The sequence below is a fragment of the Bombus terrestris genome, chromosome 7 (genome assembly GCF_910591885.1).
Source record: "Bombus terrestris chromosome 7, iyBomTerr1.2, whole genome shotgun sequence".
Taxonomy (NCBI): domain Eukaryota; kingdom Metazoa; phylum Arthropoda; class Insecta; order Hymenoptera; family Apidae; genus Bombus; species Bombus terrestris.
Genome location: NC_063275.1, coordinates 12,540,445 through 13,615,952, shown reverse-complemented (window position 1 = coordinate 13,615,952; position 1,075,508 = coordinate 12,540,445). Strand labels below are relative to the sequence as shown.

The following is a 1,075,508-nucleotide window of genomic DNA, read 5'->3' as shown; positions in this document are numbered from 1 at the left end:
GGATGTTCTTGGCTCGAAAATATTATTCCGCTGCGTTTTCGATGATTAATTCTCGCAATACACGCGATCGGCAGGTAGTATGTTCTCTGTACGCCGCGAACATCCGTGGCCGTGATTCGCGTGTACGCGCCACGGGACCGAACAGCATCACGAGATCACCGAGTGCCGCGCAGCCGTTTATTTTCTCCGCGCCCAACTCTCCAATGACCCGAAATCGAAGCCGAGAGAGAAAGGCAGGGGCGCGAGTAACCACGTTGAAATTCGTTAGAGGAACACGTTTTTTTTTTTTCTTATGGGAACCGAGAATACGTTACTCAAGCGGTTGATACTCGAGTGGTCCATCTCATATAATCATCTGACGAAATACACGCTAATAGTATCCGGTCCTTCAACGAATCTGTTACGGTGGTGGATTCAATTTGTGTCTTTTCTATTTAATGAGACGGTATAGCCTTGCTCATTTGTACGAGGGTACGAATAAAATATACATAGTTTGTAGGAAAAGTAGATAAATGTCAAACGTATCTGAATCAGTAAATCGGACTTCATTTATTTCAATTAGTAAGAGAATCCATGAAATTTGGTGGTGATAGGATCGAACAAGGTGCTGTGTGACATAAATTTAAAGAGTGGAAGATTTGTAAATTTACATTGTAAGAAATTTGAATATTCGAATATTTGAAAATTTGGAAGCGTGTAAGTAAATTTAACGCTACACTGATTCCACTTTCAACAAGAGAAATCTCACCGTACGTGTCCAAAATATTCTTACGAGTTTATCTCCGCCCGATCGCAGAGTGCATTTCGTTCACCTTTCGACCTGAGTGTTTAAATCTCGCCGGTAGATTACACGTTTAATTATGGGATCGATTACGCCGCCGCGAGATATCTCGATCGATAACCCGAGCCTCGACTTCTCGTTCATCAAAGCGGCTTTCTGTTCTCGTTAAATCAAGACCATGACTTCCGACAGAAACCGCGATTGCTCTATTTGATCAATAGCAACGTTCAACGGTTGTCCGAATCTCGTTTAAAAACACCAAGCAAGAGCGATGGATAGCAAATGGAGTGATTATTGCTTGAAAGTGCAGTCTCACCTATCGCGATCAACTCGAACGCGCCATCCATTGACGTTTATTCTAATCTCCATGAAAAACCTTTCCTACTTGCGATCGATATTCAGCTTGTGAAAACCAAGTAAAGATAAATGACGAATCTCTATTGAACACGTTGATTACTCTCATATTGTGCGCGATAAAGAACTTAGATATCAGGTATCGGGCTATTATACAATACAATGACAGCTATCAACGGTGGATCGTTAAAAGAAAACACAAGAAAAGTAATGAAATTGTTCAAACGAGCGTACGAAGCAAAAGAAAAACGGAGCTTCCGTTGTACAACTTCACAGTACATCTCGTCGGTTCTATTTCTACGTACGCCTATGTAAAAATACAAATCAGCCAAGTACGAAATTAAGAAATTGTAGCATCTTTGTACAACGATGTAAGACAATGTCGAAGCCATAATGAACATGTCACAAAAGACAAATACGTACTACGTAAGATTCGAGTAACTTGAGCGCTGACTGCTGTAACGATATATGTACGTACTATAATAGCATACTTACGTCCAACAAAGCGCTAAATTGCACTCTAACGATTTTTACATACATTGAATCTCATGTCTTGAAGTCTTCCACAAAGCAAAATATAATAAGTGCGAAATGAATGCGAAACCTTTGATGAAAAAATTAACAAAATAATATAATAATAATAATAATAAATGTAATAAAATAAATAGAAAATAACGAACGATAATAATACAAGTAACAGTAATAAATATAAAAAGAACTGCGAGCAAAAGGAAGTGAAGAAAGGGTGTAACCAGGGTGTACGTATCCGGAATAAAAAAAAGAACAGCGCAACAGCCTCGAGGATGCTCGAAATTTTACGAAAAGCAACACAGGTGACGGGGGCATTAAGGGATGTACAAGGTTGTTATCGCGTGAACGCATAATAACGTTCGGCTTGATTTACGTTACGCCCGGGATTTCTGGTGGATATCTCATTATACCGCGTATTATATGCACGCTCGGCTCAAGGTGTACGTGAGATAGGTGTGTACATTGTACACGCATATCGGCGCGCTCGTATCCTGTTCGCCGGCCGATCGATAGCCCGGATAAGTGGTAATGGAATAATCGACGTTCCGTGTAAAGGATATTCGGATAATCAGGCATCCCGATGCGCCATATCTCCATAGCAATATCCGGTGACACAGTTTTTCAAATATTCGCACACTATCGGCGGGAATCACCGCGCGACCGGTCGACCGTCCCGCGAACCGGTTACCGGAAGAGGGAGAAACTTGTAATTGGATTAACGGACCATTGTCAGTCTTATCTTAATCGCCTTTTATGCGTTACGCGTTGTTTACGACTGGAAATTGCTGATCGACATTTCGTACAGCCAACGATCACGTCGTAGATACTAACGATTTTACGATACGACGTTTTGTTACTCCTCCGTTAGCTTTAGAAGAAAATTCTATGCTCTTAATTCTACGCCTCGTACGCTTCTTTTAAAGCAAAAAGAATTTTCATTCTTGAAAATTGTGAAATATTTCCATCGTCATTTCAGTGAATATCCTTTCCCGATATCAGTATCTTCTTTTTGTTATTTTTGTTATTCTTCGATTTTGATCATCGACGTTTCGATTTTAAGGTGGAATATTCTTCGAAAAATCTCTGACATCGTGCTTCATATATGATTCTTGGTGTGGTTGATATAAAAATAAAACAAATCGTCTTTAAACAGTCATTCGTCGTTGTAATATTTCGTGTGATATATGCTGGTGCTCCAGCCTGCAAGTTTATGAAGATTCGGTTACGGATTTGCGCGTGCCTTTTTCGCTTTCGGTATTTTGATATCGTTATTAGATGCAGCGAAGAAGAAGAGGATCTAGCTACCTTAGAAAAGAACGTGACAATATTACGATGTTCGAGGGAGTGCGAGACGACGTCGCCTTGGAAAAGTGCTGACGATCCGGGTCATCCACCTCCAATCTTTCCTCAGCAGAATCTTACGGTAGGTAATATACATCTCTTCTTTGCACAATATTAATATCTTTTTATCGCCAACTACTTTTTCTATCATACTCTGCAATATTCTAAAGATTACTGTAATTTTTAACACGGCTAATAAATGAAATGAAATTTTACTTTTCTTGTATCAAGATTTTTATCCTTAAATAACTATGTTCCTCATAATACCGTATTTCTTGCAGACTATTTAAACAGCTAATAAATAAATGAAGGTTTTTTATATCATTTTTTCTATCATTCTACCCTTCGTCATCTTTCTGATAGTATATTATAAACATTTTAAATTTTGTTATAACGTATACCACGACTAATAGATGAAACTAAAATTTAATTTCCTTGAGTATCCAACTTTTCGATCAAATCTATACCGAATTCTTCGTCATCTTGCAAACTTGAATATAATTGTATCAAAGACCGGAAATCTGAAGTCATCTCGCAATTTATCATATCAGCATGTCATTTGACTCCCAAAGAAGCAAGTTAGCAAGCCACAGAGCAAACTAAACATCGGAACAGAGTCAAAGAGAATATAGAAGCCAGTTAGACATGAAAACTTTCGACATAGCAAAGCGTTGACAGACTGCTGTGAACATTTCGAATAAAATCACCGATTCACCAGTTGTCTTCCCTTAAACCCACGAACATAATTAAACTAAGAATCATAATTAACGATACAAGAACCGAACAAAATGAACACCCACCAATATATCAACCGCTATTCGATGTATCAAAATTCTATATCACACGACGAAATAATCAAAACTATGAAAGCTGTTATCGCGAAGCGTAACAACGAGATAGCCAATTCGCGGGATCGCGGCCAGCTCGTTTCAGCCCCACGTTCCGTATCGGCATTTAATCCGCGATCTTTTCAATCTTCGTGACTCGAAAGAAGGGAATACACGGTGAAGGAACGAAAGACAAAGAACGAAAGCACGAGGATGGTCGGTCAGGATGAATCGATGGAAAGGAGAAGAAAAAGGGGAAAGACCAAAAGGGGGCAGACCAGGTGGGGGTTTGGGAGGGGAAGGTGGTCGCGATAAAAAGTTGGACCGGTCCACGGCGTAGAAAGGCGAGCGTGGCGTGGGTGGAACGAGGACCAGTGACAAGTACGATCAGCCGGTTCACCGAGCTGATCGAGGGAAGAAGAGGAAGAAAAAGAGCGTGAGCCAGTGACGGCGGCGGCAGCGACGACGTCGGTGGAGGCGGGGGTCGATGCAGGGGAAGAGACGCGCGGGGGAGGAAAAAAAGAGCGAAGAGAAGTCGGCGAAGTTGCTCGAAGCCGCGTCGACCGGCAGCGCTTATAATTTCTAATGGGCACCGGTGTATTTTTTGCAGCGGGCCCGGAACGGTCCGCAATAATTTATATCCGCGGGGACAGCGTCGCGCGTGCGTCGGCGTGCATACGAGAAAAAGCGAGAAAACGACGGGGACGGCTCGCGGGAATCGCGCCACGCCGCCGTTGATCGTGCCACGCCGCGACAGAACTCGCTGGCTATCCGTCCACACGCTTTTGGAATTGAAAATTGTTACAGGCAATCGAGAATCTTAGGCTTTAGCGAGAAAGTTAAGTCCAATTTCACGCTATATGAGATAAATATGTCCTTTGATATATTCAACAACTTCATTTGATAGAAATATATCATCATGTTGTATATACGTCATTGACTACGAACATACGCGTATCGTCGCTCTAGTTTTCGACTGGTTCTATAATCTAGCTGCGCTAGTTTGCAAACTGAGTTTACGAAGTTTAATATGATTATGCGAAGTTAGGACTTGAAAGAACCGAATATTTGTTGCTTTCTAAGTAGAATTATCATCGTATTATCGTAAATTTATATTCCATATATCAACGAGACATATGCGAATTGGTCAATTACAATTTTTTGAAAGACAATTTGTGCGAGTACATCCAAATTATGACGAGCTTTCACGGATATCGAGTATCAAATAAAGTAGAAATAGAATTTCAAATGTTAACACCATGAAGGCTTAATTTTTTCGTACAACGTTCGTTCTACAGAGATTTAATTTTTTTATACAACTGCTCGCAAAAACGGACTCTGTTTCGGCATAAAATCTTCCACGAGAGTCATGGCAAAACGCGTGACTAAGAATAATTCCAGACGCCCGATGCATGCAGCATCGATTCCACGCGAGTCTCTGGAAAGCCAGAACCCCATTGAATACGCGAGCCCAATGAATTGTCATTCATGACAAACGGAGGACAGAGTAAAGGCGCGCGGCGTGGACGCGGCAACCAGCACGGTTCACCATAGAAGCTCGGTATGTCGCGGTGGCCATGAGGACACGGCGTTATGCGGCATCTCGAGGCAATAGATCACCTGGTCGGCGTAATCGGCGACGAACGACCGTTCGACTGTCGACGACCCGACGTCCGGAGGATACTAATTCCTCCAGCAGCCTTCCGACAGCGGACCGAGCGGCGATTCACGGTCGTTCGAGTACCTCGTTTCCTCTTCCCATCTCGAAACGCTAATTGCTGTGACTTGGATTCCGAGCGATTGTTTCGGTGATCCGCGTACGGTACTGTGTGCATAGTATGCTGTGTAGCATTGTGTTATAGGAGAACCGTATTGATAGAACAGGTTTCTAACATTCGCATACTATTCATAACATTCTTTATACCATTTCGGAACTGAAGAAAATTAATGTTTTATTATTTTCTTTGCGTTTGTCGTCTTTCTGTCTTTGTTCAATTTAAAAAATTTAGTCGGTAGCAGCCCGTATAATATTAATTTACTTAAAAGATAAAAGACATCGACAATTTCAAAGTATCTCGGTATATCTTGAAAAACGAAAAAATGCAGGATCTTTGGATAAAGGAAGACAAAATATTTGGTGTAAAGAATGACAGGAAGCCAACGTAGGATATTACCTCCGAGACAGAAAGCGAGATCTTGTGAAAAATAGGTGAGAACTTCAATAGCATAAAATTGAAAATTCGTAGATTCGAGTATTTGCAAATTTGTGGATTTTTGTTAAACGATATTGATGGTGAAAATTCCAAAAGCCGTACATCGAAAGTTCACAACAAAATCGTGAACCTACAATGTCTCAATACAAAGACACCCAATGGGACTCGACGACGATCAATCCGCGATCTTTCACTTATCAACAAACCAGCGGCAAGAATTCGTTTTTCACCCAGTCGCCTGACGTGGGACGATTGCACAGTGTGCATTGCACGCGCACACACACCGCTTTCTTGCGTCTAGCTTCGTTATATGAAATCTCGTGTGCGCTCGCAGGACACGTTCGTCCTGGCTCCTCGAGCGCGTTCTTTCCGCGTCGAGATTTACTGCGTCATCCTGCGCAGACGGCAGCTGTCCGTGGAATGTCGATTGCTGGTATCGATCGAGCGCACGCGAAATCACGAAGAAAATCTACGTGGAAAAACTAACATTCATCAGCCGGAACGCGGTCGATGGCGTGGCGTGGGCGAATTTATCGGGGACCAACGACTGGTTGCTGGACTCCGTTCGACGATCCGCGCCTTTTATAGACGGATGAAAAAAGAGTTCGTGAAACTTTAACGGGAATTTTAACTATTTAAACGGTCAAGGAAAATTGATTCGATTAATCGACTGATGGAATGCTATTTGCGAATTATTTTGGGAGACGTTGAAAGCGTTTTTAAACGAACGGTAAGACTGCAACTGAAGTTAAATGACGTGTTATTAGCGGCAGGACGTATCTCATTTAGTACAGAGACAAACATTTATGAATAATGCAAAGTTCTTACAAATGGAGAGCACGCTTCCATAGTTTTGATATTCTTCATATTTGTTTTCAGTTTTTTATTTTCGACTTCTCTTCTATTATATTCTATCTTTGCTTCACACGGGAAACAAACTGATTACGGCAGAACTCCGTTTATATGAATTTTCCGATAAACGGGTGGTTTATGCAATGTAGAGCTTCACCAATTACTACTAACTATCTTTTGTTCGCATAATAGAAGTTTACCTTCAGATAAGTAACTTCAACTGGCTGGAGTTTATTTAATCAGCAACTAACATTTCGTTTCAATGAATAGAGTTTGTACAAATGTGGCTTCATCGTATCTCCATGAAAAATAATCGCAAATATATTGTCACAATAAAATTCATAAATCACAAAAACTGGAATTAATCAGTATAGCTTCCGAGTATCTCATGTCTGTTGCTATTCTCCTTACGAACACGTTACATCTACCTATAGCCGTAATAAAGCCATTACCACTTATCCATGCGAATCAATCGAAGCCAAATCTAACGCAATAGCTCCAATAAGCCAATCTCCAAATAAACCTCTTACAGCGATCAATTCCGGAACAATGCTTCGTTAAAATCGCTAACATTCCTTGACACAGCCGATAAACAAACATCTCGTACACGCGCTAGACAAAGCACGTGTTTCGTGCCGCATAAACCTCGATTGACGCGCCACCCGAAAAGGAAACTGCCCTGTATTAACGCGACGTACGATCGTGTGGGCGTAGTCATAGATCGTATCGCGAATCGATCGCCAGTCGCCTTATAGTAAGTTTCACGTCACAGCGAGTACCAGCGTCCCGTGCTACGCCGACACCGGCGAAAAACTCGCTTGTATCTGTCCGACTAGGAAGCGGACGGGATAGCCGATCGGCCGCTATCGGCGGACAGGCTTTTTCGCATTTCGCCGCTTGTAGAACAATGATCTTATCGGTCGAGTGGCTGGCGGTCGCGTGGCGTGCACCAGGCGTGTACCGGATCCGCCACCCGGTTCAAACTTTTCCAAAACAGGCATCGAGCCACGGCTGCTTCGGCTTGACGATTTTTTATCGCGTGGGCGTCGTAGATACGATCTCGACAATGATCACGTGCCTATATGTCGTAGGTTTGTCTCTTATTAGACGATTAATTTTCTGGCGGTGACGCGTTCGCGAAGCGTGTGTCGTTTGGTCGGGACGAGGAGAAGGGGTAGGGCGACCAGGAGTCTGAAATTAACGGGAGAACCCGTTCCCCCATCGCGGTAACGGCGAGTTAATTATGAAAAATGTAAACGCCGTGGCTAATTTTATATGTCGCGACAGGTGCGTGGCACGGCGCGTGCGTGCGTAAGTGCGTTCGCCAGTCGCGTGAAATCGAAAGACTTAACTGTTGCGCTTATTACTTGTGACAGAAATAACGACGATCGAAACGTCTTTTATGTTCAAATGCGAATGATACTGATCGCGTGTTAAGTAGTTTTTAAATATTGTCGAAGTAATGTAAAAATATGTTTGGTAATGGGACGTGGTAATGAATGTGGTTGATACGGTTGTCGTTGTCGGTAGTCAAACTGATCGACGTTCGATTCATTAACAAGGTGCACGTCAAGAAACAAATAGTCGCTGTCGTAAATTTATTTATTACAAGAAGACGGCATAAGTAATTGTAAATGTCAAAATAAATTTTATGTCAGTCGAATTTTATGGTCGGCGTAACTTTTGACAGCTTTTCATGAATAGATTCTTAATTTATAGCGGAAGTTTCACCTGAATCCAGTACGTGGATTTATATTCGGGAAGAAATGGAGATCATGAATAACGATGGTGACCATCATTTATCAAATTATATTTGCACAGATTGACCGGCAAGCAATTGCCTGAATGCAAATAATTGTGTACGATTTCAGTGAAAATCCTCTTTAATCTTCATCGAGGAAACCTGTTGCTTTCAGCAATTAATATCTCGTGGAAGAGGAATTGTTATCAAAATGTACGAATTATTACGTGTATTACTTTATCAGTTTTGGATATTTTTCATCGTATTATTTATCCAGTCAAGCTGTGTGTAATCGTCAATTTTCCCCTATATCTCCACAAAACGATCATGTCAAACAAACACGTGTCTTTTAGAATTATGACTCCGCCTCGAATCTCTTCACTCAATTAGCCCTTTCATCGCTAAAATGACTGGTCACCAATTGTCGAGCGTTCACTATATACATACCTAGCAAAGCTTACAGTAGTCATTTGCCATAATTTTACATTAATTAAATTTGTAACTCTACCTTAACTTTAGCTAATATTTTTATAAAATTATTTTATTTAATTTCTGAGTAAATTTACGATTCAACTTGTATAGCGTTTGCATACTGACGGACAAGTCTGTGACGAGAGGAACAAAGTCTACGTCTCTATAACTACAGCCACTCGAAGCGTCCAAGCAACGAGTTTATACTCTGCATGCATTCGCAAAATATCGATCGCACGGACAGATTGGCGTTTCGCGTAGATAGGTATCAATTTTTGAGGGTTGTTATCGACCAAAGTGGAATAATCACTCGTTACGTATATTCGCGAACGACAAGCAACCATATAATTTCACGGCGAAATTGGTCTACCATACCGATTATTAATTTCGTATCATCGATCGACGAACAAAGATACTTATCGAGCTACGCGACACGATTCCCGATTCTGTTGCTATCTCATGCCGATGCTAATTGAAACCGTAACCATCTTGACGTCTTTGTATTCTCAGATATGATAATGATTTCCGTGACGTGTAAAAAGATATAGATGAGAAGATATAATCGTGAGACGTTGACTTTAAAGGGGATTTCCCGGAATAGTCGGTCGCCAAACAGATCAATCGTGTATCCGACATGCCGATCCGTTCGATTAAACTCTTGACTAGGAGATCGGTTGAATTATAGCGCGTCACGAGTACAACTCGTTATATATATCGTCGTATCCGCCGGCATATGTCAATTGCATCCAAATGAAATCTCCGACTGCGGAAGTCGTAATTATTCTTTATCATCATTAGTCGCAAATATATCAATCGGTCGACACGTGAAAACTACCGACCAACGTTCATCAAAGCTGCACACAGTGTTGCCTTAGTTCAAAGGATATTTACACCGCGATGAATCTTCGATTCATCTGTATTTTTCTGATGATAAACAACGAAAAGTTTATTTCAATTTTATTTTTTAATTTTATTACTTGAGGACTGTACTTGTGACTATGGGATCGATCGTTTGTCACCAAGACGATAATAATTTATCATCTTCCTGCAAGTTCGACACGGTGAATATTAATCCGAAAGAAGGAAGAAGCTTTGACTACTGAAGAATCAAACAGTTGAAAGTCGCGAAGTAGGCGTGTAGAATCGAGATTGGGTGAAAGGGGAATTAATGTGCTTTCCTTTTCAACAGCTTCCTGTACAGCAGATTTGTGAATAAAATTCAGCGGCGATTTGTATGTTAAATACGAAGTAGCTTGTAGGTTAAGAGTCAAAACTGCGATTTAATCGAAGAGGTCGACGAGTAGGAGTCGATATTTGTGAAACAGAGAGATTCTGCGGTGAAAGTGGAAAGTTGATACAAGTGTTTCGCCTGATGTTAAAGATCGGTGAAATATAATTATAGCAAAAACATAAAACTGTCAGTTATCAAGCATTTATCAAACTTGATCATTTCAGATGTAAAATGTTTTATATAGGAAAAGTATTCCAATGTTTTACAACCGACGCAGTTAGCCTCGTCAAAAGTTGAATGTAATATTCACTGACATTAACACGCTGAAAATTTTAAAGTTTTAGCCGAACTTTATCCTTGCTTTTCAATTACCATACGTATTAAACTATCTAAAAAATCATCTATTTTCTCGTTATTTTGTTATAAATCTATAATAAAATGTTTAATTTTATTAATGGTAAATAATAAATAATAAATAAATGTTTAACAATAAAATTCTTCAGTAAATACAACAAATAGGTATCCTAATACTTATAGCCGGTACTGTATACAACAACTTACATCACATATCAGTACGAAAACAACATGAACATTCGAGTGATATACTCGTACTTTCCCTTTGTAAAATCAATGCGAATGATCCGAGACTTCGAAATCTCGAAACATTCGCGTGGTTTCGCTTTCCATCCCAATTAGCGTGAACGGTCCCTTTTAACGGAACCGGCGGCGTCCGGAATCAATAAGGATCATCGAAAACAGGGAGCGTAGGCGGTCGGTTTCCGTGGCTGTCGTACATATAACCGGTACTTTAAAGACCGTGCTCTCGGCCTTCTCGATCGGTCCTCCCGTGGGACCACACAGAGTGTCCGAATCTGGCGGCCTTAATTAATCGGCGTTAATTCTTTCCGGCTGTACGGCGTGGATCCCAGGCGATCGTGGCCGAGTCGAAGGCGGATCGGCTTGAGAACGTTCGATCGAGACTCGGTGGGGACACGGTCCGGCTCGTACGAGACAGAGAATCGGGAAGACAGGGCTAAAGGAAGGGCAGGGTGCAAGGGAGGATCGTAAATTTCCGTTATGGGACTCCTCGTAAAGCCGGCTCCGACCGGCGCGATAAAAAGCCCGGTCCACAGGTTGCTACTCCCGAGAATGATTCTTCCTCCCTCTTTCTCTCTTCCTTTCTCGCTCCCTTCTTTCTCTATCTTTCTCGTTCTTTTTTCTTCTTTTTCTCTCTTTTTATCCCCCTCGGCTCCACGAACGAGAGAATCATCGGGAAAATCGTACGCGAGGAGAGGCGGCTGCCGTCCTCACAAAGGTGTTCCTTAAAATTCGTGGGACACTTCGATCGGTAATGGAGAGGAGAAGGTGAAAAAGGGACGAGAGGAGAAAGAAGGGAGGAACCGCTCGTTAAGGCGGCTTCGCTCATCGGCTCGTCGCCGGGCCCGTAATTGCTGCTGGCGCTCGCCCACGCAAAATCGCGTCAGGCGTAAATACGGCTTAATGCCCTACTCCACCCATTCCTCTTTGTCCGGAGCGGGCCTTCTTCTTTCTGCGTGTCCTCCGAAATCGACTCGAGTTTTCGGTTTCGTTCGGTGAGAACGACTTGATGAGTTTTTTTAAAGTTAACATCGAAGGAATTATGGCGCAGGTGAGGCTTTCCTTTCTGAAAACGTTTTTTTCGTACATACTGTCTGCGCGTGAGACTTAATAGCTTCTTAGAACGAACGCGTCGTTTCTTGTTTGTTTATACTTACGTACCTTCTTATTTAGCGCTTGCTGTGTATATCGTATCTTTCTTATATGCACCGACGTACATGGCTTTGTCATCGCAACGAGTCGATAGTTGCTATTTCTGTACTTTGAACAACGACACAATAATTCTATCTGAACGTCGTAATAGAAATGTCGGAGAAGTTCTGGGAATAATTTTCATCGTCTTTTATTTAGAGTTTGAGGTAAATGATACAGATTAACTAATCGAATTTAAACCAGCCCGATTGGATTGACGTTGCAAATAAAAATAAAGTATTTTGCATTTCGGCATTGTATTTTTGGCCAGTTAAAATTCCTTACGCACAATCCATAAATTTGTCAACTATTTCATCGTCTAACTAGATCGAAAAATATTTGAGTGGTCCAAATTCGACGAGCTTCCCCTACATATCTTATAGATGACACAAATTTTATACGATTAAGCTATTCGTTGTGCCAAATTTACCCAGATATTTTCCAAACGTATACACCGTCATGTCATTTCTCCATTTTCAGGAAACGGACTGGCATTAGTTCCTCGTCGAATCGAATTTCAAGCCGGAGTGACGCATAAATTATGCCGTACGTATCTCTCTAATCTCGCGGCTAACCAAATTCCTCCGAATGCAATCGAATCTCCCCGGACATTTGCTAAAATGAACCACGATCCGGCGTCGTCCCGTATACGTAACGGAAGAGAGGGATCGATTGGTCGTCGTAGTCCGACGTCAATCAAGAGATTCGGAATCAGGTCGTCGCTCGGGAATTAATCCGATTCTGGCGACCCCGGAAATATCCTGGTCCCGATTTCGCGCGGGCGTTGCCGACTATTCGAACCTATTTGAACCGTTCTACGACGTGCGCCCTCAATAATAAATCAACCCCCTTAATTGCATTACCGGCGAAACGTCAGTTGTCGAGGATGAGGGTTATATCTTGACAGCGCGTCAGATGCACACAAATAACTTGACAGCGCTGCTAAATCGAGTCACGAATAGACAAATGCTAGAAAAAATGTATAAATATTTATTCTCCTAGAAAGAGGTAATTTTCCTTATGAATTTTTATCATTATGCTGGTTATCATTAGATTATTTCCAGAGTTCGTCCGCAGCTACCTTGAATTTTTTATTTCGTAGATCAAAGGTAGAGAAGCTGCAGCGATAAAGTTAACAAATCGAAAACTCCAAAGGATTTGGAGTGGCCGTCAGTTTATGACTCGGATAACACATCTACCTTTTTCGGGAAAGTCCAAATTGCCTACCTTCCAAGCTGTAAAGCTTACGATGCGGACCTCGTTAAGAGGCTAAAAAACACCTCAAGTGCTCGATGGGTTAGGTCAAAGGTAAACAGTTGGTATTAATCGGCAATACCAGAGGATATGCGCCTACGAGCGTACATAATTAAACCAAGGAAAAGTCAGTATGGAAAATCAGTATATAAGGACGAGACGAAGCTTCTGGTGGCAGTATCAACAAAATCTTACAACCGTTTTCATCAGAACGTCAAACTCTTCGTGTATGCTGAAGAGTACAAATAAATAACCAAACCATACTACTACTCGTTATATTTAATTTACCTCCACTTTGAGCGCTAATCTCGTTCAAAGTTTCCGATATCAACCGATCAGTCGTAACCTGACTGATGGCTATTTAGTTGAGAATTCGCAACACGCGATACCTAGTTAAATATTGTCTTTGAATTTTGAGTAGCGAGAAAGTTTACAGAATTCGTCAGGTTCAAATGTATAAGCTCAAAATTCGAAGGGTTTGGGATAGTTAAACTTTGTCTCGATATCTCGGATCATATGTACAGTGTACTTGATATGCAAATGACACTTGATGGATAGACAAACGAAAAGCATTTACTTCTTCGAATCGTTCAAAGGACTTCATCAAAATGGATATGTGACATCTTCGGTGCGCTTCCTCTATTAATGATAATGATAGTTTATCAGCGACATGAAACCACGGGGCATCGATCTAGACACCAATGTTCGTCGCTCGATGAACTAGCCCCGACTCTGAACACGTCTCCGGGTACACAGGCTAATAAAATACGATCGTTTCGTCCTTTCGTTTTCCCGATTCGTAGGAACAACTCGATCGGATCGGCGAGTCAGACCTGGGTATAAATAATGTAGAGGCATCGGTCGTTAGTTCTAAAAGAGCTACCTGGTCGCCCGCGTTTCTTCAGTGACCGGATGCTTTTCATTCAGGGACAGATTGCCGAGTAGCGCGACGACCACGTCAGTCAACGAACCGGTGACGGTGGTCCAGGATCGCTTGTCGTCGTAGGAACGCCGATTGCGATCGACCGGCCTCAGAAAACGCTCGATAAATAGATTTGTTGTTTCGAGTTCGTGTTTCAGGTGAAAGGAGTTAGCTCGCAAATCGAGTCATTTATTTCCCTTCCTTTTCTTCTTCGTTTCAAATTGATTTCGATCGTGACTTTTTATTTGCCGAACGATGATAGTATACGACTGTTTGGTTGTTTATTTTATCCTCCGTAATTCCATTTCTCTAAAAAATATATATCACTCTTTATAATTAATAGCATATTGGTGGCACTGGTTAATCGAAATACGAGTACCAGTTTATTTTATACACTTAAAATAGTTGACTTTTTGGTACCAGACAAGATATTAGAAAATTGGATGGTACTATGAGTGGAAACGAGAAAAGAAGGGAAAAAGGTGTTTATCTCACGAAAGTAATGAATATTCGCACTTTCGCAGGCGAGCATTAAACCAAATGAACGGAACTAGTCGGTAAATCATTCCCCTTTCTAGTCAAAAACAAAAGATCAAGTATCGGTCGATACGATATACGAGCGTGTAAAATGCGTAGCGAAGATCGGTTCGTAAATAACGAGTCATCGACTGTGGGAACGGTTCGCGACACGATCGTTTCAGGAAGATAATTCAACCGGCTGTCGATCGGCGCGACGTCTTAGCACCCCGACAGTTTCACTGACGCGCAACACGATCCTGCGCTCAGCCGCTTTAAATATTTGCCAGCTGGCGATATTAATCTGAGGATTCGCCAATTTTTCGCGCGGCTACGGCGCTGCTAACAGGTTGTACCCGATCGTGGTCGGGGACTTTTATCGAGAAACGAACCGATACCCACCGCGAGAAAGCAGCATTTTCGACGTTTCTTCGGCGACGCGACGAGTCGATCGATCATCTCGTGGCAAGCATGTATGTAAATCGATCGTCGTACGATCGATCGCGCCAAACGATCATCATGGAGGTTGTAGAGAGCCGAACGACGATAATTCCTTCCGCGTAGATCGAACAGCGTCAACGACGGTGCTTGAGCGGGGACCGCCTACGTCGAGACTGGATTCTCTATTTGGCAAGTTGGCATTGCCCCCTCTCGCGAGACTGTACGCTTCGATTAGGTTTACTTACGACCGATCGGCTAAGGGCACGCCAGGTTCTACGTCCGCGGGATACCTGTCAGCGCTTCCGTTTACTCCGACCGCTGTTCTGAATCGCCCCATGGGGACTCTGATCGACGTTGTGTGCACTCTTTCCTGGTTCTGGCTGGGGAAATTCAGTGGCGTCTCCGAGGGGTAGTTCCTGAGGTTACAAAGATACTGTTACGCGTATGAAATCGATGATAAAAGAATATACGGTACGCTTGCACATATAATTACTCCAGTAAAGTAAGAAAGTAAGATTTGACTTTAGTATGTCGCTATCGACGATGTTTATTTAACCGAACAGCGAAGTCTTTTGCGAGGTTTTACATCGACATCGTGAAATATATAATTAAATATACCGATCATGTTACTATCCTACTCGGCAGAAATAAAACTTCCAACCGAATCATCACAATTGCAAATCAACGTATAGAAGTTTAAGCGACCAAAAGTAGAACATCGCGGATTTCCAAAAATCTAACTCTGCGAAACAGGTGACTAGATACGCTCCTGCGATCGACCGTCAAGTGCGTGGAGTAGATAGGTGCACGCACACGCATCGACGGCTATTGCTCGGTTGGTTGGCTATCCCATTAGGAGTGTGTCAAACCCTGCGACATTTATTGAGCCGCGGCGGAATGTCCCGAGCCACTCGGTGCACGTTGGTTGGCGCGCGGTCGCTTGCTGATTTTCTCCAGATGTGGAGCTGAACGTTCGCGTCGTAAGGTGGTCGCCTAAAATGGCCAGGCCTTGGCCAATCTATAAAACATCGCTCGCTCTATCAACGGCCCTAAACGCTTTTGCGTTCGTACGCGCCCGCTTCTTGCCGTCGTGCCGACTGCTCCGTAAACCGCCGCTGAGCCACTATGATGACAACGGCGCGGCAAGAAATCCCCTGGAGTTAGAGAAGAAAGGCCCTCGTGTCTATCGGGAATACCGCTGGCAATATTCGTAATAACCCTTTAGGGAAAGCCCGTATTGCTCTCGCCGGTGAGTCCGCGGTTCTCGTGCGTCGCGCGGTTTAACTCGACTTTACAACCGCGAGCCTACAGACAAGAAACGGCCACCACCGGCAAAGAAACGGTCGCGTTTTTCCTCGCTGCGTTTCGAGGACGCGGTTGGAGAACGTTTACGGTGGCCGATCGATCGGTACCACCATGACTATGCTACGTGAATCTCGTTACCGTTCCGCGTCATTTCCGGATGCTTCTTGCTTTCTGGGCTGGTAAATCGATAGATTGAGACAGAGGAATCGATCGTATCGTGACGTGGATGGATACTCTATTTTTACGACTGTTTCATCGTTATATTTGTTTTTATGTTTTCATCTTTTATATGATTTCGGTTAGGTTGGTTTTCTTTCGTGGATCGTCGTATAGACTGTAGCAACTGTTCCGAGATATAGTCGAAAGGATCGTAGATTATACGGCGCGATGGTGTAGATAGTCTAAACCGTAGATGGTGGGTGCGATCGGTAGAATCAAAAGTTCGTATATAAGTTGGCAGTTCGATTGGTTAACGCAGTCGACTGGCAAAAGGAAGGTGCCTGTTTCTCGACCCGAGTCTCGGTCCAGTAAACCGTATCCTCTCTTCGAGAGAGTTTATTGTCCCCGGGGAAAGCGTTACTTTGTTTCTCGACCATCGCTGTTCCATTTCGCATTTTCTTCCTTGTCCTGATATTATCGTTTGAATCAGTGCTCGTAATACAAATGTATATATACCTGTATAATCATTCAATGACAAAACGAGACAATACTCTGCGAAATTCGCAGATTATACAATACTACCATACAAAGTTTCCAAGTTTTCGCTCATGATACTCGATGAAACAAACGATATATAACCGACGATACCGGTGCGAGAAAAAGCGTTATTTCTGCGCTCGTAACTCCATCGAAGAGACAGAGAGGAAGGCCTCAGTCTATCGGCTAGGATTTTCCCATTAATTACTGTCTACGCCGGTGAGAAGCGGATCGAGAAGAGCGTAGAGCGCGAGCACGAATAAAAAGCAACGTGTCGAGCGAGCGAGACGTGGAATTGCCGGGATTTATTGCTAAATCGCGCAAAACTAATAACGCTCTCCTCGTCCGTTCCAATCGACCTGTTACACGCTTCTCGACTGCTCTTTTTTCTCTCCACGTTCGACTCGATGGGAGACGCTCGCCGTGCTCGTCGCAGATACGTCCAGCCTGTTTGTTGTTCCCGATTGGTCATTATAATTACCGTGGTCGTCGATAGGACTCTTATTTACAAATAAAGTAGCCGACCTGTTGCACGGTTTTGTCGTGCGGTTTTGCAATGCGTGCACGCGCGAATCGACGGAAGTGGGAAACCGTTCGCCATGTTTGACTACGAGATAGCCTAGGTACTGTTATGTCATTTGGAACTGTTAGATTCGCGATACGAAAAGTCGATGATTTCTTATTTTGAGATAACGACAACAGAAAACAGAGTGGAAAGTTTTGACGTTATTTAGTAGTTTAATATATCTAATATTTAATTCTTGAGAATGTAGAGTTATTCTTTAAGTCGAATTTCGAACGAATCTTTTGCTAGCTTTTGTTGTCAACTTCACGCCAATAGTACAAATAAGAATATGAATTTTCCAGCTTCGACAAAGGTATGGTTGAAGAGATTTTCTAAGGTACCGGAATTCCAAAATTATTTTATTTTAAATACTTACGATTCCGTTCTAAACTTATTCTCGATATCTTCTCTAGTATATTTGTAAGTAGCTACTCATGCAACTTCCACGAGACTACGTAACAAGCGAACCTACTTCGACTAGATTTCCAAAATATTCTCCCTTCCCAGAAATATCCATCCCCACATTCTAAGCTCGTGGACGTATTCTCAAGGCTCACCTCTCGCACTGGTTCTTTGCCCTCGAGCGTCGATGGTCCCTGTTTTATTCATCACACCACGAATCTTTTTCCGGGAACGTAAAATCCCAGGACGAGAACCGAATATCGAACTTTCTTTTCCATCTGAAACCCTTTTCCATTTCTCTCGCGATTCATAGCCTGAATTACATATAAACGAAAACAGAATGCACCTCTTCGTGCGTGTCTACGAGCGCACGCGTTCAAACACTCGCTGGAGAAGAGGATCTGCAGTTAGGTCGGCGTAGCTCGAACGTATTTCACCCGTGGATCGTCGGCATTCGTCCCAGCGAAGGGAGGATTTATTCTTCGTCGATTTACAATGCTTTATGGTGTCGGTCTCGCTGCTTCAACAAATAATTGCCAATTAAACGTCCCGCACATCGATCGCCTCGGCAGCCCGGTTGCGAAACTACGGATATCCCGAGGTAACTTCCTTCTTCTGCGTATTTCCACATACATATATTCGTTGCGTTGTGATTTTGCGTAGGAAGCACAGAGAGAAGTTCGATTTCTATCCTCTTTATTATGAGAACTATGCCTCGTTCGAATATTTATTGTTAATTATAAAAGTTAGAGAAGTGTCATTGGCTTGAATCGTGATATTTGAATGCGCGTCACACTCAATTTATTTGATTTATTTGAATTTACAAATATGAGATTTCTATACTTCAAGATAGTTAAATTGTGGAATCAGCCGTTTGATACGAACGATAGCGAGCAACTGAATTGAAAGTAAGAGCGAAAGCTATATTGTGTCGTCGAGTAATCGTATAGTAAAATTATTTTACGTTGTTTTGTGCTGTCAAGTAGAATAATAGCGTGGGCGTATATAGCCAATTCTGTATTGAATTGTGTATCGAATGATAATAAGAATTCGCATCTATTCGAATTTATGTTACAAAGTCGGAGAATATTTATCAAAGCAATTTCCTAACGTTTACTGCAATCTCGCAACTCTTTCACGATGCAATCTGACGAGTTTTCATTTTTAGTAATATAATCACGTTTTGCCGAGATATCTCGGACCGAAAGTGGACGTAGGACGATTAAGAGCAATTATGCGAGATCAAAAGGATCGCGAGCTGTCGATACCGAACATTTTTTTTCTTCCCCCGTGGAATTCATCCTCCACCTGTGGCCGTGCGTTTCCTCGAACGAAGCGGAGAACGAAGAGGAGGATGGCGAACCGATCCGACCGCGGACTCCGACCACGGGCTCGTTTCGATTTTTTGCCGGAGCCGGGTATGCGGGCACACCTACGTCAAATCGTAAATACATTTATTCATGTTAGGCAGCCACGAGTATTGTATTCCGTTGTGGCGTTAGACAATGAAACGGGGGCGTTTTGGCCGTTCTCGCGCCGCCGCATCGCCAGAAACACACGGGTCGCGCAGCGAGACGTTTCGCCAACGAAAATTTATTTCGTCGTTGAAACCACGATTTCAAGCTTTGTATTTTGGTTTCTAAGAATCGTTCTAATGTCTATCCGTCATCCAATATGTATTGGTTTGAGTATCTCGACGTTGTTCCAAATTCTATTCATTTTTACCAAACTTCTAACAAACAAGAAATTCTTCCATTATAAATATATTGATATAATTTATCGACGAAGGTTTATGTATTATACCTATTCTACTCGATAGTACGAAACAATACAAGATCATTTCGCTACTAAAAATTATTCGACGAGGTACATTAATCTTCACTTTTAATTGTGCTGAAACATCGCCCCGTGACATATCTTCTTTAAAATATGTACGTATATGCATACCTACACTTGCACATTCTCTCTCTCCTTGTGGTACAATCTTTTCTTTTAGTCCACGCAGAGTACAAAGATATTCCTACGACACGTTCGTACGTAAAATTCATCTAAAACATTAGATGATCCACGATCCCTTCTTTAACATTCTAATCTCAAGCTCTCAGATCTTTAGATGTTACATATACATACGTATCTCTAATATTAAGAATTTAGTCACTCGCTATAAACGTTCACATCAAATTTCCATTTTTACTTGAATATTCTAAAAACTATACGTATCTACGCAAAGTATATTACTTGAAAGAACTTTTTAATTTATCGATATGCGTCACTCGTCATTTTCATCCATCGTGTTCCCGATACGTTATTCATACTTGTCACCTAGTATTCCTTTTCGTGCACAAAGTACCCGGGCGGTGCAGGTAAAAGTGGCCTGTTCCGAAACCTCGACATCGCGCGACACTGACGTGCTCGGCGTGGTGGTCGACGCGCATGTCCTTTCTGTTTCGCTTCTGGCGTGTCCTGGCAAGAAAGGTGCTCCGACAGTTTATGGCCGCGGAGAGGAAGCAAAGGAGATATATGCACGCCACGCTGTATACACGCAGGGATGCGGCGTGTCTGTGTAACGTGGACGCGTGCGACGCGGGAGGAGTACTTATATGTACACCGGTGGACTGGCGAATAAATATAATGCCTGGCGTGGGCGGCCATTGTTCGCACGCGTAAAGTTGAAACGCGAGAGAAACCGACCGTAAATCGAACATTTCGAAGTTAATGGTTTACCGAGGCTGCCTCCTCTCCCCCGTGGGAACGCATCTTGTCCGTCGCGGACGACTTTCTCAGACGCCACCGACGAGGCCAGCTTTTTCACATGCCGCTATTCGGGATGCGCCACTCTGTTCGCCGTGAGTTACAAAGTCCTTTGTTTTGACGTTTTCAACATGGACGTAGATTTTCTGTTGGCTAGTTGACAAGTATATCGGAGTATAAGTAGATTTATTTCCACGGTATAGTGCGATGCATGACGCACAAATTATAAATAAGCCTGTACTTTAGATGCAAAAGATATAACGCGAAATTGGACAAATGGAGCTAATATCGAGAGACTAATCGGTAGACTTCTTATGGGAAATTTAAAGATGCAACGACCGATGAAATAAGCAAAGATATTCTAAGAAGTAAAGCTTCAGTTTGTCGTAGTGTCTAATAGATAAAATAATTTTCCATTTAGCTAGCTCTTCTCATATCTATCGAGATATAAAATTGTACGAGTATCTACGATCTATTCGCCAGAGAACACATTTGATGTTTCAACCTCCTGTTTACGATTCTCGTTTCACTCAATATTTTCTCAATATTTAATCGTTCTCATTTTCGTACGCTGTTTCCAAGCGTTTTTAAGATACTTACGAGCGGACCATCGAATTTGGACATTTCTAAAATTATCTTCATCTTGGAATACTCCATAGACATTGAAACAACGCATGCACGATAAAGCAGAGCCACGAAGCGATCGACGCGAGTTCGATACTTATGAATGGCGCAAGGTGGATCGAGCAGCGGGAAACGAGCCACGAAGAGGAGCATCGATCGGCTCGTTAGACGGGCGCAGGTATACGCGTCCGCACACGAACGTGTTTGATATGTTCTTGTGAGCCAGCCAGCACGGCGTGAAGTGCCGGACGACCCCGAGGCGTGTACTTGTAACGCACGGAACCCTGTGCTGCAGGGAGCCGCTTATTACCGATGCGGAATCAATTTCAATTTCGCGCAGCTTCACCACCTGCGATGCTGTGTACGCGAACGTCTTGCGACTCGCCTTGTCTCGGATTACCTGGCAACTGGCTGGCGTGCGTGACTGCATGCGGCTCCACCGATCTGCGAATACGTGCGTCCATCTCTACGATATTGGGTATGGTACCCAGAATGCGGTTACAAGGGTCATAGATGAATTTAGATACGGTTTAGAAAAGTATTTCAACTTTTAAGTCAGGTAACCTGCCAAAGAATGATGAGCAATATCGATAACGTATACCAGCTATGGAATTTTTGTGATATTAAAAATGAAGGTTATTGGATCTTGATTCCTGGGTGCAATTGAAACAGATCTGAGAAGTCTGGTTAGAACGATATTGTAGTCAAGCGACTCGAGTATTCGGAAGATTCAAATCTTGACACCTCTATCTCAAAGGATTCGGTCGAAGACACTAGAAGCTTAAGCAAGAAAGACTCGACCAGTTCACTGAAATGTGAGAAATCCAGTTGGAACCTACCTAAACTCGAAGAACACTGTTGGATCTTGCCCAGATTTCGTGGATCGTATCTGAGGTATCTCGGGTTTTGGCACCTTGACCTATCTTAACGATTTCGAATTTTAAGAGTTTAGCATATTCAAGAGGTTTGAATATTAGAGTTAAGTCGATGAGATGTTCGAAAATTTGAAAATTTGGCTTGTAGTAGCCACTTTCCACTGTTGTTATTTTTACGTAATAAGAAATAGAATAATATTGGAATTATACAAATAAATACAAAATGATCTTGTTTTGCGTACTAACAAAGATAAAATATCATGTACGGGATATACGGTACCGTGACAATTGTCGTGGTTTAGCGCAGAGTCTATGGTTTTTCGAGGCCACTATAGAATTGCGACGGAGAATGTGAAGGAGGCAGTGGCCGGTACTTCTGTTCCAGGTTGATTGAGGTTCGTGGGTGGCCCTGACGTCGACGTTACCCGGTAATGCCCCCTAATCACGGTCAGCCGTTCGCCATTAGACTTAAATGCGATTTTGAGCGATACCAGAAGCACCGTGGCCGGTGTAATTGCTCGTAGGTGTCGCGATACTTTACGTAATTCGATATTAATGGAAAAAATCTAGATAAATCTAAATGCACGTGAAACACAAAAGGTCCGTGATTGATTAAAATTACGCGATTTATTAAGAGAGACAATTACAGAACAGGATACAAATTTTGTTAATTAAATTCTCTTTAGTCTCGTTTCGCGCCATTCAGTCGAATAAATGAAAAGTTTTACGTAAAGTTAAACAACCTTACAGCGTACAGCCTTACTTTCGAACGAACCTTCACGCTGCGGTGCGATAAATCGAATAAGTTCGATACTGGACATATGAAATAGCGACAGGGTGGCCCATGTCTGACAAGTGGCTTCGGTGGTAATGGATCGAGTCAGGATCGAAGGTATAGTTTTTAAGCGCGGATATCGATAGACGAGTAATAATGATAATGGTAATGATGAGTCAGATAACGATCGGTGAACACAGAAACAAAACTGCGCGGGATATCGACGTGCATATAATAAGGGATGCGTGTTTGCTCGTTTTTCGGCGCTCGACGAGATATTTATAGCTGTTGCTATACCCATACTTGCCTGTGCCAGATCAGCCTCGCTAGAAAAAGCATTATTTTCAACATTAACGTCTCGGCGACGCATTAATAAGAGGACGTAAGTGCATTTTGGACCTTGCAACCAGCTACTCTGTTTTCTGTAACCGTCAATTTCACATCTGATTCTGGTATCGTGAATACCTTAACGGGCCGGCAGTCTTTTCAAGTGTATAACAGGAAAGGAAATTTCTGATCGACGTGCAGAGAATCCTATCATTTCCCTTACAAAGCTATTATATTTTTTGTACAATCTATCTTTTTTTTCAGAAATGGTCATCGAATCGCAACATCGCGTCTGTTCATCGCGCGAAATAATCTGATTCATACTGAAATAACATCGAACATTGCGAACGACTTTTTTTAAAAGACGACAGTCTCATACTTAGTATGTGCAAAGATTAATGTAAGATAAATCTTAGCGAATGGCAAAAGAAGAAGTTCGTACATTTTTACATCAATCTCCCTTTCGTTGATAAAGTACGGTTGTGCAAACATCGATGTACGCGAGCACGGTGAACGTCATCAATGATGAAAGGTTCGCGAAACTTTGGATACTTTCACCGTTCGTTCGAGAAGAGTATTGACATGCATAGAATTCCTTTGTCGAGTATGCGAGTACGCCTGCGCGTTTGTGAAATTCAGCGCAGGAATGCTTGACTTTGTTTAAACGTTCCGGGCATAAAATGAGGGAAACCGTTTGGTGAACGTAGTAGGATACGGCGAATGAAACAAATTAATGGTTTTCAAGCTGATTTTCGTGTTTGCGTAACGAAGACATAACGCGCAAACGCGTTCGCGAGAGGTGTGTTTTGAAATAAAAAATAGCGAGCTGCATAGGTGTAAATTTCTCTGAACAACAATCGATTCACTTAAAAACATGATGGCAAGTTATAAAACGAAAGGTGCCGCATTGCAATTATTGCGATTTAAAGGTTTCCTGATATTCAATGATAATTCTAACTGAAATTTACAAACTTTAAATTGAAAGAAAAACCTGGATATATTCTACATTACCAATTCGAATCGAAACTCGAGCGTGCAAAGTCTCGGGTAGTTGAACCATTATTCCGATCGACTTTATTAGCATCGAAGGTTCAATAGCCCTATAATTCTACCGTCGGAACATTTACTAACTATTTCACGCGAGCTACCGTTTTTCTGCATCTGCGCGCAACCACCGTTCCGAACACGAACAGTAGCTCTGAATTGCACGTTGCTCTCGATGCTGCACGATGTTGGCGAAACGGCGAAACATTAATAATTACCCGCCGCTTTCCCTTGGAAAACCAGGAAAGCCTGAGGGACAGAAACAGACAAGAGCCGTACGGTTCCGATTGCGCCGATAACGCGTAACGTTCGAATTACCATTCGTCCTTTCACAAGTGTTGCCAATCCCTGTAGCTGCGTACAGCGTTTAATTTATCACATTGTATTGTGCCGCTACGGGGTAGTAATTTCGCGATATAAATCGTTTCTGCTCTCGTATAACTAGCTCAGTGCAATTTACGTAATTTCGAATCGCGAATCCCAATGTCCGTTACATGGATCGAAATCGGAGCGAAAATTCCAACTTATCGTCGTCACGACACGAAAACGCTACCTATCGCACGATGCATCGTTCAACGGACCGATTATACGGTTCATTTAAAGCCTGCTGGTTTCTGTTTCTTTCTCCCTTCTCTGGAGAGAAAGGTGCACAGTAGTTAAAATGCATTTAAAGAGAAAAGTCTTCATTATTCGAGTCTCTGAGACGAGCTGTGCAACGGACACGCTGATTCACGCAGGATTGGCCAGTTTATTAATCGCCGGCGGCCTTCCTGCTCGAATTGTCCGAATGGTCCATGCGTGGAAAAGTGAAAAGTTTTTATTACGGTTGGTAGTATAATAAACGTGAACGTTCTCCTACCAACGGGATTGTCGTATAATTTAAACGTCGCCTCATAAGAATACCATTTTTTTATTTTTACAAACTAATTGATTTTACTCGGTTCGTGCACCATCACCAGCTATAATTAATTTCAATTTCCTTAATTAATCTCTCCATTGATAACTTGGTAAATTACTTAAAAACACGAGCCCATTAAACGAATAAAAAGTGCATGGAAAAGTTGTAGGGAAGAAAAAAAAGGGCAACGTTTAATACGAAAAAAAGAGCAACGCATCGCAACAGATGACTTCCTCCGGTCTTCAGAAGCGGTGTCAGATAGGCATCGCAGGTAGCGTGGAGTCAGCGCGCATGTGCGCGTGCCGGGTAGGCGGTAGCGAGCGCGCATGCGCACCGGTGTTCATGTAAATCGACTATGCGCAGTGGCGTTAGCGGCGGCGCATTCGTGCTGTTGCAGACCGTACGTGTCGCGGCACGTCCTTGTAAGGCCACTTGCCTCCCGTCTAGTGGTGCGCACGCGTGCACGCTAGCGTTGTACGAAGCGTGTCTAAGCGGCGATCTGTGGTGTGCGCGTGTGCATGTGCACACGTGCCGTTCAAGTGGCGCTGCGCCGAGGTTTCGCGGGCTTCTCTTCGATGTAATGGTGTGCCGCCACGCCGCTGTTCAGCGGGACTGACGCAATGCGCCGTGTACACGCGTTTGCTCGTAAATCGATTCCGAGGGAACGAACGAGAAGGGGTCGAGCAAGAAACTGCGAGAGCACGCCTTAAGCAAAAGACCTCTCCTGGACTAGCTCTGGCTCGTAACGACAGGTATTGTCGTAATGAACGCTGTTATCGCTGCGATCGTTATCCTTCTTCGCTCAGAGCTGGATTTCTATCGGAAATCGGGTTTGTCCGCTCGATAGCAAGGTCTGTGATTTGTAAGAGATAACTTTTTTCGGTTTCGAAGTTTGAACAATGTACGGGCGGAGAACTTACATTATGTTTTTTTATATACTTGGTAGTTGGAGGTAAGAAAAGTTTGGATACTGTAAATTACGTGTTTCTTAGAATGTAAAAGTATTCGAATTAGTGAATTTACGAATAGAAATTTGGGAAATAGAGTTTTTGATCAGTGACGAAGATAAATCATTATCGAATAAAAGTCATTTACCGAGATCGAAGTGATATTTGACGATCGAATTTCAGCACCTGTTGCGCATGCAAATTTCACGCGATTCTGCCGAGATTTCTGTACTCGGTTCGCGTTTCCTTTCGTACAGAAATCCGACGAGCGTTCGAGTTATAATGGAATAATTTTAACGAGCACATCGAATCGGGATTTCCCGATGCGCGTCGGTCACGCACGGAACGGAAGCGGCGAATTGAATTCAAACCGAGACGAATGGACGAAGCATCACGTGGTGGTGTATTCTCCGTCGAAATCGAACGCGTTCTTGTTCAACAAGTCGATCGGTCCACTCCAAAGAATTCATTTAACGTTTGTCTTACATCGGTTTTTTCGTCTCTTAACTGGTATTTTGTTTCCCCTTCGTTATTTAAAAATGAATAAACCGAACTTCACAACGAGTCAGCTATCTCATCATTGGTAAGAATACAAATAACCCAACGATTTCAAATAATCTGTCTTGTTTTCCTTTTCCTTTTAGGATGTATCTTATACTGTTATCTTAACAAATAAAAAATGTTTTAAGTTTGAGTGTATAAACAATTCAACAGGATCCATCTCACGTATCGAATCTGTGATATTCTTATTCTCTCTCACTCTCTCTCTCTCTCTCTCTCTGCCTCCTCCCTTGCTGTCTTCTTTTCCCTTACCACTCCATCTTTCTCTTCTTCGCGATATGCTTAGCTACGGGTAGAGAACCGAAGAGACTGTCGAAAGTGAAAGGAACCGAAGAAATCAAGATGGATCGTGCGTTCGTTATAACGCAGGTTTTCTCGCTGCGTGCTGCACGCACCTCCACCTTCCACCTTCTCTTCTTCCACTGGTTCAAGGACTCGTGGCGAGCGTGGCAGTCGATACCAGGCATCGATAGCATCTTGCCGGTCGTGGATGACGAGGTGGATGAGGGGAAAAAAGACGAATCGACCGGTTGTCCCGATCAAGTGAACCGTGTTAACGTCAGGCCTGTTAACGGGGAGTCGAATTAGTATCGACGAGGGTGAATCGATCGGTCGCCATCGTGTTCCTCCTTTTTCCTCCTTTTTCCTTCTTTCTTTTTCTTCTTTGATCGTTCGCGAGCTGGTCGAGCTCGGTTCCTGTCAAGGGCCCGACCCCGTGACGCCCTCGTGCACTTGTTGCGAGCAGTGCCGTTAGAAAATACGGCACCGTTCCAGAGAATGGCGCTCGCGCATTACTTTCGGTACTCGGGGCCACGTTCCACCGACGATTCCGTTATCTTTCTCTGCGTAAACCCTAAACGATGGCCTTTATATAATCCGGCATGCAGGGTTTAATCGTTCCCTCTTGGTTCTTCCTCGTGTTCATCTTGACTCGTTATTAGGTTCTCCCACGAAGTCCCTGACGGTGCACGCGGTTCGGTTAGACTGGTTTCTTGTGGAGTATGCGAAACGGTCGTTAAGAGAAAGTACGTAGGTGTGTACAGTTGTCCAGAATCGTCGAATCTTTATAACGCGAAGGGAGACCGGCAGAATTCCACGTTTCATGTGGTCCTCGGCCGTGAGTATCTTTTATCGTGCGATGGAGAACCGAGAAGGACGAGGTGAAAGCAGGAAGCGAACTCGTGTCGGACCATAGTGAGATCCCATTCATTGATCGTGCTATTACTTGTTGCTTCATGGTTCAGGTGTTTTGAACTCGTAATGCATCCCTCTTACGGTACACGGGATTCTCTCCGTCGGATTCGAAGCTTTTCACCGTGAAAATTATCTCTAGAAGTTAGAATCTCTAGAATTATCTCTATTCTTGTATTTTGATAAAATCGTGAGTTTGTATTCCTATTTGTAAAAGTAGAGATAAAGTTGCACCAGTGTTGGAGTAACGATTATTAGAAAGAATTACAATGTAATTCATTTTCACAACTTCAATTAACAAACTACGTACATACGTTCTTAGCGGCATTCCAGTCGCGAGTCTATGTGAGAAGAATGATCACAATCCTCCCCCCACCGGGTGACCTGAATCATATCGACCCAGAATGTTCGATATCATTACGCTTTTTGCCTGGATCGATCGTATCGCGAATGACGCTTGCATCTTCGTGGCTGAAAGACGTGGGACGGACTTGCGACAGGCGTGTTACCCAACGTTATTACCCGTTATTAGCTACTCTTTCGCGGCGTGACGAATTTGATAACTTTCAGGCGCTAATTTATTCGGTCAAGGTCCATTATGCTCTCGGTTATAACGGCCGGGCCATTCATTATGCGTACGCGGACCCGTTAGGCCGCGAACGATGCCCGTGACGCGTCGTGAAAACCTTTAACAGCTTCTCTCCTTACTTCGATTTTAACATGATATTGTTTGCATCGGGACAAAGACGTGCGTTTTACGAGAGAGAATGAAATTTTACGTCCGAAAAATTATAAACAATTAAATTTTCTATTTGATACGCGTATTTAGCGTGAAATTGTAATAAGAATTAACAAAATTTCCAGATATCAATTTCCAAATTATTTCTGTGTCTTTAAAAAAAACCTTGCCAATTGTATCAAGAAACGTGCGTTGGAATGAAAAAAAGATGAAAGAAAGTTCCTGTAGCGTGTCGAGGCACGATAATTTGTATGAAGAGAAAGAAATATATTTACAATCTGAATCAATTTCAAATTATTCTTAAAAGAAACTCGAATTCCCCGCTATTTCTTTTATCTACGTAGGAACACCCCCGCATTAAGTCACGAAGTATCCAATAATCTTTTCTTTACTGGTTCTCCGATAAAGTTGCTCTCATCCGTTCTCACTTCTGCCTTCGAAACCTTCTTTTTCAAGACGCGAACTTGCTCCGTACGATACGCTGATTATCGGAATCCTCCTGAACAAATCGAAACACAGGGCGGTATCTTAATTAACTTCGTTCGATGAACACTGGCGGTGTACAACAGTTAAATATATTCGAACATTTTAGTCGGAAAGATAAAAACGAAGATAGGCAGCTTCTTAGCAAGTTTTCAGGAAAAAGAATCTTGTAAACTGCCCACGACGCGGCATGGAAGACCGTCTGAAAGAGGAGTCTCGAAATCGGGAGGAAGATAATTCCATGTTTATGGTAATTCAAGCTCACCACGAACAGAAGTTTTAATTTTCTACAATGTTATCCCGTTACGCAATCCGTGCATATTATTAGTTACGGATTTCTTTTCCCACAGTTCCAGTGTGCCAGATTATCGGTATGTGTCATCTCGAAAAATCGTCGACCTACCATCGACTACCCTTTTCAAGCGTAGTCTAAAAAATCACGAGGATGACATCAACGACGCGATCGGTTGCCCCGTAACACGACGAAAAAGACGAACGGATCATTTCCCAATTAGATTTCTGCCGCCCGCTATCACTTTCCCTCTATTCTCCTTTCGTTTTAATTATTCTTCACGACACGAGTTCAGGGGCCAGGAGAAATATTGTCTAGCCGGGTTTGTTCCCGCGGCAGGTCTCTTCAGGCAGCATCCCGGTCCAGACTTTCGCGGTGCGCCTTCTCCGTGTGCTATTGACCCTTTTTCACTACAGGTGAGCTGGGAGGGGCCTTGGACAGGTAGATACACCTAACCCGCGTACCGTAAGAATTGAGAGCCACATCTAACGGGTGTTCGTGTACGAACCTTATTGTGCTCTTTTCTGTTTCATGGAAAGCACGTTGTCTTACATCCTTCTCATTTTTCATCGAAACGTTACATTGCATATAGCGTTTACAAATACCTGAGAATTAACAGCATGAATTCTGATCTATATTTTACAAAAGTATAAATAACAAAATTCTCGTTACGTGACTAGAAATGAATACATACCTGTAACTTTATACACGCATAGTTATATTGCAATGTATTCTACGAGTCTACAAGCCATAGAGTCAATCGTAAATCGGTTACTTTTCAACCGGATGAATGTGGCGCTTAATTGAAACCACCGCGTAACGCAGTTCGTTTGATCGCGAACACCGGTTCAACGAACAGAGAGCGAGCGGAGGTTCTCGGATTCGCGCTTGCTCCACCGTCTTAACGACACGTGCCAGAACACGCGTAGGCTGGTATTTTTACCGCGTTACGGACCCGGGTCGTTTAGAAGCCTCGTTAAACGGCGAGCAATTAATCTAGATGAAACTGGATGGGACAAGCGCGCCTGGATCAAGCGGCGGCAATTAGAGGCTCGCGTTATCGGCGGCTGGCATCTTCCAATGGAAAAAGTCACCCGGTATGTGGCGCGGAACGATGCTGCGTAGATATGCGGCGAGAGTGAGCATAAGGTGCACAAACTACCATACATGCCCTTGCACGGTGTTTCCACGTTACGACACACGACCGTGATACACGAGCGCGAGCCACGCGTGTGCGTGTCCACCATCGTTGTATCGTTATGACCATTAAACACATTGTGCTCGAAGGTGTTTCTTATAATGGATTCCTGTTGTTTATTAACATCGCGAGAACGTTCTCCCTTTATCGTGCCGCATCAGGCTCCAGTTGTATCTAAGCTTCGATTTCGTCGGAGTAAGGACAGCGGATAGAGTCTGGCCGGAAAGAGACTAGGGAAATCACGGCGTCGATTTATGAACCCCGCGACCGGGGCTGATGATCGCCGCCGAGATCGCGAGACGGTAGCTGTATCGGATGGAAAGCCAAAGCTCCCGGGAACAAAGGAATACCTTTGGTTACTTGTCTATTTGTGAATTTGAGAATTGGTTGCGGGAAGCAACCGGGTTGACCAGCGGAAATTCAATTTGAAATGACGGTGGTTGATGGTAGGGCTAGATGTCTTTGTACTTATTGAAATCGTGAACCGTGAACATGAGATGAGAAAAGAGGCGGGGAAAGAGATGGGAAGGGAGATGAAAAGCAGTTGAAATATATTTATCAATTTGAATAGTTGATGATACGAGCTAGGTTTTAACAACCATAAAGAAGAAGTTTGTAGAATATTCTTGAATCAAAATCGACGATTGGGTCCAGTACTGACGAATTTGGTATCGAGGTGAAACAAATATACGCGAATTTGAGCATTTCGTACTTCAGAGTAGATCTAGTAATCGTAGCAAAGTTAGAACCTTTAATAGCTCTTCATAGAGGTTCATAGAGCACCCTTGAACCAAGATCGATAATTAATTCTAGTACCTGCAGTGGTCATGGTAGCGTGACCGCGTTAAAACGAAAACACCGGGCAGGAAGACGGGAAGAAAAAGCACGGAGAAGAAACGAGTCGCCTGAAATATTAATCCCGATAAAACGTCTGTCCGCTCCGGTCTACAGAAAATTGCCTCAATTTAGTCGCTTGAGATAGCTATCGCTGGCCTTTTTTCCCCGCTTCAAGGTATTCGTATATCCTGCCGTTGATTATCCGCGACATTGCGCAGACTGGCGCGAGGCCCTGGTCGAGGCGTGTGTTAGTTGCGGCATCGACGCACGTGCGTCCACGCGGCGCGACGCCGCGGGAAAGGCGCGTGCGGATTGTGAAATAACGAATTTAACGAAGCCGGATAGAGAGAGAACAGGTGTACGCGCGCCACGATATTGGAAACTGAGGCCGCGCGAGCGCGTTAATAGTGTTTCCAGTCTTCTGTCCGGCCAAGGTATAATAATCAGAAACGAGGGAACGTGGACACTAAACCCGTACCAGTGAGCTGTGTATCGCTCGCGAGTACGTGATCACGCGCGAAATAATCGGCCGTTGTATAGATTGGACAACCGGTACTGAGGTGGAGATAAGTCTGAAACACAGGTAGCTCGTAACCTGGAAAAAAGTCCTGGATGTCCTATTGATAATGGCCGGTAGAGTATCGTCGATTATCGCATTGCTGCCGGTGCACTGACTCGACGATCATAAATACGTATCTACTTTAGGTTCCTTGAATAATCTAACGGTAGGCCACTCGTTTCCGGCGTGGTGAATATTAAATTGGTCTAATGGCGATCGTGAAGTGGCTTTACCCTTCCTTCGAGATGCGGTCGTTGCTCGATATGTACGAAGTTTGACATGCGATAGTTTATCGATCCGTTCCATGATCCGGATGTTAAGAGAGCCGCGGTGCTATCTCTGAGTTTCGAGGTTTCGCGAGAACGGAGGGACAATAAGTAGGCGCCAATGGTAATAGATACGACCGACACGATAACCCTGTCACATAAATACCGTCATCAAGACAGTGTACGCACAGTCGTTCGATTTTAGTGACCGTTTGCCGTGGCATTTCTCTCTCTCTCTCTCTTTCTCTCTCTCTCTCTCTCTCTCTCTCTCTCTTTCTAGCGAGCAGGCATTAGCACGTGGCTACTTTATCGTAGCCCCAACGAACAGCGGTCGTCCGATCGATGAATCCCGGCGAACCGTTCACTTAGCCGCTCATTACATATTTTGTTGTATTTTCTCGAACAGCCGACGTAATTGCCCCTGCCTATCCGGTTTGCCCGGCCCGTATTTATACAACGGGCGTTTAGAAGGGACGCCGTTACGGAAAAGGAAGATCTCGCGGAAGGTGCATCGGGAGTCTGATTGATAATCACGTCATGTAAATATCGCCATTATCTCGCGTAATCTGAGCACAGACCTCTGCCGTTATCAGAGAGCAAGCTACTCGCTCTCTTCGCGTTCCTGTCAAGATTCGTGTGCATTGTACATGCCCGACCCATTCTCCGCCTTCTTGCACGTCCGTGTTTATTCTTCCTTGGACCATTCCGTTTTATGGAGCCCGGTAAATATCGAGACGATGAGTCGTCGTAAATTTCCATTTCGTAATTACGCCCTGTTTGTTGTATTGTGGTGATCCACGACGAAAGATCGAGCATCGAACGATACGCTAATTTGATCGGTCTATTCAGCGTAAAAGCCTGCCTCAAGGCCCTCGATATTTTCTTTCTTCGTTCGCGCTGACTTTTTTACGTGAAACTGTAGCAACTTTGTCGGCGATGAATCTAAACCGTTTCTTCTACTCTCTCTCTCTCTCGCTCGCTCCTTCTCATCCCTTGCTTTACGTTTATTATGCAGAAGCGGTCCCTGCCGCGATGCAGCTTCTTCTTGCATCTCGGGAGCCGGTGCGTCGATTCGATCTCTCGTTCCAGTTATATGCGTGCTGGCTCTTGCGCGCTTCTTGATTTTTCATCATTTTACAGTGGCGCGTCGGTGTACTCTCGATTCTCCGCAGACAATCGTGTCCGCCCACCTTTTTTGCTCGCGTTTCATCGAACGCTGTGGTTTCCTCGACGTTCTTTCATCGATTCTAATTCCACCGCGTCGCGATTTTTCCAACAGCCACCGATCGCGATTGTCTTCATTTTTCCTTCGACAACGGGATTGTTTGTCGCTTCGACAGGATATTTACGTAACGCGGATCTCGATGATCTCGTCTCAATTCGATGAAATATCAACGACTTGCTTCCTAGCTCTATCGAAGACATAATTCAACCATGTGACCGGAACCTCAACCAGAACGACCGATCGTTCTTCGTCTTTCACCATGAATCTCACGCGTACGCTATAAATTAATATTCCAAAATCGTAAATTAGCAGATTCATCGGCGATCGGTTCTAAGGAATGTGGAATCGATCCGCAACTGTATCTCTCACCGTTACGTCGACGCACCTAACGAAAATGGAATGTAAACGTCGACGTGTTATATAAAAAACATCGTCAGCGTCCTGGACCGGCGTTATCCATCGCGATGTAATGCCTCCCGTAAATATAGCTAGTGTTACAGCCTGCACAGGGCTTCGTAGCTACCGAAGGAGCATGCAGAGCGTCGCGTTGCCCGAGTCACGTTCACGCTCGATGCACCTGTGTAAACGCGAACTGACCACCGGGAGTTATTATCGCTGCGTTAACTCGTCTATTCGCGGGAAGTTACCTGCGTTACGGGAAATTAATCCGCGTGAAACGGACGACAAGCAATTCGCAGGAAAACGTCGTACAACGTAGTAACGAATTGCCGGTGACGAATACCGTGATCATGACTTATCGTAATTATCATCCTGGAAATAACCATGCCAGTGCACGTGAATCAATCGTTCGATTGAGTAATTCGATTGCTCACGAGGAACCGGCTAATTTCGTAAACGATAACCGATCGAAATTCTGCCATCTCGCTGACTATCAGTGGTTAAGATCGTCGGTCGAAGATTCATCGTGTTTTAATCCTTTTGCCTTTATCGCTACTATCTTGCTCGAGTCCACGGAACTCGCGTTTAATTAAATGTCACATTGGCCGTATTAAAAACTCGTTTTGTGCAGCGTATACGAATTTCATCGTATTACGCTTTTAAATTGTAGAAAGAGATCATGCGGGAAACAGAAAGAAGGGAACGTAGTTAAAGCCGGCTTCGCACGAAGATACGCGTATCGCGAGCTACGTACCGCGTGAATGACGCCGTTTTTTTTCCGTCTGTCGCCTTGCTACGAAAAATATCGTCGCCAAGATACACGAAATAACTATCGTGATATCGCGTCTCATGAAAATCGTCGTGTGAACGCTTCTATTAGTTTGCGCGCATATTCAATATCGCGTATCTCCGTGTGGAACCGGTCTAAGGGTCTCGAAGTGCGACCATCTTTCATTCGACGATAGATCATTGACGATGGACGAAACTCGACGACGTGGTGTCCCTTTGAATAGTGGAAGGTGGAAAGAACGACAGGTGCGGTTAATCGATACGGGTGAAAGGGATTGGTCGTCGTGGCGGCGCGCAAAAAGTTCGCACGCGTTAATCCGTGCCGAGCCAGGGATAATAGGCGCTGACCGCAAGAAACGCGCGGTCAAGAAGGACGCTTTGCTCGTTGGCTATTAATTAGCCGTTTGAGAAAATCGTTACGCACGTATGCGCTTTACACCGAAGTGCAATTCGTTGGGAGCGACCGATAGTTGAAACGTGACTGATTTATCAACCGCGAGTGAGGAACGGTGGAAACTGGAGGAAAATTTTCTGATCTTTTTCAGTGTTGGAGGTCGAAATTTCGCACGTGTGAACCGACGGTGGGTGGTACAGGCGAAATGGTCAACATGACCACGGACGTTCCTCGACCTTAGATTCTTAGCTTGTTAGAATATATGAATAAAAACGACTGTATTATACGAGGTTACATCACCGTGCGGTTTCGAAAGTTTCTTAGGGAATGTCGAATCTCGTGGAGGCGCGTTTAAAGCACCTGCCGACTCTATCCGGAATACTTGAATTTGTCATCAAGGTCTTGCTATGACCAGTCGGCGTGTTCAGAGAAGAAGGACGACTGAAGAAAAAAGATGCGAGGAAAAGAGGAAAGAAGTAACTATATGGTAGAGTGTAAACTGGAAAGAAAGAGACGAAGGAAGGGAGAGGAACGAGGAGGTGGGGAATAATGGTGACACTCGGAGGAGGATTAGTTTTTTCGGAGTGGCCACAGTCTCACGGTACTTAATATCTCGTAGTGAATCATAAATAATCGAGCGATGGCCGCTTTCGAAGACACGGACGAAATCCTTCCCAAGCTCTCGTAGTTCGTGAACAGGTATGAAATGTAACGTGGAGCATCATCGGCGAGATAGCAGCGGCGTTTGCAATTAAAAAACGATTTAAATGCTAATGGTCGCGCGTAATTAACGCGAGTCACACGCGAGCGGCGCCCCTTTGCCCCGCCCCCAGCTGTCGATTATTATTTCACGGGGTCCGCACGGGGTTAAAACGCCGCTGAGGGGATCCGGCCAGAAAGGGAATATCGATTTTACGAGGTGCATGTCGAAACCCTCGATGGATTTGTAATGAATCACTCCGCGGGTACGAAATCTGCCGTCCGGATCCACCGGATCGTTAATAAAAGTCGTGCGGTTGATGCACGTCCAACTTTTACTCGTTTGTTATTACATGTTCCTCGAATACCGATGAATAACACTGTTGCATATTACTGAATGGCGCTATTGTGTACTCCGATGATGATCGTTTAGTATTTTTAGTTATAACGAGATTCGTAATGAGAAAGGCTACCTCCTAACATACATACGTAGATTAAGTATACCATCAGATCGGTTCATTCGTATTCTTATTTTTTTACGTGAATTTTATTCAAACGAGCAGACGTGCGTGTTCGTATGCGAAATTAATTTTAAACTATTAAGGTTTGCCTTGCTTGAAATTACAAAGCGGTGGAGGAATCAACTACACGGAAACCTCTTCCCGTCAAGCTGGATAATTGAAATGTCTCCAGGCAGATAACGAGAGAAGTCACGCCATTAAGAGGCCGTTCTTTAGCTAGCTTTTACGAACTGACAGTTCTCACCGATTAGCGGTTCCTTCCAGAACGGTCCGTGGTGGACTACCAGCCGGCGTCAACACGCTCTCTCAAGGGAAAGCAATGGAAAATCAAGTTCGAGGAATCGTTAGGTCGTCCGATTCGGCCGTGCTGGAGATTTCTCCAGTCCTAAGTGGTCCCACGATTCCATTTGTACGTCGCATGAGTTATCGCGTGGTATCGCGGGGACACGTATTCCCCGGCACCCGTGCGTGTAAAAATCGTAATAACAGTTATCGCCGCGTGTCAATCGGCGCCGATTGAGTATTCATTAATTAATAATACGAGCCGGTGCGGTCGCGATAAGTGGTCCAGAGCAGGCCCACGCTTATCCGCCGAGGAAATATACGACCGTGGCCCGTTCGCCACGACTTCCTTGGTCGGTCCGCGGTCGACAACAAGAAGAACAACGCAGCGGTCCAGTTGACTTCTACCTGACTGCGACCACGCAGTCGGCGACAAAAAACTTTATCGTACGAGCAATCGGCTGGATAATACCCGATAAAGGCGTACCGAAACGAACCCGGTCTCGCTGCTTGCGCAGAGGCGGTCCTATTAATTTACAAACGTACATCTCGATACAAGTATGGAACGTGGAAGTCTCGATTAGCTAATTGACACCGTTTGGTAACTGTTCGTGCGATTCGTTTCGGTAATCGCACATCTGCTACACTGCTATAGGATTATCGTCTGTCCGGCTTTATCCTAGCCTGACTCGACGCTTTTTCAACTAGATACGTGGATAGTGTACACGATCCTGAAACGTCGGTATCCAATGAATATACGGTAAACGAGGCAAAGTGGTGAATTGATTTATAGGCAGCTCTGATATTTCTGCTCGTCGATTAATCGATCCGTGTCCATCGCCAATTACTTTTCCCTTGGAACTTAATAAGCCATGCCGTCAATTAGAGGACTGGTCTAATCGAACGCACACAGGTGGTCGTCGCGTAGTCCTTGCTCGACCGTTGATGGCCGATTCATGTAGAACAACCAAGGAGGGGCCTTGCCCTTTGGCCCGGGCTGCTTTGACCGACCGTTTCTTAAATACCTTTCTCTCTCGTTTCGTTCATTCCATGAGTGCCACGAGCGGCAAACATCGTTCGGTTCGACGAACGATTTGGTTACGTCGATGCTCGACCCCCAACCGCGGCTGTCGGAGAGCTGCGCGTCGATTAAGACGTGACCGATGAACAGGAGGCTTATCGAGAGAACTCTTTCAGGCAATTCTGTGTGCTCGCGGGGGTTGTGGGCGAGCCGCGTGGGCGTACGCAGATCGTTTGCCCCCTCGATGTTCTATTTCTCTTGTTTTTTTCCCTCAGCTCTCTCCAGTCTACTCGCGAGGATACGATCTATACGAGCGAGAGCAGTTCCTCGAACGCTCTACTCTGCCATCAAAAATGAATTTATTCCATCGGCTCTACCACGTTCTCGCTATCCTAACCAGCGATGCATGACTCCCAACGACGTGTATCGGGCTGACGGGCTTCCTCGAACGAATTGTATCTACCTCCACATCGAAAACATCCTGACTTTCTTGGCTAATTTCCGAGCAATTAACAAATCAATTTATTCGAGAGTTATCTAGATTTCGTCACGCTAGCCTTTATGTCGATCGCAGTCGCTCGATTTCAACGAGCAGAAACATCATACCTTGCAACGTAACAGAAGTAATCTGAATATCATAGAGACCCTCGCGTAAAGCGATTGATTTTGTGTACGAAAACTCGCGAACAACTTTTGATAATTTATCACGAGAAAATGTTCGGTTGCTGTCGTAATCGCGAGCGTGAGAAAAGGTCGAATTTCTAACAGATTTTCTTGGTTAAGGCGATCGTGAGGACGACAGGGAACGAGTCTTCTCAGAATCTGATATGACAATCCGGAATGGGATCATGAATCCGGTTGGTCGTTGAACTTACTCACGGCCCTTTGCACTCCCCATAACGAGAATTTTAACACCCTCGCCCTGTACGGTCGGCCCTTTTGCTTCATGCCGAAGGGTATCACTTCCATGCAGCGTATTCGGCGCATGTCTGTGCCGTCATCGAGGCCAGCTCTTAATTCTTCAGATAAGAAAAATCAGGTGTTATGGCTGGTCGCCGTGAACCAGCATCAGTACGCTCCTTGAAACTCACCGGTACGAAGATCATTGCGGATAAGACGGTGTTGTTCCCTGAGGTATACCACAGGAGATCCTCAAGTTCCTCGTCCGTGATGTGATTCATGGTTCTAGGTCATGGTGTTCTTCGTGGTACTCGATCCAGTCAGACGTCGTAGCAGAACACGGACCGCAAGGGCCTGAACGCTCGCTCCGAGCGTGGGCCTCAAATGCTACCCGCTACGATGTTGTACCCTACTTCTAAGAATTTCTCTCTTTTCTCCGGTCTCGTTTTTAGACAGACTCTGATCCGTGTCATATGATGGACGTTGTACAAAGACATATAGAAGTTACGTTTGTAGAAAAGATGACGATGATCGATCGCGAAGCTAAATTATATCAACATTCTTTATATGTACCGTGTTAGGTAATTACAGCAGGCAATCATTTGTTACATCGATCGAGAGTTTATTAAGAGCAATCTCAAGAACGATCGTTAACATGGTGGATCTTGCCATCGTACAAATAAATTTACCGATCCATTATCAACGAGTTCGTTATCGAAATATAGACTCTCCTTAAAATGTTACCGAACGATCTCGATAATTCGTCCCTTCTGCGACAGTTATAAGTTCGTTTCTTGGAATACATTCGCAGAAAGTATTTCGTACTAGTCACGGAGTGTCTTCGAAGATTGTTCGACCACATGCCAACCGTGGATAAGGGTTGCCATAATATTTGTGTAACACGTTGCCACGTGTAAATGCTCACTCGTAACCAGTTACCTGGCCGCGGTTCGTTAATGAGGCGTCTGCCTGCAGCGCGTACGTGCATTTCCGAGACTCCTCTTTTTCGTGCCGTCCATAAAACGACGGCAAAGTCCTATCTGTCGCCTTTCATCTGACCCGCTGCACCGGCTTGCGGAGAATTAAACAATTACGACATAACCGGACGTAAGAATCTCAGGAAAGTTGGCCCCAGAGGTCTCCCGGTTTATTTCTCGAAGTCGTATCGCTGTCCCATGTTCTCGACCCGTTGCTCGCCAGAATTCCTTTCGAATTTATAACTTCGCTCGACTTCTCTCGCCTCGAGTAATCGCGGTCTCTTCCCTTTTCCTCCATTCGTTTAATCTGATCCGCCTTTGATCGCGATTTATGTAATCGGTGCTGACTCGAAGATGAATACGCTCAGCGACCGAACGCTGTGATTAGAAACGATTCGTAGTAATTGAGATTCTTTTCTTGTTCGTTGAAGCCTTGATGGTTGTATCGCACGGTGATACGTATGATTCGTTTGCGTGTACGGTTCTCGTAAAGAGAAACGAACTGCAACGAGGAGGCTCACACCGGATACTTCCATCGCTTCATGGCAATTACAACTCGATTACAAGGTTCGATCGCGCGATTGTCGGTGTCAACTGGCAGACCTTAATTATTGCGTTACACGAAACCGTCAACCACATACTCGGCTCTGATTGTTATCCGCTATAGGATCGTGCAAAGAATTTTGTCTCTTTGTTATTCTATCCTGCGTACGTTTAGTCCTTCTTATACGATCTATGAACGTTCGAAAGCTCGACAAATTCATTTACAATAAACTAAATAAATTCCAATATTTCGACTTACAACGCAGGGAAATCATTCGAATCTTCCTGTTCCAATCTGCTGTTCTGAAGAACATATTCCCGATCATACTACCGATTGGTAACTGCATACTATACGACGTCGCCATATGAGAAGAGAAAAGAAAAAATAAGAATGAACGTGGTTGATGCACGGAGACGACGTTACGAAGGGCGGTGTCCTCTGAGGGCTGAGCGAGCGCAGGAGGAAGGGTGTGCACGGCACTCGCGCGAGGTAACCGGAGATACGCGGTCCGGTAAAAGGTGGTACGCGGTAAGCAAGTACCAGCGGTGTGCTGCGCTGTCGTCGGCGAGGATATACGAGCGATCGCGCGCTGATGAATCGCTCGAAACTTCGGGACGCTCTGGGACGGTCTGGTATCGGCGCTGGTGTAAACGGAACCGTAAATCGTTGGGACGATAAATGACAATTGCGGCTGACACGATCGGCTGCCGTCCGGAGTGTCGAGACCGTTGCGTTGCTACGAGCGAGGTGAGGCGGTTAGCGAGGGGTGCTAGCGCAGAGGTAGCCGAACGCGTGGGTGGACGCAAGATAACGCGTCGCATTACGTGGGACGTTAATAAATTATTATTGCGCCCCGCGAGATCCCCTGCCGCGGAATGATATCTCCATTGTCCTTCGACGAATTAATAGCCTGCGCGTGAATATCGTACGCGCGCACCACGCGCCTCCTTCACCAAAGAATCTTGCGAGGCCGCTCCTCTTTAGCTTGCCGGAGATCGTGACCCGATGATCGACGATACATCGGCTCGCGAGTATGTTAATTCGTGACTGTGAGGTTTCGCAAAAGTGGTGGTGGCACTGCCGCGATGCGATGTCGCTCGATAACTCGACGTTTCTCTTCGATCTCGCGGCGCAAGAATACCGTTCGTATAAATTGTCGTTGCCGACCCGACGAACGCTTTACAAGGCGTTTATGGGGTATCAATGTCGGTGCCGTTACGCAGCAGCGATGAGCGTTAGGTTGCCTGGAAGAGAAAGGAACGATATGGCGAGATCGAGATTAAATCGGATGGCGAAGAGGGTAGACGTCTTCGTTGTCGTCTGCTTCACAACGCACACCGTCATTAACCAACCGGGAAAACCAGCGTCGATTATCTGTTATCTAACGAGAAACGAGTTTACCTGTTTCTTGCTTGCGACAAGAATTCCGTGTCAGTTGACCGGCTGGCATTCCTACCGTGACCATCCACCAAACATAATTCATCGCGCAGCAAGGGGGGAACAAAGATCCCCTGTTCTCCTCGGGCGATCCATCATCGTAACAATTAGCGAGACTTGCGTTTCTTTATCGGCTCGAACGTGGGAGGTGTAGGTGGAGGACGGGTCTCGGTTTCTGAGATGATTCAACCGTACGATTGCATCGATGGGAACGAAGAATGCCTTCCTCCGGATTTGGTGGCGGATGCTATGCTTTATGACTCATTGTCTGTTCGTATTTTTGGTCGCTTGTCTAATTACGCGAAAGGAACTTTTTTACTCGAACAAAGACAACGCGCTTGATGCAGGAAATGTTCTTCTTTTTATTGTACATTTCGTGGCATTCTTGTACAATGATGTAAGAGGAATGTTCAGATTAACCCGCAGCCGGATTCGTCAGCTAAATATACCGCGTGTTGCATAGTTTCCGTGTCATGTAGATAAATCATCAGTTTCTGTCATTTTTACATTCTTCTCCTATATTTCCGTGCAGCATTTTGTAGTTTAAAGGCACATTGCACGGAGAGGAGGTGAAGGAATGACGTTGATGTTCTTCTGGCACTGCGACAGCGATCAACAGCTATATTTCTAATATTGCCCGTGCTTTGCAAAGCCTAGATAAAATTTTCATCTAGCGAAAAATTTTTTGGGTGAAAGAGAAAATAGTTGATCGGAAGTGCAGTGTGACAATGTTGATTGCAGCGGTTCCGTAATATAATCATAGAGATAAATATATAGATAAACTGAACCAAAAAATTACTGATTATCGCTGCTTGAAATAGCATATCTCAATGAAGCACTTGTCCATTAAGCTAATGAACAGCTGCGACAGCGATGGTGAACTTCATTCGCGGTAACCGCCACTCTGTCTGCTATCTTGAATTATTAACATTTCCGTGATTTATGTCACGAGGTGATAATTGCAAACAGTCTAAAAATCGGTAACACGATATATTTACAAACCCTAATTTTTCCGAACAAGTAACAAAGTACGTACTGACTATCGAACCATGACATTTTTACTGTACCGTTTAATTACCAGAATCTCACACAGGTGCTTGATATTTATAATTATCATAACAGGTTTGAATCATTTCGGGTATTAGACTTTGAAAAATACATTGTACGCTATTATTATCAAGGTACATATACTGCAAATAAGCAGAACTTTTTTTCCTCTAATATCTTACATCGCTCAGATGAAAGCCAATTTCCTAATCGATCGCTTCAATTTAAAATTATAATTTGGATCAGTCTATAAATTTTCACAACCCCTTCACGTCACTAAACGCAGCTGTTGCGTTAATTAACGCACCAATGGACGCCGCAATGTGCGTATTTCGCCTTATATTTACAGAAATCCCGATCGACGATCGATCGGCTCGCATATTTCATACCAACACGGCGGGCTGATTTACGAGCTCTTCGTAAGTATCCATACATTATCTGGTGCATATTTTCAAATTAGCGGCATCATCGACATCACCGATATCCGATCGATCCTCGTCGTCCGATTTCCCTTATCTCATTCATTGTACCATACATTCCCCAAAGACATTCGTAATTACAAGTACTACATCAAAATCGAACTCCTGTTTCGTGTCTTGCTTCCGCGAATCGTCTGGCAATAAATTCGCGGCCGGAGATCATTCTGTGGTCTCATCTCTTCGACTCACCTGTGGTCACTGCAACCTGGTAGCACCTGCCCAACGAATCGGCTCCGACTCGACGGTGCACAATATGAAAATAAGATCCCGTATGAAAACGTGGTTCGTTAGACTATGGATGCATGTGCTAAGTCAGTTCTTCTGATAAACTGTTATTTCAACGAATGAGATATCCAAAGACCGAGATGCGGATTCTTATAAGAACCTACATGTATATTAAGTTGTTGAGAAAATTCGTGGTGAAAGTGAATAAAAATCAAACTAAAATTAGCATCTTTGTCGCAAAATGTCATTATTTGATAGAAATTTATAGTATATCTGGCAGGTTTTTTCCACGAAATCCAATATCCAATTGTTTTGCCATACGTGAGAGTACTAGAGGAAAAAGTCGCGAGAGGAAAAAGAGAAGAAGACGTATTTCGTTGGAACAATGTACTTTCTATGACTATGACTGTCTGATGTAATGATTTCTATGAATATAAGAGACATCGAATGTCTAGAATGATTTTAGAAAGTAAAATATACATATATTTGCTACAAAGAAGTTAGTCCGTCAGGAACTGTAACCACTCGCTGTAACTATAGTCCTTCGCACGCGAAAGTGGACACCCGCATACAGCAGCTAAGCATAATAACGTTCGAATATGCGCGAGTTGCGCGTCTCTTATTAATAGATCGCGTACGGTGACGGGCAACTCGTTCGCCCTGTGCTAGTGCACACGGTGGCGGCGCGATGGTGGTTTCGTCATAGCGGTGTGGAGTCGCTATTATAAGGACAACCGCAAACCTGTCATCGATCGCTGGTAGACGTCAAACGTGGAGGAAAAGGGAGGCGGAACGGCGAGAGCACGCGAAAATTCTACTTCCATCGTCGACTAGCCAGTCACAAGGAAAACTTCCGGTTTGTCCAGCCACCGAGAGAACGCCACCTGTCGCTCGTGTGTCTCTCGTCGATTCTACCCCTCGCCACACAGGTGGGCGCCGCGTGTTCCATCGTGGCGGATAACTGACGGTGATGAGAACGATACTTGATAATGCGTGGGAGTAATGAAGGAAAGAATCGGGGGAAAACAGGGAGGAGACGTGTTTCCCTTGAGAATGAGGTAGCTCCTTTAGCTATGATTGTATAGCGTAACAGTTTCAATATAAGAATGCCTGGAGAATAAAATTGTATCTTTATGTATAAATTCATCTAACGAACGAAGAAATAATTTCATTGAACCTAATAGCTGTATCTATCAAGATCTAAGAGTTCAGACGACCTATTGTGGAAGACAGAACGTTCCTGATCTGATGGTGAGAACGCGTTTCTTTAATATCCGGTTTAAAACTCGTAATTGAGACAGCTATGCGCCGAGATACACAATGGTAATTAAACAACAGATTATTATTTTTGTTGGTAGCAATGCGACAACTAAACGACTGTCTCTCGTGTCTATTTATGGCAAGATTTTCGTTAACGATTTCCATGAATCAGCGGCCATCTCATTGAAAGCGTTCGAAAACGGTTGAATGAGTTTCGTAGAAGCATATAATGGAAGCGTAGCCACCTCCACTGAGCGAACTCCGTTCGCCAATCACGTTTCTGTCAGCGTTGTAATGCCGGTCTCATCGGCTGAGTCCGCCGTCGCGATATCAGGAGAAACGGCCGCCTCCGTCGCGGAACAGTGGCCGTCGTTGTTCGCCTAATGGGCTGCGCATTTCTCCGTCCGCTTTCACAGCCAGCTGATTATGACATGTTGGTCGCGACTGCGGGAGAGAGCACGATACCCCATACCACGTACTCCAGCTACCGTAACGCCATTTGCCCGGCTAATGACTCGCGGACACTCGGTTACCATGTAGACGGCCCTTCTTCGCGTACCGCGACTCGCAGACGGCTCTATTCGAAAGGAGAGAGTGTCACTCGCATTAAACGAATCCGGTATCCACGTTTGTGTTCCGCCATGTACCGCGTATAATTCTCTCGCATTAGTCACGTCGTGTCGCTCGATACATGATTTATTCACCGGCTTATAATCGCTCTCGCTTACCATCACCGACCGTGCCGCGTAAAGACGTTGATCTGTCTGGCAATGTTAACAAGCAGGAGGCGATCTACAAACGAGCCGATTCTGGTTTCCTGATTTTTCATCCTCTCGAAACGATAGATCGTAGATAGAAACGATTAGATGAGTTCTTAAACGGTCGATGAAGTAAAACGGTAGCAGATGATAACTCTATTCGGTCGGGGAAATGGCATTCGCGTCGAACAAGCCGCGGTTAGCAGGCAATAGCATAATCGGGAATAAATGAGATAACTTTGAATCATAGGTGTTTATCTATATATGCAGCCAGTTCTAATGAGATTAGCGATAGTTCAAGAATGACGATGCGAAACATTGATTAACGCGATCGGGAAAGGATCGCACGACTAAATCCGCATACCTTCGGTTCATTTTATTGAAGAAGGTTGATTAACCGCGACGTCTCAGTTCAAAATGAGATGCGAGGCTCGTTGGACGAGGGACGCCCCCGTGCTCGTGCAGGAAACGGTTCCGTTCCATCGTGAACGTGGAAACGCCGTCTTACACCTAGGCAGCGTGACGTCGCCAATTATTCATCGCGTATGGTTGCGAGTAACAAATCGCCAGTCAAGTGGCAACACCGTTGGCAGCTTGCGCAAGCGGGGCTCGAAGGCAAGATCAAGTGGGGAATAAAGAGAGAAACGGCGGCCGGTGAAAATGAGATAGAGAACTCTCGCGGAAAGAAAGAGAAGGAGAGAAAGAGGGTGAGGCGGACTCCTCCCACGTACGTCTAGATGCGCGTCGCCAGAACGTAAATTTAGCACTAACGCATTATGCACGCTCAGGCTGTGTCGCATTGGGCGTGCGAAAGCAGTAACAGTGGCTTCTACGTATGCACCATCTCGAAACGGTTGTCACGTTACGCAGGATAGAAAAAGAGATCGAACTTACTTTGTATCGTAAAACGTGCTACGATGAAAACGTTAGCCATCGTAATAGAAGCACGAAGGAACGCGTTTGATCGCACGATAGAAGAGTGATTAACGCGCGGCAATCCGATGCGAGCAGCAAAAGTGACACGGCGTAAAATCCGATACGAGCTCGTTGGAGACGGATCGTGCCACTTGGCCGATGAGATAAAATGAGTCCGCGCGCGACCACCGCGAGAGAAGCGAAAATAATAGAGTGGAGTGGCCCATTGAAAATAATCGTAAATCAACATTAAATAACGAGCGCAAGGTCGTCGGTTCTTAGTTTTTAGCTGGTCCACCGGTCAGAAATCTTAATTAGTCCTTTGTGTCCCTCGCTGGCTGCTTCGCAATGGATTTGATTAATGCTCGTTTTACCGTGGCTCCCTTTGTGGGAGACGCTAGCGCGCTTAAGAAAACACAATTTACACCGGTGAGCGGTCTTGGTGGATGTTTTGCGCGTCGGATAGCACGCGTTTGACTTTGAGTCTGGCATTGAAATCATTATGATTTAGAGATCAGCGCGAACACGCGAAAATTGAGTCAGTGTAAGCGGCGCGTCATTGCGAACGTAATTATGGTATTTAGTCGCCGTAGCTTCATGTCAGGATGATAAATTCCACGCGACCAATGGACCGTGGAACAACGCGTCTGGGATTATCGTCGTTCGCGGAACTCGACGACACGGATCGCGCAGCCGTGGCGTTTCAATAAAACGTACCTTCGTTACTTTTAGTTATTCTTAGTCCATTACACGCTGTCAAGCGCGAAATATCAAAAGGGGCATCGATCTCGCGCGAATTTAATTTACCCACCTCCCGTCCAAGACCAAACGTATTTTCATGTTATTTCCCATCCTCTTGCACCGCGCAAGCAGTAGTTTTGGTCCCACAATAGTATCACGAAGACAAATGTTAGCGATAAAGTCACGCGAATTGATGTGCGATGTACAGTTACTACCTTCCCGCTTTAGCGATAATTCGTACTATACTTACGCTGTAATAGTTGTTTTACGTTCAAATGCCCCGCTACCGTGGCGATTTTCATGCTTCCTTCCCGGTTGCGGAATTCCGTGATGTCCGGTTCTCGAATGAAGATATTCTTATCCTTTCTATTTCTATTTATCAACGGAACTGCCCGTGGTTTCCCTATCGCCTCTCTACCAACAAATGAAAAAGTATAAACGTGATTTCTCTTGCGAGAAAAGAAGCAGCTGTAATTGGCGAGAAACAAAATAATGAAATTCGCGGCATTATACTAGTGGCAATTAAGTGCTTTATGAAATAAATGGAAGAATAACTAAACGGAATTTTATATGTTGAGATGCGAATCAAGGGGAAGGAACGAGTACATGAAATATTAAACGATATTCAACTTTCTCTCGGTTAGCAGTAAAGTAGTTTCACCAATGTTCTCATCTTAATCTTGTTTTCTTTTGATAAGCGCAGCGCGGTCGCGACAATGTTGCTCCAATAATTTTGAATGTTCGATAAAATGCAGGTGCTGAACGTATCATTAGCCCGAGTTAATTTATGCAACGTCATTTACACTCTTCCGTATGCAACTATATATCTCTTCGAACCAATTCAGATTTCACGTGTTCGAAATACGGCATTGAAGACAAAAAGCATCAACCCGTTATACGGTATCGGACCGCGTCTCGATAAACTAGATTCGGGAAAAAATAATTACTCTGGCACTTAGTCGGGCAATCAGTGCCAAGATAATAAAACAGGCGCCACGATCTTTCATCACGTATTTCAGGAGCAATCGGTGGTTGTACAGATAATACGGCACGCAGCGATGCTAGTGAACATTTATTATGTCAATGCTAAACATTTATAAATGCGTCCGCGAGCTTATCGTGGCTTAGCAACGGAGCACGAACAAATTTCCTCTAAACGGTGTCGCGCTACTTTGAATTTAGAATTCGTTTAAAAATTACACGTAACGCCAATCGGTGATACGAGATACACGAGACACTGGTACAGCCACTATCGTGCGATATTCGAAACAACCTCTTGGGCGATGGTACTCTACACGATTACAGCGAGTTGAGCTGTAGTTATAGAATTGTAGCAAACTGAATCGTTACGCACGTTCCTGTGAATCGTGCTGACCGATCTCGCGCCTACTTGAGATAATTGCGTCGAAGACGGGGTGATTAACTGACCAGTGTGACTGTATGGATTGTGGGTCGGCCATCTATTTCGATCTGGCTACCGTCTTCTTTCTTCGCAAAAAAGACATGCACGAGCTGTGTCATATTGTTGAATCTGATTTCCGATTAACAGCCCCTTTTCCATGGTCGTGATCGGATCGAAGAAATGCACAACACCCATCTGTGATCAAAAGATAAACATGTAAGCGCAATTATGTAACATTCATCCGGTGGGTAGTCGTACTACGTGATACGATCAAGTGCTATACATGTAGACACCTGTGTGCAATAAATATTTACGATTCAGAAATAGAAAATAACACGAAAAAACGAAGCAATACTTCTGACGTATGTTGTTAATATTACCTCATAAAATAATCATATTATATAACTGTGATGTAATCGATTAAATTTCAGTACTATATTATTAGTCGGGATGAGTCATTCGCGATGGACCATCCAAATGACTGTCTCGTGCACGAAGTTACAATTCTAACCTCTATTTTTTAAGTATAAATAATGACGTTTTGATTCTCGTGATTACTCATATATTATGTTTTATACAAAAATGATAAGATTAAGTATAATTACCTTGAATAATCAGATTCCGCTTTAAACATTTCATTCACTCAACTAAGTTGTATTGTCACACAAATAAAAAGGATTCTCACAATGTATTATAAACTGCTGCTGTCGCTGTGATATACCGTTACGAGGTTAGTACTGAAGTACGAACAGCGAAAATCAACTCAAGCAAATCCACTAATCAGCATAAGGAATAAAAAAATGTATTTGTTTATAATCTCAGGATGCGTACCGCAGCACAATAGACATATAATATATTATATAACAAATATAACATAACTGTTGTTTAGAAGCTTAACGAAAGGGTGGCGCGATTGTTAAGTCACATGACATGTCAGTTTGCACTGCGCATAGTCATATGATCACTCTTTAGTATACGAACGTTCGGGTACCGAATATTTTCTCGTTTTGTAGAAAACGTGAGATTTCGTTTGTCTCGTATGGTTATCGGTCAAATTTTGGTTTTAATTACAATGCATAGTATGTTAGTTATATTATTCTAATAATACGCGTGTGTGTGGATATCATGTGGTAGCGATTTGTGATAGCATCAAAAGAATTTGCAGGATTTGATGAAAATCAACTGGACGCCATATTGTCATCCTAGCAAAAGTACATCGAAACGGTGAGTTTGAATTTATTTTTCATTAATTTCCCATATAATGATATATTTTCAAATATACGAACATGTTTATTGATAATCAAGTATAATTATTATCATTGGTGCGACTGATTATTGCCAGTAGTATGAAATAAATACGTATAACGCTTATTATTCGTGTAAAAATACTTTGACGTAATACGATGTATATGTAATACGTTACAATATGTACACAATAGAGACTCTGTATCAAATATCGATCAACTGTTTACTAGCATATATCATATCTTTTTTCTTTCGTGTAGCAAAACCTAAACACGAAGCGTGGCACGCGCCTGTTTTGCACACTATTATTTACGCGTACATTTATACAGACCGGGATAAAGTGACATAGCTTTCGTGGGTAATCAAATATACGAAGAAGAGCAAAAGGGAAGGTCAGAATATTCCAGTGAGTGAACTGCCGGCAAAAAGAGAGTCCTTGGGCTTCTCTCGTGTTCGTGGCTGCATTGCCGTTCTTAACCCCTTTTCTTTCACTATCGTCTCCGTTTCTTATTGCTCCATTTACCTATATCTATGTTTCCTTCAATGTTCGACGCATCTTGTGCGTCCCGCTTAATGTACCATCCGTTTACCGTAAGTCGCAATCACGCACATTCAGCGCCAGATTTAACCTCCTCTACGACAAAAGCAAGCCCACTTCTCTTTTCAAAGCCTTAAAGATTACGCGTTCCTTCTTTTCGTTATTTTCTATTCGTCGATGTGGATAGAGTCATGGTCGTAAATCGTTTTCTTTGCATCCTCGCAGAATACTGGTCGCACGACTCCGATCGGAGAAGAGGTTGGACGGAGCAGCGCGGTCTATTTTGCCCGATCGTCAAGAACCGTGCTATTTTCGATTTGTTCGACGCGCTCCACGCTATTCTATTCCGCGAGTAGTGCGACTCGCGCACCGTGGCAGCTTCCTGCTGGCTTCTAGCGCGCGTTCGTCCCGTCCCTAGGGGCCCTAATGCATTCTCGGCTGAATGGAGAGCGTGGAAGCGATTTTCCTCGGCTGCTCAATAGCGTCTGTTCGTTTTGCTCTAGACATGGCGTGGCGCATCGCGGTACGCGGCCAACAGGGGGAGGACGACGGCGACGACGTAACATACGCGCGGTGCTCCCTACGCCGCCAACTCGAATAATTCACATTGTCCGTCGGGAATGGTAGGTAGTCCAGTGCTTTCTTTTGCCAATTATTTCGGGACACGCTGCTGTGAGGAAAGAAAGCCCCGCGGGGCAGAATAGATCGCGCGATTTTCTGCGGACTAATTTAGCCGCGTGCGCGTTCAACCGCCACTGTGCATGTGCTCTCTTTTTCTCGGTCGCTTTGTCCTTGTCTTTCGTTCCTTTCCTGTTTCACTCCAACACGAAGGTAGAGGCTATCGTCTTCTTCGACTCCTCGGCTCTGCCTCCCTTTTTTCCCCTCTCAGTCACGCATCGTCCTTTTCTCGTGCTATGCGCCGACGGATCCTCCTTCTCGTTCCTTGTCCACGGTGGAAGCCAGCTCGATTATTCCCCTCATTAACGCCATCCATATCGGTATTCCTCCTTTCTCATTTGACCACACCCTTGGCAAGCGAACGATATGTTACGTACATCGTCGGTTATCCGTCGTTCGCGCGTGCTATCGTCGGCGAGTACTCGTTCGTGACCATCGGACAAAGACGTATTTTCAACGATTATTATCGGTCGTATACGATAAAAGGGTCGATATGATGTATGGCTGTTTGTACCTTCGTACTTTTAATTACCGCCAATGGTCCTCAATGTTCGCGTCAGTTTAACTTTAGTGAGTTGATTTGTTCCCGCTCTGGTGCAAGTACGCCTCACCCGTGTCACGAACCGCGGAAATTTCTATCGATGTCGATGAATCTGCCGGATAACGGCAGATTAATGACTACCAGATCGACTCATTTCGAGGCAACCGACGATCATCTGCTTCCTTTTTCACGTTTCAATATTTTCGATTTGGCCTGATGCTCGAAGTTTCCCGCTACTCGTTTTCAACAGTTTTCATTTTTATCGTAGAAATGCTCTACGCATCTGTTCGTCTGAATAGTAATTATCAATGTGATGCAAGTTTCTCTCTTTTCCGATTCTTTTTGTATCTTTTGTATATATGAACTTTTGTCTAACCTAACCAAAGTTCCGTTCGAGTCATTCCGTCAATCGCTTTACGCATATAATTTTCTCATTACTCGAATCGTCATTCTTGCCTCGCTTCTTCCCATTTGCTTGCTACTCGTCATTAGTCATTCCACGATTCCCATCTTCCGTCATTGGTAGCGGCAAAAGAAAGGGAGAACGTTCTTACAGCTTGATGGAAACTCCTCCAAAGACCTGGTCGCTGTTTTTTTTTCCTTAAAGTACGGAATTCTTGTCCTCGGTTGTTCACGGTACTATATTGGAAGCTTCACGGTCCACGGTGGCCGCCTCCATCGTCGGTCACTCGCAATTTTCGATACGCTTTTGCCTAGCGAATTAATGCTCGCGGTGTTTCAGGGATCGCGCACGCCATTCATAACGCGAATGTTATTAGTGCAGATCGCAGTCAGATATACCGCCTGGTCGGTCGTATGGTTAAAATAAAGATGATGAATGCCCGGCCGTCCCTCGCCGCGGCGCTGGATGTAGATTAATATCGACCCTCGCTCACTTGCTGCACCGCGAGCCCTTCCCTTCTACCTCATATCTGCGGGTTGTATGTACCCTGTCCGTGTAAACCAAGTATCCTGCAACCTATCGACGACGTTCCTTCCCTCTTCGCTAGATTGCTACTTCGTGTCCTTACGGTGCCCCTCTTCGGGAAACTGGTCGGAGAGTAAACGCAAGGTGTGCATAGACAGGCGGTTCGATGGCAAGATCGTAGAGGACCGCGCGTCGCTTATTGTAAAGCTAGTAACGCCAGAGATCGTTCGAAGCACTTTTCGAATGGTCGAGGGTGTTTCCTAGCCACTTTCTCATCGTTGACCGCGGTTTGAGTCGTCTTATAAGCATAAGTTACGGGAATCAAGCGAATTAGAATAATTTTCCAATTGGTCGTAGCGCACGTTTCAAGAAACCAACTACCGGTCGACGATCGTCACCGATTCAGGATGCAAAGCCGGTTAACGTCGGCGTTAACGAGTAGACTTTTACGTAGGCTCTGTTCGCTACGTATCACCGAGTTTCTTCTCGCTGTCGTCAATTGCAAAATCTACGGGGAACTTGATATTTTTATACGATATAGGTATCTGGAAGGCATCGTTGCGAAAACGCGCATAGACGTTCAAATATTTCTTTCATATTCGCGAAGTGGCCGGTTCGCCAGGCTATGGCTACCAAACTGTGGAAATGTAACGCGTATTGACGGAAAATTTGCATAGTAGCGACTGAGATGTTGCAAGTCGAGCGGCAATTTTACTTTAAGCCGGGATCAGGGCATCTGATCGACGCGACAGCGTAAACTATCGTGCTCCTTGGATCGTGACACGATCTCTCGCGGTTTTCTCATTGGAGAAAGAACGGTTCGATGCATCTGCATCGCTATATTACTAGCCGGTGCACCGCCAGCCCGTGCAATGTGCAACCACATATGTGACTCGGCCTAACGCGCGACATCATTTTGCGCAGTTCGTTAGAACATTAAGGACGGCAGCTCGAGGTACCTTCCGTTTCTGTTCCCAGCCGACTTCTTCGGATTCCAGTGATTCTCATTTGTTGCTCGTCGCGCGTATACTTTCGAACGCGTAGATAGTGAAGTTTTAGTTCGATTGATTATTAGATTCTGTTAGACTAGACGTCGATGGTCTATTGCACTCACTAGTCGACATGTAGATATGTTTTTTCGTTTTGTGAACATTGTGTTAACGTAGATTATAAATACGCATAGATATAACCGTTGATGAAAAGTAGAACGAGCAAGTCATTAATCGTAATTATATTCCGGATGTGATAATGTAAAATTATCTGTCGCTTATCTAACGAGCAAGTTGTTCGAATATTTTTAAATTCGTCGCCTCGTTCCTTTTTTCGAAACGAAAACCTCGATGACTCGAGGTACTCAAGGAAATTATTAATTACCTTTAAACACCGACGGCTTAGCGAACGCTCGCCCGGTTTGGCGCGCGCATTTTTCGTCCCGCATGAAAATGATGTTTAACGAGAAGGGGGCGTACTGCTCATTTGTCAGGGGGAAAAAGGGGGATAACGTTGAACCAGGTTCTTCCACGATTAAAGCGGTTGTTCGTCCAATGGTGAACAGGCGGCAGTCTCGGTTGCGTAGGCAGCAGTCACGAGCGCTCGAAGGACGAACGATAATGTCCTGACGACACTCGAGATGCGTTTCAGATCCTGTTCGGCTGTTATCCATGCGGGAATGGATGTTACTCCTGGCCTGACAGAAAATGGGATCGAGACTTGACCAGCCCGTGGCTATCGTTCGTGGTCCTTGCCGATTGTAATTCATAACGAAGATCTTTAGATTAGATTCTTGCGTCGCAACATTGTACATCGAAACCGATCGCAACGTATGACAAATTTGACGTATTTATGTGAAAAGTCAAATCGTCGCTGTTAGCTAATTGTACGTCGTCGTTAATTGGAGATGATTTATAACAAAGAATGACTACTGTGTCGCGCCTCCAATACTATCAACTATTTCCAAGTACGTTTACATCCACATGAGGAATTTAAGTATCACATGCATCACGATATATATAAAAATTACGTTGGAGTGTAAATGAAATATTTAAAGTAGCCAGCGTGAAGAGTGTTAGATCAATTTTAGTGAAAGTCAGTGGACCGGAAAAGCAATTCCGTTTTGCATGAATACTTTTACGATCGACTGTTTTTTGCCCCATTATAGTTGGTCATCATGAGTGGATACATTCCGTGTCGATGTTATCACGATGACCTGCCTTATTAGCGACTTGTGAATGACGTGCTGAGCTTTTTGTTTTTGGAGATCGTTCGCGATGTTCATCCCTCGCAAAGTATCTACTTATCGTGATCGCATCAGGGATCGTTACTGTAAAAACTAGTCCACCCGTTTATTGAATTAACGCAAACGATCTTCTAAACTGTTCAAATCTTGACACATTGATTTCTATCGATTAATTTTTGATACGTAGCAAACTTATCTTTTTGTTCGACTAATAAGGCGTGTCTGATAAGTTTCATTACGTATCACGTGACTTGTTAGGATCTTCCTTGGAATTCATCGGTGAAATTGGTTAACAGAGGAACGACGATGCTAACGACTGAACACGGTCGCAGAAGTATGAAATAGAAAAATAAAAGTAGTTGAAAGCAGAGAAAGAGGGAAAAGCGAAAGTATCTTTGAATCGTTCCACGAGCGGGTCACAGAATTGGCCAGACCAAGGAACATTACAGAAGAACGCAGGTTTTCATTGGCGAAAATTTGTGACTTAGCGAGTCCACTGGCCTCACGAGTTAATACGCGAGACATTCTCAGACGGCGTCGGCCGCGAATTAATATAGCCTCGACGCCTTGGTGCATCGGGGATTATAATTGCCTGAGAATAATGAGAATATCCCCTGGGAATTACGCTCGACCATAAAGTGGCCTAATGCAGTTCCTAATAAATTTTCACCGCGTTTCACGGTACAAATGGCGTGTCTGTCCATACCAAAAATTTCATTCACGATTTTCATTCTCCTGTTCGGCTTCCATTCCTTCTTACTTCTCTACCAAGTTGTTTCGTTTTTTAACGTTTCTAATCTGAATATAATACGGTCTCCAGTGTGACTATAATATTATTTTTCATTTACACGGTAGTCTTCGATGATGGAAAACCTTTATACTCATTGGAAAACGAGCACTTTTGCCTTCATCCTTACCTAAGCTCGTTCCAAGATCTGCTCTTCGCTGCTATGTACTTAGGGTTCAGCCTTATGCAACCGTCCCCGTTTAACGCGCTAACCTCTTTCATCGGTGACAAGGGACGAAGGCGTTCTAGCCATCGAGGCTTGTAACGTTGGACATTGAGCGATGCCACCGAGACGAGCGATTGTGTTCGCAGATATTTTACTAAGTCGGGAATCGGGCTAAAATTAGGCCACGCTGCGCCACAACGAATGATCGGGATAGCGTCGAGTCTTTGGCGCGTTAATTGTTCTTCTCGCTCCGCAACCAACCGTGCATCGTACCGTGATTCGCGAGAGATTGGTTTCATGGAATATCCGCGTCAAGTAGAACGCGAAAGGTCCAGCCCCGGGGGTGAATGAATTTAATTTCGACCAGATACCATTCACCGTTGAATTCTCTCCTTTCTACCTCGTTGTTCCTTCTCTTTGTCCGATCAAATGACATTCCTGATATTCCTAGAACGACTGGCCGGGGTTAACGGTAGATTAGCGGTTGATTGATTTGCCAGTCGCTTGGATTTGAATCTACCGAATTGGCATTGCTCTAGTCGTTTTTGTGGACGAAGATAGAAGCGCGGATGTATTCTAATCGGCTTGCAAACCGTTTTCCGTGTGTGAATTCTCCACATATTTTGACGATTTCGTTTTTCTAGATATCACGCACGTAAGATAAATTATATCAAGGCAAAAAACTCAATATTCAACTTAGTAATCGATTACACACGTTCACCCTAACGAGTCTTTCGCAGGAAATGTTTTAATATTTCATAAATTGCGCGAATGATGTACTTACCTACCGTATAATTTTCAAATCTGTACCAGTCAGAGTCAGTCTGTGTTTCAGTTGCAGTCTCGGTCTTGGTATTAATTTCAAAATCTCTAGTTTATATTTTATAGCTTTAATTATTATAAATCGCACATAGGTAATGTTTCGGTAACTTTCCAGATTCGAAAGTTAAATCAAAAAGCCATCGCTTGATACCTACATTACTTTTTTTTAATTTCCACGAAATTCCAGTTGGAATAAAATTATTCCAACAAAAGCGCACTTTCCATATCGACACATATTTTCACAATATTCTCGCGATATTGGTTTACGCGTGGGTGACAAATGAGAAATCTTGAGAAAAGCTTTCGCAATAATTCATACGAGGCAAACATGTAGTACCTAACGATTACGATAAAGTGTATCGATCCGTCGTGGTCGAATTCGATCGGTCGTTAACAGTGCAACATCGAAAACCGGAGTCGGAGCAATGATCACCGGTTTCGGGGTGATCGTTGGGAATGGACGGAATCGCGTTATCGCGGCGCGGTACCGCGACTCGAGTCGAAGGAAAGGCGTAATGAAGCTAATGGCGATGGCACGGTGGTCCGGCGATAGCAAACGCCCGATTATATCGATCTCGAAGCGGCGGTCGTCGATGCTGGCGACTGTTGAACGAGCTACGAGAGACGCGGTGGAGGAGGAAATCGCGGTTGGCACCGCTGGAAGAGGGGCAAAACCGTGTGTGCTGGAGGGTGGGGAAGTGTTGCCACAGCGTTACAACGAGGCGGACCATTAACTATTAAGCGTGCAGATATGCATATGAGACGATTGCAGTGCGTGGGCTCGCTCCAATCGGCGGCCACGATGCTGTATATTGCCGAGATAATATCCCGATCTGATTGGACGGTTATAAACGGGATATCGCTGCGCGGCTTCAACGCCGTAACGCCGCGTGCAGTCGATAATTTTTCGAAGGTGCCGGGCTCGATATACGATATGGGATTTCGAAAGAGCGACGCATGCTCGCGCGCACAGTCGTGTTCATTTGCGGCAAAACGAGCAACGCCGCACGAGGAAGCGTACATTGTGCTGTCTCGATTCTTTCGGCCGCCACCTCCGTATCTCTTGCAACCCCACCTTTCGCTGTTTTCGTTCGTTAGGGTGTATATGCGTACAATTAATAGCGCGTATACGCTGGCTGTTTGCATAGGAGATAATGTATTTATTTATTGTTCGTAAACGGATCGTATAAGCAATTACGATAAATCGAGATCAGCACGAGATAAGGGTGTAGGAATGATATGTAAAATTCGTGGCGATAACATCGGGACACGGCGAAACAGTAGGAGATAAGGTAGATACGCCACGGGTACAAATATGTAGATGCGGAGAAGGAGGTGCATGCTGCGAGAATAGCATAGGAGAGTTGCTCAGAGGTAGTTCGTTCGGTGTCTCGTTAAAGATTCAATGAGTTTAAGCAGTTATTCGTTTGCACCTTGTGTTAATTAATTTGATAGCTACGGAGCTTGATATAAGGAAATTGATATTGCTCTTTGTTGTTATCGACCTCTGAAGTACAGTATCCTTTTATCAAGCAGATCTTCTATAGTACATGGTATACAGTATCTTCTTTCCGGAGTACAGATCGTTCTATACAAACTAGGACGATCCTTGCCCGTTTATCTTCGACCCAAAAGTAACCAAAGAGGGTGATAGAAGGTTACACGTGGAATATTTATGAGGCGGAAATCGGTGTTAGAACGCAACGATCACCTGCATTCGGTGCACGAAAAAGCACGTACGATTTCCTGGCAAGTATCAGCCGGTGCTTTCTAATAAATATGCCAAAGGACCTGTTTCGATGTTGAAAACCTTCAAAGAATCAAGACGTTTCCTCTCGAGCTTTTATCGTGCCGAAGGGTTAGGCGCATCTGCTTTGTACCTGCCTGATCGATTTTCAAAACGAGTGCTCTCGTATTCTCTGTATCGCAGGGTGGTGAGATATACAGTACAAAAGAGGAAAGCAGCGGGAGACGATGAAAAAGGTCGTTTATTTGTTCGGTAGATGAACGCGGCCTCTTCCGAGCGTGCTCAGTTCATTTCGTATGATAATGATATTCAACCTGAAAATACGGGGAGCAACACGAGTTTCCGACACCGCACTGTAGAGCAGCGAGAACCATCGACGAGAATATGACTGTCCATCGATCTCAGCGGCGTTATTTTTCTTTGATCACCGAGATAACCCGGTTTTACTAGCAATTAGGATCGACTGTCTCCAGGAGTCGAACACGCAGTGGCAACGTTCACTCGGCGTAGGACACCCGGTTAGCTAGACAGACATTTCAAGCCATGAAACATCATTCCAGTACGTCGAACACCATTTCGATTACATTTGCGCAACACGCTTCGCAAAGTCAACGTAGTCTATCGCCTGGTTTACTCGGTCAAACAGGGGTATTTGGCAACGACCGGATTAAAAATGAACGTTATGTTTCTTCGACTATCGATAGTCGCTCGTTTACAACTTTTCTACGAGCAACAAGCGAACGAACGCGAGAACTTGTTCTACTGGATGCTTTTACCATCGATCGTTATCTTATCTAAGAATCACTACGCTATTAAACCGATTTCCATATTCCAGAAACAATGTCGTAACAGAGGAGGGACACACGCGAGTCGCGCTCTCGCGACACTTTCTGTGCTCGAATGAAAATTAAATCGGAATCTCTGCCTGTTCCATGTGGAATGGACGATTTCTTATCCAACCGCACGAACCTACTTCGAATAAGCCTAGCTTTTATCTCCTCCTCTCGTATCTCTTCTTCTTGCTCCTCTTTCCTTCTCGTTAGCGATCGCTGCAAGCAATAAAGTTGATCCGCATAGGTTTATGTCTCCTCCTAGGTCTCTCGTTTAATTCTGTTCCCGTGAATATTTAGGACGACTGCATTCCAATTAATAGGAGTTGCCGGTCTTGGGGACCACGCGACTTTCAATTACTTGAACGAACATTTGAAAGATACGCGCTGTATTCATCGATGACTATAGAAACGAGAGCCTCGAGAAGGAAGAATCGCTGAGAACACCGCGGTGAATGCTAATCACGACTGGGGAAAGGTCAAACGTGGGAGTCTAGTCGCCTTGCGAGGTTCGCCATATAGTTATTTGTATTAATTAAATTTGACAAATTATTATCTCGATTGATTGAAATGGTATCTAATATTACGGGTTTTAATTTTAGTTTTAGATATATAAATCCAAATGTAAATATTTAAATTAACAATTAAAAAATGTTGAAATTAGAGGTTTAGAATTTAAAACTTTCAAATCTTAGGGGTTCTAAGTTTAAATCTAAAAATTTCAAATTTAAACATTTTGAATCCAAAGTCCTCGAAAAGCGAATTTTAAGGCTCTAAATTTACGGTTTTGAAATGGAACACTTTCAAATTTAAAGCTTTTAAATGAAAAAATTCAAATTCCAGATTTAAAACTTAAAAAATTTCGAATTTAAAGCTATTCATTCAAATAATCTTAACTTGCAAATTAAATGCTTCCTTCGTGAGACTAGCAAACGTTCACCGAGCCAAGTAATCCGATTCGTTGTATCATCGATCACGAGTACGCGTAACGTTTCGTTTCAACGTTGAATGCTCTCTTTGGAAGGCGCTATGACACGCGCGCATCTTCGTGTTTCCCCTCACTATGTCCTTGCGAAAGTATACTTATCTCAACGGTAAGTCCACCGAGGGTAGCCCAACTGAAATTCAGGCTCTATCTCGGTCAGGCTCAGGGAATATAATATAAGGATCGTTTGAAAGGAAGGAAGGCACGGGACAAGATCCTTTTATACGTCGAATTCGAGTTTGAACCGTTGGCGAATGCCTTGGGCACACACACGCGGCGCGATTCAAAGCGTCTCAGCTGTTTCTCTCCTTTGCCGTTCCATCTTCTTTTTTTCGTCGTGGCTCTGTCCTGTCTCGGGCCGGCAGACTTCCGATTTTGGCACGCGTCCCTAGCTAACGTTGAAATCCGTTGACGGAGCACCTCTTCGAACACGCATGGAACGAGTCGATTTTTTTCGGGATCCCGAGAAGCGTTGAGACGGTTGAGAAATGAAACTTAATCGCGTATATGTAGATTGTTTCAATATGTGCTCAACATTCAATATGTGCTAATACGAAAGTAGTAATGGTCGTGATTGTTGAAGTAATTACTTCAAGAAAAACTTTACATCTTCATTTTTGTATATCCGTGATCTGGAAACCGCTGTTACGAAGAGAATAGAATTTAATGAAAAAAAAAATTCGAAATAAGAAGAGATCCATATTATTGTGCCCTTGAATATAAATTATGTTTTGGGTTACAAGGTCTAGAAATAAAAGAGCTATAAGTAGATTTCTATTGCTGTTTCTTGTAGCCTTCAGCTAGAGCTACACGATAAACCTTTTGGTAATGTCCTTTGCTATAAATATATAAACGTGCATAGTTTCTTCTATTGTATTGTAACATCGTAGAGTGAGGATCTAGATCACCATACATTATACCTTTATTTATTTCAATATATTTTTCTATTACAAATATATCCACTCGTTCTTCTATCAGTCAACCTCAACAATGATGAAACTCGATAACCATGGTTTTTAATTGGGGGAATATAGATTAAATTATATGAGTCATTCAGGAGCCATATTGACCAAATCCAGAAATTGAAAATTACAGAAAAAAGGCGGTATTACAAATAAAATATTTTTAATTCTCCTTAGAATGTACCACTGTTTATACCATGTTTTTCGACAGACACGCTTATGAAGATAAATATCTTGTTTCTCGGCAATTGAAAATTATTCACGTACCTGTATAATGAAAAAGAGAAATTTACAAATAGGGCAATCGATTAATTTAATTTCTAATGAACTCGTATAGAGATAATTCATTTCTGACGACTCGGGTTTACTTCTCTAACGGCTGAAAATGTATCAAGAGATTGCTAGAGGCATTTAACGCTGAAGGCAAGTTGGAAACAGGGAATCTTATGTCATAGGTCGTTGACCCATTCTTTAGTAGAATAAAACATCATCAAAGAAAGTGAAATTAACTTGCGACTCGTCCGACTATCTTATCAGGCTATTACTCGTTATCTTCTATATCACAACTTCCAGTGAGATATTCTTGAGATAAATTTCAAACGCTCCACCCTAACGGCTACCGATAATTGGTTTAAAGGGTACGTTCTCGTTGATAGACAATCCCTTTTCTTTGCTTTGGCGCGTTCTTCTTCTTAGCAGGTACGTGAAACGTACGTTACGCAAGAGACCCAGTAACGTATAAGAGTCTTCTACCTGGAGCCCCTTCGAAGGGAAAGAAGGTAAAAAAAGGTAGATAGAAGGCAGGGGGATGGCACGCGCCAACCTAAGCGAGAAGGAGGTGGCCCCGATCAGCTGCAGCTGCGCTTTCGGTTTTGCTCTTGGCTGCCAAGCGGTCTTTTGCTTGGCTCTCAGCCGATCTTGACCCGATCGTATCGAACTATGTAGTCTGCCCGCTGTCATCCGAAAACGAATGACAGCGTTCGAATCTCCCCTGGAGGCCTCCTTAGAAAGCGACTATGTCACTTTTCCTTCGTGATTTATATATATATTTTTCGAGGGAACCGTATTCGATGGTTAAATTGCTGTCGGCAAAGGAACAAATGAAATTTCATTTTGCTACTGAATTTGTTGATGTGTTTATCGAAAGAAAATAAATGAAGGGAAGTTTAAGTTTAAGGAAACGCTACTTTAGACTAAAATCATTCTATTACTGTGCCTTCAATGCGATGTAACAAATAATTTGATATTAGAACTATGATTGTACTTCAAGTTTGATTCGTCGTTATTCTTACTTCTTACAAACTACTTGCTTACTTTACATCTAATTGTAAATTTCTTCAATCGGTTGATTCATCGAATCCATATTTTTATAATTTTCCAATCTACGATTTAAAATATTTTATATCGAAGACTCGATAAAAGAATTTAGGAGATTTAATGAAATAATTAATGGAAGAGCACGAAAGATGATAAACAACGGTACATTGAAAGTTTAATATCATCGATTCCAGATCTAAATCAATGAAATTAATCTTCCGCGTACACCTGGTTACAATCACGTCTTAGCTAACGACAATACCTTTTGTTGAAGACGATGTAACACGTTCGACCACCCTCGCAGGGTTTCCGTGTTTGGACACGCTCACTTTTCAGTTGACAAATGTCCGTGGGTGGCTGGTCAAGCGGACAGCGTGCTATGTCGTTGTTTGTCGTCTTATTGTGCTAACTATACGAAAACACGAAGGTGTATGCTGTACACCCTCGTAGAACGTTAGAGGAGGCTCGATGGCTTTAATATTTCTACCCTAGAATTTATATCATCGAAGCGTGGACGATTACCAGCTGGCACATATAAGACCGTCGTCATAGAACCGGGATTTTTCCTTCTATTGTCCTTAAAGACACCTTGCGTGAACATTCGTTCGACACATGCCACTGTACGACGGATGTAACCATTTAGGTTTGTGATTCCACTGTTCCTCTAACAATTCAGCTGATTCGTTTCAACGTGATTACGAAACCATCTTCCCACACTTCTCGGTGATTTATTATGAACGAACAAGGAAACATATAGTCGTCGAACATAATTCACAATCGAAGATCATAAATTTTATGTTTCATATTTTTTTCATTTCAGGGAAGAATTAAAATTGTACATTACCTGCTAAAAGTTTAAAAGTTCGTTACATCTGTTATAGAATACAGAACTTAGTAGAATATCGAGTTCTATAGAACATAAAATTTATCAGAGAATTTTGAAATTTGACAGGTTATCAGCTTAGAATTCTATTAAAAATCTAGTGAAATAAGGAAAATTTCTATCGATATCATTTACGTCGCTAATCTCGAATTAGTGAAAAAACGAATAAATGGTTCATACATATATGGTAAAAATATTTCTGCTATGTGAAAGAATAAATACTTGGCAGAATTTTTACACAAAGTTTGCCATTCAACGTTTGAATGTTACGTCAAAGGATGAAGACATTTCAGTAGATTTTCCAATTACCTATACCGAATGTAATATCTCTATTGTGTGGTATATTGAATTCAATCGGCCGCGAGATATCGTTCGCGTGATCCGTAGGAAGCGAATAAATATTCCTACCAGTCGTTTAAGGCGAACATCGAAATTGTCGTTATACTGTCGGAATGAAATAATGCCTGTCGTCAAGTCTAGAAGAAACATCCGTGCGGTTAATATTCGAGGAATGAGGTCCAATCGCTGCAACGCGCCGAGTGACTTATGGAAATTCTAGCCTTATCCCGGGCAAATACAATGATAGGAATGCATCCGCGATTCCACGATTTACTGCCAACCTCGACCATTGCGTTCCGCCGTGTGACTCTTTTCAAGTTGACCGACAAAATATTACATTGCACGTCTCCTTGAATAAATATTAATCGACATCGTGTTTCTCCAATAGTATCTCGATTCGTTCCTTCCTGGAGATTTGCGATTAATTGCATTTCCTATGATAGGCGAAAAGAGAGATTCTTGATATCATACATTCATTTATCACTATATGTTTATTTATCTGTTGATTGTACCCATTTAGCTAAGCTTTAAATAAAGAAAAATTTCTGTCAAAGCTTTTCCATAAACGAGGGAAAAATGTCAAATCTGCTATTCAATTAAATCCAATTTTCACGCATTACAACGACACAAGGTCTCGATCGAGCAAGAAACAGCCATTGAACGATTGCGAACAATCGTAGAACGCGAAGATTGGTTCGCAATGGCCGATTACCTTGGCAGAAAAAAAAGCATTAAATACCAGTTAACTTTTGATCCTCGCAGTATTTACGTTTCTATACGCGATTAAGACGAAATTATCGAGGATGTATTTCGCGAGACGGCAGTATATCGAATGCGATGTCGTTAATTCTCCTCTACGACGACTTTCATGGGACTGGCGTAAAACGTACGATCGCTCAGTCACCGCGTGTAATCCACGTTCCTGGCGTTTCACGTGCGCCTTCGACTCGCTGAAAACGCATCGCCACGCGTATACCTTTATATTCGCGCGATCGTTCGTCGTGTTTTACTTATTGCGAGGGACAGCGCGTAGATCCATCGAGGCCAACCGATACTCGTTAATTAAAATAGCGAGCTGTTAGACCTCGTATTAACGCGGCTTTATTGCCGCGTGGAATTCATTGAAGCGTCTGTGCGCCGACAGTCAATGTAATTACCCTTACTGTTCCTGCCAGCCGATTCTCATTAATGTCCACCCGACTGCTAGAAATAAAGGTGTGCTTTTCAGAGACCGACTCTGGCCGAGCGCGTGATAGAAGCTCGATGAGTCGATCGGAACCGAGCCGAATCGCTGTTCCGTTAAGTCGTCCTTTATGACGGGTTTCATTTCCTATTTTTTCGCATGAAATCGGGACACCGTGTGTGGAATTACCAAGCACATACCGATTGCCCGTTATCGAGCCTAGTCTTTGGCGCGGAACTTCCGATTAAAACGTTCAAGGAGAATGAACATGTACGCTCGTTCGCGTCCTTTTACAACGGTCCTTTCACGGGTGAAAATCACACCGTGAAATGATTGTCTGGCCGTTCCTTTAACGATGCTTCCCGCTAATAGATTCGTATACAGAAAGGTTCGTGAGCGTAACGATTCGAAGATCGATTGGCCTCGACGAAGAAAGTCGCGAGGCGGTGAAAGTGGCCTCGTGTGCTTCTCATTAATTTTGGAATAGCGTGACGATGCAATTTAAATTGGAATAAGATCGTTTCCCTTGGTGTTTGTATCAGCGGATTCTCCCTTGCAGCCTCTCTTAACTCGAAATGGAGCAGTCGAACGAGGCGGCAGCTGGTTTCATAACTTAGCTCGTTGCCGTTAATTAAATATCCAGTTCGCATGGTCCTGATCCGACACAGTATAAGCGTGGAATGAAAGTAGTCGACAAGCGTGTATAGCATATACTCTATACGTCAGCCTTCTGTTTCACCAACGTTCGTTCGGTTACGCTAATCTAACTTGGAGTTAATCTAGCTGCTTCTATTGACAACGGCGCTACTTAATAAGCGTCTATCACGTATAAATCACGATCCTTTCGTACGAGCACGCGCCACGATAAATATTTATTCGCCATTAAAGATTCGATAAATCGATTCCGGAGCTGAGTTTCACGTGTCGCGAAAACCTATTCTTCGATGGCCATTTAAATCGTTTTATAGTCGATTTACATGTCACGTTTATGTTGCTTCGCGATTCAGACGATGTGATAATGATATTCTGAATTGAATATGTCGTAAAGTATGATTTTTATAGAACGTTGAAAGATACGTTGAAAGGGTGTAAGGTGCGTGCATTTTATACCTCATCGATATTCCACGTTCCTTCTGCCCTTTTGGGTCGGCCCCAATCATGTTCGGGAACAATTTGACGGCAGGTGCTCCAAATTGAAAACCTTTGGTTGCACCTTCGCCTACTCCGCCCCTGGAACGCATCGCCTCGTCGTGCATTAGGCGGGGCCACCTACGTACGAAAGCAACGCTGGAACGACGACGTACGTGTGTGGTGCTGGCATCGCATACGTGGTGAATTCTTCGTCGGTCGATCGATAGATTTTATCAACGAACGAAATAACAGGCGGCTTGGTCACCAAGAGTATAGTTCCAATCTAATAATCTCTCTGTGAATTACTTTCGTCCCGTGTAACTTCCTCGGAATTGATACCTACTGTTACTTTTGATATGACAAGCACAAAAACTAGCATGGTTCATAAGTATCAGGACACCTGTTGGCTTCATACGAAATACGATACTCGTTATTAGGTATCAGGCAAAGGATTGATCCATCAGAATTTTTGGTTCTCGTAAGATAACGATCTAGAATATACAATATCAATTGGCAGAAACTGTTTGCAAGGGTCGAATATAAGATTTGAAATGAGATAATAATTCTTCAAGGTTTTAATTATTTCTCCGTGATTATTCAGCCTTATTACTTGTATAATTTTTCTCGAGTGTTCCAATATTTATAAACGGCGGTGTATACGCTGACACAGGCCGATTTATCTGCATTCCTCTCACGTTCCCTCTACGTCACGGTCGACTTTTCGTTGCGCTACGACGTCGTTCATCGTTAAAGAATTGGACAACTCAGTTCAGAATTTCTCTCGCAACAAAGTACCATGCTCTTACTTAATTAGGATTATGCAAATGTAAAGACAACCGACGATAATGAAGCGTAACGACGGCCACCGAGGTATCGCTTATTTCCCAGCGAACAAGATACGAGAGGGAAGTTTCATCTTTTCCAGTTTCTTATAGCTAGTTGCACAGGCGGGATAACTCGGCGAATTATCGGCGCCAAATAAGCGAATGCAGCGTAAGAAACTCCATTGGATGATTGTATTTCACGCCGGCAGCGTGTGACTACTAATTGACCAGGCTTAGACGGTACCGCGAAACGCGCACGACATATTTAAAAAAGGCTACCTCGCATTAGCAGGCTTTTAATGCAGCCCGTGGTACCGCGTGAGATACGAGGCTCGCACCAGGTGGCGGTGGACGGTGGTTAAAAGCGGAGTGGTGCCAGGCCGCTTATGTCTTCCTCCGGTAATCTGCTGGTACCTCCTGCCGGTCGAGACCTCGTCAAGTTATGACGCGGTGCACCTGCCACAGGGAACGATCACAGCGTCTGCATCTAGCTAGCCGTCAGTGACCACTACGGCCTGCGTCGATAGATCGCTGATAATTTGTTTATTAATGAGTCTCGAACCATGGGTCAAGTAATCCTTGATACCGTGACTTCTCGCGTTTCATCTCAGTCCACTATCTTTTTTGTTAATATTATTTTGCTCGTCGTCAAGAATTAATTACTTCGATCATCGTGAGCCAACAAGGAAGACGGATGTGTTGTTGCGTTTGTTTGGTCGATCGTTGTAGCGTGTGTTCGTAATGCGATGTTGTATCAGTTAATCGTTGTTTTTGCAAAGATCGTTAATGAAGAGACCAGAGTTTGAACTTGTGCACGATGTAGCGTAACTAGGAAATTAATAAATTGAAACGTCCAAAAAATGATCGAAACGGACGAACCAACCAGTACGGGTCAAGACTCGGAACTTAAATTTCAGCCAAACTCGCGCGTCACTCGTAACGAATATTAATCGCGCGAACAAATCATCTCGCGTAGCTTTTCCGTCCGGCTGATATTCTGGCTAACGGTAGAAATCGATTATCCAATTATCGCAGATTACCTGAAGTTGTGGAGCGGCGCGAGCCTTTATGCAGATGGTTTTTCGCCGAAGGCTGTGCATGAATGGTGCCACGACTTTGTTGCATACAAACAACCTTCTGTAAGTCAACGTGTAATTTATCACCACGCCTAGCGAGATCTTAATACAAATCATTTATCGGTTGCCGCTGATACCGACTTGCACCGACGAGTATGTATACATTCATAAACTAATAACCCAGCGAAGTAATTAAGGTGAACCGATGATCACCGGACGATTTTTATTCTCTTTTCTCATCTTCGTCAGTTGATTTCTCGTTTCAACTTGTCTCTCTATCTCTCGATCTTTATCGTTCGATTCCCTTTGTACGAAATCGATCCTTCTTGTCCAGATTCTTCCTTGTTCGTAAATGATCCCGTTTTTTCTCTTCTAATTTCACAGCTTCGATTCGTTTGCCCGAACTTCGTACCTTCCATAGATGGTATCTACTCCTATTTCGATCGAATCCTCGATGCATGCACTCAACAGGTAGAGCAAGGTGTATTTAAGACAAACGGCGATTTAAAAGATCGCCGGTGTTGCACGGTAGTTAATGGTTAACGTTGCTACCACGTTGCGAAGCCGCTATCGCTCCGTCACGACTTGATAACGGTGTGTTCCTAAATCATAGACGCGCGGGAAAAATCCTCGTCACGGAAATTACAACGATTTTAATTGAACGTCTATACGGCGTGCTAGCACTTATAAATTCGAACGGTTTGATTCATTTAATCGCGATCGCGCCCGCTTGTCAGTTTATCGGGACCCGTTGGCTTGATCCACGGGGGCGCGGCTCGATTTCAGGTTTTCGCGGTGCCGCGTCGAGAAGCCACTCGCGCGTTTCGCGCGACTTACTGCAACGTATACATCTACCTACATGAACGTGTTACAGCACTGTTCGTATTCTAGATACACGCACACGGGTGCAACACAGGTATAATCGAGGGGAAATCTACCGGTGTCGAGGAAATAATAGCCAAGCGTAGAGAGGAGGCTGAACTCGCGAAGAATGGGAGACTCGTAAATTCGTTCCGGGCATCGGTCGCGCGAATTTCTCGCAGCGTGTAAAATCACTCGAGAATCACTTCCACGTTGTAAACACGTCGCGTAAACGGGTTCCGTGTACGCGCACCTATATACCTATCGTCGCGGACAAAGAGGCTGGAAAACGGTTATTGGCAGGCAGGATATTGGCTTTGACCGCGTCGCACCGCTGCGCTGCATCGTACGAACAAACGGCCGGTGAAACGCTGTCTAGAACCTTATGACCCCGCGGCAAAAAATGTTCGTTAGCGGTACGCGTTCCGCAAGTTTTACCCCGTCCGTGACAAAGGAGATAATACGCCATTGAATCGACGCTTTATCGTGTCCTTTCTCTCCTCCCCTTTTCAACCGGGAGAAAAAGTATCGGGAGTATTTATAAATACGTTTTGCTCGTTCCCCGCAGCGATAGCCAGCCATGTTTCTGCGGGAGACTAATTTTATGTCGACACGATATTTATCGGGAACATCGATATACCATCGTCGTTTTTCGCCCACATAAAGTTGAACACGTAGTTACCCAAAGGCCTGCTATAACGCAAACAAAAGGTGTACCGCGTAATTATCTTCTATTAGTCGATACACACACGGAATTGGTTCGGTGGTTTGTAGCCAGCCAGTTACGTAGCCTGGCGCTACCATTGTACTTTCTTCTTTATCGCAGCTCTTATTAAACCAGTATCATTGTTCTCCTCGTGCTATGCAAAAGTGCCACGAGCGGACGTGATAATCGTGGCAAAACAATAAGAGTTCGAACGTCTTAATGCTCTACCATTGTTGTCTATTATTCGTTGTTCAATGATGGATCTCAACGTTCAACAGGATTACTATCGAGAGAAAATAGGAACGTCTTGGTCACACTGTGCTTACTACTACATATGGAAGTCATGGATCATCGACTTACGATAGAACTACATTTCGGTTGGTAGTCGATTAAACCAACTTTTATAGATTGTATCGAATGATTCGAAAGTGTATTCTATTATTTCGATAGAAAATTACAGGCAGTGAAAAAGCATAGGTTAACTCCAGTTATATGAACTGTTTATCCACAAGTGCAGATATACAGATATGCAGCGACTCATGAATGTATTTGAACACCTACTACGAAGAATTTTTATGAATATATTACGAGTTTGTATAATTACCTTGAACAAACTTGATATCAATCTGAAAATGTATATAAAAGTTACCAAACATTTACTGCTAACATACGCTTATTAAAAAGTTAGTGTATCGTATGATTAATTGCTTTATTACTTGGCGTTCTACGATATAAGTCCTCAATCTTATTCAACCATGACGATACAATACACTTACTTATTCATATCTATTATATGTATATATCATATCACCCTATTCGTATCTCAGCCGATACCAAAAATACTTTCAATAATCAAGATATCACTGTATCTCTATCGCTATAACTCTTACCAACTCTTCAATTTACAAGCACGAAGACTAATCCATCCTGAGTGATGTACGTAACACATGTATCTGCAGGTCATTTCTCTATCCATCGACAATTTATTCATAGCGTAAGGATAAGGTTATTCGAATTAAACCGTAATTCGTGTAATTCGACTATGAACAACTTTTAAGTGATCCCAGTTTGAAAAGAAGAATTTCTTTTTCTTTTAAATGAAAAGATTGTTTTATTCGTTGTTAGTGGGCTGAAAAACAATGAAATATATCGTGCTCTTACAAAGACAGTTCGATGACTAGCATTTTATGAAAATAAAAATTTCTGCTCATGAAAAGGAAAGTTTCAACTAATGTTAACATTCTCAATTGTAATTACATAATTCAATAGCACGTGTATCGTATTACTTTATTTCTGGAAGTCATTTTGTTGTTTACTTTATCGTTTTTCATACAATACCTGCTCGTCGAGTCAAATAACTCTATTACGGGAATATTCCAATCATTTTCTTGTCTTTTATATTTTTTCTTGCCGCACTTCCAGAACACTATATTTCTTCATGCTTTCATTATTATATTAAGCACTAACGATATCCTATAATATACAACAAATTCGATTATTCTGTACAAAAATCAAGATTGAACTTTGAGATGTTGAAGCCTAGCTGATTCAAATAACCCTACTTTGCTATATATACATATATATCGCAGCCAGCAAGGATCACGCGACGTGACGCAGGTCCTGCGGTTACGAAAAGGCCCTGGATATATCTGGTGGCGTGTAACGCAACCGATATTAATATTCTCGTATAAACTCGAGCGTGGTGAGCAGGGACGAACGATAACGCTGTAGCCGGCGCACACGATCGCATGGTTTTAATAGGTGGCTGTGAGGCGCGCGTATAGACGCACCCATACGGGACCACACACCGGTAGCGTTCAATTTATATTTTGGGCGGAGTTACGTTATTTATCGCTGCCGGCCTTCGTGCCTTCGACTGCCATTCCGCGGTCCGCCTTCGATGTAAATGGGACGAACCGCCCTCTCCTCACTAGCGCGAGCCCTGATGCCTTAAAACGCATCGATGCGAGTCGATCTTTCCTCGTCGTCCCTTCCATGATCTATTCTGCTCTTTCACATCAGCCTACCACTTGCACGTTGACCCCTGAACTCCTTGGTCAACGCTCGGACTCTGAGACTCGAAGGGAAGAACCTGCAATTTTTCTATTTTTGGAAATTAAATGGATAATAGGTACCTAATTAGTAGATACCTGGATATAGGAATAGAACGAGTAGAAAAATTCGCTTTCGGAGTTACTTAAGATGACTCAATTAAAGAAGAACCTATCGGTCATTTTCTCATTCCGAAGAACATTGAAGCGGTTGTTGCGATGAAGGATTTTATAGCTCGAGATCGCTGTGTAAGGCAGACATGTCTGTATGTGCAGCGTGTTGCGTGTAGGTAATGAAAAGTTGAAAATCTGTCATATACTATTTGGGATAGCAACTCAATCTTAGATCCTCATCGCGATATCTGGAATTAAGTAATTTGACGGTGAAATAAACTTGTACTTTGTAAAGTGCGTGAGATATTATGGTTCTCCGGGATATATCAATTTCTATAATTAGAGGGAGAAAAATCAGACGATGCTAATCATCGATTAGTTTTGTGGTTAACGTTGGCGATTTGGTATTATTTAATTGACTATTGAATATGGTGAATAAGTTTCATCGATATCTAGTTAAGATATTTTAAATGGAAGTATGGGCTGGAATATTAAAGAGAAACTCTCGATCGTTTTACTTGTAACATAGTTGCACTCGTTGTCGGTGTGATTTGTGATAATGATCGTGTATTTTATTTAACGGTCATTTGTCCTCTGGCCGGTTTGGTCGGTCAGTACCGATGATGATGTACAAAGTGGGCATTAAGCTGCTTGCGGCACGTTAATCACGCCACGGCCACGAATCTCGCACTTTCGTTCGGCGGTTTCACAGCGAGGGTCGCCTTTCTTTCGTTGATTGCTACACCACGGCGAAAGAGGGAAAAGTCTTTTTGCAACAGTGTTGGCGTGGGTGACTTGCATTAACTGTGTACCCAATGGTGAAAGTGGGTCCTTTATGATCGTTATAATGTTCGATTTATCCTCGGTGTCGAGCGTTCGCTTCAAAGTGAAGGGCTCTCGCGTAGCAAAGAAAAGTTTGGTAAAAGGCGAGATGCCGACTCGCTCGCTGGCTTCCGTGTTAACGTCGATCGTGCTATCGCTCGTTTACTTTCCTCGCCAACGATTTCATTACCTAAGGCGTCTAATACGAGCGAAACAAACGATGTAATACATTCTTGGTGTATAAGTTTCATTTTTGCAAAATTCTTCCTAGAATTCTGATTCAATGATCTCCGACATAATTGACTAAATTTGCGGGCAAACTGACAGGAAACTTGTCTTCCTCCTATTTCACAAACGTGGATATTAGAGCTGCTACAACGTTACTACCCGAGACTTTTGTTAATTTAAGGAAGTCGGTTGTTAATATTTCATATCTATCAAATATATCTACGTTACAAATTATTATGTATAATACGTAACAAGTATGATATACGAGTAATGGAAAGAATAGACAATTAAATCGATTAGTTAGCATGTAGTTACATTACCAGAACCTCGTGTAACGATTAACAAAGAAATATCCTTTCATTATCCACTCCCTTCTATGGAGACTCTATTGCGTTTCTACGACTGTATAGCTGTGCTATAATTACGCATATTAAGCGAGACAAATGTAGATTGCCATACTAACCGCGCGACAAAATAATTTCATCATCATCGGCCACGCTTTCCCTTTTTCATTTTTACGCGAGTACATTGAGCATCGAATAATATACGAAGGAACAAAAGGAGAGACACGAATACCGTTAACTCTAGCGTTATTAAATCCGGAATGCAAGATCACCGTTCGAATTTCCCGATAGATTCTTTTTACTCGAGCCTGATATTTGAATATAGTTTTAATTATGGTCGGTGGCTACAGATTTAGTCAAGCGTATGACCGAATAAAAATACCAACGGTATAATTATCGATGAAGTGTTAACAGATGTGGAGCACGGATAACGTGTTCTGCAAGTAAGTACGATTTAGCCTAGAGTTGCAATGGATGGTTGAACATCCGAACGAACTGACAAGCTAGATGAATATCGAGCTACAACTTCTTCGGAACCGTGAAGAGAAACGTTTCAACGAGAACAAAATTACAGAGGGAAGTGGAGAAGTCGAGGAAAAAAGAAACACGTTCGCTAATGAAGAGAGTAAATAATGGGCGTTTTCACACACGGTGGGCAAGGCCATTGCCAAAGCAGTGACGAGTTTCTCGATCCGAGCTGTCGCAAGAAATCTACGTATCTACCATCAAGAGGAATTTAGACGCGAAACACGCGCGTGCTGTACACACCTTGTGTGTACCTGCAAATGACACACCGTAAGAGGAGGACTAGCAACGAGAGAAAAAAAGAACAAGTTTGACAAGAAGGGAGATGGAGAGAAAAGAGAAGAAGAAGATGAGGAGGGACAAAACAACGAAGACGAGAAACAGCGGGCGCTGCCACTCAGCGGTCCATAAACCGTATGAAATATTAATAATGGCGCCGTTCCCCTGTGGACTGCAATACTCTCTGGGACTTTGCAAAAGAGGGACACATCCCGTGAGACGATCGGTTCGTTAACCCAAGTCGATGGTTAGTAATCGAAGTTTTGATCTTCGGGGCGAAAATTCTATAAATTTTCTTGCCTTACTTCGCCTTCGCCTTGTCCATAGAATTTTATTACTATTTTGATCGTTTAACGAGTAGAAAGTATCTATGTTGGATTTTTATGAAACTTTATCGATTAGTTATATTTGTAACAACGCTCGATCGTTCCCACAGGTTAACTTAATAAATCGAGTGGTCCCCTTCTTCTCTCGTACCTAAGACCGGCAGATGCTCGCTGTTGATCGTACGATGCAATTGGCCGATCTCGGAACAATAGAATGCGACCATGTTCTGGTAGAGGAACCACTTTGGAATTTCATAGTTTCATCACCGTCGGTCTCACGTATAAATTCACCGCGCACCTGCTACGCGTATACGTCTTTTGTTCATCGGCCATTGTTTCTTACCCGTGACGGTTCGATGCGATCCAGGAAACTGTTTTTCCTTCATGAAAGTATAAAATCGTCAAACGGTGAGCGCACAAGCGCTCGAATCCGATGCATGGCTATTCTATCGCGGTGGATTCAGCTCAAGCTCAGGGTGGATCAACCTCGATTCTTAACGTTCAGAAACTATGGAATCGGAATGATACGATTTCTTGAGTTCTTCTAAAGACCAAGAATCGTTGTATTGCGTTTTCCATCGAAAGATGTTCTGAAATCGGAAAAACGAACTTAAAATGAATAGAACTGATACTGGTGATCGTTAGAAGGGTATCACGAGTATCTGAATCGACGAAGGACCAAAAAGGCAAGGACGATTATCCCGATAATTAACATCAACGAACGAGCTAGGTAACTGAAGTGCATAGTCCATTACCGCAGCAAATTCCCCTTCCCACAGGTGTAGGTACCTTAAAGGGGTATTTACGCTCGTATTGTCGTAATTATTTCGTAAGGATGACCGTAAAGACCGTTTCGTTATTGCATGGCTGCTATTCTGTCTCCTTCTACGTTCCACCTTTCTCTATTCTTCTTGCTCGTTCCTTTCTGTTTTCTCATCATCTTCCTCTTCGCCTTTTTCTCCACCTCCTCGCGTACTTTCTCTTTTTCTCCTTAGAAACTCGTCGCCCGCTTGTGTACGTATGCCCTTACGTTGTGTGATGCTTCCCTCTTTCTCTTTCTCGCACAGGCAGGTGAATATTATGCATAATGAATCGTCCATCGTGGTGCGCTCTTACCTGGAAACTCAAGGCGTGGTTAAAAGGAAGCGCGGATGATGGACTGATCGCGATCGACATCGACGTAGATCCTCGATCGGAGATATTCGTTTATCGACGTTCCATTGTCGTTTGCGTCAAATAATTCCTTCTTTTGACTCGTTGCCATGGCTTTTAAATCTCGTAAATTCGTTCCTCCATTGTAACGATATAATTCCTGGCAAATGGAGATAAACTGTGTTTATGAATCTTCGGTTGTTTAATATGAATCAAACCTTACCATTTGGTTTCTCTTCTTCTGTAAATATATAAGTTCGAGTATGTAAATTATTCCAGACATATCGAAGACGAAAGATCGGCGAAATGGGAAAAGAATATCGAGTCGATGAAACATTTGCTTGAACCGAAACCAAAACAGCTGATCATACGGAATCGCTAATTTCATTTAAACGTTAGTGTTCGATATATTTCCTCTTACAAGAGCTTATTCACTCCAAGACGTGTCGTAGCACAAATACCCGTAACACAAAATGTAAATTCTCGATAACATTCCTCCGCATGCGGCGAATATTTTTTCAACGGTAATAGTTGTAACTAACAAGTTCATTTAAGTGAATGTCGCTTGTTGCTCGTAATTAGCACTGCAAATCAGAGACGGGGAATATAGCGGCAGCCTCCGACGCGTCATTGGATCGTGTATTAGGCGCGATTACTAAAGGCATAAGGATTAACGTTACTACCGTGGTTCAGTGTGATTTTACGGAGTAATTTCGTGGAGTTAACGACGTCGTTTACCGCAGCTTAACATCGTCGTCGCTCGAAAGATCCACTCGTTTCACTAAATCTCGAATGGAAGAAGCATCGACTATTTCGCGAGAAGCAGTCGATATTTAGTCAGTCCCTTGATGTCAGGGGATCGAGAGTGGTCGCTTGTGCAGATCGCGAAAAGAACGTCCGCTTATCGTTCGATGGGATCTGTTATCAACGGGCGAAACTGTGATGCACTGCCGGATCGGCCGATAACGAAGATAAATTTTATGCGATCAAGCTCACCGATATCGAGTTCACGGATCGGTACGCGGAAATATAACCATGAATTAGTTTACGAAACGATCGATCGGTTTAACGAAGGAATTAAGGGGATGCAACCGGCCTTTGCAGAGTTACGAACTGGCAGAACTTTATTAAAGGTAGCTCAGCGTGATCTTGACTTTTATACGAAGCGTTCAGTGCGCTTGATGATGCGTAAGATCGCTCGTCCAATTAACGTAACCCGTTTCCATTGTTACCAAGCGTTGTTTATTAAATAAAACTGAAATAGAGTGAATGCGTAACGACGCATCACAGCAGAAGAAAACCTTTCGATGAAAAGCTCGATAAATTAAATTAGGTATCCCACTATTCCTTTATGAATTGACATTTACTATCCTAGACTTTATAATACGTTTTATCTTCCTGACTCATACGATGATGGAATGCGATTCGACGAAAAGTTTCAGATAAGCATATTACGTATTCAAATACGCGGATTATTTATCACGCGTATCGTTATTGCGCGGAATTTTCCTCCGAATGTGGAAATGGATGACAAAACGCAAGAGGAAGGATTATCGCATACACCATTCTTATTAAAAGTCTAAAGCAAAGCTATGATTATATTTGATAAAGGCTTTCCATCATATAAGTTATTTTCCTTTCTCTTTTGCCTTCTAACATTTCTATAAACAACTGTTTACGAATCCGTGTCAACGCCACGCGCGCCAATTTTATCGAGATTGAACTTCCGCACGGTTATATTTTATGTAACCAAGAGTTGTGTATCTTGGTAGCTAGACGATTGGTATTCTAGACGATTTCATGACGTTATTTATGAAAGTGTCGTCAACATATTGTGTTCTGTCAACGATCCTCTTCTTCCAACGCGTGGTGATAAACAAGCTAGATGAAACTGAATTATGTCCAGTATGCTCGATAAAATTATTATTTTATTATTATATCTGGGTCTTTCTATCTTGAGGATAATCAACATCAACTACTACTTGGTTTAGCCAAGTTGCATACATAAAATGTTACATAGACATAGGAATTAATAGATCGTTTCCTAGTGAAATCAAGGAATCTCAACATATCTTAAGCATCTCGACGTTTCTAGAATGTTTTCATGTCCGTCTTCGGGTTTAGCGAAACATATTGCCACGAGTCACCAGAACATTTACTCGCAGTTTCGATGTTTCACCGGTATCATCAGCCACGATTTACGTTCCCTTGTCGAGCGTAAATAATAATCAACTTCCACCTTCTTCGTTGTGTTCAAAGGACTACTAACTTTCATCACAGAAACTTCCTCCTGGCTCGTTTCTGCCTCTGCTTGACGTTATCCTCGATTACAAGCTAGCTTACAACGTAGCTTCGTTTCGATAATAATGAGCGATCCACGCTACCGATCGTCGCTTCCTTGTCGATACTCATCGTCGCGTCGCGTCGATTTTCTGCTTTCGTCGTTTATATAACCTTTCTTCTCGCATTCTTATAGTAACATACAGGTTTCTTCATGGACAATTGAGAAAAAGCGAAGAGCCGCTTGGTGTAGGTTATAAAATTGATACTGGATCGGCGCTTACATAAGGAAGCCTCGCGAGAGATATAGCAACTATGTAACAAAGAATCTCTTTATAGTTGGTTAGTTTCTTCTTGCCTATGCATACATGTGTCTAAAGTCTTGTGTTTTGCGGCTGTTTAATCATTCACGTGGCCGCTGGATCACGAATAATCTGGCGACGCAAAATTATTTTACAATTTCGTATCAAGGAAGAAATTCATCACCGTCGATGAAAATCCTCGGTAGAAGCTGTCGGTATAACGACGCTGACCCTTCGTCGTGGGATTATCCAACTATGAGCTGCAACCGCGGCAGAGAGATTAGCGTCGCTAATTTCGTCGGTCGAACCGCGGTTTAAATTTCATTCTGCCCGAACTAATTACCAATGTTAATTCCGTGTTCTTACCATGGTGTAGCTTCCATCGTGGGATTAGTAAACGTAATGAGCTCCTGGTTTTGTCATTAACGATATGGTATCTGTTTGAGGGATTGATACGGTGGTTTGAGATACTGTCTTTCGCAGAATAGCCGGTTTCGCTAGATTCCTCGTTATTATTATTCTGTTTCGTATGTTCCGTATGCCTATTATCTCGCAAAGTTATTTACGATTTTGAAAGAATTTCGGGAGTACGAAACGTGGAATTAATCTCAAGATCCGTTAAATTAGGATCGTTCATTTGTAAATGTCCATTACTGTCTTGCACCTAAAGTAGAATCTACTTAATTCGCTTCCTGATGAGCTTACTGGCCTACCCAAAACGAACTATACTTACCGTATTTTCTCCTTCTTCCTCCTTCTCCGCCCATTCTTTGCAGTAACTCATTCAGCTGAGCATCGTAAGCCGTAAAGTCGCCGGGGCTAGACTTCGTTTGCATGACAGCTAGCTTATCGTGCTAGAGTCTATGGCGAGAAACGGGAGACAGCAATGCATATTTGTGTCATATGGTATAACAATGCCACTAGAATCCTCTTTACATTTTTCTGTTACTTTCACAGTGACTGATTGAATACGAAGTGAGAATACAGTGGAACTTCCATTACTCAAACTAGCCATCGCACACGCTGTTTGGATCATTGACTAATTTGGAACTAATTTATAAATGTTAATACTAAACAGGAACACGAACTTTGGAATAAATGTATTATAATCTTCTTCAATCTCCACTCTTATCTTAATTTTCTCTAAGAAAGGATCATTCCTAGATCTTGCGTTAATCGATATCCTATTAATCGGTGTTCTGATAAACGTGTTTCCATCGTACGATGCTATTTACGATGAAAATCGAAAAAAGACACGACGAACAGTACTTGTTTCGAAAATAAAAGTTGAAACTCGATTTCTACCTATGTATTTTAGTTCATACGATAACAACATTTCATAGGATGTTAGAGATCTACGATAAACCTCATCTGTGTTACAACTGACCTTTCTCGTCTGTCATTATCTGTTTAATGCCATATAAGAGGCGGTAATCTACGCAACACGCAGGTTTACCACCAGCAGCGATTCGTAACTGTCTCTCGCTGCTACCAGATAAAACATCTAAGTTCCTCCGAGACTTCGTGTAGCTCCTCTATCAACGTTTCTCGACAACGAGAGAGCTTAATACCTCGCGTCCCGAAACGGGCGATTCGAGAAAATCAAGGTGAAGAATGAAGAATGAACCAATTATATCGTCAAAGGTTCCCATGTTATAAATGCCTTGGAATTATTCGATTAACGTTCGTAGCCGGTCACATGTACTAGATAAATTATCGGCTCGGTCTCGCGGCCCGAAGAAGCGTTATTATCAGGGGAGCGATTCACTTATGAAGACGTAATCGCCGCGGGATTCCCCTGCCGAGTGTTTCATGCAAAGCGATAAAGCCCTGGATACGTCGCTAATTATACGTGGCGCATTAAGCTAACGGATGTTTTTCTCGGCTAGCCTGCTATTAAAACGATGCCAATTAAACGGCATCTATCAACATCGTTAGGCGTCCGGGAGTTATGACTGCCCTGGAAGGTACGTAACTTTCCCAACGACCAACAACATTTCGGTTCTTCTTTTATACGTTTTCCATCGTAACGTTACGATCTTGTAATTACCCTTTATCCGTTCTCGCTCCGGCGACGTAGATGAGAGTAGACGCGCAACTAAGACAAGATTGAACGCTGATGTTGAAGATCAAGATCAAACACGTCGATCTTAAAAAAGATATCGTTATTGCGTTGTATATATTCGAAACATCGTTTCGAGCAATTTGGCTTCGTTGAAACAGTACAATGTTTATTCTGAATAGATATTCTAAATGCTTCAGAGAAAAAATGCTACACGTTATCACTTTCATATATTACGTTAAAAGTAACTTATTCTGTTAAAAAAAAATTTACCAAGTTCTTCATAACGTGTTACAAATATTAATTCATGGAAAGCTATGAATTTTTCATTGTCGTGATAGAAATGAACAGGAACTCCTATAATTATATTCAGAATAACGTGAATTTAGATAATATGTGGAAAGAGTGAAAAGTCTTCGAAAATAATAAAAGAATGTCTTATTTGGTTATGTGAAGCCTGCATATCTACCACGCTTATTCTACGCCAATGGGTCTCGCTTTTCTCCGTCCAGCATTGGCTCCGATTAAAAGTCGGAGACACCCCGAGAGTGGAGAGATCGAACTGGACAGGCCAGTTTCGTCCCGTGCACTTCGGCTTCTAAAATAAACCCGACAACGAATAAGTCTTTGGCCGCGTGTGTCGCCGTCTCGCGTACGCGTACGCACAGTCCGGTATCAGGTGCGTACGCAGTGCGTCATTTCGATAGGATCTCGGTTCTCGTATACGCATCTCGATTCGATACGGCCTGGTGAACATTCCGCCCACTTGCTGACATCCGTACCCTCGTACCAGAAACTCGTGGGATCTTCATCGAATTTCGTCGTCTCCAGCCCGCGTCAGATCTATCCTAATGATTAAAACTCTTTAAAATGTTTCCACCGCTTACGAGTCGATATCCATCTGTAATGAGGGTTATTACGAGGATACAGATTGATACAAGGATGTTGTATTTTGTAATTAAGTGGCGACTAGTGACGTGCGCGCGTTTGATTAGTAGAATATATTCGATCGTTTCGACTTTCAATTGGAATGGTTCTGGTCTCCTTGTATTAACTCAGCGTTATTTCAACACCGCCAATGGGCAAAAAAAAGATTGTTGTAGTAGTCGTTAAAATCAATAAAGTTCCTGTACGAAAGGGATAATTGGCGAATAAAGTGAGATTTAAGAGGTTGTAGGATACTCTAATTTCCTTAATCGCAGAAGCTGAAACGTTATTAAACACGTTTTTCTCTTTCGTTACACAAATTAACTGTATCTGGCTTGAAATGTAGAGTCCTAATGAAAATGATTCAAGGAGGAACACGTTATATACGTGCATTTCTAACTTGTTTCAATATTCAGCTAGAATTCTAACATATTTACCGTATCCTTTTGATTAACTGGAGATTAAAACGTGTACACGATCTCATCAAGGCATGCTCAAAAATTCGTAATGGCCGTCAAACTATTTTCAGAAACCTACTCAGGTATTCTCCATCAGCTGAATCAGTCTTAAATTTGTTTATCGAGCCGATGAACACTTAACGATCGTTCGTTCCAGCAAGAACCGTATAGGACAGGTAATCAAGCTGCCTCTGACACTCGCTGTTTTCTTTGTTATCTCATACTCTGTTACGCGGACAAGCGGGGGACGAAGGGAGGAAAGCAGCTTTAATGGCGACTATCAGATCCAAAACCAATAACCTACGCGGGATAAGCGAGCACGGAATGGATGGTGTGGGCAGATAATCACGCGAACCAGAGGCATCTTTGAACGCCACACGTCTTTCGATCACCATATAGTCCTTTCTCTTGCCGCGTGGCCACATTCAATCGCCTTGTATACTAATACACTCATACATATACCTCATTCAGGTATACCTGCTTGTGTACACGCATTCGAAAGAACGTGCATTCGTGTGTATTCGAAAAAGCCCGATCCTCTATCCGACGCAGAACCCCGATGCGTCGATCTTCCCAGCTGCCGTGCCGATCAAAACTTTCGATATCGATTGGATATAATGACGCGCTCGTAACTATTGGATACTGTGGCGAACCGCAGCCCTGGGTTATACTGCTGGTAGACCTAAAAGGTAAGAAGAAACTGGCTTCCACGCAGCGCGCACGCACTTGCATGAAAATCGCCACCGCGACGAGTGCGTGCTACGCCGCGCCGCATCGAGCATACCGACGCGAGCCCAGCCAGATCGAATTCCATCCGACTTTCAGAGAAAGGGTAATTATTTATACAAGATATAAAATATGCGGCGGATATTTATGGGTTCGAGTTTAGATCAGACGTTAAAACAGTGAAAAAAGTTCTACAAAAATGCCGTTCGAGACTTATTTTTCAAATTACAGTTGACATTTCATGATAGAAATACATGTACCGGTATCAGTAAATGGGCTGACCAACTATTTCGCGTTTCATGTTTCTCGCTCTGATATAACAGACGAAATCCTATCCATGTTTTATGTCATTTGTTTAAATTCGTGGATTTCCCCCACATATACACGTATTTTGCGACACCCTATATTCAGATTGCAGAAAGGCAAATGTTTTTAGGTATAGAGTAGAACTTCATTTAGACAAATTCCATTTATTTGAACGGAATGTTAGTTAATGGCCGATTAAATGATTTCCTGTGAATTGAGTCCAACTTATATTTCATATGCACGAACGTGAACTTCTACTATATAAACGAAAAATTATAATAGTAGGGAAATCAGTGGACTCCTATTATATGAACTTCAATTATACAAACTATTTGTTTCCCCGTAAATTGATGTAAATGGAAGTCTACTGTAATTCCTAAGTCGACGTATATGAATCGAAACGTGAACGCCCATTAATTACCGATAATGAGATGACAACGCAGTAATTACGAGCAAAGAAATTACTATCTGTCTATGTTCGAATTTTCTATTATCTCATTTTTGCGACACCTTCCAAGTATTTCTGTTTTTGTGAATATCTTGTTATACGGAATCTTTTTATTAGCATCAAGCGTTTTCTTTCTATCCATTAATCGTGTTCGTTCACACCGATAGTATCAATAGGTATAAAGGCAGCAAGTATTTACAATCGGTTTTTACGTAATAATTTTCATTCAACTATTTAGTTGCTTCTTTGTATGATTTCTTAGAGGTACGACTACAAAGAGAGTCGTCATTGCTTTTTCCCCCGCGACACGTTCCTTTTTTCTCTTCGTGCTTCGAACCACTTCGATTCACTTCTGTTTTTGTCTCGTTCTTCACGGTTTGTTTAACCGGCCACGCTCGCTGCCGCAAATATTCCACGTTATATTCGTAGATTAATTTTTTTCTCATCGCGGCACGCTCTTATCGATGAATACACTGTGGATGGGGCGCGCGTTCAGGAATCCAACGACGCATTTTTACGGATTACAGCGTATAGAAAGCGCCGGTCGATTTGTTCGTCCTCCGTATCCTTCGCGGACGAAACAAAAACTCTTCATCGAGCTGGCTGAGCTGGTTCGATCCTGTTCGTACGCCACGTGACTGGGACGAAATCCGAGTTTCTCGGTAAAAGTTGGCCTCGTTGCAAGGAAAGCGTGTCTTGCTCGTACATCACCGAGGATTACCGATGAACTCGTCACTGCACTTCCCCGTCCAAGACTTCGAGAATAATGTTAGAACGCTGTGTGTGTCCGGTAACGCGACGATAAATTATTCGAAGAATATTTCCTGACTTTTGAAAATCTTCGATAAGGCACGTAATAACAATAAACTCGGAAGACCAAAGCAAGTAGCATTCAGGTAAAAATATTTTAATCGACGTTAATGCACACTTTTGAGACATAGCCCTTAGACCCATCAGTTTTGTGATTTGCTGGCTCATCCTTTCATGACTCGCTCTAGATCTTTATCCTTATTCTCGATCGCCTCGTTCTTAAGTACAATAAGTGGAATTCTACGAAACAAACAGCACAATATTTATTATATACACTGAAACTCATATCGTTTATTTGTATAAATGCATCATACTGTATTTATATTTGTTGATTTAATCCTTCCCATGCTAATAAAATATAATCTAAAAGTATCTTTTACAAAAATTGCTAGATTATCGCAGATACGTATCTTCTTTCGTCATTAGTAAAATCTGGGAAACATGCAATCATCCCACTGTAAATAGCACTACACATCCCATTTTTTAATCACTCTTAACCCATTCGTAGTTTTTAAACTTACACTTGTTATAATCCGATTAATTTTACGACCATTTTACGAAAAACATTCACCACAGAAAACTCACGTTATCCTACTTGTTTGTTCATTGAGTTATCGAATTATCAAAATTCAGATCTCTACATCTTTAACCACGTAAATATTCGAGATATCGAATCGGGATATCGAACGGTACAGCTCGGGTGCGCGAGTAAGGCTCATCGTCGTTCGTACACGACTGTTCATTTAAAGAAGAAAAATATCGTTGGTCTTTGACCGAGCATGATGAAGTACGTCGCGAGTAAGCATGTTTAACCGGAGGACCGTGGACATCTCCATTTCCTGGTTAAACGAACGACCGTCTCTTCTCACCGTGACGCGGCAGCGTTCTAGCCACCGTTGGTCAGACGGTCGACAAATTAATGTCAAAGGCCAGTAATTGGAGAGACGGCGAGGCAAAGAATGTCTGTCCTTGTGTACCCTACGAAGCGGAAGCTCGATGGTTTAGGATCCTCCATAATTCGACGCTAAATCTGATCTAACGTCAGGAATTGTTCGGTCTCCGTGGATACCACGTGAACGTATATTTACTACACCATCACTGGTCAGTTTGGTTCGCCTGTACTGACTTCGAATTTTTCTTGGAAATGATCGCGTCTTAATCACGCCGCACCTTATCCGAACGGGATCTTCCTTTCTGCCCACGGCTTATGTGACTTTCACGTATTAATTAGCGGCGTACACGCGCGACTGGTCGGCGCTAGACAGTGCTCGTGGCGTGGGCAGCGAGTTCATGTACGTCGCGTCGCGTCGCGACGGTGCTACTACCTGGACGTTCACGTGCTCGCTGCGGGCAGGTGATTCGGAATTTTCATCGCTCTTTTACGATCCGGTGTGCTTTCGTAGCATTTGTCTTAATTAAGCTACTCAGAAACTTGCCGATCTACCTTACATTTTGTAACTTCTTAAATTTTATTACGAGCATACCCGATTAGCGTTGAATTCTTAAAAACTGAGAAATCGCTGAAAATAATATCTCAGGGTTTCGTGCGTGTTTACGTATTACATCGTATTATACATACATATGGAATCATCGAGTTTATGATATGAGTTATAAACGCTAAATGATCACCACCGGAAAGGATTATACTTGACAAAGTTAGTGAATCGTAACCACTTAAGATATGAAAGATTCGCTTCTGCAAAATAATATCGTATAAACGTATTATGTATATATCGATACGATGATCTTTATACCCATCTAGGGATTATCGTCCTGTCCACAGAGGCACAAGGTATACGAAAAGTAAGCCAGGTGCTAGTCGTTTCTGATGTCCTCTCGTGGCCAGGCCGGATATTAAGTGGTCCGTTTAGAAGAACATTTAGATTAAAATCAAACCGCGATCGATTATTAATCTCGAATGAATTGCCGTTCCGACAAGCAACATTTATTGCGGCATCATCAATAATTATCAGCGCATTAACCGGTGTTATTGCGGCGACCGGTAATTCATTTTCTTTCGGATCGATGTAATTAATTACCGCGAACCGAGTCGTCAGTGTAATGCCTTTATCGGTAGGTATAAAACGCCGGCAAATATTGTTCCCAGTGTACGATCCGTCGATCCGTGGATCGATCGATCAACCTGTGTGCGCCCGACGTTCGGTGCGTGCACGGACTGCTCTCGTTTCGACCAGGTAGCAGCTGCTTCATCATCATCCTTGTCCTGGAATAAGGTTGAGAAAGAACTGGTGGAAAGAGATAGGGAACACGGCGAAAAGGGGAGAGAGAGGAATGACGGTGCACACGGAACGGACGAAAGGGAGGAAAGTAAATGAATCGTCGTTATCAGCGTTTCGTAATTAGCAGTTTCTTCTTGCAAATTACGCGCATCGATAATGCGAGTCGTTTAATTTCGCTTCTTGCTCCCTCCTCGCTGTTTCTTCTCTCTCTCTTAGCGAACGTCTATATACATATACGTGCGTTGAAGAAAAAATTCCGATCGGTTGTTTCGGGAATTAAGGAAAACGACGCACCGTGTGCGTTTCGTAACAGGCACAGACACGAACGATGATCAATTAACAAGAACGAGTGGCGAATAAAGGACGAGTTTCGAACGAACGTCATCGCAGCTGTGTGCAAGGACGAGCACACAGTACATACGAGGACCATCGGTAAGATCATAACGATAATCGCGCCGGATGGTGTTTGGGTGCGTGAATTCGATAAGTATATATTTATTACGGACGGTGTATCACAGGTGTACATACAAGTAGAAGTTGATGGTGGTAAGTCGCGTGCGAAGTCGAGCGCGCGTGAGTCGAGTCGACCGGTCGCATTTTGTCTCTCGCCTCGATAAAATCTTTCAATGGGAATCGTCGAAAGTAAGACGTCTCTCGCGACCACGAGACGCGACAAACGACCGTTCTTTTTCTCGTCTGGCCGCGATAAGCTGGCGGACGCGCGACGCTTCGATTTCGCGACGATACACGCCACGAGGGACCATATGTTGTCGGGCTGGAGTTCGCGTGCCGTGCTTCGCGCACATGTTGCATCCAGCGGCGCTACTCGCCGTCTAAACGCGTTGGTCACGCATAGATTTCTGGTCATTCACTTCGTACGCTTAATAGTTTAATTGATTCTTCGCCGCGTATCAGCGAATACATTTAAACGTAGATGGAAGAATCGTTCGTAGAAATTTCAAGGTGTAAAGTCTGGTGAAAAAAATTTATTCAATTAACTGGAAGATGCTTTCTCTAGATTGTGCATATAAATTGTCTCGATGAAATTGCGGCCTATAATTTTCACATCGATACGATCAAACGAAACGAATGGAGAATTTATAACGGAGACAAAATCAAAAGTTAGTAACTCGTACGTATAGCCTTGGGTGACGTTGCTCTTTAAACTGCCATGCAATTCGAATTTTCGAGCGGGCCTGCAACCAAATGTTCGTAAGCAAAGAAGAGCAAAGAAGGATGGGCGAGTCGCGTTTTGTGGCTCGCGTGCGCATGATTGCACCCTCGAGCTGGCGAGTCAGGTGGCTGTCTGTCCAGACCTTGAGGAGTCAGAATTCAAAGACCGAAGATGAAGCGTTACTTCGAGTCTCCGACATAGTAGTAGACTGCCTCGCAGCCATGTTCTTCTGACTCTGAAACTCGTGCTTCGTTCCGCAAAACTGCCTGTAAGATTCGGTAGTGATTGTTCCCTTTTTTCCATCGTGGTCGGCCGTGATTGTTCGACGATTATTCCTTGTAAAACCCTGGCAATTTCGTTATTAAAGCCGACTTTCTTCGAGCCTGGAGCCTTGCCCACGGATACCGTGGCTATTGGTTTCCGTTCGATCGATCTTGCACGCGTCAAGACGCGGTTCAATCTGTCAAGTCGTAAACAATGCAGCGTTTCCGTATAAATTAGGCAGTTGTATTGAATTTGGAAAAATAGACGATTTTGCGAAGTGGAATTTTATATTAATTTCGTTGGATCGCTGATAAATGCATCAGCGAATAATTCAGTCTACTAAGTGACGAAGGAAAATAGCATTTTCAAAGAAATTGAGTAACTAAACTCAATTTTGATAAAGAGTCGAATCGAGCAACCGTAATCTTATATTAATCTTATTGAATCAGTAACAGTTAAGAAATGGTCCAACCTATAGAAACTAAATAAAGTGGAATTCTCCTAAGGAATTATATACTTAAATTCAGTTCGGTAATTAAACCGAAGAGAAGAAGATCATTTGGTGAATTTGAATCCTGCAATTCTGTTAGGTCAATCATGTCGCAATGTAAATTCAGGCTACGATCGAATCAGTCAAATAATAGAAACGAAATATATATCTTTCTGAAAGTTTAGTAATCTAAATCTAGCTCGAAAAGAAAAGAAAGAGGAACCGAAGGACTCGAATCTTGCGTCGTCTCGTTCATGGTCAACTTTGGTTCCCCTGGTGTTGGAAGTTCGTCCTAGAAAGGACGAAGGACACAGACCGCTCGTCGGAGGGTCGCACGATGATGGATGCGCGTTAGCGCGGGAGTGCGCGAAGACAAAGATCCTACGGATTCCCTCCCGGCGTGCGCAACGTGCATTAGTTCGTGTCGCTCCTGCTGTGCGCAAATTAGACCTGCGAGTATAGCGGTGTACCGCTGCACCTCGTGAAAACGAACGTGCGGAGAGAGGACGTGAAAGAAAAGAGGAATACGAGAAAAAGAAGAAGAAGACAAGGAGAAGAAGGAGACAAAGCCGGTAGTGGAAGCAACGAAAGAAGAGGACGACGAGATCCGGAGAAGAAAAGGCGAAGGAAGAAGAAACGGAAGAAGAGAAAGAGGAGATTGTGCAGGAAGAAGGAGAAAGAAAGAAAAGAGAGGAACGGAGGCGAAGCCGCGATGAACGACCGCAATCAACGCAACACCGCCCCGCGAAAATTGCCTGGAATACACCCGGAATATATTATCCACACGGGTGTTCCTGCAGGCGGCGTCCTCCTTCGGGTCAAGAGGTCACGAGCTCCGGAACGGACACGGCCTGAAGGAAGAGAAGCGTGCCCGTGAACAGCCGCACGATCGGCTGTGCCGCGATGGATCACGAAGAAGAGCCGCGGTTTTACGGTTGCGTTCGCCAAGAAAGACCAAGACCACCCCGAATTATTCGTTTGCACGAAGGGCGGTTTAACGTCTCCTCCGTGTCCTCGGTATCTTTGAATCGTCGGTAAATCGTTTTAAGAGTAATTATTAATCGATCGTTAAATTAAATTACGTTGCTAATCGTGTTTCGTAGACAGCAGGACGATTAGTTACGTATGGCTGAAGGGTTCGTAAATGTTCGCTTTATTATATCGAATCCCAGAATTATGTGCTCGTAAAATGGTAAATGGTAATGCGAAGAGTATTATGATATACAGAGATATTAAAGTTACTAGAATTTTGGTGGCAATAAACAGGTGTAAAACGTGGCGTAATTTTGTTCGTTAGTAGATGTAAGGGAAAGGCGAAGCAGGAAAATTTTCCCTCGTTTCGATCGTATCTCGTAAAAGTCCATGAACCGGTGAAATCGAATCGATTTAAAGGCAATCCATCTTCCTTCTTGGAATTTTTGATATTGATTTCGACGATGCCTCGGGGACACGATCGCGTAAATCATGCGAACACGTTATACGAGATAGCGACTCGGAGACTCGTAGCGAAACACTCGAAGTACGCCTCGTCCAGATACGTACACTATACTCATTATCGTGACGTATGGCAGCCGCTGGTAACGCGGGAATAATCCATGCGATGGTTTGCGCTCCAAGTAGCTACCGCCTGTTGGTGGATTCCCTACGGGCGATTTCTGCTCAGTTCCAGCGGAATCGTTTATGGCCTTCGTAATTTTCAGCCGTTCAATACGTTCTGCCTGATCCGCATCGACTAATGGCCCCTGTCGTACGACAGCCATGGAAAACGTACTCTCTCGATTTGCCCGCTTTAAAAGGACTCCTTCTCGGACTGGATAACTTTATTTAGCGTGCATTCAGTCGCACTCTCGTGCGTCCTTTGGCCCGCCAACGTTGAGCGCTTGATTGCGATTAAGTGGCTATTATATGTAATTCGTGCTACGTTCCCTTCCAAGGTAGATCATTGCGGCTTACGAGAAATAAATATAGCACGCGCAGGATGTTGCTCCTAATGGCGCCGCGCGTAGAAATCGCGGAATCGTGTGTAGCGCGATCTGAGTTATAAGATATCGTCGTGCACCTGATTACTTTCTGTCAGGCGAAACGACAATGCCTTCCACGATGGTACGTTTCGTATTAACATTTCATCGCTTTCGAAACTCGTCGAATCGTTCAGAAACACCCTGTACACGCGTGATCGCAAGCAAGCTGGAAAGGCGATTACGAAAGCAGTCGATATTGTCATTAGAGCCGGGTTGGCTTTTGCAATTAAGCACCGGGCTTCGAGAGAGTGAAACGCAGGCCGCGATGAATGTTAAATGTAGCGTATAAGATTCAAAGATAAAGATTCATAATAATTTCCCGGAATTCCGGCCAAGGACCGGTATTTTCGTACGACGCGAGCGAATTACGACGGCGACGAGGTCGTTGTCAGGGCTGACGTATACGGGAGAAAGAGGACAAGGAAAGAAAACGAAGAGGGTATAGAGAAAAAGAGAGGGACGAACGGCGGCGGAACTAATGGTGATTTTTGCGATGAAACTCACGAATTCACGGTCCACGGGGGGGCGTCTGCCCTTCACACCTGCGCCTTAACCTTACCGATTTATCAGGGCCGGTTCACAGTTAGAAAGAACCCGTTTCTCGTGATCGCGTTTAATCCACCCGCGTGCTTTCGCGTGAAAGCTCGGCTTCGTGGAAAACAGCAGACTCGTTTAATGCCGCCGCGGCTTTATAAAACAGCGGGCGTGCCGCAATTTCGCCGATGTAACGAACCAATTGAACACAAGGTCGGCTTTGCTCTTTTGAACTCATTCAAAGTTCCTTCGCGAACGATGATTTCCTATTTTATCGTGATCCCGATGCGTGCATCCAATAATCACGATTGATCACAGCTATCTCTATTCCTTTTTCTTTCTCTTTCTGAAGATTCAACTCTTGCCGGAATAAAAGATTAAAATAATTAATAAAAAGACGTATTTTTCGTCAGACGTTTGAAGCGACGCAACGGAATTTCTCTTTTCCATTCGATTGGCGTAATTTCGCTTTGAGTCCACTTCGATCGTATCGCCTGTTAATTACGTCGAATTTTCTCGCGAATAGACGATGTCGGTTATGATCAGCCAATTTCACCGTGAGAAACTTTTAACAAACCATAAACGTTTGGAACGCTTTGATCGTTCTACGAGACGCGCCAACTATGCGAGACTGGTTGGTTTGGGTCCGGACGCGTGGGCGTTCGTCGAAGCCGTCTTTCGGCTCGTCTCTTTGAAAATAGGCGCCTCTTTAATGGGGCGTACCTGATATTCGGTCGCAGGTGCGCACCTATTTCGAGAACCCTGTAAAGTGGTAGAATGTTTCGAGAGTAGGCAGAAAATGGGAACGGAAGTTTGATGTTGTATACCTGTTAAGATACTTTTACCTGTCCTTCGAACGCAGGAAATTTCCTTTTGGAAGAACGTCGCGTTACATTTGGAACATAATTATATTATTATATACACACGTAGGACATAATATTCTCGTTGATTGTGAAATCGACATTGTTCAATATAGTATCCATTATCGTGGGTAATAAGCGGCTGCTGCCGAGAAAATAACGGAATTAGTTGAGCGAGTCGGTCGACTCGTTTTTAATTGACAGGCCAGCCTGTCGAATAGGTTGTGCCAGAGAATCGACACGCATCGAGGGAATTCATAAAGCTTCGACCCGGGGGGAATGTGATTAATTGATCTCGGGTCACGGGTTCGATACGCTGTTGAGAATCTCGCGGTCGGTTTCGTTTCACGCGTATGCATATGAGCTCCTTCCATCGTCGCAACGCCGCGCCGATCAAATGGAAAAAAATCAATTTCTTCAGTCGACCGCGACTGTGTATGTCTGTCGATCGTGTATATAAATGGTCGAATTAATTGTGAGGCGAAAGACTCGGGGAGAGAGACACGCGTAACCTATGCGCTTCGATCACGGTGGACGCGCGATCCAGCCTTGTTGCGCAATGAACGTGTTCCTTTTTTTATTAGGGATTGGAGGTAATCGATTTGTCTTCTTTCTTTTTCAGTCAGTTTCTTTTATTTCTCCCCTTGCCTCTCGACGGCTGTTAGCGCCGTTATACACCTGCATAACGACTTGGAGCCGCTCGTAACGACCAGATCTATCGGCGACAAGTGTAAAATCTCTCGTTCCTCGTACACTCATATCGCTCCCAGGCATTTTTATTATCGCGCCACGACCGCGTTCCCGCGTCGTCATCGCTCGAAACGTCGACATTGACTTCTTTTGACTTTCAACCACTCCTTATACCTATGCACGCACCTATATTGGTTTCTCGAAATCTAACCCACTAACGGATCGTTTCGCGTTCGAAAGTCACGAAAAATTTATCTCTTTATACTTTTCGTTTACATCGTTCGTCGTTTTACTATCTGACTCGGTTAACGTCTCTCCTACGAGATACGCGCTTTCATTTTCCTAAGAAAAACGTATTTACCGCTCGTCTAATATCTGACCAACCTGTCCAGCTTGGATCGTGCGATGTATTTACGAGTATCAGATAAACTACCAAACAATCTGTTATTCCATGCACACGGTCACCGTCCGCGTACAATGTCTTCTCGATTAAAATTAAAGAGCTCCCCATACACCGAACGAATATATATTCATGGGACGAAAGCGAGGATACCGACTTGGAGACACTCCTGGAATTTCTCGTATCGACGTAATCCGCATAGATTCGCCAGAATGCTAACCGAACCACGAATCGCTGCTAGCTTGACCTATCGCGTTGACACGCAGGCCTTGAATGCCGAAATTGAAAAATAACTACGAGGAAAGAAGTCGCTCGAGCTTGTAGCCCTTTACGGTTAAACGTATTTTACTCGATTTCCACGGAGTTTCCAGATAGCGTATACTTTCAGCGATAAAAACGAAGAAACTGGGATCGAGTAACATTTATTAGATAGCGTCAAAAGGATGTGTTAATGATGCTCGCGTGCGTGTAAATGAAGTGCATATACGATCCAAGTTGTTAGGTGCGTTAAAAAAGGTGACGGACAACTTGGTAACTCATGGCAGAGTCGTAGCAGCGTTTGGAGAACGTTTCAAGAAGAGGAAGCGCTTTGGACGGTTGCTGGCGAGCTTCGTGTCCGGTGTTGGGAGCGGTCAGTCGTTTATCACCTTCGCCACACGCGAAATATAAACGTGTTTTCTAGTAATCCCTTCCATTCGCGACGTATCGTGTACAACGATGCAACCGGGTCACGCGAGCCCGCGTGATGACGAACGAAACGGATGTTACGACTAAGTTTACCGACGCGGCCAACCACTTCACGAACGAATCGACCTCGAACGTACTCACCCTGTGTGAAATATGGACCTTGAACGAGTAGGTTCGTTGAAAACAAGGATAAAATAAGTAAAATATAAGAAGAAAGAGAGAGAGAGAGAGAGAGAAGGGAGGAAAAAATGACAGAAAAATGGATGCATTAAACATGAGAAATTTGTGCGGCGGCGAATCAACCGCGAGGTGCATTCTTTCCGCGAAAGAAGCTGTGGATAAAAAAAGTGAATTCTGCGTTAATTATATATAAGCGCGTCGTGTACGCGACTGTGTGAAATGTAAGCGTATAATCATTCATCGTTACCGGTCGATTAATTGAAGCGTCCGAATGTTGTTGAGCGAACTGGACCGGTCATTAAACGAAGCTCCGAGCTTTTTCCTTCCTCCTTCCAACATCGACGTCACGGCAAACGATGCAATTTCATTTAATGCACCGTTATATAGCGTTTTATAACTATGTTGCTGCGCTACAAGTGAAACAGCTCGATTAATACGCGGGCATGGACGGTGTCCACAGTGAAGGATTTTCTGCGTCATTAACACGAACGAGTTCTGATCGGCAATTAACACTACACGTTCGCGTTGGGGGAATATACGTTGTTGGAAGTACGAGCACGAATCGGTAGCAGCTGTTCCCCGGCATCGGGAGCAGGTGAATCCTGCTACCGTTCTCTCCCGAACGGCAGACTCGACAGTCGGCGACGCTGACCTAATCACCATCGCGCCCCTAATGACGTCCAACCCCTTCGCCACACGGTCCCTTCGAAATTCGCTTAATTGGCGGTACGATGGTTATTTATCGCTGGCCCATGCGCTACCTGCCCCGAAACGGAGCGAAGCCGGGGCCACGATCCATCCGTGTAAACTAAAGTACCCAACTCTCCCGTCGATATTCCTGATTCCATCCCAATACTACTCTCTGTTCCCCGTTTCTGAAATCTTTATCAACGAAGGTGTCCTTCGGGTCCCGATCTACGGATTCGAGAGCAACTGGTAGCTTCGTCACGATATCCCGAGCAATTAAACACTCTCCACTTATCTGAACGATTAACGCTTTCTCCCTTTCGGTTACGTTCCATCCGCAGGTTGTGGCACTCGAAGAAGATCGCGCAACAGATACCAGCATCCTGCAGATCGTGGTCGAGAGCGTGATAAATAGGAACGCGATCGGTGAAAGTATAAATCCACGAGACGAGAAATCCACCGACGAGAATCCAGGGAACGGTCGTGCCACTTTATATTTCATTGTCGGCCCCGTTGGTTAAAGCCAGGGAGCATATAGCGCCACAGAGACGTGCCTCGGAATCTCGTTATCAGCCGGTTGGCGATCGCGACCGAGCAAGAGCTCGCGGCTGATACGGGTTAAGCCTTTTCAGCGAGAAACGGAGATTCAGGGACGCGCACCGCGACAGAAACCTGCGAGGAGTGAGGGCAGGGACTCGGAGGCCACAGTCGGTTTAAGGCACATCAAAGGACGCCGGCAATAATTATAGAAATATGCGCGTTGATGCGTGCCGCTTTGTCGGGTAATCCCCGAAAGGGGGTTGCGATCCTCCTGCCGCTGTTCTCTCCCGCTGCCGCGGATGTTATCTCTTCTTCGTGCTCCTCCATCGCTAATACAGTTATTTATTCGCCACCCGGTATCATGCTGTAATCTATAAACGCGTTGTTCCTCTTTTATTCGCCGGCTTGCCCACTACCTTCGACCACCTTTCTTTCTTTACTGTCGCGGGGAAACAACGCGCGAGTCTCGAACGAATCGCGGTCTTTGTAGTTCATGCGCCTGCGATCGTAGTATACCGCCGCGGAAGTTACCTTTGGCATCTCGATTCGTAATTGGTGTGCTTTTTCTCCTCTCGACGAGTTCGTATGCTGTTTCGATCAACAAAATCGCGGCCGAATGCGCTGGGTTTTAATCGAAGATTAGCTGCAGCTGGTACGGTTACAATTACGGTAATAAAATCGGGCTAATTTCTTATTGCATCGAGTATCAGTACTTGCATTTTTAGAATCCAAGGCGATATTGGCTTTGCGATGAAAATTTGTGTGCGATATTTATTTCATTTATAATATACATAAGCGGTGAAATTCATCATATTGGTAAATTACCTCTTAATAGTAGATTAATTGCGACAAGGAAACGTAAGAGGCCTTGGCAATAGCGAACAACAAAAATCAGATTCTATATTAAATGGAATAATATCTTAAATCTTCCGATAGTTAAAATTCTCGATAGATAAGTCATAGAACCAGTTAACTAGGAAATAGTTGCATGTCACGCAGAATTAGTCTTAAGTCTCGCGTTCATCGTATCTCCTAGGCTTATCCATGCAACTAATCGTCAGAAATGGTCGCTTTATCTCGTCGTCAAAATTCCAGCGATCAAATTGGAAGGAAGCTAGGAACTTGATCGCTGATACACGCGGTACGACGTAAAAGAATGTTTCGCCGCAAAGGACACCTCGACGTCTCGTCGCGGTTCGAACGGTTCGGTAAAAGGGTAAAAGTGCTTCATTGTTTCGAGTCACGCCATCTTCAGCCGGCTTCTTCTTCTTGGTTGAGCGTCGAGGTTGTCCGGCGAACAATGAGCGGCGTGCATTCGTGGGGCACAGGTGCGTATTTGGACCAGAGGGGCGTTAAGGTCCGTTTTCTCCTAATTGGCAACATTTTTCTTATTTCTCCGAGCGGCGCACTCCGCGTCGGACAATTGCATCAGGCAGCAGCAAACAGCATTGGAAAGAATTCGTAGCCAATTGCCGTTGCAGGCTGTGCAGGCTGCTGCTGTCGCCGCTGAAAAAAAGAACGCATAGATCGTTCTACGATTATTTCGCGCGGCGATTGAGCAAGCGGCGCAGCCGTCGCATATTTCTCCGGCTGTCGAGTGGCGAACGAAACGCCTTAAATCTTATCCCCCATTGAGCGTAGTTCGGTCGGTTTAGTGCGACGGGTATCGTGTGTCTCGGCTTCTGGATTATTAACTTATTCCGGGCTACGATACGTGACACCGGTCGATACCGGTCCCTAATGATAGTAATAGCACCCACAACTCGTAACAGGCTGTTCACGCAGGTTGAACGCGAACATTATTGCGTTTACGAGACCCTCGTGACCGACCCGTTTCCAGTCATCGTAATAACCACGTCCTGAACAGACTTGCAGAAACCGAGCTGCGAGACTTGGAGAATAATAACTTGTTTCTCTTCTCAGCTGATTTAGAATACGTAAATTAGCTATTGTATAGTTACACTTTATGCGTAGAATAAGACAGGATTATTCGAGTCAAGTTAGGTAATATGAACAATTGTTAAGCGATTTCCTTGTAATTGGATTCCTATCGAACGTTTCAAAAATTTCTATTTCATTATTCGTAGAACTTTATAGATTTGTCACTAATTTCGGGAAGCTTACATCTGTGAATCACACGAGTTCGAGATCGAGAGTGCACCTGTCATTTTCTTCTCGTGCTTTTCAATCCTACATACAATAAATTTACCATTTCGCAACTTTAATCAAAAAATGATCAGTCGTGCATGGTTGAATCACATTTTTCACGAAAATTATATGAAATTACACAAAATTTCGAACTCGTAGAAATCGTGGAAACTGCCATTCCCATAATATCGGCGTATGTAGATTTTTCTTTATCCACCGATCCACTCGTCGTTCACACGGTTTTAAAGGAAATACGTATCTGGTCTGGTGTCTTATCGTTTTACCAGCGAATGTTGTATGGGCGAACGGTCGATTCGCTCGAAGCGCAGATTAAGATTCTACAAATGATCATTATTATGCCTGTCCAATACCAGGAAGCGAGTATCGCAGCGCATTCTTGCTTGCTGACCCCGAAACGCAAATTAACATTATCTGGCTGTGAGAGGTCTGTGGTCTGGATCCCATGGTGGCGACGCGACGACCAAGGGGAGACCGATTAAAATTATTCGATCGGAACGTTGATCGACAAAACTGGCAAGTTCATTAAGCAGCCTGTTTTTTATCTTTTTTTCTAGAGTTTCGAATCGGCCAGCACGATAATTTGCAATATGCCGGCTAAAATTATCGGTTACATTATATTCGGATGATTCTGGCCAATTTTAATCGGAAATAAAAGAGCGTGTTTGACGAAATCGTAATCGTCACGATTGCTTCATTAACGTGTGCCTGTCAATTCGCAAAACCATTATCCTCGCGTGATGTATTGCTCGTCGTAATAAAGAGATTAAAATGTTTTTATACCGAAATCGTGTAAAAGCGGGATCAATAAAATTTTACCTATGTTCCCCTTCAATGTTCGCGTTTCAAAGCCCAATAAAGCATGAATATACGCGCGACTAATACGAACACTCTCTGAATTTAATTGGCATAAGCTTGGCTAAAAAGACGAATGACAGGGAATATAGCGAGCGACAGTAGCTTTCAGCGACAGTACGCCGAATGTTTTGATACTCGGTGCGAAAGCTACTTATAAATCGTTTGTACGACTGACAGGCGAAGATCGATCATTGTCACATTCACGCCTTTCACACCTATCTAAACACAATTTTACAGATTCCGTAATTTACTTTCAAAGCGATCGCTGAACTGTCGTAATTCATCGCAAGACTAATCCCATTTTATTATAAATGAAAACTCGAAACACTAAATTCAAAACCATTACAAACGTTTAAGTAACATGACAATTTTCAAAGTGTCAACTATTGAAATTCCAACGAAAGGAAAAAAGCAAAAGCACGTCGTTTCTATGAATGCAAACGGTGAAACCAATTTCCTTCCACTTTAGGGCAGTTTGCAGTGGCTATTAACATGAAACTTTCCTTCCGTGTGAATTCGGGCGCAACCGATGACCTGGTTTTGCGCGGCTGCCTAGGCTGCGCCGAACAACAATTATATTTGGCGCCTACGGGGTGCAACGGGAGCAACGAAGAGGAACTTGAACCGAGAAAGACGAAAACCGAGGGAGAAAACGTACCGATATTAATCTCAGCCGCGCGAGCCTGGACGATCCTCGTGACAAATGCGGAACACGGCGCGATCGCTCGAATTTCGACGAGCAGGAACATCGAAACGGGCCACTCTTTACTCTCGCACGTTTATTTATCGAGTTTACTCGCTTCTCGTTTATTTTCTTTCTATCCTCGCGAGCTTCGATCGAAGCGTCACGGTCGATTTTACCGTGATCAGAGTTCTTGCGTCGACCGGCAATCACGACGATAATTATGGTCAGTTTTTTGATAAGTTTCGTTTGTTTTTCAGTTGAAGTGGAAAGTACTTAATGTCTGTATATCACGTTTTTGTCGTTGGAGAAAATTAAGATTATTATGACGATTAGGTAGAAGATGTTGTACGAAGGAAGAAACAGTTAGAAGAGCAAATGTGATTTTATTAGTGGAAAAGTTGGAATGGTAATAACTAGAAGAAATCGCTAAATCGAATCGTGCATAAAGTTTAATTGCTAGCTTCTGATGGTATAACGAGACGTGGCTCGCACAGATGCAGCGATAGCGGTGGAAACTCGATTTATCATACTTTGCATTAAACTAACTACGAGTATCCTCTAGACTTCTTCACTTACTGTCAGACTGAAATCGTCGATCTTCAATATCAATTCTGTACTAAGACTTAACTACTGATTAGGAAGAAAAAATACTTCTCGTTCGTCTTTGCTGTACTTCTTGGTTGCTCGTATCTTTTCGTGTCACCGTAACTGGATGAACAAAAATACTATAACTGTTATGTAATTTCTAGATCCTGTTAAACTGTATTACTTTGCTATGTTAAGTACACGCTACCGTGCAAAACTATGTCGAGGCTCGCTTGTTTTAAAAGGTAAATAAAAAATGTAATTTGATTACGAAATTACAGACAGAAAAACTCGAGGTCTTTGATTAGCGCTGCCGTAGAATATCATAAGCCGATAAAATTTATTTTTCAAAATTCATAGACCATAAAATAATTTACATATATAAGTGGTAAGCATTATGGAGCAGTTTTCTGATTTAAGGAATTCATTATCCTCAGCTAGTTTAGACATCAAGTTATAAATAAGATAGAGGAGGTTCTTCCAAATTAATAGAGAGACTATCGTAATTGATTCCAGTAATGATATATAAAACCGGTTAGCGCTTTATTTCATCGTGTGTTTAGTCTTAATATATCATTGATAAGATTTAATATATGTCTGTGTTTGACAACAGATTATTTGGTTCGTTTGTGACCACGTCCCTGCGACTGACGTGGTAACGAGAAGAGATACAATATGTAAATCGAGTTACTCGTATCAAGTAAAACTTCATCGATGTTGACTCGAAGAGACCGGCAGGGTTAATTCGACGTCCGATCGTCCCCCTTGTACAAACGATTAGGTGAATCTCAACGTGGGTTACAGTCGAAGAAACTCGCCCTGAAGCTGTGCTCTGACGAGCGACTGCTATCACTTGATTCCTCGTATTTATCCCATCGGTATGTCTAGTAATTACCGGTTAGACCATTCGTTAGAGCTGTCGCGCCTTCGGGACGATCCTTAATGCGCGGTGGAAATTGTGCTTCGTCGCCGAACTGTGCGCGCGATGTGTCGCTCTTCAGTCTCGATCATCTTTAAACTCGGCGAATCGCAGAAACGATCCTCGGAGCGAGGACTTGGCGTATCTCGTTGCTTTATTACAGGATACATCTGTTTCTGGCCAACTTGGTAGCGTGTAATCACGCGCGTAATTCGAAAGCACGAAAGGGAAATTGCCGATTAGCCGCTCGCGCGTTTCTTAATCGTCACCGACATTACGCTTACGGAGTAGCGGTTTCACGCTGTTTCGACGAAAGGCGGATACGCGCCCGTCTTTTTGGAGCTGCGGGCGTATAAGGTGAGGGAAGTGATTTTCGTTGAAGCTCGTTAGGTTTGCATAATAATTTAGTAATTAATAACATTAGTTAATTGGCGAGTAAGGAATGTACGTAGATTATAAATGCTTGTTGTATAGAGTTCGTGTTTTCTTTTTTTATGATTTTACAATTTCGTGTGAGATATATTATCCGAACGAACTTCTTCTTGCAATTTGTAAACTTCACTTTTGTATCTTTATTTTATTCGATATTTATTGTAGAAAGTTAGTAGCATTGGAAACATGTAAGAGAATGAATCTGTTACAAATGCTACTTATTTAATTTCTTCATACCGAATGTAGATATGGCTTGAATAGGTAAATATTATTATCTATAGTATACGATTTATTTATTATGCAGCACAAGTTCTTTGATATCAGATATATAATGGAAAGAAAAGAAGAATAAAAGGAACAAATAAAGAAGACAGTATTATTATCCATAGAAAGAATATCAAAGCGTGTTTGTTTTAAAGGTACACATCAGGAAGGAACGTTTAGCAGAATTTTCAAGTTTATCTGATGCGTAATTCACGAAGCGTTGTATATCAGTCATGTAATCAGTCATTTTAGTACAGTGAAAAATAGTGGACGATTTGCGAAAGAAATTACCATCGCATCGTATCTTCTGGTTTGACCATTAACGAGTCCAGCGAGCGTGTTCCTCGAAGCAATGAGCAGTTCCGTTGCACGTTGGTTTCCCAGCCAGACGTATAACGAATGACGTCCTAAATAACGTGGCCTGCTGGATTCGCGAACGAAAATCGTGCGTCTTCATCGCGAAGTTCTCGTTTGCTCGGTCGTGGCTGCATCCGCGCATCGGAGTCACGCGTGTTGCGTTCATACTTGCGACGATTACGTTTCGTAAATCGTCGTAAAACACGTTGGCGACACGTGCGCGGACGTTCGAGTCTCACGCTGGATCCTTTCGACGTTCACGCGAAAATTATTCTGTAAAAACTACTGATTTATGTGCACCATCTTCGCCAAACTCGTTTTCCGGTCTCTTCTCTTTTCGTTTTTTAAAGAGAGAAAATATTTTACATACGTGCATTAGTATCGATAATTATTCGAACGATTTGAAATATTACTGTAGTATCGTGGACGAGGGGCCTGGGGGGTGTCGTGCGAATTATAAACAAGTGGTTGCTGAGCATGTGCGTGGTGGGGTTAAGACAAAAGACAAGGGGTTGCTAAGGGACATAAACGAATTAACAGCAGTATGAGCTGAGAAGCCAGAGAGTGCGAATTGCGTTGTCGACATAGTGTTGCTAGCGTTGTTGAGAGAGAGTTGAATCCGTGATGACGAGAGTTGCAAATTAATTATCTAGTTGTCTTAATTATAATACCTTATTGTGATTAGTTCACGTTAAACAACTATCGTTTTCTGTTCAATCAACATCTGTTTAATCTATTTATTGTAAATAAACTAATTATAGTAGTACGATACTACATTACTTAAATAATTTAAGTTTGTAATGTTTAACTAATAGTACGAAAGAGTATTCATTTTTCTGGTGAAGAATCGTGTGTGCTGCCAATAGGATAATAAATAAGGAAACCTTATTTGGTTTTTATAATAAAAGTAAAATAAAGTGTAAAACTTTAAGGTACATCGCCCGAAGCATTACAACTATACATATACTAAGTATACTGTAAGTATAATATATACCACGTAGCAGATTACCCATTAAAACGCAAACCCCCGTGAGACACATAATTTGTAACACGCGACAACATTGTGGCGTCGTCTTCTGATGTACTTTTAAGCTCAAAGATTGTATATATACACCGTAGGTGAAAACTTGAAACAGAAGACGAGGATAAAAAAAAGAGATTGAGATCGAGGATCTCGTCTTCAATTAAGGAGAAGCCGCATAAAAAATGTAAATCTCGTAAATTACAAATTGACGCGTAAAGATCGAAAGTGTGGAATGAAAGAGGAAATCACTGCGAAGTGCACATGAGTGAATGATTTATCGTTTGTATTCAGCAGTTGGCTGTGATCAACGTAGCTGTCGATTAATTTCTTCCCTCTAATAAAATTTATTGAAAAGCAGTATCTGTTCGTGTCCATGCGCATTAAAAGTCAAGAAAATTACGATTTATACGCGAGCGCTTATTACACAAACCATTGACCATTAACCGTTCTTCGATGAAGGTACCTTTAAAAATTTCACGCGAGAGAAGTACGTATTTGCGCAGGATGAATTGAATGGCAACGATTATATCACGAGCGACAGCGATAATTTCAAATCGCACGGTAGCTGGAATTTCCCGGAACCGGATGGCAACGTATCGACGAGAAATTTGCATTCATCGACACACCATCGGTGTACAACCTGTTATTACTCACTGTTAGAATGTCACGTCTTGATATCGGGACTGTTGCAAATTGCAAGGAAAAATCGCGGGGCGTGCATCACGCTCATTCGTAACCACGAATCGCGGTTTACATTTTCCTGATGCAAAATAGACGCGGCACTATCAAAACGATCGACGAAGATTGCCTTTTAAAAGGATTTCAACGAGACGAAGTTTTGATACGAACCACGGACGTCAACGCGAACAGGATGCCATTACGAGGTAATAACTGTGCATCAAACGTGGATATGATCGTCATCGATCGACAGAGTCCTACTATTTGTGCATCGTTCGGCGACGTATCTTACAATGGCAGGGAATCTTGGGGCCCATTGATGCGTGAACGACAAGCCGTTCTACCCTGGCCATGGGCAACTCACTTACTCATTGAGATTTCTAATTTCATACATTATAAATCCTACATTCGCGTTAAGTGTATGATTCAGGAAGAAATCGGGTTTTACGAGACACGAACCGTCGCTTATTATTGGAATTTGCAACGGGAGGAGACAACGATCGACTTTACACATTTATGCAGTAATTACGTACTACTTTGTTGCGTGCAATATGTCCGTTTTTGGATTCGAACAATGAACCAACTTCGAGAAAGGATGTTGAAGAGCGGAAGTATGTATGTAACATATTTTTATCAAAGCCACTTTAACTCTAAGTATTTTATCATCTGTATTAGTTTATTTTGTACAATTACGAAACAGGATTGTTAGGTGATAACCAGTTAATTCCAATGATTTGATTTCTAAGGAATGAAGCCCATATCCTGGTAATTAATTAAGAATTTCTCAGAAAGTCGAGTTAATCGGTTTGATTTCCCAGTGAATCAAATCCGAACGATATCTGCTAAACTAACGTCGTTTAAATAAGTAGTTACAGATAATGGTACAACACATTCGACTGCTTGGTTGTATCTCTGTAATAGACGCGATATGGCATATTTATGCGTGTCGGCCTGCCCACACGTGACGGTCACGCAGATCGTGCGGCTCGAGGGAGTCTGCAACGGTTGTGGACGTGTCGCGTTGCGCGAAGAAAACGTTACTTCCGCGATAAATTATTTCGCCCTGTCGACGGTGCTATCGGTGTTTGTCGCGCGACAGGAGAAACGGTGCGCGCCAACAAAGTCTTCCTGACGAGTGTACAAATCGATTGCGGCGGCAGAGACGACGAAACACGTTCCCCTGCGTGTTGGAGGTCGTCAAACCTGCGGAGGTTACGTAAAACCTTCCACGCTCGCATCCTGGTACCTACGCACCGGAGATATACGACCGGCACGTCGATAGTATACGTCGCCGTGGCAATCGATCACGAGCCTTTAAAATGTGGAACGTTTGTCCGTCTAACGTTTTCTGCTGACTCTGATAAGCTGCTGGTGCCTGGGCTTGCGGTGACTAACGTCCATCTTGGATACGAAAGAAAATAGAATGCTGTACGATGGATATATCAGTAATTTGTAGTCATGAGCAGTAGTGACGAGGGTCGTATAGGATACCACCCTGAAGTTCCTAAAATCATCGACATCTCTCACAACTTTCCTAGATTCAGATTATCCCACAGCATTCAGATTATCGCAGTGATCGTTTCGGAGTTGATCGTTCCCCTTAACCCTCGTACGTTCATTTTCGATCTAATTTGTATTTATTCATCGTTAGAAAGTTTTAGAAGAATGGAGGAAGAATTATTATAGAAGTTGTTTCCTCTGCTAAAAGCGAAAGATTGAGACATAAAAATTTCGAGGACCACAGCAGGGTTAAATATAAACTAGAATCAACGATAGAATATAGCGTAGGCGTTTGTTATCGATAAAAGGATTTTATAATTTAATATCTCTTCCGCGTTCGAAAAGAAGAAAATGGTCGACGTACCGCGTGAAATGCGCTTTCCTCGAGCGGATAATCCCGCTTATTACACGACAAAGGTTCAACAGGGCGATTCGTGAGCATTACTCATACGCCACGTCGCGTATTATATCATCCGTGGTAAATGTATCATGAACGTTATTACCAGCGGCCGTGGTAAGGAGAAAGCGAAGGAAAGGTAGGAAAAAATGGCGAGGCCCGGTGGTAGATAAGAGTTTAATTATCCACGTAGAAGCTCGGGGTTTCCTCCACGTAGGCTGGCTTAGGGAGGGTCGATTAGGCGCGTACACTCGGCACCGGAGGTCCACCTGCGTTCGTACGCTCGTACGTATCCTCTCTACGCACGCATCGTGAGCGCGATAAATCTCGAGGAGTCAGGTGGACGATGGTCATCAGCTAGTCTCCGCGTGTAAGAGCCGACTGTGCGCATGGTACCGGGTTTAAGCCTGTTCTCATGAGGCCGGACGGCCTAGCGACGACCCACGACCCTGCTGACCACAACTTACCACATCGTACACCCGCAATGCTTCCTACGATCCCCCACGCCGCATTCCTGACCTGGCCGACCAGGTCGGAATACGCAATTCCGACGGGCAGCCACGTCGAGAACATCGGAACAGAATGCGGCCTGCGGTAGTGCGGCTTTGAACGGTGATTTGTGTGTCGACACCTTTGGTAATTGAAAAGAAATTTCCTTGTGTAGGCGGTAGTTGTATATTTACAGAATACTCGAGTTTCGAGGTTGTAATGAGAATTTAAAACATGGAAATTAAATACCAACGAGGCAACAAGACTTTCATAGTCTCCGTGTTGCGTAATTAATTTCTTCAACTACTATTTTGAAAGGAAAAAAAGATTTTTCTCATTTTTAATTCTTCCTGCCGTTTCCCTTTTTTCGCTTTTTATGTTACTACCATATGTACCGTTGTCTATCTACGTAATAGGAAAGAATAAACCTTAGTGGAACTTGGATTGAAGTCAAATTTTCGCGATACAAAGATTAAAAAAAATTCCAGCCTTAATTCTCTGCTGATGTCATGGGATTTCAGTCAAATTACTTTTCATTTGTATTCCATACTTTGCAAGATAAACGTGATTGGTCTTCATCGCCTTAATTTGCTTGAATCAAATGTACGATTGTAACTTGGATCAAGCGGCAGGGGTACGAAATACTAAGGACAAAGGGCTTACTTCGGCGCGATATCTGGCAGAGATCTTGTCACATTTTACGATCGCTATGATCGCGAGGATCTGGAGTTGGTGAATCGTGAGACATCGAGAGGCAAGCGGGAACCCGTGGCGCGAGATAGCATCTCGACGAGCGGTCGCACAATACCAAACATATTAATTAATATGCATCGCCATGAGGGCTATGTAAAGGCAACCTGATAGTGGTATTTCGTATTTGTAGGCTACAATGCCGTTCGCAAATTGTTCCCTTCTAACGGTACCATGAAAATCTCTGAAAGTTAAAACACTTATAATATATAAATCTCTTAATCAAAAAGATAAATACGTTGAGTGCTCTACGACAAGAAGCAATGCTTCCAGTGCCTGGATAAACATTCCATGATTTAATAGAACCAAGATGATGGATGATAGGAAATCTCATTTACGTTTCTCTAAAGAGGACAGATCTTAAAACGAGCATCTGTTCCAGCGTGAAAAACACTCAACGAAATCACGAATTAAGGAAATCATCTTTCACACTAATTTTCAAGTTGAAAGTCCGTCCGCGGGGTACGTTCACGAGCGAACTTGGTGATTATAATTATACGCGAGAATATTATCTGGCTGTTTCGCCAAGTAACTCTCAGCCAGAACGTATGAACCAGCAACGTTCAGGGTGCGAATGCTTACGCGCCTCCTCGTTACACCTTTTTACTGCGGCAGTTTCTCCGAAGCGCTACAGGTCGTTACGTGGATGGCGACAGGACACGTAGACTTCATCACTCGTTCACGTATCGCGTCGCCTTGAACCCTTGAACGAGATAAACCTTTTGTTTATTGCGGACAATCCGATTAAACATCGTTGATTAACATTGTAACGGCCGATGATTAAAGTATCTGTGGCAAAATTTTGTACGCGAGAAATCAAAATGAAGGGTATACATATAAAGATATATATGTATGCAAAGGGAAAATGAAGCCTTTCGTCAAATATATTTTAGAAACAAGTTAATTAATTATAATTAAATGCGTAGAATTTCAATAAAAAATTACGAATTCGTCACTTTGACTAACCATAGTCAGATATAAAATGTGCAACATTGTCGCATAAAAATGAAGATCTATTGAAAACCGTCAATGTTACGAATGTTTGAAAGTAACGCTTGCGTTCTAACAGCAGTCGAAGAAATTGGATAGAGAAATACAGATAAAAGTACGTTCGATCCCTGTTGCACTTTTCTGTTTTCTCGACGGCACGCAATGCCAGTCTCCGCGCGATTTCTCGTTTAGCCTGTTAACGAGACGCGATTAGTGGTCGCGCGGCCCAGAAACGAGATTTCAATATATTCGCACTTAATATTGTATTTAAAATGCGCGACAGAGAACCGCCTCGATAACCGGGAAAAACGAGACTTCGAGGCACATAGAAGATATTTTACGATCACTCGAAAGGGCGGTGTTGGACGTTTTCTCCGCGTTTATCATGCGTCGTCTGTGATTTTACTTATTTATCGTTCGCTCCTCTGCCTTCTCTCTCGCTCTTTCGCCCGCGTTCTTAACGAACAGGCCCACGAGCCGCGGAAAGAGAGTTTCGTTTGGCGGACGTTAAATTAAAGAGTCTTCACCCAGCTTCTTCGGCTGCCGCGAGCGACGTAATGGGCCAGTGGATCGTTTTCTTGCGTGTAATATCGCGTCATTAGTCGCCAAGCGAGAAGAAACGAAGCAGCACGCTTATCGTACTCCCGTTACCCTTCTGTCCTCTTCCTATAGCCGGCACGTAGCTCGCGTGATAGTATTGCCGCGACTTAGCGTCTTTTACGACGCTTTAACGCAGATGAGGAGACGCGCGGTCGTTTCCGGCGCGACCGGATAATCTCAAAAAGCACCGTGACCGTGCAGGCTTTTTGCACGCCAGCCTTTCTATGATTGTTTCCGCGAAAACTATGGCGCAGCTGATAGGACAGCCGCGACTGAACGTGAACCATGGGGATCATTTAGATGTCGTTAGAGGCGCCAACGCTCGAGAGGCATTACGCGTTTGTTTAAGAATAACCGTGGTTCTCTCTCCGACGTAAATTTCCTCTTTAAATCGGGCTTCCGATGTTGTTAATCGATGCCGTTGAATCGTAAACGCTTAATTCTGATCGCTCGAACGATTATAGAGAATTATGAAATCGCTGTTGCCTACTGTGCTTTAATGCGAACTCGTTAAAAGTTAACTGACGACTCGTTATATAATAAATTACGTTCGCGTCGCCTGGCGGATATTATTGGGTTATGATATTCCTTTTCACGAACAGCTGATGTTTAAATTTATCGCTATATAGGTTCGACAGCCGCGTTTATAGGCAATATTCACACTCCGTTAAATTCAATTTTCCTCGAACAGACGACACTGCCCCGTCACCAGTTTCCTCGTAATAAAACGATCGCTGGTTTATCGTGATTGCCAGACGTGTTTCTTGCGAATATTTGCGTAATTGTATCGTACACGTTCTCACATGTACAATTATATATGTTCGTTTGCCATGACGCACATTGACAGAATTTATTGTTTAAGATATTTCCAAGACCTAATCGATAACTAATCGCCTTCGCGTCGTGTTGTGATTTAATATGGTTTAATTCTTTTTCTAGTTTCGTAGTTCCGTATTCGTTGTCACCTGCCACGTTTCTTATATTTTATGTATCCTATAATTAAGCCGAGTTTATATAATGCAATTTAATGATAGGCTGTCTACGAAACTCGATCACGGATTGGAACTGAAGGATGAAAAATTTCGCTATTACCGTTCTTGATCGGAAAATCGACGTGACAACCTATCGAACCGTGATAATTTGCCTGATTCGGTCGTCCTCTTTCTTCGCTTGGTCGCCGTTCTTTTCTCGGAATCGGCTTCCTCCGCAGGTGGGTCGTTCATATTTATAGTTGGAGTCTAACGTACAAACATTATGTTAATATTTGTTCAATATTTGTACGGCCTACGTGGGCGTTTAGTGTCGCCTACGCGTGCGCACGCCTTAAAGTGTGCCTTCGTCGAAAAGACCGACGTAACCCATTATGTGTCGCGGTTGAACTCGATGCTTAAGATGTCCACCTCCATTCAGTTCTTTCAGCCACGAGAAAAGGAAAATATTATTCCGATGTCGTGACATGTGTAACACTGTCACTCGTGGCTCACTTCGATGCTCGCGTCCTTAGCACCAGGAATTCCTAGTGTACATTTAACTCAAGATGTTGTAAAAGTGTCCCGTCAAGGAGAAAATTGCAATTTCATACGACGAAATTGTTAAGAATTGGAAGGGAAGGAATGGGAAAGAAGATACGGGAAAAAGTGAAAGGAGGAACGGTTAGGGCAGGTAAAAACGAAACTCCGATGCTTCAAGCAAGGATGACTTAATGTCGGTCCGACGTACGGCTTTTATATTCTACTTTCCCACTAGATTTTAGATCTAAAAGTTGCTGCGTTCCTATAGATACACCGTGACCTATGATACAATTTTTAAGACTGCGATTTCTGCGGAGTTAAGCTAACGATACCGATACATATTCCGATAATACCTATTGTCGTAAGTTTTATTGTTCCGAAGATAACGTTTGTCTGCGGTTCGACTTCACCTTATATTTATCGAAGTCGTTCGAAGAGTATGTTTCATCGAGTTTTCAACTGCACGTGCGAACGTGTGGGTGTCTAGTGATTTAAATGTCTCGACCGGGTCACGTCATAGGCGATTTTCTTCATCTACTACGAATCGCCCCCGTCGTTGCGAAACCGTGCTGTTACGCTTTATACGGATCTGACCTATCAGTCTTTCGATTATGCGCCTAATAACGCATATTGTCGCTTTCGTGCACGTTCATCGACTGTCGTCTACCACTTAGTCCGCAATCTTTTTTACAACGTTTTCTGGCAAGCTATTTCTTATCAACAGTTAATGATACTTCGTTATTAAGAATATTTCTCTTTTTAGAAAGTCCTAATCGTTCTTCTATTTATCGAAACTTTTCATTTCGCGAGTTAGGATACCAGTGGTAATTCGTCGGTATATATTTAGAGAAACATCAAAGAGACTAGTTTATTTGTATCACTGTACATGTACGTACAACTGTGAATTACGCGAATTTCCCAGTTAAATACGCATCGATCGCTTTGCACTTGTATATTCGGCATTCCTTATTCAAATTTAATGTTACTTTGGAACGTGCCCGTTTGAAACGGTGGCGGGTCGAAATGGCTCGACTTTAATTAACGTCAATTAACGCGCGTAAATAATTCCGTATAGCTGGACATTCAGCGCGAAATTACCATCGACAGGTGTACCATTCGTTTTATACCTCGGCAGGATCATCCGACATAGAAAGTTATTCGCGACCAGGTCCCCGTTACAATTTCCAGCGGTAACGATGCCCACTCTCAATATAACTATTATCTTGAGCCTGGCGAGTCACGGTCTCCCGGCCATAGAGTGTCCACTTATGCAAACACCGACGATCGTTGTCATTCAAATAGTCACCATCCTCGTTATCTCGGAAGAAACGTCTACCAATCTGCACTGCAGCTTTCCCTTTCCTTTTCATCATTCTTCGAATACATATTTTCTTCGCGATTCGCCATCACTGAACGCATACCACAAGTACAGTAGCAATTGATGAAGAAAAACGAACATTCGAATACGTCGATAGACGAGAACTGCGTATAGGGTGTTCCAAAGTTCCCGGCAAACTTCAGAAGCATCAAAGCAGGCAAAAGTGTTTCGAGCAACGTGGCTGTGAGTATCATCGGTCTCAGAATTATGAGATGACATTGTGTTATAATTTCGTTCCACCGTTTGAAAAATTATGCATCACTAATTTGTGTCTTCTTGTCATACAACTCCAGGTAAGCAGGTAAGGCTTCTCTGGTAAAAACGTCTTATAACGTCGAAATTATTATAATTATCGATATTTGTAGGCCGGTTCGTTACAACTTTTTTGCTTACTTTAACGAGATACTGTACGCTCCTGAAGTTTGGCTCCAATTTTTTGAAACATCCTGTATGGTAAATGTTGGGTCGTCCGAAAAGTTTATTTCGTTTTATAAGAAAATAGTGGATGCACAACATTTTCCGTTTTATATTATTTTATCGAATTACGTATGATCCATTTTGTTCTATCAAAATAAAGACACATTCACGTTCGATAGATTAGCTTTCATGTTTGTATAAAGATGCATCATTGTAAAAGACGTGTTTGTAAAAGAAAGACACTTTTCGGACAACCTAATAGGATATAATATAGGACATAGTATATAGTGTATAGTGTACACGAACAATGTCACGCTTTGAAATCAAAGTTAGGTTGTTCTTGTAACCAATAATTGAAAGAAACGATTCTCCCTTTGACAAACTGAACTCGGGAAGCCAGTGCGTGGCTCGCATTCCTGACACCACCCGCTGCTCCAGGCCCTAATAAATACTATCCAGCAGCCTATTGTTACGTACCCTGACCCATGATTTGTGGCAATTAACGTATGATTTGCTTGTTCGCCGAGAGACACGGCGGGTCGAGTGTTTCTGTTCGCTCGGTCCGGTCGTCCCGTTTGTTCGGCTTTCAACGATGCCGACCGATCGCGCAGCTAATTTATGCCCTGGTTCCGCGCTGCGATCGGCTAATTGTTTTTTCAGGCCACCCTTTCGCCGTGCATCTCGTCCACGTAAGATCGTACGTCTTGTTGCGTGCGGACGACTCGCTGATTGCGATTGCTTATAGATCCTCGTGGCTCGCTGCCGATCGAAACGATTCACTCTGAGGTATTTGTATCGGAATGCTGGATAAAAGCCAGTTTAAATAATTTTGCTCAATTTAAAACTTTTTTTATTTCGAAATAGGATGAAATAACAAAGATTTGTTCGTTAACGCGTGCTTGAATTAATACTTTGAAAGTTGATACTTGATTTATTTGATTTTCTGTAAAGTGGTATGACTTTGAAACGATTCTTAAAGATTTGTAGAAGATAATATCAAGGTTTGGTTAGAAATTATCAGAAAATTGTCATAGTTTTATTTTGCGTTACAATAATAATAAACTACTTCGATTCAGCGTGAATTATGTGCAAAAGTAATTTTATGCATTCTCAATGTAAATAACCGAGTATGCGCTCTGTCGATTTATTTCTCGTAATGGAGTAGTTTTTTTTTTTTTGTCGTCCCGTTTCATAGAACTCTCGCTTTTTCTATATATCGTGTTTACGTGGAACGTTCTAGTTTTTCGTATAAATTGGACGAGCAAAGAGGCGTTTCAGATTTTTCATCGGCGCTCTGTTAATGAGGACGAGGATCAAAGTGTCACCTGTCGGTCGCGTGTTGTCAGCCTGTGATTAAGTCGGAAGGACGACCATGCAAATAGAAAATTGCCTCGTGCATGTAACTTCGATCACGTGAGATTTTTTTTTTTATTCGCAGCCGTCACTCGTCGACAACGTACAGCATCGTTCGCACCTTTTGATACGTTTAACTTAATGCGTCTACTCCAGAGGTTTTTCTCGTTGGCGGTTCTTCTCCTCGATCCGTGGACAGAGAAATATAATTATTCTATATTTGCCTGAAGATACGAATTATTCGATAACCATAATTTGTATTAATCATAATCTATGATATAGGAAAGTAGCTACAGGATAAACTGCATCAGCTGGTGATACTATAATCGTTCTCGACACTGCACTATTTGTTTTTAAACTTTCATTACAAATTACTACTGACAATATGTCTAAAAATGTTGGAAGATATATTCAGCGAAGGCTGAATTAATTTAGATGTACCTATACTGCCTGAAAATTGCAAGATAATTTTTCTACCAATTTTGTTGTTCTTCGTAGTAGCGTTTACGCTAAAAAAATGTTTCTGTTTGCGTAGTTGGAATAATAAATGGAACAGTAAACAGTGATATACAAATGTAACCAGCATGTCTATCCAATTTAAAGGTCGGACAGAGACTGATGTTATAAAAAGAAGAATTCAGAAATTAAAAGACTCGGGAAAGGACATTCCACTACACATCTCCACTATGTCTCGCATATCAAGATTATTAAGATGCGGATATGTACTTCGATTGTTCTTATCGTCGTCTTTTATCATATAATCAACGCTTGTATTAATACTTACGAAATATTTCGAAACGTGCAACTCGCAATATTCGCCTTTTGTTATTCTGATAATACAGTTTATCCCACATAAATCTCGCGATAAAGATACACCAATTGCTTCGTATCGTACGACGTAAAAACGTAAATTTACCTGGAAAAATTTCTGAATTCTCGATCGCATGACGATCAATGATTATTCAAATCCGGGCGTCCCGTCAGCATCGACCCTCGGCGATATCCGTTTCCTTCGATTTCGACTGCAAGCACCAGGCTGTCCATTGCCCGGGGCAAATTTCGTACACGGTAAAATATGCCCGACCGGCATCCAATCCAATTAATCACCGTTAATTACGGGCGCGGGGGCAGTGGCGTGGCGAACGAGGACGATTAATGAGTAATTGATTTCGATCACGCCACTCGCCGACCGAGAAAGAACGCGCCGAGAACCAAGAAGTTGGCCTGATCGTAAATTTTCTTTTCCTGCTCCCGGATGACACGTTGCTCTACCCGATAACCCTTGTGATAACGTTTCCGAAACTGTCTCGCTCCTCTTCCACAGTATCGAGCAGCGTCTCGATAATTTCATCGATCGCTTGTCAACCGATCAATCGATCTGTAATTAGATTATCGAAGATTACAAGGTTCAATTACTCCCGGTCATCCGTGTTCGTATTTCAATTTCGGAAATGTCGTGTTTCGACATACCTGGTCAGAAGCGCGATTGAACGCGCTGATTCGGCTCGTTCGTTGAGCGAAATTCTCGAAATTATGATAGGGAACGGTAAATTTCCTATTTATGGAACGGCAGATTCGATTCGACGAAGCTCAAAGGCCTGAGCCGACGCAAAAACGCGGCGAATAGTAATAGTGGCAATTATGTTCTCGGATATCAGTCAGCAGAAAACATTGAAGACGTATACATCGAACGTTCCGCGACTCGTAAAGACAGGCCCATAAATTATCACCACTTTACCAGCAGCCTGTGTCGCCGCGTTCACCGACGAAACAAAGAACCTCCCGGTTTTGTTACTCCTTCCACCTTGCTCGAATCCCGTTTCGCGATAATGATCGCGAGGTATTATTGGCCATTAACGATCGTTGTCGCGGCATCATTCAGCTACCAGATGGACTAATCTCGGGTCAACCAACTCCCCGGAGGCTTACGCTTGTTCTACCTGGCTCGATTAACGGCCAGCTTGCTCACCTGACTCGCCGATAATTCAAATTCGAAAGAGGTCGAAGGCCCGCGCCGCGTGCCTACGTATGCGGCTCTCGTGTTGCGTGCCAGCTCCGAAAGTATTAATTCCTCGGCTTTTTTTCATCATACCCCCGCCCCACGCGTTGCTATCCGACTCGATTCGGCCGGCTGTTTTCACTTCTCGGATTGATGCGAAGCGTGAAAACGACCGGTATTCTCGTCGAAATCGTTTCTAATTAGATTTTACGCCGTCCTAGTTCCATCTCGTCTTACATTATAGCGCGGTTCGGGTCGTAAATTTTTGACGATCGACACCACTTACGAGATATCACAGCTAGAGGTTCTTGCGATCGTTTCACACTTCCAGCGAAATTTAGATGCCTCTAGTCGTAACTTATTCTTCGAATAATCGCCACCATTATCTCCCACGTCGATCGGCTGCGAACTTCCTCCACGTGTGACTTCCCACGAGCGAATCAGTCCGATTTCACAAAAGGGATCGCGGACGTACAACTCTAACTTGGAGAGCACGGGACGGTGGACAAGCGGTTAATTAATTAACGCGAGGATTCACGGACCATGAGACGTTGAATCGAAACCGGGATCCGTCGATCAACGATCGATTCATCGATCGATAAGAGAACGTCGCAGACGGCGCGGAAAGCGCTGAGTTGTGATTACATTGTTTGGAGCTGAATAGAGCCGTGTGTACGCTGCGCGGATCCATTGTGGCTACCCGGGGAACCTGTAGGTCCCTTCTCCTCCTCCTTCGTGCCCTCTATCCTTCCTCCTCCTCTCATCCGTCGTTACGTCCTCGCGTTCGCTGTTGGTTTATACTTTATATAAATACAAGACCGGTAACCTCGGCGGTTCCGTGCGGATGGTTGCCGTTTCCCGCGTATCGGAAGGCGAGTCGGTATTTTCATACATCCTTTTCCTCTACCTTCTGTTCTTCGATTGAAAATCACTTCGTTGAGTTACTACATATAGGCGAATCTTCAGTGGCCGATATGACGCTCCTGGCTTTTTAGTTTGCGCTTATCGTCGCGCGTGATAAACAATCGTACGCGGAGTATTCAGCGCCGAACGAACAAGACGGAAGAAAAACGAGCTCGCAGGAACTCGCTAAACACTAAACGGTGTATGGTTTAATACATCATAAACAAACCGGCTGTATCGATTTTATTTACATGATCGACCTGGTATGCGCCTTATTAAACGTTTAATTAACCGGCTTCAGCCTAACGCGAATCCACGCGACTCGTTACTCCAACGAGATGGAGCTCTGCGCTTTATCGATCAGATAGCTATTACCCTCGGCGTGTATCGCGACCCGCAATTGTATACTTTTGTTCTGCTATAAATCTTCCGCCTAATTATTAGCTTCATGGCATTATTATAATTTTATTTGTAATTTGTAAAATTCCCTTCCAGTTTTTCGTTCATTTCATTATCAAACTTGTTGATATTATACAATGTTATTTACCTATATCGATAACTCGTAGCTCGTCTACCATGTAGATACACGATCTGATAGCCAATAATTTCACCGCAAAATACTGGAATAGCCGAGGAAACAGGGACCAAACGCGAAACCGGTAATTAATCGCGATCAAGTAATTTTTCACGCGCGTAATTAAAATTCATGGTGCTAGATCATTGAAAAACAGAGTTGGTCGGCGACGTTATCGCGAACGACATCCAATTTCAGTCGTTAAATGACGATGCAGATGCAATTCGCTTGAAAGAAAGAACGCGGAAGGAGGACCGGTGCGCTGCAGGACGAAGACGCCTACACCTAGAAGCGCAAAAACGCCACCCGTGTGTATTCGCGGCTGCGTCGCAGGTGTAGCCTTCCCTTCCGGTCGACCGTCGCTCTCTGGCGATCGCCGCGGCAGCCTACGTAATTTTATCTCGAGCACCGTTAAAACGAAGTTAATTAGGCCTCCAGATAAAATAATTATCGATAGGGCTTCCGGCGAGCGTACGCACGACATCCGGGGGTGGTGCCAGCTGCAGTCTGCAAAGAGACAAATATCTCTGGCTGTCACGTTCACCGTGCCCTCGCTCGTGATCTGCCTTTCTGGATCTTGGAATCGGGTGGGTGTACCGCAATTTGTGGCCTCGCGCGTATTCCATGCACCTTTCCTGCGTGAATGTTATACCGTTGCTTTGGAGAAGGTTTGGGAGAGCTCGACACTGGTGGTACCAGTTTTCTTTCGTTTCACTCGGTATATCTTTGTCGCATCTTCGAAATAATTATCGATGGAAAGCTTTTTTTTGTATTTATAGAATATAATTTGCTGTTATTTTGAATATAGCAAGATACCTAGCAAGCTTTAAATATTATCTCTGTCGAGTAGTATGTCGTGAAAGTTAATTGAAATAAAGTTATCCTGTGTTTATATCGAAATATGTAGATGTTGTAGGACGCTATGAAATTATCATGGCTATGTAAGAAATTAGTTGCCTTCTCTATTTTCCAGACTTGAACAAACTTACCTTTATTATTATTCGGAGAATTGAAAAATGTGTTAACAGTCGAGCGATGTTTGCGTTTCATCAAGCTGATGAACTGATAACTACAGTGAACAGTTACTTTGTGTCTCGTTGAAGTGTACCCAGGCTGAAAGAATTCACAATGAAAAATAAAAGTAATTATAAATATGCTTTGGCCGTTAAACCGTGAATTTTTCAAATTGGCCGTGTGTATTATTCGAAACAGTACCTTATACACAAAATCACCCCATCTGATGTACTGAATTGACTTTTCACACTATCTTACGCAATTTCCATTTATGACAACAGAAAAAGCAAGTATGTGAGAGAACGCTTCCGCTCTGAAAGACGTTCCTTTCCTTCTATCTTCGAAGCGTGGTCTCAACAGGTAGTTAATGAGACCTTGAAGCTTTATCGTGGTCGATCTGGTGCACACCGTTTCGCACTTTTTCCCTGTCGAGCTCTATATAGAGAACACGCTATCGATGGTAAGAATAATAAGGATCCAGGTAACCATTCGAGGAGAAACGGAGCTTTTACGCGTCGTCTCGTTTTCATTTTGATGGAAAACGCGCGATCGAGGCCGCCGACTTACCTTCACCCATCGGCCATTTTTATAAACGTCCGATCGTATCTTAACGATTCACTAATTCGCTATAAATCCTGCGCCGATATTATCCGCCGACGCGGGCACGTTCGTTACACGCGAATCCTTAATAGAAAACTACGATTCGACAAATCGGTCATGAAAAAGCGACCATGAGACGAAGCCATTGATAATCATCGTACCGATCGGAATTAACGGCTCATCGTTGCTCGCGATCTATCAAACCGGAACGAAGATTTTCAACGTGTGTAGATTTTTCAGAATATTACCGGTTTGAACACGCTCGAATGGTAATTATTCATCTTTGTGCTGATCTTGCCTTCGTTTACCCTATTGAGAATTAATCCGGCTCGATCGAAGAAAGAGTATAAATTAGCGAAACGAAGAATTATTGAATTTCCAGGCGAACATATGGCAAAATCACTAACGAATATTTATGTTTCACTCGTATTTAACCGAAGCTATAAACTTTCCAAATCAACATGCTCCAAATACGCTCGTGAAGCTACATTTGAATTCGCGTAGGCCGCAGACTTATGTAAATTTATATTTCCATGAACATGTGGAGATTTATGTCAATCTTTAAACGTTATGACCAATTCTTTATTTTGAATATTTCGTGTATTTTTACACGCTATAAGTACGCGCTGTGTACGTTCTCGCGTTTCTAAATTTTGCCATAAATGCATAAATAACCGCAGTCTAGTTATGAGAAACGTTCGAACCGCGTATAACAGGATTCACCAGATAGCTCATTTCGCATACGGTCAATTCCTATAGAATGACTTTTAAAGCAAAGAACTCACACTCGATTTACGGGTTGGTGCGAGCCTGGCCGCGTAAATGCATTTGCGTAAATGAATAGCGAGACTCATTACAAATCCCGACACTCGGCCCGCGAGCTTTGCTCATCTCTTTATAATGTCCCAAGTAAGATAAAGTGGACGGGAAAATAATCATAATGTTGAGCTTACACGGCCGACATTTCCCCGGCGACTAGCCCCGGAGACCATTATCGGTAAACACACTATTAACGCAGCCGTTGGTAGCCTTTGCCCGGCCTGCAGAACCGTGTACCAATCTAGACTCATAAAACTGGCCAAGTGTCCGGTAATAACGTGCGAACGCGCTATCCATCAGCCGGGACAAAACAGTTAAGCGGTTGTACGCTTGCTCTGTACGCGGGCCGACGCTGTAATGAACGCGCGGTCCGGTGAAATGTCGGCGAAAAACCCTCTGGAACACGCGCTAAATCTTCTTCCTCTCGTTGTGCCACGAAGATGCAACTCTACCGCAACGTGGACCGTTGTTCTATTCGTGTAGAAATTCTTCGGTCTTTAGGCGTGGATGGAATCGTGTTTGATACAAGAAGAATCTCAGCAGCGAGAGTAATTTCATCGTTTCTTACGATTATCCGGAGATCTTCAACTCCTATTCTGGAATGTAGATGTGGCCGATTGATTTTAGGTTCGATTAGATTTCCAGATTTTCCTGCCTTGATGAAAATTTATTTTTGAGCGTACGCGGAATATTTGAAGAACGAATAAGTATAATACGTATCACGAAGGTTTTAGAAAGCAGGAATTTAGAAAATCCGTTACGAAATAAAATGAAAAGAACGGTAATTGCGGTCGCATCTGCGCCGCAATTAAGCGCGGTCACCTTTCGTGGTGGCGTCGCTGTGAGATTCTTCGCCGGCTACCGCGCCGCGAGAAAGCGAGGTATCGTTCGGTAATCGGGCGCTGAGATCGCCACCTGCTGATCTCGTATCATCGACCTAGCCTAATTCGAGCAGCCGGTAGTTCACTGCCGGTTATCGAACGCGTAGATCGCTCGAATTAAAGTTTCTCGCGTGTGGTCCTGGTCTATTAGCCGCGAAGGTAGCGACTAATTAAGTTCCTCGAACTAGGTTGGATTAGATGGGTTCGCACGGACCAGAACCAGCGACCATGTCTCTTTGAAAGAGAACATTCAATTGTCTTTCTTCTTTTTTATCGTACACGTGCGCGTGTTTACGCGTTAATCGACCTGATGCATCGTACGAGTGTCTATCCGAGTCATGAAAGAGAACTTTAAGTTTCTTGTGGTTTCTTCTTCCGTAGTCAATCTCTATGCTTAATCTATACAGCATCTTCGATGATTTATTCCTGATTGCAAAGTTCAAGGAAATGCGATTTGAAGGATGAAGCGCTTAATTTAATTTACCTTATTGAAAGTTCAATATCCAAAGCGAGAAATAAAGTTGCAAGAACGCGAAGAACCGTTCGCTTCGCAACCTCAATTTCATTTACAAATACGCCTGGAAATATATAGCGATTCTCTAGGAGTACTCGGTAAATTAACCAAACGGTTTTTCACTCGGCAGCAATTTACTTCAATACGCGTATATTCGCGTGCAGCGTACAGCGTGCAACCAAACGCCTAACCTAACCTCGAGCTGCCTCCGTTTACGTAGAACATAAATTTACCTTAATGATATCGCACGTAATGCCAGGGTGACGCTATCTCGCAGGTTGATACACGTAAGAACAAGGCTGACACCTCGATCCACCGTTTCGTACGGCACTTCGTGAGAGGAATTGCGGCGCGAAAGATCGTATCGTCGAGATTTTCTGCGGCCCTACCCTGCTTAGCTTCGCGTAGTCGTTTAAGGGAACTCGCGTCGCGATGACCCGTCCACCTCGCGAGACCTCGTTTGCACCGTTCAACCACGAAATTTTCAACCTTTTCACTCCTCGCCAGCTCGTGTTTCTGCTCGTTTAAGACAGCCAGAAATGATTCCAGCCGCGATTCGTCTTCAGATAGCTTGGAGATCCGCCGGCCATTCGCGTCGCCCGCGCTTCCTTCAACTTTTTCTCCATTTACTTTACCGGCCATTCCGTACGCTTGCTTCACACTCCACGTTGCAGATGGTATCTCGACTTTCGCCACTTTGTACGACTCTTCGACGCTTTCACGAAACCCTTTCACGATCCTCGACCTTTTTTATTCGGTGCATCCTGGTTTGCTTTCGATCGCAAATTAACTTGCTGATTGCAATTATCGGCTCTGTAGTTAATAATCGCGTAATTAATAGTTCATACAGATTCTTTGCTTCGAATTTTTTAATTTTAACATAAGCTTCGCGAAATTGTGTCGTCGTTATCTGTATTAGAGAAACATCGAAACAAATGGGGCATTCTCGAATAAATAAATCACCGAAACACTACGTTACAAATTGTTACATTCAAGACATTAAGAATTCCAGCGAAGAATTAACAGATTAATTCTATATCAGAATGGAGAGCCGATTAAGAATTTACTAAAAATATGAAAGAGCTTTCAGAGTAGTGTACGCAAAAAGCACGCGTTGCTGGCAGGTGTAAGGTCTAAGGAAGCCAAAAGAGTTGGTGGCCGAGCACGCTGCTTCCCGGAGACGCTGTTCCTGCGAACTAATTGTGAGATCGGTGGCGTGGAAGGGCCTGGGATACGGCGGGACACGAAACGATAACGGGGCTTTCAGCGTGGAACTCGTAAATTTGTCAGTGGCGGGTTGTATCGTGGATTTTTAGGCCGCTTCCCTCCTGCAAATTATCCCCCCTTTCAATTTGTTCGGTTCCCCTTATCGACGCGGAGGCGAGGAGTCGCGCTCGTTAAATAGTAGATAAGGTGTAACGCTGGAACGAAGGAAGGAAAGGTTCTTCCTTTCTTTCTCTCGACGTTATCTTATCACGAACCAGTGCTCGACCCCTTGGCTTGTGCGTCGAAGAGGCACGGCGCAGGTTCCGTCGTGCTAAACCAAAGAGAAGTTCGTTCCGCTCAGGGTGGCATCAGTCGAAACAATCTGCCAGAAGGTTCCTAGGTGAAAAACCCGTGACAAACGATTTCGTGCCGGAGCAACTTTCTACCGAGTGTGTAATAAACGATGTTATGATATTTGTGGTGTCATCAAAGAAAGAATAATTTCATCTTCGAAAATTCACGTCAGAGTATCAGTACTATGATACCGTAGATAATACGAAATATCGACGGTTTAAAAGTTTTAATGCACGGCGAATTCTTTGTGCAATCAGAAAATGTTTTTCAATGTCGTTTTGTTCTATGTACGAATCGTATCTCTTAAGAACTACCATCAACGGACATAGCGTTGTTGCTGTCATAGGCGAAATTTCACCCAGTGTATGTTTTTCACTGTAATTGTGCGTTACGATATAGTTATTGATAAAAAGCAGGTAAGTGGTTAGAAATGACAGGAACGAATAATATTAGAAAAATTCGAGTGAGTTGGAATTTCACCCCTAATGGTCTTTACCGAAGTAGAACTATAACCGAAATTCTTTAACTTCTTCAAACATTATAGCTTCTTCTCGTAATTTGAAACAGGCAATTTCAAATCTGATCTGGCTTTCTCAAAGATCTCAAAGAATCTGCTATAACGACACCTATTATTGAAGATCCACAGACTCACGTTTTTCAAGCTCGTAATCTCAGGATGCCAATGTATCGACCTCCCATAGGTTCGATCCGTTCATTAAGAGAATAGAATAGGCCAGTACGATGTGCTGTTGCTCTTGTAGCTCTTACGAAATAATAAGCTACGTTAAGCTCGCTACACACAGCGAGCGATTATAATGCGCGGGCGCTTACTCGTTATCGCGCACAATGGGTCGCATGTTGAGCCCCGAAACTACCGGCTGCCAGAGCCGATTTAAAGCAGCCGCGACCTCGTTCGTCCTACGTTATCCGTGGACACGAAATAAGAGAACGAAAATGAGCGAGAAAATGAGTCAGCGAACTACTGTCCGTTTTATGAACCGTTGTTTCCTGGACACAGGTAATCATCTCGTGAAACTTGAGGACGATCTCATTTCTCAGCTTCCTTGCTTGTTTGCGATTTCAATCGCGACAGAGAGATTTATCTCTTTCGTGGAAACTTTATATTCGAAACTTTATTGTCTCTATTTATTTGCATTAATCGAGTCTCTCAGGTCGAATCGAGCAACTCCACTTTTTTTCTTTTTATTCCTTAATTTCGTAAGCATACGACTAACGTTCAATTCTCGATAAGTTCATTTATCGCAAGAAGGCGAGCAATAGTAAATTCTAACGTAAGCTTAAAAAAATAGTGTTTGTATTATATTTTTACTTTTCCATACTTGGCTTGTGAACGGTTCAATTGATCTTAATAATTTCGTATTTTCTTCACCTCAACTTTTTGTATAGCATGTTACTGTGGCTGTCTGGTCGCATTCAAAGAGTAGCATATTTGAAACAGAAAATAGCGGAGAAACGCAAAAGTAGGTTCCGTCGTGTCGATAAACAAATCGACGGAGATCGAGATAACCTCGCGTAAATCCTTCGATATGAATCCTTTTCATCGAGCTACCGGAGATGGACCTCCGAAGAAGTTTCGGGAAAGCGAACGGTGTACTCCGCGGACGTGGAGAGAAAACTCTTTCGTACAATACCGATACTCACCGTTAGAAGCACATTAATATCGTCCGATGAATTGACCGGTAGTGTCACATCGACCTCCGTGAGAGTCCTGCTGGAGAATAGGGAGCAGTTAGATCGCGGTATTGTGACGCGTACGCGGGTCCCCGCGGGACGTCCGAGCGGTACCAGGAATCGGCAGGCTCTCTCTCAGTGGGGACCGGTAAATACCACTAATCACTTCTCGATCCTTTCTAACCCACCTTGACCCCACCGCTGGAAGAGTTATGGCCGTTGGTTTTATTCAGGCTACCTCGGCCAAGGCCCCGACCTCCGTTCTCGCCTGGAACCCCAGCCGGGGTTCGCCAGACGTCGTGAAAAGTTGTATGTTGAAGAGTCGAGGAGAGAAACCGTCGACGATGTGATTCATTTGCGATTCTTGTGAATTCAAATTCGGAACAGCCGTATATTCGAGTCTTAATGTAAAATAGAATTCTATTTAGGAGAGCCGTATTTATCGGAATTTTATTTAAATGAATACTCAGAGGATCCAGGAAGGGTTTTGTGATATTTTCACTAACAAAGCTGTAAAAGATTATACATACTATCAATATACAATCCTCGTATCTGAACGCAAACCTGCGTTGTATAATCTTGTATTATCCAATTGTCATGTACTTATTGTTCATCCCTAGCAAATTCGGATAAACGAACTTTCACTGCCTAAAGATAGAGCAATAAAACTATATCTATTGATACATAGTGCCTATTTATTCGTTCGAATGTTACACGACGAAACTGAATCAAAGTACATTTATTACTTGATAGAATGATTGACACGAGCAATAGATCTAGTAATACGATCAGTAAGCTACACGATTTAGACAGAGGTGATGAACGACAGGTGACGCTCCGAGACGCGAGCGGTTCCATTCGGCGTCGATCATCACGGGGATGTCGATCGACAAGCCGAGCGTTGTCTGACAACGCGCCGAGAGATTGTCACCGTTAACGATGCACACACGCACGTAGTGTACGAACTGACTTTCCTGATCGATTAATCTTGATCATGGATCGGTCGTCGATCGGTTATGGCGCCATCTCGATCGCTGTTTGCCGATGATCGACTACGACTCAGACTATGATCACGACTTCTGCTCTGTCTGCTTCGGTTCTCCTCGTTACTCTCCTTCTCGCACGTACACACGTTATCTGGCTCTTGTTGCACCACTGGATTGTTACTCAGAACGTCCACGTTCCTGGTTCTCTTGGTACACCTGCATCTGGTGCACCCAATTCGCCTGGCTCTCATAGTAGCGCCACGTCTTCTTCGTCTTGAGCGACGACGACTACGACGACTTCTCCTACGCCTGCCTCTGCTACGTCGACGTCCTCGGCGTCTACTACGTCGTCGTCTGCTGCTTCGTCGTCGTCTGCTTCTTCGTCTTCTGTACCTTTCGGTTGGCGTCAGGTTCGACGTGAGCTGCGGCTCGACTTCCGTGTTCAAGAAGTAGTGGCCCTGCGTCTTCTTCAGGATACCGCAATCCAACCCACGTTTTAACGCTGCTTGCATCTGGCAAATGATTCCATCTTGTTAGCAACATACATTATTTACAGTAAGGTGATAGAGTCTGGTTTTGTTTAGTAGTTTCAGATTTCTGGAGACATTGACTGCCAAGTAAGATTATGATGAAATTTTCATTATTATTGGTCTGCGGAGAATCGAATTGAGTAAACATGAGCAAAGTGCATGTGTGTGATATGCGGAAAGATACGGAAGTACTCATTACCATAGATATGACCTTTAACATTCATAAAAATACGAATTAGCATAAACACCTGCAGGCATATCATTATCAATGTTGTTTGATTTACATTTATCACAGTGATAGGAAATAAATGCTATTTTTACTCGATGATGTATATTACTCTTATTTTAATCCTTCTAAAAATATTAGTAATACTAGTCGTCGGTGACCAGCATGATGACCAATGAGTTTACAATGTATGGCATCTAAAGAAACGTATATTTTTCAAAAATACCTGTCTCTGCACGGTCATCTCGGGGACGTTGCACTGTGACATGATGTAATTCATGATCTCCTTCGACGTGGAGCCGTGAGCCTCTCGTAGATTTCTAATGGCATTAACCACCCTGGCCGACATTTTCGGTGCCTGTTTCCCCATTTTCCAATTGTTTCCTTCGTTTACCCGAACGAATCTTCAACGCATTGACCCTCGGGTCAGCTCTGAAGGAACCTCTAGTCTCAAAACTAATAATTTGGATTTGATCTTCACGTGGGATTTTAACAATCGCTCTATTAGTGTTCTTGAACTAGGATTTTAATATCACGAGAAAATTTGAAGAAGTTATGCCAAAATCATCGTGACCCTGAATCGATTTGCGTCTCGGAGGTGATCCGGGAACTAATTGACGACACTGTTTATTCTGGTATCCGCGTTTCGATTTTGTCAGGAGACGCCACGCTTCTCGCTCGAAAACGATCGCACTCGCCACTAACGTCATACGATGTAACGAAAAATTGTCACACTTGCCAGAAAATGGCATTTATATAATTTTTGTAAAAAAAGAGAACTTGTTCCGTGCTGGTTTGTGGCTGGACGAGTAGGAAGATTAGCTTATCGCCGGCTTATCTCGTCTACAGGATGACCGGGATACAAGGATTTTCGAAGTATACCGCTGTTAAATCGAATTACATGGCTGAAATAATAAGGAAAGAGAAATGAAATCATAAAGATAGCGGCCTGTCAAACGAACGCCTTCGCTAACGTTAAACAGTCCGAAGTCTCGCTGTTCTTTGGATAATTCCTCTCTTAGTATCTCTTGATAGGTGTCTCTTTTCTGTAGATTCTTTGCTTCCATTGCTTCCATTTCAAGCATATCTTTGGATGTTTCGTTAGATTCCAGTTTCGTTTTACGTTAGATTCCACCAGGAATGACGTGTCGATTAATTAATTGAAAAATTGATTCGAGCATACATTATGGCCACAATATAACGGGAATGATAATAATTTAAAGTAGTCGAGTCTATCTCGTATCTGACTCGATTGCGCTTTATCTCAAAGTATAAGAATTCCGTTTCAGATTCGTTTTGTTCTAATGTCACGTTACTTAATCATTGCACTTCCTTTTCGTCGATTAGCGGTCGCGCTTTCTAACTATTGATCCCAAGGTTTCTTATTAGAAATTTATCAACGACGCAGGAAGAGGTAAAATATAACGTCAAATGTTCATCCGAGACCTAACTATGTCAACACCGCTATCGGTTTCGTTATTGCAAGTAGGTAATTCGAAATACGAGCATTTCACTGAATACAAATGACCGTTTCACGCCTTTGAGCATCGAACATAAGCACCCAGCTCGAGGTAATTTTCACTAATCGATCGATTTTCGAGTTTCTCACCCAGTTCGCGTCTCCGACGGGCATTCACTTTCGTGATCGATTAATAACAACGAGGTCTTCTCCTGAAGAGAAAGAAAGAGAGAGAGAGAGGGGGAGTGAGAGAGAGAGACGCGAGCGGAACGATCTTTAAGGCCTCATCGCGGTACACGTTAGTTGTTAAATTCGGTGATCCGGATGGTAACGAAGGCAGTTTGCAGCCGGCTCGGTGCCACGCCAAATTTGCCGATTAATTTTTTCCCCCGAGCTCATTAGCCGCCCTTAATGGTGTCGGCAGCGTTAAAAAAGCCGCGATTCCGAGTTCGTGGCTGGAACGCGTGTATCCAGCTCGGGACATCTTGCCACCTCGTCCAGTAATTGGATAGTCGGGAACGCCGCGGTTTACAAGAATAACGCGGCAATTTAGCCAACCATTTAGCCTTCTACCTGACCAGAACCGATTCCCCGATTCGTTAATCAGCACCAGGTGTCGCGCGTCGCGTCGCCGCGCATTCGCCCCGGACCTGCACACCTGCATGTAGATGCTCGCGTCTATACACCAATGATTATTTATCAACGTCGCGCTTAGACAAGAGGAACGCGCCGGTGCCACGGGCTGAACGTCGCGTTTACGCTCCTTTATCGTCGTCAGCCGGAGCGCATGCTTCGGTAATCGCCGCCACTTTCGTCCCCTTTTCTTCCGATTCACCGACGTTCATCGCGCTGATTTCATCCTCGCCACCATTCCTCCTTTCTTCTCCTTTTACCTTTCTCTCTTCCTTTTTCTTTCTCGTCTTCTTTTCTTCCCTTTCTTCCACTACACAGACAGCTTCTTTTGAACGAACCCTACGAAACGGTAATTCACGCGCCGTATATTTACGAGCGACGCGGAAGGGAAATTTATACCGCGTTCCATTGCAACCATGCATCATCCAAGCGGCCAGCTAGTCAAGCGACAATCCTATTTCGACGAATAGAAACGCCAGCATTTATTGATATCTCCGTGTAGCAGGACTATTTGTTGTTACCTGGAGCCGATACGACGTGCACAGCCGCATTCCGTGACCGATAAAACCGTCATCACGGGACATTATTCCAGGCAGCCGCGAGATATTGCTTCATCGAGGCGTCATGTACCGGAGCGTCTGACAAAAACTGGATCCTCTTCGCGTGGAGAATTTTGTTGTACGGTATTATGGTACACAGTGTTCGATCTGCTCGCGAATTCTCGTGTTCCACCGGTTTTATGCCCACCGTGCACCTGTTTTCAAGACGCGAATCAAGTCAATGGCGACGCTGGTGTAACAAATGTCACGCGTCAACGTAATTACCGCGCGGTATTCTCCTCTTCCACGAGAGTTCTCCGGGTCACGAGCGGCCAGAAAAGAGAATCTCGTGGCCTCGATACGATCGTAGCAAATGCCGCTGTTCGAGCGTAGTCTCTGTATGCAGGAGCCGTCACCCTTCGCCGCAGGATGTCCGTTTGGATGGACACGCGGTCAACTGACCCTGACGATTGTCTACTATGCTATTTTTACACCTACGCGACTTGCGCAACTTCGTGTAATCGATCGATACATTTTCATCCTAATATTTCGTGCTTCTAAAATAATTCAACGCCCAACATTTTATGACCGTTTACAGTCGATGACGATACGCGGTGATCACAACAAGTGGACGATTGTATTTTTCGAAATCTGTTATAAATGTGATAAAAAGTATCGCATAAGAATTTTAAGACGATTCCAGTTCAAGATGCGATCATACTTCGTCTTCGTACATTTAAGAAAATCATGGAAATTGCACTGACCTATATATGGGTAGGCTGTTACGAGCGCTGTAATACATCCAATTTTCAAATACCACGTTTATTTGTTCCGTGCCTCGATAAAAGGAAACGAAGATCTTTGCATCTGCACCGTAGCCTCTTTTCTAGCTGCTGATTGCCATTTTACAGCGACTTATTTAATTCCAGTCGTATCACAGGAATCGTACTCTCTGTCTTTCTTACACCACGTAGAGTATGCATCGACGTTACGTGTCTCGTAGTCAACGCGTTTTCTACTTTGCCCACATATGCAAGTAAGTAGAGAGTAAACTGTTTCTCGGCGAACGAGTTGACGGTGCCCCCGTCGCGTATCGATGATATTCAGCCGGGAGGCTTAGCCTCTATTTAAAAGCGGATACTGGCTGTCGCGTGTACAGGGGCGACACGCGAACAGACGGCTGCTGGTCGATCGACCAATCAACGGCATTGTACCTGTGCCGCGCGATGATTGCAATTGGCTGATTAACGGCCTTTCCGATCGCCAAACGGTGGCCGGGAGTCGCGTAACCCGTAACAGAAAACTGTCCGTTTTGCATACTCGATTGCATCGAGGCGAGCCTGTGTCGCCTTGCTGTCCATTATCGCTGCGTTTTTGCCCCGCGTCGTTCGCCATTTTGCTTATATTATCGCAGGATCGTTAGGTACCGCACGACAGAAATTATCGATCGGCCGGTGCGCGCTCGTATATCAGCTTATAAATATTCGTGGCGCAATTAATAATTAATATTCCGCGAATGAGCCGAGATAAATCGCCGCGTTTTGTATTCATTAGAAGGTTGGGAACGGCACCGAGACACGGCGTGCCGAAGGAAATTATTCGCGGTAGGCCGCGCAACCAGACGAATTGATTGCCAGCGACCAAGGCCGGATCCAGTGGCTCTGGTTTTTCTTTCGTCGATCGTCGTACGATCGTTTTCACCTTGTGGAATTCCACGGCAGCGTACTGTCGCTCCGTTTTTCCTGCGCTCGTTTCACCCTGTCGGCTGGACATCAATTACGCGGAAAATGGAGCTCGTTACAATGCGAAATACGGTTATCGATTCTTCTACAACAGTTCTCCCATACTCGTCATCGAAAGCGTTTCCTATAGCTGGAACCGATATTGCGTAGTCGTAAAATCGATCAAAGCTGTAAAGTTTAAATTATCTAGCTACTATTCGTGCAAGAGTGCTATCAGTGAACCTTTGACCCGGCACTGCCCATCTAATAGTCAAACACGAGCCTTCCTCGTGAATCATCCAAGTAAACTAGTACCTGGCTTCGGAAGGAATTTTCCTTTTCTTCGTTCATTTATCTATCTCTCTCCTTCTTCCTCGTATCTACAATACCGTATTTCATGAAATTTCCCATCGAATCTATTTCACAAAATCTGGCAAGGAAGGTCGATCGAAGCTTCGAAGTCGAATGTTCCTCCCTCCGAGCGAAACAGTTTGCTCGCGTTAAACCTGTTTCGCGGTTCCTCGAATCTCCCGCGTCCTTTGATCACGGCAGCCTTTGAGTCTGGAACGGTACACACGTGGGACGATGCACGCGAGCAAAGGGACAGCTCGCGCGATCCTCCCTATTCACTCGTTCTCCCTCATTCCCTCTTTGTCTCTTTCTCGTCGTCCGTGCAGACCAGACAGATTTTCGGTGCACGAGGTTCGCGGCAAAGGGTGAATTAATGCCGATGAGAGCGGGCGCAGTTAATAAACCGGACTTATTAAACGATTACATTAACGCAACCGTCGCCGGAGATTAATGCACTCGGCTCTGGAACGTCTCACTCGTTCGCGAGCGGCGAGTATATACATATACGAAGAAAGGCAGAAGCCGACAAGAAATATGATCTACACGGTGTGGGCACCGTATCGCGGTAGCCTCGAGATAATTACGGCCACGACCGGCGATAATTTTTGCGTATCGAAGGGCTAAGCTCCGACGCAAAAGTGGGCCGATAAAGGATCGCGTTAATGTCCTCCATCCCAGTCTCTCTCTCTCTCTCTCTCTTTCTTTCTTTCTTGTCCTCCCTTACTCTTGGACCACCCTAATTGGAACGAAATCCATTAAAAAGGTACAGAAGGTATACGATAATTAGCCGAAGGACAGTCTCGTCTGTTCCGTAACGATGTTGACGTAGTTTTGCAAGTTCCAGAATTTATTCCTCTTTCTTTCTTGATTTCTCAACTTTTCGATATTGGTTTTACAATTACAATTCTCGAGTGTATTCTCTTTCATGTCTTCTCCGTTTAATTTATTCCTTTAATACCATATAACATAGTTAAATGTGAAAACCAATGTATCAAAGATGAAAGATACAGTCCCTCTATTAATGTTAGGATAGACACGAAATTCGACTAATCGCGACACCTGCTCTTATTATTATAGCAATTAAAAATGAATTATTCTCTTTCCTCGTAAATACGACAGATATATGTTTCCTTACATTCATCGCAACGCGTTCAATTGAGATAAGAAACGGACGAGGATCGAACGTTTCTAAACGAAGCGAAACGCCGAGGAAACACTCGAAATATTCGTATCGGCGAAAACGAGAGAAGTTCGCGTCGGAAGGAAGCAGACACCAGTGTCGGGAATGTAATAAGACGGACAGGGGAAAAGGAAAATATGGAATCAGACGAGCACGGAAGAGAATATGTACGTAAGAGGCTACTGTCGGTCGTCGTACACGCGAGCAGGTGGACGAGAAGAGGCGAGAATACGAAACTGCTCGGCCCACCCGCACCAACCACTCGCCCCGATGTCATGTGTTTATAAATAGTGCATCAACGTAATGCCTGGCGGCTGTAACCACGCTGAAAGATTTACGCGCATCGCGGCCGCCGTACGCTTCTCGCGGACGCGCTGAACGCGGAAAGGAATTCCGCGATATAATAACGAGGGTGTCTCATCTTGTACCTAGTTAGGCGTTACCGATGACTGTCCGAGATTTCACGGCTGCTTCGTTTTCTATGATCTACGCGTCTCGTCGCGTCGCGACGTTCTTCGAATTCAGGTTATGGTACTCGTCGCTGAAACGACGATGGTTTATGGATTTTTCAGGTCGTATAAAAGGTTGAATGAAAATTCCCGCATTTTATAGGGGATGAAACTGTGACGTTTTATCAGAGAATCAGTATTTTGTTCTTGGAATCAAAATTCTCATTGTTTAAACTTCGATGGTTTACTTTTTAGGTGTTTGTCCCAGTGGGTTGAATGGAAAATTTGACTTTTTTAACGAGATGTCCCGTTTGTGTTGTTGATGATGTCTCGACTTCTCAGACGTACTGTTGTTAGAAATGCATTTTATCATCTTTATGATTATACTTTTACATGTTTTATTGTAATTTATGATTCGGAGGAAATAGATCGGAGAATGAAATTAGAGAATTATACAGTATTCCTCTTATTTACTAAACATATCCTTTGTAAAGTTTTCAAGATACAGAAGATAAGGAGTAATGTTCCTGCGAAGAAGGAGTTGAAAATCTCGTAAACTATTGAAATAACTTTCGTCTTTATCCAACGCAATGTCCCTGGTATTGAAACGCTGTCTTTCCCCGAATCACAGTTTCTCGCAGCATAATTTAGGGCACGCATCACGCGGGCGGACAAGCGAAATGCGTCTCGGAAACCATGGCTTACGTTCCACGCTGGCGACGTTAACGCACACGCGACAATGAATAATCTTGTCGCGTGTCACAATTACGCGTCCGCCGGCAACCGAAAACAATCCATTTTTCACGCTAATCCGCCGTCATAATTTTCCAAGAAGCGGCATTTGATACTCGGTGCGGCACGATTCCGACGCGTTTCGCGGCGAAGAATCGAAAACGCGCGAAGGATGACGCGATGGCGCATTAAACCGAAAGCCTGGTAACAAACGATGGTCGAAATTTTCGAAGTTTCTATCGTGGAGGCCGCTTTATCAACGTAGTAACATATTTCACGAGTCCTAACATTGCTGGACGCGTGCTTAGCTATTTCTGCGGTCCGTGACACAAGCGTTTGAGGCGTGTTCTCCCGCGCTACGACGACAGCCTGTCATCCTGTAACGGTTCCTCGACGAAATTGTTATCGCTACTACGTATTTTGTCCTGCTCTTCCTCGTCCTCGAATTTATCGTCGAGTTTCAATCTTGCTTGGTAATCGAGTGAACGGATCTGGAGCTGGCGGCGAAATTAGTCAACGTAATTAAACATCACGTGGCCGCCTGGCGGGAATGCAGATTGAGGCGATCAAAGGAGCCATCAGGGAGACGAACAGGGATAGAAAATATTCGTCTAGATTCTTGGTAGCTGCGTGATAATGTTTATTGTTACGTTGAAAGGCATACGATGCATAGAGAAAGTAAAAATATATTTATCTTCTTGGTGAATTCGTAAGGTTGTTCAGTTTGGTACGCACGGATGATAATATAAAATTATTTGTTCATTTTTCTAGCAATAAATTTGCAATGAAGTTTATTAGGTGAAGTTGAGCGAGTAGGTACGATTTTTTAAACGGAGATACCTTCATCGATAACGCAAAACGTGACGTAGAAGAATTACAAAGAAAAAGTGCACGTTGTAACGCAATACTTTGAATGGAGATTTCGATTGGCAATGAAAGACGCGTGAAACGCCTCGTTTAGCAAAAGCGAACAGGTCCAATGATTTCATGGAACCGTCACGGTGCGCGAAAGTTTAACCTGCCGAGAATTACGAAAGCGGTATCGTGGTACGCATGACGAGTTTATTCGTCACGACATTTTAATACCTACACATGATCAAATTATTAAGACATCGTTTCTTTAGTGGTGGCTCGACCATAATATTTAATTTCTCATGCTTCTCCAGGCCAGTGACAACGGTCTACATTCCCTTTTCTTTATCCTCCATAATACCAACACTTTCATTCTCCATGCCAAAGGGATATCCCCAAGCACATACCAATCCTGTCAAATTTGAATTCATCTTAAGAAAACATTTTATCCTTTCAACAACGCTATTCTCATCTTTCCGTTTTAGAATGGAATAACAGCGAGTAACGCTTGAACTTGATGTACGGCAGACGCAACAATCAGCTTGCTAGACGAAACAATCGAGAACGTTCCCTCTGTGAGAAATGCCCGCGAGAAACAGACACCAACGCCCTGGATTCCCCTGAGATTATGTACGCGTACATTTGTTAGCTTAATGGAATCCAACATGTGTATTACAATACGCCCGAAAATAATGGAGTACGCTTGTTGAGACGCGACCGGCACAAAGCGACCACGTCTCTACCATCTACTTGCACGCGCCTTCTCGCAAGCGTAGAATATCCATATTCTCGTAGCCGAGGACACTCCCCCGGTCTCGGGGAATCCAACGACACCGTCGCTTCCGGGTGCCTCCTACGAAAGAACCCGTCGACCAGTTTAGAAACAACCGTCGTGGATCGTTACTGTGCCTACTGGGAGCGAGACGAGCGCCAGATGTTGTCAGAGGGTAGATATGGTTTGTTTGATGTAAATGTTACAAAAGCTTAAAGTCGGTGCAGTTGGGTGTTTAGCGATCGTAGAAATGGTAATTTGTCTTCGCGATTTACCGTGGATTTTTGAAACAATTTTATTGGCCACATTTATTTTCTTATAAAGGATCTTGCTCGTCTACCGATATGCATTAGGTTGTCCGAAAAGTTTCTTTCGTTTTATGAGGAAATAATTGACGCACAACGTTTTTTGTTTTATATTATTTTGTCGAATTACGTACGATCCATTTTGTTATGTTGAGATAAACACCGAAACATTTCACAGACTTGGTTTTACGTTTACACGAAGGTGCACTGTTGTAAAAAACACGTTTGCGAAAGAAAGGCACTTTTCGGACAACCTAATATATATGTATTTAATGGTTATACGAACCATTTAAAAGTCAACTTTATTTTCTGACAATCTTCTCAATTTTAGAAGGAATACGTACGATTAACGTGATATTTATTGGAAGCGAAGCAAGAAATTCCGATAGGCCGATCAACTTAACTCTATGAGTGTAAGGCGTGGATGTATTTAAGTTTATGAGAAATTGAGTAATATCCAAGGTAATTAAGATCAAAGGGAGAGAAATTAGTAGTCCAAGAAATCAAATAATATCCAAGTTCATCGACATTATAGTTATATTATTCAAAAGTTAAGCGGCACTTTGATATTTTAATACCTTGAAGATATGCTTTATTGCGAGTTATTTTACCGCCATCATAGGTATATTCTAATTATTCGGTCGAAAAAACATTCTATAGCTCGTTCGAAAGCTAAAAATAATATGAATCGTATAAACAGATCCAAACACACTTAAAGTCTAAAATTCTCAGTAAAATACAAAGTTCCGTTGCCTCCAACGTATATCTTCCACCAAATTAATTTGCATGAAGACCTCCATATAAAAAATTTCTATTAAGAGGCAAGATTGAAAACGCGTTTGCAGCGTATAATTCGTTGATCGCTCAATGTCACGGGCGATCGATTAAGGAGAACAGGCGTGATTCGACGCCAAGGATCCAGTCGGCCTGGGTGCTCATTCGCGGCCGTCGACGCTCTCTAAAGCGAACGACGCGACGATCTCCTTCCGTGGCCAGTAAATCAGCCGATTCCAAGGCTTACGGAGGAGAGTTTATAAATGTATCTCCCACGCCCTCCACTGTCTGGGCCGGATTTCTCTCTTTGCTTCTCCGCTCGTCGCCACGCGCCGCTCCTCGCGGCTTCTGTTCGTCGCTACGCCGTTGTATTACGCGCGAATGCTTCCTCGGGGTAAATTAATTTGCTTCTTTGCCTCGTTCTACGCTCCGTTTCGAGGATGGAACGCGTCGGTGTCTCGGTTTAGAAGATTGCTTCGAAACATTCTTTTCTTCGAGAGTAAAAGCGCGTCGATGTGCTTCGGGAATGTTAGTGATAGAGAAAAAAGACTGAGATTTAGACGTTTTAATGCGATCAACTCGCGAAAATAGGTGACGAGGACGTTGGATGTCTTTAAAGGACGAATTTATTGCCGACACGATCGTTGCAGTGAATTTCTGTTAAAACAAGCGAATTAATCTTTGAGGTGTTGGTACATATGGTGGATGTTAGATAGTAGAAGGAGTTGACATTTTAACCAGCACTGTCAGGGTTGTATACGTATATGTGTGTATACTTGACAGGTATGTTTTATGAGTAACAGTATTTTTTAATCGTTCGCAAAGGACGTTAATTTGAGACTCGAGTGGAACAAGTAAAAAATGATGCAGGTAATGCGCAAGATTGATTAAAATAAATATGCGCAATAAGAAAAAGCTGGCCGTTTTTTGCCTGTGTAAAGCGTGAATATGGTTGTTGTTTTATACATTCTAATGGTTCGACTTTTTACGTCTTTGTCTTTTATTGATCTTGATGAATGTAAGAAATTCATATATCCTCATATCCTCACATGATCATCGTTTTTTATCGCGTAAAATTAATATCCAACTTCCGCCCCATCAACATCGAACGTATCTTAGTTTCTGGAATGTTATAATTACATATATCCTACTTTTCTCCCTGGAATTTATAATTTCATTAAACACGAAGAAACCCGTCTTTATCATCTGCTGTCTGCTTAAACCATTAAACTCGTGATTTCAGGGTATCACATCGTGATTCCAGTGGCTGAAATCGTAAAGTAGATTCGTTATCGTTCTAATTCATCGTGACACCCAGCTTCAACGCGGTAAATTAAAACGCTGGAACGAGTCGCAAGAGGAGCGAAAGAGTAAGAGAAACGTAGTAGCGTGCGAGCTCGCTAATAAAATTATAATTGAAGTATTAAAAGACGTATAATTAGCGGCGGTGTAGTTAGACGCACGTCGGGGGTTGACAACCGGCTCTCGACTCCTCGGACGTTCGCGGTCACTTAACGACACTTACGACAGTCGACTATGCTCGAATGAAACGCTTCGTTGGCCGTGATCGCACATGGAAGAATTATCACGGAGTTATAACAGATTAACAAAATGTACGATCCTTTTCCTTGCAATTAGCAATTCGTTTGTATTGGACAAACAAGGGATATTTTTGTTGGAATTGTTGAAACTTGGCAAATAATTAGTTAAACGATGGATGAAGATCTGTGAAATTTGGGAAAATTCGAGTTCAGGCAAACTCTTATTCCCAATTATAATCTTTTCCTCAATTTTCAATTTTAATTACGAATCGATCGTTTTGACTGTTCTGATTATTTTTAGTGGTCCTCGAGAGTTACAATTGCAGCGATCGTGTTATCCAAAATTCATACGATCGAAGTGTCTTTCTTATTCCTCAAACGACGTTTAAAAATTTCTAGACACCTACACGGACTAGATTCATACACTGCTCCCATAAGTTATTTTTAAATATCAATCGAGTCTTTTAGAAACCACATCGATCAGTCTCGTAAATTGAAAAGCGCAGGGAAGCAGAGATATTGCAAATATGATTTCCTTACAACGAGTAAAATTATGAAAGCAAGTCATCCGTTTCTCAAGAATTGGATACGAAATTAATAAAAAGTGGTGACAAGCTTGGTTTCCGAGAGGCTATAGTATCGCGAAACAATGACACCAGATATCACAGAAACCATTTGTCCGGTGTAATTTCGAAAGCATGTAACCATTTCGACGTTTGTTTCGGGTTCAGAAATTTCTTCCGCTATGTAGCTTTAATTGCCGCCACGAGCAACGCACCAGTCCACGACTGGATACTTGTGGATCACGCAACAAGAAACGACGCTGTTGGCGACGCTCGCGTGAAAATAGACGCTCAATGCTTCATAGTCGCGAGACGCCGTGCGACACGCCTGCCTTGAAGTCTCCCCTCGATCCTCCGGGTCAACACGTTTCACTGTTATGAGCAGCTATAATAACAGTGGCGGCTAGCCGCGACGAGGAACCCCTCATTAATGGAACACCCGCGAGACTATGAATCGCCATGGTAAGTCTCAGTGAACGAGCTACCGTCTGCTGACGGTCTCTTGAACGCGAATGAATGTACACGGAGGACTCGTCGCGCTCCTATTGCATCTCCGATGACAATAATAGACAGGACCGGTGGTCTACGACCGCGTCCAAACCGACGACCACTGGATCACGCGCTCGAAAATCGGACCTAATTGGTCTGCCAAATGGAAGAGTTTCGGTTACTTTCCTTTTCACTTCTTCGCTTTCTGCTTCTTTCGATTCTTCGTTTTTTTAATGGAATTGCAGGGTTTCAGGAATGCTTGGTAGTTTAGGGAGTTGATATCTTATAAATGATATTGTTGATATATCTCATTGATGTTTATTATGAATATCCGAAATTAAGAAAAATGCGATACATCGATGTGTTTGAAAGTTTACGATAATGTCTCGGTGATCAGAAATTTTACAATTTTTTTTTTTTAATGCCATTTATTTTAGTTCTTTCCTCGTTTATAGGTACAAGCATATTTAGTTTCTTCTCGTTTATTATTATTTAGTCGAATAAATGTTTCACTTCTTTTTTATATTGACTTTGTAATTTGACTAATAATTTTAATATAGTTTACTTTTAAGTATACGTATCCTTGATATAATTCTAAGCGTTTTTGTAAAATAATATGCCACAATGAAACGTTTATTTTCGTGTCAGAAAATTCTAACGCGTATTTGTGTAGTAAGATATAGAATATCGGATTCCGTGCACGGAATATTAAATATAATTGATAGAGTTATCTCCTAGTTGTTTGGGATAATAGATTGCAACATTGATAACAAATCACGGGGTTAAAAGGACGCCTTTGAAAGAAGTTTATTTAAATGTATATACAGTACGTCGCAAAAAGCGTCCGCGAAATTTATGGCTCTCTTAACGGTCGTAAACGTCAGAAGGCGGTTCAACGGGCTACGTTCTGGAAGGCTAAGCTTAAAAAATAGCACCAATTTAGACATAATCTTCCTATGCTCAGAACAAAGCTACATTCCAATGATTCTTCACAACGACACTTATACCGATCCACCAAAGTTTTTTATTAGCGAAAATTATTTCCTTTTTTAACTTGATAACCAACAAGCATCCGAATACTTCAACTTCGGAACTAACTTGCTCCTAAACTAACAATTTGTCCGTCACTTTCGAAAAAAGACACCCCTGTAATCTCTCGTAATACGTAATCTCGTTTATAACAAAACTTACGTAAGAAGCAACACTTTGGAAATGAAATTTGCCGCCCTTTAAACAACCTTTAACATTTCGCGGCGCAATTCGTCAGCGTCGTTCGAAGAGCCGCTACCAAGATCGATGGTTAACTCGTTAACCGGCTATACGCGTCCTTAGAAAGAGGAAAATTGAAATCGACGCCTCGTTAGTCGTGCATTCCTCTCGCGATTTCGCGGCCCCGCGAAATGATTTACGCGCGCGCTTTTTCCCCCGGCTAGGATGAGGAACGATCGTCCACCGGTCGTTAGTTATTTTTCCTCTTCCTTCCTTCCTTCCTTCTTTCGTTGCTTCGTTTCCACCGCCGACGTATCGATATATAAAATTTTTGACGCATCGCGCGCCGCGAGGTCCGCAGCCGCAGAACCCGGGCAGAAGCGACACAGCCAGAACGAATGGTATCGTTCCGTCCGTTTTCAGCGCTTTGATTTATGACCGTCTTATACGCGCACTCGTAAACGTTATATTGGTTTTCACAGTAGCCACGTTCTCCGCGGCAACACGGAGAACCAATTAACTTCGCATCAGCTCCGATAAAAAGCGACATGGTCCGCTACGAGGGAAAAAGGCTGGCGCTGCTTACCGAAAGATATACGTCGAGCCGCGTCTCGCGGCATCGTGAAAAATTATTGAGACATCGAATTCGCCGAACGTAACGAGTTCATGACGCGGCTCGTGTCCAACTTTTAATTCGGTTGATTAAACGCGGACACGACAATCGAAACGAGCATGGCAAAGAACTCAGGACGAATTTTGTTGCGTCTTGTCTGGCTGCTCCTTCCTCTGTCTAGCTCTTATTTCCTTTCTCTCTCTCTCTCTGTCTCTCTGGTTTTTCGTTACTGTTCGAAAAGAATCGTCGTACGTTGTTCAGAAGTATGCTCGATCGACGAACGAGACCACCGAAAGTTATTTCATGCGACTCTTTCTGCCAACACTTACCACGCTGGCGATTCGAGCGAGGGCGTGCTGACGTGGGACGCCATGACGCTGAGTGCGTTCCAAAAATACGACTGCACTTTGGCACGGCACACCGCACCCGGTGAGTTTAGCGGTTGTTTACATCGATGAAGAAGCTGTTGCGAGTGATTCCGGGCCATTAGTGGCAGTCTACGATGCACCCTCCTTGAAAGGTTAAAGGAGAGTAATCAATCTTTCACCGTTCTTCCGAATACCGAATAATCACGTTCTTCGTATTCTCTAACCCTTTTTCCACTTTGATTCGATTCATTTTTGAGTTGCGTTTCACGAATAGATGCTCCAAAGGACTCGTAATTTTTCTTCTTGACGACAATGCTTTCAGGGACGTACTTTATTCGTAACTCACCGATTAGTTTAGTAAGTTCGTGAGGCAAATTTATAGTTCGTTCAGTTAATTATTTACAGTAATTAAATTATAGTTTTAAAGTGTCTAATATCTGTCATAAGCGAAGGATCATTTGCTGAAATAACCGAATTTAAATTAGCAACATGTGACAATAACCATATGTGTCACGTACGTTCAGAATATCTTAAATCGTAGAAAAAATTAAATTGTAATCGACTTTATGGAAAGTATCTAATGTTAATGTATTTTATGGAAAGTTATCAAGTTGCTGCAAAGGATCACATGTTTGAAAGAGTTAAATGAGTCGATCATTAAACATGGCAACACAAAGATGCATCTCGCGTTCTCGAAGAGAGCGTCGACTAATCGATGTGTTTGTCGGAGCTGCATCTTGGAACCGTGAAAATGTACGGTTAGTCGTTTCCATTCATTAGCGGCGTGCGGGAAAATTAGATGACGCATAATAACAATAACATATCTCAACCCAGCCGTTCATAGATGCGTGTGTCTGGCGGAGTGACGTTTAGTGGGTGTTTTTGGTTTCCATTCGTCACGAAACGAGGTGTTAATTCTCCTACGTAGAAACTACGATGCGCCGACAGTTCTGAATTATTATCAACTCGCCTTGTCGACGCTGCTAATAATTCTACGGCGAACAAGCCGCGATTTCGATGACTAGTTTCTTTCTCTTCTTTTATTCTCCCAGCTTCCCGAGTCTCTTTACGCAACAGTGTAATGATTCCAAGATCTTAAGCCGATTCATATCCAAGCGAAACGATCGAATAATCTTCCAACGTATTAATCAATTTCGAAAAAGGAGAGATAGATAGATAGATAGAGATAGAGATAGAGATAGAAAGAGAGAGAAAAGCTACACTCAACGTGCAATCATCCTATCGATCGATTACTTTGTTACTCGCTTCTGAATTGCTATAATTGCCGCTTGCTACGTCGTCAACTAAAGCAGAAAACCGTGAAATCTGTTTATCGATTAAAAGTTCGAGCGTAATAACGCGTATCGTTGCAACGATTACAACGCGTATCGCTGGAACGATTACGACGCGTATCGCTGGATTACAACGCGCGGCGTCCGAGTAGTCGATGTCGGTGCGGAAATCCACGCGGTGTCATTATAATCCCATTACTCGCGTCGATTCCTCGCCGTGGCTTAATTACAGTCCGCATGTAAATAACGTCGGATCGAGCATCGTAGATGCAGTGAGCCACTACCACAGAGACTTTCTAGCGATTTCTAAGACCGATTGGGAATCGTTCTCGAAACCGTAACCAGTTAAGAAAGGACAAACGTGTCATTTTCGTACAGTTTGGTTTTATAACGTTTCGGAGCTCTCGACCGGCCAATTTGTGGCTGGACACAGTAATCGAGTTGAAACGGCGTTTGCCGTTTAAGACGAGCGTTTCTAGTTTTTTGCACCGGCTGGCAAATCTTCTTTTAAGTGTTACCCATAATTCATCCATAGTCAGATGACCGGTTAGAAGAACGCCGAGGATAAAAGATCGTTTCATTTAAGGATGCTTTTCATTTACCGTATCTTTGTCTAGTTTCGAGAGACCAGTTTAAACGAGATTATTGTTACGACTGCTAATCGATATCGTCGACTGTTGAATTTCAGATCGAAAGGTAGCAGTATATTGCGCGAATTGAAACGCGTTATTGATATTACGAATCGCACATTATCGACTCTTTCGATTCGTAACATGACCTGGCAGTTTGAACCACTTGCGCGTATCGTGTCGAGTCTATCACGATTCATTCAGCCGTACCGATTTGATCTATAGCACGATCCATCATGCACTGTGTCAAGCAATGTCACTATCATCATTGTTATTGGACAAACACAAAGGGAGTGGACAGGCGCAAGTACAATTTGTAACATATCGAACACGTTGACCATCCTACACATATACCAATCCGTCATAATTTGGCGCGAGTGAGGCAACTTAGTCCCTAATTGCTACTGTTGAATCCTGGAATGCTCAGATATATTAGAAATATCGTTATAATTTCTCAAATGATACGTGATGCTGCATCTATGTATATCTTCAATTAGAGCAAGCCTTGTAATTATAACTCGACCGCGGAAGTTAATGCATTTAGAGGAAATTTAAAGATGCAAAAGTAGGCAATATGTATACGTGATATGGAAATTTTTCCAAAAGTAAAGGATTATAGTATTTAGAAGGTGAAACAAATTTCTAGCTACTTGTAAAATACGAATTTGCATAAATGTTTGTAGTTTAATTACAACTTATAAAATTAGGTTCAAATGTTTTATCGAGCTACGTATCTTAGAAGATCCGCGAGAACTCCAAAAATTATATAGAATTACCTACCACACTTCATTTTTTAAAACAAACCGTTTACAGCTATTCGTAATTCATTTTCAGCTCACTGCAAGCATTGATTAAGTACTTATATAATTGTAAAGCAATATCTCAAGACTATTCTGAATGCAGCTTACAATAGCATCAAATTATCAATCATTTCCAGATTCTTTTCAAACTGTAAAATAATCTCAGTAGCCGAGTGTCGTAACGATTAAACTTCAAAATGTCTCATTTATAAAACGCATGGAATATTCATGAAATTTATCTACAAGCGTTCCAAAACATTTATGGACTTGTGGATCTCACACATCGTATACGAATATCTTCCATAAAAGCTTCGTATGAATATTTCCCCATAGAAGTTACATTGTACAAAGTTACGCATCGTTTCGACGATTTTTCACGAATCAATTTCTCTTCTCGGCTGTCAACGACGCGCATTTTACACTCGTCGCGGAACATAAACGAGTCGCAAATTTCGCGCAGTTGAACGCATCTGCCATGTGGGTGTTACCACTAAATCTCGTGTGCGCGATATGTCGCATGCCTGTGTCACACGTTCCCCGTTCACAATGGCAGTGACAGCGCGTCGGTTGGCGTGGGTTCGCTCGCGTGTTACAAGAGCGTGCAAGATGAGCTTAATGCGGCCAACGACAGGCACACCCTAAAATCGAGAATCGCGACGCTCGCGACGGGGTATCGCGCGTTGACAATATACGAACCGCAGAATACCTCCCTGATGATGTGGAAAAGAATCTTGGACAAATGTCCCCCGATGTCTCTTGCTACGTTGGGCTTTACGAGCCTCTTTGTTCGGGTTTTGACGTTGGTGTGTTAATACCTTCGCGTATGCCGTGCTAATAACTCGAAGCTTCTCGCACTTGACAAATATTGCTCAAGGGGCTAATAGGAATGCTTTGTACGTTTAATATTGTTATATCGTGTAATAATACTGCAGCTCTTTAATAAGTCTTGGCAGATCTTTTATTCTTAATAAAACGTCAGTATGCGATTCGAATTACGAAGTTCAAATTGCATTTTAGTAAAATTATGGTATATTAATACCTTGCGCGTTAATAGTTTTCTTTGTCGCGTGATATTATATCTTTAACGGTTAGCTAAATTTAACAAATTTCGATGCAGATAATTGAGATGATGTTTTGGAACTTTTGAACGGGGGTGTAGCATGCCATGTAAATCTAATTCAAAGTGAAATATTCGTTACAATATCGGAAAGTGAAACAAATTTCTGTACTTATGTTCTGACAATAATATTTTCGTTAAAAAGAAAAGATTTGTACCTATTTAGAGAAAAGCATTGCTCTCTATTATAAAGAAGTTTTTTGTCGTTACACAACGTACAGTGCGCAGACACAGAGATCACACAATGGTTTTCTGAGTCAACATTTATCACCGCTATACTTTCTAAGAGAGTAAAACAAATGCAAAATATTTACGCTTCAAGTCGCCGAATGTATGTCGCCGTGCGTGTAATCCATTTTTAATGCGAATATTAATGTAACCGTAGAACATGGGCAGCATTGGTCGTCTGAGAACAGACGAAAGCTTAACGAGCATTAAAAATACGGAAACTTCTTTTTCTCGAGTTCGCCCTGTTCTGTTCCCGACGACGACGTTTCTGCGAAATTCTCCGTCCTCGATGGAGACCTCGAGAATCTTCCCTCCTCCCAGCGCCCGCTCTGTGAAAGTCAGACTAAACACTTTATCCCGGGGTCGGCCACAAAAAGAGTGTGTCACCCGCATTTTCGCGATGCGTGCGAACAATATCAGCAGGAAAAAGGAGGGGTGGGGGCGTGTAACGGAAGACGAAAGAGGAAACACGAGGGACGAACGAAACGGAGAAGACGGAGGATGTCTGGGTCCTCTCTCCGTTAAACTCTTCCAAGACAACAGATGTTCCCTCTTTTTTTCGACGGTCTGCGCATGCCACGCGAAAAAATTCTTCCTCTCACGACGCTGTCAAAATCGAACGAGGAGGTCTTATTTATCGGGGCCCCGTGGTCGTTCCCGGTTTCCCTTGCAGCTCGATTTCTTCTTTTTTTCCTTCGAGCCACCCGGCTGAACGGGATATCGATATTATCCTCTCGTTTGCGTGTTATAAAATTCCCCCTTAATGAACTCGTCCCGCGGACTTATTTTTAGTGCGTGCCAGGCCATCGGGCCACGCTCGTTACGTGTCCATCGTTTCCATCGGAGAGAAACGAGCGAAATCCTTCTCGCACCGCGTTCCTTTCGTTTCACTTCCTAAAGCATTTATTGGATACGCTAGATAACGACTTTGTACACGAGAAGTTTCTGGATTGAGTGACGCATTGTTGGCCGTTGCACAAACGTAACGCGATATCCAGTCTGACGCTATTTTGTCAAGTAGATTTTACCGAAGATTCAGTAGTCTTTCTTCGCTCATGGTGAAAGGCATTTTGGCAATGATTAATATCATAGCGTAGATGTACCATGGGCTGGACCGATATAGCGAGGTCGTAAAATAGGTCAAAAGTTAAAGTTCATACGTTTTGAAGATTCAAGCCAATACGTTGTTCGAAGTATTCTGGAAAAATATTTTTGGCTCTTACTAACAACTTCGTAGAGCGTACAATTTAAAAAGCAACTTTCAGGAATATGTAAAGATGTCTGCTTCCTAAATCATAGATATATTGCATACGTACACGGAATTATAGAAATATACAGGTAGAAAAGGTAAACAAGTAGTATAGTCATTCACGATCAGACACGTACAAATACGCGAAATTTAAATAAAAGCTTCAGATCTAAACTGCAGCTATAGAATTCCTACAGCTCCAAGTGCGGTTACATTCACCGTTAGTGTACCTTTTTATTCAATTTTTATCAATTGTAAAGTTGATATATATAATTTAAGAATTTACTATATCAATTGCGCTATAATACACATGGAGAATATCAAAATTCCACATGTTAATCCTTTAGGCGATCCACACAATTGAAAAATAAAATGAAGGCCTAACATATCGCATTTGTACGAAACAGAAAGCGCGCGGAATAACGAAACGTTTGAGTTTCGTGCGACGACTAGTAGCGAGCGAATCTGTTACTTTCTGCATTCTTTCGCGGAGTCGTTCGCAAGATCGGGGAGACGAGGCTTGGCTCGAGACGCGCGGTCTAAGTTTGCCACAAAGCCGGACAACTCTGATATATTAGTTTCATGCGTGGTTACATAACCGCGAAGAGTTGTTCGCCATCGCATACCCCACGTCAGCCCCGTCGTCGCGGATGAAAAGTCGTTGTTGTCGTCTTCGTCGTGTGCGAGGCGGCGTCATCCGCGTCGAGCGCCCGCGCGCGTTCTGGCGTCGTTGCGTCTCACGCGAATGTCACGCCATCACCGTTTTCTATCTTTTCGTAATATCGCGTCTCAACCTCTTGACAAATTTCTCAATTCTTCGTAATCGTAGACGCTAGCAAATTTTTAATCGGAATTTAACAATTCACGCACGATTCTTCTGTTCGTCTTCTTCGTTAGAAATTGTTCGGTGGGTTGGCCATTTCTGCGTATTTTTATCTTGCGCTTTTCGCTTGAACGTTCAGTATTGAATACTAGTCAGACTGTGCCGTGACATGTATTTTTAAATTTAACATGTTTAAATTACTTTAGGCTTAATCGTGAGAAAGTAGACATCAGGAGATTAAGATGCAAAATGCTTTTGGATTTCGCTAGATTTTAAATAGCTACAAAACCGTCGAACATTACGCTAAATTTTTAAATGGCACGTACTATCGAACGAATACAAATAATATCGCGTATATGATATTATCGATATAAATGGGTAGATTGTGAATAAACCTAACGGGAGAGAAATATTTTAGTGAAATCATGCACGGAACGAGTAGAAGAATCGTAGGTGATTTTCATCTGAAAAAGGGAGAGAAGAAACGCAGGGAACGAACTCTAGGGGAGTTGGCATAGTAGGACGGTCTCCGGGTTATAGTTTCCATGTAAATTAGCGGTCGAGGAAAGAGAAGAAGAGAAGGCCCGCGTCTTGGCCTGCAGCGGTCTTTTACGCCGTGAAACGATCATCGGCGTATGGTCGCTCGTAAAATTGTCAATGATGATGATTACGGTCCAATTACCAGTTCACGTATCGACGTTGTAAAGGAATAAAGAACAGAGAGAAAAAGAGAGAGAGAAAGAGGGAGAGAGGGTGAAAAAAGAAATACCGAGCAGAAGAGTGAAAGAAAAAGGAAGAAAAGAAAGGAGGACGGAGAAAAGAGTAACGGGAGAAGAAAAATAACTTTTCTCCCTCGCCCTGCGGGTCCAGCCGCTAAACGATAATCGTTCGCAATTTAGCAATCAAAAATTCGAAATAAATTCTCTTCCCGTTAGCAATTAACTCCTCGTCGCACGATCTTACATCGTCCTAGATACATATGTAATACTTAGGGTTTCGATCTCGTTTTATTTATGACGGAACAAGACATGAGCACGATCGAAATTAGAATCGTAACACGTTCTAAATATCGGTTTCGCAATTACTCGACGAGAGAAACGACGAGTGGAACAAGAAATAGATGAACGCGCCCTACACTGTATTTACCAGGACCACACGTCGCGTTTTCTATTGGCCACCGATTATCCGCCTCGCGATCGTATCTCGTCGTGCGTTTTTCACCGCGGCACGTTCGCTTTCGAAAACGCGCGACGTGTCTCGAAGCGGTCGCACGCAATGACTGCGCCACCAGTATGTTCGTTCTCGAAACGAGTTCATTATCTACGTGAAAAAGCGCGATCCATCATCGTGCTCGTCAGATTAGATCAAACGGAGAAACAACGCGCGCCACGTGTAACCGTGTGTAACAACTGGTAAGAAGCAGCCGAGGAGAACGCGCGGCCAAGCTCCGTTGTTTCGTTAGAAACAACATGACAGTTTGGCATGATTAGTACACGTGTACTATTGTTCATTCATCCCGAGGCCACCCACCATAGTGCGCACAAAGGAACGCGCCAGTGGTCCACCAGTGTAGAGACAGATGTAGATCACTCTTGTAGATACCGAGACGAAAAATAAAGAGCAGCAAAGCCTTCTACTCATCGCCGACGTGTTCCTTCTACCAATCGTCCAACCGTCTATTGGCTTCGCTTCTATTTACGAACGAGGCATTATCAGTCCCACCGGTTCTCCGCTATGTCTCGCGAGCAATCCATTTCCATTTCACAGATCAGATTGGTATCGCGCCGGGACTCCAATATCCCTTGCGAGCAACGAGTTCGCGCTAATAGAAAATAGAGCAGCAAACAATGGATAGCGTATAGGCGTGCGCTTACGGAAGGTTGTCGGGCTCTGTCGATTCTTAGGTCGCGATTAGATGGTTTTGTTGGCTCAATGTGTCGAGAATAAAGGAATAGGAGAAACTAGTTTCAAGCTTTCATAGATTCAAAATATGTTCAGCTTTCTCTAAAAAGGAGATGAAGTTTTAAATGATATTTGAGTCGTTCATAGGCCAAACTAGATACACATAGGTGCAATGTTTCAAATTTTTCCAATTTTCACGCTACAGCACCGGATTAATTTTTACGTTACATCGTTTCATCGATTTTCTCTACCTCTCGTCTCGTAGTGTTAGCTGATTTGATAAATAAGTGGCACATTCAGAAATCTTTGAATTTACGTCACGGGTTTTTGAATCTTAAAATTATTAAATCGTATCGTTGTACTAGATCCAAATAGCCGGCGATCCCAGAGTCACGAGAACGAAGCAGAAGACCTTATTAATAATCGTAGAGTGTCACGGGGACGCAAGCGGAGTTTCCATCTTGGAGTTACTAGAAAAAGATCACAAGGAACCGGGATTGTGCAAAAGGAAGAGACGGAGAAATAGAGAAAGGAGGAGGCAGAAACCTGTCTGTCGTACTGTCCGTCAAGACGTTGCGTCTGGGGGGTGGCGAAGGCGTAATAATAGCGACGATAATACATGCGCTCGACACGGTGAATCTCGTGCGAGAGTCCAAGCAAACGGAGTCCTGGCTTGTCTCCCTTTATTTCATATCTGCCTGACTTTCTCTCTGATCTACTCCATCTTTCTGCTCTCCTCTGATGCGTGTACCACGTCTGAGGTGGGTGGCCATGGATTCAACGAACAATAGTACACGTGTACCCGTCATGCCAGACTGTCGTGGCTATTTCAGACGAAACAACGGAACGCGACCAGACGTATCTTCGCGGCCGTCGCTTCCCCACCTTGCGATCCGATCTACGTCCACCTGACAAATTCTCCTCCGTTGGAATCTCGCGCGCCTCGATTCGTCTGTGGAGCAAGACATTCTACTTATTTTTTTACTTTTCGTTAAAATAATAAATACGAGAAACGAATTATTTTGGTACGAGCTCCTTGGAACCAGCTTTTGAAAGTACCTCAATTTCGTTATCTGGCCATATTATTAATATCCAACTCCACTTAATGGAACGAAATTTGTAATCAATATGTAATTTGAATGGTTTCCTGATAATCGAAACTATTTATTCGAAATTGGATTCCAATTGTATGAAACAGAAGTCACAGATAGCTTATTACGTAGACTCCAGCTGTAGATCGATCTGCTTGTTCGCTGATGGGTTTGATGAATGAATGAAGTTCTAGTTATCGAACAACAAAGTTCTGTAATTGCTGAGAAATAATTTAGGATGAAATTATTAGACAAATTTTGCATCAATAAATAATATAATTTTTCTGTCGATCTATTAGTATATCAACGCTGCGCTCTCCGAGTAGTTTTGGACACGAAAAACCATGTTCCTACCTGGCGCCATATAGTGCAAACATAAATTACTCTCGTGCATAGACAGAACAACGTGCCTCGGAGTAGAATGTTCCTCTTTTTCCTCGCCCCCTTCCATTCGATAATTTTCTTCGATCCTTTTACCTCTTCGCCCTTCCTCGAACATCCTTTCTTCCGCCTAGTTCGTCCGCCTCGTACTTTCATTTTTCTCCTACAAACAGCTTATGGTGTATCTCCTTCCTTGTTTTACTAGGCTGCCCCCTCGGCGAATCGTCAGCGCTCGCTTTAGTTGCATTCCTCTGGCAAGAGACCTTAAGCGTAATTCCGCGAGCCGGAGCCCGTAACGCCTGCTACGAACTAAGGCGGCGTCGATGACGGCGTTATTGCCACCCTGCAACGCTGCCGCTTAACGCGATCGCTGACTGAGACCAGCCGTTATCTGAGAATAGGCGGAGAGACCGCGGTAAAATTGGTTGGAAAATTATGTGTACGCGCACTGGCTAACGTATTCGTTTTTCGAGTCCCGTCCCATGGAACGTCGTTGTGGCGCCGATATGCAGCTCTCGGCACTGTTTCAACATTCTGCACCTTCTAATAGAAGCTCTTATTAAACTACATGTTTATAGTAGCGGCGTATTAACTGGTTGGGAATTTGTTTCGTTAAATGGTCATTGTTAATCCTCGACAGTTCTACGGACTAATTTTTTCAGGAGCGAGCACGTAGTGTTGCGTGTAATAATTTGTAGAAGTGTTGGAATACTTGCTAGTTGTATCCACTTATATGTTATATTCATCAAATGTTTCTCTAACAAGTGCCTTTGCCCTCGAAAAATACTTTTGTGGATTAAATAAACAGATATGCCAAGCATCCATACTCAACTTATTCTTGAGACTTTCTAGAAATATATCTACCTCGATAATTGGACAGACCAAGTCGAGTCCATGGTCGGTTAACGAAGCATTGCTACTTTAGATAGAATTTTACTCCATCTGAATCGAAGGATAAACATAATTCTTCCCACTACCAACGATTTTACGTTCATATTATAGTTCACATTCGATCAAACACTAAATAAAATTTCGTTTCAATAAACGAAACTCTACTGCAACGAAACATTTCTCACATCAACGAATTAGAACAAACATACAATCCAGCCGAGTTTTTCAAAACTACTCCAAAGCGGTTCCACTCACGCTCGTACAACTCGAAACACGTTACAGCTGTGTATGTATAAGCACGACTCATTTGTCGTTGCACCGCGTAATCGCTCCGTCCACCAGACCACAGACTGTTTCGAACTCGGCACGTCGCATCGCGTCGACGAAAATAAGCGGCAGTGCTCGAAACGAGAGCGACGATACCTGTCAGCGTGGCGGAACATCCGCGGAATTTCAGGAAACGTGAACGCAAGGTCCCGTAACGTTTCGCTGTTCGTTTCACGAGGCATCATTACGTAAGCCGCGAGACGGAACAATATTACTGGTCGCATTTTAGCCACAGACAGCCACCCACGCAAGCTGGTTGGCGTTTGCCATTCGTCTTCCTTCCGCTCTTTCCACGACGTTCTCTCTCGATCTTCTAGTTTCCTTCTGCGCTTTCGATCGTACGGAACGACGCCGTGACGGACGTTCATCGCAGCTTTTTTTGTCGTTGCAGACGCCGCGACGATGCACAGACCGTGCGAAAACGTTACGATCATTCCCCTCCTTGCCTTGCACATCGACCATAGCCACCGCTAATTCCTTGCTACTATTTGAAGCGGACGTCCTGTACCTCGACTCGCCTTGGTCTTCGTCCAGGACGTTCGACCAATTCTCTTACTATGAGATTACCCCGGGATGACCAAATGGAACTTTCGATGGAACTCGAACTTCATCGTTAGTTTCAAAACATAGGAAGAAAGAAAGTATCGGTATGGATACTATTTTCTTTCTTATTTCTTCGGATATGAGTTGCCTAGATACTTACACGGATCTATAAATTGGAAAGTACAGCAAAGTGACGATGGTAATAAACGTTAGTTTGCTGAATTTGCCTGAGAATTCTTTACGTCTTTACGTTTATTTACGATCAATAAACTTGCAAGTAAGTAGTTAATTTTTTAAGAAGTTCGACGTTAATCTAAAGTGTCCGATTACAAAGGCGAAGTTCAGTTGATTAACTCGACTTCCGAGAAGCTCGTACGGAAACGAAAGTGGAGTTGAAACGCGATAGAAGATTCTTCGCGAATAAAACGACCATCTCCAAAAATACACGATAGGAAATACCACGTAATCTATTCCCTCTAATCCCCATCGAAGCCCGTCGATCGTATCTCTCCAGGAAGCCAGGAACAAGCCACTCGGTTGCCGTGAAACTTAACGAACAGTTCCGCGAGAGTCGTGATTTTTGCTCTCCCTTGTAAACGAGATAACGCGTTTGAATAACGGGTCTCCCATTCTGCTGTGAAAAATCTCGCGGCATAGACGAAAATAATCATTGTAGTTAGCCAGTGACTACGTCGTGGAAATTACGTAGGAGAGGAACTGAAATTCTCGCGGATGCTCGTTACCGTCGCTCGATTATAAGTTCTTTTCGTCCTTCTGCCATCGCCTGGAATTCTACCATAGGGTCACGGATTTTTCTTCCGTGTTTTCTCCTTCACGGTGAAGAGTTTGTCGCCAGCGAAAGGTGGAACGCGGTGAATCGGAGAATTTCGCGGCGCGAAAAGGTGCTAGTAGAGAAGGAAGAAGGAACGAACGAAGCACGGGCCGCGCGCGTTGGAAAGCCAGACGTCGCCGGCAATAACTTGTTGCACCCAACCACTTGTTGCACGCCTCTCAAAATTCTTCACGCCTCGCCGAGCAATTTTACCGTAAATTGCCTGTTCGGGAAAAAAATCTCTTCTCGTGGCGTATCTCATTGGCGCGAAGCCGGCACCGTGCAAGAACTGGTCGCGAAAGAGCATTGCTTATAAGATTGCGACCAGGAAGGACCAAAAAGGAACCCGATAGACGGACGCCGCGGTAACAAATTGAGAGATTTTACTACGACGCCGGTTCGCGCGACCGCCGCGTTATTATCCGTTCACCACCGCCAACGCAACGCGGCGCCGCCATTCAATGTCGTTGGTTGTTCGGCGCAGCGTTTCTCTTTTTTCGTTTTTTTTTTTTTTTATTTTTAATTTCGAAGATTGGTTTCACTGGTGTATTAATTGCATCGTTATCCTAGAAGAAACGTATTTATTGCTAAGTTTGGTCGTAAAGTATTTAGTTTAAGAGGAAATTCGAAAAGGCTGGAATTTTTTAACGAGTTGATTAGTTAGCTAGAAATTGTGCATTATGTAATTTTGACGTGACTCGATCGGTATCTAATTAAGGAAATGAATAGAAGGGAATAGAATTTTGTAAAAGTTAACGTTAGTAGAAATTATACTTTTTAGATAGACAGTATACAATTTTAATTTAGATCGATCTGCACGAGTCGTATCATGTATATGTATGCATGATAAAAAAAATCAGAAACTGTGTTCGTAGAAGTTAAATAGAAAAGGATAGTAGTTGTAAAGTCATAATATGTCTTGATGCGGTTGCGCGTACGTTTAATTGAATGGTAATTAACTACCAAGCTTAATCCGGAACGCATTGGAACGACGAGGAAAACAAACTTGATTAGGATAATCTCGAACCCCAAGAACTGAAACGTCCTCGTGATACGGCATATTGAAACGAGCGTTAAATTCTGGTGCTTCGCGGCGTTATTTTCAAGTAATGGGAGAAAAAACAACATTTCCATTAAAATCCACCGGCTAGGTGATCTACGAGCAGGGAATATTAATTTCAGTTGCTCGCGAGGCCGCCTTGATAAATTAGCTCTGCAAATGACCATGAATGTGCCAGCGTTATTCCAGCGAAAGAAGAAAAAAGAAGTGAAACGATTAGATTGTCATAAGGAAGTGCGAATTCTCGTTTCTTTGGGTTGTGCGCGCAAACGTGATGCGATTAGTCTTCTTTTTTAACTAAAGCAGTACCGTACGGTCAATTGAAGCCTGTTGCAGCTATCGTTGCTGCGATTGTGGATTTAACTTGGCGATTTTAATATCGATCAAGATGAAAAGTTGTTCGAATTTACTTTTTAAATATACGTCGTTATCTCGAACGACGATATTCTTTTTCTGTTTGCTGCCGCGTTACAGTAAAACGACAAACACGAGACTAAATATAAATCATGTAATTAATTTGTTGCGAAATCATTATAGCAAGAAAAGTTTTATATTGTTGTAACAGCATCCATTTATCGTTATTTAATAATATACATTATGCAATAGAGTAGCATTTAATGGGAGAACTGGCGCGTAGTAAGTCGATAGAATGTGGTAATAAATATATAATTAGTGATTAGGCTCGATATTGGTACTAGCTACCAACCTGTTTTACAAATAACATATTTCGTAAAATGGATGTTAAACTGTATTTCATTGCTTCTATGCCTATTACGGTTATTTTATCGGAACAGCGTTTTTGCACGTTTCCAAATATGTATAGTTTTACTAGATTTAAGGAATCCGAATTATCTTGTTTGCTTTGACGTTATCGATATGAGGCAAATTTCAAATCAAATTACCTATTATGGTATTTGAAAGATTTTACATTTTTATATAACGCATCAGTTTTAACGACTTAAATATAAATAAATTTCTAACAACATTCAATTTCTTGTTAACAACGATGCAGTAGAACGGGTATATTCACGCACAGTTCAAAGTTTCCAGTTTAAAGTTCCACGTCGTATCTTGCGATGTTTCCTCGACGAATTAATATTTCGTTTTAAGAGTTTTACGACTTAGGTAACCTCTCACGTATAGAATTGTGATTCGCGGGTCGGCTTCAAACCAATTCGATCGAGTGGATCTACTAGCTTTCGTTTTTCGACGTAGAATGGCGGCTTTTGAAAGGTGAGCGGCTGTGAGCGGATTGATTGAACGTTGAACGACGACGAGTACATCAAAGGAAATATTATTAGTACGTGACAGGAACTCGCAAAAATAGCAACACCCCCGCAGCTTTGTTTCAAATTTCACTTAGCCTGTGGACAGCAGTCTGACACGTATATTAGAACCGTGTTATAGCAAAGTCTTAAATTAAAGCATCGTGCAGCAGTGGCACCAAGGGTGGCATGTAGCATTCTTTAGAGAAAACGAGCAGTAGCTGAAGTATATTCCAGTAGTCAAAATTAATATTTAGGCTCGTGCCTTTTCAAGTTTCCACCAATTTGTTCGTTCGGAACATTCGAATCTATTGAGATATGTATAACTTTGTGCGCTAGACTAGATTGGCCGCGTAGTAGTGACACACGTATGTGAATATGAGTGTGTGGAAGTATGTGTGTGCGCGGCGTCTCGAAAAACAGATGAATATAACTGTTCTGTTGGCAGTGTGATATGAAAGATGATGAGACAAAGTCTGAGTGCTGAGACGCGTGGAAATGTATATCGATCTAAAATCTAGAATTATTTTAATATGAATTCCAAGTGTAATCTTAGTGTTCCTTTACTTTTATTTCCGCGATTAAGATCCACAATTCTTAACAGAATCATTCTCCTTAAAGCTATTCTACTTAACTCCATGATATAGAGTTACATAACGTTCAAAATCAGTTCTTGGTACTTAACGATCTTTGTAATATTATCTCTACGTTAATTTTATTCTTTGTAAATTTGCCAACTTCGTTACGTGAATAGTCCAGTTAACGTTCGATTATCAAGAAGTAGACGATTCAGTTTCATAAGTTTGTTTATCACAAGGAATATTTGTACCATCATTTTTCTCTACTTTTGTTTATTATTAAATTCAACTTCAAACATGTTACTCTATCGTCACATATCTAATTTCAATGAAAATTGTCCACCTGTATAAATAATGATAATTTGAAACCTCCGCCCATCGTCTCGATACAATGTACGTTTCATTCCCAATTAAATCTGAATACAATCAGGGACGAACGAAATGCGATGCGACGCCTCTGCAAGGCGTATCACTCACTGGATCCATCGATAGCGATCTCGGGTTCGCGTTTACGTTCGAACGACATTCGCCAGGCGACATAGAAGGATCGATCGATCGTCCTCGTCGAGTCGATCTACGCTGGTTCAGCGGATATCTTACTCTCGATCCTCTTCTCCACCTTGCTCACCACCCACCCGACTAACGAACTCACCGCGACACAAGACACTTAGCACGGCTCTCCGGTAAAAATCGTTTTCACGCATGCAAACGAGCGACTCAGCATTAATTAGCGTCAACGTCATCGTCGTGGCGCACCGCTGCTCACCTGGCTGTTATGCAAGCGTGTAATAGCTCGAGCACGCTTCTGCGCGCGAGTGCGTGCCACTAATGACAAATGCGAACGATCGAACGATGATTTTTCGTTGAGATTTCCTGGCGACCCACAACCGTTTCACGCAAACCGAACGTTTCACCGCAACACGATGCGCTAACATGAACCGTAATCATCGTAATTATTTTATCGCCGTGCAAAGAGAGAGGCAATTAAATCGGCTGACACGAAGGTGCGAATTAATTTAATTGGGTCCTGGTAATTTGTCCAATTTTTTGCAACCCAATTTCGTTATCTCCTTTTACTAGCGTGCCGCTGATTTATCCGCATGCTTGATACGCTCAATTTACGCTTGATCGATCGGATGGTGTCACGGGGTCGGTGTGACAACCGATTACGATCGTTTCTGACGTCGATTGATGCGGAAACCCGGGAACATTGCCGTCTAGTCAAAATTGTCCTTCCGACAGCGGAAGAATCTTTCTTATTACGAGATCTCTGAGTAAGCAATCGGAGAATTAATTTGACAAAAATTCATGAATTTCACTGAACATCGAAACCTAGGTATCTTTTATACTGATTACGATGTCTCATAGTATTCTTAGCTATAAGCGCTATTCTCAGAAGATAAATTTCAATTCTTCTAATATTCAAGGGAAGCAATCGAACAAACTTCTACAAACCCACAAACGAAAGGAATCTGTCTCTTACTAAGAGATTTCAAATTATATCATCCTCGACTTAATTTGACAACAATTTCAAGTTGAAACGTATTTTCCTTAGGACGTGGTTTCACAATGCCACTGTAACACTGGCATCGAAAGATAAATCTCGACCCTCGAAACAACCGAGCGAAGCAATCAAACAAACCTCGGCAAGCTCGCAAACAAAAAGGAAATCTCTCGAGAAACCACTCCTCCCTTTTGAAAGACGCTGCCATAGAATCACCATCGTCACTTCCGTTTCTCCCCTGTCGTCTTCCCACGTTCACCAACGCGTTCGATCGTGACTCATGACGCGCCACTCGCCTCGAGACTCGCGCGTCGGACGGACGGACAAAGAGAAGAAAAAAGTGCGCCGGTGGGTCGACCGAGGAGGAAAAGTATTCGCGAGCGGCGCAGATATATCAATCCGAGTCGGTATGAATCCCGCCGACAGGTTTAAGGCTTGCGGCTCCGACGAGTCCTGGACAGGTGCGATTCCTATGAAAGACGCGCGACGCACACGCATGCCCGTGCGTGTGAGCGCGCATTGTCCGCGCGCGTTGCATTTCGTGTTAGCTGGAAAGGCGAACGAGAAGCTTGACTGCTCGGTGACACTAACCCCTGAGATCGTTAATAAATCGAGAACTTTTTCGTGCCATTTGGATAATATTTTCGTGAAGTATACTTTCAAGAGAAGGATAATGGATAGGTTTAATATTTTTGTGGATTTTCGTTTCAAAACTCTATAAGAGTTTTGTTTGTAAGCGTTTGGAAGAAGATGAAAATTTGATAATGAATTTTAGGCCTCCATCATACGTGATGCAATATGTTTTCATTATGGCAACGCGTTAGATTTTATAAAAAGAAATCGATATGGACTGTTTCTTTGCACGCTGTTGCTTATTGCTAATTACATTAACTGTTACAATAAATATCACTGGATACGATGGATTTTGTACGATATATGACAAATTGTCCTCAATAATGAGCTTTTATTAATTATTCTTTTTATATTTGCATAGAACGTGACACACGAATCCTATCAATATCCAAGACAGTTTGGTTTATATTTGACACATGTTAGATAATTATGGTGTATTTAATTTATCATCTTGTTTTCTACGTATTAGACTTGCATCGTACAGGATACAGAATACACGTCAAAACGAAGCAAGTGATTCCAGCAACTGTAACTCGCCTATTTACGACGCAATGAAACCACTTGAAAATTTAAAAAATTATATTTCTTACCACTTTGTCATGTTACATATAATTGGTTTTCTTACTGTAACGATGTGCCTAACACGATAGATGGTTTGAAATTAAAATACTCTCATTTGACACGTAATATACCGGTGCACCATATTACGGAAACAGTTTTTCTTTCGCTCGTAAGATTTGGTCCTTAGCCGTAGCCCGATTTAATTACACGAATCGATTCGACAGAACCGACGTCGGCTGACGACGAAGTGAAAGCCTTTCCGTCAGCGGAGACGCCAATTAGGACGTGTTAACCAGCTCGAGATCGTAAGAACCTTATGTCTGGTTGAAGTGCGATCTCTTTCATGTCAATCGTCACGCACCATGGCAGCAATCGAAACGCACAAATTACCAGCCACGATTATACCTGTCCGTTAATTGAGGGGAAAATTACGTTACGTAAAATTGCATAAAATAAACAGTTTTTAAATCTCCGTCCAGCGAAATTATATTTCGCTTTCGAATTTTAAAAAGAAAGGGAAACTCAACTTTATCGATATCATTTATTATCCAACGAAATGAATTTGTATTAAGCGACCAGAGAAATTCAGGCAGGTTGCTAAATAGGCTACTATAAATTTCACATCTTGGATGTCATCATACGTAACGCAATTATTAATATTTATCTCCTGTTGTAAAGTTGAAGATATATATTTGTATACTCGATACTAGGTCCTTCTGCGTAATTGAACTAATATCATTAGCAGAACTTGACACGTTGTACGTTACAAATTAATATTATCAATAAATATTCCTGCACGACAGCAATTAGCGTAGCAATAAAACGAAATGCAAATTACAAATTACGTAAATGGTCTACAACCTATAATTTCAAATTTGTCGTTTCACCGGTATTGTTGGTTAATCAATTACTATAGAAAGGGAGGCAGAAATTCAAGAAATCATAATAATAAAAAAACGATTTCAAACTCTTCGTTATTTTCACTCATTGTCAAAGAGTTGATATTATTTTTCTATACATTTTTTTGGAACCAAGCTGAGGATCGATTCGGAGGGAAGAAAATGGCGACGTTTCAGCCTCGAGAGGCAAGTCGAAACGTTAGAAAAGGGGCAGGCCTCGCGCTGTCTTTCTCGCACCGCGATGACGTACGATAAAAAATCTCATTTTCGTTGCACCTTGCGTGCGGTGGGCCACGCCTGCTAAATTATGTTTTTCCCAAATTGCCCCCAGTCACGCCCACTCGTACGTTCTCGACATCGAGAAGGGTTGACGGTCATTAAAGCGTACACGATCTCCCAGTCGAACAACTATCGTCCGTTCGACTTTTAATCCCTCAAAAAAATCGAGTCGTTTGTAGAATCGTCTGGCAAATTGTATCATCCGGCTTTCGCCGTTTTCAACTTCGTCCAACCGTATTAAACAGTCGATGTCGGACGCTGATGCGAAGTTACGTTCTTTCATTAACGATGATCGAGCCTCGTGAAATGGCCAGTATTTGTTTGATACTCTTCGTTGTTGCGGAAACAGGCTTACAGGGAAGGTGGAGTAGCGCGTCAATTACTTGTAATTGTTCGTCAGCCTTTAAGACGTTACATAGTGTACCCAGAATGCTCTTGCTGTGGATAAACATCGCGTGGACGTCGGCTTTCCGAAGTTTCCAAGAGATAATCCGATCGTATCACGTCGGAGACACAATAAAACCGATAGATCGTCGGTGATCTCCTCACGTCGCAGTTCAAGCGTTTCACGAATAAGGTGAAGAAATTGAACTTTGTATATGATAATAGAATTTATTATGCAAATTCAACAGAATTACGGTTCAAGGTGTTACAGAATGATTTAAAGTGTTACAAGAGACTGAGTCAAAATATTTTAACAAACTGGGGCGTGCACTTATGAAGGGTTTTTATATTGAGGTTTTAATACTTCTGGAGGGGTTGTCGTCTGGTGTATCTCAGAGACGCCTATTCCGTTACTATTTGGTTATTGTTTCGATGGCTGTGGTACGCAGGATGTCTATCCTATCATATTACTGTTTCTGAACGGGTGGTCTTCTCGAGCGTGTGACAATCGCGTGTGTTTCAGAAAGGGATGTTGCGTTGGACAGTTTCGATCGTTACATCGAGACAAAATAACTCAAAGAGCATATTAAAAGTATAATGGTAGGTAGCTCGAAGTCGTTATTACAGCAATGTAGCGCAAGTATATTATAATATAATGAAGTAAGAACGTGGAAATATGAAAGTTAAGGATAAAATTGTGAAGATCGTTGGAAAAGAGGACGAAGATTCGACGACAATGTAGCAGCTTCAACGTTCTATTCTGAAAAGCATGCGGTATATATTCAGAAGCCAATCGATCGTCCATGAAGCACCGAAGAATTCAGATACCTTACCGAACGTTGTTGGAAATAATAGCCGAATTAGCAAGGCCATGCCAACATCTATTCTTAACGTCCATTACACTGGCGTCTCGAAATCTGCCTGTAAATCTGTTATCGCAACTAAAAGCCTGCTCGTCGTGCGTCACGAAGTGAATTATGATCAGAATATGGAAACTGTCGCGCGTCATTGGTAAAATCCATTCACTATTAACTCACCTCTTAGCATCAGCAATCGAATCCACCTCGAACGATCTGGCCTTCTCGAAGGTTTCGGAGCACGTTTCGCAATCTACCGCGAGATGCTCCGAGAATCTACATCGAGTCAGCGAAAAGTGGCGGTTGGACCAGTCGTTTCGAGCGTTTTGACGAGGTAATCAACCAGAATGGGCAACCTTGTTTCGCGGTGGATGTTAAGAAGTCGCGAGATGGACGCGAGGCGGGTTGAGACGCGCGAGGTTACGACAGGTGCGTGCTGTGTTCGACGCTGGCTCATTGTTCACGTTTGTTAAAAGCGTTAACGCGGTAATTAATCACAATTACCGAGCGGCTTGTCGAGGTTAAAATGACGAGAAGACTTTGTGAAAGCGAGAATTGTGTAGAATCGGTAATTTGTTCTGTTGGTAAAATAGGTATTAAACATACGACTTAGTTAGGGGCTGGCTTGCAGATGTTGGCTTTTGTTTAAAGATTGATAGCCGTTAACAGAAGTTTTAATAAATGGGTTTTAATAAATTTCCTATAGCGTACGTTTCAATCTACGACGAATAAACATCGTTCCTTAAAAAATACAATTTTATCGTAAAATAATTTTATTTCGTGACTTATCACAAGTACTATTTACATTTTACATTATTCTCTTGTTTCAACAGTTGTTAACTATTTCTTTTGAAAATTATGTAATATACATATAATACAACAGTTTATATAATTCATGCAATTTAGATTCGAAATGAAATGGAAACATTATTTTGGACAACGTAATAGAAAGAAAATATCTAAAAATGCATTTCTGTTCCAATAGACGCGATATATTCGTAGTTCATTAACATATGTAGAAACGACGTATGGAAATCTCAATAGGATTTTCATGTTCACCATTTTCTATCGGTTAATTACACGCTCCAAATGACAACGACCAGCTTCATCTTGCGTAAGGGGAAAGCAGCGTATGCCATACGGGTGTTTAGGTATGGATTTATGAGCGGCCGTGACCGAGGAACGTTGGAGATGTTCACGTGCGAGCGTCTGTTCACTGAGAAAAGTTCATCACGGGTTAATCCTGAAATACGGCGATCGGACATCGGACAGCGCGGAGAAAATGCTAAGCCGTGTTAAACGATCGATCGTGGTTAACTGCCGGTGCATACGTTGGACGAGTCTTTGCGCGGGAATTGTGCCGTGAAAATACAACTAATTTATCGTGGCATTTTGTAGAAGCACGTTTGTGTGCGGCATCGTTCAGTTGTATGTGTCACTTGATTATCTTTGACAGGGTGTAATTCAATTGTGACAGGATGAAGAAAAGAACTCCGGGTGATTATACTCTTTTTGCTGTCACAGTTATTGTGTAGAATATAATGACACGGCAAAATTGATTTTTAGAACTAGTAACGTAATAACAAAAATGAAATCCATAAGTGTCGAACGTCGTGCATTTGCTTGGTTTTGTAACATGTCTGTTACTTTAAAAGTAAAGACTACCGCGATTGATTCAAATAGCGATATCGCAAACTGACAGCTACTTTGATGAATCGTGCGTAACTTTCACACGCGTACACTATCGCCACACGTTTTTATGTATGATCGAAATTTATAACACGTTGATTCGATAAGAATATGACAAGCATAGCCTCTAGTTATTACATAATTCGTTAATAAGTTACATATCAGAACTATCCTTGTGGCGTTACTGCAAATCAACAAAAATATCTACAAATATCATATCTACAGTCGGTTTTAATTTCTTCAAATTAATTCTTCTCCTTTTTGCAGCTGCGTTCTTCTTCTTTTCTCTACGTGTACTGATTCAGGTTTGTCAGATTCTACAGTCCAAATAAAAGGCCATTTTCTCTTCTCTTCGCCGCTTTAACCGCGAGTTTAACTCGCTAAAGTATGGGAAGGGCTTAATCTTCTATGTCCTGACAATCCAAACATCGCACGCTAATCCAAAAATCTTCGCAATATATTGGCAAATGAAGGGAATTATTCCAAGTTTGGAAAGCTTTTTAAATTCAGGAGGCAAAATCCACGCTCTTCTATCCCTTCGTTCGCATCGTTCCCCTATTTCATACCGGTTCAATCTCCGGACGTTATAAGCAAACTCATCGTTGAACGCAAATGGTCTGCGGTAACTACAGGTCCGAGCAGAAGCGTGATGTCTGCTCGCGATCGATTCGCTGGCCGAGCTTCGGATGAATGGAAATCGCGTGAATGACCGAGGGAACGCCCTGGGTGATTGGGGTGATGCCAGAATGAGCGGCGAGCCGACATGCGTGATCGAGGATGATCGGTCGACTCTCCGGGAATCGTTGGGTCCTCCGGTTTGCTCGCGCAGCGGCTCCGAGAAATCGTCGTTGAAATAATCCTCCTGGAGGCATGCGCGCGAGCGAGCACACGTGTGCCGTGGAAACGAGAGAAAGACGCAGAAGCCGGGAAACGGACAGCGAACCTCCGACGAACGGCAGAGAAAAAGAGAAAAGAAATAGCCAAGTGGAAAGTGGCAGGCCACCGTTATTGGCCGGCCGAAAACGCGCCGCCTCGAGGCGCAATATGCAAACGACGCTTTAAAACGGGATATTTGCGCTTCGCGCGCTCTCCGCCGGATAGCCACGCACACGAACGCGCCAAACTCTGGCTCATGCGAGTAACCGCGGTTTTACTGTTTTCTTCATTCACGCGTCTCGCCGACGCGGGTCCAGATGCGTGGGCTTGACACGGCGGCGTCGATGAAAAAAAAATCGTCAAGCACCGACCTGCCGGACATGCGACCTGTAATCAGTCCGGGACCAAAGGGAGGAAACAAGATGGACGTGCAACCGGCAGATTAGGATTTACATTTAATCGAGATCGTCCTTTGGCGAGCTACCGCCCGTAAAATTGATAAAGATTAGGTCGGACGAGTAGTCTTTGGTCGATCGCTATTCTGTTAAGGGTGTAATAGTTTCGTTGCAGCGAGATTCCTGATTTACGCGAAAAGAGAATTGCTTAAGGAAGAAACGCATCTCCCTCAGCGGTAGTTGACCTGGTTCAAACACCTGGAACACCAATTGGCACGGTAAAATAATATTCCTCGAATACGTTCAGGAAAAAAGCGGACCACCTGTGTAATCTTACTCGAAGCTCGATCACCGAACCGAACGTTCTTGGACCTTTGAAAATGCGTCTCGTTACTGATTCCAGAAGGGTTCCGTTACGACTGGGCCGATGTGCTCGAGGTTTGACGAAGCGGCGTCCGAGCCTTGGGGGAGGACCGCGGCGGAGGAAAGAAAAGAGAGTAGCGAGATGCTGGGACGCGGGACAGGTTGCGGGGAGGTGGTTGCTCCACATATAAAAGAGCCGTAGCCCGAGGCGCGACTCTGCTACCGACGTTCCTCCGTGGTGCTACGTGTATAAGACTCGGAAGAGGAGCGGCAGAAACAGCAGCGGAAGAAGGAGAAGAAGAAGAAGAAGAAGAAGAAGAAGAAGAAGAAGAAAGAAACAAAGTGGGAGACGAGAGGGGAGAAGCGAAAGGAGGGAACGTCCATCTCATCCATCCTCCTACCGTCCCCTCATTCTTGCTTCTCCTAATGATAGCGTGCACGTTGTGCCCCCTTCGATGCACCGCGTCGACTGCACCAGCAACAACAACAACAACTACGACGGCCGACAACAACGCGACCGACCGCTGCTCGACGAATATATACACCGAGAAACGACGGTGAAGGCGAACCTAACTACCAGAGCACGCCTCCGCCTCCGTGCACTAAAACATTACCACGCCGCCAGCGTCGGCTGCCGTTCCTGCTACCTTGTAGGGTATCATCCGAGGCACGTATAGGGCCCTAAGTGCTATTCCAGGGCCCCGAACCAGAGCCACCCTTTCCTCGTTCCTCTCCTTCCAGCCAAACATTCTGCTCCTTTCTATCGTGCCCGAGAGGGAGAGACGGGTAATCGAGCGAGACCCGTGATTACCCATTGAGGGTGGAATTCATTATAGCGAAATCCAGGCTTGATACGCTATCCCCCCTCCCCTCGTGTCCGTTTCTCGTCCCTGCTCTCCCCAATTTCATCTCTGTCCTCGTCTTTCGCTCTTCTTATCGTTTCTCGACGCATTTCTTCTTCTTCTTCTTTCGAGTCTTCTTCTGTGCTGTTCTGCTTTCTATATTCTTTTTCTTTGTTCGATTTTTGGTTTTCTTTTTGCAATTGATCCACCTCGTGTTTCTCTTTCGCGCTTTCTGCGCTCTTAGCGCGGACCAATTAATTTTAGCAGCAGTGATTTAAGAGCGCAGCGTTCGTTCGGTAGATTGAGTTTTGATTCGAATAAGTAGCATCTTTGAAATATGGTTTCTCCGTATTTTACTTTCTTTTCTTTTTGTTTTTTATTTTGTCGCGCGTGAGAAACGCGACAGCGTCGATTTGTTTTCTTACGAGCGGTATGGGAAAACGATGCAACACGAGAGGCAGAGCGACAGTTGTTCGGCGATCCGTGCGATTTCAGTATCGTGTTGCTGCAATTTACCCCAGAGATGGCAGAATTCCTCCTTAACGACGTATTCGTTGCTTGTTTTCAGGTTGACCCGCGCAGGATCGCGACACGATTATCTGTGACCACGTCTTTGGAGCGAACTTCGATTTCGCGAAGTGGAAAACACCGTTGCTTTCCTTTTCCGAACGCCGATTTTCGTGACATTCGAAGATATGCACCAATAAATACGGAGAACACGTGACGCGAACAGAATTTTAATGACGCCGAGTTAATAACCTTGTCTCCCCAATCTTCTTTGCCACGAAGCAAGACAGATTTCCAAGGAATCCTCTGGTCGACATTAATTCACGATTTCACAGAAACGCGTGAAAGAAAGCACGACATGCACGGGTCACCGGCGGTGACTAACGAATCCGCGAAACGTGTATCGAATGCCGGATATAAAAACAAAATTAATCAAACATCCGAGTCGAAGCGAGGAGACGCGAGTCGAATCGGTAACCCGCGCCACGAAGACGAATCGAATACCCCAAAGCAGTGACCGCGCATGGAACGCAATCTCCGGGTAAAATTAGTCGAGTCGAATGCTCGAATCAAACCGAGGAAGCGCCTCTAAATCGACCATTAAACCAAAACAGACTTGAAAAACCAAAAAAGAAGCCAAGAATAGAAATAAAAGCAATTTCATCCTCTAACTCTGGCTGTCTCGAAATTCAATTTATCGAAACGGAAACGACGGACGTACCGTGATGGGGACTTGCGTTCTCTTCTGGTCGTCCCGTCCTTTTCTCCAGTTTTTGCGCGTCGCTTCTCCCGGGCGGAGTTTTTGCGAGCGCTGGGCCAAGGCTCGTTTCTCGAGCACTCGCGGACCAACGACGCGGAGTACGTGACAACGATAATCAGCGAGCTTAAGTGGGGTTTAATTTCCCTTGGCGCGGGCGGTGGAGAAAGGTGCCGGTGAACCAAGGGGAACGGAGAGGGGATTGGGGCAAGGGGTAGACGGTCGTGGGGCGAGGCGACGGAAGGGAAATGCGTGTATACACCTGCCAAGAAACATGCAGACTCGTACACGGCATAGGCGGACCTTACGGTCTCGAGAAAAGGAGAGGAACCTCGACGAACGGACAGAAAGAGAAGGGGTAGGTGAACGAGGAGAGAGAGGATGGTCGGACGCGAGCTGCGCCTCGGACAGGGACACAAGAACGTCCTGAGCACGCCCGCGCCACCTGTAATTGGGTCCAATCATCGTGGTTCTCATGCCGACCGATCGTTTCGATCGCCAACCGGTAACCTGCTGACCACTTAGTTCAACGTAGATCTAATCTACAAGGATCGGAATTGGAATTCTTGTTGCACTTTTTGTTCTTGCTTCCTGTTTTATGGGTGTTGCTCGAAGGAGTGAGTTTCATCGCTGGAGGAACAGAGTGGTGTGACAAGTGTTCGCTTTTATTTTTACTTTGTTTGTACGATTATCTTGGATTTTGAAAGGAGAGGTAGAAATTTGATGGCAAGTTTGATCGATGATGGTTTGACGTGGTTACGAAGAATAAATTGATTTCGACCATTTCGGTTGGTTTCGCAACCTTTTGACAGTTTGATGTCAATACGGAATGAGAGTTGCTGGTTGGTTGCGCGTACAGGAGCCACGTCGCATCTCCGGAGGCAGCTGCCTTGACTCCTTTGCCTTGCCTACACGGACTGCATCTATCCTCCGACTGGACGTAGCGCTGGATTAGAACGATACTCGAACCTGTTCAAAATTCTCTCACACCGTCTCTGCTTCTTTCATCGAATTTACTAAAGTGTAAGGAATACAAAGGAAATGCGATATAAATTAACGTATGCAAAGACAAATCATAAAAACTGATCACAGGTATCGGGAATGTCTTATCTTCGATCTATTGCGATCTAGCGCGGATAATTTTCTCATATTTCAGATTAACAGCGTACATCGATCACGACCGTCTTAATTACATTTATTAATTTGCTTCTACATAATCTGTCACGACATAGGATTCATAGAATTCGTTTCGTACTTGTGAAAATGATTTCCGAATAAATCAACTAGCCATCTCCTATAGATTCAACGCATTAAGATATTCATAATTTTACCAAAACTCTTGAATGATTTTGAACGTTGATATAAGAGGAGGGAAAAATTACAAATCACTCGATAATTATATGATCTCGAAACTCTCAACGAAACAATGCAATAAGCTCACGTTCCGAATCAAATTATCCCTTCGTCGCTGCGGATCAGCGCAGACAGCCGCTCTAAAAACAGCCCGAAGTCAACCGTGTTGCTTCCGCGCTTCCATAAATCGGCGATTCGAAGCAATCGTCGTACCGGCGCGTAACGGCCCGCGAACATCCTCGGGAAAAAAAAGAAGTTCGATCGGAAAAATCCACATACCGGCGGTCCTCCTCTCGCTCGGTAAAGATTATCTCAATTATGAACGCGTAAAAGAAGCAGACTCATGCCGGCGTGCTCGATCATCATCGTCGTGAGAGCGCAATCGCAATGCCTCCTATGTCCGTGCGTGCGCGGTATAAACCGCTTCTCCACCTTTTCCTTTTCCTTCTCCTCCTCCTCGTCCTCTTCCTCCTTTCCTTTTTTCTTCCCGTTGGTACGCGCGAACACGTACATATACGCCTCCACCTGCCACTCGACGATGAACCGCCTATAAAACCCCGACGAAGGGAACAACTTTTAGCTCGTACCTCCGTAGACAACGTCCACGCTTCTTCGTTTCCACGAGAGGGAAGACTCTCTCTTGCTCCGCTTGAAAAATTTCATCCAACAGGGAGACGCATTATGGTACCTTTACGACCGCGCTCAATGGCACCTGAATCGACGAGATGAAGACGGAGGTTCTCAGGAATCGAAGTCGATTTCAAGTAAATTCACGAGACCAGTGTAATGATTTAATGACTTCGTGGTTAAACGTCCGATGCGAAAGATGAATCGGCAATGGGAAGGAGTGATTATTCTCGGTTGATAAGGAGATGATAAATTATTGGGGTGTGAAATTTGAATTTTATTGAAGACGAGCTTTAGGAGAGATTAAGCTCTATGATTTCTTTGGTTAATATATACGCGTTAGTTGTTTGCAACACGTTAAATTTAGTATATAATTAATGTGTTTAGGAAACATAATTAATGTTCCAGCTGAGATTAACCTCTTACCATATGTTTTGTCTAATTGATATACACATACGTGTTAGCTGTTTGCGATATTAAATTTAGTACATAATTAATGCGTTTAGAAAACTTTAATCCGTAGTTACAAAGAATTGACATTGAGGTTAGAGTTCAAATTAGAATTTGTTGCAGGTACAAATTATCACTTATAGTTAGAAAATTGACTAGCGGAAGGAACGGAAGTCTGAATAACTTTTAAGATATTAATGTCATTTTCTATTGCACGATCTCAAAAATAAAGCATAAATCGCACAGATCGCAGGAATGGCGAGTTGATACTTTTCTTTCATCCGTATTCCGCTAGCTATCTTGTCAGCCATGCGTAGTATTTTCATCGAATGGCTATCATTATTCTAGTTAGAAAAGTAACAGGATATTGCAAGCCATGCCATGAAAAACTAATTCCGATATAAATCGTCGATCCTCGATCTTCGTTCATACCTCAGGATACCTGATACAATTTACATTAACAAAAGCGATCTAATCGTGAATACGAAACAGCAACTACTTAGAAAATACCAATAAATAATCAAAAATACTCCAAAAATGTAAACTCTAATTAATGGAAATTTGACAAGAAATCGCTACAGGTAACATTGGCAATTAGACAAGGACCGAATCGGTTGGTCGAGATGGCGAGCACGAGGGTGCGATTATTTTTCTCGCGTTAGGCGCGCGCGAATGCTTTCGATTCTCGACGACCCTTTTCGGTCCCGCGCTACTGGCTCCATATCAGCTGGCGTAATCGCTTGGCATTCTCCGTGTACACCGCGAAAGAAACGAGCGAACGGGCTGGAACTTATGGCGGCGCCGTGCAATGACATCAGTAAGCTGGAACGGGTCCGTACGTCATCGTCGCGTACGCGAGATTCCATAGATGAACGCTTGATACGCGCTTATTAATGCAACAACGCCGAGGATCGTCCGGCGCCCAACCCCGGTCGATGGTGGGCGAGAAAAAAAAGAGAAGGAAAAGAAAAGGGCGAGAAGAAAAGTAAAAAAGGGCAAGCGGAAAAAAAGAAAGGAACGAATGGCTCGTTGAACAACTTCTTCGAGCGGTGAGGCGCCGATAAAGTTTCACCTCGCGGTGCAATCGCCGGCCAGGATCGCCAGTTGTCGCTGTTACTTCTTATTCGTGCGCGGGGGCGAGCTTATCTGCGCGAACGACACCCTTTCTCCTTGTCTACCTGCCTCGTTGCCTTGTCGCGCTTTTTATTCCCTTCCGGTTCCCAGAATATCTCCGTCTCGCGATCTTGTCACGTTCGGCAGAAGCTTGCCGGTTTCTTGGAAACGATTAGTCCGCGAGACTTTCAATTCTGGTAGCATGAGGTAAGCATCCTTTGTAGGCATTCAAAGTAGCAACCCGTAACCGATAGTTTCAATTCGTTTAAAAATTCTCTCTTTACGATACTAGCTATTTTTCATTTATTTATAATCGTCGTGCAAGGGTGTTAGATTAGATGCAAGTAGTATATAAATAGCGTTTATCAAATAGTATTTATCGATATGCGTCAATACAAAGTATCAGGTTGTCCGAAAAGTGTCTTTCTTTTACAGACACGTCTTTTACTACAACGCATCTTTATACAAACATGAAACCTAATCTGTCGAACGTTGTAATCTTTATCTTGGTAAAACAAAATGGATCATACGTAATTCGACAAAATAATGTAAAACGAAAAGTGTTGTGCATCCTTATTTCCTTATAAAACGAAAGAAACTTTCCGGACGACCTAACAGTAAATACCTCGGTAACTCGTTCACCACGAAGGTTACTATGTATATTACGCCACCAAATATCGCGGGAGTTTTATCGAATATTGATAAGTGAGTAATCATTTACTAAATTCACACATAAATTCACATAAGACATTATACATTTAATTATACAAAGTACATTCGCGCATACGTGTTCGTATCTTCTGCATAATAACAGGATATTCCATTCTCTAAAGATGTCATTCTTGACATCTTTCTAACCAACTCTTTAATAAAGCAAGAAAGATGGGTTTTAAAAATACTCCGAGCTTATCTATTGAACATCACACCCCCTTCCATTCTATTTCTTTTACACCAATAAGAAAATCCCATTCACCCTTAATTCGCCGTCGCTTCATCGTTTATTCATCTTTTCTCTCCTCAAACCCCTGTATCCACTTTCTTCCTTTTTTCGGGCGTATCCAAAAGTCGTTGGAAATGTCTTTGACGAACGGTCCGTACGGTTCGCCGCGCATTCCCCGATAGTTTCGCAGCCGCGTTAAAAATACCGTGGCCGTCGTGCGGAAGGTCAAAGGCACGCGGGGGTCATAAAGTGTACGCGGTGCCGCCACCCGCGTGCAGCGTATAATAATAATTAAAGCCGCTTAATTACCGGCACGTTGGCGGCAAGGATTCAGACGGGCGATAATTCAGCGGCGGCCGAAGAATCCCGGAGGGTTGGCGCGTCGCCGTAGCGCGTGCACCGCGAATTCGACGCGGGGTGGACGGTTGTCGGTGTCGCACGGGGCAAGGATAGCCTGCAGAAGCACGAAGCAGTTAATATTGTCCTCCGAGGGCATATTTTACCGAAGATACGATCTTCGGGATGCCTTGCTAAAAGCTACACGTGTTTATCAGCGTAAGTTCCTCCTTTCTATCCTCTTTCGCCCGGTCCGTTCCTTCCTCTCACCCGACCATCGCAACTCTGACTTGGTCCAGTCGCCTGTTTTCGGGTAACGTCGCGTCCAACGTTCCATTCACCTTCCTTCGTCTTCTTTTTTATCGAATCTGCATCTTCCGAAGTATTCCTTGTACCCACGACATCGAGTTCGCGTCGATACGCAACGGTATAAGTACACTTCCATTCATAAGTATTGGTGTACACTTGATGCTGTGTGAAACGTGATAATTGATTTGGGTTGTTAGCATTTTTAGCTGCTGCAAGATAAGGAGCGAAAGTATATGATAAAATTTGCCAGTAACTATTTTCTTCGTCAAGCTTTCCGATATACTATATGTAGCCTTTAACTATCTTCTTTATTTATTGTAGATAGACTGGAACGCATTGTAGAGGTAGCAGCGCTACTCACAAAGTGATGGGTCACCCATTATGTTCTTTGCCCCATGTATTGCCAAAATAGATAGTTGCGGTTAAGGAAACAAACTAAGAAAATAACGATAAATAAAGATGCTAAAGTATCTTTCATTTCCGCCTGGAAATCTTTTATATCTCTTCACTTCTAAAATCGAATACTTAGGAGCATTCTAGAATTACATGTTCATCGGTTATAACCGCTGATCGACGATTATACGATAGATTCGAGCCTCTCGCAATTTGACATTGCGCTGCTTTTAAGAGTTATCGAAAAATCCATACGTGTATTCTTCATATGTGTCTTGATTTATGAATAATCTCGCTTATATCGATACTCATAGTGTGCGGCACCAGGAGCAGGCAACAAAAATAATAACCTATCATCAACCGCGGTGGGGACACCTCAGAAGTGGTTCGTTTCTGATCGATGCAACTCGTTTACGGTCGCAATGGTTGCCGATGATAAAGCTCCTCGCGGGGGTTCTAGATGTCGTAGGAACCGGGCGATAACGAGCCGTTTCGATTACCAGCGGTGCCCTCCGGTACCACGGCACTGTGCACGCGAGATAAATGCGCCAGATAGGAAAGTACAAATGATCGAGGGCCGCGATTGAACGGCGCAATAGCCGGTACTGAGCGTGCCGCGAAATGGCTCGCGTCGTTTGACCGTATGACGGATTTCTGTGGAAGCGGCAATCAGCCAGTTAGAAGCAGTATACGATACGCAAGGTGTTGCCACTCAAGATCGATCTTTGCCGGAATTCCTCTCCTTTTACCCCTCGTGATTAACTTGTTTGATGATAGAACGTTTTCGCCGGAATTATTATCCATAGAAGCTTCAGCCGGATAATCAGCGAGAATTCCAAGTTGAAACCCAATAATCAGTGCAACATTGACGAATCTTTTTCAACTTTCTTTCGCTGGATTGCTCGCCAGTCGTAAATATGAAATTACATTAAACGACAAGCTATTAGGCATCTATACTATAGCATTTACTTACAGTCGATTCTTTCACGACGTTACGAAGTATGTCGAGACAGATTAATAAAAAATTCCATAGTTTCGAGTTAAAGACACGGCTAGGGAAACCGTTGCGCCGATACTTCGATCGGATCTCTGGAACGAATCTCGTCAGTCTCCTAGATAGATGCGGCGCGTATTAAATCCCTTTCCAATATTATAAGCTACGCGGAATTTTTTGCACCAGCCTGAAAACGCCAGCAGGATAACGTGTCATTAGATGGATTATACTGTTTAACTTTATTAACGAATTTTTTTACCACGGCCGGCTGTTTGGTCTCTTAGCGCGCGTGCGCCCCATTCGTTCTGACGCCAGACTAAGAGAACGCAGTGAAAAAAGGAAACAGATCGTTCCATTAAGGAACGAAACAGCCGAAAAACGGCGAATTATAACTGAGAAAACTGACAACCTGCTTGTCCGAGTGAACGAACATAAAATTACACGAGAATCACTGTGATTAAGCAATATAATTCATTATTTCGATCCTCCGTTACGCTGAAATAATTTTGTTCAAATAATGCTGGAATTTGTAAAGTACATATGGGATGATCGTAAGTACATATATATCGTTGTGGTAATGATACCTTCGGAAAAACGATACGCATCTATCATTGCTATCAGCGGCCACTCCCGATAGCCACTGGTTCGATAAAAACCGAACCGTTGCGTCGGTAGCCAAATTTTTACATATATTATCGTGGTTCGACGCGACGGCTACGCCCATATCACGATGTTCCGTCGTGTTCCACCAAACTAATTGTTTATAATCTGCTTACCTAATTTCACCGATGAGATTGCACGTTAGCCCCGTTGCGCACGGTGGCCGAACGTTATCGTATATTTTTTAACGCGCTCGAAAATTATCCGACGAACCTAAAATTTCGAGCCGTGAATCGGGAGCTCGCTCGTTCCGTAACCTGACGGCACTTTTGTTCGGTTTGTGCGATCCTCCGCGTGTTGTTTCGTCTGGGAATACGGGCCTGCGACTCTCTTTGATGATACGGTATGATGTGACTACTATCCTGCGCGTTGTGAATATTCAGATATGCGGCAATGCGCGTCTCTTTCGAGGAAACGGGCCGTATTTCGTCCACCTTTTTTCATTTTGTAGAATTTGCTTCGGCACGGTGCCCGCAAATTTGAACGATAGGTGGTAGCTGTTTAGGAAATTTTATTAGAGAAGTCGTGTGGTATCAGAGTAAAAATCTGTGATACGGCTGGTGGTGAACTATATTAAAAAAATGTATATTTCCAATTCTTTTATTTCTATTCTCGCATTATTTGTTTATATTCTTCGCTTATTCATTTACACTTTGAATCTACTTACCTATAACCTCGATTTGTTTAATTACGTTTTTATTATCGTTTGTTTCCATCATTGGTTCGTTTATCTATTATCTACAATTTATTTATGTATTTTCTTCTCATACTATATCTTACACAAAAGTTTATTTTATTTCTATCGCCTTTCTAAAACTATAATAAAATCCCCTTATATAGTTGATGTAATCCTATTCAGCATATTTAAATCTCGTAATGCTTCAAACCTATATCTTCACCGTAGCGTTTAGCAAGAATTTCTAGAAAATTATTCAACTCATAGCCGTATGTCATAATCGCGTGTCAAAAGTATACCGATAAAATATAACGCCTAGCTCAATCGATTTCGTAGTGAAATCTCTTAACGACACTCTCAATCGAGTGTTCTTCGTGTTGTCTCGATCGTTAAGCAACCGCCTTGACCGTACCATGAATGAATTATCGTCATAAACGACAGCCGTTAATGCGCGAAACTTCAGAAAAAAGGCAACAATCAGTCGCGCGTGAAAGAGAAACGCGTTTAATGGTCTCCTCATTAAGCACTTCTAGCAGGCTATAAAATATGAACGATAAAACGGAGAAATGATAATCGTTAAGGTCAAGAACGACGATTGCATAAATGATAGGCAGGAAGAAATCGCTAGACCGTGCAATTAATCGTGCGTGCAGAACGAAGCACGTAGAGGAAATCGCCAGGAGGTGCCAAAACGAAATCGAAGGTCGCGGCTGGTCAACAGGTAAAACCAAAAGGGATCGTTCGTCCGCGCACGTGGTCCTCCGTTTCATTTGCATATTCAGCTCTCGCCGCGTTACAACAATAAAATGCCGGTAAACACGTGTTTCACGGTACATTACAGTCTGATTTTCGATAGTCCAGTCGCATTTTCAGCCTGTTTTTCGCCGTTTGTGCCTTTTCACAGACGGCCAACATGAACGCTACTGCGACCGTAATCGCAAATTATTCTCGTATCTTCTGATCTCCTTTCGCATCTTCCTCCTTCTTTACGTTATTTTATTTTTTAAATTATTGCCACACAATGCTTTTTATTGGATCCAATAATACGTAAGATCCAAATAGAGAGCATGCAAAATTTAAGATGACGCTCTGATACTTTCGAAAGAGTATCATTGTGCCTTTTCAACTGTATAATATGTACCTTCAATGTATTTAAAACGATAGTCTCAAAAGCAATAAGATAACATTTAACAACGACATGGTGAAACTTTTGTCATACAAAATCTACAATTCCTATTCGCAGTCATAATTTATGACAATCATAATCATATAGATGAAATCGACATTTGTTCGTATATGTGTAGTTAGCAACATCTTTTTTCAATAGCGTTGTAATATTTTCTCCGTGCGTAGGATACGCGTCTTATACAAATCAATACCTACTCTAAATAACTAAACATATTAAACGACATTACGCGAAACTTGGCAGATCTAAAGCTAAAAGCAAAACTTACCCTCGACACATCTCGAGCCGCCATAAACCAATTTACAAAGGGGAACTATCTAAACAGTGCAGTAGCCTGGTCACGATATTCGTACCTGCTTCCTAGAAACTGCCCGCTAAATCAATATTACACCCTCGTAAGTTCTGCGCAACGACGTGATCCCGGATAAACGTCCAATTATCAAAATCGTAGCTAGCGTGCCACCGACAGGATAAATATGTCGGTGACACGAAGGATCGCGGGCCCGACAAGGATCCTGCGTGCCAGCTCTGCGCATAGGTGTTCAAGTTGCGTGGGCGAGCAGACAATCGCCCGGCCTGCGTTCCTTTTTGCACCTAGATAGCTCGCGGCAAAAATCAGAATAGCTCGCGCTCTCGCCGCGAGCTAAGCCGAGCCGAGCCGAGTTCTCTTTCGTCCTAAGAGCCTACACGAAAGGGTAGGCAGCGGTGCGTTCGCGCGTTGGAGACGCGTGTACCCCGCGTCCAACGTGAACGCGTCGCCTTAATCCACCAGGTTGATTTACGCACTGATTTACACTCTCCACCGCGTGGCAAGCGAATACCAACGCGAGCGGGTTAATACCGCGACCCTTTTGTCGCTCTCAGTGTGTACAAGGTGTAAACCCGCTTGTTGTCTCCTGCAAGCTTGTTCTACGGTGTCGAGCAGAGGCGAAAAGCCGCGAGTTATGCGACCTCGAAGAATAAATGCCTCGAGCAACGTCGTGTTATAGATGGAGGTGTTTATCGGATCTTGTTGTAGAAGTAAGGGTTTCTTTGCATGGAAGGGAAATAAGGGGTGAGCATGAGTTGATAATGGGGACTTTTTTGTTGCTTGTTTGTGATCATTGAAACAGTTTATGAAAGATGTAGTTAGTTAATCCATTCGCTATTGCCAATGTATATGGCGCAGTCGTTTTTGGTTTTGTACATTTCAATAGGAAGATTTAGCAACGTAGACACAGATCGCCACTTAGGTTTTACAGCCTTTTAGTAATTGAAACTCTTTCATCTGTTTTTCATTAAATCGTATAAATATTTACAATGATAAATTTTATACAGTTGAGATTGCATTTATTAAGAGAGTATTTGGCATATGTTCGTAGCTAAGTAAAATAGTAAATTCAGGAGGATAATCCAATAGAATACTTTGTCAAATGTCTTCTTTCAAAATGTCTCAATATCTAACAACCAAATTAATCATTTAAATATTCCCACCTTAACAAAGAAAGTAACCACTTTCCCTTTCATTTTCAAATATAACAAATTAAGATACAATCCCATCTCATACCATTCACAAAACACGATTCATAATACACGACCCGCAAAACAAGCAGAACAGTAGCCGCCACTCACGCGAACTCGCTGCAAGGCGCGGCAGCTTTCGTCATAAACTCCTTTGCACGCGTCACGCGCATAATTCGCGCATATTGTCGCTTGTACGCGACATTTCGCATTGGGCGTCTTTATGCGTGCAACGTAACACGGCCATACGTTGATATAACGCGTCACGACGCTCGCCGATACCGTAGAAACGCGGACCGATCGTCGACATTTTCGAAACCGGTCTTCGAGGTCCTGCAACGACTCCTACGCTCTGCTCTCGCGGATCGGCTGCGAATCGCGCGCGACCGGATCGATCGACGTGCGTCGAATTTTGCCGACGCGGCGATTTCCATACAGGCGGCACGTGTAACGAAGATAAGGATCGATATTCGTTGCGAATGCGTTTCCTTTCTACGTCCCGAAAAGATATCGCGGCGATAACGAGAGGCCTCGCGCTCGACAGAACGAGAGGGCGAGTTTCATACGGAGTCGTCTCGGCAATTTCTTCTGGTTTTTGCTCTTTAGGGAAGCCGAACGGTTCGGGGGCTGTTTTTAAAGTACACACACGGAGCGCATCGTGTTATTACGGTGGCGCGGTGATGATAATAATTATGGAGCATAAAGTACGTAAGTTGCCGTGATCTTTCGCGATTCCAGATAATACCAACACGTTCGGCAGCCGATGGGAAGTTTCGATCGGAGACGATCGTTTCTCGGTCGCTGTCGAACCGGAATGACCGCAAAATTTCCCAATACGAGTCCAAGTTTCGCGAATCGAATCGATAGACCGACACGGGTTTGTTTGGCTTACGAGACATGAATTCTCACTAGGCCACGATCTTCGAACAGAAAGATATCTCCTTTTCCATTCTCCTTCACCTTTTTATTTCTTGTCTGTTTTTCTTTTCTCTTCTTGTTCTTCGTTCCTGTTGCTCTTGCACACGCGTACGCGAGACCGAATCAGTTCGATGCATTACCATCTTGACATGGGCGCCGTCGTCTTAATTCCCATCAAGCTTTTCGTTTCTGATACTAATCTGGCAGCCGGCCGATTGCCATACGATCACGATGACTCGCGTGTCTTTCTCTCCGCCTTCTTCTTCTCTCGTTTTTTCTTCCCTCTACTTTTACCGATGCCTTGTTCCATTCGGTCGTTCCGAACGAAATTCAAACGTCTTAATCTGACGTATAAATGAATGCCAGGGTGGTTTCTTTCGTCCCAACACGCAACCACGGATTTCACGAGCGTCCTTTCTTCTACAGAGTTCTATCCTCACGGCTCGATGTCCACAAATCCTCGGGTCGATCTCGCCGCGCGAATCGGACCACCCCTTACGTCTACTCTGCGATCGATCCACTCGCCATGCATGACTTATCCTCCGACGAAATCTTGTTTCTTCGTTAAACGAGAACCGATCGAAACGATCGCCGTGTCCACTGGCTTAGGTGTATATGTTCGATTTTGCGATTTTCGGAGTCTCTACCTGTGGGGCGACTACGTGTCCAGGTACCGTACGTGCATTCGTCACTCCGCAGTTGAGCGTAGTTCTAATGTTTTGTGGCTGGCTAACGAAGATCTTATAATCGCAAGATGATCTACTATTTTTGCATTTGGGATGTAATAATATTTCGTGAATGTAATAATAAGGGATTATAGTACTGTTTCAAAGAGTCAAGCTTTTTTCTAACTACTAAAGATAATATAAGAAAGAAGATGAAGGTCAAAAAGAAGGAAAAGATGAGAAACATAGCAAATACATTGCTTAAAATAATCGAAGCATATTTCTTACGCGTTATACAAATTTCTAGACACGTTCCTTGCACTTGTATATTTTTTAAATGAAGATTTTAATGTCAGTTTTCGTTACAGCATCGTATGAATAACATTTCGATCTGTCAAATCCATACTTAGCTTGATCGGTGCAATAATTAATATCGTTTATAGTAGCAATTTTCCAATTGTTTGTAGCAAAGTAAATAATTGGAATGATAAATAAGCCTGTCAAAGTTCAACCGACAATTCCACTTTTTACGACTATTTAAATCTCATTACATAAGTAAACGATTAACTATCGATTCTCAATAAACAAGTGGTAAATTCTATGGTAAATTTGAAAACAGCGTTTGTAGCGTCGTAACTTTTCCGTACCTTCTAATTTATAGAGTTGATCGATATAATTTCTAAATTGCTCGAACAATTAACATAACAATAATTAAGAATACTTGACCCTGTAATTATACAAAGTCGATAACCAAGCGATGGACGATTAGTATTGGAGGAAAAGCTCCCAATGTAGAAGCACTGTGTGTCACTGAATTTTTCGACTTCTCACATCTCGTGTATCTTTGAACGTTATCGCGGATGATACGCGTGGGAAGGTAAAGATTGAAGATAAGCCGGAACTTCGCGCGACTCAATCGAACCCCAGTAAGTGCTGCTATACAGAGGCTATTGTGCCCGATTCGATAATCGACGGTTGAATGAAAGAGTCGATAGACGGGTAATCCACGTGCAAGCAGAAAGGTGCAAATAAGGGAGATTTTTTTCGGCGGCAACAAGTCGCCTAGCTTTTTCAGTTCTCGCTGGCTTCTCTTTTCTCCCTGCTTTCTTCCGTGATTGCTTTTGACTGAACGTGCGAATATACTCGATACCAGCTCGCTATTGTGTTCTCACTATTGTACAAATATGCGTAGTTATTTGGAGATGCCGATGTCGATAAATTACTGCAAATGTAAAGTCACTACAAGATTATTAGGCGAGCTTGTGAAACTTGAATGAAATTTGATCAAAAAATATTGTGAAATACAAAAGTACAACGATATTTAGAAAATTTATGAAGGAATATTTTCGGACATTTTCGATAAAATATGTACAGACATTTGTACTAGTCATCGTCTCTGATGGAACAGTGAGCTGAATTCCTGTATTTGGAATTATCACAAATTTCCTCAATCCTACCAATGCGTTGGAATATTTTAGTATTTTCAAATAGATTAGATTCTATTTTATTCCAAAGTATTTTAATTCAATTTTCACTTGAAATATTCGGCGATAGAATAACAGTTTACAGTTCGAGTATGCTACAGAAATCTAGTTTGATCCACAATCAGTCATATAATTTTCACTATGTTTTTGGAAATTCTCGTCAACCTAATATAGCTCCAAATGTACCGTTCAATAGTTCAAATGGCACGTCTCTGCCGCTATTTTCACCGCAACGTTCTCGTAGATTGATCGACAGATACCAAGTCTTCCTCGAAGAATTTCTCTCGTTCGTCTTCGTCTTCGTCTTCGGGGATGTTCTCTCGATTAACGTCTTATGCGAGCGCAACGTCCATCGAGGATGAATTCAAGACGCATGATAACGAGCGAATAATGGACACGGAGTCTGTTTAAGGACAGGAAGATGCAGCTCGAGAAAGCGAGAAATTCCCAAATCAAGAAATGCCAGCGAAGACCGTCTTCACGAGCGTATCTCGATGACCTTTCGAGAGAAAAGTTCAGGCAGAGAAGAATACGCCGATTGTACTTCGTCCAGCGATAACTACCGCGCATAGCGCGGGTAAAAATTGTCGGTCGTGAGCTTCAAAGAGAAGTATCTTTTGAAGTATAGTGAGAAAGGGCACTTTAGGTACGTAGGAAATTTTATAAGATAATAATATTCTTATTTTAGAATTCACTAGTGTGTAATGTTTTTCCTCTGATTGATTTTCCTTCGTCTTTTAACATCTTCTCTTTTCTTCTTCACGCTGCCATGTTTCTTCCTCCCCCGCGTATTCTTTTCAAGTTATTTTTTATTGTCGTTCTATTGATTATCTTAGTTGATTTAATATTTCGTGAAATCCCTTGAACGCAGTTTCCAATGTATTTCATAGTATTATTAGCGTATTTTCTTATTTTTAGATATTTATTTCATTAGTACTATTACCTTTCTCTTAACTAGTTCCTTCGGTTACCACTTCCTCGAACATGATGTTTCAAGAGAGTAAAGAAAGAGAACACTTTTGTTGTTAAATTTTTCAGCATATAGTCTCAAATCATCTAACCTGTACAATTAACAAATTATATAATAAAATTATATATAATATAATAACATTAACAAACCATCTAACCTGTACAATTAATAAACATACCATTGAATTAGAAAATTTCTAACAAATAGGAACACACAGCGACATCTTCGACCACTCATTTCAATCTGTCAATGAAATTAGCTTCCTATCTTTGAATCCTTTAACAACCTTATTTATTACATCGAAGATGGCCACCTACGGTAGAAAAATAGTTGTTCGTTAAATTCACGAACGACCAACTGATCCAGTCGCGAAAATACTCGTGACACTGTCAACCGCATGTGGCCATCGCGAGAAAGAGAAGGAAAGGAGAACAGCGGAAGAAAAGTGGACACGGGGTGTCAATCACTTGACCGCCTCGGGATCGGTCGTTTCCTCCGAGAAATGAAACGAAACGGCGTTCGAATCCGCTTTACGAGCGCAATTTCGCGAGGGGAATTACGGCCCTGGCGAAACGAGGCACTTCCGTTATATTTTTCTCGGTATTACACGGGCGGCGCGTGAGCCGTGCCGCGCCGAGAGGTGACTAAAACTTTTCACCTCCGCCTTAAACGGGATAATTAACCGTCTCCGGCTCGGGTTAACGGTAAAAACGCAATATTTCAGCCAGCTTCGGCCCTCGGCGTCGTCGGTACGCCACGGCCACGGTACCGTACGCGTCGTTTCTCCGCTTCGAAACGCTCTTTCCACACGCCCCTGCAAGCACCTTACGCACCTTGTAATTTCGTCCAATTAAAAACGCCCGATAGACGCGGCGTGAACGCGCCCCTGAAACCATCCTAGAGCAAGCGTTAACTATTAGCGCCAATAATTACCAGCGGAGCCGAGCGAGAAAAATTGATCGTGCCGCGAGTACAGGGGGAAGAGTTTCATGCCGCGATATACCTGTAATCTGCACCGTTTAACCTTAATGCCGCGTGCTCGCGTTTGAAGCTCGGCCGCGCTGTGAATTAAGCGTACGAGGTCACGAATGCGCGCCTTCCGGCGTACAGCGTGCTGGTTTTTATGGGTTTCGAGACGGTGTCATGGAATGGATGTCATCGTCGTTTGTTGAACGTTAGGACGATCGTTACAGAAGATAATTACAATGAAATTCCACTCATGGCAACGAAATATTCATTGGGACGAAATTTTACTTCGTGTCTGACTTTTGATGAATGAATCCACTTACACGAGCGTAAACGTTTATTATTTCGTGGATTGTGTCATAGAGCGGATGTTGTTATATGGGTAATTATAGTGAAATCTCATCTATTCGAGTTCTATTTTTTGGAACTAAACGTTACTTAGCGTCCGACTCTTGACGGATGAATCTACTTGTATGGATGATATACTGGTATTTGCCGAAATGCGCGGAATTATAGCTATTATTATTGATTCAACATAAAGAATAATCGTAATAATTGGTGTTCGAGCTATTGCAGAGAAGAATTTGTGATCTATCTGATATACCAATATATACAGAACACTGCAACAAGATTCTGTACCGTTAGCGTAAATCAAGTAGCCCACAAGTCGATATTACTATACCATTAATATTCTTCAAAAATACATACCCGATCAGCTTCTACCATCAAGATGATCTCCTTTCAAGATGCGGTTCAAGATGCATCTTCCGCGGTTAAAGCGAACCAAGCTAAAAATAGGTATAAATTACCACAAAGATAATCATCTACCCAAGATTCTAAGATCGAACGAAGAATGGTCAAACAGTAAATCGAAAAGGAATGGAAATTATTGCCACTATATAGTGTCGTATAGCTTATTACCAACTAACAACTATGTAGGCATTTCAGAATGATTTACCGACTATCGCAACCCATTGGGGTATAGCACTTGAATCGATTCACAAGGAATTGCCAATTCTTTAGAGGTAGACCAGGATAGTTGGTTGTACCGGCGTATTTTACATTATGTATATATACCGTTAATAAAATTCAGTAGTCAAAGCAGCTGGTCAATTACGTCAGCCCCGGGACATAATTCTGACAGTACGATCAATTCCGGTGAGCGATTGGTGCTCCCGATGACTACAGAGTTACGGCGAAAATTATCATGCTCTCGTCTATACTGGCGGCGGTGCACCTGCGTTCATTATGTGGCGCGGCTACCTCGAAACGCGAGCACGATAAGAATATCCAATTTATACGATCGTTTCATAATTCTGATATCGTTGGATCGGTAACCGGAGAATTAAATTTCCACTTAACTTGTCCAGTTAACCGAGGTAAACAAGGAAACGCGTTGCATCGACGACCGTTTCTATTTCATATCCTATAGAATCAACGTAGCTAGCAGCTTGAAACTTTCGTAGATTTTGCAGAAAGAACGCGATCCAATGCCCGGCCATAACACTTCGATGATTACCAGTCATAATTCCGATACCAGTTGCAGAAATAGCAACTTTCTTGCGGATAGTTGCAGAGCTCAAGTGGAGTGAATGTTACTGGCTATAATGGGTAACTGGTGAGGCGTAGGCCAATCGAGTAAGAACCGATAGCCTTGGGTCAAACGAAAACCGATTGGGTCTAGGATAACGCGTTTTTGATCAATAACGAAACAGTAGGTTTAGAGTTTGGAATTTTGATTAACGTTTGCAGTAAAATTTGATCAGTTATCGTTTATCTTATTTTAGTAGATTAGATTAGCGTAGATTATTTTAATGCTGAGAAATATTATTACAATCGCGATGGAGAACATTAAGGCGTGCGTACTCGTAGAATTAAGCTACTTAATAAAGTAAAACTAATAGAATGAAATAACTTAAATTCAAACGATTTTATATAGCAAGTGTTCCGACTAATGAATATGAGAATGGAAACTCGAAGAGACATATATCACGTAAAGTAAATAATAGATTTATGCTTGAACGTGATGACTCGAATTCAAGTAACCCGACTAATTTGAACGAGGCTTTACTTCATTATAGTTCTAACGTTAAATCATAGTTTGTTATTCCAAACGAGTCACAGAGCATTTTTCGAAGTACGAGGGGAGAAGCTGTGAGAGTCACACGTAGTGCTCATTAATAACGCGATTATTAGGCGCCGCGCCAGCCTCGTTACGCTATTCGGATCCTAACCTAATTGGCATGGACAATCGGCCACGCCGTGAGCCGTTTCGTGCACCGATGAATTTATCTTCTTCCCCGCGGGCCGCGATGCGAACCATAATTCTCCGCTGCTCCGTCGCTCCTTCGACGAATAAATTTTTCCCCGTCTGGATAGGCGCCGCTATGTTACGCCCACGCCCGACGAAGCTATGAATGACCCCAGCTATTTACTAAATGATCCCGATCGAAACACCTCCGGGGAAATTCTTTCAAACCGAGAACTCTGAGTTTCGAGAATTTTGTGGAAACTTTCTTTTTTTGTGGAACAAATTTCACTCGCGACTACAATTACTTTTATTTCGGTAAAAATTCAAAATACATCCAATAACAACGTCGAGGAAGCGTACTCGCGAATCGTGCGTTATTCAAACATAGAATAAATCAGCGACAAAGCTACAAAGATCCGTACACGATAGACTCGCAACGATACTTCTCTTCGCTCGAATCTTTCGCGAAAACCGACACCTGTACGAGTAGCTTCCATGAACCAGGCTGATTTAGACAAAAATTTATACCCATCCGAACAACGGTCGTCTCGTTGATCATCGCGGCGTTCCTTTTGCGGCTCGTTTCTCATTGTATCGGGCCAAAAGTTAGCCGGCAAAAAGTCGTCACCTGGTCAGAATGAAAGGGCTTTCTCTCTCTGTCGTTGGCGTACGATCTCGCATCCAGGGCGGTGTGCCCAGAATGCCGGAAAAGGGATCCATGGATCATTGTTTTTGCGGCGGGACGGGAGACGGGACAGAAACGGAGGGCATAAATCCCTCGAGAGACTTTCATTGAACGTAATTGGATCGTGGCCAATCGGCGTGGTCGGTCGGTATACTCGACGAAAGTTTTCCCCTCTTGTCAAAAATTGAATGGCGGCCAGGAATCGTAGCTATCGTCCAACAAGCCGAGTACTTACTTACGTATACTCGTATAAACTGGCGATATCGACTATCGGCGAAAGAAATCGCTTATGTCCCAGTGGCTTCCGGAAACGCGGATGGAAAGGCTAAGAAGTTTGTAGAGCGAATTCTATTCTAGCGATTGGATCTCGCGTGGTAACGAGCTTCCGGTCGATCGCGGCTCGTTCCATGGCCTTATAATTACAAACTGGTACGGTTTCTCGTGGAACGGCCACGGTGAGCATCGAGAGCCGGTTATCACGGCGCTGTCTTGTTAGGACCGTATACATTTCCGATGATAACGATTGCGATTAAACCGCTGGAATTAATGTTCGCGACGGGCCAGTGCCGCGGGCAGATAATCGCACGGAAAAACGCGTCGCGTTCTCTGTTACTCACGCGCCTGGAAAGTTTCTAGTCGCCGCGGCTAATTCCGTTTCCGGCGCCTCGCGACCGGCGACTTAATTCACCGTTCTTGTCCTACGTGCGCTTTAGGTTATCGGTAATTTACTTGGGAAGCAAAATTATTTATCATCGTTGAATGGAACCAAGTTTATGTCTCCTGCGGTGTGAAAAAAGATGATATTAACATGGTGATAAAGAAATGACAATAAAGTTTAGTAACTCTGTTAAATATCTTACAACTCTTTTACATTTTGTATACGCTTTTGTGTACTGAATTAATATCTATATATTACGATAGAATATATTACTTGAATTATTATAATATCTACTTCGTAATAATTCATGCGAGGTATCAAATACTCGCGTTTCATTAAAAAATATTAATTCTTAAAAAAGTGCGAAGAATTGTTTCCGAATATAATGATACATTATTTCCTTTTTCTTAATCGAATTGATCAAGGCAAGGGAAATAATTATCATAAAAGGGAATCAGAAAAGAGAATCGCGTTTTTCTTCTCAGATTCTACATTTTCATAGAATCAAATTTCTCTAGTCATAGATACAAAATTTAATATACCTGGATCTAACTAATTAGTGCATAAACGTTACGATAAATACAATGGTGTGAAGATACATTTTGTAACCACTGTACGTAACATCTTTACGTAATGAAAACTCAGTCAATAACAGTAAACACGTTAAAGCACTTAAACCGTATAATCGCCGTAACAACAAACTCTAACACGACCATTAACGTCCCGTTTCTCAATTTGCGTGCAACGTGAGCCGGAATCGCGGTTCTATTTTCCGCGTTACAGATGTTAGAAATATATTGGGGCCGCCGTTATTCAGAGGCCATTTCCAGTCACGTATTCCTCGTCTAATAATCGGTTGATCGCGGCGCGTCCGCGCGCAAAACGCCCCGCACTACCGCGAACGTTGACGCGATTTGCATACAATCGCACGTCGCATGGCTTCGACGTATCGTTTCGCGCGTTTTCAAGACTTCTCTCTACACGCGCGCACGTACCCCCATCGCGTTTAACCGGCCACCTTGCGTCCCACGAACCAGATACAACGCGTGCAAGCGGCTGCCAGTCATTTATTTTTATCGACCTGTTGAAAAGTGCCGATGATTGTACGCGACGCCTGTTTCATGCTCGCGTTACGATACAGCTATTATTATTTATTGCCGCGTTACGATATACCGCCCCATTCGACGCCAATTTGATCGAGTGTTAAATCAATCATGTATAATATGGCTTGCTTTTTGCTTCCTTCTTTTCGCACTCAATGGGATTGTTATGTGCGGCTTTATGTAGTGGCAATTGGTAATACGATATAGCGCTACATTCTGTACTTTGCAGAAGCAGGAGATTGGCGTCTGTTATTAGCAACCAGAATATTGGATCCTATCATTTTGTATTCGGAGTTCAATTATCGGTGATAGGAAAAAATTCCGAGAGAAAGTGTCGTTTTTTTAAATGAAATTGTACTATTGAAGTACAAAATTCGAAGGGAAATAGAACATCTTTTATTTGTTAAAATATAGGAAATATTTTCTAAAGACACGTTATGTAGATATAACGCTTTGGACAAATTTAAGGATGAGTAGATAAAGCAAGGGACCACGCGGAGCGAAGAATTACTTATTCATACAAGACTTTCGACGCGAAATTGATTACGATCGATAAATCAATCAGCTCGCGCTCCAGAAGGAGCTAAGGAAGATCAGGACGAGAGGAGCAACACGATCTTTACGTCAAAATTAATATATCGATATAATTGATTTAATAAGTTCATCGATTTATGGAAGCAATCAGTGTCGATGGGCAGATTTATTGCGGTAAAATCGTTCGCCAGTGTAACGGTCCGCGAAAATGAAGCATCACGAACCTTTTTTGTCTTTCTTCTAAAGGGGTTGTATATCGAAGTATTCCTGAGAAATATTTCTCATTGAACGAGCTCGTAGTAATTGCGTAAACGATAAAATCATTAATGAAGCAAGTCTATATCGTGGATGTTGTGCTTGAACCGTATTGCTACTCGTAAGCAGCATAATATTTATACAGGAGGATTCAGAACTAGAGATGCAAATTAAATTTTACGTATCTTAGCGTAAAAAATAGAAGACTTTCGATTATACATTTATCGAACATATTTTTTCTTTGAAGACATAAAATACCTACAATATAAAAGATTTTACGATTTATGACTTTTGAATTATTACGCATTTGTAGCATTTGTATCTCAACGAAAATTCGATCAAACACTTAAATCTCGCTAAGTATATGAAATATGTATCGCACTGTAAACGTTCATATCCACCAGTCACATCAATTAGACGTGTTCGCGTTTCCGCGGTGTAATTCACGAGCGATCGTTCGAGCTATGGACGCAACGGCGGGCCGCATCGATCATTCGGACTATCGCACGTCGATCGTGCGTTTCTCGAAAGCATCAAAATCTTATGACTTCTAGATTGACGTTCTAAAAGGAAAAAGAGGAGAGAGAAAGAAAGAAAGCTCCGCCATTCGTTGGATATTTCGGCGATCTTATCGATTCCCTCGCCCCGGGCTGTTTGTATATAATACATGCGCATCGATCTTGATCTCACGTATCGATCGTTTATCGATGCAAAGATAACGAGGACGTTTAGCGCGATATTGTAGCCATGGTTTCCGTTGTCATCCTCGCTGCTGGAAGCGTGGATTCCTGTCGATGTCTATCTGAATGGCACCCGACTGTCTTCGAGTGCTCCAATTTGTTTTCTGGCACACACGAGTGCCACCTCATTCGACCTCCCGCCGTCATTCGCTACTTAAGTCGCATTCAAAACTCTTAACTCGCGACCCCGTATCGATGCCAACGTATTCTTCTCAATATTCCACCGGGGCATGTGTCGGCGACTTGATTTTTAAATGGCACCCTGCTGAGTCCAGATACATGATAATGATATAATGGAGGAGTCTAGAGCGTTTGATCGTCGAAGATTTTGTTTCTTCTAGAGAAGGATCGATTAAAAAATATAATTTATTGCCAATATTTAACAAGAATCGTTGTTAAAATGTCGCATGAATGCCAAGAAAATTTCCATAGTTTTTATGTGCTTAATACGAAATACGTAAATCAGAAATAGATAAAACATGAACATTGTAGTTAACTTCCACGTTGTATATAAAACAATGTAATAGAAATGTATGATGTAGGTATATAATTTTCAGTCCTTGCTTCTTTCAAAGTTCTTTGAATAAGGGAACATTTTAACATGTATTTTATCGTCAATATTTATAGTAACAAGTACCTACGCCTTACTAAATTATCATTTTTATAATGTTTCATTATTTTTCAAAACTCATGAAACGTGATTATCAATAACAAGCTGATTTTCCAACTTTTAATCTCCTTGATGATAAACTTAGTAATTGGAAATAAATCATAGACGAATATTAGTTTTCACGTTGCCAACTGGTCAGAAACGTGGTAAAAAGGAAACAAGGTTGAATACAGTAGAATCACAGCGATTCTCCGATTCACCTAATACGATGAAAGTGGATGGATTCGAAAATAGCGGTCACTGTGAACGCACCTTGAAACGTCGGTCCCTGCCAACTCCGTGGGATGCCATGCTTCGAGTCAAGCATTCCTGACACCCTGAAGTGGCTGTCGGAACCAGAAATGGAAAGAGGGAGAGGCAGCAACAGAAGAAGACCGATAGTCGATTCGCAAAACCGAGAAAATATCTAGAGTTCCGAGATAACGAGAGAAACACTTTACACTTTTTTTCATAGTCAAAACTCGCAGGAAACTCGTAAAAAATGCTAACGTTATCTTCTTTGGTTCCTTTGTTAGTCTGTTGCTTTCGGCTGGTTACGAACTACCCAAAGGAGAGTAATAACGGAAGATAACGTAATTGAAAGATATGAACTGGCGCGTGTGGTTACTCTGTACCACTTTATGAATCGTTACTTCACCCTGACGCAGATTGAACGAGACCAAAAGGGAGGACGACGGTGGAGGGGCGCGCGAGGAGGACGAATCTCATGGGAATGCAATGCGGAAATTTCAGGCTGGAACTCCTCCCCCTCTTCTTTTCCTCCATCCTTTTTGGCCATCTTTGCCTGTTCCTTCTCGTAGGTTGGAACCTCGCGATACTCCGAAGTATCCAACTGGTGTCAAGATCTAATACGACACTCGAGGGAATGTCTCTTGTAATACGATACAAGATCATTTCTCTCACAATGTTTCCAATATTCTTCGTCCTTTTTGATGAATTGGTAGCATTGAGAAATTTGACGAAGAGTATTTAATTTTACAAAATTTGTACGCAATTCCGTTAATCGATATCGAGACTAAGCTAGAGCAGAGTATATAATTGATTGAAAATTCTAATTCTATCGATATAACGATCATTTTAGACAAGTTCAATAGACATAAATAACAAAGAGCTGCCATCCTTCGGAAATATTTGAATCAGAAATGAGTTCGCCATGCTGCGAATGTATTTGTAGTAGCTAATAGGAAATTTTCATGATTTCTTTCCTTCTTATCAAATCATTCCGTTTTATAATTTCTCAAGCAATTTTGAACATAAACATATAATATACTTTATTCAATATGTGGTTCCACATGCCAATCCAGTAGGTAATGAAATAACATTTCGAACCCCAAGAACACCTCCCTATTAATAGCGTAAAAAAGAACGTGAACCACGTTGCGCACAGGAGGCAAAAATAATAGTCAGACGACAGACGGAGTCTTGTTGCGCGATATTTTAAGTGATATCGAGTTATTAATATCGAGCGTTAGGTGTCCCGCACCTAAATATACATTTTTGGCGCGGACCCAAGTGATCGCTGGCTGGTTTTATCGCGGGGGGATAATGTTTTACCCGATAATTAGAAACCGTAGATCTCGGTAGGCGGGGCCTGTGGACCGTTCGATAACTTTTAATTGGGACCGAACCGGTGTACATAATACGTCTCCTTGCCGTGGACGCGTACTTTCAGCATTCCTCACGGAACAGCCGCGAGACCAGCCTCAGATATCTTAACAAATCGGTCCGAGCTCCCCCCGTTCGACTCTTTTTTTCCATTCCACGCTCTCTGCTCTCTGTGTGCCCCTCTTTCATTCTCGTCGTCGGAGAACTTCGTTCTCGATCCAACCTGGACCCAGAGTGATCTCTTCGGTTTCCACGGGAACTCATTAGTGCTGCCAGGCTGCCCTCTTCAAGACGGAAGATCCGAGATCCTCGATCATTAAGACAATGTTTATTAGCGAGCTTTGCATAAAGATATTTATTGCCTGGCGTCTACGGTTCTCGGCGTTCGTTTCTAGATAGAAACGACGACGTCTTGTTCCTTGAAAACCGTGTGAATTCGTTGATTCTATGCTTCTCTAAGGCATCGTGCGATTTTCTAGCGATCACGCTATGGTATTCGGCAGATTTACATTTAAATGGTAAAAGATAGCTGTTTACAAGTACGGTGAAAAATTTAGCCATTAGACTTATCGTTCTATCGTGATAGAGGTATAATTTTGAATTCCGAATAGACAGTGGTTGCAAAAGATGGAAGTATATTATAGAAAGAAATGAATTTAATCAATCTCAAAGTATTCGTTGTCGTTTATTTTCCTTCCATGTCTATGAAGCTGTGTCTATAAACGTTGAAGCTGAAGATTTCACACTGTCATTACTGGAAACTAGTAGAAAGCATACCACCTAATCTAACAAATTGGTAATATTTATGGGAAATTTAACAGTACAGAAATATGCAGAATTCAATAATATGTAAAAGCACATGCAAGATATCTAAAATTGCTCATTATAATATTTAGCGAGTGAAACAAGTCTCTAGTTAAGCTCCATTTCTTTATTTACAGTCGTAAAAATCTAAATTTGCATAAGTATCTATAATCTAATAAAATATTGATATCAACAGGTGTATATACATGCACTATATTAACTGTGATTTACGGCCAACATTCGCTGCTCTACGACCAATTAACAGAACCTACTATGTTCGGGAAATGACTTCATTTTACTACTTGTAATTACATAGGTGGTTAAAATACTTCCGTCAATCTACCTATATATGTATATCGCCATACATACACATAGTTGGGAAAATTCGTCGGGGCAGAGCATGATCTTGGAACAAATGCGAAAGGGCCATCAAGTCCCACGAAGGGAGGTGATCAACGTCGAAAAAAGGATTCCGTGGATCGTGTGCGAATCGCGCACAGTTCCCGTTCTTTTCGTCGTGCGTCGTTCCTTCTCCTTTCTTCTTTATCTCGGCCCCTTCAAACTCGACTTACCGGACCCACGATCTCGACGACTCATTAGTGCTGTCAAGCTGTTGAGCCCGCAACAGAAATCAAAGCTAACTAGGGTGCTCGATCACTCAGACTTGTATTAAGGGTATTTGCATAAAGAACGCTTTTATCGGTATTAGAAATTCCATTCGAAGAGACAAGGGGTGGCTCGCCGCTTCTTCCTTCTTCTCTTTCCGCGTTTCTCCGCTTACTACCAAGTCTTTTGTCTTTGCGTATCTACTTACGCTTGGCGCGCGTCTAATTTTCAAGGGACATGTTACCGATTAATGGGACTCAATTAACTCGGTTTCTTCATCAACGTCTAAACCACGATTACACCGAGGTAAAGAAGAGGGGAAAAAAGAAGGAAACGAGGAGACGCTACCAGCAGACCCTTTCAAGTAGACGAAGGTTAATGGTCTAGCGAAAGATGCTCGAAGAAGAGGTTTCTGTGACAGGTCCGATAGAGAGCGGTAAGAGAGACGAGCAACAGACAGAGATGGTTGTTAGTAACCGAAGAAGCGTCTGTTAACGCCTGGTATTCACATGTAAATCGACGCACCAACGAGAACGAGAAATATATTAAAGCGAATAAAAAAAAAAGAGAAGGAAGAACAATCTGACGGCAGTTACAATATGAGAACCCGTGACCACGCTGCATAAGAGAGAAAAAGAGATGCGAAAGAAAACGATGTTAAGTGTCGGTTATGATGAACGCATAGGTGCTTCCTGACTGAAACGATCGGTTCGAACCGAGAGTTGTCTTTCGGCCGATCGACCAATCCTCTTCGTAATAGTATTCCCATTCGGTAGCGTCGATCGTCGATACGCGGATCGATTTTTCTCAGGCCTGCACGTCTTGGGAACAGTGACAGCCATCGAGTGCACGCTTCACTCCCGGTAAAATGATGGATCTGATGTTCAAAGCGCTCGAGATTGCGGGATACCACTGCACAGGGTTGGAATTGGCGGCTTGATCTCGATCGGCAACGATTCAAAACGCATTTTTGAGGCCAGACGGTGAGCGAAGTTTGAGGAACGCTGCTTCTTGGTCAGCAGAAACGAAAGTAGACGCGATTGAACAGTTGGCGAATGATTCGTGACGGAGGGTGTTAAATTTATATCTTTGTTGGGGAGGTTAATCTTTTTTGTAAGATTCATCTTGATTTTGAAGTGTCGAAAAATAACTATTTTAAAATAGAATACAAATTTTAATGAGTCAAGGTAAAGGATGTTAAGTATTGCGTAGAGATTAACCAAATGCACCTTTAATTTTTGGAAGGACAGAACATTTCATTATAAACGAAGCTAGGCCTAATTAAAATCCTCGAATACATAGGTTCAAAATACACAGGTTCACGTTTTCGACGTCTACAGGAAATCCCACTTTCATCGATGAATCCAATAACAGACGCCTTCACCTTCCTCTGCCTCATCCTTCCATTTTCCTTTCTACCTTCTACTTTCATCATACAACCACATCCTCCAAACCAGAAACTCTCTTCACCTCTTCCAATACATCAGTCCACAAAGTACCTAAAAAGCTCCCATGACCCCGCTACAATGTATCAATATCGTGCTCTGAAGTATCATCGACATTCAATTACGCAATATTCCCAAACATCGATCTCGACCCCGAGGCACGCGTTATTGACCCCTGCGGTCCGGGTCTCTCTCACGAGGTTTGCCTTGGCGAAACGCGATAACGCGCAATCATGATCGCGGCGTGACGAAACCAACCAACAAAACAAAGGGAAAGAAAAAGATCGAGACAGGAAGGTGGGGAGACGATCGTTGACGATAATTGCCAGGGCGAGGTTATGTGGGCGTAGAGGAAAATGTGGACGAGTAAGGGTGCATCTGTAAACGAAGGTGTAGGAAAGCGCGCGCGCACGCGAGCGTACCCTTGCCTGTTACTTGCATTACAGGAACGTGCACCGCTTTCGTGCCGCGTTCAGATAAGTGGTGTATGATTTGGCGATGATTGATGGGGTCGTAGGTCAAAGTGATCAGCGGCGCTCTGGGCGCCTCGACTCACCTGACTGCGCCGGACCCGAGCCTCGAATACCGGGGGCCCCCTGGCCGTGTAATACGCCCTCGACCCGACCCTCCTCCCACTCGTACGCTCCTCACAGTCTGTTGGTATTGCCCACGCGCGGTTCACTCCAGGAACTCGCTGTTTCGTTTCTTAAAGGGAATTTGGAGGCAGATCTAATGGCTCTTAAAGAGGGTGGTTGGTTCGTTGATTATTGGTATTGTAGCATTTGCGAGGCAGCGATCGAGGGGTTCCAAAGAGAAGAAGAAAGTGGGAATTTTCGGGAGATCGTTTAAGAAAGTTCTTGAAATGTTTTGATAGCACTCCAAAAAGACTGGAGAAGTACGAACGTTGACACATAATATGGCTATCCATCCTTGAAGGTGCATTCTGTTTCTTATCAGATATGTATTATCGAGCGATAATGTTTCTGTCATTACGTATGTTTCTTACTGCTTTGTTTCTCTTTACCATTCTGTCGTCAAAAGTAAAATATAGTGGGTGTAACATTCGTATTACTTAAATAATTAAATCAGTCACAATCCAATGGCATAGAGCTTGGTTTGAATTCAACAAAGTATGTTTCCTTACTTATGTAACCTTAATTTTGTAAAACCTTAATTTCAACTTCAATTGCCTAGTAACAATTGATATAAACAACTAATTTAAAATGTTTCAATATCTCGTATCATAATAAAGTTCAATCACGACTTTTTATTAGCTACTTAAGATGAGGAGTTAATGCAATTGACCCACTTCCAATCCAGACCCAAAATTTCCACATTATGGCGAACACAAACAATTAGTGACAGAATTACGACAGCTATGTACGGTGGGTGCGTGTCCACTAAGTCAACGAAAATCATTGTCGAGATGTTGTGGATCTTCCGTCGCGTCCGCGTAGCCGATGCAACTTCCGAGAAGCTTCTCCTCTGTCTACGACAAATTGGTATATCCACCCGCCTCTCTAGAGATCTTTTTCTCTCTCTTTGTCTCTCTCTTTTTCTCTCTCTCCACCCTCTCTGCCCGTACTCTGACGTAGCACGGTGAATATAAAGCAGCGCCATTAGTCAAGCTTCTAACTAATTCGGGCAATTAAGATTGGAACGGAGATCAGGCATGAACCAAAGTCGCCGGGATCCAGAAGTGAAAACGAGCCCCACTGCTCTCCGAGGATCCAGATGAAAGCTAGAGGGGAAGGATGCTGTGAATTTTCACTGGCCACGGCGATAATTACGTATAATTCGAGGGAGATGATCAGGAAGTTGTTGCTATTAATCTTGCCGACTGGTTGTTCGATTTGTCTTTAGAAACGTGTTACGTGGAGCCGGCTGAAGATTGATGGGAACTGTTACGACCCCGTGGAACTGAATTAAATAATTTTAGGCACTTCGAATATAAGTAACTTGTTCTAGATCGACAGTTCTTTGTGACATCTTTGAATTTTCTATCGTTGAGTTTGCAAGAGACTGGTGAATTTTTAAATTTATTGGTTAAATTAGTCAATCTAGAATTAACAACTTTAACAAGTTGCAAATTTTTTATTTTGAATACGGATTTCCCTAATTCTTTCGTCGTCACAATATTCTAATTCCTTCGCGAAAAAAAACCTACGATTTTAAGAAGATACTTTTCCTGCTTAACCTTGACTACGTACTTACGTAGCAGGAGCTTATCTCAAAGCATATGCTGTTGGATGGTAGCTGTTTGAATCAGTAATAAATCTTAAGCTACTCACATCAAAGTCCAATATTACAAACTGGATTCCACGAGTCTAGAGTTCAAGAATCCGCGTAATCCATCACGTGGAAAGATTTTCCTTTACGTGGGCGAGTGGGTGCACGCGGATTCCGGTAGATCGACAGTGAGTGATCTACAGACAGTGTAGCGCGAGACACCGTTTTGTAGATGAGACGCACTCAACCATAACTAATTAACCCATTCGCGTGCAGCTATTACATCTTGTCTTTTCGAACGTCGAAATCACGATAACGCGTGAATTTACGTCGTTGGTAATTGCTGACATCCGTTCAAGCACCGAGTCGAGCTACTTGGTTCGTAATTTTCGTTACGGTGGAAGCAATGGTCGCAATCTAGAAACATCGACTGAGATCGTCGAATTATTCTGATTATCCCGAACGTCTTTTCGTTCTCGAAGGCTTTCTATTTTACGGAGCAATAAAATATAAGCCCACGTTTGACTATCTTTTGCACTTCGTCGTTTATCGACTCGGAGCTTGTCACGATATGCCTTGATCCTCGTTTAATGGTAGATCGTTGTAAGCTGTCGCTTTTGAAGTATGCTTTCTGGCATTCGATCCACGCATTTATCGATATTGTCAAACATACGGTATTGATTGGTTTAGATAGTATCCTATGTTTTTGCGAACGTTGATGATCAGTCATTGCAATAATTTTTTGAACGTGTCTACGGATAAATCAGTCTTTGACATCGGATAATGCTCTTTTGTTTCTATTTCTTTATTTGGATAACGTGATAATGACGAATTTACGGACACGATGAATTAACATTGAAACAAGATTAGCTATCTACTATCTTTATTCGCTATAAAAATCCTTGTTCATTTTCAGTCTTGATCTTCAAGCCTTATCCTCATTAACTTTACCCTAATCCTTCCCTACGTTATAAATCAAGTTTTATACAATTTTTATCAAATCTTATTCCTTTTTAATCTTTGCGCTCAATCTTTATCAAAATTAACTGTCCTAATCTTCCTCCCTGTCACAGACAATATATTGTATCTAAATCTTCATACTTAATCCTTATTATTATCAATTTTATTAAATCATAAATAATATGCAAACATAATTTCACAAAATTCACATCCGCTATAATTCCATACTGTAAATCCTTGACCTTTTCCAACTTTCATACTCAATCTTTATTACGATTAATTTTATGCTAATTCGTCTCTATAACGTAATCAATATTTAAATACACTGTCACAAAAATTTACACTCAATCCCCGCCATAAATTCTAGTCCCTTTTGAATCTCCATGTTCTGCAAATCTTATCACTACCATATTATCTTCATCTCTGGCATAGTCCTTTTTTACATTTTTAAAGTATTCGACGCGGTTCCCAAAGGTTCACAACAAATCCCTTTAACGCTCGAGCTATCGATTTCACTTGGCGTAAAAAATGCTTGGAAAGAAAGAATGAACGCGGAAAAAGAGGATATTCACCGGTAAACGTTTTTCGTTCAGTGTTATCGTCGGGCTGGGCCAGCAACGAAGACGCTGGTAATCCAGGCTAATCAATTTGGGCCTAATTGGGGATTACGGCGGATCCTCGATTCCGTTTCCTGCAATTCCCCTCGTCGAGTTTCTTTCCCTCTTTTATCCTCGGTTCGGCGTGCTCGAAGCGGCGCGGAACGGGCGCGGCGCTAATAGATTAATTTATTACGCCAAAGCCTTCAAAGACACCGCCCGACATTGCAGCCCGACGACATATTAGTATCGTGTCACGACGATCGTTAAATAGACTCGAGGGAGGGGTGCAATCGTCCGGCGGCGGAATGTTAATTCCATCAAGATTCGCACGAGCGATCGCGATGTCAGCCGGAATGCAACGCGACCGCGTGGGTGAAACTTACTACCCTTTTTTTACAGCTTCTTTCTCTCTTCTCTAAACGGCAAACATTCCGATGGACCCGACCCAGAATGGACCTTTTCTTTGCCTGGAGAAAGGAATTTTTGCGTATGTAGGTAGTTGTTTGTTGCGTTTTCGGGTTTTGGGAGAGCGGAATTTTATTTAGGAGGTCGTAGTGAAATATCGTAGCATGGCATTGGGAGCGTAGCGGAGGATAGTGATCATAAATATGTTATATTTAATAACGGAATGTAAGTATGAATCTCCTTTTTGTTTTCCTGGCGCCGCTACTGAAAGAAAAATTATTATTTGGTTTTACCTTCGTCCATAGAACGATTATAACTTTGAAACAAAGTTTTTGTTTTTTTTAAACAAAGATCGTATCAAAATATTTTGCAATTTATTTCACAATTTGCTTATCGCTTAAAAATCTCCATTCTACGATCTCTCAATCTCTTTTAGATTTTTCTAAATTAACGCTGTTATACATTTCTTAAAGCCCATCTTTCTTACAGCTACTAACATGTATCAGTGATAAATAAAACTGTTATAAAATTAGCCGGAGATATCTTTAAACACCGCGACAGTTTTATGCTATGGATCCCAATAATTTACGATACCATGACAGTCTTCCATTAGAATTTTAAGTGGATATGGAATTTTTATTAATTTGTTTTCCGTAAGATTTTATGCGTACAATATTCTGATGAAATTAAAGTCATGAGAATATAAAATAAGATTCTCGGATATTCCTTCGAATGAATCTTTTAGTAGCCATTACACGGAACGACAAGACGAGTTCATTCGAGATCATTTATATACGTGATTTCGAATCTTCCGTCATATATTTCATATTAATTATGAATGATCTCCAATAAACTTTTTAACTCGCAATCAAGCAGTTTACATTCAATTCCCCACTCGTTAGTAATCCATTTTATAAATCCGTATATCGTGTATAAATTTCATTAGCTGAATCGAAATCTCAATTAATCAATAGAAATTTGTTTTTCACCGCTCAGAATCGCAGAGCTCAGTTATTCTGTTGCGATTAAATCGCCCAAGAACATGCTACTATTTGCGATAATTCCGGGATCGAATCAATTAGTTCTTTCGCGATCCAAAGCGCCGGTTATGTTTCGATAAATAATCGGCGCTGGAACTAGCGTAGTCGATGTATCGAGGACCCGACGTTTATTAATCGCTAGTTACTCGGCCAATGATGGCGTCATTATTGAACTATTCGCTTCTATGCTTCCTTCATCGTTCGTTATTTAGGTCTGTCGCATTTTCCACGATTTTACGTAACTCGACTATTAATCATTTATAGACTGATGCGTAGAACATCCCAGGAATGTTCAGGAATTTATAGATAATTAAACGAAATAAATATATACTCGTACTCATAAATATATTATGAAACTATGAAAACAAAATGTAGAACGTAATAAAAATGTGCTTCTTTAAAAAAGAAACAAATCTCAAAAATATGAATTTATACAAACGCTCATAATCTGACCATAATTGACAATATGCATATAATGTAATAGAAGTATCGTACAAAAATCAGAAGCCACCTAAACAATGATTAATCAACACTTCCTCAAGCACGGTTCGCAACCATCGCTTGGCTCGCTGCAACAAAACGGTATCTTCTTTCCCCGGTAGCAATGTATCCTCGAGGAAGAAGTGGGACCTCGAGAAAACAACAAAGAACGAGTCCCTCATCAGTCTGGAAGTCTAGGAATCAATCAATGACCGTCTTTCCATGGAATTCAACTCACTCGTAGGCGTACACTTTATGCTTCCTTTCTCGCTCTTCATCCTCTCGCTTCAATATTCGCTTCCATCTCTGTTTTCCATCCTCGTTTCTCTGCACAATTCCAATTATTCGAGGTGCCCTTGGTTTTCATGGAATCTACCCTATTCTAAGAGGTTTTTGCGCATCGAGGTTCAGCCAGAATCTGGCAATCGCTTCATTTCGCGCGACATTGAGGATAATGGGTGTTCATGATGGTAACGAGAATGAGGGTCCTTTCCTGGTATTCCGTGGTTTTTGGAAGATTGGAATCTCGCTCGTTGTGTTGGCCACCTGTTTGATTGGTCGTCAGAAGAACTGAGGTGACGAAATGTCTACACTTGTATCGATTTATTTTAGTCGCGTGATACTTTTTTCTCATGTACGTTATTACCGTAATCATTTTCTTGTAAATTTGAGGAAGATTTACTGTGACGAGTATGTAAATAGCTACAAATTCTTCTGACGATTTAACTGAAATTATATATAGTTTATACATAGCTATACTTCTGACTAGAGCGCTATGTATTTGTTGAATAACCATTACAGCTTTACAAATATTAATTTCACGGTATAATGATATTAATTTAGAAACAAATATTTTACGTTATTATTTGTTGGGATTATCAAAAACATAATGTCCTTATTTATACAGCTTCCAAAATCGAATAAAAATGCAAAGGACCTCATTTACTTATTACATCAGCTATATAGTTTGTTACGAAACGTGTATTTTTAATAAAAAAGAAGAGGAGAATTTCAAAGTACTGACCGATTTTCCAAGCAAATGTAATACGACTGGCCTGGAAAGTTGGAAGGAAAAGATCGTCGCTCGACCGTGAAGAGCTGACAGCCGCGAAAGGGAGAAAATACGCGCGGAAGATGCAAAGAGGACCGCCTCTTTATTTCTTCCAACGGTGTCTTTCACTTTTCCCGCAGCCTTAGATGCACTCGACCTTCCGCACCTTTCATCGTCCGGTTATAAAGCGCTACAGAGCTCCAGTTCCTGCAAAGATAAGAGAGAAGATGTTTACAGCAAGTAACAAGCGCGCCAACGAGCATCGCCGATAGCGAGCTGAAATCCACTGCCTCGTTTTTTCTCTGACTTCGTCGACGAAATACACGCCTGTGAATTTATTCTCCAAAGGCACACTCTTCAGAACTGTGACAGAGAAAATACGTATCTCGTGCATTGGATTCATCGTTAATACGTTAATTTAATGTTACTCATCGTGAAATTCTTACCCATTTGTCACATTGGCTGTTACGGAGGTTAGCAATGATTAGAAAAAGCCCGAATTAAATAAATATAAATTTGTATTACAAAATCTTTACCATTTTTAATGTTACGATACAAAGCAGACTGTAATCTCATCAGAAAATGCCTAATAACAAATCTGCTTTTCAATAAGATATAACGTGAAAAGAGATTTATTTATACAGAAAAAAAAAACACGATGTCTATCGACATCTTTTAACATTACAGGATCTTAGTTTTCCGAATACGGTACTGTCACGTTAACCCAACAAAAATTTTGTTTTGTCAACTGGCTATTTGTATTCCCATCGAATTCAGAAATGGATTCCTCATGAAGTGAATTTCTGCTGTTAGACACGTCAGCCACTTGTACTTAGCAAATATACTTGAGATTTTTTACAGATGTACCACGCTCGATAGCGAGACAAATAAGGTTCCAAACTGTAGCTAGTTAGTGAACTAGTACGATAGAACATACTGCTATATAATAAACTATAAAGAGAACCAATAAGATTGTAACGCATTTCATATGCATATTACAATGTATCCTACTGAAATAAACAACTTCGGTGTAGCAAATAAAATATATAAAATTCATGTGACAGTCAACATATGAGACACCAAAACCATCAAAATCCGTTTTCAGTACTTGTAATATTGTATCGGTACACAACGCGCAGTAAACATGTGAAAATGGGGCGACACATTTTTCTCAAATCGCAGTATGAGATCTCTACCTCGAAATCTCGATTTACGCGAGTATCTCGCCCACGCGAATCGCGCGTGAAATTCGTGCGACCCTTAAGTCTCAACACCATAAATTCAGCGCTCGTGGCATCATTAACACCGAATAACGAGGCCGATGTTATGGTTGCTCCAGCTGGGGACCCCGACGTTGGATCCACCATCCGAAATAACGACACCCGTCGCCGGTGGAACCATGGGGTGCGTCACATTCCCGGAGATCCGAAAATAAGTAGTTTTGCCCTTCTTATACGCGGCCCATTTGCATGGAGATTCCGGGACCCGGTCTGCGCGGAATCCTCCATTCTTCAAACCGGCTATTCCTCTGGCCGTTTCACGATGTCTGTTGACTCTTAACTCGTGAAAGGCTTGCGAAGTTGCGAGCAGCATTTAGAAAAGTTGGAGAGAGGGTACGCTGTGTTTACGAATTTTTGACCCGTTTAAAACGTTTCGTTGCATCCACCATTTGTTCCCTTGAAAATTTGGGGTGTAGAGTAAGACGGAAAGAAAAAGAGGTAAATAAGTAAATAAGAGATAAAAAATAAATACGTAAGGTTATAAGAGGTTTCGTTGTTTCGCTTGTTTTCCTGAAAGTTTAAAATGTAAACTGAAGAAAAAGAAAAGAAAGTACAAGTATTGTAAGAGATGCTTAAAAATCTTTCCTGTTGATTTCAAAGACGTAAAATATTGCTTATTTTTTGCATGAACTTCGTTCGTACGAGTCAGATTCGATATCAATATTCGACTTCGATTTCCAATAAACTGTAATTCGTGTTAATTTTTTAATAAAGCACGGAAATACGTTCGTCGATTTACAACAAACAATATTTGCCACTCTGAACGATGGTATATGTATTTATAAAACTGCGCTTCCTACTTACGATACGAACATATCGCGGATAATCGTAAAGGAGACGCGGAAAGCGTACCGAGACTCACTGTTTGTTAGGCTTTAGTCGTAACCACGTATCTATAAATTCTCGCCGTGTTATCCTTCGTCGTGATCGCTCCCCAGGGAAGAGGAAAAGGGAGTGGAAAGAAGAAGAAGCGGGTGCACGTGCTGCGGGCTTAAATCATAAATGAGAAGGAAGGGGTGCAGCTGCAAGACAAACGCCCTGTAAACGAACGTTGCAAAACCGACTTTCTCCTGACGTACGTCACATTGTTGCATAATTTTATTGGGACTCTACCAAGTGTTTGGAATGTTTTACACGTGGGTTTTGCAAAACACAGAGTGACACTGTAGCTATCTTTTTTTATTAATGCATGACACTTATCTTGGCTACTCTACCCTTTCAGCAAACTACGATAGAAAATCAAATAAGAAACTTGCCCGTCTTAGCTAAAATATCCTACCTGTCATTTTAAAATTCTAATAAACCGAAGCTTTATCATTTTCTTCGCTCGATGTAAAATGTCAGTCATTGTTTTGTAATAGCCTGTATAATTTTTCTCGTCAGAACTTTTAATTTTACCAGTACAATCTTAATTACTGTCTCTTATCCAGTTTACGATCGGCGCTGTATTTACAATGATCATAAAGAATAAAATTATTTGCAAACCACCTTACATACAGCGTTATTATATAGTAATAAATTAGAATATTGAATTTGATTAAATTATAGTGTGTCAAAAGTGAGTAAACCTTCGAACGGTAGTGGTTGGAATGAAACTGGCGAACGTACGAGCGGTAACACGCGTACCGCACGTCTTAATCATTCTTTAATTATGCCTAACACGATAGTAGCCGTGTAACTGCCGAAGGCAGTGGTCGATACCGTGGCTATTCACTGTCGAGGTTCGCGCGTCGCGTTTTCATCACGCGGTATCCAAGAAAACGAATCGAGTTATGAAATACGACTGGGAATGTTTACGTTAGCGTAATTAGAAGAAGAGCGGATTACGCCGCTAATTTATCTCCCTGTCACGCACGAAATAAATCACTTCGCAATGCATCGACCACTGTCGCACATAATCATCGATAGCCACAGTGAAAGTGTATTCTCACCGCCAGATTGAATTCTGAAGCCAGTCGTCGTATTTACTCAACGGCGTCAGATTTAATAGCTTCGTTTAAAATCGAATAAAAATTTATGAAGAAAAAATAATAATGAAATATAAAAATCGTGCAGGTTTAATGATTTTTTAACGAGGGTTTTGACATTCAAATAAGTCATGGAAAATTTCAAACGGCCCAAAGTCGTAGTCACATTGAAAATCCAAGGGACAAACTCCTGTTTTTTCGTCGCGATATTTGAGAAAAGAGAAAGGCTTTTATCTTTTTATTAGAATATTTATAGCTTTTCTCAACTGAAATGTATTTTTTTTTTAATTTTCCTTGGAATTTACTATTATTTATGTTATTCACACGCGATGAATGAACTTGAGAGTAGTCACCTATTTTTTGAGAATTGAACATTAGTTTTCCGGATAATAAAATTGAAGAACTTGTAAGAAATGAAGTTATTTAATACTACCTATATAAATCAATTTTATTTCTCTTATCCTCAGGGTTTATTCGCCATTATCCATTCTAAACACGTTTCGTTCGTAGCATTATGTTCACCGCGTGATCTCGGTAGAATTAATGGTACAATTTCCAATGGAGGCCACCCCCAGAGGCGTTTGGTTCCGCGTCAGGAGACATCTTCCTCGGCAAGGTTCAATTCCGCGTATCCGGCGCGGCAATCATCGTGGAATTTTAGGCGGTCATGAAAATTGCGCGGTCGCGGTCGTAGCGACTCGGAGCGGTTCGGAACGGCACCTAATCTTTTTGCGGCGTTATTACGGTAATCAAGGTAGTCCGTACGGCCATTATCGATGCTCCACATTTCGAACCCTCCCCCGCCTCGCGGGCCCAACTAGAGCTTCGGTGTACACACTGGCACCGAAATCGTCGTGCAATTACTCGCTCATAAACGAGGGACGCTAAAGGAAGTTATGCGCCTGGCCAATAAAAGCAGCGTCAATGACACACGCACGGCCGCCAGCAAAAAGCGTTAATGGCTGACGTACCATGCCGGGGCCACGAGCACAATGTGTTCGGTTGTACAGGCCGCGTCATTTTCACCGGACCACTGGAAACACAGTTGGATGACTAGATCTATAACTAGATGTATCAATGATTTACATTTATCCTTTGTGTATATTGATTAATACTGAAATAATAATATTATTTAATTTGATTGCAAATAATGGTACAATTATTAAAAATATACAGATTCATTCTGTAAAAATAATGGTGATTTTTATGGGAATAGGAATACATGTAATTCTGTACAAGTATTTATTTTCATTATATCACTATGAATAACTTGTTCGGGTATATAATATAAGTTCGTATCTAAACCAACCGAAGTCTAGTACTTTCATACTAACTGTTATATGTATATATGTGTATGATAATATCGTTACAAGATATTAAGTAACTAAATGATAATTGTATTTGATTTAGATAAAAAAAGTGGTTCTAATTCTGATAGTTTGTCTTTTTCATAGGAACATCCAAGAATGCCTGACTCCGTTGTAAACAATAATTGATAAAAAAAGAAATTTTTTCCATCGTACCTATATATTTCAAGAAAATTTGTTTAAAGAATACAAATATAATTATACTGATTTATTCACATAGCTTCATATTTTTAAGTCTTTTTGACAGAATTTGAGTTAGCATTGGGAGATTACAATAGCGATGAAATATTTTTAATAATCGGAGGACCGTGGAGATGAAAAAGCTGCTGTCATCGAATCATTGAATTCCAAGTGGCGTTCCAAGGATCGCCCTATGCAGACACATATACACGGGCAGTTAAACCTTATCCAAAGTCGATGCCGAAGAGTACAATAACGACGAAGACGATAGCCGTGTCTTGTGTGCTGCCCATAAAAGCTTTCCAGTCGGACTACGCGGATAATACCCGCATTAATAATTTATAACTCGGCCGTTAACAGTTTTTTTATCTGTTGTTCGTACGTTTTGTTCCTCTCGAGCCGGTAGGAAGAACGTCGTCGCTGGATCTTTGTGCTTTCGTGCGACAAAAGGCTCCCGTCATCGAGCATCTTCGTATCTTCGCTTTGCGTTCAAATACTTGCTGTTAATCGAGCATAACAACCAATCAATTCCATTAGAATTCACGCATTCCCAATGATATTTTCCAGAAAAGCGAAGACATTAAAAAATGACCAGTTTTTAAATAGCTGTGGAAATTAATTCTAAAAGTGAACTATGTTCTTTTTATTTGATAAAATTATATCATTAAACAACAATAACATTACGATTCAAATAATTGGTAACTAAAGAGTGAAAAAATTGCTTTAATTGCTAAACGATTGAATTTAGTAATTTTGCTAATTAATTGTAATTTAATGTTACTATCGCCAACGAATCTCGAAACGAAACCTGACGCATTCTTTCCTCAATCCCTTCTAATCAATCTACGATGTGACGTATGATCGATCGCTTATATAACTGTAACTGCAGATGTAAACGAAACTGCATTTGCATGCGCAAGTGTAACTTTGACTACGTCTCCAATTGTAAATGCAAATGCAACTACACGATGGTAACAAAACATTGAATATCCACGGGTAGACATTCGCCTGTAGATATAATTCGCATTTTAATCAAAAATTTTGGCCGGACGACTCCAATGACAACTCTGGTTCCGTAATCTTTATGCATCGAACGGTTCTTTCTCTGTATTCGTTCTTTCGTAACTCTGGCCCGAGAAATATCGGTTGGTACGATTTTTGGAACACTACAGAATGTCTGTAGGGTGCAGATTCGCGTGATTACGTATCGGTGATCAGTCATTCGAAGGGGCCTACGGTTCGTTTCGAGTCGCGGAATCACGACGATATCGTATACAGGAGAAACGAAAACGAGCGTACATCGCCTACCTCCTCGTGGTTTATTTTGTCAGATAAATCAGAACGGGCTACGCGATACTGAAGGTAATAAATTTATTTTACGTTCGGCTCCGGTGATCCATCGTCTTCTTTTTTCTGATATACACACTTAAATGTTTTTCGAGAAGACGATTGATATAATGATGAAGATTTCTCCCGGACGATTTCATAGTAACATCTTGTTTTTATCCATCCTGATGCGGGAACATTTACATTTGTGATTAAGGTGACTGATATTGAGAAAAGATTTAATGCTCCCTTCGATCGGTCAAGGTATATAAAACACGTGGGAAATAACTCCCGAATTTCCAAAGACGTACGATCATGTGTATTATCGACGCTCTTATTAATTTAATTTCATTATTTCCACGGTCTTAATACAGAGGAAACGATTAATCGTCGTTAAGCTTTTACTTTACGATATTTTTCATATTATATACGATCTGAGGAGTCAAATTGATCGAATCCATTTTCTGAAAATTTGTTTATTTTAATGTCGATGTATGCGATTAATTAATTCGGAAATCAAATAATTAATTTTTAACGAAGTTAATCAATTTGGTTTCTATAAGGCTGGCATGTAGTATGATTTACATTGTGTCTAAAGTAATGTATTAAAATATTACATACAATTCATATTCAATAATATGAAATATGCGTAATAAAGCAGTGTTATAGCGTAGAATTCAAGTTGGAGTTAAGATTAAACACGCGTAATCTATCTTCATTTCATTTGCCCCCTTAATTCACGCCTCAAGTGTAATTCAATATTAAAAGACAAGGAGTTGTAAATATCTCGGACAATCGTTAAAAAAACATCATCGTAAATTATTAAGAGGATCGTGACAACGAAACAGTGTTCTCGGTGTGAACAGCGCCTCAAGAGAACAAGCAACGCGCTGGCAGGTCAACAAAGGCATATTTCGTATTCGCTGGGCATAAGGAGTATTAACTCCAAGAATAGTGCGCGTGGGCAGCTCTCCCACGTACGCGTCATACGCGCGTCATACGCGGCAAAGCGGCTCTTCGAGATCCAAGCTCGACAGGTAAGAGAGGCCTGTCTGTGTCTTCGACCACGAATCCCGCGGTAGCCTGTAAAATTAACAGTTTCGTGAATTTTGAAACACAGTCTCAACTTCAAACATTTGTATTCAAATTCGTCTTAATTGCATTCTTACATGTGAGAAATAATTATTATCTGAAGATTTTTCTTCAACAAACGTTTGTGAGCCTCGATTGAAAATTAATACGAGTGCACTTTTTCTAAATAAGATAAATATCTAACTTTCGTATTTATCTAGAAGATTTTCACGAAAAATTTCACGTTTTTTTTTATATTTAACGTTTATATGTAACGTTTGGAAGTATATAAAATTTTTCTCATTTTTTGTCATTTCATATATTGAATCTATGTTTGAAACCTTCTTCAATCTCTTTATATTGAATATTTTTATTTTCTAAACACTACAATGGTATAAAAAAGTGATAAATAAATAATCGCAAGGTAAAGGCAAAAATCTGCTACAGTTTTTTTCCTAGCGGCCGAGCAAGCAAATTCAATGTAGGTCAGCAACAATTCAGCTCAACGTCCGACCACCCGTCACTCAACTATTAAAGTGAAGTCACCCACAGTTTTCTCAAAGTCTTTGTCTCGTACCACTTCTCCACCGAGCTTTTCAACTGTGATAATAGACGACCTATTCGTTTCTATTAACTCCTCTATTTCTTGTTACAAATACAGTAGCTACATGCTGATCGATTCATCTACGCTCTAATGCATCTAATTTACGCAATTCGCCATAAATTTCACTTGGATATATCAATTTTCCATTATCCTGTCGTGTTAAAATGACGCAAGAAATCGTCGGTTGCTATCGATTGCGTAACGGGTCAAACCGGTGGCTGGCAGCGTTGGCGGATCGATGCTTGATTTACAACCGGTCGGATGTCTCGCGTGATCCACGAGAGAAAATTGACCACGCAACGCGTAATTGGTTGGTCGTTGCTTATCGTGGAAGGCAACTGACTTTGTCTGTTTGATGTGGGTGTCGAGCATTTTTTATAAGAGTCCTCTTAGATTGGCTTTGCAGCACAAAGTCACGGCGCGAGATCGTTGGAATACTACAGCCATATTACAATAATAAAATTTCAAGCTGATCGCTAAACATAACGTACACGTAACAATTGGTTGTAAAACTTGCTTCTTTATTTGTCGCGTTAAACGACAACGGCGACTTCGCAAGAATGTAACACTGTTTGTACTGCGCTTCGTCTTGTTGCCCAACGAGATAAAATTAGTATGTGTTTGTTTGTACAGATTTTATTTTTAGTAGACAGAAATATCGTACGAATGTTCTATTAGAATATGTATAATAATACGGTCTCTCTAGTCGACCATTTTCAATTTCTTGGACGAAATCAAATGATTAATTAGAAAGATTATAAATGATATTCATTTTGCAGAATTTATGAAGGATTTTCTTTGGTTGTACATCTACATTGGAAATGATATCAAATATAATTAAAAAAATGTAATTAAACTTTATTACATATATAAGTAGGTACATTATTCCAATCACTCTATTTTATATTTAGATCTACCAAGGACAGATTTTTTATTTCGACGATACTTCTACAAAGTACACAAAATTTAATATGACGGTGAATCAGAGCATTCGATAGAGATATAAACACGTCTTGGGGAAATTGAAGTATAACTGTAGAAAACAATGGTTAACATATTACTTATAAACGAGTGGATCTTACGCCTTAACATTTTGAAGTTCACACGTATTCATAATCTGATATTCAAACTTCGACGATCCTAAAACTCAAGTTCCGCGTACAAAACATGTCTTCTGCTACAAGTTACATGAAACTCGGGTAGTTTAAGTAATCTTGCTCGTATCCATCATGAGGGAATTCTCGTATTTGGGCGAGAAAGGTGACAGAGGAGAAGGCGAAGGAGGTTTCCTGCGAATCTCTGGCAGTTCATCGCGGCAAACAGCGGTCGGCCTCGATTAGAGTCACAGAATAAATTTCTGCAGAGTGTGGGAGCGAGGCGGTCGAGGTCCGCGTCTCCAATTGACCCCACTTTGCTGCGAAACTCAGGCAACTCCGCGGGCAGATTTGTCAGTCGGGACGCGACCATGCCTAGATTTTCGCAGATTACGCGTGTTTCCGTACTCGAGACACCGACCAGGTGAACCACCTGGTGTGCTTACAGCTTCCAGTAAGACGACGTCTCCTGTGTAACTTGTCTCAGTTACTCTCGGTGCGTGTACATGTTTCGAATTTTCTCTTTGGCCCATTTCCCACTTTCTTGGTTATACCTCGGTGTCATAAAATATCGTCTAATGAGAATTATAAATTCTACTCCGGAGATGTATGCTAAAATTACCAAATTTTACCTTTCGAGTCGAATTCTCCGTATCAACAACGCTTAGCGGTAAATTATTTTATAAATATGTATGAGACTGTGATGGGAATGAATATTTTTCGTATTGAGAATATTTAAAAAAATGATACAAGAAATGATATTCACCTTCTGCAAATTTCGAACCTTGAAATTACGCTGGAATCATAAATATCAATAGGATGAAACTAAATTGGAAAGAAACGCTTATACAAGTAGAATTTATAACGATTCTTATCGATGTTCGATGTCATAGTGATGTATACGACATAATGCAGAATATTCTGTAAAAGATATATCGATTATATATCGTTATCTGATATTATGTAATTATGTCTATGATAAGTGAATGGAGATGTAAATGAACTTCTTCACGCGTTTCCGTAGTTAAAGGCTTTTTTTTTTTTTCTATTCAATGTGAAACTTTAACACGGCGGAATCTTTAGACTTTTAAGGATTTTCATTTGTAATTAAATTTTAACAAAATTAACCTATGCGATCAAGTTATAATTTTATTACGTAAATTCAGCAAAATATCTCGCAGTGTCATTGTGAAATTAAAGACAAATTTCAATAATTACAAGAGTGAAACATTCGTTTTAGCCTATTTGGGAGAACGGGAAAGGATAAAGCGGCGTGGCAGTGTGATTTACGGGCCACCATCCTCGATCTCGACTCGCGGTTACGAACGAGCATTATTCCGCAGCGCCGTATGAATCAAGATCGGTATCGTCACTCAAGCTCTTATAAGATAACAAGCGCGACTCTTGTTACGAACAAACACAGCGTGTCGAGAGGCGTAGTGGGTGGTGGTTTCGTGTGGACGAGTCTTTAAGCGTTAATTGAGACGAGAGCCGCGCGTTGGTGGTCTAAATTCTTCGCTATTCCGGGAAGGCTATTTTCAGTTGTATCTACGACAATTCGCCAAGTCTAAGGAAATGGGGGGTGGACGATGACGTCCGCGGATGTATAAATTCTCTTCTTTTACCAGGCGACACATTTCTCCAGTGCCTATCGTGGACCTGTTTGTTGCCATCGCCGTGGATTTAGTTCAGCTGCAGTGAGAAATAAGGGCATCGAAGTTCCAGGAAAGCTCTATAGACTTATAATAAGTTTTTAATCAAAGAGAAATATAGCTTTCTATTGTATAAGAGCTATTTATAATTGAGAGATAAAAGTATACAGGATGGAACTTTTCTTGTAAGACCTTTTTACTCTTTTAAATTTACCTAAAGCTATAAAAAGGTCGTACACTTTATAAAAAGACCATTTTTATTTAGATAAAAAATATAGCTACATCGTCGTGACATTTATTTTTTAACTTATCAAGCAATAATTAAACTTTCTTCAGCCATTTTCCCATAGAGTGATGTATACAACTATGTAATTTTGTTGTATCTTATTCTAATAAAAATGACCTTCCAAGATTTTACGAGTGATCGTACCTTTTTTCATTTGAAGTTTGTTTTTTATTATTGCCCCCTCCGCTATCTGTCAGCATTCTCGTCTTACCTTCAGTTACTATAACTTCGAGAATGAATCAAAAAACCCTTTACAGAAACACTATCATCGAAATAGCTGAAATAATCGAAGTAACTAAAATCCAAATCCTACCATCACCGGAATAGCTAAAATCTTCATCGAAATAGCTAGAACTTGAAATCTAACTTCACCAAAATAATTATATAAAAATTAGCTTCTCCATTAATTATTTCACTATCCACCATGAATTCGAAGGCAAAACTGCAACGTTGTTGGAAGCTGTTGTATTGTGTAACTCATTGCACATAAGGATCAGTGAAATTATGGCCGTATAAGCAAGCTTATGGAATAAGTAATGTCTATCAATTTTTTTCTCAGTTCATTTTTCAGCTCGTTTCGAGGTAGCTGCGTGGGAGGGTGGGGTTGTAATGACCGTCAGATAATAACGAACGGATACGCATTCGATCGACCGGTGAATCAAGTACGGCTGCTTAGTATTTCACGGTTTACGGGTTACGAGCACAAGGATTATCGTTACTATTATCGTCGGACCACCTGCGTGGTCGGAGAGGCCGCTTTCACGCGAGCGCTGCCTGCAATGAGGAAGGGATTTTATTTTCGTTCGTTGAAAAGCCGCGTTTCATCACCTGTCGAGAAGATTCCCCGATGGGGGTGAACATATAATACTTCGTAAAGAAAGGGAAGAGTATGGATGAACGGGAATTTAAGGAAGAAGTTAAAATTGCTATGCAATTTTTTACGTAATTATTAGCAGACTGTAGACGTTTGTGCATTTATGGGAAATTTAAATATACAAAAGTGTACAAGCCAGCAAAAGTACAGTGATTCTTTATATTTTTAGACGTGGATATTTAAGGAATGATAGACATGTTTGTAAAAGTTCTACTTGTTTAATCGTATTCAGAAAAATGGATTTGCAAAAATAATCGTCTGAATTCTCAGATACTAAATACTAATCGCGTACTTTGCAAATAAAATCAGATAAGATTAATTAAGCGGCTCATTTAGAAACGCAACGATAGAAATATCTAACTTTCGAATCTGTCTAACAAAATCTGAAGCAAACTATACGAAGGCTATTTAGAAAATTAATAGGAAACTTTCAAATGTCAAAAAACATCAAACACCTTCTTCCGCCGCAAAAAATGTTTCTCCCAAGCCGTAATCTCTCCTCATTAAGGTTACCAGTTAAGATAAAAGCGTTCTCTGCTCGTACGATAGCTTGGTACATAAACATTTAAGTACTCAGTTAAATTAATCGTCACGCGCGATTTAAGCAGCCGCCATGACGATAATATACGACCAAATTTCCATGGTGGATCATGCTTGATGTCGTCCCGGTCCAATATCGTTTAGATTAGCTCGAAATTGTCGGGGCGAGGCGAGCTCAGTCGATTTACGTACGCCCACACGTGAAACGCCGTCGCATCTTAAGTGGTCCCAATGAAAAAACGCCAGCCAGTCGTGGTCCAAGCCGGTTGCATTATAATTACTACAAATTGAATCGTTTAGCCGCTTTTAAGGTCGTGAGATAGTGTCCGGGAATGCGACGCTCGAATAAATCAATTCACGGGTTCCTCGACTGCTGCTCGCTTCTCACTTTGCGAATTGAATGTAAGAACGACGAGCATGCTTGTTACTTTGGAAGGACAAAATCGGTATCGTTTACAAGAAAGAAATCTATCGGATGGTATGAATTGCAGGAAGAAAACTTTATTTTGGTATAATTAGTTTGTCCTGATGATTCAGCTTTGCAAGATTTTTGTATTAAAGAAGTATTAATTTAATAAACGTACTACGTATTACATAAAGTCATTTATTTACAGGTATGCACGTATTAATTGATACGTAGACGTATCCCCAAACAGTGAAGTCTTATTAGTCGAGGCATGGATTTTCAATTTTCATTTCGTATATACTATCCATCAACCGCACACATTTACTAAGGATAGTGGATATTCTTACCTTTTTGGATTTAGCGAATGTATTTACATTCTGCATTTAGTAGAAACCCACAAACAATATTTACTAAATTATAGGTATATTTTACATGCATATAATATGTTACGAAAGACGAGGAATTGAAGTCGTAGCCTAGCGAAAACATATTGGATGATTCCTCTAATCACCCTGACCACCAACAACCTCGTCTCAAGATACCAAGCGCATACGCACAAACGCATAACAATTAATCGAAAGAAGAGCCCGCAGCTACGTCGTATACAATCGACAACTCTCTCATACCTTCCGCGCATCTAAACTACAGAATCCAAGATATTTAAAACTAATCGACGCTAAACAAAAAGCACTTCCCTACTTAATATTCTAAAACCAATCTTTCTGTAACGAGTCGGGAACAAGCGAGGGCTTCCGCGCTCGTCGCACGCGTTACGATCGAAATCTGATTATTTTCATACAGGAAAAATAACTGCTTCCATCGTACGATCTTTCTTTGATCTTTTTTCCTTCGTTTATTATGCCGCTTTTTTCTTTCGCTATAACACGTCCGCGGCCAGCTTTCTAGTTTACGGTCGATGAAAGCTGCGTCGTTGGACGCGCGTTTAATCGAAGCTGCGTTCTCTCCTATGCCCTCTCTCTCCTCCGTTGAGAGACGAGCGTTTCATTTGGATATTTCGCGGCCAGGGTCATCGCCTATAAACGTCGCGGACCAGGAGATCGGTAATTTACGGCCGGTGCCCTGGAAAACGAGCGGACCAGCGATTATCGGTCTAATTGTAATTAACGTCTCCCGGCACCGAGGCCAGCGCGCCCGATCGTTTATCGTCCGCGCATATTTATGAGTGTTCGCGAATCACTTGTCGCTCGCCCTGATACGCTTCGACCAGATACATCTGTTTACGCTCTTGCGAGCCTTTACTTTCTGTCCGAGATCTCTCTGGTCCAGAGAGAAACAGAAAGAGAGAAAGAGAGAGAAAGTAGAGTGGAGATCCAGTCTTCAGCGCGGTTTATTATCGACGAACGAAGAGGCTGCCGAGCATAGTCCCGAGTGTGGGCGGTTTCGGGAGGATGGGATCGGGATTGGCGACCGAAAGTGATTGAAAGCGATCGCCTTCGGAGATATTCCGCCGAGGGTGAACCAGGAGGAGTGTAATTATGGTCGTATTAAGGCTTCTTCGAGCTCTTTCGAAACGCTCCGACAATGTACAGGGTGTTCCAAATAATAACAGTTTCAAAGATTTTTGTTACGTATCTCGTAATGTGCTGAAAAATTAAACTCGATCGTTATACAAAAACATTTAGAATACTAGAATTATCTTATTGTATGAATGGAGTCGGCTTAAAATGTAAAATTTAATTGTTGATGAAATACTTTGAACTTTAAGCGCGAGGATTGTTGAAATTATTGAACTTGATAGATATTTATGCCGCGAGTACATCGTGCTATAATGTTAAATTTAATTGTTGATTTAATATTTAAGGCCCTAGGATGAGGATTTTTTAAGAATATTTATCTTCAATTGTAATTAATGTCATTCAATATCAATGAAAGTGATCTCGTTATTAATGATTACGTTCTATTTTAAGAGATCATGTGAGAAACATTCTGTCAAGTTTCTATCCGGTACAAGTTGATTAAGAACGCATACGTGAAAATAGACGACGGTGGACTGCTGGCAGTGATCAAGCAGTGAAAACGAAAAACAATTTGCCGATGCAAATTCGCGAATGTCTGAATCTTAAATGGCGATGCATATCTGTTCTAAATACCGCGTATTATGAACTGTCCCGCGAAATCGTTTAATTATACACGACATTCCCGTTGCATGCGTATCACGAGCTGTTGCTTCAATTAACATTCCAATCAATTCGTAGATATCATTGATGCGCACTCAAACTTCGTAATTGCTTAAAGGTGTGCATTCTACCGTGAAAAAGATGTTATTTAATACTATTCAAATTGATTTTCCAGATTCATACTTCGATAAATTATCAACGTGGGCGTGAATGGTACAGAAAAAGTAAAAATAATACTTATCTATCATTACATTGGACGTTTATAGTAATAGATTTGAAATACAATTTTAACCACATTTGAATTTAAAATATGTGAAAAATGTAAAGTACGTACTGATGTTACGTGTTGGTAAAGTGATTCAACTGAGTTGCTATACATCGTATTCTTTTTTTTTTTTTTTATTTCAGGCCAGTGTATATTGAACTTGATCCCATCGCTAGTAATTACTTTCCCTGCGGCCTTTTTCGCCGCGTCCTGATGAATATTCATGTCGGTAATGACGCGAATAATTGCGCGCCCTTTAAGGAATCTTAAGAGATCTACGAGACTTGGGCCCTTCGGCAGATTCACGTAACACGGTGGTTCGTTTGGTTTCAAGCCTCGAAAGCACGCCGGTTTACAAATTATGTCGAGCTTCGACGCAGAATATGATACAACGAGCCGATGATTAATAGGCGAACGCAAATTGTACGGGAAGTATTGCTGCTTCTGTTTCTGCACTTTTCTGTCATTATTTCACTACGTACATACAAATATATTTATATGGAATTATGATTATACAAAAGTTTAACAGAACGATCACAATAAAATTATTGAACTTCGCGCACAGGCACTCGCATATAAGAAATCTTCCAAAAATGATTTAAATTCAAATTTAAATTTAGATTGCAATAATATTTTTCAAAAGCCATATTTCAAATTGTAAATCTCAATGAAGATCGGTTAGGAACAAAATGAAAGATATTCTAAATAATGTGCCTACATTGTTTAGGAAATATTTCGTCGAGTCAACTGCAAATCTTCGCGGCCTCTGCGAAACATTTCTCACCCCCTGTGAGAGCAGAGAATCCAACTTAAGACGTCTCGTGAATCGCGGATAATCGTATGGTGTGTCTAGGGAGGGAAACATTTGCTAAAACGTAGAGCAGAAAGACGAAGAGATCGACCAAAGTGAAACGTTTGCGGCACCCACGCGACCACCAGTCTAGATGAACTGTTTGTTGTTGCGTTTCAGTGAGTTATGACCGGACCGCTGCCCCGTGCTACGAAACCGCCGTATATTAGCGGCTGAAAGCCAGCAAATGAGATCCGGGAAACATTACAATTACCATCGCAAACAATATTCCGTCGTACGCAGCGAACCTAAGAAAACGGTAATTTACTACCCATTATATTCACGAAACAGCTTATGGTGGCGCGTGTTCATTCGACAATTTTTAGGGGAGGATCCTTGACGCTAGACCCAGTACCAGACCAACGTTACCACCAGAGATAAAATAAGTAATTAAAAATTCTTTACAGAAATTTTGCAGGTAAATAACGGTGCATTTTTTAGAGATACGAATAGAAATGAAATAAAACTTTTGGAAATTTAATGCAGTATATGAAGCAAGGATTTATTTTTTTTCTCCCATTATGTATTACATATTTTCATATAGCTATTGATTCTTTTTAATACTTTAACCATGGGTAATCTTCGTATTAACTTCTCAAATTAATTTAGATCGAAGCATTAAAATATCGCATGAAACGTAAAAAGTTTCTATTCTAAAAACGAGAAAGAACATTTTCCCAGTGATTACTTTACGGGTAGGTGACTACATTATTTATCTCGCATCGCCTACCGTTTTGAATAAGCTGAGAGCCCACAGAAACCCGATGGATTTAATCGACCCAGATCGCTGACAATGCCGCGTCAATACTCGTAAATAACTGGCTAACAAATAAATAACAGCGAACGTTTCAATACACAATCAATACCTTTCACAATACTAACCAGATTGCATTCAGAAATTCGTTCCACCGTTTGCCTTTTTCTATACGCTGTGTTTGAAGTCATCCTGATTTTTGCTACCGTGTTCAACGAAGAATCGGTTTGTCGCACCGATCTTGAGATACAACCTCAACCGGAAATACCAGGCGTGTCGATCGGAATCTCCGCGTGTTGGAGTTTCCTAAGCAACAGGAAAAAGAGGGGTGAGCTTTGTTGGCGTCTAGGTTGGACCTGGCGCGAGGAAAAGTCAATGTCCGGCATTAGGCGCATTCAAAGCATTCCCTAATGTTTCACCGGAGGATTTATAACATATTTAGCGAGCGGTGCCGCGATACATCGTCAGATAACGCCGACGTCCGTAAGCGTACGCGGCACACATACGCCCGTTGTTCGGAGATTTATGCGCAGCGCATGGAACGCGCCGTTGTCGCCATTGTGCCAGCATTAGGTAACCCGGCTGGCACTCCATCATCGCCGATATAATAAGCCGGCAGGGAGAAAAAAAGTAGTATGCGTTGGAAGCTACTCATGCAGAGACGTTTCTTCGTAAATCTTGTTTGTAGGTACTTGAAGTTTTGTGAGATGTACCATGTCGAAGTAGAGATGACGAATATCGAATTTAAGGTTCTGTAAAAGTTAGGCTTCCAGATGAGGGTGGATGTTAGGGAAGGGCTGTATATTAGTTGTTGGTAAATTAATGTCGGTGAAGTTTAGCTTTGACGAGAATTCTCCATAAAGTTTACGATGTTATTTCAAATTTTTGCGAATACAACTAAAGAAACAGAACCTAAATTATTGAGAGTTATCTAAAACTATGACGGGAGACTGCGGCACGATATCTGTTTACGTATAATTATGTAAATCAAAAGAGAAGAAACAAGAGTATAAATATGTAAATTTGTAGTAATAGGAATTTCAAAGAAAAAGAAGTCCAAATGAAGAGGCATTGAATGGCAGAATACAAGACTAAAGAACAGGAAATATTAAATTCTGTGCTATCGTTACCTGTCAATTATAACGAGAGAATTTATATTCCTTTATCTTATCCTGAGCAATTAGGTAAACTAATTAATAAATGAATAGATATATCGTTGTCCCAACGATTAATGGAATCTTTATTAATTAATTAACAAATAATTCAATATCATGTTCCAGCGAGAAAATAAAATTCCATGGTCAAAAATAGGTAGCCTAAAAAGGACATCGTTCTATAAATTCAATTTCAATGTCCACTTGCGACAAATCACTCGATCAAGATCTAAACTAAATCAAAAGTATGAATCCTTGCTGCATACGCTGTAGGTAGGCGCGTGCCAAACAGGAACTTTGTGGTCGATCGAACAATGGAAAACTGTATTGTATTCGAGTCCAGTAGTTGATCAACGGAAGTACCTGGACTATAAGATCGAACAGTAGCAACCGATCACGGTTACGATCGAGCTGCGTCACGAAAAAAGCTCGCTGTCACCACAACGAAAAGAGTAGCGCGGGCGCGGTCCTACAACGACAGAGACGACCACGGGGAACACGAGAATGCGGCAGGAATCTAAATAAGACACAATCGTGGCGAACAATCGCATACCGGTGGCGCATTGGGACTTTCTAATAAGCGCTTCTCGGCGCCGCGCCGCGCCGCGTCGTGCTGCGCTGGTCGGCCTTGCTATGACTACTGCTAGTCGAATCGAAACGGGACTGTTCACGTTCAACAACCTGTTGCTCGTAAGCTATCTGTCTCACTATCTGTGCGTAGTCGCTGGCGGAAATATTAAAGAGGAAAATCGAAGCTGATTGATAGGATGAACGTTGGAAATGTGTAGCGTGTTCCTCGAGTGTCAATGAAAACTGAAGCGTAGTACAAAGTGGCTATGGGAAGGGTATTATTGAAAAGGAAACGGAGGAAATCTGATTGGAGTGATGGAAGTAGTTAAAGTGTTCGAAGTTTTGCCTTTTCCGACTACCTTTATGTTAAATGCTCTCTTATGAAAACAATTTAAGGTACAACTGATAAAGAATTCAGAGTTTCAAAATTTAAAAGATTCAGTTTCCCATTTCATATTTTTCATTAACTGTATTAATTATCCTTTATTTAGATTTAAGCGTCTTGCATTCTTGAGATTAGTTGATTTTTGTAGGACAAGATGAATGAAGATACACCTGTTTGATGTTTTATGTCTAAAGTAGGAAAGGTTTAAGTAGCAATCTACGCCTATTTAATAAATCTACGAAGTTTGTGGATCTACTGACAATAGTTTTCCTGTAAGACATTAGTCTTCTTTTCTGCACATCGTTTGAAAGTTAACGCGAATCCTCCTATTGCAATTGTTAATTTATAGATTCTAATTTATAGATTTATCACGGCTATAGGTCTTTCTCATGATGGCGAAACGTTTCATGATGAAGTTTGTGAAATTGATATTTATAGAAATACAGCTAAAGGTATACGATACGTACGACGAGAAATAAAATTGAAATTAAGATATGTATGCTGGATGTTTCGCTTAATTGAGCTGAAAGGAATCGAATATCAAAAATGATTCTTAATTTCCAGCCGAGTCATGTAAAAAATGTTAAATGGATTTTGATAGATCGTAATTCTCACACTTAATCTTTGATTAATAATTCAGAATCTCGGTGTATTCAACGCTGTACGAAATTTTCGGCTCCGTTCCGGGATAGCCTCATTCGCACTTCATAACCGCGTGGCGAATGCAAATGCGAAACAGCTGGAAGATGACTGGTGATCCGAGATCGGGTTCCACTGGTTTCGAGGGTCGCTTAATTGAATTTAAGAGGTCTGCCCATGACTGTGCGCAAACAGTACAGCTCCTGGAAGTCCCCAGACAAAATTCCACTTGCTCGATTAGACATTATCTGCGGTTAATTTATTTTAAAAATAAATTTTGCAATTTCGACGTGACCTTCGCTTTTCTGTACCGACGCACCTTGCATCACTTTTGTTTTCTCACCCCTCGTTCATAACTTATCTTGATCTAAGACATGATAAATATAAAACAGCAGTATGGCTTGCACTTCGTTGCATGGTCGTTGAACGATGCCGATAATCTTATGCCCGAACAGAAAAAAATCTCATTTCTCTAACAATAGTTTTAATGAAAAAAGGAAACCCAAATTTATGTACAACTATTTGTCTTCTCGTCATATTGATGCTTCTATCATTAAGTTTATAAGTTTGATTTTAAGAGACAAATTACTTTAAGAAAATGAAGGATGGATGAGGATTACGAACCTTCAACGGAATTTCGTTGAAACCACTTTGAAATAAACTTTAAAATAAAATAAATCGTTACAATTGTTGTTCTTTCCATCTTTCATAAGAGTGTAAATAGTATGTCATCGTCGTCAAATCTAATCCACCCATAGCATGATATTGACGCGTTTAAAAAAATGCAATAAAATATTTATTTAATTTAATAAATATAATTTTAAGCAATTACTTACATAATCGTGTATTTCACCACTAAAATTAATAAATTCTCAGAAAGTAGAATAATATGAAGCGATGTTGCTAGTAGCCAATAAGAGAAACTCTGTTAGACCTATAGACGCAATAGGAGTGGCGTTTTCCACCCAAGTGTCAGGTGAAATGAACCAGGTTTCCGTGATAATTCGATATTTCAGCTGAGAAATATAAACGCGAGTGGCTGGCACGGGTTGACTTTTTCTCTTCCACGCGACACGTCGGCTTTTTCACGCGAGCAGCTCGAATATTAGCCGAACACACGTAAACCTCGCTTGCTTTTCTCTTTTGCGACGCAACCAGTTCTCCGATGTTCGATAACACGAGTCATCGTTTTCATAAGTCAACCACCTTCCTTTTTTCCCCTTCTACCTTCAAGATCAGTACGGTCGATAGACTTAACGCGGTTAAATTGTTTTCCGAACTGCGAACAAAGGGAAAAAAAGTAGAGAAATTTAAAGAGCGCTAGTTCGAAGCTTTTTAAACACCTCGTACGAGCTCTGTTTTGATTTTAATTATCGACAACAAGTCAAGGGGATAAAGGGGTTGAGCGTTGAGACTCTTAACGTTGTTTATGGGGAACCGATTAATTGCCCGCCTGACCACACAAGTCGTCCAGCGAAAATAATCCCGCAATTATGCTAAACCATTGTATGGCAACAACCTGAAACTACCCATCATCGTATTTTGCTGTTCTCGTATCTCACCGTCTTGGCAACTCTGAATTTTCTGCGATCTCACGTTGCGAACTTCATTCTGTCATGTCTATAATGTGCTTTTTTCCCCACCCTTTCTTTTTTCGACGTCAGCAAATTTTTTACTCGTCCTTCGGTGTCTCTGGAAAATAATTCTGTGAAGTAAGAACCATCTTGGTATACGATACGACAGTTGTATATTCTCGAGAATTAATGAAAATTGTATGAGATAATTGGTAAGGAAAATAGTAGGTAAAACATTCGTTCATTATATTACTTTCTTTATTCTCTCTTAGGTCCCTCTTCGACCTTAATGCACCTGTTGCGTCCAGTTTCAAGTTGTTGCCGCTACGCGGTACCACCGATCAACGATTTCATAAACGATGTTTCGAATAGACGAAATAAAATAAATGGAGATTCTTCTCGTAGATAAAAATTATCATAAATAGTTTTCAGAAAGAGGAATTTAATCTGATAATGAATAGATACTCCCAAACATTTAGGGAACAAATTACCCGCTATCAGTTCCTTAATCTCCTACTTTAAGAGAAAACGAACAGCAACTAAACTTGTTACTAGCGTTACGTGTTTGAGCGGAGATCGATAATTTTGAAATCATACAAGATATCCTTGGAGATAGAATAAATCGTAAATAAAACAGAAAATCTCCCTTACTAATTAAATAAAGAATTATGTATAGGAATAAAATCTAATCCAATAGGAATCTCTAGAATTCCCACATAATCAAATCACATTCCAAAAAAAAAGAGAAAAGGGAGAAAAAGATTGAAACCATATTCCATACGTAACTTGAGAAATAATTCATTTACTATCATTCCACCTGTTACATAAATTTTCCTTCAAAATCTTTGCTTCAAAAATTGAAACTCGTGGAAGAACTCGACTAACGTTAAGCGACGCTCTTAAACGAAGAAACACAAACGTTCTTAAACGAATTCCAACGATCGGAATCCTCGCAGCTCTTTTTGTCGGAAATAAAACACTTTCATCTGGCTCCTTCACTCAATTACGCGGCGCGGCGGTCCGATTTTACGTTTATATCCGTGGCTGGTACCTGGCATGGCAGAGGAACGCGCACGTCATAAAATGGATCGCCGTTTGCTCGGAACTCGTCTGCGTTCAACCGCGGAATTTATTAGTTTATTAGACGAGGCGATAATACACGTTCGAAGACAAGACCGCGCCTTGTGCGTTTAGCCACGGCTAGAATTTTTATTGGAAACAAAATGGCTCGTTTCTGCTCGTGCATAGGTTACGACACGTTCTTGAAGAGTCTGGTATCGACATAACAGGCGTTATCCAGTAGAGAAAAGGGAAATAAAGTGAAAGAGGCGAGGCGTTTTCGGTCTCTTCGCTTGTTAAAGCGCGCCAGACACCTGTCATTAATTACAAGCCTACGTGCAGCGATGCTACCTTGCGCTTTCCCGGCGTTCAGAATATATCGCGTTCAAGCGAATCTGATCGATTCGCTGGGCAATCCTTAATTGATAATCTTCAGCTGTGATGAATAATTTGAGCGGAACGAGCCTCCTCTTACTGTTAGTCTTACGCGCTTCAGATTTACAGGACAGTGGTAACGCTTAACATTAAAACGTCGTGGGTTTTCTGTTGTCGAGGTTAACAAAGATAACTCGTTACTTGTAAACTTGCTCTGCTTGTCATCTTATATGTGGTATCAGCTACCGTTTTAAATCACACTGTCACTTTGATCGGCAACTATCGCGGCACAGCAACGAGTTTTTAAAACCAGATACGTTAGATTAGTATAAAATGTAAAAGAAAGTATAATGTGAAGAGAAACTTGGTGAACATGAGGGTAAACCTAGATGAGGGGAAACTAGGTAAAAAGTAGGTAATTACATTTCGTGACGTCTTTTTTGTTTGAAATGTAAATAGTGCTTCAAAGTAATTGGTTGTTTAGACAGGATGCTACTTAATAGGAAAATTTTAGAAAAAGGAACACTTGGAATACAAAGATCGTAAAGTGTAGGTCTCGACATGTGCAATTATGCAACAAGATGCATATAACTAGTTTCCCTATTTTACCACATCTAGTCCTACGATATTTTATAACACACTCTCTCTACTTTGCTCTTACTCTGTAACACTCTTTCGAGAACGCAATATCCGCTTTTTACTTCTCTCCACTTCTCCCGCATTCACGGTATAACAAAATGCATACAACTGTCTCTGTTTCCTATCAAATCTGTGTCATTCAACCACTCACATTGAACTACTCTCTTCAAACTGATCCCGCTCGGAAAAAAAACGAAACGTAGCCGAGTAGGACATGGTCATGGTTTAATTGACAGTAGCCGCGTTCGAGGGGGTTATGGTGGTCGGCTACCTAGCGTCCTTATTATCGTTAATTTTAATTAGAGGTTACTGCCGGGTCCGCGGCGAGAGATACGCAGCGGTCACGGAAGCAGCGGGATGTCGGGAAAGGAAGGAGATTCCTAAGCTGCGGGAGGAGACGCGAAAAAGGACACGCCGGCCGATCTTGATTATAAACGACTGGCCCCGTGTGGACGCGGTGTCCCGCCGCGAAAGAACGTCCTCGGCGGCCGCGACGACCGGACGAGATTCCGAACAAGACGATCCTCCCGCAGGCCAGACCGACCCCCTGCGTGAATCTTCGACCGCGAGATATCTGATTCTGGGAGCGAGGGACAGCTCCTGGATTCGTACGAGCCAGCGTGATAAGAATCCTGCGGCGAATCTAATTTCTCTAATTTCGACCTCGTGGAATCGAAGTTTCCCGCGTGGAAACAAGTAGACAGAACTTTGACTCGTCGCTGGATTAAATTGGAGTTAGGAGAAATGTAAGTTTATTGGCAATGCTTGTTCTTGAGTTTGCGAGTTTCATTGGGAGCGAAGGGAGTGAATGGTTGCATAAATATTAAGTTAGAATATAAATTCGTCTTGTTTATATATTGTATAATGCGTGCGTAATAGATATAAAATGCGTTGTAATAGATATAAAAATAGGAATTTAACCCCTGAACCTACGATGTATGTTCGAGAATTTAAGTTTGGTCCGATCATCTACTACGGGCTATACTCGTAGTATTTACATTTTGCTCGATCATCGTACTACGGACTATGTCCATAATTGTAGGTTAAGGGGTTAAGTTACAACTCGATATACACATATCCTACTATTAAGCAGTGGAAAAATGAAGTTTCGCAGATGGCAACAAAGTGATACAGCGACTTCGCAACTTGATGACTTCATATTGAATGCTTTCGTCTACGCTATTCTTCTCTACTTTCCCTCATTGATCTACTTAGTTGCGATTGTGGAACTCTTCGGCGATGGTTAAAGAGAAGGTTAAAGAAGAATAATTCGTGTTTTAGAAGTTGGACAGGTCAAACATTGTATTTTGGTAAAAGAAATTTTCATGAATTCTGTCGAGTATATATCACTCCAGATGATTCCTTTGTGTTAGTTCAAGCCCTTTTAGGACTATATTCTAAATCTTACATAATTTTATAGTAACTGCAAGGCAAATATTACAACTTGATTCGCTTCTATTGAAATTAGGTTTACATTTGTTACAAATGGAAAATAAGAATAACCCCGATTTTTCAAAAGGTTCTTCTAAATGGTAAGGATATGATTCAGAAATGAACTTCTGAAATGTTCAAAAAGTATGAATCTTCCTTAACTTTCTTCGCACAGTCCACTTAGCTTTCGAATTTCTTTTCCTCCCTCGCAGACAGGGGGCGTCATTCGCTGCAGGGGATTCGTCGCGTCGAACAATTAAATCTTTATAATCGTCCCGCGTAATTGGACCGAATTAGTGATGCCGTCCATCCAAGAGCGAACTCGAACACGCTGATTATCGTTGGTCGCTCGGCCAAATAACAGAGAGATAAAGCAGAGGTTCGGGGACGGTCAAATGGAAAGGAGCGAGAGAAATAGGAGCGTGGCGGCTCCATGAAAAAAGAAAGGAGTTTAGAACAGAGGGGGGCACTTAACGGAATACGTCCCGGTGATTATTGGCTGCGATAATGATCGAGTCGCTGCGAGTTGTCTATGGCGTGATTGTAGGTCGCAGCTCTGATCCTTAGGCCATCTGCGAGGGTGGTTATTAAGAACGACCGGTTCGAACGGAGAACACCAATGACCGTGGATTAGAGATGAGACCATAGTACCCATGGTGCGTATAACTAGTGTATTCGTCACGTTTTAATATTATCGGAAGAAACCCTTCGGTTCTATTATTCGTATCTCTCTGAATTTTTCTGTATGAACAGTTACCATGTACCAATTGTATTAAATTTGTCATCCAGGTTACACTTTACCAACGTATGTACCACTGTGGCAAGTGGTATCCTTGCGCGCTGATACACCAACTAATTTTTTGTTGAAGGATTTTGTTTGAGGATTTTTCTTGTTGAAGTGGTCATCACTTCTAAGAAAACTTTACATCTAGTCTTTTTAGCTTTCTCAAGCACTGAAGCCATCGACAGCGTATAGACAATAGACTGGGACGAAGGAAGACCATAGACAGTAGACAGGCGACGATGGCTTCGGGGTTTTCAGTTATAGGGTAACACTGCTAGCGTGCAGATATGGACCAGCTCAAATTATATTCCTACTTGTACTTACTCTTCTGTATTAAAATATATTTTCTACTTCACAATTTATCCACGCGTTTATACATCTAACAACCTCAACATTTCTTTTATACGATATAGCATATAATGTAATATGGGAATAACCCAGTGATCATCAGCGAGTGACAGAACGTATTATATTAATGGAATATGACATTTTCTTCTTCTTCCTCTGCAAAATACAAAACAATGACAAATTATTCCGTACATGTATAGATATCTTAGTTTCCTCTCGCAGCAGGTACAAGAGCAGTCACGTAACTGCATGGCAAACGCATAAATTTCATTAATAACATCGCATCGCGCGGACAAGGGCAGCTAACAACTCGCTGATCCCCGATGGGAAGACGCTCGCAGTCAGTGTTTACACGCTGATGATTTCCGAGGGCTCGAATTCTTTCCGCTGACGGGGGTATTTAGTCCGACGTATTTACCCTCAAGAGACAACGTAATGGGTCGGCAATTAGACGGCGAACGATTAAAACCGACCCTTAATTGGCCACGATAGAACGTACGAGAGGATTCACACTCCTGCTTCTTCATCCCTCTCGTTCGCGATGGGCCCTACCCTTCTTTCCTACTCTCTGCTTCTTCCACTATGTTAGTCGATCCTTTTTTGTTGAACGTTTAGTCGAGACGAATCCTTTTCTCGCCGCCTCCGCATGCCAAGCCCGCGGCGATAAATCACGCGAGCTCATGCAAGTAGTAACTAGTAACCGATTCGCGTTTGTACGACTCCTGTGAGATATTAGCTATTACGGAGAGTTATGGCGCGGTGCCACCCTCGCCCTGTGGCTATGGCCGCGGGAATCACCGTGATCGACCTTGATTAATTGCGACGCGAAGATTGCCCCTCGTAACCGCGCTGTGATCGCGCTTGGCACTCAATGACGAGTGTTTTTAATTCCAAGCTACGATAATCGTAATAGCGTCTGTTTTTGTAAATACATAGTTCTGAACGATTAGGAAAACGTAGTATTTTTTTTTTTTTTTTTTAATTACTTTTATACGTGGTAGACGTTGGAATATAAAAAGTTTATAGTTACAAAATGGACAGTTCTTATGGGTAATTACTGTTTGTGAATACATACGTCGTATTGCGTCAAGTATTTTCTTTAGTCGACGTGCATATTAATCTATATTATCCGCCTATTAGATACACATGTACGTTCAGGATGAACTACATACTCAATTGTTTCCAGTTACAGTGCATTCTTCCAATGTAATTGAAATGGAATGCTGGAGAAAGATAATAAATGATGTAGAAATTATTACGCGTGTAGTCATATATTTTTTTCAAATATAAAGATGAATGTTTAATTAACAATTGTATTGTTATTTTAAATGGAAATGTATAGTCTTTTCCCGGATTTTCTCGCTATTATTCGTACATAAGTGTTGGAGCGAGAATTATTAGTTATAACTTTTATTGAACCTAGGTCTTATTCTATGAGTCATTCGCTTTACTAAAGTCACGAAATAATTAATTTTTATGCGTTGATAATTACTGTTCATTGCTGTTATTTTCTAACCAGTTTCAGCACCCTTTTTTACCGATCCTCGCTTCATTTCGGGACGACGCTGCACGAACAGAGGTAAATTAACACCGTGATGGTCATTCGCTCTACTAAAGTCTATCGAAAGATAATCTTCTTCCGTTTTTCCATAATCAAGAAATAATTAATTTTTATGCGTTGATAATTATCGTTCATTGCTGTTATTTTCTAACCAGTTTCAGCACCCTTTTTTGCTGATCGTCGTTTCATTTCGTGACGACGCTGCACGAGCAGAAGTAAATTAACACCGTGATGGTCATTCGTCGTAAATTCATGCAAATACTTTTACAAAAATACCTATAATAATCTCGACCCGTAATCAGCTGTTTCTTTTTTTTTCTTGCCCATTAAATTCCGTGCTGTTTCGTCTTTTGGTCTGCACGACCATCTGTTTATCGTTCCTCGTCACGCGACGCTCTTGCTTCGCGTTCTTAATCACCGTGTTTAAAGACAAAGAAATTCGTTTTTCGCGGAAATCCTGGCGCGTGGTGATTTGAATAGGTGCGACGAACGAGCCATCACGCGAAATTATACGTGTTTCGCCGTATTATATTACAGGTAATTACATTCTTTCGACGGTGATTTCCGTTTTTTGTCAGTTTTCAGTTAATAGCGAGTTTAAAGGCGAATCTAGAATTTCTAATGGGCCAAATGAGCTTCTATAAACAGGCACCTACCTTTTGAAAAAATTTACTCTTTTACGAACTAAATTTAATTATAGTATCTACCTCTCATTATAGTATTCGATGCTCAAATCGCTTTGTAATAGATCTTAATTTAAGATTAATTCCTAGAAAAAAGCAAAGAAACAAATAAACGTGAAAAAAGCTTTGGAATGTTCAATGTTAACTGTCGCGAATTACGAGCACACAAAAAGATATTTATACACTATAATAGAGTAAGGGAAAACGTTGTAATTTATTTAATTCCTTATTAAAATCACCCAAAGGACATTTTTATTTATTTTACATAATACTTGAAATGCATCGTGACAAAACTAAAGAATGTATCTGATGATGATAGTTATCAGAAATAATAGAGTTTTTCAAAGAACGATACAAGATCACGCTACGAAACAGGTGAGACAAAGCTCCTATTTCGTTAAAAACTCAATACGATATGTCTCAAGTAAGGAAGATAATCGTCGCAAGGAATGGAAGAAGCGTAATAAAAGCGAATGACGAAAAAGCGTATGGCTGTTGCGGTCGTTGAAATCCCCCGCGGTCGCTGAACGTTCGTCTACGTCGAGCGCACAATCGGCAGTGGCGTTTTCCCTCGCATTTCATTCTCGGGCAGATGATCGTGTCTCTGGTGTGGCGCCCCCGGCTTCGACCCCCGGTGATTATGAATTTCTGGTTTCGTCGTTTAACTGCGGTGCCGGGACAGAGAAGCAAAGGAGGACGCGGACGAACGTCGACGAAATCATCTTAAGCGGCAAATTACACGTATGCTAAGTGGCCACGATTCAAATTATTATTATCGTCATCATCCCCCGGCCCCAGCGGACTCGCCCTTCTGAGAATGATTACACGCGCTCATCTTTCTCTCTGTTTTTTCGAAGTCTTCTTCTCGTTTTGCCTCGTCCCTTTCCTCATTTGAATGCGATCTCCACTATCAGCGGTGCGCATGCATGTCTTGCCAACGTTTGTTCTGACGAGTGTTGAAAGAGACGAACGAAGTTCTAATTAATATGAAGTATCGAAGACTCAAGCTAGACGTTTTTGTTATCCCTGCAGAGGGATGATCGCAAAATCTCACACTTATTCTTAGTAGTATCGTTCACTTATTCTTCTATTTAAACGATCGGAATAATAAACAGGCGTGTAATAATAATACACTAATTATTGATTATATTTAATCTAAACCTCAAACGAAGAACGCGGTTTATCTTGAAAATCGTTATGAAAAAAGAATTTAAGAATATCTGGGTTAAGAATGGTAATGTTCGTGAAAATAGTATGACTTCGCGTTCGGTGCAGCTTTTAAAAAGTTGTTCGATTTTTTAAAACGCTAGCTTTTAATTTTCTTGTTGAATAGAAGTTATATTACGGGAATGTGTGAGAATTTACATAACCAGAAATAAGGATTTATGTATCTATATTGAATAAAAAACCTCACAAGGATTCACTTCTACAAATTACTTGCAATAATAATAAATAACGATTATACGGTCCGATCTTTCCTAAATATCAACGATGAGCGTCATTATGATTTAAAAAAAAAAAAACCTGAAACAATGTATTAAAAGGAACGCCCAAGTTAAATGGAGAACCACTGCGGAAATGATAGAGTATACAAAGCAATGCCTGCATTCGAGCCGAATTGGAGGCGATTTCTGTAATACGTTATTAATTTGGATGCCTCGCGCCCGATGAATTATTTAACGGCGCGATTAGCCTAATGCATCGCGCGTCCTCTTCTATTAAAACACGCTGAAACGATGTTTGCGTCATGATCGACAGGCAAGGAGGATCGTCTGCTGTTCCGTAATTTTGTTTACGCTTTCCGATCCTTCAAATCGCTCTCCTCCCTCGATTCTTTTAATCGTGAGACTCTATTAGCCAAACAGAACGCAACGACTCTTCCCGGAACCGTGACCGGTTGATTATTGTTATTACATATCGGAAATTGAACGTGTCTCGTCTCGAAAATTTTACCACCGATGGAACATTTCGCGGCACGTGCCAATTACTCCCTCCATTATTCTCTTCTAAAGTCTCCCAGTCTTCGCTCCATTACTCTCTTAACTTCTTTAGTCGAATAATTTGCGCATGACGAGTTTTAAATTTGTGCCTTCGAAGAGAATTAGATGATGTTGATCAAAAATCGTAGACTCTCACAAGTACGTCCGAAGCTTGCTTATGCGAAAGTAGCACGTTAACACCGTAGAGCTTTCATAGCGCTCAAATTGATATTTCAAACTCCTAATTACTTTCGTCTATTATAATTATCGTCTGATCTACTTTATTTAAACTTCGTTCAATCCAATCGTAGCAAATCACGTCAACTACACGACTGTCTACGTTGAACAGTTTCCAAGACCTGCAGGGTTCTGCAGAAATCATCACGGCGGTCGACATTCAGCGTCAATCCACGAATTACACGGCCGGAGGATGCTCGAGGTGCACAGACCTCGTCCGTGTCGCTCTCGTCTGTCTAAAACGTAACATTACAGGATCGTCGCAGCTCCGGGGGCATTCCTAAAGCCTGTGCAACGTTGTGGACGCGGTATGGCCCAGCCAGAGGATGGAATTCCGATCGTAGGTGGTGCTCGAACAAGAAAGGAAACGGTCTCTGTCCTCGGGGACCAACAGACCGCGTATCCATTGGCGCCCCGGCAATTAGGGTGCCTGGCCCGCGGTGAGGATTTCGAGGATATTTGTGAACCGCGAACCGACAGAGGCGAGTTCGTCGAATCGACGGATGCCGCCGCCTAAGAATTTCGTGGGTGGGTCTGCACCCCGAGTGCGTTTGTCCTCCGGCACTATCGAAGACCTGGCCTGATTCATGAGTATTAAGACACCAGCTGGTCTCGAACGAACTGTCGTAATTGACATAGATTATTGGGTGAACGATCGACTGGTCTGAATTTTGTGATCGTGCTGCAGGTAGATCTGAAGTCTATTGGAAAAGTTTGTAGGAGTTATTTGCAAGCGTATATTGTGAGAAAGTAACGAATTCATAATTATATTGCTTTAACAGTTTTGTGGTCTGAACTTTAGCGGAGAAAGTTTCGACTGATCGAATAAGAAATATTGCCTCTGCGATTATGTGGCTTGAACTTTAGCGAAGAAAGTTTCGACCAATCAAATAAGAAATGATGGTTCTATGATTATGTGGTCTGAACTTTAGCTGAACAAAGTTTCAAATTAAATAGGAAATTTTGAGAATCGAGACTCGAAGAGTCGTTTATACTATGCATGGAACCAAATAACAGTAGTGTAAATTAATAATAACTTAATAGTACAAGTATGAACATTTGTGAATGCGATTGTCAAAAACTGGAGCAAATATAAACGAGAGAACAAAAGGTTCAATCCTACTACACGCACATAATGGATACAATTTTTATAACGATATTTTATAATAGATTCTTCACACTTTCTTTAGTTCTTAAGATCTGAACAAGGATTGCATATTAGAAACTATATCTTGAAGAGTTTAATAATTTTCAAATATAAAAAAATTTAATGTAATATTCCCAAGGATATTTCCATTGTTGAAATCCTTTTTTACTGAATTTCTAATAATGTAAACTTGTTCACTGAAGCGTTTACCTATAAAGGTGGCTCGTTTTAATTTTTTGCTGGGTTATGAATTTCATTTTTCGAAATTACTGGTTCCACAGCTCGAGGGTGTAATGAGGGTAAATCGAGATCCCCTGCCGTGGATCCGTTTGAAGTTTCGTAAACTAGAGCGTCGGTTCAGAGAATCCTGTGGTGTAGCAATGGCTATTTTGCCATGTATTTGACCGCGTAGAACGCGCGCGGGTGGAAGATTACATGATTGCCCGGTAATTATGGGAAATTTTCAAAAAGACGACGATCCAGGTACCTGGCACCCTCTCAACACTCGATGTGATCGGTTTTACCGGGCTAATTGCGTCTATTACTGGAAATCCCGGAAGGCTGATGGTCGATTAACTTTCTTCATGGTTCTTTGATCGCACCGACCAAGGAATTTATTCAGTGAAGTTCTTCTTTTACGCTCAAACGATCGATAATGTGTTTTTAACCTGGCAGATTTCGGTTCCAACCGAAATTTTTGCATTAATCTGAGTTGCTTAAGACTTATACTACGTTTCGTTCTCCATTGAAAAAAATATCGTAGATATTTTTATGTTCGAAATCTGAAATTATTTTCCTGTCGTCGACACATTTATAAGTTTATAATTTTGCATTGTTTAATTCGTTTTATTTACAGATAAGATTCTACGCCATAGTACACTCTGAACGGTTAAATGTTTCAAATTTTTCTTACGCGAGATACCGCGTTACAGTCGTAATCAAACGAAAAGGGAGGAATTGCATGGCGAGAAACCACATTGTTTAATAACGTAAATTTTATTGTTTAAATTAGACGTGACAGTATTATGTCGTATCTACAGGAAAAGTACAAAGTTATAAGTTATGCTATATGTATATCATATGTATATATATATATATATATTTATATTAGAATACGGTAATTATCGTACGAGATAGCGAAGAGATTTTTCATTTTACTTCAGCATTTTTATGACAGTTCGATGGGATGAAGATATTCTCAAGGATCGTCGAACGATCGTGATTTATAATATTTCGAAGCTGGTGAGGAGTGAGGTTGGGGAGGGGGGATTGATGGAAACGGGGGAAGTCGAGGGGTGAGGACGAAAAATATAAAAATAAGTGTGAATCGTCGAAAGCAGTCACGACAGAAGGCACGACAAATTGCTACATGGAAGCAGATGCTCGCACGCGTTCTCGCGGACGCTTCGTTTCTTTCCCTTTTTTCTCATCTGACCAATTAATCTCTTGATCGATTTATCGCGAAGAATGCATCTTATACGTCACGAACGAAACGAAGTAATCGATTATAAGGCAGCATCGGGAACAAAATATCACTTCTGCCACGAAGCACGATAATTTTCTCCTCTCGACTGTTCACTTTTCAGATCGCTCAAACGTTTACGTCTCTAATTCCTGTGATCCATCTTTTCATTTATTTTCGGTACCAGGCATGTGCATATAAAAGGTCCCTAGGTGCGATTTAATTGCTAGATGCGCGGCTGATGAATAAGGAGAGACAGACGATGCTTGTTACCTCATCAATGTTCATTTTCGAATGAAAACAAAAGGAGAGACGCGATCACGCTTGCGCTGATCAGGTGAATAGTAGCTCGAAGAAACGTGCGTTATGTACAAGGAAAAATTGCGATTCGTTCGCTGGTATCTCGAGCAGCGCGAGACTTTCTCCCTCTTTTCCCCAATTTTCCAGGGCTAATCCGACAGCTTTGGCGATTGTGACAAGCGACAACGTAAACCGAACCTTCCTCGTCCGTGACGCTTATCATGCTACATTTATTGCGTCGTACCGGAACATCAAGTTCCTTTCTTCCGAGTGTTTCCGACACGCTCAGAGAGAATCCCGTTTCTCGTCTTATCATCATGGTAAAAAATAGCGATTAATAATGAGCGTACGTATATGTTGTTCTTCTTAATATAAGATAGGTATCTATATATTATAATATGCGTAATATGCGAATATTTGGCGTGACTTCGGGGGATCGATAAGACAGGGACGATGATTTGGTGGGAAGAAACGCTTTAAAACGATTTAAATAAGAAATAAACAAAAAAGGAGAATGAAAGAACGAAACAGATAAATAGGCAGTTGATAGTTGATCGACTAAAACAGATGAGGAAAAGAAAAACAAGACACAAGCAAATGGTAATCAACCAACGTCGTAGATAGATTTTACAAATGTTATCCGCAGGTAAATCTAAAAATATTTGCAACGAGAAATAATAGGGTATTGAGTAGAGAGAGAGCATTCAAAATCTAAAACTTACAGAGAGCGATTAAATATGTATCGGGAGCATACAGATTTTCGTCTCCCGCGAATCATCGCCCTTAAGCCTATACTAAACTTATGTACACTGGGGCAAAACACACGACCGCGAAGAAACTCTATAAAAAAAAAAAAGAAAAAAAAAATAAAGAGACAGACGTTATACAATGAGTCTACAACGAAATAAGCTCGATCTGAACGCTCACGATAGTGCTGCACTGTCGTTTGTTCTAATCGAAAATGTTGCTTTTGAACAAAAGAATCTTCATCGAAACGATGTACGTTTCGCTATCGTGACTCGACGTATTAAGCATATATCTCGAATGACGAAGTTTTCTTGCCGGTTCTTCCGCAGTCTTATGATTCCTAACAAACGACTCACCGTCGTCGACAAATGATTAACGCCTAGAACGCTCGTTACATCGTCTCTACGCGAAAATGCACTTTCACTCTTTCTCACACGAGGTTCTCGAAGCGTGTAACGTTTACTTAGTAACGCGTTAACAATGTTGCTCGGCGTGGCTGTAATTGTTTCTCGCACGCGTCGTCGCGCGTTGAGTCTCCATTACGCTCGACTGCTGCCGCGGTCTGTACTTCAGGAAGCTTTAATTGGTCATGGTTGAATTATGCTCGTACACGCGATGAACTTTTCTTCCTGTTCTAATACGCTTCGCATCGATAACGTTCACGATCGCTCGTTCTCCCGTTTCCGGCAACGACCATTTCCTTCGCGGATTAAAAAAATTACGTTTCAACACTAAAAATAATATCTACTCTCGCTTGATCGTGCCATCGATTTCTTATTGTTATAAAAAGAAGACAGACTCTCTGATGTTGATTTAAATAAAAAGGAAAGAACAAACGATCGTAACCGGGTTAACGCGACAGTTCCTGAAAATGAATGTTGAATGAACGACAAATGCGTGCCATCGACGTTCGCCTGCCTAAACAGGTGGCAGAGCCCACAGAGTCGCTGTCTTGTCAGCTGAAGTACTGAGGAACGAGAATTCCGTCGGATGCCATCGGCCGGAAATCACCTTGTCTTGGTGTTGCGCCACAACTACGCTGGGCAAAGGCATCGTTAAATCGCCTAAAAAAAGAATTTAAAAATTACTAATACATCATACGCACAAGCACTATTTTATTATTAAATCGTATTAGATTATGCAGAGTATCTTAGCCTAAACCGAACATCCAAATATCTTCCTTGTTTTTAATGAGAAGGAAAAATGTTTGTAAACTGCGATAGGAAAAGATATGATCTTCCACGATATTCCTCTTTTGAGATTGTTCAGACTACACCTCATTGTCAGACATTTCCCAGTATCATTAAAAAAAGAATATGCATTTTGTTATTTAAGAGCTTGGTTTATAATAGTAACACTACTAGGGAGAGAATTTAATCTCTTAATAACTTTAGAGAAGAAATTTTATTTCTAACGATTTGGTCACGCATGATCTATATACTAAAGTAGCATAAATTTACCTTGTAGGTCAGTCAGAACGAGCTTGTTATCGTAGCCACCGGTAAGCAAGTAGTATGCAGAAGGGGAGAAGCGTATGCTTCTGATATCAGCAGCGTGAGGTTTGAAGCATTGAACGGTCCGACCGCCCCGGATGTCGAAGAGGACGCAGCTGCTGTCCTCGTGACCGGATACCAGAAGACGTCCGGATGGATCGACGCAGAGAGCTGCTACCGGACTGCCAACCTGCAACGGGATCAAATGCTAATCAGATACGCGATACCGATTCCGTTCCAAATTATTTTCGAGTACGTCCGATAAAAATTCGATCCTGAGTTGAAGAGAAAGAGCAAGAGTGAACTAGAGGAAGAAAGAAATGCGATTCGTGAAGGGGGATGTATGATCGGTGCGATTCAAAAACGTGGGTCGAAATTTTATCGGACGTCGAACGAAAAAACGAAACTTAAAAAACTGAAAAGTCGATGTCGTCATGCATGCATATGCTGGGTTCGTTATGAATCATAGAAATCCTTTCCACATTATGTACGAATTATTTATCGTTGATCGATGATGCCTGGATTTCTTATGAAGTGATAGAATTAGTCATATGTATTACTAATACCTTTTCTAATAACTTTTCTAATAAAGACCGATGACAGGAGGAAAGCGCTAATTGAGAAATAAATTGACGAATCTGAGAGTCAACTGTGATACAAAAATATGAACTTGCGGATCCACGATATAAAAGTCTCTGTTTTAGTTCAATGAAGAGAAAAATTGAATTTAAAGATACTTCAACTGTAAGATTAGAGTCTGTTTAAAATTAAAGATAGTAAAGATCAGTAAATGTACATGTATAAGTTCACATGTATGTATTAAAAATATAATATTACATAGCGATGTTACACAACAGAGATACAGCAAACAGTTACTGTAAACGATAGGGATAATAGATTTCAAACAGACTGTCTTACAGAAAATCAGCAACTTCAACAAAATCTACTAATACCGTTTGACAATCAGATTCCTCGCTAGGTATTCTAAATACACAAGATCTCCGTTGCAGAGGAACTAAACTAACCCTGCTGCCAGGAACCGTAGCTGGTGTGACCATATTCACGCAACCTCTCGTTCGAAGATCCCAAAATCTGACCGTCTTATCCTGCGATCCGCTGACGAACATTGCTCCACCCCAATTGTAGAGGGTGAGCACGTGACCACTGTGACCGCTCAGAGCCTGGAAGGGTGTACCTGTCGCGCAATCGGTGACGTAGATCTTGCAGTCGCCGGCACCGCCACTAATCAGCAGACTCGACTTGTTCGAGGTGTCCTCGAGGAAGCACAAGTCGCGAACGGTACCGTCGTGCATCGTCAGCTCCACTTCTTGTCCTGGAAGGGACACAGGGTTGTAAAGAGAACAATGTTTTAATACGTTAACTTGGATCATTTTTGAATCGAACACTTTTATAATGAAATATCTCAGGAGTTAAATTGCTAAACTTCAGTTTTTGTTAATTTCGTAATTTCATTGCACGAGTACACTATTAATATTCAATCTTCAAGAAACAAACGGTTCACTTTCTTGAAAGAAGCATATAAGAAGATGCGATAAATAATCTAAATGAATTCTAAGGCCAATTAAAAAATTTTCTAACTTTTCCGATTTATAAAGTGGGTCAATGTAAGTTTTACACGACTCGATTATAAAATTAAGAGTTAGCAGAGGCATATTAACTTCAGTTGAATCGAGTTTATTTTCTGCAAATACAAATACGATTAGTTTGTTTTCAACATAAATTATACGATGCGTTAGAAGATAGGAAATCTATAAATAAAGAAATTTTGATATCCTAGAGATTGGAAATCAAAGTAGTTTAATTCTCCCCGGTTAATAGGTTAAAGGGAGAAAGTTTTTTCAGGCCACGTTGTTACACAACAGTTATCATACACTGCGACAGAGTGACAAGTAGGAAGTTGCAAATAAATGACTGCCACTTTGAGAACAGTTTCTGTGAGGAATCGGTGTAACGACTATCGTAGTTAGCGTGAAAGTTGTGATAAATGTTTACAAAATGAGAGAAATGTTAAAAAATTTTCGAGAGCGCTTCTAGATTTACCTTCGAGGTTTGATGTATCGGCATTGAAGCGCATCAATTTGACAGTCTTGTCGTTGCTTCCGGTCGCCATAAGCTGTCCATCCGGCGTCCATGCGAGACAATATATCGAGCCCTTGTGGTGTTTCGTTCTCTTGAAGAGAACCGTGGGCTGATACGTCTGATGATCCTCTCTGAAGAAAATCCATTCCAGCATTAGTAACAGTTTCTTACTTTTGTTATCCTTTTTACCGGACGATTGGAATACGTTTGTTCCATTTCACCGCGCAAGTATTACTAAAACAACTAAACCACTAAAAAGAGTCACGCAGCTTACGAGTCGTTTCACTTTTGTTTGAACTGTTTGCTCTTTCACTCTTCTTTTTCAACAAACTTTCCATCTCGACGCTATAAACTTCAGCGTGAACCACAAGCGTCTCGTCGACTATTAAGTGGTTGACTTACACTTTGAATTAAATGCTTGACACAATATTTTATTGCAAATTATACAAATATAGTACATGTACTGTAAACTACTTGCTATTTGACTTGTTCAAACGTTGCCAAGTGAATTGCTATTTTAATTTATCCAATCAGATTATGGAAATAAGATCATCGTCGAAAGACATTTCAATAAATCGCAGCGTATTCAAAATACGCTAAAAAGATAAATTTTAAACTCTTCTCATACAAACTATCTGCTGTGTAAACTTTATCATATATAAGCCCCTCAGAAGCCAAATTCAGAGAAATTCAATCTTCTTAAAATGTATCAATTTGCCACGAAAGAATTGATCAGTTTGGCTTCTATGTAACACACATATATATACTTGTACTTATATACGTGAGCCTGATCGACATACATATGTATACTATGCACATAGCTACTGCCATAAAATGAAATTAAACCAACGTCATCAAATCATCAACATCGACCTACCTCGCAAGGGAATAAAGTTCTCATCAACAGAGTCACTTTCCTTGCAACCTCGTTTCCTTCCTCGTTCCCAGCCCCGACGCGATTGCGCATCGTCCTTAATTAAACGAGTAATACTTAACACGGCGATCGTGTTTCGGTCGTGGAAACGAGGGAGAGGAGGATCGTCGATACGATTTTAAACAGGAGCGACGCCGCTTTCACGTCGCTCGCCTTTTTACGTCGATTTTAATTAGCCCCGAGTTTTCCCAGACACAGCGCATGTACGCTATTCGTCGATCGAACCTCGGTCCTCAAAACTCGCCTCTTTCTCGAGATTCAGAGCTTCTCCTTCTCGCGCTTCTCTCTGCTCTTTCACTTTCTTCCGTGTAAACACGAGAATCGCGTGCTGGAAATTATCGACGGTCCGGTAATCTCGCCTCCCGAAGGAATCTCGCCGGGGATTTTCAATCGCTCCATTAGAATCGTACACGCGTTACTTTCTCTGCGAAGATTCAGAGCAACGTCGAAACGATGGCTCGATCGAGGCGTTCTAAGAACACGCGAAATTGCTGGTTTCCTTCGGGGAAATTAGAGCGTTGTTACGATACAGTGGATATAGAGCAGGGTAGTTATGTGTTTTCCTCGATATTTGATTCTCCACGATAGTAGGGCATCTTTTATTCTTTGTTTCAAAGAAGAAAACTCGACGAACCTTTTAGTTGACGAAAAGAAGTAAGAAACGAAGAGTGGGACTTCTGGTTTCTTATACGAAAACTAACTGACGTCTATATTGGCTCTAACGCACAAGGATTATGAGTCAATGTTGTGAAGTAGAATAAGTAGTAGCGTAATTGTTTCCATTTGTCCGAGTCGTATGTAACTGCAGTACGAAACAGTACCATTTCCAACCATAATAACCATTATTATCGTGAAATTGAAGGAGCCATTAACGAACTTCGTGATTGGAAACTAATTGATCTCTCAAATAATTTTTTATACGCTAATACGCAAGAATGCCACGAACAGGACATTTTTCTCGTTTTCCAAATTCCTACTCTTCTGCAACGATTCGGTACGTCAACGAATGAAACTCAAAAACACTGTACTTAGCGCGACAATCATAACAACCGAAGAAATGAAAGAACAGTTAACATATTTCAACTCGTAAAAACTAGAAAATTCTTCCTCGATTATTTCTGGTAAATTGTGACGTGCGAAGACGCTGCGAACACGAGCGAACATTAGCAAGCGACTCTACCTATTTGCCACATTCCTATATCCCAACGTTAGTTCTAATGAAACCCAAGCCAAATACTAAGAAGTCGAATGGTCGGTAAACGTGTCAGTTTCGTTTACACGCATTCTCCTCTAACCCTCCCTCCAGACCCAAGATTTTGGTCGACTGTCATTTCGAAAGTGGACAGAACGTTCATTGGAAACACCGACTAAAGATAATGGCAAAGAGAGTTGGTTCTGATACTGTTTTTCGAAACGCTACGCGACAGATGAAGAAGCGCGCTCTCGCTTATCAATCACCCGCTGTCACGGGGCCGAGCGTTTATCACGTTCCACATAGCCCATTTACAAGGAGAGGACAGAGTGAAACGCTTGTCGTTGCTGGCTTGTCGAAGTGAACACACGGAAACACGGATACCGTGACGGATGAATCGAAAATGATAGATCGCTGCTCGGGGTCTCAACATATTGGACCTTTGACGTATTAGACACCTCGTCTTTTTCCCTCTGTGTTCGAGTATCACATTAGCAAAAAGTTCCCTGTTGATTTTGTGTGGATTCAAAGATGAAAGAAAGTGGCTGAGAATGGAGGAATTCGTGTTTCCAGAGAAGTTCCGGGGTAAATCGAAAGGCTTTGAGAGACGGTTTCGAGGAACAAAATCTTGGAGAAAGGTTCGAGTCTTTTCTGGTATATTTAAGGAAATTGTATGTTTATGTACGATATACCTTTTGATACGGTTCTTGGATTAATGATAATAAGAAGGAAGTTTATGATCAGCAAGTTAACGAGTTCACTATCTCATTTGTTATGTGTTGTAATTGAAGATCATGAAGCAGAAATATAGTTACATAGTATTTTCTAGTATGCTGTGAGAGAGCAATTTTTAAACTGGATATGAATAGAATTAAGATTATAGAAAATTATATGTATCACGGGAGAAGAGCGTAATTTTACATTTTTCTACGAGAAAGCAGTCGTTAGGTTGCATATAAATATAACTAGAATTACGCAAATTTGTATAGAAAATACAAGGATTAATTTTATGTTGCTCAAATTATATCATTATTTAGGTTCATAAAGTTAAGTATAGTTTTTTAACATGTTTGTAAAGATTTAGAAAATATTCGTAAACTAACTTCATAAATGATCTTATAAAACTATCGTCTATTTTTAATATCCCAATTATGTCATACTAAAATATTCTGTCTTTATTAAAAAATTAGAGAGTCGAGAAAAAATAGTTTCGTTCTGTTTTTCCCATAATGACATTCGTCTATAACTATCAATCGAAGAAGAAATTATCACTGTCAATCGTTGCTATCGATTCGAAAACGAGAAACAAAGTCACGCAGATCGATTTCACAGCACCTGCGCGTGAATTAGCTTTAAATTCGATCTCGAGTACCTGTCAGAGTAAATGGTTGCTGGGTAGATGATAATTGAGCGATCAGCCTGCAATCTAATGACCGACTTCGTATAAACCTTGCCTTTGACGAAGTCGTAACCTGGCATTACGTTGCAAAAATGATTTCCTGCAGTTCTGAGACTGCAGAGCACCTGAAATTCGACTATCGTGTGCAACTATCGCTCTCGATTACCTCACAAACATAAAGTTACACGTCAAACAATTTTTAAACGAAAGTCACGCGCTAATACCAGTTTACGATCTTTTTCGTTCATTTTTTTTACTAGTAGTGAGTTTTTTAGTATGTACTCGTAGAATGTTGATGAGAAGTAACATACTGGAGAAAAATTTTCGTAATCTACGTTCGTTGATCTAACTTCGCCACACCGTAATACTATATATATATATTTTGTACTTTCACTCCATTTTAAATATTAATTTTACAGACAACGCAACACATGGACTGTTGGAAAGTGCGTTATTTCATTTGTAGCAGACGTAAATTTTTGAAAGGATTACGTAAAGAGAGCTATTGTATCGCGACTTAGATTTAACTCTCCAACTACTAAAGGAGTCCGAGTGATTGATTTCAGATTTCTTGTGTACTCGCAATTATCAAAAATATATAAGGATTTCTGATAAAATTAATATCGTGTTTTATTAAGACAGAAATATGACTACTATATATATATTTATTTATTTTTATAATTATATATTTAAACTCCCTAGAGTTCATGTAGGATAGGGATTCTTTTTGTTTTACGGGTAGCACGACAGGCTGTGTTTTACGGACAGAGCGATCTTTCTTTGTTTTACGGACGATCATTTAAAGAAGCACGTTTTTCCCAAACGGACGGACAGAGAGTTACATTAGAGACAGACAAGGTTACAGAATAGTTATTTAAGATTTTAAAGATTGAAGATTTAAGATTTAAAGACTGAAGAAGAAAGATCGGTAGCTCAGGACGTTGAAAATCGATTCTCGATTTTCAGGTAAACATTGTACCAAAGACTTGTTATTTCCCGTTTAGATAATTATCGTTATTAATTGTTATAGACGCATATTAATTGTTGTTTATTTTTGTATTTTTAATTACTTCATAATAAAGAAACTCGATTTTCAAACTTCAGGATCGATCCCTGAATTATCCAATTATTGAACCTTATATGTATATATAACACGTTTAATCACAGATCAGAAGCTCGTATGTAGTTGTAGCGCTAAACGCTTTTGATCCTTTATGATGTCATTTAAGAACTGACTCCACGTCGTTTCACATGTACTTTTCTTACTTTTTAGCTCGCTTCTTACTACAATTAGTGCGAGTATAACTGTAGGAACGTATGGGAGTTATTACAGCGCGAAATGTAATAGAATTCGGTGTTGATAAAGTTCTGAGTTCAATGCCAGATACTCGATCGGAGCGAATATAGATTAATCATTTTACGAGGCAGAAATAACGTATTATACCGAAAGTTGCTAGCCTTGATGAAGTTTCTGTAGACTATTAGAAGAATAAAAAGAAACTGAAACAAGGTGAAGATTTAAGAAATGGAATTAATCCCGAGCCGTTAGACTTTCACTTCAACTCGGGTGGAAAATTCTATGAAATAATTAGAAATATTATCCATCAGCTTCTATCTGTAATCTCATCTACTAAATGGTAAAGTCGGTTAAACCAATAAAGTAAATTGCATGGCTATTTTCAACGATATTAATTAATTTATTTCATTGTTTTTACTAGCCAGTCGTTACGATTATCAAATTACTTTCTAACCGAGAAACCTTTTCGACCTCAACCAATAAATTGTTTTTAAACAGAATTTCTCTATTATCGATCAAAATAACTGTACTTTTGCTTTCCATCGGAGTAAATTTATTAACGTGTATCCTATCATGAAGACATTATATTTGTAATAGCACTTTTCAAAAATATTATTATCATTCTTGAAAATGTTATCGCCAATGAAAAATTCGTTAACTGTGCAAAATATTGTACTGCTACAAAGAGAATGTTTCAATACTATTTGATATAAAATACACATGAAATAAAAAGTACATAAATCAATATTCAATTTTACAAAAATTCTGCTCCAAAAAAGGCGATACACACTTTAATTTAATTAATTAATAATTTAATTTAATTTTGATACGATTTAAGGTAGTTTCAGAATTTAAATGGACGCTTTATGTATTACGAACGGATATATTACTAAGTAAATGAAATGATGATTAGCAAAGTGTACCGCCGAGAATTGAATGAATTCACGGTTCTGCTCTGAAATTTTGATTGAAATTCATTCAAATATAATCAAAGGAAACAAAAAATGTAGACAGAACGAGAGGAGACAGATCGGAGAGAGAGAGAGAGGGGGAGAGAGGGAGGGAATCGCGAAATCGCGATAGCAGATAATAAAAGAATCGCACGAAGGATCGAGGGATGCTCCGTTTGGTATGAAGGCCTCCGTCGTTCGTTAAGTCAGCAGGCTTGCGTTAAATTAGTCCGCTCGACGACTATTCGTGTACAATCGTAAATAGCGCGCGGATTGTGATAATGACGTGTCAATTTTTTTCTTTTCTTCGCGGAGAAAATTTGTGGATTTAGCGCACCGTCTAAGAATATTACGGACAACCTCTAAAGAGAAAGAACGAACAGTAGTCAGAAGAGAAGTTTGATAAAGAATAAGAATATAGGAAGGATTTTTCACAATTAATTTTAATCTGAAATTAAAATAAATAAAATAAAGAGATAAATAAAGAGATAAAAATAGCGGAATAGAAAAGCAAATAATCGTTATCCATTTTTAAGGGTAAAAGGGAAGATAAATTAAGTGATAAAACATAGAGGTCTTAAGCAATAAATAATTGGCACCTAGTTGAGATTCATAGCTGTTCAATATAAATTCGCGTGAACATGAATCGAACGAGTATCGAGAATCGTTTTGCGTAATTACCAGTGTTGGATCATTCCAGTGTGCTCGTTAACAACGACAGCTTTATCAATAATATGTAATTTACGATTACTACTGCAGCTATTTTAGCAAAATATATCGCTCGTACCCTTCACTCCTATTTCATCGTTTCTTCACGCTAGCCAATGTAAATTTCGAAAGATTTCTCTTTGCGACATCCCATTTCGAAATACAAAATGCGCGGTCCAGCTTGATTAATCGTTTAGATAAAAACATAAAAGTCTACTATTTACTATGCATTTATATTTCTGAAAACTGCTTTCTCGATTTTACGTTATGTATCCATTAAAGAGAAACATTTTATATAAAATATGATATTAGGTGCAAGAAAGTGTGATGTCCACTGATGGAAGATACGAAATTACAAATAAATGGCGATGGGAAAGGCAACCGTTCTTAATGAATAATGTAGCAGAGAAGAAGAGGTATGTTCAGAAAAAGATTAAGCTATACGCGTTGTAAAATATGAATCAATCGTTCGAGACATCGACGAATTCGTTTTACACGAAGAAGAAAAAGAAATTCATGAAAAAATCACGTATTAAAAAGGGCAAGAGGTAAAGGAATGTAAAATATGAAAAAAAAGACTAAAAGATCCAAAAACATTATATTACCTGACATCGTGAAGCTTTGGATAAGAGCATATTCTCAGCGTCTTCGAGTTCGATCCCACGGCGTACAATTTTCCATGGGGGTGGAATTCCGCGCATCGAACCGCTTGCACGTCCTCGAGCGCTGTTACAGGAACGAATCTCGGTCTTCCGCCATTGCTATTTCCGTTGCTGGCATCGAGTTCCTGCCTCGGTTCTTGCTGAAAACGAGAACGAAATCCGGTTACGAATTACATTTCATATTGGAGCTTTGACGTCTGTTCACGATTAACGACTAATGAATAATTATGATTGTGACCAATGATTAACGAGTAAATTCATAATGCAATAAAGAAAAGTATCGATAAGATCGATACGTTCGAGCCGTCATAAACGTTAATAAGTGGAAAATCGTGTTAGAGTGGGGAATTTTTAAAGAGTTCTCGTACAGTAATTACCTATTAAAGTATGTTGCGATACGATAAGAAAATTTATCATCATGTTCATGATACATCGATAGGCAAACTGAGTAGAACTTGTGCAACGATAGGCAAACGTTTCTAAAATTAATCCCATGTGTGCTAATTAGAAATTAATAACCATTCCGAATCATTTGTGTCTTTACAAAAGGTGTCTCATCTAGATCTTAGATTTTCAATATTAAATTATCATTTTGATGAGGAAATTTCATTACATTATGATATCCAGAAATTTTCGATACTACAATTATGTCTTAAATAACACTCGGTACATTTTTGTTCTAAATTATATATCTGAATGGTTTCCATGCGTAACGGACCTAATTCTATACTTGGATAACTACTTTTATTTTACGTATCCATTAAAAAACTGTAACAGGTTGAATTTCACTTATTCGAGCATACTTTTTTATTCGTGACACTATTACGCAGACCCGCAAGTCAAATCATATTTGAATGGCAATTTTACTGAAAAAAGCGTCTTTCGTAGTGGTATACACGGCGTCAAAGAAAAATGAAGAATTTAATTGCAACATTCGTCAAGGCACACGCTCGTTAAGATTAATATTCCTAGCGTTTCCACGTCAAAAAACAAAGTGGAACCTTATAATATAAAAACGAGACCCGCCTTGACCCTTTCGTGTACTTCGCGCAACAAAAGTCACCGTTTAGGAGCATTTTTCTGCGCGAACTAGTTCGTTCGCGACAGAACGAGCACCTTACCAGCAGGGAACGTAACGAGCGACGAAAACTTCAGGGGAATTAGAAAGTTAGACCTTGAAAGGATTTCAAACGCCTCTCTTTTCTACACAATCACCGTGTTTACTTGTATGCTAATCTCTGGTGAAGTTTCCTGCTCCAGGCTCTTTATCTAAAGACCCATTCATGTTGCAGTCTTGTCGATGCAATCTTCCTCTCTCCTTGCCGTGCATTATTTTATTATTATTGCTATTAGTATCATTATATCATCTGTGACGAATTTGTGCTCGTTCACAATACGTATTCATTTAATTAAAGAATGTGTTTAAACATATCTTTTAACCCACTTGAACAAATCGTTAGCAACAGGTAATTACTGCGGGCAATAAACGAAATGAAACACTCATGGTATTAGTTAATAGGTGAAACAAATTGCTGTTTAGGCTTCATTCCTTTGGTCAGCTCCATAGAACATTAAGTTAAATACACTCGTTACTGTATTTAGCATATGAAACAAATTTCTATTTAAGTTCCACTTCTTTACTCGTGTTCGTAAAATATATAAAATACACAAAGCGAGATATTCAAGATATTTAATAGACAGAACAAATTTCTATTAAGGTCTCTCTTTTTTTTTTAACTGCACTCGTAAAAATATGTATTTACGCAAACATCGACCGTCTAGTAATCGCCGATTTCCTTAATCCAACAATGACGTTATGTGGATTCTATGCAGGCTTGGTATCTAACGATCGAGAAGAAAAGAAAAAGAAAAATGGACAAAAAGGAACATTCAGGGTCCCTGAACGGAACAACGATCTTTCAAGTATCGCGTAACACATTCTGCATACTTCTTTTCCATATAGCTCGTAAAATTCTTCTGTTCTTAATCGATCTTTACTTTGATTTGTTTCTATGCCGTCATGGAATGATAGCTTGTTCTGACGTAGTAAGATTGCGAAAAAGTTTGCTATGGAAACATTCGAGGGGAAATAAGGAGCTTGAGAATGTTTTTCAAGCTCTCTGCAGAGGAAACCGAGCTGATTTAGAATCGTCTTGCGACTCTTCTTGCACAATAATCTGTACGCCTCGCCACGCTTTTACTTTCGACTGCTACGAGTTTTTCGTAATTATCGAGATAAGGGCAATTAGTAAAACAAACGAGCAGCACTATTTTTCGTTATGATCGTCTAATTTTTCCTTAACTGCCTATAAATCAGACTCTGGTGTGAGGAAACAAAATGTAATTTTAAGAGTTTCTTACTTTGATCTAGTAAATACAGACCGATAATGTTATGAGCAGACTGCTTGGTATTAGAGTAACGATGATACAACGATAAACGAATAAAATATAGATAAAAACTATGTGAAATGGAAGAAAATATAGAACTTAAAAATGATGGTTTTTTAATAACGTGTTTACTAACTTCTTTTTTACTCTCTTGTTTTATCTTTGTGGAAATATTATAAGATAAATCGAGTCGATCAATGAATATTATTTTTAGTGCTGGAAATTACAAACCGAGCACGAATAAGTTGAAACAAATGAACTAACTGTTTGCTGAAGCTTCACATTGCTACCGCGAAAGCAAATATAATTACGAAGAAGAAAATTTCAAATCGACAAAGATTAGGAGTCAATAATCGGGACGACACTATGATTGACGCAACGACGATTATTTTCTCGAGCGTTGCGCCTATAGATCTTACACACAGTTAATAATTTCGTTGCACAACAAGGCAGAAGTTTGATTACCGCGACACTGGTAACATAAATGTCCTGTTCGGTCGACATCGTAAACCTTTCGAAAGATTTCTACTTATATGAGAATTCTAGAAATCGAGTATTTCATTAGCTAAAAGGAAAAAGTCGATCGAAATAATTTCAATATCTTAAAAATATTTTACAGAACGCTTTACTTTTAATACTTTGCTACATGGTATTTCGTTGTGAGAAATACAAATTTATCTTTCAGAAAATCGAGGAGGGATTACCTTCGCGGTAATTTCGATGATTGCAAAATAGAGGGCCGAGGCGAAAAAAATTCGAAAGATCTAGGACGAGACAGGTGTAGAATGATCCTGAGGAATCGTGAATCAGAAACGCTCGCTGCTTAGTCACGAACACCGTTTCTCCATCGGTGTTCACCACGGTGTGTCATTCGCGAGGGGAACGCTAATAGAAATCGACTAGATCATAAGCAAAGATACACAATTAATTTCTCCTTTCTTATAAGATAAATTACACGTTTTAAAATACGGTAGAACTCAATTTATTCGTACGAAATTTCAGTTAACGACATATTGGTCCACTCATATGAACCTTAACTCTTACCACGTAAACGAAAAATTATAATTATGGGTAGGTAGTATGGAAATCATTGCACTCCTATTTATGAACTGTAATTATATTAACTTTTCCTCGACAGATCTATGTAAATAGAGTTGTACCGTAGCTATGCAATCTTCTGTAAGTGAAGAAGATTAATGAAACGCGAAGATAATGGAGTTACAATCACAATACGCTTGTGCGCTGCGTCCTTTGCAACTTTTATGAGCCATCATCGGACATAACTGTCGATAAACTTTCGTGTTAAGCAATTTCTGTCTTCTTTGGTAAATTTATTTCATTTATTCTTTCCTTCGCATATCTTGAAAGAATATTGCATGTTTCTTTTTTCAAATGCTGTAAAGAATTAGAAGAAGTGGCGTTAAGAGGAAAAATAAATGGATTTATGATGAAAAACGAGGCCGTCGGAAAGATTGATCGTTGATCCATTTCGAGGTAACTTTGTGAAAATTTCATCGATGATACGGCTTTCTTCCGGAGGACGTTTAACGAACCGGAAACGGCACGCCAGTAAACCATCCGGGAACGACCGATAAATTTCAATGGACCTGGCAGAAGCCTAGTTTCACCAGCGCGATGGGTCACTAAACCCATGAGTTATTGGCCGTTTTTTCTTTTCTAATTGCTTAAACCCGGGGTTCGATGATTTTTCGAGATAGAAGCTGGCCATGCAATTGTACCGTGAAAATGACATGGTTTCTGACTTTTGGAGTTAATTTGACTACTGACAATGGCATCGATTAGGTACGTTTAAAATTATGAACCAGGAAAATAAATTGTTTTAACAATATTCAGAAAAAAAGTGAACAAAGATGAAATACTGGGTTTTCATATTGAAACTGTCAAATTTGTTTAAGTGATGGGTTTTAGATCTTTCGCTTTAGAAATTATAGAAAATTTCAAATAAATAGTGAAGTGATAAATGTATCGGAAGCATATCGAATCGAACCGATTCCATCAACAAAGAGATAATGTCTCTGTTAAATATTGGCAAGGATAGTGAAGATTGCTGAAACCGACCGAAGACCCATCAACGTTAAGAAGGTAAACGTCCCGTGAATTAATCAAACAATACCATTCTTCGAGGATTGATGCGTCGCATTTATTCGATACGTTCTCCTCGTGGGACATTTATTCCTGCCTCTATGAGAAGTAATAATCGCCGGTAAGATCGTTTTCTCGCTGTATTCATAGTTCTCAAAAGAAGATTGATGGCACCGTGGGCTACCAACTATGACTCACTGCTTACGACTTTGAGCGTCAACGGGATTTCCTGCGTGCAGCTTAAAAGCATCCGATTCATTTTCAGAATGACGAGAGTACATTTTGAAGACAATTAAACGCCCATTTCCTAAAATTTAGAATCACTTGCCCCTAAAACACAAAGGTTCGTGTAACTTTTACGCCTGAGAGAGCTTCCACGTGACACAAACAATAGGTCTGATTATTACATATATGTTAACTAAATAAGATGTTAGACTATTGATCGTAGATAAAACGTGTAATATTTATCAGAAAAATCTGAAGAAACTAGTAAATGTTACAAACATTTACGTTGAACGAATGTTGAGTAGCGTTTCGTATTTCAGGATGAAAATTTCGCGTAGAACGCAATCTTCTGCTTTACAATGTAAATCGCACGAGTAATTCAAACGTCAAATTACCATTTTAATCACCGATCTTCCATTGAATTGTCGAATAGAATCAAGACTCGAGCGGCAATCAACCGTCTGTTAATTTTCGACCGATGATTAGATGCGAATTACACAGAAAATTTAAATTAAAGCTACGCCGTCTCATGAATAATTTATCTAGGTCCGATTATCAAGTAACAAACAAAATGATTGAACGTTGCTCCCGCTTTCTATTGCAATTATTCCGTCGCAACTATTAGCGTTTTTTGCCACTTTCGATATTAAAGCGATCACGATCTTTAATCACTTTCTACGCACGTATTACCATTGATTTCGTTTACACGCTGTTACTTGCACCGATATATAATATTAGCAACTAGAGTTCGCGATCGATCTAAACGTTAGAAGATAGAAGAAGATAGAAGAGCCCTAATCGATAGCATTCAAACGTATTACGAAATATTTGTTGCAAAGGATGCTGCGCGAGGAGAAACACGCTAGTGTAGAGGAAATCGCGAAGGTCTTCGATCGAGCGTCCACAAGGACTATCTAACGACCCGTGTCTCGATGAAAAGCAATTACCGATTACGAGAACCTTCGCGCAATCTTAGAAATTGCAATACGCCGAATAGGCAAGAATCTCCATGGAAATATTCGAAACACTCGACTCGTTCTATATCGATAAATCCGCATTATCTCGCCGTGTTTATCGCCACATAAATTTCCTACGCTGTTCCCAAGTGAAATCGCTTGATAGAGATGTTCGAATTAGTTGGAAACGGCATTTATTAAGGCAGCTTTCTTATCGCATTTTTCTTCACGAAAGATAGAGAGAAGCATCATAACGTTTTGAGTTTGAGACAGTTTTGTTTGTGGAGCAGAGACTTTTCACTTTTGACGAGGAACCGGTCGAGCCGGAAACTACGTCCTTTCTCTGTCTGCGGCCCAACAGATCGATCCACTCGATGATAATCGTATGATCTATGTTTCACCAAGTCTCGAAACACAGAGAATACGTCGCGAATTCCGGTGAAACCAGTCGCAGCATCGCGGATCTGGGTTGCGACATACTTTTTCAGCGTGACGCTGTTTCAGGAAATCGAAGATGTGTGTGGACGGGGCTTAATGGCAGCGCGCGCCGTCGCAGGGTTCCTTTCGGAGGAAGGAACTTTCGAAACTTGTACACCGGAATTTCACCGTTCGAAATTGTTCAACAGATCTCTGTTCGAGAAAGAACGAGAGAAAAATCGCTCGTTTATGATGGAAACAGGCGTGGAAAATTTATGTTAATTTGAAGATTAGTAGATAATAATTGGAGTTTCTTAAAAATTATTCTTTGTAGAAATTGTTTCTGTGCTGCAAAAGTGTTTGTTCTTCAAGAAAAGTACCATTCATTGAAAAAAGTGGAAAAATATACCTATCTCCGTTGAAATTCTGCCTTTTAACAGAAAAATTGGTCTTTTAACAAAATTATTTACAAACAAGAGATAATATTCATCTTCTACGGCAAGAGTTTACCATTTAGAGTAAAAATGCCCGTCTTTTTAAAAGAAAAAAAAAAAGGAATAATTCACTTCTTAATAATTTAGCTATTCAAAACCCTCCAAAAAAGTTATACATTCTCTCAGTACGGAAAGAATACTTCATCAAATAAACGTTTCGTTCCAAATAGCAATAATTTCAAGATCAAACGATTTGACGTTACAGAAATATAGCGACGACAATAAATAGCAGATCAAGCTCTCGACTGGACTACGACTATCGTTAAAATGTAGCGGAGATTAAAAACTAGTTTGCACGACGAATGGAAAAAAAATGAAACGCGTTCGAGCCGATCCAAAATTCAGAACTAGAATACAGAAGGAATGATATTACTGTGGTGAGATTTTACAAGAGGTCACTTGCATTCAACGAGTTCTTATCGAACGCCTTGCAACCGGTGTCGGTGTAAGAGAGCGTGTAAGTACCTTGCTCGGCGAAGCTTAACATACTCGAAGACGACTTTTTCAAAACCAGAGGCCTTTAGACCGATCGATCACGTAATAGTTCAAAGGATGGTCCCCCTCGGGCGTAAGATGTTAGATGTAACTCGCGCACGTGCCAGATTAGCCACGGCTCAACATTCTCTTCTTTCTATTTACGAACAAACTCGAAAGTCCGGCGCAGTTCAGTGGACTGGATTGCGATAGAACGTAGATCGTCTGACATATCCTTTTAAATTTATGTAAAAAACTACCATTAAATTGCGCGTGGAAATCATTTTCTTGCTTCCTAAGAAAATTTTTAATTAAAAGAAATTTCAGATGGAATATTACATAGGTTAGAAAAACGTATATTGATGAAAGTTCAAATGATGAAAAAGCTAATGAAATAGGAAAAACTAAGAAATTATTATTCTTACGCGAACACGTTTGTTAAACCGTAGAGTATTGCTAATTAACCATTAAGATTAGAGACCTGGATAAATGATTTAACGATTTCACGTAGGCCAACTGAAAAGCGAATAACGGCTGGTCTTTTCATGTTTCTACGTAAGATAAAACCACCGTTTATTATGAACTAACAAGCGGGTTTGTATTGTTTGTAATTAACCATCCACCTATTGCTTGATTGTTGAAGTTAATAACTCGATACGGATAATATTTCTTTCATGTTTCTCTATCTAATAACGTCAGACACTTCCTTTATTTCATGCCAACAACAAGAATAGAATAGAAAAAATAGCAAGGGTAATAATAAGACCAGCGATTGCAGACTGTTGCAATCGAGCCACGAACACAACGTTAATTAAGCAGCTCATCGATCGAAACGACCACTTTTCCGTAAGCTACTTCCACTTTCGTTAATCCAGTGGATCGCATGACGAACAAAAACACCGAAAAATTGCGTTCTAACGGTTCACAGAAACCACCAGGCGACGTGATCGCTCGTCCTTGTTCGCACCTCCATATTGCGCAACCAGCGAATTCACTTTCACCAGAAAAATGCTTTTTCGAAAGTGTCCGTGTTTTAATTGTTCTCAGCAGCTAGAGTTCTCCTTTCCGAGGAATCTCTTCGAAGCACTAAAATTTCAGCGAACGTCTCGTTTGCTCGAGCATTGAAATCGCCGATACTAAGGCGTCTGACTATGAAGGGACCGATCTACTGTATACTATACATGAATTGTATATAGATATAGAAGAAATGTAGAACAAAAGATATGAATTTTGTTTCTTTTGGATAATTACGAGAACTTCTGATATTGAAATTATAGTTTTCTTTTTGGTAGTTAATTAGATAATTGTTGAAGATTTTAGGTAAAAATATAGATCGAAAATTCTTGAATGAGTGAAATTCTTTCATTTTAATAAGTAAAATAGATAAAATTCTCGAAGGAATATTTATAGGAAAATTTACATCAATCTAGCAAAAGGTACATACTGTTCAATGTTTTGATAATATATTAAAACGATAAAGAATTCAGAATGAACAATGTACAGAATAATTATTCCATTATCTTCAACCACAGATTCACAATGTCTCAGACAAAAAATATCTACTTTTAATTTTTCCTACGAAATTAGTACTTATCTACAATAAAAACTTGAAATTTATAGTGTCATATTTAATGGCTACACTATGCAAGAATTAGATAATCGATCCAGTTCGACAAATTCGAGCATGGCATGTATAACTCGTTAGAAAGAACGTGTTTCTATTTTTTGTCCTCTGTCGATCATTGATCTAAGTCGTCGTACAAATTAGTCAAACGGAAACTATTCGAATTCTGTAGAAGATTTCTCCTTAATATGCTACATCGTAATATATAGATTCAAATATATAACTTTCTAAATAAACATCGATAATCTAAAACAATCTAAACATCTAATTATTGATTTATGACAATTCTATTATCCAAGTGACTCAAGTTTCTAAGTGCTAATGATGATCGATCAGTGATGCCTGTAACGAGAATTCTTGATAGACAAATTTCACCGTGGTCCATCGAACGTGAAACAGAGGATTAGGTTTGAGAGAAGCTACCGAGGTGCATTGTTCCCGATGGATTCGGTTTCTTTTTTTTTTTTTTCTCGTTTTAACGAAGAAGTAACGGTGGATTAACTCGAGGTCACCAATCGGGAACACTTTCTATCTGTGACTAGTAAAATTACGGTTCATTAATACCGGCTCGTTATTTTTTAAAAAGTATCGACCGATATGAAGATAAAACATGTAATCGAACGTTTACGAGAAAAAAGGACAAGATCGCGTGAAGACGCTTTTTCTCGGCAAATTACAGTGATTTCTGCGATAGATCCTCCAGCCAACCGTGTCATCGGTGGTATTTTTATTAATGAGTCGGAAAATCGAGGCTATTTAGAAAACAGAAGGTTAATACTTTAAGACACGTCTCATTTAAATCTTATGTATCTCATTGCAAGATAAGTTTCTATCGAAAACTATAGTGACGGACGAAAGAAGGTTTAGAAAGGAAGCAGTACAAAGAAACAATTACAGAAAATGGAACCATAATTCATAAGAGCAATGAGCAACTACAATACATACAATAACTTACTATTACCAGAGTAATACCAAAAAAATGTCCAATAAAAAAGTTGCAAATTTTCATATACAAAAATATCAATTTTAAATGTACTTTTGCCTGGCACTGTACTTCAATCTTTTTACACCGATCTATTGTATCATATTTCAATCAATTTAACTATACCGAAGTGATAAAGATAATAGAGATTATGTTGCAAAGTGAAATAACACTGAAGTATAGTAATCGTACATGAAATAGTAAAATAATACTAGAAGATAAGATTTTCCACGATAGAAGTTTGATCGGACACAATTTGATGTTTATCAAAGCGAGAGGAAAGCCGATTATCTCTTTTCTGATACGATCATGTCCGGACCAAAGCAGGTGGTTAAATGCGATTCAGCGATCGATCATCGCGAAAGCGACCGTTTTGAAACAATTTCTATCTGGGCAATATATATGCGTTAAATCGCGTAATTGATGCGAACGTTTGTGGACTTCCGGGATCAGACGTTGGCACCGATTAGAAATGGCGAAACTGGAGCAATAAACTGGCGGAACACTTTCCATTAAACACTGTTCCCATTAATCTACATACAAGACGTGATAGGTGCAACAAATTTGCGGAATAAATCGAAACGAAATTTCCAGTAAAAGCGGTTTTACTTTTTATCAGCTAACAAATTCAGAAAAACAAGCGAGAAAACGGGATATGGAATGGGCGGAATTTCGTGTATAAAGTGCCATTTGAACGAAATTCTTTTCCTGTATTTTATCTATTTAAATCCGACCGAACAGGCAAAACGAGATTTTGAACACGAAAGTACAGTAATAATTTCAACTGTTTTAGTAATATCTATTGATACGGAGGTTTCTACATATTTAATTAGCAAGAAAATTATTGCAGAAACGAGCAATAATTTCCAATGAATTTGTTACCAATCCTGAATCATTCGTAAAACCAATATCTACAAACATCACGGTAACTAAGCTTTCTACGAGTTTAACTTCGAAAAAAATAGTTATCAATTTTACATTGGAATCCAGACGAAACATTTACTTCAACGAATCTTTATCTTACAACATTAATTTCTGTCGCAGCCTAATCCTAAGATTATTTTCTCTTATTTATCCCCACGAAATCCCTAAAAATCAACAAACCATATAACTGCCGCGCCTTCTTCCCGGCCTCTCGTTTCTTCTCTCATCCGGTTTTCTGCAAGTTCTGCCAATTCTCTCAAACGTGTTCAGTTCATGCTGCTCAGCCGTTTCAACATCCAAAAGGTTCTCCATGGACCGTCTAACTTGTCTGCATGCACCACCATTCTTAGGGCTCTTCCTCTGCAGATGATTTCCATTTTCATCGTGATAATCCTCCCATTCGCTCACTTCGCTTCTAACGTCCTCCAAGGACCTGGTCCTGCCTACTGAACAGGTGCATGGAGGTACGCTGCTTCTACATAGTCCTCCAGAGTTTTTAGTCCTATTTCTCGGTTCCATCATCATCATTCTTGGTGAAACAGCCACGGGTGGAACTTGAAGAGGTGACATGGCTTGTGGCGGTGGAATTGCGTTTCGATATAAAGGCGCCAAATAATAGTAATCGCGACCTTTGTTAGAATTGGATGCGCTTATTCTAGTTGGAACGTAATTGTAGTCAGCTATATGAGGTGTTATCCATTGAGTCATCGCGTCCATCGGCATAGGACGATAACAGAAGGATGGTCCTCTGGTGGCTGGATGACTACGGTACATGGGGGGCCAAGGACGAGACTGCTTGAGATCGAAGCGAGGATCCATCCGCGGATCCAGCACTCGGATGTCGCCCATGTCGTACGCCGCGATCTCTTGACCGGGTTTTGAATGACAGCTGCGTATCGATGTTGAAAGTGGCGTCAATGAACGACATAGACGTTCATCTTGAACTACCAGTTTTGATACTCTTGAACGATCTTCATAGCGGTCGAGTTACCGTTCTCGAACGAGTTCTTTCGATAGGATACAATGTGTCTGGAATATTTATGAAGCAGAAGTAGGCCACGTTTATACTCCTGTATGATCGAATACCAGGGAGTAGCCAAGGAAAAGTCGGAAGAAAGCGAGGAAAATTGGCAACCGATGGCCTTCTTCGAACGAAGAATCGGGGAACAAAGGATGATCCAGTCGTGTTCGCACGAATACGGGATTTTCACCACTTTCCACGCACGCTGGGAAGTCTCTCGCGAGCTCAGGCCCTGTCACTTTCCTCGTGTTTCCCTTCCGACACTTTGCACTTCACCTGTGGAATATTCGATATTTCCTAGTTTCCTAATCAACTCGTACGTGTTACCCTTGTAACAAGCGCGTCACACTTATGACGTTATTACGTGCGCGCGAATGGCAAACCCGGTACCGTTACGTCTCTCACCTTTCACCCGTTTTTCGCTGAAATCGCGGTCGGAAGCGGTGCTGCTCGCCCCCGAACAAACGTACTTCCGCCGTGTTATCAGGGCGAACAATCGCCAGAGAGGCCCGAGGATCGTGGATCGTGGATCGCGGATCGGAGACGACTGTGCTCAGCTGAGTGCAGCGAAGGAGTGCGTAGCCGACGCGTTCTCGTCGAGTGACTTCGCCTCTCGTTGAGAAACGACCCACTTCTCCTCACAGGATTGAAACTTCATCTCCCTACCACGATCGTGGCGCGGCTCTACAACTCATCTCTGGCTACCTCTTCAACGTCTGTGAGTTTCCAACGAGAATGCATGCCGCGCCGCTTCCGTTCGCGGACGATGCGCGTTTAGGTGATATCGCAACAGGTGGTCCACCGAATCAAACGTGACTAATTATTATTGATACTCGAGGGATTGAAGCTGGCACATGAGATACGGTTTCTTTGAGGATGACGAGTGAATTTTAAGTTTAAATTAAGATAACTTTGGAACGGAACGATGTTTAAGGAAAATTAAGCATTTAAGATTCTAACAGGTTAACCCCAATTCTCCTCGAGTCTGCATCACCTGAAGCGAATATTATATTGCGATAGATTTTAGGTCTCGATATTGCTCTCATTTTAATGAAAAGAAACTAAGATGACGTAGCAGGAATAAGTTGAAATTTGAAAAATTAGAGAAAAAAGATGAAATAATTTAATTTAGAATATGAAACAACAAGAAGCTTGAACTCTGTGTCACTAATAATTTAGTATGTATTTTTTAAATACTAAATAATCGCTAATAATATTAAGATAATAATAATCGTGTACCTTTGTTAATCGTAAAATCAGTTATTATACAATGGAACCTAGAAGCTTCTCAATCTTCATCGCACACACAGGAATCTCACCTCGCCGAATAATTTCGATAAAATCGATCGATGGAAAATCTAAATGCTCCGGAGGATATTCGCGAGAGAGCTTTTGATAATCAAACACGAGGATTAAAAGGACATTGCGTTCCTTTTCTGTAAGCGCTTTCACTGAGCCGCCTTGATCCAAGTCCACGACAACCGTGCCCATCCTTTCGGGTTTATTTTACTTCGTACGGAAATCGCGCCATTATACGCAGGAAGTTGGAAACAGGTGGGTGTAAAGAACAGATTCAGTCGCTAATACGAGCCGCATTAGCAGATTTTCATCATTAAGAACTTTAATTACGGATATAAAATAGATTTGCACGAGAACTCGAAGCATGGAAACGCTATTTTTAAGCTATCTTTTTCCTGGAAATCAATCTTCGCTCATCGTTTCGGTCGATTTTACATATGTACTCCGTTTCCTAGAAATAATTCGTGTTTTTGCAATCGAAGATCTCTTTCGATCGAAGAATATTATTAAAATAATTTAAATATTTTATTCGAAATAATTTTCGTGGTCTATCTATCGTATCTATCGTGGTATAAATTATTCATAACTAAAGCTTTTAGATGTAGTCTCATATAATTGTAGCGTGGCTCGATCTTAGAACGATATGAGACGATTTATGAGATTATTCAAAACAGAATGTTTAAATTTCCTCTTTGTACCATGTAATTTTATTTTTTCCATGTGATGACTTGTTTTTTAAATGTTGGATGCCTCAAGGATCGCCATGCTGGCGCACGATCACGCCGTCTCAATTTTCCATCTCAGCTTTCTCCGATACGCTCCGTTAATAATTCGTGGCGATGCGGCAATTCCTCTCTATTTTTTTTCCTTCCCGTATTTCTCTTTTCGCCCTCTCTTTCTTTTATTCGCGGGAAACCATCGCGTGTCGAAACCCACGCAAGATTTCCTTTCGCTAGAAACGGACCTAGCGCGATAACGACATGGAACCACTTATCGACAAGATCGTGGACAACTCTGAATTCAAAGATCGGTAGAATAAGCAACGACAGGTAATTATTGTAACTCGAACGAAATCGCGTGGAAAACTAGCCGTAAACCGGTCAAGTCGATCCGCGGAATAATTCACCTCGTTGCAATAGTTCGCCGGATGGTTCCATTATTTCCATCGTTTCTATCATTTTATGATAATAGAAAGAAATCGAGTCACTTTCACGAACTAAACGGCATCGATAGTTTTCTGCTCTGACGCGTAATAGATCGATCGTCCCGACCAGAGGAATCCGAATCGATTTAATCGAGTAAAAGTGACGCGAAGACAATCGATTTCGTACGTTCTGATAGTCAACGAACTTTTCCTTTATCGAAGCCAAATACAATGAGAAAATGGGTCGTAACGTATGAATGGAGAATGCAGACGTCAAATCAGACGCAAGATCGGTATCGTGCACATTTTAGAGAAAGTTCGCCGCGCGACACGAAAAGTAAATTGCTGTGATCCGGTCGTCCGCTTTTATGCCAATCGTATCTGATCAGCTTCGCACCAAAACGACAAATGCTCTCGGTCCTCGTCTTATCCGTTCGAATAAGAAGCCGCTATTTGTTTTATTGAAAATGAACGTTGTGTCAGACAACTTTGATGAACGTCTTCCCATTGAACCTGTTTATCGATTCAAAAAACAGTAGCTTTATCCAACCAAACATATTTTTGGATGACGAATACATTCGCTTCAGAAAGTTACGAAATTTAGACAGATATAAATATATTATAGAGGTATTTGCAATAATAAAAAGAAATATATATATATTTGATCGAAATATATAGGTATACGAATCATTTAGAAATCATCGTTTTGACCAATTCTATAAATTGAAAGGTAAAGAACGAATGATATCGTAAACATTTCTTTTTGTATTATTTTAGAATTTACTATTAAATATACATTATCGTGCGTGTCTATGTAATATTAGGTCGTCCGAAAAGTTTATTTCGTTTTATAAGGAAATAAAGGATGCACGACATTTACCGTTTTATATTATTCTATCGAATTACGTTATGATCCATGTTGTTCTATCGAAATAAAGATCACAATGTTCGACAGATTAGGTTTCATGTTTGTATAAAGATGCGTGTTGTAAAAGACGTATCCGTAAAAGAAAGACACTTTTCGGGCAACCTAATACAGTTCAGAAAAATTGACAGATGATGGATATCGTAATCGATTTGATATTTGGAAAATCTTCCATATCGTTTTCATTTCTTTTCGTTCATCCTTTAGGATCCATTCTTCAAAGTCCATTTATTACTTTCCGATTGTTTCTATGTTATTCTAAGGCAATTAACTTTCCATTGCGACTGTATGTGTTGCTTTTTTCATTTCTGACATTGCTGTCTTATTTTCTAGAATCGAACATTGCGCCAGACTTCATCCTGAAAACTGTGTCAGCGTTCTAAAAATTTCGAGTATTTAGAGTGAAAGTAGATGAAAGATCTAAATTTAGAAATGTCTATTGATCAACGATAAAATCGTAGCAAGTATCTAACGTAAAAGACTTACTTTACATATTTTACGTACTTTAACCGCGATATCGATGAATTATGAAAGTACGAATACAAATTTTGCTTCGACGCTTAGCTAATTTTCAAGGTATAGTTCGTAAAGCATACGATAAAAGCAAGTATACTTCGTAAGTGGTAAGAATAAAGCAATCGACCGTCTCAGAACAATTCGCGTTAGCTTTCTAATGTTAATAATTACGGCATTGTTCCAAGTTTCACTGTTGAAATAAAATCAACGACCTTTCAATTTAATACTCCATATTCTTTTTCACTTTCGTACGATACTTGGTTCGTTTATTCCTCTTCCTTATCGCTGCAATTTTACATTATTTTTACGTTTTGCATAATGCAAAAAGAATATCCGTAAATACGAAGATCGGCAAACTCTATACAAAGGATCAAACAGGAATTGTACCTATTTATCCTACAAGTATTATTATATTTTCTAAGAAATAACGTCTGTATTTTCTAGTAGATATCAAATTAATTCACTGTATATTTTATAGATTTTCTACATCCGTAAAAGTTGGTTAAACGAAATTTTATACGTGCTTTCAGTTCAATGAAATTATCATAATAGTATACGATAATGTAGGAATACATATGTATTATAGGAAACGGTAGTTTAAACGTGTTCAATAACCTTTCTCTTTATCCGTCAAAACTTTCATCTGAGGATGTGATTTATTACTGCTTTGTATCGTAATCCACGTTCTCGCGTCACTTTCCATAAATGCAAAATTTACCAGTTCGATAATTACCTCAGAAAACTAAAAAATCTCGAGTCTACAACAATTTAAAGCCAAGCATGAAAGTGTCTACGTAACATCGGACATGTAATATCGGTAGAACAGTGTAGCGATCGCGTAACACGTATCGATCCTGTGTCACGAGTTTATGCTATCTATTCACTCGTTTCAGGTACTGTAATTAGGTCGCGTGACACAATGAAAATCAAACAAGGATATTAAACGATCCCACGCATTACCTTGCAGAATCGTCGAAGGTCGAATGCACGCTCGATCGAACAATCTGAAAATCAGCACGATTTTTCTCTATTTCAATGTAATGCGCGTTAAACGTGTCTCATGAGGCCAGATATCGATCTTTTCGCTCCAAGAATGGACAGGTAACAGTTTCGATTAAGCGGTTCGGCTATTCGATTCAATATTAGCATTAGGTGCGATTCGTGACGCAATTTAGCTGCTCGCGAGGGCAGAACAAAATGCAACCTGCTCGTATGAGACGAAAGGCACGGTTTGACGAGAATTACGCAACAAGCTCGTACCGTTTCTTTTCGATTTTTCTTTTCCTGTCGTTCGCTGCCTGGCAAAAATCAGGTATTACCGGATCACCGTGTGGCCGCGCGAAAAATCTTAATAACAAACCCGATACGCGCGTGTACGCGATAACAGCCAAGTGCCACTAGATCTCGGTGTGTTTTAGTTCACGTACGGCGCTACCATAATTGCTTTTCCGTCCGGTCGTGGTACGTGGACCATGACTCGCCACCGCCGAAAAACTGCGCGCGAAAGCGATGCTGAAACTCGTGTGGAAACGAGACGAATCGAGTCTTCGCACGGTCTCGCATCGTAATTATCTGGTTTTGGAAATTTTCGCTCGGAACCCGAGGCGATCGTTTGTCGATGAATGAAATACGCCGGTTGCGTAATTCTTTGGTCATATGAACCCATACAAGTAAATTTCATGTCTGTTGATTAACGAGTCACTGTTTTATTAAGGGTTTTGAACCTCGTTTCAGGCGTTTCCGGTGAACTTGCGTGTTTTCAATCTCGTGTTTTTACCGCTGTTATGCTACGTGCAGCGGGACTCGTTTTGTGTGTAACATGTTTGAGATATTGCGTATCGAACGCACGAAAGTTCGTGACGTTTCTGGGAATATCATTCAGAAGATTGCGTGCGTGTTAAAGTGGTTCGTTTTTTCCTATCCGACCAATAGAAAGTCGATCGATCGATCAGAATGCTGGTATTGTAAACGAATGTTCTGGATCGTTCGGTGCATTTTAACATGGGTTTAATAAAGATCAGCAGTGAAATATCGCGTTGTTGTCGTTCCATGAAGTGATATAGGATACGAGGCAGCATATTTGGAACGATGCAACTCGATTATATACGAGCCTCGAGAATTGCAACATGAATGCGCGCTGATCTGTGACATATTTACAAGCTGACGGTTGTTAAGAAATACGAAACGCTAGCAGGATGATTGGGAGAAAAGAGTATGATCGTGAAAATCACAAAGAATTTACAAGAAAGTTGATGACCATTAGATCCGCCTGGTCGGACTTGTATCCGTTGGTGCAACGATCCTGCCCTAGATTTCTTTCACAATCCAAGTCTTAAATAATATTTTTTTTCCACTTCTCACGCGTATTCGAACGTTTACTTTCGTTGTATAATAATTAGAACGACCGGTGTTCGAACGGGAATTTGTCAGTCACAAAAGGCGCAAAACGATCCCTGGTGAAATCGAAAGTCGCGGGACTGCTGCTTAACGGGTAATACAGAGTGAGTTTTAAGCGATCTTACTTGTAGTCGGTAAAACAGTATTCATTGATGTATGATTAGATAAGATATGTAAATAAATCGTGAGGGCCTCTGTGATCGAGAAACTGAAATACCGACCTTAGAAAGTATCAAAAGTTTGATTTTACATTTTAGACATTAATCTAATTTTATTTTATTAGAATGTAATATTATTAAGACCAATAGAGCTACGCACTTAAAAAACAAACTAGTAACAAATAAATATAATAAATTCTGTTCATCACTTCTGAGACAGGATTTATTTTTAGGTCTCTGATCTTTTAATTTTCTACGTATATAATTATTTGATTATCTTCGCGAATATTTTTCACATTTGAGAGAGAGACGATAGTAATTACTAATTACACTTTCTATCGACTAATGGGGTTAGGTTTATAGGATTATATAATCCTACTCGACTGTCATTCAATAATTACTGCAGCTTGTCTATTCAATAAATCAACTTAAATTGTCAAATATGATTGAATTTTATAATAAGGAACTAGAAACTTCCTATCGAAGCGAAATCGATCAAAGATATGGATTTATGTACATTAAGGTTATTTATGAACTGATGATTGTAATGTGATGAAGTAACGAATAGAGATTTATATTTTATTCACCTAGATGAAGAAAGTCTTTTGAACCAACACAAGATACAGGAGTATCATAATAAACATTGATGTATCGTGAACATATTACATTTACAATTAGAGAAAATCCTGTAATTTATGCTGTGAGAATATAAAGAAACTTATCTGTTCAATAAAGATAAATTATTTATCAACATAAAAATATCTCGTTACAAACCAAATTACGAGTTGGCAGATGGAACGGTAAACACTGAAAAACCGCAAAGAAATCAATGGCTGTTGCCAACTATCTTCATAAACACGTTGCGGAGCAATACCCACGCGATCTATTATAAATGGAAATCCACTGACTGGTATATGACGAAATGAAATATGTAATGAGATAACAAATCTTTGCAAACGTGATCACAACTAAAATGTACTTCTTATCCGATACGTAATTACGCGACCCTTAAAATAGATGCGTTTTCATTAGCATGAAGAAACATGGTTTAATATTATGATATGTTGGTGGGTTAAGATTTTCAGTGCAATTTATTCTATTCAAATTTCACGTTGTGACTTTATACAACAAGCGCATAAATAATTGTTAATAATTTTAGAAATCGTTTATAATCTTCATACGTATTTCTAATTACACGCTTCGCACGATTTTAAACGAAGTGCTACACTATTTCATTAAATCAATTTCTATATAAATGTATTTTACACCTTAAAAAGATTCACCACAATTATCAGTGCAGGTCTTACGAACTCGTTTCTCAGTTTCCCTGAAATGTGAGAAATAATCATAACTTTTACGTGTTTAATTAAAGAACATCCTTTCGACTTAATGTTCCACATCTTCTCTTTTTGAATAACGTGTTTTACGATGCATTGTAACCACTATGCAAATGTTTATACATTTGTGTAAAATTTATGGATGAATAATGTACTGAATACAAAATAATATTTCAATATATACAAAATATTTATGATTAGACCGTGGGTACCTGAAAGATCGGAAATGGAAAACTTAAAATTATGGAAGATGCCAATTAACAGATTATGGCGTAATATTTCTTATCATTCTCTAACATCGTTAACTTTATTTTTGCGTTGGTTCATTAAATACACAAATTCCACGACCGCCCATCTTTCCAGTTGACTAGAGATTCTGTTTGATTTAATCGACGATTGCCACGGAGGAAGATATCATCGATAATAAGAATTTAAATAAGAAGAATATTTACCTTAAATAATAAATCGAACTGTAGCAGATGAAAATGGAAGAAGCGATCAAAGAACGACAGTGGAGGAAGGTGCGATTTCACCGAAGTATAAACACGTAGAACTTCAAACACGAGACTTTCACCTAATTGACAAAGCATGACGGTGTCACTAGTCGAATTCATTTCCCTTAATTTGTGCAATGAAAAAATTCGTATCTTAAATATATCGATATACATACTTGGTAATTGATAGACATGTTCCTCTCGGCGTAATGACTCTATCGCGGTCTGTATGACGCTTTAATTATACTAACTCACATCGTTTCATCGATATTTGCCTCTATAGCGTGCTTATTTATTTTCCGTTAACGAGCTTCTCGTATAATTTATGACACGATATTTAGAATTCTAAACAGCTACGTTTGGTATCGTACATTTTGCATGTTACTTTTAGCAAACTTATAAAAATTCAATACACTGACCGTGATAATTATGTAGAATATTTCACAGACACGTATTGCATAGAGATGTATAGCGCTAGAAAGGATATAATCGAAGACTAGTATGCAAAATTATATTTGAAAATTATAACTGGAATCTCAGTTGACCTAAAAAATATTAAGAATTCCGTAATCCGCAATAAGTCGGTAAGCTTAATTAGCATGCTAATGATAAAAGTAGAGAAAAATACTTGCCGGAGAAATGTCAAGGTTCGCTAGCCCTGGTTTCTAGATTTGCCGCGTGAATCACCGATTTCTTTGCACAGTGCCACTTCGAACTTGACCCTATTCGGTGTATTTACGCTCGGTACATTTCAATTTAATCATTTTGTTGAAAATCTCGCGATTTTTTGTCTCCTGGCATGCAGCTATCTCATTATCAAAATGTAATAACCGTGGGAGAAAACGTAATAGTCTTGCTTAAAACTTTTATGCTATGAAACGAAGAATATTGTTGTCACGATACAAAGAGACACGATATAAAGAACTTTAGGTGTATTTACGTTAGTTGATACGGATAGATATAGAGTCATAATGTATTCTCAAAGACGATGAATATATCTCAAGGGAAATAATATCTGATTTGTTTAAACGTATGATTTCGAATCGTATGGGTACGATATTGACAATTATAGACACACTGTATCATTGACACATGGATGATTTCAAGTACTTTGTAAACAGAAACTAGTCTAAAGCAATCGCAATTCGATACTAGTAATTCTAGATTTTACAAAGACACTGTCAAAAGCAGTAGACTATCAAAGCATATCTTCAAGGTATTAATGATTCCTTTGGTCTCGTTAAATACAAAACCTCCTCGGGATCTCTAAGATCTCAGCAGGTTGCACAAGCTTCAGCAGTATCAGTTCTGCGAGTATCGAGGATCTTAATAGGTTTCAGGTGTTTCAAGATTTTCTAGACTTTCAATGGATTTTTAGAATGATCTAAGTCCTTAGTTGCCCTAAGCTTTCAAAAGGTCCTAGAAATCTTAACATCCACTGTCATTCAGTTTCCTAATTCTATCAAATTTGCCAGATTTAGGTCTCTAATAACAGAGCAGAAATTATATGCATTCAAATTTGGAATTATATGCAAATGAATCTAACGTTATCTGCAATGATAGCAAAATTCATAATCGATATTTTAGCTTAAGTTTTGTGAAATAGATATTGCATACACGTCATAGTTAAAGTATATTTAATGCTCTGTTACGTTATAAACGTAAATCAAATTTCACTAGCATTCAATGGAATAAAGCAATAAAGCAACTTGATAGAATAAAATTTACATTCTTCGACAATAAAACCAATCCTACTACAAATGCAGAAAATATTCTATCTTTGGTCAATCCATCAACGTACACCAACTAGTGCACCGCGAGACAAATCGTTTCGCGAGCGGACGCAGTTGTGTGCGTTCGTACGTCAATAAGACGTCAATTTTTGTTAACGGTACCGGTCTGTTTCGGCCAATCATCTCGGACGTCGTACCGTGAGACAAAGCGGTTCCGTACAACACGGCACGAACGCGAAATGCGTGTACTCGCAGCGCAAGAACGCGATACGCGTGCAGTTGAAAGCGCATCGCGGCCGATGCACGTGCATCGTATCGAGGAAGTAAGCCGTGGCGACCGGGCAACGTCACGTGCCATTCCAGACGGAAATTGCCAACGCCGCGATTTCAGGAATTAGACCTATTACGCGGACCGTCCGGTATAATGCCGGAAAATGACGCGTGCAACTTGTCGATTCATCCCCATTACGAGTATTTTCGAGAGCCTTTGGAAATCGGTGCTGCCGATGTTCCCGGTATCGGGTCGACGACCGAGATTGAAAGGAACCAGTGGCACGTTAATTTCTCTTTTCCTTCGGTTTGGCTCGGTTTAAACGGTGTGCGAAGTTTAAATAAAATTCACCTGCGTGGAATATTTAACGAGATTTTAATTATGGAGGAGATGATTATGGGAGTTAACAGGAAGGATGTTATTTTTTGGTTTCGACTTAATTAACAGCCACTGATCTTAATGAAACATGATAGAAATTGAGGGATAATAACGGTATTATTTACGAAGAAAATTGTTAGGGTGTTATTGTACAATTATTCTAACGCAATTAAATATCGTATATAAGTTAAAATAATTGTCTAAAGGCTTTAATATAAATTTAATATTTTCTCTTTCGCAGGATGCTGTTCACACACAAAACACGGAAAGGACGTTTCGCGTTGTCCGCGCTCGCACAGATTTTTATCCCGTAAACGAGCAAAAACCATCGTCTTGCTAACAGATTTCGTGTCATTAAGGTGTTAGGAAGCATCTTAGAGTCGAGTAATTTGTTCCGTTATCACGGTTCGATGGTACTTCTAATTGGATACGAACAACCGAATTCGGTGCTAATTAAAGCTTAATTTACATTCGATCGGTCGCTACTTTCTCGATACTAACATCTTCTAGTTCCCCTTTCCGACTCTCCAAGTATCCTTTCAATTTTTGATGCATACGCTACGAGTTACGTAAAAAAAACTTTCTTTTCGATCGCGAATCACGCTCGGATTACATAAAAGAAGTTCCTTCAAATAGAAAACAAATATTACGATAAAAACTGCGTGTGCTATTAATGCAACATGTCTGCTTCGATTTTTGTTTCAAACATGCAATGAGTTATAAAACTCATGTTTCAATCTATATGGCTATTTATCTGACATCTTACAGTATGAAATTTTATGTTATAATAGGCGATACGATATTTGCATTTCCTTATTAGCATCAATATACAAGTGGGAATTCTAACGTAAAACACCACCAGCAAATTTATTCTACCAGACCAGTAATTGTAAACAGTGGAAAACAAACAATGGGCATAAAATTCCACTCAATCGACTATGCAGTAATAAACGCTCCAACGAATCAACGAAGAACTTAAAACTTCAGTATCCAGCATCTATTAATAAATCCATCTTGCCAGACCATAGAGCATGAAAAAACCAGGAAACGGGGAACGTAAAATTACACCCATTAATATCAGCCTACTAAAAATAAGTAAAACAAAATAATTAGTGAAGGTAAAATTCTATCCGAATGACTATTAATAATCATTCAAAAAATTAAACGAACCTATCAACAAATCCATTCTACCAGATTAAACATCGAGAAGCAAGAAATTCTCATTATTAATCCATTTCAACACTACTAACACCCAACATCTATCAACAAATCTAATCTGTCACCGAACATTAAAAAACAAACATCTCAATAAATATAGTGCTTAACGCAAATGGCCATGAATAAGTAATTAATCAAATCGTTAGGTGTTTTATCCATATAATGATGCGATTTTTCCAGATTTTGCGAAACAGTCGAGTGTCACGGCGACACAACGCGCCAAATAAGACGAACGATGGCGAACATTAAATACGAAACGATCGGTGGATGGATGGGATCGGGTCGACATTAATGACGCGAACGCTACTTTTAAATCGTCCTGGCGGTGTGGCCATATCGAGGAACCGCAGCGTGGGTCGCTACGCGTGATTGCTGTTTACATACAAGACGAACGCGAGGTGGAAACGAGACAAAAAGCTAAGAACGCGAGGAAAAAACGCGAGGTACAAGCGCCGTGCAGGTGAGTGTGGGCAGCTCATGGCCAAACGACGCGTAGGCCTTACCTGCGCCAATCTTGTTTCAGGAAATGCGCCACAACAGCATCGCGTTTCACCATCAAGAGCAATGCCAATTTAGGAAGATTCAATGAAAATCACGAAAATTATTGTTTCGTCCGAGCCACTTAAAACTTTAAAATTGAGAAGCAAAGTGATACTGTTAGAAGCATTGTATTTTTTAATTTATCTGCAAATCTGTTACTATCTATGTTATCTTTTTCCAACAAATGGACTTTGGTTTTAGAAAATTGAACAATAAGGTTGCGATACTTGCAAAGAGTGGGGTTGAGATTTTGGCTTCTGAGAGGTGTATTTCATGATTCACAAATTGAGAGATGAATGATTTTTGTAAATGTTCTAATGGGTGAGCTATCGCGACCTGTGTCTACAATTCTACTTGTTAGGTATAGAAATTGAATGATTTGTTTCTTTTAATGGACGATGTAGTAGAATGGTAATTACGCTTGATGTATTATGCATTACGTATGCAAGGAATGCTTGTGTATCAGATAGAGGCGCGGTGAATAACAATGATTTGAACTCGCTTCTTAAATAAGCGAGTTACATATTCTCAGCGTTTGTGCTCGAGAATTACGGAAAACGAAAGCAATGGCGTATGCTGGAATGACGATTCCACCGCAAGGAGGAATAGGAATTACGTAGCTGCGAATCTAGGAGGTGTGTGTGCGCGCGTATGTGTATTCAGCAGGTGAAATGCATCCAAGAGTTGTTCATACGAAAGAGGAATACAAATATTTGCTAATAGTCATAGGCTGTAAATAACCGTGACGTCTTTCCTTGGAAATACAAGCAGCAAAATTTATTTCTTCGAAAGTATTACAATACAAGCAACACGAAGATCCATGAAGTTTGAAAAACTGCGTGTCAAAATCGAATCGAAGCATCGTCATGTCCTTTCATCTATTTTTAATCAACCTACGTGTCACGAATTATGCATACACATTCTCGACAATATTCACGCTTTCATAAACAGTCGATGTTATTTGATCTCTAGCAAATGTAAAAGATCAAAGTCGAATCAAAAGCATTATCACAATTTTTAGCCTATCTTTGATCAACCTAAGTGCTACGGATTTTATCAAGAACGAGACGCATAGATATTCTCGATGCGGTGGACGCTTTCATAATCAGTGGATGACTAACAGCGTGTCCATACCGTGGAAGGCATGTCGATGACGTAAGTACGCGGCGAGCACTTTGCATGTGACGGCGCCACATGGAAAGCACCTTAATGTCGTGAAACATTAAAGCCGTTGCACGATTGACACACGGTCGTAAATCAACGCTTTCGCGAAATTCAGCAGACGTTTTCTAACGACAGATGAAAGTTTTGTAAAGTATTACGCCGTCTTTATCGGCGTTTCTTAGCGAAGTTTGAAATCTCATCGGGAAACTTGTCCACAACGTTAGCGTATCCTTAGGTAGAAATTTTCGTTGCGATAAACTTGCAATCCGATTGCGAATGCTTGGACTCGAGAATGGCATTCCCACGGCCGGCCGAGTGCACCTTCTAACACGGGACGATAAATTCTGTCCGCGCGTGCAACGACAATCAAGCCCCGCACGTTTCACCACGCTTCGAGATGGTTTCTCTTGTCCCTCGCGGGAAAACGCCAGAGACAATGAGGCAACGTCATTCGGCTTTCTGATCCGTTGTTAATATCTGACGGAATTTTGACAGCCACAATGGCTTGAGAAGACAATTCCAGAACAAACTTTCTATGCTTCCTTCTTTCAGTTAGTTATTTCTAAGCCAGGTTTTTCTTCGTAATCGTTCGTAAAAGACAATTCATTTTGGAGTTCCATATTAACAAGTTGGAATATTTTACCTGATCGACGCAATCGAAGGTTCCTTCCTCCCAAATCGGATCGTCCCATCCTCCGGATGATCCGGAAGAGCCCCTGCGACCCGGATCCCACGAGTTTCTCTTCGTATTATCCAAAGAATCTGTGGAGAGTCTTCTCCTGTCATAAGAGCCCCTTCGACTAGAAAGCGGCGCTATGAATTTGCCGTCTTTTTTCAAGTTTCCGTTGGAACCCATCGAAAGATCAGTACTGAGCGTCACGTTCAAGTTGCTTCTTAAATTTCCACTAGATCCGGCCAAGCAGCTCTTCAGGTTCGACGTGCTTCTCGCCTTTAGATCGCTGTTCGACGAACTCAAGTTAGATTTCAGAGAATTCTGCGATATCGGAGAAGTCGCAAAAAGACTGGCCAAATTGCTGGTGTCTCGTCGTGAGATTGGTCTCTGAAGACTCGTCATCGATTTTGCCACATAATCCCGCCTCAGTGGAGAATTGTAGCTTGACATGGTGTCTTTCTTCAAGCAGCCCATTGATCGACCTATAGGATCGCGTCTCAGCGCCGAATTAGCCAAGGTGGACATGTGAGGATCTTTCTTCGTGTGATTGATGGCGCTCATTGAGGAGCCCAGGTGATTTTTCCTCAATGTATTGGGAAAACCAGAAGGATGAAGCTCCTTCTTCGGTGGTAGAGAACCTCTTCTACTCGGAGATGTTCCTGGGTAACCGTCACGACGACCGAGCGAATCTCTCCTGAACTGATACGCAGCCCCAATGGATCCTCTACGATTCCAGCAATTCTCCTTCGCATGCTTGCCGTGGATGTCACAACAGCTCGTGTCGATTTCCACCTTCACTATCTCGGGATTATACTGCTGTTGTTCCAGTTTCACGTTTCTGAAGAGAGCCTCCAAACGTCGTATCGCTGCTTGCTGATGCGCCGCGGTAGACATGTTGACAACGGACCAATCGTTCAATAACACGTCTGGTATCTGTTTTATCGAAATCGTTTCCTCGACTTCTCGACGCAACAGCTAGTTCCTCCGGACGCTGCAACTATACTGAACTTCGTCGATGCACCGCATAGCTACTGCTTTCTATCGAATACAACCTTCCTGTCACTTGTTTCCCGGTTCGTACCAGTCTTTGACGCGTGTGTTCTACGCGAAAGATCGAGTCTGAAGACTAAACGATAAATAAACAATCTAATAACAACGATCGAGTACGTTCCAAGATATCTTATCTTTTGTTTTGTATCTCTCGTTGATAGAAAAATCTGATCGAAAAATCGACTTCAAGCAGTATAGATTCCAATTCAGATTATTTTCTCTTTCTAGAGTCATGAAAAATGGCACACAACTCACTGACAACCTTGCGAAGAACGGTAATGTTTCCCGTTGAACGTTCCACGGACAATTTACGGGACGGAAACGTAATCGTAGTTACATGGAAACGCGTGTGCGGCGTAACACACGTCCGGTGAGGTACTGGGGAACTCCGTGAGGAGAGAGACCCGAAGGCCTCACAGGAGCTCTCCATACAGATCCCCACCCGACCGGTGGCATTCGTAAAGTCCAAGTCTCCATATTAGGTCAAACCTTATGGGTTTGTCGCGCAAAACTGCGGGAGAACACCGACACGTCCCTGACGGTCGTTGTAATCGGGCCGAGGGCCAACTCTTAACTTTGCCATTGCGAACTTTACTTTCTTCTCTTCATGGCTTGTCTACCGCGTTCAAAGCTTTACGCTGTCATCGACACTGGCTGTGCCACGTTCCCACTGGTACTCGATGTTTCAGCCGGTTGGAGACGCGTGTTTCGTTTTTCGTTTATCCACTGTACTCTTTATTGACATGAACAGATATTTCGAATCTTTGAACGTTTAACTCCAACGAATCTACTATTTATTCAAAAGGATGCTTGTGAAATAATCTTATTATATTTTCTAAGTTTCATTACATTGTTTATATTGTTTAGTACCCTGTATGATGGATAGCCATTTTTTGAATACTATGCAATTCAGTTTGTAAAAGAAAAGTAACATTATTTTAAAAAATATCATTGAAATATTTGAACACATCTGAATCAATTATTTTATTGATTAGATTGTACCATTTATAAATATTGTTATCTTCGAGCTTCCTATAAAATACAGTTTTGTATATTATTATTGTAACGTGTTGCGTATTTGCCTTTATTTCTTCAGAGGAAACAAAATGAGCATGAACTATTTTATAAATAGTGTCTTACTGTTTCGTTATTCGCAACATCTTTGCAATCTCATGAATCACCTGACAATCATATTATTTCCGCATAGAAACTATTATTTTTTATTTTGTCATTAAGAACAGTACCTTTATATCAGATTCGTCCAATTCTAAGTTCATTGAACAGATTATCAATCTCGTTGCGTTTAACAACGAGTTCTTGATTTTTATCCAAAATATATTCGATCGTAACATAAACTGAACGTTCAAGAAAGTTTTCCGATTCCAACAGAATTCCATTGAATTCTCGAGATGTTTAATACAAAACTCGAATTTACGAGTGTTTAAAATCGATCAGTATTCTTGGTACACCGGTGAACTCATTCAGATGTTTCTTTTTTTTTCTGCCTCGTGGTTGGTATTCGAGCTAAAGAAGGCTTTGCCTTCGGCAGACAAACGAAATGGAAAAAAGATGTTTATTGGTCATTACTAGGAACGTGTGTGAGTCACAATCGACTGTGTCGAATATAGCGCTACACTTTAATGTTTCAAGAAAATGCTTGAAATCTAAAGCAAAGTAACAATGATTTACAAAACTAACAATGGCTCTTTGAAACTTTGAAACTTTTCATATGATATATGGACGTTGAATTCAAATTATCAAGGTAGTGTTAGAGATATAATAAGAGATATATGTCATCGTTATTCTACTAACGTTAGAAAATAATCCGATCGTTCATACAGTACATAGTTACACAACATTTCTTTTGAATATGTTCCATAGCCAGGTTACGAAAGTATTTCAATGCTTAAAGGTGAACGATGTTTACAATGTTGAAGAGATTTAATGAATGACAAATTCAGTTGATACTATCACATCGTGTTATTATCATTTAATTATGATTGTTACTACGTATATTTTGGTATATTTATTAAATTAGACTTGACATTAATACCCTATAAATAATTAATCCGTTCCCCAATTATGCAAATCGTCAACCGGGGATCTACTACGTCGGTAAAATCATTCATGATCTGACGCGCTGATATTCTTAATTAATCCCTGCATCACCAACGAAAAGCGTTAATAGAGTAGTGATATTTGCAGAAACAAGCTCTCATGCATGTAACGAGATGGAGCTGCGATTCTATTTCACATTCTGTATGCGCTCTGTATGCACTGTATGCTCGACATCCAGAGCAAATGATATAAGACATCGATCAATATAAACGAACATCCCATGAATTATACATCGGTCTGTTACGTTCTGCGTACAAAAAATTTTAATTCAGCTACGAGATAAATACTTATGGAAATTTGAAAATTTCCATAAAAATAATTACATAAATTGTTAAAATAACAAAGAAGTTTGATGGTACCAATTTTCAATTCTGTAATACCATGACTGTGGTATTGTTTCCAAATATTTAAAAATTGGAACATCAAATCTTCGTCAATTCTAAACCAAATGACTGTCAACACTGCCGTTATACATTAATCATGAATACTAACGAGCACGTGCCATTATTAAGTTACTAGGCGTCTCTTCCACACCCACATGGCTGTCGATTCCAGTTCACCTTGACGGTCGAAGGTGTATCACGCTTTTAATTCAAGTAGGAAAAGGTGTACCGTTTCGGAAAAGTGATACGTTGGCAGGTGTCCAGTTTCCAGCGGAACATGTGACAATTGTTGCGATTTATTAACAAACATAATACTCCGGTTTTCTCGAAAATGGCCACACGTCTATCCTCGAAAACATTTTGCGCTTGAATAGCGACGATTTTATTCACGGAGCTATACCGTCATGATTATCTTGTTAAATTCTGTAAACGTTACATTGAACAAACATTAAATCACAGACAGCTGTGAAATGTCTGATTAATATGACTTCATCTCACACACATATTTTCCCTTTACTACTTACTGCGATATATGATAGTCGTAAATATTGAAATTAGAGTTTGTCACAGAGCGATCGCCAAGTTTGCAGCTCGGCAAAAATCTCGGAAAACAGTGATCACCTACGCGGAATAGCCATTTTTATCCGTGTTACGGCGCGTCTTCTAATTGTGCGAGGAAAAGACGCATCAGTGCGCGACTACATGTCGATTTGCATCCTGTAACTGCGTCATCGCGTAACATAATCCAGCGACGCTCAGGAATGAGCATTAGAATTTCGAGTGTGGGCGCTTGGACCTTGTCTTGCAATTAATTCAAAATCAAAGTACGTTCCACAGAAAATTCATGTTTCTAAAGAATTTGATCGATTTTTTCTCACTGTACTTTGAATCTTTTCATTTAAAGGAGTACTTTTTATTCTTTTATATAACTGTGTTTCTTCAATGAATAATTAAGAAATAGAATAGTTTAACAGTTGTATACGTTTTGATAAACACTCATGACTTCTCTCCCACGCGACGTAATTTATTTTCCTTAAAGAATGCGCGACACGCACGTTTATCGATGTCGTAAGACTTCTGTACTGAAAAGTAAATCTAATATGGATCGATGAACCGGTTCGTCCGCGATACTGGAAACAGACAAAACAGGCCGTGACCCATTACGACCACCAAAGGTAGACAACGTCGCCAGCTGTTGTTGGCGATCGAGGTGATCACGTACGGGGACACGACGTCGAATCGGAATCTATGCATAGTTCTGAATGGACACCTGGCGAATCACTTGGATCGAACGTTTTCGCAGTTCTATGAGATATTCCGTGTTGTATAATCGAATATTATTGATATCGTGAATTTAATTCCAAATAGGAGATGATTAATCGATCGATCGATGTATATAATATTAATCGATGTAGAAAATTTGAGAATGGAACAAGAAAGAAATTGTGTTTCCAGTTATTTAACTAGAATTACGTAAAGGTTAATTCGAATATCAAAACATTCGAATAATAAAGGTATAAATTTTTGCGATTAATTCGTCATGGAAGCGAGTCCTTGCTGACTAAACGATGATGTAACGTGGCGTATGAAAAGATTCAAACACCGAATAATTATTACGATGATTACATGCCATTTTATTTCGACAAATACTCTTCGACACATGGTTCATGAACATGATAATTGCCCTACGATTTTGTCAATTCTTCTCTATTCGTGGTTTTTATGTCGATGGTGACGCGAAGGAACATTCAAATGTAAACTGACAAAATGACGTCAACGACGTATTATCTCTACGGATCTTCAACAACGGAAACGTGTTACAAATAATCGTGGAAGATATTCGAAATGCGCAGCAACTTGCCTCGGTTACGTCACTGGCGAACTTTGCGGAAAAGAATTTCGACATAGTTGACGGAGGACAAGGGAAGGGGGAAGTTATGAGATCGAATGGCTAATTGCGCCGATTAAAACGTCTAATTGGCAATTCCTCGATTAACCAATCGATGATTACGGGAATTAGAGTCGATCTGGACCTGGAACGCCGAGAACGAAGTTTCTCCGAATGCTCGGCACTGTAATTTTCCAAACTCTGACACTTTCACCGGTGTAATTTGATCGCTGATTGAATTATATTAAATTGATCTTAAATCAATACAAATTGTTAACAGGCCAATAAAATGGTATCTTAAAACGGAGCATTTTTATTGTATTTAATTATTAACGGTTGGAATATTTTGAAATTACCTGTTCTTAATTTGAAAAGAAGTAGATATAGATAATTCAGACGTAACGTTTGCAACTATTCGTGGAAATTGCTGTTAAGCCAGTTTCTCTGGTGCGTTACGAGTCGAACCATAAACGAGTCACGGGTTTATGCGGGCGCTTACGGCAACAAGGAGAGACAGATAGAAAGTTAGACGTTAAATCGATCCTTTTCCCCCAATTATCAGATTGTAATTTCTTGATGCAATAAACGTACACAAGAACATCCGTTACAAGGCTACAAATATATTTTCTATTTTATGAAATCGTTTCTTAAGAAACTTATCGCTAATTACGAGTGACTGGTCGAAACTTCAAATTGGCGTGAAAAGGCCGTTGAACGGTTCGAATCGTCACGATACGCTCGTTTGCAATTTTTCGTATTAATAACAAATTTCATCGAGCTCCTACAAGCGTTAATATCAGCAATGCATTTGCAATTCAATTCTGATAAGCGAGTATATAAAGTATAAAGAACGATTAACAACTGGAAGCGATAAACGTCTAAGTTACTTGATTCAAAATAAATCAACTGTTAAACGTTGTTCTTGTCAGTTTGTTATTAAATTACATCGAGCGTCGTAACGACGATTTCGCGCCACTGCTTGCGCAGCAATCGTAAATTAATTGTATCGGTGGTCCGTGAAAGCATCAACGTGGTTTAAAATAGCGACGAGTTATTCCTCGTGAATCTTGTATATTCTTGTATATTCTATAATCTTGTATATAATCTTGTATATTCGGTGCAATAATCGTAAATGAGTTTATCGACTTACCTTCATCGGCTTGACGACATCGTAATGACTCTCCTGTGCTCTAACGTCGTAAGAATTGCCCAGCGCCGAGTTCTGTCTCCTGTAAGGACCATTTTCAATGAAATATCATGACAAATCGTTTCCTTTCGAATCTGGTATTTGAAAATTACTGAACTTCCTACGTTACGCCATTGCGTACGCATAGAATACACGCGAAAATATATAAAATATCTAAAGTCTAGTTTTAGTGTAGCAATCGTTACGCTAAAATAACTTTCTTATCCGATTTCCACTTTTTAAATTATCTTTACAATAATAGAAATTTATATAAATACTTATAGTTTAAACGTTACGTAAAAATGTGAATGTCTTTTTCAGAAATTTTAATTCTACTACAGTTGAATGCAAATTTACGATTATAATTTCTTTCGTATAGATAATTAAGTAATGGAAAGTAGCACGACACTTACACTACAGGCTCAGATCCATTAATCGTAGGCTTTGGTGACTGGATACCAGATCGAGCAGGCGTGCTAGTGTGAACAGGTGAAGGTCCTTTACTCCCCAAAGGTTGCTTTATACTGTAATCGCAAAAGAAAGTATACGATCAGGCTCTGTCGTGACCGTGATTTTCTATAAAATCGTCGCATATTATATGCGATTGCTCTTCAATTTCGTAAAAACCATCCGTAACCAGTGAATTGATAAATTATACCGTTCGACAAAAGCGAAATTTCCATTTCGTTTAAAGTGACTATCTGACATTGAAGGATACCGTTGTTCTCATGTTGGTAAACGTTTAGAGGCTCATCGGCAATCAAGATTTCCTTTGGAACATCATCAACGGGGTTAGGTTGGGGTTAGAAAGGTTATCCGAGGCATTGGTCATTATTCAGGCAAGACGTGATTCATGGAAACAAAGCATCCCACATCCTTTACAAGCCGAATACAAACTCTGTCCCCAATGGACAAAGAATGCGATTTAAAGTAATTGATAAGATACACAAAATATTATAGAATCAAAATTATTATTATACCAATCTTTTTCCTAATCTTTTAAATATCTTGTACAACCGAAACAATTCCAAACGTATGTTTACAGAACGATAGACGTTTCGTTCCTGTGGTACAAGTTCGTTTCTTGCGAGATTTACAAACACTTTCCCACATCAGCGTTAAAGTAACGCGAGTGAGTTTCTCAATACTTCTAAGCCTACGACTTTATTACGTTGCATTTCGTCGTTTCGTTTTCATACACAGTGACAGGTCCGAGAATCAACACGCGTGCTATGTGAACTGGCTGATGGGAACTGGAAGCGGAAGCTGTTCATAATTCAGCGTCGCATTCTAAATGAACGACACTCAACCAGTGAGACGATCTAAAGAGAGGCTACCCATTCAGATGCTAAAATCCTTCAGAAACTACAACCACGAGTTGATCAAAGATACATTTATAAAAATATTCTTTTTCTTTGACAATATAAAATATGAACCGTGAAATAAGAATTTACACCAGAGGTTGCAAAAAATATCTTATCGTGTACCGATTGACACATGGCGGCGTGGAACCGGCGCTCCTCAAGCTGCACGTGCTACTGTGGTTGTTCTGTTTCGTGTAAATCGGTCGATTGCTCGGAGCCAAGCTGATACGTTCGGCAATCCGAAATCGTGGTATCGTCGGTTTGTGATAAATCATCGTTTCTTCCAATCCAGAAAATTTCGTCGATCAAAAACTCACACTTTCATATCTCAGTTCGATTCTCCCTCGTGTCACGAGGAACGAAATCAAACTTCGTCACGACCAATCCCTTTATCCTCGTAGTCTAATTGCAAAGCGATCACCACTACACACCTGGACAAACTCGAACGATCGGATGTCTCATAAACCACGTAGACAGAAACGATCGGTTCGTAACGATTCGACCGCGCTACGGAATTCGAAGTGTTCGTACCTTATTTAGGGAGCGTGATCAAGGACCGAATGGAATGTCGAGTTCGCGACGATCCAACGTACCGTCTGTCTGTCCGTTTGTCCGTACGTATCTATGTGTATAACCGCGTCGCAGCCACAGAACCGGGGGAACGATGCTGCTGCGGAGGAAGCCCGACGTGAAGTATCGAGGGAGCCAAGCGTTGGCTACGATTTCGCCCGCCAGCGGCATTAGACTCGACTGCCCGTCGACCGACTCCGCTCGTAATAACAAAGCGTATCGCGACCTATCAGAGGCTGCTTTGATTCCCGCGGCCCTGCGCCACGTTCACGTTTGCACACGCGGTCTGCGATCAGCTGTGCCCGCAACAAACATACCGATCGAAAGATGCAGCCGCGAGCATTCGAGGAATCGTCTCGCGGTTTTTCTTTGCGCATGGATATTCAGAGCGTGATTCAAACGAAGCGTGTTTCAGCAACTGTTAGGCCTTTGTGATCGGTTTGATTGCTTTCTGATCGAGCGAATTTCGCGGTTACCTCGCTATGGAATCTTCGATAATTGGATATCTGTATGGATGTTTCGATTATAGCATTCTAAATGCTGAGCTCTTGACAGAGCTTGAGAAATATTCGCTGAATATTGCAGCTTTTAGTAGATATAGAGGGGAATTCTAGAGTACGTGATATGATACACGCAGAAATGTAATTTTTTATTTGTGGATATCCTTATCAGTTAAAATCTTACAGAAGTGCTAGACGGCGTGTGCAGTAGATTTTATCAAGAGCGATAAGATTCATCGATGGCCGACAAAATGCACATCATAGACTTATACAAGATGTATTTTAAATAGGTAACTAACGCCTTTCAGGTGCGACAGGACTTTTAGAAGCAGTAGCGTTTGGAGTTTCGTTTCTGCCTCAATACTGTAGATTGGTTTTTCGACGAATTCGAAGGTTAACGAATATCTTTCACTGGAATTCACTGCAACGAGAGAGTAGTGTGGAAAAGGGTGGATGACCCTTTTTGGAGGAATCGAGAGAAGAAACATCTGGCAGATGTGGTGGCCCAAGAACAGAAGGGACAACAGACGTAGCACAGTTATTTCTCGCGTAGAACTACACGCGCTTTTACTCTAAGCGTGCAGCGAGGTATCCTGCACGCGCTGTATTTCACAACAGGTTGAACGCAGAACTATACTTTCCGCCATACACCAACGTGCGAATTCCTATAAATTTTCAAACGTCGCCGTATTCGCGCATAAATTATTCATTCTACTTTCTTGAGTTATTGTTCCCATAACATTTATATTGCTGCCTTTCTTCTTTACTTGAGCCTCGCATTACACAGATACACAATTTTTTAATATTCAATTCTCAAGAAACAAATTACTTCAGAAATTTGTTCATCGCAAATAAGGAAATTCCAAGATAACACTATAACACAGGGTTACGTTATTTTTCAACTTATGAAGTTGATCAATGCGACTTCTGATTCGCTCATCTGAACAATGATATTATTACTGCAAAAAGAAAAACAAATATTCTCATGAATATGCAATAATTTTCAAGCAAATCCTACATTATCAAAGTCCAACTGTGCAAAATGTAGATTTCGTAACGAAGCATCAGTGAAAACAAACTATTGCGAGAGAATGGGACACCATCGTCCCGTCATGGCACCTGCAATCGGTTCACCTTGAACCAATGCGAACTAACCTACTCCCAATGTACTTTTCCACTTAAGAACGTTTACAACACCTGCTATTCTTCGATGCTAACGAGGCGATTCGATTCGAGATGGACGCTCATTTCGCGATTCCCTCTCGTTTTAATCGAGCAAGTCTCGAACAAAGCAACGTCTGTGGCCAATCTCGGCCGGTCACGCGTACTAATTGCGCGCTGCATCTCGTGGTCGACATGCGCAAGTAGGTGGACTACCGTACTTACGCTGGTTGAAAGCTTCGTTGGCTGAGGAATTGAGAAAACGCGGTGTCGTGAGCCAAGAAAATCCACGAATGACTGGCACTGTCGACGATCTTCACGGAGAAAGCAACGTCCGTGACAATCGCGCGCTGACCGCTCGACAGCTCGAACGAATCGAGAACGTGCGTGTGAGACATTCGTGAATTTCTATCTTTCTACGCTAAATCTGTCTTCCGACGTGCTTAAACTCGATGCCTCACGATTCATTCGACGACTCTGGTCACCAGAGTTATTCGAGGTAGCTGTCTCAACTTGTCTCGCGTAATTTGTATCTTTGAGAGAAGTTAATAAACTGTATTATGGATACGATTTGTGTCTGTCACGCGTGAAAGATAATACGCGGTTGGTAAGTGTGTTACCACGCAGAAGAATGCTTTATCCTGAAGTAATAGCATGGACAATAATAAAGTAATTTCTACGAAGAACGCGAGTTAACTGGGGATTGCTTCTAATTCGAAAATGTGACAGCGCGTGGCCATTTAAAGGGATTCACTGGAAAGAATCGAGCGCAGTGAATCATTAAGAACGGCCTCGTTTGTTGAGCCGGTTGAAGGATCAAGGACTACCGTACGCTCCTTATTTCAACGACCGCAAAACGTAAATTTTACTACTTCAAATATGTTCGTATTTTGTGGTTAACGAAGTGCCAGACATTTGAAATTCCTTTGGCCCGTTAATTCCACGACTTACGTCTCAGACGCGTCAACGTGATTGCTAACAAGTCTCGTTAGTATCTGCACAAATGTACACTATCCAAACAGTATACCATTAAAATATACCAACTCGCTGTAATTCGATGTAAATGGATTTCACCTGCCCTTTTATTTTCATTCTTAGTTTGATTTATTTGTTAAAATTCTTTGATTATCAAGTTTAAAACAATTGAAGTGGAAAAGAGATCATTTATTTACTTATTATTCGCGCAACAAACTTCTGTTATGTAAGATGTATCGTAGAGAAACATTTATCGTTCCCTTTTTTTAATACAATGAAAAGATAAAGGAATATCTAGTAAATTCAGTAAAAAGTAAAAAAAGATTATAGGAATAATCATTTCTGGTGAAAAACTAATTTTAGCTTAAACTGCTTGACGCGTGCAGTTTTACGTCTGTTTGCAAAAGAAATACAATATTGTCACTAATTCTAATTTATGCCATTAACATACAATATTACTGTAATGAAAATATGAATTACATACTTTCACACAAACAAAGAAATTTACTACGCAAAATATTGTTAAGATCTTTGTATGAATCGATGCTTGCAAGTTACTTTTAAGTGCATTCAATTCTTTACTCTCCTTTCATTCAACTTCTAAGCTTTTGATTATTTCATTGAAAATTCTATGAAAAATTCGTGTTTTGACAGTAATGTGAGATCAGAAAGCTCTCCATGCACAAATATGTACTAGGATTGTGAAATATGAACAGTAGCAGGCGACGGCGACAGCGTAGTGGGTAACGTAGTCGGCTATAAACGCCAAGGGACTCGGATTCGATTCCTAGAACACCATAGTCACTATTTTTCACGACTCAACAGTAATGAATGACCTGCAAATGCTCTTCTCAAATAGTTAGTAGAAAATGCTCTCCTCAAAAACAGATGCATCTGCTCCTGAGAAGCGTATTCTTTTTTTTACATTCTATTGCTCTTCTTAAAAACATTTTTCTTTAAACATTATTAACATATTCGAAATATTTTTGCATCATTCCTTTGGTCCTTTCAAACGTTTCGTTAAATTCTTTTGTTCTTCTCGAGTTATTCGATCGAAATTAATCCACTTGTACTGAAATACGTCAATCGATTCTGTTAATGACTGAGTCACTCGGACGTTTCTTAAGCAGATATCAAGATCTTACGGTCCCTTTCAACCGAATAATTGCATGATATCATAGATTATAGATAAGAGAAGGTATGAATCAGCTTTATGATACTGAATCTAAAAACTGTCATTGTTAATAACAAGAACAAATAAAAGCTCCCTAAAAATCCTATAATATCTAAAAAAAAATTGCTATATTGTCCGAACAATTGGTGATAATATCGAATAAATGTTCAAATGGATATTTGAATAAATATTCGATGTATGTAATATCCATTCTTCATTGTTTAAGAACCGAATGCAGTCATAATACGACACCATTTGCATACGTATACAAGAAATTGAAACCGACTACCGCAAGCTCGTCACGTTGCAACCACGATATTGTCGCCTCTGAAATCAGTTAAACTTTGTTCGCCAGCAATCCACAGTAATTAGCATTTTGCAGGCTGAGGATGCCCTTCAGGCACAGTTGGTATCTGTTATTTCGCTTCATTTGCAGTTACGATTAATTTTGCTGAAACGAATTCCACGTTGATGCACATCGAATTACTCTTCGCTACGTATTAGGTTGTCCCAAACGTTTCTTTCCTTTTATAAGGAAATAATAGATGCACAACATTTTTGTTCTATATTATTTTATTGAATTATGTATGATCCATTTTATTCTATTGGAATCAGAACAGAATGGATCATACATAATTCAATTTTGTTTTAATAAAATAAAATGGATCAATAGTAAAATTAATGGAGTGCAATTCAAAGTAATGGATACATAATTCAACGAAACAATATAAAACAAAAAATGTTGCGCATCTATTATTTCCTTATAAAACGAAAGAAACTTTTGAGACAACTTTATATATTTAGATCTCGTTTCAATAAATTGTAGCTAAAAATAAAAGAAGTTAAATATGTATAACTATTAATTTCACCTGTATATTCGAGGCAGTGAAATTATTCGTCAAATTTACGAAATACTGAATGTTTGTACGAAATAATTTACCCTTAGCTTTATTCAGAGACCGCATTTACATCGTCAAAGAAAAAGAAACGTCTAGACGATACACCGCATACCAGAAATTTGCACATTCATCTGCGTTTTATGAGGAACCGGTATACATGAATGAGACAATGAGACCATAAATATGCAGAACGAAACCATGAAGCGAGAACCTTCGATGGGGCCCAAACCAATGACGAAGCTGTATGGTCACGATTTCCCTGTGACAACGTGCGCGTACTTATTCTCATACATCCGGTATCCGGACTCGGAACAATGTCAACGATCGGTGTCAATGAACCGTGTTTGAATTCCACTTTCATTTCTTTGACGCATCGATACCGCGAACTGGCTTTTTCACGACAGCGTCATTGAGAATTATTTAGGTCATTTTACGTTATCGAACCGCATACACACGATGGCAGAAGATACGATAAAAGATTAGAAATTACATGCTCTGACCCGTTACAAAATAAGTAAAGTGAGTTCATATCTAGAAATCTATGAATCTAAAAAATGGTAAAAAAAAAATGGTTCATGATTCTGAATGGTAAAGTATAATGTAATGTTGCTTTTATGTAAATATCTTGACAAAGTGATGAACTAAAGCTGATAGGATAGCATAGAAAGTTCACGAGATCGGCGTTTAAACGCCGTTTTCAGTTATTATCACCGGATGCGACCGATATGCCTTTGCAGAAAAGATACATTGCACTTGACATCTCGTGGCGATGGTAATTTTAGCTCGTTACAAGACATTTACGAGGATACAGCCGGGACCGTTTATTCGTTCGCGAAAAGGAATGTGCATGACACTTACGAGGGATGACTTCCCGCCGCTACTGATTTGTCTACGGTGAAGTTTTCGGTGTGTAAGCTCGTGGGAAAACAGAATTGCTACGATCGGCAACGTTCAAAAGAAACACGTTTTCAATGAACTAGAAATAATACACGAAGGTAAAAAGAATAAAAAGAACTTTTTTTACAAATAAATATTTTTATAGTCCCTGCAGAATTTTCAAATTCATATACGGTATTGAGTATCCCAGTAAACTCTCGTCTCTTAGAAGTCGATAATTAAAGAGAGAAATAGAACTGCGATAAGAGAGCAAAGGTCAAAGGACATCGTCAAATCAACAAAATAATCCCGGTTTCTTTTGAACGTTTCCTGTGGAGAATTGCTATTTCGATCCGCGCCACACGTTGCTGTCTAGACCGAACAAGTTATTCTCGGCCCACGCTTTAGTACCATAATAAGCGCGACAAAGGCATTCCTTTGCTGCCATCTGTTAGAGAATGTAGCCAACTACTCTGTTTGATTGACTGTGCTCTGCAGAACCTGCGAGACACCACACGGAAAACAACAGTATTTGTCTGCATTTTGTCGCACGAGCAACTCGCCGGGAAGCGAGCCAATGTTAATTCGAAGCATCGTACCACTTTTCCGTGATTGCCTCGTGGTGATAATAGTCAGCACTCCGGCCACTGAATAGCGGCGCATCGAAACACGACAAACAATACGCTTTTGTTTCTCTGTTCTCCTATCGTTTCCGATCGGATTCTTTACATTTAAAAAACTATCAAGTCAAACAGTGAATATTTATCACTGTCGAAATTATACTGGCGATATGAAAGTTAGTTATACTGGCTAACAATAAAACTTTCACTTACCCATCTCCCTGAAGTCTATTATCGACGACTTGAGAGGGTAACGGAGCCGACAACTGCCTGACCAAATCATCCCATTCCCTTTCTCTCTGTTGGAACTTCTCCTGTAGCCTTTGCTTCTGCTTTTGGTACTCTTTAAACAGGTCGCCGTTATAACTCTGCTCGAGATGCTCTCCACCTAGGGAAGCTCGAACAGGCATCGCAGTAGGTTCCGTGATCTTTGCCGCGACTCCAGTTGGTTTTTCTGCCAAGGAATCTCTTCTCGAACTTCTGGCCGTCGATGGAGCGGGAGATTCTCTGCCTGCAACTCTACGCTCTGGCGTGGAGGCTGCAGAAGGGTCAGCTTTGATACCTAAAATGAGACGCATGTAAAAGTATTAAAAACAACAATTTATATGGCATATTACTGTATTAATAAATAAAAACAAGAATAAATAGGCTTACCCTCGGGACTCTTCGATTGTCCTCTCGTCCTCGGCGGAGCTTTCGGCTGGCTGTTGGTCGTTGTTTCTTGTATAGAAGGCAGTTGCTGAAATTCAGCGTAGCTCGAGCTAAGAAAGACATCACCCTCGTTCTCAAAGAGTCTGTCCACGCTGGTGTTCATTAATTTGTTATTCTTAAAACCGGTTAGATGAAAGCTCGCGAAAGATGATCTTGACATCGGGTTTATATCACCGGTAGACAGAGCCATTAGCGCCGCAGATGGTATCGGCGTATTTTTAGGCCCGGGACTCCTTGGTCCAAGCCCAGCTTCTAAAGCGGGCACTAAACTTCGTGACATCATGTCAGCGGCGGATCTTGGCCTGGTGAACGGCATCGCGCTATGCGGGAAGGTCTTCGGCTTTATGGGGGTGATCAACATGTGTTCCGTCCAGGAGGTCTCCAAAGATGGTCTCTCGAGCCGTTCCACATCCACGTTTAACGTTCGTTGAGCGAAAGGTACGGCGAACGTTTCCGGTGGTATACTTTGTAACCAAGAAAGCAGACTTAAGTCAGAATCACTGAAACCAACTGAGCCGTCTAACAGTCTGGAAAAGTTCATTTCCACCTGTAATACAAATTTATATCTTAATTATCGTTAATTATCTTTAAACTATAAAGAGAAGTAAAGTTAATATATATCTGATAGTATCTACGTACTTCAAGTACAAATATAAATATTACTCGAAGTATCTGTTCTAGTATTTCAAATAAAAAAAAATAGTCGACTTAAAGATAAAATGAAAACAAATGTTACCTGTTCGCTCTCCTTCGAGCCTGTAGCTTTGGCCTGGCAATAGTTAACGCAAGACTCGTACAAAATGCCCTTGATGATCAACTGTATGAGCCGATCGTTCTTCGCGGAGGTGACGGGATGAGCAGGGTCGGTGCTCTTTCTGTCGCCAGGCAGAAATTTCTCAACCAACGGATGTACCTCGCGAAAGCACTGAACTCTGGCATTGCTAGGATTCCAGTCCTTATATTGCAAGTGGTCCGTGAGTCGTGGTAGTGTTAGCAATAGACACAAGCTGCTGTACTCTTCTTTCGATGGCGCGACCTTCTCGAGGTCGCTCAAAACCTTGACAACCTCCTCGACCGCATTGTCGACACTCCCGTTTGTCCCGGCGGCGATCAAGTTCGCCTCGGACTTGATACATAGCAACTCCACGTACTTGTGCCTGAGGATCGAGTAGGTGAACTTTCTCATATCGAAATCCGGCAGCGCCTCCAACGGCTGAATGAACTCGAGCACGTCGTCCCATTGTCCATCGAGGATCAGCTGACGAAGGAACAGGACGTCGTCGCTGTACTGACCATTTATCACGCCAGTCTCTCGTTCCAACGAAAGCTGCGAGATGTGAAGGTCACGGCTGTGGAGGAACTCCAAGGTTAGTCGTACCACATCCTCCTCGCGCAGCGTCAGGTGCGCCGCCGGCATCACGTACCGAATACGCAACCTGGACAGTTTCCAGAGCAGAGAATTACAGCATCGACCTTTTTGTATCGAGCGTAACGAGTTACAAGAAATTTCATTGATAAACGGTCGAATGAAATACGGCTCGACAATTTCGATGATATTGTAACATCTAGCAATTTTATGCAGCTTGCATACATAGGTTATATCTGTACATTATATAGAATCAAGGGAAAAAACGATTTTCTGTTAATACAAAAATAAAGACCTACATATAGATTATGTGAGTCGAGAATGTGGGTAGGTTGATATCGAAATTGTTTTGCTCAATGCTAATTTAGCGATCGATAATACTAAGGTTCAACGCATCACGATCTGATTCACCGGGATTGCTGTTCGGACGATACGTGTTATTGCAAAACTGAGTAATGCTACGCTCGTAAGGAATGTGCGAAATCCTTGCTTTTATAAGTTCGTTGCACTTCGAGGCCACCGGCCCTGCTGACACGCCCTGATTGTCGCACGAACTGGGTGGATAGATTCGGACGTTGATTTGCTATTCCCCTACTAAACTACTCTTTCCTGTGCGTGAATATTTCAAACATTAAATCGCCCGCGTTTGCTTCCGTTTGTATATCGTTTCGTCGTTTCTAGCTCATAGATTCATAGGTCGGACGATGAAATCGCACGAGTTGCTTCTTGAATGAAATATGCACAGCGGGAAGGCTCGGAAACGTTTAGTAGATTGGAACGATGACATGGATTTACACGAGGGCCGTTATTATGCGGCCACCATATGACGATGATATTCCATTTCGTTGCAAAATCCTACAGAATCGATGCAGCAGGGAGAAACTTGATATTTCGAGCAACCCCGTAAAATCTCCTACTTTATATTCCTCTGGAAATCTCTTTCTATCCAACTTGCTGGGAATCGAAGCGCGAACGACGTTGGCGGAGAATATGGGTATGAGGAAAATTGTTATCGACTGCCTCCATATGGTGCCGAAAGTTTCTTTCGAAACGGCTCTTGATCAAAGGGTGTGAATTACGAGATTTGTATTGCTTCACCGACCAGATGAAATACGACGAAACGAAAGGTGATTTCTGTGGCTGAAAGCTTTCTCCGAAAATACTTTTTTATTAAAAATAGATATATAGGATATGAAATCGCGATGAAAGCAATACAGGTGTCAAGCGATACGTGAATTTCGTAAAACAGTGACCCATAAAAGTCTTCTGCGAATTTGCTAAATTTCCCAAGTTTGTAACATGCTGGCTTGACAAAAGTGCGTGCCAGACGAAATACGTGACATCAGCACCTTCGTCCATTAATTTATGTGTCTTTAAAGCCCGCTGCGCAGATTCGATTGAACTGTTGAACGATTAACGGTAAAGTACAACAATGGGGCAATTAACGATGGTAAGATCGCAATAATTGACGTTTGAAATCTTAATATGTACACTAAATTATAAAATATCACGCTCATACTTGATAATATTTGATTTCAGTTTTTAATGGCTATTTTCCTAGTCCACTATGCGCTGGCTGACATTATGGTACAACCTGGATACGAACATTCGGAGTCTACACAGAAATCACATTTGGAGAAAGAATATCAGCCCATAATTCAACCTCCTGAAACTCTTCCAAATTCGGAAGACAAAGACCATGAATCAGAATCTCAATCACGCAATTCACACCAATTAGTACAACAGGGATACATGGATCCAGGGTATCATTTGGAACTTCATCCAGTGTATTCGGATTCATACCATGTTCCCGCCCAAGCATTGTCGCCGATGTTTCAACATGTAATATTGCCACCTATGTCAAAGATTGCTTACAGGCGACTGCTGTCTGATATGAACAGCTACGGAGCAGCAGGAATTCCCGGGGCAGTTCTACCCTATTATCAATATCCTCCTATAGTGAGCACGCAAAGTTCATTATTACCTTCAGCACTGTCTCCTGTAATTATCGATTAACCGATCATTTTTTAGGCAGCACACAATCGATACAGAAGATCTAATCCAAGCGAAGAACCCGATGGAATACAAAGGGCCGAACACGATGATGTGGCCACGAAGTCGCCCTTAGATGATTCGTTATCGGTCGTTGATTTGCAAGATCAAGAGAGTAAGATAATTATTTTCAAGTACAATATTAGTGTTACATGTGGAATGTTGGCTAGTTGAATGATACAGATACTCTGATTCTTAGACATATATATGTATAGTAGAATTTCAAACGAAATATTAATTATGTCCCTGTTCAATGAATTCTTATCAATTCCATCTACATATCTGGTCATGAGCTCTTATTATACGAGTGAAAAATCATAAAAAGGGACAAAATCGGTGAACTTTCATGATATGCATTGCAGCTATGTGAATTCTACTACAAATGATCCATATGCAAAAGTGGTCATTTTGACCAATGACAAAAATATATTCGCTCTATTTTTCAAATTATGTTATAAAAGATAGCCCTATTATCTACTATATTACCTATTATAAATCAATTAGACTTACATATCTTTCACTACCTAACTTTTCACCTATGAATAATCTTCATAAAAAATCGCGAATAAATTCTACCAAATAATGATGTTTCCACAGAGAAGCGCGTGAATACCCGTCAGAGTGTTTCGCTGTTGGGCTTGAATCCATCGAATATGTATCCTGTGCAGCAACAATACCATTCTGTGAATTCGAAACCAACCTATAATCAACCAATACCACTCGAACTAAAGCAAGAAACGCCACGACAAATACCAATTGCTACTCCTATACAAAAAACGAGTTCTTTATTAGGCAACAAAGATCTTCATCACGCATTATTATTGCAACAAACTTCCCCCCAGGAACAGCAACAGAGAAACTCCTTGGATTCTAGATTGGTCTCTGCTTCCGTTCAATCGTCGCCAGTTGATAACGTGGGAAGTCAACGCAAATCTAAAACTTCCACGGTAGGAATTTTTGTTTTATCTACACACAATGAACCATACAAAAATTGTTTCATACAAAGAACTATTAAATTCTAATGACTTTTTATATGTTCATTGCGGATTTGATCTTATTATTACTAAACTAACTAAACTAGAACTACGAATATTTTTTTTTCTGTAAATTTCTACTTTTATAAACGCAACAGAAATCTGTTCCACTTACTGAATGTCATAACGGATACTATACTTTGAGTAGTTTGTATTTTTATTGTATTTATTTATTTTTCTTTAATTTTTAGGTATTATACCTTTAAATCTCGCATAAATCATAGTTCATTCATTATAAATAATTCTCCAAGAAATAATTTTCATACACAATGCCTGTTACTATTATCGTATAACTTTAAATTATAAAATATTTTTTCACATTTTCGTGATTTTGCATCGCGTCTTACATAACGTATGTGATATTCATAATCTAAAAATAAGTACTTATTGACTCGGATCATGATAAGACATATCGTAATTGATAAACTTGTTAATTGACAAAGAATAATGGATATGGATTTATTTGCATATATCTAAACAGGAAAAAGCTGATAATCATAAGGAACTAGTGGGCATGAAGGTGGGGGATATCTATAAAATAAAGGTGCACCAGCACGTGCATCAGCACGGGAAATTCAAGGATAATATGCCAAAAGAAAGTTACAGCATCACAATTCCTACTAACGCGCACCACGACGCTGAGCCATCGAATAATTTAACACCGATACAGCCCGCTGCAGAACAAGTCGTGCAAGTTTATAGTAATCCAACTGACCTGGGGACAAATTATTTGCCAAACACTCAGTACACCGTTGCACCTCAATCTTATACTGTTAGCGATTTCGGTAATTATGTAGGTAATTATGTTTGGTCATGCCCATATTCGTCTCCTTATTCGCCATACAGAATTTGTTTCGATACCAATGATATACAACCTGTCGTATATCAGTTAGTTTAAATGAATCTCGACTTTGCAAATCAAACGACCACGCAATTTAACTACATAGTTATACTTTTTAGATTTTGTATAAAATGTTTATATCACGATATTTTATATTTTTCCACGGATATTACACGTCAATTAAGCATCTATCGAATATATATGTAAATTTCATCGTTCTTAATCGATGATTAGATGAACATTCTTCAATAAACGTATAACCATAAACACCGTCAAGTTTATTAAAAGCTTCCCTACCCATAAAGTGTTACACCTCGTGCCGTTAACAAGAAGGCTGCACATAATCGGACCTTAATGCTCGTCTGCCAACCGGATCTCACTATCATCTCATCAATCGCTTAATCACGGAACTAATTCGAAAATACGTCTATCACTTGACACCCCTCTCGTCAATATTTATTAACTCGTCGGTTTTACGCAAACATTTCCAGAGAAATAAGAAACAATTTTCCCCAATGATCCACGAGTTCTCGCAGAAAGCCAAAGATTACCTTTTATTCCGGTTCGTTTACGGTTTCCTGACTCAGCTCGTTCCCAGATCGCGTAAGATTTCCCTGCCATTAACTCGACTATTCCTTAATTAGTATATTAACGCTGAAGACGGCGAACTCTCGTCGAGGACACGTTTCACAGCCCGGACCAGGCAGCAGCGGTTGCGGCTGCGAGACAACCGAGCGACTGAACGAAAATTCAATTTCGGACAATTTGCCGGCAGCGTTAATTGACCCGAACAGAGAGGCGAGAAGTATGGCCGGTGCACGACGAGGGGGCATCGAGTGTCTGCAACCGGAAAAGGAGGGCAAACACTGATCGAGCAATTTCTGATTTCTCGCTCGGGACCCGAACTTTCGAACCTTGTATCCGACCCTACCGCCCTTCGTTCATCGTGAAATGCAATTTCTTCGAAGCTGCGAAATTTCAACAGTGTTTGCCATTCGTTACGCTCGTCGAAAGTGCAAGCGACGAGATAAGGAAATTACTCTGTGTAACGAAGTTCGGAGACGTGCCTCAGAGAATACACGGGCTATGCAGATGCACTCCAGCGATTACGGGCAAGCGGATAGGCGAGGCGAGAACGTGAACCGGGGATAAATTCAGCATTTACGAGCGAGCTTCCCGTCCGCGCGTTCTGAAGCAGGACGGTGAAGAACGAGCGGGAACGAGCAAGTTTTTGGAGAGAGAACGTTTCACGGGCGCCCAGGAGATTAATTTTCGCAAGGAGAGTTGCGGCTACTTCTTGCCGTGCAGCCACATTTAATTTCCCTTTAAATTGTGAAACTTGGCGAGAATTGGAAAAAATCACATGCCATGTCTTCGCAGTGGTATAATTCGCGTTCTCGATGCGGTAGTTTGAAAGGTAAAAGTTACAATCGAGATTGGAATGAAAGAAATCATACTTTTATTCATCGATCAAGTCCGCGAGATTTAATGGTCGGTTTTAACGGTTGAATCTAGCAATCGTACAATGTTGCGCGAATAGAGGGTATCTGTCTGTTCCGCGGACAAGAGTATCGATGTCTGTGCTATGAATAGCTGTTGCAGTTGACAACGAACAACGGTTAGGTATTTTTACGAAGCCATATCGTCGACCCTTTTATTTGCAATTTTTCAGTTTCGAGACTCGAAAAAAATTATAAAGAATTGCCAGTGAAAGGGAGCCAAAACGATAATTATTCAAAATCGAAGACAGTGCAGCCGATTTCTTTTTTTTTTTTTTTTTACTTTGGTGAAATACAATCAACTTTATTGAGATAAAAAATATGAAAGTCCAAAAAGTACAAGATCGATGTAACTTAATTTAGTTACAAAAAAAGAGAAGAATACTGTCAGACGATGAAATTAATTAAGAAAAACGATCGAATAATCGTTGACGATTCGTGTTATACTTTAAAATGGTCGTAAACCCACGTTGGAAACGCGATGGCAATAAAAAGATGGCGAGACGTTTAAAGTGCACTGTAAAATTACAAAACACAGGACGTAAAACACGGTATAATTTTAGCCACGCGATTATCGATGCTTCGTGGTATATAATCGAAACTAAATTTCTCAGCACTGTTCCGCTTACGTTTCACCCGGCTCCGTCACGGGTTTACTCGGCTTTCGTTACCAGGCAAACAATTCGACTCCAATTTCATTTTAATTACGCCGTGATCCTTGTATTTCGATCTCAAACAAGCAATTTTACTATCGACGATTGGACAGGTTATACGAATCCGCGTGCTTTTCAAACGAAGCGGATTTTGTAGAAGTTCGGAAAAGCTGAAGCTCACAGCTGTCGGTTCTTTTTTTTGCGATAAATCTTTTGAAAATTCCATTTATACTTTAACGAGTTTGTTCACAGAGGAAAAACTCTCTTTCTATCATGTAGAACTCCATAGAAACTCTTGTGGAGCTGTACGATAAGTCATCTTTATTAATCCCTCTCTTTCTCTCGTTTTTATCATCTGAATAAAGAGATATATGTATGAATTTGATTTTTAAAAGAAAAGGTAGTGGACGAGAAACCTTAGACAAAGAATTCAGTAGCGAACTAAACGGTGATTACATCGGAATATAACGTTGTATGAGAGTCAATAACCAGACACGATTGTCAATAATGGGTAAATGGAACGAAAGTTTTACCGATGAAAGTTTTTGTTTTTTTATAGCCGTCGGTTCTTAGTGTACGTAATTCGCTGCGCAAACCAAGCAGCGCGCTGCCAGTTATTCATAAACGTTGACCGTCTACTTATTAAAATGGCTAATTGATACGAAATCGATGGGGAAGTGCGTTTATTGAGCGGAAATTGCGAATCGTCCACAAATTGTTCCACCACGTTTACCGTCCTATAACGACCTATGCAAACTCATCGTTATTCTCGTAACAAGTGACTCTAAACGACTATAATTAGATACTAGTTAAGGGGAGTCGGCATTTACCAAACAAAACTATCGATCGATATTTCGTTCGCAAAAGAACAGTGAGTAACAATGCCACGTATTTTGATACACATATACGGCCTCCCATTGTAAATGCGTCCAATTGTTATTTGTTTTCAAAACAGCAAATGTTCAACATGATCAAGATCGATATATTATAATTTTTATAAAGCAAGATTTGTGAATAGACACACGGAAAAACACAAAGACCTTCATCTATGATATATTGTACGTAGAAGATGTACAATTTCCAATTCCAAAAAATATAATATTTATAAAATTCCAATGGAAGGGGTACTGTGATAAAGAAATAGCTCTACTTTCCAGTAATTTGAATAAACCAACAACAACCAACCGAAGATCAACCACAATCAAACCACCTTTTCAAGCGTGTCATATATTCATAGTCAACTAATATCCATAGTAATAAACTTTTCCACGTTTAAATATTCGCTACAAATAAAATTTTAATATCGAAGCTGCCCCTTTATTACTGCAAACTCTTTAATTCCCAACTCTTTAATTCCCAAAAGGTAGAATTTCCAGATGCAAATATAGCAGAGTTTTCAAATGCAAAAAAGTACAGAAAATCGATACTATCAAATATTACAAGCTTGGTGTAAAAAAGGTTTTCCTACCAAGGCCAACATATAGAGCAGTTGTTAGACTGATAACGAAAGTAAAGAAGAAATGAACACGTCGCTGAAAGGAGAAAAAAATAGAGAAACGCTCTTTAATTTGTATTCTTGAACGAAGGTAAAAACAGGTCGGTTCTATGGAACGGTTCTATGGCTCCTGAAGCGCATTGCCCCTAGCCAAGGAGCAAAGACACAAAGAGCGAAGTTTAAAAATCTCTCGGCGGCTTTGAAAGCCCGGTCATTCCTCCATCTTTTCGATGCCGACTGGCGGCGTTTAATGCCAGAGTCAGTCCACGATCCTTTACTATCGGTGTTTCTCGGCTCCTCGCTGCGTTCGTAATTCCGGCTTTCAGACGTCCAGACGGCCACCGTGACACTATTACGTATGCGCGATTCAAATGTCCGATTAATTTATTCGATAACATTCACGGAGAATCGATATACGTGTGCCTCCTCTCTGATTAATAAATCCATTAATAAAACGCATAGACGACCCAATGAAACGTCAGAAATTTCATTTTTTTCGATAGTTAAATTAGAAATTCTTCGTGTAAATATAGAAATTTTATTCTTGGGGTTCGTCTTATGAAATTATACGTTATGTCGTTTCACGTAATTACAGATATACGATCGAAACGTAACCTGATCGTGCAGTAATCTTTAATTAAAACCGATTCATCAAAACTTTCACAACTTCACAAACCTCGTGTCTTCAGCTCAAAACTTGTCCCTAAGTATTCCACTCATTCTCCACGATATTTCGTCAGAAAGTTCGGGTAAGAAAGATACGATGCTAGTGACTGCGTCTTATCTACCGACACGATTTATACCTGGAAGCTTCGAGCAGTCCAAGTTCTTCTAAAACACCACACGTACCTATCTAGCACAAAAACCACATACTCGTAAAATTCTCTGTTAAAATAATTAGCCTGTTTCTCGGACCACCTTGAAATAAGGTGGATAACTTGGTTCTCCTAGTCACGGAATATTACAACGATGTGGACCAACGGCCTCGGACACGGCGTCGGACACGGTTCGATTCGGTACGTTTACCTGCATGGAGCGCCATAGCGATTTATAGAAGGGTAGTATCCGGTCTCTTCGTGGTTCAAAGCCGTATGGCGTGCTTTCTTCATACTGATGCACGAGTAAAGGAACCATTACCCGGTCTGTAATGGAGGTATTCAAGCAGCTCACCTTTGACCCGAAAGCTCGTGGTACCGGTGCGAGTTTACTCAAGAAGATAGCCAGCCAGTGACAACTTTTTCCTCCTTTTTCACGCGACACGAATTCCTCGAGAAGGCTACCGCCTCCGGGAAATCTCGAAAGCCTCGTTTAACCGGATGAAGACCGTGTGTGTCGTCACGAGACATTCGTTTCCTTGTAAATCTCACTGCGCGTTTACATTAACGGTTGGTAAATAAATGCGAGTCGATTACGAGACGAACAACGTGAAACTCGTTGTTGCATGCGTGTCACTCGCGTGATTAACACGTTTGAGAGTTTCCTATTTTCACGATGTCTTCGATGGAAACAGAATTTCCCCACGATGAGTTTGGCTTTTTAAGAAAATCGATGTACTATCGCGGATCGCTTCGAACGTTCTCGAGCTACGTTGGATGCAAATAGGTTAATCACTTTCGAAAGACTGAAAGCGAGCCAAATCGGCCGATCTCTTGTTACGCTTAAAAAATTGCTTCTCTAGAAAGTCAGTTGTAACACGACGACGTATTATATTAGACGAGATTTGTCTTAACGATATCATCGAGAAAACTTCAATTTGGCAAGTTTTCAGTATAACAACACTTGTATAATGAGTTTTAGCGTTTTGGTAAAAGAATTGCTAGAAAGTGGGTGAAAGATGTGGCGATGATATTATTAGATAGGCTGCTAGAATGTATGAAGTTGTTCGTCAAGTTCGGACGAGGTAAGCAGCGATTGCAGAAGCAGGGTCGAGCGTGTGGGAAGCGTAAGATCGTGGGAAGCAGAAAAGTAGCAAGCATATTGTAGGACTGTTTCCCAATCGTTGAGACGATAAAGTGGGAAAAGAAGGGAGGAACATTGCCAGGACAAAGTCGGAATACTCGTCGTCTTCCTGAGTAATTTTACAAAGTGGTTGTATACGAGATCTGGCTTGCTGCTATTTCCATTGTCTGATGAACAAAAAGACCAGGAAAATGATTACACAAGCTGATCCATCGAACTACATTTCGATACATCTTCTTTTATTATTATAATTGCTTCATCGTATTATCCTCGTCGTCTTTATCATTCAGAAATAATCCATATTAAAAATTAATTGGCTTACTTCAGATTAAGTCTACCATAGCGAACATTATTAACTCCCAATCGCTGTTTCAACAGTATCTATCGATTTATCCGTTCATCTACCACAAGTATCCTCAACACTGCTACATTATTCGACATTCATGGGACTACTTGTATGAAGGAAGAAGATCAACCTGTCAATCCAAGATTAACCATCATCGTGCCTCTGTACGCACAGAAGGAAGAATGACAACGTAATTCGTCAGCATCGTGGCATGCCATTCACTCTAGCGCAATTGACGGTGCCCTTTTGTTTACCGAGTCCCCTGCCTACAAACTGCACGGATCATGGATTTTTTAATTGCCAGCAAGCTCTGAGCGTGGATGAGCACAGAAGGGTCTGTTCACGGGTTAATTCTTCTCATTCAACCTCACATTTTATACATGTGAAACAATTTCTTGTGAAACTAAATCTTTTACATACATTTGTTACATACATTTTCGGTCATATCTTTCAATATACATCGGCCCACGAAAAAGTATTTGAATTCCTGTAGATATCCTTCGTGTATTATATGAAATTTTTCGAAATTTCATTAATACATATCAGTGGATTATTCATTATATTAATAAACCTCCAATAATGAGGAAGCCCAAATTTAACACTTACATATTTAAGATGACTACTTATGCTGTATAATGGAATTTTAAACATATAACTTTGTGCATATTTGCAATAAATATTTGTTTAATAATAAATAATTTGTTATTAATAAATAAATATAAACGCTTAAAATAATAAAATATAAGTTTCCCATGGCAAGTGTTCATATATTTTCGTAAACCGCTACACATATTTTTCGATATTACGAATATCTTACTGAAGTCATAGTCGATGTCAATATTCATCAAAACAGCAAAGCTCTTTCTCTTTAAAGACCCGTTTTAAGCGTGGCCTTGCTCTTGGGGTATATCGAAGCTTACTCGAACGCGTCCATGCGGCACCCTTACTTTCTAACGAGTCCTCGCCGCCCTCGTCCATTGTCTCGCGGACGAATCAGCCCCGACGTGGTCGATAAAGCGCGAAAGTAGCTCGCCGTGATTTATCAAACCGTCGCTCTCTATAGTCGTGTGGAGAATTGAACAGAGAGGATGAAGTTCAGCTTAGGAGGTCGTCCGATAAACCTCCAGACTCGTAAATTACCGCCATCGCGAAAAGGCACGATGTCTCGTCGATCGTTCATCTGTATTAGCCTTTTTAGAAAGCATTTTAGAGCACCTCCAACGAACACGTAATATTTTACACCGTATAAAGAAGTTTTGTTCGTTAAAATAGTTGACGACAACATTTTGTTCTCGTTTTAGCTTACAAAATATTTTATATTTTGCACGTTTCAAGCCACAACCATCGTAACCACCGGTCGATGCGTGTTAATTTAATTTTTCAGGCGGGTTGTGACGTTGACAAATTTCCGGAGTGACGCAACAATTCGGGAAAATTTTATACAAAATGGGTACAAGCGAATTTACACGGTACATCGTTGGAACGTTATCGTACGCTGGGGAGCGACGCGTTAGTAACAGCAACGCATGTATCAACGAAGGCATACAAACCGCGACGCTCGTGCCCCTGCAAATCCAATCTGTCGATTCGCATCCCCTGTGCGATCTTTCCACTGTTTCACGGCCGGATCGTTCCCTAATACGGTCGATAATACGTGTCGGAAACAGCTTTTCGCGACCAGTTTGAATGATTTGTGCAAAGCACGTGATTATGTAAGCGGATTGTAAGGGTGGAAAGCAGATTTCGCGGTTCGCCATGTAAATTATGCGTATCCCACATTAGGGCGAAAAAACCCTGCCCTCCGCCAACATAGGAAGCCCATATCTCGATCTAGAAAATGGTAGAACGAATCCATAAAAACCGCTGGAACCTGCGAGGATAGAGTTAACACATAACACTTGCTATGTAGAGTAGAACAATTCACGCGGTGTTTCGCAGAAACTAGCCTTCATTAAAACAAATTAACCTTACATCGTCTCGTCAGGGCAGGGAATAGATCTCGTGATACTTTGTCGTTTCGCGTACGGAAATCATAATATTAGTCGAGATACGACTGCCGTTGTTGTTATCTGTGATCTCTCGTTATCAGAGATATCCAAGTAATTTATTAATTCATTCGATTGATATTAAATCTACATTTTGGACGAAACAAATTTGTATAATATATCAATTCATAATTCAAATATTCAATATTTGATTATGAAATAACGCGATCCAATGTAAAATTAAATTTCGTCGAAAGATAAATGTTGGAAACAAATTAATGGGATTGGCTTGTACAAAGAAACTACGTATTTACTTCCTCTTGATCGTCTGCTTGCACGTTGTGGACATTCACGTAACACGTAAGAAGGTCGAACGACTCAGTGGAACACGCATCACAATCTCACACGAAATCTTACGGCGAACGGAAGCACAGAACCGGAAGCACGTGGCTGAACTGCACGAACGACGTCGCAAGAAACACTGACTCGACGCCTGGCGTCGAATCGCTTCTGCGACGGCGCCTCTGTATCTCCGAAACGCGCGTCTATACGCAGACCGTCGCACGCGTCGAAATGCCTCGCGGAAGATGAATGCTATCTCGAAACTCGGAACTGCTGAATCGCAATGCTGTGATCGAACGCTTTGTGAACTATTCGAGCTCCTCAAACAAATGTTTCGAACGAACTGGAGTTTCATAACGATAGATCTATTTGAAGGAAATGCAAGTGACAAACTTTTATGAATTTTTGGAATTTATATTAAATTAGTATTTAAAAAAGTGTTGAAATTTATTTACTTTTATTTAATTTCGAATTTTGAAATAAGTTAAGATTTCATCGAGATTCCAATATTTAGATAATGACCTTTTTATTCCACTTTGTAAAATCACAATTCAATTAAAAAACAAAATAGCAGACGTGTAAGAGCTGATACTTTCGTATTAAATTTTAAATAGAAACAGCCCACGCAACGTGAAACAAGTATACTATATGGAAGATGGTACAGAACAGAATCGATCTCTAGAGAGTCTGGCATGGTCTAGGTGAAGGATAAAAAATGTCTCGATTACGTCACTGGAGAATTCTTGGAGTACCCTGGTCCATATTGAACGAGAAAGGAAGATGTAATTAATGATAGAGAGTAATTTGATGAGAAACAAATTTATATTGAAATGAAAGTTATACGTGGAAAATACGTAAACTTTACTTATACTCGATATAAAGAAACGAAATAAAAAAGATATAACTTAACTCCTATTACAAAGAGAATAAATAATTCATAAGCAAGCAATAACAATTAACTTCGTCCTGTTCATTAAAAACTTCATAAATAAATAATCCCAGCGTTTTTTATCTATACTTTCGAGATTAATTTTCCTTCGCGACTACTAATTTACCGCGTAAACGAAACGGTATAGATCTTACCACTTTTGAATATAAAAAGAACATAGGAACTACACGCAGGATTTTGATCAAGATCAAAAGTTTCCAGGCGAATCGAATAATTTAACACGTAACTCTTGTTATCTCGCAACTCTACCGCAACTGAAATTAATTTAAAGAATAAAAGTCTATTATATCATAACTTTTTTTCTTTTTGAAGCATATTACACGTTCCTGCTCCAATTATATACTGTAACATATAATGCAAACGGTATAGTTGCGCTAAACTTATTAGAGCCTTGAAATATTTTTGAACGAAACCTTTTCTTCGGAGTATCGTTTCACAATAGGGAGAGTTCGTGTCTTAATCCTATTGTTCAAGTAACGAAAGGGTTAACAAAGAAGCGTGTACTCTCGAAGAAAGGAGATTCAATTAAACGACTACCCCTCGCTCGCTATTCCATCTACTCGACCACGCCAACTACTTATCTGCCGGAAGTACTCGGCACGCACTGTTCCTTGACACTTCGATTAGCATATAACGTAGTAAGCAGAATCCATTCGTTCTCTCCACGATAATTACGATAATCGTAATCACCTAATCCAAACCAGCCAATTTTTCACGCCACGATTTTCACGGTTCAATTATGATACATATAAAGTCAAAAAGCGTACAAAGTGTAGATGATAGATTGAACATCTTGTAAAAATAAGCATTTACAAATTGTTAATGAGATTAATCAGTTAATTGGAACGTTCACGATTATCAGACACCAATGTTATGCAAAGTACAGATAAGGTAAGTGTGCACACAATCACGAAAGTATTCGAACATTTATAGACATCTATGCGCGTGTGTATTACGTTACAGTGCTAATGCAATTTCAAAATATTGTATATAGCATTATTTGCACATAAAGATTTTCTATGGTATGTGTGCAAATATTTTTGTGAGTTTACTACTACCAATGTAGATACAAATTGCAAAATGATAACAAGTTTGCAAACATCAGTAGTGATGCGTTAATAAATATGAATGGCGACGCGAGCCAATTTCTCCTATGGTATAACGTTTACGATGAACAATAGAATTACACGGTTTGACGTATGAAATAACGTCGTATGCTAATTCGTACATACGCCACGTAGCCCCGCAAGTTTTCGTTCTGAAAGAGGATTAAATGGTGGTAGGCGATTATTTTGCATTCTATGTAACCGCACATTCCTGCGGTACGCAAACGGCGACCATCATCAAGGAATTGCAGCCTCATTCGATATAAATGAAATCTCTCAAAAGAAACGTCGAAATTCCATTACTTCGAAATTTTACTCTCAGGGAATCTTGTGACAGTAAATAAAGAGCAACGATAAAACATAACCTGACTCGACTCACGATCGATACTATTCGCAATTTCATTCACAGCGTGATGTATAGCGTATCAATCACCATCAAACGAGGAATCACCAAGTATATTCGAATTATCATGCAATTGCTGTTTGTTACTATAATCTCCGGTAATAAAGAAGGAGATATGATACTGCGATAATATTTTCAAGGTTAAAGAAGAAAAGGAGAAAGAAGCCGGGTATCTTACATAAATGAAGACACGCGAGATCTACGGAAGAAGGTTGGCTCCGTATACTCCACGAAGTTTCATGTCTGATCGTAGAAAATCAGATTATTTGGTGTATAAAATACGTGTCCTGAAAACGTATCGACTTCCTCTCCAACCATTCCCCACCCCTTTGTCTCCGAATGACAAGTACGTTTTATTTACGCTTGCCACTCGTGGCGACCGAACACCAAAAAAAGATTTACTATCGTTGACTTTCGTTTCGTCACGGATTTTAATCTTTCCGTGTGTCGTTCACCCGCAAGAAGAGTGATTAAACAACGAGCACCAGATAGCAGAAAACATAATAACAGCTGAGAACTAACTAACAAAAGTTCCACCAAGCAAAGAGGAACAAAGTCTGAAGCCGTCCGAAAACCACAGTGCAGCCATTTCCTAGTCGATGTAACGGTAGAGACTTAAATAACTCACGAGTAGAGGTCACAGCAGCGGAACCATCGACTTTTTGGTGAATCTAGAATGAAAATAAAGCTCACGTAGCTCACCGTCGGTGATACTTACGAGAGCGCCCAACGTTTAAAACATGATAAATTGAAGAGATAATTTCGAACTCCATTCTACGTTTCCTAGAAACTTAATCTGTGTATTGTATTTCGTCTGTGTATTATCTAGTCGCAGAGACTCTGGGACTACAGACATATTTAGTCTCTGTGACTAATAATTCATATTAAAGACTTGTTTAGTCTCTGTGATTAAATAATATCTGCGTATCGTTATAAGAGGTTATTGCATTATACACTCGGCTAATTCAGTACATATACTCTTCTCGTATACGCTTCTCGCTCAAGATAACAGAGACACTGGTTATCGATTTACAAGATTTTTAGTATTACTTATTCACTGCAAGCTCTACATTCGGAAAAGCAAAGTTTACCAATGTCGACGAATTTACTACTGAAATTTTCCCTTGACCGTCTCTCGAAGCATTTCGTCCTTCATCCTGTGAAAAGACGGGATATTCTAACAGCCTCCCATGGACATATTAGCTACCGACGTTGCTCGGGTCTGACTTGCATAGCGTTATCAACATCGCGATAAATATAATCTCATATTTCCTTAAACAACGTTCTATGAGATTATAAATCTTATATAACGTTCCGGAAAACTCTAAGAAGCAGTATCGCAAAGCATAACACGTTTCTCACATAGTATACCCAATCTCTCTGACCCTTCCTTGACCTTCACCTACGCATTGAACTTTATTGCTCACGGTCAACTTCTATGTAAGGAACTTATAGGTGTATACGTTTGCGTTTGACGACTTGTATTCCTTCCTCGAAATTCCACTTTGAATGTAAATTTTACGGATGTTTCACATCGAAGAAGGAGCAAAGGTAGAAAGTAATGACGTTCTCGTACACGATTCGCTCGATTACACTCGTGGCCTCTTTATAACCGGCGTCTGTACGCTTTTAAACGACATCCGCACGATTATGGATGCACGAGGGCACGGAAATTATTTGCGACCAGCTGTCGGCGGCAGTTTTACGGTGAAAGTGAAACGTACGAGGCAGTCGATTAATAAATAGAGGGGCCTTCCCTCGAACCAATTTCTCGAACGCATCTGGAACTTCCTCGATGTTTGTCTGAACGATTTAAGAATAAGGCAGATTCGATGAAATACGCACGCGATAAACAGCAATTAGCTGAACAAGTTGCAGAGAGAAATTTCTGGATAAAAAGTCTCGACGGTTTCAAATATTCAATGGAGAAACTCTATTGGAAATATTAATCAACGAGGCGAGAAGAGACTATATTCCTCGTTCTTTATGCACTCTATTCTGAATGGGAGATATTGAATCAGTCGGAGAAATCGAATCGAACGTGTTAACAATGAAAACAAAGGGGGGAGATGAAAGATGTTTCTACGTTCATATACCACTCGAACAAAACCCAGGAACGAAAAGTTCAAGCTAATTACTGAAACCGAAACGATATCTGTTTAAAAGTCTTATTACGCGATTATGTCAGACATTTCTGCGCAAACATTTATTATCCATTGTTCGATCCAATCTACTTTTCGAGTTCCTATAAGGAGATTAAAGCGAAAGAAGACAATTTAAATTCGGCTTCGCGCGGATGTAACCAAGAACTGCGACGATTCGCAGAGCAACGTTCGTTCCGGACTGTGTACTTCCTTTAATTGACTGTGTGTCTTTCCTCTGCCCAACACGTTCACACGTTCCTTCCCATCTTCGACATTTCCCTCCTTCGATATCAAAGCGTACATGCAGCAAATCATGTTTCCATCAATGGAAAATCGTGGAAACGGATGGGAGAAGACAAGCGGACAGGAAACCGTTTCTGTGCCGGATATGGCACGGAATACTAATAGGTTGTAGGGTAATCGTTATACCTGTATCATTTCCGATTCCTTTTTCTTTTACTTTGTATTGTAAAGCGATATAACTCAGATGAAAAGGAACCAGGTATATTATACAACTTTTTACGATTTAGAAATTTCCGGCTATATAGAAACTTCCTTGAAACTACGACTGAAAGTTGCTTACGCAACTCTCAGTCTTCAAAACTTAGAAATTCGCTTAATGTCAAACTTCTCCAATTAATCTAACAAAGACTCATAACAATGAAGTATCTGAAAGTTTCATTTTCATATCAAGATATACGGCATTCGTAAGTTTCGAGAAGTTATCGCGTATCAACAACTAAGATTTATTCGCGTTTCACGACACATAAAATAAAGTCAATAAGCAAATACATAAATCAAAATCAACAAATTCCTTTTCATACGATTGAATGACTGTAATTTCTTCATTTAGCAAATGATATTTAAATAGTTCAAGCAAAAAGTGTACAGACTAGTTTGAGCAGACCCAGTTAAATTATGATAAAAAACACTAAGGATCGAGAAATTATCGAGCACATTCAACATTCCTACTAACCCGCTCGTAATCGTTAAATCTGCGTTATATCAATGATTCTTCGTCGATGGGCTTCGCGTACATCGATTTTGCGTAAACATGCGTATCAGCGCAATTCGTATTGAACAAATAATTCTCCCCTTCTTGCTCTTAGCAACCAGTGGTTTCAACGAAAATCGTGGAGGATAAGGCTATGGTTACGCTGAATGCTTTTTCTGACGAAGTGGCATGAACTGAAATATATGAAGATGATAAGTACATTTTCCTCGATTTTCTGACTTTAACGTGACTTCATGACTAACAGACATTTTCATTCGTCAAAACGACAGTTTGCTAAAAAAAACACATCCATTATAGCCATAGTTCAAGAGCAGTTCGTCGTCTATTTACCACCTGACTACATATAGTTCGCAAACATGTTTGCGAAACACAGTGATATCGCGTAGTGTGGATACAAAAATATTTGCAAACATCTTGCAAACGCTGTGCGCAAACAATGTTTTTGAACTGTTCACTAGCGAGTACGAGCCTTAACGAGTGCTCAAACGTTCTCGCGTACCGAATGGATTTTCAGTGACAAATGACGCGTTTGATGCAATATGTAAACTCCCGTGGAGTAATCGAACTCGAAAGAAAAGTCGACAGATTACTGTTTCGTATACACCGTTACTCATCGATTTCGAAAGAGGCAAACAATTAAAGAAATAGGCAACAGCACTTGGAAGGTCGAATCAACTGGCGCGTCGGCGCCGCGATCGATGTTTCGGAGTCGCTATCGGCTCTGTGCTTCTTGGTTGAGCGACAGACCGATAAATGAGGAACACGAGCGTGCATACGCGCGAGAACGAAAGAACGAACAAACGAACGAAAGAACGAAATAACGGACAAACGAACGAAAGAACGAACAAACAAACGAACGAACGAACAGATAAACGAACGATTTCAACGTGGAAGGCCAAGTTCGTGGCGACCTTCGTCTGCACGATTTCAGGTGAGATCGTGACTAAAGAACGCGATCGAGTATACTTTCGATCGTTCTACCAAGGAATAGCATGCTGGTTTATCCACGATGGAGAAACGAAAGATCGTTGAATTTCACCGACCTAAAAAACGTTCGTCCACGTTGCTTCCTGTCGTTTGAATTTCGACGATAAAACGAGCAATAAAAACAATTTCGCGTGAAATGGAATGCTTTCGAGTCGAGGCACACGTAGGATTCAACTTCGTTTTTCTATCGACGATAAGTTTAGATCGGTTAGAATGGTTAGACGGTCACCTCGAAGTCATTCGAAAGAAGTTATTCGCGCGACGCGGCAACAATACCGTGAAATAACGTTGTTTCTTGCAGTACAGCTCCGACCGCAGAACCTCGCGTAACGTTAAGTGCGGCTTTTTTAGTCTGATCGTCGTGTCCGTTAGATTTCGTGCACCTATCGGGGTAAAGGGGGACATTAGTGTAATTCCGCGTAACACGAGCAGGACTTTAACCCTTAACTGAAAACATCCGTGCGTTACGGTTCTATGGTAATACGAACGATTATGTCGGCTACGCTGATGTTTCTAACAGTATCGAACATTTCCGTATATTTTTTGAAAGCTTCACTAAAAGACATAAAGACTACTGTGTTAATATTAATTGTAAAACGATTTATAGAGTACATAAGGAGTAAAAGAAAATTAAATACTGTTTAAATTTGCAGAATTTAGTTAAGACATTTCATATGAAATATATGACCATATTGTACCTTCCTAAGGTGTCTTTGGAAAAATCCTCAACCACAGTAATCGCCGATGAAGCCACGACGACCATGGTAGAGCTTCTCTCCCATATCTCGTCGTTGACCAAGTGTTTCTATTTTGAAAATCTTGTTCTCAAACTGTAACACTAATAAACAGCATCCACTATCACTTCTAATGAAAAAATTGCTGCTTCATAGACCAATGAAACACCATACGAGGAAAAAGGCATTCAAACAGTTTCTGTCCACTCTTCTTCTCGTTTTCAATTTGCAATGCAAAAACACTAGCAGACTTCACCGTTCGAAAGCTTTATCAATCATCATTTTCGAGACACGTTTACAGGGAAGTTCGTGTAGTCAGTTGGTGGCAAAGGGCTAACGACGCTTTTAATTAACAGCGAGCGAAAGGATACGCTAATGCGAGTCAAGAGCCGACATTCGTCAGCGCCTCAACGAATCAACTCGTCACTCGATATTCATCAAGCTAGGTCAGTTACGAACTACATACTTCTCTGGCCGTCACGAAACTTCTAATGACCCGAGATACTCGTCTCACAGGAATACACGACGTTTCGCGAACATTTTTATCGACACTGCCGTCTAAAGCTCACTCGTATCGAACTCGATCAAATACTTCGTATCGTACGATCTCGGCAAAGTCATACGGTCGACGATTCGCACATTGAACCTTTATCGGTTCTGTGTCCGTTTGCCTCGCGTTTGCTGAGAATCTTCGAGTCACGCGAGCATTCCATGTATTACAAAAACGTCGATCCCTCTAAATATAAAACGAAGAACGATCGAAGCTGAATCACGGTTTCGTGGAGCAGTTCGCCATACGTCTCTTTTCCTCTCCGATCCCACTTTTGGATGCTCGACAGGTTTGGTAAACAGGAGCGTTCTCGGTGGCTGGCCTGATCAAAGGATGATTCGTGAAACGAGCAACGACGTCTCGGAAACACGGCACGCGAGCGCGCAGAGCCGGCGATACACCGTCTGCAGTGTTGATGTGAAGAGGAAGAAGATACGACTGAAGGTGCTCAGCGGCGTTCAAGGCGCATTCACCTTGGCTCCACGCACCTGTGTGCACGCGTGAGCGAATCTGCGCGCTTTCTCTCTCTGTCTGTCTAGCGGATACACGGCGTGCACACGCTCGTGACCGCTCCGGCTCGTGTCCACGCGAATTTTACGCTCGCCCTGCGAATCGCCGGAGAGTTTCACCGCGACCGGCATCTACGGCCTTGATCTTGGCTGGCGATGTCTTGGCCACCGATGCTCGGGGACACAGCTCGCGGGTCACGATCGCGGTTCGAACGACGTCGTTGTGTCGGTCGCAACCGGTTCGAGATGGTAGCAAATATAAAAATCCGAGAATTGCGCATATCCGTGCTGGCATTCGAGTGTCGCGAATTTTTTACGTTTGAGAGAACACATATCGTTATCGAATTTCTTATCAAATTCTACGCTTGTAGGATATTTTTTATTCCTCTTCGAAGCTAAGCTAATTATCCGCATGCTCGTTGTAGATTATCGATCATCACGCTCGTCTGCTTTTTCAACGATTTTCCACGTGCGTACGTCGCCTAGTTTCTCTGAAAGTCAGAATCTTGCACACACGTAAAGATCGACAGAATAGAAGATGAGAGAGCGTGAGGCAGAAAAGGGCAATTAAGCTCATCGGAAAGAGGCCAGACTGGCGGACGCAACCTTAAATACCTCCCAGCGCAATTAAAACATCGTTAATCTCAGTAATGAGAGCGCACGCGTTGACGCAGCTTTAACGCAATTACAATATACCGTGCGCTGTCACAGTCTGAATGCGATGAAACTCAAGATTTAAATACACATCTGCGATCCTGATGAGTGATACGACTTCAATCAAGTCCTCGTATAGTCTACCGATATAACCTTCCTACCAAATCCGTTAACCATGAGGTTCCCTCTTCAGCGAACCGAGGACGGAATTAATTCGCGATCGAAAGTCATTTTGCCGAACTCGTTCCTCATTGGAATTCGGCCTCTGAAACTGCTCATTTTTTCTATTCTCACTTTGTTTCTAAAATAGAAATATTCTGAAATGTTGTGTTTCTTCTCGAGGATACCATACGTCGGGGACTTCGTGATCGAAAGATTATTAATAATAATTCTAACTTCGGACTGGATTTCTTTAAATTTGGATTGTTTTTATTTGACTATTGTAATTTCTCAAATGCGTTTCCAAAGATATTATACTCATTAATATATAATAATATATATACAATAAGAAATACTGCAATATTATCAGAGATTCCAGACATACCATACCATACAGATACCAGATTTTGTTTTAATTCACGGATCAACTTATTTTAGCTAAAATCCACCATTAGATCTAAACACGTATTTCATTTATTTTTCAGTAATAAAACATTACTTGATTTTTTTAACGATAATTAATTATATTTCTGCAATAATTTTTTCGATTCTTCGTCAGTATATACCAACGAATCATTTGAATAATAATAGAAAGATTTTAGTATAAATTTCCACAAGCTTTCATGACTAAATACTAAAATAATAACGTGCCTTAATATTTGATCCATTTTATCTATATTTTCCTCAAACTATATACTTCGTCACTTGTACCACTTTTTCTTGTAATCACTAGTTTATCTCGAGCCATTCATCGCTGTGAGCGACATGCGTCCAATTAATGCACTGGAAGTGTCTACCGACGCATTAGTAGCGTTTTCAACTTTCTAACGCGACAAGCAGAAGATAAAGGGAAGAAAGCACATTTACGGTGAAAATTCCGAAAGAAACCAACCATGCTTTTGAAGCTACAAATATGTGCCGACCTACGGAGAAATAAAACTTGCAGGAAAAAGCATCGTTAATTGGCATCACTGATTGAAATATACGATTAAATCAATGATAAAGACGAAGCTTCCAGATTGTCAGTCTAACGGAGAATTTCACGGTGGATCCAATCACGATAATTCGAGTCACGGAAGCTTCTAATTAGAAATGAAAATTATACGATGGGGAAAATGTTTGTCTATCAGATCGAATGGAGCAGAATATATGCATAGTGCGGTTAGACAAACACGCAAGCTCATAGATCTAAGCCGTTAGAGACTTGGAGGAGTATAGGAAGTGTTTAATTAAGATGGACTTTAATCTTGAAGGTAAGGACGATATATGTGATGTGCATGTGAAACGTGATGTGCAAAAAGAATATTCTTGTGTAGAATTGCAGTAGACTAATTTTAGAGTGCTAGAATTTGATCTAAGAAATGGCGACGAAGGCAACGTGGTTTATGACACGTATGAATTTGGTAATTTAGTTAATTAGGGAATAACTAAACACGCTTGCTTCTGCCTTCATTTATTACATAAACATTTAAAATAGAATAATAATGGGCAATTTATAATGTATCCGGAAGAAGTGCAAAATTTTAAAGACAATAAGAAAAAAAATAGACATCATTTCTAGCATATATAATAAATATGCACATATTTTTCTAGTTTATTCATGCAAATATTTCATCATAAAGAAATTAAGGAAAGAAAATATTCGATAAATACCGATAATAGCTGGTAAAAAAACTAGTAATACTTAATCTAAATGAATACGTCGAAAAAGTTAAAAGACATAACAGCCGTGTTTAGTAATGTCCGAATTTAAGGCCGATTTCGGTGAAAATCGTAGAAAGTATATGTAAACCTTTCGACACATAGTGCAGATATCGGCTGCGACATATGGCACTGACGCAATGCATACGATTCAATAAAAATAACGGGACACGATGATCTCTCGCTGAAACTGGTTTTCCGGGGTACCGGCGATGTTACTTCAATCACGATGGGGCCCCAAGCAGCGTAGTAATCATAGAAATTACTGTTGCACTAGGCATTGACCAGTAGTATTCGGATTTCACTAAACATGGGTCATCGGATTAATTGAACGCGAATGTAAGCGCGATACTCTTCGCAACAGCACTTTCATTCGATCGTAAAGGACGTAATAACCAATGTGAAACTGAATGAACTATACATACATGAGTTAGCTACAGAAGAAAAAAATATTTAAACATACTGAGTATCATATAATAAATACATATGTATACATATATCACATGAAAGAAAAGCAATGAAATGCTATAAAATAACCTGCTACGGAGGTTGATCTCCAACTGGCTCACCGGCGCAAGTAATGCCATTTCCAGAGAAAACGGAAACAGACAAGAACGAGTCATTCATTGTCACCGACAAAGTGTACTTTCTCAAATGATTGTGTGCGTATAACGATTCACCATGAGCGACAGGCGCGTGCTCGAATGCGTGAGATGCGTGAAATGCATTAGACCGCGTGGTACGCACGTGTTTAAAACCAGTTTCACGTGAATCTAAACGACTCCCGCAAAGCGTATTTCCCATTGGAATGCCACGGTCGCAATCTTACTCAGCCGGTAGTCCTGACGACCGGCTGATTCGTTACAAACGCGTCAGATCGTGTCATAACGTATTAAAGCATGAGCACGTCCAAACTGCAGAGGCCAGAACCCTCGCCATTCGACCCATTATTCTTTTATCGATAGTCGAGTCGCATGCGAAATAAAACGTGCTTTGCAGTATGCTCTTCCAATACCCTCCGTACGAAACAATAATTTATCGCAGGCATTATGGTTACGACATTGATTTTAATCATTCATAGCACACAGTGGTTCATATTAAAGTTTGATACACACCGACTGACTCTATGGTTTTCATGATATCGATAAAGAGCAAGTACGAATATTTTTGGTAGAATTTAGAAAATGACCGTTAAGTATAAATTTCGAAGTAAAGTTCTATTATATCCAGCGCTAGACAATGAAACTGAAAGGCATTGTATCTATACATTATCGACTATCCGAATTCAAGGACCACTTAGCCTCGAAAGCGTCTATAACTTGACAGCACATCGTGTTAAGTGAGCAAAGTGAGGTTAAGTATCGACACAGCAGACGACAACTTGGCAGGAATTCTATGCCCTCACAATCTAATTTCGAAGAAATATTCCGGGAACGTGAGTCAAAAGAGCAATCTACGCGCATAAGAATATTGTCTGCACAGAGTTGATCTGTCTGTTGCATTTTATAAAGACTTTCGTAAAGAATCGATCGGTGTGTTTAAATTCATGTAAATCTTGACTGGAAGATTCTCTTTTAAACAAGGAACTTGTGTAATTTCGTTCAATTAGGCTATCGCTCGGCTTGTAATTGGCTTCAATTCGTGGTAAAAATAAACAGAGCGAGTTGACAGTAATGCTAGCAGGGTGGCACGAACGTGCGTAGGAGATCATCTCCAACCAAGCAGTTGCTCGATCGTTTCCCACCAAGAAAGCAATTTCCCGCCAAAGGCCGTTCAATGGGTGAGTATACATAACTGACGAGGTTCAGGAATTATATAACTATTGTTGCACGACTCGCAAATAAAGGCTACTTACCGCTGATCAAGGCGAAAAACGTCAGGATCGCGCGCACACACACACGTTACACCTCGCACTGCTTAAGGCAAACTGCCGTACCGTGGCGCTGTTGTTCATCGCCATCTTGGATCGATCAGTCGGCAGTCGAAAAGTGCGCAGATTTTGATTCTCGAACTGTTCTGACGCCATATTCGAATAACGGCCGTTATGTTCGTCTTGAAATTAGAGGTGAGTAATAAACTGATACTTTTCTTCACGATCATTACTTTTATCTAATCTGCATTAAATCAAAGCACAAATAATAACAATCGACGCTTTATATGTTAATTACCGTCCACACGTTTTATTTGTATATGAATATACACAATGATACTATCATCTCGTAAATAGCGCATATAATACAAAGCGTTATACCGATAAATAAATAACGGCACAGGTTTTATAGTACACGATCTATTGTAGTACACGTTTGAAAAAATATAAAAACAAACAAGAAAATGAAAAACATGATAAATACAAATTTCATGACTATATTGAATAATAGTGCAAATGTAGTACAATTAGTTCATTCTGTATACCACGGATAATAATTATTCATTCAAACTTCGATTTTTTTTTTATTTAATTTATATATTCTTCACAATTGAATTCTCATTTTTAAATAACACACTTCTTTCACATACATAATTTACCTACATACATAATTCATTAGGATCATTGCAGATAATAATTAAATATTTCTTAGGTGACGTAGAGAATTATATTAGGTATTTATATATATATATTATTTTAAACACTTATAGCTAGAATACTTTACCAAAAAATCACTACACTTTGTATGACTTATGCACGTGTGCAAGTTTTCCTTTTTTTTTTTTTTTTTTATTAGCTTTGCATGGAAGTTTAATATACGCACAAATTTTCTTCCGCGTCTATGCGTTTTAGTAATTTCTATCTCAATAATTACCAATAAAAACGACTTACGTAATACTTAACAAATATAGTTTCACGCGTCACCAGATCCTCACTTATGATTGTAGCTAGATTCAGTTTTGTCTATTTGATTTCTCTTGCATCATTATATTGCATCAATTCCACTTTTGCGATCATTATAAGAATTCTTAAAAATCAATATACACATAGCACTTCGATACACATATTCGTAATTATGAGGATGGTTATATCGAACTATATATCCGTTTAGTCATATTAGTATATATTGCATCGATAAGACTCAATAAAGTTTTAAGAGTCACTCTTATCGTGTCGAATGTAGCTCGTATAAGAGCTATGTCCTGTATCAATATATTAATAGATAGATTTTGTAGATCATAGATTTTGAAGATTTTTAGAAAGTATGCGCGTTGCGACAAATGCCACAGCCGAGAGCAAATTCTTCTCCAGTCGGTGGATGTTTCACGTGTAATGGACATTCGTCCCCCTCGAGTTGTTTTGCTTTAGGTCCTAATAATAAAAAATTATCTATATATGACATAAATTATATAACATTATGTAGAATAAATTTATATTTGATATCCTTTTCTATTAATAATTTGTATAGTATAATTTCAAAAACATATCATAGATAAAATTAAGGGGTAAAATTAGAAGGAGAAATCTACCTGCAGGGCACGAAGGCAAATCGTTCTTTGGAATGGTGGTGACTCGTTGAAAGTCGTCGTGGCAGGGGTTACAGAAGTGTGTAGTTCCAAAGCAAAAGAAGACTGCCACCGAGCAACAATAACGACACTTATACTCTAGGAAGTCTGCTCCGTGCTTCGGACACATCTGAGCCCTTGCCACGTCGCTGCAACCTCCACACACTAATTCTGTGGGATCGAACGTTTCTCCGCCTACTTGTGCATCGCATCGTGCTTCACCACCGTAATAGGCCTTCTGACATTTATAACAGACATAATATGCATAGCGTTCCATTGCGTATGCAGCAGAATCTTGGTGATATCTTCCACCTGTTCCAAATGCTGCTTCAGCCCTGTAACAATTAATAATCGTGTAGACATGTAATCCCATATACGTTTTAATATTCAAGCATAATATTCTTCTAATATTATCTAATATTCAGTATAAACTTGTACATACTTATGCAACCCTTCGTATTCTAATCGCATTAAGGCTTTTCTTCTGACATCTTCATAAAGTTCTTTTATACTAGCCAATTGATCCGCCAAAGTAGGATGTTCCATCGGAACTTTACAAATTGGACAAAGAGAGAATCCAAAAGTTATCCTAGGTCCCACCCACCTCTTCATTAAAACATGCCTACAGCAATGCAAATGGAATACGTGCCCACATTGTAACTGAATCGCAGGCGCAGCAGATAAAGCTTCGGTAAAGCAAATCATACACATGTCATCAGCATCTTGTTTCAGATCACTGCCTGGTAGGCATCTGTGTAGACAAGGTAGACAAATATTCTCGTTTCGAACACCTCCACAAATATGTCCACACACGTGTACTTTGCTGCACGCATTTTTACCGTGCTCTTGACAGTCATGATCTGCACAAATATTCCCTACCGCTAGCAGCCCTGTATTACCAGTAGTACCACAAAATCTGCACATTCCAGATGTAGCGCCAACAGGTTTCCTTGGTGAACCATCACGAAACTCTACCAATGCTTTTAACGTTCTACTGTCGGCTAGAGCTAAAATCCAAAATAATTTTGTTCGACCACAGCCCTCGTGAAGGTCTACGCGTATCGCTTCTTCTTCTTCTTTGCAAACTTGTCTTATATGCATTCGTGTTCTCCTATGTAAATGCAAAATTCTATCACACTCTGCACATAAGTTTCCGCAAACGTTGCATTGGATGATTGCTGTTGTTTCACCATCGTCGTGATTACTACATTTTGGCTAAGTAAAAAATTTTTAATTTTTTAATTGGATATATCAAGATATATGCATATGTATAATAAACTTCTTAAAAATTAGTTTAATATTCTCACTCTAGGTGGTGGTGGTTGTCCTTCGGTACCGCTCCATTGACCAGAAGATAATCTTTCAACATGATCAGAATCCAATACACACAAAGAAGAAAGGGCGAGCCACAAAGTTGGAGTTTTGAGACATTCTGCCGGGTCACGACTTTTTTCATCCAATCTGGTGAGATTTAGAATATTTTCTGCTATCGCTGCTTTAGTTACAGATGCCCAAGCTTCTGATAATTTTCCCTGCAAAAATATATATAATATAATTGATAAAGTATAAATACCTCACAATTTTTAATCAATTAATACGTACCGACGCCATATCTTTCAAAAGTTGAATAATTACTTCTGCCAATTTTCGAGTCATACACCCTCTTAACCACCATCTTGCTCCAACTTGACTTTTGGGATGAATACTAGTAGCTAATGAAGCAGTTTGCAAAGCTTTTCCATTTTCTTTCCCTTTTACTTTAACTTGAACAGTTAGTGCTTTAGCAATGCAACTTAAGAAAACATCGAGAATTCCTGGGGAATGTTCATCAAATTCAGTAGTTTGCGGTAAACCATTATTTGCCGCGGATACAATACTAAAATCTGTGGGTGGCAATCGTTTGACACTGATAACATTAGCTAACGTTTCTGGCTTAATTTCTGGTAAAATTCTCTTCAATAAAGATGTTACCTAAATGATTAAAAATATAGTATTAAAAATCAAAATTTAAATATAAATATAGATAGGAATTTAGAAAGAGTAAAATACATACTTGACGTTGTACTCTTGCTGACCCAGTATGTAACAAACTCAACAAATCTTTCAACAATCCATACTGGTGTGACAGATAATACTGTCCTACGGAACTACCACTTAAAGCCAGCACCATAGATAACATTTCAAAGCAATATGTATCGGCTGCCTTAGGCAAATCACTGTTATCACTCAACAAACTATTAGCAGGAGTTGGAGAACATAATAGCGCCTCCCATTCTTCTCTCAAACGAAGAGTCTCTTTTTGAATAGCTTGAACAATATGTGTACAGACTTGTTTTTGTAAATGCGTCAAATTATTTCTGCTGAACAAAATTCCAACCATGTGCTCGCGAAGATCGTTGCTATCTTCCAAGTCTTCGTTAGTACCTTCCGTATTATCTATTTGCTGTTGTGGTTGTTCACCTTGTATAAGCTTGCCGAATACCTGACAAATGAAACATATTAAAAATACATATTATACCAAGAATAGTGTATAATTAACGTACTTGAGAAGTAATTAAGCGGAACACTTTTAACGTTTCTGCTTCACAATTTCTTTGTTGAATCGTTTGTGTATTCAACTGTTTTCCAATTTTCAAAGATTCTCCTTCAATTTCGCCTAGGATTCGTATTTGCCGTACTCGCAAGGAATTATCAGGGCCTTTCAGTTTAAGACCGACGATAACGTGACGTGGATCTGCAAGAAATACGACAATAATATTCACAATAAAAGATTCATATGGTAATTTAAAATACATAATATGATGTTACCAATAACTGGACAACTAATCCAACCGGCAGATCGACTTTCAATTTCTTCAGTTCTCAATTTGATCATTTCATCTGCATTATTACCTGATTGAAATGTAATACTAGACACTTTGTGCTGTAACATAAGTATAATGAATATGAAGACATAGTGGGAAAGTTAAAGGTCATCATTAACTTACCGTTAAGTCACGACAATTATCGATATGTATGTACACCATTCGAGGGAGAGAATGAGCACCGCAAATGATGGTAATCGTCTTAGTTTTGTTTCGATCTTCATCACCAGATTCCCAGAAAGTTTCCGTCGAATTATCAGTCAAGCTACCGATCATAGCTTGTCTACTCGAGGCTTTTATTTCCACACCACACGTTAAATCTTTCAAAACTTCCACGCAACTATTAACTTGTTGAGAATGAACCGATTGATGGCTTTCATGCATGCTCACTGTAATATCTTCTTCTTCCTCGGATCTCGAAAGTATTTTACTAATGTTACTAAAAACGTGACTTCTATGAAGAAACATGTGATCCGCGGGTGTAAATTTAATGCCCCAACATCGAATAGCAGCTTGTTGTAAAGGAGAACCTAAAAATTAATCCATTAAAATTTTCTATCTTCTATAGAGAACAACAATTCTATAAATAATATGAAAGACATACCAGGTGGTGGTAAAAGCATCAAGTCTGCTATAGTTTGCAACAAAGTATGAAATACGGTTGGTAATGGATTAACAGATTCACCTGCTATGACAAGATCGCTTAGAGGGTGTTCACATACTCCGATCATTTCCTAAAAAATTGCTAGAAGTTTATTTATGTTTATGAAAGAAGTTAGCGAATTAAGCACACAATGAGTTTGGTAGTTTCTCTAAAGTTCCAGTATACGGAGTAGAAACCACGAAAATGTTATAATATAGAATTTAATTATTGCGTTGGTACGCTTACATGGTCATCCTTTTTATCGGTTTTGTTATCTTCATCGTTCGCATCTGGAATGTCAGACGATATTGTGGGTGTCAGAGACGCAACAAACCACCATAATAAATCATGGAGGCAAATAGGCTGTGTTACACTCCTTAGTAGCCAGTTTAATGCTTGCATTGCATAAACTCTGCAAGCAGCATGTCTTAGCGCTTGCTTCATTGCATATTGTAGATGTTGTAAATTGTGTTGTTGTAGGACAAACAGCATCACCGGTCTCATGAGGATTTCTATTTTATCATTACTCGTGACTTCTTCTTGACTCGTCGAGACAATTGCCGATTGATTCATCGATGGTACTAACTTTTGTAGCGCGGCAGAAGGATAGCATAGAAGAGATGATCCGGCGTCTACAACAAAAAAAGGAAATATTTTTACTATTACTAATTTAAAATTAAAACTCTAACTGTAATTAGCATTCGATTGTTCACATACCAGTATTCATTTCACTACTACTATTGTTTCGTTTTCGCATCACGACGACTCTACCATCGTTCGAATTTCTGGTCCAAGGGGCACCGGTGGACATCGACACAGATCGGTGGAATATTCCACGGCCTTTACCACCTTCACTGTCGCTGTCACTCAAAGGGCATTCCGACAAAGGCTATACAATAATATATAAATACAGTCAAGAGTTAACAAGTCCTCAAACAAAGTTGGATAAAAAAATAGAAAATTTCTTACCCTTCCGTTCGTAGTATTAGCCATGATATTGCTCCCATCGTACGCTGTTTGGTGTCCATTTTGGCGTCTTAAAGTCTCCTCGTAATATCTTTCATCGTGACTTTGCGAATGATGAACCCCTAAAGCTTGCAAACACTGAAACGGTCCAGTCGGTGGAAATGGCCCAGCTGCTTCCGGAGGGCTGTAATTTTCTGCCACAGACGATAATGTCTGGGAAGGCCGTCTCTGCTGTTTTGGAATATTTAATCCGGACGCGCTAGCCAAGTCTAAGAGAAACATAGCATTGTTCTTCATGATTATATGTGTCTCAGTTGCACTAGGGCTATTAATTGGCGATACGATCTTGATAGAACCACTCTTTTTCTTCGTCATTCCAGTCAAAAACTTTTTTGCAAGCTTAAGTTTTCGGGCTCGTAGATATTTATCGCGACACGTATCACAGATGAGATACCACGAACTTCCACCAATTCCACCGTCACCACAATTCCCCGCCCAACCGATGCAGTAGTTCCCTCCGCTGTTGTAGCCTTTTCCTCCTGCGTGCCATCCGCAACCAGGATGCATCATCTTCATGTGATACGTCACTGGATGAGGAAACATCAGACCACATAATTCACAGATTGTTTCTCGTTCTATTCCCCCTAATACTTCAGGTCCATTTCCTCTGCCAACTGGTTTCCATTCTTTCTTCTTTCTACTGCTTTTCTTTTCACGTTCTTTGAGTTTATCTTCCCGTGGTCGCTTTTCTGGTCGTTTTCCCAGTTTCATTGTTTGTATTTGTGATATCGGACTTGGCAATACCGAGCGTTGTTCTATTGTCTGAAGACAATTGGTACTAAGTTCCTCCCACAAGAACACAAGGCTCTTCAGTGCCGGTGGTAATACCGCGACCGTTTGAAATTCTGGCAAAGAATCCAACTTTCCATTTTCTTGTACTTCTTCTTTAATGACTGTCTTCTGCTTCTTTCTATTTCTATTTGCATTAGCATTCGCGGCAGACCGTGTTAAAGCTTCTACAGTGCTCGGTTGTATATACAAGTAGTTTCCAGCATTGATCACTTCGACGGAATGTCTTTGTCTGGCTTTCTGTTCCTGCTTCTGTTTATCCGTCGATTGTATCACTGTTTGCCTGGTCACAACAAGTGCGCCCTGCTTCGGTAAACTAGGATGAAACTTAAGAAAACTGGCGCAAGCCATTGCATCGTGCACGATTCCTTCGTGCCAGAGAAACGCTGCAAATACCGCTCTCAAACATTCGGCCACGGATGGACTGATGGCATTTTTCACCTTATCTTTAGTTAAATTCAATGGTCTACTCGTGTTTGTACTTTGTTGAGTATTAGTTGGAGACATAGTACGTTTCGTCCTGGTTTTCACTACTTTAGTGTGATCTCTTCTGACTAACTTCACTCCTTCTTTTGGTCCAGTAGAACCTATACTAAAGTGACCTTTCATAGCTGTAGTCGCGCTCTCAGGACTCGTCTGCGTCTGTGCTTGGGAAACTTTCTTTGGACTTTCTTGGGAATCCTTGAACAAAAACAAACATCCATAATCTTTATTGTACCATGGTCTTTATATGGATAGTAAACATATGTTTGTTTACTTACTCCGCCTTCTTGTTTTGGAGTATCAGGTGGACTGGCTACACTACCCTCGGATCTTATGTGTAAAGAACTACAACTCGGGCTTGGGGAGAGGTCGCGAGTATTGGCAGTTGTGCTAACAGCACTTGGAGATTGCGAAGGATCCCTTGTTAAACTACTGACCAAGGCACTTGTATCGCTTTGTGTTGATCCCCGTCGCTGTGACGTCATACTGTCTATCAGCCCACCAGAAACTTTAAAAAAAAAGACGAAGTCTTCGTAGACGAGAATTTTAGCTTTTTCCAAAATTTAAAATTAATAAGTTTCTCCTCTAGCAAGGATATCGTTATCTCACCTTGCTTTTCAGAAACTATGGATATAACAAAAAAATGTAACAGATTTGATATAACATTCGCATAAAACTTCGTGCAATGTAATTTCGTGCGACTTTGTCGTGAAATGAATGAAAGAGCAATGAATTTATCTGAATAATGTATTAAATGCGATCATGATTCGAAAAATAATCGTTTCAATGCGACTAGGCTTATGTTAGTGTAAAGTTATAGAGTATTAACCTGTGTTGTTATCCTTACCTAACGGGGAGAGACCGACACTTCGGGGGGAGCCACACAGCACAGGGCTGCTGCTGATACTATCTCCCCCTCCTATCAAACTTCTCCCACCTGACAAGTTTTTTATTAGTTGTAGAATTCATATGTAGCGTGTTATGATTTATTGCTAAACTAGGGTCTCTCTGTGTATTTTATTAATGTGCACTATTCGATTCTCTATCTTAAAAAGGGGTAAAAGTGTACTTGTACGTGCAACGATTGGTCAGTTTTATCTTATATATTAATCAACATACTGTAATTTGCATGCATTTAAATCGTATAATGTTCGTACATCAATAAGAAGAGAAGTCTACGATGCTATTACGTGTTTCTTTCAATAAGAATATGTAATTGGTGTTCGAAGTAATACATGTACCGAACAACATTAAACACTATACGCTATCGTTAACTGTTATCGTTAACAGATTGAGGGTTATGTCGAATAGGAAAGCAGCGAGTACCTGGTGCATGAGTAGCAGGAGGGAAGAGGCAATTACCAGAACCAACTGGCTGCCGACTGGACCCAGCTAAGAGCAACATTACTATTTTGTTATAACTAATCCGAGATAAAGATCTGTATATATTTATATCCTAAAGTCATTTGTTCAATGACTAGAATAGTATTAATCGGAGAAAGGTGTGACTTATTCAAACTTAATGGTTTCATCTAATCATCATCCATTTCACGGAATAAAATAAAAAATATCTGTGAGACGATATACATAATCTTACAAGTAGCAGTATCGGGTCTCTCAGCTTCTGAAATGATTCCCTCCTCAGACCAGTTACGATGCCAAAAGTGTGAAGTAAGACACACGCATGAATGTATGAGATTAACAATGATATTATCAGTTAAAAAAAAAGAAAAGAATAGTAGACGTAAACTGATAATATATTTGTCGTATAGCAGCGATTCGTTTTGTCTCGTAAATAGTGTATACGTACCAGGTATTGGAACCGGGCTAGAGGACGGGCTGTGAAATCTTGGTGACCCACCTTGGGGATTCTTTGGCGACGAACTTCTTGATAATCTTCTTGGTGTCTCCGGTGGCGTAGGTCCATTACCATTGGCTCTACTTTCTCCAATAGCTTTTACCAGTTCCTTCACGGATACTCCGACGAATTCAGAGAAGTCTCTACAAATGCCAAAACTATATAACGAAACTAATCTAACTGCGCGTGCCTTGTCTCTCATTTGGTTTTACTCACCTGCCAGGTGAGCTTCTTTTCTCCCCGTGACATTTGTCATCGCCTCTCAACCACTTTTGTAGGACACTCAACTTCCCACCGCCCCCTTCTCTCTCCCTTTCCTTCGCCACCCTCTCCTTAGAATGTGGCTTGGAGAATTTTGGCGAAACATCTGTTTTCTCCTGGGTAAATCTATCGCTTCCTAAGGTGTACAATGAAAAATAGATAATATAATGCATTACGTACGATGAAGCGCATTGCCTTTACGCAATACCTGGTGAATCGTGTTGATTGTATGAACCGAAAACGAATGGATTTGTATTACTACCCTCTCCAGATTCTGCTGTACCTGGTGTTAAATTTTGCCCGGTGAAATTGAAGCCCTCATGACTCACAGAAGGCACGCAGAACTCGAAGCCTTTCTGATTGGGCAATTCGGACGGATCTGCTATCACGGATTTCTTTTCCACTGGATCGGTTTCGAAGTCTTGCTCGATCTTCATGTAAGTAACGCCATGTTTGGTGACAGCGAGAGACCAGGCCTCACTCTCGGCTACTCGACCTTTCCGAAAGCAGTACTTCCCCATCGATTCGTCGTCCATGCGTACCCAAGTACCTTCGCTATTGACAAACTGCAGGAAACATTGTTTAGTCAAATATTTAAGAAATTTTTATTAAATTAGCATAACAGAATAATATTAAGACATACGTATTCTTGAACGGTCACCGTGTTACCGAGGGCTAGCTTTCCTACCGGTGCAGCATTTAATCCTGGCCTACTTCTGATGTTATGGCCGGAAGCACCGCACTTTACGACGACCATATTCCTCCTACCGTCGAACGTTACCGTCTTCCTTTTGCTAAAACGAACAATTACGTTACGAAATCAAGTAGAACAACGATAAACAAATAGATACTCGTTGATTCCCATACTCGTCAACTACTTCCGGTCTTTTCCGTAAAATAGTTTCCTTGATTACTTGATCCAAAATTGATTTAGGCTCTTCGACGGGAAGAAGCAACGTTTTTCCCAAGTGCTGATTGTATTGCAGACACCAAGCTTCCAGGTGACTGCTGCTACAATATTCCTTTATCGTCTCCGCGTTCAGTCGTAGCCAAACACCATCGTCGTTATGAATCTACGGAAATAGTATAACAAGTCACAGAGAGATAGAACGTTTTAATAAAGTTCTAAGTATAACCTTCGAGGAAATTGAAACTCCGCGAAGGAAGCAGAATTGCATACTTCGTCTATGAAGGCTATGGTATCATTAACCAAAACGATGCCAATTTGCTCGCTTTGAAGAGACGGATGCGCTCTGATCCTTAAGCCAGCGCTATTCTTTGTCACGAATTTTCTTAATCTACTCGGTTGATGCTGCGGCTTCTTCACGATGTTTTGAGTCGGTGGTTGCATACCCTGAGGAGATTCCTTTACTTGTACTTTATATTTCTGAAAAAAAAAGAATTATAAAATGATTCACAAACAATTTTGTGGAATTCAATACGACAAAATTTAAAGGGATAATATTTACATCTTCCATGTTGTATCCATCGACTGTAATCATAAGAGAATACCATCCGACTGACGATGGTGTCCACGTTGCGCTGTAACTCCCATCGCTATTAGGTCTAACTAGCATGTTTTCGCTTGTTCTTTTTATAGTCGGTGACATAAACCTTAACTCCTCGAAGGAATAGTTTTGATAAGCTTTCATGACTGTAATCGCGTAGAAACAAGTCTTGTTGTTTATCGTGACTTCGTACGGTATATCCAATGGTGGCTGTGGGTGACCACCGAAGGTCATTGGGTCAGGTTGGGAAACTCGCTCGGAATCTCCTAAATCCTTCTTGTCTATAGGTACTGCCTTTACTTCGACCTAGAAAATTACGAATGGAAGCAATTTCGGTTAGTACGAAATAATACCACGCAATTATACAGTACTAAATAATATCTACGCAATTATCGAATGCCTCTGAAATTAGAGAAGTAATTTATGGTAGAACAGAGAATAGTTATCGTAATACCTTCAAATTGGATACATGAACAACATCTCCGTACTGGTCTCTGGTGAATATGGTAACTATGGCAGGGCATCCGCACTTCATTTCGTCCTTGGAGTAAAGTGCCTCGCATTTCGAGGGATCTACGAAACTGTCTGGCTGTAACCATCTTGCCAAACGACCTCCGCTGGTGCCAGCCGAGCAAGATACGAAGTCTCGTAGAAAGAGTCGTTCGTTCGAGTGACCACTGCGGGCAAAGAAGATTCTCCAGTTACTTTACTTTATCAGACAAAACTCTACAAAACCTGCTTAACACAGACGAAGTAAGGTAATAAATTAAGAAATTTTCACGGAGAATAATTTTAATATCTGTCATCAGTGCAATTTTTTCTCTGGAAAATTTTAATCTTACATTTAAAAAAAACCTAAAAGTAACTCTATTTTCTCGATTTGTATACATATATGTACTTAAATTCCACGTTATTAAATTACGTAATCGACATGTAACGAAGTTGAAATCGTGAAAGTCGAAGTCTCACGAGCATTTTCGTAGGTTAAAAAGCAGTCTCGAACGAGGTCACAATCATCACAGGTAGCCGTCTCGTTAGAACGAGTTTCCAAGTTGCGATGCCCCTAATTGGTGCTCCGTTTCGCGAATCTCGTCTGGGTAGATCACGAGCAGAGGACGATGCTCCTCTGGCAGCCAGACAATCGCTGTTTTCCCCTAGCGAGACATCGTCGGACTCATCCCTAATAAGCCGCAATCACGTCGCAATTCTGTCCACTGTGGATCGCCCGCTGCGACGTGTCCGCTACCTATACGCTATCACTGTTTCTACCGATTTTGTTCTCAACGAGCTACGAGAACTACTTCTTCGAAAGCCTCGTACTCGGTTACTTTCAAACAAGCATGCGGCCAAACCGGTATCCGCCGAGAGTCGCCGCGGATTTAATCGGAACATGGCTCGGCAAAGAAATTACATTCGCACCGAGTAGTATCTTCAACTCATTCTCGCGGATCTCTAAATTTTGAACAGAGTTTCTAAAGTATTTGATATTATACGTTCTTGAAAGAACTAAGATTGAAGATTGAACGATCTAATTACGATTTAAAGGCGATTGATTTAAATAGAAATATTTTTCATATTATTTTAGAAATATTGTAGGAACATGAGATTAAATGTGACAAATTTTTACAATTTTCGTTTATTAGGTATATTTTTATATATGACGTAAATAACTCAATGGAATTCTTAAAAGTTTTACACATACAACACATATTCTTGCCACGCAACCAAATTTTGTGAAGAACCATATCGAAGCCGTGAATTCCATTCTATGTAGACATGGTTTCAACCAGTCTTTGCTTGCTATCTTAACATAATCATCTACTCAATTCACATTTCACATTTCCACGCTCATTTAAAATTACGTTTCTGCAACATTAAACTACAATTTGTATGGAATTAGAAGAAATGATTATAATTGAAAAAGTGATCTGATCGAGACTCAAAGGCAGAAGACTTTCACGTATCTTTAGAAATATTAAACCCCCATTTCCTAGTAGAAATTCTTCAATTGGAATTAGAAAAACGATGCCATGTATTAAATAATTCCACCTCTGTCACGATGGAATTTGGTAGAGGTAATATTAAAGAAAATTCATCCGTCATAAATGTCGATATGTATTCGCTGACACTCGGATCGTGGAATATCCTTGACGTAGATCTCGTTTTACCGATCCACGACGAGTAATGTGAGATGGAAGAAGATCGATGGAAGGAACGTGAAACGAAATCGAACAGCGAGGAGCCACTGGCATCCAAGAGGATCGTCGGTTGAAATTGGGAGGGCGGCTTTAAGGTCGTCCCGATGTGACGTATGGTCAGCACGTGGTCATTTGGGAAATGGCCACTTCGACTGGCGTCAGGTGCTTCCTGGTTTGAGAAGAGCGTTATGAATGAATGGACGTTTCGCATGTGTGATGCGGACACGACGGGACGCCAACGAGCCCGAAGTTGCACGGACACGCGCAATTTCTCATGGGAAATTAAATGGCCAGGCCTTTTGCTCATAAAGCGAAGAGCTACGATGGCATGGCGCTTTAGGGAAACGCCATCTACCACGAAAAGAGACGTGGCTATGAAGAGACGCTTCCGATCTCGTCTCGTTTTCACGCTGCGCATTTCGCATTAGGTTTCGAGTTTTCTGCGAACAGGCCAGAGAAAACGCGTAATTCGACTTTCAGTGCTTCCATCGCTCATTTATTTTTCCACTTTGGTCATTTCTGCATGAATATCACGAGCCTTATGAGCGCAGCTTAGATTAGAGGCTCAATTAAGACTTGAAACTTTCGGAACAAAATGATGTATAAATCTCAAATTGTTTAAAAATTTTCGATGTCTTTCTGCCTCTAATATTTCTTGATAACCGTCTTAAATAACGGCCAAATTGTCCTACTTCAAACCGAGTGGATATAACTTACGAGCGAAGTTTAGACTAGGTTATTAAAACTTGAAGATTTTGAAGTTGACGAAGTAAAGCATGATGCGATTGTTTTTAAAATTCTCATTCTACATTTTTATATAACACGAAGTTCATATTTCCTGGTATTGCTGATCTCGTCTTTCTACTTCAAACCGATCAAAATAACACATGCAGAAACCACAGAAAGCCTATTCTAACACAGGAGAAAAGGAACAAACGAGGAAAGAGCAGTAAAAAAAAAATACGACTTGATATCAATCGCTCGTCAACAGGTACAATTGCTCTCCCACGAACATAACCTGCTTGAGTAAACCGCACACAAACACGTGTTACGTAAAGCACGGTCACGAGGATCCGTGATTCGCGATAGACAAAGCTGTTTGGCTCGGTAACTTGGTCAAGGTCAACCCTTGGAAGGCAGAAAGTCCGGTGACCCTGCGACCTGCACGAAAACCGGTGTCCCGATCCTACGAGCGAGCCAAGCCCTTCTCTTTTCGTCACGTCCCGAGCAGGAGGAACCTCGTCGAACCGGCGTCGAACAGTGCGCCCCTCCGGCCACTCGAACACGCTTCGTAGCCTGGCTTTTATCTTTTCAAAGGCCGAAGAGGGAGAGTAACGCAAGAGAGCGAACCAAGGCAAGGAATACGGTTCTTGGTGGGGAGGAGACACTGATCGTGCATGCCACCGACCACAGTTTGAAAGCAACCTCCGTCATGATCGCGTCAGCTGGCTTCTAGTTGCCCCACCTCATCGGAAACAAGCCGTCCGCGCGCGTGTTTGGATTAGCTCGCGGCGGGTATCCGCTCGAGCAATTTTCCGTCCACTTCTGATCTCTCTGTCCTCGAGCGCGTTCCGGATCACTCGACAGAAATCCTGTTCCGAAAGGATACAGGGATAGGAGCGATCGATAACTTTCTAGAGTCTAAAATCCAACGACCCGTGGTATTTGCCCTGACCTTTGTTCGTATCGCAGCATTAAAGCATCAAGCAGGGTGTGTCTATAAGAAGTTTTCTTTAGAAGGAAAGTTTTCAAGTGTTCGATCAATCGAGACAGATGTAACCGACTTCGAAAAAGAGAAAGAGGGGTCGAGGAAGATCCAGATCGATGAAAGTGTGCCTTGCGTACGAGTAACGGTGTGCTGTAAACGATGTGAGGAAGATCTTCGCGCAAGAGAATCGAAGGCGATCGATCGCGGTCGTTGAACAACGCGGCCTTTTGTTCCCTCGGAGGATCGTCTTGGATCAACGAAGATGAGCGGCAGAAGAAGAGTGTTCAGTGCCCTGAATGGGCTAAAGTGTGATCGTGCTATCGTATGGTCGGTGTTTTTGTGGTGTCTAGTATTTCTGCCTGGTAACGTGGAGAGTGCACCGCCTGGAATATGCGCGATGGACGAGTGCAACTGTACCGTCAAGGCACACCGTTGGGTTAACGTCAAGTGTGTCTTCTCCAACGATCAGGTGAATGAAACAAACAAGTACCCTCTTCGTGACTAACCTGCGATGCACGCGATGCAGATATCCTCAACGAAGATACCATCGTCACGATGTTATACGTCCCGATTCACGTTGCGTGTAGATATCTCTGTCGTTGAAATTCATGTTACACGTAGATACCTTTGTCGCTAAAATTCACAACCGCCATGATAACGATGCTGGAAACGTGCGACGCAAATGCGCACCCGATGACTAACTCTCGGCTTCCAACTTCGCGCTCTGCGCGCTATAACTTATTGTTAGCATCTCCCGTATATACGATCTTTCTTGCGCGATCTAAAAATGGAATCTTTTCGCGGTTCCACGGTCTAGCTAAATAGTACGTTTACTCTTGCTATAGTGTCAAAACTCAAGTAACGCCTTGTTCTTAAGAACAAAGGTTTCTTTCAAAATATTAGAAACACGTGTACCTCGTACACTTGAACTTTAACCTTAATGACGCGCTCTTTCTTTGACAAACTTCTTATCTTTTGACACTATTTGATAGATAATTTCCGAAGATATTTGTCTTGAGCTTAGAACATTTTCCAAATCTAATTTAAACTCGAATTTAACCGTAGTCTAACTCAAATTTGGCCTAACCTAAACCAAATTCAATATATAACATAACCGCAAACTCAGACCCAACCTCACCTGCACACTCGATGCTGTGATTTACTGTTTTGTAAATGTATGCTATGCCACGTGCAGTAACTCTTGTAACGAACGTAACTTTCCAACCGGATGTTTTCTAAACTTAAACTCGGTATTTCTGGATTTTATTCTTTAAAATTAAATCATATAATATTAGAAAATATGCAAATCGAAAAAACGTTTTCCAAATGTCCTACAAACGAAGTTTCAAATCATCCTTCGAATTATCAAATCTCTACATTTTCCTCCCAAAATAAATCGATACTGTATTCATAGTACAATTTCTGCCAAACGATTACTATTTCTAATTTAACCGTAAATCGTTACTACCCAGCATTTACGACAGTCGATGGTGAAAGTTTCTAGATAGACAGTGTGGATCGTGCTTCAATGTAGGAATTAGTGTACAAATCATTGGTCCGTGAATATGGCGGGAATCACATAGTAACATGCACATGGGAAACTCGAAGGCATAACGGTCTGTACAGGCGTCTCCTATGAGCACATTTTGGCACATTATACATATCCGGAGTCCCACTTGCCGTTCCCGTTGTCAGCCTCGCTTGGCTGGATACAGTCCAAGCGATCCACCGACCAGCAGTGGCACGGTATTCGTTGCGAGCCAACCAGGCTCGTTCTCTCACCTTCAGCTTCAAGCTGGAACTTCCGCAAGAAACTTGGAATCGAGTTAGAACGGATGCACCGGCTGCTAACCGGATAACAGATTGCTATTGTTGTTGGCCCGCGTTCTAATATGATGAAAACGCGATGTTTTCTATCGGCGATCAAAATCGTCAACTTAAAAATGGGATTACCAGCAAGAAGCAAATGGCTCGCGAAAAGTTTCGAACCGATGCTTCTAGGAAATGGAAATGCTGAACAACGTAAAATTCGATCTTATTGATTAGGTGTTATACGGTGGCTCGCGAAAGTATTTGAACGTTTAAACATAGAAAACTTTTATACGTTTTTACAAGATTTTTTGAAACTTCATTAGCACCGTAATGAGGCATGTTTGTCAAGATCATATCTGTTAAATTTGAAACCAATTGAGAAATATATATATAGAAATTATAGGATGAATTATATGGGAATTACAGAATGTATGTAGAAATTATAACTCATAGAAGGTACGTATCTACAAGTATTCGAATGCTTTCGAAAGCCACTGTGTAGTATAACTGTTTCATTTCTCAAATGATCTTATTCTGAAGTTGCCAATGCTACGTATCGAAAGAAGATCGTACTTATATGGTAATAACGCGTCGCGTAATTGATGGTCTTGATTTCTATGGTTGATAGGCGGGTTAAGTATCGATGCACGCTACGCTTCTTGACTGTGAACTGGGTTCCTTATTATTACCTATCGTTATTTCGATCTGAGTACCGCACGGAAATGCAAGGATAACCAGTTCTACATAACGTTTGCAATGCAGAAATCTATTCATGGTCCGTTAGCGATTTCTTAGATGTAGTTGAATTCATAAACGATGCTAAAACTCCTTACAGTTCTACATATCGAAGTTCTTCGTTAAAAACTCTTGATACGCGATTAAAATATCGGTATGTTGCTATTTTGTACTTCTGTTATCATCGAAGTATAGTTTCTCTGTGAAGTGGCTGCCGAGTCGACTATATATAGTATGATTGAAAGTAATTTCTGTCGATCCGACAAACGCCTGACGCGACACTCGTAGGCGTGACACGCATTGCAATGTATACTGGGTGTCTCGAATCAAAGAATAGAGGAACGATCGACGATTAATTTTTCCTTTGTCGCAAGTATCGTAAACCTGATTCTAGTTCAATGACATCGTTCGTCCGCAATGGTCGCCGATGAAATTCACTTGTTAATCGAATCAGATCCAGCCACGACGTCACTTATCGTTCCAACGTCATTAATTCTATTTACAGACCCAGTACGGTTATTTGCGTTAAATGCCCGTCAGACTTTCTTTAATCGTGGGCTTTTGATTATGATAGTCAGTTGAATGAGATACCAATGGCATTGCAAGCAACGGTTACATCATGATAGCGTTAAGTCGACAATTGCAATTGCGATTTAGTCCCTGTGGACTCGAATTATATTCTTCCACGATCAATCGAAATTACTTTATCGTGGAAGAGTCAAAGATAAGATAAATCTATCTTAGGTAATACGTATGGTACCAAACTATTCGTACACATATCTTATTCATCAAATCGTTACGTCAATGCGATCGATAATCGTATTCCTGTTGAATATTAAGCGTCGATCGTCTCGTCAGGATTCTCGATTCTCGTGCGATAGCGAGAAACCGATTGGAACACTTCCTCGACAACGCACGCGGAGTCGAGCACGTCCGTCATTCCCATCTGAACAGTTAAACGCCACGCCGGTTCGAGGAACCTCGTGGCACGAACCTCGTGTTTATACATTCAGAGAGGCACCGGAGCCGAAGGGCAAACCCGTGTAGATCGACGCGATAGGTCCCACGAAATCGTTTGCTGGTGCGTTCGCCTAAACCTAGCGTGGCTTCCGGCGCGCGCAACTTCCGGCCGAAGGGTTAACCATGCTCTGCAAGTCGGCGGTCGTACGAGGAACGAAGAGAGACCGCCCTGTATAACATGTTGTCGTCGATTCCATCACATTTCTCCGCGTCTGACCGGCGTCATTGTTCTCCCATCAGCCCCGTAAACAGTTTGATCTTCCTACTGGTTCGTAGTTGGATTCGAAAAATCGGTGATTAACCTTATCGCCGACCGTCGGGGAGAGGACGTTGACCGCAAATTGCTGTAGCGCAACGATTCCAGTTATAGAGCATAGGCGTGTGCCATACCGCGTCGTGTTATGCTGTTCTCCTTGATAAACGGGCAGCGTGTCGCAAATTCAATTGCTGGCCGATATCAATGGCCTGATCAGGACCGGCGTACTCGTCAATTAATAACGAGGTCAACGCGTGCCGCCGATTAATTCCATCCAACTTTCCTGGCTTTCGAACGATACGATACGATAACGATTGTGCACAGTTATGATCGTACAAGCAAGGCAAATAAAGCTGGCGATCGGATAGAACGAACGTGCAGTCGTGCGAACGATAAAAGCAGCCAGTTACAACGGAAGCGAACGTTCCCCGGTTATAAGCGCGAGGCTGCGTATATATACATGTATATGTATATGTACAATATATACAGGAGAATAATACATTCGATCAGTTAGTTCGTCGTCTAATTATCTGATCCAATTATCGCTCGGACGATTTCTGAAAATGAGGCGATCGTGACCTATAGACCGGACCACGGATTTCAACTAAACGACAACAATAACGACAGTTCGCGCGTTCATGAGAGCTGGTCGCACCTCTGTGAGGTCTTTCATACCCGCGCCGTCGGTCGTCCAACGCGGTCGTTGGATTAATAAATTGACGGTTCACGGGGTGTCAGAGGGAGAGAGGCAAGCCGCGGTGGGAATTTCATGCGCACAAAACGGACCACGCGATGGCGAGAGAACACCGCGTCGAACCTCGCCTCTGACTGCTGCCCAATCCTTGCTCCGGCTCAATTTATTCACAATAGGCTCTTTCAGCGAATTACACTTCGGTCCACGACGAATCTCTGGGTGTTACCGAGCGGCTGACGCGTAATCATGCGGGTGCGTTGTGTGGTGCGATGACGGGGCGCGGAGGGGAAAAATTATGGGTGTCGTTTATCGTCCGGACGGCGCTCACCCCGTACGCGGCCACGTTTTCCCATTTGAACCGGCTACAACCCGTTTCTTTCTCTTTTTTGTGTCTCTTCTCTTTCACAGTGCTCCATTTATCGTTCGGTGAAGACTCGATAAGAGTCAGTCTCCTTCTGGAATTCGTTATCGAACACCGCGGATAATCCAGTGTCCATATTTTTGACTTTCGAGAAGAAACTAGGAGAATATTGAACCTATTACCATAGATAAAGCTTCTTGCAATAAATATCACCCATTATCTATGAAGGGTTGCTGTAACGAGAGGCGATAAATCAACGTTCAGACTCTATCGAACGTTAATCAATCTCTTCGTTTCGAAACAATTTCTTAAACAAACTTTCACCCCTTATTTCCTATTCCACGATCGAATACCGCATAGTATTCAAGCGAAGTAACGATCTTCCGTGTCTCGACGTGACTCTGTCCTCATCTTGTGTGCGTCATCGCAATTGAAGCCCACGGAAATCCTTGGCGGAGCTTGACGCTGGATCTAAGCTGGTTAACGCACCAGATAACTTCGATAACCCAATAAACCGCATGGATCGAGATTGCAGCATACGCAACGCATTATCAGCCAGGGCGACGATGCGCTCGTGTATCCCCAGCGGGCAGATAAATTATTTTAGGACAGTCCTCGGTACACAATACGTGCACGCGCATCTGGCCCGATTGCGGTTTGCCTGCTTTGTCTGGAGAATTCGCTCGGGGGCGTAGATATAGCCGACATCCTGCTTCGTTCATTCCCGACGATAATTCTCTGTAACACCCCGCGAGCACACTCGAGTTATCGCGATTGGCCACACGTGCGAAGTGGCCCGCTTACTCCATCTCTCTCTCTCTCTCTCTCTCTTTCTCATTCTCTCTCACTGCTGCTCCTGTTCTTGTCTCTTCGTATGCAATTCGTCGCGTACACGTTTGCAAAATCGCGCAAGAATTATTCATGAGGTATGTCGACGTCTAAAACAGTAATGAGAAGATTTGGAAAATTTTTAATTGATCATAGTTTGAAGTATCCTTTAATCTTCGGCTTCAGATTTAATACAAATAGTACTATAATTCATATGATCTTTTATGTGTTTTATTCCTCACAAGAAAGATTTATAGAATAGTATGTTTCATATAACCAGATATAAATTACTGCTCTACAATTCCGAGGAGAGATTCAATAATTGCTGAGATCATTTGTCGATTGTTGAAACACGCGATCTTGTCGAGATCTAAATGTAGCGTCGTGAAAGGAAATGTCGCAATCGAAACTTCACACTAGACATATGCGTGTTGACCGAGTCTCTCGTACCACGGCTAAAGTTCTCCACGTTTAACCAGTCGATTCGTAACAGTTTGTGTAAACAGAAGTTTCTGTAAATTACTCGGTGATACACACCGAAACATTTTCGAATGAACGATGTATCGATAATTTTCAGTTTTTCCAACACAGCCATAAGTTGGAATACTTTGCCAGCTTCTCTATTGTCCCATAAAGCAGATATATCACCATCTTTATATTCTAAACTTTCTTCATAATTTAAGTACGAAGTGCCGACATCATAGCAGGTGTCGCGCAAAATAATGTCACAGTAACTATAACGTATAACCTTCTCCCTTACGTTATTACGTTCACGGCGAGTGCTCATCTACAGCATGTAACCAGTTTATATTTTAAACATATCTCGTGTCTTAAATACGAAACGTTGGCACGTTCTCAGGTGCTATGGATGGCACTGGCACGTGGCTAGCTCCAGAAGAGACGTTTAAGAAAAGTTGAGGAACACTGATGAGCGCGTTATTACGCTCATCTTTCTTTTTTTCTGAATATTATCTGAGTTACGTATCTTCGGAGGAAACTGGACTAATAACGGGCTTATTGTTTCGAGTTCCAGCTGCATCCACGATGACCTTGTCAGACCCATGGCGACGTAGGTCGACCGTGTCCGGACCTAAGTTTTTTCTACGTCTATTCCCGCATTTCCGTCTTAAACGCTGCGTTTCTAAAGTTTTCCACGGAAATAAAAATTCGTTTCGGGCTCGGTTTACCAAGGAAATGCGTGAGAATTGCATTTGTATCACTCTGTCTGTCATGACTTTATCGTGCACGATCTCGTCTTACAGCTTCCTTCCGAACGTAACTATTGTTGAAATGCTCGCATAAATCTTATTGCAAAAAATAGCTTAATGGTCTTCGATGTTATCGCGTTAAATGTCTAATTTTAGAGATTATCGGGATTGAAAATTAGTCGCAGTTAGACTGAAATGTCGTTGATTCGAAGGCAAAGCTGCTGACAGACGTATTATCCAAGTAGATTTAACTTTGGAACGGTACTCGACGTTTTCGAGTGTCTCAAGTAGTTCACAATCTACGACGCTGTTCATGATTTTAGGTGTCGCTTACAAACTGCTGCGATACGCTTGTCAGAAGCATCATATAGTTATGTTACACATTTGCAATTAATACAATTAACAGCAAGCAATATATGCGAACAATATTCTATTAGAGAGTCGTAAAATTCAAATGATACTTGTTAAATCGCAGAAGAAAAAGGATTGTCATTATAAAGTACTTCTACATAATTAATAATATTCTACTTCAAACTTTCTACATATTCCAAATCGATTTTCTTACTTGTATCTCTCTTCTAGTAAATCAACGATATTAACCCATCAAGGATCAGCGATTGTATTAAGCATTTCATTTATAATTTTGTTTCAATTAATTCATACAAAATAATTCTACTTTAAAGTATTATCTACATTTCTCCAAAAGTTCCAAAACATCAAAAAGTCACGATGCATTCGAGACAACTAAGAGACGCTGTTGTGTCAATCCATCGAAGAGGAGCAGTTAGGTCCGCAGTGAAGGCTGGATGCTCGAACAATTAATCGAATTATGCGTGGACGAGAGGACGCGCCATATAATGGCGAGGGATCCGCGTATCTCACAGTTTCGTGTGCCGGGCGACCCCACACGGATAGGGCAAAAGTAATTTCGTGCGCGGGTAGAAGGAGCGGCGGCGCATACACCATCATTCCACGAATTAACTTCCGGCATTCCTATGACGAGCACGGCGCTGCAAGCTCCGCGAAATTCATGGGACGCGATATCGCGGGGGTGCACACTTTGGCGCCCCTAGCTGCGCCACACGCGTGTACAAGCGTAATGCAGTGGTTTTGCGGCCCCGCTCTTGCGGTCTGCCCGCTAACGATGTTATGAAATAATACCGCTGTGGATAGAATTTAAAATCTTCCCACTTCTGGTTTGCCAAATCTGACTAATTGCATTTCGAGTACTTTGGATTATTTTCTTTCTTTTCTATTTTAGCACCTGAAAAACGAGCGCCATGCATAGGCTCACAAAGTGAAACAGAAAAGATTACGAAGCATCTGAAAACTTGTAAATACTATTTGTGAATATATTTCTTATTTTACACCTAATATTTCGAAATTGCATTAGCACTGCAATGAGATCTAACTATCGTAATTATATCGGTAAAATTTGAAATGAATTTGGAAATGTATATAGAAATTACGAGGATTAGCAATGAAGAATCGTTGAAAGATTTAGATAAAACTTTTTCTTGCGAAGAAGAAATAGCTGAGGCTCGTTTAAGTTGCTAGGATTTTTGAAAGAATTTGATAAACGCAAAGACGTCACATAATTTCTACGACGAAAGCACGCGGCGTCGAGCACACGAAGAGAGTTGCTTGCAAGTTGATCCATCGATCGGACATTGAACCTCGACTACCTGGCGTCTCGTGTTCACGAGTCTCTCGTTTCGTACGTACATCGTCTCGCAACATGATTCGAAGTGAACAAGAGGCAGAAGCACGCTAGCCGATCCGATCTACAGGCATCATTATCGGTTAACACCTTCGAATCATTTTCGAAAACCTATCTCGTATTCCGTGTAATTCCAAAGCCTTACGCAACGTTAGCGTGGTTTCGTTAAACGAGTAGGCTGAATCGAGTACGTCAAGTTTGAAACGGAAGTTGCTCGACACACTTTGCGGTAGATTCTTTCTTCCAAGTAAAAGTCACGTTGTTTGTATCGCCTTGTAGACCTTTTGTCTCCTACATTTCGATGGAATTCGTTGCTCCATTTTGATTACATAGATTTATTACGAATCTTTTTCTTTTTCTCTTTTCTTTTTATATCTAACCTAGAAGACATCGTGCTTGATTTGAGAAAAGGAAATGAGAGAGGGAAGAAGGGATGTGGCGAATTTTATAGATGTTTTATATATCTATTAAAAGGGTACATCGACTTAATCTTCCTTAATTGTTCATTTTTTGTATTCATTTTGGTATTTCACAATGAATATGTCAGCTTGTCACAGGGAAATATTTATATATTGTTAAACAATATATTGTATTTAATAATTATAAATTATATCTACTTTCATAAAATTAGTTTTCACATATTCATATTGCTTTCATAAAAAAATTGCTTCTGTGGTATAGATTAAAATCACTATATGCCTCAAATCAACCATACCAATTGGACTTTGTAAATAGCAGGGATAACAGTTTTGGGAGTATATATTAAAAATGTATATTAATAATTGGTGAAATAAAGATCAGATCTCGACCTTTACAAAATGCATTTCATACTTGTGAAATATTCCGCACCAATAGGTATTATTTGTAAACGAGCGAAGCTTAATGAATTGGAAAAACATTGGCTGTAACAATTTCACGGATGATGCTACCGATTCGATGCATGGAACGTGAAAATCGCGTGATTTTCGCTCGAACAATTTTTATCATTTTTTCCCCTTGCTGTTCTCCTACATTTCCATTTGATAAATATTAAATCATGGAGCGTACATCTACATATAATACAGTTACAAGGATTAAATTTTCAAAGACATTCAGAGAGCGATTAACAAATAATGCAAGGTACGCGTCATGTTCTCAGCAGCAACGCGTTAAACGACGGAAACTAAAAGACCTCATTAGTGTCGCGCCATTTTACGAATTCAGCAGAGATTAATAACCTCGGGAAGTACGCGGTGGGAATTTTAAAATTGTTTTCGAAGTTTAAACCGCGTAACTGGTTTCCAAGAGCTAACTAGCTTCGAGAGTTTCGTACGATGGTGAACTTTCCTTACCGTACGATACCGTGTTACATTTTTTAAATATGCTTCAATGATCGTGATGATTCTCCCTTCCTGCGTCTACTGGAATTTTAAATTCGCCGTAGCTTCCGGGAACAGTAACCAGACCCCTTTTGCGGTTTCGTTGAGCGTTCGCTCGGTTGCAACTGTGTCAAGTAACGATCCTCCAACGCGACTTCGAGCACTTCACAAAGAGAAACTTTCGACATCTCGACGAAGGATTTACCGAGAGGTCGAACACTCGAACCCTGACTTCTTCGTTGTTGGTTCCACGACCGTGCAATTGCCAGAAGATCCTTTTCTGTTTCCTAGTTATTTCCACTCTCCTGTTCTGCCTTCCTTATCAACCTCGCTGATACTTTGCTTTTCTCTTTTCCACTCTTTTCTGTTCTACGTCACCTGAATCCTTCTCCTGCAATGTTTTTTGTTAGCTTCTTTCTCTCTCTTTACTTCTCTTTATGTTTCGTACTGCAATTTTAGTTCTTCCCATTCTTCGTCAACCTTTTCTATTTAGCTTCCTTCTTCTACCTCCTCCGTAGAATACAAACCTAATTTTCTTTTATACGCTGCTTCGAAAAGACGTTTATCGACTTCGATATACTGCTCGACATTTTAAAATTTTCTTTCCTAAATAACATTTCCTAAATTGAGAAAGGCGTAGTCTGTCGTAAAGATGATAACACACGTGTATAAGGAAAAACTTCGATAGTGTGATTATTCGCCTTATGTTTTAAATCATTCAGATAATGTTGTTATCTTTGTTATTAAGAACCGTGTATTTCAATGTAAATGTTAAGACACGTGAAATGTGTTGCTTCGTCAGACGAAAAAACACGTAGGAGAACAAAGTTCTCTCAAAGTGTCGTTATGGTGCGTGATAAGACGAGAAGAATGCGTTTCACCGGAAGTAGACTTATAAGGTATATAGTTGCGGATTTTTATGCAAATTTATATTATCCTGAATATAACTAAAGAAAAGGAACGTATGGAACGTTCTTAAAGGGAAAGTAAATATTAAAACGAGCACTACACTTTGGATATTTTACATATTATATGTATTCGTTTACATATTATATGTATTCTGTGAATTTGTTTACGTCATATATTTTTTATAAATGCATAAACATCTACTATTTATTTATAATCATTTTGTTCTCCGAATTTTATATTCCGATATGATCTTTTTCCATTGAAAAACTATTTCACTGATGAATCATTGAAGAAGAATTGATTAGAGTTTACACTTAAGGGACACTGTCCTCTGTCTCGTGATATATGTACTGAATATGATCAAGATGAAAACAGTCGACCAAATTATGGATATTAGTTAGTAAATAGTATCATCGATTGCTATTGCTAGCTTCCTCAACGAAGACACCTGCAACACGTCGGGTAGAGTTAGCCGAATTCCGAATAACTCGATTACGATTGTCTCAGGCTGAATTACAACTACAAAACACTGACTATCCTCGACGAGAAGAGAGGGTCTGTTACTAGGTCTGTTCCTAGGTTTCTTCAATTAGCCTCTGTACTCGCCGTCAAGTTCGCCACCGAGCGGAACTTTCGAAAGTTTCGTTGTTCTTAAAGCGACTCGACTTCTCTGTTCCCGATCCTATTGTCATCGCAGATCAACTCGAATTTCCATCATAAGAGAAACAACGTACGGCTAACAATTTTTAACGATGGAAACCCTTAAAAAAGTACGGTCCGCAAGTAATAAACTTGCGGCGTAAAACACGAGAAGCATATTACCGCTTATCATCGTTTCACGTTGGAACAGTTTTTGATAAAAGCCAAACCTGATTTAGGTCTCGATTATCCCCTCAATGAAATCTTGTATTTTCAAATTCAGTTCCATGCGATACATCGTCTTTGTGATCTTATCATTTGATAGAGTATTTAAAAAAAAAACAGTCTGAATTTCAATATAATCAAAAACCACATAACTCAAGCTCTACATCTGTCGAATTTAACACCATTTCCACGCACGTAAATTGAGAAAGGAATAAAGAAAAAAGGAAGCAAGAGGAAAGACACAAGTACTGTTCACGTAACTCAGGCGGATTTAGCATTCAAGAAAGAGCGTACAGTACCTTCTGTTCCTGTGAACGGGAAAAAATTGATTCGTACTGTCAGTTGCTGTCCGTGGCTCGTACATAAAATCAAGCTACGAAGCGTTAGTTCTTGCTGGGCTGGAAGCGCACGTTATAATCCACGGGAACGCCATTGTCGGTCGTTCTTCAATTTCGATTCAGCCGGCGGATCGCCGATAGTTCGTGACTAGACGCCTTAAAATGCTAGCCAGTTGCGGCGGCGCTTTGCTCTCCGGCATTCGCGACACGCTCCTCGATACTGCTTAATTATTTATCTTCTCGATCGAGTATTTCTTCAACCGTATAATTTGGGGGTCGACGGTACTTCGAAACGCGGCTCGAAGTGCTACGAACGCCTTCTGCTGGAAGCTCGATTCGAACTGGGCGTATTCTCGTAGTACAGATGCCTCGACAACGTTGCCAACAAACGTTCGCGTTTCCGACATAATTTCTCTCTCGTAATTTATACCGTCGTGCTCACCTTTCTTGCTTGTATCCGTAAATTTCTACGGAGATTGTAAATTTCCGCCCTTGCTTTTTCGCACGATGAAATCTTTTACGGCAAAGAATCGCGGCATATCCGCGTGCTTCCATTTTTCCACGGTCTAGAGTGGTTTTAGCGATCAAAAGCTTCGTTTCGACGAAGTCGCGGTTGTCTTTCAACAACACGGCTTTAATTCACTTCTGCTTTAATTTATCTCCGCAATTTATGAGACTTTGTTTAACGCCGTATACACGTTCCTATCTATCCGCGGTGGCCTATTTTTCCATGGCAAATAACGCCGGTTACGAGCTCCGAGCAAAGTCTGCTTAATCGCAAATTTAATTGATGGTTCGTTTGTTTCCCCATTTACGTTCGCTGTGGATTTCGTCGTGATCTCGCGAGCACACCGTGCATTCGCCACCGTCTTAAATCGTTTATTTACCCTCGGGCAGCGAGCCACCCTTGTATAGTTTCAACTCGCACAGATTCCTTCCTCGCCTCCTCAGGGGCCAAGATCTTGGGAGACTCTGACTTCTCTTTCGTTTGTTTACCTTCTCCTCAGTCATCGCTTCTGGCGGCTAGTTCTCGTACGCAGCTCCTCCTTAACCTCCCCTTAAACGACGACATTGCGTTGTCGCGTCTATAGCTATCGCTTCACGACAGAAACCTTCGAAACGCGAAAACCCTACAGGTTAAGGGTAACATCATCCCTTTTGTCGCTTATGACCCGACTAAATTCGATTATTTCGCTAAGATTTCCTCGCCACTGCTCTTCATTCCCCTATTGAAACTGTACACCGTACGCTAGGCATCCTTTTAAGAATTTTTTTTTCAAACACAGTGTGCTGCATGTGTTGCATGCTTTTCTAGTCTATTGATAACGAGCTGACAAATTTTCGACTTTTTATTTATATGTTGCACGGTATGTGGTTATGTAAGGGTATGTTAATGGGAAGTAAGTTTTGAGGTAATTAAGACAATTTGGTAGTCCATTTAACATTTACATTTCATAGACAAATTGTGTCGTCAATGATCCTTTGCATTTTTCGTTTTGGAATTTTTCACCTAGGTTGTGTGAAAAATATGTTTGTCTATGAAGATAAACAAGTCTGTCCCATAGCTTGTTAAATATTTTTAATATTCTGTTGAACTTCGTAAAAAATAATTCTCATCTAATGATAAAGTAAGAATCCGCCATCGTCTTCAAAATTTGATATTATCCTCCTCGTGCACGAAGCAATTTAACGTTCTAGAATCCATGCCGAAGAGGCCACAATTAATTGAACGATATAGAGACGATTACGGCGGCAGAGTTTAAGAGCCGTTCATAATTCGACCGCTCCTCTTTGTGTTGGCAACTAGGTGCAGAAATAGCCGACGTTATCCCTGTTCCATCTTTTGAGTCAGCGTGCGAAATGGCACGAATTTTAAGAGCGGTCTTAGTCATTCATCGAGCGTAGAGAAATGCACGGGTGTCCTCGTGTATCTCTCGACTTACGCAGGGAACTGCTAGGAAGAGTTTTCCCTCCTTTTGGTGGCCCCGTTCTTCTCTTTATTTCGGAGAACGTCCCAGCTGTTCCCGTGCGATGCACCGAGCCTGACGTCACCGATGCACCCGTGAAGACACTCCGAGTCAACCATCATACATTACGGGGAATCGTGTTTATAAACTTCCAACTTTCTTTGGTTTCTTTCCTCGAGTAGAAGTGATGAAATTTTAATGACATCAACGGAATAATGGCGTGGACATTAGAATTCAGCAACAGAATAGATTTTAGTATTCTTAGCGAAACGTAATTGAGAAGATCTCTAAAAAAAAGGAAGGACCTATAGGTGTTATTGGTAGTCTTGTTGATATTACTATAGGCCTCTATCGTCGATTATGATTTTAAGTATTTGCATTAAATAGTACATTTTAACTCTTAAAATTATCGCCCCTTTGGTTTCATAATTAATTAAGTTGTAAATTTATTGAATTTTTTATAGTGATAAACGACAAACGCTATTTTATGAAAAATAACAATGGACTAATTATGATTCTCAGCAAAGTGTATTTTTTAATCAAATAGTTGAGTTATTGTGGAATTTTTATTTATTTGGCAAATAGGAAAAGAACAAAGTACTCTAATAGCTATTATAATTGCAAAATGCAAACATGGTTAACATTTTCCAATGCTATTCCGTTTTATTAACAAGCTGAAGAACTTCCTTTTTAATAAACTCGTAATAGTTCGTTTATTTTGTGTAATTTTTTCAAGATTCTACCAACATTGAAAATTCGAATTTGAAACTCTAGTGTCTTCGGAGAGTTTCATAATCAATTTAGGATTTTATTTCATTACTTTTGAGAGTAGATGATAGCATGAAATCATCATAATGCGGTAACATCGAGGATTCCAGGGCATCCAAGGGAGATGAAATGGATAAAACGAATCACGATAAAACGGTTTACACGAGTAGTGGCTTGCGGTGCACACGGTGCTTATAATGCGAAGATTGCAGTAATAAGCGAAACAGAAGGTAATTCGACGGTTCCGTTTCGAGTTCATTTCTTAATGGAGTGACGGGTCAGGAGTGGTCAGCAGGAAGTAATTGCAGTCGCATCGCCGCACCCTGTCCTCGATCATTTCTCGTCACGCGATCGGCTTCATCTTTCACGTAAAGTGTAATGTCAGTATGATTTCATGCAGGTTCGTTCACTTGATCTGAATTTCTTCCGCTTTGCGTTTCGCTTTCCATGAAAGAAAATCAAACATAACCGCGATACTTCCCTGGAGTCTAAAGTCTTGCAATCAGATTCTTGAAACTCTAAACAAGATTTTTGCGTGACGTATTTTCTTAGATTTCATTTCTCTCGGAAGATCGTCAATCCTTTGAATGGTATTTGCGTTATTCACAATGGACGTAATTAAGAGACATTTATATGCTGTTATGTTTAAACATACGTGTTGAAATATTTATTAAGAATAATACTTAGCTCCGATTTAAGACAACTCCTTATTTGAATAAAATTATAACGCTTCTATATCATAGGAAAAATTACAAGTAGAATAAAAGAAGTCACGATAGACTATTTCAAACATATCTATAAAGTTTCTTAATATAAAGGCACGAGATAAAAATCGAAATCGCAGGAGAAGCGACAGTAAAACAATTCAACTTCTTCGAAACTATCCTTTTACCAACATCAAAACTGCTGCATTATATAAAGACCCAACTACTTAATTCTAGTACATATTTGTCTTAATCCATCCACAAACTTCCTCTATTTATTTAAATATGTATTTCTCACTCAAACACCATGTCTGCGAGTTTCCACGAAGTAGAAGTAGCGTCCCACTACTTCACAGTAACACACGTACTCCTCTAATCAGGCTTCACAATCGAGAAACAAGTTTCGAGTAGTAATTTCAAGCGACTTCCAGACACACTAGCCGCATTGTTCTCGCGGCAGATTCTCTGACACCGTTCCCATTCCTTCGCTTGTTTCGCGTCCCGGTTTGCCCGGTCTAATTAACATTTGCGTGGGCGTTAATCCGCGCAACGAGCGTGTCGACGCACGACAACTCGTTTCTACAAGACGTCCGATCGACGCAAGCCTTTTCCACCTGACCTCCGCCGATGCACGAGTTCAAGGTGAGCCTTACACAGTGGAAAATTGTGACGGAGAATTGCGTTAGAAATCGACGACGCGACGAGAAAAACAGATGGCGGATTTGTGTTACAACGATTTAACCGTGTCGCAAGAGACGAGATCGCGAGCGTGTGGATTAAAAGCAGAGACAGAGGAGCGACTATGTGAATCATCGGTTCACTGGTGAACACATGGAACATAGTAGCTGCGATCCTTCCAGTTGCTGTCTCAGAACCGAGGAAAACTCGGGATACTTGTTGCGACATTTTGTGGTTTCGATGTTATGCGTCAAATTGTAGAATTTAAATGGAAAACGATGTAGGGGCTAGAATAATTTATTTTAACCTTCAAGATTCTTTTTAATTTCTAAGATAATTTATTTTCATTTCCAGGCATCATTATAAGTTTGAGAAAGTAAAAGACGATCTTTTTAGAAGAAAAGAATGTGAATTTTATGCTGAAGATAGACGTAAATCTTAAATGTAAAATGCTACGATAATTTACGTATAGCTTTTAAAGCTAGGTACTGGAAAGTAGAGTTTAAAGTCGTAAATATCTTATTTATATTATACTTTTGCTTCTTTATTCTAAATATTAACAATGATTTCTTAAGTCGAATCAGGATAAGAGGGAAGTAATATTTTTAATGAACGAGTAGGAAGTGAAACATCGAAGTTTAAGTCTTCGTTAAAATGTTTTAAAGCAGCATTTGACGTGGTTTTCCACAAAGAAAGGCTGAAGCCTAGGGCTCGATGAGAATTTTTAGTGCAACCAGATGGCCGCGTGATTTACCAGAGCCGTGACAGAACAACAATTATTTAATTATCTGCTGCGCGGGCTTTCCATGGAAGAATATCGTATTTCTTTCCGGTAAGCCACGAAACGCATTACAATGAATCAAGACGTCGCTAGGAGAAATCACTTGGGCTGCTTACTCTCCAATGGATGTTGTGATATCTCGCGAACCAAAATATCCTCAGATAACGAATTTAGCTGCGCCACAAAGGTAAAAGGGGCAGGCCTTCCTCCGAAACTCACAGAGAAACGAAATGCGAGGATACGTACCGAGAATAGCGCGACGAGAAAGATAAACAAATTGTCGGAAATTCCGATCCGAAAAAGAGGAAGTTCCACCGTGAAAGTAGCAGAAATCGCATAATCTTCGAACGAAACCTCGATCAATCGAATGTGCAATTTTCTTCCACAGATTTTCATGATCTTTCAATAAATTCACAATTAACTCATATATACGCAATCAGAATTATCTATCAAACGTATATAAGTAAGTTTGAAGTTTTAATATTTCAAATTTCTATATAAATCTCGAAATATACATGTCCAACGGATAAAAACATGCTATCGCTAGAAAATAAAAAATTGCTAAAAGAAACATTGAAATATGTTACAGCTACACTAGGAGTAACCGTGACGAAGTTAGATCTGACCACAGATTGACGATCGTTAGAATTTTTTCTCGAGTTTTTCACTATAGGCAGAACGCAAGATACGAGGGTATTAAGAGATTACAGGAATCGTCTGCCGGAGGCTTAGCCGGTGAACTGACGCGACACCTCGATTTTCTCGTTCGAGGCTTACTAAATACCGACGCGAAGACTCCTCGAAAACAGCTTTGCTTTCCAACAGGTACAATGAATCCTCCTAAGGTTCACAGTAGTAGGTCTTGGTCTTTTGTGAGACGAACTGAACCGTCCCTTTCTTTAGAAATTCCGTAGTCTGCCTCTCTCTGTCAGTCGAAAAAAATGGGGTTCTACGTGTCTGTCTGATTCAACGTCACCCCTTACTCCAGACCCGATCTCAGCGTTATCGTTCCGTCGATAGACACTATACTGTTTCGTCGACGTGTTGCATTGGGGCTGCCACCACATTTTCTCATGTAAATTTCAAGTTCTGCTGCGGCTTATATCGTGTTCAAACGTCGGTCCAGAAGGGATTTCCTAGAGTCGACGTTTGCGCGGTCCAAACGACGTGAGAAAGCGTTCCGAAACCTTTTCCAAACTGTTACCAGATAGCTTTCCACCCCTTTTATAGTCTCTCCGTCTATTTCCTTTTTTCCTTTTTTTGCAAAGATAAACTCTACAACGATTGGAATATAAATCACGGACGTTGCACACGTACGGGGAATCCGAGGAAAAATGAGATACAACCAAACCAACCGACAGACGTACTCCATTTTTCCGGCCATTTGGAAACATTAGGAAAAAAACCTTCCGCTTGTGTCCTATTTTGAGTTTGTACAGCATGAATTTTTCTTACACGACTTGTTACGAGTAGAAGGATTGACGACAGATATTTGTTTTTTTCTATTGCCTTTTTCCACGTTGTTGCTTCCGAGGAAATCGATGTTCTCTGGCGGTAATTGCTCGTACACGCGACTCGTTCAGTACACAATTCAAAGAGAAGTGGGGAACCAGCGGAATTATTGCTTAGCATGGCGTTCGAACATTTCATTAAACTGGCGCGCTGACAAACGTGCAGATAGCGGGGAACAGCCAGGAAGCCGACGTCAGCGGAAGTACTTTTAAAGGTAACTCGTCGTGGGCCAACAATTTCGCTCCCCACCGTCTCTCTCTTTCTCTTTCGCTGAGAACGTGATTAGTATGTCACCGAAAACGCAAGCTTCGCGTGCATGTCTGCGTGCTTAATGATGACGAACAAGCTAATTCAATCAACGTTCACCGGTCTCGTCGCTATCATCCAGTCGATTCATTTTCGTTTATGCTCGCAATTCGAAGAAACAAATTTACATGCGTCTCGATGAACGCACGAAGCTACTATGAAATACACTTTTTGACGATAAAGTCACTTGAAACGTGCCTCGTGGACGAGCAATTAGAGAACGAGGAGGAAACAATTGGTTCGTTCCGTTGTTTAACAAGGAACCAGGGGCAATTCGATTTCTTGCGCTGTACGAGCACATTCGAATTTCCAGACCGGTTCTTGCGTTTCATTTCATCATCGTTGGTTCAAAGGGAGCAGAACGACGTTAGCAAACCTTTTTGACACGTAAATGGCAATCCACAGAACGGCACATCGATCGTCGCCATTTCGTTATATAATACAAATCTGACTATGGAAAAAAGATGGGTACAGAGATACGCAACCTTGCACGCATAACCAATGATGTAGATATTTCTAGTAATCGTACGTGTTACAGTCGCGTGATTCATTTTTCACACGGACTCAACCCGCAGAACCATTTCCGTCTCATTATCGATTCACCTCGCGTTCGACGAACCAAGAACTCGTTCACGCTACGTCTAACATCGATATAATATTTCCGAGGACTTCAAACATGTTGTATCGGATACAATTGCATAGCATTTTCTATTCTGAAAAGTTTGATACGACATATGATTTTTACCTTTGATAAAATGACATTTTGAAAATGACGCGATATCCATTTGGCTGACAGAATGAAAAATATACCTTAATTATAGGTAATTGAATTTCATACACAGAAGACGAATAGTATTGAAAATTTCAAAAGAGAATGAGAGTAGAGTGTTTAATTAATAATCGCGACATTAATTCGTCAGTGATTCCAGGTCGTCGAGTTTCTCCTGTTCTCTCTCGTATTTTTTCTTTCTTTTTCCTTTCGTAGTTGCTACGACCAGTTAGCCTGGTAATTCAGTCTGATAGAAATTCACTTGTTGATTTTAAAACGCGACAGGGCTAAAGGACTTCCGTTTCATTATGGAGATTTTTAACTATCTGATTATTATTCATCGCTGCCCGAGTCGTAACACGTAAATTATTCCGAGAAATTATTCCCGGGGGTCTATTAAAATCCCTCTGCCTAACTCCCTCAGCCATTCGTCGCCTCTCTTTTTATCATTACGAAATTACGAAGGCAGAATCCCATCGAGAAGATGATATTTGCAATTACATAAATTTTATGAAGGTTGAAATTGAACTCTTCTGTTCCCATTACGTGGAAACCTTGGCTATCTATAGTACCAATAAAAATGGAGATATTGTCAACCTCACTTTGACATAGCTAATTACAGGTCATCTGAATTTCACTGTTAGTTTTTCGCAAATATCGATCATCCACCGCTCGATAAATTCTCAATTTTCCTCGCGCGTATGAAATGAGAACGAAGACAATGAATTTTGGAAGACGTATGAAATGAGACGTTTCGAAGTGCAACTACCTTTACTCACAGAGCTCTCTATACATACAGTCCACTCGCAGGTTGTGTGTAAATTTATCAGATATGCATCATCAGTCAGCTCTCGACTACGATTCATAGCAAAACATGATTTATATCCAGGATACACCTACCTACGATAACTCACGACATTCACCCGCATTGTAACCCAAGTCCCACCTCTCTCGACTCAGGTATAAATTTTCCAAACAACCCTTGTAATATCGAGAATTTACAAAGCCCCTTTACAGCCTTTGGAAACTGGCACAAAGATTAAAATACCTCTCTCCATCGTTAACGCGTCAACCAAGAGGATCGACATACTATAATAACCAATTTTATTTCCCTTTTCTGTTATTAGGACGTGGAGTTACTGGAGGGAACCATTCCATCGGATGCGATGGAGGTGGAGGTCTCTCACTGTAGGGAGTTGAGGATCCAATCGGGTGCTTTCGCGGATGGCGCGCCTTTGAAACGAGTCCACGTATCGGGGATCTATAGTCTGGTGGCTAAGAGGCAAGCCTTTCAGAATCTGAGCGCCCCGAACACGCATCTCGAAGTGTCCGAATGCAACAGCGTGATCCTAGAGAGCCACGCGTTCAGAAATTCGCGAGGGACGCTCAGCGTTTCGATATCGAGATGTAGGAACGTTGGAATCAGACCGAATGCCTTCTCCAGGCTGCTCTGGATCACGATTAGGGAGGTGCCCACTCTGGAACTGTCCAGCAACGCGTTCAAACTCGAAGCTTCTCAACACGGCAGACATGGACCAGCGACCAAGGTCAAGTCTACACTGATCAAATTCTTACATTAAAAAGTAGAAAGGTGACGATATTCTTTAGAATTCACTTTGGGATTTACATGATCATTTACACGTCTTTCTTCCGTGATAAATTCGTGGAAGTGATTATACGTTTTTTGAAAGATCGAATATTATTTATGTCTCTAGGCAATGAAATTGAAAATTTATAAAAGTGGAGTCAATCAGTTTGGCTTCTGTGAGGCTCGTATATATTTAGAATTCCGCCATTCTTTATCCGACAAAATTTTCACGGTGAATTTTGTGTCGTTTAATTTTAATTTTCATTTTAATTTGACGTTATACTAACAAAATGTGATATTGCTTTTTTACCTATGTTGAATATCTGAATTGAAAATCTTAATAGAAGTTTTGGTACACGTCAACAAATAACAAGAATTATGCATTATAAAATAATAGAATTCAAACTTCTCCGACACAATTCATTTTAATGGCTCTTATATTTCTCATTCGTTTCGACGTAACATAAATCCATCGCGATAAACGGAATACATACGTGAAATACGTTTGGCTAGAAATTGGCGATATTCCAACAGGCTAGCCGCCACAGTTTTCGACGAATTCGCTATAATCTCGATTTCTAATTCGGCTAGTGCAGATTATGTTCCAAACCGTGAGAATCATGGAGTTGCCGACAGCGGTATTCCCATCGGCGGTTGCAGAGGTTCGGATGGATGATATCTGGACAAAGGTGATCCGCAAGAATGCCTTCTGCGCGATGACGATTTTCAGTGTGACCATCAGCAACGCGACTATCTTAGAGATCGAGACCGGAGCGTTCAGCGACAGAGCGTTAATCCAAAGCCTAGAGTTCGTCGACGTCAGATTGAAGAGCATAGAGAGGGGAGCCTTCCGGGCTGGCCACGACAACCTCACGATACAATATTCAAGGTAGATCCGCTCGTTTCCCTTTGTCTCGCTTACTGTTTGATCAGGCGTGTTTGTATTCTTGCTCGCGATTGTTAAGCCGTTACTCTGTTGTGCGTTACAGTTAACGAACGCTCAGATCTTTCCAAACGTTAGAAACGTAAAAATAATGTACTACGTACTGCGTAATGTACGCAATGTCGTTAAATTTTCTTTTTTTAGTAGTGAAAACGCAACGTAATTACGTGTTACGCCATTATATCGTAATATAATTTCCTCCACCTTGAATATTTATCTCATTCGGTAATGTCTCGTGTTTGCTTTGTTTCAAAGTTGACAAGCAAAATTAATTACGCCATAATTTAGTGGAGAGATTAATATCTGTAACTCGAAGCGAGATAATTCCATTTTCCATTCGTGAAAACACGCGAACGTAGTTAAAAACTTTACGTTGAAACTTTTGGAGATAAAGTTTCTGTAATGTGCGAAGTTCAAGACAAAGTTTCCTCTCGCGTTTGCAGGTTGTCCGAAGTAGAGACCGGCGCCATCGACATATCCGCTGCCACGGTCAGCTTCAACAATAACGAGTTCTTAAACCTGCACCAAGGCGCGATCGTGCTGCACCAGTGGAATCACATAGCCATCGACTACAATCTCTTCATCGATCTGGAAACCGACGCGATCATGGCAGAGGTGGACGCGACATCGGCACCCAACTTCGAGTTCTCCTTTACGGGGAATCACATAGAGAAGGCGAGACCTGGTTCCTTGAAATTCGCGGCAATCTCGCAACGAGTGAATTCTGCCAGAGTCGGTAATAATTACTTCAAGGAGAAGTGCAGATGTGGCCTGGACAGTTGGACACGTGAAGTGACGGGGAAGAACAGCTCTGTATCCTGGATGATGGATTCGAGCTTCTGTGTAGTTGACCAGCTTCTCGACAAGTGCTTCAATCTCCCTCAGGGCTACATGTCCATGAGCAATTTTACAAAAATTATCTGTCGTCCTGGCAGTCATATCATCTGTGAGAAGCCATCTGCTAAGCCAGAGCCAAGCGTCAGTCCACCAAGCGTTGGTCCACACGTGTATCCAAGGCATAAGGGTTACTTCGACGTGGAGATGAGCGACTCTGAGCAATTGCAACGCGAGAAGAGGATTATTGTAGTGATCTGTGTGGTAGCTGTATTCATCGTGTTGGTGGTCATCTTAGCTTCCGGAATTCTGTATATGCGCCGTAGCGGCGTGTGCCCAAAGTTAACTTCCGGTCATCTGATAAACTTTGCCAGCTGGTTGTCACCCAGTAGTGGAATGACCGCTGCTACTTCTGCCAGGTCGATATCCAGGTTAAGCGTGCACGAATACGCGGGACTTCAGCCGGAGACACGGATTCTGGAGGTTGAGACTCAAGCAGAGCCAGCGGAAGAAGACGAAGAAGATGCCGAAGGATTGTATCCTTATACCGAGAACAAAGCGACGCAAACGTTACCCGAGGAGTTAACGGAGGAGTACCTGAGGGATCTCAGAGAACGACTGAACGATCCTGACAACTACAATCAGGCAAGGGACATGATAGAACACCTGTACGATCTGATTAAAGTGGAAGAGAGCTGCAACAATAACAACGACAGACAACCATCGGGCAGGGAGGAGAACGCGTACGATGTGATTCAGCCGAGACAAAGGAGACTCAGAGGTGCAGCAAAACCTTCCGTTAGTGTCGGTACTAAAGCACCGTCTTTGGAGAAATTATTGCCCAGTGGAATACAACCTAGACCACCTCTGACGGAATACACGGAGCCACGAGATCAGAGGCCTAACGAACAGAATCACTTGTACGCCGAATTACCTGGTGACGAGACGGTTCCCAGTACCAGTAGACTATCTCAACCTATCCTGGCGACTTTGGCTGGAAGAGCGCCGCAACCATTGCCGCCAGACGTCGTAAACGACCATCTAATCAATGATCACTCGAACCAAGCATTCGGTAGCTCGAAGACTGAAAACCACAGGCCTCCAGACAGTCCTAAGTTCGAAGCTCCTAGAAATCAGGGCAGACCCATGAGTTTTTTAAAGGCTCTCGGCGAAAGTATTCTCGGCGGATCGAAAACCAGCAACAACAAAAGGCCCAATTCTCTGCTCTGTGAATACGCCGAACCGTCCGATGCGACTGCCCATCTATACTCGGAACTGCCCGAACCTCAAACATCGACTCCAGCGAGCAAGATGGCCAACAGACCGCTACCCACCAAACCCGACCAAGATTCCGTGAACATGGCGAGGGCATAACGAACGCCCATCGTCGATTGTCTGTGATAAGTGCGCGAGAGTGACAAGACTACTACGAAGTGAATCGTGCTCTCTCGTTCTTTTTTTTTAATAATCGTTCGTCGAACAACGATGATTTTCGTGCCTGGTGACCGAACGTGTTAGTAGAGTTTCGTCGAAGAGGAACAGTGCCAGATATGTAAGAATCGAACACTTTTTATGATTTTTATGATACTAGTTTAAGAAGCTTTTGTATAAAAAAAAGAAAGAAAGAAAAATAGGGAAATTCATAGAAAGGATGAACATTGTTCGGTTTCGTTGTAACTTTTCTTTTGTTTGTATGGAAGAAATAGTTAATTGGACGAGCGATGAAAGACGAGTTTTATTTAACGACTGGCCCCGAGACGCGAATGTATCATAGATTTATATATATATATATATATTTGCTTCGTCAGGTATTATTAAAAAAGTATTCCACATTCCTCCTCTGTCTTTCATTCGACCCGGTACGGCCAATTACGCTCTCCTCTTCGATCCGCCTTCCACGAGTTCGTGGAATTATGTAGCTGGATGCGATATCCAGTTCCGATAATTTCCAAGTTTCAGTTCTCTCGAGACTTCCGCCATACTCTTAATCGTTCCATCAGAAATTAATTTTAGATATAACGCGACGGCACTGGATAATCTGTAAGAACTATAATCGTTATGGACAACTCCCTCGAAATATTCTTCCTCGACTTGTCAAAACCATAAAAGAAACTATACGTGTAAAGTAGCTAGAAACTTCTAAGAAATTTCATTTTGCCTGTGACGAAATCATGACCATGAACCTGGTCGCTGTTGCACGTTCGCAACTTTGTCTTTCCCACGAGGAAATCTTGTAGGTACGAACCCTACAGTTGTCTTTCATCCACCGAGTTTATAAGTCGTTTTTCCCATAGGAAACCTTTGCAATTACGAACCTCGCAAATGTCTTACGCCTGTAAAGTTCCTTGCTACATTTTCCCTTTGGGCCAATCCTGCAGTTGTGGGTTGCAACACTGTTTTCCCTTCACCGATTTTATCACGGAATATTTCGCAACTTCCATAACCAGATTCTTCGAAAAGTCTCGTAACAGCGACACATTCACATGACCTACAAATCCACTTTTCCACTTCTTCCATACCTCACAAAAATATAGGAGCCCTATAGGTATATATCTATAGCACATACTCTTACTTCTCACTTCGGAAATATAAGAATTATCTCTTTCACTGTTCTAAGCCTAAAGAAAAACTTGTTTAATTCCCAAAATTTCGTACGACGTTACGTTATCTCGAGAAGCTTTATAATTCCAACATCGTTCAAGACTCTCGCGTCCCAGTGTTTCTCTTGCTCGAGAACGCGGGTTTTGGGTTCAGGGGTCGACACGGATATTTTTTCTCATTCTACACGGCACAGTGGTGCTCGAGTCGTACGAAACATCGTCTGGTCGTTTCGTTCACAGTAGCGAGACGACCGAAGAAAACAGTCGTTTCGAAGACCCCGAAAAAGATATTCTTAATCTCTTTCGTTCTCTCTGGGCGTAGTCGGTGTGTATATCCGCGGCGAGACCAAACTATTCCACAAAGAATGTAAGAGGAGCAAATAGAGAAGGCGGCTAGCTGGGGAGGGCTGCGATGCAGCTGTTGATGTTCAAACGGCTGTTGCCTCTCTCTCCTTGGCTCTTTTACCCTGTTCCTCCCTTTTTCCCTGTCTACTTCTTTCTTTCTTTCCTTCTTCCTCTGATCCTTACTGAAAACCAGAAAAGTTTCAGCGAAAGAGAAAAAGAGCGCGGTGACAAGGGGAGAAGTCTGCGAATCTAGCCGAGAAAAATATCGACCACCGCTGAAATGTTAAGGTAAGCAGAAGGAAAATTAATTTATAGATTTAGTAGTTTCAGAAAAATTGTAGCGTAGTATAGCGTAATTTCTATCAAATAGAACTATGTGTGCATGTTTAAAAGGTATCCATGAAAGTGAATGGAAAGGAGAAAGAACTCATCGTCGCTCTTATTAGCAAGAGGACAGATGTTTGTTTAATTGTCCAAATTGGAGTACCATTAAAGTTTAGTATCTCTTTAAATATCTCTAAAAAGATCTCCTCGCCATCTTATATTCGCACTTTTATCGGGGTAGATAATTTTAGAATTACCAACCTGTAATGTGTACTTAGATAAATATATTAGAAACAAATTATACTACTTCATATACTTAGAATGAAACTAAATAGGTATATTATATTTTTATCTTACTAAAAAGAGAACGTTTCAACTTTGCCAAAAATCGCATATTTCGAGTAATTGTAGAAGAAAAAAAATCTAAAATTCTCCCTTTTTATATATTTGGTAGTTTCAGTGTCAATTATCAGTAATTAAAATATCATATTGCCAATCACATTCATATTCATAACAAGTATCAAAGAGCTACAAAAGCACATGCAAGGGAAACTAGATGAACGAAATTCACGTGAAAATCACGGAAAACAGGTCAGCCTCGAAATTGAACGGACCGCCATTAAGGACAATGTAGCGTGAAAACGTTTTATCGAACGGTCTCTGGAAATCCAGGATAGCCGGGAGAAAACAAACGCGATATTTCTTCCATGAGCGATTCGGCGTACTTTCGTTCCGAGGGTGTGATCCTTCGCGTGTTTTATCACTTGCCACTTTGTCGACAGGCCGCCGCGTAGCGTCGTCGCGATACCGACGAGTCAACGTACGCGGAGCAATCACCCTATCTCGCACCGATTCCTCGGATACTTTATGGGCGCCTATTTTTCAGATAAGGATGTGATTTTTCTCGACGACCGGTTGCTCTTGGCGGTAGAATTATGGGAAGCATGTGACCGGCCGATTTTTGGACGACGCGTCGTTTGTTTAGTTTTGGTGCTTCTGGTATTGGGGAAAGCGTATTATGATTTAATGGGTCACGTTTCACCTACGAACTTGAAGTCTTGTTTAGATTAGTCAAGTTGCTCGAGTTTAAACAACCTGAAGTGAGTGATCAAGATGAACGTGGAAATTTGAACGGATATATCAAATGAGATGTATCACATTGGTCAATACTCTGTTTCAGTTGGAAAAATTATCGAATCAAACTTAATTCAAGATTAATTAAACGATTGAAACTGTTCTTCCGATCGTATTTTACTTCTTGAAGATCTAGATCCATATTCCAATTTGTTACAAACCTTCGTAAAGTAAGAAACGTCTACTGCGAATCACTATTTTCTGTCAAAATTTCTGTATCTTCTGTGCGTTACCCTGAAATCGGGTAACACAAATTAGTTCAGCGGATACATCGATAACATCACCATCTAACATTGTATTAGAAAGATAGAATTCTACGATAGAATCCTATAGAGAATCTCCTCAACAAAAGAAGAAATTCAATCTTTCAACTGTATCTTTCTGTTCCAACAAACATCCTCGAAGCCCGACTACGTCCACCATTCAGTGCATTATCTCGTTTATCATAAATCTACCACCTCTCTTCTCACTAAAAAGGGAAATCTATAGCCTACAGGACCTGTAAATCTTCCATCTGAATGGGGACGATGAAGAAGTGGCAGCTAGTGGTAGGAACCACGACGTAAGGTGCATGCTAGCCGGAAGTGTATACGGGATCACCGGCACGATCCATCGCGTTACACGACAGAATAATCTGCAACGAGGCAGTCGAGGCGAGCTTCTCTATCAGGTTTCATTAGCGAGCCAATCATCTCATCACTTGGATATGGTCGTGCTACCGTCGCCTGTACATAGGTTAACCCGTTTCTCTGGTCCCTGACCTAATCTCCGCGAGTCGGAGATCGTCCAGGAAAATCGATCGAGGATCACTTCGGTCGGCTCTCCCTTGGCGTAGCATGAATACTCTCTCTCTCTCTCTCTCTCTCGGGTTATCGTAACATCGAAATCACTACTGGAGCCGGTCAACGGCTTATATTAAGCCCCAGCTTAGAACGTAAACGCGTTTTCCATTTCGTGGTCCGTGGAGAGCGAGAGAGAGAGTTCCGTAGTCGACGAAAACAGCTTACGTGGGATAGAATGTATCGGGACATTGTAATTGGACCGGATCTAATATATTCCACGACGCGTCAGCTAGTAATATCGTGCGATATTGTTTCTGGACCACCTGGATCCCTTCCGCCTTCCGATGGCAACCGGCTCTGAGATTAGTTTCCTAGCCGATCTAGTGGTCGCGGGGGGAGCGTCAATTACGTAGCTGGGAGTTTGTTTCGCGGAGGCTTGTTCGTTAAGCAGCTTGTTACTCGTGCGGGTAATGTGCTCCAGAATGATGACGAGAAAGAACTGGATAACTGTGTAATGAGCGAAAATGAGTATACAACTTCCGCATGTTGGAAATTTTGTCCGCAGCGAGAGATGTAATTGGAGAGTTTGGAATGTAAACTATGGATATTTGTCAATTCTTTTCTCTGTTTGAGAAAGCGAGGCGAGAGTACCGCGGCATTTTTAATTCTCGTCCGATGTATTTCAGAATAATGATCGGGGTGTGATCACGAATGTGATAAAATAACAATTTTGCTAACAGAAACAAAGGTATAAATTCTATTCTCTTAATGAGTTTCTTGCGAAAAGTAGATTTTTGAGAAGCATAAGGGTTATTTTCGTGGAACCGGTCCATTTTCGTTTGACACTAGAATGCATTTGAAAAATCAAAAAATCTGATTTTATTGAAAGCTACTCAAGTATCTATTACTTTTGGATATCTGGAGAAAGTAATTTAATATAATATTATGAAACGTCGGTAATACGTGAAAATTTATGCGAGTCTTAATTATCATAGTTTAATTATGATAATTTATTAAACGATGTCAAGCTAATATTAATTTTGAGAGAAACAAGTTTGCCGTATCGCAACTTTTATTTTTTGTTCATGTTAATTAAATAGAAATCCATTTTGAGGGAAACACGTCTGTTGTTTGGCAACTTCTACCATTTTTCGCTCAACGAAGAGATTGTTTCACCGCGCTCGGCACGAGTTTTACGAGGCCCGTGACGTAACTTGTGTAGTCGTTTTAAATTTTATGGGAAAATGTATAAAATCGAAACGTGTTGGAAGCATACGACCAGGTGACATACTGGCCTGATCGACGAACTGACGGCCGAACTTTCTGTTCGTGCTTTTATTTCGTCGTGCTCGTATATCGAATGGCGCGTTCTTAATATCCACCAAGTGTTCCATACGAGCCAATGTGTCACCTGCCGCCAGGATATTAGACCGTCGTCCTAATGGACCTTTAAGCCAAAGATCTTTATAGAAGCTCACGTATCACCGCGATTCTTTTCTCAAGGTAATCAACTCAAATGACAGAGCTGTCACTGAAAAATGGCGAATCCCTGTTTCGCATTTTTGGGATTTTGTATTCTTGGCAGTTATTTATCCTAAAATGGCATTCTAAGACATCTGTATTTCAAATTGAAGTTAAAAGATAGTGTAAATAAATATTTAAAATACCTTTCAATTTTATGTTACTTTATTGATCAACTTATTGTTATTTTAGTAACAAATAATCTACAGTTTCTAATTTGATTTATTTTAAGTCAGTACGGGCTTGCCAGTGAAACTATATGTAAAAATTGCACAAATGTATAAATAACATTATTACAAATGTAAATAAAATAAGTTGTTTTGTCAAGGCACAGAAAACTTATCAGAATAACATATACACTATAGAAGACCACCAGAAGCCGGCGATACAAAAGGAAGCTCTATAAATTGAAGAAAAAATAATTTATTAAGTTCTTCATAAAATTCTAGATTTTAAATGCCAGGGAAAATAGCAAGTTAAGAAAGTACTGAGCAAATTCTTGATATTTACGACATTACAATACGAATTCAATAAAATTCAGTAATAAGAATTGATTAAAAAAGTTACAAATAAAACGTTGCGTTAATGTTAGTTCTTAATGGGTTAATAGGAAGATTTGACTCAAAATAATTGATCAGACACTTTCGACGAGGTGCACGGAAGAATTGCTGGTGAAGTTGATTCGCCAGCCACGGAACGTTCGTTTGCGTTTAGTCGATGGTACGAACATCCGCGAAATGACGAAACGTTTGCCAGTCACGTGTTGACGGTCACGGGAGTCATCCAACGCGCGAGCCAAATGAAAAAACAACGAGTTGGAGAAACAGGATGTCGCAGATGAACGGGAAAACTTGAGTCTGTGTTAATTATAAATATGAACCAGAAAACGATGTCCGTTCGGTGCGCTCTAGAAATCCAAAAATAAGATATTCCCGACTCGTTCCATTGCCCTAAGTTCATCGAGGGAAGCAACAATTACGATCCAGTGTTATAAGCTATCTGGCGCCGTATTATAGTGAAATCGTAGTAAATATATTTGATAATAACGCTTTTGCTACTTTTGTCGATATTCATCGAGTACAATATACGACTCGATAAGATTACGCAATACGGAGATATGGTTCCTCAATTTTTGGTTCAAGTAACTTTTTGTTTCTCTTTTTATTACAACAATTTTTTATTCTTATTATTTTATAATATTTTCTACTTGGAAATCCAATAGATATTTCTCGGCTAATATTCACGATGAATAATTGCAATTAAACTAAAACAAATTGATAAGTCAAACAAATCGATAAATGATGTATAGTCGTACATATATAGAAAGATATCTGCAATTAGCGAGAATAAGAGATGTTTAAAATTTTGCGTTAATAATGATTCAAAGTTCCATTGTTCGATTATTTTCCTTCTCTTTAATTAAAAAGAGATACGAGAAACTCAGCGGAGTATCGTATCGACAAAGAAGCGAATTCCTTTATTGCGATTCATTGCCGGGGTCTCGTGTACTTTACAGACGGCGTATCGGCCGTGCAACTCGTGGCCCCGCTCTCTCTTCCCCATTGAAATCTAAATATACCCCATGATATTAATAGCGTATGGTGTGGCGGTGGCAGAAGGGTCGTTTCATACGCCCGCGTTGCACGTAGTCTCTCAGACGAATGCAGAAAACCGCATTCTCTGCACAACTACATTGCACCCTCTGTCCTAACAGACGTTTCACGATTCACGAACTGCGATTCTTTTTCTTAGCGTAAAACACTGCACTACAATTTGTCAACATTAAATCTGTTTGAAACTTAACAGACGCGATTTATTATTATTCGATTCAGATCTTTTAATTAACGTGATTGAAGTTAGCGAAGGAAATTACACGTTGTGTCGTATATTGAAATTCCTTGAATATCGATTTATTTTGTCGCTAAATTAATAAGCTGACCGAATTGAACGGAATTCAGGTTCGTTTGAAAGAAAGCTCGTTACCTCGTTTATGTCGAATAAAACGAAAACCTTGAAGAAAATCTTATTGTTGGCCAGCGCAGGTAATTAATTTACTTCGCTAAATGAAAATGAGTTTCCACCGACCGTTTCAGGGCAACACCATGCAATCCAATCTGTTCATCATTACCTACTTCCATTTTACTTCCATCCTCTTCGATAATTAGTTCTCTTAAAACTCTCTCAACGCAGCGTGGCACGCTGGCAACAATTATCAATGTCGAATATTTCTTTTAATTCCTGGTTAACCTTCTTTGTTTGTTTCCCGTGCTTCCGCTTAAACAGTCTGAACCCTTTCGACGCACATATTTCTTTCTTCACAGAAATTATATGGTACAGGCTATATTCAGGATATATTCATATTGACACAATACACACAAAATATAAAAATAATGAATTATTTATTCAAATAAAGCTATTCCACCCTTGGAAATGCACATTTATACTCCGGAAGTAGTATAACGACTATCCTAACACACGTATCATGAACTTTATCTAATGAATTTTATGAAAACCTACGAAAAACAAACATACAATAATTGTGTCAGTTAGAAAAATTACAACTTTCCAGCAGTCCATGTAAAAATTTCCCTTACAACGCATTGCTCATTAATCTTAAAAGGGGTAAATTGTAACAAGTTCACTGTGTGCATTAATCTTCGTTGTACATATCCAACGAGATGTTATGAAGATTATCGAAACCGGAAGACATCGGAGAGGGAGCGTAGAGAAGAGCACGGCGGGAATACTTCCGGAAAATCTAAACCATTCAGCACGGTGCTCAGAGATCAAAGAAACGCGCCACTGCCGTGTTAAAAAACCATCATCGTCGTGTCGAATGTTTCTCATCGTCACGGTCGTGTGAAAGAAACGCGCCGCGTGAACTATTCGAAAGATCCGATGGATCTTATGCGGGTTCCGGTACGCAGACCCTCTTGGAGCTCTTTCTTTCGTCGTCGCCAGTCAAACGACACCGGCTACACATTTCCACCCTCGATTTCCTCTTCCGGATCGATTTTCCAAAAGATCGTCTCACGTTGCTTCATGACGAATGAAAACATAAGAAATTGTAGTACGAAAAACACATGTAGCGTAGTTAGTAATATTTTATGGCCCATAAAAGTTTAAAAATATGTACTTTCTGTATTTGATCCTGGAAACTCTTGAAACGATCTATTTTATAACACTATGGAAATATTAAAGCTGGAAATTTATATAATACGTGTAACGTTAGAAGTATACTGAGTATCCAAAGTAAAGCATTTAATGTATTAAGTAGGCGAAGCAAATCGTTAGTTAGGTTCTATTACTTCAATTCAACTTACTTCGAAATGAAACTATGCATTTGCATAACATTCACAATATAACACGTGTAACGTGAGAAGTATACTAAGTATCCAAAGTAAAGCATTTAATGTATTAAGTAGGCGAAGCAAATCGTTAGTTAGGTTCTATTACTTCAATTCAACTTACTTCGAAATAAAACTATGAATTTGCATAACATTCTAATATCATAATTGTACTATCGATGATAGTCATACTATAAAAGGAGGAAACCATATACGTCACATTAAATTTATAGAACTGCTAGAAAGATTTGGTCTAGATTCAAGTTACGCCCACCACACTTTAAGGTAACTTTTATTCAGTCCATTTTTCTCCGAGATAATATCGATGTAAATCAAGGCGGTAATTTCACGTATACTTTATCCCCTACATATATCCGAAAACTGTGTTCTTGCGGTTTCACGTCGTTATAGTTATTAAATCTTTCGCATTACGTATACTCGAGATTAAATTAGCCTCTTTAAAATGCATGGTAAAGAAATGTATCGTTAAACACCATGTTATAGAAAAAATGAACAAATTATCACATTCTGCTATCTCCTTGTTAGGTAACAGCATTTTGTTACTTTCTAGATTCTCTGATTGTGGCAACAAAATCTCATCGATGACCCTTTAGGCAAGAATTAGGAAAAATTAGATAATTTTATTTCATTGACGTATTACAGTTGCAATTAACGCGGGTTTGTATTCGACCGGGAAATTCTTCGTTGTCGAGGGAACCAAGGGAACCGCATACTCGCGTGAAAACGCAATTTCCAGGCTCGTGTGGCATCGTTCTTTCAACACGATTGTATTACTTCGTTAAAATGAAACCAACTGAATATCGCGTCCACAGGGGAAAGAAGAGGACATGGTACAACCATTGTACTGGAAGTATCAACGAACTGAGAAACCGAGATTTCGTCACTGTAAATAAGCACGTGAAAATGTGAAATTTTTGTTCTACTAACGAACAGTCTTCGTGAAGACCACCATAAAGAACTTTTCTATTACAAAAGCTACACGTATTACGTTATGGAGCTTTCGTGAGAGAAAAAATTCCTATGACTGAGATTAGTATTTTTCACATAATTCAAGCTGAAAAGAGGTGAAGGAAATATCGGAAAAACCTATTCTCTAAGCGCCTGTCTAGCGTACAAATCTCGAATACGTGATCAGCTTGTTGAAATCTGGAATTAAGAATTAAGTAACTTCGGCTTAAAGAAAGGAACTATTTAAATCTTTCCTCGAGCTCGTTCCTATAGACTTTGTGGCGGTGAAAAGAGTTATGTTGGAGGATTCGAGAAAAAAAAAAAAAAAAGAAATAAAGAAGCGAGAACGAAAGGTCGCAATAGTTTCCCAATTCTCGTTAACAGATGAAAGATCTAAAGACGTTTGAGCGAAAGTTTGTTTGGGAATCGATGAAATGGGTAAAACGACTAGCTATGAACAGACATGAATAGAAATTGCTAAAAATTCCTGGAAGTAGCATAAATTCCATAGAAAGTTTTTACCTTTTTGTACTTTTATTGAATATTTAAAATTTTGCCAGGAGTTACGATCTTCTAAAACTCTTTTATTTACGAGATCATATTTGATATTAAACGGAGACCAATTTATCATTTAACATTTTTAAGTACGACTATGATAATCTAAACGAGATTATTTCAATCATAAATCTTTGTAGAAAATTTCAGGTTTTCGTAGAAATAAAGCAGCGACTAAGTTAAATGATTTAAAGTCGAATGGAATAATTCCGTGGTCGTGATACAACGTTCAATGAAACATTTTAACGATTCACTTTACAATAAAATTGAAGAAATCCAGTGAAAAAATGTTAAAAATAATGGAAACGAAGTTTCTTGAGGAGAAGTTGTGATTCCAGGGAATAAATCGTTCTAGGGATGAAATATGGAGGGAGATTTTTGAGAAGATGAAACGCACACGAACACACTCATCCACCGGGAAGCCATCCTTTCCTTCGGCATGATTTCGATAACGGGTCGAGAGGTATGGACGACTTGTATTCCGCGCTGATTGATCGCCCGGTTGTCGCGAAGACTTATCGGCCACTCCGTCGGGCTCGAACGAGTTATCGGGCCACTCGATTTTCACCAGAAACGCTCTTAATAGCTTTCCAGCCGTACCGACCCATTCCTTACGTAATGTCGCCGATTACGTCGATAAAATCGACTTTAATGAAACTACCCGGAGTTCGGATCACCGCGAGAAAAAGAACAGTGTAATCGCGACCGGTTTAACTTCGCGTTTGAGTCGTTCCATTTTGCTCGACACTTCGGTAATTCGGGATGGGTAAGAGCTACGAATTCTTTCAGAGGACGAAATTTCACACTTGGAATTGCAACTAGCGATTTGCTCTATTTAACCTGTACTACGCCGGTAATATAAGATTCATAAAAGTATTTGAATATTTATCGTAGAAAAATGTTGACGTTTATGGCGTGTGAAACATTTTGAAATCTCATTGGTACTATAATGAGACGATGGTCGTGATTATATCGGTCAAAATTGAAAGCAGTATGAAAATGTCCATAAATATTGCAATCCAAAGAATTACAGTCAAACAGTCTGGAAATATGAGTATGAAATATGATATTAATTAAGGCAAGACGCCTTATTAAGTGATTTAGAAGCTACAGTATTGTAAAGTACGAGCTATTAGCGCGGCAATTAGAACAGACATCCAGAAGCTTCTTGGAACGTTACAGGAGGTAATCTTGGTGTTTTAGAGAGTTTCATAATGCGCATATGTTGCTGAATGTTTATTAATAACGGGAACCATTAAACCGAATACGATTGACGTTGAAAATCCTTTAAGAGCTTTATAGAATTTCATAACATATTGAACAATATATATTCATGTCCGTATTTAAGATATTAAAATGTCTATTCAAAGCAGGAATAATTAAATCCAATAACATAGACAAAAGACAATTACGCTATTTTAACAACTTCATAATCAAACAAATAATATTTATGCGTCTGTATTCTTAAAATATTAAATTGCTTATTAGCGACAGAGAATTGAACCTAAGACACAAAAGATAGAAAAAGTGGATCTAATATTTAAAAATCGTCACGCATGCTTTTAATGCTCGATAATACAATAAAATGGAACGTAATGCATTAGCCCTTGATGTGTTACTTCTATAATCTTTGTGATTTCAAAGGCAATCCAAAGTGGCGGTAACACGATCAGAAGAGCGTGAATATGGCGAAGGGCAAAGCCGATAAAATCGGCGGAGAGAGGACACCCTGTGAACGACGAAGACCACGGTACGGCGACTATTGTGTCTTTAATAGACTTTCCAGCGCGGAAAGAGGAGTAATTCCCCCTAATGGCAGCATGCGCACCGATCAAATTGTAGGAGGAGGGATGAGATCATCGTAGCGGAAGCGATCTTTGAATCGAGTTGAGCTGAGAACTTAATTCGTCCCGTTCCCGTGGCTGTTCGCTTTCTGTCGTTCTTCTTATCCCCCGTCGCCTTCAAACGACCGATTTCTATGCGCTTTAACGCGATCTGGAATACGCAATTTTTTAAAAGACCCATCTCGTCTAAAGATAGCAAAAGTATCGTTGTCAAAAGAGCATCGGTAGATTTTAAGATTGAAATCGTATCAAAGCAAATGAAACTTGGCATTATTCATAATTCATGAAATATTTTCTCGTGCAAACGTACTATGAAAGAATTGGAATGGTTTTTGATTTTTTACTAAACAAGATAAGCTTGTATTTCGACGATGTTCTTTTACGTACAACGATAGAAATAAAATCGGATAAAATATGTATAGTAGAAAACAAAGGATTAATGGGTCATCTGGGAATCTAACTTCAATGACGAAATAAAGTGGCAGCTCCAGAAATACATGGCGTCGGTTGAATATGTTAAAAGGCGAGGTCGATCACCGAAATTGTCGCCCTCGAAACAGAACGAGCCGCAAAAGCGAGTCAAGGTCTCTCTCGATTGCATCAATAAGGCGTTCGATAGAGGTTCGTAGATTCGTCCTGAACAGTTGTTAACCCAGCCGCAATCACGGGACTGTATTTTGACGAATAAAGAGCGGCCAGCTGGAGAATCAGCCGTTTATATCGCCGCTGTGGAATGTAATTCGTCGGAGGTTCGAAATAAATTGCAATTGTCGTGGTATCAAAGTTATTGCTGCGATCGCCTCACATCGATGCAATCTTCAGCACGCCACTAAAAACTCTGATACGACGATATTAACTGACGATTGAAAACTGTTTCAGGCACTTTAAAACGATATCTTTTAAAACATCGGAAATACATTAAAAAAGATAAAAAAATTATACGAAGGTTTCAACGACGACATATAATCATCATACAATTAAAGATCGCAAGTGAAAAAGGCGATGAATCACACTTTTTGTGTTTTATAGAAGAACAATTCTTTAATTCAATATGTCAAAATTGCCTTTCTATTTCTTGATTTTCTCTCACCTTCATCAGCATTTATAAGAAATTGATAATATTCGGTATACAGATTAATATGAAATAAGTTAAGCTAACGCAACTATTATATAACGTATTTATTGCCTCCGCCTCGATTATTTCATGTTAAAATAGTTCTTTGTAGCCATCAAATATCAATGAAAATAAAATCCAATCCTTAACTGTAATAAGTAGAACGCGTTAAATTGCTTCAAAATTCTAATTATTCGAATTAATTTCAAAAATTACATAATCAAATTCTTGTCTCGAGAGATTCCATGGCCATATTTTCCTCTTTTATTTCCTCTTGGGATTATCAACGTCGTGCATCAAAGTTGCTCGGCAAGAACATGAAAGCGAAACGTTTCCCAAAGCGTGTCAGGAATTCAGCTAACCAAAGGCGACAAAATCTCGAGATCCCTTATCAACTCGCCGGTCAAGTGTATGCACTTTATACAGACAGTTCCAGAGGCTATTCGGCATGGTTTACGAGGTATCGATAGAGCGGTTGAATAAAGAAAAGTTCGTGTCGGAGAGTTTAATGCCGTCTGCCTAGATGGCAACACGATGCAGCCGGTGGCACTGAACGATTCTTAGAATCAGCTGCCGGAAATCGCAGGGTCAGAGGGCCATTGGGTCACCGGTAATAAAAGCTCGAAACAGTTGTCATCAAAAAATACAATTGACGTGTTGACAAATAAACTAACGGTTAAATAAACTACGTTACTTTTTAAATGGATGTATGGGAAGGTATAGTTAGCAGATTAAAAAAAAAAGAAAATACACGGATGGGTAAGAGGAAGTTACATCAATGATTTCTGGTAACGCGACATGCGATTAATATGAACCAAATTAATATTTTGATTATTAGGTTGATTATTGATTATTGATTATTAATATATGATAAGTTAGCGATTGTTAAATGAATTTGATAAGAAAACGAAAGAAGCACGATGGCAATATTACACAATCACGATGAAAGGCTGGCTTGAATGTTTTGCAATTTTGTGATAACCGCGATTGAATTTTTCAGGTAGAATGGCTGAAAAATATCTTTTGATGGCGTATCAGAAAGAAATAACCATACGCAATTTGAAATAACAATGTCAACGTTGCATGTTGCGTTATAAATCGAGATTGCACCAATCATCCGCTAACTAAGCTGGTAACAAGATTTCCTCAAAATTGTTTGCCACGTTCAGTTAATTTCGCGCTAATAAAAAGTTTTCAAATACGTTCCCCATCGCAAAAAAGTAGATAAATTGAAATACCGATAAATAAAATGAATAAACCGCCGAATTGTTCCATTTATCTTTTAAAAATTTTGTTAAAAAATAAATCTTTATTTTCGTTATATATTTTATTTAACGATATAAAATATTTCTAAAAAAAAAAGACTAGTACAAATGGAATTTTCGAAATTCATGCAAAATGGAACGATGCCGAAATGGACGGAACAAAAAACGTCAATTTGCTATGTTAATACTTTTTGTCGCAGACGTATAATCGAGGCAGCAGCGCGCGAGAAATTGCGACCTACCGCCAAATTTTTTTTTCACAGAAATATTTCAGCCGATTTACATTGCGATTCGCTGCGAATCCCTGCTCGCGCATATTGATGCGGCCCCCGTGTCTTCGCTCGTTTTCGCCGCTTGCAAAATAGGCCGCACCGTGCTCGACGATTATATTCGTTTACCGCGCACACGTTCGCCTGCCAAAATTCTGTTTTCATGGACTTTCGGACAGTCGGCAAACGGACCGAAGATAAATACGCGAATGTTTACTAAACTCTTGTATGGCAATTCTTTAACAAAATACGGGCGCATAATGGTAAACACGTAAAATATTCCGTCATGTCATGGTTTGTTGAATCGTCTCGTTGGATGGGTTTTAATTGGTCGCTTTGGTCGCTGAAGAATTTTTCTCCTCGTTTCTGTCCTTTTATTCTTTCCAAGTACTTCTTTTTGGATCATAAAAAGAAATTTGTTTTATCCGCTAATAAAGATAGAAACACGTTACCTGATGTTCTGTAAAAAAGACACACTATGCTAATATTTAATACCAGTTATATTGAAAACAAAAAAACGAAAATTGTTTAATTAGCTATATGATAATTTTGATAAGTCAGGCATTGAAAAAATTAGACAACGTCATATTATTTAAGATCGTTGTTATAGGAAATCAATCGAAATTTTCTTATGTCGCATAATGTGCTTCAAGACCATCCCTTCTCAACATTATCTATGATTTTTTAAGTAAAAGTATCACACATCGTCTTAAAAACAGCGAACTCGAAGAGTCGTCGTTTTTCTATACGGCGTTTGTTTAACTCTACAAGTGACGATGATCCAAACTGAAACGTGATAGTATTATAAATATAAATATTGTTTACTGAATTCGTTATAAACTGATTAACCATATTTTCACTGCAAGTTGCGGATTACTCGCTGAATCTGAGATGCAGCTTGAAACAGAGAATACTCAGGGTACACGGACATCGATCGATCACCGCGATACGTGTGAAGAATGAAAATCTAATATATACGTTACCACGAACTTGTTCGTTCCGGAAATGTTCCCATTGATACCGAGTAGAGACGCGTTTCTATAGATTCTCGATTATTTAAATTTTAACTAAAAAGAAAACGGCAATAGACGATTCAAACGTTGCGGAAGGGCCGTCACTGCCCTTTTGCTTCACCTGGTTTTATCGAACTGCAAGATTCGTATAAAATACGGTATACAAAGAATGCATTATATTCGGTATTCTCTTTTGTGAAATATCGAGGACGATTCGCATGCTGATTTATTGACGTTAAAGCAACCCCTGTCATTGGATAACGGATTGTTGATGACGTCAACTACGAAGATTTTCATAATCACTTTCTATGTTCTACTATTGCTAGTTAATGATTTTTGAAATATTTTACTTTCATTTTGCATACGGAAAATTCTAGATAGTGAGATGAATAATTATCGCTTTTTTCGAGAAAGAGACAAGAAAAGATTGAATAATGTGATAAAAAGATGATGCTGTCTTATTTTCAAGCGATAACTACATAAAATGCAATGTGTCTGTAACTGCACTGTTCTTTAAATCTAATTGTTAATCTTCTATGCAATAATTGGCTTATTACATCGTTACATTGGAGATTGTACGAGTAATTTAATTTATAAAAATCGCAACTCCATATTGTAATTAAATTACCTGTCACGAATCTACGTTGAACCGTTTAAACTTCTTCCTACCAATTATATTCATTTTCATCCTTCGAAATAAACCAGAATTTTCGTACGTAAAAATATCTACGTAGTTTGTATATTGTAACGCGAAATTATCAAAGAGGCACAAGAGAGAATTATCAAAGAGATACGATCTGCACGGTTCGAAACTAGCGGCGGCGATTTGTTATTTATTTAGCTCGACTGGTGTTCGTTTGCACGAGATTTTCTACTGCAAAGCAAATAGAATCAATTCTATGTGGTTTATAAGAGGGAATAATGCATCGAACATCGTTCGATTCATTATTTAACCCCGACGATTATGACGAGCTATGAAGGACACTGAATAATGCAAAGCCACGCCAGCAAGCTGTATTCCGTACAATGGAAAATGAATGCATAATGCGCGTGTCGATTCTGGAAATTACGTTTGCTAATCGTAGAACGCGGATGCACGATTATATCGACTGGTTAGAAAATCGACGAATCGTCTCCAACCAGACGGAAACAGGCTTCGTTATTATTTAAAAAATTCGACTAACCTGAACGAGCTTGTTCGTAACAAATTCAAACATTTATAGAAACATATTTTATTAAGCGATCATTCATTAATTGCAGTGACAAGCACGAAAGAGAGTTAAAAACTTTTTAAATTCAAATATCTTTCGTTTCATCGTGTCTTTCTGTGTACGAAATTATTTCTAGGCGTCGCTCTTGAAATCACACAACTTCGAAAGAAACGGCTTGTCCTTGTTATTAAAAACAACAGGAATGTTTCAGGAGAATAGAGCTAGCGCGGGGAGGTTCCGCACGCGAGATCCGCATGCACAGTGTATTTTCAAAGTATTAAAGCGGAGAAAAAATTCCAAGTTTTTAATCCGGAATAACTAAAACGGAATTTTAACCAGAAATAAGATAGAACCACGTTAATTGGTTAATGACTTATAAATTGCTCGACGATTCTCCAGAACCACGTCTTATTTCGCGTTACGATAATTAGCACAGAGAACGGTAAAACAGATAGCGCAAATACTTCTACTGGTCGTTGTACTTAACAAGAGTTAAAGAAACACACAAAGTCCGTTTAAAAAGTATTTAAAGAATGCCTGGAATATCACCGTACGATATTCGTTAAAAAGATAGTAAGAAAAGTTTTACGACGTGCACGGTCTAACTGTGTAACCACAGAAAGTAATAAGAGCTTGCGTTCTTATTAGAATCTTGCGAGAATCTCGCGGCTATATGGAAATCAAATCTTCGAAAGCGGCGGTATCCATTTGAAAGCGGGCTTCGTCGTTCCATTAACGTAATCGCGCGGCGTACAGGCTACAAGAAAGATCAATTCAATTCTACGGACCTCTTAGTCCGCCACGATTGCCTCGTTTCTCCCCCAGGGAGACTCTCATCCTACTCATGACTACAAACCTCCTGCAATTTCACGAAAAAGTCACCCTCGAAGAAAAGGGGGCGCGGCAGCAACTTCTTCCACTCGCGAGTTGGTCTCGTAACGCGCGCAAAAGAATCGCGAGATTCATTATTCACAGCTTTTTCCCAGCTCCGTCGATGTTCCTAATGAAAGATAAACATAATCAATCCCACCGTGGCCGAAAGAGGGAATATTATATCGGATGGCCATGTAATTTCGTGGCCTTCTCCCTCCGCCGCCACTCGCCCTCGTGTTTTCGTTTCATTATACCGCGCCCGGTGATGCACGCCACCGGTCATCATCTCGCTAATTATCCGTTCAAAGGGTCGAATCATACAGCCCTCGATCCTTCGTCAAGCGACCCTCACGAATTTACGCGCGAATTTTTCGGAGGTCGAAACAATCGTACTCGTGTGGGTTTGATAGGGTACCACGGGGATATAATGGACGAACCGCCTCTGGCTACTGGATAAATTACAACAACGGAGAATTGTATTACTGTTTGCATAGAATCCGAAGTAGGTAGAGTTGTAACAGGGTTAGCGAGCGATTCTGGTTAATTTCCTTTTTTATTGCTTATTATTCGAACTTGCTAATTAGTTAGTTAGTTGGTTTAGCGTAGGGCATATTCCTTTGGGATTCTGAATAATACGAGTTCCTAATATTATAAAACTATAAAAAAAACTCTTAAAAAAAAGTCGCGTAATGTTTTACATTTTTATTCATTTGGAGGGAATGTAGTACGATGTAATTACAGGTTGTTAAAAACTAATTAGCTTTAAGTACAAAGGGATAGGTGCTTTCCAAGAACACAGAGGCTATTTCATCGAACGAGGGGAAAATTTCATTGGCGCGATACGCAGGCGAATTTTACGAAATCGGTCAGCTGTGAATGTTAATAATTTTGGTGCACGCAGGCCTGAAACGTTTTCCGGGGCTGATATACGTTCGCCACGATGTGAAATGAATGACGTTAATATTGCATTACCAGCCCTTTGTCTATCGGGTGGCTGTCCGTGTTTGTTGGATTTCCGAGCGGCGTGGCCGATCGAAAAATCATCCGACACCGGGCTACGGTATTACCGAATCCACGTCATATCCCGTCATAAGCATCGAACTCGCGGCTCCACAATAAATGGACGCTCGAACGCCGCTACATTTGTTCAATGTGCTCTAATTAACAGTCTGCCCGATCGAATAGAAAATTACACGATCGAGGAGCCACCTGCGAGTGACATTTCTACGGGGCTAATGATGTCCGGCATGGACACGATAAAATTAACGACTGAAGGGCGTCCAGGTGACAGAGCGCGTCCAAAAACGTGCTAGACAATTTTTAAGAAGTGAAATTTATGTTTTTGCAAAGCTTAATCGAATGATATATTACGAACAGCTTTAGCTGAAATTTTACGCGTTAACCAACGGGATGTAATATAACACGCGCATGCCCCTTTTACGCTTTGTATTTATTTTCCTTCCTGACACTTTTGTGTCATGTTTTCTGTCGTTTTGAATAATATTTGTAACATATTTAAATGCGATATTTATTGCATCTAATCGAACGTAACCACGATGGTACTATTATATATCGTAATTAATCCGAATATTCTTCGCAAGATGGTTTTATCGATCGGAATACGTAATGCGATACCGGGATTCATTAAAAATCGGTAAACTGTTTCTGGGAGTTTCGTCGGTACTAAACTCATCTGATGGTAAAATAATTCTCGTTTGATTTTTCTTTAACGACGTAATTAATGTCGAGAGCAAATACGAAGTAGAAATTGTATACCAACACATTTTGGTGAAAACGCCAAACAGCGAGGAAAGGGAAGATAGCAGAAAGAGGGAGGAAGAGAGAGAGAGGGAGAGAGATGAAAGTAACAATTAACAAACCCGAGAGAAAGAGCGGTTCGAATCTCACCTAATTCACATTTCCGCAGCGGACGGGAGCGCTTGGAAAACGCGAATCCCTTAATTTACCCTTCCGCCACTGGTCTCATGCTACGGATTCGCGGCAATTTATTTATCGGAACGAGAACAGTCGCCGCTGGTTGTAGCACGAACGTAACATAAATCACCGGCGAGTATAAAGCGCACTGTGCAGTTCGGGTAACGAGGAAACAGAAGAGCAAAAAAGTAACAGCGACAACAAGAAAATAAGAAACCGATAGATATGGCGTAAAAACGAGGTCATAAAGACTTGTTACGCTTCCCTCTAGTTCAGCCAGTCCCTCAATGAAACCAACATTTGGACCGTCTGTTCTTTCAACTTTCGATCAGCAACCATTTTCTCCAGGCTCCTTTTTAGCCCGACGAAGTAAAATGAACAGGAAAGAGAGAGAGAGAGAGAGTCGTGAGGGTTTTAAATGTACAAAAGGGTGAAACGGACAGCCACGGACCATTAACAACGACGACACGTCCATTGGCACTGCACGACAATCGTAGAATCGTTTTGACAAACGCAAAAATTCGTTCGAATGAGCCGGTGGCGACCTGCGAGTGTATTTATCCTCGCATCGTACGTCACCGGAGGGCACACGAAAAATGATAAAACTATCAAAATAGCAATGGCTCGGGGAAAATCAGGAATAAAGTGGCTCGGATTGACGGTGTTCAAGCCCCTTTTAACGACGAATTTTTGCCCTGCGGATCGTTAATGTCGATAACGTTGGCCACGTCGCGCTACAACGAAGCCTGGTGAACATTTCCTCTACGGCTATCTGTGTTCCCCATCGATGAGCACGCGGCGAAACTTCGGCCGCGCGAAAACAACAGGTGACAGGGGGGTGGAATCGGCTTTTTGCGGGCAAGATCGCTGCCAGCGCTTTTCATAGCGCTGATCCATTTAGCGTGGCTTTTTTTCTTTGTATCAAACGAATGGAAAGGGGATGAAAGTGCGATGGATTAGATCCTTCCTATTCGGAGCTGGTTATTCCAGTATCTTTCGAAGCTTTTGTTTATTCGATGGATCTCGCGCGATTTTGCTTGGACGTCTATCCGTTCCTTCGTGCATTTCGTCCTTTCAAGAGAATAATCGTGGTTTTTTCAGTTTCGTATTTTATCTCGGTGAATTGGATAATGGGCTTAAAAGGGAAGGAATGAAGACGAGGCAATATCTGGAAAACTGCAACGGAGAACTAGAATGACAAGGAGTGCGCTTGAACTACGGAGAGAAGGCATTTGCTTTGGAGAAAAACATTTAACTAGACAGTCGAGGTTGATACATTAGAATATTGAAAAGAAAGATTCATAACGCGGCTGTAGGTTAAGAACTGGGTCAAGCAGGCTACACGTCCGTATAAACTTTTTTTATTATACGTTCAACCCGTAATTTGAAGCCTTCATCTTGCACACAGATATAACCTGGTGGAAATTCTTTTCAACCCTCGTATTCTTATCGTATGACGCGTACAGAATGATAAAACAATTGGTAATCCAGCCGAATTATACCAACTTTCATGGCTTTTCGCTCTAACAAAACTCATCCTTAAAAAAGACGTTTGTTCTACTATCTGCGAAATTCTTTTAGATCCGCCGACTGGGATACGCCTATTATATTCCACGGTTCTAATTAAGGACACACCCATGAAAACACGTCGGGTCTGCAGAGACAAAGACGTCCATTCAATTCGAGACTAAGTACTGGCATAATTTTTTAAAAAATACGCTTGAAACTTTCATCCGAAACCCTCGACGTCTCAACAGCTCTATCGCGCTTTTGCAACTCTAGTGGCTAAATATTAATAAGTATAATTATGTCGGGAGTAGAGATGCATTTCCCCTTCGTTTACTCCTCGCTCAAACCCCATTCTTCAAACCCCAACCCTCACGGCCATTGTCCAGTTTCCCCTTAGGTTTTTACTAAGCCGTCCGTGCTTCCCTTCACAGTTTCGCGGTTTTCTCCGCGTCCATACATCCACTTGTTTCTCCTTCCACGTTCTTCGGTATGTTCGAAGCGGCTAAAAACCGTATTAACTACCGCTTTAATTACCAGAGGCGAGGCACGATGTTTTACGACGTTTTCGAGGCGAGCGTTTAATTCGAAAAGCGAACAGACCGGCAACGATAATTTTCGATATTACCGGGCGGAATCGCGCGCTCGTCCCCGTTTTTCACCCCGGCCTGATAAATCGCCGCTTGTCAATTAATTTTCTAATTAGAGCGTGGCACGTTGCCCGAGATCGGCCGCCACCGCTTCCACGGAATGCGGCTTCTTAGCCGGGAATTCACGTCGGTCCCTCACACCCCTTCCTGCCTTTTATCTTCTTTCACTTCTTCCGTCGAAGCCCGTTTCTCTGCTCTCCCTTTTTCCATGCCGGATTCCTGTCGGATTGCTTCCTCTTTTGGGTCACGAACCACCCGTAATTAGAATACGTTGCAGCTCCGCAGTTGGAAGGTTAATTGCATCGTTTAGTCACAACCGGGGGTGGAACGTCAGAAATTTTGTTTGATTTCTCATGAATTTTCGATCGGAACCTCGATTTTACGAATTCAGCCAATGCAATTCTCCTAAGCAGTAAGAAAACGTGAAAGACTTTGGATAGCACGTTGAATATCGTTGCAGCATGCGCTTTATAAATACTCGAAACTTGGATCGTTTACTCTCAAGTTTCGTCTCATCCTTATAATTCCATAACGAGCATCGATGACTTAGTAATATATACTCGCAAGAAATTAAGAGCATTTCTTCTTGTCATGCGTGTTTTCTCAATTGCATTTTCCGTGGGAGAAAGGTGTTGAAAAATTCATAGCGCCGCTACGGAACAGTGAAATTGAATGAGAAAAGAAGAAAGGAAGAAAGAGAATAGTGACACAGAAATGCTGCGATTACAGAGGCGCGTGCTCGTCAACGATCGTCCGGTTGAAACGCATTCTGCAAGATGCAAATTCTTTGTTGTTGTACATGATACATATTTATGACTCCGCGGGAAAGTACGTAGGATTGTTGTTTAGTACGCGTCGCTGAAGCTTTTTCAATGTATCCCACAATATATCACCGGTTTACGTGCTATCTTACACACGTACGAGTAAGATTTTAAACGTGCGTTTCGTGATTTTAATAGCGCCATGCATTTGTTTGTAAAATTGAAGCGTAATGTTTGTAGCTTCGTTTATATTTTACGAATCGGAAATTTATTAAATTGCGGGGATTAGATCTTATTTTCGAATTTCTGTGCCCAAATTTTCTGAAATACATAGGCAGAGATCGGAATGTCCGAAGTGATTCGTGAATCTAGAACGTAGTTTCAATGCAAAAATGGAGACTCTTCGTGTATTATCGTTCAATTGATCGTTCCCGGTTATAGACAATTTATCGTTGCGGAATCGATATGCAGAACAAGCTGCGAAATAATGGATCAATTAAAAAAGCGAGGCGGCAAAATGACAAATGGAATGGGAACGAATACAGCTGATAGATTGAAAACCAATGTAATTTGTAATACGAATATCAAAAAGTAATTACTTATTTATATCAAATTCACGTATATTGTTTCATGCTTTGCAAATGGGATGCAACTATCAGTTGCAACTATCGACACAGATATGCCTCGAAACCATTGCACATCTACAACTTCATTTCATCAGTTACAAATTACATCAATTTCCATCCTTATATCATTCTAAATGATAGATACTATATCAGGTATCTCGATCAGTTAGAGCTATCGACATAAATACGTTTCTCGAAACTACTGAATATCTAAAACTTTGTTTTACAAGTTACAAATTAAATCAATTTTCATGTTCGTATCATCATAATATCTAACAGCCACTACTTGTTCCCCTCGATTAGTTGGACCAATCAAACAAACACGTATTTCTCGAAATTATTACGTACTTAAAAGTTCATTTCATCAGGCAAATCGATTTTCGTCTTAACATCTGATTACATATAACATTCTTACAAAATTGATTGCAAACCAATAACGAGAAAAGATTGAATTGATGTTTGACTCTCATATAAGAAATTCAAAAATTTTAATCCCTCGTCGATTCGCTACTCAGCTCGACCGCAAACAATTCAAGAAAATTCGAATTCGTTGCAATTCCAGTTGCTACGTTAATTTGAGTCTATTAAATCGATAAATTGGATGGAACTCTTCGACGATCATCGTCCATTATGGATATCCATTGAAATTAACGAACATTTCGAATATCCCTCTTCTCCGTTTCCATTCATCGGGGGCATCTTTTCCTTTATAAATTTACCAAATGGAACGACAAAAAAAGGAATGAAACGCGGATGCTCTGACAGCGCTTGAGCTTTAATCGTCGATGAAATTCCGCTGGTCTAACGGGCTAATTTCGTTTGGCTTAACAAAGTCGAGTTCATCGCGGCTTGTCTTCCCTCCCGCCTATCCGCTGGTTTCGTTCGATGGAATTCCAGCATTGTTCGACACGGAACACCGTCCGCTTGATTTCCGTGTTCGATTGATTGCGACGCGGAAAAATACGACTCGACGCAAAAACGGGAATCCGCCGCGGTGCAAATTAGATACACGACCACCGACTCCCCAATCGTTTCGTCTTCCTTTGAATTGCCGTTGTTTCGTGATAATCGGGAAAATATCGTTAAGTAGGATTTGCGGGTAATTGCATTTCTCATGGCATAAGGGAAAAGTAAGCGCAATTTCGCGCAGAAGTTGAGAAATAGCGACTAAAAAAATTCCAAAAATTTATTTCCATGAAAAAATATATTTTCGATTTGTTTTTTGCTAGAAGAAATGATCGATTTGTAATATATCGATACGCGTTCGTGTTTGATTTATGAATTTAATAAATAACGGTTAAACAACGAAGCTTGATCGTCGGAAGAAGCGAAAGTATATAGGATATATTGGCAGTAAATATCATAACATATAGAAGAGATAGTTTAAAAGAAAATTTAAAAATCTACAAATTATTATGCATTTTTCAACGTTACTTTAATTTTCCAGGATTCGCAATTTTTATACATACAGCTTCAATGTTCAATTGATAACTGTTGATTAACCTCGATTTCGGTTTTTATACATTTATTATCATTTCAGAATGATAATACAAAGATATTATAGTATATTTTAAATATTCATACTCTGACGTAATATCACTACGGAACTTGGTAGACACTAAAATCATCCTCCATGTTAACCTTGTCAAATTTTAATTATCGAAATGAATTATGCAAAATATAAAGCAGCATTTTTTGATCGACACGATCGATCATCTGTACAATCTTCAGACAAGAAAGACAAGAAAGATTTACCTTGAAGAAGAATAAAATAGGATGAACAATAAGATCATCGACGAGCCTCGAACGATGAAGTCATCGAACGAGGCACATTAAATTACAGACCACTCGGAAATCGTGGTAATTTCACGTGGTCGTGATCGCCCGAGGGAGCGATTCCCCTGACAATAAATTCATTATAAAGCCGCTTCTAATTGTCGGCTGTATCGCGGGGCCGGAATGAATTCGCCCGGATCCGCCTACGAGTGAACCGCGCCCAGTTAGCAAATTGCAATCTTCCTTCGCGGAGCAAACACGCCGGGAGGTACGCTTCTTAACCGAGTCCCTCCTTAATCGTGCGATTTATTTATGCGAGGTAATTAACGGGAGAGACGCGTAATTTCGCGATCGTTTCCGCTACCTATCTTATCCCGCTTATACTATCTTCCGCTTCTTCCGCGCATCAAACGAGTTTCCTTCATTTTCATCTTCTTATTTCACAGCCTTTTTGACAGCGATCACGAGGTTAAGTACAAAAATGAAAGTCTTTCGTGTAAAAGATAGAGGTTAGATAAAAATATCGACATGTTTGAGCGGTGATTGGCTGCTGTAAAGCAACCGGGAATTAATCGCTTTTCGTACCAAGTTACACATTTTATGATAATTATAAGATAAGACTTGACAACTGTGAATCATAATCGCAAGAAAGATTGCAAATGTATTTTTATATAATGTAATCATAGGTCAGGGACATATAATTATTAAAATGATTAAAAGGCAAGGGATTAATCGCGACACTTCAAAGGTTTATGGCACCGTCGTAGGTAGTTTCACAGAGTGACTCATAAAAGTATTTGAACATTTGTTATGGAAATCTTTTATGGGTATAAATGACTATCATGATCACGTTAGTAAAATTTTTTAGACAAATTGCAAGATATTCGCTGCAAATATGTATGTGTCGATATAGACCACAAATGCAATTTTTTCAATAAGTATCTTGTAACACACACTTTTGGATTTGTTTCAAACTTTATCAATGCAATTTCGATAGTTATAAACGCATTAAAGCGTTAAAATTTCTTAAAATTTTAAAATGCTTTTACATATGATATAGTTCACATGATATTTCATAAATCACTTTTATATTAAGCGTTGAAATACTTTTCGCGAGATACAGTAAGCATCGATTCTACTTTCCGTATGTTTTTTACAAAGCGTGTCAGTCACAAAAGTATAATATTCGAAGGAAATTACAGAAAATCGCGACATGAATTGTAGTCCACTGACAGATAGTAATCACTCCGGCTACGCTGATATCGCGTTACGGGCCACGTATCGGTTTGAATAATTCACGTTTGATTGCGTTTCGTTTTCCAACGACGGCGCGGCGGCCCGGTTGGCTCGCGCTCACGCTCGAAAAGTTCATTTTCCCGTTCATCGATTTCCATACCACGCTCGTAGGGTGGTGGTCCTCGTGATATCAATTTATACCTATCTTCGTGAAAATAGAAACTGCCCGGCCTGCCACTCTTTCGTGTATCTTGTCCAGTTTTTCCACAATCAGATTTCCATTACTCTCTCTTTTTTTCCTTTTCATCGGCGATAGAGTTTCGCTTCGCTTAGAGTCCACAAATGTGGAAAAATGGCGGTTTAAGCCAGAAACAAGAGCGAAATCGAATTCAATGTCGCGTAGGTTCGAGAAGAGATCGATCGTTTCGCGAATGTTTTAATTTTGACGCGACCATGAATCGGTAATAACAAGCTTCTTTTAATTTATTCGACCTCTTGGCTGTGTTTAATCGATCGAAGACGGTTCTCGAAGTAACAGGCCTTAAAGAGCTTAATTATCCCCGTCTTCCGTTATTACGACGCCATCGCCGAGACATTAGAGTTATCGTAAACATGCTAAGCATTTTAATATTCATAGCGAGAATAATTCTGTCAACCGTGTTAACGCATGATCATTTATTGCTATAATTAGACTGCAGATATTTATGTAAATTCATATTTTACCCGATATAAATAAATATTAGAACGATCGTGAATACTTCGGATATTTCACATAAATCCATACAAATACACAATCGACTTATACATATGTATCGGAAAAAAAGTTAATAAAGAATCCTTGGGGTAGCTCGAAAATTTGTTTAAACAAATTGCATAGAATATTCCACTGCGTATTGTTATTGCATAACCTACATGTTAATTATCGGAATCCATTCAATAGGAATCAATTAAATCGCCACCTCGTTGACCTGGTTTTAATGAACGTGCCGGATAATGAATATCGCGAGGTTGTATGAAAAAAGCGACAAATTTCCACTGAAAAGCGGGAACGTTGAGAGCGTCGATATCATAAGAAATGCGTAAAATGAATTTCCACTGGCAAACACTCTCAACGCCACGAGGACAGTACACAAGATTCGTGCAAAGAGACGTGCAACGCACACGACACGATTCCTGGTCAAGGAGCTTCCGTGTTACGAAACAACTCCCTAATGGATTCAAGATGCCGCCGCTGTGATAAGCTACATTCTCTCGAATGCGCTCAAAGGAGGCACCTTGCGACGACCGTCGATTCCTTTTACATATTCCTTTTGTTCGTCTTTTTCTCCTTAGACGTCAGCAAGAACTTCACTTTTCAGAAGAAATTGAGATTGTTCTCCGAGAAAGAACCGAATTGGATCCTCTTTACGAATGGAACGCGCGTTTGAAATATTTGTGCAGATGGTGAATAAGTATGCAGGAGGTAACACAACATAAAAGTGAAAGGCTCGATTTAATAGAATGGAGAATGTTGTACGTTAATTTCGAGTTTTATCAAAGATTAGTATGTTAATTGTATTCTTGACGTAGGCTTCTTGGAAAATAGGTAAGGTTCTTTTAATATAGGAGAAGTATATGAAAGAGGAACATCGAATTGGAATTAAATCGACTTTTTCGATTTATTTAAATTAATTCACTGTGTCTGTCAAACATCGGCATTATATCTTTATGAATAGAACGATAGGCTTGTTTTTCGATAGCTTTGACAAGTTCAGTCATTTCGAACGAATTATAGTTCGAAGTTATGTGATTTAACTCATTAAGGGGGCTAACACAACGTATCACTTGCAACTTATCTCGATCAATTTACATTATTTTACTACTTTCTTTCGTTTAGATTCTACATTTTTGTGAAATCTAGAAGCATTGCTAGACGCATAATGAATTAATAATCAAATCATAAATTAATATCTAACATGCTTGGAACAAAAGAATGTTGCTGTATAGAATGAAAAGTAACGACTATGGTGTGAATAACGGAGCTTAATTCAGAGCCATATCGAGGCAAAGCTCCTGTTGGGAAAGTACGGAAACGGCAGCGTCACGTGCACGCTCATAAATCGTGTCGAGTCGCGAGGCATTGATTTGCACGCGAATACTGAATAATTTATCCGGTCAGTTAACCGAATAATTGCACGTTATTCGACTGCTCCGAAACACTCTCCCGATGAGCCGGGTAATCGTTGTGTTTATGTTTCACTATTTAGAGAATAATTATAGGATCAACCGGTGCGGTTCAGCGATAGTGAATTATTAATCGAACACGCGCGCGCAAACATTTATCTGGTCGGATGTATTAATTATTATCTCGACATAACAATAAAAACGAGTAACGTTATTCAGATCTTTTCATTTAGGTTGAAAAAATGTATTTATTACTTATAAGAAACGAATATCCGTATCTATAACGTTCCGAGTAATGTAAATTACAATTGTAATTGGAATGTTTAAAAGTTTCACGCAACAATGGGAATATTTATACAATTTCGATGTTACAATAGTTTTTGTACATTAAAAAATAACTCTGCCTTACCATTCCCCAACAATTCACGTCATGAAGTTTAAATCAACTTTTTGATATCCTAAAATTCCTTGTCTAGCAGTAAATATGTCTCTCAGTTGGTTCTTATCTCGAAATGAAAACGATTTCCCACGAAAGCGTAGGGGAGAATAAAGTCATACAGAGATTCGTTCAGCCGGGTCAAGTTTCCAATCGATTTTTATCGACGCTCGCCGAGACTATTCGATTCTAATTCCGTTTACACGAACAACCCTAAGTAGATCGGTCCGTGAAAGTTTGATACGCCTATCGCGGTGTAACTTCCAGGCAAAGTGCTATTCCGCCGCCACCCATGGGGCCTTATCTCCTCCGCTAACTCGAAAAGTTAACAGCTGACGATGTCCCACCGCAGGATACGTACAAATGCTACTTTGCATCCTGAACTGAACACCCCGTAACACAGAGAAACCTGGAACGATAATGACGACGCGGCGAATATCAACGCCAAACCAGATAGCGCCATCGTTCTTCGTGACGCTACTCCACTGGATTTTAATCAAAACTTCACCACTATTCTGTAAATAGCATGGAACTTCCATCCAAAAAGAAAAAAGAAAAAAACAAATTTACTGGAACATGATAGAGAGGATTAATTCGAATGATTTTCGTTGGTCGTCGATTTTTAACTCGATGTTTACAGTGGCTAAAATTTCACTCTTTTATTTATTTTTTGACCAAAAACCGTTCAAACTGTTTGTTACGACGATGGATAGAGAACATTGATATCGAAATTTTCGTTTGGACAGTATTTTGCTTTGGTCAATTTTTGCCGTGCATAAACACGACCACGGAATAGTTAAATAAGGCATGTGGAAAATGGAGCCATTTATTTGCTGCGCTTGAGTGCACCGTATTTTTGATTTGGAAAATTTTCAATTGCAAATAAAATTCTAAATAGACAATGTTAGTAATTATTTGATTAAATCGTTCTGTTTAATAATGCAAGTTTAGGATCGTCATTGCTGTATCAATTAAAGAGTACCTTAACCCAAAGTAACCCAAAAGAAGATTTTATTAAATTTTCCTCTGAATATCGTCAACATCTTCGACTCTACGATTCAATTAAAAGACACGGCCAGTAAGCTGTAGCAAGTTGTGGGGGTGAGCGATTAGCGAAATAAAACTTTCATTTCAGCGGGGCAAATGATCTCGGGCATCCGATGAACCTAACCCAAATCAAGGAAATCGTGCTCTCAAAAACGAGAGAGTCGACGAAAATTAGAAGAAAAGAATCGTCTCAATTATAAGCGTGACGAGGTGGCTCGAATTAATTTACAGGCTAACGCCGAGACCGACTCGTGGAAATTCCATTAATACGGACCCAAGTGTCCGGGATTCGAGAGAGACGCGCCCCTTTAAAGCAGACAGGCTTGTCCATTAAGACCGATGATGAAATATTTACGTCGCCGTCACGGACAGAGACTAAAGTACACGAAAAGAAATTGCGAATTCTTCGACCGACTGATTATCGAAAAATCGGGTTCAACGACTAGGTGTAAACCAGGAAAATAAAAACGTTTACATTCTTTCTTTGAGAAATTGGAAATGTCTCGACTGAGTATCTCGACCGCTCCTTTGTTAAAAAAAGAAATACGATTTTATTTAGAAATGAATTCTTTTATTATTATTTATTTGGAGAAGTAAGCAATTCGATCAATTTCCGTTACCTAATGTACTCGTTAGTCGGATTTTTATTATTTTCGTTACATATATTCTCGTGCAAAATTTATTCGTACATCGTATAATTTTAGAAATCCAATTAATCATACTAATCATGGTAATGTATGATTATTTATTTTACGGTAGAAGAAAAGTTAATAAATTGGGTTCTTCGATTTGCTTGAAATTATTTGAAATCAATGAATGTGAATGTGATTGATATTATATGAGTATCTTAATTATCGAATGTCAGTTCGATCAAAATTAATTAAGTTACCAAAATAAATTAACTCAATGTACGTCTCACATTTAAATTGATATCATCAGGTACATTGTGAAAGTAACTATCAATTGCATTTTGTATTTTATATATTTTTTACAAACTGTTTATTTCCTTTTGATTAATGTTGCCATTTATTTGAAGAAATTGCGCACGGGTAATTTCTCTTGGAACATATTCCAGTCACATTGCTTTGAATAGGACGTGTTACACATTCGTGTACAATTCATAGGTATAACCGTTCGACTCGCAAGTTCGGAGAAGCACGAACTAAGAAATTCTAAAGTTGCTTCGCTAAATTATGATCTCGCACAATGTTTCCTTATTACCTAGCTACTTCGTGTTGCAGATTCGCACAGCTTTTGGAAATTGTTCTGAAATTGTCCTCGTCAAACTTCTACGAATTTCGTCTATGTATTCCAGTTGAATATTTCTTAATCGTCGAAATTTGTATATCCCTGACTTTAATTCATGAAATATAAAAAAAATCTTAATTCAAATCAAATTAAATAGAACACGGATATTTATATTGCATTAAAATTAAATCAATTAATTCTTACCCTGGTAATTGAGATATTAGCTTCTGTTTTGTATTTGATCGAAATGGAAGAGGATTATTTTTTAAGGAGCAGCAATAGATTGTCTATAAAATATTATAGAAAAAATATTCAATAAAATACCAATTCTACGAAGACATGTTGCCTCCGAATTTTTCTCACATCTCGCTAAATACTTTCGAAACAACCTAATATTTTTCCTTATATTTTTTTATTGAATCTATATTGGACATATATTGGACATATTCTTTTATTGAACTAAAATCTAGTAAATTTAAATCCTCTACCTTTTTTCGGTTCTACACACCTTTGTTCGGTACAGCAGAACGCTACAAAATTAAATTGCACCACCCATGGAAAAGTTAATCGATATTCCTATTAGCAAATGATTTAGTCAAAATGTTAATCATGCAAATTTCTCAAAGTTAGCGCGTCATAAACACATTCAAATTGAATAAGTACAGGGATAAGAGCGAAAGAGGTAATTTTTATTAAAAATAGACCGACATTCTCAGGCTTGCACCATTGCCAGCTTTGACACAGACCAGAGTCTGGGAGTTTCAGAAGTTTCATTCTTCGTTGTCTCGGAAGTTTCGATGGAACTTCCACATCCGGGCGAGGCGTCGAACTTGTCGCCGTGTAGGCAGCTGCAAAAACCTTGGTGAAATCGACAGCGAGGTAGAAGGAATTCGTACGTAGTTAACTGCCAATCAGGATTAGCGACGGAGTCGCCGATTCCGGCGGTCGCTTCTTAACTACGTCGCGTAATTCCGTGTAAAGTTTGCGCGCGGTTAATTTCACCGCGAATAATCGACTTCCACGTTGTTGGCTGTGCCCACGGGGGAGAAACGTGGAAACGAGTAGGAAAGTAAATCCGTAATAGTTTTAAGTGTATTAATTAATGCTCCCGTGACGAGTTTAAACGGTTGTAACCGACTAATTCGTAGTTCTTGTCGAGTTAATTAATTTGAATATAGTCGGTGTATACGTCGCGATTACGATTAGAGAAACATACTGTGTTCAAAACTACTGCCACAGTGGAACTCTGTTTACAGCAACAAAATTCTCTCTGAACGAGAATTTTTATTTTGTCTTTGTATGAATAAAGATTCATAGGTAAGTGATGCTTAATACGTTTGTTTCTCGGATAAATGCTGTAAGTGAAACTTTAATGTATCATAACGTCATTTATTTAGAAATTTCTATAATATTGCACTATGTTCGATTTGAGTGAAAAACGAGGCTGTAGAATATTTTACATATGAAAATATTAATATGTTTGTTATATCCTCGATCAAAAATAGAGAGAAATTTCCAGAGAAACTTAATGTACTATAATCACAGTACGTCAAAGTCACGGAACAAAATCTAGAATTCCCTTGAACACGAAGCAACCCTCACGTCATCCCATTACCCCGGAAGCCACTGGGAAGCTTATAATTCTCCCAGTCATGTCACGACAGATGGAAAGTCCCAGCACCAACCGCGACAAACAGCCATCTGACGAGAGCAAGATCAAGAGATACTCGCCTGCATTAACCATATAACACCCCTAAACTCACCTACGCGTATACACACGTATGTTTACTACCCCAAACGCGTCAACCCGTGAAAATTGAACTGGCACGCAACAGTCGGGATCAATTGGAAAACAACGCGACGAATGATTCCATTCCAGGCACGATGAATTTCACTTCTGTCCCTTGTCTAACGATTTCACGAGTCAACGAATCGTCCAGCAACTCGTGGCGCCGCAAATCGGATTGCAGGACACCAGGGTGTCCTAGGATGTTGAAGAGAGTTGGGTGGACGAGTGCCAGGCGATAACCGGTCTTTCCGGCTTACAGGAACTTCATTGGGAAAAGTTAGGCAATTGGACGCGAGGATGAAGTTACCGGCTAGTTTTTAACCTTGGTGCAGTCCTTCACGATTATGCGTTCGTGCAACGAGCAGACGAGCATTCGAGGTACAGGCTTTTCATCGCGAAGAGAAAAGAGAGAGCGAGCGCGCTTATTTCTCGCTGCAAATGAAAATCTCGACAGAGAATGTTTTTATTGGCCGGAGCTTCACCGCGTTTCCGTCCGCCTCAGTAATATATCGGTCGAAAACGATCGGCCGCTAGCATTTTTTCTTTGTCGTTTGACGCACACCCGCTTTTTAACGCTGTGCTCGTTTTAAATTATTTATGGGATCCGTTCGCGAGATTTTATTTTTCACTGACGGATTTTTATTAATTTTCCCCGGATCCTTGCCTTCCGCCCAGTGTAACGTTCTGTCCAACGCCCGCTTTTTATGAAAGCTTCTTTCTTTTCGTGTTATTCGGGCTAATGAAAGCACGGAGCGCTACGAGGGAATAGTTCCTTTGGTCTTCGCGTTATGCAACCTCGTAATGCACGAAGATGTTGATGATATCCTTGTGTGTGCTGCATCGTAAATGAGAAGCTTCCTTTTATCAGATTCTTCCGAAAACATTAACTAACTGTACTTGTTATTCCGACCTGGGTAAATTCAAATCGTTCTGTGTCGGATTCGATTAAATTCTTGCCATGACATCGGATAAATTTCTCCTCTGTACTGCATTTCTGGAATTTCTGCTATTATGGAATTTTTGTACTGGCATGTTTGGAATATTCGTACAAAATAGCGTTTTTGACAGTCGATACGTTCTATCGTGTATTTTGTAAAATTTGAAGAGCAGTGTTCATTACGAACTGCTAAATAACGAAATATCGAATTCGAGATTTCTAGCTGAAAATTTAATGCAGCCGTTAGAGAGAGAGAGAGAGAGAGAGAGAGAGAGATAAATCCATTGTTAATATAAAAGCAGATTTTAAAGAAAAAACTAATTCTGTACACGTATGAAATATAGATATCTTGACGTATTTAGATAATTTTTCAGGCATAGTGTATTACACTATCGTTTGTTTTAATCTCTGCCAATTTTATTTTGACCACAAAACACTGAATATCCTAAAAATCTAATAGCAAAAAATATTTCAAAATAATAATTTTTGACAAATGTGTAACTTTCTAGAAGTCAATCACGAATCTACTTAATAAATATCAAAAGATCGCTACAAGAAACGGGTCATATAATATTCGAGAAAATTCCATACGAAATATGTTATCTTCAATTTTTCCTAAAATTTTATTATAAATTTTCCAAATAATTCAGCATTGATTTTTAATCAATGTTTTTTTCATTATATTAGGTCAAATCTCATACCTTTACTTATTGAATTCGCCACGATCAATATACAACGACCTCTTTCATATTTAACTGTCTACACACGGACCCTTTTATCCGAAAATTCCTTCCAGAGAATATCAAATCGAATTTTGGCTTCGCCTGTCTAACTGGCATCTTATCGAATCTCGTCGATGGTAGCCGAGATTCGCCAGCAGCCCCGAGGAACTTTCTTTTCAATTTTAAGCCGTTTCGGAAGATCGCGTCGTTTCCTCTGGGAAACCTGGCCCCTCTAGTCTCGTGGATCGCGCAGCAGCGTTTCGGGAAAAGCCAACCTGGCTGCCCGTTGGATCGCGTTCGATTACGGAGCTCTCGTGCTTCGAGAACCAGTCAGGAACAAAGAGGCGTACTCGAAAGTTCCTTTACCCACACCTCTATCGCATTGCTATCGCTTTAAATTCTCGCGGTCGCGGCCCAGAATCGTTTCCTCTACTTCCGGTGGCCGCGAGAATCGCTGTTATAAAAGCCTGGAATTGTCCCTGACAGTTCGATTCTTCGAGTCCCTCGTACTTTCTGACTACCGTGCAGTTCCCGATGAAACGGTCACAGTTCAAACTAAACTCAAAGGACTTAAGAACTTGTCCTTGGATCGTGAAGTTTCAAACTTATGCAGGTCAAATCTGCCATATATATCGGCCAGCGGGTGGAGATTCATAGAGAGGAAGAAGAGGATTGTGAAGTTGAAATGGTAATCAACGTAAGTGGCAAAAGGAAGGATAACGATTTTCTTTCAATCAGGAAACAGTTAATTTTTATTCGATTCCCTTTTCTTTTTGTAATCTTTCAACACTCGATACTTTCAAATTTAATTTCTCTCCTATTTATGAAGGATTTAAAACTGCTAAAATGCACAGAATAGACATAATTATATTTGAAATTTCATGTATTCGTAGTTGAAAATTGTATGCATTTGAAATGAGAGTTCTGACGATTGTTGGTTGATGAGTTGCCATTACTGCAAGCACGATTACTAATACCACCATTTGGATGAAACGAGCTAGTTAGCGCATGTAGATCGATCCCAAAAGGACTACGTCTAGTTAATTAGCTGATCAAGCGTGGTAATTACTCTATGAATTCGTTTGGAAAGAGGGGAAATACAAGCTTTGTTAGCTGTTAAACGAACATGCTAAAAGCACAGTTATATCTCGGAAATAATAATAGCGTTAAGAATTTTTATATTTCTCTACGCATGTTGAAACATGCTATGAAACAAACTAACTAAGAGGAAATTTTATAACTACAAGAATATTAATTACGAAATTAACAAAGTTAGGTGAATTCCAGCTTGACTGATTAAAACTACAAATCCAAACGAATGTATTTTAAGTTGATACGACTGCTATATCATTTCACGTGCTATTTTAACTCGTAGAAATAATGCATTTCATTAACATTGGTTTTGCCATCGTTAAATTTTGTTCACTGTTCGCCGATAGATTCGAAATTAATACAACGTAAAGTTCCTACTGAACGAAATTGTATTCAACAGAGACGTTTTCAATAAATAGCCGCTAGTAATTAATTATAATTAATTTTATGGATAGCAGAGACCATAAACCGACTGACTTATTTTGCCTATAACGATTAATCCAGAATTTCGCTTCGTTAAAGTTTACGCTTTCATGTTATTCTTTAGGTCCAATTCGTTTCATCCGTTTTACTTTTCCATGAGATGTACGCAAATGTAACAGTTTATAAGCGTCCCACAACCTTTCACAAACACTTCAAACAAGAATTCACCGAACTCTTTAAATGTCTTGTGAAGAACAGCGAGCAATGATATAGTCATAAATGTGAGAAGAACGAGTTGTGTCTTTACGAAGTAAACCATAAATAATATCGGTCATATAGAAGAGAGAAGAAATAATTCTTCTTATTCGTTGCCAGATACCAACTTCTCACAACGAGACCAAATCGTTTTTCTTCATTTCCTTAAAGTGTGCCTCGAACGTGATCCTGTCGATTCGGCAAACCGAATATGTTGAATGAATTCGGGCTGGAACATCGATCCCCGTTGCACACCTGGGTTTTACCGAGTAGAAGAAGGTTGTGCAACGAACAAACGAACAGGAGTTCTCGAGGGCGAGATTCAAGCAAGGAAAGAAACGATCGAGCCGGAGGAGACGCATCAACGAATTTTCTGTATTCTGATCTCGACGCGCAGTCGCGTTTACGCTTCATTCTGCTACGCATTGTGGTTACGGAATATAGACGCGGTGTTTTAAACAATAAGACGAGACTAGTGATTTATTGAGTGGAAGGAAAAATAAGGGAGGAAAGAAAATAAATTGATTTTGGATTCTACGTCGATCCAATAATATTTTATTCCTCTCAGTATAAGCTGTTGAAATATAGTACTGCAGATCCTTATCTTTTAATACCATGTATATATAATATTATATTTATATATTTTTGCATTTATGGTCGCGTTAAATTCTGATTGCAATATGGCACGCATTTGCAACCAGTATTTTCTCTATTCTCCAGTCCACTAAAAATCAATGGCAACAATTAATTTTATTAAAAGTCACTTTTGCACCCGTTTCTATTTAATTTAACTCGCGTTCATTTAATCCCCTTTATCACGGTTTGCGTTCGCTGTAAAATAAAAAAAATAAAAACGTGCTCGTCGATAATTCATACGCTCGAATTTTAATAGCACGCGAGTCGATGGAAGCGAGATCAACGATAAAAGTTACATTGAAATTAATTTTATACTACTGACAACAAGTTGTCCTATTTCATTATATGATAGGGATTTCTAGCGAATATGATAAAGTATACATTTACGTAATTGCTTGCACTTGATGGACAGATATGAATGGAGATTACAAATATAACACCTACAATATAGTTAGCGACCGATCGATATAAATCACTTCATACAAAACGATACACTGCTCAAACTTTCATCTCTTTTCATAACCTGTAATAAATCATCAATGTTCCGAACTACTCGATCTTCAAAAAAGCAGCGTTCTTTACACGACGATGTGGAACAACTCGTCATTAAAACGTCGAGTTCTCCGCGCAAAATGGCCGGTTGATTGCAAAGACTCGACCCTCGTCGAAGATCCGTTCTCCACGTTACGAACGAGGGCTATTCTTCTCGTGGATCGATCCGGTCTCATCCACGTAAGGAAACAGTCTAGTTACCAGCGTTTTCCACCGTTTCATCCTCATCTAAAGGTGAATATCTTTACAAACTTCATCGCTAACATATAGTATCAGAAAAAATCGACTAGAAACTTTATTTCGTGAATTTCCATTCCAATTATTAGGTAGAATTGATTTCGAGAGTTCTAATTTATATAAGCCGAGTTTTAATTTCTACTAGTCGAGTTTTTCGAATCATTATTGATGATTACACCGGTGAATGTGTTTCGAGATAGTAAATCATACGAAGGAATTGCATTGGATAGAACGATGATAGATGGAAGATGATGTGAAAGTGTAAATGTGGGGTTCGCTTGATTTCAAGCTCGGTAGTGAACTCATTGTTTACTTCCACCTGGCTTACCTTGCATTCAGCGAGGAAGAATCTGATTAGATGTAGAATTTGTGGAAAACAACGACTTTAAGATGATGGCGTGGTAATAGCCTGGGGCATCTTCTTTGTAGAATGTGAGAAGATTTGTAACCGTTGGATTTTCTAATTGAGGTCTTTCTTTTCCTCTATTTTCGATGACCCGAATTTTGAGAAATATCGCTAAGGATCTTTAAAATCACCTTAATCAACCTTTGAATTTTAGTGATCCAATCTTGTTTCCATTTCAAGAAGGAAATTCGTCAATATTCTGATCTATTATCTGACAATTCTATGAAACATTGATAAAGATGAATCAACTGGAATTAGATCAGTCAAAAAAAGAAAAATTCTTAAAAAAAAAACACTACTATATTCAAAAGATTGATAATTCGAACGACAAATTAATTCGTTAAAAATTTGCCAAAAACATTCTCATAAAATTAGAGCGAGAAATCACGCGCAACAATGCTTCTCGCACATTTTCTTTAAACTTAAAAAATTTATAATGAAAGAAACGCCCGGTCAGAATGGAAACGACTTGAAGTACTAAATTGGGCAATTTTGTCGCAAGGATAAGCCTCTGAAGGTGCTAAATGAGAGTGCATTTTTCAAAGGATTTGGTATCAAGATCCCTTGTACGACCAGTTCATCCAAATGATCGAGCACGACGGAAGAAACGAATTTCGAACACAGCGTAGAAAGCACCACCGAGTTGGATTCCACGCGACCTATCGATTAATTCGCGCAGTTGATTCGCGAAGGACTACAGCTAAAACGATTACTCCGATTCGAACGGTGCTCATCATCAATTTCCTATAAAAAGCGGGACACGAGTTGGGAATAGGTAGAAGCGGCCGTGCACCAGCACGGAACGAGTTTGTAATCGAAATTCCGCCAGGTAATCCTTGAACCAAAAAATATCGATTAAAACGACCTGAACGGCGACCGGGCGGAAAACAATATTTTTCATACGTGACTTCAAATTTAATCGTCGAAAAACGAGCGGGTGCAGCGTCGCGAAACGAGATGCCTTGATAAAATCGTCCCGTTTATTGGCTCGTTTCGCGAGATCTATAAACCTGGAGCGTGCAACGGGTACTTTATTGAGCTGTATAGAAGATTGTTATAAAGAAATAGGGTGATCATCGGTCCCAGAAAATTTGATCGTAGAACGTGTTTCTAGTTCGTAAGATTTTAAAGAAGACAAATTTCACAATTCGAAATTCTGTCAATTATTTTCATTGTAATTTGTTCGTAGATGATCGTGGTACGTATTCAAGCTCATTTTTTAGAGCATTAACTGACAACGGAAATTCACACTGTTGTGGTTTGAAATTATTATTGCCAGGAGGAAAATAAAAAATGTTTAATAACAGACGCCGTTTGTAACAGCGTTGTGTCCAATGATTCAATAAAATAAACTGTTATATTCATAACATTTTCAATGCTTTTACCGTTGCAGAGTAAAGTATTAAATAGACTAAAAAGCGTTGCCACAATTTTATCTTTTGATAAAATATGTATGTATGTTGTTCATAGTTTAGCAATCAGTGTAACGTATCAATCGACAACTCGAAAAATGTTCGCATCGTGCAATGTCAGAGATGCCAGACTTTTGTACTAAAATAAGAGATGCAAATCTGAGAATAAACTTCCGTGTTTTACATCAACAAACTTAATTTCTGGTTTTATGTAGATTAAGAACGTCTTACTTCTTTAGATGACTATGTACTACTATCTTCTAAAGTCTTCTAAAGTCTAATTCTGCATTTACACTGAAAGTTCGTCAGTGCGACACTCGACAAAGAGATTTCCAATTTGGTACTCAATTTCCTAATCTTCTTTTATTTGAACGTTTACCAAAAATAACGACAATGTACTAGATTGTATTAATTTTCTAAATTTCTTTCCCCATAAATATTTTTATCATTGCAGATCTACCATTATGGCATCATGTGAAAACAAAGAATTTTCTCTTGCACATACAACTTCAGTTTCTCGACATATATAAACACATCCTTCTTGGAATTCAGTAAGACGTGTATCGCTGTAAATCTAAAATTTCGTACATTACAACCTAACATCACTCTTGAAACTCATCATCACCCTCATATTCCAGCCGCGAACGATTCAAGAACCTCGTGAAACATCCCAACATGTATATCTTGCATCACTATCGACGATGCTCGTTACAAAATTCATCGATAGGATTGCCGCACAGCGAAGTTCACCTTATCGCTCGTCCAAGCGTGGCTCGTTATCCTTTGATTCCATTACGGGGTTCGATGGGAACCGGTCCCGCGCATTGTGCCGCATTCTTGTCTCTCTAGTAGCGTGGCAACGCGTCCTCCAAGATCGATCGATCGTCCAACGGCCATGAATCTTGCGCTTGTGGAATTGCTGTCCCGTTTCGCCTTTTCCGTCGCGTCTCTCCTTTTCCGTCCGGTCAGCGGACTCGTTTCACGATCAAACCAACACGAGACACACTCGTGGATCGATCGTCGACCGACATCGAAGCTTCCGCGCGAATCCGAGCAATCGTTCGACCGATTAGCTGAGGCTACAAGGAACCGCCGGATTCTCCAACTGTCGGTGTTTATCTTCCCTCTGTGGCGTTGGCCATTAAAAACACCTTTTTCGTCGTTGATTCGTGTTCAGCTGATCAAGCCGAGGCTCCGTTATAAGATGCAACGGAGACGAGCAAGATCAAAGGAATCCGATGGGCCACGATTTATTATGGGAAACGTCTTCATTTCTTGGCAATTCGACTGGATTAACATCTCGTTGTCTACTCGTGTTTTAATAAGAAGCGTGTTCGTGGCTGGAAAGGAGGTCTAACTGGTTTAAGATACTTCGGAAATGAGAGTTAACTCTTTACGCTCTTTAGGATTTTCTAATGGAAAGTTTCTATAGAATATTAGCCTGAGAAATAAAGTGTCATATTCGATATAGGAGTAAGAACTTTTCATGTCAATGCAAACTTGGTAGATAAAAGGATATAGGATCAAGAAAATGCTGTTCCTAGAATAATTGATCACGAAGTCGGCAAGATAAAATGTGTTTTTTTATAATAGAATTGTGAACAACATCGCGATCCTTCTTCCAATATTTCGAAGTAGAACGCGTATCTGACAATGAATGATTTATTTAACCACACTATAATCTGAGTAATACTGAGACAAACGTTACATCATAAAAAAATACATTTATTAAAAAAAAATTACACCATAAAAAAATACACCATAAAAAATGTCAAACACGGTGATATCACGGGTAAAAGCGATTTAAGTAGATTCAGACACACATGATCAGCCTATCACGTTCCCAGCTCGGTTAAAGTCACATGTGCTGATAAATCGATCAAGGAAAGAAAAGGAAAGAAAGGTGTTTTCATTTCGAAGCTTCACCCTTAACGCAATTAAACGCAACTGGAATCGAAACGGTTGCGATTGCACGGGCATTACACGATGGAACGAAAGTAACTTGCAGGAGATTACTTTGTCGAGTCGACCATGCTGCGGGAAAGATTTTCCGCTGTACCAGAGTAGAACGTGACCTGATCCCTCTGTCTCCGTTTCTCCTATCCTCTCGTTCCTTCCTCTTCGCTGTTTCTTTCCCCCTTTCTTCTTCCCAGAATTTTTTCCTCGACGATGGGAGAAGAGTCTTCGCGCACGAAGGAAAGTCCCCTAGTTACGCGAGAATACTCCCGAGACTTTAATGAATTCCGATGGGAGGAATAAAGAGGAGGGTAAGAGAGGAAGGATAAAAATGGTAATTACGATATAAAGGAGCCTCCCGGATAAGAATACCAGCGTAAGAACGGCGTAAAAAGCAAGACAGAGGGGTAACAGCGGGGCTGAAAGGGGTGAGAGAAAATAAGAGAAGAGAGGAGAAGAGACTCGAGTCTCGAGAATCGCCAACTTATGAACCATTCGCAGACATTTGTGAAAAAAAAGAAGCGCAGCTGGAGAATGCAAGGAAGAACGACAAGCAGAACGATGATGGAAGGGGATAAAAATGGACAAGGGAGTTTCTTCAGTTCGAAACTGGCTCAACGCGGATGATAGCCCGACAGTTTATTAAAAGTTGCTCATTATTCCGATCGTTTCACTCGACAAGATGGCACGAAACCACTTTCGAACAGTCGGTCACGCCTTTCAGATCTTCCTGCGGAACGACCCTTCTTAATAACGACACGGTTCCGCTGAATATATTCTATACAATGCTAATTTAATTTTGTACACTGCTAGTACAAAGTTTGGAATGTACAATGTATTTTATAAAATTGAAGAATTTGAAAGAACGTCTGCTTAAAATACTGTGCTATTTTAATCAAATAAAATAACATAGTTTCGTAAAGAATTTGTCGAATTAAAAAATTTTATTTATTTAGATTTCAAACTTTCAGAATGATGAGATGTCGCGAGATTGGTTTTTTCGGGAACAATCGTGTGGCACTTGAGTTTTGCGCCAACGTCTCGTAGACATTGCGGTCTACTACTTCACGACAGACCTGAAACAGTTTCAGTTTTTATAAAATGCAAAGTGCAACTGCAACAGCTACACGATTGCTTCCGAGAAAATAATATCATGACAAAAGAATATTATCATTGGTATCTATAATGTTAATTTTTAATTAATAATAATATTAGCAAAAGATTCAGTGTAAGTATAATCGAGAAATATTCTGACGATAGTGTACATTGACAGTTTATATAAAATACTCAGGGAACAGAAGATTTACGACAATCGTGATGATGATTTAGTATTCATAATCGATAAAGGATACGACTAAATTGCTGGTATAATTTAATAATAATAAGAGTAGGTTTTGCTAGAAAAAGACGTTCGTTGTTACTGTTTCAATTCGTTCTAATCGATTTCTAAGTGCTAAAAAGGTTTTCAGGAATTAGCTAATTCAAGAAATGAGAAGTGTATGAGACGGAAATTACCTCAGGCCAGAGTTCCGGTAATCTAATTTTTCAAGGATCCTCTTAAGGGTACTGGATATAAATCTGGATATAAATCCTAATGCACTTTGGTCGCCATTAAACGACCAACCCTTAAAAATTGGGTTTCGACGATGTAAACAAATAACGATGTAATAATAATTGAAAATCGACGTTGTAAATAAATAACAGGAGATGTGAAAAAATGAAAAGATATATCAGCAAATTTGTGATTAAAATTCAGAAATTATTCATCTAAACTTATTTTTTAAATTACATCTATAAGAATATGAATTCGTATAAATATTTGTGTAATAATAATAAAAGATAATAATAATAAAAAATCTGCTTTGTAATCCGCTGTAATTTGTTCGCACTCGAAGATAATTCTCTGAAGTCAGTCTCGTTAATTCGAAAGTATGTACTGCCGAATATATGCAATAGCAGCTAGCCAAGTGTATCGTGGTAAACGAGTTCGAAGCTTACTCAAAGGTGCACTCAATTTGGCGCGGCAGGGCGCAGTGAGAAACCATGGGGATGGTAGAAATTATTTACGGTAATCGCGTTGAAGGCAAGAAACCATCGACGCGGGATAAGCCGCAACCGTGAGCCCGACTTCCTAAAACCGAAAAGCTGTTCTCTGCCGCATCCTCTGCGCTCACCGAGTTTCTAACGGTCTAACGAATTTACTATTTTCACACGGCGAGCATCGGGCCACACAGCTCGGGAAAATCGATTTTCGCTATGTCATATCGCACCAGCGGGCTTCCACTGATACGCGGAAACGAAAACCGACTGAAATCATGCCACCTAAATTTCGCTAGCCGCAATACCGACGGACACGAGCGAAATGCACGGTTTAGAATTCCGAGTGCGTCTCTCTTATATCTAACAAGTCAATTCACGAGGTTCGTTCGATTCCTCAGACGATATCATCTATTTTCGCAAGCCTACGAAAGTAGTCGAATTTCTAGATATCTTTGATGTACGTATTTATTATGCATGTTATATGGAATATTAACAACAATTTTTCACGCTGCTACGAAGCTTGACTATCATAATTATATCAGCAAAATCTGAAATAAAACTGAAAGTATATATAGAAATTGCAAGATATTTAATACAAACATATATTTAATAAAAAAATTAATAGAAAGAAATATAATTTTGTTTAAAGAATACCACTAAAAAGACAAGCAAAGGGTGTCTTCTGAATAACTACAATCGTTACAGTCAAGGGAAATTTAAAACTATAGAAATACAGAGAATACACGTACTGTTAAAAAATACAAAAAGATATCTAAAAAATAATACCGACTATAGTACTTAGAAGATACAACATTCTTCTACATAGGTTTCATTTCTCGCAGTACTTCTATCAAAATATGAATTTGCGTAAATACTCGCACTCTATTCATAATATTCACGAGAACACGAATAATTTGCCACGCGTAAATCAAAAACGAATTGAGCGAAAATCACAACCCACCTAACGTCATTAACCCCACGCTAATTCTTCGTTTAACAAGCATTGACATTCGCTATAAACGTCTCCCCGTACACCCTACCTGAAACATCAAGCAATCCAAGCAGCCTAAGCCGGCTACACAATTAATTATCGTGGTAGAAGGGTTGAAAGCCCGAGTGAAAAATCCATTCCGAGGAGCAACGAAGGATTTCGACTTCAAAGTGGGCGACGAAATCGAATCTGACTGCGCGATACGGGCTGCTGCGCTCGCTCACAGACGAAGGGTAGGATGACAGCGCGCACCCTTTAAGGCAATTACCAGAGGGAGATCATCCCTCGGTGTGTCGGGGCCGACGGGATAAACAAGACGCTGCTCGAAAGTTAATCTAATCCGTCGTAATAAGGAGGCAAGCGAGACGAAGAGAGACTGCAAGAGTAAAAGGGAATCGAGAAGGTCGCTGAAGAAAGAAGAAAAGGAAGAAGAGCAGGAAGATGTAAAGAAGGGACTGAGTTCAGGCTGGAGAAACGATTAAGATGCATCGGGTTGTAATGATATAGGCAGCCACAGTGGGGTCTGTTCGCGGCGGTTTTCAGACCGCGCTACTTAATTACCGTTTAATGAAAACGCTGCGCGAAATGAAATCCTTATCGGATCGAGCGACTCCCCTACGGGCGTGGTACGAATGGCGCAAGCGGATACGATGGGTCGTCGAGAGCCTCGGGTCTCCTGAAACTTGCATGGCCGAACGGAGAGAGAATTGTCGTCCATTGGAGCGTTTTCGAAATTCCTACCTGCTAGTGGAAGTGTTTTTAAGGATCCTGAAAGGTTTGAGGTTCGGATTAAGTTTCGGGTTAAAGTTCGAGTTAAAACAGGGCTTTGTTATATGATACTGTGAGCGTGGTAATATTAGTGCATTTTATAGAAACATTAATAGCTAAATTGCTATAATTTGGCGTTACATATTGGCATTTCAATTTCTTTCTTTCTTCATACTTATTTCTTTTTTATTTATTTCAATTATTAATGAATTTCTTTTACCAATAGTAGACTATTTTATCCGATCGTGTTACAAGGATAATTATTTCCGAATATCAATCCTTCACTTTTTAACATCTATAAGTCTTTTTAATATCTATGAATATTCTGATCGCGCTTTAAGATTTTTTGATATTTAGAATCTGATGCGATGTTTTTACTCTGCCTTCGTTACGGTAATACAGGACGCAGATTGATGCGATATTATATCAGGAGTTGAAAGAGTAGATTTCACCCCATTCAGTGACCGTGTTTCGTTTTTGTTTTATATCGTGCATCAAGTTCGATGAGACTTCAGTAGTCAATTTTCGAATCGAAAAATATTACATGTTGAGAATGTGTTCAACGGTTCGTGAATACGGTTCACGAAGCATCCGGCGATAAAAATCGCGTTTCGCGGGTAAAAAGATTCAAGCCATCGAGCTTGTACACGCGGCCGAACAGGGGTCAAATATTTTTCGATTTCCGTTCACTGGCATACTTTCGTTCGTGAATGGAAGATTACGACTGGATCGAGTGCTCTTTCAAATCGTACCAAATGCAAAATTTCGAGTACCATAGTTTTCAAAAAACCGTATAATACAAACCTTCAAATAACATGCCGTTAATAGAAACAAAGTTACATCAAACATTAATTCCTTTTTCGTTCTCGTCATTTACGATTCTACGCCGAAAGGCAATGCTTTCAAAGCATACGATTCAACTGGAAAATGTATGAAATTCGAGAAGCATACCGTGACACTGCTCGATAAAACCAGAATATTTTACATGCTCCTAATTACTTTGCACTCGGTTATGCATTTAACTAAAATACGAAAATGTATCATTATTTTTCAAACCAAATTCCAGCACAATAACTTTCAACGAACATCATATTATCAGCTAAGGCAAACTACCGAGAGTTCTCATGAATTCCCAATGAATCTTTTATATTTCGAACAATTTGCATACAACCTCTCTCTATTCCGAGCGTCGCATATTTTCGGCCGAATAATACGATCGATTTATCAAACGGAAATACGCGAGGAATTTGAATGGAGAAGGAGATGGTATAAAAAACCGGCCGATCCATTGGCGAACCGTAGGCTTAGTATCGGACGTGTTTATCGTGGGATTAGCAATTTTATTGCGGTCATCTTTATGCATACGGCATTCACAAGCGGGCACGTTCTTATTTCAATTCGCGTGCAACGTTCGAAAGTAGACCCTCTTTCCTGAAGAGGAAACCCTTTTCCTCGTCCTTCTGATAGCTCTTCTTCTTCCTTCTCTTTCTGTCTGTCTGTCTGTCTGTCTCTCTCTCTCTCCTCTATCCTTCTCTCTTTGCCAGGTTCTGAGAGCGCACTCTCGAAACCTATCCCTGCATCTCGACACTGCCGCTTTTATTCTTATTTCCATTAGAAACGTTGGATGCCAAGAAAGGACGATGATGCTACAGCTTTCCCTGAGAGAGGAAAATTCCTTCGTGTTTCTGTGCTTCTTCGCTATTCCTCGTTTTTTCGGCAGCGAGAAGATCGACACGACATGTCGCTCTTCGAGGAGATCCTCGAATGAAAAATGCTCGACTAAACTGTCGGTGGATACTATCGCACGTTGATGAGAGCACGCATGAAGTTATTTAGGGTGAAGAAGGTAAGAAAACCTGTCGTATGTCGGGACCACGATGTATGGTTGTTGAAAAACCGGCGAGATTGCCCTAGATTCCACAGTCCAGGCGATACGATGGACGATCGCTAGACGATGCAATCTTCCCAGAGAGCACGAATTGCGACGGTAAATTTTTAAACATCGAGATACACCGGTTCGATTTTGGTTGCAAATTTTCAAGGAAAAATCGGTTTTTCGGCAACCAAGTGATTCACATTTATTCTCCGAAATAAATGTGTAAAACTAGTTTCTGTTTTGTAAAAACTTATCAATGTCGTGACTAGGATGTTTTATTCACTTGTACAGAACGTAACCATTTCTATTCTGCACGGTTGCTTTAGTGTTTGAGTAAATATTACAGACAATATTTTGACTCTTGCATTATGCTTCAGGCACGGTGTATTGAAATTTTTAGAGATTCTTCAAATTTAAACGTCGTTTTAAATAAAAAAACAATATGAATTGTTTTTATATTGATTTTTAATTCGCTGATTCAAGTATATCATTAGTAACTGGATCGACGTAATAATCAGCGACATAATGTACCTTCACAAACTCCCTTCTCATCAAAATGTATCTAACGATCTCAAGATCTTAGCAACAACAGTTATTCAAGAGACATTAACTGATTGAACGTAAATCAGACGTATATTCAAAGGGAGTAAATGTAGAAAGAGGGTTTTAGGGAAAAAGTGGACGAAATGCGATGGAGATGTCTGGGAAATTCAAGTTACTGAAATGGAGCGAGTGTACTAATTGCGTAACAATGTGGGCTAGAGGGTAAAACACGAGAGGATGAAAGCTTTCTCGTAATGGGGCGTATTTGACAAAGGTCACGGTCGTTTGGGACCCGCGATAAAGAACTTCTCACAGGATTACAGATGATCATGAACCAAGAGAAAACCCATGGGAATTATATGGAAACAGAGATATACACGTTATTCCTAAAATATTAATTCTAAAGAATATAATTTGAAATTTAGTAAAAAAATAGTGGAGGTTATTTGGTCTATTTTCTTCAAAGAATCAAATAGCACTAAACGTTATATTAAATTGAACAATTTTTCTAACTCTTGTTTCCTTATATAAATGACAATTATTAAAACACTTAATAGTAATAAACCCATATATAATATCAATACATATAACAACAATTTAAAAACAGCAACATGATTTACAGAACCACTAATTTTATCGCCTACAATGCCAGTGAATCTTTGGTTTTACTGTAAGCTCATTCATTCATTTGTTCATTTTCTAATAAACATAGATTTTGATAGTTCTACCAATCATACAATGACACGTACATATTATGAGCAGTGTAACAATTAGAACAGAATCAGAAAATTCAAACCATTCTCCACTTAAATCTTAATTAGACTTTCCATATATTTATTTTTGCCGAATAATACATTCATCGTTAATATCGATTCATTTATTTGAGAAATTAAGCCACGTTCTGACAACGTGAGAATTACAAACTCGTTAAATGTAAAGTCACAAATTGTGATTAACGAATGAATTACCTTCATTCATTGCCGAAAATAATTAACGAAATTCTCTCTATTAGTACGAGAGGAATTTTCGGAAGAAATTCGACGAATCACAACTACGCGTTATACAATCCGAATATTAATTAACAATATTAAAATAAACGACAAATTACTTCAATCGAACTGCTCTATTATTTCAAAAACGTTCTCGTTCAACTAACGAGGCGCAATTAATTGAATCCATTTACGACTTTTCACGGGGCGACCAGTTGATCGTCGACCCCGAAACGTAATTGCAAAATGGGACAGGTGACAAGGAAGCCTCTGCAATCCGTGTCACTGGATGAACAGCCGAAAGATTCGCTGCGCGCTGATTAAACGCACCATTTAAGGCAATTAAATCGTTTGGTACAATACGATCTTTCATATTTTTCGTTTCGAAATTCAAAAATTCGTGACACTGTAGTCGACAAATTCTTTTTTATTGATTTATAATCATTACTGGAATCTCATTTTTGTTTTCTATGTTTTTCTATTGATTATAATTACTTTATAATTACATTATTATCACATTATAAGAAAACATGAAGAAACATTAGCATCATAGTTGTTCAACCATGTTATAATTTTCTTATCATGATTATTATGTTAATCAGAACTTCTGCTATCCTATTACAAAACTGTAATGAAAAAAATCTGTTTGCACAACATTCAGAAAAGTGAATTTTTCCCATTGCTGCAGGATGCAACTTCGAAATTGAAGCTTTCATGGCGGTGTACGCTATCCACGTCAATTCGAGCAGACTCGGAAGCGGTTGACAGTGTCCGTGGAAGTACATTAACCTTAATTAAGTAGACACTTGTTGATTTGTATGCTAGCGAAATTCAATCGTCACGCTGCTGTGAAAGATTACACATCGCTTTCTGTTCATATTGAAACAGAGATCAGAAATGTCTTTATTTTAAATAATAATGTTTGCTTCAACATACTCTTCATTACCGTTTATTTTGTCTCTTTAAATCATTATAGTAAATTACACAGAAACGAAAATGCGACAGCTTCCATGCAACATTACCTACAATTAGATAATTAAAGCGATGCAACGTTTGCGTTAGAAACAATGAAAATATGTATTAAAGAATCGACGTTGTGACATTGAAGAACGAGACTGGAAATTTTTAATAAATTTTCGAGATACTTTGTAAGCTGGATATTTCTAGGAAGATAAATCGGTATTGCTTGATGATCCCGGGAAAAATATTCTTCGCGGTGAATCGGGGGAAAATACCCGCATACTCGTGGCTGCGTACAGCGGGAGCTTAGGAAGAAAATGTTTGGAGGAATCGCGAGGTAATTTCCGGTGAAAAATATCGTGTCAAGGTGTGAGTCTTACTGATTAGAAAATCAGCCGTGACATTGATAGTCGAATAGAAAAATTCGCGAATTATTTGTCCGTAACTATTTATACATAATAATAATTATTTAATATTTTATCTTAGAACATTGGACATTCTACTTAAAAGAATAAAATTGAGATTCAGATTTTTTTCTATATTTCTATTCTCCACGTTTCCTTTCCTTACAATTGTGCAACTTTTGCAACGGTTACGTTTATTACTTTGGACAGTGAGAATATTTGATGTACACAGATTTGATAAGACATCCTGTATAGAAACTACGTACATAAAGTAAGAGGGATTACATGAGTCTATACACGGCAAGAACTGGTCTACTTGACTGTTAAATATTAGATAACGACCTGGTGATTCAAGCGCGTCTGACAAGGAATTGACTTAATCTACTTCACACACCGCTATTTAAGTAGAATCTTCACACTGAAGTAGATAATGATTGGTGGTCAAAGATGATGCAAGTACTAATATTGTTGTAACATAACTATGATTTACAATATATTTAATGTTTGAAAAATTACGCATTATTATATAAGCCTCTCAGAAACAAAAGCGATTAACTCGAATTTTCGTAAATTTCTCAATTTCATTACAACTGTGCAATCTGTGGAAAAAATGCAAGTTACTTGTTACTTTCATCCATAAATTTACTTATTGTCAGAAGCAGATGGTATAAATAACTTTACGTTTCGCAGTAGACCAATTCATTTCTACTTTCTAATTTATAATTAATAATTCGTACAGTACCTAATTGAATTATCAAACTTGAAATTTGACTTTAATCAACCAATTAATTTATTATTTTTCTCCGTACTAAAAATTATTTACAAGTTCTTGGATTACGGTCGAATATATTGCAAAATCTCACAATTAAACGGCGAGCATCGTAGGTAGCTACACGAGGCAGTTGCACAAACAGCAGAAAGATCACGTCGAGAGAGAAGATCGTTAATCGCGATCGATCAGGCACTGGTGGAATACCAGGCGTCAGAAGATAAAGGCCTCACGTGAACGATGGATGAATAACGCTACTGATGGTTCTACTTGTGGAACTTTAGGCATTCCAATCGAGAAATTCCCGATGCACTTTGGCAAGTGCACGAGAGGAATGCACTGATATATCGATCGTAGTGCTCTGCTATCAGAGCCAATATGCATGAATATGCACGTGATTCACGTTTAGTCGACGATGAAAAGAAATGTTCCCTCTGCAAGCCGGAAGTGCATCCAACCACTGCTTCGATGTTCCAAGAAGTCTCCTTTAAAACGCATGAAGAAACATTTCGGCCGGCGTGAAATTGATGCGGCTTTAAAATGTTGCGGATTCTAAAGGACTTTCGACTGGAAGTCGGGAATTTCGAATTGTTTAAGATGGTTTTATGCTTATACGCTATAAATGTAGGTTACTGAAAAGATATTTTCTGAAATATTATGTAAAGAAAACGAGTTGTTGAAATGTTGAAAATAAGTAGAGATGTATCTCTACTTAGATAGCTGAAGTAATTTATTTTGCTGCAGGAGCTCAGAATATGCCCTATTTAAATCTGATACGATAAATGATGTTTTCCTAGCAGACATTGTCTACGAACAATTTGCATACATTACTCATGGTGTTATGTATGCAGAGTATGATATTGCGCGTTGTGTATTATAATATATCGTATATTTATATTTTACACAACTTCGTCGACTGTCGATGAGCTGTCTGTAAACATCCAGAAACCTTGCATGTAGATGCTGTATCTGCAAATATTATCTGTAAATCTATGACCTTCTCGTGCAATTTGTAATGAATTCAACGACTAACGGAATTTAATAGTATAAAATTGCAATGAATAGGCTATGTCAAATGGCCCAGATCTGAACGATCAGATTTTTCTTCTAAAACTTATTCAATTTATGATTCTAAGAATACATTAATAGATCCATTCACTTTACAAAAAATCTTTCACGCTCCTTAAACAAGAGAAACTTACTATTCAAACATCTTCAACCAAACTTAGTCATACGCAAACCAACTATCCAAAACAAATCATGTAAAAGATATTTCTCTAAATATCACCTGAAAATCGTGTAGCAACCCGTGGACAATAGAATCATCCCGAAAATGCATCAACGCTAAACAAGCTTGCAAAAAGTATATACAAGCATCTAACTCTCTGTCAACGAGGATCGTCGCTTGCCAAACGACGTAACAAAACGACGCAACGGTACGAAGAATATTCACGGGCGGGCAACAGTCTGCCGGCAACGAACGACAAACATCAAAATCCAAAGCGGCTGGCAAACACAGTTCCGCGCGGATCCGCGAATCGGACAGGTAAACACCGGGCGGAAGAAAATCCCGTTCAATTTGCAGCTTCGTTAGCGCGCGAAGGTGTCGCGTTTGACGAGCCACGACGTTTCTCGGGCAAATTAGCAGTCGACATCCTAACGAGGGGATCTACGGATCCCTGGAGGATGGATGCAGCAACTCTGGTCACTTGGCTAGCTGTTTATCGACATGCATTATGGAGAACATGGCGCGCGTGGCCTGTCCCCGAATATTAATTAGGCCGATTAACCGGCCAATTAAATAGCGTGCGAGTACGAGCGTTGCGATATTTAAACCGACGCCAACGATTTATCGCGCGGATTTATCATTAGCCGATCGCAAATCCGAGCCCCGCCGGATACGGAAATCGTGCCCGCTGAGCCTGGAAAAAAGGACACAGCAGCCGTGGTTACAAATAGCTATGCTAAAACGAGTTTCCGGAATATTTCTTTTCTTTTTCATTTATTTACTCGCGACGTTGGTGTCTGTGAGTTTCTTGTTTATGACAGAATATAATAGAATCTCGTTGAGCGAAGTTCCTTTAGATTTGTCTCATAATTGTGGCAAAAAAAAAAAAAAGAGTAGAGGACATTTTTGAGCAAAATGACACGAGCGATTTACGCAAAAGTTGTAGTTCTATTAAAAAAAAAAAAAAGGTGCAATTGCACTCCGTGGCTATAGGGGTGCATCCGCGAAAAAAGTTGCACAGTAGTACGATAGAAATTGCGATTCTTCTCTAATTTCACTTGGAATAGTTACTATCGGTTTGGCAACTAAGTTATTGTGGATTTTGTCATTACCACCTAATGACAGGATTTTGTCATTAGGTGGTAATGACAAAATCCGCAATCACATAGTTGCCAACCCAATAGAAACATCCTGTAGAGTTGGTAATTAAGGTACGGAACTTTGAAACTCGAAGTTGTGCAGGATTGTATTAATCAATAGAAAGGAAATTTGGGGGAGAACCTCGTAATGAGAATTTGGTGTAAATGATTATTGCCAGTGACTGAGTAGTGGGTATTAGAGATGGCTGAAATGTTCGAGAACTTAAGGTAAGGGTGAAGGAAGAATAAGATGGCTGGACTAAGTAAAAGGAACCGTAAAATACGTATAGAAAGAATAGAATATAACTTTCTTCAAAATCTCATCCATCTTTACGAAAATAATCGAATAGAAATTTCTACACTAATTAAAAATAAATAGCATTTGCTGCACAAAAAATCGACTTAGTCTTTTCATGATGCTATCACGATATTACCACGCGTTCTAAGAATTCCACATTCATGTACTTTTCTATACATTTTTAAATATAGACCATAGAATAAGCCATTAAATAGAAGAATATAAATTTCCACAACTGATATCAAATAAAGTAAAATTAGTAGCTCCGTTTTTAATTATTTTGTTCGGTTGTAACTCCACAGCAATCGCACTTAAATTACAAACAACGTCATTGACTATATTTCTACGAAGACTCGTACAAATGCGAAACACGAATTGCAAAAAAAGGCGACGTTCCGCGCGTTTTTTTCAAGATGGAGTATAACGTTTCGTAATTAATACCGAACGCGGTTTGCGCCGAGTATCCATGATACGAACATCGATTCTACGCTTTTTCCCGAACGGATGTCCCAGAGTATAATTAAATTCCGGCGAGGTGGGCGTGTGTTTAAGTTGGAAGAGAACGGAGAGGAACTTCAATACGGAAACTATCGGCGATACTCGTGGAAACGAGTCACCGGGGACACAATAAAAAGAGGGAAGAGGAATGGGAAATGGGGTAAAAAATGAGAATGGTTTCAGTCTTGGATTGATACGGAGTTTCGGTGTAGGAAAAATGGATGAGATTGAAAATATAGAATCTGCTCAAGCAAGAGATACATGTACAATCGCAAATTTATTAAACCGTTTTTAATGCTGCTTTATAAAAATGGTAAAAATACCAACTATAAATCATAAGTACCTTTAACGTTATCTATAAATCAAGAACGCTTTGCACGAAATAATAAAAAATCTCGAAAAATATGTAAAACCAGTTTGAACCAATTTGAAAGATTCAAAATTTTAGAACTACAATACATACGATTTCTCGAAAACAACATTTTATATATCTCGTACCTATACAATGTATAACACCTATAAGAATATTTTATACGAGCAATAATCTAACACAAAGAAACAGAAAAAGAAAAGAACAGAAGGAACAGAAGATCTTCGACTCTTTCGCATTCTTTCGATCATTTTCGATTCAGTTGTATTAATCTATCGTTAAAATATATCTTTCTAAATCTTTTTAATTCGTCGTTTCGATTACATGTTGAACATTTTTTAAAAATACTAAAAACCTTTTTTGCTTACTAAAACGAAATATAAAGAATCAAGGATTAGGGTAAGATATCTTAAAATTATGGAAGAACTAGGAGCAATCAAGAGAAAAGATCAAGAGGAACAAGGGAAGGACGGAGAAGCGTGAAAGATGGAAATCAGGTGGGTAGGTTCGCAAGTGGTGCCCGGAAATGCCTGCCGGATCGTGTTTTCTGGCCCTATCGGGTACTCGGAAGCCGTTTTAAACCCCGTCATTTCCATCGGGTAAACTATGATAACGATATGTAATCACGGCTGTCGAGTAGCGACGCTCGATTATAAACCGGCCAATGCTCGTGGGACATATAAATAACGTAAATAACATCTCGCGACACGCCCCTTTGGCCCTTTCTATGCGAAAGTTTCCTTCTTGGCTGGCGCAGCTCCCTTCTCACCCCTTTGCCGTTTCATCGAGATACGCTGTCCGATAACCCGACCGCGCGGTGCTTGCCAAAGGATAAGCGAGCGAGCACCAGGATCCAACGACGAAGGTGGTCCAATATTTGTAGCTTGAGAAGTAGCAACCGTGTCAATGGGTCCGTGATATCATGGAAGCATCGTGGAATTTATCTTTGGAGTAATATACCCCATAGTAATACGAAAGTGTTAGGACAAAGGAACACCTATCACGTAATTTGTTGGTTGAAATTGACGTGAACGTTTTAATTGAAAGGAGTGAAAAAATGGTACAGGGACAATTGAAGAAAAAAGACGGGATAAATATAGGAAGTGATATGAAAAGTGTCTTGTAACAAAAGGTATGACCGGGAAGAGGATGATCCTTTTTGGCAACCTAAATTGAAAATATAGGATGCAATTTTTTCAACAGGGTTTGCTCTAAGGAAAATTCACTTGAAATATTTGTCAGATTTTGTAACCAATTTCCAAATTTTTATGAGTACGCACAGCTGTGTTTAGAAATATACAGATTTCTCTTCAACATTTTTATTTGAGTTACATATTTTGCGAATTCTTGTAGGAATTTTGGGTTGTAGACAGATTTTTATTACAACCGGAAGTATAGATTTGTGACGATAAAACGGCAACAATGACTAAAAACAACTCTCGATTCTCTTCAATATTCGTATAAGACTTTATTGAATCTCCATTCGAAATCGATATGACAGCACAATCATTCACTCAACCCTTAATCACTCGTCATCCCCAAAATCCTCAATTCCACGGTACAATCTTTTATCGATACTCAAAGGTAAAAGAGCACGAGAACGCTCCATATTTCACCGTAACCTTTACTAAATACGAGAGAAAATAACGAATAGGAAAGAAAAAAAAAAAGAAAACAGAAATCCTGGTAGCGTTGAAAAGAGTGAATCGTTTGAAAGGATACAAGCTGATAGTTTCTGCCTTTGGTAGGAGGAGAAGCTGGATTAAATGAAAAGAAGCGGACATCAAAATGTTTGATTTAATAAACGTGTAGTTTTCCAACATGAAAAAAGAACAAGATAGTGGAACATACAGATGGTAATGGAGCATTATTCAAATCTCTTTATACGTTGCATCCTTCGATGTTTCAAAGTCACTTTTCCAGCTTTTCAAATGGAAATCGTCTCTCCGTGACAAAGAATACAGACGATATTGAGATACGTTCATCCGTGTTTAAATAACGCGAGTTCCTACGCGAATACACGTGCGGCACGATCAAAGGGGTATACAGAGTGTTAATTTCATGTAAACACGGTCCTTTGAACCCGGCTACGAAGTCGTTGGAATTTCACCGGAAATTAAATTTAAATCGATCGCGACGAGATCTTTCGAAATTTCATCCGCAAGACAACCGCATCGCGAAGCTTCTTAATTAAGAATGTCCATCCAGCGAATCGTGCCCTCCCTACCCTAAACACTTCCATAGTCTGCAAATACGCCGAATACTTCGCATATATACAAAATAGTTGTATACCTCTCCTCTGTTTTGTCACACCTTTGTCTTTCGTTCGCCGTTTCACTCTAGTTTCCTCTCGAATTTTCTCTCCAATTTCAATTTCATATTCTCTTATCCTCTTGTTTGAATCCTCTATTATTCCATAAAATGCAAATTATTCGAGTTTATTCCTCGTGTCTTCAATCTTTTCCTTTTCCGCCTTCTTCACTCTCTGTTCTCCGTTTGAATTTGTTTCTCTCTTTACTACGATATAAAATGATAAGGCAACGTTGTTCTGGTAATAACGATGCCTTATCATATAATGACAGTCGCTTTATTTCTCCATGAACAAGAGTTAAACACGAGGCAATTTGCGAGAAATGACGAGAGCGTGTGTTAAGAAAACCACGTTCACAGAAGCTTTATGGATCACCGAATAGGTTTATAGGTTAGACCTTAAACAATTTATGGGGTAGCAGCAGTTATTAAGCAGAAACACGAACGACCAATAGAGGCCACGGTTGATGGAACCGCGGATCCCTGAAAATCCAACGCAAGACCCACTTCGCACGCGAATTTCAAATGTCTTCGGGTTAATCTCGCAGAGGTAGAAACATATTCACCAGCGAAACGTGGAAACTATTTTAAGCGGTAATTAAATTCTGAATTGTTGGATAAAAGAAAAACATAAGGTCACGGTGTTTTAAATACACACCGACGTTTGAAATTTTCAAAGTTAATCGACATGTTGAATAATTTCTCATTTTCTAATTTTATTCGTAGAATTTTAGACATTCAGTTAGTTGTTATTGTGTTATTTTAATCAGTTCACAGAAGTTACAATGTTGTACGTATCTGTCGTGCTTGATATTAAGCAGATGTTACGTTGTACTTTAAAGAGTTATTAATTAATTAAATGACATATATTTTCACTAAAAGTGTTCTCGAATCTTAGTGGACGATCTCTTCTCTTGTAAAAATATACAAAAATATGTCGTTTACTATTAATATATTATTAATATAAATTCATCGTTACTAATTAATACGAAAGAATCTTTCTCACAGAATTGAATTCGCTAGACACCAAATCCCCCTCCTCTAACCAATCATTCCAAAATTTCTTTGTTTCACGAATAAAATTCACGATGACCAGAAAATCCATAGATTTCGTATTCATCGTATGAATGTTGACACTGAAAACCACAAATTGTTCGACAAGCAAATTATCAGTCAAACGGTTATCTGCATTTTCCCATGTTCGTCCCATCGTGAATAACGATCTTTTTACGGCGGTACAACAAGCCGGCAGCGAATCCATAGGAATTTTACGAGCGTGATCGCGCAAATTGCAAACAACATCCTTATCGATAATGTTCAAACAAAGCGAATAATTAGGGTTATATATTAACGAGATTTGCGTTCGCCGCAACACGATTAAAACGGCCCGTTTAGGAACGGAGTTACGATTGTTACGGAAACAACGCGAAAAACGATAGAAATTGTCAGAGCCAGCAAATTTATTTATTGCGTTAATACGGTTCGTGAATACATATGTACGCGTTCTCGCTTTGAAAATTTGTTGCTTGATCTGCGTTAGCGCGCTGGCCTGCGCATTTCATGTAATTTTATCGAGTTGATGACTAGCTGGTGAGCTTCGCAGGATTTTCTCCATTGTTGTTATATAAAAGATCCCAGAATTTTGTTCTTTTTACTAAATTTCGTCAGAGTATTTGACAACCATAGACTATAGGCACAAATATGACAAATGTAAGATGAAAGTGTGAAAGATAATTTGTGTATATATCGAGTAAAATGAACGTTTGAAGTTTTATTAAAGAAACAAAAATAGAAAATACACAGGAAACGATCCCACCACCAAGATCTGGGGAACTTGGAGAGAAAAAGTATACCAAACATTGAATTCGCGTAGCAAACTTCTGCAAAGAATTGGTTATCGATTGGCTGAAACGAGACGAAGCTACAGGCTTCCTTACAAAAAAATTAGTATTCTTGGGAATTGAACGTAATATTTGTAAAAAGATAAATTAAAGCTTTTACCTCTGTCAGTCGTGTATTTAGTAACAGAAACAAAATGTATATTTGCATTTATTAACTGTCAACTTCCCATCAAAGAAATTGAAAATATCAATATTTACTGTATAATTGTATCGACGAACCAGAGTTCCAAACAATATGTTACACTCGTCATGTTTTCTAAAATGTTTATTCACGTCATATAAAATAGTCTCAAGGAGATATAGAGCATGGGGAATCAATTTCCAGAATCCACCGAGCAAAATAGAAACAGTATGTATGTTTCATGATGCTAGAATATTCCTTTCACGAAGTACATATTGTTTCTGTTCCACAGCTTCCTCCTTTAGCAAACAACCCACGGTATCTTCGAATTTTTGATAAAACCGAAGCAACGTATCAAAATCATCGATTGAGGGTAACGAACTGCGGTATCAAAAACGTCTATCAGTAGATTACTCGCGAGGAATGGCAGTCGACGGAGCTATTAGCGTATTTCCACAACGAGAACGCCACGCAGCATTTAGCTTGTCGATGATGAAACGAGGAGTAAGAACAAGAATAATATGAAGAGAGAAAAAAGAAAGAAACAAGGAAAAAATAGCGAAGACGGCGGAGACGAGGCTCCAAAAGCGACGAACATCAATGTCGGCGGAAGAAAGGAAGCGTTTGTGCGGAAGCGGAAGTAATTGCGGAAATTGCTCGACTACTTTTCCTTTTGTGCGCGCGTATATATAGCTCCGTTCACCGACGCGGATCTACATACACAAATACATAGATATACATACTGGATGTACCAGTAATCGTGGTACAATCAGTAGGAGAGTGATTTTACGTGAAGAAATCAAATTTTTTCTTTTCCAATGACGTCTAGTTTTCGAGGAAGTCGAATTTACAAATTTGTCAAATGTACTTGAATTTGCTACTAATTCCGAACTCCACAGAATAATCAACATCGAAGTTATTATACGTGTGAAAATAAGCGAAACCGTGACCTCTTTTTTATTGAAAACATGGCTTATACAGATAAATTTTAATCTGCATTTTCGATTGTTCGTACAATCACTTCCTTGTCGATTGTACAACGATTATTCATTTACTTGTTATTTCCACGACACCCTGTATACACAGATATACAGATATAAAAGCTTCTTCACAGAAGTCTTATCAGGAGAACAGGGATGGATTTTCGGAGGTACTTCATGGTAATGGCGAGGCGAAATAAACAGAAAGACCACGCGAAATAAAAGAGCACGATAGATAGAAGAAAGAAATGCCCCCGCTACACCAGGAAACGATCCTTGAAAATATTCGCGACGCGACGAAATTAGGATGGAGGAGGAAGAACCAACTATAGGGAACGCCCAGCGTCGGGAAAAATATGCACCGACCATTTCTCCCAGTTCACGGTCTACGAATTTCTGATTAACGTCGTGGACGCCTGTTTTGTCGTTCCTAGCACCAACATATTTCGCTGATATCGCCACGTTCATATGATAAAATGCTGAAAAAACTTCTGTCGGAGAAAAACAAGAGTAATTAAAGGGATGTGATTTTTCTGGTTTATCTGCCTGCCTGTTTGGGTATTCCGATTTTGCAAGACTTTTTGATTAACATAGGTTCTTTTTCCTGTTTCTATTGAGACGTTTCATGCATATTGTTCTACTTCTGTTTATTAACGATTTTGCATGAAGTGTTGTGCTTTGCGTGTAGAAATTACACATATCGTTTTTTAATTGTTCGTTCCGTTAGGGCGAATTTTAAGAAGAAAGAGCTCAAATTGAAAGCGTTTGTGACATAGTGCACTATATGACTTTTATAAGAAAAAATAATGCAACAGTGGTAAATTAAATTATTAATTCAGTTTATTCGCGAGATTGACGAAAGGACTTGTGAAAGATAGTCTTCGAGATTCAGGAAAATTTTTATTAAAAGATTTAATTAAATCCTAAATCGCAGAGATTCTATAATCTAAGAAAGAGAAGAGTGCTGGAAAATAAAGAAGAATATGCTAACGATTTAATAATGTAATTCATGATTTTCTGTGGCTTCATACCAGACCTTGTTGTTTGAAAGAATGACGTAACTTATAAAATGAATGAATATTTCCATTTCTGCGATATCGGAATAATACGACGGTTGTTATTGATTCAGATAAATCATTGGTTCAAAGACATCTACAAAGAAGCTTTGGTAGCAATAAGAATTAAAGAACCGAAGAAGAGACACTCGAAGACTTCAATTAGTTTCCCAAGGCTTAATTAATGACGGTTCACGTATCCAGCTCACGTAGCCTCTTTTTTTTCACCATCATTTTTCTTCCTCCCTCTGGTTTACAGTTTTTGCTCGGTTCACCCTGCTGTTAATGTCGCGAAGGATAATCGACTTTTCCGGACGAAACAGAGAAACCTAGCGAAATTCCCAATTTAACTTACCTCGAGGAAAGCTGTAAATATCAATTTCTTGCAAGTTCCAGGTCACAGTAATTTTGTCCAGTAATAACAAGATCATCGAAACGACGGAAGTTTCCGTACGAGAATAAAATCATCTCGGGGAAACACGGAGCATCGTAAAAATGCGCGGAAAAAAGATAAATAAGGGAGGAAAGAATTTCGCGTTTCTTGCTATATACACCGTCCACCATAAGTATTAGCACACGTACTCGTAATATTTATCTAATATATTTTAACCTTATTTAATATTTTACGTCGTAACTAGACTGCAAATTTTTATGCTATTTCATATTTGTATAAATAGAACCAAAGAAATAGAATCTATGTAAGTTTCGCTTACTAAAAATTGTAACGATATAAAATATTCCACTCTGCATGTCTTATACATATTTTTTTTTAAATATTATATACGTTCTGTGCATTTTTGCATCTTTAAATTTATCACAAATCTATAAATATCCACAGTCTATGAATAAGGTACATATGAAGCGACTGAAATTACAGACTTATGATAAAATAACTATAAGATAAAAGCGGTAAAAAATATTCAATTTCTACTAAACATCAATAGCTGTCCTAATACCTATGACCGGCAATTTAAATTTCCACTCACCGTAGTATCGTGTCGCGGAAGGTTGCAATACGTCTCTTACCTGAAACAGAGAAAAAGGGTCGTTTAAAAACAGAAGACTACTTGCTTTTCGTGGCTGATACTCAACCACCGATCCAACCCCTCCGACTCCCGTTTCGACGAGGTTTGAGGATGAGTCGCGCCCGAAAAGTTGCCCGGCTAGAGTTTAATCGTTTCGCTAAATTATTCTCTTCTTTTTTTACTCCCTTCCCTCCCCCCGACTGTGGAACTGCCCTCCGGCCGGAAACTTTGCTCTTAATCGTCGCGAAAACTCATTCCGACGGCTGCGAAAGGGTTTAAACCGTTCCAAATAGCATCGTTGCAATTTCTTTTTTCCAGAGCGATAACCGTTGGAGCGTCTTTAAGAAAAGGGCGGCACTGCGCTTCTTTTGAATTTATCGCCACGATCGTGCATCGTTAATGTGAATATGCTTCGAGAAATTATTCCGATCGTAAACAGGTGTTTGGGAATTTTTAACACTTCAACTGCCACGGGAATTTTATATATTTTACTTTGGAAATCGTAACGGATTGAGATATATCACAGTATATCGTTGATTGCAATACTGACAATGTCGTGTAAGTCATTCACATCGCTGGTAATTTTTTAGTGCTAGAAATTTATCTTATTTTGACCGCTTCAAAAACCTTGGTAAAACGCGGGTCATCAATGACCATCAATAAACATTGTTATAAATCAATGGATAGTAGAAATCCATTTATCTGGACCCGTCGGGGAATAAATAGAATTCTATAATAAACATTCGCGTTTACTTTTGTTTTTCATATAGAATATTGTTCAAGAAATTAATTCTTATCTGTATGATTAATGGAGGAAGAAATGGTGTTAAATATATCATTGTGATGATCCTTCTACGCTTGCTATAGATCACTGCCAGAGAGAAGTACATGGAAAATCGTATTTGTCGAAAGTAGCTAATTTTTCAATCTCTACATTTTCTAAGTTAGCCTTCACTGTCTTAGCATCCAAAGCTATGTGGCGGCATTCGACCACGGAACTTCCCAACGGCTTCGCGACACAAAGCGCTATACCTTCAAAGCGTAAGACCGACATACCAAATGTACTATCAATATTCCTACAGTTCTTTCGCCGAATATTCGGAAGAATGCATACGCAGCAACCATCGCGGACATCTAATAAACGTGTGCATTGAGGGGATATAGAGGGGCAATAAAGAAAAGAATCCGTTTGGTTTCGAACCAAAAGATTCATTCTGCTCTGAGCTGTGAAGTGCGAAAGGTTAAGCGTCATAACGAAGCAAACACAATTTGAGATACATGATTATTGACTCTTGATAGTTAATCGTTAATCGTTAATTGTTAACGGTAAATTATTGACTGTTAATTGTTAATAGTTTAATAAACTTTATTGTTGAACATCAAGAGTATTTCTTGTGGACACCTTCACCAACATCCACCTCAGCTATTACTTTTAGGATGTAAATCCACTAGTATGGTGTACCGATTTTAAGATAGTCACTAGCAGACTATACTAAGACAGTCACGACCAAATGCATAGTCCTCCTCCTTTCGATCTTCCTCGTTGCGGTCAACCGTTAGATGAGCTCGAATTCGTTCAAGAAGATGAGTGACAGGAACGTGCAGTTGCAAAGTGTTCCCAGATGGTATCAGGGTGATTGCATGGCGAGGGAAAGAAAAAGTGAAGAAAGGTTAAGGAGCGTAGACGAAGTGAAAGCACCGGGAAGCAGAGGTTTATAGGATGAAAGTTTAACGGAGTCGAGGAGAAAATCGAAGGATCTTATGGCACATGGACGAGATAAAAATTAAAATTGGTATACTGTACACGAATTCTTCAAATTTAAATATGCAATTAATCGAAAGGTTAACCGATCAAGCCTATTTCCTTTTACCGCATCGTTTCCACTATAAAATATCGAGCAAACAATCAACCAGGTCAACGTCGATGTTTCGTAATTTCCGGCTGAATGTCGGATCATATAGATGGAGTATTAGCTTTTTTCAATTCCATGGGGAATTGCTCGACCAGCTTCCCCACGGATCGATTCGACTGCACGAGATTAATATGCGGATACGATTTTTTCCTGTTTGCGTGAACACGATGACCTAACAATACCACGACGTCCCTGCGCCACGCACAATACACACATTGTCTATGTGATGTACGAGCGGACAATTCATGAAACGTCAATCGACGGACGCACGCGGCACAATCCTCGTCGTCTCGAACAATGCTCAACGTCTAGAGATATTGGATCGAGCCGGTAACCATAAACGGGGAATTAAAAGCCTATTGTAACGCTGTTAACGAGCAAAACTTTCCTTTATACGATGTTCTATATACTCGGCTCTCACTGGATTTTGATGAATTTTTGATTACATATCTGTTAGAATATTTACCTATATAGTTATATTTATAGTTATAACATTTATATTATTGCAGAATGATGTAGTCTTCTAAAAAAAAAAGAAAAAAAAACGCAATATTGAGACTTTCTCGCCATACTGCTTCTCGTCTCAGGTTTTGCATAGACGCGAGTGATATTCAACAAACACAAATTCTAGAAATGTAATCTACTTCATGGCTATTCACATGTAGCATTCGAAATGGTGTCATGCCATTCATATCACAGGATATCGGGAAGTCCATACATTTCCATGATGAAAACGTAGGTAGCATTTTGCTAACTTTCAATGAGATCTAATCTGCGAAGCTTCCACATCAAAATATCTAAACATGACGCCGTGTCATTTTTCTGATCACGCAAATACTTCTAACTTGTCACTCAAAGTAGAAAATATAACAGAAAGTTATCATAGAGTCGCAGCTACGTACTACATGTAAAATGCAACGAATGCTTTAGCATGTCAACCTGTCACGTAAAAGTTACAACGTGTTAGTTTCGGCGCGAATTGTTACACGTGCTATCTCATAACCGAATTCACGCGAGTTAATAGTCTGAAAAGCAAACAGACAGTTTTAGTAGTAAAATGTGAAAATATGAAAATATGATTTATCATGTGCATTTCTATAGTTTTCATATCGATCTCATCATATTCTAAGTCTAGACTCTGGCTGTGAGAATGCATAACGACGTTATGTACAAGCTTAAAAAATTTGACAACGTTCGTTTTTGTTACGTACGAGCGCTTTCAACGAAAGCACTGCAGAAAGATCGAAGCAAAATGGACGAGCAAAGAAAGCGTTATCACATAGAAGCGTGTTCCTTCTCGTATCTGTTTTTGCTTTCTTTTTTTCCCCTCCTTTTCATTTCTCCATCTCTGTCTCCTTAATGAAAGCATTAAACACGTCGTCTAAGGTCTAAGCAGACCTCGTTTCTCGGACGATCTCATTTTCATCTCGAGCCCCGGAGAACTTGTTCCCTGGACTCGGCCACGCTTTTTCGCGGGACTAAAAAGCTATCACGCCAGTGAAACGGTTTATCGTTGAAACGGCGCGGCCGGCGATTTAAGTCGTGTCCCATGGAAAATTGTATTATCCGAGTCAGCTGCGCGAAAATTGCACTGTAAATTCGGACGGATAAAGAAAAACAATTAAGAATAGAATGGGGCCATGGAAAAAGAAGTATCTCCACTGTCTGTTTGCTATTAAATCTAGTCGGAGCGGTGTTCGCCTTGTTGGAAAAATACCTTTCGCTCGTAGTTTCGTTCGTAAACGTTCCACTACAATGGAGGATCGCGTTAGAGAGTGTATCTAACGCGAATCACTAACCTTTTCCTATTGTTCTCTCAAATTTTATGTTCCTGGGGAATTATGGAATTTAATATCACATCGTGTGCAGATGATGTAATTGAATAATTGAAGGGTGCATCGATCGAAGCTGTAGAAAGTAGATGACATTTGCAGGATGAAGTTTCACGATAAAGGCATTTACTCGTTATAATATTTAGAAGATGAAAGAAAATTTTATTCGGATTTCATTGTTTAACTTATTCATTTTTAAATATGCATATATGTATATTACAACATATTCTACGCATATTGGTGTACTCCTATATATGTCAACATGCTATAATTACATATACATGTTATATCACCACGTCTATAATGCACAAATATCACTAAATAATCAATTCCTTCATCAAGCATTTCTTCAACAACTTTTTTCCAAGAATCAACAGTTTTTTCGCCATTCGCAAATGTTCCTTCTTAATACACAAATCGAATTTCCCTAATATATCGCTACCCAGTGACACGGAAAAGGCAACGAGCCATCAATCTTGGCGAGAAGTAGCGTGAAAAGGGGAAGTCCTTCGATCGATTTGAACGGTGCACGAGGACGGAATTAAAACTCGCGGGAGCGCAGCGTGACGCTATTACAGACGAGCGAAGAACGAGTAAAAGGAGCAAAAGGATCGGGGAATTCGAGCAAATTAATAGATCGTGCCAGGTGAGAGGCAGCTAAGAGCGTCGCGTGTGAACGCGGCATAAGCTCTTTCTCGTGTCGGCGCGCACAAGGTGAAAAAGGAACGAGAGGCGAAGTGCTGCTACGGGGCTCCGGCTGCATGTGCGCACCCATATGGCGACAGGGAAATACGTTGGCGAGGACCCGTTCACGAGGAAAATATTTTCAGCGTCGATTTCAGACCCGTGGATACGGTACGCAGCGCGATAACGCGAGACGATGGCCTCGCATTCGGAGCGTGCATTTGAACGTTCGAGCTGAACGATATACGCGATAGTTAGACGACTTCCTTGAACGTCCTGCGAATAGATCCAGCTCTGTGGGCGTATCCTATCTCATATGTGTAAATTTGAACAGTATTTTTTCTCATCCAACTAGAAAAAACAGCGTGGAATTTAGTAGAAAATTTGGTAAAAAGAGGAAAGTTGAAAATTGTAAAAACAAACACGTGTGACCATCTAAAAACATTCTATTCAATAATCGAATAACTATGATGAACGAACGTTGCTGTATTTATAAGAAGAAAAAATAATAAATTCATTGCGCATATAATACGTTAATCATTTTAACGGACATTCCTCTCGTTCTTGGCAACGATTCCACGCAACTCACGTGTCGGTCAGATCTTTGCATCAGCCGCGAATTCATTCATCGACGACCACCATTGTTAACTGGCAGTAGTAGTTACACGTACCAATTATAACTGGCAAACGGCCGAGTTCATTGCGCTTGACTAGCTCTGCACTGGTCCGACCTTTCAAACCATTCTAGATGCTCGTCACGTCTGCGTGCGAATCATCGAATTGTACGCAAACCGCCTCGACGCATCGGAATTTCTTCCGAGGATCTAACGATTACATCGAGACTGATTATAACGGGCGAAGTTCGCCGAACAAACGTCGTAACCATGTGCGATACCCAGAAACGTTACGCGTAAGTGGCACTAATCCAAGTTAGATACGGCACTTGAACTGCAACTAGCGTAGATTCTCAGATGTCTTGTTGTTAGTTCGAGAAGTTCCCGCGACAAACGTCTCGAAGATTGCGAAAGTTGTTAAAAGATCAGGACTAAAAGATATAAATCATTGCACTCTCGAATTATTGTAGAATACCGTGAAATCGTGTTCAATCTACTTCGTTCTATTAGACGCTAAGTTTAAATTTGACTAACCGAATTTTCACCTTATGACCCGTGAAATTCTTTCTTGTTACATTAACAAAAATTAACTTCTAAGCCAAATATCATACGATATATAATATGCTCTTGCTTTATTATCACAAGCTACCAGACATCCTGCGTAACTTCCATTCAGAGATTTTCAATCTAAGTACAAAGAATCGAAACTAAAGATTTATCGAATATTTCAAACTAGCCCATGCCATGAATACAATTCGCCTTTCTTCTTTACAATTATAATCCATGATCCATATCGTAAGTGTGACACGACATCGTAAGGCAAGAGCATCGTACAAAAAGAGAATTCGACCAGAGAGAAGTGTCATCGATACTCGAGCGAAAGTCGAAGCGCGTAAGTAGCGCTCGGGACGCGGGCGTCAAGTGGCGCGAACTCAAACAGAAGATCCTCGTGTTCGAAATTAAACATGTGTAGTGGACGTGGACGGGACAGGGGCGAGCAATCGATAAACTTGACGCCATTTTGATGAAGCGTTAAGCCAACACGCAGCTACAAGCACAGCCACGACACAGATAGTGGGATCCCTGGATATATCTGGCCGGCTGCTAATCAACGCTTTATTGGCTATAGCCAATTAACGGCTGCAATTGGCACGCGAACAAAGCGAGCACGTTCCAATAGGTCGACCGAGGCTTTCCGTTACGCATGGGTCCTCGCGAACCGTACCATTCCGATTGTCCGCCGCCGAGTATTACCGAATGCCGTGCTAAACAATTCGATTATCTGAACAGCCGTGTTCGCAGATCGACGGATTATTCCTCGGCGACGCGACCGATCGGCTCTCAAAGCCGTCATTAGCTCTTTTATGAACGAAAGCAGAGCTATGGCGATCAATCCCTCTTCTATTCAAGAGGAAGCGGCACGTGGCAGCTGGCTCTTGATGACCTCTTACACAATTAAATTAATATTATTAGCGAAATTTTACAAGTCGTAAATACATTATAAGTTACTGGTACAATATGTTACTAGAATGAACTAATTATACCATTTATGAATTGAGTTTTTTTTAAAAAAGCACTTGAAATTAATCAACTTCGCTTGTTATTTATCTCCTAATTTCAAAAAATTAAGAAATTAATTAACTACACTTTTATTGATTTTTTTATTTCATTATGGAAATACACGATTAACGTTCAATTTTTAAGAAACAAATGACTTGCTTTCATAAATTCATTTATCGTGAGAAGATGGAATAAATATTGATGATACTTTTTTCTATTTTTCAATTTACAGAGTCGAGCAATATGACTCGATTTTTATTGGATTTTCGATCACCACGTGTGAATTTTTACTCCTTCCATACGTCGGTGTTAACGCACAGATCGAGGTACTTGTTATTGATTGCTTCTTTAGCAATCATACCGCGAAACATTATTGAAAAATACTTTCAGAGGCGAAGTTTCTCACAACTGTACCAAGTCGATCGTTTTCTACCAACAGATAACGGGATTCGCGTAGGGCCATTAAAAACCAACTTGTTCCTGCGACCTGTCGATCGATGCGAATGTGTATCGGTAAACAGCGAGTCAAACGTATGAGAATACTTCGATGGAAATATAATATTTATTTACGGCGAGTATTTCGGCAAGCAGCGTGTTTGAACGCGCAAAAATACCAACAATTTTCCATGGTAAAGGATACAAGAATTACAGAAGGAAATATGCGATTGCGAATCGCTAACAATATAATAATATAAATAATGATAATATAAATAATTATATTTCTGTCATTAAAATCAAGCATTCAGACAAAAAGGAAAATTTCATACAATCTTTAACAAAGCTGAAAACGTTGGATGATCCGGTTGGTGGGCAACTTTTCACAATTTTCGCCAACGAGGAACACGAAACTGCGAAGATAAGTAGTAAGACGAGCAAGGGTTCGTAGAATATTTTTCTTGTGTCCCGGGAAAGGTGGTATTGAGACGAAATAACGAGATACTCGCACGATATAAAGTAGACGTATGAAATTTTGCAGAGCTGACGCTTGCGGCCATCGTTGTCGTCGTCGAGAAGGATACAGAATCCGATATTTTCTTTTTAAGCCTGACGGAATTACGAGACCTGTCGGTGCTGGCACGTGCATAGAAAAGCATTAAATAAGGTCCGCCTCCATAAAACTGTTGAATATTTGAAGAATAAGTAGATTCAGCCCGTTGCTTTGACCTCGATCAAATATTCACGATGGTCTGCTAAAGAACAAGAATTTTCGTCGGCTTACTACATAGAAAATGATAAAATAGGACCCATATATGTAATTTAAAACACCGATGTGCTAAGTATTATACGGAATGCTTGAAAAATTTTGCAGTAAAAAATAAATTTAAAAATATTTTGATTGCTCGTGAGAACAAGGTGTTGCGATTCATTATAATCCTTTTAGCATAAATGGAATTCTGAGAACTAATAATTTTTATTAACAAACTCGTTTGATTTTATTCTAGAGATAAGCAAATAAAATAAAATTCAAGTAGGAAACCAAAAATTTCGACAATCAAGACAAACTATTACTAATTCAAACAAATATAAGACATTGTCCTTTTCTTATAGACATCGATAATTAATCTACCTAATAAAACAACATCCGTGAAAAACGAGACATTAGCTTCCATTAATGCGTTAACCTGTACCAATTTATAATTTCGAGTACTATCACTTTCTCAAAAGACTTCTTCAAGAAGGTACGAAGAACAAAATTCATTCGGATGATTAAGCGGCAGGGAAGTCGAGTCATTTATATCACTCGGTTCCAAAGATCTTCCCTCTCGCGAGTTACCCTTTCTTGGTGGACAACTGAAAAGAGACAGCGAATAGGTTTCGAGTCGGTTGATACGGTCAGGCTGGCTGAAGGACGAGGTGAAAAGTACGGGAAACGGGGTCGAGCTTCGACCGTGCAGAGAAATGGAAGCGGTCAGACTAACCTCTTCTTGGGAAAACTGCAACCCCCGGACCAGCCCTCATTGCCTGCCGTAAACAATGAAAGCTCAAGTGTCCGGCTAGCCTAGAGGGGCTTCTCGAGTAGCTGCGCCGGGACTTCCGGTTGCCCGCTGGAAAATAAATTTACAGCTAAGCTCTGTGCACGTCCGCAAGTGTTGCACACGGCTCTCTCGATGCCCTGGCCCTGAAACCGACGCCAAAACATCGTCGGAATAAGAGGAAGAGAAAGATACGATCGTCGTTTGTCACCCTGCGGTACGGTCGGCGGAAAGATTAAGAAAGAAATTTCGCCCGAGTGACTTATTTCAGGGGACGTTGAGACGAATTATTTACACTGCGAAGGAGAATCAACGAAAAATAGGAAGCCCTAAAAATTGGATTGACGACAGCTAAAAGATCCTTGGATGACTAATTTGCCAACGTCGAAGGGTACGGAAGGGGTTGTTTTCTCATTTTCGTTCGAGAGACTTTTAATATCGAAACTCTCGAGGTTAACAGAGACCCTTTGACGAGTGTAATTATCTGACCGCTACTAGCGAAGGTAGAGGAAAAGCGAATAATATTGCCAGGGACGAGTAAGTAACATCCGTCAGAAAGCGTGGAAACCAACCAACGGATTCCCTTTGTGATCTCTCTAATGACGACCCTTATCACCCTCATAAACAGGGATTTACCTTCACATATTTCTAACGCTTTCTCCCTGTGGCCGGTCCCATTCTCACCCTTCCGGCATATATTCGCTCTTAAAGGCTGACGAGGGTGAAGAGGACGTTTTCGTCGCAGAACCTTTTCTTTTCTTCCCCTCTCGTGCGTTTCTCCGCGCTTTCACTTCTGCATGCTTTTCCTACTACTTCTCTCACTCTGTCTTTTTCCACTTATACTCATCCCGCTTTTCTTCCCATTGCTTTGAAACGCCGCCATTAGTCGAGAGCAACCGTGAATCAAGGGAACGCGCGACCACGAGTAGCTAAATCATCTGTACGCTTGTTACATAGTGAGAGAAAGAAAGAAATCGTGGCTCGAGAAATGTTTCGATCGAAAGCCACGATCGAAAAGCCGTCGTTGTCTGTTATCGATCTTCGAATGGATTTCGTCGTCCTCGCGGACGAAAGGAAAATACGCTTGATCACTTTAGCCGCTAATGGACTACCGATTAATTAAACACGGTCTGGCAAGTTTCCAAGCGTTCACAGCGTTGTTTATTGTACGTACAAGTCGGTAAATGCCCGTTTTGCGTGCGCTATTATAGCACACATATCGCGAACGTGAACACGATACAGAATGCGTACGCTTGCGCCGATAAATCCAGGACAAGTTTGATAGGGTCCATATGCGGTGTAATGAAAAAAGTTTTCGACATACGCTCATGTCCGTTAGGACTTAGTTTTTGCGACATAATCGCTTTTTCCTCTCCGTGAATTGAACATGGTACATGCTTGCCAGATTATGTCGGTGTATCTGGTTTAGTACTGAACTCTACGGACTCTCTTTTACGATAATTAATAGTATTTATATGTATTTATATCTAGTCTAATAACGTTACCAAATTTTGACAAATTACAATCCTTTACATTATATGTATCCTGTACATTTTCGCACCGGTTAAAATTTGTTACAATTACATAAACGTGCACGGTCTAATTACGAGTATTCTACAATACATAGGATAGTTCATATATTTTTGATTATTATGTGCATATTTTTGCATTTTCAAATTTCCCATAGATACAATTTCCCATAGAAATCCATAATTTACTCACCCCCAAGTTTTCCATAATTTACTCACCCCCATGTTCTCTTTATTTACAAAACAATCGTACACGCACGTGCATTACTAATCCACGGAAGCGTGTAGGTATTTTCGGACAACGGCCGCAGCTCCTCCCAGTTGTAGACGTCCATATTTCACCCCGGTTAAATGTCTCCCAGGAGTACATCTTTGTGGGTACCGAACGCCTCTTCGAAGTTAGCCGGAGTTCACCAATCACCTCAAAGAGAACGGTCAACGTACGCGTGTTGACCCCGCAGACTAGTTTCGTACACGATGCAACACGCACTAATACACGCCTCGGGTCAACCCTAAATCAGATGGATCCGCGACAGCCTCAGGGTGAGACGGTCACACGGAATAATTATTCGACGAATTTGCATGCTGATTTTGAGGTCACGTTTACTCGAACGACGGCCTACGGCTCCATCCTGTTCCTGTATTTCGATGGACAAACGAACCATTCACCAGCCTATTATATATTGATGAGGATATTTCGTATGCACGTAAACCTGGATTACAGTCAGGGACTAGGGAAGAAGTTTCGGTCAGTAGAATTTCCTCGTTGCACGAATTGTACGGTTTACGTTTGAGAGAGAAGTTTTCGAGGGGAAAGGAATGAAGGTGAACTGGTTAATTTAACGTTGAAACTAGGATTGATCAAAATGAACATTCCTTGTAGAAATTTTCATGAAGTTTCTCGTAGGAATTTTATAGATTTATAAGGTCGTGCTTGAACAAAATGCTCGATCATAAATTAAATGTAGATACCTATGTGTACGAATTTGAATGCTTTACGATTTACGAATTTACAATCGTAATATCACCAAATGTATCCTTAATTCTTACAATTATCGAGATCAACTATAAATTTGGAAATTTCCATGTGAATTTATATTTAGGACCACCGTTGCACCACGATTATCAAGAATATAAAAATCTTCCTTCATCCCTAAAGGTGAAATCATTCTCGAAACATTCGTCAAATTTAAAACCGAATTTTCTCACCCGATAAAACAGAAACAAATACAGAAAGACACGATTGTTCCTGATACGCGACGCGCGATAAACCTTCGAATTTCCATATTCAACCTCTTGTATCCCCTTTTGCGCTACTCAAAGCGCGGAAATGAGAGAATGCGAAGCACATCGTACGCGTCAACCCCAAACCATAGCGCTACTATTTAAAGCGAGCCGCAACGCGACGCTAAAACACGATCGAATCGGGGTCTATCGGTGTCGCGTGGCGCGAATCCGGGAACCGGTGGCCGAGTTCGCGCGATTCCTGGCCACGGCGTCATTTTCACCCGGCAATTAGATCAGGCGATAACGAATGGGAAGCGACGTTCGAGAGGTCGAGGACCGTGACACGAGAATCGTCGATCGGCGTTGGTCGCTTTTGAAAATCGAATTCGGGGCCCCGTGTTGACGCGTGTGTACAGGGCACGTCGATAATTGCTCGGAAATCGAGGAAGAAAATGAATCGAAACGCGTTCTAACCACACCACGTAAACGCCTCGTCTCGCGCCCTTCTACATTATTTTCGATTTTAGGTGACTCGAATTCCGGCTGACCGGTTTCGAAATCGGTGCCGCGTTCGCTTGCCGCAACGATCGCTGCGGTGATTTCGTCGCGTATCGCGGAATATACGATTACAGGAGAGAATCAATGGCCGCGGTGGCAAGTTTGCATCCAGGCCGGCTTATTTGGCCGATTACCAATCCTCGTTCGACGATATATTCGAATTGCGACGGATTTAGACTGCTACGTCGAAAATTAGACAGAGAACATTTTTTTGCTTTTCGTCACGATGTTCGTCTTTTATGGGTGGTTAAGAAATGGTATTATAAGAAATTCGAAGAATCGGTCGTACTTAATATATTCGCTATTCGCGTCTTTAATCTTCATTTACGGTAAGTACTATGAAACGAGAATGAGTCAGAGAATGTACCACCGATTGCTTTCTTATCGATCGATTGTCTTCTTTCCAATCAAAACGAATGCACAAAGGAGCACGAAAGTTAAACAATAATATCGTGTTAGCTAACTCTCGTTCTTTTTGAAACTTTCATAACTATACTTTTTCATCTTGCACAAACCAAATAACACAATAAAACAAATTTATATAACGTTATAATGAAAAGATAGCACGGAGACAATATTGGATGTTGCTTCTATGCATAGTAAATGTATAAATAATTAAGTATAGCGAATGCGACAGTGAACGTGTGAACTTATTCGAATAGTGTAATTATGACTGGCAAAACGAGAATGAATTTGCATTATTGGTTCCAGAACCTGGTTGATAGCCGAGTCACGAATTGATCGCGATCAGTGTAAAATTAAAAAATTTCCGACTCGTCGAGGTCGCAGAGGAAGATTCACGGAGTTTACACGTTATATGGCCGTATATCATAACTGTAAACATAGGCTGAGATTATTATTTATTGCAACGATGCAGCCACGCCACCCAGACTGCAGAATCCGTGCTCCACCTACGAGACTTCCAGAGAAGATCACTTGTCAAATTTGCTAACCATCTTCCATCCGCATTTACATGTGAAGTTTCAACATGTAAAACTGAAAAAGACGCGCTCTCGACGCTGCAACCACGAAAGTCGTGATTTTTATTGTTCTTGCCCTTTTCTACCGCATTATTTTAGTATTTCTGGTCCTAGAACTTTGATCTTTTATATTTCGAGAATATATTATATACATAATATTTCTTAAAAAATTTATGAATAAAATGTATGAAAAAAAGAAATATTTCATTTATATTATTTAAATAATTAAGAAAATTCTGTTTTCTCCTTTAGAATAGAAAAGGACGATACCAAGAAAAGAAGGAAAGCATAATTTTATTTAATTAGAAAAAATAAATATCAAGGAATAAACTAGGGAAAATCGAAATGGTCGGTAAGAAAATTCTAGGTGCAGTGAAAGTTTCTGCGATTTAAGTACTAAGCAACGATCGTCTTTTTATAAAAATAGACCGATACGAGTACAGAATAGGAAACACTTATCTCGTAACTTTGAGGCAGTTACAAAGTCTCGATGCCATCAGTTGGCCAACTTCTCCTCTTTTTATATTTGGTTGCCTTTTTTACTTTTTTTATTGTTCTCCCAAGTGGATCGTCGTGACGTAAAGTTCGTCTTGTGATGTTCCGGCTTCAGAAAAGGAGTTTGCGAGACATTAAATATACTCGTCCGCGAAAGTGCACGCTCGAGAAGGGCGACGATTTATGATCCGTCGCCGCGGATGCGGCACACCGGAAGGAAAAACGTATTCTCTCTCTATTCGCCGGTTCCGAGCATGTTTTCTTTTGCTCGTATCGTGCCACGAGAAAGGGGCCACAAGGATCGATCCATCCTTCGCGCGGGACGAATTACCTGCCAACGCGCCACCGAAACAGATATTCGCCTCTGAAAAAGAAACATTTCAGCCGTCTCGCGTCGACGTTCTTAAACGTTTCTACCGAACGTGCCCACCTGCTGCTCGATGCTCGAGATGCTCAATCGCGAGCCGCGAACTTGCGACGACCCTCACACCGAATCAAATCACGATATTGGATTAAATTACAGGATTTCGTTACTCGTTTTCTTATTTTTGCTTTTATAAGTGAACTCAATTTATAATTTCTACCCTTTTGATCTTCTTCAGTTTATTGTTTCATAGCGTTTATAATTTATGATTTTTAATTTCTAACATTTTCTACCATGACGAAACAATAAAAACGAATAATGACAATAATGAGAAAATGTCTTCAATTTAACGAAAAAAGATGGAGATAGTACAAGAACGATGTTACAGGATAGTAGCTTCTTCCAGTTTGAAGATGGTAAATAAGGAGGATAAAATATTCATAGAATTCGACAAATAATATCTAGACTACAGAAAGAAATTTTCGACAGAAAAATCGCTAGATACGGTCGTGGAAAGCTTCGCAAGACTCATTTCTGCTGGATTACCAAATTTATGCGAACACGTGAAACAAGAGCCAAACGAGACGATAGAAACGCAAGCAGTCTTGCTGTTCGTCTGGTAGACTTTACGGCATCTCGCGAAGGAGGCTTAATTTATCACCGTCGAATCATTTATCATCGAAAACGCCAAAGTTCTCTCTCTCTCTCTCTCTCTCTCTCTCTTTCTCTCCCTCCTCGTTTCCCTTGTAACCTCCATACACCTCCGTAGAAACTTTCGGTTGGCTGCTTACCCTGGCTGTGTGTTTCTCTTGCGGGGACTCAATTCAGGAACGCTGGCACGTGACGAGAAACAATGAGGCGAACAATGAGTCGGGTCGACAATGCTGTCCTCAAAATCTCTCGGCGCCGCTTGCCAAAATCCTTCGGGGCTTTCTTGCAGCAGAACAGAACCGCGTCGTCTATTCGTCCTCGTAATACCGCCATGTGTCTGACGACTATATCCGACGTAACTTGACGCAGGCTGATGCATTCCTGACGTAAACCACGAATTCGTCGGCGACTGTGTTTTTTTTTATTTTTTACAGAGAAAGAAAGCTTCTTTGAATTTTCCAAATTGCCATCGACTGTGCGTGTGTGACCCATGCTGTAAGTCTTTTTATGCGAAGAGAGTTTCTTTGAATTTTCGTCGATTCTCTGTGCGCGACGCATCCTCCTTTATCTTTTCATACAGAGAAAGCTTCTCTGAATTTTTGTTTTTTTTTTTTTTTTCGGATCTGTCACTGAATGCGCGTGCGCGATGCATTCTTTAAATCCTTTTATACAAAAAAAGTTCCTTTGAATTTTGTTTCGTTTTTTTACTTATTGCAGAAATTGGATATTTTATCTGAATATATATTTTTTACTTCTTTATGTTATTTATAATAATCTCTGTTTCCATTGGAGGTAGGATAGGTGTTTTTTAAAAAAATTTCTCTGATTATTTCGTAATCGTGTTTTTCTTAATGAGAAATAAAAGATAATGGTATTCTGTGACTCGTTATAACGCGAGATTTCTATATTACGTAAAATTGCATACGTTTCTATTCATACGCGGTCTCGTAATGAAATTTCTTCTGGATAAAGATGAAAAAGTTTAGATAGAGAGTCAGAAACGTAGGTACGTCTCCATGGAACCACGAAGAATGTCCCCGAGGCGTATTACGAGATAGCAGAATATTACCGTGATACTCTTCGACATTTTCTGTAAATATGACTCTGCGATAACGTCGCCATTCGTCCCTAATGTACACGAAACCACTCGTCTCCTTTCAAATCTGAATTTTTAATACAAATGTCTTTCCCATTACTTTCCCTCTTCCTTCAACTTGGTTCATTAATCTTCCAATCTTAGTACTACTAATCAAATCCTTTACAAAATTAAAAAAATAAACTCTGCGTAATTTTCCAACACTCTTACTCAATAACTACAATTCAATTATTACTGTTCGATTGTCATTGTTGCAAATGATAGAATCAAGTAACATAATCTTAAAGTTAAATTATTCAAATTCGGTAGTACCTCATTTTAATTCATATTCTGTATTTTATTTGACAAATACCATATGTTGTTACCATGATTTTCGACGAGTAATTTAATATTGTAATCTGCTGATTCCATAAAAAGGTAGTAAGTGTCGCTTCTAATGATTAATTTCTCATTCGCTTGTACACATTGACAAAAATCACATACCACGAATCGATCAAAGCATCTGAATAGCTGTGACTGACAGTACACTTCGAAATAAAAAAGATTCAGTCGAGAAGAATCCACAAGTCATATAAATCGGATCTTTTCTTATACGTAGACATCATCTGTTCGATATTTAATGGAGACACGAGATGGTAATTTGCAACACACACCTATGAGTACACACGTAGTTTGCTTAACGAGTAACTACCTCGAGATCGCGTAGCGCGAAATTAGACGACATCGCACCGCGACACGTCTCTAATGTCGGCCACGTTTCTTGCGCCGGAAGGACGACATCGTCGCCTCCGTTGTTTCATGCTTGACGCGTGACGACACGCACCAGACACATGCGACTAGCGAACGTACAACCCTCGTGTTATGCAAAGGAAAATGAAGTCACAACAGGGCGGAATCCTCGAGGGAACAGACAACAGCTGATCGAGGATAAAGAAGCTGCTGTCCAGACCGGAAATGGATGAAATTTAAAATGTTTTTTGATTTGATGGAAACTGGAGCCTGCAGGCTGCGATATACATAATTTTGTCATTTGTGAAATTCTCTCTAGAGAAAGAATTTCTGTTATATTAGATTGCTCGAAAAGTTCCTTTCGTTTTATAAGGAAATAATAAACGTACAATGTTTTTTGTTTTATATTAGTTTATTGAATTATACACGAACATAATAATAGAAATAATACGAGATCATACTTAATTCAATAAAATAATATAAAACATAAATTGTTGTTCATATATTATGGAACGAAAGAAACTTTTCGGGGAACCTAATAGATATAGTTGAAAATCTTATTTCAGTCGAAAGTTGGAAAACTTGAGATTAATGGAATTAAAAGGACTGTTTAATGTAATTAGTTGAAATCTGGAATTTTGATGATTGTCAAATTCTTAATGGGTTTTAAATACAAAATTAGACATTTGGCTTCTCACTCGATTTTCAAAGTTGAAACTTCGCTTAGACGTTCAACGACCTATTTTGTCTTCGAAGAATTAAATTATATCAAACATCATTCCAAACAACATATATTTAAATATTCTTAAATCACGGTCGAGCAACAATAGAGAATTAATCTCTGAAAATTTTTTAATTCCATGAGAACTCTCAAACCAGAAGATCGAATAAAACACAGTGGCATTAAAAATCCTTGAATCAGTTTTCTAGATAGATTTACAATTCATAAATTCATAAGAAGTCGGATATCATGCGGTCCGTAAACTCTATCGATTTGATTGTAATTGAAAGTTGCAGCCCTAAAAAGGGACGGTAAGTGAAACGACGCGCAAAATGAATTTTCCAACTTTTAGACGGCCAGGAGAGGAAAAGCAGGGTTATATCGGTTGCATTAATTAGCAGGGGTTCTCTTTCTCTGTTAGAAAATGCACGGCCATTGATTATTCATCGTTTCCCTCGATCGAAAGCGTTGCTTCCGCGGAAAAATTCTGCAAATTATATTTAATTTAACGTTGTCGATGTTAATTATTAGAACTCGAGGAGAAATTCTGGGAATCTTGGGTTGTACAGCAGGCAGGAAGCCATGGCTGCGTTTAAATTAGACATAAACAAGAGCAGAAAAGCCATTTCGAGAGGCAACTCACAGGAGACTTCATATTGTGTGAGCAAACAATTTGTGTTCCCTGTGTTTGACTGACAGTCTAAATTGGAACTAAAATGTTGGCTGCTCAAGGCTATTAAACCTCCTCATTTGGCTTTGTGTACAATTTCCTATTCCCATAGTGTCAAAATATAAATATAGAATTGTAACTACTCCTTGTGGTTATGGATAAAAGAAAAATTTATATACACAAAATCAAAGAAAAAGAAAGTAAAATTCGAAATACACATAAAGAGAACAAAGATCTAAAAAATATTTCAAGAAACGTACTCGGAAAAGTCAGGTTTTATCCCACATAAATTATAGCTCGTAGATCTTTACGAATAAAATTTTAAAAATGATCTATCAATTTTTTCGGTGCTAATTATGCATCCACGTATGTCACATTCGCACAGGTTAATGCGTTGGTGGCTGGATCAATGCATGAAAAGTGAAAAAACGGATTTAGAAAGTTCACGCACGGAAATTGTAGCAGAGGGGCTTACATAAAGGCAAAGTGGCGCCTCGGCGAACGTAAGACGGCGAAGGAGGAAGCCCTTGCTCAAACGTAGACAAACAGTCAAGAGAAACACGACTATGGCCGTTAATGGAGGTGCAGTGTTTACTGGACTCACCGACAATAAGTCCTCTTGCGAATCCCGTTGTCATAATCACCGCTATTTGCTTGATTAGCAACGGTAATTGCGTTTTATGTGTATACAAGCTAACGTGCTAAACAGTTACGTAAATTTATATCGTCAACATCACTCGAAATTTCACTGCTTTCTAAAACGTATTAATCTCCTAAAAACATATTAGCTAATCGGCCAAAAACCAATTAGAATAAGACTGTGGTGCACAATTTATTAGATATTTGGCAGACGAGAACGAATTTACGTCGCAAACTAATAAAGTTAAATTGTCTTTAGTCGCCGATTGCTCGCGTTACAAAGATATTACATACATTATCCTCCCAAGAGAATGTTCAAAAATCCATTTTATTTAACCCATTATTTATTTACACATCCAAATAATTTAAATCGGATACTTAAATAATTCCTTGGGAAGCAGATGCCGTTTTTCGATCATTGCATTAATCGAAATCTTCCCCTATTTTAATAAAATTAAAGTATAAATAAGTATTTGTTTGGCATTTGACTTCTGCTCGCCAAATCGTTCGCTCTCGTTTACCCTAAAGAAGCTCCTTTGGTGTAAATATAATTGACAAACAAATTGTTGGATGACTGATGTCATCAGATGAGCGAGCGGTGCTCTCGTTCTTGTTCTATGCTCTTGTGCGTTTGACTTAAACGTATGTTCAGAATTCCGTGAATCTCTCGATAAGGATTTGAATACATGTATAGGTACACGATTTAAGGAATGAACGAGACAGCATTGAAACTGTCGCACGCTGAGAAGCAGCAATAGGGTAGACAAAACATCCTGCATGCCATCGAAACAATAACCAGATAGTAACAGAATAGCCGCGTCTGATATACATCCGACGATAAGGTCCCTCCAGAGGGACCAAACCTTAGTATAAGAACCCTGCCAAATCAGCACTCAACACTTTTTTTGTTATAACACTCTGAACCGTCACTCTGTTTTGGATTCGTACAATAAATTTTACTACCATATCTAAAGTTCAATTTTTTACCTTATTTGTAAAACGTTCGAACTGCGACACGAGATCACCGGTGTTCTGTTAATTTCATGATTTCTTATATCTCGTACATGACAAAACCAACGTCAGCCCCACGAATCATCAGACTCACCAAGGGATCATGACTACTCGAAGCGAAGAAATCGATGAATAAAATCACGCGATAGGGTAATAGGGATAGGATAATCAAAATTCGATCGTTTCTGGAACGAGCCGAGTGCAGCAGCTTCCGGGAACGTGTGGGCGTTCACTCTAGATTCGCTGGTCTACTGGAATTGATCCACCTCAGGATTATAGGGAACCTGGCTGGGTCGTTAACACGAGCCCTTTACCAACATCTCCTCCCACGATCCTAACATACAAAGCAGGCTACCTTGGCGGTAGTGGCGCGGCCGCGATCGTTTTATTAGAAACGCCACGTCAGCTTCCGTGGTAACGGAGACACCTCGGCAATAACGCCGACAGCTCGTTACAACGTTGATAAAGCGCCGCGTGGCGGCTAAGCCTCTACGACGCTACGACGACGACGACGACGACGACGACGACGACGAAGATGGCGACAAAGACGACAACACACGACGATCTAGCAGTGAAAACTTTGTCCCTGTTACACTGCCGATCCCTCAAGCTGAGCCACATCCAGCTACAACTTTCACAGCCCTCGTAACATTGTAGGTATACCGCCGCTAATCGATGTTATGGACACCGATCAAATTTAGTGCGATTAAATTTAACACGAAAGCATCGCGATCACTCGCCTTCCTCTGTGTACCATCGATTAGAGAAGGTGAAATGATCCGATTTCACAGGGTACGGGATTAGGATTTGATCACTCTCTATGGCTATTTTTCAAAGGTTCTTCGCCGAGAGAGAAAGCGGAACAGGTTCGAAATAGAATATAAAAAATTCATGAATGAAATATAAGATTTTTACTTATTCCTACATCGTTAGAATTAGCTAGTAGGGTAGAAATATATAACGAACCTTTTCAGACTTTTCATTTTCTTAATTATTGAAAATATGCGGACGTGTTTGGTAAAATTGTTGTGTATATATTTCTTTTCGTTACATGATTTTAATTATAATTATTAATGCGTAGCATATTTATCAGTAGCTCTGGCGATGCATATCTGTAATATGTACACACTGCTTGACCTTACTTTTTTTTGCTCATTTGCGTTTCATGCAATAAAAGGAAGTAAGAGTCGCAATTGCATATTCAAAGTAGGGCACGTAATTACACTGATTCGACGGAAATACGAATATTGAACTGGCGAATCAGCACGATCTCACTTTTAGAACGTACCGATGCAAGTTCCGCGAGCACATTTCTGCCAAACATTTGCACGAGCACTGCCTCTGCGAGGACATCAAATATTTGACATTCGGATCTACATATATACAATCTGCCACCCAGCTGTACGGTCGTTATGTACGTCGTTCTATAGTCATTAATAAACAGAGGATAGAAACTTTTATCCGACCCATCTAACGTTAACGATTAATCTTTCCCTAAGGCTTTCACCTACCAAGACACACACTTTACGAAACCGTTCCCTTTAAACATTTACAACCCTCTCATCGTTCAAAACGTTGCTCTCCAGTCTCCTCCGGTGGTTGCATTAAAAAATTATCGCAAAAAAAATGCCGTGACATCGTAACTCTGCCTCTCGAGCCATTTAAAGCGGATATTCCGGTGAAAAAAAGAGGAAGAGAGGAAAGAGCAGAGGAGAAAAGAGGAAAAAAATTATACGGGAAAGTCGCGTGCGCCCAGGCCACGAGTATTACGTTAAAGTCGCTTCTTATGTCTAAAGCCTTTTTCATGGCCAATGCATGACCCTTGGAAGAGAAGTCTCTATAAGGGTACGTGGCACGCGATCCATCTTTCATGAAACGCATACCGCGGCGTGCAAACCGTCGCGCCGCAGCAATAACGACGGCTTAGAAGCATAAAGTCCGCTATCTTTCTCTCTCTCTCTCTCTTTCCCCCCCCCTCTCTCTCTCTCTTACTCGCTTTAGGCTGAGAAACGGCCAGCAAACGGGGCTGAAGGGGATCCTTACTGCCGCCGAGGTTCCCGAATTCCCGCGAGATTGAACCCAAGGTCGACTGCTTTCGAGCTATACTACCGGGAACACGAACGTGCCGCTAATATTGCATGGGAACCGCACCTATACACCCATCCAAATAACTTCCTCGTGCTTCCACTTTTATATTTTCTACTCGAATTACGTGTTCCTGAAAGATACATGGACGATTGTACGAGACAAAGAGTAGGACAATCTTTTTACCAGATGTCTTCCGTCGAAGGATAGTTTCGTGTTGTTTGTCGTAAGATTAACGCGTTTGTTTTACAATTAGCTAGTTCCGAATGTAATTTGCGTGGTAGGAATTAAGAGAATTACAAGAAAATTTAATGACTATGAAGAGTTAGAAAGTAAAAAGGTAGAATAAGTATGGAGAAGTTGAGTAGTAGTTGGTAGTAGTCGACACTAGTCGCGACAGTCATAGCGTTAACCTCGTTCAGATTAATCGATCTAGTTGAATTTCGTAAACCCGAGTTCGAGTCTTTGATTATACACGACAAGTTACATGGCTAGCAATTGCTTCAAAATAAATACCTAAAATACACGAAACTAGAATGATATGCATCAGTTACTTAGATATCAGTTGCTTAAATTAACTCGACCTTTTCTGAACTTTATGTTTAGTTACGCTTCGTATGCAGAATATTTTTAGTACGTTTAATTAAATACTATTACTTATTCTATTTGCTGAGAGATACTCTCTTCGAATCAAGTTATATGAACATAAATAACTTCAAGGCGAGCGACAGAGATTGGCTAATATACTTGACTGAGATATTTCGAATTATATAGATTTAAATAATTTAAAGTCACCTAATCTGACTTAAGACGAGCGTACAAATTTAAAGGAATATTTCAAGTCAAGTCAAATAAATCAATAAATCTAAACGAGACTCCTACATAGTATTAGTCTACGATTGTGGAGTTAGGTAATTATTAAGTGCACAGGGCACATTCATAATGGCAATTTCGAATTTGCAAATTAGCTAGAATATGATCGGAGCAATTGGACGATATTGCAACCAAAGTTGATATATCTCGAACACGTTCTGTTAATTTTGAATACCAACTAAATTTTACATTAAATCTGTTCGTGTTGAAAACAAATGAAACATACATTGAGAGTATCGCAATTGTGACGATTTGACGCGTTATTTGTACCATTTTTCCCGGTAATGTCCGGACGAAAGGAATCAATTGTGTTAATGTAAACCGGATGTTCCTAACGCCATTCAATTTACGCGACCCAACCGATTAAACGTAAATGAAGCCACTTTAATACTGTTACGCGGTCTGCGTATCCAGAATTCATTACAATTCAATTCGGGACCGGTGGCCACGCCGATGGAATTTCGAAATTTCATTGAAAAGTCAACCGCATTACGAGCCTTCTAAACGAATAGCGTTATACGAGTATATGCCGAGAACGATAATCGACAGCGTTTGTTCGACCGCGATCAGTTAATACTAACCTGACCAACCGTTTAGTAAAACATCGAAACTTCGATAGTAAAAGCGTTATCGATTTTAAAATAACGAACGAACGTGAATCAAAATACAACGGTACCGATTCTCGTACCGAATACATGGAATAGCTGGTCGGCTATTCTTTAAGCGTAAATAAAAACGGCCGAGCGAACCGATATATTTCTGGATTTCACGAATCCGTTTCGTCGTATCTTTCGACGTTACCGATCGGCAGATCTGCGTGCAACGATTTGTCTCGCGACGTCAGTCGTCGATCTAACGCTGATCCAACGCAGTCTAGAGAAAAAGCTTTTCCACGCGGGGAAAAAAGCACCGGGAATGTGATTAATCGAACCGATGGAGCCCAGCGTTATTTTGGCGGAAAAATCGAAATTAGGTTTTTCCAGTCGCCTGGTTAAAATCTAATTAACGAGCCGCATGAAACGATAATCGTCGATGGACCGCGTTCGACGAAAATTTTGCTCCATCGATGTTACAGTAAATTGGTGTGTGTGTGTGTGTGTGTGTGTGTGCGTGCGTGCGTGCGTGTGTGTGTGTGTGTGTGTGTGTGTGTATGTGTATGTGTATGTGTATGTGAAATAGACAGAAAAAGGAGAGGAAAAATGATCATATAGGTGAAGGGAAAAGTATGGGACACAATTTGAATGCATATATCGAACTGGTAACGTTGAATTCATCAACCACGCGAAAAACGCGACAGTTTGACGAAAAATAATTGCGTGCGTTTCAGTCAAATGAGAATCCCCAGGCGGAAGTTGCGTTATCGATGAACCAGTTCCGAGCCAGAAACGAGGACAATCGGTGCTCGGGAATTAAGATTTGTCGCTCCCTCGGGAACAACCGAGCTCGCGCTCTGTTGCTGCGTCGTTATTCTCGATCAGCTCGTGCCGCAGCGTTTTCGTGTCACGAATCCGCCTGTATTTTACAATCATTCCGCAATGACAGGCTGTGCTACGCGTTAACCTCAATCTACGAAGATTGCATTACCGCCGAGATTGAATCACCGCTTCCGAAATATTAAGCTTTATAAGTAGAAATATTGTATGAAAACAGATTCCTTCATAACGAAATAAAAAGTACCAGGTATGTTTAAAAAATATTTGGCCAGTAAACGTTTCAGAATTCCTAGGAAGTGGAAAGCAAAATAAGTGATATAATATTATAATACGATTTTCTAATACTTTCTTATACTGCATAGATTGGAAGTATATTAAGAAACAGACAATGGAGAGATACAGTAGAAGTATCCTACGTTAAGCAGACATTAGGTTGTTCTTGTAGTAGACCTACAGGAAGCGTCTTTTCCGTTTCTTTATTTCCTTTTCCTTCCTTAGCTGTCGTTCTGTACTATTTTCGTTTCTTTCATTCTCTTAGTATCTTCTCTTTCTGCAGCTCTTTCCTTTAGGCGAACGACCCTCTACATGTATAATATACATACAATGGCGGAAAGAAGAAAGTTAAACTAAGAAGCATAAAAAGTCATCATAATTCTACAAAGTTGATTTACATTTAATAAACGTAATATATGCCATAAAATAGACGACTATCACTAACACGCTAATTTTTCTTCTTTTTAGAAAGGTTACTAAAATTCATAGTGTCCCAATTTTAAACTTTCCTTTCTTCTCGTCACAGTATCATATTCCAAAAAAAACCCTTCTAAAATCTTCTTGAAAACCTATTGAAACTTTCATTCGCATGCTGCATCCTTCATCACCCTATGATCGAATTTCGAGGACGGTTGAAACACACGAGCGAGCAAAGGGAGAGAAGACCATCCGATAGCCATTGCAAGCGACGCGAAACGGAATGGCAGAGTGACTCTGGTACGGTGAGGATGGGGTTGGTCGATCGCGACCGGTCACCAGGGAATCTCCTCCGGACGAAAACAAAAATCGGGTTTAGCCCGGGCACAGGCCGATCGTGCAGAAGGTACAAACTCGATTTAAAGCGCGACACGCGACACGCACCGGCGATAACCACCACGGTTAACGACATTTCCCCGTTGGCGCGTCGAGCAGCGAGTAATTTGATTGCATTGGGACAGGATGTGGGCATGGTCAGAGGCGAAAACGGAAGGGAGCTCGGACCAGGGACAACGAAACAGAGAGAGAAAGAGAGAGAGAGAGAGAGAATGGAAGGAGAAACATCTAGCCACGGGAAATGGGAACACCATATTCACGGGGCTGATAATACGACGAGCGTGCGACAGAATTTTCCGTTTCGCCACGTCAATTCGTAGCATACGTGTTTTCGTATCAGTGGTAACGATAGAACAGGTTGTTCAACCAAAGAAACGTGTTCTTCGTTCCGAATCAACCAAGTGGTTTTCGGTATTTAGAGAGGTTTTTGAGAGAGTTCCGTTTGTAGGTGAATCGCAAACATTTATAACTTTCGTTTAGAAAGTTGTCATCCTTCTCGCCTCTTTCAATTTCGTACAGGAACATGATTGTATAGTCATAGTTTCGTATGTCGATTTATCGATATGATGATTCTGTCTGGAGAGAAGAGGAGGGTTGTGATAAAGGAAGGCCGCGACGTTTAGTAGGCTGAATAGAAATATTCCATTTAAAAGAATTTAATCTAAAATTTAATCTTGTACCCTTCATAACAAAAATGTACCATAACAATCCATCTGCAGCTCAACAATCATATGATTAAAAAAACTTCCTATTCAACCAGTCCAAATATATTTGAAGCGAGAACAAATTCAATCTTCAACTCTTTTATTAAATTCCTCTTGTACCCCGAATAAAGAAGAAAGAAGTCTCCCATAATATTCCACTCCTAATTCGACAACCATGATATTCAACATTCACAACACTTACACTCAACCCTGAACTCTGGCTGTTAATCCGACTTCAAACAAAACCTACCACCGAACAGAAAAATCGAAGCACAAGAGACTCGTATCTCTCAGCGACTCAGAGGCGCCATACGACTCGATAATCACGCACTTCGGTGGGCAAAAACAAGGAGCCATCGTCAAGAGTAGCAGAGGTGGGGCTTGAAAACGAGGCTCGTATCTGATTAATCGACGCTGAGGCGGTAACGTGCTCGAAATCGCACGCCTCGGCTCGACCGTATCACTTTGTCCGTTCGCCACGCGTCTTCCACACCGAAGGCGTCACGTCGACGCGTCTCCTCAATTAGGAGAATTAATGTAATTGCACCGCGAGGCCATGCCTTTCGAACCGACGTCGTCGTCGCGTGCGTTCACGCCAAGCTAACAGATAATACCACCGTGTACACAAAGTATAAATATTTCGATTAATAACTCAAATGCACCTTGCAACTGCCGTCGCAGTCGCCATCCGTTAATTTCTGTTTCAATAAAATCATTCAATGTTGATCTACGTGTAGTTTTAGATATTTCGATTACGTTTTTGTAATTAGACAGCTAAATTTTAGAAAAATGAATGGAGAACTTCGGTTCTTTCGATCTTTGCGCAAAGAGGTTGGGTCTCTAAGAATTGAACTGTTGTTGTACACAATATGGGGTAACATATTGTATACGCTTGCGCATAATTTATTGCAAAATAGATTAGACGGTCATAATTAGTATAATAAATGAGACAATTGAAAGCAATGGAATTTGCATGGTTTTTTGTGGTTTTTGTATAATGGCGCGCAGGGAAGTATATGGCGATGCATTTTTGTTACAATTGTAGTTTTTATCGTACCAATATTTTATCGTCTCAAAAAATAAATTAGTATTTAATACTAAATTTTTTATTCCCTTCAGTACATTTATCAACTATGTATATATCTTAAATTGGGGAACTGATTACATATACATGTTTGGAACTGGCCTATTCACAGTTTTGTTATGGCCTTTTGTTAGGATCCATAAACTACCCTCTATACAAAACACAAAACTAATAATTACGACGTTACACGATCTATGAAATTCATGAGGTCATAAATCCTACTATATTGTATCCAATATTGTAATTACTCATGAACTTCAATATTATAATTAATAATAACAATTTATAATAATTAAATAATAATAATTATTATTTCTCTTTTCTATCGAACTAGCAGATTTCAATCGCTCGTTTATCATTAATCTTTTTACTACAATATCTTTGTCGGCAATTAATTTAACGATTATTGCCTGGCAGTGCGCGAGACGCAAAACTGTCTGCATAAATGTGGATAATTGTCGATAATAATAACCACGTGGTCGATGAACGTCCTTGTTATTCCACGAGCGTCTTGCCTCCTGAAGCAAAGTTGAACGTGAAATGCTGCATTGTTCGAAATGCGAGCGGTTGCAGTGTATTATTCTTTCTCATTACGAGTTTTTCTTTTCAGATGAATTCCGTAGTCTCGTGAATGAACTCGCGTTTACCTCGCTCGGCTTCGTTTCATCGCGATTATCAGAATTACCGACATAATTTGTTCCAGCTACGAGATTTCCATCGCTTTTGTTCAGAAACATTTAATCCGAGGAAAACCTCGCGGATTTAACTGTCAATAATAAGTACAATTTGTAAAACGCGCCATGATCATAAAGTTCATTTTATAACATACAATTGACGTACAAACACGATCCTATCGAGTTATATTTAGTGAATAACGCGGAAGGATGGCAAGATCCGAGTTCAGTAAATTATGTGATTTATATAGTTACGCATATATAAGTACCCAATGAGTCAAGAATATGGAATTGTCACGCGTTCAATAGAATTCCAGAATTTAACACAAAATCAGTCTGAAATTAAATGTTATGATTTTTATACGTTAATTCTGTTTCAATTTAGAGACGTAATAAGGATTGTTTCTTGAATTCTGCTGTCCTGGTTACTACGACCTTTGGTCTTCTAAAGGTGTCCCGGAAACAGATTTGACCACAATCTTTGTGAAACTCTAGCTCTACTAGCGAGCCACCGTTTATTATCAACTATTAACCCTTTTGTTACTATGGAGAGTATGGTTACTCGCCGCGAAACCCTATTCATATATTAGGTGTGACTATAACCGCTCGCCATGAAGCGGTCCTCGTATGCTTCTAAACGATGTACGAGGTACGCAGAGACTAAAGGGATCAACCTCAATTTCTGCGAATTTCTCAATTTTAGCACCTAATTGGTATTTAACTTTGCAAAAACAAAAGAATCAGCTGATCAATTTAGCTTGCTCGTAAGCTTTTTAGAAACCAAATTTCAGAAATTTTTCGATTCCTTTAAACATTATTGAATAACGAAGAAGTTATATCTATAAATTTATCTATAGCGAGGGAATCGTATCAAATTTGAAAATATAACGCAGAAAAATAAAATGAAATTTTTCATATTCTTCTTTTTAATTCCAACATATCTTTTACATTTTATTCCATCTAAAATCCTTGGAGATAATATAAAAAGAAAGTAAAGGAAAATATCATGGCAAGACCAGCAAACACTATCTACGCGAAAAATACACGTTCATAATAGAGAGTACCGTCCAGCTAGCGGCCAGTTCCATACCAAAGGGGTTAAAGAAAACACCAGAGAATATCCTGCAGACCCTATAATGGAAACCATTTAAAGTAACTCGCCAACTACGAACTCAGGAAAACTTTCCGGCTTGATCCTTAATTGTTTATCAACTAATTGTTTAGTCGTTTCAAGAAATCGTAACTCCTGATCGTTTCTCTCCTTATCAGCTTCTCTCAGTCATTTTCCATCTAATTGTGTTTTTCTAAGGTTAACAAATATTTCGCGTCGGAACAAAACATAAGAGAATTCCTGAAATTATATGATACGTCATTTTCATTTTACACCAAACACCTTAAAATCAAGGATCGAAATATACAAATTCAAGAACGGCAGTAGGATTATGTTTCCAACGATTTATCAATCGCCGGATCGTTTTATTCAGATGTTAATATCCTAATACTTGTGGACGAACATATACGTTCGAATTACCGGCAATTAAACCAAATCCTTCATCACCCCATGACTCTTCCATTAGAACCACAAACCCAGACATTTCAGTGTGAATAAAATTCTCCAACTTTGTCGATATTTCATCGTTTCGAGCGTTCCTCCGTTGAAGCAGAAGGCAACCGAGCATTCGTCCACTACGGACTCTCTATCCTCGCAATTTCTCTTCCAGCGGATGTTCTAGGCCCGCGATATCGTCGCTTTTTCTCTTTCTCTAGTGGGCATATCCACTCGCCAACAGGTCGACAGCGGCTCGACTGGAACAACCGACCCGAGGACGAGATTAAGGAGAGTTCTCAATAGCGGCCGGACCAGTCGTCGCAGTCGGTTATCCGGATTCATCGAAATTCAGTCCGGATCGTCCGCCCTCTAGACTCTAGGCTAATCCTCGATAAGGGCCACTCGTTTCGTATTGGCCGTCAAGCTATCGCATCGGGACGCGCGTCCCTCGTTGATTTGCATCCGCGATTGCTCCTGTTCTTCCATTCTTTCCGGTACCTTCTCAACGAGCAAACTTTCTTTCCGACTTTAACAGCATTGTGGAACAATGCTTCTGACAATTTGTCTAGGATTGGCAAAGATCGTTTCCAGTATATGTTAACATGTTGGAGTGATTAAAAGAGACGATGACAATTTTTGATAAGTTTTTGCGATGATACTTATGAGAAGAAAAATGATTAAGATATTGGAATTTGATTCATAGATGGTGAATATTACTTTAATGCAAGATCTCATTCGCTATTCTTTTTTTTTCAGTCAGTTGACATTATCGAAGTTTGTTTGTGAAAGGGAGTTTCAAGAATTTGTCTAATACTTTTTTCCACTGTTCTTGATTCGATCTAAATTCATCTAGACCGTGTCTCGTAGAGATTGAAATATTCATAGAGCTGTAATAAATTATTTCTTTTATATTTTGAAATTCCTTTAAACATTAACATACATAAAAGTTAAATTTTGTTACACGTGTGTTTTTATGTCTTTCGGTGACATTACGTTCACGGAGTAAGATGAAAGAGAATTTTTTAATAATTAATTTCGAGAGCAGGTGGTAACAAGAGTAGGGATAATTGATTGCAACACTGATAGCGACATTGAATCGTTTTACAAGTTGTTATCGAATTCTCTGAATTTGAAAGAAATAAAGGTAATAGAATTTTTGAATGATTTATGCAGCAAGAGTCTAAATATGACAGTTTAGGTGAATAAAGAATACTGATTAACTACCGTGTTAGAATTTTAATAATATAACGAGATCTGTCACGAGCTGTCGTTATATGTCTTCGATCAATTTGATAAATTACAGAGGATTTCAAGGGGACAGGAAGAGGATTATCGGCGATTCGGTAGACAAATGCGGCTACATTCTTTGAGCTGTCGCATTCTTGTCCGTTTTTTCGTTCCTGACCGATGAACTATGAAAACCAGGTCACGATTAAAATTCTAACGCCCACTGACAGAGACAAGTACAAGTTGGTCTAATTGCCGCGGACAAATGTGACAGGTGACACGGTATTATACAACCCGTCGGGTTTACGAGCAATGCTGATGTAACGTTAACATTTTGACAATAAGAAGTAATATTTCATCTTCCGAAGGAAATAAATATTTGACAATATCTGTCTTCTTTAGAAGGAACTTTTATCGTTTTGTTTTAATATTGATTGTTTGCTTCCTTTTTATTCTTAAGCTCTAAAAATATAAGTACTTAACGCGAAGAATATAAAAGATCGAATTAACTGAAGATTCTAAAAGGTTTCAATACTTTTAGTTCCGAAAATAATTTTCCATTTTCATTTTTGGAATATTTGAGAGAAAATGTGAGCAAAATTTACCCGTTCATGAGAAATAATGTAGTTCAATTATAATGAGTGGAAAATTAAAATGCACGTATTATATCAAACAACGAAAAAAAGATCAAGGACATATTAATATAATATACGCCCCTCATAATTTACACGTATGAATATTGTATTTGGGTAGGAGAAAGACAAATGAAACATCCCATGTGAAAGAGGACACAAAAAAACAACCTTGTTCGGAGGAAATTAATTTTAAATTTCATGTTTATTAAGCGCCCCTACTTCTCCCAGCCTTTAAATCTTCAAACATTCGTCCTTTATTAACCTGCAGCACCGTTCAAAACAATTATCACGTTCAAAAAGCACAGTACAAAAATTGCAAATAACACGAATAACAATTAAATCATAGAATATATATTTTTTAAATAAAACATTATTCACACACTAGTCGTATAATCAACGTATTATTAATTTACTTAGTTTTCAGAATATCCTTTCTCCTTTCTCCTTCTGTACTTCTTCCTATCTCTCTGTCAGATGAAATATAGGTATAAAATTTGTTCACATCCACCATGCAATTTGCACGATACAAACGGCGCACAATAAATTGGTCATGGTTTCAGTATAAAACTCTCGACGAATGCTACACCACGCGCGAAGATTACCCCGTTTCCTCGCGTTTCCGGCGCGGATGAATTTCATCCTCGCGAGGCCTGAAATCCGGTAACGCGTCGGGCTCCGTGTCTCAGAAGCTTAAGAAAGCGCCCGGAGAGTCAGCTTTCTCTGTAATACACGGTGTCAATTTCATACACTGACCAGGCGTTCGTCCTCTTGCACAGCCACGTCTGAAACTCTTTGTATCGTCTCACGTGTCTCTGTCTTGCGGGTCGACGCCCGGGTGGACCGAGGTCGTCCACCTAAATGCTCGCTTCTCATCCCGCGATGTCACCTCGCGTGACTCCAATTCGAGATCTCCATTATTATTTTTCCCCCCAGCTTTTTTCACTAACTCTGCTTATAATTCATTAACTCAACAGAGATGGTAGAAAAAACTAAACTCGTATAACTCTCGTTGTCGTGCGGAATTTTAAAAGACTCCTTCATTATCCTATATTGGTAAACTCGAAGTGGTATACTTTGGAGTTTGAAAATTGTTTGATCGCTCTGATAAAGGAGAGACGATGCTCGTAGGTCGGGGATTTAGATATTAACGCATGATTTATTACATTATTAATGTGATATTGGAATTTGTAACTGTTACGATATTGGGTGATGGCAAATTTTCCACTTTCGTCGATGTTATACATCATATAATCTCATACATGTTCACTCAATATTTATACTCTACGCTGTATTTTATATTTAACTAAGAACAACAGATTAATCACTAACGGATTAAGCTTTAATCAAGTTACGTATTCCCTTTAATTTAATTATACATGATCTAATTAATTATGAGTTCAGTTACTTTTCGAAGTTTCTTGATCCAACTACTCTTGCTTCGCGTACAACGATGTTGTGTAATTTGGCAGGTTTATATTTTTAACGATGCACTGCTCAGGTACTGCATAAAAATAGAAAATCACGAATCATACAACATCGTCTCTTTTAAATTACAATGATGTTGCATAATTTATTTGTATTGAATCTTGCATTAAAAAAGCGTATATATACCAAAAGTGCTATATGTACCAAAGATTTTCCAACAATGAGTTTTTTGAACTTTTCGCACGATAGCTTCACGCCATTAACCGTTACTAACCTAGAATTTTTATTATTTTCCTCCAATCCCATATCAATCACCCATATCACGAAATCGAATCTCAAATGCTCAATAAGAAGTTGTAAATCGTTCTTGGATCTTTCCAGCCGATCGACGAGATGCAAGCTTACATCGAACGTCGTATCGTGTCGTTTAACTTCTCCTTGATCGTCGAAGAGGAATGTTCATCGAATTTGAACAGAACGAAGGTTGGTAAACCACTCGAGATGTATACGCTGTCCACATTGAGGGCTGCAGTTTCCCTTTGCAACCAGCTGGGGAAAGTAGCCGATGGAAAATTGATATGTATCTCGCGCGTCGCATTATGCAGTTTCGTTATCGCGTCGCACCATTGGGCAATTCGTAGCGTTGCTCGTAACTCACTCGAGCGAGTCGACGTCTCTCATCTTCGTAAATCTCGTGGAAACCGGACCGTAGGCGATGCTATCAAACGTAATTTAATTTGTCCCAGAAAACGAGCTGGTCTTCGCTCGATACAAATAACACACGGAGAATTTCGCGTGGAATTCAAACTCGACGGTAAACCAACCGAGGAATATTCGCTCTTTGTACGCGAAATCTTTTGGTAACACGGTATAAGAAAGATATGGTTACTCCATTCGAATAGCCGGGTGAAGAACGGGATTCGCGGGTTGCATGTAAATTAATGTGTCCCCTGGGAAAATATTCTTCCTCCTTCGCGTACTCCAGCAAGAAAAAAAAGAATGAGGGATGTCAAAATGAAAAATTCCAGGGACGTTCGACGAAGCACGGCGTGTGACGCCTACTTGATTCGCGCTCGAATTTTCGATTTGAGAATCCATTCTTGAAAATGAAGCGTAGAGAATCGTCGTCGGTTGTTAGCAACTGTCCGTAGATGTGTTTCATACTAGGAGAAGCAGATATATTCGCGATTGTCGCGATTGTGAGCAAGCCTTAAGGCCCGTTTCTCGCAGCAAAATCGTGGCGGGGATGCAACCGTGGCCCGCGTCCGGTTCTCCAACCTAAGAGACCCGCTTCGTGCCAGTGTCGACGATGCGTTTGCAGCGTCTGCTTCTGCGCAACTTTTGTATCGGTTCGGTTTCGATCTTCAAAGACCGCGAAACTTTAAAACACCGATGTACGATCCTATCGAATAGAATCGAATAATCAGTGCGTTTTCTCTGTCATTACGAAAAGAGTAAAAAATAAATGTTGAGACTTATCACTTGCTAATTATAAAGTAATAAATTCACTGAAACTTTGCCACGATAAACGATCGATATTAAAAACGTGACAATGTACGAATTTGCCCGATTTTTCAAACTGACAAAAGTGTGAAACTTCGTTGCGAAAACAATAAAATCTACAATTGCACCGAACTTGCGCGAGTCCATGGACGAAGTTGATTTTCGATTCGACCAAATAAACGTGAGCAAAGTGTGTACGTCTCGTGGAGGCGTACACAAAACAACGCGTTCTCGGAGAGGATTTCACGGCTGAGTCGGAGCATCCATTGCGGTGAGTGGTTCGCTCGTCTCTTTCTCATCTACCGGTTGCACAGCATCCGCGAAATGAATGCAATCAACCAGATCGAAATTCGATTTTCTTCCATTCGACGGGCTTTAGGGAATTCCTTCTCGCGTCACCTATAACGCTACTTTGGAAAGCGACCGTGTCCTAACGAATTCAGGAAGATAGAGACATATACGAGGATAGTAGTCGCGATATGGAAATCGTCATATGAAAACGGCGGTTCAGTATATGTTTATTTTGCGGAACGTGTAATGCGTTGGCTGAACGCTATTTCGGTGTCGTGCGGTTTGAGAACGGCGACGCTTCGTCGCGTCGTTACAAAACCAGATTAGGATTTTCCTGAGAATTGTTTCTCTTCATGGTGTTGTAGGAATTACAAAAGTTTTCAGGAACTGAGCTTAGAGGTTCTTAGTATTTTGATACTTAATGAGTTTCTTTCTTTTCTGTTGCTGTTGGTTCAAAACATAGATCGTTAGAGAACACTGTAAAACTTTTACAACATTATAGAATTTTTTATAATTTTTATTCATTTGGACAATCTTGATTAATGTACACTGCTTTGTAAACCTTTAAATATTAAAGATTATTTGATCGCGTTTCAAATTACAATTACAAGCTACGACCGGAGATTTCAATAGAAGTCACGTCTTGATCTTCTGCCAACATGCCAGATAGCTTCTTTTATTTGAAACCTCGAATTCTAAGAACTATATATGTGTGCAATTTAGGACGTGAAGGCCTAAAATTCTCAGTATTTCAAGCATTACACAGATAGAAAGTTGGTACGCGGAATGAATGCAGGTCTGATTGCTCATAGAGTAATAGGTCCAGGTCCTGTAATACGATTATAAAGATAGAATATGTCGATCTATTTTGACCTTAATTTTTCTGCGGACCTCTCGAGCCGCGATTATTAGTTTAAAGATGTACGATTTTTTTTTATGTTAAATTTCATTTTGTAACTGACCTAGTAATATTAGAGTTCAATCGTGCAAGACGAATCAAACGATAAAATGATTAAAAATGAAAACGACCGATCCAATCACGACCGCCACTCAAGCGCTACAAGTTTGAACAGACCTAAAAATCAACACACCATGCAAACCGTCAAAAAATTGGTCAAAAAATCTATCTAAAAATTGAAAGATAAATCTTTTGTTGCCTATTGGCAAGCATTTCCTGGCGATTTATATAGATCGACAGGAGATTTTGCCGGTCGTATCTGCGTGTGCGTGGGCCTCGCGGGTTCTCCGACCAGTCTTTTATCGTGTCGCTGATTTATCGGGGTGCGCCCCGTCATGCGTGCACACGTGCATCTATTAATAGAAACCGGCGGGGACCACCGTGATCTCAACTTTTCGAGGCACTTGAAACACGCGTCCTGCTATCCCTTAACGAACCCGCTGCCGATCAATGAAACTGGAACAATATCGCTGGAGAACGATTCGTTCCAACGTTTCATGCCGCCTCTGGCTATACTCTATACACGTACGAACGCATAGACGTATCACGCGTTGTTTGATTGGATTTTCATATGTTTCGCCAATCCGTTAAGCGTTGCAATTCGATGAGGATTTCGTTACGGATACATAGCAGGAATTGTATGTAGTGAACCACGGACGTAAATAGTTGGATTCGTGTTGAAAATATTTATCGATACTTAGTAGTATCGAGTAACCAAAAGAGAGAGCTTCCCTCGTTATTCACTGCCTTTTTACCCTTGTTCGAATAAAAGCCGAATTTTATAGCGATGCAACGATGAAATCCTTCGTTCTTATTTGGAATTTTTTTGAATAAACTTTTATTTTTACAAAATGTGTACTTCCAGTATTACATTGAATATGTGTAAGATATATTTATAAATATAGAATTTTCTGGTTTATTTTTTATTACAAGGTCATAGTGGAGGACGTCTTTGGGAATCAGTTCAGTATACAGAATACCTGTTATGTTGTTGCTATCATAGACTACATCTAGGATTAATTTTTTTTATTTTTAATTCTGGTTTAATTTTTATTGTAAATATCTAAACTGATGGCTAGGGTCATAATGGAGGACGTATCTTTGGATCCAGTCAATATAAAGAATATCTGTTATGTTGTTGCTATCGTAGACTAGGATCTACGGATTTAATTCCCACAATACACGAATCTATCTTGCGCAAGGAACTTCTCCATTGAATTTAAAATGTTCCTATATTTCGCAAGCTGTACGATATCGTAGTAATCTTCTTCCTTGTCGAATCGCTCTTTTATTTCCTACAATTGGTCTAATTGTTTCAATGTTACACTGTTCCAATTCCTCAGCTAATCTTCTCCCATGCTCGCTCTAAATCTTAATTTAACGATACCAATGTAAAACGTAACCATCGTTACTCGTACATCCTAATCTAATAATATCGAAGCCTGACAGTACGATGGATCTTCCCATCTTTCCGTGTTTCAAATTAACCGTACCAAGCTCGTATCCATGGTTTTTTTCTTCGTCCTCCACATTTTCTCCCATTCACTTTTATTTTCACGACGCTATCTGTTTTAATTGAGATTGGAACGATTTTAATCCGCGAGAATATTGCCCGAGATAGTCGCGCAGAAAAAATAAACGAGGTCACGAACGAACCGAACGATTACGAACAGCGATATAAAACGCGATCCGATTTTAGGAGAATTTGCACGGAATCGTATACGGGGTGTTTCAGAAACTTGGTGGCAAACTTCAGGAACATGTAAAGCTGATCGAAATAAGCAACTTATAACAAATGTGGATCTAAATTAAATCATTATTTTTTTAGTTAAAAGATGTTCTCAACTGTGGACTTATAACAGTATAAAAGATTTTATCTATATATTTGTATTTATATATTGTCTTATTAGCGAAATATAATAACGTGTCACATTTTGGATATTTCATACATTCTTCTGTATCATAAGCATTCTGCTCGCTTTTTCTATTTTAAATTTGCTATAAACGCGTAAGTATCCGCGATCTGGTAATATTTGCATTCATGTATATTACCCTTCTATTTGAATGTTTATTCATATTTATTCGCTTTTGTATTTGTTTCAATAAGTACCAAATACTTCTCAAATTAAATACCAACTTTCTAAAACACAGTGTATATGAGGATGGATTCTGTCAAGGATGGGAGTACGATGAAGCGGTTGTAAACTTGCATCGTGTATGAAATATGGACTCGCGTGGACGTACATACGCTATCCTCTCTCTAGCGCACTTTCGATTTCACGATGTGGCTGCAACGTGTTTCGGTCCCGGCGTTTCCCGCCACTTTAGCGAGAGTTTCGACCACGCGTTATACACGCAAACAAGCACTTCCATTCACTCGCTAATCGCGGACCGGGCTAAATTGAATCCCTGGACAACCGCGCATAATCTGTTTGGTCGTCCGTTCGGTCGATCGTTGGGAACCACATTGAAAATTAGAAGAAAATTCAGCGACCAGAATTTTGGTCTAAACACAGTGTACGTTTGCTTAATACTGAAAATTCCAAGATCCAAAATACTAGAAAAGATACCAGTTCCTTTTTTCTGGTAATCTTTTCTTTCAAGTACGTTCTTTTATATCTGAAAATCAATAGTCAAAGAATCTATTATTTTGAGTACAATGCGAAGATCACACTTCATCTTTCTTTGCAGTTAGAAGCTCGCGAATAATTATATTTGTTAGTGAGAATAACAAATTTTATCGATGTGTCGAGGAGTCGAGATAATCTGACTAATTCTTCTGATATTAACATTCAAATTATTAAACTCGTCGAAACTATGAGTTCTAGATACTATTAATGTAAAAAGGACATTTTGTACGAAGCTATCTTACATATCTTAAATAGCATTATGTATTTTTCTTTTCATGTCCTTTCTGAATTGGTTTCTTCTTCGAAAATAATACGAAAGAATATTTCTAAGAATATAGGAGGAAGGAAACAATTGATGTCATTTAAAAACGTAAGATTATTTCATTCTTTTATAAATTGTACTTTTAATCTTTCTGTGTACTTATTCACTTTAATCATATCACTATCACGTATACTTTCAGACAGATTAATTAAGCTAATCTAGGCTAATCAATTTTAATTATAAATATAACGTTTATATAAATAATATAACGGGATTATGAAATACAACGAGAATAAGGTGATGTTTCCTTCGAAAAAGAATTCTCAATTGTCCTTGTAGCTATGAAAATGGAGAATGAAAAGAAACTGTATCCTGAAGAGCTAAAGTGGAAAGTACGAGGTCCTTTGATAACGAATGAGCAAGTTAACTTATGAGAATTCTTGGCAGAGTGAAATTCGTGGCAATGTTAAGATGAAACTTTTCTTTTAAAAACTCGCAGTAAACCACGTGTATGTCAAGAACAGAGATCTAAATTATTTCCTATACAACGAGATACAACAACTTCATAGCGGCACCTGAAAGAATTGAAAGAACTGAATTGTTAAAGCTATCGAAAAGTTCTGTATTTATACCTTTTATTCGCCATCAATATACTGCTCGCCATTATATAGTACTATGTTTTCATCTCCATTGATTTGTTTCTTCGTACTTTTCAATTGTCTCTTATCCATTGTCTTCAGTTTTCAAACATTTTCCATTTACAAATTATCGTAATGATGAAAGTAAGTGATCAGAAAGGGCCAAGTCGGGCGATTTTCTTAAAAACAGAAGTTGTTTGTAACAACAGCAGCGTTACTTCTTTGATATTCATAAAGTAAACACCTGTTTTATCTATTGACTGCCCACCATTAAACTTTGAATAATAAACTAGAAGCTGCTACCAATATTCGCATTCCTGTCATAGTTCAAATTAGAATAATAAAAAGTTCTCTACAAAATAATAAAATCTTAATTAATTTGGAGTGTTGGTATTAAAAGTCCACAATAGACAGGATAACTATGAACAAAATACATTGTCACGTACAAATCCGACATAATAAAAAAATGTAGCGCCCGAAGACTAAAATCAAATCTGAAAAAATAGAGAAAAAGGCTTCTCTAATCGTGAAGTATCTCACGACACTACCTTAATAGTCGCTCTATTTCAATTAATCTCTATTATCTGAAGATCGTTGAAAAGCCGGCAAAATTTCGACGTCGATCAGGATCGATGCATCGGTCATCAAAACCATCGAACAAGTCGATCAAACTAGTGACACAACGACGACGGAGGACAGGCGAATGTGGCGCGTATTTAAAGTGGAATCGACGCGGCTGCCAGTCGCAATGTCGGCTCCAGGCCGAGCGGAATAAACGTCGCGTCGTGTCGCGGCGACGTAACCGCCGATATTTCCCGTCCGAGCCTATCGGCTCGCCAGGAGACGACTTAATAGAACGATGCCGGGGCACCCTCTTAATGGAATATCGCATAAAACCACGGGTGGCATTAACCCCCTTGTGGCCACGCTGCGAGAGCAAAAAGCTGATCGCGTAGCTTTCTGCCAGCCTCCCTCGTTGGATAGACAGTGGAGGATAAAAGTAAGTTTAAGGTGGATATGTATTTTAGTAAAAACTTTATAGCAAAAATTTGTTACCCTATTGGTAACGGTCGTCTATTCGGTAGAACTGCTTCTACGGTGTAAATCGTATTATTAGGTTGTCCGAAAAGTTTCTTTCGTTTTATAAGGAAATAATAGACGCACAATGTTTTTTATTTTATATTAGTTTATTGAATTATACACGAACATAATAATAGAAATAGAACGAAATGGATCACACCTAATTAAATAAAATAATATAAAATAATAATTGTTGTTCATCTATTATGAAACGAAAGAAACTTTTCGGACAACCTAATATATTTCTCGAATGGGCGAGCAAAAGTGTATACAAGTCGGAATTATCAGTATTTAGTAGCAGAGAAACGTTTATAATATTTAATAGGTGCAGTGCAAGATCGAGCGTTAGATTTCGAACTTACAAAATATATCGATTTAAAAACATCCCCCCCCCCTTTTTTTAAATCATACTATTTTTACCAAAATTATTATTATTATTATTATCATTTTTATTATTATTGACATACGCTATTAGAATTTGGAAAGATCGAGAAAGAAGCGAAATTGACTCGTACTATTAGAATCATGAGCAAAGAACTGCATGTATTCATCCTGCCTCGACCAAAATTTCCCCTACGCCTTCTTTGTCGACCCACCAGAGATTTATTGCTTGCTCTAATTAAATTTGCAAAATTATGATGTTACTTTATACTTCTTATTTCATAAACTTTCTTTTGTCCGCCATGGTAGTTATCGACGAGGACGCGCACTGAAAGCTCGGAATAATTGGGGCGTTGCCCTGAAAAACACGAATTCACCGTGAAATTGGCGAATCCACAAGACTACAGGGTAGAAGTCTCTAGCGTTCGCTGGTAACCATTCCGTTGAAAGGGGATGAGTTGGTTGAAAGAAGCAGTCGCTATTCGAATCGAGAAACCACGAAGTATACTCGAGGAAACTCGAAAGAAAATGAATCGCCCGGCCAAGAAAGAATCCGGTTTATCGTCTATCTTGAAATCGTGGTTCATATTCGCCGTTAACGCCGCTTGGTCCACGAGTCGACCGTTAATGAATCGATGAAATAACAACCGTGGTATACACGAAATAATTAGTCGTATCCTCGGCAAGCGACGGAACGCTCCATTTCGTCCGCTTAATGATCCGCGAAGAGATCCCCCACGCCTCTAATGTCGCTCCTCCCTTCGTGAAATATTCTCGGTTCAATTGAACGATAATTAATTGCACTTGGAGGGTTGAAGGGAATACCGCGATCGCGAGCTTCTCCGGCCGATGCACTCGATTTCATTCGATCGCGCATCAGATCCAAAGAGACTCTCTCTCTCTATGATCGTCTTAATAGCCTCGATCCTGAATACGCTGGTATTGTGTTAATTTACGATCAACATCACGAAGCGTGACTTTATGTGGTCAGTTACAGAGGAAGGTTTGTTTCTAGGATAGTACTTTACCCCTACTTCATGTACCTTCATTTGCGATAAGACTTTTTACGAGCTACTCTAATGCTTCAAAATTTTGTATGAAAGGACTTGACCAAGAAGAAGATTTTATACGAACGATTGTACGCATTTCAAAGATCTTTCGCCGGACTTTTTACCAAGATTTTGTATGATATTACCTTTATTATATACCTTTGGTTTTTTTTTAGAAAACTTCGTCAATTTGTCAGCTGATTTGTATGGTTTACACCTTTGTTTCTTTTGCCATATATCACATCATCAAGTAAGATGTATTTTCTTTCTAAATGATCAAACCTGCGAATTTTGCGATTCAGTCTCAGAACTGGTAAGTGTATCAACAGCCAGCTATCGAATCATCTAATTATCCTAAAACCATCCGTCTCGAGCACAGGACTAAAAAAAGAGGGTGATCCTAAGTTCGTCAGACAATCTCGCCCTTGAAATTCCTCCATGTCGGCGTGGCAAAAGCGCCTTTCGGCTCGAGTTTCGAAGCGAGCAACTCGAACGAACACGAGAAGCCTGTCGGGAGGATAGCGCGCGTGCCGATGGATCTAATTAGCAATCAGGCTGGCGGCTTAAGAGGGTTGAAAGGGGGCCAAAGGGGCCGGAAACGTCGCGCAAAACCGTCTGCACGCCCCCATTGTCCCTGGTCCCGTTCCAATTACACGGTGAAATTGCGGTTCGATCTGAATGCGATGCGGTCCTCGACCGAGCTCCGATCGGAGATCGTTCGACGACACCTTTGTTTCACGCTCGAACAAAGTTCGATCGGTCGTTCGACCGATTGCCAACCTTCCTCCGACGCGCTTAAGACCGCGGAAACTCTCTCTCTCGTTGCTTGAACATAGGCAATCTTTGTATACTCGCTCGTGCGAGTAGTTGATCGTCGTTAATTAATCTAGTAATCTCGGACGAGAATCGTCGCGGATGCTTGTTCCAGGCTTATTAATGATCAACGACCGATTCAATGGACGTGGAAAAACGCGAGAGGGAATAATCTAAGTAGTAAGAAGCGTTTTAGGGACGCATTCATTTGCATTTTCATCAAGCTGATGAAAATCGATGTGTACTGGGCGGGGGTTAACTATCTGATGAGGTGAGAAATTCCAATGAGATTCAGAGGTGTATAGCATGTAACGTGTAAATTTGTTAGATAGAAAATGGAGTTCAAGCATTTGGAAAAGGTTCAGAACGAAGACGATAGAATTGATTAAATTCTATAAATTATAGTGAACAAGTCAGAATTTAGATATCATAGAGTCACGGAGCAAGGATAACACCAGTTAAGGGATAGAACGAGATTTTTTAGTGATTGAATTTAGAACAATAATATTTAAAAAATACATTCATTCGAAATAAAGTACCATTACACATGGAAAAAGATGATAGTTTTATCGTATGATCGTACGATAAATATTGGATTAGATTAGACCGATTAACTCGGTAACGTTTGGTAATTCGTTTCTCTAATTGGACTTGCGGTTATGGTGTTGGCTAAATTGGATCGGCGGACTAAGAGGTTCGGCAAACAAGACTAATCTATTGCGATAGCTATTGGTCGAGTTACGTATCGTACAACGAGGTGTAATGGAGTGAGTTCGCTTAGTAGTAAGCTATTCCATTTGGTGTTTCGTTTACAAAAGTGCGAACATAAATTGCCTGTAATTTAAGATACTCTACATGGCAAATCGATAAATTCGAATGTAATAATCTACGCTGCAAACCTTCGAGGGCAATGTGATCAATCGATTGGTTTCAATTTACAAAACCAAACTCGCAATGCATATATCGACAAAATCAACAATCGATGCATGCGCCAGTGCATAAATACCGAGAATCAAGTGTCACCTATAAACCAACGTGACCGGAATTATTCAATGGCTCTTGATACGAGACCCAAGACGGCAACACGGTAGACGTGCTTCAGTCGCTTCGTTTGTATCAACATTTCTTCGTTAATCTCGACTGCTATCGCTGCATTTGCAGGTTATTATTGTCTGATACAGCAACTTTAAGCAAACTTGTTATATAATATAAATTACAAGGATTCAGAGATTGGAACATAGAACTGTTAAAAATTTTAAGTTAAAGATCTGGATTTGATGAAAAATAAGAAATTTGTAAGGAAATACGTCTCAGAATCAATGTCTGACTGTGTTCGTGTATTTACGTTCTTTGAGAGATATCTGATAGGAACACGCTACGTATTTCGTATAAGAAAGCATAGGATAATAGGCAAAGGACGACGAGAGACTCCATCGCATCAACATCAATTGCAACGAAGCGACGAGGTCCTTGCATTTTGTAGCAAGGCCATTCTTTCACAAGACGACAATGCACCGAACGAAGATTAACTGGATGTTTGCAAATAGTGTCAACGTAATATATTGTACTTACGAAATAAAGGCTTTCTAAAGCGTATTTCTTACAAAGTGATTTCTAAATGTTTCACGTCGTAGCTTTCCTCGTTAACAAAAATTCCTACGAAATAAAAATTATGAAACATTTACCGAATTTGGGTGAAAAAAATTTGCCACATTCATAGGTCAGCAAAGTTAGAAATACCCTGGTATCGAGTCGAACGCACGACTTCCTGGCTGGATACTGAATAGCCGTGGAGATAGGAACGCGAGAGTTGGGTTAAATGATCGATCGGTTCGCGGAAACTCTCGTTAATCGTCCGTTTCCGTTCGCAGACGTCTCCACCCTTTTCGCGGAGGTGGCTTTCAACGTTTCCGACGGTTTCCGGCCTTTTCCTTGTCTCGTCCATCGTTTTTCACATTCGACGAAACCAGCGAAGACGGATTAAGGGATCTCGCACGGACGAATTCGTTTATTTCCGATAACCGGCCGCCAGTAAAGAATTTATGACCGCTAAGGACGAGTCGTTTCGAAGTTTATCCGCGTCGTCCGGCGAACCACCCTCCACCCTGGTGGCTGGAAACGTGCTTGAAATTCCTCGGCAGCGCGCGAACATCTTCTTCTTCATCTGAACATTTCATTCGCGGAAGGGAAGACGTGAAAGTGGAGAATATCGTAAAATAGACGTCAATCGAGGTTCTTTCCTATTGTTTTTCTTGTATAAAATATTCTTCACTGAATGCAGATGCGTTTTTCAAGAAAATCTTCATAGTAGTATCGGATGAGTAAACACTGCTATTTTTGAACACTGCAGAAAATCGATAAACGAAACGTATAATGGGCGTTTTTGCATTTACGAGAAACACGAAGTTGCAAAAATGCATAACATGCAAAAAGGAAGATAAAATATCACGGTATTGTACTCGTTATATTCCATCGACGAAACAAATCATTGGTTAGAGTTTGTTTCCTCGGTGGTAGCCATAAATATATGAAATCTCAACTATTTTCTCAGTCGCTTATATACGAAGGCTTATTCGAACTTTATTTAAGGTCAATTCCAAGTTTGCAGTCGGAAGCAAAATATAGTAAACTCAGATTTCAAACCACAGTAAATTTGCAGTCGAAGAACACGCAGCATAACTTCCACTTATACGTTAGACTGCCGGATATTTGTACATTTACACTGCATATCTGTTTAACATCAGTAAAACTGAAATTTCGCGTTATAAATTACATCGTAACACGTCCCAGATTTCCGAAATACCCAAAATCTTCGTCTTTCATATTTCAAAATTATTTTATCTGAAAACTGAAAAAAATTAATTCCAGTGTAATTGTAGATAGTCTCGTTGGCATCCTGTTTCAACGATTGCCTGAAACACATGAAAAATCGTAGTAGAACGAGTGGGAAAGCAGCTCGAACGAATACGATCAGTAGCCGCGTAAAAGTCGCGGTTTACGATGTTGTTACGTACGTTTAATTCATGCGGTGGCGCAAGACGTGGTCGTAAAGCACAGAGCACGCGAGTAGAACGCAAAGAAATCGGCGACGTAAACGGCGACGAGGACGAATAGCGGACACAAGAAAAGAGACACACTTCTTACTTTTCATGAGCGATTTTTATCGTCGTTCTACGACCAGACCACGCGACGTGGTCGTCGTAAAACCGCGATGGCCGATCCATGCTCACGATCGTTCGATCACCAAGAAGCCAATATGAACGTAAGATATATCAACGAAGAAAAGATTTTAGAACGCGCGGAGGATGAAAGCGAAGCGTTGGTTCACGTTGGTGAAATACTCTGGAAATGTTTTTGGCGAAGCTTGATTTTTTCTCCCGAAAGAAATTAATTTAATACATTTGCAAAGACGATAGTCCAGTACAATTTGGAATAAAGCATTGGTTAGTGAGAAAATACAAAGAGTTGAATATCGATATATTACGATACGACGAGACCAATTTTTAAAAGCTAAATCTTAGACAGATGTTTTGTTAGTTAAAAGACCAGCATCTTGTTTTTATATTCTTTAAGTTCTTAATTATAATTCAGATCAATACTTTCGTAGTTAATGCAAGCAATAATATTACAATATTTCCGATAGATAATTTAAATCTATACTCGATTGATATCATACAAAGTTAGGGAATACTGCTTCTCATGGTTCATTAATTTACAGATTTTTGTAAAATTCGCATATTATTATTACAAGTTAATCGAAGTGTCTTATGATCGAATTCCTGTGAATTATAATAAAACCTAATTCCAACCGATAAAAACAAGATAATAGTATAACATGTGCTTAAAGATGTTACGAAATGATATGTGAAAATCTGACGTACCGATACATCCATCCATGAAAATGGCGAGGACACCTTTGACATACGAATATGTCATCCGTTTCAAATGGAATAATTTTATCTCCTTCGACCCGGAACGAGTTCTTGGACGAAACGATCGTTTGTAAAACGTCGTTCCCGCGAAATCGAAGAGATCGTTGAATTTTATTCTAGGAAAACTAATCGTCGAAACGGTTTCTCGATCCTGGCCAATGCTTGCTGCCTGTACTCCAAGCTTTTATTGGCGTTGTTGGGGTTTCGAAGTCTTGCGCTGGACTCGTTCATTCGATTACTCGAAGGAAATAAAAATGGGAAGGAAGCTCTTAAAAATTGTTTAAAAAAGAAATGGGAATTGGAAGAAGATGTAAAGAAACGCTCGTACTTGATGTCTCGCTAGCTTGGTAAATAAGTTGAGAATAATAGATCTATCCGACTGAACAGACATTCATAGTAGCTTTTATTGACTATACACTCCGATTACCTTGTAATGCTTGATTAATATCGTTCATCATGATCACTCGACGCATGGCCTGCAATATTAAATATTTCACCTGCAGCCCGCGGAATATTCCGTATTTCCCATTCTACCGCAAATTAAAACATACATTATAATATATTACAAATAGCAAATTACAGATAATTATAATTATACGGAACCTCTGATCAGTGAACAGCTTTGTTTAATACATTTTGTGTCGCGTAGATCACTGGTTATCGATGATAGATATCAAAACCAAATGCACGTTCGTTAAGCAGAAGGAAATAAATTTCGAATCAATTTTCCAGCAGAATGCATATATATATATATGAAACATTAATAACCAGAATATTAGGAATTTCAGTCGAAGAAAAGGTTATTTTTTAATAAGATAACACGGCTATATAATTCAATGTTAAGAAGAGATAGTTAGTGGTGATTTAGAAAAAAAATGCGCGTCTTACGAAATAAGAGACATCTTCTTACTAGAACTTAAATCGCACAGAATATTTTATTATAAACTAAAACGATATATCTAATTGAAAATAAAAATATAAGTATTTCTTTAGTTCCTAACATCAACTTTTTACTTTTTATTTCACAATTATCCTTTGTTATCCATGTTGATTTCTTTTATTAAAAGCGCCACTGTTATAATAGAAGTTTGGTCCACTGATATTTCTATCTTTTCACAATTAAATACTCTACTATAAATTCTCAATTTTCCACCAAACTCTTCCCACCAACTGTAATTTGCTCGTGACACAGAATGTGCAAACATAACTTCCATATTATACGTTACAACAAACCCGCGTCGAGCGGTGAAATTACAAATAAAATGTACATTGAAAACGCAGTGTGAATCAAACAGCAACAGCGGAAAATTCAAGCCGGTGCGTAATAGCGTTTCCCGTGGAACATTATTGCACCGTCTGGTACTACCGATGTGTGTGCAACGGGGGATATTAAAAGAAAAATCGTGAATATCGTTGGAAATTTATCGTCAAACAGGGCTACATTATCGTAGGGTATACGTAGCACAGCCCCTAGGGACCTAAGTTTAATATTCCCGCGTCTGTTTGACGATAAAATATTGAAAGTTGCAGGGTTATCGACAGTATACATATACACGTTGAACGTTTTCCAACGACGTGTCTTCGGGTGCAACAGTCCGTTTTCAACGTTTTCGCGTGAGCTTTCGCCGGAATAACGAGAGAGCTTTCGATTTCGGATACGTTCGACGTCTCGTCGAGAAATACGCTCGTTAATCCTCAACTTTCTGGCATCCGACATGAGACCTTCGATCGGAACAGGACAAGCAGGTCTTCGTTTGATTCTTGTTGAACGCGATTGTCTTTCAACTCGGCAAAGATATCTTTTTTAGAAATTAAATAGGCAGAGACGGTACGATCAGTTTGCGGGATGATCGATGTCGCATTCCTTCTGTTAATGTCAATTAAAAATAATTGAAATTAGGCGACTTTCGTTTTGGTACACGTTATACCAAGTTGTAGATTTCGACATAATACATTTTTGTTTCATATTTCGATAATATAGGTAGATCGAGCTTTGCCTAGACGAAATATCACATTTTTTCTAAATTGTGTAAGACAATCGTATCTTATTCGAAAGCAAATTAAATTATTAAAATTATTAAAATAATCAGATTCTAAGGCTCAAAACTTACTTTTTATAAAATAAAGAAATACCACGATAAATTTCTTCCTTATACAGTCTATAACATTAACAAGCCTTCACTTTCAGAATCATCGTCATCTACGCGTTCGAAGAAGTCAAAGAACTCTAACAGCAAACACGATCGGTCCAAAGAACGAGACTAATGGCTCCAATACCGCCCGATAAAGTCATTGTACCGCCGACCAGATAGTCGTTTTTTTGCACATCCTTCAGAAACGAAGTAAATCGAAGATCCTGCGACGGATTCGTCGAGTCTTTACGTCACGTAGAAAAGGTGTACGTGAGTTTCGATGTGTAACGTACGAGAGGGGATGGCGACGCAGAAAAGAGGGATAATTAAAGTGGCAAGGCAAGCACGAAACTGGACATTGGCCGTGTCTCTCGAGGGCTTCTACGAGATCCGAAAATTTCTGTGCTGCTGCTGCCGAGGCGAATGCGTGCAGATTCCCGGCCGGAATACCAAAAACCGGCCGAACGAGACGCGCGGCATGCGATTGTACGTGCACACGCTCGTCCATCGGCCTCGGAGGTTGCCAAAGAAATTTACATTTCTTGAAATAGTCGAGGAAAATCGAAACGATAGAGAGAATAGCCGGCAGGGGACGTACGAGAAAAATCGAAACGCGATGAAACGGGAATTCTGTTAGGGTAGCGGAAGAAAAGAAGAAGAAGAAGAAAAGTGGTCGATGGAAAGAGAGGTTGGAACCGTTGAAAACCATTCCGACACTGTACTGTATCCCGGTGCGCAAATAAGAACAATATAAGATCAAGCCGTGCTCCTTCGAACGAACAGTCTACGAAGATAGAACCTTGAGACGATCTTTTTTTCACTACGGTCGAAAAAGTCTGGCAAGATATTTGAGAAGAGAGCCGTGGTAATTATGGAGAATTGGATATACCTCGTTGATTGGAGCGGGTTCGGTAGTTTGATGTGAACTACACAGAAGCTGAAATTATCGAGTTCGTTGAGGTAATTCATCCGATTAAAGTTGATCGATCAATTGTGTATAATATCGCAGTGAAATACTTGTGAAAAAGTATACATCTAATCAATCTGATATGCACACCGATTTTAGCTATATTTCAAAATTATCGAACGTTCTATATAATTGGCAAGTCTTTTAGCTGCAATTACATGCAAAATGTAAAGAATTCGGCTATTTTTTTCGGCACCGTGATACTATCGTCAACGAGACAATAAAAGCGGGAAAGAAGTTTCTAAGAGCGACAGATTCGTCAAGATATGCAATGCATGCAAATATCCAGACAGGCACACAGCATTTAGCATTATTTGCAACCGGCTGCGTGAAAAATGATAATAGACAAAGCAAAAACGGTAAACCAAGCTCTCCTTTCTTCGTTTTCCTCTTCAGCTTCTTCTGTGAAGCCACGCGATAAGCTGACGTATCTGAGGAAGTTGGTGCAGTTACCAGCTCGGAAAGTTGGTTAGGAAAGAAGAAGAGAGAAAAAGGGAAGATGTATATAAGAAAGAAGAAAAGGAGAAGAATGAAAAAGGGTATATAAAACATTCGGGTAACCGTGGAACCGGTGAATAATGCATAGCCGAGGAAATGGACCGCTTAGGCGATTTAAATCTCATAAATGCATCGGCCGTTTGTTCTCGAGGACACGTACCGTTTTGTCAGGACATTGGACCGATTCTACTGTGGCTACATGTCGCGGAACGCGACCGGGACTAAGTCAAGAGAAATCGCGACTATTTTTCCACACAGAAGTATGTACGTATCTCTAGAGAAGACTTCACCGGAGAAACTTCAAAGAGAAGACGAGATAAAGGTGTTGGAACGTGAAACCGGTCGAAGAATCAACCCGAAAGAAATCGAACAAGTCAAATGTTATTCGAATTTAACACGTTGTCAAATTCGGCCTAATTATTCGCTAATTATTTTACGTGTTTTGTAATAGTAACGTTCTAGAATTTAAGTAGTTGTAAAGTATGCAAGCAATTTCGAATAACAAATTGTAATTTGTAAAAGTCACATGAAAATAAAAATATGTTATACGATTTAATAATTGTCTAAATGGCGATGACTGAATTTGTCGATAACATTCCTCTTCTTTGAGGCTGTGTCTTTCTGTCATTGAGGGAAATGAAATAAGCCTTTAGTTCAAGGATGATTGGAAACTAATTAACAAGAGGTACATTATGCACGACGTGTTTCATATAAGATGTATATACAATTCAAAGATATATTAATATGCAATAATATAACACAAGACCAATAGCGTGCAGTTAATGGTAATAGCTTAATATATAATTAAAATGCAATAATCAAACAAAATGACTATCTTGAATCGCATATTATTCCCATAAATATCGCAATCATATTTAAAACCATATTGCATCCATTTATACTAAAACAGGGTAATATATCCTAAACGAAATGTGAAGATTACACAAATCAATAATTGACGCATTTAACTCAAATTCGACTCGAGTAAACGTATTAATTTCTGAGCTACGCGTGTAAATCTCGAGGCGACAACACAGTGGACGAAGAAGAACACGCGAGCTGACGTGAGCGGAATGTTCGCCAAATTTTTTCGCAAACTTTTGCGGGCTTGATCACAGACCGACGTGAATTTTAATTCGCCCCACTGCTGCACGCTCAGATACCGGAGGAAAGCTTGAACACACCGGCAACGGAGAATAATAGAAAACATTCCGTAAAAGAACCGATGCCGGGTCGCGTGAAAAAGTTCAGCAGAGAGACCGAGTGGCTGATCTCGTGAGAGATAAACAGCGCAATTTAATACAATTCCGTTTCATTACGCGCCGCCGCGAGACGCTGTTAAGCCCGGTTACATCTAACTTTCATGTTCACGAAGGAAATGTTTCGTGTTCACCTTTTTCCTTCTGATTCGCTGTTCTCCTTTTTTCGTAGTTTTTTCTTTCCCCCTCTTGTTTCGCGACATTTTATCATCGTCAATTTCGAGCTGCGCTACACGAATCAGATACCAGAGAAATTCGAATTAGCATGACTTCGATAACATATTTGTAGATCATTTAACGAGGAAACAGTACATTGAATTTTAGTATAACGTTCATGCAAATTCAACTTTTATGAATACGACTGAATAAACAGAACCTAGAGATTTGTTCCATCCTTCAATCCCCTTGTTTTCTTTTCATCATGTTTGACCGAAACGTATTTTTCTATCGTTAAAAAATGTCCTAAGTAAGGAAAATATGAAAGAGTCAATATTGATACGTTTGATATCTCCTTTCAATTTTATGCTAAAAATTCCCCTAGAACGCTGAAAATCCTTCTTCCACGTGGAATGAAAACGAGGTTGAGATACAAAAAATTTAAGTATCAAAGCGGAATTCAATTTTATACCGTAATATAAAACATCCACTTTGCTTCGGATATTTTATATATTCTTGTATGTATATGTCACGCGCATTCAGTGCAATTTTGCACATTTAAATTTTCCATAAATGTGCAAGCATCCGTAGTCTATATGGTAATGTAATAAGATCGATTGGCGCTTCTTTCATAATGCTAAAACCCGTAATCCACAGTCGTTCTCGAGAAAAAGCTTCTTCTTATCAAAGAAGTGCTCGCGAATATCATGTAAAAAGGATCGTAAAGAACGTGGATGAGTATGATGAATTTTTCAGGTGTTTTAGCCCTAATAGTAACGATATATGTACTCGAGCGTGTAGCTCGAGCACTCTTTCCAATCAGAGAATTCATCGCTGCAACGCGAGATCAAACAGTGCACGTTACTGGCGAACGTGTTCGTAATAACTTGGCGAGACGAACACGCCTGTTTCTTTCGATTTCAATACAAACTCGGACACTTCTTCTTCTTCTTCTTACGTTCCATTGTTTCAGTCTTCATTTCGTCGCTCAGCTTTTCGAAACATTCGTGCGCGATAAAACAGAGCTCAAAGTCGGATGAGACTCTTCTTCGCGGTCTAACTTTGGTTACCAGGGGTTCGAAACACGGTTCACCGTGGATATCGAGATGAGAATGTCTTTGATCCAGATTAGAATGTTCGAGAAGCGAGAAAATTGTGGTTGCTTCGAAAGGAGGGGGCGTTGATCAAAGTTCCGATGAGAGAGGGAGAGGAGAGAGAAAGAGAGGGGGAAGAGATAAGCAAAAGAGCGTTGTAATTTTGTTCTGATTAAATGCTGAAGAACTTTGAATAATTAAGCTTCCAACGACGACGATGAGCAAGGAAGGTACGCTCCGTGGTTACGTTAAACTTCCATGGTAATTGTTGCGAAATTGCGTTGGCTGAATTGCTGTTAACGTTAAAATTTAATCGGAAACAATCAGCGGTGTTTTCTCACGTGTGAAGGAGTATCATGATCTTTTCGTTTGACCATCTAGAAATGAGAAACATAATCAATTTTCTCAGAATGTTTTTAATATAAGTAACACTGAGGTTTCCGAATGTCTAAATTCAAGTTCCAGTTCATGCGAAAGTTCAAGTTTAAATTCAAATAAAAGCTTTCAAATTCAGGTCCAAAATTGTTAAGTATAAATCTAAGCCTTCTTAGATATACAAACTTGAAATATTTCTCTTCACCCTCATATACGTATAAATTAAAGCATTCGAGTGAAAATTCATATTCGCCCAAAACGACAGCAAGCAGAGACGATTAAACAGCTCTTTTATTTTTTTTCGCTATCGTGATTCTCCATCGCTGTCAAAACCACATAAAGCTGGCGCGAAACGCCCGACAATAACAACAGCTCGAAGCCAAAGTGAATCCGCGGAAACAAAGAACACGCCAGAGGAGACCGAAAAGGGGAGAAACGGAGCCGTTTAACCGAACTGCCTCGACAGAACTCAATGGCACGACGCGACGATGTCTCGTTTTCGGTAACTCACTTTCATCGCGAAACTATTCGTCTGAAACTATTCGTGGACGCGGACAAGCCGGTCTCGGGCTTGTGTGCAACGAGGTCGACGTAGCTCGCGTGGAAACGAGTTTGCCTCGCGGAGTGCTAGCTCGTCGAGAGAGGATCGTTTGACCCGAAAGAGAAGCGGGTCGACGATGCGCCCGAGCCACCGCCAAAGAATGGAAATGAACCATTCATTCGGTAGTCGTTTGGAATGGAAAAAAACAGACAGAAGAAAAAGAAGAAAAAAGAAACGGAAGGAATTTGAGACACGAAATAGGGGACAATGTTGTCAGGTTTGTCAATTTCACGTGACGAAATCCCATCCTCTTACCTTCTCGTTCTCTATTTTTTCGTTGCTACACGGGGCACACGTTATTGCCACTGATGGAATGCGACACGACGAAAGCGGAACCTACGTCGCATAGTACGAGAGAATAGAATTCCAAGATCTTGCATGAGAATGAATTTTCGCAACGAAGATCGGCGAGAGTTTTAGGAAGACGGTGGAAAAATTGGTCTGGAGGAAAAGGCTGATTAAACCAAATTAGCTACCGTCGTGATACTTTCTTATTAACCAAGACGGAATCGAATTTCCTGAATTCACGAGCTTAATCCTGCGTAGTAAAAGTGGTCATCCGCGATCCGAATGAAATTTCACTTTCCGAAAAGAATTTTTATTTATATTGGGAGAGGTTCCGATATAATTTCACGGAAAAGTTGTATGAGACAATAAAAACATCGATACGTATCTCGCAATTTCTTCGCATTTCTTAAAAACCTAAAATGGTATCAACATTGAACTTGAAACGAAATAATTCAGTTTTCCTGCACACAGTGTCAAAAAGCATGTTTACCTATGAATAACTAACACGCTTTATCGATGAAAGCAACGATAATCATCGTATAACTCGGTCGGAGTACGTTTCATAATTTGCCAGGACGATAAAAGAAAAGGAGATCCTAAGATAATCTGTCTCGGCTTCTCCAACCGAAGTTCGTAAAAGCGTTCCGCAAGAATTACCTGACAGCGGCACGATGTAAAGCGTGCGATATAAATCGGTGCTTTCCACGAGTTCACGCTCGGTTAAACCGATATCCCCCGCGGGGCAGGCGATGGAGTTGCGTGCAAACAAACATCGCTGTTTCCTCGCATTGATTAAAACGGGCACAGCTTCTCTGAGAATCAACGAACCGCGTCGATGTTACGGGCCACGTAAACACGTTCATCTTGCCTGATAAAACTCGAGCGAAACGAAAGAGCTACTCAAGATCCAGAATGAGTGTCGTCCCGAACAGAAGAAAAACAAGTTTTCCTCTGTGAATGACTCTTTCGATGACGTACTTTCACAACGAAGAAATTTCTATCGTTGCTGAAAGAATAAGATGGTAAGGTAAGAAGAGGATGAATCTTGCTCACAGATATTCCAGCGTAGACCTTCCCCCATATTTCGTGGCCCGTGACAGGGCGAGCAGCCTCGTATAAATGGTTTAATTTCCTTATTCAGACGGCAAACCACTCGGTACGCCGCGACGAGCATACTGATGAAACAACGACGGGGAACAATCAAGAGGGTCGAGACGTTTACTACAAACAGCCCTCGTCGAGAGTGCGCTCGAAACTTCCGCCGATGACCCTTTTCTCCTGACCGGTTGCGTCACGTCGTTAGTCGTCGACGACGAAACTTCGAGGAAAGAAAATGTTGCCAACCATGGATCATCGTTATGACACCGGCAAGACAAACTCGATGATGTCCTCGAAACTATCGAATTAATTTCCTACACAGTTTTACGTGCGCGGGTTCTCGCGTTTGCTAGTGATCAATCGATGATACAATTAATTTTTTTGAATTTTAATTGACGATAGGTGCCGAATGTAGAAATGATTGCCGTGCATATCCATCTGCATAGATATGCTTGATCAATGATGCTTTGATCAATTTGTCAAGAGCAGTATACTAACACTGACTCATGAGAATATTAAAACAGAAAATTTGTATGGATATGTGTATTACATCAAACGTTTTGAAACTTCAACGGCATGTGGACAATTTTATGTTACGGGTGTATTTACTAGACGATACTATGAACACATGTGTCGATGCTATTCTACTATTCCACTTGTTGTATCGTTAAATGAGTAACAACTTTTACGTTCGTGAATTTAGGATAGCGAAATTCTATCTCCCCCAATTCAACCTGGAAAACGATAATTTGAGTGTTCCGATATTTTTGCCAAGAGCACCAGGCAGCTTTCAATCGGCCAGAAAGCCCGATGCGAAATCACCGCTTCAAAGTCAAAGAAAATCCGGCACGTTTTTCGCGTTAAAGCCAGATCTACAGACGGGCACAAAAATAAATGCACATGTAGTGAAAGCAGGTATCAATAAAATATAATTGAACTGGTACCAGTTATATACCTAAACCTATATGAGATTATTTGATAAACAGTGAAAATTAATATCCACATTTTTACCTGAACACACCGTATTTAACGAAACTTCATTGGTACCTGTTTCCACTATTGATTTCTGTCTATTTATTTTTCTTCTCGACTGTATACGCTGTAACTCGCGGGCCAATTCCATCCTGTTCTGTCCAGCATGTTTCCAAAGAGTTTAATACATCATTAGACGTGTGCGGGCGCGGAACATGAGACGAACGCATTTAACGCGACGTACGCAATACACGTTTTGTTTATCCGTTAATCAACGATAAGCCATCGACGGCGACGTGGTCGGCGGCCACGATCGATATAGGGGAGTACATAACGACTTCCCTTTATCGACGTCTACCCTTAATTAACGTTAACGAACCGAGATAGCGGACACCCCTCTGTGAAGTGGCTGCCGCGTTCTGCTTAGTTTGTATTCGTAGATGCTGCAGAATTTCGCATCGAAGGCTGCGCAAGCCTCCCGTTTGTCCACCTTGTTAGCGTTATGCGCTTTGCACTGAATTTTCACCGGTTGCCAGCTAATTGCATACGGTATCGACTCGCGTTTATCTTGATCGCCGTCCGCTTTGAATAAAGGCAACGGGAGAAAGCGGGTTAGACGATTTGTTTCAACTAACGAATATTGGCTATCGAGATAATTCATGTGTTATAAAATTGTAATTTTTTGACAATTAACGAAATTATTCATTTTACGGTTGTTACTTAATAAGGGTAACAAGATTGTCAATAAACCACGAATGTTTATGCATTTATGGAGAGACTTTTAAATGCAAATATTTTCACAAAATGTATATAATATGGAAAAATATGGAAAATAATAAAATTAATGCGTTTATTATAACATATAGCGGATGAAACAAGTTTCCATTTAAATCCTATTTCTTTAATTAAATTGATAAAAATATGAAATTACATAAACATCCGTAGCGTAGTTATTATCGACTAACTGCAACGTAATATACAACATTTCGCAATTATATTATTATAATATTATTATAATCGTGTATTAACAAATATCAGAAAGTAATTCACAATTTTCCTGCTTTTTATGCTTATGATGTCACAATTGATCAAAGGTTCCAAGAACGTTCCAAATCGAATATTCGATAACATATTGTTTCATGACACAGAAATTATTATTTAGCGTTTTAATCAATATTCTTCTATTTGTTTCAAAGCATATTTACTGTACAAAGACCAGAATTATTCGATTTAAGATCCATTGAAATCGCTCTCTTTGGCAACGCACACGAAATACGGTGCTCCGTGAACGGCTGGCAATAATCAGTTGACAAAACAGGAAACAAGAAGAGAAGATCGTAAAAGTCATGCGTTCCTGACTAACAGCATTAAGTATCATTAGTTTCTGTTAGAAAGATAGCGGCTTATGCGGCCGATCAAAGATTCCATTCAACAGCTCACGAGATACAACAAATCAACTATTCTCTTTTAATCGATGTTCGCTGGGGTCCAGTGTTTACACGGAACACTAATCGTATGAACGATCAAATATTTGCCAGGCTGGTTGCTGACTGTCCGTGAAACTCGCTAAGCAAGAAATAGTCGAAGGAAATTAAAAGTAAATTGAAATCGGTTGCTGGTTCGATATCGATTAAGCGGCTGAAAGGCAAAAAAGGAGGAAAAAGAGGGGTGGAAAGTGGCGCAAAATAGAAAGAGAGAGAAGAATTCGAAAACGAAACGACGAGCAACGCGATTAAATTTCGGCGAGCCGCGAGCTATTCGCCGATTCCACGTTAAAATTTCATAAATCGCATGATTGTGTTAGAGTTCAAAGGCTGTCGTCCAGAGGCAACCTACCATCGTTTAACATCGCTCCGGTCCAATCTGATCGTCATATATCGGATGTATTATCAATTTTAACCGATCGATCGAACAATACCGCTTTATTATTTCTCGAGTAAGAGATATTTTAGTTAATATATACTTTATTTTAGATTCGAAGATAATAATAAATCGAAAGAAGTATAGTGGCTACAAAACTAAAGTGTTTTCTCGTTTATCAAGTTCTATTACATTTTATTTTCGTAGTATGAAATATTTGTAGTCATATGAAAGTACCACTAAATGATACAAAATTTAAATTTAAATTTAAATATATAATTGAAAGAAATAAAAATCATAGAAGTTAAAAAGTTAAAATAAAAGTTAAAATAAATAGTTAAAAAAATCATAGAAGAAATGCATATATTGTGGATGAGACCCATTTTCTCTTATAACAGAAGAATTTCTAAATTCGTTTCGTCATTACATTATTAAAATTTCTTCATATTTGGGTTTGTAATTAAATAAGTATTTTGGTCACTGCTTTAAATATTTAAAAAATATCGACTGTGTGGTATAATGGTAAGTTGACGTTAATATTTGGTAGACTTCCAAGATTACTTTTACAAGATTAATATCTATATTTCAAAAGTATGTGTCATATCAAGATATTCTTTCCATCAACGACATCTAAATCCAGTAAGCACATTCGCCATTCAGCATTGGAACTATATTAAAACGAAGCAAAATTTGTTCAATAATTTGTTCAAAATGATACGTTCATGCAAATTCGTACTTTTACAGACACTGTAAAAGTATAACTAAGTCTTATCTTCTAGACGTTATCTTCTAAATTTATTCTGCTTTCTCTATTTCGTATGTATTTATATTTGTACCCGCCCTTATCCACTTTCGTATATTTGCATTAGTTAAGAATACACGAAGATACATTTACCTAGTAATTTACCATATAATAATTCAAATAAATATCGAAAAATATCTCGTGATTTCTCTACACGTTGTCAGATTGGTTTTAACGAATGTAATCATGATACAGCCGTGTCTCGTTACAATGCCAATGAAGTTCCAAAACGTTTACACATGTAAAATACGAACGTGAAAATTCTGACAAGTGTTCAAATACTTCGATCATAAAATGACATGAAAATTAGGAAATCGACAAAAATGTATTTATCCCGCTTTCCTGCTGTTATCTTCACATTTGTTCATAATTTTGCGTAAGTGTAAAAATTTAGTCCTTCAATTCTTTCCTTGAAACTTCACATTAATTATCACCTTGCGTATGAAATCAATAGGCGCCGTAATACTTATGAGCGTCAATGTACATACAGGCCGTAAGTATACATATCAGAATACCTACTTGTTGCAATTATTGGAATACTCTAATAAATTTTTTTTTATTCAGTATTTTACATTATATGGTACAATAAATTAACAGATTTATACAGCAATAGAACGTTTAAATGAAAAGCAGTGCAATGGATTAATTTAAGTTAACATCACAAAATATCCAAATACTCACGGCCGACAATGTATATACTTTTGTCACGCGGCAGGAAATTTACGAACATTTGGGAAATTTTTGAGATCCCAGCGGAATCGTTGTAATCAAATTCCACGTGGTGAAGACACGATCTATTTTATGAATCGATCGATCGATTCACGAATCAAATTAGTTTAATTACGTTCCAGTCGAGACCAGACCGTACGCACAGCCCCATACCCTTTTCCGCAGCCGCTAAAAACACGATTACATTTCCTATAATGCACCGGAACGCGTCACACGCGTTAGGTTTAACGTTGAACGCTTATACACGGAAATTGCGCGAGTGCGCTTATACCGCTATGCTTTCCCGTTTCCATTCCACGGAAGAACATCATGGGCGAAACGTAATTGCATCCCAATAGTCCATTCGAGGGTTAGGTTCCTGGCGAGAATAAATACGCGTGGAAAATGTGAGAATTCATTTCGCTTGGCCGACTAAACGCACCCCGATTGCACCGTTTTCTCGCTTCTTCCACGCGTAATTCAACCGCAGATTCGTCGATCTCAATCACTTTTTTTTTTCATTTTTCCTCGAGGTATCGCTTTCAGAGATTGATCGATTGCTGTGTTATATTCACTGTGAAAGTTTCTTCGTTCTTTCGTGTTGGAGGTTACAGATAGGTTTTTGATGTGTCACATCTCAAATGAGAATCTGATAACTGTCTCTAATAATGGTGTAACAGGATGCTGACAATTATTGGTCAAATATTATAAATAGTTCGTATAAATTTTTCATCCCTCACTTTTTCGAACAACCGACACTTGCTTTAAATTCGAAGGTATAATTAACCTATGTATAAGCAGTTGCCCTAAGCATTTATCCTTGCACACGTGCTTACATTCACTCTTTCGTCAGTTTACTATTTCTATCATAAGATGCACTCGTTCCTAGAATACATTCAGCCCATTATTCTGAATGTCTTGGAAGATGATGCATTCGTTCACAGAATAATCACAACTACTTCGTCCAAACACTCTTTGTTTGTTCTTTTAATACTTTCGACTAACATTAATTTTAACATGAAATATTTCGTAAAGTATTAGGTGACTATCTAGCCCTAATACCACTATCATTAGTTTTCGCTTTTCCAGCTCTATCATTGTACGAACCTTCATTAAAGTGTTAGTAGTACACATAAAGATCTCTAGACTATGAAATTTAGGAATCTCTAGATTTTTTGGACATAAAAATTTGTATGTTATGAGATTTAGGAATCCCTATATTATTAAATCCATACGATTCATACTATCTGTAGTCTGTAATTTCGATCTAACAAATTTTATCTAAAGTCTATAGTTTCCATAATACTGGTATGTTTTTCTGAGATTTTAACGAGACACGTATCTCTAAAAGAGAAAACCAAATACATTTTCGATGTGACAGATCTATACGTACGCGTTCATAGCTGAGTATCGAATCAATGGAAAAAATGAAAGAAATCATATCGACAAAGCTAGATCCCTCCGGATGCATCTCAAATAACCGTCTCCTGTAAAGGACCCGGTAGATCCGCGCATCGAAAATAGACGATAAAAAATAGTCGTGTGAGGAATGTTGAACAAACCCTGTGTCGTTTCCCATTTTCGCGTACGTATCGAAAAGCGGCAGGAAAATACATCTCCATATTTTTCTGTGGTACAACGCGCATGGATAGATCGACAGATTGATAGACATTTCATCCAGCTTTTACCAGCCGATTGTCATCTGGTTGCATTTTTTCACCTTTTTCACTTTCTTTTTTTTCTTTTCCTCGTTTCTCGTTTCGCGAACTCGATCTGATCGAAATTTTATAGCGATTTTTCCCCCCTTAACACTCCTGAACGCGATTATCTCACGCGATAGAAATACGGGAAATTTAATCCAATCGAAACAGACGATTATCGTAATACGAATCCGTATTGTGCGTTAATATTGCGTTATTAACCTTTTAGGTACGATGCGCTACTATAGTGGTTTACGCGAATGTCATCTTATATTATAACGCGCCACTATAGTGGCTCATTCTACTGACTCTGTTGTTTGAACTAAACGATCATTTTCATTTATCTTGCTTCGCATTTTTCTTGTCCTCGCAACATTTTATAACAGTGTTAACAATATACAGGCAGAATATATAGTCTTTATTTTTGATATACCAGTGTCAGATATCAATCATTGCTTTTCGCTAAAATAAATGTACCATTATTAGATGCTCTTTTTAACATGCCAATCTGTATCCTTGTAATTTTGTAGAATCTTCAAGCTCAAAATATCGCTTCAAAATAGAAAACGAAAAGCAATTTGAAAAACACTATCGCGCAATGAGTGTGAAAATTGTGACGTGGGTCTATGTCGTACCGTGCTTTAAAATATATCACACTCAATTGTATTATTAATTATTAAAGTAAATTATTAAAGTTCAAGCATGTGCATCATATCTTTAAGAAAAATTATAATTTTATTATCAAAAGCTTCGTTCCAATGTGCTTGCGTAGAGAACAGCATTATCCGTCACACATTGCAGTGCTGGTATCGTTTACGCGAAATTCCCGTCAAACTCTGCCGTACACAGAAACAGCCTCGCACAAAATTCAACCTAAGAGATTAAACTATCATAAATCAATAATTATAATTACCGTGTCTACGTAAAGATATTTCTTAGCTTTTTCAAAGAGCAAAACAAAATACAGTACAAACGTACAAGACCATCTATGATGTTTTTGTCTATTATTATCATTTCTACAAGACTCTAAGTAGATCATTTTTCTGCCTATCCATCTCGGAAAGGAAATGGCATTCGGTAGAAATGCTTGTGAAACGTATCCGGATGCATGTATCGAGTAATCGATTCATGCGCAATTGTATAGAATGCGACAATGCTTCGTGCGTTGATTCATGCTTTGAGATTTCTAAACTTAGAAAGATTCAGTTTCCACTTAAAAATTTTCCGGTTTCAATGTTCCAATTACTCAAGTAATTATTATACTAAAATATTAATACAGCGTTAAACGATTCTCATTCGACTCCATAAACGAGTAGACTTTGAAAAACTGCTTGTCACCGTGAAAGCATCCTAAATTTCCTTCTAATTAATTATCATAAAAAAAAAATAGCGCGGAAATAAATTAGATTATATTAATGATAAAATTCATTTGAAAATTAAATCATTAGAAAATCTGACAGTTTTAAACTACATACATTACGACAAGTAGAGACAGTAAATCTCGGCACGTTCATTCGTTACACGAAATTTATATCGCGCAATTACTCGAAACTCGAGAGACTCACTAGTGACACTCGTTTATCTTTCCACGCGGCATAAACGTATCGCTGGATGAGAGGATCAAGTGAAACGGATGATTCACTCGGTGGTGCAGAAAAACAATGCCAACGTCAACTACTAAATACCTTTAACCTGACACCGACAACGGGGAATTCGATTCAAGAATTCACGTGTAGACATACGCGCGTGATTCATGAAACCTTCTATTCATAGAGTATGAATATCACTGTCGACATCTAAATTCGCCAAGTAATAGAGTCGGTAATAGTTACTTTCGAATATTAGATTCAAGGATAAAGAAAAGATAAGGAATCTGTTGACCCGAATAGCTCAATCGTAAGCCACTTGATCGACTAACAATACCAGGTTCGAGTTACACTCTATCGATCTAGCTAATGCATATTGTGTACTATGATAGCCGACAAAAGCCTATTTTTATTCAAATTATCATCACAAATATTTTCCTACACATTGAACCATCGAATATTCATTATCTCTTTAAACGTTGCTCTTTTTTCGCCCTTAATTCGCCACTATTTTTCTATATACAAACTCGTAATAAACAAAGAAGATTTTATAAAAATCAAGTGTATCTTTGGCAAATTTCTTTCTGACAATACTAGGCTATATATTTCTTTGCATAATTGCGTGCACCTCGAATCGCAAATACATTGCAACGGTCACAATACGCTTGGTGCATTTCCTGGCGTCGGCCTGCTCGTAAAACTATTGTTAGCAATAAAGCAAAATTAATAATCAGAAAGTTCTACTGCCAACAGTAGTATCGAGTAACACAGCGTACGATATCGTTCGAAATTCCATCAGCAACTTCGTTTCGATGAACAAATGCGTTCAAGTACCGCGAACGAAACATCAACTTGCAGCCACGCCATTCGACTCGAACGAAACGATCTGTAGAAAATCGATTCACGCCCGTAAACACGCGGCGAACTTGATCCTGCGACGCGAATATCTTGTTCTGTTTGTCGCTTATTCATAGCCCGGTCTTTTCTTCCCCTCGGAAACACAATCTCCTGGTCAGTCCAGCGGTGCACTCGTCGTGATCGCGTTTTTCCTCTTGCATTCCCTGCCACAGCCAGTGTATTAACGAGACTGGTACAGTTCGAGGAACAGAAAATGTAACAAAGTCGAAAAATCGGTTGGCAGTTCAAGTTGATATGTTTATAGGGTTGAAAATAATTTCAAGACGTCTTTCTTGATATAAGAACTAGATCAAGGCTTTCTTTCACAAATTGATTTCTTGATTATTCAATGATTTTAATCTAATCTCTATTATCGGGATTCCTATCGAGCGATGGTGATGGAGACTTAACCTTTTGCGCCTCGAAAAATTCTTACGATATGAATCTAACCCCAATCTTCCATATTTTTACCGAGGCTTTCTGAAATCAAGTTTTCTTTCGAAAGAAAACGTGAGGTTACATACGTATGCTTATAAATTTAATTATACAATGGCCTTTCTATAACTCATATTAGAAAACTAATAGGAAAAACAGTATTATATTATAGCAACACCAATGGAGTATAAAACATTAATACCGTACGGTACAACATCGATAAATAATTTGCTGATTGAAATTCATGGGCTTTCTATGAATCACATATGGTTTTATCTAAAATCAACGAATATCGTTACTCAATCATTGTATTTACAATCTCGCTACATCGATTCCGTCAACTATACCATCCACGCGGAGGAACACGTCTTTGGCGCCAGCGATGCGTTTCCATCAGTACGACTGCGACTTTTGTCGCAGAAAAGGAGAGCCAGAGTGCAACCGTGCCAATGGAAAAAGAAGACCAGGAGCCGAAAGCAGGAGAAACTGGTACAGTAAGAAGGAAGAAAGATGTGCACTGTGCACCAGTCCAGGTTCGTAGAAGCGAGAAGACGAGCGAATGTCATCTTGAGCAGTGATTCCAGGGTAGTCCAGGAGTTTTGGATCCCCGTGAATGCTCACGAAAACGTCCCGCAGAGAGGACCAAGCTGAAAGGACGAGACGTCACGCGAGAATTTTCTGTTTGCACCGGGCAAATATTTCAGCCGGTATTCCCCGTCGTATTCCGGAATTTCCCTTTAATCCCTCTTTGCTCCTTCGACTCGACCCTGGGCGTACCTCCTCCTGTTCTTTCGCCAAACGTAACGCAGGGAACATTCTTCCCTTAGAATCGTGCAGACTCGATCAAATATTAGCCATCCGCTGCCCCCGGCTACGATTGTTCGCTCGAATGGCGACAGACACGTTTTCCGAGTGGGCAACGGTAACCACCCGACTCGTCTCGAGAATCCCGCGAGGGAATAAAGCGGAAAGAAAGCGGAGAAACAGCTGCCGCGAAAGTTGCCAACTTCGAAACGCGGTATCAACATTGATGCTGTATCGTATAGTATCATACGCTTTCTACAGGGTGTCGTGAAATATACGAAGGTCATGTAGATGTACGATCGATTCCAAGCATTGAAATGATGAAAGAAGATATACAAAATCGCCGTTCGAGGCATATGTTTTGAGCTCCCATTTGCATTCTTGCAGTTTTAATTTGTATTCGTATTTTTCAAGCGATTTTATTTTATGCTAGGAACGTGAACGGTTCAGAAACCACACTGATGATCTTTAGAAATTGAAGCGTACAAAAAGTAGTGTTTCAAGCATAGTTTTCTGCTTTTTAATTTACCCCAGAATTTACCATTATTCGTGTCGTCGTTCTGCGATGAATGAACTTACGAAAGTAAGTCACTTGTTTCTTAAGTATAGTATATCAGTCGAATACTTTTGTAACGAAATTAAGTTTCATGTCTAGAATCGACCTTATAAATATCCACATATTTGGCGAGATACTCTGTGACATATGTATATTCTAAAGAGTAAAGAATATTCTCCGGCTGAAGATTGTTCATAGTAAATTTGTTGATTTTTCAGGGTTATAGTTAGCGAAGAAGCAGAGTGCTGGATGTAATCGTTTATCTTTCTGTGGGAAGTTTTAGTGGGAAAGATAATTTGGTTTCTGCTATCTTTAGAGTTTAGTACTTTGAGGGCACGTTTGGGGCAAAGAGTTTACCTCTTTACAGGATTTGTAGATGCTTCAGTCCGTAAATAGTATCCAGATAATATCTATTTACAAACGTAAAAGATGGAGGTAACATCTGAAAATCAGAAGGAACTATCGACGCAATTACTAAAGGATAAATTTAACTGCAAAATTGATCAACTAGAGAAGCTAAAAAATTTGTAACGGTACAAACTACTTTCTAAAGGAAATTAGAGAAAAATCTAAATTGGCATCTATTAAAAATAAATAGAATGTTAAACAAAATCCGATAAATTAATGTCCGTCTGGAATTGGAATTTTATCCGTGACCAATAACACGGAGCGATCGATCAGCTGGTATTTCGATTTCATCGAGGCGCCCGTTTGCAGAACGTTCGTCTTGATTCACGAGCTTTCCACGACTCGTGTCGATCGCAATTAAAGCGATTACGATAAATTAAACGCGGCATACGGCGCAGCCGAGGAATTTACGACGAACGAACGGAGGTGGTAAAAAGCGGAAGAGAATCAGCAACGACAAATTAAGCCGGCATCGATTTTCCCCTTGCGTTCTCCGCTGGCGTTTTCCATTTAAATGAACAACATAATACGTGCACACGGCGTCGCGTCTATTCGTCTCGCCCGTTATAAATTATAATTGCGCGAAACCAGGCCGGGTATCGTTACGGCTGTCGCAGGAAGTTCATGAAATTGAATAATACCTCCGATCGAGATATGGTACACCAATCACGCGCTCCAGTTCGTTCTTACCCGAAAAGATCGATTGTACGATTTACGAGTTCCGTTTGTTTATCTTTTTGTATGACGAGAAAAATTCGCCGCTTGTCCCGTATCCGTTTAATTAAAATGTTTCCAGAAATCGAATCGTATCGAATATATCTTTTGACGGTATGTTTACTTGGTTGGATGTAATTGACACGAAGGATTTCATTTCTCATTATACGTATTAAGTAATTTTTCTTGTTCTTTTCATTGAACACGAGACTCGTACTGTATCGGAAAAGTGACGTCAAAGGCTGAAAAGTGTAAAAACACTGCGTTATTCGGAAAATCATCTTTCTGAATAAGCCAACGTCGCGTCAATCCATACATCTGGTAGGCCGTGCAGATGCATCAACGTCGGTACGAACAGTGGAATTGCTCGGCTGCTCGCGCAAATTGCGTGGATAGGAAACGCCGACGCGGTAAACGTTACACTCAGGAATACATTACTGTTCCAACAATTTGCTTCGCCGGCGCGTTTGAAGAAGCTGCTATAGGCAGACCAATTACTACTATCGGGCAAACGAAAACGAAAGAACGAACAACTCGTACGATTAATTGAAACGTGACCTGGTCCATCTCATATATCATCTAGGTTTCGTTATATCGTATAAAAACTTGCATCCTTGTTTTTACCAAAGAAAAAAAAGGAAGGCAAACTGAAAAATATTAAAAGGAAAGGAGGAAAAAAATGTAATGAAATGGAATTCTTGTGTTTCCCATGGTTAGATTGGATGGGTATGTAGGGTTCGTGAACTTCCAACGGAACCGATAAAACGGCGTCAAACGTGTTGGCATAAAAACACATCGGGCGGGAAGAAAATTGGCGGAAGCCGTTTCCTGTTCTTTGTTTATGGGGAGGGAAGATGTCGCGCCGTGGAAACCGTTTCCTTCGGTTTCCTGCGAGTCGCGCTCCTTTCTTCCGGCACAGTTCCTTTTTACCCGGGTGACAAAACAGTTCCTGCGGGCTCGTAGAACTCGCTCTTTGACTTAGCAATAAAAACAAGAAACAGAGCGTGCCTGGTGAACGAGAGAGAGAGAGAGAGAGAGAGAGCAAGAGAGACGCGAGACGGAGCAGTGAGCTAGGGGGTTCGAGGTAGCCGAGTAAATACGTCTTCGCCAGCTGCGCCTCGGTTTTCGGAACTAAGAGCAGCAAGACACAACAAGCGTTCTGCAATTAAATTATCATCATCCCCTTTCAGCGTGTACCTCCCACGCTATCAGCCGCCGGCTATGCTTCTTTTTATTCCGTACAACGTGGCAATTAAACGTATTTATTAGGTAATTAAACGGATCGCTTTGGATCCTCGCGTAAAACCAACCGTACGAACCAGAATGAATCCGTTTGGACGAGAATAACGAGCTTCCGCTAGACTTAATCCATGGAAATAAGTCCCAGCTACAAGATCCAAGTCCTTTCTCGGACACGGCAAGGGTGAAACGGTTCGCTGATCGATGGGACAAAAGTCGGTAGATCGCTCGCAACACGAAATACCCGCAGGGAGTTCCAACGAAAGGTACAATTAGAAAGATTAGCAAGACGCTGCCAACGAGTCCTTCCGAGGATGATACAGGCGAAAGAATATGGATCGGAGTGTTCTATAAATCTTCCGCTTCGTTCCACCGAAGAAACCTGGCCGTTTGGTACCGAACAAAATTACCGACCTCCTTGCTCGGCCGTATTATTAACCCGCGGCTAACAACGAGACCACAAACACGTCCAAAACGTTGTACGACCAATCGAGGCTCGACCACTCGATTCGAATTTCCTCGTAGTTCTTCCTCCCTGCGTCGTGTCGCGGCGAAACGATAAAAGCCAAAGCACCATTTTTCTCTCTTTCCTTTCTTCTTTCTTCGAGGACGCGCGACAGCCATTATATTGGCTGGTCCACGGCTACCGTTCACTTATCCCCCTGTGCCACTCGTTTCCCCATAGTTTATCGACACCAATAAGAGCTGAGGCAGGTCGTAGTTCTAACCTTGCTATCGAGAGCAATCCCGTCTAACCTCAACGTTCGCGAGAAGCTGCGCTAGAAAGTCGGAAGAGAAGATGGATAGAGAGTAAGATAGGATGAAAGGAGAGAAAGGAGAGACAAAGAGAAGTTCGAACTTGAACACTCTCGCCGGGATACTCCTGGGAACGTCGCCCGGGGACTTGCAAGCAGAAGACCTGCCAGTCGAAGGTTGCCAAGCTGTGGAGAGTATCATCCATGTGACAAGTTGATACACGAGTATACGTGTGTCTATAAGACACAGGACAGGATACCTAGGATCCTGGCTGATGTAGAATGGTTAGCGAGGGTGTTTATTAGAATAAACACTGGGGGATATATCGTGGTGTAGTTATAATTGACACTTTGAAGAGAATATGGTATAGGAGAATAGACGAGATAAGCTTGAAACAGATTGCAAGAACTTCTGTTTCAAGGTGAAAAGAATATTATGGTATGTTTCTGTGTACAAATTTTTCCTTCATTCTTTTCTTATTATCCCGAACAAATCATTATTTAGTACTGAATTAAATCTGTTCACTGAATTGAAAAACTATTGGCTGAATAAAGATAGATACCGAAGTGGATACTACCCTGACAAGCATTTATAAATTTTTATTTATAAAGATATATTTTAGTCCTATAGATAGAAAATACGAGAATAAAACAGATTAAAAAAAAAGTGGTATGCCACTTAGAAGACACAATTATATACCAAAATCAAATCTTTTTCCGATAAATATTTCTCTGTATACGAGTGCAATACAACATAATGATGACATAGAACGAATAGTTAATAATAACGAAGCTTGTCTCATAGCAAACAAGCGCAACCACCAAGTATAATAGCAAAAGGATTAATCATTTCCCTATCATTAAAAACAACATGGATGTTTGTAAATCCTGCAACATATTTACCGTACATTTCCAAAGCAAACAAGTAGAGACCACGAAATTGGCTCCGAAAAGTCTATACAACGCTTTGGTGCATCGCCGCTTTGTGTACACGTACAGAAGAAGTCCATCAAGCGAAGAGGCGTTGCGGTTGGTCGCTGGAGAGCGGCTGCACTCGAGGAGGCCGCGAAATCGCGGGGGAGATCTCTGAAGGAGCAGATGAGAAAACTCGAAACCACGAACGTCGAGGAGCAAACAGGTCGAAAGGGGAACGAACAGCCGGAGACAAAAGCGATCTTGATATTTCACGGATAGAAGAAGCCATCGAATGAAGGAAAATGGATCACGATCGTCCTTACAATAACATTTTCACGTAGAATAGAAATTAAGATAAAAATCGATCATTTTCTTAGGCTGCTAACCGAAAATAAAGATCGTCGACGTCCCTAATCTTAAAACCGCTTTTACCTTTCAACGAAACGGATGTAATGGACAGAAGATGTTTGAGCTACTGGTTTTATTTCCAATTAGTAAGCTACAATGTTTGTTTATATCTAATAACAAACAATCAAAGTGGTACACGTTTGTGAACTAAAAAAATATCTTCACTTTGGAAAAGACGAGTACGTTACACAAAAAATCAATAAAATATCAGATGAACCAACTTTTGTAAACTTCTGTAACAGAATAACATAGAAGATAGTTCTTCAAGATGAACTATAAATTTCATCGATCGAAGATCTCGGAAGATGACGAGAGAGAAAATCTGTGTATCGGGGGAAAAGAAAAACAATTGTCAGAAGGAAAGGTCAGGTATTATAGTTTGACAAGTTGATACCTTCCGTATCGGATTTCTCTAAAACACTATACAGGAACCTTCGAAGGATCTCACGAAGTTGTTCGTCGAAGAAGGCAACGATGCAGCAGATCGACGTGCTCCCTTTTGAAATTCTACTCCCGAGACGATTTTACAGTAGACGCGCGTACGCCAGAGGAGAAGCAAGCAAGGAGAAGAGAAACAAGGGATCTCGATTGGTCAAGTATACGATGCGCGGATACGAGATTCTTCCATGGGATCCTGTCGAGAATAGACGGGAAGCAGCGGAGTAGCCTGGCAGCAGTCGCGATTGCCTCGGTCCTCGACATTCTCGAACGATGGAAATTGCATGCCAGTCATTCTGGGAGACGATTAAAATCCTCTCTATAGCCCGAAGGGAAAACTGGTCGTGTTACTCAGTGTCGGTTTATATTCGTTTCCTCTTCCAACCTTTTGACGATTAAATCACCCTTAATCGCGAATGCATCGTTCGATCGCGTCAATTTGCAATTTCTTGTTCAATTTCGCAAAAAACGAGACAAGCTTCGAAGATTGGACAAATAAAACGATTGTAAAAGAACGTATACGTACATGCAAAGTACAGTTCGAGCGGTTGGAAAACAGTCGTTTGGTTTTCTGTTAAGATCGATGGAAACGACATAGCAAGATCGTAAAATAGCGCATTAATCTTGCGACACTGCCTTCGGTGTTTTATACGCGCACAAATATCAACATTGGTTCACAAAGATATTTTATATAAGTATGTTATATTATATGTTATACATTGTTATGCGTATGTGATATAAAACATTTTGAAACTTCATTAACACTCCAACGAGACACCACTGTCACGATTATATCGGAACCAATTTGGAAATGTATATAGTAGTTACGAAGTATTTATTGCAAATAAAAAAATATTTGATAAAAAATTAGTATACAGAACTGAATATTGAGGTTTATTAATATAGCGGATACTGACTATTTCAACTCCTTTGCGAAATATAGTTATTATAGTAGAGCACAATTTTGCTCGCCAAAAGCAATAGAATTTAGTATTATAGTTTTATCTTTACACGATCAATCAAAAAATCATGCTGAAAAATACGAACAGGAACATAAGCTACTTAACTATATCCTTTCGACGATCTGAACGAAGAAGTCGCGGTATTTAGGTGATTCTTCCCTTGACTCTATCTGTAGTCCGTTTTCATCGCACTACGCCAACAACAACTGGGAAAAGACACGAGAACAGGCCAAGCGAAAAAAAGCAAAAAGGAAAACGAGGGAAGAAACGTTTCTTATTGCGAATTCGACTCGGTCACGGGAACAAAGTCGGTCAATCCGTAAAATCACGAGCATTACTCTCTCAAGAAGCAACTCGAGATTTACTGGAGTGTGCCGTAGAAAGAAAACTGGCATCGACCGTGAGGTAACCGAGAGGCGAATTCTGGTGAACGGCGAGAAAACGAATGGGAAACGAAAGAAGAGGAGGAAAATCGATGAATCTCAATTCGCCTACGTTCGCTTTATTATGCTCCAAGAAAGTTGTTCCAAGATTCCGTTTATAATTCCGTTAAGTTACATACAATCGATATGATCTCCTGATGGGTAGAACGGTTCGTAGTTGGAGGATTGTTAGTGTCGAGAGCGAGAATATATGAGATCGTTATTTCAATGCGGCGCAATGAAACTTTGAAAGGTTAAAGTGGTAAGGAAGTTTCATAGTTGCAAGACTTTTAAAAGAATTACGTACAATTTCTTGCTGTTTAAAAAATCCGAAAAAATTCAGGGATTATCGACACCTCTGCTTCAATATATCATACAGTCGTTCGTATCAAAGATCACACGTTCCAGACCTTTTTAAATACAGATAAAAGTCCTTTTCGAGAAAATTTAAGAATGAAGAACTTCCCTTTCTTAATTCATAATAGAGCGCATTAGCTTTATACAATAACATCATATAATATAACAGGAATGCATTGATTCTTCTTGTTATCTATGATTGTTAATATAAACGAAATTCTATTGTACATACCTTTATACATAAAACCACATATATATCATATATCAAATATATTACGATATTTAAATAATTACGTTTAAATAGCCAAAGAAATAACAAAAAGCAACTGCGACTACCATGATAGAAAGTCTTCAAGTCATGAAAACTTAACTCGGGGAGTATCGAGAGATTTATTCGAGCGATGAAAGAGAGAACTGGGGACTGGAGAACGGGGTTGGCGAAAGAGGACGAAGCGTGAGACCAGAGAAAAGAAAGCAGGAAGGAAGGAAGGAAACGCGAAAGAAAAGGTTAAAGATTCCCGTAGGGCGACTGCAGAGAGGGTTGGAAGGCCACCGAGAACTCGAGCAGTTTTATCGGGTGAATTGTATCGGTGTCTGACGTGCCAAGTCCCGTCGGACTGGATTCCTCGGCCCAGCGGAAATTACATTCTCCGATAGAACGTGGCGGTGCAAAAGAAACGCGGACCAGAGCCAACGAAAACGCGAGGAGAAAGGTGAAGGACAGAGGCTCTCTCACGTATTCCAGATCCTCGTAGCCGTCGGCTCTACGCTCCTCCAATGAAATTCTTCGAAACAATGCGACACTGACGGTCTAGCAATCGCTCTCCATCCATCTGTGTAACGCGGTTTGGGATGGAAAAAAAAGCAGGTCGATCCTGCAGGTTTTACAGGAATTACTGAACTCCACGATGATTTCTACGATTGTGTTGAACAGAGGAAAAAGTTTCTCGAAAAAAAAAAGGAACTATTTTCGTTGGATTGAATCGTTTCGGATCAGAGAACTGAACTGGTTATTAAACGATGTTGACACTCTGAGGGGAATAAATGCGGAAAGTGGACTATTTAGCGGCAGTTATACGCGTCGTGTCGCGTTTTATTCTCGATGCTTTTCAACGAGGTTCAATTAGCGAGCAAATGGAAACGAACAGAGACGATTTTTCGCCATCGGTAACAACGTTTCTCTCCCTCCTGCTCGGCGCGTGCTCCACTCAAGGAATTTTTAAACGGGCAAACAACTCGACAGAGGGTATCGAGCGACACATTCGGATTCGAGCGAACGCGCGCCAATTGAAAACCAACACAGCGGACTTGGTCCTGTCTGGAAATTTTTATTCTACCGTTGCGCCTGGCAACTTCGTGGCCGGACATCTGCGTCAGAAGTGCACTTTAATTCCGTGTAAACCGTTTACTTGGATGCCAGCAGCGCGAAGTACAGCGGGCGAATATGTACATGATGAAATAAAAAAGGCAGAGAGGAAGGAAGTTGAAAAAAAAGATTGGAAAGGTGAGTGAAAAACAAGAACCACGTGGAAATAAAAATCACCGTCCGAAAAGTAACGTACTCGCCGCCTTTTTTCAAACAACCTCTGTCACATCAACCCCTTTCCACTTTCTCCCTGCGTCTAGTACGCTGCCCGTATATATTAAAAAACGAATCGCGAGCGGCAAGCGGAAATAAAATGAACGCATTGCTCGTTCTTGCATGTACCTGTGAATGCGCAACCGCCCGCCCGAATATTTCATCGTTAAAATCGCGGACCATGCAACGTTTCCGAGTTACTTCTGCGGCCCAGCTGTCCCGCGAGAAAGTTGCGATAAACGGGAATGCTCCTAATAGTTCCCGAAGACATACATTTTTTAACGTATACGACGCAAGAACATGACTCTGACTCGTAAATATTAAGATGGAATGCGAGCCTTTTCTGTCTCAGAACATGTGTGGAATAGTCAACGCCGAGAACCGTTTTGAGTACACAAGTGTCTTCGTTATTTAAATAAAATTCACATTTGTATGTAGCTATGAAAGCGTTTTACGTTAAAAGATTGACCAATATACCAATGCATTTGCTTTTTTTTTACTCTAGTTCCAAACAAGTTATGCGTCGTTCAAAAACATGATTATCGAGATAATATCATGCCTGTCTGGATCACTTGAACATCAAAGGTGATTATGATGGTTAGTTTGCTTTAATTTGCTTTAATAAATAAATATTCGAAAATCATTGGAAGCCATTGCGATAGTGTAAGGCCATAAAAGATCATTGGGATCGTGTCATTGATAGAAAAAAGACATTTAACCTATTGTTGTTTAAAATATATAAAAACTATTTGTGCGATATTAACACATTTATATATTTATCTAAGATCTATTTCTCTAATTTATACGTACGCCTATTTCGTCGAAAATTGCGTGAGTCTGTAAATAGCTTTTGCAGACGCCACAAGTGCTGGGAAAATGCAGTCTAAAGAACCATTTAAAACTGCTCCCCACCCACGCGTAAAAATTTGAAATTCGTCCATGAATAGAATATAAAAGTTAATGGGCAGGGAAGGGGAGAAAACGAGAACAGCAGGCAAAGAGTAGAATCGTTCTTTTTGTTTCTCGCGTATCTTCACGGCCGCGATTCATCGGGCTGGCCGGTTTTGTAGTGCCTACTGCGGTTCTGCTCTGTCAACGTTCTATAATTCCGAAAATCCGCGGGACGGTACGTCGGTACACGGATAATGAGGATCCTCCGTCGGCGGGGCGGCAGCCAGCCAAAATTTTAGCATTCACCCGCCGTCATTTAAAGCATGGGAATGGGTAGTCGGCTGGGAAAGGCGTCCAGCCTTTGTTACGAAATTATTCCTCGGAATTATTTTCGAAATAGAAGCCTTACTGGACCGGAAGTCGTCGAGAGGCTTCCCCATTGCACCATTTCGAATCGAGTTACACGTTTCAAATTTTTATAGCGGCCACAGAGATGAATGGAAATTTTTCTTTTATTAATTCTAACCGGTATCTTACGTGTTATTTGAATTTTAGGCGATGTTCTGAATATAAAAAATATTGACAAAATTGAGGCGTTCTATGCTTTATGCGTGGAACAAAGCTTTTTGTACATTTTTTCTTCTTGTTTGAAAAGTGAGAATATCACAATTATAACTTTCATTCGTATAATTATAATGTACAATTTCGATACTACGCATGGAACATTTATTTACTCAAGGGAATCTTTAGAAATTCTAATATGCTGGAAACTTTGACGAAAGTGTAAATATAGTAAGGATAAAAGAGATAATAGAAACGTTGGTCTTTTGAGATACTATTACAATATTACAGTATTTTTGAATATTTGATATTCGGATATCGGATTAATAATTAGAGCAGAAAGTAATATGTGTATTTTATATATCAGATATCGCGAAAGCTGATCGTTAAAACAGATCTCGTTTAACGGGCGATAGCTGTCGCTAATAATAATTTCGTTGACGAATGTAATTCTCGAATTACTAATCGAAAATATTACGTGATCGCAAATACTATCAAAAAATTACGACACGTTTCCACAAATTGTATAATTATAATTATATAATTGTATAATTTCATTATTATTTTCTTTTACTTACAAAGTACACGCAGTGGCGGTATTTACTCGACGAACAGCAAAACAGCACTGAACTTTCCCATACAAAAGAAAATATCGTCTTGATTCAAGTGTCGACGAGGTCAACGCGAAATACAGGGCACGTGATGTCGAAATTGTAAGCAATACGAAAGTTCTTCGCACAGCCGTGTTAAAATTCCGTGTGACATTCAGTTAGACGGACGACCTACTCCTGGAACATGACACTAGGAACCGGGAACACTTTATTGGACTCCATTTATTTCGTTTCCACGATTTGCATATCTCTTTTCTACCACGGTATTAATAGCGATACTGAAAGTGACGAATACGAAAATTCCGAACGACCAGAGTCTCGTATTTCAGGAGCTACGAACGGTAAAATAATTCAGTCTCGATTGTCATGCAAATTATACGATCGTGATCGATAACCAAACTCAACTAAATTAACGGAAACTGAAAACTACGTGGAACAGAGAGAAAAAGAATTTGATATCAGCAGATCTACGAATTGTGAGAATCTTTTCTTCTCGTTTGAATAAACCATTTAAACGATGCATAAACGTTATTTACCTGAAAAAAAATATTGAAAAAGCCACGTACCAAATAATGGTACTATTCGATATGAAGATCTCAGAACAAAACCGATATTTGCTCTCGTTTGCTCTTCGCGAAGGAAACAATTGCAGCAAATCTTCGATTTCCATTCTATACATTTCAATGTTTTTAAACAAATATATCTAATTGAATCACGGAATTATGAACCTCGTGACAAAGAGTTTCGTAGAATCGGTTAATTCTCATTCGACGATAAGATTAATAAATCAAGATATTAATCATTTTTCATGGTACATTATCATCCCGTTTATTCAAACAGGATATCGTATATCTAAAGTTGATCGTTATAATGTTCTACTCTACTGTATTCACCATATCTTAGCTATTAGGTAAGGATATTATATAAAAAGTGAAGAAAATCGATACGGGTCGTTCCTGTTATGAGCCCCTCGAATGGAACCGGAGCAAACAATCACTCTTGTCTGGAGGACGATCCTAGAGCAGTTTAGAAGGATGCTTATCGAGCGGGATGCAAATTCGCGTCGAGGGCAAGGAGAATCCATAGTAGGATGTTGCATCGTTGGGAAGACGCTTAAATCCTTGCAGTTAATTTGGAAGCATACCGCAACCGACAGTAGCAGAAATCAGCATGGCAAAAGCTCTTGGTACCGCCCAATTGTAGCTGCACGTAAGTTCGTTGTGAGTCCGTCGAATCGAGCTCTTCCGGTTGACTGACCTACGCCAATCCTCCGAACATCGCTTGGCGGACTGATTTCTTCCATTTTTTCCATCGATTTTCCTTCCTCTAATGAGAAATTACGAGAAAGAGTAAAAAAAAAAAAGAAAATTAAGGGAACAGAACTGGTGCATTTGCATTCGAGTATCTTCTCATTAATCCAATAAGTTTTCACCGCCCTGATTCGAGAATCCGAAAACGATGGACCTGCATCCTATCACCGAATTTATACAGGCTTACGAAAAATATTGATTTTTCAATTGATCTTAAGAATATACGAAACATTTTGAGATTTTATTGACGCTGTTATGAAACTCTATCATGATTCTATTGGTGAAGCTTAAAATACATTTAGAAAGTACAAATATATGTTTTGCAGAGATTACAAAAGTATTTAGATAGACAATTATTCGTTACAGTAGATTTATGATTTACATTTCCAGACTGACTTCAAATTTTACTAATATAATCACGGCAGCCGTGTCTCGTTACTGCGCTAATGAAATCCAAAATGTTGCATACAACACATGCAATATAAACATAAAAGGTATCTACGGTAAGTATTCAAATACATTGTACACCGGCATTCCACCTGATTTCGCCATTCCGTGTTTCGCGACACAAAATTTCGCAATTTCTCCGAGAAAATGTAACGCACTATTCGCTTGGTGAAGATCGTTCTTTCTGTCTCATAGTAGAAAGCTTATTTATTATGGATGCTGCCGCTTCGTTCAACGGAGAGGCGATGGAATTAACCATCATAAAAATATGGTTGATGGTAACGAATTATGAAAAGATAACTCGAACGTTGTTTCTAGGAAAAGTTCAAGTTATATTATGTATTTTCTCCTTCCATATTTCTAACAAAGACGAGGAAACAGAGGAAAGCAAAAAGAATGAGGTGGAAAAATCTATTAGAGGCCAAGAGAGAAAAAACTAGCCAATTATAACGGCGTTGCACTATGAGTCCCTAACGAACCGAGAATCGCTGTCGGTGCTTGCGCAAACGCTGGTTACGATAATACAGAGACGCGCGTTCAAAGGAAAAGCGAGCTAAACATTTCTTGACTTGAGCTTGCCTAGAGGCGGAACATGTTAGACTTAAAAAAAAAAAAAAAAAAAATGAATAGTCGAAAATCTTTCAAATTAAAATTCCTAAAGGACGTTCCTTTCGACTTGGATGTCAACTATTTCTATAGATTTCTACGGTTAATTAAATGTCGAAACAAATAGTAGAGCCCGAAGGAGAAAAAACAATTATTATCGAAAACAACTTATTATTGAAAACTAAAAAAACCTTATCTGCCAATATTAAAACATATTGTTACACATATACGTAGGTACCTAAAGATTTCATAATAAAGAATTCATAATAAAATTTTCAAAATGAATACGGATTTCGTGTGTCAACCGTTGTATGTATTTATTTCGATTTTTGACAAAAATGCATTTGTACCATTTTTTCAGTGAAACCATCGTATATTATAGTTTTACATAGATACATTTTTCTCTTCGATTTTTTCTGGCAGATGACAGTGCCGTTATGACGATCATAACTTACAGTTTATGGATATCACGTGTCCTCTTCTTGTTCCTCAACAATCTCACTCAACCACACACAGAATCACTGCGATATACCATAACTTCAGAAACTTTAGTACAGTATGATAGCAGACTTCAAAATTGTTCATGCAAAAGATCCAAGTTATTCACGAGTCAACTCAAATTATAAACGAAGAAAACCAAAGCGATTTAAAAAATGATAAACATTGCATCAATGCTGTAACGCTAGTCCCTGATTTTGCAAAGCGTCGTGTCAATTTGCCAATTCTTGTCAAAAATCTGCAGAAAGGAAAGCATCACTGGCACTGCACGAATATCCCGTAGGATATAAATTCAGCGAGTGGCCAACTCATTGTGCTCGACTTTCAATGAATTTCCGTATCGTGGGCCGGTGACAAAACGAATAATTTATCGCGCGCTGCCAACGGCACACGCCTCTCCTCTTCCCGTACAACTTCCTCGAGGAATAATTCAATCTTCGCGAGGCGAGGAACGATCGGAAGTTTGGAAAAGCACGTTCTTAGAGATTTCCGTGGCGGCTATTGGCGGACGAGGCCACCAGGAGCCTGTCTCTCCTGGTGCCCGCCACCGATTCTCCCTCACACTTCTATATCATAGCAATTTTACGCCCGAGCAGACGCGCCGTTTCGAACCACGCCGAACTCGCTCGAGAACTTGGAATGATTTGTACCGCGAGATCCTGGCCCTGTACCCCTCTAACCCCTTTCTCGTCTAGCCGTGACTTTATCGCGGAACATCGTCTTAACTTAAGTTCGCTAACTCGCTCCGAGCTATGCATGGTATTTAACTTCTTGCGATCACTAGGTTGTTATGCTTCTTAGTTGGAAATTAGATGGAACAGATATGAATCCCCATGGACAACTGGTTTGTTTATAAACTTCGATGCAAGACTGTTCACTTCAACGCTACCATACTATTTTTCAATTTGTCGGAATGTAACGTATACGTTGAAGATGTTCGTGCGTTTGTAGGAAATCTAAACGCGCAGAAAATATCATGTATAAAATATTCATACACGATGGAGTGGAATATTTGTTATAATATTCAGAGAGTAAAACAAATCTCTGTAGAGTGTCTACTTTTTACATTGTGTTAATAAAAATAAAGTTGTATAGTCTAATAATTAAAAAGTTATCAGCCAAAATTTGTACGATAGGCGTATCGATGGGAGAAAAATTACATGATTTCGTTTAAAATACTCAAAAAAAACTGAACTGCACTTTAAATAAAAGGGGATCGCCATATATTGTTTAACCAAAAGGCAAACAGATTTTCGTTAATAACTTTCTTTTGTTACACTGGCGCAAACACTTGAAAAGTCGTACAAAATTAATATGTTACATTGAACCTTGCATTTAGAAGGCATCAGAAATGAATGTCTTAACGAAAGAGCCAACTTTCTCTACGGATATCTCTACAAAATACAATTTTAGTGAAAGTGACTTTAGCTATGGCCTTCCTTCAACGTGTTCTTAAAAGAAAGCTCTGTCTACTTTCTTTCGAGCTCTTGAAGGGTGTTTGATTAAAGAAGTCTGGACGTCGGAACAGCCGCAAGACGTTGGCGTCCAGTGTTCTGTCAGGTTGAGGCTGCGACAACGGTTAATGCGGCGTAACGTAACGCGACGTAAATATTAAAGCGCGACACAGCGTGAGACGGCTGGTTCCGTATTCCGTGGTAGTCAAAGCAAAAGATCGCCTTGCGAAAGCCGTTGCTGCCACAGGGGTTGAATGTAACCGCGCGAACTTTTACGGGGCTTCTCGCGACCTGGGGAACGCTCTTGCTAAAAGGCAAAAGAGAGGGAACGCGAGTCGTATTGCGAGACGGGCGCAAAAAAGAAAAAACGCGTCAAAGGTAGAGAAGGAGCCTCGAAATGCCGGAGAACAACCGGAGCTCGTTGTTCCCGGCCGCGCGCTTTTCGAAAATAAGCGCACGGATTTAATGGCGGCTCGAAGAAAAGCATTTCCTTGTGCAGAATTTCTCTCTCGTCAACGAATTGTGGTTCGTTGCCCGGTTCGAGCTTTGAAGGATTAGGTTTTTTGTACAACTTTTGAACCTGTAGAATCTTTGAAGCTTGCCTGTCCGTTTGATATTAGGTTTCTAGCGTTTCACCGAGTGTTCAAGATCTGCAGAGTCGTTGAATTTTCTTTTTCCTATGGCGTCGCATAAAATGTGTCACGGCAGTTCTCTCTCCTCTTTCATCAACCTGCTCCAAGAGAAGAAAACGTCGAGGTAGTTTCCGATCATCTACGTATCGCATTAATCTACTTGTTGTTCTTTAAACGCGTCAACCAGACTTTAAAACGTATCCTAGTTATCTTTGTAGATCAGAAATATTCCTGTAGATTCAAAGACACCCTTGAACTCTTCCTTCCCTCGAGTATACAGTTAGCCTTTTGCTCGCATTTGCATCCGCCCGTCAGAGTCAAACGTATTCTGGAATTTTTAATCACCGTTTCCCGACAAGGGGGGTGGAACGAAGGCGACGGACAAGATAAAGTAGTTAGTTCTTCGAAACTTTCGGTAGAGATCACCGCACTGAAATGCAATGAAAAACGCTCGCAATTTCGTGAGACCTCTAACTACAGAAACGTAATTTTATCGACTGTCTAAATATTTAAACGCCAAGGGACGATGTTACACTGGCATAAAGGTGTAACAAACTACTGACGAAAACAAGCGTAAAACAAGATGGAATCCCGGTAGTCGAGACTCGCGGCAGATGGTCAAATTCCATTTCCTTTACAAAATTCCGTTTTCGTTTCGACGCCCTCGGCTTCATATTCCTTCGGTGTTCTCTAAATAGGACGAAGTCAAAGCGCGTTACAACGATACTCGCCGTCGAAAATTCAATTTTGGTTAAAGTCAGACGAACTCTCACTTTCACCCTCTCGCTCGCGTTCTTCCCTTATCCGTTTCTTTCCTTCTTTATTCTTTCTTTCGCTTTTTTTCTTCTCTTTATTTCTTTGTTTACCCTTCCCTTCGTAGTTAACCGAGCGTTATTAAAGATATTACGAGCAGCCAGCCGGCACCAGGTTTCTACCGTTTCTCAGCGAATGCTCGGAGGATTAAAACAGGTGTAAGCTTAATACCGGATGCGCCGCCACTGGCCACGCCGATGGATCTGCTCGCACACGCCGTGCTCGCGAATAACTAGCCTCAAAGAGTATACACAGCGAACGCTTGAAAATATTCGACCTGGTGGCTACCTCCGATGTAATCCTATTAATCTGTGAAAAAAACGTATATCGTTTGAATAGCTGCAGGGGTGAGAATTTTCTGTTTCCGTTTTGTCGCGAATCAAATCTGCCAAAGTCTTGCTGATGGAATGATATGGTATAGGATGTGAGAAACCACATCTGTGAAAACATACCTTATATCATGGAATATATGGAACATGAATGGTATGCTGGTAACGAATACGGTGGGAATTTAAGAGATGGTAATAGATCTCGTAGACAGATATTTCTTTATGCAAACATGTAAATATTTTGAAACATTATTTTTTGTTATCAGTGTTGTAAGTTTCACATATCGACAGTTGCATTTTACAGCAGTCAAACTAATATATTTCAGCTTTTCTCTGATTGTTCAACTTCGTTTCTTAGATCAGATTTAAATTAATTATAGTTACTTATGTTATTTTCCTGAAAATAACATAAGTATTTTTCCTGAAAATATTTAAATCGGGAATACACTGGTACGTGAAAGTAAATATATGGATAACTTAAATTCTACATTTCTAAGACAAATATTTATAACACAAATATCTATAACGCAATTAAAGTTTTACTCTTTATGTAGGTTTAAACTGCTCACAAATCTAAAAATACACGGAGAAAAATATCAAACGTCACGAACATGGTGCACGAAGTGTAATCCACGTCCTTTGAGCTCGCCAACCGTAATTAGACATGACTCGTTTATTTACAGACGTAATTTCATTAGTCGCGTAACTTTCGTGACAATCCTGTTCGCGCGTACGAGGGGGAAACGGAGGATTTCTCAGTGTTTAATTTTCACAGAGCAGACACCGATGAGATCACGAATATTCCCAAAACGACAGGACCGTCCCATCCGGTTGCTTCTTCTCTGGATTAAATCCGGAAGCGTACGACGCGTTTACACGCGCGATCCACGCTCCTCCTAAAAGTAAAGCCGCCGGAACTTCGATTTCTCGCGTTCGTAAACTTCGCAAACAGGGTTACTTTATCGAGCGCGGACCTCATATAGTGCAAGTCTTCGCTTATTTTCCACGGTGATTCCATTGGTCGCTGAATCATCGAAAAATCAGGCTCGTAAAAGCTTCAGGTTTCCTTTTTTCAAAAGATTTCCTCTGAATAGAGGGATCGTATTATACGTGGAAATTTCTAGAGGAATTTGAACAACTTCCTTTCGTGGTAAATAGAAAACAGAAGCGTTTTTAAGTTAATCCTGAATTATTATCGAAATTCAATTTCGTTGACATATATAACTCCACACATCAAACCTTCAACTAAAATAAAGAGTTTCAGTGGTCGAGAAACATGATTTTGTTAACACAATATTTGCATTAAGCGATTTCAAACCTCTTATTCAATAATCTTGGTCTTTTCACATCGGGTTAACAAAAAAGTACCAAATAAATGAAAAAAGAAGCTACTGTGTCTTAGAGGTAAAACAAAACTTGCAACTACGGCGTTCCAGAATTAAAAGGCTTAAAAACGATTTTCGACAAAAATAAAATTATCTACGGGTGAAAAACTACGGTTCTCAATTATAAATCAACAAAATACATGAACAATCGTTTTATTCCCTTTTCATTCGTTGTCATACGAACTGCGAATCGACTTTTCGCTCATAAACCGTGACACAAAGCTTGTAATATTAAACAAAGTGCCAAACACGTATCCAATGTGTCGAAGAGAAGTTGCCTTAGACAAGAAGTTCGAGTAGTTGTAACCAGAGAAGTTTGTGCAGTGAAATAATGTCTATTCGAGTATGTAATCTCGGGACAAGACAGTTTCAAAATTAGTGCAACTACGTTACTCGATACGTTTAACTATGCCATATTCTCAATTAGCTACATAAATTAATAGTTACGAGAATTTGACCCAATAATGATAACAACGTATAGATATATGTACAAGTGATAATTCTCCTAAACCAGGTTAAAAATCATATGGAACGTAAGGCGACCTAATTTCGCCGCGAAATAATCAAAGACGAATATAGCACGAACGACAATGGCGAATTTCCACTATTCGCGTCATTTTTCTTCCCATCACGCGGCGAAGAATCATAAAAGTCCAACGAAATTGCTAAATCTCCTCGAGTGCACGGATTCCTCGGTCTGTGCGGCAGTTTTAAAACTATTTGAAAAGTAAAACGCCTGGATACCATCAGCCAACCATAGAAGAGGGAGAAAAAGAGAAAGAACGTCGGGATCCATTTAACTTTTATGACGCCGTGGCGCGGCCTTTTTACCGTTTTTCGATGGACCATGCCTTTTCTTTCTGTTCCTCCAGAAAGTGGATAGGGTAACCGTGCCGAAAACTCCACCCTCTGTCTGTTCGCGGGTAGCGACGTGCTGCGATTTCCACCGATACCGGACGCCTCTCCGACCATTTCTTTCGAGAACGAATCCAAAATAAAAAAAAGAAAAAGATAAAAGTGGAAGAAAAAGAGAGATGGGAAAGGTAAAAGAAGAAAAGATATGAAGGGAGAAAGGAAGAAGCAAAGTGGAAAGGAAAAAGGATAGGAGAGAAGAGTAATTCCGGAGATCTGGAATCGGTATAAAGGATATCGCATACATCGACAGCCGCTGATCGGAAATTCAATCAGTGCTTTTGGGAAGCGTTTTAACTTTCGAAACCCTTGAATTTTTCCTCTCTTGTCGAACAGCGCGTTCTTGAAGTGGCGCGAGCCCGTGTCGCCGCGAGGGGAAACGGGATTTCCCTCGATGCGGAAAAAGCGCTCCGACGATTCTGCTGATCCACGTAAAAACCGAAACAGGAAGAGCCCGGCTACGGAACGACGTAAGGCGCGAAGATTGATGAATGAATCGGTGCCTGGCTACCGGCAAATGGTTCTTCGGTGTCTGTCGTAAGAAACGTCTCCAGAAATTAAATCTAAAATACAATTACGGCGGAAAGATGATCGAGTAAAAGATGCAAAAACAAGAAACCTGCGCGCAAAAACTGCGATACGTTAAACAGAGAGCGGCGTATAAAAAGAAGGTTAAATGAGAGAAATGGATAGGAGATGGGTGGAGAACAGAAGGTTTTTTGAAAATTGATTTGGTGGTCCGAATAGAGACAAAAAAGAGGAAGCTTTATAATATTCGACAGTTTGAGAGAAGAATGCAAATGTCGATACAATTTTACCCTATACCTTTGTACTTTCATATTGTACTAAATATGTACTTTTTCCCTTGAATGTTTCATATATTTTTGTATAGTTATGCGTGCACCTAAAGTTCAAAAACTGTCTCCATTCTATTGTCAAGACACATCTCTTCGAATCTTCAGATATCGTCTATTCTTCAACCAGCACAATCGGATCGAACACGATGAAAAAGCTCGCGGCGCTACGTAGCGAAGATCTTTTATTTATCAGATTAGAACGTGTAATCGCGGAGAATCGAGGGAAATTTAGATTTCGCGATAAAGCGGACGCGTGAACAGCCGGAGGACACGAAAACCATACGCGAGAGCTTAGGTCTAAAGACGCGGAGAACGGTATGGAAGCAGGTGGCCCTAAATGGGCTCCGCTCGATTCCGGAATCAGTTCTAACGGTCTCACGTTTCAGTATTTATGCGCAGGCAACCCTCTTTCACACGGACCAGCCACGGTCAAGCCATCGATCCGGGCAGGTAGGTGCCATTTCGAGAGGCAAAGTTCCCGTTCGAAAACAGTTACGCCTTCGCTTTGTCCAACTTACAAGCGTGGACGTTCGAACGAAACGTTGCTGGACCGAAGTTTAATATTACGAAGAGGTCGCGCGCGTGTTGAAATACGATACCGAAGTCCGCGGGATTTTTATGCGCGATTATGTAGAAACGATCCGAGCGAACGAGTAGTAGGTACCAAAAATTCGGTTCCAGACTGAATAAAATATTTTTCGAACGACACCTGCAGAAGTGACGCAAATCTCTGGAATCGAAAGACGAACGTTTGTGATCGTAAACGGAATTCACGGAGGATACGATTTCTCGAGTGCGGGAGAGGAAACTAGTAGAATTGAAATTTTAAGAATGTTTTAGATCTTGTGAAATTAATTTTTTCTGCTCGATTCGGAAGACGATTTCGGTGGTAGTTGCGATGGTAAACAGAATTCGAGAGAGTACGATTTCTCGAATAGACAAAGGAAAACTAATGGTAATGAAATTCTAAAAAATACGGACGCTTGAAAAGATGAATTCTTCGTATTTCAATAGTACCGCTACAGCTAGTTCGATAATATGAAAATTATTTCTTGTATTGTTTATACCGATAGAAAATGAAAAAGGGAAGATGGCTGTTTACGACCTTTTTCATCGAAATAAATTCCTCGGTTTGAACAAGTTTCACTAGATGTAAAAACACGCAAAGATTTTATCTTCTGGCGTTTGATGTTACAATTGTTAACTGACGTTAAACGATAAACGTATTTTCTTTCGCAAAAAATTGCTTTGAAACTTCAAGGCATCCCCTTACGTGTATGTTTTTTTATTTTATTACAAATAATTGGTAAAGACAAGCTTTCCTCAAAATTTGAAAGAAATTCAATGCGTTAAACGAACTAAACCGTTGAAATTTCTGATTATTTCAAACACTAATTTCAAACACGATGTCTAATTCGCTACACATCTCGCTCTGAGATTGCTACAAGTCTGACACACGAATCTGGCTGGTTCGATATGAAAGCCAAGTGGAAGAGAAAGGAGACAGAGTCGGAGGCGTTATCGCGGGAGGACAAATTCGTGCAGGAACAGTAGTCGCGAAAACGTGATCTTCGAAGCGGGAAAACTAGCGCGGCGGATATCCCCAAACGGCTGTTCGTAATGCGAAAGTAAAACACGGAATATTAATTGGAGGATTTAAACTAATTATCGCGGTGCTCTGATCCAATTAGCGAGGTTGCGTCGAAGCCGGTGTTCTCGAGAGACTTGCCTGTAGTTAACCGAATTACAAATTCTTTGCGTCCAGAGCGCATACCGTTCGTATCGAAAATCTCCCTGGGTTTCGAGCATCGTCTTTTTCAACTTCTGATTATCCATCGTCGTGTCGCGGACGACGTATTTTTCTTCGAATGAAAGCAAGAAAAATAGAGGGGGGAAAAAATGAGAAAGGGAGAATCGAAAAGAGGAAGAAGGTGTCGTTGCGGTAAGAAACATAATTTGACGAACTATTTGCGCGAATACGGAGATTTGCTCGTCGTTGATGTTCGACAACGTTTCAAGATCGAACGAATGCACAAAGCTATGTGTCGCCGGAATCAACACGGATCGTTTTTAATCAAAATTCTAAACGATTCCGTGTGACATTCTTGTAAATCGGATGCCTAGAACATTCAAAGCGTTCTAATTACTCGAGGCTGCCTAGTCATTAGTATGAATAAGTAAGCGCCCCCTTGCGACCGTGAGGAATTAAAGTCTTTTAATTAAAGAGCCTTTTTACGGCGAATTTAAATTGCCTGATTTCCTGGAGTTACCTACTAGGGTTCCCTTCTTTTCCATACAGACCCCTCTTGCTCGCTCCGTTCTCTTTCACTCCGCCACCGCCACAATTATGTATACAGAGGGAAACTTGTCTGCTCAAAAAACTCGGACAATTAGTTTAAATAATCCCAATGGTAATCCGCACGCGCGACCAGTCGATTCCACCTTCGATCGTACCTTCTCGTTTTCATTGTGCGCGCCAGGATAATCACCAGGATACCACGGTTAGACGATTAAAACATTTGGATCATGATCACGCTCTCTTGAATTTCCTCCGTGTCTATTTCTCTCTCCTTTACGCTGTATCGTACGGATCTTAGGAACGAAATGTTCCACTTTACGGGATTCCCCATGTGAAATCGATTTGTAACTTGACTTGTACCTCTTTCACGGCTATATCCTCGCACCGATATATAAAGTGGTTCGCTTTGAACGTGAAATCGGTTTAACTTCGATCGAACCTCGGCCGACGAACGAGTTTTTCTCCGATGAAATGATCAACAAATATACACAGACTGAAAGTCGTTTGCGAACTGTAGCCGAAGCAATTATTTCATTAACCATTTCGAACGATCGAAATTGACCGACCAGCAAACGCTGTATCGCGAATTTCGTTTCGGGCGAACATTCCTACGTTCCGTAAAGCGTAATCGAAGATCGACCCAATTTCCAGCAGAGTTTGGCACAGCTTCCGCTTCCAGGTCATGGATAGTATGCGCGATTCTTGTTGTCGCGGTTATTGTGTACGAACAATCGCAGAATTAAACGCGCATTCCCATCAACTCTTAACTTAGTACGATAACAACTATGTCGCGATTATCCATTCACAGTTTGGTCAACTCTGACAATAACGCGATGGTAAAGTTGTGGTAGTAACATGATCATGGTTCGCCGATGTGCCTTAAACAGACAGAATAAACGTCTATCCTGTATATCGTATACGAGCTGCACAGGTTAAACAAAATGGCGAAACGGATCAAATTTGAGCAAGGCGAAATTTCAAGGTATCGTGTGATCGTGTACGATGAACGGAACAGTGTATCATTGGAAAGCATGCATCAGACGTGGCCATGTCGCGTATGTATGTGCGTGTATACATTCGCTATTTGATCCTTCATACAGGATCAAATGTTCCGCTTCAAAGAGCCTGGCTACGTACACACGAACCGATATCTATCCTGTGTTTAAGCTACTCGATGGATCTTGTTAGTTATAGACCATCCTTGCTGGAACGTTTAGATGCCATCAAGCTGTGTATTGGCAAATAAAAAGAAGTTTCGGTGCTTTTAGCTTTAGAGTTTCAGGCAGTTGCGTAGATTGAAATATCTTAATATGTTTTAACGTAACTCTAATGTTAGCACTCAGTTGTCGAAATATTATCTGGTATATTACTTCTTGTTTGTAATTTAACTGAGAAAAGAACGATGAATGTAATAGCAGTTCGTAAAATTTGAGTTACGTACACGTGTTAATAAAAATTAATATTATCTGCAAAAGGTATCTTGAAATAAGAAACACTGGGTTCAATCAATTGTACGAAAGATATAGAGAAATTATTGATAGAAATGAAGTATACTCGAATGATCGAAATCGTTTAATATTTTTGAAAATGAAAATATAACGCGTTTACAAAGACACACTTGGGTGTAGCATAATACGATTCGAAATATTAATCTCTACGATGGTGAACATTTATGTTAATCGACGACTAGTTAAGTTAAACGATGACAGCATTAAAATTATCGGAGAATTTGCGTGACACTAGAGAAATATACGAGATAAATTCAAATTTCCATAATTTAGGAAGAAATATGTGTTCGTGATGAATATAGATGTGTTGGCATTTGTCAGTTCCGACTGAAATATTTAATGTAATCCCACTCGAGTTCGGAATATCCGTGGCAGTCAAACACTTTTTCCATCGAACGGGGGTTGAAATTCTTTCGAGCTGGAAACGACGCGCTGAACTTGGACGTGGAAACCGGGGAAGGGTACACAATCGAAGGAAAGGTCGGATGCAGACGCGGGGTAACCAACGTAAATACTGTTTCGAGGTGTTTGCCAGCAGTCTCAAAGGTAGTGCACTCGATGGCAGAGAAAATATTAAACAGCCATCGATGTTGCAACACGAACGAATCGACGAGCAGTTGCTGCTCTAACAATGGTCTTAGAAAATCTAATATAAATCCTCCTACCACCTATGAAACTTTACTATTTTTTAACAAATACAGATACGACTTCGTAACTTGATAAATACTCGATATTCAAACCCCCATCTTCTAAAAACAATACAGAAAAGTTACTCAAACGATCGTTTCCAATTCCATTCTCCACAAAACGATACTTTGTACTTGCAACCGTTTTCCTTTTTTTCTTTTTTTCAAAAAAGAGTAAAGAAGGTAAAGAGTAATCTCTGTAAAATATTCTACAAATCCCTCTGAAATGTACCTTTTTATCCAAGAAACCTATCAAATCCTTTCCTAAGCTACGAAAAGGAAATTTCATTTCCCACGAAACAAGACTTTACATTCACAACTCTTTTCCTAGAAAAAAAGAGAGAGAAGAAACGAAACTTATACATTCCTTTTATCCAAGGAAATCATTGGAACTATCTCTTCCTCCAGTTAAGGAACAAAAAATTTAATTTCCTGCGAAACAGGACTTTATATTCACAATCTTCTCTTTAAAAAAAAAAGAAGAAGGAAAAGGAAGGAATAATCGCTATAAAATATTTTTCTTATCCAAGAAGATCATCAAATTAATCCTCTGCTTCCAAGCGCCTGAACAGAGAATTCCGTTTTTCGCAAAACAAAACTTCACATTCACAAACTCTTTGTTATCAGAGAAGGAAAATTCTCTCCATAAAATCTCTCTCCCATCCAACAAAATCATCGAACCGATCCAATTGTCTCAAATACGGAACGGAAAACTTCATTTCCCGCGAAATACGACGTCGATGAAGTCGCGGAAAACGAATACCCAGCGAGTGGTTTTTACGTGAGCCGCTTGAAGATCGAACGAAGCTACCTTGCTGAACACGAGCTTGTTCCGGAATAGTGGTTGTTCCAATCACCGTTACGGGGTGTTTACGTATGCTTAAGACGCTCGTCGGCACTCGTTAATTTTAAGCGAACCGGAGAGACGCCGTACCGCGGCGCAGAACACCGGCTGGAAGCTGCCTCGCCTCGACAGGGAATATTCAGACTTCGACCGACTTCGAATGCCTTAATATTGCATTTCTGGTGTCCTCGTTCCGTAAGCGGCACCGCGTATATAACAGAAACCGGTAACGCTACGCGAGATTCTAAGCAACGGGTTGTCTGCACCCCAAGAGAATCTCGGATGTTACGCTGGCTGGCTGGATGAAATGGATCATTCTGCGTGGGCCAATTTCGCGGATCTCAGCTGGCCTGAGGAAGATGGTGACGGTAGTTATCGAGAACGAGAGACACGAATCGTCCGAGGAAAACAGCTGCTGAAGAACCTACGTTGAATACGAGGAAAAAGTACGCGAACAGAATGTGAAACAGAATAGAAATTTCTTTATCTTCAAGGTATGAAATAATTCTTAAGATAATCAAACAAGTAGAAGATATAAAATTTGAAATTTTAATATGGAGCGTATAACTAACTAAAAATATGGGGTTTGTAACTAATGACTTTTTTTTATTTGGTAAACTTTTTACAATTAATTCTCATTAAGAATTTTAAGTAAATTATTTTGGCGTGGTACTGTAACTTGGATTATAAGAGTTTATAGTATGTTTGATTCTAGAACTAATGACTTAACTGCGGATGTTTATGCACTTATAGGAAATTTAATGATGCAATGATGTACGCATACGCAAAGATATATGTACAAGTAAGATATATAATAACTGAAACGAATTTTCGCCTACATCCTAATCTCTTTACTCGTTATTCTCATAATTATACGAATTTGCATAAATATCCGTAACTTATCGATGGTCAATAATATTAATATTAGGATATTAATTTCGGTGAAAAACGGAGTACTCCTATGTCGAGCGTTTTTCGTCGATTCGATAACAGAGTTGAATTAAACTTGGACCAATATGAGGGTAGCTGGAGCGAAGATCGTGACTTCGATCGGGCCAATCGTTCTCGGCGTAATTAATGCCAACGGGCTTACTTGGCAAGGTATCTGGGAAACGTTTTCCCTTTCTATCTTCCTTTCTCTGTCTCTCCGTCTCTCGATCGGCTGAACGGGAGACCGATGAAATATCTCGTAATTCAGGGAAAGTTTCTCGCCCACGTAAGTGTAAAGAGAATGAGAACGGCTGAACCGGAGGATGATTTATGAGGGAATAAAATAAGAGAAGAGAGAACCGAAAAGGAGCGTGCGGCTGAAATGAATCAACTTATGAATTTTAAACACGCGTATACCTTCGTAATAAAAAGAACACCGTTATCCGTTCGCTGTCTATTTACCATCGAATTTATATCGACGTTAACGCAGCCGCAACGATGAATCAGTTTTCGTTACGAGCCTCACCCGATCGGATATTATCTCGATATTACTCCGATATTAGACCAATATTACACCGATAAACGCATCGAGCCGGGCGTGAACGTAATTAAAAATATTTCAGCGACTCGTAAACGAGCCTTTGAAACGGGCAGCCGTGGAATTTTGATCAAACGTCACGCGTCGCCTCACCGACGGCGCGCCAGGTTAGCCTCGTTGCGGTATGAAGCTGGAATTTACGAGGGATCGAAACAGCAGGCTGCTCATGCAGTTGCAAGCTGTCTGCAGATATCGTCTATGAAGCTCATCTATCACGATGGACGACAGTCGTATCGCGGGATACGTTCGTGTCCCCGTACACACGTCATTAACATCGTTTACGATTAAGTGATGATCGCCGTATCATCGTGTGCCGTTCGATGCGCCGTTTCATCGGTTGCCATCGAACACGACTGACGTGTCCAACGATTCTCGACATCGTAACCCTGACGAAAGGTGAAACACATATGGCTCGAAATACGTATTCACTCGTCATTCGAAATTCGATAACTTACTTCTTAAATGAATGATTAATTGAATAACTTATTAAGTGCCATTTATTTTTAGGCAATTTTTTCTACATTAAGGCTACATTACACGTTATATGATATATAGTACATTACGTCGCCGTAAAGCATGGTTAGCGTCTCTTACAATGTGTGTGACTACACATTGTCTACGCGCGAAGATCAACGTTGCGCCAAAAATCCCGGGAAACCAGAAAATGGTAAAACGCGTGACAAAAAAAGCAGCGCAAGATTTACAATGATGGAGAAAACGCGAGCCGCAAATTGGATTTGCAAATCCCTTTACGGAGTAACCGAGCTGGAGCGTCGTTTACTGTCGCGACGCACGGATCAAAAGTTCACCCTCTCTCGTTCATTTTGGTCTCGCGCGTCTTCGCGCACGCGTACCAAACTCGCATAAATGTAACTTCCACGAGAGAATAAAAAGAAGAAAATATTAAAAAGCAAAAGGAAACGAGGGAAAGAAAAGGGGGAGTGACGGAACCGGAGGCGAAGAAGAGGAGAAACGGAGCACTGACGAGGATTATCCCCGAACGATGCGAAAGATACCGAGAGACAGGTTAACGTCGTCGTCGCGCGACCGAGAACTTACCCTCCTAGGCAGAGAATTTTTATATCCGATCCCATAGGAGACAGTCGTCGCGATCCCACGAAATTACAAGGGACCCGTTGGCCCGCAACATCCTCGAGGCAAGAGCCGAGTAACTTCGTACCGCTGATATACGTCCCCGATAAGCCTGGCCTTCGAATTTTTCGAAAGCCCGCGCGAACTATGGCGACAATGATCTGGAGAAATTTCCCCGAGGAGCATAGATTAAGAGAACGCCGGGGAGTCTTTCCTCGATTCGTATAGAACGCCAACTTTTCGAATCTTCGATCGATGTAGTGGAAAATGAAAGGTGGGCTATCTCGTTTTAGTTCTCTCTTCTACTTTTTCAGTTCCTATGAAAGTGTGGGTTCTTATGAAGGGAGGTTGCGTACGTTCAAGAAGATGGTCGCGGTAAGACGCACTTAACGACGTATTTAACGATGTTTTTAACGACGTAGCGAATAGCAATTGCCACGACAAAGGATTTCGCTAAGAGGTATCGTCTCGTTTTAACGGAAGGGATATCAAGTTGAAGAAGCGTCTCGTAAAAGAAGAACTCGTTTATGAAGAGGCGATAAAAATGACGAGGAAAACGATCTACTTCTATTTAGGTGGATTAGAAGTTCTTGCGAGGGAATGTGCTTCGTAAATCAGTCATGTTTACATTATCCCTTAACATTAGAAATTTCAACAACGGAAGTATAAAATTATCAAAAAAATGGAAAAGAAAGATACAAGATATTGAGACATAGATATGTAAAATAAGGAACAGTCTTTATTCGTGTACTGTACGAAATATCATTCGTATCTACAAAAATGCACCGTTACAAGTCTACAGAATTTCTATGAAGCGTTATAAATTTATGGTTATCGCTACTCTATTAATTCTAGTATTAAATGAGCCTCCGAGAAACTCATCAACTTCGCTTTTTGTCAGTTACCCAGTTACATTACATAAGTTACATGATTAATGACCAATCCCAAGGAAACAAATAACCTACATGCACAAGTTCATTTATCGCGAGAAACGCGGTATAAATAATAGTAACTTCTCTAAGATATTTGTAACATCGTCGTTTGTCTCTCTTTCTCAATTTCCGTAGCTGGTCGATGTAACTTCTAAACGATTCAGATATCCGCCTTTACAATCCCGTAAAATGTATTTCCCTGTTTATCGGTTTTAACCAAAATGTTGCTTCACAACGAATAAAACTAAAAGAAGAAAGAAGAAGATGAAAAATAAGGAAAACAGAGTATAGAAACGACCGTTACATATATCAGAGAGGCTTCGTCGCGTAGCATAACGCGTATTCGAACATTCTTGTGTAAATTTCACCGTATTTTGTCTCCAGTTTTTTAACAATTAATAACCTTCATGAATTTCCCGCTGCGTCAGCCGACGGTGCACCGTCGGGAGCGAAAGAAGAAACGAAATAAAGTGGAATGCTAGACTATATACGACATAATAGGGTAACAGGTAGCAACACTGGCACAGGGCTCAGACGAAAGAGCTCAGGGCCGTAGTATATATCATGCGGTAATGGTCCCGTTGCGGCGAGGGTGACAGCCCTCTCGCGCTAAAATATCTGCGAGGTCCCCGTTTTGCAGACGCGCAGCACATCCTGCTGCCAAAATAATAACTCCCACGAATTAAACCTCATCATTCTGCAATTTGGCTGCCTTCCGAAATCATCGCCTTGCGCTTCTGACATCGACGCGTCGTGTCGTCGTGACTGGTAAAGGCATTGGGTGATGGTACGATGATTAAAGGGGTTACTCGTGTTACGTGAATAGGGCAAAATTACTTTATAGCTCTAGAGGGAGCTGGAGCCGATGTACGTATCGTGTTGTACATACGGGATCGCATTACGTGTAGTTGTTGTTGCAGTTGTGTCGCATTAACGAGAAAATGACGAGGGACGAGTGGTTTTAATCAGCTTTGGAAAACTTAAGAGAGTCGTATATTGGTTTGTGGAAGATTGCCTTATTTCGATTACCGGCCTCTTGAATATTTATGGTTGGTGATAAAACCTGGTGAGATTTAATCGGTCTTTTATACGCAGCGGTACTTTCGAAGGGAGCCGAGAGTCTGACAAAAAGTAGACCTCCTCGGAAGTGGGACACGAAACACATTGTTGGTAACCTAGTGGAATATTGGTCTATCGTCTGGTGCAAGAGTAACGTAAAATCATAAAAAAATACACGTATACACGATAGTCGTACAACATTTCGACAACCGCTAACGGTCCATCGAACGATCAAATATGTACGAACTCGATATTACTTGAATCCTCGGTCTGCCTACGAAATGTTTCAACGGAATTGATAGTTTTCCAAACGATACCGTGAATGAACAAATCTGGTGCACGACAAAGAGAAAGAAAAAAACGCAATTCCGGGGCATAAATCAAAGATAAACTAAGCGACCGTTTTCCACGAGTACGCCTCGGACGATACGATTTAACGGAGCAAGCACGATGCAAAAATCGAAGGAAATAGCGAGGCACGAGGAGATTTGGTTCGGGTGTGCGACGCGAGGTATCCAGCGCACTGGGTCATAAACTGTTAACCAACCGTACGATTTTCCAAGCGCGTACGTGGCCATATACGAGTTTCGAGGCGATAAGTGTAAAGTGTAAGAGTGACGATGAGAGTCGCTCGGAAGCCGATTCGAAGCTTCGAGTTTCGAGTCATCGCACGAAGGCGAGACGTGGAACCGCGCTGTTACAAACTCGAACCAGCTTCCACGAAGCGAGCCCACATACGGCGCGTATGTACTTCTCTCTATTTCTCTACCATCCTGACTCTCTCCCTCCCTCTCTCTCTCTCATATCCTCTCTGCTTCTCTTCTTTCGCTGCTATTTTATCGACGATTCTTGCGGTAACCACGCCAAACCAAGCATTCTGCACCGCCACGTGTGCACCGCACAAGAGCAAAACGCGAGTTATACGCGAGCAAGGAGCAGCATTTTGCTACGGCCAGAGACCACCTGCGCGCAGAAACAAACGAGAACAAAACGACGCGAGTCGCGTGAATTGAGATCGCCGCGGAAACACGACTCGAGGAATAAAGCGATATCGAGTAGAAGAAGGTGAACACGTTTTATTAAAACGAGAGAGAACCGAGTGTTGAGACTGCGTGAAACGCATGACTGCAGCTCGACTGGAAACTGAATGGTAGACATTGTGCAGGCGGCACGTTGAAAACGCGCGAAATCTAGGCTATGAACTTCTTTCGCCGTTTCGAGCTTAGCTTCCTCGAAGGCGGCGTGGCTCGACGCGAAACTTTCGCGACGAGTATCGCGACGAACAGGCGCAAACAAAAGTCGGTAATTACTCTTCGCGAGGGGAAGTTTTCGGCGCTGGCCGGCGCCAAGGTAAATAACAGGCTCCGAGAAGCGCGAGTGAACTTTGGGGAAGTGCCTTCTACTTCGATACCTCGCGAAACGCGATCGATGCTACCCCTTTCGACGAGTCTCTCCGTCCAACTAATAGTTGGTATACATGAAATTCTTTTTTCAAGTAGAAGTTTAACCATACGGAGTTCATTTGGAGCATCGCGTATTTAATCAGAGTAATCCAATGCACTTCGTCAACGACTAATTAGTTCTATTATGGCAGATTGCAGAATTCAATTTTCAATTTCACTCGTAAAATAATTTATGTATTAAATAAATTTCAGTCTCAATCAAGCTTTTTCCACATTTATATTCACGTAAGAAAATCATACGAATATATAATTATCTACAATGTTCAACAACAAGGTTTTCCTCGTTATAAACCTTCGTGACTGATACGAAATTTATTTCGCACAGTGTTTGCTGTATCATCGTGGTTTTCTATTTTTCGATTTACGAAGATCAATTTACAAAAATCAATAACTCGATCGAGTGCAGAGAAAAATTTAACGAATCACATTAACCAATCATTCTTGAACTACATAGAGCGAAACATTTCATACACACCATCCCAATGAAAACATTCTCTCGCCCTCCTCTATCTTCGAAGTTCGAAGTAATCCGCGAGGAGGGTGATCGAGCGAAAAGCGATGAAAACTCCTTTTTTTTTTAATTCCCGTAGCAGATAGATCCACGTACAAGATTAAGCAAGTGTACAACAAGTTTCGCGACGATGGCCAATTACGAAAGTCTTGCAAGCGAGATAAAGTTCCAACGCCGATAACCACCGACGATAAACACGCGTTTGCGGCTACATAGTAACGTAACATTGCGAATCGTCAGAAATTCAGCAAGGGACGCGACGTGTTCGCGTTTCCTCGCTCGTTCTCCCTTCAAAGGGAAGTCGGCTTGGCATCGACCGGGATACCGTGATGCTTGCTTGATGCGTGCAATAATTATATGCACAGACTGAATTCCCCCCAGAGGCGGAACCATCATCGAGGAATCTCGTTGACCCGTGACGACGTCGTCTCTCCTCTCTCCCTCGCCAATGCGAATAGAAGGGAAAACTGGTCTCGAACAACATTCTGACGGGCGCGCGTGATTCCATATGCAAACACAGAGACACGAGACCCAGCCTCTCCGCACAATGGGCTTATGTCATATTATTCTCCCCTCTGTCTAACCTTCCTACGCCGCCTCTTGACTCTGTCACCCTTCTATGCGTTCCACCATACTCCACAGTGTTCTCCGCATCGGCGATCCTCGATTTCCACTCTCCTTTCTCCGACTACGGTCCACGGTCTGACTCTGTTTTCTCAATGAACAGCGGCCGACCAGCTGCATCGACGTTCCACAGTCTATTTTCGGAGAGCGTCGTCATTCGTGTCTCTGAGCCGCTCGTAAAGTAGTAGTTCAACGGCATGACTGGTGCCGCTGATTGAATCTGGACCACCACTCGAGGTGGACTTGCTCCGTGATTTTGCTTCGTAGTGGTGATGGGCGTGATCAAAGCACAACCGAGATTCGCGAAAGTCGTATACTAGTATATACTACAAACAGCTCCGTACGTGTGGCTCGAATAACATTGCGATAATGGAGAATTATCGGTGGCATTATTCCTGTTGTTCGTTTATTGAAAGATTTTCTTAGGTCCGGAGTGTGAGAACCGTACTGTGTTTCTTAGAATGTTAGAGATAGAGACCCTTTTATTTTTAACGTAATCATTGCGTCAGCGTTGAATCGGTCCCAATTTCTATCTCAAACAGATTCGTTAGCGTCGTTCTCAAGGTTTGTCGAGGAAAGCGAACCGCACTCGAAACCCGCTAAAGATTCCTTAATGGGTTGAAGACTTAAGCCAGCAGCGACAATAAATATTCGAATATGTCATCATCAAAACGAGCGGCGTAATATTTACTTATGGCCAGTTATACAAATAAAACAGATTCGACGTCCAGTAAAACTTCTTTCTTATTTTCTAGTTGTATATCTATCTATCTGTATAGCACTTGTATGTAGATCAAACAAACGATGGCAAAAACAATAAACTGTTTGCTTAACGGTAGACGCCACCTACGACGTCTCGTAGTCTCTTCAGAAATTTCTTTTTCGTCGAACTGTTCGTCATCTCTTGAGACGATCGCAGGCAACCAGACTTTTATCGGGTGGAATAAATCTCGTCGGTCGGTTCGACTTGCATCGGCCGAACTCTGCCGGAGAGATATGGAAAGGAACGATGCTGTAAAACTAATAAACGACGCGGCTATCGATCGGCGACGTTTATCGAGTCGGCGTGCCGCGAAGAATTCCAACCGTTCCAACGATTTTCCACTGGCCAGGCCGCGGGATGTCTGCGGCCAGAAATTCGCACGAAACCATCGTCACCTCGTAAAACGCTGTATAACGTCGTTAACACCACGAACGGGGAAACCTGTGTTTTATAAACAACAAAACTACGATTCTCCAATGCGAATTTGTTCGATTCTTTTTGTATGGTCGTTCATTCGATACTTTCGATATGAAGGATAGTTATAGTAATCTATTGTACTATCGATATCGAGTAATCGCTAACAATAAGCAAGTTAACGATGAGTTTTGCCAGAAGACAAACCGATCTACTTCAATTTGTATTAATTTCTTGTTCGATTGCCTTCTTCGAATCGCAACAATTTTTATACGATACGTACTACTTATACGTGTTAAGTCATTCGATAAGCAGTGCAGTTTTTTTCAATGTAAGAAGATGAATTGTAATTAGCAAGTAGCGTGTTTACCCTCATTTTCTAGAACCATTCGTTATCTTACTATCAACAATCAATTTTCCACTTCTGTTTCGCAAAACTTCTATTATATACTGTAAGTTTTATCATTTTAAACGCCACGTTTGAAAACACTCTGTTACTTATGTAATCCAATATTCATCAAAGAAACGGTAGATCGCAGGTCGTTAATCTTGAGCCCCACATTAACGCGATATTAATATCGTTGAACGTACAAACGATTTTCGCTTAGAGCCCGATTCCCCCGTTCACTACCAAAGGGGATAACGATGCTCCGTCTATACATACAAGCACGTCACCCTCTACCGCGTACGATCAGCATCTTCTCACCCCCGTTTGTGGCGCGTATGTCGCCGCATTCCCAGGAACAAGGGTTTCGCATCGCGCCGTAAATTATAATCGCGAAAATATGGCTTTTCGGGACATTAAGCGGGGATCTCGCTTTGAATAAAGTGGCGAGAGAGTGTAGTAGCAGGCGGTCGAACCCGGGGAACCGGTCACAGGGTGAGCACGAAAGAGGGGGTTAATGCAGCGCGAAGAGGTTGCGGAGCGAAGCAACCAACCGCGGAGCCAGCCTATAATTTCTGATCAGCATAAATCTCCTTTCACCTTGTGGCATCCCTCCGTGTGGCCGCTTCCTTCCGCCGGCTCACGGTCAAAGTTAAACCATCACCCTCTCGCTCGGCAACACCCCTTTCGCGCGCAGTGAATATCATCCCCCGTAGGGATTCTGGAGAACCGCTCCCTCGCGGGATACCACCCCGCTGCCACTTTGAGGCGGCGGCCAATGGGAAGCGACAGAGGATCAAAAGTGCCTTCGAGATAGCACGAATTGCAAATTAGACCGCCTAATATCGCGTCGAAGGGTCGATTGAACCCACGGTGCATAATATCCGGTTGGAACGCGTAATGGACGGGGACTAACCCCACGAAATTCTGTGTGGATGTCGGATAGGCAACGAGATCAGAGGGACGCATCATCGCGATTTCTGTCGGATGCGATTTACACGAGGAAAAATATGGCAGCCTGCCCCGCTACCGGCGAGACGACACTTGTCGTGTCATGTGTGGAATTTCTTTTCCCTTTCTTGTTGTTTGATTCGCTCGTTATGGTCTGGAACGAGGGCAGCGTGTTCTAACGCTTTACGACTGCGGAATATTATGAACAGTTTTATAATTTAATGAATGATCTTTCGACAATTGAGAGGTTTACAGCGATAAGGGAGCAATGTCTAAGTTCTATTTATTGGAACAGAAAGAAAGGTACAGGTTTCATATTCGGGGCTTTCGTATTCAAAAGCGCAAAAGTTTGTTACTACGAATATTGGAAAAGTGATTTGAGTTTGACTGATTTAGACTTGATTACCCTTAAATTATTCCAGCTTCTCTTAGTCTTCCCGTTATTGAAGAGCGAAGGTGCCTGCATATTGCAACAGTCACTTCAAATTTTTTAATTTTCTCTCGTTTCGTGATTTAAAAAATAGATGTTTATAAGAGAAACGTCTTTTTCACGCGAAGGACAAAATTTAGATTCGGAAATGTTATCGACAAGAGACTTGATACAGCGCGCTTGTAAATGTAAAATATATGCTGATAAACGGAATAATGATAGTAATTCATCGCATAAAACACGTGATAAAATCTGGGAGAAAAGAAGGTGTAAATGGAATCTAATAAACGACACTTTAGACCTATCGAATTAATGGGTACGCGAAGCCGGACCGCAGCGTGGGTAAAATCAAAACACGGTAATAACGATAATCCAGTCGAGAGAAAAGTCAGGTAGCAAGAATATCAGCTTCTCGAGCTATAAACACGTACCAAGATAAGTAGATAAAACCGGTTCGCGTCTGTGCAACGAGAACCGGGTAATCTAGCTCCAAAGCGACCGTAAAGATTTAATAAATACTAAAGCTCGATGAGACAAGATAAATCGAAACCCAAAAGAAAATAAAAGTCTATGGAAAACTTAACCCAAACCGCTAAACCACAACATAATCGATGATACAATTCTAAAAAATGAAAAGAACGAAATACACAAAAATAAGATGTCCCTCTTCTTAATTTAGACTTGGCAGAGATAAAAAGAAACTAGTCTCGAACGACGCGGCAGATCCAAATGTTGAAGAAAGTCAAAGAACGGGAGTGGCAGAGTGAGTTTTTTTTTAGGTTACAGCGAAAGAAACGGTGGCATCTGTTGGAATCTCGGTGGAGGGGTGTGACGGATCGCACGGCGGATGTTACCACCATTATTTAGTCGGGATGCCAGTCGCAGAGGACTCAGCGCCTGCGGGTGTGCCGCGCGATTCCGGCAACGGCTAGAGGTCTCCGCGCGTATCAAACGGGGCGCATCGAACGAAATACAGTGATCCGGTCAAAGAGATTCCCAGACGGCTGAGGGTACGAGTCGAAAACAAGTATAGCGACGTACGGTCATCTCTGTGTCCCCCTGGCCGATTCCATCCGCGTTTCCATCGGCGTCCATCGTGGTAAATCCCTTGTTTGCCCGAGCTCCTTTGCCTCGAGAGATTGGAAAGCTTTTTCGCTTTGAAAACCGCGACTCTCCTCTCTTTCCTTTCCCGAGGCTGTTCCACAAAGGAGGAAATAAATTAGATTCCTCTCCGGTCGGTGTATGCCCCTCGTGTGTGTCGTTAAATCACCGAACCGTCTCATCAAAGTCTCTCGCGAACCTACTCTCTGTCCAACCGTGCACTTGTAACGCGGCACGTGAGCGTGTGCAGCGTTTGTTTGCGTCGTATCTACCGCGAAATGAGCATTCATCGCGATGCCTATATCCACTATCGATTGACACAGTGATCCAAAAGAATGATTACGAACGATGAACTTGATTTCTCTTAGGTAGAAACTGTCTATTTTGCTGTTTTAATTGTAATAAATATTTTCTTCTTTCCTAAACATATGTCACATGAGACGAGTGAGGCTATCCTTACGTAAAAACAGCATATCGCTCCCACTTCTATTTTCTAAATCCATAGAATGTTGGCATTCTTCAGGTCAAAAAAAAAAAAAAAAAAAAAAGAGAAAAAGAAAAAGGAAAAGGTTACATTCAAATCATTCTACAATTCAGTCAATGTACGTATTTTCAGTATGACATAACTCGATTGTATAGAGCCACGCGAAAGAATGGAACATTCTCTATCACGTCTAAGAAATTTACGATCCAAGTGACGGATTAACCGGTCTTCTTGGTTAACAAAATAAAACTACGTCGAGAGAAACCATTCAGTACCTGAAGCTCTCGGTGTGCATTACGAAGCCGGGAAAGTATCTCGATTTGGTTTCCTTTTTCTTCGAACGAGACGGAATGAAATGAGCGCACCCGATTTCTGTGCCGCCTTCGAGCGAACGCTAATTATTCGACGAATTACGCCATTAACCGAAGTTCGACTTGCCAGGTCGGAATAAGTACGAGGAAAGCGCGGGGAGGGACTGTGGTCCCGAACAGTTCGCAGACTCGTTATGTACGTTTCACGTCGAGTGTCAAATCGAATTTCTGCGGTGGCATACGAATTCAAATTACTTCGGCGAACTTGCCGAACCGGCCCGATTCGCTGATTCTTTTCGCCTCTCTCACCCTTTCTCTCCTCGATAATTACGCGAAAGTACAGTCAGCGTGTAGGAAGTTTGAGAAACCATGACATCTAGCCCCCTGCCATTAGCTTCCTGTCGACGCTCGAATTTGATAATGCCGATCAACGTACGCGACCGGCAAACGCATCCGGCTCCAGTCGAGAAATTAATCGATAACCGTTTCCAACAGACAGCGTGTCATCCAGCGACAGCATAATAGATGATAATTAGAATGAAAGGTGTGTAAACGTGGAATGATTGTATGATAACGAGGGAACCCGTGTGGTTTTTGGCTATCTGCACGTAATAACTGACTATTTATAGGGGACGAGGCTTTGGAGAAGCGAATACGTAACGTTTACAGGTGTTAGTGCAGCGAAATTTTAGTCAAAGAAGAATTCCGCTTGTTATAACCAAATTTTAATTAGTCGTAATTAGTCATTATCTGCTTATCTGAACGCAAAGGAAAAAACATTAGTAATAAGAGGAATCAACGAACTTGAGAATGAACAAAAATCCCAGAAAAATGACTGCTACGATAGTGTAATAATAGTGAAATTATGTACAAGATGCCCTACGAAACTAGGACAAACTATAGACACACATGCAGCAGGTGATACACTATTTCATTCTCCTTAATGAAATTTTCTCCTACCTCCTACCATTTCCAATCTAACTTGGATCGCTTACACGTAATACTTTTTTATATTATTAACTGACGATTATTTTATCCCTATAATTAACAAACACAATGTACTAACCCTTTTACATTTCTTGCTATCATATACTTAACTACCTATTTATCTCACCACCATCTTAAACTTATTTTCACAAATGCCTACGAAAACTCTACTAAACGCGAAGCGTATATCTTTTACTTGCCAGTCCAGGTACAAAGCTGTCTCTCTAGCAAGCAAGATCGGTGACTCGATAATTATCGCCGCGCAGAAAATCGGTGTTTCCCTTGTACCCGGGCGTGTAGTTAACCAGCAGCCGGGTATTAGAGGTGCGTTATCACCGGGCGAGTAGCTGCATTAATGAAATCCGATGAAAAGGCAAGATTAATGCGCATAAATATCTCAGTCTGACGGTATAAACGCAAGCTGTTGGTACAGCCGGAGAGGGGGAAGGGTTTCGAGGAGTGTACTTTACGCGGGTAATTATGTAAGAAATATGCACATAGATAGCGTAGTCATTAGATTTCCACGGCGAGAGCACGGCCAAGCCATTTTCCCCGGTTTCACGTCGCGCGTTGCGCCTGACGAGCCGAGAAAGAGGGCTGAAAAGAGAGGAGAATTCCACGCAATTAAGCAAAAACGAGACAGCCAAGCTACCACAGGTTTAAAGGGAGAAGAGTAAAAGTAAACTGCGCTGACGGCCGGTCGCCCCGGAACCAGTCGGCGATAATGCACGCTCAGGATAACAAAATTCACCGGCGATATTAATCGACTAATGGGCCGCTCGCGTGATACTTGAATTCCTTCAGTCTTCGGAGATAGGATTATCGCCAGTCAAAGCGCAATTAACCGGACGAAAAGGATTATGACGTTAACTCTGATCGATCTCGTACCTCGCTCTCTATGCATCATTTTAACCTGCCTTTCTCTTCCCTCGATATACGACGGATAACGAGAATAACTCTTGGAACCCGATAGCAAACTAGTCGCAGAGATATCTAAAATATTTTGAAACACCGGTAGATACGCGGGTATCGCGTTGCTCGTTTATGCCGAGAGCGAAAACAGAATGCTAACCAAATTCCGAAACTTCGGAGAACGTTGCCCATCTCGACGATGAATTTTCGGAAGGAACGTGTATTTTCCGGCAGAAATATCGCGATAAATTAAAGTATTGATCACATCCAGAACTATGTACATCTTATAGGAACGCGTCGTGAAACGCAAAAGTTCTTTATGAGTTGACAAATTATTTTTATAATACGTATAAACTGCGTGAAAAATAATACCCCACACTTGATGTTGCAACATTATACTTCAGTAAGTTATTAATCGATTAAACTGTAAATATATTTATTTGCCACAAAACTGGTCTCAAATTCTAGTTCATCGTATCTTCTTTACAAAACCATCCAAAAGAAAGTTTGCTTTTACTATCGATAAATAAAAAACAATTGTTCTCGCATAAGTTAAAAAGTTCGATCCTAAAAATGATAAATATAAATACTACGAAAAAGCAACTGATTTTGAATCGATATAGTATCATCCCGAACAAGCTCTCCGACTTCTTATACTTCCGATATATGCCTTGAATTTCCATTTGGTCGAAACGTATGAAGTTCTACGTCTGACCAGTTTTATGATCTCCTTCGCAATATCTGTCCATCAAAGTACCTGTCCGCAAACAACGACTAGGAAACGCGTGGAAATTGCTGCTGCCAAGCATTTATTTACTGTGCGCCGCGCTGAAAACGTAGTATCCAGACGAGACGACCGACAGGCGATAATTAACTTACGATTTCCGAACGGCTTTAGTTGCGCAAGTCAAACATCGGGGCTGACCAGCCCTGAAATCGGGAGTCCATGTTCGCATCGGCAAACAATTAGGCAAACGTTCCTGACGAGTCGTCGACTCCGTGTCAACAACAAGTTCGTGCAGCGCATAGTATCGATAGTTTGCGGCATCGGGATTATATCGAGAAAGAAAAAGAGGCTTCGGTCGACCCTCCGACGTTTTTCGTTAGCAACGCTTTTCCTTTGAGAAGGATACTTCGACAGGGATCTTCAAGTTTTCGACCACACCTCGATAACAAATCGATTGGAGATTTAGGGCAGAATGTCGGAGCCGAAGTTCTCGCGGAAGTTGGACATTTATAATTAATAGCCCGGCTGCGGCGCACCTTCGTTTCCCGTCGCTAATTAACCAGAGGAGATGATTATATCCATAGCCCTGGTTTAGTGCATCCGAAAACGGCTACCACGACTATCGATCAGGCTTATTACACCCTGAAATCTTTTACCCAGTTTCTCGAATACTTTTTTGCAAAGGGTGAGGTACGAATTGGGATACTATCGTTGGGGACACTGTGTCTCGACGATCGATCGCATGAGTTCAACGAGTAAATAAGGAAGCACTTGTAAAATAACTTTTTTCGCCGCCCATTGTTACTAAGCTGTACATTTAATCCAGATGTTGCTGAATTCTTTGCAAATAATTTTATCTCCCTTTCATTTGGAATTTAATTCATTTATTATTCCAACTGTTTAATTGAGAGAATCAATTTGGTAAAGTCTTTCAGAGTACCTATATGTGTCAACGATAAACATACATTGTACACAGATATCGTATCTCATCCAGAATCAAACAGTGTACTCTTAACCTTCACACTGTAATTGAAAACACGTTGTATTTAATTTCCGCAACTACCATTAAAAACCGTCGAACTTGAAAGGAAAAAGAAATGTCTAGCTCTTCAATTATCCTAAAATTTATTTATGTAACTGACATATATATCTTTATCGATTCTCAGGGCGAAAAAAATTAATTAAATGCCACTTGGGTTAAAGTAATATTCCCCAGTGAATGCATTAGCAGTCGACCATATATAGCACGTGGCAGTATAAAAAGTTAAAACGCAACATACACCGACGCAATGATATCAAGTTAATCACTACTCACGTATACCTGGCTCCTCCAAAAATAGCAGAAACTCTGACTCACCTGGAACAAACAGAGAAGCAAATGGTTATCACAAAACGCCGCTGTTAATTCACCTTAATTACGGTCTATCGCGACAATATAATATCCTGCTCCTTCTCGAGAGAAAGCCTTTTGTACACAGATGAAACTCTCGATTTCAGCTGTCGCTTGCTTGAGCGAGTGCTTAAACTTCCGGAAATACAGCGGACGTATCCGTTAATACACTGATAGTGTATGCGAAGCGCCTTGGAGTTGTGCCTTGTCCCATAATTGGGAACGTTGACGTCGTCTCTCGCTACAAGATAATTCAGAAAGTTCTGTCGACGAGCGAGAGGAAGAACGCTGTCGTGATATTAGGACGAGGTTAAGTGCGACGGGGATAACAGGCGCGGGGGTCAGGTGAACGAGGCGGGGTAAAAGTCGCGAGGGTGGGACCTAGGGTACGGGGATGAAATTTGCATCTACACGACGCAACCTGTATAATGGAATTAAAACGAGGTGGTGCTGCAATTAGCTTTCTAACTAATACTACAGGCGTGTCATACGTGGCGCGCACGAGTACTGCCACGCGTGTCTGTCGCAAGGGGAGAAGGAAAAAAGTAGAGACAGACTTTACGAGACATAGTTTACATGTCCGGATTTTCTCAACTACGCGAGCAACGCGTACTAGCTTGGAAATCTGTAGCGTTTCGACGGTACCATGTCGTGTGCCTCGATGCATCCAGAGTTTATCTTCGTTTAGGTAGAGACGAGCCAAACGAGGGATAAAATGGTTTGTCTGTGACGCAGTTCTCTTTCCTTGTTTCTTTTTGCTCGTTCTTTCCAATGTTTCGTAAATATTGTAAAATTAGAAAAGTCTGCCACTTTGTGTATTCTATGAGAATTTAGACACTATGGAGAATTATTAAAAATAATTAACAAACAGCTATCAGAAAGAATTCTATTATACTAAGGGAACAGATGCGAGCAAGTTGGCATATCATTTGTACGATACAGTGACAAAGAGGGACATTAAGACAATCTTTAAAACAAAATATAAAGACACCATAGGTGCGAAGAATAATCGTAACGGTAGAGAAAATGACCCACTAATAATCTTCTAAAATACATCTCTTCTGAAATTTTTATCAAATTTAAATCTGTAAAGATATTTGCATATAACCCCGGAAGAAGCTCGAATCTAAAAAGAGTAACCATCGCGTTAACGTAGCGTAACGGTTCTAACAATAATTTTCTCGTTAACGTTAATATCCGTACGTCCGTTCCTTGTACGGGCGACGATAAGTGAAACGCAAATTGAACGCGGCTGGTAATAGCGTTCCCGGAGTATTACTTTTAATTCGAGCAGCGCGTCGCCATGCGACTGAATCTCGTCGCGTTTCGCCTCGTTAATATAACTCGGTATCGCGGCAAAAGAAACGCAAACGGTTTTGAACACTTTGAAGCACGCGCGCGCCTTCGCTCGCGCCGAGGATCGACGATAGAGAATTTTATTAGCTCGCTGTAATGAACAAAGTTTACGAACGAGTTTACGAAAGAGTAACCGCGTGAAGAGCAAGTTTTTCGCATTGACTCTGAAGCTGCGCGCGCAACCGGATGCTCGAGAAATACTTTCCGACGTTGGCTAAATAAACAGATATGTACGCAACAGTAAGAGCAACGTAATGATAGCCGCCCCCTGCGTCTACGTCGTGGAATTAACCTCGCGTCGGATAATGAACTAGTTAGGTTCGCAAACGACAAGGGGAACGGATGAATCGGCGTGGGCGGCGTCGCGGTTTCAAGAAGGTTACGAAACGGAAGTAACGTTAAAGGGGAAGGAACGACCGCGTGGAAACCCATGGACAAGTTGCGCTTCTCTACTCTGCAAACTTGCCGATCCAGACAAGTTGGCCGATAATTTATGGAAACGCGTCTCTAAATCTTCCGACTGAAATTCGATTCGTTTCGAATTCATTTCGACCAGCGAGTCTTCTCCGTGAAGTTCTATGCTCCACTTTGAGGATGGAAATTCGTTGATAGAATTCTACCCTACGATAAATTGTGCGATTAACTTCTTAGGATTTTCGTTTATTGCAACGTTTAACAGATTCGCCCCAAATTTTTCTAGATTACTTTATTTTATTAGGTCCTGATCTAATAATTAGAACCTAATTTAATCATTTAGGTATGAACAAAAATGTGAGATGCGAACTAAATTCTGGAAAATAATGATTTTTGATTTGAGAAATAAGGATACTTTTAGCTCCAAAAGTAAATGTAAAGACAAATTTTGATAATACAAGATCGATAATTTTTCAATCTTTCTTCTGCAATCTTCAAACGTAAAGCATTTTAAAATCGTACAAGAATTAGAAAGAACGCGTTCACTCGATTTGTTGATATTTTATAATAAGTAACTAACTCAATGATCAATCTTTTCGTCTTCCCTTGCTTTTAACGATATTTATCGCGTAAAGGATGTTCTCGTCGGCTATTCCATATCGTCGCATACGCTTTGCAACGCGGCCAGATTACCGGTTGTCCGATGATTTTGCACCGTTTGTGTTTCCTGGCCTCTGCAAACAGTCGGCTGGTACGTCGATGACTACAGACGGTTGAAAGGATTCACCGAAGGGTGAGAGGGGAAGAGATATACCACAAGAGGGAAAGACAGGAACAAGGATAGAGAGGGGCAAAGACAAAGGATGCAGGCGCGAGAGGCTGTTTCCGTATAATTACAATACACATCTCGTCCAGGCCATTGTATGTTCTCGGAAACTGCGACAAGCTAACTAGCTAGTGGTCACCGTAACTAGCAATCCCGTATCTTCGTGTTCTGCCCCTAAGTCAGAAAGCTCGTGAACCGGTAATGATACGTTAATATCCCTGAGGCGATCTATCAACATGCCAGACGCGATCGTCAGTACACGATGATTAGGCGTAAGATGTTCCGTGACGATCGGAAACGCTACGAAAAGCGATAATAACGACTTTATACGATGTAAGAAGATAAAGGAAAGATTAATCCAAGTTTGACATATGAAATACGAAATGACTACTACAGAATAAGTCTAGAGGAAATTTTTATCTTGATGATATACATACCACGTTCTGAACCTGCATCTTAGATCGACAAAGGTATGACTTATTAAACGAGAGAAGAAGTTTATCGACTCAGGAGGTACGCTATAGTCTTGAATATTTCAAAATCAACCATCCATTGGATACTTAACTTGTTAACCTGTCGTCTCTTAAGCACGAACATTTCAAAAGTTAATAAAGGCGAATCAATTTCAGTTAGGTCAGTCCTAGCCCTCATCAATGTAGCTGTGACGTATAATTAATTTTTAACAAAGAAAGAACGACACGTAAGAAGGACAAAAAAAAGATAAATGAAAAAATTAGTATGTCTAAAATACTGTAGGATCTTACTACAATTAGTTTATTTAATTTAGATTAAACAGGTGTTGGTTAAACAGGAAACGGTGGTTGTTTAACGCGAACTAAATACAATAACGTACTATAATTAAGACAACTAAATACTTAATTTGCAACTCTCGTCACCACGGTTCCAACGCTCTCTCTCACGCGGACCACACTCTCTCGTCAACGCAATTCGCACTCTTTGACTCCTCGATTCACACTCTCTGACTTCTCAACTAACACTGACTGTTAACTCGTCTTTCTCCCTTAGCATCCCTTTGTCTTTTGTCTTAGCCTCACCACGCACGTGTTCCGCAACCGCTCGTGGCCAAGGTCACGCAGGCCTTTTCCACGTAACTATTCGATTGAAGAACCGATGATACATTGTTGAGTCTGTCGGCACTTAGGCTTTCTCGCGACATTGTTTATAATATCTCTTAGGCCTGTCGTCCACGATACTACAATACCGACAATCTCAACAAGTTGTCTCCTCCTTTGCTAAAATAAGTTAAAGAAAATGGTAACGAGGCGAAACTGGAAACTTTTAAATAGCAGAACGATAAATAACACGAACTCGTCGAACAACCTATGTTGTAACCAATTGATCATGTACGACTTAATTAATAACGGAACAATTGTTTGTGCATGAGAGCAGAGAGAAACGATTGTTGCGGGTTTCATCGCTAGTCTCTCGGAAGAAATCATGCAACAGTGGATGAGATTAATTCGATCCGATATTAGAGACGAGAAGGAGGATTATAGAGGTGGAAACAAGAAAATCGAGAGTTAGTAGCCTAGGGAGAACGTCACGGAACCGGACCAGGGAAAATGCCAGCAGCCGGCAACGGCTCTCTGTCAGTAGTGTAGCATCGAGGATATTACCTAGTGGTAGCGTGAAGGGGCAGCAGGTGATCTATTATCAAGGCTCGCGTGTAATCAAGCGAGCTTCAGACGAGCGGACGAAAACACAGACACGCGCCAACGTGGATAGGAGATGATCAGCGATTAATCTCGTACGTAAGGAACTTCGAGGGTGGTTCTCCTGTAATTTCCAGCCAGGAGAACATTTCCGTCCGCATTTAGAACGAAAACGACCGACTTGTGTTGCGTTTAGAAATTCTTTCGCCGCGATTTATTGCCCTGCCAACCACCATGTATCCGCGATCTTGCGCGAAACACCACCATTATCCTCCTTTCAAAGTATGTTCATACCTTGATACGAAAGAAAAAACAGAATTCTTAACATCTGGAGATTAGATTAAAATGATTCAAGATATAAATTTTCGCTCGAAAGTCTTAGGCTGCGTTAGTGTTTGGCTCAAAATTGAAGAAAAAGTTAAATAATGACGGTAAAAGGTACGAATGGGTATTTACCTCGATATTTTATATGATAAAATATGTAACATGTAAAATGATGTATGCAATTTAAAGTTTATGATCTACATGGAATACCGAAGTTTCATTAGAAGCTACAGGTAATGCGCATATGTATGTTTCATTATATTCGCGTAATTTCCAGTACACTAAACACTCTGCATACAATTATTTATATTAGAATAATGAGAATCAAATTCAATACACGCAGTTGTTTATTCTTCGGGGATTAAACAACAATTGTAAATTTTATTTTTCTTACGACCAGAAACACCATCAACAAGAGAATCTGTAAATTCCTTTGATTCTATCCAACGACCGCAAGATTCCTTAATTCGTTCCTGCTTTCACCACCGTTAAACGATCCGATTCTCGGTTCGTGACAGAGAAAGACAGACTTTGTCAGCGTCGTGTTAATACCCAAAAGACAAGACCGACCGCGGTATGTTTGACGTCGCTAAGCTTTCCTGGAGCCACCGAAGTACCAAGAAGTTTCGTTTATGCAAAAGGCTGAAAGAGACAGAACCGTGCGCGTTCTTTCGTCGTACTCTGCGACGAGTTGCTTGAATAATAGAGACAAAACCTGAGACGATGAAAGAGATGGTAAAGGGAGAAAGTGAAGTGCAGAGAATGGAGACTGCGACGCGATATGAAAAGGAACAGAGAATATAGCGGGTTACAGCGACTTCTCATGGGACGTTAACTTGTCGTATACCGGCACTTTGTGTACCGACTGTTTTCCAACGATGCGTGCCGGCTCGTATATACACGCGGACGAGCCGTCAGGATGAAGGAGAATGCGATTCCGTGCATTCGGGGGCATCGAGGCGCGAGCCTCGTTCCCCATGCACTTTGCATCCGCGGTGCATAATTTGTGCCCCGTTCGCTCAGCCTGTTTTCCATGCGACTCGATCGATGCCCATCATCGGAGCTCACGGTTCGTCCACCGCGTTCCCTTTTCAAACACACGGACCGGCCTGATACGCGTTCCACGTACCAATTACACTGGCTACGCAGTAGACTCTATGCGACCGCGATGCGGAGACTATAGCGGTGTGTTTGTTTCGCGGAGGGAAGATTCGACGCCGATATGAAAATGTTTGATCGAACCGTGCAGCTCGCCGAATCGCGGGGCCTCAACGAATTTTTATAACCGGGGAAACGGCCTGTCAGTAGCTTTCCAGGGGGGGAACATGCCAAAGGGAGGAGGTTATGGCAGAGAGCTTATTGGAGTGCTTTTACCGAGGCTGCTAGGTCTTCCATTAGTGGCTGTAATAAAACGTTCCGGTACATATTACGTATGCTTTTACATCGATAAACGGGATGCTGTTTGTTAGTGTTGTTTGGGATTTGATTGGGAAATGACAAATTTGTTAGCTTGTTCGTCTTCTAATGATCCGTGTACTATTGAATTTTAAAAAGACGTGTAAGATTAGAAAATTAATTGACAGTAGAACTAACAAATCAGTCAAAATGACTGGTTTCAAATTGTTTGTCCTCGCAGTTATTCAATACGATGTAAGACTTATTGACGAAATTCATAGTGAATGAGATATAGATATTATCTGACTATTTTTTATTTTCTCTCTGTAATGTATTTAAATATAGGTCAGAGGTTAATGAACTGGCGTTAAAATCATACCAGACAGAGAAAATCTTGTTCTCAGAAAGAGAGTAAATAAAATGTTTCCTAACACTTTGAGTTTCCGTTCCATATATATAGCTTTGATAAAAAAAGGGTGGGGGGGAAGCGAGATGAAACATCGTTACCGAGAACTTCCACTTCTCATTTGATCGAGTTATCACACGTTTCGTTGAGAACGTAATATTTTTCCAGGACGATCGACCCGGCTGGCCAGGATCCAGCCGACGCAGCAGAATCGGAAGAAAACGAGGAAAAACATCTCTGTTGTCGACTGAGACGACTTTGATTGGCAGAATAGCGGTTATTGGCATCGGCCGTGCAACACGGAACAGAGTTCGCGGTTTGGGATTCGCCAGCACTAGCCGGATCGATGAAACCGCTCAAAATATGATCGAGTGGACTCCTGGCTGCTCTTTTTAATTCGGCCGCATTCACCGGGGAAAATGGTACGTTAGTGCGTCGACTTTCTGCCGGGCAGAACGTGATTCCGTGGCCGAGCAATTCGCGATCGCAAAAATTGCCTGGCATGACGAGTGGCCATAGCGAGGTTGATAGTGGAATGAAATTAAAAAAAAAAAAAAAAAAAAAAAAAAGAAAAAAAAACGAGCGGACAAAAAGAATGAAATAAAGAGAAAGAGCGAAAAGAGGGACCAATTTCATTCATAATACATTCAAAATCATTTGGATTCAGTCGCGAATCGTTTTCGCCTGGCACATATCTTTCGATTTTCCGCGCTACTTTCCACTTAAAATGCATCGTATCAAAGCCTGAGAGTTAGATTTCAATATTTTACTATAGGAGAATGCACAGAGAGCGTCGCGAGTGTCGTGTAAAAATCAAAGACGTCGTGATAGAACGCGCCTGACTGTTTCCATAACGTGATCCTATATTCTCTACATTCGCTCGCGAAGGTATTTCAACACCTACACGTGGAAAATTTTTATCTCTGTATCGTACGTTTTGTACGAAACATTTTGTTATTTCATTAACGCTCTAACGAGACTGTTTACATTGGTCAACTTCGAAATAAGTCCGAAAATGTACATAAAAGTTACAAGATATTTATCGGGAACATTTTTTACTGTTAAATAAATGGTCCCACTGAATAATTTTAATGGATAATTGGCTGTTTAAATATTTTTCTGATTTCTGCGCGGTACATATACATACATATACCTTGTACACATACTACAAACATTAGGTTGTCCGAGAAGTGTCTTTCAGGCTCGTCTTTTACAACGATGCATCTTTATTTATAAGGACATGAAACCTAATCCGTCGAACGTTGTGATCTTTATTTTGATAGAACAAAATGGATCATACGTAATTAAAAAACGTAATAAAAAAACGAAAGAATCTTTTCGGACGACCTAATACATATTTCGTAATTTCTACATGCATGAATGTACATATTTTCTACGTAATGAAAAGTATCTACAAGTGCGAGCCTGTATATGTACACGAGTACAAATCGAGAAATCAGAGCTCGGGTACTTATATACGTATCGACATGGAAACATACGAAGACGTGCGCCACGATCCTACAGAGACGGTAACATATCTCAGCGTAATAAAAGATGGTGAATATCTCTGAGGCCGGTCCGATGCTATCGATAAAGCCTGTCTTTCTAGCATGCGAATAATGGACGTACGAGCGACGCATTGTTGTCGACTGGTAATATTTATCGTCACGAACATGGAGATCGTGCATCTCCGGATGGAAATGGTTACAAGGATTTTCCGTACACCGCCATATTTTCAGTAATAAAGAGACCGACTGAGAAGTGGACGCGTCAGCGTTCAGCCTCGCTGGCATTAAAAAGAAAAGAAAACACGAGATGAAAAACAAGGAAGAGAAAAATACTAGCGGTGCTTTTGCAGTTGCAAATGAAGCCGAGTTCGTTTGACGAGAGGCGTATTTAATATTTCCATACGCAAATGTCGAAGGAAGAGTTATAAAGAGAATACCGAGGCAAAAAAATTTTACCGCTAATATCTGTGAAATTTGTGTGCGTTCTTTTTCTTATTTTTTATATATCAGGACGATGGAACGTGCAGGTTTTTTCACTCAAAAATCGTACCCATTTAATTTGCCATCGTTTGTCGGTCAAGTAACGTAAAATAAGCTACGACAAGTTACGATACTGCAATAAGTTGGAACACTTTTCATGCACAAGTTTCGGAAAGGGACACTAATCTCCAATGCTGAATGTCTTGTCAATCTTCGATTCATTCTCGTGCAACGTGGTCGAAGTATCACGAACGGCCATAAAATACGTAGACACGATGTTACGCAAACTTTACGTGAGCCCCGCTCGAATTATTACCTCTAAACCCTCAATCGTGGTTAGAGGGAGGAACGGAAACCGCTTTAACTCTCTTCACGATCGCGAAATGATAGTCCCTGTCAAAATTATTGCTATCCATCGTACGATATATCCAGCCGACCGGATACCACACTTCGATAAAGTATAGTGCGCGAAAGTGGCCGACCTTAATTGTAAAACGGAAGTCGCGTTATCGACCGATACCGCGGGCATAGCCGACGATTTGTGAACCTTCAAATGTTTTGCGTATTTTATCATCGACCATTGCATTTCCGAAACGATTTCGATTGTAAATGAACAGCACATTTTCAAAGCATAGTAGTAAAATTCCAGTCATGAAATTAGGATTCTCTGTTATTCCAAGAAACATTGATATTATTTAAGGAAAGTATTAAGGGTAGAATGGTAGATCATAGATTCTTGGATAACTATTGGAAGGTTATAACTGTATAAAGTTTTCATTATTTCGTTTTAACAGAAAAATCGTGGTAGTTACAGATTTATAAGTTTGTCCAAGTCGGAGAGTAACATCAACTGTAATTTCTAGAACAGCGTTTTTAGAAGGACGAGGATAAAAAGTTGCGCTATTAGTAACTCAATCATAGCTACGGCGGCAGTCGTAAAATCCAATAGAGCTCGTTCGTGTAACGAAAACAGAAGTCGTACAGAAAGTACAGAGTAAGCACGAACCGCGTGTCGCAAGAAGCGAAATGAACGCCACTCGCGCCTCGATGTTTGATCCTCTATACGTAATTTCTGCGACGCCCAAGGGATGAAATATTTAAGTTTCAAAATTTTCAAATTTTCTCTTCGAAAGTATATATTTAAATTTTCAAGTTGCCCGATTATTAATCTTTTAATTTGTATATTTATGCGTTAAATTAATGCTCGCCAAATAACAATTATGCAAAAAACGAGAGGATAAAAAATACTCTCATAATCGCGCGAATTACGACAACACCTCCGCCATCTAAAAAAAGGTAACATTAACGCGATGATAATGGTATGTCACATTACCGCGCGCCACGCGCGATGGTTCCGCCGTTACGTGAATAAATTCCATTTACCGGGATGCACGGTGGCCGCGTATAATTCTTCATTTCGTGTGTCTTACCAGGAAACAAACGACACCCGTCTCGCTTCTCGATAAACCAACAACGGCCATAAAATAATTACGCATTTGCCACACGGCAAAAACGAGAGGGAAGAAGGAACAAGCATAGGGAGGCGTCCGAAAGGAGTAAAAAACGCGTCGTAAAGTCTTGCCAACGTTGAAATACGATCACAGGCTGCACGGAATAACCGGACCGTGTCTCGATTTATTAGCCCGGGCTCGATCGATACTCGTTGCCCGTGCATGATTAAGTTTTTATCGAAATCCAAAGTCCCGCGTCACTCATAAATTCGGCAAAGCGCGAGAACAGAAATTCGCGTGCACACATTGTGTCTATATATAGGTACATATGTACGACAGAAGCTGAACAAGAGAGGGATGAAACGCGTCCATCCGTTTCAATGAGGGAAAAAAAGGGGCAGGGGTGTTAGAGCAACAACGAGGGCGAAGGTAGGCGCGTTTCGCGAGATTCATCGACAAGTTCAAAGCCGATTAAAACGCTGTCTCGTAACACGCGAACGGGCGCCGATATTTAATTATCGAGAGTCGCGGGCGCGTTCTGTTTGTCCGAAACGCTCGCATTATTTAACGTATTTACGGACAAATCCCTGAATACCTATGTTTCCCGATGAAAGAACGGGCCGGTATAATCCGTTGCAGGAAAAACGCGAAACAATGTTTCCTCCTCGCCGAAAATACGACAGGACACGCGCGCCGATAACAAAATACGACTGAAAAACGAAATATGTTCTCGCGGATCGAAACGGGCGAAAGGAGGGGAAAAGTAAATCGAAAAACAAAGGAAAGGATACGCAAAAACTTCTACCTACCTCCATCTATTTCCACGCGCGTGTCGTAAAAACGCTCTTTCCCGAGCAACGGATGATCAACTCGCGAAATGCATTTTCGCGAGGTCTTGCCGCGGGCACGAAATAACGTTTCGACGAAGGGCGACGAAGCACGATGAAATGAAAAAAAGAAAAAAAGGGAAGAGAAAAGCACAAAAAAATATACGAGTCGTCGCGATGGAGGCAGTTGTCGCTCGGCCGATATTCATTAGAGAACTTTCATATTCTTTCAGCTCGGGCGATACCAATGTCGTTATTATAGCAACGCCGACCCTTATTATAATTTCTCCGCGACGTGCTTTCGACTCGGATTGATGGGAAACGAACCGCGCGCGTTCCAAGGATAAAAAAGAAAAGAGCACAGGAGAACGGAGGGAAGGGGTTGAATGTAGAAAAAAATCTCGGGACTGAACGATGCTGAGGGGGTGGCGGAAGGATGACGGGAACGGAAGAGACCATTAACGCCGATCCAAAAGATGCCTGAGCGACGTGATATTGGAAATCCTCCTTTTTACGCGAGTTCTCGTCCCTCGAGAGTGCCGAGCCACTCGATTTTTACACCGCCAACTCCTCTACATCGCCCTGTGCCACCCACGCGATTCTCTGAACGTCTATCCTGCACGATTTCGTAGTAACTATTGTCGAACGCGAGTTTCCGGCAGATATATTTCGCGGTGCTCGATTCCGGTTTACGTGCGACCCTTTACTCTCTCGCGCACATGTAAATGATCAAAAAAGATCATCGAGAAAAAGTTCATCGTACGGAGAATGTGTTATATTATATATATGTGTTATATGTGTTATATTATATGTTATAATGTGTGACGCCACGTGTTTTACAGTTTCGAATAATGAACAGCAAGAGAGGAAAATATCTAGGAGAAAATACTGCGGCGTCTTAACCTTTTGTACCTATGCTGGAAGAATAGTATTAATTATCGAAAGGGCGAGGAAAACCAGGTCGAGCATTGTACCGCTTGAAGGAACGTTCTCTCTACTTTCCATTTCTCGAGAACTACGATTCGATAAAAGGAAACACGTGTAAATGGCAGTAACGAGAGCGAAATAAAAACCAAGTTGCAAATAGGAACGTTTGAACTTTTTGGATTCTTCGTACGCATTGCAAATCGCGAAAAGCGCGGTTTCCAAGTTGACGTAGTCAACGAGTTTCGATTAAAACTAACTTTAAGTTCATTGCTAGTCAAATTTCCGGTACCTGTGCTATGCTTTAGTAAATAAATTTTCATAAATTTGAAAAACTTCATAATTTCTCATTTACGTTGACATCGCAAGCATACAACAAAATCTCGTGTCGACGGAATTATTCGAACCTTCTCGATCGGATCTCTTTCTATATGTGCGAAGCCTTCGTATTCCACCCTCAGAACGCTTCCGCTGCATTCTTCCCTTCGATAAATCCATTTTATCCACTTTTCTGCCCTTTTCTCAATGCGAGCTTCGAAATTCGGCGAACGTTCGACGCGCCACACAGCCCTCGAATCGCGACTTCGCGCCGCGAGTTGCAACTTCATCGTCGGTTCGACGTTCCGCCAGTTTGTCGGATAGTTTTCGAGCACACGAGACGTGGAGGGAGAAGGGATAGCGGTGGTGAGAGGGAAATGTTGCTGGTGTGAGCGCAGATATCGAGCTTCAAAGAGTCGTATCCATCCTTTCAACGCTCGACACTGCCGGTGTGTTCGGTTTTTTAAAAGCTCTGGCCCGGCACTCGCTCGTCGCCATCCCACCGGACCGACTTCCTCCGACATAGACGTCTTTCTCATTCTCACTCGTGCAACCGGTTCTTTTTTCCTTTCGTTCTCTTCCATTTTCTTTATTTTTTACTCCCACCTTGGCAAGACTGGCATAAATCGAGCGAAATGCACGCTCACGCGCGGCCTATCGATCGCTTCCGGGCCCCAAAAACACGTGGAAACATCAAACGATAGCTCGGTCCACGGGACGAAGATTCGACTTCGAAGCGAAGACACAGAGTACCGACACGAACTTGGTTAGACTGCAAGATGCATAAACATCGGTAACAGGGGAAAATGGGGGAATCTCGAGGGAAAACTCGTGAGAACGATGAAGAGAATAAATTGGCCGATAAACAGAAGAAGACACGAGTGTTCGTAGAGAGTAAGACGAAAAGAGAAAAAAGGGAAAGAAATAAGGGGTAGAAATGCTAGCAAGCCGTAAGTCTCGACGTTATCCTGTTCTCTGCCGCTCTGACTACTCGTCGATCTTCCATCTTCGTTCGTTTTCTAACCCCGCAGCATGCGCGCGCGCCCAGGGCGAAGGAGCGCGTTTGCAAATTACGCGCAGTCTGAGGCGACTTAGGGACTTTCAGAGTTTTAATTACTCCGTGCGAGAGCCGCCTTCTCTTTCTCCCTTTGCGCGCTCCACTCCTTCATCCCCTCGACCCCATCTCCTCCTGCTTGGGGTAGCTCTTGCATCCACTTTCGTGGCTCTTCCTCTACGCCACGTGCCGGTATTCCCGACGTACTATTTCAATTCCGCGAAAGAGTTCCGCTCTTTAACGTAAAAGGGAAGCTCGATTCCCGACTTCTTTCCATCCGATGAGGCCGCAACACCCTGTACGTGCCGCGCCGCTTTCCAAACCAGCACAGTTAGCAGGACCCAGATTCCGTTTCGACGATCGCGGCCAACGGTAGATTCGTGAAAAGATGCCGCGAATTTCGAAAGGAAGATTTCCGTCTGTGTACGATACTCTCTCACAGAACGTGAGCTTTCGATAGAGAGTTAAGTAAATACGATCGATGTGAAGCGTTGAACGAAGTTCGACGAAACGAAGGAAGTCGAGCGAACAAGGTCGCGATTCGCATTCCTTCGATGTACAACAGGCTCCGGGCTTTTTCGAGGGTTTTTAACTTTTTCTTATTTTTTTCCTCCTCTTTGTTCTGTATTTCAGTCGGAATGAGTTCTTTCTTTTGTTTACTAGGCGAGCAGGCGCCTTTTATCCGTTTCACTCGCCATTCTCTGAACGCGTGTGACTTAACATGCGCGCGGCTCGTTAAACAACTAATACGCGGCACACATATCTTACAGGTCACGTTCTACCTTCGTGTAGCCCTCGTAACTTCCCCTTGTAACGCGGCCCATTAGAAAATACAAGAAAATATATGAAAATCGTTGAACCATTTACAAGCACGCCAGTTTCCTATCGCAAACGTGCCACGCGTTTTTCGCAACACGCCATACGCCTCGCGCGGAATCACCGTAGCGATAAACCCGGAAAAAAAGAACAACAAGAAAATAGAAAGAAAAAAGCTGTCGTGACGCGAGTTACAAAATCTAGATAGCAATATTGTAACGCGCAATGAACACAGTTATGAATGCCATATTTCTGTATCGATGAAAACATTCGTCCATGTGCGAATTATAGAACGAATTGCCCTACGACATTATTTCTCCCGTTTTCTTCTTTTTATTCTTTGTTAATTTCGAACGAGCGGCTATTTTTAACATTCGACTAATAGGGAGAAGCTAACTGGATTGATCTATACACTTACAAATCGTTGCATTGGATAGCGGAGAACATTTAACTGAAAATTCGTTTATTTCGTACTATCGTCGAACATCAAAATTGAAAATAATAAATTCATAAAGAACACGCTAGTAACTTTTGTTTAAATACAAATTATAATTATGACTAGAGATTGCGGTGTAATTAACAAATTGAAGAACGCTAGGGAAACGTAGAAAAGAGAAAGATTTACAAAAACGGTCAAACATCGCTGCGATATTTTCGTTCGAATTGTTAATGCACGGTACGTTAGCGGATGTTGGATAATTACAGGTAGTTGGGGAAAAAAATCGTTGAAAGTACAGTACCGAGCAATGCAACGTTCTAGCTATCGTTCAAGGTAATTTCCACGATCCTGGGTTTCTTGTCGAGTACGTAAGCCACGATCGAAACGATCGGTCGACAGTGATGAATGTCGCGTTACCGGTGGTCCGCTGTCGTAAAAACTCAATACCGCTAGGTGGGAAAACTTGGAGTTGGGAATTTCACGCGAGTGATCGAACACGATCAAAACCAAAGCAAGATGCAGCTGTATCGGTCATTGTCAGGACGAGTTTGGGCATAATTCGTACAAATTGAATTTAGATTTTTTCCTCGTAGAATTTGAATGGTCTTATAAATCATTTATAGATTTGTATAGTGTCTTTTTAAAAAGTACAGGGAAAATCATAACAAAATTTTTATCTAATTTTGTTCGAGTAAAAATATATACTTGTTATGAAATTTTAATATATAGACGGCAAATGTTTCTAAAGATATTTTTCCGAAGAGATGTAACTTAAATATTTAGTATTTGTTTACGTACGTTTATATATCTTCTGCCATAAATGCAAAAATATCCGCAGTTTGCTAATAACGAGGATATAAATTAAAAAAGAGAAAATTATTGAGCACATCAAGGGCAGGGAAAATAGTAGCAAATAAACGAACGAAATGCCTGGTATTACGAAACTAAATTTATTAAACGCGAATGCTGCGGCAAACCGTTAAACAGATCGATAAGGGCTATACCTAAAATTACCAAATCCATAACGAAAACAGAGGAACCGAAGTTGCTCGATAAAGAGCATTCGTAAACTATAACAACACGCTAACAGAATCCTAGAGTCGCACATAAGTCTCCAAGTCATACAACCTCGCTAGTTTCGGAATATAGTTTAAAGCAGTAATACTCGTGAAACTAGAACCAGACCACTTTGACCTCATAAGACCTTGTACCGAGTGATCACAGAGACGTAGGAGCCTGTGTACTTCGGGTTTATGAGACCTCGTATCGAGAAACCTAAAAGTGGCGTCGGACAGAAGACACGAAACTTCGTGCTAATATCAGTATTCCGAGGTCTTGAGACTCGAATCGGACAAGAATCACGAGGCATTGCTGAGGCTAACCACAAAGTCATGACATCTAACAAGTTAAATTATCCACAGTTCGTGGAATCTTGTGCTAGGATCCTAGCAAGTCGTGAGAATCTTATTAGACAAATTAAGAGTCGTAAAATTCCGTAACAGAATCCGGAATTTATTGAATGTAAAGTAGAATGTTTTGGAGTTAAGTCTGCCAAATTGAGTTATGAATAGAATATTGAGTTAAGACGTCTTAAAGTCAACGAATTTTTATTCACGACAAATTGAGGTTCACGAAGATCTTTTAGACGCCACCAAGGATCTTAAGCTTCTTAGGAGACGTACATTTTTCTGTAGAGAAGCAGGTAAATTCTGCATGTTCCGTATCATTTCTTTCTTAACCACTGAATTTTGTGCGGGGTTGTTTCTCTGTGCGGCAAAGTTTGACACAATCCTAGCGTAAACGATACAACACTGCAATGTGTGACGAATAATGCTGTTCTCTACGCAAGCACATTGGAATGAAGTTTTTGATAATAAAATTATAATTTTTCTTAAAGATATGATGCACATGCTTGAACTTTAATAATTTACTTTAATAATTAATAATAAAATTGAGTGTGATATACTTTACAGCACGGTACGACACATAGATCCACGTCACAATAATTTTCACACTCATAGCGCGATAGTGTTTTTTAATTGCTCTTCGTTTTCTACTTTAAAGCAACATTTTGAGGTTGAAGATTCTGAAAAATTACAAGGATACAAATCGTCATGTTAGAAAGAGCATCTAATAATGGTATATTTATTTTAACGATAAGCAACAATTGATATCTGACACTGGCATATCAAAAACAAAGACTATATATTCTGCCTGTATATTGTTAACACTATTGTAAAGCGTTGCGAGGACAAGAAAAGTATGAAGCAAGACAAATGAAAAAGATCATTAGTTCAAACGATGAGTCAGTAGAATGAGCCACTATAGTAGCGCATCGTACCTGAGAGATGAATCCTATACAGATGTAAGTAACGTTCGTAACATCTATCTAAATTATGCTTTTCGTGGTCCGAATTATCCAATCTATCAATAAACGCTTGCTTTCAGACTCTAATAACGACGAGAACCATCTGGAATAATTAACAAGTACGTGTGTATCCAATTGATTTAGAGATCTCCCAGCAGGCACAGCGCACAAACGTATCGTCAAAGGCCGGAACACACGCACTGGTACCGCAAATAAATATTGAAACACAAACTCACGACTACGCGTCACGCACAACTTCTCCAAAGCGCTTCGAAACGGAAAAATTGCCTCGATGGAGCAAAAATTCTATTCGCACTTCACGATGCTATCTTTTATTCGTGTAGACGATGGGTATCTGAAATGAACTTGCGTGTTCATAAGACACCGCGAGGATTTCTGATCGTACCGAGAGTATCGGAAATAGGAAGGAAAAAAAGAATAGACCATCCGGAAAAGGTTAAAGAGGCGATCTCTTTACGTTTCATTTATAGTACGCATCGCGGCAGTCGTTGAATCTACTATCATTTAACGGCTATCATAGATAGCAGGATGGAAAGAACGGCGAGATAATTCGAAGATATTTCACGAATTATCGGCAGTGGTTGGTTTACGATGACTTTTATTCGTGCAATTTACAACGCGGCCGCCGCGACCCCGCGATCGGGAAGCTGGCGCGTCTGAAATATGACGAAAAATATTAGGTTTTACGAGCGCCCAACCTATGGCTCGACGACAACGAGAGGAAGCCAGGAGAAATCGCGGAGAGGCAAAGTAGGAAGAGGCAAATTTATCGTTAGTATTTTTCTTGCGCGAAAGTGCCCGGAATCTTCGAGTTCCTCTCGGACGTGCCAATATTTTTCCCTTTCTCGAACCACACACCGGAAAACGCGTCTTGCCATCCTCTCGCTCCTCTCTTCCGGATCACGAGATTTTCCGATGGTTCGCAACGAAAAAATAATCCGTAGGGGATTTTAATTCAAGCTGTCGCGAACGATCGCGGCCGGGACGCCGGGTTTGAGTGACAGACACAGCCAGCGGAATTCGTTTTCGACCGTGTGAAACGTTCCCGGAAACGAAATTCGTTTCGCGTTCCGGGCCCGCGCTCGGCCAAAAGTAATTAGTATGCAGATATCTGCGTTTGATGAGTCGAATCCCTCGTCGTGCACCTTTTATCCCCTAGCAGCGAACGTTTCGAGGACGCTTTAAAGTGGAATCGCGGCGACAAAGAGCGCGAATGGCTGAGCTGTCGACGCGTAGAACTGACAAAAACTGTATCAGCAACAAAGTCTATGATGGAAACAAGGTGTTCACTGAAAATTCCAGCAGAGAGATAGAGAAAGGAGAAATAGTCAGACGCAACGTTGCACCTCCCGAGGGGATCGCGCGCGCCAGAGAAACTCGGCAAACAATTATAACTTCCGGTGAGAAACACCATAATATAGTCGAGCTGCTGGCGCACGTCGTTTCGAAACGTTACATTTATGGCCCCGTTGGTATTGCCGAGCCCTGAATTTCTGGTTTCGGAATTTCGGGTTTCACTGTTGCGGTCGCACGCCGACGATCCCTTTCGTCCCTCGTTTCACCCTCATTCTCCGCGTTTTGCACGCCAAACCCCTCTCTTTATCTCTCTCCGAGTCTCTATCTTGCTAACTTCGCCTAATTTATCTTTGTCTGGTTGCAGTTACTACATCCAACTCTTCCACCCATTTATTTATTTACCCCGAGGCGCCCGCAAGCTAACGCCCGATTCTATCGTTAAACGTCGCGTCGTCCTCTCTCATGCTGACGATTAAATAACGGGTTACCGATGTTGGCGTATGATTTTCAACTAAACATTTATTACGAGAATTTGCTACAATGAACAATTCAAATTCGTGATAGTTTCTTTTAAAAGAGGTAAGATAGGATAGAGGTTGAAGATTAGATCGACTTGAAACGAATTTGTAACAGAGATGAAGCGATACTGACACAAAGATCTAACTGCACTTTGGAAGATATATATATATATATGTTAGGGTACTTGTTAGTTTGTTCATGACCTTAGCCCTTAGTTACTGAAGTCAATTGACTGTTCAAGGCCACTCTCTGAACTACAAACGTCGCTAACTTGCTCTCTCGGTGAAACTACCCAGATTCTGGATGGTGCTGCATACAATACGCCTTTGTTTCTTGCGTTTTCTCTAGGACAACTGCCTAAATACGTATAACATATAGAAGATACAATACATTTATCGTTAATCATCTAATTTAGTTTACCGTGATTACTTCTTATTTTAAGACACAACGTTGAACGTCTTCCTAGGAAACCATTCCAATCGTATAAGTAAACCTGATAAACAATTTCAATGCCAATGCTACGGAAATATATCTTATATAAAACGAACGATATTTACAAATACGATCACGTTCTAATTAACATTTGAATTAACATACTGACAGTGTCGTTATTTTAACAATATTCTAATCTACTCTAAAGGGATTCTCTAGCGTCGATTGTTCCGTGCACATTATTGAAATTTCGATGAAAACACGAAAATGATTACACGCGATCGGGGAGTTTTTAACGGTGCTTTCTGGGTCACGATCGACGTATTCAGCGTTTCCCGTGTCGCGTCACGTTCTCGGCGATTTTTAATGATTTGCGACTTGAAAGCGACGCGCACGTCCCGGCGAGAATTTTTACCGCCTCCCTCTTTTTGGTCGCGGGGAAAAAACAGAGGGAAAGGTAGTTGAAAATATGATGCCTTCTAGTAAACGGGAGCCGCTCGTCGTGGGTTTCAAAAGATGTACTCGCCGCGCGCGCTTTCGTCCCTCGTAAAAGGGAATGGCCTGAGTAGACGAATCCTTCCTCTATTAAACGCCGTTCGTGAACAGAACACCCGACCCACTGCCCGAGGACGTATTTCACGGCTTGTTTCCTCGTCGCCTGAGAAAAATTTCCCGCGAAATAGGAAAACTTTGCGGCGTAACCGGCCATCGTAACCGATGCACCGTGGCCATTATTGTTGACAGATGGCCGAGCTTTTGAAAAAAGAAAGAAACTCAAAGATGATAGAGAACACGATGCACGCTTTGTAAAGCTTTAATGCGCCAATTTTTCTTCGGTTTACTTATGAGAATGATTAAATCCTCTTAGTAATAAAACGATAATATCGGAGGACCACACGTAAAAGACATGATTTATTTTTGTTTATTTCGATGCTATTTCACAGCAAAAGTTTTTCAATGTATTTATTTGTACGGATGGAGAAAAGCTAGTTAGGTTCGATGATGCAAGTCTTTTAAAAACAGCTGATAACTCTATCAAATTTTCTAATAAATCAATGCCGGAATCTCAGAACAATCGATACTTTTGCATTGCTGTATATATTTTTATTATGTAAATCAAATAAGAAACAAAAAATTGGAAATATAAAATTGATCGGCAGTTTACTGAACAATGAAATTGTTCGCCTGCAAAACGCGACAAACGTGACTTGTGTTTTTCTCCTATGATCTTCGTTGGAACAGTCGTCATAGGAGTAAGAACTGCAATTTGCTAATTGCGTCATACATAAATATATATATCTTTTACAGAGTCCCAAATTTTCATAGTTTTTTGAATTTCCTGGTTTGGAAACTTTCCCTTGCGAGTGTACGAAAGAAAAACATAATCGAAAAGAAAATAAGAAACGAATCTGTCGCGTCGAAAAGTGATAAGAATTCACCTCCGAACAATAGACTGAACAAACGGAAACGGAAATAACGATTCCTGATCTCGTCGTGGACAACGATCCGGATCGGTAGCCCCTAGAGGACATACGACGATATCTTGGCGAAGGTCTGGGGTTATTGGACTCGTTGAGCTTGCGTCGATGGATAGAATGGCGTCGACCAGTGGTGGGAAGCAGCCGAGACGCCGCCGGTCGCCTGGCGCCCTTTCAGATCAACGCGGACCACCGCGACGATCACTCCCTGCACAAACTCCAATTCTCGTCTCGGTCGAATCACCGGAAGCTCCGTCAGCGTTCAAATTTCAGGAAATCTGATTTATATCTCATTTTTCCTTTTTCTTTACCTTCCTCTCCTTTTGTCGATCGCAGCTATGATCGGGGGTTTTAAAATGTATCGAGACATTCTGCTGTTTCATTGAATCCAAAAATCAATGGTGGTATTGTCGAAGCGAGAGATTCATTTTGTGATTTTCTATGTAGATTTCTTTATATCTCTCTGTAGACTTTATTGCGCTCTGTTTACTATATTGTGTCTTTCTCGGGCGTGATTTTATGCGCAGATCTCTTTATATCTCTGTTTGTATTTCCTACAGAGAGTAGATATCTCTGCGATACAACCACGAGGAGAGGATGATTCATCGTGAAAAAATAAGTTCGACTCGAATTATCATACATCTTTGTAGTGTACTATTTATTTTTAATTTATTAAACAACAAATCAGTGTGTTATTTTCATCTATGACGGGATTCCAATTAAATGCGGAATGATAGGAGCTGACGATACGATTCAACAGTAAATAAGATAATATCGATGATGGGAACCTGATCATCGCATTGCCCACATTTACAAATACCAACATGGCCTACATAATCTAAATCATATCCAATACATATCCATCAAATCGAAACCTGCAGTTAGAACGCGCGTAACTAACAAATTTTCAAACTCGTTCTTCTAGAAAACAGTTTATCCTACATTTTCGATTTATCCTGTCACGGAAAATCACTAGCTTCCCTGTTACTCCGCAATTGGAAAAACATCGTGTATACGCTCTACGGCGAAGAAGAAAGGATAAATAACCCGAAATAGGTCAAACACAGTTTAATTCTCGATGTACCATCAAAGTTGCATTACGATCGATAAATATCCCGTTCTGCGGGACAACACACAAGCTGCGCTCCACGAGTGTCCGCAGCACTGCTTCGCGTTCCTTCGCGCGGAACTCGCGGTATTCGTTGAAAGTCTGCCAAACGTGGATAACAGAACGCTGCTTTTTTCCATTCCCTGATCCGCGTGCCGCGTCCGAGAAGTAACACTTGTTGATCGGGCCCACGGTCTATGATTTAACGAGCGAACGTGACGCGGAATTAATCACCCGGCTGAGCTAGCGCCGTGGAAAACACGAGTGCTCGTTTTCAAAGATGCGGGAGAAGCGCGCTCCGACCGTGTCACGGACAGAACGAGGACGTCGTGGTTCGATCGTTCGCTGGAGGAATAGTTACATAATGTGTGTATACCTGTATGCGGCGAAAAGTAGGCGAATTACATGTCCGATCAATGACGCTCTGCGGAATATTTACAATCGCAAAGCTGGCCAAGATTTTGACAAACTTCGTTCGTACGATTTTTGATCGCAAAAAGAATTAAATATATGGGAAATAATATTGTTTATACAGGAATTTTTCTTTACAATTGGAGAGTATGTCGCGCGTATATTTCAAGCGTGTAGTAGCTGAAAATAATTCTTCCTGTTTGAAAGGAGCATAAAAGTCGTCACATGAAAATCTCGCGTGGGAATTAACTAAAATATCGGTCAAATAAATGGAATTCGTCTAAACGAAATTACGCTACCTATATAATTACGTTTGAAGTTCCAATATATCTAACTTTTGCATATATTTCAACGGCGAAATATCGAAAGAAAGATTACCGGACGATTTTATGGCATACTTACTAGAAAATAAAACATTGTTGAAACAAATATACAATTTCCTACGCAGTTTTCCACGTTAGCCTTTAAATGTTGTTACATCTGAATGTAATTTACGTGCAAAAATAACACATCACCAAACTTTCCAATGCAAATAATTGACGATCGGCTAAAATCGTGTGAAACGTGACGTTCCGTGGAAATCAAGCGACCGATCAATTCATTGGCTGCGGTACTTTTATCCGGTCAACATCTAATTAATCACCGTAATTAACAATTTCGTGTCGGCGGTAGCCGAACCAGCTGGGATTCAGCCCGAGGGAATGATGGAAATAATTACCGATGAAATCAGTCCAATTTCTCACGACCGTGGCCACGACCGATTGGCGGACAGAAAATCGGAAATACCCGTGGACGCGATTAATTTTCGGCTAACGGGCAACACAACCCTTTCGATATTTTACCCGAGGAGACGGGGATCGGAGATGTATCAGGCAGGAAACTGACGTCACGGACGAACGAGCGGGAATGACGTCTTGACGAATCGATCATCGAATGGCGCCGCTTATCAGCGGAAGTCGGCCGTCGCCGAGGTCTCCGCGAGCTTCAAGGTGAAAAATCGAGTCGCGATCATTCGCGTGAGATTTCGACCACGATCTCGCGATCGTGCGACATAATGTTATGCATGACACGCTCTGCAGACTAAAGAGAGAATGTGATATAGAAAAGGGGGGAACGCGATAGAAAGTGGAAAGAAACGAGGTAAGTGCGGCGCGAAGATTTGCAGTAATGAGAAAAAGAACGGTCGAATATCAAGTAGAAATAAATATTTACATATATGCATCTGTATAGAAACTTGGAAAAAAGACTGCGAGTCAACGTGTAATCTTGTATTGCTTAACATGACTAATCTCATAAAGGATACTACAAGAATATATGTAACTTTTATCATTATATTCTGGTTTCAAGAGATTCAACAAACAATCGTATAAAGTAACAGAGGTATTAATTAATTTTAAACAAAGAGTTAATAAATTGGTTGGTGAAAATGCTAGAAGCACGATATTCTACTAGGACGCCATAAATCGTCAAGCAAATAATATAAATAGCACAAACTTAAGAGACGAGCATTTCTTCAACAAAAATTACAATTGCATCTGGCAGATTCCGTGGGAGTTGGAAAAGGGCCGCGTATCATCCCTGACGTCCAGACAGAATGATAAAAGCCGTAACTTTATAGCTGTTAGAGGGCGAAGGAAGAACGGTCGTAAGACACGATATCGCATCCTTTTCCTTCAAAGCGAGGTACAGCTTATTTTGCCGGCGCGGCGGATCAAACAGACGGGGAGACGATGCTCGCGGCGGATTTCATACCGCGGGAAATACCGTGGAAATTGTTCACGCAGTCGGCGAGATTTTTCAACGAAGTGATGCACGACGTGTACGCGCCGAATTCACCGTAAAATTCTCTGAAAGTTAGAGAGACGGGACTGAGTCCCATTTGAATTAGAATTGAGAAGGTTGTTTCGCGACGTCAGTTTGTCCCGAAATGCGGTTTAATTAGGATCGAATTCTCGGATGATTCTCCGCGCGGCAAAAACAGCGCACCCTCCCTCTGTGCTTTAGGGGAGATTAATCATTGTTCTCAAACTCCTCTATGAAAATAAAGACGCGTACATTTCGTTATATGGGACGATAAATCACGTCGAAGAGAGAAACAGCGGCGTGCAAGCCAGGAAAAAAAATCATCGATCGAATTGAAAAGGTTCAAAAACAGACGGAAAGGCCGCGATAAACGATCGTCTTGGCTGACCGGTATATCGCGATTTTACACGGTGGGGAAACTTTTTTATCTTGGCAAACCTCCGTAATTAATCAACGGCTAATTAACGAGAGAAAATCCGAAGGAAAATACGAGGGAACGATATACATAGTAAACCAAACGTACACGCTCCCTTTTCCCCGTATCTAATCTGTCGTGGTTGGAACGAATGGGTGCTAATTTTGAAAAAAAACCTATACCAATGGTTTCGCTGCCTTTCTGCTCGGTCTTCTTTTAGGTTCAGTCTCACGAGTTTTTCGCATCTCATTACGGAATACAAAGCCGACTAAATACGAAGGATTTGACGATTTTGCAGCGATAAAAATAACGATCTTCATTGTGGAAAAGCGAGTTATTCGGATGCTCGTTAGTTCTCTTACTAAAGAAAATGTTTGAAAAACAGTGTTGCTTTCAAAATAGAAGGGAGTGTAATATTTTTGGAGCGGCAGATTTAAATATCCTTCGATTCTATTCGCATTAAGGAGATCGTGAACGATTCTAGACAATATGTCAATTCGATTAGTTCGGATTTCTAAATCCGACGTTTATATTTAGATCCTCTCGATGATGATTTTAATTTAACCGCTTCCACTCTCCCTCGTTAAACAAAGCATCGTGACTTTTTCATTCAGCGAAGTTCACTTTATCTGCTAACATTTAAGCAATTTGTCTATGGAATGATAGCAACGTTTCATGCGAAGCAGTAATCGCTCTAAAAAAAAAAAAGAACAGCATATTGATGAAATAATCGCTGAAAATAGCACTGGTGACTGGTGGCTACGAATGTTCGGCAATGTTATCAGTCGCGCCTTATCGTTCGCGATAAGAAATTCGCCTGTGCGACGCGGAGAAGGGATCAAACGGAGAAGAGAAAGAAAGGGAGAGCAGAGCGAATAAACAGCGAAGATTCGATCGATACACCGATAAGATAACATGTCAACTACGCGAAACGAACCTTTGAATAAAACACCGATCCGTTTCCTCGCCGTTCCCATTCGCACGGGAATTCGACTATTAAACGCTTCAATTCATAAATTCGTTCGACTCGAACGGCGTGGATTTTGCAGCAAACGAATCGTATCGGTGGCAAGCTGACTCGGTTTCGCGTGTACCGTTTTCAACTACGGTCCCCTGCATTCACGCGTACCCGTAGAGGTTGTGCGCGAAACATTGTTGGTATGGTTCGATACGTGACCTACGTTTACGTGCAAATATTTCATGCAAGCACCCGGAGTAAGAGAGAGAGGAGAGAAAGAGAGAGAGAGAGAGAGAGAGAGGAAGAGAGAGAAAGAAAGTCCAACCGACCGCCGCGTGCTGTGCAATATCTTAAAGGTGCAAGGGCGAATCGATTTGGTACACGCGAAAATAGAGTCCGGCAGGGCTGGGGGCGAGAAAGAACGAAGAAATGGTACGATAACGGTGCGTCGTACAAATATAAGTTTGTTGCTGGACGAGACTTTATCCTCTCTTCTCTGCTCTTTTTCTCATTCTCCATACTCTCGAAGGACAGATACACCGAAAGGAGACGAAAACGGATAACAACGCACACCTCAAGACGGCAAAAGACCGACTGGAAAGCACGCGAGGGAGGGAAGTCCACTTGTTTCGGTGGGGGTACGGTTTTCCGTGCGGCACGAGAGCAAGTGGAGAGGAGAGTCCGTAGAGTGGGAGGTTCGAGCAAGAGGGTAGTGGGGGATCCAAGAGAAGAGGGGATACTCGTGTCGCGCGATAACCGTCGTCGAGGTGCAAACCAGCCGCGAATTCGAAAGGCGGCCAGTTGCTGTTCGCGCGTCGTCTGCGTCGCGTCGCGGGTATATCGTGTCGAGATATCGAGGTAAAGATCATCTTGTCTACGCATCACCTTTATTTTGTACTCTCGCGACGTTCAAGTCGTTCCCCACCTCTCGAACGATTCTACGCGGTTAACGTAGTTTACTACGCAACGACAGTGTGTTTCATCTTCGATCGTTTATCATACTTTAAGAATAAAGAGGAAAAAGAAAAATAAAAGAGCACAAGTCCCTTTCGGATCCGAGAAAGTGTCTAACAACAGGAGAACCTGTGAAAAGTTCACTCGAGCGAGGATCACACGACGCAAAAGGTTACAGAGGCGTCGATCGCGCGCGTCTCTTTCTCTCTCGATCCTCGAGACGAACGCTTGACCTTCTATCGGTGACAATTCGTGCGAGCCGCGGGGAACATCCTCGAAAGATCGTTGCATAATTCTGACACAGCGGCAGCATAAACGATGACGTTAGAACGAACGCGTCGCGAAATCCCGATGGATTTTTCCGCAGCTGAAGCAAACAGTGGGTGTGCCTGTCCGCCTAGAGCCACGTAGATGAGAACTCGGTCAATGAGTCGCGTTATCTCGTCCACAACCATCAACGATGTCGCGGAAATAGGGCTGACAGTCAATCTCGAGGACAAACCGAAACCTCGGATACCCGATGGATCGGTGTCTGATTATCGAATCGTTCCCGTAACGCATCGTTTCCCACGTGGCACATACGTGCGTGCGGTCGCGCGCGTGTCAGCCGTGTATCGTCTTCGATAGAGCTCCGCTCCGATAGAGGAATTCAATTTAATCGTTGATCAACTCGATCGTTCGTCTCCCTCCCATCGCTGCGAAAGTTTTCTCCTCCAACTTAGTTCCACTTTTTCACATTCTTCCTAGGAATAAAATTCTCTTGTAAAACTTTTTCGACTGCTAATTCGTTGGTTTCTTCGACCAGCAACGAACAATAACTTGACACTGGCAAACCCATAAATGGAACAACGTATGGTAATTGTTCACACCAGACGCGTCGACCGGCACGCAGCTGTCGATCCACCGAGACGTTCTGCCAACATATTTTTCTTCGCAGCTGCATAGTGTACAACACTGCACGGCGCATATATGTATAGGTTTCGCGTATCGAAGGGCAACTATATCGGTTTCCGATGCGATCGTTTAGTCGCAACTGCACGTTTAACGTCGTTCGAGGCTACGACATCGATGCTTCCGTGTTTACCCTATGCTTGCGCCAAATACCGAAAGAAATTTCACCGGTGCCCAACTCGGATTTCCCACGATTTTTTTTCCCAAAAACTCGACGTATGCACCGCACTCGACCTCTCGGCTGGAGCGCACTCGCGCGGTAAATTGGCTTTGCCCGATGCACGCGTTTTATCGCGCGTAACGATTTGTGTAACAGCATAATTTCTCGACAGGTTCGTTCGTGGCGGATAAAAATAACGATCGCCAGAGCTCGCTCTTCCCCGCTTCGACTCTCTCTTTCTCTCTCTCTCTCTCTCTCTCTCACACACACACACACACACTCTTTCTCTCTCTCTTTCGATTCCCCACCCTTACCTCTTTTTGTAAAATTCATGGATCTAACGGAAAATCTGTTTCCACGAGAGAAATGTCATCCGAATAATCGAAGTAAATGATTAAAATGGGTCAACGTACAAACGATAACAGTCGCGCGCTACTTATCGAGGATTAACGTATCGGATATACGGCATCGTTTCGAATCACAGATGATATTGGCTTGATACCGGGGAAACGATCGCGAATCAATCGCCACAGAATCTCTTTTCATGCCTCGTAAATCGACTTTCGTCGTCGATTCTTCTGCCGCCAGGCGAACTGTCGATAGAAACAACGGAACAACTTTGTACACATATACTTTGTCCTGATAATAACGGATCGGATCGTTGGTAAAGTTCTTCGAATAAAATAACGTCCGTGAAATTCGATTGGACTGGAAAAACGGTTCCCTTCTACGAGAGAATACCAGCAGCTATCCCTTGATCCGCACCACTTCCAAGAGGCCGATTAATCGAAACCTTTCAATATATATATATCGGAACGATAGCTATAGCACGGGGGCCGTGATTGCGGGATTATCCGTTGTCTCACTCAACTAACGGGTAGACTTTGACCTTCGAAATACCCCATCTTAATCCCTTAAGGGCGGACGTAAGGAAGTCTCACCCCCCGAGCGAGTTTCGACGATCGAAAGGGTGCTCTTCCCTCTTCCTCTCGTTCCCCTCCGTTATCGGTGGTTGAGAATTGCCAGCGATTTACCGGTTCGTAGAAGTCACGGCGACGATAACCGTGAAACGGAAGATAAGAAATCGAAATAAAAAATGAAAACGATTGTAGTTGAAAGTGGTTGAAGAAAGAAAAGGGGGGGTGGGAGAAACGCTGTTGAAAATCTTTCGCGTCTAGAATCTCGAATAAGATGCACCTTGCGGCACACCTCGAGCGTATTTTCCGTGCAGACTTGGCGAGCAGACGGGTAGACGGTCGCGTGGGCCGCGTGTTCCCGCGAGCGTGTAACACGAAGGAACGCGACAAACCGTTCGAGTACGGGGTCGAGCGGAGGAAGAGTCACGTAACAGGAAGCGATTTACTCGTGCGTCTCGTGGTTGTCGCGTGTCGTGGAAATCGAGTGTGAGTAGAGCAACGTTACGAAAGAGGCGAGTCCTAGGATACTACAGCACAGAATCTAAGCAAATAGCCTAGAACGGGAATATATGAATATCCATTAAGGAGAAGTAAATCAGCCGCAGCGAAATGTTTAACCAGTCGACCACAAAAATCGTTCCGTGGACGAGGTCGAATAATTTCCTCGAGAGAACATCCTTCGCTGGCAAACAAAATTCATACACATACGCGCAGCTTCTCTATCGTTCCTTCCGCGAGCTAATTTTCTATCTACGTCGGCCCGGCGTTACCACTACCATCGATTCATGCATCGACTCTCTTTCTCTCCTCTCTCTTTGCTCGTTTCGTTTCGCTCGATTCGTTTTTCTCGTTACGTATGCACGTTCGATCCTGACTAGTCTCTCTTGCTACTGCCGGTGTTTTCCAGCTGTGTCTCTCGCTGGTATACGCGTTCGTTCCTCCGAGTCTCGTCGCGGTTCGTTTGTTCGTTAGTTGTGTTGTAGCCGTGTCGCCCAGAAAGCGATGTCAGTGTGCGCCGGTGGCCAATTAATCGCTCACGCTCGATCGCACTCGCGCTCCACGTTGTGTTGATCGGTGTCGGAGAAAAATGCGAATTCCGAGCGGAAATACGATGTACAAAGAAGCGTATCGATTCGAAGGGAAAACCGGTTGGCGCGCGCGCTCGTTACCAACTTGCGGGCGGTTCGCTTCGATCGTTTCGCGATCGTTCAACATTTTTACCGCGTGGTACCTTTAAACGAGCGAGGGAACAGCCGATCTGGTACACAAGAAGATCCAGTTGCTCGATGTTGCGACACGTCGCCTTTAATTCTTCGCCAACGACTCTTTGAATTTTCAGCTCGAGATGCGCGAGAGAGTGCAGTAATTAGAGGGGAAAGAAATGAAAGCGTTTGTTCTCTGATGGCGTGCTCAAAGGTTCGAGAAAGACTGAATCGAACAGCAGAGGGAAATTGAATGTTCGCTAAAGAATCCAGCGTCGTACTGTCGCGGCAGTCTATCTGACAACTTTCAGTCGCGCCCCCTTGACGCGTAAACATAATTACGTTTATTACCATTCGCAGTGACAGACGGGATTAACAGAGACATCGTCCGAGATGACGCGTAATGACGCGTTAAAATCTTTTAATTCGCCGAAGCGACGAACAAGAAAATCGACCCGTGTGCTCGTTAGATTAATCAACAAGTCGACTCGAGTTTTTGATATCGCCATAAAGCTCGGCCTGTAAAAAAACAGACAGAGACAGAGACAGAGAGAGAGGGCTAGAAAGAACCGGAAGAAATTAAGAGCACAGCCAGTCGAGAGGAGTCAAGCTCGCGGAAAAATTCTTCTCCGACCTTTTCGAATCGGACCCGCCTTTCATTCGCGCCACCCTTTTCACGGCCATTGATGCGCTGTTTCTCTTCATCCAACCCCTCTACATCGCCTTGTATTCTCGCTCGACGAATGGAAAGTTAATTCATTAAAATCGCCTGCTACGTTTCTACAAACGAACTTTCTTTGCCGTTTTCGCGCCGAATTAGCGCAAGCTTTGCCTTTTCTCTCTGAAGAATCTTTCTGTTCGTACAACTGGCTCGGCTATACTAAGCCTGCGATCTCTCTTTCCGAGGGTAGTTTTGATTCCAAGCAGAATTACCAGACAAGTGAGTGCTGAGGAATACGAGTCGATGGTTTAACTTATTTTCGAAGAAGAAAAAAAGATTATTCTGTCAGGATTTAACGGTGTTTCCGAGTAAAGAACGCTGGTTCTTCGTTCGTTAAACACTGGAATATTTAAAAGCGACCGCGTCGTCGGACACGAGACCGTGACACGTGCGTTCGCGCGACACTGACCGACCCGGTCCCGAGAATGCCGCGAAATTGCGGCTTAATGAACAGTCGTTTCACCGAAGTGCCGAAGCAAGGGAACGGTTATTCGCCGCTACCTCGATAACCCATGCATCTTTTCTTATTTCGCGCCACTCTTGAAAATACGTTCATTCACCGGAAGATCGTTCAGATACGCCTACGCTCGTATTGTTTCGATGGAATTTTTACTCGGTAGCGAAGGATCGCAGCGACTATTCGAGAAACACAAAGAACAGTGATCGTTTCTATGGAACTAGCTAAATGAAAAGGAAGTCAGACAAATATCGTTAACCTTTTCATAGTATAACATAAGAGAATTGAACAAGCTGTCAAATACAGCATTATAAATTTCACGTTTCAAGCGTTATTACACGTAAGGCGATTATTAGAATTTATTGCCCGTGATAAGTGGAATGTATTAAAATGTAATTCATTTTCTGACACAATCCTAGTGAATTTTTTGTTACTCTATTACATTGTCAAAGGATTAATTTCGTAATATCGATGATACGCTGACTAGCATATCTAGGTAAAACATTTTATTCCATTCACTCACCTATAACTTATTATATTCTATCAGGATATCACTGTACCGTAACCGAACAATCGTCGCACGCTAATTATCAGTTCCTCGATTCCAAACTAACGTAAAAACCTATAACGAGTCGTAATCCTTTCTCTGTCACAACCAAACAGAGTTTAGCTTACAGAGAGTTGAAAAAGTTTCACCGCGATAACGAGTAGACGTATTTGAACGACCTCCTCGAAACTAGATCAAAAATTCCGCGCAATATACATACATACGTTTGTAAACAAGCTGATATTAGTAGATAAGAGACTCGGTGTCACGACAGTTTGATCCACGCAATTACGCAACGCTTGAACGATAGCAATTACAAGCAAACGTCTCGGCGCGCTTTTACACGATCCGGCAACACGTCGTTGTATACATCAGTGGAATACAGTAAAACTGTCCATTCCGCGTTATAACGACAGCGAAAATATTCGAATAAATTCTTTTCTGAAGTAACACGAGTAAAACTCTGTGTAGAAGTAATTATCACGCAATACGTAAAGTCCTCTTTATCGTGCAGAGGTTGTTACATAACTCTAATTTTCGAGTCAATTCGATATGCATATCGCGAGTTAAATTTGCAGCAAAGCACAATAATTAAACGCAGTGAATCGATTACAAATATCATCCTTGTTTAAACAAGATACTCTCCCACCTCCAAAATTTATTGTCACATACACACATATGTATACATATATGGAATCTTTTTAAGGAATTTTACGATCGCGTTATACGAAAGCGCGCTAGCAATTTCCTGATCGCGTTATACGAGATTCTACTGTATTTGCCCTGGAATCGAAGTGGAATGGAGGGGCTGTTGTATGTCGTACTCTATGTTAGAGAACGTAGCAACGGCGAATTTAGTCTGCATCAGGCTGCACTCGAGCAATCGAGAAGTACAGCGTAACTGTGTAATCGCGTTCGCGTTCCCCGAAGGGCAAAATGTTTAACTTGGAACGGCATGTGTATCGAGCGTGTGCCAGCTCGGTACACGCGTGTCACGTGCTTTTCGAGCACCGAATCCCGTCAGGAGGGAAGTTGCGCGCCACTTGCGCGCTCCAAGCATATGTAAAAGAATAATGGCCTCGCGTATACGTTTTCAAATGTAAATCAGTTCGGCTGGACTTGCCAACAACTGTTTCGTATGGCGCAAATCTATGTTCTTGAAACGTTGCTAGATTCTCCGAAGTCTGTTCCTTCTTCCTTCTTTTCTATCTTTTTCTTCATTTGCTTTTTTTCGAGACGAAAACAGACGACGTTGAAAGAACGATCGACCAGCAACGATTGACACGAGGAAGAAGGATCTCGCGTGGGTCGAGATTCTTAGGTCGAGTTTTTAAACACGACGACACGTGCAGTCAGGCGACGCGTCAAAGTCCCCGATAGCGACGGAATGTAGGGAGACGTTTATAATTAGTCATGCGAGAGTACACAGAGAGAAAGGAAAGCTAAAGAGAGATTATAGCGTAGTCGTGAGTAACGAGATCACGAGGATTTTTCATCGCGACGCACGCCTCTGTGATTCACTGCCGGGACGATAGCACGCGTTATTCTCTTTTCGTTCGGTGAATAAGAATCGGCCAGAAGGTAAACAAAATACGTAATAGAGGGAATTCTCGTTCACGTAGACGCAGTACCGCGAACGAGATAACGATCTTGTGGGTTAGAGTGGCTCGATTTATCAAATCGGATCACGTCGACGAGAAAGTAGAGAAAAATTCGTAGAATCTTCTCGAGAGAAAGCAGGCGAGGGACGTTAGAACCACCCAAAAATTTCACCATTTTTCTATCGTTCCAGCTGGAATTTCGGACAACGTCGAATGGGAGTATAAAAATCCGTGGAAACTGGTCGTAATGCTGAACGATGTTGCACGGTATCGTGGGTGTAATTGGATGTTTCCGGTCGAACGAAGGAAAATAACGACGGAGATGACGTCGTAGTCGAACTGGAACCGTCTCGCGACAGCTCGAATGACGACCTTTCGGAGTGAAGCATCTACGAAAGTTGTCCAGCTGGAGAGATTATGATCCTGACTGCAATATGACCGACAGAATTACATAGTGGCGCGTGGCGTGTCAGACCCGACACGGGACTAGTGCGTTCTCCGCCCTTTTCGCCGAGTATTTTCGTGTGATTTGTGTTTCAACGTCGACGCTACATATCGTTCAAGGGGGGGCTTTTTGGAGAGTGGTGTGATTGGATTCGTGGAAAATCCAAGACGCAAACATGTCGAGACGGCATCCAAGTCGACTCGACGTAGGATCAACTGGTTCGGACTGAGTGTAAATGCGTGAAAAAGGAGGCTACTGGTTAAAATAAAGGGAGCAAAGACGGTATAAAAGAAGACGAGAAGAGAGGAGAAGAGGGTAAGAGAAAAAGAAGAAGAGGGTGGATCGAGAACGTGAGCCGAGGCGCAAAATGGGAGCAACGAAATTCGTGTTGGGAAGCGCTATCCTCGGACTCTTTTGGTGTTGCTTGTTCAAGGGTGCCCTAACCAATTCGATGAACAGGTGCGACTATCCTCCCTGCTTCTGCGATCCTCACGGCAGGCTGACCTGCGACTGTAAAGAGGAAGGAGAGGTATGTTCCCCGTAGACGTAGCCTAAGAAATTCTGCTTATCGCTCTAACGTTACAACGCGACTCGATCTTATCGTACGAGAAATATACACCTAACACGGTCGAGATCGTGGAAGGGAATAAAAGGAGAGAGACGTCCTGGGAGAGGAATTCGTAGGGACTAGCGAAGTTTACGCGGGTCGTTCTAAATCTCGGCGAGCGCCGTTCACAACCCTCCGAGAAGAAAGAAACTTCTCTCTCCCTGTTCGGTCTGGCGCGAAATAGCTCATCGCGTTTAACTTGGCCCCTTTCGTTTCGTCGATTTCATTTCGTGCCTCTGGCCCAGGAGAGCCGTCCTCTCCGGGCCAATCGTCGTCTCGAATCTTTTCTTACTGCATCCCTCCATCCTCCGTCTTAGATCTCTCTCTCTCTCTCTCTTTCTCTCTCTCTTTCTTCTGCTTCCCTATTTTACTCCCCTTCTTTCCCACGAATTCGACGATAGACCGCAGCCAGCCGTTTCTATCTCACGAAAAATCGCAGACAATGCAACGTCAGGGTCCGGCAACATCTTCTTTCTTCGCCGTGCTATATTATTCCGCGATGGCTTAAACTATCGAACGAGGGAAAGATAAAGACCTAAATCGAGTCTGCACGCAACAGAGAGTGGCTGTGTGTATAACGCTTTCGATTTTTCGAGGCACGAGACTTTTTAGCGGATAAATTACACGAACGGTCGTTATCGCGGCCGGAACCCGAGTTACGTGCGATCCGATCGTCGTTCCATCATCGCGTCGATTCCACCGCAGCCACCCCTCGACTAAAAGCGTGCCGAGCCCCAGGAAGAAATATAAAGCACGCCGCAACGAGGGGTTGTCAAAATAAAAACGGAAGACAAGGGAGAGAGGCTAATCTCAGAGGCGCGTAGGGGTTCCCGCGTAAATTGCGAGGGCGGTGCGGCCAGCTCACGCAGAGCAAAACCTCCATAAATTAAAGCGTGTTTACGCAAATCGCAGGCCAGACGTTGCTGGCAGGTAGGTAAGGTGCGCGGCCTCTTCCCACCCGTCTTCCACCCCACCCTTCATCCTCGCCCTTCTTCTCCGATATTTATTACACCGGACTGATTCAGGTAACAGCCCCCGCCTTGGGAAAAATGCTACATGCTGAGAAAAATGACAGCCGCTCTTGACGGATCGCGGTCACGTGAAGACCTTTCTCCAGGAAAACCATCACCACTCGCTTCTTCCTTTAAACCTGCTGTTCTCCTCGTTTCTTCTTCATTTCGCAGAGTATAGTAAAAATTCATTCGTGAAAAGCGTGAAATATAAAAAGTTGGTGACATTGTATCGAACACCGAAGACAAATATTTAAAAATTATTTACGTTTTAGTAATATCTTTTGCCGGATGTACATACCACCCATTTAGGATTATACGAATCCCAAGAGAACAACATGGTTAAATCTGTCCCTGCTTTCTTTTACATTTTCCGCTTGATCATAATCAAACTTCGAATCTTCGATATCGTATTTTTGATGAAATAAATGAAAAACCACGCAGGAAAATAAGACGGTTTCGAAGAATGGAAAGAAGCTCGCAAGATTCGATATATCTGGATCGAAATAGCTTGTATGTACGTCGTATGTTATCGAGAGGAGGAGTTGTCTCAAGGTCCCGCCTCGAATCACCTATTATTACACCTACGAATTCCAGTACACAATGAAGTTTCGTTTATCGTGCGCCCTTGGAAGCATCCCGGCGTCGTTATGGGCCGAGATAAAGCGTTCTTTATCCCCGGGGATACAGGTCGGTACGTTTCCAAGCGACGCGACGGGAGAATTACGCCGCGCGCTGTGCCACAGTCCAAGGCACAATGCCGTAAACTCGATCCGTAAAGCTCTCGTCCGTGACGAAATGTCCGCGGCAAGCAAACACCGGTTACACGTCGTGAAAACCAATCGGCTCGAACGTTCCGCCATTTGTTCCACGAATGTTAAAAAGAAGTCGTGGAAGAATAAGATTTACCAGCGAAACGATAAATTTCCACGAGCTCCGAATAGCTCGGTGAATTTTAAATCCAAGTGAAATCGGCGACGATACATAAACTGGATTGGTTCGAGCGGCACGATTAAACGTTACGTAATAGATAGTTGAATCTATATGAATCCTCGATCCGCCGATATTTACCAGCAGAGTAAATTCTCGTAACTGACATCGTACGAACGTATCGCGTAGATCGTAGTTCGCAGCGCGAAATTTTTACTTCCCGTTGATACAGCGTGAAAATGCTTGCTGCGAGAATTCGCGATATAGTCGCGATCGCGACCAGCGTAGGCGCCTCGTGTCGCGTGCGCGAATAAAGGAAGTGGTCGATCGTGGGTCGGATAAATTACGGATCGAATATCATCGGCGTCGAAGATCGCCTGGTCTGTCGTGGACAACTCCAGACGACTACTGCCGGATTCGACAAAGAACGTGGACGTTCCATGCGAACTCTACGCGAATTTCAGGCAAGAAATGGATTTAGAATTGTCGATAATCAGGGACATCGATTTACGATCGACAGAATACAGCGGTATTCGAAGATACCTTTGATAGAGACGTCGGCGTAACAGGAGACCAATTAGCAACGAGTTTCAAGAAGAGAATTCAAATCGACTCGGCCGTTGAATAAATGAGCGGAGGCAGCCGGCACCTTTTCGCGCGCTGTCTGCCAACTTGCCGGTAAAAGGGGTGAAACGTTGCTCGCAAAAGGACACAATGTATTCCGCGAAGGGAACTCGTTTCAGGAAAACCTTAGCTAACAACGAAGAAGACGAAGAAGTAAAGGAAGAAAATGGTAGTGAAAGAGGACGGAAAAAAGCAGAAAGCAAGAAAAAGAGGCGGCAACTTCTATAACGTATAGCGGGACCGCGAGTTCTCCCGTGGATTTCGCATAATACAGCCAGCATTTCACGAACACGCTCAGCCAATTTGTCGCGCCGTCAACTCGTGACTACGAATATATCGAGAGAGACTGGACGTCTCTCTTCCTCTCTCTCTCTCTTTTTCTGTCGTTCTCCCTTACCCCGTCCGAGTCCGACCTTACCGGTCTCTGTCTCGTTTTCTTGTTCCTCTTTTCCCATTTCCGCCGAGCTCATTGGAGTTTCTTATTCAGACCCATTATCTGCTTCTTGGCAGCCTTAGCAACGAGACGCTCGCCGGTACGAGTAATACGTAAAATCATTAGATTCGCGTAATACGTTCAAGCTCGTATTTACACGAGCGAACCAAGACGATACCAACGATCCGGATAAAAAAGCTTGGCCCATTGTGTCGTCGAAGAAAAGAGATTCGACGTTCCATGATCGTCAAGGAAACGATAGAAACATCTTATCTTCTCTCCTTCTTTCGCTTTTTCTTTCTACATAGGTTCGTTTTGAAACAAGCGCGACGGTATTTTACTTTCGAGAAGAGAACACTGCTCTAGCCGTGCGTTCCGATGGCAGAGAGTCAACGGGGATAAAGTTGTCAAGCCCGCCGGCGGGCATTGAATAATTGACGATACGGTAAATAATCGAAGGAACCTTTTAGCGGGTACAGTCTTAAACTCGGCCGCATTTTCCATAACGAGAGACGTCGAAATAAGGTACGAAAGGACGAAATAAAGAACGCGAGCCGCGCTCTGTGAGGCGCGTAAAAGTAATAGCCGTAAGCACTGAGCGGGTGCAGGGAAGAGAACGTAAGGGTGCCATTTACGAGAAGGCGCTCGAATATGAAAATACTTGGAAAATGGAACCTCGATAGCGGAAACTGTCTCGAGGCACCAAACCGTAGAAAAAGGAACAGCCATCTGGAACCTACCGGTGGAATTCGCCGTCGATTCGCGAAAACGATGATTACCAAGCCATTGACCTGTTATTTAATCGCCCACCACGGTTGAAAGGAAATTATTTCAACGCCAAAGCGCTTTCCCGATAGAGAAAATGCATACCACCGCGGTGGATGGTTAAAATGGGAGGTGTTCGTTATTCGACTAATAGAACATCTCGTATTTCTACCGTTTCTACGAACGTTATATTAAAAACGCGTTTCATTTACATTAAACAAAAAGAGCAACGAGAAAGAAATAAAATACAAGGGTAGAAAGTAATAACGCCCTCACAGGGGAAACTATTTCGCATAAATCCTCTACAGATTGTAAAAGGACGTCTTTGCATTCAATGGTCTCTCGCTATTTCCCCTTTTGTTTCTCCTGCTTAGCGAGGAAGCTCGATTTACGATACGACTGTTAGCGATTCCATAATCGAAAAAGCAGAACGCGTTCGAATTTAATCCTCCATGAGGCCAATTTCGTTTTCAGCCTCGTTTCATCGAATAATCTTAGTAATTGTTCCCCGATACGCGTGGCTCGTCGAAAATCGTCGAAACAGTCCCTTGCCAGGTATAATTTCATTAACGTCCCTAACGCGTCTCTAATCGATGTTCGCACTCGATGCGTTTTCTAATTAAAATTACGCTCAATGTTGTTTCATTGGATTGGTAAACACCCGGGGGACAACGCGTACCATTAAACTCGATGACCGTTTTTTCTCTAAAATCGACTCGTCGAACGTGGCAAGCGAATACGCTACGGATTAATTGGCGAAAATTTACGTTTCAACCCGTCATCAGGTATCAACGGTGTAATCGAGAAACGGTCTCTCGACGCTAAGCAGTCGCGTACTTTATGTTTATTTTTGATACTCGAAAACGTCTGCAGACTATGAGAGGTTACGCTCGATAGAATTACGTGCCGCGAAAGATACGCATGGGGGTTTAAGCCGAGAGAATAAAGAGCAGACGTTAAACAGGAATACCGTGTTGTAGTTGTTTCCTCTTGATACTCCCGTTTCAACCCCATTCCACGCTATACAGTAACTTTCGTTTCTCACGGGAGAACAAGGCCGTAAGAAAACAAAATTTAAATTCTCGTGGAATCCAATGAAACGCTCGAATCGTTTCCTAATTATTAATATGCATTTAGGAAAGCGGAGGATATTCCATGTTACACGTGTCCAGAGGCTTGTGCAAGCTCGTGGTACGCCATTGTAACCACGTTTGTACGTTCAACAGCGACGAAATCGTGGAAAAAAGAGAGGTCTGTCCCTCTGTGGACTGTGATGGACGGCGAGCAAACTCCGAGAGACGGAAACGAAAACGTTGGCTGGACGAGCGTGTAATTGTTCGAACGTGAAAAACGAGCTGTAGACGCGAAGACAAGTATTTCGGCTGTGGTAATCTTTTCTATGGCCGGAGATTGTGTGTCGGGAATTGACCAAGAACAATGAGACGGGAACAAAGATCGGACAGAAGGAAAGGGACGAGAGGAGAGATTGCATCGGAGGCGAGACGGAGAAACGCGCGTGCCCGCGTTCGTACCTGAGCAAAAGGGGCACAAAGGTTTCTCTTTTATCGACGACGCACTACGTGGGTCGGGCCCTTCTTTATTTTCATCCGCTTCGCGCCCTCCTTTTTCCCCATTCACCACGCACGGCCTTCTTTCCATCCTTCATTCACCGCTTGTGTCGTGACCAACCTCGAAACTCCTTCGTTTGCCGCGAACCCGCTGAATAATGTACAGCCTTCGCTCGTCCGTGGCTTAATAACCGCCTTCAACCGTTTTTTACCAAAACACGTCGCTGTGCCGAAACTCCGGCACACTATTTTACAATCGTTTTGCATCGAACTAGTCAACTTTGTTTTCCTTCTCTTTGTTCCAAGAAATTCCAACGAATTATTCCAAGTAAAAGAAACTTGCGAGCGGTTGAATGTACCGTAGCTAAGATAATTCGTTTATCTGTGCGTAGATTTCCGTCGAATCTATGATTACGCGAAGAACAACCTCGTTGAATCATCGGGCGATCGATGGAACGAACGCGCAGCGCTTTCCACGAGCGACTCGTTATCAGGTGTTCGTTAGCGAGGAAAAACGCGATAATCCGATGAATCGAGTCGGTGTACGCGAACGATATCTGGATCAGTTCTACCGCTGGTCGACACAAGCAGGTATGCGCGTGGCATTTCGCCATCGATTGTTTAACAAACAAGGAACCGCAAAGTGGCAGGTGGCATCGAGCACGCTTCGTTTGCAGTAACACTGACGTGCTCTGCAAGCCGCGTGCAAATGAATTAATAAAAACGCAAAATGAATGAGCAAATAACCGGTAGAAAAACGACGCGCCTGTATCTGAGTTAACGAGGTCATTTATCCATCGACGAATTACCCATCTCTTTCCTTTTTCAAGACCGCTTTTCCTAGCGTGCTTCCGACTAGTCGAACGTGCCCTCGCAAAAGTATCTTTTTAAAGAAAGACAAACTCGAGAAACGATTCGCTGGACGTTGATGCTTTGTTATTCATCGACGAGAATCGACGAATACGAAACACAAAGAGAGAACGTGCATCGATAAACAGTACTGATGAAACAGTGTCAACGAAGAACGCCCACTTGTAATATATAACGAAGCATTTCAATGACAGAGTAAACTACAGAGAAGGTATAAAAAACACGATAGACGCGAGAAAAAGTACAAAACATCGGGATCCGTGACCGAGTACCATTAGGTTTGAGAATTTTCGTAGCGACGTTTACCGGTGAAAATAGGAAAACCCTGGTGGCCAACTACGGAAAAGTTAAGCCGGTGATTACGATAACGATATTGGCCTGGTTAATAGCTAAGGGCGCGCGACACTGCAGTCGCGCGCGTGCTCCCAACGATTAGGGTGGTTAAACGTAAAATTGCAGCTATTCAGCCTTTTATTAAGAGCCTGCGTCTGGTGCAACGGATTGCACAAGCTTGCGCGAGAAGTTTCATTTCTTCGCTATTTTCTACGTTCATCTTCGAATTTTCTAATTGTACAAAATGTCCTAATCGTAGAAATTTTTAACGATCGAAAACCGAACGTGCTGATTAACCTCGTTTGTCTGATTTCAGGAATTGGTGTTAACCACCGATGGTGACAAAAGATTGAGCCCGCACACCAGCAGGATAGCGGTGAGCAATTGTTCGTCCGTGATCCTGATGAACTCGAGCCTAGCCTCGATGGTCGGACTCCGTGCGGTAGACCTGATCAACGTGGCGAACTTAAGCCTAGTCAGACAGAGCTTCGAGCTGTCCCCGCAGAATACACGCACACGAATATCCGTGAGGAACTGCAGCATCGACACGATACCGAGTTTCGTCTTTCGAGGTGACGTTGAAGCGATCATCTTCGAAAATGTAAGGATCGGCCAGCTGAGCGCGTTCTCGTTCGCGAATCTGGTACACACGGAGAAGCTGAAGCTGGAAAACTGTCGTATCGAGAGCATCGAGGCACAAGCGTTTAAGAAGTTCGACGTGGGCCACCTGCACGTGATCGGAAGTAGCTTCGGGGATCAGGTGCCCAGTAGGACGATGAACGATATCGAGGTTTACCACACTTTCATGCTAGACGGTGTGAAAATGGGTACAGTGAGAAGCGAAGCTTTCATCGTGAGGAGTCCACGGACTGTGGCGATACAAAATTGTATCGTAGAGAGCTTGGAAAGCGAGGCTTTCGACGTGACCGCGAGGGGGCCGGTGATAATCAAGAACAACAGCTTCGACAGCCTCTCGATAGGTGCTTTTCTCGGTATACGAGCGGATCCCGAAGCGAGAACACCACCTGCCTCCCTACCGACCAACCTACACGACCTTATCTTTAAGAATAACAGCGTGGTCAACTTCGAGGAGGGCTCGATGATGTTCGACCGGAGTAGCTTTCGTCTCGAGCTAGACAACCTCTTGGTCGACCAACCGTGCGACTGTCAGATGTTGCCCGTATGGAAGAACAACATTCTCAATTACACGAACGTCTACTCGAGGTTTTACATCAAACAGAACACCGGGCTACCCCGTACGTTATCGCCTCCGGACGCCATCAACGAAACTCCCGAAACGTTCCTCTGCTCCGATGGCGAAGTGAACGGGGTGCCAACGAGTTTCATCGAGTACGAGACACGACATTGTTCACTGGGTGGATCCATACTAGTCTTTGTCCTGATAATCGCGGGCTTACTCGTGCTACTGATACTGCTCACCTGTCTGATCATCTGGTGCTGTAGGAGGCGTCGTCGAAATAGCAGGAAGAAATGGACCAGCGTGCCGATGAACGCACCTGACGTCGTGTCGAAGAAGAACGGGGTGATCGGCAGAGAAGCGGCCTCGTCGGCCGCACCGGTCGACAGCCGGATAACGATGGTCGTGCCCGATGGCAGGCTCTACAGGGAGACCGAATTTCACGTGATCGTTGAGAAGGCCGAACCATTGACCACCGAATTGTAACGAGAACCTTCACACGGCTCGACGACGAGGGCCGTGGTAGCTCAAGTCGAAGAAGAATTCGAGTGGTCCGACACTTCGAGCCGTTTTCGCGTGTACAAGCTGTGAACCGGACCAGGACAAGACGATGTACTTTAAACCGGTGCTGGTCAACGATGTGTGACGAACACGTGCACCGGTTTCTCAGTGCGAGTTAAGAGTCGAGGAGAGTTTGTGTAACACGCGTATAGTGATCGATGTATGGTGATCGTTAACGTTCAGGACTAGAGCGGAACTCTTCTAACGAAGAACGCGATCCAACGCACTTCCTCTATGAAGGAGGTTCCTTGAAGAAATTTTTCACGTACTATTATCGATTAAGCAGTGTTGCGTCTAAACGAAAATAGAACGAGAGATATCGATCTCGAATCTCTCTTGTTTTCAATTTAATCGACTATCCTCCTAGTACAAGGCAGTTCGTAAGCTTCCATAATTTACATATCACGAACGAACGCCAATTATCCAACGCGTCTCACCCTGCTCCCATTTTTTTTCTCTCTTCTTCGTTCTCGTCTTCTTTGAACGCAGTCACGTTCCTCTTCACAATTAAGAGTTTTTCCTCTCTTCCACGATCGAGGTCACGTGCATGGATAATCGGCGCGTCGTTGTTAGTTAAGTTTATCGTGTTAAGTAGCTTCCAAAAGAGGGCCAGTGTCGTTTCGCGAAGATTGGAACGAAGCTTCGACGAACCGATACACGCAAGGAAAAAAAAGGCTAAGAGATAACGAGAGAGAGAGAGAAAGAGAGAGAGAGAGGCGAGAAAGAAGAACAGGAGACGAGACGAGAAAAGTGTACAAAGGAGAGCGATCGAAGGCAAATCCTAAACTCGCTGACTTGTGTAAGATACGCGATTGGATCGACCTTTCGTACTTGGTCGTATTTAAGTTTATCGATCGATAGCACGCTTGTCGACGCACCGCGTCGCGCCTTGATCAACGTTTCAAGCGAATGCATGCTGTGTGAACCAACAACCGACAAATTATCTAACTATGATCGCGCGTTCGCTCGGAAACCAGTGCCATCCCTATACAGATGTGAGTTCGTGCATAATTCATTTAAAGACACGTTCGATCCTCGAAGCAAAAGAGAAAAATACGAAATAGAAGGTAGCTGAATATTCGTGAGTTCGAAACGAACCGAGAACCAAAATTATTCACCCTCTTAACGTCCCCTTCTTCCAACCAAATCACTGTACTATCTACTTCGATTTTAATTGCGTTTCCAATCGCAATTATGCTTGTAACACAATAAAAGATATTACCTGACACCCCTTGACAATACGAAATAATGAATTGATATGCGAATATATCTGATATTACTATTAAGCGCAGAGAGAACGAAGATAGCGTACTATGAGGCGAGATAATCGAATCTTGTAATCTACGTTACGTACACGTCATAGATTAACGAAACTTACATTACGAGAGCTCGTTACATTAACGAGAAAATTTTCGTTCCGATTCGATGTAACAAACAACGAGCATAGCTCGATTCTTCTCAAGTGTTCAAAACCCTTTCTGCCCACCCGATCCTTGCGTATTCGTTAATTTATTGTATTATTTCACTGCGACATGTTTTATTTATGAGCTTTGGACTTAACCAATAAATTGTTGTTATTGTTATCATTCCGATCGGTATCTAATTTTGATAAACGAGCGGCGAGGGACACCCTCGGCGAACCCAATCGATTCATCACGAGGCAAACGATTCGCGTTTACGAATTCCCTCGCTAATCTCGAAAGCGTGCAAGTCCCTGACTAATGCGCGCATACGTTCAACGTAAAACCACAACCGACTGCCGCGCTTAAGTATCGTTCCACGCTCCTCGAGCTACCGCTTCCAGTGTGATTAATAGACCCGATATAATTCGTCGTCCTCTCTATTTCATCAAGGTAAGCACCGGTGGTATTTTACTCGTCGAAGATGAGAGCACGTGAAGCACGTACGAGGTGAAAGGTAGCCTTTGGAATTCGAAAAACGAAGAAACGCCGCGGTATACCTATTACGTTGAACGAGAACGACTCGCGAAAGACGATTCGTTCGATGTTGGAATGGACCGTTTTGCGTTTTAAAGTACAATGCCGAAGCAGTACCGTAAGCGGAGTTCTGTGGCATCGCGTGTGCAGCTATCTCGCGCACGTGTTAGCCATGCATTATTGATATCGCCACCACTTGCTCCACACGTAATGACTCTTGCAGCGTTGTTTCTTTTTATCCTCGAGCGTCGAGCAAAAATTGGTTCTCTCTGAGTTTCTCGAGATTATTCAGCGACCTTTCCGTCGTTACCTTGAGCTTCGTCCAAGCACGCCCAATTAAAGACCGCGCGCGAAGAAGTAGCGCGAGTCCAATAGAAGCTGGACTCATCTACCAGCTTTATATGTATTCACGCGTACAAATCCACGAGCGCACGCGCGAATATACAAGTACAATTATCGTACTTTGATGAAAGATTAAGTTTTTCTAAGGACATTTAGTTGTAATTATCGTGAGACTGTGATATAACGACAGCCGATTGTATAATTTGTTTTACATCGAAAGGGACGTCGTACCATCGATAACGAGGAGATAATAAAGATGAAGTTGATGCATAGTACACGACAATCAATTAGATACCTAATATTCCTAAAATATATCTCTCATACCCTCCTTCAGTATATCGCTTCCTTTTTCTCTTTACGCGTGATTATAGATACGAATTCACGTAACGTGTTTATGAAAAAATTTACGATATATCGTCATCGAATCGATCATCGGTTATTTTCAGTTGCTCGCGTGCAAACGTGAATGCTACCATGTCGATTAATTTTTCCGTAATAGAATAGCACCGATTCATAAGCTGCGTTTCAACAAAGCAATTATAGCCAGAACTCAACGGAGGTGATTCAGTTTTTATGAATCCGTCAATCGATTCGCTGTTTGATACGCAGTCCTAGTTGAACGTTTCGATAGAACTGACACGGAAAAGGAAGTAACATGATAAACAAACATTTTCTATTATATTAACAACGAAGAATTTTATTCGTATCTCCTTTACTCGTTTTACTTGATAGTATTATGTGAACGACATTATGTTACCAATAAAAGCATTACTCCTTTTTAACGTCAGTTCTTTAGCGACTGGTTGCATAAAATGAAGCGTTGTGATTCAGCACTTACCTGAATGGAAGCACACCGTCGAGCGCCTGGGAGACCGTAGGAGGTGAAGCTAGAGCAAATCCTCGTCCAAGTAACGTTGAGTGTACGGAGAAAATCCTCTTTGCAGTTTCTTGCATGAGTTCCAAATCCTCTCCTACTTCTTCGTCTGAAAAGGTACAGTCAAATTCATTAAGTAACGAAACAATTGTCAAATACGATTATATATTTCAAACTACGTATGTATGACGGAAAGAAACTCTGAATCTCTAAATTATATGAAAGAAATATTATTACGATTAAGATAAGTAATACATACTAGACACGGGTGGTAATGGAAGATTTCTCTTCATGAGACTCGCGGCACAGGCACCACCAAGAAATGATAATTCAATTTCCAGGTTTTTCAAACCATTTCCCGATGTTATCCAGTCGTATCCAATAACCAGACATTTGAATCCGTATGTAACTGCTCTGTCGTTCCTCATGTAATCGGAAGCGGTTTCCAACGAAAACATAACTTCATTTCCTGAAATAATAAATAAATCGATTGATATCGATTAAGCATGCAACTGAAATTATTCTGCAAAACGATCGCTTACCTGGTAATACGATCGCGTTTTGAGGCCATTGACTTGGTACATTACTCAATTTACGCAATACAGGCCAATGTAGGGGTACATCTTCTGTTGATGTGCCTATCCTAAAAATATATATATATCCTCAAAATAGATGATATTACGTAATTGTTTTTCGCTGTGAAACTTGTAGACAATATGAATTAATTATGCTTACCCCATAAGAGAAGGAGAGATTATGTTTGGAATATACAATTGTAAATAATCTTCTGGTTGAGCTGTGCCACATTCTGGTGTGAATTCGATGGTTAACCACTTGACCGTTTCTGGGAAGGTGACCCTATAGTGAGACACGGTAGCAGGTTTATAAGGATGATCGCTTTCCAGCCAAGTATAATGATGACTAGAAGTAATGGGTGTGGAAACGTGAGATTGAGCTTCACTTTCTTGAGATATTTCAGACGATCCCATTGCAGACAGCAAGTTAAGTGCCGCAACATGGGGTAACATTTCTTGAATTAAAGTAAGAATTTGTACACCACTCTATAAAAAAAAATAATTTATTAAAACTGGAACGGAAAATAATAATAATTAGAAAAAATACAAGATTGTTAGTCTTACCCTAGGGTCCGATGTAGTCAGAGGACTTATATGTGCCATAACCAATGGTAGAAGAGTTGTCACAAATGTCGCATTTCCAAGAACTTCGGTAGCTACCATTTCTTCCGCCCTTTCCCTCGCTAACGTAAAAATTTCGTTTGATCTTTGAATAATCGTAGCTGTCATAGCAAGAGCACATTTCCTTGCTTGCGCCTCAGCCATTGCTTTACTTGTATGCTGACCGTCAGAGTCTTGGGGATTTGAATGATAAAGTATGTGCGGTATTTGACCTCTGGTCTGTGTTGTACCTACAAAGATAATACATGTTATTATTCCTATTTAAAGAAACACAATATGTTTTACGTATAACAATGCACCATTGAAGCTTAAGGAGCAAGCCGTGAAGGTAAACGTAGTTCCGTCAGGTCCTTTAACGACGCTTAAACCAGCATCGCCATTACTTGTACGGCCTCCACGATTCCTCAGTCTAATAGCGTACTTTACATTTTCCTTAATGGGTACAGGTTTATCAAATTTTAACTCTACTATATCATTAACACAATCATCTGGTCCGAAAGAGCCTCGTGTAAAATCCAAACTACTCCAACGTTGAGTGTGAGATGGATCATTGCCTGTGTTATTTTGCTGCAACATGTACGATACGATAATGTTTACGACAATAAAATAATTAGTTTTATACGAAAGTTTAAGATAATACTCACATCATCAAGTAGTTCTAATTCATAGTCATACATTCCAACACCTCCATAAATACCCACTCCAGCGATAACGATACCAGGTCTGTCGACTGAAAAGCAAATTGCATCTGGAGAGCCATTACCAGTATTCCACGATCTTGTTTGATTTACTCGGGTAAATCTCGAAGGTGTAGTATACATAAGTCTGCCACAGGCTGCTTGAAGTTCATCCTCATTCCCACTAGATTGTGCCGCTAATTCAGCAATCACTCGCGCTAACAAATAGCAACAATGAAGTACCAGTTCTGGCAGTGATTGTGTCTTTTTTCTACAAAGACTTTTCTTCACAGGAACTAGAGTCAAATCTAATAGTCTATCAAGAACGTCACGAAATGACCAGTTTAAAGTTTCTTTGCCAGAATTTTCCACTTGAGATTTATAACTAATTTGTTCCACTAAAATTGGGTATTGATGACTTTCGGTTGAATTTATCATTAGTAAGCCCGTATTGTCGGATGGACTAAGTTGCCGTTTTATACTATCACTGCTATCCATGATGTTATTTAGAATTGGGAATGTACATCGAAGACGAATAGTAGGATTGCACAGTGCTGCTAAAACAGCCGATAACAATCGATCTTTTGTGGATTGCCCTTGCTCCTGTAAAATACCGTAAATTATATAATAAATACCTTTTAATTCATAAAATTGCGAAATGTATACATACTCTGTCAATTTCTGATAGTAGGTCGCATAGAGATGTCCACTTCAAAGACGCTGTCGGATAAAATGCATGATAACAGGCTACAAATGTTCTGTGACATTCGTCTAATATACTATTTGTCATCTTATTATTTATGGCACTAGGACCTACACAAATTATTTCATTATACAAATGAAAAACAATATTTAAAATAAAAAATTGTATTGCACGTAAACTTACTTTTGCTTAGTCGCGTCTTTCCTTTGCTCTTCGTATTTAATGGTACAGTATCGGATAAAATTTGATGTAACAATGCACGTATTTCACCAATACATTCTGCTAGTCGTACTGATTCAGCTGGAGTTTTCTTTCCCACTACAAGCCATTAACATTATTTTAAAATAATACTTAAAAATTTGATATAAAATTCACTACACACCTTGATTAGGATAAATCTCATTGGTGTAGGTTCTAAGTAACCGTAAACTAGCTTTACTAATGTAAACTAAACGTTCCACTTCAAGGAGCGCGTGAAATGAAGTGGCATGAGCCATGGTATCATTTAATGTTGCTTTTAATGTATTCCAGCTCCACTGAAGGAGAGATATTAATGATTGGAAACATTCCTACAAAAGGAACACTTTTATTTACATTACTCTGCATTTAATATTAGAACTAGATACGTACTTTAGTGACTGTTCTGCTGAAATCTCTTTTTAAGACATAAATGGGTTCAATTCGATCTCTTTGCCTATTAGAAGTTGGATTATCTGGTGTAACAATTCGATACAATAATTGTGGAATTTGACCGGCATTTACATCGGATCCATTATTGGATCTCTTCGAAGATTTAAAATAAAACATAACTCTAGTGGAAGAAACAATTAAAAAACGTAATATTCATCATAAATTTACATTCTTTGGAGTAAAAAGGTTGTTTTTACTAACTGGTCTTCTGTTGTGACCATTCCTTGACCACCAGAACCACAGTCGCTAGAAGGGCCGCTAATTTTAGCCCACGCAACGTACCATCTATTTGCTATTACAGGAACTGGTTCATAAAATAAAATAGAATATTTCTGTCTCGGTCCACATTCGTATGGTATTTCCTCAGATTCTGCTAGAAGCTCGCCATCATTTTCTTGATCTCCTCCATCCAATCCAATATCAAAGATCTAAGATGATGTTTAATATAAGTCTTGGCATAATATTTCATAATGTATTAAGACTATAATATTAGTACTTTTATTTTTGCCGTATATTCTCCTCGACCTCCAAACAATCCGTATCCTCCTAACATGATATCAGTGTCAGACATAAATCTAATAGCCTCGATGGAATGTGCAGAATACCCCCAACCGCCACCATGGCCTAAAGATGCCCAGGATATATACTAAACAGATATTAACAAATATTTATCTTTTTTCATCTTTTTTATACTCACTTTCAAATCTATTAACTGTAACAAAATCTTCACGACTATACGCTTTTCCGTGTATTGATTGGTTACAATCATCTTCTTCTATTATAGACAAATTTTCATCTTGTGCTTGTGTAAGAGTATCCAAACAACCCAATAAATGCATTGCAGCCTGAGAACGTGTTACAAAACAGTTTGAAACTACCGGTAATGCTAAACCTGGACTCAAAATGGACTCTTCCAATCCAGGAATTGTTCTAGCTTCTGTTGATATAATATTATATAAACTTATTTCACTATTTATAGGATTAAAAGTCCAAATCACGTTATACAAAGGATCTAAACACGTCGCACAATTACTGAAATCAACTTGATCTGGTCCACTGTAACTGTTACAAGTACCATCTCTTTTACTTATAACTATACATTTGAAAGAATTTGCATGATCAGTTTGATGTGGAATTAAAACTGAAACAAGTTTTTATAATTAGATGCATTTTGCAATGTAATAATGATGGAAATATAATTTACGAAAGAGGACATACTTATGCAATTTTTATTTGCCATAACAGTACTCCTTGTTAAACTAATAGAATTTATTTCATCAATTTTGACATAAGTTTGATCTCCACTTGCACCAACCCATGTTGCTCTTCTACCCCATTGTGGACCAATATTTGGAACTACATTAGGATAACAATGTCGGGGCTGTGTTCTATCAGAACGACGACTAACTTGCGGAGAAGAATTTGAGAGTTCATTTTGTCCATTCCACCAATTTATGCCCAATTGTCCTTTCTATGTAAAAAAAAATATATATATATATATATATATATTGCACTGCTTTTTTTGTTATCATGGATAACATGGTTCTTAATACAAACTTGATAAGCTCCAAATGTAAACACTTCCCCCTTTGATGTAAGTACAACGGTGTGATTGCTTCCAGCAACAACTTGTGTTGCAATCCCTGGTAGCTTAACATGAACTGGACCAGCATGTGCTACCAAATCTCCTACACCTAACTGACCATATATGTTACTACCAAATGTATAAACTTCTCCATTTTGTAAGAGTACCACTGTATGTAACACAATATAATGGTTAAACTTCATTCTATAAATTTACTGAAAGAACTTAATATATATTTTGAAGCATTACCTGTATGATGTAAGCCACATGATACTTGAACCACAGGACTTTCACTAGGTATAGGAACTCTAGCTGGTGATATACTAGCAATTCTTGTAGCATCACCTCGTTCAATGTCACTTCCGCCAATACCTTCCTCATTTATTGAATTAGTACCTAATCCGAATGCCACTTTTCCAGCAATTTTTTGAATCACACTTGGCCCAGCTACTTTGCATAAAATTTATTGTTATATTAACCATCATAATTCTACTTAATTTTAAAATATATCCACTACATCTATTTTATACAGACATCTTTGATTATTCGGACCTTTTATCTTCAATCCATACTTCGCAGTACTCGGGCCTGCTTTCGTTCTCTGTTTTTGCTTTATTTCTCCTAAGCATCTTTGTAAATATTCTCGAAAATTTGAACTTGATCTACCTACAATGTGATATAAATAATTTTGAAAAATGTTTGATCAATATTAGTTTATTAATTTCAGATCAAATTTTTACCATTAGTACAACTTTTCCTTGCACAAGTGCGACAGCATCCACACTCCGCGCATCCACTATCCCCTTCACCACATCCACATTCCCTAAAAATACAAACTTTAATTTCTTATACTATATGTATGATTTACCATACGTACTGGCCTGGATTTCGATCCGGACGTATACTGCTTAAACATGATATACTGTAGCCAGTGCATTCTCGGCATACTGTGCAAACCATGCAAACACGATGCCTCCATTGATGTAATCCTGGCGGACACATTCCTTTTATTTCTTCCCAATCTTCAGTAGATTCCATACCATCTAAACAGATTTAAGAGTATTAATTTCCTTTTATATGTTATTAAGGAACATTAGAAATATATAATTTCTATATATATATATAACTTCTTAATAATTCTATAACAGTTATATGTAATTACCCTCTTCAGTTACTAAAAGTTCTTCCTCTGCTGAACCTATTTCTACAGCAACTGAGGAGACATCTTTATTTATAGAACTATGAACTGTATTAAAATCTCTACCACATTGTCCTTTATTGTTAATTCCAAATGTGTACAAATGTCCTTTGTTAGTTAATGCTGCAGCGTGAGCTTTGCCTAATGAAACATGAACAACACAAACATCTCTGAGATCAGTGACTATTCCTGAAGCAGGGTCACTATGCAATGTATCTTTGCCAAACATCAACAAGGAACCCTCCTTTGTAACTAATGCAGTTGATCCATTGTTACAAGCTGCATCCACAATAAACTGCCCTTCTACTTTTGATATTTTTTTTGGTTTAACTGGCTTAGGTTGTCGTCTAACTTTGTCTAAAAATAAAAGATATATGAAAATATATGCCAAAGCATATTATCAATTTTACGTCATAGACTAATAATATATTTACTATTATCACCGTCTTCTCCGCGCCTAGCAGTCCCAGCAAATAAAACTGAACCATCTTCCATAACCATCACCACATGTTGACCATCATGACCAGCTGCAAAATTTACAAGCCTCTGTCCCCTTAGAAGTGTTAGTTCTATCCATCTGTTAGGCCTTGTATTATTTTTCATACCAAGGGAAGTTCCTTTTCCACTATATAGAACCTTTAATATGCAATATAATATGTATATTTCACGTCTCTATATAATTTTTGACATATTAAAAAACATTACATGTTGCTTACTTTTCCAGACACAGTTTTTAGTAATGCAAACTCTTTTCCTGCAGTAACTGTAACTATTTCATCATCACAGCCTGGATTTAATGTATGAGTGGTTTGTTCTTCATCAAAAACAGCGTATCCAAAAACATCTACACATTTTCTTGCCAATTTTAACGGCAATTCTGATGCGACTGTTACTGGATTACTTAATGTATTTATTGTTCTGACTACAAAACCATCCTGTTAAAACGTAAAATATAAAATTTATATTCTTTTTTAATTAATATAAATTTTAGAAACACTAATTCAAAAGCAGGAACTAACATCTTTTCCAGCAGTTATCATTCCTAAACATTCACCATCAGAAAACATAACAGAGGATGACCAGTCACGACCTTCTAAAACAGCAATCTCCGTAACTGAAAGAGTTTCTGCATCAATAATTAATAACTCGCTCTGTTTTCTCGGTGTATATTTAAAATAAAGCGTGTTCTAAAAAAAATTAATTGTTAAAAGAATATTTTTTATAGATATAATTATGCATAAAAAGTTAATACTTAATTAAACTAACATTGGCATAACCAAGCCAACCCGTTTCTGTTGGATAAAAATCCGCTTTATGAACATACATATGACCCCAAATAGTTCCTCCATGACCACTACCAATCTTCAATAATCCTCTACATGTATGCAGATACAGGTACTTTCCATCGCTCACAAAACTTCGTCCATTTAGTATTATATTACTTATCTCATTTGGTAACTTAAGCGTAGAAGTATAAATCTTAGCACACTTAGGAACTCCATATGTAATCCAGTCTGGCCGTACAAATTTTCCAAGTAAAACAGCTTGTACACTTCTTTGCAAAGATGTTAATACACATGGCATCTACAACATATAAATTATAATCTCTAAAAATTTAGAAAGATATTCTATAGTATTACGAATTTGGAAAAGGATTTACTTGAATATTTTGAACTGCTAATGCTCTTGGACACATGAGTAAAGCTGCTATTGCTGCCAATAAACGACCAGTATCTCCTCTAACAACCACAAGACTCAATAAACATGCACAAGCGACTGCGGTCAAATGACTGCCATCATTGGCAGCTGCTGATTCTGGGCCGTGTGAAGTTGCAAGATCCAATAATAGATCAAAAAGTGGATCTATGAAAAAAAATTTAATATGAACCTTAATATGAAGTTCACTATGAAGCAATAAATTTGTATGTACAAATGTTGATTTTTGTATATTACCAATAACATCATCTGGTTCAGATTTAAGGCCTTCAGGAAGTTGTCCTTGTAATACATCCAACAATGCTGACAGTGCTTTTGTACACAAAGCAGGTTCAATTGTTCTACTTTCTCTCATCAATGTAAAAACACTTCGTAAACCAATACCTACAATCTAAACATATTTGAACTCGTATATAATTCTTCCAATGTACATAATCTATAACTCTGATGGTTACCTTTGGTAAGCTCTGTAGAGTTGATATTCTTTCTTCATCATCACTCTCAGTATCAGTAGTTTCACAATATTCTGGAGAGGGTGGACGATTATAATTTGATACGCTACAAACTTCATTTGTTTTAGTATGCCTCTCCAAAATAGCACTCCTGACGCTAGCAAATACAGCAAATGCAGAAGCATTGCAGGATAATTCTATTTCTGGTGGATTATTGTAGTTTAAATCACCATTTAAGTCAATCTGTAAACATTGAAGGTACAGGTAACTCGTGTTACAAAAGAAAAAAAAAGAAAATATAAACATAAGAGAAAGTTAATAATACCTTTTTTTTATCCCTTTTACGTACAGATTTATTTTTTTTACATTTTCTCCATTCTTCCTTATTTCTAAAAAATAAAATATATAATGTAACACATAAAACGCTTTATAAATAATATATTATTAACAATTTTTTATAAGGAACGCATTTGCATTTATAAAGTATTCTAAAAACAAACAAGAAAATATATTACATGTTTATTCTTTTCAATGAATGACTATAAGTATATGTTTTTGCGTATTATCATGTTAAATTAGATAGATAAATAACAATGGATAAATAATACAAAATATCAATCACAAATTAATTTATAAATTAAGTCATTTACTTCATCTGAGAACTGTCAAACTGATAACCTAACATACAGCTTTAATAAACAAACAATTTTAGGTTACTTTAAACATCTACGAAAATCATGATATAATTTCGTAGTACGATAACATTGTATGACATATTTAGAGAAAACAGGAATAGAATTATCAGAAATTTTGTTGGAATTATTGAGTTTGATAAATGACAGATGAAGTCACCGCCAAAAGCGTCAAGTAAACAAAGGTGAAAGGAGGTTATACGCAATTCGCACCTCTGTGCTTCAGCAATACTTTTGAACAAATCATAAAAACATTTCACGTAATTCTCCGGTTCAGGCAGCAATCTTTCGTGATCCCCGGACACCATGTTGTAGACAAAATTTTCAACGTCCGAATCACCAATTCATTTTCGTAATACTATTGATCGTTGACATTCTCTCGCCTTTCCCATGTGATCGCATCGCACGATTTATAAAAAATACCATTCGACGATTTCTAACAAAGTATTTATTTATTTGGCCTACGATTTTAAATTCACATATATTAAATAATTTAACGGCATATTATTTTTGTAATATTCGAAAACGGCGAAAGATTCGCTTCTGATGTATGTTAAGAAATTCGTCTTAAAAGTACCAGACGGACCGCGACTACTTTGCGACTTCGACTCTTCGATATATGTTATCACTTTAAAGCAGATTATCATTCGATATGGCGGCTACTTTTCAAATAACCTTCCTTTTATAACTGTAATTTTATAGAGCGGTTTATTGGCTGAATCCTACATTTGTTAAGATATTTACTAATATAACGAACTTCATACAACTTTATTATATGTAAATATAAAACGATACATGTGATAACTTTTATATATTCATTTCAAAGTGAAACATTCTCACAATATTTATATTTGTTGTTTATATGACTTTGTGATATAACGAGTATCTTTAAAATATAACGACTTTCTATTTAAAAATTTTATTTTATGAAATAATATGACTTTAGGTTATATAAATAAGAGTATAATTATTAAATTTCATTTCGTTATTAGAGCATAAAAAGCATGTCCTTATATATGAAAAATCTATATACAAGTTGTTGTTAACATTAATTCTGGAATATTATATATTTTTAAAATGTTTACGTTATTTAATGTTGTTACATCCAAAATTTGTGTTGTATAAAATTGTATTATATAAGAATTTCCATGTTCATATATTTTTTCAATATAAGAAAATAATTAACATATAGATAAATGTTTTATCGTACGTAAACTTAATTAAGTAAGCGTTAAAAAGATATACTGACGTAGAAGTCTTATCTCATATATGATTTAGAATTGATCACCTCACGTAAAGTATAGTGTAGTATAGCGTATTCTGTTATGCTGAGAATACTGTTTTGAAGATTATTGAGGACATAACCTAAGGGACACGATTTAGAGTGCAAATACGTATAAATCTATATTTTATTGGAAAAGAAGTAAGATGAATATGATTTTATAAATTATTTTATAAACGGATAATCAAGGAAAATTGCTGAAGAATTGTATAACTTCTTTCTATTCCGATAACAACATAACCAAATGACAGCCCTCAAGCACGTATGTAATATTTACACATATAATTCGATAAATTATTTAAAAAATTATCATTAATATTTTTTTATTTATAGGCAGATTATTTTAACAAATATATAACTATAATTGTAGACTGATTTTTGCATGTTACATATCTTGGTTGGAACTGCATTTATCTATATATTTAAAAAAAATGACAAGAAAACACTACAAGAAAGTAAACAAAAATTTTAATTAATTGTAATGAAGGAACGTGATTCATGTAATATATTTTTAGTATGTATCATGACAAAACTTTGTATTTGTAAAAAAATTTAATGTTTACACATTTGTAAACATATGTTATAAATATTGTTATTTTAGAAAAGAATATTACTTTTAGTTGCATTGGATACAACAGTTAATAGTACACAGGTCACTTGATTCTGTAAATATTACTTAGAAAATACATGTGATAGAATATCTTTAAAAGTATCATTATAAACGTGTGGGAATGGGTAATTGCCTGTGTAAAGATACACCAGAAGAACTTGAAACATATAATAGACAAAATCATGCAGAAATTGAAAATACCATATTACCAGAATCAAGTGTTGGCACAGTTGCATCTGGTGATATGAGCACTACAACTTTTAAATTTCCAACTTCAGCTAACATTGATAAATTGGTACTTGAAACTCTTGGAGTAATTGGTTTCCTTGTTGATAAGTGAGTGTTACATACTATAAAGTATGTTACCTTATGTAATTATACTCTTATGAGTATTATAGCTTATATGTAAGTATAAGGCTGTTATTAGATTTATTAATTAATAATTAATTTATTTTTATGCATATTCAGTGAACAAGAGCCACCACCTGCAATGTCAAAATTACATGCTATTGCTGATAAAGAAGATGGATGGATACAAGTTGTAAGTTCAATGGTTAACGTTATTCCTATGCATAATCCATTAGGTCCTTCAGTTATTACACTTCTATTGGATGATTGTCCATTACCATCAAAGGTATAATTTTACTTTTATATTTTACTTGTTGATGTATAATGTGCTATATGTGATGTATAACCTGTGCTATAGGTCTTCTAACTTTTTAGGAATTGGTTCTACGGTTGTCACACATGTTTCAATTATCTCAAAAATTTGGAAATGTACAGACTAGTGCAACTCAACAACGTAACATCTGCGTGGTATTGGGTTGTATAGCAGAAAAGTTGGCTGGCCCAAGTAGCATTGCTATATTATCTGATGAAACTTTGGATTATCTTATTTCAAACATTGTAAGTATAATTAATTATATGCATATAATTTGTTTGAAAAATTTCATCCATGATTTGTATGTTATTTTAGAAAGAAGATATTGATCCTTATGTCGTGTTATATGCGTTAATAGCCTTGGAAAAATTTGCCCAAACTAGTGAGTATCAATTCCAGTAATATATACAAAAAGCGATATTTTTATTAACTTACATTTAATAAATCGTAATGTTTTTACATCACTAGGTGAGAATAAAATAACTATAAAGAAACGTTTGATGGCAGAAAAGCCAAATCCATTGCTAGAATTGGAAAAATGGGCAACAGAAACTCATTATATACGTCGACAAGTAGGTTTTTGTGCGCGATGGTGTTTAGACAATTTACGTAAGTATTAAAGTGTGTAATATAAAATATTAAAGCATACGTGATACACATGAATAACAATGGAAATTACATAAATATATACATATTTTCATTATTCTAGTTGTTATGGAAGGTAGAAAGTATTCTCACGATTCAGTGGATACAACTGGTATCAACGTAATGTTAAACACAAAGGATGTAAGCGAGTACCTGAAAATATCGCCTAACGGTTTGGAAGTAAGTTTTGGAAATATAATATATCAGGTAATATTTACATATCGTAAGGCTTCCTGTTATTCTTTTTATTGTATTTTTAGGCTCGGTGTGATGCATATTCATTTGAAAGTGTGAGATGTACATTTCAAGTAGACTCAGGAATCTGGTACTATGAAACACTTGTTATAACTACAGGTGTAATGCAAATTGGATGGGCTACAAAAGATAGCACGTTTCTAAATCACGCAAGTTTTTACATCCTTATCGTAACATGGACGATTACGATGTATGGATTATTTTTGCATATTTTATTTTATTTTATTTTATTACTGTAGGAAGGCTATGGTATAGGTGATGACGAATATTCTGTGTCTTACGATGGTTGTCGTCGATTAATTTGGTATAACGCAGACTGTGAAAGATATCCTGATAGACCTTGTTGGAAAGCTGGTGACATTTTAGGTTGTTTACTGGACTTGAACAAATTGGAAATAATATTTTCTATAAATGGTGTGCGACTAAGACCGTGTGTTCAAGTTTTCAAAACAGTACGGTACGTATTCTCTCTCTCTCTCTCTCTCTCTCTCTCTCTCATCTGAATAAAACATTCTTATTAATGGTCATCCTAAATATTTTAGGTCAGGATTTTTTGCAGCAGCCAGTTTTATGTCGTTCCAACAATGTCTTTTTAATTTTGGGAATGTACCCTTTAAATATCCTCCTACTGATCGCGAATATCAGAAATTTAACGACCACGCTACTTTGAAGCCTGAAGATAAGGTTGTGCTTCCTAGACACATATATCTAGATCAATTGAGGAAACTTAGTGTTAGAGAGGATTCATGTACATTGTGTTTTGACCAAAGAGCTTCAGTAAGATTGCTACCATGCAATCACAGGTATCCTACATAATTCTTTCACGTATCTTAATCCTTTTTTCATGATATTAACATGAAACGTAAAAACGAATACTATTTCAGAGGATTCTGCCAAACGTGTTCGAATCAACTGATAGAGTGTCCAATGTGCAGAGCTACAATCGAAGAAGTAGTCACCGATAACACATGACACCACACGAGCGTACCGGCATTTTTTAATACTCTTCCACTATCTTTCTCATATTGTATGATTCTCAGGAACTGCCGCGAGGTAACCACAACTGCATGTCATGTGTATCACATATTAAATATGGTTATAATGTTTTATACATTTCTTTTCTTACAATACAGTATTTTAAATCAAGAGAAGGACTACAAATCAATCACAGAAAGAAAAATTGTATTTAAACATATTGCTCCTCTAAGATATGTCATTCTGAATGTTACATTCATATATGTAGATATAACATACAAATTATCATATTACAAATTCAAGTTACAGAAGAATATCATCTTATATCTACCGGCTGTGCAAATTACTTTCCCTAGGTTTTACCTAAGAACATCTTACATCTAATTAGACGTTTACAGTAAAATAGCAAGATAAAAATTTAAATATTTTTTTTACTCTATACACATTAGAAAAAGAGATAAAATTTGCAATTTACATCTGAATTGCTACCAATGTTGTACATTTCCAATTTAATGTTTGTGACTGGTTCACAAATATGTAAACACTATTTTGTCTATGAACATAATGTTCTCTTGTGTTATATTATGAAAGTCTGCATCATCTATTACTTGTCAAGACTGACAAGCAAGTAACTGAATTTGCGCTGTAATGTAAGATTGATTTTAGAAAACTGTAAAATATTATCTTGTAGCATATATGGAAAGAACATATATATATTGTATAAGCTTATATTATATTCTTGTGAAGATATAAAATGTTATCATATGTATAACTTTGCAAAAGTTTTCTATAAGTTCTGTCGATTTTTATTCGTCATCTTTCTTATTGTTTAAGATGATTCATTGTCATTTGTATATTAAATATATATAAGTGACGCGTCTCTTTTATATATTTTTTATTTATTAACTACAAGATAATCATTGCTTTGCAATAATTATTCATATAATAATCAATATAATTGTGCAATTTTCGGTTAATATAATAAAAGAAATTAAAAATTTTGGAAATAAAAGTTTACATATCACACTGTATATACACATGTCTTTACATATATGAATATCCTACTTAAAATTTGTAGATTGTAATAAATATCAAGTTGGCAATATTGCCGAGCGCCGAACATCTGCCATTGATTTGATTCTTCATTTAACACTTCTAAGTAACTACTTTCAAATAAGATGTTATAGCAATTTTTTAAATTGAAAGAACCGTTGAAATTAGAATTAAAATTGGCAATATCGATATGTCCATGAAGAATGTCAAGAAACGATCTCTCGATTTGGAATAGTTAAACGCGTGGCCACGGGGACGCGTTGCAGTTTGTTACAAGATGGCGGGTGAGTGAGTGCCTGTGGATCGAACGAAGCTGCCCAAAAACACGAGGGATTTTCAGCTAACCCGTGGTGTTTGTGGGTTTCAGATATATCCTACATCCAGAAAGAGAACCTGGACGATTCTGACGAAGGTGAGTACTGACACGGAAATACATTTTTGATGATCGTAAATGTTCGCGGAAGGGGTCGAGTATTCGGCACGGTGGCCCCACCATCGAAGCATGCCAGTGTCTGGCGTGCATGGCGGTGGCGTGGTCGTAAATCCATGCCCGTCTAAGTACATTTTATCTTGCATAATTTTCGGGTTGGCCGGGCTTGAAAACTTCATTACCACATATAACAACACGATTCAGACACCTTTGAACGGGTGTCACGTTTCAGTTACGACTGTAACCCGTATGTCACGCCGTGATTCTCACATGCGCGACCAAGTCATGAGAGTGCCTCGATGGCGTTTTATCGGTTAGGGGGCGCCACGAAACGTGCCGCGCTGTGTTTACCTCGACCGCAGGCTGAAAAAAGAAGAAAACAGAAAAAGGGCACGCGGTCGCTTTGCGTCCTCATGTATTGTTCCTATCCATTTTCGCTCCTTTCGCGATCCGCTCGAAACATCATACATTTTTCACCGTTTCTCCAATTTTTATATATTGCGATCGTTACTCTCAACTGACGACATGTTACGACAGTTAATGAGTACACACATTGTCCTACCAATTCCTAATAGGGTTTATTTTGATTGTACTTTATGAATAGATATAAGAATGCTCGAAATGATATGATTCTTTATATCGTTAATGTCTGTAATAAAAAAAATGTTTATTTAGGTACATCGATATGGGTTATAAATAAATTAAAATTTTTTACAACGTCACAGTTTTGTAGTTTTATGCCTATGATATCAATACGTGTAATTTCTTTCGTATTCATCTAATGGTTTTTTTGAAAACCGATTAAATTGAATGGAATAAAAGTATCCTGGAGGGTTCAAGTAAACAGAGTTAATGCGCGGTTATTCGCCTATCGGGGTTACTGATCTTTCGACTTCCATGTATTTACTAGTGCCATCTGTCGCATACAAAACCGAACCATATTATTAACTTTCAATAGAACTTTTCGTGTAGGATTTTCAAATTTTTAATTGTAAGCACATGATCGAAATATATAATCGAAATTTATAACATTTTGTAGGCTCGATTAATAACCGATTTATCGACGATATACGTCGTGCGTGGATTTTAGATACGTTACGAAGCGTACGATGCGTAAATCCTTATCGGAGTCTGCTGGACCCTCTGGGCCGATAATGTCGGCGCTCTACGTATACATATAGGGCATCCACCTTTCTTTCTTTCTCCTCCTCGTTCCCATGCATACAACCATTCTCACCAACTGTTGCTGCTGACTAACTCGTAGTTGGTTCTAATCGACTTTATCAAACATTCCAGAGGTCGTTTATCAGCTTGGCTCGCTTATATTTCCAAGCGCGACTAGATAGAAAAATATTTAAGCCTGTGCCCTTCGATCCTCGAGGCAACGACCCGATCCGAGATCGCATCGATCATGAGACTGTCACACGAATTCCTATCAATGAACCATTCTATCAATTTGAACGATTCATGAAATTTGTTCGGGTTTTTTCTCCTCGATCTCACGGTATTAGTCACGAACTTAATTAAATAATTCGTCTTATTTCATTCATACAATGATTCATATTCGGGGATCATTTAACGATTCATCTAGGATCCTGAGAAATCGTTACAGTAAGTGTTTATCGATTTAACCTCGTACAAGTCTTTTTACGTGAGTAATTCTTTGCGATTCATGACTCGTGTATCCTATTTGGTGACGTGCAACAGTAGCACGTGACACACCGCTTCCTGATTCATACTTCCGACTTGAGCGTTAGTTCGATCATCAACTTAGCGCACGTAGAATTTTTGTATAACTTTCGCGCGTCGCCCGCTTCGTTTTAGTCAATTTTGTCCGATTCACGTTTCCTCGAAAACCGTTTTCCCCGAATGACGTCGGATTAACTTTGACCATCGACGAAGGAAAGAATAGACATGACATCTTATGGGATTCCACATCTCATGCTCTGAAATACCGACCTCGAAAAAAAATCAGTATTTCTTACGCCCTCTACAATTTACTACGGCGAACATAGTAATTATGTTCAACTCAAACGTCGAAGACGATAAAATCAATAATTAGAAAAAGATTTTCATTTGTTACATTCTTAAAAGAAAATCTGTCCCGCAATTGATAACAGCTGGCTGCGGTAGGTTATCTGTATCTGACAAATTTCTACCTTGTTTCTATATAGTATCTTCTGGTTTAAATGTATTAATATTGGACATACGCTCTGATCTCACAGAGATTGTAACTCAGAGTAACGTTTAGAACATTATCTTATATATTGATCATATCAATATTTACTCCTTTCTATGGATGGTTTTTTTCTTAACTAAACATATTTAACAGTAGCACGAAACGCAGTAAAATGTAACAATCATCACAAGTTTTTATTATTCAATTTATTTATTTTCATCATTTTCATTTTATTATTCACTTGCGGTTCAATAAAAAAAAAGGTGCTCGAATAGACTATTAATTATAATGGAATTCGTCGAAATCATATTTACATCCAATGATCTATATCACAGAATTATATACGTATCTATAATTTCGTAGGAAAATTTAGTTTTAATTGTTACCACTACTAGCGTTCTGCTTTTATTCTATATTGAATCGATAATGTCGCATGTTGCACGAAAGGGATAAGGGGGTCACTTAACCCCCCAAATCGTAGGACATGAAAAAGCATAGTCAACATAGCATGTCAGGTCTATCTTGTCTTTCGTCGGTGCCTTGACTTATTTCCGAGCGTCGATAACAATGGTTCCCGGTGTTCGACGTGCATCGTTCCGACACGATCGAACGAAACACGTTCGCCGAATTTTTCAAAGTCTGACATATGGCGATGACTACGCACGGGAGCCACGACGAGCGATAGTAATCAGTCGCGATTATGCAAATGATTCGGTGACTGGCTGTGACAGCTAGCGAGACGGACGTTTCTCGGGTATCAATGAATCCCTCTTTTCATTCCTGCTATGATACATCATCGCGTTTACGAGTTGCTTCGAGATTCTTTACTAGCTACGAAACACCTTTGAATTTTAGTACGTAAGTAATGCGTCGAATTGATGGAAAATGTACTTTACGATCTCATTGAAGTTTTTTTTTTTAACTTTTAACTGGTATCTTTAGATCATAAGTGACTGTATAATAATTTATGTATGCACTTATATGTAAATACTATTGACCTCTATCACGTAAAATATAAAACAGGAATTAAATAAAGTAGACTGAAATTAATTGACTTAATCTAAACTCGTATAGGTAACTTACCATCCGATACTAATCGAGGATTGAACTCGTAGAAATGAATGCAACGTTTCCAAACGATTTACAGCTTGTCTAAAGCTTCTCGTAGAAGGTATATACAGGATGACCGATCATAACCATAGACGCAACGAGATCGATCGAACTCCAACAGGTACGAGAGTTCAGCGAATCCTTGCGAAACATTTGCCGCGAAGAAAGAGAGCAGTCTATTTAACTGGCGCGTACGTTGCTCCCCATTCTGTGTTTGCGTTTATCGGCAAAGTGATCTCTTTCTCTCTTTTCTTTTTCCTTTCTTTTTTCTTTTCTCCCTGTACCGGTACGACGTAGACATCGGACGAAGAGGATAGGAAACGGATAAAAAAAAAAAAAAGAAGGGGAGAGCTATAGGACGAATATAGGTGGATATACAGAGAAACTTTAATTTCTTGGCATTGTGAAGAGTTCCTTGCCCTTTCAGCCTTTTCAGTTCGGTGGTCTGTTTTTGATAGGAGGCCACGTCGTCTAGACACACCGGGGGTTGCCCAGCTTTTATAATCGCAACGAAATGCACCCCTCCGTGCTCGACGCAAAAATACCGGTTTTTTTCTCCCTGATTCTGTCTTTTTCTCTCTTTCACTCTTTCACTCTATCTTTTTCCCACTCTAACGTTGAATTTCTCTACCCCCTTAGCCTCGTCACCCCTTCGTTCCGTAGCGTTGTGCCGCCGCGTTACATTAAAATGATTTATTCTCTTTATTAAATTCACATTCGAGGCTACGAGAGCACATTCTCGACTCGCGTGAATCGAATCTCGAGACCGGATGCAACCAACGATATGTGTCTCCTCCGGTGGCGGCGACCTGCCCGTGTGTCTCGACCGTGCACAGGATAGGCTTCCCTTTTTCTCGATCGAGAGGGGTAGTCAAAGGTCACGGAGGGGCATAAATTTTTGTCCTTTTTATCCGAGAAGATACTGTATCTCGTTAGCGATCGTAACCGTATTTACTCTTGCACCATATCGGTTGCCTCGTTTAATCGTCGACGTTTACCCTCCGTTTATCTGCAGTTATGGATTGTTGGCAGATAATTCGTTGAAACGGATCGTGTTTGACTTGCACGTTGTTTAAGGATACCTTGAGACACTTTACCGAACGATAAGGTTGCTTGATTAGGATAAATACACGTTTAGGATAAATACGGTAATATACACGTTTTTAAGGCCTCTTACCACTACACGTAAACCGCTTATTTAAAACTACACGTGCATCTTCTCTTCTCTATTATTATAATGTCTAACATGAAACGTTGAAACATCCTTCAAAGCGTGTATTGGTAGTTTGGTTAACTAGGAAATATCGAGCGCATCCAAACTACGTGATTCTAATTATTATCAATGAATCTTTTTCACAGGACGATCTAACGATCGAAAAGTTCATTCGTTATTCAGCGACTGTCCAACGAAGTACCCCGTATAATACATTGATCGAAATTCCTAATATCGTAAATTAGGAAGCGTCGAGTACATCCAAGTATCTAGCTGTTATTTACTATTACCGAAGAATTTTTTGACAGGACGATCTAATCTCAAAATGTTCGTGATCCGCCTATTCTAAGGCTGTGCAAATTCACCCCCTGTTCCGGCGGATGCGACGAGCAAGACGAGTGAAACCGAGCCGAGCGGTGGCGCCTCCTGTCGTCGGAACGGACGCTCGAATGGCGGCCCGATTATTACATGACATTCCTCGAATACCATCCAGACCTCCCTCGTCTCCGCCGGCAAGCAGAGGAGGGCTCCTTCTTCTCCGTTCCCCGTTCCCCGCCACCTGCCTCTTCTGAATTTCTTTCTCTCTGTCTTTTACATCCCCATACGTGGCTACGCTAAGCCTTCCTGTCTCTTTCTCGCGTCTATCACGTTCTAGAGAACCGAGAGTAGACCTCCTAAGAGGCAAAAGGCTTCGGGCTCCAAAATAGGCCCGCGATACGAATGATAAAAGCACCCCCTTCTGCCTTCCTCCACAGGCCACTGCCTCCACCCACGCCATCTCTTCCCCTCGACAGCCCCTCAGCCCCTCTCACCGAGGCGTCTTCGTTTCCTTTACATCCTGCCGTCGCGGAGGAAGCACGATCGAGAATCAGCCGCGCCCTGTCGAGAGGGAAACACGCCCGGACCGCGATATTCCGGCTCGACGATTCCGTGAAAAAATGGCCGTAGGATCGTACAAGAGGCTAGGAATATTTGTGCTGCGACGATTCTTCAACGAATCTTCTTTCTCTCGTTCTAATCCATGCCTTCCCATTTTCACGATATTCTTGAAAATATCATAGAATCTTTGTTACGTCGCGATCGATTCTCAGGGTAATATATCTTCGGACAAATAGACGTTTAATCGTCAGTTTGATCGAGTTTAATTATTTCGAGTAGACTATCGTCGAAGGTTAGCTTCGTTCGACGAGCACGATTTCTCCTAATCGTAATGACGTTTTCTTTTCGTAACGATTAAGGTGATGGTAAAAGACCAAACGCGTTAGTGCAAATAGACGGCAGCAGTGACGACGACGACGACGACGACGACGACGACGCCGGACGCGGTGGCGGTTGCGAGCTATACGATCGATTCGTGGCCGCCTTCTATTGTCGCTGGCTCTGTATGTAAGGGTTTGCAGTAACCCCCGGAGAAGGACGTTGGCTGACACCCCGTTTAGAGAAAGGGAAAAGACAGCGAGAGGAAAGAGAGAGAGAGAAAGTGGTGGTAGTAGAGATAGTACGATTCCTCGTAAGCCACGAGCGAACCCATTCATAAAGACGGGGCCGTGACTAACGAGTAAGGAGAAACGAGCGCGAGCCTGCGTCTCTCTGTCTTCCCTTTCCCCCTCTTTCTTTCTTTACTTTCATCTTTGGCCTTTCTCTCTCTTTTTCCGTATCGATTTCCTTTGCTCCATCGGCTTCTTTTCTGACGGATGTTATTGCACCCGGTAACGAGTCGAATTTTTTCCTTCTTTCCTCTTCTCTTTTCCGTTTCCTGGTTACTCTCTCGCGCTACTCTTCCGCCCTCTCCTCTCGCCGCTTACCCCCGCGATTTCACGCTGGTGGTTAATTAAAAACGCTTTGCTGCGACGAGATCCGCCGACGAATTTGATAAACGAGCCCACGCTTCCACGAATCGATCGCGAGACCGTGTACGGGGAAAAAAAGAGGAGAACACGCGCAGAAAAAGTCACCCCTTGCTTGGATTTATCGATCGGAATGGATTACACGAGGTTGGGCACGCGCGCGCTCGAATTCGATTTCCCCCGGAAGCGATCGGTCGTGGCCCTTCGTTCCGTCGCGGTTTTTGCGGCACGTCACGGGAAACCGTTGTTGCGTTACGTTCGTCCGCAAGAAACCGTGTAAATTGTAGGCACGCAACGGGCGGTAGAAAAGAGGACTCTCGCGAAGCGATGACAACGAGGAACGTCGTCAACCTTTCTGGTCTTTGTGCGGACGCTTCCGCGTTCCATCACGTGGACCGACCTCCGGGAAGGACGCGACATCATCGATAACGACCGCGATGGTGCTAGGTTCTTTTTCATCCGTCTCGTTCTCAGAGAAGAAGCTTCCCAACGTCGTTGTGATGGCATTGTTCCGAGCTATCGGTAACGACCGGAAGATTCTGCCTTAAAAGCGGAGTAAGTCTTCTCACCGGTGGCTGACTCGCGGTACATAGATGGCAAACGAGCGTGTTTTTCCTCGTGTCGCGATAGCCCTGATCGCTGGATCGCCTCCTTCTCCTACCTTACATCGCCATGTTTTCTTGTATTTTGATGGCGAGAATGTCGCACGCTGTCGAGCCACTTAAGAGACTGTTTAAGGTTTTTTTTCGGTAATCCACGGTTCGAGAAAGAAGTTTTCAGAGGGCGGTTCCGTGGGATAGCCAGGAAGATAGTAGGAACGCGAAACGTCTTACCTGATCGGGCAATATCGAGATAACCCTTCGAGAGGGACTTTATTACGACGCTAGGGAAAGTTTTGATTGGGTTACAAAACTCGTTCGCTGAGGGATCGATGGATACCTCGGAAACGGAAAAGCTCGATGTAAACGCAACCCTCCTCTGGCCTCTACGTCCTCTTCCGTCTCTCCTCGTCCTCCGGCAACCCCGGCCTTGGCCCAACGTTCGATGGAAACCAACAGCCCTTCGCTCGCTTTCGGCCATTGCACGGGGGAACAGAAGAGAAAAGAAAAAAAAACAGAGGGCGAAAGAGGAAAAAACAATCTAGCTAATTTTTCTACCGCATACAAGGGCACTGGGACAACCACTGCGAGACTAAAGCGACACCCCACCTTTCGTCCATTCAGTCGTCCTTCAAAGGGATCAAAGGTACACGTCCAACCTTTATCTCGCTGAAATCGTCGAGCCACGCGTATCTACGAAAGTACTTACTTTCGTAGCATCAGAATTTCCTTTCCGTATTGTTTCTAATTCCCTCGCTCTCTTTTGCCGTTACTTCTCCGTTTCTACCTGTAGACTAGCCAATTCGTTTCTTTAAAATCGTTTAAACTTTGCACGATAATTTCCAATTCTCCATCATTGAATTTTATTCTTTTCTTTGCCGCCTCTGTAGTCCGTCTTGTTGCACCCTTAGTATTCTACTTACTTGCAGCCACACCTTGGTTGCATTTTACAGTTTCGTCTTCTTCGATGGAATATCTAGTTACCGATACGTGATCGCGTAATTATTACCGTATACGTGACTTTCGAGGATTGTCGGTGAACCTTATGCTCACGTAGGCGACTCGTACATCCGATTTCGCTATCGAACGAGCGTGCTGAAGAAACAAAATCGGTTAGCCAGGTTAGTCGGTTAAGGGACAAACCTGAGAGCTCGTGTGGTAGCTGGAATCGCGACGATAACGCGTATCGATAACACCGAGTCTATTCAAAGAACGACTAGACAAGGTGTCCCATTAATCAAATCTAAATGGTGGAGAATGGTAACGTAAATGCAACGTGAATGTAACGTGAGTGTAACGTAAAAGTACGGTCACAACCTTAAAGTATAGGAGCGTGTACAGCTGGTGCGTTATCAGGTACCTTTACATGGGCAGGCAGGGAAGAAGGGAATAGATAACGAGGAAGGATGTCGTAACACCTTCCTCCTTGTCACCCTCGGTTCCCTCACTGTTCTCTTCTCGTTCCTTCTTGAATACGAAAATAGGGACGCGACGACGCACACGAGCCGGCTTTTGTCTTCGTTTCCTTTTTCTCCCTTCGGAGCCGGTCGGCCGATTAGGCAGCGCGTGTAAATGTGGAAACTAGCTTCTCAATGGACGAGCCTGGCATTCTTCGCTTCTTTTTTAGGCACGTGTCGTTTGTGTGTCGCACATATATGCATTCCACACGTGGGTGCGTAAAGTGTAAATAAAATTCCAGACGTTGGCGTACCTAACGGCGACCAACGACGTAGTCGAGGAAAATTCGTGTCTCGCGTTACTCTGTGGTGACGTGCGCGGCAGCACATACACGCTACGACAACGGAATTATCGTCGCGTTAAAGTTTTAATGGTACGGGTCTCTATGCTGGTGTTGGTAGATCGCGCGAGAGAACGTTCCGGTATTTTGGAACGATGACGAACGTGGAAAACACGATCGGTCAAAGAATCGCGAATAAAATACACCGGTGGCGGGCGTATTTCGTCACCGGGAAGTAATTACGTCACCGTCGGGCGCGTCGGGCTCTCGTGTGCCACACAGGCAGAGAGAGAGAAAATCGATCGGCGCCGTACGAGTCGAACGTCATTTCATGTATTTTTAAAGCTTTTCCCTCCTGACGATTTAAGCGGTGGGTGGCAAGTGACGAAAGAGAGCCCGGACGATGGGATCGAGGTCAAAGCTCGAAGCGGCACGAGAAATTTCGTCCCTGGAATGTGCCGGTTCCCGCGCAATTGTTGCGACAATTTAACGCCGTTGTCTCCATCTCCTCCTTCGTTATCTCGCCAACAAGTTAATCTTTATAAATAGCTCGAGCCACGGTTATATTTAATCCTGACCCTCGTGGTCCGTGTTTCTGCGTTGATACCTCTCTTTCTCTATCTCCGCTTGTCTCCCGCGTCTTTAACTTTTTTTGGAAAATCGGAACGCGTTCGATAACTACAAGATTTTCTACGCTCGAGTGGGAATTTCTAAGACGAATGAAATCTCCGGTAAATCATCCAGCGGAAGGATAAGGTCGTGAATAACGCGAGATGGAACATTCATTAAGAAAGAGTAATTACGTGCAACGTCTTCGTTATACGAGGCAATAATTTATTAAAATTTCTCTGTGACCTTTCCACGATATCTGACCCGGTTCACCGAAATATCATCTACTCGCGGAACTAGCGCGCCTTTCTGAATAATAGAAAAGCATCGCGCGAATATCCATCCATCCAACGTCCCAGCCGAAAGCCGTTTTTATCATCGTTACCGTTTCTCGCTTGCTCTCCTTACCGACATCGTTTCTCGTGGTCCTTCGGTTAACCTAAATTCAGACACGATTGCTAATCGATCGACCTTACACGCTTCTCTCCCTCTTCTTTCGTTTTTTCTTTTATCATCCCTTTCTCGCGTTCCAGCAATACCGGCTTCTCTGTCGCTCTCTGTCGGCCAGAAAATTTCGTGCGATCGATCGATTCACCGTTCTAATTTCGATTCGGGGCTGTAGGCCTCGAGCGCAACCCCGCAGGCCTTCCAAATCAACGTTACGTGTATGAATTTTATTTTACGAGGACGATCGTGTTTTTACGATGTTGGTATCGGTCGAACCGAAGTCGATTCTCGGTTTACGAAACGTTTTCTGACGAGCGGACTAGAAAAGTCCACGCGAATTAATCTTGGAGCTCAACCGACAATAAAACCGGACTGTCCTTACATTCCTGGGCAGTGTGTCGCCCGCTATTTTAAGCCCGGAGTTTAATAAACTTACGTCTCTTAATTAGACCTACTTCTCTCCTCCTCTATCGTCTCCTCTCTCGTTTCTCCTGTCTACATCTGATTGGTAAACGGCTTGAACCAACCGCCTCGATCCAATCGTTATCTCTTATTGTTAGCGCGTACTGTTAGATGTTTTAAACAAAACTCCAGTCTCTCTCAACTTTCGTGATATACCGTTTAAAACAATTAGATTTCTATCGTATCAAAACATGGATTTTTTTTATATCCATTACTCGTGTTCCTACATTTCTTTTTTTTTCATGATAAAAATCAATTTTTATAAGAATATATAAGTAACTCCTTTTGCTTGTGTTTGCTTGATCGGCGCAATGAAACTGGATCATGGCAGTAATCTACTAATTGTTTCGACTAATATGCATGCGTGTTCCCACAGTGGCACTACACGAATTTATCTTTATCCCTGTACATACAGGAAGAACGTAATTCAGATTTTTATATTTCAAGAGTGGTTAGATACACCGTTGAGACGCACGAGATTAGATTAGGGACTTACTTTTCAACGAGAAAAATTGTTCGTTTGGTTTTAATCGTACGATACGAAACGCGCGTCCTTCGGATTATTCTATTCCTTACTTTATTTTCTTCTATTCGTAAGGACGTAGAATTTCTTTCTCTCATAATTTTCTTTTTTTTTTTTGTAATATCTGTAACCGCATCGTCTCCCGTATTCGATATATGGAACGGAGAAAATAATTAAAGGCACAGCGACCCAGTGGGAACGAGCGCGTAATGATAACTATCTCATTGCAGTTTCAAACAAAATATTACTGCTCCTCGCTGATTAATCATCGGTACGTGGGATCGAGTGCTCCGAGAAATCATTCGCGATATTTGCTCGGCAGAGTACTCGCGAGGTATTCCGTCCTCTCGTTTTTTCTTTTTTTTCTTCCTTCCTCTTTTCTCTGTTCCGCTCGCAACGCCACGCGAGTTTACGTGTACGTCGTATTACGGCACTGCACAGCGTACGCTCACTATTCTATGATACAATCAATGAATGACTGACTGCGTGCCGTGACGTGGCTGCGCTGGTGACCGTGATGACTTATCTCGAGCTCTTTCCCTTTTACTTCTCCGCTCGTACATTCATTTTTTCGTCCTCTGTTTTTTTACACGAGAAACGTCGGTCGTGTATCTAGGCGTAATTAAAATTCAAATGGAAATTGGAATTGATATTTATTGCATACTCTGTACAGTTGTACAAATTTCTCGATAACATTTCGATATTCCGATAGCGAGGCAAAGTAATTAAAAATTTTAATATACAAAACAGGAAAGGTAGAAACGTACGATGGAAAAATTTATCGGTGAACGAATATCGTATCCTTCTTTGGCTAATCTCGAATTTGGTTGCAAAAGGGTGCAATTTCTGTGAAGTAGCCGCTGTCGGTTTTCTTGCCACGATGAATTCTTCGCGCGAACCGTTTAACCGAGTCTGGTTTCACCGCTAGCGAACGGTGGAGAAAATGAGCGAGATAAAGAGAGAAGAACCTGCTGGGCACATGGAGGAAGACAAAGAGAAAGCCGAATATACGTTGCCTTCCTACTCCCGGTAGTTTTCTCTGCTTCCCCTCGCTTCTATATTCGTCCGTTTCTTCTCCCTTTCTCCTTTCATCCGGTGCACATTAGCGACGTGAAACGTACGTTCTCCACGGCAGACCGCACGCCACGATGCAATCAATGAATGACGGTGTGGCGCGGCGCGCGCACTGACCGTGATGACTTTTCTTATCTATCAGTAGTCTCTCCCTCCGTCTTTCCTCTTTCTCTCTCTCTTTCCGAACCCTATTCCCTTATCCGTTCTTTCACGTAATTCGTCTCTTTCCCTTCGTTACGACCTCGCTGCTCTACATCTGTTTCTTCTTTCTCTGTCTGCCTCTCTGTCTCTCTTTTTAAAACTCTTTCTCGGTCGCTCCCCTTTTACGTTTATACTCGCCTCCTTTTCACTGAAGCTCCCTTTTTTTCCCTCTTAGTCTCTCGCACGCTCTACCTCCTCCGTGTTCTTTTCCCTTTTTTCTTTTTTTTCTTTTCTCGTTCCTTTTTTTCACTCTCGTTCACTCTCTTCCTGGCCTCCCACCCCTTCATCCGGTTCACATTACGCACGATGCGTACGCTGACGGGAGTACGAGAAGGAAGCGCCTCCACCCTTATCGCGGCAACAGTGCTCGCCCGAGGCGCACTTAAAAGGTGTTCCTAATGACGGTCCTGCGACCGTATTTTAAGGCGCCGCTCGCTCGCTCGTTTCGCGAATGGACAAGCCCTGCAATGTCTAGAGACGTTTTACGGAGACTTTCATGAAATCATGAGCAAAACACGGCAAATTGATAACGATGAGTATCGAAGGCGTGGTCGTAAAGGTACAAATAAAGATCGAAAGCTGTGCGATTTGTTTATATTTATAGAATACGTGCCGTCACCACCAAGTCTTCGTTTCCTATAACAGAGGTAATGTTTGAAACCCGGATCGATAGGGTATCGATAGTTCGAATAAATATGAACGTCTCGTGGAAACTCTTTCCTCGTTACTTTGCTACGTAACGAGAAATTATAGTACAAAGTGTTATTTTCTTAAGGAAGTAAGCAAATAAATAAAATACAATCCAAGTTCAGTTTTACGTATTTCAATATTTAGCTATGTATCATTAGGCGAATAACCCTCTATGAAATAATCCGATGACCATTTTTCCATCGAAGGCAAAGCACATACCATACACACTTATCATAATTATAGAATATCATGCTGCTCGTACCACGAAATAACAGCTATTCTAATTACGAACTAGAAACGATCAATGTCCACGGATATTTCATTCGTTAAAACGTTCAAATATGTAACTTCTTATCAGCGTACACATTTCGATCTGCGGATGTTCCATTCATCAGAACACTCGTCAGAATACGTATACAGTGTGAGACTAGACTACGAATAGGCTATGAGTTAGACTATAGTGTATAACTGAAAAGTGCAATGAGACTCAAGCAAGAATTCGTTTGAAAAATTCGGAGTAGGACCGAAACTAAGTATACGCGGTGAAGACTCGAAACAAGCAGCGGAGCCAAAACAACGTTGACTGCCATGTGAATTTTACATATTTTGCTTTGGGTGCCGCAATAGACCGAAATACATTACACCAAAACATTTAGCTTCTGCAAAATATTATATCGTATTTATACACTATTTTTTGACAACGTTACCTAATTCGTTCACGTTCTTGAATATTTCTCGGTTTATGAAATTTATATATATTTTACCTCGATCGTCCTAGAAAATTGAATAACGAGACGGTAGATACGTTAACGCCCACGCCGTATAATCGTAACTAACGAACGACTAACATGTAGTGAGATTTGATCGAAAAATCGGGAGCGATGCCGAAAGTACACGCATATTACTGCAAACAAGTAGCGGGGCCGACTAACCGGAGTGCAATAGTAGTATAGCGGTTCCGTGGCGTAGTGGTGGTGGTCGGCGGCGTCGTCGTCCTCGTCGTCGTCGTTCTCATCGTCGTCGTTCTCATCGTCGTCGTTCTCGTCGTCATCGTCGTCGTCGTCGTTCTCGTCGTCATCGTTGTCGTCGTCCTCATCGTAGTCCTCCTCATCGTCGTCGTCTTCGTCTTCGTCGTCGTCGTCGTCGTCGTCGTCATCGTCGTCGTCGTCGTCGGTCGGTCGGTGACTATCGATCGGTGGCGGGCGTCGGCGTCGGTGCCGCGCGGTGGCGCCCCCGTCGTTGTCGGAGGACGGCGACGGCGCTCTGCCTCGGTTGTCCGCCCCTGGGGGGCGGAGGAGGGGGCGGCGGGGGCACCGACACGCAGACCAATCATGCCTTTGGTGGAGCCGGCAAGAGCCCGGCGTGTACGTGAGGCCGCTACACTAAATGCGAATTTATCAGTCGACGAGCCGCGTTCTTACCGTAAAACTTTTCATTCCCGATCCACCTTGGCTTTTTTCCACGATCGCGATCGACACGGTGAGAGTCGCGCCGACCGTGAAACAGTGTCGACGTTCACGTCGAAACGATCGAGCGATTCGCCAAGGCGTTCCCGCTGCGGCGCCCCTTTTTTTATTCCGTGGGGGGCGTTGGAGAACGCGAGAACAAGGATGCTGCTTCCTTCGTGCGGTTATCTCGTCGGATCGTCGATGATCCATGTTGTTCGCGAGTTCTTCGCTACGACGGAGTTGGACGATCGAGAGGCTGACACTGGTACACGGACGAGGAACGGATAAGTGAAAAAGTGGCATGCTGGTCAGACATCGAGGAACCCCGCACGATGTGAACGATGGAATTCGGATAATTTCGGTTGATTTTGAAAGCAATTTTTGGCACACGGTTTGTACGAGGAAGAGATTCGTCGAATACGACGAACGTACAGACGAAAGAATTTGTATACAATAATGCACGCTTTAAGAGCTTTGATATTATAGAGTGTGAAAAAATTCCCAAGTACATGACGCATCGTGGAAATTCCAATGCGTAACAGTAAGGAAAAAATGAGACGCGTGGAAAAGAGGCAGAAAAGTATGGTTGGTTTTATTATGGAGCGAGCGGAAAATGGCATTGTAACGCAGCCTTAAACGCGGAAAAGGTGGCGAGGATCTCGCCGGCCACGCATGGCCGTTTCGCCCGAAGGATGTCGTAAAATGCCGGCGTAAGGATCCATCTCGACGGCCAGTAACCATTTTCTATCGTCCGTAATGCGATCGTATCTCTTTTCGACGAGATGCAGAGACTAGAAAAACGAACGAGAGAACGACGGTGAAAATGCTACGAAACCAGGATAATAAAAGAGATTTCGCATAGAGAAATCGCAGGCTGCCGCGACTACGCCAGTAGCAACTCTCTTGCCTGTAGCTTCGTACTTTGTGATAATCGGATTGTGTTAGTTTACGAGGGACAGACGTGTGATTGACGCGAGTGCGCGGTCTTTTCTCTCGAAAAACTGACGCAACGATGTTTATAGTGAGGATGCCTGGAATGACACGTGGATACATGAAGAAATCGTCAGATTGTTTCGCAGGACCGGAAAGGTGAGCGAATATTACTCGAGTAAAGAAATTAAATCCGTAGTTTTCCACTTTGAAATAAGAAACGTAAAACGCCACACGATGTGCTACGCCGAATCGCCTATAGCGAGATTATATAACACCGTAGAGAATCGAAAAGTACGCGTCAAACGTGCATCACTGTACACACGAATCGATGAATCGTTCTTGCCACTGTAACTCGCGTCACTATTTGCCACATATTCCATATTTGTACATACGTGTAAGAATCCAATTGCTATAAGAAATTGGTGATCGACCCACGGTTGCGCAATAACCGCGATATTTCTGCACGCGTAACAGAAATTATAGAGGAAATTAAAGCAAAAACAAAGTTTACCTGCGCTTTCATAACAGCCGGTCGATTAATCGAGTAAGTGGTCGAAATACGACTCGTTACCGTTTTTTTTCCTCCCGGTGGGGATAGGTACGCGTGAAAAGAGGAGCGAAAATCGGTGAGAGAGAATGTGGATGGTGTGGCGGATAGCGAGAGGAGCGAGAAAGACAGAAAGGAAGTGGAGGAAGAAAAATAAAAAGCGACAAGCTACCGCGAAACATCGACAAAAACAAATGTTCTCGTCGCGGCTAATGAAACGCCTCCGGGAGCGAGAGAAGAGAAGCGAATGAGGAAAAAAGGTCGGGAGGGCGAAACCGAGGAAAATCGATGTAAAACGTACCGGAAAAGGGGTTAAACAATCAGTCGTCGGCCGAACGAAATGGGTTATTTCGCGGTGGACGATGTTTTAGGTGTGGCGAAAGGGAAAAACCTGTCGATTCCTTTTGTTTCCCGTCCCGAGCCGGATAGTCCGCCAAGAAGATGCTCTCTCTCTCCCTCCCCCCCTTGATTTATCGATCTGTCCGCTTTGTCGTGCCACTTTCCTTTCGTTTTTCTTTCTTTTTTCTTCCGCGCGAGACAACGATAATTAGCAAGAGGATTGATTCAAGGGTTGAAGCGACCGAGCAACTTGTCTCTGCACTTGGTCGCTTTGAAGCCTCGACGAGAAAGCAGTCGCAAGAGGGAGAGAAAGATAGCTCGTAATGGTTTGTTATTGATCTATCTCGAAGACTTACGGTTTTCCTTCTTTCTTTCGTTGTTCGTTTCCCAACGTTTTACGATTGCATGACGGGGATTGGTTCGTAAGGAAGAGAAATATCTTCGATAGCAGGGAGAGAACGTATTCTTTTAATTGCGTGTCTCGAAAGGGCGAAACGAAAAACGTAACGTCTGTTTGCTCCTATTGCTGATTTTCACACGGGGAACTCGACGATAAAACAGAGTTTCAAGAAGAGAGAAAAAGAAAGTGGAGGAGCCGCTGTGAAATCTTTCGTGGTCACAAGGCTCGATTACGGGGAAAGCTACTTTGCCAAAAATTTGAAGCTAATTGGGACCTCGTTAAATGCGAGAAAACGCGAGAATTCGTTACTGCTAAATTCAAACTTTTTGTCCATTTTTTCTCTCCTCGACTTTACTTTTTTGTTTCTCGTTTTCTTTGCTTTCTTTTTTCTTTTTTTTTTTTGTTAATGTCATAAATACCAAGCGTAGTAAACAGACTTATACACTCTTTCGACCTTTTTGTTGTTTATCCTATTTGTCCGGCTGCGGAGGCTCTAATTCCAATGTTACAGGCTCATCGTTATATCTACAAAGCAGTAATTATACCGCGACATAAACGGAAACCTGACGGTTACTCTGGTAGCTCGTATATATTAGCGTTAGGTGGTCCAAATATATGCCAAATGCATGCTTAATCGCTTTCTTCCGCTTTCGCCTTGAATACCGTTGTCGTTCGTTAACGTAATTAAGAAATTTCGCGAACTATGCATAGAATACCGCGTAACGATCATTCGATTGTCACGGACACGTACGTTCGTTCCAATAAATCTTTTCGCTGTTCTAGGACACCGAGCGTTAATCCTGCTCATTGTTTCACCGCGTTCCACGTGACCATTAATGGTCACGTTATTTTAACGAGCGTCGGAAAATGAGCGTTATATAATTGCATGTATCGATACGAGAGGCTGTATGTATCGTTATCGCATCTGTGACCGACTTATTTTAAATCTATCCACAGTCAATCTCTAAAAGTAATCGTATAAATATTCATCGAAAGGTGTGCCTCGCGAATAGATGCTGTCTCTATCTTTCGACGGCTATTCCGGTCGTGCGTAGACGTCACCGAGAAATTCGATTATCCGATCGGGAACATCCATCGGGGAATCGTGGGAAACTGACGCGCTTGACGTCATCTACTACCGATATCGTGCGCAGACCTACTCCGATATCAACCGTAGAAACATTCAATTCGATTCGCCTTAATTAATTGGAATTTAACGAGATTCTCTCTTACCTGCTTTTCAACGAAACGTCACCAGCGTTTCGCGATTGTCAATTTTATAATTTCAAGAAATAACAATACCAATTTCCTTCGCTCGATTCTTTCTCTTCCTACGATCTTACTATTTTCCGATAAGCAGTATGTTGAATGGAAACGCGTCCACCATCGAATAATATCGGACAAGCGTGGATAACTCTTCTTATATCGGTAACCTACTTAGGGAAGTTTCCCTTCTTCTCGAGCGGCAGTGGCACACGCTTCTCATTAACGTCTTTAACCGAGGGTCGTTGGATCGCGTCGAAGCTCACCTTACACGGTGCATGAATTATAAATCATAAGCGGTACAAGTTGGTGGTTCGCTCGGTGCGCTCACCTGCATTACCGAGTCGTTTCTCTAGATATCCCCAGCGTAAAGATTTACGTTTCCTGTGCGGGAATCGATCTGGTAAATGGTATAGTAGTCTTCCCTCTCTTTCTTCGTCTCGCACGTCACCGCGATTTGTCAATGGTCTGTGTAAATGTTAGACATACCGGCGTTGGAAGCATGCACATCGAGTGTGAAACATTGCGGAAAATTTCAAAAGAAAACTTTCGCTTTCCGATCGGTGTGCTCTAGTCGTTAAACCTATCATTACGTCAGTTGTCGTACCACCTGTTATTACGATATATTGTGGTGGTTCTCCCATCGCATTTCATGCGCTGCTTATAACGGAAGGTGAACACACTCGCCACACTGCCTTCCTGATTACACTCCTGCTCGAGGCGTTGCGCACAGAAATTGCTACTAATTACGTAAAACGTTGCTCGGTGTTCCCGGGGTGCCGTCCTTCGCTGCGTGTACCTTGCGTGTACAGGTAGGTAGCGCGTTAATTTCCGATGCTCGACGATTAACCAGGTTCACAGAACCGATATAAATATTAAATGAAAATAACAGGAAAGAATTATTTTTCTCAGGTAGGCGATCGTACGACAGCGTGTCACGGTTGGAGTAATTAGAAGTTCGTACAAAGTATTACAAGGGTCTCGGTTGGTCGGACGGTAACGACCGTGAAAAGAACATTTTAATCCTGGAAGCTTTTAAAAAAGAAAAACTAGCGTCGACCAGCATGCAGAATGTTATTTCAGACGGTCGTTCCGTCATATTAAGCTCGCAGAACAAGAGAGCCGGTAATTACTTTTCGCGGGACTGTCACGTCGGTCGAGACTCGCTTCCAGTGCACCGACCGTGCTTCGGTTATTAATATTGTCGGCTGGCGCCCGGTTAATCGACCGTGCACGCCGATTCCACGATTTCACGATATTTTCTATTCCTACGGACGAGTCGGCTTGCCGCAAACGAAAGATAACTCGAAACGACGTTCGTTTCACGATCGTGGCCCCGAACTCAGAGAATTCAAAGGATCCGTGACGAACAATCGACGATTCATCGCCGTTCCGCGACGATCTGTCGGTCGATAAGAGAAAATCCTACCATTTATTCCACCGCGCGAAATCATGAGACGCACGTCCTGCATAGGGTGCAAATTGTCCCGCCGATCGTGACGGCCATCGGGTACTCCAGCGTGTCGTTAATTCAGACACGTAGCCAAGGTGAAATTAATGTAACGAACGCGGCGTATATGGAATACGTTTTAAAGGTTGGCGCATTTCCACGAACCGCGTCGCCACAATCGAACGTTCTCAGACGCGCGCGTAATGTTCTGCAAATACTAGATTAGCGGCACCGGTAACGAGGCACTCGGTTTCTCCGACCTCGGTGTGCGCTGCTACGCGCGATAAACGGATACAGGTTTCCAGCGCGACCGTGTGCTCGTCGCCGATTCGAACGCACGGTGTATGCCGCTCTAGTTGTATCGAAATCGTTCCAACATCGAATGTGCGTCCCGTCGTCGTCGTCGTCGTTGTCGTCGTTGTCGTCGTTGTCATCGTATCTTCCTCGTCGCATGGTTTTCGGGAGGGTGAAGGGTAAAGGGTGCGCGGAGCTTACAAGGAGAAGGTTCATTATACCGACGTCCAAGAGATCAGGATTTATCCTTTCTGGCAGGGGCCACGGCGGCGTGGCAACGCGACACGCATACCAGGGGTACGTTGGGCGCCGAAAATGTCGTTGATCTCTCTCACAGTGGTAGAACTGGTCGGCGACCGTTTGCCTTGTATCGGGGTGAGAGAAAGGGAGAGAGGGAGAGAGCAAACGATCTCTCCTCTCTGGGTTCTTCGACTTCGATCCAGGCCGGAGCAGGCTCTCTCCCTTTGCAAAAGGAAGGAAGGAAGGAAGGAAGGAGCCGACACACAGGCGAAAGGGGTGCACGCATGACCCTGAACCTAACCGGCGCGCCACCCGGTATAGGGGTGCGAAACTCCGACAGCGAGCGAAAGAGAAGTAAAGAGAGATAGAACGACCACGGAGGAACACGGTGGAGAAGAGAACGGGAAAGGGGAGGACGCGCGTATATATGCCGAAGTGAGAGAGGGATGTGGAGAGAAAGAGAGAAACAGTCAGAGCACAGTCCCCGGGATCAATACTCCCGCGTCTTGCGATCATTCATCTTGCCACGCCCCTCTGCTCTCTCCACACTCTCTCTTTCTCTTTCTCCTCCCATTCCTTCTATTTCTCACCCCCTCCCACTATCTGTCTCCATCTCTCGTCCTTTGCTCCACCATCTTCATCCCCGTAGCGTCGGCACCCCTCGTAATCGCGCTCGTCGTCGTTTGCCGCCCAATCCTGATATCCATTACGAACGAACGGCCGAATAAAGAGAAATTTCGAAGGCCAGACAACCAACGAAATACGGTGGAAACGGTATCAAATGCGAACGACAGAAGAAGAATGAAAAGAAACGAGAACGCGTGAATAATAGGTTTCGGAAGCAAGGGATCTGATACTCTGTCCGATATTGCTCTAAGACGGGTGAAAAAGTAAGGGAAAGTGGGGAAAATAAGGGACGAGAGAAAAAAGGACTCGAAGGTTGAGACGAACATGGAACACGCGACACGACGACACGGTTACGGATGTCGAGATCAATAAATAGCCGGAATCGCGAGGCTAAGGACGAGCGAATGCGAAACTTGGCAGAGAGAGCGAGAGAGAGAGAGTGAGAGAAAGGGATAAAAAGGAGATCGTTAGTAACTACATAGTAGCGCGCGTATATACGTCGGCGTAAACGCGTAGTACGGCTGCACTTGACTCGTCGTTGCACGTGATTCAAATGAGTTTCTGGAGCCCAGCCCCTACCTCCCACACGGTGATGCCAGAAGGCCGATAGAGGGGGCTGTACTAGGCCGGACGACGAGAAAGGGTGGTCTCGAGAAGAGAGAGAGCAGGAGAAAAGAGGGTGGGCGCTTGTTTCAGATAGAAGGGCTCGTCGGCGGAACGGTCGATCCGATCGAGCGTTACGATAAAAGAGAGCCTAGAATCGGACAGACGGAAGTCTCGTGAGATCGATATGTTGCTCTCGTTCCACGCTTCTCTCCTTCCATTCCCATCTATCTGCCTTCTTTATGTACCTATTACCTTCCTCTTTCGCTCCTTTTGCTTCTATCTTCTTGCATCCAACGTGGCTCGTGCGCCGCAGGAGTGGCCGAACCATCCAGTACAATCTCTTCCTTCCACTATCTCCTCTTCCTTTTCTCTCTCATTTCCTATCCTCTACTCCGTTCCCCTCCAATGCCGGCTAAGAATGCTGAGAAAAATATCTCGAGGGAGACCACGAGATCCGCGAATCTCCTATAAATTATCGTTTTGCTGCTGAGACGGAGGTAATTTTCATGCTGTCCCGAGGAGCGTAAAAACCGGGACAAAATTAATTTTGCTTCGTCGAAACGGAATGGAATTAGACCTGGCGGAGAATTAAAATAATTCTTTATGGCCTTAAGAAGCCCGCTGGTGAGAAAGACGCGGAAAAAAAATCCTCTCACCTCATCGCGTACGGAAACATGCATACTCGGAGTCTCATTCGTTTCCTTCGTTCAGCATGCTACTTACACGCTGTCGTTCGTAAGAAACGACGTGTCTTTTTCTTCTTCTTGCTTCTCCCTCCTTCTTTCTTCCTTTGTATGCTCTTCCTAGTCTCTAAAATTCAGCAGAGTTTTCCGCGCGATGACGAAATAACATGGCTGAACCGACCCCTCTCCTTCGCCCTCCTCCCGCCCAGTGGGAAAAAGGAGAGAAATCGGAGGAAATTCGCGTTAGTAGAAAATACGAGACACGCGGAGGGAAATGGAAGAAATGTAGGGTGGCGGAGGAAGGTGAACACAAGGGGACGGTGGAAAGCAGACTTGGAAGCAGGAACTGCTCCGTTTAAAGCGTCCGGTTATCCCTGCTGCCTTCTCCTTTGAATCTCTATCTCGTTCTTTGTCACGAGTCGTTACGGACACGCTAGTTACACACGGGCAACCTTCCATCGTGTGCGCGATACCCGTGGATACAGGGAAATTGTCTCAGCAGAAATACAGGGAAACGAATGTTCACGATCGGTGCAACGAACCGGCTGAATTCGAGCGAACCGGTTCGAATAACATTATTTGTCGCCATATTCCCTCGAGCCACTTATCTTAATATCGTTTAGCAGTTTACGTAACTGTACAACTGTTGACATATTTTCGTTTTCTTTTCCTTTATTTCTTAATCTGTTTATCAATAAGGGACGAAAGTTGTGCAAATGTAACGTCATTGAAACACGTAGGTAAACAGAGTAAGTTGTGCTGTTCCGACGAAGTATAATTGTAAAAACTATGCAAAATAAAAAACTCATTAGTATAAAAGATACGTTACATAAGTGTAGGGGACTGGTATATAGGATGTTTGACCGTGAGATTTATTAGATGTTATTGCTTGTTGTCGTAACCGTCGAATATATTTAAAAATAATAAATAGATATACAGACTATATTCGCCGAGTCGCTCGTACAGAGTATAAATAGCGAAGTAAAATTGCTAATTAATACTCAATAAATGCTCGCTAGATACTCGTCGATACAGAAAGATACTCGTACATACTACTCTTTTCGGTTGCGTCGGTTTATTTATTCTGGGAGGGAGGGAGTTGGAAAATTCAAATTCGTCTTTGTTCAATGGTTGTGCATAACGGCGACATTGTTTTGCACGGAGTCTATTTATTCTTACATTATATGTGTCCTAACGATCTTGATACTCCGAGGCAAAACAACAACATGATTTGACTTGTCCTCTACTCTACATAAGGATCATATACATCAGAAACACGTGAAAAGGTATAGATTGATTTAAAAAATATATATATATAATTTGCCACGAAGCTCATAAATAATTGAATTGCTTGGAAATTCTTAAAATTCTAAAATCTAGACAAAAGATAAAAATTCTAATTCAATAACGTAAATTCGCTGGAAAAATAATAAATGGTCTTTAGTACGTTAAGATACGTAACGAAACAGGCAGGAATATTTTCTTTTATTTTTCTAAGTTACTATAACGTATCGCAAGTCGAAATAAGTTTTACCTTTTTCCTTCCTCTTTGATTAAATATTATTACATTTCGGTCTGTACAGCAATGGGGATCGACGAAGACTGCGATGATGTTAATTATACTCTAAGTCCTACTGGGACCGGTATTTGCAATGTTGGAGGAAGTGGCGACGAAGGTGGAAGGGACGAACTTCTTCTCAAATTGCAACAGTACGTAGCGTCGGACGCAAGCTTCACACGGTGAGTTTCCTCTCTTTCTCCCACCTCTAACTGTCACAACAAGTACATTCCAGTCGTTAATTTGCTTGCGAATCTATCTCGATGTTGATATATCTGGATAAATCTGCGCTTATAAACCAATAGCCTGCACATATACGGAAAAATTGAAGAGTGTGACCGTATGACAAGAACGAAGTGAACTCGTTATAAAACACAGAGCTTGCCCGTCGGTGTCGTTTGCATGAAAGAGCGAAAACGAATGAAAATTCGTTTGCATACACATCGAACAAGCGTGCTGTCTCTTAATATTTTTAGCTGAATCGCACAGCAAGTTGAAATCTCTTTCAAATATTCTGCCTTACATTTGTGTCGCTCACTCGAAATTATTTACGAACATTTTCGAATTTCCCTGACTCCGTGCCGGCGTGAAATATCATCAAAACGCGAGACAAAACGAATTTCCGCGCGTTATGCGAAACATGGCAAGAAAATGTAACTATCCGTCCTTTGAAGAACCTCTCGACGTCTCCGCGAAATGAAAGAAACGATGGAACGGGATGGAGGAACGATGTTTAAGGGATGGAGACGGCGAAATTGTTGAAACATTGGAGTATGTAGAACATCGGCAAAGGGTAAGAGGAAAATATGATGTACGCGCAAGCAGACATTGAATAAGGCCGCGATGAAAGAAATGCCTGCTCATTTCCATACGGAGAAAAAGGAAATCTCTTTCGGAGGATCGGCGACTGCCGCTACACAATGTAACGCCGAAGTCCTCTCGTGCAGGTTTCGCTTTTTCTGAGCACCACACCGGCCGGATACGCGGTACCCGAGAGAGAGAGAGAGAAAGAGAGAGAAAGAAGGGCTCGTCCATAAATTCTCGAAGCGCCGGTAGTCGACGGTTGCTGTTTCTTCTGCGTACAACGAATCCTCGCGTTGCTTACCAACCCCCTCGACTTTTCTCTACTCTTTACAGTCACCCCGAACTTTTGGCTCCGAGACGCTTGCTCCGACGTTTTCCCGCCCCTCTCGTTTTGCATCCACTTCAGTTTGCTCGCGCTTGAAAACGCTACCTGAAGATAAAATCGGCTATTTTGGTAAAAGGAAAAAACTCGATTGCATTCGTTACAAATCATCTTCATCACCAGCGAGAAGATCACTGATTATTAATTAAAATTGATGTTGCGGATACAAGTAGCAACGATCTTTATCTCGATAAATTTACTAGCAAAAAGAGTTCTAGGATCAAAGATTTTTCGATCAATTTTGAAATTCTTAGATTCTATGAAACATCTGAGCCATACTTTTGACCTAATAAGTTCGTATCATGGCTCGTTTATAGTCTTCGTGACGCGAACTCAAGCTGACGAACGACCAGAATGACTAATTCCATACGAATCTAAGCGACGAAAGAAAAAGCATTCGTAAATAAAAAATCTCTGTTCCTTCGAATTTTCACTATTTCAAAGTTAACCGGTCCATTGGTATTTATAGAAAACTAGAGCGACGCCAAAATTGGAAGTTTCACAATAGCGAAGCGATAAACATCAGACGAGTTAATAATAGTGGACAAAGATGATACGTTTGAAAATACTAGAAAACTAGAGGTGTTATCGGTGACTGACGAGACGGTTAGGTGAAAAAATAGAGACCGTGAAATGGAGGTTTAAAATCGGAACAATATGACCTAGAGGATATCGAGGATAGCAGTCACTCGAGATTATCTACCGCGGAAAGAACTACTACGATCGGACGTGGCGGACCCTAGCCAAATATACACGGTGCGTCAGCGTCGCGGCGCGCGGCGTCGCGTCCTCCCTTCCTGCACCGTCCAACTGCCGGGCGCCTCGTTTGAGGTCAACGTCATTCGCCTCTCTCTCTCCTTTCTCGTTCCTTTGCTTCTTCCCTTTCCTTTCTTCTCCTATGCTCTTCTACGATCTCGCTGGCTCTCTTCCCTCATCTATTTCTCTCTTTCCGTGCCAACGTTTCGGATGAGCGAACTTTGGAACGCACGTCGAGTCGGTTTACCTATGAGTGAAATAGACCGTACATAAAAATCTGATGTCGATTCGACCTCGCGGGAACAAACGAAAAATTGTCATTGTCTTTGCAATTCCGATCTTCTAACGCGACAAGACGATCGATCTTCTTAATTCGTTTACTACGAAACGCGTACACTGTCAGACGTATGTATTAGACCAGCTACTTGTTACATTTATTGGGAAATTGTAACAAATTTTTTCACCTTTTGTAGTAAAACTCCGCTTACATGAACGAAATTTTTCTTAGTACTCGATTGAACGAACTTTTTGCATGTTGAATTCACTTATCTGCACTTCGATTCTAAATTAAAAAATACGATGCCAATGATAATAACGGATTTATAATAGAATAATCAGGAAGTAAAGAGCATTCAATTTATACCAACAACAAGTACGTGTGTCAGTAGGACAATTATCGAATATTCTTAAATGCACACGTTCTCTGTGATATGGAACTATTTTCATTTTCGATTATACATATCTGTCATAACTATAAACGATTAGTAGTAGCATTTAAATGCTAACACATGTATCTTCTCCCTATTAACAAAAGTTATTTCGACATGTGCACTAAAGGAGGTTTCGGTCTCGAGCGTTAGCGTAGAACAAAGGCTAATTGCCAACCTCTAATCGTCCATTTCCTTCACCGAGCATAACTAACAATTCTCGAAGGCTCATCGTCATAGGTTGTTCGAACGATATATTCATAGGGCGTCACGATTTTGCAATGATTTCGAACTTCTTAATTGACACAACTGATTTATGCAGGCGGCATGGCGCGTGTGAGCGCGATACGAGCCGCAACGGAAGAAAGGAACGTAGTATCGGTATTGCGCGTCGTATTTCTTGCCCTGCTCCGATTCAACTTGATCTTGATCTGACCGCGCAGAACATAATTCCCAACTCTTTCCGAATCGACCCGTGCGATCTGTTCCTTGTGAAAAGAACGAGTGCAACGCGTTTTATCGTACATCCGTGCGATTATTCGACATTTAGTCTGGTAAAGTGTATTTCCACGCGTAATATGTATGCCGCGTTGTCCAATTAATACGAGAATGTAAATACGTTAGAAGAATTGCCATCGACAAGTATCGCAAGCGTTCTGGTCATCGTCGAAAGTCTCGTAAGACGTACACAGGTTTCCCTGGTGAACCGTTTCACCGTTTCACAGGTGCCAAGATCACCCAGACCATGTAATTAAAAGCATGTTTCGTAACCGCGCGCGCTCTTGCATGGTTTCCGATTACCAGCTACCGGCGACAACGTGCTCACGGGATTTCAGATGCAATTAGAAAGTTCGTTCTTTGCGGAACGATCGTATCTTTCGATAGAGAAACGCTTTGTTTATCTGGCATGCGTCGATCGATCAGCAAATTAACGTAATTCTGTGCGTTACAAAATAAGCTGCTCGAAACAATTAGAGGATCTATGAACGATTCTATTGCATCAACAAGCTGTGCCGATGCAAAGAGGACTCTGTATCGTCCAATTCTGAAGAAACATAAGAAAGACTGTATCCGAGAAAGAATCATTCCGTGGCAAATCATTTTACAATTTCACATGTTAAAATTTCAGATCATAATATCTCATAATACATTTACTACTTTTTTGTACTTATCACGTCGAGAGACGTATCACTGACAATTTTGGCAAAATGAGATACTTCATTGTAATTTCGCACTAAATCGTCTCGCAATACGTTCACAACTGTTCAGAGGTACAAATTTCGTACGTTTCGTTAGACATGCCGTTGTTCTGATACTATGACAAAGATTCTTTGTGACCAACAAGTCTACAACACTCGTTGAATAAAACTTCTTTCAGTGTACAGCTACGATATGCGATTCTCGAACTCTCTGACCAATTTATGTGTATTGTAATTTTTGCACTGGCTAGTTTCGCGATATTAATCATTAGGCTTATGAATACGCAACAGTCCGCTGGAAATCATAATTTAACACGTCGTTAACTCGATTCGATCACAAGTTTATTCTATAATAAGATCAGTGGGAAGATATCTCGCCCGCGAGAAGCGCGAACGTTCTACCACCGTTATTATGCTCGTGCATAGTTTAGATATCGCTCGTATAGTTACGCCGTGAAAGTTTAAACAAAGTTGGAAAACCTCTTTTTGACCCGACTGCTGTTTCTCCTCGTTGGCGTGGCACGTGGGAATTTTAACGAACGAGGAAAACGGTCGGGCGGAAACCACGGCCTCGCGGTCGATGCTTCTGGCGCCATGATGCGTTTCCGCGAAGCAGAGCCTGGCTTGCGCGGTGCACGTGCGAAATATTCTGGAATACCGACGTGTTCCGGACGAGCCAATGGGTTCTTCGGCTCTCTCGTCGCGTACAACGCGAGACGCGGTCGAAACAAAATACTGCTAAAATTAATCCGGACCTTAGGTCACGTCTGCAACAAGTCTAGACGACGAACTCGTTGACGACATGGCCCGTCGAGACCAGCCGATTAACCGGTTATGTTATTTCCACAAATTTTCGCGTTGCTTTCTTCCAGTGGCTACAAGTAAAAGTATTTGCACACCGTTGATTTATTGGAAGAAATTTAAAACCGCGAAAGTACGCAGAATGCGCGTAATATGAATAAATACATGGAATATGCAAAGTATAGTAGTGCTTGCTCTATTTCTTGAATTATATTCTCGAAAACAAGAATTTGCCTAAAAGTCCGCACTTTAATCATAGCATCTATATGGTAATTAATTAGCTACAAGTATATTAAATTTTGTATCATCTAGTGGTAGTTTTATACAACTACGAAAGCTTGACGCTATGAAAATGAAATGTAGAACTTGATAAAAAAAGTGTTTCATAGGATAATACAGATATGTGCAGATACTTTTAGTGGCCACTGTAAATGTAAAACACTTTTATAAATAGCTTTAAACAATTTTTTGTGTAAACTTTGCCAAAGAATAGTAGCTGTTACGTAACAGATTAAGTCTCCATGAGAAGGGGTGGGTAAAAAGGGAAAAGAAGAGGGAAGTTTATGTAGCATTGAATGGAGAGAATGGAAGGTTAAAAAGGAAGTAAGAAAGGAATAAAATAAAAGAAATGGGTGAGAGTAGGAAGGACAAAAAGCAAAAAGGGGGTGAAGAAGTAAGGAAGGAAGAAGCGGAAGAAGATAAGAAGGGAACGTGAATGAAGAAACTATTGCAGCAGGGGAAGAAAAGAGAAGAAATACGACTACAAGAAATGAAATCATTTCACGAATAGTCATTCGTAGCATCCAATGTCTAAATACATAAATATCTTTCTTCCTACAAGATACAAAACAATTCTTTTATGAGCTTAACAGATTCACCTCTAAAGAGATTAAATACATAGGAACAATTATATTTTAAAATTAAAATTTCAACATAGTCCTTAGCCCTGCATGACATCAACTTCGACACAGTCTTTTACAAAGATTACAAAAGCTTCGCTCACCCATGATATTAAGATAATATCATTTTTGTAAAACCCGCAGCGGTTGCGACCACACGTGCCGGAGAGCGAATAACGGCAGCGATTTCGTGCGGACAGTAAAAATCGCATTTCCCCGGAATTTTTCCTAGTCGGTGGAACTGGGTTCCCCATTCGAAGCGCAGTCATTCAATGACTAGTCGATTTGTCTGGTGTGCCAAGCATTTGCCACGTCATGCCTCTTCCACCGTTGCGGAGAACAGATAATGCGGACATTGTTCGGTGTGAACGCAGCCTTCGACCAGATGGCACAATTTTCCGATTGTCGTTCTCCGCTTTTTCATCGTTCGACGCTATTCGCTCTGGTTTTCAATACGTGAAACCTGCATATACACGCGAACACACGTATACGTAGAGTCAGACAGACAGACAGACAGACAGACAGACAAACAGACGCACACGGCATAGATAGAAGGGAGAGGGAGACCAATATACCGGGATTAGGGTATTACCACGGGTATTTGCGATTTCGATTTACGTCCAGGTAATTTCGTGATTCGGTTTCGACCGCTTGAAAAATAGCCGTATCAGCTATCACGGTCAGTGGGACACCGCGCCTATCATCCAAAAAGCATTCCTCGCTGTGGAATGCACTGCAAAATCTAAGGAATTTATCGAACGAATGAATTACTAGAAAATCATAGATTTCTAAAGATACTGCACGGCCATGCTTGTAATAACGAAGCGATTGCATCATATTGCGCGACGTTACACCGATCTACGTGTGCACTTTGATCAGTTTAAGGATCGCGTCACGTAGCTGTTCACTCTGTCGTGCTTTCTTGCCTCGTATGTGCAAACTCGTTGGTCGATCGTTATCGCTATACCCTTGCTAAATGATTCAAAATCTTCCGTAGAAGTTAGAAAATCTATCGTGAGAATTCTTCTACTCTTGGAAAGGTGAAAAGTAAGTTAATTCACGATATTCGAGGGAGCGACGTAACTTGTTTTCATCAAAAGTATGATTCGAGAACAATGCACGGTAAACGAATCGATCGTCTTAGGTCACGATTGGAAGTCGTGCTTGAACGGTGCACGCCTAGGGAATAATCATCGTATTGTTGCTCTGTGATAAACCCCTTTATTGCATCCATGCGAATCGTTTTCGTTCCTGATAGTCTTTTTCTGAAACCTGAGGTGTGTATTTAAACCGCGATTAAGCACAGACGTTCTCAAAGTGATGTAAGACGTAAACTCGGTTTACATACATCGAAGAAACTTCTACTCGCTCGGTTATGGATATTGAAATTCAAGTTCACTTTATACGGAACAAAATCCATGAACATGTATGTACACATGCAACGCGAAAGGCAAATATTGACGAATTTAAAAAATATTCGAACGCAAACAGTGAAATACAATGAAATGTGAGAATCGATGCCGACAATGGTGACGTCAATATAATATAAATATTGAATATTAAAATGAACGGATTGACGTTTCTCATAGTTTCAATATAAAAACTTGATATACAATGTGTTCCAGGACACGCGATAAGGACAAGGAATTATTCTTCGCTCAAAGAATTTAACAAATACCGAAAAGAAAAATAAAGTTTTTTCATTCGAGATTGTTTCGAGGAAATAGCGTTACTATGTTACTACACGTACTTGATTAACACCAGCAGATTATTCACGGAAAATTATTCTACAAACAAATGTAAGTCGAAAATGTAAAATACAATTTTTCCGTATCACGCATCGTTTTCGAAAAAAATCAAGTTTGAGATAGGTTTCGTTAGTTGGCAACCATGTCGAACACAGTCCATAAAGAGTTCGTTAAATGGACGTGTACTCATCGAATTTTCAACTTTATTTTCTCGAAAACGAGGCCTTGGTCGAAAAAGTTTAATTCTTCTTTTCCGACTTATCGTTACGTATAAAATATTTTTCGTTAATTAACATATAGGATAATCTTCGCTAACTACCGGAATTATCTTATATTTAATTTATTACACTTATAAAAGATCATAGAGAGAAGCAGAAACAATGTATATAGAATATATTGATATACGGAATAGAATATATTTATTAATTTCGACATCACTGTCAAGCAACCAACTCCAAAGAATTGATATATTTGTATGGTACTGTAGCTGGCTACCTGTAAGTTTAGTTTTAGTTTTGCTTTATATTCGTAAACTATCTGAAACCAAGCCCGATTTTTCGAGCATCAGACTAAAATAGATAAATACAGTACAATACGATCATTCCCCAACCAAGACGAACGTTCAACAAGATAAATTTAAAGACATCAGTTTATCACGGGCGATCGTTAAACGCTTAACGATTCCGTTTTTCGTTTCGAGCGGCGTCGAATTTAAACGTCAGCGGGACCACGAGAACGGAAGTGACCAAGAACTCGGCATAAATAGAGCAAGATAAGTAATTCCTGGTAAAGAAGGGAGTTCGAATTGCGTCGATATAACGTTGTTCCTGTGGAAGGGTCAGATCGATACCGAGTATCGTAATAACCGTTGGTCAGAAAAGGAAGAAAGATAAAGGGGAGGAGAAAGGAGAGAAAAGGAAAAGAGAAAGAGGAGGCGTACGCGTGTGTAGGACACCTTATCGGCTACGAGGATCTCTAATTATCTACGTCGTCGTTCAGAAGAAAAAAGAAATAATGAAATCGTAAAGCCGGTGTCTAGGGCACGTGCCCTTCGCCCTATGACCATCTGCCCGTCTTATTTCGTCTCTTTCTGCGCGCGTCGTTCTACGTTTCCTTGGTTTTCCGTTTCTTCTTCCCTTTCCTAGTCGTCGTCATGAAACGTCGTCATCGTATTCGACGGTTTGCCCATATAGTTTACGATTTACGTCACGATATTGCAGCATCTGCCGCGGAAAATGGTCATTAAAGGGTCCCTCGCTTCATTAGGAGCTGCTCTAGCGAGAACGCCGTTCCAAAGTCGAAAACTCGAAAGCTGTCACACGACGCAGCGAGCAGAGTGCCAGGGGAGAGAGAACACGAACGAGAGCGAGAGAAAGAGAGCGATCAGGTCCACGCCCAGCATGGAAACTTTTAATAATGCGGTCCTCCGCCAATTTCCCCCGCAGCCTGCTGTTCCGTGGCGCGAGGGACGCGTTTCGTTGCATCGCTATCGGAGCTTTGCGCTTCACGAAGAAAAGTCCGTCCGTGTTACAGCCGAACAAACGAACCACCACCATCACCACCATCAACGTCATCAGGGGGCGGCATTACACGTGTAACTTCGCTCTTGCGCGGTCACGTTTCTACAAAGCTCGTTTACCTTTGTAACTCCCCGGTTATTGGCGGCTCTCGCTATTTGCGCGTTTCTCTGAAATTAATTGGACGATTCGAACCTGTTAATCTCGCGTTTTTTGCTCGTTTCCTTCTCGCCGTCCTCCTCCACGACCTCGCGCCCATCTGGATAGTTCGTCGCGTGCCTCTCGCGACTTTCTGGTCTTCCGCGCAATTTCGAAAATGTTCCCGTCGAGTCGACGATATCGTCGGCACCTCGTTACGGAGCGGCCAAGTTTCTAGGCGGCAAGTTTCAAAGGGGCGTAAACGTCAACTTCTTCGGTGACGCGCCAACGGAAAAGGGATTAAGGGCGCATCGTTGGAATGGCAAAGTTGGCGAAGCGGAGGGTTGCAAACACAGAGAGGCTATGCATCGGAGAAGCAACCACGAGAAACGGTATCGTTGCTGGCAGCAGCCGACTCTTAGGCTTCTCTAGGTCCCTTCATCCTCTCGCTTCGCCGCCTCTCTACTGTCGTCGCGACGATCTCCCAGCGAAAGTTACTTGCAATCACGTTGTTGTGTCCTACGTAGATGAAGAATCAAAGAGAATCGCTCTTTCACCCATGTGTATACTTTGTTTGTTAGACGTTACGATGTCTGAAAACAGTAATTGTTTCTATAGTTTGTCACAGATGTTTGATAAAAGTTTCGAAAGACTTGCTGAAGTCGTAATCGTAAACTAGCTGCAGGATTCCGCATACGAGGAACTTTCACCCCTTTTGTAAACTAGGACATTTCGACAAAACTTTTGACATTGTCACGAAGAAGTTTGCCATCGACAATGCGTATGAAATTGAATTCAGACGTTAAACAAATATCATGGAACATCCTAGATACCGGTAGTACTTACAATGACGATGAATCGTAAGGTTTTATCCAACGTTTCTTTCTAAAAAGCTTAACGTACGCATCGAATCTACCGATATCTCTAACTCTAGAACAGATCTCCAAAAATTCTCCATTAAATTCTGCAAAAATACTGCGCTCCGGATACAAAAATCGATTATCAAGATTTACGGTTATTTCGTTATCCCGCGGCAAGTTGAACCGGTACGGTGGTTGGTCGGCATTAATGCGTCGTATACATAAGTAAGCTCGTCGAGCACCCTTTTCTTCGCGCAAAGTTTATTCACCGGTCAAAGGACCTCGACTCGAGTCAGACAGCCTCCTCTGTCTACCATCCTAGGAAATAACATGTCGGAATCGCAGCGGGCTAACTATGTTCTAGTTGCGTCGTAGCCTCTCCTCTTTCCCCTTTCTCACTCTGCCTCGTCCACTTTCTCTTTCTATCCTCCATACCACTGGCATCGCCGGGAGTAATCCGTGTGCATTTACGACCCTCGCTGCGCGCACAGTCATAGCGACGTGCATGCGTGTCGGTGAGGGGCAGGTGTGTACATTCGGGGGGGAAAACGAGACCTATCTGCACGGAGAGAACGAGTGAGAGAGAGAAAAAGAAGAAGAGAAAGAGAGAGAGAGAGAGAGCAGCGCGTGCCGCCGTCGACCATCCGGAGGCCAGGTGTAGCCTTTATCCATTTTACTCGCGTTTGTTACCCTCGGACCTCTACGATTCCGATGCACCCTCTGGGTCCCGCTTCAGGGGCGCCCATCGACCGACTGGATGAAAAAATATATGCTGTAGCGATCGACGACCGATGCCCACAGACATCAGCTTTCTGCTACATATGTACTCTAGTCGCTCGGCAAACCTGTGATTATCGAACGTTTTTGTTGTTCCATTTTCGGACCAGGCGTCGCGCGTTCCTTATTTGTTTCGTCGTTCGTCGTACCCCGACAGAGCAGTTTGCAGCAGCGAAGAATAGGCAGTGGAAATTTCGGTGATTAATGTTTCAGGGGAAAGTCAGGATACTTGGTGAAGGCAATGGTAGAGTATTTGCCAGAGTTTGATATATTTAAATGCGATGAGTAGACAATGAGTTACCTTAGATCATCGTTTCTGTCGACTCATTTTGTATATGAAATTTTCAGAACTATTAATTCTTGGTATTATGTATCGCTACAGTGACGTATATTACCTGACGCATGATACCTGACGCATAATACCCACGATTCGTAAGATAATTTGTGTAAGTGGCGATAAAAAAGGAACGAGTAAGATATGTTATATCGGGATCTCGTAAACGAAATCGATTGTCTGGTTGATTAGATAATTTAATGAATCAAAACCACGATCGACGCAAGTATACGTGACACTCGTAGAAAGTTACGCTTTTCCATAGAAACGGCGCCATGACCAAAACGTTTGACGATAAATATACTCCTCGTAGAGTGGAATACCTAGCGCGAACCCTGTCGTTTATCACATTTGACATTAAATATTTCCGCTATCGATCGGCTTCCGCGTAAACGGTCCGATAAAAGCTGGATCGAAATCGACCCAACCCTCTTGCCTCGCCATGTATCGAGTGGAAACATTGTCTCGCGTGCGAATTAAAGTTCGTTTCACCCTGTCTGGCCGAGCTGGCGTCTCGGCCAACAATGTGGAGAAACAGATCGATGAAATTCCACCGGAAGACCGTAGGAAATAGGCAGCAGCTGGAATTTCAAAAATCTACCCCAGCTGTCGAGTCTGGCAATGGACGAGTCTAATCCTGAAATAGCAGAAAGGGGGTGTGCGCGGGGACCCGCGTGCTCCCTTCGACCCCCGAAGGCATACGCCCACGCGGAAATGACGTCCGCCCTTAGATAATCAGCAGGGCCCCGGTAACGACCATTTCGAAGGGCGTTCTCGCGGCAACGCTTCCGATTTTCTCCGTTCACCTCCGGCGCGGTAGCGTTTCACGGGGATGGATACTGTGGCGAAAGAGAGAAATTCGTGCAGCCACCGTGTCTCTTTCGCCCGAACAATTCCTTCTCGAGTGGATATTTCGTTGCGCCGTCTCATCGAGGCGAATAAAAGAGCAGATTCTGGCAACAGATTCCCGTCCAGAGGCGCCAGCGAGTAAATCCTCGCGTTAATTCCTCGAAACCGTCTCCGAGGAAATTGACAGATGGTAATTTATCCCAGGAAACTGTCCATCCAGCAAAGTGGATCGTTCTTTTGAAACGGAGCACGCTTGATTGCTTTAAATGCCGGGCATTAATACGCAGGTTAATAAGTCGCTAATGACGAGCATGAGAATAGAAAGAGGAGATGAAGAGAGAGATGAAGAGTGAGAAGGAAGAAAGAACGCGTTAGCATTCCTAATAAAGCTGTTCTTTGTTAGCGGTTTAATACAAGAGGCGAGCTCGTTGCGCTGCATCCATTCGCTTCCGCGGACATGCAAAGCGCGAATCATGACATAAATATAACCGAGCAATGCGCATAAAGTTGCATGAAACTACGTGTTCACGGAACCGGAGCAATCCAGGGTAAAATAGTCAGGGCGGAAATATCTGGTACAGAAGGAGCCGGCTCGAGAGACGCTCGGATACGCGTATCCCGGCAATGCATTTGAAAAGATTCAAAGATGCGCGACCTTATTTTTTGACGAACATATCCCCTTCGTGCGGAGTTACGCAATTCTACTTTATCTGGCAGTATGTGTTTCGAAGGACACGTATCCTTTTCTTCTTGCGACTTGAAAACCAATCCTCGCTCGACGGATGTACTCGTGAATATGTGTGGTATAGGCGCGTATATAGTCGAGAGGAAAGAGCAGCCGTCAGAACGTGTTCGGACAGGAGGGTGCGCGTATACACGTTCCGCCAACGGAACACAGACGCACGCCGGGTCGATGGCTCGTTTAAATACGTCGAGGGTGGTCAAAGGACCATCGCGACAGCGTCCATTGCCGATCCTTTTAATCCTGCTGCGCCGCCCGTGTCCTTTTACCCTACTGTCTCTGTACGACCAAGAAAAGGGGTTGCGGAGGGGGAGGGGGATCGGGGGTCGATGACGTTCCGTCGAGTCTTCTCGGCTGTTAAGGCCGGCGTTTTTCATCGGTTATCTCGTTCAGGGCATCTTGAACGGCAGGGACAACGTTAAATAGCGACGAAGTACTAGAAGCCCCGATGACGACAACGACAGCCCTTTGACGTACATTAAACGCGTCACCGACTAAGTGTTTCTCCGCAGTCACTTCTAGCCTTCCTTCGCCTCTTCCTGCCACCCGCTTTTCTCCCTCAAGCCTTTCGCCAACGAGAGAAAATGACATCGGCCCGGCAATAACCCGCGGCTACTTCTACCACCGTTCAGACACCAAAGCGAAAGAAAGAAAGGAAAAAGGCGACAGAAAGAAAGATTAGGGTGGTACAGTACGCCTCCTGCTCGCTCACGACGGCCGACGATCCTGTAAGAAGGGCGAACAGCAGGCGTAAAGTACTCTTCGAGAGCCATTCCCGTAGATAGAGAGAAGAGTTCTGAGGAATAAAGGCGATCGGGTAAACTTCGAGGCTTAAGTTCGGTTTCTAGGACACCTCGAGACTCGAGTGTGCATTGTTCGACGTTATCGCGATCGTCCTCCCATTGAATTTCGTTAAAATATTCCGAGTTCGATTAGCAGGTGAACCGCCTAGACCAATATAAAGCGGCTCCAATCTCGGAGCGGTGTGCCTGTGTGATTTGTTCGTGGCACCGTGGCTGACACAGGGAAAGAGAGGACACAAAATTCGTCGACTTGATCCGTACAAAAGGAACCGTCCTGGGTCCCCTCTTTCCGTTGGTCGATGAATATTCGATAGTCGAAAATTTGATCATACGAAAGAGTCGTCGTTAGCGCTCCTCGCCGCTGTGGCCTCTTAGGGGAACACGAAAGAGCGACCAGTTATCGTGTTACGACGCGCGTCTCGTGTTAAACCTGGTAACTGAATATATCTCTCTGCCCAATAGCCGTCAAACTGCCGACAACGATCGAATTTGTCCAGCCAGCCGTGGCCCGCTGGGGCCTCTCTTGCTCTCTCACGTTTTCTTTCTCCTTCCCACCCATCGAATTTGTTGCCCTGTTGCCAAAATATATCAACGCCACGGGGTCCTCGTTGCGCACCATACGTGTGGTACCCTTAATTGATTTTCTAGCCAAACAGACTGATTTCATGAATATTTCGTTTCGTCACTGGTCTGGCTTCTTGCTATCTCCTCATTCATTAGCTCTCGCTTCGCTTCGCCATTAGGAATACATTAATAATTTCTTCCTTCTTTTAATACATATTATCATATTTAAGAAAGACATTAGAGTCTGTCAGAATGAGCGTTATCACGCCGATAATCTCCTAATCACCATCTTACACTCGTAACTTTAGAACTTTCACGCTTGCCGGAGCCGCGTGTCCTTCCACATCGACGGGATCGAACACGAGCCAACGTTTCTGCGTACTTTGTGAGGCTCCAGGTGCGAAGCACGCCGCGCCAGGACCCAATGGGCCCCTCTCTCGTACCCTTCCTCGAAGCGGCCTCGTCCCCACTTTCGCGAGACGACGCGACGGTGGCACCCGAGCGCTTCGTCTCGCTATATCTCGACGCGCATCCGGGGCCCCACAGTGGCACGGAAAGTTTCGAGTCACAGAACCCAGAGTTAGATGGAAAGCGAAAGAAGAAGAAGAAGAAGAAGGAGAAGAAGAAAAAGAATAAGTTTTGGCCCTGTGTGTTCGTAAATATGAACGTACAATTCGTTGGTTCGCCGGCTCGCTTTAAAGAAGCCAGACCCCTCTATTCCAAGTTCTTCGACTTCGTGCCCCGACTATCGTGCAGAGCCAACAAGGGTGCTGGTGAAAGAGGAGGGGTCGGGAAAGGGGCTTAAGGGGGGAGGGAGAGGCAATTTGCGGCGGTGGTGCAGGGCAGCTGCAACCTCACGAGATACGGCTTAGATCGTCGTGGCACGAGCCTTCCTGGCATGTGTTTCCTTTAGGCCCTCGACCTCCTCCTCTCCCTCCCCTCGTGTTGCCCTTCCACCGTAGATTTTTACTCGAATCTGCCTCGCTTCGGCCCTCCGTCGCCGTTCCTTCTTCTTCCTCGATACGCACATGTATATAATTCAAGCGAAACAGACGTCGCGGTCCTAAACCCTTTCTCCACAGTCAGGGGGATCCGGACATTATTTCGTGCAAACGACGACGCGCAACAGCCAGGGGTCGGCTTCGTCCAACCTGCAGGTCAGCTTTCATCGTAAGAGTACAGCGATTCCGATCGTTTGTACAGCTGGGATCTGTAAATATGGATTTTATGGAAAAGCATTCTATTTGGGGAAAATCGATCGTCGTTTCGCTTAATGCAGAAAGTGAACAAAAGAATTTTGGGCGGAGTTTTCAAGTTCAACAATTGGCAGTTGCTTCTGGAAAATAGAGCCCTTGTTCTCTTAGAGATTGCTTTTGGTCGATGAAGATTATCCGAAGATTATTTTATATCGTGTAGTCGCTCCGAGGAGCTTGTCCTTTCATTCTTCCTTTCAAATCGCTCGATCGGAGGTTGTCATTGTGAAAACATGGCACTTGTACGTTCGCAACTCATTCTATCAGTAGAGCATCGTAAAATGCATCTTGCACCGTGTCGCACAAAGATTACCTCGTATGGTGCAGTTGTCGAATGAAAAATGAAGCGTTTGTTTATTCAGAAATCTTTCGATCGATGATAATTTTAACAAACATCTAAGGCACAGGTTGGGGTATTACGATTCATAAGTGGGTTTTCATTTACCCTCGCCGTAATTTATTCTCTTTGGGGAACATATGTCACGCTTATCGAAGCTCGAAGCGTAAACACTCTGATCGCATTTAACGATGCCCATTGACCATTACAAAAGTACGTGCGCCTAGATTCGCTTGCACTTTCCTTAACAGTTATTTCATTGCGAAACTCATGGATATCGCGCGATCGATCGATCGATCGCGTCGCGCAAGCGAAACTGACAGCTGTTCACCCGAGATCGTAGTGAAACGAGAATAAAATGATAATTGCACGCGTAGTAAACCGACAGTTGCTTCCTGCGTGAAATGGCACTTTACGCTTAAACGAGATCGATCGAACGCGAATCACGTATCATCGACGACGATTTCGGGCATGGTTGTCCTTATCGCGTTAGTAACCGGCCACGTACTTTGTGTCATAGGAACTGCATTCCTATTTTAATGAGACCATTGTGCGTCGTGGTAATCCGCCAACCCTGGCGAGCAGTTTTCAAACCAGTCTTGGTCCCAGAAGCAGGGCTCGATTAAACGAAGATTAACATTCTCCAGGCGTATCCTGAGGTCTTCTGCGTCGTACCATCGGACATTTCGTGTTACGTAAGATCACGATATACCCACTTACGTATACTTACCTCGAGCTTACGAGGCGTATATCTTGGTCGGAGCGGAAAGTATCGAAAGAAAGTGGCACGTGCGGCACAGAAGGTGAATCGTGTCCCTCTCCCGGTGGACATCTGTTTGGGTCTATCAGCGCAGGGAAATTAATGCATTTTTTCCCCGGTTTCCAGCCGCAAGCGTGTGCCACGGAAAGAGAGGGGAAGGACGAAAGAGAGTAAAAAAGAGAGGCAGGAGATGCACGGCGCTCGTTCCCTTTCTCCGAGCCTGCACAACACAACGTGCACACCTCGTGGTAGCATCTGCCGAGGCTTTCGATGAAGTGATTTCGTAGCATTGTACACCTTTTTCTTGCTGGATCGCCTCCATCCCCGCGCGTGTTCCGCTGCGGGGTGCTACCCGCCACTGGGTGGTGGGATCGAAAAATTTAGAGTAGACCGCGCAGGTAGCCAGGACTGTGCCGTGTGTATATCTGCTTTCCTATACGCGCGGTTTCCTGAACCCTCTTCCGCCCTTTCTTCTCTTCGACCTACGTTACGTAGTCGTGGATCGTGGTGTCGGCTTTTTCTCTTCCTTTCTTTTCTTCTTCGTTTCCTTTCTCCTTCTCGGTCTGTGCAGAGGCCGGAGCTCGTTGGTCGCGGGTTGTGCGCCGGTGTCTCGGCCCGTCGATAAAATCGCCAAAGGAGGGCCGACCATAGACAGCTTCCTTTACGCGTGCACACGCGGGATCGAGAAGAACCCAAACTCCTCGTCGTATTGCAGCTGACACGCACGTGGCACGTGGCCATGCACCGGGCACACAGATGCACACGGCCACGTACGAGCCGAGTATATTTACCGAGAAGCCACGAGAAGGTGAGTTGGCTTCTTTCGGAATACTTTCGACCTATCGACCCCCTTGGAAAAAATAACGCTGTTGCGTCCCAGCGAAACAGATGCACCGCGAAAACCCCCGCTGGGGCGTTCAATTGGATTCGCCTTTTTTTTCCAGAATCTTCGATTATACCGAGATACGTTTCTACGTTCTACCGGAAGGTGGACGGATCGAAGAAACTAAGCGCGTCGGTAAAACATACGCTCGGGTGACTTCCAAGGATCTACATGACGTAACGATCGTAAGGACAACGACGCGCATCAGTCGTCGTCGTTCTATCTCGAAAGACTCTATCTCGAAACAGTATTATCTTTCGCCGGCTAGACACGAGCTAAGCACAAAAAGATTCAAGCATCCGATACAGACGCGCGTTGTATCATTGTGCTCGGCGTGTAGCGCACGTTCGTCCAGCAGTTGCAGCTCTAAGCATTCCACGAATTTTCGGTGGCTCACGCGTGGTTCCGTGGACCAAGATAAAACCATCGGCCGCAGATCCTGTTTCTACTAGTTTATCTTTTAAAGGATTGCATAATCTTAACTCTGGCATCCACTAGTCTGCCCTCGTTCCTTCTGCCTGGTTTGTTTTACTTTTTCGCCGTGTTTGTTTTCAAAGAAAGGAAAATTCATGGTAGTGTTGCTCCTTCCGGTATCATCTACATTCGGCGTCATTGGTGGCCGTCGTCGTGGCGTATTTTTACCGTTGCACCCGACAAATATTTTTTCACCGGTGAAGACGAATCGGTAAGTGGCGAGAATTCCCGAAGAGCAAGGGATCTCTGAAACAGAGCACTCGGTTCTTGAAGGCGGCAGGCGGCTAGGGTCGATGGTTATCTGACTTCCTGTCCGTTCGTTCGCCCTTCGTGCCTTCGCGGTCGAACCCAAAGAAAGAACGGGGCAAAAGAGACGGACGGATAAGAACAAGCAATAAAAGTTTGGTGAAATAAATACAAAAGATAATGGACGGAGGATTGTTAGGAGTAGCGGTGCTGCTACACTGTCGCTACACCTTTCTCTGCTTTCTGTCTCTGTTTCTCTGACATCTGTCGGTTTCGCCAACTCTCGGAAGGAAGAGAAACAAAAGGTATTTCAAAGCACGCGTAGTAAAGCGAGATTGGCGTCTTTAGGTTGTCCACTATTAACCGTACTAATAATTTCGTTCTTTCGCCAACACGTTTACCCTTCTATTTATTTTGAAAAAGAACTATTCTCTTCTCTCGAAAAACGCCGCTTTTCACATTGTTCTTTTGGCGAATGACAGTTACGGTAAGAAAGAGTATGGTTACGATAAAGTTGGTCAATTAATGACCGAAAGAATCGACGTATTAAGGTGTCTAAAGTGCCGAGTTATAAGTTCTCTGTAGAGTGGAGACGAAAGAGAATTCTACGAAGAGATGGTTGGGTGGGGGCGAGGGGTTGAGGCTCAGGCACGTGACCGGAAGGCGGGGGGCAAAACGGCGCACGCGCCGTCGTCCTCCACCTGGTGCATCACCTGCTGCCCCCTGCTTAAGCCTCCCTGCCTTCGCCTTTCCTTTTTTTCGCCTCTCTTTTTCTCTTTTATCCTGTCTTATCCTTTTCTCCTTTTTCTTTACCTTTTTCGCCGTCTCTTTCTCCTCCTCATCCCCGTTCTCTTCTCCGTGCACTCGTCCTCGCCCATCCCTCGCTCATTTCACCACCTTCAACCACCTAGAAGCACTCGACGTTAAGCTGCTCGTTCGTTTACGATCCTCCTCATTCTTTCTCTTCTTTTCCGCCGGTTTTAAATTAATCCGTGGTTTCCCGCCAAACCACCTACGCGATTACACCTCTCTTGCACCAGATATTTTGAAACTATGTTAAGAGTTGGGATTTACGCAATGCTCGTACAATATGTCGCGTTAGGTGCATGGTGTCTTTCACTCGAGTTATTTCTCTGTGTTTCGCGACACAAACTTGGCGTCGACGTCTTTGCCGATACAGACAACGATATTCCTTATCCGACAAATACCTATTCATTTTCCATGCTAGTAGAGAGATAAATTACAAGCTGTTACGCACACCGAACGTGCCGCCCGTAAACGTTTCTCGAGTCTCGAGGATTCTTGAATACCCTGGCCCACCACCTGCCACCCTCCCCCCCGTGCTGGAACACACCATCGAGAACGTCCATCGAGAACGTATTTCGCTATGCACACCGTATCTCTCGTGTGCTTTCTACCTGTCGGTGTTCGCACGACCACGATGTTTTCACTTTTTTAGTTATTTTTTTTGGCAGACATTTAATTAACCGGCGGTTCACGTGACTGAAATCAACGACTTTTCAAAAGACTGACGAGGATAAATCGCAATGAGGATCGCGACGATGGGCGAGCAATTATCGCCCCAGTCAAGATACCGGCGAAACACGCGGCGGCACAAGGTGGCAGATGCGGGTCCCTTTAGGCGGAGCACCCTGAGCCAAACGCTTGTTTGTGTATGCGCGTGCATGTGGCACGAATGACAGAGAGAAGAAAAGAAAACAGCATGGGGATGAAGAGAGAGAGAGAGAGAGCCGAGCGGGCTAAGATGAATTCAAGGTCCAGGTGGTGCGGCACCGTACGCGTTTCGTGACGCTTTTGTAGGATCGACAGAAAGATCTTCGGGTGTTAGGTTGGGGTAGCAGCCAGCGAGCCCAGAGATCATTGTCCTGATCGCGACAATCTGGCGCGGCCCGTTCCAACGAGGGCCATGCCAACGGTGCCCTCTGCCAAATCGACACTTTTCGCGAATGCGGACGTCTATGTACGAAAGAAAACTGTACAAATAACCGGCTCGCTGATAATGCGATGGAGAAGTCTGCTCCTCGATGGCGTCAGGACTAGCCTCACCCGTCGTAATAAATCGTGTCGCGTTACCAATGGCCTTCTTCTTCTCTCAGAGGATACGATGAAGCGGTAACGTTCAACGAGTACGTATTTATATCCCTGACCCGGTCGCGATCAAGATCGGGTAAATCGAGCGATTTAAGAACGCGATGTAGGTCGCCGATGGTGCACGCGTTCCTGTTACCTGAGGTCACGACACTAACGAGCTAATTGCAAGGCTGAAACGCGAGAAATTCACCGATTTGCTAAAAATATAACGCGTGTGCTCGCACACCATTAATCGTCCTCCCTGCTCGACCGCTAATGAATGACTTTTTCGTTCTGTTGCAGGTAAGTTTATCTAAGCAACGAGATCGTGTATACACCGAAGCGGCGCGTATGGCGTGAGTAACCATTCACACGTGTTATTACTATAGCAATATATCCTTCATTCTTGGAATATTTTATTACCGTTTGAATGACGCGTGTACGAACGCATACACGTAAACGCCTGCACGATATCGTACGAGAGCGGTTTGAACGCGTTTCGTGCGACTCTTATTATTCGCTGATAATCCATTCAATATTTGCACCTATCTTAGCGAATACCTCTGTTAACCGCAACGGCTTGCATCACGAGAGCAATTCATTTAACCGCGTTACACGTCGTGTAGAATCTGTTTTACACTGAAAGCTGAAACGCGGTCGAGTAATTTGAAAATGTTTGCGTGTGAACTATGCGCGTGAGTTTTGCATCATTTTTGGATGCATCGCTGCCAATCTCTCACTTTTCCCCACCTTGATATTCCTTATTCCTATCTATCTTCAGCTTTTTTCTCGTCCCTGTGATATTCCCTCTTTTACGTGCTGTTATCTTTTGCATACCCGTTACGCCTATAGTATACATTGCCAGGGTAAAGGGATACGAGTGAAAACCAGACACAGAGAATAACAGCACGAATCACGGATATTTTTCCGTGCAGAAACGCACGATACGTTTGGAGCATGTGAAGTTGCAGATCTTTATCGCTCTGTTTCTTTCGCGTCTCGAGTAACTTCCGATTGACGGTCGACTAAAATTCAACAACTTTGAACTACTGGAAAGAGAAACAAATCAGAGACACGTCAGAGTTTGCCGATGATACGCGGATAATACGCATTGTGCTCGAGAATAGAATAAAGATTGGGCGAGAGGGGAATTTTTACCCCATGTCGCGACTTTGACGCTCGACAAAGGAAATTCTCTCGCGCCCAACTTTCCCGATCGGAAAAAGAAAAGTGAAAAAGGGAGAGACGCGTGCGCGCGTTGATTCGCGAGGAAAGAATTCGCGCAGAAAATACCGCGCGTTTGCCCGATGATTCGGAAAAATTCCAATAACGCGTTAGGGATCCTGACTCATGCGTCCCGAGCTCGTCAATCGAAGCGTTACGAGTGGAAACCAAAGAGCAAACGCGAAACGAGACCCTGTGACAACACGAACACTTTCCTTGTCCTTTCACGAACAAAATTTAAAACCGGAGCGTTTGCCTTGCATTCCCTCGTCGCGTTGGCTGGTTATCGCGTAGCTTTCGGTTGAATTTCAGAGCGCATGCCGGATTCGTTAACCAGTACGGGCCGGCTTGAATCGTGGCCACTGCTTGTGAATGAATTCGTTATCTGAGGAAACGGTCGTGGCTCGCCAAGCTGCGTGAAACGTATCGTGTAAGGTCAGTCTGGTTAGGAGCTCGGAAAACGCAATAGAGAATCGAGCCAAAATTACACGATACGTCGATATCGATTCGATAACAAACATACATTGCGTTTCTAATGGATTTTAGATTCGTGCAGCTGCCACGAAATGGAGAGCGAAAGGAGTACGTTCGTCGTGTCGCCATAGCGAAAGAACAATGACGCGATTGTGATAAAGCTATTTTTCAAGAGACGAGGAAAATGAATTCTATTTTTGTAGTATTTGTTATAAAGTAATAAGAGAAACGTTTGACGAGTCTTAACTCGATGGTTGAGAACAAAGCAATTCTTCCCACGTTTTAGATATTTTTAAGTTGCATCGGTGTCTAACTTTTTTTGTATCAAACAAGAAAACAAATCTCTTTCAAATCGATCCATACGATGAATTGTTATTATAATATGATAACAAAATGAAATATAGATATATAAATGAGAACTGAAGTAGTTCTAAACGTGAAATTTGAACAAAGACGTCTAGACGAAGTATGAAACTCTTGTAATTTTGCGCGCGCTAGTGGTACACGGGTCCAGTAGATATTTTGCGACCCCACGAAAGATGTTTTCGCGAGGAGCACGCGTGTGCGTGCGGAGCGTGCGCGCAGGCCACCGCTGCGTTACTTTACAGGCTGCTCTCTCTCGCGAGCCCGCGGTTCAATGTCGCCAGAAGCAGTCAACAACAATGTGTAACCGCTAAAAATACTCTCTCCCTTTCCTCTCTCGCTCTTTCTTTGCCCGGGTGTCCCCGGCGTCCTCCGTTGCTTCTCCGTCCGTTCATGACTTTTCTTCGTCCGCTTGTGTTTCTTTCTTCGTGTCACTGAGAACCGAGAGTCCATCGCCACCATCGTGCCACCCCACTTTGAATAACCGCCGCGCGCAGTAATAGTTTCCTCTTGGGACTTCGCAGCAAGTTCAAGACCTCTTTCTCCTTGTTGTTCGCGTGTTCTCGCTCTTTCTCAAAGTCTTCCTCTCTTCTCGCCGGAAACGTTTTATTCATTCCTCTCCACGTTTTCCTTTTTTCGTCTTTTTCTTTTCCCCTTTTTATCGTTTTCATCGGAAACTACCGCGTTCTTACTGCTTACTAAGTTCTAGGATCTATTTGTTAATAATCAAGGGACATACAAGTATATGGTTCCTCGAATCACGGAATGTTTGCGCGACAATAGGAAAGAGGTATATATCTGGCAGATAAGAAACGAACGTCAGCGCGACACTATCAATTCGTTTATACACTGCCGCTATAGTATGATTCACGAGAGTTCGCGAATGAAAATTCCACCTACGCGAGACTCGTTCTATCATCGTGCTCTAGACGCCTGCTATTATCGTCGATTGATAATAGCTCACTCGAAAATTTGTGAATCATGTTGCTCTTTGGAAATTGCCCTCATCTTCGTCATCATTCATTAGAATGACGAGACTCTGAAGTGACGATTACGTCATCATACATAATCATCATCGTCCGCTATAGCGTACGACCTTATTGTACGCAAATCAGGGATATTGGTTTCCGTTTTCTCAGTCAGCAGGCAACAAGAACGTAGTACCGCGAATCGCTTGTTCATCGAGTCTATGAAATCGTTCTTACGAACATGTCCGCGGTGGTGGAATCTTGAGAAAATTCGTGAGTCACTCGTACTGCCTACGTAGGAACCGGTTCTTTGCACTATGAGAAATTATGACTCGAATGCTTGTGCGACGAATACCGGACGATCTCGCGCGAACTTTACCTTGATCCATTCAATGGGAATTTGATCGATCGTGAATTGCTCTATTTTAGCTTTTTGTCAAACGACGATTCGTAGATCTGCAGCCAGCTTCGAAACAAAGAAACTTCTAATGCCATCGTACCGAATATCGCGTTATTAATTACGTGTTAAAGGTCATGCAAGATTACATTCTCCTCTTTTTCCTCTCTTTCTGACTGATTTTCGCGCGGATCGCTCTGTTTCCGTTATAATTTTTCAAATGTGCCGCACTATCGATCGGTCGCGCTGGTATTCACGGTTCGTTAAAGGGAGAACCGGGAGTATCGTCAGACAATTTCTCAGCGATTATTGTAAGGAGTGCTTAAGCGAATCTCGAGGCAAAATCCAGTTGAATGAGAGCGCTGCCGGGTTGATCCGTGCCGACGACTCCTCTAAAGTCCCTCTCTCCCTTTCTCTCCTTCTCTCTCTTTGCAGCGTCGTCGAGGCAAGTAGCACGAGGTAACTCGTGGCAAGTTGGTCCGCCGGCTGGCTTAATTGCTAATTAATTCTAATTGATAATTCCCTCGATAGTGTTAGGGAAGTAATCTCAAAGCATGTTTACGCGAAAGTTCCGACGAGCAATCGTCGGATCCTCGTCTGACGTCTCAGACCTCGTTGATCCGCGCGTCACTATCTCTCGTTCCACTGTTCATCTTCTTCTTTGAGCGTCACTTTTTCGACGACCCCGGGGAATAAAATAAACGGTTTAATTTTCCATATGATAACGTGCATATGTTCCTGTATGTTTTCTGGCAAAGATTTCACCGTGCTTTCGATCGATAAGAGATGTCGTAAACGAAAATTAAAAGTATATCATATTCAGACTTGGGAGGCGCAGTAAACGGGCAGGGACACGTTTACGCGATTTATTCGTCGCATTGATAACGCGTCATACGTATCTGGTTTTATTGCTTCCTACTCGATGCCAATTTAACGTTCAATCGCGTAATGGACACAAAATTGCTATCTGTCACGCGAGTTTTAATACCACGATCAGACTCGTGCGGTTGATAGAAAATTTCCATCGAGACGATTTCAAAGAACTCTACTCGAAGAAGCCGATTCCTTTCGTCTACCGTTGGCGAAAAGGAACAACGTAATATTTTATGCAATGAAGATATAATAGCGCAGTTGCGTGTAGCTCGAAGTAAATATTTGTGCACCAGAGTACGTTCGAATCGTGAAAAACACGGAAGCGTCTCTAACGTAACTCTCGAGCCGATTGCTCGTAAATCGCGAACGTTCCACGGTTGAAAGTCGACAGCGATACGAACCTGATAGCGTCGTGGAATTAATTAACATGAAACGGTGCTTGTCACTCAAACGTTCCTTATTATTTTCCATTGTCGTGGGTACCTTGTTATATAGCGTTTGCGTGCACGATGCATCATCAATGAATCTCATTTTCTTCTTGTTTGCGCTACCTTCGCAACCTTCTTTCTACCTGTCTCTCTCTTTCTCTCCCTCTCTCTCGTCACTGCGCGCGTTTGTTCAGGTTCGAAAGATAGTCGGTCGACAATCGGTAGCAACGACGCGTGACGTTCGGCAACACGTGAAGAAACTGCAACATAGATGTCACATGTGTCACGTGACCTATCTACGTAGAAACAAGATCCGAGGGACGTTCATCGACGACTACGACGACGACGATGAGGGCGAGAATAAACGCGGAGAAACGCAACAGGAAAATGATAGCCATGATACGCGCGCAGCTTTTCGTCTCTGAGCGAAACGTCAGTGGCTCGTTATCGACGCACGTCATCGGTAGCCGATGATCGGTTGAAACGAACACGACCAGATAAATCAATATGTCGGTGGAAAATTATTTCGTGATACGCGAACGTCGTCGGTCGATTCAAAGGTTTCGCCGAGGCGGAACGTCGACGTTTCGCTAATGAAATCGATCGTCGTGAATGAAATGCTGCATCGTCGCGACGTCAACCGCCACGTGACTCTTAAACATGTGCCCGTGTACGTTTCTCTGTGGGCGGCTGTTGTACGTGCATGCAGGTAAAGTACGTGTATATGGATATATGTCGGGCCGTTCGAGGTCGTTCCTCGACAGTGTCGAACGATAACACAACAAAACGTTCGTCGGGTTTTCGTCTTTATGTCAATCAGCCGGTGATACTCCATTCGCGTGGTTAGCGTTCCACGAAAGTTTGCGTAGTTAAAGTTAAGATCACGGAGCCTACTCTTGTTGTTTGGCGAACAGTGATTACGATTAAAATAGGAAAATAGATGTATATAGTAAGTGCTGGGCAACGCTGGCGTGGAAACGGGAGATCGAGATAAAAGGTGATACGGCAGAAATTAGAGTTCGAGTCGAAACGTAATCGGTTTCACGTAAGTGTATGGATTTGAGCGTGATCGCGATACATTATCGCGAGTTTCGCGATATATTGACAGTTCGGTGTCAGCGATGAAACAAAGGGACCGAAAACAGTATCGTAGACGACGTTACGCGAGCCGCGAGCGCGAGGCTCTTTGTCGTTCGCATGACGAGGAAGAAAGCTTTCAACGAGTCGCGTGTTCTCACAACTGCCAGTTCAGAGGCCACGAACAAATCTAATTGGCTGATACGAGTGTGTTGGTGCGGTAGTTTCTAGAAAACCGAATGTACCAAGCGGCACATATACGGGTGACGATGTTACACAGGCGGCGGATTTCCGTGCGACGATGTACTTACACACAGCGGAAAGTATAGTGACGCGCGAAGACGTACACGCGGAACGAATCGTCGTCGTTGGCGCGCATCGTGTCCTACACAATCTCTCTGTGTGTCCCTGCGTTCAGACGCTTGGATTATAAGGAATGTCGACGAACGGTGCTATTTCTGCCGCGTCTCTATTCCGTAACAATCAGGGACGTACTGAGCGAAGGCGTTTCTCTACAATGTTCCTCTACGCGAAACCATATCTATGTATCTTGCGGGATTTATCCCGGTTTAATCGGGAGCATATCGTTTGACGCTCGATGTTTGCGCTACTTTTAGAACGACCGTGCGCTATTCTTCGCCAGTTATTGTCTCTAATTGAGCCAATATCGCGTTACTACGTTTTAAGGCGTATAATGTCAGGCATATTTTCGGAAGATCGGTTATTGCTTCTTCCAGGCGTGAATTACAGATGACTGGGTTAATGAAACAGATAGTAGTTTCGTAACATCGCGCGCATTTCATAGTTGAATCGTTAATGACAGCGTGGTACACGGCACTCAGTATGCCGAGTATTCGAGCAGCGGAAACGAGAGGTCCACGCGTAACAACGTAACAGTACCGGCGGCATAGAAAATATGATTTTCCGCATAGCGTGGAATTCGTTGCACTCGTATCCGTTCCATGGCACGCGTGCGCGCGCGCTCGTTTACCGACCGGGCCTGATTCACGGACGCTTGGCAATCGGAATCGCATCGTTCGTAGTATACCGATGACCATCCAAGTGCATTAAAGTTCGCCGCGCGATAACAGAAGCAGCAGGGGCAATGAATTTTTCAAGAGGCCAAACGAGGCATATGCTCGTCTCACGTGACAGCCCATATCGGTAGAATCCCAGCGACCTGTGCTACATAATTTTCCGTGTACACGATGCACGGACCGATGTTGTGTCACGTTACGCTGTTCTCGCTCCACCCCGTGCGTTCTCGTACGCACGCACGCACGCACGCATACACATACACAAATGTAGCGTGCGTGTAGCGTGCGTATACATTGGGCTTTTATCGCGCACGCATACACAGAAGCGGACCAGTACAGCGCCACCCCGAATACCGGATGTGACGACACTCGCGCACTTGGCCCGACGCACTCTTGAGATGTCTCCCTTCCTCCCTCCACCTCTCTGCTCTATTTCTCTCTTTCTCTCCGTCTCTATCCCTCGATTTCTTCTTCCCTTGCCCGTCACCGCCGTTCCCCTCGCCCACCCCCCTCCCTCTGCTTTCGTCGTGGCCGTACACTGCTCGGTACGCGAGACTCCCTGCTCCCCCAGTACCCCCACCCCACCCGTTGCCTCCCCTCCTTAACAGGGCGCTATTTACCCTCGCAGTTCCGGCGACGGCCGAGCGTGGCGCTGTTCGTTCTTGCGTCGCATCTTGTTCGGTGTGTTGTGTCGACGTGCACAGCGTCGGACTCACGCTAGCGCGCACAGTCCCACGCGGATCTTCGCGCGCGCCTGCTGCTGCGAGTGTCATCGTGAATCGGGGTGTTTATCCGATTTCGCGATGTCTTTCTTCCGCCGCCAACCACGACGTCGACAACGACAACAAAATACTAATGTCGCAGCCACGTTCCCGATTTCACGCATACGGCCGTCGTACGACGCGCGGTCACGCAACGCAGTAATCCTCGGAGATGATGCCACCGCTGTCGCAGCGCGTGTGTCAACGAATCTCGCCGTCAAGAGGAAAAGGAAAAAAGACGAGACGGGAGAGCACGACGAACGAAGAGAGAGAAAACAACATACTCGCGGCCATTTTAACTGCGTCGTACGCTAACCCGGGCCACCCAGTGTGTAGTATACGAGAGCCAGAGAACCGCCGCCACCGCCGCCGCTCTCTCCTTAGGCTTAAACTGCGTCTCTCGCGTGTGCGCTTTGCTTCTGCGCACGCGAGTCAGTACATGTTTTCTCACACATACACGGACGACAGCTTCGCGACGCTCGTGCGTTACGCGCACTTTCTCGTACACGACCGAGTTGTTTGTCGCGTTCGGGACGTCTTTCGTCACGATCCAGAGCCGAGTCGCAGAAAATTGACAGTGACGGGGGACACGCACAACGGAGGATCGTCGATACAGTGACACACCAGCGAGAGGCGACACGCGAACGGAACGTGTCCGCTCGACCGGTATGTTTGCTCGTTTCACGACCACGAGAGAAGCGCGCCAATCGACGAATCGGTGAGAATCGACAGTATTTTGTATGGTCGTATTGTATCTCGCACCGACGTATTGTGCGCGATGAACATGGAACGAACGCGATATCGCGGAAACCCCCGTGGGAATAAACGCGAGGACGATAACAAAGGAATGATCAATCGCAGTATACGAGGAAATTTGTTCAGCCGGTAACAACGGATTTGACAGCGACCGGGGTTACCCTATGATAACCCGTGCGGAAGAATCGGGACGCGATGGAATAATTGGAAGTGCGCGAAGCCATCGAGGAAAGGAATACGTGTCGAGGTGAAGGATCGTCGTAAACAGACCGATCGAGAGATGACGAGAGACCGAGCGAAAGTACGGGCAGCATTCGTTACGGCGTGGCGGCCTCGTGAATTCCTGTCGCGGGACACAACAATACAAAGGAGGAAAAGAACCAAAAACGTAAGTCATACGTATGGAAAGAGGTTAAAGACGCGCTAAAAGTGGGGATGAGGAAAGTTCGACGTCCGAGGGCAGTAGCGGGACACACAGAAAGAAAGAAAAGTTATCGTGTGCGCGACGTAGGTACGAATGAAGAACCGCGTGACTCGGAATCTGCGCAGTAAATCGCGTTCACGTGAACGCGGACTCGAAGGCGCCGCGAAATTCCCTGGCGCCCAACAACGCAACCATTCGTCACGAGGAGGTGGAAACCTTTGAAACTCGATCGTGTATCACGAATATAACCGACTGTTTCGTTCCTCTCGTTTCATACGTTTTTTTTTCCTTTTGTTTACTTCGTTTTGTTCCTGTACTCTTTGACTTTTGTCTTCCGATATATACCTTGCTCGCGGTCTCGCTGGCTTATTCCATTCGTCTTTTAGCTTTCGTTCGTCGACCAAGCACCGAAGCCCCTTCTGCGAAAGACGTGGGCGACATGGTGGCTTACGTAATGCCCCGAGCGATAAGACGGATAACGCCGCGGCGGCTTCGAGCGCGCCACCGAAGCGGCGCCTCTATTTTCGAACGCGCGAGTCACACTGGTTACCGCCTAACCGTACGCGTCGTGACACACCCGAAAAAGTCTTTCCAGGATAAAAACGTCATTCTTGTCGCATCGTTCATGATGACCGTGTTTCATGCGTTACTGCTCTATTCGCGGTATTTAAACACACGTTTAATCAACTACGTCAACTTGTTATTTTCTGATCTATCGAACCCATAGCGAGTCATCGATGACGTTCCTAAGAAAATTCGATAGCCCGACTCTATGAAAGCAGATTGGTGCTTATAAAAGGGCAGAGGGAACATGTACAACGTTCGAAATTCTCTCCACGCGTCTGTAGTGTGCGTGGCACCGCCTACGGAGACCGTCTGCTCGAGTCGTCGCCTTCCGATCGATCGTCAACGGTTCACCAAGGTGAAACGATCCGAGTGACGAGCGGTGAGAGTTCCTTTGATCGGTGACCCCTGATTCTTCAAGGATACGTCGTTACCGTGATATCAAGGTCATTTACTAAGACGAACAAAATCGTGTTCTTTCTTCCTACGTATATACCCGTTCGTCTTTTGCTTTCGAGTTGTTCGAACGATCGAATTGGCAATAGAGAGAACTATATCACCAAGGTTGTGCCATCGAGGGCCACGTGGTACCGGACGTCCAAAATCTCCATAGCGCGAACCGTGATAACGTACCGAGAGGAACAGCGTGACTCATCGGCCTACGTATGCGAAACTAAACCATCCTGCACGATATTAAAATGATGCAACGTTTTGCAATTCACGCGTTAGCTCGAACGGGACGTTCCGCTTCTCGTGCGTTATAGAAAGCTATCACAGACCGAGGCTTGGCTCTCGTGATGATTCCTGGCGTATATCTCGAAACCACCGTCCTCGTCCCCGACTGTATCGTTTTTATCTGAATTGGAGATTCGCGCGACTCTACACTTCGTGTCTTTCTCTCTGTGTGTATATATTTTACCGCGCATGTGTTATGTGTGTATGGCGTCAAAGGACGATCGAGGGGAAAATATTGGAGAATAGCTTACTGCCAAATTGATACAGCGTATTCCGAAGCTTAAACAGATGGAAAACGTTCGTATAAAGTTCATATCGTATGTAAATAATTTATTATAGAATTCATTACGTGAATTCTTTTGTCCCGCCGCTCTGTTGATAATAGAATTATTGCTTTAATATATTTCTATAGAAATAACAATTGCTTTCTTATTATTATTATTATTACTGGTTAATGGTTAAGAATTCTCTTAATCGGTTACTATTATCCGGTACCTACTTAGACGATGTACGAAACTAAAAACCATCGTACAACATTACTCCATAGGCAACTCTGGATAAATTTCTAGTACAAGTTTATACGAAACTTTTCCATCTGTTTAACCTCTACGATGTATCGTAACAATTTCGTGCCAACCTATTAAGCCGCATCGTATATTAGCCGTTTGGAAATCATATTGATCGAGCGCACGTAATTGGAAGGTACAGGAAAATCGTAAAAACTGTGTACTTGATATTTATCTTAGAATTTACTGTTACTCGTGCCGATTCTCTTGCGACGAATAAACTTACGAAAGCGAGTCGGTTATTTCTCGTGAATCGAACATTAATCGTGCGCTCGTATGAATGGAATTGCGAAACGGAAAGTGAAATTAATCGATTTGTCTACCGAGAGACTCGCGTATGCGCTCTTCGATCTGTGCAATCTGTCGATAATAATCGATCGTAACGACGTAAAAGAAGGCTTGTTTTTCACCGAGACATGGGCAAACGACGGCAATTGGCGTATCAAAAACTTCGCTTCGCCAACGTTGGAAGAGGGGCGACGACTGGTGGTGGGGAGATCTCACTTCGCATGGTGGACGAGCAAGATGGCGGCCCGGGTTAGAGACACGTGAGAATCGCGTTGCCGCGTCACGGATCCCCAAAAAATACTCGCGTACGTATCGATATCGATACGAACGATTTTCCTTCGACCAACGTGAACACATCGACCTCGTCTCCTGATCGATCGCCGACTGCGAACTCGACTCGAGCTCTTTCAACCGAGGATTATGCATCGTCCGCGTTTTCTTCGGTCGTTTCAACCTTCTCATCCGACGACGTCGTGCGTGATTCAGGATTTGAAACGAATCCATGATACCAGAGACCTACGAGGTAAGCTAATTGATGATAGAATTTCTTTCTCGTCGCCGTGGAACCGCCGTCGATCATTTCGTGGAGATCTTTACCACTTGGACCTTTTGATTAACCGGCTTAATGGGGTCTGAGGCAGTTTGGTTATACGATGACTTGGGAAGAAATTGCCTAAACTGTATCTGTAGTTCCGTTCGATGAACTTGTAATTGTGCCATCTACTAATCTCTTCTTTTTCCTTTAAACGGTTATAGGTTGAATGGTTTTGCTTTTAAATCGCGTTCATCTCGTATAAAATGAAATTGACTTATTAGATGTAATATACGTTTTATAATTTTAATACCAGAGACGTCGAGAGTATGCATGCGTGCATCGAGAGAAACGTTGCGCAAGTAATTATTACGTAGAAAAAAAGGTAAATTTATGTGACCCGTTTCTCGAGCGTTAATTTATGAATGAATTTTTATCCACCAGTTTTTTGTTTAAAGATATTTTAATTGGACGACGATTGATCGAGTTGTTGATATTCACGCTCTGAGATTCTACCTTTTTGTAAAATTTAATTAATGCATACGGAGGTGAAAGGATAGTAAACGACCCGGACGTTTATACGTATGAAACGAGAACTAACTTGGTGTCATTAAATTCTTCCAATGAGAAATACTCCACTTAAAGGTCATTGTTCACACGAAAAAGTATTTAGTTATGCTACGAGATCCCGTCGACGACCATTTGTCGGAGGAAGGAAGAAACTAGGTAATATCGGTCGGCGAAGCAATAACGCGTTGCCTAGTTCCATATGCAATGTCTAAGAAACAGCTTCTAGTACTTGTAATTACCAGTTTACCACTTGGCCGTTCCGTTGCAAGTATTTGCATTTTCCTGTAATTAGAACTCTCATCCCGGTAGTATGTTGCTTGCCATCAGCTAAAGTGGTAAACGAATGTCAGTGTCCGCTGCATCCGTTTCCTTCCGCAAGGGATTCTTCCTGTCTATAAATCGCATTTTATCTGTGTTCGCTCTTCCTTTTTCCTAAAACGGTTCGCTCGATCATCATTTACTTTTCCGCTGTCCTTTTTAACGTATTAATTTCTTTTTTCCCCTTCTACCGTCACGAACGCTCGCGCAAATAAAATTACGGGCATTCGTTATGGGGCCGCATGTCTGGTATTCACGGTTCGACCTGTCGCGACCAGTCGAGGGTTTCAAGGAAACTGGTACAACTACTTTATCGGCCGAGGAAGATCGACGCAACTGCCTGCACTGATTTTCATTTCAATGCGTGGCAAGATTGTTTGTTCGGGACGTTGAAGAACGCGTCGACGGAAAGTTAAAGATACCTGGGCCGGTCGTGCTCGAACCAACCTGTCTGCGAACTTTCTAACAAGGGAAGGGGGTCATCGCACCTCTTCTCCTCCTCTTCTCCTTCTTTATCCGTTTCTCAAATTTTGTTCGCTTTCTTTCTCAAACGTTTCAACGTTTCACGCGAAAAAGCATCGACAGAGATGATGCACGACGGTTGGTGAAAGCGTGTCGACGGTGGATGCAAAAATGGGTAACGATATTACGTGCTTAAGGGCGAATGCAGAAGGGGTGTGCCGAGAGCGATGGCTGTCGGAAGCTGTAATGGAGATTGATGGCTGCCGCCGCGGAAAAGTCGATGTTGCGAAAGTAAATTAGTACGCGAAAAGCTAGATCGAGCCTAAAATATTGAAATCTGTGATAGAATAGTTATCGTGTCTCTTTCTTTGTCCTGGTCTCTCTCTCTCTCTCTCTCTCTCTCGTTCATTCGTTCGTTCGTTCGCTCTCGCTCTCGCTCTCGCGTCCCCATTCTAATTCGGCTGGCGACGTCCGCTCCGTTATCGAACCCTCGGGTTTGTACGAAACAATTCCAGCTTCTACGTCGATAACGCGTTTCGAATTGCGGGCCGAAACAATCGAGGCACTCGTCGTGAACCGGGGGAAGAACGAACAGAAGCGTTTAACTAATTGACGAGAGAATTCGGTAGGTACTTACTGCTATGGATACACGCAGAGATTTCTTTTTACACGTCGGTAGATACGTGCGGTTATGGTTTTGATAAAATATTTTGATAAAAGTGAAATCACTCGAATGATTGAAAAGATATATTCTTAGATCCCTCGCGCGTTGTATCGATTGACAAAGAAATTACAATAATTCGTGTCCGAGGAAACGCTAAATGTCGATAATGGCGTGCGTTAATAGCTATCGGTGGCGATAAACAACAAAGGCTGAAAGCGACAAACAGGCTAAAAGCGTGCAAGGTGTGGAACGCAGTCAGGTGGGCGAATCGCATTTGGCTGCTACCATAATTGTACTTTCACGTTGCGCCATTGTTTTGTGCGGCCGCGTGGGCAGCTTCTCCGTACGCGAGCATGCGTTAAGGGTTGATTTTTCCACGAGTTATTGTCGAGTGATACGCCGTAGAGGCACTTTATTTCGTGACAAACGTCATCTAGTTCGACGCTGAGAAAGAGAGAGGGAGAGAAATAAAACACAAGGAAGAGATACAAAAAGAAAAATGAGAATCAAGATGGCACGTACGAGGAATTTTTCGCGCGAGATTTCGACCACTTGAGACAATTATTCTTGTCTTGTGAATAAAATCGAGAATGAAATGAAGAAAAAAATCGTATTCCGAAGCGGCGTCCCAACAAAACGCCTACATGACGTAGGTAAAACGGAGCGTACTCGTTTATGGCTCACGTGTCTCGATCTTAATGAGGCTGCTTTGCGTTTCTTCGCGGTTGAAACACGCGTGTACGCGTCCCACTCCTTCCGCGTGTAGGCGCCGCAGATCTTTCATCGGCTCGTTACGATTTATAATTTGTCAGAAACGGCGATACGATCGCTCGGTCATCGAACCGTTTAAGGGATCCGCACGACCGCTAATAAATAAATCGTGGCACCTCAATGGCGACCGGAGTTTCCATCGTATATCAAGACCGCGTCACTACGAGGATTTTTCGATGATTCATCGGTTTCTCGAGAACCAATCATCTACGATCTACAAATTACCGTCATTTTCTCGTATCTTCTTATTTGTTTCTTCAAATTACCGTGTGGATGGCGCGTTATCGGTGTCTGGAGGCAGCTTGTTCCTCGTTTCACCGGCACGATTAGCAGCAAAGTAAATATTGTCGGTGGCAGCTACGTTTCCTCGCGTCTTTGTCGTCGATGTCGGCGCAGAGACACAGTAAGTTCGAAGGAAACCCAACGAGGGTGCAGGTGGCTCGTATGTCAAGAAGATGAAGTCTCTCGTCTTGGAACAATGGGCTATGACGTGCGCGCCAGGAAGCATACATGTCTTGCTTCCGGTGACTCGCCGTCTAATTGATTCTCAACCCTCTTGTTCGGTTAACGTCGTCTATCGGGTCTCAAGCTTTGCCGCCGCGTTCTCTAGGCCCCGTCGTCTTTGTGCGTCGTCGTCGTGTTACGTCGGCGTCTAGGTGAGGACACAACGGCGAACTGCGGCGCCGCCTCGCACACGCGTTCACCCGCCGCCCGTGTGTGCCGTTTTCGTTCGACTTCGACCAAACGATCCACGAAAAGTCGTAAAACACAGGTACTCTCTTCGCAGGCAAATTCTAATGCAGATATAGAGAACCGAGAGGGGGAGCAGAAACCCCGGACCTTCCTCCTTTCACGACCGATTTAAGATACGCCGACGTTTCGTAGCGCCGGTGACGACGTTTTCTTTGAACTTGGACCGCCCGTGAAATATTCACCTTCGGTGTAATATTCAACGGCGTGTCGTAAATTTCGCGTGCGCCGCCGCAAAAATTGGCCGACACAACCAGCGTCCTTGCACGAAGTCCTTGTGCTCGCTCGTTCTAAAAGCGACCCCGTGCGTCGTTCGTGCCTCCTAAAAGGAAAGAGCACGAAAAAAAGGAGGAATACCGATCGGAAAGGTCACATCGTCTCGTTATTGCGGCGAATTAATCTTCGACCGAAATAGCGTACCATTCCACGATTACGCCATTCCAGTTTCGCTTCTAAATATACGTTTTACATCGTTCCCCGGTTACAGTCGCCGATAATTCTCAGAAAACTACATTCTCGCAGGAAACTGAATTATTATTCGAATTATCGACCTTCTTTGGGCATTACAAACGTGTACCTATGATGCAGGCTCGTGTCGCAATATCTTGAAAGACGAATAAAAGTCTGCTGCTTGACAAAGATCGTTCCAATCACCCACATCCGATTCATTCGGTGTATCTACCACCGAAAGAGTTGCTCTAACGAAACTTCAAATTACGTCGCCATTGTACATTTCAAATTTTTCAACATCCGAAATTCGTTGCGCAGGCACCTAGAAAATGAAGCGACAAGGATGAAGAACGCAAGGATATGAGAAATTTGACCGATAAGCACGAGTCGGAGACAAACTAACGGGGTAGGCGTGTACAGGCGATCACAGAGTCTGCCGGCAGACTCACGGGGGTTTGTTTTGGTGTGCGACTATCGAAAAGAGTGCGTGGTCCGCTCCCGCAGTCCGTGCCAGGCACGCAACTGCACGCACATACAGTATCATGTCCGCGCGACCGGTTACACACGCGTGGATGCAAAATGCGATGCGTGCACGCAGCCCGCCTCCATGGCCTGTACGAAAGATAGAGTACCGATAGCGGCGATTCGCCATGGCCAGCCGTGATTTAGGGGTCGCTATGGCGCCGCAATTCAGAAACAAGGGTTCGTTGAACCCGTTCGCAACCCTCGCCCGCGATCGTTACTCTAAAAGCTCTGTCAGCGTGATTACGAAAATGTAGGATGGTGTACAGGGTGGGGCGTGCGAGATCGAGTTTTTCTTTCTCACGTCGACGACTTTTCACTCAAAGATTCACGATGATCGCTTCGCGAGAATGCAGTCGCGATCTATGCAGAGACGAGAGAATTTTGTACGAGCGTTTCAGTGACGTTAGATTATGCGAAGATGTAGACAAAAAGGTGGTCGTGCTTACGATAGGTAAAAATTGTTGAAAAATTACGTATACATGTATTGTGGGAAGCTGAAAAGATTTGTAAATTTTTTGTTCAATAATTCGCTACGATCATAATTGCGCGCGAGATCGAGATGGATGGAATGAAATCCGAAGTCGTGTAGACGAATGAATCAAGCAGAGTCTCTTCTCTGTCATCCAATCGCTAGTCTTCTCTTGATTTCTTTACATCTCTGCACGGATCTCTCTACGCACGTGTGAAAATAAAACGTGCTCGAAATAAATTTCTTACGAATTCGAAAAAGTCGCAGAAGCGCGTAAGAAAGAGTCGTTCGTCTACATTGAACCTTTACCGAACCAAATCTTTAACAGACGCGTTGCTCGTGGCGGAGGAACGATGGTTCCGATTGAAATCACCTCGAAAAATTTATACGATAAACGCGCCGCGATGTGCGTAACGGACAGCGCGGCGGGTCGCCGTCAAGTGGCAGATTGTAAACATCCGGTAGCCGATGCAAATCCGCCTGCAGTGTGACGACTGTAGGCGAAACAGCTCTACAGAGAGAGAGAAAGCAGCATACCGTATACGTCATTGTCCGATTGCGTGCGACTATGTATTCAGGTTCTGTTGCGATCCTCCGATTCATACGGAATACGCTGGCAGCGCATTTTCCCTGGCAAAGACTGAGATACGTCTACGTCTTCTACGACGGCTTCTTTTGTACCAAGTTATTTTAAGAGCGCAGAATTTTGCACGCTCGCTCGAGTATGGCAACCGCGTCCGCGGATAAAGACAAATAAGGGAAACAGCTCGTAACGCGCTTAGAGATTCGTTAGAGCTACAACTTTGTTCGACGAGTCTTCTTCGAGATCGTTTCATCGAATGATCTTTCTGTTATTATAAGTACCTACTCTTTGTTAGAGATATACACGGTTGCACGATCGACTAGCCAGCCAGTAGTCGCGCCCGAGTAACCATGGAATGAACGATGGCGCCGTAAATTCGTTGAGAAACTGGACGATTCTACGAAGTCTGGTCGAAAATATCTGCTCGGCTGACTAGACGATATTATAAAGGCTAGCGTTTCCTCGTTGCTGTCTTTGGTTTTTCATCTTGTCATATAGTTGCTTTACTTTATCAGGTTTACTCGGTTTACCTTTTGACTTTTTAAAGGTTTCAGTTAGTACGTCGATTTTATAAAAAAATTCGCCTATCGATACTATATCATATTCTGTTCTAATACAAGTGAGGATTGTTGAAAGGAAAATTAGATAAATATTTTTCTATTAACCCCGACAAAAATGATCTCGATCGTATCTTTGGCCAACTGTATTTCGTAATTTACAAACGTTAGACGTTGTTAGCCGGTTTTAGAATGTAGATTAAATATGAAACCGAACGGCAAGATGGCGTGGAGAAACAACACGTACCTACTTCTCGTCATACTCCACAAATAATCGACACAAATCACTCTGTCCTTGGCACGGTTATCTACGATATTTCGTACTGGTTTTCCGTTTCTCCATTAGAAACAACGTGGTATTTACGAAAGGAAGTCGGCAAGAAGGCCGTAAACTTGGTTTCCAGGCTGCAGCGCGTGTTCGTGCGTTCATAACGTCTGCGTATCAATGGCGGCTCTGACTTTACCGTTTACCTTACCGACCGTTCCTCCTCCTCGCACTTTAACGACTCTCTACGGTTCTCGAAATTATTTTCTTCTGCCGTGTCGATGCCAAAACGAAACCAAACGAAACGAAACACGACGTTGAACGATTACACGCGAGATATCGAGAAATTGGGATACACGTATACCGTCGATCGGACAGCTCTCGAAGGAGAAACACGAACCGTCCCGTGAAATGTCGCGTGTTCTTGCCTCGACAGTCGGATGCCACCTTAATCGATCGCGTTCGCAGAGACGCTTTCAGCGCATAATGAGAAAGCTGCCGGCGTGGATGCGCCATTGATTTTCAACCGGAAACTAACTTCCACGGGTAGAAGCAACAAGTAATTACTTTAAAGAAATTGAATTACACGGACTATATAGTGCGAAGCGCGCGCGTCTCCTCGCGTAAGTACACTCACTGTAATCGAATCACCGAACATTTTCGTGTAATCAAGATTGTTTGCGCCGCGGCTGTTCCCCGTGGAAATTTTTTCTTCTCTCTCTCTCTCTTTCTCTTTCTGTCCCCTTGTCCCACTCCGTTCTTAGTATTTCACAGAGTTTTTCCAGTTCGCGACCGCGAGAAAGGGAACGTTGATTATCGGCTCTCTCTCTCTCTCCCTCCCTCCCTTCCTCCTTCTCCCCTCTCCTCTTCTCCCTCTCCCTCTTCGCACTAAGACATCGTACAGAGAAAATGAGGACCTCTCGCGGTGCCACGGCATTCATACCCTATCGGGGACGTGAGAGGGTAAAAGACGGTTTTCACAGGCCCGAAAGACGATCGTTCGTAATGTTGTTCCCCGAATGCACACGGAACCCCTTACCCACCTTCTACCCTTTGAACTTTTGAGAGACCACTCGACACTTGGAAAGATGCCTCTAAGCGTTCAATGAGGCCAATACCACGAGGGTGCGGCTCTTAACAAGGTTATGGGGCTCTCCTCTTCTCTCTCTTCCTTACTCTTAGTCTCTTTCCTCCCATTTCTCCTTCTAACATTCCCTTTAGTTGGCTGCATTTACACCATGCTTCTCTCTAACTCTCTTTTCTCTCTCTCTCTCTCTCTCTCTGCTCGTACCTCGCGCAACGGTATAGCAGCATTCGGGCGTGAGACACTCTTTCCTCTGTCTCAGTAAGGGGTGGTTGATTTGGGCGCGAAATTGCCCGACAAAATCAAATTTCATTTCGCCGAGGGCGTGTCTGGACAATCGAGCAGCCAAGTGGCCAGCGGCCAATCTGACTATCTCGTCAACCAATTTTGTCGGTGATTACTTTACTCCTCGTTGCTCATGTCCGATGACGAGCGAAGCGCGGCTTTCGACGCCGCGCGCGTTTTCCAAGCGGTCTTCGCGCTCCCGCTCGACCTTGCTTCATGATTTAAAGTCGTTTTACGAAAATTCGTTTCGTCCGACTATATTTCTCGTTCTCCTTTCTGCTCTCTCTCTCTCTCTCTTTCTCTCTCACGCCCCCCGAGTAGTCGGTCGTCTTACCCGTTTCGCCGTTTATAATACAATAATCGCAGGTTGCCACGTCGAGACAAGAAACGTTTCTCTCTTTCTTTCCGCAGCCACCCGTTTCTGTTTCTCTCGCGGAATACCTGTCATCGCCACGCTTGTAATTTAAATTCTCTTTCGCGAAATTCATTTTTTCCCTTTGCCCCGCCGGATTCTAATTACGCGACGATGCCCTGAGAAGCGTATCCGCGGAAAGACATCTGTTACCCTCGAGTTTCTTTAATATCCGATTATATCGTTCCCGGATGGAAAGCTCCGAGAGGAAGAAACAATTACACGCACGCGTATCTTTTCTTCGCCGCAATGAGGCTGGTTACAAAGGGAGGGAACTCGATAAACTGGATGCTCGTCAACGAATACGATATTCGTAATTAAAATAACTCGTTCGCTCGTTCTCGCTCGTTATAGTCTTGCCAAGCTTCGCGAGCTTCTTATTCCCCTTCGTGGAACCACGTACCCGCGATTCTGCCGCGTTTCACCGGAACGTGTAATCACGCGCTGGCGCGCACGCGTGAAACGATCGGGCAAATTTTCTTCGCTCCGGCCTCAAGGTAAAGCGCAAAAATTTTCTCGTCTCGCTCGCGGTTTGCCACACATGTGTGAATGTGCCCCGGGGTAGCTTCCCACGCGGCACCTGCGGAGACGAAAGCTCCGCTTATCGTGGAAAAAATCTAAGAATCTACGAAAAACGCAGTGGGAGACGCGTGTGTTCGTGTTTGTGTCCGTCCTTTTTTCAACTGGTGTGCCTTTTATGTATATACATCCGTGTTTGTATATTATACTCGTTTCTGACTGTATACAAGAATTATTCTAGTGGATAGTACGCGTGTGCGTGCAACAAAGATCAGGTCCGAGTTTATAAGGGTTCCTGGAAGGGCGGCGACCTCCCTTGGGCCTCTTTCATCTGGACCGCGTCCTTCTCACTGTATCCCCCTTTGCCCCTTCTATCTCCTATTTTCTCTTTCTTTCCGTCCTTCCAAACGTACCCTCTCTTTTTCTCCTCCCCGTTTTTTCTCCACTTCTCCTCCCTCGTTCGTCGAGTTTCTTTTCTCACCTTTCCAGCTGAAATCCCATATCTAGCTGGCAGGCAGAGAGATACGCTCTTGTAAGTGGTCCAAATCGGACGAATTCACTTGATCCCGCGGTCCAAGCTTCCCCCGTACGTTATCATTTTCGCGCGCGAACTATACGCGCGTTGTGTTCGTTGGTATCGATCGTTTCGATTCTGCTTATTTTCTTTCTTTTTTTTTTTTTTTTTTTTTTTTTTTTAGCATATGTATATGAACTTGAAATATACAGAATTATAACACTGACAAAATACGATATCGAAGAATACTTGATGTTTGTTAGGGCAGTCGGCAAAGTATGAAGTCGACCTCAGTGTAAGCAACTATTTCTATATTTCTTCGAATAATTGTCTTATTTTCTAGTAAGAATATCACAAAATTCGTCATTCTCTCGATCTTTCGTTAAAGTTTATGCAAAAATTTGAAATATCACAGCTTCGAACATAGCCGTGGTATTTTGATTGCACTGGAATATAAGTGAAAATGCGAAACGAATGAAACAAATCACGGGCCCTTCGGTTTAGAGCGTGAAAGTTGATCGGCTAGAAGCTACTGTCGAACATGGCTCGTCTCTTAGTTGGACGCGACTGTCAGTTGGAGCCTTAACGAGATTAATTAACACGCCGAACCGTAGCGGCGCGACCTGCGAAGCGTCCGACTCGAAACCGGTACAGAAGCGCGAATCCCGCCTTCGCTTCGTACAGAATAATCGAGTTTCACGAGACACCAGGCAGAAAGAAAGAGAAAGAGTAGAAAAAGAGAAGAAAGGGGAACGTGTGCTCTCTATGGCTTTCCGGCCTCGGGCCCCCGCGTTTCATTTGCTCGTGTCAGTCTCAAATTTCCACGTTCGACGCGTACCTACCTGGTACTTGTGCCCATCTCCTCGTTTACGTCGTTCCGTACCTGTGCCCGGTTCTCCGATTCTTTTCGGCTTCTACCTGTGCAACCGTCCACGGGACGCCCGTGAAGGGATGCAAAATCGTTAATGTACGGCTCGGATGAAGGATAATCTCCTGGAATAACTTCATCATGCTCTCGAGTAGCCGAGTATTTTATAAAAATGTAGTAGAATGAACTTGCTTTTTCAATATTCGGGTCTTTTTGCGGGGCTAATATTTTTCGACACGGGAAGAGTTTGATGATTTTTATTCGAAATTAATACTCTCATACTGTCCTAGGCTTTTAAAAAATTTAAAAGAGTTTTCAATAGCAATACAAACTCTAATAAACGACATTTCGATCTTGTCTATGGAGGTTTAATGTTTTAGAACCTTGGGAACATTTTATAAGACGAACGTCGCTGATCCTTTGCCATAGGGGATTTGGAAATAAACAAAATTGCCAGTAATTTATAACTTATTAATCGTACCGACCTATTTTTAATCGCAGCCTGTTCAACGCAATTACGCGGCTCATCGACCAAATAAATTATAGTATACGCTGGAATATATGTGTGTACGGTTCGTTTATCGTTAGGACAACGATTGACCTTTTGCGGTTGAATCGCACTGCCCAGCCAGATATTGGTGATATCAAACGCTGGGATCCAACTGTGTCCGCAAGGCATATCGAAATTTAGGCTAGCGTTCTCTATAAATTTCACTGCGTCCTATAACTGAAACGCGTATCGACAGATAGGATACTATAGGTATTTATGTCATCACACTTTGCCTTTTTTAATATTTTGTCCTGCGCGATTAAAAAGATTACTTTACCAACTGTTGGTCGCACAACTATCGATATATTGTATAATTTATAGTATGCTATATATAGTACATTGCAACTGAGTAAGTAACCCGTTACTTTGCGCTTCGACATATTACGCTTCGTACTTAGATACGTAACTACGATAAAATTGAAATTTAGAGAAAAAGATTGCAAGTGGTAAATAAAAATTGGACAGTGCATCTATCATGCATTTCGAGCGTCGTGCATCGCGTCTAAATTATTACCGCGGAATCGAAATATCAAGCTTCGGGTTACAAATTTAAATTCAAATTACGAAGCTAATACTCTCACGGTAGCTGTATCTCTTAATAGCTTATAATTGCACTCAATAATAATCATTCTCTCTGATTTCAGGTAAGTCCAGTTAAGCTCTATCCACGCTGCACGCGATTTCACCATTTCCGGTAAGTGTTCTTACCGACCGCTTCATTTGCAAACTCTTTTACCACCTAACTGGCAAAGAAAAACTAGAGAAAAAACGAAAAGAGCAGAATGAAAAAAAAAGAAAAAAAAGGTAAAAACGGGAACCAACACTGGTCGGTAGAAAAGCGGTATGCGCGGTGCGCCTGTGACGCAAAGCGTGACACATTCTTTCCCTCTCTTTTCCTCCTGGCAGCGTATACACGCCGGTGTCGTGGTTTCACGATTTCTTCGACATTCTTTGGCAGAGTAGTCGCGTATGTAGATCAGCGTCTCGGGTCAGTCGGGCCGTTGCGGTCTCTCTCTCTCGGTGTCATGGCGTTCGCCGGACAAGGAAGCGATGCGAATACACGGATCTCTTTCTCGGGAGAAGCCTACGACGCAGTTGCTCCCGCGGTAAGTACGCGCAACTGCGTCGTCGTTCGAATAAGGATCGTAGGAAGAAGAAGGGGGAGGGAGAGAGTGCGAGCGTCGCGAGAGCGCGTTTTCAAGAGCGACAAAGATAGAGCAAGGGAAAGAGACTAGTGTGCGCGCGTATGTGTGTATGTGTGCGTGTTGCTTGGAGAGAAAGAAAGAGGTCGAGAGAAAGATAGGGCGAACTGTGTGCGGAGAAGGCGATGTGGATTGAACGGGGAGAAGGAGAGAGAGAGAGAGAGAGAGAGTGAGAGTGAGAACGAGAGAAAAAGAGAGGAGTGTACGCTGTGAAGTTACGGGCCGGTCACGTGGTCCCACGTTCGTCTCGCGTACCTTCTTAGTGTGCCCGCTTCGGACACGCGCGCGTACCTATGTGTGTACGTACGTAGATGGTGCGTGGATGTGTTGGCACTTGGAGGGGGCGGGAGAGCCCGAAGGGAGGGGTGGTATGCGGGAAACGTTTTCCTCGGTTCCCACGGCGCGACGCCTCCCCCTTCGCTCCTCGCTTCTCGCCCTTCTGTTGCCCTCTGTCGGGCATACAGGCGCGCGCGTGCGGCCTCGTACACCTAATACCCCAGCGTGCTCACACATATACCCGTTCCAGCGAGGATCACGAGTGTACATACACTGTACACGCGCTATCCCACCACCGAAAAACTGTAGCTGTCGCGGGGGGGTGGGGAGGGCAGCGACGCCACTGGACCGCCTGAGATGCTGCGAGGCTCGACAGCGCGCGATCTCTGGCCGCCCGTACCCATCCGAAGACGAAGAGGGCGGCGTGCTTCTTTCTAAGCGTGTGTGCGTGCGTTGCGTAGCGAACGTTAGGACCTACGAGTGGGTGTACGTCGCGACGTGCGCGCGTGTACGTTGCGTCGTCGAACCGCTGATTGCCAGGGGAAAGGGAGAAAAACGACGCTTCCTCTGTTCTCTTTTTGTAGAGACGCGCGACACCGGGATTTTGGAATCTGTCAAAGGGGCGGTGTGTGTTCGATCGAACAGAAGGAAAAAGGTAGTCTCGATACTGCGATGGATTTTTTGTGAATTTCAGCGTCATTCGATGCACCGTGGTTGTTCGTGGTGTCGCGAGTCGATTTAGCGTCTGATGCAGCCTTCGTGGTTTTCGCTTAAATCGCGTCCAACATCCGTTAATTGACTTCGCCCGAAACGGAACGCACGAAACTCTGTTAAGATGGGAAGAAACGGTGATCCGAGAATTCGCCGGCAGATCGTATTTTTTTTCCCTCGTAACGGGCTCCAATTTCAGAGGAATGCGCTCGCTCGCAAGACCTTTCGAGATAAGACAGAAGGAAGAAACTCTGGCCGAGAGACTTGACTTTCGCACACCGGTCGCGGCATACCAATGGACCGTCCGATTTGCATCCTACCGATGCAACAATTGCCAAATTACAAGCGTTTCGGTATGGAAAGAAAGTCGCGATTCTCGGTGATACGTTGACCCTTTGGACGTTCTGTCAACGCGATCGCGAGCGTGCGAGTCAGGTCGTAGTTAGTGGATGGCCACGTGGTTCGAATACCGGGGCTGCAGTCCCTGCGATTGCTTCGCCGGTCGGTATTCGAGATTCGTACTCGAGCGCGTCCAGTGTGCCCACGATGATTCCAAGTCAGGCATTTCCCTCCCTGTTTCGTTCGTTCCTCCTCCTCTCGCGGCCCTTGGCCTCCGCGCTGCCTCTTGAAACCGCTGCCACATCGCATTGACGACATTCTCTCACGTGCCGGCCACTCGTGTCGCGTCCGTCGTTCCTGGTAACAAGAGAGGAAAGATCAGGGAAGAAGGCGGGAAAAATTCCACCGCGTGCTCCTTCTGTGTTTCCAGCTAGTTGAACGAAAATAATTCGCCACGTAAACCGAGAGTAAACCGGGTGAAACTAGAAGAACGTGTTTCGAAATTTTCAAACGTTAGCTAGCTACGCAGAGATACATGCAAGCCTTTGTTACAATTTACCCATCGAAAAGTCCTAGCACGATAACGAACAACGTAACCGATCTATCGGTCGATCGAAGAGCGTGTGCCAAGGGACGGTGATCCCTCAAGTTCCACGAACGGAGCACCTTTCCGGACGTTCCACGCGGGACGTGGAACTCCGCGATGGAATTTCGAGGAACCTCGGAACGAGAAAAGGAGGAGAGAGAAGGATAGAAGTGCGGTAGGTGGTGGGACGGTGGTTGTCGTTTGGTTCCTGGTGTTCTTACTGCATAGCCGGGTGCTCGGGTACCTACCTACTCACTCCCTCGTACCAAAAGGGCAGCACACCTTGGCTGGCCATTGGCTCTCCTCCGTCCTCTTCTCTCGTCCGAGAGAGAACGTCACGACTTCTCTGTCTTTCCCATCGTCGAGGTTCTCCTGTGTTCCACATAAATACACAAATACCCTGGCATAGCCGACTGGCGCGTATATACCGGGACCACGGCCGCATTCCACGACCCCCGCCCTTTCCCTCTTACCTCTGCCTCCGCCTTCCCTCTTTTTCCCTCTCCCACCTTCGTCTCTCTACCCTTGTGTGCCGTCACCACTACTACCAGCGGCAGGAACAACAGCATCACTAACATCACTAGCACCACCATTGCCGCCACCACCACCATCACCACCACCACCATAACCACCACCACCGTTACCACCACCACCATCACCACCACCTCCTCCACCACCACCACCACCACTACCACCGTAACCACCACCAGCGTTGATCGTCACTATCGCGCCACCAGGGCCCATCTTTGGGGCCCTTTACCTCTCCCGGGACCGAGAAAGAGTCTCCCACCTTTCAACCGCGTGCACTGCCTCCTCTCCTCGTGCTCCTCACCCTCTGCGCGCTACCTTCTCGCCCTTTTCACTCGCTCGGCCGTTCGCTTGGTCGCTCGGTTGGACGCGAGCGCGGCGCCACCGAATGCCTTCGTAGTTGCTTCTCTTCTCGCCCGACTCCTCGCCCTTACCGAGGGCTCTCCCTTCTCTAAACACCTTCGTTCTTCTTCGTCCTCTTCGTCTTCTTCTTACGATTCTTCGCCTCACCCTGTTATTCGTCTTCTTTCCTCTCTCACATGTATGTGACGAGACACACACGTAAGAAGTCGCTACAGGTTTCTGTGTGGCATACACCGACCTGTAGGAATATTTTGTTTACCTCGCTCACCTAGTCCTTTGAATTCTGCGCCGGCAACCTTCCTCTTCTTCCTCCTTGGTTTCTACCAGCCTCTTCCTCTTAATTCCGTGACGTTCTTCTATGGACGGACCAAGGACTCTCCTCTATGCATAAAGCTATTCCCTGAATCGAAGCTGATTCGACCGTGAGCCGTTTTCATCGCTTCACTCGTTTTAGTCCTCTCGTACACTCCTCCAATTCTCTTCTTTTTCACTCTATGCGTGTCTCATGATTTTACGTACCTGTGTATATTCTTGGACAGTGTACCGATTAGAGGAACGTTTCCGGTCTACTCTGTTTGCTACGGGATCATGGGTCCCGAAAGGTGCTTGATTAAACACCGATACTCGGAGAAATTGAAACGGAATTAGTCAGACCAGTTACCTAACGCTCTCCGCTGCGAGTAGAAATTCCGCTGGTGGCGAACGTGAAGTCTGTGTTTATTCAAACCAGCGGTTCCCATGCTGTACGATGTCGCCAAGGCGTAAGAAGGAACAAAACTTTGACAAAAGCGAAGTTCCTGGGATGAGTTGATTATAATTTTAATTGGTTTACCGACCGAATTTTCGCACTCTAATCGCCTAATCGTGTCAATGAGAAGAAGTAAAGGAAAACGTCTTAGCGAAAAATACCTCGCTGAAAACGATCGAATGTCCGTTTTCCGTGTCATTCTTTGATTTTTATACTCGTCGCTTGTGTCTGCATTTTTCAGTAATTATACTAAAATCAATGTTCTTTGTAGCGACATACGAGTAACATGTCATTTTGGTTAGCTTGATTGATGCAATAAAACCATCGCAATATCGGTACTCTAACTGTTCTAACAGTAAAGAACCAAGTATCGATCTTATCCTTCATCGTTTTAAACATTCTCTTCAGGAAACTTCAGGTTCGCTCGATCAAGCAGTGTCTCGGAATTTTCGGCGTCGTTCACAAAAAGAACATCCAAAAATCACCACAAGTTTGTCGTCTTTTGAAATGGTGCCCCTAGCAGCAGGGAAGCAATCAACGGTGCACCTTTCGTACGATTAACGGCAAAGGCATCCGCTGCTTTATCACGGTTCCTTCGACACTTTTATCTGCGTTCTCACGCTCAGATTTTTCGAGGGTAAAGAAAAGAAGAAGAAAAAAAAAAGAAAGAAAAGGAAAGGAAAAAAACACGCGTTCGACCCTCTCGCGCGTCGTTGACCGTGGCCTGTATCGGTACGAAACGAAAAGGAACGAAGGGGGCGATCGGTGTTGGAACACCGACTCCACGCATACATCGACAGTGGGCCGCTGGCAAACGGAGTCCGTTTTCGTAAAAGCATGCACTTATTCCCAGCATCTCGAGAGGTTCTCTCTGTCCCGGGCTGGGCAACAACAGAGAAAGGGAAAAGAGAAAGAGAAGGATATACGAGCAGAGGCTCCCGAATGAGATATATAGCACTGAGCAACAAATGAGGTCCTTCCGAGAATCGGGCCACCGACACAGTGCCCGAAACGCACGAGGGGGTGAGAACCACCCCGGTCGGTTCTTTTCTACGCGATGGCTACGAACGATCTCGCGAACGAACGTTTGTTTCTTGTCGTCCCTGGCTTCTTTTTTCTTTGCTTTCTTTATCTCTGTTCCAGGTTTCGGTAATCTGCCACGGAATTATCTTATTTTCGTTTTCCCTCCTTGCCTGTAAATACGCTTGTCTTCGAGATCTTTGACGTGTTATCTCTATTTTATTTTTTTGTTTCTAAAATTTTTCACATACGACAGAGAGAGAGAGAAAGAGAGAGAGAAAGACAGAGAGCGACTGTTATCGAATATTGAAATTTCAAAATTATCGAGTATTTCTCTTTCTTTGTACGGTAAGGAGCAAAGAATCGCTCGCTGTCTCGTGTCGATCAAGTAGAGTTAAAAATGGCACCTGTTGCCTGGACCAAAAATTCCCAACAGGAACAACGAGACGTGTAGGCTGTTTCGTTCGACGAAGGTTCGTCGACATCGCTGGGGAAACCTGCGTCGATGCTTCAACTTGCATCCCCCTCTGGCCTGGTGTAAGAGGGGGCGAAAGGGGAATGGTAAAGGCGGTGAACCGCCTGGCGCCATAGCGAGCGCACCACCCCCTCGGCCCTCTTCCTCTCTCTTCTTCGGGGTCCCCTGGACCACCACGAGTCACGTGACCGTCTGCATTCTGTGTTTTCTGTGAATGACTGGGCCCACGGACCAATCGCAGCCTTGCCGATAGAGGCAAGCCTTAGGCGCGGAGGCGCGACAAGAAGAAGCGGAAAGCGGAGCGCGAGAAGGAGGGAAAGAGGGCAGAGCGCCGCTCCGAAACGTGGGGGCGCGCGAGCGCGCGGTTTCTTGGCTTTTGCAGGCCCAAACTGGGCTTGGAATTTCTTCCGAGGATACCTCGAAACGTTCCACTTCTACCTCGTGCTCGCTGTCTGCTTCCTTTCGCGCCATCGTGTCCTCTCGCGAGACTCACTTTCCTACGCGCAATCCAATCTGCGATCGCGCGACCCACGAACCGCAAGAACTCTATATTCGCCGGTACACACCTTCAGACTGCACTAATTGTACAATTTATGTTTCGTTGCATACGTTACGATATCAACGAATAAAATTTACGAACAATCTTCTCTTTCGCGCCATTTGTTAGGGCTACGGCTTTCTGTATTTATGAAAAACGTATACCTACTTTAATGGATTCGAGAGTTGTAAATCCGTTTTGGAGCGTAACGCGGATCTTGAAAGAAAGGCTCCTGAAACGACGCAGGAGAAGAAACATCGGAGGATTTTTTCGGAAAGCAGATACATCGACAGCGTGGAATAGGAGCGCCGCGTGACCTGTGCCGGTTCTCGGAAAGGCGGATGCTCCTTTCGAAAATGTAAATGCAGGCGCCGAGTCGACCACGCTCGTCCGTGTGTCTTTTGTACAAGTATTCTCTCCGCCACCAAAAACCAGAAGAAAGAAGCAAAAGAAAAAAAAGAAAGAAATAGGCATACACAGAAAATCAGAGAGCCGCGATCTTTCCTCGTTTCCTTTATTTCTCCCGAGACCAGAAGTTTAACGAGTGGCGACTCGAATCGACCGGTGGAAAAGGAGCGAAGCGAGGGATAAAAAAGGGGGGAAAATGGACAGCTTCTAAATCGGCGAGTTTAGTAGCCGTGCGTCAAATTTACGTCGCAATTTGCGCCTCGAACAATTTAGCCGGGACGATGAAGCGCGTCCCGACGAAATTTTTCTCGGGCCACGCCGCTGCGCTCGCGCGCGATGCCATTAATTCCCGACCATAAATTCCCCCGTTTCTCTCCTGTGGAACGTGCGAGAGACACGTTCGAGAGAGCAGAGAGAGAGAGAGAGAGAGAGAGAGAGAGAGAGACGAGCAGCCGTTGAGAAACACGGAGACGGCTTTACCTTCCTGCCTAGGATTATCTTAAATATTATGACTACCCTCTTACCCTGGCGCGGCACACAAGCAGCACGAACGGAACGATGCGTGGGAATTTTACCGGTACTACGGATCGGCGAGTTTTACCCTTGAAAGTGGATCTCCATCTTCCCTTCGCCAACGATGTCAAAGGAATCGAACGATCCATTGCGCACAAGTTTCGGCGGGTGGACGAATATCGGTATTTCTACGATGGAAAATCTATCAAAAAAGTTGAATATGAATGTTGTTTTGGGTTACAAGGTTAGAAACAAAAGAGCTATAAATAGACTTTTATTGCTGTTTGTTGTAACTTTCAGCTATAGTTATATACCAAGGTTAATTTATCGTATTGTCCTTTGTTATAAATATACCAACGTGATGCTTCCTTTTATTGTAATGTAACAGTGTTAGAGTGAGAATCTGAATTAGCATACACTACACCTGTAATTTATAATTATACTTACTTCAATATATATTTCTATTACAAATTGTTCCACGCGTTCCTCTATCGAATAACCTCAACACTTTACCAGTGTGAAGTTAACTTGAAATACGTAGAAAAAAGATCAGGAATACTATTTTATTATAATTATAATTAATAATATTATAAATAATATTTTCATACCGTGGCAAGCGATATTTTTGAAGTTAGGAAGTTTCGAAGCTGGAAAAGTCAAATAAAGAGACAAGTTTGTCGCGTTCTTCAAATTTTTCTTCGTCTTCGTATCTTTTCAAGCTTCAAATTGCTTGACGTTATATCGTCCGAATTCAGATAATTCGACCAATCTGTATCAATCTTCAGCTTCCATCGTTTGTCATATCTAGCAATATAATTCATCTTATCGCATAGCGTTCGTACAAGTGTAAGAAGCTGTTCGAAGGAAATGAAAAAGAAAGGACACGAATCTATGGCTTTCGAATTCTTCGAACTGTGGAACACGATCCATCCTCTGTTTCTTAAGAAAGTAAAACCACTCTGCTTGGCCAAGTACATATTTCTTTCCCTATTTTTTTAATCCTTGACTTTTCCACCATACGCGAAGAAAGATTTAAGCAGTGGGAAAAAATTTCTTCTGAAAACGTGTCTGGTGTTTCTCCCTCGAATGCAACGAGAGATAGGCAAGGAGGAAACGGCGAAGAACGCTGGAGAAACGAGAAAAGGGCCGTTGGAAGGAAAAGGGACGGGCGTACTCGCGGGGCCCATCGATTCCAGGAACCTTGGGGTAGGTCTTTTCGGGAAAAAATGCGTTATGCTATAAAGCATGCACCGGGTCCTGGGAAAAAGAAAAAAGACGTCGTGGGACATTTTTCCAGCACATAACTTTCTATACGTGTGTGTGTTCTATTGGCTAGCCGAAAGACAGGAAAAGAAAGAAAAGAGAGAGCCGATAATACGATGTTGGACGAATGAATGGCCAAAGGGGGCAGGAATAAGAAGGGTACGGAGAAAGTCGTCGAAATGGAACGAAGGCTCTCGGAAATTTATGTTGAAGTCCGCGTTTCTCGGAAACTCATTGTCGATTCCTCATATGTATGCGGACGATTCGTCTCGTTCTCGTCGTGGCGGCCGGTTTTCGACGATCGCGTACGCCGGTATGCCTCCGCTACGTGAGAAAAACTCGAATACGAAACAATTTATTCATCCGCGTGAGAGTTACCGTCTGCCGGTGGAGAACGCAAAGATTTCTCACGAAACCGAGCCGCGAGCTCGTGTTCTCGCGTTATCAGCTTCTATCGAGATCCGCGATACGTATCTCGCACACTCTATGGATGGACGGATATCCAGGAAACAGCGGAACGAAACGAGAGAATTCCATCGATTAAATAGTCTTTGATCCTTGTTCTGACTGTCTCGGAGGTATAGATCGATCGAAAGTTTAGACACCGCGAAATTAGGCGCCTGTGGGCTCTAGACATCTCTAATACACGAACGAGTTGCTTACGATTTTAACGAAATGATAATAAAGCGATACATATTTATTTCAAGGTATCGATGAGTGAGAATAGATTCGAGGAATGCCGATGTAGGCTAACAATGTACGAAGTTGACTGCGCGTGAAAGAGATGCGATTGAGATACGCGGGAGTTCGGAGTTGGTGTTATTGTTAGACGAGAGCATTTACCATCGTTCTTCGTAGTATTGTTTAAAAAACTATTCCTTACTTACTACAATTAATAATTTCTCACATTAATCGCAATTATCCTTCCAAGAACGGAGCTGGCGACCGCTACTCGTCAGACGCCGGTGCATGGCGGGTTGCCCGAAGTCAGGCGCTTAAACCAAGCGATCACAAACATCCTCTTCGCTTCGAAATAAAACGATATCGAACATACGTTCGTTAAATAAAAACGATTTCCGTCTTCGTTATCTACTATTCCACTTGATCGATCGATCGATGAATTCTAAAGCAACGTTTCATTTGTCAAGCAACAAGCAACGTTCGAAAATCATGGAACAGAGATTTGTCCTAAGACTGTGAGCGTAGATTCGAGCTGGCAGAAGCTCGACCACCTACTCGTACAGTTGTCACAAGACCACCTCGTTAGCGATATACGCGAAGGTCGGTCATAAAAAAGTGAGAAACCCGAGAGGCAACGGTGTTCGTGCTCGTTGTTCGATCGAAGGAGGACTAGCGCGATGGACTCGGTCTCGTCGATTCTCGGAAGGTCCACCAACGAAATTCGAAGGTGCCGCGCTACGACCTCGGGCAAATGGAGATTTCGTGTGTCTTGACCTTCGTCAAGGGAGGAGCCAGCAGCTAGAGAGCGAGAAAAATAACGAGGAGGAGAATAGCGTAGTATGCGAAGAGAGACGCAGAACATAGGGTCGAAAGCTCGTTGCGAAAAGGAAAAAGGTATCGGTCGTCGCGTCGCGGCGCTCCTACGCCGGCCGGCGTCTAACCTTCGGCGAACGCGCAATCTCCTTCGAAGAAAACAGTATCGATTAAGAGAGCCTTCGTCCTTCTCTCTCTCTCTCTCTCTCTCTCTCTCTCTCGCGAGTCGTCCCAACATCGAAGGAGGAAGGATAGAGGACAGACACGAGCAAAGAGAGGAGAGCCTGGCAAACAGGGAGAAAGAACTTTCTTGCTTTCACTGCGCACAGACCAAACGAATTCCTGGGGATCCGCGAGACCTTTGAGATTCCAGGCACGAGAGGGCTACGGAATCAAATATTTCTCCGTTTGGATTTCATCCGATAGAGAGATAAATCTTCGTCGTTGGTTATATTAGGAATGTAAAAGGAAACGAACGAGAAGACGAACGCACGATGAACTCTCTCGAACGAGCAACCTCTTCCTCTTTTATCTTTTTGGGTTAAAAACGCGGTTACCTACGCTTTCGTAAGTCCTTGTTTCGACTTGTACGAGATGTGTCGTAGTCATGGTAGCGATCAGCTAACGTCCAGAACGCAACATCCGCAGCTACGTTCCGCGTGTAAGCTTCTTCCGTTTCTTCTTCTTCTTCTTCCCTCGTTTTGCTTTAAAAACATGATTACCTTTTCTTCTACAAGTCTCTGTTTCGATCTGTACACCAATTTATCGTTTCGTAGCGGTGATGACGGTACGTCCACGGGAATGCAACGGACATGGCCATCTCTCGCGGCGGTAATCATCGTCGTTAGTGATCCGCGACGCGTGGCCGCCGCGCCCGTGCGAATGCCAGAGAAAATTTGGCCGCGAGCCTGTGCATGGCCCGCGGAGTGTTAACGCAGCGCGCGCGGAGGGTACCTCTCTCTCGGTGATGGTAGTGTGTGGTGAGAGAGCAGTTGCCCGGGGTTGAGACGAAAAGACAGAGGAGAGAGTGAAATAAAAAAAGGGGGGGAGGGAAGAAGGAGTTGGGGGACGCAGAGGGCGAGAGGGAGAGAAACGACGAGGCCGATTGGAAGGTGAAGATAAAGGGCTACGAAGCGGCGGCACGACCAAAGAGTAGAAGCCGTAAGAGGTTCTGTGCTGCTTCTTCGACGAGGAGAGAGAAAAAGGAGAGCCACACCGTGCATGGAAAAATAAAATGAAAAGAAACGAGAGACAAAGAGAGAAGAAGGGAATATGAAGTGAAGAGACGGTGGAACGAAGAGGAGATGCTGGCTGAAACGCGATGGAGGGAGAGAAAACGAAACACGAAGAGAGATCGAACGAAGTCTGGCCCTGTTGGTATCTTAGCCAGGATCGCCGAGCTTCGGGGCCTTATTGTGTTGTATCGCCTCGGGGGCCCCGAAGGTGAAACACGGGGCTTCGTTCCGTCGAATCTACCCCTAGTTATACACCATGTTATGATACGCTTCTAACGACCGTGAGATGCCGATGATGAGAGGCGGTTTTACGCTCTCTGGCCCCTCTCTCCTTTTATCTCTAAAATACGACGGGGCCTTGTGGCCCCGATGATCCTGTCACGACAACGGCGTCGTTGACTTCACGATTTTCATCGGGTAACACACAAAGAGGGGAGGCCATCCGCCTCCGTTCCTTCCTTCCTTTCTTCGTCTCTTCCTTTCTTCCTTCTTCTCTTCGTCTATTCGTTTGTTTCGTAAATTCCAATCTTAAAAATTTTTCACATCATCGTTTTATTACAGCCAATTATAACTCGAGTTCCGAAAACGATCGTGTGCTTTCCTTAGTTCAGACACACTGTGGTCTTTTCGCTAAATTGCGTCGTAGATTTCATCCACACTGGTCCACGTCGAATATCCTGTACATTGACAAGGTAAACGGGTTCCTTTGCCCTCGACTAATACCTCGTCCGTGATAATTGACGATCGGACGGTTCTGCGTCGTGGCAGCGGCATATGTAGCGGTACGCTTGTTTATCCTCGACGGAAAAAGAAGGGAACGAAAAAAATGACGAGGAGGGGAAAATAAAAGGAAGAAGAAAGGCGGCTTGGAAGAGTAAAAGCACCTGAGTGTCCAGGCAGGCGACGCTTAGTCTGCCTCGGGTAACCTCGACACGTATATTAACATATTAGACCAGCAATGACCAGTCGGCTAACGATCTCTCCGACGAGTTCGTACGAGTCACGCGGAATCTACTCGACCGTGAATCCCAATCTCTTCGTTTGAACTCGCAAGACTAATAACCTCGGAACTCGTGTTGACCCTTGCCGGATGAAACCTGGCTCATTTTTGTCGCTAGCATCGAACGTTTTTATTTTACGATAGTACGACGCTTGATTTGAATGAAATTTTAGTTTGCTACCCGATTAAGCGAACTCGTAGAAACGAAGGCCGAAAGGAAACGAATCTCTCGCTTATCTGGACGTTGACTTCCATTACGATATACGGCTGAAGTGTCGTAAGTAGCAGAAAGGATCGGTAAACCTTTAATTTGTACGAACTCAAATTACGTACGAAGGTTACAGGCGAGGAACACGATAAATTACATTGTCCATGTTTTACGAAATTTTACATTGAAAATATTTGGTCCTTTGACGTTGAAATTAAACGCTTATCTTCGTTGGCATCTTGAACATTTAGCGATAAACGATATATTATTCGTTTTTGCTGTCGTATGTAAACGCGAAATGCTTGCGCTAATGAAAACCAAGTCGAATCTCCGTATTCCAAGAATTCAACGATAAAATGATGAAATATCTAAATTTACGCGGCATGTTCGAGACGACGTATCTAATCGTATTTGAATCGACGACTGAGACAATTTTCCGCGAAACAGCGATAGCGTTTGTAGAAGCGAACTGTGCCATCGAACGATCATCCGAGGAACAGGGATAAGCGGTACCGTAGGTCCGGCTCTGCGCAGGCCGCGGGGTTGGTGGACATTCCAGAGACCCCAGGTAGCATTAAAGGAATGCAGATAGGATGAATGAGGTGGTCCATGCCACTGCCGACGGATGCATAGGAGTGAATCCTCTCTGCCCCCCTTCTTTCTTCTTGCTCCGTTCCCCCTTCTTGTCGAGCTGGCTCGAGAGAAGGACGGAAGAGACGAGCGAGAGATGAGAATAAAAGGGAGACACAGTATCGAACGGATCGGTGAGCGCGCAACAGAGAAACAACGAACGAAGGGAGAGAAGAAGGAATGGGAAACCGAGGCGCATTCCACGTTACCGCGATAATTAACGGCTATATTCCAACCCTATCCCACGGGACGATCCTCACGAAGCAGGAACGAGAGTGGGGAATGCAAAGAGAGGGGAGGAACTGAGAGAAAGAGCGAGCATTTGAATAAAAGGCGCGAGTACACGAGTTTCCTTTAATCAAGGGGATTCTTCCGCGGTAGCCTGGAGAAACTGCGCGTTGAGAGGATTCCTTTCCCGAGCTCTTGCCCGGCACAAGAATGCACCGGGATGAGTTCTTTCACCCCCTTTTCCACGAGCACGCTCGAAACGCGCGTGGCGCGCTACGTTGTCCAAATTCCACGGATCCTAGTTAGCCCGCGTTCTTCCTCCTCTTTTCCTTCCTTTTTATCTGCTTTCTCTTTCACTTTCTTCTTTCTTCTCTTTCTGTCTGCAGGTGAGGATTTTTAGTCAAGAGTTGCTCGTTGCCAATGTTTTACGTTAGACAGAGCAAGTAAGATGCTTGTTCGTCGATGTTAGAAAAATAAGGAGGTCCGTGTACAATGTAGAAAAAATGCTCCGAGGTTGCTTGTGACGACGAAAAATCGTAGATATGAATGGCGAGGGCTATCGTCCAGTCGATACTGGGTCACCGACTGATAATCACGGTCGTTAACTTAACAGAAGGAAAGAGAGGGAAGATACACGTAGAGAGAAGTGGAAAATAAAGCAAGCAACGATGTATATGTATGTAATATCGGTAACACGTGGGATCGTCTAACGAGTTTCTGTTTAACTCACCGTATACCGTAACTATTTCTCTACGGTGATGGAAAAAAATTAACGCGATCTCGATAACGAAACGTCGCGATCGGGGAAAGGGATCGTAAAACGATTATGTAACGATCGATCGGTACGTGACGTAATACTCAGCAGGAAGGCAGAGTTCGAGCTCGGTATCGCCAGGCTGAATAATCTGTGACACGTGTGTCGGCCGTGGTTTCATGAAAACACGCTTTTCTCCTCTTAGGGGAACGCGCTACTTTCATTGCCACGTTTTTCCGTGGCCGCGCCTATGCGTATAATATCGATATGCCGAGACTTTCCGATAACCGATCGCGTCTGCTATACGATATATACAGAAACATTCCTCGGTTCGTTGGGTGCTCTTCTCTCTTCCCTATTTTTTTCTTTTCTTTTTTTTTTTCTTTTTCTTTCACGTCATACTGGTGCCACGGAGTAGAGAGAAGCGTGGTGTGTCGTTTCTTCTTTACCAATCTCTCGCTTTTTTCCACGTTTTCATTCTTCCGTTTCGATTTAGTTCTTTTTCTACGTTTCGTGGCACGTCTCTCGTATCTACGCGCTTCTTTTCCTCCGGCGATAAGCGCGAGGGAGGAGAGGAGCAGGGTACACATGGAAGAAGGAGCGGCGAAGAGAGGAAGCGCGGCGGCGCAGAGAGGGAACGGGTGACGCGCATTCTGCTTCCTCGGTCGATGTTTCGAAATACTCGGGCTTTCATTCATGAGCACGCCACGACGGAAACGAGTCACTCTCCGTCTCTATCCCCCGACCGTGTAACCGAGACACGAGTCGTCGGTCTCTCTCCTGCTCGATTCAACGGAGTGATCAATGGTCGTTATCGCGGCGGATAATTTTCTAGGGCCGATAAAGAGGCGCCAGCATTTTTCACGATCGACAGCAAAGCAAACGTAGCCGCACGCGTGCTGCTCGTGTTACAAAGTGTCGTCGTCTCCTGCGGCGATGGTTCTCGCGTTTCCTCGGCATTGTGCGTATCGAGAAGAGCGAGCGATTGCGGTCGCGTGTAAATTAGGGAAACGATAGCGGGGCCGCTCGTCTCGTATCGCGGTTAGAAACGATGCTCCGATACGAGAACACAGAGAGACTGTTATCTCTGGTGGAAATTTATGTATGCGTACGTCGCGCGTATTCCGGAATTCGGTAATCGGTTTTTCGGGGTTAAACTGGACGGTGCGCGGGGTCAGGAATATTTGCGATCTCTATGACGCTTCGAAATGACCAATCGAACGATTGTTTGGGGAAGATAAACGGTCCGGCCGAAATTCCGATCGATATTGGCGCGTTACGCGTACTTTATGAACGAAACCTAAATATTTCTCAGAGACTGTCGTCGTCGTGTCCAGCGATCGTTCCGTTTCAAATGATCGCTGGAGGTCGATAGGTCGCGTTGCCTCGTCACGGAATACAATCGCTGGGACGGATCGCATCGATCCACTCCCTTTCTCAGACCGTACCGCCGCTCATTTCTTCTATTTTTTTCTCTTTTCCCACAGTCGACTTTCCTTTTCCCTCGCGTTACAAACCTCGTCCACGATCGTCGTTTAGATCGATCGCTCGAACATCGAATTCCAGGCCCGCGCCGCCTGTGGGGCGACCTAGAAAACACGACGCCGCCAGGCCTACCGCAGGGGCCCCTCGTGGAAAATTTTTCATTAAGCCTTTCTCTCCTATACCTGGCGCCTGCGCCTAATCCGAATACCTTTACCCTACCCTTCTTGCCTCGTTTTACCCACCATTCGTCTCTCGCCCTCTCCCTCTCCTCTCTATCTCTCTTTCCTTCTCCCTCTTCCTCTCTTTCACCGTTCCACGTCGTCATCCTTTTCTCTTTCTCGTTCTTCTCGTTCCTACGTCTATGAATGGGATTCTTTCGAGCCGCGTTTTACCAACACGCACACAATCTCGCGTGACGCTCGCGTTGCCTCTCTCTCTCTCTCTCGCTCTCTCTCTCTGTGTGTGTGTGTGTGTGTGTGTGTGTGTGTGTGTGTGTGTGTGTGTTTGGTGCGTACACTTACAATCAGAAATACGTATACTCGTACAGAGTCACGCACACAGACTTCTACAGAGTGTAAGTACGTGTAGACCGCGACACAAAACGTAGTCACTCCTTGCTTCTGGCTGCTCGACTACTCTCCTCTCCTCCTGCCCCTGATCGCGGCTTCACGACCGAGTAACGCGTTTTCTGTTGATCGTACGTATGCCGACGACGAGCACCTTCACGCATTCCAACCTACTACCATGACGAAATTCAAGACGAGTCGTCGGCCCGATAGCTCCGTTTCTCGGTCTCTGTGTGTCGACCACAGAGCAAACTTAGCACCCAGAAGACGGTTAGCAAGAGGGGGGCCCGTTTTTCCGAGTTCCAGCGACCGACGTTGATTCAAGAAACTCTTAAGTGGTCCCATTTAAGACCACCACGACGCGGACCTACATAAATATAATACCGCTAGTAGCTGGCATTTCGAAAAATGAAGCGGATTGGAAAGACCGTTTCATAGACACAATTTTTCCTCTGTGCAACATCTGCGCACCAATATTAAGTTGTCCGTAAAGTGTCTTTCTTTTACAGACACGTCTTTTACAACCACGCATCTTTATACATACATGAAACCTAATCTCTCAAAAGTTGTAATCTTTATCTTGACAGAATAAAATGGATCATACGTAATTCGATAAAATAATATAAAACGAAAAATGTGCATCCATTATTTGCTTATAAAACGAAAGAAACTTTTCGGACGAGCTAATACTTTTGGTTACGCGCACTCAAGATCTGGTAAAGATTATCGGTGTTGGATATTTCGCTATTAACCAAATATATTCGCAGGAATAACTTATACGGATGTAGTCACTACATGTGTTAATTACTCGTCAACTATTTGCTATACGAAAGAATATGTGAAACATAAGTTGTACGCTATCAACGGAGGTTTCAGTACGCTAACTGGTTTTCATAAAAACACCAATTATTACCGTTATTACTGTAATTTAGTATAATTTATGTGACAAAGCTAGAAGACTCATCCTGTATATTCCGATATATTTCGTTGCGACAGTTCTTCAAAACATCCACAGTAACCACGTGCTTACGATGTTGTACATCGTACGCGCCTGACGATTATGGAAACTCTCAGATTCTGAATTTTCTTCGTCTTTTATTCCTGTTGCCCGTCGTAACGGCGCAAAGAAATAGTTTCGCCAGAAGATTTTATTCGGTTCGCGGAAGCAAAGCGAAAACGTTGGAGGTCTGTCTATTATGTGATAGGTTTATCACCGCTGGACCACTTCCGCATCCGGTGACATGGTTTGAACTGGCGCAAATTTCCCAGCGATACGCGGCCAACTCTGGAATGTCCCCTTATCGATCATACTCGTGTCGTTCGCGGATCCTACATAATCACGTGGCCTGAACCGCTGCACGTATTCTCGGATTCCCCACTGGCAAATTAATCGTAGGCGCATAGTTTGTTTTTCTGTGGAATTGACCGATCGATCGGTGGTCGGAAATGGTATTTCCTCGTCGCCGCTACGACCATCCAGAAACTTTTCTCTCCCTCTTTCTCTCTCTCTTTCTCACTCTCACTCGATAGGGAACGACGACATATTCCGTTGTCCCTTCTTAAATAGCGACATGGCTAACGGTGCTTCGAGTGTGGTGCGCCAAGCGTGAGAATGAAACGTCGCAGCGCTAGCGATAAGCCTGTCCTACGTATTGATAAAGGAACTCGAGGCAACCAAGAAAACGTCGCAACCTTCCAACGATCTTTGAAAACTCAACAGGCATCGATTCATCGTTTGTACAAAAGTATCGGTGTGCGACTATAGGATTAGGAAAAATACATGTAGACACATTTTATGAGTACAATATTTGTACTGTACGAAACGTTTTAGAATTTCATTAGAATTATCGTGAGATTCGACTATCGCGATTATATTTGTCGACTTTGAAACAAATTTGAAGAGAAATTACAAGATATTCAATACAAGTATATCTTTCAGTTATTCGTTGTAGTAATAAACCTGATATATATGTTTGCAATAAATATCTCGTAGCTTCTGTACAGATTTTCAGATTCGTTCCTATTCTGATCAGTTATAGAGCTCATGATATTTCGAGATATTTTACGAACGCACGCAACACGAACATAAATGATTTCTATTGCGTAAGCGTTCAAATATCTTCGTAAACGTATTTCCAAGTAATACGAAATTTAATACGCTTGCACTTAATTAATTAACATTGAAATACCATAATAAACGCAATAGCGTTACCGTATACGCGATAATTTTTGTAACCGCCGTATATCTCTATCGGTTAACACGTTGCGTATAGATTCGTCAGATATCTTTTCTAGCTTAGTCATTTGTTTTTATCGTCGTACGTCGATGCGTGATTTCGATAATCGAGTATATTCGGAATTGAAATAGCGAGACTGCCGAGCAACGATAAACGAGCAGTTGTTATTTTCAAAAATCATCGCTTTCAGCGAAATTTCATTTCGCAACTACAGTTAAGGTACATGCTCTTAAAGTATTTCTTGCATTACAATTTCTTATCGATCGAAAGATTGAACAGCGTTCCGCCATTGGTACGCTCGCCTGCTTTCAGTGTCGCTCATAGTTGTTTAACGCTTACTTTTGCGCCAAGTAACATCGCATAGAATAGGTTTCCTATGTTATTTCTTACTTTTTTTCACCACGCCCGCTGATAAAAAACATCGCTAATCGCTGGAATTACACATTTTTTCATTAGGAACGACTTTATCTTGAGTAATCATGTTTGTTCCAACACATTTATCTAGCCAAGTGATTTTGACGAAACACGCGAGAACAAAAATGCAATGGTTGTTTGTATAGTTGAAGAGGCGCGATGCATGTGCGAGTGACAGCAAAAATCAAAGAGCAAGGTTTACGGAAAAATACGTAATGCTAGCTGTTATCCATATGTTTTATCAAAAATCAATGAAACCTACACAAATTAGTACGAAACTAAAAAATTTCGGCAAAGAACTGTGAATATTCTCGTCCGTTCTAACATCTTTGTTCGAATATTTTCTGCAAATGATTTCACGGTGAATCGGTTTCGATCGTTTGAGAACGCTTCTAAGAGGTTGATTATTTTATCACAAGCTGGTTGTGCCGAGGAAAACGCGTTCGAAGGGACACGTTACGAGCATAGAAAAATGGAAGACGGTAGTGGACGCATCGAAGGTGCGTAGGGATGCGGCAATTACGGAACAAAAATAAAAGGAATGAGGGTAGAAAGGTGGGACGAGCCGAGCCTTCACTAGGGCGTACTGTGTCCCCAGTGTCGCGCCATTCACGGGTAATCGTACGTCACGGAAATAGCAGCCTGTCGAAATTGTTCTTTCCGCATAACGACGCATCGAAGGTACAAGAAAATCATACGTTTCGGATGAACGACCGTGTCGCGTGGGTGGAACAGCGTAATTTCGCGGCGTTTACGTAGCCTATAAACCCCGGCCGACCCCTAACGTTTCAACGATCCTCTTGTTCTTGCGAATTTCCGCCTTTTTTCCCTCCCACCACGTCGGTTAATACTCTCGTCGCACGCGGTTAATTATCGCGAATTCACCGCAGCTCTGGTTCACGATTTTACGTGTGTACGTCGTTACGTATTTTTAACTTTTCCTCCGAGTACTCGAAGTTTTGAACGACGATCGTTGATATTCACAGAGCCGCGTGGTCTTAATTAACATCCGTACGTGGAAAATTTATATCTCGAAGCGTAGACGATTCCGTGTCCGATTTTCTAAGCATCGCTCGATAATATTCTGAAACGAAGAGAGAAGAGTAACGACAGAAGATAATAGTCGGGTACTTAAGACCTTAAAGTTAGAAAACAAATCCAAACATTTTCCATACAAATTCCATACCTCAATCGTCGCTATATATAACTATATATAGCGTCTATGTGTAGTACAAATACATAGAACGTATTAACGTAGCGAAAAGACGTTGGAACGATAACGCTATTAGCGTCGTTGTCGCTCACCATTATCCAAGCGTATAATAAAGGAATATAGCCCTGTGTAAAGATCATGGTCCGAACAAGTTCGAACGACGTATACTATATACGCTTTACGTTCGCGTTTTATCGAATCCATCATCATTCGCAACACGTAGCTCCGTCGCGAACGGTTAATACCGTCATTGTATCGCGAACATCCTCGTCTTTCCCTACGGTGGTACGGTCCCACGGTGTTGGTTTTTCTGGTGAAAAAGAATTAGGCGGGAAATTCGGGAGGTCTCGATTCCTGGAAGTTGGAAGGCACTAGAACCAGAATGAAGAAGGGACGAGAAAAGAGCAACAGAAAGGGAGGGGAGAAAGGGAGGATAGGGGAAAGACAGAGAAAGATCGATGGGTGTGAGAGAGTGGCGGGTGTGATATCCCTCCCTGGCGCTACAGCGGGTGTTACCACAGGGTGAAGGGGTGCGCGAGGGATAAAAGAGCAGAACGAGAGAAAGAGAGACGAATGGAGAGGAGAGGGCAAAGGCAGGCAGGGGGTGAGGGTTCTATAGGAATTATATGATGGGAAGGGAAGCAATTATTGGGATGATGGATGGCCCCGGGGCGCCGCTGTAGTGCTTCTCTCTAACCAAAGATCTTTCTATCTCTCCTCTCCGCTGCCTTCTCTTCGTCCTTCGTTTCGTCTCTCTTCCACAACCGCATCTTCCGTTCGTGTCCCTTCGTCTTTTTCTCTCTCCCTTATCGCCTACCATCGGCACTTACCGTCTTCCTTTCTCATTACCCTCCTACCACGAGCCCTCTCGAGCAGCCGATTCGCCAAAATCGACTCAATTTTCGCGAACATCCGATCGCGCCACGCATGCAACACCCTTTACGCGCGCCAGCCTTTAGCCGCCGAAGAACTCGCGGATTCGGCAAACTAACTTTGTACTCGAGAAGAATCGATCGGTTTAACGCTGTTCGAATTATCGAAGGACAGCGTGTTTCTCTAAATATTCCTATCTGCTCCGACGAAGATATCTGTATTTCAGTAAAAGCGGAAACAAAGCTTCATGACGATTCATTTTCGCGAATTTCGATACTTGTCACACAGTTACACAATCGTTTCATTCGTCGCCGTTGCGAATAACGTTTGCTACAACTCGAAGAAGCTTGCCAGGATTTCAGAATAGAAGCTCTTCGTTTCTAAAAATCATCTTTTACTTAAAGACATCGGCTTTCCGGCCGAAATTCCATTGGAATTATCATACGCGAGACGCCGATATCACAGGGACCGCTCCATCGAGAAGCTCGCTCCTCCCAAAACCGCCCTGCTAAACGTTGATTTCGTTGCCGCCAATGCCCCAAGTCTGCCGCTTAATTCGATTTACCTAGCGAGGGGGCAGCCAAACGAAATTGCGTGGTAAAGGGCGTCTTCGTCTCGACGTAAGAGCCCAGGGGTTGCTAGCCGCGACATTCGAACGCAGCTACGCACGCACGCACGCCCTTCCGAATCCGACAGCCACGCATGCGTACGCGTTCGCGTGTACAGCGACGCACGGGGGTGTGGGTGCGTCACTTAGGACGGCCCTTAAATGGTCGCTACGACGAAGGGAAGCCGGATGATGGACGAAAGCATCGCAGACTCGCCTCCTATTGAATTAATTTCTAATCATCTTCTCTGCTACGTCCTGCGATGGAGTGTCTTCACCGAACTTCTATGCTTCCATTTCTCCCAACCACCCACCCCCTTTTCCGATCTACCATCTTTTAAAAGCATTTTCACGCTATATCTAACTCGGAGAATACTTAGTAACACGGGTCTAATGTATTTTTCGTAAGAAAACAGTACCCAAAACGATAGAAGATTTTGATCGATAGCTAAATTGAAAACTGAGATACAAGACCGGTGTGTTCGCAGAATTTTTCTCGGGATTCCTCGTGCTTCCATTTTTCCCAACCACCTGTCGATCTATCAGAATTTCAAAAATATTTGTAATCGGAGAAAACACGCTTCATCCAAACACAAAAATGATCGTATCGATACTTGGAAAAAGTAGCCTGAAACCTCGCGACGAATTAACAAAAGAAACGAAATTTTCTTAAGTATCGTGAAATTGCGACCAGCAAATTATACCGGCAACGTACCAAAAGTTCAATCCTCGTCGAATAAACGACGTCACCGACAATTCACCGTTCCCAACGATTCCCCGGAACGTTTTATTATCCTTTATTGTCTGTGATCGCTGGTCGGTGTCCCGGAGAAAAATACGTTCCCGTTTCAGCGGGACGTAATATGCGGCCGGTTTGGTGGTGCTCGCGCGCCACTGTCGAAGGTGAGAAAGTGAAAGAATCCGAAAAGGAAAAAAGAAGAGCGCGAGCCCGAAGGTGGAGAAAGAGGCGTAGACTGGCAAATGCCGCGAACGTATGAAAACAAATTACGAGGCGGCGTCTGTTTGTTGTGCTCCGAGAACACGTCCAGGAGAAAGAGAGACAAAGAGAGAGAAATCCACGGTGGCTGAACGAGGACAGGTGAAGGACCATGGTGCATCTCTCCTTCTCTCGCCCTGGTTCTCCGATCTTCGTCTGCAACGGTGCATACGTAAGAGTAGGTAGAGAGACCGTAGACGGATTCTCGAAGGTGCATTCCATTCTCCCACTTTGACTTCCTTCGTGTTCTCTTCTTCGTCGTCGTAGTGGTCCTCTTCTTCTTCTTCTTCTACTTCTTCTTGTGCATCTCCTAACCTCGCGGGATGCGTAAACTCGATCGTACTCTGGTTGTGGCCCGAAGTCGTTCCATCTTCTTCGAACCTTCTCTCCTTTCCCTTAGATCGCAAATGATTCCTCTTTTTCGTGCCGTTTCCGTGAGACCATATTGTAAAAAAGTTGCCGCTTCTTTGCGCGCGGCAATCTCTTTGACACGGTAATGGCAATTAAGGCTGCCATTAAGTATTACGATCGCCAGGAATGCGTTAAGATATCGCGAAATAGCGAAATAGACTTTTTAAGGAAATTCTTGCGGCTTCTAGTGCTCGATCACACTCGCACGAATCGTGGTCCTTCGTCGAATCGAAGCTTTCGCGGCAACCACAGACAGCTTTACGTATCTGGCAGAAGAGAAAAAATGGTATCATATTGAAGATTGCAAGAGTTTATTATCATTGCAGATATACGTTTCTAGTAAGATTGAGAGAATGATTTTCTTTCGGTCGATTTCGACTTGGTTGTGTCGATTTATTCAAATTATTGTTTCTCGATCGTAGAAACTGTCGTCTCGTAAGATATTGAGAGTCGAAACGATTCGTACCAGTGAAAGACCTCTACGAACGTGATAGATGCGAGAGAGGAGGGAAAAGAGGGTGGAATGTTAGAGAAGAGCGCAGGTAGAGAGACGTCCGATGGTGTTGAGACGATATGATAAAGTGGTGGCGCTAACCTCTCGAGCAAACACACCGCTATCGGCACTCTGCCCCGCGTATCGTTCTACCTAGAGTTCATGTCGTCTGTCGTTACCTTTCACGCTTGTTATTATTGCCGTCCCGGCCGATTGACCGATAAACGAATTACACGATATTAACGAGGAAAGACATTTCCATCCGCGCCAGCGTAGATAGCAAACCACTTGTTAGCCCGCCGATAAGAATAATTATTTTCGGGGAAATTCACGACGGTGACCAGGAAAATATTTTCACATCGGGTAAAATACTGCTGATGTCGAGCAAGTTACATATTCGCTCGATATATCATCCATAATTTATATGAAACATCGTATCATATTTTCGTTATTAATTCTCTTAATTGAAATATATTATACCATTTCTGCGAATAATTAGGATGTGTATAGGTATAGAAAACTGGTTTGTTCTTTATGTTCTTATACGACCTCGTAATATTACGTACGACGTGTGAAACATTCATTATACTTTGTGTCAAGAGATTCATAATTTCAATTGGTCATTGCACGCTGTCGAATTACGTTTCTAACATATCGGAATATATCGTCCAAACAATTACATGATATGTATTGTACACACGTATTGTATATCGATATTCATACTCGCTATTTACTGTCTCCTCCTCTCACACGCTTTATCTAGATTAAAACTTGATTAAAATTCCGAAAATATCGCAAAAAGATCCTATAACATCCAATATTTTATATTATTAGAATTCCTTACATTTTCCTCTGCCGTACAATTTCATCTTCGTAGTTGCAACCTTGAGAGATCGACTCTCTCATGATCAACTATTACGGTAAAACGTTCGAGCCTTCCGTAACGAAATTTTACCAAAGATAATAAAATATCGATTCTCTTCTACAAATCAGCGAGGCAACGCCTGAAACCAACATTTCTGTCGACCCTATGCGTCTTATATATTGGCTTGGCAACTAAGTGATTGCGGATTTTGTCAATACCACCTAATGAGAAAATCCGCAATCACTTAGTTGCCAAGCCAATATATTAACGTTACACGCATTAATCCGCGAACCGGACAACACAAACTCCAATTTCCGAAATGTATTTAGAACCTGCGTATCTCGCGAGTCTTCGTATCCGTATCGCCATAAGAGGAGAGAGTTGGTTAGGAAGATTGGCGGGTAGTTTCGCGTTCGAGCCGCTAATAACTCGAAACAAAGTAACTCGTTCATCTGGGAAGGTTCGCTGGCGTGCGCTGCTCCAGTCGTGAAGCGGTCGAGCGCCTCGCGTCGTTGACGTAACGCGCTGAACTGACAGTGGTAACTACATTAACCTTTGAAGGGAGGCACCGTGTCGAATGGGATTCGGCACACGCCGGTGCACCGCAGATTCGAAATTCTCTGTCCGCGCCGCGGCACTCCGCCACGGACGATGCACCAGTCGCTGATACAAAGGGAACCGGCCGCGATTAAGCGCCGATGAGTATTTCGGGCGTATTCCGTCTTCACCGAGTTGAGAGGCGAAACGATGCGGAGCTACGGTTAGTCGTGACGCGATTAACCCACCGACCACGCAGGCTGGGTCAGTTCTGACACATGCAGATATTTCATATTTATTATTGGACCGTGCAATAAGTCGGTACCGTGATCTTTTTATGGTAGTCGAGGCGTGTTTTATAAATACAGAGCGATAAGTGTAATCGAATTACCGATTAATCTTTTGGGGCTTTTAATCGAGTTTAGTCTAGAGAAAGCATTCGAGAGGAGGAGATCGGTAAATACGTACGTAGCGAGTAGGAATATCGTAAAGGAGAGAGCAACGTTTGTTACGAACGATACTTTTGTAAAAGTCGTATTTGCACATAGTAGCAGTTTATTCGAATTGGGAATGAAATTTTGATCTTGAAAGTTAAACTGGATGAAACGAGAAATCCTTTCGTGCAAGAGACGTCCAACCCCCTGAATATTGCGAAATCAATTGATCTATCGGTATTTAATAAAGATGGGAATAATGCCAAAGCTGGAATTTTTTAATACCCATACGATTTAATATCTTCTTAGCTGTAAGACACAACAGTGTGTTGTATGCTCGCCAGGGACGAAAGTTAATCGACCGCCGACATCGTCCAAGCTATCATACACCCTAACCTTTTTTCTGCTTCTGAATATTACAAAAGTCCGTTAAATATACCTGACAGTTTCACGAGTAATGGTGCATTCTGTGTTAAATAACCAATGAAAGGTAAGAGCTTTTACTCTTTTAAGTCTTGCTTGAATATCGTTTATTCGGACGTTTAATAATAAACGTAGACCGTTAAAGATGTGTATGGAATGGTAAAGGAAAATGGAAAATTGCAGAGGATCGCTTATTAACTCTTCGCGGATAGCTTGTCCGAGCAACAAGATATCGGAGGTATCGTTAGAGTGACCAAGAATAGACAAAGGAGGACGTAACAGGTAGAAATAGGAATGCCAGCGCGATTATTGCCGTTCGTATAACTGCGGTGGCGAGTAAAACAACTCGCGATTACCCAACGTGGCATTGAGCAATCGTAGGATGCAAGACTGCCGTCCTCGTCGCCGTGGTTCTCGGGCTTTGCACAACGATTCGACGAACTGTGTGCTTGAACATCGTCTATCCTCGTGAAAATTTCGGGACCAGTACGACAGACGTAAATTGTCCGTTAGACGAGCTTAGGTTTCTTACGAAGTAACAGATTTTGCTCGCGCGACGATTTTTAACGATACAGACGGTGAGCCCCCTGAGAAGGGCAACCGATCAATTCTGCTTTTCATTAATTTCGTCATTCCTATGTAAGAGAACTATTCGACCGACTCATCCATTTAAAATTAACATCTTTCGTATCCAAGTATCCAAGATATTTTGTAAGAAACGAGTAACGTCGGTTTAGTGGCTGGTCGTTGGTTTATCTTAATCAATTAGCCTGCATACATAATTAATCTTATTAATATTTTTAAATATTCAAGAAAGTGACAAAATCATATTCAAATGAGAAAATAATTGGATGTAGCGTCGATCGGCAACATATTGAATTTTAAAATGGACGATTTAAAGTGGATGATGGTAGAGACGAAATCGTAATGATATCATATACGCGCAAACGATTATCACACGTCTGCTCATTTTATCGCTACGTATCCATCGCTTTCTCTTCGTGCCGCTGCATACCTGGTGCGAAAACGCGCGAGAAAAATCGCTCGTCCGCAACGAGCCTTAGAATAGAACGTAGTATACCTTCTCATTGCCACGTATGTTTCGTCTACCGCGAATCACAGTGTCATTCGATAGTCGATAGCGCTCGATGGTAGACCGGTTCGTGCGACGATCCATCCTGTCGTCGACGAAGGCCAGTTTCTCATCGAGAGAAGAATGGCATTAGTCGCGCTGCAGGAAATTGTGTATTCCGCGGCGTGGACGAATACGGAACGGAAGTGCGGTTCGATCGAGTGGAATCGACCGAGCGAGACGTTCTCGCGCGATTTAAATCGACCAAGGATCTACGCGATGGTAGCTTGATCGCATGGCGATCTTCGTCGCGTCCGGAAGTTTCACGCGTTTCTTAGTGAGATTCGGAAGGCTTCGGATTTGTGCGGAAACGTAGTATTGCTATGACGAGAATGGAGATTCCTGCGAACGGGACAGCAACGGAACACTGCGGAGAAATAAATGGACTTGGAAAACACGTATATGCGTTACGTATATCTATTATACGTACTTACTTACATATAGTTACACGGTACGAGCGTACACTAGCGTACAGTCAGAGATAAATATATTCTGTTGATTTATCGTGGAACTGTTGCACATTATCGTATAGATCCGAATATACATATATATATAAAGCTATATATATATATGGAGCCTCTGAGAAATCGAATCGACGAACTGTAATTCTTTTTTCCAGGAAATTAAGAAAAAAAAAGGATGAAGAGATACAGAGACAGATTTCTTATCACGAAAGCTTAATACTATTCGTACCTAATCGAATATTTAATAACGTAGAATATATTTCTCTCTTTATTTCTACGGTACGAATACTTTCGTCTTTCGCTGTACGCACGAGCTGACGACTGTCGCATAGTTGAAACATAATGAAACAAGAGCAAACGAGGAACGGAGGAAGGACGGGTTGGCCGGAGAAGAGCGCGACGAGAAGAGAACAGAGGGACAGAAGGGTAAAAGGCAGGGCCTTTGATGTTTTCACGTACAAAGTCGATGTGGTCTCGAGGTGGTCCCGACAGTGGGAGGCTACAATGGCCACATGAAGTCCTACAAGGTGCTATGTTCACATCATTCTCCATACTCAATTATCATATTGGGTCTGGGACCAGTTCCGTCTGCCCTCGAACCCTCCCGCCCCTCTTCGTCTAGCCAGGCTTTCTCTTTCTCTACCTCCTTTTCTCCGTTGAATTTTCTACAACGCGTTCCTCCGGCACGGCGTCTACAACAACATCCCTTCTTCCTGTGCCCCCTCTTTCACGGCTTCGCCTTCTTTTCACCCGTTCCTTCCACGTCTCTCTCTTTATCTATCCCGTTCGAAAACCTCGTACGCGCCGCGTATTTGTCCCCTCGCACCACTCGCCCCGCTGTCTTCCATAGACTATTGTCGGCCGCCTTCCAGCATAATGCATCTTAAACGGCGGCGCCTCAAAGATCGACGCCTCTGCCTGGCCTCATCGGAATTCTTCAATATAAATTAGATTGTTGAATGGGGATTCTAGATCGCTGCTACGACCTGGCTACGGTTCGCGTGGTTCAACGAAGGATGCGCTACGCGAGCTGGGTTGCTCGAGTCAAATATGTATTTATTTATCTATGCGATCGAATATTGGAACGCATTCGTCTTCCTCGTGTTCGATAACCTCGTGTAAATAATACGCGACCTCTTTCTCGGCTTTTCGTGGAATTTCATCCAGACACGTTTCCCACGTCCACCCGATCGTTCGCCCATTAATCGAACGACGTCGTCACCGACCGCGTGTTTCGTCCCTTCGTCCCATTGGTCACGCGTCGTCGACCAAACGAATACCTTTTCTCTCTGCGTGTACTAAGTTACATGCAAAAGAAAGACAGAGCCCGTTGCGTTAATTAGAGCAACGTTCTAGCCACCCGATCGGGCGGCCTGATTAGCCGCGTTACGCCCCGCTGAATTCGTGTATATTTCCACGACGATCGCCGGCTTCCTGGAAGAAAGCGCCACCGCCTACGCACGCGGCCTGCCGTCGATCGATTCATCCTGTGAACGCGGCGTTATGTATACAGGCCGATGGCGTACTGTGTCTCGTTTCCTCACGTTCGCACCGGCCCCGATATCCCGCTTCGACCACCGTCATTGACGGCCTCTCGCGTACAGGGAAGTGTAGGAACGGCGCTCGCACGCGAACAAACCGAGTAACGTTTTCCTGTCACGAGATCGCCAGAGGGAGGAAAGGAGAGTAGCGTCGCTCGTAGAGAAGCCCACACGAGTCTGGCCGGATACTCATACTTCCGGTTCTACACATGGCCGCGCGCGCGCGTTCTCTCGCTTCGTCTCTCCGTCGTTCTTCATCCTCCTCCATTTTCTCTGTTCGCGACGCTAGCCTGCATTCGTACGTCTAGAACGCGTGTACTCACGACGCTGCTCTTCCCTTTCCTCCCTTTCGTCTATATGCATCTGTATTCGTGAGCACGGAGATACCAGCGAACGTTACACGCGACTTGCGTCGTTCTATACTCGTACACGTATCGTATACGTATGTGGGATAACGTGTGTGTACCTCTTCTGCTGTGACGTCACCGATCGGGCACCCTACGCACGCAAATATGCGCGCACCGCACCGAGTCATTCACCAGCATAGCCGAGTCCGCTTCTTCGACTTTGGCCAAGCTTTCGTACTTCCTTCTTTGTACAGACGCGGAAGGAGTATCGTTGTAATAGCTACGCTACGTTGCCATTCAGCAGCCACGTTGATCGACTCTACAAATTAAAAAATATTTTTCAAATTTACCTCGGGATATCGATCGATGCACCGCAGAGAACGCACCAATCAGCGACGTTTTCTTTTTTGAGAATCGAGCATCTATCGTACAAGACGTTGTACGTTTCTGAAATGTTAGCGTCCAAGCACTTGCGATCCACGCTCATCTCGTATGATTTCGCCAATTTCCTCTGCTTCTTTACGACGTGCGACGAAGTTAACAAATTAATAAGAAAAAGTAGAATCGTCGAGCTTGATGGTATCTGCTGCCAAGTTTATACAGTAACGCGAGGAACACCTTGTCGCGATAACCGCAGACGCTGGAAGCTCCGTGTCCACCGAAACTTGTGTATCTCGGGGTCGCTGAAAAATTCCATAGTTCCGCGGAGAAGCTACACGATGGAAGGGGAAGAAGGAACCAGGTCTGGCCACGGAGACAAATTAACGGCGGGGGTTTCCGTTCGTCGTCGGACGCATTTCGATGAGACAGATTTAGACGGGAGGAAAAAGTGGGTGTAGGGGATTACGTGGCCTGTTTACAGAGAGCCCGCGCCGAGTGGCAACGGCTCGCGTCACGCAGAAAAGAGGGGCTGCTGGAGGAGAAGGAGAACGAAACGAATAAGCCAAGTCGAAAGGAGGATGGATATAGAGAAGAGAAGGGGAACGCGAGGGGCAAGAGAGCAAGCGGCCACCAATTTGAGAATCGGCGACGACCCTGGGCACGGACGACTTCCGGTGGTTCCGTTGACCCCGTAGAAGTTCGTCGCTACGAACTCTCGCCGACTCGCACGACGCTCAAACAAACGGACGACTATTCGCGCCGGGCACGCTGCCCTGCTTCGGATTTCCTACCCACCGCGTTTCTTCTTTCTTCTGCCGGTCTTTTTCCACTTGGCATACGAATGTCAGAGTTTCGTAAATCGTTCGTCGCGATGATTAAACGTTACGATCGAAAAAGTATAATGGCGCTCTATCGCTCTATCGTTTAAACGGTACTATTTAAATGGCACTTGTAACTTCGTCGTCGTTGACGGACTAAGACAGTTGTCATCAGATGGTTAAAGAGAGTCGAAGTATCTCTGTTTTGCAACGAGTGCCAGTAGACTACGGGGATGCGTGACACGTTTATTTACGCGTTTATATGCGCGTGTACAGAATGAAACAGAAACAGCGTGAAACAGAGAATCAGAGTTAATTAACGTGACGTTGCCGCGTGAAACACGCGGAGACTCCTGGAGTATAAGCTGGCCGATTCTAAGACTGGTATGACGATACTAAAATTGATAAGCTCTCAGAATACGGAAAGAACTCTTAGAATCGAAACTTCGTTTTACCCCCAGGTACACGATTAATAACGAAATACGAAATACTGTAACGATAAAAGATTCGCTGCCGCAACGACGTTCGTCGCCACGAAACGTAAATACTAAATGCGAAATGCAAATGATAAATACAAAAAACTAACGTCTCCAAGCTAATCGGTTTTCCCCGAAAAATTCGTAGCTTGCTAGCTTGTAAATTCCAAGAACCAGTGCTTTTAATACGATCACTCTCCCCTGCTAATTTACAAACATGTTTACTGTATTCCCACTGTTCTCGCTACTACTTTCGCTGCACTTTAACGACGATCGCACGGTTAATAAAGAAGGAGTAAGTGCAAGGCGCGTAAAAATACTACGCCACGCGAAACGATGCGACCAGGCAAAGTGAGAATCGGCGAGGAGGAGAGGAGAAACGATTGAATGAATCGTCGATGGTGAAGCGGCGCGGCGGCGCTAGTTAGCGGATGTGAAAAGTGTGTACAGGATACGGGTGGCCGCGAGGGGGGTGGTGAGGCCGTATTAGTCGCAGGAAGGGTGGCGACGAGGAAGAAAAGAGGAAGGAGTGGCAACGAAGAAGGCGACGAGCTGCGCACGCGCACGCTACGTGTCCGCCACTTTATGAATGCACGCCGCAAACGTGCGCGTCGCCGCGCCGTCGTACGTACGCGCGGCGAACGTACATTCATACGGACCGTGAACGTAGCCGTAGCCGCGTAGTGCGTAGTAAGCACTCACCACACCACACTCGCGGCCAATGTCTGCGAGCTGGCTGCGTGCGCTCTCTCTCTCTCTCTCTCTCGTCGGCCCCGAGGGATTTACTTAGAGCGTCGTTGTGTCGCGCGAATCGTTAAAACGACGCCGGCCACTCGCGAACGATGGCGCTTGGGTTTATTGACGTTGCACGGTTAGAACGTGTTACGTGTTTTCACGATAAAAGAATTTTCCTTTGTGCTGCTTGCTTCGTGGAACGATTTACTACAGTAGGGCCGATTAAAGTCGAGTATGTAAGAAGCGCGGTTTGTAATTCTCGAGGCACGAGCGATTTTCTTTCGCAAGTATTTCCGGGAATGTTGACGAGGGCGAAAAGATCGGATCTAGCGAGATCAAACGAGAAGCGTCAATTTCTCCCTTAGTCTTGTTATATCTAATGAATAGATAGACAGAGGTCTTTGTCGCTTACAAGTACGTTGCAAGCGACGTTTACGACACGTAGAAATGTATAAAATATCCAAAGTCCCTACGACATTCGTTACAATACGTACTGGCTGAAGGAAATTTCTATCCAAGTTTCGCTTTGTTAGTTACGTTCGTAGGAACGTGAATTTGCATAAACATTCGCTGGGTCTAGTTATTAAGCTTAGGTGGAGCTGAACTGGAGATAGCGAGTAGTAGGGGAGTGCTAGGGCTGTGAGTCATTCGAATTTAGGTGAAACAAAGCGATCGTTGCTACACTATGTTTGGACGGCCTTTTCTATCGTTGAATTACATTCGCGACAGAGTCGCAATAGTTTGGATAGCAGTGTAGTTGAAACGTAGTTGTTTCTAATTCAGAGGAAATGGTTAGCGAGAAAAATAGCGGGCAAATTACGGTAGTTTCTAGTCCGCGCGAACACGGATGGCTTCACAAATCACCGAGCGTATCCACGCCCGCGAGTATTGACGTAACAATAACCGCACGCGTTTACAGATATACAGCATTAGTTTGCAGCCTGTAATACACCGGCCGTCCCACTTGTCTTCCCTTCGCGTTTTTTTCTCTTGCTCTTTTTCCACGTACGCGTGTAGGCTTTTATAAGCACGAAGAAGAGGAAACACGACGCATGCGCCTTTTCTCTGCACAGTTACACAATGATAATTCCACTCATTGGTATTTTCCTCCGACTCATTCACCGAAGTCGGTGTATCAGTCGCGTATCTTTCGCTGCACCTCATCGATCCTCGCGCAATGCAAATTACTATGTCACTGTCACAACGTGTCGCTCGATTAGCCACAGAAATCTCCTACAGTACGTTCCAATAACTGTTTTCCGATCGATTGTAATTTCAAATCTTCCCAATCCGATCATCTTCCATCGACTGCATAAATTACATTTCTTCGTAAGTCAAATTTCTCTTAGAATTCGCTACGTTTATATCGTCTTCTTACGACAAAGTAACTTACAGGAGTAAGTTATTTGTTTCTTGATATTTGTATATGCAGGTAACGAAGTTGAGATAGAAAAAAGATGGAAGCTATCAGGATGTGGCGAATTTTCTTCGAACGGTTATTCCCCGATCGTTGTGCGAAAACGTAGTCAACCTCGGAAACTGCGTCATCCTGTCATCGCGATATTGTCTCTCATGCCAACAGAATCGGAAGAAAAAGAAACCGTCATGCACGCGAATAATGGGAGCTCGTGCTCGCACGAGATAAACACCCCTATACGTTCACGTATAATTCGAAATCTTCTCTCGGATCTTGTATACCTTGCCTCTCTTTTTCCACCACGTCCGCGTCCCTCCGAGAGAGAAAAAGAGAGGAGAAAGCTGCGATCGCTCGTGCTACGAACGATAATTGCGCTCACGCAACTCTCGGTTCATTGACGCCCTTCTTTTCCAACCCTACCCTCGTCCGGCGCTCGGTCCATTCATCGAATCCCCCGGTTCGCGTCGAGCCGAGCAGCCAGCGATCGCGTCGTCGCACGAGGATATCTATTTGTGCGTGCCAACGCACGTTACGACGAGAAGGATACACGAGGAACGGATGGGGAAAACGAGAAAGGGAGGGAAACAGAAGGGCGGAGGAGGAGAGATACATAGGGTTCCAGAAGTCAGATGGAAAGGAAGGACGGCTCGCATAAATATGCGTAGAAGTTGGAATGTGAGAAGAGGAGCGGCGAGGGAGGAGGAATTTCCTGTTGTGAACGTCTTGGGATGCATCTGCTTCTCGCTCCGACTCTTAAGCCTGAGCCACGCGTGCGAGTACCAATTAAGGCGCCACGAGTCGTCGTGATTGGCCCCGCGGGTGCAACCCATCGCTGCTTGCTGCCGCTCCCCTTTCTCTTTCTCTTTGTGTTTTCTTCTACTATCCGTGTTCGTCTGCCTGCAACAGCAACACGGCTTCTCTTAACTGATAACGCCGCGGCCCGTTTCGAATCACAAGCCGAGAGGCTGATGACGCCACGTACGATGTGTTTCTGTTGCGTTCAAAACATTCGATGGCACACCATGTATGGCTTATAAAGAAATCGATATCGATGCTATGAAAAATGTGTCGATGAAATCGCATTGTATAGAATTGGAGCGATAGGTAGTGAATAAATAAAGCGGGCAGACATCAACATCGGTTTACGTGTTGTATTTATCGAATACAAACGGCTGAGCTTTGAGTTTAGTCTACGCGCATTTAAATTTCGTTCTCTTTCTCTTTGACAATCGACGATATACACCCACTGCCTCTTACAAGTCTTCGGACTATTGCAAAGGATTATAGACGAGATTACGTGTGTCGTTATTTTTGTTTGTTCCATTCGATAAATAATATATCGATATATATATCGACAAGTTTGTTAGAACAATGGATATAATCGAAAGTTCATAACGCGAAATATCCAAGTTTTATTAAATCCTGAGGCTTTTGGGCGAAAGTATATATGCCGACGAGACAAGAAAATTAAAAAGTTCTCGCTATTTTAAAATCGAAACTTTTCAAGAATAATTAAAGAACATAATTACACAATGTAGGTCAAATCAAACAAAGAGTAACTCCGCCCAACCTCCAACCGTTTTAACTTTCTGAGATCGTCTCATAATAATAGCCGAGGCTCGAACGAGTTAAATAACATTTCGTAACAGCCGCTGGAACGTGAACGCCTTCGACTTCCGTTCTAGCGCCAGCTTTCGCCCCTTTATCTGGGCTCGCGCCTGAAACTCGATTCGCTCCTTGACGATACGGTGGTCGTCGAACGTTTATAGATTTCGTGGTGACTCCCGGTGGTTTCAGCGCACTTCCTCCGGCGCCCTTTTCCATAAATATAGAGCTCCGTGCGCGTCAGAAACGGCCGCGTCCCATTTACGCGAGAAAAGAGGTGGCGCGATGTCACCTGTACGACACGCGAGCGAGCAAAGCCGTGAGGCGCGAAGCGACAACGGGTCGTCGAGAAATATTGTGGCGACTGTCCGTTACGAAATCCAAGATAGCGGGCATTCGTCTTGCCTTTTGGCCGCGGATGGGTGTCGTTGTTCCCTTAAGTGCCCCGGCGTGTCAGGTGGAAGAACTGCGGAACGGAAAGGGGGAACAAACCACCAGAGAAGGAGAATGACGGCTCGCGGTGCAGTGATTCATCGGGCGAATCTCTCTCCATTCGTCGTCACGCATCCCACGGATAAATCTTTTCTCCGTGTTCTCTCTTCTGCTTCCTATTCTCTCATTTCGTTCGTTCTCCTCCTGTACCACGTTTTGACGAAGAACAACTCACGATCGAAGTTCTTGCCCGGTTTTGGGCTCGTTCGACTCTCTTCTGCACGGGATACCTCGCGATGCAATTTCGCTTGCGCGTAGAAAAATATTTGCCGATACCTCGAAACGTATGTTGTTTTATGGAAAAGATGAAGCAAATTTGTTTTGCATGGAATTCGAAGTTCAAATACTTCGTTATATATATTTAACGTCGTTGACACTTTGCCGTTATTCTCTAAGATAATGCCGTTCTTCCTTTATTTGGATTATAAATCGAACGAATCTTTAAATCTATTGAATGTAAGATGACTGTCGGATAACTTCCCAGGAGGTGGTAGTTATCCTTTCGAAATTAAGTGCGGTCGACGTATTCGAGTTGATGCAAATTTTTCGTAGATACGAAGGAAATGAAAAATATATTATTTGTCCTCTGATAATTTGAAAAATATATAACGGGATGGAAAAGAGGTATCCAATGAAACAGGTTGAAAGAGATCTTTATGATTTGACATTGATCGGAGAAGAAGAAATAATTGTACAGTGGGATGGAACAGTGGTATCTAATGAAACAGGTTAGAGAAGGATTATAGTCTAATGATCTGAAATTGATCGGAGAAGGAGAAATAACGTATAGTGGGATGGAAAAGAGGTATCGAATGATGAAACGGTGATGCGGAATGACGCAGGCGTTCGGTTCGCGCGCATTCCATCACGTTTCCGTGTCTCTTTATAGGTTAGGTGCGCCTCCGCGATCTCCTCGCATAGGCGTCGCAACGTAACGCGCATAACGAGGATACACGCGTATATCGTTTTGAAACGCGAAATGGAATGGACAGCGATGCGTGGTCACGTTTACCATGCCATATTGTTGTCCGAGATGCAAATTGCAAGGTTAAAACGAGCCGAATAGTTATTAAAGTCTCGATGGCGAAGCGGGATCCGATCCGTTCGCAGCGATCGCAAATTACATGCAATTCCCGGTTCGATCGTCGGCAACATCGTTTGGACACGCTGTTCGATCAGCCGTAACGACAAAGTTGCAACTTTTAGCTTCGCCTTCGGGCTTAGCTTATCCCAGTTATATCTCGCGGATGAGATTTCAACCGTCTCGCGGTCCACTTTCTGCTCCCATCTCGAAGTATACGAAAAGATAAACCTATATAATAACCGACAAAATGTCTGCGAGACTGAAAAAATCGACAAAATTGATAAATCGATTTTTATACACACGGTTTCCAATTATCGAAGAAAAAACGCACGATGGAGACGTGGACGTGGACGTCGAACAACGAACCGACAGATTAATCGACTACGATTAATAACCGAAATGAGTCTCCTCGGCCGTTATTTTGCATTAGACCGCGCCGTTTCTATTGGCTCGATGGCGAAACAATCGGAACGTTGCACGAGCAAAAGGTCTACGTTATTTATAACCGTTATTATTGCCGTAAATCGATCAGTTTGAACCGGATTACGTGCGGTACAGTGCGTCCAATTACCGTTGCATCGATTATAGTTCGAAACTATACGGTGGGACCCGATTATGCGAAGCTGGAATAATCTTAATAATATACGTAGATATATAAATGTATATACACGAAATCGGTAACCGGTGTATCTCCGGGATACGTCGCGATCGTCGCTACACCACTGACCTTAATAACTCTCGTACGTTCCTTGCGTACCTCGATGATGACGATAGAAAAGGTCTGCCGTCTAGCAGGCGAACCGTGCGCATCAAATATGTACACGCTAGTTCCTTCTCCCTCTTTTTCTCTCGTTCCTCCTGTATAACTCTTTTCTCTATCTCTCCTGTTTCTTTCCTTTTTACACACTCGACATCTATCTCTGGGATCTCTGTTCCCTCCCCGGTGTCTCTGTGTACAAGTACACCTTACGGTCGTTCACACGAGCGCAACCGATGGAATGCACGCCGGTGTACACACACGCGTGCCCACCTCCGTGCCAAGGAACCGTTAATGAATCTTGCAGTTCTTAGACCGCCCGTGTGTGTCTCGGGAATCGTCGTGAGAGAAAAGGAACGGAATGAAACGCGCGCACGAAACCCAGAGTCTCGATCCCTCTGCAACGGAATTTGGTTGAAAGAATTTTACGCTTTCCAGCAGTCGTCGTCATCGGGTCACTCCATTTCGTCGCGAGAATGTTCCGTAAAGCTATTATTTTACGAGAAAACCGTCATATCGACAAAATTTGTTATCGATAGAAGAAAAACTCGTAGTAGCAGAGTTTGGGAATATTTTTTCGTAAGAGCCGCCGAAACATCGTTAATTGTAGATCGCACGAGAGGCAACTTTCTCATTTCGCTGGTGCGCACGCTATACGTGGTGTGTACCACCCACGACGCTGCCCCCGTTCCGTGAAAGAAAGGAAATGTCGATCCCCGATGGGTATAAGACCGGCCACCACTTGCCACTTTTACTCGGTAAGAAAAACTAGACGAAAGTCGAGGTCGCGTTTCGGCGAAACGCCCCCTTCCCGCCTGCATCCGATGCTTTCCCACACACGCTGCTTGTGTGTAACCTTTCTTTCGTTTCTTCTTTCTTTTTTCACCCGTAGAGAGGCGATAACCGGTTTTTCTCCCAATTTCATCGACGTCGGTATATTTACGGGCCTCGCTGCTCCGACGTTCCATCTGCTTTCTGTGAAAAACACATGACATCGGTATGCGTTCGTCACTCGAGTAAACACTTGTATCTAATCAATGGCCGGTCGGTCGGTCAGCTTGCGACAGAACTCGCGCGCCTGTCCGTTTATCGCGCTACGCGTGAATATATCCAACGCGTGGCTATAAAATAAAATATATACGTAGAGAAATAACAGAGAAAGAGACATAACGCGATGGAAATAACGACGGAGAAGATAAAAGGGAAAACATTCGAGTTGGTAATTTCGAAAATTCCAAATCGTGCAAGTACCAAATTCCGTCCGTGTTTCTCGCGTGTCACGAGACACGTAAGAGTAGCGAAGAGAGTAGTAGGTCCGAAAGCAAGCACGCCGGTGGTGGCAAGGGAAAGAGAACCACCACGGTCGGTACGTGGTTACAGGTCTGTTTGGCGGCGAGCGGTGGCGGTCCACTTCTGAGAACTAACGGGTCTGTTTCACCCCTCTCTCCGTCTTTCTTCTCTCCTTTCCCCGCCTCGTCCCTGCCCGTTCACGGACCTCTACCACCCGCGGCAACGCATCGCGTATACGTAGAGGAAGAGAAAGAGAAAGAAGGAGAGAGGAGAGTAGTTGTATGTAGAGAGCCAGGTTCGTGTGGGTGCGTGCATCGCGCATGCGTGAGTGCGTGTTAGCGAATGCGAGCGCACATCGCGGCTGGTTGCCGCCGCGTCGTGCGCAGCAGCGTGTGCGCAGCCCGCGTCTGCGCATCGCCGTGAGCGTGACGCGCCAGCGATCACTCTCAGTGTGGTACGATCCGTGCCGCGGTATGGTCGTGTCGTGTTCTTCGTGACCGTGCTCCGTCGCGTCGATCCACTTTCCCGTCTCTCTTTCTTTCGCACTGCACACGGCCATGGTGGAACGCTGTGTACGCGTGTGCGCGAGTGTCGGCCTGCACGCACTGGATAAACATCCCGTGCGGTTGGTGTCAAGGGCGAACTCGCCGAGGAAATTCGGGCCACATGTCGTATGTAGTAATACACGATCCGTGTTGTTTGTATACAAAGAGGGTAGCGTCCGAGCGACTTTGCTACGATGAAACGGATATATACGGTATTATGAGTGCGTCGACGATGCTTCGAGTAAAGGACGGATCGAAAAGAATAGGCGCGTTACCAAGCACCACGTGGCTTGAACGAAATAGAGTCAATCCGATAGAACGACGCGAGGTCGAGAAAGATATCGGAACATGGAAAACGTGAAGTAGGCGCAATGGCGGAACCTTTGGCCGGAAATCGCTCTACCGGTTTCTCTTTTCGCGTCTTACGCGCACTCGAGAACGCTTTTATTTATGGCACGAAGCGAGTTGAACGTGGACGCGTCCCTCGATATACGTTCATAGAGCGCATATCGCGAAATTCGTCGAAACAAGAAACGGGAACGTGTACAAGCCATTCCTACGCGGCGAACGTGAAGCAACGCCGAGGAATACGCACGAGCCGCAACGAGTAAAATTTCGCGACGGAAACACCGAAGCAGTAATAGACGCGCGAGGTTCGAGGGAAAAAAGGGAAAATAAGAAGCGGGAGGAAAGTGGAGATGTACACGCCCCCGAAAAACGCATTAAAGGAGTAACGACGAGCAACGTGGCTTTAACCGGTAATTGGACCATTCTTTTTGCCATTGAGGTAGTAATGGCCCTTGTAGCGTGGTCACGCTACACTACGGTGCGCCATAGTACTATAGAGACTTCCGGCCCGCCGCAGGAAGTGAGACACACGTGTTCAGGCGTGTGTGTTCCCATAATACGGGCCCCGGCTCCTCCTCTACAGTGCGTTCCAAGTTCGATGGCCCATACGGGAAGCAGGCACGCCACGGATATATTACCGTACGTTCGAGTAAAGGTGAAGCGAGGGAAAAAAAAAGTGCGCAAACGTCACGTCCATCGAGCGAGTTCGCAGCGTGCTACCCCTCGATACGAAGAGCATCACGACAAAACGTACGTATTCGCACTCACGCATATATATTTAGACGTATAAATAAATATTTACTCTGTCCTTATCGACCATCTAACACGCAACAAATTGATCGTAGCGTTACGAAGTTTCCCACAGATTATCCGCGATAAATAGAATGTAGAGAAAGAAAAATCCTTGTACCCATGGTTACAAGGGTACTGTTACTCTTCCATTTCTATTTCGTATTTTTCATAGTTACTCCCGTTTTATACTTGGTCTTCGCAACGATTTCGGTAGAATCTCTCTATAGAAATTCTCGATCGAATCCCACACGTTGAACATACACCGCGGCCCACTCGAACTGCGCGCGCGTAAGCCTCTCCTAACCGGCCCATTATTCTCACGATTTAGGAAAACGACCGTGTTATTTATCGGCGGATCTCGTTAACCTCTTCTCCTCGCTTCCCCCACCGATTCTCCCCTCTCCGCGTCCAGCTAACGACCGGACCCGTAATCCGAAATTCAAATAGCACGCCCCCGGTATATTCGAGTAGCCAGATCTTATTATGAATGAATTTTCGGCGTTACATTCATATTTCCTGTGGCAGCGTACGCCCGCGCAGCCACAGCGGCCGCGCATCAGCGGTTCTCATTTCCGATAAGGCAGCGCCCTACGCTATTTTTCTCGTCGTCATTTTTGTCAAATATCAAAGAGAGAGGGAGAAAGAGAGACCAATTTCGGCGTCGATCACGTTAGGCTACGATCGAACGAAACGCGAAGCCGTCATTTCAACGCTGCAAATATAACTTCTTGCGTAACATATGAATAATCACGTCTCGGACGGTTGCTTTCAATGGCAGCTGCGCGCGAGCGAGCGCACATCCGAGTGCAGACTCTGCATCATCGTATTTATCGCATTCCTGAATACCCGATGCCTGCCATTTTCGTTTTACCGCTTGACCGTATTTGTTCGATTCGCCGTGCAGGTATTTCCCAACGAATTACGCACATCGCTGATTATTTTATCGCTGGCGTCGGATGAAAATTATTTCCGTAAAATGCGATGAAAGAGAGCAGCGAGATAAAATTGTACGAGGAAGCGGTATGTACGTTTCCTGTTGCACGGCATGGGCGTTCTCACCGATCTCGATCTTCACGTTGGCAGGGATCGAGCACGATATACAAGCGTGTGCACGCGTGCTATTATGGTTAGGTGGGTCGATCGCAGCGAATGCGAACTGTAGGAGGCTGAGTTAAGGACAGGTACCGGTGGAATGTCGTCTTGGAAGTTGACCGCTCCAGCCCCGACCACCGTGTTTCGTGCTTCCTCGGGACAAGAACGGCGACAGTTTCGTGGCTTTGTTCGCGTGGCTGTTGATACTCTAGCCCCGCGTTCGATCAAACTGAGAAAATTACTTCCACGCTATGTTTCAAAGGTTCATCTTGTTCATTTATATATCTGTGTCTGTTTCATGGGAAAATGTGAGAAAGTGGCAGGACGTGGAAAACGAACTGGGACCAAGTGTCCTGGAAGGCTGGATGAGGCGAAGCGAAGGCAAGACCTTCTTCTCAAGTTCATCGCTCCCGCGCATGTGCAAACACGAGGCATTCATGTGCCCTTTCTCCGCATTATTGTCGGCGGTCGCGCGTTAGTGGGACCCTTCTCGCCCTTCTGCCGTCTCCCCTTACGAGACGACGTTCCCGCCCTCCTGTGGGAAGATATACGATAGTACCCACGTTACTGAGCGAGGATATCCACTCGGCTTCCCTGCTCGATCTCTTTCCTTTCGATTTCTTCTCGCTCTAGGTACCTCTGTCGTTTATTCTTCCGCGTATTTTCTATCGTTTCAGCATCCGGTTCTTCCTCATTTTCAGTCCCCTTTTTCAAAAATGCCTTCACCTAAAAACGAAAATGGAAGCTATTTGCCGCAATAAACAAGCACAGCCATATTGAGATCGTATCTTCTGGTTTACAGAACGGTACAGGTTTCGTCTTCAAAAGTGCGAAATATTGTTACTACGAATATTCGTCGTATGTATCGTGAACTTGTTACAGCGCGTTCGAGAACGCGAATCGATTCGGGTTGATTTTAAGTCGGTTTACGTTGCGTGTCACACGCTAAAGGTAGTAGTAACGTTACATCGAATATCCAGACCAAATATCTAAAAACTGTCCTGAATCTTAATATCCATTGGGATATAACGTTAATCTCCGGTCATATAGAGTGAAGGAGAATCGTAAGACTGTGGTAGAGACTAGATCGGACGAAAGCGTTCTATATATTTGTTTCGAAAAAATGGTAAGGAGATGGCCGCGATTTACGATCGATTTCGACGCAGTGGCGCGGCGTTTCTTGGAAACGCGTCGTTCAAAAATGGCCCCGGACTCGCGGGTATTTCGGTCCAACAAAGCCCGGGTTGATTAAATACGCGATCGTGGTTAGCATGTCGGCAATAAAAGCGTCGCGCCACGTCGTGTTTACGGCTGCTGGCCTTCCCGGACAAGTCCGACTCTCGCTTCTCGCGTAATGGTCCCGCGGCTGCGTTTGATCGCTAAATTATTTCGCGCTTCTCGCCCGAACTTATCCTCTCTGTTCATCCCCTTTTGTCCCTTTCTTCGGTCTCTATCGACTGTCTCCGTGATCTTCGGTGCTCTTCGAACGAGGATCGTGAACCGTACGCTGTAATTCGCGTTTCGCACGCTTTGTAACTTCAGGCCACGGTTTAAAAGTTGAAATCGTCGCTACGAATCAATGTACCGTTTCGGTCGATCGTGTTCAGGTACTCGATCGCGGTATTCCATCGGACAATCGCGTTCCACGCGTACTGTCGTCATTCGAACAGAGTACGCGATATTCGCGATCCTGTTCCGTTTGCATCGATTTGTGTCGATTTGTACCAATTGTTCGTTACATTATTCCGTTACATTACGTTTTATATTTCAGTAGAGTATTTAAATTGCGCGAACATTCGCGGTTTATAAACGTGGCCAACGATGTCTCGTTTACGGCTAAAGCAAACTATCGATTATTAGATCGAGAAAAATTGGATTCGATCGTTGTAACTTTCAAGAGTGTGAAAATCGACAACGATAGCAAAATTTCGATTAAATTTTCTCATAGATATCGCAAGAAATTCGAGTCGTACGCGACACGGCGAACGTTGACGCGTTGCTTGGTATCGGGCGATGAGAGCGGCAGAAAGAGGGAGGGGGAGAGAGAGCGCGGCGTGGCCCTGGCTTGTTTACGTCGCGACGCAGAAGGGCCTCGGCGAGGAAAAGGGGGCCCGAAGTACGGCGAGAGAACGCGCGCGCCTTCGCCGTGGAGCATTTAACGCAGTGGGCGCTCCCCTCCGTCTTTCCCTACCCCACCCCCATTCCTACCGTCTTTTGCCATCTCCCCACAGGCCTCTTCTTCCTCTGGCACCCCTTCCTTTCGGTTCTCTTTCCTCTTTAGCCGTGTGCAACGAGGACGAACTGCACGTTGCCCCCGGAGTGCATGCACAACGAGGACAGACGAAGCGTGTCTGAGTCGCTGGCCGCCATGACAGAGCGGAATGCATGAGAACGCAGAGCTACTGACCCTCTTGTCCTCCCCTTACCCCGTTCTCACTCTCTTTCTCTATCTATCTATCTATCTCTCTTTTTCTCTTGTTTTATATATATATATATATATATGTATATATGTATATATGTATATATATATATATATATTTGGTTCTTTCCTTCTCTGCCCTCTCTCATGACGTCTCCGTTCCTCTTTCGAAACGCTTCTCTCGCTCGCACACATCTCATTCTATCTCGCTCACTCGGTCGCCGACCGATCTCTCGCTCGCAGACCCCACCCCTCCCTTTAATCTCCATATCAATCCCACTCGCCGAAACTGGCGTGTCTTTAAGCGCGCCGATTTGGAATTTTTTCGCCGGCGTGACGCCCTACGTCGTCGTCGATCAACAACGACTCGCTGGCTCGCTAGCGAAATAATCGTTCGCGTCTCTCCTTTTTTCGCTCGTATATAGGAATCTTTGCATCGAAAGCACGAACCACGATCGAGAACTAGTCTATATTTTATTTTTCGATGTAAATAGGATGAAATTTTTAGGATCTAGGATATTGGGGATATTAGGATGAAATAGCGGAGAAGGGATTAGCAGTAAATTAAAAATTGCGTGGTGAAACTGTGGCTACCAGGAACGGTGAGGCTAGAAGCGTCTAGAATGTTAATTTCGAGTGGTATTGGCGCAACGATCGGGCGAGACACGGGACACCTCTAGCGAATCCGGACAGCATGGGAAAGCAGGAGAGTCGCGTAGACAGGTGCTAGCAGTCGGCGCGGCTGTCGTGTGCCAATCGGTCACATAACGGTCGCACGGTCGTAACACGACCGTCGCCGCCACCGCCGCCGCCGCCGCCGCTGCTGCTGCTGCCGTGACGTCAAGAGATTGACGACCACACCGCGACAACGACAATCATTCATAGGATTCGAAGGAAGAGGCGGCGGCGGTTTCTCGGCCGCGCGTGCGCGTTTCGTATTCGACTGGAATCGTCGTCGAGGAACGTTTTCCACGTATCCGGTCGAGTATAGCGTTCTAGGTATCGTCAAAGAGAATCAAATAGAAAATTTCTCGGTGGACGTATACCCAGCGTGTGATGGTTACGCGGAACTTTCTGGAGTAGAAAATAGACGTAGATCGTCGTTGACTTCGTTTACACGGGTCAGAAGCGCTCTGTGGCGGCGTTAAACCTGCGCACAGCCGTGGTATTTTCCTTTCTAGCGGCGACAATGACGTAATCCAACGGCCTTGTTAGATCGGTGCAGATCTATCGTGATTTATCGTTGTTCCAACGCGCCTTCATTTTCATTCGATCACCGTCTCCTCCGCTCTGTCATTCGATAACAACGTACACGTCTCGCTTCGAAATAACAAGGTCCTTCAACTTTTATTTACTCTTCCTTGGAATCGATTCCAAAGAACAAAATTAGAAGAACCATGAAGAAGATACTTCTTGGTCGTTCGCGTTTATCAGGTTCTACCACCTGTACGAGGCGCACAGGCAATGGAATTCCGCAAGGCAAACGGCCTTGATCCCGTATCAATCCGCAATAGCGGAGGTCTTTGCGCGGATTCAAGATGGAGAGAAAGAAGGACAGAGAGAGAGAGAAAGAGAGCAGAGAGGTAGAGAGTTTCGAGCGCGCCTTAACGCGGAGAGACGGCACTTCTCGTTGGGTCGTTGACTCCCCGTTTCTTCTTTCTTCGAATCCTGGGCCCGGTCCCCGTCCTCGTACCAGGTTCCCCTCCGCTCTTCGTCCTTCTTCTTCTCTCCCGTTCACATTCTCTTATACCACTCGACTCTGTGTTCTCTCTTTCTCTCTTTCTCTCTCTCTCTTTCTTCTTCTCCTTCCCCTTCTTCCTCGTTTTCTTCGTCTTCGTCTTCTTCGCCACCCCGTGTTCGTCTCTTCGTTTTTCGTCGGTGCACGCGGATGCTTCTTCTTCTACTCCGTTCCTGCCAGACAGTAAACAACACCACGCCGTACCCACTCCTCTCATTCATATCTCACACGAGCGTATCCCGAATTATTTGGATGCCGGCGTATTTCGCTCAGCAGGAGCGGGCCGGCCGTGCAACGAGGGGTCCCCGTCCGGTGGATTGCTGCGCGTTGCTTACGAGCCCGTCCGCTTCTCTTCTTTTATTTCTTTTCTTCTTTCCTTTTTTTCTGTTCCAAGCCAACTATAAAAATACTTTGCGCCCCGGCGGAAGCGACGAAACTAGCCGTTGCTGGTTGCAGCCGGCGTGAATTGACGCGTCAATTGCCGGAAAACGCCGCATGCATTCCTCCTTTTCATTGACGTTCGTTTCTAAAGGCGAAACTGTCGTAGAGCAATAGAAAAAATTGGATTCTTGGAACATCCCTCGTATTCGAAAATATACGATTGCGTAATCAGTGTAAATCGAATCTTTTGAGGCAATCGCTACTTGGAAAATCGGAGCCTTTTCCCAGCTCGTAGACGTAACCAATAAATCGAATCTTTCGAAATTCAATTAACATGCACGGACTGTGATTGCAAATCGCATAAGCGTGATTGGGACTGCATTATTCCGTGGTACAATCAGACCAGTGGTAATGGAATTTTTGAGACTCCCTTAAGGTTAACTCTCGACGACTGGTGGAGTTGTAGTAACAGCGGCGTATAAAACGGCTTGTGTAAAGTAGAACGAGGGAAATGCATGCGAACTGTATAGCACAGTGTTGAAACTATCAACCGATACGGTATAAGACTCCATGAATTTGTCATCGGCATTGATGCGACCGTTTCTTCAGAAACGTTTATCCACTCGAAACCATCAATTATCTACGACTACGAGATATCATTCGCCATGACAGAAACATCACTTATTCCTATGTCCTGTAGCGGTTAGAGAACGATTAGAATCCGTATCGGAACACCTGGCAGAGGCTATCGACGGTGTCTTGGAGGCGGCAGGGAGGGAGAGGAAGAGTTCTCGGGGTCCGTTCAACAGGTGCTCGTCGTCGGTCGTGTGTGAGTCGGCTGAAAAGGAAGCCGCGGAGTCAGGCGCGAGGAGAAGGCGAAAGAAGTCGAAGGAGAAAAAGAAGATGCTAATTGGAGCGGCTTGTAGCGTCCAGCAGCGCGTGTTAACACGACTTCCAGGTACTCGGTTTCTCGCCTTCTTCTTCCCTCTCGGACGAATACTTTCCAGTAGGTGCTTCCGGCTAGACTCTGGGCGGCCTCCTTCAAAGAATCTTTTGGAACTCGAAATGCAAGGTCGGTGGATAGAACGTTGGTTCTAGAGAGAACGCAGGGACAGAGAGAGGAAGAGAGAGAGAGAGAAAGGTATGACAGGTATAGAGAAGGTGCGACAGAGGAGAGGAGGAAAAAATATTCGTTGACGAGTAGAGAACGGTGAAGGGAACGCTTTTCGAGAAACTATGAATGATGCTCTCTCCTCCCGCCTGTGTCTCTACTCCTACCCCGTTTTCTCTCTCGTTTCGATCCTACGTGTCTTTCGCCTGTACCCCTCCTTGCCCCCCGTTCCCCGCCCCCGCCTCTCTTTTTCATTTCTCTTATATACACCCGTTAGTCGGACGCGCTGGACAAATATTTGCTCGAATTCAGGGCGACCGCTCGTAAATTAGAGAAAGAGCGGCCGAGAGAGGACTCTGAAATTCTTCAGGGCCGTGCCCTTGCTTGCTTCCACTCCCACTCTCCCCTTTATACCGCGTGTTTCCTCTTCTTTGGCTTCTTCTTCCCGTATTTCGCTCCTCTTCTCTTCGCTTCCCTTCTATGCTCGCGGCACGGTGGAATCTCCCTCGTGGGGCGCTCGGTTAGACAGCGAGCGTTCGGTGTCCCGGAGTCTTTAGCTTCTCGCCGCGGCAGGAAATTAAAACGGCCCTTGTGAAGTGGCCTCCGACGTTCTTCCGTCCTGGCTTTCCTGAAGATCCGCGACACGCCGCCACTCGGTTCCGCTAGATCTTGTAATCTCGTTCGCGGTTTGTAAGCAAGAATGCGTTTAAAGTCTTGAGAGACAGAGATCGTTTTGTTAGACCGTGGGGAGATCGAAGAAATCGTCTTGATGACAGTTTCTCACGGCACTCTGCTAGTATATAGCTACTACTACTATCAGTAAGCATATAGCTACTACTTTACAGATCGATAGTTTACAGTTTGATAATTACATCGAATGTATCGTGTACGTTCGTTTCTTATTGCTGTAGATGGTTTGAGAAATCTTAATACGGAAGCGGTCCGGTTTTTGCATGGAAATTTCAAATCGTCGTTCAGAGCCCTAGCCGCTGATTGCCGCGTTTCCAAACGGTTCGGTTCGACTTTCGCCTCCGATTTTCCCCAACCCTATTTATAACCTCGTGAATCATATGATTCGCGCGGTTCTTGTTACCAACGGATTTAGAGTTCCACCAAAGTGAGTGGAATACTTGAGCGGAGTAGGAGGGCGCCGCCCGACCAAGACAACAAGTCCTGTAAATAAAAAAATCCGGCACCTCGAGGGTCGCCACGGAAGGCCAGCTACTAGCCCCGGTAGGCACTCGCGGAGGGAAACTCGCGACCAAATGGAGAGTTCGTCGACTATCGGACTGCACAGGGTGGGAAACGGCCGATAGAGAGAAAGAGACGACGTTGTCCATGGGATGCTGCGCGGTTCCACGTTCTTCTCGCTGTGATCTCGCGATTAGTACGAGCGAGAGACTTCCTATAAAACGAGACGAAGATACAGGGAGAGGGAGGCAGAGCACGCAGAAGGGAGAGAAAGAAGGAGGAAAAGAAAGAAAGAAAGACGATTACCATCCACGGGAGGGGCGGTGAGGATCAGAAACGCGACGGTCGGGGGGCAAGGGGTGCAACGTGGAAGGGGTAGAGAGTGGTGTGTGCCGAGTGGGGGTGGGGGCAGTGGCGATGTCCTAGCGAAGGTCACGGCCGGGAATGCGGTTTGCGTCCGTCGGTCCAAAGTGGCGTGCCGCGTTGCAGAGCTTCGTCGCTCTTTCTCCTTTCCCCTTGACGCTCGAGTCTCTCTCGTACGTTCTCTTCTCTCGCCTTCTTCCTTCTCTCCCGTCTCTGTCCAACGTTCTCCGGCTTGCTGGCTCTCCTGCTCTCTCCATCGCGAGCCGCAGCGGCGCAGACTACAGGAATGCACCAAATGCAGCGCACTGACCGGTGCTCGTCCCGTTCCATTGCTTCCACTTGTTTACTTCGGTCGTGCTCGCGCGCGCGCACGCGTGTTTCTCCCGTCCCCTGGCGCGTTCTTCTTCTACACCCCTTCTCTCCAACGTTTTCTTCGTCGCTTCTTCTTCCTCTCCTTCCTGGGACGATGGATTCGTCTCTCTGTGTGGAACAGAGAGAGAGAGAAAACGCGCGGGTTCGCTACTCTACTCCTGCGCTTGGTCGTGTATCCTTTATCCCCTCGACGGTTCAGCGGCACCGTTCGTCGTTCCCATCGTCGCCCGTCGTCGACCTTCCATCCCCACGCCCCGCCCCACTCGTTTCTTTCATTACTCCACCCCCGTGCGAACGTTCACCCCTTCGCTCCGTGTGTTTGGACCGTGTCCTTGCGCTCGCCACGGACCCGTACGTTCTCTCTTGACTCTATATGGAGAAGCTCGTGGTATGCGCTACCTTGCCACCAAGGTGACCAGAATTCTGCGTTCTCTTTACTTAATGTTCCTTTCTTCTTTATACTGAGTTCCCTTTTTCTCTCGTATCTCGTGTAACAACATCTCGAACCGTGCTTCTCTTATGATTTCATTTCATTTTCTTTTCTTTTCTCTTTCTTTTTTTCTTTCTTTTTTTTTTGCTATTTTCCCATAGTTAACTACCAAATATCGATCCGCAAGGCAATCGAAATACAGCCCCAAATTAAGATTCCATCGATCCAGGCACTCATAACGAGCAACGACATTCTCGGTGGGGTTGTAACCGCAGTCGCGTTTCACGTCGAGAATTCCACGATCGCCAGCATTCCTCGAAACGCAGGAATTTCCTGGATCCACGGTACCCTCGAAGGGCGTGCGTGTAAACGCAGCCAATATTCACGCATACACACACGCGTACCCGCTGAATCTCTCTGGAGGTTTGACGAACTCTTCTTCCACTCGTCCCTTCGACCTAGCCGAATCCGGCCGCGATTCTCCGTCTCTCTGGCCCTGACCCACCCAAAGGATGCAGTCAACCCCCCTTGCAGTAGTGGTAGATGGGGTGCTCCGGTGGGAAGCGGTCTCTGAACCAAGCGGAGGGTGGGACACTGTGTACTGTATATACGCGCTCGCGCGGTCATCGGGGGCTCTCTGAAAGTGGGGTGTACCTAAGCCGTAATTGTGTATGCGACCGTCTGTGGCGCGTGTGTGAGGAATTCGTGCGTGTATCTGGTCTCTATAGGGAAGCGGAGAGCGTGTACGCGCGCGGACCAGCCTGTTTAGCGGCGAGCCGACGCGCCGTGGCAGAGCCATCGTGTAACAGAGAGGGGTTGAAAGCGACGAGAGGGGAGGGGGTGCGGTGCGTTCACTCCACAAATCAATACCCATTGGCTGCCGCGTGTGTACCAGCCGTGCACAACGAGCGAAACGTGTCACCCACCGACCCAAACCCAAAGGACGATATAGCAGCTGCACGCACGGCAACCGGCATATGTCGGCCGATGGCCAAACCCGACGCTCCACGAGCGTGTTCGTGCACGTCTTCTTCCGTGCATCCTTACGTGGCGCATACTGTGAGTGCTGTGTGCGTTGTTTTGATACCATGAAACAATTTTTATCGATCATTTTGATAGAGGTAGAATCTCGTTCTCATTGAAACGAAACGAGACAAGATATCGAGATTTAAACGTTTCAGGCGAACTTTGCTTTCTATCCTAAATTTCCTAATTTCGTTGGCAATTTCGTTACGTAAATGTGAACGTTCAATTGTTGAGAAACGCGTATCTTATTTCTGTAGAGTCCATTCGTTGGAGAAAGTGGTATCGCGTACAATGGCAAATTATAAAATGCTTTTGAATTTCGAGATTGTCCGTACAACGAGATGTTAGCCAGCGCAACGCGTTGCCAGAGTTCAAGAAACGAGGTTTTCTAGCGTATCAGGCTTTCGGCTCGATATATAGCGAGGATTTGTCGGATTTGTGGAAGTTGCGTGGCCGCCCACGTGTATTCGTTTCGTTAATTAGTTACACCCGGTTGTTTTTAGCGCGCAGAGAACAATAGGATATCGCCTTGGGGCAGATATTTCCGGCGCGGCGGCCAATACCGTTTCTTTTTTCGACGTGCTACGTGCCTCGAGTCCTCCTTCTCGCTTCTACGCTATTGTTCCGAGTCTGGGGGCTTGCTGCGCAATTACTCGGCAGAGCCCGCAGTAACGAATCAAATAACAATCCTACAACCATCTCCGCCGAGCAAATTTCTAATTTCCTCTCGTAGCGCCTCGTCTCGACACACCGCCGCGCCGCGGCAAAGGAGGAAGGCGACGCGGCGGTGGTAGTAATACAGACACCGAACGTCGTCGACGGTTCTCTGGCCGAGCGGGACGTTCGCCTGTACGCGCCGCGGATGCGGGCCAATGAAATTCGATCTTCGGCCCGTGCGAAATCCAGCTAGAAATCGTTGCGAGGGACCACGTTACTCTTGCACGATAGAAACGAAATTGTTTTCGCGGTCCGATAATATTTACAAACTGTTACTCTGTAAAAATACGCCGTACGAATCTCGCCGATCGAAAAACAAAACTTGTACTTTCAAAAATTAAAAATAAGATGCGTATCTTCCTCTGTTGATTCGTCTAATTAAAAGGCAATTCGAGCAACGCATTCAACGGCCGACAAAATCCACAAAAGCGACGTTCTTATCGAGCGGGAAGGCTGTAGGTAGGCGCCAGTCGAATTTGACAAAGTTGGAAGCCACGGCCGAGCAAACACCACGGGGCTTTATCCTGCTAGCCAGCCGCATCGTGTAACAGCGGCGGCGACGCGCACGGTCGCGTATATACCGTGTGTGCGTGGCCGTCGGGTGGCGATGGTGGGGGCCTTCATTCAGTGCGCCTCTCGGGGTGCGCGACGCGCATGCGCAACCCGTCGCGCGTACACACGCTACTCACGCTGTGCCTCCCTTCCTACTCTAGTGTTCCCTCACACGTACGTGTCACGCACGCGCACACTACTTCATCTACGTATATGGACTTTGTACTCGAGCCGATCTCTTTCGCGCGGTTGTCCAAGAACGAACGGCACACGGACACGCCGTTCTACGGCACACCGGCGCGGCGTGTGCGATCACGTACACCGATATTCGCGATCGCGAACCAACGCGCGCCGTTCGGAAGAGAAAGAAAACGTACGCGCGGCGGGAGGGGGAGGGCTCCGGCGGCCGTGGAAGGGAAGGTACGCGTATGTGGGACCTAGAAGGAGAGGGGGGAGGGTACGGTGCGAACGGCCAAGAGTGACTGAACTGCACGAACGACGACCACACGCCGCCAGCTCTTCGTCGTGCCGCGTGCTCGAATACGCGCGCGTTTTTTAGATTGCCCGCGTTGACTTTTCTTTACCCCGTTCCTTTCGCTGGATTTCTTTGGTAATCGTGGAATAGTCGATAAGGAAAAAAGAAGCGGACAAAGACGGACGGGAGAGAACCGTATCGTGGACGGAGAGGGATTAGAACGGAACGCGGTGTCTCTCCGCCTTTTTCTCTTTTTACGTTGTTGTGTAATTTCGCGGGTCGCGCGGGCGTGCATACGTGGGACGCGGTAAGCCGCGTGCTTTCGAGGTCGTTGCTATCTATCGTTCGCGTAGATATCTCTTTTCCCCTCGAACGATTCGAACGAATTACTTCTTTCTCTGGTCGATTTGATATTTCGACGGGCACCGTTGGAATTCCTCGGAAAGCGAAGACTGTTCGATTTGCCCGCGCAAAACCGCGAATGTACCGTTCGAAAGCTACTTCTGCTTGCATTCCCAGTTCTTACGCGGCCGTTTCCGCCGCGTGACTCGCGTGTCATTTCCTGCAAGGGGAAAACGTCGGATCTCCTCGGAGAGGGGAAAAAAACGACTCGGGGAAATAAAGAAACGGAGTAGTCGACGAGCACGTAACTCGACAGCGGTGTACAGAAATCGTTCGGTTTCCGGAGCATAGAAACGTGTGTGTCACGTCAGATCGATACGGTCGCCGGTTGTTTACAGCCCGACAAAAGTCGGGGAACGTCGTGGCCCGAGTTTTCTTTATCGCTTTACACGCCACGCAACCAGGGCCCGCATTTAAGCGTTTCTGTGTTCCTCGTTCTCTCAGCCCGTTCCTTTTTCCACCTCCGCCACGACCTTCCCTCTTCCTACCTCCGCCTCCGGCTTTTTACCCTGTCCTGTTTAGCGAGAGAACTCGATTCGAGTCGACTCGTAACACGCGCCGCCTCGGTATGCATCGTCCCGTGATGCATTGCTTCCAAGAAGCGATAGCGCACCGGCTTCAGCTTTGCGCCGTTCTGCCTCGCCGCAACGCGCTCGCTTTCAAGCTCGGCCCCCGTGACTCGTGGGAAAGCAAGTTCACCTAGGAGCGAGTCTCGTGCAAGCGCAGGTTTCGGTTTTTAAATGCCGGTCGTTGGAGTATTCCATGTCCGAGGTTCATTTCGTTTAGGAATTTTGAATATCGTGAAACGCGAACAAAGATCGTGAAGTACGTGGCGATCTGTACGACGAACATGGCAGCAACTGCGTTTACCATTTATTCGCGTTTTACTCGCACGCCACCGATTCTACCACCATGTTGTATCGTTCCCACGGTGTAGCTACACGTTCAAAATGACGAAGTAGAGCTCTCGTTATTCTCGTCGGAAGCTAATCATTCCATCTGTAAATAATCTTGACGCGTTTTATAGATATCATGATGTTTACAAATTGCCTGCTTGTCGCGTAGGTAATATCTACGCGAAGGAATTACAGGCAAATGTTTGCCTTTACTAAATAATTTAAGAGAGGAAAAATAAAAGGTACACGCGTATTCCGATATCCCGCCGCGAAATAATACTAATTAACGATCTTCAAAATACACGCACGTTATCGATAGTACGGTGTCATCGACCTCAGCCTAAATCCACCGAAATAGAATGTGCCGAGAAGGTGAGAAAGTTGCAGCCTCGCGAAAAATTGATGAAAAACATTGGTCCGCGACAAACTTCGTCTCTGCTCCATGTGCGCGAAGACGTTATCCTACTAAGAGGATAGGGGGAGGGAAAATTCAGAGAAAAGCGTATGCCAGAAAAAGACGTAGTCGCGTATAGTAGGCAAGACCAGCGACGACGTAGTCGTAAAGTGCGGTAGAATGCACTCTGACGTAGTAGACTCTGTGTATTGCTTGGCGCGGCGCGTTGCATTCCCCTGCGGTGCATTGACTTTGCCGCCCCTCTTGCGCCTCGAACGCCAAACTACCCCCCACTCCGTCCCGTCTCTTCTCCGTCGAATCCTTCTCCCTCTTTCTCCACCGCGTTGCATCGTCTTTCCCTCCTTGTCGCTCTTCCACCGCTTGATCCACGCCGCCGGTCGCGCCGTTGCACTCCACCGCCTCCCCGATGCAACCGCCTCCCGGCACAACAACAACATTCCTTCTCTCTGCAGTCCCTTCGTGCCACGGAGACCCTGCTACCAGACTCCTCTTCTTCTTCTGCTTCTTCTTCTACTTCTTCTTCTTCTTCTTCTTCTACTTCTTCTTCTTCTTCTTCTTCTTCTTCTTCTTCTTCTTCTTCTTCTTCTTCTTCTACGTCGTCGTTCTCTCAGACATCGGCGTCCAAGCCGTGAGGAACCAACAGACGAGCAACACGCGTGTGTATACGCTTCGTCTTCCTCTCTCTCTCTGTTTCTCTTCGTGTAACTACGCCTCCCCGGTGGAAACTGGTCGCCCGCGAATCGCGTGTGCGATCGACCTCATGGCCACCGGACGAACAGAAAACGGCATAAGTTTTCGGTTGGTATGTATCGGAACGATATTATATCTACCTGCTGTATCATCGATTTATCGACTGCTTGTCGCTTCGAAGAGAAGAGACACAGAGAAACAGTGTAGTCACTGGATTCTCGTGGTCGCGTTCCAACGGAGTCGCGTTGCCTCGACGTTTCGTCGATATCGCTCGATTTTTCCCGCGAAGAAACACGAGCAAGGGTTACCTTCGTTTTCATTAATTCATGACACTCGTTGATACGTCGGTATAGATAGAATGTGAGACAACGTAGCATGGAGGTACATACGTGTGGTATACGGATATCGTGAATGTTGGATGAGAACGATAGATGGAAGAAATTAGATATCAAGTTGGTTAACGGAGAAACGCCTGTGTTTGTAAGAAATATTGGGCAAGCGATGGCGCGAGATTTGGCGGATCGACGCGCGGCAACATAGGAGGCGCGAATTACGTCGGTTTTCGCGAATTGTTTGTCTCCGTGCGTTACATCGATCTACCGCGAACACGCTGAACACCGCTAATTGGGTTATTACGCGGAGTCGTACGAATCGACGCGCGTTATGCGCACGTCGTCCCTCCTGTTTTGTTCTCGTGTTTGTGAACAGTCTCGACCCAGTCTGTTTACACGGTTGATTTCGAATTTGCCGATGATGCATTATAAGAGCTGTACGACCGACTAACGAGCCGTAAATCTGTTTCTCCCATCGATACCCTGAAAAAACTATCCTAATCGCGCATGCCTGTAACGGAAATTACGCTTATCCTCGTCGAGTAATATAGCAATTAGACGATACCAGGTGTCACGGACCTGGATTAATTAGAAAAAGCAATCCGCGCTATTTCCTCGAGTTGGCCGACCATTTGTCGCCGATGATTATACGCCGGATTTGTCCTGCGTGCTATCATCGGGATATGCTCGTTGTTGAGCAAATCTTCGACACCGACGAGACGGACAAAACCATGTCGTTGGTGTTTTTCCATTTCCAACCATTCGTCCTTGTGGACGGGTTAATCGTTGGTAAAACCTCCACGCAACGGCCAGACACGTTGTTAAGAAAGTACCGAAATTCGTTAGACAAACCGTAGAACGTGAATAATGGGCAACCTTGTCAGATACAGTTATTTCTTTGGAATAGAAATTTTATTCCTATAGAATCTCGGGTTATTAGGAAAACTCATGTTTCAACCATAAACAGTCTCGATGCTTCTAATGACAACGATGTACTTTTAAATACGATAGACTTCTCCAAACAACTCTATCCAGAGGATTTAAAGTTGGACCGTAACTCGGAGGCGTTACGTAGATTCCTTTCGAAGCAGAGAATTAGCCGATCCCATGTTATCGACTGTCGAAGATTTAAACCTTTGCATACCCTTTCTAGCGAGAGACAGGAGTCCCAAGGAGGAAGAATAAAAACATGTCCATGGATGGCATTTTCTAGAAGGCAGCCATCGAAATATTATTCGCTCTTGGTAATAAAAGTAGCCGGAGGAGGTGCGCCACCGAGTTGCCCTTCCTTTTTACCCTCCTGTGATTCTTTTTCTCCGCTCTTTTGTCTCCGCGTCCTTCGCTTCACAAACCTTCAACATTTGCCGCTTTTCGGCCTGGTTGAACTGTTCGACGCTTATTTATTGTCGCTGGAGAACGTGAAATCATAAACCAATTGAACGAACGAGCGTTAATCCTCTCCGTACTTAAATCATCCTTCCTCTGTCTCTTTCCTGGCTCGGTTCTGCCACATCCTGTCCGTTCCTCTTTTCTCTCTCTCTCTCTCTCTCTCTCTGTTTTCCCATCACTGAATTTCACAGCTACGTTAGGCGATTGTTTGATTTCTTAGCCGTTAATCGGATTTTCAGAGCTTTTTCCCTCTGTCGAGCGAGGAAGCATGCACCGAGCTTTCTCGAGTGTCACCCTCGGCTGATTTAAGTACACGCAGAGTTCACGGCAGAGTCCATCGAGCGGAAGTGGCGCGGTCGTTTTTTATCGTTTTTCCGCTGCTGGAAATTAGAGGCTTTCGCTTAATTCAAGGATTAGTCCTTAGGATGTGCATAGTATGTTGTGAGTAGCGCGCACCAATATGCATATAAAAGTTGTCTGCGGTACCTGAGTGCTCAAATTGTACGTACTTTCGAGAACCCGTGTTTTCTAGATTTTTCTAAACTTTCAAAACAGTCGGTGGACGCGTCGTCGTGCTTTCGACGCTTCGGAATTTTGCGATTTTTCTCACCGTTTCGAACCTTCCTTCCTTCACCTTTCGAACATTGGAGCAAAAGTGCAAGAACGCGATTGATGAGAAACGAAAACCATCGCATGGACAGTTTTTAAACGTTCGATCTTAAAACTCGATGTAATTCCCACTCTTTTGCATCCCAAAATTCCATGCCTGTTATAAGTAAAGTAGACGAGAAAAGAAAGATACTCGAAGAGATGCACAGATTTGATGGTTTGATCGTTTTTGATATATCGGCGGATTATCGGATGAAAAAATTAGCCTCGTTAAATTTTGATTGGATTTAGAAAACCTATTTGGGTATTAGGTATTATTTATGCCGACAAATTACGGATTTTCCTTTTTGTATTCTCAGTTCGTTGACAGACCGGTGTTATGGCATTGTACGTGAGATTAGATGAAACGCATTCGAGCGACAGATGCGCACGGCCAACAAATTTTGCCCTTTCTCATTTCCACCGCCATCGTTTTTCCCCGTCTGTCCTTAGGTGCGGTGCATGTGACACGAGGTACGTGCACCTGGAGGGAGGGCGCTCCCCTAAATTACAATGATCGGGGCCCAGATTTTCGCGTTCCCCTCGTGCCACCACCGTTGCGCATCTGGGAAAACTATCGCGAGTTTCGCTGCAGTTGACGTGACTTAAAATCAATTTCCAACCTTTCACTTCTCCTTTCCACTACGATTCCTCAAATTATGTGAAATCCTATTTTTCCAAAATTTCTCGCATCGTAATAAATTGATCGCTCGGTGGATAAAACTGATTTTCGCTACGATTTCGCGGTTCACCCTATCTTCTAAACGCTCGCAGGAATTAAGAGCTTGCAAGGCTTCCTGTTGCCTGTTGCCGATCGCCTTTTACGGCTTCCACCACTTTTCCCGAAACCAGTCTTCTGCCCGATACTCCATCCACGCAACAACAGCAACAAACGCTATATCGCCTTTCATTACCATGTCTATGGGGAATTTTCGCCGTATAACAACCCCTCGGTGCTCTGGCCCCGTTTTATCCGCTCGTCCTTCCTTCCAACTGATTCGTTAGCGCGTTTGTCCTCGGTGAAACAATGATGAACAACCGAGGAACGAAAAACTCGCGCGGGACAATCGGACGAGACGCAGGGATAAAGAAGCAGAGAAAGAAGAGACAGGGCAAAGACGGAACCTAAACAAATCGGGGGGTTAGAAAAACCGTGTGAAGACGAGCGAGTGGAAAGTCCCGTACGTGGAAGCCGGTATCTCGTAGTCGTAGACACGCGAGTTTTCGAGTGTCGGTACCCCACAGTCTTTTCGACCCTCGTTGCGATCCCTTTGCTACCAATGAACCCTGATGAAGGGCGAGAGGGGGGAGGACATCGAAGGGCGACGTTCGGGCCCATGGGAATTTATCTTGTCTCGCAAAATTCTCCTGACGCTGGTCTCTTTCAGAGAACATCGCCGGACAACTGTTCGTTTGGTGACCAGAATGGAACTTGGAAAAGAGGGTGGAAAGGGTAATTTATCTTTTCTCGTACGTTTTCTTCGGTGTTGTTGGTGAAAATTTAGATTTACCCGAGTTTGGATATTTTTCCAAGTAGATGGAAATAACGAAGTCTGGCGAGCTTATGCCTCCAATGTTTCTGTTTTAATTAACGTTTTACCTGGAATGATTTGTATGAAAGTAAGCAAAGTATACAAAATTTAAGTGGCTGAATAATAATAGCGTATTAAAGGTAACGAAACTGGATGGGAGATTGCTTAAATGTTGAACAATTGTTCGAATGGAAATGTTTAAATATGAAATGTTCGAATAAATAACGAAACGCACGTGTAAGTACCGTTCGACACGAAGAATTTTTGAAAAGCAACTTGAATTGGAAAAACAACTTCGGTCTGCAAATTGTTGAAAACACGCGATGAAGCTCTTTCTCCCCTCGATACGTAACTTCGATATATCGATAGAGGAATGTGAAATTTATTTAAAGAATATGACTGTTTATAATTACACGATAATTACACGAATCTCATCCAGCAGTTTCGCTTGTTTTTTTTATATCGCGAAAGTACCCACGATGTTTTCGATGTATTCGATGTACGTACCGATCGTGAAACAACTTGGTCGCCGAATGTGGGTCGCTCGTGTCAAAGACGAGGGCTTTGTCGTTCGGTGCCGGCTAGCTTCTTGAGATAACAGCTGGCTTCCGGTGGCTAGAAAGCGCGGTCAACTTGTCCGGTAAAGTTGGTCGATCGCGGATGCGTTTGTTTAACGAACCGAAGAACATTGTGTTTGTCGAACGGTCAATTGCCGCGAATTAAGATCTCGATGCGAGTTCTCCTGCTGTTCCGGTTTCCATTTCGTTTACCCATTTTAACTATCGAACACGCGATAGAAAAACACGACGTTGGTGTAAAATAACAAAACGATAAGTTTTCGTCGAATATGTGAAAACAAACGATTTTTCCGCTATCTTCGGTGATTAGAAGGACGTCGATTAAAAAAGCGTTGATTATCAAGATTTCAAATCTTCAGAAGCAGATAGCAGAGGAATTTCATTTCTAAGATCGACGTGCCAACTTCTCTACGACTGATAAATCCGCTTTTCAACAGCCACTTCAAACACTTCTCTCCTTTTTTATTCTTCTGGGTAATAGGCGAGTGATATTCCATCGCCAAATTTAATAAATAACATTAGTCGATCGAGTTGACGCGTAATAAATTTCAATGGGAAGACGTTCCTTCTTTTCTCGCGTCGTAATATCTCAAATTTAATGAAACTTTCAATAACCAACGTAACATTTGTACTAAATAAAGAGAGAGGAAGACATTAAAAAGAGATAGAGATGGTAGCTAGCAGTGAGCAGCATCGCACGACGATGCACATAGTTATCCATCTTTACCGTTTCTCCGTCTCGGGGACGTGACGTTACGTCTATTTCCACGACTCTGCGCGTTCGGAACGACAAGCAAATCCACTTTTCTCCGTTCAAACGGAATACGAGAAACGCACACGCGACTCGAATACAACAACGTTGTATCTCTATGAGGTGGAGGTTGCACGCAACATCGAAGATGCGATATATTTTCCGCGGACGCCTTTTCCTCGTAAACGATTCCCCGAATATTGCTGGTCCTCGTGAGCGTTCCACGAGGCGGATAATGAAATTTCGCGACCGATACTCGGCGAGAACCGTCCGCGCGAATTACGCACGATCGCGTAATAACGCGTTATCGTCGAAATAACGACCGTATCCCCGTTAAAATGGGGCCATGGTTTTAACACCGATAATGAGAACCAAGGCACAGTGCATGTCGGCGCCAAGGAATTTTTTCCTTATTTTTTTTTTTTTTTTTTTTTATTCGATTATATTCGATTAATTATCGGAACGTCCCAAATGGAAAGCAATGGCGAAGTTGTTGCAATGGAAGATCGCGAGTTTCGTTTCGGTAACACTTGTTTCAATGGAGCTCGAGTAAGTTTATTCTGAACTTTGGATATCCTATAGGTGTCTGGTTTTGCGTTATACAGAGGCGATTTGGAAAATAGAGAAAATTTGAAAAATTTAAGCAAAATTTCTGGTGAGGGATGTTCGAAGTTTGTACTACAGAATATGTAATGTATAGGTAGCTTGGTTGAATTAACAGGAAGTACGAGCGTACAGTTAAACGCGAAGTTTTCAGCGCGTTACATCGTTGCGAACGATTCCCCCGCCCGACAAATCGACTTTCCCCTAAAATCGAAACCAGCCCCCGAAGCCCGTCGGTCACGAAACCGCCGTCTTCCCTATCGATCTTACGAGCCATCCTGAAGCACGAACATGCGCAGCAGCGCGAAGTTACCAGCGGAGTTGTACTTCAATTTTGGGCCGGAGGTGGTGCTGGGTCCGCGTACGTATTTCACACCCCATCCGCCTTTATCCGGTCTCGCGTCTATCGATCACGGAAAACGTGCGATAAAGCGGATGCTCGTTTAAATCGATCGTTTTGTGCATTCGTATAATTCCCATCGGAAGTTGATTGGCGAGAAGAAGTTCAGTGATACGCGAGCGGAATTTAGTGGCGATCCTCGTGGTCGGTGTCGTCGTCGTCGACGACGCCGGCGGCGGCCATGTTTGCGCCGGCACGGTAGGCGTTCACGGGCGGTACCATCCCTCTACCCGTTCTCCAACGACTTTGGAGAACGGTCGCCCCCCCACCTCCGATCGTCCGGTAAACTTCTGGTGGGGTACCGCAAACGATCTTCCGTTGGTGCCAGTTCTACCCCCCACCACGCGGCCGCCTCTCCTCCGTCCCCTCCACCGCTTCGGCAACCTACCGTGCTCGGTCTTTATCGCTCTACGAGTATCGTGACATAGTCTACTCGCCTCGCGGCTGCTGCCAGCGCTCTCTCTATTACCTTCCCCCCACCAACTCGCTTCCCCGCGTCCATCCGTTCACGCACTCGGCCACAGTGGAGAGGATAGCGTTCCCCTCCACGATGCTATTGAAGCGCGGTGGGGGGAAGTCTTGCGAGGACGCCAAACTAGAAGATCGAACTCTTCGCGTATCTTCTTGCTTTCTTCGCGTCCTTCTTCGTCTTCTTCGCGCACCTCCTTGATTTTTTGTTTCTGTTGCTTCTTTCTCGGTCCAACCATCGATTTCGCTCGTTTCTATCTTAACCCCCGTGCTCATTTTTTCCTCTTCTTTTTCTTCTTCCTCCCTTCCTTCCATCCCCACCATACAGCCACGTTACGCGTTGCTATACTTTGCGTTTCACCTTTTCCTTTTCTCTTCCACCGCTTCTTTCTCTTCTTCTTTTCTTTTTTATCTTTATTTTTTTGTTTCCTTTTTTTTTTTTGCCACGTTCGCTTCCACTTCGATTTTTCGTTTCGAGCAGAACGTTGTCTCCTTCTGCCCGACGCCGTCACGATGGCCGACTGACAACCACTGCCGACGTCCGTTCCTTTTCAGGCTTCTGTCCGCCGGTATATCCTGATTGGCCCCCGCAACCGCACCGATCGTTAAGATTCGACCAAGTACACCCGCTTCGCCAACTTCCCTCTCGTTGGTGTGCAAGTTTCAACGAAATTGGCTGGGGAACCGGACAGCGATGAAAGTTGCGACCGATCGTCGTCGAGAATTTCGGGGACACGCGAACGATTCCGAGACTTCGTCAACGAGGGGGCGCGTGGCCCCATCGTTCCTTGTTAAAACTTTTTTCTCCCCGGCCAACTTCTTCTCTGTTCGCCGTTAATTATCGTCCCCTGCGCTGATATTTGCATTCGTCCGCGATTCCGCCGAGAAAATGTAATTTTCCTTAGGTAAACCTGCCCTTTCTCGCCACTTTCTTTCTTCAGTCATCTCGCGCCCTCCTTAAGCGTATCCTTCGGCCAGTTGCTGCTAGATGATTTATATTCGGGACGAGACGCGGCTCGTAAATGTCTGCTTACTTTCTCGACGTTCTGCGTGCATTGCCTCGTCGTCGATCGCGATCATCGCTGTAAAACCTGCATTTCACTTGGATCGTACGGAAAATTCGTTGAAATACCGGTTATTCGAATTTTTATGAATTTATACCTAATTATAATATAAATATGTAAAAATATTTAAAATATCCATATAGCGTTGTACTATGTGGCGCACTTATCAGGCAAAACGATACAACGAAACGCGTTGAATCGATGTAACTATGATTTGCCGTAAATTAGATCGTTAGAGTACGGAAAATTCATTGAAATACTGATTATTGGAATTTTTATGGATTTATACGTAATTATAATATAAAAATAAAAATATTTAAAATATCCATATAGCGTTGTACTATAATGTGGCGTGCTTATCAGATAAAACGATACAACGAAACGCGTTGAATCGATGTAACTGTGATTTGCCGTAAATTAGATCGTTAGAGTACGGAAAATTCGTTGAAATACTGGTTATTGGAATTTTTATGAATTTATACGTAATTATAATATAAAAATAAAAATATTTAAAATATCCATATAGCGTTGTACTATAATGTGGCGTGCTTATCAGATAAAACGATTCAAGGAAACGCGTTGAATCGATGTAACTGTGATTTGCCGTAAATTAGATCGTTAGAGTACGGAAAATTCGTTGAAATACTGGTTATTGGAATTTTTATGAATTTATACCTAATTATAATATAAATATGTAAAAATATTTAAAATATTCATGTAATATTGTACTATAATGTGGCGCACTTATCAGATAAAACGATTCAAGGAAACGCGTTGGATCGATGTAGAGCTATGATTTGCCGTAAATTAGATCGTTAGAGTACGGAAAATTCGTTGAAATACTGATTATTGGAATTTTTATGAATTTATACGTAATTATAATATAAAAATAAAAATATTTAAAATATCCATATAGCGTTGTACTATAATGTGGCTGCTTATCAGATAAAACGATTCAAGGAAACGCGTTGAATCGATGTAGAGCTATGATTTGCCGTAAATTAGATCGTTAGAGTACGGAAAATATGTTAAACAGGCGATGTTAATTTGCGACATTGTACTTTTTCGCATGTTATCGCAATTGTAGAGCAAGTTTGAAAGTAACTATTGGCCATTTCAACGAGTAAAAATATTTCAATTAAAATTAATTGATTTTGTTCTTTCCACTTTCCACTTTTACATATTCAAGGCATCTCTGCTGTTCTCGGTACTTCAACTATACAACGCTTTCTTTTTAATCACAGCTGCACCAACTAACCTTCGTACTGTTACTTCTTGTTACAGACAGAGAATCGGGAGGATGCTGGTGGAAGTATTTCGCACTGCCGCCAGCAATGGAACGAAACTTAACGTGAACGAAGTGATGCAGGCGGTGAGACAGATCGCCGACGATACTGGTAAGTTAAGAACTTATTTATCCATTAAAATTACGCATTCGAAGATATAAAGTATAACCGAAGCAATTAGAAATCTATCGCGTTCTTTATCAATTCTAAAGAAAAAAAAAAAAAAAGAAAAGAAACAGAAGAAGGAGGATTTAAAATGAACAGGTAGAAAATCAAATAGTCACAATCTTAATTTGACAGTTTACTTTATGATGTGATAAAATCCAAGAATTTTAATTTGGAGGCTGCCTCATGCCAGAAACAGACGAGTCGAAAAACCTAATTTACTAAATGTTCGCTCTACACAGTTATATTATTCTAAACGTTGCACGTTGTTGGAGTTCGCACATTTATTTTATTTTACAGCTTCTAAATAAGAAACGAAAGGATTGGAAATAATTCTGAGCCAAATCCTTGACGCACTGCTTGCGCACGTAATTTATAAATTACCTTCCTTTGCTGTCAGATACTGCATCTTTGAATGTTTTTTATTTTTCCAATTTTCCCCGTTTTTGCTTTCCATTTGTACAACTTATTAACAACCTCGTCTGGAAACGATTTAAATCATTATCTACGATCTTAATCCGCAATAGCCAAAATTCATATAGCGAAGTCTACTCTTTAGATGCACGTAAGTTTTATCATATTTACGTCTTGCATTCAATTGATTTCATACGTGTGATTGTTGAAAGGGTGATCAATCTTTTACCAATTATCAAAAGACTATTGTATAACATTCGCAGATTTCAATGCCTATCGCTTACTCTATCGTGTGAAAATTCTTTCTATTTATCGGGCAACGAGAAGATCGACAATTTGTACGTTGCCATCGACTCTTCCAAACATGCATCGTTGCAACTTGTTTCAATCTTACACAGCACTCTTGTTATCTCTGTACTAATAATCACACCGTAGCAAAGGTTTTCTTAAAAGAAAGCTGAAACTTTAATTGCTGCAACCAAGTTTATTCTTTTACGCGCATATATTTGGATCCAAAATCCTACACCTCGTCTCGAGTTGCAATTACACCTTTTAAAGAAATAATTTAGCAACCGCGAACCAGACATTTTTCCCTGGTTCCCTCTCGACCATGAAAAATTGAAATGACGCAGGATGTTTCCTAGCTTGCACACACTGGCCTGGAGAAAATTCCTTTTTAGGTGGTTCGCCATTTGTTTTTCCGGTTGCTCAGCCCCGTTTCCTCGAACGAGATACACCGAACGAGACCCGTGGGTGCGGGATACGGGGGAAGTTTAAAAATAGAAAGGCCAGGACGCGTTCTTGAGAGAAGACAGAACGTGTTCCGCGTTACCGGTGGGGTAACGTGACGAGGAAGCCAGTTGGGGTTGCAGACGAGGCTGTTGCTCCGCAGTAGGTGACGACAAGATTGTCGCCGCTTCCGGTGTAGCACGCGCCTCACCGGAAGTCTGTCGTGGTTTCTCTGCGCGAGGTATTTATACGAACACGCTGGCTACAGTTTACTTTTTCGTCTAGCCCACTTCTACGTTACATGGAATTTTGAAACGAAACACCCGTCCCAGCGGCGAACCTAAAGACGATTTTCTTGCTTGTGATATCGTGTTCGCTGCCTGTAATTTCAATAACGCGATCCCTTTTTGTTGAAACTCGAACGAGAGATCAAAACGCATAACGGCGTTGGTCGAAGAATAGTTTATAGTTGGGTTTAGAAGTAAAGCGAAGCTTAAGGAGAAGAGAAAAATTCCCTGATCACTTGCTAACGCGTTTACCATCGTTCAAAATCACAAAGGTTACGAGTAAGGTTACTAGAAATCTTAAAAACAGGTCAAGAATTTATGTCCTGCTATTTATTCATAAGGAAACGGGCATCAGTTATTAAATTAGAAATACAGCTATTCGACGATCGACAGGAGATACAGCAACAAACATCGTTAAATATGGGAAAATACGAGCGGAAGAATTGTGACAGCGTTAGGAGAAAATTTCGAGAAGCCATAAAACGCGTGAGAATGACTGGTCGTTTGAAAAATCGATTTATTTCTCTTCGTCCTCCGTAAAGATCGAGAACGATCGTCATTGTTCGGGGCGGTTTTCGCGGAACCGAACGAAGTATGTTCGAAGGTCATCTATGACGATTTATGAGTCATCTATGACGATTTATGAGTCATCTATGACTATCTATAAGTCATCTATGATTATCTATGAGTCATCTATGAGTCGATGAGTATCTTGGGCAAACGTTAGCCTAACGAAAGTCGAAACACACAAACAAGAAAGATAGAAAAGGAAAAGATATCTTTGAAAAAGCAATAGCCAGCAACTATAGTAGGTCGGCAGCGATCCTTCCGTGAAAAACGTTTTCTTCTTACCTGACCGTTTCGAGGAAACGTGGAAAATGACGCGCCACTGCGTTTTCATCTCACTAATGGCTCTTTTCTTTTCCCAGGCCTTCGAAAATACTTTAAGACAGCCGACTTTTAAGACCTGCGCGGGACCTCCGTCACGTGAAAAAAGCGCGCTCCTTTTATATTTCTGTGCCGCCGCAGCGTTTTCTTAATACGCGACCTCACGACGACAAAGGGAATCTTACGAATTGCAAATAAACTCGCCATCGATCGTACCTGGACGCGTGATCGTTATTTCCCGAGCGTTAGCGGACCTAATGTTGGAAAAACACGTACGACCAGGCTTCGTTCGTTGGTTTCCAGCGTCATTCTACGAGACAAACAAAACAAGGACGATGAAATTCTAGTAGGAAATTCTCTAGACAAATTTTCTGAATTCTCGATCGGTTATCTTGGAACGTGTAAACCTAAACGCCTAATATTCACGCGGCGAAACAGTTTATTTTAATGAAAGATCTGCGTGATTCGATGACAGGGTTCGATATTTTGTCGTTTTAATTGTATTCTTATGGTACGACAGGAATATTAAAAACATATAATATATATGCGACGTACCTAACTAATATTGATATTCTATACACATAGACTCGCAGTACAAATCAATTATCATACTTCGCGCTATATTACTTGTGAAGAATTAAAGACACGTTAAAATTACGAAATTTATTGAACATTTTTTGAAGTTGATCGGTTCTCTTTCATCGTCTAATTGAATTTACCAGAAATAATATATTATGCAGAAATAGTATAATATATATAATAATATATAAAATATTTATCAAAATAATCTATAATTATCCATAGCTTGATATCAAACTATCAACGCACAATTAGTTATTATCTATTAGTAACTATCTATACATACTTCTCCATTTCTATTAAAATAATCGTGTTGTAAACGCAGCACGTGTCCTACGAGCCATCAGGCGTTTTCCGACAGGGATGCAACTGTCGAGGAAAGGTGCATTCTCGACAGAGCATGATCCCTAACGAGTGTCACATACTGGCGCTGGACTATTTTTAGGGACGATCTAGACGACGATGGAACATCTTGGTCGTAACACGTGCCGGCATCGGTGTTTTTCCGTGGGCCGATCGAAGTATAGCATAGGGGAAGACACGAACGAGGAAGAAGAGGGTTGGTAGTAGGAAGGAAGATTCAGGACTCGTGATCAGGGGCACACGACACGCGCGCTTTTTCTCTACACGCGTTCACGTATTTTTGGATTAGCTTCCTCGAGCAGGAACAGATATCGAAAGGGACACGCGCCCTTTTTCCTTTTCGGTGGATCGGGGAAAGAGGACGATGCCAGTTGCGTCGACTAGTTCCCGATTTTTTCCTGCAATATGTGAGGAGGAATTACGTGAAAGCTTAACAGACAACGAAACGGATATTTCCTTTTTCTTCCTTTACTATTTATCTGCTTCACTTTTTTTTCTTTTCTCTGGAATGACAGGATACAACTTGCGTTCGGGAGAATCTTCTTCGTTCCTTTTTTTTTTTTTTACGGTAAAATAAATTCTATCCCATACAGTTCTATCCCATAGGTTTTCGAGAAATATATTACATTGAATAAAAAAACGTTGATTTACGCCTACCATAAAAAATGTGTTAAAATTTTAACGAAGAAACACGCAGAGTTATATAAGTTTCATAATTGGGAATGTTCGATAAAAATGGACAAGCCGAGAATGTATCTATTTTTCTGGTGGCGAGAACGAGACAACGATGGCTCCAATAACAATGACTCTTCTAGTTACGGGTTTTCTCTCTCTTTCTCGATAAGAATGCAACGAAGCCAATTGTTCCCGTAAAGCGAAAGGGGTTCGAATACTTGTTGTTCCGTGAAGGTGGTTTTCATGCGGATCTTGGTGGCGTTTCTATGAATCCGTGCCACTGTTACCGGAGGGTGTCTTCTCATTATTGGCCCGATACGATCGATACCCGAGATCGATCCATCCGTCACCGCGTAATTAGTGTCACGTAAAATTTATGATAAAAAAGGAGTAACTGAGCAATAACTTAACTTGACGGTGCTTTTATAATTTTGTAGGCTTTTATTCACGAAAATGATTAAGTATAATATTACAATGAAGCAGCAAAGTTAAAATAGTTCGTTCAAATCACGACCAAACTGTACATAAGACTCAAGATTAAAAACTAAAGACTAAAAACTAGGAACTAAAGGCTCCTCTCGTGGTCAAATGCTTGCAGTTGTAATATGTTGCATTTGTTTGCTGTGAATGGGCAAAGGACGGATCCTAATTGCTCTACGTAATGGGGAAAGTATAATGTTGGGCCATGTGCAAAGGTCAAAACCTAACGGTTCCCTGTCAGATAATGTGGAATGACGTGGATTTGGGTATGGTCGTTATCACACTAGCTTCGTCTTCACGGAACTGCCAAGGGAAAAGTAACTATATATCGATCGCTAACACGTTCCTAATTATCCATCGCGGACGAAGAGCATTTCAATTAGCAGATAATAATTGTACGAGTTACACGACTCGTGCATCGTGTTTCGGTTTAATTTCGACCTGAAGAAGTATCTCAGTTTTGCTTTCGTTTTAATTAATAAAAGTATTTTTAACGTTTTAAAAATATCTATAGCGTAACATTAAAGGGAGAAATCATTTATATTGATAACGACTAAAGGCTGCTACAATAACAAAATAAAACTGATTAAAAGTTTGATACTTTTTCAAAAAGCGTTATAAATGATTCATTGGCAATTAATATTCGTGAGACGTAAAACGAAGTTTCGCACCTCCGAATACCAAACTTATGCTTTTCTCTCTTTTCCGATAAATACCGACAGTCCATCGATTTACGCGGTCAGAAAATATAATCTTCCATAATCTTTGTCTGAATCTATCGTGTTGTCGAAAATAACGAGATTTCCAGCGAGCGCTTTTAACCTGAAACGTTTCTAATAAAAGCGAAACAGAACTTTGAAAATAAGTCAAACGGCGAATATGGTGACTCTGAGACAATTAAAGAAAAAATTGATTGTCTGGAAATATGAATACGGACAAAGACGATGAATAGAATTTTTTTCAGCTTTTGTACGATTCTATATATCCAATTTATTTGCGAACCTATAATGAATACTTTTATAACTTCGATTTCCTCTACAGTATTTTTTCTCTTCTTCCTGTATTAGCAGATTTCCTCTAGGTACGCGATTTTTATCCGCGTAAAAAGGATTATATACATGGAACGAACACCGCGTAAATCCAGAGTGTAAAATTAAATATCGAAGCTGCCTGCCATAATCGATTCTTTCTTTTTCACATTCAAAAGATTATGAAACGATAAAAAGAAATACAATTGGCTAGTTGGAAAATGCCTGAGAGGAACGCAGGAATCTTACCACATTCTAAAATCCTCTAAAAATATTGGCGCCAAAGACCTAAATCACGTGGGCCGGGTAAGAACCGCGCCAAAAAAAGAATCAGCTTTTCAAACATAGTGTTGGCTAGTCTTAACATCGGCCACAGTCAACAATGGACTTTCGTCCCTTCAAAGAAACGATCGACGAGATGAACGAAAACGAACGTGGCTCGAAAGGAAACGAAGATGCCAGGGATAAATAATCGGCGACGCTTAATCCTGAAGGAACGTAGCGGGATATTTTTGGCGGGATCTCGTGTCCTGGACAGAAGGCGCAAGGATGCAGTAGGCGGAGAGAAAGAAGATAAGACCCAGCGCGTGATTAATGGACTGGGGCTGCGTGGCGAAGAGAAAAATGCCAGAGGGTGGGGACAAGATCGAGCTTCTTGTTCGCGTTTCGTCGGCCAAAACCGGAGGCACGAAGGGCGGTTGCGTCAACGTGGGAGGAAACGATGGAAGAACCGATCGTGGAACTCGCCGGGAAACGGGATACGAGAGGGGAGGGAAAAGCGAGCACGTGCTCGGATCGTGGGCCTCACGAAGTACGCGCGAAGCAATCCGAAAACGAACGAGCCCCGTTTTGTCCGCGATCCCCTATCCCCTCTCCTACTCGCTCCCTCGTTGGGCCTTGCAGTCGAGTGGTGGGGAGATTACTACCCTTCTTGTTCTCCCTACCACTGGAAAAGTCCGACAAATCGGGAATGTGCATTTCCCGCAGCCAACTAACCGACGAGACACTCAGTCGCACCCACGCTCTCCGATGGAAAGGTGTTGTTGTTGCCTAGATTTCTTTACTCCTGTCGGCTTCGAAATAGTCGATATAATTTTCCACTATGTAGTGTCTTCCGCGTGTGTGGTAGTGTGTATAAATCGCGTCGGTTGGATTCCGAATTTCATCTTTATTTTTCTTCCTCCATCGCGTCGATTACTTCGCATTTACCGATATTACTTTCGAAGTTTTTTCAATTTTTAGTAGTCTAATATTTAATGGAAAATCGAGTTTTACGAGTCGTGTTATTTCCAAACCGTAGCACCATTCATAAAATTCGGAGATAAGTCGGTTTTAGCGGCTTCCTATTATTTTTCCCTATGTTTTTGATCATTGAAGAGGAGTGGAGAAATTCGAACGCGTCAAGAGTGCAATTGAAATCGATCTGTGATAATGGTATGTACGTTCTCTCCTTCTCTATTTATTTCTTATATCTTATTAGAATGTTTGAAATTGTACATTGAATATCCTTAAAATATGCCTGTATCAAAAATTTGAAAAATACAATATATATTTCCGTAAGCGTTCCATGAAACGCTACTTCCAAGATTCTCGAGCGACGTAATTTGTACTTGTGTTGTGCCTGACCAACTGACATGTCCAGTTGGCATGACCGTTGACCTGATCCTTCGACTAATAAACAAACGAGACATTTTGGCGCACTGGGAAGGTGCGAAGTTTTCCTAATCAACAGGGACGCTGGTATGCCAGGCTTTTCTTTTTCGTTCAGGTATTTTTACGAAAATGCCTGTTGGGGTAATAAAAATGTTCAAGGTCGAGGAAACGCCGAAGAATGGCCCCTTGCCTTTCCCTCCAGTTTTTCTCGCTTTCGACGCACGAATGGCTGACGGTTAGCGGCCGATCGTGAGTTGCAAAGAAACGATCGAATTCCTTCATAGAACGCCGGCAGTTCTTTCCTCGTTCAAAGAACCGATGGATCACAGCAGATCTTCTCTCTTTTCTTTCCTACGTGTTTTTCTTTCTATTTCGATGGGAATTTTTATTCCTCCCCGGAAGAAATAACTTTAGATTCGTCGAAATCTCCATTCACTATTCGTGAATATTCCGTGATTAATTATTTGAGGGAAATCTAACGAATATCACCGATTCGATCGTATCGGCGTCGATTAGAATAAATTTGCATTTGTCTGCTCAGCCTGTTCACCGTTGAATTATTTTCAATAGGATGACGGAGAATCACGTTTGTTCTTTCACAAACAAATTACTTCTGCCGTTTTACAAAAACGATTATACTAACGATTGTATTAATTATCGCCATTTTGAGTCGCTTATCCGCCACATAGGTTGACTCCACGAAGCAAAAAGTAGACAAAAATTGATAAAATTATATAAGATAAGCGATCGCACGAGTGGTTTGACTATAACATTTGAAAAAGCATAGTTATCCACTTTAATCTGCGATCGACTCAACTTACGACTATCGAAAGAAATCCAGAATTCGATCTGGACGGTGGCCGTTGTACAGCAATTTTTAAACAAACGGAAAATAGATAAATATACGAAAAGCAATATAAAAGCAAAAAGAATAAAGTTTAAGCGATGAAAAATCGATTATTTTTGATTTTAGATGCGCAAGTCGGGCTGGATCTGATGGAGCACATACCGCACGTGGTGACGATCTGCCATGAGACTCCCCACCTATTCGACAATATTTTTCACAATCATCTCCTCGACATCATTATTAGATACTTACAAGATCAAGACAACCAGGTGAATATTTTGATCACGTTCCTCTACGCGGTTGATCGTCAAAGCTTCCTCCCATCGATAAGCATCTTTTCTTCTTATGATTTATGTCGATTCAGAGATACTTTTCGATAACCGTTTGCTTCTCTTTCGAAACCTAGCGGAAATCTTGTTCTTTCCGCAGGCGGCAAGGAATTTAAGGCCTCATTAACGAATTCTAATTTTTATTTTTTCTTCTTTCTTTTTTATTGCTTTAGGTACGAATGATGGCGCAGACAGCAGTGTTGACACTAACGAAGAAAGGACTCATCGATAACACCACGATAGAGGGCAAGCTGTGTCCCGTTATAGAAACCCTCTGTACGTCCGTCGATTTCCTTAACTCTGGCATCTCCGTAAGTTTCTATATGTTTTTCTTTTTCATTTCTTTCTTTCGTTTTCTTTCTTCCATTTTTTTTTTCTTTTAAATTTTAAATTTTGTTGCCGAAACCTACACCATCACCATATAGTTACATTCATGGTACGTTATATCCATTGATATTTTCTAAGAAATATATTAAGAAGGGCAATAGTGGTCACCGACGTCCTCTTCGATTAAAACGTCCCACCTATCATTTCCAAATAATTCGGCAAACTGCCGTTTTATCATTCTTTCGTGTCTTTTAAAATAGTTAACTTAACGAACGATATCAAACATTTCGACTTGCCTGGAAAAATGAAAGCGCTAGATCGGACATTTTCGACGAACCATTCGTACGATCAAATTAAAAAAATCGTAATCTCTCGGCTCGCCGTAATCCGCGTATTCGCGTCGCAATGTTCATAGCCTGCAATTATTGCTTGTTCGAAGTGGAATCGCGCATTGAGAGAACGAGTGGAATGGAACCTACGCAGAATCATTCTGCAGTTCTTTCTTTAGCCCGCTCTTTCTTCCACCTTCTATTTTAACATTCTATCAGGCACCGTGTAGTTTAACGAGTTTTCTCATTTTAATGCGTTCAAACGAAGCGTAGCACGATCGTCGACGTCGTTTAATTAAAGAATACGTATGTAAAGAATTACTCAAGGGTAAACGTGTGTCCATTGAAAGTACGGCAGCGTGGTGAAAAACAAGGCAAGACGGGTTTCTCGCGTCTAGCATTCTTGATCCATTCGGCTCGACCACGCTTCCATCGTATGCAAGGAAGTGTATCACCGACTATCCGGAGCAATAGGTGTATCGAGTTTGTGTCGTGTTTATGGTCGTTGGACCTTACGCCGCCCTCGTTCCAACGGATTCCGCCTGAAAGACATGGGTAGTGAGATGTTCTCACGCTATCGCGTCTCACTATCTTGTCTTTCATCCGGCGTTCGTTCTACTACCACGTTCACCAACGACCAAACGAGACCTGATCTATACGTCCGAGGGAAATTGGGATTTTTAACGCTTTTCATTTCGTACCGAGCGTTTACCGATTCCGTCAGAGATCCCTAACGCTTTAGTAGGCACCGTGTGGCTTCTCCATAGGAGATGTTTTTGGTTGAAGAATCATTACGGTGGCTCTCCCTTTATACATGTAATTTCATTACTCGAGTAGGTACGCGATTAGTTGTAAAAAGCAAATGACTTGCTTCTATAAGTTCGTCATTTATCGCAGAATGACAGCAATAACGATCGATTTTAAAGTAGGAATCAGTGAAGAGTTAGCAAGCTCTTCGAACGATTTTCAGGTGATATCGACGAGAAAGAGAAGAGTTTACGAGGAACATCTGGCGCATCTTCGACAAGGACATGCTTTTACCATCAAAGTTGGTTTGTTATAGAGTTGGACTATCACAGCCAGCTTTGATGAGCAAAATTGTGTCCGCCCACGACGCACGATTCGACGGAGGAAATCGAACGAGGGGAAAAAGGAAAGGACGAGGGGAAAGCCAAAAAGGGGGGAGAAACGAAAGAGAAACGTAGAAATAATTAGCAGAGAGAACGAGAGAAAGCGGAAAACTGAACGCGTCGTTTGTATCTCTCGCGGAATTGAGGGACGACGAAAACGAACGATCCGCAAGAGAGGAACACACGTACGAAGAGAGAGGGAGAGAGAAAATCGACATAAAGAGAGAGATGGTGGAACACGAACGCTGTACCCGAGCACAGGCACCGAAATGAAAATACCTTTTGCGGTCTGATACATCAAATTGGTTGTGGAATGTTTCGAGTCATATCACAGCCATTTTGTTGACTTTGGCCCGCAGAATCGATCGTCAGGGAAGCATATTCGTGTGCGCTGTACGAGTGCACTTAGTGCCCCCGCTTAATTAATAATCACCCACGTCATCGATGGACACCGAAAGGTATAGCGAATGAACGACGTGCGTGCATAACTTTTACGATCTTCTAATTTTTACCCTCATTTTGCCATCTTACGTTGCATACACTCACTCCTCTAGTACCGTTCTCGATTACGATCGAGACTGCAGCTTGTTTCACCGTACGATCGTCACGAGGAGACGAAGAACGAGACGAAGTGGCCGCAGAAGAGGCGAAACTACAGAAAACGAGAACAACGCGATCCAATCGTCAAATTGGTTGTGGCGTGTTGCTTTTATAAATGTCATATCACAGCCATTTTTGACGATTTGGATCGCCGTTTCGTGCAACGTGTCGTGTCTTCTATTCGAAGCAGCGTCCTATCCGACTGTATTGAATGTAACGGTGCTAGGAAATTATAGATGTATAAAAATAATACATACACAGAACATATGGAAGCTTGTTTCTCGCAGCTTTTAGGATCTTAGGAAGGTTCGCAGGATAAAAATGACGCGGATGCGTCGCTCACAAAGTGGTTGTGATATGCTGATGCAAGCGTTCATATCACAGCCAGCTTTGATGAGCGCGGCGACGCGTTTCATCAACTGTTTTTTACGTTCAATATGATTCGAAATGTAAGATCGTCGGTTAGTGAACAACTTCTAGCGTGGATCTCGGTATCGATTTTCCTTTATCGTATCAAGGTAGAACTTGGTTTTCTGTAAAAGCAACGGAAACGTCGTCTCACCTTTACGCTCGCTGAGATCCATTCTCGATCATCCTTGAAGCATCTTCTATGGGTGGCGTGGCCGTTTTCCCGCGAAATACAGCGTTCCATCGCGAGCCATTTTAAAGAAAAACATTTCCGATCGGCTGTCCCGATACGGAGATCGACTCCTCGCGCGTAGTTTCCACTTTCGGGAAAGGCTTTGCACTCTTTCATAGTCGACTTCCTCTCATGGGTTCACAGGATTCATGAAGGACGTGATCGCGTTTATTGAACGACTATCTCCAGATGACTTCCTTATTCGTGATCCACGATGATGATTGCCGTACACTACGTTTACCTTCAATTCCTTTCTTTTACCGCTTTTTAACTAAATGTAAATAATGTAATTATATATATATATATATACAGTGTCTACAGAAAAGGACTTTGTGCACAAACTTATCATTCGTTGAAACGTTTTGTTTTTTTCTTTAGCAGGTTATACATTTTATTTTTATAAAATGTTACTAAATTTAGAAATTATAAAATTATATAAAAGTTAATATACTTTGGTTTTATATTATTGATTGGTATATAAATATTGTACTAAATGTAATTATGTGCAAGTCCTTTTTGTTGCCACTGTGGTATATAGAAAGTGGTAAAAATTGAACAGACAGAATGAAAATGAACGATAATAAAGATTTAACGATACGTACGATCCAAGGATTTGATGTACTGCTAGAAAAATACTTGATAATGTTAATCTATGAAGCTAACGCTTGACAGAAGAGAAAAATAAAGTAGGACAAAACGCAATGCGCGTACGCGGTCACGATCGTCGAACGACGATAGGATGATTCACCTCTTTCTAATTCGTTTGATCGTTGCACAATGACCTTCTGATTCGTGCAGATGCGGGCGCCAAAGGAGGTACTCGAGCATCGTCGCGAAACGATCGATCTTCCGCGGTTGTCTCGGACACGTTTGATCCTCTAGCTACCGGCCAACATCTACCACACTATTGATGTATGTATCGTACCTGCTGTTTTGTTTTCCAGGTATTTAAGAGGCGCGAGTTCGACTGTTCCTCCTATCAGAGTGGTTGTGATGTGGTGACTTGGACTCGTATCACAGCCAGCTTTGATGAGCGGAACGGTGCGGTTTATGACTCCGTTCACTGCGATCTTAAACCACGCAGACGATGTCGCAAACACGTTTTCCTTTATTTTATGTTTCTTTTGAATTAATTAATCGTATACACGCGGAAGCAACTACAAAAAACGTGTGCGTATTTGTACATTGTTTCCTTTGATTTTCTTTGTTACCGACTTGTTTTCTGTCGGATCACGTTTGCTTTATCATCGAAAGTCCGAAAATTCACCAGAGATATATGTGTATATTATTATCGCAGCTCATGTGCAAGATGGCACCGCTCATTGGCAAAGAGCTGACAGAAAAGATTTTTCTGGACAGATACATCACCCTGTGCGAAGACAAGGAATTCTATACGAGAAAATTCTGCGCGTCGCACCTTGGAGAACTTTGCGCCGCTGTCGGCAGGAAAACACTTTTTCGGAAATTGGTGGGTTTCTTCCCGCGAATCTCTCCCTCCATGTAGAAGATAACGAACGCTTGACATTTTACTTTTATATTCATTTGCAATTTCATTCGCTTGAAAAGAATGCATGGCATCGATTCCCCCTAAAAAAGACTTATAATTTCTTCGATGGAATAGAAATTTTCTAAACTGTCTAGCTGTTGAGCATACGAAAAAAATAGGAATTGTTCGTCCTTTTAATTTCTTCTTTCTCCCGCAGTTTCCAATATTCGTCGACCTATGCAGCGATAAAGTGTGGGGTGTCCGGAAAGCGTGTGTAGACGTTATGATGCCAGTCTCATGCTGCATGACCCTTCAGCATCGTCGATTACTATTGGCAGAGCTTCTGGCCACGCATCTTAACGACGAGTCGAAATGGGTGCGAATGTCTGCCTTTCAAATTTTAGGACCATTCATATCCACGTTCGCGAAACAGTTTACCGAAGTAACTTATAATCAACACGGCGAGCTAGTGTTTACCAGCCAACAAGATAATCGTTTCAGGTATAAAAAGCTGAAAGTTTTTACCTTCTACTTGGTCGACTCTGTTCACAGACTCGCGTTGTAATATCCGTTTTATTTGTTCTCCTCTGTTCTTCTTATTCAGTGCTCTCGTTGCTTCGTTTTATTTTCTCATCGACTCTGCCGCTTCGTTTATCACGCTCGCATTTCCCTTACGAACTAGAAAAAAGAAATAACGCAGATCAACGACGTGTTTTTACAGTATAAGGTACTCGTACGAGGGAATATTTCCTACTAAGTGCGCGATACGAAGTCACACGCTCGACATGGAGGACCATAATTCTAAGGATAACTTCAATTCATCTGTGATAATACAAAAACCAATTTTCGAAGACGACGAGGACGAATCGCAAGAGGATGACATCTCCACAATGAGAGCTTATAAGTCGAAGGTACGACACGTCCGTAAGTAACGAAACGACGTGGTTCGCGAGCTCATTTGCCTTTCTATTTCCTTGAAAATGGTCATTAACGTGATTCGTTTTCGCTCTCCAGTTATAATGGTAACGAGTCATAAACGGGATTGTATATTCTTAAAACGTGTTTCAGAAAGTTGCCTCTTATTCGTTCGACTATGAAATACAACCAGTACATAGTTTTTTTTTTTTTTTTTAAGATGCAGATAAAAAATAATTTCGTCAAATTTCTTTCAGATACAAAGGAAACATTTAAAGAACGACCAAACTCTGGACGACACGGAAAACTTTAATTCGTTTCTATACTACTACATAGAGCCAGACCTTCCACTGGACGACGAGCTGGTCGAAGCTGCCAAAAGATCCGCAGCGCAGAACAATGTAGACCGGAAGCCGTTGATCAGCACTACAGCGTCCAGTAAAGCGTCGTCGTTAGACGCTGCTTTAAAAGAAGACAAATACGCAGCAGACGATATTAAGAATTTCAACGATCAAGAGATCGTTCCTCAGCATCTGATCGATTCGTTCTTGTCGATGGCTGAGCCAGAACAATGTTCCGGAGACATGAGCCCCGGCGACATTCCTCATCATTGCGCATTTAGTTTTCCCGCTGTTGTACTCACATTAGGAAGAGAAAATTGGCCATACCTGAAGCAAGCTTACCAGTCTTTGGCAAGCGCTAATCAATGGAAAGTGAGGCGCACGTTAGCCTCCAGTATTCACGAAATCGCCATAATTCTAGGGGAAGAACTCACTATCACTGATCTCGTACCGATCTATGATGGATTTATCAAAGATCTGGATGAGGTCAGAGTAGGTATACTCAAGCATTTAGCGACCTTTTTGAAAATACTCAAGCCTACCGTTCGGCTCCAGTATTTACCAAGACTGAAGGAATTTCTCACCACCGATAACGAATGGAACTGGAGATTTCGAGAGGAACTAGCCACTCAATTGTTGGACATTGTGAATTTGTTTGATCCTGCAGATGTTGACCGGTTTATTGTGCCCCTGGCTCTCGATCTACTACGCGACAAATACGCTGCTGTGAGATACGTTGCTCTCTCTTTGGTACGATTTCATGTACTTTCTATGTACTACGTAAATTGTCTAGCCTAACGTTACTCTAATATTTGTCTTATATCTTTGCTTTGTCGTATCTGTACAGATGACACAAATAGTAGCACATCTTTCTGACAACAGACGCCTTGTAAAAGCGCTATTTCGAAAGCTCAAGTCTCTCGTTTACGCGAGAAAATGGGTCAGAAGACAGACGTTTGCCTTTGTGTGCGCCAATCTGATTTCGAAAAACGCCATTAGCGGGGATAGATTTTCGCAAGAAATGTTACCTACTTTGTTAGAAATATCTTCCGACAAAGTACCAAACGTGAGACTAGTTGTGGCGAGGACTTTGTCAAAGAACGTTATTCCTATGGGATGTAAGTATTTATTTGTAATCTTCTTCAGATAATTATGTTACGAGAGAATTTCGAATATATTCAATAAACGGGTGTTTCGATTTTTAGCAGAATGGTTGGGAGTGAAGCAGGCGGAAGAAGTAGAGAATAGGCTGAGAGAAATGAGATCAGATCCGGATAGGGACGTTCGAGTTTTAGCCGGTGGTGAGGAAAACGCCGCATTAGATATACTGTCGCAAACGAAAACTGAACAGTCGAGGAACATAATGTTTTAACGAACTCAGATTTCGTGAGAATCAAGTTCTAATTATTTCCTGCCATACGAATCAATTTTATACCGGACTGCCACGAAAGAAAATGGGATAAAAGAAATTTCGTACGAATGTTCTTCCATACGTGAATTATCTTCGTAAATGTAAGAAGGAAATTAATTGGATGGAAGAGATAAGAATTTCGTTATACCGATAGAGAATGAGATGCAAGAGTTTCTTTAAAGAATAAGTTGGTGTATCTATGATGTAAAAATGAGCTCAAGTTTTAAACAAAGAAACAAGACATGTACCGTTTAGTGCAGTCAACATAGAAAAAAAGTGCAACTTAGCGTTGTCGTTACGACCAAGGGACCGACAATTTCCGCGCCCCTTTAGACTAAGACAGATTATAAGTATCAATGGTCAAAAGACATTACGCAGTTATATAAGAGTGTGTGTGCATGTTTAAAAGGAAGTGAACATACACTGCCGCTAAGTACTAGGACACTTGTTTAATTGTAATAAATATCTGTAAAAAGTTATGAAATCATTGCTGAATTTTACTAAATTTTATGTATTATTTTGTACCGTATTAGAGAATATATTTTAACAAAAATTTATTAAATTTTTCATCAATCATAATAAAAATATGATTATGTTATCTTTCCATCTATCCATCGAGTGCTTTTGTAACTGCATTTACAAGTCTTAGTAGCTTGGCTACTAATACTTTTTATTGTTTCAGGCCTAATATTATTCCATTCCATTTCGAAATGTTCCTATAAATATTCTTCCAATTTGGGATATTTTATTCGGATTTTATCTGAATGATCTCATAATTTTTCTATGGGGTTCAAATCAGGAGATTGGTGGCCATTCTATTATTTACACATTAGAACTTTCTTGTAAGTGATTTTTACATATTTTAAAAAAATGTATACGATCCTTAACATGCACAAATATTCAGTATCGGAAAGGCACTAATGTGCAGGATGTTTTTTAAAATATAATCTGTTTTTAACGAATCTCCTGTTGTTTCCTATACGTACAATCTCGCCATTTGAATTCAACCATTTCAATTGTAGACTCATTAAAATCTTGCGGTGTCAACTTTTCTGGTACTTAGTTTATGCCAATAGCGACTGGCATCTCTTCTTTATCATTAATGTTAGAAACACTATCTTTGACACTATAATGGTTTATCGCTATGGAATTGTTTCCTTATCTGAAAATAGATACAAGTAGTTTAAGGTGCATATTTCATCGCAGCGGCCACGACAGACAGAATGCTGTTAATTTTACCTGTAGTTCATTCTTATCAAGGTCTATATTCGTGAAGAAATTATTGTCACTACCATAAAGGAGCGAGTTACGTTTTATCCTTAATAATAACTTTTTCACTGCCAAAATCACAGATGTTGACTTCTACAAGTCGCCTTTCTTACTATGGCCATTGAAATTGTTTCATTCTTAATTGTATTTATTTCCTCAATCGTTTCGGAGGCTGTTACTTTTATTTCTCTTAAGCTTTCAATAAAGCTTTGTATATATATGTTTTCTGGACCTCCCAGGTCTTTTTACAGACGAATAATTGTGTCCTACGCTGTTACCCGAAATTTTATCACGTTGTGAATTTTTTTTCTCTATAAATGAAAGAAGAAAGTTTTAGAAACCGTCCACACATAACATAATACAGCGTAGGCACACCGCATATACTTTTAATTATTTAAGTTCCTTAAATAATTAAATTTTTCAATTTTTAATACTCTTATATAAATAATACTCTACCACAGGTTCATTAGAAATGAACAAATGTCCTAATACATTCGCGCGGTAATGTATGAGTGATTTAGTACTCTCGTGTATGTATGCGATTACCATTGTGATCAATTTGTATTTGTAAGCGGTCTCTTGGACAAGCCGAATATTAATTAATAGAGATATCGAATGAAGGCGGGATCTCTTGTTCTTTAGTAAACAGTCATAGCACGTTTTCTTCAGCCTCGCAATCATTGTTATCGCCTTTGCTCCAATATTAATTTTCGGTTATCGAATTAAAAATTATTCCGAAATAATTTCTGCGATCAGAGGAATTTACTTTGTAATTTTATACCGGTTGGATGACTCAAGTTTTCGTGCTATGATTCATAAACTGTATTCATTAATAAATACTCTTACGTTGAAGGAATGTAATGTGAGAACTTCGTGACTGTCAAGAGCAAGAAGGAAAAAAAAGAGAAGAAATTTATATTGGATCCTCTGATCATCGCGAAGTGGTAAATCGTATTGGAGTTCATTCGATTCAAATTGCTTGTATTTTGTATATATCATTTAATCGTTTCGTGGAGATACGGTGTGTAACGAAATATGGAACGAGGTGTACAATGGATCGTTTACGAAGCTATTTTTGGTGAGGTTATGTGGAATATTCTGCGCTCTATATTCGCAATCAAAGATAGCTCTACGATCCTACAACAAAATTATTCTGAACAACAATCTGCAAATTTTAGTCTATAAGACCGCGATATGCGTCTCTTGACACGGTGGTGCCTGATTAGACGTGAAAAACTGTGCTTACGACCGTCCCGCGTTGCGTCAATTTCACGACTTTATAACTTACCGATTTGATGCAACCGGGGTGACAGTTACTGTGATCTTTGCCTACGCGTGATCACGTAGGTGAATGTATATCATTTCATTGTAGATACGTAAATATTGTAAACACTTTGATTTTTGTTAACCCGTTCCAGCTCTCCGATATATGGTAAGGATTTTTGTTAACCCGTTCCTTCTCTCCGACTTAAATTAAGGGATTACGATTTACACAAGAAATGTTTCGAGAGCCTTACATTTAGAAACTTTTTAGCGATTTGTATATTAAATACCACGAAAATGAAATCATGTTTATACGATTTACACGATAATCCTAGGTTATAAGCAACAAAATATGAACGAGGAGAAATGAGTGGCTGTTGAATAAAGGATATGTAGAATAAGAGGTTTAACGAGTGTAAAAAAGAAAATATGTATGGACCGTAGACAAAGGAATACAATGTGATCCGATGAATTATGTGATTGTACATTTACGAAACAATTGTTATGGAATGGTACCACAAGATATTTGTGAGTAACCTCAATATTTTATCCACGGTCGCTAATATTTTGTGATGTTTTAAATTAAAGAAAAAAGCAAAAGTGAAATACTGCGTCATAGTTGACTCTTTGTGAAAACAATAATTGAGATACAGTAAAAAAAAAAAAACGAATTTCGCTTAAGCAACGAAAACTCGTTACTTGTGAACACGTATGAAGAAAAGAAGTTTTGTTTAAGATATTCTATATAATATATTGTGTATTTGGTAATGAAACGAAAAAAATATACATCATGTGATTTGTTACACAACAGCGTTGATGTCGTTTATTTCAATAATTTCTTAACTAATCGCGTGACTAACGATTAAAGTTAATTAATTCAGTTCTTTATTTGAAAAAAATCTTTCCCTTTATCTTTTTACATAAAACGTGCTATATAAATTATATGTATTCGACATACAAAATTACTATGTAGGCATACATTAATATAGACAAAGTAATTCTTGAATCATTGTGCTTCGATTCGTAATGAAGTTGCTAAATATTAACAGTTATTAAAATATACCAAGGAATTTTCCTGGTGGACAAGCTGGCAATTGGCAAGCTTTCTCTTCCATCTCGGTTTCTGCAGTACTACAATCGCGTAAACAATATCGCCATCTTATTTGACGACCTTTACCGCAAGTAACACTACAGCTGCTCCAGTCTGTCCATTTCCCCCATTTACGACCCGATTTTGTTTCTTCTTCATTACGAATTGCCTTTGAAGTACTCGACGATGTTTTAACAACGTGTCTAGCCACTGATCTTCTTTTCTCTACCGAATGTTTTTTTGGAATCTTGACTTCTAATTTATGTTTGTTTGTCATTTCAACTGGATTTGCTTTTCTTTCAACGATTTTTGTCGCGGATCTGTCATTGTTTGCCGGTATACATTTCTGGACAATTTCAGGTGCTTCTTTAAAAGCGCCACAACCACTGCTAACGTTTGAACATAAATCATCGATCGCACGTGTTTTTAATTTTGTCTCTTGTTTTTCGTTTCCTGCTGTTTCTTCGATGTTTAAGTAATTTTGTAACTCATTTACCTGAAAGGAAATTAGTTGTTAGTTTAAAGAAATATACATATTATGTTAAAATACTGTTTATTATAGATAATATATACCTTTGTTACTAATTTCTTTGCGAGTTCTTTAACTTCTTCAATCGATCTTACTGCTCGATTAGGACCCATTTTATCCATCATTGAAAGTTGATTTTCATCTTCGTCATCACAATGATCCACTACAGTTCCAGGCTCCTGTATATTCTTATAATACTTCAGTTCCTCTTCCTTATTTAAGAAACCATGATTCGATTCAGTATGCTTATTTCTCTTTGCGCGTAATTTCGAATCCTGTGGCGGCATTAATTTTTCAGTTTCTGTGAATGATTTTTGCTTCTCATTTTGTACGACGAATGCATTTGAACTTTTATCCGTTTCCGCCTTAGAATCACCAGCGCCATCCGCAGTTTTCGAGTCTCTTCGCGCTAATGAAAGTATGGAAATATCGTCGTCGATTTTATTCTTACTTTTTGTCTCCTGTTTTGCATGCAACGTTGATGGAACATTTTTTGAGAGATGATCATTTTCAGAATCGGTACTATCGATGGATTTTTTCGACTTTACGGATCTACGGCGAAAATTGTTGTCATTATTTTTCTTAGCCACTACATTGACAATTCCTACTTTTAAATTACCCTCGCTTTTCGTTTCATCCATTTTTCTCTTGCGAGACACTCTACGTCGACCCATATTTTTCGAACAAACGTCTTTTATTGACCGCAAAGAATTTTTTGGAAAATCATGTTTTTTCCCTACGCGTTTCTTTTTCTGTTTTAATTTCTTTATTTTGTCTCCATTATTGTTCCTCGTTTTTCTCCTGAACCGTAACAGATCTACTCTAAGATCAGCGATATTTGAATTGGGTTGATTCGAATGCTCTTTAAATGTTTTTAATTTGGGAATTGATTGTTCTTTTTCATTAGACGATTTTTCTTTTTTAGCTTGCAGATCAGATAAATTTTGCTCTTTTAAATTCTTTTTGTTATATATCTTTGAATAATCGTTTCGTTTTTTCCTAACAAGTTCTACCGCTAGTATAGGATCTGGTAAATTTTCATTTTCCGGATTTTCATATGATTTTCGGTTTATAATAAAATCACTCAATGGCTCTTGTAACGATACACTTTCCTTGCTTTCTGTTCGATCTATAAATTTTACGTTGTTATTCCCTAATGCATCTGTTCCATTCGCTGCAAACTGCGAACTAATAAAATTATTAACGTCGGATTTATCTTCACCAAAGTATGAAGGAACCGTGATTGCAGCATTCTCATCTGGAATTGCATTGAACTGTTTGTCATTTACAAAATATTCCTGTGATTTAATTTCTCGTTTCCTATCGAACGACGCATCGTCATCGTAAAAGTTTTCTCCTATTGACTCGTATGAATCTCGAGGAAAAGAGTTGGCCAAATCCTTTAAATAATCTTGTTGATATCTAAATGACGAAATGGAGTCTGATTCTGATTTGCTTCTTTTTACTCGTACGTGTGTTGTTAAAGAATCTGGATCATCGACATCATTCATGGGAACTGGTTCACCGTAATCTAATAATGTCTTCCTTTTACCTGTTCCTTTGTTATTTTCAAATAGACTTCCCGTAGAATATTTGTCATTATCAGAAATTGCACATAATGTTCTCCGTCTCCATTTATAATCGACTTGGTAGCTTTGGCACTTGTTATTCCTTTTTATAGATTTGGACAGTATGTTGTTGGACACTAAAGAAAGAATTATGTAATGATTAAATGTATCTGTCAAAAAAATTGTAACTAATAACCCTTCGGAATAAATTGCAATATTTTTCAATTTATTTCTCAATAATTTTGGCAATTCCTTTACATTGCTAATTGCATCTTTTGTATTACTACTTTCAAATCAATTTGTAAGAGATAATGAGTCGTATATACACGTGGCATTTAATAAAACACTGATGAAGTCATGCAGAACATACGCGAAATTTAAAAAGAAATAATTCAAATTTTTTAATGACTCACAATCTTGGGAGTAATTGTAATTATGATAGTGACGCGTGGATAAGTGGGTATTAACAGTATTATATCTCTCGGTTTTAATGACAGGAGCAATTAACAGAAGGATTGTAAGAATCCAAGCGACTGTGTAAGTTGCAAATTTCAGCATTACATACACTATCTCAAACTTTTTATATTATGTTGCTCATTGAGAAAAAAGCATTCAGTTGTTGTTATTAAAGATTTGCTAAAATAGTTTTTGCTCCAGGTTTTTGGTTACTTCAAATTTCATTACTTTTGCGATTTTGCTAACATCGATTAAATTTCGATGGGTCGAAAAATGCATAATAAAATATCGATTTTTATTTCAACACTGAGAACAGAACTTTAAGTAATAGTTAGTATTATGGTATCAGTATCGGTTCATAAGATACGTGTGGTGTAAGTGTATTGATATTAACTATTATTTCTCTAAAATAACATATGATTAATTCTGTATATATGTATTTTATGTATATATAAAATAATACAATGAAGTCATCAAGATTAGCACATATATTTTCATTTATCTTAATGGTAAGAAATAAAAGTATTGTTACTTAACCTATTAAATTTAAATTGGCATACACATACATATTATATTTATGATATAAATTAAAAATGTTTTTGAATTGAATGGAGATATAACATGAATCGTATTTTCATTATAAATATATTTTTTAGGTGAACATTGTGTCATCGGAATTTTCAGCTGATGATTGTAAAAGTTTAGGTTTCAATAAAGCTAATTTACTTTGTTCTACCTGTGAGGAATTTAATAAACATGGTTTAACAGAAATATTGTAAGTAAAAATGAATCTGTTTTGTTGTAATTCAATATCTTATATTAACAATTAAATTAATGTTTGATAATCATAGGAGTAATTGCAAAGAATGTTGTTTGAAAGACGATGATTATGATGCATCTGGATTAAAAAAATACCCACGTGCTGTTCTGGAAGTATGCACATGCAAGTTTGGTACATATCCACAAATACAAGGTAAATAGAAATTTATATTTAGAAATAAAAGTGTAACTGTTTACAGCACACATTTATTCTGGTTTTTTATAGCTTTCATAAAAAGTGACCGACCGAGCAAATACAAAAATTTACAAATAAAATATGTTAGAGGCTTAGATCCAATAATTAAATTATTAGATGCGGATAATAAAGTTGAAGATATTTTGGACATACATAAATGGGATACTGATTCTGTTGATGAATTTTTAGCAACTCATCTTTCGATGGATTAATATTGTTATTGATAATGGTATATATTTGTTTTATTATTAAATGTAAATAATCATGTTTGCTATGTAATTTACGTTCAAAAAGTATTTTTAATTAGATCACTGCTCCTTCCTATCTTAAGAATTCTTTAATTCTATGATACTAAAAAAATACTTTGTGACAACACTATATAAATGGTATTCATATTAGAAAGGTGCAAAATAAAACTCATTATTTTTTAGACCATTTATTGTTTTATATTTTCTACACACTAATACAGAAGAATCCAATGTTGGAATGAAAAGTTATTTAGATGATTCAAGAATAATGTTAGGTTTTTATTATGTTCTAGTATAGATATAGGTTTTGCATGATACTTACATAAATAAACATGATTAATATAAAGAAATTATGAAAGTTATATATAACTTGTTATTAAAGTATTATATGGCTATTAAAGCCATCTCTTTCATGGGCGCAAATTTTATTACAAATAAAATTACTTTATAGGGACTACAAATATAAAGTGTGTGTATTGTGTGGGAATTAGAAATTTCGGTATTCCATAGGACAATTATCGAGCAGTATGCATCTTTTATATTAATTCTTTTTTACAACGCCTTATGTGTCATAAAAGATATAATTCTATAATGAAACTCCTACTGTATTATGATAAAGGAAATGAAAGTACGATTATTTCTCTTGTTTATCAATATAAACTTTGATTTACTACAGTTAAACTTAAATCGGATAAAATTTTTATCAACATCTTAAATTTATTGCAAGGTATTTTTGGATTTTTTATTATACTCAGGAATGAATTTTTTATAATAGAGTTTCATATTGTGATTGTTACTTAAAAATGATAAAGATGTATTAATTAGTTGAATATTAATAGTATTCCTTAATACAGAGTAGTTACAAGATAATCAATATCAATACGCGTGTAGTTCTCCTCCATACTTTGAAAATGCATTATTTTCTTTAACAATCGTACATAGTACAGTTCTCTGTAAGTGATAATGTGTAATTAGAAAGCTTTGAATAAGCTTGGGCAAATCAATATTTATATTGATATATTATGAATATTTATAGTATATAATATTATATATATATATATATATATATATACATATATATATATATATATATATTATACAATAGTATATAGTATATAATATTCACACATATAAAAAGATACATTTTATACATGTAAAACGATAATCATAAACATTTGATTAAAATAATTTCTTTCATTCTGTTAAAAGATGTAATAAACCAAATTATTTAAACATTGATGTCTTTAATATATCAAGTAAATAAATGAAACTTGATAGTAGATATATTAAGGGACGTAATTATGAAATATACTCAAGCTTACTCTAATTTACGATAGAGATCACTTTATCGTCGAGCCCTTCGTGCTCGAGGAGTACCGCGTCCACGAGAGAAACCTCGACCACGTGTTAGCTTCACTTGCGGATTTAGATCTCTGTCTAACTTCTGAATAGATTTTTCATGATCAACCTGTTCTTTTTCATCTTCATTGTCAATTAAATTACCTATTTCCGCCTCGTTATCATTATCAATATCGGCCCATATTTTATCAACTGGTGTCTTCTTTTCTGGAGTATTAACAGTATTTTGCGAAGGCTGTTTTCCGCTCTTTTCCGCTTCACGAGTTTCTTCTTCCTCAGATTCTGCATCAGCTTCAAGCGGATCATACTTTTCATCTCCGTCAGTTTTCTTTTGAGCATTTGCATTTTCAACATTGTTTTCTTGTACTTCTTTCATTTCCACATTATTCTCGTCTTCAGAGTGAACTACTTTACGACGTTTCCAGCTTCCGTCATATTCCTTGTCATTTTCTAGAGAGTCGTCGTTAGTCTACACAGAAAAATTACTTATTATATTGTGTGCATATTGTGTACATTAAACCCTTTTACGTATTAAAATATACCTCAAGTTTTTCTGTTGATCTTTGTTCTGTAGTTTCCGTACTCGATGTTAAAGCCTTTACTTCTTGCACGAAATTTCGGTAATGAGTAATACTACGTAAATGAGCATTCATATCTTCAGCTAACAGCATGAATCTTCTACATTTTTCACAATAAAATCCTTGAACTTCTTTCACCATAGATTTTCCTGAAACAACATGTATATATAGATAAGTGAGTCTTAAAATATTAAGTAGATAAGTGCAATTTACCAATGGAAACTTGATTTTGTCGACAATATTTATAAGATGGAATTTTGAATTTCTTTTCACTCAAATTCTCAGCAATATCCGTAACATATTCCTGTTCTTCTATAGCATCTTCCTCCTTTTCATTTTTATTGTCAGAACCAACATCTTTTTCTTCATCTTCTGCAGTACGCACTTCAGATTCTCCTTTTGCAAGTTTTTCTATAAAAATGGAAAACAACATTACATAATCTTTATTGTGACAATAGTTTCTTTCAAATATCTTTTCATGTACCTTTCTTTTTATTTTTTCGTTGTTCTTCACACTGCACAGCTTTCTTCATGTGTCCAGGAGTTAAACAATGTTCATCGTATTCAATACGCGATGGGAATTCTTTCAAACATGGGAAACATCTTGGATGCAAAAATGTTTTTAGCTGTTGATGTTTCTCACTCTTTCTGTGCGTGGATAATGTTCCATAAAAATTCAAGTCACACATTGTGCAATATTCACGTACATTCAAATCTACAGACACCTAAATAAAAAATAAAATACATATAAAACATTTTATAAGTTATTAAACTTTTACATTTGTATATATACTTACTTTTTTACCACGACGTTTCGAATTAGTCAGACTAAGTTCGCGTTGTTCTTCTGCTACTCTTAATTCGTGCCGCATGAGATCAACCTTTAATTTATATGATTCATCTAACTTTTCCATCATCAACTGATGTGCTCGCCCGCGTAAATGATTTTCGAAAGACTATAAAAAAATAAAAAGATGATAATACCAAAGATGACCTCGATTGAATGTACAATATATATTGAGTATTAAGTATATACATATCCATCCCACATATGTTTGTTACAAATGTGACAGAACATATGACTCATTGGAACCTCTGCATAACGACTTTCAGCGTGTCTTGCTTCCGATTTTTTGCCTGTCAATTTTGAATCCTTCTCCGTTGTAGATGTATTTGCTTCTTTCGGTGGTGTTTCTTCTGTTGCAGGTTTGTCTGGCTTTTGTTCTTCATCATCTTGAGGCTTTTCTTCTGTTTCCTCAGCTTCTAAAATTTGAACATCTTCGGATTCCTTTTTAGTATCCTTCCGATCAGCTTTCTTGTCATCAGATTCTTCATTCACTCCACTAGTATACAAACAAACAAAATTTTTATTATAATTACAAATATTAATCAGATCTATATATTGTGCTTTTTTGCTTTGATATAAATATTATAATTTTTTAATATGTGTTTTAGTAAAAACACATATATACACGAACTTCTCAATATCGATAGCCAGAAAGTAATTGGGCATAATATTAAGTTAAAAGAAGATAACTCACACTTCTAACAACTGTATACAAATTTAATCAACCTATTATTATGAACAAATATTTGGATAATGTGTATTGAAAGAAGAACGCATGGGGAGCATTTTATATGATTATGAAATACTAACGTTATGAGATTATAGGTAATCTAATTTAAATTTGAAATGTGAGTTGAGTTTAATCAACAATGACGAGTGAACATATAACATGATATGTAGACATATGTATATATAAATGCATATATACGTATGTATGTAGTACTTTTTTAAAAGTCAGACAAGAGAAAGGACACAATGCTAATTCTTTAGCAATCATACCATATGTACGTAACAAACACCGTACATACAGAGATAGGTGACAGAATGAGACTTACTGAAGTTTGAAGAAACTATTCACAATCACCAGGAGCTTACCTTGTTACAGCAGGTGCTTCTGTTTTTTCATTATCAGAGGTCTTAACGTCCTGCTGTTCCTTTTTGGCAGTCTGATTTTGTTTAGAGGCAGGAATTGGTTTAGAAGATTTATCGTTGTGATGTTGAGTTTGGTTTCCATTCATACGCTGATTGCCAGACTGGGGTGCACGAGATTGTTGTGCAGATGGACCACGTCGCCCAGCAGGGCCATCACGGGCGCGATTGCCCATCTAGTCATGTAGGTCAAATGACCAAACCGTCATGAGAAGTATCTGATATATTTGCGATTCTTCTCGAATCGAATTTGATTTTAGCAACCACTGGGATATTTGAGGGAGAAAAATATTCTACTCGATTCGGAAGCAGGACGTATTTAGTGTTTCAATGAACACCAAAGGTCAGTATTTCCACAGTTTAGTGGAAGGGAAAAGGAAAGTAGTAGCAAATCGTTGAAGATGCATACAATCGTCGCATCATCTAACTTTGTACAGGCAATGATCTTATTGATCATAAGATATGATATTTATAAAACACATACTTTTATCCTTTGAACATAGCTCAATAAAGCTCAATGAAACATAATCAACAAGAAGAAGAAGTTAAATCAGTGAACAATGCAGCTTGTAATCAATACTTTTGAATACTGTTCTTCAGCTACTGTTCTTTAACTACAATGACGAATAGAAGACTTGGGCGGATTATAAATGAACCAAGTTAGAGGAGAAATATATCTGCATGTCTATACTGAAATTTGTTACACAAAATCACAGTTAACTTCCACTACTAAAAATGAGAATACACATATTTTGAAATCAATACACGTCTCGTTATCGTGTTTCTTAACGAAATAACATTGCGATGGTAATTTTCTCCTATGAAAATCGTGTTTGGCACAACTAGTCCAGCAGTAAGAATTGCTTATACTTAGTAACTGCACAGGGTAGCCACGTAGCATGTCATCCACTAACTGAAAGCCTCATTAATGAATCGATCAATGAACATAAAAAGGAGAATTTCAAACTTTCAAACTAAGGATTGGTGTTGTTGATGTATAAAAAAAAAAAAGAAGTGTAGACTAGAAATTGCCCTTACAATTTTCATTCAAAACAATCTGCATATTAAATAGAAGATATGTATTCATACCTTGTTATATGGTTGTGGTCGTTGATTCTTCATAGGATGCCTAACAGGACGATCATTAAAACGCCCAGAAGAAAAGTTCTGCTGATTTGGAAAGTTAGGTCCTGGTCCGCTAAAGTTATTTCCGAGGCTGAGAAGTGATGGTACCTGCTGTAAATACAAAATATCATATGTAATACATGATAGTATAACAAAAATGACAGATAATATACATAAAAATGAAGTCTCCTAACTTGTGGTTGTACTTCTTGCTGACTGCGAAGTAAGTTTGAAAGGAGATTACTAGCTATTGCTAGTTGTGCTTGTGGCGATGCTAAAGATAAATTATTATTAGGTGTTGGTAAGATTCCTCTGCCGGGCATCATTCCTCCTTCCCAAGGATTCATTCCACCACTTCCACCGCTACCTCCGCCTCCACCACCTCCTCCACCCCCTCCCATTCCACCACTCATATTGCCACCCATACCTCCACCACTTCCTCCCATATTTCCAACCCTTCCTCCGCCACCTCCACCACCACCACCTCCACGATTATTAAAGTTTCGATTCCCAAAGGAATCACGTTTTATTCCTCGATTAAAAGACATTGTACCTAAAAACAAGTACATATAAATACCTTACAATAACAGAAAATATTACTTTATTATTACAATATATGCATACATACATATGTATTGTATATATTCTTTAAATGTAATTTATTTATTTATGATAAAAATTATAGTAGTTTTATTTCTCAAACATGATAACATTGTAGCGGTATAGGAGTCAAAGGACGACGCGAATCGAGAGAACTCATGTTGTTGTTTTGCCTCGGGACATTGACACAACCTAGACGCAGGAAACGTAATGACAAATAAACTCTGGGCAAAGTAATGTCGCCGCTACATGCAATCGTCGAATGAAGACGAATTTGAATTTTTCGACTCTCCCCCGACCAGTATAAATACGCGGACGCGATCGCGAGCGAGATAGTATTTGACAGTATTTACAGTATCTCCGAGTATTACAAGTATCTACCGAGTTACGCGACGAGCATTAGCAAGTATTTATCCGCTATTATATTTTGCGATTTATACTTTGTACTAACGACTCACGTATACAGGCTGTACATTAATTTATTATTTTAAATATATTCGACGGTTTCAACAACAAGCAATCTCGTCCTTTAAACCTCACGTACTATTCTCTACACATAAACCTTTACAACATAAATATTTAATAATAATTGTATTATCATACTGCATAATCCCAAGTTTCTATAGAGAGAGACAGAGAGAGACTACCCATTTTAATTTATAAATGGAGTCTGTAAGGACGTCTATTTCCGATATGAGAAGTTATATCGTTTACAATAATTTATCTACCTACGGTTTTACATAAACAGTAAGAATTCATAATTATACATACGTGTATTATATTTTAGGTAAACGCAAAAGAAAACACTGAGTATATAATAGAAAAATTAATTATTTAAAATTTGTTCAATTGATGTTTTACACATCAAACGACGCCGTACAATGTGACTGCTAAATTTCAAAAACTTTTATTATCGTATCAAACTTCTATTCATTTCGAATTTAAATAATCTAAATTGTACTCAAAATTTTTAATAAACAACTTTTGTTGGAATTTGATTGGAAAAATAAGCAACTACTTACCACAAAAGTAGCAACTTCGACCACAGCACAAGAAAAGGAGGCAAAATGGAAAGCTCAAGGAAATGGAGTCATCAAGCGTCTACCATGAACTAGAACAATAAAAGCGGCATTCAAAATGGTCGATGTCAAAAGCTACTGCTTGCTTTTGATTGGATGACACTGTAATCTAATAAATACACACAAAAAATTAAAAGTTTTATTTCCTTTCATTTATGTAATATGTGATATAAAGAAGAAAAAAATCTTTAAATACTATAATATGAAAAATGTATCCCAATTTATATTTGATATTATGAAAATGAACTATAATAGTTAATTTCTATGTAACAACTGATTTTAAGCAGGTATAAATATTTTCCCTTTTTGTAAATTCAAATATAAAATTGTTAAAGCAAATTAACTAATTTTTATGTATTTGAATCGTGGAATTATATATATTTTATTTTTTCTTATTAACTATTTTTATTCAAAACCAAATATGTTTATATTTATATCTTCAATGACAATATATGTTTTCGATATTTTTTACTAACAGCACATTTAGGCAACAGTGTTACACGTGCAATTGGCGCGTAGGCAATACTGCAATTTTCCTATTGTTTGTAACATTTATACATTATTGGCAAACCACTGATCGATATTATTGAGGTATTCGTGCTTTAGTACAGTTATATAAAAAACTTATATGTATCACATAGTAAACTTTTTGTTAAATAATGCCGATAATAGCCGGTGTTTGTAAAGTAAAATTATGATGTTCCTTAAATCTTGCTTTATATTTATAATATTTCTAGGAATCAACTTTAACGTTTAATGGTAAAACATAATGTCAAATCAAAGACCAATTTCTTGTGGTCTTGACTTTTGTGCAGCACCAAATTTGAGTAATTGTCTTCTTACAGCAAATGCATCAAAGTAAGTAACAAATTATAATATATATTTTATCATTCACCTTTATATTGTTATTGTTATTGACTTTACTTACAGATATGAGTTTATATGTGCTCCACTTGTCCATCCATTGTTTAAAAGAGAATTTATTTGTGGAAGGGCAAAAAATCGTGCTGGACCATTTACCAGGCCAGACATAGTTTTATGCAGTTCTGGTAAGGGTAATCAGTACTGAAGAACTCAAGCAACAAAATATTATTAAAATATTATTACTTATTTTATAGATTGGAATACTTTAATTATTGGTAAATTATCACCACATATTAAAGTTGATTCAAAAAGTCCTAGCTTAAGGAAGAACAGCGAAGAAGCTTTAAAGCAAGAATTAGCTTTAGCAAGTCATTTAGGTCTTACAGGAGTTACTTTTAAATTGACAAAAGGAATAAAAGAAAATGCAAATCTTAGCCGCATTATTTGTGATACAGTTTCAAGCATTTGCAGTTTACAGGTATACTGATTAACAAAATAAATTTATCATACGCTTTGTAAGCTAAAGTTGTCTTAATATCATTACAGATTTGGGTTCAGATTCCAATGGAAAATCCAATCAAACAAGCTTCTTCTTACAGAGAAGAAGATTGTGAGGGTATAGTAGAAAATCCGTGGGAATGGTGGAACGGCTTCAGAATAGTTTGTGATTATAATAAAAAAGTATGTGTTGCATTAATTGTCAGCCATGATCTTCCTGATCAAGAAGAGGTATCTCAAAAATTGTTGTTTTCTACGTATTTCATTAGTAACATGAAAATTCAAATGAAATAAAGTTGATTTAATTATAAGATTGATAGGTGGCTAGGAGAACCAGTTAGGTGTTTGATCTTTCCAACAACATTATTTATCACAAACAAAAAAGGATATCCTGTACTCAGTAAAGCACATCAGACATTAGTGAAAAAGTTTGCAAGGCTAGAAGTACAATTTATACTTACAGGGCAAAATCGATATCAAAGTATTACTTATTATCATAACTATTTGGAGTACTTATGGAAGGTAAAATTTTATATATATTTAGTTTCAATTTTTTAATAATAATAATTTGGTTCAAATATTTCTATTTAATTACAACAATTTCGTACAGAATTGTGCATCAGATGGACCAATTGAAAGATATGCCCGTGGTTATGAAGATTATCTGCAATCTCCTTTACAACCACTTATGGATAATCTTGAATCTCAAACATATGAAGTGTTTGAGAAGGATCCTGTTAAATATACACAATATCAAACTGCTATTTATCAAGCAATTAGTATGATTGCGGCTACACCAGAAGACAAAAATAGGAAATTGTACTAAAATACAAAAATAATTATAACTATTGACAAAACAATACCACCTATTGACAAAATCCGCAATCACTTAGTTGCCAACTCAATAATTATAAAAATGTATTACTATTGTTCAAAAATGTAAAATTTTATTTTAATTTTTAGAGTAATAATGGTAGTTGGAGCTGGAAGAGGACCACTTGTTCGTGCATCTTTAAATGCAGCAGAAAAAGCAAATCAACCAGTTAAAGTATATGCTGTGGAAAAAAATCCTAATGCAGTATTGACGTAAGATTTAATAATTGTAAACTTTCCTGTGCATTATGTAGAGATATATCTTTTTAATTTATTATGCATACAGTTTACAAGCACTAGAAAAAGATTTGTGGGAGGGCAAAGTAACAGTTGTATCTTGTGATATGAGAGAATGGAACTCTCCTGAAAATGCTGATATTGTGGTGTCAGAGTTACTTGGTTCATTTGGTGATAATGAACTTTCTCCAGAGTGTTTGGATGGCATTCTGCGATTTTTAAAACGTACATAATTTTATTATATTACAAATATTATTAATGAAATATTTCAACTTTCGTACTTATTTTTATAAATCATTTAATACTGTCTATCATCAGCTGATGGTGTATGTATACCGTCTTCGTATACATCATATATTGCGCCCGTGCAGTCATCTAAATTGTACAACGAAGTAAGACAACACGGAGAAAAAGACAAACACTCTTTAGCGCACTTCGAGACTTCATATGTAGTTCATCTACAAAATAAATATGACATTGCAAAACCGCAACCATTATTTACTTTTAGACATCCAAATTATGGTTAGTAAATCAGCAATATTTAGTAACTGCCATTACATGATATATGTCTTTCAAGTATTATTATATTTTCAGCACCTTTTACTGATAATTCGAGATATGAAACAAGAGTATTTAAAGTACGTCAAAATTCTATATTACATGGCTTCTCTGGATATTTTGATACTATTCTATTCAACAATACCGTACTAAGCATAAAACCTAGTACACGTAGTCCTGGAATGTTCAGTTGGTTTCCTATCTTTTTCCCAATTAGGGTAAGATAAATTTATATCATTGTATTTTAAAAGAACGTAACATAAAATACAATTTATTGTTATAGGAACCAATACAATTAAAAGCCGGAGACGAAATAGTTGTTCATTTTTGGCGTCAGTGTAACTCTAAGAATGTGTGGTATGAATGGTGTATTAGCAAGCCTTTTCCAGGACCTATCCATAATCCTGGTGGTCGTTCTTATACTATAGGTTTATGAGTTAATGTTTATTTTCGTGATTCACTTATTTAAAAAGAAATCTCTAATATTATAAAATATCCTTCAATAGAACTGTAGTAAATATTCTGTTACACATTTTTTCTAATAAAAGTGATTCATTATACAACAACTTCTTGAATAGATTATTGGTTCTAATAAATAGAAAATATTCTTTTAATTTTGTAGAATAAGTTCCTGATATATATATAAAATATTTCGAAATTAGTATAGATGTATCTGTATATGAAATTAGTATATATATATATTAGTATAGATGTATAGATGTATGTAATATATATGTATTAGTATAGATGATATTAGTATATATGTATTAGTATAGATGTATATATGTTTATGCTTATTAAAGAATTGGATATGTACATTTACAATTTAAAAAACATCTATCTAATATCAAATGATATATTAATATAGTTTTGTCATAAATGATATAAAATAGAGATAATTTAATAAATGTTTTAGATTAGTGTTTAACGTTTCTGTTTGTGGATTATCCATATCCAATACGGAGGTCACTGATATTGCACAAGTTTGATAACATAAATTACAAGTTATCTGCCGAGCGTGTTTCTAGTGACCTTTTAACCTCACGTGATCACACACAGAATTTCAATAATATTACGTTTTGTCTAGAGCTATAAAAAGATTTTTACTTTCAAGTTAAAAGAGTAGACCTTGTTTTTGTTATCAAAATTAAGAAATCGGAACATTACTCTTTCAAGAAAATATATATTAATACTATATACTTACTTTCACATACTTTCTGTAAATTTTAATCCAATTTTTTACTGAAATCATATGATGCGATTAGAAATTAATTAAAAATATTTTTCAAATAATTTATAATAATTAAGCGTTTATTTATAACAGTTAATTTATTAAGACTTTGTTATACAAATCATAGTAACAACGAATATTTAGAATCATTATTTATTTTTATTTACATTATTTATGAAGACATGTAATTAATAATTATAATAAATAATGTGATTACTTATTATAATTTAAAATATTTATATACATATATAATGTTCAAATTTGGATAGTTCAGGGATCGATTCTTAAGTCTGAAAATCGAGTTTATTATAACAATACTTAAATAAAATACAGAGGTAAACAGCAATTAATAATAATTAATAACAATAAATAATAATGAATAACAAAGCTTTGTACAAGGTCTACCTGAAAATCGAGAATCGATTTTCCACGTCCTAAACTACCACTCTTTCTCTGTTAATTTTCAATACTCTAAATAAAAATTTCCTTCTTGTGACCGTGTCTATTTCTAATGCCCGAAATCCTTCTTCTTCTCTAATCGTCCGTCTGTGTAATGACTTTTTGAGAAGTTTACACATATTGTTTGAACTCTTAGGAAGTTTACACATATATAAGTATTTATTGAGTATAAAGTATACATATGTAAGTGTACAACATTTATATGTATATTTGATTGGCAATAGTTTGAATTATGATGATGAAATATATTATACATGATAAAAATCATCGATAATCTAAGAACACATGCTACATAGAAATATATTAATTCCTTCAAATCCCGCGTTTCGTTCATATTAAACTCTGCCGACATTGGGGAAACATTACAAAATTAATTGAGAACGTAACGGTCTACACATTGCATGATACGTGTTTTATAGGTTAAAACTATCTGATTGTTTTAAAACTAAAAAAACATAACTCAACATGGCAAAAGTAGTTGCACAAATGACAAAATATACTGCAAGAACATTTTTACGTACTTCAACGGAAAATTTATTTAACTTTTTTACTCCGAAAGTGTCATTATATGTTTCACGTTCCATCGTTACTACTCGTTGCTTAAATGCCGGTAAGTTTAAAATGTATATTAAAAACACAAAATAAAAAAAATTATATATTTATAATAATATTCTTAGAAACAAGATCTTAATGCTAACAGTATATTTATTGGTTATTAATTATCAATAATCTAAAGAAGAACATTGCATCACGCAGCATATCTTACTGCATTTTAAAAAAATTGCCATTCATGTATATATTTTTGTTGTTTATGATATTTAAAAGCTTAATTGTTTAAGAAAATTGGTTTATGAAATGTAGTTGATTAAAATAAATATTTTTTTAGTTTATAGTAAATATGATGTATTTAATATACTGTCTTTTTATTAAACAAGATTAATGGATATTTTTATATATTTATAAGTTATAAATAAAATTTTTAGAAAGATTTTATACGGAAAAACATGAGTGGATAACAATTGATGGTAACATAGGCATAGTTGGAATATCCAATTATGCACAAGAAGCATTGGGTGATGTTGTTTATGCTCAGCTTCCAGATGTTGGTTCTGAAATAGAGAAAGAAGGTTAGAACGTTCGTATTTTAGATGTCTCTCTTAAAATAAAAATTGAATTCTATTATGTTTTCTACTTGATAAAAATGAATTTCTTTACAGTTGAATGTGGAGCTTTAGAGTCAGTGAAAGCTGCTTCTGATTTATATAGTCCTGTCAGCGGGAAAGTAATAGCAAAAAATGAAGATGTTGAAAGAACACCCAGTTTAATAAATACCTCTTGTTATGAAAAAGGATGGTTATTCAAAATAGAATTAAGTAAATCTGATGATCTAAAAAGTCTAATGAATGAGGAAGCGTACAATGAATATTTAAAGTCTGATCCATCATAAACATATTATCATATTTCTAACATGTATAAAATTAGTTGATAATGATTTAATCTTTGTTATTTTCAATTGTGTTATTAGTGAAAAAGAAATGTGAATATTTTTATTTATTTTAAACCTTGTAATAATCATGCATGATCAAATATACGTATGAATATCATATTATCAGCAAAATAAGTATAGTTTATAATTGATTGTTTAATCAAATAGGAAGGCATTGCCTCCAAGAAAACAAATTTATAAATTGTGCAATTGTAATAAAGTGTTATAAACTAATATATTGTATCTTTGCAAATGTAAAAAAATAAATTGTAAACATTATTTTGTATATAATAAAGATTAGACAGTATGTTTAATGAAATAAATGTGGTGTATTATGTAAACATTGCAAATTAATAATATGAAGCTATGTGCAGTAGTTAGCTGATGTCTTTATTAACCACTGTGCATTTTCTTATCTTGTTACCATATTTGTACAAAGCAAACAAATGTTTTAATATACATGTTATTAGGTATACGAATGACACCATTGTTACAAATTATAATAAACTTTGTGTTGTACATAAACGCATTTAAATTATAATAACTTGTATGTATAAAGAAACAATTGAATGTTTTGGAATACTATTTGTAAATTTTTGAAAATTGTCTGCTTAATAATTTACATAGTACCATCCTTTACCCTCCTGTTGAAAACTATCTTACGTCTCGTGGTCATTGCATGTATTTTTACAATAATAGCAAAGACAGGAGTGCAATAAGGGAAATATTATCATATAGTAGGAGTTCAATTAGTATAATATATAAAAATAGCGCTGTCAATCCTAAAAGGAACAGTTATCAGTTAATAATAAAGATATATTTACAATCAATCATTTTTTTCTACATAATTTACAATTGCCAACTCCTAATGGCAGTGTCAACAACGCATAATAGTTCATCATTTAATGTTAATTCCAATTATTTATTGGATCAAAAAATCACATCGATATTAAATTAGATTGTTTGCCAATTATAATTGGTAACTGTACATATTTAACACAATGCTTATAACACCACTATTATATTTCCTAATTACAATTATTAATAAACACTTTATAACAGAATCGAGCGGACGATTAAATAGGATGGACACATACAAAGATCATCGATTTGGGGACAATATTTAGAAGAGACAATTTTCATTTTTTTTGAGACAGTTGTGTTTGCGATTTTTGTAAGTTGTTCCAAAATTATCAGACCGACACGTTCTACAAGAACTCCTGAAGATAAATGAATGTACAATACATAAAATATTATTTGATTTTACCCAAACAGCAACACAAGATTAAACATGACTTTAGAGACTTCGTTGATAATTTTTAAATTTCGACTGGAATATATCGTACACATATCATAAAGAAGTATAATCTAATTTGGAATAAATATAATAATAACTAAAATAGTTAACATGGAAATATAACGGGTACAATACTTGAATGGAACTTTTATATTCTGTCGATACGCATATTACAGAAGTCGTAGACTTTAAATCTACGTAGGTAACATTCATACATTCCATTTAATTTGCTATCTGGGTGTCTATTCTGAGGTATGTGGTTTACTAAAAATGTAAAAATGTAAGACTTAATACAGTTATGAAGAGGTAGACATTTATATGCGAGTTAAATAAAGGCAATCCATTTTGAAAGTATTATTTAAAGAGCCAATAATAAATAATGCAAGCTAGTTTTTTTTCGATCGATCAATTAAAAGAACCAGGCGATTTGAAAATTTGGGAACATGTCAATATATATTTTGCATTTATATCAAAGATTTCAAAAATTTTTCCATGGACACAAATCTTTACTCACACGATAAGTACATGCAAGCTTCTGAAAATATATATTCTTATGTATATATATTCTTTCATGGTAGTAATACTCGCAGCTACTCCTCCTGATTTGATTCAACACTCGATTCTTAATCTAATGTGGCATCGAGTTTTCTTTTTACATACATCAATAAATCGTTTAAATCTATATTTAATATCTTATATCGAAGTCGGTGGAAAAGTGAAAGTAGTAAAATAGCATTTTTCCCAGGTACTTCTTTGATAGAGGATATAAACAGTAGGAGTTGCAAAGGGTGGTACTACCAGCCTACCAGTACGAGCAAAGATTTCTGTTCCTGTTGCCACACTTGAGCCTCGAATCTAGCACGTGTAATTACCGATGGCTTAGATACCACAGGCGTCGAAAAGACAACCTTCACAGCACTGAAAAGTTTCTGACTATTGACTAAACAATAATAATCTATTAGTGAAAAATTACTACGTTCGATCGCTATCTTAACATTCAGTAAATATTTATCTATTTAACAACTGCGATAAGACAATATTGATCTTATATACTTAATATTAATCGCTAGATAATGTAGGACCACATAAACCTTGCTCCAATGATTCTTTTATTTCTTAAAACAGAATCTTTATTATGATACAATATACAATAATAAAATATCGCAATTTGTGGTTATTCTTTTTCCGCCACCTATTTGAAAAATAATAAAAGAGAAATACATGAATAAAACTCTAAAATTAGTGAAGACATTAAGTAGCTAATGATTTTTTTTCAGTAAGCAACAGAAATATATTTATTTCATTAAACTATACACAAAATATTATAATTACATATTTAACATGATTCATACTTTACAACGTAATTGGAATGTGTTAACTAGTATTTACAATATAGTAGCCCTGCTGTGTGCAAGTGTGACAAAATGCAGATTTTTCATAGGAAGTTCTAAGGATGCCCAGGTGGCCGTGCGACATATATGTATATATAAGTATATCACATGAAATTTTACTGTCGTTCAAGTATGCCCATTGAATCCCTTGCAGAAGCACGATTGACTGGAGAGTCGACAATTTCTTTCGTTCGTTACTATTAGGATTATCTTTTTGTTAAAATGAGAGCAAGGCTTCAGTGGTATATGCTTAAAAATAATCGCTTCTAGTATTAGAAAAATAGCTTTACTTATTTAGACAAAAGTTGCCTGCCCTTTGACCAATATTTTGTTAACCACCCTTTGTACTGTTTTCAAGGCATCTTGCTTACTATTTCCCTGCGCTTGTACCCATCAACAGGGGTAATAATTCTCCATGGATACATCTCTAAAACTTCAACATCAAATATAGAAAATATATGTCATTATGTTTATATATTTAGATACACTTTATAATACATATATTATGTATATATGTAAAGTATGTACGTCTATACTTGATTTGTTTGCCTAGGTATCTTTTGAACCAGACCCCTGAACTTGGTCCAATACCCAAGCAGCATTAGCTCTTAATAGGTACTTGAGGTCCACTCTGACAATAAGGGGCTCTATCTTGATTTTTTAGATATAACAATAGACTAATTCATGGCAAAAGTGCCAAACGAATCTATCGTTTCATTTTCTTTTAGCATGAAGCATTTCCATGAGAAGAGTTTGAGTTGGTGCTCCACCGCTACAATGCTTCTGATAAAGGTGATCTTCTCCCCTGCTCGCTACCACATGGATTCCAGGTAATACTGCTAGCAGCTTGTTAAATTTATCCTGTTTATATAAAATCTCATGTATATCGAATCATTCACGAAGCTATCAAATATTAGAAAAAAGGAAACCTATGTATATATGAGATAAACATACCGGTATAGAAGGATAACATGTCAACGTGTAATCCAAAAGAGCTTGTTGGACTTGTTCGTGTCCATCTTGTACATGTTTCTTGTTAACTAATCCACGAACTTCTGCATATTTAAATAAAATTGATGCATCAATGATTTTTGTCTAATAATAATATAATCTCATAGCAAGACATGTAAATATAAGGCAACAAATCTAGAAAAAAAAGAAGGCGTACCATGATTGAGCAGCATCAAGAATTTCATGCATATATAGTCTGAAAGATCAAATTTGAGTTCCTGAAGTTTGGTCGACAAATCATTGAAAAGGTCTGCCAAAGAAGGAACTCCAAGTAGGCCGAGGCAAAGGAGATCAAACTTTTGGCCATTATGAAGCGTAGTCTCATCAGGTAGATTATTGTGTAACCTTTGATGAAGATGGTCGAGCACCAACATATCCGACCAGGAGTGCTGTAGCAACTTCATTTGGTCATCAACCTGCCCAAAAGAACGTAATAAATTGTAAAAATATATATAAAATTTTGTCAGATTGAAATGTAAAAATTGTGCTAAATTTTTTAATAAGACGACTTGTAACATATATATTAAATGAATTTAATCGAGACATTGAAATTTTGAATAAAAATAATTAAAAGAAATAATTAAAACTCGAAAATTTGAATTTTGAAATATAACATTGAAAAATAGTATAACAAAAGCTATAATTATTTATAAAAGGAAAATTATATGTTAATTTTTAAGAAATATTATTTAATAGGCGACGAAATCTTTATATTCGTGCTCCATATTGTTCGTAAAATACAAAAGCATGGTTTAAGACTTGAGATATCGATGAAACGATGACAGAACATTTTACAGATTTCCAAAGACAAACACAACAAAAAGTATATAATCGGTTAAGTAAACGGTTTATAATTAACATGGGCCTGCTTTAGGGCAACCGCCATAACCCAGAAACGTATCTTGTTATGACCTAGATATGAGGCGATGCTTGAAATCATTCAGTGATTGTGCAATGCTGTTGGTTACCTCACATCCCCGCTCATACCACCAACAGGCCAGCGAGGAGTTATTTATCGGTAAGAACTAACTTCTCTTGAAAAAGATTCTCGACGACGGTTAAAACCATGAAATTTTTATATCTCTTATAATAGACGCTTAATATACGCTTGTTTATGGTATAATTACAGATTGATCTAATTTCCACGAAAAGATATACGATATTTCAATAATTTGTAGATAGAAGTTGAAAGTGAATTTATGTATACAGATCAATGTAAGATTCGCCTTAACGCATTGTTCTACATTATGTTGGAGGACAAACAGTTCATATAATTGAAGTTCATACAGCTAATAGAAGTTTACTAATTCTCCTCGTGATATTTCTTATTGAAATAAGTGGAGGTACGTGTTTTCATATAAACGATATCAATCGGTTACTTAACGAGTTAATCGCACACTAACGAAAATTTCCATAGAAAAAATAAATATAAATGAAGTTCGGATGAACGAAGTTCTACATTTATATACTCTTCCTAAGCCGATGACGTTTCGATAAATTCAAGTCAACTTACACAGTGTTATATATACACGTTAAATAAGTATATTTAACCCTCCATAGGTAAACTAGGTCATTCATATCCAAGCTTAATTTTTCGCTATTCTAAACTTGCAAAGTATCTAAAAAAAATTCTAGGATACCTATCGGAATATTTTTACTACGTTCTATACGTTATACACCATCGTTAAATCAAATACCTGAAACTTTGTTCAGTAAAAATAAAAAATCAAAGGAAGGAGAGACACGAGAGATTGAAATTTCTCTTGGATCCTAAACGAGCCAATTTGCCTAGTTGAGAGGGATTAAAGTCAACAACATTGGCACCAACCTTGAGATCCTTGAAGAATACCGAATTCCTTGCCCAGTCCACCTGCGAGAACAGATTCTGATCGAGCACTTTGCACATTAATTCGAACAAGTCCACTTCACACTGATTGTACGTTTGATTTTGTAACAGTCCAAAAAGGGATGCCTGCCACTCGCGATCATCGACCGTTTGAACGAAGTCTCTTATCATCGGACTAGTTTTCAACGTGGCGGTAGAGGGTGCGGAACCAGCGGCCCCGTGAGTGGACTGTTCGCCGAAGTTGAAGGCCTTCGGGCTAGGGGTGGTGGAATTGGCAGCCCATAGCTTGCTATCCAGGCCAGGGTTGAGGTTGTGCAGGTGATTACCGCCAGAAATGTTTGGCTGGGAGGACGGTGCGATCAGTTGATGCTGACCAGCTCCGCTGCCAGCTTGTGTCGTGACCAGACCAGCGGCCACGGCTGCGGGGGATGGACTCGAATCTGGAGAAGACGTTAGACTCGAGACCTGAGGTATTTGTATTTCCTGTTTAATATGCAGGAAAGGCGTTACGGCGGAGGGATAGTTCGATGGGTCACCGAGGCTGCCGCGTATCGTTTGCAGTGCCAGCTGCCGTTGTCTCATCATTTGTAGCTTCCGCGCTCGGTCTCTCTTGTACATAGGTCCAAATTTATTCCTACCACCTCTCATTCGGTCCGCCCGCACGGCTACAACAAAAGCAAACGTACAAAATATTGAAACAACAGGATCAGTTCTTCGGCTTTGCTCGCAAGTACATCTGAAACACGAATCGAACGGTTACTCGGGCTTTTCTGGGTGATCGAACGGAATGATTTTGTTAGTCTTTGCATGTTATGTTGCGTGTCTTAACAATTTTATGTCATTTTTAATCATGTCTGAGAAAATGATCGTTGAGACGACATTTGACGAGACATTTGAGAGACGAGTCGAACTTTAACTTTTTAACTGAACGAAACGATCTTGTTAATTTTTCCAGTTTTCAAATAATTCTATACGATTTTTAACGATTTTCGATGGCTGAGAAACGATAATTGAATTTGAAATTTATTTTAGTAATTAAGCGCAGTCGTCGCCAATGTTTGAGTTTAAAGAAGCGCCACGTTCCAGAAGGAAACGAGATTTAATCTTAGCCAAACGGGACAAAGCGTAAACCACTTGCGACTATCCTTGTTCTACGACTAGCGACACGTCTACTTGCTGCTTGTAAACGAGTAGCTACGTGTACGACATGGATCTCCACCTACGAAAGCTGCAGGTGTTATTTGGCACGTTAAACCCGTCATTATTGAGAGCGAACGTTAAGACTTGCCAGCGTCGATTATTTATTGCCTGTCATTAACTGCAAGGGACAACCTGTTGACATTCTTCTTTTACAACAGTGCCAATGTAAATGCTTCTTAGATATTTATGGATAAGGATTTCGAGATAATAAAAATTGTCTGACACACAACGAGAAACGAAATATCGAAAGATTTTAGTATAAAGCGGACTCTTTGGTGCGACCCAGTTGGATGTTTATGCTCGAAACTAAGTATTACTGCATCTCCGAGTTAAGATTCACATTGTAAACAACAGATTCCCAGATGTGTGGTCTCGGGGCCGGAAGTGGCCCAGCAGAGGAACTCGATATGGATCCCCCTTGGCAGCGAGGGATTAAAATGTGCCTTCGTGAGTCTGCCGCATTAAAGTACCAGTGTTTCCTTAGCCAGTAAACATGATATGAATTCGCATCTACTTAAAAAAAAAAAAAAAAAAGTAAGAAGAAGAAGAAAAAAGGAAAAGAAAGAAAAGAAACGGATCTTCGTCCTAAAATCAATTGAAAGTTCGATTTCCCCGTTTCTAAATTTGAACGAGAAAATATCGAGACAGAAAGCCAAAAGGATAATGGAATAAAATGAAAGAAGTCACAAGACTAATAATAACGTTGAAAGAAAAAAGAACAGTCTCGCGCCATAAAAGGTGGCCGGTTCATCCATGTGCATCGCGACGGAGAAGTTGATGGCGGTGTGGCAACGTATCCCCGAGAAGAGGTCGTGTGCCCGATGACGATCATCCGCGATCCTCAGGGTCACGGTGCTATCGAGGGAGGATTTCGTGCAGCTTTAACGATTTATAGGGCGGACACGCGGCTAAATCGGCGGCGTTGCCTATTTTCGTACGAGGTGTTTGCTATCCGTCGTCGCATGAAAACACCAGCGAACACGAACAAGCGAACGAGCGAGCGAGTAAGCGAGCAAGCGCGGTGCGCGCTCGTTGAAAGTGAAAGGAGGTTGAATCGCTTGCCCGTCCACTTCTGCCTCTGAGCCGGCCTGCCGAGGGAGGAGGGCCACCCCTCTGTCCCCACCTCGCACACACATATTCATACACATACACATACACAGGAACCGTGTCGAATGCCGTCCGACACCCCGCCGCCTCCTAACCCTACTTATTCCCTTCCCTCGACCCTACTACTCTCTTACCCCTCTCTGAACACCTCTCGCCTCCCGTCGATCCACATTGCCGCCTCCGCCACCCTGTGTGCGCGCGACCGCTTACGCCTCCTCTCTTTTTCTCTTCTTTCTTTCGTCTCTCGTTCTCACCGATTCCCTTTGCCTCCTCCTTCTCCTCCTCCTTCTCCTTTTTCGCTACTCCTGACTGCTTGCGTTTCTTTCTCTTTTCTCCTCTCGTACGAAACCACCACCTTTTCTCGCCTTTCCTTCGTCGATTCCCTGCCTTTTTCGAATATACTCCCGTTCCTGTTCTTTCCCGACGCTCCTCGTCTCCCTGAAAACTCCGCATAACGCGGCCACGCACTGTCGCGGTGTCCGAACATCTGCGACTACGATTGCAACCGTGTCACAGTCTATAACTTTGTATATGTAAAATTCGCGCACACACACACACACACACACATATATATATATAATATTTTTGTAATAAAATATATACATGAAATATAATATTAAAATATAATAAATATATACATATATATACATTTGAATATTTTCGTTTCGCGCAATTTAGAAACTTTTAGTACGGAGCTATACGACTGGAGCGAAGAAGGACATCCGTTAATTGCCTTCCCGTCAGGAGCAATTATTCTCGATAACTATTGGCCGGAAAGATAATTCCAGCATGGAGGACTGAGAGGTAGAATTCACGGCAAAGCAACGATAGATTCGCCGCCGTAAACTTGACACTCGGCTGCGAGCATTCGTTTCCCGAACTTTTCTGCCGTCAGTGCTCTGACGAATACGTACTATGCAAAGCGAGCGTCATCCATCATCCAAGGATTACGCGAACGTGCTCGCGCGAGCACGCCTCCTCGTCCTTTCTGCTCCTATCCGCGACACTCTCTTTTCTCTCTTTCTGCAACATACGTGACCGACTCGCCGAGAATTCAGACAATAGCCGAGAGAGCAAGCCAATAACGAAAGTTGCTAAACTTGACTTTCAGGTTGTTGCTTTCGGCCACTTGTTCTCGATTGCTCGCTTAATGCTACGCAACGCCGCCATCGGCTATCTCGCTGACTTATTTAACACGTGTAAAAAGCTACCTCGCTGCGTGCCTCCTTTTTCGATCCTTCGTTTACGATCTTTCGTACACGCGTTTCCCCCTCTTATTCCGTATTCCATCTCGTTTCAGTTTCTTTCCTTCGTCGTATTCTTCTATTTACATCGTTCGTTATTTCGTATCTCTTATATGCAAGAGTTTCATTCTTCTAAAAAGAAAAGATAGATTGGATTACGATCTTTCGTGCATTTCATTTTCTCGCCCTCTTTCACCCTGTCTTGTATATTCATTGTAACGAAGAACTCGAGGAGACTGGAAGGGTCCAAAGATCGGCGTAGATCACGGCTAAACTTGACTCTCGGTTCAGCAAGGTTTCTTTTCTCTCTCCTTATTGCCATCCTACGTTTACGATCATTCTCCCGTGGTCTTTCTTCTCCCGTGGTTTCACCGAGCGTCGTAGGTGTTACACGCTGTCAGACGTACATCTTTCTACCTTTAATTTGACGCCAGGTGCATCGTGCGCTTGGAAATCGTCCTGCCTTATGTATGTGATGTAAATACTTCTGCTGCAACGAAACTCGCGTTCAATGCGAAGACTATCCGGTCGATAAATTCATCTTAAAAACTTCATTCATCTTTGGATTGCCTTCAACGATATCGACGTTCGTTTAATCACATTATTCACGTAGAAATCAAAAGCGTAGAGTTTGAATTTCATTGAATTAATTATACATGTCGTAGAATTCTAATTTTGATTAATTCTCGTATTAAAGCATATGATTATTTAAGGCACAATTATTTAACTGTTATCTTTCTCCATCGCGTTCGATATCTTTTAGTGCTCGCAAAGGAATTTAATTCTCAACTGTTACGGTAAAACGAGAACGTCTTATCTTGACGGAGGTGAATAGCTACCAATGAAAGAAATTAAATTTCAGCTTGTAAGTTGTAATTAAGCATCTCGATCTAATTAAAGATAATCAATTGTATGATTAAAGAGATACAACGTCATACGTTTGTTATTTATCTTACTCAAAAACTAACACGTCTTACCACCCACGATGTTAAAATTGCAATTATAATTACTACATTTTCTATCCTACGATCATAACTCGATCTATGGCACATTAAGACGATAACGTCAAGCAACTAAAAATCTTGTACAGTGATCTACCTAGTACATTTGCAAGTTAATACAATTGGAGATACGAGTACGAATGCAAAACTTGCAACCAATCGGAAACACTTACGATGTACAAAGACACAAGTACACTCGTGACTGGTCAACAATGTGTTAAAACTCGAGACTCTTTCACCCCGGAAACTCCGTGGAAATGATCTATCGTCTAACTTCCGACCACGTGTCACACACGTTTCCCGTGTTTTTGTTAAACAAGCGAAGCGTGAACAACGTGAACGGAGAGATCCAACAGTTTCTGTTGCCCGGGATGGTGTTCACCGAGTGGGTGGCGGAGTTTCGCGTGGGCAGAGAACATTAGCGTATCGATATATACGGCTCGATTTGATCGGGCTCGATCGTCAAATATACATGCCAGACAGCGACACTGATGATATTTACGAGTCGAATTCCGGGGTACCCAGCGGGTTGGAACCCGCGGAAACGTGGAATCAAATCGGAGGAACAGTGTACCTCGGTGAAGTAGCAACCGGAAGTTTGAACAGGACGCGCGAAATTGCATCGTTGTGGCGTCGAGTTTCGTGGCAGCTCTTGACTCCATTACGCGAACGAAATTATCGATAAATTACAGCGATCAGCGACGCTAGGATATAGACTTGTATGATGTAAAACGATAATATCATTAAGAATCTTGATTCTCTATTTTCATCGATAGAAATTCTACGAGATCCGTAGCGAAAAACATAGTAAAGAACAAGATTACCGATAAATCAAACTAGCGGAGTAAGAAAGCTATTGAGAGTTTGAGATTTCCCGGAATTTCATCTAGCCCCTGTGAAAATTGTACGAAAGGATCATGAATCGCGGTACTCGTGACACGAATGAACCGAGACGATTCGATTTATGAGAGAGAATTTCTGACTCTTGGGTTGCGCAGGGATGTGGCAAGACGAGAGTCGCGGTGTTACCAAAGCGGCATATAAATGCGTTAAATACACCCGAGGACGATTTTCCATCGATCGTCAATGGCTGGAGAAACTGTGTCACGATCCTCGTGATTTGACAGAGCACGCGATCGTCCAGCGTACATCTACCGGAAAAGTTTCATTTTGTTCAGTTCAATGTGGATTTAATATAGTCTCGCGAAGGAAACGCATTCTATTTAACAATAGCGCGACACGATATTCTCTTTTATCTTTTCCTTTTTTTCCAAAATCAACATAGATATCGATGCGTTTTGCATAAAAAGTGGTTACGTTATGAAAATATGACAAGATTATTTACTATTGAAGGTACCAAACGTGAAGCGTGGAAAACGTGTGAAACGTGCATAATAAATCGCCTTGAAGCGTACGAGCGTTCTAAAACAAGAAACAAAATAAACTTGTTAAGAAAATGTATACCAGGAAATTTTTATTTTATTAAGTAGTCGATCCCTTGTCGTAAATAAACTAAAATATATGCGCTGTACACGTCAACGGAGATAAATATAATTACATACATGTTTTTCCGTTTACTAATACGCTTTATCAGTAGGTAGCACGTATCTATGATAAAAAGCTTCAAATATGCTTAGCAGGTTGACCTTTTCTCCTGCGCGTAACAATTGCGAGCAATTATAGTAACAACGGTAAATGCGGACTGCGTTACGATAGCGTTTCAATAAAAACATGCATTCGTAATTGAAATCGATATTTCCATCGGTGGTTCTCCGTACTTTTCTCCTGTTTATAATGAATCTGCGACAGAGTGGTCCGCGTGCATGACAGAGATCCACGTGCAATGAGGCCCGTGCAGGCCATTGAAAGAATGCAACCCACGTCCGGTTCGCAAGGTCCGCCGCGACGATAAGCGTAGTAGACGCAAGAGCGCCGAACCCGAGAGCGCGTATGTCGAAAAGAAAGGGAAACCCACTTGGTGAATCTGGTCCACGGGTCCAGTGACGTCAGACCCTCCCCATAGAAATTAATGTGCGACCACGTGACCACCGTCGCCCACGGTTGGACCAATCGCGCGAGAGAAGTTCCCCCGTGACGCAGCCGACGCGACGCGCCCGACCGTTGCGTTAGTGAAGTCATCCGCGCATTGCGAAACAACGTAAAACAAAAAGAAAAAAATGTAGAAAACGACGAAATCTTCGGTCAGGAAACCCTTTTGGATTTCTAGCCGAACAAAGAATTATAATTAAACTACATATTTATGCAAATTCATATTTTTGCAAAGATATAGAAAGGAATAGAACCTAAGCAGAAATTCGTGTTACCTATTAAAAAACTATTACAACGCGTGCTAAACTTTTTGTATGTTACATATACCTTTTGTGCATTTTTGCACTTTCAAATTTCCTACAAATGTATACAAATCCGCAGTCTAATCATGATCTTTCGACTTCTACGAAAGACAAGCTAGGGAAAGACAGGTGCTAGATACATACATATGAAGCGTTCTGTTTTACCAAGCGACGATACTAACTGGCTGTCGCAACGGAACTTCGAAGATATTTCGTGCGACGATAATTGCAGTAATACCTGATAATCAACTGGCAGGTTTCGGCATTAGATTTTAGTGCTCCGCCAACTGCGCGCCTGAACACTTAATCATTATAAGAACAGGTTAATATTGATGGTTCGATAATCGGCCGTGTTACCGACAGTCGTAGCCGAAGCTTTTCAGGAATTCAAATATTACTCGTATCGCGGCAACGATGACGTACATACATCGTACGCTGCGACGCGATTGCGTATCGGTGTTTAATGTATGTATATGTATGGATACAGGATACGAATTCGGGCGCGCGCTGGAAGGAATGAGAAAGAAAGAGAAGGAATCACGAGACAAGAAAGAAATAAAAGCTTCGGCGAAAAGAAGACGGTGAGGCTCCACTCAACGAGGGATTACACAATCCCCGCCTCAACCTAACCTTTCTCCCCCACCTCTGTAATGCGCGCGCGCGCGCGCGCGAATGACGAAGGTAGGAGTCGAGCAAGCGAGCAAGGCAGCCCAGGCAGGTAAGCAAACAGGCAAGGCAGACAGGCAGGCAGGCAGGCAGGCAGCTAGCAGGCAGGCGGCCAGATGTACAACTTTCTTGCAACATAATACAATAATTATGAAATTTATGAGTTTCTAAACAGAGGCGCATGCCACGATTTCCGCTGTCCCGTCTATTTTTCCGGGCTCCCTATATAATACATATATTTACAAGCCCCGAATCCTTAAACGCCAAGAAAGCCATTTCTCAGCGATTTTGACTGCGCCGCCGATCGACCGGTGACCGCTCTCACTTTTACGACGGGACACTGGGACGGGGCATGTCCCGGAATCGACAGGGACCAAATCGAACGTTCAGAGTACCCTGTGTTCGGCCATTAAATACAAACCTGCTCCACGTGGCGGACAGATGCAAAAGATGCGCCGGTTTTTCGCAGTCGTAAATGGCATATTCCTTCGTTATTACTTTTAATGCTATGCCTTCGACGAATTACTGCCACGAAATTCTCCGCGTCTTACAACGTCCGTTTCACTTCGAAATACTTCAACGCTTTTGTTAATTTCTCGTTTGTAATTCTTTCCTTCTATGTCGCAGGCACGCTGCTTGCAGTAGGATATTCTCGCTGGTTCTTTAATTACTTATATTTTACGCTACCCCATTGTAAGACTGTACTATAGTAATTAGAGTACTTAGAGCGTCCCTACATAATTCGAACGTAATATGATTAAGAAAGCTGATAAGAATGGTATCGTGGATTATCTCTCGAGGGAGCCTACATCCACCAGGAAAATAGAGTTTCGTCGAGGCATCGAAGCAGAAAAGCACGAAGCATCGCTTCAGCTCGCGCGAACAGTCATCGCCTATCTCGATTGCAAAATGCGAAAGAATTATGAGTGTATACCTATACACGATTAACAGCGCGATCCGAGCGAGCGTTTAACGGCAATAAACCGAACCTTTCTTCCGAACAATCGGTTAGTTAAGAAATTTTAACGTTACGTAAATTAAGCGGGAAATTGATAAATAAGTTCGTCGGTAATGAAACTTTGGTTCCAAGGGACACCGCTAAATCGGCGGTCTTTTTTATATTAAGTAATACCGTTAAGTAATATTTAAGTGGCACACAAATGGCGAATCTTTTTTCGTGACTAATGAACACATACAGATGTAGGCCCGTGTGTGTCATAATCACGGAACTTTCGACGTCGAAAGCGACCCACGAATCTTTCCGACTCTAATTTCACCGTTGTCGCCGGTGAAAATATATTTCGACCGTCTAATAGAAATTTGTCCGGTCACCGAAAGGCTTTCTCCTGATTGTATCGTGTGGACGCGAAACAAGTTCCGAACGTCCTACCTCAAATTTCTAGATTCCATTTGCGCAACATTACCGGTTCGCCTTTGGCCATAGATGAACGTGCGCGCGCACATTGTCGCTCCTCCACGTGACAAATTTGCTTTGTCCAAAACGAAAACTCACTGACATCGGTGGTATACCGAATTTTTTGTCAAGAATGACGCTAATGACGAAAACGAAAGGCGAGTAAGAAGTTAGTTCTCTAAGAGAGCCACATTGAGGAAACTTTTTATATCGGCTACGCCAGATGCCTAAAACTACTAGAGCGCCATAATACACGCTATCCATCCCCTTAACGTAGCCATCTAAAGAACGTAATTACGATTAATTGTAATTATGATGGAAAAGTTCTGTGTCTCTTCTAAAATTCTAGAAAGGTAGAGTAGTTCCTTTAACGAAATTATTGTACGAGTAAAAAAGATGACAATTTCTAACTTTGTAGTATGATTATTACAGATATACCAGGCTCTATATCATTGAGAGGCGATTACAATTATTATTCCGTACGAAGGAAGCAATTAGAAATCCAAAATTGGATGGAAAATAAAGAAATTAATTACGATAAAATATCGTTCGTGGAACGAATAACACAAGCCTTGAGGAATAAACATCGCTATATTTTTAGAAGTCATTAAGTGCACGTTTAATGAAAAAAAGGGAGAAATCCAAGTGTATGTGTACTGTCGAGTTAATGTTGCATAAGTTATTTCGACTTTTTTGTGTCATTAATGTTCTTTGAATGTTACCTCAATTATTTGACTGATTATCCAATTATGTAACCTTACGTCTGCATTTCCGGAGTATCGTCAATTTTCAGCAACTTTCGCTGTAAATCTTTCTAGCGAATACGGAATTACAATACACGAACCATATTTGACAATAAAAATGTTTACATTTCAGGAAGAATTTGCTCGACTAAAATCTTACGAACGAACGTTCCTTTTTTTTTTCTTTTTGTTAAAATCAGACGAAAGCTTGAGACAGTTTGCCGTCTGGGTAAAATTGGATAACGCTTCGAGTTCAAATGGGACAGTCAAATTATTCGCAGCTGCAAAAATTAAGACTCCAGTGTCAATATTTGATCGTGTCTGTACACATATGGTGGCACGTTTGAAAGTGAAATTAAAAACCCAATGAACGTTTCGACCATTGTCGATAGCCTATCTCTGTTCAACAACGGTACGACAACTACAGCCAGCTCAGCCTTGTTTTAAAAGGTAAGACAGATTCATTTATCGTTAAAGGGTAAAGCGTGGAATAACTGACAGTCGTCGTATATCAAAGAGCTTCTCGCCATTCGGCCGACATAAAGCTTTCTTCTTGGCAGGGTTCTCTGCTAATTTGCCTAATTACAATGCCAGGTAAACACGAAGAATTTAAGTTAGAAATTTAAATGCGTTTGCAAGTTTTATGGGATGAGCGTGACCTCGTTCGTTACCAGAGTTTTACAGTCTCATGAAATATATGCGGATGCTCTGCTAGATGAGTTCACGGCTTACAGAAGAGAAGATGATTTTCAATCAGCTTTAAAGCAAGACCGAAGTAACGTTCATTACGTTTGAACGAGGCGTGTTCTCGTATTCACGGACCACTGCAAAACGGCAGGTTTGTTGCAGAACTGTGACAGGTGTTATCGCACGATTACCGCCCATTTAACCGGTGTTTTCATCCGATGTCGACGCGCTCTTCCTTCCGCGCAAGTATTTCCATTTTTTCCACATAAACGTGTCGAAATTTTACAACGAACGACGTATATCGGAACGTAAAACAACAGTTTATACTTTAACGCTTAAACAGAAATGCGTAAACTATGTGGTAAGAAGCACCGAGATGACAGTAATAGCGGTGACAACAACCGCGAAACTTTTCTTGCCGATCGTATATAGCAAGCGTTACGAAACGATCGTCGAATTAACGTCAAGAAGCATTGTCAAGTGCACGTTCGACAATTAATGGTTGGACAATCGTTAAGACGCAAACTTTCGATAGCAATTAAAACAAATATGTATATACGTTTCGATATTTCGAAGATAGTTGGGAGATCAGCTCGTGCCACAAGAAGAAATCGGTTCTACCTAATCGGTATAAAATTTATACGTAGAAGTAGGTTTTTACATTTCTGAATAGCGTGCAAGTAAGAAACTGCTTCCTTTCGTAAACGCTCGCAAGCACACTGGAAACTTTCCGCGTTAAGCAATCCGCGTTGCCGCTGTAGGAACGCCGTGGAAAACGGCGTGCAAAGGCGGCAATTGCGACAGAGCCTGTTTCGAGATTCGCTTAATCGTTGGGCCTTGAGGGCCTAGACCCAGTTACTCGAATTGCATTAGACGCTTCGTTCGAATCGTCCTCCCATTTAACTGTTGCCAAAGTGCGAAAAAGATTTTCTAAGACCGGTGGCGCCAGCCACGGCGATTGTGGTTTTGCGAATATATAACCTCGACTTTCGCGTAAAATCTGCATAATTCACGGATGGAAAGCGAATCAAAATCTAATCGCGAAAAAGTAACGCGATACATTTAGAAAACCGACGGCAACTATGTTGCGAATTCTTTTTGTTACGTACATGCAAGAACGATTTGCCTAATCGGCTATTCGAAATGGACGTGAATCGTGTGATATCGGTGTAATTAAAATTAATGATGGAACATGGTCACGTGAATGATATCGACGTTGAAACGAAGAAGAAAGTGTTGATCAAAATAGAAGCGTTAGAGCATCGAAAGAATTTGCGAAGGAAGACAACGGTATCGGTTGAGCGCTTCACGCGCTGTGTAATAAGGTTAAGTTCGTAGGAGCGTAATGCGAAAAGGCTCGAAGGCGAACGTATTCTGCCGAAGTTTGCCGAAAGGAATCGTGCGGTACCGAAGCGCCAATCGCTGTACACGCGTTCGCGCGTAAACTGCTTTTGACGTTCCGCAGGATGTACGTAAAGATATTGAATAAGAGATAACGCAAAAGTTGATAAGAATGCGGTAATATTAACGCACCGGTGATATCTTGAAAGTTACGCCAAATGCCTGTAACTCGTAACAAAGCGGTGAAAGTAATTAGAACACAACAGAATTCAATGGGGACAATAATTAACGCTTGCGGTATTAAATAAATGTACATATTTATACCGTCGATGTTTCGACAGAATTATTAGGCAATTTTTAGTAAAGATATGATATGAAAAAAAATAAATGGCACCTGTTTTATTAAGATCTTTGTTTGTCAGTAGCGTCGACGTTAATATTTTTGACCGAAAACCTGTTATACGCGCAGACGCAATAGCACGCGTGTCCCACGATTACGTTGCATAACTGAACATCGAAATCTACTCGGTCGCATATACGCGAGCGCTTTCGTTCTTTTACCTTCTGCATAAAAATCGCGACGATACCCGCATGCAACGCTTTCACATCCAAAAAATGAGTGCCCATATTGTCGGACAAATAAAATTCGTTTACGCAACAGTACGAAATTCACTGTATCGTTGTTCATCTTGCGCGTCATTCCCCCCTGTTTAATCTCCGAATTTTGCGATACGTGCGAAATGAAAAAAGAAAAAGAAGAAAGAGAACAAAGGCACGTTCCGTGGATCCATCGCGAGGGATTATCGAGAAACTATACGCGCGTATATGTATTTTTGCAAAGCGTAACGAAATGAAAAAGCGTAATAGATGGTAGATAGCCTTGGTATAATGATGTCACAATTCAACAAAAAACTCACCCTCAAGCTTCATGCCGACTTCGAGGCACTTCTGAAAACGACAGTAGGGACACCGCTTCCGTTGCGTTTTGTCGATATGACAGGACCTCTCGGCGACGCACGTATAGACCTTCTTGTTTTGGACGGTGCGCTTGAAGAAACCTTTGCAGGATTCGCAGGTGAGTAGCCCGTAATGGTATCCGGAGACCTTGTCGCCGCAGACCGGACAGAGCTCTTCAATGATGATGTCCTTGGTGTCGGGGAATTCGGACGGACACGGTATCGAGCCGGTCACGACACCAACCCCGACCTGGCCCAACCCAGGATGACAGATGGTACCAGTTGGTAATGAATAGGTGGTAGTTGGTATCGCGACATTGCCGCTTACCGTAGCGGATCCGCCGCCATTTCCGCCGCTGCCGGCCGCGCCACTACCGCTACCGCCGCCGCCAGCAGCTGCATTCCCTGCGGTGGGCCCACTGCCGCCAGCGGCACCCGCACCACCGCCTCCACCCGCTCCTCCGCCGCCTCCGGGACCGGCGGCACCGCTACCACTGTAACTGCTACCTCCGCTACTGTCGAGGGCTGTCGACGTACCGCAACCACCACCTCCACCGCTATTCGCCGCGCCATTGTTGCCTCCACTGCCGCCGCCAGTGCCGCTTCCGGCTCCTGTTGGCGAGAACAGACACGTGTACACCTTCTTGTTGCTGCAAGATCCGATCTCTAATGCCGATGATGCGCCGCCGCCGCCGCCGCCGCCACAGCTACCGCTTCCACCGTTGTTACCACCGTTGCTACCGTTTCCGCCACTTCCGCCGCCTCCACCACCGCCTCCACCACCACCACCTCCGCCCCCACCTCCCCCACCTCCAGTCGGCGAGAATAAGCACGTGTATACTTTTTTACTACTACACGGTGAGTTGTTACGTTTGAAAAAACCTTTACACGACTCGCACGTCAGCAAACCGTACTGATAACCGGACATTTTGTCGCCACACATGGGACATCGTTCTTCGAGAGCGGTGGAATCGAAGAACGCGGCGTCGAAACCCGACATACCACCCTGCGAGTGCGACTGACTGTGTACCGGCAACTGTTGCTGTTGCTGCGGCTGTTGTTGCGACTGTGACTGATGACACATTGTCGTCGGTGGACTTTGAGCGCAATTCCCATACGGCGACGAACCGTATTGCGGTTGTTGCTGTTGTGGTTGTTGCTGTTGTTGACCAGCCCCGGCCGCACCTTGGGGACTACCCTGTGGGCTTAGATGAAACGGCGACATATTCAGGGATATCAAGCCCGAATGCTGCTCCATCTCCAATAACATATCACCCTTGCGCAAGTGCTGCACGGAGGAACGTGCTTGTGGCGTATCGGCTCATATATGAATTGCCAGTGAATTCTCCTAGTTCTAGCCACCGTGGTGAATATCACGAGTATTTCTTTCTTTTCTTTTTCTCTTTTCGTTTTCTCTTATTTCTTTTTCGCGGCTGGTGTGTATGCGACAGAACAACGGCGGTTTATCGGTTTATTGGTTAGGCTGCCCCCTTTAAGTTTCGAAGCGGTAACGGTGTACGTCGTGCAAGGTCGTGGTACTCTCGTATGCTACGGTACCAACGACTGTGTACGATGTTGTCGGTAAAAATGACGATACAACGACAAGCACAACGACGATGACGACAACGATGAAGTGGAAAGCATAAGCCCGAAAGAAAACACACTATATTCCCTTGGCACGTACAATATCGATCACCAGTCACGTTTTTCTACGGCACACGTTCATAAAGAAAACCATCGCGCACCACCGCAGAAAGTAAATCCTGTTTCGATCGTGCGTACTACGTCCGAACCATCGTAAAAAATGTGACGAAACGTGGGTCTGCGCGTGTTGCGTGAAAAAGAAAAAATTCTCGGCTGTCACTGTTGCATTCGTGTTACTCGCGAAACAACAAAACCACTGTAACGTCCCTTTTTTTCTATCCTTTTTCTATCCTTTGGTTGCGTGGTCACTGATAAATCCAACTTTTACAACGTGACACGAAACAACAGCAAGCACACACGAGGTTCAAACTGATCGTGGAAGCCACGAGACGGGGGATGATCGTATCGACTGGGATCACAGTGCGAGCAGGACAATCGGATCGTTGTTTCACCGGGCACGCGAATCGCCGGTAGCGTTACCGAGTGATCGCACATGCGCGGATGCGAGACCAAGTTTTGATCGCGGCGTTTTGACACAAAATAATCGACGCGGACCAATCGTTGAATAAATAAGCCGGCTATCAGGAGAACACGCACACACTGCAATCCAACTGAATATCCGTAACGTATCCGTGCGAAAAGTCGAAAAAATATACAACGGTGTCTAAAGTCCGGAACAAATAGACACACACAAACAGAGAGAGCGAGAGTAAGAAAGGGAAAGAACGTTTGGAGTTCCCGTATCGTGCGACTTGACAGCGCGGCTATCTGCGTACGACTAGTTGTCTTCTCGCCTCGTTGCTTTCCCGAAGGGCCCGCCCCCTCCCCTCTGCTGCCCTACCGGCGATACATGGACGTAGGTAGAGTTGGGAGACCGTCTCGCGAGACACGGCACACGTCACGTATATCACAGCAGCAAAGACGACAACGATCACGGGCGGCGAACGCGAAAAACACGGACTGCAGGATGTCTTCCTTTTTGATCCATGCCCGGCTGGCTCTCCCCTCTCTCCACCGGGTATATCTACTGTTATTAATGTCGTTGTCGTCGTTGTTGTTGTTGTTATTGTTGTTGTTGTCGTCGTCGTTGACGATCAGAACGACACACGAGTCTGTACACGGTGATACTGGCTGCACACACCACACGACACGATGACGATCGAAACGAATACAGCACGACAACGCGGCACACGGTGGCACTCGGTGCGGCACGGCGCGGTTTCGCCCGGTATAGAGAGATACGCGCTTCGCCGTGACACCGCCAGGAGTAAAATAAAATTGGCAGAACCAGGAGAATGGCGAGAGGCGCGCACACACCACCGTCGTCAGGCTCCCTTGGCTGTTTCGGTGAGTACAGAGGAGAGAAGAGAAGGAGCGCGCGCGTGTCCCTTTACCGACGGCCACGGGTCGAGTGTGAGAGCGCGAGAGCGAGAGAGACGTACGGCGTATAACCAACACAGCGCACGGCATAAGTGAAAGTGATTCAGCAGCGCATGCCACAGCGCGCGACCAGGTGCCCGACGGAGAGTAGTGGAGGTGCCTCCGAGAGCTCGACCGATTGGTGGGGGGAGGGCAACACGCGGTGTTCGGGAGGAGAGGGACCGACTGAGAGAGAAGCAGGAGGATGGGGGAGGTTGGGAGGTATTGCCGTGGTCGAAGGGATTGACGCGGGAGGGGAGAAGGAGGTTGCAGAGCCGATGGCGGGGATGACCTACTTACGGAACCAGGTCTATGTCGGCCGGAGAAGTATTGTCCCTGTACGCTCCCGCGCCGGTCTGCCGCCCGTTGCTGCCGCCGTCGTTTTGTCGACCGTATTTGTCGTCGGTGCTGCCGGCAAATAGCCCGACGCACGTGTACCACGAGCCCGCACGGGTTTCGATCCCGAATCGATGCGTTCCCACCGAGTTACGACGCGTAACGATCGATATATCGCGGAACGTTCGAAAAACGTCGATCGCGCGAGAAACTGAGACGCGTTTAGGAACCGATCGGACGAATGATCAAACCCGCGCGATCGTTAAAATATTTCGATGAAGATACATTGCGACACGACGATAAAATAAAATTTCTCGAGCGACTCGCCCGAAATACCGTTTATCCCGTAATGATTTCGCGTACGCGATACGTACTTCCATTCTTTTTTTGTCGTCACACGCGAGGAAGATGGAATGGATGCCTCGAGCCCGCTAACAACTCTTGCTTTCAAAGAGCACAGGGGAACCAAACACAGAGAGTCGCGGTAAGCGGGCACAGGGCAGGCGCACAGGCCACATACAGGCCGTGGCTGGGTCAACAGTAACGCCGTTGGCACTCCCCGACAGTGCCAGTGCTTCTCTGTGTGTACGTCGCAGTAGATGTACGACGTGAAGCGGTGGGGAGACCCACTGACCCAGTTCGCTGAGAACATGACGCAGCCGCGACTCACTCCCTCTCATTATGTCTTTTTCTCTCTCTTTCTCTGTATCTCCCTTGCCTTCTCGCGCCCTCAGCCAGCCACCTCGCGTATCCTACCCTCCTAGCCTATCTTTCGTCTCTCTCTCAGACCCTGTCCTTACCTCTTTACATGTTCCGTCACCCTAAACGTATGCGCGTCTCTTTTTCTTCTTTCTCACTCTTCCTCCCTTCTTCGTCCCGTTTCTTTCCCTCTTTCACGCTATCTTGTTCTTTCCCGTTCTTTCCCGTTCCTACCCTTGCTTTCTCTCTCTATCTCTCTCTTGTTCTGCTTGTGCCTAACACGTATCGCATTTGCTCTCTCGGCCGACCAGGCTAACTATACGACGCGTTTCTTTCTCTAACGCTACCTCACACGACTCCCTCCAAACCTCTCGACAAACGTGCCATTGCTTATACACACGCCGAACGTAATTGTCGCGCTCTTTTTCGTCTAAGTAACCGTGTGCGCCTGCCGTAATAGCGCATACATTTACGTACGACCTGTCCTACCTATATGCAACACACGCATGCACGCGTTCGCGCGCACGCCGTGTCATCGATGAATGCACGCAGCAACTATTGCAAACGTGTTGTCGTCATCGTCGTTGTCGTCGTATCCAGTGCATCGGGTTTAGAGGTTAGGTGGTTAGGATTATTTCCAATAAAAAATTCGTCGACGTACATTTTCAAATGCTCGACTGGTAATCGGACTTTCTTAAGAAACTCTTTTAAATAGACGTTGTAATTCGGTAATTTTCTCGTGTAAAGATCTTGCATAGAAACAGTCGAATGAGATTTTCATTTAAGTAACACGAACATCGTGGTTTTTCAATTCGAATACATCGAGCGTATCGTTCGAGTTACGTAACAGCTTAAAAATAAATCATATTCCACATTCGTACGCTTAATTACATGATATAATAAAAGCAAATAAGAAGCGTGTATACAAATGGCGTTCAGATCAACGAGTTGCATACATATTACACGTAGAAAAATAGTAACATAAGAATAAATGGGAGAAAAATGTAGCGAAAGATAGCGATAGACGCTGGCTCATGGCTAAATGTTAATTACGAAGCTCGAGCAGGAAAGTTCGTTCTGTTAATTTTACTCGTTGGAGAAGTAATGGCGCGATTGCGCGAAATCCAAATTGACATCTGCTGAATATCCCTTTAAAACTCTTTTCATTTTCGCGGGCCCCCGCTCGTTTACGCAATAACTTGTTAACAATGCCCCTTTTTAAATAGAACTATCAACTCACTGTATTCCAAATTAACGAGAGTAACAAAAGTAAGAAAGAAACGTAATTCTTTCTCCAGAACTTTTGTAATAGAAAAATAGCGAAGATATCGAGAAACACACCAGAGTATGTAATTTACGTTAAAGTAAGAATCGTAATGCGTAAGAAAATCCATTTTTTATCCACTATCTATAGATAAAAAGTGCATCAGAGTAAATTTGCATTTTCTAACGAAAAATTACGACAACCAAAATATTTTGATTCTATATCGGTAGCGTCCCTGTTAAACCACTAAAACACTGTACGAGTAACAGTGGAAGAAGCATAGGATCGATCCTACATCCTGTTCCTCATTGTGTACCACTTTGTGCGGCGCCGAAACGCGGTTGCACACAGGTTATTTTCTCGCTTTGTTCCTTCGGGTGCAAATCGGAAACGCGTGTATATACCTGTATGGTATGGTTGTGGTGGTGCCGCGGGCACGACCATCGTGCAACACATGCAACACATTTTATTTCTACCGGCGCATTGAGAAAGAATAAAGAGGTCGGGCCTCTCTGTGTTCCATTGCATGTCACGTTAAATCACGATCATCGCTGTGTGACGGTAGAAACCAAATGAGAGGAAAGAAAAAAAGGAACGAAGCAGAAGATAGACAAAGAAAAGTAAATAGCGCGCGAGTGAGAGAAAAGAAAAGAGAGAAAGGATGGAACGAAAGGGAAAAGGGCCGCCGCCGTGCCTCGGCCAGTCGAAAGGGCGGAAGAACCGACGAAAGAAAGTGAAAGCTGTGACCCAGAAACTCTGGAAATGTAAATGGCGCGCGCACCGATACGTTCGGGAATTATAAATGATTATACAGGGGTTCTATTTGATTTCGACACGCGATAAGTAGACGATTTCGTTAGATTCGAACGCTACAAAACTGTCCTCATAATTTCAATCGGAGAAGATTACGAAAATTACTTATTCAGTTTGATGTTTAATGAAATTGTCATTGAACGTGTTACGTGAGAGAAAGAGAGAGAAAGAGAGAGAGAGAGAGAGAAAGATTTACGTTACGAACTGGTAGACTGTGTGGTAGCTTGGTCGATTTGTAATATAAAGTTACTGGGTACACAGATGGACGAACAAGCACGAGAACGACTACGTGCTATGACAAGGCTGAAAAAGTGCGAGTCCTTTACCCGTATAAGCTGAAATTATGCGACCATTATCGGCATTATGCTATTTCTGGGTCAATTAACATCACGCTGATCCTTTAAACGCCCTACTCGAGTAGACGAGTAGGTAGCGCGAGAATGCACGCGGAATTGCTATCGCGTTCTTGGCTATCGGAAGTAATTTAACCACTGATAGACGTGTGGTTCCACGCTTTTGTAGGAATTACGTTTACCCGCTGTGCGATACATTTCTTCCTTTGACGTAAATACGGGGAAAACGTCACAATTTTCGAATACACGGACATACAAAAAAAGATTCGAAAAATGTCAAATGTATATTTCTGTGTTGCTTCAAGAATATTCGATTTTATATTTATAATCGTATCGTGTCTATGCTAATAAAGCGACGCGATGATGTTTTAGGATATTTTTAAAATTGTAAACTGGACATATCGATCGAAGAAGAACAAAGTTTTATCCACCTTCTTTGTATCATCTTTGTTCCTCTTCGTTCAATTTGAAATATTTACTTATTATTTCGTAAAGACTTCAATGATCCATTCGGAGACCCTATCGATCATCTTCATAAATTGAAAGGTGCAGGAAGATGATGATGTTACAAAACAATTTACCTCGGAGTTTACCGTGATTTGTTACTTTCTTGTGTCGGATGAACTTATGCAAATAGGATGATATCCGTTTCTCAAGAACTGAATATTAATTATGCGCCGATATAGCGAGCTTAAGAAATGAATCAAAAGCAAAGTCGATAAGTTTGGGTTTTAAGAAGATCGTATCTCGAACGAAATGAAAAATGGAACTAATGTAAGAGGAACAGTATCATTCTGCTTGCTGATAGATTTGATGGATAAAATATTTTCTTATCGATAACATTCAATTAAGATTAATTCAAAAACAATTGTCTGCTTTTTTTAAAGCTAATGTCTTTGCGTAACGTTACACTCGAAGCAGAAGGATACGATGTGTACATATACATATAGAATATATGATTTATTTCCGTCGGATTATTTCATGATCGTATTCAGACAAGCAGTGGAAGTAATCTTCCTTTAATAGATCGAACAGTATCAGGTTGTGAAGATAGAATGTTAATAAGCATATTAAGGTCAACCTATCTCTCTGTCGGGGGAAAAAAAAGAAGAAGAAATAGAACTATCCACATCGTCTTCGAACGATTACTATCTCGATATTAACTATGCAGGTATGGTATCTGTAACTCGTAATATTCGTCGCAAAGAATATGAGCTGGTGTGATCTTTCTCTCTCTTTCCCTCGGCTCTTACTCCGTGAGCAACGTGCCTCGGTGTGTGAAGTGTGCCAAGGACCGCCCCACTCCGCAATCCCATTTTCGAAACTAAAAGTAAAATCTAACTCATTGTGCTGTGTTGTACACGTACACGTTTATCCTTATACATACAGGTTTGCATACACAGGCACGTATGTAAGAAAGAAAAAGAGAGATTGTAATATATTTTTGTCATACGACCGAAACCGTCGAATTCGTTTAGGGCGACGCGGTCGCCATAACAAGGACGTGGCTATGAAATTTTCATTCCTGGAACGAGTTCGTGAAGTTTCGATATTACTTTCGCGGGGATCCTCGGCGTCGACGCGTAAGGTCGCGCGAAGGATCTTAAATCATCGAGCAGGTGGGTGGCGATATTTTCGATATCCTTCGAACGGAACCTTCGTATTCCTTGTCGTTCTCGTTTCGCGAAATCGCGCGGTCCAAACAACATTTTTTTTATCCGCGAGTTCTCCTCTTCGCATCTTCGTTCTTACGGCCAACATTTTGCAATAAAATTTCATTCTCTGTCACCAGGAAAAAAACAAAACATATCGAATAAGGGAAACCTAGGGAAAGAGAGAAAGAGAGAGAGAGAGAGAGAGAGATTGTTTCATCTACGAAACGCGAACTGACGTTTTGCAGGCCAGTTCGCACGTCCTTGACACACTTACCCACATGGGATATCGCGAGACCATGTGTAACTGTGTGTGCATTAACGTGTATGCGCATGTACCCACACACGACGCTAGACCACACACACGTACACATAGACACATCGTTACACACGATCCTGTGTAAATGCATGATCTTTCTTGCATGTGTCTTACGATGTATTACACGAACATATGTACGTATGAAACATACACACGCGTATCGTGGTAACGAAGATGCGCGTGCGCGCGTGCACATGCATCGCGTTCTACGGCAAAGGACGCGTAGACCAGTTTCTGTGTGGAAGTTGCAAGGATGTACCCCCTCGCACAACACGTATGCATCTTATCCGTGTGTGACCATGTATATACCCCAGACGACCCTCTCGGTACTTGTCGTCTCCCATTTTTATTACCTTGCAACTGGGACACACGATGGAATGCGAAATGGACCTCGAGCCGTGAACGGGTGGCGAACTAACGAATCCGGGTGAAAAACGCGAGGAGATTCGGCACAGTTTCGTTGCCATGGAAAATTATCCCGTTCGGCTAACAACGTCCATGAGACGTGCTCGATCACCGTACTTCCGTTTGTACTGTGACTTTCTTTTACGAGATAAACGACGTGGAAATGGGGGAGAAAAAGGGTCGAAAAATATCGTTCTTCCAATACGTTTCTACGCTGAACATCAAACCATTGTTTGGATTCAAATAAATTTGATTAACGTTAGATGGGGCGCGGATAGCTGTCAACTTCTTTTCCGAGGGTTAGGTTGTAGCTGTTAATAATTGGGAAATTTTCGTCGAATGGATTTATGCAAGATACGAGGATTATAAAAAATATAAAATATAAAAAATGTTCGAACAACGACTTTTGTATTATAGTAGAATGGATGAAGGAAGAAATAAGTAAATGTGACGGGAAACTTTCGCCGTTAGATTTACTGTCTTTCTATTGTCTTCTAAAGTAAACTGCTTTTGTTCATTACATATGTCATAAGTATCAGATAAAGTAAATAATCGTTAGTAGGAAAAAATTATTGCTCTGTTCAATAAATCAACGTTTTTCTTTACATGTGCTCGTCATATGTATAAACCTTATTCTTTTTCTGTATTTCAATTTCTGACCGTACTGTCATCCTGGCATAAACCGATAATATAGATAGCTAATAAACGTAAAACAGGGATTCCATTGAATTCACCTTATACCAGATAAGAAAACGACAGAAAAAGGCAACTATGCCTTTCTAGAAAGAAACTAAATTACAAGGATGTCCCCGACTACCTGGCCAGATCTTTCGCCGAATAAGATAGCCGGTCTTGTATATCTCTCTTGAAGAGTTGTACAGAGGCGTGTTGCCGATTTCTCGCCAGGGTTGTCAGTTCATAAATTAAGGATAGACGTAAATATTTGGAAATACTGTCGAAAATTATTGCGTGCAATTCGCTACGGGGGGGCTCCTGGTAACCCAGTGCCCCGACAACAATCGTCTCTGGCGCAAGAGTGCGTTTTCTCTTTCACTGATAGATCAGTGTAACCGTCACGTGTACTTTCCACTACTTTCCGTAAAATTTCCCCTTTAGTGCGTCTTCTAGAAAAAGGCGAACGACGACAGCAGTAAAACTGAAATTCCTGGCCCATGATGCTTGACGCCTCCGAAAATTCAGCGCAGCTCATCCGTGAAGAACAACCGAGAGAAAAACAGCTACAGCAGAAAAAGACTTCCGCCCGTTTCGACGCTTGCTTGTTTCTTCGAGAAGCGACACAGAGCTCGAGATGAAGAGTCACCAGAGTCACCAATTTTAAAAACGAACATGAGCGGGGTTAATGCTCTAGATAATATCTAAGATTTACGTCCTTCGGTATTCCTGCCCAAATGTCAAATAATTATACCTCGTTAAAAGTATAGGGACATGTCTTTTGTAACGTTTGTTTCAATTTCTACCTGATACAGCATAATTATTTTTTGGCCAAGTCTTGCTTTTGTCACAACCGAACAAGGACTTTTAACGTTTCGAAAAGTCTTTACCATAAAATTGAAACAAGGAATCACACATATCAGTAGCGATTCGTTTTAACGATAGAAAAGTGCGCTTCGATGGAAAATAGCCCAAAGTACTCAGCAGGATTAAGGAAAACTTCTTCGATCTACATACTAAAGATATAGTAAAGATGATATTTTCGCTCAGTTCCTAGGCTAGCGTCATAAAAGATTTCAAAGCTTCTATACTTGGAACGAAGATAATAAAATAATATACACGATCCATGTGACCGATCTCTTCCGTCGTTTATACATATACGTAACGCTCTCAGATAACGTATTCCATCCGTTTCTTCTTCGCTATGGTGTAATGAAAGTTTTTATCGAATCGTACACGATAATAAGTAAATACATACGTATCTAGCCGGTTGTTACTTTTAAAATATTTTCGTCGAGTTATCGCGAGAATGGTTAGCGGATAACGGCAGTAGATCAAAATTATTATTATTATTATTATTATAGGCATTTTTGTTTCTGTCATTAGGCTAAATAATATTCGTTAATTGTTTGATAAGGCTTAAATATTCGAGCGTTATTCGTCGTTGTCCTAATGTTCATTAAATATACTCATTCTTAAACGAAGCTTAAAATAATTTCACACAAGGTTCCTCTTATTCAATGAGCTGTCTGTCTTACGAGCAAGTTACGAACATTTCATTATAATATCGTTGCTGGAGCGTCGATCGTTTTGAACGACCAGAATTCTGGTTCCTAATATTTTTGTATTCTACCATCACGTTGAAGGCACATGCTTTGCTTGTTGCAGATGCTCAAAAAAATATTCGAACATTTGTAGCAGCCTCTCGTGAATATATATTATGTCTTATACGTAACGTTTTGAAATTTCATTAGCATTCGAGTAACGAGATTCGATATTATCATGATTACTATAAATTGTTAATTATTTATATAAATAAGCCTAATATTCAGTGAGGCTATTGTTAACGCTTAATATATTGCTTAAGATGACCGTTCAGACTACAAACTAATGTTTTACATATTTTTGGACATTAAATACATTTCTGTCGCTTTCTTGAACACGTAAAAACGTTAATTATGTATTTGTAGACTGATGTTAATTAACATAAATTAATTAACATAAATGTTACATTAATATTGCCAATTATCTCTTATTAATATTATATAATAATTAACCTTTCATTAATTATTTTATATTAACATACTTCTTTGTGGCCATTATGCCAGAAAATCAACAAAAACGTACCTATTATATCCTTTCCTGCATGCTTTTCCATTTGGAAAATATTAACTCCGGTACAAAATCTTTTTACGTGAATTTCGTTTGTCAAATCTTTCCTACTCGAGAAACTGCGAGCTGGAAAAAATAAGACGAAATCTCCATAACTCGAGCATTCTAGTTCTTCCCTTGAGATTCGAGTTGGCGAGGTTCGACTGTACCAACACGTGCACGCGACAACCTTACAAAGACACGATTGTTCAAACGCCAACGACGCGACGATGAAATGTGAAAGTTCGCGTTCTTCGCTGGACGATAAAGGTATTCATTGCCGTTTATTATGCTTCGTTAACAAGCGAATCATATTTATGTATTTAGTCCATTGCGAGTTTGGTTCGCGAGTTACCGTGCACGCAATTTATGTATCTGTCCGCTACATCGGGCATTGATTGTGCACACCTTGAGCTGCAACCCGGCGCTGGTCTCTTTTTTTTATCATTGATCACGATTAAGAAAAGCCAAGGACATCAGCGACCTTGACCGAAAAATCGCTCGGTATGATTAAAAATTGGCGATCCACGCGGAACGAGCGTGCCATTGCGGCGAAAGCGATCGTCTCGTTGGAGAAGCAGAGGCTGAACGCACGATCGAGATCTTCCTCTCCCGTAGGAGTATGTATCGGTCGCAAACGGGATAACGCTCAAGGTTGGAAAGCGAATCGAGTACACGAGAGCGGCTCTTCGAGAAGTAAGGCCAATAATAATGATCAGTGACTATAATGACCGGTAATTTCCCGGAGAAAATAATCTCTGTCTGAGCCAGACAGTGTTGGGTGAGGCAGACTAGTGAGAACGTATACACGCGTTTGTGCCTAGAATTTGACGTATCTATCTCTATGCGCGAGAACCGTTATCCATAACAGAGTCACGTGACTAGGAGGTAACACAATGATACGAGTAATACTAGTTTCGTTATTAATCGTTAATTAAGCGTACAATTGTCAAAAAGATCAACGAATAACAATACCCGATAGTCATCATTGCGATGCACCATTTTCCATGTTAATACGAAGACACAACATGAAAACGTAGTTGCATTTGCAGCATTGTTGAAACGATCGCTGGAGTACAAACAAGGTATGCGCTAATAGCACCAAAGATGAGTAAACCTGCAATGCAGAAAAAGATCTGAAATGTGTCGCTAAATTTAAAAACCTAACCAATAAAACGTGGATAATAAACAAAACGTGTCACTGTCGGAAAACAGCTCGCCAGTGGAACGACGGTGGCGTGCGCGTGGTGCGCATGCGCGGCGGAACGAGCACGTAAACGCATATCCGCACGTGCCAATTCCTGCAGTCACCTCGGCTGGATGCGGCTCGTGTTCGCGCCTAGTCGTGTATTTATATCGCATGTAGAAGACGGTACATTAGGCCTTAATAGTAATCCAGCAGTGTCGGTTCAAGAGCCGCGGAGACGCTGGTAGACGGTAGACCGATGAATGGGCGAAAGTTCTTTCCTTCTCTTTCCTCCACGGTCGGAGAGCTAGTAGGCTATTACGCTACTCGTAGAGCCGTAGCTCTCTTTGTCTTTCCTTGGTTAGTCAGCAGCCAGGCAGCAGCCACGGGCTCGTGACGCGCGAAAAGTGGCTCATCCGCTTTTACTTTCCACGATAGCTTTCGTTGGCAATGGTACTAGTTACGGCTGTTACGTTAAGCGGTTACGAGAGAGAGAAAGAGACGCGGGGAGCCGTTTCACGTTCGGTTAACTCGCGGCGACTCGAAGTAAGCCAACTCTCTTATTCGTCTTGCTCTTTCCTCTCGTGCTTTCTCTCTTTTTCTCTCTCTCTCTCTCTTGATTCCTCCTCGCTGTTGTTTGCAGTCCCGAGATTTTTCCCTCTCTTTCTCCGCTCTCACTTTCGTTGGCGAGCTCGCCTACGTAATATGCCTGTCTGTGCGCGTCTCTCTTCCGCTCGACCGCGATCTTTGTTACGTTCCCTTGATACCCGCGGTAAATTTTATTTCGTCAAAGCCCGTAAATAGTTTCCACGGCGTCTCTTTCGTCACGTAGCCCCGGTAGAAGGACCACCTTGCGTGAAACTCTCGTGATACCGCTCTGGTCACACGCGCGATCTTTTTTTTCTAACATAGCTTCAAAACTAATTAAGACTTGCAAATGCGTATATATATCTGAAAGGTTCGTTTTCCCGATACGACGAATTAGTTGGCGAACGTCATCGTGGAGAGATATACGGACGAAGAATATGTATATATCGTAATTCGTAATGTAAGATAAAGGTGGATTTATCAACGGAGTTCTGAATATATGTACTACGATAATGTTAATTATTGAAGTGAAACGGAGGTGACATGAGCGAAACTGAACGTTGTCGAGCAATTAACGCCAGTTACCGTTGAACAGACCGCTACGAATAAACCAATTTCATGGAAGTAATTTGTTATTTGCAACGAAGCTATCAACCGAAATATGTAGAAACACGTTTATATAATCGTGGCAATCAAACTTAATCAGTCGTAAGAAGAAAAACAGGGAGGCGCAAAAAGAAGTATAGAAAAGAAATAAAAAGTCACGATCTTCGAACGTAAAACGAAATATAAAATCTTCCCGCGCATTACCATACGATAGATCGAGATTTAGGAAGGAAAAGTGAGTCGCGACAAATCTAACGGGCAGCAACAATTTTTTCTATCTAGGTCAAGTTGAAGAGTTCGAACTGTCGAGGAAGGACGGTGGCCAGCGTGAGGTCACCCGTGTCGTTGTTGCTCGTTATTTTTAGCATGTTGGGGAGGTGTTTTTACCCCGCGTTATTATTACCGACGTGGTCGTCAGGCTATCGGGTGAAGGATACACGTAACGACGAATCGAATCGAATCGATAATCCTACCTAATCCACCATCGGTCTTTTGATCAAAGAAGAAACACCATTCGTATACTATCTTCCAGTGAAAGAGATCGTCCAGAAGAATCACGTATGCATGTACATACACGCAACATATACAAAGAAAGAGAGAGCGAGAAAGAGAGGAAGAGCAGTGGACGCCTTGAATCTTTCCCCGACATAATTGTACGTTTAATAAGCGCTTTATCAAAGGCGATAATACGGCCGATAACAGTATGTAGGTCAGTTTGATACGAGTGACCTGATTCCTGGCTGGCACCGCGTTACCAACGCTCGTAGATCCGCATGCGTGCCACCGACGTAGTACGATTTTATACGTGTGTACTTATAGAGCATAATTCTAAACTCGCGTTGTACCCACGTGCACGGCCACCCACACGTTCGCGCGGCCGTCTAATCCGGCGCGCACACACATGCGCCACCAGTGTGTGGAGAAACGCTCGGTAAGAAGGTATCGCAGTCGATTGCGTGTAAACACGAGCGTGGCTACTTTTAACCGAGCATTTCGTTTCCACCGAACATTCTCTCGCCACGCTTCGATCGAGCTTGCATCGATCCTTCAGCGAGATGCCTCTTCTTACTTTTCTTCTTCGATCGAAGTTTGATATTTTTATAGATCCTTCTATAGATTCTCCATCGATGGAATTTTATCGAATGATAAAATTGTTCGTCGTTGTAATATCGTCTCGGAGCTGACTGATTTACCGATTCGACTGCAGATGTACGGTTTCGTATTGAAAGGGAAGTTCGTCGATACGATATGCCCGTCGACAGATGGCTTATTTAACAACGTCGACGTAGAAATTCAAAGGCACCTCGATATATTACGAAGCGCTTCTAACCGAAATTTAAATATTATCTTACATCCTACATATCGAACGACCCATTAAGAACTTTGTATACTGATATACTTCGAGTACGCTCCTCTCTTTTTTTGTATTTTCTTCCTCTTGCTTTCTGGTTTTTGTCCCTCTCTTTCTCTTCCATTCTTTATATTTTAGCGCGGGTTACGTTCATTATCAGGTTCGTACTACACGCCATCAACACGTTGCAATTTTACTGCCGCAATTACGGCGCGTCTCACGCGCGGCAGGGTCATTATCCACGGTATTATGATAATTAATCATTACGAGAAGTAATTTCAAAATTCATGTAGGCATGGAAGCATAAATAGCGCCTCTACGATTGCCCTGTTTATCTTCGACGATAGAGCAACGATTGTATGCTGATTTTTTGTACTGCATTTCCGGGAATTTCCATTTCGAGAAAGAAGTAACATTGAAAAGAATAGAATTCCCTTAGGCATCGTAAATTGTATATTTTAAAAATAAACTCTTTCAATATTCGAGATCCTTTGTGTTTAATTAATTTTTCAAAAAAGGAAAAGTGAAGAACGAAGGAGAATGTATTTTCGTGAATATTTTAAATAGAATGTTTTAAACAATCGCAAGTACGGTGATGGTTATATCTACCCGTACCTTCGCGTTTTTCCTCCAAGTCTTTCCTAGCACGGTACGCCCCGCGCGACGCTTTCGTCATGCACCGAGACACAAAGTGCAGCTCGCCAACCAGAATTAATTCGCTTGACCCATTTACCCGATGCACTTGGACCACCTTGTACTACCGGTATCGATGTGTGTTAAAAGTGTGCCGATGAGTACGGGGCGACGCGTGCGCGCACATCTTCTCGTTTACGTTTACGATCCGACCGAACGCTTCGAATGCTAATATTATTGTTACAACGTGTTACGGTAAAAGCATCGAATAATTACATACGCGCGCTGCTAAATTTATACGTACGCCGGACTTAACTAGCATAAATATCCTATTAAACAACCGTATAACTATGCTGTACGAATCAATTCAATGCTTCTACGATAACAACAAACTCTTATACATATACGAACAATACATTCGTGCTAGCGTTATTAACGATAAAAATATTCATCTTATGACTCAACCGCAGGAAAAATGGAATCAAAATCTATATCGCGAACAATACGCTGCACGCGTTGCGTAACGCAAGCTCGAGCGTATCATGCGCGTACGTAAGTGCATACGCTCTTCCCCCAGGGATATAAAAAGCAGCGATGCGTCTAGAACGTTTTTCGATTTGTACGCGCGATCCATCGAAGAAAACGGATCATTCCTAACCACGTTCTCCGCTCTAATTTGCCAAGGTGCGTTTCGACGCGAATATCAGATCCGACGTCTGAACGGTGTCTGCGCCAGTGACACTGGACGAGCGGAAACTGCGAGGGTTCCAACGCACACAGGAAGTTGATAACCGTAATAGCTCCTTAGCTGCGTGCCATTCCGCCGTAGAGACGACCCAACGCGACTACGCGCGCGGCGGAGATTAAGCGAGTCAACAACGGCGAACAATTTAATGGACGGCAGCGACGAGCAGGAATATAGAACTGCGTCGAACGAACGGACGGCGCTTTCCGCCGCATCGTGGAATGTCCGACGACGGCTAGAAGAGCAGAGACAGATATACATACACACGTAGATGGGAAAGAGAGGAGAGAATAGAAAAGAGAATTCTCGCAGCGCCACGTTCGTGCTCCCGCAACAACGTCGCTCTCTCGGTTCTCTCATTGACCTAGTTACCCAGTACACTTGACCGCACTCTTCGCGTCCCTCCCTCGCCACCACGCCACATCCCTTCTTCCACACCGCCGCCCTGCCCCTACTCTCTACCCTTCGAACACAGTGGCGCGCCGCCTCTGCTCGCGGAGTAACCAAGCCTCTCCCCTCCCCGCTGTCCGACACAGCTCGTTGCCGTTGCCGTCACTGACGCCGTCACCAACGCGCGCGTCGTCGTTGTCGTCGTCGTCGTCGTCGTCGTCGGCGTCGTGCCACGGCTCACCCTTGCCCCCACTCGACGCGCCGGTTCACTTCGCTGCTCCGCGAGTATGCTCCCTCTGGATCGCGTCGTTAACTCCCTTTTCTTTCTCCCTCTCGACTAACTTTCCCACCTTCCTTTCCTTGCACGCTATGTGTAATTTGTATATCATCTTTTTTTTCACGGTCCCTTCTACTCGCATATACACCGTTTTTAGTATTCCTATGGGTAGCATTCTAAATTGGATAATTCTACCTTGCGTTTGTACTCTGTGTTTAATGAAGTTTGTTTCTCCGATGTAAAGGAAGATTTCTTTCTGTACGGATAGTAAATCTATCAAAATTCTGTTTGTTTCGTTCGTTTGGAAGGGCAAGAGTACGATCACGGTGGATATACGATTCGACGAACTGTTCGTTTTGACGAATAAAATGTCTCAGATGTTTGCCATACTCATGAAATTTCATGTCTCTCCCGGCGGTATTAGAGAAATGGAACGTAAATACAAATCCGTTTCGTTCGCCAAATATATGATAAAATATAGTATCGTGGACAGATTGTCTAAGAAATATCGGGTGAAATATAGACAATGTTGCGAGAGAGCCTAAGCGCCAACAGACCGAAAGGGTCGGAAAACTTCAATGGACCAAGCGGCCCATCAATGTGTCGTCGGTCCTTCGGACGAATATTTACGCGGAAGAAGTCGTACGTGACCATGATCTCGGACGGTTACAGGACACGTACGTGGTGAAAATATGAGAAGACAACAAAGGGATGCTTAAGGGAGAAAGACGATTTAATCGGCGATCGTTAATTGAGAGTCGAATTGTAATGAGTTAGTTAATTGCGAGTCGAGAGTTACCGATTTGTTATAAATTGTGAATTATCAATTTAGTTATATCACATTACTGCATTAAGTTTACCTTAAATAACCATCTGTGGCGGCACACGAGCACGAAACTTTCCAACGGCTTCGCGACACGAAGCGTAAGGCCGACGCGCCTAATATGCCATCGATATTCCTATCTATGGTTCTCCCGCCGAATGTTTGGAAGAATGCACGCGCGGCAACCGCCGCGGTACATCTAATAAACGCGTGTGTAGTAGGGATATCGAAGGGCAACTAAGAAAAGAATCCGTTTGGTTTCGAACAAAGAGTCATTCTGCCTCAAGCCGCGAAATGCGAAAGGTTCAGTATCATAGCGAAGCAAACACAAGCCGAGATACGCGATTATAAACTCTCGATGGTTAATCACAAGTGTGAATCGTATAAATAGTTGACTCGTTGATTGTTAAGAGTAATAAACTTTTTGTTGAACATCGGAGTATTCCTCTTCTGCACCTATCACGACATACTACCTCACATCGTTTCTTGTTTAATCCACCGTATATAGATCCATCTATCACTAAATTTATCATATAGGAAATCATTAGAAATCCTAATTTCCAATATTTCTGAATAAATAATCCTATAATAAAGGAGTACTTCGTATTGAATATTTTATGGCTAGCTCGTATAGTATATCCTGTACGTTTGTACTTTGAAATAACTTGTAATCGCATAATCAATCTAGTCGCGAGAATCTCTATATCCGATTATTCTTTATGCGTTTGACGTATTCGTCAGAACGACAATTCATCAGAACACCCACTATGTATAACCGTAACCAAACGGTGGTTGAAATAGGCAATAAAAGAAAAGAAGGGGCTGCAGCTACATAGGTTGGTGGTTGCTCGGCAATAGGCGGATCTGAACAGTTCGATGAAACGTCGATTGCAGGCATTCCAAGAAAATTGCTTGGTATCGCTATAAATATCGCGGCAGCGCGATGAGTCAAACTTGAGGAGAAAAGTGTGGACATCTCGCAGCTATTCAACGCGAAGTAACAAATTAATTCGACGAGACTATTTTTTTTATTTTCGCTCGATACTACGCGCGTCGATCTCTTTCGAACTGGACCCGACCTTCTCGTAATAACAAAACAGAAATACAAAGCAAGAAGAAGGTAGTACGGAGACAATAACGCCGTTCGCGGATCGGTTTCGTTTTCGTTGAAGAGTCGATCGTGTATTACAGGCTGGGAAACGTTTTAAAGCTCGTACCGAGCAACTGTATGCTTACTAGACTGGAATTCCGCTCACGCGGGGAACGTGGTTCGCTCTTACCATCCAATTAATGCACGTCGAATAGTAAGAAGTGCGCACTGCCGCTCTTGTACTTGCATGGAAATACGCGAATCCACCGGTGAAGAAAAAGGGAGAGAAAGAAAATTAAATTACAATAAGAATCGCCTCTTGTTTTCATGGAACCATGAAGGCAGCTTGTAACGAAACCATATGAAGTTCTCGATCGTCGATCGGTAATCGCGTTTCAATTTACGCGAGTCAAAGAAAACTTAATGTAACGGGGAATTACAACATCGATTACAACGTCTCGTTCTCGTGGCATATTGTAACGAACGTTCTGGATCTTCGATTTTTAATCGCGTTTAAATTTACGTGACTCGAGCAGAATTTGATGATACAGTTAACAAGATGACATAAATTATATACTCGTCGATCTTCTGCATATTTACGTAACGTTTAATAATCAACGAGAAACATCGACTGTGCAAAGACTATCGTCGGTGATTCATTTACTGATCGTATTATAAACGTTATAGCGGAAAGAACAAGCTCGTTGAAATCGCGCAAAACATTGATTCCCCGCGATATCAGATAAGCGATAGCCTGGTGGTATTCTTAACGCAATGTCTCTGTTACTATCCGAACTTATTCTTGTTAATCAGGCTTCTGGGTTACTAGTAACACTCCGCAGTCATTTAATTACATCGGTTTAATTTGTGGAGAGCCTCCTTATCATTGCATAATTCGATATGCATAACAGTGAACGATAAAATGTCGAGGAGACAGATAAGAAACATTTTCAAAACCGATATATTACGCGTTTAACGAGGGAAGCAATTAATTTTCAACCTGTTTACCGGATCACGAGTTTACTTCTGTTGTAGTTCAATTTTCCAATGAGAAACTTCTGCTAAACCGAAAGATAAAAGTAGACGAAGGCGATGTAATTTTAATTAGGTCGAATATCGTCTTTGTCTGTATAAACATGATATAATAAAAGTACTTTTCAACGCTTCATTGACCGGACAAGCCAATTGATCTAATTAAAACTTGCGTTATCTACCAAGACCGCCAATTGGCGCCCTACGTGATACAATCACGTTGCAATGTGTAAACATCGAAAGCACTTTGGCTATCGCGAAAAAATGTTTAAATGCAACGTTCTAGGAAATATGTAGCATCGTATGCAATGCACCTGTGTACGTAACACACTATCAGTATCTGGATTAATTAAAAACTAGCGCCGCGTCGATTCGTTAATATAAATGTTGCGATAGATCGTTTTACCTGAATTATTGAATAAATTAATTAAATACGTTGATACATCAAGTTTTATCAAAATAGAAAAATATACCGGTATAGTAAATACGTTACAGAAGCACAGCAATCAGAGATTTAGAAAAAAGTGGTTTAACATGGTGCTACATTACAAGATAACATCAATTTCTTCAAACTTCATAAAATGGACCTTCTTACGTAATTTAATGAAAAATTGATTTCATATGCCAAAAATACGAGAAATGGGCTGAACTATATCGTAACGATAATCGTAACCATAATATTAAAAAGTTCGAAACTCAATGATATAAATGAACCAAAAGAAAATTGCATGAAAAATATCGATTTAACGGGACGTTTGTCCTGAAAACGAACGAAACGATCGGTCAATACGCGTATCGATGAATGACATGGAAAATATACGTTGACGAGTTAACAGGTTAACAGTTGAGAACGTGGCATAATCCCAGGGCAGGTGTCTTTCGACGCTAAGTGACGCGAGAGGATCTCAAAGAGATGCATCTTTCCCTGGCGGATACTCGTCGTTCTACGTCAGCGCCTCTCCGCAGCAAGTTCTCTCGATCCTATCAGACTCGATTGATCGATCACCGATCGGGAGAGCAGGTAGCAGGCCGCAGACCGGCAGTAAGCAGTAGTAGGTAGTATACCGCGAGTAGTTAGCTGCTCGACGTTGCACCGCTGCAGCCTTGAGCCTATTCCACGCACGAAAGCCCCCGCCGCACGCCTGGCTGCACGCTGCACTTCACGTTCAGATCCCAGACTGACTAAGCTGACTCGAAAAAAACCGCGTCTCTATCCGCGACATTTGTCCGGCTGACGGTAAATTTAGTTTTCGCACATCCAACCCGATTCATAGTTAACCCGGCTTCATCTTTATTTTTTCTTTACGACATATTTATTTTCCTCTGTCATTCATACGAAATCAGTTTCTACATTGATGATTTTTCTTTTCTTTTCTTTTCGATCGTTTTAAAAACGATTCATCGTTGAATTATATATGTAATTTTTTGGTAGAAAGGAAGATGTAGCTTGCTGGTATAAAGCGATACCAGTGAATGTTATCGATGGTAAGAAAAGGATTTGTTTTTATTACTTTGCATCAGCTTTGATTTTAATATTAATGCTAGATACTAATTATCGGTAATATTAATAAAAATGAACGATGGTTGAGAGTAAGTAAACAAATTTTTCGCCATCGATAAACGATATTTCATCACCAGCCGTAATGATTATCGGTAACCGAAAGAATGTTAATCGTCCTAATCAAAATTACCTGAAACAAGGTATGAATTTTTTTATATCGCAACTTTTTAACTCGGGTTTCAACCGTCCTGATTAGAGTTAACCGTCAACTGATATCGTCAGGCTATTAGAGACACGTAATGACTGAATTTTAGATTACTTAATTTCAAGAGTATTATCTTAATTTAGTTTTATTACCGGACCTTATCATAAAGAATATACGATATAAAACACAATTACGTATCCCAACCTTCAACGATCTTACGTGAATTATCGTAGCGCGTTATTCAACGTTACTATGGCATTTGAGAGTAGAAATCCAAGTTATACGAAACTTAAGTAAATCCAGGAAGAGCAAAGTATTTAACGAGCCATCTCCTTGGATCCATATGCGCCCGTGACTAGCCAAAAGATACCGTTTCGAAGAAAACGTGGCAGATTCGAGGTTCGCGCGCGAAGTGCATCTCTCATCTCGGTTAATCGAATGCGTATCGAAGGAAATCGGAACGATCGTTTTTTTGGGCAAACGGTTGGAACGGGGGCGTGTAGGTATCACTATTGGTGGATGGTCGATAAAGTTAGAGCGAGAGATGGGCAGTGTAAACTTGCTCCCGATTTAGAGCCGAGCCCTTTTTACACGAAGCCAAGTAGGCCATGCGCGAAGGATGATGACGGCGTGGAAAAATATAACATTTTACGAACATGCAAGCGTCGTTGGGTATATATCGCTTGCATCGGTCTTTGCGTATACAAGCAGCCGGCGAATCAATACTAGAAAATCACAGTGGGCTTCTAAAAGAAGATCACGATCGTGTGACTACGGGAGAAGCATACTCGCGAATCGAGCGAACGCAAATAGCCGACGAGAATAACTTCTCGTGCGATCCAACTTGGAAATAATTTCTTCTATCGCGATGCTTATTTATCGTAGTTTATCCGTTAACCTTCGTCGAGCTACCCACGAACCTCGCTGGGGTTGACGAACCGACCGATAACATGTATATATTCCGTGTTAACCCGCACGACATAAAACTGCACTCTGGTGTTCCACGATCTCGAAGGTTACTTCTTTATTCCATCCATATAATATCTGATATGTTTAGCATAAAATTTGGGAAATTTTGTTAAATAAGTAAGAAACTTGCAAACATAAAATTATGAACCTATTAATCGAGAAGATGGTCGGTTTCCTAAAATAATTTCTTTACTTAGAGATCTTTTTACGTGTTGTTTTATTTTTGAAGATTTGAAGATTAAACTTGAAGATTTTGATTAAGATTAAAGCGTGGCAAATAACATTGCGGATCTGTCATTTATTAGAAGAATATCTTCCAATCTATCGAGTTATTCTCCTCTTCGCTAGTTTCATTTTGTCAAAATATCTTTAACCGGCGTGTGATATCAAAATCAGAAGTCAACTGCAGTAAAAGTCATATTTTTCTCATATCCCGTGGTCTTTAATTGCAATCGCTGAAGATTCGTTGAGATATTCGAGATGCAAAAATTTAAAGAGACCGATTTAAGTCTCAACGAACAAACAAGTTTATGAAAACGATATGGAAAAGCCAGCGATAAGGTGACAGTGACAGTGACTTACTAAACACCAATTACAATCTTTTCCAACGAATTTTAGCCTCGTTACTTGAAAAGTATTTAAACTGTCAGAACTATTATCGTATGAACGTTCTATGGTTGCACAGTTGTATGAACCGAAGATTTCTAAAACCTTGGCGATTTTCCGATAACAGGGTTCACGTAGTGGGAAGTAGGATGTGTGTTACGACGTGAAGTTTCACGGGCGTGAAACGATCGGGCAAAAAGCTGGGTCGGTGCGGTGGTTCGGTGGCCACGGCGTTAAGTGGAATGATCCAGAGCGCAACTCGGTCAGACGCGAGGCATGCATGAGCGAATATAAAGTAGTAGCTAGCGATAGCTGTACGGGCAACGCTAGGCTGCGAGGGCGACGATTTCGCAAAAATTAATCGCGGCCATAAATTTATCGCGTTCCTATCGTGAGAATCGCGGTGTTCCTCGGGGCGCGTACCTGTGGCTTGCGATGTAAAAGCGGAATCTAGGCCGATATAAATAGGCTGACACACCACGGAATAACAGGTAGCCTTAAACGCCGCATTAACAGCGTGGATACATTCGAGAAAGAGCTGGTTGCCGCATACGGGGACTTTGATACTTAGCTGTGGTCAGTTTTCCGGGTTACGAAGAATCCTTGAATCGTGTGTCATACATAGTTAACCCTTGACTGTTGTTGTTGGGTCATATACGAGTAGTAAAATATGATTTCGCGTATATTTCGGTTGAGTCACTTGACTGGGTTTTGAGGGGAGTATTTAAATTTTTCTATTCTGGATACGAATGAATTAGAATATAATAATTAGAATATAAGCGTTTCTTATGTTTTTCGTGTCAAATATGAAATATGTAATTTGATTTTCTCCTTGAGTCATAAATTTTTGATATTTATAGGTATAATCGAATTTGGACGTGCCTCTAATAATACAACGTGAAATTCACAGCCATTTATTAGATTTCGACAGGCCGTGTGAATTTTTCTCGAGTTACGTTGCGAAAAATTTAATTTCAATTCTCTGTAGCCTCGACCTTCTATTGTAATAATAACGATCGTCACGATGAATTGGTGTAGTTCCAATATATCAATTAATTACAGCTTGTAGGTCATGTCGATAAGTAAACAAGCAAAAAAAATTGTTTATATATTATAAATGTATAAATATATATAATTTCCAACTGATATTTCATATTTTGCTCAAGAAATCCTTCCGGTGATCTGTATCACATAAAATACAGGATACGAATTAAAGTAAAATGTAGCAACTTAACCCAAATGCTGATATGAGTCATCTACGATCTAACGAAATGAAACGAGGGTCGATACAGCTATAGGAAACGAAACGTTTAGCAAGATGTTGTAACGTTAACGAACGTGAATCGTCGTGATTTATATTATATGAAAACAGTAAGAATATGATATGAAAACTCCGATCTTTTTTTTCTTTTCTTTTCTACCATTCGCCTTCCTGTTCTGTGTGCACGCACAACGAGCACACGTACCGAGAGTTTGCCGGAGCAACGCGTTTCGCTTCGTTGCGCGCATCCACGGTAGCGTATATGCGTTACGAGCAGAAGAAGAAAAAAGAAAGAAGCCTGCCACTATAAAACTCCCGCTGGTTATGGTCCGCGCTGTCCTAATTCTGCCGAGTACTCAAAGAGCTTCCCTTTTCAGCAGGAATGAAAAGAAAGGAAGAGAAAATTACGGTACGTTCGCGCGTAAATAATACTCGATCACGAACCAACTTGCTCCGTGCCTTTTATCATACGTGATTTTACTTAACTCTACGTTTAGCCACGGCGATTGATGAGGATCGAATAACACGGAGATGTTTTCAAATCTTGTTACGCTATAGCGAGGTTTATCGTTAGTTAAAGTAATTATATGTGTATATGATATATAATAATATTATATATATTTTGCATATCAGATTAAAGAAATTGTCGGAAATGCGTAAGAAGTTTCATTGACTTTTAATTGACGAAGTTAAGCAGTTATCAATAATATGAAGCCAATATGAATATTTTAGAATTGATCGTTATTTATGTCATCTTGTCGCAATAAATGGTCTTATAGAAATATATAAACCCTCATAAACCCTTTGTTTCTTAAGAATCGAACATTAATCGTGTGTTTGTACAATGAAATTAAGTTAGATTATATAAAAATGTTTAACTAACCTTCATAGAATCCAGAACCATAATTACCATAGAATCCAGAACCATAATTACCATAGAATCCAGAATCACAATTATCATAGAATCCAGAACTACAATTATCATGCAATCCAGGATCATCATGTAATTCAAAACCATAACCATCATAAAAATATCCATACGTCGAATAAAAAAACAAGAAGAAAAGAAAAACAATAAGATAAGAAAGAATTTCGAACATGGGAGAGGTTCCTTTCCTGAGACACAGTATACAACGTGACTGTGGGACAACGTGTAGCGGCACATGAGCCTGAGAACAATTCAAATCATGTTGTTTTGCCTCAGAGTATCAATATCGTTAGGATACACATAATGTAATAATAAATAAACTCCGGGAAAAACAATATCGCCGTTACGTACAACTGTCAAATAAACTCGAATTCAAATTTTCCGGCTCTCCCCCGACCAGTATAAATAAACGAACGCGTTCGTTAGGCGACCAGCTTTTGATCAACGAGTCGCGCGATTCAAGTTGAGTTATCAGTCAGTCGTGCGAATCAATATCAGTTATCAGCGATCTCATTAACGATATATACACTGTCTTTAGCGAATCCGTTAGTACGAGCGTCTTAGCGAATATTGTCTGTACTTATTTATTTATTATTTTAAAATACACTTGACGCTTTTAACATCGACTTATCTCGCCATTTAAAACACACTATCAACCATCCTTTACAAACGCGTTTTGCTCCGGTGCACTTAGCTACCTTTGTGTCCGTTTTTCTCTTCCCCTGTGCCCCCCCCCCCCCCAGGGAGAGACAAAAAGGCGGACAGCATAAAACCCCTAGCACAGTGGCGTGGTCTGCCTATCGGTATATATCGGCTCTGTCCCAATTCCGCAGAGTATTGTGTCACTCGATTTTACTTTGCCACACGACGACGATGACGCTCGCTCTCGTTTTTGCGTATTTTATGCGGGGCATTAATGCACCGGGAGCCGATGATGCTCGAACGATACGCACATACGTTCGTTATGGACGCATGTACGTTAACGATGGGCTCGAGTAACAAGTACATCGCAAGTAGGTTCGTACACTGGTCGAATATATTCGCGCTCTCTATAGGTATTTCGGGGAAGAGAAGTATTTTTAAACAGATGTGAACATAAACGCGACAGGTCCGATCGAACGAGTACCTTAAGAAGTGGGCTAAGCATTCGAAAGTAGAATCGAACATTTATCGAATAAGTTCGAAACTTTACGAGCATCTTGCCAGGAATTTCTCATTCTCTTCAGATCATTTCCCTTGGCTACCGTTGAAATCCTCTGTACTGTAATAATTGGCTACACCAATCTTGTAAAGGCATAAATAGAATACATAGTGTTTTTCTAAAGCTCGTGACTCGATTAGTCACGTTATTATTAATTATTTACTAGTAAGAGTATCGATTCGTTTGAATATCCTAGTATTTGTAAGTAGATTTTTGAAACTTGTAAGTAGCCATTCTGAAGCTTGAGAACAGTTTGCGAAGATCGGATACTTGGCAAGTACAATGAATGAGCCATTACGTATTACGACTAGTACTCGAATCCTTGGGTATTGCATTTGGTTCGGTTTTATAAATACATTTTGAACTTTATCCCGTCACCGGTATATATACAACGACGAGGACCTCCGTCCTCCCTTCGTCGTTATCAACGTCTCTTACTGTCTCTGTAGAATCTACGTAAAAATGTCTCGTGTGCTCACCGAGCCAACGAATAGACGTCTAGCGTAGGTTAATCTCCTGGCTTGCCTGTTCCACCGTGGCTCACCTATCTCAACTGACCCATAACCGATGTAATTCCTACGCGTAACGCGTTACACGGCTGTGTAACTGCGCGTTACGCCGTTGTACTCGCGCGTCCTTTAATAACCACTATGTTCAGAGATGGATAACGAACCGTGCTGCTTTTTCAAACTCCAAGAATACGTTACTGAAATTTTTGACCGATAATTCTTACTCTAAAATATAGCAGAATTAAATTTTAATACTGCTACGCGACAAATAATTAAATCATTAGAGTGCTCGATGCAACGCTTCATTTGCAATATTTTTTCAATCGGTTTACATTATCGAATTCTGTTTTTTAGCATTGTAGCTGGGAAAGAAAAATCTAAGCTTTCGCTTAATACTTATCTCCTTGTCGTTCCTCCCACCTATCCATTATTTTACAATTATGAAATAAATTACTTTTAACAACAAATATAAAATTTAAAGAAATTCACGTGTTTCTAGCATTATGATAAAACCATTCCTTGCTCCTTATTCACTTCTAACATATTGAGATAGTATTGCTGGGGAATCTCAATACGATCTTTCAGCCCTTTTAGCCATTGAAAGAAAGGTAATATAGGAACGGCTTGTCTCCACGACGAATTCAAATAAGTAAAATTCTACTAGCCTTCTTCAACGATATATATATATATATATATACATACATATAAAACAGGTATGGAAAACATTTAATCGTGGTAACCGTAATTTCGCAAGAATGTCGAATAAGAAAAGGGGGCACGCATCCGATATAGAATACGATATAGAGCAAAAGATGTGTGGGTGTTGCCGGCCCATATAGCTTATTGATCGTTTAACCGCGCTTATACCACGAACGAATTATCCAAAAGGTTGGTCGACGAGGAGCTTATAAGTGAAAACCGTGAATCGGAAAAAGGCTAGACACAGGAGAGCCAAGCGACGAGCAACTACTCTTTTCCCTCTTGCCGTCACGCGTAATCTCTGCAGTGTATCTCGAGTTTCTCGCGAGGCGTACGTACGCGGGCGTAGGTCGTTCCGTGTGTAAGCTCCATAAAGGCGTCACGCTCCGTAAGCAGAGCCCTCCTTGATCCAAATTCCAACCTGGGGTTGGAGGTTGAGCGATTCAATCTGGCTTTAATGTGTTCACACTGGACAACGCTGCTGCTGCTGTTGCTGCTGCTGTTGGTCGGTACGCGTTGAACTGTGAACCGCTTTCACCCGTTTTATTTTTTTCCATTCCCGAATCGATTAACAAAGGGAATTTTTCACGTGGCCGCTTGACGCTGGTAGGAAAGAGGGGGCAGAGGGAACGAAGGAGGAAAGAAGGTGGGGAGAGGCTGTGTGTTGCAAGCGCCGCTCACGAATCGCTCCGTGAAATATTTCACGTACTTCGAGCCACGTGTTTCCGAAGAAAGCGCCGTCCTGGATCGAATCGATTCGAAACCAGACTTCTAGTTCGGGGAAAACTACGTTTCTACTTAAACCATTAAATCGATAATAACGTTGAATTCCCCTCTCGCTATGCCATGTCCTAAAAATAACTCAAAGATTCACGTTTCTTATGGTTTCTTTTAACCATGTAGATACGTACTCAACGTGTACGTGTAGTCATTGGCCGATCGCGATTTCAATTATTTCGTAGAGGTAAAAATATGACGATGAGAGAAAAGAATGGAAAGAATTGGTAGAAAGAAATGTACCGACGTCGTATACTATGTATTGTATGTATAATATATAGGTGAAGCACGATTTGGACGCGAAGTTTGGTCACGAGAGAGGAGGAACAGAAGCCAGGCAGATAGACACGGCCAGGTAAAACTCGGCTCTCTCGTTTCGTTTCGGCTCGTCACGGACCGGTGCCCTGTTAGCTCTCTGCCCTTGACACAGTTCTCCCCGCGAGAGGAGCGCTCTTGCTGTGTTACGAACTCACGACTCTCTCGGCTCCGTGTGGTGGACCGAGGGCGCCTCTGTCTCTCTGCTACACCTCGACGCATATGTCGTCCCGACGACGCGTCGCGTCGCGTCGCGTCGTATACGTTTCAAGCTCGGTTTCCACTAGCCCTCGCGGGACGCTCCAGTGACGCCAATCCCCGCCAGCGAATATGTTTTTTTTTTTTTATTTCTTACTGAAAGATTAAAAGATCTACAGGGTATGTAATGTGGCAACAAAATTACAAAATAAACGATGCAAATGAAAAATCACGAAATTTCGTAAAATTGTTGCATAACAATTTTCATGAAAGACTTGTGAAAGACTGATGAAATACTTTCGTAATAACGATGAAGTATATATGCAGAGATTTATTTAATACTGTTAGGTATTTTGGCGCGGATTTTGTGCGAATAATTTTTTACGACATAGTATTTTGGTGGAAAAATTATCAGCATATAACGTATCGAATGAAAAGTTCATCACTTTATAATAAATATAAATTGTAATGATAAATTGTTTCTAATTTATGTCACGAAATGCCTGAAAGTTGGTATAATCAGCCATTTGTCAAGTCAAAAATAATAGAGGAAGTATTTAACGATCTTATGACAACCAATATATTTGAAATATTCAGAAGAATTCGATGGTTTGTTTTCTGGAATATTTAACTTCAGATAAAAATGAAACCATCAAATCAAAAATTTCTCCAATATAAAACAAGAAATATATAGATATATGTTCCTATAGCGTTCGTCAATTTTACCATATTATATAACAAATTAAAGTTTATAAAAAAATTGCAACGCCCTATGATCCTCAACCTAATTCTTCAAGGCTACTTCGTTACCAAACTTCGCTGCATTCTACGTTATAACGCACGCTACGTTATAACGTTTGGATGCCGCGCCGTGAGGATCAAAGCGGACGCGAGCTCCATTATTCGACGTGCTCACGTAAGTTCACGTTCGTGCACACGCCCGGTTGCCATGCGTTGCACGGTTCTGTCCAATGAAAACGTGCACGAGATTACCGGGCCCGAAGAGAGAGAACATCGCCAGGGTCCGTGCGAGTATTTCGAAACAAGCGTAACTAAATGTTTATCCGTCTCTCTGCACCCGTTTGCCACGTTCTCTTACGTTTCTCCAAGAACAGACACGAAACCACTCACGGATTACGATTTCGGATGGATTTCATTTGAGAAAGAAGCTCAAGTTCGTCCCACGATCTCGCGATGAACATTATTCCGATCGTGTCTCGTTCATTCGAACGAATTCGTTGGTCAGCATTCTTTTTATGGAATGTCTGTCTTTATTGGCCAGCCTGAACTATTTCTTCTTTTCTCGACTGTATTTCAGTTGATTACAATGAAGTACAACAAATAGAATATTGACGAATATTATCGTCAGTCGGGTTGTGATTTTCGTCCTTGTTGACGCGTGTTTGGTCATTGATACGGAGCAATTCTCTGTTTGGGAAGGCTTGATTGCTTACAATAAATCAAGTTTTTCTCAGTGCGAGTAATCGTGACTTTAACGAGAAGATTTCGTTTTTATCCTTGAAATAGATTTAAGAACGATTTACTATTACACAAGGGAAACGAAAACTCTTTCGCATCGTTCAGTCTGACTACAGTTTTAGAAATACATATTTATATCTTTATGTTTGCACATTGCGTAGATACGTCGAATCATTTTGCATAGAATCACCTTTTTTCTTTCTTACCTGCACCACGTGATTCGACTTAAGACTGCGCGTATGTCATTTTATTATCCGCTTTGGAATACGCGAACATTTGGCTCGCAAATAGAAATCTGTCTGCGAAGCACATGCGTTCTGCATGGTCATCTTGGTTTCTTTGATCTACCTACTTTGTTATAGCGCAGTTAGTTTAAGAATATAGTTCCGTTTCCTCGATGATCGGTCATCCATAAGAAAAGAAAACGAGTTGCGAAAACACGAATTTCGTCGATGATCGACTGTCCGTTTAAAATAATTTGAATTAAAACACCGAGGAACAACAAATTTTCTTAATACGAAATATTATTCGTTTATGCATCGGAGTAACAATAGATCCAACTGAAGTTCACGATACTCATAAAATATATTCTATAGACAATAGAAAATACCACGAGAGTCTGTATAGAGATTTTTGTACGTTCTTCGCGTACTTGCATGGAGTGGCAACATTTAACTCGGAACAACGCGGTATTTAACATATAAAAAATGTATATAAAACAGGAGAATAGGGGTGCATCGTGCGTCGACACGCTTCACGCGTGAACACCTGCGTGGAGAGACGGATGTATAAGAACAGCATATGGAGAAAAGGGGACGATCCAACAATTACCCTGGTTCTACCTGCTCGTTATTTTAACCTTAATTTTACGATTATTCCTCCTTTAATTCACTCGTTGTGGAAATTAACCCTTATGCCCAACCCTCTTCGAGTAATTTTCAATTTAATCGCAAAGTCCTTAACACATTGCGGGCCAGACGTGTTATTGCTGACCATACCTAGCAGCCAGCTATATTTTTACCTCAAATACTTACCTCAAATCATTTACAGTTTGTTAGTGGTTTCTAACTCTTCAAAAAACTTTTAACTCTTTCCACCGCGTCTTTTGTTACTGCGTTCTCAACGCTCTCGACAGATACATAGGAAAAGCGAAATATCTCGTCGTTAGTTCATAATGCGTTATAATATCAATATGACGATATTAATAGCATTATTTGTCGCTTTAAATTTTACCTCAAAATTTCTCTGGGACCATTAACCTTTCAACAGTCTAATAAAATAAAAAGAATTCGCACTAAACGATTTTGAAAACATTTGTCGCCTTATCTTCAATGTTTACTATATTCCTGATAACCAGACAAAAAAAACCACATATTTTCCATTCTTATGGAACAATTATTAATAAATATTAATAATTGCGTTGCGCGTGATAATATTTAAGATGTGAAATTTATAGTATGTGATACACGTTCTACGCTGTATACTACGTACTGCATACCATATAATACGTATTATAACGTTGTATACTTGTTTGTAAAAATTCCAAGATTACAGCAGCGTTGAACGTTATAGTAGCTACCGATTACCATCCGGCGTAGTCCGATAGAAAAATGAAAAAACTAAGGCGACTCTGTGACATAGACGATACGATTCAGGTAGTGGAAGCAAGCGGCAGTGGCACACATGTGTGGAACAACAAGTCGCGAAATTATTCAGGACAGGTAGAGTAACGTGTAATGGCTGCGTCGTGAGCAGTATTTCCCATCAGTAGATAAGTACATTCAAGGTCAGCCGCAGTGCAGCAGACCGTTTCGACGTTACACGCTTTCCCCGCCGGTGGTTCTTTATCGACTGTTTAAGTCAATAATCGGTCAACACGCGATACATACGTATGTATCAAACGCGCGCAAATATCGTGCCAACCGGAACACTCTCTTCTCGTAAGGGGTGGAAACCGTCGCGTGACGTTTATTAAATTTAGACTCTGTTGTATGATTAACCCGTGCGACGTCTGCAAGTTTTGCATTCTGAACGCTTTGTAATTCGATGACTTTGTACGTACGCTTGCAGTTCTGCTATTAGAATTTTGAACTATACCAAGCTCTAATGTAATATAAATTAATTAATCTGCTATCAATCTGGGCGAAAAATCATAACTGGTAAAGTTGAGTGCGAATGAACGATTCGAACTCGTAGAATTTTTTAATCGATAACGTTACATGCGAAACACGAAGTTGTCCTTTGTATGTTCTTTACACTTCCATCTGTAGAAAAAATAGTAACATCAAATTACCCACTTCTTCGTGTCATTCAACTTTTGTTCGAAACATTTTTCCACGCGTCAAGTGATCGTCGAGTTACCTGAAGTTACCAAGTTAGGAAACTCAAGCTGCACAATGTTCTCTAGTTTGACGTAACGTTTGCCTGACACTCTATTAACAAACGCTTGATCTCCTTACTCCGAGATATTCTCCCTCGAGTATACTCATAAATTCTCTGTCTAAGAGAACGACAGCTTCTGTTTTCCTGACTTAGAGTAACTTCTTCATTTCCAACATCAAGAATATTGTTTTCTTCCGCCGACTCGGGGGACACTGTATTTTTAATAGCATATTCGCGCATTCGTGTCACCGTATCCTTAAAGACCTCACAGATCTACTATACTTTTCATCGCAGATTCGTAGAAACGTCACCCACGCAAAATTACGACGAAATCGCATTATTCATCTGTACCAGCTTCCGACGCCTGTACAAGGGTCCTCTTCTTGCAAGCGTTGGTGGCGCAGCCATTCAAGCGAAAATCAAGTAGAGTTACGAAACAGTGGTTGTTACAGTACCACGCTAGAATGCCGTAGGAACGATCGTGGATCGCAATTTTCACACCGTGCCGAGTCGTATCAGGACGAAAGGGTCGAGCTGTCGTTTCGAGGCGTCGAATCGTTGCGCCCCGTCGGCGCGTAAGAATGGAACATACGATTTGTTCAATGGCTCGACGATAAGCCATCCGATTACCGTGGACTATTTACACGAGCTATCGCGTCGCGAATCGACTTATTTATATCGTTCAATGTTAATTCGTTTGTTCACCATCTCGAACACAGTCGTGACCGGGTATTTTTGCAAAAAAATTCCAGCTGCTATTTATCCAAGAGCGCGCACAATATGTGTATGTATATATATATTGTATATATATATATATACATATACGTAAATATGAAAGTGTGTGTATACAGATATATGCGAGTGAAACGATGTATTTCAGGAAATTATAGGAAAAAGTTGTCACCGTATGAAAAGTTGGGCGATATAAATATACATATTATCGAGTGCACGGTTGTACAGAGGTAGAAACACGTGGCAACCCACGAACGACCTATTTCCAGGCCAACTCGTTTTCCACTGATATAACTTGGAAAACGAATCGCTGCAGCGATCGGGCCTCGATTGCTCGCTGAGCTCGATGACAATGAGCCCGTCTCGCGAGACATTTCGTGTGCACGAAATTCGTCGATGCCCAAACGAGATTCTCGCGTTTAACCACGTATCTGGTGCTGAGAGACTCGTAGGTCACCGATGTGTGACGACCGAAATTTCTTACATAGTTTATCGACACTTTAACCCTCCACCTGACCCTCGGCCATCGAATTAGGATAGCATGAAATTTATGATTTTGTGATTTGAATTATGGATACTATGTCATAAATGGCAAATTGTTCTTGGATCTGCCGATATTACTAAATATAACGTTTAGAAAAAATATTTACACGTACTGTTATTTTCTAATGAATTGTTTTTTATCAGCTTCTATATATTTTATTGCAGTGGTATTAAATTTGCGTGGCCGTAGACACTGCTAAACGACGTGGAATTTAATATGCTCGCACCTAATTAACATGTAAATGCTATAATAAATGCAATACGCGTTACAACGTACGCATGTTAGTGTGTATATATATTTTAATATTTCCCTATACTAAATAACTTTATTTATAATCTTCCCAACTCAAAGATTTCGTCATCCATACCACTCCCTCTCTGAGTAATCAATAAATTATCCCTCCCTACCAATCGATAAACTTTGCTATTACACAGTTCCCTCGCACCTTTCAATTTCACTAAAAATACTACAAATTTTAGTGGTCCTAATTCGATAGCCAGGGGCTGTAGTTGCGAGAGTCGGCTCGGCTCGTCTGCAGGCTTAACCGTGTCACGATTTAAAGGTCAGTCTCTTTCCACGTACAGCCAACGATCGAAGATCTTGTCTCGAGCTTTCGACTAATAACAGGCTACGAAAATGCTTTTTCTCTAGGTTCGTCGATGCTAAACACCGCGCTGCTCCCTAACAATGCATCGTCTATGGTAAATTTAATCCTTCGTTCGTCGAGGAATTGCAGGCTCGACGATGGAAAAGCAGCGTATGCTAATGATAAAACCACGTTTGACCGCGCGAATAGATCGAATTTCGCGTGCAAGTGACTTTGAATCGAAGGACTCGCAGGCGACGTTAAGGGTGGAAAGCGCGGAACGAAGAAAGAGAGGAAGGAAGGAAGGAAGGAAGAAAGGAAGAAGCGATGGAATGAGGTCGTGTTAAAAGTGGGCCAGGTTTACTCGGTAACTATGTCACCGCTATTGATCTGTCATCCACCCACAACCTTCTACCGCACCACTTATCGTCGGCGTAGTCTAACAGAGCAAACTGTTGCGATAGTTTATTTTCATTTCCTGTCCATATTTCCTGTATAATCTATTCCCGTCAATTCATTTCATCATTGTCACGCTGCTCCTTTTACTAGTTTACTACAAACTTGACTAACTCAGCATTAGGCTCAACCATGAATTTTTATTATACAGCTTGGAAACTACGTACGATTCTGTGTATGTATTATTGAAATCTTATTTTATTTGCTTATCAGTCGAATGTTACACTTTAGCAACACATCCATTCGTATCAATTATATATTCGTAAATTTCAAAGTGTGTAGAGAACGCGATGTATCAATATCCGTTTTGAGACGCGAGAAGTCTTTCTTTTTTTAAACCAGTACGCTCCTTTTATTGTTACCATCAAGTTCGATTTTTCCTTTATAGAAACCTATTAGAAGGTGGGTAAATAATTTATAGATTTATAATAGAATGAATTAATTAATATAATATTTTGCATTTAAGCATTTATTCTATATATTTATTTTTGTTGTATTTATTAATATATTTATTTTTAGTACAGAGATTCCCAGAGGCTTCTCGATCTTTATACTCGTTATATACGAAAATATACTATAATATACACATTTAAAAATAAGAAAATTAATTTGGAAATATCAATTTTTAAGTTCCCCGATTCTAGTTCTAGTTAACGGATTAATAAATATTCTAAGAACGGAAGATACCAGCTTTAAGTAGTTACGTAAAATGTTATAATGTTAAACACCGCAAAGTTTTTGGAAGGCCATTGTCGCACGTTCCATCTATTGGTCAACGAGCATTCGTATTTCCTGCTTACGCAACGGGCTTGGAACCAGATTTCACTATTTCGGATTAGAAACGAACTTGGGACAGCTTTGTAGCGGCACATGAACTACAGGACAATTCAAAACATATTGTTGTTTTGCCTCGGAGTATCAATATCGTTAGGATACACGTAATGTAATAATAAAACAATATCGCCACTACGTGCAATCGTCAAACGAAGACGAATTCGAATTTTCCGGCTCTCCCCCGACCAGTATAAATAAACGGATGCGATCGTAAGCAGGTGAGTATCTATCAGTTACCAACGAGTTATCAGCAATCTTATTAGCGATTTACACTGACTAGTTGTCTTTAGCGAATCCGAGCGTTTCAGCGAATATTGTCTGCATTAATTTATTTATCATTTTAAAATATATTTGACGGTTACAACAGCGAGTTATCTCGTCATTTAAATAAACACTCCACTAATCATCCTCTACAGCTTCTTTGGTAATACCGGCCACGGTACTACGAAACACTCTTTCGACTACTTAAATTATGCCCTGTAACTCTTACCTAGTTTCCTAATTGTACGACTCTCGAGCTTTCTCTAATTTTTTTTTTTTTTTTTTTTTTTTTTTTTTTTTTTTTTTTTTTTTTTTTTTGTCGTTGGTCATCTCGAGACTCCTTCAACCCTGCCCCACCCTCGTCACAACCTATCGACCCTCATACGACCGCTTTTCATTCTCTCTCTCGAAAACGGGTTAACGCGATAAACCGTCGAACACGGCTGCGCCGTTGTTCCGTTTATACGATACTTTGCATACATATGTATATCGCTATACGCTCGCGGATACCTACAGTCGTAGGCAAAAATAAGTGGACAGATAGTGGAAGTAGGTATCAATGAATTTTAATACGTTCAATACGGCAGGACCTTTACGTTTCCTACCATCTGCCACGAAGAAGATCGGAAAACTTTCTTTACTTGGTTTTACTTAGAAAATGAATAAAACGCGCGTTACATCGTTTGGAAATATTATAAAAGAAAGACGATGTTGATACATATGTCGAACATTTTCGTCTGAAAGGTTCCCTTCTCCTCGATGTACGAATCTATTCCGTATTTGTTAATCAAATTAGTACCAGGATAGTGTTAGGTTTTATTTGTTATAATACATCCGTATAATACATAGATCGTTTAAATAATCGAAACTAGTATTTACATATTTGTAGAAACAAAGCTACGTTTAACGAAACACACGGTAACTCAGCATACTTCCGTTATCTACCCGTTTATTTTTGTCCACGACTGTATATCCTATCAAGAGGTCTTATATACGTAACAGAGATGATATTCATTAGCAACGGTCCACGTTACTTCTCTCTGCGTGAGGTTTCTACGAGATCTGTTTTTCCAACCACGCTCAAAGTCCTCAGAATGTTAACGTGGCTAAAGATAGCGTGGACGAAGATTGAGTTGTATGTATTCAGACGAGTATAATATATTCCTAACTTTTTTTCTTACTTGTCCTTTCTTTAGAGTTCTAACGCGACGTAGTAGGTGTGATTTTTTGCGACGTGCGTCAGCCACAGCGGGAACACCGTTTTCCATGACATAAGTGTTCCAGTTTACATACCGCGTCCTCAACAAGTCGAGACTCGCCTTGCCGCGCGTTTGAGGCAGGTCGGTAATGTTAGCGAACGCTACATATCGCGCAAGCTGCATTACCTTCGATCCGACCGTCTCGATATGAGACGAGCATCGAGAGTCGAGAGTCCGGTGACGAGCCATCGGCCTTAATGAGGGAAGATAGCGAAAACTGGTTTTCGAGTGCCGTGGAAAAGAAATCGAAAGTCATCCGCACGATTCCCAATGAGCAAGAGAATATACGAGAGACTTCGTCGTAAAATATTTTGACTGTAAGCGTATTTCGATGTTTGTCAGAGTTGCTAGCAATGCAAAAGTAATTATTTTCCAAGGATAATGATTTGTATATTTTCAGTTTTTTTAATCCACATTTGGTATCGTTAGAGACAACGATATTGCCCTCCTTAGTCAAAGCGTCTTATTTATATATATTGTTTCGAACACGAAAAGGAAAAAGCTGACGCTTTGTCATTTTCTTCGCAATGTCTTTATTTTACTTGGTTTGATTTTAAATATTTGATGGTCATTTCGTAATAGCTTATATAATATAACTTTACTTACGAGGAACTTGAAGCATTTCAACGTATTCTGAAAACTGGCGGTAAAAGACCGAACAATTTCTGTTCACTGAGATCCTAATGCATCTCACATTCTCATGACTCGATCATTCCTAAAAGCATCTTCATCCTCGATTCGTTCCTCGCTTGTTCGAATGAACCTGATCTAAAAATCTTATGAACAGTTCACTGTATTGAAACATCAGGAGAACGAATAACGACCTGGAAATGTTTTCTAACAATGTTCACAAGAAATGCTTCCACAAATAGAAAACATTGCTACCTAACGATATATGTATGTATAATTGCAATAAAAGCAAATCACTTTGAAGGGACCATTGCAAAATAAAATAGCATTTTCTAATTCCGTTATTATTGCCGTTATGACAATGTTCTTGGTAATGGCAAGATTCCCGCACAATTGCTAAAGGAAATTACTTTGAAGGGATCATTGCGATATAAAATAACGTCTTCTTGATAATTCCAAGATCCCCAGCGTTTGCTCGTCCAGATCTAAATTTCGCGGGTGAAAACGTTTCGATTTGGCAGCGTGACGGACGAGCATCGGCTGGATCCTGCCCTCCACTAAGTATACACGTCTGCGTCGATTGTCTCGTGAAGCGGTCTCGTTAAAACGGCCCGGCGTTAAGTGGATGTTATTTTTAGATCAGACGCTCGAGTCAAACCGTTCGGGTAATTGAGTGGCAACGGTGATTTCTGTGCCGCGATTTGCATAGCACCGTGGCTCGCGTGTTCCCCCGCTAGAAAGAAATTCGCTTGACGAGACTCTCTGGCCTGATTCTTTTCCTCCGACTGCCCTCGCAGAGAGAAAAAAAGAAGGAGAAAAAGAATACACGAGAAAGAAAAGAGTACGCGATGCCGAGCACTTGCGTCAGAGATACGTATCCCACGCTAACGCCGCGATTATGACGTTGCCGGCTACTTGCTGCTACCTGATCGATAGCGTTGCAACGCGGGCCAGACGACCCAAAACTCGATCGTTTCTGGCTCTAGATCTCGATGATTTTCGTTAAAAATTAGTCTCTTTTTTTATTTTATTTTATTATCGCAATATAATTTGGGGGAATTTTAGAAGCTGCGGTATTGCAGTTCGATTCTTTAATTGTAAGCATCTCATCGAACAAAATATTTATTGTTAATTAATTTACAATAAATATTATTAGTTATTAATTTTAATTTTACTTTAATTAATTTCGTAACGCTGGGATTTCATAAGTAGGTAGAAAATTAGTAGTTTTTCTTTATAATTATCGAATATACAGTAACAGTGTAGGTATTTTTATTGCAGATATTAAGGATAATTTATTAAAGATACGAAGACGGTCCAATTTTAGTTTCCATTGCAGGACTATCCTATAGTCAAAGTTGTATTTGAAAACTCTTTTAACAAAGCCAATAACTTCTTTCTCAAAGACTATATCATGAATTTCATCGTATGAAGTATCCATGAAAGTATTTGAACGCATTTTACCTTCGAAAATTCTTATGAATATATCCAACGAAATTTCAAAATGTTTCGCATAACACGCATAGTATATTCGTTTCTAGAAGCGTTCGAATAATTTCATGAGCCACTCCAATATCGTACCACGATAGCAATTCGTGCAATCGCCTCGAATTTCATAAAATCGTCAAAGTGCTGTTTGGAAAAAATGTTTTCTCGATATGATACACGGTAAACGCGTGCCTACGCCTGGTGTATAGTGGCTATAGCATAGTCCCGGAGGCGAAAGCGAGACCGTGGGCCCGAGCAAGACGGAAAGAGAAACGGGACCGAGAGAGAAAAGGCAGCCCGGGCACTCGGCTTTCGTTTTCACCCAGCCTACTTGTTAATCCGGTGAGTCAATAGTTGTATAACACTGGAACTACGTTGCGTAACCCAGCGTTGGTTTCCCTGGCGACCTACTTGCCTACTAAACTAGACACACATTCTTATCCACCGGTAATCCGTCTCTCCCTGACCGTTTCTAGCCTTCTCCGCTTCGCTATACCCGTCGCGAGAACCGTTTCCTCTCGTGTGCGCCGTGCACGGTCACGCTTCCATCGACGAGCCGAGACTCGATCGATGCCACCTCGAAGGGACGCAACCTGTTACGACACATGACGAAGTGGACCCTTGTCGTCTCAACCATACCAACGAAGTTTCGTCTCGGATCAACGAGAAAATATAACTCGCATCGTGAGACGAATCTTGAAAGCTAGCGAAACCTTGAAACTGCGACCAGATCCCTCGGAAGTTAATTAGACGATTTAATACATGAAACCTGTATGAGAGCGCCACAGCGTACAATATGCATTTCGTACGACGATAGCTAGTCGATCTTCAAATACAGATACCTTTTAACTAAACGTTTAAAATACATATTTACATATTTTACGCAAACGCAACATCGATAAGCAATCGATCGAAAGGAATTTCCGCCTTCTTTACTTTTTCACAGCAACCGTATGTTATTGTCGAACAGATATCGAGAAGGAAAAAACGAAAGAAAAAGCAAACGCGGAAACTGTTGCGGTATCGTAGTTTATTTTCCGCGAGGTAAAGCAAAAACACGATAACGTTTCCGATCTGCTGGCGATACGATAATACCACGATGGTAATCTGAATTTCATTCAGACCATGACCCAGGCTAAGAGTGAAAAATTATCAACGGCTTCCATACGTGGCGAGCAAAACTATATTCGTGGTTGGTGGCATGCGTTGCGTATACACAGGCTCTCAAGGACCCGACGAACCGACAGCCGAGGAGCAAAAATTCGATTTCAAGGCGGCAGAGTTTAACGGGAGGAAATTTCACGACACAACCGAATATCTTCGACATGGTTTTCGATGCTTGCCCGACCTTGGGCCCGATCGATTCGATCCATTTCGCAGATATCGCACGCTGATTGCCACACACGCGTCGCAAAAACCGGCATCAATACGTTATTTCGCGTTCGAACAGAGTTCACCGCGATAATCGTGACAATCTCGCGAAGCAACCGCGTGACAAAGTTATAAGAGAGGAAAAAAAGAACAGAGTAGAAAAAGAATTACATTGACTGGCGGTGAAACTGGGACAATGTGCAAGAGCATGGAAAATGAAGTTTCTTTTGCAAATATTAGATCGTATATGAATGGTTTCTTTAGCTCAGGTAAATTCCGGGGCATTTACTTTTCATGAGGGCAAGTTTAATAATTGAAGCACAGTAGTATATTAGTAAAGTAACTATTGAAATGGTAAAAGTTTCCTATGTACGTCCTTTGATAGACTTACCGTGAGTTTGTTTCAACTTTATTTTATCTTGCCCGTAAATTTGTTCTGCTCTCGGTTTTTAAAGTTGCCTTTTGTTAGAAGAAACTTTAGAAAACCAACGATAAGTTAGTATGCTCGTTAGTACTAACCTGCCCAAAATTTCTTCTATCCCACTGCCATCATATAGGCACGTTTTTATCAATAAAGCATGGAAAATGTGAAATTTACAAAAAAATATATATAACCGTTTTAACGAAATAAAATGCTTGGTTTCGATGAATTTCAACTTTTCAACCAGCAATCAACAGGTTGATCGTTATAAAAATTTGTCAAGCGCAAAGGGCCGATACAAGAATCATATGATCATATAGATGTTCTGTCCAATGAATTCACAAATCGTGAGTCGCATGTAATAAAAAACGGATAAATAATAGAAACGTTGAGTCATTCGATCTCGGAACCGATTCACGTGGCGCCCGTGAACGTTATCTACCTTAAGCTCGCATTTAAATATAGAGTCCTCGGTGTGTTCCATAGTCAATCGTCTCTGGATTTGAAAAATCGCGGTGTCACGAAATCGATCGCAGAATGGGGTCATCGTGGTCACGCAATTGAATCGGTTGGATAAGAAATAAAACGCACTGGGGTGGAAGATAGGGAATATTATGAAAGCCAAATCTACCAGATTTTATGAAATACCTTCGATCAATCGGATCAATCCACCGATATCTTCTTCGTTGCGGTTTATAATGGGAAGTTCGGTCGACGTGTGGTAATCGATATAGTGAGATGGTAAATTAAAGCGTCTATTAACGATATCTATCAATGTAATCTATATCGTATATATGTTGTAGAGAAGCTTCTTAGATCGCGGATTACAAACATCTTTGTTTGTAGCGTTTTATTAAAAGTGTACGATATTAACGTATAGATAGTCGCTTTAATAACATCGAAGTACTTTTACGTTTCTTTGTGGCTGAGGTAAATTCACGCGGAAAAATTATCAGTAACTCTGAGGAAAGAAGAATTTCTTATATTCATTTCAATTAATAATTCTTGGAATTCTTCTCTTACGACCCTCATAGTGTAAAGTGTTAGTAACGTCACGCGTTAAGTACGTAACGTCAATCGTACGTTTAATGTGTTAAGACTTTGTTGTCGCTTATTGATCAACGGATGTTAGTAAAATGTAATTTAGCCATTAAAAATTAAACCACATACTATTTACAGAAAGAACAAAAAAAGAAAAAATGATAGTTTGGAGTCAACATCGTCAGATGCCGGACAATGTTTGCAAGATATCAGAAACTATACTTCGCTTATATTTATGATTATCTATTATACAATCTCGTCGTATCTTCTCTATCAATTACGCTATCTGGATAATTATAAACGCACACGCATGTAACGCAAATCGTGGGAGGGGTATAAAGAGAAAGAAATGGAGAGTGAAAAGAAAGGAAAAGGACTCGCGTGAGTCTGCAACGGCTGACTTATTAACGCCGGTATTGAGATTAAGTTTATTCAGCAACGAGTATGCCATGACACACTAACCAAGTGGTCGAGACCCACTTAAGCTACCGGGTGACCTCCATCGAAATGGAATGGATGGGGTGATAGTGCGTGGTGTATTTTAAGCGAGGTATACGCAACACTCACGGAAAGCGTCCCGACGCGAGGCCGTCCACGCGCGAGTGTCCTTCGATTTTCAAACGGGAAGACCATTAATTGCCTGTACGCTGTGCCACGGCTATCCGCGATTCGCGTTGGACCTTCGAGGAAACGACTGTGTTTGCACGGCACGCGAAGTCTTCTGCAAAGGCCCGATGCATCCTTCGCCCAGCGTAAAGACTAATCATTATCGTATGGTATACGTTTACCGTATTAACGTCGTATATCGTTTCGAGGCGTCGTTTCGCGAACATCGTGACTCTTCTTCTTGGAAATGATAAATGATATCTTCTACTGGTCGCGAATAACCAGAGAATATAAAGAAACTGATGGGACGAAAGAAAAAAGGGATAAGGAAGAAAGGTAGTACGATCATAATTAGAGGACAATAGGATTTTTACGAGCACAGATTACAGAGATTGCTCGAAGGAGCAGAGCAGTTTCACTTTCGACCAAAGCGAAATCTGTTTAAACCGAAAATTGGCCATAGCTGGTTGCTACTCGGCTGGCCAGGATCTTTGGAACGAGAAAGTGCCGATAGTTTCGCTGTTTGAAGGCCCGAGGATATTACGATAAATTTCTGCTTTTACGTAATCTCCGTCTGGGAAGTCACGTATTGTCAAATATATACCGAGAGCCTGGTACCCGGTTCGAGTCAAACGGACGAGGATGAAAGTTACGTTACTCAAGATAATACGTTCCACGGTGTTCAAACGTTCGAAAAGATTTTTAGTAGACCGTAAAAATCAGTTGAGGAAATATTTGAGACCGACGATATCAACGTTACGACATACTTTTCGTTTAAAACGTGTTCCTTCTTTTATTTAATCGAATTGTTTTCCAGCGTGATCGAAAATCAATTCGATAAAAGATCTTTCGCGCAAGATCGATTGTTTCGCAACTTTTCGAATTCCATCACTCGAAGATATTCGAATTCAGAGGCAGAAAAAGAAACGAAATTAATGAATATGATAAGAAAATGTTTGCTGATTCGCTTCTCGAAAAGGAGAGTGGAAAAATCTAAAGGGGAAGAGGAAAATCGTCTGGTATCCTTAGATATCGTGTGTCGCGAGGTACATTAGCTAACCGGGTACGTATACATTTCTTACGCAAACTAGCGAAAGTAGGCGGGTGCGAGAGCCGCTCGGCAACGGACACACCAGCCAGCCAGTCAGACGGCCAGCCACACACGTAGAGCACCGAGGCGAAAGATACGTGAGAGCGCGTGTATATGTTTTCGAGCCGGTTGGGTTGGGAAAAGGGTTGCGAAAGTCTACCGAAAGCGCCTCCTTCGCACCGAAAGCGAGAGTGGAGAAGGCCTGGGCCGAGTCTCGAAACGGCCTGCCGGAGACATATCTGGGGCCTGTACGTTCCCAACAGGCCTTAATTAACACGTGCTCAGGCTACGTGAGTTATTTATATCGCTCGTGATCGAAGGGAACCGTATAATTGCCCCAAGTTCTCCTCGTCTAGGGAATTTTTCATTTGTCCCATAGAAATGACTCTGGTCGACCAAAATTTTTTTCTTTTGTTTCTTTTAACGAATTTTTTAAGAAATTTTGGTATGTTGTATAGTATACTATATGTGTGAATTTGATTTTTATTTTTACTTAATTCTTTTAGCGTTATAATAGAATTTATTTATTATATTATATTATTAAATAAATTATATTTGATTATTAATATTATTAGATAAAGAACTATTTTTATGTCATAGGAATTTGGCCGCGTGCTCTATACAAATTACTGTGAAAATTTCTTTTGGGAACGTCTAAAATTTTTTATTTGTGTTCCATGTAATTGTAATTTGTTGTTATACATAAATAATCCAGATTTACAATTTCTTTAATACAATTCAGTTTCCATTGTGATAACAACGATTCCTAGTTACAAAATTTGTATTTGTACCCATGCAAAATTGTTGCACGGTTAATATTCTCATTCTCATTTAGCACATATAAATAGATATATCTTAAACAAATAGAACAGTAGTAATTATCTCCTCTTAGTTCTAACAAATTCGCCCTTGCGAAGATTAAATTGATCGTAATGCGCTGATCGTAAATCAATGAATGATAATAAACAATGGAAATTTTTCGATATGACAATCATTTCTATTTAAGTCTATTAGAAGAAAGGTTCGAAATTCAAAGGAAGTTTCGATGAGCTCCGGTTATTATGCATATAAGTACGTATGTTGTAAGACGAGTCCAACAGGAAACATGCCGAGGAAATTAACTGGAAGGGAATGAGACTTAATGCGAGCTTGTTAAGCGTGGGACGCCGGGAACACGGTTTTTATTCTCGCTTCTTCTCCCGATTCGTAGGGGAAAAGGAAAGTTCGAGGCTGGCATTGAAGCAGGCCACGGGGAAGACCAACACGCTAGGCTGGAGAGGATGTGTAATGCGGTTTAGATCGTGGACCATGACCAAGTGATAGTGACTTCAAGAATCAGCTGGCGCGCGGCTCAATGAGGTTACGCCGCATTTAAATTGCGTTCCATTTTATGACGGTTGTACGGAAACGGTTCGCTGACGAACCGCGCTCGAATCACGAGAACGTCGCGCCGTTAGCCAGTCGTTTCACGTAGCCGGCGCGATTCGCTTGCATAAATCATTAGAAAGTTATTGAAACGCGTCGAGGGCGAATTCACGCGACGAGTCCAGCACCAACGAGTATCATTTTGTAACGCGTGTCGTTCGTTTCTTTCGTCGAGGCAAGCGCGAGGGAGAAGAGGATTGCGCAAGAGGTAACGGCCGTGGTAATAATGCGACCGAGTCTGAGAAATCCACAGGTGACAAAAAAGACAGGCTACAAGCGTTTTTACGAGTTTCTAACTGCCCCTCGGATCTTTCAATTTCTTACGCGCCAAAGAAACCGGCCGTTTGTTTTACGCCGCTCCTTCTTTTCCCTGTTAGCACCGATCGAAATTTATCTAACGATCTGAGTCGCCTTTTGCTAACCTATATTACAGTACCTTCTCAGTTAATATCGATTAAGATGTAACCGCGATACAATCCGCTTTTCACCGGTTTCGCTTCGTTTTATCAATTAACACCGATTGTTATCTACCTAACGACCCTACGAATTTATTTTTCATCGTTATTCTTATTACTAAAAATCTACATTTAGATAAGTCCCATCCATATTGGTCATTCAACATCGTGTTCGTAAACTAAGGACGATAGTAATAAAAAAAAAATGTAAAAAAGAAGATAAGACGCATCTAGGCGTACCTTGACGCCTTTCGGGAGCGGCGCTTACGCGGAGCGTCACGGATGGCCTTTATTTCCAATAGCACCCTGTGTTTGCATGTGCCACGTAACAATCACATCGATATATCCCTCAAAGAGATAAAAAGCATCGCGTCCTCGCCGGATTCGCGCTATAACGCGGGACGACGCGACGCCTGCGCCGAGTGCGCGGGAGAGGTGCGAGAAGGCGCTGCTGCGTCCACGTACACGCGACCGAGGGAGTAGGACGCACGGACGTGCGGAGGGAGGGCGGGTGGGAAGGAGGGTAGGGGAGGAGGGCGGGAGGAATAGTGGGGAAGGGTGAGCCCGGTGGGAGGCAAGGATTCGTGTCATTGTCAGTGGGTAATCAGGTCAGTGGGCCAGTGGGACGACCACTTTCAATTTCAGTCCTTCTAGCTGTGCAACTCGCCGTGCCGCGCGTCGCGCGTTATCTCGCGCTCTCGCTCTCCGTCTCCCTCTTTCTCCCCGCCGCCGCGATACGTTCGTCTCTTTTGCCTCGCGATGTTCACGCGACTCTATCCGCCGTCCGTGTCGTTTCTGTGCTGTTTGTTAATATCGCGGTACATACATACGTACTCGTAGCTCGTGGTTCCTCTCGAGGGCGTCGTGGTTACTGGTAGAGGGAGGCAAAGAGGGTGTAGTGGAGGGGGGGGGGAAGTAGAGGCGCGAAGTCGTAAACGTGGCAGAAGTATGAGTCGCGAGAAAAAGAAGGAGGATGCAAGAGGGGAGAGGGGGAAGTCCTGACACGCGCCAATCACATCATGTTTCTTCGGTTGCAAACGTGTACCGAGCAGTACGCGGTTTAACAGAAAGAAGCGAGAGAGAGTGATAGGGAGAGTGACAGGATGGCGGCATGCGGGACAAAGGGCGAGGGGAAGGATGATGCACGCGCGATCGCGCTAGCTCGCTCGCCCGACGGCGCTCGCTCGTTCTCTCGCACGGACGCCGGGAAAGATAGCAGAAAGTAGGACGCGTATTAAAAACCACAGACCGTGTCCCGTGGCGTCACTTCTCGTGCCTCGCCGCGGCGCGTCGGTATTACCCAATCGAATTCATCATAACTGGCACGAGAAACGTACGAGCGAGCAAATGAACGAACGAATCGACGGACATATGGAGACATGGACGAGTTGTCGAATTGAAAAAGAGAAAGGGAGGGGGAGAACTATACGACGTTTAAAAGAGAGAGGTAATTTCGGTGATAAGCGCGATCAGCGCCAAGGCGCGGTGATCGATGGAAACACGGACGCCCAGTATCTTACGATCTATGATAAAACTTTCGATTTCGATGCGTCGATCGCGAGATCCGTGTAACGCCGCGGCCAAGCACTACGGTGAATCGTGCTTTCTTATTTTCAGTGTTTAGCCGAGGAGAAGAAACGAGTCACTTCCTCTCATTATTGCATTCCCAAACGAAATTTTTGCACGCACAAGTTCCAGAGAAATATTACCCGAGTGCTAAATTTAGCGACTGATCGAAACGAGACCAACGCCGTGGTGCGGCGATCGCGAGAATTATAAAAGGTGCGAGCGCGCCTCTTCCGCTCGAATCAATGATCCTTAATTACGTTTGAAAATTAAGCTGACGCCAAAGTATCGCGCAACGAGTAAATGAATTTTCCTAAGGAATTAGGTCATGCCCTTGAAGAGTTATTCGTGAAAGCTAAAGAAATTTCGGCATCGACTATACACGCTTCATCGACTATTATTTGACGACGTTTAAGTAAGTACGATCTGATCTTCCAATATAAGCTTACAAATCCACCAAAATTTCATCTTTTCGGCATGAACAAATTTATATCGGACAAGATCGAATCTGTGACCTAAAAAATCTATCGAAGAAACGGAGAACGTTGTTGTTTGCATATCGAACGCTCGTAAATTTACCAAACTATATCGATAGAGGTAAACAAAAGTTACAAAGATTGTTCCCTTCTCTTAAAATTATTACACCAGCCTATTCAACGCGCATGGCTGAATAAATCGAACGTTTCCGCGATGCTAAACATTTTAACACCCCGGCTACTTTGAATGTCGCGCGCATGCGCCCAGTTGTACGGATAGCAATTCTTATATGCGATCCTTTGGACAAGCTTTTAGATGTTGATACCATTGGGAGGGCGCCACAAGTTAGGAGAAGCAATTTGGCGATGCGAGATATGTACACGTATATGGTCTACTTTTCGAAGTCGGACCGCGTAGACGCGATTCGAGCGCGCATTCAAGTACGTCTTGCTTTGCATTTGCAAGTACAATGAAATTATGCAAGCGTGTTATATTGCAATTATATGTACTCGCAATAAATCGGTAATAACGGAATAATAGCCGTTACTAATACACCGGGAATGCGAGCTGGGATATTTCCAACGGCATACATTTAGTAACGGTGATCATAACACGGAGACTTACGATCCAATAATACAATTTGTAATACGGTACTACAGAAAAGAATTGTTTTTACAATTACTTTAAAAAAGACACATTAGAAATAAATCTGTTATACTTATTACATATACAGAAATAAATCTGTTATGCTTAGACTGCGAACGTTTATGCAATTTTATTTTATTATGGGAAATTTTAATGTACAATAACATAACGTAATATAGACGATATACATAATATAAGAGTGAGCACGATACGAAAGAATATATGCAATAAGAAAATATGCAAAGTGATACACCTGTCGTAATATTTAAAGACCAAACCTAATTTCTCTTTACAATGTATGCTTGATTGTTGTGTCTATAAAAATTTCAATGTACATAAACATTTACAGTCTAGTTATAACTACTTCAAGTCTTGTCAATGAATTATGTAATTTCATACGATTAAAAGTAATAAACGCACTTTAATAAGATGAGCAACATAACTGAAACTTATTTGTAAAATCAGTGGAATTCGATCGTACCATGATTATGATGCAAGAGGGTAAAAGCTGACGTGGACACGAGGGATGAAGGTTCGGCATCGATAAATTCGCCAACGTATCTATACCGGTGCTGTAGCCCGCTGGGGACGTTGAATAATAATTATTGTTATTGGCTCGGCTTGGGTGTTATTGAGTTATTCCAATGCGAGTTTATCAAAGTGGGTCAAGCGATTCAATAGCGACCGCCGTGGAGGAGAAACGACCCATCGTCTTAACGTGGCGTGGGAGTGTACGTATAGCAGTAAAATAATGTGCACACGATCAAACACACACCGGCAAACGCCACCGAATTGGTACACGTATAAAAAGTGACGAACAACCAGACCGTAAAATCGGCACTACTATTACGAGGAACAATTATAACGATGATATTTCTTTATATTATTCGAAGAAAATTGGTGGAAAAAATTGGTACGTATTTATTTATATGAAATATACAACTGGTGCAAAAATAGTATAAGGCTATCTTCTAATAACCGAATAACGTAATTCAAAATATTTCTAGAGTTTTATTTGAAAAGGAAGACAATACTTTGTTCTTGAATAAACGCGATTTCTTATTTTCTTTTTTTTTTTTTTTTTCATAAACACGTACGTATGTATCTCGAATATTTGTCTAATTCTTAAAAATCGGAATCTTTTAAAGAATCTTTAAAAAGCATTTGTTCTCGGATAAATATTATACTGCATTATTTTTACAAATTTGTAATTCAAATATTTTCTGATTCTACAAAACTTAAATTTCTCATTAGTAAAACAAACAATATTTTTATCTAATTCCAGGATCAATTTACTCGGGAAAAACAGGAACGCAGGAGAAACAGAATTCGTGAAACGTAAAATCGTTATCTAATTGAAATCGTGGAAAAAACAAATGTTGATTCGGAGCTTGGTGCGAGTTATAATCTCGGTAACGATTCCGTATGTATACATTTGCTCTTCAATCCGTAAAGTCCGCTAATGACTCACTCACTCCACCTTCCGTACGCTCATTATCCGTCGCTAATTATCATAAATCCCAGCTCAATCACGAGAATAGAATGGCAATGTTAATAGACACCTTTTCGGACAAACAACGGTCACACGTAACCAACGTAATTTCGTCACGGGATTTTCACAGGCAGTCGAGAGAGAGAGAGACTAATTATCCGGCTTTCCATTAGCAACAGGTAGAACGACGGACGAGCCATAAATTCCTGTAGGAAAGCGAGGAAACCGGATTTTCTTCGCTCTTGGTGAGAGTTGGAACAACACTCGATTGTTGCATAATAGGGACAACAAGGATAAGAGGCGTGTGTCCTCGGTCAGACTGGCAATAAACAAACAAAGAATATTTGACTGAGATGTCATGGGTAAATAAGTAAACTGACGACAAGTGAAAATACAGCCCAAGTCCCCTAGAGAGAAACGAAATCACGAGTCACGAGAGAACCGAAGAAAATGAAAAAGGTCGCGTGTCTATATTGGAGATCGCTTTCGAAGTCACCGGATGATATTGTAAAAAGAAGCGAAGAATTATTAAGGAAGTTTACCATCATTCACGCTACGCATGTGATTTACATGTTATTTAACCTTCCGTAAGCAAACTGGCTAGTTATGTCCGAATGTTTTTTTACTGTTATTTATTATTATATTATTACATTATTATTTTACTGTTTCCGACTTCGAAAAGATCCTCAAGCTATCCTGAAATAGTTATCAATGTTTTTACTACGCCAAATGTTTGAAATATTCCTCAATAAAAATAGACATTCTTTTTGGAGAAATTGTAGAATGAAATTTAAATTAGATTCTCAACTACTCGATTTGCCTACGAAAGATTAAATGTACTAAGAATACGGATATCGAAAATGAGACTTCCGGGGAAATAACTGTTTGCAAGGTATCAGAGGATTATATTATTCCTTCCAAAACCGTATGGTATTGAATCGTCACAGATTCGAATATGTGTACTAAGCATACATTCACACTAATCAACTACTTTAGATATGGTTAGTTTCAATGTAGTTACACGTCTTAATGCAACAAGAACCAATTGTACATAACCACTTGAAGCAACCACGTAGAAAAGATTGTATTACGAAATGTCTTGTACAGAAGTTCTATATGCCTCGAAACGCATGCACGATGCGCTCGCAAAAAGGGTAGTACCTAAAGAATATGTAAAGCAGGTTAAACGATGTATCGGAGACACAGCCTTGAATATTCATGAATACTGAACAACTTTTTTGGAATGGTATCACATTTAAATTCCACTCGTCCTCTGTTACCGCGTTCTACGCTCTATTTGTAAGCATGCACTTTGCACTTTGCTTAACACACGCGTTTCCTATTGTCGTTACGATGTTTAAAAATCATTTCCTATCATTTTCCAAGAGAAACAATATCTAAAGAAAAGAAGGGACCTTGGGTAAAATTTGCACCTGTGCCCTGTAGGTCTATTTCGTACCCCTTACTGTGCGGATAATCGTGATTTATTGTGTGCAAACAGCGGACCCAAGCGGAAATGTAACAAGTGAATTTCGACGCAGCAGGTAGATGTTGACGTGGTCTATTGTCGGGAAGAGTGTATACATCGTTGAAAGAACCGACCCCATCCATTCGACAAGGGATTGCGACGAATTCGTGCCGGCCACGTGCCGCCACGCTTACGAAAACCCGAGAAAGCTGCAATCCCTTATTCTACAACATTTTTACTACTCGGAATAGTACATAGTAAAAGTTAAAGTGACAGCCAACTTTTACGAGACTAATACTTTACCTCTGCCTAACAAGAGCAGGAGGACATCCACGACAATAGTCAATGTTACTCGTAATATTTCTTCGAGGGAAGACTCTATTTGGAGTGAAATACGATCATTATAAAATTACGAAAATTGTCTCCTTGATTCTACGACGATAGAATGATACTGGTAAGGTTGCTTTTGATCCGTGGAGAAAGGAAAAATACGAAAAAATTACGTAGTCATATTTTCTTACACTGCCACTGAAAAGTATTTGGCCACTTTATCTTTAAAGCTTAACTAAGTAAAGCTTATTTTTCACGTAATTTAATTAAAAAGAAATTACAAATAAAAATTACGTATTCATAAATAATGTCTACATTCCGTGGGTATTATTATTTTATCATCACTATATATAAGGTTTCCTTTATATAACCAATATTAGTTATACGTATTAATACATATGCAATGAAATGTTGGCATCCACGAGAATAAACGTAACCCTAACCAAGTTATGACACAATTTTTGAACAAAATTTACGAAACATTCCGGTGAAGCTATTTATCCCCGGACTATCTTCAAGTTTCTAAAATACAGATCAGATAGATTCTTGTAAACTTGTATCATATTTGACTCGAACAATAACGTTTCAAACTAATAGATGCATCGATGAATATCGCGTTTCAAATTTTAATACATTGTCGGTCGATTTTCAAACAATTAATAAAATGTATTATTTGTTGATTCGCTAAGAAGATAAATCCGTTAAAATGTTGGGAAACTATAGAAAATTTGAAAGTGGCAAAATGCACAGAATACGCATAATTCACAAGGCTATACAAAATACTTGAAATATTCGTATACGGCTAATTATAATATCTAGCGCTAGAAATAAATGAATTTGTTTAAGTCTTATCTCCACAGTGGCATTCACAAAAATGTAAATTCGCGTAAGCACCCATAGTCTAGTTATAGGTGATAGTGTAGGTTAAATCGCAAAATTATTTTCATTTTCGTTGAAATGAACTCGACTCTTGGCCGTTTGTCCGATTTTAGAACTCTCTTTTAACGAAGCAAAGGGTCGAGATGAGTCTGTTTATAGAGAGAGAAATTTCGAGCGTTCGTGTCCCCTTTGGGTTTGTCTGGTTCGCGAAGCGTGTCGTCGGGGTCCGGATGAAAGTAAAAGTAAAAGTACCGAGAATGGGCGCCAAAGTATACGTGCACGTGTGTACCGCGATCTGGTCGCGTGAAACGCGACCGTCGAAGGGGGACGCGGCTCGCCACCCGTTTTTCCGACCTTTGAAATTGTACAAACGCATTTCTAGAATGGCACTACGACGTTCGCCGAGTGCTTTCACCAGTGTCGATGCGTCGTGAGCTCTCTGACGTAACCAGTTTCACTGGAACGCGTCTCTCCCATAACACAGACCTAATTTTTAATCGACGTCAACCTGTTTCGAAGCGATTACACGATGCAGCTCGTCAAGGTGACGATTAAGCAATTACCAAAATTAAGGCTTCCGGATGCAAGTTGTTTGTATTCTAATTTTTTCTAAATACTACTGTTAATATTATTATTCATATATATAGAGAGTATTTGTCGCGTTTTTTTTTTTTTTTTTTTATCGCAAATAGTAGATTTATGAACAAAGTTAAAAGAACAAAGTTTTACTATCTTTTATACAATAGTTTGAATAGATCTTCTTTCATTGTTCTTCGCTTGCGCGGTATTAAAGAAATTACGAATATTCTTAATTAGCAACGAACATTTTTACACTGCATCGTGAATGTAAAAATGAATTGAATATTTTTCTTACAAATCTATCATTTACGAGGAAACTGGTGAAGGCTAAGGCCGGGTGCAGACGAGCGACTTTTTGACGTTGCATTTTCGCTGCATCGTATATCTGTCCTCGTTGTGTTTAACTGGGGAAATAAAGAGAGACGTATGACGCAGCGAGAACGCAGCAGGAAAAAAGTTGTCTGTCTGCACCGGGCCTAATAGCACGAACTTGTATGTATTAATGTATCATTCGATAATAATTTTGATCTCTGACGAAAATGAAACTTTCAGAATATTTCTTTGAAAACGGCATGAAACAAGAGTCACAATTTTAAAGATTGTACATTAATTGACTATGAACGCCATAAAACTCTATATAAAGAAGGTGATGAATTTTACAATAGGAAAGGAACGCGTGAAAATCGAAAGAAAAAAACGCTATCGAATCTTTGCAGCCGAGTCGGAAAGATATTTCCGGTTGATAATTCCATATCATTTCCTATGTTATCTGGTGCACCGCTAATTTTACAAGTATATCGCTCGCGAGTTATAGCAGATTGTGTAACTTTTTAATATCAGGAAAAAGAGAGAAAATAGATGTTTTATATCTTTCTATCTTACTTAACGAACACTCCATTAAATCGATTCGAAATAGAACTAGCTAGTCACAGATCGAGTATACGAAATGAGAAATAAAGATCGTAATTCGTATTTTAATATTTACGAAAGTTTCTTAAGAATTGTTATGACGACTATACATATCCATATTCTTATGAGCAACCTAAGCAGAAATTTATTTCACCTATTAAACGTTATAACGAGTATTACACTTTAAGTATTTTATATACGTTTGCATATTATATGCATTTTGCAAATTTCGCAAACAGTCCAATGATAACTTATGTAAAAGGTAATTGTAACTCGACTATACATTCGAAAGATACTTGGCAAGAGTCGTGTAACGTTTCAGTGACTCTTTCCCATTCTTTTCAGGTGGTTGGTGATCAAGCTCGGCTCTGTATCGCGGACGAATTGCCACGCTCGAGTAGATTTAACACCGGCTGCGCAAGTACCGGTAGCTGTTCGAAACGGGAGCGTTAATTGTAAACGCGGCTAAAGGGGACGCGGGACAAAGAACGAACAACGTGACGGAAAAGGGAAAAAAAGGAAAAAAGAGAAGGCGGAGAAGTAAAAGAAACGAAAGACGGGAAAAACAAACGAAATAGAACGGACGATCGTAAGCCCAGAAAATAGAGTGCAAACTGCCCTTGACGCGAACGAGAAGCAGAGCTTGTATCTTTGTAACGAGCCCGCGTAATCGCGCAATGCCGCCAATGCCACAATGCAGCTAATTATCAGCATTAATGCTGGCGAGAGTCATGAATATTCATACTTGACATCTTTATCGAGCAGCGGGAAATTGGAGTCGTTATACGCGGGCCTCCTTTTTGACCCACCTATCCACGCGAATCGATATGTGACCCGTGCCACGGTTAAGGAAATTAAAACTTCTCCCCTTCTATGTATATATACCTATGTATATCTACAATTTTCTTCAATCTCGTGTAAAATATAGCGTGAACCAGAATAGTTGTAGAGATTAGAAGAAAGAATGAATGTATAAAAAAGAGTGGAGGAGTGGACTTGTGCGAATGACAAAGAGGGAGTGTGCAATTAAATTATAAGATTAAATTTAAGTAATTAAATATAGAGTAAATAGAGTACAGTTAAGTGTAAGTTTAAGTATATATATATATTATATATTTATTTACATTATATATTTTATATTACATACTACATTATATATATACATAATGATCTAATGTATATAGAAACTGCGTAACAGTATGAATGAGACATCTATGTAAATCAATCTCTGTTTTTAACCGGCAAAAATTAATAATATATATGTATATAAATTACGTGAACATAAATTCGTGGTATGAGTGAAAAATAAGGCAAAAATGAAGGGTAACAAAATTGCTTTGGATACTCAGTTTTTTTAGAAAATCTAGTTTGGCAACTTGTTAACTACCTATACCCTAAGCCGAATCGGTATGCTACATAACTCGCGTCACAGTTAAGGAAATTAGAAGTTCTCCGTCTATATATATGTGCACCCCTCGTTCATATGGATTAGGCCACCTATGAAAACTTAATCGCGTTAAGACAACATTTTATTTGTATTTTTAGTCAACTTATTGAATACCCGGTCAGATTTTAAAGTATCCTATCTAGACTTCTCGAGGTATCCTATTTAATTCACCGTCAATTTCTTCAGCAGTGTTTAGATTAGGAAACTATCGAGATCAGCATATAATTATTATAACTTACTATGCCAATGTAGTCCTTTCAATAGCTTGCTTTTTACGAACGTACATTGGGTAGCAATCTTGAACGAATATAAAATCCTACATGATTAATCGTTTCCTTGATGCTTCGAAATTTTCATACTCGATTCTCCTCGAATGGGAACCTTAAAGGAAAAAATATCATTCTGCACCTTCGACATAACTCGAACCATAGAATCTCTCTCGTTTCAATTGCATCACGAATTTATACCCATAGTGTGAGTTTATTTTATAGTATACGAGATATTCTACGTACGAGATTCCAAGATGCAACGACCTGGCTAAAGAAACCAACTGAGAGAAAGGGAGAAGCTTCTTTCGAGCTCGAATAAGGCGGCTTACTTGTTTACCGAGTAATTAGATATTCTTGCTAGCCGGGGGGCACTTTGACACGGATTCGCGTACGTCTAATGGTGCAAGAAAAAACCTCTTGGCTGCTCGCTACTAACCTACTCAGTTCTTTTAAGAACCGTGCTACCTCAAAATGTTCTTTTTGGGTAAACATGAGTTACCAAAAAAGAAAAAACAAATTTCAAGAAAAAATCTCCATTTTATGAAGATAAGTTGAGAGCTACAGTGAGAAATTAAGATACGGTAGAACACCGTTTAAAGTAATACAGGTAGAAATGGACTAGTAGGTGGATCAGGTAAGTATTTCTCAAACTATTTGTCAATAATTGTCAATAATTGATCAACTAATTGCATCAGACTTAATTACCGCATCCTGTGAGTTTCACATCGTATTTTTGGTAAATTTTAACGTGAAACAACATTTTAATTTCCGATTTACAATTATTTTTTGAATGATTGTAAGAGCAGTTATTGATACGTTGTTCGATATAATTATATATACCATTTTTATGAAGTGAATTTTTACAAGATATTATTACAATTCTCAGGTAAAATGAATTTAGTAAGATAAAATAATTCTTGTTCGAGGATTAAGTATCGCTCGCTATAGCAAAGAATAGATGAATAACAATTTAAAATTTTATTATTCCAGTGGCTCTATATAAAGATAGTTCATTATACAAATGGAGAAACATAATATTCAATACCTTTAAAATATTTCAATTTATGATGTTTTTAATACCAAACGTTGGATATTAGATATCTCATATCTACAATTTCAATCCCAATATCGAATACCATACTTTCAAGCATTAAAACTTATCAAGATTCTCAAGAATTATCAAAACTTAAAAGACTCAAGATTCAAATTTTATCTAGACTTTCGAAAATCTTAAGTACATATTAAATTAAGTTTGAAATAATTCTAATCTTAAAAATATTGAAAACTTCGAATGATTTCAAAATATTCAATATTCAAACGCGCAATCACTAACTACGAATAGTATGCAATACGCAGACCATAAACGAAAAACATAATAATCGATTTAAAAATTCAGTAATGAATTCCATGTTAACAAAACTATTCCCTTTGTATTGCTTGTGAAATTAAATATATATCCTTGCATCCTACTAAATATTACAAAAATCATCGTTTACCTATTTACAAAATTTCACAGAGTTATTACTTATTTGTAGGAAATTTATATTTGTGAATCTACCAAATTATTCGAAATGAAGAAATTAATAAAAATGGACTTGTTCCCAAAAGATTCCTTATGCAATCGCTTACGATATATCATGTTAGACCAGAACTAGTGTTAAATATAAGGGTTGGAACAGAAAGGGTGAAACATTGCGAACACAAATAAACGTCTCGCTTCATCGAATTGCTGCGTTTCATTCGCGAAGCATCGGGACGGTGTGAGTTCATAAAGAAAACGTTCTGAAGGTTGTCTGTTCTAAATCTGAGGCGAGATGTGGCAGCGACCGGGCACACGGCTCGTTTGCATCGTCGCTACTGCGGAATTCGCGACGGAACGCCTGTTGCGCGCGAAAGCCACTCGTGACGTTCGTAGAATCGCGCGCAACCCCCGATTCCCAGTGACGACCAGCTAAATTTTATCGCACATGCCAACAAATACTAATACGATATCCGATTCCGTCTACTTTTCTATCTCTTATCGTTCCCCAGGTACAAAGCATCGTTACCAGGTTATTTCGCACACTCTTGCATTTTTATCGCCATCGCGTTGCGTTCGTCTACTACTTTTTTGCCATAGTTTTTCCTTTCCTTCTGACGATATTTCTAGGAACTTTTCAGTGAAACTTGTTCCATATGGAATGCGGTTGAGTTTGTCTCACGCGGCGGGTAATTTAAATCGTGCATACGGTTACGCTCGATACCTTTGCGATTAACTGCTATTTATACATAGGTATAGATAAAGATTGCTAACAAGCCTAGAGGAATTAACGGGTAATAAACACGTATACTTATTAAACGGAGAATCGATAAATGAGACTCGCTTTCGTATTTATGTATTTCGTTAACACGAATTATGATAAAAATGTGGTATGTTTCTACTTACTGGTTACATATATGTAATTGGTACTTATGCTTGCTACTTATGAGCGTAAAAAAAGTCGAGTAGACAAAGTGTAAAACAGGAAAAAGATGTGACACTTTGCTACATCGCGCAATAAGGAAGAGCGATATCGTATGTACCTGTAACTTCGCAGATGGACCGATTCGAACGAAAAAAATGAGCAAAACGAGTACAAGCAGGCGAATAATAGAGAAAAAAAAGGGAGTGGGAGAGAGGGAAAGCAACGTACTAGCGTTGGCGAGTAGAGGATAGATGGAAAGGACGAAAGACTATACGCACGAAGCGAGAGGTAGACGGTTGAAAGCGAAAGCGAAAGCGAGAGGCAGAAACAGCAAAGAGTGAGAGTGAAGCGTAGAGAGAAGGCAAAGTAGCGGGAGAAAGAAAAAGAGAGTTTGGCAAGCGGTATACTGCGGTAACAAAGAACTCGAGAGCATAGAAATGAGTGGTTGAGGTTACCTGATGTATCATTCGCTGGCAGATCAGTGACCAAGTTGACCGGTGGTCGTGAGTGCGTTTGCTGTTGTTGTTGTTGTTGTTGAGTTTGCTGTTGCTGTTGTACCTGATGAAGGGTCTGTTGTTGAGGTCCCGGCAAAGGTAGGTTAGTCGAGGTATTGTTTTCGGCGAGAATCGTCGGTACCGAGGAGGAGGAGGATGACGACGATGATTCCGTAAGGGCCGTCGCGGTGGTGTTCTCGAGGGCCGTGTGGCCCCCACCTTCCCCTGCCCCTGTAGCCATTCGGCCCTCGTGCATTCCAGCAGACAGACAGACGGGGGTCCCTCCTCCTGCACGTCGTCCTCGAGCGCACGCACTTCTCTCGAAACACCTACACACTCTCTTACGTGCCCTCGCTCTCTTTCTTACCCCCGTCTATCTATCTGTCTGTCCCGTTTCCCTTCCTCTTTGTCTAACCAACGGAACCGCGCGCGCTCGCTTTTCTTCCTTCTTTATTCCTCTCTCTGTATACGTTCCCTCTCTGTCTCCTTCTCTCTTTCTCCTCGTGTGCGCACGCTCTTGCTGTCCTCCTCTCTTTTTACTACTACGCTCCCCGCGCCGGCCAGCGCCGTCTGAGCGTACCGAAACTACACCGTCTCTTTCAACCAAACATCAGTATATCACATAACAGCGACATCACACACGCCCGCGGAAAAATGAGCCCCGCGCGGATTATTAACCTCCTGTCCGCCGGCTCGAAAAAAATCGAACGTTAGACAAATGTAGGTCTGTAGGCCACTTCACTTACACTTTGCATCGGGACGGGCACTCCCTTAGTCAAGCGAGCGTCCGGCGCACCGTTGCGCTCTGACAGCACGAGTTCCAGGACCGTGTGCTTATCGCCGGTGCCCGCCGTCGATTCTCTTTATCGGTACCGCGCGCCCAAATCACGCTTTTCGTCGCCCAGCTTGTTGCGATTCTTGCCATTTCTATACATCTATTAACGTACGTTTCCAAGTCTTTTCTCAACGTGTCATACGCGTTAATTCAATCGGCAGTCAAGGTTTAATTAGAACGATCGAGCAAAATTAGGCGCGTTATATTTATGAGATCAAAACTCGAAAAAATGGAATGCGAATTCTTTTACGTTCCCTTCTTGGTCTGCGATGTACGCGTTAATTGGTTTCGTTTTAATGAGCCTTGAACATTAGAGATATAAAATATATTCTCGTATTATAAGGAAAGTTTAATTTTCGACTCACTAATTTTTAAAAATGTTATTTCGCTTTATTGAATTACGAATGTTGTTATTCAATACTATTATTCCGCTTTATCGAATTAAATGCTTTGACGAGTGTGCAATTGTAATTTTGAAAAAAATTAAAAGATGCTAGTTAATTAGGCGTTAAAAAGTTATACATTTGAATAATCATAGATAAAAGAATCAAAGATTGTTCAGTTTGAAAAAAAAATCGAAGAATGTTAATTTTTACTATGGTATAGTACATCTGTCTTGTAAGAATGAGCTAACTATTTAATTTGCGCCCAATTTTACCATTCATAGGCACGGCAGTGGATAACGAAAGGGAAAATATTAACTATACCGATCTCGCACACGCTACATGATGTAGAAAGAGCTCGGCGAAATTTAATGTACGAAGCCTCGAACATTGGGAATAATCTTCCAACTGTTTACTTTTAATTGTATCACATCGAACAATAACAAAAGGGAAAGTATTTTGAGAGAAGGAACGTATCGAGCGAGGTTTTAGTGGGTACCAGAATTTGCTAGTCACGGCACTGTGTTCCAATAATGTATCACGGAAAGACGCAATTTCCGAAAGATTCCCCAGTTCCCTCGTGTTTGCAGGCAGTTAGAATCTGCAAATTGAAAGGCTGTCAGATACGTTTTTCACGTTATAAATGTTGTCAATTTACCACTGCCTTAAATATGACGATACCGTCTAAGTAGGTCAGATGTCACAATATCTGGACGTCTTATTATGGGGCGCTTTTACACCAAATGTTGCATAACTCGCCACGCACGACTTCACCAAATATAACCGTGTAAAAACTATGACCTGACGGACATAATGCGATGTAATCCCTTTTCATTGTACAATACACTTGACTAACGCTTTCGAACAACGTTTGCAGCGCTATCTAACACCGATCAGCGCGAAATATGAAATACAAAATTGCCACGTTCCTTCTCCTTTATGTTTTCCTATAATAAAATGTATATTTCAAAGTATTTATAAAAAATTAACAAGGTGCAAGATTTTAACGTTTAATTAATATACAAAATGTTATAACAAACATACAAAATATTATAAATTTTATAAAAATACATATATATAATACTTTTAAAGAATTAATATTTTTTATAATTGCACAAAATTCTTGTTAGAAAAATTATATATTTTTCTGAGTAGCCTCAGAAAGTAGATAACGCGAGATTATAAGTCTCTGGATTTGCGCAGTACCTTCGTAAATTTGATAAATTTTTGCATCTCGCATCAATTTTTCTACCGGATATTCGGTGTTGAATCCAGCACCACCGAAAATCTGTAAATAATTTCGAATATGAAATAGTTACTTTTACTTTTTAAAAAAGACAAATATATTGTATAATAATAATATACTTGAACAGCATCTGTTGCACATTTGTTGGCTATATCACCACCATAACACTTTGCAATGCTAGCAAGATTTGTAGCTATTGGAAGACTACGATCGGCAGCCCAAGCTGCCTTCATCCATGCAAGTCTAGCAGTCTCAACACCGATCGACATATCTGCGAGCATGAATGCTATAGCTTGATGTTCTCCTATTACTTTATTAAAAGCTTTACGTTGTGTTGCGTATTTTATAGCTTCGTCAAGAGCTCTTTGAGCTAGACCGACAGATGAGGCTGCAACCTATGAAAGAAATAAGAAACAACATTTGAATATTACAGTTTATAATTGATTATCTTTAAGGAGTATTTTCATTATCATACCATTGGTCTAGTTCTATCAAAAGTTTTCATAGCAATCTTAAATCCTTCGCCTTCTTTGCCCAAAACATTTTCTTGTGGAACACGGACGTCTTCGAATGTTATCATTCGAGTATCGGAAGCTCTTTGACCCATGTTTAGTTCCTGTTTCATCACAAAATAGATTTATTTTGAAATTCTAAAAAATGTAATGAAAAATAATTTATTAAGAACAAACATTACTTTTCGACCAGGTGTTACACCTTCATACTCGCGTTCTACGATAAAAGCTGTGAAAGCTTTAGCAGTTGGAGCTTTCGGATCAGGATTTGTCCTTGCTAATAGAAAATACCTATATAAATGATTATTTTATATAGTGAATATAGACATAATTTAATGACAAATAAATTACTGATAAATTCAATATACCAATTGGCAACACCTCCATTTGTTATCCACATTTTTGTTCCATTAATGATCCACTCATTTCCTTTCTTTTCAGCTTTTGTTTTAATACCTGCAACATCTGATCCAGCTCCAGGTTCGGTAACACAATATGCCTATAATTTTTATATTGTAAATGTATTCAATTATTAGGAATTAAAATTTGATTATCTTACAGCAACAAGTGGTTCTTCGATAAGTCTTCCAAGATATTTTTTGTGCTGTTCTTTTGTTCCAAATGCAATTACAGGAGCTTGCTGTAAGAAATTTTAAATACCATTATTTTACGTAAATAGAAATATTGCAAAATGAACTTACACCTAATCCTGATCCTTCTAATGCAGTTGATATTCCTGTACAGCCATAAGCAAATTCCTCTCCAACTAAACAACCTTCAAAAGTACCAACGTTCATTCCTCCTATGATAATAGTTCATATATCTATAATTTAACCCTTAAAATTTTATATTTTTTAAATTATATAAGTCTGTAACAATACCACAATGTTCAGGAATATGTTTATTTAATAAACCCAAACTCCATGCTTTCTTCAAAATATCCCATGGATATTTTCCACTTCTATCATATTCAGCAGCTACTGGAATGATTTCTTCTTTTGTAAATTTGCGAGCCAATTCTTGCATTTCTCTTTGCATATCATTTAGTTCTAAAGTGGGTATTATATAATAAAAGATATTTTTATTTTTATAAATATAACTATGTTATTGTCATATTCTGTTTGTCGTACTAACCAAAGTTATATCCTATAGCATAATCAGATTTTGATGAAAATGTTCTCATCACCTTCTGATACGTTACACTTTTCATTATCTAAAAAGGCATATAATATAACATTAATATCTTTAACAGCTCAAAAAACAATTTGCAGGGTTTGCACAATAATGAAAGTTATACATATTTATATCACCTATGGCATTATTTAACTTTTGTATAAAATTTCATGTCTTGTAAAGTACTTACCGTTCGTGAAAACATTTTGATGTTTCTTTGTTTTTACTTTTAATTTTAAGAAGTTCTTTAATTTCAAACTTTTATCGGTATTGTTACTTTTGAACGTGTTGAAAATTCACGAAGTTTTTACATAAGACATTTACTTTAATCGAAATTTTTATCAGAATATTTAACAAATGCTGCAAATCACCGTCCTTGCAGACCAAAGTACATTAACGACTACCAACTATCATTACTTATGAAATAAATACCTAAAATAATTAATATTTGAACAAATAAGACTATGTTCATAAATATATTATAACTTACTAATTACATACTTTATTAACACTGTATGTTGTACATAGAGCTAAAGTATATGTATATTGTAAATCTAGTATAAAGCTTTGGAAGTAAATAACTCATTGGTTATTTTAATATATGTTATAACCTTTTTCTTTTGATAAACATATATTTGTAGATTAAGCATGTTTCGCAGTTATAATTTCTCTTTTATACATGAGACTTATTTTGTAACATGAAATCTTAATATTGATAAAACTATTTAAATACTAATTTTATATACATGAGAAGGCGCGAAAATTTGGGTCACTTCTTCGATATTTAAATATTTTCGGAAGATTTAAGAAATGCGTTAAACTAGATTTAAATTACTTAATAATTTAATAAATGTTTATTTAATAAATTTACGAATAATAAGTTGTAAAAAATATAACATTATTTATGAACAAAATAACAAACTATAATCGTTTAAATCCTCATAAGGAAGGGAAATAAATCTACCAGTCGATGTTGAATCGTCTTTGTCGACCAAGTAATTAATATTTTTATGTGAAAGGTACAACATGAATTTAAGCTAATGTATGTAGAAAAGTAGCTGTGTGTTAATTAGTGTAGTATGTATGCTAATTTCATTTTTTTGCTATAATAATAACTGAAATTGACAAGCGACTATTGCAATCTCTCCAGCATGAAGATAGATATTCATCCATTAACAAACAATCCTACAGCAGCTTGGCGTGAACTGTCACAGCAGCAAAAAGTGATTAAAATAAATACCAAACTTCCAACAACTGAAGCAGCAAATGATAAAGTAAAAAGTTCAAATTACTTGTTATCATTTTTATTACAAACATCCGTTGAATCTAACCTATAATAGCGAATATACAAAACTCGTATGGTATTATAATACTAAGGGTAAAAAAAACAATTTATTGTAGTATTTCATTATATTTTAGCTCCGTGTTGTTTGTATGAGTGATACTCATTCATTAACACCATACATAAAATTCGATATACCCATGGGAGATGTGTTTATACATGCTGGAGATTTTACAAAATGTGGTAGTTTACAAGAAGTCATAGAATTTAATAATTGGATTGGTAATGTCAAACAAAAAAGCTCATTTTTTTAACTTGATAGTATTAGTTGATAATAATCATTTTGTTGTAGGTAATTTGCCACATAAAAATAAAATTGTTATAGCTGGTAATCATGAACTTAGCTTTGATCCCACATTTACTCATCCCTTTTCTTTACAAACCAGTGGAAATCGTCAAAAACATACAGGGACCAGTATTCTTGACGATATACCCACATTAGGAATGTCTAAAGATACTCTTGCAGAAGCAATACAAACTGCGAACGTTAAAGAATATTTGACAAATTGCACTTATTTAGAAGATTCAGAAACTATAATACATGGAATAAAAATATATGGTACCCCATGGTAAGTATTTATTTCTGTATTATAAAGACATTTTATATATCATAGTTTTCTAATAAATTTTTTCCATACTTTAGGCAGCCAGAATTTTATAAGTGGGCATTTAATGTACCTCGTGGAGAAGCATGCCTTTCAAAGTGGGAAATGATACCATCAGACACAGATATTCTTGTAACACACACACCTCCTGTAGGTCATGGAGATTTATGTTGTAGTGGCGTAAGAGCTGGATGTGTTGAGTTACTTTCTACAGTTCAAAATAGAGTTAAACCAAAGTATCATGTTTTTGGTCATATACACGAAGGTACAAAATACAATTTTTTTTATTCTAAATGAATTACATGCTTATAATTTTTAGGGTATGGTATCTCATCTGATGGGAAAATCATATATGTAAATGCATCAACGTGTGATTTAAATTATTTACCAAGTAATCCACCAGTAGTCTTTGATATAACATTACCACCTGAACATTGTAAATCATAAACAAAATTAAAAAGTATAACGATAAATTTCGTTACGTTTCTTATGTACAAACATATATAAATTTTAATTTATTTATTCGTATATTTCTATAAATTTTTTGTATTACACTCTTATCTAAAAAAATGAAAATTACAAGGCAGATGTAAAAAAAATTATGGATAGTATTGTTCACTTGAAGATATTAAAAAATTGTTGAATAATTGTATTAATCATATCGAGCAACAGCGACAATGACAGAAAGGATGAACCAGTTGATAGACTACGCGGAACCCTGCACATCGAACAGTGGAATATGTAGGTTGTGCCTTCGCGTAGATAATCGTTTAATATCGATATTTGACGGCGGAGAAACTTCGAAACAGTTACGTTCTCGCATTCGAGATTGCTGCCCCATAAGGGTAAGTAGTTTCCCCATACCTTTTACGTTACAAGTTTTATTCTCTCTTTCTTCACCGCTTCATCACTGCTTTTTTCTTTTTCATTTCTTGTTGTTTTACATGTTTGATACACAATGGTTTTATACGTAATTACATATATATACACATGATACGGACTTACGACGCACTATTCGTCTATAACTTTTTTATATATACGCATATATTCGGATTAGCTGTTCGAAGACGACAGACTACCAAAGACGATTTGCCGCGAATGCGAAGGGAAGATAGCCGTTACATTCGAATTTCGCGAACAATGCAGAAAATCGGACCGCGTCTTGAGATTACGGTACGAATCATGCCGCGCAAACAGATCAATTTCTATAAACGAATCCAATTGGAAAATCGGTTCGGTAAGTAAGATTAATACTTAATCAATATTGTGTAAGCTTAATACAAGTTATTTTTGGAAACTCTACGAAAGCACCGATTAAAAGATTACTTGGTAATTATATAGAAGACGGATTTTAATGCTTTTCTAATGTGTCACGATTGTAGGATCGCGGCAATGGAAAGCCCAAAACGATCGACTCGAAAGTGCAAAGTACGTTCGAAAAAGAACAGGAGGAAAATTCAAATTCAACGCATTTTTGGCAGAAATCGGAAATCATATGTGGCGAAGATGCGAAAGCAGATGGAAAGACGATGACGAGATTGTCGCGATTTCAGCGTGTCGAGCGATGTCACGTTGAAGAAGGAAAAAGTGAAAACAACGAGGAAAATCGCGTGTCGAAAGAAAGCGGTGGTGATGGCGGTGGCAGTAACGTGTTTAACGTGCAAAGTTACAGTGATACTGTGACGTCCGTGGCGACGCAAGTACGGTATCTATGCGACATTTGCAGTAAAACGTTTGCCTCGAAATCTGGACTGCGATTTCACTTGAAATCGCATGATGCCGTAAAGCCTTATCCCTGTCGATACTGTGACAAAAGATTCGTGATTCCCAGTTACACGAAGAGACACGAGAAAATTCACACAGGTGACAAACGGTTCGTCTGTCAGTTTTGTAGCGCGACGTTCGCCTCTTCGAACGGTTTAAAATATCATTTGAGACTGCATTCCGGCGAGGCAAATTATCATTGTGAAATTTGTGGCAAATCTTTTTATCGAGACAAATATTTAAAGGAACACGTATTCACCCACACGGGAGAAAAACCATATGTTTGTAAGGCATGTGGCGCTTCCTATGCAAGTTCTGGCAGCTTGTTCGTTCATAAGAAACGATGTAAGAATAAGTAGAAGATATAAGTAAAATAAATAATATATATATAACATATAACATATTACATATAAAGATTATCGTTCTTTTATACACACGTGTAATATATAAGAACAATAATCTTTGACCCTACTGAATTTCATCGGGATCGGTACCGCATTCCGACGCTATGATTCCAATCCTTGGGCATTCCGATGATGATGATGATGATGATGATGATGATGATGATGATAATGATGCATATTAAAGAGCAAACTCGTTTCTTTCGCATTGATGCAAAGGGAAGGGGGATTTTCGGTAAGGAAAAGAAACAACTTGCACAAGATAGTAGCGTAAAATGCAAAATGGTTAAAGTAATAAAGAAGTAAACACCAAAGGAAAAAGTAATTTATTTATTTCGTACAAGGGAATAATTAACTGTTATTATATCAAAATAACAGTTTTCTAGAACGCTAATCATGGCGACATCTAGTTTGACTCGCGATTATTTTCGTTGACGATTATACATATAGGGGTATATAGACGTTGAAACAGCTGGAACGAAGAATATTTTCCAAGGGACAAAGTCGCGAATAATAACGGCGATAATAATTAAAGAGGTAGCGTACCCGGGCGATCTATCGTTTGAGTTCGAATATCTGGACCGCTTACGAGTAAACGAGCAGCTGCGATGCGACGATTAACAAAAGTCTTTGGTATGGAGAAAGAAGGTGGTTCGATATCGAATCGAATCAAATCAAGTAAAACGCTATCGGGATCGACAATCAGAGTTTCTGCGTAAAGACATTTCCGATGAAGCGATTGACATCCATCGATTGGTGTCCGATCGGAACCACGTAAGACCTAGGGAATATTTACCGTTGAGGTTGGCGTGTTGACATCGACTAAACCACCATCCGCCGCGATAGTTTCTCGCGCAATGAGTCGTGCTAGCATCCATGTCTCGATCTTTCGCGCTGAAAGACATACCGTTCTGATAGGAGAGAGCGTCAGTTGCGTTTCCGGAATACCCGTAAACATCTAGTCTGTAACCGGTCTCCTCAGATTCGACCCTGAACGACTGATATTCCGCGCGCCAACGTTCTCCGTAAATGTCCAACATGTCGATTCGAAGGCTGGTGCAGTTGTCACCGTGATCGGTCAACCTGTGAAGGATTTCGTTGCCGATCCAATACTCACTAACCGGAGAGCCGAACCCGACGGAATAATCGTTCCAGTTTCGATCAAAGTCGAGAGTCCCATCGATACGACGCGCTATCACCATCCAACCTCCGCGACAAAACACCAACATCGGCCTGCCCCCTTTGCCTGCTTCCGAAAGTCGCAGCCCGTCCATAGGTTCGTTCGCTGTCGTCTGCTCGCAATCGCCCGTCAAATTCTTTCCAATTAAATGATATCGATCCTCCAGCTGTTCGAAACTCGAGAACAACGAATTGTCGGATGACAACGACGACGATGATGACGAGATGGTGGTAGTAGTTGTGGTTGTGCTTGTGGTTATGGTATCCGACGCGATACTCGACAAGTATCTTTGAAAATCAGTCGTCGAATGGACACCGTTTAATCGATCGATCGCTTCTTGTTGTTTGTCGCTCCTCTCTTGAAGCTTAGACGCGCTTACGCTTAACGCTTGCACGGTGCGACGTAAATTGCTTAGCTCTTCCCTGGTTAACGAAAGTTCAGCCGCTTTTCGAGCGGCATTTACATCGAGCCTTGTTAATTCTCTCCTCGTGAACGAGTTGTTCGTTTCCATAGCATCCTCAAGAGTTCGTAACGAGTCGATCAGTCGTGAGCCAAGCGATTCGTTCACCTTCTTCGTGAAAAATCCATTCTCGGTAACATTTGAAATTTTCCGGGACAATTCGACGTGACCCTTTTCCAAGCTTTTTATTCGTTTGCTCAAACTCGTCCATTCTTGATTCTCGTACGTGGCGATACGCTTCTCCAACGACGCTCGTCTCCGAGCCGATAACAAAATTTTACGCTCCAGACTCTTTAAACGATCGTCCAACCGCGTTCGATGCCCCTCCTCCTTTCTTTTCCAATATCCGTGTTTTCTCGCGAACCTGCGCCGAGAGGATCGTACACTGTACGACGCGGCAGCTGTAGTCTCACGATCGCTATCCCTTGTACCCATTCCACTAAAATACGAAGTTACCGCTGCTGCCGTTGTTCTAGTCTTCCTTTCCGCTTCTTCTTCTCCTGGTCCTCCTCCGTTACGTTGAGCCACCGAATTTGCCACATTAGCGGAAAATGATTCGCATCTAAGAGACTTTACCTCAATTTGCATGGAATTCAACTGAAATTCAAATTATATCGTGTTATTAAACATTACTATCAATTAGTTTCGTGTTATCCGCGTAACGTAGTTCTACACGTTTCAATAGTATTCGTTCTAGAATAGACGAAAATCTGTCAGGAATTTGCTGAGAATCGCGTAGAGGGAAAGAGACGACAGCGAGAGGCAGGATATAGGAAAAGATATAGGAAATAAAATACAAAGGACAAGAAGAGGACGGAATGTAAAAGGGACTGAAAGAAAGGGACCGATGAAAATGAAACCGATAGCCAAGCAAAACAAAGACGAAAGTTTTGAAGAGCAGCTGCAGAACGATGGAACGATCTGCCACTGAAATCGATTTGGATTGGCTGATGCACGAAGCGGCTGGAAACAGCAGGTGTTTCGGTTTGTCGGCATTCTACGTGCACGATGGACGCGATATATGTATAATACTTACGTACATCGAATTACAGCGTTTCTGCAGCTGTCTTAAAACGAGGTAACTAAGTATATGTATGTGAGTACTTATAGCGCACAACCATTTGCGATCAGGGATACGACGAGAAAGAGGTGGGGTTGGTAGGAAGGGAAGAAGATGGTAAGAGAAAAAGGAAGAGAAAAAAGGTAAGGAAAAGAAGAGAAAGAGTGGCAGATGCGCGTGCGATCGATCGGGCACGAGCAGGTGGCCACGCGGCGGACGCACAGGATAGCAGAATGGAAAAAGAGAGAAAAAGAAAAACGTAAAGCTCGGGAGAAAGTGGAAGTGGAAAGGAGAAGGATGAAAAAAAGGGGACGCGGCAACGTTACCTGACTGGCAATGTCGGCGCAGGTGCGAAACAACAGACTAAAGCGTTCCTTCATCGCAGCGATATCAACGCGAATCGTTCCGAGAATCGCTTCAATTTTGGCGATTCTACCGCCGAGATTTCCAATTCCTCTTCCAACCGCAGCTACGTCTCCCTTTAATAGAGACAGCTCGCCTTTCATTCTCGATCTCTCGGCAAGTTCTTCGCTCGCGTTTCTCGTACGAAGAACTTGGGCAACTTCCCCTTGAAGTTCGGTCACCGCGCTTCCTAGCCATCTCACTCGCAACCTTTCGTTTTTCGCCTCGTTCCCGTTACCGCCACGTAGAGAGATCACTTCCTTTCTGAGAACGAGAACACACCACCACCAGAGCAGAGATCCTGCTCGTTAATTGGAAATCGACCAGCTATGGAGCGCACGATGCAACAACAACAAACCAACAAACATTTTCTTTTACCTCAGTTGTTTGATTTCGTTCTTTAGAACGAACAACTCTGTATTTTTCTCGATCGCACGCTTCAAGCTTGCCTCGAGAGCGTTGTAATCCTGTTGTCGATGATCGAGAAGAGCGTTTACTTGTTCCCGTAGCGACCTTATAGCATCGGAAACATTTTCATCGCCGTAAATTTCTTTCCGGGTAATAATCGCAACCAACGTTACGCACAACAGCCAATCTTTCCTATTCATATTTCGACTGATCGCGTTATTAGCATCGAACGTGAAACAGCATCGGTCAACTACAAGGACCTCTTTCGTTATTAGATATGACCTGCGGATCGACGCGACGATAATTTTTTCTTTTGTGATCGTCAAACGTCGAACGTAACCGACTCGACCACCGAAACCTCACTGACTTAACCGACAGCCGCCCTACCAGTTTTATATCGTCCTTCCCATGAAAGGTTGGGGGTAGAGAGCACAAGGAGCAGGTGTCCGCTTACTAACGCAGTCAACGCGCTCCATGGCCATGCATTGTCTCATGCCTGCAAGCTGTGCCGCCTTCGTCACACTGATCGTTACCGATCCTTTACCGTTCAACATTCTTCGGTTCGCCGAAATCCTCACGAATCATTAACGGCGTTCTACTTATCGATTAAGAAATTATATTTCCACATGGCCATACGTTGCGGGCCAATTTCATTACCGCGCGTTCAATTTCGTCGTAAGACGGTTAATGAAAACAGGAAGAGTAAATCGAGTCAGAGAAAACTTGTATATATACGTATCTCATTTCCTTTGGTGTCCGTTTTTATGTACGTAAATCAGAGGATAATAGTTTATTTAAAATACAACTGTTACCCTGATAGAATCTAAAATTTGTATACTTTTACTGGAAATATGCACGATCCCGCACTTACGCACTTTTCAGTTGCGGTGTCGAGTCTAGTATTACATACGTATATTACAAACACCGATGTGATTCAATGCGTTGTCACTCTTATATGTCATCTCTACTTTGATCGAACAATCAGTTTCCAAAGCTAAAAGCATTTCTTTTGATTCGTCAAATTTAACGTAATCCTCGAACATAATCTTTCAATTGCTACATCCTTGAACTCGCACCATTTATCGTCATATTCTTGATATCCGTTGCGTTTTATCGGAAGACGCTAAGGGCAAGGATGTTAATAGACGATCGAACGATATAACTTTGCCGACGAAAATATATATATATCCTACTGAATGGAACACGGTCGTTACCGTGGTGGAGTACACACCCACCTCCTTTCAATAAATTACGATAACATATATATATATTATATGTATATATAATATATATATAACTGTTGGCACATAACTTGAATTTCGATAAAATTTTTATATATATATACTGTTTGACCGCTTTTTATATACGAGTATATCCTTACCTACGGTAAAATTCTATGTACAGAAATAATAAAAATACATCATTTCAAAATTTCATGATCTCTATGCTAACACGCGATAGTATTAAATAAAATGGCACTCTCTTTCGTTTCCATGATGAATCGATCACGCACACACAGTCGTACATGCACACGCATAACAACTTTTTCTTTTTCATAATCATTCGACTCAAGTTCGATCGCACATTGACATCGTGCATATTATGGAAGAATCGTGCTTTGTTACGAATCAAGTTTTTAAGTTTGTGCGGATCCATAAGTTCCTGTTGGTGGCCGATACAGTTTCGGAAATGTTAGTATCTGCAAGCTATTGAACGCGTATTTCCGAATTCCGATATTTTTCCACGTATTTTCCCGTCGACATCCTTCGCTGCAATTAGAAACAAGTATTCTCAGTGGTATTGTTTTCCATTTATATATTATTAGGAAACAGTGGTTACTGCTATCTAGATGAAATTTCATATTCGATACAAGAAATTAACCTTCGCATACAGTCGAGCGCTCTGATGTATTCGTGTTCGGCCAGGTGATATTCGGCGGTCAAGATGTTCACTTGCTCCAGTGTTACTGACATCCCGGTGCGATCTTTTGCGCTTTTGCAGCTGGTAAACCTCAAACCGCGCATTCTCCGACAAATTTGTGAGGATAATTGTAACACCTCCACGTTCTTGTTTACTTTCGCCTGGACACTTGTCTTTAGATTCGTCATCAGTTCTGCTAACGTTTGACCGAGCGGCGATCTTGCGCCAACTAATGAATTAAAGTGATAAAGCATAGAAGAAAGGTGAATGAACGGAAAGTGTATGAGGGTGTGAGCGAATCGAACAACACTGTACTATGCATTTAGATACTAAGATATTAAGAAAAACGAATAGAAGAAACTTACGTCGTTTTGACGACGTTTCCGTTGGCAAATTCAGTTTCTTGAAACGCAAATAATATTCGTTCAGTCTTTCGAAATTATCCATATTGCTTTTTTCCTGTGGTTTCGTGGTTCCGAGACTCTCCGCCAGAGAAGCCATTTCGTTAATACCAACGTTAAAGAAGACCGGGGTAACATTGAAGGAAATTGTTTGCCTAGAAGAAGGAACTAACGGCAGCAGAGAATAGATCGCATCCGGCACAGGAAGTACCACTGTTAATGCTGTTCGAGAACCCAGTACTCTTGGTAGTGGTTGTTGAAACGGAGCGTTACAATTTCCCTCGAACCTGAAACGTTTGTGCGACTATTTATCGTTGCAAAATATATTTATTCGCTTGTATGTATTCGGGATTCGTCAATATCCGATTGTCATGAACAGCTTGAATTAATACCGGGACAGACGACAATACTAACCTCGGTTCAATTCCACACCTGGTCAGCGTGAAAGTTACGGTATGCATATCTTCTACCGCTACAGTCATGTCTCCCCACATATCTATCTCGTCTCCGTAATAACTGACAAGTCCCTCGAACGAGACCAGAGGACCAAGAGTGGTCAAAATTAGAAGAAACATGGGATCGGGTCTTTGACACCAAAGCTTTGCCATCAATCCCGATACCAAGCTAGTCAACTGAAATCATGATTAGAGATTATTACATGTATCGTTATCCAACTGTTAAGTAAAAGAATCGCCGACTGATGAAGTGATCGAGGGAAGCGTAATCATCGAGTGAAGAATAGTAGAAGAGAAGTAAAAGAGAAGTAAAAAAGAGAAGTAAAAAAAACTTACGGCTTGACTAAAGCATACGTCTCGCCTATACCGAACGTTACAAGCGCGTTGAGCCATTTTCGGATCCTCTTGCACTCTAAATACCGAATGCGTCAATCGAGCAGTTTTCAGCAATCCATCCATAGCTTGGCGTAATTTTTTCATACTCGGCCTGAGCTCGCTAGTCCAATCGACGATTGAGGCAAAATCTAAGCCTTCGGTGAATTTGTTCCTTTGTCCCGAATTGCTTTTAATCATTCGCGTCATCGAATCGACAGCTTGGCACACTTTAAAACAAATACAATACTGTGTTTACTCGTATACACGAACCAAGAATAAAATTATCGATTTATCAATCAACAATTTTCTAATTTGTCTGTTCTTTTCTTTCTTTTATACATTTTCTTAGACTAGATTTAAATATTAAAAAAAAAAACGTGATTTCTACATCCGCAAATACGTAAATATAGTAAGATAACGAATCGTGGTTCTCACGCAATAGAAACACTAGTTAAACGATAGGAATCAAAGTTGCGAAGGATTATCGACAATCAAGTTTTTTACCTTCTTTGGCTTTAGAAAAGGCTGGTATCTTTTCCGAACCTGGACTCGGTTGTTGTCGAAAATTCGAACGATTTTCCACAGATGCATCGAGTAACTTGCTCGACTCGTCGTTATTCTTAATGTCGTTTTTTGGTTGAATCGTCACAACATGAACAGTTTTGCTACGATTAGTCGGAGCGCATCCTTTCAAGCTATGCGATCTGCCTACGATATTTTTATTCCGCAACCGTACAGCCGGACTACTACATCTTCCACAAAGAAACTTGACTTTCGACACTAAACACATTACACTCGCCTCGATATTTAATTGGGTCAGATCCCACGGCTCGGGTTCATCAGTAGGTTTGTAGTAATTAGCAGACGGTGAATTGCACATCTTTTGAGTATCTAGGAACCGTTTGCATGGATCAATATCGCCTTTGATATCCGCCTCTCGTTCCTCGTTGTCCTCGCATTTGCTAGCATTTGTAGCCAAGATAGTATCGCTAACGACGGGATTGATCCCACTGTCGTTGATGTCATCGGCGTCGTCGTTGACGTTTCCACTGGTCGACGTTTCTGCGCAAGTTTTGATAATTTCCGAATTTTTAGCATCGTTTTCGACATCTGGAAAAATAACAAAATTTTCTTCGTCCTTTCCATCGGTAACGTTATCTTGATTAGTGGTGTTAACGTGATGGTTCACATAAACGTGTTCGTTTTTCGAGGGAAACGAGGCCGTATAACCGTTTTTCTCGTTCTCTTTCGTCCACAAATCTCTCACACATTCCGGAGTATCGGGTGTAACGAAATCGTCAAAGTCCGGACTTTTCAAGTCAAAGTTCAACTGTTGCGTAATTCTTTTAAAAGGAGACAACGATTGGTTCGTTTTAAAGTCTAAATTCAGAGAGTTTTCGTTCGAAGTTTCATGAACCTTGGCTACTTTGTATTCTTCTAGAAAAGTTAATGCTTCTTCGACCAAGCCAGGATCCCACAGACTGAGCAAAATTCTGGTCTTTGTGATCATGTCTTCGCAAATTGGTAACATTCCACTGGTTTGTTTGTCTTTTGCGAGTTTCATCAAAGCACGCATAGCGTCGACAACGTCTCGCCGGAGTTGCTTAATTGCTTGAATAGCATCGTGCGCCATTGTTATCTTCGATGTTCCTTGATACAACTGATTGCCACGCGTTGGCGATTCTTTTAGCGCTTGCAGTAACCTGTCAAACAGTATACAGTCAACAATATGAGGATATATTCTACATATTTACCTAATTATCTATCGATCTATCCATTCTCTGATTTACTCGTCTTTCGATTCTATTCACACTGTCTAAACGCTTATATTTTATAGTTTATTTATAAGTTACCTAATGAGTCCACCGTTTTTACTTTTATGCGAATGCGCAGTGAATGCTCCAACAGTGATAAAATCATAAAATCCGCATCTGTTTAACGTATCGTTATGCACCCACATTCTTTGAAGGTGTAAGTTGACAGGTGCAAATTCGAGCGTCCTATCGTTTCTGCGTGACGATCGCTTGAAATAACTTCCTAGAGATGTTATTATTTCAACGATTAGTGAGGTGCACAAGGTAGGGCGTTTCATATGGTAAGCGTTTTCGTTTACCTTTGAACGCGGCCAAATTCTCTTTAGCTTGTGAATAAAGATGTAAAAGATGAAGATGGCGATCAAGCAATTCGATTTGCTTTGTATGCCAGGGCTCTCGTAGTTCACCCATGCCGGCTACTTCTTGCAGCAGTTCTTTCTCTTCTTGAATCCAAATTGCACTGTACAAATGGAAAAAATATTTTCTATGTTATCTACTTGATTCGTGCAGCAAGCTTACGCGAAACAAAATGTTATGGTAAACGAGAAATACTCACAGTAAATGCTGTGGGAATTGGAAACAAAGTTTACTCTCTGCCATGATTTCGTGTACACAAATATCGCCGCCTAAACCAGAGTGAAACCTGAAAAGACGATGCACGCGATTCCAGAGAAATGTAACAAAAGAAGAGAAGAGAGAAAGAAAGAAAGAAAAGATACACGCAAATTTAATTTATTATTAAAATTGTACCTGTATGTTTGTATGTATGGATTAGCAAAGAGAAGCTTGAGTTGTCCTTGATGCGGCAACTTGATTTTGGTTCCCAATCTAGGTGGTAGTGATTGTGATCGTCTGTGCGAAAGTACCTAAGAAAAATCAACATATACACACACCAGAAAGAAAGGAACAAAAAAAGGGACTATAGAACATCTGGCGATGAAAGGGAAAAAATTGGCGATAGGTCGATATTTACCTGATGATTCATTCCGCAAGAAGGTTCCTTGGATGGGGTACTTTCTGTACTGTTCCCTCTGTCTTCTGCTTCCAAATTCCACACGTTGATCGTCAAAAAGCCAACGGTTGTTGTCTTTGCTGACTTCAAAGGTATCCTCAATCTAAAAACGTTCGATCACTAGTCAGAGAGGCGATAGAATGGGAAAATTGGTAAGGAAATCGAGGGACGGGTAAAAAAGTCGAAACAAGAGTCGGTCAAATTACCTAGGTGTATCTTGAATCGCATTTAACGTCACGATCGCGCTTCCAATCGGTGTCGCGGTTTGGCTCACGCGTTCCCTGACATCGTACGCGGTTATCCTCACTTTGGTCTCCGTGGTTAGCCCGTCGCTAGCTCGGAAGCTGACAGTCGTTAGAAAACCGGGATTGCTGCTTCGCTATATGCGTTTATGTGTGAGAGAGAGGGAGAGATTGGTATGAAAACTAAGCGATATAACACACTGGGATGAGTTTGTTTAGAAATTTACCTCCACTACTTCGGTTCGCGCATATTTGATCCAAGTTTTTGAACTTTTCACTTGCACATCTACCTCTAGAACCGGATTAGGTGGTCGACCGTGACCGTCGCAAAGGAGGTTGTCGCATGCCAACGATATCTCGCATATCGGTATTTCGGCAGGATCTGAAACAGGTCAAGTCCGACGACAGCTTCGAAACAACTAGAATAATAAATACCTATTAGGAAGGATAGAGTAAGAGAAAGACGTAGATGGCGAACCTGTCGAAATTCCACGTTGCAAGCGTAACATTTGGATGTCGGTGTCGTGTTTGTGTCCACTGAACGCTTCTATGCGTTGCTGCAATGCCAATAACTGACTTCGCATACATTCGTAGCTGGCAAGCTGAAGGGCTTGCAACCAACTGTCCCTCTCCTCGGCCGAATTTGCACCTAACGCTTGGAATAAACCTCCGTCGAATACTGAAATCAATGCTTTCTTGATATATTGCTGCTCATTGATCAGTCGTTACGGGAGTCGTTTCTTGAAAAACCAAATGTGCTTACCTATACTGAATCCATACGGGATCTGATTGCTCGGTTGTTCCATGCGAACAAAACATTGTTCCAGTATTATCACACCTAAAGGCTCCGACCATTGTTCCCGTGATTTGAAATAAAACAATAGGTTTCCCCGTAATCTGCACCATCTCTCCAAACTTACTATGCAACAAAGAAAAGCGACAACTCCGTGTTAGTCTGTTAGCGTGTTTTCATCTGTGATGAAAACAGGTATTTCGTCCAAAGTTGCTTTCTTCTGTCTTTAGGAAGAAAGAAACGGGCTAGAAAAGGATATATGTATGTACAATAAAATAGAAAGGGAACAGAGAATGAGGCATAAGTAGCGAGTTGTAGATATTCGACAAAGTTACATTACGCGTCTAAGTAAATACATATACAATATACATGTAGTATCGGGGCCAAAAGGCCTAAGGTATCGACCGAACTGTAAACAAAGTACCGTTCAGCATCAGTGTACCGTTGGGTCCTTTAAGTGGACAGTTTTCGTGAAAAGGCTGCGTGACCTTGACCACGGGGGTTTCAGGATACCTGCTCCGAAGAACGGGAAAAGGAACAGAGTGTGCAGAGTGTGCAGAGTGTGCAGAGTGTGCAGAGTGTGCAGAGTGTGCAGAGTGTGCAGAGTGTGCAGAGTGTGCAGAGTGTGCAGAGTGTGCAGAGTGTGCAGAGTGTGCAGAGTGTGCAGAGTGTGCAGAGTGTGCAGAGTGTGCAGAGTGTGCAGAGTGTGCAGAGTGTGCAGAGTGTGCAGAGTGTGCAGAGTGTGCAGAGTGTGCAGAGTGTGCAGAGTGTGCAGAGTGTGCAGAGTGTGCAGAGTGTGCAGAGTGTGCAGAGTGTGCAGAGTGTGCAGAGTGTGCAGAGTGTGCAGAGTGTGCAGAGTGTGCAGAGTGTGCAGAGTGTGCAGAGTGTGCAGAGTGTGCAGAGTGTGCAGAGTGTGCAGAGTGTGCAGAGTGTGCAGAGTGTGCAGAGTGTGCAGAGCTTGAATTGGGAAGTCGAAAGCCGCCTGCGAGAATAGAACGTAGAACAGGACTGTAATCATTTCGTTGCTTCGAATATCATATATTAAATCCAAACATCATTACTTGTCCTTTCCTCTAAGACCCATTTGGATACTACATACATGTACATACACATAGGTCACAGAAGTAAATAAATGGAAAGGGATGAGCGAAAATCACACAGGCTGAAGCTGGTTGGCTGCGCTATTGTTTTACGGAGATACGATTTCTAGGCATTCGTCAGACAAGGCAACTATGCAATACACTAGTAGAGTAAAGAACATACATTTGTAGAACTAAGAAAGCTAAGAATGCATGCGATTTATAACAATATAGGTAGAATAATAAGATTTATATGACGCGGGACGCGGAATCGTGCTATTCCGTGATTAAGGTGACAAAATTGAAGGAAAATGTTAAAGGAAGACACGCGTACGAGTAAATACGGTATGCAATAAAAGTAGAGTAGCGCCGTGCTCGATGGGAATGGTGGTTGAATATGGCGTGATCGAGGAAAAGAATATAAGTATCGATAAACGTGACAAAAGGACGAACGAGATCTCGATCGACAGAAATCAATTTGAATTGATTCGATTAGACTGAAGTTAGCGCGTAACGAGAAGCGTGTTAATCGCGATTGATCGAGTTAAGACAGTGTGAAGGAGAAAATTTTGGATGAAAAACAAAAAAAAACTCCAATATACCTTTACTCGTACTGGCTGTAACGCAACTGAGGTCTCGTAGTGTCTTATGTGTTTTTCCCTTTTGATATTTGTTGTCAGATTTTTTACCTGTACCTGCAAATTATACGTAGCTACAGGTAGCTTAATTAACGTGCTCTAATATCTGAACGCAGTCGGACGTGGCTGTACACTAAGCGGCACGTTTTCGTCTTTTCATTCCTTGATATAAGCTGTTTTATTCGTCTCGCTTCGAGTCATAAATGCGATCGTATACGTCATACAGTATATACAGTATACATACTACAAGCTACAGTCGAAGATCGAACGCTACCTTCTTCCCACCCGTCTTCCCTTGCCCCTCTCTCACTATCCAATTTTGTTTTCCTCTTTTTCTTATCACGTCTATTGCAATACGCGTTGTCACTTGTCACCGTTCTCGAGTCGATCTCGACCAGAAAAACAAGGAACATTTTCAAATAGGTTGTATCGCGGTAGCTTTATTTAGCGAACATAAGCGATTCGATCGAGTCGCAGCGAGACGGTTTCAATCCATGAACGATCGTGCACACGTCCGACAGGAGATTCTTCCATCGATCGTCAGTCACAATTTCCAAGCATGCTCGATTCGCAGAAATCAGTTTTTAAAACAAAAAATAGAAAAAGAAAATAAGAATATAATTGACAAGTCCACAATCTCGAAGATAGAAAGTACAATAAATCTACGATGTTAAATATAAAATGCAACATACTATATGTATAAATATATAGAAAAATATGCATATGTGTATATGCATACACGATATATATGTATACATACGTATATACACACATACATATACAAACACAGAATATTCAAGTAGCTACGCGACATACCGAATTCATTAATTGCCATTTAATGCAGGTATAAAATCATGATTTTGACTTTATTGTGACATCTTGTAAGATGTTCTGGTACCTTGGATAATAGTATTCTAATACATAACAGTATCTTTCAATCATTTTTTCTCAGGCTATTCATTGAAATTAAATGCATATTGTATTAAAATCTAGTATACGCCATCAGAATGACGCGCCGTATCAAAATTGTGTTATTATTATTACTGTTGTTGTTGTTGTCATATCTGTTAGCAAGGTAGCGATATTTGTATCAACGTGTATTAATATCGAATAATTTTCATACTCGTCCAGTAGGTGATATTTTAATAAAATCATTAAACAGCTACGGTAAATCTTTGCAACAACAGCAATAATAGCAAGGATAATATCAAAAGGATAAACAAAGGAATAACAATGTAAACGAAACAATGTTTCGCTCTTAGTACGTGTACATGTGTAAACAGGAATACATATGTATTCGATTCGGAATGTTTCGTAGCTTCGACGTGTGTAAGTATGTAATATACGAAAGGTTTTAAATGCTTATGCATTCGATAGGTTTACACGAGAGCTCGACAAATTCTTCGTACTCGGCGGAAAAGGGAAACAAATAGCTTGAATCGCGATATTTGACGCTTGTCGGTTCGTTGATACTTGGGAAATTATTAAAAGAGAAAAAAAAATGATATGATCATTTGGCTTATACAAACGGCGGTGACGTCAGCGTTGAAGTCAGCGGCGAAGGTGAGGGCAGCAATGGCAATAGCCGCGTAAATCGGTGAATGTAAACGGGCGTCCTATGTTATACACGCGAGCATTGTACGAATCTCACAAAACTGAAAATCTCAATAACTGATAATATATGTACGTGATGCGCGAATCGTATCCTTTTGGAAAACAGATGATAGGTTGGCTCTATATTAAATACAAGACGAAGAATTTGCGTATCACGTGAGTTTATTTTCAATGATCAAATATACAATTTAGATAAGGAAAGAACATGCGTTGATTGGAGCATTTAAAATTACATGTACAACGTACAATTGAATCGATGAAAAAATAGGCGATCAAACACGCTAATATTATTTCTATTTGTCAAGGACTAAATCTGATCACTCACTCTCAGTTCTGCGAAAGAAGCCTTCTTGACGTTCGCGTACATACAATATACCCTCCTTCTCGAATTTCTGTGAAGGTTGCGTAGCCAGGGTCAACAATTCTTGCTTGTTAAACCGCATCGCGGAAGGCACCCGTCTACTCGTGGGTAACTTCCACGTTATCTGCGATCACGTACTCTTCTTTCTTGTTATCTATCAAGAATAAACATTTAATGACACGTGTATCGCATCTTTTTCTTTCACGGTGTTACGTCAAATTTCCAAAGTAAAAAACGAAACGAAACGGAACGGAACATGGAACGAAATGGAAACGAAACGCGGAATAGAACGTAGAACAGTGGAATAAAACGAAATGGAAAACAAAGTCATCTAATCCTTATTCCTAATTCTACTGAACGCGAACGAATATAAAGATCGATCTCTGAAATCTATAACCTATATTGTCCCATACACACCTTGTGCTTTTTTCTCATCTTTTTCCATGTTTCTCCTTCTCCCCAACCCCCAATCCCCAACCCCCCTTCATATAATCGCACTCCACGCTTGCATTTCTTTTTCTTTTTACGTCATTATTATCACTATCTCCGCAATAGCATGCATTTTGAGGGAAGATATATTATTTATCGAATCGTTTAATCTATCGAATAAGTAATGAGAAGTAGATAATATTGATCACTGGGGACGTAAAAACGAAAGTGCAGAACAAAAATAACAAGCGATGGAACCGCAAGCAGATATATTGTACCGCATCTTCGTGTAGGGAGTATGCTCTAATATCCTTCCGAAAATTATTCTCAAATAATCCATTAGTTTCTCCTCGCCGTAATTCGCCTTGTCGAATGTATATCTTGTTCCTAGTACCAAAATCACTAGTGAGACAACTAAATCACACTAATCAGATTTCAAATATATCACGTTGCGATGGCTATTTTCATGCTAATATGAAAATAAAAAAACATGCTTGCAAGAAAATGTGAATGCACCAGTAATCTATCCAAAGATCAAAGCTATTGGATCAAAATAACTATCGAACGAATGTGAAATGAATGTGTACCGTATTTCGCATCTCGAAACATACGACGTACGACGTACGACACCTATCAACGACTATCAGACAAAGGAGCAAGTGGTCGCAGCCATACTGTCGTTTGCTTCGTTCGATCTCGGTATCTTTCGTGTATTAACGAAGATTTCCGATTCAACTCGAATACCTCCGAGTATGCTCTAATATGCTCGACAAAATTCAATAGCACTTGCCAATAATTTTCAATACGTTTCTTTGCTAACTTTTTTCTATATTTGATACAACAATCTACTTGTTTGTCCTATACTAGCAACCAAATAAACCGACAGCATTTTCAAGAGATCTCAAAATTCACACGTAATTAACAGACATGAATTCACAATATATGAAGTCAGTTGATTAATTATATTATATGTACATAAACAAATCCTGCAACATAGTAAAGAAGCATGGAATCATTCCTATCCGCATCGAAAGCAGTCTTGGTAAATTTCTGTTTTGTTTTAATTGACTTGCTGTAGTGAATAAAGTTATATTTTTCGTGAATTGTAACAAGACAATAATATACGTGTTCACTTCTACTAAATAAGTTAAGTACTAAATAATAGTATGTAGTATATATAATAAACTAATGTACTGCAATTGGATAATTTACTTATATCACTAATTATTACTTTTCTCTGTTTTTCCATATCATTAGTTTCGTCGTAATTATTCCTTTGTTATTATATTTATATCGCATTAAGAACATGTTAAAATTAATATTGATATCAATATCTATTTATATTTTAATATCTATAGTAATAATTTGATATTCATCATTTTTTGTCTAAATTTATACCATGTGCATCTATAACAACGTAGATGACGAGAAAATTGTAATTACATTCTTCTTAAGAAAATTTTGCCCAAACAAAGTAATACCACGAATTGCAACTATAGTTGGTAGCAGTTACATGTGACGTAATATGTAACAGATAGTTTCAGTTTGTATCTTCTGCGCGCCAATTCTCTGAGACATTTAAAATTATTAGTCATTAAAAAATTGAAATATGTTATCCTATTTTGCTTAAAAAAGATAAAAAAGTCGGAATTATTGTATTATTTAACTGATATTAGATAATAAATTGAATATGTGTGTAGAAAACTGAAAATAAATTTGAAAAATATAAGATATTTAGTTATTTATCAGCATAAATTGTTATTTTGCGCAATTATATGTAAAAATGAATTGAAAATGAAAATCCAAAGAGGACAAATTTCGAAATATACAAGTGAAAGGGATAAACACTGGTAGATAAAATTATTGAATGATAATCTAAGATATCGGTATAATAGGAATAAAAATTTTTTTATAAAAAATTTTTAGAAGAGACAAAGTAAATATTTAACAAGGTATTGGTTTGTATATTATTTTAGTCGAAGCCGCTGGCTTACAAAAGAATTTGCATCGTTTTGGGTAATGAATCTTGCGATTTAGACTCTGCCGTATCGGCATTGATTCAAGCTTTTTCTGAATATTTAGACGGAATTAAAAGGAAGGAAACTGATTTAGCGGTTATTCCGTTGATGAATATATCTGAAAGAGAGTATCATGTAAAAACTGAAGTCGTATTCTTCTTGAAACGTCATAACATACCTTCCAACTTGCTGACATTTCGGTAAGTTACAAGATTTTCTAACAAATGTTATAGAATGAAAAAATGAAAGTAAATTATATAGATAGATGATCGTATGTATATTATAGGGATCAAATAGATTTGAAAGCTTTAAAGGAGAATGTGGAAACGAAATTGGAACTGGTGCTCGTTGATCATCATAACCTTGCGGACGAAGACACTTATCTAATGGATTCTGTAGTAAAAATAATCGATCACAGACCACAAGACAAACGGTGGCCGTGGCCTGGTAGAGAAATACATCTGGAGAGCGTAGGCAGTTGCGCGACGCTAGTGGCGCGAAATTTATTCGATAAACATGCAGAAATAATAGACTCGCAGATATCGAGTCTTCTGAGAGGTAAGCAAGCAAGTCAGCAAGCAAATAAACAAGATTGCTTTGATTAAATTTTACTCGAATATATTATTCAGGCATCAAATTGATTTTGCGTTATTTAAACGTAATCGCTATTGCAATTTTTATAGGTCCAATCTTGGTCGATACTTGTAATTTTTCAAAAGAGGCCGATCGTGCTACCCCCGTTGATGTGGAAATTGTGGAATCTCTGGAAAAAGTTGGACTATCAGATCTAGATAGAGATAAAGTGTTTAACGAGATCGTCAAAGCAAAATCTGACATTAGCGAATTGACTATCGATGATCTTTTGATCAAAGATTTAAAAGTAATTGTTGGCATACCGATTGTTGGATTGCCTATGTTGGTGAAGGTAAAAGCTAAAGCATGCACGTATTTCCTTCTTTTACATATGAATTGTAATTCATTCAATTTGCATATCGCACTTTAGGATTTCCTCGATTTACAAGGGGCTCATCTAGAAAGTCTTGGAAATTTTGCCAAATGTAAAAACACTACGATCGTCGTTCTAATGGGAATGCAACTTAATGCGCAAGAAATATCTCGAGATATCGCTGTTTTTTCGTCTCATGCCAATCGGCTAAGAGATAAGGTTAGCACAATCTTTCCGTTTTTATTTTATTCGATCTGTCGATAGAGATACGATCTTGGGTCAATTTTACTATTAACAGATAATAGAAGCTTTAATGGCGTCTACGCAACCATCTCTCGAATTGAGTTTGATTAGAAAAATTCACCAAGAAGATGGAGATGTTAATTTGTTCCTTTATGAACAAAGAAATCTACGTGCCACGCGAAAACAAATTTTACCGATCATTCGAGATACCGTTTCGTTGGAGTGTCGATGCTGAGTAACTATTCGTGATTGGATCTCTTGCTTGAAGTTGAATTTGTAAAGACAAAATGCGAAAGATTATAAGAAGTCACATTTCAGATGGCAGTGTCAGTTCTTTGAGTTCAGTCTTTCAAATAAATGAAATAAGAACAATAGGAAACAAAATGACTCATTTTACTTTAAGCTAAGTTGTTTCGAAACTCCTTAATTTAAGCTAAGTTGTTTCGAAACTCGTTAATTTAAGCTAAGTTGTTTCGAAACTCGTATTATAAATAACCAACATATTTAAACGCGCGAGAGTCCACAGAATTACCTTATTTCTTTTGTTACATGAAGCGAGAGAGAGAGAGAGAGAGAGAGTAAGATACATAGAGAAAGGGAGAGAGAGAGAGAGAACGAACGATCGATTGATACGACTACAAGTTGATGGTAATTACTCCAATTTTCTTCGAGTTAATTATGCTCTATGCCGAGTGTAACGTACATGAAAGATCGATACCATTATAACGATATCAACATCGTTACTACGATCGGAGATACATACATTGGAGGGATGATATTCCCCTATATCCCCTTTCGCCCCACTCTTCTCCGCCGCTCCTATCTTCGAGCAAACTCACCACCACCACGGGCCGATACCATGGATGTTGGGCTAAAGCTTTGGTCCAGGGTGGCGGAGTTTGCATCGAACTACGTTTCGCGAGAAACGCGACAAGACGAACAAATTTATTCGCCGAAAAGAGCCGAAAAACTAACCGAACGTGAGAAAATCTGTCAAGTATATAGTGCGGGTAGCAACAATTCTTACGAGTTGTCGTTTTTTCTTTTTCTAATTAGGACGTGCACCGTATGTATATACGTATATGTATAGAGAAAAGAAACAAGGAAAAAGGAGAAAAGTTAAAAGAGAAATTGAAATTACGATAAGTTGGTGCACTTTGATTCGTGGTTAGCTTTACAACGATGCAAAATTTCTTTCGTTTTTCAAAATTTGCCGTGTTCACGTATCCCGTATACGCAATAAGTGACATGCGTCAAGCTTAAAAGGTAAGCACTTTTTGACATTGAGCTTTTTATCAAACCTATCAGATATAAAGATCCAAACATAATAAGTGTCATATCGCATCAATTACGGAAAAGAAGACGCACGTGTTTCATATTTAATAATAATTGATGCGATTCATTTTACATGCATGTAATAAATGTAGAAGAAATTTGGTAATTATAGTTTTGATAGTCGAATTGAATGAAAATTACATTATAAAGCAGATCAGTTTCAATAAGGAAAAGAAAAATTCAATTTTTTAAATTTTTATAAATTCAATTTCATCAGCACATTTTGAATAACATCGAGCATAAACGGATATTGTTGTATCTATCATAGAAATTATTAAAACGAATACATGTGCGTGTACGCAACGTGTAAATAGTAAATATATACATGGATCGAATGAAAAATACTAAACGGGACATAATAAGACTTCTCTAATCGTAAGAGAAAAGGATGATTCGATGATCCTGTACACATTTACATTTGCCTCTGCGTTTGTATTTACGTTTACACAATGACGTATATACATGACATAGTTGAATAACATAAATATTATAAATATTGAACCGTTTGTCGAAAACGAACAAAGGTCCGAACAAACGAAACAAATGGAGCAAACGAGTCGAACATGGTCATGCTCTTCCTTCCTGCTGCACGCTCGTATTGATCGTACTTTACTTGTTGCACGCACACCCAATACCTATCCAGGACCCCGTGCGCATTCCCTAACCCTCTTTGTCTTCATTTTCCATCGGTGAATCTAATTAACGTGCAACCTGCGAATTGCCAGCTGCTAACTGCCGACCGTACAGGCGCTAACCTATCTAATATCGATGGTAATAGCGATATTCGATAGCGGTTTCGATAGTTTCAATTTCTTCGTCTCTCAGACAATCGACAATCTACGATCGATTCTTTTTAGATCTTTCTTTCATAAATACGGCCAGGTACCTAAACGGATATAGTTCCGCTACTCTTTCTCTTTGGATACACTTGAACATCGAACGCGTCTCGAATGTATTAACGCGCTGCCCTAGTCCTTTCTCCCTCCTTTAATTTCATAAATCATGTTTCTTTTTCTTCGCCGCAGTACGATTAATCACGTACCACATGCAATATCAACACCTACGACGACCATCAATCGCGTGTATTTCGTTTTTACAGTAAAATAAATTATGCCACGATATGGCTTGAAAAGCAAATAGCGATTATTCGTGTTACACTTACGATCGATAACACGTAATATCTAAGCCTAAAGTTGTTATAATTGAAATTAAAATATAATAAGTATAGTTAATGTATAGTTAATGCGATTAGTTGATTAAGCAATATACAGTTACAGTTTGAGAAATCGAACAATGTTAGCAAAGGACTCGGTCTATCATGAACTGTAAAGAAATCGAGAACGATAGAAGATCCGGATATCGAGATGCGGTGCATCCTAACGGTTGTCTCATTGGGAGTGCTTCTGGCAACTGTTCGCTGCAGAGAAAATGCAACGAAAAACGTTTTCGGTGAGGAAATGAGCGATTAAGGATAACGATATCGAAGAAATTAATTGTAAAAAGATAAGATCGATGAAATAAGGCCTGTATGTAAATATATATGTTCGCAACTTGCAGATCAGTGCATCTTTCCCCTTGGCATGGAAGAGGGAAAAATTCCAGATGATGCGATCACCGCTTCTTCTAGCTACGAAACGAAATCCGTGGGCCCCCAAAACGCAAGGTAAATTATTTTAAATGATCGTTGTCGATAAAGGTAAAATTATACGTACTATTCGATGTGTTTTACCTTCGAACGATTTAGATTTCAACGTTTTACGATTCTTTTATCAGCTTCGCGTCAGTTTCGTTCCGTTAAACGTAAACACTACCGGTGGTTGGAATTTAAATAAAATAGGATAAGAAATATTCGGTTGAAAAATAAGATTTAAAACGATATAAATACATACGTATACGCAGTATGGTATGGTATGGCACTGTAGCGTAGCAGTTGGTAAGAAACGGCGATATCAGTGTTTGCACGTTTGCAGGATAAGACAAGAGAAGAATGGTGGCGCTTGGTGTCCAAAAGCGCAAATCAGTAGCGCGATAAGAGAATACCTGGAGATCGATCTGACGAAAAATCATCTGATAGCGTGGACCGAAACTCAAGGACGGTTTGGCAATGGTCAAGGTCAGGAGTATGCGGAGGCTTTCTTTCTCGAGTACTGGCGCGACACGAAATGGCATCAATATAGAAACTTGATGGGTGACAGAGTTCGTGTCTGTGTGTGATAAATCGACCGGAAATCGTCTGCATTGCTTCGAATTCAAGCACAGTCGCATCGAATACATAAGTACTTACATACATACTTATATACATATGTATGGGTCGTCGCGAGGAAGGAATTAGAAAAATATAAGAAAGTTACGATATCGTAAGCTTTCGGGCGGTTATTCAAAGAAAAACGCAGTCCTACGCTCTAGTCTGTACTCGAGAGCAAGGCGAGACGTCTCCGGTGACCGTTGATGCTGAGAAACAATGCTGCTACCGATATTCCTACGTCGATACACCGATCGAGCATCGTTCGTTTCAGGTACTACGCGGCAACAGCAACACCTACTTGGTAGAAAAGCAGAAGTTGGACTTGCCGTTTGTCGCGAGCAAAGTGCGATTCGTACCTTACAGCCAACATCCCCGGACGGTTTGCATGCGAGTCGAAATTTACGGATGCGTATTGGAACGTGAGCATTTCTATACCGTATATTTTACCGTTTGCCTTACCGTTTAGGCGTTTCGTCATTTCTCGTCTATCGATTCGACGCGTTGCGATCGTGATAACGTGTACGTATTATAATACAAGTACGCACTATACGAACATCAACTATTTTTCTCATCCTCAGAGTATGTCGCAAGTTATAACGCGCCCAAGGGATCGAATCCCGGTCCCGGAGGACGAAACGTTCAGGATGCTTCGTATGACGGTGTCGAGATCGAGCCTCTTGTTCTCGTAAACGGTCTCGGTCAATTGACGGATGGTATATTAGGCGAAATTTCTGAAATTCTCTCCTCTTCGACCAATGCTACGAACTGGATCGGCTGGTCGGATCGTACTACAATCCAGATTATTTTTCGTTTTCAAGAACTACGAGAATTTCAGAATTGTACCGTACACGTCGCTCGTATACCACAACTAGACGTCGAGGTTCGTTTTCTTTATTCTTTTTTACAACGAGCTTACATACACATACACAAAATTGAAAATTCAAAAATTCCTTTATAAATATCTTTCCAAAGCTGACAATTTTTTTTTATTTTTTTTTCTTAGACATTTTCGCAAATGCGCGTTTGGTTTTCCATCGATGGTGAGAATTATCGATCGGAAGCAGAAAAATCCGAGTGGCCGATCGTTGTTAAATCGGCCGCTGCCGAAACGGTTTTGGTATCGATCCCTTTACAATCTAGGATCGGACAATTCGTAAAAGTGGAATTCAGTCTTGCCGCGAAATGGTTGCTTCTCAGCGAAATTACCTTTTACACTGGTAAGTGTTTAGATAATAGTCATATACGAGTACAAGAATATCAGAAAAAAGAAAGAGTTGGACGCGAATTAATAATGCTTTGATAACCGTATTGACCGCAGGTAGCACAAGTCGATCGAACGATTTAAATATTTTAGCTGATGATCAATCATCGGAAATTCAGCAAAATCGAAGCGAACCACGAGCAAAATCCAGCAGCTCCGTCATCCACTCGACCATCAACTCCGTGAGTTTGAATGTAACGGATCTTTACCAAATCGACGAAGATGCCTCGATACCGGATGTCTTTCCCGTTGGTACCTCCCAAACGTATATCGGCCTTGTCAGCGGCCTATTGACAGTGTTTGCTCTTTTCTTAACATGTACAGCATTTTTGATCAAACAAAGAGGCCGTAACAAAGTCGCTTTGTTGCAAAAGCATACAGCTCTACTGTGCGACTCATCCGCACCAGGCATTGCGATCTCTCCGAAGGATGTTAAACTCTCGAATTCGATCGTAACCGGATTATCCTTGATTCGCAAACCTATCATTATTGCCCCTTCCGATAACTTGCCTGATCGATCCAATACAGATTTCCAAACGGATGCCAAAGCTGCTGTCGTCGATTCTCACTTCGATAATTCCGATGCTTGTTCCACTCTATACGAGAGAACATACAGTCTATTCTCCGAAGAAAATCTCGTGGTTGCAAACTCAAACGCGTCCTCCACTTGTACAGCCGAATCATGTTCAGGTGAATCTAACCAACCTTTTCTACACAACAATTTATATACTCTAACCTATTGATTTCCGCGCCTATTTGTTCTAGTAAACTGTATTATGCATGTGCGTATACATACATGATACTATATATATTATTATTACGTATATTATGTTGCATTATATTACGCCAAATCTCATTTTTCTTCTACCCAATTGAATCCATTTCAGATTTCAAGCGCAAGTCGAGTTTCACGACAAACAAGTATGCGGAAGTGACAATGCCAACGACTATGACATATTCGCCGAAAAAAGCGTTTCATCTTCAATCGAGAAACACGAATCAAAGAATCTACGAGGGGCATTATGCGGCAACAGACATTTTAACGGTAGGATGATGGATCGGATGTGTTTATAAAAATTCTAATAAAGGTATTATATAGAGATTTTTATATAGATGTATGGTTATAGATAAAGAGAAGGGAGATACCGTCGACTATGAGCCCGTTTACACAGCTTCACATTCACGAGGAAACCGTATGTTTACCAAGTACCATTGATTCTTACAACGTTCAGCGTGTTTCCAGACACAGATTAAGAATTCTAGACAAACTCGGTGAAGGAAATTTCGGTTTGGTAAGAAGAAACATTATCGATGAATTAAACTGATAGTTTACCAATATGAAATTTAATCGAATACGTATGCTCAATCAGGTCCATTTATGTGAAGCAAAGGGAATCACGAATCCCGAAGTAGGAGCGATCCAAAGTCGACAAATTGTAATCGTTAGGTCTCTTTGGCGAGGCGTTGTAGATTCTTTAAGGTATGTTACTAATTCCGAAATGTAACGCCGGTTCGAAAAACCTTTCTTTATATTCTTATGGCATTTTGACTTGAGCAATACACAGGTTGGACTTTACGAAGGATATGCATGTTTTGGCGATGCTTCAAAATTCAAACATAGCAAAGATGATGGCCTTGGTAGAAGAGGAACCGTTTGGGGCTATTTTCGAGTTCGGTCGATTCGGAGATCTCCTTACCTTCTTAGAAAGTCGCGCTGATAATTTGGACAACAAGGACGATATTAGGTGAGTAAAATATCGTGATTATATATCAATAGTGTATTTGTCTTTTCAATTTCCTTTCTATTCTATCATATTCTATTCGCAGCTATGACAACCATTTAAGCTTTATTACCCAAATTGCATCTGGCATGAAGTATTTGGAATCCATGAATATTGCACATTGTGATTTAGCAGCCAGGTAAGTAAATCGAGAAAAAAATGACAAAGTCCATAAAGGAATAAATCGACTTAATCGATCCTCGATATATACGTTGTGTAATATTTTAGGAATTGCATTGTTGGTCAGGATCTGACAATAAAGATATCGGATCATGCCATATATTGTAGCAAATATGATCATCATTATTTCATCGACGGGCATAATGTAAAAGTTCCTCTTCGTTGGATGGCATGGGAAGCAGTGTTACTGGTAAGCGACTGTTTCTTACTTCCTCTTCATTTCATCTCTACATTATCGTCATAGCTACGTCTCCTCGTCTTGTGCGCCTCGAGTATATGTTTCTGCTATCGTTAACTTCGCTACGGACCCTATTTATTTTCATTTTTGTTTTCCCTCTCAGGGTAAACGTAGTTGCCGAGCCGACGTTTGGTCGTTTGCTGTAACAGTTTGGGAAATTTTTCTAAATTGTAAGGAGATACCATATGCGGATTTAACAGTGGCACAGGTTTTAGAAAACTGTGGCCGCTGTTACCAAAACGAAACGTATATCGGTTGTAATGAACAGCCTGATGACAACAACGACCAAAGAAATCATCATCGAATTCTTTCACAACCCGATCATTGTCCGGATGATCTCTACCGTGTAATGAAAAAATGTTGGAGTACACGAATCGAGGACAGACCCCAGTTTGCGGAAATTCACCTATACCTCGAGAGACTAGCCCTCGATTGAACGTTCGAGATACTCGAGATCGAGTAGCACGGACCAAATGGTTACAATCAGCCAAGAAGCATCCTGTACGTAAACTTCAGCTTTTTATGCTGACTTAACCTGTATTTTCGCTTCATTAATTTCTTTTTTATATCTATTCCTAATGTATATTTCAATCCATCTTAAAAATATCGTAAAACTATTTCTTTCCTCCATTACAAACACTCTTCGTAATCGCTTCAGGATGCTCTGGCCATTAACTTTTAATGCTCAATTAGGTTTATATATAAATCAACTTTTATGCATATAGAAATATACACACACAATCACACTTGTACACACTCACATACATCAAGCAAGAGAGAGAGAGAGAGAGAGAGAGAGAGTGAGTGAGTGAGTGAGTGAGTGAGTGAGTGAGTGAGTTTCCGCAATCGTGAAACACAAAGCACCATACTAAGAAATCATATTGTCTTGTCCTTCGATCAACTGTAAATGATCGGTTGTAATATGCAAAAACAATCGATGATTCAACATTGCAACCGTGATTCTTTACATACGAATATTCCAACAGCGAAACAAATAGACGTTGCAATTGCGTTACAATTCGAATGTCTAGTACCTCAGCTTGTTTAGCGCCCAATAATATTACAATACTGCTCATTCTGTATGTACGAGGAATAAGGCGTTGCATATGAAAAATAAATAAGATTTACCGGTTTGGAAAAACGCGCGGCAAGAGAGATACGTGAATTTAAACGATCGAGCACGCAAACGAATACAGCAGAAATGAACTTTTCAATGGACCGTTAATATTTACTTTTTATCAAAGCTAGGCGGAAGATGGTTTGCAAAGAGGGATATTGCGTTGTTTCGCATGTATACATGAATAAATTCACGTGCTCGAGTTTTGCATTCGAATGTGTTACGCCGTTACGCTGCAAATATTTGTAGAGTAATAGATAAAACTGCATATCAAAAAGATAGCCAGTAATAGCGGTTTGCGGGCGTTACTACAAACCAAATGGGACAATCAATATCACGAACGTTGTTTCATACAAATTAGACGGTACGCGACTTTAAAAAGTAATTATCGATCGATTTGCTAACACTTACCGAATATCTTAGGATATTACACCCAAGCATTACCAATCGGATTGTATCCTCACGGGTGAATCGATCGTACTCTCATCGTATCGAGCGTTGATATTTACGCGTACGTTTCTATAGAAGCATAAATTTTTTTAAATGTGCGATTACATCGATCGACATTTGTAATACAAATCATACGTATCCCATTAAAAATTATATTCTTCATATTTCCAACGTTACGGTAAATAAAAATTGTTATACACTATCTAATAAGCTGTGTCTATTGTTGGTGTTATAATATATGTAAGACTATTAAGACTGTTAGAGGGAAAAGCGTACGAGGAATTTCAGATTTCATTGCTAATGGTTTCTATCGGCACCAAAGGGATGATGTTTGTTTCTCGATGAAACTCGGCAAGGGGTTGCTCCCAACGTTCTTCGAAGTAGATTCCCAAGAGAAATTTTGTATCAATTCCTGTGTTAATAGCCCAAGGCAGATGATGCTCGAGATATAATTTCCTTTGCCTAAAACGCCAAAGAGAAATCCAACTAATTGGACTGGATAAAATCCGGCGAATTGAATAAAAAAAAGATGGAGACAAAACCATCGATCGGTTGCAAGTATCGGGCTCGAGATTCACTCGATGAATTTACCTTGGACGCAATCGGAACGCTCCAAATATCGCTCCGCTGAAACACATTGGTAATCGTAATTGTAACGCTTCTACCCACTTGACCGTCACTTCTCCAAGCATCGTAGTTGGCATTAGAAGTAGAGCATGATAAATATCGTGTGTTTCTCGATATCTTTGCATTACATATGCTAATTCAGTATCTTCAACGAATCTGACCGCAGGTCTAGAATCGGGGGACACGTTCTGTAACAGACCAATATTTTTGTTCCAATTTGCAGAAACGCGCTAATAATTTCAGTATATGATGTAATTTGTAAGAAACGACCGATCGATTGGTATGATCGCCGTCTACGTATATCTCTATCTAGTGCGCGATGCAGTAACAATTTTCATTACGAATTATACGTGTAGCGAAACATGGAAAATGAAATATGAAAACTGAAAGATGTGCGCGGATTGAATCGAATTGAATCGAATCGAATCGAATCGAATCGAGTGGAGTCAAGTCGAAAGAGCTTACGTTAACGTCCAAAAAATCGCAATAGATCCTGCCAAGTGTTCCTTGTGGTAATCGTCTTAGCGCGGAAAAGTCAATCGTAGACGAGGATATACGTGGTTTTCTGGCAAGAATGCGAGATCCCTCGGAGGTTGCGAGCATTTTTTGATGACAGTAGGAAAGAGCATCGGTACCGGTCGTTTCTCCCAAGCATGCGATCATGTCGCCGCGAAAAGGATCAACGAATGAGATCGCGGCTGCACCGGCCGCCAAAATTGCACGTTGCACCGGCGACAGAGATACACGATGTTTCGCGTAATCCATCGTGAAGGATGACGAGCAGCCAGTGCTGCTGAATAATCTTCGAAGTGGCCAGCCTGAAACTGACGGAGGACTGAATGAGAATCGATCGTGTTTCTTTTCTCCAGAAATTAAATTTATTCACTATAAAGTACTTTTGTACACGTGCATTATTAATGATAGTATATTGCACCTTCGAGATTTCGAAGTACGTATGTACAAGTTGTATTTCACAAGGTAAAGGTGATACGCTATGGCGCGCAACATCTTATTATTCATTTCTTCTATCCGGTAACGGTCTTATCGCTTTGGTATGGAATCTTATATCTTATTTATTACTATTACTATAGTTTGTCACGCTTGCTGCTCTTTCCCTATTCCCATTTCGTTCCCTCTTTTTCCGGCTCCCAAAAGCATTATTCCACAACAAGAAGAACACGTGACACGTGTCGAACACTAACACAGATACAAAACACCAAACAGAGAAACAAGGTGATGGGCTCGAGGAAGCGAGAGCAACGGAGAGAGAGAGGAAGAGAAGAACAGAAAGAGCTGCGGCGACATATGGCACGACTTCGTTGCTCTGTACATCGATCATACAGCTTGCACTTTATTCGTCGTTTGGTCATCAGAAAGCGGAGAATACTTTGGTTCGGACGATTCCTTCCTTCGAAAGGTTACCCAAGTGTAAACCAAGCTACCGACAACGCTTAAATTCAATCCTACGAAATTTAACCACGTAAATATGTAATCACCACCGATCATCATTCCGAGATAAGTAACGCATATATTTTTCAAACATCCGATTATCGTGGTGGTCAACGCAGAGTTATAAAGTGTACAAAGTATCATGCTGTAGGACAATACAAAACCCATTACACACGAAAGCCCAAACTGTATAAGAAAGAACACATTGTTCCAATGTGGAAATTCTATGACAGAGTGCATGTCTCCCATCCAGTAGGCAATGCTAATCGCTGGGACAATCATAAACAATGAATTATAGTACATCAGTCCGTATTTTCCTAGTTCCTTCGAATCCAATTTCTTCTTCATGTAGACACCGTTGGCGGCCGTGAAGAAATCGTTCAATAGGATAAAAAGATAGCCCTCCAAATTAAAAGCAAGATCATTTAATGCAGCCACCACTGCCCCGACCATCATCGTGTATACGCTCAACTGAACGGAAACACGCGCCCTTACTCCGAGAATATAGTATTCAGCGATCATCGTCATAAGAATGCTAAATCGTCTAAGGGCGGTGAACATCGGAAGGCTCAGCTGTTTCGTACCACCTAATCCAAAGATCATGTTACCGATGTAAATGATTGGTAATGGCCATATCTTGACACACGTTGTTACTTCTAGGTTAGGAAATTCAACGTAGCGCAACTTCTTTGCTGCAAAAAGTAACATGATGGTAGCCGACATTTGTCCTATGCCGAGCATTTGAAACGATGGAAATTCGAACGACGTCAGCACTGTCTTATTTACAACTGTGATCATAAATGAAGATAACCCGTAAAATAGGGCAGAACCGACCCTCGCGAACATCACATTTTTATGACTCCACGGCATACCGATTAAATTGATAATATTCTCTTACTCTCTTCTTTTTTTCTTACTTTCTCTTCTTCCCTTCTCTCTTCTCTACGTTCCAATCACAACTTTTGTATTACTAATACGCCAAATTTATGTCAAATTTCATAAAACATACACTGGTATAACCTTATCATTCTTCTATCGGTTTTCTATTTCTCCTTTTGTGCTGCACACGTCGCCAACGAAGATTCCACTATCCTACTGGATGAATACTTAATGTTACTGAATACCATTAAGATTTGTTTACAAAATGTAAAGTACACACACGAGCGCTTCTTTTTCCTCTAATTATTCTTTAAACGTGTTGACGTAATATTGTATCTTCCTCTATCCCTATTTCTATTTCTACCACGGTATTGCACTACTCTTCATTTATCGTTGTCGTTGATACATACAAATTTTCTATCTCGCTTTTCCTTCTGCTTTTCTCTTAATCTATTATCTTTGTTCTCAAAATGAATCTCAGTATATATACGTAGTATACTTGCATACATACGTATATCGTGTTTAATTCTTTTATATGAAGATTAAGAATTTCTGCTTTGCAAAATTTTTATCAAATTCCTTTTATAATTTATTTCATTTATAATAATGAATAAATTGTTATTCATTTAATTTTCAACCTGTTATTAACTAATTTGTTATAAATATCATTCATCGATTAATAATACTTGTATACATATTTATCACATGTACAAAGTTTGGATGGTAGGAACACAATACTAATGAGTCATCTTATAATTAAAGGAGATGAAAAAGAGAAAAATATATATCGTGAGATATACATATTATTCTATTATTTGTCTTTCTCTTTTTATATACTAGTAAATATGTATATCGCTCGATCACGAATACTTTACGAAGAAATGAGACTTGCTTACAAGGATTTTGAACATGAAGCGCTATCTTGCGATCGCGTTCCTCTAAAATTCGATCATACGCTGATGCGTTTAGGATTTCATTTCATAGTCTCTTTCATTCGGTTCAACTAGACCGAGCATAGTCCGAGCTCTCGTTTAGTGTAATGAGTTTCTATTCGATTACTTAAGCAAGCGTAGACTGTAATAGTCTAGTAAAATTATTTAAAGTTTCAGCGCAATGTGTTTTTGTTCAAAGCTTTCTTACGTAACACGAACTAAAAGTTGTAAAAACAAAAATATATCATGATGTAAGTTGAACATTTGATTTTAAGGAAACCTTGAAACATTTTACCTGCCTTCTTTCGTTATTGGTTACATTATAATCGATAACCAACTGGTTCCCATGTTATTTTCAGGATAGAAAAAAGGAAACATTGACGATTTTATACGACGTATTTTTATCATGTTATTTATTTTTTGCTCAATCAGGATCTCCCGTAACGTATGCCTATCATCGTTGAAACTGTCTATCGCTACAGTATGTGTGTTTACTTTTTTCCAATATTATTAAGTCTTCAATATTTTGTTACTTTTTCTGACAAATTATCCTAGTATTCTACCGAGGCTACATCAAGCGTAAAGAAATTATCCCGTACACAGAAATACCGATGTTTATTAGACACAAAAAATGTCAAAAATCAGAAGATATCACCTAACTTTGTTACATCGTTTGATCACCAAAAGCCTACTCAATGTGTAGATATAACGAACAATGAAAAGCAAAAGAATTTATACATGCAAAATGAACAAGAATGGCAGTGTATAAAATTAGATTCTGGCAAACTTCGAAAACATTGCTTCATGTTATCTAAGATACGGTTAACATGTAAGAGAAACTAATATCTTTAACAAAAACATTGATATTTTATACGATAATTTGTTTGAATAGAAAAAATGGAGAATCAAATGATTATTTTTAGCTTTGGTAGTTGTAACAACCATGGCTGGATATGCATTAGCACCAGGGCCTTTCGATGCTTTTACATTTGTTGCATGTTCTATGGGTACTGGATTAGTGTCTGCAACAGCAAATGCTATCAATCAATTTTTTGAAGTTCCTTTTGATGCGCAGATGTCAAGAACAAAGAACAGAGTGTTGGTTAGAGGTTACTTAACGTATGTAGGATATAGTTTCAATTACAGAAGCATCCAGATTCTTTAGCTTAGAACTAGTGTTATCTATAACAGAATTTTTCAAGTAGACCTGGCCATGCAGTAATGTTTGCAACGGTATCTGGCTTCAGTGGATTATTATTATTATATACCGAAGTTAATGGATTAACAGCTACTTTGGGAGCAGCTAATCTGCTTCTGTACACTCTTATTTATACTCCTATGAAACGCATTAGTATTTTAAATACTTGGGTGGGTTCCATAGGTAAGTATATTATGATACTTTTGTTATTGTATTTTAATGTTTTTCACTATACTAACTGAGATTACATATCAACTGTTATTTAGTCGGAGCCATACCACCATTAATGGGTTGGGCATCTTGTGTCGGCAATATAATATCTCCAGGTGCTTGGATAATGTCTGGTCTATTATATGCATGGCAGTTTCCTCATTTCAATGCTTTATCATGGAATTTGAGACCAGATTATTCACGTGCCGGTTATAGAATGATGGCAGTCACGAATCCAAAACTTTGTCGTAAAACAGCATTACGTTATACCGCTGCATTAATGGGTCTTTGTTATTTAGCACCAGTTTGTGATGTAACAAATTGTTGGTTTGCCTTGTTATCGACACCACTTAATGCATATTTTCTTTACCTTGGTATGTCGAAAACATATTTATACTGATATTTTGAAAAAAAGAAAAGGAAGAGGAATGAAAGTAAATTTAACTTTGTATTTTCTCTTTTCTAGCTTGGGAATTTCACAAGCACTCTGATAGTAGAAGTTCACGCAAACTGTTTCGTTTTTCATTGATTCATTTACCTGTTCTTATAGTTCTTATGCTTATAAATAAGAAACAGTGGTATAATGATGACAATAGACAGAGAGATATGGTACTTTCAGAAGAAAAAAGCGATATGTACGCAGTATTAATGAAAACGATTGCATCGGCATTTTCGAGCACTTAATAAACTACCTTGAAATTTACGTCATGATACTGTAGGAATCATAATAAGCTGTAAGTTGTACATAAAGATGACTTTATAATACTTGATGAAGCAATTTGTAGTATAATTTGTGAATAATAGCAGTTATCATAACTGTGATCATGTATAAATATTAATACAATATTCACAAAATATGATTACGTACATGTAATAGTATATATATTTATTTATTTATTTATTTATTTAATTTTTGTTTTTATAACTTAAAATATTATACAGTGTCATATTTTATCTTGAATAGCTTTCCGTTTCGCAGCAAATTCTATCGCCATTTGTCTTCTAGTTTTAGTTAAATTTCTGTGTCCGGCACAATCCAGATTTTCCGTGAAACATTTGTTTCTACAGCACTGTCGGCATAATTTATGAACACATTTGAGACTCTACGGGAGAAAACGTAACGGCGAGATTAATAAATTTCATTCGGATTGATAACAAAAGATTATGTTTAAAATAAAGTTTTGCAAACCACTGGATTTGGACAATCGCAACACAAATCAGATCCTCTTTTCACGATGATAGCTGGTCTGTTGGGGCGACGCGCTATTCGTTTGAGCTTCTTCAGCCGTTTTCGTGATATCTCATTTCCTTCTTCATCTCTGAATTTTCTCTTGATCGTTTCATTTTGCTACAAAAATTGAATATCGAAATAAAAAAACAATTATATCATATGATAAGGGAAAGAAAGAAAAGAATAGGGATAGGGATACAGATAGAAATAGAAATAGAAGTAGGGATAGGAAAAAGGAAAAGGAAATTGCAGTAGAATAGTGGAAACCAACCGTTTCGATCCTTTCAATTTCTAGCTTTTGTATATTCTCCTCTGGAAGATGACGTATATATGGTTGGCACAACCAGGGAGGTAGTTTTAAGTTATGATCTGAAATATAGAATGCAAGTAAGTAACAACAGTCATACTTTGGCGGTATATAACGATAGTGTAATTAAAAATACAAAGAGAAAATGTATACACAGCCAGAAGGAAAGTGGATATATGTATGTCATGCGAATGAAGAATAAAGTATATAATGGAATATAATATAATCGAATATATGGTAGAGCCTACGAACCGGACATTTCTTCCTGCCAGATTAAACGACCTTCGTGATAAGGCAGATACCGATCCCTCAAAGCGTATACGACGTTTCTGAAGGATTCCATGGTAGAGTTTCGGGCCAAATTTTCTCTCTCTTCTTTATTTTCTGCTAAACAAAGTCTACTCTCTAGTTAAAAGAACGCTGAATGCATAAGTCGATTTGTAATTTCGAAAATTATTTATATAGTGTACATAGAGATCGAAAATAAACGGAAGCTACAAATAATTGATTTTTCATACGTACGTGTGTTGGAACAATTTAAAAAGATGACCACGAATGTAAGAAGGAGGGGCTGGATAACGTTCCACCAAATCCAAATATTCAAGCGCTGGCTCCCAACTAGGTGGATAACGAGCTTCGAATATGTACGGATTGTAAAGGTTGCCCTCTGCTGACATTACACCGTGAACACCGGTTTCCTCTATACATCTTTCGATATCTTGCAGACACTGTATGTTACCATTCGCAAACACTGGAATTGTGACGGCCTGTCTGAACGTTTGAAATAATAAGAAATAGCAACTGACTGGAAGATACACGCCAAATGAAGATACGAAGAGTAATTGTTAATCATACCTGACGGCTTTGATGTGATCCCAAGATGCGATACCGGTTAATGGACCTTTTTGTTCCCGAGTTCGTCCGTGCACGGTAAGTAATCGTGCCCCAGCGGTCTCGAGCATTTGCGCGTACTTAACAGTTTTATCGATCTCCGCAAATACACGAAGCTTACAAGTAACTGGCACACGGAGACTTTTGCTCAAAGTACTTACTGTAATATTTCGTAAGAGGAAAATAAATTGGAGATGTAACGTTATATTTAAGATTTATGTTACGAACCGATTCGTCGAAGCAAGTCCCAATCGTCTTGAAGGAAAGCACCATAACGACCACGTTTCGCGATAGCTTGAGGACAACCAATGTTTATATCCACTGCGTCGCAGTACGGTTCTGCCAAAAGTGCTGCCTCTAATAGCGTATTCGGATCGTTGCCACAAAACTGTAATAAACGAGATCAATGCGAATATGAGTTAAAGATAGAACGGCGATTAAAGTCGAAAGAGAGAGATGTGAGTCGTATACCTGGACGATTAATGGGCGATCTTCGGCAGTGCTGGTAAGAGCCTCTCGACGATATTTCGGATCTCGACAGAACACGGAAGAATGAAGCATCGGAGTGTAACAAAGGTGCGCACCATGACGACGACTTAACAGCCTCCAGGCTAATTCGCTTGCGTCGACCATTGGTGCAACTACGTATCGTGGAGAACTTAATACATTTTCCCAAATATTCGTCTCAGATGTAGCAGAATCTGTGGCGAGTTGATCGGATGTGTTTACTGAAACTGATGACATCTACAAAAATATATGATCATGAGTACATAAGAGAAGGTAATTTATTAATTTTTCAGTTTAAGCGAGCAGCATGAGTTTTGTTCAAAAGATTCTGTTCTTACGATATGGAAACGATTACTCACTTACGGTACTCACTTTATGATGTTTAAATCTAGGATGAAAGATGTGGTGCATTCACACAACTATTCCCCCCGTTTCTTCCCCTTTTTCTCTACCATATTCCCTTTTCACATTTAAGTTTGCCAAGAAAAGAACATGACGGTTTTAGAGTTTACTGCTTATCGCGTATTAGAGCCGTTTTAAGCCGAAGAAGCAGCGGAGCAAACGATCGGAGTAATCAATCAATACGATGGATTTCACATTTCCCGTGAAAATGAAACGGGTCGCGAGCGACTTGTGAAGACGACAAAGGGCGCGGCACAGATGACGATGATGACGACGATGATGAACAAATGGAACGGTTGGAGAAGCCGGAATACGACGACAGAGAAGAATGCGTCGATCGTGGTGTGGCAGGTTTCGATAATTCCGATTCCAAAATAGGAGACAGCTTGATAGATTGCGTCATTTGTGATTTGATTTTGGCTGTTTGTCCTCTTCGAAAAAGAAATCGTGTGTTCGATCTCCTATATGTCGTGGATGATCCGAGCATTTTCTGTGATCGGACCAAGTTCCGATACTGTTGTAAGTCCAATGAATCGGATTCTGTGATTGACGGTGAACGATGCAACGCATGAGGTTTCGAATAAGATCGTCGTGCTGATGTTGTTGTTGTTGTTGCGTCAGTCGCCAGCGTTTCGAACGGAACGATGAACGAAGAAGAGACGGTGGCTGTATGGGAGAGTGACGATGATGACGACGACGATGACCACGATGGCACCGTTGCCATCGTTTCCTTGATCGTCGTTAGATTCCGATTCCGATTGCGATTCCGATTGAAATCAGTAGTATCAATTTCCTTGGACTTTGGTGTCTGCGACGTGTTAGTCGCGTCCAACGACTGTTGTCGATTCTTCCTTTTCTTCCTGCATCTTCTCCTCCTTTTTCCTTTACTTAGATAGGTCCGGAGAAATCTTGCTATTCTTTCAACTGTTTCGCACGAGTTTGTCGAAACGCGCACCACCTGGTCGGACGTATCGTCACAACTGGATCGTTTTTTGGATTCCAACACGTTCGGTCTGCCGTTTGCCGTACAACAATGCATAGTTAATGGCGAATTGAGTGCGGCGAAGCAACAAAAAACAGGTGACGGTGTTGATAAACCAGCGGCGGTAGCGTTACAATCTCGAGACATCGTAAATTGTTCGGTATTTATTGCTGCCGACGGCGACGGCGATACATCCGCGACCGTCGAAATGCCCATGGCCGACGTGGTTTCATCGAATCGCGATGATTCGGGCTTGTACGCCGAGAAACAAAGTCGGAAATTTTTCTTTTCGTTTTCTCGATCGGAGTAAGAGGATCGAGTTGAAGGAGATTTTCTTTCGAGACATTCGTTTCGGCTGTCGTTTATACCGCGACGCGAATATGAGTTTGCATTATTCATAAAGGGTGATACTAGAGGATGAGAGGCGGAAATGAACTCGCAGAAGCCATGTCGTACCCTTGTACTCGTAGACTCGGCAACTATTTGCTGCACGGTTATCGTGGAAGCGTTATCCGTAACTGTTGTTGGTTGATTGGTGAGTGTAGCGGCGGTGGTAGTAGTAGTAGCGGCTGTGATGGTGGTGTTTGTGGAAGTAGAGGTGGTGGAGGCAGCGGCAGCAGCCGCAGCCGCGGCAGCAGTGGCGGCTGCAGCGATCGCGACGGCGGCAGCGACAGAATTCTTCTCCCTTTTGTTTCGTACGTATTCGTAGGTGGTTAATCCGAGACAGGCGATGTAACCGTGAAAAAAGCATAAATGAAGTAAAAGTATTGCTACGATCGCCGAGAGAATTCCAATGGCGGAAATAGCAATTATAAGAGTGGTGTCCGAGGCAGGAACAATAAAGGGAATGACGGGATCGGTTGTGTTATTCTCCATTGTCAGATTTGCGAGTCGATCGAAGAATAAAGAGGAGGACAATTCGACGACGGAAAGACCAGTAACAAACAGGCTTGCTAGAATAGCGGAAATCAAACAAACTAGAAAAGCGCGATAGTTTCTAGCTCCGATGCAATTGTTGAGCCATTTGCAGTGATGATCGAATCGGACGATGCATTTGTTGCAAATCGAACAATGTTTCGTCCTCTTGCTTTCGGTGTTTATGTTGCAAAGATGACATCTACCGTCCTCGATCACGTGCGAGTGTTTCTCTCGGTCGAATTCCGGTAAAACCTTGTTCGTTGGCTGAGATCTGACGCGTGGGTCCGCCGGGTCCAATAAAAGTACCGCCAAATGAGAGCAAATATGCGTAAAAAAGATAGCAGCTATCGCGATCGAAAAAGCCGGACGTAAATTCGGTTCGAGAAGCGGCGTCAGTACCGCGAACGTATTTACCACAATAATTAAGATCACCACCCAGCCGGTCACTTGTTGGGGATGCAACGGAAGCTCAAGTCCATGCACGCGTCTAAACTTTCTGCGTTCCGGTCTCATCAACGTATTGCTTTGCCCCGAGCACCATTTCGATAGAATATCGTTCGTAATTCTACTTCCTTCGTGTCGCATAACGTAACGAGATCGTTTGTAAATACTTGCATCCGCTGCTAAATTATCCTCGAATCTGTCACTTTTCTCTCTTCGTCGTCGTATTCGTCGTTTTCGTCATCGTCGTTGTCGTCGTCGTCGTCCTCGTCCTTGTCCTCGTCCTCGTCGACGACGATAAAAATAACGTCTTCCTTCCAGCTTTAATTTTTCTCATCCTTCTTACATCTTCCATTTTTTCATCGCTCTTCCTATTCTTCACTCACCGTTTTTTCTTTGATTCCTCGTCGTGTCATGTCCTCTCGAATTGTTCTTGTTTCTTTCTTGTCCTTTATCCTATCGATTTTAAAAAATTTGCTTCTTACTTTAATTTTGATTCTGTTTTCTTACTTTTGATTCATCGTGGTCGTCTACGATCCTGCAGTACATGACAAGGCCCACTTGTCGAGAAACTAGATTCCACATCGTGCGACTCTTCTCGAGAATTCTCGGTAAAACTCGGTTTATGCCCCTTTCGATGGAACGCGCGGTTTCAATCGATATTCGCATAGCAACCTAATAAACCTGTGTAAATCAGCCGAAACGTACGTCTTAGATTTTTCATGGATATCGTTGTAAAATACAATTACCTCTTTCCGATAATTTAAATGTCTCCAATTCTTGCTCTAGAAATGCTACATGCATATCCACATATAGATACCAACGTATTCGCATATTATTTGCCAGCCACTTCTGCCTTTCAAACGCCAGAGTCCTTTCTAATATCTCTTTTCTTTTTTTTATATCATGTACTGCATTCGCTGTATTTATTCGTTTACAGACTCGCATATTTCAAAGCTTCAAAGTTGATAAATTTTGAAACAGCAAGATAACACGTTCATTTTCGCTATAAAAACAGTCTCGAGAAGCTTGTTCAATTTTGTGTTTTCTTCCAGTCCTATATCGTCTCTTATAGTCATAGTTTCTTACAAGTTAATGTCTAAAATTGTAATAAATAGGCAGTGTCATTGGTTCATTCTGCGGTAATACATTGGTTATGTATGTAAAAATGCGTGGCGAGCAGATGATACGATTCTCCACACCAATCACTATATGGTTGTATAAAAAGATACATATAAAGTATTTTAAAAAAAAATTTGTTTGCGTTACACGACACTTGATGTGAAATTTTCGTTGCTACGCATTTTATTTGGTATAGAATGATTTAATGCCACTATGATCTGTGTGCGTCACTTTTACGGGACAAATGAAATTTGATATTTTTATGATTTTTTCACAAATTTATATTTTCTGTAATACAATATTCTATAATTTTTTGTAATAAAATATGATATCGTTACAAATGTTAACCCTTTCACGACTTTATTATCGTTATTATATCGTTATTATTATTATCGTTGTTATTATCATTATCCTGATTCTTCCAACGTGGGTGGTAATCTCAACTTCTACATATATATGTCTTCCCTTTTAATGATATGTCTACGTGTCAACATAGATATAAAATCGTACAACGGTCGAATTAAACTTTCCTGATTTTGATTGACACACACATCCGCACGTATGCACGCAGCTTATGTCATATAACGAAATTAGAATTTCCCCTAGCCCGTACTACATGTTTTCTTTTTTTTGTACATTATACATTAGAGTCTCTACTTGAATTCTTGATCTTTTATCATTTCGATATTCGATCACGTACTGTTATAAATTTGTTGATTAAACAGTGAACTACGCTATTGTCAAAATAAAATATACATATGTATGGACTAACCTTACTCTTAATTCCCAGCTGTGAGGTTAGTCGTTAAGTTTTGTCAATATTAATGCACGATGTAAAGGTACTCGTAGAGCAAAGTATACTTTCTCCTTGTTGCACAATAACCGTATATGTAAATAAGTTCGTCACTTGACAATATTCTAATAATAATTTTGTGATTTGTTTCGATCTACCACCTTGAATGATACCGAGTGTTTCGAAGTTTCGAATAACCAAGTTATGCTCGTTTTCAAACACATTATCGAAAACATCGATATATCGATATGTTGTGAACGAACCAAGTATAGTAAAAACGTATGTAAATACGTATAGGCAGGTGTAAGGTATGGGTATGTTACAGTTTGATCAGCTGGTGATCAGAAAATTTTAAAGCGTATTTGATCTGAAATTGGTATTGTTATTTAATTGTTTTAACAATAATTTTTGCGTTAGTGTTACGAAACGATTACATTTACATTCTTCCTGCAGTATGTAATTTGTAAAAATGACTGGTTTAGTCGCCTTGTGTATGACTTGTTTCATTCTCTATTGTAGTTTTACTTGGTAAGATACATAATGATTATATATATTATACTATAATTTTTATAACATTTTGGTACATTTTATTGACTAGTAATGTTACTTTATTTATCTATCAGGGTGATACCAAGGTTCTTGGCATGGTTAGTAAAGAGACGATACAAAATTTATCTACGTGTTGGTCACATTTCATTACCATATTTTATATTACGGGACGTAAATATTTCGAAAAATGGCTTTACATTGGTAAGTTTCTCTAGAAAAAGATAGAAAAATTTACATTGTCATTTGTGTTCTCATTTTCCAAAGCTTTAAAGAGTCGATCTATTAAATTTTAACAAAATCAAATTATATATATATATATATATATATATATAGTGCTTAATTTCTTATAATTTTAGCAAGTGGAAGAGATCAGTATAAGAAGCAGTCTTTTTAGCAGTGATGTCGCAAAACTTTTAGCTGTCATTATGAAGGATGTCAGAATCAATAAAGATGTTCCAATAAAACCTGTACAGATAGTAAGAAAACCAAGGAAGCCAATGGATTTTCAAAATAAAAAAATTCCACCGATAATTATAACTTTTGTACAAGTATGTATATCACACTAAATCTATATACTAATGAATATGATAACTTATTTCTATAAAATTATCGTACTATGCTAATGAAATGGTTTCAACTAAGATTACTCGCTAACTTGACAACTGTTTTGAAATGTTTTAGTTTATGGCTGTTCATATAGAAAATTTAAGTCTTCTGGTTTTGGGTAATGGTTGGCTAGCTAATGGAAGTGCAGAGAGTCTGACTTTAGATGGTAGTGTTGTTCATGGAGCTCGTACTCTTCTTGCATCTGCTGCTATCATAGGTGGTGCCATGAAATTGTTACGTCATGCATCAGACGCTTGTCTTTCACAGATATCCTTCGCTGGAACTGCCGAAGCGACTCTGAAAGCGCAAGGGGAACTTTCGGTAGAGGTATGAAGAGACTGTCTATAGGATTTGTATATGTCACACAAGCTTATTTGTTCTAACACGCAAATTGCAAAGGCTAGGAAGTAATGAGATACTATGTTGTGATTTAACGATGTAGCTCAATGCTTTGAACGATAGCTATTTGTGTTTAGCACACTTAATGGATGATCCTGAACAACTGTCCTTTGCAATGGGATTAGATTGGAATCAAGCAGGATATAATTTATAGAAATTGTACATCGGAATAACGCAGACAGAGGGTTCTGGAGGAGCAGGTCTCATTACATTCTTCAAAGACAGAAGTTCGTTAACTAATGCTGCATCTTCGTATTCAGATGCACGTGTCGATCCTTCTACTAATCTCTTAGCTCGGTTAGCACCAGTTATACCAAAGGTGAATTCATTATTATCTACCACTGATCTATCCAAATTCAAAGACAAAAGCGTATATTATTAAAGATTTAAAAAAGATAAACATAATTAAATATATTTTCAGGATTTTATCCTGAAAGTGGGTAATTCTTCCATAATTACGGGTAGAGAAGATGGCGTAGTACTTGGTTTGGAAGGTACAATGAAGGGTTTGCAAATTAGCACGAAATTCCAACCATCTGACATGTTATTAAATTTCACCTTAAATTTGGATGGATTATCAATTCGTAGTAAACTCCCTGTTTTGACATTACGATCGTTAATAGTAAATTCAAAGGTACTACGGGACTTGTGTCTACAGATTGTTACTGTTTCACATTGTATTGTAATAGATTTATATTACAATGTAATATGATTATTACTTATACACTTAGATGGAGCAAGACGTTTTACAAATTGCTACACAGATCAGTAATCTTTCTATTATTTATGATCATAAAGATTGGGAGTCGATATTGTGTAATACCGATAATGAAGTTTCAAGACCTGTCGATAGTATAACGTTAAAAAATAAATTACCATGGTTAGACATTAGAGTAAATACTGAACTTTATGATTCGTCGTTATGCATCAAATTATTGGATGTTCACGAAGCTTCGTGTGGTGTAGCACATATGAAATTTTCGCTAAATACACTTACAGGTATGTGTAATGTGGCTTGTAATTGATACGTTTTACTTATTCCTCTATATTAAGATACTTAATATATACTAAACTTAATGGTAATTATAGTAAATTACTAGTAATTATTTGATGATCGTTTAATTTCGTAGATATAATAGATAGTTGGAACACAGAGTTAGTAGTGGAATCTTTGTATTGTACCTTAAATGGTTCCAATACCATTATTTCGGAAACATCTCATCGATGGGGAACGCCTTTGTCTATCGGAGTATTATTAGCTACGACCCGTACCAATGCCATAGGGATTGCCGTTGATGCTCTTGTAACTGAATGGAGTTTGGAACTAGCTAGATTTCTTAAAGAGGCATACAAGTAAGATATGTGTGAAAAATAAAAAATAAATAATCCGATTGATTTACTAAAAACTGGCTATTTTACAGATGTTGCCAAATGTACAATAGAAGAGCCGAAACAATGAAAAATACGAAAAAGTCGGATAGCGTTGTTCAATTAAATCTCAAAATTACAAATTGTAATTTGTTCTTTATCGCAGAAAACAATCGTATGTATATACATATACATATATATAAAATACTACATATATATTGATCTATTCTATTTAAGAATTTTAATCAGGATGTTCAAGACCAATGTCTCGATTGATTGTTTAGTCTCTGTCATGATGCGTTTGGATACTGCAAATTTAGAGCACAATACAAAACGATTAGTGGTCGTAACAGAGGGTGTTAGCGCGATCACATTGAATAAAAACGAACCAATTGTCTGTCAGCACGCACAAGCATTGGCACATCCATTTTTAGCTATAAGGAAGTGCAAAAGTGCAGTTACATCTGAAGCGATAAATATTAGTTTAGATGGTACCAGTCTAGCGTGGAGTCCAAATTTACATCTTCGCCTCTTACAACTTTGGTTGGAGTCTGCAGATTTTAGATCAATTATAAGTGGAGACTCATCGACATATACTACTCAAGGTTAATCTATACCTTATCCATTTGTTCGTTTTATTTTTTTACCCTTCATTTCTTTTATTGTATTTTTCTTTTTTATATCTTTCTACTACTACAATTTATTTAATCTTCTTTCTACAGATGAAGACACTGATAAACAGCAAAAACGATTAATAGATATATTGGCTACTGGTGGAATCAGTTTATCTATAGATATTTCTCCGAAACACTTTTTAGAGCTTTCATCGGACCAGTTACGTTGGACGCAAGGAGAATGGAGACTTAATTATATGCGTGTAACTTTAGATATGGCTGATATAATTATGATCGAAGGTTTCGAATTAATCAGAGTATTGAGCAGCGAAGAGGTGCGACTAGAACGACAAAGTAACGAAGGTTTTGTTTTGGATTGGAACGAAACTTGGATGCTCAACATCGAATCAATAAAAGCTTGCTTTCCTTACGAACATCAATTTACTGACGCGATTCAGAATGAATTATTCAGTATAAAAAAATGGTTAAAAGAAATTCATTCATCGTCGTCGTCGTCGTCGTCATCGTCATCGTCATCGTCGTCATCGTCGTCATCCTTCTCTTCTTCATCGTCATCGTCATCGAGTCAGGGAAAAGAAAAGCGTTTACCGTGCGATTTAATTATAAAAGTACGTTTATATAGTAGACGTAGATTTACATGGAAGTAGTTGTTCTTTATAATAAATATAACCAAAGTATTTCACATGTTATAGATTAAAGAATGGATATTCGAAGTAAGCGATGATCCGTTTGAAGTACGTTTACGAGATAATTACGAATTATTGGAGGACGAATATAAAGAGAGCTTGAAAAGGCAAGCAATGCTTGATACTAAAGTGCAAGAACTCTGTCGAGCGCATTTGTTACTTCCTCAAGGTAAAGTTGAGGAACTGTACGCTAGTTTAAATAAAAAAAATGCGGAGATATATGTACAACGGTGGAAACAAATGCAGCGCGCCGGCCCAGCTAGAACGCGTCTGTTTGCTTGGTCTATGTCGGATATCGAGATATTGGCTTTAGTCGACCCATCGATCGACGGTATGGAAAATGCAACGAGGGCTCTTCGAGAAATGGACGCGGAAACTCCCTGGCCAGAAGATGGTCTTGAATTCAGTACCTTATGGGTAAGAGGAATCAGTTTAAAGTGCGCCGAATGGAAATTACAATTGCGGGATTTCCCGCAACCGTTACTGTTGGTTGAAAGTTTAAGCGTTTGGGGTAGACTAGCTGGCGCAGAAGCTTTGGCACCGCCACGAGCCAGGCGAACTGTGAGAATTGAAATCGGTACTCCTTGGGAGGATATTGTCGTGGAAAGAGGCATGACATCTTTGAAGTATTATCACGATCTGAACTGGGATATCGACAAGTTCAGATATGCGTTTGGGCCTTGTTGGGAACCAGTTATAGCGCAATGTAATCTCAGTTTCGAGAAAATCATCCATCCGTCACGAGATCCGAGCCCTCCATTACCATTTTGGGACAAAATGCGATTGGCTCTCCACGGAAGATTAACACTTTGCGTGAAGCAGTTAACAGTTTTGCTACATGGTTCATTGGATCCGTACAATACCACGGAGGAGATGGAACTTACATGGACAGGATTGGAACTCGATTGGACGCAGGGAAGAATTATCGTAAAAGGAGATTTGGATGTTTATGTCCGTACGGCCAGCAAATACGATGATTGCAGATTACTTCATTTACCAAATGTACGTTTGAGCATAAAATTAGCGTGGGTTTGCTTAGGTGATCCTAGAGACCATCATGCTGCGATACCTTGTGCTCCGGATAGATTACCGGAATATTCGAGCAATCAAGAGCACGACTCGTTCAGAGCGTTTCGATCTCAAAATTTGAATGTCAGCCTTTCTTTGGAGACGAAGCCAACTGGATCTCCAGCTTTAGCAAGTGCACCAACCGCCTTACTCTACGGCAGCACTCTTAGGTGGTTCGAAAATCTAAAACTCATTCTCTCCGGCGCAACAAGACCAACGAGAAAAGGGCCGCTTTTCAAGAATATCAGACCTAGGAAGAAACAGTTGAGCAGGCATTACAGGAAAGTTCGGTTGACACTGGCTTTCCATCAATTCCATGTTAGTTATTGGATGTCATTCGCTATGCAACGCGGTTTCGAAGTAACTGGTGGAAGAGTGGTATGTAGTTGCGAACACAATTTGTCTTTGCATCCAATCGATGACGGTCTAATACATCGACCGAGAGCTGAATGGTCGGTCGTGTATATGAATTGCGAACTTAGTGATGCGGAAATTTGGTTGAAAAGCGCGCTTCACGAAGATAAGGAGAGCGCATCGCTCCGACAACCGGTTGAAAAGTGTTACTGTTTGAGCGTAGCTCGAGTCAGTTACGGCAGAGAGGCAATGGTAACCGGAGTCACCGGAGGGGATACTCCCACGCATAGACTTGTCGTACACGATTTGAAAGGGGCTTGGACAAAGACGAATAGAGATGTAGCGTTTGCACTTTTTGATTCTTTCATAAAAACTCAGCAGCTGAAGAAAAATCTGTCTACCGCAGCCCTAAAAGGCTTTCACAGAGAAAGTTCATCGACACCGCACAAAAATCGAACAAGATCAGTCGAGGTGCAAAACGTGGCGACACAAGTAAATGCGTCATCCGCCACAAAACCACAACAGGGTGAAGCTGTCGGTATGTTGCAGAGATTAATAGCCGAAGCTGCAAACAAACCGGTTGCATTCAGTGACGATTTATCGGTACAAACGAGAGGTCAACAATTACGTGGACTAGCAGCTTGTCATCAAGATGATGTCCTTCACAAAAATTGGCTAAGTATGTGTGTGCATTTTACGATTATCTAATTTTGTTCAACATCAGTGTATAGCTGGAAAAGAAGAAAAAGAAAAGAAAAAATTGTATTGCTTTGTATTTTGCAGTCGCCTTAGTGAATAGTCAGGTATTATTGAAAGGTATTGAAACGCGAGGCTACGTGATCTTGTCCGCGGCTAAAGCGGAAATATTGCAAAGAGTTCATCAACCTGTGTGGAAAGAGAGAACTTTAGTATCAAAGACAACCTGGGTCGGATCGTTAGAATGTATGCAGTATTATGCGACTGTCAGTGCCAACATTGACGAAAATATCGACGATAATATAATGTGGTTGACATTAGACAATATACAAGTAAGTTGAAAATAGTTAGAAGGTAAGTTGTACAAGTAAAATTGTTTAAAATTGATGTTAACTAAAGTTTTTTGATCTATTAAATTAGGAGAAAGATTCAACTGTGATAGCTGGTTTACCAGATGTGCCGGCGCTGGTTGGTTCAGGACAGAGCGTCGGTGGTGTGGTAAGTCAAACGGTTGGCGGTGGCGGTGGCCCTCAACACCAATTACAACGTATCGTTTCGAGATGTAAATGCGAATTCTTCTACGTTGGTTATGGACAAGCTTTAGACGTTGGCTCTATTGATCAAGTTCCACCACCGCCAAGAGAAGAAGTTAGCCCATGGGAAAGGAAAGATCTTTCAGCAGCTGACGCGTTTACATTGATGCATCACGATTTGGATGTTTGCACGAATTCGTTGCAGTACGCTATGATTTTAGATATCGTTAACAATTTGCTTCTTTACGTAGAACCGAGGAGAAAAGAAGCGTCTGAACGTTTGCAGAGAATGCGATTTCAATTGCAGTTACACTCGGTTGAAGATCAAAAACGGCCGATTCAACAACTGCAAAATACTGTGCGTGGTTTAGTGGCAAAATTAAGGAGATTGGAGCGTGAGACGTATTTGGTGCAAAAAGCTCTTGCGGAGGAATCTAGCCCTGAGTTATTAGCAGAAATGGAACGGTTAGAAGCTAGAGTTTTCGAATGTAAGGAACAACTCGGAGCAAAAGCGGAAGAACTCGATGTAATGTTAAGCTGTTATAAGGAAACAACCGCCCCAACCACAGCTTCTACCACGTTGAAAGATAAACCGGCAGCAGTTGCTAGAGTAGCAGAAATTTGCTTCAAACACGCTCAGTGGAGATTAACGGATGCAGATGGTCAATTAGGAATCGCCGATCTTATATTAACCAATTTCTTGTACACCAAAACTAGCAAAACCGACGATTCGGTTGAACATCTCCTTGAATTAGGATATGTTAGAATGACAAATTTATTGCCGAATCAAATCTACACGGAGGTATTGACACCCACTGAACTGCAAAGTAATATGCCTGTTGATAGGCAACGAGCTCTTCGCGTTTTCTGTAGAGAAAAAGCACCGGTTGCTGGAATATCCGTCAAAGAACATTTCGAAATCAATGTAGTTCCACTAACGATAGGTAGGTAACTTGAATATTGTCGTATATCCTCCTCCTCCTTCTCCTCCTTCTCCTCTTCCTACACCATTCTGCTTGTTTTCTATCCTAACATTTTCATTTGTCTTCCAATGCTAATTAAGATCAATCGTTTTACTGTTAGGATTAACGAAAAAGTTTTTCAATACGATGCTCAAATTCTGTTTTCCTGAGAGAGATCCGGAAGGAATAGAGGAGCCACCTGCACCGCAACGAGATTCCTCCTTTTATGTGCCAATCGAAAGAAGGGATGACGTGGAAAAAATGAAAGAACGAGCAGATAAAAATAAACTATTTATATATATCAAAATACCTGAAGTACCCGTTCGTGTCTCTTATAAGGTATTTACAATCAATTTTCACGAAACCATCATATTTCTGTTTCATATTGCTCTCAAACAAATTACGAGTTACCAAACTAATATTAATAAATCACTTGTTTTTCCACGCGCACACGCATACACACGCAATCCACCAATAGGGAAATAAAGAGAAAAATTTGGAAGATGTTCGGGATTTTGCTCTGGTAATACCTACGTTAGAATATCATAATGTTACTTGGACATGGCTCGACCTTCTTTTGGCTATGAAAAGCGATTCTAGACGTGTAATATTAAGTCAAGCTATTAAGCAGAAATTACAAATAAAGCCAAGAGGTCCACAGGAAGAATCCGCTCCGCAAGAAGAAGATAAAGCCCGACTTTTATTAGGTGCCAGACATCTACCGGGTGATGTGAGGAAGAAAAGTGTTTTCAAATTTAAGTAACATTTTAGATTTGTAACTCGATGAATTTTTCATTTATACAAATATACATAGGATTGCAATATTTATTCTAATGGAATATTTAATAAGAAAGTTGTTAGTGCATTGACAAGTATTTTTATTAAAGCCAAGCAATATTTGTACGGTTTTTTAACCACTTACACAACTCTATATGGTTTATTATTTGTTCAATTATTAACTGATATTGAACATTTTCATATACGTTCATTACTCAAATTCGAGTAATGGTAACGGCATTCTGTTTTACTTACAATTCCTTGTACAATTTTGATAAAATTATTCTTAAGTAGTTAAAGTACCGTAAATGCGCCGGGATTAAAACGTTAGTCTTCGTAAATAGTTGCTTTTCTTTAATTGATGTTGTTTTTACTGGTCCGAAATTATTGTTTCAATTATACATTTTAATTATTTTGATTTGTTTGAAATTTCACAATGAAGCGTCGGTATGTGAATGAATTTTATATGTAATTTAACTTAAATTGAGAATGATGTACGATTGTATTGTACGGTCACTTTCTATTGTTTGCGATGGCAAAAATTTGTAATGCTCTATTAATGATCGAAAGTATTTTGTTACATTTTGATTGTAAATATTTCGTTGTTATAAAAATAAATGGTACAATACATTCCAATGATACTTAATACTCGTATTATCGATGGAAGAAATATAGCCAGGTCTTAAATTAAAACATCGAGTAATATCGTTGATCGATCGATCGCAGGAATATTCAAGGTTGCACGTATGTAGAATTCCATCTTTCTCAATAAGAACTGAATCGTAGCAAAATTATAATGTGTAAATAATACACATATGATAATCGATTTTGCAACCTCGTTATATTTCTTTCGCCGGCTGCACATCACCTTATTTCTGATTAAATATTTACAATCTGTATATAATACATCGTTAAAAACTAATTAAGGGAGTTTCTACAGTTTTTCTCGTGTGCCTCCATTCATTCAAGTCTGCCAAAATCCTTCTACCATACATATTATGCAATTCGCGAAACGTTATCCTTGTTCTTGGAACATTTTCTGTTCTACCTGGAGCAGATCTAACGCTCTGTGAGCGATGATGCAACTCAGATCTATTGAAAGGATTATGTCGTTGTCTTGGAGGAGCTTTTGGAGACTGAGCAGGAGCCATCACCATTGTTGTTTCTTCTTCTGCTGCATCCAATTGTCTTTGTAATTCTGCTACCATTAATTTCATGTAATCATAGCTTGCACATGCTAAAGCTTTCATCCACTGCTCCATAGATTCCTATAAATTCCTCACAGTATAGATTCATCCTCTACTGACCATTATTATAGAGACAATAATTTCTATTATAAAAATCAAATTTATCAAGAAATACTTTTACCTGAGATTCTGCTGCAAGAGCATAATTTCTATTATTTGGACCATGAAATACGATCTGAAAACCAAATTGTTCTTCGTCTTCTGCTAATTCAATAGTACAACCTTCAAGAACTATCATGCCCACAGGTTCCTTGTCACCGCGTCGGTCGAAATAAAATAATATATTTCCTTTGAGAACGAACCATCTTCTTTGATAACCACGATTCAATTCACCACGTTTGTTTAACCAACCTTCACGATCTACTGGTGTTGCCGAAGTTGCAAAAGCTACCATATTTTTCTCGTTTATTTTCATTGCATTTGAAACTTTTAACCAAATTAAAAGAAAACTCTTAACTTCACGTAATGTATTTCTTATCTAATCCGTCTTAATATTTATCAGTACGAAAGCAATTTGTTTCCAACTTTTATATTGAACTGAAATAACCTTATAACCTTTAAAACGTATTTAGTTGCACTCGCAACAATACATGATACAGTGGGAATCTGTAATATTTATGACACTAATCGGATGCTCTGTATTAAAACGACACCTTTTTCCACTTTATTAAAATTTGTTTTTTTACACAAAAAACAATTCATTTACAAGAAGGAAATATTTGACATAGAATAGAATTGCGATGTTCGCAATCAATTACACTAACCTTCCTTGACAGATTCCTGTGGCTATAAGTAAAAGTTATACATACATACATGTTATTTTATCGTGTTAAAGGATAAGTTGCGGTTACGCATATACTTTGTTACTCATCATAAACGTTAAATACACGTCCATCTACATTATTATTTGTTAAACGTTGACACACGTTTATTTAACAATACAAGATGGGAAAGGGATTTAATAATTACATGTGCAAAAAATTTTTCCATCCAGCATCCCGAGACAACTTGAAACGAGTACGGTTCAACTACTGATATTTTTTTAGCCTATTTATGGTTCATACTATGATTAAATTTACGATCCTTTTTTAAGGTATGGATGGCTGAACAACAAGCAGAGGCTTATAAGAAAAAGCAGGAAGAATTACGTGTTCAATATGAAAAGGAACAGGATCTTCACAATAACAAGTGACCAAAATTATATTCATTCAGCAAATTTCTTTGATATATTTTTATCTGTAACTTTTTGTTTATTTTATTATGTGTTTTATAGAGCTTTGTTGAGTAAAGAAAGCAAGGATAAGCTTAGCGTAAATTTTATGTATGAACCGCCACCTGGAGCAAAAAAAGAAAGAGAGAAAGAAGATAACGAGCCAGAGTATAAATTTGAGTGGCAACGCAAGTACAATGCACCAAGAGAAAGTTATTGTAAAGGAGATAGTGAAATAAGAGATCAACCATTTGGTATTCAAGTACGAAATGTTCGTTGTATCAAGTGTCATAAATGGGGACACATAAATACAGGTTTGTATAATAAATATGATATTGAAATATATATACATATACATATATTTATCCATATTAAATAATATTCATATAAAACATATTTTGATTACAGATAAAGAGTGTCCTCTGTACAGTCAAGCAATGAGTGTAGTAATGGCAAATAATTCACCAAGTACATCTGCTCCAGATGCTTTAGCATTAGTGCAACAAATGAGAGAAGATGGATTAGCACTCAAAAAGTGAGCACAGATTTGGAAAGATCTCTTCTTTTTTCCATTATTTTTACTGTTAAATAAATAGTTCCCTATTTTAAAACAAAATATTGAATTTTATTTGTAGATCTGCTCTTAGTGCTCAACAACATTTACGAGTCCCTGAGCATGAACATCTTATGGTATCAGATGATGAAGAGCAATCTGAAATTACATTCTTGAAAACCTTGTCTAAAAAAGAAAAAAAGAAGTTATTATTGTACGTATTTCTTGCATCTGTATTTTGACAAGTACTTGTGTTTATTTCAAAATAATGTTAATTTGATATCATACATGTTTAAATTAATAATGTTTATGATTGTAGGAAATTACAACAACTTGAAAAAAAAACCAAGAAAGCAGAAAAGAAGAAATTGAAAGAGAAACGAAATAAACGCAAAAGAAGTAATAGCGAATCAGGAACTGACAGTAGTAGCAGCAGCAATGATAGCAGTAGCGATAGTAATACTAGTACTTCGAATTCTAGCATCATAAGTAGTAATAGTAGCTCCGTGAATACCACTGATAAAACTTTAAATGATTATACGTCAAAAAAGCTTAAGAAGAAACAAAAGAAAAAGGAAAAAGCAGATTATATTTCAAATGGTGACTCCATGAATCGTCATCGGAAAAAAGAGAAAGATAGAACAGGTAATCATAAGAGAAGAAGTGAATTTAAGCATGAAAGGAAACCCAAATACAAGAAATATTATGGAAAAGATGTGAAAGAAAGTAAAAATAAAGATTGTTATATCTACAGGAAAAGAAAGTTCATAGAGTTTAACGAAGATAAAATCAGTGAAAATCAAAACAAAAAGAGAACTAAACGATCTTAAAATTAATTGTGTTTTTCCATATCAAAAATACACGCGTGGTATAAAGGCGCACGTTGTATTTGGTATTCACATAAGTTGTGTGGAGTACGAGAAGTATGATATATGCATAGTGAGTCACATATTCTATGTCATTCCAGAAGGTATTAATTGCATTCCTTTTCATATACTTTACGATCAAAAGTATAACTCTCAGTGTGAAAGTTGAGAATTTACGTTATACATATACATAAAAATATTTCGTATACCGCGACTTATCTTTCAAAACTATAAATGTTTCAACAAATACGCTCAATAGTTCATTTCAGGTGTAATAGTTTAATCTGACTCACCTTGTATATTCATATAGATGGAATAAAAAGCACAATGTATGTAACTATTTAATAAATTTCAAGTGAACAATAGAAATAATAGTTTCATAAATATATATTTCAGATGGAACAAGATTGTTTAAATAAATTTTTTACACAAATGTTATTTTAGACTTGTTATTATTTCATCCGTAGATGGCTATAATTGTTATTTTATTATGAATATGTAACATTAATATCATTAAGTATTAATAGGACTTTTGTTTTCAAGAGAATGTAACTGTTTAATAAATACATAAACAGGATTTCTATTGTAATATTATATACACGAGAATGATTTAGTTTTAAAATATAGCCTATGTCAATTTAAGGTAGTACTATATAATAGATAAATGTTTATACGAAATTAAGTGTCAAGCTTTTTGATATGTTCTAATTACAGATACCAAAACAGCGAAATAGTCATTAAATTAAATTGAACGATACTATTGGATATTTAGGCATATATATTTGAAAATGCTTTGCTCACTTCTTATCGTTATAAGTTTGTCATGAAAAGATATATGTAGAAGTAAATTCATTAACGCATTATATTTTAAAGAAAAAAATGAGAAAGCATTTTCATACCTTCATATATTTATCTTACAAGATGTTAATTTCTCACTCTCAACATTTTACTTTTACAACATAATTAACTATTAACAAGAATTTTACATACTTATTACTACACACGCATGCGCAGATGAGCGCGTATAAGTCTTTCTATGGAAAATTTAATACTATCCAGCCGGTAGCTGTGAACACTTGGGCAGTTAAAATTTTTGCATAATTGTCATTTTCACAACGATTATATGTAAAAAGTAGAATCGGATTGGTTACTGAATAAAAACAATGATTTATTGTTGTCTATCGACGGATGTATTCAAAGTTATGTATGTACATATAATTAGCGAAAGACGTATAAAGACTAGCCACAAATTTATTCTTGAGTGAAATGTACATATGAATAAATAATTAAATAATTCATCAAATATAAGTTAGAAGAAACAACAAAACATTTTTTTCAAATTTTAATCAAAGGTCGTATAAAATATCTCGATTAATTCTATTTCCACTAATCATTATTGTAAAATATATTTTGAAAGTTTGAATCCTAAAATGGGATATCATATACGACCATGAGATATTCTAATTTTTTCCTCTTACAAAACGCTACCACTTGCGACGATTACAACTATTCGACAGAGGAAAAAATATATATTTATAATCCTTCTCCGATTCTACTTTAACAAAGATCAATACAATTTTTATTTTTATACTGTTATTCTTCTTCTTTTGCCTTTCTTTATTTTATTCGCATGCTCTCCTCTTTCTCTGGTCCTAAGAAATTAATTTTATTCTAATGGCAGAACAAGACTTTCAAGTTTAGCTGTATCCAATATTCTAGTCTTAATCAACATGATCTATATAAATTTAATACGATGTTTATCGTCTAAGAAATTTGTGAATTACTTCGGAATGTATATTTATGTAAATAACTTTTTTGAACTTACAATTAGTTTATTGAACAACAAAGCAATGAAAAAGTTGCACAATTTATATATTTGCACGAGCAATGCATTCCAAAGAGGCGATAAATTCATTTCATTCTTTTTATGGCAGACCTCTAAATATATGCAAGCTAAACAAATTTATTTTTATATACTAACTTAATTTTTATATACTAACGATAAACTCGTATTTGTCGATGAATGGAACGTTTTAAAAACTTGAATTAGTCGTTGCAACAGTAAGATATGTCATAAAAAATATCTTTCAGATTTTTCAATGATATAGCATTTTGTTTAAACAGAATGTACTTATTATCAGGAAACTGGACATATTTACATAAGGAAAACGCATATAATATTCCTTCTTTGCACTGAAAACAATGATCAGTCACATTAGAGAGCGATTGCAGGCCTACATACGATTTGTACGTGAATTGCACTGCCCTATAAGCGTAACTTCGACATTTAGACTTGTTTATCTTTAAATATATATGTATATATATATGTAAACAAATTGCATTAAATTCGATAATTAAACATAATAGTTCAAGTGTCAGAATAAAAGACAAACAATGTAGGATATAATTTTTACAAAGATTTTGCTGAATCTAAAATGGAAGATCCAACGTTTTCTTCGATTATTTATATGTATCTCGTTATAAATGATTCCACTGTTAATTCAATATCTTCTACATCACTAAAATTTATTATGCAATGCTTAGAAATTAAAAAGCGGACCTATATCCGCCATTTCGGTATCTTCCATATTATTTGAACCTACAACGTGATGCCTAGAAATTAAAAAGTAACTTTTCAAGCATAGAAGTGCATATCTCAAACGAGTAATACATAATTACCGTTGAATTTACATATAAGATATTTTGGTTTTCAAGATGGTGAATGAAATATCAAGTTTGAAAATACCTATGTTGTTGAAAATGAGACGCTGTATGAAGATGGGCATCGGGTGATCTTGATGACAAACTGTGAAGATTTCCACTAAATTCTGTATTTAATAGACCTTTACGTGGGCTTCTAGCGTTCACAACTCTTGGTTGTGCACACATCTCCTCCAAGACACTGGGTGCTACATATGTAAAGCCCTATAACCATATCATTGAATGTGCATAACTTTATAATTTTTTAATGATTACTTTGAATACAATATATTTACAATATATCTCGAAACTTACTTGAAAGATCATATTAGCGGATTCACTTAAAGTACTTTCTACCGGTGAATCAACTGGTACAGTTGCCGTGAATTGTTCATCGAATTGTGATGTATCATCGGCACTTTTCTGCAAACATTTAAATACACATTTACTCGCATTTATTATTGCAACGCGTTTTATTTCAATCAAGAATACTCACTAATGAAGGCTTGAAAGGGGGTTCTAATTTACGTGAAATCACATCTTGCCACTTAATATGTTTGAAGAAGTTATGATTCATAATCTGCTCAGCATCATCAGGACCAGATCCTAATCTCTGTGACACTTGTCTCTACAATTGATCAAATGCTTAACTTTTACTACACATAATACAAATAATTAAGTAAATAACCAAATTAGCATTATCTTGTAAAGAGGAGTTAAAGACATACCTTCAATAACTTTCGTATTAAGTCTTTTGCATCGGGTGTTAGGTACAATGGTAGACATAACTTTCCGCGTAAAATCTTTTCAATTGTTTTTCTTCTATCATCTCCTGTAAATGGTGGCTGTAGGGATTAAAATGTATGTAGTTGCGTAATTTGATTCAATTTTCATATTTTTTTACGATATTTTGTTATTTATTATTTAAGCCACGTACCATTCCGGTAAGCATGTCAAACATTAAAGCACCTAAACTCCACCAATCAACTGCTTTTCCATGTCCGCTTCTCGTTAGAATTTCTGGTGCCCTAATCATGTTAATGATAATAATAATTGTAATACATACATTTTGAATTAAAATCATTATAGTTTATAATTTATTATAATTACTTTTCTAGATGGCAGACATTTGTAGGAAGAAAAATATTCGGGCGGCCAATTTACTATTGGACTGGAATTCGAACTCGGATTTTCCGCCTGTAGGACTGGTACTTACCCAATTGAACTACCCAGGTCATCGCGGAATATTTTCTCCCAAATGCTTAAGTTCCGAGCTATAGGCAGCAGCCGTTTGAGATTTAAAAATTTGGTAGAGAATATTCAGATGGCTTGAATAGCTTAATTGAATAAATACCCGCCTGACAAGCGAAAGATCAGCGTTTTCGAATCCCTGTCCAAAAATCCGATCAGCCAAATAATTTTCTCCCTACATTTCAATATTGACAATGGGATTCAGGATTAATGCAACGAAAATTTTTTACTTACATATACTCTATGGTTCCGCAAAATGTATGCGTTACTGTACCTTCTTCTATATGTTCTTTACAAAGACCGAAATCTGTTAATTTAACATGACCTTCGCCGTCTAATAAAATATTTTCCGGTTTTAAATCTCTGTGAAAATAATTAATCCAGTTAGATATATATGTATATAATGATTTTTTAATAATATTAATGATTAAGGATATTGTACCTGTAAATAATACCCTGATTATGGAGATGTTGCAATGCGAGTATAATCTCAGACAAATAAAAACTATAAGTACAAAAGACATGTTATAAGTACAAAAAGCATACTAACACATATAATGTGAAAATATTAATAAGTATATAAATTTTACATACAAGTAAAATAAAATACATGTATATTATTATCATCTACAATTACTTGAGAAACTAACTAATTTACCAAGCTGTATCTTCTAAGAAAATGCCTTCTCTATCTAAGTATGTGAAGAGTTCTCCTCCACAAAGATATTCCAAAATTAGATATAATTTACCACCAGTTTGAAATGCGTACATTAAATTAACGATAAATGGATGCTGGAAAAAGAATGAAGTGAATAAATATCATATTAAAATTTGCAATGAAATCTACTTACTTTTACTGCTTCCAAAATATTTCTTTCTGCCTTTGTATGAGCTGTGTCCTTTTGATTTCGTATGATAGATGCTTTCCGTAGTACCTATATAAATAAAGAACTATAAAGCTTTTTACACGCATGTACAAATACAAAAATATTTACCTTCATAGCAAAAATACTGCCTTTGTCTTTTCCAGTCACTTTTTTAACTTGAAAAACTTTTCCATATCCACCTTCTCCAAGAATTTTACATAGTTCAAAATCTTGTGGACCAGTTTTTTCTTGGCCTGCATTAACATTCTGTTCCGATAACTGTACTCTTTCTAAATTATCAGATCTATAAAAGATTCAATATTTTTTTTATTTTCTAAGAAAAGCAAGAAAAACGTTTGTATTGAAATTAAACACATAATTCAGCACTTTTATTATTGTTTAGAAGGTACGATTTAGTGATAAATTCGATATCATACATTTTCAAACATTTGATTACTTACTCTAATATCGTATTTACATTTGTAGTATGATTGTATTCATCCTAGAAAAAAAAAGACATATCAGATTTAATACGATATATCAGATTAATCAGCGATCTAAAATCTATGAAATTTGACAAGAAACGAACTTCTCTATTTTCGACGATATCATCGTCCGACTCGTCTTGACTTATGGAGTCCCCGTCATGTAACTCTATGTCAAATACTCCAGCCATTCTTCTCACAGAGTAATCATTTAAAAGATTTTCTCGTCCAAAACTTTAATTGATCGTAATGCGTCCGAATAACGTAGATATCTACGTATCTGCGTACACGCGATTGTAGATTTTATTTCCCTTTATTTGCGTGTTCCACACTGATTTTTTGACGGGTAAATTAAACTATTTATATATAATCGTGAACTATCAGATATATCTACAATTAAATGGGCCCATGAATATTCCTTATTTTTTTCTTTTCTATCTTATGACAAAATAATCAGGAAGAAATATGGAAAATTTTAAAAAAGAAGCACGAGACGATTCAAGTATATACTCTGGACACAAACTATGGTCCAACGTGAATGCCAACTGCATTCTAGCACATAGGCATATGTATATGTTTATGGTGAAGCATGAAATATAGAAATTTTAAAAAAGTTTTGTTCTACTTTTGAAGATAAAAGTAAACTTAAAACTACCCTAAAACTTTTCATTAATTTGAATTTACATAGTTTTGCGCTTTTAATAATGGATTCTATAATAATAATAATTTTTACTTCTATGAATTGGTCCTTAGCTCAATTTGAAATATCCGTTTAGAAAGAAAATATTAAATTGAAATAAAGAATTGTTATTTAATTCAACGTGAACTTATATTAGAAACAATTTCTTTCGTTTCTTTTAATTCTATTACATTTTTATTCTGACGATATGCATATTTTTAAATGAATAAAAAGTGAAAAAGTTTATCGATGCGATATCTATAATAAGTAGCTAAGGTAAGTGTAAACACACACCGACTCGATCACGGCACTAAGCTGAATTTGAATGGCAACAATGGAAGAATCTGGTCTTGATGCAAATACAATTCATAACAATATAACTGGATATAACCCAACCGTGATATAAGCTCACGTAATTAATATGACTTCTCATAATTTTATGAAATGTTTGTTCATTCTTATAACAAATGATCATAAACAGTCGTATGAATAATGAATTAAATCATAGTGCAGTGTAACATGTGTATGTGCGTATGATATACGTATATAGCTTAGGTTTGTTCCATATTTATATAAATCTTTATATTTTCATATCTTATTTTTGCAAACAAATTGTTTTAGGTCATAGTGATGGTGTAATGTGTCATAGTCGAATGTTGTGGTATATAGCAGTGTTGCCATATTGCTCATTGTATATGGCTAGTAAATTAAATATTATACTGTAGAGTGGAACATCTATATTATTTAGTTCTGTTTGATTTATGTCCGTGATGAATGTCTACCGTATAATATCAAAGTAAGTTTACGATTTATTAATTTTTCGAAAAAAATATTGTTAAATTACATAGTAAAAATCAATATTTATTTCTAAATGAAAAATAAAATATTGGTTAAATTAAATTTGTAATTATGTATATCTCCCGTGTAATGTTCCACGCGACATAACGATATATATATGCAGTGATACATTTATATTATCATATCATATTGGTTATAATTGGTCGGTTTTATATTTACTTGTTTCTAACAGCATTTTTGTTTGGAACCCTGTTTGGAACTGTTTGTAATTGTATCACTATGTATTGTTTATTGTTTTATATACATATGTATATGAAATTCAAATAATATTTTATTACAATTATAGGATGCATATATCACCAATTTACGTTAAAAACAAACATTTTACCAAAATACTTGAAATACATTCTTTTGTTATAAATAACTTTTTCCTTTCTTTTTTCTAGTCATTTAATTTAAAGAAAATGTCGATTCCACCATATTTATTGGGCCCAAATCCTTGGGCCACGATGATGGCTCAACAACAGGCCCATGCTCAGTTAGCTGCAGCTCAGGCTCATGCTCAAGCAGCTGCACATGCACAAGCTGCACATCATGCTCATATGCAAGCAATAGCCGGACCCCCATTGCCACAAATGCCTAAACAACCTGAAGTTTTGTCAGAAGATAAACTTCAAGAAAAAGGTGCTTAAAAATTAACATCTTTTGAATTAGAAAAAAAATATACAATTATTACAATATAAATTTAAGGATTTATGATACAATGTTTATATAAAGCTGAAATTAGTTAATCTTTTATATATTGGTGTTATATTATAAATTATATATATTAATTATATTAATATATTATAAATATTTATATATTTTATGTAATTTTAGCTCAAAAATGGCAACAACTTCAATCAAAAAGATTTGCGGAGAAAAGGAAGTTTGGTTTTGTGGATGCTCAAAAAGAACATATGCCCCCTGAACATATAAGAAAAATTATTAGAGACCATGGAGATATGAGCAGTCGGAAATATAGACATGATAAACGTGTTTATTTAGGGTAAGTAAATGAATATATTTGAACTTTGATGTCTTTCATAAAGTGAAAGAAAGATTAAACAATTCCTCTATTTAATTAATTCTGTTTCAGAGCATTAAAATACATGCCTCATGCAGTTATGAAACTTCTGGAAAATATGCCTATGCCTTGGGAACAAATTCGAGATGTAAAGGTGCTGTATCATATCACAGGTGCAATTACATTTGTGAATGAAATTCCTTGGGTTATTGAACCTGTATATATTGCACAATGGGGGTAAGCTGAAAAAAGTGTTCTGTTTGTTTGCATTTATGCAATATCCAATAAGAAATAAAGCGCGTGTAGTATATATACACATATTCTATTTTTATTATCTAGTACAATGTGGATTATGATGAGGAGAGAAAAAAGGGATCGTAGGCATTTCAAAAGAATGAGATTTCCGCCATTTGACGACGAAGAACCTCCGTTGGATTACGCAGACAATGTTTTGGATGTAGAACCATTGGAAGCTATTCAAATTGAATTGGATTCAGAGGAGGATGAATCCGTGGCATCATGGTTCTATGAACATAAACCACTTGTTGGCACAAAGTAGGTGTTAAATATTGTTTGAATTAATTACAGACATTTCATTACATATATTTGTATCATATAGTTAGTATCATATGATGAATTGCGTAGGGGTCCTGAGATCAACTAACATGTGAGTTGATGGCTATAGTAATTCGTCAGTCTTATCCGAGATGAGTACTACGAGTTACTATTAGCTGGACAAAACGCTAAACTGAATTATTGCTTTGTGTATGAAATACATTTTATGATGTAAATATTGTTTATTAAATCTTGTTTAATTGTTAATAACATTACAGACACGTAAATGGATCTACTTACCGAAGGTGGAATTTGACTTTACCGCAAATGGCGACTTTATATCGTTTAGCTAATCAGTTATTGACGGATTTGGTTGACCAAAACTTTTTTTATCTCTTTGACCCAAAATCGTTTTTTACCGCGAAAGCATTAAATATGGCTATACCAGGTGGACCAAAATTTGAACCATTGGTAAAGGATTCAAACGCAGCCGATGAAGATTGGAATGAGTTTAATGATATTAATAAAATTATTATTAGACAGCCTATAAGAACAGAATACCGCATTGCGTTTCCTTATTTATATAACAACATGCCACATTTTGTACATTTATCGTGGTAAGTAATAACATCATTTAATAAATATGTACAATAAATAATTCCACACAAGTTTTGAGACTTATTTATGCTTATTATATTAAGTCTTACTAGCAGCGTGGTAAAGAAATTTAGTGGTGATTGTTATTCGTATCCTTTGTAAAGTATAAAAGGCAACTGCTGAAATCACCTACAATCTTTGTAAAAATTTTTAAAATATAACAATATGTAATTTGATTTTCTAATGAAATTCTCAAATGATATTTACAGGTATCACGCACCAAATGTTGTTTATATAAAAACCGAAGATCCTGATTTACCTGCATTTTATTTTGATCCCTTGATTAACCCTATTTCTCACAGAAATTCCCTCAAGGTAAATAGCATGATATACAGTGTATATTAATTGGAGTAATCGTTAAATCGCTAGAATGCATGAATTACATATGTTTTTTCAGACTGTGGAACCACAAATTGAAGATGACGAAGATTTTGTGCTTCCTGAAGAAGTGCAACCTTTCCTTCAAGAAACTCCATTATATACAGACAACACAGCAAATGGTATAGCTTTATTATGGGCTCCAAGGCCATTTAATACCCGTTCCGGCAGAACAAGAAGGGCCATTGACATTCCTCTAGTGAAATCTTGGTATAGAGAACATTGTCCACCAGGACAACCTGTTAAAGTTCGAGTTAGTTATCAAAAGTTGTTGAAATACTTTGTGTTGAATGCACTGAAACACAGACATCCTAAACCACAAAAGAAACGTTATTTGTTCCGGTCGTTCAAATCCACGAAATTTTTCCAAACAACTACAATTGATTGGGTCGAAGCTGGTTTACAAGTCTGTAGACAAGGATATAACATGTTAAATTTACTAATTCATAGAAAAAATTTGAATTATCTTCATTTAGATTATAATTTTAACCTGAAACCAGTAAAAACTCTAACGACGAAAGAGAGAAAGAAATCTAGATTTGGAAATGGTGAGTCATTGGTTTAAACACATAAAAACAATGTATACATTTTACAAATTTCGACATAAAGTTTTTGGGTATTTGACTTTTTTCAGCTTTCCATTTGTGTCGTGAGATTCTCCGTTTGACGAAATTAATCATCGATTCTCACGTACAATATCGTTTGAATAATGTTGATGCATTTCAACTTGCGGATGGTTTGCAATATATTTTTGCACACGTTGGTCAGTTAACTGGAATGTATCGGTATAAATATAAACTAATGCGACAAATCAGGATGTGCAAAGACTTAAAACATTTAATTTATTATCGCTTTAATACGGTAAGGATGTTAGATTAAATCGTGTGCTATTATTAATATCATTTAAATAAAATACAACGAATCATTGATTACTTTTGATATGTGAATAAATAGGGTCCCGTCGGGAAAGGTCCTGGATGTGGATTCTGGGCACCTGGCTGGAGAGTATGGCTTTTCTTCATGAGGGGTATTACTCCATTATTGGAAAGATGGTTAGGGAATTTATTGTCTAGACAATTCGAAGGTCGCCATTCGAAGGGAGTCGCGAAAACTGTAACGAAACAACGAGTAGAGTCGCATTTTGATCTTGAACTAAGAGCATCAGTGATGCACGACATTGTAGATATGATGCCAGAGGGAATCAAACAGAATAAAGCCCGGACAATACTTCAGCATCTTAGCGAGGCGTGGAGATGTTGGAAGGCTAATATTCCGTGGAAGGTTCGTCTATCGTAATTAATTTCCGATTTCTTTACTTATTGCTAATGATTTCTGTTTAAAACTTATTACGATTTTTTTTCACTACTTTCCGTAGGTTCCGGGATTACCAATACCGATCGAAAATATGATTCTTCGTTATGTTAAAATGAAGGCAGATTGGTGGACCAATACTGCGCATTATAATCGAGAACGTATTAGACGTGGCGCTACTGTGGATAAAACTGTTTGTAAAAAGAATCTTGGACGTCTCACCCGACTTTATTTGAAAGCCGAACAAGAACGACAGCATAATTATTTGAAGGTACAGTAAGAAATGAACAATTACGAAGTACGTACACTCTTCGTGTACTTATCATATGTCTTCTAAAATTTAATTATCAATTTATAAACATTTCGTCTGTTATGCACGCAGGATGGTCCGTATATTTCCCCAGAGGAAGCAGTAGCTATATATACTACAACTGTACATTGGTTGGAATCGAGAAGATTTGCTCCTATACCTTTTCCACCATTGTCTTATAAACATGACACCAAGCTTTTGATATTAGCTTTGGAACGATTAAAGGAAGCATATAGTGTCAAATCAAGGCTTAATCAAAGTCAGCGCGAAGAACTTGGTTTGATAGAACAAGCATATGACAATCCTCATGAAGCACTGTCTAGAATTAAACGTCATCTTCTCACCCAAAGAACATTTAAAGAGGTAAAATTTTGTTCATTACTTACCTTTTCTAATCTCCATATTTTGGATTTGTTCATTATTACAAAACTTACACGTATTCCCTTCGTAGGTGGGAATAGAATTCATGGATCTTTATAGTCATCTGATTCCCGTTTACGACGTTGAGCCACTTGAAAAAATTACGGATGCCTATTTAGATCAATACTTGTGGTATGAAGCAGATAAGCGAAGATTATTTCCACCATGGGTTAAACCTTCAGATACAGAACCACCTCCTCTATTGGTATATAAATGGTGTCAGGGTATCAATAATCTACAAGATGTTTGGGATGTTAGCGAAGGGGAATGTAATGTATTGTTGGAATCAAAATTCGAGAAACTGTATGAAAAAATCGATTTGACGTTATTGAATAGAGTGCTTCGATTGATCGTTGATCATAACATAGCCGATTATATGACTGCAAAGAATAACGTTGTCATAAATTATAAGGTATATCCTTTATTTCATTAAAGAGCATGTATCGATTCTTTTTGTTAAATAGAAAGAAAAATATAATATATGTGATTGTTTCTAGGATATGAATCATACTAACAGTTATGGAATAATTAGAGGATTACAATTTGCGTCTTTTATAGCGCAATATTACGGTCTGGTATTAGACTTGTTGGTTCTTGGATTACAAAGAGCTAGTGAAATGGCTGGTCCACCCCAAATGCCAAATGACTTTTTAACTTTCCAAGATGTAGCTTCAGAAACAGCACATCCTATTAGGTTATATTGCAGATATGTAGATAGAATACATTTGTTTCTGAGGTAAGATTTTATATCTTATCGTTCGTTTTATTCTTTATGTATACAAAACATAGATTTCTGTCTATTTTTGATCAAGTTGTTAGGATGTCAGTTGACGTTTAATTTTGTATTCTATGTTAATAGGTTTTCTGCCGATGAGGCGAGAGATCTAATTCAGAGATATTTAACGGAGCATCCAGATCCTAATAATGAAAATATCGTTGGTTATAATAATAAGAAGTGTTGGCCCCGAGATGCGCGAATGCGTCTTATGAAGCATGACGTTAATTTGTAAGTAAATAATGATTGAATGATTGTTTAATTTTTTTTGTCATTTCATTTACTGTAGATTAATCTTGAATTCATTTTGTTTTTCTTTCCTTTTTTTTAAATTTCTTATTTTCTTATTTCCAGAGGTCGCGCTGTATTTTGGGATATTAAAAATCGTTTACCCCGTTCCACGACTACGATACAATGGGAAAATAGTTTTGTTAGTGTATATAGTAAAGATAATCCTAATTTGTTATTTAACATGAGTGGATTTGAGTGCAGAATTTTGCCAAAATGTAGAACTACGCACGAAGAGTTCACGCATAGGGATGGTGTGTGGAATTTACAAAACGAAATTACAAAAGAAAGAACGGCTCAGTGTTTCTTGAGAGTCGATGATGAAAGTCTGCAACGATTTCATAACAGAGTTAGGCAAATCCTTATGGCTTCTGGATCCACAACCTTCACGAAGATCGTTAACAAATGGAATACAGCTTTAATTGGACTCATGACCTACTTCCGCGAAGCTGTGGTGAACACACAAGAACTTCTAGATTTATTGGTTAAATGCGAAAATAAAATTCAAACGCGTATCAAGATTGGTCTTAATTCAAAAATGCCTTCGCGATTTCCACCGGTAGTGTTTTATACACCGAAAGAATTGGGTGGGCTTGGAATGCTTTCGATGGGACATGTACTTATACCTCAGGTAGATTATTATCTTTAAAAATTTCTTCGATAGCTAATTCTTTCAGACACTTCCAAATAAAACTATAATATATATAATATAATTATAAAATGTTATAGTCGGATTTAAGATGGTCGAAACAAACCGACGTTGGTATTACGCATTTTCGTTCAGGCATGAGTCACGATGAAGATCAATTAATTCCAAACTTATATCGGTACATTCAACCCTGGGAATCCGAGTTTATAGATTCCCAACGAGTATGGGCGGAATATGCGTTGAAGCGACAAGAAGCCAATGCACAAAATCGTAGACTTACCTTGGAAGATCTTGAAGATAGTTGGGATCGTGGTATCCCTAGAATAAATACACTGTTCCAGAAAGACAGACACACTCTTGCCTACGATAAGGGTTGGAGAATACGTACAGAATTTAAACAGTATCAGGTACTATCTCACATATTTTATTGCAATATCAATCTTTGCGTTCATCTTATTTATGCATGTGAAAATATTATATTTTTTATATGTAATTGCAGGTCTTAAAACAAAATCCATTCTGGTGGACCCATCAACGTCATGATGGTAAATTATGGAATTTAAATAATTACCGAACAGATATGATACAGGCTCTTGGCGGAGTAGAGGGTATTTTGGAACATACTCTCTTTAAAGGGACATACTTCCCAACATGGGAAGGTCTCTTTTGGTAAGATTTTGTAATTTTTTGAAATCATAATAAGGAATAACTTATTTAACTTGGCAGAGAATTAATAACCGTGAATATAAACATGCAGCAGTTTTGCAAGCAAAACAACACTGCAAGCCAAAGAGCGGAAAAACAGATTTAATAATTGCAAATTTAAGCGTACATACATACTTTACTCGTTTAATATATGTATCCATGTTTATTGAAACAAAGAAGATTGATTTCTTCTTTCTTCGTTTTTCTTTTCTTTTAGTTTTAATTTATTTCAAAATTTTAAAATTGATAAGAGAATCGATAGTTTGTTACTTGTCGTTTCTTTTACTTAGGGAGAAAGCATCTGGATTCGAAGAATCTATGAAATATAAGAAACTGACTAACGCTCAAAGGTCTGGTTTAAATCAAATTCCAAATCGTCGATTCACTTTATGGTGGTCACCAACTATTAACAGAGCAAACGTGTACGTTGGTTTTCAGGTAATATTTCATCATGTTAATGGATTATAATTATTTGATGGATCATAATCAGAGGTATGTTCTTGACATAAGTGAATCGTTTGTTTATCATTAGGTACAACTGGATTTAACAGGAATATTTATGCATGGTAAAATTCCAACGCTAAAGATTTCGCTAATTCAAATATTTCGTGCTCACTTGTGGCAAAAAGTACACGAATCGATAGTGATGGATCTTTGTCAAGTTTTTGATCAAGAATTGGATGCATTGGAAATCGAAACTGTTCAAAAAGAGACCATTCATCCTAGAAAATCATACAAGATGAATTCTTCCTGCGCCGATATTTTGCTTTTCTCTGCATATAAGTGGAATGTCTCTAGGCCATCACTACTCGCTGATTCAAAGTAAGTAGTCACATTTTTTTTTAGCTTTCTATATAAATTTCGTATTATCGTACTTAAAATTGGGCTCAGTATCTATTATTAATAATTTATTCCTTTAACAGAGATCTTATGGATAATACTACCACACAAAAATATTGGATAGACGTACAGCTTAGATGGGGAGATTATGATTCTCACGATATTGAACGATATGCTAGGGCCAAATTTTTAGATTACACAACAGATAATATGTCTATTTATCCATCACCAACAGGGTTATTAATTGCTATCGATTTGGCTTATAATTTACATAGGTATATATTTTTAAGTATTATTTGTATTCAGTAACGCTATACTGAAATTCGCAGAAATTGACTGATCGATGATTATTTCTCTCTTTTTACTTGAATGGACAAATCGAAACGCGCGTGTTAGAGTCAAAACACGGTAGGCGATTTTTTCTCCATCGCTACTCGAAAAAATGATCGTAACCGGTCAATATCCGTGAATAAAAATGTATTATTCACTGCAGGAATATCTTGTAAACATAGTAATTTTGTTTATTAGCGCCTATGGTAACTGGTTCCCAGGATGTAAGCCTCTTATACAGCAAGCAATGGCAAAAATAATGAAGGCTAACCCGGCTTTATATGTATTGAGAGAACGCATTCGAAAAGCATTGCAACTTTATTCATCGGAACCTACAGAACCATATCTATCTTCACAAAATTATGGGGAACTCTTTTCAAATCAAATTATTTGGTATTTCTATCTCTATATATTTTCATTAGTATAAAACAAAAATATACACTTATATTAAAGATCTTTCATTTTTCGAATCTATTAGGTTTGTCGATGATACTAACGTTTACCGTGTTACAATTCATAAAACATTTGAAGGTAATTTAACGACAAAGCCTATAAATGGAGCTATCTTTATTTTTAATCCTCGGACTGGCCAATTATTTTTAAAAATTATTCATACTTCTGTTTGGGCTGGTCAGAAGCGTTTAGGTCAGGTACGTAATATGCATTCAGCATACTCATTATAATTAAATTAGGAAATTATATTATTATATTAAAAAAGTAGTTAATGTGGTTAAAATTGCATCTTCATGTAACAGTTGGCAAAATGGAAAACTGCTGAAGAAGTAGCTGCGCTTATTCGATCTTTACCGGTTGAAGAACAACCTAAGCAGATTATAGTAACAAGAAAGGGAATGTTGGATCCCTTGGAAGTACATTTACTCGATTTCCCGAACATTGTTATAAAAGGATCGGAGCTCCAATTACCATTCCAGGCTTGTTTGAAAGTCGAAAAGTTTGGTGACTTAATATTGAAGGCAACAGAACCTCAAATGGTGTTATTTAACTTGTATGATGATTGGTTGAAAACTATTTCATCGTACACGGTAATTATCATTAATAATTTCCTCTTCTTCTTCCATTTCTATTTATTTTTATCCTATTTCCCTTTTTAATATGCTTTCTAAACCCCGATTTATGAGTCATTTTATTTATTTATTTATTTATTTATTTATTTATAGGCTTTCTCACGTTTGATTCTTATCCTTCGCGCATTACATGTCAACACTGAGAGAACAAAAGTTGTTTTAAAACCTGACAAGACAACCATAACAGAACCACATCATATATGGCCTTCTTTAACAGATGATGAATGGATTAAAGTCGAAGTACAATTAAAAGATCTTATTTTAGCCGATTATGGTAAAAAGAACAAGTACGTATAATATCTGATCTTTTTCTTTCCTTATAACAATATGTACAAAGTATACCTGTAGAGTAACTGGAAAATTTGTATTGGTTTCAGTGTAAACGTTGCATCGCTGACACAGTCAGAAATTCGAGATATCATTTTGGGTATGGAAATTAGTGCACCATCTGCACAACGTCAACAAATCGCTGAAATAGAAAAGCAAACAAAAGAACAATCGCAGCTTACAGCGACAACTACACGAACAGTAAACAAACACGGGGACGAAATTATTACAGCAACAACATCCAATTATGAAACGCAAACGTTTAGTTCTAAGACTGAATGGCGAGTAAGAGCAATTTCAGCTACTAATTTGCATCTTCGGACCAATCATATATATGTATCGTCTGATGACATTAAGGAGACTGGTTATACTTATATTTTGCCAAAGAATGTTCTTAAGAAATTTGTTACCATTTCGGACTTGAGAGCGCAGGTATGTCTTTCTTATGAAATACTTGATTTAATAAGTGTACATATATGTACAGCTCAGTATCAGAGAAATTACGGATAATATCTAATTAATCTTTCCTTTTTCTTCTTTCTCTTTTATATAGATCGCGGGGTATTTATATGGGATTAGTCCACCAGATAATCCACAAGTTAAAGAAATACGATGCATAGTTATGGCTCCGCAATGGGGTACCCATCAAACTGTTCATTTACCTAATACACTTCCGAATCATCAATATCTCAAAGAGATGGAGCCTCTCGGTTGGATTCATACTCAACCTAACGAGTTGCCACAATTGTCACCGCAGGTTAATATTATATTGTTGGATATATGTTTATTAAACGAATTTGATTTAAGGCTATTCTTTGTTCTATGATACATTGTATTATATATTGTATTAATACGACATTATTTTATTAGGATATATCTACGCATGCTCGAATAATGGCAGAAAATCCAATTTGGGATGGAGAAAAAACTATCGTTATTACTTGTAGTTTTACGCCAGGATCTTGTTCTCTTACGGCATACAAATTAACACCTAGGTTCGTATTTCGAACAAAATATGGTTGTTTATCATTGTCTTTAAACATCTTACGATTCCTCTGATTGTTGTCAAACTATACATATGTTCATGTTTTAGTGGCTTTGAATGGGGAAAGCAAAATACCGACAAAGGAAATAATCCTAAAGGTTATCTACCGAGTCATTATGAAAAGGTACAAATGCTATTGTCTGATCGTTTCCTTGGATTTTTCATGGTTCCGAGTCAAGGGTCTTGGAATTATAACTTTATGGGTAAGATATATGTGGTTGATTTGATTACTCTCATTTGTAGCTGAATATTATGCTTTACAATCTTATCATTATCTTTTTCGGTAATTACAGGTGTGAGACATGATCCAAATATGAAATATGAGCTGCAATTGGCGAATCCGAAAGAATTCTATCATGAAATTCACAGACCTGCCCATTTTTTGAACTTCTCTAGCTTGGAGGATGGAGAAGGCGTTGGAGCCGATAGAGAAGATGTATTTGCATAAATGAATGAAAGCGAAAGAAGGGACCGAGGTGTAATGAATTATGGAGTTCATATTACCATGCTACCAAGATTTCACTCTGGCAAAGCAACAATGACATTTGCTTGTTTAATACAAACAATACGGTTTATAACAAAGTTGGAAACTCATAATACGTGATGTTTAATAAATAGGTTCGATATAGTATTACTTTAGATATTAATTACTTTGTACTGTATTTTAATAGCTTTGTAGAATAAAAAAGAAATATATATATATATATATATATGTAATGTGTGTTTAATTAGATGTACAACATGTATAGTATACATATAAGAAAAATGTACAAAATGTTTATCATATTTAACATAATAAGAATAGTAAATAATATACACTTTGATATACATAACAATGCGATATTGTTACTTTCTTATTTTACAACATAAAATTCGATGAAATTTTCGTCATATTGATCATTGAATAAAATTATTACTATTAGAACTTATATATTATAAGAGAAAAGAGTGTCGCTGTAGTAGGAGTAACCCTAATTTATTCGTACATTATCTCGACGATACAATGATATTAAACTTGAAAATTGCTAAAGATTCTTAATTTATATTTGCATATTCTTGGCGATGATTACAACTTCCTATACGATATAAAATAAAAGTTGAACGCTTCATATGCAAATATCGAACAATCATACGGTAGCAAGTTTGAACATTAGAAAGACAGCCCATTAACGATGACTAGATATGCTTCGATAAAATATACATTCAACATTTCTTTGTTTCTTCATCAATCGATTAAGTATTCGACGCGAATCGAATATTAAGCGAATGCACATTTGTGACAAGCACCAACCTAATAACATTTTTCAATGTTTCCTTCTTTTCCTATACTATTTTTATTGATTTATTTTATTTTTTATTGATTTCCGTTCCGTTTCAGTTCGATCCATTTTGTTTCATTTCGATTCAATATAATTCGCTGCATTATTTTTCTCACGGTTTTCATGTAAACGTAACGAATGTGATATGTGAATGAAGTTAAACAAAGAAAATTGTGATGTTCTTGCGAAAAATAGTCGCATGGGCCATACGTATTTATGAATCGCGCAAACATCAAAGTACACATATATTTAAATCTTTCCAGGCTAATCGTGATTCTTGTTAATTCATAACGATTGCTTTGTCGGAAGAAGATTCATTCGAATAGGGGTCGATTTTCTCCTGAAACTGTGTCGTCGTCGTCAATGTGCAAGTACGAGATATCGCTGAACTATGACAAGCACTGCGAGTCGAGTTTCTTGAAAGAATGTTACTTCTGTGACAACTGAATCTTTTTAATAACAGTCGTTTGACTTTATCTTTCCAAACGAAAATTAAAAAGATGAGTACACCTTGCAAAGTATTGGTAAGATCTGTAAGATACCAAATGTAAGCCGGTGAATTGTTGCAGAGCCATGATATTATTTCCATTGACCAATTAATGCCCATTACGATGAAGAGTTTCAAATATAGATTGAACCTGAATAAAACGAATTAAAATTAAAATATGGTAAAGTGAAAAATTAAAGTAGTTATATGCCTGTGTATATTACAGGAGTATTCGCGGATGCGGTTAGTAATATGCAGAGCCGGCATTGCCATAGATCACAAAGAAATTAGTTACTGACAATACCACTGACAGTGGACAATGTCAATCTTGCTCATTACAACGGCATATGTTCAACTACTTTTTCTACTTTGCCGGATAGCAGTGTGTATATGTGATACTGACAATGTTCTGGCGAAATCGAGCTTGTATATTCTGCGAACTGCATCCGTAACGTATGTATAACGTATATGTATATATTTTCGTATACGGTATCCTGAAATCTTATACGCGCAATCTTATCTATGAATAACGTTGTAGAAAGAATTTGAATGGTACATGTTTTGTAATACGTATTCCAAGTATGTAGTAGCAGCTGGTACGTAGATGTAAACGATGGCAAGTTTGAAAGATGAAATGTGCGATCGCGAGCGAGACCCTGTTCGGACGGATGTATTTGTTACGTGAGAGGGACCCGCCTCTTCCGTCATTACGAAAACAAATCGAACCATGGGAAAATCTTTGCTTTACGCGTTCCGAGAGAAGGTCCGAAAATAATTTTATCGACATAGGCGTGTAATAAGAGGGATAACGTCCAATTACATCGATGTAATTAAAGGAAAGAAAGGAAAATGTTGCGATTTTGTAATTACGGAGCTATTCTATCTTCATAGTGGTAGTTTAGTGTTACTTGTAGGTAAGTAAAAAAATTGAGTAGCTTTCAAACGGACAGAACTTTTCAATTTCATTGCACATAAACGAATAAAAAAGAAAACGTACCATTGTTTATTGTCATCGTGGCGCCTACTGTCTATGCTTTTAAGCTGTTGAGCAGTGTTCTTTTTATGTTGCACGATCTTCAACGCCGTGGAGATGAAAAGGCATATGTTGCAAAACACAGTAACGCCCATTGGCGCGTAAAAGTATATTGCCCTTGCCTTGTTAGCTATAACGGTATCGAAATTATAAAAAATTACAATCAAATTATCGAGACTAGGTTTATGAGCACTTACTCGTAAACCAGCAATTAATTCTGCCAAATTGTGGCTTGATAAAATGCTTTGGAATGTCAGGAAGAAAGTCCATAATGGCACAAACTCCGGTGAGTAGCGATGCGCAACCCCAAGCGTAAACGGAGTATATTAAAAACTTTTTTCGCTCCCTTTGCTTCACGCTGCCCCGTAGAGATCGGAAACCTCTGAAAATCAGGAATCCTTGGATAAGAAAATGGGGAAAACCGAAAAAAAACGAAAGCAAAGAGAATAAAATAGAAAAGAAGAGTTGACACACTTTTACTTTCAGGTTTCAGATTAGTTTCGACATATAGGATATATGATACGCGCAAGTTGTGGTTCCAGATGACGCATTTCGTATTTCCTACTTATCGCATCTTACGAAAGTGAGATTTTAATTCTTTGTTTTTTAGAGGCACGGCATAAGAACACAACGCTTTTACCTTTCTTTAATACGATCGTGATATCGAAATCATGATTTCCGTATTCTATTCCGTTTCGTCTCATTTTATCCTATTTATTCGAGCTTCGTTCGAGTACATGTTCGAAAATAAAAACGCAATTTGATTCATTGGAATTTTTCAAGAGATGTACGCGCAACTGATCGACACGATCGAAAACAAAGAAGAAGAATAATGAAAGCGAAAAATAAAAAACAATTGTAAATAGTCGTAAATGAAAGAAATAGATTAGATTTGTAGAATTAGAATTGGAATTGGTTTGTTCATTCGTTCGTTGAGGTTAACTTTATCGGGAGAAAATAATTGCAAACAGATGGGTGATATTTGCGAAAAGATATGAGGGCGAGTATTACGGATATATCGTCCGAATTAAGTGCGGTGGTAATTTGTGATTGATGGCGAGTGATGTCACTGGTGTCCGCACACGTATGTGTATATGTATATTGTATATAAGTAAGTACATATTATGTATATCATCACATCAGCTGAATCGAGGTCATTAAATAGGGGGCGACATGGGTACGCGTAACGCACCGCGTAGTCACGCCCTTAATTATACTCGCACACATCTACGTATCTCTACTTACTTAAATTTACGTATATAATAAAAAGGGCTTGGCAAAAAGAGCAACTACACGAGTGTACTACGAACGACCATTCGCGGTATTACAATTACACATACGCTGCAAATGATATTAAAATGTAGTATAGTGGTTAGAATTTTCGGGCGCGACATTCTCGTCACGCGATTCTCTTCTTGAAACGTTATTCTATTCGCGGAACGTTTAAAAATACCGATATGCCTATACAATGAATATAGAATGTGTGATTTCGTTGAAAAAGCGAATTCCATAGAATTCGACAAATGAAGGAAAGTTGGAAAGATAGCCGACAATAAATAACGTAACATTATCGTACGGTAATCTTCTCAGCTGATGTGAGAAGAAAATTCAGACGTTGAAATATCGTTACGTATCATAGTCTAATATAAAATAATCTACAGTACGTGTTGCGATTAACAACTGAAATCTGTTCGGGACATCTGTAAAACATATAAATCATGTAAATCATGTAATAGTTGCTTATCTATTGATCTTATTTTCGAAAATTAAAATTCCTTCCACTTTCGTGTTTTATCGTAGTTTTAATATTTGCAAAATATCGGAATCGATATCGGCACGTACACATCGTACATATACATACACATAACAGTATACGCGTACTATGTGTGTATATAGACACTGTGTGGCATTAGCATGGCATGGAAGTGGCGTCGGTATGGCGTCGCGTCGGTGTGGCGTCGGCGTTGGTGTCGAGGAAAAGAGCAATTCCGAGCTTTCGAGGTTTGTTTAGAGAATACGCCACGATTTGTTTGCTGTACACCTGGCGCTTTACAGATATATATGTAGGTAGAGCTGCTACTTTTATAAGAATTCGTTCCGGCAAGTAAAGATCGTTACTTGCGATTTTTAACACGTAATCATTTCGCTCCTATACGCGATTCTACCACTTAAATACGCTCGTCATTGTCGTTTTAATATACCGAAATAAATGGACGTGATAGCAACGAACGCGTTTATTCCATTATGAATTTTATATGGTTATCATAATAATAACAAGTTGGGAAAAATGATCTGTATACGAAGAGACAAGATCGGATCGATCGAAAATTGGAACGGAGAACAGAGAAAAGACATGTTATCGTTATTGTTGTCATCGCCGATGACAACGACAATGTGAGACATTAAATCGATACGTCATGGATGGAGACGTCTAAGTAGTAAAAGTACTCGAAAAAGGAGCCACTTCCACTTCGTGGACCGATCGAACTTAATTTAAGAATGTTTGCAAAGTGTACACGTGCCGTCACGAACCGGATATTAATTCGCGTTTATGCCGCTATCAATTTTCTTCGACGTTCGTCAACTATCGAATTGCTTTAGCTAGAAGGCTAATAGGAGATATAATAGTATTTGTAATACGTTTCACGGCACGTATACCATCGATTATAATAAGCTTTTAACGATTAAGCGGTCATAAGTCGTAAGCTCGCTAGTCAAATTACACTTTAGTTCGTCGTACTTAGACTCGACTTAACGCCATCGAATCAAGAAGAAATGTTGAAGATGAAGAAAGGCTTGGAATCGATATGTAAATGATCGAAGTCTTACATATATACGTAAATATAACTTACCCAAAAGTCCACCAAATATCAAAACACATAACGTTCAACCAGAAGAAACTGGCCAAGAAAGAAAAATGGATGATGAACGCTGAAACAGAATTCGATTTAAGTACACCGTTCATAGAAATGCATTTGTCATATGATACACAGTATGAATTTATAGAGGCACTAAGCGAATAAACATGATTTAATACGATAAAAAGAATCGCAAAGAATAGAGTAAGATGTATAAGCTAAGTAAGATGGATAAGTATGGGAATACCCGCGTTGTGCTACGGACGTACGGACTAAAATAATTGCGTTACGTAATTAGAAACAATGGTAAGGTGGAGGAAAGGTAGAATAAGAAGCAGCGTAGAATATCGAGAAAATGACGATAAACTGGTTAAAATCGGCATACGACGAGTACCAAATGCGATGCAAAGAGAATCCGAAATCTGTTGCTGCGGAGTCATCTGTACGACCGCGAGTATCACATAGGCGATCAGCAGAGAACCGACATAGCTACGAAGCGTACGGCCGTGTATATTCTTCCATTCTGGTATCAATATGTAGGCGACAAACGTGGCAAACAAGAATGGCACCGATATGATCAATCCAACAGGAAACAATACCGTGATTTTCGTCGTTTCCTGCGTATCCTCGTTCTCGTCCAAATTGAAACAAAGAATCACATCGAACAGTTCGGTATCGAGGATACCAAAACAGTAGTCGGCATCTCGGAGAATATTACCCTCGTTTTTCATATAGATCGAACCATTGTTAAGAAGCATGAACGCATCCATCGGATTCATATTCGGGTCAAGTTTATAGCGTTGACGATCGATGCAAGGATCATGAACGCGCAAATTGAAATAGCGTTGATAATTCGGTGCCTCGTCGATTAAGGTCAAGTTGTTGGAATCGTAAAGAGCCGGGAAGCGAAAGGTGACATTCGTTTCAATGCATTGGCCCTTGCTCAAACGTTGTCCGTACGGGCAACATACGGGCAGACTTACTCCTCCACCGTGACTGACCGACTCGGTCCAATAGTCAACGCTTTCTGTACTTGGTATCGTAGAAACATTTCTCTCCTCTTCGACGTACCTCTTGTTCGATCGGAACGATTCCGGTTGCTCGCTACTTTCCACTTTCATCGTTGATCCGTACGCAATGTGTTCGACGAGATCTCGACGAGGAAACATTGTTGTATCATGGAGTCGCGTGGATCGTTGTCCCATCGAGTGTATCACGGGTATCGTAGATAATAGGCCAATGATCACTACACGAAACATCTTAGTAGGTAGGTTTTCGCTGAGCAACTGCTTATCGTGAATCGTCCGGATTCGTAATGACCACAGACATTATCGCGTTATGCGGAAACGATACAACGATTGCCAACGTCTACGTCTCTTGGCCGCGTCACGTTGTAACCGACCAACTACTACCATGGATTTTGTCCTTCCCTTTTTTCCTTCCCTTCTCCCGTATTATTCTTATATCCTTTTTTCCCTCTCCCTTTTTTCTCACTCCCACACCCATCTTCGATCTTTCCCTTCCCTTTTTCTTCCTTTTTCTTCTTTCTTTTATCATTCTTTTTGAACTTAAACGTTTCATTTCTGCCCAATAGCCGAAACAAGTTTCAAGGTTACGAATCGAAAGGAATATTAAAGAAAATGTAGGAAGAGACGTAGAGAGAGAGTGGGAGATGGGGCAGAATGAGAGAAGGAGGGATAACGCGCGTACGGCGGGAAAGATAACTCGACGAAGATCAAAGATACACATGTCGAAGAAGACAGGTAAAACAATGTACGAACCAACTTTTAGTCAAACAATCTAACCGATCGAGGGCAAGACGAGAAGATCGATCGAGGTACATGTATACCTACGTATACACCAGGATCAAGAACTCCAACTCTTATTGGATCGCAGTTGTAGATATCGAGCAGATAGTTCCCACAAGATATTTCGATATTTCTCCGCTTGCGCTCATTATATGCAAATATGTAAATGCGTAAATATGGTATAGCATCATGCCACGACAAAGTAGGAGAAAGCAAGATAAATAGAAGATAAAGCGAAGACGAAATTCCCATTAGGCAGTGCCCGACATGACAAAGAGAGACATCACGACTCATCCTCGCTCTGTTCATTTTCATGTTCGTAAGATAAGAAATTCACGAGATAAGAATTCACGAAACTTATGTCGAAATGCAAATTCTGACTATTGATCAGGGATAAATAAAAACTTGTTCAGTTTTGGCAATAGGAAGGAAAAAAACAAAATAAGAACAATCGAAAAATAAGAACAATTATCGTCCTATTTGTTTCTGCAAGTACGAAATTGTACAAGTTTTTTCTTTGCCTTTGACCAAACTAATCGTAAGTACATATGACTTCGATAGTTAGTTTGCCTCTTATCAGTTTCTTTCAGACGAGCATCGTCGTTCAGCTAATCTGAGCATCGATAGGACGGCTTTTTAGCAACTTTACGAATCAACGGAAAAGCTAGTCCTATCTAGAATAACAGATAGAATAATAATAGAATATCGATCGGATATCTATTAAATCTACGAACAAGGCTGTAACTAGAACTGAAGCGACGTTATTTCTGTCGCGATTGATCACATTGTTAAACGCATATTATTTATGTTCCGTGATTTCGGAAAACGACATGGAATCGCTGTCATCGTGAAAGTCAAATCATCGTCGTAGTTATCGTGCAAGATTAATGGAGTACCTTCGAACGAGAACATTACATTCTTGCGTAAATGATCATCACGACATTAACAATAAGCATTTTTCAAACTACCAATGATCATATTCAAACTATTCATCGTTCACGAAACCGGTATCTCTGTTTGACTACAGCTTACGTTGTTAATCGTCTATTATCACATTTATGTCGATGAGCTGTAATTTCATTGCCTTGTAATGACAATTGTATCTGATCTTTTGAATACTTTGAAATTACGCTTACGTTATATGTAAATAAAGTCAAAGTATCAAATAAAGATTGACGATAATATATGCATTTACTATTAACATATAAACGCTAAAATGTTGATAAATATACGTAGATATATATACACCTGGATACTTCATTCTTATAACGAATGTATATCATATGATTTTCTGCGTCATTTGTCCTTTTCTCGTCAATTCGCTAAAATGATAAGCATTAACTTACAAATTAATTATGGGTACGACTGTACATATACATATACATAATAAATCTATATATATACTTGTATGATATATAATACGTATATGTATGTAAAGGAAGACACACGCACGTGCAATTTCATGATATAGTGAACGATGTCACGCGAATGAGGCATAGTGCTAATTCGATTAATCTTTCGACGAAAATGATATACAATTCTCCGGACTTTCGAAACTGTGGTGCAAAAAAAAAACTCATCGAAACTTCTCAAAATAATATACATTTAATGCGTACCTAATAAACGATCAACGTGCAACTCTCATAACAGAGAATTTGATACATTATCTTATTTATTTGCAGTTCCTTCGTCTTGCTTCGACTTTATCGCGAATTCGTAAAAGAAGATTATCATAAAGAGAAAAGAGAGAGAGAGAGAGAGAGAGAGAGAAAGAGAGAGAAAGAAAGAGGGAGTGCCGGAAATTCAAACTGATAGGACAACGATATCATAGCTTTCATAACGTGCGTAATGTTTGATTAATCAAAGAAATCAAAGTACCTAAAAGAGGGGATATTGATATTGGAAACGAATGAAGAGATAGGGAGAAAAAGAGTGCGTGTATGCGTAGGAGATAGAGAAGTATAACGGAGAGAGAGAGAGAGAGAGAGAGAGAGAGAGAAAGAGAGAGAGAGAGAGCGAAAGAAGAAGAAGCAAGCAGCATAAAATGAAATTGCTTACCTATTGTGGAGCAGAAGACAAACTCTAAGTAATGCAGTTTGGCAAAAACAAGAAAAGAGTAGGCGAGTATCAAACAAGCCACATAACACATTAGCGTCTTTCCATAGAGATTCCTCAATTCCGGAATGATCGCATAAACGAAAAAGGTGGCGACAAAGAAGGGTATAGAAATAACGATGCCAACGTCGAAAGACTCCTCCGGATCAGAAGAAGCATTTACTATGGACGAATTAGAGGAGCAAATTAGAGCGACGACCTTTTTGGAAGATTCTTGCCAGTCGAAACAGTAACTCCATGCTGCATAGTTGACGGTCGGAGTTTCGAGGGTACCGTTTGGTAGCAGGACGAACTCATCATCTTCGAAACGTTCTGGTTCAAGCATAAACCTCTGGGGACACTGCATATCCTCCACGAGAAAAAATAGTTCGTCTATACGGGATATTCCTTTAATCTCAGTAGCGAGTTGATGCTGTTTGAGAACGAGAACCGGAGCAGGTAACCCGTTTGATGAGCGAGTACAGTTAGGCCGAATACCTTTCCCTAAAATCTCGTCTTTTTTACAACACTTTCTCAAACATGCTCGCAAATTACATGTGCATCCGTATGTTTTATTTTCAAATACTCGATACAATCCAGCAGGATACACCAACTTATCGTGCACTAAGCTTCCGTTCTCGGATCTATCGATCTTAGTTCCTTGCAAAATAATTTCAGGGAATGGACGACAAAATGAATCTTCTTCTCTCTCCATTTCCTCCCCATTGATTTCTGTTAATCGATAAATTAGAATGAACAAAATTACGCGAATAATCGTACAAAAATGCTGCATTGTTATTGCCTATTTCCGTGCGTCTTCCCGCGCTCAAGATCGCGCCGCACTGCCTTTCACCCCCTTTCTCTTTCTTTCCTTTTTCTTTTCTTTTCTCTCTTCCTTTTCCTTTTCCTTTCCCTATCCCCTTCCCTTTCCCCTTCCTTCTGACTGTTTTTTTTTCTACCACTTCTTCCTATATTATCTGCAAGGTGTACGTGTATTTCGATTTTCTAGTTGCTTCCAATTATTTATTTTCCTTTTTTTCAACACCAGCTAACAGCATGCTTTAAAAAATCATCGTTGTTCGCACGATCGTGAAAGTCCACGTTACTGATGATGTAGTGGTGATCACCCGATGAATCGCAAAGCTCGCGACTAACTGCCCTCAGTATTTTTCGATCGTCTGTTGATCGTAACGCGCGAGCGCGCGCGCGCGCTCCTCTCAATGCCGAACGAGTACCAGCCGAATACTATGGTATTACGGAATAGCTTCAGTCTCCACTTCCAACTACCCTTTTTCATTTTCTCATTCTGTAACTCGTTCATCAATCTCGATAACATTACAATCGCTAACTAGAGCGCAGCACTTTACTCGAACACGTCTAAGTACACCACGCAGATCAATCTATGTAACGATCAACAATTATTATATTATATCAAGTTAGTTATTGAATTCTATGCTTTGTTTATGTCTATATCATTTCTGGTTTCACAATCATATTTTGTTTTAATTTTAATCGGTATTACTACCTACCACCGACAAATGATCAATCTTTTGAAAGTGATGTCAAATTCAAAATTACGTACTAAATTCTAGACACACATACGTATGCAATATGTATATAACAAATTTGACAAGTTTCTTTAGAATTTCGTTAACTTTATGTTATGTAATAAATGAAAATTATACAAGAAAAAGAGGCAGACTTTACTCTGATTTTTCATCGCTTATTCTTTTTGTGTTTCTTAATTTTACTCGCATAAATAACAAAACAATCTTGCTTCATACTAATAAAGTCTGTTATTTTTTTATTTTCTTGCATCCTGAGTAATTAAACAAATTTTCACTTCGGAAACTATCAATCATAAACGAACATAATATTCTTTTCGCCTTACTTGCGCGCTTTGTAAATATAATTATCAGTTTTGTACAGCAAGCTAATTTCCCTACTAAAAAGTTACGGACAAACGTGCGCTCAACTTATTTGAAAATTGATCTCAAAATGAGTCATTAAATCTTGTCCTCTATTATGTACTAATTCGAAAAGAAATTTGCACTTTTGGTCAAATTAATTTTACGAGTCTCATGATCTTCGCAACACGTTATTTATTTTTAAACATCTAAGTTCCTAAAATGAAAATAAAGTGCAAATTAAACTTCAAAAAATATGCTTATACTTTTTCAAATTTTTAAACATGGTGTTTTACTCAAAATTCGGTGTTTGTACTTTACAATTTCAGAAGCAAATGATAATATGAATTTGGAACGTTACTTCCAACTTTATCTACTTTCACTGGTTTCTTTTGACTTCCCTAGCTCGTTTGTGGTAATTTCTATCTTTCAATCGCTTTATAATACACTACACTCTGTACGGTCGTGTACGACCGTGCCGCTCTAAATCTTAAATACTTAATAAAACAAAGTTTTTCATTTTCAACAATCGGTATTTCAGTACATGTGACAGTAAGAAACATAAGATGGCAGATCTATTCTATACTTAATCCGTGGTCTGTGGCCTGTGCAGGCGTACACATTGGGAATTAATTTCTTTCTATTAAATATTTCAATTTATCGATTCTAAACGTTTTATTTCGTATATTTGATTAATTTTTCTTCAACTTCAAATGGATTATGTCTATACACAACAATACAATAGTTCCTTTAAAATTCACCCCCTCATCCGTAACGTTCCTCTTCTTATTATCTCCGTTTATCAAATTATACAGTTCTTAAGTAAACATTATATGTTTCAGTTATAATTTCCTTTGTAATGTAGCAATACAATGATGCAATGAAACAAAAAATATAACGTTTACTTCTCTCATTATCAATACGCTTGAGTATATTTTCTAATTGCACAACGTATCAATAATGTCTTAACCTTAAAAAATACTCATAATTTTAATAAAACTGGAATATTGAAAATTTCGGAGTTATACTATATTTCCTAATTCATATACTGTTTTTATGTAATTGGGGAATATTATAACGAATTTCGTAAAAGACACTTTTTATCAGTGCTTAAATCAGCTCGACCGATACACAACTAAACTACAGTAACTTGCATATGCATGTAGTATAGGTACGTAAATTCTTCTTTGTAATGTTATGATTTTTTAAAGTAAACGAGTCTGATTATTACCCCAGTTTTGTACGTGATAACGATAAAAAATTCGTCAGTTTGGCGTACCATTTGTTGAATTGAACGAGATAAATGGCTAATCCAAATGAATTAAGATCGATATGGAAGAACGCCGACGCCATTACCTTCGATGTCGATTCGACTGTGATACAAGAGGAAGGAATTGATGAACTTGCAAAGTTTTGTGGAAAAGAAAACGATGTTATTGCGTTGTAAGCTTTCTCTTCCTTTAATTTTTTTTTTTTTTTTTTGTTTAAAAATACAACACATTTTTTATTATTATCATTATTATTTACACCACTTGAGGGTGTCCGCTCTAACGGAAAGATAATCTATATATGTATTTAGTTGCTTATATGTATATGTATAACATCCAAAAATGATTTTAGAACAAATCGGGCTATGCAAGGAGATCTGACATATCGACAGTCTTTGGTTGAGAGGTTGAATATTATAAAACCAAGCTTTATGCAAATAAAGCAATTTCTGACCTCACGTCCATTAAAACTTTCACCTGGAATTAAGTAGGAAATAATTTTTAAGTCGACGAGAAACAATGAAACTAGATACGTAAATAATTTTACAGTTACTTATAAAAATTTCAGAACACTGATAACAGCTCTACAAATTCGTGAAAAGCAAGTATTTTTGATATCCGGTGGATTTCGTTCTTTAATTGCACCAATTGCTACATGTCTGAATATTCCATTAGAAAATGTTTTTGCAAACAGACTTAAATTCTATTATACAGGTTATTATTTGTTCATATTGATATAACATTAATTTAATATAATATATCTAAATATTTTATGAAATCACTTGTAGGAGAATATGCAGGATTTGATGAAGATCAACCTACTGCAATAAATGGTGGGAAAGCAAAAATAATAGAACAACTCAAAAATGAAAAAGGATTTACAACTGTTGTTCATATTGGTGATGGAGCGACAGATTTAGAAACTATTTCAGTAGTAAACCTATTTATAGGTATACCTTTCCATTACCTTAATTCTTAATTTACTTTACTTAATATTTAATATCACTTTTATTATACAGGATATGGAGGGAATGTGATCAGAGAGAGCATAAAACAGCAATCATTATGGTATATTACTGATTTTAATGAACTTGTCAATATTTTGTAAACGTAAACAATATGATATTTCTTATAAATATTGCGATATTTGAACAATTTTAACAATAATTAATAAGTAAAGGATCAAAGTTTTATCAGTTTTTTACTAATATTTCCCTTACTCAAAAGTTAACTTTCATCACGTTTATCTACAAAATTTGAGACTATTATATATATATATATATATATATATAAGTTTACTCGGATGGTAGAAATTAATTTTATTCCAAACTCATCAATAACATTTATTTTGTTTGAGTCGAAAAGAAAACTTTATAACGAGTAGTTTTTACACGTATTATACAATAACAACAACGTTCAGCTCTATGCTTACATTGTTATATATACCGTTATAAGACAATTCTTTGCACAAAGTACAGTGTTAAAAATTTTATAGAATGATAATAATTACAGTATACACTTAGTATCTGTACATATCTATGAGGATTCATATAGAAAAATATATACCTCTCTGTAAGTTATGAAACAACCAAATTTAAATCAAATACCGCAAAACATCGGACTTGCCATTGATTATATTTAATAAATCTGAAAATTAAATTCTTTTTTAAAAAATTCAGAAAGTATTAAACGTGAAAATTATACTTTGATATTGACTTGCTTAACTTTACTGACTATGTTCCATTCTTTGGTAATCAATGGTAATTTCTCGTTTTTTCTTGCTTCTTTTGTTGTATCCATTCTTGTACTCTACGTTGAAGTTCAACATTTGATTTTACCATATCCATAGTAAGAGGAGATCTATTGAACGGGTCAGTCTGATCGCTTAATAAGTGCCTAAACAGCATTAACGATAAAAATAATCAAATATATATTTTGTTATAACAAACGGCCTGAATAATAGCAATGACAAAGAAATACTAACCTTGCAATGGTTTGCCGATCTATAGTTATCTTTGATGATGGAAGAACAACAGGATCTGTCATTAAAGTAGACATAATTGGATCTAGAAACTCATCGGGAGCATCGATTAAAATTTCGTCTTCCTCCTTTTTATGACTTGCGGCTGCCTCAACATTTTTTGCAAATTGATCTAAATCGCCTAATATACCCACACCACCGATACGAACTAAAATTTTATTGTCTTTAGTCGGCATTTTCAATCATTTATAAAAATTAGAACAATATAGAATATACGAATCATGATATTTTATGCATCTGATAGTAATTAAATTTTGCACAGATATAAGTACCAAGAACGTTATCAGCTAGTTTGAACAGTTCCGGGCTATATGAACGACCATCTTGTGAAACAGCAAGCGTAAAAGATTCACTATGACTAAGATTTATATAAATTTCGCATATATTTAATACTAAATTTGCTGGTTGGAACGCATACTCTTTCTGTCCATTAACCTAAAATTAAAATGGTTAATTCCAGCATTCTACAGTTTAAATAGGAGCATCTAATAATTCAATTATATTTGTTACCTTTAAATTGTTTTTATTTGGCCCAACCAGCTGAAGCAACAAATAATTAAGCATCGAGACAATACGATCCACCATTGTTGGATGACAAAAGATGGATTTTATTTCTGTAGTTAACATTTTTAATGTGTATATAGTTTTTCTACCTAATATATTGTCAAATCGTGCAATCATTCCAAGATGTAAGAGATAATGAGCTTGTTGATCACGTTCATATTGTGGTAGTTTGTTCCATTCTCCACTTTCCCTTTTGATTGAAATTATTTTTCATTAATCTTATTTATTCAATATTATTTGTTATATAAGATTTATACAAGTTAGCAAAGTAAAATTACATATTGCTGATTAAATTAATAAATAATAACCAAATTGAATACCTTGCTTGAATCAATTGTTTCAATTGAGCCATACTTGAAAGTGCTTCATCTAATAAGAAAACTGCATCATTCATTAAAAGATTTATAAAACGCAAAAATAATGGAGGCTGAGCTGTTTCCATATTGGCTTCTGCTTCTTCTGCTAAAGAACTGTACATAAAATCATTATCATACAACACCATGTAATATGAATTATAGGGTTACTATAAAATATAAATAATAATAAATTTATATATTATCTTTGTCTTTTGCTTACATGAAATTATTACGATGTTCTGGTAATTTCCACAAGTACTCCATAGCAACATACATTGGTCGCCGATAATTAAACTTTTGTTCAAATTGTACACTTTGTCCAGTCATTTCAATGCTCACAAATACTTTAAGTAAATTCGGAACAATCTAAATACATAATAAATAATACATAATAAAACAAAGTTTTATGAGAAAAAAAAATATTCCATTTTATGAATTTCAAGCAGGTTACATACATATTGTCTATATGGATGTGTGATAAATAATTGTTCTCTATGGAATGACCCTAAGCTTGGTGTTACAGGGCTCATAGTTTCATCGCTTGTAGGTAAAAGTGCCTCTAAGCCTTCTGCTAGACGTGCACGTAGATGAGGATTATATAAACGTTGTTGAGACTCCATTAATACTATGATCTGATATCACATACTCGATTATTTTATTAAATCGTATGTATTTTTGCTATTTTTAACATATTGTTGTTAGCTCACCTCTGTTAATACAGGCATTAGAAAGGATGGTCCTTGTTCTTCAAAAATATTTGGATTTATGCGTCGTAATAAATACAAAAATCTAATAGTATTTTCTACCACAAATTCCGGAATGCATCTATGTATAAATAATGGTGTTGTTAAATATTAGTTGTAATTATTAATATATATAGTTGAAACAAAGCACAATATTTAGAAGATACCTCAAAGTATCTGGAACAGTTCCTGGTAAAGGGAACTTCACCTCTTTACATTCCTTTGGAATGTAATTTTCTTCATTTTCTCCAATCTGTACATCATTTAAATATACTTGTACTAACCAAAATGCTGTTGTTGCATGAAATTTTGCTAATAGTTTTAGCATCTCTGGTACTAAAAGGCTTGCTCTTAAAGATAAATACCTAAAATTTAAGATATAAATTGTATATAATAAATTATGCAATATAAATTTTTATGGTAAAAAAGGAGAGATAAATCTTTTTTTATTCTTAAGAATCACAAATATATACTTGGTCATTTCTGCTTCCATGCGTTGAGTTATTATATCAAATACTTCCGATCTACCACCATTCTGTGCATCCTGATATACTCTCTGTATTCTTACCAAATCCTGGTTTGTTCTAAAATTCAACATATAATTCTCTTAATTACCAATATTCTTTTATTATAAGTCTTGATTAAAATGGGAAGAAAAATTTAAAAGTCAAACCTTAAAAGTTTGTCTAACACTACTCTATATCCAAGATCTAATGCTCTATGAGTTAAGAAAAAGCATTCAGTAGTAAAACCAAATGTTTTTGCAACTGGTCTGGCACCACCTTCCGACATTGGTATCAAACAAGTTTCTGAAGACATTCCTTTTAAATGTATATTTGAATTTATACAGTCATCCTGATCATTAACCTAGATAGTTAATTGTTATAGAATAGTACATTGTTAAAAATTTGACAATTAATCTTAGTTGTATTATTTTTTGTAAATTGACTTACATCTGCAGCACAATATGTTGGATCAATTTTAGGCACTTTAGGATCATTTTGTTTAATGCAAAATGGTTGACAAAGACGCAATAGCACATTTCCTAAATTTAACATAAAACCGTCAGAAACACATAACATTGAGTTGAAAGTCACATCATTCTGGGTATTCCAAATTTTTCCTCTATTTGCATTTAAATGAAGACAATTGCCTATCCATTGTAAAGTCAAATGACGAACTTCTGCCGAACATTTTAATAGTAAATGAAAAACCTTTTGCAATGATTCATTTAATGCATCTAAGGCTGTCCAAATATTTCCTTCAACTGAAGTCTACGTGATAGAAAATATATATAAATATTATTTCATGCATAATTTTTGTTCTTTTTTTTTTACAATTTACTTGCCTGTTGTAATGGCTTCTCAAAAAAATAAAATGGTTCTTCTATTGTTTTTGGTAAACAGCTCAAACTAAAAATTGCACCTAATAATGTATCTGCATATGCTCGGCCTTGATTGCTTTTAGGAGTACTATGATCAATTAATAATTTAGCTAAGGGTTCTATCGAGGAAAAAAGATTTAATACATTAAACCAATATTGACGATAAAGGACAAGATTACTTTGTGCTGCTTCTTTGTAAATTATATCAAGAATAGGACTAAAAGACATAGCTATTATATCCATAGCATCTTCTTCATTTTCATTTAGTAACTCACACACAATACCATTGACAAATGATACAAATTCTGATTTGGGCCCAGTTTCATCCATACATAATGTAATAAACTGATTATAAATCTGTAAAAAACAAGAAAAATAACTGAAAGTCCTTTAAATTTATTATATTTAACTTTGCAAAATATAAATCTCATTAATTATGTAAATGTACATTGATATACCTCTTGTTCTTCAAACAATTCTGGCTCTTCTAGCGCGATAGTTGCATTTTGTAATATAACCTGAGTTATTCTAAAAAGGGAATCAGATAATTCTGGTTCGTCTTGATACAGTTGCAACCGACAATAACTCTCAAACAAATAAATTATTACTCGTTTTTCTGTTGTATGAGGATCAGTAAAAATTTGTTGAGAATTGTCTATAGGTACTAAGTTAGATTCAAGATTAGGTAACATTAATCGGTCAAAAACTGCTTGTTCGACTGAATCAACATTAACGAAAACTAATCTTCGTTCTTGGTATTCATTTGCTTCTAATTCGTGTAATGTTATTCCAAGTATATCACCAAGAAGGTGGTTAATCTGATGATCGGTTCTAAAATCTCTGGAATCCTCCAAACTTTGGATTCCCGCAATATCGTCAAAATTTTCATCTTCAAGTTGCGCAACATGACTAGCTCTATTACTTTCGTTGATAATTGCCTGACTTTGAGAGGAGAATGACACGGCATCGTTGATAGTTGAAAACAACCCAGCAAATGGATTGTTATTCACATTGTCGCACATGATTCTCTCGTTAAAATTCTATCACAATTATTGCAAGCATAATTATTCTGAAAATAAATTGCTATGATTTAATTTTCAACCCAAAATGTATTACAAAATAAGCCAAAATATTCTCCTGATTAATGCACACTACTCTGTATTCGTTTCGTCGTAGAGCGTATATGTATGCGCACGCGCCTGGTATGCGTATGCGTATGCGCGCGCACCAATGGTTGGATAAATCGAATTTGCTATAAAATACTGTTACGTATATGTATATGCTTTTATTATTCATTTGTCACAAAAATTTTTGTTTTCTTTGTTTATTGATATAAAGTTTAATTTTATGTTGAAAACCAAAAACAAATTGTGTACATGACCAAATTTATTTATTATATAAATGATTCCTCTAAACATGAAAATAAATTTTGTATGAAACGAATTTATTTAAAAATTCAGGCACAAAGTGGGTTTGTTTACATATTTCAACACAATGTACATATATTAAATTAAATAATAGAAGGCACCGTTATATCAATTTATCGCCAAGGTTTTCGTACAGTCCCAGCGCTGGTACTTCTTTTAATACTCTCATCTGCAAGTTATATAATTATTGATAATACACTGATATTGATGACTTATGTATCATGTAGTAAATGAGTTAAATAATAATATATACATATGTATATGTATTAATACAATTTGCAAATTAATTGCAGTAATAAATATTATGACCTGACATTATAATAAAAGAAAATAACTTACATAAAATGTTTGAAGAGATAAGTCTTTCTTTAATATCTGAAGTCCAAGTTTGACATCTAGATCTAGACAAACATGAACGAACAAACGAAGTTGGTTGATATTCTTCCATCCTACCAGGAAAAAAAATAAACAACAAATAAATGGGAATTTATATATATATAATTATAGCTGTTGGTTTAAACAGCAGTATGTTATGCTAATATAAAAATGGAAACTGTGTACTGGATACATGATTATTTTAGAAATTCTATTTGCTATAGAAAAAATTAAATATTGAGAATCTAAATATTGAGAATAAAAAGCATACTTCTGCAATACTAAATATACATTTCATATTAAGTACTAATTATGTTCATTGATAAATTTATGGTACTAAATTCATTTAATACAAGCATCTAATAGCAAATAATGACATAATTTATTTTGCTTCAATAATATAACATTTTACATTTGAAGAATTCATAGAAATTTCTGTAAGAAAACAAAGTAAATTTTACTATGCAGAGTCATACTCCTTCAATTTTTTCCTGGCTAAAGTCCGTTGAGTTGCAAACGAGTATGATCTTGCAGATGATGGACGTTCTATACGGGATTTTTTAATTTCACGATCTTGCGCTATTACTTGCGTTCTTTTCTGGGGATTTTGGGCAAATAACTCCACTATATTCATAGAAGCTGCGTCACACTTTTAGAAATCATAAAATTCTGATGAATATCCTTTCCTTAAGAATTTTCATATTTTAAATAACAATTGTTTTACTTATCAACAGTAATAAAATAATGGATTTTAAAACACTTTAAGTAGATTATTATTAAAATAATACAAATAGAAATTATTTGTTTTATTTTATCTTACTGTCAGCTAATTACTATCAAATTGATACAAGTGAAAAGCAAATTTTTCTTCTTAAATTTATAGACGATATGATAAAAAAGAAACAAGACTAATAAACTTCTTAATATTATAAAAAAACAAAGTGCATTGAGTGACATTTTTTTATTACAATATTTAACAATATTACCTGTAATTGAAGCCGATGTAAAAAATTAAATTCTGAGCGATTAAGGGGTGCATCAACATGAAGTTTAAGCATGCAATGTAAGGCTTCTTTGTATGTGTTTTTTAAAGCAATCACACGTTCGGTTCGCATCATTCTACGTACTAAATACCCTCTTGCATATGCGTTTATTACATTTACTGCTTTAATCTGTAGCATAAAAATAATTGTGTAATTTGAAATACTATTTAAATGGAAATCTAAATACAGAATATAAATACTTACATGTTTAGTTTCATATATTGTCCTCTCAAGGACTGGTACATGAGTAGTTTTGCTATCTAAAGGAAATAATTCTCGGCTAACGTTTGAACGTTTACTTGTTTCACCCTCCTCTAATAATCTTTCTTTGTAATTTACATCATTTGATTGCATCTCTGTATTTCTTCCATTTATTTTTGTCAGAGAATTATTAATATTGACTGAGGGTTCTGTTTCTGATGATCGAGCTGTATATGGATATCTAGTAGAACAAGAAGCATTATCATAATTCATTTCGGAATAAATATAATTCAATGGACACGAAGTTATGTTCGTCTTATTATCTTGTGAATGTTCTATTTCATTCTTTTGTTCTAGATTATCTTTTAAAGTTCTAACATTTTGCATATTGTTTTCATCATTAAAAGCAGGAGACAAGATATTTTCAGAGAGCAAAGAAACTGAAATTTTTGGAAAGGATTTTTTAATCTCAGTCAATAAAAGTAATTGTTGTTTTTCAAATTCCTTTTGTAGTAATGTTTGTTCCTTGTGTTGACGAAACATTAATTCAGCCATCTGATTCTTATGCATCTCTTGTACCTTTTTGTAAACTGTTAGAAGTTTATCAGATGCAATAGTAGATTTCAATTTAGGGATTGGGTTATCTATATCTGTATCTTTCGAAAATTTTGCCATCAAATTATTAGTTGCATAAATGCTATTGTGCTCATTTAGATCTTCCAAGGAACCACCAAGTTTACATACTGGATTAAAAGTGCAAGAGCTATTATGCTTGTTCCATGTTTGTAATTTTTCTATGTTTTCATTGTTATTATCTACAATATACTTTTCATTGTGATTAATTTGTATATCACTTCTATTAACACACTCTTTAGCTAACATCGTTTGAATGCAATCTGCAGACTTTGTTGATGGACATATTACAAAAGAAGATTCCGGTTTCGTTTGTAAAGAAACGGATTTACACATTTTACGATTAGTTTTACGATTAGAGTTTCTTATAGGAACAGATTCTTTATCTTCAGTTTCATACTCCCACTCAATTTTAGCTTGTGTAACATTCCATTCTTTTTGTTGGTTCGTATTCCCGTAAGATGTTGGAACATATTCTGAACATGGAGCACAAGTTGAAGTAGCAAGTTCCATTTGCATGTGTGCCAATAATATTGGACTTGGAGTATCTAACACATAGGAACCTTGACGTACTAATTTAGGAGTATCTCCTAAATTATCAAAATTACTTTCTTGACAATCTCTATCTCCGTTACATGTAGCATTATTCAGTGTTAATGGAATAATATTTAATGTTTTAGGCACTTGTGGTTTCCAAATATCTGATATTGTTTCTGTACTAATAGATTCTATTGAAGCTGTTTCATTCAAGCAACGATCTCTATCACCGCTAGCAGTTATTGATTTTGATTTTGAAACAGTACCAGGAGCCAAATTTACCTGATTTTCACACTTACATTCCATGTTTAAATTTTTACTAGATTGTAATGTTTTTTCTAAATTGTCATTAGAGCTTTCAAAAATTTCTATTGGAATATTGTTTATATCCACAGTATTAGTTTCATTATAATTAATATTTTTGCATTCAAAAGAAATTAAATTCTCTCTTGAACCATGAACTGTTTTTTTACATTTCATATCCCTTGATTCTTTTGTAACTTTTCTTATATAAATATTACTATTATTACATTCTTTAGCAATGTGTGAAACATTCAACTTTTTTTCTATATTTATTGCACATTTCTTATAATTGGATATTTCCTGTTTAATATCTTCAGTTATCTAAAAAAGATATATTTTATCACAAAATTAATCTTAAATGGTAATTATATATAATACAATGCCTATATAATATAGTGCATACCATTGGTGGTAAAATAGGAATTCCATTAATCTTGATACATGAAACATATGAATGACCTTCCATAGTTTTAACTTTTTAAATAGATCTGCTAAAAGTGATAAGAAACTTATACATAAAGAAAACAACTATTGTTTAAAAAAACTTACTAAAGAAAGAGTAGGATAATAATAATAATAATAATAATAATAATAAGTAAAATAAATTTTCATATTAATAAAGGCAATATTGTTAATAAACATTCTGTTTGTTACATAAAGATGTAAACAAGATAATTAAGTGATAGTTATATAATAATCAGAATAAAAATAGAGTAAAGCATTAAAGATAAATCAGAGTTTGGGATTGCATGCTCAAATATGTGCACGCATGTATATTAATTTGATTATTTGTTTATTTACATATAGTAATTTTATTATATGCATATATAATTGAAATGAAGTTAATGAAGCAAATACAATATCATCTAACAATTTGCTTTCGAAATGTGTCTCAATCTCTTTAAAGATTAATTTATTTAGCAAATTTGTTTGTCAGAACTCATTACATTTCATATTATACTTACTGTTACTTTGTATTTTTTGATAAACATTTTATCCAATACTAACACTAACGTTAGAAGAAAATTATTGAGTATATTTAATTTTATTTAAATGAATAAAAAACGGATATGCATTTTCAGTTTATTCATTTACATATTTATATAATATGTATCGATGTATCGATGATATTATATCGGGACAAACTTCCAAAAGCTAATATTTCATTAATTATTTATGCATTTTTTCATTATGAAAACATCAAGCTCTGATCACAGACGAGAAAAAGAACAAATGTGACATCGACATGCAATGATGCAATGCTTTTCCGTACCCACGTTTTGGGGTCATCTAAACCTAACCCAACTCTTTCCCTTATTGTGCAAAGGGCACATCCATTTACTTAAATTGCGTAGGTAACGTGTGACGAAGGAAGCGAACGGAATGCATCAGAACTGAGTGAGATACATCGAAACATAGCGAGCAATGAATTGTAAAACATTGTCATAGGAACAGATACAGAGCTTCAAATATGCGTTATCTTAATAAATCTACACATATTATCTCTTGCTGATATTTAAATTCTACTACTATGTCAACACTTTGAGAGTGATAAAAGTGGAAGCAGGCGAGTTACCTCTTGTTCCCTGTAACACCTAGAGTGAAGATTTCTCGCGAATAATAAACAGCAAATGATTTTTTAACATGTTACGCATAGAAAATTAATCACGTACTAGGTTAAATGGTAATTATTTAGAAGTTTATTTTCACTATCGATTTCGATGGTTTTTGAACATATCATCGGAGGCATGATTTTGAACAATTTTTTTCTATTATACATGTAACCGGCGCTCGACCCTAGTTTTCGAGATATTTACAAAAAATTGTTGGTACCACTACAGAGAATTCTGTCTATAATTGTACGTTCGTGGTAGCGTATTCGTTAGTTTGGTTGCCGGCTGGATAAAATGACCTAACCTAATTCAAACCTAACCTAACCCAAACCTAACTCATCTTTTGTTTATATTATACAAGGTGAGTCACCAAAAACGAATCATCTAAATAACTCTTTCAATTTTTGAGATACAAAGAAACACTTGAAACAAAAGTTGTTTGGTTACCAGGGGACTATTACGTAATAGAAAACATTTTTCTCAGGTGAACGTGTTTAAGAATCTTGAAATTTCACGATTCAATTTTAGCACAATTTCTTCTGTGCGATTTTCGGTATATGAGTATCGAGGCCACGATCATGTAAACAGGTCTCGACATCTATACATGCCACATGGAAGAAAGCATTCTAAAATTGAATCGTTAAAAATCAATATGAAAAGTAAGAAGAGTCTTGTTTTGCACATGTGTGACATGCTATGAATGTCTCAGACAGAGACTAAGACAATTTACCCATCTTTGTCTATTTCGCAAAAGCGAAAATTTTATTGTCTTCCATGTTGATTTTTCACGATTCAATTTTCAGTTTTCCCTAGAAAGTCAAGACCTTTCCCTAGTTGTTTATATGATCGTGGGTACAACTGTGCTCAAGTAATCGCAATCTAGTTATCATTCGAAAGCCACCATCCAGAGGTTAGAAAGCCAATATTCCCTACTAAATAAAATAAAACCCTATTTAGTTATATTCCAAAGTATCCAAAGCTAACGAAGTAATGATATATAGTTCACTACCGTTGTACATAGAAATTATTAAAATGAATAATGTCGATGTCTATCTAGACTCGTCTTGTTATCGAAATATCAATTATCTGTGCCTGGAAACGATGATTCTTAGTACGTGTATAAAAAATGTGAAGCAATAATAATAGAAAATGTCTTGTTACATATGTATGTAAACATTACGCAATAAGCGGTTTCCAGGGGAAACGAATCTGACGGGACACCGCGAAAATTGTAAATCGAATTGTGATCGTAACTTCTCTTCTCAGAACGGTGATTCCAGTTTTGTTTCAAGTGTAATTGAGTCCTGTGTGCGAACCTAGTGACCGTGTCTTATCACGGTTGGAGATTTTACCCGTGAAATGTCAAAATGGCGTCTTCACAGGACGCTTGGTATCTGTCGTTGTTAGGACTAGCAGAAAACTTTCGAACCTCGAGTCCACCGAATATCAAGTCATGCATACAGTGTTTACAAGCGGTCTTCAATTTTAAACCGCCTCCAAGAGTCGAAGCACGCACCCATCTTCAACTTGGTAACATCCTTCTTACGCATACCAAAAACATCGATTTGGCGCGGTCTCATTTAGAACAAGCGGTAAGTTGAAGTATTATTTGTACTTTAATTAATTACATTCAACTTTTTCTTCTAATATTGTATTTTATTTTTATCGTGCACTACGTGGAAATTTCGATACATCTGTTTATACTGATTCTAACCTTTCTTTTTATTTTGGTACAGTCGGTAATACATGTATAAGATTATGAGTGATTAAAAATCAATTGATATGTTAATGTGTATGTACTTAAGCGATGGTTTAATTTTTGGATAATTGATAATTTAATATTTGAATAATTGATATTTGTTAATTGATGGGTAATATTGATATTATGTTTTAGTGGCGATTGAGTCAGAATATAAACACTTTTGATGACGTTAAGTTTGAAGCAGCAAGTGTGGTTGCTGAACTGTATGAGCAACAGCACCAATCAAATCTAAGTAAACCTATATTACGGAAGGCTATAGAACTTTCTCAACACAATGTGTATTGGCATTGCAGACTTATTTTCCAACTTGCAGTAAGTTAGAGACTGTTTTAATTAATGTCAGTAATTAAGTAGTTATTTAATGATATTTTTGTGTAATTTAGCAAATACATGCATCAGAAAAAGATTTTGTCGCAGCTAGTAGTCTACTTGCAGTGGGTGTTGATTATTCTCATATCAGTAATGCAAGTTATACAAGAGTTCTATTCTTATTGAGCCGATGTATGCTTTTATTAATAGACAAAAAGTTTACTGAGGTTCATCCGCTTTTAAATTCAGCTGGACACCATGTTGAAAATTGGCAGGGTAGTCCACATCAAAAAGAGTATTTAAAAGTATATTTTTTAGTGCTTCAAGTTTGTCATTATTTAATGGCAGGACAAGTAAGCAATGAATAATATTTTGTATTTAATAAATTTATGCTATTTATTTATATTTAAACTTTTTTTGACAGGTTAAAAGTGTGAAACCTTGTTTAAAGCAATTGCAACAAAGTATACAAACCATAATGTCTCCTAGTTGGCCACCAGATGAAATAGTTACGGGTTCTAATATTGGAGATATGTTTATATGGATGCCAAAGGACCATTTATATGTTTTGGTGTATTTAGTAACAGTTATGCATTCAATGCAAGCTGGTTATATGGACAAAGCTCAGAAATATACAGATAAAGCATTGACTCAAATTGAAAAGCTCAAAAGTAAATGCAATGACTTATCATCTTAATAGTATTATTATGACTTCCTAGTTAAATTAACATTCATATTGTATTTTGCAGTTGTTGACAACAAACCTATACTTTCTGTTTTTCAACTAATGTTGTTGGAGCATATAGTAATGTGCAGACTAGTAATGGGAAATAAAAGTGTAGCTCTTGCAGAAATTTCTCAAGCTTGTCAGCTTTGTAGAAGGCAGCCAAGGTTACTTCAAGGTCATAAGCCACAATTGCATGCTTTATTGGGACTATATGCAATGTCTATGAATTGTATGGAAGCTGCGGAAGCACAATTTACTGCTGCTTTAAGAGTAGGATAATAAACAAATTAAATATTACTAAATGTGACTTTTTAGTAGTATTGTGAAAAATAATTTCTTTTACAGACATCACAAGAAAGGGAATTGTGGACTTTCGCGAATTTGAACTTGGCAATAGTATATCTTAGGACAAAGAGGGATGCTGATTTAGGTGCTTTATTAGAACGAATAAATCCCGAGTCTTTACCATCTCATTCACACTCTTTAAGGGCAGCAGCTTATTATGTTCAAGGTCTTCAAGCGTTTTTTGGAGCGAGATACAACGAAGCAAAGTACGAATCGATAACTGTTACTATACTTAATATTTTTCAAAAAGCCATCAAATGTACCGAAACATATAAATATATTTATAGGAGATACCTCCGGGAAACTCTAAAAATGGCCAATTCTGAAGATTTAAACAGACTCACGTCATGTAGTCTCGTACTTCTTGGACACATATTTCTTTCTTTAGGAAATAGTAGAGAGTCCATGAACATGGTTACTCCTGCGATGCAGTTAGCTTCTAAAATACCTGATGTTCATGTACAATTATGGGCTACCGCCATACTTAAAGGTATATGGAAATTTGGATGTATTTAAACAACAGAAGGTTCATCTTTAAATGACTCATCTTTGTCGATAGATTTGTATAGAATTTGTGGAGATCCGAATCGCGAAAGTGAAGCATATCAAATGCATTGCACGTTTTCGCAAACACTCTTGAAAGATCATTTTCAAAGTACACAGATGGGCGAACATAATCTTATACAGTGGACTGATGGGCCTGTGCCTGCTTTACCGAGTAATCCACCACCTTCAACGTCACAAGCAATTCTTTAATAATATTCAAAAACTTGATAGTTTGTATATTCGAAGCGTGTAAACTATTTGATGGAGCACAGAAAAGTGTTAGGTTTGTACAATTTGGTTATCGAATTATATAGTGAACAATAAAATCAGAGGTAATAATAAAAGCATGAGTCTCTCTTAAACGAGAGAGTGAAGTAGGTTGAATCACAAACAAACTAATTAATTGCGATTAAATCGAAGAGAGCAAAAATTTAATTGTTCAATGTGGGTATTAAATGATGTCCACAAAAGCTCATTGTTTATTATCTAAATATTTTCGGGTAACTAAAAATCACACAGAATTTCATTTGCAGAGTTTCATAAAGATTATATATATACTATAAGTTTGTACAAACAATTTATTGTAGTCGTTTTCTATGTCACAGAGATACACAAAAAAAAGTGAAAAGATGTAGAAAATATTGATATATTTTATTATTTTGTAAATTGTAAATTATCTCGAGACTTTTTTCCTCATAAGTGTAAATCTGCAAAGAAGAAGAGAGAAAAGTGGCAGTACTATCGCTCCAAGTATCAAAATAATTAAATGCATTTTTCAATGTAATTATCATACCATTGCACAAATACTATTTTAAAATTAACATAAAGTTTAATTTATGCTATAAAAGTGATAGATTTTGATACGAATGTTAAGAAATATTTGTTGTTGGTGCTAAATTAAAGGGCACATTAAAATGCATTAATAATTTAAGTCTTGGAAAATCTTATTTGCCACACGGAGAACAATATTTCCAGCCAAATCAATTTTTCTTTATATCTTAGTTGCTCTCTGTAAGTAATTTATCTAAATTTGACATCCTAAGAATAACCTAACGTTATTATTTTGTAACTTACATTGATTTTATTCACATATTTTTTAAAATTTATAATTCATACAACTTTTTAGGTTTACATAGCACGTTGGCAAGTATGTTTTGAATTAAATTTTAAATCGAGACTGATAAAATTATTATAATAAAGAACTAGATAAATATGGATCAGAGATACGATACGTGGGTGCATATTTCAGAGATTATGAATTTGTACATCTATGAAGATAAATTTAAATAAAATTGAAACATTTCACGAAAATAAAGAATTGGATTTGGTAAAAATGAAGAAAATAAGAATAAAATATTGATAATATTTCCAACGTACTATGCTCTTCAATGACCAAAGTAGGCTTTTAAAATTCGGGCTGTGGACACAACAGAAATAATTGTATGTTCATAAACGTGTACCCTTTACATGTGGGGAAATATGTTGATAGGTACAATAGGTTGCAAAATGTTCTTTGAGAAACAAAAGAAGTATCGTACCTATCGTATGCGTGGTGCGTATCAGTTGATGTGTTTTTATCCAACAATGTATGTATATAATGTATAATTAAAATAAACACAATCGTAAGTAGTATTAGATAGAGCAATATATGAGAAAGGAAGAAAAATAAAGGGGCCTTACTATGTGGTAAGCTAAATGGCAAAGACGTTCCGCCTAACTTTGCATTGTTTTTAAATTAAGATATTGTACATATTTTAAATAGCAAAGATAATAAAGAGTAAAACAGAGAAAAAAATATAACAAGACTACATACCTGTAAAAAAGTACTTTATCGTTTTTGTGTATTTATGTAATCAATATGGAAATTATATTATTTGAATTAATACTGTCATCTTTGAGTTCTTTATTTATAGTATTTATATGTATTTTTGGTGGTTGTACATGATGATAAAAAATCCATAAAAATAAACAAATCTTAGGAAAAGACATGGTTGTATAATAAATTAGTCATTTTAGAACAGTGATTTATTAATTTTTAACTATTATTTAAAATAATTTATAGTTTTATTTCTTACTTATATCATATTTTATATTATAATACCAACATGTATATATAATCTATTACAATTATTACGTACATTTACATTATTTTCTGTACCATAACTGTACATGTTTCATACGTTTCACTTTCTTCTGCAATTGAAGGATGCCATACATTAAAGCTTCTGCTGTTGGGGGACATCCTGAAATGTGTTTAAATATATATATAACAATTTTCTACTAAGATAGAAGATTAAGCCTAAGACATAACATTAAGCTTTTTACGAATGTTACATCAAATATTACCTGGTACATATATGTCCACAGGCAAAATCCTATCACATCCTCTGACAACAGAATAACTGTAATGATAATAACCACCACCATTGGCACAGCTTCCCATTGAAATGACCCATCGGGGTTCGGGCATTTGATCATATACTCTTCTCAATGCAGGTGCCATTTTATTTGTGAGAGTACCAGCAACAATAATAACATCAGCTTGTCTTGGAGAGGCTCTAAATACAACTCCATATCTGTCCATATCGTATCTTGGAGCTGCAATATGCATCATTTCAACTGCGCAACAGGCTAGACCAAATGTAAGAGGCCATAGTGATCCTTTGCGACCCCAATTTATAAGATCATCTAATCGTGCTACTGCATATTCAGCCATATTGTTGGTATCTTGAAAAGGACTATAGGGCTTCCTTTTTACTTTTTGTGGCAAGGAAGGTCCACTTTCTTGCACAACTGCATCTGTGGCCATATGTTTGGCTTGATTGACTAAAGTTCCAGGACATCCTGATAAAGCAATGTTATTGCGTATCAGGGATGCTAAGCCCTGATTAAAAGAGGCTGAAAAGAAAATATTTATTCATATTAATTTTTTTAATATGTGATTTAATTTATAATATATTTACATTTATGAAAATTTATCTGTTACATAAGTCACAATTTTTGTAAAAGATAAATTTTTTATTATTATTGGAAATTTTTGTTGATACGTGAGGTTATGAAGTGTTACAATAGAATTTGAAAATGCCACCTATACCTTAGTGTAAGAAAATAAAGTTAATTTAGTTGTAATTGCTAGATCTTATGCAATACAAACTATTAGAGAGAATGAGCCATAAAATTAAACGTAAATACATATGAAATATATTAGTATATTTAGAGTAGAATTTCTTCCAAGTGATGAAATGCTATAATGTTACAATATGCGCTTATCATTATTTTACTTAATTACTGAAAACAATCGAAGATATTTTGAAAAGAATTGTAAACTTACGCGATAACATAATACTGCGCAACATCTTTCACCCTACAGTCTACAATACCCTCCCGTCACGCAGTTGTCTGTTACACTGCGATTCTGCGCTGTAAATATATCTCAAAGCGTTATATGTATGGTACCATGGTATGTATTTACTATAGAAATAAGAAATGTATAAATATATAACCGTAATATAAATTGAGCTGTTAAACCTAATATAGTTGATTAAGTGGCAACAGATATATTTACCTAATTAACCTCAAAAGATATATTGAGTGTTTTTAATTTATAGGTTGTGTTCATAAAACATAATATATTTTCTAATAAAGATATGACATGCAGAAACAAGCATCAGGCATTGAAAGATGTAGATTTATTACAGATAGGTCGAATATTGTAAGAACTGCGATTTTCAATATTTTTAACCACTTGTAGATCATAGCAATATTAATCGATTTTTTATTTTATTTTAACCGATGACATTTTCAGCATATATATATAACTGATATAAATCTATAAAACGTATTGTTTAAATTTGCATTACAAGCTTAGGCAAAAAAGTTGCAATTTTCTCAAAAAATTTTCGAGAGTGCATGTAGTAAACTAATTCGTCTAATTTCTCAAAAAAACTTAAGTCGTTTAATTCAATCTTAAAAAAGTTATTTAAAACACAGCGATCGCATCAGTCAGTTCCAAGTTTTTCAATTAATACAGTTAGTAAGTAAATACATGCATCAGCAGCTGTTCAAGTCTCTTACCAAGAGAATAGATTATTAAAGAGAAAGCTTCAAAACAACATTTTTCCAATTAAAAAGATCTTAAAATTATTAGAAGTTACTGAATATTTGATATGTAAATAAATCAGTTGATTTGATTAGATGAACAAAAAGATCGAAGGATCTATTTTCAACAGATTGCAATCTTACCACCAGAGGACTGAAATCTGAGCTATACTTTCATTAACAATAACTTTCCCGAAAGAATCTCATTGTTGAATACAATATAATTTCGTTTTATTATACAGATAAATAACTACAGCAATTAACAGATATTTAACAAGATTTGCAGTTTTAAATCATTTCACTTTCTTTTTAACATTCATATTTCTATTCAGTAAGATCTACTTTCCTAACCGAATCGTGATTTTTGAGAACTAATTCTTTGATACTTTAAAATTTTTTAAAAGAAAAATTATCTGTTTTACTTATACCAGATTATAGTTATAATACCATGATAATAGTTATATAGTTATAAATGTTATATATAGTTATAGTTATATATTTGTGTTAGGAAAAAATATAAATGAACAAAACATCATTTTTTCGTAGAATGTTTTTATTGGCTCAGTTTCTGTTTTATACAAAACATCTAAGAAACACAGATGCTTTCCGCTGATATTTTTTCCCTTAAACTTCGCCTTACGAAAGCGGCTAATCTATCGACTTCGCGACGTTTTTCTAGTCTTGCAGTTCCCAAAGGGCACGCTAAAGTATAATGCGATACTGATTTTTTTTTGTTTGCTTCAACAGTGCTTGTATGTCGACGCATATACCTAATCACAACACTACTTATTTACTCAATGGTGGTCGTTAAAAAGTCGAAACGTAAGGTTGTTAAAAAGTGCCTCTCATGTGAACGACTGCACTACTTTAGCAAACGGACGGGGACTTTAACTAGGCCATAGAACCAAATTTTTTCACTATTCGCGTTGCTTTGTAAACGTAAACAATTCCCTATATACAAAAACGGTCCCTACTATTTGTCGCTTATCAACCGAGCTAATTTCATTCATAGTAATTTTTTTACCTAAGGCTCCTGTTTTATCTCACCGATTTATCTCGTTCGAACGGTAAAACAAAATTTTTCTTTACATTTTACAAGTGTATCATGCTTCGTTGAACGAAAACTGCATTTAATTATTTTTTGTTTAACCACTTGCCTTATATCGTATACAAAATCATTTTCATAACTTACCGATTATCGAATTATAATAGACCGCGAATTTTTATGCATTTATAGGAAATTAAAAAGTCCAAAAATGCACATGATATTCAAAAATATACAAAATATTTAAAAGATAATGTTTATTATAATACTGAGTGGAAAAAATAAATTTCTTCTTAGATTCTATTTGTTTAATTAGGTCTGCGAACATATGAATTTACATAAGAATCCTCAGTCTAGTAATAAATAGAAAATTATGTTTGAACCCGAGTTTAGCTACATTGAATCACGTGGACGTTACTCTGATTAAGTCCGAAATGTTTTAAAGAAATTACGTGCGGTTAAAGTTTCATTTGTAGAAACAACATTTTCATTTAAAACAACATAGTAAATTTGAATGAGATTAGTTAAAAAATAAGTCATAAGGCAAGGAGTTAATCGTAGGCGTGTATGAACTCTGTGTGCATTTGTACGTTGTATCATATAGAGACCTCGTAGAGAACTATTTAGCGAAAATTCATTAACTCATAAACATCTAGGTAACATATAATTAACAACTTATATTTCAGCAACAACAATAGGATCATTTGTTATTTCTTTAAGTTTCGAGTCAGATATATGAATGGCTTCCGCTATCAACAGCAGCTGCCTAAATAATTTACAAATGTCGTAACAGTGTTTCTTTCTATGCATCTTAAACTCTCATTTCCAGTCGATTATTCGACGCCAGTTTTTATAATGTAATGTTCCTTTTTAAAATTGATAGGTAACCCATTTTAGAATGGACATTTTAAAACGTATCTAAACTTAATTTCAAGTAACGAACTAATTATCTCGAGAATTTTATTGAAACATCCCAAAAATATAGAAAAACTTTAAATTCTAATATTTTTCCCGCGCATATGTTATGAGTTAAAATCCTGCACGCATTTGTGCGCAGGTGACTTTCTTGTAACATTATCGCGCATCCTTCAAAATTGTTTTCAATTTTTTCTTTCTTTTGCCTTTTTATCTTTTTTATAGAGTTAATATAAGATTTACAAAGTAGTATTTGCAAATTATAAGAACAATTTAACATAATATAAAACCATATTAAAGGGGAAAATGTACATGCTTACACATACAGTTGGCAACAAAAATAGATGGGCAGATAGTGGAGATAGATATCAACAAAGTTTCGTTAAATACGGCTTGTTTACAGAAAAGTGTAAATTAATTTACTAAGTAATTTATGTAATATATGTATATATAATAAATAAAACTTATATACATATAACACTAGTACTAGTTCGATTAAACTTCATTGATACCTACTTCCGCCACATTTTCACTTATTTTTATCCCCGATTGTATCTTATTTTCAATCCAAAACAATCAATATAGGCAGAATATTTGTAATTATTCCTTTTATATGTTTTAAGATGATGAAATTTCAAGGAAGTCAGAAACAATTTCCATATAGTATGGCACAAATCGTTCTGAAGTTTACGATCTACAATACTGAGGTATCGACTAATCTACCAAAAATTGTGATTTTAAAAGGATGATAATCTAGAATCTCTATAGAACCTTGTCTAAAATTTTCAATTTACTTTGTGCGCCGTTTCTTTATTCATTTTCATTAATGATTCTCTTAGAATCACGACTCTAGATGATACATAACGGTCATATCTCCTTAATGATTTCTTAAACATTTTTAGAAATTCTTATGAGCCTTTCGGTGCACATGGTTCACTTGCGCAAATGATACTCACTCGAAATCTTGTTATATTAATGAATCAAAATTTTTAAGAAAATGAGCTTTCTCTATTAGAAAACATAAATAAAGTCAATACTCGAAGCTTTGAAACCATTTGCATTAAATGCTCGCTCGAGTACATCGTAGTTCAGCGCCATCGTTGTCAACATTATAGTCCAGAATGATAAAACAGTGAGTAGCATTATCTTCCAAATTGAGCAAGTTTTCGTTCAACAATGATATTGAAAATTTCAATTGATATTAGTTCCATATTCAAGTGGTAAACAGAGAAGATTGATTTTTGCAAAAATATACAAAAAATAATGTACAAAAAGTATTCATTGTAGGAATAAACAAGTGTCCTTACCCCCATTTTTGTTCTTCATTTAACTTCCAGTTTCTTTTATGTGCGTTACTAGTTTTCCTTTGATATTTACATAAGAACGTAGGTCATAAATCGATTAATTCGCAGAACCCCTTTTCTCTTTTTAAATACGTTGTTGATATGGCTTCAGAGATTCTGCGAAATTCATATACAACATTCGTTCCGTAGCGAGTATCACTGGCGCAGACGAACGTTTCTACGTTAGCGTGTAAAACGAAAGTGGAAACGTCAAGCGACTAATGATTAAGTCTGCGTAATTCCATGGCTGCGATGTCGTCCACGGATATAAGCTTCTCTATGGGGATGCAAGAGAGCTCGCCACCGACGCACGATTGTGGTTGTTGCCACCTGGCTTCTTTCTCCGCCACTTTGGCTTTCAACTCAGCCTCTCTTGCTCTCCGTTCTTTCAGCTTCAAGGAGAAGATCGCCACAGACCTGGCTCTCTTCATCAGACTCTGTTTCACCCTGGTCTTCTTCGCTTCCCTGTCCTCTTTCGATGGTTTCTCCTCCTCCTGACTTGAAATTGTTTTGTTTGAGTCTGAAAGACCGCTCGAGTCCTTCTCTTTCTCGGCATAATAGGACGATTGCTGTTTGTAATCCTGCATCTCTCGCTGATGTTGCTGATACTGTTGCTTCTCTGCCTTTTCTCGTTCCCTTTCTCTCTCGGGGGAGAATCGGAACTTTTGGTTTCTGTGAGCCACTGTCCATGGCGGAGCAGATCTTTAAACAGAATTATGAGTATAGTTTGATACACTAGATTTTTAAGAAGATATTCTCTTTAATCTTACACTTCAGGATAAAAGATGTAAGATTACCTAAGAAGATCACTGTCCGACGAGGATGCAAGATCTTTTGAGACGATACAATCAGTGGACCTGTGAAGAGTCAACTCGTCCCCGCTTCCACTAACCGTACCAGCTCCACTGATCTCGGAATCGCTGGACTTCCTACCACCAGCTTCGAGACCTAATCTTCGAACCCAATCAACACCTCCATGAGGTCCAATTGTTAAGTGATGACTGTAGTGATCAGTTCCACCCGATGCCTCTGACTCAGTCTGAAGCCATTCCCTTGAACGCCTTCCTACTTGTAAATAAAAAGAAATTGTTTTTTATATAGTTAGGAAACATTAAAGATCTATTCAACAAAAAATTCATGTTTACTAAATTAAAAATAAGCTTACTAAACTATATATTACATTAAATATATATAATAGATCCTTCTATCAAACGTTTCCTAAAAAGGGGGGAGGGGGCGGAAAAAGAAGAAGAAACTATCGAACCTCGTTCTGCACCAGGAATAGAGCATCTAGGTGAATTGTGAATATCACGAATGCTGCCCATAGTGTTTTCAGTCAAGAATTGGGTGCTTAAGTCACTGCTGCCTGCGCTACCAGGAGTCTGGACTGCGGAAGGTGTTTCTGAGATCCTTGGCACGGATGCTGCACTAGGTGTCGGGGGACTACTGGGTGTCTGGGTGGACGACGCTAGGGTCGGTGTATCCGGAAGACTGGAGGATGTTGCTTCTCCGGTGCGGTCGGAAATTAGTTGTTGTTCTTCGTTCTCACCGTCTGCTGGACTCACCACGAATCTCCCTGAGTTCGAGCGAAATTAATAGATGGTAGGAGGGAGGACGAGAGATTGTGGGCGTCGTGTTTACCCGATCAGTCGGTGAATAATTGTTATTAGAAATAAAAATTATACAGTCAGCTCGAGAATTTATAAAATTTTATCTAAAAATTCCTTAGAATTCCTCGAGCTTTGGGAATATTTTAAGTTAATTCTTTAATTCCTTAAATTTACAGAGTTTCTAAAGTTCTTTGAGTTTTTTAATTGTACTTCAGGTTTCTTGAGTTCTTTGAGTAGTTAAAATTTTCTAATTTCTTTGAATTCTACAATTTCCTGGAGTTCCTTGGGATTCTTTGAGCTCTGAATACCAAAGTTTCTCTAATTCCTTGAATGTACAGAATTTCTTGAGCTCTTTGAGTTTTTTCAGATCTATTCTAAGTTCCTTAAGTTTTTTGAATTCTTCAAGTTTTTTAGATTCTTCGAATCCCTTAAGTTTTCGAAAATTTTAAAAAATTTTAGAATTTTCCAACTTCTCCCATAGTTCCAGAGATTCTTAAGTTCCACGAACTTTTTTTATTCTTAGATTTTCTTCACCATCTTTTGATTGTTTCAGGTTCCACAGAGTTCTTGGAATTCTTTGGAATTCCTTAACATTTTAAAAACATTGCGAGGCATTGAATTCAAAACTGATCGGGTCCCGTAAGCAGGAGAATTGTCTCTAGTTGGAGAAGAAGCGGAGTAAGGAGGAGAATGTTGCGACAAGACTTACATTACATAGCTCGTTACATTTAAAAACGTGATATTACTGTTTACTTACCTATCACTGTGGCTGGATGTTGTTCTGGTGACGGAGTAGACGACAGTCTTCTGACTGCTTCTCTTCTCAAAAATTCTACCTTGGCCATTTCCGTGGCCACCCAATGCGGAATATCCGGAATTGCGCAGATTATTATGAATCGTATCCCTAGCATAATGTGCTCCAGGGCGACTATCAGCAAGATCGTTTGCGTGGCCGACATTTCCGGGAACATTCGTTGCACCTGCCCGCTTAACCCGATCAGAGCGCAATTGACTAAAATCGCGACCAGGCCCATTGCTTCCATGGCATTCTAATAAATAAAAAAATTTTATGTTATTTCTATTTAAAAATTGAATTATTCCATAAACATTTTGTAATTGATAGTAGTATGTTTTATATTAGTATATTTTATTTATGATAACTTTTGGTAAATTGAACTTTTATTAATTACGATGATAATTACAATGGTTTTACAGAGACTTGTATAGATGAAATTTTGCTGTATTTATTTATGTATTTACTACTCACTTGCCAAGTTCCAATATTAGAAACTCTTCGACCAAATGGTCTTTGAAGGACGAAGCAGAGTTTGAAAGCGTCGCCGCGTAGTTCAAGAAGATTTCCAAGTAACGCCGCCATAGCAGCCAATGGAAAGGCTGAAGAAAACAGACAGACGTATCCCAATTGTGACAGCATCTCTAGATGCTCTGAAAATGCTCCGTCGTACTGCGAATGGAAATATTTCTGCATAAATCGTTTGTGAAAATCTTCTAGAGCTAGACTTATCATTATTATTATCATTATAATTATAACATATACATTACTCTTAAAATAGAGTGATACTGTAAATAATTAGTTAAGTTTCCCACGCAATTCGTTGCAGGTTTATTATCTGAAATACATATATAATTATTCTACTTATACATTCCATTATATCATTAATATTATATAATATAATATACTTTTGGATAAGAAACCTGCAACAACATTTTTAATTACACATATAATTTAAGAGATATCATTCAGAAAAATGTTCTATTAGGTGAACAATATATGTATCTAGCATAGGTAGTGCAAGGATCACTATGCTTTTCGAACAAAACATAAGAAGCCAGCGCTTAACATGGAGTTAGCGTTACAAGCTGTGAGTCGTTCCATTCACCCTTTTGATTACTCTATTGCTTTTTACAGTGTACTTCAGAATTGTAAATCAATCAGGCTGAAAATTGAACCCAATATAATGAGTGGCTAGGCGTCTTTTAAATGTAAAAGTAAAACATGATTGAACATATATTTATCACATAGAGAACATTCCTTTAACATTCACTGCTTGATTCAGTTGAAAGAATTATAAAAGACACTACATATTTCAGTTTATATAACATTCCTTTCTTTCTATTTTATCGTTTAATGCGATGATAAGCGCAGTCGGTAATCGAAAGGATGAAGTATTTAACGGTAAGATGATCAGATGACATTACCTTTTTAGTAGATACCTGTGCGTTGTCGACAGAATCAGTGGGAAACGGAAAAAAAAAATCATTAAAATTTTGCAAAAAGAACCGATCAGACGACACAGGACAACATTCATTAGCTCTACCTCTTCCGTTTAATCCTACCCTTCTTCTTCTATCACCAGAATCGCTTTCAAATGTTTCGATTGCCCCCAAAATAAAATTAATTGAACGAAGAATGACTGTACACGCAAGCGAAGGATCGTTAAAAAGATACCGTAAAGGAGAAATAGAGTATTGTGATGTGATCAATAAAAGAACCTGTGTCCACCTTGGCACACTTCATTATTCAACTTCTAAAATATATAAACATCTATTACAATATAATAATGAACGAATACACAATGACAATAGGATAATTAAAAAATATACAATGATTTTATTCTTTTAGAGATACGGTAACTAGAAAAAGTATACATTCTATTTATCATTACATTTATGTAATACTTAGTTAAGACTAAGTATGTTAAATCTCATATCATTTAATAATACTTTCATATGAGGGTAAAAAATTAATATTTTGAAAATAAAAAAATGTTTCATTAGAAAATAAGAATATGTACAAATACTTTTTGTAGTCACTGTAATTATAAGTTTTTCAATTCGTTGTCTAATTCCAGTTCTCGTTTAAAAAGCCCACCAAGGCGAATCAGGTTCAGTGCGCAACTGCGTGAGTGCATCAGAAACGAAAGAAATTAGCTAAATCTAGTTCAAACCTTGAACGTAACGTCACTAAGTAGAGAATTAGTGGGATGTCCTACTCTGTAGAGAGAACTCTCCAATTCGGCCTGGCTGACGTTTCTCGGCTGTTTGGATTTTCCGCCATCGGAACGTTCGCTCTTATCCTCCGTATTCTTCCGTAATTCGTCATCTTCCTCGCCAGGTGGCGGCCTAGCCTCGCTGGGACTCAACGCGCCAAAAAGTTCGAAACTCAGTCTAGCCAATCGCAGCTGCTCTATTAGATACGGCACCGCGGACTCTTTTAAATTGCCAATCACTTGACGCGCTATCAGTAGTGCGGCTAATTGCTGAAATCATAACCAATAAGATTTATTATTGTTTTTTAAAAATATTTGTAATCTTACGAACATTTTTAATAATTTAGTTTCTTTAATTTTGAATAAACGAAGAGTACATTTTAGAACATAGAATACAGATGGTCTTTTGGACCTCTTAAAATTGTATTTTTTTCTATACCCTCTTTAATTTGTTAAGTACAAATTTTTATATTTCTTCATTTGAATTTTTTGTTTAAATTGTGAGTTAAAGTAAACTTCAGAATATAGGATTTTTCATAGATCAGATTTTTATTATTTTTTATTTGTTTCATCACAATTAAGACTTTATATTGTATTGAAGTTTCATTTAATTTGGAGTAGAAATTTCCAAGATACATTTAAATATATTTAGAATTTAAGTTCTAGCATTTGACTGATCTATTCTACTTATTTTTCAGAGTCACTGTTTCCTAAATTGTGATTATGATTAACCATTATATACTTTTCCTGTTTGCATTCTATCAAAAACAATCTAATATCTTCTAGATACTAATTACAGAGACAAGAATTTGCAAGGATAGATAAGTCGTAATAGAAAAAACGAGACGATATCTAAGTTTGTCTAAAAACTCTGTCTATGGACATTCTCGAAGAAGAACTTCGATAGAATAAAGAAAGAAGAAGAAGAAAAAGATGAAGAAGAAGGAAAAACCGGGATTAAAGGGATCCTTACCTCTTTAAGTCTCTCTTGATCCTGTAGGTAGAAGGCGATGTAAAATAGCGATAGGAAGGAGTTTACAAACTGAAACTGAAATACATAGTCTCTTCTGTATACTCTATCTGTCGTGGTGAATTAAACACACACTAGAATGCACGAAATATAAGCGCATGTATATAAAATCACGCCATATTCTAACAATTAAACAATTATGTTTTGAAAAAGCGCAAGCAAGAAAGTAGTCTAGGAGAGTATTGAGTTCTCATGCAGCGACAGAGACAGCCAGAGCAAACTTTTACTTTTCAATTGATTGAATCGAAGCCGAAGAGCTTTAATTTAATACTATAATTAATGGTCCACCTCTAAATTTGTCTAGAATAGAACAATCTATATTTATTGAAAAATTTTACCATTGCAATAATAACGGTAATTTTTTATATTTCTTTAGCGCGAAATCTTAAAAGAAAATTGTATTTTCTTTTTGTTACTGAATGTATATGATTGAATTGAAGTGTATAAGTGAGTATTTTATCATTAAAAAATGCACATGCTTTACAGTAATATTTAAAACATTATTTGAATTACTGAATGATATATGTTTCATAATGACATGTATTAGGTTTTCCAGAATCGCCATGGTTGAGAAGCTATGTCAATATCAATCAATGTAAACGTTGAATTTTAAGAAAAAAAGAAGGAAAAATAAAGAAAACGAAAATGGTATAAATTCTATGATTCGGTTAGAGGAGGACACACAATAATACAGCTAGTACAACATACAATAATAATAATTCTAATCATTGAGAATGGAGAGTTCTTCTTTATTACCAGTGCCACCTTGTAGATCAGATGATTCTCGTACTCGGTGTCTAGCCGATAGTTTTCTGCGTCCAACACACAAAAATCACAAATACTATCTACTGTAACATGACTGCTCTCCAGTATGTAAAGAAATGAAAAATAGGAGAGAGAAAAAGAAAAATTAAAAAAGCAAAAAAGGAAGAAGTTGAGAAAATAATTAGTGGAATAGAAAGAGGAATATAATTATAACAAGATCTACAATATAATGTATCTCGTTTGTTTGATATTATTTTTATAATACGTAAGAGGATACAAAAACACTCTGTTTTATAGATCTGTTTAAGTCATGTTCGTTAGTCAAGGATTATACATAGTTCTGAATTAATCTCTAGAAGAAGCTAAGCCGTGGAAAGATTCGAAAAGTATTTATGCTATAGGCTTTTGATAGAAAAAAGAAAAGAAAGACTAGACGTGCAGATGTGTCTCGTGAAGATACACAAAAATCGATGTGAGGAATTTTATAGAAAATATTCATCCACTCTCGCATGTCGTATCTCGCACACGGCTGATCAATCGTGTCGAGAATGAGAATGATAGCAATACTATGGGAACCAAAATAATGTACATAATCGTTGTTCGGCGCATCTAGACGTTCTATACGTACCCATGTCGTTCAACCATACAGCGACTTTGAAGTAAGCTTCGTCCATTAAAGCTATCACTACCGCCAGTAGAACTTTTGGCACATAACTCAACCAGAATGCGTGTCCTCTTGATTCGAGACGAGCGTCCCACCAATCCTGTAATCATTTGTAAAATGTATTCCATATACATTTATAGGTATATGTAAAACATTGAGAATCTGGCTTTGTTTGAAAAAAAGTAGAAGAGCAGAATTTTTTTACGTCAAGTTCTGGACAGTTGGGTAGAAATACCGTCTCAGCCTCTAGAACTAAATTGTTCCCGGACATTTTTGTTCCTCGATGGGATTTTGTAAGAAAAGTTTGCAAGCGCGACTACAGGCATGTTGCAAGATTCAGTGATTAGTGGGAATGTCCATTGATCGCTCCATTTATGTCTTGAATATTTCGAAGGAATTTATTAAAACTCGAATTCACATAATAAGAAGTTGGGAGGAATTTTTAATTTGTCAGCTGGAAAAAATGGATTAAGTTATTCTATCTAATTTGTTATTTTTAAATAAACTTTTACAACTCACAATTTATAATTTATAGTATGCTTTTGTTAATAACAGAAATTTATGTCATCTTGCTTTAGATTTTTTTGTTTTCAAAAAGTATTTAATTTTAGGAAAGCGATGAAATTTCTATCCTATGAAGTGTTGAATCTACATTATATCACATATACATGTATAAGAGTGGAACTAAAATTATGCTTTTTCAGATGTATGCTGAAAGGAATATCTGATTAAGAAATGGTTTTATGTTGTGTAAACTTCTTTAGAAGGAACTCCAAAAGTAAAATTTTCTTTGCTATAACACGTATCTAAAAAAACATTAAAGTATGTGTCACAAATTTAGATCTGTTTAGATCTATCTTATCGTAAACTTCTGCATTTTCCTTTAAAGTTTTATTCTGGATAAGTACTCCAGATAAACATATAATAGGTCGAATTAATCATGTATTTAATCAAGTATTCCATATTCAATAAGTTTTTGTTCATCTAAAAGTACAAAAAATGTCTCGAACCTGTATCTGAAAGCTGAGGATCATCACAATGAAAACGAAGAATAAGCACGCTGCGATAATCGGAACGCTGACAAAGTACCGGAACATGTTTCTCTTCCATCTAGGATATGTTGGCTCCAATCTCCCTGTTACTGCTGAAGTTTCCAAAGTGCCCTTCAATTTCGGAAAAGAGAGAAGAGGAAAAGATATCATAGCATTGGAATTACACTCAGTACAACTAACTTCAATTAACTATGTTTTAAAGCGAAAAAGCGAAAAACGTGTGAAAGAAAGCGAGAGTGGCGCTAGTGATCGCCAGGAAACTTACCGTGAACAAGGGCCTAGGCTCGACAAGTAGGTCATCTCTTTGATCCAAAGTACCCCACCTGTAGGCCAATTCGGCGCCCCTTCTTTTCCAGGTTTCCAGATAAACCGTGGCCCAGATCACATTGAAGACAGAGAACAGAACATACGCTACGTCTTCCACCGCTTGATTCCTGCCGATGATGCCGACCTGGAAGATTAAGTTAAAACGAGATAGATGTTAACAATGCAATACTACATTTACATAAAATCTTATTACAATATTATACTGAGTCGTTATTAGGCTGAAGGTATTTATGCAAATTCATATCCTTGTCAAAATAATTGAAAAGGCGGAATCCAGACACAAGACTGTTTTATCTAGTAAATATTACAATAAATACTACATTTTCTATATTTCACATATTTTTGCGTATTATGTGTATTCTGTGCATTTTTGAACTTCCACTTATCATAACTCATTACATATTCCAAACGCAAGAATATGTAAAATTAGAAATTAAGGACAAAGTGGTTAAAAATGGTTAGAAGAAATATAATTTTATTCGTAGAAACGCTTTGAACACACCCTATAAAAAAGCTATTAGTTACAAGATTAACATTATTAAAAATTATAAAATGAAAATATAAGAATTGTTGGGTATTTAAAATTTGACTTGTAGCTTTGTTAAAAGCTTTTTTAGCCAAAAATTTGAGATTTTCACGGCTCGGTATTACAGAATTACTTTTATGGATAGTTACTTGGAAAAAATATTCTCATGTTTTACAAACATTATAGTTAATACTTGTAAACTGTAGGAATATATATTTCTTTTCTTACCCAATATATGGCACCCACTGCAGCTGGAACGATCAGAGCGGTGGTGTAATGACCGAGCCATGCGAAGTACATGGTAATCTTGACTCCGAAGTATTTACAAATGTCGTCCAAGGGTTGGGGGCTAAGAAACGCGCGAACCCATGTTCGTTGCAGCTTCTCCAACGCAGGTAATTCGTGAAGAGGGAAGACCTGGAAAAAAATATATTTCTTCTTATAAGCACAGGTACAACAATAAGTTGAAAAGAAACAATTAAATCTTTTTATGAAAAGCTAAAAAAATTTCAAGAAAGTTGAACTTATCAACAATTAGTAATAATTAATAATTTCTCAGAATAATACAAATTTCTTTAAGAATTCTTATAGATTCAATCTAAGTAAGACATTTTGATTATTTATAAGAATTCTTAAAGGAATTTATACTATTCTGCATTTGCAGATCAAAGATCGTTTAACGAATAACACTAACCTGGGATATGATCCCAGCAGAAAGGCATTTTGGAATAATTGCTTGACCTTCTACCATCTTAAGCCCGGATAGACTATGAAGATCCTGCGGACCCGCCCTAAGAGTATGCAGCAGGTGCAGGACCAGCGATTGCCTTTCCTGAGTAGTGAAGAATCGAGATTCATCGTCGCTGCCTTCGAAACAGCTCGATTCAGAACCTACAAATTCTTTCAATCCTCCACCGAACTCTTGACGTAAAGTCTTTGGTAAATGCACCTCTTCGGCAGCTTTCAATAGTCTATCAATAAATAAGTATCGTTTAAAATTTTTTTAATCAAATCAGTTTGGTTCCTGAGATTTCATATAATCAATAGAATGTAATGATTATAATTTACAATATATAAGAAATATACTTACACACTAAAGGGAGCTGTTAAATAAAAGCCATAAGTGTCTGACGAAGTATGATGTCGGACATGCACCACTAGGCCCGGGGTTCCCGCCCGAAGACGGCCTAGGAGCCACATCAAAGTTTCATCGCTTGCTCCGCTTGGAAACATCATCACGACGTCGCATTCCTGTACAATTCATCATTCATATTTGGCGAATATCGATTATCGATTACAACAAATCTTTATGAATTTTTAGTCTCAGAGTTCTTAGAGTTTAAATTCCTGGATTTCTATTTTTTAGTTTCTTGGGATTTGAATACTTCAATTTTTAGAACTCTTTAATTTCGTAGAGTTTCTTAAGTTGCAAAATTTCTCGGGCTTCTAGGATTCTTTTTTAAGTCGTTCGAGTTCTCAAAGTTCTTCAAGCTAGCTGCTTCGAGATTCTATTTTACCAGTTTACTGATTTTATTCCATATCTCCATATCATCGAAATAATCAGGTTTCTCGTAAGAAATAAGATACACTCGAATGTCCACAAATGAGAACCATGACGTTATTTTGTACTTATCGCTGGACAAGGTACACTTATTTCCCTATGGAATTATAGACCGTAGGGCGAATTATACATGTTTTCTGGCACAGGGACTAAACTCGTTTGCCCTGGCCGTCTTCCAAAAGGCAGCAGATTGCTTGATATTGACAATCTACGCGCGAAGATATCCTGATGGCATGTCTGACCTAATACCGCCGTCGAAATTCACTTCTATTATCCGTATTATCTACTCTGCTGGAATTAAAAGAAATCCTTCTTTCTCAGAAATTGCTAATATTTACTATATTTATACATAAAGAGCAATGTATGATAACATGACACTAGATAACAGTGACGAATCATGGAGCGTAGCCAAACAAGTACAAAGACTAACTTTAACGCTATTTTGTTACGAAGATTTAATTTATAATTGATGTGCTAACTAAAACTTGCGCTATATACTGACAATGCTAATTAGATTGTATTACATAGTTTAAGAGGGAACTAAGAAAAAAAAAAGACTTCAGAGTTTACAATCAACTTTTGATGTAATCTTAATTGTAATTTTGAGCCACTATATTATGAGTAGTATTGTGATATCGGTGTAGTGTAGTCTCTGACCGAAGTTAAAACTTCTGTATTTAGTATAAAATATTGAACAATGAAATTGTAAAGTGGAAAAGTATACCTCCTATACCTATTATATTTTTTCGCTGAACAAGTTCCTCGACAATTTTCAATTTTCTACCACATTGTGCATAAAAAAGAAAAACAGCTAATAAAGCCAACTTTTCTACGTGAGTCGAATAAAAAATCTCACGGAGGAGGCTGAACTTCTGGAACGCAAATGATGGCTAGTATTGAACGATATATGGAAAAAGTTACGTAACAAAGAATAGAAACCGCGCGTGGGCATGTCTTAGGATATCTCATCGGAACTACTATCGTTACGGGGATGAAGATGACGCTTTTTAAAAGGTCACCTTATATTAAATTAACTGACGATCAATGAGCAGCATGTAGATCCAAAAAGAACGCGGAGATAAATAAACCTTAACGCTGGTTAGATGTGTTTAATCCTCTGCAACGTGGTTACAACACAGGATGGATTTTTTCATCGCTCTTTGATCGTTTGATTGGTTGAAATACAGTTAGGTGAAGTCATTTTTCTGGGCATGATATTGTTTGATCAGATTTTCCCAAGAAAACTAATTCAGAAAAAAGCATATCCGATTAAAAAAGCAATATTGTTTTAAAAAGTATAATTTTAAAATAAATAAAAATACTTTATAAATAAACACGGGCAAATGAAAAAGTTTTATTCCTAAAATTTTGTATTCATTTTAATGAATATCAATGAAATTTACCACAACGAACATCCTGTATGTGTCCATTCTAGTAAGAATTATATATATGTTTAACATTGATAAAGCACACTTTAAAGATCTTGATGCTCTTTGCGTTAATTTACTAATTTGAATAATTGTTTGCACGTTAGTTTTGTATTTTTTCGTTCATGTCTTATACACACTTTAACTTATCGATCTTCTGCCTCCGTTTCGATGAATTATTCGTTAGAAGGAGGGGTAATGCAAGTTTCATGGGTTTTTGCTTTCACTTTCTTGTCTCGTTGTTTTACTACATCTTTCATATTTTGAACATTTTTATAGCCCTTATGTATTTCCATTTTTACATGTTTTACCTTTTTTCATATTACGTAGGCATCCTCCGTGAGTATTCTAACGTGAACCTGTTTTCTTTTTAAATATTTGTATCCACGTCGTATCAACTTTACATAAATGATTTTAATAGTGATAATCTGAAATTGAAGAATTAAACTATAGGGTCTATATTTCTATATAGATCTATATCTATATCAAAGTAGAAAAACTGCAAATGTTAGTAACTATTTCAATAAATTGCGATATAAATATAAATATTTAAAATGGAAGTAGGGGAAAAAAATAGTAACATAAATATAAATTTATCTTACAAAATGGATATAAAATGACATTATATTAAAACTTTCTTTGTATGTATAGATATACATATGGCGCCCGTCGAGGTTTAAATTCCTTATCCACTGCTGTTCTTGTCATTTTCTTTGTCCCGATATCCGAAATATGAATGCTTTGACTACTGGCCGATCTTACGACCTCGTTACATCATATTCTGTGCCATATACCTAGAGCAGCTCATGAATGTTTATACATAGAAATCATTCATGAATATATTATGTGTATGATATGAAACATTTTGAAATGTCTCTAACAGTGTAATGAGATTCGACTACAATAACTATATATAACGTATAGAATTATATTCTAAAATTACACAATTTACTATTTGATAATTTACATGAAAATTACATCTAGAATTAAGTCTAGAATTAAGCATATGTGTAGAATAATTCTCAAATTTTATTAAGATATTTTTGGGTATTAAAAAATTCTATAAAAGATACAAGATATTTAGTGTAAGTACATATTTTAGAGATTTTATTAATAAGCCTCGATATTCACTAGGACCTAGGATCTTTAACATTTATTACAGCTTAAGCTATCATAACATATACTAATTTTTTTACTAAACGCTATATATTTATTTTGTTTGTTAGTAAGTTTTAATTTTTTAATGAATATTGTACCTTATTAATGTAATGAATGACTAATTATTTAATTACTTTGATACATTTTGTAACTTCTACATATAAACATTTTCACATTATATTCGAACTTTATTAATATAAACATAACAGTCTTATCTCGCTATGATGCTAATAAGATTTCAAAATATTTTCTGCAACACATACAATATATACATAAAAGTTTCCTATTGTAAGTGTTAGAATACTCTTGTGAGTTACTATACATAGTAAAAGAAATAGCAGACATCTTAATAAAAGCACGTAACAAGCTTTGAATAAGTGGCAGGCTTGAAACCTCTCGTTATAATTTCCTTTCGAAGAGCAACTTGTAACAACATCATCAAACAGTTTGTTTGACCGGTTGCCAGGAGTTTATTTGTTTCGAAACTTTTCTACCAAATAGACGATAGTGAAGGCATACACAATGATAATCTTGCCAAATTGCAATTCCGATGTCGGTGTTACCGACATATCGGCACAACGATAATGCGTCAAGAACAGAGAAGTTACCCGAAAACGTATGCGAACGTAAAAATACGAAAATTTTAGAATATAGAAATGTATCGATGTTTCGAAGAATAAGTAAATAAAGAGCTACAAATGTATAGCAATAATGTGAAAAGGATAGAATTGGAAACATATCGTAGGGGAATCAATTTCACTGGTTGGCCGTTTTATTCGCTAACGCCACCTTTCTCAATTCTATTCATTCCTACACGCTTGTATATGATATTCTTGAGATTCCTCTCTAGATGGCTGACGCGTCAAATTCTTACATGACTGTAGTGCGAATTCATATCGGATCATAGTTCTAATAGTTATTTTATAGTACATGGATGTACATATTTTATTTACAATAATAGATAAAATAGTTGTATGAAATGCGATAATAATAAAATTTTACAAGTAAATTTTACAAATTATATATAAATTGTTCGATTATGCCAATAATCCACTAATTTCCTAATATTAATTGGTTATTACATCATTACATTAGACAGCCCTGATATTAATCTACTAATTATAAATTGATGATTTAGGATTTGTACGTCATTTCTAAGCTCCGCCCGCCCCTACACGCAATCGTTTGATCAATAACGATAAAATCAATAGCCGTAGAACGCGTTTTCGTAAACAAGAAAGCCAATCCCAATTATAAACCGTGTATGTAGTAACGTAGAATAACGAGGATGTGTGCAACAAAATTTGTTTGTACGTCACGTGGATACCGTATACTGTACACGATGGATTCCCTGTGCTCGTCGTGTATTGATTTCAATTGGTCAGGAATATGGTGATAGATGAGCCATTCAGATGGATATAAGGATCCGGTGTGCTCGGGCGTAGAATCAAGTTGGAATGTTTTTGCACACGTTCTCACCACTGGCTTCTTGCTTCGTCACGGATAATTCAATCCGGACAATGGTCGAGTAATTAGCGGTTATATTGGTCAAACATGTGTTACAGCGAATAGTGGCATTTTTTTCAATTATGGAAATCGTTTACGATAACAGTGAAAAATTGTTCTATCATTTTACATGAAAAAAGAAACGAAGAAAGAAGAAGCCTTGTGGTATGTACTAGGTGTTTCTTTTAAAGCATTTTCGTTTCTTCCATTTTGAATATATAAAAGCAAACTTAACCTTTTCTAACGTTTAAAATTACGTATATTGAATGTCAAAATTTGTTTTACCAAATAATAAATATTTATAATAGTTGATAATATAAGGAGATATTTAGAGAGATTTGCCAAAGCACTGATTGTGTTGAATTTAGTTAACTTCAAACTTGAAACTGATGTGTAACAGATACATTGCAAATATAAATAACAAATACATATACTATTTGACAATATTATACAGAATTCTATAAATGTATAAAATCCATCATATATGTAATAAAGTGCAGAAACACTAAACTATCCAAAAATGAAAAAGTAATAATATTAAATACTAAATTTATTAAAACATTTTTCATAATTTGTAGCAACTTTTTAAAGGAAATGATAAATAGAGGACATAACGAGATTACAGTGGTACATAATAGAAGTATGTAATGATTCGAAAACGTACTTGAGTTGGAACCTTCTGTATCCATAGGCGGCGGGGGGTCATCAAGTGGCCTGTGCATGGTATCTTCCGCCTGAGTAGACGGGATGCTGCAAAAGAAAAGGAAAATGGAAACGACGTGTTGTTATTAAATATCGATCCATGCCAGTCCTGGTGTCTCCTAACGAGACACGTCGTTAGCGTCGTGTTATTTTTCCAAGGATTAATTTTCCGTGAACGTGATGAAGCGAGAACGCGGGTTTCCTTAATAAAGCGGCAAATTGCGGGGTTTAATAGCTCGCGTAATTGATGGAAACGCGACGATCCATATAACGAGACGTGGAAGCGGCCCCCGAGCTGTAATTCGCCTAACCAGTCTAACAGTCCTCTTCTTCGATTAAACAATAATATGTAAATGAATTGAATCTGAATTTCTGATTGTTGTTGATTTATCGATTTTATCTATTTTAAAGAGGTAATGTATATTCGAAAATGTACCACTGGTGGAACAGATATTGTGGGGTTATGAATTGAAGCGATGCTTGTTAACATCGACTGATATACATACGTAGATGAATTTAGGGTCACAGGTCGTTTACGCGTGTAATAAAATATATTTATAATGATATATGAAATTTGTCTGCGATAGCTATATTATAAATTACTTATACAATTTTTGTATACAAAATTTTGTTTTCATTTTCTTATACCATTCGAAAATATTCAATTATCACATTTCATGTGTCTTATACAGCACATCTTTTTCTTTAATGTAATGAAGAAGCAGAGCTCTTTTTTCTGGAGACATACTCGACAGACATAATTAACTCGAAGATAAAGAATTGGAAAGATCGTCGAGTATCAAAGCGAAGTACTGAGAATTTTTAACGAATTCGAAATAAGTCGCAGACAATTCAACGGTGATCATTAACGAAATACTTGAACTGGCTTTTTCGTATAACGATAATACTTATTTCAATTTTCAGTCACCCGTTTCCTTTTATAGAATACGAGGAACAGAGCATAGGGTCGTTATATTGGAGGACGTTCAAACTGTGGCTGAACCACAAATAAGAAAACAGAAGAAAGAAGATACAACTACGTGGAACGACTGTAAAATATATGAGCTCCCTTTGTTCGATAATAAATTAAATTTAGGCCAGTTAATGTCTTGCGAAGTCATTAATAAATTTTTTTCCATTTCTTGTCCAATCAAATTCCTCCGCAATGCACAACGCTACTTTTTGAATTATTAAAATTCTATTATTTTTTGGATTATCGTTCATTTTTTGAAATTCTTGTAGATGGATCTAATTTAAAAAAATCTCCCGAAATTGAAAAATTTATTACTCTTAAAAATATTCATTTTTTTAACAGATTTAAAAATGGACAACTATAAATATATAACAACAACAAAGGAAAAAAAATATATATAACACGAACAAATAGCGTGACAGTATTATGCCATCTTTTTTCCTCTTCATTAAGTAACTTGGAAAACGTTTCCAATTCTGCTATTTTTTAATCAAACTTACCAAAATTTTTAAGAAGATGAATCTTTTAAACGAATTTAAAGATAGACAATTGTTAAAACATAGTGCGACATTATTGTGTGATGCGTTTTCTTTTTCAATAAGTAAGATTAAGAAATGCTTTTAATCCACGTTTTCTATCAAACCTCCCAAGGACACGTTGTATTAATGGCGATTTGAAAACTTCCTCGCAACCAGTTCCTATTGCAAGACCGCAATAAAAAGAGTTTCACGCTACCGTGCCGAAGGTAATTTTCTGGCCAACGGTTACGAATCAGGAAATTGCTCAGCGACCGCCGTGATATCGTAGCTTCATTGGATGCAGGAATTATGTTTGTTTTAATCTATGTAAGACTGTATCTTCTCGAAATTTCGTCTGAAATTTAGAATTAGTTATCTTTCTTTTTATAGAAAATTAGGTAATTCGACTATTGTTTAATTTTATGAAAAATTAAATAATGTGACTACTATTTTTGTACTAAATTTATATCTATTGCTTTCCTTGAAAGAGAGAAATATAAACGAAGATATTTCCCCCAATTGAGAACATTAAAATTCATCCAAGGCCTAATATAAAAAATATAAAAAACATATTATTATATTATATAATACATTATATTTATATATGATGTTTCTTATTTTATTAATATTTTATTATATATAAATATAAATATATTAATAAGAAATATAAATTTTGTAAGATTCTGCAACATTGTCAGGAACTTCCGTATGGTCTGTATTCTGAAAGTTAAGAGTTCCACCCTTCGTTATCCATCTCTATGGAAAATTGCATTTTCCGAGCTGGCGGAGCTTGTTGTATAATGCACTGTATTTTGTTCGTTAGAACATCATTTTGCACGTTCAACACGCGGTACGAACACGAAAAGTTTCCTTTTTCCCTTTTTAACGTTTTACTCGTTCTTCCGGTGATAAACGACGTTGCAGAGGTGCTCACGGGTTAGGAAGCGGAAATTCCAAAGGGGAATTCGATTTTTATTGTTCTTTGTGTGTTACTTGCTTTACCATCGATAGAAAGAACGGTGGTATTAATTTTTTGCAGAATCGAATAACACACTAGCATTTGTTTTACTTTGCGCAGGGTTGTGCAAAAGCTATATTTCCGTTAAAACGAAATGTATTCTTTTTTCAAAGTAATTCTGATTTCCTCTTTTTTTTTTTGTAAGTTAATTTCTATTTAAAATTCAAATTGTATACAATTTATATAAGAAGTTACTTCATATGGAGATTTATTTGTTTCAGGTAATAAAAGTGAAATATAACAGAGATAAAAAAGTATCTTTATCTAACAGTTAAATTGCAGTAAAAAATTAAATTATTAATATTTACCTATTACTGTATATTAGTAATTCATCTTTTATTCTTTTTATATTGCTACCATTATAGAACGTAATAGAATATTAACGGGGGCAAATTGAATTAAAGAATTTCTGGCAAAGTTTCTCTTCTATAAATCACACGAACATCAACGAAGAGTAAATGTGAAATAAAATAAGTATATTTTTGGACTGTTACCAATCAATGGGTCATATCTCTATCATACGACCAATAACGATTTTATAGATTTCATTTCTCCACAGAATTATCTTAAATTAGCCATGATATGTTTTTAGTGTGGTTATTATGATTTTTATATTCCTATTATACTTTTAACTTTTATGACCATTTAACTGCGGTGGACAACGTTTGATTGAACGACATTAAAATTATAGCAGAATAAAATCGAAGAATTTAATGCACCATCTTTTTATTTTTGTAAATATCGTACATAAGTTCTATTTATAATAAGATTTCACTGAAACTTCCTATATATTCTATAAAATGGAATGTCTTCTTGTAAAAAGTAATGTGAGGTCTATTAGGTGATAGATACATGAAGTAATACGTAGTAATGTTAAAAAATCATCATTGAATTATTAAAATAATAATAAATAATCATTAAAAGATTATTGAATACAATGGTTAACATGAATGTTATTACGTTATTGAACTTCAGATAGGTGACAGAAGAATAAGCAACCTTTCCCACCTTTATCTTCATATATAAATAACAAACACAGTAACTTTACTATAGTATATTTTTATATTCTTATATTAAGTAACTATTAATGGTAACAATTGGCTCAATTATTATTAATTATTAAGAAATTCATAACATTTATATGATACTATGTATGCCTGATATAGTATTCTTTTAATAAATGGAAAGCATATAGATCAGCCAAGCTTTAAGTGCAAACTTAAAAAGACAACTTTTGTAAAGCATGTACGTAAATATGAATTTTTATATGTATCATAATAATACATTTATCTTTCCTTGTGTTGACTACATATATAAAATTTTTCACATGATTTGTAAAATCAAAGTATCTCATAATGGCTTTTCCGCGTGTTAGGTAAATCTATTGAATATCAAACACTCTACTACATCTAATCGATTTACACACTAAATAATTATCGGGAAAAACAAATATATGTTCAAATACTTTCGTCATCCACTATAGACACGAGTTAATTCATCAAATTATATACAACTCTATAGACCTAATCTTTACAGTACTCTAGACTTTATACTGCGTTATCCAGTTGAGTGGCTGCTACAATAATTGATCGAGTTTTGTTAGAGATCCTGTCATTTCGAGACCGCAATTATGCATAAATTTAAGAAATGAATAAACCCGAAACTCTGGTCGAATTGATAAAATGTTATCTTGCAGGGTATAGAGGCTTGTACGCTTTCAACATTTTACATCTCATACAATAGTTCCAGTCTATTAAATCGACCGTATTTCACCCATAGCCTGTTCTCTCAAGTGTTGCGTGATATTATGTACGCGTCTCTGAACACACTATCTTCTAGAAGAAGCACGGTGACGGTTGCCTTGGTTTCCATAGAGGAGGAAAGTATCAGTTAAAACCTTTCGAACATCCAGAGACGGAATATCGTAGAGACGTTGCTTTCGAAAGTTAGAAAGATTTCTTTAGGAACGGTTAAAAGGAAGGGCAGTGATTTATGAAAATATTCGAACACTTAACACAGAAAATGTTTATGAATATAGTCAGGGACAAAAATAAGATAGTAGAAGTAAAATATGTACACCGACAGATTCATAAGAATTTTTAAAAATGTTTACGAAATTATTAAGGAGATATGTAGAACCGTTAAGTTTTAATTGAAGCTGCGATTCTAAGAGAATCGTTAATGAAAATGAACAAAAAAGACGATGTACAAAATAAGTTGAAAGTTTTAGACAAAGTTTCATGGAGATTCTAGATTATCATCCTTTAAAAATCAGTTTTGGTAAATTAGTCTATACCTCGGCATTGTAAATCGTAAACCTCAGAAAGATTTGTGTCATACTATATGAAGATTGCTTTTGAAATTTTAACGTCTTAAAGTGTATAAAAGGAAAATTTACAAATGCTCTGTCTATATTAGTTGTTTCGAAATGAACATGAGATATAGTCGGAGACAAAGATAAGTTATATGAGGAAGTAGGTATCAATGAAGTTTAATCGAATTAGTATTAATATTATATATATAATAATTTTATTTATATTTATTTATACTAATAATGATAATTTTATTTATTATGTATCTGTATAGTATGTAGAGTATTTACTCAATAATTGAAATTAATTCTCATATTTTTGTGCAAGTAAGTTATACTTAACGAAACTTCATTGATATTTATTTCTACTTACTTAGTTCTACTACTGTCCGCGTATTTTTGTTGCTGACTATACGTATATATGCATATATACATATGTATTAAAACATATACATTGTTCGAAACGTTTTAAAATTTCTTTAACACTATAATGACACGCAGTAAGCAAAAAATTTTCTATGTCCAAATATTTTTGTGAGCCACTATACAGAGTCATAGTTGCAATGTTTGGTCGAAAATTTGTTATATGTATACTGCGTATGATGACATTTTGAAGTCGTAGAGTTTGTTATTCGATGTTAAATTACTATACTCGATGGCTCTAAAGTTTTGTTACCAGATACGGGGCGTGGAATAATATTCTGGAATTATAGGATTTATTAGTCAACGCATTTGGAGATCGAAGTTGTTTTGAAATTAACTCGATATGTATGTATGTATACATACTAAACGGCAGCGTAGAATAATATTCTGGAATAGTAGTATTTACTATTTAAGTATGTATATATCGGGTGATAATAAAACTTTATCATTTCATATAATGTAATACAAAATTATATATTCTAAAATGATATAATTTATCACACACATACACATTTGATATTTTTATATGAAAATTGCACGTAGAAGTAACTCCATATACTATATACAGAGTAATTTTTAGGATTTTGTTACTATCTTTTTTAGCATACTTAGTTGCTGTACTTAATTTACGAGATATGACATGAACGTTACGTGTCTTTTAAAGCAAATCGATGTCAAACGTGTGGTACTTTATGACTGGTGTATCGATCATCCCATTTCTTTGCGTTCCATGCGTTGGTAGCATCAGTGGCACGTGCTTTTCGCCGTATGGCTTCGCGTTCCTGACCCTAAATAGCGTCGTATTCTGTTTAACGTAACCTACCTAATTAATACCTGTTAATTGACTTACGTTACTTTCTTTTAAAGAGAATTGCATATGTAACTTGAATATGCAATTCTTTATTTTTAATAAAGAATTATTTAATTAACCATTTGAAAGATATTGAAAAATGATACGAATAATATAACTTTCTAAAAACATACCTGAGTTTCTAATTTCTAATAAATCAATTTATTAACATTATTATTAACTTAAAATGTTAAACCATTTTTATTTAATCACTATCTTATTTTTCTAGTATATATAATTCCTACCTTTTTATGTAATACTAATTTTAATAATGTAATGAAATAAACTATTATCTTAGAAGAACTAGATTAACCATTCAAAGGATGTAAAACACACGAAACATGTCGAATAATGATTCGAACACTCAAAAAACAGTGAGAAATCACTTAAGCATCTTTAGAAATCTCCATTTCGTGTATTGACGATAGGAGTCGTTTCAGGACTGTTCACATGCCTCATTTTGGCAGGTAATAGAGGGGATGGAGCACTCTCTTACGTCACGCTCAAGTATATACAGTTACACTTCATACCGCCATTTCACAGCCCGGTATATGTACAGGGTGACCCTGAAAAGGATAGTTTTCTTAAAAGGCTACACATAATCGGCGAAACTGATATAACTATCAGGAGCTAAAGTTTGCACGTTTCGAGGGTAAAAATATGTAATTTGAGACATTTTCAGCAATATGAGGAGTTTAAATCTTATTCAAGGCCATATGACGTCAACTTGCTTTTCCGAAAGTAAAGTATGCGTCTTAACCATTTTTATGTTTCATGTAACACGTAAAGATTGCTTCTTCAACTATTATGAGAAAATATTTTAGCGCAAAAGTTGTTTGATTTAATGAGAGAAACTTGATAGAATATTTGACTTTGTTTTCTACACTATTATCTATAAAAATTTCGATATTAACATATATTTTTTAATGCAGTTTTATTATTGTGAAATTACTACACTTTAAACAATTTTCAATAATACATATGAAATGTATGTTCTATGAATTTTTCAATTCTAAAACCCACGATTTTTATAAAAGTAAGATGATGGAATTGATTAATTGTTTAGAAAATGTGTGGTCGTTGCTGAGAAAGTTAACCTTAGTGAAGAAGGTTTTTTTAAAAATGCTGAGAATTTGAGGGAAATAATTTTAGTACAGTGACCTTCCTTAGTGCTTAACGAGCCGTTTATATAGAATGAAGAGGCTGCCTGCTGAGATATAACGTGTGAAAAGAACCGCCATTCAAGTTTCAATCGCGACTTTTTATGTAGGGGAAAAGCTATAAATATTAAAATGATCTCTTGTTTTGCAATACATTTTCTGTAATATTTCTGGCATCGTTTGCAAAAATGGATTTAAAAATTCTAACTACAGTTTACACGTGATAATGTATAAAATTTTGCGGTTAAGAACAGAAATGTTTTGTTTTTATTAATCAATACAAGAAAAGTTAGTATCCACATTAATTGTCAAAATCATGAAAATTTAAGATAAAATATATTAAATCTTATTAAATTATATAATAATAATCTTAAAAAGTATCAAACTTAAAAACCTTAAGAAATATTAATTAATTTAATATAATCATATTTTAAACTTCATAATACTTAAAGTAGAGTATATCATTGAAATAAATTCCACTAAATCAGGTAATTTCACTACTATGCATATCACCCTGCAATAATAATATAGCCACATTGTGGTGCGAGGTAGTCGTGCATCGATGAGATGATCAAACGTATTCGTTCCGTGGAGATTATCAACGCCGCATAAAATTACATTCGCCGGATTACTGGTATCGAAAATGCGAACCTAAATGAAAATGCACAATTACCGCTATAGAACGAAGCCTCTTGGTGTTGCACGGATTTTTAGAATCACGTAATGTTCGCGTTCACGCGATTCATGGTGAGAATTAGAGTAGGGTTTACATGGTATGCTTTTGTGGTATGTTCTTTAATTCTAATTTACCCCTCGATAATGCTTGTTAATCAACACTGGGGATTTTTGGGGATTTCTTTAGAAATTCTTTTTTGTGATGAGTCAAGATTAGGAAATTTTTTATATTTTCTACATCACAAATCGGATTATCAATGGTCTTTATCGAAAATTTTCTATGTTTCAATACAGATTAAATTTTAATAAATATGATATAATTAATTTCTGACAAAAATGAAACAACTCATTTTTTAAAAAGAATTTCATAGCAAAACAATATTATTGAAAATAATTCATAGAATAATTTACAAAGGAAATGTAAATACGGTTTTCCCGAACAAAGTCGTTTAAATAGATGGATCCAATTACTTCCGACACGGCGTAGAAGATAAAGCCACAGAGAGCCGAGTTATCACGTTTAGATATGGAGTATCCGTTTCAGCGAAATTCTGTGGAGTAGCATGATCAAATCTAATAAAATTCCTTTGTGGATCTAGCTGCTCTTCCATAATTAGATAATTCCTATCTCAAATCCTCTGAGAAATGATTCAAAAGAAATTTTTAAATATTAACATCATTTTGGCCCAAGACCATTTGAACAAATATGTAGTCGAACTTCAGCTATTTCTAGAAACGTAAAGGAAAAAAGCACGATATAAAATAGATTATTCGCTTTAAAGGTCAAATCGTGACCGATCGTATCCTGACGGTCAAAGGGTGAAGAAACTCGACCGTTCGAACGCTAGCATTGATGTGAGATACGACGTTTGAATTCCAACTAAACCACACTGGTATCGCTGAAATTTGCTCGAAAATGCAATGCCCTTAGGCGATAATGCGCTCTCTCGTCAGCTTGCACGCGATTACCGGCCTCTATTCTATTGGTCTAACCCCCACTTCGCTATCTAGATCTCGAAGAGTCGACACGAGGAGAGGCGACACACGGCGATTATTTGCATTGAAAATACAGCCAAAAGTTGATTTTCTAAGTTTTGCGTCATTCGTAAAATTTTTAGGCAAAAGGAGTTGAATCTATGATTTATAGATGAATCCTTGAAATAATACAGTACTTCCAAAGCAATTGGTTCATTTAAAGTTTTGAAATAGGAAAGTTCTTAAATACTTCAAAAACTGTGGAAAGTTTTAATTACATGAGTTTTTCAGAGGTATGATGTTTCAAAATAAACTACCAATGATTTGTAAATATATTTCAAGAATCCAACATTCAGAGGACAATTATATTCCAATTCTTTTTTAACATCATTCTAAGGAACATGATAATATATTCACCTATAATATAAACAAATTGACTCGCTCTCCAGAGAATGGTCACAATGCTTAAAGAGAACGCGGTTGCGAAAGAACCGCGAATCAAGACATGCGTACGCAGCCGAGTGGAGTTGGGTGCAAATGGGGATAAGCTGAATTCAGAGGGGACTCGCGGGCTAAGAAGAAGGGGATGACCGGGTGGGCGTGTGTACGAACCATTTTTGGTTCAGGTGAATCGATTCCTGGATGAAAATAAGCAACCATGAAAATCATTGACTGTGATTTAATACTTCCCCACATCGCGATTATTGCGCGAGCTTTCGTAACGAAACCCATCTACCTTCTGTACATACACAGTCCCATGTATTTACAACGGCGCGGCATTGAGAACGCGCGCACCAACGCCGCTGAGATAGCATCCGTGACTGCGCGCACTGCGGACAGCGAATATACTCTTTCTTATGTTTTCTGACTGAAACGTATATTCGCAAGGGCAAAGAATAACGGTCCGAATACTGACGTATTGTATGCCTAGATGTCGTCCAATAATACGACCGAATTCGACTGTATAGTCGTTGGGTTCTGTTGGTTACTAGATTGGTTGCATTTGGTGTTTATCACTGAGAATGTGTACTAACTATCGCTACGAATTATTCATATCCATATGAATGCATGTACTATCGTTACGCCGAACGAATTGTTTATATCTGCTTGATGAAAAATCAAACATAAGGAATGACAAGATGATTTATGAGTTTGGGATCAGTAGTACTACAAATGGAGGAGATTTATTAAAACTCACCCTTGTCGAAGGTTTCTTTGGCCGCGTGTATGACCTTCCTCCGTCTAAGACCGTCGCCCGTGAGGACGGTCGTCATCGTGCTGGAAGCGGTGCCTGTCGTCCTCTCATCTTCGTCACTGTTCGCGCACTCGCCGGAGGTGGTCGATGTACGGTGGTCGAGGAGATTGATCGGGGACCCCTCGCCGCCTGGCATAGTGTCCCGATTAGCAGGACCGTCGCGTCCTTAACCGAGGACCTTTGCGCCTGAACTGAACTCGCTCCCTCTATGCACCCTCTATTCGCGAACTCTCTTCGCCCTTCGTCTCCGTTGCATCGTTTCGCGGCACTGGCCGCATAGTGGCGCCACTCTTGCGACGGATTATTATGGGGCAATTTTCTGAAATAATTTGCAATTTTCTTCCGGTAGCGGTTATGAGACATTGTGAAGTTTCTTGATCGATAGCTTGAATATAAACGTGAAAAATGTGAGTATTTTATTGATGAAGATAATTAAAACTGGATGAAGGCGAAATCGTAATAATGGTAAGTCGTATTGAATTCGTCTATAAGTAGAATAGGTTTGATATAAAAGTGACTGCAGAAATGATCAAAATCACGTGACATTTAAGTTAAATATGTTTTTGGTTATGATCGATGGTCGTTTTTATCAGGATTGATTAATGATTAATCGAACGTTCTGATTAATTTGATCAATTATTAGTAGATCATCGAGTATGATTGATCGCGATCAATCACTAACAGATTTCACAAAATCTTTTGAAGAAATAATAATCTTACCATTAAATGTCGAAAATCTAACGATCCTTAATGAGGATCTCTACAATCTTCAAATTTTTTTATATATTAAAAAAATACTCACAATTATTTCTTTTATAGAAAATTCATAACTTAAAATTAAAAATTCAGAATTTATGAAGAAATATTTTTTAGTCACATTAAGAATAGAAGTATCAAAATATATAATATTAAGGAACAATTATTAATAAATAACTGATATTTTGATCATTCGATGATTGAAATTGATTTAACAAGATGTGAATATAAATTTAAAGAAACTATCGAGAAAAATCTTTAGATATACCTCGTGTAACATGAAGTTACTGTGAAAGTTTACCCGCGTGAACCGTCTCGCGAAATTCGCGGTCGTACCACTGCTCTCGCCGATGTTAATGTTCTATGACTCATCCTGTTCTTTCCTCGAAGTAGGGAAACATTTCTATGTAGTGCCGCCATCTGTGACGAACTTCTGACATAAAGCGACTTGCGATCGATCCAACGCAACGGTGCAACGCCATTTCTCGCTTGACTACTCACCACGATTTGTGCCACTTTTTCTTTTTTTTTCTCTTTTTCCACTTTTCCCCGTCGTTTCCTACGCCATGTGACACCACCGGAAACGTCGAGTATTCGTGGCATATGAAAATTAGGTTGAGAGTTCGGCAGACATTTACGCCTGCTATGAAACTTCTCTTTATTACATGTTCCAAATGTTCTGTTACCTTCAATATCTCACAAATTTATGAATTCCTTTAAAGATCTTTTAAAATATATTGTCAAAAAGAAAGAAATTAAAAGAATTTCTTGGAAAATATAATCAATTTTTCATCTTTACCATTTAATGAATTTAGAGCGGAAGAAATGGTTATAACTGTGCGATCTGTTTGTAGTATATTATACCTAGTCTTTAATACTTACCATTTTTATTTGGCACTTTCAACATGCTATATGTTGTTACTTGTAATATACTGTAGTTTGTAACATTAAATCGTTTTTATTTAAGATTTGCAGTACATTATAATCTTTAGTAATCTATACTGCAATCTTTTGTTTGCTATATAATCTAATAACTAACCTAATATGGTAACAACAGATATGTACTCGAATCATAAAATTGATCTTTACAAGACAAAAAAGATTTTTTCTTACAGTGACTATTTTTGCCTTAAATATTACTTTTTATTTAATTTATTGCATATAATAAACTTTTACAATATAATATAAATTTTGTTTATAACCTCATACTTTTTTACTTTTCAATTTGTGGAGTTGATCAATATTATTTCCGATCAATTCAAAGTGGGACAAGAAATTATACCTATATCAATAAACTTTTTAACAATTTCTTCAAGTTAAAGAAATTTTTTGGCAATAAAAAATCATAATTGTATTGAAAATAAGCTCAAGGACATAGCGGAGTTAAGTCGATAGGGAATGTCGATTGATCGCGAAATGACATAACATGCAACATGTACCAGAAATCGAATATCCGAATCGTGTTTTGACTGTCGTAATACCCGTTAAAAGTGTCGAATTATGACATGGGTGATGAGGGAAAATTGAACGTTTTGGCAGTGTCAAGGGCACGCTCTAAATTCAAACCCGTCGTTAGTCTATTTCGAGATATCGTCGAGTTGATTATTTCCTATTTCCGGACTCAAAGTGGCCATCAGAAGTGACAGTGGTGTCGTACCCGTGGCACAGATATCGACAAGAATCGATGGTATGGCCCTTCAATACAATGTAGATAGGATAGGAAAGCGTAGCTATTGGAAAATGATCGTAATGTGACTTCCGGTACGCTTTGATAATTTTCTTCGTTGGGTGTGATGGCTTTCAAGAGGGGTTCCCTGCATCGATAAACAACCCCGAGAACCTCGAAATAGAATTCTAAAGATGATCGAACGAATGCCACGGACGAATCAAATTAATTTGACCGATTAATTCCAACCGCCATATTGACAATTATATACATATATGGAATTTTCCTATTAGACAAATAACAGCAGAATTATTAAACTCACTAACATAATGGATTCCACATTTTTTTATAAATTATGAAATTAAAAAATTGTAAATTACAAAATTAATATTGAAATTATAGAGCTTAAATGGTTAACCATTTAAGTGTTAGAGACTATAGTGTACTACAAATACTAAATGTTAGATAATTTAAATGATGAGATATGAGACTACAATATATTATAAGTAATATAATATATAACACGAAATATAACATAAGTATAATAAGTATAATACGTAGTAAGTTAAATAACGAATGGCAAGTATTAAAGATTATACAATAATATACTACAAGAAAAATGTATATTTTTGATCATTTCTTTTTTGATTAAATTTATTAAGATGGTAAAGATCGAAAATTGAAAATATTTGCTTTTAGAGCGTGTATATCTCATTTATCATTTCAAATCTTCAATTATTAGGTGCATTCCATGTATGTGTACTTTCCTTGTTAACTTCATCTGTTCTTTTTTTGTATAAATTTTCAGATAAACGGTAATTAATAATACTCATTTGCAGAAATTATTGGATTGTGCAATAAAAATTAAACTTACGACCGACCGGACCGTCGTTAGAGAGTTTTCGCAGAAAAACAATGGAAGGTTAATTAGAAGAGATGCAACCAGGCTGATGAACTCCATTGAACTTTGGTCCTGGGAGTTTGTTGGCTCAATTTAACGCGAAAGGGGCGAGTTTGGAGAAGTTGTCCGTCTTTCCCTTTGAAAGGAAAACGTGCACAGCCATCCTGTTCCCACCCTTCTTCAAATCGCGGAGCTACAATAGGAGAAACGTTTATTCTTGGCTCTGTTTTCCAACGAATGATTTAATCCCATCGGCTGTAACGATTCTGTTCTTCAATCCTTATCCTTTGTGCCTTGAATCGGGGTCAGATTTTCGACTCTATGTACATGTGTATATGTGTATGTGTGCGCGCGTGTGTAGCGTTACACATTCCATAATTAATGAATTTTTTAATTAAATTTTCAGTTTACTCATCTATATCTTTCGTTCATTTTAAAATGCGACATCGATTTTTCTTAACAGAAAAGGATGTTTCTGTAAAAAAAGAAGGAAACACGAAATTTCTTTGGAATTAATTGTTTGTCATAATTTGGCATAGTTCTAATGCATTGAATCTAAAGAAATTTTTTCACGAGCGGAATTTCTTCAATAAAGTTATTAATCATAAACTTCATTTGTAAATATCACCAAAAAATCTAAAATCCTTTAGCCGCTTACAACGCCCTCTGTTTCATTTCTAGAGCTAAATAAGTTAAGCTCGAAAAATTCATAAATTAACTACAGCGCCCAGTATTCAATTTTTAAATAGTACTCAATTTTTTTATAAACGTACAATAATTTTCAGATAAAGTGACCTGCTCAATAAATACTAATTGTAATCAGACATCGAGGTTTGCAGCACAAACAAAAAGGGGGTCAATGAGATCAGTTTAACAAACCAATCATAGGAAGTGTCAAGGAACTTACGTAGGGTTGTATGAAAAAGAGGCTGGTTTTTACTTTCTTATGTTTTTAATAAAGTACTTAAACGTTTAACTTACACGCATACCAACAGCAGGTGACAGGTAGATTTCAATTAAATAGATTTAGCACTTTATCGTTTCATTTTTTATCTTTTTCTTTATCCTCTTTTTGCTCTAGATTAGAGGCGTTGCTGAGAACGCTAGCAGGGCCTCTGTTTCCGGCTTCGAACCGAGTCAAAAACACCAGAGAATCCCCTGGCACGATTTTCATAAACAAACTTCGTTACACGTTATCGATTCGTCGTCAACGGTGCTTGATATTTCTTATCGAACCAGTTTACCCTGACTAGGGTAATGTTCCACTACTTTCTCTGTTGAATCTCTTAATTCACTTAATTCAATCATTTTCACATTTCTTCATTTACATATATCTTCTTCTTTACATTATACATTTGATTAGTCTTAACTCCTTGAGATGGAAGATATTTTATTCAGTAATTAATATCATAGTTCTGATTAAAACTAAAAAGGAGTTAATAAAGCTACTTTTTGGATTTATTTCCATTTATATGTTCTTCTTTATATTATATCTACATATGGTTAATCTCTACTCATTGAGATGAAAATCATTTATTCAATCATCAATATCATAGTTCTATTTACAAGTGAAAAGAAGAAATATTTTTGTTCACAGAGACTTTTACACATCTCACCGCTTCGCTCATAGTGAGTGAAATCATCCAATAAAATTATCTGACAATTAACATTTATTAATTATTATACTTTTAGTAAACAAAAGGAACACTTTTATCCACAAAATATTTTTACACATTATTTTACTAATTAATCCTCAACGAGTTAAGCTTTACACTCTGCACCTTCCGCGAAGAAAAAGTTACTAAGAAAATCGCTTTTAAAGAAAGTTCCAATTAAATAAATAAAACGAGACATGGTATGAAGAACGCGGTCAATGAGGCCCTCTCTATATACAGATACGATCCATTCCCTAGATCAGATCGAAGGGAATGACGCTATTTATTCTCTTACATTTTTATCGATTACCAATCTTTTTCTCTTCATCTGAACTGATCGTCTCGACTGGGCCTCGTCATCACGCATCGGCCTCTATAGCAAATCTCCGTCATATGCGAGACCTTGGTAGTTGTTGAGGTTCGCAGGACCTTTCCTAATATTGATTCTGTCGAATTAATTAATAAAGTGGTGCTACTCGGTTTCAGAGTCGTCGAAAGAGAAGGATCATTTGCGAAATAATTCTCGGACGTAGAACTCGTCGTTGTGTCTGCAATCATGTCGATTCGTCCCAAGGTCGTCGCGTTCTCCAGATCGATATTCGTCGTGGATTCAGTCTCCGTCGATTCCTTACCATTTTCATTAACATCTCCAATTGTCTGTAACTCTTCAAAGCTCGCTTGAGTAGTCATTTTAACTTCATCGTCTTTTAATTTAAAAATCTTTTCATTATCCACTAATATTTCTTGCTTTGATTCATTAACATGATCTGGAATGTCTGTATTAAATACAGGAAGCCCAGTGGTAGTGGTTTCATCTGGATTTTCCGTGTTGGTTACTGTTGTCTCCTCCTCAGCACTCTTCATGGTATCGAAGATCGCTTGGACGTAGTCTGAGAGTGTCTTCACACTGGTGTCTCCTTCCTTCTTCGTTACTAACCCCGGAATCGACGTTGTGGCAGATCTACCACTCGTTTTTGAATCGTAATTCCAGCTGGATGATTTGGAGTGATCAAAGGCAGACGGGTATCTTACCTCACTCCATTTGGCCCTGTGATTCTTGGGATGGTTATAATCCTCGTCTTTTGATCCTTTGTTACTTTCTTCGAATTCTATTGTACTGTCTCTATCTACTTCACTGCGATCCTCTAGCACATCATTCTTTCTATTCGATTCTTTCTGATTAAAATTTATTTCTTCGATATTTCGAAATGATTCTGAATCATTTAATTCATCATTCGACTTGCTCTCATCATTGTCTTTGGTTGTATATTTACCTGCTATTGAGACAAAACTGAGAGTGTTCTGAAAATTCTTCCGGTTCCATTTCTTCGTTGTTTCCCAAGTTTGCTGTTCCTTCTCTCCAGTAACTATCTTCTTCTCGTTCTTTTCCTTTTTCTCTTGTTCGTTTATCTTTATATTATCATGTGGTTTTTTAATTAATTTAATAAATAGATCTTCATAAGGCGACTCTGTGATTGTTGTTTCTTCAATCTTATAAGTGGTTGGAATTGTGGTAATTTGGATTTCCGTAGTTCCACTGACGTCTTCAGGGATCACCATAGGAGTGGTCACGGCTGGAGACATTGTCCATGCGGTTTCAGGTACCTCAGTGGTTGTGATTTTCGTAGGTTCGTCGTTCTTTAGAATATCTGATAGAAAGTCTTGTAAAATCGATTTTTCGGCTGAAGCTGAAGCTCCTGCAAGAGGTTTCGGTTCACGGATGGGGTTGTACTTATATTGGCCTTGGAATAAACCGTTCAGGGCAGAATTGAAGTGCTGGGACTCGGCAGTGACAAAATCGTCCACCGCTGGCCTGACTCGAACGCGGACTCTTCTTCTCCGTGTGATCTGAAGCAAATAGTTGCATGCATTTCTTGTTATTATTTTTTGTTATAGTATTATTCTATAATATGTTATGTAGTATTATTATAACATTCCTATTAGATTATTATTTATACATTTCGTATAGTATTACATTTTTTATTAACTTTTAATTCTATGTTCCTTACTCTTTTCAACTCTTTCGCCGATTTCTTAAGCTAGATAAATATTTTAATACATATACATTTTTCTCTATCTTTTGTATGAAAATATCAGATCAATTACTCTTCTGTTTCCTTACTTTTTTCAATTTTTATTATAATATTGTTGATAATTTTAATTGTTAAATCTCCTATCGTCGTCAAAAATAATACTGTTCACCTTAATAAAGGACTGTCTTCACCACAACTGCTCATGTCGATATTAATATCCTCCTTCTCTCCCCATAACGATCTACCAACCTCTCATAGTAATATTAAGCTTTCCTTCACCTTGCCTGTAACGATCTCCAATAACCTCCCGTACCTATACGCTGTCTTCAGGAAAGAAAAACCACATATTTTCCTTCAAAAGGTGGAAAAAATTTTCATCACCTACAGATACAAAAAAACTACTATGACGCCCATGTTCTATAATTATGTCTTTTCTATCTCCTTTGTTTTAAACCGTCTAAATTTTGGAAAATTTAGAAGAAAATTTACAAAGAGTCGTTCGATACTAATTAAAAATAGTTATATTTGCACTAATAATTATAAGGATCAGTTGATAAATAAGTTACGCAAATAAAACATTAAATATTGTTATTATTCCTCATCAATTCAATAATATTAATTAATAATTGGTTATTAATTGCAATAATATTTTTTCTAGAATAATATTTAACATATTTATTGACCTTATAAATAAACCATTACAGTCTTTCCTTGAACCTTCTCAAACTTTGCAAAAATCTTATTCATAATTATTAACAAATTCAGATTACTCTAGATCTAGATCCAAATATATCTTACCTTCCTCCCAGTTGTGGAATTATCGCTTTTCCTCACAATCTTCTCGAAATCAGTACTTTGTTGCTCAGTAGAACTGTCAACCTTATCCATCAAAGAAGAATTTCCATTCTGATCACCTTCAATCTCACTATTAGTCTTCTGTTTAATCTCTGTTATATTGGTGCTCATTTCAGTCATATTCATCTTCTCAGTATGATCCTGTATACCAGTTTTCCTACCAAATATTGTGGTACCCATTAACATTGACTCATCTTCCTCTTCTTCTTTTTGCGTTTTTTCTATCTTCTTATCATCTGAAGAGACTACCAGTGTTACAGATGAAACTTCTGGTGCTGCTGTGATTATCTCTGGTGGGTTAACATTTTTCAAGGATTCATGGAACCATTGACCGTTCTTAGAAGCCTCCTCTGGGACCTGATTCACTGCGAAACTCGGCTGGAACGAAGTTCTCGTCAGCTTTGTAGACCATTGACTCTCAGCTCCGTAAATGTCTGCCGTCGTCTGGTGATTGTCTTCCGAAGGTCTCGTTCTTGAAGTCTGGCTGTATTTTCCTGGTGAATTATTGGTTAGTTGAGTCTGGTCGTATTCGTCACGTTGAACAGCTTGCGCTGGATAGTTGCCAAAGTTTAGGACGAACTCGGGTGGATACTAAAAATTCAGAGAAGTTTTAATTGGATGGAGGTTTGGATAAGCAGTGCGATTGAATGATAATTATTTATATAGATTTATGTGCATTCAGAAATACGCTGTCTTGTTTAGAAGAAAGTTGATGGTATTATAAGTCATAACTTTTGTCATGTCTCTAAGAAAAATCAAATTAAGAAGATTTTTGGAAAAGAGAGCTGGGTGTATTTTCTACTCAAATGGAATATTTTATTTATTTGTCATGTCTCATTGTGAAATTGTTACTCCTCTCATAAATAAATTTTTAATTTATCTTATATTTTTTAGTATGAAAGATTTACCTATTTTTGTAAATATAAAAAGAATAAGGTCCTCTAAATGTCATTATAATTATCAATTCTGATATATATAAAGATTAAAATTGTAATTTCTAGTATAACAAAAATTTCATTAGTTTTTGTCTTGTGGATCCCTTTTCCAAAAATTTCCTTAATTAATATTTTTGAGTCTTATCATAATATTACTAAAAATAAACAGTATTATAACGTATATAAAGTACAATTACATCATATATTATGCCGATATACACATATCTCAATTAGCAAAATGTACAGTAAAAGGTACAGGTTTTGATATTTCGAGGTTATTTATGTAAGTTCCATTAGAACAAAGTACGTGTTATTAATTTTTCTGTATATAAAGTTTCATTGAAATCGATACGTTGTAATGTTTAGTGCAATTTCCTTTTAAGAGGCTAAACTTGCTTGTGAGTGCTGTGTGTGTGTGAAAAGGGATAAATTTTCCTTAAAGGCTTTAGTGTATACCGAGAGAGAGTTTAGAAGTAAAGTTAACGAAGAGAGTTTTTAACAAGGATTCTTAGTAACTTATAGTGAAAATCTGATACACTGTATTCTAGGTAATATTTCAATTTTAAGAAAAAAATATGTAGACTTCGGAGAAATTTTTGAAATTTTTGTTAAAATGATAATGTAGTTAGTAGTGTACTATAACATATTGTAGTATAATGTAGTACATTATGGTATTTTTATATAAAAAGGAAATAGTATATTATTTCTATAATTATAATCTGTATTACCTAAATATAAATATAATTAATAAATAAATATTGTTACATAATAAATATTATTATCTAATATTTATATAATTTATTATAACCAATGATGCATTTTATACAAAATACTAAAATGAATACTATAATTGTTATATATATATATATATGGAGAGAGAGAGTATGTACCATAATATAATATAATATAATATATTACAATATCTTTATTAATATAAAATGTTATCATCAATATTATCATGCTAATAATATCATATTATTTATATATATAGTACTATAATTCCTACGCCATTGCATCGTTTAAAAATTCCCACTATGTACTTCTCAAGATGGGTCTCAATATAATCTCAACCATAAAATTTCCATATCGTGAATTACAACGCGATAATTATTTCTCCCTTATCGCGACCCACAAGCGGGCTAGTGAACGAGCCTTCGAACTGGCGTAGAGGAAGGCCAGAAACAAGAGACTACAGCTATACCGTGTACGAACACCAACAGAAACTGTGCTCGAATTTCTAATCACGCTTCGCATCGTCTGTCATTAACGTCCCTACTAATCGTCCTAACTAGTCGTTGGAAACATTATTATAGATATATTGTATATTAGATGAAATAGATGTAGCACGTCCAAACATGTAATTTGAGACATTTTTAGGATACTGACAATTTTCAAGTCCTTCAATTTACTCATTGACTTAGATCATTTGGTTCTTTATATCCAAGTCGGCTACAACTGATTGATAGAGCATTGGGTTGTAAGATCTTGTTCCATATATACGAATTACGCGTATTGTACAGGACAAAATGTTATCACCCAATACTTCTAATTTATAACCAACCAACATTTATTCCTCCAACTGTACTCACGTTCTCACTAGAGGACTCGTAGAATTGATGTTCAGTTGGATTACGTACTCCACCGGAGAATCCTCCACCGTTATCGTAATTATCCTCGTATGGCTCCTGTTGTTGCTCTGTGGTCACAGATTGTGGTCGTATAGGCGGATAATTTTCGTCCAATGGGAGCTCGTTATGCGCTTCTAGCACGGACTCGGTTGTACTAGTGGTAGATACACGTTTTCTACCAGGTCGTCGTATTCTACTTCTTATTCTAGTTTGTTTTATCTCGTCTGGTCTAGATCTTGGCCTAACAGTGTATATCGTGTCGTCTGGAAGCACTGTGGCAACAGGTATTACTTCAGTAGTAGTGGTGATTTCTGGCGTCGTTATGGGCGATGGTAAGGTTGTAGGTTTCAGTGGTAGACGACGATTGGGAGTTGGCTGATACTTCTGACGGTTTTTTAACAGCTGCGTCTGTGGAGGACTCGATTCCACTGTGGCCTCGTCGTTTGGTAGCAGAGATTCCTGCGGCACCTGGAAACGAGAAGTTTTATTTTAAATGGTTATCTTTTAAAAGTTTTTGTAGATCCTTGGTAATTGGAGAATTTTACAAATTTCAGAAATTCTATATTTTATTTAGTAAATTTTATGTTTTCGTTCTTACAAATGTTATGCTTTCTTTGGTAAATTTTAAATTACAATTTTTAAATTATATACATTTCAAATTTTACCTGTATATTATATTTACAGAATATAATAATTATATAAAGTACAACGACTAGAAAATTTGAACATATAAAAATGCATATAATATGCAACAATATATAAAATACTCAAGTTATGTTATATACTATAACATTTAATATATAAAACAATTAAATAGGCTCCGTTTTTTAAATTATTAATTTAATTTACATAAATATCTGCGATGTGGTAATAACTGTATAAATTAATAAATTATTATAAGATTTTTTTCTGGTCTCTTCAAAGTGTTATGCGTAATGTAATGTTATTAAATTAATCATCATTGAATATTAAAGAATTGTGTTAAGAAATAAATTTGTTGTTTAAGATGCCATTGTGTTTCTTGCTTAAATTGTTCATTAAAAGACACTTCACATAATTCCTCTACACAGATTTGAACAAATAAAAATGAACATGATTTAATATCCTCACTTACCTCCGGAAGCTGGGGCCGGTATGTAACAGCCGTCTGAAATCTGTTATCCACCGGATGTACCGGTCGGAAGTTTGGTGGCCTTATAAATCCGTAATCAATGTCCTCTTCAGTTGGACGCACTGTAGTGGTCGTTGTAGATGGCGCTGGTGTTGTAGTGGCTTGTCTTTGCTGCTGAACTGCGTGAATCTTAATATATTCGTTGCCGTCTGTCTGAACTTGAGATCCATGATTCTGAGTACGAGGCCTGGATCTGACTCTCTGTCTGTTGGATGTGGTTCGAGTAGAATCCTGGTTCACCACGTTGAAACGAACGTACTCGTCCTGTGAACCCCTATTTCGCGTCTGAACCGAAGGTTCATGATGCAATCGTGTGCCAATGCGTCCTCGAACTCGTTGTCGAATCACCACAGGAGTGGTACTCGTTGTGATTGTTTCTGTTGTTATCTGAAATGAAAATTGTGTTGACGTCACGATTGAGTTACCTTTGTCTGTCTTTCTTGTTGTGATAAATAATATAAAATCAATATAGTCTGCACGTTGCTTTGTTATTTGTATCAGTGTAAATAGTCTTATATCTGAATGTACAGAAATTTAATTAGTAAAAAATCAATATACGTAGTACAAATTTGTAAATTTCTCTCTGTGTAAAAATTTGTCTCTGATCAAAATCAAAAAAAAAGAAATCAAAGTAAAATCTTTGATCAAGAAATTTGTAAATTTATAACCATTTATCTCTTCATTATATTGATTTTTTAGCAGAAGGACAATTTAATTATAAAGATTTAAGTAAGCAGCAGATGAAGGTTAAAGAAGCTTCAACTTTATCAGACAAATTCCCTTACATCTGACAATGGAAGCTCGGTGGAGGAAACAGACAGCTCATAATCCTCTTGTTTATTCTCTGGCAATGGGATAAATATTGGCTGCTCGTTAGGATTACCATCGCCAACACCGGTTTGAATCTTATCGCCCTCCACACGATGCAGATTATCCTGCCCAGTGAGACTGTACTCTGGCTGATTCTGTGGTACGTTCACCTCGTAAACCGGAGAATAACGTTGCTCTTCCGGTGTCCTTAGTCTTGGATCAACAGTTGTAGCCAATTCAAAATCGCTGTTTTCTGCTTTTCCATCTAACTGATAATCTTTTGGCCTTTGAACAATTCCTTGATCCAGTGACTCTCCACTTTGAACTTGATAATTAAATCCATTCACTGGAGTCTTCTCAAGACCAGTGTGTTCTAAAGTAGATTGATCGTAACTAGATCGATAACGTGGATTTTCTTGAATATTCTGAGCATAGTTATGACTTCTTGAGTAAACTTCAGAAACCAACGCCGTAGCGTGATTCACTGTGACATCGTGAAGAGATGGATAGTTCTCGGTGGTGCTGACAATGGTGGACGGGTAATTCTCGGGAGTATAGTCGTTCAAGCTCGACGATGAATCCAGTTGACGAAGAATACTCGACTCTGGCCTGGTCGGTTGGATGAACCCGTTTGACGTAGGGGAATTCGAATCGCCTTGGGGTACAGTATCATACGATTGCTCGGTCTGCGGGCTCTGAGCGTGTCCGAGAACCTATTGACATTGGAATAGTATTTGTGTGCAAATTGTTGAAGTTGGAAGTATGTATAATCATATCAGAATTTATAATAAAATATAAAAATATTTAACATTTATGTTATTATATACAATATTATTAATAATAACACTTGATCAATTAGTCTTGATCAATTTAGTAGTTTAAACGTAAAGAATTAAAAAAATATATTTTTTCTATATTTATGACAAAATCTAATTTTCAACTTTATAAAATACAAAACTGGGAGCAATAAATAATTGCAGAAATGAATAAATAAATAGATATATGTATATTGTACACTGATAGTTAATATTATTAATATTCACGTGCCGCTAACATCACGTCGTCAATCTCCATAGTATCAATTTTAATATATTATTTATTTCTTATTTAGTACATAAACGTAATTTCTTTATTAAAATATTCATAAATTTATTTTTTTCTATAAAAACCGACAGTTTCTTGTTTTTAAGAATCTAGTTATTTTTAATACAGTCAGGATTCGATTAATTTTCAAGAGCAGAGCTACAGCTGGCTTAGCAGTTTATACATGATCGTAAATTCGCAAGACGTTTTACCTCAGATTGCTGACTGGTCTTATCTCGACTCCTGTACTTATGTGTTCTACTGGTTGGCCTCCTTTGCTCTACATTATACCTCAACGTAGTTTCCGGGATTCTAGATTTAGTTGGCTCGTAAGCGGATTCGCGATACTCCTCTGTAGTGGTCGTGAATCTAGATCTGGATCTGTTGTACGGTCTTCGACTTCTATCTATGTTCGATCTGGTCGATGGGGTTTCGGTTGTTGTTCTTGGCCTTGTAGAAACTAATCTGTTCCTACAATTACCAAAATTTAATATATTTTTTACTATTTATAGAAAATTTATCAGTATAGGCCACTCTCATATTCAATTTTATGACATAACTAATCGTTTTCTTTTAATTAGATTCTTTTCGCTAGGTTCTTTTAACTTGAGTATTTTCTTTTTGTTCAGTATCACTTGAAGATCATGAGCAACAATGTAATGATAGACGACCTTGAAGTTGTAGACTATGAAATGTTCTCCGAAAAAGATTTAGTTATCCGTTATTTTTTAAGTAAATTGGAACATCGTTTATTCGAACAAATTGGAAGACAAGGCCCTCCACTTCGTGTTATTGGTCTTTGGACTGTCCCTATCTTCATCATATGAGTACGTATTTCTATTGCATTTATTTTGAATAACTAAAGTTCGACCGCAATTCATACGATATAGTCAATATAGGCAACTTGTTCATGTGAAGAAAGTATGGATAAACAAGGTGTACTATAATAGCAAAGATAACTCAAAATCTAAAGTTCAAATAAACTACATACTTATCCAACTAAATTTCTTTCAGAATCTAAACATTTTAATATACTTTTCTCATAAAGAATTCAAACGAAAAGCACCTCTGTCTACTACGTGGCCTATATGTTGTCGTAGGAGTACGCTGTGTCGTAGTGGTTGTAGTAGTAGTGCTGCTCGTAGTCGTAGTTGTAGTAGCAGCGTGCAGTTTCGCCTCATTCTTGTCCAATAAAGAATTCACCAGACCAGGAAGGTGCGGAGAGATCGCCGGTAGTTCAGCCGGCAAACTATATTGCGTGGGTCCAACGGGAGCTCTAACGTCGTTAATGTCACCGGCAGTGATTTCACCGCCGAAACTACCAACGAGACCAGTGTTGGACTGGGAATTCTGTTGACTGTATTGTCCTCCAGTGTTGTATTCCTGTGTCTCCCTCTGCTGAGACAACTGTTGATTAATTAACGTCAGTTGGCCCGACGAATCCTGTTGACCAATTGTTTCTTCTTTGAAACTAGGTGTAGTAGAATACGAAACTTCTTCGACTTGACTCACTGCAGTTTCCACTTTTGGATTTTGAATAGAAACCTCTGTCGTTCTCGAGTTTTCATCATAGTACTTCTGCTTCTTTGTAGTTGTCCTCTGATCGTCGTAATAGGAAGTACTAACCACAGAAGCTGGCTTATTGTCACTATAAAACTGTCTGAATCTGAATCTGGAGCCAGAGTATCCGGGAGATGGTGATGCTGTATATGTCTGCTCATATTTAGGAGTACTTAATGGTTCTGGAGAGTAACTTATAGTTGTTTGAGGCTCGTACGAAGGAGTAGTAAAATCTGATACACTGTCCAAGCCATCTATGTAAGAGTTAGGTTCTATTATAGGAGTTGGACTAGGGTTTTGATCATCACTGTCTTTTGGATTTGGAGCGTTGTCTAAGGTGTTCACTACCACTGATCCTATATGTGGCGCTGGGAAGGGAATTTTGGAATATCCAGGAGGAGGATCGAAGCTGAGTGGTGCCACGAAGAAAGGCAATTTGTCGACCTTCCTCTCCACACGATTATGATCGATAGACGATAAATAAGGCAGATCAAACTTGGCATAACCTGTTGGTGGATCCAAACTAGTTGGACCCACGAATACTTGAGGGGTATCTGGACCAACTGTGTCCAGAACAGCTATGGTTTTGGCATCCTTTAATATCCTTAATACGTCAGACACTTTAACATTGGCTGTATTTGAACTGGTACTTCCCATGTATACTGCTAAAGGAGGCTGATTGGGAGATGGCGTTGTAGTCGGTTCTCTGTAATTTTGTTGATCTTGGTAATGAGTCTTCGGTCTTTGCCTGCCTCTAATTTTATTCTTACTTTGTCTAGAAGTTTCTGACGGATGTTGATGATGGAACTGTTGATGTTGATCTCTAATCAAGGGAAGAGCATGAGTTTGAATATCATGGTTCTCTGGTCCAGACACTCTAGCTTCGTTTTCACGCTGTTTGTCAAGGAGCTGTTGTTGCTTTAGAGCCTGCTGGACTTCTAGTTCTTTTTGTCTTTCTAAAGCAGCTAGCCTTTCAGCTTCTTTCTGTCTGGCTGCTTCCTCTGCTCGACGTTTTTCCTCTTTTGCTCGAATCTCTGCCAATCTTCGCCTTTCTAGTTCTTCCAATCGTTGCTTCTCTCTGGCTTCACGAATTCTTTCAAGTTCTCGTTGTTTGGCCAATTCTTCCAATTTTTCTAACTCCTTTTTCTTCTTTTCGGCCTCACGTTGTCTTTGCAACTCTTGTTCTCTTTGTAGGGCTTCCTGTTGAAGGCGAGCTTTTCTTTCCAGTGCTCGTTGTTCCTCGTTTAGCCTGGCGATCTCCTTCATTCGCTCTTCTTTGAAGAATTGAGCCTTTTCTTCGCGTTCCTGTTGGATTTGTTGTAGTATTTGACGGGCAAACGCATCCTGATCGTGCAAAGTATCAACACTTGGGCTTTCGTGATGTTGCTGTGGTTGTTGAGGTTGCTGTTGCTGTTGCTGTTGATGTTGTTGACGGAGGGGATACTGCTTCCGACCGCGGTTTCTTTTCGGCTGACCTCGTTGCGCCAAGGTTTCGGCTGGTACGTAAACTAATTGCACCTACGAAGAGCAAGTATCGAAAAAAGAAGTTAAATATGTTTGTTCTTTAATCGAGTGAAAAATAGAACTGTGAAGAATCTTTGTTAATTATTAGGAAATAGAATAGGTTTTAGAAATTTGGGAGTCTGAAAATTTCAATATTTAGAAATTTGGATTAGGTTCGGAAATTTCAAAATCAACTCAAGACCAACCTCCTCCTCTTCATCTTGGGCGCTTTCGCCATGAGGCAGCAAAGAGGCCTGAGTCGGTTCCTTTAGCTGTTTCGTGCCTTGTCTTTGATTCTCTTCAATTTGTCCGACATTTCCAATATTTTGCCCTTGTTGCAACAACTGACCATTCTTGATGTCCTGACCGGATAAATTCGTGAACTCTTGGGGAAGGCTCGTATCCTGTTTCGTTGGCGGGTGAGGCCTAGGTCGTTGGTTGAGAAAGTTTTGCGCTGGGAAAACTGGTGGTAGTGCTTCAGAGGCAGGAAGAGGTGGCACTAGATCTTCCGACGAAAGATCTGCCACCTGCGTACCCTCTAATCCGACTTGATGCAGTTGCTTTCCGTCGTCTGTGTTGCTAAAGCCGCTTGGTAGGAAAGCCTGAGTCTGGGGAAACAAAGACTTCTGTAAGTTTTAAAAGGAGTTCGTTTGAATTGACAAAAATTCTTTAAAAATAGCAGAATCGAAAATATTAGAATTTGAAATTTAAAAATGGAAGTGGCTATTTAATCATTCAGATATATCTAGAAAAAATGATGTAAGTTTGCATTAGCAAAGATTGAAAAAGATAAAATCAAACATATTTAAATTTATTTGAAGTTTAAAAGTCAAAGTAGATATTTACTCTACTTAATTTTCAGAACTACTAAATCAGAAAAATTGATATTAATTTATTTGAATTATTTAAAAGATTTTTTGAAGATTACAGAGATATTTGCATTTGAAATTGAAAAATAGAGATGGATATTTAATTTTTTGAACAAATTGACAAAAATTGACCCAAGTTTACTTGAATTTGAACGAAAAGAGAATCTTTCAAATTAGTAAAATTGAAGGCACACATGATTATGTTTGAAGTTTGAAAGTAAACTCAGATATTAAATTTTCAGACGTTATCCTTCTTTTTTTAGAATAAATATAGAAAAATTAAAATAAGTCTATTTGAATTAAGCATCTATCAAATAAATATGTATACAGTCTATTGTATTTAATCGTACAAAGAAAAGAAACATTCTTCGTTATACCTGAAGAAGTTGTTGCTGAGCTCTAAGTTGCTGTTGCAGCAGCAACAGCTTCTGTATATTTTCCTGAGTCTTTTGCAATTGAAGTAACTGCTCTTGATACTGTTGTTGAAGTGCTGGCGGCAAGGAGAGCTGCGGAAGTTGAGGTAGCTGCGCGCTTCCGCTCGCCAAGGGTGCCGCAGCTGGGTTATTTTGTTCGAGTTGAGTTTGCGTCGCCCTAGGATTCGCTAACGGTATCCATTCGCTGTTTGACACTTGTCGCGACCATCTTTCGGCTTGTACAACGTCGAATTTTACCGACAGTATCAAACAGGTCGATACCGTTAATGCTAAACACCTCCGCACAATCTGAAATCATAAAATGCAGAGTATAAAGATTTAAAATGCAGATTTGTTTACTTGTACTATTAAAACTATAAGCAAAGCATAGCAATGTAGAATATACTAGAGATATATTAGAATATGTTAGAAATACCTAATATATATTGGAATATATTATATTGTTACACATTGACTGTCCGAATATTTGCTTTGCTAAGTGGCTATCTTTGTCCCCACCAACTTCTGTAGGGAAGCTTTCATTCAGAACGCAGCTTCAATGTTATACGAGTTCTTTGTTATTTTACTACACTGTCAAAGGATTCGATACAGAATTTGCATTTTATTACTTGTTTTCGTCATTTTTAATGGCAACTAGGGATTATAATAAACAGAATGGCGAATCGTAGAGCTGGACGATCGAAACGACGATTTTCTGGTCGGTCGGTAAGGAGGTAGAAAAAACGCAACCGCAAGTCTTGATGATCCGCAGAAACGCAAGGAACTGAACCGTCTCATGACAAATACTTAACCACGATTCAATTGGTATAACTATTAAGATAACCGCAAAAGGAGATAAAAGAAACATGATAGAAAATACTTTCACGGTGTTAATGGAATTTATATAAACGTCGACTACGGTAATTTTCCATTTGGAAAAGAAATTTTCCTAATTCATGTAAATTAATAATACTTGTAAATACTTGGGAGATCGGTTGGTTTTGTGAATAATGTGTTTGAGATATTGCACGGATTAAACGAATTGTTTCGAGAGAAAGGAAGCAGTTTCTCTGGAAAAAGTAAGGCAAGTGCTAAGTAGGAAATTAATTTCCTTCTTCAATTTTCCCAATAATAACAGTTTTCTTTATTCTTGAAAAAATGAATTCTAAATAAATTCGAAATACATAGGAATACGCGAATTTAAAATATAATACCAATTTTAAACAGGTTTCATATATTTGTAAAAATTTCTAATAAAAGATTCTGCTCTTTTTATCGGTTAAAAGAGCGAATTTAAATTTGATTTTAGTTCATAAATTTTTTTTAACGAAGTACTTTAACATTTCTGGACATTCTGATATCTTACATGATATCAAGTGAAAACGGAGAAATTTGTTTTTATGAATTTTAATTTCTGTTAACCAATTGCATTTACTAACGCGGATTTTCGAAGTTTCTAGGCGGAAACTATGCGCAGCGCATAGACAACTTATAATCAGTGAATGTAGTCGTCCTTCCAGCTGTGAACTCGGAAATATAGAAAAAGTAGTGTGTTACGTTATGCGTCATATGCATTTGTTATCTCAAATCCATTCGCATGATTAACCTCATCCACTGTTCTCAAATTCCGATTTCAACCATTTAGATTCGGTTATAGTTGTATAAGTAATTATATGATACTTTAATGATATTTGAAACACTTATATTTTTTTTGTGCATTTAAGGCAAAAAATGAGAAAAAGATACAAAAAGAAAAATAAAACATATTTTTAAGAAGGTAATTTAATTTACGAATAATATTATATACATTAGGAAATATTATACAATAAAGATGAATGAAAATAATATTTTTGCAGATAAAATGTGAAAAGTGGCGAGGATTTTAAATCGGCACACGTTGGAACATAGGATTTACTAAAGTGATAATGGATAAAATATGGTGGGATAATACCTAGACATAGAGTGAAAAGAATTGATTTCCAATTTCGGCAACGTAAGCAGTTTACACGCTTCTGTTTGTCGTATACGATTTCTGAATACAAGATTATCTTATCGTGGTCTCCTTTTGGTGTTTAGTAAACCTAGCTTACGTGGCTCGCATTTTCATATCACAGAATCGTAACTAAACGTAACGTTCACGTAACGTCTTTGTTTTTACGTAAGGAAGTCGATTATTCGATTTCGATTTCTTCGATCTAGATTTTTGATATAGATCTCTATAAATATTATTAAGTTTCTCTACAAATCTCTATAAATATTATTATATATAATTATAAAATATATATAATACTATTAATATTCATAAGTAATAACACATTGCGAATTAGTCGCGGAAAATGATTCTTGATATTAATTTACAATTTTTACAGGTTTAAAATATAGTGAAGAGAATATAAAGGCGACTAATTATCCTTAGCGTATCTATTAGATGAGAAATTTTTGAAGGTTAAATTTTCCATTTATTATTCATTCATAAGTAAGAAGGGTAATTAATCATCCTTGTAAACGCAAGCGATGATCTCAGTGCTTTGGAATGATCTCAGAAACATTTAAAAGAATTTGTTATTCTAACGAAAAAATTATCATCGTCATCACCGTCATTACTGGTATTGCGTGTGAAAATATTTAGAGTGCAACCATAGTTAACGAACTATGAACACTCACGAAACGGATGATTTCTAATAAATACCTACGCTGACTGAACTTCCACGATAAATCTTTCTCTCGAATTTTCCAAACAGATTTCGCCGTTCGTCTTTTCAATTTGCGATTTAATCACTACTTAATGTGTTTTTCTTTAAACACATTAATTTGATTTACTTTATTTACTCTTCTTAATTATAATACCGAGGCATAAATTGTTTTTTGTTAATTAACTCATAACTAGTTTCTGTTTCAAATAATTTAAAATTACAAATTTCTCTATTTCGAATAATTTGATATTAAATCAATTTTATTTTCAGCAATTTATGAAATACATTAGATTCATTTTCAGATTCATATTCTTCTTTTTCTAATTGGTATGCACTCCTACCAATATATACTTATGATTTTGTCAATTACGGGTAAAATTGAATTCCGCATTCTATTATATTTCAAACGCAAACCAATATTTGTTGCATTTAACAATCAATTTAAATAATACAGTTTTGTGAATAACAATACGGCTTTCGATTGTGCATTGGCTGTTACACTAGCGTGAAGGTAGATACTACGCCCGATAGATAAACTTACTTTATTTATTTTATGATATTCATGATATTATAGTTTTATCTTTTTTATTCTATTACTTATTTTTAGCTATTCAATTTATCTATAGAAAAGATATCATATTCAACATGGTAATCAAGAAATTAAAATCAAAGAGAAAATTGAGAATTGAAATGTGATAATAAAAATCTTTTTCAACGTTCAAATATTACTCCATTGTTTATTACATAATCTTCTACACAATTGCATTACTATCACTAAAGGCAGATAATAAGTCGTCTGATGGAAGAATAGTTTTATTAAATAAAGGCTTATTCAATTTACTCTATAATCATAGAGAGTTCCAAGTTCTGCTTTGCTTAACAATGCTACAATATTGCAGAAGCGTCGTTGCAATTATCCGAAAAGTGGGGAAACACTCTTTGTGTTCTTATTGTTCCAAGCGTCTTCGTTAGCAATAACAAACTGGTTATATTCCGTTTCGACAGAACTATTTGTCAAACGCAAACTGAAAACATCGTATAGAACAAGCAGCTACGATGAAACTTCCCAACTTCACTGTACCGAAGCCATCGATTTTCATTCAAAATTGAAGAGTACATAAATTCTCAGATGAATGAACATATTAGTAACCTTAAGGACCATAAATGATATATAGTATAGTTCTAGCTTCAAAATTGGAACCACAGATCTCATATTGAAGCAACATACTTTTAGTAAATATCACAAAAAATATTAATATAGATTGAAGAAAACAAAAATATAACAAAATTCAATTCAATTTTCTTTGATAAAAAAGTAATTCTCATATTATATTAATAGTGTAGTAATAATAGTATAGTATTAACGTGTATGTACATCGTACGTATATGTTGTTAAAATCACGATTAATAGATCACGGATCTCGATGCCTGTGCGTTACTAAACGAGTTACCGACTTTCCTTCGTTGAAAGAATTTTGCCAAAACGATGCCGCGATCGTACTACTGACATCATTCTGATTACATTATGCTGTACATACGATTTACATCGCGGAAGATCGCGTGCCGGACACGGGCTGTGGTCTTTCTGCTTTCTTCGTCGTTCCCGCAATGGAAACGGGCCCATAGACTGTGAAATCCAATACATACACCGAGTGCAAAATGTGGAATTACAGGATGCAATAATGGCCCAGTAATGGCAGAGAACAATAGAATAGTTTCACATCGATATCTTCTTTCATTTTCTTTCGCAAAAGTTGGCTAAAAATTCCTCGGAATTTCGTAAAAATCATTAAATGATTCGCATCAGAAAAACTTGCTTCTTAGTTTTGATCAAGTAAATATTACTTATTCATCGTATTCAATTTTATATGTTCACAGTAAAATAATGAAACACAGTTACTTATAATTAAATCCACTCTGAAACTAACTAAAATAATTAAATCTGGTATTTAGAGGATAAAAATAATAAATAAAACATAAAAATCTAGCATATTTGCAAAAAGTACAAAAATATTATTAAATATAAAATTTCATGATATATAATCTTAAGCGAGCAATATTTAAATAACAGTGCAGAAGTAAAAGAACATTATTCAAGTAACTAATTTTCATTCCTACTGTATATACGGACGTTCGTAATTCACAATCGACTCACATTGCATCACAGTATTATGCGAATCCCGTGACGGCTTTCTGATCAAAATTTCGGTCACCGTGCAGCGAACGTCGTAAAATCGGTGCGGCCTGGTGTTACGCAAGCCTTAAGGCAGTTTCTTATGAGCTGTTTCGAAGGAACAGGCTACTAGACGCTTGGCAGAACTCTCGCATTGATTTATTTATTATCAGCGAGTTCTTTTTCTTGCAGCAGAAAGAGCGCTTTAAATATCATCTGAGAGGAAAACTTTTCCTCGTTCTGAGAATGGTATTACTTGGATCAAGAAGCTTTGTCGTGTTCACATGAAAAAAAGAAAAGGTAAAGAAAAGTAGAATGCTACTGAAGCGCATATTGTTGTGGAATTGATGACAGGTGAATATGAAAGATACAGTTCATCAATCCTTGTATTTACATTGTGTTCATGAATTATTAAATCTGAATTGATGGACTGAATTTCATCACGGACTCCGCAACCGTGTTGATACATATTTTGGTATCAGAACATCGATCACGTAGTATGTATTATCTTTTGTCAGTTTATGTATTGTGATTTTCACACAGAAAATTCATATTAGCTTCAAATTTTTTTCATTTATGAGACGATTTATAATAAATAATTTAAATACTCTGCATTAACTAATTTCGATGCATATAGTCCTATGCAGATTGAATTTATTAATATTTCTAGAAATCATAACCAGATCAAGATCTCTTATCTGCTCCTCTTGTGCAACATTTATGACCACAAATTATCCCCACCACTTTTTCGATTACTTGATTTCAAGCTGTGGCCATTTATGGGAATGGTATTATACATATGTATTACTTTATTACATTCAATGTAATACTACTTGAGCTTTAACTGAAAGGTGTAGTTTCAACAGAAGATATACCGAATCAAATCTCGATCATTCATGTTCAATTTAGTACAAAGATAATTATTATATACATACACATAACCATACATCGAGTACGCGTATAACAGGTCTATTCTTAACTAGACATGTCCAAATTTTTTTTTTTTTTTTTGGAAATGAGACCTTAAACGATTATTTTCACATTTAGAATAACCTACTGTTGATTATTTACTCATATTTAGTTGATAATTAGCCAGATTTTCATAGGCTAAAGAAATTATGAAATTTGATTTTCTCGAAAACGAAGTCACAAACGAAAAAGATTTGTTCTATATTTTCGACTTATTTTTTCATATACTCACTCAATACTAAGACAACCTGTATATCTTCTAACTGAAAGTTTTTCTAAAGAGTACTTTCAAGAAGTAATCGTGCATTCTTATGAAAGATGCGTACGCTACGTACGTATCAACTACCATGACAACTCAGGTATTAATTTTAAACAAGTTTTCAATAATGAATTTTACGATCTACATAGTTTGTGCCGCCTATTTCTCTTTTTCCAACACCTAACGTGCAACGGCACGCTTTCGTGGCTCCCTCTGACGAGAAATCGATCTGCCGGATTCCCAATTGAAAAAAGCTCTTCCTTTCACTATCAAAGAAAGTCAATACACGCATAGAAAGATCCTCCTACCGACGATCTTTCCCTCGATTCATACGGGCGTTCCCTGTAATTCTCTGGTTAGCCGATTGGACGACTTTCTCTCTCCTTTCTTCTGTCAGAATTTTCCGAGGTGCACCTTCAACACGGCCGAGAAGTTGGCTGATACGTATCTGATCTCCCATGTGTCTTAGAACTTTATAAACTTCCTTTTCTTTCTTCGCTATTATACATAACCTTTTTCGAAAACTTTCAATGCTATGGAGATGCTGGAAAGGTTATGTTTATGTAGTCATCGCTCATTATAATTATTTCTTTACTAATTTTCTTATGTATTACATTTCGTTAGCATCATATAGGAGAAACTTGCTATTATTAATTTTCTCATCATTGTTATACTAAAAATGAAAGAACTATATTTATTTCAGTCTTAAGTTTTAGGTTCCTTGTCCTGATATTACGTAACAGAGTCGCATTGAAAATTTTACTTACAGCAAATATAACTATCCATTTCTCTCGATAAAATGAAAAAAATCTATTTACTCATAGCTTTTTTCTCTCGGAAGCAACCTAAGATATACCATAAGATGTAGGATTAATTCGAAAGATTATCAATCGACGAGGTCAGACACAAACGCTGGAGTTGGAAACGAGGTCGTGCCACCTTTCTCTCATTTGGAGAGAAGTGGCCGCTTCTGCGAAGGTGCGGTCGATGGATTGATCTCGAAGAGAGCACATTAGGAACACAGCTTCTTTCCCTACGAAATGTATTGAGAAAGGGAGCAAATCTAAGTTTGTTTGAGGATTAAGTTTTAAATTTTAATTGTTAACGGAATCAATCACTTCATGTAGAGTAAGAATTGAGTTTATAAACATAAATTTTAGTACTGTTTATATTTTGCCATTTCATGAAAAATATTGATAATAATAATGTGTATGCTATATATTATACTTCTATTATTCTTCAATATTATTGCACTTCAAATGATCACAACTGAGACGCGACTACTCTAGAAGTTATGATATTGATTAGCCATTTGTCTTTATAATTTACGATTTGATCTGTATTGATGAGAGAATGATAAAGGGAACAAAACTTTGAGAAGAAAAGCCTGAAACCTTTCTATGGATATGAATTATACATTAACGGGTACTTATTCTCTATTGAGAAATATATGCGACTGTAGTATCGGCGTATTAACTGATGCTACTACTTAAATATTTGATGATGAAATCACACTATATTTTGGATTGTGATACACATGAATAATATGGTCTTTATTGCAATGATTACAGTTTAGAATACCTAGAGTAATACTAGGGGAATTTGCCTAGGGTAAATAATTTTTCTGTATATAAAGTAAATAAGAAGATATCTGTTTTTTAAATATAATTATGTATATAAACAGCTGTCATATTCTTTATATCAAAAGTACACGCGAATATCGTAATTCAGATTCAATATACTTTTTACAGATATACTAATTTGACAATTGAATAAGTAATTAAAACATATAAGGACTCATAATAAAACAGTTAGAATCGATAACAGTAGATATAAATACTCACATATTTCTTCCATTTTCTCCTCAATTGTAAGTATACGACACAACAGTTAATGCGATATATATAATCAGATTCGCGGGTACGCAACTTTATGTAAGTTCTTATTTTTAATGTATTTTGAATGTGTTTGTTTTTTAATCTTCTTACAAAGAAAATCTTTTTATACAAGCATAGTAAAGGTGAGCCATTATAAAATATTTGTTCATAAAACATTATAAGAGAGAATCCAAACATGAAAGAGGTTAGGAAACACCGAAATAGGACGATCGTGTTTCTAGTGCATAGTATTCTGTCATCTTACACATAATTAATCTTCATTTTTATGAAAGCAAACTATGAAAGTAAATAACGATATGAAGGAACGCCAAGTTATGGAAAATTAAACAGCTCGAGTCTTCAGCATTTTCTAGACAGTCTCAATATTCATGACATAGTCATTGGACAAAAAACTGTCTCTTATTCGGATACTGCCAAAAGCCACATCTCTGTTTACATTTGAGTGGACTGAAGATGAGCAGAAAATCGCGAGAATGCTTCTTTAACGATGGAAGAGAATCGTCGAGTCGACCTCTTCCAAATAAGAGGAAGAAGTACTAGTTGTTAACCGTTCTCGCATGTTTCTTTCTCGTTCGTCGCATAAGTTGACTTTGAAAAAGAAGAAAGGTTGTCCAACAAATGTAGCATTTTATACTTTAGAATATATTATAATTCATTGTATGTATAGTTTGTATTTTAAAATGGGTATATTAAAATTTAATTTTAGAAATTTAGTATTGTCACATCTTATTAGACTACAGATATTTATGAGAAAATTAAAAATGCAAAAATTCACAGAATTCGTATAATCTGTACATAAAAATACTCGTATACAAAATATGCAATATGTAGTATTCATCATAGTATTTGGTGAATGAAACACATCCCTTTTTAGACTCCACATATTTCATTGTATTTACGAAAATATAAATTTGAATAAGTATATATTAGTCTACCGTAATCTACATATTGCATATTTAATGTTAAAGCCTTTGATAAATTTCAAATATGCAATTTTTTATAATATATATATTTTTATTTTTCATATATTTTATTTTCCTATTTGTATATTTTTTTGTGATATATCTATTTGCTTTTTCACAATGCTACCTAACTTAATCTCACTTTTAATATAAGAAATATGTCAAATCATTGTCATACGTCACATTCACAAATTTGCGAATCATGTGAAAAATGTATATTTTTAAACATACATGACCAGATTTATGTAAATAGTGTAATAATGTCGGATACAAATTTTCATCTTAAAGAGATAGATGGCTAAATAAATGGAAATGGAAGGCATCATGAGATAGAAAAATAGATAAATGGAATGGTATCAAGCTTAATATGCTTGAATTTCATGGAAAATTCTCAATTTGGAATGTGAACACTGGTCGAATGCAGAAGGTGATTTACCGAATGGTCCAAAGTTCACGATTCCCGTAAATCTAAGCTTTCTCTGGCTCCGTAGCAAGTTCCTCTATCTACACCCAGCACATATCCTACTTTTGGTATGCTTCTCAGTTCATCAGAGTATTCGATGCTGGCTAGCTGCAGAAAGTGGTACTTAAGGCTTGTGCACAACCATAAAGTTCGCCAAAGAACCCATCATTAAAACCATTAAGACTATCAGAGCAACAATTTCCTCTACTTGCACTTCATGTTACAAACCTTTCGAATCTTAAGCCTCATCTCTACTGAAGCAACAACGAGGAACTTTTTATTGCTAATCCATGTTTCTTGAAAAAGTCGCCACTGTTTCCTGTTTCTATTTGGAGCAGTAAAATCAAAGAAAAATTCCTACGCGCGGCAACGTAATGGCAGAAACAGATGCTCCTTCAGTATACATATACGTATTGTTAGCAACAAATAGCTTTGAAACCGAACCAAAACCCAAATGTTCCTCAGATTATGTTGCTTCAGTGTGGACAAAATATTCCTATAAATTGCTGTTTGTTGGAAATGTTTCGGAATATGCAGCAGTTGGATAAAAGGTTGTTGCTTCAGTAAAGACATCGTTTTAGGGACAGTAAAATATGATACCAAAGTTTGGTCACCTATTTCTGAAACACCTTGTACAAAAGACCAATCTATTTCATTTTTATGAAATCTATCTTCCTTTCTAAAGTTCATGTTGGATACTTTTAAATCAAAAGGCTTTGTCAGGCGATTAAAGAAATCGCACGCGATCAAACGATGGAGAAAACATGCCGGAATGGTCGCCAGTCAACGTTCACTCGTTCCAAATGAACAGCAGCGTGATAACACGCCAGTCAACTCGATCCTTCGGTCGGTCAGATACGAAACGACACGTGACCAGCCGAATGGTTACCCGTGCTGTAACCCGATCGAGGAAACGACACGCGAAAATACCACACTGACGTCCTTCGCTGTTTCACGCTCTACTTCTACGTATCCCTGTACAACCGTTCGACCTGTCCCTCTCGCGAGACTTTCGTTTCGAGAGTGTGTCCTACCGAGGAAAGACTCGCTGCCACTATAATTGCCTGGATTAAGACCTATTAGTTGTCTATCAGTTTCATTTTTATCACTGGAAACGGATGAAAGCTTCAATAATCGGTAGAATTGAGGTTATTTTCGAAGTGGATGCATGTTTTCTTTCAATAAGAAATTTTAGAAGTTAGAAACGTTCAAATTGTTCTATGAAACTTTTGGATTAAAACCATGTTGTGATCAGAAGAGTTTTAATCAGTCGTTGATCATAATGAATGTCGTTTTGGAGATAAAGTTTTACATTTGGAGAGTTTAACGAGTATCTATCGATCACAAATTCATACATTTTGAGAATGAAACAATAGATTACGAAAAGGAAGCAGAAATACAATATATTTTATCTAACAATCCAGACAATTATGTTAAGTTAGTACAATTTTTAAGTTTCATTAAAATGACAAAAAATGGTCCTCAAAAGCTACATACGTTAAAACTTTCATAGAAGCATACTTTCTTTTTCCTTGTAACCATTACTTTACGCAACAAACGTTTACAAACATAACACCTATACAATAAAAAAATAAGTTATACGAAACAATATATCGTTCCCATCACACGATGTAACCTGCGATTATCAATAACTTATGTCATCACGAACTTATCTATTATACCAGAATACTGTTTATTCTCTTTAATACAACAATTATGTAAGACTTAAAATACAAAGGTTGAAACATTATCACAAAGACTTTCACGATAATTTCTCAAAGGAACAATCGACAGAAAAAGATACAATCCGGACGATCAAACTTCCTTTCTCACCCCCCTCCCCATCTGAAACAGGCCCGATTCCCGTGTCCTTTTCGATGTCTTGTCCGTTCTACTTAACGTATTCATCGAGTGGACTTTCTTCTTTTTCATGTATACTTTCACCTTCAAACTTTTTGGACATTGGACCACTTCTGATCTCACATACATTTCTTTGTCAATATGGAGCTACTGAATATTTTCATGAAGTTATCGTACTAGCATAACTCTAGACTTTGTTATAATCAATAAGAATCAAACAATTGCTACGAAGTATACTAATTATATTTTGTTATTAGTGATAATGTACAATTGTGATAATACTAGTACCATTGATAGATATATCTAGTCACCTAATTTACGAAGAATGTTTTATTTTATGAATATTATTACAACCAGCAATAAATTTAACTAGTATATAGGACATATACAGGACTTTTACAGTTTTTACATGCAAAAGTTTTTGTATTTGCAGCAACTATCTTAAAAAAGCGAAACACTTTAAAATTAAATTAATCTTTCAACGATAATAGTAATTAAAATATGAAACAGCTAATTATCTAATATTCCAATACCTGTGCATTTATAGTCTGCAGTCCAGATAATTTAGTTAACAGAGTACGTAGTTTTCCAACAAGCGAAAGGTCTAAGTTCTGGTGCCGCATATATATTTCTGCGTATAAAACATAACAGCCACCTTGAAAGTGTTACCAATAATTCAATATCATACAAGTGGTATCAAAACGGAAAAGTGAAAAATGTATGAGCACAATCCAATATTGAAAAATAAGCTCAAAAGCCATGATCGATCTTACGCATCGATGTAAAGTTTAATTTTTAAACAATCCTTCACATTCGAAAATAAATTCAACAAATATCAACCTCACGATGTATAAGTCCGAATTACATTTCTTCACTATAGCGGCCATTCGTAAGCCAAATATAAAGCCGTTGTTTCCAAACGAAATGCATTAGAGCACTTCCTGGAAAGCAACGTTTTGATGTATTCCAACGAGGAGAAAGGAAGCTAAATTATCCATAGAACGTGAACGGTTCCAAAAGGCGTTGAAATGAATCCTAGTCGTCGAACCTTTTTAAGGTTATGACTTCTTACTCTGTTAATTTGGCCGTTTATGCAGGAGAAAAATGAAATTGGCTTGTACTATTAGAATCATAAGCAAAAAACAGCAATACAAAAAATATTAACATCCTTATATTGCTCATCAAAATTTTGTTTATATTCTGTTGCTTGCCCGCCCGAGAGTTATAATATTCGTATTTTTCAGACAAATGTAGAAAAGAATTTGTTTCATCTAAGAAGGTAAGGAAACTCTAAACCTTTGAGCGGGAGTGTAGATATTGTAATAAGTGTTGAGCTTACGCAATATAGATCGCGTATACGGCGTCGTAATTACGACGAATTCATCGAGTGGACTTTCAACAAAGGAGCGACGAGAGAAAACTGAAAAGGGATTCCTGTGGATCTTCTTATCGACGCTGCAAATCTTCATTGTCTATTAAGCCTCTCCGTTCTATGATAGATTCTAATCTTCCTGTTTTCAAGCTAACGTGCTTCTTTTCCCCTCCCGCGTGTCTTTCTGTTTCATAGCAGAAACTGCCAATTTCTGGTTGCTCAACGGGAATCGTATCTTCCTAAAGATCGTGTTTAGTTAATGATGAACAAATGATGATCATGGGATTATCGATCACTATCTTTAAGTTTAAAATATTTTTAACCTGTTAACTCTTGGACATACTAGTGTCTTTATCTTAGAATATCCTATTTTTGTTACTTCTTAGGTTAAATTTTATTAAAAATAGATTATATCATTATTTAACCTATAGTTCTATGACTATAGGAGTTTCTGTTTATATTAGTGATTAATAGTATGTAGAGATATATAATAGTAGATAGTAGTAGATATATAGAATAGTATGTCGAGAGTATATTGATGTATTAGAAAAAGTATTAAAAATCAATTTTCCCATATGTATTCTGAATTTTCCAAACGTATCCATTAATTAAAACTCGATTAAGGGCACTAGAGTACACTAACACTACAAAAATATTGAAACTACTGAAACATAAAAAACTTGTACAAACTTTTTTGAACTCACATATGTTAATAATAGATATTAATAATAAGATTTATGACCCAGAAAATGAAGCGAAGATTAATTGCTTTAAGCTTCAAAGAATTAATACTAGATTAATGTTATGAGACAAATAGAGCCTATTGCACAGAAGAATAATCAATATATAACCACATATAAATTTTCGACATAATAAAATACAAATATATCAAAACATGATTACCAACGTTGAACGATTATTATAAAAAAAAAGAAAGAAGAAATAAAATTAAATTATCACAAAGATTTTTCCGTTCGTTCGTGTTTCCTGTACCAACGTAATTAACACAACCACGGTGCAGCGAGGCGAGACTTCGTCCTTAAGGATGCGTTTACATCAAAGAACGTGAACACTGAACACGTCTTGTGACAAAGCAATTAGTAACAGAACAAAGAATACTTCCTACGATTTGATACCCTTCTCGCTACTAAAATTCACACTAAAATTCCCTGATTCCTTCTTTTCTGTATTCACCATTTGATTTATAGCTAACGAGAGTTTTCTCTCTTCGAGGTTTCAGCCCCTGCTGGAATCACTTTGAAACAGGAGTCTGCGTCCTGCCTAGTCTAGACTACTCTTTTCATTGAAACATTATTCTTTTTGCTGACTTTTACTTTATTTGAACTAGACTTACGCTTTTAGCTGGACTAAGTACATATAGCGTAAATTATATTTATTGGTTGAGATTATGTTATTATGATAATTTTTAAAAATAAAAGTATTGCGAATATTGTATAATTTTCTTTGCTTATAATTTGAACTGAAGAGTTGCAAGGAAGAGTAAAATGTTGTATAAATTAGAAAAATTTGTTTAGGGGATTTACAAGAAGTTGAATTAAGAAAACATGACAAAAGGGAATTAATTACTGAAAAATGGAATTGAGGAGATCTATCTAGCTGCTCGAGTTAGTACTCAATATATTTTTATCAGTTCGAAATACGAATGTTAATTTTATTACCGCATCGTTTTATTCATATTAAAGATTGTTAAAATGGTAAGATTTTAGATATGAAAATTTTAACATTTGACATTTAAAGAAGAGAAAATGTAATATGTATGAATTAATTTACGATACTATTTTACGAAACGATATCAATTATAACAATACCAATTTTAAACAGACAATATAAAATATGTTCAAATATAAAACAAAAGAGTAAATAGTAATAAACATTTATTTTGCTACAATAAATTTACTACCAATAATAATTCTTTACTGAGAAAAAAGAATAAGGATAAAGAAAATGACAAAAGAATTTCTCTTTCTGCTGAAGAAAATGCCCATCAGAGAAGGGATAGAAACTTTGGCAACGAACCAATTTTCTAACAGAGTAAAACAAAAAAGAAAGAGAGGAAAAAAGAGAAAGAAGCATAGCGGCACGATCGAAGGAGGAAGACGGTCGGCGACCTCCTGAATTGCGACATAAGGAGCGAAGCTGTTCACACACTGACCCCCATTTCCTTCCCGCCGGCGCGGCGAATAGCATAGCACCAGTTTTGATTTTGCCTACTACTCGATCCCGTATTTCGCTCTTTTTCTTCATTCGGATTTCAAGGAAAACTTGTTTTTTCTTTCAATCATGGAAAACATCTGTTCCCTTTTAGAGAAAACTGTGACTTGCTTCTTCCATTTGGATCTTTTACGCAATTTTTTTTACCTATTCCAAGTATTTGATACGCTTCGTATTTCATAATTAGTGGATCTTTAAAGTAACAGAAAAACACTAGAGAAAATTTCTATGTCTGACAATTTTTTTTTAGATTATAATTTAATTATTACTGAAGATGAGTAAATTTCACTAAAATGAAGTTAAGTAGATTGTATGTTTAAACTGTTATACTAGTAAGCATAAATGAGAAAGTAAATTGATTTTGAAGCGTCACTAATCGTCGATAATTCGCCTACATTTCATATTAGTGTAGGTGGATTAGCAATAAAGAGGAATGCGACTTTCCACTATTTAGTTCTTTTATTCTATACACGCATATGCGTAAGCCAATGCACGATCTACTAATACCTTTTGCAATAGAAAGTATACCTACAACCGGAATCGACAGGCAATATCCGGGAAATTGCTAAATATTTATGTATACAATGCAAACTTGTCCTTCAGCTTATCTCTTCGTACGTCAATCGAAATTAGACCTCTGAATCCTAATAATTTATAAAGAAGAAAGAAAATAAATCGATTCTAAGTCAAAAAAGGAAATGAAAATTAATTTCAGTTTCCTGACTCAAGTTACGTATTCATCGAAACTTGATATATATTTCATAGATTGAATTTAGCGAATATAGACAAGCTAAATCAATTAGTGCTAAACGGTATATCTAATCATACTAACTTACCTAAATTAAAAAATGACAGAATCCTAGTATATTTTTTCGAACTATCATTAAGTTGGACAAAAACTGTAGCTTTATATGTCTATTTCAATAGCGTATAATATCAAAGAAATTATATAAATCTGTATAAAAAAACCATATGAGAAACTTATAAAAAGATTATATTAAAATTCACAAGTATTCCTTCTTCTCAATTTCAATCCATTCCATTTCAAACTTAGCTCCAAAACAAACAAAAAAAGAACCAAGAAGAAGTAAAGAATAGACAAGAATTGTAGGAGGAAAAAATGAAAAGAATGCATTGAAAATTTCTTCAATTCTTAAACATAACATTACCCTAATCGTAATAATTACTCACCATGGTGCAGGGTGATCGTAGTCCCAGCGAACGACCAAGACACAAATGCAGACTCGAGGACTTCCGCCTCGGAACGATAAGCTCGCGCTAAACTCGACTACGTTTCGCTCGTTACTGTTCGTCTCGGTTGCACTCTCTCACAACGCACCACAATCGAGCCATGTCCCTTGTACCCCTTCCTCTCTTCACCACTCTCTTCTTCTCTTTCCTCTTCCTCAATTCTAATAATTTTTCTTTTTTCCAAAAGGGCGTTCACCGAAGATTCAAACTGCGTTTACACAACGAATATTAATATAAGTTTCTTAAAATTGTTAAACTACTCTCGTGTACAGGCTTAAGATCGCGGACAGTTTGAAGGGGCTCACCCGGAATGGACAGCCTATATAAATATCCCCTCCAGGGGACGAGAAGACTCGGTGCAAACGAGTGATCCAGGAGAAAGCCTCTCGTTCGATTGGCCCCACGAACCGGTATAACCGAGACAATTCCAGGTATCTCTTTCCACCGAGCGATACAGAGCTGTCCGCCACGCATCCTTCCCTCGTTCCACTACTGATCTGAAAGCGACGCATTTTTGTTAGAGAAATTCAACGAAGCATTGGTGACAGCACTCGAAGTCTTCTCTGTTTCGAGATCAATGGGTGATCAATTGGATATCTTTGCAATACATCTAAAAAATTTGTTTCTTCATACAGCAGATGTCTATAACTTGTTGTTACACTATTAAATAACTAATGATAAAAATTGATTACAAAGGGTCTCTTGATTGACGTAAGGGTCTCTTCACGCGCGAGGAATGCATACAGCCCTAGATACGGTTAGATCAACTGACGATTCCATATACCTTTTTATTTTATAACTTCCATTATATCCATTTAGATTAGTTTATGTAAAGAGTATGGAGTATGATGAATTCAGGTTGGATGATTATGTGGAATAGTAGAGTTTCTTTTGTTTTGGATCTGTGGAATATAAGTTACTAATATTTCTTTGTTTAGACATTAAGAAGGTTATAGTATGTGATAAATTAAGATTTATGGTATAAAGTATAGAATACTGAAGAACCTTGTCTTAGATCTGTGGATAGTGGAGAGCAATCTATTAGGGTTTCTTTATTGGATTGTATAAAGGATATAGTGTTCAATAAATAGAAGTTAATTATTTGAACTTTGGAGTACCTTTATCCTAAATCTGCAAATGATGCATTCTTGATGATGGTGATTTGTTTTTGTGAAATTTTATGGATCTTGTTAGTTTCTTGGTAACCTTTAATTCAAGTATTATGAAACTGTTTACTACTAGATATGACCAAAATTTACTATCGGTAAGATTTTATGAACTTTATTACTAACTTGCCACATGATTAATATAATAAACTCAGCTCTAAAGAAGAATGAAAAATTGGTAGAAATATATATTACATTTATTATTTAATCTCCTTCATAATTATACTCTAAAAAACCAAACAAATATTAAACCATTGTAAAAAAAGAAATGATTTCATCATTTAATATTTATATAATATTATTTTATTTTATATCAATCAAGAGTTTTCAACAATAGCATACAAACCTTTGTACTGTACCTAAATCTTAAAAATATGCTATCTATCATCTCCCAAAAGAGGAAAACAGAGAACTAAAGAAATTCTCTTTAAAGAAGTTAAGTCCTTAAATATATCTTCGAGAATAGCGCTGGAAGGCTTCTATAGCGATTCATCTTTATGCAATCGTTTTGCAGTTTATTTGCAGACAGAAAGCAAGTCAGCCATTCTGCTCACCGAACTCGATTTGTGCACGAATTCGACGCAAGCAACGCGATGTATTGATCACACGTTGCGATCTAATGGGTCACGAAACACTATCGAGCTATAAATACTTAGCTGTAATCGATATCAATTGATGTGCTCGTCGATCAGAAAGATTTAATCGAAATTCACAGTGGCCGCAGGTTTGGCTATTCCTCTATACATTCAGCAAAAACGAAACATCAGTGAAAGTATATAAGTGCATGTTACTAAATTTTGTTAATCGACAGTATTATGGCTGCTACTAACATAGTTATATTTATAGATACATATACGAATGGCTATTTCTGGATCTTTTCATTTCATGTTCATATTTTGTAAAATATTTAAAGTATAGTAATAATACAGTACAGTACACGTATAACTCGTTATATTATTTAGTAGCTAAAACAATCTTCTACTTACAGTGGCTATAAAAAGTATTTATTATAGTATTTACATTGTATATATGTAGCAGTACTTAAGCTGTGTTATAAAATACATATATATCTATTAATAATATAAGCACTGGAAATAAATGACAAAAAAGTGTTGAAAATGTAGTTAACATGGTCGTTTAATTACAGGGGAAACTATTAAGCTTTAAACGACAGAGAGAAGCACTCATACGATCCTAGTAATAATTCGACGTTGTTAAATACCAATCAGGAGAATTCAGCAACGACCGGTTTATCGGATCGTTCTAAACGTAGAACTGTTCTTCGAACTTCTAGAGCAGAAAAGAAAATTGCCTGTATATACCGGTGCGTAGAAGCATTGCTAGTTAAGCATCGTTAATGTAAACTTTACAAACAACATTTTATTAATGTCTAATTACGCGCGAAAATATCGTTCGAACTGCAATAAAGTCCTAATTGTTTTCTAATCTTACACATTTTCTTCCATATTTGCCGTACAGATATTACAGAAACTATTTTGGTTACCTACTTTCTACATAGCTTAACCTTTCTTCTGCATACTAATCATTCATACTAAAAGATCCCAAATATAGAAGAATATCTTTTTTAACTTCCTACATGTTTTCCTGAAAATGAAAAAGTATTGCTAGTATAGAACCATTAAAACACAATTCTATTACGAAGCTATTAATAAATTAATAAATTAGGTTGACAACTAAGTGGTTGCGGATTTTGTCAATACCACCTAATGACAAAATCCGCAACCACTTAGTTGCCAACCAATACTACTAAAGTACCAATACAAGTTTTATTTCTTTATAGAGAAACTATAATAACATACAAAAGTACCATATAAAAGTGTTTTGCTATAAAAAAATGCTTCCTAAAAAACTGCTCTAATACATTCCTAATATAGAAAAGTAATAAAATTCTAATCAAATCCTAAAATCATCATTCTAAAATTAGATTTAGATTTATTATAACTTTAAATTACTTTAAATTCCGTTTCCACTTGTAATCATCTTGTATACACTATGCTAACCAAAATTTACATTAAAGCTAACTACTAAGTGTTACTTATTCCTAACCTCTCAAATTTCACTAGGTTTGTGAACGAATTTCAAGCGCCTTTTCCAAGCGCAAAATATTCGCGTCAGCTTGAACGAAACAGGATCGAGAGAAGTGAGAGGCGGCTTATAGTATGTATATGGTGGCGCGATCTTATGCAATCTCATGATAGGAATCATGGGTCAGTCACTTGGCCGGCTCATGGTGCTTCCATGCGTTATGATTCTCCGGCCAGGAAAAAAGAACTGTCGTACGGCAGACAGCTTTTATCGAAGACATAGGTATGTCGTAATGACAGCTCGCGATTCTTTGAGTAGAACTTAATGAAAAGATATTAATAGAAGCGTTATATAACGGTATAACATCGTCTACTACAGCTACCGCATTATCATAGTCAATGGAATATCATTATTAAGTGTATGACTTTTCCCGTTTTGCCAGAAAACTAGCGTTTACGGATTCCACTATTGGCATAAATGATACATAATGGTAATAGTACAGTGCATGATTGCTGATGGAAGAAAGATGATGGCAGTTGGAATCATAGAAATTAGAGTATAGCATATATTGCATAGATGAATATGAAATATGATTTGGAGAGGTTAAGATAACGAAAGTGCAAGTGATTAGAGCTGATGTTGATTAGTTAGTAAATTATAGGATAAAGAAAGTGTATATAGTCTAAATAGGTTACTCTGTTATAATAGTTCATATTACATACATATACATATGTATGTATATATCCTTCTACTCTTATCATATCAAGGGATTAGATTTGATATTGATCGTTCAATTATTAAATTGGAATTGACATGATACGAATCGAAAAACGTATAGTAAATGTTTAATAAATGTTATCTATGGACGTTTGCCTTTTGTTAAAATGTGTATACGTTCTTCTGGTATCCTATGTATTTATTTCAGAGTATTCAAGCAAAGTAATCTAATTACTGTATACATATTCTCTCTATCATATAAAATGAAATAAAATATCTTAACTTTTTCGTGTCTTTTAAGGGGTTAGATTTAAATACATGAAAGAATCATTCTTCACAGAGGGGAAAAAAGTGCTATTCCAATTTTAGAAAGTAACACAAAGAAAGATTTTGTGCTCGAAAGTTATAAAATATTAATTAATTAATTTAATTTTTCTTTATTCTTCCGCTTAGAACGATTTTCTTCAACTTGATTGAACTTTTAACAGAACAATCAGATATTAGAATACATTACAATGATAAGATTCAAAAGTTAAGAGAACTGACATATTAATTAAATTATCACGGAATGTAGATTTGTAGATCTGAATGTAAATTTTGTGAGACGATGGTTGACTATATGGAGTTAGAGAATAGAAAGTGAATGTATTGATGAATAATGCTTCTATAGTAACTACCAGTGAGATTGATGTAAAATCGAATAACTAGAATTGCTGCTCAGCGAACGTCCTTGAAATTCATCCTCTCACTCCTACTTCTATAGAAAATTACATTCCTAACCTTCTCCATCCAACAAGCGTCATCTTAAGTATATCAAGTTAAAATTTATGGTAAGCCAATCATTATAATTCCAATACTAAAAAAATTAACTTCGGCTAACTTCCAAGATTATTTCTATTGTATATATCGTCGAAAAGTTTTGTCAGATATAAAAAAGAGGAAATAAATATCTTTTTAGAACTACAGAATGATGTAGAAATAGTAAATATGTTTCATGACGCCCAAAAAATCTTATTACTTCCAATAGTCTCTTTTGAATAAAAGAAAATATATTTAAAAAACATACTTACGAAAAAGAAAAATCGTGATAAGAACTGCGTTACTTTTGCATTACTTTATACATCAAATATAATTTTCATCAAATTGAAATTGACAATCTATCCTTGAAAATTCCCTCTTATTAAAATATTCGAGATTAATTACTAACTGCAGTTTTATCGCAGTGTTACCAACCTATGTAAAGCACGTTACAGATTACAAAATCTATGAGACAATGCAGAGAATGACGCGTTTCTAGAGTTATTCAACAGAGAGGGCAGGTGTCTTCTACTAGTCGAACCGCTCAAGTACATGGGAGTAGGATGGTTATGGGTACTGTGTAATCATCAGCTCGCCGTGTATCCGGGCATTGAATTCGAGGATTCTCCCCGGCCTCCTTCAGATCCCCTGCTCATTGCACGCTGCTTTGGTTACTTGTCTTTCGCAAGATGAATGGCCAGGACCGTGTACATCCAATCACCAGGGAGAAACGATCAAACCTGTAATCGATTCTGTAGAGATAACACTTGATTTTGTAATCCTTTATTACGAGATAATTTTGCTTATTACATAAAGCTAGGTATCTAGGAAATTTAGGAGAATTAGTAATTCTGTGAAATTAATAGCTGATTTTTTAATTTTTATTACATGATATTTTTCTTTTTTAGAAAAGAGATTATTTTTCTTTTTTAGAAAGATATTTTTCATAGAAAAACTGGATGTCAATGAAGCTTTAGAAATTCGAGTGATTGAAAATTTATTGATTTTGGAAAATTTAAGATTATAAAAGTAACAATTGATTTATCCTACAAATTGCTTTTATATTATAAAAGTAGGATACTTAAAAAATTCTTTAAGTTTATGGCAATTTACAAATAAGATCGGTTTATGTTAGCATAAAATATCGATCTATAATATGGTTATATCAGGTCAATTTACATACTTCTTTATTAAGGAGGCCAATAAAATGGGAGATTTACGAGAGTTTTGAAACAAGACATCGATAGCTACCTTGGTCCGTTATGTGGGACAGAACAGGAAGAAACGACAATGACGTCTATAGATGTGACGCCAATGCATTTCTTGGCAATGTACAGAAAGACATAATCTTGATTGTATCTAGTCTTTCTAGCCGTTTTGTATAAACTCATTCCCATTTTATTGCATTTATGTCCTTACTATTCATTTGAAAATCAATCCTTTTCTTTATTTTAATAATTCTCTATATATACAAATAATTTCTATAATCTTAAATAAATGAAGAAATAATTATACAAATAGCTGAGAGTTCCTAAGGTTTTTGATGGCATATTAATGCGTAGGAAATCATTTGGTTTACACGTACAGATATTGAAACACAAGTACTTACGTATGTGTATACGAGATACAGCAAGTACACGTACCAAATCGGATTTTTCTGCGTGGTACCGGTGAAAGGGAAAAGATACCGGCGCGGCGCGGTGGTCTGGCAGGCCTAGATACCCAAGATCTGTCTGTCCTCTCATTTATATTCAGCAAAGTTCATGTTATTTTAAGATTTTCATCTTTCATAGAATTTTTGATTTCCTTCTCATTTTGTTTATTTGTAGGTTACGACCATGGTACTACATATTGTAGCAAATTGTAAAATATCAATGAAGAGAAAGCTATAGTTATTCTTTGTTTATCTATAATGGAGATCAAGGTACGTAGTTACAAATGTTTACCAATTTAGAAGATATGGATTACTATTTTATTTATTTATTTAAAAAATTTATTTCTAGACGAGAACTTCTACCTAGTAATTGATCATCAATGTTGTCAAAATACTATACAAACATAACATTAATACATAATACTAATACAAACACAATACTGGAAAATACTACGATTTCATACAACGTAATACCATAATAATCAACATATAAATTAACATATAACAAAGAAGATTCTATTGAAAAGTAAATGAACACTTCCCCCAGGAGAAAGATAGAGCTACTCGATCTCATAAACTCTTTACACACCCAAACAACGTAATATCGTAATAATTAATTGACAATAAAGAAGATTAGATTCCATTGTTAAACGTCGTGTCTAACAAAACGCATGTACTACGTGACGAACTGATATTAGTCAAACGCACAAGAATTTAGAAAGTAACGGGTCACTTACGAGCCTCAATTACTCCCAACATCGAACGATACGTTTGCAAAACGTTTTAATATTTCAAAGTACCGAGGGAAGGTCTCAGCTTAGAAAGTATACGATTTTTATCTCACGGATGAATAATATCCCGACCAGGGAGCATCGATTCACCTGCGGGTGATAAAACGAATCATAAATTTCTCTTACTTTCACTCTCGTTCGTTTACATTGTTACGGATAATTGATCGAGTGTAGTTTGCTGATTAGAACAGATTACCAGGTATCCTTGCGAGATTAACCTAACAATGATGAAGCTTCCCTTCATCAGTTTGGATTTCATTCTCTATCTTTATTTTGTCTCTTTTTCGTCCATTCTTTGTTTCCATTTTATTGATTTATACATTGTTTTTATCAAATTTATTTTCCTTTTTATTATCATTTATATTTTTCCCCCGATATCTTTTATATTTTTTAGTATTTTTAGTTTCTTTGCTATATCTTGTAATTTCTCTGTCAACTTTGCTTTTTTTATTGTTTTCATTGTATTCGTTACCTTCCTTTTGACTTTCTACGTATATTATATCTATATTATAGGAAATCGATTTCTTTCTCTTATTATTTCTCTTACATATAAAGCAATTCACTAATAAACGCCGCTAACAAATCTCGCTCTTATGAAATTGCTGATGTTTCTAACCAATGACTCTAGTTATCTCTTTCTATCATTATACAATTTAATCTCTCCTAAGTTTTTCTACATCGAACTTAATTTTACTTTTTAATACATTTCCACAAATTCTAAATAAAAATAGACAACCATATCTCATGTCCTTTATTAACTAGTTTTACTCTTTTCCTAGCGAGAGGAGCCCTCAATAAAACACCTAATTAATGAACTTTGTAACCAACAAAAATGACCTGAAAGTCTATATCATTTTTCTTCATTGTCTCCAACAAACTTCTAGCGAAACCGAAAGCGAAAAGCTAGGATTAAAAGGAAAAAAGGAAGTGGTATCGTGCAAGCTAATTTTGGTGAACGTGTTTCCGCGATAGCACACGGAAACAACCTGAAGCAACCAGCCCATCAAACTAACCGCCTTTCTTCCTCCTGGTACTAGAAAGCTTCCATGGAATTACACAAAATTACAATCGGACGTCAAGCTTGGCCTTTTCTATTCCTATCCCATTCTTCGCCCGTATTGCGTTACATCTGGAGGATACACGAAGTCCTAGAAACGATGGATTACTATCATGAATCTAATTGATTGCGAAGACAATGGATTTTTCTATCTGTGACAACATTGCCTCCACTTTGAGGATCGTCATAGGTGAAAGCGAGACAAATTCCTCCACTGTGTCCAGCCCCCTACTGCTCTTTCTCTGTAATTACTTTAATAATCCACCTTCGTATCAACCTTATTTCCAATGTCCTAGGAACTCCTTTCCCTGGCCACACAGTTTAGGTTGTTTCTTAAGTTTGTCTGGACAATAGGTGTGACATCATATTATTGATAAAATATAAGATTAAGCGCGGAATTGCAATTTTGTTTTACATTTTACCTCAGAAGTTTAACTGTTAATACATAACCTTCAAAAGCAAAGGACATTTCCATGTTTCATTTTCTGCAGTCGTTCCTACGACAATATCCATCATCTTTTTATCCATTCATATTCTCTCAATCATTTCAAGTATTCCATCATTGTTCATTCAATTACGATTGCACCATAGAGACTCGTTTTTGCAAACACGTAACGCAAGATGATCTTTTAAGAGTGATGACAATATTTTACAAATGGTGTTCGATGCTTTTCACAGAACTTCCATTTTCTTTATTACTAACAACCTTTGTTGAAAGCACACAAAAAAGAAAAAAATACAATTTGCGACTACCTTAAGGAAACAGTGAAATTACGGGTATCTACCGCTGGAAGGCGAATGCTGGTGGAAATTATCAAAAAACATAAACTTTAATCTCTTTCTTAAGCGCCACGAGCTCGAAAAAGTTGTTATAAAAAAATGAAACGACCTGTTTATGTTCTTAATCAATAGTTATATCATTAAATATACATCATTAAATTTTCAGTACTGTAAGTCAGTACCTTAGAATAGTTACAGTAACTTTTGCGTCGTTCAATTTAATAATTAATTAAATTCTTTGATCATTAAATTTGAATTTTTTAATTGGTTGATCTTGAGAAAGAAAGATTTTGAAAAGTCAAATTACCAATTACAAATAGTCTAAGTTGAAATTCTTTTAAAATTAGGCTACAAATTCAAAAAGTTTGCAATATAAATTTAAGAAATTTCTAGATTTCCTCGTAGAGAATAATTTATAAGCAAAGAACTTGATGTCCGACCATGTGACCATAAGCAAACCTATTCTACTTTTCCCAACTAAATCCCTAGAGTTCCATTTCTAAATTCAAAAACAAATTATAAAATGTTCTGAAAATAATAAGAAATTGTGTAACAAGTTTTGTCAAAAATATTTTAAAGACATTACATTTAAAAAATATATTATATAATAAAACTTAAAAATATTGTATACATGTACATACATAGCATTTGATATTACTCTACGTTCAAAAATTGCATGCTACTGTACCACATTCCAATTAAACTGCACTAAAAGCTATATAACGAAGAGAGAGGCGACGAGAATTGTTTAATTTAGGTAATAACGAAGTACAGCTCGAAAAGTTATGGCATGCAAGAATGTTAGCCTCTTCAACTAAAATTACAGACTACTTGAGTAATTATGTTATTGTTTTCGTGATTACGCTAACGTCGACGAACTCTACCGTTGAACTGCGTTGATTGTACTTGATTGTCTCGAATGAATATTATCTTCGTGTATCAACTCGTTTTAAACGATTAAAGTTAGAATTGTCAACTATGTACCTTAAGTGAAGCGCGTCACACGCATTCATCCCCCTATCACGAATGGAAGCTGCAATTACGTTAATTATTTTTATTGCAGCATTTTTGACGCGTGTTATAACGTCACCTTGGTAAAAAAAAGCCATTTGGTAAATCTGTCTTGCCTCTCTGGATAAAATACTACTCTTTAGAAAAAAATGTATGATTTAATTGTTTGATAATTATTTACGAAACGACTTAACTCTCTGAGGTTAATGATCTTGAGATACACTGTCAAGGTTATGGGTAATTTCTTACATAACCATTACTGAAGCCTAATTTCAGAGATATGGAAAATATTTTGAAATAAGTTAAATTTGGATCAAACAATTAATATTATGTTAATATGTGATCATTACATAGCATTATTATTAATATGCGATCATTACATAGCATTATAATATGATGTTATGTTTGACCTCGATCAATGAATCGGTAAATCGTAAAGGATGAGATTGTAATTACCTTGTTCCAGATACTAATTGCTGTAATAAAATACTTCATTTGGTTTATTTGACTTTAAAGATTGAGTTTCTATACATTATAGCTTTTTATTACCTCAGTGATTTGTTGTTTTCTATAAAAATGTGTAGTTGATATGGTTCAATTCTCTGAAGAATAAAAATGGAAAAAGCAGAATGAGTCATAGTGAAAGATACTTTCTAAAACTGATGTTTCCCAATTACAATCCACCATTAAAATTTTCGTGCTGCTTTTAACTTATATGATTAGTTAGGAAGAACAAGATCTACAATGTTTTAGAATCTCTGTTAACCTGAAAATAAAAAACTAGTATCGGAACTTCTTTCCTTAACTCATTTATTATCCAATAAAATACTTATTAACCAAAAAACGACATCACAGGACAACAAAATATCCCTATGAATAGGTATATAAAATTCCCACAAATTGTTCAGCCTTAAAAAGTATTTTACGTAACCTATGCAGTTCTCGAAGCCGCAAAAAACTTTCACCGCATTGGAACACGACCATAAGCACAAAAAAGGAGCATAACCAGGACCCATATTTACATATCTTCTCGATTTTTCAATTTTTCGAACACCTTAACTTCTGCCACGTAAACTTTGTAAGCGTATATTTATTTGTGTGTTAAATTATAAAAAAAAGGATGAAGTTTCATTTTACTCTGCCATTTTCACGACTCGGATACACCGAACAGAATGAATTGGTTACCATCATCGTCACATGCTGGTTCTGGAGATTCGTAGGCGTACAGATTGAATAGCGACAGGTAAGCAACGAGCAGGGGAAAGAATCAGGAAGAGAGAAGATCGGCACGCGTACAAGGTGAGGTCAACGCGCCGCGCCGTGGATGAGCAATGAACTTGACCGGAAGTGGGTCAGGGACAGTCAGGGTAAACCTTCCTCGAGCTCGATAAGCATCCTTCGTAGCGCCGCGCCGCGATCCTTCTAGTATGACCAATGATTAGGTTTATGAATAGGTGACGACTAATTTATATAGTAATGAAGAGCTGTACATTAGCCTGAAAGTGTTATGTATTTTAATAAATATTTTCTAATGTGAAAATAGAAACTTCTATTGAAAATATCATAGGTATTCTATTTGTTATGCAATATATCGGTTGATCAAAATATGAAATATTTTGAGATATGATAAAATAAGTGAACAAATAGTGGAAGTACTTAGGTATTGAAGAGGTTTAATCGGGCTAGTGCTAGTGTTGCATAGTTAAGTTTTATTTATCATATATATCCTTATAGTACAGAGATTATTTAATCAATAACTGAAATTAATATTTACAGTTTTACCTAAATAAGCTGAATTTAACGTAACTTCGTTGATATCTATTTCCATTATGTGTCCATTTAGTTTTGTGCGTGACTATATCTTGATTATTTAGATGCATGAGATATTTGGATATAACACTTACATACTTTAGTTACTTCAACTATTAGTGACTTTAACATACAGTATATATCTAGTAACCTTGAGTACCTCAAATAATTTAGCTACTCTATCTAGATATGCGTTACGAAACAGTTTCAAATACCTTAAAAGCATTATGAATCTTTAATATTTAAGGTATAAAGTATTTGTTACCTCGACACGAATTATAGAGTTGTTCCATATATCGACATAGTAACAAATATTTGATCCATTTTCATTATTCATACATAAGAAACTTCTATACATACAATCCGTTCCTTAAAATAAAGTATCTTGCATAATTATAGTAGTGCAGTTTGCACGCAATAATCAAATATGTGATAGAATGTAAGTAAAATCTATACAGTTATCAATAAACACAATGTAGCCATAATCAGATTTCTTCGTATCATATTTTATCGGCAGATTATCCTACTTGAGCAACAAGACATTTTTTGGAAATTTCAGTCAAGCTATAATAAAATGTAGGTTAGGATCAAACAACACAATAATTTCTTTTCTGATGACTAGGGTATACAAGTCTACTTTTATTGAATAATTAAGCTTTGAGGATAAATACTTGAGGATAAAAACTATATAAAATACTATAATACTAATATACATAACATATGTACTAGTTTATTATATCTCACATATTTATATGTACGTAGATTAATATTATAACTACCAAATCAATCAAAATGATCAGTCAAATTTTTTATTTTCGTAATTACTAAAAACATTCAAATATTTTTGATAATATTAAAGTTTATTGTTATTGGTACAGGAACTTGAATATATATACTTATATGTTATTATCATATTGCCTTAATTTTAATTAACTATGTATAACATATTTAGGTACACATTATAGGTTGGCAGTTCTAGCGATACAACACAAACACACGCTCTAGCGTTCAGAATACAAAATACACACCCCGTGAGAAACTCAAACAGACGGAACGTAACGATAAAGGTCAGTCGCGTAACAATGCTAAACTCTAACTTCCTTGTGTGAAATTGATTCGACTGTTACACCCTTTTTCAGCAAAATTTGCTTGGGTAACGAAATTCGTCCGATGTTCATCGAAAAGTGGATCACGTAACGTGAAACCTTCGACTTGGAATTTTAATTCGCATTGCGTCACGCGCTCGTTGCGCGTGTAATTGAAATATGCGGGCAAATAACAATTACGGAAGTGGAGAACAATAGTATAGACTAACGAAGAACTGTGAGATTTTACTTACGTTTAACCTTTTTTAATAGTTTGTATTCCTATTATTATTTTCTTATAGTAGCATATCTTAGTTATTTTTCAATTCTTTTATTGCCGTTCCTAATTGTTATTTACGACTCTTCACATCTATTTCTAAATATCTGCAATATATTTATAAGATTATTGGATGAAAATATAATCCTTTGGAATATAAAAGATATAGATTAAAGTCACATATTTTTTCTTTAGGGAAAAGTATGGAAGATAAGAGAATTCGTTAGATCTCTAAATAGCCTTCTAATCTAAATATTCTAAAATGATTACTTAACCTGATTGTTGTAATTTTTCTTCAACAAAGGAAAGAAATCCAAGTAATGGTGAGCATTGTTAAGCAATTTGTTAGTGTAGAAACTCGTTTTTACGAATGTTGTTTTTAAACACGATTAACGTATAATTTATTCTCCGTCTTGACGAAGCTGTAGGCAGAGGAAAACTGATTCCTGTTCAATTACCATTCCATTACATAGGGTTATCCTGTTTGCGTAAAGTTCGTTCTTCGCGAAGAATCTCGAGCATCTGATCGAGCTTCTGTGATTTCTGTCAGGCTGATTCATGGCTTTCATTAAACTTTTGTTTGCGATGAGTTTCCAATATCTAGGACGATTTTTGCAAACGGACAACCCAATCAAAAGAGGATATTGCCTTTCTTTATCAAAAGATTAACTTTGATTTAACTAAAAATTCATTAAAAATCTATGAAAAATTTGTTTAATAATAAATATATCATTAATAATAATAAAAAGGGCTAATAAGAATGTTATTATATATAAATGAAAATTGTATTTAAAAATATATGAATGAGAAAGATTTGAAAAAATAATTTTTGTAATTAGGTGTGTTTGCTTAGTTAAGTACACAAATACTGAGATAGGTTACACTTAATAATCGATAAAAATTTCTCATGGGAAAGATCTTGACCCGTATAAGTCGACATTTCACGATACAGATAGTTACGAGATTAGACTTATATCTAGGAACAAAATTGCATTGCCAATTGCACAATTCTTTTACATTCTTTTAGTATCTTTATAACACTGTGATGTAAATTATGAGAGATAGCGTTATAAATATATATTGCCTTAAATATAAATATAGTATTTAATGTTGCAATGTTACTATTGTTCAAAATTACTTGAATAGTTTAACTCTATACAAAATAAAAAATATTTTTACATTTAAATATAAAATTAAAACGTAGCGTTTAATTAAAAACTAAATTTGAAATGCAAATAATAAATTAAATCTATCAAAACACTAATCCTGATAAAATAAGGTGCCATAAAATAAACGATCCTGTGATTACTTGGATCAGGTATTAAATAATATTTTGTTGAACATAAATAGGAATTGCATTAAGGTTCTACTCACGAGACTATTACGGTGCATTCAAAACATAATTCATCGTTCCATGAATGTCCTAATACACATGTAATAAAACGTTCGCATGTCAGTCACGTTCCATGACATTGAATAATATTTGATTATACCGTGACAGATTCGTAAGCATATGATGACCATGTCATCGACGTTTGTTGAATATTTAATGACGTTGCATTACAATTTAACATATTACTGCTCAACATTGTAAATTTTGGAAACTTTCAAATTTCAAGTGATTTCTCTTTTACAATTCTCTTATCGATATTACTATTTTATTTCCTTCCTTATCATTTCAAGTCTTTCTTTTGTTAACGAAAAATATCTAATTTAATTTCTACCACTAAAAACATTCAAATTTTGAGATCTAAATTGAATGTATAGATTGAATTTTTAACTTTAGCTAATTAACTATTAACTAATTTGTAAAAAATGAGAAATAAAATTGATCTGCAATCTTCAACGATGTTAGATAGCGTGAACAATGCTGTGAAAATTACAACATAAAATTACCTTATAATCACTCCTTCAAAAGAATGACACCATCATTTTATATTCCATTTCACTTTACATCAATTTATCAAAAAGAAAAAATTCACTATAAGCTACATTAATGGGGAGTAGATGAAAAATAAGTTATTCATGGAAACCTACCACCTTGATGCTATTTTTCATTTTACCTTCCATCAATTTCTGGGAACGAGCTTCCTTCGTTGAAATTTCACACTCATAAATCCTAATCAAGGGAACGTTAAAAGACTGCTTCATAAAAATCCAATAGAACAAAGAAGCCCTACAGAACTAAACACTAACGACTTCCTCATATCACCAATGTGCTATCTCTGTTGCAACTCAGCGGTGGCCACTAATTCGCCTTATGTGGCATTCCAGCTCGTTGTTACCGAAACGTCAGTCGGATCGAGGTCACGGCCAGTGGAGAAAGTTTTCTAATCACTTCCGTGGAATGGTTCTCGAATGTGTTCGTCTGCTGAAACGTGTAAAAATATCTATGGTCCTATTCTTGTGTGTTTATCCATACGCATGTATAAAGATAAATAAGAATCGGTGCAATGGAATTTTACTTTCACATTCGTATTTCTGTTGAATCAAACCCACTTCTCTTTGTAGATGTTATGGGAATCATAAGAACTCACCAATCTCTTCAATCCTAGCAATGCATGAGCAATAGGATAGCAAAGTACCCAATTTTTATATTTATTTTAACAATTTTTGTATTTTATATAAAATATCACACGACCTCTTTCGATACCGTATTAATTTTAATTCTTTACATAGTATATCAATATATACAAAAATTTCCAATATTAAAGCTTCAGATTTATTGCTAGTTATACACTTATTGAGTAATCACCAATTTGGTTGCCTACAAGTTGGGGTTAAAGGGTTAAAAGGCTATAAGGATCAAAAGTGTCTTTCTTGATATCGGAAATTTCAGGTAGATGTTCCTAAAAAATAGGAAAACTTATTGGAAACAGAAAACTTCTGTATAGAGAGAAAGTGGTAATAGGATTAAATAATAATTCTAAATTGAAATGAATTAAATTTGAGACTTACTTTGATGCAAAGTAAAATTCCATGATAAGGTTGTGTAATGAGAACTTTTATGAGACTGCTAATATTTTATTAATTAAACTGACACAGAATATGTTTGTTAATTATTAGGAATTAACCTTGGCCATTAATTGATAAAAAAGTTGATTTCTCCTATAACTGACAATTTATGAAATTATTGAAGTTATAAAGTTATTATTATGAATAAATAAAAGAAGTTTCTATATGAATTCACTATTATATATTTGCACGCAGATGAATTTCCAAAATCACTTTCTATACAAATATGAAGTACATATGTATAGCAAACATGAAATGGTATACTAAACATAAAAAAGAAGATCAAAGAGTAAAAGGACTATTGCATAGTGGATTCAATTTAATGCGAAATTTCCTCTACTTTAATATTATATTTACCTATTATAACAAAGATCTTTATCCAAAATTGTTGTCCATTAATTGATAATAATATTATCAATCTTCTCCTAACAATTTACTCTCTACTATACTGCAATAATTCTCTGGTATCAAATATTCTCTACAGAAGTTACAAAAAATCAAAGTAATCGACCAGCTCGCAGGAACAGAATTACAAGAATGCGACTAGACGAGACAAACGTGTTACTGGAGAGCAAACAATTTAGAAAATCACGATTACCAGGTCAGGAGGAATGATGGAAAGAGATAGAGAACGATTTGTCACGACGTATCCGTTGAATCCGGCTCGTGGAATCGTGAAAACTGGACGCACTCATAACTTTCTATTGGTATATGAAAATTTCAGCGGGGCAAACATGGCCACCAGGCCCACGGCATAAAAAAAAGCAAATTCAGGTTCTCATAAGTTGCAAAATATCTCTTCCTGTCGTGAAAGTTTCTTTCTATCCATGATCCACTGCTTGTTTAAAATACTGTTACAGTGACAAAATGTGACATTTGTCTTTTTCGGTTTATTATCGTTTTATTCACTTAGAAATTGAACGTATAGGTGGAAAAGTTGTTATATAATTTAGTTGATATATAAAAATTATAATGTATATCTATTATGTGATTTTTTAGATGGTGGAATTGGTTTCAAAGTGTCTAGTTAGAGAATAAGTGGTTCATGGCAGCTGTACAATATGTTTTGAATTTTTTGATGATGACGATATTGCAAAAATTTTTTTGTAGTACGTTTTTCATGTTCTTTATCCTCGTTTTATTTAATGTAATATTTTAACCCAAGTTTTCTAGCTAAAATAATACTTTTCAATGAATTGAAAAAATATCTTTATACAAAAATCATGTTCCCATACACAAATCAATTTATTATAAGACTTTTATATTGGAAAGAAAATAGAAGTACTTAAATTAATAACAGAAAGTACAGATTTTTTTATTTTCTTATTTCAAATTAGAAATAAGGAAATATGTACATATTAATGCAGAATATAGTATTTCATTAAATAAATTAATTTATCATAGGAATTGAATTCTATCTATCTTAGTCATTTAATACTTTTTGAGGAGAAATATCTGTATTTAGACAGCTGGATCGATGCTTCCTCAATGAGATCCAAATCACCGAGTCGATCTCGACCTCGACTTTCACCCTCGCGCAAGGTCTAGGACACTCAGGTAACACGGATCTTCTTCCTATGAATGAAGAATCCTTCGTGGTCATCAAGAAACTGGTATGAAATGTGTCTCTAAAGTTTCTTAAATAATAGTCGCTTCCTCAATGTCAAGAGAGGCATTAAGAAATTGAGATATTCCTACGAGTAATTATTCTTATTATTTTGTTAGGAAATAAATATTTCAATATTTTAGCATAGAAATTATAAAAGCACTTGGATCAATTAAGTATTTCTATAAAAAATCTTTTTAATAAAAAACAACTATAATAGATATAAAGTATCATTTTTTTTTGAAAATATAATTAATACATTAATAATGCTGCTGAAATAATTAATAAGTACTGCAATGATCTAATTAGTTCAATAAACATGTCTTCCATTTTTTATTTAATATAATGGTTTTATGTATTTCATTATAAATGTATGAATCTCTTTTAAATTAAATATTTGCTGTTGCTATTTTTCTCTACAAATCGAAAGGAGTTTTTCCTTCTTAATAGTAACAGCTTGCTTATTCTTTTCTGTTCTATTAACAAAAGACCAACAAATTGGGTCAAATCCTGTTAGTTTTATACTCGGACGATCGTAACAAAGGAAATTGTGTTAGCGGAGTGCGTCATATTGTACCGAAGGAATTCTCGAAGAGAGGAAGGAAAAATGGAAATGTGAGTCAGCATCCTATGGGTCTTATACTCACAACTTCAGTTATAGTTTCACTTTCGCCATTCCAGATGCCGTTCTTTACCGACGACTCAACGAGCCAGCTTATCGCATATTTGTATATATCAAAAAATTGCTCAAATTAACATAAAAAGAAATGTAGTTCTCTCAATGGCATGTCGGTAGAGAAATGATAGATGTAATTGGAAAAGAACTTTCCTAAAAGTTTTCTATTGTATTTCTAAAATTTACTTAAGAGATCAAAGAAAAGAGATTGTGATTTGTAAAGGAAATATATTGAAAAATTGTCTTTAGAGTTAAACGGAGAATTGTTTTATCTGATATTGTCATGCTTTTCCTCTTTCTTTTTTTGCTCTTATTTTGTAAAGGATAAAAATTTCAGTGTTGAATATAAAAATTGTATTCTTGAGAAATTGAAAATTGTACTTTTCAGTAGATATCTTCCTGGAAATTGAATGAAAATGGTATTGGATATTAAAAGCTTTCTTTATTTTTAATTTTATGAATATAATAATGAATCTTATCACCTTTTGTCGTAAGTACATTTTTGTCGGGAACACTGAGAATGCCGACCAAGTTCCAGAATTCGATCTAAATAACAGTCATATATGTATATGCATGTGTGTATATATATAATTTAATACAATAATATATTAATGGTTATACCTATACATTTTATCGCTTTGTCTTTATCCTCGTCTCTTCCAGTTTTCACTCTTTTTTGTCTGTTTTTCTAATTTATTTTTGTACGATCGAGATCAACCGATCTGGACTTGGTGCGAACCTTCTTTGCTTCACACGTGACTTCAATTTCGATTACTCGATTAATCCACTGATCGAATCACAAATTGTGTTTTAAACTCTATCTAATTATCTTAAATTTAATGTTCGTTCGTCCTATCGAACAGACCTGTGCGGAGCATTGTCGATCGATCTGCCATCTGGATCACTATCACTTTATCGTTCAGCTACGATGAAAGCAAACAAATTCGAATTGAATTGAAACATGTAGAAACTTGTAATTTATAATTTATATTTATATTTGTATAATTTATATTTGAAGAATTCGAAAATTCGTAGCGAAAGTTAAGAAAGATTTAGTTCATTAACGAATTCTCGATATTTCTCTTTAATTCACTTTAGTATCCAACTAAGGATAATATTTATACGAATAATATTTATTCGTTTTATTATTTGAATGAAATACATAATCAGACTACGTATATTCATGCAAATTCACATTTTTACGAATATAATTAAGAAATTGCAATTTGAATAAGAAATTGTTTTATCTATTAAATATTGTAGAGGATACTATACTTTGGACATTTTATATAATCCTGTTGCATTTCCAAATTTTTCATAAATGCATAAAAATCTATACTCTATTTATAATAAGAGCACTACGAACATTTTCAATGACCAATAATAAATAAAATGGAGTTTTAGAAATAGAAAACACTCATCCAGAGGACAGAATTCGGGAAAAATATACGCGCCCTAGTGTGATTTCGTGGAAATCAAATTCGTCCTTTCTACATATTCTTTTTTTCACTATTTCTCATGTTCTCTTTCTTTCTCTCTCTCTCGCTCTCACTCTCTCTCTCTCTCTCTCTCTCTCTCCGTATTTCGGCCTTGCTTTCCTCTTAACGGCTAAGACACTTTAATGAAGATTCATATAACACGAAGAAACTGGAGCATGCAAACTTGAAAGTGCGTGCACGAGATAATAATGAATATACGCGTGAATGTATGACCGCTCGTATCTTTTTACGTTTCCCTGTTTGCGCTTGAACAACCGTGTTCCGAAAGAAACGGCTCAAATTACAAGAGCAGACGTAGAAAACTATTTTCCTTCTCTGTCGGTGAGATGCTTATACGGAGGAAAATGTCTCTTTTAAAATTGAGAAAGCAATGTTTTTGAAATATCTTATACACCTTGTTGGAAGTACAAAATTGGAAGAGTAGAAAAACCACGGTGTAGAACGGGAATAGTTTCTCTTGAAGCGTCGATCGATACTCACACTATCTTCAAAAACTGTAATTTAATTATTATTTATTTGTAGTTGTCTAGCTTTTGAATGATTTAAATCGCATGTTGTAATTGTAAATTAATTTTAAGTTATGGAACTTAATGATTGAACGAATAAATATGACTATGAAAACAATACAAATATATGTAGTCCAGTATTGGAAAATTTATAGTTTTCGAATTGTCAGAAATAATTAATAATAATAATAATAATAATTACCAGAAATAATTAACAATAAGTAGATTCTTCAATAATCGTTTCCATTACAAGTGATTATTCATTACCAAGGTTAGTGATCTGTTTAGCGTTAATGTGTTACATAAGCGTTGCTAATAGTCACTAACATTAATTGTTCCGAACCTTTACTGTTTTGAGTATTTTATTGCTTATGGTCACAACGATTATCGTTGGTAATTATATTTACTGTTGTTATGAGTGCTAATATTTAACCGACGCTTCAATGTGATTAAATGTTACCAAATGACTGAAAAATGAAATTGCATGAGCACACTATTCATTATAATCTTTTGAAAAGAATACAATGAATTGTTATCCACATCATTGTTTATCTGTTACTTAAATTTATCTTTTATCTGAATACAAAGCATTTTAGCAAAATTTACCAAGAGAATATATTCTCACAATTTCATGGAAAACATAAATGGAACAGTGAATCCACGTACCCACACAATTTCAATACAAGGAATGTCGTATGGAATGACTATAGAAAACAACTTATCAGCTATGTGATTTAAAATCCCGAAAATCAACACCAACAAATTCAATAATCGACTCATACTTCTGATTGTCCGCCTTATAATAAAACGAAGCTAAACTAAGATCTATAAAAAAGAAAAGTTTCTGTTTAGCTATAGTCACGAAATTTTAAATCACACGCTCTACATCTCTCGACCTAAACACAATGAAATTGATTTGCAATATCACAAGTTTTTCACTTACGAAGAAAGTTCGTTGATTAGATTCTACATGATAGAAAGAATCGCCTAATTTTCCCTCGTTTTTCGTATGCATCTCACGTTCACGTGTAAGTGTTCAGTGTGTTCTGTATTATACGTTTTGTCCCTCGACTCAGGCTCAAAATCGGCGATAAACGTTACTATGCACCGCTGACCATAGGTATGTACATATTTAAGACACTTAGTTATACTGCTGAATTCAAAGAAAGTCCTGTGGAAGAAACACTAGCCTGATTGGTTGTTAGCAGACCCAACACGATCGTAAAGTTAAGCACGCGTATTGGCCGAAAGTGTCACATATATAAACAAAAGAATGTAGGAACGCGTGACAGTAAACGATAAATAGTATACCTTCTTTGCCGATCCATAAGATTTTATTAAATAATTCAAATAAATTTTATTTCACTTAGTTTTTTTACTTTATAAAACATAGGTAACGCGAATGAAATAACACATTTGTAACAAAAATAAAAACAGTGAAATGCATCTAATTTGTACTAAGTATCAAGAGTTGTCTTAATACTTATGGCCGATATTACTTACATTTGAACCCTTTGAAGCGCGAACTACTTCCGGTTATAGTCCGATTTCTTTAATTTCCTACCAAGATAAAATACGGAAGATGGGGATAGAATTACGCTAACGGAACTTTCAGTCATGATTTCAATTACGATTCGTCAATTTCACAGTTGACCGATCATGTTATTTAACGACGATTTAGCTAGGATAATTTTAGTATCTACTATTTAATTTTAATAATCTAAGAACTAACTCTACTTCTAGTAATTTTTATAATTTCTTTCAATATTTCGAATATAAATATGTAAATATGCGTACAGGATATTAAAATTATGTAGGTTCATAATTTTAAATGTTAAAAAATATTCTGTGTGTTTACATGAATTAGTTGTTTAAAATAATTTCAGTCTGTTAGTAACTTCTTTTTCGATCATCTGAAATTTTCATCTTAACACAAACTGCATTTTAAAAGACTGTACTAAGCAGCCATAATAAATTTGTTTTATACAGTTAAGTTAGAATTGCAGATTTATAAATTCAACAATATAATTGTATCTCTGTATCCTTATAAATATACAAAAAATAAAATATGTATAATTGAATATATAAAAATATTATATAAATGTATTAAAAAGGAGATAAAAATTTCGAATGAAATATAAAAAATATTTATAACGCTTCAAAGGGTCAAATATGAGTGAAAATGTACTCGAAAGATACAATTTTCTTTTACAACACTTGTGGTTTTACTGACATCATGAACCTCACGATCATGCAAATACAAGAAACAGCGAGAAAAGCGATAGCGAAAGACTTGGAAAAAAATTGGCGATGCCGCGATGTTCCGAGTTAGAAAAGCGAAAAAATGGATCAGCGATATCTCTCCTTCCCCTTTCAGCTTTCTCATCGGCTGGCACGAACCGTAAAATCGCGGTTAGGAATAATTAATTCAACGCGTTTTGCCTCCCTCCTCAAGCATGTTTGCCATGGCGGATTTACCCATATTCATTTGACAAAACGCTAATTAGCCAAATTTTACTCTATAATAAATTCCTTAAAACGTACTCGAAAATACAAAATTTCGTTTATAATTATTTTATGAATCTTTTACTAGTCGCATGCTAGTCATCGCATAATTTTACGATATTTTTCATATAATACTTGATGTACAACTTTTAAAATTGTAATATTAATATCTTTATTCGGCTATTATTGCTTTTGCGACAACGCGAGCTCGTAACTATCCGGAAATGGAACATACATAACGGAAGTAAAGTGGTTTTTCCTTTTTACAGAGACAATATTATGATGATGATTACACAATGAGAGAAAAACCAGTATAAAAAGAACGCAGCGTAATATTCACAATGAAGAAAGTTACGAGGTCCGGCAGGAACGTTATTTAATCGCAAGAGCTACAAACTATTGTCACGAGGACAGCGATAACTATTATTGTTATAAAAATAGTAATACAACTGGTCGGAGAAACTTTCTGCCCCTTTCTATGCTTTTTTCCGGTTTCTTCCGAACATCTTCACGCACGACTAATATTTTCCACGGTTTCTTCGTTAATTACCATGATTTGTACAAAGAAATCGCATAATGCCATTACCCAGCACGATTCTATTAGAAATTGAATATTTTCCTTTTATTTAAACTGCGATATGTTCCTGGTTATAACGTGAACAATTGTAATAAAATTCTATCATTCAACCGTAAAGAGAAACTCTGTCACTTTTTACAATTTTCCACACGCAAAGATGCTCGTTATAGCATATGTTAATTATATTGTATTCATGCTCGAGGAGGCGAATGAACGCGTGACAGTGTGCGTTGGAACGAAGAATTCGATAATATTAAATACTATTTAAAGAAAATAACATTAGGACACTTCGAGAGGTCTTAACGGTAAAAGACTAAATAATAAACTGATTTCACGAACGACGAATAGCTCCTCAACGATCGTTGAATAGTAAAATTACAATCGTGAGACTATAACGCGATAATTACAGCACGAGGTAGCGCGAAGACTCGAATAAGAACAGACTATATATATCGATCGAACTGTTATTACTTTCTTTTTTTACAATAATATAATATATAGAATAAAGTTTAGATGTGTGAATGTCGAATAACTGATTCTATCCGTCGTTCTTGAAATGGAAGAAACAACTCGTCGAGCGAATTTTGTCGGTTAAATAAGACCGCCGTAGAACAACTATATTTGTCTTTTTTTTTTCCTTTCTTTTTTTTTATATTTTTTCCTCTTTTTTTCTTTTAAACTTGTTAATATCTCTCTCTGTCACTGGTAACGATTCTGTAGCAGCTATATCTACGACACCGATGGACGAAACGGATCGACGAGGATAGCCCGTTAGTGGGAATTACTCTCGCGTATTTTTCTCGTTTTTCTTCTTTAAATGACTATGGTATCTCTTCTCCGTCGATATTGTTAACTAATATACCGCTATCGAACGCACATTCTTCGTTGAGTTTTGATACATTTGAAACGTGGTTCTTCCGTTGAAACCAGATATATATATATACTTTCAAAAACGTTTGTCTATTCGTTTGTTTTCCTTCGTTTTTTTTCACACAGGAAAGTCAAACGACAATTTATCGCAATTTGTTTCTTTCTTAACGTTACGTTTACTAAACTCGTTTCATTCGAATTTATGGAATTTTTTAATTTTCAAGGAAATAGATATTATATATTCAGAATAAAATTCAATATTTTACTGTCGTTAATTTCATGAGAGCATTATCGGGAAATTGCATCTTTCATTTTGACTTCCTTGTCGATGATCATACACACAGACTCACCAACACCATTATAGTCGAGTCGTTTGATACAACTACTAATCGTTCCAACTATCGAATCGAAACAGTATCTAATAACAATTTTGCGTGGTATGTCCCGGAGATTTATCTAGATATCTAGCGACTTTATATTACGTATATACGTATTTAATTACCGAATATAGTTGCAACTTTGAATATCTTATGCTATAAAAATGCGGAAGTCCTTCTGAATATTGTGATTACAATCTTCTTTTCTCTTTCTTATTGCAGTGAACTCGACCATCTGGTGGTTGATCTTTTTCATCCTCTAACTATATCTTATCTATTTCCTATTTCTCTTCATAATATGATGTAAAACTACCCTCACTGAGAATAAAACAGTTCAGACTTCGAAGATATACCACGCGAGGTGTTCTTAACGTGACCAGGTAAGACTGGAAACTAGAATGATGAAAATCCCCCCTAGCTAGACAACTATGAGTGGAAACAAAACGTTTCTCAGTCTATGTCGATCACATCCGGATTTTCCGCTGATCCCTTTCGCTGGCGCATCTTACGGCGCAGCAGGATCGTCCTCAGGATGCTCGGTGATCGTAGACCCGCGACTTCCGGCCGCGGGGCATGCTGCTACGCGGCCTTATGCCTTTTCCTCTGTTCCCTCCGCGTTAAATTCGACGCACCTGGACTACCCGATGCACTGCTCTTCTCGCAATCGGCAGTTGGTAATGGTTTCAACTCTCTGAAAAAGATGTATTATTTTTATTTGTTACATACTTTCAAATTAGTTTCAAATAGTTATAGCATAATATAGTACAGTAGCATAATACAAATATAATAAATGTTTATGTTTAAATTTGATTATTATTTATAAATAATAAAGATAGAAATCTTCGGAAAATTCTGGATTATCTCTTACCTTTACAAAATTGTTGTAATATAGTGCATTCATTCATAATGTCTAAATTACTAAAAATTAAGTACTAAAAATTGAATTACAACTTTGCAATAATTGATATTATTTGTTAAACAATATATTTTTACTATTTTTTATTATTTGTTTTTACTATATTTTTAAGGAATAAAGATATACATAAATTCTGTTGGTTAATTTAGATATATGCTACATTGCTATTCATCAAAAAAGTTTTATTCATTATAGCTTCAATAAAAGATGTTTATTTTAAAAAGTTATAGAGTAATTCTAAACAGACCTGTAATTAAGGAGCTCCTCGTCATCGGGCACTCTAGTTATGAGGTCTAGAAGCTCGTTGTTTGGAACCGAGTGAGGCCGGACAATTTTCCTGGAGAATTTATTGACGCCCCATACTAAAATAAGGTATCTTAGTGGGATGAAATACAGGACAGCAACACCAAGGATCGCCAAAATCATGGCTAAGTAACTCAAATAAGGAACAGTGAAATTGAAGAGATTCTTCACTCTTTCACAGAGACTGGCTATGTAACCGATCGAGTTCTGAACAGTCTGGGTCACCTCCTGAATTGCTTGCAAGCGTTCCTTTAGACTTTTTTTCTCTTCCTGAAAGGAAGAACCAGAATAATCCATTTTAGAGAAAATCTGATAAAAGAAGATTTACTAAAAATAAGTAAATATGCTGAAGAAATCAAATTTTGGTCTTAATTTTTTATTAAAAATTTTATTTGAAATAACAGTAATACTAATAGTAATTAGTAATAATAATAGAATGTTTTCTGTATGTTAGGACGTATAATCAAGGTCAATCTTTAACTCGATGAAGTCGATTTGACCAATATCGGCACACATCAATTCGTTGTTTGAATAGGTCGAAGGTTGAATCGAGGAAAGCGCCAGACCAAAATACTTGCCTATCGCGTTCGTGATATACGTCCAAATGTAATATTCATTGAAAGGAACCTTTAGCTACTGGCAACTAGGAATCTATTATAAACTTTTATTATTCCAGATGAGTACCATGAATCATTAAACAAATGACAGTTGTTTAACTAGTATATTACAAAACAGGAAATGTAATTTCAATTGATAATGACTTGTAACATTATAAGAGCAATAATTTGCTATTATGCAGCAGTATTAAAAACAAACGGTAATCCAGCTTTTCAATTTTTTACAGAAACATATGACTCAAATTTATATAAAATTATACAAATTTCTTTTCCTAATACCTTTTGGCTGTAGAATAAATAAAACAATCATATGAAATTCTATTAAAAATGTAATTTTTTTTAATTTTCAATGAATATATAAACTTTTACAAAATTAAATATCGATAACAATTTAAATAACAATTGCTGAAAATATTTACTTTGTCCTTATCGTCATCGTCGTCATCGTCGTCCCCAGGAGTGGCAGGACCTTCATCACCCTCGTCGTGGAAGTGGGAACTCGATTGATGCGATAGGGGCGTACCGGTTATTACTGCAACCTGTCCGGAAATCCATTGATTGAATCCGCTTCCATCTCCATAAAGCTGGCAGGTAGCAAAGGACGTGGACATGCAGCAATGCAGGTAAAGGTCGTCAAGCAGATGATTTACATACGTGTTATCTTACATGTGTTTAAGGTTGATTGGTTATTGGCGTCTATTATTTATAAGCAAGCTCCAGCATTGAGAAGATATAACAATAGTGATCAATATATTACATACTAAATGGAAGAAATATGGTAAAAATTGCTCTAAACTATGTAAGCCATTTCTATGGAAAATTTTGAAAATTTACAGGCATAAACCTTGAAATATCATTGTTGAACAATTCTGTACTAAATACTAGAATACTACTATATCTAATTTTATAAAAGTATTTAAAAATGTAAAGATTTAAAACATAGGACAACCAAACTGTATATCCATGCTAGTCACACAGCTTTTTAACTTTAATTTCATTTAGCTCAAGAAGGAAGATAGTAATTTCTACTAAGTAGCAGTAACAAGAATAGGAAATTTAGTCAATGTATAAGATTACCTCGTTCAATGGGACATTTTCTAATCTACAGCATTAAATATTGCAGATAATATTACTAAATAAAAGTTTTAGTAGTATTCAGCAGAATGTTAGATTTTTGCAGGTACTTAAGGCTAGCAATCAAGTTTAACGAATTAGCAAATACATAAGGTAAGTGTACGAGTGTCAATAATTCATAAAGATGGTGATAAGTGATTTAGAAAAATGCTTTAACAAGGTAAAATGTAAAAGGATCTGATTAGTTTGTTCACATACCAGATAATACTTTAACAGAATAAGGAGTGCTATTCCAGGAAACATGTAAGGTTCAAAGTAGTAACAGCCTAAAATAAAGATGACCAGTGCGATGATGCTTCTCATTTTATTTTCCCATTCCCAACAGCTCCTAAGGATACAATAAAACACAGAAAAAATTTTCACCATTATTCATTGAATAATTTCATAATATCTTCGAATAGGATTAAAACGTAACATATACGTAGATTAATATATAAAATATCTCTCTACGTTAATGTAAAAAATTAATGAATAAATGAATAATATAGCATTCTAGGAAACGTAATAATTATTAATCCTCGTTTTGACGAATGACAAACAGTATTTAATTCATGAAATAAACATACGATGTGATTTACGTAATAAATATCATGACTATTTCTAAAACAGATTGAAAGTAGAATCAAAGTAGTACACGTACTGCACGTATTTTCCAATATCAATCACGATAACGATGATTGCCTTCAGCCTGAGAACGTTACGTAAAAACACTTGTCTTTTGAACTTTATCTCTGGTTCCATGTACTTCTTCTCCTTGGGATTCAACGTTCGAACACATGCTCTGACAACGTTCCACACCACGTTCAGCTCCAAAAGAATTTGCGCAGAATTTCCTTTGGCACGACCCCTCAGTTTTTTATCCTTTAACGCGTACCATCGTTTCTCACCGTTCCTTATCCTTAGAAGAGGTATGGCGACTTTGCCGAGAAACTCTACTTTATGGTCCCTGTCCTCGTCGTACACTGTCACCTCTAACACCGAATTGATGTCTTTCACGTTACTATGAGAAACAAATAAAAAAGGTTATATTTTTTATATTCTCTTCTGAAACTCGTTACATGGTCACGATAGCTTACAAAGTGAATATTTTCTGCCAACTTGGAGCCAGCGTTTTATATTCCGTCTGGGTTTGCAATCTTGCGTTTACCAATTCCAAGACGCAGAAAGGGTCGCTCTTGCCACCCAAGTCGGCTGCCGCGAGACCTTGTGCTCTGAATACCTATATAACGAACGAATCATAAATATACATTTTATGAATTCTACAAATCGAAAGCAATAAACGAGAGATATAAGAGATACGAATCCTAAATTTATACTTTCAAAAATTTTAGATACATATTGTAAATTTCTGTGCAGTTGACAATTATATTTAATAAGATTATAATGATGAGCTTGAGAAAAAAGTTAAACCTTTTTTAATTAGTCCTAAAAAGCTATATTCTTCTCCTATTTTTGAATTTTCTAATTAAACATTTTCCTACTATTTTTAAACTTAAGTTTTCTCCTTCTTCTCCATTTTTTAAAGATAGGTACCTTTACTGTTAAATGACCAACGTCTCGTACCCTCTGCAACGAGTTCACCAAAGCATATCTTTGGTATAATTGCTCACGTTCACGAGGTGTTTCTTCGTGTGCGGCTAAATCGCTGATCGTTTCGCTAGCGGTGGTACCACTAATAGTTAACAGTAAAAATATGCTGCCAGAGCCGTCCTCGAGATCCCGCCAGAGTCGATGGGTCGTCTCACGTTCAAGCGTCGTCAGATCGATTACCGTTTTTCCCATTAGGTCATCCTGATGGCTTTTATCCCGATCCCACACCGTGACCTCCAATTCTTGGCCTAAATAAGGATCTTCGTAAAGGTGGAGATCGAACTGCTCCAACCAAACGGGATTCAGGGTCTTGTGCACTACTTTTGACTTGTACTTTTCCGTTCCGAGACTGAAATATGCAGAAGAAAATGATTATAATTACCATTAAATATTAATTTGGATATATTTTACCAATAAGTAAGAATAACACTTGATGGGTAATCAAATTAATGTATTTAGTAATTTGCTAATTTTAATATTATTTGGTTTTCTCAGAAATCAGACTAACGAATCTCATGTTTTCTAAATTTTCCAGTTTGTTATGATTAGTATTCAAATTCTGAATTCTCAAAAAATAAATGATTTGTTTCTATAGGATTGTTTATCATAGGATCATGTGAATAATTTAAATTGTGACACACATTTAAAGGAGTAATATTTCTAACACGGATACTATATTATCAAATCCTTCTATTTTTCAATTGATAGAGTTGATCGGTATGGCTTTTCTAAGCGATATATTTATCTTCCTTTTAAGATAGCAAGGCTTTTATAATGATTACATTTTATATCGCATTATACTGTATAATTTAAACAACCAGTGACAAGAAGTACAACTGAAATATAAATTAGATACTTCATATAACTTATTTCGTTGACATCGATACTTCTTAATCTTACAAGTATTTCACACTGAAGGAAGCGAAGTACAGGGATAGTATCAACAATACAAATAAAATAATTTCAATACAATGACAATATTGAGGACAAAGGTGGAAATAATAAGGGTACTCATACCGAAATTTGACATAAGGATCCGAAAGACCGTCTATATCCATCGGTAATAAATTCTTCGCCTCCACAAGAACAATCGTTACCACGGAGCTCCATATCTGTGACTTTAACCGTCTATTTACGTCCGCCAATCGATTGGTCCTTTGGAAATACTGCAGACATAAAAATACGCCATGCGAAATTGAATTTTCTATCTGATGGAGGAAAATATAATAAGAATAAAGTAAAATAAAAGGAAACAAAATAGGGAAAAGAAAAATATCGTTTCACTGTGGAAAATAATAATTTTAGAAGATTCTGGTTAGAACATGTGTATTGGAAAAAATGTTGAACAAAATATCAGCTCCGATATTAGTCTTTCAACTGTTTGTTCGATGGGCACGATTCTATGTATATATGTATATTATATATAGGGAACCAGTCAAGGTTTATCTACGGTTCTATATGTTCAACTTCAATATTTGTTTCTGAAAATAGTGAACAAATTGTTTCGAGAAGTCTATACAGAGCTTACCACGGTAATTTAAACAGAAGATATGAAAAAGAGATAGAGGCTCAGATTGAGTGATTTTATATGTAACTGCAGCATTACTTTTACCTCTGTCATCAAGTCGACAAATGTGAATCATTCACTAGCATCGATAAATGTTATCTCTCAACATGAATTCAGTTTTGACTTCATCCTATGTACATTTAGTGTATTACGAGATGTTAGATAACATAATTAAAAATAGAACTTGGATTTGTTACCGCAATTAAGTTTTTTTTCAAAGACAAACCGTGTATGTTCTGATTGTGAACTGCATCAGGAATCTACAAAACAACAGATTCTCTGAATATCCTCTATCATCTGATTTCAATTCTTAACAACTTCTATAAAAAGAAAACTAATCTTTCATAGTATTCTACAATTTAAATTATAATCATAACTACTGGTTCCCTAGAAAAATAAAATGTTCATCAATATCCTGTATCATCTTTTCCCAACTGTTAATAGTCAACTATATATATAAACAAATTTCTCCAGTAAAATTAATTAAAAAAAAAAAAAAATACTCCAGTCTACCCTATGAATATCTTCCATTTTCTCTCTAACATTGCCCTTGAGTTTATCGAACAGATCATGATGCTTCACGTCCTTCGCGTCCAAAACCTCTTGCTCCTCTACCTTCGACTGTTCAGAAGACTTCCTCAACCTCGAAATCAAATTTGCAGTCTCGAATCCCGATCTCTCCGGTCTCTTTAAATGTTCCAATTTAATTTCTATTCTTCCCACCTCGTCCTTCTTTTCAGGCGCGGTAAATTTGAAATCAAAACTCTGCTCTTTCTCGCTCAACCTCCCCTCCTCCATCTTCAAACCATTATTTTTCTTGTCGTTATACGTTCCAGAGGGTCTACAACGTTCAACGATCCAACTTTCTATAGGCAGCAGCCACGGATGCTTCTCCACCTTCTCTTCCCATATTTTCTCTATCTGATCCTCCAAGATCCTCTCTACAGAGCCCATCTTCCTCTCCAACGAAGATCTCAAAGATCCGATCGTTCTCTTCTCTTTGCTTCGAACTGGTCTTTCGATCGACAAACCCTCTATCCTATTTGTAGAAGAGTCTTCTCCAACATTTTCCGCCTTTCTCGCTAAATTTTCCAACGAACTCCACCTTCTAGTCGAACGATCCGATCTAATCTTATTCTCCAATCGAACATCTTTCTCTTCGTCATTGATTCCTATGAGGAAATTAATATCAGATATTTCATCATTAACTTTAAATGTATTTTCTTTCTGTTTTTCTTCGTTGGCGCCAGAAATTATGAGAGTAGGATCATTTTTCTCGAATTTTTTTTTAAAGGTACCTTGCTCACCTGCCGAAACATCCATGAACTTACGGTCTTTTATACGATTGGTACTCAATCTTAATCTTCGAGGTGGCGCTTCGACGGCTTGCGGTAACTCTGAAATGCTTTCAGTGTTTTTGTTATCATCTTGGCCAGCATTTTTCTCTGGAGAACTCTCGTCAATGTTAAAAAATCGACGATCGCTATCGGATCGATCGAATCGCATGCTTCGAATCGCCTTTCGGAATACCGCATCCACTTCCGCAGTCATTTCTTCAAAAGTTCGATTCCTCGTTGCGAAATCTTCCTCGGACTTGTGTCGAAACTTATCTCGATGATGAACCCAAAATTTTTTCCATTTATTTTCATGAGTTTCTTCGTTGGAGCTTATTTTGAGGAACTTTAAAGAAGTTTTCGTGGAAGAATTTTTTGAATCGATCGGCAATTGTTTTGGAGGGATGTCACTCACCTTGTCGCGCTTTAAAAAGCTACTTCCGCTCCGTGGTCCCGCTACTGTTGGTTCTTGGTCAGACATTTCCGGTTTGGACTCGGTGTCTGATATTTGACTTTCTGCCAAGTCTCTTGGACGCGTATCTTGATTGTCTTCGTTGGTTGTTTCTTTCGAGTCTGTTCTAGGCTTTATGGGCTCTATGTTCTTCTTCATTTTGTAAAGCTGTGACGTAAGACGATGATTCGTTATAAACTGGAAATACTAGGGAATGGTATTTTTTAGGTGCTTCGAGTGGAAACGCTTGCCTTGCAATATTTTGAATATATATATTATGTGACCAATAAACGCTTTCTTCCGGTCTTCGCGTGCGAATACGCGCCTAATTGACACCACCCGACGTGACGCCGAGAATTTCTTTCCTTCTCCACGGACGATAGGATAGTTACGTCGGTCATCGTTGGTTACAGTTGTCAGAATTGTAAAATTTATTTTCTATCTTGTTAACTTCTTCTTATAAACTTGTACTTTTTCTATATATAAATATGTTTTCGTATTTTTAATTTTACTTCACTTTCAACGAAGTTTTTATCTTGAACTATGAATTTCGTTCGATTAGGGTTAGGTTCGAGTTATATATAATATGATATAATATAAAAAATATAATATAAAAAGATTTCTTTAGTAATTAAATATTTTTCTTAAATATTTTAAGTAAATATTATTCTTTAGTCAATTTAGGAAAGTTGATAAAGATTCTGTACGTATAACTTTAAAAATTGCAATTGGAATAAAAAGAACTTTTAAAATAAAAATTAAAATAGAATAAAATATGAAATAGCAATAACAAATAATAATGCAAGGTAAATTGGAATCTTATCCGACGATGTCCATGAATATTTCGTTGACTCTTTTAGTTCCGCTCCTATGGCATTGTTATCCTTCTATTGTTAAAATTAACTGCAGTAATGTATCTTCGACTTCGTTACGCCACACTTTTACACATCGACGAATCTTCGCGTGTTAACAATGGTAACGATGCTAACAAGTCTTCCTTGTAAATCTCGAAGCAAAACTGTCCGCATCTGTCACTTTTTAACGACAATAAAAGATCGCATTTGAATCAGAACATAAACTTCTTCTTTGGTTTCCTTTTACATAATATAAATATTGCGATACGTCAGAATAATTTTTCACTATATATATATTTCTAACACTAACACTTTTTATACAAAAAAAAAGATTATCTTCACACCCCATAATCAAAATTACTTTTGATAAAACCTTTCAAGTATAAAATAATTAACTTCGGAACCAACTAAAATATAAGGAGATCAATCACAAAAGCAATCGTAGAAAATCCATTAATTTGTCTCACACAGTTTCACTAAACCTCCACAAACGTATTAATACCAGGACTTTAAGAACACAGACAAAATCACAGTAGCGTTTCGAAATAATACTTCATTTCACTGAAATCGATCCAGCCAATACAGGTTAACTGATTCCGTACAGATCGCGTGACCAATCTAACGATCTGAAGCGTGGAATTAGTGTTCAGATTGAATAACCAAAGTTAAAGATTTTCTCTCGTAACCTTAATTGCTATAGAGAATAGAACTGAAAAATCTTCTTCAAACAATACTACGGCAAACGAACTGCTCGAACACAAATTATTAGAGTTCTTACAGGCTCACTGAGTCATCGGAAGTGTTTGCAGTCACGTGTGCACGTGGCTCTAAGTCGTGATTCCACTTGCTAGTTATATTACATTGTCTTGTTTAACTAACCATTGTTATCCACATTATTTCTTAAAAGTACCTTTGTCGAATAGAATTCTGGTTATACAAGATGTTTCTTTATTATTATGTAAGATAGACTTTTTTTCATGAGAAATAGACTAAGATTTCGTCACTTCTTTACATATTTTTACATATAAAGTATTGATAAGCCAAAGTTATTGAATCCATTTATCGACATTTTTCGAATAATCTACCCTACTTTTTGTTTTGTAGAGTGAACCGATTTGGTAAATATGTTCATGTTACTGGTTCACATGTATGTCGCTCATTTTACACTGCTCCAATAACTGACACCACTCAGCGGTCAGTCAACAAAGTAGTGTCGTACACCGTATTTCATACCATTTCGAGATTTAACTGCCTCCTGGATGATTCCCATTCCGCGTTCCCATTCACTTTGTGCACACACTCGTTAGTTACGATCGTGCAGTGTATCTCGCAATGCTTGAAAAATTGTGCAAGTAAATATGTACTTATGTATGCATATGTTGACAATGTGCAGCGAAGACAAAAGAGTTACGCGAACGAAAGGGACGTTATTTTTAGCAGGAGGATCGTTCTGGTTTCCCGCGGAATAGCTCTCTTGAAATAATCGACAATTTTTTATCTGTACGTATTTTTAATAAATCTTTTTATTATTTTACTTTGTTCACTTTGTTAAAGATCGAATTTTTTTAGATAGAACGCGTTGGTTTAGAAACAAAACTTTAAAACAGAATATACGGCGGCAGCAAAACCACGAGACCTAACATGCTCGAATGACGATGGTGACTGCTTGACGATACAGCTTAACTCGACAACCGAACCTCTCTTTCCCTCTCCATTCCCGACACAGGAGGTAAACATTGCGATATCACGTATGCCTAACTTTAATATATGGTCGACTCGCATCACATTGGCGTAGACAAGTAAATAAAACATTTCTACTCTCTTTTGACTTTTAACGAAGATGTGAATTTCGCCTCTAAGAACCCAACTTTTTAGTCGAAACTTATGTACTTATCTGATAAGTACTTTGTTGATACTACGAACGGAACTAAATATTGAAAAGTATTTATTCATGGAGATTGAAAAGTATTTACGAGTAGTATTGTTTAGAGTACATATTTTGCAAGCTGCCTAAGACCACTTATGAAAAATTTTATTTGACAAAACAATTCATATATTGATAATAAAGCGGTATTCCGTTACTTTAAGCATGGTATACGTTCAAGTAAATGATAAAATTTGCCGTTTAAATGGTTATCAGATTAAAATAAGCCATACAATACGCCAAAAATATCAAACTTTAAAAAGGTATAACTTTTTAACCAATGAGATCCTTAAACTCAAAATCGTGAATGTGAAAGTGCATAAACTGTTGAAAAAAGAGAGGTACCCAGAGAAAAAGCTTACTCTGGCAAAGATTTCTTATTTTCTTAATTTTTCTCTGGATACTTTTTCGTTTTATATTTTTAGGATTTACAAAGTATAGCATCACATTGCTACATGCAAGTGGTCAAGATACGCTGCTACTTTCTTTTAGTTTCTGATTAAAATTCTATATCTTTTGATATAGAATTTCATACATTCTTATTTGTCTGCATAGACTGCGTAATTTTGTATGTAAGGTACGTCAACATTAGAGATTAAGTAAAATTTGTTTATTTATATAGATGATAAATGACGATTGGTGTCAAAAGGTTGAATACGTGCGTACTTTATAACATACCGATAATGGACTCTTTTGAGACCACGTGAAACCTGTTAACTACTGAAACCGTTCGTGAATGGTTATTGTAATATTGTGAGCGCTTTATTTGTCGCAGCATTTATGTACTCACGTCTAGCAAAATATTAAAATAAAAACCTATATTGTCGCCTTCCTAGTTTGTATTTTTAATATAATTACCATTTTAGAAAACCTTTTGTATGCATGTAAATATAACAATTATATTTATAGTTATATTTATAATAAAAAATGTGCATGTAATTAAAATAGAAATGTTCGGATTCTTAAAATTGTAAAAATTTATACCAGTCAGCGTTACTTAACCACATTCATGTAATTGCTTTTTAAATGCATGCGTCATGTTCCATTGATACCTATAACACATTACATAAGATAACTCCATTAATTCACACCCGACGACAATAAACGTTAGCAAACGTTTCTATGAATATTTTGTCGACTATCCTACCGATAAGTCAATGTTATACAGGAAGACCAATTGTATTTCCAAATCATATTCCAAACCATATTTCCGAATTTTAATTCTAATTTTCATCAATATTGATAATCTTTTCTATCGATTCCATTTGCAATTATACAAAAAGTAATAATTCAAGTGTAAATCATAAATTTATCATAAATAATACATACATTCTTTTTACCGAATCGATTTCAGCGATGAAATTAGTTCTTCCTAACGTTTCATGATTTTGTAATCCTTTAGACAGATTTCCATTAATTCAGAACTTACGAAATCTACTTCTTTCTTCTACTTTATGGTATTGCAGATCAATAATTGTCCAAGTATTTTATCGTCAATATTGATTTCGACACACGAAATGATCTAGTGTGAGACTATAACCATCGGTTAGAATGCTTAGATCAGGCTCATTTTCTTGCGCTTATGGAGAAATTTTTAGATTACTGAAGCGGAAACATATCAAGGAATACGAAACATATGTCTTTTTACAGTAAGGCTGAAGATAAAAGCAAATATCAAAACAATCGTAATACCTAATCATATAAGATATGATATATATTTATGATTTATGTCTTATAATCTCATAAGTACTAATGTACATAATGTATACTAATATATTGTAAGGTAAAGGATATCAAATACCAGAGTCAGAATCTAGAAATAGTAATTAGACAACAGAGCTATTTTGCAATGGAAGAAATTCTGAAGGCATCAATATCTTCCATATCTTTCAAAACCTAATAGAGTGTTCTGGGAACTAACTGTGTAATACTGATGAATCTTATCACCTGCTTATCATGAAATACTGCATGAAATGTATTTTTATTCAAGAAAGAAGATTAAAGAGACAATTTACTAATACAATTTTTGTATGCCTAATAACCGTGATATTAAGAAAGTTTAAATTTAGATTTATTTATTATTATAGCAGTTTTATTAATAGTAGCTACTAAGTATATACTTACTATAGTACTATTTAAGATAGTACAGTTATAAAGACTTATATTAAGTAGTAGGTTAAATTGAAATTTTTATGAGCACATTTAAAGAAATAGAACCTAAGCACAGATTTATTTTACTCACTAAACATTATCATAAATACAATGATACTAAGCTCCCAACTTTTTATAAATACACAAACACCCACAATCTGTTTATTAAAAATAATCTTATAGTATCAATTTATTTCAACGGAAAGGTATATCGTACCTTCTATTCATTCTTCTATAGAATCGACAACGAAACGAGCAATTTGTTGATAGGTCTTTCCATGGCGAACACTTTGACAGTTCGTGTTCACTGTCTGCGTTCCAATTGCAGCTTGTCGAAGTTCATAGTCGATGGACTTATCGTTTACCGATATTCCACTGCGTAGAAGGTATCTATCCACAGGAACGTCGAATTGTTCATTGTACAATGTTTAATGCTTGCCAGGGTGAATTGTTCGAAGCGTCCATCGAGTAAGAGTCGAATATTCCTTTGATACAGTAATAAACGTGAAACTGGACCAACGAGCCCTAATTTTCCATTCAGGTACTTCATCATCAGTTCCTCGACCTATTTTAATTGATTTTAACATTACGAGGATCAACGATGTTATTAGGTTGACTAACATATGAAATGTTATGAAATTCTGGAAATGCTGAAATATGAAATGCTGGGAAAATACTACCCATTAAATATATTGTCCTATTATCAATTATTTTTTTCACTAATTATTTTTATTAATTACTTTTTTTAATTTCATGTTTTTACTTTTCATATATTCAAAGTTATTGAATTTCTCAACATATACAACTTGAAATTATATTTTGTTAATTCTTAATATGAAAAGTGCACCTGAAACTAGCCAGTCATGTTATAATTTTAACATGTTCACTTGTAAGACTGTAAGTATCATAGAGTGTCAAATTCACACATTTTTACTGCTTATAAATTATGCAGCATTCATATGCAGTTCATTCGGTTTATTAAAATTCTCTTCAGCGGCTCGTGCGAGGAAGATAACGTCGTTCAAAGTGGCACAACGGTCTGTGTGCCCCTATCACCGCCATAATATGCAAATCCTCGACATTATCTATGTTTATGGATTCTGAATCGGCAGCTGTTTAGTCTCGATAGTAGTAAACAACTACAGGTCGCATAATCGATCGTTCAGGAACATTTACCGTTTAAAGTTTCCTTATTAGGAGAGACGAAGAGAGTTTGGAGCTTAAACATGCAGTAATGCAACTTTGTCTTGAAAAGCTTTCCATACAATAATAACTAAGACAGATATTTAGGTGATCCCATTTAGCTGGGCCACCCTGTATATTGATTGTTTATGTACAAGAGAGTACAGCAAAAAGAAATTCTTACAAACTCACTAGTAAGTTATTAAATTTGATACACATTGTGGTAATAGAAGACAAGAGGGAGCAGACAAAGCTCCGGAGTTTACTTTGACAGGTGTCTGTCTCTATTATCTACACTTATAAGCTAAACGACCGTCGCCTATATCTTAAAGCTCCCTTATTCTGATCGTATTTATTTGCTCCATCAACATAATTTAAGTACCATAGAACAAACAGGAGGACTTTACAATCTCGGTTTTAAATTTCCAGATGCTAATTTTATCCTCATTAAACGGTATATTAATACTACTTCGCATGATAAGGAGCTACGATTACTTTAAAAACTTATTAAAAAATAGCTAAACAATCAACTTTGTTTAATCAGGGAACAAATAAAAATCTAAGAAATTACAAAAAATCAAAAAATCTACCTGTTCCTTTTCCTGCTGATTCCTCGGCCAAAGGGTAACTGTCAAATAAATCTCCCCCAAATGTTGTTTGGGCCTATTGTGGTCTTTCAGTTCCAACATGACATCCTGTGACTGACCCAGGTCCAATTGCGTGAGATCCAATTGCGCTACGCCCATAAAGTCATCCTGCAGGCCCCAGTCGTAGTCGAAGACCTGTCGAAACGACCAAGGTCTTTTGCTAGTCAAAAGAAAGAGCAAGAAGAAACTGATAAAAATCCCGGCGACCATCTCTAAACGTTCTAGGACGAATTAGAGAGCGAATAAAAAGAACACGATCTATGGAATAAATGTAATTTTCTTTCAGAATTTTTCGTGGGTGACTATTACAGTTAGCATCAAGAACGAAAAGGACTAAGAATTTTTTTAGAATAAATTCATTCTCTTTTTTAATACACTGAGAGATTGAGTTGAGAAAAGCTTGAGAAAAATTTAATTAAAAAGATTCCTAATAATCTTATATGCATACAACTTGTATAACGATGCAGAATTTACCTTGAATGTTAGAGACTGAAAAGGATCCTCGATTGGCAGAGTTACGCTTTCATCCCAAACTGGATTTAGGTCGCGGTGAACGGTCCGCGACTTATGCAATAATCGACCCCCGCTTTTCACTTTCACGTAAGGATCACTGGCGCCTGAAATACACAATTAATGTCCTGTTTTTCAATTCTATGCCAAACAATAGTTATTTGCTTAATCGAAATTTTATCATGATTTTGAGTAACATTCTACGAAAGGGGGATTACATGAAACTGGGGCAAGTCCTCTGATAGAATAGAACCTGGAAACGTTGAACTTCAGTAATGTATGTATCATGATACGACCTTGCTATTTCTCTAACAATAAGTGGTACTCTTTCTACATGGGTAGAATATTCTGCATGTGATGGAGGAAAGTAAAAACTAAAAACTAGATACTACATTTTTGAAGAACCAGTATTTTATACTCTTCTTTTCTAAAAAAAAAAAAAAACAAAAGTGGCAAGTTTTTATGTGTTTCATTAAAATATTCAAGCTGTTTTGGAGTACTTTAGCCTGATATTAGCAGAAACTTGTCTCTTATTAGTAGAATATTCAAAATTAACATTATACTTAAAAGGAGAATAAATAATAATATTACAAATTTTATTACACTATTCAATTATTGTAAATTACATAATTTAAATTACACAATTATAAATAATTGCTTCCATATTAAATTCATGAAATCTCTCATACACAAAACCTACTTCAACTCATCAAAAGGACTGATCTAGACTAATTTGCTACCCTTTCACATCTATTCGCGCAGTTCTTCAAAGACAACTGGCAGAATCAAAATACACAGGCACAGTTCTACTTTCGTCTACTTATAAAAGCAGAAGAAGTGAAAAATAAAGGTTTATCTCACCGCATCTATCCATAGCAACAAGGTTCGCCCCTCTTTTGATGTGCAAACGAAGCTGGAAGAAAGCATGCTGCCTCAACGCCAATTCCCTTCTACGTGCGAGTTCCTCCTGAACGAACGAGCTATCATCCTGGCTGATCGATCCTCGAGCTTCCTCGTTCGAGTCCTTTGACTGTTGGAAACTCAAGGATCCTTTCGAATACGCTTCGCTGCATTTTCCAGGGCTGTCTTCCGGTCTCGTCACGACATTTTGCCTTCCTCCATATACCAATGGCGACTCTACGTGTACAAAAATATCAAACACGTTAAACACAACGTGTTGATTATATAATACACAGGATGATTATAATTTTGGTAACCTAATCTGACTTAATCTTAATGTGAACCAACACCCCTGAAAGGAGATGTATAGTATACAATTTTCTGTTATTTTGGGTTTTCACCAAGATTTAACTTTGAATTACTACATTGAATTTTTTACATAAATTTAAATGTAACATTTCTACATTCCACATTAAAAAATATATAATTATTATAATAAGTGGGTTTAAAAATTAGTATACTAAAGATTGGTATTCTTGAAGATTATACATGCACATACATAAATGTATTTAGCACTTCTTTAATTTAAACATGATTCCAGAAAATACATTTAATTAATATTATTGTGAATAAATATTGTTGAATGAATGAAGTCCTTCGGCAAATAATTAACTTTAATCTAGCATTCACGGTGTTTTCTTAAAATTGTAATCACAATAATTTCTTAAATAACAAGATGATATAATAATTAAATTAGAAAGTGTTTTCAAGTAAATGTTTCTGAAGGACTCTGTTCAACTTAGAACACTGTTCAATCAGATATGTACATAAATAGTTTATTAGCTTGTGGAGTACACAGAAAAGCTTTTCAGCTTAACATCAGTCTAATAATGATGCACAAACGATAGAAATCCCTAGCACACGTTTCCCAGATCAATCAATATAATAAAACATAAACGACCTGCTTGTATCGATCCCGTGCATCAAACGTGCGCGACCTGGCGTTCAACATTTACAGAGTTTTTCTCTTTTTCGCAACTTGATCAAGAACAGAGAGAAAAAAGTTTCCCCTGCTGCGGAACAAATTTCAAAGTTAACATCCATTAAACCTCGTTATTACTCTACTCGAGGATGATCTTTTTTATGGAAGCAATCCCTCGTGATAGTTTCATCATTCTTTGTACGATCATTCTTCGGTTAATTGAAACTTAATTTTTTCCATGTACTATATTGTTATGTATTGTACGTGTACGTGTATGTATTATACTATGCACGCTATTATTTACGTTTTCATTTTGTTCGTTTACACCTTTGACTTGTATCCTTAAAATTTAAGCTTACTATTTACATATATTATCGCTTTATCTATCTTCCTATTGGTTTCTTTGTCTATTGTGCTTATTTAATTGCTTATTGACTTATTTGCTTATCTACTTGAAATTGTCAGAATTCTTTCAAGACTATTGAAAAACATTGATCATAAAACATAAAGTAACATAAATCGTATTATATTTTCATATTTAGTATTTTCTTGTATTTTATATACGTATGCAGTTCTTTAGCAAGATGCATGCTGCTATAATTATAAGTTCCTGCAAAGGGAAATTGTTATAATTTATCTGTAATAGAAATGAAGCAGCGCATAAAGAAATAAAGGATTTCTAAATAAAAAAATTGTTACATACAAGAAATTGGATATAGTAATGTAATACCATAATGACATAATGATGAGTTAATTCGTCCTCTAATAATAAGTTAACAAGTCCAGAAATGATTGAAAACAGAAAAGGACAATATATGTACTTATTTATTTATTTATTTATATAATATAAATATTAATTATGATATAATATATAATAAATAAATAAAAAAATATATATATACCTGGATGAGTGAGACAGTGCCTGGCTGGACTCTGCGTAGCCGACGAACTTTTACTATGCTCTGAAGAGTAATCTGCAGCGTAATCGGATTCAACACCGTGAGATAACGTGGTACCGGCATCTTTTGACTTTTTCCGTTCTTTGCTTCTATTCCGACCCCACCGGCTCTTCAAGGTTGCGAAAAAGATGTGTGTACGTTGCGCCACCGAAGTGGCGTGCCGATGATGCCGATGATGATGGACGACACCAGAATCGGCTTGTTCACCGCGTCGTGACGGCGAACTGCTGTCGTTGTTCCGGAGCTCCGTGGCGCTTTTCGAGAGCTGACGGCTCCCGTTCAAGTTCAGTCGGGATCTCTCTTCCACAAGTCTGCTATCTGAAAAATTATTCTTCTATGTGATACGTAATTCCATAACATACATATAATTTTAGACATATTTCCAATACAGCCATATTTCACGAAAAACAATCTCATCATAATACATTTCGCAATATAATCGTTCCACGAAATACATAAGTACATAATAATGTCTTATACATTATTTGTAATTCGTAATTAGTAATTAGTAATAAAATAATAAAAATAACGTAATAGTATCGAGTCGCGGGTCGTGTAGATTGTAGCATTATAACTCATATTCAGTAGAAGTAGGTTATGTTTATACGCATTAAAATTCAATTTTAATCGGTTGACTGCCATGGCGATTACATATTAGCATTTGTGATGGCGCCACAGAAGTCTCTGTTTCTCTGGAGTGCATGCAATAATGGTACCACAGAGAAGATTAGTGGCCAGAATTATCAAACCTATAAGTAGCGTTATAAGTACGCTGTGGATAATTGTGGAAATTATGTATTTAGTATTTTCATGAACGCAATTAAAGCAATGGAATCTAACAGTAAGCGAAAAGTTGTTTCGCTCGAAACGTTTAAATATGTATTATTAGTAGGCACGATATTTTAAAAATTTATTAAATTGAGAATTATTTAATTACTATTAAATAAAAATAATTTGGAAATTATTTTATGTGCATTTTTTTAATTTCAAATTTCCTGTAACTGTGCAAACATTAAAATTAATAATTTTATAAATAGTAACATAATGATATACAATAATTATGAATATTCGTATACATATAAGAGACAATAATCTAGCTTAGCGTATGATTTTATACAAGTACGATCCATATTGATAAGTGAGCCAAAATAGAAGACAATAAGAGCAGATATTATCTGCAAAAAATTGCTGTAAAGCTTGTAAACGTTCGACTGGAATAACGGAAAACTCCACGTATCCATCCCGTATACAATATCGTTAGTAACGCGATCGATGTCCAAGAGCATGAGAAAGTCACCTGAGCCTTTAATTCCTCCAATGAGGTCGTTACAATCACGTTCACAAAGGCGTTTAATCACTAACAACGAGAGGGTAGTTACGTTGCAATATTCTACGGCAAAATTACGTTTTATATGTACTTACATTGTTAGTGAACAAATTATGAAACCATTTAAATTTTTAGCAGTTCTAAAAATCAAGATACTATATCGATTTTGAATAAACCATGAACTCGTTTGAGAATGAGAAAAAGTCCAGATAAAACTAGAACATCTGACAAAGCTATCACTCACGTATCTAGAACTCATCAACCGATATGAAACATATATAGATATACATAATATATACATATGCATAAGCATATATCTAAGGAATTATTATGCAAATACAACTTTTAATTCACTCCTCTCCCATAAGAATTTAATATTATGTTACAATTATGTTTGTGTTACATTTTCAATGCATTACACCTGTAAAACATTCATTCGCATAAACATAATAAACAAAATGTATATAGCTATTATTATGTACACATCAATAATAAAATGTATACATTGAACAATGAAATATGATAAAATATAAGTAATGAGATATCAATATAATATAAGGTTAGGAATGATAAAAAAGTTAGGTACATGTATCTAAGTAAAAGTCTCTTATGGTAAGAGGATACCGAATTATTCAGGCATGCATTGAATTCAAAGGTTCTGGGGTTAAGTGCCATGCCATGTCTCGGAGACCTCTTGCTAGAAGACATCCACTCACCCCTTCCCCAAACGATAGTCAAATCTTCCAGGAACAATGTTCCTATTCTTGGGGGCAACACAATGTCGGGTTCCTTGCCATATGTACTGTGTACCCGAAGACTCACACGCGTCTTCCAAGCAATTAATCCCATGACACCTGATAGCTATTTGGTTTCTCTAACTACTCTTGAACATTACTTACTCTCACAAAAATTTTGGTCAAATGCAAGTTAAATATGTTAGATTTGTGATAACAGATTTTTCTATGAAACTATACAAGAATTAATTCGTATATAGTAACGTATATTATTAACAATTATTAACAATTAACAATTATGTCAATCTACTTAACAGTAAGATTTTTAAATTATGTAAAATACTATACAATATAAATAACAAAATAGTACTGGTAAACTACTACAAATGAGATTTATTTAATATAGATAACCTAAAAGAAGAAAAATAAAATATTTATAATTAAAATAATAAAAATAAGAAATTGATTTAAAGAATATAATGTCCAAGTGTTTATTTGGAAATACCATTTCACCTTAATAACACGGTGTACCTTTTATTAAATATACGCAATCGCTGGTCAAATGGGAAATCTGTCTGAAATTTTTACAAGATTATTTGGATTGCATCAATATGGCTTTACATACTCCCAAACAAAAATGTTAATAGCCAATGGCTTACGTTAGACGCACTGTTATACAACATATGATATAATTAATGGTACAATCATGAAGAAAATACAGTCTATGCGACAATACGTATAATGTTGTGCCATATTAAATTATAGAGTGGTCGTACTAGTCAGAGTAGCGACATTAAGAATTCTTTATAGGATTATCTTAAAGATTCGGATTTTCTAATATATGTCTTTTATAAGATTTTCTATAGCATTATATGTAATATATATAGTGTAATTATGGATTAAACTGATTAAAATATAGCGATACATACAATGGCGCTAGTAGATACAACAACTTTTAAAGTTGTTCATAGGAACATCTTAGAGGTTAGAATTGTCTTATATTTTTTGTAGGCATTTCCTATAGCACAGTATTTGAATATCTATCATATAAAACTTTTATGTTATAAATACATATTTATTATTATCTCCTCTATGCATACATATATCGTACTTCATCATATATGCGAATCATTTTAGAAATACAACGGGAAGAGAAACATCAACGACATTTAACCAAGCTGCAGTAACGCCACAAAGCTTGGTAAAGTGAGTAAATTGGATATAATATAGGGAATTAGAAACACTCGATACCTCGCTTAAAAGGTTATTGATGTACAGTCTCTTTGTAGGGAGATGAGTTTGAGGACGACAAAAAATACAAGAAAAATACATTATATTTATTTCTATGGAAACTAAATGGGGGAGTAATATTACGAATACCTAAGCGATATTTTATGATCCAATGATGAAAGAGGAAGTGACGTTGCATGAAAAAATGGTTTATCTCTAAAAAAAGCAGCCAGTTATCTCTTATTCTGTTAACTAAAAGTTTTTATAATAATATAATTACTAGATTAAAATATTTCTTTTTTAAATTATATTTATAATTATAAGATGTGCATTGTGATATTTTATGATTCTTTTTAAAAATTTGGTTAATAATTGTTCATTTTAGATTGTCGTTTAATATTATTTTTCTGTTGAATCGTACAAGGTGATTTCATAAGAAAGAAAGTATCCAAAGGGAGGAGAAATGCAATTTAGTGTGTTCAATGTTATTAGATTTCGACAAGATTCGTCGGAAACGACATTAGTACATCGATCCACGAGAGAAACCGGATGTGATACGGAATCGTACTATTACAGGACATTGCTCCAATCTAATTGATTGCGGATAATGGAAAATATGTAATTCTAATTTTCAAACCGAATATAGTTACAAAAAAAGAAACAATGAAAAAAGACAAGCTTGTAATTTCTGTTTTTTTTTTCACGAATTACTCTACGTATGATATATATGTCAGAATCTTACTATATCCTTAATTTTGAATCAGTACATAATTGAATACACAATTAAAGTACATAAAATAATACATGCAATTTTAGGTGCATCAAACAGCGCCACTACTGGAGAGTTTTAAGAGGCTGCATTTCTTTCACCAACTATGCTTCTAGCTCTAACTCAGGCAAGTAGTACAACAGACGACTAAGTTGACCAACTGTGATTCCAATTCGCACCCATAATAAAATTTTTAATAAATTTTTACTTTTAGTTAAATTTAATATAGATTTATGTATAGATCATAGATGCTGAAATTATTACGTGATTTACATATAATATCTTAATTGTGTACTTAACTATGATCTCAATCAAATTTAATATGTAAAAAGAGCACGTAAAGCAGTGGTTTAATTCGTTGACACAATGACGATCGCAACGGAGCAAAATTTAACGGTTTACGTAATCGCATAAAAGTACATTTAACAGTCATCACCGACAATGCAGCCTCGTTGAGCCCTGTTGACTGTGATCACATGAATCCAGATTTTATCTCATAGCGTTTAAGTGAGTCAAATGGAGAAAAAATCAAACTTAACGAAGTATTTGTAGAGTGATTGAAATAATTGGATACGATACAATGACCAGATTTTATTAACCCGTGAATGATTAATTATAGGAGAGTCAGTTTTAATGCGATTTTGTCAATTTATAAAACAGATAATTCATAAGAGATATACGATACCATGTAAATTATGAAATATTTAGCAATAAATATCGTATTTTATATGTCAAATATTTTTGATTTATATAATTTTTATAAAGAATTAGAATTAAAAAATCCATAATAAAAATGACCCTTTGAATCATAGTCTATAGGTGACATAGCAAGTTAGGTTAAGTTATTTAATATTGAAATATTTAGTTTTAATTTGTATTTTGTATATTATACAGTCGATAACATCTATCGTGCAGTTAATTAGTTATCATTTTCTCCAAAATGGTTCCTAATGACTACAGAACTACTGTGAACGTTTCTGCGGATTTTATTCCGCTGAGAGTGTATTAGAGATGTATATATACATATACTTGTACGAATAGTGGTCCATATCGGATTACTGATTGGAAATAATCTATCGACCTATAAGATTCCTGTAGCCAATATCTTTCTAGACTACTCTCTACTGTGATTCCATTAAAATTTGGAAAAATTGCCGCATTCGAAAAAACAATCTCCTTACTGAGAGGTTTCTAGAAGGAATTGTAAAAACAAGAAAACCTAACCTTTTAAAGAGTAATTTTAACAATAAAGAAAACAATAAATAGTCTAAGAAAAGAATAATAAAACAAGTAATGTAAAAATATACATAAAAAATTATAATAATAAAAGGATAATAGAAGAATAGAAAAGACACTAAAAGAAGTACTAACAATAGGAATAACAAGGACACCAACAATAGTAACAACGAGCAACACCATAGAAAAGATACGATATCAAAACACAAAGAAAAATAGTGCCTTTTCCATATGAAAATACGACAAAGGAATTTTGAGATATTTTCAAAGACAAAGCTCCTTTGAACTCTTTTAAAAGATATCCTAGAAGTCCACAGAACATCATATGTCAAAAGCATAAGACCGGAAAGCTTTAGGTGGATGAAGTTGACTTGCAAAGTCGCCAACGTGAAAATGTGACACAATATATATACGGACTAAAGAAAGAAACTTAAAGAGAAATACAGAATTACAAAAAAATCTTCAATGCATCAATCATGCTCAAGCACCAAACATAAAAAAACGAAACTAAAGACAACACACAAAATCACCAATACTTCCAACCATTACTATATCATCATTTATAACAAAGTCATCACTTAATTAAACTCTTTAGAACTCCACAAATGTTTCTCAATTTTCAAGCAATGTACAAACAGTTGCTATCAATTCTTTTGTATTCGATATTTATCTAGATAATTGGAGGAACTGACCTACGTCAATATACAATATCTAGCATAACTCCCGTACCATAATTGACAGCAATAGTCAACAACAAAGGTAGAGGACGAAAGGTTAGGAGGATTAGCGCACTCACCCACTTGTATCTGTTCACTGTCCTCCGACCCAGCGAGTAGCTCGACGCTCTTGCTCATCTTATCCACCGAATACGCGGTTTGTATATCGACGCTCCAGCTCGCGAGCCTTTAATCTCTTCTTGAAGTGCGCCAGTCTGCCGCATGCCGACAGCATGATTTCGTCGGGGGATCAACGAACCTAAGGAGCATCGGCAACCAGCCGCATATCCCGAGTTTCCACGGGAACCACCCGCGAATTCCTCACTTTCAGATGATCCTGGATCCCGTCAATGCTTCCACGGCTGCTCCATGCTTTTCGCGATTCAAGTTGACGCGATCAACTGCCGTGATAGATGAAACAATCGTGAGAATGCGATACCATGAATTTTCATTTATACTAACATTCGAAACTTTGGGTACACATACCCTATTTCTACTATAAACATGTCTGGTAAAATTGAAAACGAAATACGTAGCAAACACGAGATTTGTGGAGAATTGTGCAAATCAACGCAAGATGGCGGTACGGTATTGTTCGCATTTGTATCTGTTTCGTAAACTTTGCTATAACATATTTGTATATTTTTATATTAGATAATTATCAATTTTAATTTTGCTCGATTGTTATTAACTACTAAGAACATTAACTATTATATTAACTAAATATATAATGTTATATATACGTTTATAAATAAAAAGCACATAAACTAGACAAGACTTAGAAGAAAAAGGACGTGAAACAGTAAAATTGTATCCTCCAAATTGTATCTTCCAAAAACCCTAAGCTCCAAATTATAGTGATGAGGATCATTTTTCAAACAGTAATTAGTCAAATTATTTAAATTCAAACAAGTTAAAACCATTTTACTAGTATAAACATATTACTCACTCGATACAAGTTCCTACGCTAATTATTATTAAACAGGTTACTTGACTTCAATTTTCTTATATTCATGTATTTAGCTTCAAACCAGTTTATTGTTGTATACCTATTACCTTACTTACAATTAATAAGAAATATGGTTCTATATTTCAAAGAAAATTGTACTTCTTTCAAATACCAAAAAAAAACAACAAGGAGCTGGATCTAATCTAATGTTATTTAACTTTATATTTGTTGACAATGATCCTCTAGGCCTAATTGATGTTAGATATACGCCATTCTAGATAAACAATTCTATGATTTAAATTCAAACAATTTCAAGTAAAATTACATTGGACAAAAAATTAAAATTAAGTAACCTGACTAATTGGAAGACTTGAATAGTATCTTTGAAATAATTAGATAGAATAAGACAATTACCGAAGAAAGATAAGATAGTAGTCAAACGCAGTACATGGTTAACCTTCAAATGACTCTCAGCCATCAATATCTCTGACCTCTAACATAAACACACGTAAATAAACGCACAGCTTCCTCAGCTGTACCGAAATTTGTTGAATGTGGACGGTCCAATACAATTTAGCATCTGTTGCCGTCTGACTTAAAGTAGAGGCCAAGTGTATTGACTGGTTAAGGGCATTGCTCCTCCGTTGCTTTACCGCATTGATGAATATTATGTAATGTAATGTAAATGTTATATATAATATGTATTTGGTTAAATAGATAAACGTTAAAAATATATAGAAAGTGATCTCGATGTATTAATTGACGCCGCTACGTACGAGAACGTATCACTACAGTGAATACTGCCTATAATCGTGCGTCTGTGGCAGCGTATGTGTCAGAATTGGTTGTCGGCTCAGCTGATTGTCTTCTGTTTATAAACAAGGGATCGAACGAGCTTAAAGATACCGTGCATATGCAAGTCTGCAAAAAATGTCTGTTATCCTCGTTTATAAACAGAGGATAAGCGGCTGGTGATTGGCAAACAATACTGACTCATAGACAACCACAGACGCACAACTGTATGCAGAATTCACGGTAGTGGTAGCGACAGTTCTTCGCGAATATTTCGGAAGCTAAGCGAGTTCTGCCCTTGTATGCATAGGAAAAAGTTGTTCCAAATGTGAGATTTTACAATATATCCAAAAATCATAGAAATCAAAGTCTACTCAGTCCTTCTACAGTTTTACCGAATGTAATTTCTGCTATGGCAATAACTTTATGATATAAACCCTTTTTCATCTATATTCTCTAGTATATTTTCTTTCTTCGTACAAAAATAAATCTATTCTTCCTCCTACGGCAAGAGTGCAATGACGCTGGACAAGAAATAATCTTGATCAATCAGTACATTCAATTTTACTTCATAATGTTGCACCGTGGTAAAATTCAACGAATGTTGATATGTACATCATAGAGGACTGTACATTTACGCGCATCGGATACTATATAATAACGTGTTATTTGTTGCGCGCTCTTATGTGACGCGGCGTTGTGCAGCGCATTTGTGAATCTGACTTATGTAATTCTTATCAGGATACTCTAAAAATATCACACATTTTAGAATTATAATCTATTAGTTTATTAGTTAGAAACAAAGAATGGAAATTTAAACAGTCAAAGACTGTTAATTGGAAATATCGTAGTAAAGAGAATGCGGATTTTTATGCATTTATGGAAAATTGCAAAAATGCACGCAATGTACTTAATAATAAAAAGATATATAATATACTTAAAGTAGAATACTTGTTATACTATGTAGTAGGTATAGTAAAACTTTGCAAATAGGTTTTAGTCTTTCAATTGTTTATATTCGTATAACAAAATAATTATGTATTAGTAAAATTAATAAAGTTATCGATTATTTTCATTCTCACAAATATCCGCAGTCTGATAATAAATGTTAAATAATGGTATATTAATTAATGGTATATTGATATATTTTCATATTGTTTAAAAATTGTTTAAAAATAGAGAAAAATAAAATGATTGAAACTACATAATATTTTTTACAGTACATCTTAATATATTAAATCATTATACTTTAAGGTCTATTTTACAGATGTGTACGCAGGATAAGATAGCAATGGTGTAAGATTAATATACCTTTCAACCAGAACACGTACCCAAAACTTTCGTGCAATAGTTTATAGATAATATATAGATGTACTTGTATAAATATTGCTTTGATAAATGGCTTTGCGAGAGTTGATAAATGATAATAATTTCAGAAGAAACAATTTCAGGTGGTCATGGTGATTATTCTCAATCAAAGAACCAGTTAGATTTTATCAAAGTAACGGTCGATAAGCTATAGTAATCTGTGCTTAGAAAAGTACACTGGTGAAGTTTGACACTTTGTAAGATAATGTGAGAATTAAATATATTTATTTTTTGTAGAAATAAAAATAACTAACATATATATATATAATTATTAATATGCTACTATACTATATAGATAATATATGCTATACTATATTGAATATATATAGAATTAATATATTTTCTTAAAAATAGAAATAACTAACGTATACATATAGCTTCCTTAGAAATAGGAATAACCCATAACATTCTTAGTATTTGCCATTTTACAATGGATGGTAGAGAGATAGTAAAGTTCCATAATTGACGTGAGCATAGTAAAAGGAGAAAATAATAACATGTACAGGTAGGCCTGCCTTTGATTGTACGTGTACTGTGTACAGGGTAAGAACTGGGGAAGATATAGTAATGCGACGTGTGTTGACAATCTCGCTTGTAATGCTAATATATGGACTGTGATAGCATTACGGCCTAATAGTATCCTACATTATTGAATAACATGTACCACGAATGTACCATTATGCACTTTGTAATTACCTGCCAAAATAAAACAATAAGTTAAACCAATAAATCGTTCTTTTCGTTAAATTCTAAAAACCAAATAATTTAAAAATCCCAAATATTCCACTGTTGAATTGTTTGTTTAAAAAGTCACACCTATTTTGTTCTATTACAAATTTTACAAAATAAATTTTCCTCAAAGTTAATCCCTCTGTAAAAAATTATATTCTCTACAATTTTAATTCAAAATACTTTTCGTATAAAAATTCAAACAGTATGATTTTACATTTTTATAAATGTTTCAAATTTTAACACAGATTTACTTTTACAATAAAATTTAAATATTCCGTACAATGCAAATACCGCTGTGTAACACGAGATTTATTTTATTATTCATTAAAGAAAAAAAAGAAAATATACAACACATCTATGGCAAACATAGTTGCTGTTGCACACAAAACACTTCTTGCAATTTTTGCACCGATTAAATATCCATAAATTTCTGTTTAATTTACGTGCCGATGGCCAGCTCCACAGGAAGCAGAAGCTGTCCAGAATGATTCACGATCGCGTGAATATTGCGCAAATTACTTCCGCCCTTAAGACTCGAACTTCCAACGATTTTCTGACAAACTAATAAACATCATATTATACTGAATTATATTATATGAATTTGTAAGTGAAATCTCTTTATCCCCTTAGCACTGAATTGTTCGATAATATCAAAAAATATAATAAGAATTAATCTCTTTTTGTTTAACTTTGGATTATTACCGAGGCTAAATGTACAATATTTTGCCTCTGAGATAACACTAGTGCTAATATTCTAGTTTACTCATTATTTAAGTGTTTCTCTTGAACATTGTCCACGAGTGTCTGTGAAACCCTATATGTACTAGCAAAAAAATAGGTTAAGTTTAACACGTTTATTGGTGAGACCTTTTATATTACATAGTCAGTGATTACTTATAGTACAGTTAAGCATCATACTCACACCACAAATAAAAACACCAGTACCATCTGTGTAAATTGTGATAGACATAACTATTGGTAGCACGTTTCCTACGTGGGAGAAGTTGAAACGAAAAAATTCCATAATATTAAGTCGTAGGCAGACTTGAATTAATTCCATAAATACTATAATGATCTTCAATTCAGAATCTAGAATATACTATATACTATATTTATATATAATATAAATAATTGTTATTCATAACATGTATGATAATTTATGATTACGATTAACCTTAACAATCCATTTATTAATAAGGTTATGTTCAAATGAAATCCTAAAGTGATACTTCTCAATGCTTCGAACATTTTAAATATGTAGATTAAAGCATTTCGGGAATAAGGTTATAAGGACTTTTAGGTTCAAGGTTATTAACTTTTAATGACGAATAATAGTTTGACAGGGTGACTATTATATTGAAGACAGAACTGTGAAAAATAAGTACCTCTAATAATAGTACCTATAATAGAGAAGAAAAAGCTTGATAACCACAACAAATTATATACAGTAATTATTTCGTGCTATAAATGGACAATACACATATTCACATTTAAATTCTCCTCTCGTGCATTACAAATACATGGAACAAAAAGAAAGTGGTAAAAATAAGTACGCGTGATTACACTCGTACTATAAATAGCATACAAATAATATGATTTCGTTTTAGCATTATTTTTGTAAATAATTTAGTAATAGTTATGAAATATTTGTATGTATATGAATTTAAAGTATAGAAAACAAACTTCCTAATAAAATAATTTTCATTTTGTTATTTTTGGTATATTAGATTTTTTATGTATAAAATAATAGCAATTAATACATTTCTTTTAAGGTATAGGAAATTGACGTTTAAAAAGATTATCTCAGAACATTCTTATGTTAATCAAGGGTTAAATAAGCATTGTACGAGGATATTTATTATTATTTTAAGAAAACAATTTACAGGGGATTTTTGAAAAAGTATGTATGACCAAATGGGACATCAAGATTTTGCGTATGAATCACGATGAGATTTCTCAAATTCGCTTGATAAAAGCTTGTGCTATAAGTGGAAGATAAACACGTTGGATCGCCATTCCACTCGCCAAGTTAAACAGAACAAAAATATTCGTAGAGAAATTTGGAGAGAGAAGAATAAAGTATGCAATAGAATAGAATAAGGTAATAAAAAAATTATGATAGCTGTTAAAAGCACAGCTTTACTTGTACATTATAATCTTATACTATGATTTTATAATTTTCAAAATTTGTAACGAACAATTTTTCTTAACAACAATAACCGTTTCAAATTCTAAATTTAGAATAGCAAAGTATCTTCTCAAAAAATTTCATAATAAAAGTAATTATTCCTTTTCGTATCTTGGATAGTAAAGTTCCTTTTTCAAAAAATAATTATTCCAATTTCCCATTTTTGTGTGGCAAAGATACTATTCGAAAAAACAAATAAAGAAAAATTACAAATAAAAAAAGATATTTCAATATCCAAGAAAAGTATTCATATACTATATAACAAAAAAAAATCGTAAAAAGTTTTATAAAATATACTGCGATAATACAAACGATTTTCATAAGAAATTAATAAATTCAGTTAACAAGTCCGTGACTTTATCTTCACCAGAGCGATAATAAACTTCAAAACGCTATAAACTTTATACGTAAACGAGAATGGTTGAATTGCAGAAACTGTGAAATAAATTCTAGATTTCAGCATAGAGTACGAAGGAAAACGGAAGTTGCCGAGGAAATACGAACTGATAAACAAATAACGGCTACGCGGCGCTACGGAAATCTGAGAACGTACATATGTGCCAGTCTCGCTTGAATTCCTGAATGCACGTTTGCGTTTGTCCTTTATTTACTATTACTTTTAATTGGATCACCAAGTTAATAGAAGTCGTTTTAGTTGACTTCCTTTTGATCAATTAAAGACTTCGTGGGAGGGCGCTTTAAATGGCCTTCGAATCATAACTGATGTGGCACTATTGATACTGCTATGCTTCATTTATTTTGGAATCCTCACCTGATTGAATATCTATAAAAAAGATAGAATCAAATGATGAATATTAAAATTGAATTTAGAGGTACCTGATCATTCAATTTCGAATTTGAATCCCTACATTTGAATTTTTATCTGAATTTATGAATTTCTATTGATATTTAAAATTTCAATGCTTAAATTGGAATTTTTTAATTTGAATTAATATTTGAGTGTTTAAATTTGAATTAGTTGAATTAGAGTCGTTAAATCCGAATTTGTATTTGAATTTAATATTTGATTTTATACTTTAATCTGAATATAAAATTTAAATTTGCCTTTAAAGGACTATTGTAATACTAACAAAGAAAATTGACTACTTCGCCACCGATTCTGAATAAACCTAACATTTTTCGAATACGTAACGTGGATGACATTCTTTTGCATATAACCTCACTTTCACTTGGTAAATACCCTCTAACCTAAACTATTCAAGAAACACTCAGAGCATGCAAAAAAATGATCAAAGAATCTTCCTTGTCACAGTTTCTCGTCACATAAGTAAGATAAACGACCAACCAAGAACATCATGCTTCCTTAACAAAATAATCCCTTCAAACTGCATGACCTGGTACACAATTGATTTTTCCCAGCGCAAATACTTCCAACGTACAAAGATATTGCTCAGAGAGCAGAAAACGACGGTTTAATTAATTGCAACGTCTGATCGACTTTGAGGAAGTAAAAGGGGCCACTTGAACGACCGTGATCCTGTGTTCTGTCGAGATGGAAGAGGACGACGTTGCAGAATTTCACGAAACAGCGCAAAGAAATATGTAAGTACAAATACCACTTGGTAAATAACTGGGAGGCTCGGGTCAGACGCTTATAAAATGCTCGTCATCGACGATCTACTCGAATTCATTTTCAACTCGGTTAATTTTTCTACGTTGCCAGCCTGAGAACGGCTAAAGGATATGTACTTCAATTAACTTTATTAGCGATTGTTAAAGCCTTTACGGAAATCTTTTCTGCAAATAATCAACTAACCGATTCTTCCAGATTTTCTTCTTTATTTTCGTTGTCTTCCTTTTTCGTGATTTGTCCATTATTGTGACGAAATTTTATACTGATCTATACAGTGAAAAGTGGCTTTTGATTTCTTGATTCTCCCATGGTTGATTTTTATTCTTAAAAGAAACAGTGACTAAGATTTTTAATCATTGCTTTTTAATTTTCATACTTTTCTCTTTTGTTGTTGATGTTGTTGTTGTTATGTAAAGTGATTTTTAATTCCTAAAGGCGATGCTCTTTATAATATATGAATTTTTATCCTTTTCAATATTTTCTTTTAAACAGTTTTCCAAGAATTTTCCATTACTTTGTTAAACCATTCAGGACTTTTTAATTCTCCTTCCTTTCAATTTATTGCAATTCTGTTACCCCAAGCAATTTGATTCTAATTGAACTAATTTCACAAAATACAATATCTAGCTTTTACGAGTAAAACTATTTCATCGCAACATCTTAACAGAAATTATTAAATCTACAATTTCGATATAAAGTTCCAAGATAAAAAATCGACGTTCATCCAAAAATAATGTATCGTTTCTGTTTATACGTATAAGGAATAATCCAAAGAACCGGAAGGTTGATCGAGCGTTGACTAAAACGGTGATTATCGGAACATAACAAAATTCATCAGCAAATGCACGGTTGACAAAAATATCATTCGACGCCGAGGCAACACCACATCCAAGGATGATGATGAAATTTAATCAACATATTCTGGAGAAAAATTTCCGCACTGACGCGATGCAAAGATAAGATGAATCGCGTGGTTATTGAATTACGAACTACTAAGTTTAACGGAAATTGATCGCTTTCAATTAAAATAACGCCAAAGAAACAAAACTTTTCAGACTGACTCAATTATTACTATTAACCTTTTCGCTTTAACTTTAATATATGAGTTTACTTGCACAATTGACATATCTAACATAATTAGTAAAATTTTAAACTTATCGCTGTAAAATTGCAAGATAGAAATCTATAACCTACAATTTGCAACTTGCAAAATTCTAAAATAGGAACTTATAATCTATAACCTGTAATTTGTAAATCTGCAAAACTACAAGATTGTAACAATGTGAATTCATAAAACACAGGTCCATAAGCTACAATAACCTATAAATAACTTACCGATTCACTAATATTATTACTTGATAAATTATTGTGCAAAAGGACTCTGATACAGGTACAAAATTTTTCTAAATAAAACATTTACCTATAGAAATATATTTAAGAACCCCATTTAAAAATTCTAGTATATTAATTCATATAGAAACGATCAGATATCTGAAGTGAACATGGAGAAAGAATACTGAAAAAGAAGTACATTGCAAAACATTGTAGGTTATGAAGGGATATAAAATGTTCCCCTTATACTAGCGAGTATATTAAAACCTGCAGATCGATATATGGTCGTGTCGCTTGAAGGAATGCTGCATTGTTGCTTATGCTTATCTCAGGATTAGGCTACTCGCAAACAACACCTTATCCGCTCCTTCTGTCAGTAAATGAATCAAGACAGCCATTAATGTGTGTAGTATATAGAAAATACAAAGAAAATGATCTTCATTCATTATAGCAGAATATACTTGTTTTATAAATAAGTATATGCCTTTGTATCGTTTAGTAGGGTTAAAATGGTTTCGAGTTAGGCTCACGTGGAGTAGGAAATATGTTGAAACGTTGGGCTCCACGTGGATCATCTGTGACCCATAATATTTATTGGTAGCAAACTTATTATAGAGAATCCAGTGTATTTTTATTCAATATAAACCGGAGGCCACCGCAAAGCCGAAAGGCAACCGGAAATAAAGATATATAAGATATTATAAAGAATCTAAAAAAATATATAATATATCGAATATAAATAAGAAAAAAACTACTAATAATCTACTACTTTGGATGCTTGGTTTAGAATATCCCAATTTTATGACAACCTTTATTCAAATAAAAATGTATTCTTCAATAATAACTCATTGTTAATGAATAAACAATTATAGAAATAATAACAATAAGAGGATGATATTTTTTTACTATGAATTTCATAAAATCGAAATTCGAAAATTTCAAAGTAATACGAGATAGTAGAATATTAAAATTTTTAAATAAATATATTGTTTAAAAAAAAATCATTTTAAAGTATCTTGTCATGCAACATTGAATTCAAACATTTTTCTCCACTTGTATCAGATCACATTTGTATCAAAGACACGCACAACGTTCTTTCCAAACTTAAAATTCTATTTGTTGCTTCAAATGGATCAGACACGCGATAACATAGTTCGCACTCCTTTGCGCGACAGTGGTTTCTTTAGATATAAAAAAAAAAGACAAGATATTTGGAAGTTTCGTGCGGCAAACTTATCTCGCCATTTATCGTATTAAATTCCCTGTCCGACGCAATGTTTCGGAATCTTTCCAACGCTATGCTTTAATATTCTCGACAGTCTGTTCAACTTGCTGGGCTTTGCAGAATCTATTAAGGAGAGCAAATTAAAATTTTAATCAAAGCGCTTCCCACCATCAGAAGACTGTATTGGTTAAAAGAGGAAAACGATTCGTCGATTCGAAGAAACATTTCGATGCAGTTTCTCAACGTTTTCGATTGACTAAATTAAGGTACCATTTTTTACCATATATTTATAACCAATTAATAAGGAACAAATTAGAAATTTATTTTCAACAAAAAATTTTACTTTCGACATTCTGAAAAGTAAAAAAGCTTGTAATAATATTTACATCATGTATCTATAATTAACTAATAAGAAACAAACTAATAAATTAGAAATGTATTTTCAAAAGAAATTTCCTCTTTCGACATTTAACAATTTTTTTTTAATTCATGAATATATTTGTTTGGATATTAAAATCAATGCAATAAAATTTATTCAATTATAAATTACATAAATGATTCGAACTTTATTTTGATGTTATATAGAACAAAATAGAAGAAGAGAAATGAATTAAGGAAAACTGAAATCTTTGTTCATAACTCGATGATTTGCTAATAATGCGACAAAGAATGAATTGCTTGCACAGATTAAATAATATTATGCTGCATGGTTCTTAATACGCTACCTATCGCGTGGTTATACATATTCCGTAATGCATCCAGTTCCGCAATCTTTTTCCTTATTGACTTAGCTTCCATAAAGATACATCCCGTTCTTCGTTTTGTCAAATAAACACAGCACCAATAAGATTCTCTGGACAATACTAGGTACCTTAAATCTTAACCGAATTTCCCCTCGAATTTCCCGATCGATCGTCAAACTTTTCTGCTAAAATTCACACGAAATCTCGTTACGTCTTCGTCCAATTTTCGATATCGCGATTCTACAACTTTTTTTCTTACTTTCTACTTTGTGTGGCGTTATTACACTGCGGATGTTCATGCACCTATAGAAAACTTAAATATACAGTCATATACAAAATGTAGACAATATTTAAAAACGTACAAAATGTAATATTTGAAGAATGAAATTCTTACTTAGGTTCCATTTTTTTTTCCTAACTAACCTTTTCGAGGCTAATGGTACACTATGTCCCAAGATACCTTTAGAACGACTGCTGGAAATTTGAATTTTTTAGCATTCCATTATAGGTGGAACTTCATATCTCATTTAAAAGATTACATTTTATTTATGTGTCTCGATTTAAGTGTATTATAGTTCATACATTATCAGATTCATTGCTAAGAAAAAATTCGTCTTAAAAGGGTGAAGTCCCATTTTGTCAGTTGTGTTCATAAAAACATAAATTTCCATAAACATCCGCAGTCATCATATCCATCAATCCGTTTTGATAAGAATATTTTTCCTGTATCCATCTACATGCTCTTGCACTTTGTCTCTAATCTTACTTCGCATTTCTTAACCTCTTTCTCATCATTCACCTTTTTTCATCAAACCTAACCAGCAGAGCATTTTTAAAAGTGAAAAATTATTTCGTTTCGCGTATGCAGGTGTGTCTTATTGTCTATGTAGGCATGTGTATGTGTGTGTATTTCTGTCACAAGAACATCACCACCTATCGTTGCGTAGGCGTAGCATACAATTTAAATGTTGAACACATTACCTTATGATCGCCTTGAGGGGCACCACGATTGCGATGGATGTTGCACTTATCGAATAATACAACACGAAAAATGAACTATACGACCGCGTGAAATTTTACTGAACCGACAAAAAGACGCAAGAAACATACCACCCTTCGTAAACCCGACGCTTTCGTGTCCGAGAGGCCACTGACAAAACTCGCGATTCCCCATTTTGCTCGAATACTCCTACCCCTACTCTTTGCAGTGTCATTGGAAGGGAGAATGGTGTAATAAGGATAGCAGATAAGGAGAAGTAGTAGGAGTAATAGAGAGGGAAAGAGGCTTTATCGACCCAACCGAACAACCACCAGTGCAAAAGATGGAGATACACTGGTAGCGATGGGTCTGACGAAAATATTTATCGTCCTGTAGCATGGTACAAGTAGTTATCTACTTAGTTTTCAAGTAGTTATTTACTTAGAGTAGGTATGATACAGATATCGGTTCTATTTTCACTTTCTTAGGAGTTCAACATTTATTTGTGTATTATTATTAAACATTATAAATGTTCTTTTTCAGGGCTTACGGAAAATAAGTTTAAGTTATGCGGAAGTATGGAAATAATGAATATTTTACCTTATTTTATCACGTATTAAAGCTATTATTATTAGAAAAGTTATGTTATATGTATATGATACTGGAACAAGTGTAACATTAGTTTTATAATATATTAAAACTACTTATAAGAGAAAGTTATTTTATTTATATATAATATTGCAACAAATGTAACATTAAAGACTTATCATTTCCTATTTTTAATTTCGAGACACAATATTGTGATTCATTTTGTCATCCTATTAAACTTGAGAAATATTTCTCTAAACTTAAATTGAACAATTTACCATTCCACTTCACCCATTCGTCATTTACAATATCAAATCGCAATATTATAATTCATTATTTTACCATAATGAATATAAAAAATATCTTTTCATGTTATAAATGTAATTTATAACAAGTAATCTCTATAATAGAGATTGATGGATATGACCAAACCGTTTAAAAATACATATCATGCATCAGCAAGTAGTTAAATACTCACAAAATGACCACTTTTTTTGTAGCCTGTTGACGCCGTACGGAGGTGAGGATCAATGCCATCACTATGCACATGCACGCTTCCGTAGACGACGTTGACGTACGACAAAACGGCGCCAACGTGGTCTCTGCCAGGCCAATAACGTCTTTCGAAATTTTGACGCTTCCGAGAGGGGTCGCGTGGAATGAACAATTGAAGAATAGGCAGGGAAACGAACAATCGTAGATAAGCATTGTGTATGCGTCGACTATTCGAGTGTTGTCCACTTTATACGTATATTAAGTCAGTTTTTCATCAACCATTTAAATACCTGCAATTCATAGATACATAGAATTTTGTTCTTTATTGATTATTAAATTATTTTTAATCATTTTGAATAAATGTAATTGGTAGAAATTTTCAAAAATTGTTCATCAACAATTACCACCATATGTAATTTATAATATTTTTGTGCTATATAATTTATTAACATATGGCAGGAAGTGTAGTCAATATTTTTATAAATATGCAATACCTCTTAATTCTAGTTTTGTATATTCTATAGACTTCTGAATTTTGTAATGACTGAAAAAAGGATTAGGTTAATTAAATACATTGATCACAAAATAATTAAACTTAGGACACTTTATCGATGTACCTCAATCCAACGAAATACGTTTTTATGAAGTGCATATGATTCTTTGGTGAACTTGAAAGAGGTAGATTGTTGAAGAACTCTCGACTTTGCTGAAGGAAGCAGATTCTATTTCAGTAATGAAAATCTTATAATACGTGATGCGAAACTGAATTCCGCATCAAGCTTTTATTAATTAAGGAAGGTACATTAAGATAATTAGAAGAATGTACCACACCTGTTCAACGTTTGCACGCGACTCCTGTTCTTTTTTAATATTCCAATTTCTTTAATCTCTAAAAAAAGTACATCAACAAAGAATGAGATTGAAAAAATTTAACATCTTTTTCTGTATGAAATATAGAAAATTTATTATCATTTTTATAAATTTCTGTTTAGAATAATAAAAGTATCATATTCATTTATCTTTTATTTTTATATGTTCTTTCTTCTTACTTATGCATTATTTAAGAAAATTATTTCGGAAAATTATTTTATCGCAAAATTAAATATTTATTAAAGAAATTCTATTTGATTTTGCATACCATTACAGAATAACTCTCCCTTGATATTTATTGTCCGTTCAAAACTGTCTTACTCTCCTTAGTCTGCCATGATCATCCTTTTCAAATATTTAGCCACAAAGTACGTGGTAAATTGAAACAATATTCCAATTCTTAACGTTTTACATAACGTTTTATCTAAAACATTAATTTCAAAAAGAATTATTATTTATTATAAATTACCACAAATGCTATTTTAAATTGTTATTTTATTGGCCACTAGAAATGTTAATTCGGGAAGTTTCAGGTTAAAAATCACAAATTACAAGGTATTCTGTCTATCAACAGGATATAAATAATAAACACTATATATGTACGTGCGTGTGATTATCTCATTTGCTTCATTTGCCCTCTCTCTAAAAGGATATGAGTTATGTATCCACTGTGGCACACCTAGGTTAAAAGGCCATAATTCTGTAAATATATCATGCTGTGAATAAGATAGATATTTCCTTTATTTAAGCTTGATACTCATCGAAAGTAATATATCACAGTCATTTACGAAATTCAAATGTTATTCTTAATAATAAATCAGTTGGTCCTTCAAATATTCGAATCCTGCTTTTAACATTTAAAAAACATTTAAAAATCAAATCTAAAACTTTTAATAATCAGTTGTAGTACTTTTTCCAAACAAAAGTCAATACATAACGTATAGACTGCGATTTGTAAATTTAAGATTCGAAAAATGTATGGAATATAATATGTAAAGATATATAAGATATTTAAAGCACTTATTATGATACTTAGTAGATGAAACAAATTTCTATTTAGATACGATTTTTTTTAACCCTGTTTATAAAAATATTAAATTGCATAAACATCCGCAATCTAATGATATGAATCTGATTTACCGACAATGATAAAACCGTTGTAAGTCAGCGCACTCTGCGACATTCACGATGTAACGTTACATACTAGAAATTTATCTCTTTTATCCTAAGAAAATTTGATTGAATTTATCGTTAACTTCATCATAATTTTACGTCATAAATGTTTTTCTATCCTTAGGTTTCAAAAATAAAATTTTTCTTGAGCAGCAGGTGATATTCGCAACAACATTTCGGACAACTGTGGTTGGCAACTATGTTTGGCAATCTGCCATATGAACAAGTAGTGTGAATGTAAGCCAATTATGACATAATATCGTCTGAATATCGCAACACACATTGCCAATATATCTTTATGCACTATACAATGTTGTTATATAGCATAACTTCATTATGGTTCGCTACCATTATCGCTCAATACCATGAATAACCTATATTCCATGTACCGAGATCCCTGAGAATTTGAATGGTTCGATTACGAAATTTTTCCTAAAGAGGGCGTGACAAAGAAGGGTGTAATATTTTTCACGCAATAATTGAACAAAAGAATACTTCTTTCTCTAATTTTACCATTATATAAATTAGTTATATAACTTTTCAGTGTGTCTATTAAAAAATTTCATAGAAACAACAGAATTACATTTGATACAAAAGTTTGATGACATTAAATGCAAAGGTGCAAGGAAGTATGATACTTTGAAGAGAAGTTTGTTGCAAGTATACCATGAAGTATAGAATATACATATGTACATACAGTTGATCACAAAAGTAAACTCCTACATATTTTTATTAATATATTGTATGTGATTGTATATGTTATTGAAACACAACTACCATGATTATATGCATTGGTAAAATTTGAAACAAACCTGAAAATGTATATAAAAACTAAGAGACATTTAGTGCAAGTATATATTTCACATTTATATAGAGATGAGAGAAGTATTAGTCAATTGTCTATTATATTAAGTATTAAATTCATTTAATGAGATTGTTTTTGCCAGTTATTATATTTAAGATGTCTGTTCATAATGTACATATATTAATTTTTGATCAAATGTATGTTTACAATAAATATCTTGTAATTTATATATACATCTTCAAATTGATTTCCAATTTTTCCAATGTAATCATAGCACTCGTGTCTCATTACAGCGCTAATGAAATTTTAAAATGTCTCCTGTAACACATCTACAATACGTATAGCTAACATAGAAGTTATGTATAATGTATAGTAAGTGTTAAAATACTTTCGTGAGCCACTGTACGTTAGGTAACATAGTAGAAAATTTCCAAAATGGAACGTATGCTTCTAGCTTTAGTCGTTTGAGCGCTGAACTGTTTGGTAAGGTATAACTTGCATTTCCTTTGCATTTAATCCCGTCAATTACATAACAGAGCTGCGATGACCGGAAGCGCTGCTTAAGAAGCGTCAGCCAAAGAGTCAAAGGTATTTCTATGAAGCCCTTAGGATTGCAGGGTTTACACATCACAATATTATGATATATCGTTTCCTAATAAAGAAACGTAACATGTATCGTATAACAATCGAATTCGTGCTGCAAAAGAACATTCGTTTCTCCTTTTTTTTTTCAGTTTCTTTCAATATATTGTACCTTAATATAAAGGCAACAACGATAAAATGATTGTGCAATACAAATATATATATGTTATATCTCATCGAACTTCGATATTCTTTAAGTATCTATATACTTATCTTAAATATAATACTGTATTATGTACATACATACAAATATAATATATAATACATACATTATATTTATATCGCTTTACAGCTTTGCTTTTCTTGTTCGTCTCTTTTAAAGAATACAACGAAGAAAATATTCCCGCTGAAGTTTGGAACTGAAAGTTCTTACGAGATCACAGGAAATTACGATTTTACAAACGGCGATCACGATAAACAATCGACCCCATTTTTATTTGGACAAGGTACAAAAAATATTGTCAGCATACACGGTATGCAGAATGCGGTTTTACGTTAGAATATAAAACTCATTCACGATCTATTATTAAATAATTAAACAATAGCCTACTTTGCGAGATTATCGTCCGGGATAATCGGTCTGATTTATTAATAGAACCTCAGATCGATTGCCACTACGCTTACCGTATCAGAAGTTTTGAAATACTATGTGAAAAAACTACAGAGCCGGTCTTTTTGCTCATTTCTTCACGGTTTATCCGCCTGTCGGTGATTCTTCCATCTTCTTTTTTAAATTTAAACAGTACAATGAACTTATATACAAATACTAAGGAGTAAAAAGAATTATGTAATCAATATCGAGCATTCTCAGGTCAGAAGATAACATTCAATAAATAAATTAATCATCCACAAAAAAGAAGCTATATATATATCGACAGGCGAACGAACAATTTTAAAGAGAAAGTGAAACTGAATGATCGAGACACCAGTAATAAACTTCCGCTTAATAAAGCGAAATTCGTTACTTCGAGTGAAGGCACTTTACCCACAGACTGATTTGCACTTTCCATTGCACGCACACGCAAGATCAATCTACGTTCTGCTCTATATACATATACATTGCTCAAACATCACTGTCACACATTTATAACGTTGCCTCTGTTTCTCGATATCGCGATAAAATCGCTCAAATGAAACTTGACCGATGCAACTACTTGCCGGAACGTAATAATAAGCGACTCGACTTCTAAACTACCATTACAGCGTTACAGCTTTCTAGTTTTTATCCACTTGTACGTCTCTAAAGTCTATCCAATTTCGTATTAACATGCAATTTATTCGGTTTAAGAAAATGAACAAAAAAGTTGTTAGAATTGCGAGCCATAAAATCAGGAAATAAAGAAATTATGTATGTTTAAATAAAGAATTATACTTTTATGTATATCGTTAGATATAAGAAAAACGAAAGAGGAAGTCGAGGTGTATAAATCGTCTATTATCGTTCGAGTTTCATTCAAGGGTTGTTTTATCTAGAAACAAATTGCACCTTTTCAAAACGAATGATCATCGGGGATATATTTGCACATTTGTTTCGCAAAAATATTCCCAACAGATCGTGTGTTACATTGCTACATAAATCAATTTCGCGCTTTTCTCTTTACCGAAAACACCATACATACACATATATACATATACATTTGCACGTATTAATCATTTTAAGTAAAACAACATGAAAGTTCACGCTAGGAATTGGTAGAACACTTAAATCACGCACACATGGTGTATCGCGTGCATCGCTAGCCAAAATCGATACCACAACATGTTGCCTGGCGAACAAAGAATTCAGCTTAGGATATATCTTCAACTTTGTGAATTCCTTTGTAAGAAAATAACGTAGCAACGATGACACGCGAAACACATTGCTCGAGCTGCCAAGATTACCTTTCAAACTTTCTATCAATATATATATATATATATATATATACATTCATCTATACACATTATTCTAATTTATAACAAGCCTATCCAGTATACACATTCGTCGATACATAAAATTTTGAGTAAATCCTATTTTATAAGATCCTTTGTAAAATTTCGAGTAGATTCCACTCTTTGCAATCCAATCCGTACAAACGATCGATATTTCGATTTTTTTTCTTTTTTTCTTGTAAGACTTTGCTGACGAAACGAATGATTATTTTAATTACTTTCAAAAAAGGAATATTTAAAAAATTATAGAAATGGTTTACAGAATTATCGTCAGTTTTAACGGTCAGATTGATTGATTTTGGAATCGATTGTATATATGGAGACCGCAAAGGGCGGAAATTGCGAATTCCGTGGCGAAACGCAATTCACCAGGCTTAAAATTTCAAGCAGAGATACATTTGCACGCGATTTATATTTTTTATTAATTTTCACTCGGTAACTCGATTACAGACGTTGAAAAAAATTGAAAGAGAAAGCAAGCGGTGAGAGTGGTGAAATAGTAGAGGACCGTTAATGGACATATCTCTTCCTCCTTGCCTTTGCTTCGTGCGCGAAGAAAAAGGTAATGATATAACGCTAAAAACTGTACAATATGTATTTTATACATTCTGTTCAGGCCATTGTACGTGCTCGTGTTACAAGTATTATATATTCGTATCTATCACGCGCTGGTATATACAAATCGATACACATCCCGCCACATTCTTTGAAATTCACCAGCGTTCGCCCTTTAAAACACTTGTAAAAGGAAACAATAAAATCAGTAACGTAACGATCGAATTGAGATATTGAAGATTTTCCATGATGTGAGAAATTAAATCTATTCCTTATAATAAATGTATACATCTAGTCAATTTGTGCACGTATCAATTTTATAAGTAAATGTATTCGCAAACAATGAAATTTAAGTTTTTACCGATAGATCATAATCATACACATGCATTATTTAATGAAGGAATACATTTACCAAGAATAATGGACATTTTCATACTTAATTAGTAATTTTGTTAAAACGTTACATAAATCCACGCATTGACTGATAAGTGTATATATTTACCAAATAGAACATTTTTATCGTAACATATCAATGAACTTGCTTCTCATATATCATTTGCAACATCATAATCGATGAAATAATTGTTGAAAGCGTTTTAAAGTACATTATTATTTAAAAGTTTAAAAATTTCGATATGTTAGAATAAGTAAAAATGTTTGAACAGAAAAAGAGTAAGTTATCTCTTGGGTCTTAGGCCACATGAATTATAAAACACAGATAACGTAAGGAAGAACCAAAAGTCGATTTTCTGTGATAGTAGGCGAATTGAGATAGATCCATAGAAATTTCAGATAGTCAAATAATACGAATCGTAATAAAAAAAGATAAATTTTTGTAATCTATAAATAATAATTCATATACCTTCGTCCGTGAGTTTTTAAAATAAAAAGTGAAAAATAGAAGAAAAAGAAGATTGTTTCTAAAGACATGAAATAAAATGATCTATAAGTCTGTAAGTATCTTGGATCTGTTTAAAAAAAAAAAGGATAAAACAAAAATGTTTAATATATGTGAATTAATTAAAATAAGGATAATAGAAAATAAAAGAAAAAATTGATCAAACAGAGAATAGAGTGAAAGAACTATGGATCTACATAAAATCACAATGTCGCGATCGAACTTACGAATCTTTAAAGGAAAGCAATGGAAAGCCGTGCTTTAGTTCCTCTACTATCTTCCATTATAACTAGAGAAAATAAAACATTTCTCTTTCTTCTTTATCACGGAATGCTTTAAACAAATAGGTACGAAAAAAATACAATGTACGTTAAACAGGAGTACGGTTTGTCGAGTGCTGGCAAGGTCCTCGGTAAATTGCAATGTTTTATTAAACAGTCAATTAGTTTTCCAAGGATTTATCTTGCTACACTTAATTCCTGTGCATTTCGCTATCGATATCTACATGTATTTTTCGTTTTTATTCAAGACAGTGATTCGTTTGCTTGCTACCCGAGTTTCAAAATATCATTTCTCACAAAAATTCTTTTCCGTGATGAGTAGTAGATTATAAATGTTTATGCAAATTATTCAAAATTCTTTCATTCATTAAATATTGTAACTAAATCTGTTTCACTCACTAAATATTGTAACAAATACCTTATTTTGGATATTTTATATATTTTTACACATTTCGTACACTTTTGCATCCATAAATTTCCCAAAAATACGTAAACATGTAAATACGTAGACATCCACAATCGAGCGATGAGATTCGTAAAACGAATAATCAAGATACATAAAAAGAAACTTTAAGTTAGCTAATAAAGAAACTACTGATGCTTTTACAATCACAATGTATGTGTGTTTATACATATATGTATGTATGTATATAAATGTATATACGTATAAATACACATACGTATGTATATACATACATATGCGTATATACATATATATATGTATTTGTATATAAACACACATAGTTTTACAATTCTTTATAAAAAAAAAACTCCATCGATATATCTATTTTCTTTTTTTGTCACAGATGAGAAACGCTCGAGAACATTCAACGCAGTGGATGAAAAAAGAAGAAACGAAATGAAAAGAAAACGGGTTGGTCAGGCAAACGAACCATCGTCAACGGAATTCGTTCGTCACATTTCTTTTTTCTTTTCTCTTTTTTTCGTGCAATGGTCTTTGTTCCTTCGCAATAGGAAAAACAAGAACAAAATAAAAATGATTGTAAGATATTGGATTGTAATATATTCAATAACGACCTGCTCTTATATCTATTGTATTTCGCGCTTTCGTCTTGACAATATAACATTCGTTTCCGTTTTTTTCTTTCATTCAAATTCGAGCTCTCCTCGCAAAAAAAAACGAAATGAACACATGTTATTATGTATTATGTATATTACTCGTGAAAAAAGTGGGGGAAATGTACGAAGTGGACCAGAACATAAACATTGCATTTTTATTAATACACTTTGAAGATTCATTTGACATGCCTGTTTATAAACGAGCCTCGATGAAACGATTAGAAATGTGGACAGGCGGAGAAAAACAGGCAATTAGCGTTTTATTTCTGGTTAATAGGCAAGTGAATAAAGAGAAGCGATCCGTGAAACAAATTCTAAAGGCCTACAGCTGCTCTCCTTTTCTTCCCTTTTTGCTTTTCTCGTTTCGACACGTAACATTCACCTTTAAAGACTAAAAGGATCAACGCTAAAGCAAAATCATTTTCACAGGTCAACCCACCTGACATATAAATATTCTTTCTTTTTTCACCTTGCTTGTACTTGTAATAACACATATGTACGTAAAACAGAAGTTTCTTTTGTCTTACATAAAATCCTAGGAGGTAAAATATCGACCATTACCGAAGCGACAACCATCGATGATACGCACACTATTGTATAATGTCCCTTGTTCCATCAATATTTGTATCAACACTGATTGGAAGTGCTAACGACAAGGTTGTATCAATGTAACGTTGATGGTCCCGCTTCGGTAATACATCTAGTACTTTGTAATAAACGCGTGTACATGTATCTGAGAATCGAATCAAGTTTCTTCAAAGAGCATGAAGAGACGGAGCAAGAAGAAGAGATAGAGAGAGAATGCGTTTATATGTACGTGTACATCCTTTATATCTATATTATCTATGTAGTTTTATTTATATATGTATATAGGCGAATCAATCGCACAAAGAAGTGTGAATCTCCGACCAGGAAAATCACCTCGTCTAGGATCACATCAACTCTTAACCCCATTCCCCCCTCTATATGTCCAGAGATGCACACAACGATCTCCCTATGTGACGATACCACAGTGGGTTTTTTCTTTTTTCACGCAGTAATTAATACGTATGTACAGAATACAAAAAAACGATCGTTCTTTCTTATTTTTCAAAAACAGTGTATATTCCTCCCTTGGTAAAAACTGCAGCGAAAGTTTCTCTCCTTCTTGTTTTCCTTTTTATCCTTCTTAATATTCATGAATTCATTTATTCGTGAGAATTCATGCACTTTCTACCAATTGTTACCACGTCCCCGACCTCTGAAGCCGTTACCCCTAAATTGTCCACCGCGTTTCAGTCCCCTCGGCATAAAGTTACCGATCACAGGTCCACGAGGTCCCCTGTCCATCCAAGGAGCTCTTGGACCACCCCTGAAACCCCTACCCCGAGGTGGACCACCCCTCCAAGGAGGAAATGGAACCGGACCACTGAGACGCGGTCGGAAGTTGGGCCCAACGGGACCGTCGAAGTCGTACATCCCTTGATGTGACTCCGCCGAGACCTGTGGTATCGGCCCGTTCAAACCGGCGTCAGACTCTGTCGGTGTCTGCGGCCCGTTCGACACGATCCTCTTTTTACTACATCCAACATCATTCTCGTCGAAGCTACCATTCGTCGATGGTCTTTTCAATTCGTTGCTTGGTGTTGAATTTCCAAGATCGTCCACTTGATCTGGTATATGTTGCTGTTGCGACTGCTCGGGCAGATTCATTTCTTGACCCGTATTTTCAATAGATTCGCTACTGTCACAGGTCTTCTCTGAGATTACAGCTTCTGGTTCGATGTGTTCTTCATATTCTGAGACAGGAACATATTGATTGTGCTGCGAGTCTTTAGGCTCCGTTATCACGGGTACAACAGTTACTTGGTTCATTGCTTGTTGTTCGTCCGGCTCCATAATTGGAGGTTCGGACTCGTGTTCGTGAAGATTCGAACCACTTGAGTATACAGATTGCTGGTCAAGGCTCCGTGAGTTTGGTGTGCTGTGTGGTAATCTACGATCTTGACAGTTTTCTTCTTGTTCGGCGTCTGGAAGATGTTCTGCATTCGTTGGCGCTTTGTTTTCGTTGGACAGTCCTATGGGCATACCATCTTCGTCAAGAATGACAACAGTATCTGGTGCTGGTACCAGTAAAGGGCGACTGTTTGGTAGGATTTCTGGGGACGATCTTTGATGTTGCTCTTGCGATCGGGATTTGCGACTGTTTTGAAGGTTCCTTGGTTTGTGATCATCCGAGTATCTGTCTCGTCGGTTCCTTGGAAAACCACGACCACCTCGACCTCCTCGGTCGTTCCGATGAAAACCGATATCTCTATGCTGATGCTCCGTTGATTGGGAATACCTGCCACGCATTTGTGGCTCACCAAGGAACTCCTGATTAGGTCGTAATGCGTGATTTTCACGATATTCAAACTCTTGCTTTGAAAATTCTGACTGAGTTTGGTGAATTTGATGGAATTCTTGTGGAAAATCCTGCTGGTTTTGGATGAAATTTGGCGGTGGCCTGTTTTGATGAAAATTTGATTGAGCTGGATGAAATTCTGCGGGATTGTGTCGAAAGTCTGTTTGATCTTGATGAAATGATGGTTGGCCTGGATGAAACTGCGGTGGCGGAGGTGGGGGTGGAAGAGGCCCTGAATGCATCATGTGCACGTCTTGCATTATTTGTCCATGAGATCCTGGCATTTGACCCGCGGGAAGCGGAATCATTCGCATGTCCATATCCATGTGCTGTGAAGTCGCTGATTGATTACCGACTCTCATATCCCTGTCTTGTGATCGAACGTCAACTAAAACCCTTCCCTTTGGCTTACTGTCAGTCTCGTCGTCCGACATTTCCATGTCGACGCTTTCCACAATATCGCCTGGTTGCATGTGTTGCCTGATTCCGTATTACAAAGCATTAAAGTTGTTACGGTGAAAATTAAAACTGCTATTGCAATCCTACAAAATTCTAGTAATTGAGCGAGTTTCAGTATCTTACCGGTAATCTTGATCGCCTGTGGACCACAAGTTGTTACTGTTAGCTAACGCATTCATAGAATTGTCGTTGACATTATGATTCGCCGGACTTCCTGTTAAACTAATCAAGTTTCGATGATCAACATCCCCTGCTTTCATCAAACGATATGGTAATTGATTCTCTACCGTTATCGGGATAGGTATTACTCTGAAAAATAATAAATTAAATATGTTTTTGCTCAAAATTCTCTGATTAGTACACATATATGAACTGATTCTTTTTGAATTGTTATTAAATTCTTCACCTATGATCTACATCTCCAGCAGTACTTAAAAGAGATTCTTGTGGTTGAGAGTCATCATATTCAACTGGATCTGTAAATCCAGCTTTCTCATACATGGGTGGTGACTCTGGTGTTTCAGATAAAATTTCACTTTTCCCTCTAACAGCATTAGTCCACGTAGTTTCGTTACTAGGATCCCATCTATCCATATCACCATCTATCCAGGTTTTCGATTTTTCGTCGCATTCACCAGGCCAAGTTGGGTTCATGCTATTTTTTCCTGGAAATATTACGGAACCTGCTATGTTATAAACTTATAGAGCTGATATCAAAATTTTTATATGTTATATTGCAAAATAAATTCATACCCTTTTCCTCCCATTTGGCTGGTTCCTTCATAGTTTCACTCGTAGGTGTCCACGTTGGAAACTTAGGTGGTAACTTATTATAACAGTTTTCATCGTCGAGAAAAATTGGTGGAGGTAATGGTGGAGGTGGTAAAGGATTAACAGTATTATTATTAGTTGGGCCATCGAAAGGTACAGTAATGTTACTCTGGCTGTTTTGACTGGAATATGGTGAAGGAGTATGCGACTCGCCGGATAAGTTTCGAACAGGTAATGGAGTACTGTGGGTTATAGGGCAATTATTCACACCAATAGGTGTATTTTGATTTCCCATAACTCTTGAGATCACAGGGGTTACTGAATGCTGCCCTAGTATAGGTGAGTGCCTATAATTTGAACGCTGTGGAGATTCTACTCGCGATTCTGGAATATCTAAACCAAGACCAGGAATACCACCAGGATCTTGAGATCCATCAGAGGAAGGAAGAACAGTCTTTAAAAAACTAGAGATATTAAAATCTGCACTATTACTTTCATTTTTGGAGGGCCTCATGTTGATTACTTCTATTGGTTTAGCCTAGTAAAATATGCATAATATCTTTATTATGTTTTATCAGATAATAAATGTTTATTTTGATAAAATATATACCTCCAATGATTCATTATACTGCTGTGAGATTCCAGTAGGAGTTAACGATCTTTCATTAAATATGTTTCGCTTTAATGTGAAAAACAAATGATTTACAGCAATATTCATTGAAATTAATATGTTTTTCTAACTTTAGTGTCTTACCATATTACCAAAATCCACATTTCCTCCCATAAAAGATGAAAAATTATTAGTAAAATCACCAGAATCATTGCCTTGGCCCATTTCTGGAGCTGGTACAGGTACTGGATCATACTCATGAGAATATGAACCATACATAGATGGTGGTGCTACATCCATAACTCCTAACTGATTTTGAGATTGATTTTCTTCTCCTGGAAGTTCTATATCACTATCAGGACTTGGAGATGGAGCATTTATGTCTGGTGATGGAATTGGTGAAACTAATGTTGGTAAAAGCTCATCCAATTTTTTCTTCAAATTTTTTACACGACTACCAAAATTTCTGTATGCCTATTAATAAAGAATTTTAAGAATGTTAAAAAACATTAATGAATATTATGGATAGCACACTGATTTTTTTAATGTACTTACATTAGTAACTATTTTCACTTCACCTCTTTGAGTTTCATAAAATTGATCAGCCTGTTCCAACAGCTCAAGTACTTGAGTTCTTTCTCTAATTTCTGCCTCCAATGCACGTACATAATTTTCAACATTTCTAACTGCCAAATCCACTTCCTTCTCTGCATCTTCAACCCTTCTCCTATCTTTCAAAGAAGCACATAATTCTTCTGCATTCTCTATATCTATATTGCTGTCACGTAAATCTCTTAATCGAGCATCAGTTGCTTGTTCTAGTGTAGCACATGATCTCATAGTAGAAATGAGTAAAGCAGCTTGAAATTCTTCTGGAGGTACTGTTGGCTGGGGTTCTAATTTCTTTTTTGGAGCTGCTGAAATTAATCCAGATAGGTCTGCCAAGAATTCTTCATCATACACTTGTCTCTGATCCCAAATTTTAAAAATCCTTAATATACGATGTTTCACTTTCTCATCTCTAACCATGGTCGTTGCTCGTTGTAGAGTTGTGCCCCAGGATTCCACAAATTCAAAATTTTTTCTCTTGGAGTATTGTATAACATCATTTGCCAGATAAAAAAGTGTAAGGCGGTGCTCAACTTTTACTGTCATTTAAGAAAATGTCACTGTTATCTTACAAGTTACAAATCAATAAAAAAATTGATATAACTCAAGAACAACCTCAAAATGTATTAAACTAAATAATTACAAATAAAAATTTATATAACAGCATGTATATTTCTAATGACAATAATGGAATCAAATATTACAATAACATAATACATAAATTTTTAATATTTTACTACAAAAAATTAAATATCTCATCAATCACAGTTTACATTTTACATTCTTAATAAAACCCTTTAAGATCACTCTACTTCCCAATACCAATAGCACAAATAATCTAAATCTTAAAACATAAACAAAGAAAAATAAAACTTGAAACTAAATACAGCAATGATTTCATACTAAAACAAAAAATATAAACTTACCCTTCTTAAGAACTTGCAACCAGGTAGCAACAATCTTCTTATGGTGCTGTCTCCTCTCCAAACACCAAGCAGAAAGACCTTGTATTGACTCCTGTGAATCTTTCAATGTGTGAAGCCTTCGTTCGAAGAGCTCCACATCAAAATCACTTGACGCCATTATAGATTGGAATAACACATTTAACGTGATGTTTACAAGGTTAATCCAACGTCACGTTTTAACGTGAACCACCGAGAGGAACACGTGGAACTTTGTTCTGCTATCATAGGTATGTCTATATACTTAGACAATCAACCTAACCAAGTAAGTATCGCTACTATGTCACTCGTCGGGTTATTAAACCTCGTGAACGTTCATTCGAATCAAACCATCTTATCCTTTTTATCCCGATAACGTTTTCCAATTCGTCGAACTCTGTTTCGCACAGAAAACAACCGAAATTTCTGAAAATCACTTCGCTTCGGAGTTCGCCTAATATGCACGCTAAAGACACCGCTTTCACGTCGCTTACGAACCTCAATGAAACTTCTTCGATCCCACCAGTAAATCCGTCGCAACGATAATTTCATCCACTCGGTATTATTGTACACGTAACATGTCAACTTTCGCTGGGTATCCGAAAACTATCGTATTTCTATGTGACCGATCTTGAAAACAAGAGTCCGCCATCTTTTTAGAACCAAAACACGAGCGCGCAATGGCCGGCGCGATTTTCCAGTATACAGGGTAACACTGAAATAAGTAAGCTTTGGTAACATCGCTTATCCTTCCTGAGGATGAAAAAAAGTCATGTAAACATAGATCCAAGGACTGTCTTTTCTGAGATGTAAACATGTTCTGATTATATCGAATGTTTCTTGAATAATTCTCACGTGTAGAATTATGAATCAATTGTGGATATTTATTCTTCATATTGTTATTTTTTATTCTATATTTTTATCAATACAATTAATGTAGAACTTATAAATCACAGTGACTCGTTTTACCTATTAACAAAATATAGGAGATTGTTATAGATCCACTCTACTTTAGACATTTTATATATTTTTGCATATTATGTGTATACATATTTGAAATTTTGTACAAATACATAAAAATCCATAGTCTAATTATGAGCAATGTCAACATTTTCTTTCTGTCATATAACAGCTAAATATTAGTAAATATTACAACATATACAAAAATCGTATTGCATTACAGTATTTGACAAAATCCGGAATATACCGAGAATTTTGTAATGTCTTTGATAATCAAATAATGATATGAATACGTATATTGATAATACAGAAGAGGATCATGTTTAATAATTTAATTTTGTGATCGATACACAGTCAGGAAGAAGCTGATTCCAGTATAAAAATAAATTAAAAATGCAAGATGTTTTAGACAAATTTGTTTTCGAGAATATTAGGTTTGAATAGCTAGTTAGTAATGCATTTATAAGTAACTTGGCTACTTTGCTCAATTTATACATATAGTCATCACTGTGTACTTCTATGTTTATAAACAATCTAAATTAGGATTTGTATAATTTAATTTGTAGGTATAATTTAAAATAATGCATTAAGGCCTTAATATTGACATTAATAATTTAAAAATATTGTCTTCGACGTCCATGATAATTGCTTTATTCATTATTCTTAAATCGTAAAAACAATTAAATTCTTGATATCGTAAATACGGTTTTAGATTTTCGTTAACTACAATAATACATCAATTATTGAAATTATTTATAATTATATCAAATCATAATTGACATTTATAAACACAAATTAGTTAGCTCGAGACAAAATTCAAAAACAGCATTTTTTCGCAGGATACACTACATTTCGCTTTCAAACTTCTTAATTGACCTCTATATTAAATAATACCAAAAAAGAAATCTTTGATAACATGTTTTCCAGGTAACAGTTTGGACTTTGGTCCTCTTAGGACCAATAATAGAGAGGAAACTTCCTCTTTGCTAGTAACAAATCAATCATAAATAATCTCTTTTCATATCGCATTTTTATGATTGATTACCTTTAACTTAAGAATTATAATAATTAAGAATAATTTTATTATTAATTAAACAAAACATAAAATATAGATATCATAAGTCTTATAAAGATTAATACTTAATTCATTTACCAATAATATCTAAAAATGTAAATTATGTTATGTAAATTAAACATGTTATGTAAATAAAACAAATTTACGTAACGTCTTTCTTAAACCTGAATCGATTAAACGCTAACTGCCTTAGTATTACTTTTACTGCAAATTTACCATTAGTTAGGTTAATAATTTATATCCCAGTTTAATTACAAACTTTATTTAGAAAATTAATTATTGTATCTATAGAAAACCAAATTTAATGATACTTAGGAAGCGACATCTTGAGTAGAAAGATTGTAACTTAAGTTAATATTAAGTAAATGTAGAGATGAAAAGAAGTTTCCTGGAACGAACGCAAATTTGATTGGTTATTTCTGATGAATCCAATACAATCGTAATAACAAACACGCCTATCGGCCAGAATTTTCGCATTAGAATCGCAATAGAATTCTATCTATTTCGCAATAGAAGGTCAGAAGTATGGCAAATAGAGATGAATAGAGAGATCTCGAGAACAATGCTAAAAAAGTCTGTCAAAAAATTGACACTGAGAATAAGGACCTCTCGTGGCCAACGGTTGCACTGTTCGCCGATTTCATATCCGGGAGTCGGGAGAAACGAGCGAATGCTCGGCGAGAGGAGAATTGTATGATCGTGACTCTGGCTTGTATTGGTGAGTACTGGAGGAGGAATATGCGCACGGCACATAGCACTGCCAGAGCAAACATATGTATATGTACAGATATACTGCCAGCGATGAATACTAGGATACTGATTGATGTTGTAATATAAATCACATGCCTTTTATTGCTTTTATTTTCTAGTTATTTTATTATAAATTTATTATTCCATTTGCATTATACATGGCTTGTAATGAAAACTAAATAAAGTAAAATTTGTTAGAATTATCTAATAAATATGACAAGTAGATATACTAATACTTATGTCCGACAGTGTAGATAGATTTGTTGTCAACTACCTATTTTGAAGATGATCCTCAACCAATTTCGATAATTTCTGAATATAATGAAGCAATTTATAGCAAAAAGCGCAATTTAAAAAGAGGAACACGGTTCCGTTTTGCCGAACCAAACGAGGTTAATTAAATAATATAAGCAATGTCCAATGTGCAAATTTAAAACAAACATATTTAAAAATTTAAAGATATGTTAAAACGTACTTTCTGTTCTTAATTAAAATGTAAATAATTAAGCGTCGAAAACCTTACGACGTAAAGATATAAAGTGTAAATGTAAAATTAAAGTGGAAAGTATCGAACATTCCAAGCATCTGTATATCGCATGTAAGTGTCTATCCGACTTTTTCCAAGACCGCCCGAAACCGTAATCTCGCGTACCCACAAATCCTTAGTAAGCACGAATTTGCCTCTTTAAACGAATTTGTCTCTTTAAAAGGATACCAACTATTCCCGCTACTTTATGAAACTCATAATTAGAAACAGTTCCCGTTGTTATCTATAATCTAAACAGATATTTCTTACAGCATCGTATATGTAGTTGTGCATAGGGGTTTTAAACTTGTCTGACCCCCGTTCATAAACAGAAGATAAGCGGCCAGCGGTCGGCAACCAACTGACGCATATGCTGCCACAAACGCACAATCATATGCAGAAATACGTTATAGCGATACCAATGGTTTTTTACAAATATCTCGGAAACTAAGATCGACCACCGATTATATATTCAAAAAGAAGTTGTTTAAAATATTGTAAAGCTCAACATTTTAAACAACTTCTTGAGCTTTACAATATAGTCAAGAATCATCGAAATCCCAAAGGAAGTAGCGTTTCCTTAAGTTTACTAAATAACTAGAAAATAAAATTATATAAAAAAACATGTAATTGATACTAAATATCAATCAATGCCTAGTACTCATAGCTAACAAACAATATGTATGTACATATATGTTTGTTCCGCCATTGCCCTATGTCGTGCGCATACTTCCTCTTCACTACTCAACGATACGAGTCAGGGTCGCTAGTCGCACATTTCTACTTTCTCTCGCCGTTAGCATTAGCATGTTTCTCCCACCAAGAGCACCAGACGAGACGTGATGATAGTACAGCTGTTGACCACGAGAGGCCCTTATTCTTAGTGTCCATTTTTTACCCGTAAACATTTACGATCTCCCTACTCCATACTCCCTACTTCTTACTCCTGTCTGGCGACGGCGATTATTAAACTGGCAACTGGCGACGAAGACTGTGCTAACAAATATATGGTCATTTAAGATTTACCAACTGAGAGCAATTGACCTACTCACAAAATAGTTTTGTCAATTTTCAGTTTTGTATTATTAGATAGATGTAAGTAAGAATAAAGTTCAGTATGTAGTATTTATTAATAAGTAATAACGTTTTAAACAGCTGTGTCCAAGGAAAAAAACATCTAATTATACTTATTTTTTCTTGGAATTCCATAGTCCATTCTACTTCTAAGAAAACTTCAAAATGTCACAGAGAACAAAGGTTTATATTATTGGTGTCGGTATGACAAAATTTGAGAAACCAGGTAAACGGGAAGATTTCGATTATCCGGCCATGGTGAAGGAAGCAGTTACAAAAGCTTTGCAAGATGCAAAGGTTTCTTATGATAATGTGAAAGCAGCATGTGTTGGATATGTTTATGGTGATTCTGCTTGTGGTCAACGAGCGTTGTATCAAATAGGTTTTACCGGTTGTCCTATATATAATGTAAATAATAATTGTGCCACTGGCTCAACCGCTTTAATAATGGCTAAACAGATTATTGACGCTGGCTCTAGTGATTGTGTGTTGGCTCTTGGTTTTGAGAAAATGGAAAAAGGTTCTTTAATGTCTAAATTTGCGGATCGTACCAATCCGATGGACAAACATGTGGAACTCTTGGTTGATATTGCTGGTGAATCATCACAAATTATTTTTAAGCTACTTTTTGTAAAGAATTTATGTTCCATTATTAGTCTTTCTTCTCTTTCATTACTTATTTGTATTTTTATTCCCAGGTATAAACGAAAGCCCAATCACTGCCCAAATGTTTGGAAATGCTGGACTTGAACATATGAAGAAATATGGTACCACAGTTGAGCACTTTGCGAAAATTGCGTGTAAAAATCATTTACATTCTTTAAACAATCCATACTCACAGTTCCAAGAAAGATACACGTTGGAGCAGATAATGAAATCTCCAAAAGTATTTGGACCTCTTACCAAGCTTCAGTGTTGTCCAACATCCGATGGTGCAGCAGCTGTAGTTCTGGCTAATGAAAACTTTGTTCGTAAACATAAACTTGAATCTCAGGCAGTAGAAATTGTAGCAATGGAAATGGTCACAGATCTAGCTTCGACATTCACAGAGAAGAGTTGTATTAAACTTGTTGGGTAAGAAACATCAATGTATATTATATATTTGGCAATTTGTCAACATTAAGAGAGGTAAGTAATATTTGTTTACTTTACAGCTATGATATGACAAAAGCTGCTGCTGAAAAGATGTTCACTCAGTCTCCTTACAAGCCATCAGATGTGGATGTTATAGAATTACATGATTGCTTTTCTACTAATGAACTTATTACATATGAAGCATTGGGTCTTTGTCCTCCAGGTCATGGTGGAAAGTTAGTTGATCTTGGAGACAATACATATGGAGGAAAATATGTAATAAATCCTAGTGGTGGTTTGATCTCAAAGGGACATCCTTTGGGAGCAACAGGATTGGCACAATGCGCTGAACTTTGTTGGCAACTTCGAGGAGAAGCTGGCAAACGACAAGTGCCAAACGCAAAACTTGCTCTGCAACATAACATAGGTTTAGGTGGAGCAGTTGTGGTTGCTCTGTATCGTATGGGCTTCCATCAATCTCATATAACTAAGAGAAATTTAAGTGCATCTGATCCGGATCAGTTCAAGGCAAATGTGTTGTTTAAATTATTAGACATCGCAATGCAAGAGGATGAAGAAAATCTGGTCGAAAAAGTTCGCGGAGTGTTCGGATTTAAAGTAATCAACGGACCAGGAGGCGCGGAAGGCTTTTGGGTTGTGGATACTAAAGTAGGAAAAGGAAAAGTAGAATATAATGGAAAAACTAAACCCGATGTTATAATTACGATTAGCGATGTGGACATTGTCGATTTTATTTCCGGAGAATTGAATCCGCAAAAAGCATTTTTCCAAGGAAAAATTAAGATCCAAGGTAACATGGGAATGGCAATGAAACTAATCGAGTTACAAAAGCGTGCAGGCAAAAAGATTGAACTTCTTCGATCTAAACTATAAAGGCATTAAGTCAATGAAAATAATCTTTCAATATCGAAGACAACGTAAATCTAATTCCAGAAATCAGAGGATTGCGTATGCTATTCTACTATTCTCTTTTTATTTCTCTATTTTTGTTATTTTTTTCTACCAATTTATAATCTGAAAGTATTTATAATCTAATCAAAGTATACACGTTCTCATTCCACTATCTAAAGTTATATAATTTAATATATACTGTTCTCAATTGTTATTGTGTACGTGTACACGAAATTGAATTATGTAAAATATAATATCGTTATTATATAATAGAAAGGAAGAAAGTTTTTTAGGAAGCTTTTATATGAGATATACTGATAGTTACTATTTTATCTTAAAATTCTATTTTTATAAATGTTATTCCACTTTGAGAGAATTATATTTGATAAGAAAAAAAGTGAATAAACAAAAAAAAAATAACAATAATTTTTTTGTTTCACATTAAATATAAAGTACTTTTATTTGTTAGCCTTATCTAGTTTTTAAATGAACTGTAACTCAATCCAATTTGTAGTCAAGAACAAATTTTGATTATTTCTTAGAAATAATTGTGTTGAGTTCCCAAGTCAAATTGGTAATTTTATTCTGAGTTTATTGAATTGGTTGTAATATGTTATCAAGTCATATTCTTTAAAAAAAGTATCTATTCAAAGGTAATAGATATGTATATAAGAAAAGATGTAAATGAAGAAGAAAAGTTTTTATAGAATAATTTTTACAAGTGATGAAAAACATAGATGATATAAATTCAGAAGCGAGATATAATAAATAAGAAAATTACGTGATGAAGGTGTAGGGTATTGAATTTATTAGCGATATTTGCTTGTTATTATAAAATAAATGAAACGAACAAATTATAGTGCGTTTTTTTTTAAATGGATCTTGTTCCTTGCCTCCATGAAGATATTCTTTGCATATTCATAAGTATTACATGCTCGATGAATAGCGGTATTCCACAATTTATCACAACTTGTTAAGGTTTCAGTGAAACCGGTTTTCTATCCATGAAAGGAATTCTTCAATATATATTAAACGTGGGATTTTAATTGTTTACATGTAACATGTTCGTAAATTAAGAATTTTATACAATTGTAAGTAATATAAATTCATAATTACAAATAATATAACAAATAGAAAATTGTAATGTACTACATTACAATATAATTTAAGATAATAAATATAGAAAATTTGACGAGGACAATTTTGCAATAAAAATAACTCAATTAAAATTTAGATTTCTAAAAGAAAATAGTTACTTTTCATTAACAAATTTTCTTTTACAATAGTACAATACAATTAGCATTTTCGAGATTGCTTGACACTAACCTTACCAGATCCGGTCAAATGATCGGTTCCAAAATTTAATTAAAAATTGTACATTCGTTATTTCTTTTGCTTATCTGACTTTATGTAAATTCTTATATTAACAGAAATTGAGAAATTGATTAATCAGATAATGTAAGAATTATATAAAGTTAGGTGAATAAAAGAAATAACGATCAATGTACAATTTTAAATTAAATTTAAACGGGCCTGGTAAAGTTAGTGTTAATAACTGGTAGCAAAAGATGTACGTAAACCGGGAATATATTATGGGCAATATGCCATTCAACATATAGTTAATAATGACGACTGTCATCTACCAAATTATCACCTATAAAATTATAATACGGTGAAAAGAAAGTGAGAACTATACAATAATTAAAGAGTTCATAATAAAGACAAACCTTATCAATTTTTGTCTTTAACTTTTATTCCATATACTCTAGTACCTTACTGTCGCGTTTCACTTCATTTACCACATTTCATACTAGAAATAAGAAATAAAATTGTTAATTATTCTTCAAGAATTTACCTAATGTTATTCGTATCCTGAGTTTTACAAAATATTTTTGTATCATATAATTCGCATCATTAGCGATGGTAAATACGTTTATCCAGAGCATTTTTAGTTAACGCTAACTTAAAGATCATATTAAAATGCATCGTTCGATAATATCATTAACTACTTATTTTTAACAAAACCAGGGACAAACTTGCAAAATTTGTTCTAGAAGTTTTTATAGATTTGCGTATAGATGTACTATGCTTAAAGTTGAGAAAATAATTCTAAATAATTTTAAATTTTAAATATGCTGCGATCATTGAATTTGTATATTTCAGTCTTACTCTTTACTAAAGAATATGTTTGACATAAAATTGTAACGAAAAACCTTGTGGAACAGTAATTAGACTATGGATTTTTATACAAATTTATATTTTTATACTATACGATATATTTTTTATACAGGTTGTGCCTACGTTTTTCCATATAACTTTGCCTTTAATTCTACGAGTGA

General features: G+C 39.5%; 40 protein-coding genes and 11 long non-coding RNA genes across 139 annotated transcripts; 27 read left to right on the top strand and 24 right to left on the bottom strand.

Annotated features, from left to right (window-relative positions):
* Positions 1-122,687: 122,687 nt before the first annotated feature.
* On the bottom strand, positions 122,688-127,720 carry LOC105665966 (peptidyl-prolyl cis-trans isomerase G-like). The gene is made up of 2 exons (XM_012310799.3): positions 124,203-127,720; positions 122,688-123,732 (listed from the first exon to the last, which is right to left on the bottom strand). The coding sequence occupies exons 1-2, from the start codon at positions 124,344-124,346 to the stop codon at positions 123,217-123,219; spliced, it is 660 nt and encodes a 219-aa protein (XP_012166189.1). The 5' UTR covers positions 124,347-127,720; the 3' UTR covers positions 122,688-123,216.
* Positions 127,721-229,936: 102,216 nt separating this feature from the next.
* On the bottom strand, positions 229,937-309,964 carry LOC100651445 (WD repeat-containing protein 47). 5 transcript variants are annotated; one of them, XM_020863753.2, is made up of 11 exons: positions 309,872-309,964; positions 284,270-284,969; positions 283,477-284,080; positions 283,036-283,384; positions 275,097-275,207; positions 274,648-274,726; positions 242,147-242,343; positions 235,023-235,192; positions 233,987-234,294; positions 232,929-233,169; positions 229,937-232,532 (listed from the first exon to the last, which is right to left on the bottom strand). In XM_020863753.2, the coding sequence occupies exons 2-11, from the start codon at positions 284,948-284,950 to the stop codon at positions 232,387-232,389; spliced, it is 2,886 nt and encodes a 961-aa protein (XP_020719412.1). In that variant the 5' UTR covers positions 284,951-284,969; positions 309,872-309,964; the 3' UTR covers positions 229,937-232,386. The 5 variants fall into 5 exon arrangements, with proteins under 5 accessions (XP_020719412.1, XP_048263758.1, XP_048263759.1 ...); XM_048407801.1 differs by lacking the exon at positions 309,872-309,964 and adding an exon at positions 308,554-308,618; XM_048407802.1 differs by lacking the exon at positions 309,872-309,964 and adding an exon at positions 308,554-308,618 and having other exon boundaries at positions 232,929-233,151.
* Positions 265,180-266,346, top strand: LOC125385504. The gene is made up of 3 exons (XR_007224875.1): positions 265,180-265,581; positions 265,862-266,141; positions 266,205-266,346. It is a non-coding gene; the product is annotated as an uncharacterized LOC125385504 (long non-coding RNA).
* On the top strand, positions 286,238-289,093 carry LOC105665921. Its single transcript, XM_012310269.3, has 5 exons — positions 286,238-286,349; positions 286,439-286,858; positions 286,931-287,066; positions 287,549-287,898; positions 288,467-289,093. The coding sequence occupies exons 1-5, from the start codon at positions 286,332-286,334 to the stop codon at positions 288,881-288,883; spliced, it is 1,341 nt and encodes a 446-aa protein (XP_012165659.1). The 5' UTR covers positions 286,238-286,331; the 3' UTR covers positions 288,884-289,093.
* Positions 309,965-310,172: 208 nt separating the features above from the next.
* On the bottom strand, positions 310,173-570,910 carry LOC100651327 (E3 ubiquitin-protein ligase MYCBP2). 8 transcript variants are annotated; one of them, XM_012310258.3, is made up of 54 exons: positions 570,434-570,910; positions 569,854-569,917; positions 569,532-569,771; positions 569,314-569,467; positions 569,021-569,223; positions 568,627-568,944; positions 568,380-568,547; positions 568,077-568,295; positions 567,795-567,996; positions 567,325-567,717; positions 567,040-567,205; positions 566,903-566,985; positions 566,697-566,828; positions 566,412-566,609; positions 566,135-566,331; positions 565,796-566,048; positions 565,275-565,718; positions 565,074-565,201; positions 564,779-565,005; positions 564,518-564,698; positions 564,270-564,456; positions 564,071-564,205; positions 563,855-563,997; positions 563,152-563,787; positions 562,807-563,074; positions 562,451-562,737; positions 562,047-562,372; positions 561,854-561,954; positions 561,571-561,780; positions 561,276-561,420; positions 321,398-321,620; positions 320,905-321,249; positions 320,616-320,822; positions 320,303-320,508; positions 320,079-320,229; positions 319,644-320,001; positions 319,391-319,571; positions 319,127-319,332; positions 318,643-318,708; positions 318,164-318,253; positions 317,595-317,824; positions 315,988-317,514; positions 315,736-315,907; positions 315,265-315,650; positions 314,980-315,109; positions 314,499-314,905; positions 314,320-314,434; positions 314,055-314,245; positions 313,565-313,993; positions 313,114-313,482; positions 312,819-313,043; positions 311,954-312,726; positions 311,476-311,846; positions 310,173-311,317 (listed from the first exon to the last, which is right to left on the bottom strand). In XM_012310258.3, the coding sequence occupies exons 1-54, from the start codon at positions 570,526-570,528 to the stop codon at positions 311,202-311,204; spliced, it is 13,977 nt and encodes a 4,658-aa protein (XP_012165648.2). In that variant the 5' UTR covers positions 570,529-570,910; the 3' UTR covers positions 310,173-311,201. The 8 variants fall into 8 exon arrangements, with proteins under 8 accessions (XP_012165648.2, XP_048263745.1, XP_012165650.2 ...); XM_048407788.1 differs by having other exon boundaries at positions 319,178-319,332; XM_012310260.3 differs by having other exon boundaries at positions 319,719-320,001.
* On the top strand, positions 312,842-349,637 carry LOC100651566. Of its 2 annotated transcripts, none has more exons than XM_012310255.3 (4): positions 312,842-312,975; positions 345,565-345,984; positions 346,622-346,914; positions 347,412-349,637. In XM_012310255.3, the coding sequence occupies exons 2-4, from the start codon at positions 345,604-345,606 to the stop codon at positions 349,174-349,176; spliced, it is 2,439 nt and encodes an 812-aa protein (XP_012165645.1). In that variant the 5' UTR covers positions 312,842-312,975; positions 345,565-345,603; the 3' UTR covers positions 349,177-349,637. The 2 variants fall into 2 exon arrangements, with proteins under 2 accessions (XP_012165645.1, XP_003396615.1); XM_003396567.4 differs by lacking the exon at positions 312,842-312,975 and adding an exon at positions 324,535-325,318.
* LOC100651682 lies at positions 542,009-560,709 on the top strand. 2 transcript variants are annotated; one of them, XM_003396568.4, is made up of 3 exons: positions 542,009-542,162; positions 549,006-549,788; positions 556,716-560,709. In XM_003396568.4, the coding sequence occupies exons 2-3, from the start codon at positions 549,627-549,629 to the stop codon at positions 558,081-558,083; spliced, it is 1,530 nt and encodes a 509-aa protein (XP_003396616.1). In that variant the 5' UTR covers positions 542,009-542,162; positions 549,006-549,626; the 3' UTR covers positions 558,084-560,709. The 2 variants fall into 2 exon arrangements, with proteins under 2 accessions (XP_003396616.1, XP_020719415.1); XM_020863756.2 differs by lacking the exon at positions 542,009-542,162 and adding an exon at positions 544,814-548,794.
* A 523-nt stretch (positions 570,911-571,433) lies between the features above and the next one.
* Positions 571,434-575,679, top strand: LOC100651202 (RING finger and SPRY domain-containing protein 1). Of its 3 annotated transcripts, XR_007224855.1 has the most exons (13): positions 571,434-571,764; positions 571,836-572,016; positions 572,123-572,448; positions 572,581-572,746; positions 572,836-573,018; positions 573,089-573,155; positions 573,242-573,382; positions 573,483-573,598; positions 573,679-573,822; positions 573,913-574,130; positions 574,216-574,476; positions 574,558-574,726; positions 574,807-575,679. XR_007224855.1 is itself a non-coding variant. In XM_020863755.2 (12 exons), the coding sequence occupies exons 3-12, from the start codon at positions 572,234-572,236 to the stop codon at positions 574,643-574,645; spliced, it is 1,599 nt and encodes a 532-aa protein (XP_020719414.2). In that variant the 5' UTR covers positions 571,434-571,764; positions 571,873-572,016; positions 572,123-572,233; the 3' UTR covers positions 574,646-574,972. The 3 variants fall into 3 exon arrangements, 2 of the variants coding, with proteins under 2 accessions (XP_020719414.2, XP_048263781.1); XM_020863755.2 differs by having other exon boundaries at positions 571,873-572,016; positions 574,558-574,972; XM_048407824.1 differs by having other exon boundaries at positions 574,558-574,972.
* Positions 575,680-575,961: 282 nt separating this feature from the next.
* On the top strand, positions 575,962-723,795 carry LOC100650884 (serine/threonine-protein phosphatase 4 regulatory subunit 1). 6 transcript variants are annotated; one of them, XM_048407809.1, is made up of 12 exons: positions 575,962-575,985; positions 576,069-576,113; positions 599,237-599,393; positions 704,836-704,948; positions 713,072-713,214; positions 713,448-713,585; positions 717,598-717,768; positions 718,004-718,287; positions 718,508-718,697; positions 718,959-719,792; positions 719,890-720,160; positions 720,248-723,795. In XM_048407809.1, exons 1-12 carry the CDS (start codon positions 575,979-575,981, stop codon positions 720,412-720,414), a joined length of 2,520 nt encoding a protein of 839 aa, XP_048263766.1. In that variant the 5' UTR covers positions 575,962-575,978; the 3' UTR covers positions 720,415-723,795. The 6 variants fall into 6 exon arrangements, with proteins under 6 accessions (XP_048263766.1, XP_048263767.1, XP_012165643.1 ...); XM_048407810.1 differs by lacking the exons at positions 575,962-575,985; positions 576,069-576,113 and adding an exon at positions 590,788-591,360; XM_012310253.3 differs by lacking the exons at positions 575,962-575,985; positions 576,069-576,113 and adding an exon at positions 598,827-598,939.
* On the bottom strand, positions 588,107-590,471 carry LOC125385500. The gene is made up of 2 exons (XR_007224870.1): positions 589,588-590,471; positions 588,107-588,769 (listed from the first exon to the last, which is right to left on the bottom strand). It is a non-coding gene; the product is annotated as an uncharacterized LOC125385500 (long non-coding RNA).
* On the bottom strand, positions 723,787-726,857 carry LOC105665920. Its single transcript, XM_012310250.3, has 3 exons — positions 726,586-726,857; positions 724,649-726,309; positions 723,787-724,571 (listed from the first exon to the last, which is right to left on the bottom strand). The coding sequence occupies exons 1-3, from the start codon at positions 726,728-726,730 to the stop codon at positions 724,038-724,040; spliced, it is 2,340 nt and encodes a 779-aa protein (XP_012165640.3). The 5' UTR covers positions 726,731-726,857; the 3' UTR covers positions 723,787-724,037.
* A 6-nt stretch (positions 726,858-726,863) lies between these two features.
* On the top strand, positions 726,864-728,076 carry LOC100650767 (selenoprotein F). The gene is made up of 4 exons (XM_003396561.4): positions 726,864-727,137; positions 727,285-727,403; positions 727,480-727,601; positions 727,674-728,076. The coding sequence occupies exons 1-4, from the start codon at positions 727,093-727,095 to the stop codon at positions 727,853-727,855; spliced, it is 468 nt and encodes a 155-aa protein (XP_003396609.2). The 5' UTR covers positions 726,864-727,092; the 3' UTR covers positions 727,856-728,076.
* LOC100650442 (zinc finger protein on ecdysone puffs) lies at positions 728,064-734,666 on the bottom strand. 3 transcript variants are annotated; one of them, XM_048407822.1, is made up of 11 exons: positions 734,572-734,651; positions 733,578-733,741; positions 733,144-733,502; positions 732,914-733,060; positions 731,771-732,000; positions 730,865-731,171; positions 730,626-730,784; positions 730,313-730,553; positions 730,042-730,239; positions 729,793-729,977; positions 728,064-729,719 (listed from the first exon to the last, which is right to left on the bottom strand). In XM_048407822.1, exons 3-11 carry the CDS (start codon positions 733,495-733,497, stop codon positions 729,237-729,239), a joined length of 2,304 nt encoding a protein of 767 aa, XP_048263779.1. In that variant the 5' UTR covers positions 733,498-733,502; positions 733,578-733,741; positions 734,572-734,651; the 3' UTR covers positions 728,064-729,236. The 3 variants fall into 3 exon arrangements, with proteins under 3 accessions (XP_048263779.1, XP_020719521.2, XP_048263778.1); XM_020863862.2 differs by lacking the exon at positions 734,572-734,651 and having other exon boundaries at positions 728,064-728,842; positions 729,214-729,719; positions 733,578-734,169; XM_048407821.1 differs by lacking the exon at positions 733,578-733,741 and having other exon boundaries at positions 734,572-734,666.
* Positions 734,667-734,896: 230 nt separating this feature from the next.
* On the top strand, positions 734,897-738,224 carry LOC100650563 (protein arginine N-methyltransferase 5). The gene is made up of 13 exons (XM_003396560.4): positions 734,897-734,915; positions 735,107-735,219; positions 735,366-735,486; positions 735,559-735,677; positions 735,747-735,970; positions 736,039-736,221; positions 736,303-736,512; positions 736,601-736,809; positions 736,954-737,076; positions 737,150-737,325; positions 737,419-737,622; positions 737,695-737,876; positions 737,942-738,224. Exons 3-13 carry the CDS (start codon positions 735,398-735,400, stop codon positions 738,092-738,094), a joined length of 1,872 nt encoding a protein of 623 aa, XP_003396608.1. The 5' UTR covers positions 734,897-734,915; positions 735,107-735,219; positions 735,366-735,397; the 3' UTR covers positions 738,095-738,224.
* Positions 738,225-739,268: 1,044 nt separating this feature from the next.
* On the top strand, positions 739,269-741,760 carry LOC100650324 (glycine cleavage system H protein, mitochondrial). The gene is made up of 3 exons (XM_003396558.4): positions 739,269-739,958; positions 740,332-740,475; positions 740,566-741,760. Exons 1-3 carry the CDS (start codon positions 739,814-739,816, stop codon positions 740,793-740,795), a joined length of 519 nt encoding a protein of 172 aa, XP_003396606.1. The 5' UTR covers positions 739,269-739,813; the 3' UTR covers positions 740,796-741,760.
* LOC100649882 (nuclear hormone receptor FTZ-F1) lies at positions 741,204-761,501 on the bottom strand. Its single transcript, XM_012310245.3, has 5 exons — positions 759,051-761,501; positions 746,362-747,044; positions 744,691-744,949; positions 744,477-744,577; positions 741,204-744,383 (listed from the first exon to the last, which is right to left on the bottom strand). The coding sequence occupies exons 1-5, from the start codon at positions 760,357-760,359 to the stop codon at positions 744,237-744,239; spliced, it is 2,499 nt and encodes an 832-aa protein (XP_012165635.1). The 5' UTR covers positions 760,360-761,501; the 3' UTR covers positions 741,204-744,236.
* Positions 761,502-806,054: 44,553 nt separating this feature from the next.
* Positions 806,055-815,445, top strand: LOC110119438. 6 transcript variants are annotated; one of them, XR_002307933.2, is made up of 3 exons: positions 806,055-807,213; positions 807,384-809,367; positions 809,740-815,445. It is a non-coding gene; the product is annotated as an uncharacterized LOC110119438 (long non-coding RNA). The 6 variants fall into 6 exon arrangements; XR_007224863.1 differs by having other exon boundaries at positions 806,055-807,747; positions 808,920-809,367; XR_007224861.1 differs by having other exon boundaries at positions 806,055-807,747; positions 808,118-809,367.
* Positions 815,446-819,232: 3,787 nt separating this feature from the next.
* LOC100649997 (probable medium-chain specific acyl-CoA dehydrogenase, mitochondrial) lies at positions 819,233-823,490 on the bottom strand. Its single transcript, XM_012310244.3, has 12 exons — positions 823,416-823,490; positions 823,105-823,346; positions 822,876-822,954; positions 822,623-822,790; positions 822,443-822,543; positions 822,301-822,381; positions 822,110-822,240; positions 821,924-822,032; positions 821,705-821,845; positions 821,349-821,624; positions 820,665-821,271; positions 819,233-820,584 (listed from the first exon to the last, which is right to left on the bottom strand). The coding sequence occupies exons 2-11, from the start codon at positions 823,117-823,119 to the stop codon at positions 821,119-821,121; spliced, it is 1,254 nt and encodes a 417-aa protein (XP_012165634.1). The 5' UTR covers positions 823,120-823,346; positions 823,416-823,490; the 3' UTR covers positions 819,233-820,584; positions 820,665-821,118.
* A 317-nt stretch (positions 823,491-823,807) lies between these two features.
* Positions 823,808-825,389, top strand: LOC100650117 (metallophosphoesterase domain-containing protein 1). 4 transcript variants are annotated; one of them, XM_012310240.3, is made up of 6 exons: positions 823,808-823,933; positions 824,065-824,188; positions 824,334-824,478; positions 824,549-824,825; positions 824,900-825,126; positions 825,181-825,389. In XM_012310240.3, the coding sequence occupies exons 2-6, from the start codon at positions 824,066-824,068 to the stop codon at positions 825,306-825,308; spliced, it is 900 nt and encodes a 299-aa protein (XP_012165630.1). In that variant the 5' UTR covers positions 823,808-823,933; position 824,065; the 3' UTR covers positions 825,309-825,389. The 4 variants fall into 4 exon arrangements, with proteins under 4 accessions (XP_012165630.1, XP_012165633.1, XP_012165631.1 ...); XM_012310241.3 differs by having other exon boundaries at positions 823,846-823,991; XM_012310242.3 differs by having other exon boundaries at positions 823,853-823,956.
* A 149-nt stretch (positions 825,390-825,538) lies between these two features.
* Positions 825,539-827,021, top strand: LOC105665918 (zinc finger protein 14). Its single transcript, XM_012310239.3, has 3 exons — positions 825,539-825,706; positions 825,919-826,098; positions 826,244-827,021. Exons 1-3 carry the CDS (start codon positions 825,539-825,541, stop codon positions 826,982-826,984), a joined length of 1,089 nt encoding a protein of 362 aa, XP_012165629.2. The 3' UTR covers positions 826,985-827,021.
* A 320-nt stretch (positions 827,022-827,341) lies between these two features.
* Positions 827,342-831,172, bottom strand: LOC100649413 (protein scabrous). Its single transcript, XM_003396551.4, has 3 exons — positions 830,507-831,172; positions 830,053-830,392; positions 827,342-829,263 (listed from the first exon to the last, which is right to left on the bottom strand). The coding sequence occupies exons 1-3, from the start codon at positions 830,734-830,736 to the stop codon at positions 827,713-827,715; spliced, it is 2,121 nt and encodes a 706-aa protein (XP_003396599.2). The 5' UTR covers positions 830,737-831,172; the 3' UTR covers positions 827,342-827,712.
* A 139-nt stretch (positions 831,173-831,311) lies between these two features.
* On the bottom strand, positions 831,312-841,337 carry LOC100648942 (inositol polyphosphate-4-phosphatase type I A). 4 transcript variants are annotated; one of them, XM_003396547.4, is made up of 17 exons: positions 841,205-841,334; positions 839,230-839,322; positions 837,519-837,674; positions 837,234-837,434; positions 836,983-837,137; positions 836,720-836,892; positions 836,475-836,616; positions 836,252-836,367; positions 836,058-836,144; positions 835,801-835,961; positions 835,541-835,724; positions 834,192-835,390; positions 833,649-833,914; positions 833,272-833,489; positions 832,822-833,144; positions 832,418-832,685; positions 831,312-832,305 (listed from the first exon to the last, which is right to left on the bottom strand). In XM_003396547.4, exons 1-17 carry the CDS (start codon positions 841,320-841,322, stop codon positions 832,173-832,175), a joined length of 3,993 nt encoding a protein of 1,330 aa, XP_003396595.2. In that variant the 5' UTR covers positions 841,323-841,334; the 3' UTR covers positions 831,312-832,172. The 4 variants fall into 4 exon arrangements, with proteins under 4 accessions (XP_003396595.2, XP_012165626.2, XP_048263750.1 ...); XM_012310236.3 differs by lacking the exon at positions 839,230-839,322 and having other exon boundaries at positions 841,205-841,337; XM_048407793.1 differs by lacking the exon at positions 839,230-839,322 and having other exon boundaries at positions 837,519-837,670; positions 841,205-841,337.
* A 1,114-nt stretch (positions 841,338-842,451) lies between these two features.
* LOC100649176 (exopolyphosphatase PRUNE1) lies at positions 842,452-845,260 on the top strand. 3 transcript variants are annotated; one of them, XM_012310235.3, is made up of 6 exons: positions 842,452-842,711; positions 843,752-843,887; positions 843,974-844,245; positions 844,371-844,612; positions 844,691-844,852; positions 844,932-845,260. In XM_012310235.3, exons 1-6 carry the CDS (start codon positions 842,639-842,641, stop codon positions 845,109-845,111), a joined length of 1,065 nt encoding a protein of 354 aa, XP_012165625.2. In that variant the 5' UTR covers positions 842,452-842,638; the 3' UTR covers positions 845,112-845,260. The 3 variants fall into 3 exon arrangements, with proteins under 3 accessions (XP_012165625.2, XP_003396597.2, XP_020719569.2); XM_003396549.4 differs by having other exon boundaries at positions 842,453-842,711; positions 843,646-843,887; XM_020863910.2 differs by lacking the exon at positions 842,452-842,711 and adding an exon at positions 842,720-842,815 and having other exon boundaries at positions 843,646-843,887.
* A 441-nt stretch (positions 845,261-845,701) lies between these two features.
* On the top strand, positions 845,702-853,685 carry LOC100647971 (discoidin domain-containing receptor 2). 6 transcript variants are annotated; one of them, XM_012310231.3, is made up of 16 exons: positions 845,703-845,856; positions 845,933-846,142; positions 847,483-847,660; positions 847,769-847,874; positions 848,182-848,407; positions 848,728-848,875; positions 849,035-849,336; positions 849,460-849,673; positions 849,775-850,407; positions 850,605-850,762; positions 850,845-851,009; positions 851,088-851,197; positions 851,283-851,462; positions 851,545-851,637; positions 851,727-851,868; positions 852,020-853,685. In XM_012310231.3, exons 3-16 carry the CDS (start codon positions 847,576-847,578, stop codon positions 852,350-852,352), a joined length of 2,895 nt encoding a protein of 964 aa, XP_012165621.2. In that variant the 5' UTR covers positions 845,703-845,856; positions 845,933-846,142; positions 847,483-847,575; the 3' UTR covers positions 852,353-853,685. The 6 variants fall into 6 exon arrangements, with proteins under 6 accessions (XP_048263761.1, XP_048263763.1, XP_048263764.1 ...); XM_048407804.1 differs by having other exon boundaries at positions 845,702-846,142; positions 847,489-847,660; XM_048407806.1 differs by having other exon boundaries at positions 845,702-846,142; positions 849,811-850,407.
* Positions 852,007-856,680, bottom strand: LOC125385496. Its single transcript, XR_007224858.1, has 2 exons — positions 856,569-856,680; positions 852,007-852,056 (listed from the first exon to the last, which is right to left on the bottom strand). It is a non-coding gene; the product is annotated as an uncharacterized LOC125385496 (long non-coding RNA).
* Positions 853,616-856,571, bottom strand: LOC100649656 (ubiquinone biosynthesis protein COQ4 homolog, mitochondrial). The gene is made up of 4 exons (XM_048407828.1): positions 856,168-856,571; positions 854,576-854,934; positions 854,075-854,298; positions 853,616-853,945 (listed from the first exon to the last, which is right to left on the bottom strand). The coding sequence occupies exons 1-4, from the start codon at positions 856,427-856,429 to the stop codon at positions 853,768-853,770; spliced, it is 1,023 nt and encodes a 340-aa protein (XP_048263785.1). The 5' UTR covers positions 856,430-856,571; the 3' UTR covers positions 853,616-853,767.
* Positions 856,681-857,398: 718 nt separating the features above from the next.
* On the top strand, positions 857,399-861,412 carry LOC100649295 (protoheme IX farnesyltransferase, mitochondrial). 4 transcript variants are annotated; one of them, XR_007224857.1, is made up of 10 exons: positions 857,399-857,621; positions 857,730-857,851; positions 857,926-858,199; positions 858,294-858,489; positions 858,576-858,751; positions 858,835-859,152; positions 859,245-859,512; positions 860,305-860,396; positions 860,474-860,660; positions 860,782-861,412. XR_007224857.1 is itself a non-coding variant. In XM_003396550.4 (7 exons), the coding sequence occupies exons 2-7, from the start codon at positions 857,777-857,779 to the stop codon at positions 859,460-859,462; spliced, it is 1,257 nt and encodes a 418-aa protein (XP_003396598.2). In that variant the 5' UTR covers positions 857,399-857,621; positions 857,730-857,776; the 3' UTR covers positions 859,463-859,657. The 4 variants fall into 4 exon arrangements, 1 of the variants encoding a protein (XP_003396598.2); XR_007224856.1 differs by having other exon boundaries at positions 860,305-860,660; XR_001098859.3 differs by having other exon boundaries at positions 859,785-860,660.
* Positions 859,660-866,489, bottom strand: LOC100647850 (tRNA-dihydrouridine(16/17) synthase [NAD(P)(+)]-like). 18 transcript variants are annotated; one of them, XM_048407817.1, is made up of 10 exons: positions 866,352-866,489; positions 863,555-863,783; positions 861,679-861,951; positions 861,436-861,595; positions 861,172-861,367; positions 860,839-861,087; positions 860,569-860,714; positions 860,281-860,378; positions 859,968-860,126; positions 859,660-859,881 (listed from the first exon to the last, which is right to left on the bottom strand). In XM_048407817.1, exons 3-10 carry the CDS (start codon positions 861,949-861,951, stop codon positions 859,723-859,725), a joined length of 1,440 nt encoding a protein of 479 aa, XP_048263774.1. In that variant the 5' UTR covers positions 863,555-863,783; positions 866,352-866,489; the 3' UTR covers positions 859,660-859,722. The 18 variants fall into 18 exon arrangements, 17 of the variants coding, with proteins under 17 accessions (XP_048263774.1, XP_012165609.2, XP_012165617.1 ...); XM_012310219.3 differs by lacking the exon at positions 866,352-866,489 and adding an exon at positions 864,968-865,816 and having other exon boundaries at positions 863,555-864,913; XM_012310227.3 differs by lacking the exons at positions 863,555-863,783; positions 866,352-866,489 and adding exons at positions 864,844-864,913; positions 864,968-865,816.
* Positions 866,490-866,617: 128 nt separating this feature from the next.
* On the top strand, positions 866,618-875,533 carry LOC100648825 (protein KIAA0100). The gene is made up of 17 exons (XM_048407791.1): positions 866,618-866,748; positions 866,826-866,900; positions 866,996-867,122; positions 867,278-867,469; positions 867,603-867,854; positions 868,081-868,245; positions 868,348-868,560; positions 868,658-868,925; positions 869,057-869,279; positions 869,348-869,469; positions 869,579-869,899; positions 870,017-870,537; positions 870,622-872,716; positions 872,821-873,065; positions 873,154-874,210; positions 874,350-874,567; positions 874,707-875,533. The coding sequence occupies exons 2-17, from the start codon at positions 866,842-866,844 to the stop codon at positions 874,989-874,991; spliced, it is 6,363 nt and encodes a 2,120-aa protein (XP_048263748.1). The 5' UTR covers positions 866,618-866,748; positions 866,826-866,841; the 3' UTR covers positions 874,992-875,533.
* LOC100649535 (sesquipedalian-1-like) lies at positions 874,507-877,011 on the bottom strand. Its single transcript, XM_003396552.4, has 2 exons — positions 876,374-877,011; positions 874,507-876,273 (listed from the first exon to the last, which is right to left on the bottom strand). The coding sequence occupies exons 1-2, from the start codon at positions 876,665-876,667 to the stop codon at positions 875,917-875,919; spliced, it is 651 nt and encodes a 216-aa protein (XP_003396600.1). The 5' UTR covers positions 876,668-877,011; the 3' UTR covers positions 874,507-875,916.
* Positions 877,012-877,046: 35 nt separating this feature from the next.
* On the top strand, positions 877,047-880,391 carry LOC100649061 (corepressor interacting with RBPJ 1). Its single transcript, XM_048407827.1, has 6 exons — positions 877,047-877,269; positions 877,346-877,440; positions 877,526-877,776; positions 877,871-877,997; positions 878,098-878,229; positions 878,335-880,391. The coding sequence occupies exons 1-6, from the start codon at positions 877,198-877,200 to the stop codon at positions 878,843-878,845; spliced, it is 1,188 nt and encodes a 395-aa protein (XP_048263784.1). The 5' UTR covers positions 877,047-877,197; the 3' UTR covers positions 878,846-880,391.
* Positions 879,806-884,745, bottom strand: LOC100648597 (ribosomal protein S6 kinase beta-1). Its single transcript, XM_003396544.4, has 13 exons — positions 884,288-884,745; positions 884,160-884,200; positions 883,828-884,002; positions 883,684-883,767; positions 883,491-883,624; positions 883,275-883,337; positions 883,067-883,195; positions 882,519-882,609; positions 882,310-882,426; positions 882,078-882,209; positions 881,897-882,004; positions 881,628-881,806; positions 879,806-881,494 (listed from the first exon to the last, which is right to left on the bottom strand). The coding sequence occupies exons 1-13, from the start codon at positions 884,372-884,374 to the stop codon at positions 881,422-881,424; spliced, it is 1,413 nt and encodes a 470-aa protein (XP_003396592.1). The 5' UTR covers positions 884,375-884,745; the 3' UTR covers positions 879,806-881,421.
* Positions 884,746-885,501: 756 nt separating this feature from the next.
* On the top strand, positions 885,502-897,113 carry LOC100648362 (pre-mRNA-processing-splicing factor 8). Its single transcript, XM_012310212.3, has 30 exons — positions 885,502-885,658; positions 886,107-886,344; positions 886,540-886,708; positions 886,799-886,963; positions 887,066-887,281; positions 887,560-887,898; positions 888,148-888,253; positions 888,336-888,864; positions 888,951-889,177; positions 889,271-889,597; positions 889,692-889,898; positions 890,010-890,300; positions 890,389-890,769; positions 890,855-891,093; positions 891,217-891,363; positions 891,487-892,051; positions 892,150-892,476; positions 892,569-892,738; positions 893,065-893,212; positions 893,307-893,596; positions 893,698-893,889; positions 894,143-894,337; positions 894,423-894,594; positions 894,700-894,987; positions 895,123-895,316; positions 895,407-895,788; positions 895,910-896,113; positions 896,227-896,351; positions 896,450-896,604; positions 896,695-897,113. Exons 2-30 carry the CDS (start codon positions 886,125-886,127, stop codon positions 896,847-896,849), a joined length of 7,125 nt encoding a protein of 2,374 aa, XP_012165602.1. The 5' UTR covers positions 885,502-885,658; positions 886,107-886,124; the 3' UTR covers positions 896,850-897,113.
* Positions 897,114-897,350: 237 nt separating this feature from the next.
* LOC100648476 (G-protein coupled receptor Mth2) lies at positions 897,351-908,512 on the bottom strand. Of its 3 annotated transcripts, XM_048407818.1 has the most exons (6): positions 905,965-908,512; positions 902,493-903,344; positions 902,093-902,171; positions 899,438-899,622; positions 899,205-899,370; positions 897,351-898,358 (listed from the first exon to the last, which is right to left on the bottom strand). In XM_048407818.1, the coding sequence occupies exons 1-6, from the start codon at positions 906,791-906,793 to the stop codon at positions 898,001-898,003; spliced, it is 2,469 nt and encodes an 822-aa protein (XP_048263775.1). In that variant the 5' UTR covers positions 906,794-908,512; the 3' UTR covers positions 897,351-898,000. The 3 variants fall into 3 exon arrangements, with proteins under 3 accessions (XP_048263775.1, XP_048263776.1, XP_003396591.1); XM_048407819.1 differs by lacking the exon at positions 902,493-903,344 and having other exon boundaries at positions 905,965-907,609; XM_003396543.4 differs by lacking the exon at positions 905,965-908,512 and having other exon boundaries at positions 902,493-905,941.
* Positions 908,513-908,845: 333 nt separating this feature from the next.
* On the top strand, positions 908,846-910,366 carry LOC100643511 (phosphoserine phosphatase). Its single transcript, XM_003402538.4, has 6 exons — positions 908,846-909,078; positions 909,144-909,350; positions 909,528-909,662; positions 909,744-909,889; positions 909,964-910,125; positions 910,195-910,366. The coding sequence occupies exons 2-6, from the start codon at positions 909,211-909,213 to the stop codon at positions 910,281-910,283; spliced, it is 672 nt and encodes a 223-aa protein (XP_003402586.1). The 5' UTR covers positions 908,846-909,078; positions 909,144-909,210; the 3' UTR covers positions 910,284-910,366.
* Positions 910,367-910,505: 139 nt separating this feature from the next.
* On the bottom strand, positions 910,506-915,456 carry LOC100647900 (ubiquitin conjugation factor E4 A). 3 transcript variants are annotated; one of them, XM_012310211.3, is made up of 15 exons: positions 914,722-915,456; positions 914,228-914,620; positions 913,833-914,153; positions 913,553-913,746; positions 913,353-913,463; positions 913,047-913,244; positions 912,844-912,961; positions 912,592-912,768; positions 912,357-912,502; positions 912,101-912,250; positions 911,727-911,970; positions 911,489-911,651; positions 911,160-911,364; positions 910,892-911,071; positions 910,506-910,822 (listed from the first exon to the last, which is right to left on the bottom strand). In XM_012310211.3, the coding sequence occupies exons 1-14, from the start codon at positions 915,283-915,285 to the stop codon at positions 910,930-910,932; spliced, it is 3,126 nt and encodes a 1,041-aa protein (XP_012165601.1). In that variant the 5' UTR covers positions 915,286-915,456; the 3' UTR covers positions 910,506-910,822; positions 910,892-910,929. The 3 variants fall into 3 exon arrangements, with proteins under 3 accessions (XP_012165601.1, XP_003396587.1, XP_012165600.1); XM_003396539.4 differs by having other exon boundaries at positions 910,901-911,071; XM_012310210.3 differs by having other exon boundaries at positions 910,910-911,071.
* Positions 915,457-915,686: 230 nt separating this feature from the next.
* On the bottom strand, positions 915,687-920,751 carry LOC100648135. 3 transcript variants are annotated; one of them, XM_012310209.3, is made up of 7 exons: positions 920,359-920,750; positions 919,186-919,273; positions 917,313-919,103; positions 917,052-917,237; positions 916,542-916,714; positions 916,030-916,139; positions 915,687-915,859 (listed from the first exon to the last, which is right to left on the bottom strand). In XM_012310209.3, exons 2-7 carry the CDS (start codon positions 919,246-919,248, stop codon positions 915,804-915,806), a joined length of 2,379 nt encoding a protein of 792 aa, XP_012165599.2. In that variant the 5' UTR covers positions 919,249-919,273; positions 920,359-920,750; the 3' UTR covers positions 915,687-915,803. The 3 variants fall into 3 exon arrangements, 2 of the variants coding, with proteins under 2 accessions (XP_012165599.2, XP_048263777.1); XR_007224854.1 differs by lacking the exon at positions 916,542-916,714 and having other exon boundaries at positions 920,359-920,751; XM_048407820.1 differs by lacking the exon at positions 915,687-915,859 and having other exon boundaries at positions 916,527-916,714.
* A 466-nt stretch (positions 920,752-921,217) lies between these two features.
* On the top strand, positions 921,218-925,975 carry LOC100648021 (MAU2 chromatid cohesion factor homolog). Of its 2 annotated transcripts, XR_001098858.3 has the most exons (9): positions 921,218-921,987; positions 922,290-922,469; positions 922,541-922,819; positions 922,891-923,137; positions 923,216-923,463; positions 923,539-923,744; positions 923,826-924,028; positions 924,098-924,367; positions 925,211-925,975. XR_001098858.3 is itself a non-coding variant. In XM_003396540.4 (8 exons), the coding sequence occupies exons 1-8, from the start codon at positions 921,763-921,765 to the stop codon at positions 924,292-924,294; spliced, it is 1,785 nt and encodes a 594-aa protein (XP_003396588.1). In that variant the 5' UTR covers positions 921,218-921,762; the 3' UTR covers positions 924,295-925,975. The 2 variants fall into 2 exon arrangements, 1 of the variants encoding a protein (XP_003396588.1); XM_003396540.4 differs by having other exon boundaries at positions 924,098-925,975.
* Positions 925,976-926,129: 154 nt separating this feature from the next.
* On the bottom strand, positions 926,130-927,504 carry LOC100648250 (NADH-quinone oxidoreductase subunit B 2). Its single transcript, XM_020863794.2, has 3 exons — positions 927,416-927,504; positions 926,431-926,982; positions 926,130-926,327 (listed from the first exon to the last, which is right to left on the bottom strand). Exons 1-3 carry the CDS (start codon positions 927,438-927,440, stop codon positions 926,230-926,232), a joined length of 675 nt encoding a protein of 224 aa, XP_020719453.1. The 5' UTR covers positions 927,441-927,504; the 3' UTR covers positions 926,130-926,229.
* Positions 927,414-932,619, top strand: LOC125385497. Its single transcript, XR_007224859.1, has 2 exons — positions 927,414-927,544; positions 932,263-932,619. It is a non-coding gene; the product is annotated as an uncharacterized LOC125385497 (long non-coding RNA).
* Positions 928,812-957,118, bottom strand: LOC100647621 (anoctamin-8). Of its 9 annotated transcripts, none has more exons than XM_012310203.3 (16): positions 956,926-957,118; positions 946,787-946,872; positions 941,561-941,721; positions 941,165-941,441; positions 940,699-940,887; positions 939,883-940,068; positions 939,576-939,728; positions 938,530-938,665; positions 937,893-937,948; positions 937,080-937,154; positions 936,065-936,376; positions 934,363-934,560; positions 933,853-934,144; positions 932,750-933,061; positions 932,283-932,553; positions 928,812-932,187 (listed from the first exon to the last, which is right to left on the bottom strand). In XM_012310203.3, the coding sequence occupies exons 1-16, from the start codon at positions 957,116-957,118 to the stop codon at positions 931,704-931,706; spliced, it is 3,381 nt and encodes a 1,126-aa protein (XP_012165593.1). In that variant the 3' UTR covers positions 928,812-931,703. The 9 variants fall into 9 exon arrangements, with proteins under 9 accessions (XP_012165593.1, XP_003396584.1, XP_012165594.1 ...); XM_003396536.4 differs by having other exon boundaries at positions 932,283-932,550; XM_012310204.3 differs by having other exon boundaries at positions 932,750-933,040.
* Positions 945,887-947,929, top strand: LOC125385498. Its single transcript, XR_007224865.1, has 2 exons — positions 945,887-946,287; positions 946,714-947,929. It is a non-coding gene; the product is annotated as an uncharacterized LOC125385498 (long non-coding RNA).
* Positions 957,119-957,219: 101 nt separating the features above from the next.
* Positions 957,220-1,001,050, top strand: LOC125385499. 4 transcript variants are annotated; one of them, XR_007224868.1, is made up of 7 exons: positions 957,220-957,447; positions 991,225-991,383; positions 992,633-992,842; positions 993,266-993,442; positions 994,203-994,446; positions 997,509-997,603; positions 997,683-1,001,050. It is a non-coding gene; the product is annotated as an uncharacterized LOC125385499 (long non-coding RNA). The 4 variants fall into 4 exon arrangements; XR_007224866.1 differs by having other exon boundaries at positions 992,633-992,890; XR_007224869.1 differs by lacking the exon at positions 991,225-991,383 and having other exon boundaries at positions 992,633-992,890.
* On the bottom strand, positions 961,375-991,195 carry LOC100647502. The gene is made up of 10 exons (XM_003396535.4): positions 990,893-991,195; positions 974,785-975,129; positions 973,745-974,146; positions 971,542-973,553; positions 970,688-970,946; positions 969,368-970,105; positions 968,526-968,969; positions 967,373-967,879; positions 964,792-965,439; positions 961,375-963,808 (listed from the first exon to the last, which is right to left on the bottom strand). The coding sequence occupies exons 1-10, from the start codon at positions 990,893-990,895 to the stop codon at positions 962,285-962,287; spliced, it is 6,882 nt and encodes a 2,293-aa protein (XP_003396583.2). The 5' UTR covers positions 990,896-991,195; the 3' UTR covers positions 961,375-962,284.
* Positions 975,423-978,811, top strand: LOC125385502. Its single transcript, XR_007224872.1, has 4 exons — positions 975,423-976,597; positions 976,677-976,813; positions 977,190-978,024; positions 978,121-978,811. It is a non-coding gene; the product is annotated as an uncharacterized LOC125385502 (long non-coding RNA).
* A 2,570-nt stretch (positions 1,001,051-1,003,620) lies between the features above and the next one.
* LOC125385503 lies at positions 1,003,621-1,006,405 on the bottom strand. 2 transcript variants are annotated; one of them, XR_007224874.1, is made up of 3 exons: positions 1,006,040-1,006,405; positions 1,005,518-1,005,869; positions 1,003,621-1,004,823 (listed from the first exon to the last, which is right to left on the bottom strand). It is a non-coding gene; the product is annotated as an uncharacterized LOC125385503 (long non-coding RNA). The 2 variants fall into 2 exon arrangements; XR_007224873.1 differs by having other exon boundaries at positions 1,005,518-1,006,405.
* Positions 1,006,406-1,008,992: 2,587 nt separating this feature from the next.
* LOC125385501 lies at positions 1,008,993-1,009,690 on the top strand. The gene is made up of 2 exons (XR_007224871.1): positions 1,008,993-1,009,379; positions 1,009,446-1,009,690. It is a non-coding gene; the product is annotated as an uncharacterized LOC125385501 (long non-coding RNA).
* Positions 1,009,691-1,009,862: 172 nt separating this feature from the next.
* On the bottom strand, positions 1,009,863-1,053,501 carry LOC100647382 (multiple C2 and transmembrane domain-containing protein). 8 transcript variants are annotated; one of them, XM_048407800.1, is made up of 16 exons: positions 1,053,410-1,053,501; positions 1,053,287-1,053,336; positions 1,052,776-1,053,082; positions 1,039,888-1,040,208; positions 1,033,739-1,034,113; positions 1,031,816-1,032,091; positions 1,030,919-1,031,061; positions 1,030,388-1,030,579; positions 1,021,352-1,021,500; positions 1,020,278-1,020,683; positions 1,019,821-1,019,963; positions 1,019,385-1,019,744; positions 1,018,943-1,019,072; positions 1,018,030-1,018,194; positions 1,016,938-1,017,263; positions 1,009,863-1,016,465 (listed from the first exon to the last, which is right to left on the bottom strand). In XM_048407800.1, the coding sequence occupies exons 4-16, from the start codon at positions 1,039,943-1,039,945 to the stop codon at positions 1,016,354-1,016,356; spliced, it is 2,835 nt and encodes a 944-aa protein (XP_048263757.1). In that variant the 5' UTR covers positions 1,039,946-1,040,208; positions 1,052,776-1,053,082; positions 1,053,287-1,053,336; positions 1,053,410-1,053,501; the 3' UTR covers positions 1,009,863-1,016,353. The 8 variants fall into 8 exon arrangements, 6 of the variants coding, with proteins under 6 accessions (XP_048263757.1, XP_012165592.1, XP_003396582.1 ...); XM_012310202.2 differs by lacking the exons at positions 1,052,776-1,053,082; positions 1,053,287-1,053,336; positions 1,053,410-1,053,501 and adding an exon at positions 1,051,712-1,051,871; XM_003396534.4 differs by lacking the exons at positions 1,052,776-1,053,082; positions 1,053,287-1,053,336; positions 1,053,410-1,053,501 and adding an exon at positions 1,051,712-1,051,870 and having other exon boundaries at positions 1,018,030-1,018,149.
* A 2,392-nt stretch (positions 1,053,502-1,055,893) lies between these two features.
* Positions 1,055,894-1,060,956, top strand: LOC110119400. Its single transcript, XR_007224864.1, has 3 exons — positions 1,055,894-1,056,479; positions 1,056,575-1,056,728; positions 1,060,752-1,060,956. It is a non-coding gene; the product is annotated as an uncharacterized LOC110119400 (long non-coding RNA).
* A 210-nt stretch (positions 1,060,957-1,061,166) lies between these two features.
* On the bottom strand, positions 1,061,167-1,067,516 carry LOC100646949. Of its 2 annotated transcripts, none has more exons than XM_012310199.3 (8): positions 1,066,784-1,067,516; positions 1,065,804-1,066,396; positions 1,065,393-1,065,722; positions 1,065,249-1,065,317; positions 1,064,621-1,065,176; positions 1,064,274-1,064,550; positions 1,063,991-1,064,176; positions 1,061,167-1,063,888 (listed from the first exon to the last, which is right to left on the bottom strand). In XM_012310199.3, the coding sequence occupies exons 1-8, from the start codon at positions 1,066,938-1,066,940 to the stop codon at positions 1,062,238-1,062,240; spliced, it is 3,819 nt and encodes a 1,272-aa protein (XP_012165589.1). In that variant the 5' UTR covers positions 1,066,941-1,067,516; the 3' UTR covers positions 1,061,167-1,062,237. The 2 variants fall into 2 exon arrangements, with proteins under 2 accessions (XP_012165589.1, XP_003396578.1); XM_003396530.4 differs by having other exon boundaries at positions 1,064,274-1,064,532; positions 1,066,784-1,067,515.
* A 3,485-nt stretch (positions 1,067,517-1,071,001) lies between these two features.
* On the top strand, positions 1,071,002-1,074,024 carry LOC100647066 (sterol carrier protein 2). 2 transcript variants are annotated; one of them, XM_048407823.1, is made up of 4 exons: positions 1,071,002-1,071,204; positions 1,071,265-1,071,778; positions 1,071,882-1,072,257; positions 1,072,338-1,074,024. In XM_048407823.1, exons 2-4 carry the CDS (start codon positions 1,071,349-1,071,351, stop codon positions 1,073,149-1,073,151), a joined length of 1,620 nt encoding a protein of 539 aa, XP_048263780.1. In that variant the 5' UTR covers positions 1,071,002-1,071,204; positions 1,071,265-1,071,348; the 3' UTR covers positions 1,073,152-1,074,024. The 2 variants fall into 2 exon arrangements, with proteins under 2 accessions (XP_048263780.1, XP_003396579.1); XM_003396531.4 differs by having other exon boundaries at positions 1,071,005-1,071,204; positions 1,071,321-1,071,778.
* Positions 1,074,025-1,075,508: the final 1,484 nt, after the last annotated feature.

What these genes read in the sequence shown, in the direction of transcription:
- LOC100647971 (XM_048407804.1), top strand. Translation starts at nt 847,576, where the DNA reads ATGCGGTGCATCCTAACGGTTGTCTCATTGGGAGTGCTTCTGGCAACT. An exon ending in TACAGCCGAATCATGTTCAG is followed by an intron (nt 850,408 to 850,604) that starts GTGAATCTAACC and finishes AATCCATTTCAG; the next exon opens with ATTTCAAGCGCAAGTCGAGT. An exon ending in CATGGGAAGCAGTGTTACTG is followed by an intron (nt 851,869 to 852,019) that starts GTAAGCGACTGT and finishes TTTCCCTCTCAG; the next exon opens with GGTAAACGTAGTTGCCGAGC.
- LOC100651202 (XM_020863755.2), top strand. Translation starts at nt 572,234, where the DNA reads ATGGGTAATTGCCTGTGTAAAGATACACCAGAAGAACTTGAAACATAT. An exon ending in TATCGCCTAACGGTTTGGAA is followed by an intron (nt 573,599 to 573,678) that starts GTAAGTTTTGGA and finishes TTGTATTTTTAG; the next exon opens with GCTCGGTGTGATGCATATTC. An exon ending in ATAGCACGTTTCTAAATCAC is followed by an intron (nt 573,823 to 573,912) that starts GCAAGTTTTTAC and finishes TTATTACTGTAG; the next exon opens with GAAGGCTATGGTATAGGTGA.
- LOC100650324 (XM_003396558.4), top strand. Translation starts at nt 739,814, where the DNA reads ATGGCAAAAGTAGTTGCACAAATGACAAAATATACTGCAAGAACATTT. An exon ending in TACTCGTTGCTTAAATGCCG is followed by an intron (nt 739,959 to 740,331) that starts GTAAGTTTAAAA and finishes TAAAATTTTTAG; the next exon opens with AAAGATTTTATACGGAAAAA. An exon ending in TTCTGAAATAGAGAAAGAAG is followed by an intron (nt 740,476 to 740,565) that starts GTTAGAACGTTC and finishes ATTTCTTTACAG; the next exon opens with TTGAATGTGGAGCTTTAGAG.
- LOC100650767 (XM_003396561.4), top strand. Translation starts at nt 727,093, where the DNA reads ATGAAGTCATCAAGATTAGCACATATATTTTCATTTATCTTAATG. An exon ending in TATTTTCATTTATCTTAATG is followed by an intron (nt 727,138 to 727,284) that starts GTAAGAAATAAA and finishes TATATTTTTTAG; the next exon opens with GTGAACATTGTGTCATCGGA. An exon ending in TACATATCCACAAATACAAG is followed by an intron (nt 727,602 to 727,673) that starts GTAAATAGAAAT and finishes GGTTTTTTATAG; the next exon opens with CTTTCATAAAAAGTGACCGA.
- LOC100650117 (XM_012310240.3), top strand. Translation starts at nt 824,066, where the DNA reads ATGAAGATAGATATTCATCCATTAACAAACAATCCTACAGCAGCTTGG. An exon ending in AGAATTTAATAATTGGATTG is followed by an intron (nt 824,479 to 824,548) that starts GTAATGTCAAAC and finishes ATTTTGTTGTAG; the next exon opens with GTAATTTGCCACATAAAAAT. An exon ending in TTTTGGTCATATACACGAAG is followed by an intron (nt 825,127 to 825,180) that starts GTACAAAATACA and finishes TATAATTTTTAG; the next exon opens with GGTATGGTATCTCATCTGAT.
- LOC100649413 (XM_003396551.4), bottom strand. Translation starts at nt 830,736, where the DNA reads ATGAATAGGAAAGATTGGCTGTTGTGCGTAACGTTGGTTGCGATTATT. An exon ending in AACGAAATCAAACAACTGAG is followed by an intron (nt 830,393 to 830,506) that starts GTAAAAGAAAAT and finishes TCTCGTTCTCAG; the next exon opens with AAAGGAAGTGATCTCTCTAC. An exon ending in GCGCCGACATTGCCAGTCAG is followed by an intron (nt 829,264 to 830,052) that starts GTAACGTTGCCG and finishes TTTGAATTTCAG; the next exon opens with TTGAATTCCATGCAAATTGA.
- LOC100650884 (XM_012310251.3), top strand. Translation starts at nt 681,170, where the DNA reads ATGGCCCTTGTAGCGTGGTCACGCTACACTACGGTGCGCCATAGTACT. An exon ending in TACAAGATCAAGACAACCAG is followed by an intron (nt 713,215 to 713,447) that starts GTGAATATTTTG and finishes TTATTGCTTTAG; the next exon opens with GTACGAATGATGGCGCAGAC. An exon ending in TGAGAGCTTATAAGTCGAAG is followed by an intron (nt 718,698 to 718,958) that starts GTACGACACGTC and finishes AATTTCTTTCAG; the next exon opens with ATACAAAGGAAACATTTAAA.
- LOC100647502 (XM_003396535.4), bottom strand. An exon ending in AGGCCACGTAGTAGACAGAG is followed by an intron (nt 970,947 to 971,541) that starts GTGCTTTTCGTT and finishes TGGTAATTGTAG; the next exon opens with GAACAGATTAGTTTCTACAA. An exon ending in ACGAGTCCTCTAGTGAGAAC is followed by an intron (nt 965,440 to 967,372) that starts GTGAGTACAGTT and finishes CTGAATTTTTAG; the next exon opens with TATCCACCCGAGTTCGTCCT.
- LOC100648021 (XM_003396540.4), top strand. Translation starts at nt 921,763, where the DNA reads ATGGCGTCTTCACAGGACGCTTGGTATCTGTCGTTGTTAGGACTAGCA. An exon ending in GGTCTCATTTAGAACAAGCG is followed by an intron (nt 921,988 to 922,289) that starts GTAAGTTGAAGT and finishes ATTATGTTTTAG; the next exon opens with TGGCGATTGAGTCAGAATAT. An exon ending in ATTATTTAATGGCAGGACAA is followed by an intron (nt 922,820 to 922,890) that starts GTAAGCAATGAA and finishes TTTTTTTGACAG; the next exon opens with GTTAAAAGTGTGAAACCTTG.
- LOC100647850 (XM_012310219.3), bottom strand. Translation starts at nt 864,601, where the DNA reads ATGCGACACGAAGGAAGTAGAATTACGAACGATATTCTATCGAAATGG. An exon ending in CCGAGTCTACGAGTACAAGG is followed by an intron (nt 861,952 to 863,554) that starts GTACGACATGGC and finishes ATATTTTTGTAG; the next exon opens with ATGTCATCAGTTTCAGTAAA. An exon ending in GATCACATCAAAGCCGTCAG is followed by an intron (nt 861,088 to 861,171) that starts GTATGATTAACA and finishes TCAAACGTTCAG; the next exon opens with ACAGGCCGTCACAATTCCAG.
- LOC105665966 (XM_012310799.3), bottom strand. Translation starts at nt 124,346, where the DNA reads ATGGGGAAACAGGCACCGAAAATGTCGGCCAGGGTGGTTAATGCCATT. An exon ending in AGATGACCGTGCAGAGACAG is followed by an intron (nt 123,733 to 124,202) that starts GTATTTTTGAAA and finishes ATCATTTGCCAG; the next exon opens with ATGCAAGCAGCGTTAAAACG.
- LOC100647382 (XM_048407796.1), bottom strand. Translation starts at nt 1,023,845, where the DNA reads ATGAAGAAGAACATAGAGCCCATAAAGCCTAGAACAGACTCGAAAGAA. An exon ending in TGGCAGAAAATATTCACTTT is followed by an intron (nt 1,019,745 to 1,019,820) that starts GTAAGCTATCGT and finishes TGTTTCTCATAG; the next exon opens with TAACGTGAAAGACATCAATT. An exon ending in GATATTGGAAAATACGTGCA is followed by an intron (nt 1,019,073 to 1,019,384) that starts GTACGTGTACTA and finishes TTGTATCCTTAG; the next exon opens with GAGCTGTTGGGAATGGGAAA.
- LOC100648135 (XM_012310209.3), bottom strand. Translation starts at nt 919,248, where the DNA reads ATGGAAGGTCATTCATATGTTTCATGTATCAAGATTAATGGAATTCCT. An exon ending in TACATCGGCTTCAATTACAG is followed by an intron (nt 916,715 to 917,051) that starts GTAATATTGTTA and finishes GATTTCTAAAAG; the next exon opens with TGTGACGCAGCTTCTATGAA. An exon ending in GCCAGGAAAAAATTGAAGGA is followed by an intron (nt 916,140 to 916,541) that starts GTATGACTCTGC and finishes TTTTCCTGGTAG; the next exon opens with GATGGAAGAATATCAACCAA.
- LOC100646949 (XM_012310199.3), bottom strand. Translation starts at nt 1,066,940, where the DNA reads ATGGCGTCAAGTGATTTTGATGTGGAGCTCTTCGAACGAAGGCTTCAC. An exon ending in ATGTGGATTTTGGTAATATG is followed by an intron (nt 1,065,318 to 1,065,392) that starts GTAAGACACTAA and finishes TTCACATTAAAG; the next exon opens with CGAAACATATTTAATGAAAG. An exon ending in AGTATAATGAATCATTGGAG is followed by an intron (nt 1,065,177 to 1,065,248) that starts GTATATATTTTA and finishes ATATTTTACTAG; the next exon opens with GCTAAACCAATAGAAGTAAT.
- LOC100648362 (XM_012310212.3), top strand. Translation starts at nt 886,125, where the DNA reads ATGTCGATTCCACCATATTTATTGGGCCCAAATCCTTGGGCCACGATG. An exon ending in ACATGGGAAGGTCTCTTTTG is followed by an intron (nt 892,739 to 893,064) that starts GTAAGATTTTGT and finishes TCTTTTACTTAG; the next exon opens with GGAGAAAGCATCTGGATTCG. An exon ending in GTCAGAAGCGTTTAGGTCAG is followed by an intron (nt 894,595 to 894,699) that starts GTACGTAATATG and finishes TTCATGTAACAG; the next exon opens with TTGGCAAAATGGAAAACTGC.
- LOC100649535 (XM_003396552.4), bottom strand. Translation starts at nt 876,667, where the DNA reads ATGAAAATAAACGAGAAAAATATGGTAGCTTTTGCAACTTCGGCAACA. An exon ending in CTCTTGCAGCAGAATCTCAG is followed by an intron (nt 876,274 to 876,373) that starts GTAAAAGTATTT and finishes AGGAATTTATAG; the next exon opens with GAATCTATGGAGCAGTGGAT.
- LOC100649997 (XM_012310244.3), bottom strand. An exon ending in ACATATTCCTGAACATTGTG is followed by an intron (nt 822,544 to 822,622) that starts GTATTGTTACAG and finishes CTATTATCATAG; the next exon opens with GAGGAATGAACGTTGGTACT. An exon ending in TAGAAGGATCAGGATTAGGT is followed by an intron (nt 822,382 to 822,442) that starts GTAAGTTCATTT and finishes AATTTCTTACAG; the next exon opens with CAAGCTCCTGTAATTGCATT.
- LOC105665921 (XM_012310269.3), top strand. An exon ending in TGATTTGCAAGATCAAGAGA is followed by an intron (nt 287,067 to 287,548) that starts GTAAGATAATTA and finishes ATGTTTCCACAG; the next exon opens with AGAAGCGCGTGAATACCCGT. An exon ending in GCAAATCTAAAACTTCCACG is followed by an intron (nt 287,899 to 288,466) that starts GTAGGAATTTTT and finishes ATATCTAAACAG; the next exon opens with GAAAAAGCTGATAATCATAA.
- LOC100651566 (XM_003396567.4), top strand. Translation starts at nt 325,112, where the DNA reads ATGAGCGGCAGAAGAAGAGTGTTCAGTGCCCTGAATGGGCTAAAGTGT. An exon ending in GACATGGACCAGCGACCAAG is followed by an intron (nt 345,985 to 346,621) that starts GTCAAGTCTACA and finishes CGGCTAGTGCAG; the next exon opens with ATTATGTTCCAAACCGTGAG. An exon ending in CTCACGATACAATATTCAAG is followed by an intron (nt 346,915 to 347,411) that starts GTAGATCCGCTC and finishes TCGCGTTTGCAG; the next exon opens with GTTGTCCGAAGTAGAGACCG.
- LOC100647066 (XM_048407823.1), top strand. Translation starts at nt 1,071,349, where the DNA reads ATGTCACAGAGAACAAAGGTTTATATTATTGGTGTCGGTATGACAAAA. An exon ending in ACTCTTGGTTGATATTGCTG is followed by an intron (nt 1,071,779 to 1,071,881) that starts GTGAATCATCAC and finishes TTTTATTCCCAG; the next exon opens with GTATAAACGAAAGCCCAATC. An exon ending in AGTTGTATTAAACTTGTTGG is followed by an intron (nt 1,072,258 to 1,072,337) that starts GTAAGAAACATC and finishes TTTACTTTACAG; the next exon opens with CTATGATATGACAAAAGCTG.
- LOC100648476 (XM_048407818.1), bottom strand. Translation starts at nt 906,793, where the DNA reads ATGCAGCATTTTTGTACGATTATTCGCGTAATTTTGTTCATTCTAATT. An exon ending in TGTCTTCTGCTCCACAATAG is followed by an intron (nt 903,345 to 905,964) that starts GTAAGCAATTTC and finishes TGTTTCGTGTAG; the next exon opens with TGATCATTGGCCTATTATCT. An exon ending in CACGATGACAATAAACAATG is followed by an intron (nt 898,359 to 899,204) that starts GTACGTTTTCTT and finishes CGTTTTATTCAG; the next exon opens with GTTCAATCTATATTTGAAAC.
- LOC100649882 (XM_012310245.3), bottom strand. Translation starts at nt 760,359, where the DNA reads ATGTTATTGGAGATGGAGCAGCATTCGGGCTTGATATCCCTGAATATG. An exon ending in AGTCGGCATGAAGCTTGAGG is followed by an intron (nt 747,045 to 759,050) that starts GTGAGTTTTTTG and finishes CTTTTGTTGTAG; the next exon opens with CCGTGCGGGCGGACCGAATG. An exon ending in CTTGATGCTGCTCAATCATG is followed by an intron (nt 744,578 to 744,690) that starts GTACGCCTTCTT and finishes TTAAATATGCAG; the next exon opens with AAGTTCGTGGATTAGTTAAC.
- LOC100651682 (XM_003396568.4), top strand. Translation starts at nt 549,627, where the DNA reads ATGGGAGCAACGAAATTCGTGTTGGGAAGCGCTATCCTCGGACTCTTT. An exon ending in ACTGTAAAGAGGAAGGAGAG is followed by an intron (nt 549,789 to 556,715) that starts GTATGTTCCCCG and finishes GTCTGATTTCAG; the next exon opens with GAATTGGTGTTAACCACCGA.
- LOC100643511 (XM_003402538.4), top strand. Translation starts at nt 909,211, where the DNA reads ATGGCTAATCCAAATGAATTAAGATCGATATGGAAGAACGCCGACGCC. An exon ending in AAACTTTCACCTGGAATTAA is followed by an intron (nt 909,663 to 909,743) that starts GTAGGAAATAAT and finishes TAAAAATTTCAG; the next exon opens with AACACTGATAACAGCTCTAC. An exon ending in AGTAGTAAACCTATTTATAG is followed by an intron (nt 910,126 to 910,194) that starts GTATACCTTTCC and finishes TTTATTATACAG; the next exon opens with GATATGGAGGGAATGTGATC.
- LOC100649295 (XM_003396550.4), top strand. Translation starts at nt 857,777, where the DNA reads ATGTTATTTATTTTTTGCTCAATCAGGATCTCCCGTAACGTATGCCTA. An exon ending in TGAAACTGTCTATCGCTACA is followed by an intron (nt 857,852 to 857,925) that starts GTATGTGTGTTT and finishes AAATTATCCTAG; the next exon opens with TATTCTACCGAGGCTACATC. An exon ending in TTGGTTAGAGGTTACTTAAC is followed by an intron (nt 858,490 to 858,575) that starts GTATGTAGGATA and finishes TTTTTCAAGTAG; the next exon opens with ACCTGGCCATGCAGTAATGT.
- LOC100651327 (XM_012310258.3), bottom strand. Translation starts at nt 570,528, where the DNA reads ATGGTGTCCGGGGATCACGAAAGATTGCTGCCTGAACCGGAGAATTAC. An exon ending in TGAGATTTATCCTAATCAAG is followed by an intron (nt 564,206 to 564,269) that starts GTGTGTAGTGAA and finishes AATGGCTTGTAG; the next exon opens with TGGGAAAGAAAACTCCAGCT. An exon ending in CAGCAAGAGTACAACGTCAA is followed by an intron (nt 313,483 to 313,564) that starts GTATGTATTTTA and finishes TTAATCATTTAG; the next exon opens with GTAACATCTTTATTGAAGAG.
- LOC100649176 (XM_003396549.4), top strand. Translation starts at nt 842,676, where the DNA reads ATGGAATCATTCCTATCCGCATCGAAAGCAGTCTTG. An exon ending in TCCAACTTGCTGACATTTCG is followed by an intron (nt 843,888 to 843,973) that starts GTAAGTTACAAG and finishes TGTATATTATAG; the next exon opens with GGATCAAATAGATTTGAAAG. An exon ending in GATTGCCTATGTTGGTGAAG is followed by an intron (nt 844,613 to 844,690) that starts GTAAAAGCTAAA and finishes ATCGCACTTTAG; the next exon opens with GATTTCCTCGATTTACAAGG.
- LOC100651445 (XM_020863751.2), bottom strand. Translation starts at nt 304,472, where the DNA reads ATGGTCGTCGTGGCTTCATCGGCGATTACTGTGGTTGAGGATTTTTCC. An exon ending in ACAATCGAAGAGTCCCGAGG is followed by an intron (nt 283,385 to 283,476) that starts GTAAGCCTATTT and finishes GTCTCATTTTAG; the next exon opens with GTATCAAAGCTGACCCTTCT. An exon ending in CTACGGTTCCTGGCAGCAGG is followed by an intron (nt 233,170 to 233,986) that starts GTTAGTTTAGTT and finishes GTATCTGATTAG; the next exon opens with CATTTGATCCCGTTGCAGGT.
- LOC100648597 (XM_003396544.4), bottom strand. Translation starts at nt 884,374, where the DNA reads ATGGCTGGAGTATTTGACATAGAGTTACATGACGGGGACTCCATAAGT. An exon ending in GCAGTATTTTTGCTATGAAG is followed by an intron (nt 883,768 to 883,827) that starts GTAAATATTTTT and finishes TTATTTATATAG; the next exon opens with GTACTACGGAAAGCATCTAT. An exon ending in ATATTTTGGAAGCAGTAAAA is followed by an intron (nt 883,625 to 883,683) that starts GTAAGTAGATTT and finishes TTCTTTTTCCAG; the next exon opens with CATCCATTTATCGTTAATTT.
- LOC100648942 (XM_003396547.4), bottom strand. Translation starts at nt 841,322, where the DNA reads ATGCGGTTTAACAAGCAAGAATTGTTGACCCTGGCTACGCAACCTTCA. An exon ending in ACGTATGCTTTAGTCAAGCC is followed by an intron (nt 833,490 to 833,648) that starts GTAAGTTTTTTT and finishes TCATGATTTCAG; the next exon opens with TTGACTAGCTTGGTATCGGG. An exon ending in AGGTGTGGAATTGAACCGAG is followed by an intron (nt 833,145 to 833,271) that starts GTTAGTATTGTC and finishes CAAACGTTTCAG; the next exon opens with GTTCGAGGGAAATTGTAACG.
- LOC100649061 (XM_048407827.1), top strand. Translation starts at nt 877,198, where the DNA reads ATGGGAAAGGGATTTAATAATTACATGTGCAAAAAATTTTTCCATCCA. An exon ending in CCCGAGACAACTTGAAACGA is followed by an intron (nt 877,270 to 877,345) that starts GTACGGTTCAAC and finishes TCCTTTTTTAAG; the next exon opens with GTATGGATGGCTGAACAACA. An exon ending in CAGGATCTTCACAATAACAA is followed by an intron (nt 877,441 to 877,525) that starts GTGACCAAAATT and finishes TGTGTTTTATAG; the next exon opens with AGCTTTGTTGAGTAAAGAAA.
- LOC105665920 (XM_012310250.3), bottom strand. Translation starts at nt 726,730, where the DNA reads ATGCTGAAATTTGCAACTTACACAGTCGCTTGGATTCTTACAATCCTT. An exon ending in TTACAATTACTCCCAAGATT is followed by an intron (nt 726,310 to 726,585) that starts GTGAGTCATTAA and finishes TTCTTTCTTTAG; the next exon opens with TGTCCAACAACATACTGTCC. An exon ending in CAAAGAAATTAGTAACAAAG is followed by an intron (nt 724,572 to 724,648) that starts GTATATATTATC and finishes ATTTCCTTTCAG; the next exon opens with GTAAATGAGTTACAAAATTA.
- LOC100648250 (XM_020863794.2), bottom strand. Translation starts at nt 927,440, where the DNA reads ATGTTGCGCAGTATTATGTTATCGC. An exon ending in GCGCAGTATTATGTTATCGC is followed by an intron (nt 926,983 to 927,415) that starts GTAAGTTTACAA and finishes TTTTCTTTTCAG; the next exon opens with CCTCTTTTAATCAGGGCTTA. An exon ending in TGTGGACATATATGTACCAG is followed by an intron (nt 926,328 to 926,430) that starts GTAATATTTGAT and finishes AACACATTTCAG; the next exon opens with GATGTCCCCCAACAGCAGAA.
- LOC100649656 (XM_048407828.1), bottom strand. Translation starts at nt 856,429, where the DNA reads ATGCCGTGGAGTCATAAAAATGTGATGTTCGCGAGGGTCGGTTCTGCC. An exon ending in ATTACCAATCATTTACATCG is followed by an intron (nt 854,935 to 856,167) that starts GTAACATGATCT and finishes GTCCTCCGTCAG; the next exon opens with TTTCAGGCTGGCCACTTCGA. An exon ending in GCGATTTTTTGGACGTTAAC is followed by an intron (nt 854,299 to 854,575) that starts GTAAGCTCTTTC and finishes GGTCTGTTACAG; the next exon opens with AACGTGTCCCCCGATTCTAG.
- LOC100650442 (XM_048407821.1), bottom strand. Translation starts at nt 733,497, where the DNA reads ATGTCTTTTAATCGAGGAATAAAACGTGATTCCTTTGGGAATCGAAAC. An exon ending in AGCAAGAAGTACAACCACAA is followed by an intron (nt 733,061 to 733,143) that starts GTTAGGAGACTT and finishes TTGTATTTACAG; the next exon opens with CAGGTACCATCACTTCTCAG. An exon ending in CGAAACGTCGTGGTAAAAAA is followed by an intron (nt 730,554 to 730,625) that starts GTAAGTATATAT and finishes TTTTTTATTTAG; the next exon opens with GTGTCTGTAGATTTGAATGT.
- LOC105665918 (XM_012310239.3), top strand. Translation starts at nt 825,539, where the DNA reads ATGACAGAAAGGATGAACCAGTTGATAGACTACGCGGAACCCTGCACA. An exon ending in GAGATTGCTGCCCCATAAGG is followed by an intron (nt 825,707 to 825,918) that starts GTAAGTAGTTTC and finishes TATTCGGATTAG; the next exon opens with CTGTTCGAAGACGACAGACT. An exon ending in CCAATTGGAAAATCGGTTCG is followed by an intron (nt 826,099 to 826,243) that starts GTAAGTAAGATT and finishes TCACGATTGTAG; the next exon opens with GATCGCGGCAATGGAAAGCC.
- LOC100647900 (XM_012310211.3), bottom strand. Translation starts at nt 915,285, where the DNA reads ATGTGCGACAATGTGAATAACAATCCATTTGCTGGGTTGTTTTCAACT. An exon ending in ACTGTTCCAGATACTTTGAG is followed by an intron (nt 912,962 to 913,046) that starts GTATCTTCTAAA and finishes ATTTATACATAG; the next exon opens with ATGCATTCCGGAATTTGTGG. An exon ending in TAATGCCTGTATTAACAGAG is followed by an intron (nt 912,769 to 912,843) that starts GTGAGCTAACAA and finishes ATGTGATATCAG; the next exon opens with ATCATAGTATTAATGGAGTC.
- LOC100648825 (XM_048407791.1), top strand. Translation starts at nt 866,842, where the DNA reads ATGACTGGTTTAGTCGCCTTGTGTATGACTTGTTTCATTCTCTATTGT. An exon ending in TAGCACCAGTTATACCAAAG is followed by an intron (nt 868,246 to 868,347) that starts GTGAATTCATTA and finishes ATATATTTTCAG; the next exon opens with GATTTTATCCTGAAAGTGGG. An exon ending in CGTGCGATTTAATTATAAAA is followed by an intron (nt 870,538 to 870,621) that starts GTACGTTTATAT and finishes CACATGTTATAG; the next exon opens with ATTAAAGAATGGATATTCGA.
- LOC100647621 (XM_012310203.3), bottom strand. Translation starts at nt 957,118, where the DNA reads ATGCCAGGCGGCGAGGGGTCCCCGATCAATCTCCTCGACCACCGTACA. An exon ending in CAAAGAAACCTTCGACAAGG is followed by an intron (nt 946,873 to 956,925) that starts GTGAGTTTTAAT and finishes TTTCTTTTGCAG; the next exon opens with CATCCCGTCTACTCAGGCGG. An exon ending in TCGGACAGTGATCTTCTTAG is followed by an intron (nt 932,188 to 932,282) that starts GTAATCTTACAT and finishes TTCTGTTTAAAG; the next exon opens with ATCTGCTCCGCCATGGACAG.
- LOC100650563 (XM_003396560.4), top strand. Translation starts at nt 735,398, where the DNA reads ATGTCAAATCAAAGACCAATTTCTTGTGGTCTTGACTTTTGTGCAGCA. An exon ending in CATAGTTTTATGCAGTTCTG is followed by an intron (nt 735,678 to 735,746) that starts GTAAGGGTAATC and finishes CTTATTTTATAG; the next exon opens with ATTGGAATACTTTAATTATT. An exon ending in GAAGACAAAAATAGGAAATT is followed by an intron (nt 736,810 to 736,953) that starts GTACTAAAATAC and finishes TTTAATTTTTAG; the next exon opens with AGTAATAATGGTAGTTGGAG.